This window comes from Tyto alba, unplaced genomic scaffold (assembly GCF_018691265.1).
Source record: "Tyto alba isolate M040663 unplaced genomic scaffold, T.alba_DEE_v4.0 Super-Scaffold_18, whole genome shotgun sequence".
NCBI classification, from domain to species: Eukaryota; Metazoa; Chordata; class Aves; order Strigiformes; family Tytonidae; genus Tyto; species Tyto alba.
In genome coordinates this window covers 2,604,797-3,758,229 of record NW_024881280.1, presented here as the reverse complement: position 1 = coordinate 3,758,229, position 1,153,433 = coordinate 2,604,797, and the positions used below count along the sequence as shown (strand labels likewise).

The following is a 1,153,433-nucleotide window of genomic DNA, read 5'->3' as shown; positions in this document are numbered from 1 at the left end:
GACAGTTACTGTCCAAAAATTTTAAGTCCTTTTTGAAGTCCCACGGCAGAGGAAGAGGGCAGCAGTAGCTAACTGCCTTATCCGGCTGCTTTAGCCCACACATTTTTCTAGTGAATTCAAATGAGATTTATATTAATAGAGTCTTATATGGACATAGTAGACTTTCTCTCCCTATGCACATCAAGCATCTTATAATGAACTACAATGGTTCCTGCAGGGAGACATCCGATATCCGTATGATATAGGATATATATTATCCTCTGATAAAAGAGAGGTTTCTCAATACTGTGGGCAAAGTTTATGGTTTATTGTGGAGATTGAGAGTGAGAGATGGCAAGTGAAGGAAGGTAGGAGAAGGTGGTTAGAAGAAATCAGAATGGTTTCAAGGGCTCTAGATGGAAGCCTCCTTCCGCAGCCCAACATCTCCTAGACTCTCTGGGGGAAAAGGTTCTATGTATCAGCTTGCTTTGCCTCCTCTCTCCTTTACATCTCCCTGCACCTCTTCAAACTATTCCTTCTCCCTTCCTGACACTGCAGAAAATGGAAATGACAAGGAAAAAGGCTTGGCCAGTATCCAGAGAGCCCTAAAGCAAGGTCTTCTGCTCCAGTAGGCAACTAGTGCTGCAAAAAAGGGCCTCAACACCCTGTCCCAACAGCAGCAGCAGCTAAGCAGCTTGCATAAACTGCAGATCCATGTCTCTTCAGAAACAGTAGAGACAGCAACCCTGAGCTGGCTAACAGTGACTAACTTATTGACACAATGCAACTTAGTTCAAATCTATTCCTTTTTTCTGCATAAGTTACTCTCCTGTGTGAATTTACTCCTTCATAATGTGAAGACTTACCTTGATTAAAACATTAATGTTATTGGTTATTTTCAAGGCAACCACTTTAATCTTGTTCTGTAAAAAAAAGAAACACTACTGAACACCTAGTCTAGTAGTTTTAAATTATGCCAACTGCATTTGAAGTCGTAACATTAAACTGACCACTCTTCCTAGTGAATTGCTATAGCAGTAGTAATAGTGAAAGGTGTGTACGCTTCTGAGTTTTCACCACAACTATTTTTAGGCTTCTTGCAGTTTTACATTAACTAGTTGCTTTGAAAGTTCCAGTGTACTTCCCACTATATATGAAAATTTCCCCTCAAAACAGAACACAGAGCAAAGTTAAGCCAAATACATATGTATGCAGAGAGTAGCCAACAGTAAAACCAAAAAAGTTGCCTGATGCTGCATTTTGCAAGTTATATAAGATGCAGTTGCAAGCGGTGTCAGCAGTATTATTCCCTTAATCTATTTGCATGGCTACAACAGACTGCAGCCCCTTAAATGTGTGTCAATGGTTATTTTGGTAGGCTCAATGAGAAAACATCAGAATTTCTGAACACCACTTACCTCCTCTGTTTTCAAGGCTTCTCCTGTTTTTCCTTGAAGTGCCAGACGAAGCTGTCGAATATATACCTGCAACCCTCGAGCAAAATACTGTAGCCTAAAAAAATTTAAAGGCATTCTGTTAAATTTATTAACATATTCCCATAAAATAAAAGCATAAGCAAAGGGAAGCTGTAGTCTCATTTTTCCCCCTTTAGGCCAAATTATCAAAGTAAGTCTTTTATCAACCTGATGTGTGCTTCTTCAGCACCCAAACAGTAAGAACTCACACTTTCTAACAGAACTTTAACACTTGCCTCTAAATCATTACCTGATTTTAAAGTCTTTCAATTTTTCTGCATTCAGCTTGGCTGTGAGGAAGTCTGGAAGTTTACGACCCAGCTGATGGAAGCTATACAATAAACACTCCACATAACTGAACTGCAACTTGGGCTCTTCATTGCCAGCATTTTCCCCATTCTCTGCTTCCTCCGGAGGAAGGGGCATATACTCCTAATGAACAGAAAGGAAAAACAAATGCATGAGACACATTTACAAAGACTGATTGTTCTTTTGCAGTGTTTGAACTGGAGAGCTTATTTATCCTGACAATTTAAGAAGTATCCCCCATCCCTATACCAACGTGATGCACACATGAAGTCCCGGTGCAGGTGGTTTGCCTACATTTATGTGACTTGAAACCTCTGACTCACAGGAAATATTACTACCACAGGAAGCAACAATGTTTTGCACCAATGGTTCTGAAGCAGTGCTGCATTTGCTTAAAATTGTCAGTGCAGATATAGCCTTTAATGAGATCAGCATGAGTCTCACATGACTACAAAATCTGAAAAGAACAAACCCACAAATTTACTGGATTAAAAACATTATGCAGGTAGCAGCTCTCTATCTACAAAGGCTTTGATTGCAAAATAATGTCTGACCTTACCATCATGTACAGAGCTGTCTTTGAAATAGTCACTTTAGAAAAAGGATAAATAGATTAATAGATAAAAACATCTTGTTTTGCTGAAAACGTTTTTAAAAAAGTGTTTTACATGAGTAAAAATTGAGTTAGTCTTACCAGTAATTTATCAAACAGCTTCTTCAAATTTGATTCAAGCTTTTCCATATCACCACAAAATGAACTCATTTCAGCAAGAAGCTTCAAAACCTACACATAAATATAGCCAGGGTTTTGTGTGTTAACTGAAAAGTACAAAGGTTTAACTTTCAACCTAAAAGCAATTATCACATCATTTTGGTTGACACAGTAGAGGTCAGCTATTACAAATACACCCCTCCCGACTATCAGGAAAGAATACAAGGAGGAATATGCCCTCAAACTAAAACACAGGTTTGTGTGTCTAATCCCAACAAGCATCATTAGTCATCAAGCAAACAAAACTTCATCTCCCAGGTCTGCAGCACAGCTCACCTTCAAAGTGAGATTCAGAGATCTAACTGAAGCTACAGCACTGATTAGCATAAGCAAAATTACAACCATTAAGCCACTCCCCTAGGAGGCTAAATTAGCACAAGCCATGCAACAATCATTTCAGTAAATGCTATGTGCTTAAAAAAAAATTGACAGTAATATAAAAATGATTACACCAATCTATTTGCCTCTAAAGCTCGGGACAAATGACACACGCTCTGAAAGGCAATGCTCAGTCATGCCTCAATATAACAAACAGTTAGGTGTTGTTTTTTTTTTTTTTTCCCCTCCCCCCCCCCCCCCATTCCAGTGTAGCTAGTTTTCCTCCAAGTCAAGAACTGAAAACCACTTAAGAAAGGAGTTTGCAATTTTTAAAATAGCCATGTTTGTCTAAGATGCTTATTTTTTACAATTTGAAAGACATTTTGCTTTGGCTTACCTCTAACTGGATGTCAAGACCCTCCACTGGAGTAGTCAAAGAACCGAGGTTTGGCAGAACATGCTCACAGAAGTAAGTAACAAATTTTGTGGAATGAACATTTTTCTGCAAAAAAACCCACCACACATTATTCAGGCTACTCTGAGTGTGAAGGAGTTGCATATTTGTGGACCCACCACTCCGCCACCCTTACAAATACCTACCACACAGCTATACCTTAAAGCTTTATTAAACTTCCCTCGACCTCCTACAAAGCAGAGACCCTTCCAGGTAGCTTAAACTCAGAGGCTGTCTGCAACAGGGGCTGAAAGGGTTTCCTATAACCCAAAAATAGGCTTTTAAGTGCTGCAATTGTCTGGCACTAGGCTTGAAATAATCAAACTGATAGATGTATAAGCCTAACGTGAGAATCTTGTCATAATTCACTGTAATATCTTAAATTTGAAAGAAAATGTCAAAGAGCAGATACTGCCTTCTAACATAATCACTGAGAACACCGAAGAGAAGCTACAGCCATTAACTTTTCACAACATTCCTCGTGCAAAGCAAATACATACCGAGAAGAGTGGCACTGCCTGCCGAGTGCACTGTAGAAGTCTGTCCACACAATCTGGATCAGAGGGATTGAACGTTTGTTCCAGGTCAGCTTGTTCAGCTACCAGCTCCACTAGTTGCTGCCTCCCACTTACTGTCTGTAAACTTTTTAATCCCGACAATATTTTCATGAACAGAACAAATTCCTCGCCCGTCACATCTTCCAGCACCTTAATAGAACACCAGACAACATGTCTATGGTGGTAATTTGCAAACCTCCAGGTTAAGCCTACTTGATTTGAAAAGGTAAAGTATGCAAATATTTAGCACTCAAACGTCGCTTCTACTTATTTAAAAACACAAGTTTAAAGGAACACATGAAAACATGCAGTATAATTGTATGCACCTCCAAAATTAAAGTAACTGCCATCAAGTTGTTCATAGGAAACATTTTTCTTTAACTCAACCTTAAATGTCTTAGCTAACAAATCATATGATTCAGGCAGAATAAATATTAAATTAATATCTACTCATTATTGATTGGTTTGATACTTTTTGTATCTTTCTCAGCTTGGGGAATGCACAGGACTCGAAGTTCAACGAAGACAAATGCAAAATCCTGCACCTGGGATAAACTAGCTTCCCTGCCACAGGACATGCGGGCACGGACTGCCTGGGCAGCGGCTCTGGTGAAGAGACCCTGAGGGTTCTGGGGGACTGGTAGGCTAAACATAAACGTCAGCAGTGCTCCTCAGGTGATGAACAGTGTCCCAGGCTCTGACAAGAGCCTAGCCAGGAGACCGAGGGAGCAAAGGAATCCAGGATTCTCCTTTGCTATGCCCTCATTAGACCAAATCTGGAATTCTCCACCTGGTTTCAGACCCTCCTGTACGAGGAAGCTCTTGATAAGCTTTAGAAAGCCCAGCCAACAAGGTGGTCAGTGTCTACAGAGCACATGACCTGTGAGGAGAACCTAAGAAAACTGTGCTTTGTCAGCCTAAAAGGACAAAAGTCACAAGGGGGTGAGGTGACCTAACACTGATCTCCCAATACTTAAGAGCAAGTCATCAAGAGTAGGAGCCAGGTTCTTTACTGAGGTGCACAGGGTCAGAATGAGACAATGATACAAAACTGAAATGTGAGATTCCAACAGGATAAAGAAAAAATCCCATAAAGATGTCAAAGACAATTGAAGCTGGCTGCCCAGATAGTATGGGCAATCTCCATCCCTAGAGGTTTTTAAAACCCAGCTGGACAAAGCACCAAGAAATCCGACCTGAATTCAGCTGAGCATGATTCACTGAGGTGATCGATCTCCCAAAGTCCCTTTCCTACACGAATGATTCTGTGATTCTAATAAAAGTTGCTCTTACAAAATGAGAAGAGTTTAGCATTAATTTTAACATTCCCACAAACATACACTGCAAAGTTTGGATTGTAGCAGAACAGGACAACTAGACAACCGCATGCGTACAACGCATAACTCTACATGTGGTTTAAATAGACATCCAGAGCAACACCAGTGATAAGAGATCGTCTAATAACACTGAAATAAGACACTTACTTTCTTTGATTCAGTCAATATGAACTCTTCCACCTCCTTTGTCATCACCTCCTCAGGCAGGGTTTTCAGCTTTGTAGAGAGGAACTTGATGGCTCGCTCTCTCACAATATCCTCTCCCTGAAGTATTTGACTGAATAAGCCTCCCAAAGTCCCTGAATGGAGGAGAAACCAGGTAACACAAATCATTTTAGAAAAGCTAAGCCTTCTATGCAGAAGAAAGAAGTTTCCTCCTGTAAGACTCCATGACACATTTTAAAGTAATTGCTATATTAACTTTTAAGAAAAAAAAAACCACAACAATTTTCACATAGCTTGACATAAGAATCCACATTCTTTTATTGGTCTATATAATTCAGATCCACAATTATTGAAAACTTCAGTACAAAATTGAATCTTGTTCTCATTCTACTAGAGACTGGGAAGTATTAGTGAAAGACATTTATAGAGAAATGTGTCCTTTACCTTTAGCATCCATCTTAAATATACTGAGCAAAGCATTGTTCACCAAATTGAATTCTGCAGAATCATCTGAAGAGAGAAAAAAACCTCTGATATGCATATCCTTGAAATGCAAACATTAAGAGCAGAAAAACAAAGAAATATTTCTGGTATCACAGAAGAAGTATTCTATCATCAGCATGTAATTATAAACAACATAACTCATGTTTTTAATGAGTACTATAATGAGGAAGTAACACTTATGAAAGCTAAAAGCAAAACAAAAATCTATTTGCCACTTCATCCTCCCTGCCAAAACTTTAACATTACAAACTTGGTATGACTGAAAACTTGAAGGGAAATTATTGAGTCATTTTAAGGAACAGCTGAATAAACAAGCTGACCTTTACTAAAATAACGTAAAACAAAGTTATTTATTTTAAAACTTAAGTAATCTACAGTATTTCTAGGCAGGTGAAACAATTTTCCTCATGAACTAAATGGAGAAATGGGTAAATTTAAAAAAAAAAAGTCTCTTCTGAGACGCCTAGAGACTTCATCATGCATTTTTAATACAAATGTGAACATCTAATATTTAGTGCACTATAACTTACTTAGATTAAAAAATACATATTATATATTAAATTCTGAATTAAATATCTTGTATCAAAAGTGCACTGTGTGGAAGAAAATGCCTTCAGGATTTTTAAAGTTCCTGAGTACCTGGATTAAAAACCCAGTAACTTTTTCAGAAAGTAATTTGCTGCATTCCACAACTAAAGGTTTTGTTTTGTTCTATTTCTTTTCTCCTTTTTCTACAGATGCCTTCAGAGAACTTGTATGAAAAAAATTGTTGTATTTAAAAGAAAAATTTTCAGTTTAGATTAGGATTATTAGTGACCTTTCAGCAGAAGTAGCTATGTAACTGTACCGAAAATATAAAAGGGGGGGAAAAAAGGAGCAGAAGCAGGACACAGATGGCACTGGGACAGACTGCTTTGTAACCAATTATGCATCAACAGAAAATGTTTTACAGAACAAAATTGTGTATGTTCTTAGCTGTGCCACAAGGAGATCAGCCAGGAAACTACCCATGTCTCCTACCTGACTGCAGAAGCTGGGTCAGTATGTCTGCTACCCGAGGAAGATTATCTCCAGTGGCAAACTGAGGCAATTCCTTGATTGCTTGTCGCCGGATCTGTCAAAATTGTCAGTATTGTAGAAAAAAAAAATTAAAATAATTACCAAGAAAATCCCAGGCAATTCAGTTATCAAAGTCTGGCAGAAAAATCAGTCAAATTTGAAAAAATGGCCACTTATTCTTTTAACCCTGAGTATCATCTTCAGAAAGCAATGTTCAAGTTTCAGACTTTAATGGCATTCCAAACTTCATATTTGCTATGAAACTATTATGATGTATTTATGAAAAAAATATTTTTCTTAGAGCTAAGCAACACTGGAGAAAAAACAAATTCAAACAGCACTTCTAGTCACAAAACCATTAATTTGAGCAACAAAATAAAGGGCTGGAATCTGTGTTGTTATAGAGTCCTACTTGCTAACAGGAAGGACAGTTTTACAGTTGTGCATATGGCAGAGATAAATTCTAGGTTTTGTTCCCAGCACTGACCAAAAAATCCTTGATCTGCCCAAATCATTTAAAATCTGATAACCAGAGATGCTTCAAATATACATCTTCTATCAACACCTCAGAAACTGCATGAAGCATCTCAAGACTTCTGCAAGAATAATACATTCAGAATCACATCCCCATGGTTCTTGGGTAAGAACAAAATTTTCTTGTCTCCCAGAAGGATTTATTAGAATCAATTACCATAAAGTGCTTTTTGTAAGGCAAAAATGTAATAGATATTCAAATGAACTGTATCTAAATTTCTTTCTATAGAGCTGCTCCTTTGATCAATGATGGGAGCAAAAAAGACAAATGAAAACTGATGTATCTTCCCAAACCATCACACGATTGATTCTTCTATTGCAGGAATACAACTAAGTATTCTTAATTTTTACAAAGACCAACCCTCCTCTCCTGAAAGACATAGTTCATTAAAAAAAAAAAAAAAAGAAAAAAGAGAAAACAACAAAATATGAATTCAATGTATCAGCTTGCTATAAGGTTCTTATTCTTACAGAAACATCTTCATCCTCACAGAGGTCCAACTGGGCATTGATAGCTGAGTCAGCTAACTCAGGAAAATGCTTGAAGAATTTAGGAATAAACTGGGCTGCAAGTCTCTTCTCCTTGGCACCTCCTTTCACACCATCCAAGATCGCCTGGTATGCATCCTTATGCTGAAAGAGGAAAAACAGAATACATAAATAGGAAAACCTTGGGGTATTCTCACAACCAGGGAATGTTTTTTTCTCTCTCATTCACTTCAGCTATTTAAGTGAACTATATTATACAAGCTCCATACAAAGAAATACATGTATCTCTTAGACCAAGAGATAACTGTGCCAATGTAGTAATGTTTGTCTCTGTTGACTGTTGTTTACTGTTATTTTGGTTCCACCGTCTGTTCAGACGCTTACTGTTCAAACTGCCAGCCCTAAGGCCAACAGCTCTTGCGTACCACTTGTGATTAGAATAGCGCAGACTCAAGGAATTACATGATCGCCCTCACTGAACTTGGGCACTTTTTCAAGGAGCTTCTGCCTTTTGTCTGCCTGTTTATTGTCTCTCAAATACAGGTTCTCTCTCCCAACAGCTGTGCTGCTGGAATGCATCACAGATGATTTTTAAAGTATATTGTGCTAAAGCATCTTTGGCACCTATCCAAACAGTTTAGTTAATTTTAGACAAAACATAGTTCTTAAAAGGTCTGTTAACAGAGACCAGATTCAATAAAAAAGAAATCTCCAGTTGAAATATAGAAATAATCACTTCAGCAACAGAGTAGACTATTCTCTAGCTGCTCCTACTAGAATCACACAGGCATTTCTGATTTTGTGCCTGCAGGACTGAAACTTTACAATAAATGGAAGTCTTTGTTGTGGTTAGCTATGTGCTTGTGAAAGAAGAGTCAGCATTATTAGGATGCTAGCAGAAATCAGAGCCTTCTATCACTAATTTGCTTCATGGTTGTGAAAAGAATGCTTTAGACAACTTATCCTACTTTGAACAGCACCAGACTCTGCTTTATTTACATTAAATTTCCCAGAGCCACATGTATCATCACCCCTACTCCACATAAAAATTCACCCATAGCAATACTAATTTACAAAACAATACGTTGCATTAATTCCCTCTAAAGTAAGACAATCAGCACCAATGCTCCTCAAACACTCCCTACACCTTGTCAATAGTTCTCTGTGTTGCCCAGTCCTGAACGGGATTGGGGCACTGATCTGGAAGAAAAGTAACCAAGGAAAAAAAATGGTTGCTTTACAACCGATCCACATCCCCATCCGGTTTGTTCTGTAGCTGTGCCAACACAGTGCACTCAACAGCAAAGGCAGGAATGAGCCAGCACAAACTAACAATGAAATACACATTATTGTAGTCACAGGTCCTCAAACTGCACGTTAAGAACAATTTTTTTGTGGAACAAACTAGTTAATATATATTAAAAAAGCATTCATACAGCAATGAAGTAGAGTAGCTTGTGTTCCATGAATTCGTATTACTGCATGCTAACTACTCCTGTCATTTAGGCAAAAAACGGTTCAGGCAGAAGTTTTGTTCTACCCTGTACTTGGCAGCATTGAATGCTCAAGAGAAAATAGCAGGCGATTGCAAAAGCAGTGTGAGCCTTTGGTTTCGCACACTTCCTCCCAATCTGTAACACACAAATGTCCCAAGTCACAGACAGTGTCCAGACCTTTATTTTTAATAACTGTCAATTGACCAACCATAGATTAATTTCTCTAGATTACTTCTTGAGCCAGTTCATACTCTACAATGTCCTGCGACAAGTTACACAATGCATTATGCGGAAAAGTTGATCTTCCTCTTTATTTTTAAGCCTGCTTTCTAATAGTTTTTTCAAGTTCTCACCTTCATTCCATTCATGAGGTAGACTCATCATACCTGAATCCCTTTCCCAACTGAAACACTCTTTTACAAGCTCCGTACTTCCAGTCTTTCTAATTAGTTCCCTTAATGCCATACTTGTGGTTGTCCCCTTGCTGCTCTTCTCATGTTCAAAGTTTCTTTTTTGAGACAGGGTAACTATGGCTTTTTGTAGTGAGAGATCATGTTCATAAGGTTGTTAAGAGATAACAAAGTAATCAGTGGGATAAAATTGATGAGTAAGAACAATTACTCATGCCTTCTCAGAATGCAAAAATTGGAGACATCAAGTAAGATTATGGAACGACAAGTTCAAAGGAGATAACTCCTTCACAAAGGTTAACAAGTAATGGAACATTTTGCCATACGTTTGTATGCCAGAAATATAAGCAGTTAAAAAAACACCGGAGAAGTTTGCTGAAGAACAATCTAGCAAGATATACTAATTACAAAGACACCATCTCTAGCTCTGGAAGCCCGCAAGCTGGAGAGGCGAAGCTGGGAGAGTATATCAGGAATCATCATTCTATACTTACCCTCGGAGGCTCTTACACATCTGCTACTGATCCCTGTCACAGGCTGCATTCCTTAACTACGCTGGAGTTTGCTCTACCCAAGATGGACATTCCTATCTTACAAAAGCTTCCCAAACTGGTCAAAATGATGGGGGACTGAGCACTTATAAGATGGCAAGGAAATAGCATCTGTTTTATTCTGCGTCCCTCCCCACAGTCCCCAACATTTTAGTTGTATTTTTTGGTTGGCTCTGAGATGATGTTTTTGTTGAACTGTCTGATGCTTTGTTTCACTAGGGCGTAACTACACAAGCAAAGTGAATGGACTTGAATTAAAAAGGAAAAAAAATTCTCAAAAAATCAACCACCGTATTAGCTGTTCTCTTAAAGAACTTTCCAAAAGACCGTGCATAGTAGTATCTAGTTTAAAATTCACTGCTTGGTATGTGCAAGGCTCCTTTCCCATTTATGTACATTATGACAAATAAAAAAAAAAAGTATCTTATGTTTTTTCAATAAAATGAGACCCTAACGCAATTCAAAAACTCGTTTTAACTAACCATAATATTTTGTATTGGTAATATAATAAATCATCCTCTTTTTTTCAATAATTCAGTAATAGTATGAACAAACGGCAGATCTTGCCAGGATTTTACAGGTAAAAATCTCCTTTACTCGTGAGAATCGACCTTCCGTGAGAATTGACCTTCCATTCTTGCCTTAAGGGATGAAAAAACATAAAAAAAATATGGTGTAGGCAGTTAGCAAACCGTGACAGACTTCACCTTCCTCCTTTAGCAAGAGAGCCTGCAAGAAGTTCTCCGGATCTGTAAGTGCGCTGGATCAGATCCGGATGACTCCCGGCGTCCTCTTCAGGGCCTGAATTCGCCAGGCGAAACTCCCCACCCCCATGCACAAAGCAGTCCGGCTCTAGCTAACGACTAGTTAATATCCGCGACGCCACTTTTTAAAAAGAGCTGCCGGCAGACGGGGAGAAGGGTGCAGGAGAGACGAGAGCCGCTGCCGTCCTTGCGGAACCGCAAGCGCGAAGCTCATCTCCTCCACCCACCCCCCGCCTCAGGTCGTGAGTAAAGCTATACCGAGAACACGCCCGAGGGCCAGCCGCTTGCCCTGCGAGCCGAGCAGACCCTCCCCCGGCGGCACCCCGTCCCGCCCGCCCGCTGCCCGCGACTCCTCGCGGCGGCGCCGCGCTACTCAAGCCCGAGGCCTAGCGAGGCCTCGAAGGCCGCAGCCCGCGCCCACACCTGGCCCGCCGTCTCCGTGGCGTCCGCCAGGATCCCGTAGTTACGGTACAGCTCCTCCACGGTGGGCATGGTGCGGCGGGGAAGGGGCAGGAGCCGCCGCTGCAACCGAGACCGCCGCTGAAGCCGCCGCCGCCGCCGCTGAAGCCGCCGCCGTTCAGGCCGCCGCCGTCAGCACCAACGAGGCGGAAGTCCCAGAGCGGCCCCGTGTGCCGACGCCTGCGCAGCGCCCCCAGGCGGCCCGGGGTGGAGCTGCTGGGTTAAAGGCGGGAAGGCGGGAGGGAAGGAGGGGTGGTGGTGGTGGGGGGGGTGTGGGTGCTATCCCCTCTCCCCCGTGTTTTGTACACCAGTGGCGCTCCGGTGAGGGTAAACGGCTGTTCGACGCCCACCGGAGTGCCCGGGCTCCCGCCTTCCCCTCCCCGTGTCTGGGTTTCGGTAACCGGAGCGCAAAACATAGCGTGTGCGCTCTCACAGCCTCCCCGGTGCTGGAAATATTTCAAAATTTGGTGGGGTTTGACCGCCTGGCCCTTGGTCCCGAGCTCTGGCACCCAGCGGCTTTCGGCTTTTCCTGCTGCCAGGGAAGTGGTACCTGATTTCTTGGGGCTGTGGCATGTCCTTCACCTTTTTTTTTTTTTTTTTTTTTTTCCTTCCCTGGGCTTTTCTTCACACTCCTTTCCCAGACTGCTATCTTCCCTCAGCTACTCATTTGTGTACCCCTTTTTATCTTGCATATACAAATACTACAAAAGATGTACGAGAAGTGCCTGTCGTGCACTGAAATGGTGCGAGAAAGACACTGGTTTCCCATGATTTGATGACTTCCATGTTTTCCGGCAGAGGAAAGTACCTCCTAATTCCAGCATACAGAAACCAAAGTATCTGCAACTAATAATGGAGGCAGCATGCACGCAGTAGGCTCAAATGACCCAAAACCAAACTGTGGCAAAAGTTAGAAGGCTGTAGCGGTGGCTTCCCCTCATCTCAAGATGCTTTAGCATCCTGCTGATTTCTCCGGCACTTTGAATGAAGGAGGATTCCCCTCACATCAGCCTGAGGGGGAGCTAAGCAAAATGCCGGACCTTTCTTTCACATCCTTCCCAGCAGGGTGAAGGGCTCCTTTCGGAATCCCCGCTCTCTCTCCAGAGCCCGCGCAGGCAGACGGCCCGCAGCAGGGATGCGCAGCGGCAGCCGTCATCTCCCCGATTCTCGTTGTTCCTTCCGCTCTCGCCGTCTTTCAGCAAGCGGCAGCATCAGCCACTTTTCTCCATCACTGTACTGAGGCCTGGTGCCTTTCCCTGCCCTCGGGTGAATTAAGGTGATTTTTGCGTGCCCTGATGGGCTCTGAGGGCGTGGGGGCTTGTGGCTGCTGTCCCATCCAGGAGAGCACTGACCACGATCTGACCCTTGGCGCGCTTGTGACCACCGCATTTACCCAAAGTAATCTCCTTAAAAGAACATCCTGGTTAATCTTAGTAGTGGGAACAAAATGTAACACAAGAGAAAAAGTATTTTTAATGCATCAGAAGAGCTATGTGTGACTGGCTTAGCCGAACCTTTCATTTTCTAGGAAGGGACAGGTTCCGCAGGCAGGCTGGCGGATATTAAGAGATGTCAATCTCTTGCCCTCCAACATCTTCTGGGCAGCATCACATCTAAATGCAGATTTCAAAACTCTGTAATCATCTTTATCAGCACTGCCATGGCAAGCTTTTACAACTTGGTCAGAAAGGAGGAAAGATGAACCTCCCGTTCAGTTGCTTTTTAACCCCCATGAAATATTTACATAGATGGAGGTGCCCCGTTATCTCCTTTTCTTGCTTGTTTCCTCACCAGCATGCAATTAAACTGTAATTACATTCTATAGCAAACATTGATAATCAGGTAAATCCATAGCATTTATACATTACTGTACCTATGAGAGCTGTGGAGAAAAAAAGAAGTGGGCATGAATGAAAATGAGTGTGAGAGGGGTTGTGTGCCTTCCAGGAAAGAATGGGCACCTGAGTGATGGGAGAGGGAGGTGGACATTGGCTGCACTACAGGGAGATTAATAAGCAGGGTGGGGTGGTAAGTAATTTCAAAATACCATAACAACATTATTTATTTTATCAAAGTAAATATGTATTATTTTAATCACATTTATATATGTCGTGTCAGAACACATATGCCTTGGAATCATACTATTTTACCTTCTCTGGCAAAGATACTCAGCTGTGCTCATTATTTTTCTAACAGAGAACATGCAAAATGAAAAGGTATTTAGAGCCACACTAAGAAAATATTTTCTCTGAGATTCATTCTATTTCTGTCCTTTGATCTTCCATGTGTCGTCTTTTTTTTTTTCTCACCTACTTCCTTGTTGCTTTACATCATTCTTTTCATTTTTTCTCTCTTTATAACAATTTCCATTTTCCACTTTCTAGTTTTCACTTATAAATAAAATATATATGAAATATTTTTTATAATGAACCCATTTAAAATTAATCATCAGTCTTTAGCATTATTATGCAAGGAACATGAATGAAGAACTGATGGTGCAAGTTTAAGAGACACTGAAATTACTTTTTAAAGTTAGTCAGGGATCTCGTTTTATTAAAGTTGGGAAATTTTTGGGAATATATCTTGAGAAACTCAAAAGCTTGAACATTTGAAAATGACACATAGCTTTTTCAGACTCTGCAGTGCAAGCCTCCTAGTTTCTTGAAATATGATTAATCTGGCCATCAGTCAGGATTTTCCTTGCTTCTTTCTTCTCAGTCTCCTCACGCCGATGCATGTGGAGATAAACCTATGGCAAATTACAGACTCATTTGATAGCAAAGTGTTATTATCATTATACGTTTGACTTCCATTCCTGCATGCTGCCCACTAATCCATGTACCCTGGAATCATTGCGGATGTCTGCACAATTTTCAGCAGGTTCTCCAGGGGAAAAAATACTTTACTTGTGGAATCAATGAGATTTGCTTTTTTCCTCAGAGAAAAAAAAAAAAATTAGTATTCTTGTCCCACAACTTCTCTGGTCTTTGGTGAAGGGAAGACTTCAGAAAAAGCCATGGACATGGGCAATAATAGACTTCTATTATGACCATGACAAAACGAGAAGACATGCTTAATGAAAATTTCACCCTGGAACAGCGGTGTAGTCCCACGAATCCTCAGGTAACCAACCCAGAAGGTTTTTGTGGGCCAGACACCTAGTGGATAATAAAGTGTCTGAAATCGAGTCCATTTGTTTGTTTATGCCCGATGAGCAATTGATCCTGGATTATTCTAATTTTGTTTCTCACTCTGTAGAATTGGGTTTGAGTCACTAACACAGTTTAGTTATACCAATGAAGGGATATAGCAATTATCCCCCACCCATCTTAAAAACTTCCTAGTGTTTTTCAGAAAAAGGTGTCCAGTGAAATGTACACAGTGACCGCACAAAAACGTTCAGAGGTGTACAGCCTTTTGCAGGCACACATCAAAGGCATCTCGCACGGCTGTACGCATCTAACTGCTGCCGTGCACAGACCTCCCCCAGATTCCTTCCAGCGGGATCTGATTTTCCTGCAAAGCTTCTCCCTGGCAAGGCTGCCCGCTTCTTTTTCCCAGCGGAACGGCGGCCTGTTGGGCGGGGTGATCAGCCCGGGCCCCGCAGCCCAGGCCTCCAGGCCCAGGCCCAGGCCTCCAGGCCCAGGCCCAGGCCCCGGCGCCCCGCAGCTCCGCAGCCCCGAACTCCGGCCCCGCAGCCCGGCCCCAGTGGCAGCAGGCGGCGCTCTGCCCCCGCGGATGCGGCCCGGCCCGGTCCCGGAGCGGGGGCTGGGCCCGCCGCCCCGGGGAGTAGCCGGCCGCGATGGCCCTTCCCTGCTCAGAAAAAAACGTTATACCGAGGCTGCTCCAAGCGACAAAATTCAGCCGGAAAATGAGATTAGAGAAATAAAGTCGTTGTTGTTGTTTTTTGTTTGTTTGTTTGTTTGTTTGTTTGTTTGTTTCCCCCTGTTTGTTTTTTTTTTTTTTTTTTTTCAGCTTGCTGCCTTTGTACTTGTAATAGCAGCCTGTTTGCACCCATCTTATTGTTTACCCTTTCTACTGCCTGTAGGAATTTCAGAGTATCCTTTTAAACGATTCCTGAGCCTATTCCTAACGCTTTCTATGTTCTGCAGTTCAGAAGCTACCGTAGCCCTGACAAAGCATTTGTGCCTTGCATGTTAACGATCGTTAATTTGCACTGTTAGTTGGAGCCCAGCATGCTGTGTGCCTTTCCACACAGGCGAGGTTGTGTAAAGATTGAAAACCTAGCCCCTGCCAGAGTCAATTTGATTCTCTTGTTGGTGTGGAACATTCATGCAGCAATAACAGAGAGGAAGCATCTCAAAGGGTAGAAAAAGGTGACTGTGATATACAATATTTGGCAAGAAGACTTAAAGATGATGTAACATCTACAAATTGTTCAGCTCAAAGAGCATCTGTGGAAGGGGGACAGATAACTGGTTTCTACTGAGTTTCTTCGGCCTTCGTTGAAAAGTTCCACATGTATAGAATGCTGGTTAGGGGAAGTTAATGGGACAGATAATGAGCACTCCACCCACCCTCCTTTTTCAAAAGGCATAAAACGATTGGGAAGTTAATCTTCTCCAGACTGAAGTTCAGATGCATTGTGCCTCTTTGCTACATGGTCTTCATCAGCTAGTCACGCCGTGATCCTGAGGTGCGGAATCACGACTTTACAACCAATAAGGTTATAAAGTAGGTATGTTTATTCAGCTCTGGGTGAACGGGGGAATAATTTCCTCCAAATTTGGGCCCACCAGGAGCCAAAAGGGGCTCCCTTTTATTGTATAAAACGTTATATATTCACTATCTGTCCTAATACATATGCATCACTACTCCGAGGACAGGGAGGGAATATTACAATTAGTTCCGAGAAATCATTAACATATCCCCCCACCCCAAATTCCTCCCGTCGCCCTTGCACAGTGCTCCCTGGTGGTCGTGGGCAGGGGTCTTCAGATGAAGGCTCATAGTCTTCTTCACTGGGTTTGCTAGCTGACCCTTACTTCTGCACAAACTCAGTCCTGTAGTCACATACACCTTGTCCTTCAAGTCTGGGCTAATTTGCAGCTCCTTTGTCTTCATGGCTCAGTGGTTGTAGTTCCCCTCTTATCTCAAGGACAAGAGATGCCAGAGATGGCCCATCCTGTCTTCCTTCCATTCAATCACAAGGGAGTTACCTTCCTTCGATAGGGACCATCAATGGCCCATCTTGTTCTTTCTCATTCCATTGCAAGGGAGTTACCATCCTTTGATGGATGGAGGCCATCTGGGGAGCATCCCAAGAAGTGGGGGGGCTATCGGGTTAGTGAGAGCATCCCCTGAAAAGGGGGGCTATTGGGTTAGTGTTAGCATCCCCTGAAAGGGGGGGGGGGGGGGCTATCGGGTTAATGTTTCCTCAGATCAATCCCTTCCACCCCCTGGGACATTTAAACACGAGCCCACTGCTTCTCTGGGCTGACCCAGGGCAGGTTTCATCTCTGAATCCCGAGTCCCATCATTTGCACTGCCATGCTGCCAGTTCAGGGTCAGCATACTGGAGCAGTGTACTGGAGCCCACTGCACCTGCTGTTTACTTTCGGCCAGTTTCTAGGCTCCTGGCAATGAGGAGGTTCGGAGGCCCTTGGGAAGGCAGACTGGGAGGAGGATGTTTAAAAAGCTGTAATGAAATGGGCAAGGAGATGTCGAAGAGTAAGGATACGGAAATTGCAATAGTTTATAGGAAACTCCCTGAAAAGGCAATGTCGTACCGACAAGGAAGAGGCCTTGGTCATCCAGGTACAAGAGCTAGAGATGAAGTGACAGTGTGCTTGCAATGCTGAAGTACTCCCTTACAAGTGCTAGGGAGGGAACCCCTTCCTGTACTTGTCTTTCTTTTAATTGTTGCTATTCATGGGATTATGCATCAGTGCCATTAACTACTGTGATTCACTATGGGATTTTCTGTCCTGTCTTTCTAGCCTGTGTGTCCCGAAAGAAATGACTGGGTTTGTTTTTCATACTTGTTGAAAAATCCTTTCACTTCTGTCGTTAAAGAAGAAAGTTACTGTTTTCAAAAATGTTTTAAATTAAACATGAGCACAATTGAAAAGTGGTAGTAATATTTTTAAGAAACCTTCAAAAAGAAAGTTCCGTAAAACATACTTCCCAAACATTGGAGTGTGGCTAGACATGAAACTTTTAATTCAATTTCATAGGAATATTCATGGCATATTTCATGAAATATTCCCTGCCATTCCGATGAGGTATTTCCAGAACTTGAATAAGATATAACTTTGGATTCACACAAATGAGACCATATAAAATACTCATCTAATGTTTTGTGAAATATTTCAAATAACTACATAAACTATTTGTGCTACCATCCACGACGTATTCGCTGTGAATACTGTGTTAAAATCTTGAAATTCATAGAAGTATTCATGGAATGCTACACAAAGAAAGCAACATAGCCACAAGTTTAATTGAAAGTAAGTATAAAATTACCAAAACAGGAACACAGGGCACCCTTGGGTACATGTCCCAGGCAGCTGTCAGTTTGGAGAAGGAATTGTGCACTGCTACCTCCCAGCACTCACAGAGTATTTCCACCTTGTTCTCACAGGCGTTGGGCAAAACTCAGCGCTTCGGACGACAGCAGGTTGTGCTCCATGGCATTTCCACTTACTAAGAGGCAGCAACATTTCCCAGTTTGACACTCGGACACTTTCTAGTGTTATCTTTTAGCTACAAATAACTGCACACCTTTCCAGCACGCATGTTATCAAATAAAAGATTTAATCACACATAAAGGATGAGCAGTCTCTTCAGAATTACAGGGAGACTATCAACAACGTTAATGCCTGTTATGGTGGTAAGAACAAATCAGCAGCTTTGTTGACTGTGAGTTTAAGAGTCCCTGGCATTATCAGAGTCAGGACTGTTTCTGGACCATCTGCATTCATATTAGTAAGTCTGCCATTGTGCTCATCCAGGTATGGCAGCCCTAGGCAGCGGTACCCATTTCTCCTAACAGCCTCTGACACCTTGTGCAGGAGAAAGAGAGAACAGACATCCAACATTTCTTTTTTCAGACTCCCAACCATGTATGTACAAAGCCCTCAACAAGCTCTGAACGGTGGCCAATCTCGTAACATCTGCTGATACTACCTTTTTAATGCCACTGCTCACCTCCAGCGCAGAAGTCCAATCTGTCTGCACCACAGTGAGCCTGGGCAAATGAGGATGGCACGTTTACCCGCAGGAAATCTGGTGCTTGGTCAGGCGGCAGTGACTTCGAGCTGAACCCTGCACAGACATCCAAAAACTTGGTCTGTCTCACCTGGAAACTCAGTAAATGCTGATGCTTGTCCCAGGACCTTGCCTCTTTCTTGATAAATTCAGAACTAGCGTTTCAGCCGTGGCTGCTGACCCGGCTCCCACGCTGAGCGGCCTGATGGCCTGTGCCTTCCAGTGCTCCTGAGCCTGCTGCTGGTGAGACAGCTGGTGCTACCGCTTCCAAAAATGTGTGAGAGCTGCTCTGCAGCACAGTGGCAGATTGGCAGTGCTAAAGCCACATGGCAGCAAGCTGTGAAAACTTCTCCACAGCTTCTGTGTATTTGCAGTGGCATTTGCAATGGCACGGAGCACTGTTTTCGTCTATACTGCCTGATAAGAGTGTGAAAATGACACTGGCTATGCGGAAGGAGCTAGACAGTGACAGAGGGAAGAGTTGTGAGTATCTGAGGTTTGTTTTCAGCAGGTTTGGGCCATGTTCTCCAGAGGTACTTCAGAAAAATCCCAGCAGTGGGGGGATGGAATACTGGGAATACTTGGAATATATGTTCAAAGTAGTACTTACTAATAAAAGGTCCCTGCCACCTGGATGAAATTCTGTGGGCTGTAGCAGGCTGTGTAAACGCAGCTACGGAAACCACGGGCTGCAGAACTTACTGTGCTCCAAATCACAGTTTGAAATAGGATCTCTGAGCCGATGATCCCTTTCTGCTTGGAACTTGACTAGATTTGAATTAGACAGTATCCCTCTAACACTCTGAGCCACTGTAATGACAAAAATCATCCTAAGTAGATTCATGCCTTTATTACATGGGAAAAAGTTTGATGGTAATTTCTATCTCCAATTACCCTAAAAAAGGAACAAAATATTCTTTTCCCTTCTCCCATTTCTTGAACTAGAGAAATTAGACTGCCAAAAAGGTTTTTTCTGTCATAGATCAAAGACTTTTGTTGTCATGGGGATGTCAATTAATGGAGTAGTTTGTTATGTTCTTTACTTAGCTGTGCCAGCTACTTTTGTATGTAGACCAGGTCTTAAACTAATCTGAAAATTCAAAAATAGGAACTGGGCTTTCTGTTTAATAAATTGTCTTCTGAAGACTTCCCTGTACTCCTTAATGTTTTTCTCCTCCGTACCATACTGTATTAAGTAAATGAATGTACAGGCATCTATTGCATACATACAGATTGGAAGATGTAGTAAGCCACACAGGTTTTTCCTGTGCCTTGTATGATCTGCAAAAGCACTCGCGTACAACATAACGCACACATATCTGCATATACAGAATGCCTGGCATCATGCATGTGCCAAATATGTAGGCATGTGTGTAATGCATGCCTGAGTGCATGATTACTTATTTTGTTGGGTAAATACAAAATGTTTTATACTTTGTATACTTGTTTGTCATAAATGTGTAGAAGTGCGTAAAATGCTGTTAGAAGATTTTAGGGTATGCAATGTGATGCATACATGTGACTTAAAGCCCGGAAATCATCTTTGTGAGCACGTCTAACTATACTGCGTTGACAATTCTACCTAGCCCATTAAAAATATTTTAAACTTAAATTAAATACTCAGTAGAGTTCTGTGCCTATGAGGAAAGTTAGGATAGCTAAAGGACTGCAAAAAAACCTGGAAAGTAACAGATATTAGAGAATTTTCCTAGATGTTTTACACTGGAGCTCTGCAGCTGTCCCCTCTACCCCAAGAATCTGGGCTCCTTGGAGCACATAAATATTCTGTGCCGAGTAGAAACCCTTGCTGTCTGCCAGCAAAAATGTTGACAGTGCCCTTTGTTGCTTTCCCCAGGGAGTTCATGCAAATCACTTTGAAATACAACAAACCATAGGATTGCTAAATGCTCCTAAACAAGACCAAATTAGAAAAAGGCTTCACATTGAAAACATAATTTTCAATTAGTGTCTATTCAGTGGGAATGGGAATGGGGTGGGGAAAAGCTGGCATGTGAGATAAGCTGGATTTGTTAACATGCTTTGAAAATGCTTGCTGGCTAGCATGCCTTTTTTCCCTTGCAAATGCTCACCTTGCTGTAATTTGGTGACATTTCCACAGTTGCAATATGCTCCGCTCTTGTACTTCAGATAGAAATGAACTGCCCAGCAGGAGGTAGACTTGAGACAACCATCAGCAGACTGCATTTACGTGTCACGTATGCAGCTGAGCATTGCTGCACAGGCTGAAAACTGGGAAAGAAGCAAGTCATTTCTCTCCTCAGTCCATCCCTTTTAGTATCAACTTGTGCATTTATGAGAGCACTGAACAGGGAAGCTGCTGACTGCAGGGCCGGAGACCAAAGTGACGTCTCATTCCCTCCAGAACAGCAGTGTGTGTCTTTGGTATAACTGGTGTGGGAGGTGGTTTTTCCCATGGATAGACAGAGCAGGTCTGCAGAAAAGGCACCGGGGACCCTTTACTACCTGAGTGTGTTTTGTCAGTATTCTTCTCTCCTAACAGAGGAAGAGGAGCGAGTTAGTTGCTGCTGCAGTTGTAACTACTAGAAGGAAAGCCATGAAGTACATAAAAATTAGCTACTGTTTCTTTTCCCCCTTATTCTTTTATTTTCTCTGCTCTCCAATGTGTGGCCACATTGAGCGTTTTTCCTTGTTTTATGAATGAGTGAATGTACCTGGTGCTTTTCTCCATGCTTTGGTTTGCTTACTTACCTTTCTTGGGTTTGGACCTCCTTTAAAAGACCTCCTTAACTTATCTCATTTTCTCTTTTCCTTCTCACCTTGTTTCGGTTTGTTACTTGTTGTTGCTCCTGTTAGATATTATCCCTTCCCTGCCTGTAATCTCAGGTAATATCCGCCTTGCCACCTCTTGGCATGACTGTGCCATGATACTTGCCCAGTGTATGGAGTGGCCCATCCCTGTGTCTATTTGTAGGTGCTGTGTAGGTTATCTGCCCTTTCTCTGGCATTTCAAGGCACTGTGCTTGAGGTGCCCTTTCACACCAGTCTGTGTATCCCTGGGACCACAGGAACTCATCGGACCAGTCCCTGCTCACCTCATCACAGCCTGCCCCTGAGATGAGGAGTGCTGCCTCAGGTCCACAGCACTTATTTCCTCACCTTCATTTTCTGTTCTGGCATCAGGGAGAGAGACGTTGATGGTGTTTGTAATGATCAGGAGAATCAGCGCAGCACTTATTGGAATAAGCAATCTAAAAATTCATTTATCAAAGTGAAGGCCAGCTAGGATCTGGTATTTCCAGGGTTTTTCTGTCAAGATATGGAAGTTATAGGGCACTCACCTACTGTAGTGAAAGTATGGAGATTTTGTGACACTTATGAATGCTGTATATGGTTGAGTTTCCCTGCTTTTTCAAAGGGAAAGAACTATTTAAAATATAGACCTAAGCAAGTGACAGGGAAATGTAGGGAATATACATATAATGTTTATCAGGGAGTGAAAGGACTTTTGTGGGATATGTAATGAATACACTTCAGTGAAGACAGGGGGATCCCTTAATTTTAAATAGTGGAAGTGAGAACAGACAAACCTCACAGGGAAAAGTTTATAACTTTTAAAAGCTTGCTGAAACTTTTGAAGAAGGACATAAAGATATCTTCTAAGGATTTCTTAAAGAAATGTATTTCAAAGGATTGATTGCTGACAAAGCCTTTCCTAAGTTTGCCACGTACATTTGCATTAAAGTATTCTTTCTGAAGTCAGTTTGACAAAAAAACAAAACAAAACAAAACAAAAACCAGGCTATTTTGCTTTAGAAATACCTGCCCGTGTGCTTTTTAACTCTATATTTCTTGACCTCCCTTAAAAGCATGCGCTCTCTGCATGACTGATTTGGGTCAATTTTGTGTGGGCCATGGAAACATGCAAGGGAACTATTACTTATCTATCCAGTTCATTCCTATGAGAAAATACACTAAAATTTAAGTTTCAGAAGTAGACAAGAATGTTGCATGAAGGTTAGTCTACTGAGTATAAATATCAAGAAATTATTGTAATACACATACACAGAAATATCAACACTGTATTTTGAGCAAAGTAAGTGTAAGAGGAATTTCCTGGTAAAGCAGGCCATTACTGGAACATTCCAGATAAATTTAGCACTAAATTTCACTTTTCTTTCTTCTTTTATTTCCCTAGATTTTCAGTTCCATCATTTTCCTTGGCATATCTGCCCTGTAAAAGCTTCTGAAACCAGGCTAGTAGTTGTTCACTTATCATTTTCTGCCAATGCTTTAAGTCTTCATGTACTTTTTGCATTACTTCTTCATTTCTCTCCTCTCTCTTCCAAAGCTCAGAGGTCGGAGGAGCTCATTATGTACACCCTCTTGTTGTCTTTAACATCTCTGACAGATTGGTACCTCAACTCTATAAACTCTCTGTTTTCCTCTCTCCCTCAACATCTCATCTGTAACATATTCCAAATGAGCACCAGATCCTTGGTGTAGTGGCCTCTTTCGTCTCTGCATCCTTTAGAGAATCCCAAGCAAATGGTTCTCTAGTATAATTATATCTTTTCATAACGGAAATCTGCAATTACAACACAATCTTACACATACTATGGAAAACTGAGTATAAGACACAATAAAAGTACAATATTCACTTTAAAATGATGTTACAGGCATCATGTTATGGCAGTTTGGGAGGGGCACTGTGGCTTGGCCTTAATTCCCACTTTGTATTTTTCAAAAGGTGTGAACCAGTGACTAGTGAAGATATGTGAGGGTGAGCAAAATTTGTGGCAGTTTGTGGACTGGCTAAACTTTTTTCTATACCACCCTGAGTTTGTGACACCAGGGAGCCAGTGAAACACCTGTTTGACTTTTACCTAGTGCTGACCAAACCAGCCATTTCTCAGTCCAGACTGAACAAGCTTGATGAGAAGATCCTCTGCAGTGGTGGATCTCTTCCTCATTTTTCCATGCGGCACTGAGAATCACTTCCTATAGGGAAGAAGCAGGGAGCAGCCCTCTTTAGCTTAGGAAACAACCTGGGCTTCTGCTTCTGGCAGGGGTTCAAATGTGTTCATTATTTACTGCTTATAGTTTGGCTAAGAATACAGTCTGGAGCATGAAGAGCTCTGAAAGAGAGACCTGTGGTTCCCCTATTAAGATACAGACAGAAATATCAGCCACTGGCGAGGAAACAGCAAAAGGTTAAACTGCTTGACATGCACTTTATAGAAGTTTACAATCAGACTGTGTCCTCATTAGTCTTATCGGTCCCAGCGAGCCCTTCCAGCTAATCCCTTTCCCTTGCCATTGAATTTGGCCCTTCTGGCAGCCAACTCAACTAGCAATGGATTATTTATATGTAACTTGCAAAGGCACAAGACAAAATTAAACATCTGAATCACAAATTGAACAGAGACTTCCAAGTTTCTGGGAAACACCTGTGGTTTTCTCATAACTGTCCATGTCATAGATGAATGCCTCTGATATCCTGATATGAAACAGGAATTAAGACGGCCTGTTCTCCCTTTGGGAATTGTCCAGCCTCTCCTGGAGCTGACAGCCAACCTAGTCAAATGTTATCTTGAATATACCTCCAGTGATATATAAAGGGGAATTTTCAACCAGTCTTGATTATTCAAGATCCATGGGCATATTTTGACCATGCTGGTGCTCAAATCAAATCTCAGTTCTCATAGTCCTTCTTTATATGTGAGAGAGGAATGTGAAACTCTCTCATCAGATATTCACATGTAACCCTTTCCTACCTGAATGACAGGAAAGTTTGGTGTCAGAGATAAACTAAACAAAACTTTTTGGTTCATCCCTATTAAAAGCCTGTATAACCTCAATTGCATTTTTAATTGTAAACAGGCTGTGGGTTTTTCTGTGCTCTTCTGAACAGATGCAGTGTTCTCCCCTGTGTTTTCTGTATTTCATTGACAAATCAAAGGATTTATGAAAGGGATTATATGACATTGTTGCGTACGATAGCAGAGGGCTGGACTCAATGACCTAGGCAGACCCTTCCAATCCTATATCCCTATTTTTCTGTGATTCCTGTAGAGCACGTAAATTATATTAGGATTGCTGGCATGAAAGCCACAATGCTAATCTTTTTTATTATTGCTTTATCCATTTTGAGCTGGCATATCCATATCACAGCGCTTGATTTTCTGTTGTCTTGCCGCTTATGCTGTCATTTAAACTAACCCATAAAGGGTGTCAGAACTCAACTGAGTCAGAATGGAAAAGCTTGAAGTTCATTTTGCACAGATGTAAAATGATTACCTAGGCAGGGGTACAACAGTCCCCCATGAATATTTTGATACACCAAAGCTCCAAAGCCATTTTTGGACTATTGGTCTGTGAAATGTCCTCTTTCAACGACTTAACACTTCAAAATATTGACACCCCTGTGCAAACAGAGGATTAGGGTGTTCCAGGCAGAGGGTTATGAATGCAGGAGAACTTTCACGCAATGAAGAGCTTCTCTGCAAGAGAATTACTACTGTAAATAAATATGTAGTTCTGAGAGCAAATGAACTAATGAAGTCTGGTTTCCTATGGTTTTGTGTATTGTGGTTGAATTTTCTAGTATCTGGTAACATGCAAACAGCAGGTGAGGCATTTCAGACAGCTTTCTTCATGTGAACTATCCAATGTTGAGTGAGAATGATCATATCTCAAAAATCCTCATTTTGTCAGATGGGAAAAATAGCAGGTAAGAATAAAATTTACTCCCTAGCATTGCCACTGGGGTGTACTAACCACGAGAAAGAAGCTGTAGGCTTTCCTCCCATCTGTTCATTTATATGGCCTGGTACAGTGCACTACCATTTGATTCAGGAGGAAATGTGCTGCTGTGTAGCCCATCTGTATCATGGGCCACAACCAGTTCTGCAGCTGTTTAGCTGGAAGAAGCTAATAATTTAGAGACAGGAGTGCACATACTTTCTATGAGATGTTGACTGCTCTTAAAAGTGCTTTTATAAAGCATGCTCTGCCTGCTTTCTGTTACCCCGAAACTCATCACAGAATAAGCATTTTTTTTTTTAATGATGAGGATGTAATAAAGCACCCATGACCCAGTCAGACATGTGAATCTTCAGCGTGGTTCTAAATAACTCTTCAGCTCTTTCATTATATTAAGGTCCCAAAGTGGGCATTTTGTTGGCCTCTGTGGAGTAGGGAAAATTAGATTGCTTTGCACTGCATGGCTATTTTATTATAATAAATGCATTGAAGATTGAGCTCTTTAATTAATATCTGAAAAAGAAAAGGAAGGATCTACTACTGAAGACCTTGGGCCATTTCAAGGAGAGGGTGAGAGTTAGAATGAGCTGGAGAAAAAGAAATAAAACAGCTTCCTGAAAGACTTCCTCCTTAGTACTCATTTTATGTCCAAACAGCATGGGAAACAGGATGTTTTTTCACTGGATGACACATCCCTGGACCATCCCAGAGAGAAAATTATGGTGTCATTGGGGTCAGCATCACCTTTTGTCTTTCCTGAGTCACTTTCTCTGAAGGTTCCCAAAACAACAAAGAACAGTGACAGTTTGGCCTTCTGCCTTCTGGAAATCTATGTGTAAATGTTGTGGTCTCCTTTTTCTGCCTGAAAACATGAAGCACTGCAAGATGACAGAGCAAGGTGACAGCAAGGAGGTCAACAGCCTCTCAAAACAATGTTCCTGCACCCTCTCTTCTGTCTGTGGTGTGAATGCAGCTTGCTAGTTATCTGTATCTGCAAATTTAGAAAAAATCTACCCTGTTTTTGCTGGAGAACCAGAAAGGTGGACTGGCAACTTTTGCAATTTCGGATGGAGAGGCTGGGAGGTGTTACACTTCTGACACATAACCTTTCTCCCAGGCTCTGTAGCTGGTACCGGTGTAGGCCTCTTACAGATGTAACATGCACATGACTCAAACACACAGAAAATTGGAAAGATTAAATACCTCCCAATGGAAAATTTGGCAGGCAGTACTTCCCTCATAAACACTGAGTTTGTGTATAATATAAAAGCGTAAAAGAAGAAAGGACACAGCTAGTCTTTGGTAAAATACAACAAATCGAGTCAAGAGCACGTGAATGATAACTACAACACAAACTCTTCAGTCTCTTTGGCAGCTGTTGTTCATTCAGCCTCCCAACTTGCCATCATAAATGCTCAACATTCAAGAGGCCCTTTTATACCGCTTTCCCCCTGCCTGCTGCTGTGCTTACTTAGAGCTTGGTGTCATATATTATAATGTAAGGTCCAGGGATGCACCTGGGCTAGTTCACCTTGAGCTCAGATGAAGAATGCTGCCTGAATTATAAGGAGATATTTTGGTGTCACCAACGTGTAGTCTGTTTTGATCTCACAACTGGGGCCCAAAAGCCACACACCATTTCATTACTACCTCTAGTCTTGGGGCTGTTACTATGTAGGACATCTCTACCTGTCACTGAAATTAGGAATGAAAACTCCTTAATGCTGGGTTTAGCATTAACAAGCAGGCATTACTTTATTTGGCCAGTGACATGAGGGAATCATTCCACCTAACATGTTTACTGTAGATTACAATAGTCAAAGCATATATCACTCTGTTACATACATATTCATCAAGTTTCCTAAAACTCATTAACATATTTACATAATTATTATGCATGTGGCTTAAGTCTCTGGGGGGCTTCCATGGGATTCGTTGGTGGTCTCTAGAGGTCTCTGGTGGTCTTTGGAGAGGAGCCTTTCTTGAACTTTGCAGTTTGGAATTCGCCTTTCTTTGGTTTATGTCTGCACTTTCTTATCTCCCGCCTAGCTTCAGCTAGTTCATTATTTTTCAGAGGGCCTTAATCTTCAAGCACAAGGGCTTCTGATTAGGAGTCACCCAATTTACACATGGAGCCTCTCCATTTACACATTCCCCAGGAGGTTTATCACACTTGCCTAGCTCAAGGACCTCTGTTCAACAGACAGCATGTTGCAGGTGTTTGACCGATTGCTTAAGTTCTTATGCTACCCTAAACATTTATTTTTTTCTTCACCCATTTTCCAATGTATCCACTGTTTGTCTTGCTGTGTTGTGTGTCAGTAGCACTGGCATCTAGCTAGCTTTTGTACATTGCAGTCCTAAGATGGTGGTGGGTTATATCCCCTGGTTGCTGCTACTGCTGCGTTGTGGTTTGAGCCTGGTCAGCAGCTAAACGCCTCGCAGCTGCTCACCCACCCTCCCCCCACTTGGGAATGGGGAGGGAATCAGAGGGGCAAAGGGAGACTCGTGGGTTGAGATAAAAACAGTTTAATAACAGTAACAGAATGATACGGTGACACCAGTATCAACGGGTGATGTACCGTACAGCTGCTCACCACCTGCCTGCTCCTGGCCAGCAATCCCAAACACAAAGGCCCCTCAGCCACACTCCCAGAGGTGGCAGCCCCTCCCAGCCCACTCCTGCCTTTATATAGTGAGCACAATGTCACGTGACATGGACTATCGGCCAATCGGGGCCCAGCCCTCCAGCTGTGCTCCCCCCGCCCCCGCACACAGGTGAGGGCACTAGGACCCGGGGAGCCCCTGGGGTCTCAGGGGGCTGCAGCTCCTCCTGCTGCCAGACCAACAGGAACTCTAGTCCAGCCCCAGCCAGGAAATGCTGCCTCAGTATTAATGAATTCAGCTATTATTGATACACTGGACTGGAAGAATCCACCTCATCACTGACTCTAGAAGTGTCTCCACAGCAGTTCAAGAGATATTTCACTTATCATCATTCATAGTGATTGCAGCTCCAGGTACTGTTGGATGGTACTGTGAAAAGTGGTGTAGGGATGAGGTTCTTACAGGCATTTTTGTTTATGTTTCATTTTTAGTTGATGCCAATTAGACAGAACAGCTATAGTGCTTCTGGTTTTGGTGCCAGCTGGGCAGGCTTTAATGGGGTTTTGTGCCTAAAACAGCACTGGGCAATGCAGACAGTATTCGGTCATTCTCATTCCTAACATCCATGGGCTCTGAAGGAGCAGTTTCAGCTTGGCTACGTTTAGGGTAGAATCAACCAAAAATGCTCATGTTACCAGGTTGGGTGAAGTTTAAAGGGGCTATGGTCCAGACCCACAAACTTAATTCAGATAAATTATTTCAAGGAATCACTCACCCTTGGGAAAGTAGGCTTGCAGCTCCATCATGGACAGTGCAGTATAATGGCACAACAGCTCCTACTTGCCTTTTTTCCAGACGTGTTCCAGGGAGTAATGAGGAGAGGAAGGATACTCTGGGCTGACTTGAAGTAGCATCCTTTGGTAATTGAGATCTGACTGGCTGAATGACTCTGATGAATTTCTGAAGCACTGAACTGAGGGACCAGGAGCAGATTCTCTTTTGGCATGCTAATACAAGCCTGTTCTGTGAGCAGCTCCAAAGCTCCATGTAAATGCAAATGAAGCCAGAAGATGAGTTGATGGAACAAATACCACGTTTGTCTCTCATTCTCTTTGCTTTGATCTCTGCTACCAATTAAAAGATAAAAAACTTTTACAGCACATATAAGTCCAATTAGATCTTGTAATGAAATCCTCAAGTACTACCGAGGTGGAACTTGCATTAATTAGTTTTGATACATAAATAAAATTTCCAGATGCAATTTGTTCTTTTAAGTTCATGTTCCTCTTTCAGTTCATAGTGTTTTATTATTTCACTGATGTGTGAGAAGTAGCTTCCAATGTTTTTTTCCCTTGGTTCTTAACAGTCTCTATGCTAATGCATTAAAAAGAACTAGAATTAATGACAAATCTAGTAAGTAATTATTCTAGTGGCAATGCTATTAACTGGAATTCTACCTTTAAGAACAGGTGAAAAATATTCATAACCCCTTAGTTTCACACCTACATCCATCCAGAGAAGGACAGAGAAACTACTAATCATCAAGGCATTGAAGCCATGACATAGATTTTGCAAGTGAACAGTCAGCAGCCATGGCTGGTGAAGATGGTGTGCTTGGAGTTCTGATGAGTGTTGTGAGCAGCTAATATTTTCACAGGCTGGAGGAAGGACCTTTCATCTGGTGAGTTTATTCATATAAAACCCTAAATATCTGTCCCACATCCCCTTTTTTTGGAAAATATTTGTCCTGGGTTGAGTGAATGGTGGAGTTTTTTTGGTGGCAGGGGAGGGGGCTATCGAGGCCGCCCCCTGTGAGAAGCTTCTCGAAGCTCCCCCAGCTCCACGTCAGCTCCACTTCTGTTTGGAAACTGAGCCCATCAGCTGCACCTCTGCGATAACGTATTTAAGAAGGGACGTGGTGACGGGCAGTCGGACTGGTGAGGAGGAGTTGCTGCAGCTGCATGAACACCAAGGTCAGTGGAGGAACGGAGGAAGAAAGGAGGGGGGAGGTGTGCCAGAGCAGAGACCCCCCTGTATCCTGTGGTGAGACAGCAGGGCGGCCCCCCCCGCCACCCATGAAGATCTACGGTGGAGCAGACATTGATTTATGGCCTGTTGCTCCTGCTCAGATGATCAAGGTTATGTGCCCGAAGAAGGCCGGGGCCTCATGGGAAAAGGTAGCCCCGCTGCTGTAATTCAGAGCTGGGAGGATTGCAGCATGCGGGGGAGTCCCACGTCGGAGCAGCTCGGGAAGGGCTGCAGCTGTGGGAGGGAATCTAGTCAGAGGAAGTTAGTGACCCATGACGGAGCAGTGTGGGGAACGCTGCGGCCCGTGGGAGGAACTCATGTTGGAGAAAATTTGTGGCGGACTGTCTCCTGTGAGAGGGGGACCACGATGGAGCAGGAGGAACAAGTTCCGGACGCTCTCCTCACCGAAGATGAAGAAAGTGGCAGCGCTGACTGCACCCCCCATTCCCTGCCCCTGCGCCACTGGGGGAGGAGGTAGAGATATCGGGAGCAGAGCTGAGCCCGGGAAGGAGGGAGGGGTGGGGGAAGGTGTTCTCAAGATGTGGCAATGCTTCTCACTGTCCTACTCTGTTATGTGTTGTTAGTGTCTGTAATAAATGTATGGTTTTTTCTTCCCCTAACGAGTCTGCCTTTTGCTCGTGATCATAAAGGGGAATTTTTTCCCCATCCCAGTCCTATCTCGAACCCCAAGCCTGGCTCTCTGTCCCTTCTCATTGCTGGAGGGGAAGGGAGAGAGAGCTGCTGCATTGTGGTTGTCTGCCAACCAGGCCTAAACCACGACAATATTTAATGAAGTTATGCAGGTAGAGTTCAAACCACACATATTAAACAGAACTTTTTCACTTGCTACTTCACTCTATGCTCCTTTAAGACTTACTTCCTTTTAAGCAAAGTAAGATCCAGTCTCATAGTTTATGCTGGAACAACAATACACAGAAAGGATGGTCTTCTGGCTAGGAAATAGCACAAAAAGTTAAGATCACGCAAGCCCACTTTTCCATATTGCACATGTTTCTGACTTGATGTAGACCATCGTTTAGGGTGAGATTTTGGGGCATTAGCCTGTGTCCCTTCAGAGGGCTAATACTTTGTTCTGGCAGTTTAGGTCATTCAGGTGTTTAAATCCCTATTTTGAAGGAGATTTAAGGGTGCTGTGAAACTAAATACATGAATATTTATAAGAAATATATGGAAATCCAGATAAAAGTTGATTTAGTCATTCTTAAACAGTGATGTTTTAGGTTGTATGTACTATGGTACTGGGAACTGAGTGACTGCATACAAAAGATAGGGAGATCCTAATTACCATTGCTCATGTCCTGCTTATCTTCAACAACCATAGACATTCAAAGGGCAGAGGCCCTCAGAGCCTTGCAGGATTGGAGGCATAGTATTGCAGATGCTACCAGCTGTGCCTCTTCTAAAGAATTTGATGCCCAGGCTGCTGCATTTCCATCTCAAAAGACGGTTCTCTGGACTCTGGCCTTGGCTGCCTTATCAGTGTACTTCTCATGCTGTCTTCTTGCTTTCTCCTGAATGACACTCTGGGCAACTAATCTTAGCTCTGTCAAAATAATTTAATGCTACATCCTTGCTGCATGTCTCAGGTTTTATCTTTGCCACCAAGAAGGGAACCTCAGGTAAGGTTTGGGCCTGTACGTTTCAGACCGAAGTCAGTGCAGACAACAGAAGAGGGAAAGGCCAGGCTTATCACCCCGCAGCACAGCTTATGACCACAAGAAACCTTTCTGAGAAGCAATCTGTCAACCTGCAAGGGGCTGGGAGTTGGGGGAGATGGTACAACAATGTGGTTTATACTCCATGGTAGCCTCTGCTGATTGAAACACCTTCCTGCCCTGAATACCACAGAAGTCCATACAAAGGACTGCTGACCTGGTTTGTTCTCCAAATATGTTTAAAGTTAACACAGGAGGGCCAAGCCACCTCTGACCCAGTGATAATGTTTATTCCGATGGGAATATTTTTGCATCCCAGATTGTGGATTCAGCCTGGTATATGTTGCCTGCTTTAGCAATCTTGCTAAAAATTGCAGTCTTAATCTCTCTGACCCCATCAGGATTGCACCAATTTCCATGGCTCTCAGTGGAGAGAATTGTACACAACTGGCTTCATTTCATCTAATCAGAGATGTTTAAGTCAAGTACTTTCATGGGGGATCAAGATATACAAAGATATCTATAATCAAGGGAAATAAAGAGAGGCACCTCCAGAGGATAACTCAGATTTAGCTAGTGAGAGGCAGTTTTGTAGGAACAAAACTGTTAGATTAACAGAACGTGGCAGCTGACTGAAGTAACACCTGTAGTCCAGAAGCCATGTATATGCATTAACATGTCTTTGTGTCCCAAATTTACAACAAAAGCACATCTCTGAAACTTGTCAGGTTTGAATATTATACACTTGTTTATGCATTCCTTCCAAAGTACAGCTGGCACCAAGCCAATTTACCATGTTGTTTCAGTACCTTGCAAATAACTGTTTGTGGATTCCCAGCTCAGAATACAGCTTATAGCAACATGGTTACAAAAGTCTGCTTTTCTCACAGCCAGCAGACAACAGGCATTTTTCATCCTAGGACCATCTAGGCAGTGAAGGTATCGACCATTCAATGGGATGCTCCTTAGTGTAATTTGCAATGAATTAGTGAACAGAAGAAGAAACTTCCTTGTGATCACTCTCAGCACTCATGACTCATAATAAAAGGTCATTTATGATATGAATCAATTAAAATTTCATTTCTTAGAGGCAAAAGAAATATCCAAGTACCGAAGATACTGAATCCCATAAAAAAACGTGTGATAAAGACATGTTACAGGCTACCATTTATAGGATAAGTTTAGTTATCTTAAGAATTGTAGGGAATCTGAATATTCACTGCATATCATCCTCAATGAGTCATTTTCATTCAGCAAAAAAAGGTGAAATGTCCTTTTCAAAACCACTGTCCAGAGCCGGGCTCTGCTTAGTAGCAGAGAGACCCAAGGTGTCTGGTCTCAGTGCTTATTAGAAAGTCTGTAAAAACAAACCAGCCCGGCTTGGCCCAGGCGCGCAGCCTTGGCTGCTGGCAGGGACAGGGGGGGTGGGTTGTGACCCCAGATCTGCCAAACCAGAGCAGGGTTTGACATTCCTCAGCTTGGAAGAGGAGGTACACCAACAGCGGGTATTTCCAGCGTTCTGAAGGAGAAAAAGGGGACTGGATGATAATGTCCCATAGAAGAAATATTTTTTTTTTTTTTTTCTATTTTTTAAAAATGCTCAGGCCCGCAGTGGCACGCAGCTCCTCTGAGTTTATCCCTCCCTAGTGTCGTGGTTTGGGCCTGGTCAGCAATCAAGCACCGCAGCCGGTCACCCTTCCTTCCCCCTCCCCACCTGGGAATGGGGGAGGGAATCAGAGGGGTGAAGGGAGACTCGCAGGCTGAGATAAGAACAGTTTAATAATGGCAATAAAACGAGAACAATGACGATGATGAAAAAAAAAAAAAAAGAAATATATAAACAGTCAATGTACAGCGTAATTGCTCACCGCCCGCTGACCAACACCCAGCCCGTTCCCGGCCAGCGACCCCAAGATACCAAGATCCCACAATTGCAATCCTGGAAGCGAGAGAGAGAGCCCCTTCTCGACCACCCCTCCTCTATATAGTGAGCATGACGTTCCATGATATGGAATATTTCACTGGCCAGTTTGGGTCAGGTGCTGTGGCCGTGCTCCCTCCCTGCTCCCTGTGCCCTTGCGCACGAGCAGGACACGGGGAGTCGGAGAGTCCTTGAAGTCTCGGTAGCAGCTGAAAACACCAGTGTGCTATCAGCATTCTTCCCATACCAAACCCAAAGCTAAATCCAAAACACAGCACTCATCTAGTCCCTGAAAAGGAATATTAACTCTATTTCAGCCCAAACCAAGACACCTAGCCAGGCCCTCAGAGAATGGGTGACCAAAGGCATCGAGAACAACAGCACGCTCAGACCTTGTGTGACGGCAGCACCCAGTCTCAATCAGCAATGACAAAACTCCCAGCCCACGCTCAATTTCCCCGTGCCCTTGGCAAGGGGGTGCAGACACTGCGCTGGGGGTTGAGCTGGGCATCACACCGCCAGCCACCAGCGGTGTGCTGAGGTGCCTTAACCCCTGCGTCACATAATGGCAGATTTAAAACAGGAGCGGGTGTGCTAATAGACACACAAAACAAGACTTTCTCCTTTACACACAGAGAGCTCTCCCTTCTCCCTTATCACAGATTTCCTCAAACCTGCAAACATGCTTTTAATTGAAGAGGCCAAACCATCAATCATATAAAAGAGCTTGCCGCGTTCTGCACTGCCTACCACCTGCTTATGAGGAAAAAATAGAAAGTACCAAAGGAGCATATGAATGGAATTGTATTGAAAATTTACTCTGTCAATCTTTCGGGACCAATTCTTGTCTCTCAGAACTGACTTCACTGCACTATTTGTCTTGGTAATATAACCAGAAGTGCTTTCTTCCTCCTGGGAATTGAAACGCCTCTTACTGTAACCTCTCCTGCACAGCAGCTGAAAGCATGGGGCCTGTATTACCTAGTGGGCAAATTCTCAGCTGTTAGAACTTTTCTATTCTCCATCATGGCGCACTGTAAGGTACCCTCTGTTCTTAGCAGAAAAGACAGCTGTTGGGCCTATTACACTATTCCTTCAGAGATGCTTAATCCAGTGTATGCCAGAACTAGCTTGTCCTACTGTCCAGCAGTGGAAACAGGTAAGATTGTGCCATGAAATAGCAGCTTTTGCACAGAGTTTGATCACCACAGCCAGTTAAATGTTGCTGATATTTTACTTGGTTCCTGAAGAAAATCTGATTTACTTGTAGCTAAAGTCTCTAGTTAGAAACATAGGTCTGAAATTGCAGATTTTTGGTTCCTGTTAACAAAGAGCCAGGAGCAGAATGGGAACTTCTGGCTTGCTGTCAAATTTCAGTGTGATACCTCAGCCAGACCGAACGCAGCTCTGTGGACTCAGACAACAGTAATCTGAAGATTAAATTCCTATATCTACTCAGTATGGGCCTCTTGCATCTCGGGGCCAATCTCATGGGCTGTTGTAAATTATACTCGTAGCAACTGCTTTGCCAGTTCAAGAGTGCAAAAGTGGGGCTGAATCAGATTATAGCACTGAGGAATGTTCCTGTATAAGAAGAATAGTTTTTTCTGATGAATACAGCCCTGGTGTGTCAAAGAGAGATTCAGCGGAGAGAGGAGAAAGGGGCAAGAGTGAAGTAATCATATCAAAGAAGCAATACAGAGAAGTATGGCCTGTGTGGACCAGAGGATGCAGGTGTTTGAGACACTAGCAGGAAAGAGGGATTAAGACAAGGAGGGCCTGGTGTGCAGGCAGGCGACACTTTTCAGTTAGCTCTCAGCTACCAGTATTTTTGGAAAGACTTATCTTCTAACATATTTGTATTGATCTTTGCAGTACAAGAAAACCCTTATGACAAGAACCAGACTTTCTTCCTGTCTTAAATATTGCCCCCAAAGGGTCTGTTCTCAAACATCCTTGGTATTATCTCTTGCCTTTTCCCGATACTTCTTTTGAGTCTTATTCTAGAAGATTGATTTGTCTGTAGTGTGCATGGGAAATCCTCACATGTCCACTCTACACAAGCCTCTAGTCCAGGCAATTTCTCACCTGCTGCTGCTGTGATCTATGGGAACAATATATATTGATTAGTGGCTGGACATGAAACTGTGCAAGGCTGAAGGACGCTTCTTTTATTGAGAACCAATTCCCTGCTTGCTCCATTTTCCTGTTATGAGCTCCAGAAGCAAAGATTAATGATAGCCGTTCCACTTGTTTAAACAGCTGATGTCTCGGGCCTATCCCACCTGGGGCTCCCTTCTGGACAATAACAACAGACCATTACTGAGCTAAGCAAAAAACCACCATAAAAAATAGCAAAGTTTTAGCTTCCAAGTTGGGAAAGAAAATAATTTCTTCAGGAGCAGAAAACCCATTGAAGCACAGAAAATGAGAACTGTTACGGGTAGCAACAGAATTTTTACTATAGTCCATTACTATTGTATTTTCATAGATGCAGATTGCAAAATGCAGACATTGCTGGGGTGAGATGCAGCTGTTGGATATGAAGAGACACAATTGCCATAACTGTATGATGGATGTGTTCGCAGTGAATGAAATGTAGAAAATGACACAGTCAATGATAATATATGTGTAGATACAGAGGAAGAAGCTGGAAAAATGTAGCAACTAAGAAGAATAAGAAAAAAAGGCATATGAAGCTATTTTGGGCACCTACAACAAGCGTTTTTAATGCAGAGAATAAAGAGGATACAGACAACAGGCCAGCAGACCTGGACCATGGTTTAAAACCAGTGCGTTAAAAAGAGGTAACCCAGGAGCAAGCCTGGCATTTCTTGCTCCACACCCGGAGACCTGGCTGAAGATATATATGGCCCAAAGGAAGGACACAGGTTGCTTTGCGCGAAGAGAAGGAGGATGGCTATAACAATGAAAGATGGAGAGATTGTGTTGCTATTGCACGTGCTACAGTTATTATTTGGTTAGAGGACTTTAGGTTACAAGATTCTTGCTCTGTTATCTTTTACCAGTACAAAACTAATGTATTGGAAAAAGTGGTCAAGAATAACAGCTAATTAAAAGGACTACTTGAAATACTCCTACAAGTGAGTACTAAGAGTTCATTTATTTCTGCTTCTTTAAAAGCTCCACAGTCAGGGTTATTGGGTTGTTACTATAACTTTTTTTTTTTTTTTTCTTTAAATACAAAATGTCACACTTAACTCTCAGGTACAATCAGAGAAATAAGAAATAGGCATCATGCAGGCACGAAGCCTTCCAATTATATTTTCTTGCTTCATTCCACATGAAAATTGCCAGCTGGGCCTTGAGTTACATTGCAAACCATTGAACTAATGAATGTTACATCTTGTAGCTGCCATTAACTTGCAGAGATGGGGGAGTTTGGAGGGTGTTATTTGACTGCCATTTGTTTGACTAAGGAACAAAAAAGGAAAGGAAATACTGCACCCTCCACCCCTGCCATCACCACTTTGTCTATCTCCATCTGTCATCCACGTAGGCTCTGAGTGATGAAATTTCTAAGCACTTTCAGGCAGATTGAGTGAGTACTGCTGAATCAGGAGAATCACAGCCTCGTCTCAGCAATGAGTTAAGCTTTTAAGCCTCATGTTACTTAAAAGGACTTTTGCAGGTCCTTGATAAAACCCCAGCTGTTACTTTCGTAGAACTTGTAAACACCAGAGCAGAGGACCTAAGTCTTAGATCCTGGTTTCTGCACTCTGAGGCTTTGGGGTAGGAGGGGTGAAGAAAATGTTATGTATCAGCGGTGACCTTGTTTGTCTCCTTTTCTTTGTTTTGGGCTAAGGAAAGATGCTGAACCTCACCAGTGAGGTGAGGAGGCTGGGCTGGCTTGGCATGGCCACCTTAAGGTGTTCAAAAGGACAAACCAAAGAGTCTGGAGGGGGCTTATTCTATGAGATGCTTTGGCCTCGGCGAGCTGACGAGCAGCCTGGATGAACTGCTGCTGCTGCGACCGAACCAGGTGCCCCTCTCTGCTGACCTGATTCCTCTCCTCTCCAACAACAGTCCAAAATGGGAGAGCATTGTCCCTGGTGTTGGCGACTTGATAAAGGCTGCCGTTGCCTGGACTGCTTGGGAGATGAATAAAGATGGGAACTTCTCCCTGGAAATGCTGTAGTGTTCATTTATAGGTCAGAGAAAACCCCGGGTTTTGTGCTTACTTAATACTGTTGCTGTGGGCCTTTTTGCAACTATCAGGCTTCCATGCGCACCGTGATGCATCAAAGAGGTCGCCTTGTAAAAGTCAAATAATGTATTCTCAAAGGCTGAAATTTTGAGACGTTAGATGAAAGGTTTTAAGGAGAGCAGATGGTGGCAAGTTGCATAAAACCCCTATGTATTCTGCTGAGAAACAACTTGAGAGCAATTTCAGGTAAAGGAATCCTATCTCTCAAGTTGGGACTATATGAAATAAAGCTCTGTTGATCCCTCCTGAACCACCTCGCTAAATCTAGTCCGACTCTTCAAATAGCACTCTTCAAATAGCTCCTGATAAAATGAAGACTCGGCCTCCAATGTAAGTCTTTACCCACCCCTTTCCTTCTGCAAACAACACATAAATGTCAGAGTGGTTTTACTGACCTCAATAAATGCTTGCGGGAAGGCAAGGATGATCCCAGATACTGCCAATAGAAGGCCATTAAGATTGATGTTATGTTTCCACAGCCTCTGGCAGCTGGGAGGACCTCTAAGGTTTTACAGTCTAAAGGTAAGTTTCAGTCTGGTGGTGTTCAGGCAAGTGTCTGGGGCTGGGGGAAGCGTGGGGGGGAAGGACGGGAGATTGCCTGCCTGTATTCTGTGTCTGGGAAGTGCTAAGAAGCACTCGAGAGGCAGCTCCTGTAACGTCAGGTGAGATGGTGATTGGAAAAAATCAAGGCAAGAGGGAAAAGACGTAGAAATATTGTTCTGCTTCCTACTGTGTACCAGCTAACGGAGCTTGCTGGTTGTGTGGGAGAGATGAAGAATCTTCTCTACCCCAGGAAGGATTTTAGGAGCAGGCGCAATTCTTTGCATGCCAGAATGCTCTGACTGCTTACTTTTGAGTCCTGAGGAGAAAATTTATCACTAGCATGAGTCAATGGTTTTTCATGAGAGCTGAATAAGCTCCACTACCTTTTGTAAGAGGAATAAGAATGTTTCCAGCAGCTAAGCAAAAAAAATCATATGCCAGCTCTGAAACAAAGCAAGCAGCCCCTAAGCTGTTTCTGAGTGGCAGATACAACAAGTGTCTTTCTCTTGCTCTTTCCAAGAGCTTCCTACCCAGAGGATGCTCCAGATATGCAGCTTCCATACATTACAGAAATCCTCTCAAGGTAGACAATGGGATAGCAAAGCAGCACATACACACTGACAGGGCAAGGGCTGTGCTATGGGATGTCTGGCTGGGGACCACAGCGGCCACTGTGAATTTTAGGCATTTTAGAGTGATTCAGGCTCTGCAGTAAAGTATCCAGGGCATCCTGGCCATGTTTCTTCCCTTGCTACAGACAGAACCTTGTAGCATTTATTATTTTCCCAGTTTCCTGCTGCTTACTTTCAAAGCTTCCACAGGAGAACTTTGCTTTGTTGGTCTGTTTCTGGGATTGTCCTCTCATTTGGGATTTCAAACCCAGGACACTACTGTACTTGACACAGATTAGCAGAAGGAAAGTTGAGCAGGAGGTGAGAAAAAAGGCTGCTGCCTCACATTTTTTTTTTTTTGTGAAAGAGCAAGTCTGACTTCATCTAGAGAGCAACGACTCCTGTAGAGGGATAGCGTATGAACACTGATGCTTCAGAAACCTTAGGTTATTTTTAGTTTTCTGTCCCAAGAACAAGAATCCCACAATGCAGGTAAAGACTCTTTCTGAAGATGCTGGACCACCCAGAATTGGCACACACATTTACGATGAAGAAATTTTGACCAGCACTAAATAAAGCTGGATCCTGCTCTCAGTTACAGCAGCATTCTGATGCCAATGGCATAATTTTGGATTTGTTCCCGGACACTGAGCCCTCAGTCCTCCCTCCTTTATGGTCACAGGAACCTTCTACTGAGCATATGCATTAGTTTGAATCTCTCCTTTCATCTTCCTTTCAGAGTGTCTCAAAGTAGAACTTAGATGTCGTCATCGGGAAGCAGATGGATCCAAAGGAGATAGAGAACTCAGAGGCTGATTTTGCCTGTACAGAGCTTGGCATTCAAATGCTTCTGAAATTGGTGAATGTCCTATCAAGTTTATTTCAAAGGCTTCCAATACTCTGCAGAAAGCTGGCTTTGGCCATCCCTTCCTTCTTGCACTGTCTTCCCTTGCTATCCTTTGAAATCCTTCACTGTTTCACAGGAGCTTTTCTCAGTCTAAGACATTGTCTGCGTTTTTGAACAGAGCATGGACAAAGTAGGAACAGTTGCCACTTCTTTCAGCATCAGAGCAAAACTTACTTTCTAAGGACTTTGTTAGCCAGGCTGTGGGTTTGACAGTCCTGAGGAGAGGAGTTTCCTGGGGAGCAGAGTTCTGTGTTAAAAAGCAGTGACTCTTCAGAAGCCTGGAAAGAAAGCTTTCCCAGAGAGGCTTTCTCTCGTTGCATCTCATTTTTGAGGGAATTCCAGCTATTTTATGTTTTATCCTTTCACTCTTTTAAATTTATTTTATTTTATTTTATTTTATTTTATTTTATTTTATTTTATTTTATTTTATTTTATTTTATTTTATTTTATTTTATTTTATTTTATTTTATTTCATTTTATTTATTTTATTTTATATTTTATTTTATTTTATTTTTCAGAGAACAACTGCTTTGGAGGCAACATCTACTTCTTTATGTTTTAATCTAGTTTAAGCCAACTCCCTAATCACAACACACTGATGATACCATGTTTTGTGTATGCTTATTTCAGATTGTTTTTGAAGAATTCCGATATTTTGAGAAACTTTTGTTTTAGCCGTATCTTATTTCCTATTCTTCTCCTTGATACTTTATTTCCATTGTTTCTCTACCATCCCAAAATGACATGTTTGAATCTCCTTTGTGTTGTCCCTTTCTGTAATAGTGCCCTGAAGACTGCTGTTGTCAAATCCCATATTCATCTTGGTTTTATTTTTAACCTCTCTGGAGATTTTGAACCTCAGCATCACTGGCCCTATTTAAATGACTTTAATAAAGCCATTTGGATATGGAAATGTGCTAAATGATTTATCTCAGTAGCATTACGCAGCTGCAGCAGTTCATCCATTCCCCCAGATAGAGTCCCCAGCCAACAATCCCAAGAGGGCTACAGACAGCCAAAAAAATAAACCCAGATCCTGGGGAACGTGAATGGATGGAATTTTATAAGCATGTTCCTCATGGGGAATGTTGTTGAGACCTTGGGATCTATCTGTATTTTAATTAATATGGTTGTCCTACATTCTCTTCTGGGACAAGGGCAAAAGAAAGCAATTTTAATGAGATCCCTTAGGTTTTTGCCAGGTAAGTGATAATATCCTACCAAAAAATTCAATGAATTAAGTCAAGGGAATCATAAGATAATTGTTGTGTAACAGGGAGCAGTTATAGCTGATATATTTGGAGAAACTGTTATAGACCCTTAAAACTAGAACACTGTTTTTTGTCTGGATTGAAAGTCACTCTGGAAGTAGTGGGAAACAGGAAAGAGGTATCAGTGTGAGATCAGGAGATGCATGTGAATGGAAAGGTAAGAGTTTTCAATGATGAGGCCAAGAAGATAGGAAGCCGTGGAAGGAGAATGGTTATGTATCCTGAATGAAGTTGCACTAATCTCTGAAGATGAGGAAAATAGGAGTGAAGGTGATGTAAAGAAGGAGAATTAAGGTTGATGAAAAGCACCTTCTGTAGTTTTTTGTATATCGGTTTATTTGAAACATGTATTTTCATATGGGTTTTGGTTTATGTTTTCCTCTGATTTTCTAAAGTAGAATATTTTTCAACAGAAATTGGAACAGAATGATGTTCTTTAGAAAATATATTCCTTTTTTAGCTGAAAAACAAGAACTTTTTTGTAAACATTATCACTGAAAATGATATGGACATAATTTCCTAATGGAGAAAAAGGGTTTTAAATCCAGGAATAATGAAATCTTCTCAAGGAGTGAAGAAGAATGCCTTAGCTATACAAGAGAAGAGAGAAATTAGAGCACTAGGAATGGGGCTTTGCACTGGATACTGGGCATAGGTATATGGTCCCCTTGCTAACTGGAATCAGACATTCAAAAGTCCTTGTTCTTCACTGGCAGAAGAACAGAAGTGACTGTTGCGGTGCTAGTAAATGGAGATTTATTCTGTAGTTCACTTTGGAGAAACTTTTGATTTTGAACCAAATGCCTGTCTGTGCATGCTTTTCTTACTACAGGAGTTAACCAGCCCGACCAACGGGGTTGGTACACTAAAGACAGATCACAGCACTTGCAGTTTGCAATGTCAAGTTCAAAACCGGCATGCATAAAGTATTATTACCGAGCAGCTGCTTGCTGATGTGGTTAATTATTTGACTTATTGAGTTCTTATAGTCTAACAGCAAAGCACAGAAATCAGAAGTAGGAGATGGGAGGATACTGGTGGCAAAGTAGGAAACTATCCAAATCAGTCAGTTGGGTCTACGTGGAGAATAAAGACCATAATGCATGTATTCATTTGCTGAGTCTCTTTCAAAAAAATGTCATATTTTAATATATAAGTTTCTGTATAAAATATGTGATAGATTTTGAAGTCAGCTTTGCTTTACTTTTAATTGCTTTTTATTACATCTGAACAAAGCCAAAAATGTCCATGAAGGATTCTAGTTCAGTGAAAACCTCAGGTGTGTTAACCTAAACAAAGAAATTTAGTTTAAGCACAGCAGTGAGACTTGACAAAGTTGTGGCTAGAAAACAAGGTGTTAACATTTTCCACCTGCTGACAAGCTTCTCGCAGTAGATGCAGAATAGGTTTTCTGTTAGTCCTTTCAGTTTTGGATAACCTTACCGCATCTGGAGTGTCTCTATTCACTTTAAAAATGGAAAGGCAATGGCTACAAAATGCAAGGTGTTCAGAAACTTGGGAATGAAGTTGAGGGTCTGAGACCAGAGACCAACCAAGGAACACGGAGGTCTCCATCGGCATCTTCTTCCCTTCCACTTTACCTTCATTCCTGATGTTTAACCAGAGTTTCATGAGTTTACAAAAATTAAATGATCAGGCATGATGTTTCAGAAGCAAACTGTGGTTGACTGGAAGATTCACAGTGCCACCAATTCAAGCGCATAACATATGATTTGGATTTTTATGAAGCTTTTTCCACAATGACATAAAACATTTGAAAGGTCAGAACCTTCAGAAATTAAATGTTGTTGCTTCTGAATAGACTGATTTTTTCATTTCCCCTTTCTCACCTTCATTCCTCCATCAGCTTCTATACTTTCTACAGTTGCTGTGATTTGTTTTATAAACTGCCTCTGTCTGGGCTGTTCCTGTCCTGAGTGCATTTTGTTTGGGGCCGACGTGTTGCCTAAACCATTCCCTGTTCTTTGATGATATTAACAAATTGAGTTGCCTCACTGGATTGACTTTTCCCCTCATTTATTTCAGAGAGCCTTTTGGATTGAAATCTCCAAACCCATCACAACCACCATTGTAAATCAAGCTGACAGCCAATTACAAGATGGACTATGTATTTGAACAAGCCCAGCTCTGAAACCCAGCTATTTCTAATATACTTACAGACCTGCAAATGCTTTTCGTTTGCAGGACGCAGGGGTGCCCACTGCATGTGAACAGCTGGTGCTGGGGTGTGGTGTAAACAATCAGCATAACTGTAAGAACTCAGAGGAGTTTAGTCAAAATGATAAGAAAAGCATTATCCACCTCCCAGGGAATAAGCCTTAGTTGGTGGGGGTGCTATTTTTCCTGAAGCTTTATTGTATCTGATACATTAACACTTTCACTGCTGACAGCATCCAGGTTCTGACATACCAACACACATTTCAGAAACAGCAGGGTGTTGGAGTACATAGGGAGCTGATAATCCATGAAGAAATGCACAGTAACGCATCTTGCACCACTTCTAGTTTGAGTGGAAAGATATTGTGGCGAGACAGTTTGTGATACGGGTGCATGTGTCTGTGAGTAAACTCCAGACAGCACTTGGCACAGTTTAATTCCTCTCCATTTGGCAAATCACCTGGTGTTCTCCCTTCTGTTTCGTATCCCAGAATAAAATAGAGGAAGCTGTCTTCAAGTGTACAAAAAGAGTGATCTTAAGGCTGCACAATGACCGTGTTCCTAATACATCAGAAATGAAGGTAGTTCTGTTTGATTTACCATTCTGTTAGTGTCATCAAAAATCTGCAGAGATGTGGAAACAGCACCAGCTGGGTAGTTGCTGCAGAAAGCATGCCATGGTATTCAGTATGGGATTTCCTCATGAGACCTGCTCCAACGGGGTGGTGTGTATAACTTCGCATAACCTCGCACTGAAAGAAGTCTGACAAAAGCAAGAAAAAACAACTCTTACTTCTGGGAGGATGCAGTCACTCCAGCCCAGGCATGGTGGAACATATGAAATGCATACTCTGTGTGAGTCTCTCTGCCTGTCTTCCAGTTTACGGTGCCAGTAAATCTGTTGTCTTGATTCAAACATTAGTAAGAATAATACAAAATCCTAAAGAGAAACTGAATTTGTGAGCTGGTGGAAGAAATAGAAGATTTATTTTTTAAAAATGTGACTGTTGAAGCAGGTGAGGAATATCTTTATTTCTTTGAGAATTAACACATATTCCATGACTCATGGACCTGGACTAGAAATAAAGACAAAAGTCAGAGCTCACATGCTGTGCTCATGTTACAAGCCATCCTCTCTCCCTTGCCTGCAGGAATTTTAACAGCACAAGGCAAAGCACAGGAACTGATGTTGTGAAGAGCGTAAGAGGACTAGTGAGGAACAAGCCTGTCCCCATCTGCTTCTTTGGCCCCTGCTGCTTTGCAGGAACATCCTGTCTCTGCGTTGGTTTGGTCTGGGGTGGAACAAAAAGGAAGGAAAACCACAGTGTCGAAACTTGTTTAACTGCAGTAGCTGCAGATAGTGAAATGGCCAAGTTAACTCTTGTTCAGCATTACGACATTATGTTCAACTGATCAGTCTGAGTATGGTATGTTCTGTGGCAGTGGACTTAAGGGAGCTCAGTTGTACTTTCTCATTCTATTTAATCTCTTCTGCTTTTCCCTTCATGCTCCATCCTGCTCCTAAACCCATCGCTTTCCTTCTGTTCTTTCGTTAAGTTGGCAAGTGGCCTCCTTCACAGGCCAGAATAATGTGATGCTTCGTAGGGTAAGTAGTTCCTTTCCTACACAAGTTCCTTGTTTCATGTGGCAGCCAAACCCACTCTGTCTTCAATTATATCTTTAAGAGAAAGTTAGAGAATGTCTTCTGTTACTTGATTGTTTTAAGGAGACCTAATTCTTTAACTATGCCAATGCTAGGCAGGGACAGAAAAGGAATGGGCTGAGAATTGCCCATGTGCAATGTGTACACATTTGTTCCTGCATACTTCAACCATTAACTCTCATCTCCCAGTGAGTGGTGAGGCTGGGAAACAGAGTGCTTCTCCTGCCTCCACCTTCTTGGCAGCTGGCTGCTGGTCTGTCGATGACGTCAGACTGAAGTGAGAATGACGTGATTGCTGCTACTAGAGTCACAGGAGGCACGGTGACAGGCTGTCCCGGCCAGCTAGTCAGCATAACCCACCTATTGTGTGTAGTTCTTCCTCTTTCACTCGGCTGTAACTTGGATTTAGGATGTATGTTCTGCCGTGTGAACAAAAGGAAGACTCACTCTTCTTGGACCAACAGTGGTTATTCTGAACTTGCCACGGGTAGAAGCTGTCCACCAAACTTTTTATCCTGACAAGGTTATTGCGGGCAGTGCAGTCTGGCTATCAGAGTCAGTTCTTAGGACAGATGTCTACTCCATGCTTTGATGGTGTCAGCAGCTCACCTAAAACCTCACAGTGAGTTGTGTCAGGGCTTGAGAGAGCACCCATAAATCCTCCCACAGCAGGAGCCAAAGCCTCCTGCTACTGCTATCAGAGCAAATGCTGCAAAGAGCAGTAGCGGTCCTGGGTCTCTCTCCGGTGTTGAAATATCTCTAGTGAATAAATGCCCACCACTCATGAGGCTATGCAGTATGCTTTAAGCAGCTGTGAGGACCTATTGCCTCTTCTTTTAACACCTTTTTAAAAAAGAAACATCAGACCTGCAAACAAAGCCCTCTGCCCTATGTGCTGCAAACTGCTTAGGTGCTTCTTATGAGACTCACACAACAAACAGCAACTATCCAAGCAGATCAGAAGGCACAATTTTTGAAGAGGGTATGCACAGAAAGAACTCTGGAAACATTTATTTCACTGTTTGACATCCCAGAAAGAAAAACTAGAATGAGACCGGATAATAAAGAGATGAAGAAAATTACTTATTTACGAAGAAGGAAGTAAATTTATGCAGACTCATTCTGGAATCTTTCTGCAGTGGTAGATTATTGTAGTTAAAAATAAGGACTGTGAGAAATACATGTGCCTTTATATGGAGTTCAGGGTATTTGGACCTGTTGCCTCATATCTTTTCTTGCCCCCCATATTGGTTTTATGGAAAACTCATGAATTCCCCTTTTTCCTTATTTGAGTATTTTACAGGTCCAGCACTGTTCTCCAATTTCACTGTATGTTTATGGGAGTTTTTTCTTCCTTTCTTTGGTCATATGCATAAAATCACACATATGGTGTTCCATAGCAATTAACACCCACCAGTCCTTTGACCCTTGTTCTGACATTTTTTTCTGGGGCTTTCATATGCCCACATTTCCATTCATACCTCATTCATACCAGTACTAATATTTCCAGTATTAATATTTCTGTTACAGATTTCTCAGATGAACTATAAAATCAGTCCCTGTAAACCTGTGCCCTCCCAAAGAGTGAAATTTATTCTTTTCAGAGCCACTGCAAGCATTATGTACCACTCAAGTCCCAATTGACACAGCTGAAGAATTAGCTGAGACTTAGGCAGAGAGAAAACCGAAATTCATCCAATAGTCCTTTTTTGGCTGTCAGATCTCAGCTTGTAGTAGTGAGAGCTACACGGTAACTGTGAGCGTGACTAAGAATTGAGAAAGAAAAGAGCTTTTGCATTTAGCTGACAGCAGTCCCGGTGCTGCAGCGTGGCTCTGACAAGGCTGCTGCAACCTGCAATGTCAGGAGGGATACAAGGAGGGTCCATTCGTGCTTTACGCCCAGCTTCTGAGCTATTTAAGTCCTCCTTTTGATCTATCTCTGTATTATTCCCTTTACTTGAACTGCATCACTGGTTTTAATGAATATCACTTAATATCATGCTGGAGAGGAGTAGTCTGTGAAAACAGTGATAAGTTTGCAAACTTGACCTAAGGTTTCAGTCAGTTTATAACATAGACCACCTGACATGCATGCTAGGGGATTACCTTATGTGATTTTGATTTATAGACCTCTTAGGTGTCTAAATATTGTGTTAGTTAAGCTCCCTTAAACACAAGGGGACATTTACAGGTAACCAGAGCTTAAAATGGGCCAGTGTACAACAGCACCCTGTACTGACATTTAATTTCTTCAAAGTCCAAATTATCTACACACCCAGAGTTTTTAAAGACCTTTTTAAAAGGAATAGTGAAGTTACATGCCCAGAATTCTTTCCCTGTTCTGAGTCATTTTCTCTACATCCCACTATCTTTTCCACATTAGTAATAATAACTAAGAAAAAAACAGCACCCGTTCATAAATCATGACATTTTTGAGTGATCTTTGTGGAACAGTGACTCCAGATTCATACTGAATTCTATTTCCTCCCTTCGATTTATGTGCAGCACCTTGTTTCATGAGAGAAGCGTGTCTGAAGGGTAAAGCACTGGTGCTGCCCATGATGCTGGGGGGGGAGAGCAGCTGGTAAGTCCTGTGGCGAGAAAAAGGTGGACTCAGATGTCTGTTCCCTTCACTGTAGGGAAATGCATATTTTGGAGAGAAGATGGGACGTAGGCCTTCTCCTATAATTATCACAGAATCATAGAGTGGTTTGGGTTGGAAGGGACCTTAAAGCCCAGCCATTCTCACTCCTCTGCCCCGGGCAGGGCCCCCTTCCCCCAGCCCAGGGGGCTCCCAGCCCCGTCCAACCTGGCCTTGAACCCTTCCAGGGAGGGGGCAGCCACAGCTGCTCTGGGCACCCTGGGCCAGCGCCTCACCCCCCGCACAGGGAACAATTTCTGCCTTAGATCTCATCTAAATCCCCCCTCTTTCAGTTTAAAACCTGTTACCCCACGTCCCATCCCCACCCCCTGATCCAGAGTCCCTCCCCACCTTTCCTGTCCCCCCTTTAAGCCCTGGGAGGCTGCTCAAAGGTCTCCCCGGAGCCTTCTCTTCTCCAGGCTGAACCCCTCCAACTCTCTCAGCCTGGTCTTGAAGAGATATTCCGATACTGCTACCACTATTTTGCAGTAGGCATTTTTCTTTCCACACTCAACAAGTAGACATGGATTGTGACTCCTGATAGTGTACCTACTGTTCCCCCACTGTCTTTCAAGAATATCAGACTCAGGACCCGGTAAGAATTACTTTCAAATATACATTTAAATGTTGTATTGATTTTTAATCCCTTAATCTTTACCAATGTCGTCTGATTTTGCCATAAATCTAATGGAACATTTGGTTTTAGACAAGGCTCACTATATAGAATGAACAACTGTACACTTGGCCAGCTAAAGGCCTCTACACCATTTTAATACTCTTCGTAGGATTTAAGCAATACAAATACATGGAGCTCAATTTCTGAACAAGAAGAATCCCACTCTAAATAATTACACTCAAGTTGTGAACTATGTGTCCTGCAGTCTATTCCATTTATTTTCAGCTAGGGAACCCCATATCCATTTATTCCCGAGGCTTTTAAAGCTGGTAGGCACATTTTCATCACTGTTAACTTTATCTGAAACATCAAAATGAATGAGAAAGAAGCTGAAAAAAAGGAAAAACAAAAACCATATTCCAACTGTAAACTGATGGACATTCTCGATGAAAAAGGATGAAAATGACAGAATTTCTTGATTAAATTGTTCTCTTTCTGTGTAATTATTCTATTTCAGAGCTATGGGAGGGATCAAAAATTTCTGTTGTAATCTTCAGTTTCATGCTTAATAGAAGTAAAGCCTGTTTTTCTTTTATACTTTGTACAGAGCCATTTCAGCTGAAAGAAGAGAGATATGCTATGCTTTGATATTAAGTATCCCTTGAAGGACTTGGCTGCTCTAAAGACCAGGAAGTTAATGATATTTTGTCTCGCAGCAGGGTGACTTTTTAATGTATATTTTAGATAATACAGCAGTTCAGTGATAATATTGTAGATTATTGCACTTCCTTTCTGAGGCTTTATATTAAATGTGTAAATGTTTCTGGGCAAGCAAAGCCTTCTTCAGTTTCAAAGTTTTTTTCTCCTTGTCCTTTATGGTAATGTATTTCTATTAGAAGGGGTTTGGTGACTGTATTTTTTCTCCTGGCCTTTGTTGGGAATGATTCTTCCCTGTGGAGATAGCTAGCATAAAGCATCTGTGCCCCATACTGGAAAATGAAGTAAGACATAGACCTTGAACTCTGCATATGGAGTCATGGGAGCATGAATTCTCCCATTCACCAGAACAGAAACATCTCAACTTTATCAACGGAGTCAAAAAGCCTTGGAAGCCCGAACGTGGTAGTTGTCTGTGCAAAGTAATTTTACACCAGTGTACATCCATTACTTAATACGCAGTTTCTTCCCTATGGATATGGAAGGTCATGTCCCAGAGGACAGACACACAGATTTCCTGTTCTGAACCCAGTTCCTCTTTTCTGTAACACTGCTTTTAAGATTCAGCCACTTGCGGCGAGAAGCAGCGAGGGCAGTATTTGTGCTGTGTGTGAATGAGTAAAGCTTGAATGTGAAGTGGTGGATGGGCTTCATCCGGAGAGGCAAGAGAGGTGCACTAAACCCAGTCTATTGCAGAGCTCACTTTGAACAAAAACTGGGACTATCTTGCCGTGCTTACAAACGCTTTTCATTGAGTTCATAAGCAGCAGAAGGCTTATATACACTACACCAGAGCATGGGATCAAGCTCTCTGCATGACTGCTAAGTAGACTGGTACATGTAGGTAGGGCAGTAGCTGTGCCTGGAGACACCAGCTTTTGTCTTGAAAACAACATGATTGGCTTAGCAAGAACATCTGTATGAGCTGTAGCTAATTCTCTCTGGGCTTGTGCTTGGACTGCACTGCTGAGGGAGCTCTTTGCATGTGCGTGCTCTAATATGTGGTGCAATACAGTTGTGATGACAAGCTGTTGTATAAACGAATAAAATCTTTCACCCTGTGTTCAGAGATATTTTGATCTATTATAGAGACAATCTGCTTGTGAAATTCCTGAACATTCTTTCTGAAAAGTGATACTGGATGTCTTACTCGTGGACGTGACAGAGAAGTTAGGTGCTACGTGGTGTATAGGGACCAAAGCTCCTGATGAGCAGGTGATGGGGATCCTGTGCTGTCATCTTGGGTCCTGAATCTGCACAGAGCCTGGCATACCTCCATCCCTAGTGCAGATAGGGAGCTGGGGGGAGATTACATACCTGGCATACTTCCTCATAAAAGACCACAGAAATTATCCTTTGCTTTGAAAGCATACATGCTGACAGTCTGCACTAAGGAAAATGATTTACTTATCTGAGCATATAACAATAAATGCCTGGCACAGAGCCATATGGCTCCAGGTCTAAAGATACTGCAGCTGTAATAGAGGGATGAAAATGCATGAGATATGTTAATTGAGCAATAACTGAAATGTATGATTAAATGAAGAGGTAACCTTTCTAAGGTAGTCCCCCTTAATACATGTTACTTTGCATTATGCCTTCAGGCTGTTCTATGCTAGAAAAATGAGCAGAAGTAAGGTCACATTGGGTTCAGTTCCCTCTGACCTAAAGATGACTGCTTTGCTAGTATAGTTGCGCTACAAAGTTTTTTTACCTCAAATGAGCAGGTCAAGAGGTGGCCTCGACTCCCTGCCGAGTCAGAGTGATCACAGCAACAGCGTTTTCTCCCACGGGTGCCCCTGCCTTACCCACTGCCTCTCAGGTCACGACGGGCATCAGGAGCTGGGGTGAAGTGTGTGATTGTGAGCAAGAACAGCAGGGGGTTGATCCACGCTCCACGCGTGTGGGATTCTTCCCACCATAATTGGGGCATGGCTAGGAAAACTGCAGGGAAATCCCCACCCTGTTTTGCCCTGCTGAAGGTCAGGAAAAAGTTTGTGAAAACTGGCAACTGTAAAGCTATTCACACATCTGGAATATACAGTACTGAAGAACAGGGGGTTGACTAAGCACATTGTTTCTATTCTTGAGGATGATCTGATGTTACAGGTATCATGAGAGTGTGGGGTTTTTTGGCAGACAGTTGTCTCATGGCTTTCTGAGTCCACTTTTTATTGCTTTCTGCCTCTGTAAAGGAATTTTTGCCATTTGCTGTTCAGGATTAATTAGGGTAATGCAGTGCTCTTACATGGACAACTGACAGCCTGTGCTGTTCTCCCTAGTTTGGAAGGGACTTTTCTTCTTTCTGCTGGTGAGCTCCTCTCTAGTTCTTTGGCTCATGCGTGCTTCCCTGTGCCTGAATGGGTAACTGCTGGGATCCCTTGAATATTGCTACTGTAAGTTCAGGATACTCCTCTCTTTGATCAGCTATCTATAGGTACTGTTGCACCTATCCATACCAAGAGTCTACCACTGGCCTTAGTGCACGGGTAACTCAGTGACTTCCAGCTGTTTCCTTACTCACTTTTGGCCACTGTAGCTCACCTTAGGTCTGGCATTTCTGGTTCTTTCTAAGTGTCTGTGCTGACACGCTACAAAGGTGCTCCATGGTAAGACTGAGGAGCATTAGGGTAATTCAATCTGCAAATCCAGTTGTGATGCTGAGGAGGAGCCAAGCCAGATAAGCACAGCAGTGTCTCTGTTGATCTGTGATATGAGGCACTCACTCTTTGTTGTATATTTAAAAGACACTGGTCGTGCTGAGGTGGCAGGGCCACTGCTTCATGCAGATAAATGCCCATGTCTTGCAAATGTATGAGGACTTGTACACGATCTCTCTGCTTCGTGAGTCACAGTTGCATTCACCCAGCTTTGCCTTTGCTGTGTTCCATGCCCAGGTATGCCCTTTTGCCTTCCAGGGGAGGACCCAACGTGGTAACAGTTAGGTAGTCTAGGGGAGTTTGAGCACCACTGGTGTGGTGAAAGATGGCGTGGCCGGTTGCGTGGACCTCATCAGCTTCTACTGACTGCTGTGCCTCTGACTTATGCTGCACCAAGGTCAGCCAGGGTAGCTCAGCTGGATGGTAAGGGAGACCAGACTGAAGGCAGTAAAAATTGTTTGAGTGCTGTCCTTTGAGTATATATAAGGACTGTAATTTACAGCCAGTAAGTGGAGCTAAAGCTCCATGAGAGGTTATTTCTTTAGAAAACATATGGTTAAAAATTGCTGATGAAACTTTTTTCTCCCCATTTCCTTGTATTTATTTAGGCCCTTTGTTGCACATAAACAGTCACGCTGCTGGGAGCTCATGGTGTGAGCTCTTAACTTTTCTATTTCATTCCTTGAGTCACAGACAGAACAGAGGATCTTTGCCGCATTGACTGTGCAGTTAGCACTTTCCCATTCTATTTGTTTGTTTTGCAGTAGTTCTTCTCCTTGCTAATTTCACACACAATTTTTTCCCGTCAGTTAAAAACAAAATAATTGCATTTGTATGTATGTGAGCAGTTATGTTTGCAAAGGGGACTTTCATATTCTTATTAATCTAATTCAATTAATTTCCTCAGTGGCAATATTGTGTCCAAGTGTTTGGGGAAAGCTGTCTTTTTGCTGCATTATTACTTCGTATCGCAATTCATGTACAAAGTATAATGTCTACATCTAGAGCGTAGTCTTGTATCCCTTTAGTCTCTCTCTACTTTCTCCCTTAATTGGAAACACTTTTGAATCGCATTTACTGGTCTCTATTTTTGCCTGGTCTGGATCACTTACTGCTTTTATTCAGCTTGTCTCCTGTTTATAAATATTAGTTCTTCATTTGAAGGATTTAGGCAGGAAAGTAGTTAGACATGTGTCTACCTTTAAGCATATGAGCTGTGCAATAGATTCCAATGGAACTAGTTATAATATTAAAGTTAGGGATGTGATTGAGTGCTTCCTTGGACCAAGATCATTAACACTTAACCTTGACTTATATGGCTAAGAACCCAGCTCAACAGTGGATAACTGGAGAGGCTGAGGCAATTCTTGGCCAATGTTTATTTTTAAAAAATCCACAAGCAATAATACGACTACAAGTCCTTTGTTGAATAAATGAAGACATTTTTTTTTTTGTTGCTTCTAAACTGGGCTATTGCTTGGAACCATAAAATGTACATTACTGAGCTCAGCTCACAAGTGTGGCACCTTCTTTATTGATTTTGACAAACTCTTATTTCACTACTGCCATGACTGGCCATTTAACTTGAGTTCTTGGCCTGTAGTCTGGGAAAATGAAGACCACAGAACAGTCCACATCTAGCATGCGTTTTTGGAGCAATTTGTGTCTGGCACTAGCAGACCCATAACCCATTGAATCTGGCCTTTAATTTATTAAATCTGTAAAGTGAGCAGCTGCTATTCTGAAAAGGTTCAGTATAATCCATTAAGCACACTTTGCTGACATGGGGTCGGAAGGAGAGGTCTGTGGAGTGTTAAAGAAAAGGATTTCTGGCAGGTACTTTTTTCTTTAAAGGTGACTAATTCACCAGTTCTTGCAGACATTCTGGATCCTTCCCTTTCTGGTGCCTTTCCACTGACAGTGGGGGAGATACTACAAAAATCATTACACACACCCACACACCCACACTTATTGGATCCCTAAAATTTCTGTGATATGAGTGAACGTTTTGGCATCAGAGTAACACTGGAGAGAGCACCACAGCTGTTTGTGATGTGGAGGGATGGAAGGGAGGATTGACATTGGAGGGCGAGGTTCTGCCAAAGACATTTTTACACTGGGATATTTTTCTGCCCAGCAAAATGCAGTATTAAATCAAGTCAGAACATGCCCATCCCTGCTGTGTGCTCCATCCACAGCTGTGCCTATAGCAGCATAGCACTTCCCTCAGACAGATAAAAGATTTGTGTGGGCATCTATTCCTTTGCCATACGCTGGAGAAGGACTCACAGTCACAACTGGATGAGCTCAGTGGAGATGGCAGCAGATCCACAAACACCTTGCAAGAGTCAACAGAAGAACTGAAATAGTTTTAGAAGGCCCTCGTTTGCCGAGACTATCTCAAGAAATAGTCTTTTGGGGTAATCAAGTCAAACTATGAGTTGTTCTAGAAAAATGAAAATGGTAGTATTCAGAACATTAGGCTCTGAAAGTTTTGTAGGCTGATTAGAAAGCATCATTTTATTTTGAGAGTTAAAAGTCTTTCTTTCTCATCCATTTCTGGAGACTGGAATAACTCAAATGATACATGGGTTGTATTTCATGAAAAGATAGAATTATTTCAGGTATGGAACTCTTTAAATGTTTGTTTTATGCTCCCAATAGATGTTCAAGCTCATGTCTATGTTTTTAACGCCTTCTGCCTTCCTGATATGCTTCATTGTTCCCTAGAAATTTCTAATACAAACACTGATTGTGAATGATTTCTTTAAAATATGTTTTGGCTTGTTCAGTACCCTCCTCAAGCCCTCAAACAAACCCCTTTTTGTTTCCTATCTCCTAGAGAATGAGTGTGCATTTAAGCTTTTTCCAGTGAGAAAAGATGATTGGGGCATCATCAGATTGTCACTCCCATCATGCAGTTGCATGCACTCCAAGCACATGAAAGGCTCTGCCAGCTCTGGATTGGCATTTCTTTTGCCTCTAATGGCTGTTTGGGCAGACATCAAAACCACTTCTTAAGCTGCTGCTCCCATACCATGAACCTTTGTCCCTTTTCAGACAATTTCACCTAAATCGAAGCAAAGGGCTGATTGCTACAAAGCATGAGACAAGTGCAACATGTCCTTGTAACAAGTGAGCATCTGTACATAGTGGCAGGCAAAATGTCACTAGCCTCCAATGACTGGTGTTTACTCTGCCAAGACATGCCACTTACAGCCAAAGTTACTTGCGATGTTACAAGCAAAGGCTGTGCTTTTGCAAGTGCTGGGCATACACTGGATCATTTGCTCGCAGCCTGACGTTGGACGCTAGTAGCCTTGGACTGGGCGATTACAGCACCCTTGCACTCATCCAGCGAGGCAATAATATGGAGTAGCAGAATTAAGAAGCTGCTAGGATCTGTCAGAGCCTGGTCCGAAACCATAATGTAAAAAAATTATGAGGATGAGGCCTAGGACATAAGGATTGCTATGTCTACCTGGAGCAAGCTGAAAGGTAGCTCAACACCTAGGTACGCACTGCTGGGTGGAAAGAAGATGCTCATGATATATTCTGATTTTGTAGAAACAGCTTCTCCTAAATATTTTTGATGTGCTGTCTCTATAAGACAAAACTCTTTACATGGTCAGGCAAAGTACTGCCTTTTTCCTCAATGGATTTTCCTCTCTAGACTCAGTTGTCCCGGTGAGATCAGAGGCATAATTATTGCCTGCTATTTCTGTGGTGAGAATCTGTAGACCCCTAAGGCCCTAAGCCATTTTCTGCTCTCTGCTCCAAGAACACACTGACATACCCCAGAAAAAGTACAAAGGAAACCACAGGGGATGGAGGACGGCAGGAATAGGGGCCTCTGATTCTGCCCACCCACAACATGCAGAATTTGTATGCTCAAAGGTAATTTTTAAACAATTGAAACCAACAGGGTTTTAACAGCTGTCTACCCTGTGCAAAGTGATGCTTGAAGAGGTACATCTTCAAGCAGGAAAAGAGAGTAATGATTTTATGGATTGGGTCAAGGTCCTTAGGAGCAGATTGGCAGGCTTGATGGATCATCATTCTCACATAGGACCTGGCCTCACCTCCGCAGAAATCAGTGAGAACCTGCTTTTCAGCTCACACTTTTGGGTAACATTTTTTGAGAAAAGCCTGAGACTTTACAGAAAGCAGGAAGAACTTTAAGCCTGTGAATTCCACCAGCCAAAGAACAGTAAATGATGTATTAAGAAAGGTTATGTTTTCATATTAGCTCAGAGGCCTAGGTGGCACTTAAGCCCAAACTAGTTGATTTCCAAGTTGTGTTGTGTTTGCTCAACTTTTCACTCTAAGTCATTACACCATCTGGCAATAGAAGTAGGACAGCTTGGATAATGGGGTCTTTGCCCCAGCAAGAAATGTAGATGTGACCAAACTTGCCCTTGAAATTTTAGCTGTCCTTCTACGCTTCACAGTGTACTCTTTGATGATGAAATGGCTTACTTTTTCTCATGGAGCCACATTCACAGCACAGCATCGGTCCTGCTTGGGGACTGTCAGGCTTACACAGGGCATGAAATAATTTCATATGAGATGCCTTTTTTGTATGTTGGAGATGTTAAACAATGTGCAGTCAATAAGACAAGGAGTGTCAGGAAGAAAAGGAAGTTCTTATGAATTCTCAGCTGCCTGTCATATTGCAGAAGTAGATGTTATGCTTGCTTCTCCATTTCTTTATCTCTTGTGAAAAAAATCTTTGTAGGATATTTCTATTAGGAAGTTGCCAAGTCATTTAAACCAGTTTTTTTCAAACACAGCATGTGTGTGTTTCTCATTTTCTGGGTGCCTAGCTTCTAGCTTATTTTGGCCTCAAGCCATTGAACACGTAGAGGATAGAGACCGAGACTAAGAACTTAATTCCGTGTCCTCTGGGAAGCTTGTGTACAGAGCTGAAGACTGGTAGGTGCATTTGCCATAACCCCTGTAGCTGAGCTAATGTACTGTAGCTTTCTTTGCTAGCTAGATTTTTCTATGAAGCACTGTGAGAGTTTGCCATCAGAGACTGAGGAACTCTCTGTATTTATGCACAGCATTGACCAAATGGGCTTTTCTATCAGTAGCCTAAGGTGCCTGCACCATAACTGCAAACTCCATGAGCAGTGCACTCTGATAGTTGGCCTAACTTGCCTGAATTCAACTTCAAGAACCTGTTTTTCATCCATGAGCTTTGGTTGAATCAGGCGAAGAGAAACAGAGCTGCTCCTCTGATTACTGCTGACAGTGACTGATCTTTATGTGTAGTCTAAACTCTCCTTGAAGCACTTGAGCAAATGAAGAAACATGCTGGATACTTTGAAAAAGGTACTGCAGCACTCATTAGATCTATACCCAGATTTTCCTTCTCTTTGGAGAGATGAGGAAGAAACCTGACAGTTCATTTTAGTGTGAGTGGATGGGGGAGGAAGTAATTATTCTGATTGAAGCAACAGAGGCGCCTTCTCTTTGAGACTGAAGGGGAGCTTCCAGCCTGCTTGTGCTATATGGCTGGAGGTGTTCTGTCTTGACTTGACTCAAAGACACAAAGCAGATGGACCCCACTCTGAGCTGGCTTTGTCCAGGCTGTCTGATTTTACCTCTAATTTTGCAGCCCCAGATTATATTTACAAGACATACACTCCACACTTGCTTGCTGCTAATGATGAGTAAACTTCTATAAATATTAATTTAGTATTTCAACACTGTAGAGTAGTTTCTCATTTAAGTGAAATTAAATATGAACTAAGCATAGATGTCTGTGAATGATATGAAATATTCGCCACAGTCATGACTAGATGCTCTGGCCAGTTTTTCAGCCACCTAGTTAAATACACTGCTTTAGCAAGAGGGCAAGTACTGTCAGCTTCCCCAGTCAGTTAATATTCCTGTGGTTAATTCCTCTGCATCCACAGTACTGAGCAGCTTTGTGTAGCACAGTGAATGTGCCTTCTATAATCTTTGATACTGCCAGTGATAAGCTGCAGTTTATTTGCATGGTCTTTCACTTGAGATTCTGTTCACTTCCAGCAGCTGGGTGCTTTTTTGTGTATCATATTATCACTCCAGGCTGTTCAGAGTCCAGTATTTCAACACCATAAATACCGATCCCACTCTGGCCTTTCCCTTATGAGCAGCTGAAGCATCTCTTTTGCTGTCAGTGAAACATAATCTGAGCTATTGGTTTTGATCATCATATTAGCAGAGGCAGCTGGTACATGGAGAGCTCCTATGTTAACTAACTGGGACGTTCAAGTCAACACCAAGTTTGCTTAAACTGGGAAGAGGAGTCAAGATACAGAACTGCTTTTGATGTTTTTTTCCCTTTGAATTACTGTGGAACATAAAGAAAAAAAGCAATTAGGAAAAGTTTTTTTTCCTAAGGGGGGGCCCAATCCTGACTCTATTATAGTAAGAGCTCCCAGTTGAGCTAAATGGTGCTGCTGTTGTAGCGCTGAGCTTTTTCTTGGCTTCTTCTTGGCTGCAACATGGAAGTGAGACCAGAGCTGATCTCTGACATTTGATGTTCTGCATTTGGCCACCGATTTCTCTGATTCCCCAAAGGACAGAAAATCCTCTCAGTGAGTTCTTGGCCAGACTCCCGGGCTGGGGGCGACTGTGGATGTACTGCTACAGGCGCGCAAGTGCAGAGACCCGCCCTGGGACCGAGAGTGGATCCAGACTGGGTGGGACTGGGCACCGAGCCTGTCCATTGCTGGCTTGCTGTCAGGAAGGGGTTCATGTGGTGACAAAGACCTACTGACACAGATAGGGGAGATATTAGTTAGCTTTTATGTAGGCTGTGGAGGATACTTTATTACAAGTTGGTGGTGTCCTTTGAGATCTTTGAGGAAGGGAGCAGTGCACACAAAGAATGTATGCCCTATCCTAATCTGACCTGGTCGGCACCTATTCCAGTGCTGCATCATACAGGTTCTCATGGCTGGGGCTTATATATCTATCCCAGCTCTTAAGAATCACCTCCTAGGTTCAAAGACAAGCGTTGAATGTACTAGTGAGCCACTTTCTGCAGTTCTGTCAAAAATACGGGAGCTTGAAGGTTCATCACATTGGGGAAGCAAAAGGGCACTAAATATTTAATGCCAAAAAGTTAAATATTATCATAAAAGTAATTTAATATAAATGGCTTTCAGCAAATCCTTATCCATATTTCATGACTGAAATGGGTGGCTGGTTCCTAATGTTTGCATGCAATTAATTTTAATGGGTGCAGCACATTACTTCCAATCCTTTGTCCCTCAGAGACCCTGGCCCTATCAAGGAAAGCAAATAACAGGACATCAGATGTCAGTGACACAGGGTAATGCAACGCCCTGTGTATGGAACTGGAAATGACAAGTTAATAGGCTATTGATAGCTCCTGAAGTGTATCAAGAATAATTAGTCTATGTATCTGGGGGTAAATGAGGAATGGCAGGGACTTCATAAGGTAAAGATATCTGAAAATGTGAATATATGTTGGGGTCATACAAAACTTCAATATTTCATGTCTTTGTAAGTTGTGATCTGAAGTCCATTTAAATAGGTGACTGTCTTACCACCAATTTTACGGGGTTTAGAAGAGGTCTTCAGTGAACTTTGTATATGTATCAGGGATATCATAACCATCTTTGCTTGGGTGGGGCCAAAGAAAAGTTCTCTGATCCTCCAAACTCATTCATGCCCACTAAGATCTCCCGTGAAGGACAAAACTGCAAGAGGAAACAGACTGTGTGTGTTGTGAGTACTTTAAGATGTGGAGTTTGCTGGATGTTCACAGAGGTGCCTTCAGGTTGCATGAAGAAAAAGATGTGTAAGGTGTCTGATGACCTTTGAAATAGTAGCAGAGATTTTTAAAGCTAACCAAATGTGTCTCAGACCATTAAACTGGACAGAGAAGAAGTCAGACACATTTGATTCAGGAAAAAATTTCTGAAATGGTAAAAAAGGAAAGAAAATAGGTGGTGCAAAACACATTCTAACACTAAAACTGACTTCATTGTGGGCTTCTGGGAATGAAAGTCTCCAGCTTTAATTAGCATCAAGCTTAACTGTCTTCTTTTTCAACCCTGAATATTAATTAGTGATGCCCTTGGGGTAATCAGCCCTTGTGGATCTCTGAGAAAAATGAACTGATTAGTAGATTGACCTTGACAGTTCCCAGGGAAGAAGATGAAAATACAGACTGTTCAACTATGCTGCACTGTAAGCTTAACTTGGCGTAATCTAGTGAACTGGGAAGCCCAAAGGAAGAATGAGAAAAACTTAATGAGGAGGTTAGTTACAAAGGGTGCCATTAATTTTTCCACTTAAAAATGCTCTTTTTTCTTTTTTTTTTTTTACACTCAAGCCATGAATGGACGTTTAAGGGCTGGATACCTGATATTGTTCAGTAATTACAAAACCATTTAATTTAACCAACACTCATCTATTATCTGAGCTTTGACAGCTTGCACTTAGAATATCTGGAAATATTTTCAGAAGAATCTCACTAATTGTATGGACCCCACAAAATGTTCCTCTGAAACACATCTCAGTCATCTCAAGTTTACCTTTTGCTACTTTCCAACAAGCAGTTGATGTTTTCAGGATTCAGAAGTTTTTTGAATGGAGGGAGAGAGTCCTCGTGAAGTACACCAGATTTGGAGTCAGGAAATTCTGTCCCTAGCTCCCTCACACTTGGTGACTTGGCTATGGATTCTTTGCTGGGTTCTTCTTCTGCCTTTGTCATTAATTCTGGAATCTTGGACAAATGAAATATGTCTGCCTGCCTTTTCTGAGCATGAATGAAAAATAAAAATCTGCATTGTCTGAGATGCCATGTGATCTGTTGATCCGAGATGCTCAGAATGCAAAGAAAAACTTTAAAAAATTTCTATCCTTTCATAACCTTTTGTATTAAACTTTGCTGCTTCTCCTTCCTACAACCTCTTTCATAGCAACCAATTTACTCTTAAACATGTGTGTTATGCCATTTCCTACTTCTTTGTCCTCCATGTACATCTTACAATGTGGAGCAGCTCCTCTGTCTTTCCTGTGCCATTCATACCTCCTGAAGACCCCGTTAAGAATTCCACTGCATGGGCACATGACCCAAAGTTGGCACTCAAATATGCTTTTCAGTTTTGATTTCCCAAAAGTGATCAGAAGTTGTGAAAGAATCATTACTGTGAAACTGTAGGTTCATATTTCAAAGCACATTTGAAGCTAGATAAGCTGCAGAAAGTACTTTAGGCAATGAAAGAATCTCAGTCTTGCACTGAAAAATAGAAAAGATGAGTAATGATGTAAGTAGTAAGTAAGTAAGTAAGTAAGAAGTAAGTGCTCTTGGCAGACAGTTAGGCTGTTTAGATTTTTGTTTTACTGTTATTGTGGGGAAAAAATCAGATAACATCGTGATGTGCATTCCCTAATAGAAATTTCTAGTATAGGACATACAGTGATACTGGAAAGGTAGATAAGAGAATTCTAAACTCTGCAGAACTCATTGATGTCATCTTTCCCCTAAGAACAAGTCAAGCAAAAGGCATCTATAGAGAGCACTTTGAGAAAATTTGATGCTAGTTGAAGGTGCTAGCTTTTTTGATGTCCCTGAAGACACAGATTCTCAGTTTATCAGTGTAGGTAGAATGGAGCTTGAAGCAATCAGAGGAATTAGCCTGACAGGGTGCCTAGAAGAGCCCCTGCTAAAGGAGAGGGGCGATTCATGCTGTATGGCCCCCGCAGAAGTAGAAATCTCCAGTGCAACTGCCAGCAAGGGAATTGGCCAGTGCCAGCTTGTTTTGATGATGCGATGCAAATATCATATATGTTCAGAGTGAGGCTTGTTGACAAGAATGTCTGGTGCTGGCTGAACCAGAAGCACACCAAGTGAAACTTCGGGTAAAGCTACACAACTGTCAGACTGTGGTGTAGTACAAAGAACCTGGAATGGTTTTACACTGAAGCAGAAGGTGGACCGGGAACCAGAAGGCAAAGGTGAGCAAGGGGGGCAGTGGCAGAGGCCATGTCCCATTATTGCCTTGCTTTGCAAAGGCAAAAAGCCCTAGAAAACAGTCAGGCTGACGCTGGACTGGAGGTGGTGGCTTCTCCTGTTGAGGATAAGACAGTGACCAGTAGCCTGTGCCTCCATCACTTTTGAGGCAAAATCCTGCCTAGTCAGGACTCTTCAATGTGCATTTTGTTCTAACTCTCCCTTGCCCTGTCTCCTCGTTTTTGGGGATGCAAATTTAATATTTTATTTGTTTGTTTGTTTGTTTTTCTGTATGTTCTGCATCAGAGTGATCCTATTACAGCAAGGATCACCCGGGTAAAGTGTAAATTAACCTAAGTGCAGACCTCTGTTGCCATAGCTAAGCTATTTTTTGGTACTGAAGATAGTTTTTTTAAAGTCAGCTCAGTTTTCTCTATGTTACACTGAATTCTGCAGACTACAAATATCCCTGCCTCGTAATTAGAACTAGATTCAAGATATCAAAATGTATTGAACATTCTGGGATGGCGATTTTAGTCCTCTGTACCACTGAATGTCTGCCAAATTTAAACTTAATGTTAGTCTATTCCCTTGCATAGTGTTAACAAGTTAGAAATAATCTAAGTAAGCTGGCTGAGAGACTGTAATTAACGTTATAGACCGCATTTTAAATTTTCTTTGCTTCTCAATGTTATACATCTTCCTGCTTGTAAGTGGTCTTGGAGGGAAGTTGCATTTTTTATGTGACATGACTACAGAGATTCCCAAGCCACCGGCATACCTCATGGAACTGCTGAAGGACTCTCAGCATATAGAGAAACACAACGTTTTCAGGAAGAGACGTCCAGACTGCTGAGGCTAGCAGCTCTCTGGGAGGGGGATGTGGTACCCGGAGCACCGAAGGCTGCTGTTAAGAGATTAGTGGAACAGTGGGGGTGGCTGTGAACTAAAAACCCAAGTTGTGGAGACACAGTTCCACTCATTGATTGACTTGTGTATACCTGAGTAAAATTTAAGGAAGAGATGCTTAGAGACTGCAGAAAAATGAGAAAGTATTTAATTCCAGCTAATATTATGATGCTTCCTTATTTCAACCAGCATTTTATGATTTATTCATTCAGAAATAAATCTGTATTTTGCTAAAGATCTGGAGGAAGTAAGGTGAAAGTCCCAGTGATTTTCTCATAAAGTGCTGTTTCCTTGAATTCCTTCATGGCAAAAGTCCAGATTACTACATATTATGGCAGTTGCTACTGTGAAATTTGCTTGTGCTTATGTTGTGGTTTAACCCGGCAGGCAGCAGCTAAACACCACACAGCATTCGCTCCCTCCCGCTCTGTGGGATGGGGGAGAGAATCAGCAAAAAGGTAAAACTTGTGGGTGGAGATAAAGACAGCTTAATAGGACAGAAAATGGAGGCATAATAATAATAAATGATAAAAGAATATACAAAACAAGTGATGCACAGTGCAGTTGCCTACCACTTGCTGACTGATGCCCAGTCAGCGCCCGAGCAGTGGGCTGACACCCCCTGACCAACTCCCCCCAGTTTATATACTGGGCATGATGGCCCACAGTATGGAATAGCCCTTGGGTCAGTTGGGGTCAGCTCTCCTGGCTGTGTCCCCTCCCAGCTCCTTGTGCCCCTCACCCTCCTGGCTGGCAGGGCAGTATGAGAAACTGAAAAGTCCTTGACTTTTCACTGCTCAGCACCAACTGAAACATCGGTGTGTTATCAACATTATTCTCACACTAAATCCAAAACACAGTGCTGCACCAGCTTCTAGGAAGAAAACTACCTCTACCCCAGCTGAAACCAGGACCCCTTAGCTGTAAAATAAACCCATCTGTTACAAGAATGCTGACAAGCGTTTGTGTTTACAATTCATTTATAAAACTTTGGCTTTGGTCTAAGAAGCAACAAAGATAAGAGGACCTAGGAAATCCCCAGGAGCAGGCTGGGCTCCGTGGCGGGGCAGCAGTGGGTGCTCAGCACCATCCTGCAGTTTCTGTTACTGGTAGAGTCAGAGACTGCAGGCTCTTCCATGGGGTTCATGGGTGACCTGTGGGCCAGCACTTCCTCTGCTGCACTAGGGCAGGATTATAATTTTGTACCAGCTGGTTTCATGGTCTGGAACTGCCTTTCATTAAGTTGCACCTAAAAGACATCATCACTTTTAGGGTACAGGGGTTCTCTGAACCTCTGCCCGGACTGGTCTTTCTAAAATTTCCTCTTCATCTAAAGCTTTCACCTTTAGGATCTCAATTTCTTTTAAGTGTTGCTTTGTTTTGTTTTGTTTTCCCTGGGGGAGAGTAGGAGGCAGGAAGAAAAAACTCTACCTTGATGAGAAGTGTTATCAGGGTTGGCAAACTGCTAATTTCTGATTGCTATGTTGGAAATTTTTCAAGGCAACGTTGGTATTCCATTTAAGCTAGATGTATTAGGAAAACTACCAAACCATCCATTTCAAACCGTCAGGTAAAGGAGCCCTAATATGCTGCAAGACTCCCCGGCTTTGTAACAGCATTCAGGACCACACAGGCAAACAGGCTGGCTGCTTCTGCACCATCTCCTGACAGGTTAACAATTAGTTAATTGGTGCTGCTAATTACAATGTTCATTAAGCAATCCCAGGTGGCAGGTTTACCCTTCCTAGCTGTATCCCTGAAACATTCCGAGTAGGATTTCATGCACAAGTGGAGGTAATGGCACTTTCTGTCTCTCTTGCACACAGACGTAGCGTGGTAGCATAAGCGATATTCAGCCTCCCGTGTCATGTACTTCAGCTCCATCTGGGATTACTTCCTGGCCTCAATTCAAAGAGAAGAGCAATCACATTGTTCTGTTGCAGAAACGCTACTCTATTTTGGTTATTAATTTCTACACACTTTGCCCAACAGAATAAAGATGTTTAGTTTCATGAGGATGATACCATTAATAATGCATAGGACTTCGAAAGAAACAGTGATTTACATTGCCTAAGTACTGTACAAAGAGTAATTCATAATAATTTGTATCACCATAATCTCAGAAGCAAAACCCAGGAAGGGTGCATTAGGGTCCAGGTAATCAGTCTTTTTCACACTACTCTCTGGGCAGCTGTAACTGCTGGTTCGAAGCGAATCACCTGAGTTGCAGGTTGTTGCGGGGATGCCCCACTGACTCCTGCTCCTCAAGACACCAATTAACATTTCTGGAGTTCTGGGATTCTGGAACACTCTTTTCTCATCTTCTCCTCAAGAAAGCCGAACACATCAGGCTTCTCCAAGATTTTGCTTTGTGCCTGACTGCCTAATTGATTCAATACCTTTCTTCATATTTCAGGTGAAAATCCCCTGCTTTTTCTATGCTTTTATCTCTTCAGTTGTTTTTATCACCTCTCTTCTGCTTTAACTTCAAGGCATTGCAATATATTGGTTAGAAACATTGGCTGTAACAGGTGATGTGGATTGTATTTCTGACTGAGTTATTTTGGAGTGAAAGGAGTAAGGCATCCTTGCCTCAGTTTCCCTGTCCATGCAAAGGTGCAATTGTCAGATAAAAGACACTGCATACATACAGAATATCAGTATCCACTCATACAGCTCTTCTACAGGGCTCCATAAATATTTGATTGACTTGCTTCTGGTGCTCTTAGCACAATTTGTTTAATTCTCTTGATGTTCTTCACTCTGTAAAGCTTTTTGTGATACATTAACATAAGTGATGCTACGTGAAGTTTATGGCAATTTTTTCAGTAAAAACATGGCAATTCACTACATGGTCCAGCCTGTGGGACACAGACACTGCTTTTAATTTCCCTTCTTCTGCAGAGGAAAAGACCATGTATGTTTTCCAAGCACTCTGTGCACTCTTCACTCTCTCTGAAGCCTAGGTTACTTATCTCAATGAAATATTCATGACATGAAGTTGAACACTGTGCAGCCAAATTTCCTTTTGAACACACTGCAGAAAGAACTTTTAACAAAGCCTCTCAGATGATGCCTGAAAGAAACTGTGCACAAAGCTATTCCATTCAGAAGGTTTTGTACAAATTCCTTGGCAAGTGCATCATATGAATGCTTATATAGATAATTTTGGAAGGGTAACCAAAATGCAATCCTACCTAAATATTAGGAGGCTAATCAAAACCCTGAAGTCTCCTTTCTCTTTGATTACCTACAGCACACTTCCACATTTTTTTTTTTTTTTTCCCAGGCTTTTCCGGACGCTGGTGGAAAGCCCTTGAGAAAATTTCATCAGGAAAGGATGATCTCTCCTGCCAACTAATTTTAATATATTCTTCATCAGGATTGACTAGAACAGTTATTTTAGTGTTTCAGTGTACAGCAGGAATCAATTGCTATATGGAGTAAGTGGATAGTGTTGGTGTGTGGTTCAGCTCTAAAGCGCTGAGCACTTTGAGTTCAGCTGGTGAACGGACCAGGCCCTGCTCTGTGCTCGGCTCACGGGGCACCGAACATTCACAGTGTGTTGATCTCCAGAGGACATTCTCCAGGTCTGGCCAGGACACCTTGTCTTGATGAAAGGAGTCTTTTTTTCCCCAGAGTTTCAAAGTCAAATGTGTTTTTTGTTGTTGTTGTTGTTTTTTTGTTTGTTTGTTTGTTTGTTATTTTGTTGTTGCTGTTGTTTTTTGGTTGGTTGGTTGGTTGTTTATTTCCTTAGTGTTTCAGATGAACCATCATTTATTTTTTAGCAGATTTTTAATTATCCTGGTGCCATACTGAGACATGGCTGAGATGGAGACTCCAGCTGTTTTTGAGTCACATCTGCAGATCACGTAGGTATAATCTCTATGGTAACTGACCCATGTTGGGTAGAAGAAAAAAATGCTCAGAACTAAAGGTTAATTGCTGTTTCATTTATACATGTTTTGTGCAACTCCAGTGTTACAAATTGAGTACCTAATTAGAATGAGATTATTAACAGATTGTGCATCATTTTTTTGTTACTTGGATGTCTGAAGAACTACTTGAACTATTTTAGAAATAGCGACTCCTTTTTTATATACTCTCATGCATGGGAAATCCCAGTCAACTCTTTTTTTTTTTGAAGGGGGAAGAAAGGTACTTGCCACTGCAGGGGGAAATAATTTTCTTCTTATATAATAGAAAATACTTACCTGTCATTCTTCCTCTGTCCAGAACAGGAATAGCTTTGTGTGATCATTGTCCTAGCAGGCCATCAAATAAAAAACATGAGGGAAAAGCAAGTAACTGAACAAATCAATAGCCACAATTTCTCTCGCCTTCACACACAAGTTAACATTATGTACATGGCTTTGGAAATTCTTCTGCAACTTGACCTGTACCCTACTCACTGGAGATCTGACCATTTGCAACACATTGGTCTTCAAATGAAATAGCCCAGGTCTTTAAAAACGTGCTGTCAAAGTGTCTGATTTCTCTTTCAGGGGGTTTCCCAGATTCACTTAAGAAAGAAACCCATTCATTTAATTTAAGAAATTAAATACTTGTTGGCTAGTTTCCTCTCCTTACAATATTTGCTGGCTTTGTAAAAACTGTTAAAAAGTACACTGGAGGTTAACTGTGTAACTGAAAAGTTTTTTTTTTTTACTTTCTTCTTACTTTTCATGGTCAAATATTATGGACTTCGGTGCTAGAAATAGATGTATCTATGATGAATTATTTATTCTAATTTACTGAAATAGTGAGATAACTGGTAATTATGATTTATAGTTAGTTTAAAGGCGGGACTGCCTCATCTGGATTATCATTTCAGCTTCTAAAGCATGCACATTTGGGTTGTACTGCTCAGGAAAACAGATACTTTATTTTTTCCCAGTATGTCCACCTTGTTTATTAGGATATTTGGGACTGGTATTTTTGACTTTCCATGCACCCAGTACAACCTGCTTAGAAAAACTTGTATCTTTTTTGCATTTATACCCACCAAAGTGACTCTTGGGGCAAACGTGATATCGTTCTAGACAAGCGTGGAAATTTCCAGTAACTATTGGTTGTTTTATTTATTCCGTAGGAAGAAACATCTTCACATGATCTTTTGCAATTAAAATTCTTCCAACAGTCCTTAAGAAATTCCAGAGTTCTCTTTCTTCTCATGGATCTCAGCAGAACGAATCATTCTACTTTCAAACAAAATTAGAGATGTCATTGCTTTACAACCTTTAAAAGAATTATATTCCTAACACAATCACCCATGTTCTGGGGACCCTACTGCAAAGAATTCTGGCCTCTGTTGCAGACTTATTCGTTCATACTCCCTAACAGAACAGAAAAGTTAGACTTTTGAGTGCCTTGTTTGAAAACTGATGAGCTGTGGGTTCACAGTGTGTCATTTGGTATTTCTGGCTCTGCGTTGCATATTGTTTTGGAAATTGCAACTCAGAACCTACGAGTGACATTCTGAGTGTAGGAACTCTGCTTAAATTGAATGAAGAAAAAGTTGCTAGGGATGCTCAAGACTAATACTTTTCTAAACTAAGATATTTGTCATTTTTCTGTAAGTCAGTAAAATGAGAAATATTGTGATACATCAGGTGCTTGGAAAATATTCCCTTTCAGCATACATTCATGAAAACATGTCATAAAATGCATTGGAGTTCTATATTTATTGTCTTTCTGTATTTCCAAATTAAATCTGCTCATCTGACAAATACAAAAAATGCTTTGCTTTAAATCTAAGTCTTAGATCTGATAGGCTGGTGCTGGCCTGTATGCCACTAACCAGAAAAACTCTACTTTTTGAGTACAGCAGTATTATTGATAACCTATGTGCTAGTTTCCTCACAACTTTTTAGTCCTGCATGATTACCAAGAATAAAATGTAGTGAATGGTTTCAGTTTGCAAAATCAGTAAAATGATACATATCCATGTTAGAAGTGCAGAAATGTAGAACTCTAATGCAAATGATGAGTGCCATAATTTGCGTACAATGAATATGCATCATGATATTTGCATAATGGCAACAAATGTTCTTATTATCAGAATCAGAGTCTAAAAAAAATGCAATGTGGGATATGTTTTAGGAGCACTGTTAAAGCCTTTCTACCTGGCTTTGGTATCTCAGTGTGCTGGTATCCAGATGTTTAAATGTCTTTAGTTAATTAAAGATGTACAGGAGGACTAGTTGGGATTTTTAGAAATGGCACAATCAATGTGATTTTAACAGATTGTCCTGGTTTCAGCTGGGATAGAGTTAATTTTCTTCCCAGCAGCTGGTACAGAGCTGTGTTTTGGATTTAGTGTCAGAATAATGCTGATAACACACCCATGGTTTAGCTGTTGCTGAGTGGTGCTTATCCCAAGTCAGGGGTTCTTCTGTTCCCCGCGCGCTGCCAGTGAGGGGCTGCGCAAGGAGCTGGGAGGGAGCGTGGCCAGGAGAGCTGACCCCAACTAGCCAAAGGGCCATTCCATACCATAGGGCATCATGCCCAGTATATAAACTGGGGAGGTGGTTGGCTGGGGGGCTGATCGCTGCTCAGGGTCTGGCTGGGCATCGGTCAGCTGGGGGTGACCAACTGTATTGGGCATCACTTGTCTTTTCTTGAGTTTCATTCCACTCTCTCTTTTTGTTATATTAATTTCCATAACAATTATTATTATTATTATTATCATATTTTAGTTTATTTTAGTCATTAAACTATTATCTCAACCCATGAATTTTGCTTTTTTTCCTGATTATCTTCCCCATCCCACTGAGGGCAGGGGAGGAGTGAGCGAGTGGCTGCGTGGGGCTTAGCTACTGGCTGGGGTTAAACCAGGACACAGAATCAAAAACCAAATGTACATGCAATCAGAAGATATTATATAGGTAAAATGCTTGATTACCAAGTTGGTAGAAAAAGACACTACATCCCAAGCAGTAATATAGAGCTTGATCATGTAGGCATCAACTGGGTAAATAATATATGAGATGCCCAGCTGACTTGTCTCACAGGTACTGGAGGTATCTATTAGCTATTGTTTGGGCACTCTGAACTGCCTGACCCACCTGGCTGGAGAGTCATCAAGGTCCCGGAATTGAGATTGAGACAGAAACTGGGTTTGCCTATAGAAGAAGCCTGTATGGTTTCATAAATACTGAAGATGATGCCTTTTTGTCTGATCAGCTGTTTAACTGGGTTAAAAAAATCTACATTGGTAAAAAGACTTAAATCCATGTTTATTGTCCCACTAGTAGCTGTTTCGTATCTGTTAGAGTCAGAAGTAGGAGTTTGATAGGTTACTCTGCTAATAAGGCAACAGTCAAAAACTCCTTTTGAAGACACGGGAAAGAGAATGCCTAAACTTTTGAAGAAAAATTAAACTGTCTGATCAAATTCTGGTAGTAATTATTACAGGATACTGCTTCCTGCCTTGAGCAGTCACATCATTTGTGAATATCATTCAGTCGTTGCAGAACCTCATACCAAGCAAAGAATAAGGTATTTGTGTAGCTGGAGGTGCCGTTGGAGATCTTTTGGGATGAAAGACATTATAAAAACTAAAGCACTGATAGTTGAAAATGGCTAGCAGGACCACTCTAAAAAAAAAAAAAGAAATGAAATGTCTTCTCAAAGGTAGACTTTCCTGAGTAAAGTAGGTGATTTCACCTCTGTACTTTACCAGTAGTTGACCCTTCTAAACAGTCACTGCTGCCCAGTCGATTTTATGTGACACATGTCAGGGTGCTACCTGACTACTTACCTGGTGTTCTGAACACAGAAGGAGGAGAGATAAAGGATTTTGTTCTGTACACCCTGGCTGTTTCCTTCTTGTGGTGGAAAAGTATGGCATGCTTTGAATATGCCAGCTGCCTCCCAGTTGTCTATTCATAATCTTCATAAATATCCACTGAGAATTGCTAGTGAAATTAGGGGAAAGCCATATGGCCCTTTTCTACTTTGTTAAGAGCTGCAGGAGATAGCCTTAAAGTTATTATAAAGATGAAAGAGGAAGGTGTTAGGTATCCTGGTCACATATTCTCTGAGCTGATGGTTTATGTTATTGAAGCGTTTTGTAGAGAAGCATAAATTCTCATCATTTAATAAAGAAAATTATTGTGTTGCTAGTGCATATCCTATGAAGTGGAGTCAAATACAGGCCTGCTAAGTTATGTGACTTGCAAATGAAGACAGGCCAGGCCGCCAAGATAGAAGAATGTGTCTGTTTCCCTCTCTGCTTTCTTTCAGGTTTTTCTTGATATTCTGGCTATGTTTTTATTTCATAATGAAATTAGTCTGTGCCCCAAAGTGTATCAGTAAGACTGCATTTCTATGGTGCTTTCAGTTGAGGCTAAGCATTTAAATGCTTAAGACATGAAGTAGTAAAGAGTCAGGCTGATGATACATTGGAGGCGAATGAGGCTCAGGGGGGTCATGGGGCTGTACAGTGACAGTTCCTGGTCATAAGGTGCCCAATTCTTATAATTTTCCTGCTCTGAAGAACAAGAAGTTCTTCAAGAAGTGAGTGTGTTCCTGGCTGCACCCGTTATAATTATTGTCCCACCTTATGACGGGATTCAGGATGAGAAGAATAATGTTCTACCTCTACTGATTGATATTCTCTGTTTCTTTGGCTGTAGATCTTTGCCACTTCCCATCAATATGCAGCCCCACAGCAATAGTAGAATTGCATAGCAATATATGATATGGGAAAATTTCTTGAGGTTTTTCAAGACCTGACTGAACAAGTCTGGTCCAAAGCCATAGCTAGCTCTCCTTTGAGCAGGGGGCTGGACTAGAGACCTACAGAGGTCCCTTCCAACCTGAACTACACTATCAGTCTATAGTTCTATGACATAGATTCACAATTTACAGAAGCTTGTAAGCTTTTCTCCAGAAACTATTCACATGTATGCCTAAGCCTGAAGTAAGTGTGAGGTACTTTGAAGTTGCTTACCCTTCAGTATATTACTAACTGCAGGTCTATGTCACACCTTGTCATGTGCTAACTGCTTAGTTTGCTCATGTCCTTTGGTTTAAAACTGAGCAGAATGGCTAAGGCAAATTCAAGAAACATGTCAAGAAAGCTCACAGTTTAATTTGTTGATCCCAAGGACCTGGCATTTGCAACAGGAAACCTCACTGTAATCACACAGAGATTGGACATAGGTGGTTTCACTGGTGGCTTCCTAGGTTCATCAGTCTCCGTTTGCTGGGTAATCATCAGCACTGAAAATGTAGTCCACCAAGAGGTATGTGAAGGACAGCCCTAAGAAGTCTAACGGTAACTGCCTCCCTTGTTTCATGGTGAAATTTTACACCTCAGGGAAAGACTTGTGCTTGGGCCTAGACTACAGCTGATGGCGTGAGATGAAGGACCCCTCAGAAGAGACTCCATCTCTATAGTTTTCTCATATAATATGACTTACTCCATTTAATTTTGATGCTGTGTAACCCCAAATACTTCTTAGTTTGACAAGGGCTGACACTGTGATTGGTCCCCTGAGACTTTTCAGAGAAGATGGAAAAGGGAGTGGTATACATGTGGGTGATTTACTTCTCACAGGCTGCCATGGTCTCCTCGCATAAATACAACCACATAAGTATTTATCTGGCAATAAAACACTTCCTGCTGCAAGTGTGCATGTTGGCAGTGGCAGCTCTGGGTAGTTCAGCCATTTTTAAATTTATTAAGAGTTGCCTTTATCATGGACATTTTAAAATACTGGTCTGTTCATCACTGTGAAGGATTTACAGTGCGATTTTCATGTGAAAATCATTCCAGATCCATTCACTGATATTTAGAGTCCCCTTGACTTTTAGGTCAAATACAAAATTATTGTTTCTCCAGGGAACCAAATGTGGAAGGCAAACATCCACTGACATTCCACTCCTGCAGAGCTGGGCACAGGTGTAAACAGGGCCATAAACTAAGGAGATTACCACTATGGACTTTGCTTGACTAGATAAAGCTAGTGCAGTGTAGTCCTAATCCATGGCTGCAACTCCTAAAAGCTATGGTGATAGAAATAAATAGCAGTTTGCTTAATAATAATGATATTGCTGCTAATAGTGATAATAATGGTAATGATGATGATAGTAATGATGATAATTATAATAATGCTTGTTTATTTGCATGTATTGTATAAATACTTTCTGCTTAGCTGCAGCCCAGATCAGCAAGTCAAGGCTCAAGGAATCAAATCCATTAGCTGTTTTGAACAGGCTTGGACTGGCAGAATATGAAACTCAGGGAAGATCAGCCTGCCTAGGAAAGAAGTGTAGAACTGAGATGTTAGTTTTGTTCCTTCTTCATCTTTTTAATTTTTTTTTTCAATTGCAGATAGCCAGATGTTTTTCTTCACTGATTGGCTTTTTTTTTTTTTTTTTTTCAGCTGTTCTTTTTGAGGAGGAGTTGTCCTAATGGACATAATTCAGCTGGTGAGCTGCTTAGGTTATTCATAACAAGCATTCCTTAGAGTAATCACTACAGAGAGCTCACAATTTCCATTGCTTGACTGGTCAGTTGAGTTATTTGCTATGGTTTCTGTTTTCTATGAGTTGTCCAGAACAATACGTTTTTGTGCATCTGCAGCTTTTCACAAGTTTTGATTCATGAAAAAATGTCTATATTTGGAAAAATATAAGCTCCTAACAAAGTAAACAAAATTCAGCTGTTCAAATCTTCACAGAAGTGAAGCTGAACACATGATCAGAGCTACTCACATGTCCTCACAGTTCACTTAGGTGTGCATTTGCAGGACTTAATATGTAGTGAGAGGGCTGGGACAGCAAAGTCATGGAAAGATGTTTTCTAAGGGGCCCACAGGAGATACATCTACCAGGAGAGACTGAGCTACCTCTGAGGCATGCAGAGAGTTGAATATGAACCTCGATGGTACAGGAGGATGGTACCTACACTGTGATGCTCTCTGCAGCATGGCCTGTGTCGTGGTTTGGGCCTGGTTGGCAGACAACCACAACGCAGCAGCTCTCTCTCCCTTCCCCTCCGGCAATGAGAAGGGACAGAGAGCCAGGCTTGGGGTCCGAGATAGGACTGGGATGGGGAGAAAATCCCCCTTTATTGTCACAAGCAAAAGGCAGACTCGTTAGGGGAAGAAAAAAAAGAACATACATTTATTACAGACACTAACAACACATAACAGAGTAGGACAGTGAGAAGCATTGCCACATCTTGAGAACACCTTTCCCCCACCCCTCCCTTCTTCCCGGGCTCAGCTCTGCTCCCAATATCTCTACCTCCTCCCCCAGTGGCGCAGGGGCAGGGAATGGGGAGTGCAGTCAGCGCTGCCACTTTCCTTATCTTTGGTGAGAGGAGTGTCTGGAACTTGTTCCTCCTGCTCCATCGTGGTCCCCCTCTCACAGGAGACAGTCCTCCACAAATTTTCTCTGACATGAATTCCTCCCATGGGCTGCAACGTTCCCCACACTGCTCCGTCATGGGTCACTAACTTCCTCTGACTGGATTCCCTCCCACGGCTGCAGCCCTTCCTGAGCTGCTCCGATGTGGGACTCCCCCGCATGCTGCAATCCTCCCAGCACTGAATTACAGCAGTGGGGCTACCTTTTCCCATGAGACCCCGGCCTTCTTCGGGCACATAATCTTGATCATCTGAGCAGGAGCCACAGGCCATAAATCAATGTCTGCTCCACCATAGATCTTCATGGGTGGCAGGGGGGTCCGCCCTGACATCTCACCACAGGATACAGGGGTGTCTCTGCTCTGGCACACCTCCCCCCTCCTTTCTTCCTCCGTTCCTCCACTGACCTTGGTGTTCACGAAGCTGCAGCAACTCCTCCTCACAAGTCCCACTGCCCGTCACCACGTCCCTTCTTAAATACATTATCGCAGAGGCGCAGCCGATTGGCTCAATTTTCCAAACAGAAGTGGAGCTGACTTGGAGCTGGGGGAGCTTCGAGAAGCTTCTCACCGGGGGCCGCCCCGATAGCCCCCTCCCCTGCCACCAAAATACTTCACCACTCACTCAACCCAGGACAGCCTGGCTCTGGTCCCTTGTGTGTTCTGCAGTTACAGCCTGCCTGCCTGCCGGGAGGGGATGTGGGTTCTCTCCAGCTCACCATGGGCCCATTTCCTTGCAGAAAAAATCACACACAAAGGCTGGGAAGGCTCTTCAGTGTACTCCAACAAGGTCCTTTGACTGGACACAGAGACCATACAGCAACCTCTTCTAAAATGCCAGTGCAACCACTGGGATGAAGATACGCTGGAGAAGAGTGTCGGCAGAAACAGCTGGAATCTAGGGATGTGACACTATTTGTTCAAATCCTCGGAAGTGGCTTACTATAAAGTGCTACAACACAGCAACGTGGAGTCGGCCAAGGTACCAATATCATGCCGGACATACCCTTAAAAGCTAAAGATAGGTTCAGTGCTGGAAGCAGGAACAACATCACAATTGTAAGTATGTGGGAGACAACATAACAAAAGACAGATGAGTTTTGGCAGTGGTAGATAAATATCCAGTGTGGACAGTGGAAGCATTAGTGTGCCTTTCATTACCTGTGCACTAAACGTGCAGTGCTCGGCTTTTTCTGGCCATAAAGTTAATTCTGTGTTTATTGAAACAGATGGATAGATAAGCTTCCAGCTGCAGAGCACTCATCTAGGGGAAAAGATGAAAGAGACGCAAATTCATATACAGATCAAATAAGAATACAGGAAGATTTCTAATCATAGAATACTTTGGATTGCAAGATAGATCTCATGAGTCTCTTCCCACACACAAGAACAATTGATTTGAAGCTTTAATATTATCCTTATATATAGATATTTTCCTGAAGAAACTTCATTAAGATTTTCATAATAAGGGCAAACTGTGGTGCTATCTAGTTTTTTGGGATATTCTGCACTAAAAGTGGTTGAACTAGGACAGACTTTATCTTGTCCATTCAGGCTTCTGTCTATTGTGTTTTCTTCCTAACACACACGGCTCTGATTTAAGTATGGGACTACAGAGCTGAGACAGCATCATGGAACATGTGAGTGTCTGCTGTACTGCTGCTGACAGGTGGGACGGTATCCTCTGTATAGCCTGTCACCTCAGGTAAACCCATGCCTGGCCAAATCCAACACTGGATACTTCAAAGGAAGTGGATATTAATTCACTCACTGAGCCATGAAGAACGCATCTTTAGATTTCTATTCAGACCCTCATATTTCCCTAGCCCCACTCTGTGGTAACAGCAGAGCCTCAGCTTTGTAAGTCTCACTGTGCAGTACATGATGCGATGCAGTATTATTCACATTTATGATGTGTTTCTTTGTAGTAGCGTGGCATTGAGAGACAAAGACATAACGCTGGTTTGTTACCCTGACAGGAATGTCTCAGAATGGAGATGGCATTTTGTTCTCAAGGTGGACAAAACCAGATGAACAGTGAGGTCTCCATTGCCTGCTTTATTCTGTGTGGCAGCTCCTTTATTGATGTCCCTATAAAATACCATTGCCTTTGTTCCTGCGAGTTATGTGCATAAGGAAGCACCTGCTGTCCTCTCTCACCCTTTGAAAGCAGCTCTTTAATGCAATACCACTCTTTCCATTGCCCTGACAGATTCATAGAGAAACTCTCCACTGGTTCTCTTAGTGAGCGCCTTGTTCCATTATGAGGCTGACAGAGAATCTGTTAATAGGACAAATTCAAAACTAAACAAACAAATCGATGAGAAGGAGTTTTAATGCTTTCACAGTGAAGTGCAGGTCAGCTCTGTCAGAGACATGTGTAAAACTGACATGTATTGACTTGCTGGACTGATGCATATTTGGTCACATCAACACTTAGTAGAAATCTCTTGTTTTTCGTGTTTTTTTTCTGAACTCTAATGAATACAAATGCTCTTTTTGGATCATGGGGTGACAATCAGACAGTTGCATTTGCTTGATTACAACTGCTAAAGAATTTAGCTTGTTTTTAAAGATGAGGGATGTTTTAGAACATATCAGCCCAAGCCAGACAATGTGTTGCCAAATCTAGTACTGTAATATAAATATTGTATCTATATGCACAGGTATATGCAGCCACTGGGGCTGGGTGAGAGTATCACAGTACTCCTCCTCTGCCTCCACATTTCAAATTCCACCAGGAAAATTCAGTTTATCTGAGCTAGAAAACAGTTCTAGTAGAGTGAAGTTTGCTGGTTTCCATTAAATTTGGAGCTTTCTTCAGACTGACTCTGTGTCTTTACTCTCTTGGCCTGAGATGGGATACTTTTAAAAAGAATTGTGCATGTGTTAAAAATATGACTCCTTCATTGTAACTGTTCTAGGCAGGATGTGAGGCTTGTGAGGAACAGAACATTCCTCCTGCCTGGCTCTCATTTGAGGTTGTCTGTGGTAAGAATTGATTGAACTAAAGTGTGTGATGCCTGGGATAGCAGCACCAATAAACTGCTTGTATGCAATGTGTTAACAGGTTTAGAATGTAAAATCTCATATGCCCAACACTTTTCATCCTGTTCACCTTCAAGCATGGATAAAAATGTGAAGCAACTCACTGGTTTTAAATCACTCTGCATGGTCAAGGCCTTAAATACCTGTTGGTTCAAAAGAGAAAGTCGTGCACAGTGGTTTATGATACATGGGGGAATAAAGATTTCTTTCTTTCTTATGCTTCATTTTTTTACGGGGAATAAAGGTGCATAATTAAGTTTGGGTGGTTTAAACACAGTGCAGTACAACAGAGCATTCTTCCTCAATAGTGCTGTTTTAGCTTCATCCAAGGCTAATAGTGATGAAGTGTGTTAGTGTATTGTACTGTTTTGTACCATCTGAAATTATTTTTATGGACGCTGACATCTCTTAAAATGAAACAAAATGGAACCTTACTTGTCAGATTCAGCTTGTGAGTCAAGAACTGAATGTACACAGAGACTGAATTTCCTTCTCATGTCTCAGGTAAGACTTGTGTGCACTGTAGCTGATTGTATGTGAAGGAATCCTGTTCTGCTGCTGACACAGCTTAGAGGCTTCCTATTTGGATGTTGGTAATGTAAGTTTTGTTTTTTTCAATACAGAAACTCAATTTCAGAAAACATTTGTTTGGTTTGTACAGTCCTTGGATTCCTGTAGTGATGACAGTAAATGGCTCATGAAATAAAGGGACTGTTACACACCTATAGGTGATGGAGTTAGGGGAGCTTTTGGGCTCCACTTGTAGCTGAACAGGTTGTTTCATCTTAGTGCAGCCCATGATCATAACCCATGGACACACTTGCTTGTGAGACTTTTCCTCTCATTGTTTTCTCACATATTCTGTCTCATTTATAGGAAAATGTTCTGACTTGTTCGAAAATCAGATGAACATGACATAGAACATGAATCTGTGTTTCCTTATCTGAATGTTCATGACTTGAATACTCCTTCTTAAACTGTGCTGAGAAGAGCACAGCCAGAGTCTGATAAGTAAAACTGCATGAAAAATGCTTCTATCAGCCCCTTGAGCAGATAAACCCATGAATAATTCAGCACAGGAGAGTGCCTGGCTCTTCTCTGGTCTCTTCACAATAGGTCACAAGTGACTAAGCTCAGAAGAGGATGTGTCCTCTGTATAATTAGTCTTCCTTTAACACTACTGAATTAACGCTTCTGTTTTATTGTACCCTGAAGCTAAAATGGTTATTAGGTTATAGAATAAGCAAATCATTGCAAATGCCTTGGGCAGATTACTCAATAGCTTCTCACTATCACTTCATTAACTACATTTTACATCATCAGAAAAGCTTAACCTGGGAAAATTGGTAAAAAGACAAATGTTACCTTAAAAATAAAAAAGAAGGCTGCAGAAGTAAGAAAGAAAAGTAGTGTTGAGGAGTTGCCTAAGTTTCAAACTGGTGTTTATGGGCATGTAGGTTATGTGGCACGAGCATTACACATCAGCCATTTTTCCTATGTCATAGTTCAAACTGTTTATGTGATATTGCTTTCTTATTACAAGATGATTTAAAAAAATGATTTGAACATTTAGCTTGAATATAATTTGAAAAAAAATATAAAATATCCCCATTCTGAGGCTCATTATTGTTCCAAACAAAACCCCTTCAATTGCACTAAGCTTATTCTGTACAGAGACCCAAGGTGAGGGCAACCAAGGGTCTATTTTTCTGGACCAATTTCACAGCTAAATTACCCTGTCTAACCTTGCTTAGAAATTTTAGAAGGAGCTCTTGCTGCTTGATTAGTTCTTCCTCATCCTACCTTCCAGGTACAGGGCCCTGAAGAGAGGTGCCTTGGCTGGAATCACTACATGCAGGCTTTTAGGAGCCTTTCAGAAGCTCCATCATAGGGAGCCTGATGATGCTGTCCCAGAGGATTATTTTACAGGTGGATTTTACTGCTCTGGTTTATAGTGCAGGCACCCCAGCAGGTGTGTCAGGGTAACTGAGAAGCCCAAGGGAATGTTGGGGTAAGGAGGAAAATGAGCAGCAGTTCTTAGAAGTGAAATTGCAGCCAAAGCTATCACATTGGGAAATCGGAGTCTATGTCACTTTAGCACAGAGCCGTTTGGCCTGAACACTTACAGGTACCTCTCGTGGGCATTCAAGCCTGCCCTCAAGCTTCTCTGAGCCACTGCTACCTCACACTCCCTCTGGTGTCTCCTGCCTCTTCAACCCATTGGAAGGGGGTGAGCAGAGTCCTGAGGTGAAGGATGGAGGTGGGACAATCTGGCCCAAGCACAGAAGTGGAGGGACAGTGCCTGAAGACAGCTCAGCACCAGCCTGTCACAGCTGGAGGGACTCGCAGTCCATCTGTTTAGATGACCGCAGTAGCAGCTGCAATGATTTGGGGGTTTATTTGCATAGCTATCTGATGTTTTTTTTGTCTTTGGTAGCCCTGCACATGTAATGCTAGATTTTGCCATCTTTCATCCCAATCAGAATTAGGAAGTACTAAGCACTGATGGGTGTGGGCGAAATTTTCTGTTCATGTTTAGAATCATCAAGAGTAACTAACCCCACTATTGCTGAAGTTTGTACCACACCTCTGTGAAGGTGCATGGATGTATTCAACATGTATGCATTTTTTAATAAATTGTTTACACAAATATAAATCACATAAAAAGGACATGGAGGTGTATCTTAAGTCATGAGGCAAGGATTCAGCAGAAAGTCAGATCCTACAGTCATGTTATTTTATGTTGGAAATAAATAATGCTTAAACTTTTAGACATACCTAAGTAACTTCTCAGTACCTGGGGGTATTGAGGGTTCAGAAAGAAAACAGGGCCAACAGGGTGGGTTTCATTCCACATTTCCCAACTTTGCTGGAAAGAATCTCAGGACCAAAATTGCTAATAGTTTTATTGGACATTTTATGCCATGCAGCAATCAATTACCATAAAGAAGGAGGTTATTGGTGACATTTTAGACCTCTAAATAGACACAGAATTCTACCTAAAGTATCAAGAATCTCAGAATAAATGCACAGATTTTACACATCAGGGTGCTTTTTTATTTCCTATGGGGTTTTATTAACAAGCATCAGCTTTCAATCAAAGGGCCTAAGAGCCTTGCACTTTCAGCTGCTGCAGAAATCACTAAGCTCCTGGTAAAGAACAAGTGGCAGAAAGCTGAACCAATAACAAGCTGATAGGGCAACAATTGGGGAAAGCTTTATATCAATGCAAAAGACAAATTCTCCATATTGCGGATAGATCAGACCTTATATAAATGACAAACATATAAGCTACAGTATATTTAAACAATGCTCTTGTTCCTTTGAAACATTGCATATCCCATGGAACAAAGTCTTCAGCTGGGATTAATCAGTATCACACAATTTTTGTTAGTGTGTATGAAAATATTATTGTTAGTTTCTCTAACACCCATCCCAAACACTATGTTCCAATGATGATAAAAAGCTAGTTTCAACCAATTCAAAATTCTGCTAACTGTTCACAGTGTAATTATCTAGAATATCTGTTATATGATGATCTTAAGACTCTTTTCCAACCTAAATGATTCTATGATTCTATGCGTATAGTACAGTGATATTCTCTGAGGTGAAATTCATGGTATACTGTAAGGAGGCTAAAATGTTGAAATGCTGCTATTTATTTATTTTTTTTTTTCCCCAGTATGCAGAAACTTCTGTGTATGAGAGGAAGAAATGAACTTCTTTTGGATATTTGGTTGAAAGCTCCGTGGTGAAGGGTTCTCTTCTAAGCATCCGATCAGGCAGAGGCAATGGCAATACTGCATTTACTCTCCCTGCGATAGCTGGAAATTAATGACCTGCACAGATTTGTGAATAGAATTGTATTAAGATGATCTAGTCAATCAAGCTCTGCAGGAGCATGAGGTTGGGGGAGGGTTGTGTTTGGGGTTTGGGGTCTTCTTTAGTATTTTATTCCACTGTATTCCATAGTTATGAAGTAAAGGGCAGATGCCGCCTACGGTGCTTTTTCTTAGCCTGATGGTATTTTCTGTTTGTGAGCTCAGGTACCCAGAGCCTAGGAAAAATTAGTTAAAAAAACCCGACATAAAACCCAGCTGAAGACACAAAGAGGAGTAATTTGAATGGGGCTGTTATGAAGCAAAATCTATCGAAAAGCCCAACTTCAATATTCATTGGTTTCCATCCCAATGACAGAGCTGCTGTGGGTTAAGGTGGAAGGGTGACAGCACTGTCACCATGCCGGTGGCCTCCATGCTGGGACTCTCCAGCAAACTCGTGCCTTCCTACCAAAGGGCTGTTGGCAGAGGAAGGGTCCTGCCCCCACGCTCTTAGGTTAGCCTGGGATTGAACAAAAGGTATTAAAGAAAAAATTAGTGGGTGCAACTTGGGTGACATAAGGCCATGTAATTCCCATTATTAATTGAGTTTCCATACTGTACCTGAAAAAGTTTTAGCAGACTGAAGTATGACAAATTTGTGGACACAGCAGGTTGCTTATTAGCATAGGACAACCATGTGCATGTTATCTAAAAGAAATGAGGGTGTAGCAGCACCACATTTATATTCCAGCTGATCCCTCTAGGGCTGCAAAACATTATATCTGTGGACAGTAACTAAAGGCAATGGCAAGTAAGTGAGGAATAGATTTGGATGTAGCAAATGATAACAAATTAGACAGGATCCACATGCAATAATATATTCCCTTCTTGAAGCATCCTGAAAGATGTGCGGATAAAATGTCAGGGTTAAATTAAAGTTTTAGTGATGGATATGGCTCAGAAACAAAAACTGCATTTTGGATGAGTGTCCGGAAAACCAGAACCTGACCCACTTAATAAGTGAGTCTGAACATGATTTCATACTGAGACTGATCTGGAGATATTCCTCTTACTGCTTTTCTTAAACTTCCTGAACTGATCAGGGACGTTGCAAACAGTGTAATATGTTAATAAAGATAAGTAATACAGTATTAGTTGTAGGTTTTCATAGCAATAGCACACTGAAGTTCTGTGATTTACCCACGCTAAAGCTGCTGATGAGACAAAGAGAAGCCTGTCTTTCTCCTTGCTCGCCTAAGAAAAACAATTTTGAAAACTCTGTGCTAATCATATGCAGTGCAAGCTTTTCTTTACAGGTTGCAATAAATTTTCTGCAAAGGTTATACACTCCTGGATACCATCCAGGATGGCATGTTTTCAAGATTTTCTTAGAATCCTTAGGAAGTGCTCATATTAATGTGAATGGCCAAGCCTTTATGACCTCTACCAAATTTTAAAGCATGTGATAACTATTTACCCAGTGGTACTATAAAGTTTGCTAGGGCAGAATTTCCAGTTTCAATTTACAGTCAGAGCTTTTTGAGGAACATTTATATCTAAAAGTTAGTTATTTGTTTATTGATCAGGATTACAGTCGAATTTAGTATTTTTCATGGTGATTAGTGAAGATAGAAAAGAAGATGGAGGAAGGAGAGGAAGAAGAATCAATTTGGATATACTTCAAAGGTGTAGATGAAGTTCAAGGAAGTTTTGGTGCTTTTTGAAGAGATTTGAAAGCCAGGAAACATAACTGTTATAGACCAGCAAAATAAGGGTTTTCTCACAGAGCTGTAAGGTATAAGAGATGAGCAATTTGTCTTCCACAATTTTTACTACTTTGACCTTGTAGTGAAATTAAACTTCCTTGTGAGCTACCTTGAAATTCCTGGATTTCACATCACTAGTTCTTCTCTTCAGCAAAAAATCAACTGAGCAAAACAGATTGAATATAAAAAAAGAATAAAACTAGGTGATGCTTAACCAGCCTCACTTGACAATCATATTCTGAGTGAAAATTTTGCTTGGTTGACTGGGTTTTAAGTTTCCCATGTTTCATGTTTTCTGATCTCTCCATATACCACAACAGTGGTATTATATATTTATATTATTTATGGAATAAATATTGGCATCTTGAATACAGTTTTGTTGCCTTTAAGAAAAAAATCTATCTCAGCAGGTGCATTGGCTAGTTATTACAAAACACAAAATAACAGCTAGCGAACTATTATTTTTTTCTTTGTAAAGTGCCTTGATTTCTACAGATTAAAACTATGTCATATAATTAAATAATATTGTTATTGTGGTTAGCTTTTTCTAGGAAATTATTTTGCATATCTGGACAAGCCTTAAACATAATCCACCAAACACTTAACAGTTGACCAATTTACTGGTGATACTAAACTCTGTTAGAAGTTTTTCATATGGGCTAAGACAGGTCAAGTGGACAAAAGGTCTAATGGGCAAAGGATCAAACTCACTCTTGAATTCACTGAAACAGCTGCCAAAGCTGCCAGTCCAAAGCAAGAAGCAATGGATCACTGGCTGTGAGTGTTGCCAGCATGATATTTCATTCTGAGGTAAAGGCTGTCAGCCTGTTAATCATGTTGATGAGTTGTCTGTACTCTTATTAGTGTTCACTTAATATTGAAATATCAGGTTCCAGCCACTTGACTTGACTGATTTCTATGGCTGTGATAGGAAATATAATCTATTTACTATTGCACGACATATTGCATTCCATTTCAGAGGGAAATAGAATACTGAGGCTGCCACATAATCTGCAGCAACTGGGCACTAAGTTATTATGAGAACAAATTACAGTTATTAATGAATGGTTAACTAGAGCTGCAACTAAAATTTAGAATGCCACTCTCTCATATGACTGAAATTATATTCGTTTTTCAGCATCCTGCTCTAGTTTACTAGGGAGAACTAGAGAACTCTGCTCAAAACATTCATACATTTTCTGAAATATGGTCATATATATCTCTAGCTCTGGACGGTTAAAGTAGAATCCTTCCCAAACCATCCTTTTTTAAGCAACATGGACATGAAGATACAATATTCAGATTCAGGCTGACATGCACAAAATGCTTTACTTAGATTTTATGCCTGAAAATTTGTCTGATATTTCTTGTAGAAAATTGCAGCCGTAGAAAATGGGATTTCTTTGAAAGAGAAATACCCTGCTAGAGATTTCACCACCTGCCTCATGGTGACTAAGTTACAGACAATATATTTTTTTTTTTTGTAGATAGTATTATTAAAATCTGCTTAGAAAATTAACTTTTTTTCAAGTTAAATGGAATAGGTTTTCATTGATACAGTTTTGTGAAACAGGGATATTTCTGCAATACATGATTTTTTTTTGTAGACAGAAAGGATAAAAAGGTCTGCCTGGCTTACACCAGATTGTTTATGTTCTTGAGTGACAAAGTAAAATGACATCTGGCAAGAATTTCAGAAAACTGGGCTGATCCTGTGCCTCAGAAATGCATGATTTGCGTGGGGAAGCAGAGTGAGGGGTCTGTGTGAGGTATGAGATTTCGGATGAAATATGAAATCAAAGACCAGACTGCTTGCATTCATTAAAGAGCTCATGGTGCTTTTCACAAGACAGAAATTATTTTTCCAAACTGTAGTGTAAGTCCCTTCCATCAAACACTGTATCTTAATTATCAAATTACTGGATGATGATCTAATTACCATCTGTTAATATGCGTGCCCTCCTACTCTGACACAGTAGACACCATTCTCTGTTATAGGTTATTGCTAAATGTTGTTAAACAGTGTCCATGTTGCATTCCTATAAATACATAGCTTCCAAAATGTGTAAATTCTATTGGCGTTCCATGAGAGAGAAAACTGTTAAATAAATCTAAGTTATTGGACTCTATTATTCTGACAGGAATAAAACAGCTAAATGTTTGTCAATGGGCCAACAGTTTACAACAGTTAAAATGTGGATAATGAGAACATCCACAGGTGCATTCAATTGAACAAAAAAAATTAAAAGCTATCTACAATCCTTACACTCCAGCACAGGAGTCAACCACTAGCTGATGGGGCTAGGAAGAGAATATCTTCAGAGGTATCTTACTTCAAAATTGTCCCACAGTGGTTAAGAATGATAGTTCTTACGTTTTCCCTGTCATTAGTTTTCCAGGTTTATACTTCCTTTCCTGTCTTCACTATAAAATTTTCTTTGCCTGTTATGCAAATATGAATGTGTGAATGGCACAGAATTGCCCAGGAAAGGTGCAAGTGTTACCAAGAACAAGGCATTTTGTTATTTTTAAGAACATTATTCTGATGGGAAGAAAGCAGCAAAATATTTGTCAGTAGGCCAGCAATTTTCCATACTTAAAATCTGGCTTATGAGAACAAATGACTTGTGAGGCCATTGAAAGATTTCTTCAAGTGCCTGAATGCTGAGTATGGTGCTGAACACACGTGCTTGGCAAAAACGCTTTCACTGTGGTCTGCTTTATACTTATGTATACTTATGTATTTTGGATGAAAGGACTTTAAGATCCTAAATGTTCTGTTCCTGCATCCAAAAAAGTCATCAGTATATTTCCATTAGCTTCAGTTGCATAAAACCAGGCTCTGGTTAAATCTTGTAACTTCCCATCAAAATACACGCATGTCTTTATCAGTGAGGCTGTTTTTCACAGTGGAACAAGCTTGAAGAACAGAATGTCAAGCAAGGAAAGTGGGGAAAGGAATGTAAATAAACCCAAGAACTCTTAGCTCTTTCTCTCAGCTCTAAGCATTAGACTGCACATCGATAAGTTGTTTTTTTTTTTAGACTCAAAGCACTTTGAAATTGTCTCACACACAGGTGGTGCCCAGGGCTGCTTAGGCTGAGACTGTGCTATGTTCCAGGCAACACCTGGCTTCATTGGAGTACATTTATTTTTGCTGTGTGAAAGAGTTAAATTTGTTTACTCAACAAGCAGATTTACTAGAAAATACGTTAGACATGGTTTTCACTCCTAATCAACGACATGACAGCTTCTTAAGCAGACTCCTGTTCACCTATTTGCCTTTCTGTTTGAAGGAACTTGCCAATCACTATTAAGGTTTCTTAATGAGTTTAGCTTGAAAAATCAGCTACTGTGCTGCAGATGCCCATCCATCAATTTGCTTCTGCACTCTCCATCAGGAAATTTGACTGTATGGTTATTTATCTGTTAGGGAAGTTAAACTGTCCCAACTTCTAATATATTCTGATGGGCTTTTAAGAGAACATAATTGAGAATTATAGAACAGTAAAGCCCTTTTCCTTCATTATTTGATAAGCAGACCCTAAACTGATGCTATATATTCTTTTCTGTTTGTTGTTGTGGTTTGAGCCTGGTCAGCAGCTAAACGCCCTGCAGTCGCTCACTCACCCTCCCCCCACTTGGGAACAGAGAGGGAATCGGAGGGGCAAAGGGAGACTCGCGGGTTGAGATAAAAACAGTTTAATAACAGTAACAGAATAATACACTGACAGCGGTATCAGCGGGTAATGTACAATACAGCTGCTCACCACCCGCCTGCTCCTGAATTTCTTCTTTTGTATGGGAGCAACTGACACCACTGTGGATTGATTCTCCGGCAGTACTTATCGTAGGAGTTGGACTGGCTGCAGTGTCTGTTGCCTGAGTTGGAGCGGCTGCAGTGTCTGGTGGAGGTGTCAGAGTGGTTGCAGTGCCGGTTGTTTTGCTCTCAGATGCAGAGACCTCTTTCTTTTGAGGATACTGCATAGTGGCAAGCAGGGTTTGGTAGGCATGGGCCAGGTCCCAGCACATTGCAATGATCTGCCTCTCTCTTGAGGTGTCAGGATGACAGCACACCTTTTCTAAATATTTTACTAGTTTCTCAGGATCCTGCACTTGTTCAGGGGTGAAGTTCTAAAACATTGGAGGTCCCCACTGTCCTAGGTACTTGCCCATGCTACCCCACACTCCCAGCCACTCATAACTCTCTAACCTTGGGGTAGACCTCTGGGTGGTATTCAGAAACAGTTGCTTAACCCGAAACAAAACCTGAACCAGATTCAGGAACACTACAGCTTCCAGCAACAAGACAACAACGTTAATATGAGCATTCCATGGATATTCAGAGTTCTCAACATTCTCAAGTATACTTGCAAGTAGCCTGGAGAAGGGGAAGAGGGAAGAAGGTATCTCCCCCTTGGGTGGGCTCTCCGAGGAGAAAAGGTGGAGGGTGTAGTTACTAACCCATTCCAGTAGGTGCCCTGCAGTGTACACAGACAATGACCATGCTGAGTACAAATGCCCCACTACTCCCATGACCGATGATTTTATCATGCCATGGATTAGTGTTACATAATACAGCAAGGCAAAAATCTTAATCCAATTCCCATGGGTAATAAGCAGCAGCATGGGGACTACATACAGTAAGAAATGTGATGTATAACACAACTGCAGCAACAAAACCCATGATTTTAGGAGCCGAGCAAATTACATTATAACAGGATGGGCAGTTGCCATTATAATAAACTTGATAGCACACACAGATCAAATCTGTTATTATCTCAACCCTTCTTGCCCCACGTTGGGCTCCGAAAAAGAACTGTCATGATTTGAGCCTGGTTGGCAGCTAAACGTCACGCAGCCACTCACTCACCCTCCCTCCACTTGGGAATGGGGAGGGAATCAGAGGGGCAAAGGGAGACTCACGGGTTGAGATAAAAACAGTTCAATAACAGTAACACCAGCATCAACGGGTGATGTACAATACAGCTGCTCACCACCCGCCTGCTCCCAGCTGGTGATCCCCAACACAAAGGCCCCACAACCACACTCCCAGAAGTGAGAGCCCTTCCCAGCCCACTCCTGCCTTTATATAGTGAGCACAGTGTCACACGACATGGACTATTGGCCAATCTGGGCCCAGCACTCCAGCTGTGCTCCCCCCGCCCCCGCACACAGGTGAGGGCACATGGAGCTGGAGAGCCCTGTGCATCATCCCTCCTCCAGCTACCAAAAGGAACATGAACTCCATTCCAGCCCAAACCAGGACATCTGTAGATCTCAAGTATGTCCTTTCTCTTATACCTATTTGTGGATGTTGTTCTGGAATATGTTAATAAAACCTTACTACAGAAACAGAGGCCTTATTCAGAAAAGTAGTTTATTTCAGTGACTAAAGACAAAGTAAAATTATAACCTATATTTAACTCTGGAGAATCTTCATAGGCATGAGTGAAGTGACAATGTAATGAACATAAAAAATTGTGAAAAATGCCAGCAAAGTTTCAACTGGAATGAGCTCTTAAGTAGACACCAGGGAATTTACAACTCGTCCAAGGTTTTTCTTCTGCATGGTTCTTTCCCTGTCTTTAAGGCATTTATAACATCTGTCCTGTGTGGATTCCCTGGTGCTAAATGAGGACTACAGTTTTCCCCTCTCAGATGGCACTAATAGGATTTCTTCAAGCTACCTCACTAATTATTTTCATGAAGTTTAGCAAAACCTAAATCTCTGATAATTCTACTTCTCTGTCAACTTTATTGAAATACAATAGTGAGCAAAAAAACATGGAACAAAGTTGCACAGTGTCCTAGTATAAAAAAGTCTAAAAAAAAAAAAAAAAAGAAAATGCTACACAGAACTTCACTGTTTTTACTTGCATTCTCTATGGCTAATTTGTAAAGATGTGGACTCAGTTAGTTTCTGTAGACCTCAGTTAAGTAAATATATGTATGATTCTGGTCTAAGTGCAATTCAGGCTTTTGTAGACCTGCCATTGTGCATCCAAAACAGAGATCTTCCTGTGAGGAATACCGAAGCTGCAGTGAAGATGCAGTTGTGCTGTGTAATTATATTGTAGTAGAGGCGTGACCCTAGAGTGAGGTAATTCATAATCACTTAAAAGATGGACTCTACTTCTCAACATCCAAATGAATATACAAAGGGTGGGGAAGATGGCAACAAAAAATATTAGAAACACAAAAATCTCACTGAGGAGACGTGGGGCCTGTTCAACTCCTACAGAAAAGGGAAAGAATCATATAAAATAATGAAAGCAGATGATAGTCAGATAATCCCCCCTGCTTTTTTTCTCATGGAGAAAACCAAATGGAAACTAGTGAAAATTATTATGCAAATAGATGGGAAGCAATGCTTTTTAAGATGAATAATAATTGTTGGTACCATTAGATATGATTGAGATGAAGCTTAAAGGAGGATTCAGAAATGGATTAGACATTTATATGAGTTATAAACACACAGTCATAAATCACAGTAGCCAGGGTTTATTAGGTTCTTCTAATTCAATGTCATGCACCTACCACATATGCTAAAATTAAAATTAGATCTATATCATACTATATACAGTAACAAAAGAACACTCAAACATCACTTACAATCCTTCACTTAATGGAACTTAGAAGGCCTAACAAGAATTATAAATGATAAATGTACAGAAAAATTTGTTACAGGCAACAAGAAGATTTGGGACAACCATCCCCTACCAGTTTCAAAGCCAATTAAAAGTTTCTGCAATTACTTCATGTCCATGAGCGCAGTATCAAAGTTAAAGGTCTGTTTCATGTCCTGAGTAGATTAAAGGTTGAAGAGACTAAAGAAAGTCCCACTACGTATAATCACACAACTTCTTCTCAGGAGAGAACACTTTCCTAGAGAAACAGTTTACTTTAGTAATCAACAGTGTATTTTTCTATAAAATGGAAAGTTTATGCTGTAAGGCACATTTTACCCTGGCTCCCCATTGAAATGGTGGCACTTTCTGAAGGAGACTGTGCCAAGACTGCCAAGTCCTTTCACTGCAATTCACAGACCCAGTGCAGCACCTCTACTTGCATATCTTGTCAACAAGATATTGAACCTGAAATATATATCCTGGAACCTATTTGTGGATGTTGGGGAAGTGGAGGGAGAAGAGGGAGGGGGAGAGAGAGAGAATATGTGTGTGTGTGTGTCCACTCATGCGATATGGTAACCCTCCTGGAAAGTATGAAGAGCTACTTGCAGGTTACACGAGCTAGAGGAAGGGTTACAATTTTTTGGGAACAAAAGAGAGAAAGAAGGGAGAAAAAGGAAAAAGGGACTAGACAGCTGGTGCCTGCTTCATTTCTGGACCAGGTATAGTTTTTCTTTGTATTAGTACAATTACCTGCAGGATTAGATAGAAGGACATGGGCAAAGGTCTGTTTTATCCTGGCTCAGGGAGATAGTTACTATTTATAATCAGAGATGACAAACTAGACTATATGGACCCCATGACTCATTTATCATTGTGACTCCTATGTGCAAATAATACTTGAGATGCTTCTGAAACTACCAGCTGAATTAATTTTCCCTAAACCCAAAACCATCCAAAGGGAATGAATCCAACTGGCATATCTCCACACACACCTCTGCACCTCGACCAGCACCAGGAATGAATTGTGTCTCTTACTGCCTTGCAATAGCAATGATGTAATTATTGGCGATTTCACTCTACATGTAAGTACTGTGGATGGGAGTCAATTAAAATGCTATATTAGAGACAACAGAATGTTTACTTGGAATTTTTTTTTTTTTATTTACTAAATTGTATAACTAATGCAAGTAATTCCTTCTATCAGCTTTGACAATAGTTTAAAACTTATTGAGCACAATCAGACAAGTGTTTAGCTATCTGGAGGAGAAAGCTTGAGCAATGGGCTGGAAAAATAAGGTCTTTTAAGATATGCCTGTTTTTAAGATTTAGTTTCAGTCTCTTCTACTCCCCTTTCCACCCCCCACCCCTCCCTTTCCTGTCAAGTAATTAAAGTTCTTGACTTGTTTCAGAATGGCTCAGATTAAATTTCATTTTGTTAAGCACCTCAATTTTTCAGCTAGGGAAAAAAAAAGACCATTAGGAATTTGCATTATCCATTACAGCCTCCTTCATGATCTGAAATTTATATGGGAAATGGTAATTGGACGTTCATCATCATAAAGATAATGATTTCTGTAGTCTTTGCAGTGATAATTAAGATGAAAGATGAAAATGATGCAGAACGAACATTGTATTCTTTATTTGCTGTGAATGGAGAATGGAAAATTTATTCTGTCCTTGTCTGCAGGGTAGGGGTGCTAGGCAGGGATAGAGGGGGACATGTACAAGAAGTTGTTTTGTCTAAGATATCTGAATTTGCTTAGGGGAGAGGTGGTCCTGCTGATTTTACTCCAATACCCAGATGAAGAAGGCTGATATTGTGTGAAACCTCCTCCTACTATTGGGAGCTGTCCTGAAGACAGATGAGGCTAATGAGATTTCGTTCATTATGCTTCAGTTCCCTCTATCGCTTTCTAAACGATGTGTGTTCCCTGTTCCCCAAGGGAAAGAGGCAACTTCCATGGTGTGGAGCTGTAAGTGTGCACGGTGACGGAGGCAGGCTGCATGAGTTAACTGGAGAGAATAGTCGTTGCCATATTTAAGTGCCTCTGCTCTTGGGAATAAACCCAAACCAAAGATTTGTGAAACAGAAAGAGTTTTACACAGAAATATTTCTCTTACACTTGTTCTACTCTTCTGTATTCTCCAAAAGAGGCTTGGTGACTCTGTAGGGCGGCAGAGCACCAAAAGCAGTCACATTGAATCCAAGGTTGAGATGGTTCATACTGTTATTTCTTCTGAAACTGAAATGAACTGCTAGCCTGAATTCTTTGCAGAACCCACACAGGACCCAAGAAAATCAAACATCCCTGATTATTGGTTCAGAACAGCAGTGTGACTAAAGACAGGAATTCATTACCAGGGACTTGCCTGATACGAATTTATCACATGAGCTTTTCTTTTTTAAAATACTGATGCTGCAAATACTAACAATTATTAATGACTCCTTTCTATATGATCTTTTATTATTATTTTAGGATGGTTAAAACAAGGATCCAAATTAAATAGTTTCTGCAATTTCTGTGAAAGTCATAAATGCCTCCAATATAATTTCATCAAAATCTGACACCTCATTTATTATAGTATGAACCCAAAATAAACTTTCTATTTTTTCTCAGTTGAAAGATTTTAGACATTCCTGTAGTTAAACTATTTTATTCTTATTTTAGCAAGAATTGTAACAGCTACCTTCACATACAAATGTTGAGAATGTGTGAAGGGGTCACTTCAGGAATCCTGTCATTATGTAGGCTGCATCAGAAGAAAATAAATATTACCCTTAATTTCAATTACAAAGTCAAGGTGTTAATAGGAGTTGTGCAAAAGCATTGAAAGCACAATCATCAGTCAGGTTAGATGAAGGACTTACTTCATCCAGTTTTGACCATAAAGGATTAATTCTCAGGCTTTTGGCTAAAATCAAGTGTGGTACATTACAGATCACTCTATGTTCAAAGATGCAGCAAATAAATAACAAATGGTAGAAGAGTGGAAAAAAAGGCAGTAGTAATATGATCAGATGGTTAGAGTCCCACGATGTGCAGAATTTAAGTGTTTTTGAGCAAGAACAAAGAAAATTTTACTATAAATTAAAGTCAATACCTGCAGTTAGAGAAAGTGCAGAACCATGCATTTGGTCAGCCTTTCTGTGATAAGCCTTTACATTTAAAAAGTTGCATAAATCACCTCTAATAATGAAGCCATGAGCACAAGTACCAGCACAGATTAATGGGGAAGGAGCAGTGAGGTTATGAGGACTTTAATTCCCATCTGCACGTCAGCGCTGGCTGATGTGGTAAACAATCCGGTGGAGCGAGCTGTGGTCGCAGCTGCATCTGTACATGAGACGTGCAGAGGAAAAAGAGATTCCTTCACTGAGCAGTCACGAGGCAAATAAGCAAGCTTTGAAGGGTCAGAGCAGATAGTTCTCTTGCCTAGGGCCTCGGTGACAAAGCTGTTGGCTCACACAGTGCTAAGGTGACCCAGTGGCATCCTGAGACCGCTCAGGACACTGAATTTGGTAAAACTTCTGAAAACTGGGAAACAAAGAGTTAAGTGCTTTCTCTCAATCTGTTGAATGTCAGAAATACAGCTGTAATGTATATGTCCAGGCAGCTTTAATCTGCCTCCTTGGAGCAGGCAGTGACAGCCAAAAGGAATTACCTCTGCTCGTTGTACCAGGCGTAGACATACTCCTCGTGGCAGTGAGCAGCGGGAGCCTCCTGGGCAGGCTGTGCTTTGTTCTGGGGAATCCTGGACCTCTGTTAGCAGGGGCATGAGCTCCTGAGGGTAACCATTTCTGTGATCGAAGGAAAAAAATGCTTGTACTTTGATTTCAGTTCTATGTCAATACTGGGGCACTGAGATCTCCTTGCTGCAAGGACTTTCAGCAGCTGCCCTGGCTTTTAATGGTGAGGAAGAGAGAGGGACATGTTAGCTGGCATCATATACTTATATGTGAAAGGTTGTAAAAAGAGATGAAAGGGCTGTAGCATTTGACAGGTGTGATTTCTCTTCTGATTTTGAGTGTAGGGCAGGTGGAGATGATTGCTATTCTGTAAGTTCAAGGCCAGAGTGCAAGCCTGCACAGTATGCATGAGCTGCTGAATGGGAAGAAGTCAAGGTGGCACAGACATAGAACTTTTCCCTTCCTGTTTTTCAGAAATCTGCATTTTATTTAGCTTTCAGGAAGAATGCAAGATTCTGTAGTTTAGCTTCAGTTTTTGCCTTTTTTCAGGTCTCTTTCCTCAATGGAAAATGAAATGTTATTTTTAGGAATCCGTTAGTGTTCAGCATTTTCTGGTTCTCAGTGGTTTAATGCAGTTACTTGCTCAGAGCTTGACTAACATATGCAGAAAGGTGTCCTGGGTTGAGTGAATGGTGGAGTTTTTTTGGTGGCAGGGGAGGGGGCTATCGGGGCTGGCCCCTGTGAGAAGCTTCTTGAAGCTCCCCCAGCTCCAAGTCAGCTCCAATTCTGTTTGGGAAATTGAGCCAATCGGCTGCGCCTCTGTGATAATGTATTTAAGAAGGGACGTGGTGACAGGCAGTGGCACTTTTGAGGAGGAGTTGCTGCAGCTGCATGAACACCAAGGTCAGTGGAGGAACAGAGGAAGAAAGGAGGGGGGAGGTGTGCCAGAGCAGAGACCCCCCTGTATCCTGTGGTGAGACAGCAGGGCGGCCCCCCCCTGCCACCCATGAAGATCTACGGTGGAGCAGACATTGATTTATGGCCTGTTGCTCCTGCTCAGATGATCAAGGTGCTGTGCCCGAAGAAGGCCAGGGTCTCATGGGAAAAGGTATCCCCGCTGCTGTAATTCAGTGCTGGGAGGATTGCAGCATGCGGGGGAGTCCCACACCGGAGCAGCTCGGGAAGGGCTGCAGCCGTGGGAGAGAATCCAGTCGGAGGAAGTTAGTGACCCATGACGGAGCAGTGTGGGGAACACTGCGGCCCATGGGAGGAATTCATGTCGGAGAAAGTTTGTGGAGGACTGTCTGCTGTGAGAGGGGGACCACGATGGAGCAGGAGGAACAAGTTCCGGACACTTCCCTCACCGAAGATAAGGAAAGTGGCAGCGCTGACTGCACCCCCCATTCCCTGCCCCTGCGCCACTGGGGGAGGAGGTAGAGATATCGGGAGCAGAACTGAGCCTGGGAAGAAGGGAGGGGTGGGGGGAAGGTGTTCTCAAGCTGTGGCAATGCTTCTCACTGTCCTACTCTGTTATGTGTTGTTAGTGTCTGTAATAAATGTATGTTCTTTTTTTTCTTCCCCTAACAAGTCTGCCTCTTGCTCATGATCATAAAGGGGAATTTTTCCCCATACCAGTCCTATCTTGAACCCCAAGCCTGGCTCTCTGTCCCTTCTCATTGCCGGAGGGGAAGGGAGAGAGAGCTGCTGCATTGTGGTTGGCTGCCAACCAGGCCTAAACCACGACAAAAGGACTGAACATAACCCTTTCGATCCATCTCCTCTACCCCTAAACTGCAAGGATTAATGTCTTCAGGGGTCCTTCATGGGCAGAGAGGGGTCTTGAGCAGTGAAGAGCAGTCAGAGGTACTCAGAACCACCCAGAAGAGCCACGATTTAGTTCAGGCTGGTGGGTACTGCATAGCATTGGGCTGAGAACACTGTCCTGCCGGCCCCTGAGAAGGTGGCAATTGCGGACTGGGTGACCAAAGCTGGACCCACCGGATGCCCTCCCAAATTGTCTAGTCTTGTTGTCACTGAGGGCTCGTGTGAGCTGGCCCCGGGAAAAGCTGGAGTGACATTGTCTGGTCTGACAGGGGTTGCTCCAGCTGGTGGCTGCCTATTGCAGTAGGATGAATAATATTTGGCAGAGACCTGTTATTCAATCCTAGCCTTGGAGACTGTGATCTACAGACGTGAATACTGTTCAGTACTTCATAAAAACCTTTTATGCATGCCCATAAACATGAATTGCAAGACAAACAATTAAGTGTACAGAAAGAAGGACTACTAAATTTGGCTAAAACCACGTTGTATATACATTAGCAGACACAGGAGGAGGCTGTTACCCTTTACCTTTCAGAATGGAAAAATCCCTTAGAAGAGGCAATTCAATTAGTGCTCCAACTTGTTTTAATAGTTACTATATTTAAGCCATTTCAGTAGCATCCTACAGGTTTATGAGGCTATAAGCTGGTTCCCAAAAGGAAAAACTGTGAGGACAAGTAAGGCAGTGAAATGGGAGCACTATTCCTGGTGTGAAAAACTTCACATGGGGCTGTGAAAATAATTGACTCCTTGGTTTGCTTGCTGAACCGGGGGAAAAAAAGCAGGCAGGCCAGCAGTCATGAGGAAAGAAAACCAATTCACTTGCTTGTTGATCCAATTGGATCAACACAGAGTGAGGGAACAGGAGAAAATAATTTCTTAGGTGAGTGTCCTCAAATGAGGTACAAAAAAAAAATAACAAATCATTCTTTTGGAGGTATTCCACACTCTATAAAAGATTTGACTAGACACTGAGTCAAAGGTATGGTGTGGGTGGTTTGGACATTTGGCATGGGTGGTTAGGATGCTCACCTCAGATCTGAGCCATCTGAACAGCCATATCTCTGCCGATGGGCATTTGATTATCTAAAACACAATGGAACAACTTCAGAAAAACAAATTCTTCTGAGGTTTGATCCACTGGTCAGAATGAAGACACTACCAACTTCTGGGATTTTCAAAGCTGGGACTGAAATAATTTCCATGTTTAGACTATGACCTCTGTGTGGGGCTTTACTCAGTGAAACTGTTTTTTGCTTAAAAAATGCTTCCAGCATATTTCATGTACATGGTAGTAAATAATAGGGTAGAAAACTGCAGATAAATACTTTTGCTCCTGAATTTATGCATTTCCTAGATTATAGTCCTGTATTTAGAGGGAACTGGAAATTGAGGTCACAGGAGGTGCATTTTTCAGAAAGTCCTTAGGTGCTTTGAATGTTTTACTTCAGAGATCTCATCTGGAAACACACTGATTTGGCCATAATAAGATGCCTGCCTTGAACCTCTGAAATGAAACTCCTATGAATTTCTGCATCAATCTGAAGTTTCTTTTTCAGCTTGCTAATGCTCAAACTTAAACTATCTTGAAATCAGTCTCAACTAGGACTCCATCCTGATATATTATGAATGCTGGAAATGTTCTAAAAATTTTCCTGCTTCCTTTTTTCCTGGTCAGACTCTGCATCTGTTCCTGGGCCACCAGTGCAGAGTGTCTAAGCAGAAGGAAAAGGGTCGCAGACATTTTGCAAGCCCTTTATTCCAGAAGGTTTCTTGACCTATTGTGATAGGCTTAAGTGAACAAAATCACTCAGACAAACTATAAAAAAGAACTCAGATTTAAATACTGCTTTTCATGGTTCCTGAATCACTAAGTTGTTTTTTTTTTTTTTTTCTGGTTGTTTTATGGTTTATGGAAGACATGGTAATCATCCACAATTCTTACAGAACTTTAGATTATCTTGCATTTAATAAGGGGATTCTAGATTTTCCACATACAGTTAGAAGGATTGTTTATTCTGTTTAAAACAAGGTATAAGAGTTTAAAGTTGATAGCTAACTGAAAGATATATATAATGAGTTGCTCATGAAAAGGAAAAGTCTGCATAATGTTCTTTTATAGGGATGGCTCCTCTTTCTGTCTGTCATTCACATGCCATGTTCATGTAAAGCTCTAAAGCAGTCACACTGGAAATAAGTAATTTTCCAAGCCAGTGGTGCATGGAGTGGTTCACAGGTAATGTTTACAGTCTGCTCTGGGAAACCGAGTTCTTCTTCTTCATACTGGTTGTCTCCTTCTTTCCTTTTCCTCCCCCTGTGCTCCACACTGCAATGCATGTGCTCTGTGCAAAGGGATGATCCTTTCCAAGGCAATATTTCTGGAAACCAGACATTAAAAGAATGGTAAAAAGTCCCAAGAATATTCCATTGTCATATGTTTGATTTTTCAGCGCAGTAGAGATCCAGAAGATAATATGCAGCTTCAAAGCCTCTGGCTGTGACATCTCAGACTTTGATTTCCTCAGTTTTACCAGATTTAGTAATAGATTTGGACTGCACTGGAATGGAAAATTTTTAATTTCATGATCAAGTACATCAGGGAAGGGAATCTTCTTAAACCAATACACACCTATACATGTGCACACACACAAAATGTAGCTGCTTTTAATCTGAATAACTGCAATTTTGGGATTATGCACTGGTCAATTCCTATTGATGAACTCATTTTCCAATATTATGAGGCTATGTATATTGATCTTGAAATAAACAACAAATCTAAGAGTATTTATTTGGGACCCAAGAATGTGAGAAGACTGGTTTGCAGATAACAACAAGTAATTTATCCTGCTAAGTGTCTTAAAGGTAATCTATAATGCCACCAGGATGAAGAATTACATTATTTTGGAAGGATCCTTCTGAACTAGTATGATTCATTGGTGCTGCTTTTTTTGGGTGATATGGCAACAGCACTCTGCAAGGTTTAGGATGGAGCTTACAAAAGGTTTGTTCCCAGCCTAAACTTGACATACACCACACCACTTCATCAAATTCAGTATTGCTTTTATTTATTTATTTATTTATTTATTTATTTTCCCCTCAGAATAAGAATTAGTTCACAAATGAGAATTGTGTGTGAGGAGAAATGAGCATTGGTCTTTGATCTCACTGTGTTTGCTCTACATAAATGAGAAATCTTGTGTATTAAGGTAGTGCCTGCAGACAATCATATTGTGGAAAGATGCATACATAGGTTAATTTTCACATACCTCTATAGTAGAGGTTACTATCAGCCTTAAGGAGAAAGGCAGAAGAGGAAGTGACAATGCTTTCACAGAGCTGGATGCAAAATAGATTGCAAAGAGGCAAGTGGGGAATTTTAAAGAGATTGAATGATACTGTAGAATAAGATATGATATAAAACCTTAAGATGTGTCAGGATTTTTTCACAATAGTTATTGCAAAGATAGTTTCTCTTTTGGGAAAACTCACAACCTTGGAAGCATCTGTAACAGTATCAAGAACATTATTTTTTCTTAAGCAGTACTGTCTTGCAACATATGTCCATCAGCTCTTGCAAGATAACCGGGTTCAGGCAGTCAGTATTTGACTGAGGAGACCCAGAAAGAACGTTAACAGATGAGTGGACGTTACAAATCTGTAGGTGACATTTTCCTTCTGACACAGAACCAGATGTGCTGTAGGAAAGATGTTGTACCTCAGCAAGGTCTACAAGTGTGCTGATTACAGATACTGTGCTCCATTTGTGGGGGGCTACTTGTACCATGCAAAAATGTCACTTCAGGTAATTCAGTGGAGTCTATTCAACTTTCTTTGGTGTTTTCATTGTTCTTCTTTGCTTCCTTTGTGTTCCTAAGGGCATCCTCCAGTAGTGGCTTTGCCACAGAGAACAAAATAATCTTAAACTCATGCAACGTTATTTATTGTATTGTTTGTGAATATTACCTAGGCACTGTGTAGGCACTGTTGGTGTGAACCTAGCTTTGAAAGAACTTATTCAATTTAAATGGTGAGTTAAAGGAGAATGTCCAACTAATAAGGAAGCTGGCAAAAGTCTGGTATTGCTCTGATATTGTTCATTAAAGGGCATTGCTCGCCTGTGGTTACAGGTACACACACATCATATACACAGGTATATATGTGCATACACAAATGCAAACACCAGATGATTATCATATAATTATAAGAAGCTTTGGGAACCTGTTTGATTCATGTATAATCTCTTTCCACTGCTTGATTCATAATGAATTAGCTGAGCTATCTCCTGAGAACAAATAACAAAATGTTTCAGGGACTAGTGCTCCATGGAATTAAGAAATGATTTTGAAAGAGGCTGAATGAAGAGTAGATGACTGGAAAATGAAAATCCAGGTGGCAAAAACTACTCGTGTCTGCAGACTAGATTCTGTTACCTCCAGCTAATGTTTTGGTGTTCAGCTTTTGTGAAAACGAGATTTCTTGCTCACAAGAAGGAAGTTTGTTTCCCATTCCCCTTTCAGTGACACTTAAGATCAGCACTCCCATCTAATTATCTAATTGCTTTTTTCATAATAATAAAACATGCATTGGCCAAAGACAGGCTTTACTGGCAAAGAAAGGCAGGAAGAATAGACTTGTTATTAAAACTTAATATGGAAGCATAAAGAAAGTGTATAGCTTTATAACTCATTTATATGATTATTTCCAAGATAAAATATTGAAACAAAACTTTACTTAGATGTGGACTGGGAAAAAATCACTGATGTCTTTTCCTTCTGAAATTTTTTATATTCTTATGGCAAGTGTTTTTCTCCTATTCTCTTATATTGTTATTCTCAAACTCAGAAGGTGTTTCCTTCACTTCCCAGTTAAAAAGTGTGAGCATTCCTTATAACAAAACATCACTCAGTAGGACTTTCACTTCAAATATTGCAATTTCTGCTGAGGCTCATTCTGTTTGTTGGAAAATGGGTGAAGAAGAAGAATTGTTTAGGGCAGCATAATAACTTAAGCAATCAGTCAAACACCTGCAACATGCTGTCCGTTGCACAGAGGTCCTTGAGTTAGGCAAGTGTGATAAACCTCCTGGGGATTGTGTAAATGGAGAGGCTCCATGTGTAAATTGGGTGACTCCTAATCAGAAGCCCTTGTGCTTGAAGATTAAGGCCCTCTGAAAAATAATGAACTAGCTGAAGCTAGGCGGGAGATAAGAAAGTGCAGACATAAACCAAAGAAAGGCGAATTCCAAAGTGTAAAGTTCAAGAAAGACTCCTCTCCAAAGACCACCAGAGACCTCTAGAGACCACCAACGACCCCCATTGAAGCCCCCCAGAGACTTAAGCCACATGCATAATAATTATGTAAATATGATAATGAGTTTTAGGAAAGTTGATGAATCTGTATGTAACAGACTGATATAAACTGTGGCTATTGCAACATACAGTGGACATGTTAGGTGGAATGATTCCCTCATGTCACTAGCCAAATAAAGTAATGCCTGCTTGTTAATGCTAAACTCAGCATAAAGGAGTTTTCATTCCTGATTTTTGTGACATGTTCAGCTTTGCTAATCATAACCACCATGGTGGCCCTATGGCTGGAAACCATGTCCTTGGGCAGGGAACTGGCTTTGAGGCCTCCAAGCTGCTCTGGCCCAGCCATTGTTGGGAAGACAATTCCCCATGTAATTAGGCTGCACCTTAACCTCGGTGACCTAGAAATCAGGACTGATGGAAGCATATCTACTCCTATATCTCCATGCCCAAGTAGGTGATGTCTACTGGAGTTCCAATGAAATAAAGTTAGTCCTCAGTACAGGGAAGATCATGTCACTGGCTGCAAGTTATTTACACTGGAAATTCCTGTCCTTTTTAGGCAGCATCTTCTGTTTCACTGAGCAGACAGTAGAATTCGCCGTGGTTCAGAAACCTAAAACATGATCTATGACTCTCCTGAAGTTGTTGGAACTAACTACAAGGTAAGATATTTGTCAGTCTTTGAGTGTCTGAATCTGGCACTTTGACATAAATGATGTTGCTGTGGTTAAGGAAACATTCAGAATACATCCCTTAAATAACAAGGCAACTTCCAAGCTCAGCTTTGGCAGAATATATCATACTATTCAGCCTTCATACTCATATTAGCTAGCATTCCCTTTAGATCTTCAGATTGCTTATATGGCCTTAATCACTTTAGCATTTTGGTACTATAAGATATAATATGCATAATTTTAATGACTAACTTCTTGGCTAGAGAATTCATGGAAATTCCAGGTAGACTGAGATTAATAGTTCTTACAGACTGAATGGCTCAAGTGACTCTAAACAGGATATGGAGCAGGCTGCTGATTCAAATTCAGCCTGGATGAGCGGTTTCCAAAGTTCTTCCTTTGACAAGCAAGGAATGGGATTAGTTGCTGTGAAGGCGACAGGGATGAAAAGTCAAAAAGTTACTGGAAGTTGGCACGAAGAAGCTGTGCATTAACAAAAGAGGCTGCAGGGAATTTCAGAAGGAACTCAGAATTCTGGTGCGCATGGCAGAATCACTGGTGACCTTTTGGGCTGGAGTAGCGAGGCGTTGTGTAAACCTCCTCTGAGACATGGCAATGGGTCTGTGCATGGGAGAGCCGGAATGGATGTAGCAAGGGGCCCTGCAGAGCAATGTGAGGTGTGCCAGCAGAGTGGTGTGTGGGGACTTAATAGAAAATCCTCCCAGCGTGCTGCTGGCTCCCTGCCAGCAATATTAAATCCTTGACTTTCTGCTCACGGTATACGCTCAGGGTAAAATTTATGAACACATTGCTGAGAAAAGAGTCCCTGATCCCCACACAAGCTGTACATTTCTTCTGGCATATCAGTTTCTTTCAGTGCTTAATCCCGCCTCACCTTCCCCCACTGTTTGTCTGCAGAGGCTTGTCAGCAGCAGAAAGAATATGGTTTATAACAGTTTAAATTAAGTAGAGCATTTACATTTTGGTGGGTTTTTGTTTTGTTTTGTGGTTTGTTTTTGTGTTTATTTTTTGTTTGTTTGTTTGCTTGAGTGAGATATCTCTTGGATTTTAGATTATAAAATGCAAGGGGGTTTTTGCATGAATTGAGGAAGGATGAAATGTTTGTTGACAAAACTGTGCTGTGAAATTGGGGATTGTAAGAGTTTATTTAATGTTTACACTCAGATATTTTTCATGGATGTTTGTATATTTAGTCCCAGATATATAGAGAGCCTTCATGCTTGCCATCATGCAAATTGTGACATTGTCAATTTCCAAAACCAGAAAATATATCTATCTTCTATAAAAATTTTAAATTGTGAAATTTTGCAGATCCCAGTAAGTGCACACCCACACGGAGTGATTTTTTTCACCTGGACTTGAAAAAAAACTTCAGAGAGTATTTTAGGGACTTCAGTGCTGCCTTCGGGTTTGCAAGGAACTTAATATGTAGAAGCAAGCAGCCCTATTTTCTCAAAAATCACTGGGCTCCAGGTGAGGCAGTGCTGGAGAAGTCTTAGATGCAGTGACTTGGTGCTGGGATGCTTCTCATCTTCCCTTGGGATCTCGGGAGCTCTGGATGGAGACTGCCACTCAGCTGGCCGTGAGAGTTGTTCACACACAAGTAGTGGGGTTTTCTTCCAAACTAGCTGTGACAGAAGCCTGGTGTATAATATATGTTATGGGAAATGTGCAGAGGGATGGAGGACAGATAGGCAAAGCATTGTGGATGTGTATAGGGGAACTCGCAAAAGCTGCGAGGTGGAAAATCAGCATTACAGCTAGCTACTCCCAACTTCATTGACATGTGCAGATGGAATGGAGTTGGATCCAGAAGTATTTTATTTTTCTAATTTCACACTGATAATGCCAGGAACTTGAGTTTGCTGATAACCATAGCTTCCTAATGAAAATCTGCACACAGAAATTTAAAAAAGAGACAATATTCCTTGGAGCTTGTTGAATGTTTGCCTAACCAATCATCAGACTTTTGAGTTAGTATGGTGTCCAGGAGGTGTCATGAAGACTTTTTACAGGTCCTTTTTCCAGAAATGAGAAGGTAGGACTGGAACCTAAAATATTTCTTTTAAAATATTCACCCAGTTCTGGTTGAGGCAGGTTGTGTGAGGAAGCCTTGCTCTGCTTCCATCCTATAACCAGTAGTCTTTATCTTCACCCAGGACTGTCAGTCTTCATTCTCCATGAATGTTCCAGGAACTTAAAAAAGAATTTTTAAAGTATTTATTATTTATTTACACACTTGTATATTTTCCATACTGTGAGAATAACCTTCAAATACCAGATCAAAGCATGCCAGCATATAGGAGCATGTTGGAGCTGAAGTAGTGAGTACATTTCAGAGAGATGACAAAGTTTCTCATTTATATAGTTCCTTTCATCACATAAAATGATTAATTTTTTATATAGTTAATATTGATTTATACAAAGTGATGGACTTTGAGCTTATTCTGACCACTCAAGAATGATATTTTCAGTCATAATAAAAAGTTTCAGGAAAGTTTTAGCTCAGTCTAAAAAGAAATGTAGTTGTTAAGGCCAATTAAGAAAGATGCAGACAATGAAATACAGAGCATCATTATGCCACTATAGAAATCCGTGCTGCAGTTGTGTGGTATGCAGCCCTATTCTCCTCATCTCAAAAAGGATGTAATATAATTGGAAAAGATTCAGAAAAAGGTTGGGAATTGTTTCCACATGAGGAGTGAGTCCTGAGACTCTCTGAGCCTGGAAAAGACAGAATGACTTAAGACAGAATGTGACAAAGGTCTATAAAACCATGAGTGTTGCAGAGACGGTGAATGCAGGCCAATTCACTGTTTCTTTCAAGAGATGATCTAAGGGTTTTCTAAAGGATCTACCAGCTGGCAGGCTCCAAACTCTCCAATGGAAGTGATTCTTCATGTGATGTAGATGGAAACTCTGGAACTCCTTCCCTAGGGTGCTGCAGATACTAAAACTTTACACAGATGTGAGAAGCAGTCTTTGCTATTACTTCTACCTTTATCCACTCAGTGACTTTGGACATTATATAAAAGACTGGGCCATGAGCTGATAGCTCCCAGTTAGCCTGCTGGAATTATTCCTCTGGAGCAGCAGGGACTCATTAGTAAAAAAAACAACATAAAAACTCCAAAGTCTGCCAGGTAACATTTCCCTTTAAAATGGACTGAAAGCAATGAAAGCAAATTGCTTAACCAATGCAACTCACATTGATGCTAAGTTCAAGAATGATGGTCAGACACAATTGATCTCACATTTGTTGGTCAAGGAAGGACAGGAGTTAGATGAATTCTTCATAGTCATTGCATCAGACACCACTCCTTAGGCAATGAGAGTTTTACTGCTGAGACTACTGACACCAGATCAGGTCCTTGGGAAAAAAACAAACCAAAACAAAACAAAAAACAGACCAACAAACATTTTGTTTTGTGAATGATTACAGTTGTGGAATGAATCCCTGCTGCTGTCTTGAGTACACTGGGGCTGACTAATATCTGCAGCCACAAGGAAGGAACGTTTTGTAATCTATAGTCTCTCTCAGAAGATACAATTCCATCCACCATACTAAATCACAGGAAACGTTACCTCTTGTCAAAAGTCTGAGATTAAGGCAATGACAATTTCCTTTTCTTATCCCTGTTTCTTGTTCTTTGTTCATCTGTCTTTAAACAAACAAGCAAGCAATAACAAATAAAAATGAAGCAGAACAAAACACTTCTCCAGGATGAACTTCTCCAGACCGATCCCGTAATTCACAAGTGCCTTTTTCTAGGATATTGAATGCAGTGAAACTTTACACAGAGAAACTTTAAACAAGAAATCTGTGTCAAATTAAGATGTAATGGTTGTTGCTATTAGCCCATTCTAAGGCAAGGCTGAAGGGACTGAAATTTTACTGTTCAGAAAACATGAACTCTTATCTTAGCAGTTGTGTAAGAGCATCTTTAGATGCTCAGAGCAGTAGAGTGCTGACCAGAGCTGATCCCACCCAGGGGAAGGTGGCAGCAAGGGGGCCTTGTGCTTACCACCTCAGCCTGCTTTCCACGAATTCCTTCCACCGTTCTTCAGGCACGAAGGGCTGTTTATTGCTTAGACTTTTGCAGTGCACTTACAATCAGGAGTAAATTAAACTTTCCACAGCAAATAAAATTAAATTGTTTCTCTCTGAAGAGAAAAAACAATGCATTTCTTTGAGTAATCACTTTTGTTGCCACAAAGTCTGCTTTCTGACTGTTTTTCTTTTAACTGTGCATAACAAACTGCTATGCGGATCTGCAGTAGTACTTGCCCTTGCCCACACTGTATTCCCTTTCCTTAAATTTGCCCAGTTTCTGTGATTACTGGTGCAAGCCAAGAACAAGAGAAATACTAGTCCAGACTTATCGCCAGCATCTTAAACATAGGACCTCCTAACCCAGATATGTCTCACTTACATGAAGCAATGGTAGAGTGGTACCAATGACAGTAATGGTGCAACAAATTAAGGCAATTTATCTAGACAGACACCTTCTCAGAGTACGCTGCTGTTCTGCTCCTCTTTAACAGACCTACATCCTAACTCTGAAATTAGTCACACCTTGGATGTGTGGATACAGTGGAGTTTTTCAAAGGGATCTAATAAGATCCCATTTATTCCTAAAGGCCTTGGTAATTCTCAGAATGTTATGAATGCTTTTGTGTCACTGTTGGACCTGCAGGTCTTACTGAAGATGACGTCACATTTTACTGGATGTTAAACAGACCCTTTAAGTATATATATATGTGTGTATATATATATGTGTGTGTGTGTATATATATATATATACACACAGACATATATGTGTAGCTTTGTGGTTTACAGTTATAAAGAAAACAATAGAGAGAGACTGTCTTTCGTTAAAATCTATTAATAGTTAGAAAAATGAAAAAGTTTGCAATACTCAAAGCCCTGTGCTTGTTAGAACAGAAGCAACAAACTTCAAACTGAGTGCAAGCTGGGATCAGCGACTCTAACATAATTTGATTATGCTAATCAGTTTGAGAGTTGGAGCAAAAGGCTAACTGGTATCATGGAAGGGAAGACGTTAGCAAAGAGAGAGGTGAGAATGTTGTTATCTCTGTAGGGGAGAAAGAGAGAGAAAGACAACTATCACCTAAGGAGGTGTGTTATAGGGAAAATTGCAATGTGTACTACACAGCCATATATTTAAACCAATAGGTACACAAAATATTTATAGTCAAACCAGGTGAAGGGAAACAAAAGTGCAAAGATGGGAAGTAACTCACTGTTTTTCTGTATCTTCCTCTGCTATAACTTCCTGTAACAAATTGCCCCTCTCACAGCTCCTGATGCACATCAATTCTTTAACAGAGAAAGTGTGGCCTAATGAGGTGAGGTAGCTTAACTCTGGCTGCCCTGTGAATAAATCAGCAGCAGAGTCAGGAGCTGTGACCTCGCTCATCCTAGTGAGCTTCCCTGACATAACTCCTCACTCTTGCTGGGGGCTGAAGTCGGATCTCAGCTAAAGTCTGTTTTCTCCTTGACTGTTACTATGTGTGTCTGAAAATGTTTTATTATAAGATTTGCTCTCTTTGCTTGTAAGAGAGAATAAAAAGTTGAAATAAGGTTTGGAGAATAAAATCTACCTCTGAACCTTGGAGCAGCATAGAAATGAAAGCTGTCATGAAGAATGTCTGTCTTTTAAATTACTCATCCATCACTCATCTTGGACAATAAGCAAACAGCTGGGTCTGGTGTAGCAGGTTCACTCTCTGGAGGAAAGTGGTCTGTGCAGGGTAGGAGTTTATATTTCCCATTTATCGTCTGACTGAATGCGTTAGAAAAGACAGTCCAAGTCAGAGTCAGGTCATTAGCATCTGTTAATATGGGAGGATTTCACAATTTGACATATCCTGGCCAGAAGATCGGATGGAAAATCGGAGCTGCTGCTGGAGCATGAGTAAAAAAGGTAAATTAAAAATGACATCTACCCTAACCTTCATTACATTATTAAAGCTCTTTCCATCTGATCTCAAATGCCATGTGGATGGGTCAATTTGCAGATTGCCGTGGACATCCTAATGTTCCTGTAGGCACTTCAAGACAAGCTGTCATAAATAGTTAAGTTGCCCTGGGAGCAGCACCAAAATGCATTTCAGTGATGGCTGCAGAGATGCCTGCTAAAAAGCAAACATCGCATTAGCAGCCCTCAGAGTTATTGTGCAAATGGAGTGTGAAATTCTGGTCCATTGCTCTGCACTATAACTTTTTGTGTCCCTGATAATGATTAAGAGAAGCTTTGCTTGATTTGGTGGTGGGTGGAAAGAAAGGTGTGAAAAATTAAAAAAACTCCTTTGTATGTTTCACTTGACCTTCAGGAAACTCTAAGGGAAGGTCGTGTGATCTACACACAGAGGAATTAACTGGCTTTGTTTGTTCTAAAACCTGGTGCTGAATTTAGAATCCCAGGGATGCATGATGTGGAATTAACATAAAGTAAAATGTCCCAAGCAGTTATTAAATATTTAAAAGGCAATCTGAACCTAACTGTGGGCGGAAATGAATGAAGGGACAGAGATCCTACTGTAGCCCTCGGGAAGAAATGTTATCCTTAAAACCCACAAGGTTGAAACTGATCTGTGGTTTTGCGTTAATTTACTGAAAATTGTTATTTTTATGTTTTCATTATTATTATTAATGATAACACTTCATACTTTCAGAGCATCTTACATCTCAAAGTGTTTCAAATAATTAAGCCTCCTAGTCATAGAATGATTACTGCTGGTGGAGCATGAAGTGCAATGCCTTAAAAGGTGAGTAAGTATCATCCCATTTTACCACTGAGGTGGAGAGGGATGTAATGATTTGTCTAGGCTTGCATCAGTGGCAGATGCAGGGTCAGAACATAAATTTTCTGACCTGCAGATCCACTTAACTGTGCTGCCTGTCCAGAGCATTCATTTCATCTGTCTCCTGCTATCAAATGATAGGCACAGAAGTAAAGGCCTGAGCAACTGACCCAAAAATTACTGAAAACAGTGGCAGTGCTTTGAAAGACCTTTAGAGCAGCCTTAAAATTTGATCTTTAATTGCACATGCATTTTATTTTCTTCTTGCCAAACACAAGGACCCTTGATGTTTTAGACAGTAAACCTCTCCAAAATAGTAAACTACCTTCAAAAACGTAAACCTCAGGGGTCTAGTCTTCTGCTTAACCACTAGGCTAAACTTCTGGTAATTGCTTTTAGTTTCACACACTGGGTAAAAGATATTATAGTGATCAAACACATACATTGGGCCAGAGTTCTTCCAAAGAACAGATTCAGGCAAAGCATTTGCCGATTTGTCACTACCCCGGTTTTTACAGAAAACAGGATGAATGCCTTTGATTTGCAGTGAAAAGCTTTCATCAGTCACCATTTGTTACTGAAAAAGAAATGGAAAACAAGGCTTAATCAGTAACTGAAAAGTAGCAGGGAAAAGTTTGCTTGTGGATCTTATGACATCCTATGTAGTTTTACAATAGTTGCTGCAAATTTTGCTAGATTTAAAGGCTAGATTATCTGCCTCTGGGAGAAGAAGATAAGGCTTATTTCTGACAGTTGAACAGCTGTACCAAGTACCATACGAGAAGCCCATGATAGGTTTAGTGAGACCTTGAGAGTATCCTATGATTAATTAACTAGATCAGTCTGATACCCAAATTAAAGATATCATCCAGGGATCATAGAAGGCAAGGATACTACCCCAAAGTAAGAGTCCATCTTACCTAAACTCGCGGAAATAAAGAGAAAGAAGAGATGGATTCTATTTTCATTGCTAAACTTAGAGCAATACATTTCCAGCTTCTATTGTACTGGAGAGCTCCATAGCTGTAAATAATAAAAATATTATTTTTCCTACTCCCTGCCAAGCATAGGTAAAATTAAAAAAATACCCAAACGCACAACAAAACCCCCAACATGAATACAGAGTGTTTCAGTCACGAATATTTTGTTTCAATTGTTTTAGGGATGAACTTAGAGGATGCCCATGGTCTGTTTCTCTGCTTCAGCTGACAGTTGGGAATAAGCTGATGGATGCTTGCTTTCCATCAGAAGACAGTACCTAGAGAAGCCAGTTTGAAGCATGGGTGTCTTCAGCTGCACACTTACATGCATGTGGGACCTACCGGCACATATCAGAATACGGAGAGGGACTGCTTGGCTCGGGCAGCTGACCCTTTGGGTCTGAGGGTCAGACATAATGAAACAGTCCTAGGCTTGCTGAGCCACAGGGGCTGAGCTGCTCTTTTTTTCAGAGAGATTTTCTTTTGTTCAGGTTAAATTTTCCTGTTGCATAACTAAAGGTCATAGACTGCAGAAGCACCAGTATTTTACCAGTCAAATCCATGTATACATGCACAGAAGCTTGGAGTAAACTTATTTTCACAAAAATTCATAGCATCACCAGTATTTCCAGTATGGATCTTTTCCTAGGCTGAGTACATAAACAACACCAGCTGAGACCAAAGGGTATTTGGAGCAGGGAGTATCTTCAGACAAAAACTGCAGATTTAAGAATTTGTTTGACAAATTTAGCCTCCTTCTGTATTTACAGATTATTCAGGAACAGATTTTGATTTGCTCAAATTTGTGGTGCTGGTCAAACAGAATTTGCTAAATCCTAGGTTATCTCATCAGTGTCCTTGACCTGCTTTGAGGAATATATTTGTGCTTGAAAATATCCAGATAATATTACGAGTGAATATAGTTTAAAGCAGCATAATGAAATAAGCTGGGTTTCCAATGAATCTTCAATTTTGAACCTGAATAGCCATCAAATACTTTTGCTGCTGTTCACCTGACTGGATGAACAAGGTGCCTTAAAGGGTCACAGCAGGCTGAATACTTACCTGAAATAAGTGTTTTGACTTTGCTACCTAGATTACCTCCAGAGCTGTATGAATGTGAAATGAACACAGCTGAATCCAACTAGAATTCTAATTGTTTTGAATATCATTTCTGCTCTGAACTGCCTTTCTGCTTTGCTATGCTTTGAAACAAATTCAGTGGTTTATTTGAACATAGTTTAGTCTCTTGGTTACTCAAGAGTGCCAGTCACAGATATTGGCTGTTTTTTTCGACAAACCCACAAAGTGTTTTCAAGCCAGATGCGTAAATGTGATATAAATATGTTCATGTGTACACCCATGATCCTTTGTATAAATGTTTTTGTGAGCATAAAAAAGCTTTGCAAGTAGTTCATAAATACTGTACAAGCAGTCCATAGATGCTATGAAAGAGAATTCATAGATTTTATTCAATGTGTCCAAATACTTTTTAAGTATCTGCCTTGTTATGTCCAGTGTATTAATTCATATATGCACTGCAAATCAGAAAATAGATTTGAACTTAATATATAAACCTTTATTAACACTTTTACTTTGTGATTAGTATAAAAAAAATAATCAATTTCTAATGAACTTTTGTCAACTGGAGTGCAGAAGCCCTGGGGATGATATAGGTCCTACAGAGCACATTCAAATCCCAACATGGTCAGGGTTTTTTCAACTTCCTGAGGTTTTGTTCCTAAAATGAATGCTGTACTTTTACCCTACATGCTGTGTGCAGTATCAGCAGGATGAGTTCTGGACAAATGCTTGAAGAACAGGTTTCTGGAAGGTATATTTGACATATAATGAAGTATTTTCTATATTAAAAATTTGCTGCATGTCTCTCCAGGATAACTTTTCTAATAAAGTTCATTTTACTCCTGAACTTTGTCAATTTTAAAGAACAAATCATATTTGCTAAAATAAATTTACTAAAATAAAAGATCCCTTTAAAGCACTGTTGTTTCACACACATGCCACTCCCTCACACCCCCCATTGAATACAATGTGAGAAAAGCTGCTGGAGGCTCAGGATTTCATAAATGCTCTGGATGTAAGTAGGAAATGTGAAGACATGTGTCACTCTGGGTATTTGTACTAGATGATTTTACATGCATTTCATTATTAGTACTTTTGTAAGCACTGTTTAATTAGAAAGTAAATCAGATGTGAATTGCAAGTGGTGTCTTCAAATACATCCCACCGATATTTATTTTGGAGCTAATCATTTCTGTCAGAAGCCTGAGAAATGTTTTCATTCCAGGTATTCAATACAATAATAGCCAATTTTTGTTTCTACTTGATATTTATAAATGCATTAACATAGTTATTTTGGTGGCTCTTGATAGTTTTTTTGTTGTTTGTTTGTTTGATTGATTTTTTTTACTGTTCTAGTTTTTTTTTTTTTTTATTTTTTTTTATTTGGTTGGTTGGGTTTTTTTACTGTTCCAAATAAAAATGTGCAGGAGAGTCCTTGATGGAGGGAAACCTCATATAATAAAGAAAAGCTGTAATTGCCTTGTGTTAGACTCTAGATGGGTTATCCACTTTACAGCTGGATAGACAATGGCCAAAAGTTTCCATTTTAAACACCATTATACATCCTATAATGACTGTTATATATCCCACAACATATATTCCACAACCAATTGCTAGGTTTATGAATATTATTGTGCTCTGGAAATCTCAGGATATTCAAGGAAAATGGCATGGGCAGCAACATATCTCCTAAGCATACTCCTTAACATACAGATAGCCTGAACCACTCAGAACATTAATGGGTAGATTGCTACCAGGTGATTGCTACAGGAAGAATAGAACAGGGTCATATCTTCTTGGTTTTGGGACACAGACGTGTTGAGGAAAATGTTAGATGTGCACGATCTTGTCTTTTTTAAGAGCTGAAGGTGTTATGAATAGCCCAGGTAAGAGCACACATCTTTCTGTAGTCTTGAGTTTTATCTATGAGCATGTTAAATTGAATATAAATCTTTCCAGCACTCAGTTTGTTTTCCTAGAAGTAATAGCAACTCAACAAGTCTGTAAAGAAGAAAAACCATGAAAATAAAACAAAAGTCAAAGTGAATCTGACATTAAGTGAAACATCAGACTGGGCTTCTCCAGCATCACTAACTGTTGTTCTTCTGACACGATACCGCCAAAGTGGAATTTCCACCATCTTACATTTTCCTGTTCCCTGGGAGGGATGCTGGTCTCTTCATGATTTGCTCTTTTACCTCTCCAAGGTTTATGCCCGTCATGTTCTCCCCTCCTCTTGAATGAAAGATTTGGCCTGAGAGGAAAGTCAGGCATGGCTTGTACACCTTGTGCTCTGGCCACCTGCTGTCTCTGTGAGGTGACCCGCTGAGGTGGGGTGGGCACATCTGTAACACATCTGGCATTGGGGAAGTCTATTCTGGCCTCCCAGGGTGCAGTGCTGGCCCTGACCATCCCATGAACACTATATGAAGGTCAGGGCACAAAACCACTCCCGTTGTTTTGGGACTGTATAATCTCTTCTGTATCATTTTGGCTCTCTGTGTGTGAAGAAGAGAGGAAAAGAGGAACGTACTTGGCAACATAACTGTAATGGAGGCAGGAGGCGGGAGGTCTACCACTGGTGGCTCTGGTACCAGCAGAAGAAGACAGGGGAAGACATGCAAACATGTCCCCGGTCCGGTTCTTGCCTCTAGAATATTGCAGGCTCCTTTCCACAGCTTCTCAAACAGCAACTTCAGGAGACATATTCAGAGTCCTTCTTGCAAGAGTTTTAAGTACAATTTGTTTCTGATGAGATATTCTGTGTTTAATCCCCCTGTGGTTTTCCATAAGATATATAGGTGGCTGATGTCAAGAACTATTTCAATCACACTCTTAGAATGGTGTAATGAGATTTTCTTCTTTTATCTGCAGTGTTCCTCCTCAACATTTTCCATAAAGATACTGTTTATGATGAATTCATTCCTCTGATTGCGATGTAATTTACATTTATATGATATGCTAGAATTTTGAAATAACAGATTCTAGCTTTGTTTAAAACTTTGTGACTTAGAAAATCTCATAAGTACAGATTAAAAAAACCTGAAGCAGCCTCTTGTTTAGCTAAGTAGGATTCTTTCCTACTCAGGTCAGTCCCTGGGTATTGTAAAAATTCTTATCTGAATCTAATATTTAGGTCACTTTTTAATACACAACTTGCCTGCAAGCTTAAAATAGGCAAAAAATTCATGTAAATAGTCAAGGATATGTGCTGCCTGTGAATCTTGTAGAATATAAACGACTACAAGCATTTATCTTCTAAGAAGCAAACAATATATTGGACTTGGTTATTTTCATTTTCTTTTCCCAAGTTCATCCATCATGCTCCTGTCAGAGGCATCCATCTACTTTCCAGTCCATCAGATAAACTTGTAATAGCATTTGGTTTTGACTGGCTTTGAATAACAACTCTCAGAACAAGATGGAAAGAAGGTAACCGTGATTTGTAAATCTGGTTCAAAACAGGTGTTTCCTGCCATGACAAAGCTGGTTTCAGTCTTTTCTGCCCTTACCCAGTCATTGCCCTGTGACAGCAATGTGTTGCTTTTCCCTGCCTCATTATAACAGTAAAACTGTTATTTTGGGGTAATCCATAAAGCTGATCACTAAAATGTTCTGAGTTTAAAAAAAAAAAAAATTAGCCAGCAAAAGATCGTTTTAAACACCTGAATTATTTTGCCACCAGTTTCAGCATATCATGGAGTTATATTCTTCATATCCTGGTTTGTAAATCAAGGGAACAGATTATGTCACCAATGACCTGAGACAATGATTTTGCCTGTACAATGGTTAGACATGGCACCCAAATAGAAGATGGATACATATACATAGACTTTTCACTTTTTAATGTCTTTTTTCAATGGATGTTCTAAACCAATAGTCTATTTAATAAATAGTAACTTGATGATACTAACTAGGTTGCCAGCAGAAAAATAGTTTTCAGGTCCAGATAATTGTTGTTGGTACTAAATGAACGTACCTGAAGTCTCATCTCAGGGTAGCAGAAATGGTTGAAAGTTTCGGATACATCTGCTAGCTTGGAAAGTGGGGGACACCAGGCAATCAAAGAGGTAAAGCCTGCACTTAGCTGGTAACTAGCAGTTGTGCTGAGGTTGGTGACATCTGAGAAGAGACTGCCTTCGTGCTTAGAAGAAAGCAGAAATGGATTATTAAAAGCCAGGATAAAAGTTATGGCTGAGTGCCATGGAACTGAGGGATTTTGACAACATAATTTAGACTTGATATTATATGATATTGGCTTAACATTAACCTTGATAGCCTACAGGATGAAAGAGGAATTAATTTCTATCCTCATAACAATTTCAGTGTCTTTCCTAAGACAGAGAGACTGGCAAAGTACCTTTGGAGTGGTGGACATTACCTCCTGATATAATGGGCCAAACCCCACTGGTTGGTTCCTGCTGCAAAGCAACAATTAGGCAACCATCAGTCAATCATCAGATGGTACAATCCTCCCTTTGATATGATTTGATAGGTATGATCCTCCATAGATATGATTTGATCACAGAGGGGTGGAAGGCTCCTTGCCCTATTTCAAAGGAAGTTGCCTTACAGAGGTGTGAAAGGAAAGCTCAGACTGTAATCAGGTAACAGACTATATCTTCCACACAGTAGTTCAGCCTAACAACTCTCAACACAACATAGTTGGAATGTCTCAAGATTTGCTTATATAATAAATCCTAATTTCTGGGAGTCTGGTGCTGCTTGACATGGCCTGTATAAGTAGAATATTTTCTGCTTTGCATTTCCTTTTAGTTTGTCTTTTATTTTCCTTGTAAATTTTTTACACAGATTCAAGTTGTCCTTTGTGTGGCAACAAAGCTGTTTGAAAGAGTGCTTTAATATTTGAAAAACTGCCTGTCAAGTAATGGAGACAGGAGTGCTATATTGAAGGAAGACTGTTCAAAGGAACCTGACTTTTACAACTGACTGGGAAACCATAGATTATTCTTGCAAGATTTGTTCTGTAGGATCACAGGCAATTTAGCATCATAGCTGCATTTAGCAGAAGCTATAATGATCTTTCCTTTTAAGCCTTTGACACTGCCGGCCTGTATACATTTTTATGCATACAAAACATACACTTTCAAGTCCAACCAGTCAGTTATAAAAGCTATTTTTTCCATGTGCTTATTATCCATCTGTCAGGAAAAAATACATATTTTGTAGGTGAACTGAAAGGTTCATTTTAAAACTCAGAAGCACTAGACCGTTTAAGATCAGTTGTAATGTTAGCAGTATCTCAGTGCTGATATTTTAAAATAACCTATGAACAGAACAGAGCTACAAGGTTGAAACGCATTTCCATGTTAACCCCCGAAGTCCTGTCTTCAGACAGATCTATGAAGATACATCAGAAAAACAACCTGTGAACACTGTGCTCAGCTGTGTTATCTTCAAGGGCATGGATACATCTCTTCGGGTGCCCTAGCTCATTTGTGCTTTCGTTTGGAAATAATGTAGGGTTAAGGCAAGTATCTCCTGAGCTACCACAGACATATATTCATGAGCATTTTGCATAGTGTTTGCATATCCATCCTCTGGGCTTTAGAGTTAAAGGAGAAGGAGGAAAGTCTGGAAGAGAAGCAGGAGAGACAGGAGCAACAGGCGCTTTGTGCGGACCTGGCCTGGCTCAGGAGGTGCGAGGTGGTGGATGGAAACGCGGCCTGATGCTGGGGACGTGGCAGCACCTTCCAGGCGAGCATGGGACACGGGCACATGGGGAAAGCCCAAATAGCTGGTGGAGCCACGGCCACCCCCAGCCTGGGGGGAAGCGCAGGAAGGTGGCAACCTGGAGCAACAGAACCCGTAGGCTCTGTCCGATGTCACTACCTGAAAAACCAAACCTGTTTCTTATCAGTAGGCAGCTGTGGGCCTTCAAAAGAGAGAATAGGTGTTTGGAGGTAGGAGGGTCTGAGAACTGGAGAGCGGGACATTCAAGAAATGCACTAATGAGAGGTGAGACGTTGCACAGAGGATCCTGCACTCCATGCCAAAGCCCATAGTTAAACTAATTGTCAAATGTGAAGGGGAAGGAGCTATTTTACAGATTAAAGCAAACCTGCAGTTATGCAGTGAACAATGGAGTAATTTTGTGAAAATATATTGAAATGGTGTGTGAATAATCAGTCCTATAGGTACAACATGTCACACTGAAATGCTTATTTATAAATATGTGGTTGCTTATCTAAGAATAGGCTATTCTGTTAAGAAATAAAAGAACTATTATCCCCATGTAAATTCTCCTACTACAGAAGGCTGGGTTTGAAAACAGCTCCTGTTGGTTCTTTTAGCCCATGATGAAAAAAAATCCTTGTGCTTACCTTACTAGATCTAAATCCAGGAAGACTGCCTATTAAAATATAAAAGGCATTGCTTCCTATTATTTTAATTCATAGAAGACTTCTCTGTCACATTTTATTTAGTTCGTCTATTTTCCTCAAAGTATAACACTTCTCTTTTTATTGAACCACAGCAAAAATGGTAAACGGCTACAGGAAGACATGCTTGCGTCATCCAGCTGAAGTCTTCCAATGCATTTAGACTTAACATAACAAAAGCTCATGAGCCAAGGTGGTGGGAAGAGGGGGTTGACAAAGATGTAAGTGGTGAAATCACATGCTCTGTTATATATTCACCTTTTATTTTCTTTTTAGAAAACATTTAAAAAATGCTACTCTACATTCCCCAGATTTCAGATTAACTGAGGGCTTGGTTTGAGAAACCCAGGTCCCCTCTGCAGATCCCGAAGACAACATTGGCACCTGAAGACAACATTGGCAAGTGCTGCCAGAAGGCAGATGATGTTTTGCAGTATCTGTGGATTGAAGCTGTTATATCGAGCGCATATGAATCAAGTTCAGACTATGCCTTTTCATAAGGTCCTCTGACAGAAAAAAGCCAACAGGGCAGGCTTTGGCTTTGAATGTACTTAGTCTTTTCTATGGTAAAGGCTGTGTAGCTGCCTAGTATTTGTTTTAAAGTCATCAGTGCTGGTTTGAAAGAAAATGTGTCTCAAGGCACCTGGCTGTGTGCTTACTCAGCCAATTTCTGCCTGCCCAACCACCCATGTGTGCCAGGGTCCTCACCACAATATCTTGAGTACTGTCTCTGTAGAAGAAAATGAAAACCGTCCTTTCTTCTGCTGCCTGCCCCCCTTCCCACCTTCCAGCATACAGATTGGCTCTTACTTAGGGCAAGCAGTCCAAAAATATCACAGCCTCATCAAAAGGAGTTTAACAACAGGAGGATGTCTTGCAAACTGTTTATTCAGGGACTCATGATAATTCTCTGAAGAACGGAGAAAGGCAAGCCAAGGAAATACTTAGAGGACATCTCTTCTTACATTTCAGGATGTTTCTAATCCTTAAATGGATCAATCCAGGATTTTGATTCATAACACATGAGAACCCTGAAAGTAATAGACCTGAAGTTCCATAACCTGAGATCATTTTTAATTAATATAACAATTAAAATACTAAACACACTTACTTCAAGAACAAACAAGCATTTAACATCAATATGCCTTTTTCATCTACTGTATCTGACAGCCTGCTATACCATCCAAGAACCTTAAATACCCCCTGCCTTGTAGACCATAACAGTGACATCTTACTTAGATGAGAAAATAAATTATTTTGCGTGTCTTTATAAGATTTTAAATCACTGCCAGACAGTGGAGCTAAAGAGCTACACACAGAAAGGAGAGAAATGGATATAACGTTTCTTTTCTTTATACTTGTGTGGAGTACATGAATTACCAAAAGTCAAACAGATATAATTCATTTTTATATGCAAGTGTTAAGTCATAATACATCTGATTGAATGTAAAGTAAGAAGCAAGTATGTTTTGGGCTACATTCAATCCTGTCACAAGGGGTGTAACTTTGGAGAATTCAGAGTGGAATTTTGTCCATTGAAAGGAACACAGTGGCTGTGCTTTCTGGTTCCTTTGGAAAAGAAAAAAGGAAATGCAGCTATAGTCTTACCCATCCTATTTATTTCACTGCATGCAAATGACTTGAGGCCAGTTCCCAGTGAGATTTGGTCCCACAGTGCTTGTTGAGATGGGGAGAGGCAGAGTGGGGCAGGTTCACACGGGAGAGGGGAGAAGCAACAGTCTGCACCTTCCCGTTTCTGAAAGGTTGAACAATTTCACAGAAGAGCTCCAGACTGTTATTTTAAAGGAAGTGACACAAGGCTGCTGAGGAGAAATTGCACATGGACATGCTGTGCTGAGAAGCAGGAAAAAGCCTATAATTTAAGGTCCACTCTTATTGTTCTGAAAGCCTTTTCTGGTATGAGGAACACAAAGTTTTCTGCCTTATTAGTGGAAAAATGTATGTTTGGAAGGGTTTTTTCTGTCCCAAATGATGTTGGTCTCCCTTATGGAGACTTGGGGATCTTCCTACCCTAATCTGGAGCTTTAGTACTTTCTAGCTACATGCACAGATCAAAGATATCAGTTCATCAAAACAGGCAAACGATCATGCTGCTAAACTGCAGTCTTTGTCCACCATGTGGATTCAGATATGATGAGGATAAGTTTGGGATGCACAGACAGAGATAACTACACAAAAACTGGATCAGAACTGCATTATTAGAGCTGATATCCTCCTTGTAGGGATTCAGCCACTACAGAGAGAGAGAGTCACAAGCATGTGAGTGGTTTTGATTCACTGCCCTGCAGCTATTGTTGAATTGTAGCACATTCATTTTTAAAATCAATTGGTATCTAGTTCATGTTTGCAATAGTGAAACAGAATTGAGTCAGATGTTAAAAACCAGGGACATTGTACAGTTGGCGATTGAAAATGGAGAGATAATTTTCTTCACGTTGACTGGCTTATGTTGATATTATTCATATAACTACAGCAATAAAAATGGTTGCTTCAGACCCTCATTTCATTTACTAGACAAAATAGAAACTTATTTCCTTTTCTCAATTGATAATAGTTAATTGGTAGGCACTGCACTCTGGCGCACTAGCTTGAGGAATGCTTGTTAACTGCCCCTCTGAGCTAAATTCTTTGGCTCCTGAGCTTATTTAAGCTGAGATCACTGAGAAGAGTGCACCCTGAAATTATTTTCTAAATGGCGACTACATACACAAGTCCCTTCCATCCTCTGCTCCGTTATTTCTATCTGTTAATAAAAAACATTCTTGGTATTACTGCTACTTGGTATTACTATAGAGTTGTCTCCTATTTGTTCTGAAAAATATTTGCAATGCATTTGCAAATGAGCTTTATCTGGAAACGATACGGTGTCTGGACAACCTCAGTGGTATAAAGCTTTGTTTAACTATGGGTGGGCAGGGTACAGGTAGCAGCATGCAGGCTTTTCTTGCACTTCAGTAGGTTTCAAATCTAGCTGAGGAAGGACAAGGCGGGGAATTAAAACTTGAGCATCAATGCTGTACTTGGCTTCCCTGCTGTGACACCAAAATAGCACAAGTGACTACTAGTCTCACAGTGTTTCACTCAAAGCACGCTCTTCCTATAAGAATGGGGCAAATATGAGAACCATGTAAGCTTGATATTATATTAAGTTGATTAGTCTTTGCATTCACTACTTCCTGCTGCCTAATTCACTCAAAACTACCCATCTGTTTGTCCCGTGGGCCCTCTACAGCTCATAGAGAAGGTGATTTTCCTGATTGTGTTCTTTTACTGCCTTTCTGTTCATCAATGTGGTTAAGTTGGTGACAACTGTGAAATCGTTGGTAGACAATAATTTGTTTCAGGATTTAATTAATACCCAATAAAAGGTATATTAATCTCAATGAGCAGTGTGAGGATGAGCATGCAGGACACTGAACTTAAAATAATACCATTGTGCCTAAAATCACTAATAGTTTTTTCTTTTTTAGCCAGTGAAGAGCCTTCAAATTTTATTGCATGAATATACAAGAACTTCAATAATGAGGGCACACTTCAACACTGGCGATTGGATGTTCTGCCATTAAGCTCTGAAAGCTTTCTCTTGCTCCACAAAATACAAAGGAAATTGCCACTATTCCCAACAACGCAAAAGGTCGGTGATTTATTTCTTAAGAGGGAAGAAGCAGTACAGTTTAGTTACAAGATATAAGCACAGAGCAGAAGCTCTTTGTTCTGGTTTGTGTGTGCTGGGTGCTGCAGGTCTCACTGGGGGGGAGACAGTATGGACACCAGCGAGACATAATTGTTTCCTCTGCCTCTCCCTGCTTTCTTCCTGCTTTCTTGTATCTGGAGAAGAGGAACAAAGGGGAGCAAAAGGGTCTCCTCAACTACTATCACAAAAGGTGGGATTAAGAGTTTGTCAAGGCCAGCTTGCAGGTTAGGTTCTTCATGTCAGAAGAAGTGAATGAATAAAAGCTATTTATCATTGCCCTTCTGAGTGAGCGTGCCATTTCTTTCTAACCCACACTCCCTAACTGTACTACACTCACCACACAGTTTGCACATGCAACGATGGTAAATGTGCTGGAAATATACTGTCGTGCATAGCTGCAGGCTTCTGTGTCTTCGATGAAGCTGGCTGCAACTGTGCAACAAACTTTAAGTGAGATGCAGGTTAGTGGCTTTGCAGTCTGTGGCTCATTCTCAACTTCCCTGAAAGCATGTCAATCCGTCGGTACGTTTTGCTCACAAATACCTCTTTGTCCCTATTTGTAGAGGGACTAAAAAAAAAAACTAAGGGCAAAGCTCACAAAGCAAAGCTCCAAGCCACACGGTGATTCAGCAACTGCATGAGAAGAAGACCCTGATTGCTGATCTAACCGCTGCCCTGCCCTGGCCCCACTTTGAGCCTGCCTGAACAGATGAATCATCACATACTCTGCTGTTGGACTATATAGATCAAACTGCCTGCTAATAATTCATTACACCCTGTGGAATACAGTGCTGGCAATAGAAAAGATTAGTGGGGGCATTTCTGCTTTCCGACAGAGCAGGCTAGGCCTGAGATTTCGTGCTGGTTTCAGCTTTCTGTATGAGTGTTAATAGCTCCTCGCTTCAGAGATGGGGTAAGAGTTGGCTGCGATGACAGGCTGCCTCTGCACAGCTCCTACAAACAATTTACAGAGATTAGGAGGCTGCTGTGAAGACGTGTAGGTATTGCTCTCAGACCTGACAGCCTCCGAGTAGCTTGCCTTGATAGTACCTTTATACTCTAGACTTGTGGATTTTTAAATTATTCAGAGAGTTTTGTTTTCTGTGTTTATTACCCTGATTAGTTGGAGTATTTCAGTAGGGGAATTTATATTACATAAATTAGAAGGCTGTTGTTTCGTATTTTGTTCGTTCTCTAGCTGGAATTCCTTTCCTCCTTGCCCCCCCTCGCTTTTGCAGAAGGGGTAACACATAACAGTACATGTTAGCTATCCATGAAACTTCTCTGTGTTTTGTAGTGCCAACTGATATCTTCCTACTTAGTATGACTGGTATAGTAAATCCAAAGAAAATAAATATTTTGTTCTATATGGAACTCTATATTACAACCAGCCTGCAAATACAGGGTTTCTCTGTATGCATGAGGGCATAGCATTTTCCTCCTGAGAGACTGTGGAAATTTTGAAAAGATAAAAAGGGTGATCTTATTCTTCAGACCTGGATGACACAATAAAACCCTGTAGCTTATATACACAAGCTTTAGAGCACCATTACAGTAGTACAAGGATCCCCGTACTACATCAGCAGGTAATCATGGTTGATGAGATGGAGTACACAAACCCTGAACTGGACACAACAAAGAGGACCTGTAGGCATACGGATGCTTCCCCACCACTTCTCCATAGTGCTTCAGAGGGAAAGAAACAAAAGCAGTCAGTCCTCTAGAGAGACTGGCACCCAGTCTTCCACTTCTGGAGGGATGATGCTGTTGATAAAGTCACCCTGCAGGTTAATACCAGTTGTCTCCCAGAAAGCATGACACATATTTCCTACAAGTAACACGCCAGAACTGGATTAAAGTCCAAGACTACTTCAAATGCCTTGAAGGAAAGACTACTTCCTCCTGTTTATTTCCTTTATTTATATGAAATCCACAGTGGCTCCAGTGGAACTGAGGCAGGGCCGAGCACAGCCCCAACCCAGGCTGGCAGGCATGGGACATGGGTGCTATTGTCCCACTGCAGGAGAGGAGGGGAAGACTGTCCCCCATGCAGGCAACAGGCAAAAGTACTTCGTACTAGATGGGACTCTGAGGATTAGTGATTCTTTCCTGATTAAAAAACTGGTTTGGATTTGTGCTTGAGTTCAGTATCATGCTGGAGTGGGGGAAAACAGGGAAGGATGGAGGAGGTTTGATTCACTGAACTGGGGTGTGATAAGAACTGACTTTGAGGAGAAATGAGAAGAATCTGATTTGTGAAGACAGGAGACACTGCAACCTTTCATCTGAGCTAAAGCAACTTCAGTTTTAGATGATACTACTGTGCATTTCAAACCCAAGCACTACGCCTGTCAGATAATTACTATTTGTCTAGACAAGAAGGGGGTTGTTTTTCTTTCTTTCTTATTTCTCCTTTTCCCAGTCATATTTAAATAAATTTTGTTTTTGCTTAATGCTGCAGGAGCTGAGTTTTGGCTGGTCATTTTGGAATGAAGAAAACTGTTTTCCCAGTGCATTTGAAGCATAAACAGGGGAGAAGCAATACCTTGAGTATACAGCAATAACAGAAAAATTGGTTTAGAAAGTATCCTGTTGTATCATTTTCTATGCTCCTGACATGGGACCATGCTCTTAGGCTTCTGATGAAGAGGAAGCTGCAGTGTCCCTGAGCTGTCTATTCCAGCCCTTCCATTTTCTTAGGATTAGGAGGTTTTTCTGATCATTTAACCAGAATCTTTCTTGTTACAGTTTAGGCCTGGGACATCACCCGTTAAATCAGTAAAAAAAAGGGAATGGGCTCTTCCTTTCCTTTAGAGAACAGACATTTCTGCCTCCGAAGACTAATAACAGGTCTTGCTGAGTCTTTTCCTCCTCAGACTAAGTAATCCAGCTCATTCAACCTTTGCTCACCGATAATTTTTTCCAGCCCTCTGTCTGTTTTTACTGCTTTCCTCTGTTTTTCTTCCAATAGTCTACACTCTGCCAGGAATATCAAGTGCTTACAGATATTCTCATGTTGTGGCAGGACAGAAACAGAACTGCAGTGGCACAGAAGTCTGCAGGGAGTAACCAGTGAGCATGGGTGTAAGGGAAAGGCATTGAGCTGAAGTGCTTTGGCGTTGATAAGGAAGGCAACACGTGTCCACTTCCCCAGTGTGTCCCTAACCAGGCCACCACTAAACTCCTGCATTAATAAGTACTACATTTGCCACACACACAAAAAAATAAAAAAAAAAAAAGTAGGAGATAGAAAACATAGAAAATAGACTGATTCTGATCTGATTCTGATCTCCTTTACCCTATGACTCCATGAACTTTTTGAAATCGGCTTTCATGGACAGGAGAGTATGTGAAAGTGAAGTAAAAGCAAAGCTCCAAGAAGGATAAAAGAAAAGTTCATTTTCCTCTTTCTAGGCCTTGTCTACATAAGCATGTTGCACCAGTTTAATTCAGGTTATTTTTTAAATTGATGTAGTTAAAAGTAATGCAAATCCTTTACAGGTACAGCTAATTCAATAAGTGAACTGAGATAAATCCATATAAATCAGTTATAAACCAAACCTATTCACATGGGATATGGAGCAATTTATCTAAATCCATACCCATGCCCAGGCTGTAAGCAAAACAACATAACTCTTCTGTGTCAGAAAGACTGCAATAAGCCATTATCCTCTCAAAATTTTACAGTCAGTTGAGGTAAAACTAGTGGAAACTGATTCTTGATGCAAATCGTTATTACCTAGAAATGAATTTTTCAATTTAGAATTGCTGTTGTTTATAATGTATTTATTGTATACATGGATAAAGTAAATGTATAATTTAGATATTTCACAAAGACATCTCAAAGAATGCAACTGCTGATTTGCAAATAATCCTCACAAAATTCATGTAAAGGACAGCATTTTATGCATGTTGCCATGTAGATATTGAGATACCGAAAACCTGCTGTTAAGCATTTCCAAAAGTACATTTTTCTTAAGTCCTGAAACAGGTGTGCCATAGCAGGAGGCAGACTGAGAGCACGGAGCCTTACATGCCCTGAAATTTTTAGGAGAAACATGAACAGACCTGCAGAGCAGCCGCAGCAGGAGGCACTGCTATGACACAGAAAGGAACTCCACTGCCAACTGAATTAAGAGGGATAAGAGCTTTCTTTTGACCCTGCTCCTCAAGTATGAATTTCTGAGCTATTGCCTGTAAATTACAAAGCTTTGATTTTTCAGTGCACAATTTAATACATGCTTTGACCTTTCAACGTGCCATATGAAGCTTTGATCCTTACCAGCCGACTGTCAGGGTGAACTTTGCATAAGATGAAAACAATACATTTCAAAATCATGTTCCTCCTCCCTTAAGAAAACCCATAAAATATTTCTGAGATGGAGAAAACTCATCTTTAGACACTGCCTCAGGGTAAATGCTACAGAAGTGCTACATCTAGATAGGTATGGTCTGAAGCCTTGCTAATCACATCCTACAGGCAAAGCTGATAAGCACAGATAGACTAGGAAGAAGGTAAACTCCTAAGAAGAATGAAAATCAAGAGAGAGAATTATTACTTCAGCCTTACCTCAGAGAGGGTGGGAAAAAGACTAACAGGACAGTCCAAGGCTTAAAATATGACTGTCTTTGGAATCAGAAGGTGATTGTACCACTTCATGCACAATGATAAGGTGAGTTCAAAAGGTCTAGCTTAGTTCAATTTAAGAAGAGCTCAGAGATATCTAAACTGTCAGCCTGACAACAATGAGAATTTCATAAAAACAAAGTCCAGGGATATTTCTAGTCCTGTTATTGCTGTGAAAGTGAAAAAAAAAAAACCTCACCCACCTCACCAAAAAAACAACCCCAAAAGCCCAAACAGAAGGAAAAACAGCACACAAAAAAGGTGAAAATAAAATTTTGTGACAGAAAGTATTTCAGTAATTTTTTATTTGTCTTGGGCTTTTTCTGCCTGGAAGTTCTAGAAAATCAGCTTGCAATATTTTTAAGATTATGTAATGTATTATGTATTTTCTCTCATGTGTGGTAATCCTGTATAATTTTATATCACACACTGCAACCTAATTTCATCAATTTGAAAGAAAGTTAAAAACTTACCCTCAATAAAAAAGCTCTTTATGCTTAGCATAGGTGCATCCTACTTCTTTTTGTTACTGGAGGGATACTAGAAAAATTCCCACTTTCAGAGAAAACAAGATCAGGTATCTTATGCTAACTGTGAGCTGCAGCATTTGCCCACAGAGTTGCTGTGCTGCTTGTACTTAGCTCCTTGTTTTACAGTGCACAGTGGAAACCTGCAATATCAGTTCACAATCTTCTCTGAAACACCATCTAAAAGAATTCTTTGGAGCTACAAGCTTTGGATGTCAGTTTAAAGTCAGGTTTTGTCAGTTTTAAATGTCAGTTTTTTCCTTCTCTGGAAAGTGACTCTAGAAACAGCATCCCTGGTACTGCATCCTTCCTTCATCAGTGCTTTCTCTCAGAATTGCTCAGTCCCCAAGCCAGAAGATTTTCTGGTTTTCTTCTGACTGCTGGTAGGCATATATTCCCCCCATTCACAGAAAACCCACTGGCATAAATATCTCTGAAATCAGTACAAGTAATCCAAGAGCCTGGATTTCTCTTCCCCTTTTTTGAGGATGCATGATGCCACTTCCATCACAGCTGATTTTCCTCCCATGTCTTCGTGTGATTAATGGAAATGGAAAAATGTACATAAATCAGTGCCGTGCCAGGACTTCACAGCTCCACAGACAATTCTCCTTGTGCTTGTCCTCAGCACAGTCCTTGAACAGGAGGGGATACCGTGCTCCTCTGGCTCTAGGCAGACTGGGTGCTCAGCTTCTGGAATTTGAGCATGGTTCACATGTATGAACACCCACACCATGATAATTCCTGATTTTCACACTGTACAAAGGACTCTCAGGGATGGGTGGCATAGGTGTAAAACTGGTTATACAGATTCCACATCAGTCAGGGTTGGAATTTTGCCTCAGAGCATTCAAGCTTATTTTGCTGCCAGTTTATGCCAGCTCAGCTAGCTGACCTTCTCAACTGCTGGCATAAATTGCTGCAACATACACCTAAATTTCCTCCACAGGGAGCAGATTTGTTGAATTAGAAGGTGCAATCTTTAGATAGCTACTTTTCTGGATAACATGCAGAGGCCAGGAAAGACGGAGAGTGCAATCAGCTTGATCTGCGCTCAGCGTGGGACCGAGGTGTCACTGGAGCCCTCCCTGTGTGCCGAACTTTGGTGGCTGGGAGGACAGCGGGAGGACTGCTCCCTAACGAGGGGAGACAGGCATGGGAAGGGAACAGAGCCGTGATTACGGAAAAGAAACAAAGAGTTGCCTGACAGTGTCACACCAGGAAAGCAAAAGGCAGGGAGGACTAAGGATGGGATCAGAAGATGTACCTATCACTGCGACTCCAGCATGGCCCTACTGACGAACCGAGGGTGAAACTGTCCTGGCTTGGAGAGTGAGGATGAGGCCCCTGTGCATCACTGATGATGATTCCTGCTTTTATTTTGATGGCGTTAGCAGTCTGTGGTGTTTCAGGACCTATTTTCAGTAAGGCATTTCCTTGGTAACTGCAATCCATATAGTTTCAAATGCTTTTCATGTAAGACTTGGCAGTGCTAGAAACTGAAATCTGACGTGTAAGCCAATGATTAGGCCAGGCTGAATATAAGTAAGGCAAATTTCCCTTACCTCCTCTCTGCCATTATTAAAAGGTCACTAATTATAGATATAGGATAGTGCTCCTAGACTTCAGCTATACTCACCACAGCTGCAGTGGTGTTATTGGGGAATGAAACGGAGAAAGAATAAGATTAAAAATGAGAGGTATCATAACACAGACTTTCAACACCGCCAATTAAACTGTGCTTCAAGGACTATCTTCACATTTTCAATCATTCAATCATTATAGGAATAAATCACATGGCAAATCACATGATAACTCCCCTGTAACCTTAAATGATTGAGGCTCACCAGAGGTCAGCTGAAATAATTTTCACTTGGTTTCTAAACTCACATTAAAAGTGAGCTTAAATTCAGCTGGAGAAACCAAAGGAAAAAAACCCCGGACAAAACCAACACACATATGTTTTCTCCAAGTTCTGTATTTGACTGACCGAGACAGTGCAGCCTGACTTTCAGTGCTTCTGCCAGTTCCTCCCTCACTGGCATTTGATGCTTTTGCCCACTTAATAATTGGAATCCTGTCGTGGAAGAAGGAAATTGTTTTGGGTGACAGAGCTGGAGAGGATATACATGCCAACTTCCGATTCCAGTAAACCAGACCACACGTGCAAATGAACACTGACACATCAGACAGGTCAGATTTGAAGCAATTAAGTCCAAACACTGGGAAAACTCAGAATGTTTGATCCAGGACCTGTGGTACTGGGTTGATAAGAAGCATTAGCTAGCTAGGCAGATTTTATTCAAATGTCCAGTTTTCCATTCTAATTCCATATAAATAAACTGTTTGGAACAAATTTTGAAAACCTTTATTGTTAGTCTCTGTAGTTGACTTTGCAGATTCTTCATCTTTTCTACTGCTACTAGCCTTCTACCCCATTTGTGCTCTGAAATACCTATCTGTATTTAAAGGACTTCCTAGTGTGGATCAAAATAAACTACTGTCTTCTAATTGCTGAATCAAGTACTCATAAATAATTTACCAAAATTACATTGTTGCACTTAGACAATTTTTGAAATTACCCCATGTAACTTCATTACACTTCAAGCCTGGAATGTTAATTCGAGGGAAGAAAAATAACTATTTCTGTAATATTAGATCATTCAGGTGGTAAACACATTCTCCAAAAAAGTAATCTAATGAGCGCTTCAGTCATCAGATTTAAATTGTAAATTAAACTGTTGTCTATGCATTAGAAAAGCACATGCCATGTTTTGTTAACATAATCAGAAAAATGAAGTTGCCACAAACCCTTTCCCCATCTGCCAGTCATTGCATTAAATGTTTCTGCAATTTTATTAGAATTCTCTGTCTCTGCAGATCCTGCTCAACTGTGAAATTGGAATTGAAAACAGAAATATTATGTTTCTATGTACAGAAGTGGATAAAAAGTCCAATTTTGACATGTGGAGAGACAGGGGAAACTTTTTTTTGAACAACATAGTGCATACGCCCCTACCCCCCCAAGTATAAGGCAGAAGGTAAGGAAGCAGTTGTTTCCTTTACATGACATTTTTCTATGACAACAGGTAGAAACTGAGAGGTTCAGGATCAGCTTTCTGACAGTAGCTTTAACAAAAGAAGGACAAAAGACTGCCTGACGTTCCAGTCCTTGGGGTGGGACACCAGCTGAAGGTTAATAAGCCTAAATTGTACCAGCTGCTGCAGCCACTGCCTCTGCTCAGGCTGCAGGAGTGGATGAGCAGAGCCTGGGAATAAGTAAGCCCTGCTGCCTAAATTCTTGCCATAACCCTATTCTTATTATACATTTATTGCAATTCTTTTATTAAAGCAAGAGGTGTTTGGAAGGGTTTATCTACTTCTGATAATATCACCTGTGTCGAGTATTGCTGAAACATTATTTCCGAAGCTGAGAAAACTTAGTGGTCAAAAAGAGTTTGGCAAGTCTGGTGGTTGAATCATTTTGTCTACAGGGAAAGTGCTTTTACACCTTTCTCAATAAAAGGTCCCAACATAAGGTGTTTCTCCACTTCCTCACTCTCCCTTCTCCCTTCTTCCCAGTCTCATGGTATGCGTGTTTCCATTTTTGAGTGGAGTTTTTTCAAGGGTCAAATACAGACATGTTTGCATGTGGTTATTTTCAGTTTGCCTGCACAGCAGATTTACTTCCCTGCTGGAAAATGAAAAATATTAAAATGGAAAGAGGGACATGAAAAAGCTTTAGTTGTTCAGCAGCTCTCGTAAGCACCCTGCCTCCACCATTGCGAACACAGTAGAGAAAAAAGAATGACCTTTGGGTTTTCAGGAAAAAAAATAACAACGTATCTTTAGAATAGGTTTTTTTTTTTTTTTTTGTTTGTTTTTTTGTGGTTTCAGTGATCTCAGTCATGAAGTTTAATCAGTCCTGCATCAACAATACTTGATTTTTCAGCTCTTTGCATTGATTGACATTCACCTGCAAACAAAAGGTAGAAGCTAAGCAAGCTTAGTCTAACATTCTTAAAGGCCTGCTGCTGTCTCCTTTCACAATAATTAATGGCTTTGCTTTTTCTCTTAAGTTAATATAATGTTCAAGAGCTGTTGAAAGATTTATTTTTCCACAACTGTTTCTTCAATAATGTCTTTCTTTCCTTTGGATCAAAATCTTGGTCTACTTTTCTTTCTCATCATAACTGGATTCTGGTCTCATCCATGGCTTCTTGCCATTTCTATCTAGTCTACCCTACCATAATAACGGATGGAAAATGGCACTTGGAGGAGTAACTTTGTCACTATCTGTCTGAGGACAAAGAAACTGCAGCTGACCTCACTCTCTGATGTTTTCATGAGGACTTCATAAATACTGCACATCGGCTTGCTGCCCTCATCTTTCTCTCCCTAACCACATTCATCCCCCCAGATTTTTAAAGAAATCTAGATACAGTTGCTTCCTCTTGCACTGGAACCAGAGCCCCCAGGGTGCCTCTGTCCCCCCGCCAGCACACACTGAGCCCTTACTCAGTGACAGCAAGAGGCAAATTCCGTCCTTACTTTTGGCAGTCAATAGCCTTCTCTGTGCCTCAGCCTGTTCTGACCCGTTGCCTGCAGAGCAAATCTGTAACAGAGCAACATCACAGCTCGTTAGAGGAGAGGTGCTCTCCTCAGCAAACTCCGCAAGGCCCTACCCCAGGTACGGTTTTCTGCAGCTGCTTCTTTTTCCGGTGTCAATTTGAAGTGTTCACGCGGATGTTTGTGTGTACATGCATACAGGGTGTCCCAGTTTCAGCTGTGATAGAGCTTTTTTTTTTTTTTTTTTTTTTTTTCCCCTTCTTAGTAGCTAGAATCATGCTGCATTTTGCGATATGAGAAGAATGCTGATAATATACTGATGTTTTCAGCTGTTGCTAAGAAATCAAGGACTTTTCAACTTCCCATGTCCTGCCCATGCTCAGGTACACAAGACGCTGGGAGAGAGCATGGTCAGAGCAATGGACACAAACTGGCCAAGGGAATATTCCATGTCATACAGAGTCATACTCAGTGTATAGATGAGGGTTGGTTGGGAAGCCCTCTCTGGCTTCCAGTATGGTAATTCCAGGATTCTCTCTTCTCTGGGATTGCTGGCCAGGAACCAACTGGGCATCGGTCAGCAGGTGGTGAGCAATTGCATTGTGCATAACTTGTTTGTATTTTCTATTATTACTGCTATTACTATTTCAATTTTATTTCATTTCAGTTATTAAATTATTTTTATCTCAACCTATGAGTCTCCTGACCCTTACCTCTCCAATTCTCTCTGTGGTGTTGAGCTGCTAGCTGGGTTTAAACCACAACAGAGTGATCGAGGTAGTAATATCCTGTCAGGGATAAACCATGTAAGTTAATTATCACTCCTGTATGCCTTTCTTCTCCCCTCTTCACCTTGCAACATATATCCATAGGTACATCACTTTGTCAGGGCATGAAGTGATGTAAACTCAATTCTTAATTATTTACACCAGTTTTACTCAAGTGTTATTAAGGTCTAATAATAACAATGCAAAACTTGTGTAAGCAGAGACTCCAAGACTCTCTTTATAATTTGTTTTGAATCAGCCTCCTCACAGACCACTTAGCAGGATTTCTTTGATTTCTTTTTTTTTTTTTTTTTTTTTTTTCCCCCACTTGTAGGTTCTGTGAACTGTGATTCTGTAACAGCTCCTGTTTAATGAGGATTTTATTTTAGAACAGACTAAGACACATTTCCATGGAAAGTCAGGGATGGCTAAATTTTACACTCAGCCAATTTCCCCAAATCAAGTCCATTCAAGGATAAACAATGAATCCAGAAAAACTGTGTAATGCCCTTCTAAATGTCCCTAGATAAAGGCACTGGGAAACATATGAACAGCTTCAACATTTTGCAGCCACAATATGGCATATAATCTAACAGTTTTACAGAAGAGAGACTTTTATACCTCTGCAAACTTGTCTGGAATAATTTTTAAAATTTGAACTTTCTTGGCAAGACCTATTCTGCCTTTCCTCAGTTCTGTTTTCCATGCAAAAAGCAACTGGTACTTTCAAGTCTAAACAATTTCACTTTACATCAAAGAAAACCAGTGAAAAATAAAAAGTAAACAAATTTGTTGTGAGGGTGGGTGACATAGGGATTTCTTTTCCCAGCTGCCATCTTGAATCTCTTCACAGTACTGTCATCAAGCAGAAATGCTTGCATTTTAACATGTTGCACAGAGAAAATAATAATGAAAAACAACACCTTTGTAACACTGTTATAAAGGTAGAGATTCTGCCTTCACCCACTTTTCCTTTCCTTCTGTGATAACCTTCTTTTACTTGACAACCTGGAAACATGGAATTAAGCTTACCATGACATAAATTTACTGTTATGACCTTGATGCAGAACTAAATCATAAAAAATGGGCAAAGCTAGAAATTGTGTAATAACAACAAATGAGCAAAGACTTGAAGTGGAATTGAACTGATTTCCTGCAAATGTAGCTTGTTCCATAGAAGGCAAAGCAGTCTACGACAAAGCCAAGCCAAAGGAACACAAACTAAGAGTTAGCAGATTTGGCTGGTATTTCTTCACTGACTTTAAGTGAGGATGGAGATGAGGAAGTATCTGACTGAATGCAAATTGAACAAGATATCCCAGTTCAGTTTGTCCTATATATTGATAAACATAGATATTATATTCTACTTTGCATTTTTAATGTAGTATTCCCAAACTTCTGAGTTTAGATTTAGTTGGAACTTTATAGCAACTCTTTCCACTTTCATAAGAGATGTGAACAATAAATTATCACCCCCACAAACTGCTTTAGTCATTGTCATCTGGCTGGTTTCCTTGTGGAGCATAAATACTTACAACACTGCAGACTTGCTCCAAATCAGGCTGTGACCAGTTTACCCCATCATGACCTCAAGATGACATGAGAATTTAACCTTTGCATCAACTCTCATTCCTTGCAAGTCTGTATGTTAGAGACCCATTTGATACCACTTTTTTTGATGAAATCTCTGGATTTGTAGAAATGCAATGAGATCACCAGCTGATTTTCTGTAGGCTGTAAATCATTCATCAGATGTCAAGAACTGGCATATCTTACTGCTGGTCTAGTAACCTAACCGTGAGATGAAAGGCTCTACAGTATTTTCCCCATAGCCTGAGCTGCCTTTTCCTCAAGCACAAAAAAATCAATGTTTATGCACTGGAGTTATTATCTGCAGCCGTAACACGGTTATAATTTGGAGATTTTTGTTTCCATCAATTTTTGTTATTGAAAAAATAAGACAGAAATAATACAAGTGACAAGGAAAGGAGTATCAACTCGATAATAAATATACTTTTCTTAGCTGATGGCAGATCATCTTTAATGCCACCTAGCTGAGCATATAACACTGTCCAGGGATGCCAGGGTTTTGTTACTATTTCACAGCTGAGCTCTAGATTGAGATATACTGGGGCTGATTCAGCCTGCTCTGGCTTGGTACGCCAGGTACCCCAGTCTCACTGTGAGATTTGATGCTGCTCTGGTAAGAATAGGGGATGACTTTTCTGAAGTCAACAGAGCTGCACTCACTTATGCCAAATGAGAATCTGGCCCATATTACTGTTTTATTTAGAGTCATGTCAGAGCTGCTGTTTCATGCATATCAATTAATCAAAATGATACATAAAAAATATGGCTCCAACAGGAGTAGGGTAAAGGACAAACATCTTCCTGTAGTCTTACCACATGAGTATTAAGTCCTCATCATTATCAGATATTACTTAACAGAAGCATATTTCAATCAGGTGTACAAAACCACAGAGATATAGTCATCACCATTAGGCTGATGCAAACAGCTGTCCACATGGGATAAATTTAATGTCCTATTCCAGATGCTGTTGAAAATTGGCTCCAGAAATCCAGCAACCTGCTACTCCTCCTCCTGCCAGATCCAAGTTCCCAGTTTCCAAACTGAGCTTTTCATCTTTGTACAGTGTTTAATGATAGCTGATCCTGTAACTCCATAGACAAATCAAGAGACATGGCTCAGGACCAAAATATTCTTTCCCTGAAGAGAAGTCTAGACACATCACAGCAATTTTTATTCTGCTGGCTATTTATTTTAACACTGATTAATCCACCTAGGCTGCATTTTGAAGCATCACCAGAGGCAATTTACATAAGTTATCTTGTGTGCGTGGTTTCTCTCCATCTTTTCAATGCCTTTGTAACAAAGGAATCACTTTGATTCTTTATCTTAACCAGGTGACATGGCACCAAACAGCTGCTGCTCTGCCAGAAATATTTCCAGAAATACAGAACAAAGTTCCTAACCATTTGTGGTCATTAAATGTAGTCTTGCAACTTCGCATACGAGTCAAGTTGTTTTGCTCCTATGCCCTTGATGGAATCTTATCTCTGATAATTGCTCTGCCTTCATAAACTACTCTATGCTTTTCAGCTTCACACAGGTTTTATGCTGATTCCACTAAAGCCCTTGGGTTGATTTGGCACTTTATTACTTAGTTCAGTGATATGACTTTTTTAAACAATTAAGATGCCACTTATTGTGCTGAATGTGACAGCAACTTCAGCACCATTCAAAGATTCACAGCCTTTAAGACAAGTAATGATGAAAAATGTTGAAAGTCCAATGCGGTTTACTCAGTAAAAAGTTATTGTGTATGTTGGAGTTTAGCCATATTAGTTTACATCTCTATTCTTGTGAGGAGTGACATGAATTTGTTGAAGGGCCCCTTACTGAAGATCAGATGACATCAGAAGGTGTAACCTGTAGGGAAGGGTATTGATGTGCTGCAGTACAGCTACAATCTCTGTTGCACTTCTGCATTCAAAGCCAACTGCTCCCACCTTTGATCCTGATTCTCCTGCAAAATAACAAAGGGGGCAGCTTAAGCCCTGTTCTTCCTGATGTAAATTTTCTGTCTGGGGCATGATCTACTGAGGTTCATTCATGACTTCATAAACCATCACAATGGTATGTGGGGCCAGATGCAAGATAAAACCTTATTCTATGTTGTTATTTTTGTGGGTATTCCTCAATGTTAATTGCTAGGGTAAACATAACTCTAACAGAAGTTATAACCACATATTTTTTGCTGCATACAGATGGAAAGAATAAACTGTTTACTTACCATTTTAGATAACATTATCCCTAAATATCTCTACTTCCATTAAGGAAGTCCTCTGAACAAGATTCTCAAGCTACAAAAAAATAACATTTACACTATGAGTCTGCATCTCAGGAGGATTTGGATCCAGAAACACGTGTATGTGAGAAATGCCAATTAGAATGATTTATGTTAGGTACAGGAAATAACTGGCCTTAATAGAATGAGCTGTGTCATCTGTAACCAGAGTTATTCATCCTATCCTTTGAGAATTATCCAGTGGCAAGTAGCACCACTATGGAAATACCAAGAAAAAAGCTGAAAGTCCTTTGTATCTGAAGTGAATTTGCTACTGCAATGGCAGTGTAGGAAACCGGGCCCTGAACAGCAACTGTTATTAATTTCTGTATTACACTTTATCTGAAATCTGGTTCTTTGATTAAGATATAAGCTATTCATTTTAGAATAAACTGAGAGATATTTGTATCATTACACTTATTTTCTTTGCTCATCTCACAAGGAAATTAAGTCGTTTTCTGGATTTTCAAAAAATCCTCTAATCTTGTGCACCTTTTTCAAGACACTACAGACACTGATTTCATGGGCAGTTGCAAATATGCAGCTGCTTAGGAAAATCTGGTGCCAAATCTTACCCTGCAGACAGTGCACTTGAAAAATATGAAACTAGGTGATTTGGATTGCCTTGAGAAGGTGCCAAACAATGCACTTCTCAGTCATATGTTCTCCCTTCAGCTGAGTGCAGTAGGGACTGAAAAATCATATTAAAATAATTCCTTTTATCTACTTACAGCCCTTTACTACTGCTAGACAAAAATGCATCTTTCTGCAAATTATATCTCTTTCAATGTACAAACATAATTTGTTAACAATGAAATTAATAATGGGAAGACTTTAATCACAGTACTGTCACCTTTTATCAGCAGTCTCCAGCAGTCAGTACTTCAAGTTTGATGAAGAAAACCGAGAGGGGAAAAAAACGCACTCTGCCCCAAAAGTAATTACATACACCAATTAGAAAAGGAAGTCTGCCAAGGCTTCAGGAGCTCAGCTACAATTTGTGAGCTCCAGTCACATCAGCCATGTCTGTGTTGTTTGAATTTCCACATCCTAGGAGAAAGGCAACTTGATATGTTGCTGAATTCATATGCATGAATGCAAGGCCTTGCCTCTGTACATTTTCCTCAGATCCTCCTTGGAGAGGTGTCTTAACATGGTGATAGATTATCAAAAGCTCTCACGATGTATTTCAGATAAGAGGTTTTGCAGACTGAATTGTGCTAAGGTAGGGCAGGCAAGGGGATAGAAGAAAACAAGAAACATCTGTTAACTCAGGTTATGTGTTTTTTAGTTGTTAAACATTGTCTTGGGACTGACTGCAGGTGGCACTGACCAGTTCAACGCAGGCTGTACACTAGTTTGCATTCTCATACAGGGCAGGCAGACATCTCTGCAACCTGCCAAGCTTGCTACTGTCTTTTAGAAGCTGCTCTGTTGCTTGGGGATGCAGCAAAGTGCTCACAAAAGCCTTTTAAAAGTATAGACGACTAATTGACATTTTATCCAAGACTGCAATGCATTCAACAAACTTTACAAAGTGATTTATAAAGTACAAACTACAGTCTGTATATACCCAAGTTCAAGCTCATCTATGTGTTTTATTTTTCATGCATGGAAAACACGTGGGTACTTTCACTCTGAACAAGCTCTCATTTTAGTCATGGGGACAATTTATCCTAAAAGAGAAAACAAGAAGTCAGACTACATCTCTTCCCTTTGTGATCATCTGATCTGCACAGATCAGTGCATAATGTGCACTGCTACAGGCTCCCAGCCGCTTATTGTTATTTTTCTGTTCCAGTGCAAAGTCAGCTGGCTCGGTTTAGACAGTCCTCACTGGTGTTTTCAGCTAAAATGTTTTCCTTTCACTGCAGTAGATGAGGATCACTCACAAAACAGGCTCCTTCCCTTCTGCTGGCCCTGTTGTGGGGTGGGCACCCCCGAACAGAGATGTGGTACGAAACTAGCTGAGGTTAGTAACATCTTCTATCTCTGCAGCCAAAACTGCAGGGAATATCTGAACACAGGCTAAGTTGTTCTTTCAAGTGTCTCACAGAACAGCAGCCACTCCTGCAGCTAGGATCACTTGTGAAAATTTAAAGCTATGATACAGACAACATTAGACTACTGTAGGGCAGAATTACATCCAATGAGGAAAGTTCTGGAAATTTACACCCAAAGGAAAGGCGTGGACATGTTTGAATAGGTTCAGCTGCTTGAGAAGGGAGGTTTATATTCTGTGGCTTAGCTTGTTCTTTTTCTGCTAGTACAAAATTATGCTAAAAAGAATCTTGTTGTTTTTTTTGTTTTGTTTTTTTTTTTTTTTTTCTTTTTGAAATAATTAACTCTACCCCTTTTTTAAAGATGTACTTGAACAATTGAAAGCTCAATTTGTATTGATGTTGCAACTGTATCATTAAATAATGACCATTGCAAGCTGACGAGGGGTGAGCTGTTAAGTGAGTTACAGGTGATTAATTATTAGGTCTTAGAGATGGAGGTATGTATATTTGATTCATTTTATCTTTGTACCAGTGAAGCTGTGTTGAATAATTGGTGTCTAGAGAAGCAGCTTTGTTGCCATTTGATGAGGGAGGAGAAAAATACACTGTTTTTGTGTGAGCAGAGAAGTGTCTTTCATTCCTCATCACAATTTGCCATTCTCTCTAGTCAGCAGTTACTTGTGTCTCTGCACTGAAGTTCATATTCATCTGCCATGAAAGGAAGGACTAGAAGGGTTTGACCTGAAAGGTCAGGCATTCCCACAGAGAAGTCTCACTCTTGGAGCTTTGCTGGGGTTATCTTGGTCAGCTGCAAATTCTTAATCCTAAACTACACATGCCACTTCTTCTATTCTCATTGTTTTTAGGTTTCAGTTAAAATGCAAGCATAGGAAAACAAATTATTTCTTTGGGTTATATGCAGATTTCTTCATGAGGACTTCTTGAGCCTTGCTTCTTTAAAGAAGTGAGAGCCACATATGAAAATAGTAAGACAGATCTTGTTCTTCCTTGTAAACAGTCCAAGGCAACCATCCAGACTGAAGGAGAAGTTGACAGAACAAATCGTAGTAGGCAGACAGATATGGCCTTACACTTGAGATATTGGGATCAAGAGGTAAGACATCTGAGTTCAGTCAAGATCTGATGGGTTTTTTCCCTAGGCTTCCAAAAATAATTTTCAAATCACTTGAATTTGATCTCTCTAAAATCCCTCTTTTTTTTTTTTGCAGGACATGTTTACTTGATTGAAAGTTGTTTTATAGGATCACAGTTTCTTAATGTACTATTCCTATATGTACTATCCTACATGTATCTTTTCTAGCCCTCAAAGTCTTTGGGATCACTTAGGGTGTCACATTTCTTTTGAAATACAAATAATATTCATAAAGAGAATCTAGGCTAGTTGGGAAAGGAAGGTATAGTGAATGCTCTGGATATTTATCTGTTCCTCTGGCCACTGGTCAGTAGGGTCACAGGGAAAAAAGACAGGGAAAACTACAAGAGAAAGAAAGGAATATAAGTCTAGCAAGAAGGTTACACTGAAAATGAGACAGGAATGTGGACTTGAGAGACTGAGGTTACAGGAAGGAAGAACTGAGTACAGTGTGAAGAAAGGTTTAAAAGAAAAGATAGGACAGAAAGAAAGCACAGAAGTATGGAGGTGAGAAAGGAACTGGAGAAGAAGGAAGAATAAATAGGAAGATAAAGAAATTGATACAGTTTAGGACAAAATATTTTGGGAAAACACATACAGTACAGTGAAAGGGAGAGGACAAAAGGACTAAAAAAAAGCATGGGGGGGAAAACCAAAGAAACTCATAGCGCTGCAATACCTTTGATCCCAGGGTATACGCACCCAGTGGACACAGGAGATACAGAAAGCCACTGTGGTCCCTGATGAACTTTTTGATTCTGTCTGATGATCATTAAATACCTATATACTCATTTGTGTGACTATTTCAGGCTAGAAACTACCTTATCTTGTTACAGGAGTTTTTGCTGAAGTGTTTGCCACGGACGTTTTCTAAATAAATAGACTATTTTAGCATTAAAAGGGAGGATGAGTAGATAGAGTATGGCAAAATTGGAGGAGAAAAGCAAGAGAAAGAAACTAGAAGAAAACCCAGATTTAAAACCACTGTTGACAACTTGGGTAATTTTATTGGCAGGATCTACCAGTCTCTGCCGTATTTCATTAGCCTGCCTCACCTCTTAGCTTTTCCAGGGTGTGTTCACAATGTTCACCTTGTTCATTCTTTAGTAATAATTACTGAACAGTATTATTATGATTAACATAAATAAAGAAATATATCCATTTATCTTGTATATTATTTAAAATAATTCAGATGCTGACTTTGACTATTCATTGCACTGAAATAAAGAATTGCAATCAATCTAGTGTTAGAAATTGCTCATTTTCTTCCTTCCAAATCTGAGCATGCTTTGGTTTTAATCTACTAAATAATCTACACTAAAATAGTCATTTGGCAAATGTCTTATGAAGCTGCTTTGTTCAGATGACCGTTCCTGATTAGACTTGTACAAATAGCACTGAAACCCCGCTTTGTCATCTGTTAGCCTCATTAAGACATGTTCTAGTTTTATGTAATATTTTATATTTAACAATACTTATCACGAGCCTTAGAAAAATGTCCATATTATTTACTGCTAATTCAAACTGACTCTGGAGGTTTAGCAGTCTTTTGTGTTGAGCAATAAGGCTGTAGGTGAAGGTTCTTCATCAGGGACTCTCTTTAGATAGATAATCTAGATTTTTGAATCTTTAGATAGATAATGGGCTGATAATATTGCTCATTCATTCAGTAATGAGCAGGCCAGAGGATGTGTCCTGAATGGAATCAGAAATGATTAGTAGTAAGGTTCTAAATTGCTACTAGTTAGAGACATTTTTAAAATGTCAAAGGTTGATGACTACAGTTTCAGGACCCTTCCAACCTCAATTATTCTTTGATTATTCTTTCAAAGTGGTGATATTATGTGGCAAAGACTTTGCTCATTTCCATCTGTTACATGAGACAAAGATATGTTTCTGAGGTTGCAGGTACAGAAAGGACAGAAGACTAAACCTATCTTTAACTGCTTATGAAATGAATGACTCCAGTCAGCTTTTATTGTCCATGATGATACCTAATCTCTCCCTCCACAGCAATGATCTCCTAACTAGGCTACATTAGGACAAAAGATTATGGGCTTGTCTTAAATCAACTTCCAGCTGCCTGTCATTTAAACGATGACTTAAGATAAAACACATATGCTTTCTTGAAGAATAAGGAATGGGAAGTGCATGTTGTGCAGTGCAAGAAACTTGCATAGGATTGTTCCTTTATTTCTTGTGCATTTTTAGAGGTTGCTTGGGTTCTGAGGCAGGAGTTTTGAGAAAGGCAAGACTCACAGTTAAAACTGTCATGGGCCGAACTCAGGAATTAGGTTTTATCCTCATCTTTTCTGTTGAATTCTGATGAGTTGCTTAGCAAGTGACTTCAAACCCAAATGGGGTTTTCAGATGGGGTCATTAACAGTTTGTTCCTTGTTCCCAGGGTGCCCAGCATGAGACTCTTTTTCCTGATTGGCAGGAGTGTAAAATGATCACAACTATAGCTTCAGTCAATCAGAGATGTGGTCTCTGCATACAAAATGAGATTGACAGCTAAATACTCTGTAAACTTAGGTGCTACATATCTCAGACAGTGTGTTTGATGTTAGTGGTTATATTTGACTTGAACTCCTCTGTGGCTCAGTTTTTGGTCTACAAAAAAGAGGATAATGACAGCCTTCACCTCACCTGGGTTTTGAGAAGATAAATTCATTAATGTTTGTGAAGCACTTAGATATTAGTCATGAACACCACAGAAAAGTCCATGAGGAAATGAATAGTTGTGTATTCAGAGCAGGATTTGTATGTAATGCAGTAAATAAGGAGTAAGAGCACATACTGAACAGCAAGAAGAAAATAAAATATTAAAGAGGTGTTTATTAAGTACACCCTGTCAGTTCTGAACAATGAATGAGACAACAGTTCTTTGTAAATAAAATCATGTGATCATGGGATTAAGAGCTAAATCATAATGCATATGTACCAGAGGCCAAAGTTAATTTGCAGGTGCTCCCTTAATTCTGCTACTTCCTAATTGTCAATGTTTGCCCTTGAAACTTTGATAAAATTCTTCAAATAGTGCACAAAATAGTTTCATTTTGATGAACACACAATATATATATACACATTCTTTCATGGATACACACAATCACAGAGCACATCCTATCCTTTAAATAAGCGTAACTAAAGCAAAACTCAAGATCTTTCTTTTATACATTTCTGTCTCTTTCTGTTGTTTTTCCATTTCTTCTTACCTCTCTTCAGCATCCAACCCAGTTCATAACCTTACATGTGGAAGTTATGCCTAATGACTTACTATAAATCTGGAAAGGTAAATAGTTAAGAATATTAATAGACAAAAGACTGGATTATTCTTGTAGGTAACCAAATGCATTTCTCTAGACACGTTTTCATCCCAATATTCCAAAATATTAACCTGGAAGTTTCCTATATTTCTCCCTGGTGTATTCCATTCATTGTTTTTTTATGACAGAGCCAGGCTTACATCTGCAAATGAAAAAGATTAGTATTTTTAAGATGCTAATAACTTTTATTGTTGGACTCTCAAAGCACATTTGATGTAGGTAATAAAACCACTTTAAAAATACAGAACTAACAATGCTGAAAGTTAGAGGTGATGGATATTGCAAAACTGTGTTGCCACGACACAAAATGGAATGTTGAGAGTGAATAATATTTACGTATGAAGACATTGCTTCTTTTGCATATATGACAGATAGAGAAATAAGATGCAATTTTTCTTTAGAATTGATCTGGGTGCTCCAGGTTCTGCTGAATATCTTAAGAAGTATAATGAGTTATGACCAATTTTAAGATGAGCAACCAAAATTATGTCACTGCTGTTCTGATCAGTTCTGATACCTGTTAAAGGGCAGATTTTCAGGATGTCTTTTGCCATGTTCTATCCAGGTCTTCATCAGAACCAGAAAGTGCAACTTTGCTACAAAACTTAGACTGAAGTGCCTAAGTTTTGACAAATGGGGGTTGTCCATTGAATGCAGGTATGAAAAAAAGGCATAGAAAGCTGTGGAAAATATATATAGGCAGTAAACGAGGATCACAAAGGCACAGCACCCATTTGATATTGTTTTAACCCAGGACTTTGTATGGCTTATAGGCAGAGCCTGATGATGGGAGCACAGGTTGCAGGATAGGTAATCTGAAGGTGATACTAAGCGGCCACTCCTTATATACAAAGCTAAAATGAGAGCTGGTGTTCTAACAGCACTGCACATAAGTTTACTTAGCAAACAGCTCATTTCACTAGCAATGTGAATCCTCTCATGGTGCTACGCAGCCTGATTTACAGAAGAAACAGTTCCTGGGACTAGGCAAATCCAGGAGAGATAGACTCAGGGGTAAACATTTCAATGTTGGTTTAATTTTGAGACTGATACAGTGGAAGTGATGAAAAATAAATGTCAAGGCGTGATGAGTTCATCAGAAAGTATATAATTAGAGAGTGCTGATTATGTAAACAACATACTACCCTTCTCTCCTGTACAGAAAAATTAATTCTGCAGAATTAATTTTGAACAAATGTTTCTCTCTGTTACTGAGTTTTCCTGACGCTTGTAGTCAAGGGATATGTTGCTGAAATTTAATTTTCTGCTACACATGTGACCAACCCTACTTTTTGACATGGAGGATTGCCCTTACATTCACATGGGTAACATGTGGATTTGTTTCTTGTTCTGGGCCTGCTCTACAAAAAAAAAAATGTACATGAACCTCAACTAAGGAAAGCTAATTAGAAGTGGTCCAGTCACCTGTTTTAGAGAAGCTATAGTGAATGACCTAACTCTAAGAATCACGTATTTGAGTGGAATATTCTTTTTATTTTCCAGCGTTGGTATTCAGGGCACAAGGGGAAAAAAGAAGAGCTTAGGTGTTTAGATGTTGGACAATAACTCATTTGTAAGGGTGTGAAATAATTTAGAGGTGGATGCGAATTGCAAGGAAGAGTAATGGTGTTACTGTATGTACCATGGCTCTGTATCTGAAGAAATAACAGTACTTGATCAATGATAACTTATTCAGAGGAGGGATGCGAGATGATGAAGAACCAGCAGAGGTGTCCCTGAGAGAATAATGATATCTTACCCCATGGTCCACGTCGCCCTGCCCAGCAGGTGTGTTTGGATTGATGAGAGCTCCCTCTTAGGCAGTCAGTAGTAATTTAGTGTGGTAGGCCATGCACAAACGACTTTCGTTAATGCCGACAGCTTCATTATAGCAGGCCCATCCTTCACTTATTGCAGACCTTCTTCCATCAAGCTGAAGATGAATGAGGGAATCAACCAGACTCTATATGTTTACAATATTATCCTCTCCATTATTGTTTCCTGGCCAGTTTTTTGTTTGTAAATTCTACAGTTGTACCTTTAAATTGTACAACAAATATCCAGAAACAACTTTAATGCCTTTGTCTGCATGTACTTGCATACTTACTGCATGTACTCCAAAAGATAAACTAGCAGAAAGGGAAAGAGGGGCTTTAACATAGCCCAAATGTGCAGTCTCTTTGACATCTTATAAGAAATGAGTTCCGGACCGTGCTGGGTCACCATGGAGTCATTTTCTTACTGGCATGGTATGAACCATCTTTCTCTAAAACTGAGTTTCCAGCCACTTTTCCAATGCCTTTTCAATAGAATTAACAGGTTTCTGTAAAGCAGTAAATATATCCAGACATTAGTCACCCTCCTTAATCTTGTATGTGGGTGCTGTATGCCATTGGATGTAGCAAGGCTGTAGTCAGCTCTGGTAATTCCTCTTTCTCACAGCAAGTGACTCAGAGAAAAAGAGAATTCATAACTTCTGTGAAAGAAAAATCAACACAAAGGAAGCAAGGGTGTTTCTCGGGTGCTATGTGCGTGCAAGGAGCACAGGAAGAGAGAATACTGAAGTGAGAAATACACAAGCCAAGGCTGCATAGAACTAAATGTAAGAAATCAGAGGAAGTTAGAGTTTAAAGGGTCTTAGGCTGGAACTCCTTGTTATAGTCTTCAAATGCATGAGGGCAGGTGTATTTGTTCCCGCTGGTGAAAGAGGTTTGTCTAATGCTACAGGCCTGACTGAATGGTTTGTGTGCTTCTGTAAGCTCTGTAAAATCACTGTTTATGACAACATTTGTCTCTAGTTGTGATCATCCCACTCAGAAAATCTGTCAATGATGATGCAACAATTGAGATTCTTCCTGGGGTCAGTTCTAAGTCACTTGTTATATTATTCATTCAGCTACATAAAAAAGACCAAAGTACTGTACATAAAACCACTAGACCTCATAATAGTAATCAGAACATTTAATGTACATAAAGTTCTATGTAAATGTTATATCTTAGATTTGTAAGGTGTTTGAATTTATTATACTAAGGCTGCATACCATATGAAAATGTAAATTGTTTAAAGATTACAATAAACTGCATTGCACTAACTAATCTTTTAAAGCTGTCCCTACCAGAGACTTGACATTGCATCATGCAAGTTCAGTACTTCTGTGTATGGATGATGTTATGTTCATTTGTCACACACTAGCTATAAATTCATTCTCAAAAGGGAAGTCTGTGTGCTTGTGTCTGTAAAATCACGTGGTAGGAACTCCCTGACTCCTCAACCCGCTGACCAGATATGCACTGCTTGTGTTAGAAAGAGGGGCTGTCCATCTCTCACAGGTAAAGTGAATGTGTAGCCTATGTAGACTTGGTAACTGTGGACTATGACCATGCTTTAATAGCAACTCAGGAAATATAGAATAAAAAGAAAGCCTTCCTACTCTGTCCCCAAAACCCACAGTATGACTATCAGGTCAAAGGCAAGAGACTGGACATGCATAAACGGGGTCAAATATAAAGAAACCACTGGCACACTAGCTTGGTATAAAGTGATCACACATTAACAGCCTAACAATTATCAAAAATTATAAACATATTGGCAAACAATAGTTTTGAAGATAATTGTATGAAGATAATTAAGTGTCCTGGGTTGAGTGAGTGGTGGGGTTTTTTTTGGTGGCAGGGGAGGGGGTTAGAGGGGTGGTCCCCTGTGAGAAGCTTCTCAAAGCTCCCCCAGCTCCAAGTCAGCTCCACCTCTGCACCAAAACTGAGCCCATCAGCTGCGCCTCTGCGATAACGTATTTAAGAAGGGACGTGGTGAGGAGCAGTGGGACTGGTGAGGAGGAGTTGCTGCAGCTGCATGAACACCAAGTTCAGTGGAGGAACGGAGGAAGAAAGGAGGGGGGAGGTGTGCTGGAGCAGAGACCCCCCTGTATCCTGTGGGGAGACGGCAGGGCGGCCCCCCCCCCCGCCACCCATGAAGATCTATGGTGGAGCAGACATTGTTTTTTGGCCTGTGTTTTTTCGCATGGTTGATCAAGGTGCTGTGCCCGAAGAAGGCCGGGGTCTTGTGGGAAAAGGTAGCCCCACTGCTGTAATTCAGGGCTGGGAGGATTGCAGCATGCAGGGGTGTCTCACGCTGGAGCAGCTCGGGAAGGGCTGCAGCCGTGGGAGAGAATCCAGTTGGAGAAAGCTGGTGACCCATGATGGAGCAGTGTGGGGAACACTGCGGCCCGTGGGAGGGACTCATGTTGGAGAAAGTTTGTGGAGGACTGTCTGCTGTGAGAGGGGGACCACGATGGAGCAGGGGGAACAAGTTCCAGAAGCTCCCCCCACTGCAGATAAAGGAAGTGGCAGCACTGACTGCACCCCCCATTCCCTGCCCCGGCACCACTGGGGGAGGAGGTAGAGATATCAGGAGCAGAGCTGAGCCTGGGAAGAAGGGAGGGGTGGGGGGAAGGTGTTCTCAAGATGTGGCAATGCTTCTCACTGTCCTACTCTGTTATGTGTTGCTGTTAGTGTCTGTAATAAATGTATGTTCTTTTTTTCTTCCCCTAACGAGTCTGCCTTTTGCTCATGCCCATAAAAGGGGGATTTTTCCCCATCCCAGTCCTATCTTGAACCCCAAGCCTGGCTCTCTGTCCCTTCTTATTGCCGGAAGAGAAGGGAGAGAGAGTGGCTCTCTGGTGGTTGGATGCCGATCAGGCTCAAACCACGACATTAAGTAGCTTTGCAAATGTTCATTCAAGGGTTCTTGAGTCTGTGCTCTCTCTGTTCCATGTCTCTTAGAAAACAATGTATAAATAATCTCTGTAACAAGAGGATCTAGCCAAAAAAAAAAAAAAAAAAAGGGTCTTTGTTTCCTAATTTATTTATTTTAAAAACTACATGTTTCAAAAAAATCCTCACATAAGTACATTATACATGATGACTTCTCTGCCAGGTGCAGAAATAGCAAATTTCATGAGCCATCTGGACAATTTCCTAGAGAATAGTGTTGTGGAGCTGTTGGTGAATGTTCATGTGGGTAACAGCAGCACTGGGAGAAGTAACAGTGGGGATATGTGGGAAAACTGCAGCTATGAATGAGACAGTTGGTGTAAGATTCATTTTAGGTACTTGGTGGAAGCGTAATAATTAGTAGCACACTAGAAAATCAAGGAGCAAATTAGAACCTGGTGCTTTATGCTGAGGAAAGCATAGGAACAAGAAGTCTGTATGACTGATGTACGTGGTTAATACAAATTAACTTTAAAAAATACAATCTCTAGATTTGCATTGCAGAAATTCTTCATATTAAAATTTCATGTTTAAATGGGGGGAATATTATGTGATGTCTTGACTACATGATCAGAAGGGGAATGATGACCACACAATACTGTGAGTGGTAAGAGTCTGCAAGGGCTGAAAATGCAGATGTAATGAGACATCCCCTTTCCCTATGAATGTTAGCTAAGTGTCAAGGTAAGGCACTATGCAGAAATTACACTCTTAGAAATGATGAACGTTACTTGAAACAACTGTCTCCGAAAGGAAGAACAATAACCACATGTATTCAAATTAAGCAACCTTATAGAAGTGAAAAAAATCACTACAGTAAAATTTATCTTCAAAATGGGAACTATGTGGTAACCAGGAAACTATTTTAAAGGATGAAGGGGAGTATTCAAAAGGGTAAAATACCCTCAAGAGAATTTAAAGACATCATACTGAAGCCTCAAAGTAAATGTTTATCCCTATTTAAAAAATAGCATAAATGACCAAAAAGAAGGAGTGTGGTTAAACAACAGGAGGAAAAGAGGCAATTGTAAGTAAAATGTCATCCTTCAAAAACCAGAAGTTGCATCTAAAAGGTGCAAAACAGAAAATGCATAAAAATTCTGATATGTGGAATGTAAAACCATAATAAGCTATGCCAAAACTGATTCTGAGAAGCAAGCTGTTAAAGGCATGGAAATTGTTAATAAAGTCTCTCTAAAAGACATCAAAACCTTGCATCCTTCCCAAGTCTGTAGGGCTGACAGACGGCTGAGTTGTGGAAGAAGCACTGGAGGGGACTGTGGCTGTAGCAGAAGGGCTAAAAGGACGGCTTACATTAGTGTTAACCACACGGGAGCTTAGAGAGGTCGCTGCGCTGAAGCCTTTACTTATAGAGGACGAGTCTGAAGAACTGTCTCAAAATGAAGTGTCAGCAGAAGAGGTTTTAGAGCAGATCAATAAAATGTATAATAACAAACACCGTAAGAAACAGATGGTATTAACCCAAGAATTCTCAAAGTTGCTGTTGAACTACTAACCGCTCTGGGTGAACTATTGAATAAATTAGTCTTTGTACCAGAGAAAGAGCAGGTGGCAAGCCTAACGCCCATTTTCAGAAGGACCCTGTGGGGTACATGCAAATGGGGAATAAGCAGGCTGTGAAATCTGCAAACAAATAAGTCTGATTTTCTTATCAAACAAATTGACTGAAGCTGTGATAAAGAATAAAAATAATAGACATGGATAAATGTGTCATTGTCAGGCAGAGCCAGTAAAGCTTTTCTTAAAAATCAGTAATCTATGCTTTGCAAATTCAGCTGAGGTCTTTGGGCATGTGTCATCCTCTTGATATAGTGCATGTTGGTTTCCAAAAATCTTTTGATGATGCTCTTGTCCAAAAGTCTGTTGGTCTTAAAAAAATATAGTCTCATAAAAAGAGAGATTGGGGGAGTATGTGAAAAACATAAGATCACAAATGACTTGAAGAAAGTGAATAGGACATAATTAAGCACTGATTTTTATAACACAGGGAGCAGAGATCATTAAGTGAAATAGCCTAACAAGCTCAAAATAAAAGAAAGCAATTGTTTACTCAATGTGTAATTAAATTGTTAAATTCACTGTTATAGAATGAGAAGACCAAAATCATTACAGAGTTTAAAAAGTGGCTGGAAAAACTGATAGAGGATATGCACACCACAAACTATTAATGTAAAATGTGGGTTTAATCACTGAGTTCATCTTTGGTCTCTATACCATGGTCTGGGAAGGCATACACGTGCCTTCTTTTCATATTTTTCCATAAGCATCTTCTTCTGGTCAGTGTCAGAGAGAGGGCACTGTCAACTTCTGCTATTCTGATGTTCCTCTAAATATTTCAAAATATAAATATGGAAAACAAGCTGTATTAGGTGCACTTTATGTCATAATACTAAATATTGTATGACTAAAAAGAGCAGAGAAAATGATGAAAATGTTATGGAGAGAAACTGCCACTAATTTTTGGTTTAACTTTTATTAAAGCATGAGAAATCTATTAATTCAAACCAGATATAGAACTGAGAGAAGCAGATACAGTATCAGTATCTCCAGGGGTATGTGGGGAAGATTTGTTTGAAAGGATAGTCTTGCAACTAGGGTATTAGATTGGATTTGATTTTTTACCAAAATCCTGGCTGATGCCCTGCAAAGATTCTCCATACTTCCCTGTTTCCCATTTGCAAAATTGGGTGTCCTCCTACAGTAACTCCCAACTTTCAGTGTTGTAAGCATAAGTACTTAATGTTTCAAGGCACCCAGAAAGTGTTTTTGAGAAAGCTCCTAGCAAGTTGCGGTGCCATTAATCTTTGCAATTTGTTTACAAGCCTTCAGCCAGTTTTCAGTCTGTGCAACAAAGGCTTACATCCAAGCCTATCTGAATTAATTCTTGTAAGACCTTGTGAGGCATTGAATTGATATAGTGTTTACTGTTTAACTTACTCTTTGAAGAATATTTTACATTAATATAGCTCTTCTCAAGCTGAATACTCCTGAAGTGCTTCACAAACTATGTTAATACAACTGCAGCACTAAAATGCTGCACTAGCAGAAAGTGTATAGATAGGGGAAAATTACAGCCAAGGACAACAGGGCAAACTATTTCTGTTATAAGAAACTGTTTTGAAACCTTTACTGCACACTGACCGCAGTTTGTAGAGAGAAATCCTAGAATAGTCTATTATTGATAACAATGCTGCCGAAGCAAGAGAGAAACTGAAATATCATGGGGCACTCAGGAATCGTGTGCCGCTCCTGGACTCCTTCCTACTCCCATGGTACCACGTGTTCTTCAGTTCTCTTTTCTTCTGTATTTTTGGATGTGATGAAGGTTATGTAGCTCTGAAACTATCCTGGAGCCACATCATCCCCAAATGTGTTTCTCAGTTTTGTGGAGGTTAGATTTGCTGCAGAATCTCTGCCTCGCTGCAAAGCCTTGGGGAATGGGTTAGATTTCATTTAGAAAAGGACTGGTTCTTCTGACAAGTAGGAAGCTGTGGTGGAGACATGAGTTGTGCTTGTCATCAGGTTCAGCGCCTCACAGCAAGTGCAAGCATGTGACTGTGGGAGCTGGGATTTCCCCAACGTACCACTGACTTCAGGACTCTTTCCATGTTGCTGTAACCCGCTCAAGTACTGTAGGCAAGTCTCTGATGTTTGGTTTTCAATCTTCCATAACCTGGGACTGCCAGCAGCTGTCTTCTGCTCCGCATCTTCCCTTCGAAGGGTCTTGGACAGAACTGCAGTGTTTATCTCCTTTTTGAGACATTCATAGCCAGCCAGCTGGAAGGAATGAAGGAGCTGGAGATACAGACCAGCATACAGCAGGGAATGAGGACTGGGCCAGGGTTGTGTCTTGTCTCTGCTGAGTGTCTCATCTCTGCTGGGATGAGAGATCAGCAACAGAGTAAAACTCACCATTTCAAATCGTTCTGGGCAAGCAGAGAAGATCCAGGTTTTCAGGGCCACATTAATGGAGTCTTCAGTGTTGCAGCCCAGGCTGCAGGGTTACATGGAGAATAGAGCCACAAGAGCTCTGAAAGGTAATTGCTGAATTGTATTCCCAGGGTTCTCCATTGAAAAGTGCCACCACGGTGGTGGGTGTATGTGAGAAGAGCAGGCATGAAGGATGTTTCAGAATTTGAGTTCTTGCCTCAGACTTTGCTTCCCTACTGCCTTTGAGTGGATGGCACTCATCTACCATGAAGTGAGACAAATGTCTGGTATTCCTGGACTTTCTAAGTGAGCCAGTGTTACTAATTGTACTGTATTCTTTGATGACCCTGTTACTAAGACTGCAGTGGCTACTTAAATGTCAGGTGCCAGTTTTCTTCTCTGTGTCATTTCCTACCTACTGGGAAAATTCTTTCTCTCCCTTCAACACTGGATTTGCACAGCTGACCAGTAGAAAAGGAATGCTACCAACCCTGCTCTCTTCCTCCATTCTTTCTATAGTCACTTGCAAAATTTCTTCTGATTTCAAAGAAGCCAAAAATCTCAGCCTGATTTTATCTCATGACAGAAAGAAATTTCCTTAGGTCTTGAAATAAAGGATGGCTACATGTGACCATTTTTTTCAAAGGTTTAAGACAGATATTAAAGCTAGGTTATGAACATGCAATGCCATCCAAAGTAATTTTCTGCTTCATGGTTTGTTTGTTGGAATTTGTCTGTCAGGAAGAAGCAAGCTGAGCTTTTTAGGTTTTATTTTTTTATATATATAATTAGAATAGGCTTTATTAAGATCAAATTTGAATCAGTTTCCCAGCAATAAATCTGACAGCACATGAAATCCTGAGAATTGCAGTGCAAGCAGAAGCAAGGTGTGGGTTGTAAGTAGGAATGCCCCACTTTTCTGACCCCAAACAAATCTCACTTCTAGCCTTTGCTGCCCTTAAAAAACCCGCCAACTCTGGAGGTTTATTATGACAATAGAAAAAAAAAAGAAAAATAGCTGTAATGATTCACAATGGATAGTTATCATTAGCTCCTAAGAAAATAAGGATGTAGCAAGTAAGTTAGCAAAAGCTGCTTTTCCAAGATAGATTAATTTTGGTTTTGTCAAAATTTGACAGTGGTAATAAATTCAATGAGGTGCAGATCATCTTTTTATTCTGTGCTTACAACGTCCTGCACAATGAGGTCCTGATCCACATCAGAAAGTCCTTGATCCTACCAAACTATAAATAAAACAATTGTAAAACATTGCCTTTCTTCCTCCAGTTTCTTTGATCCAAGCATAATGAACATGCTGTTCTGGACGCATTCTCAAATTGTCCCTGTGAAAGCTACTAAAAGAAAATGAATTGGTTTTTACTGACATTTATATCAGAAGGTACGTTTTTGGATTTCGGCCTTTGTTGTTACTTTTTAATGAAAAGGCATTCCCTCTACCTTTCCTTTTTCTTTCTATGAAGGATATGAGGGAGTGGGAGGAGAAGTGGGATGGGTAGAAAGGGAGGGAAAAAAAGAGAAAGGACTCAGCAGAGCTCCCACTGAGATCAGAAGTGGAAAACCAGTCATGGCCATGTTACCTTCAAGCTATTCTTTGCCTGAGTTGCTTTAATTCTTGGCTGTCCATCTTGCACAAGCAGCATAACTGTGTAGCCCAGCAGCAGCTGCAAGAACACAGGTTGAGAAGTGCTCTGTTCTAGTCACAAATTAGCGTCTTAATTCATGTGGACATTGTGGCCAAACCTCGGTGACACTGAGCATAGTTGCCTCTGTACACATGAACAGTTGTTGCTTGCGAGTGACCTTTCTTTAAATCAACCTATTAACCTACTTGTTTCATGATGTACATCAAATATATGCGGCTCTCAGCAGCTACGGTCTAATCTACAGGATTTGAGAGACCCTTCAGGTTTCTGGATCCTCCAGATTTCCTGATCTAGGTTTGTGTTCTGACTATGTTCAGGCTCCATATGACACCTGGGGTGTACTTTATTCTTTTCTATTGCCTTCCTACCCTGAGAAGGAAACGCAGACACAGAGGTCTCTTTGTTCCACTCACTGAACTGGATGATAAAACCTTTGTGTAAATATCTCTACACATGTACATGGATGCTTCTGTTTTTCTTATTATACAGAAAGCTCATAACTAGGGCATAAAACACGGGTAATGTTTAGATCGAATGTGAAACAATTCCACATAAAATTAAAAGCAAATCGCTTTTTCCTGCAGTTCAGCTTAAAAGGAAATTAACTTAATTGAATATGGACAGCTCTATTTTGCAAAAATATTACAGCCACAGGTAATTTGTTTTTGGAAAATATTTTAGTAGACCATTTCAATTTCAATGAGATTACTTACTAGAAAATTAAATACATTTTCTGTTAAATGTAATAATGAATTCCATTGACTGTATTGTTCAGGCAGAACTACAATATAATTGTGTTTAATACAATTAAACACAGTCTCTATTAAAAGTAATAATGCAGTCTATTGTCTACATTACTCAGGCAGAACTACAATACAATTAAGGTCTTGTACCTAAGTCACTCAGAAAGCACACGTGCCTTATTACATCCTCATCCTGAACATTACATCCTCATGACTCCTCAGACTAGTATGTCTTGTTTGTCCTCATTCTAGTGAATCCCCGTTGTTACCAGTTGGTCACAGACTTGCACAAAGTAAATTTAGTGCTTTTATCCCAGTTATTAGTGGACTCCAGTCAGTAAGCTTTTCAAAACTCCCATCCCAAAGCAATTCTCCTAAGTTTTACCATCTTTCACACCATTTAGGTAGGGATATTAATGCCTAAATATCTCTTTAAGTGCTCCAACAATCGTTCAAAGGTCTCCCAGTGGAAATAGCTATATACCCTGGTTAAGAAAAATATTTCTAGTTTACAATTATAACCATTTAAGTAATTTCTAATGTCTGATAACAGAACCTGGGTGTTATATTGACTGTAATAAGTAACTTACTTTTCTTGAGAAAGCACTGCATGTTAAAAATTGTGGTAGAGCCACTGTTTTTTGTGACACAAAAACACCTTGAGGAAGAATGGGAATGGAAACAAATAATGGCGAAAAGAAATAGATGTGATCTTGGTAACAGGTTGTGTCTAACTGGGCAAATATTCAGCATGCCTTATTGAAAATACACCTTTAATACGCCTTATTGCTCCTCAAAAGATCAGGAGAAAGGATTAGAAGATGAGGACAGGAATCTACAAATATCATCGAAGATAGTGGAGCCAGTATAAAGAGATGTGATGCAAAGAGGTAGTGTAAATACAAGTGAGAAAAATTACTGGAAAATTTCTTGATATGGCTCAGAAACTTTCTGTGAGCATCAGATCAAGCATGGTGACCTGCTTGGCATCATTTCTTCTAGAAGCAGAACTAACCCTTGTACAAAAGGGCAGATCTGCTAAAACTGTTTTCTTATCTTACTTTGACCAATCATATAAATTGTATTTTTTTTGTTCTTCCTGTTCCTGAAAATTAATTTTCTCTCATATGTCTACCCAGTGCACAAGGACTGGGGCAGGGTAGACTAGATATGTCCCATTCCCTTTCCCCCTCTCTACTTTATTCCTATTATTCTGTTACCTCCAGAAGGTGTGGAGGGTTGCGCTGGTACAGAACCAATGCACATCTGCATCGCCTTGTGCTAGCTTCCAGCATGGTGTTGACTAACTATGGAAACTTAATCTTTTTAACATTTTGAGTAGCATTTTAGCAATAAGTGAGATTGTTGTTAGTAGCTCTGGGGTCTGGGTGGCCTAAACTGAAGAGAACTTCAAGAAAAGATCCTAAACTGAAGGCAGAACTTTTGGTTCCAGGCATTTACTGCCTTGGTTTTGATTCCACTTCACAACTCTATGCTTTTCAATGATCCTGATATCTACCTTTAGGGAATCAGATTTTTTCGGGGGGTTGGTTCGGGGTTTGCAAAGTAAGGGTATAGAAACCTGCCAGAAGAAAGTACTTCTGGATACACATGGATTATGGCTAGTTTAATTTAGAAATTACATAAAACCTGGTGCAAGGATGTATTAACTCTTAGTTGTAGAAATATTTATTTAAGCAACTCAGAAAAATGCTGATTGAAAGTTTAATGATTTAACAGTGTATGTGATACAAGGGGCTTCTACTGCACTGTAGGTACCTGTCTGCCATTACATCCATTTCAGCACTTCAATTTCAATTTCAATATGACCCTTGGATTTTGCCCCATTGGAGATAGCTACAGCTATTTTCATTAAAATAATGTCTGGAGATTTCAATCAAGATTAGAAAGCTTTTGCCAGGTAACATAGAAACATATTCCAAGGCATAATTCCAACCCTAGAGAAGTTTACAATTTAAATAGACAGGATATACAGTGGGAGACCTATTTGCATCTGCAGGCATCCAAACATCAGATCTTGAATAACAAACTGTAAGTGGCTTGCCCAAATGGAGGTGGGAATTAAAAATACTTTTCCTGAGTTCCTGGTAACTTTTTAATAATAATAATAATAAAAGGTCTCTTGCAATAGCTGCAGTGTGAAGAATAATTTGCAGTTTTATAAAACTAGGTTCTGATTTGCAGCCATTATTTCTCTTGTGTTTCAGAACTGGTTCTGCCCCAGTTTACTGCTGCACCCACTCTCAGGACTCACAGATGCTCCTATTGTATTCACTTTGATAAGAAACCTCACCCCAGACCTGTAACTTTCACTGTTACCCTAACACTCGCCATATACTTTAACCTTCCAAAGTATTATTAAACTCACCCAAAAAATCCTCAGTTTCTCCTCTTCTAGGTCTCCAAAAGATCTAAGGATGATATGATGTTGTAACTAATTCTTAGCATCAATCATTAATATAGATGTACACCTAACCCTTAGTTTCTATGATCAATATCAGGGCCAAACCAGCTATCCAAAGGTAAGACATTCAGTACCTTTTTGCACAGCTCAGTTTTAGCAGTTCCATGCACTAAACAGTTTTACAGGAATTTGAGAACTGAAATTGTGAGGAAATAAATATTTAAAGCCACACACTGTTTCCAATTGGTTAAATCACTCTAAGTGGTAATTTCATATCCAATAGGAAAAAGAATAAAATATTCAAAGCCTTTTGCACTAGACCTTAATGTTTCCTTCTGTGCATCATAAAAGTAGAATGATTTTATTACTGATTATTCACAAGGAGACTGAGATCAAAGCATTGAACAATTTCTACTGCTAATCACAGGACTTTCATGCTTGAAATCACAATGTGGCATTTACGTTTCTGTGTTTTGTTGGGTTGTTTTCTTTTTTTTTTTTTTTTCCTTTTAAATTTCATGCAGTCTTTTGTCTTTGAATGGAGCAAAACCAACAGCTGACTTGCTTGCAGAATGCTTTGTATTTTCTGGATGTCTACAGACATTACCAGGAGAAATTAATCTGATGACCTTTATTCTATAAGACTCCAGCTGCAAGTCAAGCTCTCTGCAACCTGAAGTAAATCTGAGAATCTTTGAAAGGACAAAGTTATAAAAATCAGAGTTATAAATAAAAAAGAGCCCCCCAAACATTATCTCTCATAGGCAATGAGCCTAAATCATCATAGCAGTCTTTACAGTGACTTGGAAGGAATGACTGTGTTGAGGCAAAAAGGGAGAAGGCTTTGTCTCTCTTTATTTACCTATCCTTGTTATGACATCATCTGAGCACACAACAGTCAAAATATATTTATTCACCCAGTGCTACTGAAAACAGAAGCTTGATCTATCAGAAAGCTCTGTGAATTGCAGATAGTCACAGTGAAAATGCAGATACCTGAAGACCTAGTCTAATGCAGTAACTTTTGAATAATTCTTTATTTCTCATGAATACTCACAATTACCTCAGATCATTCCGTCTTCTCTCTCATGAGGGAAAGGAGCACATTAAAGCAGGAGTACTGTGGCTAATCTTACAAAGTCTGTCCTGTTTTCTCAGCAACCTTCTATCCTGGTTTCAGCTGGGATAGAGTTAATTTTCTTCCCAGCAGCTGGTACAGAGCTGTGTTTTGGATTTAGTGTCAGAATAATGCTGATAACACACCCGTGGTTTAGCTGTTGCTGAGCGGTGTTTATCCTAAGTTTTTTCAGTTCTCCGCGCGCTGCCAGCGAGGGGCTGCGCAAGGAGCTGGGAGGGAGCGTGGCCAGGAGAGCTGACCCCAACTAGCCAAAGGGCCATTCCATACCACAGGGCATCATGCCCAGTACATAAACTGGGGGGAGTGGGCAGGAGGGGCCGATCGCTGCTCGGGGTCTGGCTGGGCATCGTTCAGCAGAGGATGAGCAAATACACTAGGCATCACCTGTCTTTTCTTGGGTTTTAGTTATCTGTATTTCCGTTATGTTCCTTTTTATTACTATTTATTAATAATAATAATAATATTTAATAAAATTATGTATAATAACAATTTAATTAATTTTAATTATTAAACTATTCTTATGTCAAACTATGAGTTTTACTTTTTTTTCTTTCTGACTCTCCTTCCCATCCCACCAGGGGTGGGGAAGAATGAGCAAGCAGCTGTGTGGGGCTTAGTTGCCAGTCGGGGTTAAACCACAACACCTTCCAATAGCCAGGGAAGGAACATAGCCTGGATGCTGAGTCCCAGTAAGGATGATTTATTTGGCATCAGCAGAATTTTGACTCTCACGTCTCAAGAGTTAACTATAACAAAGGATAACAATGAAGCAAACATATGGGAGTTTGGCTTCCTAACATCAGCTATCCAGATGCTCTGAAATTAAAGTTCTACTCAGCCATCTATTCCTAAGATCCCCTCTCAAACCATAATACTGGAGTAGTAAAATAACTTCTGCTTTAACATACTGCAGTCACACAAATATTTTACTGGAATATTCTCCTCTGAGACTGAAATTCTTCATGTATATGCATCAGCCCAGGACTGTTCACAAGATATTTTAGGAGATGGTTCTTTGTATGCAGACTAAACTGGTAGATGAGAGAGAATGACTGTAGGTGAATAAGAATACCTGACATTTGTTTTAATTGCTTTATATTTGTTATTTATTATTCATTCAACCATTTTAAAAGTTGCAACCACTCAGAAACAGATACCATTCTAGGTAATTTAGATGTTAAAATCAATTGCAAACACAGGTCAGTGTTTTCTTGCAGGGCATAGCTCTGGGGCTGTAGTTTGTTTTATGGACCCTTTGCTGAATAGTCACGGTTAGTAGAGACATTCACAGATATTATGTTCTTGCTTTGAAACAGCCATGAACAAAGCACACAAAGAACACATTGAATTATTTGCTATGAACACATTCCCAAATCAGATTTTCTGAAGAAACATGTTGCAGTTCTAGAGTGTGTTTTTTAGTGAGAATCTAGTGAAGCAACATCCCCCTACACAGATTTAGTTGCCCACTCCAACAGAGTGAGGGACAGACTCACAATTTGCTGGGACACTTTCCCTTAAATATTTCTACACTGTGCAGAAGAAAAAATTAGGTTTGGTTCTTTAGTTTGTTTGTAGGGTTTTGTTTTTTCTCTTTGTGAGTGGGTTTGGGTTTTTTGTTTGTTTGTTTGTTTGTTTGTTTGTTTGTTTTTGTTTGTTTTTCAGTTACCACATTACAAAATATTTAAATTTAGGATATTTCTGTTATATTTTGTCCCACTTTATAGGCTCCATGTAGTTCTTCAAGACTTCCCCTGCTTAAAATACAGATGTTGAAAAAACAATTCTTTCTCTAAATAGCCAGGAATAAATGTGGGAGTCTTAATGAAAGAGGACCAGTGAGTGATGGAAAGTAAACACTGAATTAGATGCAGGGCCCAGGTTCAGTGCTGTAATCTCCTTTCAACTTGGTTCAGGGGTAAGGGGTAGCAGGAATTAAGCAGAGAAAGTGTAAATCTTTGCAGCTCCCTGTTTGGATCAGAGAGATATCAGTCCTCAGGGAGATTTGTGCACCTTCAGGGTCCAGTTCAACATGAAGCCTTATTTATTTTTCCTTGGAGGGCTTAAGGCTGTTGGAAATTACCCAAATATAGAGTATTTCCATGAGTTATTTTAGCTTTTTGGGAGTGTTTGGGCTGCTCTAGCTCAGCCCTGATTGCTTCTCTCCGGTTCAATTAGTAAACAGAGAGAGGAATTTCTGGCAAGTCTGTTATACCAGCTTTTAACTGCTAGCAAAAGAAAAAAGCTTAAGTTTGGTCTTAGAAGTCTTGGAGCAGACGCCACCTTGAGTTTTGGTTTACCTATCTCTTTCCTGATATGTATATATTGGTAAAGATTTTTGAAGTGCAAGCAAGTGTCAGACAGAGAAACAGCTGGTGCAGAAAATTAAATAGGCTTAGAAAGCAATAGAATTAACTCATGGAAGAAAACTCCATCAAGGACCATTGAAAACAAAGACACCATCCCTAACTCAGAAGGTTTCTGAGCTGCAAACCCCTGGATACCGCTCCTGTATCTCTGGTATATATTACATTGCACTTGCCCTGCTTTTATATTCTGCCCTAGACATCAATTTTGGGCACTGTTGGAGATAAGAGACTGGGCTAGCTGGACCTGTGTTCTGACTCATTATGGACAGCGTTATTTTTGTGTGACAAAATCTCAAATTTCAATGACATTGCTGTCGACATCATCGCTATGGAAACCAACTCTACTGCAATTTACTGACTACACTTTTAAAATACATTAGTGATGATGCATTTGCATCTAATCTCATTGAAATCAACCAACACCTTTTGTATTTTTTTTTACACTTCTGTGTAATGATCCAGCAATGAGGAGCTGTCAAGCTTGACTAGTGACTGGCATAACACGCAGAAACATTATACAAGCTCCATACTGATGAAGCTCTGATATCTGCATAAGGTCTTCAGAGGAAATAATTTTGTGTTTATAGTGCAAGACACAAGAAATGAAGGCTCAGGGACTGTTCAGCCCAGAGCCTGTCTCCTCAGGAGCAGCTAGGAACAGGCAGAACATGAGTCTCCAGAAGTAGCTGCTGTGACGACCACAGTAGCTATTAGATTGCTGCGACTGTGATTTTGTGCTGGGAATCTCACTACCTGGAAGAAGTTCACATCTAACAACATCAGCTGCCTTCAGAGTCGCTTTGCTCCCACTGCTTCTCATAAGACTGCAGCAGGGATCGATCTGTTCCATAGAGTTTATGCTGAGGCTACCACTGACTCAAATATTTATTTCAGACATTCCTTCAGAAGCTTCTGTGCCTGCTGGCAGCTGTCTCAATGCTCAGGGTCAGTGCCTTTGTGCCTTGTAAGTCCTGAAGGAGAAACTTCAAGGTACTGACCTTTTTCCAATGAGGTTGCTGTGGTGTACATACATCCTCCTATGTACGTGAAAAACCAGGCATCACCTCTTCTCTCCCTTAGCTGATTAATGGTGAGGATACATTATCAGAGCTAATAGGAGTCAAATGAGGAAAACTAGTCAAGTGAAACCCTGTAAATTGGTTCCTGTGCTTTCTCCATCTCTTCTAATACCTAATGCCAGGGATTTTCATTCTTGTCCAGACAGGTCTAAAAGGGAAAGGATTAGAAAGTAAATAACTCCCACATCTGCAATAGGGGAGCAGTCAGCTGTTTCATTGGCCCATTTATTAGCAGGACAGAAAAGTAAATCTACATCACAGAAATGTTTTTTTCCTCCTATAGAACCCATGATTCTTCTTGGAAAAGTAGATGTGCATACTAGCTTTCCACCTATACATCTGTATCTGTGTGTCTCTGCATTTTTATTATTCTCTGCCCCAAGCTATATGACCTTTACTGAGGTTATTAGTATTCAGTGGGAATTTTTTCTACTGGAAAGCAGGCCAGATTTGACCTGTTCCTCTCAGATGTCCTATTTTAACCATTATTATTTTTTTTAAATTAGTTTAAAATTCCTACTAGTACTCTGTTGTGCTGCCAGGTGGCAAAAGAGTCCTGCTAGCATAGGCTAGGTGATGGTGTTCTGAGGACCTCATTTTAGGACCTACTGCGAAAACACTGAGAGTCGATGCTCTCTCTCTCCTAGCTGTCTGTCAGCTGTTGCCAGTGACTACCAGTGGTGAGAAATCTTGCAGGGGAAAGCTGGGCAGGTAAGAGCAGTGTTCCTGGCTCTACTGACACCCAGGCTACAGGGCACTGTCATCACCTGCTTTCCTTGTTGCTTTCCCCTTCTGTCTCATTATCCATTCATCCACCACACAAATGAATTTGAAAATTCTGTAATTGATATTAAATTTCCACCATGGAAATGCAATAGTGACCAAGTGGAAGATAAGAACTCTCAGTCTCCTGTAACAGAACTGCTAATGATATCAATCTTTGCAGCTGCACTGTTTCCAAAGGTAATGGTGAGAAGTTGGAGAGACCCACTGTGCCAGCGAGCAGTTCCCCCACGCAGAGAGCCCCCATGTGAGACCCTTTCGCTACCCTGGGCTGCTGCCCATATTGTGTTATCATAACACTGTCTGTACGGTGTGCTGCAGGGACACCTAGGGAACACAGGATTGTTCCTCTGGACAAGAGAGAAACGCTTTGGGAGAGAAAGTGCAAGCACATTTCCTATACATAGAAAGATGAAATTCTGCTACATACACATAGCTTATTATCCTTGCAGTTGCTCTCTTCCTCTCTGCTTCTGTCACCCTGGTGATGGTTATCCCCCAACATCAGTAGTCAAGGTAATCTCTCCACCTTGACATAGAGTTTGATTTGGTAAGCCTGTCTGTATAATAGCTATTGTGACACAACACACAGTCTCAGGCTTTTCTTACTGAATATTTCACTTGAAAGCCAAATAAATTGTTTGTTTTCTTTCTGTTCTTTTCTCTTTCTAGTTTAGAAACACTACATTAACAAAACAAATAACATAAAAATTGTGGACTGTCTTGTCTCCTTTCTCCCTTCTCCTCTCAGTAGGTATTATGTGAAAGTAATGCAAAACCACTTTCCATGCATAATATTGTCATGCACATCTTTCCTTTTCCCTAGTTAAAGAATATTAAATTAAATGTGTCAAGCTGTAGGACTTTGTAATAAACAGTGTAAACACAGTTGGTTTTGTCTTCTTGTCTGACTAACATTTTTCTTGTTATATTTCAGTTTGGATCCCCAGAAAACTGTAAAACTAGTTTCACTCTGTGTTCTTTTCTAAAGGCTTTATTTAGCAACCTTATAAACAAAAAACCAGTGACCACATTCAACCCATCAACAGCATGATCTTCAACTAGCGAATAATTAGTGTGAAGGACTGGATTAATAAACAATATGAAAATTTTAAATGGATGTATCTAATTCTGTATCTAACAAGCAAATATACCTCTTACTGGACTGTAAACCTGACTGAGTATGAATAGCAACAAGCACAGTGGAACCTGACCCAGACTTATACCTCTTATTGTTACAGCAGGAATGATATGGTAATAATATTAACAATGCACTCTTTCAGCAGTTCTGAGTATCCTGGATACACACTTGCATGCAAATGCCTAAAAGCATTGTCACAATAACAAACTATTTTATGTTTCGCATCATTCCTAACTATCCCTACTGTGATTTTATCTCTCTATATATACTATTTGTAAATGACAGTGGGAACGAATTGTTTCCATTTTATGAACTGCTCACAGACTTCACCATCTTCTAATCAAGGCACATGATTGTCACCTAAACTTCCTTTTATTTTTTCTTGCCTGTGGTACATCACTGCAAGAATAACATACATCAGAGAAAAAACAATGACCAGTGATTACTAATGTTTGATGTGAATATAGATAATATAAAGAACAACCACTTCCCAAATTTTTGTGAATACAAGTTTTTCCACATGAGATTTTGTGGCAATCACAAAGATGATTCAGTTTAACAAACTGACTATTTTTAGAAAACAAGACTGTCTCTGTATGGCACAGCTAAAATTGCTACATAGCTTAATCTACAGAGCTAGAGTGGCAATGCTGTCCATTTACTGCTAATGACTACCCAGGTGATGCATTAAATACAGAAAATTCCTGCAGCTGATAGAGCCAGTATTTCCATGCCAGTATAATCACATTTTGTTCCGTTCTGTAATTCTATGCCTCTCAGAATTACATTTTGTCTCCTCTAATGAAAGGTATGTAACAAGAAAACAACAAAGGGAAAAAGTTTGCTGAAAATAAGTCTTGAAAGCAACAATTGGGAAGCTATGAAGCCAACTGATCTCCCACAGGATGCAAACTTTACTTCTTTGTTTGGGTTAGTACTGGACAGTGCTGATTGTTAAACACTAACTCATTCATCCTTCACAGGACTAAAATAATGTTTCACATCATACTTGCTCATTTCCATAGATATTAAAAAGCTGCTGCTCCTTCATGATCTAGCTGCTTTTTGTACAGTGAAGCTGTAATGCTGGTGTGAACAACGTGTACAACATTGTCTTTTCAGATATTAACTAATACTGTTCTAGATATCCATCAGTCATATACTCCTCAGTTTATAGCTGAGTAAAGTGTGCCGTAACAAATGGTGGTGAGTAGGCCAAAACCACAAATGGGAATAAATGTTCAAGCTGGGGCTAGATTGCAAGAAATCCCTGTCTTATAAACCTGTGCATATTTTTAAATATAAAGTTGCCTCAGGCCTAGGACTTGTACAGGAATACACTGATCTCTGTGACTGAATGCTGCAATGCCATGTGCATTATGTGCAGAGTAATATCTTCATTTCTGCATCAAAGGGGAAGTCAAGCTTTAAAATGTTTAGCAAAAAGAAGAATTTCTGGACACAGTAAGAAATATTCTTCTAGTAGTCATTTCACTTTAGTTAAATTCTCCTTTTATTTTCAGAATTACTCAGGTATAAAAGTCCTTCTTTGTTCTTTTGAGGATGATGCCTTAATGCCAATTTATCACAACAGCCATGAAATCTTGATGTCAAATCCATAAACCGTGAAAAAGGTTGTAGGGGAATTCATCTCCTAACTTAAGCATGACCTAGTCTGCTGCATAATATAATATAATATAACAACAAGAAACAATTCTCTGAGTAATGTATGTGGAGATTTAATGTAGCTTGGAGTGTGCACGTCTAGAACAAACCCCAAATCCTCAGTGGCTTGCTGCCCCTGTGAGCAATTCGCGGATGGGGTGGCTGCTGGCCCAGCCCCGTCCCTCGGCTGCTCCTGCGCCAGCTCACCCACTCCTGAATAGTCCTGTGCACGCTATCGAGCTTAGGAGCAGCAATGTTTGTCATGTCCTGACCTCCTTGCGATGATAGAAAACAATGGGGCCACCTTGCAAGAACAAAATATGCTTCCTCCAATCATTTTCTTATGCTCGTATTCCTACTACCTGCTGTTCTAGAGTATCTGGGCTCTTTTTTTCTAACAGCTAACAGAATCAGTATATTTTAATTTTCCCCTGAAAATATTTGCTTTTCAATGGCGATTCATCTTTGTAGAAGTTTTAGATGTTCTGATTTCAAAACGTTACATAACATTCCAGTATGGTGACTATTTTTCTATTTCTTTTTTCTTTTTTTTTTTTTTTTTTACACAGAGAAACGAGGCAAAATATTTCAAACTAGCTCTTCAATATAAGGAGTCACACTATGAGTAAACCAAGGTTAGAGATCATGAGTCCTGACTTCTTATTGAATTACTTCAGCCTCTGAATTGGCAAGACACATCAACAGAAACATTACAAATAAAAATAATTTCTGGAATGTCCCTCTACTTCTATCTAAATCAGATTTTCTGAAATTCTATAGAGAGACAAGTGCATGCTCTAACAGAGTGTTGTGGCTTGGAAATTCCAGTTTTGAAAGCCAGATTTCCATACAGCCTCCAATAAAGTTAACTCTGACTATTACCAGCTGAGGATTGATCACTGCACATTGAATTAACAAGTATATCTTTTTTCTGTGAAATCTAATGAATGTCACCAATAGTTAAAAATTAAAATTACTTTTTCAAGATGAATGTTTTCAGTCTGTTACTGTGTATTTCAACAGCCCAGGAGGAAGCCAGCACTCATAAATTTGGGACACCTATACAAATCTCCTTTTGGTAAGCTCTGATTATGCTTTTTGAAAATGAAAAAAACAATACTTTTTTCGTTACATATCTATCATAAAGTTCATTCACAGGAAGCTCAATCCCCATGTTTTCTACACTCGCATCACTTCCATTCTCCAGCACTCATGCTAGTTTTTTAGGCTGCGGAGGCACTGCTCCTCGCTGTCCTGCAGCTCCTGCTGCAGCCGAGCTGGGCTGCCAGGCAGCCGGGGCGAGGAGCAGCCTCGCCGGCAGGAGAAAACAAAAGTTTCCAGACCAAAAATGTCCACAAATGGTCACAGACCCAGATTTCCAGATGCCTGTCTAATGTCTTAGCCAGCGTAAGCAGAGAAAAATTACTTTTTCTGCTAAATCAGCCACTATTGCAACCATCTTCTGTCCACTTTTATGTCCCTGCTGAGTAACACCCTTATGAGTAATAGGAAGTTGTAACATATAAATTAGAATTGGTAAAGTGCCTTTCCACAGCATCCTTCTTCCATTTTCCTCTTATTTATCATTGTAACTTCTATATATCTATGCATGAGAGAACAAGCAAGGACGTGACTGATATATATATATATAACATTTTCAGAGACCAGAGGTAACTGTGAAGTTTTCAATAAAACATAATTTTGGCAGAATCTGTCAGTTTTCTGAATTCAAAACATTCAAGAGAGTTGATTTGATTCTGGCAGACTTGTGATGTGACCATGATGCTTCAGCCGGGTACCCTGGGACCTGAACTCCTGTCTCCTCAGCATCCCACGTGGGCTGAGCGGAGTCGCGGGTACGAGCAGCCTGGCAGCCACGCGCCCTCAGCCTGGGCTCCCAGGGCTTCCAGCTTCTGGGGCAGCCAAACCCACAGAGCACTTCCATGGGCATCACATCCCAGGGAATCTGGGCCTTGAAGACTATGTGGGTCAGAGCTCTAACCCCTTTCCTAGAGATTTTAAACAACTTGGAGTTTTATTTGGAATCAACCCCATATCACATTACAAAGTGTTATCTGTGAAATGGAATTCTCCATCTTTACCAATCTCATAGATTAGACTATTAAAACAAAGAAACATGACACATGTAATTTTTAGTAGTCCATAGCCAAAACCCAGACATTAGGAAGCTTTTACTTCATGATATATTAAAAGATAAGTATATAATGCTCCCACAAAATACATGGATAAAAGAAAATCAATACTTTATAAATGCAAAGAACTTTCCATGTTAAAATTATAGGCACTCTTGGATTTAGCCTATTTACCTTAAGGTACTTGACAAATTTAACTTGGCTGTAGCAATGAGGTGTACAGAACTAAAAGTGATACATCCAGTGCAACACAGAAAACCTTGGGAAGGGCCAGGCTAAGAATCCATATCTTCAGAATTCCAGTCCTATGACTTATACAGGAATTTGCTGTCGCTCTGTATTTCTTTACGTGGGCTGCAAGGCTTGGTATTTACGCAAAGTGAGTGAAGGCATACTAGGTTGTTTTCCCTTTAGTGTCAGAGAAGACAGCATTGGAAATACTCTGGTAGGCTGAATGATGAGTAATGGGTTGCTCTCTGCTAATCAAGATGTCAGCTGACATGGCACTTTTTCATCCACTGCTGTTCCAATATTAATTTAAAAAGCAATAGTTTATACCTAATTAGGAATCACCTAAGTCATTAAAAAGAGGGTTTGCATTGTCTGACCCATGACACAGGCTCTTTGATTAGTAACCACGATGTCTGAAGCGAATAACGAACTAGTGTATTTTATACCTTCTTTGTAACAGCCAAGTCAAGTCAAACAGGTATTTGAGATCTATGGTAAGATCTTCCTTGATGTAAAAATTACATAGCTTCCAAAGATGAAAAACGTGCTTATCCTGTAAGATCTGGATGTGTTTGCAATGCTAGTAGTTCAATAATAAACCAGCAGAATATAGGTTTGCTATTCTGATACAAGGCTGAAGAAGTTGCTGTTGAATACATTGTTGTTCACACTACGCAATAAAGACAAGGTCACATTATCATTATTTTTGGCTTTTGAATTCAGAAGTGTAGGTATCAGGATCCAAGAGGAACCATTCTGGAAGCTCTGAATATTGATCTCCTTTGCAAAAAAGCTTCATTCACACAATCCTACCAATGTACCTTCGATGCTGGCCAGTGAACGGCCGTAGAGACCACAATATCTTTTTGCCTGCAGGTGGTCTCTCCACATCAGAGGTGATGAAGGGCTACAGAGAGAAAAGTTTGCAGTAGTGCCAGTGCTCAGCCTTTTCTGAGCATAAACAAGGGACATCAGTCTCCAGCTCAAGCTGGCATTAAACTCATTTTTACAAAGAACATACACCTGATTGACAGAAAAGAGTTTAACAAAGGCAGGACCAAGACTCTGGAGGACCTAAACAGATATGAAGAGAGCAGAGGACACTTTGTTCCATTTTTCAAGTGTTTACTTGAGAGTCTAAGAGACCAGTAGCAAATGGATGAAAGCAAGCAGTACACAAAAGGATGTTTTCAATGTTCTTTGGTGCCACAGAGTTTCAGCAATATGGGATCACTGAGATGGCTAAGCATGCACAGAAACAAAAAAGGGAAAAATGTTCAAAAATTATAAGGAGAGATGTTAGTGTTAAGTTGGAGTATTTACTGTCCTTTCTCAAAGCCTACAGTGCTTTCCCCAAGGAACAGTTATGGCTAGTCTAAGTACTTAAAATTTCTGTTCTTATAAGGAAGATGATGTTGGGATCAGGTTCTCAATGAAATAATAAAGGGCTCAGTGGCTTGATTCAGGAAAGCATGTTTTTATTGATCAGTCAAAAGAAATTTATTGAGTTGTGGTCATAGACAACATACTAAAGCCTTACAAATGGAAAAGATGGATTTTTAGACTTCTAAAATGTCTAGGACTGAAGAATGGAAGTTGTCTGAAGAATGGCTGGGAAATTTAAAAGTATGAGAATCTAGAAAAGTAGAAACAGTTGCAGCACAGGGGAGGAACAGGAAAAGCAAAGAATGAGGTGGGTTTTTTTAAGAAAAACATCTGGGTTTACTTTGTGCCTGAAGAATCTGAAGATGAGAAAAATGATCAGCTCCTAGGAATCCATATATCTAATAAAGAAGCTATGAGAGTGGCTGACATACTGATGAAATGTTGCTCTACTTTGATAAAATCTTAAATGAAAATCCAAACCAAAACAAAATCACAGTTTCTATTAAATCAGTTTAAATATCTCCTAAAATCTCTTCTTGTTAAGACCACTAAGCTCATTACTGAGCTTCCTCATACTGTGCTGAATCCCATTTTGACTGGTAATCATAAACGAGAAGACTAGGAACAGGAGCAGTTGATATCAGATTAAAACGATATAGCCTCTCCATAAGATTGACAAGGGGAGTCCTTTTCAAGTTCAAGTACAACGTTTCCACATTTTTTTCTCTTTCTCACTGTTTATATAATAATAACACTTGCTGGAAATAGCAGACTGGGGACTTCTAGATGTATTTATGAGTAGAAAGGCAGAGCTGGTATCCCAGAGAGCTTATCCATTAAGTAGATAATAAGTTTGAGAAGGAAAATCTCAACAGATTAAAGTTTAGGATGCTTGATCCTCCCTTTTTCCTAACATGTAACTCCAAGGTAGTTCATGTTCACCTGGAAGCTGCTGAGACCTAGATTGTAAATGGCTAAGAGTATGACTTTGTTTTTAACGAACTGAAAAATTCTGTTCAAATATTGTAATTTCCTTCTGAAAGGTATGAAATACTTTAAAGCCCCAATAAGAAAATAACTTTTAATAAAATGGATGATGCTATTCATGCGCTACTAATTTTGTGGCTAATGCAATCTCCGTGACTGTATGCACATAATCCAATCATCTTCTACACAATCTGTCCCCATGGGACATTTCAAAGTGTATGCTCTCAGCCTATACATCAGTAAACAGGTAATATCTAAAGAAGAGTCTCAAGAATGGGATCAACGTAGTTGACCACTGTGCATTGTTAGCTACTTCCTATGTGCAACACTAAGGTAGATTTTAACAAGAGAAGAGACAGAAATATTTTTGACTGAATGTTATTTTCTAGAGATCAAAGATAAAAGGAGATCTCCTTTTTTTTTTTTTTTTTTTTTTCTTATTGAGAAAACTAAACGCTCTGAAGGTTCTTCAGTCAATGGAGGATGACAGATGCAAATCTTTAAATAACATTATTTTTGTGCTGATGGAGACAGTACAGACACAAATGTACTGGTATTTCCCTGTTACATGGAAGTAGGACCAATATCTTTGCTTGAAAGATTCTCTCCCATTACCCCAAAGGGATTTTGGTTAAAGTCAAAGCAACAATATTTTGCTTAAATATCCATGTGATATTGAAAAACGAAAGATCATTCTAATACAAATGTGTGTCAAATTAGACCTATTTATGCTAATGTAGCATGAAATTGGATCATCCTGCAAAATCTATATCTCTTGAGCTTCTAATGTATTTAAATATCCTTTTCCTTTTTCTTTTTTTGCCCTTGCTTTTCACTTGAACTCATTTGTTGAGTCCTCCAGGTTTTATGGGCGATGTGCTCAGTCTTGAAGTCTGTAGGTGTGTGCATGTACACGGATGTTTACATCACTGTTTACAGTCCTGTCATGTTGATTGCAGAGAGAAAACTACTTTGTTACAGAAGTGCGGGTTATGCATCATGCCAGCATCTTAATCTCTGGGCTGATAGATTTCAGAGTTTGATGCAAGGCTGGAAATATGAAATGGAGGCAAAAAGCAGGAAAAGAACAGAAATGAGGCAGTGACAAGACAAAAACTGCTTTCTTCTCCTAGTTCAGTATATGAATATTTGCCTTTGGGTCCTAAGGGTTATTGAATATAACAATTTGAACAATTTGAAGCCACAAGTTCTTTGTTGCATCTAAGCTGTCTGACAGGCCCTGGCATTAGTTGAACTCACTGATATGTGGAAATCTATAAAGAACTTTTAACTACAGGAAGCAACAACTGTAAAAGAAATTTTGTCTTGGCTCAAATGGTAGAGCCCTGCTTTGTGATCTGGTGATAGATAGCATGCTTAAGTGGCCAACTAATAATGTTTTGTGCAGGTGCCTAGTGAATAATTCAGTTGTAATGTAATCTGAACAGATCCGTACTGGGAGTACACGAATGTACAGAGCTGATTGTGTCTGTACAGGGGCTGCATACACAGTAAAAGCACAGTAAGAAATTTGTCTCTGTGTTGCACGTGAATGCCTGGGAAAGATAAACTTTAACAACACATTTTCCAACAGTTCCAAGTGATAGAAATGCAATTTTTAATGCCAAGTTTCTTAATTCAAGTCCCAGTATGTCTGGGAGTTTCTATGTGTACTTCACCTGTCCTCTTGTGAGAACCAGCCTGCATTTTGCAGGACCTCCCTGCGAAGACCATTTACCAGTCCTTTCTCTGTTTCCTGAGAGATACGTGGAGGAATTCAGGGGTAGTCCTGGGATCTCTAAGGGATGACCAATAGGGAAGGTGCGTAACCTCCAGCACCAAAGCTCTCCTTATACTCCTGAAATGTCAATGCATATTTACTGACATTTAAAAATGAGCCTTTTTATTATGGGGAGATCATTTTGGAACTATGATGAAATGAGGAGGGTTTAGAAACATGGAGGTACTGGAAGAATCCAGAAAGGATCATCTGCATTACCAATGACAGAAGATACTGCAGTCATTCTGATGCAAATTCCCTTCCTTTACATTTTCTTCAACCTCCCTCTGTGCCACAAAAGCAGAGACAACAATAAATCTGGATTCTCTGCATTAGCTTGTTTCATTGCTTTCCCCAGAGATTTTCCTCTGTGGTATAAATCCAGCATAATGTGCTCAGATTAGCAAAGATACTTAACAACACAGACTGTCCTAGTGGCACATTTATTAATAGTATATATAATGAGGATTTAACTGTACAGTAACTTTAGTATCCTTCTGTTTAGCATAAGACAAAAAGGACTCCCCTCTCCAAAAACACACACAACCACTAGTGAAGTTTGGAGGACTGGCCCACTGCCTTAAAAGATGAATAATGTATCCAAATGGATTTTAAACATCATATCCTGTAAGCTTATAAACCACAGTTAAATGCGCTCTCATTCCCGGAATGGAAAGACCACATCTATTTTTTTGTTTCAGATGCAAGAGAATAATAAAAAGAATTATAAAAATCTGCCTGCTACGTTGCAGGCAGGCAGAAGGATTCTTGCACTGATGCTAGGCAACACTGGAGGATGAAAGCACTGACTTGGAACAGAGCCCTTGCAGAAATGGTGTCATAGCAGAATCCCACCAGTGCTTTCAAATCTGTCACAGCTTTCTAAAGCCACTGTGTGACTTGTCTATGACAGCACAAGAATAGGCAGTGACAGATATGAACTCTTCATTTAAGAACACCAGGATATAATGATATTCTGAATGCTAGCAAAGATGCAGTCAGTACAGAGAAATTACTGTACCTTTGTTTGTGAAGTTGTTCTGTAGGAATGTAATTAAAAGTCTTATTGGAAGAATCAGAAATGTTATTTGGCTGTCAGGGAGAAATGGGACTGACCCACCAAGAGACTTTTCTCAAATCTAGGAGATAATAAATTTTAGGTCAGGCATGCAAACCTTCAGTTTAGCATTTTAAAGGCAAGTTTTCACAACAGTCTCAGAAGTAAATAATACCTACCTTTCAGTGGGTTATCTGTTCCCTACCATCACTGTGATAGCTGAAAGGAAAACTGCACTCTCCAGACTTAAGTAAGAAGTGTTGAAATACTTGGCATATGTAAAACTGTGGGTAGGGCCTTCTCCAGGAGTGGGAGAATCACTTGATTAAAGGGGAAAATGCTCAAAGAGCCTCTTTCACAGTCATCCCGGATAAACTATATCCTCTCAGTTTTCTCATGTCTGTCCTGTTTGGAATAGTCCTTTGTTCAGAGGTGAAGAGTGTATATTCACGTACAGAATATACTTACAGTCTTTGCCACAATATCTGTTAAGTTACAGGCTTCCATAAAAATATGTGCTGCTAACTAACAGCTTATATGTTTAGGGACATAGTAATATACCATTTGCTCCAATATATATGCTAACAATATATTAGCTGGGTGAGGAAGATCAAAGGAATATCTCCTTCCCTGGCATAAATTAAGATAACCCACATTTTTCAGAATTTTAGTCTTTCAATATTTAGAATAGTCCAGAAAAAAAGGGCATAGTTTGTGATTCATCTGGTGTGCTTATAGGGCCAGAAAGGTTGTTATGAAAGATTAGGCTATATGGCTAAATATGTTGCTTACCAGGTATAGTATCCCTTATGAAAGCCATAACTACTGAGAGGCTCTTCGGGGCCCCCATACACTGAAAGCAGGTGATTCCCTGGTTTTATTAAAGAGTTTCCTTGAAGAATTCTCCACCTAATCTCCTGCTAAGCCTTACACTCCCTTTCTCTGTTTTGCACAGTCATTGTCATGGTATCTGACCACTTTACGTTTCACTTAACATAGTTTATAACTCTTTTTGTTTAATATAAAAGAAAAAAATCACTAATAACTTATTGAATGTTGTGTGATACTCTAAATGGGTTGTTATTATACATCACGTTTTAAGCAAGATATGTAGGGAGTCTTCTGACATCTAACTCTGTCTTGAAAAATTAATTATAATCTTTTCTTTCTAAAGCTCCTATGCCGATGGGTCACTGCTATGAAGGGAAATGCTTCATAAAATCAATGAGTCACTTCTGATATGTTGCCTGCTCCTCTGTTAAGGTCACCCCTGCCCTGCTGCTGGAGATCATCTGCTAGAGATAACACAATGTCAGTGGGTATCTCTAAGGGGAAAACAAAAAAAACCCATAAGAGTTCATCTTTTCATCTGTTGTCTGTAAAAGAGATTTTTTTTCCCTGGAAACTGAGGTAATTTTAGCCATGTCCTTGGTACAACAGGTACAACCCTGGTGGTCATTAAGCTGAATTTAGGTAAACAGGTGCAGGGATGGTAAGTGAGATTGAACTCCTTGTCATTGGTTTTTCTGCTATTGAGTACTGCTATGGAAAAAAACCCCACCCTGTAATGACACTGCAGAGGATGTACACATTTGGTAGCTAAGAACCGACCCTAGACTGTTAATCCTGCATGTTCCTGACAAATGTGTCCTTTGGTGGTCACACAATAACCAGCATAGGTCATTTTTTAAATGGAAGCTGCAGACTGAAAGCCCTATCCATATCCTACTAACAGTATGTCCTACTGGTCTTTTTTCCACTGTCCAAAAAACCCCTAAAACCCAAACAAGTCAAAAAAAAAGCACAATTGTGTCATAAGAGAACACCACAGTCCTGCTGGGGCTGTGAAATCTTCCACTGAGTTTCAGACCTCATGTCTCAGGGAGGGGTACTTGAAAAGAAATAGGAGGCTAGAGGTATAAAAATGATATCAGGTGAAGCCATAGGAATAAGAAAGAGAGAGAGAGAGAAAAAAATATGTGAAGGGTAAAGGGAAAGGAAAGGGGGAAATGGAAAAAGTGGAAAAGTGGGAGAGGGGGAGAGGGGAAAAGGGAAAGGGAAAGGGAAAGGGAAAGGGAAAGGGAAAGGGAAAGGGAAAGGGAAAGGGAAAGGGAAAAGGAAAGGGAAAGGGAAAGGGAAAGGGAAAGGGAAAGGGAAAGGGAAAGGGAAAGGGAAAGGGAAAGGGAAGTAGCCTCTTTCTGATCAGGGGAAATAGCATGCTCTCCCCAAGCAGAGCCCTTTCCCAAGTTGGTCATTCATTCATTATTGACCCATCCAAGCACACACAGCTTAATTCCCAGAAAGACAGAAGTTACTCTTTAAACCTTTTGAGCTTGGTCTAATTTTAAACCTGCTCCAGCTGAAATATTTACTGCATGTCTTCCTCATAAATTATGTCATATTCAAAAAGTGAAAATCCTCATTTCAGCATCATTAACTCAAGTGGAAATCTTCAAATCCTCCAACAGAAAATTAGGGAACATTTGTTCTGTCTGTCACAGCTCAAGTGTGCAGTATTTTTTCCCTGGCACAGATGTATTTAGGTTTGCTAGCCGGTGAAACTACTGTAGCTATTCTACAGTGTCCCTGGAGACAGGCATCCTATGGCTACAAATTAGTGTATTATTTAATCATGAAAAGACAAGACTTTGAATAAGAGAAAGCATTTCTAAGAGAAAAGTTACTAAGGACTCTGCGATCTGTCTGCATAATTCAATCTCATTCCATTTTTTGAATGAAAATGGAATGCTGCTGAAATGATGTACTCGTGCCTTGGGAGTACACTCCATGTATGCTGAAGTACAATGATGTACTTAGTCTAGGGAACAAATCAGCTTTGTAGATAAGAGGACAGGAAAATATGCTCTCTGAGCATTTAACAAACATTAATTGCTTTATGTTGCACTGGAAAGATATGTACTTTGTTCTGCATTTGCAAAGTAGGTAGGTGCTGGCACTGTTTCAAACTTCGGGGTGCGTGTGAAATTCTTTCAAGAGGCTTGATTTTTAGAAGGTATTTGGTATTCTCTCCTGCAAAACAAAGGTTTTTTGAAAGTACCTCTATGAAAACACTCAGTTTTGAAATCTAAAGAACACCAAATCATTAGGCACGTGTGAACTTTTTTACTGAATACTACCATTTTACTCATGTAAATGCAAGACATAGCTTTTGTAATTTATCCAGAAGGGACTTGGCAATAATAGACCCGGTAAAACTGTGTGGAAGCCTAAGCATCAAGTACATATTGTAACTAGATACAAGATGGCACTTGGAGTGTACTTCATTTCATCTTTTCCTTTACATTTCTTTTTATCTGGTTTTTTTGTTTTTTTTTTTTTTTAATCCAGTTTTAGCAAGTCCAGTTTTTACTATGCAGTCACTGAGACGGAAACCAGCTAAAAGTAGATACACTCCATAATAGTCTAAAAGAATTTAGGAAACTTGGCAAGCATGGAGAAGTAATTTAAAAGTATATCAGCAATGCAAAAATGGGAACTTTCTCAGAAATAAAGTAAAACTAAATCTTCTATCTTTAAAAACTGTAGAAAATGCTGCCTTTTTGCTGTTCCGGGAAGGTGGCAACACTCCCTTAAGTTAGAACAAAAAGAGAAGCTTCACTTCTAGATTAATTTTTGAGATGTGAAGCATGATGTGAAAATATGGCTCTGCTGGGTTCTTAAAGCTTGTGTGCCTGTTGAAGTTCACACAAATGGCTGTGTTACTGCTATGGGAGAATAAAAGAACCTAAGATTAGTATCTAATCACCTTTCACTACACCTTTCAGTTAATATCTCTCTACTCCTTATGGGTCCCCTGGTAGTAGCCACCAGGGTTCATAGCTCAGCCAAATTTTGGCAAAGAGGCTAAATGTTGTCCAAGAATATAGAAAGTGGCAATTCCTACACTAGAGCCCAATAGGATCACACCCAGTTTGGCATCCTACTTCAGGTGCTGATTCTGTAGCAAGTTGTGTGTTGGTCTCTGTAGGTGTCACCAGTGTTTTAGAGAAAAAACATGCAAAGTGGTTAGGGGAACATTTCCTCCAGAGGCAATGGACTCAGTGTTAAATTGAACAGTTTACAAGCAGAGAGTTAAAATTTGCTGGCCCTCATCTTTAACAAAATCCCATATACAAAAATAGCACAAATGTTTAGATTAGCTGTTAATTTTGTCTCTGGCTTTTGAGACCAATAACTCAAGTATAATCTATCTGTGAATGAAAAGGGTACAAGTTACCTACATTAGTGTATTGTATTTTGAGTATTATCACACTAATTTCTATATGATCAGAGAGAATTATAAATCCAGTTAGACCCATGGAAAACAGGCTGCATGGTGAATAATACTGTATAGTCTTATTTACCAATACTTGAAAAAAATTCAGGTGTTGGCTGCTTTGAAGTTTTACTTTGATTTCACTGAGACCTACAACCTGGCATGTAGCCAAAGAAAGGAAGACTCCACAAATGAAAAATTGATCACCAGAATTTTAGAGTAGTATCAAGAATACAGATGGAGAGAAGCTGAGATTGCTGGGAAGTTAAGATTTTGATTTATAATCACTAAACATTGGAAGGTACATCACAAGACAGATGAGTAAATAGACCCCTTTATGGTCCTGAATCCCCTGTTATACTTTGAACCTGTTGTTAAGATTAGCCAATGATTATAAATAGCCTCCGGAGGTCACACCATTCACCGCACATTTCAGGTTCCAAGATATGCAGTTAGCCAGACTAGTTGGGAATGAACTCAGACAAGCTTCAGCCTTAAGCTGTGCTTGTATGTAAAACAAGGAAAATTTTCCCCGTCTCTTCAATTATATATTTCAATGATGTTTAAAAAATAATCTTCAATTCACTACCACAATTATCACTCTGCTTTTCTTCCTGAGGTCTTGGCTTTTTAGCTCCTCTTCTTCCCCTTCCTCATTGAAGACATTAGTATGTTATTTTGTCAAACTACTTCAAAAGAAAATCAGTAGCTCCTCACGCACATATGTCTGCAGTTTCACAATCTTGCTGATACAAAATTGTCACCTCTTAATAGAAGAAGAGTATTCTGATTTTTCTCATCATATGCACACCACGTGAAATGAATTTTACGTACCTTTACAAAGTTACTGATTCTTTATCCTAAATTGAATCCCTATTATAGCACTCATTTTTGTCCCATTATAGGCTGGAAGATCTCAGTGCAGACTTTCTATGTGCTCTTCCTTCCCTTCCTCCCTCCTCCAAAAGCTTCTTTCCCTGTTCTTGGCATAATTTATCCACACGGACTGTCTGACATTTGACTGTGATCATTACCTCCAATGGGGAAGGAGACTTGATTATTAACAGGTGGGCTGGACCCTTTATTCCTTAAAGTAAGTTACCCTCTCTTCCAGATAATTCCTCGTTTTATGGGTACCTAATTTAATACTTGGTGACTGGTTTGCTGAAGTGTGGATTACTAGCAAATATAGCAGGTGTCAGTGGCAGATAAATTGATATAAAACATTAAATAATCTGGAATACCACTTTGTTTCTCAGGTTGGACACTCTAGGCTAATTCAGAATAGCACACCTCTGCCTTTGCTTTCCATATGTAAAACGTAGCAGTAATGCAACTCTCTTCACATGGCTGATATAAATATTAATATATTCACTAAAAACCAAGACACAGCATTATGAATACAGTAGATTGGCCTTTAATTCCATATTTAGTGATGGTATCGGATGGCATATAGTAAATAAAACATGGGAAACTGTGCAAAGATGGTGAAGATAAAAAGCACTATTGAATAGCTACCATTCAGTAAGTACTATCCAATCGGAGCACTAAATGAGACAGGGGACCTATGGGAAACATTTGATTTTGTAATTAAAGACTATAATAAAGGCATATGCAGAGGGGATCTGATTAAAGATTGCACTGGAAACCTTAATTCTGTCATTTCCTAACTTCAAAGCATTAGACTTTATGAACTTGATGGGGTTTTTTTTAATGTCTTTTTCAGGATATATGTAATATATATTATACTTGCATTCTTTTATACTAAACTGCTGCTGCACTCACAGATTCTGAAGGGAGGAATCTTATTGTCAAGGGCATAAGTGAATGATAAAATATCTTTGAAATCACAAAGGAGAGTGACATCCCCTAAGCAGACATACTGAACATTGTCAGAATAACAATGAGAGGTAAGAGGGCCACGTCCCATTGTATAAATATATCTGTTAAAAGAAAAGTTTCTTTCTGGTGAAAACCCCATTACTTAAGAAATTTAAGGAGTAGGCACTTGAAAATGTATGAATGAGAATGACCTTATTTTGGTAGAGAAGAAAAGGCCTGATTGAATCTGAAAGGTCTATTTCTAGCTCACATCTCAGCAATGTTTCAATCCACTTCCTGCCCTAGGGTAGTTCACTGTTATATATGTTACTGTTCTCTCTAGCATGGGGTTGAACTTCACCTTAAATAAATGTGGAAAGTCTTATAACTAAGGGCTCTGATTCCCAGCCAGGGAAGATTTTGTTTAGCATCACTGACATGGTTCCTCACATGGTCCTCGTAGAGGTTCTCTGAAGATGAGACTTATTTGGTATCACAGCTCCTGTGCCACAGCACTGCACAGCCTGAGGGTAACCTAGACCTGGTTCTGCTTTGCCTGAAGGCTTAGGTCAGCTGAGGGTTGACCTGATAGGCTTCTGCTGCGTAAAACCTGGAAGTGGATTCCTAATGTGTATAGTCATGTCTGTGTTATTACTGAAGCATGACACAAAAGCATCATTTGGGATTGGGTCCTACTGGTTTTACAGCTATGCTTTTCCATGTCCAGAATTCAACCCTTGCCAGGAAGAACTCATCTCAAAGCAAATCTCAAAGTCTGACTGATGAAGCTATATGCAGATGAAGTCATACAGTGCCATATATATAGGACTTGTCTACATGGGGAAATAGTCACGTAGTGAAATCCACATCTCATCCATGTCTCTCGGGACATTCACCTCTAGCAAAGGCAAGTCAGCATCAGGCAACACATCACCATCCAAATGTGCTAGGGATAGCCCCGAATGGCAGTACGCCTGTGCTGTTCCAGCACGGGAATCATGGTAGCTATACATACTGAGGAGAAAGGCTAACGAGCTTCAGTGTAATACTGTGCTGATATACTAATAGTACTTCAGAACTGGTATCTTAGCTCAGGAATGTGTTGTTTTATGTGGGCAAACCAGTGTATTTAGTAGGGGTTTGTCTCCAGAATGCTTCCTTGTTTCATGGAGGCGCTTCATAAAAGTGCTTTTGTCTACAGTTAGATGCACCTACCATCACAAAAAGTCACTTAGCCAGCTGAAAATATGTCTTTAAATAGTTGTGATTAATGAAAAAGAAAAAAAAAAAAAAGTTCGTAGTACATGAGCCTCACAGCTGTTATTGTTAAATTCCAGTCCAAATCCTAGAAACCTATATATTATGATGTGCAGAATTTAGGTTTCCATGACATTCCTCCCACCCCAGACATTTAGGACACTGTGATATATATTTACAAAGCACAACTGGTGCATCATATTGAGGAGCTGATAATTATGTAAATGGAAAAATTTTTAGGTCAGCAAATCACCAGGCAGATTATGATTGTTCTAGTCTCCATTTGAATAATATTATTTATGCCTTCAAACTCCTAAGTTTAGAAATGGAAAGAAATACTCTAAATGATATAAATAACAGAAGAATTTTCCTTTTGCTAAAAGTAACTAAACAATTAATTTTATTGAGTTAGGATAAAGGTGTTATTAAATTAGTGTTGTTGAAATTATAAAAGTTAAGCAAGCATTTTTTGATCACAAATTAGGCATATGGTTGGGCATTGTGTGGAACTGGGCAAGCAACAGGATGGGGGGGTGGTCTGTGGTAAGGTATCATGTACAGGGGAACCTGGATGGGAGGGGCTGGGGAGGAATGGAAGCTAGCAGAAAAGGAAGCGAAGAACTGATGAAGAGGAACCTGGACTTCGCTGACACCCCTACCCCAACTCCCTGGAGGGCAGTGGAAAAGTATGGAAAGAGAGACAGCCTCGGAGAAACAAAGAAAAATGAGCTGTGCAGGTGTAAAGAGGAGAAACCTCGCCATTTTTGCTTAACCAGTGAAATCTCCTGTTTGCTCTATAAAAAGAAGCCCCTGTTGGGGCGGGGCGCGTGCCATTGCGCCCAGAGCTGTATTCTTTGCTCCACTGACTTTGTCCCCAAATAAAACATTTTTTTTTGATATATGTGAGCTTGTTTCTCACACTAAACATTACAAATCCACAGGTATTCTAACAACTTTACCATTTCAGTCCTGTGCACACCATAATTTGTGACTTTATCAGTTTGCTTTCTTTAAAGCCAGCTAAAATGGCAAGAAACCTTGTCTGATCTTTCTGGTAAACACAGCCTCAGACATAGGGACAGTTTTACAGTGTAAATAACAACCAGGTTAAATTACCACTATAAAAGCTTTCTACTCATGAACAGTGATTTCTACTTTTCTTAGCATATATTTACATTATAACATTGCAAAAGCAGAATATATATATATTTGTTCTTGTTGTTCTTGAATATATAAAAGAGCCCAGCCCAGTAACTAAATCAAGATAAAAGCGATCAGTATTTTCTTTTCCTTGGGATGTATCAACCATCATTAGGAATGCAGACAGTAAAAACGCAATTTGGGACTCAGAGAGCAGGTTGAAAAAATAATTTACAGTTGTGTTCACTGTTGGCATTAAACTAAATCACATCAAGACTCTCCATTTGTTCAGACTGTGTTCAGTATGGTATTAAAAGCAAGTCTTTCCACTGGTGTTTTTATTGTTGTTTGCAAATAAGATAATTTTTTCTAGATGTCTAATGTGCCAATAGAGACATCTCTGCACTGATACCAATTAGTTACTTACATTGTAACGATAGGCATTACAAAGCAGACACAGTGTGGAATGAAATCATGACTTATTAAGGCATTTGTCAAGCAAAGTTGCTTCTCCTTTCTTTTTAATTATATGCTGGAGCAGTTCTCTCAATGTTCAGATAGTAAATATACTGCCAATTTTAATTACTGAAAATCTAGGACAAACACACTGAGTCTTATGTATTTTACACCCTTTTCTTTCTAAAATATTTTTCAGCTGAGTGTCATTTCAAAGTGCTTTATAAGCTGTGAGTTAATCAGGAGAGTCCAGTGTAGCTGCTAAGTACAATATTATTGCCCCTTCATACGAACAGTATGTACTTAAATAAATAATTTGTCCTGTGTCTTGGACTGAATTATTGGAAGAACCAGAAAAAAACCCTCAGATTTTCATAATTAATCAGTTTGATGTGTACCAAGCAAAGCTACCTTTTGTTCCCTTCAACTATGATCTGACACAGGTACTTGTTGGGATATAACTTTAAAGTGTGATTACATTTGTTCTATGCTGTGGCTCTGCTCTGTTTAGACAAACACTTTTACCATTTTCCCCTGATTCCCTAGTTTCTCCTTCCACATGCCACAGACTGCTGTCACTAAGATTTTTTCACTACAGCTGCACTGTTATGCCAATGCTCTCCTATCCATTGAAAAACAAAGGTTCTGTCAGAGCCCTTGGACCATCCTTGGCACAAATCTGGTCTTTATATTGTGAAATATGTATGCTAACTTTCTTTCCTATGCTGCTTGTTTTCAAGGTAACTCTGTAACTCTGGGTTCCAGCCAAGAATAAACACCCAGTTACTGCAGGCAAGAGCCATTTCACCAAGACTTCAAGCTTATCTTTTCAGACATCAAAGTAGTTTGGATGAGTAAATAACTCTCCCTTCTGAAAATGTTAAAAGAATTTCTTGCTTAGCAAATTTTAATATTCTTCTTCCTTATGCCTTTGAAAGGCTAACACTCTTGAAAAGAGAAATAAGGTTTAGCAAAAAGAAAAGTGTTTTAACCCAGACTCCAAGGCTCCACAGTCTCTAATCTGAATTTTCAGGGCTTCTCTGTCTTGCCCTCAGATGCTGTCGGGGTCACAGGCTGCTTTCTCAGCTCTGAGACCCCCTGCTTTTTTTTCTCTAGTGTGAGAGCTTGAAGAATATTTCCACATTACTCATGCATTGTTGTGACATGCTTTTGTCATTCAAAGCAAGGCTTTTACAGCTTGGTAACAGTGGTAAGAACTTGTTTCCTCTGAACTGCAAATTTAAAAAGAGGCTAAGATGGCTTGTGACACCCTGTCAAGTACTGTAAATTGTTCTCACAGCGCCATATTTCAAAACTGATGGCAGAGTAAACTTATGGGTGGGTATGGTTGGAAGGTAACACTCCAAGTGAGATTGTGGGGTACCAAATCTGCTCTCTGTCAAGGAGGTCAGAACAAATTGGCTCACTTCAGGAGACAGAATATTTTTTCTGTCAGATCTTCATAGCCAGGCTAGATTCCAAATCCCATGTATGTTACTTCTATCTCATATGTTACTGACTGATGATATGTGAGAATGGAAGAAACATGAAAGAGGAAACATTTGCTCTTCTATGTTTGTATTGTCTTCACATGGAAAGTTAAAGGAGGCTTTTGTCTCTATTAAGCCTGATAAATGGCTCTGTGCCATCAAACCTGTGCCATTCTTTGTATGAATTATTCCCAGAGCTCTGTGGATTTTACTGCCAGAAAAAAAGTAGCACTTCAAGACAGACCAAATAAAAAGTAATTATTAAAAAACTCTTAGATTTAAAAAAGATATCAAAATCATTTCTATTTAATCATTAAGTTATGAAAGTGTATATAAAGACTTAATTTATTGCTGTACTAAATGCATGCATATTAAATACTAATGCATAATGTAGTATGTTTGCTATCATAGTGTTAATGCATATCAAACTACTAAGCTGGTAGAAGTAAATTGTCAAATTCTGAAAATCTAGTTTATTGACATGCTAACTCAGCCAAAATGCCTGTACCCTCTTCCTGTGGTACAGAAAAGAAGTCAGTATTCAAAAAGTTTATTTCAGTTACTGATTACATTTAAGGGGAGAAATTTTTGATAAAGTCTGGGTCTAAAAAGGAGAAGATCAACTAGTTTTAGAAATATAAAGGATCTGCTGATTAGAAACAAACTCTTAATTAATATTAGATGCAGTTTTCTTCCTCTATTAAGAGACCTTTCTTAGTGCTTTTGAAAAACTTGCATGAAGTCAAGCCTAAAGCAACTTCTCTTAGATTTAGAACAAAATGAAAAATAAAACCATGATTTTGATGGCATTTCAATATCCTTTCAAATGCAGTTTGGCAAAATTGTAAGATAATCATTATGTAATAAATAAAAATGTAGAATTAATAATTTTCTAACGAATTAAACACATGGTAATTGAGGAATTGAATGGCTATAGATTAAGCTTTCTAAATGATTTACGTCAATGCCTGTATATTTAGCATGTCCTTCTGAGTCCATAAAAACAAATGCCATATACAAGAAATGTCCTTACTTTAGAAGATCAGCTGGAATGCACTAATAATCACAGAATTTTAAAAAATTTAAAGCAAATTTTCTACTCACTGATTTGAATAATGATAGAAAGCCTGTAGTTTCAATCTCTTTGAATTAAATCAATCTGCTTAAAGAGCACAATAAAACAAGCACTTTTGTACAGCAAAAAAAGCATTGTTGTACAGATCACCTCAAGAACTAGTAACACCTTAAATTGTGTTTGTTTTGTAAGAAGCTTAGTGAATGAATACTTGGGAAGTCCTGAATACCCAAGAGGTTATTGGTTTGAGGCGATGCACTGATTACAAGAACAGAACGGATAGCAGCATTTCTTTTTTCTTCTCTGGCTATGTGGATCCCAAAAGGTAGTTTACAATAATTCTCCACTATGCTTTTTCCTCTTTCTCTTTACATAAAATGCAGGCCCAGTAGCAAATGTGAAAAAGTTCTTTGACAGAAAACATGGCAAAATTAAACATGCCCAGTAGAGACAGAAGGTTGGGCACATGAGGAAATTAAATCTGTCAGTGCGTTCCATTGCCCATCAGTCTCAAGCTATGATTATTCGTCTTCTAAGGCAAGTGCAGAGAATGCTTCAATGAATTAAAGAGAAAGACTTGAGCTTGAACCATGTTTCAAGAGTGCAGCTTAATCAATAGCATCAGGGAATATTGTGTTTAAATTATGAATATGTTTTTATTTACTGAAGCTAAGGCTTGTGAAAGATACCTTGGATGACAGGCCTAAAAATTAATTTCTATCATTCCATTTGATCTCAAGCATGGCAGTGCTACAGAGGGTATAGGCAATTTAATTTACTTAGATAGCATAACTCCAGTGTGTCCTATAACACTCCAAATACAGTCAACATTATTTATAAAACCAGCGTATGCCCTTATTTAATGATTTGACAGTCATGTTAAACAATTGAACCTTTTAGGGAATAGTGTTAGTTGAATGTCAATACATATGTATGATTGCTTTTCGTCTGTGCAGAGAAATGGTAATTAGGATTTCCATTGAGTTTTATGACAGAGATGAAGCTGAATTAAAGCCTATTTATAAATATTTAATATCATAAAACAGTCTTAGAGCAATCAATTTGAGCAACACTGTAATATGCCCTTCATTATATAAAGGTTGGCTGTTTAATAGCAATATGCAAATATCTTTGCAAGAGTATTTGCTTTTGTCTCTTCTCTATTTTTTCAGTTACAATGTTTCTCCCACTGGGAAAAGTGTGCAGACAAACCTACTATCACTTTCATTGTTTATTTTTATGGATAAGACTTATTTATGTTCTTCAACTGAATCAAAAACTTACACTCCTGGCAGCTTTTTTCATTAAAACTTCTATTAAAACTTGACTTAGTGTCATGAGAGTGTTCATTATTTACAAGTCAATGTTTAGTGGCAGACCCAGAAATTCAGGCACTTTTCAGCCTGTATGAATTGTCACAACTCCACCGACTGCAACTGAGGGTCTGTCCCATAAATCCCATTTCTAGCTCACCCATTCATTTGGTCTGTTTCTAGTTAGAGTTGATCATCTAGCTCCAAGGCTGACTTGCTGCAACCATAAGTAAATTACTTTATTTTGGACTCAGATTTTCTACCTAACAAGTAAATCTGAATATACCTAGTTTATCCATGTGTTGCTTTTTTAATTCAGGAATTCCACTAAAGTTAGAATGGCACAGAGAGAGTAAAAATGAAATCAGAATGAGGATGAGTTTTAGCACACAGATATAGCTGAGATCACTAGTAAACCAATAAGACATAGGACGTAAAGCTACAATGACAAGCAAGGGAGACAGACCCCAACAAGCTAATATTCCTGCTCACCTGTACAACCCCAAGAAGGTTAAAGCCTATGCTCTGCAGCTGAAATCAAGAACATTCTGAAAATTTGACTGTTAGCAATTTATTCAGCATCAAAGTTTTGTATGGAATTGTCTTCTTACTCTACTTAAAAGAGAGAAATATTATGCATTCTACATCTTTTCTCTCCTCCTTTAACACGGTAATTTCATCCCTTATCATCAACTTGTGATGGTATCTTAGACTTTAAAAAAATTAAATTTCTGTTTTAGCCATTATAAATACAATCCCTTTAAATCATCTTTGTGAATTTATACATCACTGACACCAATTTATGATTTTTCTTCTTATTCTGAAGCTTGTTGGTCTGGCTGAAATTGTACACAACAGCTCATAGATCAATAAGTAATATTTTTATATTTAGAATGCCAGGGATCATATGTGATCTAATTTTATGGGGGGGGGGGTCAGAGCAAAACACGCACAAAGCATATGCCTATGCTTTCAAAAATAAGCATAGACAATTTGGTTCGTAAAAGTTCTTGAGCAAGAATCACCTCAAGGAATCAGAGAGGAGAAACGGAAATGACAGTCCAAAGTGAAGGCAATACAGAAATGTTCTTGTTATCTCAATTGGATTACGCAAAGTGTCCATCATCAAAGACAATTACAACTACAAAATGATAGCTTGAAAATATTTGAAACTGTTGAACTATGAGAACACTACAGGATATTACTTCAATATTAACTAGAGCAGCAGCAAAGCAATTTTGCACCTGAATTTTTAGTTACAGATGACATAGTACCATGCCATTCTGGGCTACAGGAGAAAATCCTAGGTAGTCCATTCCATCTGTGGCAAGCACACAGCTGTTTACCATGTCAAAGCCAGACTTTCTCTTCTTGCCTTGAGAGATATTGCAAACCTAGTACTTGGTAGAGTCAAGGTTTAAATTTTCTTTTCATTTAATCTTTTTATGTATTGGTGCTGTTAGGATGCAATGCATGTTCTCAGTTACTTCTATTTCAACTAGGCAACTCTGGAAAACAAGGAAAGCTCACCTGCTTTATTAAAAAATTGGAGGTCACTGAAGTTTTGATAATGAGCTTTAGCTGACATGACTTCAGTAAAGAAAACCAAATGTCAAGCACTCAACTTCTATCAGCAGTTTTGTATGTGTGAACAAGACCTGGGATTGTACAAACATCTGCAAAAGAGCTGGAGTCAGCTCTGGTGCATATTGAGACAAACTCTCAAAGTGCAAATACAGAAGTTGTGCTTTGAGGGTAGCTATCCGTATTCTTCACCAAACACTCATCTTTATTATGAAGCTAACTTCAGTAGGCTGTCTACAATTGGTCAGCTATTCAAGGAAAAATGAAAAATACTCTTGGGAGAAATAATATAAATCCATTTATGGCTTTCAGCCACTTGCTTTCTGTCACATTTGAGTGGTGTCTCCCTTGGAAGGAACATTTATTTTGTATTAATTTTGAAGGAAGGGCACTGTTTGTGGAATGGACAAACTGCCTTCTAAGACTGCTTTGGCCTCCCTGGGTTTACTTTGTGAGAACTGACAACATTGTGTCTTTCCAATAAGCCCACTTACTTGGAAGGGATTGCTATTTACCCAGAATACAATTCTTCCAGAAGCCAAGAAGGGGGAGAACATTTAGAGTTAAGCAGTTGCCATGCTATTAGAAGGACACAATTTTAATTGTTCCTAGGAAAATAATATAATTATTAAAAGCACAAACTGTGACAATATTAATTGAAGAACCAGGGGTGTGTTAAAGATATTTCTTTAGTTCTGGTCAGGATAAAGCTTTGATGTAGATCTCCTGGGTATCCCCCACTTACTTCATTTTTGGTTATATCTTAGAGCTCATTAAATGGCTTCCTTTCAGACTAAAGTAAAACAGATAATGTGCTCTAGAAGTGTACCTGCTGTGCTCCAGCTGCTATTGGACCGGACTAGCTAGAGCTAGTCTGAAATGGAACCACTGATAAGTGAGTATTATGGATTCCAGGTCTTTAGCATCAACTGTTTCAATACCTACTCCTATTGTATCATACTATATGCCAACATAGTATGTACTATGTACATGTATCTATTTCTCCCGACTGGCAGTTTTGCCAAATGCTTGCTTCATGTTGATCAAATACACATAAGACACACTCAAAAACAGTCTATGCCCTTGTCCATAGGAATAGCCCTTTCAGGGACTTTACTGAGAAATGTAAAGATTTAGAAAAATCTTCAAAACTGTTGGCACACTGTAAACAGTGTGTTATTTTTTATTTTAGTTCGTATAAGCAGAAGCAATATAGAGGAGAGAAAAGTGCCAGTCATGTACCACTTTCTTTCCATGGCCGTCCTTCACCAGGTAGAAAGAAGACTTCTGAGCACTACTGTCAATGGTATATATTAACCTGATGTTTCTGTGTACTCTTATTATATCATTTGTCACGAAAACAGATGTATATATAAAAGGCTAGCTTTTGACTATCAGTAGATTTGTCAAAGAACAGTGGCTGTGCTCTGGGAAGAGAAAAAGCACCTATTGTTCACTGAAATTCTGTAATAAAAATTTTCATGTCAAAGACTCTAACAAGGGTCAAATGATGAGATATTAGTCAGTTCTTATGATGATCACAAGACCGCAATGAGAGAGGAGAACACTAGATAATTCCTATGTAGATTTTTAATTTTATCTTACTGAAGTTGACAAGTAGATTCATGAGATTTTTAGATGGAGGTCATTAGGAAGAGCTAATGTGCTATTGCACACCTGTATCAAAGGCTGCTTAGTGATGGGATACCACATTTCCACACCAGTCTGAGCATAATGTAAAACTAAACTACTCAACTCTGTCTCTACCTATTTCACTATCAGAATGTATGTAATTACTAATGTACCACCACAACTGTTTAAGCCAGTTCCAAATAATGCTTAATTGTCTTTCTGAAACTACATAACACAATTTATTCAACCTTAGTTGAGTACTGTACAAGTATAGTTCAGGTAACCTATGATCTCAGAATTTATGAAGAAGTCATAGTACATATAATACAGATCAGCCTTTCCTTTTGAATACTGAGGTTTTATTGCAGTCTTTTAGATTAATTTTAACAGAGTTAACTTTCCTTTATTATATTATTATAACTTCTTTCCCTTACCAGATAAATTTGTAATTTGAAGTTAGAATCTTCATAACATTTAATAAGACCAGGAGGAGAGAATACAATGTTAAGAATACTATTCTCTGTTGATTGCATTAAAATATGGTTAATAACAGTATGTAAAGAACATTCTAGATATTGTACAGACCAGCATCCCAGTATGGTAATTGCCTTCACGTAGTAATAAAGACATGAGAAACTTACAAAATATACCAGACAAGCAGGATAAATTAGTGTATTGGACAGAGGATCTGAGAAGGTATGGTTAGAAGCAAATAGGACCCATCCACTTCTGTGATATCCAGTAGTAACTGTAGCAACACTTCGTTCATGAGTTCCTGAAGCTCCTTCAATGCAGGATCCTGCAAGTCTCTGAACTGCAGCATAAGATACCAACACAAATTTTCCTATTAGAAGTATTTTACACATTGCAGTAGGACAGTATATAGAAGGCAATGGACTAAATGACTAGAGAACTGTTTGGTGTTTCTTATCCTTAGAAAATACCTGGTCTCCCTTTTCATTCAAGGGGAATTTCAATTCCAAAAATAAAAGTTAAAAGTACATGGGAATATTGATTGGTGGCTGACTCAGAAAAGGTGCAGGTGAAACAGAATGATTCAGACAAGGGAAGAAGCCCACAAGTTTCCAGAAGTAATAAATAAATAATAATTAAAAAAAATACCCATGATCAATCTATCTTGCCTGCTTTTCTGGCAATAAACAGGGAGAAAACAGTGCAACCATGACAAAAACATGCAAGTTTGGTCTTCTCTGCAAAAGATCCTACCTGACAACATTATGCTTTCTTTTCCTGGGTGCCAGATTTCTATCAGAGAGTTTAATTATTGTGAGACCCAGAAGAAATGCCCTCCAAGATGTGTATAACCTGTAAATATTGGTTTGTGTTTGTGTCAAAAAAGAAGGGAGAAGGGGGAGTGATATTTTTTTTTTTTTAATTGGGAGATGTAATAGCCTATGACAAGGTCTATTATCCCCTAGAAGGAAAAGGGAAAAAAAAGGAAAATCTTTATGCTGTAACAAACGCTAAATCACTTCAACTGTCAGCCTCCATCAAGACACACCAAGCAGGGACAGTGACTGCTAAGGCAATTTGTCCATCAATTTTTGAAAGGTGCTAGCAAATATAAATAAGGAAATGGGAACGAATGTGACTTTATAGGCATTATTATGGTTGATAATAATCAGCCTTCTGATAATTTTCATGTCATTTAGGAGAGCAATGCTAGGAGCAGAATGCAGCTCTGCTCTAGGGTGCTGAGAAACATAAAGTAATATTTCTCTTTATGCTAATACAATTTGAAAAGAGTGTCTCTTCATCCCTGGGGGTTTATCTATAAAGAACAATGCAGTTCACTTTCCTGAATCAATGCTTAGGTTAGATTTATGCGTTGTTTGTCATCTGCAAATTAGGTAACCTATATTAATACAATTTCAAATGTTGGTCAAGATTTTGTATCCCCAAATCTCTCAAAGCAATTCAAAACCTGTTTCCATACAGTACTGAAGCAGGTTGCCTGCTTCTGGAAGAAGGTGGAATCCTGTTGGTAGGCCTTATCACCTGGGTTGATGATTTGGCAGCAGGTTCTCAGCAAGCCCCTCCAGTTGTGAAATGAAGCCATTAGAATATCTTCACTGTCCATGTTTCATAGATTGGGTATTAGTCAGCCTGAGAATTCATAAAGTTATATGGCATAGAAAACTAATCTGTTCCAAAAGGAGGGAGGATTGCATTATTTTTTTGCCTAAAATGAAAGTGTATGATTCTTTGAAGAAGTAGATAGGAATCTGTGGATTTGCAGCTTGCGTTTACAGATAATAGTTTAACCCCAGCCAGCAATTAAGCACCACACAGTCACTCTCTCACTCTTCCACTGCTCCCAAGGTTGATAGGAAAGTTTAATAGGACACAAACTGGAAGGGAAATATTAATATTAATAGAATATACAAAACAGGTGATGCACAATACAATTGCTCACCACCTGCTGACTGTCCCCCAGCCAACCACCCCCGAGTTTATATACTGGGCATGACATTATATAGTATGTAATATCCCTTTGGCTCAGTTGGGTCAGCTGTCCTTGCTATGTCCCCTCCCAGATTTTTGTGCGTCCCCAACCTCCGCTAGCAGGGCAGTATGGGAAGCTGAAAAAGTGACTTTTCACTGCTCAGCAACAACTGAAACATCAGTGTGTTATCAACATTGTTCTCATCCTAAATCTAAAACACAGCACTGTACCAGCTACTAGGAAAAAAATTAACTTTATTCCAGCTGAAACCAGGACAATATCCACCCTTTATTCTATGCTATCTATGTCATGTCCAGGTCCTACACTTTCCGATCCATTTCCAATTAATCATCACCACTTTTCCTGTCTCTTGATACATATAAACACAGATATCTTTCCCTTAGTGTATGGGCTTTTAAAATGTCTGTTTAAATGTCCTTTTATGTTTGTTAAAATGTCCTTTTAAAATGTCGATTGAGTTCATTCAGTCCATGACTTTGGGCTCCATCTTTCTGGGCAGGAGGGATGGTGCAATGATCACTCAGCTGGTGGAGCAGGGTTGGGCTTCAGTGTGGTGTGGTCACAGCAGGAGGATGGTGTGTAGTGTTGGATCCTTGCATGCTGAAGTCAGTTCTGGTTCCATGACCACTGCACTTCACAACTACAGTAGTGACATACACATGCATACAGTGGCAGGCTTATATCACAATTAACATCATACAATTTAATTCATTGACTATCCTCACCTAAAATCAAATCCCCCTGAGGTACACATTGGACTTCCCCATTCTTCCTTGTCACTCACCAAGTGCACCCAGGTCCTTGAGCAAAAACAATCCTGCAGATGGGTTTGCCTTTGCCTGAGGCAGGAGTGACCCTGACTGTCTTCCCTAACATATCCTTTATGTGCACTACAGGGACTTTATCCTCTTTCACAGTACATAAAAGTTTTGACTGGGCAGGATCAGCCTGATTGGTAGATGCCCATTTTTGACTAACCAGGTGGCCTTTGCTACATATGTGTCCCAATGTTTGAAGGTCCGATCCCCCACTGGTCTCTGTAGTTTTTAGCATTCCACTCTATCATTTGATTTTCCTGGAGGCTGGTGCATGATGGGGGGATGTGATATACCCACTTAATGGCATGTTTTTTGGCCCAAGTGTTTATGAGGTTGTTTCAGAAATGCGTCCCATTATCTGACTCAATTCTTACTGGGATGTCAGGTCACCATAAGACTTGCTTTTCAAGGCCCAGCACAGTGTTCCAGGTGGTGGTATGGGGCATGGGATATGCCTCCAGCCATCAGTAGTTGATTCCACCAAACTGCACATGGCACTTGCCTGGCGAGTGTGTGGGAGTGTGATATAGTCAATCTTCCAGGCCTCCCCATATTTATATTTCAGCCATCATCCTCCATACAGAGGCTTTAACCATTTGACTTGCTTAACTGCAGTACATGTTTCACATTCATGGATAACCTGTGCAATAATGTCCATGGTCAAGTCCACCCTCGATGTTGAGCCCATCTATATGTTGCACCTCTTCCTTGATGACCTCAGGTGTGATGGGCCCACCGAGCAATAAATAGTTCACCCTTATGTTGCCAGTCCAAATCCACCTGAACCACACCAATCTTAACAGCCTGATCTACCTGCTGGTTGCTTTGATGTTCTTCTGTAGCCTGACTCTTAGGTATGTGGGCATCATACATGACATACTTTCACAACCAGGTTCTCTATCTGACCAGCAATACCTTGCCATAATTCAGCAGCCCAGGTGGGTTTGGCTTTGCACTGCCAGTTGCTCTGCTTCCATTGCTGCAACCAGCCCCACAAGGCATTTGCCACCATCCATGAGTCAGTAGAGCACTGGTCATTTTTCTCGCTCAGCAATATCTAAAGCCACCTGAATGGTTTTCACTTCCTCAAACTAGCTCAATTCACCTTCTCCTTTAGCAGTTTCTGCAACTTGTCATATAGGACTCCATATAGCAGCCTTCCACCTTCAATGCTTTCCCACAGTGTGACAGGACCCATCAGCGAACAGGGCATACTGCTTCTCATTTCCTGGCAGTTTATTATACCGTGGGCCATCTTCAGCACTCATCACCTCCTCCACTGGAGATATTCCAAAATCTTTTCCTTCTGGCCATTCCATGGTCACTTCCAAAATTCCTGAGTGACTGGGGTTTCCTATTCAAGCCTGCTGTGTGACGAGTGCGACCCACTTACTCCAGATCACATCAGGTGCATGGTGTGTAGAGGGGACCGTCTCTTTGACCAGCACCGTCAGTTGGGGTGCCAGGAGAAGCTGTACTGCAGTGCCAACCACTTCCGAAGCTGCTTGAACCCCTTTATATACTGCCACTATCTCTTTTTCAGTTGGAGTATAGAGGGCCTCTGATCCTCTCTATCCCCAACTCCAAAACCCCAGGGGTTGGCCTCGGGTGTCCCTGGGTGCTCTGCCAGAGACTCCAGGTAGGACCATTCTCCCCAGCTGTGGTGTAGAGCACATTTTTAACATCTTGTCCTGCCTGGACTGGTTGAAGGGCTACTGCATGAAGTATTGCCCATTTCACTTGTTCACAGGCTTGTTGCTGATCCGGTCCCCATTCAAAGTCATTCTTCTTATGGGTCACTTGATAGAGAGGGCTTACAGTCAGACTGTACATTGGAATATGCATCCTCCAAAACCCCACAATGCCTAAAAAAGCTTGTGTTTCAGTTTTACTAGTTATTGGAGACATAGCTGCTAGTTTGTTGATCTGATGACATCCATCTTGCTATTTTATTCCTAAAAACTGGATCTCCTCCACAGGTCCCTTAACGTTACCTTATTTTATGGCAAAACTAGATCTCTGAAGGATCTGGATTATGTTCTTTCCTTTCTCAAAGACTTCTTTAGCTGTGTTGCCCCATACAATGATGTCATCAATGTACTGCAGGTGTTCTGGACTTTCACTCTGTTCCAATGCAGTCTGGATCATTACAAAGCAAATGGTGGGTCTGTGTTTCCACCCCTGGGGCAGTGGATTCCAGGTGTATTGGACGCCCCTCCAAGTGAAAACAAACCGTGGTCTGCATTCTGCTGCCAAAGCGATTGAGAAAAACACATTGGTGATATCAGTTGTGGCATACCACTGGACTGCCTTTGAATCCCATTTGTATTGAAGCTCTAGCATGTCTGGCACGACAACACTCAGCAGCGGTGTGACTTCATTCAGGCCATGACCATCTAATGTCAACCTCCGCTCTCAGTTAGAATTTTGCACTGGCCATATTGGGCTGTTAAAGGGTGAGCAAGTCCTGCTGATCACTCCTTGGCTCTCCAGTTGATAAATCAACTGTGGAAAACAGAGAGTCTTGACTGGTGTGATATTGCTGCCTGTGCACCATTGTGGTGGCAATTGGCACTCTCTGTTCTTTGACCCTGAGCAACCGAAGGGTCCTCTGAGAGACCAGGCAATGCAAACTGATGTTTGATTTCCTCCATCTCCAAGGAAACTATACCAGAGGCCCACCAACACCCCTTTGGGTCCTTGAAATACCCTCTCCTGAGAGTCTCTGACAAAGACGTAAGGATGCATGGAACCTCTGGGCCAGTCACATTGGGGTGGGCCACTCATTCCCAGTTAGACTCACTTCAGGCTCCAATATAGTCAGCTGTTGGGATCCCCCTATCATTCCATAAGTACACATGGGTTCTGTCCCTTTATAGCCTGATACAGCTTGATGGCTTAGGGTACATTGTACACCAGTGTCCACCAGAGCCTCACAGACTCCTGTGAGTCTGACATGCCAGGCCATCAAATCTGCAGAGTCCAATAAACTTGGCTGGAGGCAGAGCCCCTCTAATTCTGGTCATAGTATTCGCTACTGACTTCTTGTGAAAGTAAATTAGAAGTCCCTTCAAGAGGGTCAGAAGTAAGATCAGCCCTTCTATGCTGGCTAGGGAACTGGCCACTGGAACCTGGAGTGGCATTTTTCCAGGAAGAAACCCCTTTTCTGATTGTTTTTTCTTGCAACTCATGTACCTATGCCTCTACAGTCAAGGTAGGTTTTCTATCCCACTTCTTCATGTCCTTTCCGTGGTCACACAGGTAAACCCACAGGGTGGACCATGGTGTGTACCCTCTACATCCTCTCTTGAGCAAGGGAATACTTACTCCTAATAGTTGAGCTACTAGTCCGTACATGTGTGAAGTAGGATTTGTCCTCTTTGACTTGCTGGACCAGTTTCTCCACAGTCGAGATGAGGAAGGGAGAGAGACTTTCTTTGTATTGCTGGAGTCAGACGAACAATTCATCCACCATTTGTCCCTCTGCTTCTTTCCAATCCACTACTGCCAATTAGTTGTCATATGATGATTGTGTGCTCCATACAAACTTCCAACACATGGGTTGTGTGCATTGGACTTTATCTGGATCTGTGGGTAACAGTTCGTTATCCAGCTTATAATAAACCATCTATCACATGGCTAATTCCCTCAGGTACTGGATACCTCTCTTTATGGTGGTTCACTTGCCTGGATGACATGTAACATCTTCCTTGAAAGGGTACCTTATCCTCACACCTGACAGAAGTCGCCTCCAGAGGCTGAGGGTGTCCTGGTTGGGCCTGGACTAGAGTTCCTGTTGGTTTGGCAGCGGGAGGAGTGCTGCAGCACCCTGAGACCCCAGGGGCTCTCCAGGCCCCAGAGCCCTCGCCTGTGTGCGGGGGCAGGGGGAACACAGCTGGAGTGCTGGGCCCGGATTGGCCAATATTCCGTGTCATGTGACACTGTGCTCACTGTATAAAGGCAGGAGTGGGCTGGGAGGGGCTGCCACTTCCGGGGGTGTGGCCGTGGGGCCTTTGTGTTGGGGATCGCTGGCCGGGAGCAGGCAGGTGTTGGTCGGCGGGTGGTGAGCAGCTGTATTGTACATTACCCATTGATACTGCTGTCAGCGTATTGTTCTGTTACTGTTATTAAACTGTTTTTATCTCAACCTGCGAGTCTCCCTTTGCCCCTCCGATTCCCTCCCCATTCCCAAGTGGGCGAGGGTGGGTGAGCGACTGCGGGGTGTTTAGCTGCCGACCAGGCTAAAACCACGCGAGAGGGTTTCTGTCTTGTTTGCAAACCCCATGTCAATGCCCCCTTCCCTAGAACGGAATCCCAGCTACCTGGCTTCCCTACCCTCTAATTCTAAGATACTGTCCCAATTATTGCAACATTGGAGTAACCATGTGACAACGTGCTTGCCTGGACAATGGCTGAAAAGATTTTACATGTCTTGCAGCTCACTCAGGGATAGGGGTCAGGTGATTACCCCTCATTCTCCTTCTTCCTCCTGTTCTCATGATGACCTTGGTTCATCTCCATCTATTACTAAGCAAACTGATTTTTTTGTGTATTTCATCTTCTGTATAGGGGTGACTGATATCAGCACAGATTGGTTTTCTGGTTCAACTGAAGTGCCTGTTGCCGGGGTTTGAGTAGCCACAGTGGTTGTTGTGGGGTTGGAGTAGCTGCAGTGTCTGTCATGGTGGTTGGAGTAGCCACAATGTCTGTCGTTTTGTTGTCAGATCCAGAGACCTTCTCTTCCCCTTGAGGGTACCAAATAGTGTTGAACAGAGCTTGGTAGGCATGGGCCAGGCCTCAGCACTTTGCAGTGATTTGTGTCTCTCTGAAATTGCCAGGGTGAGAACATAATTCTTCTAAATGTTCTACTTTTTTTTCAAGATTCTGCACTCGTTCAAGGGTGAAATTCCAAAACACTGGATGTGCCCACCATCCTAGACATTTTCCCATGTTATCCCCCACACCCTGCCACTCATAACTCTCCAAACTTGGGGCAGACCTCTGTCTGAGTGGTATTCTTAAATAGTTGTTTAACCCTAAACAAGACCTGAAAGACATTCAAGAGACATAGCAGTAGGAACATATTGGTTTGAACATCCCAAAGATATTAAAAATTTTCAGGAGCTATTGTAACTAGCCTGGAGAATGGGAAGGTGTCCCCCCCGTAGATTTGATCTCTGAGGAGAAAATGTAAAAAAGCGTAATTATTAAAAGTTTCTGAAAGATAGCTCCTGAAGTATGAAGATGACAGCAATGCTGAGTACAAATACCAAATTAGTCCCATGACTGATAATTTTAGCATACCATAAGCCAGTGTTACATAGCACAGCAAAGCGATAACCTTAATCCAACTCCCAGGGATGATAAGCAGCACCACAGGGAATATATATGGCAAGTGAAATGTTACATAACACAACTCTAAGAATGAGCGCAACAACCCTGAGAGACAATAAATCAACATTGTGACCAGCGACCATCAAACTAATATAACGAATGCCCGTAACAAATTTGTTTTAACAGACTTTGGTCAGATCTGTTGTTATCTCAGCCCTTTGTGCTCTGCATTGGGCACCCAAAAGGACTGTCCTAGCTTAACCCCAGCCAGCGATTAAGCACCACACAGCTCATGGGTTGAGATAAAGATAGTTAAATAGAACAGAAAAGGAAAGGAGAATAATAATAATAATACTAGTAATAATAATAATAATAATAGAATATACAAAAAAAAATGATGCACAATACAATTGCTCAACACCTCCTGTTACCCAGACAGTCCCTGAGCCACGGTGTCCCCCAGCCAACTCCCCCAATTTATATACTGGGTATGATGTCATATGGTATGGAATACCCCTTTGGCTTGTTTAGGTCAGCTGTCTTTGCTGTGTCCCCTCCCAGATTCTTGTGCATCCCCAGCCTCTGCTGGCAGGGCAGTATGGGAAGCTGAAAAGTCCCTGACTTAGTATAAACACTGCTTAGCAGCAACACTGTTTAGCATCAGTGTGTTATCAACATTAATCTCATCCTAAATCCAAAACACATCACTGTACCAGATACTAGGAAGAAAATTAACTTTATTCCAGATGAAACCAGGGCACACATTTAGTTATTTGAGCTCTTATTAAAACAGGTAGCATAGTTTGTTACCTCTTTACCAGAAGTAGTTACTGGTCATAGTATCTACCTGTTTACCTTTTTTTACCTACTTTATCGAGGTGGGTCAAAATAGTTGCTTGAAACTGTCAAGGTAATTTGACTCTTTGAATTCTTATCTTGGAAGTGTAGAGATGTATGGAGATGAAGAAACAGAGAAGAAAATACGACAGGTATGCTTTTCCAAGTCTTGAAAAGAGGGGTGGATGAGTGTAAGGGCTTGTCCAAGCCAAAGAACAGAAAGCTTTAGACAAGGTTTATAATATATCAGCTTGCTTACTTCTAGGGGTAACACCTGGACCTGTTTTTTATGTAGGATATCAAATATGATACAAAAATCAGAAAGTCCAAGCTCTCTTCAAAGAGCTGCCTGATGGATGTCAGTCAGCTCCCCAATCTATTTGTCTTTTAGTGTCACCTGTATGATGGGGATAGTAACAACTATGATAATAAATCCATGTTTGAGACTCCTATGTGGTGGTCAGTAACTCCTTATGTCAGTCACATTTGAGCACAGCCTTTTAGTTGGAAATCTTGTCATCTCCTGAGTTTTGAACAAATATGGTTTCAGCTGTTTTTACATCTCTGTAGCTTCACAGAGCCACCATGATTGACATCTCCATAACTCTCAATAATAAGAATCCAGGCTGATATTTGTATAATCAGTTGAGAGGGCAAAAACCTCGATTATGGCATTTTCTCATTTTCTACCAATTCACACCGGTATGTATCTAAGTTTTGCTGCATAGGGGATTTAATGAAAAAAAGATCCTAACATAATACCCTTTCTGGAAATTGGAGTTTTGAACAGACACCTGCTTTATCAAGATTGTGACTGATTAACATCCCTAAGGTGAACTTTTAAATGATACGACAAATGACTCCTGCAAGAGCCTTCAGGTGCAAACGTCTACATCTTCCTTCTTCAGCCAAACTTAACAAAACAGTGATTATAAGCATGACATGAAACGTCAGGCATGCAGTTAAACTTTCTATGCTACAATATATAATTAGGCTCAGAACTGCCTAGGGAGTGTCCCCAAAACCAGCAAGTGTTATGGTTTCAGAGGGTTGTGGTTGTGTCATGCCCTAGGGCTTGGTGTTCTCAGTCTTTATTGACTGTGCTCCATTTCAGCTTTTCAATGCTAAGGATTTTGGACCCAGTGCTTCTAATTTTGCCATTTATATATAACCATCCAAGAGGGCAATCTCATTTGATCACAGTGTGGATTCTTGTGACACCTGTATTATTTGTGACTGTTTCCCACCAGTGAAGTGTGCAACAGCATGTTCCTGAGGTGACTGCAGCTTTCAAGACACCACGTAGTACTGGGGGCTTTTTTGTTTGCCTTCACTGTCTCTCTATAATTCTATAAGTCTCCAAAGACTCTGGCATGTATTTCTACCAGTGAGTGAAGTCTTGTTTTCAGTTTTCTGTTCAATAAAATGCCAGCAAGTCACAGAAGATGCTTTCAGTTATAATAGAACAGTAATACTGCAACCTCCTTCACATTTTGCAAACTGTAGTTCTAGAAATGTTTTTGTTGTTTTTGTCTTCCACCCAGCATCTTTTCCTACTTCACTTGTATTCACTTCCATTCTTAGATCACTTTCCTCCTATGAGTGTGATATTTGGAACTTACTGACTGTAATTTAAAACTAGCCTACATATGCCTTAATTTTGATGAAAAGTCTAGAGAATGCTTAAGTTAATCCTTTAAAACGCTTACTCCAAATTAACTGGCAAGACTTAACATGAAATAAAAAAATTCAGGTGAAGATCAGAGTTTATAAAAGTCTTAGAAAAAAAAAAAATCATGTGGGAAGCTCAGGGGTTTAGGATTAACGAGAGCCATTCTCAGCCCATGCTTTGGAAATTTTTCTTCCACACATCCACAAGGTGCTGAGAACTTGTCTCTTGATTGCTGTGACAGCACAGCATCTTGCAAACAGCATTTGATGCTTCAGAGGCTGGGGATCAAGTGTTCCTCCTTGTATCTTTAGAACAGGTTAGTTTTACTGTGGAGAGACGTCTTCGCCTTCCCCCCGGGTATGGCCCGGGGAGCTGACAGAGGAGCACACAGCAGTCTGCATAGGTCTGTCAGATTCTGAGTTGTCAGATACTATAAGGAAAGTGAGAGGGAGGAGGATGTTTCTGACATACTGAAGCACTTCTATGAAACAGGTCTGCTATGGCCCTCTGCACACTGCTATTATTATAAGTTGACAATGGGAGAAAAAGCCATATGTAAAATAAAAATAATACCATAACACCAGATAAAAGAACCTGACGATCTCCATTACAATAAGATAACAGAAAAACATTTGTATTGAGAGCTGATAGAATGTTTAACTTACGTAATCACCTTGTTAACATTTTCTTCTGAATACAAACTAATAAGATCTTGTGGATGTGAAAAGTAGATATACAGACATGAAATTCCTTACCTGGCTATTTAAGGCAAGTACATACCTGTACTTAGAGAAAGACTGCAGGCAAACAAACAACAGATATATAGAGAGATTCTGTAGATGACTGGGCAGAATGAAAGGTAAAAATTATTACAGAAATGTTTGGACATCTTAAAACAACAAACAGTTCAGGAGGATTTATTTAGTCAGGGTAGACTAAAATTCACTAGTACAACAACAGAAGCATTTGTCTTAGCAAGTATCTTGTTATTGGTGATCAATAATGAAGCTGAGATGACTGATGGCTTTGTTTTCCTGCGGTGCCTCAGCCAGTCTAAATTATTGATTTGACATGCTGCCTCTTGGCAAATGCAAGGAAACAGGGATAAGAAATTTGCATTCCTCTCATACAAACCTCTGAATGAATATGAGATACTCCTCAAGCTTTTGGTGAATGACATAAGGCTGTAGTTTGAGGGACAGTTTTGCTGACCGGACATGTTTTTTCTCCTGGCATGAATAGCAATGTAGACATCAGAACAAAAACCAAGGAGTTACTTCTTTTTGTTGCACCTGGAAGACGACAACATGATGGTATTCGCAGAAATATCCAGAATTTGTGTGCCTCTGAATACTCAAGGATCTGCCCCAGTTTGACAGGAGCTTTATGCTGTTACAGCCAATTTTAATTAGTCTTGAAACAGGGAAAAGGGTAGAATAGTAAAAAAATGTAAGAACTTAATTATAGGTCAGGACAAAAGTTTTCCAAGCTCGCCAAGCTCACTACACTGCTCCTGATTAAGGCCAACAGTAGAAGTTGAGACAGTAGACAACAATATTTCCCCTTCTGTATCTTGCCATTTCTGTCATCTGTCCTTCACGTGGAGGAGTTTTATTATTAAATATATGCAAACATTTCAATAACTCCAGATATCCTTGCTTTTCTCTGTACTGTTTTAGCTTTGTTACAGCCTATTCAAGGTATGGTGATCAAAAATGCACTCAAAGTGTGGGTGTAAATGGATTTACACACTGGTGTAAGAATATTCATTTTTTTCTATCTATGTTTTCTTAATACATAAGACATAATATTCTATTCATTTTTTCTTTTTTATATTTAATTATATTTCATAATATTATTTTAAACTGTTGCTGGGCATGAAGCTGATATTTTTAGAGGTCTATCCAGAATAACTCCAGTGTCTCTTTCTTAAGTGTTAAGAAAAATAATAATTTAGAGATGATTGTTGTGCACTGATTTCTCCTTATGCACTACTTTGCTTTCTTTTTTATATTTAATTTAATTTGCTGTTTCATAACTCAGTTGCTTAGTAACACAAGACCCTTCTACAAAACTTCACTGTCTGTTCTTCTCTTGAATAATTTTGTATTGTCTGCAGACTTTGTCTCCTCACCATTTACCTTCTTTATTAGATCATTTAGGAATACTTTCAGTGGCACAGGTCTCAGTATAGATTCCTGTGTGTGATGAGAAAGAAACTCCAACCTTGTGCAAAGGCAGAATATTGGTAGAAACAAAGATTAACCATGAAAAGGCTGGGGAAATATGCCTATTTTTGATGACTCTTCTCTAGCTTTCCTTCTCTTTGCCTTAACATCATAGGAATTTCAAAGTTCTGCTGTCTAACTATCCTACTAAAATGAATGTAATCTTCACCTCCACTGTGTGCTCACATGCAGCATTCTCAGAGGCACTGCAAAGCACAAAATCTCTTTTATACATGGAACAGCTCCAGAAAGTATTTTAGATCACACTGGCAGGTTGTTGGCAGCTCACTCACACAGATTATGTTTCTTCATACCCCTTTCCGTGCAGAGCTGCACATGTAATGATCTCACATCCTCTCCAAAAAGTGGCAGTTCTGGAAGTGAGCTTCCATAACACCAAAATACCGCTTGGCTAACCTGGTAACAGAATTTAGACAAATTTTATTTCTGGGACATATGATCATTAGAAGTGATGCGAAGTCTTCACAAGAGTATGAGTGTTAACGCTGATGTTAGCAGTGAAATCCAGGGCAGGCATTTTCCAAATTGAAGGCCAACTTGTACACAACCCCCGTGTCAGAAGCTAGTCACTGTAACTGGACAGACTTGATGGAATTAAAATACTGCCTCTGGAAAATGTAGACAGGAACTTCATCAATCACCCATTTCAGGATCAGAGAAATTAAAAATTCCCATCCTTGCTGCCAATATGGTACTCTGCCTGGTGTTTTTTTGTTTTTTTTTTTTTTTTTTTTTTTTTCCCCTCAGTGAGGGAGTGCCAGTGCTAGCCCAGTGCACTGGTACCATCCTGGAAAATGTGCTCTGGGCACTAGGGTGGTGCATGGCATCCTTCAGGTCCCCCGGCTTCCACAGCGGTGGCAAGGCTCCACATTTGCTTGGCTCTGCCAGGACACCTAGGTCTCCATGCTGGAGGGCAGCAGAAGGCTTTTGCTCTTTTATAATTCACAACTAGAGACTACCACATTGACTTTTCACTGCAACTTTTCCAGTATTAAATCCCAAAGTTGGTGGTTGCGCTTATGTCTGGCATGTGACTTGTTTTGTGATATATGACTTCCAATATCTTTGGTCTTGAGAGCTGCAGTGTAACAAGGTGAATGTCTGAGTGCTGGAAATACAGTATTGTGCCTTGCTGTGAATCCTGCACAGCAGCTAACAGCACGTTGAAACTTTTGTTTATTATTCACATTCAGAGAAAATTAATGCACTTTGAAGAGGTGAGGCAGAATGGACAATTACTAAAGCTGCTGAAAACAATTAGTTCTCATTTGCTTAACACCATTTCCTAATGTGCAGCTCTAAAACTTTTCACAGGACCTTTAAAATACAATCAATTTTCCGTGGCTATTTCCTAATAACTCAAACTGAGTGCAGAACCTGACATGCAATCAAGCTAATACAGGTCGATATCCATTTTCTCTCAGTTAAATAGGAATTTTAACACAGTGACACCAGCTGTGGAATCACAAACAGCTACTGTATATCTATCTGTTTGCTGAACATGAAGAGTGAGGACATGACTCAGCTACCTTTAGTCATACTGAATGAAACTCACCAGTATAGCTGCCAGTGAAACAAAGAATAACACCAGTCATGAAGACAAAACTAGTCCGAGATTCATTCAACCTCAAACACACACATCGTTTACAGTTCATTTACAAAGATAAGACTTAAACACTTTACAAATCTGGTGTCTGATCTCACTTGGGAAAGTGGATATAAGAAGATATTCTTCTCTAGTCAGAAGAGTTAAAGTTGGAATATGTGAGATCAAAAACAAAACCTACATAAAATATCTACCAAAATGCACCCCACAAAAATACCCATTTGTTTGCAAAATGACCTTCTGCCTTCTTTTCAGCACCACACAGTAATGGAAGGTGAGGACGGGAATCTGCAGAACAATTTTGCACTCTTCAGAAATTGCCAAAAAGCCTTAGGAAAACATGAGGGAAGGAACTGTCAGAAGCTTGCCTAAAGTCCACATCTAACTATTTTTGAGTAAAACTGCGAGATGTCCAGGACTTAATTTTACATGTCATCCAAAAAATGTCACATTCCCCCCAGATAACATAACAAATTATTGATGCATAAACTTAATTACCCATATGACATTTATCACAAACTTCTATCTGCATTGCCTGGTTATGATAGTCTGAAGTTTGAGCTTTTAATGTGGCTCTGATGAAGTCATTAAAACAAATTAGGGACAGAAAAAATTAATAATTGCTTCATCTTTTTGCAATTAAAATATCTTTTGCTTTGGTAACTGTTTTTAAGGCTGATTGACCAAGATTTTGCTGATGCATCACTCCACAGAGGTATAATTTTCTACCTGAAAATGACTGACTTAATTTTGCTGGATTGTGGTTTACAGGACACAGCTAAAATGATTAAGTTCAATTTGTTACTAGGTCTCAATGTATCATTCGCTTGTATTTGGAAAGAAGATGAGTACTGGTGAATGAAAAGGAGGAAAAGATGCATAGCAGAACAATATTTTTGGGATGAATGATGGACTACATATGAAGATCATACAAAGAGTCGCACAGACAACAAAGAATCCTGAAAAATGGAACTGGGCAAGTATTTCCATTAGGTCAGGATGTGCTCTATTTTCATACACTCACCTGACTCCTTTTCTTCCTATTTCACTGAAAATCAATACAGGACTATCACCACAATGATTGCTTTCACCAAATGATTTTTTCAAGTGGTCCAAAAGGATGTTTTCTGCTATGTCCTTGTTTGATATTTTATTTTTGTGTCCTGTTGCCAGAATTATTTTTCTGAGGTTTGTGATATGAATTAGCAAAGCTGAAAGGGAAAGAGATGTAGTAATAAAATCACATTTTCCCAATGTTAATGAGCTCAGGACCTAAAGAAAATAAAACCATCCTTATTTTACATAGAGGAAAATTTAAGGTGTGAAGAGAGGTGCAAAAACCTATTCTTTATTAATAGAAGATCTCTGGTGAAACTGCACAGATTTCTGTGGCTTGGTGATCTGTGCTGAGTACAAGATCTTACTGATGAACGGGTCTCAGTGAATATCAACATTATAAAACCACTCTATACATCTGCCTTGTTGTCAGTCTCAGTAGAAGAGTTAAGAACTTCAAAATTGATAGCAGGTGTATATGTCAGTGAAGGAGCTATGGCAAATTTCCATATAAAGACATAATTGCCTGTGTACACACAGATGACTTTAGGCTCTGGGGATATTAAGTCAACACCTATGAAAATCTCATGAGACTGCTCAACCCATACTCATCTAGAAGACAGCAATATCTAACCCATGTGCTATGAAACCTAGTATAATTTAACACTTGTGAAAGATAAAGTCCATATTTGCTCATCACCCATGCTCATTCTATCCTTCCAAAATGTCTTGATCTATTTCTTCATCTATCAAGAATGAAAGCGAGGTTTTGACTTACATATCTACTGCTAGCTCAATGATTTTAATGTATCCTACCTGGCAAATAGCTACCTAAGCATGCATAGAACAATCCCAAAATCAGACCAGGGCTGATTTGTGAGAACAGAACAAGACTGTAGTAGTTTCAGTATACGTGTCCAGGTTCTTCTCACTTTCTTCATTAGAAATATTGACTTGTATGTAAATTTACAATGTTTGGGAGAAAGGTTTTCATTCCTCCCAAGTGATCTTCCTTGTGTGTTTAAAAGCAGTTATTTAAATATGCATTTACCTACCACTAGCTGCCTTATGGCAGAAGAACTATGCTGGGAATGTAAAACGTTATTATTTAAACAGCAGTGCTCACTCCTGAGATGTGTGGGTTGGGGAGAAAGGTGGGCATGTATGAATGAAAGCTCCTGACCCTCTCAGTATTTGAGAAACTGCCTGCATCTCTCCCATTTCCAGCAGAATCATGACAATGTCCCTAATGCATTCAAAAAAACTTGTTTTGAAGCATGATGGATTCATACTTTGTGCACAAGAACTACTTTTGTAGCAAAACAGAATGAAAGAAAAAGGAAGAGAATCACAAACCATGGAATGGCCCAGGATGGACTGGACCTTGAAAGATCATCTGGCCCAACATTTCATGGGAAAGGAAGCACAGAACCATGGAACAACAAGACTGCACATCCTCCAATGCGCTCACACCACATAGACACAATTAAGGCCCAGGATCGTCCACCCTTCCTTGCCATGATTTCCAAAGTACACCCGTGAGAGAAATATTATTTACCATGGGTAGGAACACTAGGATTTGACCTTTAATCATATGCAGTAAATAGCCAAAGTAGATTATTCTACCAAGCAAGATTCTACATTTTTCTATCTCTTCTTTAATAATGCTTATTTATTGGCTGAAAACAAACTTCTAAAGGTATTGCTTAAGTTTTCTTCCTTCTTTACTCTTTTTATCTCTCTTGCTTTCATTACTGTTATAATCCAAATCCCTTTTCTGCCAATCTCTGTACCAAATATGAGCTTTTTTACCAGGCTTAATACAATTTGCACAGAGAATGAGACTGACTGTCACCCATGGTTTGAGTCACCTGAAGGATAACATCTATTGAAAGAATTTTGTGAATTTTACCCATGGAAATAGTGAGGAGGGGAAAGTTTAAGAGTTTAATTAATTTACATCCCTGAAGGTGACTTGTTAGCACTGTTGAGAATTAGTGTTAATGTGGCTGTGAAAGCTACAGGGGTTGATTTGGTGTGTCATATTGAATTATGGCAGCCTGTATCCATGTCAAACAATGTATGTCTGAGGGGAGGGTGTGAAAAGTCAAAGATAATTTCTAGAGGTACCGTCAATATCCCTAAAGTTCCTACCTAAGTGTTTGTTAAATATTCCAAGCAGATTTGAAGCTGAGAAGGAACAATTTAGGGCCAAAACAGACAGGGGCCCTGAAAGAACAGAAAGCTTTTACAAATTATTGGGAGAGATAGTGGAGGAACAACCACCACATTTTTTCATGGTTTAAAAAATGTTAAAATGGCATTATTACTTCATTTTACATTGCATATCAGATGGAAGATCAATGTATCCGTTTCAGTGACAGAGAAATCTCTACAGCCCGGCACAGTTTCTTGCAAAGAATTAGTATTGCCCTTGAATATCCTGAAAATTATATATGGAGGTTGGGTGCTTGGCCTCCCAGAGATTAGTGTGGAGTCAACAGGCTCCTTTAAAAGGGCAGTTTTCTGAGGATAGGCACAACTAATGGTCTCATCCCAGCTGAACAATAACCTTGAATAACTACTCAAAATTCAGTGTGCAGGTAAGAGCAGCAGATTATTCTTGCTTTAATGAGGTGCACCTCATAGATTACTAAGGATCTAACTGTCCTGTTGATCCTGACAAGTGTCTAACCAGAACTCCTCCTTCCTGTCACTCGAGAACAGCCTGGTTTTTCTGTTACTACCATATTCAGAAAGACCAATTATCCACATGCTTGAATACCATATCTTCCAGCAAGGTAGAACAGCTCATTAGTACTTCTACTTTTGCATCTGAATTGTGCATGGGTAGCCTGAGAACCCTGTGTTTTACAAGAGATCAGTAAGCAATCTGAACCGGGCTGCTGTGTGCTAAAGGACACGTGTTCTAGCTGCATCAGGAGAAAAAGTAATCATCCTGTCCATCAACAGCACAGATAATTGTACACTCTCACTCCCAAATCTCAAATACAGAATGGGGGGAAGGAACTCTTCTTGATTTTAGCAAGTCTGTCCAATATATCCTTAAGAGTATTTGATAGGACATGCTGGTAGACATGTGAGCTTCATCAGAGTTTACTTTGTCATGAAAGATAAATGCAAGGGATAAAATGGTTCAGTGATAAGGATGCTGAAAAAAGTGCTTGCACACTATCTTAATTTTCTTCCTCAGTTCAAGCAGCTGTTTATGAGTAGAGGTTGCAAGACAGCTACTATGATTTATTCTGCTCCAAAAAGGCAGAGAGGGAATAGACTACCACCCCTGTCTTCTCAGCATCTTAAATTTACTGGATCTACAGTAATTTTCAGTAGTGAATCTATCAGTATTCCTCATAATATCATATCTAATCTAATGTAAGAGGTGATGACTTTATTATTTGCCTAAATACTTGATTTTCTTTTTGACTACTACACAACTGGAATAGTATTCAGTGCATATGACTCCCCCTTGTGTTCTGGGTTAAAACCAAATTTCTTATCACCTCTTTTAAAAGTGCCATCTGAATTTTCACTGTTTATTTCTTTCTGTGGAGCTGTGATGAAAAATAACTAGAAGCACTGGATGGACCTCCTTTGCACAACTCATTTTATCAGATCTTTTTCTTAATCTTTGCCTCTCCATTACAGTTTTGTTTGGCATCTCATGCATGAAAAGTGCACTTTGCACAAAATATATACTTGCAGTTTCTATTATTTTACTTTAGTCTTTTGCATTATTCTGGTGTTCACGGTGTCTTTGGCCTCCTTACACAGATGTCAAAGTCCCCAGTTTCTGTATTTTTAATAATTTTATTAAAGCTGCAGATAGGATTAACCTAAGTTTGGACTAGGGATCAAGATATTCTGAATTCAGTAATATATATTTGCAAATTGGTTATATAGAAATGTAGTTCAGATTCTGACTTGTTTGCACCTATACAGCTCCATTTGCTTTGGTGGGGTAGCACTGGGGAGACCTGGGCTCTTAAAGTGGTCCCACTGTCATGCACAATATGCAGCCCTGGAAATGGGGAGTAAAACAGCCAAACCTGGATGTGAGTACAGTAAATTTATCAGAACAACAGTTCTTCTTTAGTTCCCATTTTTTATAGAACATCTGTGACAATTATAGAAGTTTACAGAAGTTTATGGAAGTAAAGGGTTATTAAAATCTAGTTGAGGGAAACCATCAGGAGAGTCACCATCTCCCTGACAATTCTCCCATGATCTGTATTCCTGCCCTGACCTGGTATTGTTGAGTCTATGAGATCAGGCACTGCATTTCATTTTTGCCAGCGAATTCTGTCTCTGTCATTTCACCCGGAGTCATTGAAAGGCTACATTTGTGAGAAATTATGCTGAGGTTTTAAAAGAGAAGTTGTTAGATGAAGTGACTAAAAGGGATCTCAGAAAGAGGATTTGTTTGGGTCAGTACACTGTGACAGGCACTGTGGGCCAAACCAATGCCCTCAAAGGTGAAAGAAAATGGGTTAGTCTAGTGCCCTTAGTCTGTACATCCTTAACCATCATACCACATGTCAGCACCTCTACCTTTAAGGTGAAGCATGCTGGATACAGTTTCTTCCAGTTCCTGGAATAACATCCAGTATCTCCTCTAGATGCTGATACTCCCATCCAGCAGTGTTTAACAAAAGCTCTTAGGACTCAGAGCATTTTTTTCCCCTTTCAGATGCTTTCCTTATAAAGCAGGGAACATTCATCCCGCATCTTTCAAATCAATACCAAGGCAGTGGGGTGATCTGCATACAAATCAACTTGCAAATTTACACCCTGTCTGACTCTGCCAACAGGATTAAAAATCATTCATGAAACAACAGCTCTCTGTAATCACATCCAGCCAGATTTCAATAATAACTCAGGCATATAAAAGCCTCTTGCTTTCACATGTATTAAAAATAGTTTCTTCTCATTTTCTACCTCTTCCTTGGCTAGTAACTTCCCATTTTCTTGAAAGCTTTCTGCTCTGTATGTGCTTTATCAACCATCCTCCAAAAACCCCATCTACTTACTGACCGGAAAGATTTTTCCTACTAACCAAAAGAAAAGGTGATTGCTTATACCCCATTCTGATAGCAGGCAGGATTTGAAAAAACTGAGTCATCTCTGCTTCACCACAGAACCCAGGCATTGCCTTCAATAAAATCATTGTCTCCAAATTGTCACTAAATTTTGATGTAACCCAGTAGTTATAATTCTGCTCTCTACAGACAGTTGTCTATTCCAGAAAAGCCATCAGGATCCTATTTAACATCTTATGAACATTATTCAATTTTTAGTAAGCAAAGCAGTTAGACTTCTTCACCGGGCAGCTTTGATTTTTGCTTCAGATTATGATGTGTGTATGTAATTAAATGTAGTGCTTGCTGTCTATTATTACACTGCATTTTTTCTGCTTGACAGATCTATCTTGATATGGTGTCATTTTCAGTTATTGTGGAAATGGCGAGAGCAGTGAAAATGAGCTTTTCCTGTAAATTGAAACAATACATAAATGCAAAAAAGCATACTTCATCCTGCAGTTCCTTATGTCCAGGAGAGCTGAGGCAGGACTTGGGAGCTGTGAACAATTTTTTGCCTCTCAGTGACAGTGCTGTAAAAGACCTACACTAGCTGGAGTTCTTGATCGCCTCGTGGGGACAATCTGTCACTATTTGTCAGGGGCAATTCCTACGTTCCCAGCTTTAGAAAAAGTAGTTACAGACTGCAGGTATAATGGGATGCATGAGTTTGGAGGACAAAGCAAGGTTTTTGGCAAGCATACTTAATAATCACTGCAGACTGAATTCAGTCTGAAGAACATGAAACCAACTTCTATCTTTTTAGTCACTTAACCATTTCAATTTTCAGAGCATAGATCTGAAATTCGGCCCAAACTACCCCCAAAGTGATATGACAATAAAAAGCTACAGAGTCTCCGTAGTAATTTTTGTCACAATGTTTTCTTTTATACAAACACAATTATTATTTAAGCATTCCAGAAAATCGTTACTGTAAATAATATATATTTTTATTCTCTTCATATTAGGAGGGCAGCAAATTGGCAATCACAGGAGGAAGTATGCAAGAAGAAAGGAATAAATGAAGATGTTGAGAATGAGACTCAGTAGCTCCATCTAGTCATCTTCAACACAGCAAGGTGGAAGAGCACAGTCGTTTGGTTTCCCTTGAGCAAATAGTAAAACTAGCCCCAGCACTCATCCTATATAATATACAAAAGGAGCAATCCCTGTGTTTCTTGAATACTTTGTGAAGAATATGTCTTATAAACGTCCAAATACAAGGCAGTTTGAAACAGTGAAATAGATATGACAGCAACTACCAAGTGGTTGTTTCTCCACTACATGGCAAGGAGCATGCACGCATTACTGCCTGCTGGCAGGGAGGAAGAGTTCCTTGGTGATCCCATTACTTCCATTGCCATTACTTAATAATGCCATTATTTATTTTTGCTGCTTCAACAGTGAGCAGTTGGGCTGCTGCAGGCGTGGGACGGGGAGGTAGCAGGCTGTGCAGAGTTAGGGCCGAGAGCTATAGTGCTGAGAGTTGTTCTTACAGCTGCTGGAGGGATGGGCTCTGGAGAGTGAATACAGTAATTACTGGTGCTGCTGGGAAGAGTACTCCGTGCAGCACTGCTACCTCTAAACATTCTCTGATCCTACAGCTGGCATCAGGAGCCAATCTGGCTTTCCAGGTCTGGGAAAAAGCATTACAAAGTAAGTGGCTGGAATGCTACTATCTGCTGCCCTCACCCACAGCCTGCTTTGCTTATGCGTATGGCCTTGGGCTCATCAGCCCCTCTACGATAGAACCACAGCTACCCAGCGAATAAGCAGTGGACAGAAACAGCATGTCATTGGCTTGGCAGACAGCACCTTGTTTTAGTCACTTAAAACTGCTGAAGAATGTTTTTATGCTGAAATGAATCTGACCCAAGAGCCTATGTTAGGGAATAAGACCTTGGACTTGCAGCTCTTAGACCCGTGGGGATCTGGGTTGCAGAAGTGAGAGAAGAGTTTTCATGCAGTTTGGCAGCAACATGAAAGAGGGAGATCAGACAACACTAATTGAAGTACTCACTTCCTGTACTGGGCTGAATAATAAAATAGTTTCAAGGATAAAATGTCCCTTTAATTCTTTTGCTTTATCCGGTGACCTGTTAAACTGTACCTATGTTGACAGAATCAAAATAGCAGGCAGGTAAGTCTGCTTAATACATGGGCCTAGAACTCGCCTGTTCAGAAAATACCCGCAGCACAGATGATCAAAACCATCCTGTTAATGAAACCATAATACCTCATTTTGATTTTCTGACTCTAGCTATTCATTTGAAGTCACTCCTTATGCACGGAGCTCACTTAAGATGAAGACTGAAAAGCTTCTTCAAGGGAATCGAATCCATTTATTTGCACCAAAGCAAATACTTTTTATGTTTGCAACACACGCTCTGTACTTACTTGTACATTCAAAATACACAAACCAGACTGACTCTCGTGACCAAGCTATGTTTGCTCAATGTAAGTTTTTTCTCATGCAAAAGAGTTGTGATCATGAGTATGTTAAGGCAAACTGAAGCTCGATGTCGATAATGCTATCACTCATGCACTAAGCACACTTATCCATTATGTAATGTAGGACAAAACACAAGCAGGAATTTCCTATTTCTACACTGACATTGTTTGGAGATATTGAAGAAGAGGAATAATACAGAAATGCAAAGTACTTCATGCAGTTCAGGTCTACAGATTTACATGGCCACAATACTGGTCTTTAATTGAGATCATCTTTTACTGGTAGAGCTGGAGGCAGCACTGTTGGGATGGTGAAGCTGACAGGATGTGAAATGTTGCAAACCCTTCCCTGAAAACTTTGTCTCTACTCACAAATCCCAACATAGTAGGTAAATTCCAAGGACACTGAAACTTGATTGATAGAATGGCACCTGGCATTTGGCCCATACCAAGTAGCACTTTCCCAAATTATTCCTGGGCTTTGCTTATTCTCAATAAGCAGTTTGCATGCAGCACCCTGTTTCTGAAGCTAACAGAATAAACCAGCACAGGCATGGGACATTATTTGCCAGCTGGCATCAGTATCTGGGAATGTTCCTGCACACATTACATTTACTACCATAGATGCAGCTAAAGTGTCTGATGCATTGGGTATGTTAACAAGGGACTGAAGCCTTCTTGGTCACCTGGCAGTTCTGCACCTGTTTAAAACAAGCACTGTTTGTCATAAAAGAGAAACTGTAGAGAAAATAAGGCATGGAAATGAAATTATTTTTAAAGTATTTGTCTTGCACTGCTTAATAAACTCATGTTTGGAATATCTGCTTTGGTGCTCATTTTCTGGCCAGAGAGATGTAAACATAAAATCCAAACTCTTCGGGAGCACATGTCATAAGACATTAAGGAGACAACTAGACAAATGCCAAGAAATATCTATAGGACTTTGACAGATATGCCAAATAGCAAACATCACACTCACTAGTCATATTCCCTTGAGTCATCATGTAATTGGGCTGTGAAATTGTGTGCCAGTCCTAAAGACTCTGCCCACTTCCTCAGCTACAGCCAGGCTTGGAATGAAGGGAAATGCAGCCTTAATGTTCTCCTGATACTGGACTACTGCTGAGCTCTAAAATATCACCTACTGACAAGGGGGGCCAAGCCTGACAGCCACAGGGGCTAGACCTTGACATTGGAAGCTCTCTCTCAACTCAGAGGGATACAGAAATGGTGGTTACCACAGGAGGGAATACTCATCTGTTAGACACACAACTCTCCCCTTCTTCCTCTGAGGAAAAGAGAGGAGGCTGGATAGAATACACCAGAGGTGAGACTTGGCCTGCGGGCCACCAGTTTGACTGTGACAGTTTAGGACATTCTGAGGGCTCTCCAAATTTTACTCCCAAAAAGCCAAGTTCAGTCATTTGTTGTTTACTGCTGACTCCCATCAGCATTGTGGGACAAAGATCCCGAATCCCCACCACTTCGGCTTTATCAGACTACAGTCAAGACCATCTTTTTGAACATGACAAGGAGTCACCACTTCGGTCATACCATAACTTCATCCCCTCCCCTATTGCAATAGAAACTCTCAGATATGAATCTCAGAATGAATAGGAAATGCTATTGTCTATGCCTTACTAAGAAAGCAAGCAAAATAATGAATGAAATATAACGTCTCTAATTTCAGAGTTGCAGTTACTTATGATGACTCTTCTGGTGTATATGATTAAGATTTGGTAATATGAGGTCACAGGACCATAACCACTGGGAGAGATGTGCTTAGACCTGGGCTGAGTCTATGGTGCATTTCCAGGGGATTAAAAAGCACAGATCTGTTAGACTTGAGCATTAGAATCTACACGGTTCTTTTAATTCCCAGGGGGGAAAAAAAATGGATAAAATGCTGTGATTAGGATGATTTTCTGTAAGTGGTATGCAAAACTAGCATGTAGATGAGATAGTGAAATTAAGAGACTTTGATTTATATGGATGCTTTATTACTTTGAGCTAGTTTCGTACAAACCACCATGGCTCTTATATAAAATGTTGCAGGCTAATACTATCTCTGATGTAAAAGCTTTCTTAATGTCATGTAAGAAACGGGGATAAATTTAGATTTCTGATTAAAACAGCAACTGGTATTAAGCATGCAGGGAAATCTGTAAAGCATCTTCCACATGAAGTGTCGGAAATACTGATTTATATGAAGACTATGTGTTACTAATTTGCACTTTTGGTTATGAGAAACAGATATTGCCACATGCATCCCTGAGAACGGTTACATTTCTGTTACAGGAATACTGGCTCTGGGAAGAAGCAGAAACTGGAAATGTTGTATCATCTGCACTTACAAAAACTGGACTGGAAAACTCTAAATTATTAATAAATTTACATCTTTGTCTTAGTCCATAACACAACTGTAGTGGCTAGGTTAAGCGGGTTCTATCTCCAAAATCTCTCTACAACCAGTAAAGAAAAATCAAGTCCTATACAGGGCGATATAAAAAGTGATTTAGGCTACTTTTCCCTTTTCACTGACTGTAGAAGAAATCTCCAGCTGCCAAGGCTTTTACCAGGCTCTAATTCTATGACAATTTAAATTGAGATAAGTTGAAACCCCTGGTTAGTTATTTCCTCCTCCCTTGTTCCAGCTGTGATGCTCATCTGACCTTGTGCTGAATATGTTCAAGGAGTAAAACTGTCAAAAAACTATCCTTACAGGAAAAAAAAAAAAAAAAAAAAAAAGTAGCTTTCCATCAGTTTAGTTCCCTGAATTGGTTCATTTCGAAATATGAGTTGAACATTTGGGCTGGCCCAAGAGATGGAGTAAGAGTGCATGTCTGGAGATGGGAACACAGAGCTGGGACTAGGGGTAGGATCATGGCAATGCTAACTTACATCTGCTTTTTGTTGGAAGCATTTGGATTTAACTAGAAAACCAAGATTATACACTAGAATTGAAAACAAAAGATGCAAGGGAGACTCAAGAGCTGTAGAATTCTATTGAATTTCAGGCCTGGTTTTGGGCTCAGCAGAGATCTCTTTACCTGTTTATAGACATAGACAGGCTTTAGTCTATAGTGTTTGGTAACTTATGCACCCAGTTAAATCTGAGCAAAGCAAGCACAGCGAGTTCAAAATATTGTCATAGCAGGATGGGAGCTGTATCTAATTCCCTTGGTACTGTAGGATAATTTTTTATTGCATACACAGTAGTATTATGTTCAGTTGTGAATTTTAATTAATCTATCTTTTTGGGTGTAAGTATTATCTTTTTTGTGGAACGTATTCCACAGCTCCAAACCACTGCTGATGGAAGTTATCCTTTGAACAATCCTTGATTTCCCTTAATTTCACTATTTATTACTTTATCAAAAGTGATAGGCATATTGATGGGAGAGAATGAACTTTTAGCAAGTTTGTGTCTTATCTAGAGGGAATTATAGCATGCAAATCTAACTAGTTAACAAATCAAAACGAACTACAGATCTAGGTTTGCCACCACACTGTTTCTTGGTAACCAGTTCTCAAGAGGAAACAAGCTCTGCAGTTAGAAAGGTGTGTAAATCTCTTAAAGGATAGCTGCACTATCTTGGTAACGTGAGATATGCTTCAAGTCCAGATTGCCTTAGGCTTCCATGCTAGTTCACATCTGGAGGAAGTCAGATGGCCTGGCAGGCTGGAGATGCAACAAAGCTTGAACTCCAACCTGGAGGCTTGAACTCCAACCCATATAAGCAAGTTGAGTCACCTGACAGTGAACTGAAGCCACAATCAGACAGACGTAAAAAAAAAAAATTCTATGCATGGCTTCTGAATGGGAGGAAAAGGCTAAAAGCGTGTTATCTGTAAACTATCCTCAAGGCTAAGAAGAACTGGTAGACACTTGTAAGCTGCGTCTATGTCAAGCAAGTATTTCTCTGGAGAGATCATCAGCTTCAACCAATTCAGCAGTTAATAATTTAAAACTTTCCTTATTTGCAAGAATAAGAAGCAGCACAACCATTATCTCACTAAATTATGTTTTTACTGGATCACTTTCCATTAAGCCCATTTTCAACAAGCACATTCCATTTTGCAAGATAATGCTCTTTAGTGCATATGTTATGGAATGTATGAGAAGAAAGAGAACCAGAAGTTTCAAACCTCACCCCATCAAAACTTTGAGTAATTTATAGTAAAAGCTTACAGTGCTACAGTGCTTTTCATTATGAGGCCATTTCGGAGAGCAGAGAAACATGGAGAGAACATGGCATCACCTTTCACCAAAATGCAGCCAATTCTGAGGAAGAACACTGAAGTTGTCAAGCGGCAAAAAGAATGATGGAAAAACCAATGAAGAATGCCTCCTGCCATGAAAAGCAGGAATTAATGGAAACCAAATACAGCATCCCATCATGAAACTTATTTAAAACACCATTAATAGCTTCTGTATAACTATGAGAAAAGTTCCATTAGTTTTAATAGCCCCAGACTATTAGGGGGTTTTCTTGATTTTACTTTCAAATTGAAAAATGACTTACCTGGAAGCATAATGCCTCATATCAAGTGCTGAAGACTTTTTTTATTATTACCTTGGAGTGAAAATTATTATTATTTAATACTGCAGAACTGCATCATGAAAATCCCTTACATTTCAGTGGAAGTCTGCTTACAACTACTGACTCATGTTATTTTGTGACATCTGACAAAATAGACCGAGGCAGCATAATACTACTTGACACTTTACATCTTTAAAGAACTATGGAAATGTTAATTAATTTCCACAGCAGCCTAGGGAGTAAATATTTTCATACTGATTTTACAGATTAAGGGGGATGAAACATAATGTGTGGACATGACTTCTCCAAGTCATTCTATTAAATGTCAGATGTGGGGATAGAACTTGAGTGTTCATGAGGCATTTAAACAATGATGGCTGGGACAGCCTCCTATTTATTTACAAAAAGTAGCTTAAACTATTTTTGGATTCTCTCTAATATGTTATTTTACTGTGTATTGATTATTTACAGTAATAGCTGATGATGAAGACTTGCATTATTCCATCTTTACAATGAAATACTTTATATTTCAGCCTCAACTTCAAGATTTGTTTCCGTAAAATTAAGTGCACTCTTATCCAGTGATCAAGTGGGTTAAAAAGGTGCCCAGAACAGTTCAGGATAACATTTTGGAACACAATGCACATGTCATAATAGGTCTGTCAAATCTGTCTTTTTTTCCACTGTTTGGCAGGTCTTCTCTTAATGTTTTATTTTTATAAAAGCAGATCCCATCCTCTCAGACTGCTGGTTTTCTTTTATTTTATTTTTGCTTTGCAACAATACTGAGAAAAGGTTCAGATACATCTTTTTTTTCATTATTATTCTCCTAAATCTCCTGTTACCAAGAGCTTTGGAGCACCAGGATCTTTTGGAAAGCTTTTAAGTACACAGAAATAAAGGTTCAGAAATTCAGATGGCCATAGCTTGCTCAACAGATCAACTCAATGACCAAAATGCAAAGTGTCTGCTCACATAACTACCCTTCTTATTCACCAAACCAGTACTCCTGAAGATTCATGTTAAATACGAGGACCAGAAAACAGGTGAGACAAGCATGATATCTTACCACACAGAATATTTAAGTTCAGTTGGACTAAAAGATACTTGCCTAAGAGTCAAAGAGCAAATTCCAAATCTCAGAACTCTTCTTCCTCTGCTTGACCTTCTCCCTTCTGAATAAGCATCTGAGGTCGGGTCTAACAGAATTGACAGGTGACGTTTTCCTCCTGCTACCACAGAGCATCGCACTGCACATCTGTGTTTATCTAAGGAAGTACACCATAATACAAAAACCAGATGAGTCCCTTCCAAACTAAACAATATCCTTCCCCAGTCAGTGTCTCAGTTTTGTCAGTGTTAAGTCCCTGAATACACTCGAGATCCAAGACAGCAGAATTCTCCAGGCAGCACTAGTCCCATACAAAATCAACCTGTTTAATTTTCTCTTATTTAGAAAAGAAGCTCTTTGGCAACATCCTGCAGAGCATTTACCCAAGTCTGTGTCTAGACATTTCATTTCCAGCTCATATAAGTATTCCTTTTAATCACTATTTGAAAATAGAGCCAATTGAATTGATAGCTATAAAACACTGTATTTTCCTATGTAAGAGAAATAAAGAATATTTATACAATTATTTGGAATTAATTCTGATAAGAATCTGATTAGGAGTCCCACTCCACATTTTCCAGGACTGTGTACATCTTAATTCTGTTATAGCTACAAACATACAGTAGTGTGTTTTTTGCCCTAACTTGTGGCAAAAATCAGTTCCAGGTCATTTTGTTTGTTGTCATGGTGCTTGTGAAGCTGACCAAGATGCTAACATGCAGCTAGGCTTCAAAGGGTGCTCCAGTGCAAAAAGGAGAAAGCGAGGACAAACTAAAAGGAGGGCAGCAAGAAAAGCTTTTGCCACTGTTTGGGTTGATCCTTTTAAAAGCTGGTGAGTTCTTGAGCACAAATGTAGTTGAGCAAGAGGGCAGAAATTTTCCAAATCTAACATAACCCAGAATAGAAACATTCACAAGTGACAGAATTGATTTTGGCAACTGATCTCTTTGGATACTATGTGACTCACTCTTCCTTTTCCCCCAGGAACAGGGAGTAACTGTTATAGGACTGGACCACTGGAATCAGACTAATCTACAAATCCCATGCTCTAACAGACTAGTGTTACTACACAGTCCACCTAAGAAATAAAACAGAGAGAACATTGAGGCACTCTTCTTGTATGACATCTTGCTGGACCAACAAAACACTAAGCTGCTACTAAACCTGGGACAGTTAGTTAAGCCTACCTTCATATTAAGATAATGAGTTCTACTGAGTCTTTAACTTCCAAATAAAAGCTGCTTATAAGAACAAACCCAAAGTCTGGATGCATCTCTACTGTCCTCAAACACTGCTAATGTTTATTATGACAACCACCCACTGTGTGCTGAGCATGTGAAATCCTATCTACACAACCTGGATGATTTCGTAGCCACAGCAGTTCCAGAAGAATAGTTGTAGTAATAATACATGTCTGCTAACAGAAAGCTGCTAACAGAAGCTTTCTGTTCCTCTAGCAGTCATTAAATTTCAGTGGATGGAGCTTTGCACTCACCTCTTTCTGCTTCCCCCTAGTAGTGTTCCTGCTTTTTTAGTAGTGTCTATATAAAGCACTTGTCTTCTCCCTGCTGCTACTCACCCATATAGGAATATTGTCTCTTTGGTGCACCTGTCCCTGGTGCACTGGTATATAACTAGAAAGCTTAATATAAGGCTCATAACTACAAGGAGTTATGGGATAATGTTAAGAAAACACAATTCCATCCATCCACTTGAAATAAGTACAAAGAATTAAGCACTGTCACTTTATATGCTTAGAGGAACATTTACCATGTAATGTTGGCTAAATTCTAGGCATTGTAAAGCCTTCTTCAAGTGCTTTTGTACATGAAGGGGCAACGTTACTGATTTAATATGAGCTGTTGAAGGTCTGTCCAGTTTTGTGGAAAAACTAAGCACCATGGAACTGGTAGCCCTAGGGCTGAGGGTGATGGCACAGCCTGCACTTGCCTAGACTACAGCTCTTGTTAAAAATCGCCATCTAGAAATCATTCCAGCCAGTCACCACCTCTGTAGCACATGATCCAAACCAACCCTGGTTGCTAAGATTTCTGCCAGAAACTCAACTACTAGATACGCTAACTCTTGTCTCACTCTGAGCACCGCTGTCTATTTTTCCTCTACCCTCACTGGAATCCAGGACTACAAAGTCAGCATTGAAATTTGTTTTCCTTTTCTCACCTGATAAGTAGAGCGTCTCAAAGTCCATAATATAAGCTTTCTGGAAGAAAGAATCCAAGGTCTTAATCAGTTATGGCTCCTCTGCTGACAAACACAAAGCTGATAATGCTCTGATGTTCTCTACAAATGCTCTCTTTAAAAGATCTCCCCCTTGCAGTGTCTGTTCAATACAATACTGTTTCCCACCCTCTGATACAGTGTGGTTATGTACTCTCTGTTGTAATAAAAAGCTCTAATTTTTCACCTTTGAGGTGGCTACTCTTCATATCAAGATCATCTAATGAACTCAGGCAATCCACAGGATGAAAGACGTTATAAATGTACATCAGCCTCACTACAGAAAACTGTTTAATAAAGCAATAGGGTTTGGATGTTTTGAGGTTTTTATACTTAATTAAATGAATCTTTCAGAACTTGCAACAGGTTTCCTTTTTTTTTTTTTTTTCATTGTTGTTTGTTGTTTTGTTTTTGTAAAGGATTATTTCAAAGAAAGTTAGCTGAAAGCATTAGTCACTGCTGTCACCCTCTGTCAGCTTTGTTCCCTTGTGACAGGATCTGAAGGCCTGTGCGCAGTGTTGTGCCTATCTGTCCTAAACATGCATCAGTGGTTACCTGAAAGACTGTGGACAAGAAACTGCTGTCACCGCTTGAGTAATTGGAACAAGGAAGGAGGACACTGTGTTCACTGATTTGACAAAGGAATAACCTGTTTCCTCTACTGTAAAGTTGTAATGGGCTCATTCATTACTCATAGAGCCCCATGACACTTCACATGTTAGGGAATGATGCCTCTGGTTCATTCCAGGAGGTGGCCTGCCAAATGGTTAGGAAAAAAGGGATGAGAGCCAGGCAGGAGTGGTAGAGGAGGAGGGCTAAGTTAGATAATGATAATTAATACTAATATTCACTGGGATAACAATTATCTGCCTTTATACAGTGTTTTAGAGCTTTCAGAGTGCTATAAAAACATTAATTAACCTTCACAATTACCATTCTGAAATAGAGAAATGTCCATCAGCACACTGTGATTTGTCCAAGGAATCCACATGCTTTGAGACAGCGAGAAAGAAAAAAGAAATTCTCCCTGTTTGTGGTGTGTATGTATACTGGAGAAGTACAGCTGTGCAGAAGTCATTCAACCCCATCCCATATGTCCTCGCCATGCTGTAAAATGGCTGATGCTTTGGGGGCTGGCAGTCAGCCCGGAGCAGAGCCCAGGACCCTCCTCTGCAGGCAGGCAGCGGTGGGCTGATGCTGGCTCAGATCATCAGTGCCTGGTTGCATTGTCTCCCCTCTAGCACAGGCATGCCGCACACATAATTGCCCATGCTCCACTCCTACAGACTCCCCATATCAGGAGGCTGGCCCATTTCCCTCTGCTTAAAATTTAATCAGAGATTTTACTGCTCATAAACGGCTTAACGGGAGCAGTTAGAACTCTAAAACTTTACATATTTCGGCTTAATTACCACTAACAGACAGATGCCACTTTCAAACACTCTCCTTCCCAGCCCTTGCTCCCTGCAGCTGCTCAAACCTGGAACATAAATTCATTAGTTAAATAACCGATAAGTGGCAAAATGATTAGGGATTAATGGAAAGAGAGAAATCTCCTTATTTTTGCTTGATGTTTTTTTTTGGTTATCTCTGTTAAATTGCAGTCTGTACCTCCCATTTGGCAAGATAATAGCTCCTCTTATCCTTGCTCTAAAGCAACAAGTAAATGGAGGCAGTAGTTTAGAACTGTATAGATCTTGAAGTGTCAGGGCATACTGCTCTTGTGTGTGAGTCACATGCAGAAGCAGCGACCTATAACAAGTTAATTCAAATGTAGAAAGGGATCAGTTCCTGATACCCTTTCACTAGATAGACTGGTTTCCATAAGTTTATTTTTCAGGTGCCAAGCTTCTCCTTTGGGAGGTGGAGCAGCAAATAGTTGTTTTAAATACAGGAGAATGTCACAGTGATCCAGGACCAGGAATTAAAATGCACATGACTGATGATGGCTGTTCCTGGGACAAAGAAGCTGTATTCTTTTGGGCCAGATGTATTATCAATCTCCCACTCTAGTCACTTCCCACTGCCTCCAGAAAATCACCTTTTAAGAGCACTTCAGTGGACTGAAGATGTAATGAAACCAATATGCTGAAAGAGGAGTTCAATGCTCCACTTTTAAAGTTCTGCCTGAAGAATGGAATCCTGTCTGCACTTTTTATTTGCTGGAACTATCCCTTGTAATGGAGGGAGAAGAAATGATCTTCCTTCAGATCTGAATATTCTGTCTAAAGATTGAACCTTTTGGAAGGCAGCACCCAGGATATTGTGTTGTCACTTATAAAGTAACTAGTGAGATTGAACTAGATCTCAGATTGGGTGTCTGCACTGATATCTGCTTTTTCCAAAGCAATAGTCAATTTTGAACAGGGAAAATTTTTACTGAGCTCATAAGAAATTAAGTAAAAAGCCATTTATATATTAGCACATTGCTGGATGCACGATCAAACTGCAGACTCAGGGTTTATGAGTGTCTACTGAAAATTTGTCTTTATTTCCTAGAAACTGAGGGTCATCTGTTCAATGATTTTTAAAAAAATAATCCCAGTTAAGCAAATAGATTACTTTATGTCTGTAAACTACCTTTGGGAGAAAGAAAAAGAAACAAACAAAAAAACCCCACAAAAGCAAGCAGAACTTTCAACCAAATCACAGCCAAAACCTGGATCCTAATCCATGTGAATTTACAATCTTGCAAAACAATTTTGTTCTGCACAAGTTCTTTTGCCATGACAGAAACTTTAAGAGGACATAGAACTCAGTTTGCTCTGCCTGACATTTTACATATGCTGAAGACAATAGTCAACAAGTTCAGAATTAACAGCTCAGGAGGTGTTCATTACTACATTGCAGGACAGATCCTGGATTCCACCACACTACTTTTGTTTCATGTCACTGACAAGATAGAAGATACTGTTTGCATCTTGCCAGTGCAGCCAGAACAGCTCTTCAGCACTTGTTCACGTGCTTGATTTAAGGGACACCTTGATGGCAGGGCAAAGTCTCAGACAGAAATAGTCCTGATGCTGTCCTCTGTTGGTATATAGACAATAATGAGTCAGCAAATAAAGGTCCAGTAGATGGTGCTCAAGACTGTGCAGAAAAATCCTAGGTTTTGTAAGGTTAATAAACTTGTGCACTTCAAATCGTTCTCATTGTGCAGCTCTTTGACCACCTTTTACCCAACAACCTCCCATTTATATAGGGCATTGACCAGGGCTGCTAAGAGCTCCCAGACTTTAGAGACGCCCCGAGACTGTTCCTAACTTTGTCAGGGTCAGCATAAACATCACTAAAATTAAAAAAACAAACAAACAAACAAAACAAAACAGGCTGTCAGATGCTGTATCCCCAATAAAGACTGACTATGGAAGAGGACTTTAGTATTTTTAACTTCTAATAGCTTGAGATTTCTTAGGAGACCCTAAGATATACCCCAATAATAGTTAACACCCATCTTCTAAGACAACCAGAGAAAATGTGGGCCCTCTACAGAAGGAAATAGGACACCTGGTTACCCAGGACATGGAGAAGGCTGGAGTACTCAATGACTTTTTTGACACAGTCTTCCCCAGCAAGTGCTCCAGCCATAGCACCCAAGGGGCAGAAGGCAAAGGCAGGAACTGGGACAATGAAGAAACACCCACTGTAAGAGAAGATCAGGTTCAAAAACATCTAAAGAACCTGAAGGTAAACAAGTCCATGGGACCTCAATAAGATGCATCCACAGGTCCTGAGAGAACATGCAGATGAAGTGGCTAAGACACTGTCCATCATATTTGAGAAGTTGTGGCAGTCCAGTGAAGTTCTCGTTGACTGGAAAAGGGGAAACATAACCCCATTTTTAAAAATGAAAACAAAGAAGACCTGGGGAACTACAGGCCAGTCAGTCTCCTCTCTGTGCCTGGCAAGATCATGGAGTGGATCCTCCTGGAAACTGTGCTAGGGCACATGGAAAATGAGAAGGTGATTGGTGACAGCCAACATGGCTTCATTAAAGGCAAATGGTGCCAGACAAATTTGGTGGCCTTCTACAATGGGGTTACAGCACTGGTGAATAAGGGAAGAGCAATTAATGTCATCTACCTGGACTTGTGCAAGGCTTTTAACACTGTTCTGCACATCATCCTTTTCTCTAAATTGGAGGGACATGGATTTGATGGATGGACCACTCTTTGGGTAAGTAATTGGCTGGATGGTCACACTCAAAGAGTTGCAGTCAACTGCTCAGTGTCTGGGTGGAGAGTGGTGATGAGTGGTGTTCCTCAGGGGTTAGTGTTGGGATCAGACCTGTTTAACATCTTTGTTGGCAACATGGACAGTGGGATCGAGCGCACCCTCAGCAAGTTCACTGATGACACCAAGCTGTGCAGTGTGGTGACACGCTGGAGGGAACGGATGCCATCCAGAGGGACCTGGACAGGCTGGAGAGGTGGGCCTGGGCAAACCCCATGATGTTCAACAAGGCCAAGGAAAAGGTCCTGCACATGGATTGGGGCAATCCCAAGCACAAATCCAGGCTGGGTGAGGAGTGGGTTGAGAGCAGCCCTGCGGGGAAGGACTTGGGGGTGTTGGTGGATGGAAAACTGCTTGTGAGCCAGCAACGTGCGCTCGCAGCCCAGAAAGCCAACCGTGTCCTGGGCTGCATCAAGAGAAGTGTGTCCAGCAGGTTGAGGGAGGGGATTCTCCCCCTCTGCTCTCATGAGGGCAGTGCTGTGCCCAGCTCTGGGATGCCAACATCAGAAGGACACATACCTGCTCGAGCAGGGCCAGAGGAGGACACGAAGATGCTCGGGGGCTGAAGCAGCTCGCCTGGGAGGCCAGATTGAGAGAGTTGGGGGGGTTCAGCCTGGAGAAGAGGAGGCTCCGGGGAGACCTTCGAGCGGCCTCCCAGTGCTTACCGGGATCACAGAAAAGGTCTGGAGTGACTCTTGATCAGGGGTGTGGGGGTAGTATGAGGGGTAATGGATCTAAATTGAAAGAGGGTAGGTTTAGATGAGATGTAAGGCAGAAATTCTTCCCTGTGCGGGGGGTGAGGTGCTGGCCCAGGGTGCCCAGAGCAGCTGTGGCTGCCCCCTCCCTGGAAGGGTTCAAGGCCAAGTTGGACGGGGCTGGGAGCACCCTGGGCTGGGGGAAGGGGTCCCTGCTTGTGGCAGGGGTTTTGGAACTAGATGATCTTTAAGGTCCCTTTCAACCCAAACCAGTCTATGGTTCTATGATTCTTTGTTTCCACTTTTATACTTTTATGGATTTCTTCCTGCCCATTGCAAACTTATTTTTAGAATCAGTAAGACAACCTTTTTCCTTACTCACCATGGCAACTGGTGGCTGCAGAACATGTGCCTTTACAGCTTTCTTTTTAAAACATGGTAAGGCTGACTAGAAGCGTAGAAGTCTATGGATTTCAGAGCACAGCAATCTTTGCATTGCATACTTATGGATTCAGGCTTGGCCAAGTTCTCAGATTTGTCTTGTTTTATGGAGAAGAGATTATTTTTGTTCTTTGAGCGATCAAGAAGTCTGGATTCATCTAGTTTTGCCACAAACTTGCTGTGTGACCTTGACCAAGAGTTTTTAATCTACCACTCCTTCATCCCTATTTGTAATGGCAGACACTTCCCTACATTTCAGGTTGCTGGAAAGCTAGACTGGTTAATATATGTGAAGCTTTCTACAGCTACAAAGATAAAAGCACTTAAAATATCACAGTACATTTATATACCTATCTAACTGACATCAGGTAAAGACATCCATTGAAAGAAAGGACATAGGTAAGTCTTAGCATTTCAGCAGACCTATAACATCACTAACAGTTATTCATTTCCAAATACTTCATCTCCAGAATATTCTCCCTTCAATGAACAACAGAGCTTGTGAATTCTGCAGCAATTACTTGTTCTTTTGCAAAGCATTCTTGGGGATTTTATTTTTAGATATGGGAATAAAATGACTCAATTTTCTCTCTTGTTGTCTACTATCTCAGCAAGCAATAAAATGTCAGCACTGTGGTAGGTAATTGGAGGGAAAAACACCTCTATTGACTGAATAGAGTTATAGCTGAATATTTTCATGTACATTCTGCTTGTGCCTTAAGCACAACAAACACTGCAGGTAAAAGATATCAGAGATAATGAAGAATGAACTGACTACAAATAAAATCATTAATCAGATGGGAAAATACCACCATTCCGAAGGGAGAGTTCTATATACTTCAGCCAGTTACCACACTTTATTTTTCATACTACATTTGCCAGATTCAGATAAAAAATTAATACCATGTCCAACAAAAAAAAGTATGCTACAGTAATCTACCCTGTCACTGAATTTAAGTCATGAAGTAAAGTGCTTGAAAGAATGTTACAGAATAGGTTTCCTAATTTAGGTAAGGAATACAATTAGAATTAAAGAGATGAACTGCAGCTCATGATTCTGAGTGTCCAGCCTGGAATACTGGGAAGACCTTCAAAATATTCAAGTGCCTAATGGTAAGGGCAGGAAGTTAAGTGCTGGCACCCACTACTCCTATTGTCTTCATAAACAAACCTCTGAGCCCAATCAGCTCCTAACCTATAGCTTCTGCTCTTTTATATATCAAAAAAGCTAGACATTTTAATATGTACAATTATCCTAATGTCCTGCTTTTGTTGAGTCTGGCATCTCCTTAAGACCTTCTCATGTACTCTTTCTGATGCTCCTTTCCAGCTGGCTGTGGAGTTGGTAGCAGAGAAAGCAGCAGAGCTCCCTTGGGCCATTTCCCAACGAGTTATGTATGACATGTCCTTTCCATGCCTAATTCTCAGCTTTCAAACTGTTTTAGAGAATCTGCAGCACCTTGCAGAAACCCTCAGCTAGTCACATATCTTTCATCATATCTGCAGGCCCTTTGGTTTGACCATACAGGTCACAGGTCTGTCTCCCTTAAAAATTACCTGGATGGAAAACTGACACTGTCTTTTGAGCCCGAGGGTTGACGAGGTATGTCATCAACTTTGAAATTTCTTGTCTAAATGCCTGACCTAACCTTTTCAATTTCTTTCATGTAGCAGCTGAGAGCTACTCTTTAGAGATCAGAATAGAGCTTGCCATACACCATAGCTACCATCAAGTCCTCTGATGAAGGTGAGAAACAATTTATATAGAAAATATAACATGCAGGAATTTCTTATGGGGCATATATAATGGCACTAGTAACTTTTTTCCCCCAAGGGCTACATGCATTCAGGCTGCTGGACGGCTCCACTGAACTCAGCCGGGCTCTACGCTCATGATCAAAAGAGTAAGAAAAAATAGCTAGCAGGAATCACCAAAGATTGCCTGGCATGTTAAGGATCCTGATCACACAGCAGGGATGGTGAGGGGGGACTGTGCAAGCCTGCACAGCTTCTGCCTTCCTACTGAGTTCTACTCGTGGAGTGTGTAATTAATTGTTACTGTTCATTTAGTTGTACAAATCAATGAATTTGCAAGTGAGTGCCACCCAGTGACAATCTAACAACTGACACAAGACAGCAAAAGCAAAGCTTCCTTCTGAATAGCAAAAGGAACTCCAACTACTTCTTTCAGCTCTGTCCAGGCTTGCTTGCTCCAGTCTTCCTAGACTGCACCGCCCTTTGCTATATGCCTGGCTACTCAGGGAGATGCTTATTCAATAAACTATAATTAAAGGTTTTTTTTTTTTTTTTTTAAGAAAAAAAAGACTTCCTTAGTTTATCAGGGAGAAGAGGAGAGGAGCTGCTGGACACAAAAAAGGGAGAGGAAAGTAAGCACATGCTTAGCTTGTGTTGAGATCCTTGAAATTAAAAGTCAATCACATACTTAAATGCTCCTCTGAATCAAAATATTTTCCCACATACAAATCCTCTGACATATTGAAACATGTACTACCATTTCCATGAACAAGCATATTTGGTGCAAAAGCTGTTATGAATATTTTGTTTATATTTTTTTAACTCTGATAAATGGGGAAATATGGAATGAAGATACACTTGCAACAGGCTCATCTGGGGTCTCTCTGTAGGTAGCTGAGACTCCCTGTGTTGAACCAATTTCAATATTAACAATACCACAGAAAAGTTTTCTAGTGAGTTAGGAAACATAAGGAAATATGAAGAAAAATGGAAACTTGTAAATTGCAAAAAAAATCAGTATAGCTAAAACAATAGTTGAAAGCCTTGCTACTGAATCACTATAATCCATTCTTATTGAAAATGCTATATATCTACATTTAGAAGCCATAACTCCTATTAAGTTTAATTACTTTTCTCTACAGCTAAGGGACCTACAGTTTCTGCACCTGATTCAGCAATGTATTAATCCAGTTTCATGCCAGCATAACTGCAGTGAAATTAATGATATTATAGCAGCAATGAAGCAACATAGTATTGTCTGATAATCTGGCAATACAAAACCTGCAGCAACAATGATTCCTCATGCTCTTATTTCTTGTGAGCTAGGTTGTAGAAGCATGAACCCCCTCAAACTTAGCCTGAGTCTCTGAAATAACCACAAAGAGCTACAACCTGAAATCTGAGCAGGGACGATGGTGGTCATCTCAGAGGTAAAATACCTTTCAACCAAAAATACCTAAAATCATGGCATCCCAGACCTTGCCTTCTGCAAAGGGCTGCATTTCTCTTCAACTAACCCAGAATATACAGGCACAGAATGTAGGTAGGATTTAGGTAAACTGAAGAAATAGCTGAAATGATGCTTGCCTTAACAGTTTGGTTCCTTTGGAGGGCAACCCTCCACACCCTGCCCATGGTTAAGCCTTGGGCCCCAGCCCCAAGCTGCTGGGCTGGTGCCCCACAGGGAGGGCACTGCTGGGTGGGTGGGCCCCCCCCCATGCTGCTCACCCACAGCCACCCTCCCTGCTCCTGCACAGTCTGTGTCTAGAGATTTTCTAAGCCAAGACAGAAGCAAATTAGCACTGACCCAGGTGTTTCACCTTAGTATTTTTTAACCAGTTTGATGGACATCTAAAGGGACCAGTTCCTTAGACAGAGAAACAAGAGGAAACCCCACATTCTAATGTTTTTTCAAACATGGTAAGATGGTGTTTACTTTCTTTTGAAAGGGTGTTCCATTGTCCTTAAACCCCCATGAAATTTAGTGCTTAAACCATGAGTGAGGTCCCTGTAATTACATATCCTTTGGAAATTTCAGCCTCCATTACTGAAGAGAGCCACTTCCCCAGGCTGATATAGGTTTTAGCAGCTATAGGAAAAATCAACAAGTATCTTCCGAGTACCTAGGTAATGAATTAATAAGAAGGAAGTACTGAGTTAAGATATGTGGTAGGAAAATAATGCTTTTGTTGACATATAAATACTTCTACTTGTATGATGCAAAGTATTTTTACCCCTTACCACATCTACAAATGCTATCCTGGGAATTTAATATTTCCCTGTTCCTCAATACAGCAGGTATAAAGTCTGCTCTGACCTTTTCCACCTTCACATGCATGCTGGTATGAAGCTATTGACCCTCACAGTTCCTGGTTTCTAGAGCCTCCTCCTGCCTTCCCATGTTTCTTAAACACTTTGTTTCTTATTACATTCACCATTGTCATTAGCCTTACTTGGTTCTGTAGAATTAATCCTGAATGATGAACTAAAAATCACACAGTTCAGAATATTTGTAGAAGAAAAAAATTAAGAGATTATATTTAAAATAGGAACGATGTCCTTTTAACTGAGATTTGAAAATGTGTATGTATTAGGTAACAAAGGTACTTCAGCTGCAAGGAGGCTGTCTTACCAACTTTTGAAGTGATAAGAGGACACTGGTCCTGTGACAATTCCAGTTACAGTGCATTGGCATAAAGACAATTGCTTCTTCTCATGCTCTTTTCCCACTGCTAAGCAGCTCTGGGGGTGATTTGTAAAAGGTCACAGTCCAAGAAACATGTTGCAGTTCAGTCAGGTCAACATTTTTGATCACTCTGATCTTTTCTGAAAGTGAACTTCATGGCCTAATCACTGAAAAACTACATTGCTATGTCTGGGGAGGTAACTTCCTTGTGAGAGCAATCTGGCAGGGCAGGCAGGGATTTGTAGGGGGAAAACTTTTCTTCCTGTGTCCAGTGAAACCAGTTAGGAAGTTTTTATGCCCTGTTTCGATAAATGAGTAGGTGGCACTGGTGAACTTTTAAGGTCTGATTTCAAACCCATGTACAGAGAGGGATCTACAGCAGTTAACCCAGGGTTGGGGGAAGGACTGAACACTCAGTCTTAACTGAAGGTAATTAGATCTGAATCCAGGGACAAGAGTGTGCATTTCTTAGACATGAAATCAATGAAAAGTGTTGTGTAAATACAAAGACAAATTGTTGATAAACCCTCTTTTCTGATTTGAGTCTCAGGCTCTTTATCCTTTACAAACCCTTCCTCTTCCTTATGTTGCTATTCTATCTTGATGAAGCATAGCCTTGCTTTTTCCTAGATAGAGACTTCTAGCAGTTTCTGTTTCTGCTTCTATAGGTATTTTTTCTAACGACCTTGAATGAACTTCAAGATTAAATGAGACAGAATTCTTTCTCCAGTCCTTAACATTTTAGTTATTAATCTTATCAGTGTAGATTGATAACCTCAGGATAACTGTTTACAGCTGCTTTAAATATAGACCATGATTCAGCTGGGAGGTCATTGTAGGGGTGTTGTATGCGCCCCTGTATGCATGCATGCATACATTTAGGAAGCTGTGAAATCTACATGACTTTCAATGCAGCTTTCACAGAATGAAGCAATACTCTTCTGCAAAAAACATAGCTAGTTTAAAACAAAATCTTATTTCAGTCTTCCTTCATTTAGGGTTAGAATATTAATTTGGTCTTTTGAATTACTTGCTGATGATATCTGACATTAATGTATCTGGGCCTCTGGATCTTCATCTGTAAAAGGCAAGAATGAAGAGCCTTGCTTTCCTACATCAGGTACTTGATCATTTGTGGACTGAATCAGTTGTCTAGCAGTTGGGACTTAATACTGAGATTCAGTGGGCTACTGAGTAAGAGGGAAGATTAGATCATGAAGTTGCTAGAAATGAAGGTCAAGATCTCTTGCCAAAGACACACAATTAAACCCGGTAGTTTCTACAAAGAAACTGTAAGGGAAGAGCCTTTGACATATGAAAGGAGAATACCACTTCCTAGGATATTGTATGACTCATAAGTCACTGTTGCAAGAAGCTCTTCCCCCCTGCAGACCAATGAGTTTGTTATCAGCTTGCACATCTCTTGAAATATATTATGCTATGTAAAATTAATACATGCTGCCTTTTTTATTATGACTTACAATTGATCCTGGCTTATTTATAGCATATGAAAGTAAAATGCTGTGGACTGTGTCCTATGTGTAATTACTTCCAAAGGCTTTTATCAGTGCAAGGAACCTAGCTGTTAGAGAAGCTGTGGGTACATTTCCTTCAGGGAAAATATAATCACTTTTTATTTCATTCTAAACTTAATTCTTGCACTATATCCTCACTGTAAATTGAGATGACAGACATGAACTGAAAGACTGTCAGAGCAGCTGCCATAATTTGCTGACTTCCAGCAATAAATGTTCACTTGAAACATAGTCCACAGACTTAAACTGAAAGGACCACATGAAGAAAAAAAAGGAGGAAACCCACAGTGATGGTAGAGAAAAGGAATAAATATCACATGACACAGAAGTTAGAAAACAAAGTACTGACTTTTTCTGTAATGTCAACTTTGTGCTTTTCATATCAATTATTAGATCTCAAGCTCTTCTGTAAGTTCCTATAGCTTTACTATCCTTAATATGCTACTCATGCATTCACTAAATTGGGTTTCTGATTCACTTTCACCTTGCCCTACATGTAACTGAGCAATAACTAAACATTTGCAAAGCTAACCCTGCTGTCACATTACTGGATTGCCACTAATCTGCATTTCTTCCATATATCAGATTAGATACTGATCAAAGTCCATACACCAATTAAGTCCTGTAGAGACTACACCCCTAGGAAGACAGCTTCGCCAAGGATAGTGTTTGAATTCAGTCTTGGGATCAGGCTACTGTTCTGAACTGGAAGGAAGATGGGCTGGGTACAATTTGGAGAAAACAATACCTTTTTCCTTCCCTTTTCTGGGGACAGAATAATCAACTTTTGTGCTTTTAATCATGAGGTTTAGAGCAAATTTTGCACTGTCAGTGGGCTATTTACTTTAATTTGTACATCTGCTGAAATGAACTGGGCAATCCTGATAAAGAAAAGCACTGATCCAGGAGCCAGGAATTACTGAAAGATAGTTACATTTTGGTGTCAGCATTCTTTATTATCTGCAGCACAGCACAATCTTTGTGCTGTGGATTCCCCAAAGTGAGGATTACCATGGGTACTGGTGGCTTCTCAGAGCAGATCATAGTTTTGATCTCATATCTATTTAAAATTAAAAACTACAAGTGTGAAATTCTCTGCTGAGAATCAACAGAAGTGAATGATCTACCTGGTATTAAGCAGCTTTGTCCAATTAATAAGTTCCATATCATAGTGAATTAAGTTTTCCAGACATGACTGGAAAAAGGATGTGGCATCAGATTATGCTTTTGGTGCTGTGTAGAGAAACACAAGGAAACGGTCAGAAGGCCCTTTAACAAGTGACAGTAGAGAAAGATACTGCAGTAAACACAGTCAGCACTGCTTTCAAAGTCATATACTACAAAAACAAAACAAACCAAAATACACTTATTTCCTACATGGCCACTGACTAGAGACTCTAATAACTAAACTAGCTTTCTTTCCTTATCTCCAGCAAGTTACTGATGTTCTGTGTAATGCAAAATTGGCTTGTTGCAAATACTCTTTGAAGCATTGATACTATTTCAATTTCTCCTCGAAGCTTTGGTTTGTTGAATAAATCAGTAACATTGGTATCTCTTTTCTTTGTTTTATTAAAATGTATTAGAGATAATGGCACAATAAAAACCTTTTTCCCCCCCTCTCTCCCTCAGTACAGTTCTATTGCTTTTGGATGCTTAACTTTTAGACAATGATAATAATGACACATAGGCCAGGAATTAAATGAATGAAGAGGCCCAAAGGTATAGCCTTTCCTCTGTTATCAAAGACCTATAGAAATAGCAAACCTGTTTTATGGACATGTTCTGCATTTTACTTTACAGAAAAGAAACAGGAAGAGATGCATGTTCAAGGCAAAGTCTACTAACTTTTCTCAAAGGCAGTCCCACTGAACTCATGCTTTGAACTAGAGCAAGACTACCCAACTCATTTAATCTGACAGCTAGTACTAATCCTTTTCTTCAAAGATAAAGCCTACATCTTAATTTTATGGTACCTTGATACTAAGGAACTTATAAAGCACTTTGCCATTCGCAAACAATTGGAAGAAGTTTGTATTCTTTTGTATTGGTCACTTTCAGAATCTCCTTCAAGCAATGTATGTGGGCAAACTTCTATGTTTCCTGCTCAATCATTTTCTGACTTTTGATTATTAACACTGTTAGGAAATTGATTCTTATTTATTATGAATTTACATCACAAAGTAAAAGATCCTACTTGAAGCCATAAAATAGATCTGAGTGTGATATTACTGTTCCCTTCCTTCTATATCAAGCTCTTTGACAATGCAAATAAATCATTTTTATTTCTACATTTGACCATTGGCAAGTCATTTCTAGGGAAGAATCCCTAGAGAGAATTATGTTTATAGTCATTGTTCCATTCTTACAGAGAAAGAACAACCCCAATTCTAAATCCTTAGGGAGAAACATGATTGGAGGGAAGAAAAAGAACTTTGTTCTCATCATGTAGGAAAAATATATTGGATAGGAGCAATCTACTTTTTTTAAAGGAAAAAACAGAAGAAATGGAATGAAGTTTTGCATTTAGCAAGGTTTATACATCTTTCACCACCATGAATATAAATTTTCACTATTGCATACCTCAGTGTGGTTCATGGTGATTTTGATGAATGTGAGTAATTGTCTCAACGGTTTTATCTAAAATGAGGGCTGCTTCCCGATTTCCTTACTTAACACCTTTGGGACATCATTACCCTATTCTTCAAAAGGACAGTAAATCAGACCTATTAAGCAGCAACCCTTTGAGAAGGGCTATGCATTCTGATAAAGGAAATCTAGCTAAGTTTAAAACAGTAAGGGACCAAACCCTTTCCATACAGTGCATACATATGTATACATAGTCTGAAAAAAAAACAATGAAATGTCTTTAGTTTTATTTCAGTAAAGAGAATCACCTCATTTTACTTCTTTTCAGTAAAGATTTGCATTTAGAAATGGGTTAAGTTTCAAGAGATCTATGCTGTATTGTCAGCACCACCAGCTTTCCCTTCCATATTTGATCTGTTTATTAGCATAATTATGAAGTTAGCATATAGAAATCAATGTAGTATTTTATGCATTTCAGTCTGTGGGTGCAAGTCAAATATATTTATTTCAACACTTATTCACAACTTAACACCATCACAATTTACAATCAAAATATGTCCGCATAGGGTTTCATTAGTACTCAACTACTGTAATCAAGAATAAAGCCAGATCCCAGTGAAACTTGGAGTAAATCATCCTTTGTTTCTCAGAATTTAAATGGTGTTAAATAGATACCTTCCCCAAAGGCATGTTTTAAATCTAAATTCCACTACATATAGAGAAAAATTTGAAATATGCATAATGATATCTGGATTAAACAAAGAATTCCTGATAAACTAAAAAGGACTCTAAAGTAATACAGCAAAAAGTTTGTGACAGATGCCCACAAACAACCTTGACAGAAATTTAAAATAAGTGTTCGGGGGAGACTGAGAAATATGGGTGTAGTTACTGAAAACAGATCATAAAACAGCAGGAGAAATTATGACACAAAGATGTCTTCAAAAGATACAAGGGACAAAGAAAAACTTGTATTCTTAAGGTATGATCAATGCTACCACTTCCTTTAGAAAGAAGATATTTGGCAAAAAATTGGCAAGCTGTAATATTAATGCAAAGATAATTACTGATTTGTAAGGGGTGGATACATAAAAGGAAGGAATTTTGCCTTGTACATCAAGGATGCTTACTTGAGACATGATAAAAATATTTGGGAGATTAAAACAAAAGGGCCTTGCCACAGTGGGATCCTATAGGTCAATAAACCAGTACAGTATTATAGATTAGGTCTTTTGTGGATACCTGACAGGTCATCCATAGTACAGGACTACGAGAACAAGGAATTTCAAATACACAGGTATATGCTGGTGAAGAAAAATGGCAGGACAGAGTATGGAGGTAGTCTCTTCACCCCAAGTTAATAACAGGCTGCTCCCCAGGGCTATTCAGAACACCTCAGGGATTTTCTTATTGCTTTGTTCAGCTTTCTCCCATTCAAGTGATTCAACAAGTTTTTAAACTATCCTAATCTGTTTGTTGATAAAGGAAGGGGTATGTGAAGGTGGGAATAAGCCCGAGTGAAAAAGATAAAGTGATAACATTCACCAGCCACAAAGGAAGGATAGAAAACAAAATAAAAGAATGAACTTCAAGAAACTCAGTGTGAGTCTCAGAGGTAATATATAGGCAATAGAATTTTATGGTTGGTGTTTTTCTCTTCAGAAGTTTAAGTTAGATCATCCTGTTGACTTTTACAGTAAATAACTTTGAGTGGGCTGAAACAATCTCAAATTTTTAACCATTATCTTTGATAACTAGTGCAAGACAGATAAGGCATCAGAAACCTAGAAAGGACTCATCTTTAAGAAAAAAAAAAAAAAAAAAAAAAAAGGCTTGGGATACAGCCAGCAGCTTACACTCAAGTTCCTAAAGTACTTGAAAGAATAATCAAAAAGTAGTGTTTATGAACATGAGAATTTTAGTCAGATGATGACAGCTAGTAAGCATTTCACAAATACATTAAATCACATCTACTTATGCACATTCTCTAACAAGATAGTGGGATTTAAGGGTAAGAGAAAAGTACCAAAATTTACACAGATAGACTTCAGTGGTGGCTCTGACCATACTATATGGTGGCTAGAGGGTCTACAAAAACATGTTCCATCATAAACTGTTGTATGAGTATATACCTCATAAGAAAAACATAGAGAATCACCACTAGATTCAGATGTTCCCCACGGGAAAAGGAATCAAGCATGGTACCCCAGCCAGCAGGGCAGGGACCTTGCCAGACAGAGCAGCCAGGTTCAGCCAAAGGCCCAAGAGCAGCAGACACATACAAATTACAAACCTGGCGGAGACAGGCCCAGAGCCAAACCAAGAAGTCAGCTCTCAAGTCAGGTCCAATGAAGGTAACCACCATACAGGGCCAAAAACCAGGTCTCAGGTTAGAAACATCAGGATACTTTGCCAGGTACAGCTATACCTTAACCCGGGACGAGCAACCCTCCACCACAGCTCAAGCAAAGCCTAAATGCCCCAGGCTGAGCTTAAATAGAGGCCCAGGCCTATGGGCAGGAGGGAACGTGGGGAGGCCACAGGTGAAGCTGGTCTCTCTGACTAGTGCTGTTTGGCCTATCAGAGCCCTCAGGGCCCTGACAGTCATTACTGATATTTTCTGTCAAAATGGTAGGAAGTAGTGTGTGAATGTAGTCTGTCTTGCCCAGTATGTTATAAATGAACAACTGACTAGAGAAAATCCTTATTTAAATTTGTACATAATACTGTATGATGATGATAGAATGAAAATTCAAGACTTTCTTGGCATATTGGGGGAATGGTTTGAAATATCAGAATGCAATTTAACAAAGCCAAGTACAAATTTCTACATTTCAGTGCCTAATCTAAAACAGTAATCCTAGGCTCTTGTTAAAGTCAATAGCAAAATTATCACTATAGGACAATGCATAGAACAACAGACTATGCTGCCACTCAGTGTAATGAAGAGTTATCTACTTGAGGTGCATCATTTATGAATACTAACTCCTTGCAACTAGTTAATGTATTGGCTATGTAATATAGCTAGGCATCCACAAAAGCCTTAACCTCAGATACCTCTTGTGACCTTTAGAAGAGTATGTTAAAGATTTGATAGTTTGCAACCATGTAGTAAATAGAAAAATCTAAATTTGGCTGGTGGCTTGCAAGTAACAGAAACATAGAAAATGCTTAATTCTAGTCTGCCATAATTTCAGCTTCTTTTCTGTTGTCTGAAATACACATGAAATATTCTTCTGAACAAAACCAGAGGACAGCAATAGTCCCTCTTTCCTTTTACCTCCCCAACAGTACTCCGCTTAAAAGGAGCGCAGACATTTAAATTCCAGTTCATTGGCCTTTTACCTGCCACTGTTCTGTATTTTTGGTAGTGCCAGAATTTTCCATAGTGCTCACATGTCCCACGCACTGGCATATATAGGTAGTATTTTTCTATGCCAACATTCTGGCTGTGTGAAATGACAGGAGCCTGTAGTAGGCATTCTTTATACATAGGACAGCCTTGCATGAATTGTATGCAAAACACTACCAGCTATAGACATAAATTGCTAGGGTTAGTTATGTGGAAAATGCACGTTTTTATTTTTGACACTGCTCCTGTTTTCAGAAGATACCAAGATATGATGATACAAAGACAACACACTTGCTGAGCTACAAGAACTATTTTTGAAAAAGCTATCGGTAGAGGAAGGACTCTTGTATCCTATAATGAACATCTTGTACCATTATGTATGCAATCAGATTAATTTGTATTATCCAAGCTGATATAACTATTTTTTAGTACCCAGGAAAGTTTACCTCTTTCTTAAAAAACAAACAAATACTGAAAACAAACACTGTCTTATCTTAAAATACGTCTGCACTCACTAACCAGTGCATTTTGGATTTTCTTGCAGAGGCAAATCTGGAAATTTAACATTCTATTTCAGACACCCCTATACACAGCATATTAATCACAACTATGTCATTCCATTTGCAATGTGTTGCTCTGAGGACATATAAAACTACATTCAAACAAAGCTCAGAAGATGAGCTCTAGGGATTCTTTTTGTAAAAACAAGCCTCTAGCAGAATGAAAAGGGATGCATCTCGCATTGCAGCAGTTTAATACACTCCTAGACTGTTTTTGAGAAAAAAACATAAAACAGAAAACAAAACAGACCACGAGTCAAGTAAAATTCTGTTAAAAAATTGCCACACCATTTAAAACTAAATTACTTTTGTTTCTATTTTTGCTATTGTACTGTACAATAAACAGTGTTGCTTCTAGATCCATGCCTGCAGTGTCGGTGAGCACAGCTGAGGAACACAGCAAGGCTAAATGTCACACCATCTGGAACTTGCAAGGGACTTTGGCTCCAAATTCAGATTTTTTTATAGTCTGTTCAAAAACAAAATCTCAACAATGAATGCTTGGGAATCTTTTTGCCATTCTATTACTTTCATTTTATCAATTCCCCAAAGTCAATCCAATTCAGGCACTAAAACACGCAAGTTAAGTGAAAACTGAGATTTCCACTTTGCATAAATATATACTATATAGATAATATGTATTATAAGCAGCATTTGATTTGCTAATAATCTAAGGAAGGTAAGGTCTTTATTTAATATAGGAGACAACTACTTATTTAGTTCCTACTGGTGTAGATGCATCTACTGTCATAGATTTAATGCTGATTTATAGCAATTTATTGACCTGGGCATTGGATGTTAACACTGACAGGCTTCCGATACAAATCAAAGAACAGTCAGATGTCATGCATTCAATTACAATACCATTCATTGCTTCACACTACTCTGAAGTCTAGTAATAGATTAAAATACTGGGGAAAGATGCTAATGAAGAATTTTTTTAGAATTCAGAAGACTGCTGTTTTATCCCCAAGGCCTTAGGGTTCTTAGGTTTGTAATTTACCCAACAAGAATAGAATCCTATTACTAAAGGCTAAACCTTACTCAGGGGCTTTTTCTTTGTTTATGTCCTGCAGGACAAAATAAGTCTACTGAAATGCTGTGTTATGAATGCTTCACAATGTCAGTGCCCTACAGTCTGTAAAAATAATGTGAAAAAATTAGATCATTAACTCATTTTATTCCTTTACGAGATGATTTGCTGCTATATGCAAAGTACTTAATGCTAAGTAGAGGAGTGTATTCAGTGAATCTCAACACACACACCACTGTAAAGTCAGCACAAATAAAACTCACACATGTCCAGCTCTCCTTACAACTTTACATATTAACAAATATTATAGAAAGATTCCTCACCAGGTCCTAAAGGATAGCTAAGCAAAGACAACTCAGTTTTGCAGCTGAGGAAACTATTGTCAAGAACTCAAGATTCATAATTTCAGAGTTTACTCCTACTTTTTGATTTCTTAGTTTCAGAAATCACTACAAGGCACTCAGATCATTGAGCTGTACAAAGCTGCTGAGCACTCAGAGCTCCCACTGGAGTCTCTGGGAGATGGACGTACTCAAGAAACCATCAGTTTGTGTCTCAGGTTCTGCACCCAAATTTCAAAGCTGACTCATCAAGGCAGTCCCATTTTCTATTTTATTTTTGGTTTCTACAGGTCTGTATTTCATATGAAATAGACTATTCTGCCTATTGCATTCAGGTGTAAACTTTCTTTCAGAGACTTTATAAGCCATTTTACAAAAAAACTTGTATGAGTCAAATTCTAATCTAAGATTTGTTAGCATTCCATATCCAATGTTTTTTGCTACCTTTTGGTAAAGAAAACATAACACCAAAATATGATATCTGGGGAGAAGAATAGTTAAATGTTATGGGAAATTATGCACTGTCTGTAAGCATCTTCATCATCTGCCAATTTATATCTTGAATGTCTCATCCTATTATTTCCTCCAGTGTCTTTTTACTTGTTATTAAAATGAAGATAGAGATATTACAAGTCTAGAAACATAGAGTTGCACCCCTTTCCTCTTGCTACCTGTCTTAGAGTTAATATTGCTTAGTCTCAGATTTTCCTTCCACTAATTTAATTTGTTTAGAAAAGGTTTAATGTAAAGGACAGTGTGGTGACCAAGCATTTGATGGAGGGAAGAGGACAGGCTTTGTGTGTTGCTGCATTTTGAATGAAAAAGCAGGAGTAATATTTTCCAAGTCCCAGATAGAATTGCATTTAAACAAGGCTCTAATAGTCAACAAATTTGAAAGCAAATGAGTTGCTTTGCATTGTGTCTGTTGATGTTGGTTCATTGTTTGTCATTGTACCTCCCTCAGCACTTTTGATTGCTATAATGCAATTATGAAAGCATTTTAAATAATTGCTTTATATGGCCTAGAAGGGAAAGGGAAAGGAAAAGGGGAAGGGATAGGGAGAGGGAAAGAGAAGAAAAAGGGGAAGGGGAAAGTCTGTAAAGCAGCAGAACAAAGCATGTTGGAAGTGAGCTAACTCTGAAATTTAGCTAGCATGCTGTACAGAGCAGAATGTGTCCAACTGCTTTTTACTCCATGCAGAGTATTCTTATAATTTCTTTCAGCTAATAATATAAACTGAAAGAAAATGCTGAGACTGCAGCACAGGATGTAATGTTCTTGGTAATCTCTGTGAAGGAGATAGATTCTTTTTTTTCTTTCTTGTCTGAAAGAGATTTAAGAGATGCTTCTGTGTTTCAAACCAAATAGGTTTGGTGGACACATCTTGTCCACCTCTAAAACACCTGCCTTTCTGCAGCTATTCCCATGGTCTCTCAGTGACTCCAGCAGGTGGTCTTCTATTTAGCATTCACCAGGGCTGTAGGAGGAAACCTCCAAAAATCATTTCCTCTTCTGCCATCAACTCCCTGAACACTTATGGGTGAATCACTTGGGGCATGCCTCCAACGTACAGTTAAGTACAGCCTGGAGATTCCAAACTGATGCATTCACATGTCATTGCTTAATAAGGAGCAGAGAATCATGGGATCTGAAAGCAGTCTGGCCACATTTGAGATTGCTATGCCAAAACTTTTAAGTTCAAGTCTTTCATCTTTATAGCTTATTTGTTCAGAGGCTGTGCTAAAACTGTACTACTTTTGGTTCTGAAGCAGCCATGGATGTTGTTGTCTCAGGGAGGTGTTTTACACTCCATTGCACTGTGCAGACATGTCAGCAGTCTGTCTGAACCTTGAAATCCTACCTGTAAAACAGGCATAATGGTTTGACCTATAAAGCATACCAATACTGGAAGCAATACATTCTGACAGTATTGTAAAGTTTCCCTAGAGCTCAGTATAGTGATGAGGACCAGGTGAATAATGCAGATGTTTGAGCACTCATGCAAAACTGCACAATCCTCAAATTTGTTTCCTCAGAGTCAGTGGATACTTTTGAAAGCATCAGTGATTTTCCCAAGTTCTAAGGTGAGGTAAGGGCAGCACTGGCATCAGGTCCCCGAGAGCACTCACAAAGCTTAGCATCCCTGAACAGCCTCACCTGGGACCTCTCTCCACCCTCCTCACCCACCACTGACAGAACCAGAGGCTCTATTTCAGGTCAGGCCTGGACCTTCAGCTCTTCCCTGAGTTGTGCTGTGGAGGTGCCTGTTTCCACTTCTGTCTGGGCCCCTCAGCCTCACACCCCAGCTCTGTCTCCTGCAGTCTTTGGCAGGACTGCCCAGAGGAACTAAGGTCTCATCCCCTTGCCATGCCTGGGGCTGATGCAGGGTTCTCTCTCTGCCAGACTCAGGGCCGTACTGCTTGGTGAGCGCCCAAACCTGTGCTCCTGCCTTGACCCCCTTTTCATGGGCACCTAGCCCTTGCTGCTCCCTGGAAGGCAGTATTAGACGAAAACCTAGCCCTCCTGCTCTCTGTCCTGACCAGGACAGGACGTCCCCTTACCAGGTACCAAGCACAGCTATTACAGCATTATTCACAGTTAGCTGCCTCCACCCAGCTTTAACAAGTAGCCTTGTGCTACCTCTCTGGAGCTCCAAATGGCTGAGGAAGGGGTTAACATGAGTGACACTGAGAAGTCAGATACTGAAAGATTCTAACTCCCAGATCTTGATGTCACTGAATTAGAAGTTAATGCACTTATTAATATTGTCAATTTTATGTAAAGCCAGAATTTTTCCTTTGTGTAGTTAGAAAAGCAGGGAATTTGAGAGACTGACCATGCGATGAGGAAGACAGCAACAGCCTCTTGACTTTGGAGACAAGTAGGGATTTCACCAAAAATAGTAGATGTTGAATTATGAGGATTCTGGAGGACAAAAAGTTGGCATTAGTCTGCTTGGAGCATATGGAGATAAGGCAATTGCAAGCTCAATTTCAGCAGCATACTTGCAATGATGCTGTTGAATGCTTAACTGGACCGACTGCTGTGCTCTAAATACTTAGCACTTATATTGAGTTTTACATCTTCAAGGTGCTTTTTGGACATAAATTAATCGGTAGCATTTTGATAGCAAGAAAGAGGAAGAGAGAAAGATTAGAAAGATCAGAATTATATCAGCAGCAGTGGATAAATGTGCCACATGTTTTTCTGATTTAGTCTCAAAGACAGCAAAGAACCAGGTAAAACATATCACTGATAAGGAAAGTCTGTCAATCTTTCAGGTTAGTTCTGGGTGATAGCATCTGGAAGAAGAAGGGTGAGAAGGAAATCTAACATAATTTCTACCATATTCTCATAAAGTACTTTTTGAAAAAGAAGCCAAAGGACTTTTAACTTTGATAAAAGTGCTGGGAATTTTGTTCTTGGTGACTAAAGACCTCTGATTATCCCCAGGAAAATATAGCATAAATCACGCTGGTCATTACTAACAATTAACTTTCCCTTGTGTGTTTTCCTTAGAAGTGATATATATTGCTTATTAATTTTCTGTTTCTTATGAACCTACCAATGAATGGCTTGAGATTAGGTTAGGACTGTCTAAACACTTTACATAGTTCATCAGAAATAGTTAAGGTAGTGTCTGCTTTCCTTTTGACTTGATCTGTCATGAATTCCAAATCAATAATCAGGAGGTAGAATTTTGTCCATCTACTTATGTTATTTTGTATTGTTACCAGTGGAAGAGGATAACAGTGATAGCAGGGAAGATTTGATTGTTAGCTGTTTACCCACACCATGGATATGACTTCGCTTAGTGACTACTATTCTTTCTGTTTTAAGACTATTACCTGCATTTGCACGCACACATAAACTGTCCAGTAAGTTAAATTTTATGTCAAACCCAGAGATTTACACCTGTTCACTTGTGCACAGAGAAACGATTCCTTGTCAGGTTCTACAAACTATCAGTCTTATAGATCAATTTAATCCATACTAATTGTGCCAGTGATTTTATGTGGTGTACACAGAGATGATGCTACTACTGTAACAACCTGATGGAACACCATTGCCATAAACTCCTGGGATTCCTACTATTGCACCTTTCCCTGCCTGGAATTTCATCTGCTTTGTCACTAAAACCATACAAAGTATTGCACCCAGCCACTGCAATGCTAACGCTTCCTATCAGAGTGCTCAGTTTCTCCATCTGGTATTTTATGTCAATTAACAAATTAGAACATGAGTGACAGACATAGAAATAATAATTGCATCCTATTTTCCCTCTCTCTGGAAGGGCTCAATTAGTTTGTAATGAAAGTGCCTACACTTTAAAAGCACTTTGATCATGTTAGCGGGATGATCCTTCCAGTATCTTTACAAGGCAGAAATTTCACTTTGTTTACTCATTTTGCACATCAAGAGACTGCCAAAATTGGGTGTCTTCCTCATGGCTTTACACAAGGTGTGGATAAGTGATATCTAGTCTCTAGTGGCATGCTTATGCATTGGGGGTTTTATGCTACCCATGATAAATTTAGTCAAATTTCCAGGACAGGGCCAGTGGCATTACAATATTAGGCTGACTTAAAATATGTAATCCTTGTCCTTTCAAGAAAGTTTTGCAGTGTTTCTGTATATAGTTGTCCATTGTCGTATGTAGCTTCTACTTTGGCTACCTCTGCATTTCTTCAGTTAAAGCTCCAGTCTTGCTTTAAAAGGGAAAGGTCCAAAGTATGGTAAATTCAGAAATATTCTATATCTTGTCTTCTCTGCTATAACCGTCACTTTGTCTACCCTAACTGTCCTTCAAAGGTAGCAATCTCATCTGCTGAATGAAGAGGACACTTACCTGAAGATCTGCAGGGTGTATGCATCTTCTCTGATCAAAGGTAAAGAACAAGATGATATTGGGCAGATAATCCAGGAGGACTAGGTGTGTCCTCACTGAAACTCACTGTTTCAGAAGAGAAAGTCAAACTTGTTTTCTAGCTTTCCCCTAAACTATCCACTTCAGGATCCCAACTCCAGACACGCTAAAAAGTTATCCCTAGTTCCTTTAAGAAGCTATGTGCAGGGAATTGAAATATGGCCAGGGATTCACCATAAGAAAGAGCTCCTTTTAGCCTTCTCTGTAATGACCCCAGTCCTTGTCACTGTCTGGTTTCTCTGTCGGACAGATTTAGTGCAATACACTTATAACCCTCGGTGAAAAGACTAGGCGTAAACCTTCCAGTTTGTTGCATGATAGAATTACTCTGTTATAAACGAGCAATGAATAAATGTACTAAAGGAAAGCATCACTTTTTGTGGGTTCATATAGTATACAATAAAAATACATAGTTCTCCATTTATAAAATCTATCAAAGTTGTTCAACAGTCCCATATTTTTTACATGTCTTCACAACTGCGAGCAGCTGCCTCTACATATGTTCCTTGATTTTATGCCCACATTACAATGGCATCGCAGCACTCCTAGCTGTGCAGGCACATTTTTTATCCACCTCCAGCCTTCTGTTGCTGGGACAGTAAATGCACTTGATGGAAGAGGAATGGGGGCATGGGTGTAATACAGACTATGTGGCACAAAGCCTCTAATGGAAGTTGGGAGGATTAAATCATAGATGCTTCCTACCCAAACCATGGCACAGTATCCTGTATGAAGCATTCAGTCAAATTTATTCAATTTGGCAGGCCTGCTTTATAAGAAGGCTCATTTATCTTTCATGATAGGGCTACAATTTTATATAGTGTTTTTGATCTGAAGTCCTTAAAATAATTGACTGTATTTGCTATAAATGAGGGCCACTTCTGTCATAGCTAAAACATAGCCACTCTCAGAAAAGAACTCCTCAGATGTTTTGTAGTGGATTACGTGGGGATACAGGGGTATCCTCTTTCAACAGTGAGGAATGTGGGGTCCCTTCAGTGGTGTTTAGTGTGCTCCTTGCTATAAGAGCCATCAGAGGCAGTTAGAGTGAAAACAGTACATTTCAGGTCTTATTCACACATGTTTTTAATAAATGGGCTTGGTACTGACTAGAGTGGTTCCTTCAGATTGTTGTGTAAAGAACAAAAGTTGCAGCAGTTTAGGACTAGAGTGAAGGCGTACTGTCATCTGCAGGAGAAAGTAGTGGGCAGAATACAATTAGTTATTGGAATGTAATTTGCACAGTTTGGTAATATCCTGCTTTCCTTTTTAAGGAAAAGTATTAAGTAGTTTACATAGTTTCACTGTCAGAGTTGACATAATACAAAAATGCAACTATAAATTATTCTGTCTCAATCTTCTCAATGTTTTCAAGTTTTCTGTTAACTGATCCTACTTAATTTGTAAACTTTGATCTTTTAAGAGAACAGAGTTAGCATGTCATGCTGTGTCTGAGACAAATATGAATAAAGGAGGCCTTCATTTAGGAAAATAATCGGTGTAATTATTTAACTTGTTATACAAAAGCTGGCTACAATTCCAATCTCATTTCAATTACTTCTTCACATGTTTTGTAATTACTGTCATTTCTAGACTCTAAAGGAAATTTGCTGATTAATACTTCTGGACCACTACAAACCCTAAACTAATCTGGTCCCTCATGACTTAACAGCATGAACTCCAGCAGGAGCTGAAGGACTTTTCCTGCTGGTGTCCTACATGATGACAAATTCAGGGCTTCACCTTGTCTAATTTTAAACAACTGAAGTAGTGAGGTTCCACACATTTCTTCTTGAAGATAATCTGAACCTAATAGATAGGAAGATAGGAAGGATCTCCTAGTCCAGCCAGGACTGTATAGCTACTATCTGTTGACAAAGTCAGAAAAAGACGAGTATTTTAATCTGTCTCTCTTTGAGAACCAGATAAGTAGACATGCTTCCATTCACTCTTAAAATGATTATAATCCCTTGCACAGAGGGGCAGGAGAAAGCAGCATTTACTTTACCAGCAGAATTAGCTCAGCCCTTAACAGTTCTTACGGTGGTCATAGAGTCATTCTCTTTTAGTCAGACAGCTTTTGGTAAGCTTAGTCAGATACAGGAACAGAAGAATTAGGGCAGATCATGTTTGCCACTGGATCCTGTATGATACAGGGAGTTTGAACTGTTGGGTAGTTTATATTCCCCAGTGCCAGGAGAGCACATACCCTGACACTTCATATTGCTCCACTGAATTGGGTTCCCATGTGAATTCTGCATCAACAAAAAGCTGAGTTAAGAGTGAGGAACATCAGCACTTCTGCACTATCTTCCTTTGATTAGCCTTGCTTGTGGGTTAAACAACAAAAGCTCATCTGAATTTCATGCTGGTTACATCTACTAGACTGAAATTATATCTTGTCATTGGGTTTGGGCAGATAGGGGGTGGTACAAAGCATACACAGTAGGAGCTGATGTAAGCCAAGGAAATTTTCTGTTAGTGTTCTTGTGGCTGAGCGCTTGTAGAGACATTATGTTAGTGGAATAATAGAAAATGGCTGTATCCCACCACAGGTCCATTATGGCAGTCCCCTGAAGGAGCGTATTTTTTGTCTAACAAGTGAGTTCATCCCCCCTTAGAGAAGCTCTATTTAAGGCTTTAATCATGAAAACACATCCAGATGTCTTTGCCAATCTTGGTTGTGTGTATATCTTAAAAGGAGTTAAGAATAAAGTAAATTAAGGAAAGAAAAAAATTGGTAGTACAAGAATCCCATTTAAGTTACTGCAATTGAATCTCATCTCCTGAGCTAAATAGTGCAGTAATTAAAGCAGTATTTACAATGCAATAAAGACAAAGCTAATTACTGGCAAATGTGAGCTAGACGATGCTTTTTCTCAAGGAAACTAGTGAAGGATCAGGCCAGAGCAATAAATCCTTCAACAACCTCATTTGTTAATTATCTTCATAATCTTCTTGCTTGTAATGATTATCTAATTTATTACCACCAAACAGGAAAAGCAGTGTGAGGTGAAATGACTGAGGCAATCAAGTGAGCTAGTTTGTAGGCCTAGCTCTGCAAGCTGCATACAGGATCCAGGCCTGTAGGAAAGTGATTTTGTATACTGACTAGTGCCATGATAGTTGAAACTGGGGTAGAATGTATCAGAAAGTAGAGTCTTCTTTCTACAGGGCTGCATATTGGACAGGGCTGTGAGTTGCTGCTGCTCAGCAGACATTCATGGACATCTTCTTAGAAGACTCACAGTTAAAATCATGGATTTCTGAGCTACACTGAGTTTAAAGGCTTCCAGGGAAGAACAATAAGCCAGATGATTCTACCAAGCAAACTGACAGGAACTACTTTAAGTATATAACTAGTCCCTAATTAAATAGGGTTCATTGCTTTTCAGAAAACACACCAAATATAGTCAGTAATTACAGATCTATTTTCATTCTCTGAAGGAGTTGTTGGCTGTGGGCATGGAAGAATCATTTGGTATACTGATTTTTCTGGTATTCTGGTTTCTCAAAAGTAATTGAACAAGTTCTTTTGTGATGGGTTCTTAAATTAACCAGCTATAGGTAACAGCAAAGGTCATCACACAGTTAATTAACTGGTTCAAAGATAGAAAATGAGGGGAAGGAATGGTCAGTCTTGGCAGTGGAAGGGGGGTCACCCAATGGAGTTTTTGCCATGCCTTGTACTCTCTGGCAATTACAAGAGGGAAGGCAGATTTTCCTTCAGAGAGATGGCAAGTCCAATCTTGAGCCTATATTGTGCAAGACGGAGTTTCCTGGGCTAACTCTTAAAGGAACTAAACCGTATATGGAGAATATTACAGTCCCATAGAGATGTTGTCTTCAATCCTGAAAGCAGCTTGGCTGTATTAATGTGGCATTGCACACAGGCCAACCAGTTCTGCTTATCAGCTGAATTTTATTTGTGAAGGTGCAATGCCATGATGACATGGTTATATAGCAATAGATGGTGATCTCTGCTAGCCACAGGACCCTTGTATTAATTTTCACTACATGTAAATCAGACAGAACTTGGGAGAACAGAGGGCAGAGATCCCCATCTCTGGAAACCAGTGCAATCATTTGAGTCCTGCATTTAAATCCCAGAAAAGTTCTAAAATTAAAAAAGAAAACAGAGGGCAAATTAGGTAGAGAATTACAAGCAACCAAGAAATATCCCCAGCAAGATGGTGTCGAGTCATGCTTTTGAACCTCTCAAGCAAAGTCTGGAGTTGTTTTGTTATCAGTCACTGCCCTTCAGCCCCAGTCACCCCAGGCATGTGCTCTAGCTGTCAGTCACACTCCTGAGGAAGGCTTGCGGCTGGTGAGAGATGTCTGCAAATGTGGGGCTGAGTGGGACCTGCTGGTCACAGATGGTATCTGGCAGAGTGCTCGGGGAAGAGGTAAGAGTAGGAAAAAACAGAAATGGAATTAAAATAATTTTTCCAGTTCTGAGAGCTGAATGATTGATTCTTTCCCTGAGCTGTGCAGACATACCAGGGCAATAAAATATATTTTCTAGCGATGACATGCCAGCAGTGAATCACTGATGGTGATGGCTATTTTATTCTTTTCGACTTTCTTAGCTCCACAACATTATTACCCTTTTGCACTGTCAGATATTAAAATCATATTAACGGTCAGGAACTGTATTAAACTGTCTGAAAATGAAATAATATGGTAGCACATTTGAAGGTTAGACACAGCCCTTGGGTGTAATTCATTAAACCGTAATCTACCTGCCTGGTACTCTGCAGATGAAGCAGAAGCATTGTTTCTGGGAAACTAATTACTGCTAAGATATACACTTCCTCACGCCCAAACATGCACGCAGACAATATTCTGTATATCTCAAGCTGCTGTTGAAGCTAGACAGATGGAAAAGGGTAGTCATCCAAGCACAAACCACCTTAACAGACAATTTTCTTCATTGCACCATCACAGTCTTCCTTAGATCAGCCATAAAGGAAATGTGTTGCTCCTTTTGCATGTAAAAGTATATGAGAGGGGGAAAAATAACGTCTAATGATCAGAGAAAGAATTAGAGATACAGCCCATTGCCGCAGCAAAATAGACATTTACCAGGAGTAGTTTAGGAGATATTTGAGAGGTGACTGAAACTCCCTAGATGGAAATATTTTACTGGAGGTAACAAGACTCGTAGACAATTCTGGCTATTTATGTTCCATAAAAAGATATTTCTGTGCCCCTGCTCTTATACTAATGAAACAAATATAATTACTGTTTATACTTACTCCTCTCTAACACAGGTGAGCTGATAATCCAGAGTCTTAAGAAAATATCACTTAATCAGGCCCTCATGGAAGGGTTGTACTGTGATAGATGTGTCATAAATCATATAGAAAGCCAATGCCCAAATACTTTCTGAAATTTTATTATATAATTTTGTCATCTCTGAAATGAAGAATGTCTTATCTGGCAGACAATAAAATGTAGCCAACTTTATTAATTATGTTTTTAACACAGCTGAAATTAAAACACTCTCCAGAATTTAAGTTTATGCTAAAAAGGCCAATTCATTTAGTATTTGATTGGGAGGGAACAGCAGAGGGAGAAGGTAGGCAAGAAAGAAAATCATTGGACTATTTGCCCCCATATCTTGAGATTTTTTTAAGATCCTGCTCCTTCATGGGTCTGTAAACCTGAGTGACAAAACCTGTAAGAATATTTCACAAATAAGAATATTTTACAAATAGCTTGATGCTACCTACAGACCCTTATTAGGTCTCAGTGTTGTACAAGATCACGAGTTCCACAGATACTACCTGTAAATAAACTTGCCGCTAGATTACTAATCTAGAAATAATTACATGATGCTTTCTAAGTGACAGTTAAAATGACAGGAATATTCATTATCATCTTATTTTTGTAATGTGGAGGTATAATTGTTTGAAATGCTTTGCTCTGCAAAGAAGTCAACTGCAGAAAAAGGACTGGACATACAAGGTTTTCTGTGGAATTCAGAGACAAAATTGATAAACTTGTAACTAAGTTGTCAGGACCATCCCTATACTGCAGATATACAAACTTTGACAGGAATGATTTCTATGTATTATTTGATGTAAATAATCTAGACAAAGAGCATCATCAACTGTCAGGACTACTTCCAGTTGCTAAGTCAATGAAAATAATGTATATGAGATCAAAACTGAGAGTAGAGTACTTCAGTAAAATGATTCGCTAGTTAATTGTGACAATTCTTTGTGTGGCAAAACAGCTCTTTAATTTCACTTTTATGTGTTCATCAGGGTGCCAGCCAGAGATGTATTTCTTCATCTAAGGCACTCAGCTATTCATGGATAAATACTACAATGGATAGTACACAGGCTTCTCTGCACTTGCATTAATCTTTTTGGCAGTATTGGTACTACACCTTACCGAGACAATATGTATTTTTATGAGTGAAAGATGTCAAGAAATAGCTTTTTCAGGTTGAGTTGCTACCATCCTGTGCCTGTCAAATCTATCAAATTGGTCAACACTTGTATCTTCCCTGGTTCTTCAGCTCAATTGGCTCACACTGGCTAGAAAAATGAAGAAAATTCCAGCAGCACTCTTTGTTCATCAATGAAGTCCTTGATTATTATGTAGCTGTTGTGGCGGACCCCATGACCCACTCATCTAGTCTTCTTTCTTTCCTGCAAAAAAGTATTTATTTAGTATTTCCACCTCTTGTACCATGGGCATCTTCTGTAAATCTATAGTTATTAAAACACAGTTACACATCCCCTGCTAATAGAAGATTGTCATGCTAAAAAGAGATAAACATCTTAAAAAATTAAAGTGTATCACTTTTTAATGAGGAAGCACACACATCATTATATACTGCAGGTAATGAGGTGTAAGGTTTTTGTGCATTAAGGCAAAAATTTCCATTGCTCTGTCCTCTCCAGTAAACTCTATTTTATAAAATCTCTCTGAGATGTCATATACTGCTTACTAGATGTCAAATACATTTGCTTTCAGTAATCTCAAGATACATTCAAATACTTCCTTATGGGTAAACTTTGCATTTCCTAGGTGAAAATGACAATTTTAAGTCCAGCTTCATTAGAACACTTAGAATGAGAAAAAAATTATGTTGCTTTTCTGCTTCATGCAGATAATTGGACCAAATACTGAAGTAGTACTTCAGATATTGTTTGGGTCTTAATTAGACTGATTTCACTGACTTCAGTGGGAGATTAAAGCCTCAGTTCTGAAATATCATCTAATTGCATGTATACAGAAAGTAGATAGTCTCATAAGTATTTGTGAGATAGGTGCTAAATATATCAGCCTATGTGTTTGATTTCTGTTTCGTTCCTTGTTGTTGAATGTCATGCTTCAATTATATAGAGAAATATTATTAATATATGAAACAGTTCATAGTTAGAAGCATATTAATAAATCATTCAAATTAATGAAGGATCATTTGTGATACAACAGTATTTGAAGATTAGGTTCAGGGACAGTTTACCTGCCTGTGAAAAGTGAAAACCCCTCACATAGTCTTTAGGACTGGGGGAAGATGGTGGCAAATCAGCTCACCTTTTGGCAAAAACCTGACATCAAGTGCATGCTTCCCAGTCAGGATTAGGGTCCTGGGAGAGATTTGCTTACACCATATGAGAGAGCATTGCTGGCCAATGAGGTCTTAGGCAGCAGTGAACAATCTCAGGGACGTTATGACACCAACTCTGCCACTCTGCCACCAACAGATTCAACATTCAGGAGGTTGGTGGAATAACAGGGTGGTGAAAAAAGCACCATGTATTAGATCAAACACCCATTCTAAGTAATAGTGACCTGGCATCTTTTTGAATGAGACATCTCTTCTGCCTTGGAGATCATGGTGTAATGCTGTTTTCTGCAATCACCAGAGTAATTACACTAGTTGACATAAACTCTCCCAACATTTCTGATGCATTCAGGATTCTGTTCTTTCCCCCATTCAGAAAAGGTGATTGGCAGACACTGCTCAATAGCTGCTGCACTGCACCCTGCAGTAGCTGCTTTTCAACAGTGTTTGTTCAGTAGTTAGTTCAGACCCCTACATATATAATTTACTTTATGGTGAGCAATTGGAGTCTTTTGGAATGACAGTGACAATATAAATTTGAGCTTTCACTGCTGAGATATTTTGAGTGAAAACTGTCCTGTCTTCTGAACATTTCATTTTATACTGCTTCTCTTATAATTATTAACTAATATTTTTCTAATTACATTTTGCTTTTAATAAAAATGACTATAAAATAGATAGATATTATCAGTGTCAAGTGACTGTTTTTCCTATGTGCTAAACCTCGCCACAGTTTTTTACTCTGTGGGAACATAATTTGGAGGATTTTTATGTTGCTTTGTAATTCTAGGTCTTCCTGATTTGAAATTAAAAAATGCAAAGCTCTCACTCCTGTTTAGTTCAATTCAGAGACAGGTTCAAGGCTCTATTGAGCAATTCAGCATTCAACCTCAGCATTCAGAAGGTTAATGCTTTGGTATAAAGACTCTGCCAAACGTAAATGTCACTTCATCTCCCTGAAATCATACTTGCAAGCCGTAAGTTCTGTCAAATATATAGTGCCGTGTCTCTCTCATGAGTCAGTGTTAATAGAGCATGATATTAAAAAAAAAAAAAAAAAAAAAAAAAAAGGTATAATTCTTTCTTAGGACAGAAAGAAACACTGAATAAAGAGAGGCCTAAATAGAGTACTGTCTTCCCACACTGTCCTGAATCTCTTGTATTTACCAGCTGTCAGAGAAATGATAATGAAAAATACAGTTATTGGCTCTTCCTCCCAGACAGTATGTCTGCCTTTTGTCAGCAGCACAAGACTGTAGTTGAGACACAAACCATGATCTTCATACAAAGTGCTGCTATCAGCTCTGCCGTTTGAGCCTTTTTCTGCCTAGGAGCTGTTTAGAGTTCATCCCAGCAAGAGACTTGCGCTTCACAGATTTTGCAGGTAACATCTGCAAAATTGCTAAAAACCCAAATGAAACCAGACACACTGCAGACTCCCCCTCTCCATTTGAAAGGGATTTCGGGAGGCATTCACAGCCCGGTTGGCCATTTTGTACCAGCACAATCATCCTGGTGTCACGTGACCTGTAACATCTGTTCCTTCAGCAATTAGACCATTTCTTAAGGATAAATTAAAACCAATTCTAATTAAACACTATAATGGAACTATCAATCTGTGTTACTGAGGCAGAACAAGGATGTAATTAGTTATTGATACAAAAAGATTTGTTTAAACTAGTTTGGCTTGCTGTCAGCCACCACAGTCTTTAAGTGAGTTTATACAGAACTTGAAAATAACCACCACTGTATTTTTCTTCTAGGCTAAAGATACACCTGGGAGCAGATTCTTGCAAACTACCCAGTCAGTTGTTCCATGTTCCTCACTATTTTAGAGAATAAATTTGCACATTTACTTGTAATCTTATTTTTTTTGTCTGGCACTGCATTGCCTCCACTATTCGGATGACCTATTTAACATATATTGTATTCACCACTTCACTGTAAAAGCAGCCTTTTCTTTAATTATTTTAGAATCTAGAGAAGGGCTCTTTATAATTCAACATTCACCAATCACTGCTTCCTCTGTTATCAGAGAAAATGGTGTTTTAAACCCAGACTAAATCCTGCACAGCTATATTTAAAAGGAGAATGTGGGGGAAACATGATGACATTACATGAAATGTAAGAGGAGGTGGGAAGATTTATCTGACTGGGAAATGAATGTGAATGTCTCTTCCTTGTAACACAGAAGTCTAGTGTGTTTTTTAGAATGTGAACTGTGGTAAATGCATATTTTGCAAGGTTATTACAAGATTGCAATGATCAAAATCAGAGGTCTTACCAAAAAGAGCTATGAAAATACTTTGAAGTGAACTAGCTTTAGTAAATCAGTGGTATATTTTATTTAATTTTCAATTAATGGTCTTAGTTTTCCTTCAGTATTTGCTCTATAGCTGCCCACGTTTTTAAGGTAAGACTAGTCCCTATAGTTACCCATGTTATGTTGTTCAGACTCTGTTTTAAACAAAAAGAATTACGCCTACTCCTTAAATTTTGTACCAGTACTGAAAAGATAGATTTTCATAAAACTACCAAACTTGCACCATTTTTAAATGCATGACCTCTGCATGGATCTACAGCTCTCATGAGAGCTGGACTATTCATCATGGAAAGAAGCAGAGAAATTCTTCCAAGTCTAGACTGGAAATAGTTTGTAATCTCTTTTGTAATTTGCGTCTTCTCACCCACTTCTGCTTCCCAGGCACCAGAAGTGAGTTTTAGTGGAAGACAAAGAGATTGCAGTAGTGCAGAAACTTCATCTGGGTTATCTAGCCTGTGAGCACTATTTTTGCCCAAAAATAATTTTATCAGAGGATTAAATAAAATGGGTTGTGTAACCTGGTAGTATTTTGTTCCTCAGTAAATAATAAAGCTAGTAAGAAAGCTTTATTTATTTATTTTTTTTTAATAATAAAGTAATTCTGTGGTTTGCACTTTTTGTCTGGCTAATCTCATGTGGATTTTATGGAACCTTCAATTTGCCAGGTTGTCCTTAAGGAGTCTAATAAAAATTTGGACATTTAGAAAATACAAATATAAAATTATTTTGGAACAGATGGCAGAAATTATTTGTAAAACATAGATAGATTGGATTATTTTGTTCCAATGTACAGTACACCTCTACTGAGATGAACAGTTTACTCCTCAGTCATGTCCTTAATGGAAAGCAAAACCAGCACCAGACCACTGTTGCATGGAGTAGTTTCATCTGCTACCAGAGAACAATTCAATTCTCTTTGTACAAGGAGGACTATTAAAAAACATCCTTCTGTCAACATGGATTTATTCAGTTAAATGAAGACAAAACTGTTTTCCTCATATTTCTCTCTGTCAACCTGAAGGAGAACTGCAACTAATGTGAGAAAGCATTTCATTTCCATTCCCAATTTAGGCACAGTCTTAGCTGTAATCCACATATAGGAAGCCAGTGAATGACAGATGCATCATACTGAATTTGTGGCATAGTCAAATCACCCGCCTGTTCACTGGTGTTCATCTATAAAGCTGTGAGATGGTGACCACTCTGGCCACAGGCAGCATAGGCCTGATTAAAAAAAAATATATATCTATCAAGCAAAAGGCTCTTATTACCTTTTTAAAAAATCAATTCCACGGCTCAATATCTTGTTTAACCCACGAGTATTTCAGTCTGTGGGAACAATAGCAATTGCTAACACATTAAAAGAAGAGCATGTCTCTGATGCAATGCCAACAATGACCCTACTTTACTGTATTTTTCATTTTGTTTTGCATTCCTCTTTCTTCAGTAAAGCTTAACTCAACCTGTGTAGAAAAAATGACACGAAAAAAGGTCTATATATGGCTTGGATAGAAACAAAGATTTATAGCCTTATCATTGCTTTTTATAATTTAATTCTCTGAAGTTCATTCCCACTTCTTTTTTGTTCAAGAGTAAAAGAAAAATTTCCTGCTGGTAATTTTACTCTGTCAGAGTTTAATCCTTAGGCTGTGATGAGAGGTACTAAAGAATAACCAACCAGATAATGTGTCTGAGATATCATTTATTTTATACTTATGAATATATTTACACAATAAAAACTGTTTTTTCCTGCCTATTAGAGGATAGTTCATGAAGCATAATAGTCTCTCATATTAACCGTGAAAACAGAATTCAAGATCCTTTATTTTTATTCAGTTTCTAGGTTTAGGTTGCTATATGATTACTTTCAAATTTATAATTGTACTTGGAGACAAGAAAATAAGGTATCATCTCACAAATCACTACAGAGGGGGTACTTGAAAGTCTCTGAAAAATGGTAAATAAGTCAGAGTATAAGAGTTACATGCTGACACAAATCTAACATTTGGTGGGGGTAGGAGATAGTCTTTATCAAAATGATATTAAACTACTTGACATCTTTTACAGTCAAGCCATCCAGGAGCAGCCAACCAGTCAATGCTAGAGGTCCAGTTTTTTAGAAGCTGATAAAAATCCTTTTGTACCCTTTCTTATTTATCTAACCTAGTTATACTTTCATGTACTTTCTTGTGTTTTTAAGGAACGTTAATTTTGCCATTTTAGACTCATACTGTACCTACTATCATTATTTTGCATTGAGATAAATTTTATTTGCTGTCCAGAATTGACTGGAAGAGCAGCAGAGAAGTTTGTTCATACACACTGGCTAACCATATAGCTGTGCCTATGTGACTTGCATGACTAACATGCTTCTACTAACATGTTTTGTGCTGTCTTTCTTGTATATTGTGACAAAAGTGGAGTGTTATTGTCCCAAGGCCTACAAAATACTCTTTATACACATATTTCGAAGGCAGTGCTTGCTACTCACCAGCACTTATGGCTGGAGATTTCAGGGCCTTTAAATACAACATGAATGGCACAAAGAAGATACAACTGTTATTTCCATCAAGAAGCTATAGGTATTAGTCTAAATTCTCCTGCCTCCACCTCCTGCATATTTGTCTGTATTTGAGGGCTTATTTGTCTTTCATTCTACAGAAGTTGAAAAGAGCAACTGCAACTGGAGGTTTTGAGCAACTCCCTGCCTACACACATTGATAAATACAGTTTTCTTCATTAAACAAATTTTCTGTATTTATATTGTTTAAATCCTTCTAATTTAGATTTTTTGGATGAGAAGTGCCTGATCAAATACCAGAAGTAGAATCACAGATTCACAGAATACCTCAAGTTGGAAGGGACCCCTAAGGAACATTGAGTCTAACTCTCTGCTCCTCACAGGACTACCTAAAACTAAACCAAGAGTTTTGTCCAGACATTGCTTGCACTCTGACAGGCTTGGTGCCATGACCACTTCTGTGGGGAGCCTGTTCCAGTGCTGAACCACCCTCTCAGTGAAGAACTTTTTTCCTAGTGTTCAATCTGAACTTCTTCTGGGGCAGCTTCATTCTATTTCTTCATGTCCCATCACTGGACACCAGAGAGGAGATCAGCACCTCCCCTTCCACTGCCCACCTTGAAGAAGTTGTAGACTGTGATGAGGGCATCCCTCAGTCTTCTCTTCTCCGAGCTAAACAAACCAAGGGACCTCAGATGCTCCTCATAAGTCTTGCTTTCAAGACCTCTCACCACCCTGGTCGCTCTCCTCTGGATGCACTCTGATAGTTTGATGTCCTTCTTACACTGAAGTGCCCCAAACTGCACACACCAGTGCAGTGTGGAGTGGTACAATGACCTCCCTTGACTGGCTAGCTATGCTGTTCTTGATGCACCCCAGGGCATAGTTGGCCCTTTGGGCTGTCAGAGCACGCTGTTGACTAGTATTCAACTTGCCATCAACCCAGACCCCCAGATCTCTTTCCATGGGGCTTCTCTCCAGCCTTTTGTCTCCCAGTTTGTATGTATAACCCAGATTACCCGGACCCAGATGGAGAATCCAGCACTTTCTCTTGTTAAATTTCACATGGTTGGTGATTACTCAGATCTTTAGTCTATCCAGATCTCTCTGTAAGGCCTTTCTACCCTTGTGTTGTGGTTTGGCCCTGGTTGGCAGCCAACCACAATGCAGCAGCTCTCTCTCCCATCTCCTCCAGCAATGAGAAGGGACAGAGAGCCAGGCTTGGGGTTCGAGATAGGACTGGGATGGGGAGAAATTCTCCTTTATGGTCATGAGCAAAAGGCAGACTCGTTAGGGGAAGAAAAAAAAGAACATGCATTTATTACAGACACTAACAACACATAACAGAGTAGGACAGTGAGAAGTATTGCCACATGTTGAGAACACCTTCCCCCCACCCCTCCCTTCTTCCCGGGCTCAGTTCTGCTCCCGATATCTCTACCTCCTCCCCCAGTGGTGCAGGGGCAGGGAATGGGGGGTGCAATCAGCGCTGCCACTTCCCTTATCTTCGGTGAGGGGAGTGTCCGGAACTTGTTCCTCCTGCTCCATCGTGGTCCCCCTCTCACAGGAGACAGTCCTCCACAAACTTTCTCCAAAATGAATTCCTCCCATGGGCCGCAGCGTTCCCCACACTGCTCCGTCATGGGTCACTAACTTCCTCCGACTGGATTCTCTCCCACGGCTGCAGCCCTTCCCGAGCTGCTCCGACGTGGGACTCCCCCGCATGCTGCAATCCTCCCAGCACTGAATTACAGCAGCGGGGATACCTTTTCCCATGAGACCCCAGCCTTCTTCGGGCACAGAACCTTGATCAGCTGAGCAGGAGCCACAGGCCATAAACCAATGTCTGCTCCACCATAGATCTTCATGGGTGGCGGGGGGGGGGCCGCCCTGCTGTCTCACCACAGGATACAGGGGGGTCTCTGCTCCGGCACACCTCCCCCCTCCTTTCTTCCTCCGTTCCTCCACTGACCTTGGTGTTCACGCAGCTGGAGCAACTCCTCCTCACAAGTCCCACTGCCCGTCACCACATCCCTTCTTAAATACGTTATCGCAGAGGCGCAGCTGATGGGCTCAATTTCCCAAACAGAAGTGGAGCTGGCTTGGAGCCGGGGGAGCTTCGAGAAGCTTCTCACAGGGGGCCGCCCCAATAGCCCCCTCCCCTGCCACCAAAATACTCCACCACTCACTCAACCCAGGACACCTTGAGGGAGTCCACAGCCCCTCCTAATTTAGTATCATCGACAAACTTACTTAATGAACATTCAACTCCCATGTCCAGATCATTTATAAAAACATTAAAGAGCACTGGCCGTAAAGTTGAGCCCTGGGGAACGCCACTGGTGACTGGTCACCAGCCTGATGTGACCCCATTTACTATAACTCTTTGAGCCTGACCCATCAGCCAATTGCTCACCCAGCATATTATGGACTTGCCTAGCTGTGTGATGGACATTTTGTCCAGAAGGATACTGTGAGAGACAGTGTCAAAACCTTTGCTAAAATCAAAAAACCCCACATCTACTGGCTATCCTTGATGACCTGGTTGACCTTGTCATGAAAGGAAATTAAGTTAGTTGTGAAAGACTCTCCCCTCATGAACCCGTATCGGCTATGACCAATGACTACGTTGTCTCTCAACGGTTTTTCAATAACTCCCCAGATAATCTCTTTAATTTTATCAGGTAATGAAGTGAGACTAACAGGCCTGGAGTTACCAGGGTCTTCCTTCTTACCCTTCTTGAAAATTGGGACAACATAAGAAAATCTCAAGAGAATAAAGAACTAATATGTTGTTTCCTTGCTATGTAGGAGTTGGAGATCCACCACTGTATCAACACAAAAGCAAAAAGGAATAATGCTTCCAGCCATGCCTTCCTGTTCATCCATATGGGTCAAACACTTTTCAGCTTGCAAAAGCTGTTGAAAATTTTCACCACCTCTGGGGCAAAATTTGCATTGTCCAAACAGAAAGAAAATAAGTGGTTGATTCAGTGTCTTCATAGTGTCTAGGCAGGCAGGATGAATCATAAACATTGTTCAAAATAAATGTCACGAGTTTACTGAGCTGCTATTTGTTGGGTCAGGTTATATGTTATACTCTTCACTGTTCAGACAAATTGTATTTCACTAGCAAAAATTTCTGTGCATCCCAAAAGCATTATGAATTTATAAAGAAATTATCATCCAAATATTTCTTCCAGCTCCTGTGCTGTTGCCTGTCATTTGTCATGAGTTTCAAAAACCTACAGAATTTAAATAATCAGAAGGTAAATGTTTTTGAACAGATGTGGGACCCTGAATTCACATCAGTTAATGATTTGGTGAATGTGTGGATATAGTAAAAGCAGCAACAGAAATCAGTATTAAATTAGGAAAGAAAATAAAAGTTCTGATTCAATAGCTAATTTAACATGAAAGGATATTAAATCAATTCAGTTATTAGACTAGAAGTGGTATCTACACTGAGGTTTCTAACTTCATATACAAGCACCTTAGAAAAGAACTCATTTTCTATATAGTAAATATTCCTTTGTGTCAATGACTGCTATGGTGGCCTTGGGAGGAAAAAATTACCCTGACTGATTTATGTAATGGGCCCAAGTATAGGGCTTCTGTGGTTAGAAACACTGAGGATATACAGGCCTAGAGAAGCAATCCTGCCCTTGTCGGAACAGGAGATAGGTTTCATCTCCGAGTTCTCTTCCTTTATGAACTGGTAGAGCTGTAGTTTGTAGCAGATGGAGCAAAACATCAGACCCACTGGGGACTTTGTTAGTGTTTACAGTGAACTGCTATTATCACATTCCCTGTTTGTTTTGCCACTACTGCATCCTAAACTAAGAAAGATTAATATTTTAGAAAGTACCAACTCAGGTAAAAAGCAAAGCAAAAGACAAGAAAGGCATAAAATCACATGTTTGAAGAACTACTATACTGGAGCTATTGCTGAATGTCCTGGCTCCTCTGTAGATGAGAACAGTTCTCCTTGGAGGAATAAATAAAGGTTTTTTCTTATTGATCAGTGACATTTTTTCAGTGGCTATTTTATCTTTTTTCTCTTTTCTTTTAGTGCTGCTTTTTTTTTTTTTTTTTTTTTTTTTTTTTTTTTTCCCCATTAGTTGCAATGTGACTGACATAATTTCAAAGGATGATCTATGAAATGCACTGATGACACTGGGAATTATGGGGTGACCCACACAAGCCATAGAAAATTGCATCATACAGGCCCCATAAAAAGTGTAATGTGAATTAGAGTTTGTACAAGAACCATGCGGTGTGCTCTTGCAACTATTATTTATTGTGAATCAATAGCATGGTTGGAACATTACAGAACATAGATGAGGTGATAACACTTGCTACAATGAGTTTAGAGTTGAAAAGACAAGTGATTATATTGCAGACCCACAGTCTAGTGGGTAACCAGAAGGTAAACTTACTGCAGATTGGTGCCACCCTTTTTCTTGAGATACTGTCACATTAGTAATTAGCTAGCTAGATTAGCTAAATAGCTAGAACTTAATTATTTGACTGATGGTTATAAAGAGACTGTACAGAATAGTATTTTAGGCAGGAGATCAAATTCTGTATTGGAGGCCCATTTTTGCATAACTCCTTAACAATTAATAAATTATTAATAGGTACCAAAAGCAAGTTATAGACAGGAAAAGCGGGGTTGTAGACAGTTAAGTCCTCCAGCTGGAAATATAACAGATTATTTTAAGCCGTAGATCTAACTAGTGAGTTGTCCTGTTTGGCTTTGTATCAATTGAATAAACATCCTGTCCACTTGTTTGGTAAAATACTGGAGTTTTGCTTTGGTAATTTTCTGTATATGTTCCATTGACATTGTAATGATTTACAAGGGAAAGATAATAAGTTTTGGTCTGTAAGCTCTAGTGAGAATAGGGTACAGTGATGATTCAGACAGTTCAGAGACCTTTTGTATTAAGGATCACCTACAAAGAACTGCAAGTGTAACCTCTGTTCTATTGTCTCCCCTGGAAAAAATGCCCAAAGATCCCGGACCAAACCTGGGCTGCAAATCTGCCAAGAGTATAATGTATGTTGAGTTATAATTCCCTTATGAAACTTTCTCTGTCATGCCTTCCAATAGAATATATGGGAATTTGCATGAAAAATCCATGGGAATTTGGCATTTGATGTTTATTTGTGGTTCGGAAGTCTGTTCTGAGAAGGTTATTTGCTGTCACAAAGCAAATTCTACACTTGAGATAAGTATAACCTACTCCCACCTGCTTTAGACATTATCTAAGCCTCACTGAAGTCAGTGGATATATTTATACCATATTGAAAAAAAAATTGTATGAGGTCTTCCTCTTCCAGCAAAATTCAGAATATGAACAGATTGAAAGGATTTTGATTCAATTTCTCCTTAATTACTGAAGTCCTGGTGATAATACATCATTCCCTCCCTTGACAAAACAACCAGGAAGACATACCTTTTGTACTTGAGTTCTCTGTGGAGAAGGATCAGGCCTGTTAGTGCTTAGATTGGAAATGACCTGGAAGATGATATTCCCAAGTACTTTGGTGCTTCATTAACATTTTGGCTTATAGTCAGAAGTGTTTCAAGATCATCAGCCTGCTTTTATTATGTGGCACCTTTACTATATACTAATATGTGATTGAAAGGGGAATTCTTATAAGATTTGCCTCAATTTCGTGAAGAGAAAGTTCTTATACATTTTTTCACTCTTCTTACAATTCTGGAAAGGGATGATATAACGTTATTATTTATTATGACTGTAAGAGTGTTCTAGACGCCATTGTTTTATGTATTGTAAAAGTACTTAATACTGTTTTATACTCCTTGTCTTTACTTGATATCTAGTACTGTGTTCACCATTTAACATTGTCCATATACCACACCTGAAATGGCTGTTTTCTAATGCTCGTTAAAATTATTTCTGGATTTATGGTTTGAAAGTACTTTGGAAAACCATATGAAAGCATTGTACAAATCTGACATCATTATAATTTGTTTATTTTGGAGATGTTTTTCAGATAGTTTCTAAAATGCAGGTGTAAAGTGGGTTGAATTGTAATATTGGGTTTTGGCCTGACATACCTACCCATTCACAGTATGGGAGTGAGTTCATTCTGTGCTAGAATATAGCTTTAAAAAAATGCCAAAGACAGGGCACATCGAAGCACACACCACTTCTTCTAAGACAGAGAAATAAATCTCTGCTTCTTTCAGTCAGATTGCTTTTGATGTCTTTGCAGTAAATATGGATCAGATCAGTTAGTCACAGAGGATAGGGCACTACATTTTTTTTAATTCTTGTTTTAAAAATAAATCTGCTTCTGTGGAAAAATAACTTGCTCTGGAATGCATGGAGAGCAAAAGGCTGAATTTCTTTTTGAAAAACGCTTCTCTTTCTTTGCCATCACATTTCTGATATGTAAAATATATCCTTGCAGAGCACAGAAGAGAAGAGCCTGAAAAGTACTCTGGAGGAGACTCTGGAGGTTTTTTTGTGCAGACTGTGGTAGAAACTGTCCGGGGCAGACAATGTAAGTGTGAGTTTTGGGACAGAACTGAGTTGAGAAACATTTAGGCTCAACAAAGAAAACCAAGTTTCTTAATTATTTGGGATGGAATGCATAAGGGGTCTCGCAAAGAAAAATGTTTTGGTCAAAGCTTTATTGCCTGAATTATTTAACTGGTTTAGATTAACACTTGATAACACACTGGAAATGAACTGTGTATCTCTTCAAATTTCCTAGAGGCCTAATTCTCACCTCAGCTAGATTCTCACCGAGGTGAGAAGCTTTGCTTTTAAGCAGATGTTCCCAAAAGAAAGGCCCTCTTATCCCTTATTTATTTAAACTCTATAACTCAGAAGAACAGAAGAAATATATTAAATATAAAAACTCTCGTTTAGTGTAAATGTTTCTGTATTGTCTGGAAATGAGAGGAAAAGCTAATTATTTTTAATGTGAAATTTTGAAGCAGTGCACTCTTCTCATTTCTTTTAAATGATATTAATGCCTAAATCCCACACAAAACAAGAAAATAAATCTAAGCAATAATATGATATAATAAAATCGATATGGATTATTAGGAGCAAAAGTGTTTTATGAGAAACAGTAGCAAACTTTTAGGATCCTTTAGGAAAAAACATTGTAATAAAGCTAGAATAAATTACTACAATCTAATCACCTTTTAAATAACTAAAATTCTTTAATGGAATTTATGTTGTCAGAAGAGCTGTTGCTTTTAAGCACCATGCAAACAGCTGCTGCTGCTGCATGCAGTTATGTAGTGTGCGAGAGGGCTGTGTTGACAATCTGCCTTTCTGATTAACTGTTCACTGATTTGGTATTTTTCTCTCTGAAACATTTTTTGACACTTGCACTTTGTCTTGAGCCTTCTACGTCCTTCTGTCCAACCCAAGAGTACCCCTAAGGGGCCTGAGAAGGGTAGGGATGTTCATGGGGATCAGCTGCCCTAGAAGTGGCTTTTGGTATCACTTGTGCTAATAAATGAGAAGTGTTAGGCAATACATTGCCCTTTGCAATATGTAGCTTTTTTCCTTGCCCTCATTCTGTAGAAGGAAGACTGAAATGTCTTATTTTGAATGGTACACTACTTTAATATATCTGTTAAAGAAGATAAATACATTAGAGAAGAAAAGTCAAAGAATGAAACCTTGTATTTGGGCTGGAAAAAGTGAGATTTGTGATGGCCATTTGTTCCTAGGAGAGCTCAATAACAGTTTTACACTGATTTCTAAGACAATTCCATCTGCACACATGAACTTTACCATCACTGCAAAGTGTTCAAAGTCCAAGCTGTCATTCTTGTTCAAACTTCAGATATGTCAGACCCAGACAATTGAATGCTTTTAGAGGAAGCCGTGACCTTGAACTCAATTCAGTATTTTATAGTAAGAAATTTATGAGCAGAAGATAAATCTGATGTGCTTTCTGTAGCCTGTGTTGCTACGGAGATGTCTGACAATACTCTATAGTCTTAGGAATCTAAGGGAACAAAGGCATTGTGCCTTGGTCATCCTAGTACCATGATTCAACGAAGAGGTGAAGAAGGTATGCACATGAAAATCCTATTTCTCACCCATTCCAATGTGACTATGTGGAATCGGCGTGGTAGACATGAGCCCTTTTGTTCCAGACACCTGTGAATAGTTGCTAATTAAGAGTTTCTCCAAAGCAACTTTTTGAAGATCAAGTATGATTTTTTTTGTTCCCTCTAGTACTCACAAAAGCCAAAGATGAGGACTGGCTACTGTGCAACGTTGTCACAGAGGGAGAGATTCAGGCTGTCCCTGAACAAGCTCGTCCAGAGTGAGAGCTGGCAGTAAAGCACTTGAGCCAATTTATGCCACTTCGCCCCTCTTCACTCTAACTATTGAAGCTGAAAGAAAAATCTGTGCAGGGTGTCAATGTGACGTATGAAATACCAATATTACAGGATATTTTGCCTTACGTGCTTCTGACAGCATTGCTGAAGTGATGAAATTCTTAGAGTAATCTGCATTATTTATATCAAAAAAGATCTTTGTTATTTTTATTGACATGTTGTATGATAAATTGAATATTCAGTAGAACTGCTGTTTACCTTCAGTTACAGTTTCTGCTGACAGCACCAAATATTATCTATGGTTGAAAATGTATGCATTTCTTCTAGTTTGTTATCTGGCTATACTGTCTCTATATATGCATGCTTAGAGATACACACAAATATTCATACAGCTGCAGGTTCATCAGTGAAGGGTGAGAGGGCTGAATAGGTGTGCCATATTGCACATCGGTATCAAGTATCCTCTGCCTGGATTTTGAAGCCTCATATAAGGATATCCTAGTTTTGAGAGCTGCTGTAAGGAAATACCTCCACAGTATGTAACCAACCCTGGGGCATCATCTTGTGTGTAGGCTAAAGGCTCATTAATTAGTATGGGGACTATAATCATCCTTGTGTTGTATATCTACGCTTTGGCCCATTACAGTCATGGACCAACAAGAGGAACATCTTAAAGAGTAGAGAAGCATTTCCAGATTTTGAAGGGTCTTGCAATTTCAGGACTATAATTGAGTCAAATTACATCTGAACAGATTAAAAAAATAAGCTAGTTTTCTTTGAAAATGCCATCTTATTATATTCAAAAAGTTTTTAGAAAGAAACAGATTTTGACATATTTTTGAATGAGACAGTAGAAGATAATTTCTTCAGATTTCATTCTGGTTTTACACTACTAAAATATTTTTTAAAAAATTATATGTCAGTAATGAGCAGATCTTAGTTTTTACTTCATGGTTTAGATATTACTCCTTTAGACTTTTAAATTATATTAAAATATGTACCTTAATTTTGTAATATATACAAAATATTATATTAAATTACATATTGTCATTATTTTCTCTTAAAATGTTTCAACAAAGTAATCAAGTGATATGATTGAACAATTTCAATTTTACTACAAATATTTTCGAAATGCTGGCCTTTAGTCCTGACTCTGAAATAGAAAAAAATGGGACTTTTGTAATTTCCTGTGAAATCAAAATGATGTCTTCCAACCTGTTGTATAAATAAGCGATAAATTTACATATGAATGGTCTACTGGTAACAAATGAGAGAAGATACTGTGTCAATTAATATAAAGATGCTTCAGTAAAGACCTTAGAAAAATTAAAAAAGAATGTTGAAATCCACATGAAATTCAAGTGGGAACCTGCATGAAAAATTTCAGTGCTGGTAATATTTATGCTCTACATATACTTGCCTCAGGTTTGGTACTGTTTCTTTTTGTCCCTCAACAATCAAAATAGGCTGCATCCCAGAGTCCCAATCTGTAATTTCCAGGTAATAATCCAGCCTTAAAACGAACAGGAAACATCCTTTACCATCATCTTAAATTAATTTAACTGAGCAGGGAGTCACAGACAGGAAGGATCTGTCAGATGCAGTGATGCAGATTCAGTGATGGAGTTTGGAGATAGGTCCAGAAATAGATCACTGGTAACACTTCATGCAGATTCTTAATGTTTCAAGCTGTGCTCGAAACGGCACTGCTGGACGGTGTTGCCATGGCTGGATCCATGCCCAGCACACACTTTGAGCATATTAGTAAAATCCTGAGTTGGTTCAGATGTCAGTTTTGCAGTAAATACCTATGATTTCATGCTTACACATTTTGGACGTTATTGCTTTTATGAACCAGATATTTCAATGGCAGAAAATAATCTACACGAGATCTAAAAGAGACACAGCAAGTATGTGTGTGTGCATGTATTTCTTAGAGAAAGCAGTTTAGCCCCTGTGGCATAATAATTGTATCAGTTAACTTCACTGGAAAATGCGGACATCAAGAACATCTGGGCACCTGATATAAGAATCAATTAGCTGGATCAATGCATCTGTAATTTTCTAAATTCCAAGCCAAATTTGCTATTTTCTAAACAGACATTTGAAGAATATGCAATGTAATCTTTTACCCAAGGTAACAGTGTCCTCCTTGTCTGGATGTATACAACAGATCTCAAATCAAGGGATTTGACTTAGATGAAAGTGTAGTTTGGCGTAAATGAAATTAGATTAATATCATATTTCACAATTACATAAAAAGCCTGCTTCTGGGGAATCGATTTGCTCTTGGAAGGTCCCAGGTCTATTTCTGAGTAAAAGCTGAGTCCCATTTTCCTTACTTTGCTTCTTGTGGCAAAAATGACAAAAAAGAAAATCAGTACCTTGAAGCTACAATGACCTTCACACAAAAAATGACTTATAACAGAATTTAAATTGTTGATGACTTTCATAATTGTCTTTTTGATTTTATATCATTTTGCAATTACTTTATTATAAAACATTAATCCTTTCTTCATTTTTAGATGGTTCATTACACATAATATTGCACAGGAGTAAGACTTCAGTGGTTCTCAAATACTACATTATTTCTGTGTCATTTTCATACTCAGGTTGGATTCGCTGAATTCGTAATTGGGAATCTCCTGATTGTTTTCAACATTAGTCTCAGTTGAAGACAGAATATCATATTCTGGAAGACTACTGAGCCTATTATTTTTCATTTGGTTTCTCTATAAGTATGAAGTATTTAACTTAGGTCAACACTCTTATCAGCAGAATTGCCTCCTTACTACTCTTTTTTTTTTTTCCTATCTCTAACTCTCAGTGAAAGATGATTTCCATCTGGAAATCATTTCATATCATGTGCGAGAAGAATTGGAAGTAAGAAATAATACATTCATAGTCCCATTCCTGTTGGACAGGCAGTCATAGCACAAGGTCCCTACTCCTGAAACAAAAGACGAACTTCTTTTTGGTGGTGTTGGCAGAAAGGTCACCATCTCATCAGTCTCTAGATCTAAACCATCTTTTTATCTTCATCTTGATAGGTCAGTGTATTCAATATGTTGATATATTTGTAGGATTTCCTCAGCATTCCTAAATGTGCATGAGCTCAAGGAAAATTGCATCTTCCTTGTGTCTTCCACATAACATACTGGTTTGCTCATGATTGCAGCCACAGAGTAACACTAGTGTCTATAAGAGGAAGAGAGAAATGAAAAGTCCACCTCCAAGGCCTAGGATGAAAAAAAGAGACTACAGCTTGTTTCTCAAATTCCTGCAAAGGAAAAAAGCCTATGGCTGATGTATCACTGTCTCCTGAGGATGACAGTGAAAAAAGAAGAATTTCACTGCACCAAGCAGAGGACAAGTACTCCTGAAATTTGTATTATCATCAGATGGGAACTGCAGTGCAAAAATTAAACTTGTTCTGTGAAAAATGGTAATTCACACAATGGAAGTTTATGACCTGAGGCAAAAGATGAGTATATGTGTATTTCACATAACCACAATTGTAATGCTATTCACTGAAATATCTTACTTCTAGCTAAATTTCATAGAGCTATAATGATACTGAGAATATAAACCAGTAGTGATTAGAAAATTGGATTTAAGTTCCACAGTACCTTATGACTGTAATTCAGTTCAATCTAGCATCCTAAAGCAGTTTGTGAAGTGTGTGCTAGTTTATTAAATTTATGTTTACAGCATCACTTTATGTTTTCAACATGACAAATCCATCTCCAATTACTTGGGAAAATAGGGTAAGCACTTATAACAAGTTCTGCTTTTTATAAAAGAAAATCTCACTGGCCAGTCATTGCTATGACTTCTTTGTTATGGACTCATCTGCAGTGTGACATCTGCAATGTTCATCAGAGGACAGCACAATGCTGTCCACCTCTCATAAGTGATGCTTAATTTTTTCAACCCGGGTGTTCAAACTAAATTGCATCGATTCCCTCTTTGACTTCTGCATTAAAAAATACCTTAAGTGGTCTTAGCATAGTGACCCAGGATGGTTTAAATTTAAAATGAATGACCAAGCTTTAGTCCCTGTCATATTAAGAATTATACAGAAAAAGCTCTAACAGCCTCCTTGTGTGTTTGGAAAAATCTTTCTGATGACACCTTGTCAAAATCCTCACTTGATTCTTGCTAGCTTTACTTTAAGTTGCTGTCTGCTGGAAACAAGTCTGATCACAGCAGGAGCCCAAACCAAGGTATATTTCAGAAACCCCAGGCAAATGTTCAGAGCTGTCACAATTAAAGATATAGGCGCTCTTCTGCCTCTGTCCCACATCTTCTCTGGGTGGATCTCTGCCTGCATCTGGTGGCCTGGGGACAAGTTCCAGGCCCTGCTGGTGGTGGGGGCTGGTTAGAAAAACTTTTAACTGTAACCCAATCTGCATCAATCTGCATGGGCTGTTGCAGTCATTGCCACTTCAATGTCATGGCACCACTGGTCTGAGCCGGGAGTGGTGGTGGGGTTGGGGGGGATCCCAGACTGCTCCTCAGCCTGGGCACCTGGGACACATGGGGAATGCAGTGGCCGTGAGGGCTGAAAAGGAGATGCCTCTCAGGGAATTCTCCTGTTAATGTGAAGAGTCACTGCTTCACTTCTGTGGTAGAGCCTAGCCAGGTTCTCCCTTCCCAGTCAAAACTTAATATGTAATAGAAATTATTTATGTAACAAACATTTATGCAAACCTACCGAATAAACTAGGTAGTGACATCCAGTTATCCTTCATTTGCTATTTAGATTTGTGCAGCTCCTTTGAAATATTTGTATTATTGTTTCAAGAATCAGTAAAACAAGTTCTTTAAGATTATGCCCTAATGTCCATATGCTTTGAGCCTGGGCTGCCATTGTTTTCTGTGGTTCTCAACTCATCAAGGAATTCTCAGTAAAACAGCCAACTTTGTATCCATTTTTTCCTTCCCCTCCAGACACTGGTTAACATGTCTTTTGCTCATTTTCATTATGGGTCTATCCAGAAAAAGAATCTCCGAAGACAATGGGAAAATATCATATAACACCATTGCTTTATGTTATCTTTGGCATCCACTGCATGGGAAATTCCATATCAGGACAGAACAAAGAATATACGATGAAAAACTGTATGGCCACTCTCATAAAATCCCAGAATAGTTTGGGTAGAAAAGGACCTTTAAAGGTCATCTAGTCCAACTGCCCTGCAATGAGGTGGGACATCTTCAACTAGATCAGGTTGCTCAGAGCCCCATCCAACCTGGTCTTGAATGTTTCCAGGGACTGGGAATCTACCACCTCTCTGGGCAACCTGCACCAGTGTTTCACAACCCTCATAGTAAAAACTTTCTTCCTAATATCTAGTCTGAACCTACCTTTTTTAGTTTAAAATCATTACCCCTTGTCCTATCACTACAGGCCTTATTAAAAGTCTGTCCCCATCATCCCCATCTGTCCATTCTCTGAAAGCAGCCAGCAGTAAATAGCTAGGAAAGTGCACAAGAACAAGGAAAAAATACAGTAATTCTGCCTTCCAGCTTGCAATAGCCTGTGGTTTACTGAACTAGATTTTTTTATCTAGTGTGTATGTTGTTGGTTAGTGGCTTCCATACTAAATTCATACTGAATTTTTGTGTTGTCCCTCCTGATTTGTCTACTTTCAAAAATCCTGAGATTTTAGTGGTGAGTTTTTAAGATTACAAACTTCCCAGTTCTACAGGTGATAAACCAGGTTTCATTGATTTGATTCTGTAGGTACCTAAAGGAATCTGACTTCTGCATTTTTTTGCTATTTATATTACTCCCAGTCCATTGGTGAAAACTTCACTGAAAGCTTTATAAATTATATATGCTTCTAAATGGCTCCCAATATCAGGTACATAACATGTAGCAAAAAAAAAAAAAAAAAAACAAAACCAAAACAGATTTGAACAAATGCCTATATATAATATTATCTAGTTGCAGTCTCCTAGGGAAGTAAGAAAAAATATCTAGAATGAGTACCAAGTCTTGTAGTTGCCACAAACAAATCTACGCCTACTTTGCTTCAGGGGGCATTTTTGTCTGTGTGAGACCAGTGTAGCTTTTCTGCTGTATTTTTGGCATTTGTAACATGCCAAGCCAGTATCTTTAGTGTTATTATTCATAAAAAGTTTTGGTATCTTTTTTTTAAGATTTTTAGTCCCTCAGTGACCTTCAAGATCCTTTTTCATTAGTTTGCTCCAATAAGTGATGTATCATGATCAAAGTAACATATCACCTAGGACTGGAGCTTTGATTTGGGAAATGACCAGCCAATCTGTGCTAATGGCCTAAATTATTTCCTAAAGATTTTTAACCTGGCCTGTTTTACAAGTCACAGTACAAGCTGGCATCTTTTCATGTGCCTTTTTTTTCAGTTAAGTATGAATTTCTCACTCTAATTCTTTTTCTTGTTTGTAAGGACAGTACTGATGACGATCTCAAAATTATCAGGATTTGTCTGTGCAGCTCTCTGTATTAACTCCAAGGTATACTTTTTCCTAGACTTTTCTCTGGTTTGGGTTTTTTTTTTTTAATCTTTAACCCAACATCTCTCCCACTCCCCCAAGACCTGCCTGGGGTGTCTAGATGTTGGCTTTCTCCCAGATAAAAATGTCACTAAATCTTTTTAATTTCAATAGCATAAACCCCATTTTATATTTGAAGAAAAAGCTCATGGTCCCAAACAAATCCAGATAACAGTCTTCACTAATCTCCTAAAGGAGTGTTAAATATTCTGAACATGTACACTGATGGTATAAAGGCACAGGCTGATACATCTATTTTAGATAGTTGTTTGGCATCAGCCATATGGCCAAAATTTTCTTCCTTCATTGGTTATTGAAACATGTTTTCTATTCTACATCTTTATTCAATGCTTTTGTGTCTCTGTACAAGTAAAGCATTCTGTTAGTTTCTTCCTTTGCATTAATCAAATGTGTCTTCTATGCTGGTTCCTCTATTTACAAATCAAGAAACATATTTAGTTTCTCCCAACCCTCAACTTTCAAGCAAAGGAAACTCAGGACACAAATTGTAGATTGGCTGTGCTCTTCCAGAATTCTTTAATATTCCATTAAGAGCTTCTTTATTCTCTGGAAGCTGACTTCCAACTTCTCCTCAAGTTTACACAACCAAACTCTACGATGTGGGTGTATTGCTTAACAGGGGTAAGCCTGCCCCTGTATGACCTAAGTTTTTACTTTTATTTTCCTAGTGCTAGGTTCTTTCAGCACCACCTTGTGTCTGGCTGCACATGGGGTGTGTCTTTAAGCTCAAAACCTGTTACAGGATTAATTTTTATGAAATCAGTACTCCTCAAATTTCTCCCTGGTATCCAGTGATAAGACACAGGGGAATGGTTCAAAGCTGCACCAGGTGAGGTTCAGACTGGACATTAGGAAGCATTTATTTACTGACAGGGCGATCAAATACTTGGAAGAGAATTCCTAGAGAGGTGATTGATGCCCCAAGCCTATCAGTGCTTAAGAGGTATTTGGACAGTGCCTGTAACAACATGCTTTAACTTTTGGTCAGGCCTGACTTGGTCAGGCAGTTGCACTAAATGATCTTTGGAGGTCCCTTCTAACTGAAATAGTCTGTCCTATTCTATTCTATTCTATTCTATTCTATTCTATTCTATTCTATTCTATTCTATTCTATTCTATTCTATTCTATTCTATTCTATTCTATTCTATTCTATTCTATTCTATTCTATTCTATTCTATTCTATTCTATTCTATTCTATTCTATTCTATTCTATTCTATTCTATTCTATTCTATTCTAAATAAAGGAGTACATAAATGCTGAACTAAATATTCCTTAATTACTCCTCATGAGCACAGATTCTTTGGAGCAACAGGAAAATGCTGCACATACTAAGTGAATTTGTTAATGTCAGAAATCATATAATCTGCTAATGGTCTTCCACAAACCCATTGCTTGTTGATGTAGGTTTTATGCTCTTGCTACTGTATTCCATACAGATTCAGCTCTGAAAATCTTAACAGCTCTGTTTTTCTATTCAGTATAATTCTCTTTACAATTTATTTGCTTCAGACACAATGTAGTGCTTAGTATAAAATGCCTGAAAGATACCAGGTTTTACTACTTTTGCATAGTAGTACTTGGATTCCTACAGGCGTTCTCAAACTTCAGTGTCTGGGGCTACATAACTTAAAGGTATTATTCCCAGTATTTTACAAACTGTGGTGTTGTGCTGTGAGAAAGAGGTAGACACAAGGTATTCCTCTGAATAAAAATAAAAGATGAGAGACTATTATGTTGCAGAGACCTCCTGCTTCTTAAAGCTCTCAAAGCTCTCAAAATTAAATTAGAATTTAGAAGAAAAATATTAGAGGCTATTTCACATTGCTCAAATATTTAATGATATGCTTTTCCTGTCACTTCTTGGTTTCTTCATCTTCTCCTATCATTGCTAAATGCTTTCCTGACCTCTAACTCTAACCCTTCTCTGAAGTCTGTGCTCCTAATCCTGTGCTACAATACCTGGATGATTAATTTGCTTGTCAAATAAATCACTATGTGCACTCAGCTACCATTATTAATCTATTAATCACTTCAATAAAGAAGATGTTAATGCTATTCTATCACCTTCAGACAATTCTAGAACTGAAACAGTGAGTGGACTTGAGCTTGCATTCCAACCTGACCCTGCACATGCATACCAACAACAATATAAAACATAATTTAATGATAATTCGATATTTTTGTAGTGACATAGGTTGGAATCAGGTCACCAATATAAAATGATATTAAGGCCTCCTTTTTTTAAAAAAAAAAGTACTAATGCACACTTCTCTGCCTGGAGTTGACCAATGACATCATCACAAGAACTCATGGTGAGAAATGAGGGTCACAGTGACATTATGGAGATGAGCAATGTCTATGAGCAACAACCATTGTCATTCCCACAATATCATTACATCAGAGGAATGCCCCTGAAAGGGGCTTGTTTGGCATTTTGGAGATGGACCCTCTTGTCTCTTATCTTTCAGCTCTGGTTGCAGCAGGATGCCTGCTCCAGGCTCCTTCTTGTTTTCTGCTTTTTCTGAACTTTACTCCTTGATCTAGTCTCTACTTAAGGCCTGCTTTTGCCTTGATGCCTTATTTCAGCTCTGCACCAAACCTTGGCTCTTCTACTCTTCATGCTTCCTTATGTTAAATATATTCAGAGATGGGAAGTGAAATTTATGGGTTATACTATGTTCACAGTAAATCCATTGACTCCAATGGCACCATTTAAGATTTGCATTGAAGAGAAAGGGAGAATTTTAAACTACAGATTTTGTTTTCATTCAAAATGTGAGAGAGGCAGAGGAGCTGTTTAATCTATCTTTTGAGCCAAATATCTCTTCTCAATTATACCAGTATAGAGCTGAGGTAGAGAGTCGGGGATGACAAAATTATTTAGATTTAGATAGGCTTAAATGGCAGCAGATTTTGGCTCTTTGTCTTCTTTTGTGATCTAAGAAATGGTATTTTTACTTGGAAGATGTCTACTGCATTTTTGGTGTATTTGCAGGAGGAACGAGAAGCATACTGCTCTGATTCATTTTTATAAGCCTTCCTAAGAACATTACATATTTCTGTATTTATATTTAGGCTGACTTTTTACAATTCTCAAGAGTGTGCGAAGTTTCAGAAGAGAGATGTTGAGAAAGACATTTCTGAAAGTCTGAGTCTTTTCCACTGAACTGCATTAACTTTGATATTGCAAAAGAAAAAGTATTTCTATTGATTTTCAGTAACTTTTTCACCCTTTAGGAATAAAAAGTGTGTAAGAGTTCCTGAAGTAGCCAGATTCTTTTTTTAATAGCAAACATTGAACTATAGAGTTGGTGCAGAAATATGTATTTCTTGTTTCTTTTCCATTAAGTAGAACTGGAGGGATGGATACATGTGCACAGTAGATTGAGGATGTTTGGAGGACACTGGTTTGGATGCAAGAAATAGTAAAACTAAAACAAAGAATGTATTTTGTGACTGTACTTGATTCCACTCTTTAGTGAATGGAGTACTCTTCTTGACCTGACCTGACAAATTGCAATGGAATTAATAGCATGATCATACCCACATTATAAAACAGGGGTTTTCTGATTCTTCAGTGCCTGGTTTGGGACTTTTAAGGTAGGAATAGGACAAGTGCAAGAAATTGATTACAACATCAATTTTATTTAAAACCTGAGACACACAACCTCTCTATTAATTAAGGCTGAGACAGACCACATTGCATTTACAATTTAAGACTTGCCTTGTTTGCCTGTTTCTTTCTACTATAAACCTGTGTCCAACCCAAAGCACCAGCAGGATAGCGCTGCATTAGAAAACCACAGGATATGCTGAGGCGATGGTATTAGGCTTAGAAAGAACAGAACTGACGGGCAGTGCTTGGAGTCAGCACCAGGCCTCAGAACACCATCTCTAGGAGTTTTTCTAACCACCTCTTGGGTCATGGTAGATGGTTTCTTCTGCATACAGAGCACACAACATGAAGTTTAGGAATCCCTCAACTTTTGAGACGCAGAAAGATAAGATAGCTTCACTGTGCTCCCTCAGGCACACTAGACCAACTGCAAATAACTTTATGCCAATTAAGAAATACCAACAATAAATACACAAATAGAAAGACTCCTCTCAAATAAATAAACTATTGTTGAATATGTTATAATAATATAATAATAAACTATTGTTTAATAAGCTCCAAGGGAAAGGTCTATTTTGAAGACTGATAGTAAAATCCGATTGGTAATGTTGGGAGGATGTTAAGAGTTGTGTATATCTTTCTTTTCTTGAAAAAGCCTTTGGAGCAAAGTTACTTAGGCTATAACACGAAGCATGGAAAAGCTAAATAATACTTGATTGACCTGGGAAAACTTTAATTCAATTTTTCTTTGTGTTATAGGTATGCATTATATTAGAAACTTTGATATATATATATTTTTATATAGGTCTTTTGCCTCGTTCAATATCCAGAATACATGTAGAATGGTATGCATTCAGTGTTACACAAGCAACTGCACTTCTGACATTTCCCTCCATATAAATTCTTGATTTATCAGCTGGAACAAAATGCTTCTCATGTAGCTTTTCTGCATATCACATTAGGTACATGAGAAATAGTTACTGGGATGTCCACTGGAATATCTGCTACATTCCAAGGCTTTCAGCTGTGTGCTCTGATCTTAGGCTGCAGGGCAGGTAACAATATCTTGACTCCTCTAGACCTTTCTGTTTTCTCTTACAGTGCTAGTTGTTTCTGAGGATTTCTTATATCAAGGGCATGTATTATACATGCTGTGCACTGCATTCATTCTTTGCTAACAGCTAAGAGAGTCCACACACAGCAAATTAGCTCAAAAGTCATTGCCAAAGCATTTATTGACCTGATTTTTCCAGTTGCTAACAAGGTAACCTTGTCTTATTTTCATATAAGAAAGCTGCCACCATAAACGTCAGCTGGGCCACTGTGCAACAGAACTTGTAAACCCATGATACGATAAAATTGTAAAATATATGAGCATGCTAGAAATAAAATCATAGTAGGAAAAAAACAAAATAAGAAATTTAGAAGAGAATAGAAAAATGAAACAAAAAAATGTCCATTGGCATTTCTTGGAGCTTATAAAATAAAGCTTAAGAATATAGAATATAAAATAAAGTTTAAGAGTCTTTAAAGATATATCCTGAATAGAGATCCCTTAGAACCTACAGAAAGGTGTTTGGGGAAACCCCCAACTTTTAAAAATGGATCCATTCTTTTTTTTTTCTGCTAACACTGAATTTTATAAAGATATTTCTAAGATATGTGGATAAAAAATTCCTTACAGGCAGTGATTTCCTGTGGTTTAGTTGAGGCAATTTTTTATTTATCATTGTTAACGCAACATGTTCAAAATGTTAAATCAGGCTACACAAATCATTACTGCTGAAAATGGGGTGAGAGGTGACCTCACTACCTGACCTCTTATTACTACTCCACCTCTTAAGGCAGAATCAATGAGAGCTTAAACATTCCTAGATAGAAACCTGTTCGGTTTGCTCTTAAAAATCTCCACTGGTGGAGAATCATAAGCTCTCTAGACAAACTGTCCTACTACTTAACTATCCTTATAGCAGAAGGTTTTCTTAATGTTTAACCTCAATCTCCCCTGCTGCAATTTAATCCCATAAAACTGGTTTAAAAATCATGAGATTTTAAAAGTAATATCCATTGGGATCTTTATATTATTTGCAGTCTAGTATTTGATCCTTTCAGATTAACCTTTCCAAAAGTCTCTTAGCAGCCATGAGAACTTGAAGCTTACTTTCTGAAAGAAAACTGAAAGCTGAATTTCTTGTAAAATAATATAACTCTGTAAACTGGGATTTCAAGAAAAAAACACCCTGAATTGCAGGGTTTATAATAAAAATGCAAGACCAAGAAAGTGCTTGTGAGAAATATATGACGGTTGGTGTGTCAGCTTCTGTTAGTCTACATCAGAATTAGCTATGTATTTATATGAATTAATACAAATTTAAGGCCTTGTTCAGTGCTCCTTTAAACTGGTGAAAATAAGGAGAAGCACTGTCACAATCAGTGAAGTGTAAATTGACGTAGAGTAAGAATGGATCTCATCTTTAAGAATTCAAAGTTGTTCTTCTTGTAAAATAATCACTTTTTACGATGTTTTCTGTGAACTGTTTTCAGTAAAAAACACGCAAGGCAAAAATAAGCATGCTGTGCATATCTAAGTATTATAAACCAGATCAGCTGGAACAAGGAAATTTAGGGCTAGATTAATTTTTGAAAGCATTTCTAATGTTAACTAATGTCTGTTCCTGAAACCTATTTATTAGACAGCATTAGTGGAAAGGATAATCTAACACTGCTGCATCTCTGGGAAGTTATACATCTCTTCAGTTTGTTATCAGTGCAAGTAATTACAACTTTAATTGCTTAAGGTAAAGTAGAAAAAAAAATCAAAAATCAAGTTTCAGGAGCACTTGAAATACACAATTCTTAACCTGATTAAAGGACTGTGTCTCCCAGTTGTGCATTCATTGTATTGCTAGAGAAGTAAATTATTAATGTAGTGCATTTCTCTGATATTAAAAATCCCTCAGCTCAGTGTTGTGCGCAATATTTTCTTTATCTGACATAGGATTGAAGATGAAGGGCTGTAAAATCCTTAGCTATACTTAGATCTTTTTATGCCAAAATTACTTTCCTCTGCATTTGATCCTGGCTGGTATACTGCAACCACTTCTTTCAGATGCCAGGACACTTCTGCTACCATCCATGCCTGATTTACTTGGGAACTGCATTACTGCAATACATTACAGAAATAGATCATAAATCAGATAAGAGGCAGAGATGATGAAGGAGGCACTGATCTGAAACATAGGTGCTGTTTTCCAACTGCAATAGAATTTATTGTTTTTGACCTATAAAGACTCCTGTGGCTTCAGATCTGGAGACCAGCAGGACTTTGCAATAACGTCACGTATGCAATCAACAAACATGCTAAAGCACCCTTGCTTTAAAGGATCTTCCACACATGAGTCCTCAGGGAGGCATCCTGACTATCAGCTACTAATCCACTGATCTTCAGGACAATCTGCAACCCATCTTTTCTGCCATGCACCAGATGCCACTTGGGTACAGCAAATGAAGAAAGTAAAGGGAGAGAACAGACTAGGAAATGGAAAAAAGACAATCATTTGTCTAGTTCTGTCACTGACATATAGGCTGGAGAAATAATTTTCTTTCCTTTTGCCTCTGTTTCCCATCCTATCATTTATCTATGCAACTAAGGCCAATTACTTGACTATCAACAACAGTTATTTTTACTTTTAGAGCAGCTACAACAAAAACAGTGATAGGGGAACTTACACTGACAGTCCTTAGAGAAGTTTATAATTTGTTGACTGATGCTTTTTTGCCCCAATACTTTTTCCTTGAAATATATGCTCCTCCAGATATAAACTTGACACAGTAAGGAGCAACTGAAATACAGGCTAAGTTTATAAGATTTGATATCCATACTGGACTACTTCAATAAAAAACTGGTCTGATGCACTTCCCATGAGCTTTTCTCCCAGCTTCTGACAGTCAGTAATCCAAAGACTCCAAGTGCCAGAGTCTGTATCCAGACCATTGTGGTATTTTGCTGTTTAACTTATCCTCAGTGCAGTTCTGTGACCGCATTTTGGAAACATTCCTGCTTTTCTCTTCCACTATGGCCTGAAAAAGAATAACACAGTATATATTAGTGCATGTTGTTAGAAACATTACTGTCTTTTATTTAAGTGTCCTATCTGATAATTTCATTGGGTCCTCTGTAGCTTTTCTTTATATAAATGGTAAATAATTGTGATCTTCTAACTTCTCCCTTACTCTCATGATTTAATAGTCTTACTTTATATTTCCCCTTCACTCATCCCTTTCTCTAGCTGAATATTGTTGTCTCACTTTTTTCTTGTATGAAAGCTGCACTTTTCTCTGCATATTCTCAGATTCTAACAGGACTCAATTACTTACATAGTGCCTTCCCTGTGGGAGCATTATACAAATGGAGTGAAGCCCTAATTTTGGGTCAGGTCTATGCACATTAGAGTAACAAAAATAATTATTATATGAGCTAGTGCTCATATGTATGACAACTGATAAGACTGGGGTTGATTAGACTTTGATTTCTTTCAGACCATTTTTGGAAGATGTATTTAGTTTTGTTCATATTAGAGCACAAATTTCTAATAGATGACAACACTGCTTTGAGCTCTGGATCTTTGCTTTAAAACTAGGGCTAATATAAATCCAAATAAATAAATTAAATAAGAAATACATTCTTTACATTTCTCTGTGCAAATTACTAAAATGCACTGACGTCAAGGTTTAGTTATTCTACTGAAAGGTATTTTTTCTATGGAATCCAAACTTTTGAAGGTGTGCCACAGAGCATATACTGCAAACACCACACAAAAGGATATTTTGGAAAGGAAGGCTGTGACCTGAAATTCATGCCAAAGAGTCATTCAAATGAATATGACTTCACTGTAAGTTTTTGAACAATTTTGACCCCCTTGAGGCTTGCTCAATACTACTTTATACAGCAGACTCTCAACTGCAGAGTTAGAGAGAAAAGTGGGAGTTGTCTTTGTGCTTCATCCTCACTGCAGTTAAAGAAATCAGTCTGAATGAAAAGCATAACTGACCAAGGTAAAACCTACCAGGTAATCACACTGTATGAGGATTCTAAATACACTGTAACACATGCACACACACACACAGAGTCATGTGCATGGGCACATACACACATATACCATGGGGCTACATGGAGAAGGGGATGGGATTACAACGTGTGACAGTCTCATCTTGTGTTACAATAAACACTCATTTTTCATGAAGGCATACACCTAAGCTGAAGGTCCAACACAGACAGTATGTAAAAATGAACATCTGTGTTCCTTACCAGATGCCTAGCATAGTCATATGCTGGAAAGCAGATTTGATTGATACAACCCTGCTGCATCTCTCGTCTCTACCCAGTAGCTTATTTGAGAGTGAAGGCACAAAGGAATAAAGACAGTGCCTGATGTTCTCCCTGTGTGTCTGGCTCTTCCTTAGCTGTGATTCAAAGAGTCACCAGCAAAACATAACCCAAACAAAAGCAGATGCTCAAAGAAGAAGAGTTTGATTGATTTTCCTGAAATGTTCTAAATGCTTCTTTTCTGCTGGAGCGTGACTGTGACGTATACCACATAAACAAAGGAAAAACTCAGTCATCACAGGTCAGGTAACTATTTCATAGTACTAAAACAATAGTCTTTCTATACTGTATTTATTCACAGACCATGATGCATTAATTTCCCTTTTTGTGATGGAGATGTCCACTTTAAATCAGGCATTAGTAGATTGTAGAACTGCCAACAAAGAACTGACAGGCTGGAATGCCTCCCAAACACTACATTCCCATTTTCTGTTAAAACAAAATAAATACAGGAATTCTCACAAGCCACTCACTGGTCTGGGCCACTAGTGTCTTGTTAGTATAGAAAATTCAAATGCTTGTAGCAATACTTCTTTCTGGGCTTTGTTTGTTCACCTTGTTTCCTAAAAAAGCAATGCAAAAATGACCATGACTTACACTTTATCACTTATAACAATATGACAGAGACCAACTTCTGTGACATTAAACAAACAGAAAAACTTTAGTCTGGAAAGACCCCGACAGAGAAGTGAAACCCCTTCTCTGCTGGAGCTATTAAAAATAGTGAGACAAAACCTGATGTAGGACAACCTCCTTCTGTACAGGCACACTCCATTTGTTATGAAAAATAGCCCAATTATGCTCCATTTCAGCATGCAGATAAATGATCCAGCCACATAACCACAGATAATAAATCCAACATGTATAAATGGTCCCAGTGCAATTAGTTGCTAGACTAAGGCAATTTAGCCCAAAAGAAAACTAATAGTTCTAGCACTCACTGAGGAGAGATCTAAGACATCAGTGTAGCATGAGTATATCCCAGTTCCAACGCCATTACTGAGAGGAGCAAAAGAAAAAGAATTGGATTTCTTGATAAATGTGTGACACAAGCAGAAAAGCTCCTATGTAGCATAGGTGGTCAGGAGAGAAACCCCAAGCCTATTTTCTTGACATATCCTTCAGATCTCAGTATTACAGCTGGGCAAAACAGATAAAGGCTTCCTGAAAGGGCCATTATTTTAACTCTTAAGTTTCCAGTCCTCCTCCTCACTTTTCCCAGGTACCTGTGGCTTTTAACAAGCAGAAAACTAGGCTGGTAATCTGAGGTTATAAAACAGTTCACAACCTAAAGCACACATGAGAGTTGCATTCCTGCAAGAAGAAGCTACCCTTTTAATTCTGGACCTCAGCAACCACCCAGCTCCCTACAATCAGCTAGGAGCTGAAGTGTGATCTGGCTTCTTCTCAAGGATAAATATTTCCTAAACTGAATAGCAAAATGAAGGATGCCGGAGTTTTTATGATGAAGGAGAAGAAAGGCTATTATGGTTTATTACCAGCTTTCTTACACAGTTTGTCACTCACTGATGTGAGGTGTTCTCTTGTCATTTTGAAGATGCTTTCCTGCCTGAAGATTCTTTTCTGAAAAGGAACATAATATGAAGTTTGAATTGGAAAATGCTCCATAGTTGAATACCTTGAGATTTAAGATTACCTCCACTTAACAGACAAGAAAGGAAAAGGCTGAAGAAATAATGGGTGCTGTACTGCACAGCAAAATTGAATTAGGCCCTATGGTTCTCAGTTCTGCCGCAAACCACGCACGGCAGAGGTACATTGTAGACAGCATAACAAACACTGCAGAGATTAGAGTCTTGTTAAAACAGCAGAGATGGAATTCTATATAAAAACCCAATCTGACATCTGGATTATAAAGGAAATGTGACCAAGTGATAGATTCTGGAAAGCACAGAAATAAGAAAACTCTCAAGGCCTCTCCTGTCTGAAACGGCTCTTGCTGCTGAATGACAGGAGGTGACCTAACGTATTGATGGATGTGGACCTTTGGCCGTATATCTGAGAGAGTCAGAAATAGAATGAGACAGAAAAAAGCCCATCTGCTGCATGCTGATCAGGTAGACAGAGGAGGTCTAGTGCTTCTCTTTAAGTGTAGTGCTTCTGAAGGGATGTGTTTAATGGTTCAGATCTGCTATGGCCCCCTGGAGATGCCCAGTGGCATTTCTGGGCGAGCACTCATAGCCATGCTTTTTATGTACTGTCCCAGCATAGCAGTTATAATAGTACATCAAATGTTATCATGAACTTGGATTATCAGAGTGTTTGAAAATGTATGAACTTTGCCATATAGTGCAAGTGGTGGACACGTACATGTGCAGAGACCTGGAATTTCACAGAACCAGGTGTTCTGGAGTCCTTGAGTTGGTCACAATTTTGCATCTGATTATTCAGTAAGAAGTCCTAATTCCTTTTTGCTGTAAAGTAAAACAAACTTTAATCCAGGCTATTATATACACCTTTAAAATGTGCTATACATAATAGACTAGCTGCATTGCTAATGACGTCTCTCTGTAGTATTTCCACTGAAGGCAAGAAAAAGTGTTGTCCCCATTTCTTTCAATTTTATTTAAAACTGACATTAGCGATATTTTTTTTGTAAACTGAATTGGAAATGTCTCTTGATTATCCCATCATGATGTAATTCCAATGGATACAATAAAAAATAATATTTTCTCAATTAGTAAGTGTCTTAGCTCATAAAATTTCACTGTATAAACATTCTATATTCCTTGTTACTCTTGTTGGGAACTATATAGTTTATCATGATAAATTAGGTGCATGTACTTACATGTACTATCATAATATATTGCATCACTGTCACACAATGACCAATGTGCTTCTCTTCCTATTTGAAGTTTCGGCATCCTAAAGGGAATCAGAGCTTGGTTTCTTTTCCTCCAGGAGTGGAAAACCTCATTAAAGAAAGGAAAACAGACAATGGTTAAGGCAGTGCAGGCCATATGACGGGGTAGATCCCATTGGGAGAGTACTCATCTGGTAAAAAATAAATGTTCTTCATGCAGATCAGTACTTTTGCAGAAGCCCAGATAAACACCTTTCTTTCACCTTTGACATTCCACATTCAGGGATCCACTTCGACTCTCTGAATTAAGTGTGCATAATATAGCACTTGGCAGCTTGACAGAAACAACTGTCTTGACAGTTGCTTCCACCCTGTACATCGCAGCTCCTGTTTTGCTCGGTTCGTTGAGACTGAACCAGTAGTCGATCTTCAGAGACATCTGAGCCTCTGCAGATTGAACTCCAGACACAGTTCAGTAGCAGAAACTGGAACAGGCTTGAGTCTCTGCAGATGGGCTTCAAGGCTACTTACGTATATACTGATGTGTTTTTCTTAGCATATGTGCCGCAACTGTATCTAACAGTGACTCAGTTGTGTTGTTTGTTGATGTTGGATGCTAGCTTCACTGGGATGTTACCTATGTGAAACAGCTTCAGACAGACTCCACACACAGCATCTCTTTAATGCTCCTTTTTGTAAATCTTTTTTGCTCTGCTGCTGCCCTGGCCTTTATCGCATTAGTTATATCACAAATTCCACTGAATGTATGTGGAGCTACTCAATGAGAAAAACCAAACACATCACAAAATGTGTTTGATTCTCTAAGATGAGCTGGATTTCCTATGAGTTACATAGCCCAGTCATTTTTCTATTGCCTCTATTTGCACAATGATATTCTGAGTTACAGAGCTCACGATTTAATCCTAGAAATCAATGGATAACATTTGTTGTTTTGCTGTTCTAGATACTGAAAAATTTTGGTAATGAGAAATATTCCAGAATTATTACTATTTCAATTCTTAAATGATATAAATGAGACATATTGTTCTGCAGATAGTTATCCTCTGGATGCAGATCTTTTCTCACTATTTGTTTCAGATGAACTTTGAAGCTCTTATCTTTGCAAAAGGAGCTTTCCTATTTCACAGAACATGTATTTTTACTGGAATAAAACTTTGTTCCACATGTATTTTTCAAAAAACCCCTTCTTTTCTGTTTGAATTTACAACAAAAATTCTACAGTTTTGCCATTGATTGACAGCTAGAACATTTAAGGAGAAAAAGAAGCATAAATTGATACCTTACTGGGCTGAACATCTTTCAAAATTAAATTTGTTGTGGTTTTTAGTCATCTATTGTGATTTTTGGGAGCCTTTCAAATACAACACTCTGATGGCACTGTGTGTGTGTCTCTGTGGCACAGTTTGACTCAATTATCTTTATTCTAAAACCTTTTGATGTGAATTGTGATAATTGAAGTTGTTTGTGCTGTATTAATCTAGGAGGCTACAGATCAAAACTGCCAGGATGTGAGATTGAGCTGACTGGAAGTAATGAATGACACATGACCAGCTGCCAAAATTGCCACAGAGGCATTAGGAGTATAGGCTATGAATATGCCCCATCTGATATTTTTTCTCATGAGACAGAAACTGTCATAGAGTTAGTCATGTTGAATCATGTCTAACTGCTTTAGTGTTCTTTTTCTCATATTATTTTGTTTACAGACTGACACACTTATGGTACAGACTAGGACTACAGCCTCTTAAAGGCACTGTTGTGGAGTTTGGCAGAACTTCTTGCATATTGGTGATGTAAAAAAACCTCTGACGTCCTCCCTAGAGTCTGAGTAACACTTGGGGCCAAGGGATATTATTGTCACCTGGGCTGCAAATTTCAGTTTTCCTCTCTAGGAAACCAATAGTGTCTAGCATCGCAATGTTGAACAGGAGAATCCATCTTCATTTCAGTGCTTACTGCACCTAATGAAAAGCTATTGCCTGAAGAGACAGACAGCTTTTGGACAAGTTCTAAACTTGCAAAGGTTGCAGCTGCAGTTAAACAGATTCCCAGGTTCCTACAGAAATACGATGAATGTTCCAAATAGCTGAATGTCTGTAACTAATTTATTCCTTTTGGTTGTCTGAAAGTTTTAGGAAATGATACCTCTGGTCAAAATGCTAAGCACATTTTCCTGAATTTAATGGAAAACTGAAATGTTAAAATATATTTGGTTCTGAGCTTCCAAAGGGTTAGAAAAAACAGCTCTTTGGAATAGAAAAAAAATTGAATAAAAAATTTCAACTTACAATTGAAAAAATAATATTTAATACTTAAAACCTGAACATCAATATTCTGATTATTTTTTCTTGTAACAACTTGATAAAAATCAACATGAATTTGCATTGTTTCAGAGATGAAAGAGCCAAGGTTAGGTTTTTCAGCCAGCTACCCATCTAGTTTTACAAATTAAAGATGGCACTATTATTTGGGCCCATAATCTTTTAAAGTATCAAAAAGCAACGAGACAACTCTATAGGAAAAAAAATCCTTAGGGACCATGAAAAATAGTCTCCTTAATTGGCTCAAAAAGTATTCAAGGCAGCTGCCAGGGCTCTGAGGGCATTAATAGGCCTTAATAAGAGAAACCAGCCTCACCTGGGGTCTCTCCCATACCCCCTGCAGTGCATAGACCCATGTGCTCTACTTAAGTTCAGCCTGGAGCCTTCAGACCTTGCCTGAACTATGATGGAGGAGTTCTGGTCTCCAGTTTAGCCCTAGCTGTGTGTGGCTTAGTCTTGTGTTGCTCTTGGCTTGTCCTTGTCGTCCTAGCCTTGTCACTATGGACCTTTGTGGGGATGACTGGACTGAGTCTAATCCTGGTCACACTCCTCATCCAGGGAAATATTGATTGGGCTAGATCATAAAATCTTATTTTACTTGAATGTACTCTTATTTTTCACAACAGCTCCTTTAAAGATTATATAGTCCATGGAGGTAGGTTAGTGAAAGCTCTGTTAGAAACCTTTCTTTCTGGGAGGACACGTGGGAGAGTAGTGACACTGCCCTAAAAAATGCAGCTCATCTGCAGAGCCAGCTGGGCCCTGCACACCAAACATCAACTGGTGTCACAAGAGTTCTGGATGAGTGCTAAAGAATAAAGCTTAATAAATCCAAAAAAGGACATTAGGGTATCATTGCTGAAGTAAATTCCCATCTATAGTAGAATACAAAATTTCAGTCACAAACTTTTATAAATAATAGATAAAACCTCAGTGTGCTAGCAATAATGGAGCCCGTAGGGACTCACTTTGGTGGTATCCCAGGCCTTGCTGAAAGATATTGAAATTCACAGTTTTGTTGACCTAGGACACAAGTCATCAGGATTGCAGCTGCTTTAAGCATTTCATCAAAGTATTCTGACTTCTGTTTTTGATTATTTAGTGTTACTACAAAATTTCTGTTTCCATCAATTCTTTTCACTTTCTCTTTGGTGTTTTTCTTTTTATTGGTCCTATACCCTCCTTCTCCTGTTTTTAAAAATATTAAAATGAAAACACAAAAATGGTAAACATACAATATATATTGGGAAAGGTCCTTGTAACAGAATTGAAATCAAGGAAACAAAATTATTTTTTGGGAGGAAAATGAATCATAAAAGACTTCTCACATACAACACGTAGACAAAAATTCAAATATTTTCTTTATTTAGAAATCACACAAAGTTGTTCACTTTCAATTCAAGCAACATGAGAGCTCTGAAATGTGGCAGAATGGCCAAGATGTGGGTGAGCTGGAGGAGCCTACAGGTGATGTGGAGCTGACTGTCTTTGTGATCAGCTACTTCATGAGAATATTGGAGTGTCATTTTGCAAATTATCCTACTAACAATTCTCTAGCGTATTTCCAGAATTCCCAGAGAAATTAAATATGACTACATGTGGCCTAGAGTATCCTCCCTCTCAATTGTCCGTAACTCTAGGACCTTTGCTCCAAAGTTAATGTGTTCTCGTGTAGGACTGAGCTCATATGAGTAGCTCGTACAGCTCATGAGAGATTTAAACAAGCCCATTTCAAAAGACAAAACATTACAAAGTAGTAAAATATAATGTAATAATTCTAATCACTTCTCTAGGACAGCACTCCCTGCAGTTTGAGAAAGGAGGAAAGTGGGGAGATTCCAATTAAATTTTTCATATTTTCTGGAACTGGCCTTCCTGTGGATGAAAGATTTCATATTGTTAATGCTACTTATTTTTGTGTCCTGGTCTAGTCCTTGCCAATACAGAAAGTCTAATTCTCTATATTCCCTCTCTCACACAGGCATAATTCAATTTATTACCCTGGGAGAGCTAAGCTCACAACTTATTCTTTTTCAAAATTGAAACTTAAAGGATTTATCAAACTGCACCTGGGTCTGTGTTTCTTGGCCAGCTCCAGAATCTTTTTCTCTCTCTGGGAGCAACACAGTGACAGTTACAGATCCAGAAATGATGGCTGAAACTGAGTTTTATTTCTACATATCTATGTTTATCTATCTGTATAATGGTGTGCAATAATGAATTAAGAAATATGCATTCCAGGCTGAGTAGCAAGCAGTGGGTGAACTTTGCAAACAGCCTGTTTTAGAAGTGGAAAAACCCTTTACTTGCATTTAAACTTAGCTAAAATATTGCTTTAGTAATTTAATGTTTTAATAATAAGACAATAATTTGTACAAGAGCTCACTCTCATTCCTTTAAACTTTGGATTATTTAGTAGTGCTCTAACACTGTAATCATCTGAAGTCAGCTTTTCAGGTTCCTCCATTGTACATCTTCTCAATAAATCTCCAGTTTGGTGTGGTATTCAAAAGGTTAATGCGGGTTAATTCAGAAGGATTTAGTCAGAACAGAACAGTTAGAGCACCTTTTCTCTTTTGTATTGCCTTATCTGCAAACGTCCAGCCTGGTCACCTTATCTTTCATTACACAGCCTTGAGCTGGCAACTTGTGACGATAATAGGGTTGGTCTGGAAGGCCAAAGGGTAGGTCTGGGATGTAACTTCTGCAGCACTTGCTTAGTGGGGTGCCACTTGTGGTTTCAGATCTAGGACCATCCTGCAAAACAGACCACCTTGTAATACCCAACCTCCTTCCAATCCGGAGCTTCAGGCAACAGATGGCAGTGTTGTACTAAAAACTTTGGCTGGCAAGGGAAGGTGACTTCTGCTGATGGCAGCCTGTATCACTACTGCCAGAGGATTGCACCTCTTCCATCCTCAGTGCCCGCCCCCGTGACCCCCACTCTGCCAGGGCAACCCTCCTGGGGTTCCCTGCCCTCTTCAGCAGCTGCATCCGGGGGAAAACTGGCTCACCCCTCCTCCTCTCTCCTTTTGGGTCTTTGGTTGTTGTCTGATGATTAATAGCTCCGTGTGAATAACAGCGAAAGAGAAAAGTTACTTGTGTGTGCTGCTGTTATGGAGTAGCAGACAGATTAAATGCTGCATGATGCTGAGTTTCCTAATGAGAGTATTTACTCAAATTTGTTTCCCTCTGCTGTATGTGTATTCTTTTTATGCTAGTAAAGAGACTCCATTAATCAATAGGTTTTACAAGGGACTATGTATTTTAGCAGAAAATTGTCAGTTACAATTCTTTGCTACTCGGTTTGTCCTCCAGCACTGTTTACTTCATTGTTCCCTATTAATCAAAGTAGCAGAGGTGAGGACAGCTAGGAAAACTTGTGCTGAATGTTTCTGTTCATTCATTTTTTCTGTGATTTGTTAGTCTTCCCATCCCTCAGAGCCTTCCTGCGCTTACTCAAGTGGATCTACGTCATCATCCCTGGGGCTACAAGAAGGAAGAGCTGATTTTTAATTTCTGCTGAGCTGAAGTCTCAATTTTTTAGTTACAACAATGAAAGTCTCTATTCTGCAGTTTTGAGTGGTTCTGTACTGAGATGTTAAAAAAATTGAAGTCCACAGCCCCCTCAAAGGCAGGTCAGCCTTGTCTAATTTGGCAATGGAAGCAATAAGGCGTGGATGTTAAATGTTCAAGGTCACACGACAGCTCTTTAGCAGAATAGGGACTAGGACACAGACTCCTCATCTCTCCATTTTGTTTCTTCTCATCTTCTTTCCTCAGATTTAGTCACCAGACTGCACTAGAAAGCCTGATTTTTTGAGTAGAATTAAATCTTAAAATCTGCAAGGTGAATGCTGGTTCAAGTCCCAGTGATAAGTACAGTCATTGAGAAATGCCGATCAACTACATTTCCCTGATCAAAATGTCTTCCTTTATATGAAAGTCTACATGTAGACCTCAATAGTTTCTTTGCATTCTTACTAGTTTTCCAAGTGCTTTATTCCTTTCACTCTCAAGTAACAAGTGCTGTAAATGAAAAAAACTTCATTAGTGAAATATGGAGAAATCTCAGATTCTTAAAACAGAATAGTAATACCAAAACCTCTTAGACTTTGGGCTTTAAATATTTTGGAAAGGTGTAAAATGCCAGGGTCCTTTATTCAAAAAGAAAGCAGCCAAATATTTTGGGGTTAATCAAGAACTCAATAATTGTGCAGTGGTACTTTACTACCAATGTTATTTCTCCTTTGACTTTGTGCACTGGTCTCCCTCCTTGAGAACAGAGGAAATATAACAGCTCACTGTAACTGTCCATTTGGAAATTGCTTTGATGTAGCCTCTGAAAAATGTTGTCTGGGCTCTGTAGTGTTATTGCTCTCCAGATCTGCTGGAAACAGATTGAACATGGTTGACTGGTGGAAGGATTCAAATGCATGGCTGTGGAGAGAGTCTTATGGTATCACAAGAAAGTATTGTGTTGAAAGCTACCATAGGCTAAAGTTCCAATGAACAAGAGTGTGGACAGATTAGAGTGACTGAGGAAAACATATACCTGTGAATATGTTGAGGTTTAAAAATTAATATTTTTACTCATACTTTAGCCAGCTTTTTCTGTATCTGTGACCTCCAGTTTTGCCATTTAAAAACAGGTGAAGCAATCAGTGCTGCATTACTTTTTTCAGTCTGTCAAAAAGTAGGCAGCATAAATATTTGTGATCAGCTAGAGATTAAAATTTAAGATATCAAAAGTGTTTAAGTATTTAATGCAATTCAGATCAAGATCTTCTTGCAGGTAATCCCCAAGCAGAAAAAAGCTTTGTTTGAAAGTATTAATCATTGCAAATTACTTGATCATCTCTAAATGCTAGGGTGAAAAGCTACCAACATGGCTTGTTAAGGAAAGGATTAGAAATGTTTGGAAAAGAGGGAAAGGAGAACACTGTGGAATCAGTAACTGCTTGTAGGGAAAAGCCCATCAAAAAAGAATGACCAAAATGCTATGTCTATGTGTAGGAGTTAAAATGACTTTTGACAAGTGTGTTGGGAAAGAAACAGAGGGGAGAAATGAAAAATATTCATAAAAGGGGTGAAATTAGTAAGGCTCTTCTAATGTCTGATCTACTGAGCTGCCTTTAAAAATTGTATTTAATGAGGCACCAAAAAAAGTGGAAGAAGAAACCAGAATCTGAAATGAAACATTTTTTTATAGCTCTTTGGGAAAACTCTGTGTCCTGGTTTGGGCTGAAATAGAGTTAATATTCCTTTTCAGGGACTAGATGAGTGCTCTGTTTTGGATTTAGCTTTGGGTTTGGTATGGGAAGAATGCTGATAGCACACTGGTGTTTTCAGCTGCTACCGAGACTTCAAGGACTCTCCGACTCCCCGTGTCCTGCCCGTGCGCAAGGGCACAGGGAGCAGGGAGGGAGCACGGACAGAGCACCAGACCCAAACTGGCCAGTGAAATATTCCATATCATGGAACATCATGCTCACTATATAGAGGAGGGGTGGTTGGGAAGGAGCTCTCTCTCTCTTGCTTCCTGGATTGTGATTGTGGGATCTTGGTATCTCGGGGTGGCTGGCCGGGAACGGGCTGGATATTGGTTAGTGGGTGGTGAGCAATTACGTTGTGCATTGCCTGTTTATATACTTTTTTTTTTTTTTTCTATCATCATTACTGTTCTAGTTTTATTGCCATTATTCAACTGTTACTATCTCAGCCTGCGAGTCTCTTTTCACCCTTCTAATTCCCTCCCCCATTCCCAGGTGGGGAGCAGGAAGGGAGGGTGACCACCTGCGGTAGTTGATTGCCGACCAGGCCCAAACCACGACACTATGTAATAATATTTTTTCCCTCATTGCCCTAAAAAGCCTGTCCAGATAGGTCCTGCAGGGCAGAGGGTCTCTCTGAAACTACTCTTGCCTTTCTTCATGGTCAGAGTGGTAATTCAGAATTGGACCATAAAACCTACCCAAAATATCCTTTGCCACTGAAGTCAGTAGCAGCATAGGAGTTGTGATAATGGTATAGAAAAGAGATTCCAGTTTTTCTGACTCCTTTTCAGCAGTGATTGGTAACAGATGCATCAGAGAAAGACACAGAATCACAGAATGGTTTGGGTTGGAAGGGACCTTAAAACCATCCAGTCCCAGCCCCCCTGCCCCGGGCAGGGTCCCCTTCCCCCAGCCCAGGGTGCTCCCAGCCCCGTCCAACCTGGCCTTGAACCCTTCCAGGGAGGGGGCAGCCACAGTTTCTCTGGGCACCCTGGGCCAGTGCCTCATCCCCCGCACAGGGAAGCATACTTGTTCAAGCACTGTATGCTGTAGTACACACATAGTGCAAAGTTCTTTTCAAATCCAAGGCTAGCTAAAGACAGACTTATGTCCCAAGGGATGCAGCTTGAAATTTATAATAACTAGCAACACTAAGGATATTAATCCATTTTTATCACACTAAGTTCTTTGAAATGTAATGTTAAACATGCCCCGATTCTCCATACCTTCAGTGGGGCTATTCATTAAAAATTAAACAAACGTGTAAGCATGTAGGCTGGGCCTGAGGTCTTTGAGACATCAGAGCTTTGGAAAGCTGTTCTTCTATAACTGAGTTGGAGGCTAAGAGAAATAAAATGGATATAAAGTTGCAGAGTGACATAGCAGCCAAGGAGAAAAATGGGATTTTGCACAGTACATATTCTGTCAGGATCTGGCAGCCTGAGTGTGACTGTAACAGTATATTAAATTTCTTAACACTATTCCAGAAGTTACTTTCTATGTTACCTTGTATCAGGAACTACCTCAGTTTCCCGATCTCAGAAATAAATAGCCACTTGTTCAATTAGTGAATTCCTTTTTGTGAAGAGTTCTGATAAACAGGAAGTGCTTTATATTGACAGTAAAGGCTGCCAGTAATCATTTATGAGATTTTTCTGATTTAGTCATTTTCAGCCAAAGTGGACAAAGCAGAAGAGATTGTTTTGCCAGCAACAGTCCTGCCCTGGGATGAAATTCAGCCATACATGGAGGATCAGAACAAATCTTAAATAATCAAATCTTGTTTGGAGATGCTAAACGAAATCTAGGTGAAGCACAGGGAATGTGTGGTATTTTTATGAAATTCACAAAGATTGTAGGGAAACATAGCCAACAACTAACCTAGAATTACTGAACTTTTTCATCATGTCCATTAATTGATCACAGTAATATTAGAGGGTCTAGTGATTGGACAACTGTTACTGCAGGAAAGAGAAAGAAACCTGAAACCACTATCAAGCAGAAAAGTAACATTTACATTCAATTTACAATGCAATCAGTTGATGTATCCACTAAAAAAATGCTTCTTCTTATTGTGTGTCTAGAGATCTAGTCTTACATTTCCCCTTTCTGTCTCTTTGTTTAACATTTGATTCAACAAATCTAAAGGAAATCTGCATGGTGCTGGCTGTTTTTAGGTGATAAATGGCAGTAACTACTGACAGCCAAAAAGTTAAACCCAGTTGTTCTGGTGAAGTATGAAATAATAACTATCAAAATCTCTTTATTCTAACATTGGATAGGGACCTCAGGCCTTCTTGTTGCAAGCATATATCTCTCTTGGTTACCCAGCACTAACAAAAGGCTTTGTATACCGTATAAATTCCTTGCTACTTTGAAAGACATCCAGGCACCTTGCTATCTCCTCTTCTCACTTCTGAAATTCTTCAGAGGTACATACTGCACCCTACTCCTCTCCAATGTAATTTCATGGTGTATAATGAAACTGCTTAGATGAAATTATTTTCTTCAGGACAGACTGTACAGTGGTCTTCCAGACAGGTCACTGTGTTTGGGTCCCTGCCTGTTAAAACACACATAGTGAGTGCCTATTTCTGAAAAAGTCAGGTTCTGTAGGTGTAAGGGTGTGGAATGAAAAACAAGGATAGAGACATCAGTCATATAGCTAAATCTGTGAGGTTGCCTTTTACCTTGATTAATGCTTTTGAGGTCTGCCAGTTCTTGACACTTATTGACCCTTGGAAGAGAAAGATGACTTGATTCTCTCATAACAAAGATGCATACATGCAGAGATAAAAGAGGTGTGATGGATGGTAGCACAATACCAGCTATTTTCACCCATGCCAGAGATATGAATCTTTATCTTAAGATAAAACAAAATATTATGTGCTCTGTGATCAGTCCTTCCTGTGTAGCCTGAAAAATGTCTACCATAACAGAAGATGCCTTCATGCCCTGAGCACAGACTACAGTTCTGCTATTCAGTTTCAGCTATCATTGTTCCATTACTCTTCATATAACATTCATTTACGTATATACAAGAGGTGAGGACTGTATTCCAGGCAGAAAGACCAAACATGCTGTGTCAATTCATCACAGATCAGTTATCAATAGCGTGCTTTTTAGGTTCAAATGTCTGACCGGACACAAAGTAAAGAGCAAGCCAACTGTCAGATCTCTTGTGCAGTTTACAAATGCTCTGGTTGCTCTTTTGAAATTCACTAGTTTTCAAAACTGATGGATGTCTGTTGTGATGTGAAAGGTGAGAGCAGATGTGCTCATGGAACTATGATTCAGGCTTATAAGTGTAATTTCTGGCTTTATCCCGAACTTCAGGGACAGGTTTCTGATTTGTGCTTCTACTTTACACCCACTGAATGAGATGTGCCTTTTCCAAAGTGTATTTGTTTCTAATTAGTACTTGAATATATTAGAGCAGGCTTTGTTTATCACTGGTTCATACATGTTCTAGTACCTTGAAGTCCCAATGTGACTGCTGATCGATTCAAGTCATAAGGCAGCTAAAAGCTTCCAGATGCATTGTTAAGCAATTTTTGGCCTGACATAGGTGATCATAAGAACTGTATCAGAAAGCATTGCATATTACCAATGGTAATGTGTTTTCCCACTAATAACTAAGACAATGAGTGGACTGTCTCTTTTCAAAACAATGCTAATTCTGTTGCAGATCTAGAATTTTATCCAAGAACAGAAATAAAAGTTGAAATTACCACAAATTGTATTAAAGCAAAAATCAATGTCTGAATTCATCAGTTTAAAAAATAATAATATTCTTTCCCTCTTTTGAAAAAAGTCACTTTGAAAATATTATATTTGATTAATAAATATAATTATATCTGGTTTTACAAATGGAGAAACAAAAATATCAAGTTTCACTCAAATCACAGGGCAATGATAACTTTTCTTATGCAGAGGCCATCACTCTGCTGCTAGACTGTGAAAGACTCAGTGACACAGAGATTCCTATGTGAGAAAACAAATCTGTAGAATTTGTATTTCATTGTGAAGTTAAACTAATTTCTGACTTCTGGGTAAATCAACTTCTGGCAACAGTTCATATTTCCACTGCTCCTTTGGTTCTTCTTTGCAAGCCTTTTTGCCAACTAAAATACCAAGAGACAAAAACTGGGCCTGAAGCACCCCAGAAGCATCTAATTTCTCAGTGAGTTTAGAAGATTCTGTGTCATAAACTGAGCCAGTAGGGTTTTGATGATTGAATAATCCTTCTTAGCCTTGTATCCTTGAGGGAAAGGGACTTGGAACAACATCTAACAGCTCACAGAAACCAAGACTCACTCAAAGGCAAAGCTGTTCACTCAAATACTTCTCTTTTATGAAGTTCTACATTGGCTCTTAGGACTTTACTATTAGAAGAATAGAAATAGTATATTAGGGTGTCTAAATCACATTCCCTCATGTTGGTCCTCTTTAAGTTGTATAGCAGTTCTTGAAAAAGGAAAAACTGATAAGAAAATATAAACTATTAGAATGTACTATAATCCAAGAGAATAAAACCAATATATTGCAAACATGGGCGGAGAGGAACAAATGAAAATCTGAGCTGGTATAATATTTTACAGCTCAGATTCAAAATCTATAGATTTCCCCAGGTGATGTGAACAGTCCCCATGTGTCCTTGAGTTGCTATGCATTGAGGTTGAAGGTACTACTTTTTCTCTCTTCTTTCCCTGACTTTTCATCTCAGTTATGTACATTGTTTCCCCATTTGGCATTACTAAGGATAGAAAAAGTTCTGGCTCAGGAGCTCCTAGTGTTTAGTGGTGTTGCACTTTAGATTCTGGCATGGTCCTGAGAAGATGTGAGAATTCATAAACTTCCTACTTGAATCTGGGGGCAGTTTAAGAGTTCCAGAGGTGAGACACAAATTTAGCTTCTTTCAATTTTCACTCGATTCCCCTAAAATACTAGGGCAATTCTTCAGGAAATTTACTGGTTAGTAGTGCTCTGGTATAACAAAAGGATGTAATGAAGGAAATCTGCCTTCTGGGCAGCCTTCTGACCTTTTTGAAAGAACATATGAATGTTTTGCTATCAAAAATATATTTTATCAACAGTGTAACCATTCAACTTACACTTGGTTAAAGACTTGCTGGTAACATTTTACATTAAAAATTGTACTCTTGACTGATGCCTGCCTCAGATTTTCATTCAAAAAAACTTTAAAAAACCCAGAGCAAAACTTCCAACAACTCCAGAACTGTTGATTTATTGCTTGAACTATTTTTTGTTTACATCAGTTTTCAACTGATAATTAGTTATGGCTATTGTACTTTGCAGATGAAAAGTTAGCAAAAAACTTTCAGAATACATAACAGGAAACAGTTTCAGATCAAGTCTCCTTAAATAGGAGGAAATAGCTCCATATCAAGTCTCCATATAAAGGGTTGTCTGTCCATTTTAAACATAATATTTTGTCTACTTCTTTGTCTAAAAAAAAAAATGTGTATTAGCATGGCTAATTATTAATGGAATTAGTGATTTAGTGACTAATTATTAATGGAATTAGCCAGACTTTTATTCATTCTAAAATAAAGAAAATTTTAAATTTTCAAGAATTGGTGAAAACAGGAATACTAACATCCTAGCTTTTAGCCTAGTGTAACAAATGTGACTACGGTAAACACAGAGTGTCTCAAAAGTATCTCGGCATACTAGAAATGCAAGAGGAAACACCAATAAAGAGAGAGCAGTAGAAGCCAAACACTTTGGAAAATACTGAGTGTGTGTTTCATAGTATTAAAAGAGGCAAGAACAATTCTTCTATTTGTGTTATATTCAAGTATATAGGACTTTTTATCACATGTTAAGAATTTAGATTGCATTACAGAAATGCTTGACTGTCTCTTTTGTACTAAACACAGTGCAAGACTCTGACTAGTATTTGTGATTGTGAAGAAAACTGAGAACACAATCTAAGGACAGTTAAAAGCATAATCCAAGTTATGTGATTTTTTTTTTTTTTTTTTTCTCAGATATGTTAAGAAGTAGTTCTGGGTGAAACAGTACTGGGTTTGTTCTTGGAGTATCAACTTTGGTTGTGATTCTTACAGGGCTCTTCTAAACAGAAGAGGGGAACACTGCAGTGGCCAGCCAATAGTGGCACTTGGTGCATGAGACAAATTGAAAACCTCAGAAAAATAATCCCTTCATGTTGAATCCAAAGAAAATTGTAGAGAATGGAAACATTTGGGGAAAAAAAAACCCATCACAAAATAAAGCAGAAAAATCTCTTAAAGTCACCTTCCTGACATTTCCCTTATCTAAAACAAAATAGATTGTGTGCTTATATTTTAAATAACTATTAAAGTTGTTTGCAACAAAGGTGTTGTTGAAAAGTTTTGTTGTCAAATGCCCATCAAAGCATTTCAACAGTCCTAAAAATAAATTAGAGTTTCTACATTTTTAACGTATTTTCCTAATTTATTTGAGATTAAAATATTTACAGAAGTTAATCTGAATTTTGAAGTTTCTAGGGGACCAGGGCTTCATTTCACTTGCTTGTACAAAAATGTCATTAAATCCTAGTCTTTAGCCTTCTATTCTAAAAAGTGGTTGCAGCCTGTCCTCTGCCTGACATAATGTCTCATATCAAAGCAAAGGAATGCCAAAAATGGTTGAATTTACTACTTACAACTTTCTAAGATTAAACAAAGTCTGTTTACTGAAAAACAGAACAAATCGCATTCAGGAATAATATAAATGAGCAGTGGTTTTCTTCATTTGTAAGACGCAACTAAAAGGGATTGAATTGTGTCCAAGACTACTTCAGTGTGTGTTTCTGAGGAAAACGTCATTGAGTCTGCTAGAGTTTTCTTTCTACTTTCTTCTGAGTTTGATGTGTTTAAGTATAATATATGACTAATTATCAGTAGAAGTTGACAGTCACTGACCATCAACCAATGCAATACTGTTAGCTAATTTTTTTCTGCATTGAAAATGAATCAATATTTCAGTGAAGTCTAGTGGGAAAAAACTATCGTGAATTTTTGCAAATATGTTCTCCTTTTATGTACACCCAGTTCTACTAAATAAATGGCATGAAATCCCATCCTTTGGACCTCAGCCTTTCTCCTTATAATCACAAGGTCACATTTCTTCCTGAACTTCAGGCCTTTCTTAAGCCTCATAAAAGTGGACATCTTAAACAAGTAGTCTGTACTTGAAGGTGCAAGACTAAACTTCCATCAAAACTTGCAGAAAATGTTAGTAAAAATACTGCTCCTTCAATAGAAAAATTGGCAATTCTGTTAGCTGCTAATTTTCATTGACAAGAATTATCTGAAATAAAGCTTAAAGACATGGCATGTATCAACAACAATGTAGTGTAATTGGAAATATATACTGAGGAAGGAATGTCCAGATTAAGTGAAAAAACTACACATTCCTGCACAGCCTTTGTAATTGCAGTTCTTCTATTATCCTGGATGTATCTGACTGATGTTCACTTCCACTAAATCAGTCATTAAAAATTTCTCATTTAATAGCAGAAACATGTCTTGAAATTTAAATCCAAATACCTTGGTGCTCATTAGCTCTAACTTTGTTAGATAAATTGTTAATGACTACACAGAAAGTTCATAGATGAGAATTATCTAACTACATTTGTTTGCGTATTCTACAAGGAACAAGATATTAATGTTTAAATTGAAAAATGTGTTAATTAGTAATCAGATCTAGTATTTCACAGCTTCTTCAAATTTAGAATTTTACAACATCTCATAAGGTCAATAAGTATTAGTGTCTGAGTTTTATAAAATAAGAAAACAAGGCAAAAAAATCAGCTATAAACATAACTTCTGATGAACTTGACCCTTGCATCAGTATCTTCTCTTTCTCTGCTTGACACCATTTACTATATTTTGATTGGCAAGCTGAGTTTGAATGAAATAACTTATCACTCAAGTTACAGTTAGGATGTATGGGGCAGTGGCTAAAGTTCAGATCTCCTAATGGTTCATTTGAAGGAAAAAATTAGGACCTTGTCATTTGCCATAGTAGGTTTGAATTCTCCATGTGTTTCTATAATAAAGAACACAGTTTTAACTAAGCAGGAGAAAGTAATCTATGAACATCTGATGGAGATACAGTCTGACCCTCATTAGTATCCCCAGAAACACACCTCTCTGCCCAAGGGAACTGCAGAAAATATGTACCTCAATTAATAAAGCTCCTGATTAAGTGCCGTGAATAAAATGAAATATGCATGCAATTTCTTTTTTTTAAGCTGCTTTTATAAATCCCCAAGATATCCTACCAACAGCCAGAGGAAGTTTACACTCTGTATGTTTTGGATAAAGAAGCTCTGATATAAGACATATACACAGCATTGTTCATGTCTTTCCTCTGAAACAAAGTGTGTTTGAGAAGAAGGCTGAATCATATCACAAAGGTGAGTAATTACTGTTGGTTTTACACTGGCTTTTACAAATGGCATCATCTTTTTCCACTCTGCCTGGAGAGAGCATCATTCTCCCTTCTTTGTGAAAATGACAGGGAAAGTAAGTGGTGACTCAGATGCCAGAGAAATCTGTTCTAAAAAATATCTTATCGGGACAGTGCATGTTAGTCTGAGATGTGGGTACATATGTCTTTCTTCCTCTCAACAGTCTTTATAGTCTACAGTTTTTCTACAAAATGAATGGAGAAACTCCTACTAAATATCTACGACATCTTTCTTTTATGGCAGTATTTTTTAACTGGGATATTGCTCCACCTAATTAATGATTAAGCAAAGAAACATTCCACAGGCCAAAACCAAAGTAGTCTGGATAGAATTAATCTAAGAAGTAGACCTACTCCTGATGTACATTAGTAGCACAGACACTGAGATCCAGTGGATCCAAGCACTGTACAAACCCTACAAGAAATTTTAAAACAAATACCTTCTAAGAAGAGCTTAAATTTCAATTAATGAAGATGTGTCTGTCTCAATGTCTTCTACAAAAATGCTTAATGATTTGCCCAAGTTCATCTAAAAGTTCTCTGGGAGCAGACTTTGATTTTTCCATTTCAAGTTTGGCCTCTTAAATCACAAGATAGTACTCCAGCTACGAGTAGCACAAATGCAAATTTTACCCAGAAATTAACAATTTAGGATGACTCTTCTCCCTAATGAAGACTTTCCTGGTGGGGCAAGAGAGGAAATTAAACTGTTAATTAAATTAACAATTTTACAGATAGCTAGAACCTAGAAGCAAAAAGCAGCCTTAAGTATGACTACTTTGAAGTAATTTTCTTGACTTTAGTGTGTTTGTTAAAGGTTATGGGAATCTCCAGGGTTCAGGTGTTCTCTTTTTTTTTTTTTTTTTTAGTGATAAATTCAGTTTAGGGAGTTAGCTAACAGTGGAGGACTTGTACTGCTCCTTTTTTTGATAAACTGAGTGCCACTGCATTCTGTGAGCATTGTCAGTGGTGCATGATGCTTGAATTAAATGTCACCTTGGTTGAGGCCATATGTCTCAGACTACACAGTTAGAGATACAACCATCCCATTCACATGTACGGTAAAAAAAGAAGATATCTAGATAAATTAAAGTGGCAGATTAATGGTAGAACATGAGTGCTGATTTTCCTGAACTTTACTGTCAAATTCCTAACTTCAGTCTTCTGGTGAGCTTACTTATTTGAGGAGGGATGATAGACCCAGTTCCAAGATTTTTCATACCAGTAAAGTCCATCTGTGGAATTTCAGCTGTCTAAATCTAGTGAGAAAATTATCTCTTCGTATACTTATATTATTTACTTCTATAAAGGCTATATTCTCAAGCACATCACTGTTATCAGTTACCATGCGATACCCAGGCTTCCTTCAAAGCGATACAGCACATGCTGATTTGTCACCAGATAAAGGGTTTCCTCTTCATTAGAGTGTTTGAAGGAGTGAAGAGGTTAATTTATACTTTCTTGACAAAGAACGCTCTGCATGATTTAAGATCAAGATTCCTATGGAATCTTGATCCTTAGATTCAGAGACATATCTTTCTTCCTTTGGGCAGGAGGGGGATCAGATGTGCTCATACAGCCCTGCAGTATTTTCCTATCCAAAATTGCTTTCTGCATACTCTGAGGGTCTGTGAGGAAAGAAGAGGTGGAGTTCCCTGAAGCCTGAGGAGAGGGAGAGGTTTAAACTTCTCACCCTCCAGGTATGGATGATGTGACAATTCGGCCCAGGCTTCCACCGCCTTTCAGCTGTGACTGTTGTGCCTGGGGACATGAATGCATCTTCAAGTCATTCTGGAATCCAGATTATGGTCTCGGAGATGAAAAGAACCCAAAAGAGGTCTTTGAGAATTCTCTGCACCTTCTTTTTTTTATCCGCTTTAATTGGGTGAAATGAGAAGATATGAATTTATCCTTGACTTGCAGGTAGTACTTGAATATTCCCTTGTCAAGTAAGACAATTTTAAAGCTGTATTGAGGCTGCAGCCAGTAGAAAGGCTAGATACTGCACTGACATAAGAACAAAAACCTTTCACACCTCCCCGTTGGAAATGAAGGCCCACTTGAATGACAGACTACAGGTAATTTGCTCTAGTTTGCCTCAGTCTACCACTAAATTTGTACGAAACATATTTCCTGAAAATCCCTGTATTCACTGGATTGTTCCCTTTTACCTTTCCTATTTAGTACACCATTTCAGTGAGAGACAGGATTATGTTCAAGGGATACACTGACACAGCTACTCTGTGCAACTGTAGAGCCTTAGCCTGAGACTGCACAAACGTGTCACCTGCAGTTGCAGCAAACGCCTGCGAGGATCTCTCACCCTGCAGCTCTGTTAAACTGAGTGTGGTTAAGAGTGTACAGACACTTGCTGAACACTGCATCCACATTTGTGGAGATGTTGCAATTCAGAGGGTAGTATCTGATGATGAATGATAGGAAGACCAGTGAGGAAGAGGTGGAGACATTTCTTGACGTGAGCAAAGGCTGACATACTATCCATAAATCCTATCGCCTTTGATCCTGATGATACCTGCCTATCCATCAATATTAACCTAGTCCTCATTTTAGATTCTCCTTAATATATCTTAGGAATTACATGGATGCTCAAGTACAGCTTCACAGCTGTAGAGCTATATTGAACTGTTATTTTTTAAGTCATTTAAGACAAGCAGAACAGCATAGCTTTGGTGTGGTTTTTTTGTTTTGTTTTGTTTTGTTTTGTTTTGTTTTGTTTTGTTTTGTTTTGTTTTGTTTTGTTTTTTAACATGCATAGGAGGTGATAAAGAAAGAGTGATCCCTGATTTGAAAAGGTGTGGAAAGCTTTTAATAATCTTCCTCCGTGGGATCTAAAGGTTATTGCAATAAAGGTCTATGGAGTTGCATTACTATTTCTATAACAATGTTATGTCAATATTAGTCACAAAAAAATAATAGTTAACTGGGAGGAATGCTCTGAGTATTGAACAATTTCAGCCTTGCCTTGGACAGTATAATATATATATAAAAGACATTTTAACATTCCTACCTTTTAGTTCCACAATTAAATATTCCAAAATGTATGAGAGGTTCTGATGACAAATACTTCTCTTCTAATTTTCCTATCTCCTATCTTTCTTAGCTATCCAACAGTAAGTGCAGCTGGACACAGACAGGAAAGAACAGTACACTTTAGCAGCCTATTTATGTACTGCAGAAAAGTTTTCCATATAAAAACAAATAACAAATAACAAAATGAATAGACTTATAAAGACTTTGTGAAAAAAAAAAAAAAACACAAATCAGGCAAGAACAATCTGTTCTGGTATTACTGTTTTAAAACTCTGTTAAGTTCCCTCTAAAACTAGGAGAAATTTTAATTTCTTTTTCTGCATCACAATGCTACTTAAATGCCTGGGAGTTGAAATAGGGACTTCGTTCCCGGACCAGGCCATTGGTAACATACAGTCCGTGCCCAAAATCAAAGGTTAAAATAATAGACTGGTGAAAAAAATTCCCTGTTATTATTCCTCTTTGACAGAAAAGAATGAATTTATCTGTCATCAGTCATGAACCCTGCAACAGAAACTGAACATAAGTCTTTGTGCTGTGATTCATTTTTCTGGTCAGATAAAGAAAGAAATAAACTTGCAAATAAAGGCCTGAAAATACTGAATTGTGTTACTTGGAGTAATAAGACTTCTGAGGGAACTGCTAGAAAAACAAATTTCAGTGTAATATCAAGGACTCTCTGAAATCAGAGTGTTTTTCCATTTATAAATCAGGATTTTTCTGTGAGTGAGTGAATATACATATAGAAAGGAAAATATTTGGGCAAATGTTTGGGAATTTCTCAGACTCTACTTAATACAACTTTTTTTGCTTTATTCCTTTGGGTCAGAGTTTAGTGCTCAAAGTTTCTTAAACATCTGGAAGTTGATTCTTTAATGGGGTGTTTTCCCATTTGTATATGTTAACAGTACCACTGCTGTCAACTGGTACTAGGTATGTGGAGTAAGATGTATTTCCAGAGCTGCCCAGCATGTTACAACGGTTATTGTTAAAAAGTCAACATTGATCCACTGTAATTGAATCTCAGATAATATTACCACTGGATCAATGGTTGACATTTTAGTGACAGCCATAAAAACCTTGCACACTGTTTGAGAAATGTTGCTAACCCCCTGTTCTGGACAAAGTATATCTTATACACAGTAGTAGTTACCCTGGGATAACAAAGACTTTTTTCACCCAATTACTCTACAGACCTTTAGAAGCATTAATGCTACATGGAAAAATGGCACTCAGTTTTGACACTGCTCAGAACATCTACAATCTGCCTAATAAGTTACTAAAAATATTTTTGGAAAGTAGAAAAACTTTATGCTTTTGAGGGTGTTTTGTGGTTGACAGATGGCTGAACATGAGCCAGCAGCGTGCCCTGGTGGTCCAGAAGGCCAACAATATCCTTGCTTCTGTCAGCAAAAGTGTGGCCAGCAGGACTAGGGAAGTGATCGTCCCCCTGTACTTAGCACCAGTGAGGCCACATCTAAAATACTGGGTTCCATTTCGGGTACCTTGCTACAAGAAAGACATTGAGGTGCTGGGACGTGTCCAGAGAAGGACACCAAAGCGCATGAAGGGGCTAGAGAACAAGTCTGATGAGGAGCAGCTGAGGGAACTGGGGTTGTTTAGCTTGGAGAAAAGAAGGTGCATTGGGACCTTACTGCTCTCTACAACTACCTGAAAGGAAGCTGTAGCAAAGTGGGTGTTGGTCTCTTCTCTCAAGTAACAAGTGACAGGACAAGAGGAAATGGCCTAAAGTTGTGGTACAGGAGGTTTAGATTTGATATTAGGAAAAATTTCTTCACTGAAAGGGTTGTCAAACAAGGGAACAAGTTGCCCAGGGAAGTGGTGGAGTCACCCTCCCTGGAGGTATTTAAAAGATGTGTAGATGTGGCACTTGGAGACATGAATTAGTGGTGGACTTGGCCATGTTGGGTTAATGGTTGGACTCCTTGATCTTGAAGGTCTTTTACAACCTCTAAAAGATTCTATGATTCTATTCTAAGGAACCATAGCATTTAAAGAAGTGTCGCATTACTGAGTTTAGAATAAGATCTTCACAGCAAGCAAGTTGTCTCACAGCTATTTAGACTTGCATGACTGTGGTAACAGTGTTGGAAATATCTAGAGATATTAGGTACTGGGGACAAGAGACCTCAGTAAAGGAGCCATCTTTCAAAACCAATACAACAATACCTTAATTTTTCTACTGTGGTTATATTTTAAAGGGAACTCACTGATTTTATGGACATTAATAATTCTGGCATTTATAACCAGAACACTTAAAACAGAGTGATAAAATCTTATGTATTATTATTTATTTACAGGTAAAGAAGTAAAGATTGGTTAAGCAGATGAAGCAAAATGACCTTGCATTACAACATAAAATAGCAATTATTGCTGTTGGCTATGACAGAAGCATAAGACTTGATAGTTTGGTGACCTCATAAGGTACAAGTAATTATATACTCCAAGAGTGTACTAAGAAACTTTGATCTTTTCAAAATATGTGTCGTGGTTTGAGCCTGGTCAGCAGCTAAACGCCCTGCAGTCACTCACCCACCCTCGCCCACTTGGGAATGGGGAGGGAATCGAAGGGGCAAAGGGAGACTTGCAGGTTGAGATAAAAACAGTTTAATAACAGTAACAGAACAATACGCTGACAGCAGTATCAATGGGTAATGTACAATACAGCTGCTCACCACCTGCCGACCAACACCCACCTGCTCCCGGCCGGTGATGCCAAACACAAAGGCCCCCACAGCCACACTCCCAGAAGTGGCAGCCCCTCCTAGCCCACTCCTGCCTTTATATAGTGAGCACAGTGTCACATGACGTGGGATATCAGCCAATCCCGGCTCAGCCCTCCAGCTGTGCTCCCCCCGCCCCTGCACACAGGTGAGGGCACTGGGACCTGGGGAGCCCCTGGGGTCTCAGTGTGCTGCAGCACTCCTCCCGCTGCCAAACCAACAGGAACTCTAGTCCAGCCCCAACCAGGACAGTATCCACCCCTTATTCCATATCATTTACATTATGCTCACGTTCCATACTTCTAATAATTCTAATTAATTACTTTCCTCTTCCTTGGTCATAGACATGTGCACACAGATATCATTGCCTCTGTCCATGGGCCATCACTGCAGGATGTATCATGAGTTCATTTGGTCCATAGCTTCAGGTTCCATCTGTCATAACAGCCCCTTCAGGCAGGAGGAATGATGCTCAGTCGGTAGGGTAGAGGTGTCCTTGGACCTGGCAGGAGGGTGGCAAGCAGTCTCTGTTTCAGTTGGAGCTGGTGGCTGATGTATCTGACACTGTTTGTATTCATAGTCTGCAGCAGTTGCTGGACATCAGTTGCTGAAACCAGTCCTAACTTCATCCAAGTTCATGTTTGCCATAACAAAGCATTGATAGGGTGGTGTGGTGATTAATCTAATACAGTTTACTGGCTATTTTCACCTAACATTAAGTCCCCTGGAGGTACACATCGGACTTCCCCATCCTTCTGCATTACCCACCAAGTGCACCCGGGTCCTTGGGCAAAGGTAATTCCACGTATGGGCTTACCTTCACCTGAAGTAGGAATAACCCAGACCGTCTTCCCCAGCATGTTTATAGGGTGCACTGCTGGGACTCTATCTCTGTCTACTGTACATACAATGTTTGACTGGGCAGGGCCAGCCTGGTTGGCAGATCCTCTAGTATTGACTAACCAGGTGGCCTTTGTTGGATGTGTGTCCCAATGCTTCAAAGTTCCACCTTCCTTTGCTCTCAGCATGGTCTTTAGTAGCCCATTTTATCGCTCAATTTTCCCGGAGGCTGGGGCATGATAGGGGATATGATATATCCACTCAATGCCATGTTCTTTTGCCCAGGTGTTTATAAGATTATTTCGAAAATAAGTACCATTATCTGACTCAATTCTATCTGGGGTACCATGCCGCCATAGGACTTGTTTTTCAAGGCCCAGAATAGTGTTCCAGGCAGTGGCATGGGGCACAGCATATGTTTCCAGCCATCCGGTAGTTGCTTCTACCATTGTGAGCACATAACGCTTACCATGCCGAGTTTGTGGGAGTGTGATGTAATCAGTCTGCCAGGCCTCCCCATATCTATACTTCAACCATCTCCCTCCACACCAAAGAGGTTTTAACCGCTTGGCCTGCCTGATTGCAGCACGTGTTTCACATTCATCGATAACCTGTGAGATAATGTCCATAAAGTCCACCCCCCAGTCACGAGCCCATCTATATGTTGTGTCTCTTCCTTGATGGCCCGAGGAGTCATGGGCCCAGCGAGCCATAAAATTCTCACCCTTATGTTGCCAGTCCAGATCTACTTGGGCCACCTTAATCTTTGCAGCTTGGTCCACCTGGTAGCTGTTGTGATGTTCTTCCATTGCTCGATTTTTGGGTATATGAGCATCTACGTGGCGTACTTTCACAACCAAGTTCTCTTGCCAGCAATATCTTGCCACAAATCAGCATCCCAGATGAGTTTGCTCAGCCACTCTGTTTCCACTGCCGAAACCGCCCCCACAGGGCATTTGCCACAATCCATGAATCAGTGTAGAGATAAAGGACTGGCCACTTTTCTCGCTCGGCAATACTTAAGGCCAGCTGGATGGCTTTCACCTCTGCAAATTGACTGGATTCACCCTCTCCTTCAGCAGCTTTTGTGACCCATTGTGTGGGGCTCCACACAGCAGCCTTCCACTTCCGATGTTTCCCTACAATGAGACAGGACCCATTGGTAAATAAGGCATATCGCTTCTCATTATCCAGTAGTTCATTATATGGCGGTACCTCTTCAGCTTGGGTCACCTCTTCCTCTGGTGACATTCCAAAGTCCTTGTTTTCTGGGAAATTTATGATTACTTCTAATATTCCTGGGCGGTTGGCGTTTCCTATTCGAGCCCACTGTGTGATGAGTGCGACCCACTTACTCCACGTAGCATCAGTTGCATGATGTGTTGAGGGGACCCTCTCTTTGAACATCCAGCCCAGTACTGGCAGTCGGGGTGCCAAGAGGAGCTGTGCTTCTGTACCAATTTCTTCTGAAGCAGCTCGGACCCCTTCGTATGCTGCCAGTATCTCTTTTTCAGTTGGAGTATAATGGGCTTCGGATCCTCTATATCCTCGACTCCAGAATCCCAGGGGTCAACCCCGAGTCTCGCCTGGTGCCCTCTGCCAAAGACTCCAGGTAGGACCATTCTCCCCGGCTGCAGTGTAGAGCACATTTTTAACATCATGTTCTGCCCGAACTGGCCCAAGGGCTACAACATGAACCATTTCTTGTTTAATTTGTTCAAAAGCTTGTTTTTGCTCAGGGCCCCATAAAAAGTAATTTTTCTTCTGGGTCACTTGATAGAGAGGGCTTACGATCTGACTGTAATTTGGAATATGCATTCTCCAGAAGCCTATCACATGTAAGAAAGCTTGTGCTTCCTTTCTGCTAGTTGGTGGAGACATAGCCATTATTTTATTAATCACATCCATTGGAATCTGACGACATCCATCTTGCTATTTGATTCCTAAAAACTGAATCTCCTGTGCAGGGCCCTTGACTTTACCCTGTTTTATGGCGAAGCCAGCTCTCAAAAGAATTTTAACTATTTTCTCTCCCTTCTCAAAAACTTCTTCTGCTATATTCCCCAAACAATGATGTCATCAATGTATTGTAGGTGTTCTGGAGCTTCACCCTGTTCCAGTGCAGTGTGGATCAGTCCATGGCAAACAGTGGAACTGTGTTTCCACCCCTGGGGCAGTCTGTTCCAGGTGTATTGGACACCCCTCCAGGTGAAAGCAAACTGTGGCCTGCATTCTGCTGCCAGAGGGATGGAGAAAAAGGCATTGGCGATATCAATTGTGGCGTACCATTTGGCTGCCTTTGACTCCAATTCATACTGAAGCTGCAGCATGTCTGGCACAGCAGCACTTAGTGGTGGCATGACTTCGTTCGGGCCCCGATAGTCCACAGTCAGTCTCCACTCTCCATTAGACTTCTGCACTGGCCATATAGGGCTGTTAAAGGGTTAGTGAGTCTTGCTGATCACCCCTTGGCTCTCTAGTTGATGAATCAGTTGGTTGATGGGAACCACAGAGTCTCTGTTGGTGTGATATTGCTGTCGGTGCACAGTTGTAGTAGCAACTGGCACCTGTTGTTCTTCAACCCTTAGTAGTCCCATGGCAGAAGGATCTTCTGAGAGCCCTGGCAGAGTGGACAGATGTTTAATTTCTTCTGTCTCCAAGGCATCTATACTGAAAGCCCACAAGTTCCCTTTCAGGTCCTTAAAATACCCTTTCCAGAGATAATCTATTCCAAGAATACAGGGAGCTTCCAGGACAGTCACAACAGGGTGCTTTTGCCACTCATTTCCAGTTAGGCTCACCTCAGCCTCCAACACAGTCAGCTGTTGAGAACCTCCTGTCACTCCTGAAATACAAATAGGCTCTGTTCCTTGGAAATTCGATGGCATCAGGGTGCATTGGGCACCAGTGCCCACCAGAGCCTTATACTCCTGGGGGTCAGATGTGCCAGGCCATCGAATCCACACGGTCCAGTAAACACGGTTGTCCCTCTCCTCCGCCTGGCTGGAGGAAGGGCCTCTCTAATGCTGCTCATAGTATCTATTATCGATGAAGGGGTTAGTATAGTCTGTGCGAATCTCAGTCTCATCCTGGTTACTCACTTGTAGGTACGACTTGGATGTTCTCCTCACAGGATCAGGAGCAAAGTCAACTCTTCTACACAGTTTGGGTAACTGATTAGCGGAGACTGGAGCAGCACTTATCCTGGAAGAACCTTGTTTTGTAGCCGTTCTTCCTTCTAACTCTCGAACCCACTCTCTTAGAAGGTAGGTGGGTTTCTCATCCCATTTCCTCATGTATTCTCCACGGTAGTGCAGGTAATACCATAGGTTCCCCCATGGTGTATATCGTCTCGCTTGAGTAGGGAGCCGTTTGCTCCTGATAGCCGAGACCTTAGTCTGTGGAGGTGGAGAGTAGGACATGTCCTCTTTGAGTTGTCGGACTTCTTGTGATAGTTTCTCCACATCTGCGACAATGGAAGAAGAGAGACTTTCTTCATAGTGCCGGAGTTGGTGAGTCAAGTCTTCTACAGTTGGTCCCTCTATGTCTCTCCGGTCAAATACTACTAATACAGTGGAATGTGATGATGGAGCACTCCGTATAAACTTCCGCCACATGGGCCGGGTGCATTGGACTTCATCTGGGTCTATGGGTAGCTGTGCATCGTCTGGGTCGTAATAAACCATCTCCCGCACAGCCAGTTCCCTCAGGTATTGGATGCCTCTCTCCATGGTGGTCCACTTACTTGGATGACATATAAGATCTTCCTTGAAGGGATATCTGTCCCTCACACCTGACAGAAGTCATCTCCAAAGGCTGAGCATTTGTATCTTTCTTCCAATAATATTGTCAATGCCTGCATCCCTGGACAGGAATCCTAGTTGCCTGGCTTCTCTACCTTCTAATTCCACACTGTTGGCCCCGCTATCCCAGCATCGGAGCAGCCAGGTAAGGAGGTGTTCGCCTGGATGGCAACTGAAATCCTTTCGCATGTCTCATAGTTCACTCAGGGATAGAGATCAGGTGATTACCACTGGCTCTGCCTCCTGTTCTTGTGAGGGCCATGGTTCACCACCATCTTTTACAATACGAGGGGATTGTTTAGTGTATTTCTTCTTTGGTATGGGAGCAACTGACACCGTCGTGGATTGATTCTCTCGTTCACCTGCAGTACTTATCGTAGGGGTCAGATTGACTGCTTGCCCAAGTTGGAGCGGCTGCAGTGTCTGGTGGAGGTGTCAGAGTGGTTGCAGTGCCGGTTGTTTTGCTCTCAGATGCAGAGATCTCTTTCTTTTGAGGATACTGCATAGTGGCAAGCAGGGTTTCGTAGGCATGGGCCAGGCCCCAGCACATTGCAATGATCTGCCTCTCTCTTGAGGTGTCAGGATGACAGCACACCTTTTCTAAATATTTTACTAGTTTCTCAGGATCCTGCACTTGTTCAGGGGTGATGTTCTAAAACATTGGAGGTCCCCACTGTCCTAGGTACTTGCCCATGCTATCCCACACTCCCAGCCACTCATAACTCTCTAACGTTGGGGTAGACCTCTGGGTGGTATTCAGAAACAGTTGCTTAACCCGAAACAAAACCTGAACCAGATTCAGGAACACTACAGCTTCCAGCAACAAGACAACAACGTTAATATGAGCATTCCATGGATATTCAGAGTTCTCAGCATTCTCAAGTATACTTGCAAGTAGCCTGGAGAAGGGGAAGAAGGTATCTCCCCCTTGGGTGGGCTCTCCGAGGAGAAAAGGTGGAGGGTGTAGTTACTAACCCATTCCAGTAGGTGCCCTGCAGTGTACACAGACAATGACCATGCTGAGTACAAATGCCCCACTACTCCCATGACCGATGATTTTATCACACCATAGATTAGTGTTACATAATACAGCAAGGCAAAAATCTTAATCCAATTCCCATGGGTAATAAGCAGCAGCATGGGGACTACATACGGTAAGTAATGTGATGTATAACACAGCTGCAGCAACAAAACCCATGATTTTAGGAGCCAAGCAAATGACATTATAACAGGATGGGCAGTTGCCATTGTAATAAACTTGATAGCACACACAGATCAAATCTGTTGTTATCTCAACTTGTTGTGCCCCATGTTGGGTGCCAAAAAGGACTATCATAATTTGAGCCTGGTCAGCAGCTAAACGCACTGCAGTCACTCACCCAATCTCCCCCCACTTGGGAATGGGGAGGGAATCGAAGGGGCAAAGGGAGATTCGCGAGTTGAGGTAAAAACAGTTTAATAACAGTAACAGAATAATACGCTGACACCAGTATCAGCGGGTAATGTACAATACAGCTGCTCACCACCCACCCACCCACCCACCTACCGACCGACCGACCGACCGACCGACCGACCGACCGACCCCCACCTGCTCCCAGCCACCAATCCCCAACACTCCCACAAGTGGCAGCCCTTCCCAGCCCACTCCTTCCTTTATATAGTGAGCACAAAGTCACGTGACATGGACTATCGGCCAATCCGGGCCCAGCACTCCAGCTGTGCTCCCCCCGCCCCCGCACACAGGTGAGGGCACATGGACCCTGGGAGCCCCTGGGGTCTCAGGGTGCTGCAGCACTCCTCCAGCTGCCAGACCAACAGGAACTCTAGTCCAGCCCCAACCAGGACAGTATGTCAAGCTTAGCCACTGTTAGGTTCTAGTGACTGGAAAAATTAAGCAAATCAAGTTATCCATTCAGTTGTAGCTGCATAAGATTTCACTTGGTTTAAACCATCACTTTATCACAGCAAGAATACAAAGACACAAACAAGGGAAAAAGCTAACAAGAATGATGAAATAATAAGAGTTACTCTGAAAGTATGTCACGTTTGCAATTGTGATACTCCTTCCAATTCAATCAGTGGTCTTAAAATGCAACTATTTGCTGGAATAACTATTGCTTTTGGAATAAAAATCAAAGCTGCAATAGGAAAGGCTGAAGCACTACAGAGTAGGAGAGTTTTAGTGATAACGAGTGCCAGTGTTCATTTTTCCTATTTCCTATGGATGAATTTTCCATTCTGGTAATTGAAATAATGATACTGCCTTTGTGTTTACCTGGTTAACAGACGCCACAAGAGATGGGAACTCATGTGGTCATCTTCCTTGTTTTGTCAAAATGGTTTGCAAAACAATCTTCAAGGATCTACAATTACCTAGGCTAGAAAACAGAGTGCAAAACACTTGTGATTTTTTAGAAATTAACACTAGTGTCTGCTGAGGGACAAAACTAAAATAAAGGTTTGAAAGGTAACATCTGAGTCTCCCTCTCCTCCTGAAACTACACTATCTGATATGACACTGATGTCTCCTAAAATTGACAAAGGAGCAATTTCCAGTAACAGTAATAGATTCATCTTGACAACATGTTATTCAATGTCTAAACCAAGCCCTTGGCTCTGTCTGGAGGGGTCTTTCTGCTCTTTTGGGAAATGAGCACCATAGAGAGAGTTAGAGTTAAAGTGGGTGTAAGTGTGTTTAGCAGGCTGATCTGGATGTTCTACCTTGGTAGTTCTCCCATTGCTTCAGCAGACTGGAACAGAGTTAGTCTCATGTAGTGTGGAAAATCCCTGTGCACATAGCATCCACTAAATATAGAGAAAAACTGGACACATTACTGCAAGTGTGGTCTCACATGTTCTGAATAGAGGGAACTAATCACTTCCCTCAAACTACAGTCTTGCTAACACTGATTGGTATGGGGCTAGCCTATGTCTAAGTCACTCTTAACTCATGCTCAGCTTGCTCTTCATACGGACCCCCCTCCCCATTTCTAACAACTTGGCACATAGCCCATCTTGTTGCTTGGAGTTATTACATCTGAAGTACAGGACTCTCTATTTGCCTTTTTTAAAACTATATGGCTCCTGTCAGCTCATGTCTCCAGTCTGTTGAGGTCTCTGAATAGCAGTCATACACTCCAGTGTATCAACAGCTGTCCACAATTCATTACCTAGCTAAAGGTACTCATATCTTATTGTCAAGATGAGTAAAAAAGATGATAAAAACTGCCAACTCCAGTACTGACCCCTGAGGAATGCCAATAGTAATGAACTACCAGCTGATAGAAGTAGCTGACATAACAAAGAATCAATCCACAGTTCCTTGTAAAACTTGCGGACCATGCCAATAGAAATCTATTGAAGTTCAGTAAGGAAAAATGCAAAATTCTGTATTCAGGGTAGCCCCCTCCATCACTGTGAACTGGAAACCAACTGGCTGAATAACAGCCCTGCTGTAAAAGAACCTGGAGCTGATGATGGACATAGGGTTAAGTACCAACCAATACAGCAGTTTCACTGTGAGTAAAAAACATCACATACTAGAATATGGGGGATGATGGGATGCTAGGGGATTAGGGGAATATTAGGGACTGTATGCCCATAATACATAGGGACAGCGTGGCAGGCAGACCAAGGGAAAGTACCAGCCCAATCTTAACACCGGTGTTGCCATACCTGAAATACTGCGGCTAGTTTTGGCCCGCCACTTCAGGAGGGATGTGGAGATACTGAAGAGGTTCCAGTGGAAGGCTGAGATGATGACCAGTGGCCTAGAGCACGTAATTTGTGAGGAAATGTTGAGAAACAGGGTTTATTTAGTCTGATGAAGAAGAAGCTAAGGGACAATCTAATAGCAACCTGTAACTATTTGTACAGTAGTTACAAAGATAATGAAGCCCAACTCTTCTCATTAACACCAGTACAAAAAGCAGCAAAACCAACCAATTGTGTATGTATGTTCAGGCTGGACATTGCGGGAAAAAATCAAGAAGAATATGAATTGCACTGGGAGAAATTACCCAGAGAGGCTATGGAATCTCCATCCTTGAGATTTTCAAGACCCTGCCTGCTAAAGCAATGAGTAACCTGATCTAGTGTTGAAAATAGTCCTGCTACACATGGGTCGTTAGACTATACAACATCTCAGAGGATGCTTCCAAAGAGAATTTCTATAAGTCTTCCATTTTCATAACACTATAATTATGAAAGCATACTTTCCTTCTTAGTGTTTGTTATTATAAAATTGGCAAAATGTAGGGTTCTATTGGGACTTCCTTGATCATATACGAGTCTTGGAAACTTGCAAGGTCAGTCCAAATTTCAGGGAATTTTTAAAATAGAAGAGACAATATCTGCTATTTAGGAACATAAGAAAAAGACAGACTTTTTTGCTCATCACCTCTAATCCTTGTTACCATAGACAACCATGTAATGACTATATTTGACAGTTTGCTGCCTATATTAACTGAAGATGCTGTCTACACTGAAATTCTCACAGGTACAATTTTGAGGTCTTCAGGATCACTGAAACAGGAGTACAGTTCATAATACTGTGTTCTTAAGACTCTGAATTGACTCCTAAATCTGATGGGTTTGCTTTCTGTTCCTGTACAGGTAGAAAGCATTCTAATTAAAGACTTGTGGGGTAAATTCATAATGAGTTTGGTTTCACCCTGTTTTTTCCCAGGAAGCAGGTTCCTTTTGCAGGTATTCAGTGGTTACTTGCTCCTTCTTTGCTTTCCAAAGGGACATTCCAGTACCTTGTAAAGCCATTAATTCTTTCAGTCTCCAAGCATTTCTAAAAAGCAAAGACTTATAGGTTATCTTACCATAGAGCTCAACATGAATGGTATGCCCAGATTTAAAATAAACACAATTTAGAAGAATACAGATTTTAGTCCTGATTTGATCTTCACAAAGGTCAAGTTTTACTATTCAATAGCAACAGAATACCTGTGCTGAATACCATTTATTTGGAGACTGTTTAATTTCTACATTTGTCATCTGAGGTTCAGCATTATGATATCTCATTTTATGTGAAAATCTAGTGACTTAGTTAAATGACTTAATAATACGAAGTATGTCAACATAAGAAGTTCAGTTGTATATAAGAGGCTTTTTACCACAGGGACTACAGGAGTCTATGATACTTACCCCACAGCAATCCAAAATTCCAGTCCTTCACTTAAATGAAGACAGAAATACAACATAAAATTGGATTTTGTATCACACTTGGATTTTCCAGTGGCAGATACTGTAGGAAAATAGAAAGACAAAAAAGATTATTTTGCTAATAATTACACAGCCAGGCAGTGTTGCCTGTCATAGGAACAGTAGGTTTACATACTTGCTATAAGCTTAAAATTAAATAGGAAGAGAGAGAAACATCTTCTGTAAAATAAAATAAAAATAATATTAATTTCTCCCTCTAATCCCTTGTACGCTTACCCCAAAAACTGAAAATACATGATAAAAAATATCTAACAGCAATTTAGATGAAGAATCTCAAGAGGGTGACTAGCCACCTCTGTTGCTGTGCTTATGACCTTCAGGTATTTGCTACAGATAGGTGCTAAGTAATTAGAATACAAGGCTAATAAAACTTGTGTTATTTACTCTATAATGCAGTTGTTCTTTCTGGGGCATGTTTTCTTAGAAGATTGATTAGTCTATTTATTGTGCAAGTTTGGAAAATGCAAAATGATTAGACAGAACAATTTTTTTAAATCCCATTCTTTACATCAACAGTGGCATAGTCCTCCTGGTATTGCCTATAGTCGTATGAATGGTGAAGTTCAGACACCAGCATTGAGGAAAAATCTTGAAGGGCAATTTGACTGCAATAAAATGAGGACTGGGAAAAAAATAAATAAAGCTTTCTACCTTCACAGTGACTCATAAAGTTTACAAAGAAAGATCCACACAAGGGACAAAGGTCGCTTAATGCACAGAATATTGCTAGGTCAATCAACTACAACTCCCTTTGGGTCCCATCCTGCTCAAACTGGAGAGTGGCAAAACTGTGATTAAGTTCACAGTATTTCAGCATGAGCTCACACAGATCCAAAAAATTGCTGATATTGTATCTGTGTGAATTCTGTGTAGGGAGTGCCATTGGGAATGTGCAGGAAATCTGTAAACTGTGTATTTGAGTTTGGAATTTCTCTGAAATAACTACTTAAAATATTGGGGACTACCTTCTTAAATTTTGCCCATTTGGATTTTCACAGGTGCAGGAGTACTTATACTGATTTAATCTGGAGTTGTGTTTTCCTCTCATATCTAAGAGTCATCTAGCTATGCTGGGTTTTGAGACTGAGTATCTTTTTTACAAAGTAGGAATCCTGCATGACTGTTTTTGAAGGCAGTCAGCTAAGCTGTATCTGGAATAATGAGGCAGACAAACGCATTCCTATTTGGAAACCAGATTAAAATTCTCATCATTTGCCTTGGAGATCCTAACAACACTAGTGATTTAGGACTTTATTCAGCAGTTGCTAAACAGAGAGATAATTAAAGTGCTTTTCATCCCCTTAGTTTCCTCTTTGGGCTGACTGGGAAATGAATGCTAAAAAATGCCATAAGGACAATCTGCTTTCCAGACCTGTCACTCCTTTCAATAGAGAACTTTGAACTAGTAAACTTTGTGCAACAGTATTAGCAACACTTATGCAAGCAGAGTCTAGAAGCAAACCATCAGACCATACTTAAAATGCAACTACTGAGTTAATGGAATGAAACTTAGATTCTGTTGGGAAAATATACTACCTGTATTTTTATTAATCTAAAACATAAGTATGGAGTGAATAAGAAATGAATTTTCATTCATGGAAGACAGAGTTACAGGAGCTGTGACCTGTACTGTGCCTTAAAATGTATTACTATTATTTACCTTTAAGCATCCATTCTAAGCAGCAGAAATACTGTGGCTGGGCTAGGGAAAGAGAAAGTACTTAATGAAGGAGAAATACCAGGCCTCTGTGCAACATCCAGCTTTTCAGAGGACTGCTGGAGTGTATACCAGGAGTGAAAGGGCACAGTCCAGAGGACTCCTTCTTTCATAGATCTCTCAATGAAAGATGGCTGAAAGGTGTCAGTACAAGCTTATTTTGTTCCATCATCTCTCAACACAGGGATGGATTATTCTCATTGTCTTTCACACATATTCCTAGCACTAAAAGTAGCAAAATGGGCTAGGTCCTGGTGTATTCATTTTGTTTTAAAAGCATGAAGGTGTCTTACAGTAGACAGCCCCACTCTCTAGTGCCTCTTTCCAGCTCCATGCGGTTTAATAGGCCTTGCTGATCAAAATATTCTCGTAATGATACAGAGGAGGAAGTTCCATGACATGACTCAGTCTGATCCCACCAGGGTTTTTGAAGAGAAAGACCAATGCCTGAAGTGAGCTGACACAGCACACGAATGGAGCTTTAAAAATTGCTGATGGCTCAAGCTTCGGAGTTGATCTCATCTAACAATGGTGAAGATAGCAGCACCAAAGTCCTGTCTCCTGTCCCGGTTCATCTATATAACACCAGAATAGAAATACATTGGCATTGTAATGTATATCCTGCTCAAAGGACCCAAGCAATTGACATTCAATTCTGTGAGTCTTTTAAAGGGCAGGATCACAGTCCACTACTTAGTGCATGAGTAAGATAAGAAACTCCATGCTTGATTTTAGGTCTGCCACTCCCTTTTTACATTCTCTGACCTTGGGCAAATAATTTTAACTTTCTCTAAGGATATTTAACTTTTCATAGGTACAGTGAGAACCTTGTAAGAGCACAGTTAAATGTACAGCGTTCTTTTTCTTTGTGAAAAAAATTTAAATCTTCTTTTCAGATATGGATAATAAAGACAATTTCTGACAATAAAACAAGCAAAATCCCTTGAAAATACAGTTTTATAGGAATTTACATCTTGCTTGATGATTCATTTGAGAGCTGAAAGCTTTTTTTATTATAGGAAAAAAATAACTTAAAAGACAAAACTACTGAAAAATAAATGCAAAACAGCCTCAGTCCATGGCTTCTTCTTCTTGAGCTCTAGAAAATAAAATATTCTGAACACTCCTTTTATCAGGGCATTTAAAATGGAATAATTTAAGGGAAAAACAAACAGCAATTGTATGATTGTAAAGAGAAATTAGCATTTTGCGCAAAAGGAATGGCAATTAGCAATGATGACATTGTGATTTATACTAATTGAGATTAAGTCAGACAAAATGGCAACATTAGTAATCATTTGAAGTACTGTATTACTCATTATACTGTGCTTTGTAAACATCTCTCTTGAAATTAAAAAGTAATTAGTAGCATTTTAGTCATTTAATTCACTGTAATTAGGATTTTAGGGAAGCTACAGCCCTGCTGTTGGAAGCCTTTAAGGTTTTGAATTGAGGGAATGTTTTTTTTTTTTAATCAGCTTTTAGTGGTGGTTCATTTTCTGTGGCCTACAGAGGCAAATGGTATCAGTAGAAATAATAGGAAGGTATTCATTAAGATGACTTAGAACTGACATATGCATTCATCTTCATGCAGGGATGTGAACTGACTGGCCTACAGAAATGCTAATAGGATTAGAGGGCCAAATCTAGATCTCAATTCAAAGTCAGTCTGGATAATGAATAAATAAAGTTGTTACTTCTAAGGGGAACTAAGTATGTCCAGTGTGAAACAGGTTGTTTTCTGAGCAGAACATGGAATATGAAATTATTCTTCTTACATAGAGAGACACCAAAGTCATATATCTACCAAGTGCTTTAAACAAACAAAAATTTATCTCTGAGGCCAAGGTGTGTCTGCAGAACTAACCTTTTCAATGATAAAAAGATACACTGGCAGTGTATGCAGCATATTTGGCACCCACCATCGTGGGTAGTCAACTGGTTCAAGAAAGGTGTGAAGCCCATACCCTAATGTATCCCATTAACCTTCATAGAACTTCCTGGTGGTTTTGCTTTATGACAGTGCATTAACAGGCTGTGAAAATTAAAAAAAAGGTCCCTAGTTTATCTTTGATTTATCCGCACTATCCATCTACTCAAATTTGTATCGGGAACAACTCTGAGCTTCCATCAAAATCTATGTCAATGTCTATATAGCATTTTGATTATACACATTCATAACTAAAGTTTCTTTGCATTCACACTGCTGAGCTAGAAGCTCAGAAATAGGCCTTAGTGAAAATTTTATAAAATGTTACAGGTCAAAAGTCAATACTACTTACTTAATTATCCTGCCTTTTTTAGAGTACCTCTCATTTGCTGTTGACACATAATATGCCAGGAACTATCTTGGAATGATGTTAGGTCTTCTGATATCACCTCAATGTCAAATGAGATCCCAGTATTTTATACATAGGTAGCCGGATGTCAGCTGCTAAAATAAACTTAGGTGCATTGGCTGGAACCAGAGCTGAAGCACCTGGCACCAACCGCTTCAGTCTCTTACTGTACGATAGCTCCAGCCCTCTCTCCTGTCCAAAACTGCTGGAAGACACCTTTGGGCATCCCAGTCTAATGGCTGGTTGGTTTCTTCAAGGATGTCTATGATCAGGACACAGTCACTTCAGGTGACAAGTTAGTCACATTTTGGGAAACATGGATGTACAAAAGGTTGATAAAAGTGTACTTTCTACCAGACTTTATTGCCACTGCAAGTTCCTAAAGCCACATCCATACAGCCTAAGCTGACTTTATGTTTCTCCCCTCTGTTGTCTTTATCAGCCTTGAGAATGTAATGGTCTCTGTTAGTTATAACAATCTGGAAGACGGAGCAGAATTATGTTTCATGAAAAAATTTTTGAAGCTTGAATTCTGTTTAATTGTAATGCACAAAACCAACTTCATCTTGTATAAAAAAGAAAGTGGGAAAACAGAGAAAGTGTATCCTGCTAACAGCCCAGTGACCACAGCACTAGGGAATGTCATTTAAAGAATTCAGAGCAGGACCTTGAACCCAAGTGCTGCACATCCAACTCAGACCTTTCGGTTTAAGGAGACAAATGTTTTATTTTTCTCAATCTCTCCCACTGGAGCTGTTTCAGGTTTCAGTGGTCCTAAATAATTTAGCACTTACTGGGGCAAGGAACTGGCTCACCATTCTGAGTCATACACATTGGGGGTGGGGGGAGAAGACAAAAGTTCAGGGTTTGTAAACTGGGACTTGAACAGGTTTCACTATTGTGACTGAATGCCTGAACAACAAAGCTGTTGTTTAACAGGACGGGCCTTCTTTCTGTCCCACTAGAAATTATGTAAGAAGCTCTAGATCAGTAACATCTATTTCTAGCAAAAGTAATAAATATACAACCTCTGTAGAAAATGCAACCAGCTATCCTGAAAATATACTGTAATCTCAATGTATATTAAATTTTATTAGGAAAAGAAAAACTAATTGTAGGATTATGGAAAGTCAAGGGAGCTGAAAATCTAATTCTGTCTGTCCCCACAGGAGAGTTCAAGATGGCTGCAAAATGAAGATTGAGCTCCACTGTATTAATTATAAAATAATCACAATAGTGGAACCACAGTGGTTACTGTTTTTTTAATTTCTAAAATGAAACAATGCTTAAGACACTGGTGTAAAGTATGCTTGCCACATATATATATATATATATATAAATATAGTAAATATTATATATATATATATAATAAATATATATATATTTACTTTGTGAAGCATTGTAATTGCTTAAAAATATACCCAAAAATCATCATGATAAGTGCCTCTGACATAACTAAAATACAAATTACAAAAAAACAGTGGGCTTTTTTTCACAGATGGTTTTCAGAAAAGGAATGGCAGAACAGGGTAAGGCTGGAGCCAGGAAAAATGCCTGTCAAGCTGGAGGATGTCTATTTTGAAATTACTTCTAAATGTAGAAACTAGATTTTGGCAGCAGATTCTTATAATATTTGGAGCTGTACAACTGAAGAAGTGGCAAGCACAGAAAATAATTTATTCTAAGAATCCATATTCCTTCTCTCTTTACCAACTGCATTGTTGTCACATTCTCTACTCTTCATTTTGAAAAAGTCATCTGCAAGGGTTATTACTACTGTTCTACTTTTCACTACTCTTTTATAGGGCTTTAGTTCATTCTCTTTGGTCAGATCTCAATGGCTTTGTTCTGTCTCTCAGTCGCCATGCTTACTTTACGTAATCCTTGACCAATTTTCCTTATTCTTATCTGTTTCTTCAGTGTATTTTTTTTTGCTATTAGTCAGAGTGGAAGGAAGAGCATCTAATCTGTGGGCCTCCCTAACACTGTCATTACAACCTTGTGCTATTCTCATTATAGATGTGATCCCTTTTTACACTGTTATTATCCCTTTATTTTTTACTCTCAAGTATTTTTTTTTTTTTATCTACATAATCCTTCAGTTTGGCTCCTCATTATGAAATCTGCTCTCAGATGTCTTGTCATCAGTTTAAAATGTCACTTGTGCAGAATCAGACTCCTAATTAATAGCTGGTCAGAAATTTTACAGTGATCTATTATGCCAAAAAGAAAACTGGGGAAGTAAACAGTACTATGACTCTTACTTTTATGCCTGAATTCATTCTGATCCCAATAGAAGCCAAATGACCTGGCCTATGTTGAAAATGACAGCATGCTCTGCTTTCTTTTGGGATTATTTTGGTTACTGTGGATTTAAGCCATGAAAGAGTGTCCTTCTGCCAAGGGAGTCTTCTATTTATGGCAGATACCTATCTGATTTTGCAGCAGTCACTGGAAGGGGGATAAGAAGTTGACTCAGAGTATCTTATACATATCTGCAGGATTTTACAGGAAGCCAGGAAGACTGGGTAGCAGCCCAGGACACTCCAAGTGAGCATATTTAAACAGTTTTCTAAAATAATTCAGTGTTAAAGGTTCCTTCTATGTCTGTTCTTCTGGTGAAAGGGATAGTAGGACAAGTTTAGTCCCCACAGAAAAGGTAGAACTTGAGTTAGTTGACTATATATAAGTTACATAAGCAGTTTTGTCCTGACTTTGATATTGCTGTGTTACACCTAGAAGTATAGCCTGACTTCTGCATACCATCCACACTATTTGTTATTTAGATTTCTTTTCTACATTATCTCCTGTTTTAAATTAATTTTCCACCCTTTATTTCTTTAGATGTTTGGTTTTTACCTCCTCGTTTTCTCCTTTGTGTTCAGTTCCCATTCCATCACCTAATTCTTCTAGGTGGAACACAGGCTTTACAATTTGAAATCAAGCTACCCCATCCACCATGTTCAAGTAGCTTCAGAATTAGATAAAATGAATCAATCTGTTTTCTTAGTGTGAAAGAACTATTGAAATTCTTCCGAATTCTTCTGAAAGATGGCCTTTCCAAGAACGTGCTACAAAACTTGTAAAAGTTTACTGCTCTTATGTATAGTAAATAAACAACCACACCACATAGTTGCAACCAGTTTTGGAAAGAAGATTCACTCAGTAATGAATTAAATCTATCTCTCTGTTAATGTGTGCCATATCCATCTGTGAGAATGTGCCTGTCCTTAGCTGGAGGGCTTTGTATAGAAACAATGCCAGGAAGACAAAAGCTTTATGATCCATCAGGGTCATTCCTTAGGATAAAGTATTTAGTAGTTAGCATATTGATAGTGCATTGGAATTAATGAAGGCTGACATGCCACTTTAATTGTCACCATTTGTTTCTGTAATCACTAGTGATTCTTCTGTCCAGATTGCCCTACTACTTCCTCAAACTCCATTAAAAACACTTCCTTTCTGTTGCACAGGTGGTTTCTTCTCTCCTTTTCCTTCTTCTTCTGCTAAAGACAATAATCACTGACAACTTACTATCTAAATAATGAATATAGAGGAGGATGGGCTCCAGCTCACTCAGGGCTTTAATGGTCTTTAAATCAAACTATCGGTTTCCTTCACAAAAGCAGCACTCTTGTAATTGTCATTATGTCAATTAACCAAGGGCTCAACTTTCCTCCAGTGCTTGTGGGTAAAAGTGCCAAACCCATTTAGCAGCTGCCAAATATGCACAAACATACAGAGAACAAATAAACACACAAGTCACTGATACTGGTGATTGGGAATTCACCTGAGAATCTGCAGATCAATAGCATAACATGAGGGGGGTGTATGAGTGAATCTCTCTAACAAAATACTATTTGTGTTAATTTTTAAAAGGAAATTAATAACTGGTATGTGATGATAGTTTTGTGAGGGATGTCCCCCTTATATTCCACTCCTTCCATGTCTAATTCCTCTTCCTTAAGAAAAGTTCTTTATATTACATCTGCCTTCCTTTATATAAGAAGAGCTGGATACAATTCCTAAACCAGGAACATTTCTAGGTCAGCTTTGCTTTCCTTCTGTCAAGGAACAAATTGTGCCATCTGTATTACAGTCGGTACACTAGTCTCTTTTGGTTTGAAGTGAACAAGGCTCCCGAGGCAACAGTTATTAGAAAGAGACTGGGTGGTAGTGTTTTCATGTCACTTTACAACTGATACCCAAAAAAAAAGCCAACTTTATCTTGAAAAAGAGCCTTAAATATGGCTTGAGAAGGACATATGTATGACAGGATTTGGGTCTTTAAGCAAAATTAAGGGAATGGGCTGGATTTGAATATCACTCCATCTCAAGTCCTGAATTACTATTCTGAGATTACAGTTATTGCTTTAAAGCAGCTGATTTTGAGACTTCTATTGTACTAAACTTCTATTTTTGTTACCTGTGAAATTTATTGTTAGTTGACTGACACAGTGTAATTATTCTGCAATTACAAGGATGTTAAAAATTGTAAACTAGGCAATTAACCTTATGACTACAGGAGTGCGTAGTCAGTACAAGTAGCCAAACATGTTAGTTCAGAATAATGACACTGCCATGTCCTGAGAATGAAACACATGGGATAATGATGAAGAATTCATTTCTGTAGTTAACCTCCCTGTTACATGAATCAGCTGTAATCAATGGTATATAAAAAAAAAAAGTATCCACTATATAATTACATAGGAGTTGAAGAAAAAAGAAAAAAAGATCTCATAAATTTAAGATTCACGCACACACTATTAGAACTTGATTTAACTAGTAAAGACAGTTAATCTCCTTCTGTAGGCAACAGAGAGAGAATCCCTTTCCTGAGAGCATTTTTAAGACCTTGTCACAGTTTAGAAGAACAGAGCTCTATGTTTCTGTCCTAAAATTTCAGAGCAGACAGATGATAGGTGGGCACAGTGTGTACTATTTGCATAGTAAGACCAACAGCCCAGGTCACACCGTGCTGACTGTTGGCTCAGTGTGTGCACAGTAGATCTGTACTTTGATTTCTGAAGGACAGGTAACTTAGTCAAAGTTCTGCCTTGGCTTAGCTGCTTGGCATGGAGACATCTCAGAGAAATGATTAATTTTCTCTTCTTCCTTTCACAAAAATTCAAAGCAGAAAGAAAGGATGTGTCTTGAAATTCCAGATGGGTAGCAGCAGTAAAAGGGTCAGTTACTGACCCTCAGCTAAGTTATATGATTCAGGAGATAAAAATCTTATTAATTCTGTATTAATTCTTTCTATTATTCAATGCAAAAAAGCAACACAGAAAAGCTGAAAGAATTTCTCCGATGGCAGAGAAGTCGGATCTTGGAGCTTGCAATCGTCTATGAGCCCTCTTGCAATGTGCATGGCTTCATGCCAGATCTAAGAAGTAACAGTATAAAGGTGTCAAGAGGTTCTTCAGAAAGTCTGGCTGACCCATTGCAAAGTAATGTTCTGTTATTATCAGTAAACTCTATATGGTTCTTTGATTAAAAAGAAGTATCTCTCCACTCCTTGAGTAGAACTACAGATACTAGTATGGAGCAACTGCAGCTGCTAGCATTTATCCTCTGTTCCCAAGTCAAAATCCTCTCATAGATTACAAAGTTGGGTTTGCTTTGTTAACCATAATTAGAAAGGTAAAATACAAACAAGTAATTATTTTTTGTCTCCCTAAATTCCCTCTGCAGTTTTAATTTCTTGGTTCCTTGTTTGAAGTATTCATGGTGTTACTATGTACTGTTGCACAGTTACCATCCTTCACTTAATTAGCAGCTGCTTTCTAGTCATGAGGAAAGCTTTATCTTGTATGATATAAGTAATAATTAATATGAAATTTTAAAATAAACCACAAATAACACCAAACCCTCTTAATCCGTAGAACTCAAAATATTTTCCAAAAGAACTGCCCTTTTTATCTCTTGAGGAAACTGAGGTACAGTTCGCATTACTTGTGAAAGTAATTCCCAGGATTTTCAAGAATAGCAATAATAATAAGTGGAAAAGCCAGGAAGAGAATCCCTCTCTCTTGAGTTCAAGGGCAATGCTTTGTTTACCAGTTTTCATTATAAAGGTGTAACATAAAATATTCTGTTCAAAAGCAGGAGTAAGAGTATAAATCTTTGACAAGAAAAAATATTTAAGAAAAATAGAACTTTTCCAAATCATGAATCCTCCTTCTCTTGCACATAGAAAATGATGGTAGCAACATGCAAAGACAGTAGTTCGTTTTACATTAAGTACTCTGTGCTTTTGACAGAGAAATTTATTTGAAAGAAGTCTAATCCCTTAATAATCTAGGAACCTGAAGGTAATGAATGTTTAATGTCGTCTCCTTCTAATCACAGTCAAGATCAGAGCAGGGAGAAACTCCTGCTTTTCACAGACAAGAAACACCTCAATCTTAAAATTAATTTAAACTTTTTATACTCATCCCTACCAATCATAAATCAAATGGCTATAAACAACCTCATAACAAAGATATTCAGTTTCTTTGGGTTATGGACTTCTACCAGGTCTCGTTAAAATAAGTAAGTTAAAAAAAAAAAAAAAAAAAAAGCCCATTATACACTAATTAAATAACTGATAATAGCAGAAAGCCCATGAGGGTTAATTAGTTAAATAGATATGCAGAATTAAGCACGGATAAAATAAAAGAGTGGTAGATTTGAAAATATAACCAAAGGTGTCCTGAGGTGTACATAGTCCCCTGGAGATAAAAGTTAATAGAAAAAAAATAGGAAATTAGACTTGGGAATTATGAGACAGAAGGTAAATGAGAAAGGCTGGCTGCAAACTCTTAAGCTACATAGGTGATTGAAATAATATTGTGGGAAATATGTCAAAGGAAGCACAGTCCCAGAAACACACTGGTAAGAAATAGTGAGAAATTACTGCATGGAAAGCCAAAGATTTAGGAGAGTAAGTGCAAAGAAGAAGCTTTCTCAGGAGGGATTCTGTGGAACAAAGAATTTTAGTTGAGTACAAAGGCAAAAACTATATCTAAAAGTGGCTACAGAAACCTCAAAGATAAATGCATTAATACTCTAAGTTATATAAGTTGTGTTTGGACTTACTAGAATTGTATTTTTTTAAAACGGATAAAATAAGCACTGCTTCCTGGAAAAACTGAAAAGAATGGGAAATAATTTAGTTAATCTCCAGAAGTAAAAAATTGTAGATAAGTACTTTGAAATTTTATTTACTCTGGGACACTTGGAGGGAGGTACACAGGCTGACTTACGATCACTGAAGTTCTTTAATGAATAACTTTAAATAACGTCCTTGACATGGAATATATTTGAAAATTGAGAGGCCAGATATTCTGCCCCCAAAACACAGGTCAGTGGAGAAGGCAGAAGGTATTTCAGCTTTGGCAAGATCCCTTTGTAGAAGAGATAAGGAAGCAGAGAGGGACTGTTCTCTAAACCACCTTTATTCTAGATAATTGCTGCTTCACTTCATGAAACTTGTTCAGCTATGAAGTAGACTTCTCATTACATGAAAAGCAAAAATTAGAGCTTTGCACAAGTTGAAAAAACAGACTTAGGTCTTTTCAGGAATCTGCCTGGAAGAGTAACATGGGATAAAGCCCTCAAGGGAAGAAGGGCCCAAGAGAGATGGTTGATATTCAAGGATCACCTCCTCCAAGCTCAGGAGCAATGCATCCCAACAAAGAGGAAGTCAGGTAAGAACACCAGGAGGCCTGCATGGATGAACAAGGAGCTCCTGGACAAGCTCAAACACAAAAAGGAAGCCTACAGAGGCTGGAAGAGAGGACAGGTAGCCTGGGAGTGGTACTGAGAAATTGTGCACGCAGGCAGGGATCAAGTTGGGAAGGCCAAAGCCCTGATAGAATTAAATCTGTCCAGGGACATCAAGGGCAAAAAGAAAAGCTTCTATAGGTACATTGGTTATAAAAGGAAGATGAGGGAAAATGTGGGCCCTCACTGGAAGGAAGCAGGAGACCTGGTTACCCAGGACATGGAGAAGGCTGAGGTACTCAATGACTTCTTTGCCTCAGTCTTCCCTGGCAAGTTCTTCAGCCACACTGCCCAAGTTGCAGAAAGCAAAGATGCTTCCATCCAAAGATGGAAGAAAAAAGAACTTCCCCCAGTAGGAGAAGATCAGGTTTGAGACCATCTAAGGAACCTGACGGTGCACAATAAATGGGACCTGATGAGATGCATCCATGGGTCTAGAGGAAACAGGTGGATGAAGTGGCTAAGCCACTGTCCATCATATTTGAGAAGTTGTGGAAGTCCAGTGAAGTTCCTGCTGACTGGAAAAGGGGAAACATGACCACGATTTTCAAAAAAGGAAAAAAAAGACCTGGGGAACTACAGGCCAGTCAGTCTCCTCTCTGTGCCTGGCGAGATCATGGAGTGGCTACTCCTGGAAACTATGGTAGGGCACCTGGAAAATAAAGAGGTGATTGGTGACAGCCAACATGGCTTCACTAAAAGCTCATCAGGCCTGATAAAGTTGGTGGACTTCTGCAATGGTGTTACAGTGCTGGTGGGTAAGGGAAGAACAGCTGATATAATCTACCTGGATTTGTGCAAAGCCTTTGACACTGTCCCTCATGACATTCTTCTCTCTAAATTGGATGAACATGGATTTGATGGATGGACCACTTGGTGGATAAAGAATTGGCTGGATGGTCGCACTCAAAGAGTTGTGGTCAATAGTCAATAGCTCGGTGTCCAACTTGAGAGCAGTGATGAGTGGCGTTTTTCAGGGGTTGGTGTTGGGACTGGCATTGTTTCTCCTCTTAGTTGGTGACGTGGACAGTGGCACCGAGTGCACCCTCAGCAAGTTCAGCCACAACACCAAGCTGTGTGGTGTGGTGACATGCTGGAGGGAAGGGATGCCATCCAAAGGGACCTGGACAGGCTGGAGAGGTGGCGCCAGGCAAACTTCAGGAAGTTCAAAAAAGCCAAGTGCAAGGTCCTGCACATGGGTCAGGGCAATCGCAAGCACAAATCCAGGCTGGACAAGGAGTGGCTGGAGAGCAGTCCCGTGGAGAAGGACTTGGGGAGGTTGGTGGATGGAAAAGTGCCTGTGAGCCAGCAATGTGTGTTCATAGCCCAGAAACTACCCGTGCCCTGGGCTGCAGCCAGAACAGGGAGGGAAGCAGGGCCAGGGAGGGGATTCTCCCCCTCTGCTCCGCTCTGGGCAGACCCCCCTGCAGTGCTGGGGCCAGCTCGGGGACCCCCAACAGCAGAAGGACACGAAGCTGCTCGAGCGGGGCCAGAGGAGGCCACGGAGATGCTGGGGGGGCTGGAGCAGCTCCCCTGTGAGGCCAGGCTGAGAGAGTTGGGGGGGTTCAGCCTGGAGAAGAGAAGGCTCCGGGGAGACCTTTGAGTGGCCTCACAGGGCTTAAAGGGGAGACAGGAAAGGTGGGGGGGGGACTCTGGATCAGGGGGGTGGGGATATGATAAACTGAAAGAATGTAGATTTAGATCAGATAGAAGGAGTAAATTCTTCCCTGTGCGGGGGGTGAGGCGCTGGCCCAGGGTGCCCAGAGCAGCTGTGGCTGCCCCCTCCCTGGAAGGGTTCAAGGTGAGGTTGGACAGGGCTGGGAGCACCCTGGGCTGGGGGAAATTGTACCTGCCTATGGCAGCATGGGTGGGACTAGATGATCTTTACATCATCTTCCAACACAAACCATTCTATGATTATATGATTCTATGGTTCTATGATTCAGTGGTTGAAATGAATCCAAGTATTCTGAGGTCTGCAACTGAAAACCTGATCTAGTATGTTAAGTGAAGTTTCTTTCATAGAAAACTAAAGACATGAAACATATCCCTGAAACACTCAAAAGTAGGAAGACACTCGAAGACACATGGTTAATTGTGACACTGAACTATGGATATGCTGGTGAAAAGACATAAACCCGTGAGAACAGAAGAAGAATGTTTGGAGGAAAGCAAACGGTTGTTTTTGGAGGTAGGGTATTACAGGAAGGTTTGTGACACAGCACAGATGGCCTGGAGAAGAGGACATATCTGAGAAAGAAAAACTGAAGAGAAAGAAGTTCTTAAGGTAGCAGTGAGTTAGAGTGGCAATTGAGTCACTTCAAAATCCGAATAAAAAAGAAGGTAAAGAAAGGACAAAAAGCACACAAGTATTAGATTCTACCTGCCTGACATAGGCAATGCCTTCTCCTTAAGACATCATCTTTCACTGTGAGTTTGCAGTCTCTTTTCCTACTCTACTGCCACGGAGTTGTTTCAGTGGCAAAGGGAAAGCCTCTTTTCACTTACCATGCCTTGGAGCTCAGCAGCTAGGAGGCAATACAGAATTTCTTACACTGCCCTCTTGCAAAGCACTATCAGTTCACAGACTCTGATTCACTTTATTTTATTTTCATAGCAGGACCTAAAGTAAACAGTGCATCACCTGTTCAAGGATGTGCTGGGCTTCTTGCTTGTTTTCCTGTTATATTGATTAAAACAGCAGGAACAGCCTCCCAGCACAGCCCCTTCAGTCCACAGCTCAACCCAGTAATGACTTGAAATATATGAAGACTTGAAATATATGAACTACTGGCCAAGAAAAAACATGTCATGGATGGCAGATGAAGAGAAATTGTATTTAATAATTTTCAGATAGATTTTCTCTCCCTTTCTCACTACCCGTCTGTTCTGTTCTAAGTCATTGTGCTATGAAACTTGTGATTATCTGATTAACAAGCAGAAGCAAATTTGGTGCTTGCCCTTTATTTCTTTTAATTCTCAGAGAATATATAAATGGTTTTGAAGTAAATAAACCACTGTTTTTATTATTCAAATAAGCTAAGGCTTGCAACTGCTTATTTACCTGTTTGCTCAGGAATAAAAAAGGCAGCTTGAGACAGTCCTCTGATAGACAACTCATTAGAAGACCAGTGGGAGGCAGAGGAAAAAGTTAGACTAAGTTAAGAAGTCATTGCTATATCTTTATTACTGCACTATGATAGAAAGGTGCAGATAATGAAAAGAAGATATACAAAGAGCCAATGGAAAGACTGTAAAATAAAAATAAGTAAATAATAGAAAAGAACAGTCACATTTTTCATAAACAAACTCTTAAGAAGATATGACAATTGGAAAACAATAACCTTGTAAACTTCTGAAAACTAAATAACTTTCTGAAGTCTAAGATTTAGTTGTTTGCAAGCTGTTTTTTCTAGCCAGCTGGAAGGGACTTACCTTACCCTTCTCCCTAGAGTCCCACTTCTTGTTCACTTTTGCTGTGTCACCTTTGATTTGTCACCTGCTAAAATGGAGGAAGAATGGAATGCAGTTCCTGAGGCCAAAATCGATAAATGTTTCATGCTGAGTGGCAATAGAGTAAAACTTTGGGGAACAAACGTCACCAAAAATGTTTGTGTTGGAATGGTTTGCTTATTGTGAAGTACATTTTCATCTTTAAATTGGGTTTTTGCTAAATGCACTGAAATACTGCAGTAAAAAATTTGTATAAGATAGCAAAACAATTTTTAAAATCAGGGAGAATTTAAGAAACCTGTAATATAGAAGGAAAATATTTTGTGAGTGTTTTTAGGAAGCATTTTCAAGTATTTTATTTGTATCTGTAGTTAAGCTAAGAGAACCATAGATGTATTTTTCGATGAAAGCTTTATAAGACTTACTGTGGTAAAAGTACAGCATAAGTATGAAGTTCAAAATCGTTCTTCACTGATTTTCCTCCCATGACTTTCAATATCATACCTTTTCTGGGCCAACACCTTCATGGACTCTCCATTAGCAGTAATATCAAGATTCAGTATCCCTACCTCTATTATACATTCTGCTCCAATAAAATCTTCTCGTATCTTTGCACTTCACTAAAACTGGAAGCCATTACATCATTTAATGTTTTCTTCTTCAATGACATTTCTTCTGTGTAATGCCATCTACAGAGTTTCTACATGTTTCCCTTGTCTTTCCCTCATCTTTTACACAAGCAGTACACTCTGAAAACTCTTTGTAAGAACTTGAATCATATCTTCATAAGAATTTGTATCATTGAATCATATCTTTGTAAGAACTTGTATCTTTGTAAGAACTTGAATCGTATCTAAGTCATACTGGAGAATAGTTTTAGTTTGTCTGTTAGCTATATGGACTCTTTATCTATATTGGTTAACTTGTTTTCCCAACCAATTGTTTACCTATAAAATGAAATAAAACCATTCCAGTTTTGTTCCCTTTCTTTTTCTCTTCTTCTGTGGGTTACCTCCAGTCTGTGTTTCTAGATCAAAAGAATTTTAGAAGAGGGGACTTTATATTTTGGTAAGTAGTACTGGGCATACTAGAGGTTCTTATAAATTAATAAAAACGGAATAGAAGTTCAGTCATTTTACACAACTGAGAATACATAATTGTATGATTTAATTCCTTCTCCAGATATATAGGGAGAAATTAGGATTGAATTAAATTAAATTCTCAGTGGGTTCATTTGCCAGAATATATCCATGTATAAGTGCTTATATACACATATGTATGTTTTCTATATATTTCTACCCAGATGCAGTTTTTGAAGTGGAATAGAAATTCATATGCTAGTTTCTAAATCACAGGAGATTTCACAGACAAACTAATATCTAAAGCCCTCTCAGAGGTGAACCATCATGATGTACACTCACAGAAGGATCCAGTTTGAGCAAGAAATCAAGAGGAGGTACAGTAACAGTTGTATTCGCTTTTCTATGTGATATCCTATAGCATTTGACATTCCAAGTTTATAGGACAAACTGAAGAAGGGAAACAAATCAAGTTGCAAAGCGTCTTTTTAGTCCTGAAACTTTATTTCTTCTAGTTTAAAAAAACCTCCTTGAATAGAAAAGCTTCTTAGTGAGCTGAATATCATCACTGTCAGAAAATCTGTGAAGCTTGCACTCTCTAAAATGCACTGCATGAATGATAAAAATGAATTATTATGGAAAAAAAAGTCTTTACATTCAAACACCAGAAAGTATGATTATTTTAATTTCTAAAGCAGAACTTACAAAGTATAACAAAACAAACCATAAAAACTACTATCTATATAATACAAAAGCTCTATACTAAAAAGCTTACTTAAGAATAAAGACTTTTAATAGACAAGGTCTTTGTTTTGAAGTGAACATACTAATCATCCTAAAACTCAACAGATTACATGAGTTATTATCATCTGCTGATGTTTTCATTTTTCAAAGGCCATGCCACAATATTAATTCTCAATCAGCTGGGTATTCTATGTCTGTTGTAGACCAAAGGACAATTTTAAGGTCCACAATAGACTAAGAGAGGTTAAAAATCTGAATATTAAATCATAACTTGCTTTCCATAGTTAATGGTGAAATGACCCTTTAAAATTCTTGAAAATAAAATCACATTCTTCAGTACTATTTACTTTTTAATACAAACCCCAAGAATGGGCTCAATTTTCAGTTATTTTTCTTCAGGTATGACAAAACCATCATTCTTTTCAAGAAATATCACAGTCCAGGATGTTAAAAATCTGTTTTACCTAATGAATTTAGCTCTTACTTTGAAATTCAGAGTGATGGATGTCTTAAAAGACTCATCGTTTTTGGAAGGGTGCTTCAATTTGGGGCAGGAAAGCTCAGAACTCCATCATAAAGTAGCCTTAAAATCTGGATAAAAGTTTGGATCATAGCTGTCATAGAACATACAACTGGTTCTACTTCCTTGGCCATATATTACTGTAAAGAAAGATGGATAGATGCAATTTTGAAAATTATTATACCATGCTTTCAGTTACCGATGGCAGAATCCAGAAGAAAATACATCTCCCAAATGTATAGAACTTGTAAATTAGTCCTTCTCCAAAGAACTGTTATCGTTATTGGAATAGAATATGGAAATAGATGGCATAATATATATTTTGCTGCTAGTTTAATGATTCAGAGTCTGATTCTAAGTGATATTAAATAGCCACCACATAGTCATGACATCAGAGAACCAGCAATTAATTCCTCACAGTTTGATTTTATTACAGTCAAAACACCATATACCCATGAAAAACAGCTGAGTTCCTTTAGAAATTAGTCTGTTAAAGAAAACCTAGAGCCAGAAATCTGTCTGTCAAGTTTAATAGAATAGCACATGATTATTACTTTAGCTAATACATTTCAGGTTGCCATGGCCGGTTAATTGTCAGGACTACCATGTTTTACATAGTCAGTGTTGTTTTATTTACCTGCAAGGGGGGAAGAGGAAGTAATAACAAAAATCATAGAACAAAATTAATACTTTTTTCACATAGAGAAAAAAATCTTAATATTAGAATATAAAGAATTAATTAGTAAAAATTAACACCATGCACAAATACTCAAATTCTTAGAACACTAATAGGGTAAAAAAACTTTGAGATAAAGCGTGTGTGCCATAGTGCAGATGGCAGCAACAGGGACACTACAAGTGCTGGGGTGCATCTGCTGCTACAGTTTGTCTGGGAAAATTGAACTAAGTTGTTCAATGTTATTTTCCCTTTTCTATCCTTTTTGACAATTTCAATTAGTTCCTGTCTTATATGTATAATATACAAGTTTTTATGCATTAATTTTATTCTCTGACTGAATTAATAAAAATTGACCAGGGTCACCAAGACTCTTTATACTGAAATTTTATGAATCTGAGGTTGATTCATTGTTTTGAAAATACAGTCTTCTCAGTCTTTAAGTCAAAATACCTTAAATGTATGTAATTTATTCTTACTTTATCCACCTGATTCTGCAATCTGATTGAATGCATTATGTTTTCCAACTAAGGTAAGATATTGCTGACAACATTGTGTAATATGTGATCATTTTGATTTATATATCCTCTTATCTTTCAAGATATAGGAAAAAAGTTCCTTTGATACTGCTAATAATATATAAGTCCCTGAACATTGCTTCTAATTTGGACATAAAGCCTATGTATTGAGTCAATATTCCAATGCACACTTACAAAGCTAAAGAAAATTGAACTGTAGACATCCCTGATCATCTAAAGTTCCTAAAGAGCACTCCAAAATAGAATTATTCTTCATTCTCAGATAAATCTACACTAGTTATTTATCCAGAGTGACAAAGTTAATCTGCTGAACCGATTCTGGGTGACCTTTGCCTCATTTGTATTTCTTAATTCTGGTGTTTTACTTCAGTGATTTGATTCTGAAAAATGTTTATAAAGGTTTCATTGTACCTGATACAGCATTTGGAGTTTAAATTAGGCTAACAATCTTTAAAGATAACAAGTTTTCCAGTAGTGGCGTCCAGTTGGTAGTTCCAATATCTAGCCACATATCCTTTGTTCTCTTCCTCAAAATGGGAAAAAACACATAATTTCTTAATTTACAGTTACAATGGCATTGATAATCAACATCTTTCTTTTTCAACTACAGCTAGCCAACCAGGAGCTGCTGTATTGATGTCTAAAGCCCAGGCAATTAGGAGAAATTTTTTCAGTAAAAAACCTTTTCAGTGAGAATTTGTCTCTCTTGAGCTATTTCTCCAGGATCAAAAGGGCATTTTATCAAAATAAACACAAATAATTATACTACATATTGCAAAAAATCATTCAGGGCTCCTTTTATTAATTTTGAACTGGTCACTTATGACTGCTCTGATGGTGCTTTCTTAAGAGAATAAACTCAAGATATTATAATTTGTCTGGGGAAAACCCCAAATCTACCTTTCCTTTCCCTTATTAGCATTGATACTCTTTTTAGTGCCTTTACTAAATATTGAGATGAGTATTAAATATGTTAACTCTTCTCTTAACTCTTCTCAGTGAATAAAATTATGGTTTATGCGGATCATGCTTCTTGCTTCTTTGTGTGACATTCAGGGACAGGAAATAAAGCTCCCAAATAAAATTGGTTTATTTCTGAAAATGATATTATAAAATCCAAAATTAATTTTAGCTTCAATCTGGATTAAACATATCACTGAAATTCAATGTAAGGTTATTAAAAGCTTTGATCATCATTTTGACAGTAACTGCTGATATACTAGGAAAGGAGAAATTCAAGTCAGGCTGACTTTTTTAACATTGACTCTAATATATTTTTACCTGAAATGGAAAAAGGGATGAAAAATGATCAGATCCAATCTGGAGTTTGGATCAAAGTATAATATTCCAAAAAACCTAAAGACATATTTTTAAGACTTAAAGAAGCAATGAAAAAAAAATAAAAACAACCACATAACAACATAGAAAAATAATGTGAAATTTCAAAATGGTAATTTTTATGTTTTATATGGAACACAAATGAAGGAATAATTAATCTCAGCCTGGACCACAGCTAAATGAAACAGTTTTACATCTTTTAGGCTACATCTATACTGTTCTTGTAATCTCCTTTAGGGAATTAATTGCTGTCTCCCTCTGCCAATTAATCTGGAGCAGCGTGCCTCTATTCCATTCATGGCTAGCCCCTTCTAAAACTGATTTGCTACATCTACACTGCCTAGCGCTTGGAGTATTGCTGGCTGAGAACATACTCCGGAAGCTACTGTGCCTGCTTCATGCAAACAGCCTCCAGCATGCCACACTAACCATCTGTCTGCCCCATGTGCCACATGCCTGCACCATCGAGCTTCGGAAACAATCATACGGAGCCAAACTCTGTTCAGAGGTCCTGGAGATGCCTCCAGCTGCCGCTGCTGCATTCCCTCTGTAACAAGTATTACCATCTTGTCAGGTCTGTCGTTGGGTCAGCCTTGTCCTTCTATAACCAAGGTCAGTCTTAGTTATAGGACATCAATGATCCAGATTTCTCTTTCAGAAATATCTTTGAAGAAGAAACAAAGAATGTAGTTGATGGTTATGTGTGGAGATGCACACCGTGTTGCACAGTAGCCCAAGGAGCCCAGACTTGGACAAAGGACTCTAGACATCGTCTTTCTCAATCAATCACTGAGTGGAAAGATCACTTCCTTAGACCTCTTGGGTTTTGCTGCCAGGGTGTGTTGCTGGCTCACATTCAGTTTGATGTCTACTGGGACACTTAGGTCCTTTTCTTCAGACAGTCAGTCCCAGACTGCACAGTTGTACAATGTTATTTCTCCCCAGCAGTAGGACTGTGGATTTGGTTTTGATGAACTGTTTGAAGTTCCTGTCAGTTCATTTCTCCAGCTTGTCCAAGTCACTTTGAATAGCAGCTTCTTCCTCCAACTTGGTATAACTTGCAAGCCTGCTGAAAATATGCTCCATCTCATCATCTAGATAATTAATGAAGACAATCCCAGTATTGATGGCTATGGTAACCATTCTCTGGCTTACTTAGTTTAAAGTCCTTCCCACTAGGTTAGTAAACCTGTTTGTTTGCTCACTTAGTTGGCTACCGAGTAGTCCTTGCTCCTCATAGAGTCTGTTTATGACACTAGCCTTGCAGCCTGGTGTTGACCCACTGGAGATGCCTACTTCCATTTGAAATTTTCCCCTTACCAACAGGAGTCATAAGAGCACCACCAGGCCACCTGCCCTTCACCTCACTCCTCAAGCTCTGCAGTCTCTCTAGAGGGACTTCGGGATAAGCCAGGCAACATTACTGGTACCCATACAAAAGAGTAGCAAATGTAATAAGACTTGCCAAACCACACCAGTATTTCTGAAACTTCCCCAATCCCAGTCCCTGGCAAACAGCAAACCTGCTGAGACATGAGGTGGGGCCTGCAGGTGCATGGTCCCCCACAGGAGGGAGTCCCCAAAAGCCGTCATTTGCCTTTTCCCCGTTCTAAGGAAGCAAACACCAGCCCCTAGCACTGCAGCACCCAGAGCCCCAGGGTGCCCTGAGCGGCCCTCACCCAGGCTGGAAGCAGAGCCCAGAGCTGCCATGCGTGCTGTGAGCATCAACAGCATCATGGTGCCCTGTATGGACCTAACCCCACCACACAAACCCCAGCAGCCCTGCCACCTGCCTCCCTCAGGCACCCTGTTCCCCTCTCTGCCCCAGCTGCCACACAACCAGCGTCCCCCCCTCGGCAGCGTCCAAATGACAGCTCTTTTCTTCCGAGCCTACCCCTGCCTTTCCTCCCCCAGGAGTGGCCATAGCCTGGGGGCAGCCTGGAGGAGCCTCACAAGGGAGCTTCCAGCAACTGCTGAGGTGTGCTGCCCCCGACACTGGATATGCAAATCCCTCCCGAGTCATCCTCATACAGGTAGAGGCTGCGTCGAGAGAGGGCTGGAGAAGTCAGGGTACTGTAGATGGGCTTGTGAGGAGCATCTTGAGGCGCAGAATCACGACTTTAGAACCAGTAAGGTTATACAGTAGGTATGTTTATTCAGCTCTGGGCACACGGGGGAATCATTTTCCCCAAATGCACACACGCCTTGGAGCCAAAAGCAGCTCCTTTTTATTACGTAGAGTGTTCCATATGTATCACAGTTCCAGGAATAGGGAGGGAATATTACAATTTGTTCCGAGAAATCCTTAACATATCCCCCACCCCAAGCCCCTGGCACCGACCCTCCCCTAGCAACTTCCATGGTATCAGATAAACAGCATGTCTTACAAAACACAGGGCATGTCCCAACAAACACAGGGTATGTCCCAACAAGCACAGGGCATGTCCCAGCAAACACAGGGTATGTCCCAACAGGCACAGGGCATGTCCCAACAAACACAGGGTATGTCCCAGCAAACACAGGGCATGTCCCAGCAAACACAGGGCATGTCCCAGCAAACACAGGGTATGTCCCAACAAGCATCTTAACAGACAAAGGGCATGTCTGAACCCCCAGGTGCAAGGTTTCCTGAGGGTGGGGGGGCCATCTGGTTTCCTTAGATCAATCTGATAGCAGTTCCTGCCCCTTGTGTGCCACACCACTGCCAGGTACGAGCACCCACGGGGTGGTCCCTCTGGGCCTGCTCCTTGCTACCTTGTGAGCCTGTCACATCTCTTCTGTGCCAGGCAGGAGCTCCTGACTTGCTGAGGAAACAACAGTTCTGTGGAACAGTAGTGTTGGACAAGGCTCCTGGCTTATTCCCATCCGGATCCTTGGCCCGGCTTAGTGTGTGGGTATAACTGGCTCCTGTCTACCCTGTGTCCCCACAGGGGGCATGGAATCCTGGCCCCCTCTCTCTGCTATGGTGCCACCATAGGCAGCTGGGTCCCCACAGTCATGACTGGGCAGCCTGCGGGCTGCTGGGAGGAGCCACTCTGCATGGCATCTTCCTAGATTTTCTGGGGAAAGGAAGATTTTTGTGTCACCCTTTGAAATCACATAGATGACAGAACAAGGCAATTACAAGGGTGAAAGAAGGAAAACACAGGAGAAAGTTTCTTGGGAGGAAATATATAATTGCTGCTTTACCAGAAGGGATTTTTTCCTGGTGCTTATGCATGTTGATTCTGAGATTGCAAAAGAGAGTAGGGGGGGAATGAAGTCTGTTTTGTCACTCCATGTAAAGACATTTTGAAAAGTCATTTATTTGACTGGTATCTACCCTTATGAAATGATGATTGTTGTGTTGTTGGACCTGCTGGTTTAAATTTTATACATCCAGTCCAGAAAATAATTTAATTTTTAGACAGAAGTGTCTAGGCACTCTGGCCTTACCTGTGATTGCTTGTTGTTCAGTGTCTTACAGAGACTGGGACAAAAGCTTTTTTTGTTTGTTTGTTTGTTTGTTTGTTTTTTTGTTTTTTGTTGGCATAGCATACTTTCATTTTGCTGGCAGAATACCTATCTTCTGGGCCCAATTATGTTCTCACCTCCAGAGATATTTGCTTGAATCCTCAATCACCACCATCTCAAGAAAAAGGTGAAAGACCTGTTGAAGTGTCCTGAATTAGTCTGAATATTTGTCAACAACAGAAAGGGAAATCTGGTCTCTTAGATCATGGTCACTACCAGTGTCAGTGGCCTAAAATCTGTTTGTAAAAACTGTCTTTTTTTCAGATACAGTATATTCCATTTTGCTTATAAATTTGACATTTAATCTTAAAAAATTGTGTACTGCATTTCAGAATCACAGAGACAGTGAAAAAGTCAAAGTCAAAGCAGTTTCTGTGACATTAATGATCATATACTATAGGCGACAGTGCTATTAACAGTTTTACCACATTGAAAGTATGTCTGCATATGTATTCATAGAATCACAGAATGGTTTGGGTTGAAAGGAACCATAAAGATCATCTAGTTCCAACCCCTCTGCCCTGGGCAGGGTCCCCTTCCCCCAGCCCAGGGTGCTCCCAGCCCTGTCCAACGTGGCCTTGAACCCTTCCAGGGAGGGGGCAGACACAGCTGCTCTGGGCACCCTGGCCCAGCGCCTCACCCCCCGCACAGGGAAGAATTTATTCCTTCTATCTGATCTAAATCTACCCTCTTTCAGTTTAAAACTCTTATCCTTCATTGTATCCCCTGATCCAGAATCCCTTCCCACCTCTCCTGCCCCTGCTTTAAGCCCTGGGAGGCCGCTCAAAGGTCTCCCCGGAGCCTTCTCTTCTCCAGGCTGAACCCCCCCAACTCTCTCAGCCTGGCCTCACAGGGGAGCTGCTCCAGCCCCCCCAGCACCTTCGTGGCCTCCTCTGGCCCCGCTCGAGCAGCTCCGTGTCCTTCTGCTGTTGGGGCCCCCTGAGCTGGCCCCAGCACTGCAGGGGGGTCTCCTCAGAGCATGGAAGAGGGGGACAATTGCCTGCCTCAACCTTCTGAACACACTTGTCTTGATGCAGCCCAGGGCACGGTTGGCTTTCTGGGCTGTGAGTACACATTGCTGGCTCACAGGCACTTTTCCGTCCACCAACCTCCCCAAGTCCTTCTCCACAGGACTGCTCTCAATCCGCTCCTCGTCCAGACTGGATTTGTGCTTGCAATTGCCCTGACCCATGTGCAGGACCTTGCACTTGGCCTTTTTGAACTTCCTGAAGTTTGCCTGGCGCCACCTCTCCAGCCTGTCCAGGTCCCTTTGGATGGCATCCCTTCCCTCCAGCGTGTCACCACACCACACAGCTTGGTGTTGTGGCTGAACTTGCTGAGGGTGCACTCGGTGCCACTGTCCACGTCACCAACTAAGAGGAGAAACAATGCCAGTCCCAACACCAACCCCTGAGAAACGCCACTCATCACTGCTCTCGACTTGGACATCGAGCTCTTGACTGTTGACCGCAACTCTTTGATTGTGACCATCCAGCCAATTCTTTATCCACCAAGTGGTCCATCCATCAAATCCATGTTCATCCAATTAAGACACAAAGATGTCATGCGGGACAGTGACAAAAGCTTTGCACAAATCCAGGTAGATGATATCAGCTGTTCTTCCCTTACCCACCAGCACTGTAACACCATTGTAGAAGGCCACCAAATTTTTCCCGCACCATTTGCTCTTAGTGAAGCCATGTTGGCTGTCACCAATCACCTTTTTATTTTCCAGGTGCCCTACCATAGTTTCCAGGAGTAGCCACTCCATGATCTCGCCAGGCACAGAGAGGAGACTGACTGGTCTGTAGTTCCCCAGGACTCCCTTTTTTCCTTTTTTTTTGAAAATGTTTTTTTGTTTTTTGTTTTTTGTTTTTTTTTTTTCCCTTTTCCAGTCAGCAGGAACTTCACTGGACTGCCACAGCTTCTCAAATATGATGGACAGTGGCTTAGCCACTTCATCCACCTGTTTCCTCAAGACTCGTGGATGCATCTCATCAGGTCCCATTTATTGTGCACCTTCAGGTTCCTTAGATGGTCTCGAACCTGATCTTCTTGCACGGTGAGTGGTTCTTCACTTTCCTAGTCCCAAACTGCCTTTGCCCTCTGCAACTTTGGCAGTGTGGCTGAGCTGGTGTAGACTGAGGCAAAGAAGTCATTGAGTACCTCAGCCTTCTCCATGTCCTGGGTAACCAGGTCTCCTGCTTCCTTCCAGTGAGGGCCCACATTTTCCCTCATCTTCCTTTTATAACCAATGTACCTATAGAAGCTTTTCTTTTTGCCCTTGATGTCCCTGGACAGATTTAATTCTATCAGGGCTTTGGTCTTCCTATCATGAACCCTGCCTGTTTGCACAATTTCTCAGTACAACTCCCAGGCTACCTGTCCTCTCTTCCAGCCTCTGTAGGCTTCCTTTTTGTGTCTGAGCTTGTCCAGGAGCTCCTTGTTCACCCATGCAGACCTCCTGGCGTTCTTACCTGACTTCCTCTTTGTTGGGATGCATTGCTCCTGAGCTTGGAGGAGGTGATCCTTGAATATCAACCATCTCTCTTGGGCCCCTCTTCCCTTGAGGGCTTTATCCCATGTTACTCTTCCAGGCAAATCCCTGAATAGGTCAGAGTCTACTCTCCTGAAGTCCAGGGTAATGAGCTTGCTGTGCACCCTCCTCACTCCCCTCATGATCTTGAACTCTACCATTTCATGATTGCTGCAACCAATGCTGTCCTTGAGCTTCACAATCCCCACCAGCCCCTCCTTGTTGGTGAGAATAAGGTCCAGCATAGCACTTCTCCTTATTGGCTTCTCTACCACTTGGAGAAGGAATTTTTCATCTATTCATTCCTGGAACCTCCTGGATTGCCTGTGCTCTGCTGTGTTGTCCCTCCTACAGGTATCGTGGTAGTTGAAGTCTTCCATGAGAACCAGGACTTGTGAATGTGAGTCTGCTCCTATATGTCTATAGATGGCTACATCCACTCAGTTTTCATGGTCGGGTGGCCTGTAGCAGACCCCCACTATAACATCTCCTGTCCCTGCGCTCCATTTAATCGTGACCCATAAGCTCTCAGGTGGCTCCTCACCCATCCCCATGCAGGGCTCCATGGGCTGCAGCTGGTCACTGACATAGAGGGTGACCCCCCTTCTTATGTCCTCTGCCTGTCCTTCCTATGGAGCCTGGACCCTTCCATGCCAACACTTCAGTCACAGGAGCCATCCCACAAAGTCTCCGTGAAGCCAATAAGATCGTAGCACTTCAGGCACGTGCACATTTCTAACTCCTTGTGTTTATTCCCTATGCTACACACATTTGCACAGAAGCATTTAAGTTTGGCCCCAATGAAGCTGACTTACTGGCTGGAATTCCTTTGTGCTGCTCTTCAGGTTCTCGCCTGCTGACCTGTGACCTCTCTCCAGTCTCAAGACATCTATCGCTGGCATCAAACTGGTAGGAGTGGGAGAGACTGAGATTCCCCTCCCCTGGCAACTTTGGACTTATAACACTTACTTGCAAAATGTCACATAGCCTTCCCCATCTCCATTTCAAAAGCGTATTGATTCTGTATTGGTAAATACAGTTGGTTTATTTTATAAAAGCTTTTTTGGATTAAAAAAGAAAATATTTCTTTGGCATATGTTCTTGTCCCAAAACTATTGAAGTGTTATGTTAGCAGTGCAGTTATTATTTATCCTTTCTTATATCCATTTTGTTTATCTTATCCATTTTTTTCCCATTTATCCGATTTTCTTAATTATCAGATTTTTAATAATGCTGATGCTATTTGTCTTGGTACACAAAAAAGAGCTTCTCCAGGATGGTCAGATAGAAAGAAAACCAAGATGTTTTAAAGAAGCACAGAAGTTTAACACCTCAGTAGAGTGGGGAGTTGTATTGGTTTGGGCTGTGATGGAGTTAATTTTCTTCATGGTAGCTTGTATGGTGCTGTGTTTGGATTTGTGCTGAAAACAGTGTTGATAACACAGGGAAGTTTTCGTTATTTTTAAGCACTCTTTACACAGATTCAAGGCCTTTTCTGCTCCTCACAACACCCACCAGCAAGGAGGATGGTTATGTGAAAGAATTTGGAAGGGGACACAGCCAGGACTGATGACCCCAACTGACCAAAGAGGTATTTCATATCATATAATGTCATCATCAGCAATAAAACCTAGGTGAAAGGAGGAAGGAAGGGACATTCAGAGTTACAGCATTTGTTTTCCCAAGGAACTGTTAGGCATTGATGGAGCTCTGCCTGGAAATGGCTAAACATCTGCTTGCTGATGGGTAGCGAATGAATGCCTTGTTTTGCTTTGCTTGCTTGAGCAGCGTTTGCTTTACCTATTAAACTATCATTATCTCAACACACAGGTTTTCTCACTTTTATCCTTCTGATTCTCTTCCCCATCCACCTGTGGGGAGTGACCAAGCAGCTGTGTGGGGCTGAGCTGCTTCCTGTGGTTAACCCACAACAGGAGTTGTTTAAAAGGAGCACAGGAGTTTAATACCTCAATAAACTGTGGAATCAATACCAGATTGGACCCGAGCATACTAAAACATGTTCTCCAAAAAATGATCAGTAGTGAGTGAAATAGCTAATATTGACATATAAATTGTCATTTTTATGTTTCAAAGTTAACAAGCAATAAGTGAATAGGGCACATTAACTCTTTCTTGCAGAGACTGCAGTAGATTGTCAGCAGAATTTGAATTTTAAAAAAAAATCTATGTATTAAAGTATGCAGTACATCTCATGCATTATGCAGGTATTCTTCAAAACAGGGAAGCTATCAACATACTTCATATGTTCTGAACTTTTATTCTTACTGTGAAGCATGAATACTGTGATTAAGTGTCTTGCTGAAAATTTGAAAAATATGCAGTCTTGTTTACACCTTACAAGTTGAGATCTTTTCACCTTTCAGTGCCTCTCTCCATCAATTCAGTTCAACTGCAAGGTTGGACTTCATGGATCTGTCATTTACCAGTGTTTAAAGTATTACATAAGAATTTTTTTTTCTGTTTTTGCCAATGTCTCTGGCTAAAGATCTAGGTTATCTTCATTGGAATTCCTGGCAGGATTTTTTCATAAAATACTCCATAACAAGAAAATTTCAAAATTAAGTGTTCTTTGGAGACCTCATAGTCTCCAAGCCCTCATTAAATTGCCATTTATACAATATACTTCCTAACCACCAGGGTCACTTTGCCGTGAAGGTACATCACAAAGGGAAAGCAGTAAATTTCAGTGAATATTTCACAACCCTCTCTGGCAATTAAAGTTTTAAATGGCATCTTCTCTGCATAACCAATAAAACGAGAACCAGAAGGTAACTACAGGATAGCCCAGATAAAATGGGCCAACTGCTGGCCTGTATTATTTCACACTGAGAGAAAAAACACATACTAACCTGAAAGAAAATATACATTGCTATGGCACCCCACTGTGTATCAACAAAAAGCCATATGAAGTTCTACTCAATAAGGCAAAATACTTTTAGGAACTAATTTCAAACATACTGAATTTCTTTATCACCTAAACATTCAGAGAATCACAACCCATTTTCTTTTTCTCTTTTTGAGAAATGCAGCCCATTTCTGAGAATCCCCTCTCTTACTGTGAAAAGCCTTCACTGAATTCAGTCTCTTCAGTGCTTCTATTTTCCATTAAACTGGGAACATAATTATATGATGTTTCCAGCCAATTTTAGAAGTTTTCAATCCACTGATCACGATAACATTTTTTTTTCAGGATAAGTAATATTAGAGTCTCAGAAGTTAGAGGGCTATTTTTTTTTTTTTTTGTTTTGTTTTGTTTTCAAAAGTACTTTTGATCCTTGTATTTTGGATTCTTAAAAATGCTACAGAGAACTGTGCAAATGCAGTTCTGTGTTTCAGTGCAGAAACAAGATAGCTTAACATTGTGTCTAAGAATTTTGTAACCAAATTCTTTTCAAATACTAGCTAATTCTCATATCATCAGCAAAACCTAGAGACATTTTAAGTTACATTTTGAAACATAAGGAAACTAGGGTGGAAATTCCAGAAATGGTTCATCAAGGGTAGAAACTGTCACATATATGTGGATAAATGTGGGATCTTTTTTTTGGAGGACAACGGTCACGTCAGACAAAAGCAAGACTTTGGCTACATCACAGAAGGGATGCGAAAAGAGGAAGAAGAACTGAGAGCACTGTGCAGCTGGTGAATGATGAGAACATCTTGACCTTTGTTGGCCAGAAGCCTTGGGAGTAGCAAACAGGAATGTAGAAAAACAAGATAAGGATGCTGAGCTCTGCCTGAAGAAAACATGCCAGGCTATGGTCGATGGGAAACGTCTGGTCATTTCTTAAACAGTGGAAAGTTTTCTACCTTGAACTAAAAGTGTATAGAACATTGTGTTTGTGCTTGTAAGATTTAATTAACCAATAGGCTTTAGGACAGCAGTAACTAACTTGTAGCCAATGAATTGTCTGGTGTATTATGGACAGGGGGTAATAACCAATCAAATGTTAGTCTTAGGCATGTGAACAGTGTGTGAAGAATGCATGTAATCAATCAAGCCTTCTGTTTATGTGTGATCAATTGCTAGGAAGATTTATAAATGCACTTGTATCATCAATAAACGGATTTCAATTTCTGACTCTTATAGAGTTGCCGGAGTCCGTAATTCTCCTCAGATGAATATATGAAAGATGCAAAAACCTTAACTTTATTGCACAAAAATGGTAAAGCCACAGATGAACTCTTAAATTGCTAGTGATGTCAATCCACCTGTTATTTATTCCAGGTGCAGTAGCTATTTCTTATTTAGAGACCATTTATTAACTCCTGTCATTGAATGTTATCTTGCTACAACAGTGGTCGTAATGAATTAGTAAAAACAGTTATTTAGCCAGTGAGAACTTGAGGAAGTTAAGAAGTTAAAAACTTGATGTTTATTGTATAAATTTATAAAAATAAGTGACCAAGTAAGGCAGTCCCAAAATTATCTGCATGAGTCTTGACAGACTTAACAGAACTTAAAAATAAAGATCGCTGATATATGAACGGAAAAATTGCTAAGAGTTATTAAGTATTCTATAGGGGCCATTTCTGTGATGCCCCCCTGCAAATTGTGTATATCCCATCATAAACTTGTCTATTTAAATAAACTCATTAAATACTCATACCATGTTAAATTTAAAAAGTTAAATTAAAATTTGTTTTTTATCAATTATTTTTAATAGTAATGTTGTATTCCAGAGTTTATAGCCTTCTTTAATGTGATGTTTGATTGTGTAATACAGTATCACTCTTTAGAATGGAAGAAAAAAATAATTATTTTCTAACACTACCAGGATTATGAAATAATCAGTCGATAAAGCTGCATAATTTTTAAGTACAGATAATATTAATGGATCTTGGGTCTTCCCATCTGTTACTCTTGTAGGAAACTCCATCATGCATGTGAAGAAGAGGGAGAAGATACTTTATTGTGCCACTGAACAGTATGAAGTTGCTCAAGACTTGCGTGTTAGAAGAGTAAGTCCTATAGAAACTTACAGTTGACAGAGTACTTGTTGCAAGGTAAAAATGCAACACAAATACTTTTTCATAGGGCTCTACCATGTTGCGTGCTGTTAGCTTCACATGCATGATTGGTTGCATATATATGTGCTCCTAGCAGTAGCGATTGTAGTCGTATTTTTGGAAAAGCAATCAAACGCATTAAAAATCAAGAAAAAATTTTATGAAGTTATATTTTTCATACAGTCTTTATGATCACAAGCACCTAGGACTCTTTAAATCCTTTGAAGACCCATTTTAGAATCAACATAATCTTTCCTTCTCTCTGCCACAAACTTTGAACAAATCCTAAGAAGCAAAAGGGGACAGGCATAAGAAAAGGAAGCGCAAATTCCCATGAAAGATGTTCTAGTTTTAACCGTCTTGTCTCAAAGGATTAATGACGCATACTCATGAGTGTTAATGGTGCATACTCGTAAGCGTACTACATATCTATGTATCTTTGAAACACCAGAGATAACACATATTCCCTTGAACTTTGTGTTTCAAACTGCAATACAAAGACATTCTGCAGAGAACAGATGTGTGCTGGGTCCTAGCTGTGGTGGACCCCAGTGGGTAATAGAGGCTTAAGTGTCATGAAAAATAATACTTCACTGGAGTCTTTTCCTTCATCCAGTAAATCTGCAGAGAATGTTGAAAAACACTGTTCCAAAAATCTTGAAACAAACAAACAAAAAAGTGTTGAAACAGACAGGATATTTCTCAGTAGAGATAATGAAGGATTTATTTTAAAATTATGCTTCATTCAGTGAAGCTTCATTCATCTGCATACCATGACTCAGAAAGTCCACTAGACTCTGGATTTGTTGCACTATCAGACACAAGGAGCTCAGGAAACAAATTCAAATGTGGTAAACCACAGTATTTTAGCATTCTTTACTTGCAAGATTAGTTCAACCGGCTAGACCCTTAGTTGTTGAAAAAATTATTGCTCCTTGTTGCCAAAATATTGGAGAAATTTGGTAAAAATTAGGAAATATGATTTTACTTCTTTCTAACAAAAAAACATAGGCTTTGAGGTCATCTGTGAGCCAAGTGACAGGCTGGCACACATAGGAGCTACTCCTCAGTAGTGTTTTTTTACGCTTTTTATTTAGGTAATGTCACTGACTACATGGATGCTCCAGACCAAAGTAGAAGCTAATTAAGCGCTCATCAAATGTTTCTAGAACAGATCTTTCTCTACTTCATTCCAGCAGTATGCTGGTGTGATGTATTAAAGGATTAAAAATATGTTAGGGAACAGCATTACTTAGAAAGAAGTCAACTAAATTTTTTCTGGTGATGTTGCATTTACCATTTATTGACACTTACAAATTAACTTTCATTTACTTAATCTGGGTTTTTTTTCTTGTGCGCTGGACTTTTACAATAACCTCGTCATGTGCTTAATTCAGCAGCCTTTGGATTCTTAGAGCTCAGAGAAATATGTCAGAAAGGACTCCTAAGGAGAATTTTTGTTCTTCTTTAGTTGTCTTTCTATAGAATATAGCAAAAACTTTCTGGCAAAAAGTATCTCCTCTTTGAAGGTGGAAAACCATAAACACTTAGTGGAGCACTATAGGGTCCTGTGCTATTGCAATATGCCAAAATTTTATTACTTTATTTTACCAGTTAGACCAGGAAAATTTTTTTCATTTTTTTTTTTTATTTTTTTTCCCCTCTACACCTTTGAAAAGCAAGACTCTAGAATTTGCTCTACCTCTCCAACTTCTCCATTTCCCAGTGGTAGTTCCTATGATAAATTAACTGATTTAAATTTTGTTACCATAGTGGCAATGACCACGTTAAACAGTCTCACAGACTGACACTTGGGGATCACTAAATCTGACAATTCCAAGCAGAAAGTAAAGGCTATCATTGTCATTTAGTGTGACATTAAGTTAACTGCAGTTGCTCCTGTGTGAAAATGTTGTCTTTTGGGAATAACCGGGAACAGTTGGAGAGAGAGGGAAGAATTTCTCTGCAAAATGGTTAATCATTACTGCTTTTGCTTGCCTTTGAGCATTTGCACACATAATTTGGTAATTAGCAGATTTAATTGCTTTCTGACACTGAGGATTAAGTAACCTGCCCTGTTCTCTCTGAGAACCATTACTGTGCATGTTGCCAAGGTCAGCTGAGTCCATTTCAGTACCATTTCTCATCTATTTCCCTTTTACTAAGTGAATACTCCAGGATGCCTAAGGATAGAGCACATATCAAGGATTCCTAAGGCCCTTTTTTGAATCTATTGTCTACAGTAGATAATTTCAGGATAGTCACACCCTGTTCTTTTACTTTGGAAACTATTATTTATAGTAAAATGTAATCAACCAACAAAGTTCAAAACTTTATCAGTGTTCAATACTTTTTTTCTGACACAGTGGCAATAAATAATAATTACAGAAAGCATGACACTTGATCATAGAATCAAAAAGCAGAATTCAGTTACAGTGTTAAAGCCTGTGAACTCATGTGGGTTGTTTAACTTTGCTTTAGTTTCTCAAGTCAGGTATCATCATTTCTACCTTCTATTTACCCTGGTATTTACAGCCATTTTCATGTTGTTTCCATCAGTCTTGAAGCCACTAAAAGCTGAAAGAAAAATGCTGGGTTTTAGTATGCTTTTTCTGAATTTCTGTGGTTAGCTTACTGGACTGAAATTCTTTATTACAGTGGTTATACCTAAATGTATGCCAGTGTGTTGTGCACTTTCACATCACCTAGCACAGGTACTGGAGTGGAATATTGACTGACTAAGTTTCTTACAATCAGTGAATGTCTATATGGTGTCAGATTATACTATAACAAGGACTATTTTCCTTATTCTGAAACATACGGAGATACTATGAAACAAAATATTGAAATAAAATGCTTTCCACTGGAACAAGACACCATAGACAGTGATTTACTGTAACTCTCCAAAAAAGAGTTTGGATTTACACTAGGGAAAACTACAAAGGATTTATTTATTTCAATGCATCATTGAAATGGCAAGGGCAAAAAAAAAAGGAACAAAAGTATTCTTTGCTCACAGGCAAAAAGACAAAATTTGAGATATTAAGAAAAAAAATTTTTTAATCTCTTTTCTCCAAGGTTGAAAAGTGATTGCACCCTGGGATTATTAAGGATGTGGATGGTGAAAATTTACATGGATTGGGAAAGAAAATTAGTGGAAGAAAAATCTGCCTGGAACTTTTAAACACAAAATCTCCATCTCTATTTACAAAAGCTCCCTAGTGATAAACTGCTGGTTTCTTGAAGAATACTCAAAGCATTCCTTCTCTTCTTCCTCTAATTTTATGCTTATGCCAGAGTACTGTGGATTGTTATGTTCAAAGAATGCTGATTTAAATGGGCCCAAATGTACTTTCCATATACTCACAAATGACCTGAAAAAAGAAAATGAATAGTAACGTAATTAAGTTTGCTTATAAGACTAGATTTTCAGAATAGTATAGGTAATGCCCATCTTCACAGAGAGATTTTATAAAACTCAGTCAGTAATGGAATGAAATAATAATAAAATAATAATAAATGAAATTATAATAAATAATAATAAATAAAACTGAAATATAATAAATAATAATAAAATAATAATAATATAGAATCAGCAAGGAAAATGTGGGCTCTTTCCAGAAGGAGACAGGAGAGCTGGCTACCCAGGACATGGTGAAGGTACTCAATGACTTTTCTGACAGAGTCTCCACCGGCAGGTCCTCCAGCCACACAGCCCAAGTCACAGAAGGCGAAGGCAGGGACTATGAGAATGGAGTACAGCCCACAGTAGGAGAAGATCAGTTTTGAGACCATCTAAGGAACCTGAAGGTGCACAAGTAAATGGGACCTGATGAGATGCATCCACGAGTCTTGAGGAAACAGGTAATGAAGTGGCTAAGCCACTGTCCATCATATTTGAGAAGCCGTGGGAGTCCAGTGAAGTTCCTGCTGACTGGAAAATGGGAAAAATAACCCCCATTTTTAAAAATGGAAAAAAGGAAGACCTGAGTAACTACAGGCTAGTCAATCTCCTCTCTGTGCCTGGCGAGATCATGGAGTGGCTACTCCTGGAAACTATGGTAGGGCACCTGGAAAATAAAAAGGTGATTGGTGACAGCCAACATGGCTTCACTAAGAGCAAATGGTGCGGGAAAAATTTGGTGGCCTTCTACAATGGTGTTACAGTGCTGGTGGGTAAGGGAAGAACAGCTGATATCATCTACCTGGATTTGTGTAAAGCTTTTGTCACTGTCCTGCATGACATCCTTGTGTCTTAATTGGATGAACATGGATTTGATGGATGGACCACTTGGTGGATAAAGAATTGGCTGGATGGTCACAATCAAAGAGTTGCGGTCAACAGTCAAGAGCTCGATGTCCAAGTCGAGAGCAGTGATGAGTGGCGTTTCTCAGGGGTCGGTGTTGGGACTGGCATTGTTTCTCCTCTTAGTTGGTGACGTGGACAGTGGCACCGAGTGCACCCTCAGCAAGTTCAGCCACAACACCAAGCTGTGTGGTGTGGTGACACGCTGGAGGGAAGGGATGCCATCCAAAGGGACCTGGACAGGCTGGAGAGGTGGCGCCAGGCAAACTTCAGGAAGTTCAAAAAGGCCAAGTGCAAGGTCCTGCACATGGGTCAGGGCAATTGCAAGCACAAATCCAGTCTGGACGAGGAGCGGATTGAGAGCAGTCCTGTGGAGAAGGACTTGGGGAGGTTGGTGGACGGAAAAGTGCCTGTGAGCCAGCAATGTGTACTCACAGCCCAGAAAGCCAACCGTGCCCTGGGCTGCATCAAGACAAGTGTGTTCAGAAGGTTGAGGCAGGCAATTGTCCCCCTCTTCCATGCTCTGAGGAGACCCCCCTGCAGTGCTGGGGCCAGCTCAGGGGGCCCCAACAGCAGAAGGACATGGAGCTGCTCGAGCGGGGCCAGAGGAGGCCACGAAGATGCTGGGGGGGCTGGAGCAGCTCCCCTGTGAGGCCAGGCTGAGAGAGTTGGGGGGGTTCAGCCTGGAGAAGAGAAGGCTCCGGGGAGACCTTTGAGCGGCCTCCCAGGGCTTAAAGGGGGGACAGGAAAGGTGGGGAGGGACTCTGGGTCAGGGGATAGGATGAGGGATAAGAGTTTTAAACTGAAAGAGGGTAGATTTAGATCATATAGAAGGAGTAAATTCTTCCCTGTGCGGGGGTGAGGCGCTGGGCCAGGGTGCCCAGAGCAGCTGTGTCTGCCCCCTCCCTGGAAGGGTTCAAGGCCACGTTGGATGGGGCTGGAAGCAGAGGGGTTGGAACTAGATGATCTTTATGGTCCCTTCCGACCCGAACCATTCTGTGATTCTATTAAGTTTGATGTAGATAGCTATCAGGTAACATTAAACAAAAATAAGACATCTTCATATGTAAAATTATGGGTCCAGAGCTGACTATTATCACTCAGGAGCAAGATCTTGGCTCACAGCTCCGTAAAAGCATCAGTTCAGTATTTACTAGTTATGAAAAAGCAATCAAATATTAGAAATCATTAGAAAAGAAATAGAGAACAATACATGGTTTAACCACTTCTTGACTACTGTGCTCATAATATAGGAAATAAAACTCTGATTGTCCTGCCCTTAACTTCTCCCTAAGCATCTTTGCTAACCATCACAAGGACAGGACACATAATTAGGTGATGCTCTGATTTGTCCCAGTACTTCCCCGTATTTATGATGTTATGTTTGGATATTTAAATTAATTCACATGCAGAATTATTTAAATAAACTTCAGTGACCAATCAAGAAAAGTATAGGCACAAATCACACCAGCATTTAGGAATGTAATGAGGAAATATAGAAACTCATTTCTAAATAACCAGTGCAAATTTTGTTCCTATGAATGCTGTCTGGTTAATGCTACTTTGACCTAAAGTTCGTAAGTCCTATGTCTCCAAACTGGGCACACATACAGTGTTATGCAACTGTTTTGTTTTTTGCAGTTTTGAGCAGATAAGTCCAGGTATATTAACTATCTGACTGATCTTTGTGACTGTCCATGTTGATTCATTGGTTGGAAAATTTTCATGTTTGAACTTTCAGCTTGCTGCCCTCACTAAGGAACAGCAGCATGTAGCCGCTATTCCCCCAGTCAAGATGGAGGTTTCTGGCTAGAGTTTGCCTAGTAGGTTCCATGAGTTTGCATCTTGACATTTCTTTACCAATGTCTGGACTCTCCTAAATTTAAGCCAGTTTTCAAGCTTATGTTGTAGTGTAAATAATTGGATAATACAGACTTCTGTGCAAGTGTGACTATGAGGTAACATGATAGCAAGGGCACATTCTTTATAGCTTTTATGTTGCCAAACTCATGCATTAAGCTGTAAATATAAAACTGGTCTTATGTCCGAAAGAAGCATTCCATTGTTAATTAATGTATTATGAATATGGAAACTTTTATATTTCATTTTAGGTACTATCAAAGGCAGGTTGTAACCATGACAGATATATAGTCTCATTCAGGATATTCTTGTCTGTGAAATATTAAGACACATTCCTCTATCCCACCAACCCACCTGCAGTTGTCTCTAAGAGGGAAGAATAACAACACTGAAAGAAAAATTCCATGCAGAACACTAGGAGAATCGGTTTGTTTTGTTCCTACTTATTTCACACACTAACATGTTTAAGGATGTTGATTTTGTCAATAAACAAATGATTTGATATTATGTCTTTGATGTTAACAATCATTTTTGTTTTACTCTCAAAGTTTATTATAGCACAAGAACTCAAAGATAAAATTTCAACCTCTTATGTGCAACTGGATGCATAATCCCTCCATTATTATTCTGATTATTATTATCCTATTAGCTTCTTCACCTGAGCTAATATGACATTTCAGTGCTATGGGAAATCAATGGGGCAAAAATTTCTCATGCTACCACAAACAATTACTGTTGGTTTAAGTACAAAGACTAAATATCAGATAGGTAGTATGGATAAAGAGATTAAAGGAAAGAAAACTCATCTGTTATTGGTTATCTTCTAAGTTGTTTGTAAAAATTGGTGTTGTCTGTCAGGAAGAAAAAAGCTTGTTTGTTGAGTGCATGTAATCTTAATAAAACTTACTTTCAGCATAATTAGCTGTAGCCCTACAAATTCTACTGGCTGCATACTTGAGACTCAACCAAAGCTTTATATTGTCTTCTACTTCAGTATTTACTGCCTGATTGTACATGTAAGTGTATGCTTCTGTACCTCAAAGCCATTAATTTGATTTTGTAACTCTTGTCACATACTGACATCATTTACTACAAATAATGCCTGCATTCTGATCAGGAAGACAACCAGCCCTCTTGCCTGAGGAAAGAAGAAGATCCAAGGGAAGGAAAGTCCTTGATTGGAATACTTTTCCAGTGTCCCTCAAAGAAATTATGTAATTATACTAAACAGAAGAGTTAAGGAGAGCGAGGGTTGTAAGGTGGATGAAATTGAATTTGGGAACTACTTTTGGAGGTCCCTCTATTGTTATCTTTTGTTTTATCAGGTTAAATTCTCTGAGAACCTTGCATCTTCTGAGACTTCTGTATCATATTTAGCTTAGGAAAATAAGATTAAACAGCTTTTCAAATGTCATTTTCAGATAGTAGGTTTCCTACGGACTCTAAAAGTGTCAGGATAGTTGGAATAAATTTGGGTGAGTTTAGAGAATAAACCTTAAACTTCTGACTAAGGATTTTTGTGACCCCTTAATGAAACGTAAGGGGCTGACAAGAGAAACAGGCTGCCAGATGAATAACCCATGGAGAACCTTTTTCTGCCATGACTGGGGGGGGAAATGTTATATCTACATTCAGGATTGGGAGAGAAACAAAATGCAGTTGTAGCCAAGTTGGAAATCAACTTCAATGGGCATTCGTAGGCTGACAAAAAAATTGTCCCCTGAGGTCTTTTTCTATGGCTGTGAGTCCTTGAGATAGACTCAGTCAGAACCAAGCCCTAGTTTTATGGTAATTATCAGGATGGTGACAAGCTCATATCCCAGAGAATCAATTTCTTATCTGTCATTTCATTTTCAGCATACACTTTCCCTTGAGAGCCTTTTTGCCACTCTGCTGCAACTGTAGTACCAGTTTTTGTCTCCCTTCCGGTCCTAATCCTAACCCAGTGCCCATTGGCTGAGCCTAACCCAATAACTCCCAACTACTTCTCAAAGGGAAAACATCTCAAGGGACAGTTCTTTTTCAAACCTCTCTGTCCTTTAGGAGTATGGTTGATACTGACATTTATAGTTAGGGTTTTGAGAGGCACAAAGTCTAGTGCATAAAGATAGAAACTGTACTATGTGACTTAGAAGTATCTTTGAAGGAGTGATCTAAACTCTGTAAAGTCAAGTGCTTAACTGCGCTTCTGTTTGGATTATCCCTTTCATTCTTTTACCCTGTGTTTCCTGTCTTCACCTGTGCTTGTGTTTTTTTTCTGGAAACTGCTTAGCAACTTTACCTATGTGTTTGTCTGTATTTGAAAGAAAGAGAATCTGAGAAACAGTAAATATGGAAAATCTAAAGATTGTTTCTGAAATTAGATTTACACGTAACTTCATCCTAAATGAAAAATATAATAGGCATCTTCTCTTATTAGCAGCTAAGAACAAAATTTTCTTCTCCATTTTGCCATGAAAAAATGTTTTTCAAGGTCAGAAATAAGATTTGTCCAAACTTGACTTGAAGTTTCCTTAGTTCTCTTTTCATTCTTCTTGAATATGAACTTCTATGGCTATTATTTGTTAAATATTAGTTTGGAGATGACCACAATGGAACTGTCAGGGTAAATTCTGTCTGCTATTACTCTACACCAGTAAGACAACATTTAATAAGTTACAACTGATTTTTGTACACAGGTAATTTTCTGATGGAGCTCCATGGAGATTCCCTTTATATGGATCAATGTAGTTGGATATGGTAGAACTCTATGCTAACACAAACGTTTATTATATGTCTGATAAACCTGTAGTACTTTAAATTTGAATAGTTAATCATAGCAAGCAATTAATTTTTAGAGGACTGCAGGTAGTACAAGTGGCAGAAATTTATATTGCTGAGGACTGATTTATGTTACATAAATGTATTAAAGGTAACATTCCCCACGTACATAGGAAAAGGAGTGCTTTCTTTCCTTCAGTGCAGTTTTCTGACACATTTACTTTTAGGATATTATTTAGAAACTAAATCAGTCTTGTAAAATGTTGCTGATGTTTGCATTAGTCACTGGTTTGGCAAATCGCCATTCCGTTCTCCTCCCTTCCCTTGCCCGTATGTAGAAAGCTACCTATCTAGCTATTTATTTTTACTGTTGGAATGTAAAGAGAATTAATTTACATAGTTCATCTACAAGTGCCACAGCAGTCCTCTTCGTGCCTAGAAAAGAGATTGTGTCAGCAAATGACTATCACAAATATGTTGCCTACCTGCAAACTCCAAGTGGGCTTGATTAATGAAACTTGACTTAAATAAACATGATGGTTATTAGTATTTAATTCAGGTTAGCAAAGAAGGACAGGATTCTCCTTTCAAAAAGGACTTATTTTGGCTTTCATGCCAACTGCTGTCCATAATCCATTATTACCAGTGTTCAGTTCTGAGTCTACTAATTACATACCTATGAATTGTTATAGACATGTGAGCAAATTAGACAAAACAGTATTACACACAAAAAAGAAGTTAACCACTTAATAAGTGTTCAAGACTAGGCCAGCATCTTAGCAGATCAGAGATGTGGTGTCAAAAGTGATCAGAGTATCAGTAAATCCAGGAATTAATATATGAACAAAATACTTGAAATCTTTGCTTTTGTTATAAATGCTGCTCAGACTCATAATTTGACATAATTATGTGTATTAGAGCAGATAAAATTAACAACTTCTGACTTCTAAAATTTATTTTAAGTAGAGTTTAAGCAACAATAGGAAGAGTTTGTGGGAATTCTGAATAAAAAATAATTTTTAAAAGTGCATTCAATATTTCAGATGTTTTGGATTGCTCTTTTTTTGCAGCTAATGAAGCCCTTAAGCTCATGTCACAAAAGAGTTTACCATGTCAAACAGACCAAAGAAGGAAAATAGTGAAAAGATAACAGTAGAACAAAAATAACAGTAAATATTAAGTCTCTATGGACAAAACAGTCAGAGAAATTTAAAGATGCCATTTATTCTGCTTTATCTGAATGAAATAGAGATAATAAGGATTACAGGGAAATAAGAATCTGTACCAGTTTAGCTGTAGAAACATTATTCATTCATACCTTATAGATTGGTGTCTACCATCTGCAAATTTAGGTTGGCTACCTAATGCAAAAGAGTCTTCCCAAAGGTGACCAGTGTACTCCGTTTGGATAGATATCCAGATTTATTTCAATCTCTTGTGGAAAAAAAAGACATGAAAGAAAAGTAAGGAATAAAATCTGGTTCATAAATTGTCATCTTTCTTAGCTTTCCAGTACTCCATGATATCCCTATGATACTATAAGATTGCAATTTCTTTTTTTTTCCTCCTTTAATTTAACAAATCATTTTATTATGCACTTTATTCTCTAATTAGCACAAGATAGTTGTCTAAATATTATAATTCATTTGAAAAAACCACGAAAGACAGTGATTCAACTGTTGGAGACATATCAGAAAAGATGCACTCATCCCACTTCAGATAAACTACTTAGCTGACACTCTTTCTTTCGAGTTTCCCAGCTTGATTTCAATACCCATTATAAATAGATAACCTTAGCATATTCTCAGTATTTGAGCAATGAAAGATGTTTTCCTTTTATCATTTAGCAGCATACGCTACCTTTAGGCCACCAGAAACAGAAGGGGCAAACAAGGGTGTTTTGGATTTCTTTACTACAGGAGAATTCAAGCACCCTGGAGTGGGGCATACGGAGATGCCAGACTAAGACTGGGCTAAGAAATGACAGAGATAGCAGGCAATATTTTCATATGTGCTTTACCAAAATTCTACCTTCCAGACAGCCTCTGGATTACTTTAAATCTACCACAAAATTATAGCAAACCTTTGGTCTATTCTAATGTACAGAAGTAGCTCCTGCAGGTCTCAGCCTGCCAGAAAAGGAACATAAATATAATCTGATGTTTCTTGTTGTTCTGTGTTCTAACATCATTCAGGTGGCAAGGATAAAAAGAATACAGAAACTTCAGGGTCTGTGTCTATCCAGTTTTTTGTTTCTACTCATTTTACTACTGTGAAGGTGATAACAGTGAATTTTCTTTACTGACATTAAACATTCTTCTTTTGTCACAAATATTTGGAGAGCGCAAGTAAGTTCCTTCTTTTACATTCTTATATTTCAATACTTGGACTGGCTACATTATTAAATAACTGCTCGTGTGTTTTGAGAAGAGTGTGCATTCCTCCTTGAAAATCACAGGGAGCATTAAAGCTTAAAGTCGTCACCTTAGAAGCTCTCAAATGGGTTTTTAATCAGGGTAATTGCCAGCACAGAGATGCAGTCAGAACTGTGGTGCCAAAGTGCTTTAAAACGGAGAGGGTAGAAAATTATCAGGTAGGAATTTGGCTGTAAAGATTTCTTAAGCAATGCGCTTGTTCAGATATGCAGGACTTGATCCACCAAAAGTAATGTTGCACCAAATGTAATCATTAAACTCTTCCTGAGGGAAAAAAAAAGGGTATGTGATAGCCCCTCTGAGTAAGTGTTTCATCTCAGCTACCTGCATTTTCAGTCCCATTAAAAGTTAGTTGTAATATTTCCCTTGTTGCATGATAAATTGGGAAATGGAAATATCAACAGATTACTGATATTTTTTCTCATTCTTACCCATTTGTCTGACCTTCCTACTACACAAATAGCAGCATTTTTCCCCAGCAGCCCGGATTAGAAAGTGGATTAGAGACAAAGCACCAGAGTTAAGAACCCAAAGCATCAAAACAGAGCATTTATCAGCTAAACATCCTTGTGACCTTGCCCCTCACAGAATGCAAGTCAGTTCATTACATGTCTCAAATATGAACACAGAGTGTATACCTTACTCAAGATCAGCAGTGTGACCTGTGAAGAACAATGGCATTTATAATGGAGCCAAAGCAAAGGGTTTTTATATTTTCCAGCAAAATATCAAGATAAAATTCATGTGTCAGGATTAATATAGGGGTATGATCCTCTATCTCAGCAGGCACTAAATCTCTAGGAAGGTTTTCTCTGATAAGTAGCTGTCTGTCTCAAGAGATGAACAAAACTGGAACAGCAGAGCTTTTGCAGATGTGTTTCTTTCAGATATTTGGTATGCAACTAGAAATCAGGATAAAGGGATAATATTAATATCAATGACAATTTGATTTTCTTATTATCTGCATACTTACACTGCAGATGGGAGTAAGGCCAAGATGATTTTCTGCAGCACAGGAAATCAAACATTTCCAATTATTTAAAAGGTACAGTAATTCCTGTTGGATGTTTGAATGTTTCTTCTCAGGCATGTAACTACATATTTTGGGGACTACATCTGCTGCTCAGGATAACAGGTTTTTGCCTCTGACTATGGCGATCTCTTAGCTTTCCACTCACTGCCAAATCCAAAGTCAAAAACATGCAACAGCAATGTTTTAAATGAGTGGTACTTCATGAAGAACAGAGGACATTTAACAGCTAGGTTAGTACTCTAGCCAAGTCATTTTACTACATCTCTGAAGTTAAGTATTTCTCTCTGTCACTGGATCTTAGTTTACTGAATCAGGGAGAGAAATAGATACACGAAAGTAAAGGAAAGTTAAGGGTTTCCCTATTCCTTGGGCTTCTACTCAGTGGGTGATGACAATTTTGCAATGAAACCTAGTATCATATTTAAGTTGTAAGCTGTCTATGTAAAGGGCTTTATTTTTTTATTTTTTTGATGTTTGTGCAGCATCAAGACAAATTAATCAATGAAAGCAACAAGTGTTGAAGAGCTAAGGCATTCAAAAGGAGTAAAGAAGCTAGTGCTGCAACCCAGGACTAACTAGTGCCTGAACTAAAACTTAATGTACATCCCTTATTTTTAGAAAATTTCTTTAAACATATTTTCTTTGAGAAGATATTGATGTGTGTACTTTATCATATTTATTTGTTTCATACTGTATAAGCATGCACAGATACCCCCTAGCATCATCAACCTTTCTTTATATTCTGCATTTCTTGAGGACACACTCAAAGACCTCACAAAATTGCTGATGTAAATGCTTCTGAACTGTCCTGATACTTGCATAGCCAGAGGCAGAGTTTGACAGTAATAGTCTGGATGATAAACACTAATGTTTTCACTCTAAACAGCGCTGTTGAAGGTGTTGAGATCTTCTGGGATCCATATTATATCATAACAGTCTATAATGGCCATGTCAGAGGCATACACATTCTGTGGTGTTGTAACAGATGATTCTGACTTTAGCAGCTTGCCAGTAATGCTGATATGAACAGAAATACAAAACAGATGAGTGGAGGTTAGCAGACCAGACCTCTAGATGCAGAGTATCACCACTGACCTTCACTTTATGCCTAAGGGAGCTGTTCAGGTGATTTGATTAGACCCTTGTGTATATCCAGAAGAATTAGAGAAATCCATTCCAGGTCTCCGTTATATACACAAATTATGTAGTCATTTTAGGTAATATTTTTCTCTGCAATCTTTTATGAGGGGAGGTCAATGAATGAGAGAGATGGTCAGAAGCATTTGTAACGCCAGTAAAATAGCAAAAGCCTCTTTTTTCATCCACATTTGGACACTGTGTAGCGATATAAAATTTTCCCAGTTTCCAGTGTTTGAACTAAATAGCACAATTTAGAGATAAGATTGCTGCACTGGAATCTGAGATCTTTTGAAATAGAAAATGCCATATCCCAAGGGTAATCAAAAACATCTTCAAAAACATCCAAGCTAAAATAGCACCCCCGCCACAGATAATCTCCAGAAAAGTGAGCAAACTGATAGAAGCAAGTATTTATTTTTAACTTTTATCTGTGGCTAGAACTGGCATGTGATTTAGGTAAGAGGGAAAGTATCTGTGAAAGTATGAAGTAACACATTCAGCTTGATTATCCCTGCTTGATAAGCAGGGCAAAAAGCAAGCTTCCTCTCACTCCATACCTCCCAACAAAGGGTGTATTTTAACATCTCAGCTGCAGAAGAACCAAGTTTTTGGCAGGCTTATACCAATTTCTTGACTGTGCCAGCTTGTTCTAGTACCCATGTGGACTGGACAGTATGAGCAGCCAGTATTTCCATATCTTATTTTCCCAGGAGATTTTCTGACCCTGGAGAGTCTCCAGGATGGATTTATTCTGCTAGAAGTCTGTCACATACTGCAAAACAATGTAGGAGAAAAATAGACATATGATGAGGGAGCTGCATAACTCAGGCTTTGAAAGCCTGTTCAAGCAAGCTACGGTTCTTGGTCTAATTCACGTAGTCTACAGAACGTGAACTTAACACCTGGTGATGAGGAAATATTCTCTATAACTGACATTTCTCCAGATACCTCTAAAGGAGATTAATGACAGAACAATAATCCTGCTCCTGGAACTATAGGGACATTGCTTTTGATCATTATCCCAAACGTCAAGAGGTTTCTGTCCCACTGTATGGACTAGTCTGATTAGTGTAGTTTTTCATTTGCTGATATTTGTATAAGGGTGGTGATAGAGAAATTCAACATTCCTTCTCCCCTGACTATATGTATTCTGTCTGTGGCTATAAATATTCAATAGTTTCCCTATCTAGGAATGCATTTACCCATACACTTTTCCTCTCTTTTCATTACAAATCTCTCAGTATACAACACTGTACTATTCTGGATAGACCATTGTGGGTGTTTATCAACCTCCTGGCAATTTTTCAAGTAAATCATCATCTCAAAGACATTTAATGCTTAGTAAAGAAAAACACAAAATTTGCCATTTTATTGTCTTTGTGAGGTTGAAATTCTAAGTCCATATAATGAAAGTCTTACAACAGCCTCAGCACACAGCAAGACTCACAGTGTATGCTAAGAAAGTCAATACAAACCATAATTTGCCTAGGGCATCCCAAAATAAACATGCAATTGTTAAAGCTGGTAATAGCTGAGCTCAAAAATCGGAAACTTCCTCTTGCATGAGAGGGGAAGCCTGGATATCTCAGCATTCACCCAACCTTTTTGCTAAGATTCATCACTTAGCAACTTGTGCTTGGTAGAAGGCTGATGCTCTGTGTTTACATTTGAATGAAGAATTATATCAGGGAAATACATGTACACAAAAGAAAGACTTTATGTGGGGACACAAAACAACTATTTTAGCCATGTATGCTTGATTGTTCTGATCGAAGTCCTTACAGTAGCAAACTCCTTGATGATGTTTGACTAAGTGTGACAACCATAGATCTGTGCTCCTCTTGCCAAGCTTCTCCTATGGTCTGGCATGTAAAAGCATAGACTAGGGCCTATTTAATAAAAAGGAATAACTCATTGGTATACAGGGATAGAAAATACCATCCATCTCACTTCTACATGTCCAAGTGGCTCAATAAATGCAGGATATTGCAGATAGACTAGTGAAATTGTAACATTAGGTATTCCATAGCTAAACTTCCTGATATTAAGGTAAATCTCTCAGTCATTATTGCTCTCCTTAGTGCTTAATGCTTAATTTACCTCATTAGGAAGAGATTGGAGATACAGAACAAGGACCATGAGCAAGCAGAGAAACTAAATATTAATTTCATTTTTTTTTTAGTTTGGTGTTTTTTCTTTTAATGTGGTTCTACAGTCTTTGTAGCATCACAGAGCATCTTCTACTAATGTAATTGTACACTGTGCCCAAACAGGAAGCTCCTTATTCTGGTCTCTTGAAATCATCAGCTTTTCTCTTTCTTTTTCCTACCTCACCTTTTCCTTTTCCCCTCTCACATTTCTATTCCCTGGGGGAGGAAAAAAAATACTGTTGCTTTTCTAAAGTAAATCTCTATATCAGCTCAGATAAGTTACTAGTAGAAAGTGAAAAGAGGTGTTGTAAAACGACTTGCCTGTGTTTGGTAAAATAAGACTTGTTAGTAGGGTATATACTTAGAGGCTACTCTGGAGGATTTTTCCCACCTGTTCTTCTGTTTGCACTCTCACACTCTCAGACACTTGTAGAAAACAAGTACTTACCAAGGTGCTTTCAGGAGTCTTACTCCTTTTTCCCACAATCTTAGAAGAAAGATGGAATACCCTTGGGCAAGGGCTTGGGCCTTGCTATGTGTTGTCCCCCCCTGTGTCCCGTACAGCTGGAGATGAAAACAGATCGAAACAAAAAGGCTGACTACATGATCTTCTGTGGCTCAGTCCTATCAGGAGGAGTTTTCTCAGCATCTCCAGCAATAGCAAAATCAACTCTTTGGCATGGCATTTTGGAGACTGTCCCTTCTTCCTCATTACTTTATGAATTTTGGCTTACTGAACAATGAAAGTAACACTTCTAAAATACCTAGATTATCTCTTTCATGTGCTCCAACAATTATTAAAACAATCAGCTAAACCTAGTCTGAATTAATTCAGAGCTTCTCTTTTGAGTGAAGCAGATAAAGTAAGTTGAGTAGATTCAACTCAAGAGTTGAAGATTCTCTTCTACCATTTAAAATTAATGTTTAAAAACGTCAGAGTTTTCAATCCTTACTTTAGCAACACATAGCCATGATATAGGAGGAACTAGAGTAATTTAAATGAGCACTGGTTAAGCAACACAGTCAGGATTAGCTGCATGAAGCTCAATACTTCCTCTATTTTAGATTTATAAGAAAGAAACAGAAAAAATAAAACTGTACTTTGTAGGAAGCTTGCTAGAAACTTGTGCTGGGTTTGTGTAGCACAGTTTTTTGGTAGCGGAGGAGGGGGCTACAGCAGTGGCCCCTGTGAGAAGCTACTCAGAACTCTCCCAGCTCCAAGTTGGACCCTGTTTGGAGAGTACTGAGTCAGTCAGCGATGGTAGCTGCACCTCTGCGATAATGTATTTAAGAAGGGGAACCTGGGAAGGGGTTGGGACTTGTGAGGAGGAGTTACAAGGTCAGTGGAAGGAAGGAGGAAAAGTCGGGGGAGGTGCACCAGAGCAGAGGCTCCTGTATCACGTGGTTAGACAGCAGGGCTGCCCACCCTGCCACCCATGGAGGTCACCAGAGGAGCAGAGGCCAACTTGTGGTCTGGGGAGAAGCCCACATCAGGACAGGTGTCTGTCTGTGCTTAAAGGAGGCCGGGACTCTGAGGGAGGAAGCGGCTCCCTCTTTGTAGCTTGGCACTGGGAGGACTGCAACACATGAGGGTGGCCCACACTGGGGCAGCTTGAGAATCACTGCAACCTGTGGAAAGGACTCACACCAGAGAAAGGTCATGGAGGACTGTCTTCTGTGAAAGGGGAGCCACGTGCAGCAGTGGAAAAGAATTCAAAGAGTGCCCCTCAGCTTGAGGATGAAGCAGCAGCACTGACTGCACCCCACATTCCCTGCCCCTGAACCGCTGGGAGAGGAGGTAGAGATATCGGGAGCAGAGCTGAGCCTGGGAAGAAGGGAGAGGTGGGGTGAGATGTTTGCAAGATGTGGTAATGCTTTTCACTGTCTTACTCTGTTAAGTGTTGTTGTTGTTAGTGTCTGTATTACTGTATTTTTTTTTTTCTTCCCTAAATGAGCCTGTCTTTTGGCCACGACCCTAATGTGATTCATCCCTCCCTGTCTTTATCTTGATTCCCAAGGATTTTACTTCATTTTCTCATTCCCATCACTGGGAGGGAAGGGGGACTGAGCAGCTGCGTGGTGCTCAGTTGCCCTTTGGGCTCAAACCAAGACAAAACTTTACCTTCTATATAGAGAAGACATTTATTGGGTATTTTGGAAGCTGTCATTTTATAAACTTGGTTTGTTTTTGCTAATATATTATTTTAATAATCCACTTTTCTTCTCATTTCTCAATCATAATTTTAGTAGAAATGATTTTAGCCCAATTGGGATTTCTCCTTTCTTTTTTTTTTTTTTTTTTTTTTTTTTTAATATAAAAAACAAACAAACAAACAAAAAACTAAAATAGGAGTAAACCTGGTAATACAGGAAGAAATATAAATTGAGACTAACTCCAATTTTGAAATTACATGAAAAAATATTTTTTTGAAGTATTAATTTTCATTGCATTTATTCATGATTCTTATTAATTCACAGTGTTTAGTCTTTTACAATGGCATCCTTCAGTAGTGTCAATTATTGAGATTTATATTCTATGAACAAGCATGCCTGTATTTCTCTGTACTGCAGCTTACATCCCCTAGACTTCAAATATTTGTAGCTGTACTTTTAAGCACTTTGTGTGCTTGGAAACATGGCAGTTGTTTCCCAGTATACACAATAACATGCCAGAGATATTCAAAGCACCTATTTGACAGAAACAAGAAAAGTAAAAAAGAAGAGGAAAATTAATATTTTTGTTGTTGGAGTGGCTTCCAACATATTTTTCTACAATGTTTCATCACAAAGATACCTTAAACAGAGTTGTTTTATCTTGACATCATCTTAAAACATTATGTAAATACACATTCTCTATTAGATTTCTTGTACCACTACTTGTGGTCTCATGTCCAAATAGTATTTGACCTGTTGAAAGAGATTCATGACTGGGAATGAGAATACCTGCTGTTTAATTACAGAGGAAGAGGCTAACAACAAGGCTAGGCAAATGGAGCATAGACTGGGGTAAATGATGGGCTGAGTGGACCTTTACTTCCTTCACCTTACCAGTTTATTGATTTTGTCTGTCATTTTACCTACTACTGACACAAACACTAATTTTCATCCTGAAGGCAGAAGCTTGGATGTGAACTTCCTTACAAATAGCACAGAGTTCTGAAATCTTTTTTTCTTGATATCACTTTGGAGACAGTTTGTGCCTAATGAAAATGTATTGTGGGCCTTACTGTAATAATCATTATCAGAGAGTTGCACATTTTTAATCATTTAAAGATGTCATTTAAATATTATCTACCCTCTATGAATATTTGATGCTCATTAAATATTCCTTGGAAAAGTAAAAATAACACTTACATTTGTTAAAGGATTTTGACAGCAGTAATATCACCAAAATGTTTTTCACTTCTAGAATTTGTAATACATCCTCTTTCTGCAGGCCCATCTCACCCCTAAGTATTAGAAAGATACATTCCCAAAGATGGAGAACAGACTATGTGGTAAAGGTCAGAGAAGGCAGAAACAGAAGTAAAGCCACAAGGGAGAACCATGGGAAATATTTCTATCCCATTTCTTCTATAAGAGAAGTCTGTTATGAAATTTTATGTTGAGAAAATATATTCTGTTTTTCAAAGAGCTATAATGCCTAAACAAAACAACACCCTGATTCAGATCACAGAATATTTGAAAAATGAGATAAAGGAACCTAACACAGTCATCAAAATCATGATGAATATTCCATTAATTTAATTCTCTTTCCCTTCCCTCATCCTACTATACACATGCACACAGACACACACTTATCCTGGGTGATTTCATTTACTTATATAAAGTGAAGTTATCTTAACATAATCATCTATTTAATTGCTGTGTATATTTGATTTATGTATATATTTAGGCCTGATAATCTTTTGTCTCAACAATTTTTGTAGACAAGGATATCTCCACAGGATAACTGTCATACAAAAAAGATTTTTATTTTGTCACTATAAAATTTATTGTCCTTGTATTCTGATACTATGTCAAAAAGGCACCCATTTTCATTTATCTAAAACTGTTTATTATTTTGTGTAAGGGTGATGTGACCTCTGTTCATCCTTCTCTAATGATAACAACAAAAACCAGTAGTTCTTCCATTGTCTGTTCAGTTATTGACATCTTTTTTACTGAATTATTCATCTGCCCCCAGCTTTTAAAATTGCTTTCTCATGACAGATTTCCATCCCAAGCAGAGTAGCAGTGTTAAGAATTTCTTAGGTGTTCTATCAGTTAAGGATTTTCCCTGTTTAGAATCTAGAAGAAGCTGTAACAAGCTTTAATACTCACAGCCATTAGCTGTGTGTCTTGGGTATGTGAATGCAGTAAAGATGCTATTCCTCCTGTAACCTCTCTTGCAGGGACTGTAATGTGAGTTAACACTGAGTTATATTAGTGAAGCCATGGAAATGATATGTTTATCATTGCAATTCAGGAAATGTATGGTTAAATGTCAGTTATTAGCATGGACATAAACCTCCTTTGCAACATCAAAAAAATGGCATTTATCACCTCAGGAGAAGGCTAATTAAGCTAGGGGACTTTGTTTAAATTCTCAAATAGCTTGCACTGCGTGAAGGTCCCTTAGGCATGATCTATTCTGATTCAAAATGCTATAGGAAAACAAGAACAAGGTAGAGACAGGACTGGAGGAGCAATGGGGCCATGGATTAAAGGCACATGCATTATTCATAGTTTTCCGTGATACTGGCAACAGTGAAGATTTGCATTAAATGTTTTTGAGCTTTTCATTGTTGAGATATGACATAGAGTTCTTCCTACCTTGTTTGGTAAGAGTGTCTTGTCAGAATTGTAGCCACCTATTATGAGTGAGGTATACAAGTACTAGAATTAAGTGAATACCTGCATGAGCTTGCTCTCCTTATAACTTGGTACATAACAGACTGAGACCACAGAAGTCCCCTTTTTCTTGTTTCTTGAAGGAACCTTTCCAAAAATTGTGACTCTGATCTGTTTGTATGGATACATGAGTAGTTGTGGCTCATAACTTTCACCAGTGAGTGAAGCCATTCTGATGTGCTGCTGGAATTGTAGCTGCAGTGAGCTATACAAGGGCTTACTTATGGATCTGGAAAAGAGAAGGGCAGTCCCAGAGTGAACACAGCAGTCCTACAGCAGTAAGAAGAATCAGAACCCATGCTGGCCCCAGTCCACAGAGAGGACAAGAGGTGCCACAGTTTTTACAGCAAGAAACTGCAGATGGAGAAGAGGTCAGACATTAAAAATCTTGTTGATAACTTCATATGATATAAGAGTTTTAGTAGAAAAGGCAAACTATTTTACATTAAGTAGACCACCAATTTTTTAAATTAATTGTAAAAATGATTTGGCTCCTGACAAGATATGGGCATAAATTGAGCTTCTACCTATGTGAAGGGTTTTGAAGCAATATCCTACCTAGAATCAAGAGTTGAGAATATGCAGATTTATTTAATAATAGCAAGAAGCAAATAATCCATGAGATCCTATTCTGGAAGCCATATAATTGCTCCTATTGGGAAGGTTATATATGTATACAGATGTGTACATACATGTATATGTATATGACATGTATGCTTAGTTTGGGTGGTATACCAATCTAAGTCAGATTTTCTTGCCTGTGAGCTACCTTATTCCTTAATATCTGATACATTAAACCTAGTGGATTGTGCCCATCTTGTAGCTGAATCTGTCAGTTTTCTACAGGAGTGTTGAGGTATACAGATTTTGATCTTTTGTCAGTTAATCTGTTGAAGACAATACCAGATTTGCATCTCCTCACATCTTTGTCCTTTATACATGGAGTTACATGTACTTTCATCTTTCTTCCCATAGATTTCAATTTAGCTTAGTCTCACACAGTAATCTCTATTGCTTTGCTTCTTCATTTTGATTGTGCTAAGACAACAATCTTCTCTGCCTGACTGCTGTTTTCATGGAAACTTAGCTACTAACTACTTTTCATATCTTCCCTTCCATTGTTCTCAATAGCGATTGAGAACAAAATCTGTCTTCCTTAAAAAATATCTAAATATTTAGTTGGTTTTATTTACGGGTCAAATGATGAAAGTGCACCAATTCTTTATTAAAAAAAAATCTTTCTGTTGACTTTAAAAGGATTTAAAGATATGCTTGGTGACTTTATGGTCTCACTATCATGAGAAAGTAGCTAGGATCATTTTAACATTGTGCTCTAAATTTAGCAAATGAAGAAATAGTTAATTATACAGGAATATAGTTCCAGCACTTTTCACCAGAACTAAATCACTCTAAACTAGTTTCATGAGAACTAAATATATCTCATCTACCAAGAACTGGTCTCCAGCACCTAGCAACTGTCTCCTACAGGGCACGTGCAGTTACAATGACTTTCAGTGTTGATGCAATGTGAAATCAGACCAATACTCTTACAAAAAAAGAAGTTGAATAATATTAATGCACATTCAGGAATGTAATGTCTCTTGGACTGGGTTAGGGACAAAAATTGTTAGATCATTGATGCTTCAAAGCAGTGTGTAAATATTTCAGTTAATACATTGATACAACTACAATGAGAGTTCTGTAGGATCACACTTAAGGTGAGGGGAAAATGAAGGGCTTTACCCTCCAAGGAGAAACAGGAGGGAGCATCCTGCTGTTTGAGAAAATACTGCAACCTGAGGATAACTAAGAGAAATAAGAGGAAAAAAAGTAAAGGTAAAATGATATAGATGAATTCTAAAACTCAGTAAGTCAGTGAAGTTTCCCATGTTTTGAAATAATCTTGCAAATGGTTGCAAATAAAAGTCTAGGCTGGGAATTCTTTCATTAGTTACCGTTGCTCAAACAGGGCTACCCTTCTCCTGTGGAAGATAACTTCCCCTAAGAGCAGCTGGAAGTGTGGATGAAAATGAGTGATTTTCTGACATCTTCTGAGATGACAGCAGCAGTTTGCTATACTTTGTTATGAGTTACAAATAAAAAATAACAAGTAACTATCAGTGATAAGAGATATACTAGCTAGTAATTTGGTGCAGTAGCAGTAAATCAGTAGACAAAAAAAAAAGGTGTTGAGGCCCCTACACCAACATTAGAGGCAGTTTGGGAATCTTACTTGGTACTAGATCTGTTCTTTCCTGCTGGATCAGTCATCCTCACCATGCATCTGCACTGAAACTATCTAAAAGGCTGATCTGTGGTTGCAACCCTGCTGTCCCTGGGAAGGGCTGGAGAAGGCTTGATACATATTCAAACCAGAGATTCTGTTCTAGCCCCCTTTCAAAATAATTTATTTAACATGTATCAGAATTTCTCTGCAAAGTGAACCAGTACAAGATAAACTGGGTTAAGTGAAGGGTTTACTTCAAAAGCACACTATCACTGTGCACTAAGGCACTTTCTCTTCTGTCTCTGAATATGAAACTTGTGACAGTTTGTTGAAGGAATGACTGAAAGAAGGGGATGATAGTGGCAAACAAATCTTACACAACTGTTTTCTCAATTTGGCAATGTTTTTCCAGCTTTTGTACTGTTGCTGACACAAGGGAAAATGAACTGCAAGCTGATTGAAGAAATCTTCTTCATAACCCTTCTGTGAATAACATGTTAAAGAAATCCATTCCAAGTTTTAGTCTTCTGGAGTAGACTAAGAACATTACTTGGGGCTGTTTGGATGCCCATGCCACATAGGCAGGATCAATAATGTGGATAATTATTTTAATACTGAGCCATAAATATTAACTCAAACAACAATTCTGTTGGGATAGGTTTCCAAATCCTTTCACTGCTGCCTTTTTCAAAGAATCATATTCTATTTTAGTTCATCTGCAATTTAACACATAACTGCTATAAGTAAATGAGCTGTAACGTGCCTTCTTTCCCATGATGTGTCTCCAGAGACATTTCTGTTATCAAAAAGTTTCTTTCTACTGGATAGTACCCCTACTATAAAGAAAAATTGTGGATTTAATTTGGTCATGGTAACTTCTTCTGAGAAAATTGTTTTTTTCTTTTGGATTGGAAATAAAACACGTATCTTCAGTTATTAATAATATTTTATAGTATAGAATGTGTATCTCTATATAGATATCACCAAAGACATGGTAATGCTCTTCCAGCATGAAAAGGGCTTTATCCCAAATTGCCTCTAGAGGCTTTTGAGGGAAAAAATGTAGCCACCTGGAGCTACATATAAGCACAATTCATTTTGTACTTCAGCTACTTCATGTTGGTAATACTTAAATACTCTGACTGAAAAAAAGTTGCATTAACAAATGGAGCTAAAGGCTTGTTATTACCTTATGTCGTTCTATCGTGATTTTAGTACAGAAGAGGGAATCAGATGAGCATTGTGTTTATTAATCAGAATGCTATAGGTTTCCTAAATATTTCTGAAAGATATTTTCAAAAATGTTTATTTCCCTTCTTGCAAAGTTTAGAACTTCTCTGCTGAAAGAAATGAGTACTCTTCTGAATAGCACATAGGGAAGTGGATGAATACAGAGGGAGCTGTGGCAAAGTGGTTGGCATCACTGCACTCCCTGGTGATATTCCACTGCTGGTGCTCTCTTTTCTGACCACAGGACAAAGGAGGGTAAGGCACAAGCGTATTATCTCGGCTGTTGTGATAGATTAAGCCTGACATGCTGCCAAATCTTATGTGTATTAATAAGTTTCTCCCACTGATCCCCAATAGCAGTCAGATGGGTTCATCGGTAGATTGTAGCGGACATTTAAATGTTTGAGCTGGGTAATTTGAGATGAACTGTCAGGATTCATTAGCCTTGTTGAGGGAACAGTGCCAGGAAGTATCTGGCTGATGACTTGAGAGACACCTAGTAAGCAGAATAAAACCCCAACTCACTCAGCAAATCTTGCAGCAGCGCTAAGGGGTCTAAACCCAATGACCGATACAACACACTGCCACTTGTAATAAGCCAGAAATTAAAAGCTGTTCTTATTAAAGACTTAAACTTAAAGGTTGGCAAACAATATGCTTCCAAATCACAATCTATCACCAACCGACGACTGCCTGCCCCTTGCCTGCAGGGTGCATCTGTGTGTGTGGAAACAGAAACTAGAAGCTGATGAATTACTGTTTATAGAAATAAGCAGTTCCCGATTTCTGTAAAATGTGTTTCTTCAATCTCCCTGCTTCCCTTTAAGGAGCTGGTTGTTGACAGTAACACAGAGCAGAAACAATTTGAAGGACTTAGTAAAACCTATTGACTGAAGGGTCAAGGTGACAATGGGAAGACTGACTGACTACTTTTGAATCCAGCCTGTTTCTTTCACCTTATATGTTGTAAGCAAGGGTACTTCAACTGTTTTACCTTTAGTTTCTCAGGTAACACACAGCATCTTCAGTACAGTGATGATAAATCCTTATACAAATTTCTAGAGGTTTTGTTGTCCAGTAGGCTGACTATCATGGAATGTTATGTTTCTATATTAAAAAAAAAAAAAAAAAAAATCTCCACAAGAAAAAGAAGAATGCTAAAACTCTGGGGGAGAGGACATGGGAGATTCTTGCATGTATCATATTTGATTTATAACCTAACATAAGGAGAAGTAAAAACAAAATAAGGTTATTCAGAAAGCTATTCAGAACTCTGTCATTCATGAACAAGAATGGAGAATCAGCTTCTGTATTGTAGTATCTCCCGTTTCACACATCTTAGTACCTCAGAAATATGGTTTGTTCTTTATGAAGAAATGCTTTTTAAGAGACATTTTTTGATGTTTCTTTTCTGGATAATCAAAGCTGTCAAGTTTGTTCACATGTCATTGTAATTACAAATACATTTACATACTTCTATGAAGAAATGTATGAATCATTTTTAGCCAGTTCTTTCTAAAGATCTGTAATTAACTCTTCTTTACCACCAGGACTGACTCTACTGGATAAAGGTCAACCTTCATAAGATTACAGTTGTTCCTTTCCAGTCATATTTTCCAGACCACTTTTCTCTCTTGATACTGCTGCTAGTAGGGCTTGCCATGCAGTGTGAATTGCTGTCAGATGCTCTTTAAAGGCTATAAAATAAGTAGTATTCTTTCAAAAAGTTATTTTCTTAAATCTCTTATCTGTCATTTGTTCCTTCATCTGTATGCATTTATTAAAGACCTGTCAGAATGAATGGTTAGAGACGTGATTATTTAGACCTTTTAGTGGAAGAAAAAAGTAACTAAAAATACCTGAGGAGCGAATCAAATGCAGTAGTCTTTCATATTTGGATACATACTTAGGTCATTGGAGAAAATGAGTTTTGTGACCTTTCCTACTACTATCTTTTGTTGTGCAGAGTTCAGTATGAATGGTGAAAGTTTTTTGCTTTGAAGGTAAATTCAGTAACTTAGCATTAGGGTACACAGCTGCCTGGGAACCACGGTGCAGAATAACAGAGGGCAATGACAGTCAGGAATGAAATGCATTTGCAAAGCTCCTATGGACAAAGGTATAATTATGTTGTATTATGATTCTTTCACTCATCTCCTAGTCTATAAGTGCAAATACACCCATTTGTCTTGTCTGGATAATGCTTTAGATTGAAAAAGCTCTTAAGGACTCCTCTCATCTATCATCTAGTGGTGTGGCACAATGATTTTATGTGTTTATAGACAGTACAATTTGGTTAAATTGAAATCTATAGCCAAAACAGAGCTCAGTGGGGTCTGAATTTGTATTTAAGACCTTTCAGTGTAACAAAATGAGGAGATTCTAATTAAGGCTCTATGATGATGGGTGTGTTAAAAAATGTAGTATAGAACAATTTAAAATCATTATATTGTAAAAACATGGCAAAATGCAAACCCCAGTGTATATCTGGAGAATTCTTTAAGTTTTTAAATGTGGGGGGGGTTTAATAAATGGATAGATACCAATGTTATCTTGTCAATTTATCATTGGTTTCCCCAGTTTTTGGTGTTTTTTCTTGTAAGAAACAAGACATACACTGGGACACATGTTTTCATGGAATTTTTTTTAAAAATGTTTATTCTTAGAATATCAGTATACAGGTTAGAGAACAGATGATAACTTTTTATCCAGAAAAAAAAAAAAAAAAAAACAAACAATCAAACAAAAAAACAAAACAAAACCAAAAAACAAATTAAAAAAAAACCAAAAGCAAAAAAAAAAAAAAACAACCACAAACAAACAAACAAACAAAAAACCCCCCCAAAAAAACAAAAAACCAAAACCTGTACCAAAGGTAGTGTGATTCAAAAGAAAATTCCTGAAACTAGAAAATGCTTGACTCAGATGTGTTGCTTATTGATGCTATTAATACAACAGCATTTGAGGTCATTGCAAAGGTGTTACATTAAAATTAATGTTTGATGAAACTGGTTATCTGATTTTTATTATCTCCTCTAGGGGAAGAGAAACCTACATATATTATCAATTAGTGATATAAGCAGTAGGAAAATGGAAAAGAAAAAGGCTTCCCTTTAACTTATTCTATACAACCGTGGGAAACTTTAGGTTGAGTGGGCATATATCTAGGTACCATCATACCTGTGATTAAATATAACATTAATTTATCATGTGTGTGAAAAATCTGACATACTCTTGAAATTAAAAAATCAATAAAATAAAATAAATCCTATTCCTTTATACCCACAGTCAGGACTGTGAAGCAGGTTTGAGCTTGATCATAAATTTAAATCAGCTCATATCAGAAAGAATCAGAAAGATGCCTGCAGATGGTTGCTTTAGGACAGGATTTGATAGTTTTTGAAACTAGTTTCTACGGAAATAATGTTCAACTTTCAGACTACACCAGGCTAACTAAAACTGATTGTTACTCACTTTAGCATTGTCAGGCAAAAGACTGGGAATGGAAATAGTTTATAAAATCAACTAATTCTACACCCTGCAGAGGTGGTATTTTTAGGCCATGGCACTTCATAAATGCCTAATTAGGAGAAAAACTTATAGTGATGCTGGGTTTTGTACACAGGTTCCATTTTTCAGGACTGTCAGTTCATAAGCACAAGAAACCATGACAAGCATTTACAATTTTGAGCTATAGGCAGAAGTGGAAATACCCTCTTTTGGGACAATGCCACTCTTAGAAAATAATTTAAAGAAAAATATTTAGAATCTGTTCCTTATCTGCAAGTTGGATTAGTGAATGTGGTAACATTCATTTAAACTCTGGCTTTAGATACACTGTGACTAGGTCAAGTTGCACAATGTGTATTGCACAGAAAATCAACAGGACTGTTGAGGATCAGAACAGATAAGACTGTTCAAGAAAAATAAATGAATGGATCTTATTGTTCCCTAAATAAATGGAGTAGAATTTAGAGAATAGTTTTGACAAGTCAAAGGACTTTCTGTTTTAATCTCTTTCCCTACATGTATGAAATGTGAATTCACAAATGACACAAAGAGGCTAGTTGTGGGTTTTACCCATGTGAACATACAACATCCATCTATCCAAAATCTGCCACCTCTTGTATTCTTCTGTAATCAATTTTTCATTTTTGTGGCTGTTTCATTCAGACTGGGCACATATCCTCCCTTCTGAGGGTGTTGTTAAGTTATACAGAAGTGGGCATAAGTATGGCCTGTACAGAAAATAAATAGTAAATGATAAAATAAGGTAGGACTTTTCATCTCTTCCAAGGTATTTGTTACTTTGAAAGCAAGTATAAAGTGTCTTAATTTATTTTTTCTTAATTCTTTTGCCTTTTTCTTTCTGATCACCATTTGGATGAGTAGAAAAGAAAGTTACCTATGAACAACCAACTAATTTAGTTTTGATTTGCATGTAAACTTTTCTGCTTTGATTTAAATCCATAATTTCTTGCCACAGGCTTGACTAAGCATCCCAAAACTGATTTGCAAAACAATTTTTTATTTGATAATTTGAAGTTTTCCAACTGTCAGTCATTTTATAGGGGTGCCCTGCCCTATAAATCAAGATTCTTTGCCATGGTTGATTTCCTCTGTCAGAAGATTTAAATCACATGTCCTGACTATGCAATAGTACAGAGTAGGGCTGAAAGATGTAAATGTGTTTAATAAAATCAAATACTTTTTGTAGGCCTCATGATTACAAAAAACAAGACAAATCCTCCTCTTAAATGACATCTTAAGGTCTGTTACAATTTTATCCTTAGTATATAAAATTCTATTTAATTCAGTAATGAGTTTAACTACTGTAGGTATTCACTAGCTATGACTAGATGCACACAGTACTCCTCAGATTTGTCACTGTTTTTTTTGTTCCTATACTTGTAGCAGTAATACTGTTGTTTCTTTATATTCAGTGACAAGTATTTATAATGTTAGAACATGAGGGTCTGGTTCCTGTTCATGTTACTGAATTTCCAGGTGACCATGAAGTGCTGCAGAGTGACAGCTGTGGAATCCTATGTGGCCACAGATATTCTAGAATGCAAAATAGTCACTAACAGGACACCTAGTGAGAATGGTCCTTTTTTGTCTTAAAAGATACTAGATCTAGACACAACTTTTTCTTCTACAATACCAAGAAATAAAAAAATATTTTTTTAGAGGAGAATACTGTCTTTTTTAAGATTCCCTGACAGCTCTTCCAGTTATGTTTCAGTGTATTTTTTTTCTTTTTAAATCACAAGTGTTAAACTGAAGTAAAAAATTACTTTGCATGTCCTGTGTGTGAAAAGTGCTCAAGTTCAGACTGTACATGGGGGTGAAATAAATTTGTCATAATTTTTATCCTTTAGCAACCTTTAGCTGTCAATATAATGGTTAAGGATCTAAATCACTAGGTATCATGTAAGTATGTATTTTGTCCATATAGCAAAGTTATATATTAACACAAAATCATTGGAACTAATTCCTGATTTCCCTCACTCAAAAGCCGTAATCAAAGAAGGTCCCTTCACATTTTCTGTATCTTATTGCACAGATTTAAAAATAACTCTGTAATTACTGTTTTCCAAATAGAGACAATCAGAAAGAGATGTAAAAACATTTACTAGGCTTTAATTAAAAAAAAAAAAAAAAAAAAAAAAAGCTGTAAAAAGCTGTTAGTCCTGAAGCAGGACAGTAAAGATAAGCCAGTGTCTTGGTTTGGGCTGAAATAGAGTTAATATTCCTTTTCAGGGACTAGATGAGTGCTCTGTTTTGGATTTAGCTTTGGGTTTGGTATGGGAAGAATGCTGATAGCACATGGGTGTTTTCAGCTGCTACCAAGACTTCAAGGACTCTCTGACTCCCCGTGTCCTGCCCGTGCGCAAGGGCACAGGGAGCAGGGAGGGAGCACGGACAGAGCACCAGACCCAAACTGGCCAGTGAAATATTCCATACCATGGAATGTCATGCTCACTATATAGAGGAGGGGTGGTTGGGAAGGAGCTCTCTCTCTCTCGCTTCCTGGATTGCGATTGTGGGATCTTGGTATCTCGGGGTCGCTGTCCGGGAACGGGCTGGATATTGGTTAGCGGGTGGTGAGCAATTACACTGTACATCACCTGTTTATATATCTCTTTTTGTTTTCCCCCATCATCGTCATTGTTCTCATTTTATTGCCATTATTAAACTGTTCTTATCTCAGCCTGCGAGTCTCCCTTCACCCCTCTAATCCCCTCCCCCATTCCCAGGTGGGGAGGGGGAAGGGAGGGTGATTAGCTGTGGGGGGTTGGTTGCCGATCAGGCCCAAACCACAACAGTCAGTCATAGCTAACCAAAGAAAAACCATTCCTAAGAAAGTAGCTGACCATATTAATTATACAAGAAGATACTTGTCTTAGAGGCTGTCTTTAGACTATACTTGCCTAATACACCGTTATTATTTTTTTCTGGGTTGGATAAAGAAGGGCCCACTGCTCACTGTTTTATCAATCTTAACAAATGTATCTTTACCACTCCAGCATAAAGGAGCACAGAACTTCTATGCTTATATTTGAGACAGAAATGGGGACAGGGAAATGATATGTTGGAAGGTTGAACTAAACCTAAGCTAGTGGATTTGGGAGTGTTTCAGAGTCCTTGGTCCAGTTAAGTGTTTGCCCTCCTGTCCACCACTTGGATCTACCCTCTGTCATGGGAGCTGTGGGTTTCCACTGGAAAGAAACACAAGTATGCAAGGGACTTCAAGAATAATTTGGTGACTAGAACAGTGTACCAACTATGACATATAATCAGTGCTAGATACATCAACAGAGTCTTTGGTAATGTCTGAAGTAGATGTCTTCAACGTCAAAAGACATCTGCTTCAGGTACCAGACCATTCCTTTTGCCATTTTGTTAACATCATGCTCCACCTCTTACAACAAAAAATTAAATGGTCGGCTGGCTTGTTTAAATGCCGCTAAATGGCATTTTTCCTGTGTTGCAGTATAAACAGTGATACCATTATTCAGGTTAAATAGTACCTTGCAGTTATTTGAGAGCTACACTGTAAAACTGAAAAAGCAGTATAAAATCCTGTCTTGTGCCACCTTGCCATTTCCAAGTCATCCTAAACTCTCATTTGATCTTCCTTTTCTATCTCAATATAAAATACATGACAACTTCAGAAATTAATCTGCCCACCTCTCAGGTGTTACCATCTCTGAGAGAGGCTATGCGGTTTTTGAGGTTTGATAATTTTAATAAATTTCAAATCAAGGAGGATCAGGGTATAGGTTGGTAATTTTTGTATTCGAATCTTTGTGTTTGAATTTGCAGTCACACTAAGTGAACTTCCCTCTTTGTCTCTCACTCAGCATCTAATATTGTGAATTATGTCCAAATACCAGTGTTATTTAATGTAGCCAGAAAAGAAAGGAATGAATGATAGCCCATTACTGCTTTACATCCAGAGATCATTCTCAGAATTCAAGGCTATTCTTTTAGCCATGCCACAAGAATTACACAGGTACGACTAGCTTTTATAGCCCCCTTAAGCAATGCTGAAACTATAAACATGATGGGAATGAAGTCTCACCATGTGTATCTAATAGCACCAAAGAGAGTAACTAGAATTGGTGCTGACACAGCATTTGGCTTCTAGTAAAGGTTTAAAATACTACACAAATCCTCTTGGCTGCTTGGTTTTAGGCTTTTAGATCATTTGGAGAGGCCGTATGGAGGGACTGTCCCAAAATATGTGTGAGCAAGGTGTCTACTGGTGCTATAAAAAAGTATACATACCGAGGCACTTCGTTCAGTTTTGGACAGGGATCTGGGCAAATAACACTGGGAAAATTCAGCTGTATGCCTATGCCTAACTCTTTTTTATGTAGTAAAGGGAGAGCATGGAACTGTGAAATGTACATAGAAGTAATGCAAAACTATGTGAGATAAGTGTATATATATGCACACACACATGCATTTATCTGTGTGGATATAGCTTAAGTTTCATGAAATCGGTGTACATTGACAACACAGCTTCAGTTCCATACAGAACTTTATTTTCCTCCCAGCTAACTGATCTAAGAAAGGAAAAACATCACTGCAGGCAGAAGTTACAGAGGGATTTAATGAAATCAAGAGTATGAAAATTAGACCCTGAAAAATAGATGTAGTCATACATCAGAACTTCTCTCTCTTATTCATTATATTTAAAAATTTGGTTACAAAACCCACTTTGTTACAAGTGAAATGTATGCTAAGAATCCTACTTCAAAAATTTTAAATAGCTTTCAGAAAATAGAGATTAAAATAATTATTAAACTTACCCTAAACATTATCTTCAGAGATCATTTCTTCTTGCAGATATTTCCACTGAACAGTTTTGACTGGATTTTCTGTCTTGTTTGGATGAACGTTACATGAGGAATAGCTTCTTCAGTGAAATTTGTCTGCATGCTAAGAAGTCTAATTAATTTGATAAATGCTCAATAAAATCAGTCACTCAAACATTGAAATTACAGGGAAAGCAATTTATACACTCACACACATAGGACTAGAAAGTTTGGCAATAACTTTTAGGTGTATTTGTTCAGATCTAGTGCTAGCATTTCTTACTCTTCTGCTTTCCTAAACGAGTATTTCTCGATTTGAACTTCTTTCCTGTGGAAAATTTCTCCTATTTCTGACATTCCTCATTACTTTCAGTTTCTTTGTTTAGTTGTTATTTTATATTTGCTAACAATTTTTGTTATTTGAGGTGCTTGAGCATTCAAGTAATAAGCCTCCCACTGTTTTATCTTTTTAATGACTTCTATAATTCATGTTTTTAAGCAATGTCAGCTGTGTCTCAGTTAACTATAAAAGTGAGTTCTTACTCCTCCCTACTGCCTTTGTTAATATAAAAAGTAGATCCAATACAGCCCTAAATCAGTTCAGGTTTTGTCCCTAAAATAAATCACTCTCACCTTGCCAGCCATACCAGGAAATTCCTGTCAGATTCAATTATCAGTAAACTGAAAGTCAGCTGTGTTTATTACTTAATATTTGTATTATAGTACATACTGCTTAATGATACCTTAGCTTCCAACAGTTTCCCAGGCTTCAATGTAACCCACTCTCCTTAGTTTGTATGGTTCCTGGTAGCCATCAAATGTACTTAAGGATTAATAATTAAAGACTCTTTCTATATTATTAATAATATTTTATATAAAAGAATTATATGATAATTCAGAGAATGAATGCACAATGTTATACTTAATTTAAATATTCTAAGATGTAGATAAAAGGAATTCAATATAACTATATGAAAATTGCCCATTACATATGTAATTCTCTATTCTACATGCACAGTGACCTCATTTGCATGTATAACTGCAGCTACTTTTCAGTAAAGATATGCAGCTTTATTTATATATGCAACTATACAAAAAACGCCTGAAAGCAGTGTTTCTGGTAAATAACAGAAATAGCTTTTCATTATTATTATAAGTATCCCTCCCATGACAAAGCATTCAGTTTGAAAGACCAGTAACAATGTAGGTATAACATCTAAGTATTACAAAAGTCACAATAAAGATAACTGAAATAGCTTCCTTCTTTCCCATGAAGGTTTCCCTAGATGCTGTGTGAGATCAGTGTCTCTGGTGGTAAGAAGTGTCTGGAAAGGTAATTGGCCGATTGTGAATTTCCTGGAAATGGAGGAACCCACAGGGAACATAAAGAGTCTACAGCTCCCAACAGAGGATGGATCAGCTTGTATTGTAGCTCTCATGAACAAGAATGTAAAGGCTACAATTTGCGTACAGGCAAGGGAGAGAATTTCAGACAAGAATCTTTTATATCACGGTATTGAAAGTATCTAGAGTGTCATAGCTCTCACCCGAGACAGTCCATATTTCAGAACCAGCCTTCTCTGTAATGGTTGTAGCATATTTATTAAACATATTGTCCATTCTGAGGATTTAATTTGGCCTGTTTAAAATCTTATTTCCATGTAATCGCTGTCAGTATTTGTTAAGCCTCATTGCAAAGACAGAGCAGGGCAGGGAAATCAGCCTCACCGGTGACAGTTTGTATTAAATAAAAAGAGCTAGTAGCCAGCCTAATGCTGCATTTGTCATTTAGGACTAGGTTTTAATTTAAATGCTTCTGTACAGTTTTGGAAGATTTCTAAAACAATAGCATCCTAGCTGCTGGAAATTGAAATCTAGTACACAGTTGTACCTTTTTTATGTTGCCCTAATTTGAACATCATATCTTCCAGCCCAACTTCTACCTCTTCTCTCTAAGAGCTTGTGGAATCAGACCACAGTAATAGAAAGACCCAAAGGTTAGTTAAAAGAAGAATGAGAAACTTTTCGTTGGAATAATTTCTGCAGTCATCATCTACTGCAGTCATAGACTTATGCTCTGGGGAACACAGCAGTGTTCTGCCTCCAAGGCTTTTATCTGAAGAGAACTATAAGAACCAAAATTGATCTCTTTGTTTGTTTGTTTGTTTGTTTTTGTTTTGTTTTGTTTTGTTTTGTTTTGTTTTGTTTTGTTTTGTTTTTTTTTTTTTTTTTTGTTTTTGTTTTTTTTTTGTTTTTTTTTTGTTTTTTTTGTTTTTTCCCTTTATACACCCATACTGAAGGGTTCTTCTCTTCCTCCTTTCTAAGACTACTCTCTTGATCAACCCTTGGTCAGTTTTAGATGATGATCTGGTAAAAATGCTATGGTGTAGCAGTAATGAAATAGTTATTATGTCCTTAACTTGTCCCAGCTCAAGATGCTTCATCCCACCTCAAGTGATTCAAAATTGCTGTTGTAGAGGGACAGCCATGGTCTTTAAAGATTCCTTCTTCTGAGTTCAACATTGCCTACATTTTCCTGTTTTCATTCCATTTTTATAATTCTAAGTTTCCATTGTCATTCAGACATTTCCTTTTGAAATTTGTGTCAATCTCAGCCATTTTGTTCTGAAGTTCTAGATGTCTCGTAGCTATACTTTGGGAAAACTCTTGAGTTCCTTAAAATTTTCAAGTGTCTTAAATTGATAGACTTATGCTAGAAACCTGGTGAGAACAAATCCTCTGTGAGAGCTCATATACTCCTGAAGAAGTTGTGCTCTTTCTGTCAACAGTGCTCTATTATTTCCATGAAATAGAAACAGTCAATTAAATTTTTTGGGGAAACTGAGTAACTGAGAAAGCTTAAGTTACTTTCTCAAGGACACAAAATGAGTCTGTCCTAGTTTCAGGAGTAGAATTAAGCATGCAGACCTTAATCTTATGTATTAACTTTAGCTCACTTTTTCTGAGGACCTTAGAAAACCATGTCAGAAGAACTTTTGAATTCAAACAGCAAATAAAGATCAAGTCTCAGCTAAGATCCAAAGTCAGGGGTTTTATTGCCAGTGTTGTCTGGGAATAAAGAAAAATGCCTGCTTTTTCTATCATAAGGGGGAGTTTATAAATCTGGTGGTTAAAAAAGAACAGCTTTTGATTTTCACACTTTTTCAATGCACACTGGGGTCATAGTGAAAGAACTAAACTAGAGTTGGATTAGGTGATTGCAGAAAGCTATTGATTTATTAAAGATAGAGCTGGAAGGGACTTCAGGATGTCATTCAGTTCACCCATCCTGAACAAAGAAGAGTAGCTAAACCTAAACTTTCTCAGGGTAGGATATTAACAAGAATCAAATTTATTCTTAGAGATAGCTAGCAAAGGAAAATTCACATCCCTTCTAATCCTTCTGTTAAACTCTTCATTCTAGTGCTTCACTACTGTTGTAATTAGAAAGGTTTACTAAATATTACTTACCACAAATTGAAGCTATTTGTAACCACAATCACACTGTCAGGTTTCTAAGGGCCTTTGTCTGGAATCAAGAAAAAGGAAGTAAAGGACATTTCAGACCGGAGGAGAGGGAGTCTTTCAATACCTATATGTCAGTTAAATTTCATGCAGAATCACTAAGCAAAACTATCCTTATGCCTTAATTAAATAACTGTTGAGGATGAAGTATCACAAGGGACAAGGTCATGGTGAAAACTGTAATTATTTCCTAGAGTTACTGATTTTATGCAAATGATCTTAAATGACGCATATAGCTTCTGTCTAATAATCTTACCTAGAATGGCAGGTAGTGTTTTGAGCTTTCTCTGTCACTTGGGAGGAGGCTTGTTTGGATATATTTCACTGTGTCTACATTGCTTATTGAAAAGTTTGGTGTGTGGGGAGAGGAAGCTCAATGTTAGGTCGAAGGAAAAAATTTTGAGTTTTTGTTAGGGGAATTAAAAGAATCAAAGCAAACAAAGAGAAGCGAAGTGAAGCTAAAGGAAGTGAGGAAAGAGGAGAGGAGAACAGAAGGAAATAATGTGTAAAACAAGACAGAACAGAATCTCTCTGTCCACCCACTGAGTATGACAGGTTTTTGAAATGAAGATTCTAATGGACAAGGCAGTTTGTCCTAGGAAACTCTGAATACAGAGTTCATTCTGGAGGTATCATATATCAGGATTCTTTTCTTGTTTGTGTATCTTCTGGGCCTAGCCATAGAAAAATGTATTTCTCTAAATCTTCCAGTATATTTTATCTTCCTGATGTTTATCTTCATAACTTAAAAGCTATCAGCTATGGATATCTTCTCAAAAAAATGTGTATTTCACATCTTTAAGGTCCAAGAAGAAGGCAAGAAGACATCTATTCCATGTGTTGTGAACATGTTGATTTTGTGGTTCACAAAGTCTTCCTAGCTATCTGTGATTTAGATGAACACCATGCTTATACTGTGAATGAATTTACAGTGTTATTGTTTATTGATAAAAGGTATAAAACTGAGTATTCTGCTCTAGAGAAGCAGCTCTTTTCCCAGAAGAGCTCAAAGAGATTCTATGGAAGTGTTCATGATATTACAGATTCTGTATATCACAGATGACAGATAGATTTTGTTTTGATCATATAAACTGTTATTGTTGTATTGTCTTTTAATGTGTTATGGTAATAAACACTAATGTGGATTCTTCTATAAATTACAAAAACATCAAAAAACAAAGGGATCTTAATTTGTATATAGTTCACATTCACCAGCCTGCACCAAGACATTACAAAATGAACAGTCTACCAATATTAATGAGGATTGCTCATCGTAGAATATCTTGCTGTGCTCCAAAAGCACACATCAGGTTTTGCACTACATTCATAACAAGGCTTTTTAACTCAGAGGGATGACAGTTCCCTGCATACATTTAGTCTTATTCTGCACTGACCACATCTGTTACCTTGATATCTCTCTTGATATACAGTTTTTATTCTAACTGCATCCTGAAAATGCTAGTTATTAACATATTTACACTAAATACTCTGCCTTCCTTAGCTGTGGTTGAAAGGATTGGCTAGACCAATAGAGTGAAACTTTCTCACTTTCTAAGGGTTTTGATTTGTCTGCAATGCAGATGGAACAGACTGGAAGGAAGTAGCAAGGAGAAATTGTCTTCTGTTACTACCCATGGTGTGTCTATTGGAAAGACTAATATGGACTTCAGTAATGGTATCAATCTCACACTTCCCACCAGTTCACAAATCCAAAGAAAGGAAGTAATAAATGAAGCAGGCAAAAAGAAAACATTTGGGAAAATAGTGGGAATGGGAGAAGAAAGCACTTGAAAGGATGAAAATTTAGATGTGGTGATTACTTACCTTCTAGGTTTTTACTCACTAGGTAGTCTTCCCATACAGATGCTGTAGCTGAAAATATTTTTAGTATCACTTGGGCTTTGCTTGTTTCTTTTTCTTTCCCACATTGCCCACATTTCAGTGTCTGTATGTCTCTCCTTAATGACTTCGTACAGTTTAATGTCTCCTCTGCCATTCTCACTAATTATCACCTTCAATTACCAATGGCACCAGGTCTCCCTGCAATTTGCTCTTTTTGGCCAGCTACTTTTAATTTGGTCTGCAGCAACTGCAAAAATGGCAGAGGGCAATTACAAAGCAGACTGATGATTGGCAATAGACAGAGGTGCATTCATTTTTTTGGTGATGTTTTAAATTTTTTTTTTTTTAAGGTTATGGCACACACTCAGATTTCCAGTTTCAGAAATCATTTAGAGAGATTATAGCTCCACTCTAATTTAATCTGCCACTAGAACGAAAAAAAGCCCCAACATTTTATATGAAGATTTTTAAACAGATGATCAGAAATCCAAGTCTGAATTGCAATTCTAGACACATATTACACACCTATTATGGTAATTTATTTACATGAGCAATACTGCTGTGGTGTTTATGTGAATAAATGTTAATCAAGGAGTAAAAATGTTTTGAAAGGAACTGTGCATAAACAATCATGAGGCTTTCCTTGTAACACTGTTACTGGATTAGACTGCTACTAATCTTTGTACATACAGTGTCTGCTAAAACCCCAGAAGGTATGTTAGAAAACCACATGGTGTGAATATCTGATATTAGTTTTCATGGAAATTTCTAGTATGTAATATGACTGTTAATTAGTGGCTTAGGTATCACATCAATGTTGCATCATAACTTCAGACGAGAGAAAGAAACTTGTGTAAAGTTCAAACTGCAGAGAAAATTTACTGTAGTTTTACTCCTGTTTTTTCTAATAGCCTACATTAGTAAGTATACATGTAGCAAAATACATGTAGCAAAGAAGAAGGGACATGATCTTTACTAAGCAGGAGTGGCTAGATAGGTCAGTGATTTTTTTTTTTATTTCATTGTAAACTTGCATCCCAAGTAGAACAGCATCAACCACATGAGGATTAGTTTAGTACTCAAAGAAGGAGTAGTCAAATACAACTCTAAATGATAGGTCATTCTTCGCTCATGCCTCCAACAGATTTGTTTGGAAGCAAACATCACTATTCTTTTGATTTATAAGAGCTGGCTTCCCTTTTTGCTCCATAAGTCCTACCAGTTTATTCTCTCATGTGCATGCATACACAGTCTTCCTTTTATATTTTAGTGTGACATTGTAGATGCTTCAATAATTTCTGCTCATTCTGTCATAGATACTTCTATGGCATGATATTTTCTAAGGCTAAGCCTGAAGGTCTTATAACCACCACCTCCACAACCACTCAGTGAAACTCTGGCAGTCCCTTCCTTTCTTTTACTGAAAATTATCTTTGATCCACCCTTTCACTCCCTTGTTATATGTTACCTCTATTGGTCAAGGGAATGACAAGTCTACTCTCAGAAATGGCTGTGATATGTCATGGCATGATTATAACTAAGACTGAAGTTCAGTAGTCAAGCTGTGGAGGGAACGCAGAAGCAGAAATAATAGCTAAGGTTGCAGGTTGTACTTGAGATGCAGTTAGATGACTTTTATAAAATGTTTACAGGCAGGGGGTTCTAATGGACCACCTGAGAATTCATTGCTAGTGTGCTTGAGAGGAAAATGTGCCTAACTCTTTGCCTACACAATGCCTGGCTGAAGCCATAATTCTAAGTCAATTTAAATAAAATAAAATAAAAAAGTAATGGATATTATATCTTAGAAAGCAAGTCAATAACATCATGTGGCACTTGTGTTAAATTTTTATTGGTTTCTTGCAAAATACCGCAAATGAGATCAAATAATTACCTGCTTTCAAAGTACAGTCTGTGATGCCTAGCATATTTTATTATTACAAAAGCTCTTACCAAAGAAACAAAGTCTCTGCCAGATAGTAACCAAGTATAATTCTACAACTATTACATCCTAAAGTAAAATGATGCTTTCAGTAAGAGGATATTAAAATGCATCAGGTGATGGTAGCAGATGATGCATGTATATGTTCTTGGGCACCCAGTAAACTTCAAAGACACAGAGATGCTATCAACTTCATGTCAGCTGATATTGATCTCCTCCTTACTTGAAATAATGAAAATGAAATTTTACATATTTATTTTAGAAAGGGTTTAAAACTCTTAAGGGTAGTGAGAACATTTACCACACCTACAGAACATTACAGTTGTGACTTCTTACATGTATAAGATGACTTCACTTCTGTCTTAAAGGTGCCGAACTGGTGACCTTAAAGACTCATCTCTGTGCACTCCTTTGCTGAACAGCACAGAATGGGCAGAATTACCGAAGGCTTAATTTGAACTGCATCACCATTTGTCTCAACTTTCAGACTCCAGGGATCTGCTCTAAGTGGTAGTGGTGCACATTCATAAGGATGTCAGTTTTGGTAGCAATATTTACGAGAATGCCCAAAGAACTAGTTTATTTCATGTAAACTACTGAAAAGACCTCTGACCCCACTGTCATTGGCTACTTGTATGGATTTGAATTTATTAGTAGAGAAAAAGTCATGTTACTTAGAAGGATATCACATGGCACAGAAATACAGATTATTGTACCAACTCCTCTCTAAAAATTACCAATATATTCTTGTAATATATAACCCACTTACTAATTTTTGAATGTTCAAGGCAAGACACTGATTTAGCTGCAGAATTCTCAGTGCACTAAAATACATGAATCTTTAAAAGAACTCTGTCAAGAAAGGTAACTACCAAAATTCTGACTAATGTTAAAAAATAAATGAAGATGTGGGCCATTGCTCACAAAAGCCATTATAAATTGAAATGCTTCCCATTTTAGTTGAACCAGGAATAAATTTGATGTGTTTAAACTTCCTGCTTCACTTTGAATCAAATTTCAGTAGTCTTGCAAACTTGTTTGAATGTGAAACAGAGTATAGACACTATATTTGGCCAGTTTAATGTCACTGAACATCTGCTTTACTCATTGTGGTATGATATAAACAATAAAATATGAATCAGCTTTTTAAAACTATTTTTGTTTCAAGAAATACTTTTACCATCAACACTTTATTTTAACACATTTATTCTTGTATTGATAAAATCAGTATTTTTTATATCAGAATATTGAAACTTCAGCTTCTTCTCTACCTAAAATTATTACTTTGTACTTTTGCCACAGGTTTTCCAACCAGATTGATACAAAATATGAGTGCTCTAGCTGTGATCCAAAAGAGCGATTGAGCGTAACACAGAAGAGATAATTTATGCTTTTCCTGCAACTGAATTTTTGAGAAGACATAATACAGATTTTCTTTTTAAAAGTAAAAGCTCAATTGAAATATTAGAGGTACTCCAACCGTCTATGGAACATTAGCTCTCTATACAGTTGTAGGCACTGGCAAACTCTTCCTGGTATGAATTAGAAACAGCACAACGTTAACACACAGATCATTGGCTTGATCAAACTGAAGCAATTTTGTGTATTTGGAAAGTAGTTTGATGTAGAACATTTCTTTCCCCCATTGCTTTACCTGCTTGGGACTCAGTTTTTATATTTTGCTCACAGTATTTTTCAATTTCATGTCTGGAGTAAATCCAAAGCAAAAATCTCCTTTCCCCATACCATGCTTGTCAGATATTGTTCTACCTTCATATAAAATAATGATACTGTATCAGTTCAATCTAACTTTTTTAGCATATTTCCTGAAAAATATTCCCAGGTTGGAGCTTGCAAAGAAGAATACATGAGTGGAAAACTTTATTTTCTGCTAAGGTGCAATAAGATGCTTGATGAACAGGGACAATTCCTTGAAATTTGATTCTTTATGTGTAAAAGATCTGTTGAGATAAACAACATTCACTACTCTTCCCTCATCCACCAGCCTAGTCACCTTATTGCAGACTGCTACCATGTCAATCAAGCATGATTTCCCCTTCATATATCCATGCCAACTGTTTAAAAATTAAATTGACTAAATTTAATTTTTGATCCAGCTTGCCTACTGACCTCATGTCCAGTGGGAACTGCAAGGAGAAACAGTCAATATTTTGATGACTCACAAACAAATACTGAGCTGGACAACTTTTTAAAAGGCATTTATCTTTTTATTTGTCTATTTTTTCCACATTAGGAGGTCTATAATAGATACCCACTACATTTGCAACCACATCGGTCTGCCTGCTAATCTTGACCTGTAAATTCTCTATAAAGTACTAAAATACTGAGCTGCCCAGCTTCATAGAAAAAGCAGTTTGAGATTTCTTTCCTCATTATTCCAGCAGTTTTGTTCATGAATATGATAGCTGACAGAACATTAATATCTCACCCTAATAAATAGGCTTGACAATACTGGAAGAATCAATGACCTGAGGATGCAGCCTGGGTTGAGGTGGTCAAACCTTTTAGCACTACTGATATTCTCCTGAAATCCCGAACTATTTAGTCAAAAGTACAGAGATATATATCAAAGAATTTTAATTGCAGTCAGTCCACTGAAAATAGTTTTATTCTCTCCTGGGCATTCTTAGAATCTGACTATTTTTTTTTTTCAAAGTCCACAGCTGCACTTGAGTTGCTTCACTGAATCATTTGGGAAGTTCAAGAGAGTGTGCCTTAATGTCTATCAGAAGGAGAGTGTTAATATGCTGACACTTGTTTGGCATGAGATGCTACTTTGGCTGAAGAAATGGTAACATGTTTAGGCACTGAATTGTCAAGATGTGCAAATGAAGAAAGGAGCATTTGTACAGATGAGTAGCAACTAAAGAAGTCTAATTCTCCATTAAAAGTGGTTTGTTAACACATCACTCATTGATTTTACAAGTTAGAGGCAGAGCTTGAAGCAGAACAAGACCAACTCTTTGAGACTGAGTTTACATGTCTGAGAGAGAGAAATACTAGCATGCATTGAGAACAAAGTAGGGAGTGCTGTGGTGACCCTTTATATTCTTTAGAATATAGAGGAAACCACTGTATTAAATAAGTTAATAACTGAATGCATTAATAAGTTAACAACTCATTCTATGAAAATTAGAGAAATCATAGAAAAGAGATGGCAAGCTTCAACTCATTGTCTCTCTTCATTGTCAGAAGGCAGGTCCTGTATCTCTCTTCACAGACATTCTTCAACTTGTTAATTCTTCACACTTGTTCTTTAAGAGCTCTCAGGGTCTCCAAGCAGACTAAAATAGTGCTTGCTATCTGTACCATTGGAACATCTAGCACTAAGTTAGTCTTCCTTGCTGTTTTACTGTTAGTTTAGGTACAGTCTCCTTACAGCCTCTGATAGGATCATATTCTGTTTCTCTCATCACAGAATTCAGCTACTATATCTCTGCTTATTTTCAACGACTTTTGTTTTCTCCACATGCCTGCTTCCTTCTTAAAATCTGTTATGCAAAACTAGACAGGACTCTAGGAAAGAGCAGATTTACAAGGGTAGAGAGGGTTCAAATCATTACTTCATACATGTAACATAACATCTCTTTATTTACTTTATGATTATTGGTCTTTGCAGCAGCATGAAATTGTTGGTTCATATCCCACATGTGAACCAGTATAATCCTTAGATCATTTTCTACAGAACTGCTGCTCACCTAGTCACTCTGCAACAGCAGGAATTGAAATACATTCTAGAATATGTCATGCACTTCTGTTTTCAGAATAGCATTTGCAGGCTGCAAAAAGAACATTATTTGCCCTTCAGTGAGGACCTTGGTAATGTTTATGCTAGGAAGAAACATTAAATTTTTCTCCTTATGATAACTAGTCAAAACTTAACTTCTAAATCCTTGTTGTTGATCCATCTCTAAAGGATTTATTTGGCTTTCAAAAAATATTTACCTTTGGGAATTAAATAATTTCTTAAAATTGTACTTTGATTGTTTTTTTTATGTTGTTAAAAAAGATGATGGGAATATAAAGGAAACCTTCTGCACTATCTGTACAGCAGCACTGTACAATTTGGAGAAATACGGAAATAGTAAGGCTGTACTTTAAAAACAATTTTACATAAAGGCATTGAGATTTCAAGTTTCTAGAGTAAGAACTGAAACTATAGATATCTCCTATATAGGCAAATGATAGGAGGGCATCAGGTCCTCTTGTGATGAACTATCCTCATCACTCCCTACTTACATTTAGAGTTCTTCTTAGAAGAGGAAAGTATAATTGTGGAAAAGACATTTTTCAGTGTTGCATGCTGTCAGTGTGATAGGTCAGCTTTCTTACATACTGTGTCCCAGTTAGCAGCTTGGGCTTCTTCCCCTTGCTGGCTTGATTTCATGACTATCAATCACTTTCTTATAGTCAGTAACAGTAAACATGATTGCAGTTACTGTTAGATGTCAAAACCCCAAATGGTAAATCCATGGGACTAGAAGGAATGTGAGTACTCAGAACAGATTAATTGAAACATAAAATAAGGAGGTAGAACAAAGGCAATTACTATATTAAGGAAAAAATTAAGATTTCATTCAATAGTAGCTAATTTTAAGGATACTTTGTACAAAACACAGAAATAAAGAAATGACAAACAGGATGGTTATCCCATGACCAGATGGGGCATGAAATGTAGGGAAAAAAAAAAAACCACTATTAGGTTAAATATGTGCCAGAAAAGCAGATTTCCACTTGTGTTAGAACCTCACAGATACGACTTGTTTTTTTTCCTTAAGATATTTGGACTAGGTGTCATTGACTGCATCCAGCTTATAGCTACTCTTCTTATAAACAGTGGCCTTCAAGTTATATGTTGATCTGAATTTCTTTCAGTGTCTTGTCAAATCAAATAACTAATCTTTTCACCATTTCCTCATCCACGATACAGTATGGTCTATAACAATATTCAAAAGTTACCATATCAATTTAAAATTATATTGATTTTGAAAAATAAAATAGCATTTTTTTCCTTCCTTTTTCAAACTAGATAATTACTTGAGATCTTAAAAAGAAAAATAGGGTGCTTATTTGATCACTTTATTGCAGACTCTGTCTTAAAGACTGTTGCAATACTTCTGATAAGAATATGTGATTTGTCGACACTTGTGTGGGTCTTTGCAGTAGCTTATCATTGCTGCTGCTCATCTTGGGATCTTTTTAATGTTTTCATCTTCCTAACATTCCTGAGATCAAAAGTAAAGGTGATTTTCTAGATACACAGGTTTTGTAATTCCTTCCTTGATTTTTTGCAGCAGCCTACTGAGAATGACAAGTCATTGACAGAGAAGATTCTTGTTAAACAGAAACTGTTCCTCTCAGGCATGCTGTTAAATCTTTCTCATGGATGAGTCTAGACACCATTTTTTAGATCTTTTCCATGAACAGTGTGGATAAAATGGGGATTGAGTCAAAGGGAACAGCAGTGCAAAGGCTGTTGCTAGCTATGCACTGTTATAATGACAAGTATTTATTTGGCTGTCAGTGAAATGTACTGTTTTAATAGTCATTCTCTGTCTTTGAGGCTACAACAGAAAAGGCAGGGGATGGATGGAATAAGTCCGTGGTCTGAGTATAGTCTATTTAGACTAAATAAATGTATGTGGTGGTAATAAATGGGAGGCAGATGAGGGATGAATTAACCTAAACAAGAATGGAAGTAGGATCAGTTTTTACAGCACTAAACTCTAATTTGGGAAAACTAAGTTAAATTTTCTGTGTGGTGGGTTAACCTTGGCTGGATGCGAGACACTCACCAAGCCACTCTCTCACTCCTCCTCAACAGGGCAGGGGGAGAAAATAAGAAGAAAAAGCTCATGGGTCACAACAAAGACAGGGAGATCAGTTGCCAATTACAGTCACAGGCAAAACAGACTTGACTTGGAGAAAATTAATTTAATGTATTGCCATTTTAAAATATAGTAAGATAGTGAAAGACAAAGACAAAACTAAAACCACTTTCCTCCTCTTTCTTCCTAGGGTCAACTTCACTCCTTCATCCCCAACTCTTCTACCTCCTCCTGCCCTGAGTGGCACAGGGGAGTAGGGAATGGGGGCTGTGGTCAGCTCATAGCACTTTGCCTCTGCCTCTCTTTCCTTCTCAGACTCTTCCCCAGCTATGGCATGGGCTGCCTCCCACAGGATACAGTCCTTCATGAACTGATCCAATGTGGATCCTTCTTCAAGAACTGTTCCAGCATGGGTCCTTTCCATGGGGTACAGTCCATCAGGAATGGACTGCTCCAGGGTGGGTCCCCCATGGGCCACAATTAGTGGCAGGAAACCTCCTCCTGTGTGGGCTCCTCTCCATGGGCTGCAGTTCGTGCCAGAAGCTGCTCTGGGGTGGGCTTTCCACAGGCTGAAGCTTCATCCAGGGCATGTCCAGATGCTGCAATGTGGCATCCTCCACGGGCTGCAGGTGGGGATCCGCTCCACTGTGGACATCCATGGGATGCAGGGGGACAACCTGTGTCACCACAGTCTTCTCCACAGGCTGCAGGGAATCTCTGATCTGGCACCTGGAGCACCTCCTCGCCCTCCTTCCTCACTGACTTTGGTGTCCACAGGGTGGTTTGTCTCACATTTTTCTCACTCCCTTTTCTCACAGCTGCTGTGCAGCATTTTTTATCTTTTTTACAATATTTTATTACAGAGGTGCCACCAACAATTCTGATGGGCTCAACTTTGGGGATGCAAATGGGAGAACTAGCTCTGTCCAACATCGGGGCAGCTCAGATGTCACCCATGCAGGCTCCCTCCACTCCTGCTACCACAGTCTTGACACATAAACCCAATGCAATCTTGAAAAAGATCTTATACCTCAGTTTTTACAGAATTTAAGTTAAAAGTACTTCTCTACTTTTTAAGATATTTATAGAACTAGGAATTTGGAGATGCCCATGTGCTAACTAAGAAGCAAACTTTTACAAAAATGGCACAGGGACTAAAAGAACATGACTTATTTTCCTAGGGACTGTAAATATACCTTTATGGCACTTAAACCTTTTTGCTTAAAATACCTCTCAAATTTTATTGCTATCTATATTCTGTTTATAAGCAACATTTCAAGAAAAAAATTCCAAATACCAGCTGCTATGTATGTAAGATTTTTCCACTTCAGATGTGAACAACACAAACATTAAAAGCAGCCCTTCAAATTACTATTATTTCTTAGGCTTTTTTATTTTTCACAAAGTATATAATTGAGACTTTTTTGGTCTCTTTTTCCTTTTATTTGCTTCAAAATGATAAAAACCCCCAACTGCTACTGGATTTTTTATTTTTTCTGCCTCAATGACATAATCACTGTGTGCCACCACAAGGTTTAAGGAAGCAGATGCAGCAGTTTTCATACCATGCTTGTATGTATAGCTCTGAAACAGTAGGCAACAAACGGTGTTGACAGGATAGGTCAAATCTATGAAACTTGTAAAACTTGCCCTCGAGCATTGCAACCCAATATAGAAAGAGCTCACATATTTGACAGTTATTCTAAAAGATTCTTATGAATTCCCATAATGTGAGTCTTGTTACCTCTGAAAGCAGATAAAAAGTGCAGAAAGACAGACGCATACACACAAAAAGCTTCTTCCTCTGCTGGACTTCTAAAACTGACACCGTGTTTTGCAAAAGATCAGTGAAAGATTCTTCTGCTTCACTAAAAATAGTCTTGCCCTGTTTAAAATATGCTGTTATGTCAAACAATTCACTGGAACTATGAGAACTGTGTGGTCAATTAGGGAATGTAAGACATGGTACATCCTACCTATAGAGAGCGGGGAGGGGTTTCTGGTTCACATGTGCTGCTTGAAGAACAGAAGTCAGCAGGCGCAGTCACTCAATTGTCAAGGGACTTTCTCTTATTCTTCCCTGTTGCATATTGTCTAAAGTTTACTATCATATTTTTAAAAAAGGCAACTTCCATTAAGGGTTTGCAAGTCACTGGGGTCTCTGTTAACATGTTGGTGCTTTCCAGTTGTTTTTCTCTTACTGAAGGATAGGAAGCAATAGCTATGATGTAGCTATGACAGCTTTGTGAAACCTGGTTTCCACTTGTGGTCACCATAAAAGAAAAAAGTCCTATTGCCTTCTGTAAGAACTGAATTGGATCATTAATATTTCCAATGTCTACAGCTGTAGAATTTCCATGACCTATATTTCCTCACTTGATGCTTTACCAGTTATACCTATACACATCCCACTGCAGCTCAAAGTAACAAAACCAATTTGGGTTCAGTGATATAGAAATTGAGTGATTTATGCAAGATAAGCATGAAAAAGTTTTGGATACTTTTCTAATTCTTTTTGTCTTTGTAATCTTGGACTGTACAAATTACACATTAAAAAGCTCTCTAAAATTATTGAATCGCCCTCTTTTGTGGATGAGCAGAAACAACAGCTGTCTATGTGAATAAAATTGTTACAGAAAAAGTCAATCAAGGTTGTTAAAGAGGGTTATGTCAGAGTTAGGAGATGAATCATTCTAATTCCAGAAGGCAAGTGATTCTTAAGAAATTCACCATGTTCCACATTACATGAGTTCCACAAGTTTATGCAAGCTTGATGTCAAGGGAAACTGTGAGTATGCAGGTCTGTAACATCATTTGTTTCTTGTGTAAATTGAGGACAACACATCTCAACAGTACATCCAAAAGTGGATTTTGCTGCTCTAAGGACTCAGATAGAGGAGTTTTGCAGACCTTACCCAGAAACAACTGAGCGTGGCTTTGGATCACAACTGCCTGAGGCAGGCTCCTGCTACTCAGCAGTCTCCCTGTCAGCATCTCATAGGACCTTGTTGTGGTTTGAGCCTGGTCGGCAGCCAAACACCACGCAGCTACTCTCTCTCCCTTCTCTTCCAGCAATAAAAAGAGACAGAGAGCCAGGCTTGGGGTTCAAGATAGGACTGGGATGGGGGAAAAATCACCTTTTATGGTCATGAGCAAAAGGCAGACTCGTTAGGGGAAGAAAAAAAGAACATACATTTATTACAGACACTGACAACACATAACAGAGTAGGACAGTGGGAAGAATTGCCACATCTTGAGAACACCTTCCCCCCACCCCTCCCTTCTTCCCAGGCTCAGCTCTGCTCCCGATATCTCTACCTCCTCCCCCAGCGGCACAGGGGCAGGGAATGGGGGGGTGCAGTCAGTGCTGCCGCTTCTTCCATCTTCGATGGGGGGAGCGTCTGGAACTTGTTCCTCCTGCTCCATCGTGGTCCCCCTCTCACAGGAGACAGTCCTCCACAAACTTTCTCCGACTGGATTCCCTCCCATGGCTGCAGCCCTTCCCGAGCTGCTCCGGCATGGGACTCCCCCGCATGCTGCAACCCTCCCAGCGCTGAACTACAACAGTGGGGCTGCCTTTTCCCACAAGACTCCGGCCTCCTTCAGACACAGCATCTTGATCAACCGGGCAGAAAACACAGGCCATAAATCAATGTCTGCTCCACCGTAGATCTTCATGGGTGGCGGGGGGGGGCCACCCTGCTGTCTCCCCACAGGATACAGGGGGGTCTCTGCTCCGGCACACCTCCCCCCTCCTTTCTTCCTCCGTTCCTCCACTGACCTTGGTGTTCATGCAGCTGCAGCAACTCCTCCTCACAAGTCCCACTGCCCGTCACCACGTCCCTTCTTAAATACGTTATCGCAGAGGCGCAGCTGATGGGCTCAGTTTTGGTGCAGAGGTGGAGCTGACTTGGAGCTGGGAGAGCTTCGAGAAGCTTCTCACAGGGGGTCTCCCCTATAGCTCCCTCCCCTGCCACCAAAAAACTCCACCACTCACTCAAACCCAAGACAACCTAGAACTGATTTTGCAGTCTTGTTATTTGCCATCCTAAGCATGTGTTCTCAGTTGCTTAATGCCTAAAGCTGTTTCTGCATTAATGTTTGTATGGTTGTCTAACCACACTGGGAAAAGTTAGGCTTCTGAAAATTCAAGTAATTTTCTGTTTTGTTTTTTTTTTTTTTTTAATTTTTTTTTATTTTGCATAGGTTCAAGTGCCTCTATCCCAGGCTCTCATTGCATTTGTGTGTATCTGTTTCTTTGATATGTGAATTACTGAAAATCTCCAAGAGCAATAGAATTCAATAGTCTTAAAATGTCAATATAGAGACATTGAAGGAAATGTTTCAGAAGAAAAGTAACTAGGAAATATTTTTTAAGTTCCTCCTGTACTAAGCATTTTCCAGCATAAAGAGAGACATGGCTCTTGCCCCAAGGACCCTGTATGTTTTACAGTCTTAACATAAAGTAAGGAAAGGATGGATTCAGGGCATTTAAAATATTTTTTGGCTTCAAACTTTCTGTTTACTTAGTTAATTAAGTCAGTTTTCTTTGAAGAAAATAAAAACATGATACCAGTTATTTTTCTATCCTTAGCTAAGCAACAAACTCATGAGTATTTTAGGAACATGTATATGACAATAGCCTCCAGATACGAAGTCTGTTAACAAGCTGACACGGAACATTTCTGTTTCTACACAGTATAACTAGAAGTATTGCAATGAGACTGCAAGAATATGGATACATTTAGGAAAATAAGTTACAGAAGATGCAGGTATGGCCAAAAAAAAATCACTAAAATGACAGCTAAATGAGACACCCTCTGAATTCAATAAGGATTTTATTCTGTTGAAGCCAGAAACCCTGTATGATACTATCTTAGTTTAAGTGTCATGTCAAAAAAGAACATGACAAAGAAAGACGGTATTCACACTAACTTTTTAAGATGATGATGCTGGGTTAATATTAAATACAGACATATTGCAAATGGGCATTTTTAAGAGCCTTTTTTATCAGAAGAATAACTACGTGAAATGCCTTTCTCCAGCAAAACAGGTCTACATCCTGTATTTAATCTGACCTATTTTCTTATGCATCTGAAATATATTTTTAATAATATTTACACCGGTTAACAATTGGAGATTTATTTATAGATTCTATTTTCAACTAAGGAATACTCAGCAAAACATTAGACTGAAATATAACTGAAGTCATTAAGGTTCTACCTATATGACTGTTAGAAAAAAACCTATATAAGCTTATTGTTTGACAATCATGAAGAGATTATGGAGTGTGGTGGTTTAGGCCTGATTAGCAGCCAACACAATGCAGCAGCTCTCTCTCCCTTCCCCTCTGGCAATGAGAAGGGACAGAGAGCCAGGCTTGGGGTTCAAGATAGGACTGGGATGGGGGAAAAATCACCTTTTATGGTCATGAGCAAAAGGCAGACTCGTTAGGGGAAGAAAAAAAAGAACATACATTTATTACAGACACTAACAACACATAACAGAGTAGGACAGTGAGAAGCATTGACACATCTTGAGAACACCTTCCCCCCACCCCTCCCTTCTTCCCAGGCTCAGCTCTGCTCCCGATATCTCTACCTCCTCCCCCAGTGGCGCAGTGGCAGGGAATGGGGGGTGCAGGCAGTGCTGCCACTTCCCTTATCTTTGGTGAGGGGAGTGTCCGGAACTTGTTTCTCCTGCTCCATCGTGGTCCCCCTCTCACAGGAGACAGTCCTCCACAAACTTTCTCCGACATGAATTCCTCCCATGGGCCGCAGCGTTCCCCACACTGCTCCGTCATGGGTCACTAACTTTCTCCGACTGGATTCTCTCCCACGGCTGCAGCCCTTCCCGAGCTACTCCAGCGTGGGACTCCCCCACATGCTGCAATCCTCCCATCTCTGAATTACAGCAGCGGGGCTGCCTTTTCCCATGAGACCCCGACCTTCTTTGGGCACAGAACCTTGATCATCTGAGCAGGAGCAACAGGCTACAAATCAATGTCTGCTCCACCGTAGATCTTCATGGGTGGCAGGGGGGGGCTGCCCTGCCGTCTCCCCACAGGATACAGGGGGGTCTCTGCTCCGGCACACCTCCCCCCTCCCTTCTTCCTCTGTTCCTCCTCTGACCTTGGTGTTCATGCAGCTGCAGCAACTCCTCCTCACAAGTCCCACTGCCTGTCACCACGTCCCTTCTTAAATACGTTATCACAGAGGCGCAGCTGATGGGCTCAATTTCCCAAACAGAAGTGGAGCTGACTTGGAGCTGGGGGAGCTTCGAGAAGCTTCTCACCGGGGGCCGCCCCGATAGCCCCCTCCCCTGCCACCAAAAAACTCCACCACTCACTCAGCCCAGGACATGGAGTTGCTAAATTTCAAAGTACTCTGTAGAGTATTTCTGAACTACCAGCAAGCCACCAGCTTTATGTGACAAAATGGACAATTCTCTCACTTCATGTGCCATGGTACCAGAGAAATGCCATACTGATTAGACTGACTCTGTGGCTATGGAAATGCTTTGAAAAGTGCATTAGATCAGGACCTATGTGGAGAGATCATTCCCCTTGTACATCTGGACAGCTTCCAGGGGTTAATTGTTATGGAAATATTATGAGATTTTTTTATCTGAAATTGAATCTGCAATATGATGTTTAAGAGCTAATGAGGGAGCTATCCCCAGTACATTTCTCTAATCCCATTTTTAGCTTACATGTTTCTGTGAATTTAGGAACCTAGGGCAATGAGTTCCACAGATTAATATGTACCACACAAGAAAGTACTTTTCTTTTTCTCATTAGTACTGCTTCCTGACAATTTCCCCGAAAGCCCTCTAGTTTCTGTTCTGTTGCCTTCCTTTTCTGCTTTCCCTTTATGATTTGTAGACACCTAGGACATAGCTCAACTCAGCTGTCTTTTCCAAATTGAAAGGTTTTATTTAGTCATTCCTTGTATGGTAGCTCTTTCCTACCTGAGTTATCTTTGTTATCCTCCCCTATATCATCCTTGATTTTACAAGAATGTTCTTAAGATGAGATACCAGAACTGCACGAATATTCAGAATGTGGAAACATCTGACAAAAAAATGACCTAGTTAATTGCTCATCTTTGTTAGAATGCCCTTCCAAAAAATATTATGACTTGAAAAATCAAAGCACTACACTTTTCCAGAATAAAGGGAACATATCCAGTGATGTTATGTTTGGCCACTTCAAACTAGACCTTTATATTTCATTGCCCTCATGTGTTTGTGCAAATAGCTTAAGGACTTTGCGACTTTGTCAATGGATTCTGTGATATAATTGAGATATTAACTCTGAAGCCTATTGACAATGTAAGCAAAACTGTTATACTGCTCACAGTATGACATTTTAGCAGAAATACTGAGATACTTTGTTAATATGAAAGAAAACAGTATACAAATCAATATTTTCCATTCTCCAAGATCCATTGTAAGCATAAGGTTCTGTAAGACTTCTACTACAGTGCTTTATATTCAATTTAAAATGTATTTTCAAGATACTGTATAATATATTTTTGATATGTTACATATGTGTCCTGCTTCAGTTAATATTTTGCTCTTTGTTAACATTTTGTTTGCATTTTCTCTAAGTGTATCTTTGAATAACTGTATAAAAACCTCTGATTTTCATAAATATTGCAAATGAAAATGTTCATTCTTAAAGTGCTTCTGACAAAACAATGCAAGGTATAACATGAGGATTGGTGGCATTACTTCACACATGCCTTGGACATTAGTGATACAACAACGATAACATACAGGAATTGTGCTGAGATCTGATTTATTCTATAATGAGGTTTTGAGTAACAATTTTTTCTGTCACCTAGGAGTTCAGCTGTTAACTCATATAATTTCATTATATGCATATTGTTCTGATTTTCCTCTTTATTTTGTAATCCCTTCATCTAATTTCAAACATCTGTGACATCTCAGTTTGTTTGTGTTAGAGAGGAATATAAGGAAAAACAGCTATCAGCATCACAACACTTGTGAGCACTGAGAATGTGGTTAGTAGATTTTTTCCTAACAATTCCTGTATTGTGGCTTACATTCATTGTCTCTTTGATGAAAACATCCTGAAAGGGCATTTCAAAGAGACAGCGACAATGGGTTTTCTATGCCACCATTGCTGCCAAAGTGCACTGCAACCATCAACTCATTTCAGATTGAGTTTTCTATAGAACCAGTGCGGTGGACTCAGCTGACTTTGTGTTCATGTAATGTTAAATATCCATTTTTCAGCAGAATAAAGTAAAACACCAAGCTGATCTTTCAAACATAAACTTCTGTCTTTTCAGCAGAAACCAATTTGCCAATCAATTTCGGACACTGGGCTACTCAAAAAATTTTGCCAGCTACAATTTATTTATAATTGTCACTCAGGAACGTTCAATATTTGGCATACGTGTTATAGCAAGTAAATTGAACAGCTTCTGAGATAATTTTGCAGGGCAGCTGTATATCTGTATCTAAATGTAATCAAGTAGCTTACAGAAAAAACTGACCTTGATTATATACATTACCTTTGATATAAAAAGATCCTATAACTTGAAATTTCCTTCCATTCGTTAAAATCAAAGGCGAGCTGTACAGCTGTGGTAAATTGCATCTGGTAATGCCCCTGTCACTGGTGGCTTACTTGAGTAAATGAAGACATGCACTGACAGAAGATTCAAGATTGGACAGATAAGATTAAGCTACATTAGCTCATCTTCATCCATCAATCCAAGCTCTGGCCATTCTTGTCTCTACTGTCACTCTAGGCCAACATATTTGTCTGATCTCAGCAGATTGCCTGCTATCTGACTGTCAAAGTATTCCTAATATTGAGCTTTTCCTCCACTTTCATTTCTCATATGCTTGTAGTCCCCACCAGTGATCCTTCCCCAAGTGTATTTTTCCTCTTTAAGTTTCTTCTCCTCATACCCTGCACAACAAAAGTACTGTGCATTATTTAATGGATGTTTATAATGAAGTCCAGTGAATTTCAGTTATGAAGTAGTATTTAACTAATCTTAGATGGAGACATTATCATGGGATGTTCTTGATCTTTACATTTTAGAGAATAATTCAGAACTGGGTATCTTGGATTCAAGAGCTATTTAGTAGTAGAGGAGTGAAAACGTCATGAGTTGGCTTATAGCATCTTGGCTTACAGCACCAGAATGTCAGGCAGCATCTTGACCTAAAATCCATCCCCAGGGTTTTTTTTTGTTCTATTGTTTTTATTGATTTTTGCTTTTTTTTTTTTTTTTTTTTTTTTTTTTTTTTTTTTTTTTTTTTTAATCTTCCCTACAAGGTCATATACATGGTTCAGGATGGATTGAAATATTCTTTGTTTCTATGTGCTCCTTCACCTTCTCATCCAGAGATAATGTTTCAGTCACACTCAGCTTTTACTCAGTGTTCAAGCCAAGCCTTTTGTCTGGATTTTCATATTCTTGAGTATGTTTGTATGAGGATATGGACAGAAGTGCATGTCTATTTCAAAAGAAGAGAAATATCTAAATTTACTAGTCTCCACAAGATTTAAACCCCTTAATTACCTAATGGGTAATTAAAATCTTAAACAGAACAGCCCAACTAAGGAATAAGCCTAATTCTGGGGAAACTCTTAAAGCCACAGGAGTTGCATTAACATATGCTTAAATCACCCACTAGCTATCTGTTAAGAAAACTCCTAAAGACTACAATAGTATAGAATTTGCAGAACTACACAGAGTGTGTATTGCACTTCTCACAGTTAGGAAGTGAAGATGCAGATGAAATAAACTAAGTACTTGTTGTGAACACCTAATTTTTTAGAAGCAGACTCAAAATTTTATTTCTGTCTACAAAATTTGGAGAAACTTTGGTCTAAATACTGGAGTTATGCAGTTGCATGTTGCAACAAACATGAGATTGTAAAGCACAAAGTTTCTCTTTCTAAGCTTCTGTGATTAGGGTTGAAGATTTTCATATTCACAAACCAAGATGCGATAAGCAAAACTGTTTACCCTGTGCTTTTAGGGAGGTGAGAGATGATATCTTTTGTTTTCTTGCACTAACATCCTCCTCTAATCAGAAATAAACTTTTCTATTTCATAACTACATACTGAGGGGTCACTTTGAAAGTAATTACAAAATGCATGCAGAGGTAGAGAAAGATCTAAGTACTTCATCTGAAACTATTTTCTGTATGAACCAATATTTATACATAGCCCTGTACAATTATAGAGTCTGCTACCAATGAAGCTGTAAGTATGGGATATAAATATTCATCAAATTAGGGATTCTAATCTGCAAATTGGTGGTGCATGGGTGACAAATAAATTGACAGGAATTTCTCTTCCATTTAGTTGAAGGGGGGATGGTACCTTGTGACTTTCCTTTCATTGTCTCAGAGAAATGTCCAAGACATATCTAATTATAGTATATAATTATGTCTATCTAATGTCTGCTTCATGCCATGACAATCAGATGATGTCTCATTTTGATAAATTTTACATGCTAACATAAGCTAATGCTAACCTTTAAAATAAATTAACACATTGAGTGGAATAGTTTGGAGGGTTTTCCTGGATTTGCTAGTCTTTAATTTTTTAATAAATGAAGCTATTATACGTTGATTAATGAACTTTTAAGTGACATCAAATTCTGGGAAGAACTACAGTTAAATTGGGAAAAGAAGTACAGTGCAAATGATTTACATAAATTAAGGACTGTGAGAAAGAGGAAGTTAATGAATACAGACAGGCACACCTGTATTCCTGTCAAGGAGACAGCAATAAGAATGATCAAAGATCTAGAAAATAAGACCTCAGGTAAAGTACAAGTCCTGAGACAGTCTGGAAGAAAAAAGGAGTGAAGATGTTACTGTCAGGCATTGCTACAGAGGAAAAGATTAATCTGCTCTTCATGACAAGTTATGAGCTTAAGCTGTAACAATTATTTCAAGGTAAGTGATAATTTTTTTCTATCTGAGGAAAGCAATACCTGCAATAAACGGTCCAGAGAGATCATGGAGTCTTCCTCATCAGATGCGATCAAGAACAGGTTAGAAAAGTACTTAAGAAGAATGATACAGACATGCTGATTATTCTACCAGTGAATGAATTAGAGGACCTGTGAAGTTTGTTTTCTGATTTGCAATTTTATTATCAGACATTAGCAGAAACAATACCTCTCACTTTTCCCACTTCTTGCCCAGTCCTCCACATTTTGCTTGGTAACAACTGTAGAGTTATGCAGATAGTGCTGAGAAAATGGAGGCAGAGTTCAAACAGTTTTAGCTGGACAACTGGGGACAGGTTTGGGGGATAAATCTTGGCCTTTGCAAATGAAGATTTAACTGTAGCGTGATGTCAACTAGGTATTAATATTGTGATATGAATCATATCCTCATCTAGCAGTGCCATTCATCAGTGCTCACACACCAAAATGAAAAATTATCATGCACTGGCTTCCATAGCCAGTCTTTGTGGCCTAACTAGTGTCCAAAATCTATATTGTTTTTTCCTCTCAAGTCTGATGCATTTACAAAATACTTTGAAAAGCTAAATAACAAAAGGCTTCTAATTGCTTAGCAATGCGTTCCTCTAAGAAAAGAGAGCAAGTTTAATGTTTCTTATGTGCAGTGATATAGCACCAACAAATAGGAAGCAGAAACAACGTCAGCTTAATATCTATTACAAAGAAAAATGTAAATGGAAGACTCCTTTCCACTGCTGCCACCTCTACAGGTAAATGCCAGTGTCAAGTCAGGCCATCAGTGATGATATCGATCACTTTTGGTGTTTAAAGACAATAAAAAAGGAAGGTTTCACCTATTGAACCATTCATGCTGAGTTAGGTAAGCTTTAAAGCACTGTAGAATTATGAATAGTACACCTCCAACCTTTCTTTCCTATTATCTGATATTGTTTAATCTAAACAGATCTCTTTTGATATTGGACAGGGTTTTTAATTATACCTAAAAATAAACATTGTAGGAGTGAGTAAGTATTATTGTAGGAATTCAGCAGACAAAGAAAAGAGCAAAAGGATAGCACAAGAGAGATCTATTATCTACAGAGATACTATCAGATACTATCTACTACAACAGAGTTTCTACTATCTACTCAAAAAGAAGGATAACTACATTTGGAAATTCTTACATTTTAAATTGCACAGGCTGCTTCATAATAAGTGAGTTTATTTTTCAAACAGTGTAAGGTTTCGATCAATCTTCAAACAGTCTGCTTAGCATTTTACATGGGACTATTGGACTACATTCAAGTAGAAAAAGTAGTTATAGACCAGAGAAGGTTATTCTGGTAAATATAGTGATCCTATTTCTCAGTAAGCATGAAACTACATCAACAACATGTGGTCAGTAACAATATCACTTAATGAACAACCAGAGGCCCAAACCCTATGATCATAAAAATGCTTTGGCTGCATTTTCATGGGAAAATAGGAAAGTTAATTCTAAGTAGTATTTCCTCTTCTGTCTAATTTTACTTGAAACTATTTCTCTTGTCATATTTGATACTAAATTTCAACATATATTGTGATGAAATAAACAGCTGCACCACAGATGTGCTGCAATTTACAGATGGATGAATTGAAGTGATTTTCCCACTTGATAAAAAGGAAAAGTTTTACATTCATTAAGCAACCTCATGCTACATCAGCCTCAAGGGAAACTCCATCAGAACACCCACTAGGATGTTGATATAATAAGGTATCTTTTACAGATCTTGGGAAATAATAAAGGATTACTTTTTCAAGAGATTATTCTTTTCCTGTTCGTCTTTAAGTAATGTTCACCAAGTACCTTTGCATAACTGTGCAAAACAGAATTGAATTACTTCAGCAAATGTTGGTCAATAATCTGTCACCAAGAATACTCATCTTTTCCTTTAACAAATTCATGAAGTTACAGCATCCTAAAAATGCTGAATAATTATATTCATGGGGATTGAGCAGGAAAACAAAACCTAGATCAGTAGTATGTTCTGCTTGTATTAGATGGTGGAGGACTTTCAGGTATATTGAGGCTTTTTTTAGACTTATCACAACAAGGTTTGACAGTCTGCTTCAACAGTATCTAGTTTTTGACCACTACTGAGGGATTTGCATGCTAAAGGCCCTATATCTTCCGCATACCAGCTGAAATAACGATGATTTGTCAATACCCTGGAAGCTAGAGGTACCCATATTACTATTTTAAAGATTATTCTCATTTTTCAAGTTGAACCTCTAATTTTTCTTAGAGATCGACTTTTCACCAGCATGGATATAAAGGATCTACAAATTATGATTTCCACAGTATTGGTTTGCAGGGATGTTTTTTATAAAGATGGCAGTGATAATGGTTTAGATATGTGGTCCTTAATTACTGCACAGTTTCTAATAAAAACAGCAGTTTCATACACTGGAAAAAAAGGATAGAAAGGAAAATTCACCATGGGTCTTATTCATTGAGGATGGCTCAGGGTATGGATCAAATTCCCATGAAAGAGTTTGGGATTTGTTATTTAAAGCTGATACTTAGGTGCATATATTTACAAATATTGAATTTAAGATTATATAGGAAACCTTAGCTGAGTTATTTCTGAAGTTCTGGGTGCTGTGCTTAGTAGATAATATTTCTGTAAGGCAGACTTTAGAGTTTTGTCCCTCTTTTTCCTTGTCCTGACTTTTAATAGATATTATGCACTTCAAATTCTTTAGAATGATAGACATTTGCAAATATACATTTATTGCCTTACATACTTTCCTCTTCTAATGGATAATAACCCCAAAGTAGTTACCAGATTTCCTAGAGATTTACCCTAGGTTGACTTGAGTATAATTTACTTTTATATCATTGTCTTATATTTAATCTAAAGTTATTCTCACCTACTATTTCTCTTTCCTTGCTACAAATGTCTCCTAGCTAGACTAACATTACACAGCAGAGATTTGAATCAAGGAATAGATTCCAAAACTTTTATTCACAAGTGAATGTCTGATATAAAATGAAAACAGAATAAGATAATGAAAAATGGAAAAATACCTAGAGAAGCAACCATGTATTTTTCTCCCCTGGCTGTGAACTGTTAGTAACATATGTAAATTCTCAGGTAGATTAATGGTGTAAGAGAGTTTAAGGAATGAATCCATTGCAGTAGCTTTTGCCATCTAAGACTTAATATGGCCTATTAAGAGACCAATGGAAACTTTTAAATCACCAGGAAACTATTGCTGAAAAAAATAATATTTTCATGCTTTTGCAAGCATCCTTCATGAAAGGCTTGTTATGTGATATTTTTATGTGTGGTTAAGAAACTTCCCTTATTCCTTGAAATTTTTCCTTTTTTTCTGCACACACACTTATTAAAAAAAAAAAAATAATAAAAATGCCTTATTCCCCATCTCTTCCTATCAGGGTTCATTATTCCCATGAGAGGGCAGGAGGGCTTTGGTCTCTTGTCAGAATAAAAAAGATTGATTCTCTTTTTTTCTCTCATTTTTCCTACACATATGCGGTATCTTTCAACACCTCTGTGCCATGGCACAGGTTATATAAGTGGCTTTTTCTATTCTATGGACCATACAATTCCATTACGTTCACATTCAGAAGCTATCCATGCCATATCTCTGTTAAAGTATTCTAAATCTAGACCAACTTGCCCACCAAAGGATAGATTCATTGATACTTGCAAACCCTTACATTTTATACCTGTCTGATCTGAGATCACTCATAATAAATAAAATGTTTAATTAAAAGGTGTAACTATAGTAAAGCAAAGAGTTATGTTCTAGCTGATAACACTGGAAACACAAGTTACAAAAGAGAAAGCTCCAAACAATACAATTTTTTTTTGCCCCCAGTCTCTTCCCAACGCATGAATTTCAAAATTTTTTGAGACTGAAGGTGCCATACTCTGCTGCATGGATATTCTCTTTCTAAAAGTGGCCTTCTGTATGCATGAGTATTGTCACAGATCTCTTGGTGTGTGCATATGACTGTGCCAGTCAATGGCAATGTGGGAAGGATGAATATTTTAATTGATATTTTCTATAGATGAAGCTTCAAAACTTGTTTCAGCTAGCTCTTTCCTAATTTAGGATCTTTTGTTGTACTGTGTCTTTGTTCATTTGTTCACTGCCTGCAAGAATTCTTATGCTTATCTGAAAATATCTTACCAGTAATGTGGATATGATTAATAATTTTGACTAGTACTCAGGTTTACCTTTTTTCTTTTTTTTTTTTTTTTTTTTTTTTTAAGGTGTCAACTGACTTGCCGTTTTGAAAATTCCAGTGTAGTATTAAATATCTATAACACACATGACTGTCTTTCTGTGTGACAGCTTAAATTGCACATTGGCTTGGTGACTTACTTTTCAGAAAGACCACACTTTGATCTTGGAGCAGGTCCAATCCCACCTGACACAAACATGTTGTTTGTTTTAGAGGTCAGCGAGTCTTCCCATTGGGTTTAATGCATGGTTACTTCTGTGCAAATTTAGAATTACTGTCGTGTGGGTAATACTTGCTTTAGACTATTCCCCTGTCCTGAGTTTTTGAGTATAGTTATCTGTGGTCCATAGTGTCATTTGTGGATTCAGCACCACTATTTTCCTTAGTCTTTCTACTGTCTTATCAGGCTTTATGATAGATATCTCTGGCACAGAGGGAGAGAAGTAACAGTCAGTAATTGCCAGTGGGAAGTCTATGTGTCGCAGTTCTGTGTAAATCTACTGCTTGTCAAATATGAATTTCATGTACCTCAGATGCTACCATTTTTTATATTGTATGTTCCTGGGGGCATTGTGGTACCTGAGATTGTATAATGCTGGTTACTTTTTGCTTCCTTGGAGGGCAATATAAGATGCTTCTGTGAGTCGGACTCATGAGATGATAGTGTCTCTGTAAATGCCCTTTTCACCTGTTCTACTGTTACAACACCTTACATACAGTATGTGCTGCATCTAACATGCCATACGCTGAATGAGTGGTGGAACGGTATCTCACAAAAGGTTGGTCAGAATTGATATAAACTGTGCATTTTATTTTTCCAGATAAAACAGATATAACAGATATGCACTAACAGACTTCTACATTTTCCTCACCAGAGATGAGTGGTCAGCGTCATGAGAATGGGGTAGTGTGCTGTGTTTAGGAGCTCTCAGGAAAATTGTAGCCCATCATTCATGAATCTTAGATGCAGGCTCTGTAAATTTTTATGTCTAGACCGTATAAGAGCCAGAGCTAAAACAGACTACCATGCTGTTTATTTTCTTTAATATTTAACTTTGTTTCACTCTCTATGAAACTAACCAGTCATCACACATCCCAAACATTTACAGAACTGATGAGTCCGAAACTGTTCCCACTGGCTTCTGTTGAGAAGGTTCAAATGATGCAAAATACCAAGTTTGAGAGGGAAACAGAGAAAAATTAGTATCTCATACAGGCAGATTATTGGAATGGGATGTTTATTTCTCAAACTAGATTTAAAATGAAAAGCCCATTGACACTGTTTGGAGGTTCATCAAGCAAAGAGTTTGAAAAACATTATAATGCAGTATTAGTCCTTATTTTTCTTAGCTGGAAGGGTGCTGTTGTACAATAAATAACAATAATTTTTTTGTGATGTCTTGTCAGAATGTGCTTCGCAAATACATTACTTTTAGTTGTGTTTTAACAACAAAGGCAATGTTGTTATCATCAACCATCACTTTATGAAATGGAATTAATACTAGAGAAAATAATTTCCTAATGGGTTCTGATACAGCAAAATTCTGTTTATGCTAAAATATGAGTTATCTTAATTTCTACTTACTTAGAACATTTGCCTACAGTTCTTATGATGCTCCCTGTTAGGAAACACATTTCTCTGGGGAAAAAATACAGCTCTGCCTCTTGGCCATTCCTGCTAGCACTTTATCTGATGCAGAGGTGGACAAAAAAGGATTTAGAAACAGTAGTGAAAATTCAGCTTTATTATTGTTTGTACTGAGTTGAAATTACCCCATGAGCTGTGACTTGGCATAAGATTTGTTTGGACATTCAAATCTGTTTTCAGCCTGTGCTTCAGTCTATATTCCAGGAATCTGAATTTCAGATTTGTTGTGGATTTTAATTTTACTTTGGCTTTGTCTTTCATTAAGTTAGTTTCCATTTTGTAAAATAAGACAGTAATAGTGGATGAAGTGGTCCAAAATTAATGACAAGTTTAAATAAAGTCATTGTCTCTAGTCTAAAATTTTAAAATCTCCCTTTTATTTTAAGATATAAGCCTTAAAAATGCTTTTTGTTCCGTTAATATACACTGCTTATTAAAAAATTAATATGTGAAATACTTACTATCGTCTGAGCAGTGTTTGTATAGGTCTAATATGAACATGTGAGAATGGGTGATCCTTTATTTCTAAACTACCAAGGTATTGCAGTGACAGAAGCCATTCAAGCCCTAGATAGATTAAGATCTTAAACACTAAGAGCTGTTGCTATCCTAAGTCTAAAAATGGTGTAGATAAAGTGTTTTTGATGAAGTATGGTGTTTTAATAGAAATCAGCTTGGTGGAAGACTTAGGAAAGTAGAACGGAAACCAGTAGATTTATTCTGGGTAATGGGCGTCTTCTGGCTGCTTCCCCTACTGTCTTAAAAGTGTTGTTCCATGATACTTTGAAAAAGAGAAGGTGATAGAAAGAGTATACAAATGCCATCCAGCTAATTAAAAGTTAAACTGCAGGCTGTTTTGTAGGGCAAAGGCAGAAAACTGATTTAACATCATACTTTTATTCTTTTCCCTTTAAGCCATCTTTTCTAGTAGAAAACAGAGTTTGTGAGCAAGACCGGATTTGATATGAGCTGCCTCCTTGTGAACTAATAAAGCTCCTTGAGACTATGTTGAGATGTAAATTGTCACTTTTTCTAAGAGAAAATGAGTTTTAACTTCAGATTTATGTGAGCATTTACATCAACAATTCTGCTGGGCTTGTTTACACAGGTAATATGCACTTAGAATATGGCCTTTTGTAAATCCATGTGGAATGGAATAACTGATAAAGACATTGAACATACAGAACAAATATGTCTTCTGCAATGTAATAAACTAAGAAAATTGGTGCTTAATGTGTCGTTCTGGTTGTCACTTTATTCATAATACCGCAACATTTAGCTGCAGTAACTAAAGAAAATTCTCATAGTTCTTTTCCAAAAGCACACACACACACACACACACATATATATATATATATATATATATATATTAGCTGGTAGCCATGGGAAGCCCATAAAACATAGTTAAAGTAATCTTCCATCCTGAAGATGGTAGTAGTACACATAATTAACGTATGAAAATGGTAAGGCAAATTTCTTTTGCAAGAGACTTTCTGGGATGCATGGTGACACTGTAGCCTAACTACCTTATCTGACTGCATGATATGTCTAAGAGAAATCAAATTAAGATAATGACAACTCTGGTAGTTGTTAGAACTAGGGAAATGAATCATCATCATGTCTATTTGCCATAGACCTAAGCTTTCTCTTTCCTTTTATACGTACATTAATTTACATCTGAAATGAGAAACGGGGAAGCTTGATGCTTTCTCCCTAGAGAGTAGGCTTACATTCTGACTACCCCGAAACACCAGTTTCTTTCTTGTTGCCCTCCTTTGGAGCCTTCCCTGGAACACTTGTGACTTTATAGCTTGAAAAATTTGGCCTGCTCCTGGAATCCCAAATCTTGATGATGGAATGTGGCAAATTCCATTGTATTTAAGGAAAGTTCTTGGCAGTGGTTTATCTCTAAATAATCTCATCACAGGGAAATTCTTGACAGTCAGTCTTCAAAGAAGCAGAGAAACTTAGTTTAAAATATTAAACCAATCAAATAATATGATCACATTAAAAAATAAAACAAAAAAGGATTAAATGAAGAGAGGAAAAATAGAGATCTGATTGGATTTTTTCCATTGTAAATTAAAGTACAGCTGCTTGGGGCAGAGGCATGATGCTGTGTTCTTCTTGCAGTAATTATAAAGCCAATGCTGCCAAAACCTGCTTGCCCATCTGCCACTCAGTTTGTGGGATGGTCCTAAAGCCCCTCTCAGAAGGCTGGTGCTCGTTGATCCCACTGAGCCATGAAACTGAATCTCCAGCACACATTACAGCAACAAAACAACCCTAGAAAAACGAACTGGGAGACTACTTCATTCTGTAGTCACTTCACAAAATATTTGAAAATCTCAGAGAAAGCAAAGCCATGATCCTGAAAAGGACAAAAACTTTGTCAGTGTTAGGGGTGCCCATGCAGAAGGAGGAATGGTTATCCTTTCAATCAACCTTTAAAGCATTACATGGCATCTTTTGATATTTTCCTCTGTTTTCATCTGCTTTAGAAACAGGCTTAGGATGTTTTGAAATAAGCCAGGTTTTGGTTTTGGAAAGTTGTATCTTGTTTTTATTTTCAAAAGGTCAGGATTCAAGATTATGAAGAAAAGGTATTGTTTAATTTCCATTTTTGTGATGGAGAAATGATGGGGAATTAACTGAGTTTGTTATTGGTTGCAGAGGAGTAATAAGGGAGAAAATCTCTCCTATTGGAATGTATGATATTAGAAATGTCTAAGGCCTCTTTTTTTCTGCAAGTGCAGTGTCTTATTCTGTAATACAACTCCTTAGTTATTCTGATTTTATACATGTCAGAAGATGAAATTTCCATCAGATGACTCTGTTGTCATACTGATTTCTATATTTCCCACATGGATTAGAACCACTTAATTAATATTCAATATGTGGAACTGATAACTTTTAACATTAATATGTTATAATGAGACAAAGGTAAATTCAATCAGTGTTATGCATAATACTTCCATGTGTTTTTTGTTTCATATGAGCTTAAGTTTTCTTAAATATAGGGTATTGCTCTTTGAGAGACTGATATAAAGGGCTATTATTTTTAAAATCTGTGATAAGCAGAGGTATTTCAGTCTCATTAAGAAAAATACCATCTAGTTCCTCAGTAAAAATGATACTCCACTCTGTAAACATTTAACACTATAAATAGTATAAAGTCTTATAATTTGAAATATAGATAGTTATTAATAGCTTTTAAGCCAGATGTAATAGGTATGAGTCTAATGGTGGTACTTAAACACATTTTCACTTGGTTAGATTACAGTTTTTCACATACAAAGTTGCACCAAAATATTTAACACTGTTCTCTAGCATGGACAATTAAATCTGTCCTGTACTCATGCCAATGTGGTCTCTCAGCTTCCATGGGGAATTCAGATTTTGCAGTGTGTGACAGTCTCTTCAGAGCTTTAAAGGAATGATATATTCTCACAGTCAGCTCCCAGTGTTTCATCACTCTGCAAGTAAATAGTTAACAGCATGTCATCCTTCAAGTGAATAGCTGATTGGACTCTTTAGTTCTGGTAAGACAAAAGTCTGTTGCCGATACCCAAAATGGCAGACAATTGCAGACCAGAACCCAACAGTAGATGCATGTTGACCCTGAACCACCTTTGGGGGATGTGACAAAGCTCCCCACCACAGGCACAGCTCTTGGTAGAGCTGTAGGAAGAGGTCACTGCACAGCAGGCTCATAGTCATGGCTTGCTAGCCACTTTTGGAAACATTTCCTTAACATCTCTGCTATCCAGAAGCACTATTTTCACCTGTTTCTGAGCCTTTTTGGATGAGCTGATGAACCCAGCAACTCAAGAGGAGAAGCAATCCCATGACCTTTGCTGCATCACTGAAACACTGCCACACACATAGCAACCAATGCTGCCCATGCAGAGAGAGAGAGAGAAAATAAATTTCTCTCAAACAGTGGCTGAAATCAGCTATGCAGAATGGCAGAAGTAAATGTATTTCTTTAGGCTTTCTTATTTCCTTTTTATTCACATCAATGCTACAGTATAAATCACATGGCTAGACAGAGCGCGTTAACTGTTGCTACACTTTCTGGTAAATTATAGCCTCCACAGGTAAATACTAAGACTTTTTTGTTCCTGAACAAGTGGGTATAATAACTGCACACACACACAGACACAAAATACTTGTAAAATGAAAAAAAAAAAAAAAGTTAATCATAATGAATAATTAGAATATATTAGTATAACATGCTTAAATGCGTCATATATAGACAAGAGGATTAGTTGGATGACTATTCATAGATGGAGTAACACTGTAACAGACTAAGAATCTAAGAGGTTTCATGATCAGAAGATACAACATGTATCTGGAAGGATTTCTGAGTAATTTTAACAGATCTATTACTAACTAACTACAGGATTCTTGGCACATCAGCTAGTATCTTTGAGCTTCAGTTTAATTCCATGCTAATGGTGAAAATCAAGCATATTTAACTGTTCTGAGAATCACACAGAGCTCTGACATAAAGGTGCAACATTAAATGCAAAAAAAAGCACATTTTGCTGTCTATATGGATATTAGACTGGCCGTTAGGGAACTTACTGGATACTTCAAAGTGGTACAGTGTTACAGAGCATGCTACATGTAACAAACTGAAATTAAGTGTAGTTGAAAAAAAGAAGATATACTTCATGGCAAAGTGTTTTTAACATTTGTCATAATGGATATGTCATGAAGGAAAATGTTTACAGTACATTGCAAAAAAAAAAAAAAATTTTGCCAAACCAGCAGTAAAGTCAACCCCAAATTAATCTCCATGCATGATACAGAAACAATGCAATATGAATAAAGTCAACTCCAAATTAATCTCCACTCATAATATGGAAACAATGCAACATGAATATATGTTGCAGAAAAATAAGAATTCAAGAATGCAGAACAGCTTGTTTTATGACATAAATAAGTGTAGGGTATATTAGTAAGATTAATGTATAGGAATGTTAGCACAAATCAAAATATGCAATACCAAATTGGATTGCTTGCTGCACAACAGAAGAACAGCAGTCTAATAGAGAAGATTTAGTATGTCATAAAAAAAGCAGAGTAGTTTCCAAGTATTAAATAAATATATTGATGTTATTAATAATAGGGTACTGCAGGATTTTGTGCCTGTTCTTATTAAACATCCTCATTAATAATCTGAACCAAAGAGGTAATGTTGTTATTAATGAAATTTGCTGCTGCTGCTGACTTTGTGAAGTTGCAAACACTCTCAAAGGATGTTAAGGCACCTGAAAAGACTAGTAATAGAAACTGAAATTTAATTTAGAATTAATCTGGTAAAATACATGTGCTACAATTTTGCTATGTTCACTGCATATTTAACTGAAGTTTAGGAATTCCTGAGACATACATAAATATAAACGTATATGGAAGGCATCAAAAAATGTGACTTCAATTGGAGAGAAAAGCCTGAGAAGCAGGAACCTTACACTGTAGAGTGTGAGAGAAGAGCCTGTTGAAAATTATTTTACAATGCAATAGGATAGATTTCTGATGTATTTTGGGCTGCACATAAATATGTACCATATGACACGGCAGGAATCTATCTATCTACAAGTCTATGGCGCCATAAGACCCCTACCTTCAATATGTGTATACTATCAGAGTCATGTTGAAGTAAATGATTTAGAAAAAAAGATACAATTCTTGGATATTAAGTCATAACCTGAATACAGAGTTATAAGTCAAGTAAATTGTTCTAGGGAATTTGCAGTAACACAAAAACAAGCAAGTAAGCAAAAAATTCACAGACTCAGGAAAGTCTTATCTATGACAGAAATCTAAAAATTATAGGCAAACTTTCATAGCACTTTTAAATGGTAAAGGACAAGTCTGTTTCTGTCACAGAAGTTTTAAAAGTGATGATTAACTTGGGTGTTCTGTGTGGGTATATGGTCTAAGGCCTTGACAATAGAGATTTCTTTACATGGAATAATATCTCTCATGAAAAAGACTGGGAAGTCATAACATCTGGCATAGTAAAAACCAAACTTGACAAAATAATGCAGATTCAAAGCAACAATTCTTCAAGCTGTAAGGATAGCTCAGTAGATTAAGATGGATTTACAAAACTTTCCCAGCTTCTATAAATATTATCAATATTTATATCCATTGATACCAAGTATCTACCAATATCTGGTATGTTAAACATATTGATGATAAAGTATGGGATTTTTTAAACTTCACAGAAACAAGCCATGCATACATTTGTATTTACAGTTTTCATAAAATTGAAATAAATTATGATATCTTAAAATACTGTCTAACAAGTATCAAAGGAGTTTAAAGATTTGTCAAGATTTCAGTAGGAAATAATAACATATTTCATAGGAAATATTCAACTGATCTTTTCCTTTGTCTTAGATCTGTGCTGTCATTACAGTACAATGAATGCCATGCAGAATACTGATTCACATGTTACACTGAAAAGTCAGTATGGAAACTCTCAGGAAATATAAGCAATTTCTTCATAAGTACTCTGGTTCACTTTAAAAGAAAGGATATACCCACATCCCTTACAATGTTATAAATACCTCAGCCCTAACTCATATCAGCTTGAGAAGCTAATAAGGCTTCAAGTACAGAAATTATGAAGGTGACCATTCAAAACAAGCCATTTTTTACAAATCATAAATACATGGTGCAGAGCTGCTGACAATTTAACTTCTGTTTATGCTGCAGGGCTAAGAGAAAGGAAGGCATCCTGGATTTTATTCTTATGTATTATCAAAAATAATCAACTGTAAGACTCTTTTTCACACTAAATAAACTATTTGTTGAATTAGTCACCCTTCTCATGAATCACCAGTTAAGCAAAATGTATTGAATGTTCTCTACAAAAACGTTAAATCCATAAATTGCCAGTGATGCTGACTTTGATGCAGTTCTGTTACTGGTTGCCTATGTCATACTGAGTCTTTTTCAGTTCTTTAGTGCTGGACAAGTACAATTTTCCTCAGAAAAGGTCAGTATTTCTGGTATGAAAATAAATTGCATATTGTAAAATGACATTGCCTGTAGGTGAGTAAACATTGTAATGCTAAGTTTAATATTTAAGTACAAAAGCCATATACACCAGTGTTTCCAAAAAAGAGATGATAAGTAAACTGAGTTTGTGAAATGTTCTTAAATATTTTCAAGACTCTCGATTATGTTGCAGTAATTCTACATAATGAACATACCTTGCACAGTGGATCAGAGACACGTTTGTGGATCAGGTAGTAGCAGCTTGAACCTGGATGTTCAAAGGAAAGCAGAAGTATAAAATTCTACAATGCCATTTTGAGTTCCCCACTGCACATAAAAAACAATATACCGGCATTCATGTTAACGGTAACTACTGTAATATTTCAGGTAAAAGAGTATATGTCTCTAAGGGTTTATACACTCAATTAATTAGGGATCAGAATCAGCAATAGGTTCTCAAATAATTTCTGCTTTTCCCTGCAAGATAATTTCAGAACTGTCAGTAATATAAATGAATAACAGTAGCAATGCTATCTGGCACTAATTATAGCACTTACCCATGCTGTGATAGTAAAGATTGACTTCTGCAATGGTAACAGCTAACATTTGAATGGTACCTTTCATCTCCAAAAATCCCCCAATGCTCTACAAATTAGAAATTTAATCTTTCTGGGTATATTCTTGATGAAGGAGGTGCAAGGCAGAAGGCATAGCTTTTTTATCATCTATGTATCTGATGATCCTGTAGTCTTTATCTAGAAACCCACATCCATTTCTGGAGGTTAGATTACTCAAGGAGAAAAAATATTTGAGACATCAAGAGTAAAACCAAGTGTGCAAACCTCATCTTCAAACCCCCAAATACCTATTTATTGACAAAAATTGTTCAAAACATTGTACATTTTAATGGTATTTCTTTTTCCTTCTTCTATCTTTGCTTTTCTTTTCCTTTACCCGGTTATTCACACATAAATATACAAAACTCCTTGCAACAGAGACATGGCTTACTATACATACATATTATATTTTTTACCAATATTAATTATACAATTACCACTCAGGGATAACTCCCTTCAACTTATCTGAAACATTTAGAACTGCGAATTTGGTAAACAGAAGTTCTGTATTCGTCATAGAAATGTAGTAACTCTGAGCCAGCACAAAGGTTAGGAAAATATATAAATAAGCCATTTTTCTAGATTGAAATAACTGAAGATAAATGGACTATTTTGTCAGGCCAAATGTGGTTACTAACAGGGACATCTGGGCAGGATGTTGTGGCTCAGACTCATAGTCTTATGAAAATCTGGGGGGGCCTTTACTGGTCCCAGGAAGGGAGAACATCTACTTACAGGCTCAGCTGTGACTCGTTGGTAAGAATGTGAGTGCCTCTGTGAACGTTACATTTCTGCACAACTGGTCTTCATCACAAGCATGGTTATTCACCTTGCTAGAGGAATGAAAGGTCATTTTGACTTAGCATTTTTTAACGTGGAAGAGATAAGACTTTACTTCTGATTAGCATATTTTAATGTTAAACTATAATTTCTTCGTTGGCCAATGAGATTTCATATGGAGAAAGCAAATGTTCTCATTCATTGCAGATGTGTTCGCACATAAGTAGGGGCTCTGAAATTCTCAAAGATCTTGAAAGAGAAGCCAGAAATATGTTTCTAAATTTAGGCTTTAATTGAGGTGCTAGCCCAGCTTTAGCACAGCACTGAGGTACATTTTTAAGATCAGTTTACTTTGATGGAATATAAGCACCTGCTTAAATTGAAACACATATTTAAATAGGCACCTGCTTAAGTGATTTGCTGAAACTGAGTTTCAGCTGCTTTCTCTGGGAGAACCTTTCTGCCCTTCTCAGCAGCAAGCATCAGTAAAGAGGCCTGACTACATTATAAAATGCCTAACATATACTGTTTAATGCTGACTTTTTAGGTCATCACTGCTGGGAATAGCAAATAGTTTTCACTTTGCCAGGTGAGATTAATTTCTAAATAAATGAGGTTGCAAAATACCCTACACAGCACCTGTGGGCTGTTCTGCTCCTATGTCTGGAGAGAGAAAAGATAATGATGCTTTTTAAGAGCTTACAGTTTGAAATATATTGCAATATCTTTTGTTTATTTTCTCTCATTTAAAAAAAAAAAAAAAAAGAAATATCCCAGCTAGAAAGATTATAGGTAAAATAATGTACAATAATTTATTCTTTTAGCTCTGCTTTAAAAAAAAAAAACGCTGATTTTTTTTCTGTCTGCAGTTTTAAAATTTGCCAGCATGGATGTAAATGAAATGTACAAATAGAGGGAGACTGACCCACTCTCCTGAGAGTAAGCTGCTAGTTTCCCCTAAATACCTCCACTCTTAGGAGCTTTGTTAAAAGAAAAAGAAATTCAGAGTAAAGCTTCTGAGATGTATTTTGAATGGGGAGAAAACAAGCAGGCTTTATTAGCAAAACCTGACTGCTGTCAATACCAGTAAACTAATGGTAACTTAAGTATTCTGATTGAATGGTTCTTAAAATGAGTCTGCTTTGCTAATCAGTGAATGTTCCTCAAATATAATTATACAACAAATACTACATAAAATATTTTCTCTGGGGTTTTTTATGCATTGCTTCAGCATTGCTATCACCTACTAGTATGAGTTTTTTAGAAAATCTTGCTTTGAAATGAAAGGGGCATTTTGAAGGAGGCTGGCAGTGGTCCGGTTGGTGGTTTGGGACATTCAGATGGGGTACAGATCCTCTTTCTTTCATGGTTCCCCTGTGCAGATTGGCCCATAAGAGATTGCACTGAAGTTCCTTTCCCACTAAATGGAATTTACTGTGCTTCCTTGAGTTATTGGGCTGTTATAAATCCATAAACACAAAGTTGCTGTTCCAAAAGCAGAGGAAGGAAAGCCTGATGGAGATAAAGAGGATAGGGAGGACTGTCTTTCTATAGGCTGAACACACACTAAAACAGAAAGGGTCTACTTAGGACAGATTAATCTTGTTCCTTTTCTAATCCATTGCTAGAAGAATCTATGCTACTGGTGAAAACAACAGCAGTGTGACATAAGTAACTATTGTCAACCCTTTCAGACAGCCTTACCAAAGGTCAAAGTTAGAATTTAATCAGGGTTTCTGTGCTAAAATGCTTTCAGCTCTGCCATATGAAATTTTAGTCCATTGCAAAGAAATGTGTTAAGCGCTTCCCTAAAAACTTCAATGATGTGTACAGATATAAAAAAGTTGTAATCCTTGTAGTCTGAAAAATTCAAATATGATCCAAATGCATCCAAGTGAGGCAGGAACAAGAAGAGAGAGAAAAATACTTACAGATATATATCTCCAAATCTCAATTTGAAAATTAAAGAATTGGGGGTAACTCACCTGAAAATTTTGCTTGGAAATAGTACAAATATTCTATTTAACACATTTCTCAGTCTATTACCAGAACATCCATTCTAAAACTAATTATGTGGACTAAAACTAAACTAGAACCCCAGGAAGTATAGTTCTTCAGCTTCTAAAATATCAGAGTTTGTAAAATACCCAGAGAGAATAACTAGTGCAAACAGTAGAAGGAAGACTAGAAGCCATTATGTATTTCATGGCAACTGGCATTTCAACTGATCATTTTTACAGTATACTGTTAAAAAGTTTTTGTATTAAGGGACTATATTTATTCAGTGTCATTTACACAGAGGCAAATCATATTGCTGTTTTGGCTTTTTGGTTTGTTTGGTTGTTGGTGTTTTGTGTTTCATATTTTGTTAGTTGGGTTTTTTGGTTGTTTTTTTTTTTTTTTTTTTTTATATTGTTGATCCATAGAAGGCATGTAGGCTTCATTTAGATTTTAACTTCTCTTCTTGCCCCCTAATTTACTCTGGTACACCAGAAGGTATTAAGTGTCTTCAGAAAATCAGTTTCCATTTGCTAACCAGTTGTAAAAGCAGTGGGTTAATTATTTTTATTCTGTTCAGTAGATGTTTTGTTAGATTCTGCTACAAGCTTTATTGAGCCACTCTATCCCTTTAATTATGAGAAAGAATAGAATTAGTAGAGAGCTACTTGGGCATTGATCTCTCTTTCTCAAGGACCTGGTTTTCCAGATGTGGTTTGTGCAACTACTTATGTAAGCTGAATATCTTCTTTGATTTTTCTTATCATGTTGTATGTCCAGGAAAAAGAAAAGAATAAATTAGAAATAGGAGACAATTTTGTAAGCAGGGCACATAAATGCCTGAACTCATAATCAGGATTGAGAAGGTAGATGTCTGCACTTTCAATTGTATGATTATAACACAAAATCACAGTTTTTGTGGATAGAAAAAGAGATTATTATTTTCGCCTTCTTGATTCTTGCAACATTTTAGCTTAATTTCAAAACGGTATCAAAATGTGTAGGTCAAAAAAAAAAAAGATAAATAAATAGAAACTCATCCGTTTCTTTGAATCTCTTATTAAAACATGTGAAGGTAAAGAAAAATTGCCTTCTGATCATCTCAGTGTTTCCTCATTGGTGTTAGTACTTTCTAACCTTGCTCTCATATTTGTAGCTTTGCAAGATTCTTGAAGAACCTCCTGAATAGCTTTTCAAGCACAACAGTGCATGACTTTGCCTTCTGGAGAATGTGGTAAGAAAATTATCGTTTGCAATAGGAGAAATATGGGAACTTCTGTAGACAAAGAATTCAGCAGCCATGTTCATCTGTGGCATAGACTTAGGCTGCTCAGAGCATTACTAATTACCATGGTGCTGTGACCTAGCTTCAGGTCTGGAGAACTCTTGTGCAGAAGTTTCCAGCATTTCCAAAGGTTTTACTGAAGTCTTCTATGGTATACATCTCAGCCTGTATACTTAATGTGGTTACCATAAAGGCATTTTAGTGTATTACATATTTTCCAGTCAGGTATTAAGTCTCTGACACTGAATAGTACCTGATGTTTCAGGAAAGGGAAAATAAATGATAATGTATTAATTTGTGACATAAATCACGAGATCTGACAGTCTGTATTACTGTCATACCAGTGTTGTACCTCTCATAAAGTTGTCCAATTCTAGCAAAATCCCAGTTGCAGTAAATATTTATGTTGAGTACAATTTGATTTCTCCGCTGCCTTACATTCTGAAAGATTAAAGCACTTTTTTTTTCCTTTTTTTTTTTTTTTTTTTTTTTTTTTTTAAAGTCTGTGTTCATCAAAATATGTGGGTGAAAGGCAGTCTGATGAACTGGCTGGTTTTGGAGGCTGTCTTATGGTGCAGAATCTAATATTCGGGGTTGCTTTTTGTTGTTTGATTACAACAATGAAATCTCAAGGCTACAGACTGCTAAAGAAAGACGTGTTTTTGTAAGCCAGTTATAACCTGCTGCAGCAATGTCTTTCTCTCTGTGAAAGAGCCCAGAGAAATATAAATGCCTCAGCAGGGTGCTAACTTTGAAGCCTAACAAATAATTATTAAATTGTGGAATCACAGTATTGTTACTTTCCCTGCCAAAATCATCCTTACTCACTCTGTGCCATTTGCCATCTTTTATCCAATACTTGTCTTTCAAAGTGTTTTGGGCAAGGACTGTTACATAGCTGTCCTATATGTAGTAACTCTTGATCCTAGGAAATCCTGCAGTAAAAGTGTGAATAAAAGTGTGATCACTGAAATAATAAGGAGAAAGGGAGACAAGGGGTTAAAGGTAGTATTTTTCTTTCACTTAGTTGTTATGAAGCATGTAGTCATCCACTCTCCCTCTATAACCTAAAAGAGAGTATTTCTTGTCTTACTACAGACTATAGATGAAACCAAGATAATTAACACAGATTGGAGCATATCGTTAATAAAGTTAGAGGTGAATGAGATGAAGTGCACCCAAATGTAAGTCTCAGAGCTACAGTTTGTAGGTGTTATTTAAAAAGGATCACTTCATTAGGAATGCTAGTGCAGTTTATCAGTGGTAGCTCATCACGGTGCCTGAAGAGTGAAGAGCTGAATTTGCTAAAGCTTGTGGGACCTATTCTTTGTTTCTGTTACTACACTCAGCAGTGACAGGCAATTACCTCCATGTTAGAACTTTGACAAATGCAGATTAAAAGTAAAGAGGATGAGGTTAAAATGTAGAGGGATCTTAGATTCAGCTAAAGGAACAATTTAATTCTCATAAATTCGGTGATAACAGAAAACATCAGACTGGTCTTATTTCCTTTTACATTCTATAAATACCTGTTGTAGGAAAATGAACACTATAAGGCCATTTGTTTATGTATTTCTGTAGTCCACCTCTTCTCATTTTCATTTAAGAAAATACAAGCCTACACCTCACATATCTTCAAAATGAAATTCTAACTCAGAATCAGTTTTCTCTATGCAGAAAAGCTACCAGCAACAGAGAAAAAAAAACGCTCATCTATCCAGTATTTATGCAGCTGTATTTATAATTTTATGGGTTGTATTGTGCGTATGATACAATTAATTTCTTATCCAGAATATATTATAAATCACTGTGGTGAAAACTGCAACTCTCCATTTGTTATGGAAATTAATAAACCATTTAATTCAGAGCACTCATAATTCATTCAGATAAGCACCCCATACGTTAGATCTCTTTTACTTGCCATTAATATATATAACATCTGCTTCTTTCCTGCCTTTCTGCCTTTCACTTTCCGTCTCTCTTCCACTCATGTTATGACAACAGGTAAGCAGTATAAAGTATTCATGGTATATGAGAACAACCTAATGGCATTTCAGATACAAGAGCACTCCATATTTGTCGATATTGTCTCACAGTTCTGTCTCTTGAATTATCACAAGTTCTTACCTTGAAGAGTTCAGAATAAAATCCAAATTCTGCTTCATCTCTTTTTCCTGGTAAACACATATACTTTTCATATAAGGACAAAATTCTTAGCAGATTTACTTCCTTGTGGAGGTAAGCATCAAAACTCCACAGTTACTGGAGGAAATAACAGGAAATTGGGATTTCAGACTGCTTTCTCAGCCACACATGCTCTATTCAAATATTCATGAGTCTATGAGGCAGATAAATTGTTGTGCTATGTTATAAACTATTTCTCTGATCTTTCCTTTATGTATGCATGCAACCAACATTTACCGTCACTTTGTGACCTAGGCAAAATTATTCATTTCCACTTGAACCATCTGTTTCAAACTATTTTTGAACATCACATTTACCAAAGGAAATGCAACGTTTTCTTTTTTACATTTTTAAAAATATGTGTCATGGAGTGATTTTTACACTGATAACTTTTCTTTTGATTGCTTGTATTTTCTTCACTTGAATGAAAGACATGTGTTTTGAGAAGCATAAAAGTCCTTGACTCTATCTTTTTAAGCCCTGGGAGGCATGAGTGCTGCTTGCCTTTTTCCAATTGTTTGTTTTTTCTTTTATATTTCTTTCTACAGTGTTTTGACCGGAGCTTCTGTGTTTTTGCTGAATCTCTGTCCCTTGTGGGACTCAAGCGGACATAAAATTGTGGTTGCAGTTTTCAGGTAAGAGCATGAATCAGTGTCTGAAACTCTCATGGTGAACTCTGAGGAATCCAGCATGAATACTGCACATGCCAAATAAAAATGAGATGCTTGTCATGATGTTGCATTAACATCTTGTGACATTGCACTGCTCTGAAACACAACAAACCAGCTGTGTCCCTGTCCACTGCTCATAAGAGCATGTGTTCTAATGAGCTTATCACTGTAGCACGGCAAAAAGTGGCTATCTCCCCTGGTGGCTTTCAAAAACAATTCTGTCTTTCTTACAGGAAGATCATTTTGAGAAAAAAGAAGGTAGCTCCTTTTTTTTTTTTTTTTTCCTTCACACAACCAGTTCAACAGAAGTTCACAATTTGATCTATCTCCCATCGGGCTTCCTTTTCCCCATTTTTGGAACAGCAACCTGGTATTTTTTTATATAATTCAGTCCCATGTTTTATCAGAATATACTTCCCTTAATTTGATAATAAAGTTCAAATCCAGTGTGCCTCTGGACTGCATGTTAAAGCCTCATAAAGCAAGCCTGACAGTGCAGCATGCCTGAGTCTGGTCAATCTGACCTGTGCAACAGCATGTTCTTACTCCCTTCATCCCTGTGAACTGGTACTTGTGACACCCTAAAGATAGCTGTTTGAGTGTCGTCATTGTTTATTTTTATCATTTTGTCAATGCTGTTTCTCTTTTGTGTTTGAGTTTACAAACAAGGCCCAAAATGTCAGAAGAAAAGTCCTTCTAGATGAAGTAGAATATTTTCACATCTACGAGATAATATTAACATAAAAACACGTAAAACTGAAAAAGTAATGAAAGATTGAAATATAGTTAAAAAACATTCTTCACTCATTCTTAATTTTCTTTAATGATAATTATTTTTAAAGTAATTTAAAACTGGAGGAGTTTCTAGATGGGTTATTGTTTTCCACAAATCAGGTTCCCTACACAAGGAGAACATTTGCTCAGAAAATCTTGCTTCTTGGGACAGTACATCCATTCTTTTACTCTCTATTAATCAAAAAGAGATCAAAATAAAGTCATTGCAACCTTGGAGAGGTGATCTACAATTAAAATCTTGAAAGAAATTTTAATCATACAAGCAAGAAGCAGCTACTGTTTGCTCTGTTACTATTATAAAATTGTTTAGGGCCAATGTAATTGAGGGCCCATACCAGTCTTTAACAACCTATCTCTCAAACTAAACAGTTCTGCATGCATGTTAATGATTTAGCTTCTAGAAGTGAACTTATTATACCTTTAATAACATCTAAACAAGACTGCATGCAGAAAAGTGTAAAGGTGTATCTCATCACTTCCTGTTTTCAAGATTCTGGACAGGAACACCACTGATGGAACATGAGAGAAATATTCCCATGTTCCCAGCCCTAAGTGACATCTGATACTAGATGACATTTTGCTACAACATCTGCTGACTTCTTGCTTGATAAGATTTGCACTCCTGGATTCAGGGATGCATCTGATGGCAAGATGCCATCTGCAAGGCACACACATTTAACCAACACTGTATTTGTAATGCAATTGATTTGACCTTAAATTTCTTGTACAAATGGACAGAATTAGAATCTCATAAACAGCTTCCCTTTAGGCTTCAGTTACATGGAAATAAATTTATTTGTTGAAAAATACTATACAGCTCTATTAATGAAGCCTTAATATTCCCAAATTCTCCTACTCAGCTGCACCAAGTCTGATCTTGCAATATATGTAGTAAATTTATCAAGTTAAATCTCTTGAGGACTTGGTTTGACCAAAATATTAGGCTTAAGAATACCCTGTACTTAAGGCTGGATTACAAATAGCTGTGTTACTGCCTTAGGAAAAAGGTTGACCAGTGTCTTCCTCCAACAGGGATGGTTTGCATTTCTGGCTATTCTCTGATCCACAGGCAATTTGGAGCACAATCAGAAGGAGCTGCTCATGGATTCACAGTTCTGGCAGTGACAAGTGGCCTGGTCTTGGCCACCATTTTTTCCCAGAGACTTATCTGAGCACTTGAAAGTGTGTAGCACATGAGCAATGCAGCTCAGAATGATAGAAAGGCAGCCAGGAGAAGGCTGTCACCATCAGAATAATTTATCTAGCCTGAAGTCTGCTGCCAGAAGACCATGTCAAGAAAAATGGCATTCAAGATCAGGTGTAGGGCCAGGTAAGTAGACCTAGTTGACCTCCTATAACCTCATATAACTCATAACCTGAATTATAGGCTGAGAGTGCCCAGTGTTAGAGTAGGTGCTCATTTTCTGGCCAGCACAGAACTTATTTCTAAATCATGTTTCCATGTGTTTCCTTCAGTTGATGTTTAAATCTTTAAGGACAGCTGAGAAATAAATTAAAAATATATCTCTCTCCCATGGGAAATGTTGCTATTTCCACATTTGCTTTCATCAAAAATCAAGCTGAAATACTGAAATACCAGAATTTCTTGTTCAACAAAAGGTTTTGTACATATTTTGAATTGACAGTGTTGATATGTTTTCTGTTCCCATAACGTTAAGCTATCTGAGTTGCTGTGTTAATCTAACTGGAAGTCCTTCGGAGGAGTACAGACTTGGGATCAGAAATAGAGACATTCGTCAGGGGAACTGTGACTACTTAGGTTAATAAGGATTCTGAAGGTAGACAGACCCCAAAATAAACATTGTCATTTGCTTTTCCTGATAGGGAAGTGATCAGTTTGCAAATTTTCCTGGAAATGTTATCTTGTGGAGGCCTAATATTTTCCATGAAATCATCATTGTTATGGAAAACTGGCCATTATTTACTTTTATAACAAATATCAGTCCTAACCTGAAAAAATCATCGTTTATATATCACAGAATCATAGAATGGTTTAAGTCAGAAGAGTCTTTAAAGTCCATCTAGTCCCACTCCCCTGCCACAGGCAGGGACACCTTCGACTAAAGCAGGTTACCCGAAGCCCCATCCAACCTGGCCTTGAACCCTTCCAGGGAGGGGGCAGCCACAGCTTCTCTGGGAAACCTGTGCCAGCACCTCACCCCCCGCACAGGGAAGAATTTCTCCCTTATATTCGATCTAAATCTACCCTCCTTTAGCTTAAAACCTTTACCACTCATCCTATCACTACAACTCCTGATAAAGAGTCCCTCCCCATCTTTAATAAGTATTTCACCTCATTACTATAGATGATAGTCAGACTTTTTTTTGACAATTTTCCATGTGTCTTCACATTATTCTTATAGCCTCATAAGAAGGAAAAACATGGTAATCATCACTAACTAGCTACTATCTAATACTAATTTAAAACTAGGTTAGTTTTAGATCAGTCCCACTGAATACATAACTACTTGATATTAAGCAACTCTGTAAGTGCTTTGCAACTTAGGGCTCATAAATGTATTTTTACTAGTAATTCAGCAGTAAAAATAGTCTTAAAGTCATTATCATGACAACTAATCATACATTCTCTGCAATGCTTGGTGATTGTTGCTTATGCCATTGCCTTAAATAACAATTGCATGTATACATAAGTACATACGCACACAACCAAAAGGTTAAATCTTCCAGTTTGTGAAAGTGTTTAAATTCCCTGGCAGCAAAATGTCATTTTTTAGTAAAGTGTATGGAAATTGTCTTTAAACGAATGACCCTATTTCTGGATATCAGAATCCAAATGGGAAATGCTATTTAGTAGTTAGAATAAAATGGTCTGTATGGTGAGGAATAGATTAGGTTGCCTCACAGTGACTGAGCAGAGATAATAGGAGATGATATGAATGTGGAAATAGTAATTTGCAATGGGCCTTGTAACACTTGTAGCACGTGTCTTGACAGTCAGAACACGGTAGAATGGTTCCACCTTTCCTTGTTTAATAAAAGATATGCTCCAGGCACTTGCCTGACTGAGCCTTGTGCAACTAGAAGTTTGCTGACTCTTCTGCTCTACTGTTCTATTCAGGTCAGGTTATTTTACCAGTTGCACGAAACAGTGTCAGATTTTTTGTAAACAGAGAACATGCATCATATGCCAAATTTTGGAAAATAGCAATTCTGGCCTCTTACTTTCGTGACATCCTCTGCACTGTTTCATTTGACTCTCAGAAAAAAAATTATTTGAAATCAGTGACTTTTAAAAAAAATATTCAACAGTATATCTGAAGGCATGATTCATAGGGTTGGAAGTTAGTTGCCAAAAATAGAAATCAATGAAAGAGGTTTATCTGTCTTTGTCAATGCTACAATATTAACAAACTCAACAGCTTCCTTGGAGTTACCTTGAGAGTCTATCTGCGACTGAGAGGTTGACTGAAGCTACAAATTTTTCACAGTCTTGCTAAATACTTAACAAAGAAAGCCACACTGACAGCCAAGCTTCTGTCTCCAGACATTTTTTTTTTTCAACAGATGATGGCCTGAGCAGCCAGCTGGACTTAAAGCTAGATCCAGATTTTCAAAATTCAAGAGCTGTGAATCTGAAGATCACTTATGGCATATTATTGAAATAGTTTTATTGATGCAGTGATGCTCCAGATGCTTCAGAGACTGATTCCATCCTGCTTTTTGTTCAAAGAAAAAGAATCACTGAAGAAATTGAACACATGAAATTATGACAATGATTTCATCAGTACCACGGTGGTGCCAGAAGCTCTCTCATAAATAAGTAAGAGAAAAAAACGTGAGAGGGTTCTCTGACAACTGCAGCAGTCTGTATACTTCTCTGACTTGCCTATGGAAAGGGACACTTGGATTGTGGTACTTCATTGTCAGTGGTTCTTTCATAAATTTTGGACTTTTTTATTTTTTAAAAAAATGTTGCTTACAATCCCTTCTGCTACAGCTTGAGTTTGAGTTGTCTTTGGGAAACAAGGTACCAAATACCATTTCTGATATGGATTCATCCTGTTTTCTGGGTGTTAGGCACTAGAAGTATATTCAACTCAGTTTTATATCTCTTAGAAATAATGTCTCCACCCAACATATCTGTCAGAGTGTTGTCTTTAATAACCTTGGTTCAATATTGCCTAATTCTCTGCTACTTCACACCAATGCAAAGGGAGAGCACAATGCCACCATATCAGAACAATAGTATTTCACATATACAGTTACACTCATATTGTAGGAGAGTAAATGATAACATATTGAGGGCCTTAGAGCAAATTTCTTTCTAATCTTCTTATACATTCTTAGGAATCATCTATAGGTAAAGCTGCATTAAATCTTAATTTTGTGTGGCCTTTTCTTTCTATCATTATTTTCCATCAGTTTTTAGTTAATCTTTGCACAGTTCTTTGGAAAAAGCAAGGACCACGTCTTTGTGAGGGGAAAAGAAGACCTGACAGCCCTATAGATGAAGATGAATGAATGACTCATAAATAATTTGAGCAATAACCGCTGCTATTTCATCATTCAGTTATATCCTTTTCATTGACTAATACAGAATTTCAGGGAGCCTTGTATATAAAAAGAGCCATGTACCTTTGTCTTTAAGCAGCAGACGATCTCACTGCTAAGTATATGTGTGTGCAGACATGAAGAAATGCATAAAGACATAGAACATGCCCCAGGTGACTTGCTTGGTCTTATTGGCTTGCCATTTCTTCAGATGTTGGTGAACAGTGCCGTGGGACAGCAAACCCACCACCACTCAGACAGATAGCTCATCAGTCCTATTGACTGCAGGACACATGGCATCTCCTTGTGTCTGTTGTACAGGTAAGCAAACTGAGATACCAGGATGACATTGGTAGAGATAAATGTTTAGCAGCTCTGAGTATGGAGCACTTCTGTTCATTTGGCTGGAGCGTTTTTATGATGGACAAACGAAAATGAGAGGCTACTTTTGAAAACTGGATTTAGCACTTGACTTAAGATTTTCTGCACTATCATTTCTTCTTCTGTCCTTAAATAGGCAGACTATGTCTGAGATGCATTTTGGGGTGGAACTTTAAAAAATCCAGTTTGTGTTATTAATAGTGTCACTGAACTTTCTCCCATAGGAGTAAATATTAGTTACTGAACATGAACAATGTCAAAGGAATTTTCATTGTGTTTAATGGCGAGGCAATGAATAACAAAAGAAGCATTAATAGTTTGCTGTTTGTTATTGAGGATTGCTGTTTGCTTTGTACAGAATGGCAATTTGTCAGAAAACGACCTGGGCAGCATTTAACAGCAAAGCTCCCGAACACATGTTCACAGGATAAGCAAGCTGTAGGTGTGATGGGCTTTTCTAGTGGGTCAGATTGTAGAAATTTGCTGGGAAGCATGCAGAGGAAGGTTTCTTATGCATCTCTGATGAAGGAATAGGTCCCATGCTGCATCAAAATCAGATTTAGAAGTCAGTCACACCATAGTCATCATCACTACTGATTTTGAAAGATCCAACCAGCAAATCTCAAACAAGAGTGGAAGTTGATGAGCTGCCGTGCCTCTGCAGGTAACACTTATTTCCTGAGGATAGGCTCTGCAGGCTATTTTAGCTACAGCTTGTCTACTAGATACAGAGAAAGAGGAAGGGATATTTTATATTTCAACTTTGAATGTTAAACATGGGGTTTTTTCCTTTTCTGGTGTCCATGTCCTGATAAAATCTTGTTATATACTGTTTTTTTTATTATTCTTTTTTTTTTATTTTTTTTTTTATTTTTTTTTTTATTTTTCAATAGGTTCTGTTACTGTCCTTATTTTCATCTGGCATGAGAAAAGGATTGTTTAAACTTCCATGTCTGAAATCAAGTCACTCCTCTCTAGCAGGTGTCATTGTTCACTGGAACATTAGTAGACTGTCATCTTAATACATTTCCCTAGAATACTCAAAGAAGAGCAAAATGCAGCTCAACTGAACAGCATCTCGACTGAACAACTCTTTTAGGAATGGTACAGTAGTGGCCTGTAGAGATAGCATTACTCAGCATTACCCAGAAAATTTCACGGAATTGTCAAATGAGAGATAATGAACCACAAAGGTCACAAATCACTGTGCAACAGCAGCTTATCCTGGAAAATACAGGTGAGGGAGGTTTTCTTAGTTTCCTCTACTCTCTGCAGTTCAACTGTACTGCAGGAAGAGACTGAAGTATAAGACTCCCTTATCTTCCCTTACTTCAATTTATTTTATCAGATATAACATATCCACTTGTTCAGGCTTCCTCAGTTCCAGTGGACAGCACTTAACAGAAGGCACAACCAAGACAACAGGGAATGGAAGTTGTTACGTGGATCAAAACTATGTAAATGGATATAGTGAGGTCATATTCCTCTTGTGAGTACAGGTACATAGAGGCATTGGAAAATCTTGTCCCAACTAGTGGGAAATAAATATTGGAGTGATAGTCAATTTTCTGCACTGATACAGAGATATATTGCCAATACTTTGATTTCCCTGTGAGGTATCAAATCCTCCCAGAAGTTTTTTATTGCTTGATAGAGTTCAGATTTAATTTGATATTAATAAGTTTTGACTGCATAAATTGCAGAAACTAGCTTTCCAGTACTTTCAGATTTTAAAAGAAAACTTTTTAGGAATAGAGTTGCTTCCTGACTTCCACTTCGCCTCCTGTTTTATTGAAGCAAGTAGAATCTCTGTGGCAGATACAGTAAGTACTATTCTTCCACAGGGAATTTCACGGAACATCTAGGAACATTTCTAAGAAATGGAAGGTCTTGACATCTATGTCATGCATAGAAACACATAGGTCATTGGCTTCTTCAGTCTCATTTAATAATGACAGGTCCCTTACACATTTGCAACAGTCTGCGTTGATAGCTATTGCAAGCCTTTAGGTGCCGGCTGGATCTCTCAAGATGAATGTACTTGCCAATTTTTTTTATGGAAAATACTCCTTTTAGTAAGTTGGAAAAGTCCACTACCCCTCTCCCAAAAGCATAATTAATCGGCCATGCTTTGGCATGACGGCATGTGCACAGAGAAGAAAGCAGAAGGTGCTGAGAAGAAAATGCACCTTGTACAAATAATTTCAACCTTTATTCCTTCACATGTCATAAAGGAAGGGAAAAAAAAGTTTTTTTACACACAAATTACACAGACTCTTAGAGTAGATTGGTAAGATGGCTATAGACATTCCACCATAAATGTTTTTGCTTTCTGTAAGTTAAAATTAATCCAGAGCAGAGTATCTGTCCTCTCTGTTCAAGTGTTTTCTGTCAGAAAGCACTTTTACAGAGCCATGTGATACGGAATCCTTGTGGAGGATAGTACAGCACCATATCAAGGCACACATAATGCTCAGTTTTCCACACCCTTGGCTTAGGAAACAGTTATTTTTTTAACCATCAGATTGAGAAAAAGTGCATCCATTGAGCCCTCTTGCCATGCCTTAGAGAGTCTGTGTTAGGAAGGTCTGAACTTATCTGCAGACGCTACTATGGGAAAATGATAACAGAATTATGGCTTGGTTTGCTTACCTGGTCACGATTTAATCATCTTGGGGGTTTTATAAGAGTGGTTTAGTCTATTTCTTTAATCAGATTCTAAGAAGCTATGCTTACAGTACACTGATTGCATTTGTCTGATTATTCTACTTCTAAAGGTCATGGTTCTACTGGAAGTCACCTTCCAGGAAGCAAGCAGTACATTTTTTATTCCTGTGAGATAAATTACAGTAGTGTGAATACCAAGCACATCCTCATGGACCCAGTGTTTGGTCAGTACAGATATTGCAGAAGTTGCCAGGGCATAATTATATTAGCTACGTATTCCAGCATTTATTTAAAATCTAACCACTGTATGTCTTTTATAGGACTATTACATTTACTCTAGGATACTGCAGCAGACTTAATAAAAACTTCAGCTTCTCACCTTGGGACAGCCAAGCCACATGTTGTAAGATTTCATATACTTCCATACAAATCTTTCTTAGACTCTCTGATTTAAAAATCTGATGTGAGAAATCTCCTGTGCTATTAGTTTATGAAACTTTAGTTCTAAAACATTTCTTTCTCATTCTGTTTAAATCCTCCTGTTTGTAGTAATGGACAGTACTAAAAATTTAGTGTATGAAAAGTTAAATTAAATTTTTACATATGCATAAGAATAACTAATGGCTTGAGGACAGCCTTGGGAAGGCATCAGTGCCCATGTTTATGAAATTAGTTAGGGACTTTGACAGCTCAGCTGCTAGAGAGATGACCTTTTGCCTCATTTTCACAGATCCTATTAATTATTTGGAATTAATGTGTAATGAAGATGCTCAAACCTATGTTAAATCTGGACATACATTACTTAGACTGTGTGTTCTTAAATAGAGACAAAGTCTGTGCTCTAATTTTAATCTATTAATGATGGCATTTTGTTCCACTAACTTCAGTCAAGAATTTGGAATCTGGATCCTCTATTCTCTTGTATGAAACACGTGTGTCCATCCTGTTTATAAAATAGAGCTGATAAGCTCTGTCAGAACTGAGTCATATAGATTAGCAAAGCATGAAGTGCCATGCTCTGGTAAATGACAGTGGTAAAAAAGCTTTGCTTTATTGATACTCCACTGTTCTGAAACAAAATAGCTATTAAACAGGAAAATGAGAGAGGTTGTTTTTCCCTCCCATAACTCTTACTCCGCTAGGCAGACATCAACAAAGACTAATAGAGAGGCTTGGTTCATAAACTGAAGTTTATGATGTTTTATTCACTGGCAAAAACCACATGGTGCCTTGAGATCTCTTTATGACGCATGTGCAGTAAGTGTCACTTTGCGTCTTAAAACCAATATATTACATGACATAGTACTGTGAGGAGTAGATGAGGTCCAGAAGGACAGTGCTTCTAGGCTTGTGGTGAAGCAGAGAGGGGAGGGAGATAGTTAGCATATAGAGGACAAAAAGAGAATTGAAATAGTAACAAAATAAATAGGAACTGACTCGTTTTTCCCATCTCACATTTTCAGCTATCTAGTCTTATGAGTGTGACCTGGTAGAAACAAACGTTCATTTCACTGTCCTGAATGCTCTTTCTTTCCTCATCTGGCAGATGGGTACCAAAGGAAGATATAGACAATAGATAATGATCCATCCAAATTCAAAGTTAGTGTCACACTGAGAATTTTAAATAGAGAGGCTCAGATACTTCAGTTATGTATGCAGAATTTGATGAAATGTAACAGAAAACAGGAGTTAGCTGAAGATGCAGAGTGGAAACTTCCAGACAGATAAAGTCCTATTAAACATCATACACAGATTCAGCCTGATAACATCCCAGTACAGCTCAAGTTAATTTTCTGAACTTGTGGGTAGCAACTAATATGGGAACCATGAAATGGAATCAGGGCTGGGGAAAGTGAGTTGAGAAAATTTTTTCTAGAATCTAGTATCTATTGTTCTGCTCTGCTCTTCAGGACTAAATGTTCTTTGATAATCCATTGTAAAGCATACACACATGAATTGTGCATTCTTGTCAATGACATTTCATTCTTATTTAACAGTTCAAGGGGCTTACCAACCTGTGAATGATGAAAAAAACTGTCTTAAGTCACCAGTGCCTCTACCTACTAATGACAAGAGATAAAGTAAGAAGGAGGTAAAAGAAAGAGTGCTTCATTTAATGCACATTTAGCCTTAAAAGCCCTCTCTAGCCTTGCCAAATGATTGTCATTCTATAACTTGCTATTTTTGTGAAAAACAAAAAAATTTTTTTTTTCTTTTTTTGAAAGATTCTGCACTTGTTTGACCTGTCAGCTAACACTCTTTGAAACTGAAATATGACCTTAAGGACAAGTATATATACATTAAGTAAGACTCACCTTCCCTTGATTATATTTTGTCTCTGTCATAACAAAGAAAGATTTTTACTGTTGAGTAAAAAAATAGAGTCTGGGGGAGCTGTCTTAATATATTTTGACAAATCTCTTCTTTCTTATGCCAACTAAAGCATCACAATATAAATTAGTTTCTCCAAACTGCTTACTACTGTAATTAACTCTGCTTTGCTCTAGGGTCAGAAATAGCTGTTTTATAACTGTTGCAAATCAAACTGCTCTGCCACTGAAGTAGTCACTCGCCAAGAGACCATGACACCTTATCCTTTTTTGCTTGAAAACACCCCTTTTATTTGTTCCTATGAGGCTGAATGGGCATCCACTATAAAATTGTACTGAGTGAAATGGGAGTTGAATCACTGATGTTTTTAACAATGCATAACCTTTATTATTCTGCTCCCAGGAGTACTGAAATTTGCATGGCTTAGCAAGTTGCAAGCTGTAATGACGGCACTTAGAACGGCCATCAGTGGCAGAAACAGAGATCCAGTGAGAAGTGCAGACAGAGCACAACTTCAGAACTCACAGAAATATTGCAGAGCTGTTCAGCACCTGCCTAATAGCCCCTAATTCCTTGGGTGTCCTTTGTAAGACACCATTATCCATGCTAAGGCTATTTGCTTTTAATTCGGATATAATGTGTAACACTGTAAGAAATCCAAATGATCCAGCCATTACATTTTCAATACGTTCTATTTTCGCTACTATGCTTTTTCTAGTTGAAAGGTAAGAGAAAAAAACATGCTGTGTGATAATGTAACTACATCTGGAACAAAAAAAAAAATCTGTATCTCTGAAATAGTGTTATAATGCCCCAGTTAGTAGGTATATCTTTATATGAGCAGACGCATATAAAGATAAAGTCTAGTTACAGTTAAATATGTTTAAATCAACCTAAAATATAATCTTCTAGCTAAAGTACTGAAGTATTGCTAATATAGATAAAGTATATTATTTTCATATTGGTGTTCATTAGATGGTGAAATAGTATTTAGCATATGGAAAGTATATAGCATATGAAATAAAAACTGAAATAATTTTTTTTCTGTTTCTATTTAACAGATTTTAAAAATTGTTACAGCAATATATTCCATGAGGATATTTTGCACTTATCTATTAACTGAGCCTTTTTTGATTTCTCAGGATGAATAGGGCAGGCAGGTATGTGTATGTGCAGAATATTGTTTTTATTTGATCGCTGGGCAGGATTGGTAGCACTGCACGTTATTTTCAACATTGAACTAGTTTGCACTATTATTCTTTTCTGACACTGAAAAATCATAGGAAGTGATAGGAAAAATCCCTGTGCTTTCCTTTGGGATAAAAAAATGGGATGTGCAACTGGTGATGGTATATTCAAATACTGCATTCTTTCAGAAAGAGATGATTATGATGATTGGTATATTAGTTTCCCATGTATAAAAATTATCAAGAGATTGTAATCAGGTAATAGATCACTGATTGCATCTGATAACAGAAAGGAGTTAGTGATTATAGAGGAGGAGGAAAGGGTGGGTAGAGGAAATAAGAGAAAGAAAAGCTGACTGTGGAGTGGAGAGATGTCATTGGCAGAAAAGCAGTGGGATGAGCACATCCTGACAGATAAAGCTGTATTCCAAAACCCAAATATAAACCTAAGTTATGAGATAAATGAAGTAGTGAGAGTGTGGTTGGTATTCTTATAGCTGCCTGGGGTCTGTACTGTCTCAAATGAAGAATAGTGTGTGTTTGAAACCAATGAAAATGAACACACTTTCCCTGTCAGGCAGCAGCAAGGCAGAAAGGCGAGGGGTGAATAGGGACTGGCGGTGTGGTGGCCCGGGGCACCCTCCCTCTCTGCCAGAGCACCAGGAGCAGAGCAGCCACTGGTGGTCACCAGGGTCAGTTGGGAGCCCTGGCCACCCAGCATGTTGGCAGCACCGAGGCAGGTCTGAGCTCAGGCCGGCAAGTCTGGCCCCAAGTGTTGGGATACAGACCAAGCAGAGCCCCGCTGTGCAGAGGCCAAGGTGAGAGCCTCAGCTTCAGCAGCTCCCAAGGGAATGGAGGCCATCCTTGGTGTCGTGGTTTAGGCCTGATTGACAGCCAACCACAATGCAGCACCTCTCTCTCCCTTCCCCTCCGGCAATGAGAAGGGACAGAGAGACAGGCTTGGGGTTCAAGATAGGACTGGGATGGGGGAAAATCCCCCTTTTATGATCATGAGCAAAAGGCAGACTCGTTAGGGGAAGGAAAAAAGAACATACATTTATTACAGACACTAACAACACATAACAGAGTAGGACAGTGAGAAGCATTGCCACATCTTGAGAACACCTTCCCCCCACCCCTCCCTTCTTCCCGGGCTCAGCTCTGCTCCCGATATCTCTACCTCCTCCCCCAGTGGCACAGGGGCAGGGAATGGGGGGTGCAGTCAGTGCTGCCACTTCCTTCATCTTCGGTGAGGGGAGTGTCCAAAACTTGTTACCCCCTGCTCCATCGTGGTCCCCCTCTCACAGGAGACAGTCCTCCACAAACTTTCTCTGACTTGAATTCCTCCCATGGGCCGCAGCGTTCCCCACACTGCTCCGTCATGGGTCACTAACTTCCTCCGACTGGATTCTCTCCCACGGCTGCAGCCCTTCCCGAGCTGCTCCGGCGTGGGACTCCCCCGCATGCTGCAATCCTCCCAGCACTGAATTACAGCAGCGGGGATACCTTTTTTCCATGAGACCCTGGCCTTCTTCGGGCACAGAACCTTGATCAGCCGAGCAGGAACAACAGGCTGTAAATCAATGTCTGCTCCACCGTAGATCTTCATGGGTGGCAGGGGGGGGCCACCCTGCCGTCTCACCACAGGATACAGGAGGGTCTCTGCTCCGGCACACCTCCCCCCTCCTTTCTTCCTCCGTTCCTCCACTGACCTTGGAGTTCATGCAGCTGCAGCAACTCCTCCTCACAAGTCCCACTGCCCGTCACCACGTCCCTTCTTAAATACGTTATCGCAGAGGCGCAGCCGATTGGCTCAATTTCCCAAACAGAAGTGGAGCTGACGTGGAGCTGGGGGAGCTTCGAGAAGCTTCTCACAGGGGGCCGCCCCGATAGCCCCCTCCCCTGCCACCAAAAAACTCCACCACTCACTCAACCCAAGACACTTGGCTGAGGCATCTTCTAGCTCTTTCCTTCAAGGCCACCAGCTGCCCAATCTCTATGTTGGCCCTGAGCCCTCGCAGTCAAACCTTGAGAAGAGGGATGTTTCCAGGGCTCTGACAGTCTTAAGTCTCTGAAGCATTAACCCGAAACCAAATTCCTCATGGATGGTCCTCCAGGGAGAGGCATGTTTACAGTATAGAAGCTTTTTGGGGATCACCTGTGTTAGCAGAACCAACAGCACAAGGCAGCAAGATTTGACTTTCTGTCAGGGTATCATACAAAACCTCTGTGCCATAGAGGTATCATGTGGAGATGAGAACTGGAGATTGGCAATGACTGGGATCAAATTTTTACCAAGTGAAATAATCAAGCACAGAGGCTGACCATCCTGTTTCAGGGCCTCCACATGGGCTGCAGCAGCCTGCTACAGGTTTTTAATAGTTTTCATGAATTATTCTGAAGCACTCGGGTGCAGATGATTCTTGTTTGCTGACATCAAGACTTTTCTAATACAAGTAGCTATGCAGAGTTAAAGGACTAGTCACTTGAATAAGAACTTACTACATTAGACCTTACAGGTCTTATTCAAAGTCAAACACTAAGTCAGTGAGAGACTGAAGAACTATGACCTAATTCAGGTAGTGCCATGAAAACCAAATGCCAGTTTATAGAGAGACTGTATGATTATATATGGACATAACAGGTCTCACATGAACTTTCTGGAGTCTGTAGAAAGGAAATCCAGACTGATAGGGGATGGTGGACGGATCAGTGAAGTCTTGTTTCCCACGGTGACTGTGCTTGCACAAGTGCCATAGTAATCTGCTGTTTGCATAGACCAGCTACACAAGTCACAGGAGAATGGTGGAGTAAAGAAAGGATTGTCTGACAACAGCTGTGTTGTTACGTCTTTCCTTTTAACAAAGGCAATGTGACATAGCCACAAATAGGAGGAAAAAAGTAAGGCAGAGGAGTGGTATGTGTCAAAATGGAGGCAGAAAAAAAAAGGCTTTAGGATTGATGTTTGAATTTTAATACAAGTGATTATAATTAAGTAGTGAAAGCAGAAGGCAGACTAGCGATTTTACCAGGAGGTTTTACAAATGTTTTAAGTAATAAGAAGACATAAAGAAAAAGTATTTGTCTTGTAACTGGTAACTTAGCTCCTTTCACTCTGCTAAAACTTCAAGCAATGGATTCAGATTCTTCTACTTGGAACTATAGAGAAAAAAGGTCAATGAATTAGCAGTTAGATGGCATGCAGTGTCCAGTAAAAATAAACCAGTACCTGAGTTAATAGAATGAAATGCTGTTTTGCTAATATAAATTGCCTTCACTAGCAGAAGAAAGTAAATAACTTCAGTGTATCAGCTTCTGGAATACACCCAAATGTTGTTCTTTAGCTAAGGCATTTATCACACTGAAAGGATAATTCAAAGCAAGGTCCCTAAACATGTACAGGTTGGGTTTTCATTGACCTTATCATCATTTATTATTAGGAATTGTAATGAATTATTATATTTAGAGTAGGTATACAATGAGACACTATGTATAGACTAAGAATCCAGTTTGGGTTACTGGAAAATACTATAATAAATAAAAGTTATTAATAAAAAGCAATGTGTAATAAATTATGCTAGGTTGAAATTTAATTGTAGAGCTTTGTGGATATTAGGCTGAATTTAAAGTTACGTGTACTGGAAATTTAATGGCTCTTGACTTTTGTACCCAGCTGCACTAATTAATCAATTGATAATTACAACTGTGATTAACAGCTGTGATCATGATCAGTAACAAGTATTGATTAATTCCCCAATAATTCTGGTATAGTTTAGAATAAGAAACACTTTGCAAGATGCAGGAAACATGATTAACAAAAGCAATAATAAAAACACTTCACCCTCATTACAGAGCTGTCTTGGGGGAACAAGATTTGTGAAGGTGGGAAACCGAGGTAGATTTGCCAAGGTAAAATAGCGTTTATGCAGGAAGCATGATTAACAAAAGCAATAATAGAAACGCTTCACTCTCATTACAGAGCTGTCTTGGGGGAACAAGATTTGTGAAGGTGGGAAACCGAGGTAGATTTGCCAAGGTAAAACAACATTATGACAAAGATCGCCTTAATGAAAGAGAATTATTGGGAAAAGTGGGTGCCTTTTTTCATAATGATAAATTTGTTCCAGACTTACAGTCATTATGTCCCTACTACTGAAGTCTTTTTCATTACAATAGCATGTTCCTTTCAAACTGGACTCAGAAACTCTTTTTATTCCCATAAAAGATAACATTTATATACTTTTCAAAGTGCCATGTGAATAGTGGCTCATTATCTAGCCCTACAAAGAACTTCTAATGAAGGGCACAAGGAGATGAAATATTTATCTGCTAACCAAAGCTGACAATTCCATCTTGTAACAATGTCTTCAATTTTTATTTGCTTTGTTCCACGATAGAACTGAAAAGAAAGCTTTTGAGAATGTTTGCAAAAAAGCAAGATTATGCTAACATATCAATTCAGAACCACAGTCGTAGTTTTATATTGTCAGAAAGAGGTAGATACGCATGTTATCTACTAGCTAAAGCTTTGGCATATACAGCAAGAAGCCAAGTCTCCTATTCCTTTACAGCAGGTACAAAGATTTTCATCTAAGGCCACTGTGGACCAGGTGCAGAAGGGACTTGAATCTGGATATACGCATTCTGAATCAGTTCCCTAACTGTCACAGTACAGAAGGCCTGGGTAGCAAAACAAACAAAAAACCAAAACAATCAAAAAAAAAACCCAAACCACAAAACAGAAGAATCAAATACTACTACACTATTACCATTAAAGTTGAAAAAGTTGCAGATGAAGAGAAAAATCTTTTTGGCTATGCCATTTACTGCATATCAACTTTAGGCACCATTCTTCTGTACCATGAATGAAAAGTAAGTATGAACTGTTGTATTTCCCATACAGAAAACTATTAGTGTCAGGATATCTTTTTCAGTGAGCTTCTGCCACTAGGCAGAAAAAAAAGAAATTAAAAACAAGGAATTCTCTCCCAGCTCCATAATCTTCCAATCCAAATTACAACAGAGACTTCTGGGTCAAAATAATTTCTATACTCTTAGCTCTTGCCATTTTATTACATTTTTTTGTTTTGTTTATTATGATATTAATGCTTTGGCTCTGGGAAGTTCAGTCAACGGAATATATTTAATATTTTAAAATTATTTAATAATTTAAAAAGCAAACAGTATTTTCTAAAAGCAAAAATAGTTTACTCTCTTGATTTTAAAGAATAGTTTAAGAGGCATGGGTGGATGGCATGTCATGGTTGACTTCTAAACATTTGAAATCAAGTGACAAGACATCAATAAAAGTTTTAGTTCTAACTTTTAAACCTATCCCTTGATTTCTGAACATGCCTCACCATTTTAATCATGTGTTGATACTCCACTTCAAGCAATTTTCACGAAGAAAGTGTCTGCTTCTGGAGGTCTCTTGTGTCTCTGTGGGCCTCCTTGTCTCTATACAGTCCTACACCAATTTTAGTAGATTTACATAGTGTGCTGTCTGTACTACCCTGTAGCCTTGCCAATGCTGTCCTCTACCCGGGAACGTTTTTCTGCCGTACTTAGTACGATCCCAAAGTGGTATTAGGTGAAGGAAGAAAAGGAGGTAGGTTGGGGGAGAGAGATAAGTCTCAGAGTTTAGCTGTGGGTTTGAACCTCCCTGAAGTTCTGTGTGTTTGGGTCTGGGCTTGAGCACAGATCTCTTTCAGAATGCATAGGAAACTAACAAACAGAATCAAAAAGTCCTTATAAAATGAAATTACAATCAAAGCAGGAAAATAAATGATAGCAATAAAATAAGAAGGAGATCTGATAAATGTATCAAAAAGTTTAGCACAGAATGCAGCACAATGAACTACAACACTTCTAAAGATTAAAGATGCATTTTAGAGAGTATCTTTATTTGACAGCAATTTTGAGACCAGTACCAAATTCAGAAAAACGTATGATTGATTTTTTCAGTAAGACAGAAGACTGAATTCTCCTTTTTTTTTTTTTTTTTTTTTTTTTAATATATTTAATAACATTGTTAAATAAGGTATGAACATAAGATGTGATTGGATGCTTTTGTGCCACAGAGTCCAGTTCCATAACTCTACCCTTCCATCCCAGTAACTTTCCAAAGATCTTTCTTCCTGGTCTTTTTTTATCATTTCTTCCTGTCCTTGATGGGTGAATATTTTTTTAGAAGACTGTAGGGACTCATCAATTCTAAGATGCACACATTTTATGCCATTCTTCATCTGCAGCTAGAGACTGCAGACAACAATAATAATAGTAATCTAAAAAGACCCATGCTGTAAATGTAAATAGCTTTCCCTAGCATTCTTTAGAGCATAAAAATTCTAAGAATCAGTTCTGAATTGTGCAGTCCTGCACAGGATGTTTGAAGTAGCAGCTGACAGGAAGCGGTATCTTTTTCCAGAGTTTTACAGGTGCATGAGGCCACCGTACTGCTGCAGGTGGTATCAGGTGTTATAAGCTTTGTCAAGGTACTTTGCTTGTGGCATCTGTTTACTAATAACCAGACAGTGCATTTTTTTTTCTCTATATATATAATAGAAAAGGGACTCCAAGGTGTTATACAAAATTCAAAATATCAACAGTTGATTAAGCGAATATGCCATTAAACTGTCAAAGATTGCAAGGGACCTGAGCATGTTTACTTCTGTCCTCCCCTCTCTGGTTTATTTTCAGTACAGGCTTAACACCAGTTATGAATCATGTGACTCCTCTTTAGCTCATACCCTCCTTGCTTCATGTAGACTAGTCTGACCACATGGGGGTCAAATTTCCTCCATACAGATAATTTTCAGTGTTTTCGTCCTCTAAGGAAAGAAACAAACAAAAAGCCCTGTTTAAGTTAAGCATAACATTTACTTGATGTGTATCTGAGACATTCAAACCAAGAAGTACAGAGGATTCAGAGGCCATACTGCTTCTATAAAAGATATGAAAATACCTGTATATTCTAACCAGCATAACTGATGATTTGCTGTATGGTAAGGTTTCTTACTAAATCACATTGAATGTCTTCTTGCACCACTGCAAGGAACAAGTAGCAGAGCGAATCTTTGTAGGTACAAATTTTGTTTTTCAGTGGTCCCCTGGAATCTATTTCCTTTCATCTGAGGGAATATCACATCCTTTTCTATATCATTTCCATCCATCTTGCATTGAAGCAAAGGAGAGAAGGGAAGGATGAAGGTGATCACCTCTGTGTCAGATACATGCAGCAAAGCAGCTAAACTTGGCCAAATCCACAAATCCCCTTAATAAAGCAATTTCATTTCCCTGCAACAGGGAATCAGACTGCGCTTTCATATGCTAATCTCCAGAGACTCACTCTTCCAGAAGAGACATAGTAACAGGATCCTTACACACATCAGAGGGGAGAGTACAACAGATTAAGAGAAATTATTAAATCTGAATAGATTACAAATTAAAGAATCATTATACAGTTACCCTGTGGCCACCAATAAGCATTCCAGGTTATGCTATGATTTACCAGGTCTTAGAGACCTTGTTGTCTAGTTAATGTCACACCCAGAAAACCTGGATCAACTTATTTTCTAGTAGTTCTATTTCTCTTGCCATTAGCTGATTTTATTTTTATTAGTCAAATGGGTTACATCTTACTGTTTCGGACTTATTTATCCACATGGTGTATTGTGTTCCATGCAGGAGGCACATCAGGTCCAAATGCCTTGTCCCTTTGCTCTAAGAGAGCTTCAGAGGACAAATTTGACTCTTCCTCAGCAGGTGACTGGAGGAAAAAAGACAGTATGCCTTTACATATAAGGATGTACTTTCTCTATGGAACCAATGTGATTAAAACTCTGTCCAGAAACAGAACAGATAATTTCATATGATATTTTCTTAATTTGTCTTTTCCTAGTTTCACAAAAGTCTGCGCATTTGCATTTGCAATTTTAATTGTGGGTAATTAAAACCATAAAATATACTTTGCTCTTTAGCAAATGTTTAACTTTACTTATGAGTAGCATATGAATACAGTTTATTTAGCCCACAGGTGCCAAGAAACTGCAGTAGTGCTATGCTGTCTGCATTATAATGATATGTAGGCAAGACATTACAGGAGAACTTTTCTTTCATATGCTGATTTGAAACAAAATGGACCACCAAATGTTCTGAACTTTGCCCAGCTTTTGTGGTCATTTGTAATGTAAGAAGAATCAATGTGAAAAAAGATAGAGAACAGACCAAAGGCTTCAAAGGCAGCAAACATAAGCAGCTGTGGAAAGAGAGAACATAGAAAAGCAAGAGACTTGTGCACATATTGACAGGATCTACCTGTAAGGAACTGCAAGAAGTGTGGTGGATCAATCTCATGGCTATTTTCTTGGGAGAAAGCAAACTTTGCCTTGCTGACAGGATGTCAGGAAGAAACACCAATAGAGAGATTATGTGAAGATTTTCTTCCCAGAAGATAGTCTACCTCAAAGGAAAAAAAATATTTATTGTTCTTAACCACATCTCCCCTTTTATATCTCAGAAGATAAAATTGGAAGTTCCTCATACTTGGGAAGTATTTCTAAATACTGAAATATATCTGTGTGTTTCATGCTTTAAACTTTTACTTAGAGAAGTGTCAGAAAAAAATCATATACCTATAAAGGTGAGGGGTTTCTTCTTAATACTTTTAAACTATATAGGGATGATGATTATTGAACTCAGTTCCTGATTCTGCCTACAGTATGCTTATATCTTGTTTGTGACTTATTTTACAGGGAAAAATAAAAAAAAACAAACAAAAAACCTTATGAGAATTAAACTTGAGAATTGGTTAGTGAGAAACATTGCGTGTGGTGCTATTAGATGGCATTAAAGATATGATACATCAAAGTATTGCTATTTTCTAAAGCTGGTGGCTTATTCAGATGGATGTGATAGCCACAGTAATACCTACTGCCAAACAGTGGAAGTTTTCAGGCATCTTTTAACTGAGGAAACAGCTCGGTGATTCACTGTCAGTTGGAAATCTACAGGGAGATTCATGAAAACATCCCATCAAGCTTTCACTAGATAGCACTAAAGGTAAGAGTTTAATAACAATGCATTTAATTTTTATGGTGCTGTTCAAAAAAACCTTCTAATTACCTCACAGCCATGCAGTTAAAATACATCAAAAACTATAATGCCTCAGAGTAATACATAATTAAAATAGTCAATCAAATTAAGGAAGAATGACTTCAAGTTTTCTGAAAAGTGGATGAATCTGTGAACTTTCTACATAGTGCTTCAATGGCTGTGATGATAACACACATTCCAATTTCAAGATTCCTTTGTGATTCTGTGGACATTCAAGATCTGTACTTAGTTTCCATGAACAAGAGTTATTTTAGCCCTGACTAGAAATTGTGTAAACATAAACCACCATCTGTTTAGGTAGTAAGAACACAGGTTATAGTCTAGAACAGGGATGGAGAAAGCAATTTCCCTTTTTTTAAATTGTGGGCCAGAAATGTTGGAATTGAAGCACCTGATTTTGGACAACATTGACATTAATGTAACGGAACTTAACTGGTATGGAAATGCACCTTTTTAACAGACAATTGGCAAGATCCTAGATTTCTTTTGCTTTTTCTGCTTCCAACAAAAAACTAGGAAGGGAGCAACAGGGGGGCTGCCCCACAAGGGAAGGCGAGATGACAGCAAGGCAGGGGACCTGCCTGACCCCATGGGGGTCCAGGGTCAAGCTGGGGTGTCAGGTCAACAAAGCAAAGCCAGGAGTGGCAAAGGAGATGGTCAGGCATGGCATACCTGCAGTGTAGCTCAGGCAAGGAGCAGGACCCAGGGCGTGAGATCAGCTGCTGCTCTGGAGCCAAAGGGTTTAGGGTCCACAAATGGAGGCACAAGGTGGGGCTTCTCTCATTTTTTTTCTCACAGCTTCGTTGTTTTCACAGAAGCCTAGTTCAAGAAGCACTCTGGCAGGACAAACCCAAAGGATCGTGATGGGAGAGGGGAGAAGTTGCACAGGAAAACTGAAGAGGACGTGGGCACAGACTGGTCAGAGCAATTAGACCCTCTTGGTGCACTCAGGGCTTTGTCAAAGACCATCTCAGATGTCATGCCAAAATGTAGCTTGAGTACTTACAAAGATGGGCAATAAACTAAATCATCAACTTCCCATGCTTCATCCATATCATTATCCCTAGAAATGAGGGAAAATAAAATCTACTACTGTGACATTAACTTCTATAATAAATTTAAGTATTGCTTAAGTTTCACCTAAATTCCCATTTTAATTCATTGGTGGCTATTTATAGTCTTCCTTCATGGATGAACAGTTAGATAGAGATATATATCAGTGTTTAATTCTCCACGTGACTAAATGATCATAATATAACTTAGTCTTCAGATACAGCGGTGTGTCCTATTGAATCTCAGAAGTGAAATGCATGTCCACAGAGAAGGATTAAAGCCACAGAATCACAGAATTGTTTAGGTTGGAAGGGACCTCCTGAGGTCATCTGCTCACGTTCATTCAGGAATCAAATACCCTATATTTGCTTTCAGACAGCATAACTCTCTAAATAATGTTTTTCCTTAGGAATACTTGGTTATTTTTTGTCAGTGTAAGGGTCTTAGTTTTCTCTACTTTTATTTCTATTCTTAGTTTTATTCTATTCCCCATCCCTTGAAGAGAATGCCAGGGTGGTTTTCATCCTTGCTAGGCACTCAAATAATGAACCATCCATTCTTCCTCTGGGAAAGTCTCCTTTACACTCCTCACACAGTTATGATATTTTCTCAATAATATTCTTAAAGTTCTCTTAGCTCAATTTCATAACATGAATTGTAACATTTTTGGGAGGGAACACTTTGAAGTCATATTCCCTTCTCTCAGGTGATTCTGACATGTCATTCCCAGCATCCCAGTATATCCAGGAAGACATTCAGCATAACAGTCAGCTGAAGGGCTTCATATCACTTCATTTAGAAGTACTTTCAGCTGACTACTTCAGATAATGTTCTCCGTGTTTAACTAGGATGCCTAACATCAAGCAGGACTAGTGCTCAGAATATGACCCTGTTCTTTTGAAAAATTTTCCTCAGAAAAATCACCTTTCCTGACTCCCCCACGTCACAGTTGTTCTTAGAATTCTCTCTAGTTTGCCTCAGACCTAGTACCTAAATAAATGCAAACGAAAGTGTAAAATAGGACATGATAACAATCAGGCAATTATTTTAGTAAGAGAAAATATTTCTTTTCACAAAACAGTGATTAGAAATATTCAAGAATGACTTCTGTGTTGAACAGAGCTGAGCTAATAATGCAAATAAATTTCCCACAAATTTTCATTCATATTTTTAAATGGATTCATATATTCATGTGCCTTCTCCTCTTGAGCTCATTTCCACATGCATTTGTGCAATTAAACTGAAGTAACGTTAATTTCCGAGTTGTGCATATGACAACGTACAGAAGCAGAAGATTGCATTGACTGTGAGAGTACAGCTTGTACAAATGCTTGTATAATCTCTGAGCAGAAAAAGCCACCATATTACAAAGATCAATGAACACATCTTTGTTTTACATGTCAATGGGTGTATATATAAACCCTATTGAATTCTTATTTGTCTGTGTTCTGCTGCTTTCATATCATGTTTGTAGGAAAATGAATTTACATGAGTAATGTTAATAAGGAATTCTTGCTCTATGGCGTTGTCTATAGACAAACATAAAAAGGCAAATGAGAAAAAAGCAATAGAAAAAAAGATGGATTCTGGCAGCAACAGAAGCCAGGGTTTGTATTTATGAGATGTTAAACTGGTATAATTGCAGCTAGGAAATTAAACAATACTTTGACTGGTCTTTATCATTGTATGCAGGGAGCTCCATCCAAACCCAGAGCAAGGCGGCTTTGGAATGCCTCCTTCCCAGTCCTGGAGGTTAGGTCCTTCATCAACACATTACCCTCTTCAAATCCACCAGCTGTTTTCTACGCAGGGAGAGGAGCACTGCTGGGGTAGGGGTATTAGTCAGATGATGGCTCAGGACAGAAATACAGGTAAGAAAAAGAAGTGCAATCACAATCCAGACCAATGAAGGAAAACAGGAACTAGTAAAATCATAAAAGATTTACAAGACCATACCACAGACTTCTCTTACAGCTTGTTTTGTATGTGTGATGCAGTGACTGGTGTGATGTTATCAGCAAGTATTAACTTTGGTGTAATTTCATATTGTATGGACTCAGAAACATGACTCCACTGTAGTATCGTTATGTCATTCATATCAAGTTTTATCTTCTGCACAGGCACTTCAGTTAAGTTTAGCTTAGGCTGCCCCCAAAATAATGTAAGCTAAGCTGGAAAAAAGAAGACATACTAGACGTGAGAGTTTTATCAAGATAACTTAAGAACTTTATTAACCCCCTAACTTATATTGTTGTAACTTTTCATGGAGGCACCACCATCCGGAAAACGCCAAAAAGCTTTCCAGCGAGTATATTTGTTTGCATGCAGAACACCATTGTAGTGTTCATCATTAACATCATAGAAGGATCCCAGTAAACACACCAAGTTTCCTATAGGGCTTTTTGCATTTTTGCATGATCAATTTAGTTAATGATGTCACACAGCAATGTTAACTAATTACATTTTTAATTAGTTTCTGGAATTAAAATGTGTTATATTTAGAACTTATTTAATTAAAATAGGCAAACTATACTTCATGTGCATAATGTATTCTCAGAACATTTCACTCTTTGATCCACCACAGATGTAATAAACAGGAAAGTTTTCAGCACATTTCCAAGAAGAAATGGCAAAATGTCTTCTTCCTTTCTAACGATAACCAACAGCCTCAGCTCCCTACACCTTTAAAGTGTGTAGGTGAGGAATGTTTATTATTCAGCACAATATACCAGTGACATTTCTTATCATTACAGCATTATAGGACCAGAGGGTCCGTAAATAATATTTGCCTCCTGGCAATTTTATTACATGATAATATCCTTTTGATGCTGGGGCTGTGCACAGCTGAAAGAACCTCCAGGCTATCTCTGTATTTCCAAAAGTTGGAAACTGTTTCCTGAAGTAAATAAATAAATAAATGAATACTAACTAAATAAATAACAAATAAACAAAAATTGCAACGGAAATAAAAGTAACATTAAATAATTACTGCATTCACTTGGTTATAACAAAAGCAAAAATGATATCTTAAAAGTAACAAGAGAATCACAAATGTAGAAAATTGTCCCACGGGTTTTCTTCTAACTGTGTATAATTATTCTAAACCCCTGAAGATATCCATGACGAACACTTCAAAATTCAGGACTTATCATTCAAGTAGTACAAAGCCTGGTTTCCTGAAATTCTGAATCCATATACCTTTCTGAAGGCAGTTTTTGGTTTACCTGACATCTTTGAAAATCAAAAATATTTTGTATAAAACACCCTTTTGTACTGTGAAGAAAGAGGGCTTTTAAAATCTGTAATTTGTCTTGACTTCAACACCAATGTTATTGTTATTTATCATCATTTTCAGACACGTTCCAACACCTGTAAAAGGAAAAAGGACAAGATTCATGTTGAAAGATGTTCTGAAAGGAAGGCCCTGATTCAAAGCATGCTAAAATTACTGAGGGCTGCATCTGCCTTGTGCACAAGGGCTTGTTGTGCCAGGCTCGGCAGTCTGTGACCACTGTCTCCCGCTTGTCTGTACAATCTCTGGCCCTGGAATTCCTTTCATAGAAACCATGAATAAGGAGAGTAAGTGGCATATTTTTGGGTCCCTTTCTAAGAAAAATCTGGGAAGAGGTTGAGGCATGATCCCAGACTGCCGTGCCATGCAGTGCCCACAGGAACTCTGCGGCTGGAAAGGCTATTGTGTGCTTGGAGTGAGGCAGGGTATGAAACCCCAGCTCCCAAAGACCACGACACCACAACACTGCGTTGGTCTAAATAGGGCCAATGTTTTATATCAGTTGTAGAAGATATCTGCCAAGGTAAAACATTATGAGGTTACATGCAGTTTAATAGTTGCTACTCTCCAGGAAAGAAGTGTGTGTGCCTCCCTAACCGGTTATATGATTCTTAGATCTAGAAGGATGTCTGAGTAACAGGAAAGGCTTTACAATGTGAGACTTAAATGTTGTGAAAGGTGCTTTACCTTAGCTCCTTGGAAGGCCTTTTAGACTGTGAGGTGTGGTGATCATCCCAAATGCATGGAAATTAACACTACAAAACCAAATACATCTGTTGTACTGCTGCTAATTTCAGAACCAAGCATTTACAGCATTTAAAACATAATTTACACATAGCTTACTTGGCTTCTGGTTTAGCTCTTTTGCATCACTTTGTGTGAACACCCCTAGGAATTTTTCCCCACATGAAAGCCAGCAAGCAGCTGTTATTCATGCAAATACATATATTCACAGGCAAGACTGGCTTCTTCAGCTGATGATTTAAAATAAATCCCTGCATATCCTGAAAATTTCCTATTCCATTAAGTGTAGAAATGGCAACTTCTTATTTTCTTTTTTTTTTTTCTTTTTTTTTTTTTTTGTCAGTTCTTTATCCCCGGTGAATATTAAGGTGCCTTCTCTCATAAAACAGAGAAGCAGATCAATGCAGTATCTTCATTTGTTGTCTTTGCATTTGTGGCTATAGCAAACCTAAAAGTATCCTGGGGCAGCCTCAAAGCTTGTTTTCTACTCAAAGAAAAATTGCACAAGACAAAAAAATGCCTCTGAGGTTTAATTATCCTTCTTTGTTACCTCTCACTAGAAAGAAATGTACTGTAGCTGTGAGTTCTCCCATGGCCAAGATACCTGTACTTGTTGCTTTTTTGTTGCCAGTGGTAAATGGGCCTTTAAAAATGAATTGTTCCTGCTTCCTTTTTTTTGCCCATACTCTCAAGAGTTTCTCTCTTGTCCACAAATGTACAAATTTGGTTATGGAGTCTGGGAGAAAAGTTAATCTGATAGAATCATAGAATTGTTTGAGTTGGAAGGGACCTTAAAGCCCAACCATTCTCAACCCCTGCTCCGGGCAGGGCCCCCTTCCCCCAGCCCAGGGTGCTCCCAGCCCCGTCCAACCTGGCCTTGAACCCTTCCAGGGAGGGGGCAGCCACAGCTGCTCTGGGCACCCTGGGCCAGCACCTCACCCCCCGCACAGGGAAGGATTTCTACCTTAGTTCTCATCTAAATCCACCCTCTTTCAGTTTAAAACCTGCTACCCCACGTCCCATCCCCACCCCCTGATCCAGAGTCCCTCCCCATCTTTCCTGTCCCCCCTTTAAGCCCTGGGAGGCCGCTCGAAGGTCTCCCCGGAGCCTTCTCTTCTCCAGGCTGAACCCCCCCAACTCTCTCAGCCCGGCCTCCCAGGGGAGCTGCTCCAGCCCCCCCAGCATCTCCGTGGCCTCCTCTGGCCCCGCTCGAGCAGCTCCGTGTCCTTCTGCTGTTGGGGGCCCCCGAGCTGGCCCCAGCACTGCAGGGGGGTTCTCACTGCCCTAACTCTGTTTGTCAGTTGAAATGTTTGTGTCTTGTGCCTGATTTCTCTCTTACAAGGATGGAAGCCTCAGTTATGGAATGGTTTCTGATCCCCAGTATTCTCTATCAACTATTTCTTTCATTGGATATCAGATTCTTCTTTCCTGCTTGGCTGCTTTATTTCCTCATAACATTCTGTTAAAATAAAATAAAAAATACTACGTTTTTCCTGAATTTCGAAGTGACAGCCTTTCACCTTCACCCAAAAAGCATATTAGAAAAAAGCTTCCACCCTCTCATTTCCCATGGAGTTGAATGAGTCACCTTAGGATTAAAACTGTTAGAGGAGCAGTTTAGAACAAGCTATGTCCTCATTCTCTGATACTGTTGAGTGACCGGTACCTTCTGGTCCTTCTCCATCTGACACTTTTAAAATTTTTACTGAATGTACCTTATTTAACTACACAGTTCCCACAGGGTAACAATTGCTTCACCTGCATAAATGAAAAATTAAATACGAAAATTGACCCTGTCACATTGTGAGGGTCTGATGCAGCATCTTTCACTCCCACTACATTGGCTATTCCAACTGACTGGGATCTTTCCAATCTTTCTACACAATTTGAGGCTCTTGAAATTACTACATGTACAATTATATTTCCAGCAACATTATGCAAAGCCAGGAAAGAGGCCTCATTAATGGCCTGGAAAGGGAGCGTGGATCTTTGACCAGTTTTCCAGCTGTTAACATAGCTTGTGGTATGGAGATGCAGACTGTTGCACAGTGTGTGCACTGTGACATTGTGAAAGGACTGACCTCACGATCAGGATCTACTAAGCATAATTACCACATTTCTACAAAATAAATTCTGCACAGCTTTATGAGGCATAAATAATGGATATATGTTCTCCCACAGGTTTGCCAAGAGACTAGCTGACTATATCCTCTGTGGTCATTCTAGAAGAGTCTTTCTGTTATTACGCACTAACACTAGCAACCTTAAGAAATGTATCATACAGTCACAAACAGAAGTTATAGGAAGCAACTTTCTGCTATAGATATTATTCACATATATCAATAGATGACTTAATCATTTACAAATATCTGAAAACATGCAGAACAATCAAAGTAGAGGTGTTACTTAAGTTTGTTCAGTCATTTTTTTGCTTGTACACTTGGTTTTCTTCACCTATAATGTTAAATGTAGAGAAATATAGAAGAAGTTAAATATAGAAGATATTTAAGGCCCTCAGCCCACCAGAAAAATGATGAAAGACTGAAGAGAGTGACAGCTCAGGCGGATTATAGCAGGAAAATTAGGGTCTAGGTTTTGAAGCCTTTTCTTACCTTTCTTTTACTTTTGGTGAACAGCTAGTGGGATCCTCTCCAGCTGCTTTTGACCTACATCTTTCCCTACTTGTGGAATAATTCTGCTCTTTGATGGATGATTTCCAGCCTCTCCCACCAGAAGTGGCTGAATTATATATGCTTGGAGGGAGAAATTAAATGAAAATGTCTAGTACTATAAGAAGGAGGAGCAGAAATGGGAACCAAGACTTTAGACAGCTGTTTTCATTCGGTGGCTCTTGTTGTTTCCTTAACCAAATGGTTTGGTTATGTTGATTTTTCAGTACTTCTCTCAGAAAGAAACAAATGTGTTCCAACAACACTTGACATTTTAATGTTTCAGACACATTATATTTTTTCTGGAGGGGAAGGGATAAACTGTAATGATTTCCAAGGTTTAGTATGACATTCTGCTACTTAGTGATTACTTTCTCTATTTATATAGTGCCTGGATCCACAAACTCCATTTGCAGCTCAGGTACATATATCTAGCTGTATTGTTTCTGTCTTGCCTCAGGAAAATGGTGTTTGACAGTGAGTGTCAATTTTCAAAAATGTGTTGTCTGCACTTTTTGAAGAACAAAGCAAGATACTGATTTATTTTTTTTTTATTTTTTTTTTGTTTTTTTTTTTTTTAAAGCCAGGCGTAATGGTTTAATATTTATTTGGGACATTAATTTCAGTTAAGGATGGGAGCCCAGTGGAATTAATTATGAGGCAAAGGAGAAACATCCCATAAAGAATTACTTTTCTTGATACGCTTTCCTATGTGTTCTTCAGTAAAGAACAATGATTTCAGAAGTCTTGGCTTGAAAATGGATTATAGTGACAGAAAAGAGTAGTTCTATTCTATTTGCTGAGGAAGATCATGGACCTGAACCACGTCAACCGCATCAATGGAAATACTTTTAATTTGTGACCTCTTCTGTCAGTGTTGTATAGAAAAAGTGGAATGGTAACATGAGATTGAGGAAGAAAGATAAAAGGAGACTATAAAAAATGGACTAGTTAAAAGATAAGCTATGTACAAACACTTTGTACACTAAAGTAGATGAAGAATTATCTGTTGTATTTTAATGAGGTTTGGCTAGGAGTAATAGATATTTAAGATATGGATCTAGCCTGTATATCAAGAACTTTCCCAACCATAGGAAATTTTTAGTTGTGTAAAACTTTAAGGTTTTTATCTCTATGGTATTTTAAAATCAGATAACAATAGAAACTATAACTTTTGGAAAAATTTCTTCTTCTGTTTAGGAAAAGTGTTATGTCCTTCAATAATACTTCTCATGTTTAGTTTCTAAGTTATTTCTAAGCACCTGATAACTTTCAAGGTGCTGTTAATAAGTGTACCAGGCTGGGGGTCTGACTGTAGTGAGTCTGTAACTATTTTATTCAGCTGCACTGTATTCTAAGATTTTGTATGTGCTGATACCTGTAATGTCTTCAGAACAAGATTGCACTGTAAAAGTATGATTACACACTTTTACTGGCTTTGCAATAGCTAGGAAGAAGGGAACAACCAGAAGATACGTGAATGATGTAGCAAATACTTACTAAAACTCTATTGTCTGTGTTATGCAGTTAGATAAAAGGAATATAATGATTCTTTTAATTTGGTCTTATGAAACTGTGTTCAGATTTACATCAACAAATACACTTGCATTAGTTTGTTCAGCTCAAAAGTCAAAGGGATAGGTGTAACCTAACTCTTATCCAGGAGTCACATGTAGTACCGTGTCTGAGCAAATAGATCTTATTTACAATCTTTAAGTACCCTGTTAGAATACAGTAGAGGAACTGTATATTCTGGCCACAGTGTTCTGATAATATGGCTGTATATGACTTCTTGATCAGAGTTGGCTCACATTAACTAACTGGAAATGCCACCAGAAAGAATTCATATCTGTACACATACCTGATAAGGTCTCTTTCTTTAGCTGCTCTTAAAAGTCCCATCAGATTACTGAATAGAGGTAACGATTAATGTATCAAATATTGATATCGAAGACACTGAAACTTAATTCCAAGTTAGAGACTCAGCTGTTTCACCTCCTGTTTCATGAGTTATCAGCAAAATAGAATTCTATTTTGCTGTTACTTTGCTGAAGGGGGAAGGGATGATAGAAGAAAGATCCAAGTGATTATATGGAACATGCAGCACAGTTATAGTGTCTGTGTATGTGTGCGTGTCTGTGCACATCTTCTAACTTCTAAATTCAGCCAAACTCTACATAGAATCATTGGAGAAATAGACCTTCATAAGGTTATTTTTATGGATTGTTTTATAACTGGGGTTGCACTTAAAATGCATAGAGACTATAGCATACACAGGATGCTGAAAAAGCATTACCTTTTGCAAAAATATCCTATCCCATGTTAAACGTAATTTAAATAATTTTGATTTTAGTGTCCTCACTTTAAACTGATATAATTAAGTATTCTTCAAATGAAAATACATGCTGATATCTCTGTATAGTAATAAATATTTTAAATTAATGTCATTTTTGCAAATTTTGTAATGGAAAATAATGTTACCAAAGAAGATCAGAGGAGCAAATCACATCTCATTCGTAGTAAGTGTACCCTGCTCTTTGAATTTTTCACCACTATATATCTATATATACATAAAATATACATTCAGTAACTGTACAAAGCAGAGCCTGGATGAGTCTGTTGAAAGCATGCCTGAAATTTGTTCTGTAATATCCCAAAGCTCAGATCAAGCAGAAGGCATACTTATCTCTGTGTACTCCATGGTAAGGATTTTCCTGAAAATGGCTGAGTGCTCCAAGCTATGGTGAGAAGTATAACAACATGGTGTATGCAACTGTCTCCTGGGGAGAACTTTATTGTCTTGGTATGAAGGGAGCAAAGAAATATTGTGTGCTGCTCACCTTAGCTTTTTTATCATGTCAAAATTTTGTTGTGTAAACCATTGAAACAAAAAATGGTAAACCACAAGTTTAGCTGGACTTGTGAACACCCACCAATCATTGTTGGCAGGCAGGTAATGTTAGTCACCAAGACAAGCAAATTGGTGAGCACTCTTATTCTCTTTACTCCCTCTTGCCTTCATTACTGCATCTTCCTTTTGTCTTCAAAATCCTAGCTCTCCAGACTTCCATATGTACAGAATGCTATTACTAGCTTCATTCAGGATCTCCTTTTCCACTCTAGTGCGAGAAATATGTTGAGGCCATTAATTTCTGTGAGAATGTACTTAAAATGCTGGAAGGAATGGAAGCAAGAGAGGCCACATCCAAAGAACACAACGTGGAGGGCAGTTATGGGAGGTTACTGTGCTGTGGAAACCTGTTTTGTGATCCCTAATTTGTATTTCCAAAACTCGTCTCTAAGCATAGCACAGAGTCTTCAGGTGAGCCATTACTTCATCTACTACAAATGTTTTGTATAATCATATGAGAGCATCTAATATACCTGGTGTGGAATCATGTCTGTAAAATAGTGATTATAATATTTCTTTATCTTGTAATGAAATTGCAAAGTTCATTAACATCTTTGAGGTGGTTGTGTACTTCATTAATAGGAACTATCTAAGCATGGCATGAACAATTGCATTGCTTTGCTGCTTGTTTCATTTTAATATCTGTTTCATCTCCTTATTTTAACACTCTGACTATAACATTTTTAATTGCCTGAAATACAGCTTATATGAAATGAATCATACAAAATAGTGATAATGACAGTACTCTCTATGCTCTTTTCTGCTAGCATTCAGAATCAGGATAGACTTGCAGCTAGAAGGTATAAGTAGCAGGAATTGCAGAATAAAGTCTGTTATTCTCAGGGAGTCACGTAATTTTTCCTGAAACTACAAGGTTTTTCCATGTTTTAGATAACTATCCTGATGCTCATATTCTGATATTCTTTGACCTTTGAAGACTGAGTTTTGTCAGCCAATGTACACTGAGTACTGGAAAAGTCATGCTGAATGGCTATGGTAGTTCATTAGGTCTAAGGAGATGATTTGTTCTTCTTTGTATCAATAATCGTACTAAAGATGACCCTTCCGTGTCTCAGTTTCAACACTATAGGAAGAGGAACAATGGGAATGACTTTACAAACTGCTTTGAACACTACTAAGCAGAACTAGGTCTTGTTACTACCTCAGTTCACTATAATAAGTAGAAATACAGAGTTGCTTTTACTTTGATACTTTGATAAATCTTCTAGATGAGAACTCTGCATTGCAGCATATAGTAATTAGGTGGATTGCTTATACAGCCGCAGCTTCATCAGCCAGTGCTGTCAGGAAACAGCTCTATGTTGACATGTTGAAACAAGTGACAGCCTTTCCCTATGCAGAGGATACATTTATTCTTGGCTTTGCTTAGCAAATCTAATCTCTGAAAGAAATATGGATAAACTCTCCCAGCTTGTGTAATCTCTTGTAAACATGCTTTAAATTGAGCAGATGTCAAATTGTTATGCTTGTAATGCCATACGTGTATGAAACTTTATGGCATGCATGACAGTATGCTCCAGCAGCAGAGCTAATGGCTTTAGTAACACAGTAGTCAAACAGACCTAAAGTGGAAATAACAAAATTGCTAACTGGGGTGTGTGAGAGGCCAATCATTTTAAATCAGCCCCATCTCACATGACACAACAGGGCTACAGAGTTTTAGCTCTCTTAATTTCCTGCTTTTCTAGGTTTTACCAGTAAAAGGGTGCATCATAAGAAGCAAAACATGTCTTGAGGCCTTTTCTTAAGCAAAGAAGTGAAAGCAATATTCCCCCTGGACCTACAAGACAGCAGGAAGGTGCTGACCTTGGTATCTGTGAAAAAGATTTTGGGTAATACCAGTTACTCAGTTGAGACATTCTAAACTAACTCACTAAAAACCAGGACACTTGAGGACCACAAGTAGAACTATGGTGGACTGCCAGCTGTGGATATACAGACAAAAGTAACTTCTGTGCCATCAAAGACACTGATTAGTGACAGGTAATTGTCAGAAACTTGTTAACAGTGAAATATTCTTCTTGTACTTAATACTTGTTGTTTTTTTTTTTTTGTTTGTTTGTTTGGTTTTTTTTTTTTTTGTTGTTGTTTTTTGTTTTTTGTTTTTTTCAATCTGCATCAGTTTTGTAGTTGTGTGGGAATGATGGCATCAAACTGCAGGAATACCAAAGCAAAGCAGAAAAAGTCCAAACCATCTAAATGCAGCCGATTAATTCTGACTCAGCAGGCTTAAAACCAGCAGTGTTCATGTCCCTGCTAACTTGCCCAGTCCAGCCACAACACTCATCACACTGGTAGCTGGATGCCTCCCTCATGTCCCCGTTGTGGATAAATCAGCCCAACTTGCACCTTCTGTCACGCACCCCTTGACAGTGTGACAACTGGCAGGAGGCAATGCTGTGACCTGGCAGCTGTTAGATCTGCCACTGCAAGGCAAATTGAATAGAGCTAGTGTGTAAGGTTTTGTCAGTGACCTTTACAGATTGCTTTATCAAAGAGAAGAACAATGAAGTTTATAGGTTTATGTTTTGATGTTTTTTTCTGTCCAAGCCCTTTGTTTTAGTATGAATCTGCAAGGAATTTAAAACCTCCCCTCTTAGACTTCCTACAGCGACATGGATAACAAGAAGTAAAACTTGCCTCTGAGAAGGTGTGCTGGCACATTCATTCCCTTCAGCCCATCCTTGGATTCTGGCTGTCTGCTTTGAGAGGTGTCAGACAGCTGAGCATCAGAAACATCTCATGCCAGCCATACTCCTCATAGGCAGGTTCCACATGTCACCTTTGCTTTCCCTAATACAAGGAGACAGTGTCATGAGGAGCATCAGTGAAGATTTACAGTCCATTGAGATCCTTTTTTCTCTTTCCCAGGAGCTAATGTAAGCAATAAAGTACACAAGCTCATGGAGCTACATAACTCTTTTTGTCAGCTGTGTCACTTGGATTCAATATATCCCATACTAGGTGACAGGAGTGTCTGCTATTGTGTGGTGAATGTTCAAAAAAAGCGAGCATAGCTCTCACCTCCTCCCTTACCACAACCCAGCAAACAGAATAAAATCTTTGCCGACTAACAAGAGAAGTCTTGCATCTACAATAATCTATTTGTCTTACCTCATGATTTCAGAATTTTGCTAGCTAGTTCTGCTTCTTTTGCTCTCCTGCATACTTTCCATTTTTTCCTTTTTTCCCTTTTACATTCTCCAGATACAGGAGGCAAAGTGCTGTCAAGTGATCTGTAATTCTTGACAGCATAATTCCCTGAGGTCAAAAGCAAAGCAGTGTAACTGTGACGAAACGGGTATTCCCCTCCTTTCCATAATGGCAAAGTGAAAGCTCAAAAGATATTTGTCACTTTCAGGAAATAAAAACTGGTGATGAATGTTTATATAACTTTTGATTTAACTTATTTAAGTGGTTTTTAATATTTTTCAGCACTATTGCTAGAATAAACAGCTTTTTAATCTTCATGTAGATTGCAGGGTCACACGTGAGAATAATGGGGATGTGAGAAAAGTAATTCAGTCATCTGCTGCTGGAAGTTGGGACAAATTGGCAATGGTGTGTATATTCTGCTCCTTTTCTCCTGAACTAGAGTTCGGTGCTGTCTATCATAAATCTGTTTCACTGAAAATTAAGAGAGAGTCTCTTGTGGAGAGTTGTGAAGAAGGAAAATTATGCTGGAGAAAAAGTAGTTATAATATGGCAGGTGTTAGCATTGCCACAGGTAGACTAGTTTGGGAAAGCTCATATCTGTCCTACTTGTTACTGCAGAGATTTGTGTAGGTACTTAGGTGACCATAGCTTTGTCACAAAATTGTGCAGGCTGACAGATGACTTTGTGCAAGAAAGGTTTTCTGCTTCCTTGGTGATATTTCAGGTGACATTTATTAAGTAAGTAGTAATACAGTGCATTTATACAAGAAAGACCATCTGTGGGGTAAATTATTCATAGAGCTGCACAGTAGAATCAGTGATCTATTCCAACAGAATCCACCCTTACTACATTGTCCAGAAGGAGGAAGTATATTATGACATCTGGACAGATGTTATCTTAATATAAGAGACCGATATCACTGGTCATGCCTGTCGTCTGGAAAAAGTACCTATTTTCTATCTTTGTTAACAATCTGGGTTTAAGAAATTCAACAAGAATAAGACACTTCAAGTCTCTTTTCTCTGGAAGACTCATGAGAATATTCAATTAGCCAAGTCTCTGGCCTTCTGAACTGTATCAAACTAACAAACACTTGTAAAATATTTCCATCCTGTAATATCTCCTCTTCAACTTCTCTGTATGTATACAGGCTTTCTGAATCTCATTATTTTGTTTGCCTTGAAGGAAGATTGACATTTTCAGCAAGGGCTGAAATGTGAGATTTTTTGAGATAATGAAATTGTGTCCAAAAAAACCCCAAGCAGCTAGAAAAGGTTTAAATTAGAAAAATTAATGTGCTGTATGGTTCACTAATTATGTCAGGATTTTTGTATGGTTTCTTTTTAATCAGGCACCAGCTAGAAAGCTGTGAGCTACTGCATTATTTTTCCTTCTCCATTTAGCACTTGAAGGAGAGGAAATTACAGCTCTAATTTTGTTTTAATGTTATTGTTTTTTTCTTGTACTCATAATTAATATGTTCTGTACTGCAGGAGGGTGAAATTATATGCTCATTATAGAATTAATTAAAGTCAGATTAAGTCAATTGATCCCTCCTCACCCCCCCCATCCCTGCTGTGATAACACTTTTTGGGGCTTTTTGTCACTAAAGCATCATTACGTTCTCCTATTTCTTCTGGAATTAGGTAGGAACTTCCTCTTTGTCCTAAAAGAAGAAATGCATTTGCACCTATTTTTTTTCAGTTTCATTAGATCTACTCAGTGTTTCAGTCTTGCTTAAGATTTGGCAAACTGTGTGAGTCAACCTGAAAGCCATCTTTTTTTTTTTTTTTAAGTTTTTTTTTTTTTTTTTTTTTTTTTTTAGTTTTTCCTGACAGCTTCTTCCCAGGTGCTGTTCTCAGAATTCTCTGATCCTTCTGACAGGGATACCTATGTGTACTATAAGTAAATCATGTAACTCAATAAAGAGCTTCCCCAGTGACTCCATGGACTGCTCCCCTCAACCTCTCTGCTCATCCCTCCCCTTTGTAATTCATGGATCAAGTTCAAGAGCCTATGTCAAGATATGACTATCGCCATCTCATTGGAAGTTGAACATTTAGAGTACTCGCTCTAGGGAGGTAACAATCCTGATTTCATTGTTTTACTCCAAGCACAAACAGAATCTACTGTGGATAACAAGAGAAGTAATTCATATTGTAGTAAATGTTTATAGTTTCAAAGACATCAAAATAAGAAAAAAGGGAAAAGAATATTAACATTCCCTACAGACATGCAAATCAAAGCACTGGAGTTCTTACTTGACTCCGAGACTGAGAAGAGCAAAGACTAAAACCAGAATGTGTAAGTAATGAATCTACTTTCACAGTGTGAAGTTTAAAAACCAAGTGAGTAAACACTTCTCATGATGTGATGCTGTAAGCAGAAAAGATAAGGCCAAAGTCTTAAAATTAGTGTGCCTTACATTGACAGGCAGGTTCCACACTGAAATGAAGTCTGTGGCTACCCTGCCTTCTGCAACTGGAGCTGTTTAGTACATATGTGTAGCTGTACTTTCCCAAGGAGTATGATGTTTCCAGTATGACAAAATCATAAGGAAGGCACTGAGAATAAAGATAATAAACTAAGAATTCTTAGAATATTAACTTACATCCCAGCACAATTACCTGAAGTTCTTACCAAGTAAAACACTTTTTCTTTTAATAGAGTTCTTTGCTGTTTAAAAGATTAAAAACCATCTTAAAAATATTTCGTGAAAGGGATTGTCGTGGTTTAGGCCTGATTGGCAGCCAACCACAATGCAGTACCTCTCTCTCCCTTCTCCTCCGGCAATGAGAAGGGACAGAGAGCCAGGCTTGGGGTTCAAGATAGGACTGGGATGGGGGAAAATCCCCCTTTTATGATCACGAGCAAAAGGCAGACTCGTTAGGGGAAGAAAAAAAGAACATACATTTATTACAGACACTAACAACACATAACAGAGTAAGACAGTGAGAAGCATTGCCACAGCTTGAGAACCCCTTCCCCCCACCCCTCCCTTCTTCCCGGGCTCAGCTCTGCTCCCGATATCTCTACCTCCTCCCCCAGTGGCACAGGGGCAGGGAATGGGGGGTGCAGTCAGCGCTGCCACTTGCCTTATCTTTGGTGAGGGGAGTGTCCGGAACTTGTTTCTCCTGCTCCATCGTGGTCCCCCTCTCACAGGAGACAGTCCTCCACAAACTTTCTCTGACTTGAATTCCTCCCACGGGCCACAGCGTTCCCCACACTGCTCCGTCATGGGTCACTAATTCCTATTGGCTCATGATAGGGAATGTGATATATCCACTCAATGCCATGTTCTCTTGCCCAGGTGTTTATGAGATTATTTCGAAAGTGAGTACCATTATCTGACTCAATTCTTTCCGGGGTACCATGTCGCCACAGGACTTGTCTTTTAAGTCCCATTCCCTGCCCCTGCGCCACTGGGGGAGGAGGTAGAGATATTGGGAGCAGAGCTGAGCCCGGGAAGAAGGGAGGGGTGGGGGGAAGGGGTTCTCAAGATGTGGCAATGCTTCTCACTGTCTTACTCTGTTATGTGTTGTTAGTGTCTGTAATAAATGTATGTTCTTTTTTTCTTCCCCTAACGAGTCTGCCTTTTGCTCGTGATCATAAAAGGGGGATTTTCCCCCATCCCAGTCCTATCTTGAACCCCAAGCCTGGCTCTCTGTCCCTTCTCATTGCCGGAGGAGAAGGGAGAGAGAGGTACTGCATTGTGGTTGGCTGCCAACCAGGCCTAAACCACGACAGGGATGTTACCTGCTGCAACATTGACGAGCACTTCCCAGCTATGATTCTTCTGGAGCTGTTGATGAGGGGAAAGTGTCTGTATTCTCAAGTTGTTATATTTGTACAGTGTCCACCTTGTATTTTACTAGAACATTTTGTTGAGAGTGCATTTCTTATGTTTTTTGTCTTTGCCTTTCTAGTGCTGAACTTTATATCTTTTTTAATAAGAAAGTTATTCTGCTCTGCATTTGCCAGGGGAGTCATGCAGGTTCATTCTATTTTGTTGAAGTGTTTTTTCTGTTAGAAGAAGAGATAGCCACCTGCTAATTAAAGTAAATGGCACACATTAATGTCTCCATGGTGCTTTCAGAGTGATATTTCTTGTGCAGCTATTTCTCCTTTTTGATAAGGAAGATATTTGTGCCCTTAATTTACTTGTATAGCATGTAATGTTTACTCTGTTATATGGAATATCACTACACTGGTGAAATCAGTGATCTTTGAACTGTTTTTTCATTTCAGCTGGTTTTTCATGTGACCTGTGCAAGTCAGTGACAAGTAATTGCTACTTGAATTGGTAGTTTTGGATAGTCAGTATTGATAAAAAAAGCTACTGAAATGGAATTTTAAGAAGTTTACATATTTTAGTACAAATCATACTGAAATCACTGGGATAGCTGAGCATCCTACTTTAAGCTTGATCAACTACCTTATAAAACAAGCACTGGTTAGAAACAATGCTTTGGTGCTGTTTTGCAGCTACTGACTTGTAGAAATAATCCTCCTTATTAAAATAGTTTTCCCAGTGATGTTACTAAGGTGATGAGCTACTCTGAAATAGCCAGTTTCATCTTCATAATTTTAATACTTATTACACTGCTGTTTCAGTAACAAATATGATGGAAGATGTTGTGACTTTAACAGGTTTTCTTTTCACAGAAACAGCTGATCAGAGTTGGCAAGGTAGGTATATTATCAGTCTGTCAGTAAGTACTACAGTCATATTAGTAAGTAAGTTTACTTCAAAGGTAAATTTAGTATTTGCTCCAGGACATCAAAGAACTATGATGAATCTAACATATTTGAGAAAAAATAACTTAAGCCTATCATTCTAAAACTTACTCTGATTGACCATAGAAATTTCTTACTGACATGACCGCAACTAGAATACTGAGATTTCTCGCTAGTGTCCTTACTTTGCAGACAGGCAACTGAAATTCAAAGTGATTTGCTCAGTCTTATAGAAAGTCTGTGATGAACAAGGACTTCAACTTAGATTGCCTAACACTTCCTTACCTCAGTGTCTCACATCAGTAAGCGCAGGTGCCCTGAAAAATATTGCCACTTATCATTAAGTATATTTCCATTTATTAGTCTACCTTTAATTGGGTGTGATGCAGAAGTGATTAAGTTTTTAATTGCTACAGAGTGAGCTGTAGCTTGGACATGCCGATACTGGTTTTCTATTCCTAACCACTGTGTTTCAGAAAGGGATGAAAATAGGAACCTCACAAGATTCATGAATAACAGACTTTCTTAACTGATCCCAGCCCTGTCAGGTCCTGATTGCAACTGTTTTTCTTCAGTGTACTTGCATTTCCTACCCCCACCCCCCCGCCCTTGCTAAAACACTGCTTTATTGTAGTGTATCTCTCTTCTGCTATCACTAGGCCAGAAGACACCAGACTGCAAAAAAACCTGGCTAGATTCCAGAACTGAAAGAAATAACAACATACAAGCAACTCATCACAGGATAGAATGAAAAGAAAATATAACACTGTCAAGACATGAAAGTCTAACAACTCTTCTAAACTTACATATTGAGATTTATATTCTCTTTTGATGTGGATACAAATGTGTCTGACATGCTGTTCCTTGCTCAGGTGATCTTGATTGAATATAGCTAATTGTTCTACTGCTGTTATCTGTTGCAGGTTGCCTAATAAGTTTTCATAAAATGCCTGTGCCGTTACCCTTTTAGTCTCTGAAAGGATACTATAAAGTGAAACTATTAGACTCACCCTTTGAGGTGCTACACTAAAGACTGATAACTAACAATACAGTATTAGGTGAAAGAAGCATTAGAGCTGCTAGCAGGAATGGAATCAAGAATGGGGGAGCTTTTATTTTTTATACTTTACAAATTATCAAACTCTTTGGGCCAAGAGGGAGGTAACAGAGCTTTTCTCCTTTCTACCTTTTCTTCTAGTAGTATTCCTAGCTGATTTTACAGGGCCTGGAAAGTTTAAGGGGGAGGGAAAGGAAAATAGCCTGCACAGGCTGAGGTCTAAAGGTAGGATTTGAGTTTTGTTTGTACTTTTATGGTGGTAAAGCAGAGCTGAGCCTTTGGTTTTGATTTAGCCCTTTGGATACAGTCAGAAAGTTCTCTGAATTAAGGTGTACTAAGGAGATTACTATAGTTCAATCCTGGAAGAGTTAAAAATAGTTCTCTAAGTGGGTATGGGTGCAGAAAATAAAAAGGTGGATTTCAGAAGAATTTAGCTCTGCTCTTTAGAAAATTGATGCTGCCTTCTCTTCTTAAAAAAAGGCCGTTTTATTCAGGGGTTAGAAGGCACGTGTGAATTGAGTCAGCAGAAGACTGAAGAGACAAATTAATTCTACTATATTGGTCAGTAGATTAGGAAACTAAAATATGCCCAATAGTTAAATGGATTCTCGAAGGCCTTTGGTCTATGAGGAATTCAGGAAACTTGATGTAGTTAATCAATTATCTGGAAAGGAAACTAGTGACTACACAGATTCTATCAGTGTATTTCAATAATAAGCCAGGGCTTACAAGTGATCTGTACAATTTTTCAAGGCAAAACCACATGTAAGTAAAGGATCTCATTTGACAGGTATGTGAAGAGTGCTCAAACCTGTCAATATTTCCTCAGAAAATTTAATGATAACAGCAGTAATTAGCTCACTGTAAGTATTTTTTCCTCAGGTTGCATTCTATTACAACTAAATTGATCTCCAGCTACAAAAAGTACTGTTTTAAAAACTAATTATTGCATTTGATCTTCCTGGATTTTCTGTAGCTAAAATGAGCTTGATTTTTAAATAGATATTTTATATGCATCCATGACTTCTGGACATTAGTCTCCAGATATACATAGCTGAACAGTTAGCCAGCCTCTCTAGATAGTACAAACATTGACTCCTGAAGGTCATGATGAAGGTACTTTCAATGGCAATACTGGCCTGTGTAAAATTTTGTCAAATAAGAGGCTTAAATCTTATCTTTTCTGTTAATACAGAAATATTTTTGGTCCTATCTAGATTGACCTTTGTGATCTTACTTTCCGGGAAAACTGAAGTACATTGTCTTTAGTGTGTTTTTAACTCACATATGTCAATTCCAGAGGTTAAAAAAAAAAAAAAAAAAAAAGAAAAAAAAAAAAGGCAAAAACCAAACCAAACCAAAACAAACATAACTTTAAAAAAAAAAAAAAAAGTAAAAAAAGTAACAAAGCCTTGTATTTGCTAAAGAAAATCTTCAGAAATAGCTCATTAACTTCTGAAGGGGCTCACCGGCTTTGTAGAAGTCATATGTGGACAGATTTTGGCTTCAGATACTGAAATCTCAGAAACATTCAGATAAAGAAACGTAAGAGTTATCCTGCAGGTATATGTAACTAACAGGGTGGCTTTATCTAGGCTGCAGCATCCCACATAGTATTTGACATTTCCACAGCACATTCTTGATTTATAAAGCCTGAGAACACCTCAGGAAGGTAGGAGGATGTTAATCTCCCCATTTTTATACACTTAGAAACTAGGTCATATTATTCATTCATTTCATGAAAAGATTTTCCTTCTCTTTTGTTCCACAATGATGTATGGGGTTTTTGAGCTGTCAGTCAAAACAACGTGTAAAGACCACATTGCAGGACAAATGGTGTATAAATGGGTTTTGTAAATTCTGTCATATCTATGCAAACATGACAAAAAAAGGTTTGCAAGTGTGGATGGTTTAAAAGTTGCATGGTTCACAAACTGATAGAAGATTTGCTTTGTAAATGTCTTTCAGTTGCAGACATCTTCAGTATATTGATTTTAGAAGTTAAAACACATGAGAACTTTTCTTACCCCGGAAGTTAACCCCATTTCACTACAGAACAGGCCAGAACTTGGAACTGTGGTAAGTCAAGACATGTGCAAATAGGTGCTTTTATCACCATTTCACAGCTCTAATTCCAATGGTGCTCTGTGCCAGAGAGTATAACTTAGAGAAGCCTGAGGGCTGCCATGGTCACAGGAATGAATATGCATCAGCTGGGTGTGAAATAGCTGGCAAATTCTTATCTTAGCTCTATATATGCAAAGTTAGCTCCTCTGAACAGATTAAGGTGACAGTGCAGCTATTCTAGGCATTTAAACATTCCTTTCTATTGTAACCTATATTTCATTTTCATCAGTGGAGGGACTTATGCGGACATGCAGCCTTTTCTACTGGCTTTACAAGAAGATAGCAAAAGCATAACAGAGATTTTCTGGATTTTCTGGTTTTATGTCAGGTTGTCCTTAACAAATGCCATTCCACGTCAACAAAATTCAGGCCATGCATATAACATATTTCTTTCATTAAAAGGACTTCCTTGACAAACAGTTACTGTTTTGTCAGGCTTAATCATTGATTTAACATCAGTGTGGCCAGCTGACCATGTTAATAGGATTTATGCATACCTTGAAGAAATTGTGTTCTTTTCTTTATTCTCACTAAAGAGGATCTGAGCGCAGCTGCCAATACAACAGCCTGTAACCTCCTTGTTGCACAGACTCTGATCCAGGATATTGGCATCTTGAAAGAATCTTAATATACACAGTAAAATTTAATGTTACACCAATGAGTATAAACAACTATACCCTTTGTTTATCTGTCTTTCACAGAGCATAAGTGAACAGGTCTGGAGTGCTGGATCATCTATCTATAAAGGAAGTCCTTGACCCGTAATGTCAAGGAGAGAAAAAAACAGGTTTTTTTAATATTTAGCTTCAAGAATTCCTGTCATTTCAGAGTAAAAGATTAGCAAGTATATAAGCCATCTACTAATTGAGTTGATAACACGCCTAGTGGATATCAGAGATAAAGAGCTTTATTGTGTATTTATCTTGTAGAGAGCCTAAATTTTATCCTTACTGCCTTCTCTTTCTGCATTTATCTTGGAGTTTCTTTACAGATCAAATGTTTATTGAAAGCTCTGTAAAGAGGCACAGTTCCATATCCTCCTGCAAACTTTTTGGCATATCATTAAAACATGTAGACATACAAAGATTAGAGACAGGAACTGAACAAAATCAATGAAATTCAGTCCAAGAGGAGCCAGAGAAGAACAGTGTGGATTCTAACATTTGTACGAGGAGTGATTCTGAGTGCCACTAGTTGGTGGATGGGTTTATTAAGCCTTTCTCTCCAGGAACGATATTTTGAGCCCTGTAACAGTGCTGCTTACAGTATAATGGACTGTAATTTAAATCATCTTGCTAGGGAGAGAAATGGAACTATCAAGGGACAAAAAAGTTTTTCTTTTTATACCCACCCCTAAGGTTTTGAGCAAGCTGAAAACTGCACAACTAGGGTTTACATTGTGTCATATGACACTATCATTAAAAGTTGAGGCAGGTTAATTGGAAAGGTAAGTCAGCATCTGGGGAAATCTAAGGGCAATAATTAATGTGTCCTAAAGCTGCTGAATATCAGAGAGAGAAAACTCTTTGGTAGTTGTTAGTTTATTGCCTTTTCACTCTTCTTTTGTCAGAGCAGGGACAGCTACCGTAGGCATCTCTGTGTATGACTGCCCGTTCTAACACGGCTTTTATCATCATCATTCAGAGCCCCATGAGGGCATGGAACTATTTCTCGTGATGTATTGCAGAGCAGTCATAACCACCTTGAGGTGGCTCTGAGAGCTGAAGCAGAGGTAATGAGACAAGGCAGTCCCAATTTCACCAGAGTTCAGGAAGTGGAAGTTTAATTAGTTGGGATAGTATCCCCCTGGACACTATTTTAAAGGGCAAAATAGGCTGAAATAAAGTATATCACCTCTACTCTGTAGTCTCCGTGGCCTTATGTATTAAGCAAATAAGTGTTATTTTCCTCATTAATCAAATATGTAAAACCAAAGTATACATATTATGCAGGGTTACATTATGTGTTTTGGAGGGGTCAGGGTTTAGATTTACCATTGTGACTCATAATGACCGACATTTCTTGTGTTGTTTCTGCTGTAGGAAAATGACAACACCATGGTGGCATTCATGCCACGTTTACCATGTTATTCAAGCAGGATGAATCTTGCTGGTTTTCCCAGCGGGTGCAAAATTTTTTCAGCTCCTGTCTCATGAAGGCTTGGTCAGCAGCTACACTTCAGATCCAACCTTAGTAGTGGAATTCTTGCATGGTATGCAGAAAAACTCAGAGCTGATGTTCTATTAATATTTATATTTTGAGGTTTATATCTTACTATTTTTTCTCCCTCAGTTGAAGACCTGTCTTTTCACAATGCTAAGTGGAGCTCTGCTTCTCAGTTTGCAGTGCCTTCAAAGACCCTGAGGCCAACACAGATAGTGGTAACTCACAGTAAGCTGAACACAGTAACCACTTAAGGAGCTGAGATGCAGAGACATCTTTTGTTCAGTTAAGCATTTCCTCCTGTTGGAGCTCTGTTGAATTCCTGAAAAATTATTTGCTTTCTCATTAATTTCTTAATTCAATTGCATGGCCTGAGATTTTCTTTTCTAGGACGAGAAGGCTCTTCCTTACATGCACCTTTGAGCTTTGAGGACTCTACCAGTTTGTTTACTGCTGGTAATGTCACCGAAGTTGGGAATGAAAACTCCTTAATGCCGAGTTTAGCATTAATGATCAGGCATTACTTTATTCAGCCCGTGACGTGAGGGGACCATTCCACCTAAAAATTTCCTCTAGTGTTTTCCTGTTTTTCTGAGCTTAACATGGTACTTTTCAGTGTTAAATGGTAATAACCACAACTATAAGGTATAGGCTTCCATTACTGTTACTGCATCCACAACAAACAGAATAGCCACTTGCATCCTGCTTCTCATGTAGTATTGTCCAAGCAGTCCTGAAAGCAATCACAAGTGCCAGAGCTGCACAGCTGCATGTCATCCCTCAATATTCACATTCCATAGCATGCAATAAGCTTCAGAGGGTTTTTTTTTTTTTTTTATTTGGTAGCTTCCCTTAAGTCTTTCCATTAAGGCAAGTCATTCTTGTATCTAGGAACAATTCACAAGATGTTTTTTAAGTATTGGTGATGAGAATACTCATTTTACTTATCTGGTAACTACTGCACTAAGGTATTAAAATGGCTTTCCAGACAAAATCGAGTCTTTAGTAAGCTGTAACTTTTCAGTAGTCAAAGATATCATGTGTGGAATGTTCAGAACTAAATCCACACAGTAACTTGGCACTTTTTTTGAAACATTTTGCTCTTTCCTTGGCTTTTAGTGCTTGATAGGGACTGATGGATTTATGTGCTGAGCTTCAAGTGCAAGAAGCAATGTGGAGGATCCCTTGAGCTCTTGCCATGAAAAATCAGTGACTGTGAGCTCTCAATAACATCTCCTGCAGTAATTAGCTGCTTCTAACTTTATCCACCACATCAAAGACTCTGTACACCATGGAATTTAACATCTCAGCCCATTAGCTGATATCCCTGAGCAAGTCAAGATGCCAAAAGACTGTTATGTGTAATCCTTGATTTCCTATCAGTTATATCCCAAGATTATTGAATCAGCAAGCAGATCAATTTTAGTTTGTGATCCTCTGGCATGATTCCAGATACTGTAACATCTGAGATGATTTGCAAGGTATTTGCACATTTTAAATAGTGAGGAAAATTCTCCAAATAACTCCAAATTAGTTGAAGAACAGAAGAAAAAAAATGCATGAACTATTTACAAGGGAACATATGCTCCCTCCTATTCTTTTTTTTGCACACATGACTTGTCAAACACCTTTTTTTTTGACATTTGGAAGCCCTAAGGAAAATATTATTGCTGCAATACGTACATCTAGAATACAGTAGATGTAGGGCAGAGCCAGGTGCAATACAGTAAAACCTGCAATAAGATGCATCATGGAGAGAATGTGCACATTGTGATTACATGTGTAGGACTGATGTTTTTATAACGCTACTTAATCATATGTCTGATTCTGTGAGTGTGTACTGAGAGAGCTTTACATAAGTATAAAGGTTTGCATGTAAGGGTTTGGTTAGAGAACTCTTAACTATCATTATATGTGAATATTAAAGAGGTTTTTCCATTTTCCATTCCATTTTGTGAGGGAATAACATTACGTGGTTTCTTTTCTCATCTGGGTAATAGTTTTTGATAAGTGTTAAATAATCTGAAGTTCCTTAAGCACTTAGGCCTAAAATTCAGTGCATTTCAAATAACTTTTAAAGGGATACTTTGAAAACTACCAAAGTCACAAATTTTCCTAGAGAACAGAAAACCTCACTTCCTCTTGCACAGAGGTTCATGACACATTTTTTTCTGCTGTTGATGAACTTAGTCTCAAAAGATGTATCCTGAAATATGTCCACATAGCACCATGCAGTACTAGGGCCACCTGAATTATCTATGGGACAGGCAACCTGAAACGAGCTGCAACATCGGCTCATACTGAGAAACTGCCTTGCATCCCTGAAGCAGTATAGCTCCATGTTAATTAGATCTGTCTCCTAGCAGGGTGTTTTTGAGCCCTATATTTCTAGTTAGAGTTCCCAAGCAGTTCATCTGGCACCGATGTAGAGTCTCTGGTTGATGCTCAGCTCATGCTGTAGATATTCCTGTTGGTTATCTCTGAGAATTTTATTTTTAATCCCTTGTGCTGCAAGTTCCCTCTCTGTAAAACAGAGAAGGTAAAAAGGCAATAGTACACCTTATCCTTTTGTTAACTGCTTTTTAATCTATTAATGCAGAATTTATTTAAATAAGAATCATTGTTATTAAAAAAAAAAAAACAACAAACCAAAACAAAAAAAAAAAAAAAAACAAAAAAAAACCAAAACAAACCACACAAACAGATAAAGGCATTGTAGACATATTCATCTACATCAAGTTTCTCCACAGCTGCCCAAGATCTGTCATCATCTTTCAGTAGATTTGTGTTCAGCAAAGCACTTAGATTTTGTTGCTCCTATTCTGAAGACTTTGTTGTGTGTGCCAGTAATTACAATTATTCTAGTAATGGCAGCCCTGTAAGTGACATCCTAGAGTTCTCAAAGCTGTTATCACAGCCAACAGCTATCATAGCACAAGTGCCACATGTTAGCTTTCCCAAGTGAAATGTCAGTCAAGTTCCCTTCTTGCAGCTTACTGTTCTGTCTTAGGTATGCGCATGCACATGTGCGCACACAACTTCTGGGAACTGACAGAACAGACCCTTTCTGTTAGGTGCCCCGGAAGAATTTTACAGTAGAGTTCCAGCACAGATACCAAGTCCCCAGTTTCCCTCTCTCTGGTGGCCACCTACTCCACCTGTTTGTTGTTGCTGGCATCTGGCTCGGGGAAATGTAGGGACCTGGTTATCAGTCAGAACCACATGCACAGCAGCTGGCAGCTGGTTTCCTAAGACTTGGAGAGCTGTCTCAAATATATTGGTAAGCATTTGTTATGATAAAAGTGCTGACAAAATTGCAGCATGAAGCAAGTTAAAAGTGCCAAATTACATCAAGAAAGTGAGTTAAATGCTTTTGTAAAAAAAGAACAAAAAAAAAAACTTTATGATGTATTAAACAGAGACAGTAAGTGGTCCTTGAGTAAAGCCAATTTCAGAATATATTGCAGAGCAAAAATATCCTGTAATATTTGCAATGACATTGCAATTTCATAAAGGTTTTCAAAGTAAATATCAGAATATAAAATCATTAATTTTCATGTTTTTGTGGAACACTATAGATAAAAAGTAATTAGTAACCTTGTTCTACAAAGGAGTTGGCAGAAATAATGATGTATCTTTTTGCAAGTAAGATTGTTTGTGTGAAGTAATTGTTATGTAGCATCCTAACTTCTGCATGAAAATAATTTCCATCTCATTAAAGTGTGAATAATTTCTACATAAAGTAACTCAATACTAAGAACATTTTTCAGAACTGATCCATGGAGCACTGCTTTACCATATTTGTGTGCAGGATTAGGATGTTTTATTGTTTATCTGCAGCTTAGTTGAATGTTAATGCTTTATGATCATAATTTTCACTAGCCACTGAAGAAAACCACTATATATTTGCATAGTACTGAAATTTTATAGAACATCTCCCACATAAAAGTTTTATGGAAATTTATTAATTTGTTCATAACTCTTACAACTGTGCAAATCCAGAAGAAAATGGTTAAAGAAAACTTATACAGACTGTTCATTTGTGGGGGGGAACAGTTTTGGACTCTGCAAACACTCATGATTCTCAGAAATGTAAAACACAGAAATGTAAAACATGTAAAGCTGTAAGAGAATTCAGGCAAGTTCCAAAAAACTCACTTCAAGATGTCTCAGGCTAAACATAAAAAAGTAGAGACTTTCATATACTAGAAATGGTGTGACTTGTCCAAAAATATACAAAACAATTGATTTAAACTGGGAATAGTTCCTAAAACTTCTGACTCCTTTTTGTATACCTTGAATAAAACCAATTAGAATTTTCCTTTCTCCATCTTACCGAATGACTCAGTAAAGTAGGAGAAAGAGAAGAATGTTAACCAAGAAAAGAAGAAAGACTAAATTTACCAATGGAAACAACCTGTAGTCATGATGTAATGAGTGCAAACTTAACGGGTGTTTTAATGTTCAGTGTTTCAAGGAATGACAGATACTGCTCCTAGCTCCCTTTTATTATGTCTTACCCTAATCTACATTGGTAGATGGTTGTGGTTTCCACCAGGGCTCTCAAACAGGTCAAATCTATTTCAGATTAAGGACTACTACTGAAAGAATGGTGAAAGTAAAATCTCTGTGACAGAATGGAGAGTCCTGTGTTGCTTCTGGAGGAGTGTGCAGCATTCCTGAACATAAAATAGCACCCAGCTGTGGAGTAGAGCAGACAGTTTCATACAATCAAAACCATAGTGGTTTGCATAAGCTATAGATGCTTGGACATGTGATGAGAATCATTCTGAAAATAAAATTAAGCAGAGGTATTGGGCTTGAATCATAGGATCATAGAATCTCTTAAGTGGGAAAAGGTTTTTAAGATCATCAAGTCCAACCATTAACCTACTGCTGCCAAGTCCACCACTAAACCATGTCTCTAAGCACCACAGCTGCATGTCTTTTAAATACCTGCAGCCTAGTCACCTGTTGTCTTGTACATGCTGTGTGATAGCTCTATCATCTTCCCTGGCACCAATGTCAGACAGACAAGCCTGTAGTTCCCTGGATCCTCCTTCCAGCCCTTCTTGTAGACAGGTGTCACATTTACTAACCCCCAGCCAGCTGGGACCTTCCCGGTTAGCCAGGACTGCTGATAAATGATTGAAAGTGTCTTGGTGAGCATTTCTGCCATGTCCCTCAGTGCCCTTGGGAGGATCTCATCCAGCCCCATAGACTTGTGTATGTCTAAGATTACTAGCCATTTCCACCTGTATTATGGGGATTTCATTCTGCTCCCCGTCCCAGTCTTCCAGCTCAGGGGACTGGGTACCCAGAGAAAAACTGGTCTTACTATTAAAGACTGAGGCAAGAGCAGCATTAAGTACCTCAGCCTTTCCTTTGTCTTTTGTCACTATATTTCCCCCTCACATCCAATAAAAGATGGAGATTCTGATTAGCCCTCCTTTTGTTGCTAATATTTATAGAAACATTTTTTATTGTCTTCCACAGGAGTAGCTAGATTAAGTTCATGTTGGGCTTTGGCCCTTCTAATTTTCTCCCTGATACTCCTCAACCTAGTCGCCTCCTCCCTGAGCTCTGTCACTAAGCAGAGGAGTTCCCCTCCCTGGGTGCACCTCCCACACATGTGCTCACTGCTCTCAGCCTGTACTGGCATCAGAGCAGGACACACGTGAAGAGTATGGCTCTTCACGTCACTTTTACAGAAACCTACATATACAGATTTTATCCATCTTAGTTAAGGAATAACAGGAAATAACTTAGTGAAGGATCAATTCTGTAATTAAATGGTTCCAAATAGTTTTTCACTTTCCTGATTTGGCAGAATTCCCTGGGAAAGGAAGATTTTATGCCATATGAAGAAAAATAATCAGAATTAACAGAAGATTATAAAAATTTAATTGTGTAGTTCTAGGTAAAGTCCAAGATGTAATACATACAGTTTTGGCACAAGGTGTAAGATAGCTGTAAGATTTGGTTACAGCTGCAACACTGAAGAGAAAGAAAAAACAACATGATTTAAGACTGTACAAGAGAAAGTAATTTAAGGTCTTTCAGTCATCAGAGGATGCTTTGGATGGTTCCAGTGTAACTGCTGTGATTTTCTGTATTTCCTTAAAGCAGAACTTCCCAGACTAGATAATTAAATTTGTAAATGATGCAGAAGACAGCTTAATGTCAGTCAGCACAGATGCTTTGGATGGCTCCAGTGTAACTGCTGTGATTTTCTGTATTTCCTCAAAGCAGAACTTCCAAGACTAGATAATTAAGTTTGTAAATGATGCAGAAGACAGCTTAATGTCAGTCAGCACATCCAGGTGGAATTGGATTTGTCTTTCTAAACAAGGAGTTTAAACTCAAAGTGGTAATCAGACACCTTTTGGTTATATATGTCTCTCTAGTGTTAATTTATTCAGCAATGATAGGTAGGCATCTGGTATGAGCAAAAAAGTGCAGAGCCATCAGTCTTGTCCAAGGATGTCCTGGACAGCTTACCTCTTTTCTTCTCTCTCATTTAAAATTATGCAAGACTAGAAGGTAGGGGAATTAAGCAAAGGAAGATAAAAACATCTCTTCTGAAAGCTGGAGATATCTGAGGAAGTGAGTTAAAATAAAAAGCTTAGTTCACTGTGGAGCAGCTAGGAGATGGATATATGCCTATCCATCTACCCAGAGACAGATGACATGATCTCCCAGTAAGGAGGATTTGAGATGATCAGAAACTGAGAAGACTGAGTACCAACTCAGTCTTTTTAGCTGTATCTGCATTGTTGTCTCAGAACATGCTCAAAGTCAAATTATCAGTCAGCTTGTGTTAATGTTTGAAAAGTGTCCCCTGGCTGGTCCTGGGGCATCAAATTTCCTGAAGGAAACTCAAGCTGTATGTTGTACAGCCTCCACTGTCTTATGATGATGCCAGGTAGAAAATATAAACTGTACCCCTTAGAGTGGACTAGGTTCTTCACAGAAGATAGTTGGCATAGTTGATTATACTGGTGAATGGGACTCTTAAGTAGTATGAGTAGAGAGATTTTGATCAAATGCAGCATTTTTGGTGCCTGGGGTGACATTTTTTCTGAGATTTCTTTTATACTGGCAGAAAGGTTATTATTTACATTTTTATTAGTTAAAGTTATGTTATTACTCTTTCCTTCCATCATCTAGGATCTGAGCAAGGATGAAAAGGAAATCTCTGGTAGAACCTATAACGCAAATTCATCTTCACCGAAGAGTGAACTTACAAAGTTCTTATCTTCCTCAGTATTTTAGAGGTTACTGTAAAGGTTTTATAGTGAAGGAGCGATTATTTTATAACTGAATGAATTTTCAATTTATGCAGTGACAGTGCAGTATACCCATTGGAAGATCCTAGCATAACACAAATGATCAGTATTATGCAATTGCTTCCTTTCTTGGATCCTTCTGTTTGGGTTTTTCATCATTTTCACCCATTGGCTTTCCATTTGGTTCCTACTTTGCTTCTTGGACTTGATGAACATTGATTCCATGGCTTGTGGGGCCTTAGTCTGGTTTCTAACGCCACTCATGCTGTGCCTCTCAGAATTGTGTATTGCTGTTCCTTTCACTCCTGACCAAGGATTGTGACTGTGACTCTTGGTTTCTGCTTCTTTCTCCAAACAATATGAGACCAGAGGGGATTATAATCATAATAACAGAGATAGTAAATGCTTCTTTCCTATATTGTCTTTCATGTTTTTTGAATAATACCTGTTGCATTAATAATCCCACCAAGAGCTTCCAGATTACAGGCAACTAAATCTTGGGATTTCATCAGTTGCTTTCTTTCCTATGCTCTTTTAACTAACACCTACCATCCAATTGGGTACATATATGCCATTTCTGTCAATTTATTGAGATAAGTGTGAAATCTTTCTAAGTGCTTTGATCAGTAATTGTGAATTCTATTATTTTCTCATGTTTTCCAGTTCAGTATTTTTCTGTCTTGCTCATATATCTCCATGTACTTTTCCATTTGTTTCAGTCTAAGCTTCATACTAGACTCAAACTTTGTTTTTGTCAATCTATGTTACAAAAGGACTATATGGTGTCTTTTTATCACAGTTATTTCCAAAAAATCGGTCAAACTTTATTTATTTGTCACTATTTTTTCCTTATCTTTATGATCCAATTCTCTGAAAAATAATTTTTCATTTTCTAACTAGTTTTCTTGTTGTATTGCTACATCTCTATGTATGTTTTAAGATTTTTCTGACTGAACTAAAAGGTTTGGCTTAATTTTCTTTTAAAGTGCTGCAATAAAATCTTAAACTGATTTTTTTTTTTTTTTTTTTTTTACTTCCTGCAACTCTTACTACTTGTTTTCTTCAGTTTCCCATTTTTCTCCAACAATTAGGCTGCATTATGTTCTCCCTGTAGTGTTTCCCACTGATGCCTTCTTACCTCACAGCAGTTTCATTCTTGTTTTCCATATTTTCCCAATTTTGTCATCATTAAGTTTGCACACCAGTAGAGATTTTGCACACCTGTGAAGTACTTAATTATCCCAGAAATATTCAGTAACATTTCTGTAACTTAATATTCATTTTATTCTTAGAACTTCAGGTAAGCTTGCCAGTTTATTCAGTATCTTATATGTCTTACACTGTCTATATGCTTCCATTCACTTCCTGTAGGTTGGTATTTTCCAGTTGGTTTACATCAAAAATGTATTTTAATCAATTAATATATTTTACATCAATTCATGTATTTTAAAGTATAATACATGGTTCGTCATTGCTGACACTGTATTTTCACAATTGCCCTTTAGTTATCACTTTTAATACAATGTTTTGAAGCTGTACATGTTAAAAAAAAATATGTTTTATAAAGACAAATTAGATCAATTAACTGTACTTCAAAAAAGTTATCCCATTTCCTTAGGCAATCTCTTTCTCTAATTACCATCTTTTTGTGGATATGACTTTTTCCACACATCATTATGTTGGATTCATCTGCCTCATTTCATTGCCATACGTGTGTATATGTACAAAGTGGTATCAGTCTAGTATGGAGTCTAGCTGTAGAGATGCACTTCTGAATTTAAGTGTAACACTGCTCTTAATTTCAGGATATTTTATTTGTTTGTGAATTGGCTGTAGTTGGTTCCTGTCAGAGTACCAGGTTTAGGTATTGTTACTCATATACTAGATAAAGAAGACTTTTTTTAAACATTTTTTCCATACAACATTTCTACTCACACTTTTCCTGTTGAATCTGATAACTGAAGCTAAGCGCACCAAAAACCAGAGAGAACATAACTGGACTTCAGTGTTGCAGAAACTCCCAAAACACTTAATAAAAAAAGCAAAATTTACTTTTATACACAATTAATCAACCTTCCACAAACATACAAACAACAGGTCCAAATGTGCATGAGAGGAGAACAAACTATCACCACAAAAACTTCTGGGGTTTAACAACCACCCAAAATGCCAACCAGGGGTTTAACAACAACCCAAAACACTCAATCACTCACCTAATAAAAGGTGAGGACTCGCAACCTTGAGGAACATCTCAGGGCAGCATCCCAACCCATGGGGACTCTAAGGAATCTCCTTGGGCAGCATCCCAACCCAAGGGGAGAGCCCTTACCTGCAGCACACTGCTCCAGGCAGGATGAGCTCAAAATGGCTCCTCCCAGGACTCCATTTATACCCGAGCCGAATCTGACCGGTGGCCAATACCAGCCTCTATTGGCCAAGGACCCCAACTACTGTAAAACCCCAAGAACAAGGGCACAAGGAAAGTTCAACAGCCAGGGAGCCACATTTTCATCGAGCAGGTGCACCTGCCACACATTCGGGATAAAGAAGCTAACAAGTATCATTGTGTGCAATGAAGAAGAAGAAGAAATCATTAGCATCATTGATATCAACACTGATGCTTTGAAACCCACTCACATATTTTAGGGAAGAGATTAAAAAGACAGTGAGGAGGCTATTGTGACAGATACGGGGGTTTCAAGAGATTGACTGACAGGTTGTTGTAAAGAATCCTAATTGAGCTTGATGGCCTAGTAAATGGGAATCAAATGTTGCAAACCATGGGGAAAACACTGAAATAGTTGGTTCATTCAATTTCTTCTTGCTTGTCAGGGTAGTTAGCAAATTGCCATCTGATTTGAACTTGCTCCATGTGTTAATAATCAGAATTAATACCAAAGCCAAATAGTTGTCTCCTATTAGGAGATGAACTCAGTCTTCTCTACTATACTTTCTTTGTCTCTATAAGGCAAAAAGGCAAAAACTTGTATGTGTGTATGTATACAAGGCAAGTAAGTGAACACTGATTTCTTCTATAGAATTAAATTTAATATGTCATCAACAGAAAAATGTATAGTTCTGAACTTTTAAAATACTAATCAGTCAGAAGGAACAACACATGCTAAAATAACATACCTTGACTCCAGCAATCATGAGATAAAAACTGTGAGGGGTTGAAGTTGCATTCCACATGTCCCTATGAGAATCATACTTCAACATCTGTGAAAGTGAAACCTGTACATTTTATCATTTTCTGTTTAAGAAAAAAAATATCAATTCCTCCTGACCAAAATATTTTAGGCCCTTTGCACCATCATATAACGTAATACAATATAAAAATATTTGAAATAAGTGATTACAAAATACAGTGTGACCTGTCAGGATGGCTTTTCTGCAGAGCAAAAGGTTTACATTATTGATTCTCTTTTGCAGAATAGGTAGTTGCTTTAAGTGGAAGTATACATTCTAATGCCATATGGTTTCCTCAAAGTGTTAATACTAAGCTCTACCAAACATTATAGAAACTTAAATACATTGACAGACACCATACAATAAATCTATAAAGAGTAGGTAACAGATATTTCAGTTAGATTAACCTGTTTGGAAAGACTGTGGGATTAACAGTGTTTGAGTATAGGCAGAGGAAGAAATAAACTAGAAAAATTGTTCTTAAAACTCTCATGGTTTTCAGAATCTAGGTTTTCACTTTTTTTTTTTTTTTTTTTTTTTTTTTCCCCCCCACATAAATCACATATCAAAGACAGATTTCTCCTATGCCTCTTTCCGCATGGGATCATTGAATATGAACACAGGACTCTGCCTAGATGCTTTTTTGAAGTTTCCATAAGTCTGAATCCTCCTTCTAACTTAAAAAAAATAAACATTTCAATATATTCTAGAAATATCAAAGTAATATTTTTGAAGTATTTTTTTAAAATATGATTTTTGGGGTGATTGATCTAGGAAGAAATAGATGATCAGATGAAAGGAATGTGTTATGATTTCTCATCTCATAAATTTAAAAAAAAAATCAGTATTGGAAAACTAGTGTAAGACTTATCACTATTAGGCCCTACACTTGTAAATCTTATCCCTTTCCTCTTACAGTGTTTTATGTATGATATTTTGGTTTTGATGTTTAATTGAATGTTACATGAGCTGTAAAAACTTCTGAATTGTAAGAAAAATGCAGGAGACAAACACTTGTCATTTAACAGTCTTAACATTGAATGTTAATCATGGCTTCCTCCAGATAAGCCCACACACTACTTGTTTAACTGTGATTTTCAAAATACTAGAAATGTAACAAGAACTGAGGTTTTATGTTAATTTATTAAATTAGTTCATGACATGTATATTCATCTTTGAGGTTTTAAATACAGCCAACTGAAGCTACCAGTTCAGCAAGTTTCTCCAGAAATAAATTTTGACTGGAATGAACTCGGAATGAGATAGGATGGGAAGGACACATGTACTGGTGAGGTTTTTGGGGGTTTTTATGCGGACTGGCAACCTTAATATTCTAGTTTACTTAAAAATCTGTGACTTTTCTAATCTAAAGCCTATGACTGAATCCTACCTGTGCCACCATGTTACCCAATGTGTTCTTTAGGTTGCAGAAATCTTCCACGGTTCGTGTCAGCCACATTGCAGTCTGCCCTGTGTATATAAAGTTGCTTAAATAAAGTCTTTGTGTGGAGGAATTATTTAGTCATTGGCAAAAGTAAGGAAGAACCATTTATATGAGCATATCCTTATAAAAACAAGCATCTGCAAACCATTTATATTTCAACATACGTCTGAAAAATTGAATGTATTTCCAAAGCCTTATCCTCTTAGGTGAATATACCCATCCAAGTAATTGCCTTGTGAATTTTGAGGTGGGTCAAGATTCCTTTCAAAAAAAAAAAAAAAAAAAGAGTTTCCCCTCACATAAAAGTATAAATATCAACTGTATTCAGAATCCTAGCTTTGTTTCATAAGTCATTGATGCCTGAAAATGAACATCCAGACTGATCCACAACAGTAAGTATAGATTTATAGGGGTAGAAGGGGAGAGCGGGTTGCAGTTGTACTTCCTGCTCTGTTTGCACTGGCTCTGTAACAGGGTCTGGGCAGCTTCTCAGCATAATATATTGCAACGTCAGGTCTTGATGACAGGTAGTGATTCACTTCTTTTCAGAGCACTAGAGTATCCTGACTTATAAGACATTGACCAGACAGTTGATGCTAAGAAATGTTGTTTCTTTTACATGCAAAGCTTCTCAAATGCTTGTGGATTCATTTTTTGCCTACTTGGAAAATTCTAATCCAAAACCAAGTAGAAGAGTTATAGTTCTGTAAAGCTTATACAATAGCATCATGCTCATATATGTTTACAACCCATGTTAGAGATATTGCTACAGTTAAGCATCAAGCAAATTTGTGAGTGGTATAGTACAGATCATGCAGGTATTTTCAGGTATTAATGGGCAAACAGACACTCATTTGTGCAACTGCTAAGGTAGTATGAAGTGTGCCTGCTCTATGTTTTCTCTGGTAGTTGTTTAAAATAAAACAAGCTGGTTTTGTTTTGGTTTTTTTTTTTTTTTTTTTGTCACTTTCGACAAAAATGCAATTCTGAGATTTTCTTTTTGGAAATACATTGCATAATCAGCTCTTTCACAGCTGATTTCATGTCTACTCTCCTGAAATGTTCTGTATGGTAATGTGGACTGCTGCTTGTGCATTTACCATGGCATCCTCCAGCATAGTGTATGTCAACTAGCTTTTTCTCTCCAGTTAGCAAAAAGTAGTATTTTGATAGTTTCTGAAATTAACCTTTCTGTGTGTTTTTTGGGGGGCTTCTTTTTTTTTTTTTTTTTTTTTGGTTGGTTGTTGTTGTGGGTTTTTTTTGATATGTTGTGTTTTTTTAGCTTTTTATTTTTTTGGTTTTTTGCCTTTGGAAATGGAGCAGCACAAACTTTTCAATTCATTGCGGACCTTTTGAATTTTTAGATTAAACACTTGATTGATCACTTGTTTGTTTATTTGCTGAAGATGACTATCTAACAAAGTTAACAGCTTCCTAATAACTGGATATTGTGCTTTCCCATTTGGTGTATTACTATTCTATATCACTTGTTATTTGTCAGATAATTAACATTTAATTACACTGTTTAAAACAAAGGGCAATGTGGATTGAAATACAACCTGGCAGAGAGAACTCACAATGGAAATATGAAACTGGGATTTTTTCACTTGCGTTTGTTTTTTCAGCAGTGTGGGAAAATCATCAAGCACCCAGATACTCTAGTCATAACAAAGCATGCTCTTAGGATTTTGAATTTGATTTTAAAAATCCATTTAACTTCAAAGAGCATTACAGAAATGATAGATCTGAAATCAAAGTACTCTGTTTAACAACAGAACAGTCTCATCATAAATGGCAGCTCTATGAATTTCCCGTTTGCTCCCATCGTAACTTCAGCCTGTTTGGGAGAGAATGCCTCCATCAGTGAAAATAACTTCTCTGATTCTATCTTTCAGTCCTTATCTAACCTGCTGAAATCACTAAAGTACACTAACCACGTGTTACTCAGAAAAGGATTATCTTCGTATATAAATGCCTTTTCCTTGGAAACTGGTCCAAGCCCATCAATTTCTTTCAACACAGTGAAATTTAATGTTGTAATATTACTGCAATATTGTAATATTATTGTAATATTCAGGTTAATTCCAATCTGAACCAAGCCAAATTTCCAAAGCACTTTTCATGATCAAAACCAAAACCTTCTGGTTTTCAAAAAATATGAGCAAAGATTATATTTTCTGGGAGTTTTTGGTAGAAAACTCCAACGAAAAATTCTTAGACAAATGTCTGAAATTTTCTCATCTTCAAACCTGAGATTATTACTCAACATTTTAGTTTAACAAAAGCTGGTTTTGTTGCTGTTTCTTCACTGTTTTGTCAACTCTGTTCATTTGATATAAAATTTTAAAATACCTTTGTATAATACTTAATACATTGTTTTCTCTTTGAAGATGTGATAAGCTAGAAGGCGGATCGTCTTCATGGAATCAACAAGGAAACAAAGCCTGGAGGCAGTTAAAAAAGACCTTACACCATATTCCTTGTGTAAGTGGAAATTGTGTCTCTGGTCTCAAGCCAGATGAGAAGAAATTTCACTGAAGATCTAAACAGAGAAAATAATTTCAGAAAAGTGAACAATCCAAAATGGATCATTTACAGGGTTGTGACTACTGATACTTATATCTGGCAACAAACTAGTAATGAAAGATATACAATAATTTATAAGTCCAATGTTGACAAATGCTTACAGGTCAAAACTGGTAAAACTTGTCTCTTTTTTCTGAAACCTGATGACAATAGCAAAAAAATCCCATTACAAACCTGTCATTCATAATAAGATGCATTATGCTGAAGTGATGTAAAAACACAAATAAAAACATTCAACAATAGCTACAGAAAATGAAAGTGTCATCTGCCCACATAGGAGCCCTTTCTGCCTCACCCATGTCTTGCTAATGAAAACAGATTTAAGAGGTGGGATATTTATTATGGAAGCAAGTTAAAGCAAAGGACTTGTCAGTTTGATGGAAGATGTTATTTGTGAAACAAAGCCAGAACATGATATAAATTGCAAGTGAGACTAACTCAGGAAGGGCCAGCCTTGCATGGGCAATAGGTATATTTATATGGGCAATAAGTATATTTCTTCTAGTTTATATAAAAAGATTGTTATTATTCTGGAATAAAAGGTAACAGAAGACTAATCCAAAGGAAATGGCTGTGTGGAACATCTGTCTTTTATAATACTTACCAAATATATCTTACTATGCGTGAGAAATTAAATTGTTCAGTATGGCTTAGCGGACATCATCTTGGAAGAAAAAGATTTTTTGCTATGTGAAAAGTATTGTGGCATTTATCCTAGCTTTACCACAGAAAAGCAAGTCATTCAGTCATTTGTTGGAGTGCTTGAACATTAGTCACCTCTTGCCTCTTCAGTGTGTGAAAGTCAGGTCAGGCTGGTCCTGAGCCTTGACTTTTATGGTCACTGGTAGTACTTAGATGGATTACCAGACTTACGTCTTCCAAAACAATATAAGACTCTACGAGACAAGTGATTATATTTTAGAACTGATTCCCAGTTTGTATGCAAGGCTGATGTACTGATTTTTCACTTGTTTTCAAGTTTATGGAGAACCCACATCCTGATTAAAAATCTGAAGTCCTGCTGGGTAAATCTATTGATTTTATCACAAGGCTACCCTCTATGAATGCTCTTGATTTAATGGTTTATCAAAATCAATCATAAAGTCTTTGTTAATATGAAAGAACTATGTACAGAATATAAAGGAGAGGAGGGGAACTATATGTTAACTGAAGTCAGTTTAGAATGGGTTTCAACCTAGCTGGGGACAGTATTCACATATTAATGAAAAAACTCATGAAAACAGAGCATGCAGATGACTAACTGATATAAAGATGTATCTCTGCTATATTTTCCTGTAAGTCAATCAGGAGAAATATAAGTAGGACTCAAATTTTTACTGCAGTCATAAAAATTTAATATGTAATTTGCCAGACATTTTCAATCATATGAGAAAAGAAAAAAACAACCGAACAAAACCCCATTTTCTTTAAACTTAAATAAGAAAGGCACCTAAACTAACACAAAACTGTTAGTATAAATAACAAGAAATAAACTTCAGTCGGGCATTATTTGTAACTTGTGTCTGCAGGTTTAGTTTTATATATCCTATCAATGCCATGTTTCAAAAGGCAATAAAATCTTTACCCTGAATAAAAAAAATGTTTTAAAAATATGTGCATTCTGTGTGTGCATAATCATTTTAATTACAACTTATTTTTTAGTAACTGTGTTAAAAACCAAGACTATATCCCTAATCCTGTCCTTCTCAAAGTCAATAAAAACTTCAAGACAGTTGGCACAAAAGTTTGAATATTAAAGGAATTCTACTGGAAGATACAAAGTTTTGCTCAGATAAATTCTATTGTTTATCTTGGCAAAAAAATCTCAGTATTACTTTCTAAAATTAGTATTTATCTCATCAAAGCTAACATTGATTTTATGTTTTCAGTGGGAATCTAGAGAATTCATGGGACATGATCCACAGTCCTTAAAAATCAGCGTAGTCAGACATTAACTATTAGCTTTGAAATGGGGAGTTAAGTCTTCTGTTCACTTTGCACAGTCACATAATGTTAACTGAAAATTTTAGGGCCTGCTTCTATTTTATATTTGCATATTTAGTATTGATTAACTCTGGCAGAGAGCCTTAGCAGGTGTCATTAAAATTCTTTTGTGTACATGAGATGAAAAGGAGGTCTGTGCAAATCTCATTCCACTAACAATATACAAATATATTATATATTATATACTTCAGTTCTTCTTTAAAAAAAAAAAAAAATGTTGTATTTATGACTGACCCAGGAACTTCATCAAGAAGTAGCATGAGCAGATGGTTGTTAGAAAATGAAAGACAATAAGGCAAAAACCCTTATCTGAATATAGAAAAAACACCTGGTTTAATTTTTGAAAAAATACTTACCAGGAGCGAGCTCCAGGGACAATGAGCAGAGTGTCAGTTAAAGCTAAGCAAACAAAAATGCTGTGCTAAGTATGGAGATACAGATCTGGACTGTCAGAAGGAATGACAAAAACAGTTTACTAAAATGTCTACGTCTTTCTGTTGAGTTTAGTCCTGAGCACAATCCTGCAAAATTAATTGTATTTCTAATTTATACTTCTTTTTAAATGAAGAGCGGCACCACAAGCATAACATTTTACCCAAACCTTCTCCCAGTGTTAAGGATCCATATCATCACAGCAGCTTACCTCTGAACAGCTGTGAGCTGAAGAGCAAAACTACTTTGAATTTTGTCTATCATTAACTGTGTAAAGCAACCTCAGCTGAAATCAAAGCAGTGAGAATACAAACTCTGACCAGTCTGCCATGAGCTGAGGTGAGAGAAGGGGACACAATTTTATGACATAATCAAAGTTATCAGCAAGTCCTCTCTCCAACAAGCCTCCAGTCTGATGCTTTCCCTATGCAAAACTCCCTCTGGCTAGGGAGATATGAAGGGGTGAGCAACTAGGAATACAGTAAACAAATAGATATCTAAATAAATAGGAGAAAAAATATTAAAGATAAACCAAAATATTTGTAGGAGAGGAGCAGGAAGTTTGCTGGAGGAAGAAGAGCTGATAGGTGATTTAAAGGTAAATTATATGTGAGAAGGAATGGACTTTCTGGTAAATATTTCATATAATGAATACCTAGCAGAAAGGGTTGCTTACATAAGTATGTCCATGTTTCTTTATTTTAAAATATCCTACTGAGTAGGTTTGTTTTGTTCTGAGTTATACCTAAAGATATTTAAAAACCTTTCCTGCTGAACGTTAAAGAAATAGAGTAATAAATAACTTGAGACAAAATTTTAACCTTTTTCTCCTCTGCACTTCATTTTTCTGATTGTTGGATTAGATGAATACTTACTACAAAAATAAAACAACAGCAATAACTAAAAAGAAATAATGCCTGTGATATTTGTGAGTTTTAACTCAATAAACAGTAGAAACATAGCAGTTTAATTCAAAGATAATACTAGTAGATGGGAAAGCTGTGTCCATTCCCCACGAAAGCAACAAGTCTGACCTCCCAAGAACGCTTTGTAACTGAGGTCAACTTTGGATGCAGATTTTTTGTGGGAAAAGCAAGTACCAAGTGAAATGTTGGTGAGTCTGGATTGAGTTTCATGAAGTGTATCATTTCCTTGAATGAATGTCAGTGAGGGATTAAGGTACAAGGTACATTGGGTTGATGAATATGACAATTTTAAATTGAAATGGAAAGCCAAAGTCTGGACGGTGTTAAGTCACCTTAATATATTTCACAAGTTGAGAAAAAAACATAAGCCTCACCTCTCAGGTTAAATCTCTTTTTGGAGAACCTGCATCCTACTTTCATAGGTAGGATATACCAATACTAGTAGCTGTTCCACTTGCTAAAGCTCAAAATCCTCAACTCACTTTTTTATTTTAAATATATCAATTTACATATTTTAACAAAGAATTTGTAAAGAAAATAAAATGGTATGCTGGCAATTAAAAGTATTTCCATGTTTCAAGCACCAAAAGTTCTCATTTTTATTCTGCCTGACATTTTGACATGAATAGGATGGAGATGCTACATAGGTGATACAAAGACTGATGGATTGTCTCCTGCCTCTGGGTGAAAATCAATCATCATCACTAAATATTATAGATCAATTCAGTTCAGGCACACGTTTTGCATGTTATGAATGGATTTTCCTTTAAAAGGATTTGATGGCCTGTGTTTAGATCACAAAAATGGTCACTTTTTGAGTTCCATCAATGCTGGCTTGGCAGAACAGAATCACTCTTCTCACTGACAAATCAGCGTCAGGTCAGCATTGATCTAAAACAAAGAAAGGATGAGCCAAACTAGGAAGCAGGGAGACAAGCATGCCTCATTCATCCTTGAACTGTTCAGAGTTCAAATAGAAAGTTGGATGCCAGTCTCTAGCATCCTGATAGAACGAAACGAAGAATTCAAGACAACACATTCTTTATTCGCTCACATTTAAAATAAGGGCTATATTATATAGACTTGACTTTTGCCAGAAATACACCTGGAGAGGCAGGGCACCCAGCACATGTCCCCTATCCCAGGGGCCCAGGACCAGTGGGGCCGGGATCTGCCCCCCTCCCATGGCGGCCTTGGGGTGAAGCTCCCCAGCAGTGCTGACTCCCGTCTCGTGGGAGCTGCTCTGGTCCCAGGCACTAGTGCTGGGCCCCACTGGAGCTCCATTCCCACTGCCTCGCAGCTGCCTGGCCCTGGGCTCCTGGACTGGACCCCAAACCTGATCTGAGATTATCATAACCTTTAAAGATGAAGACCAACAAAATTGTTCCCAAAATATATGAGGGCTTTTATTTGGCAAGGAAATTAAGACAGAGCCTTTGTTTTCCACCTCAAAGGTGCATTTTGGATATATGTTTAAATGGCTCTAAACATTTGAAAACTCCTAGGTTTAGCAAGAAATATAAGTATATTGCAAAAGGGTTTTAAAACATTCACTTCAGACACTTGATGGAAATACAGAATGCATCAGGCTTTTTCAATTTGTCATGTCAGTTTTAATCCCAGTACAGCAATGAAAGTGGTGTGGGGGATCACTTTAGGATCTGGGAATAGTTCTGAAAAGAAACCTAATAAAAACTAGTTGTTTTTATTTCTACATGTGCTGTGTTTCTGTGGCGGGGTTTTTGTAGCAGGGGAAGGGGCTACAGTGGTGGCCCCTGTGAGAAGCTTCTCAAAAGTTCCCCTGGCTCCAAGTCGGACACGCTGAACCAATTACTGATAGTGGTTGTGTTGCAAATACCTTAATAAAACAGTTTGAATCCTAGAATATTATTTTGATTTTAGTTTAAAAGTACAATTTTGATTTAACATGAAGCTACAGGAGCTATCAGAATATAAAGTACACTAAGGCCCTTAGGATTAAGCAACTAGTATGCTGTGTGGCTTGAACACTATAAGAATTGTTATGGACTCTAAATTAACACAATAGGTACTGGTTATGGATTTTGACTTGAAACAATAGGTACCAGAAGAAACTGGTTTGGTTGGGAAGATCGGCCAAAGGAAAAATGAACATTAGCCAAAGGTGGAGTGAGCATGCGCAAGGATGGAGTTCAATCAGTGGACACAGTGATGAAGACTATCGACGACCACCGGAGGATGCCCGTCCAATATAACCACGCAGGCGTTAGAGACATTTGCATATGATAATAATTCCCAGGAAATAACATGAATATGCTGATCATTGCCCTCCCCCCATTCTATTTAAATCAATCAGTAAAGATGACCAATGATTTCTGTAGAATAGGAATATAGGTAAGGTGAGGTAACTGAAAGCCAATCATTATTAAGGTCAACTTATGAATTTTGTTGATATTATGTAACTATGACTCTGTTGAAAAAGTGTATAAATATGCTGTGCTTTGTACCTGTCGGGGAACACGTCTTTGGCGGAGTTATCCCCCATGTTCCCCAGCGCTGGAATAAAGAAGTGACTGCTTATCTGCTGTATGTAGATAAGTTATTTCGCGATTGCGATTGCTAACAGTTGTGCCTCTGCGATAACGTATTTAAGAAGGGGAACCTGAGAGGAGGTTGGGACTTGTGAAGAGGCGTTATGAGCAGGATGAATATCCAGGTCAGTGGAAGGAAGGAAGAAGAAGGGAGGGAGGTGTGATGGAGCGGAGACCCCTGTATCCTGTGGTGAGACGTCAGGGCCACCCATGGAGCACCATGGTGGAGTAGAGGCTGACCTGAAGCCTGTGGAGGAGCCCACACCAGGACAGGCAGCTGCACTTAAAGGAAGCCCGGACTCTGAGGGGAGAAGCAGCCCCCATTCAGTGCTGGGAGGACTGCAACACGCCAGAGCAGCTTGGGAACGGCTGCAGCCCATGGGGAGGGCTCATGCTGGAGAAGTTTCATGGAGGACTGTCCGCAGCGAGAGGGGAGCCATGTGGGGCAGGGCATTCACCACACTTCCCAAGAAGGAAGGAGCGGCAAGCTGACTGCACCTCAAATTCCCTGCCCCCTGTGGTGCTGGGGTAGGAGGTAGAGAGATGGGGAGAGGAAGGAGGGGTGGGAGGAGGTGGTTTTGGATGTGATGGTGTTTCTCATTGTCACACCCGTCTGTTAAGTGTTGTCTTTTTTAACGTTTGAATTAAAGTGAAGTTTTCTTTTCTTCCCCTGATAAGTCTGTCTTTTGCCTATGACTCTAATCCGTGAGCACCTCTCCCTGTCTGTAACTGGATTCCTGAGCCATTTCTGCCTCGCTTTCTAGTTCCCATTCCTGGTAAGGTGAAGGAGTGTGTGAATGGCTGCATTGGTGTTCAGTTGCCTTCTGGGCTCAAACCACAACACTACTGAAAATGGTCAGGGCTAGGCTGACAAGCCAACTGCATAGCTCTGAATCTCATGGATGTGTCTGGAAATCCCAGGTCAGCAGCTAAGAGAAGACCTGATCTCTAGCCGTAAACTGGAAATGAAAATTCCAAAGATCAGAAGTCTAAAGAGACTTTTAGCTCCAGAGCCGTGCCCTGAATTTGATCCCGAGCAGTGGGAAGGGAGCAGCAGCTACCTGAAGCCATTCTACAGTTTTTCCTAATGTGCATTGTGCAGTGCTGTAAACCATTATATAAGTAAAAGTATTAATACTAAGTGTATCCCAGTTGACTCAAAATTAGATTTGTCATTATACTTAAAAAGGGAAGCGAGCACTAGAATCTAACCTAGCTGCAGTTTAGAAAGCAGGTATGTCCCAGGAGGTCTTTGCTGTATGAATGTTAAGTCGATTTCTGTTTCCAAAAATGCCCTGTGTTTTCTTACTGACAAAGTCTGTCTGTGCTAGCTTAGCTACTGCTGTCTCATATATGCAAAGAAGCCAAGCACTGCAATATTATGAATTCAGAGATGGTTTACCCACACTGCCATCTACAGAATGTTACACAGACCAGCAAATTATGAGAAATGTTATGGTAACATCTGATCCCTTTTGTTTTTTTCTTTCTCTCTCTTTTTTTTTTTTTTTTTTTTTTTTTTTTTTTAGTGAATGTAGCTTACTCACATAACTATTTGCTTTTCACATGGATATACAACGGTAAACTACAATGTTGTACTGTGAACACCTTTTCAAGTGTTGGTGCCTAGCAGTCCTACAGCTCCTCATTTCATCTTCTTAAAGTCTGTTTTTTGTCTGGTGAGTATTTTACTGCAACTTTCTCAGTTTCCTTATGTTACATTAGGTCATAGTGTGTTACCTTAACGTGCAGTCTGTTAGGCCTATTGCACAGTACTGTAGTGCAGTGCACAGCTCCAGGGTTCACTGGAGCTCATTTGCTGATGCCTCTCGGGTTAGTTATACTGTGAACATCCCAGGGAACCCGGATTTAATCTAACTGTGGTAATATAGTACTGACATATGTGGCATGTTTACCAAGCAGGTGAGAAACTCCAGTATCCAGCTAAGAGCCTTTCTAATGTTTGGTCACTGGCCAGTAGACACAGCTCTGCTGATGATCCATTCAGGACCAAGGCAACATTTAGAGCAGAAGGAAAAGCTTCAAACTTCTTCCTTTTCATTCAATGTACTGTACTAGGGAAGTCATAGAAAAGTGTGCAATCGCATCAGCAAAATTTGGCAGTTATATGGGGGATAAAGAAGGCTGAAAAGCATTGTATATGTTCAAGAATTCTCTAAATATACTATCAAAATACTCCACTTGTCATTCTTAATGATTCTCTTCTGCTACTTATCATGAATGGAGTTCCATTTACGTTTTTTTCATTCGAAAGCATTTCAGTCTTGGAACAAATTAAATAGATCACAGAGAGTTCACATTTCAAATTGCTGAACAGAAACTTCCCCATTTTGGATGCTTTTTGTAATTCTTTGCTTCTGCCAAGATTTTTCCCAGGCACATCATATTCTGTGTTGCTGGTATACAAAACTTTGACTTCTGTAAATAAATGGGCCACAGGAGGAACTGCTCTACTCTCCTGTTTGAATGATTCATGTACATCCAGCAATGGGAAATTACATACTATATGGAATCTTACAAAAGTATCCTGTGTTGCTGGCACAACAATGGAATGGGATGCCTAGCATAGAAAGAAAATGAGATTTCCTGTGAGCTGAATATGTATGGTAAGCCCTCAGGATTCAGCAGAAGTATGAAAAGTAGACAGCTAATTATGAAAAGAAAGAAAGATGAAAATTAACTTTTAAGATCATTCTTCAAAAAAGTGCTTAATTTTGAGAATTTACAATACATCCTCCAGAGAACTGTTCAGACATTGTTTTTCAAATGCAGGAAGTAGTACCTCAATCCTGATCTATCACTCTCCCCTCATCTTTTCAAAGGCTGCAGGATTTCTTTATGTCCCCTCAAGAATAAATAAAATTAATGAAAACAAAATCTTCTCTGACTTTATGCCTGTTCTTAGGTGCCTTATCAGCAGTGATCTTTTGAAGCATGTATTATCTGTCTCTCATTTTAGAAATGAGGGAGGTTGCTCTTGTGGTGATGTTCATGTTTTGTCTTGCAAAGAATAACAGCCTTCAAAGATTCTAACAAACCAGCTTCTTACAGGGATAGGTAAGAAAACCCATTGCAGTCAATAGAGAGCCTGACACTGAATTTAGAGGGCCCCTTGAGGACTAAGGCCAGTCATTAATCTGCTGTGAATGGGTGAGAAGGATTGGGAAACAACTTCTTGTCTGAACAGTCAACCAAAGGTCAAATAACATTGGTTTTAATTAAATTTGAAATAGTTAAACAATTTTTTCTTTTCCCTGTTTCCCCACTCTCTCTAGAAGTAGTAGTCCAGGAGTACACATTGAGAAGAAAGTGTTCTTATGTTTTGAGTAGCTGAAGTGCCTGTGTTTCCCTCCTGATGTATGTATGCATCACAGGAGTCCTTGTAGCTACATTTAACAGAACTGTGCAAAGATCTGTGGGCTAAATTGCTTAGAGACAAGAGCAGCATCTTCTGCAAGTGTAATCTGACCTTACTCTAATTAGATCATTTTTTTACAAGCTGAAGACCAGGAAAAGGAGATAAATCATTTATTTACTCAAATACTAATTCAATACAAAAAGATCTTTCAAGTGGAAAAATGTTAGGAAAAATCTATATGTTTTCTATAAACATTTTTAAGAAAATATTCAAAACCAAATTTTTAAAACTTATGTTTTGTCAGTTTTAAAATAGAACAGAAGTGGAACATATTATCAACTGCACAGAAACAAAATTAATTTTGGACATCTCCAGGAGGAATTTTTTTTACTATTTTATTTGGATTTGGAACTGAAAAATCAAAGTATACATATTTTGCAAGCAAGCAGAGGAATTGTAATAAAGAGACAACTTAAAGTATTCCTAGAACATGGCAAAGTTACATGGCAAATTTTAGATCCCAGGAATAGGATGCACAACAAAAATGGGGTCTGATCTCTCCCTTCTGTCATGTCTTTTCATTTCTATATCTGTTTTCAATCCCTCAGTTTTTGAAGCTTCTTTAGACACCTCATGTAAAAGTTGTTTCCCTGTGTTCCTTGATTTGAAGAATGATAATGGCAATGTTATTGGAAACTTTTAGTATTTTTTTTTAATATTTACTAGTAGTAATGCCTACAAATGGTAATCCTCTCCTAAGCAAAAGTAGTTATGCTTAGTCATACATTGGAAAATGAAAGTGCAGGCAAGTGATTTGAGCGATTTGACTTTGGATCTGTGTGTAGCTGAATTACAGACTCATTCTCTAATTTTTGTGTTATATTATGTTGGATCACCATGTTTGCAGGACAGTGTTTTTTCCATGCTGTGTGCTACAGAATATTTCTGGGTTTGGCAATGAATGTTTCCCATGAATGTTCTCCTAATAAATGCATAATCAATAAAACAATTCAGCTGTTTATTCTGAAGAATATTAGCTATTTGCTTGAATATATAGTTCTTCCTAGAAGATATTTATAACTTCCCAGAGTCCAACCACACACTTCATTTCTAAGGAATATAAAAAAAGAACAGAAACCTCTTATGGGAAATGATGAAACAGACTTTATTCCTAAATTCTGCTTCTTCCTTTGTCATTTGTGTGTTATTTGGTTATGACAGATGTTTTCAGGGCATGAGGAAAAAGCTTGATTACTAGAGATTTTTTTCTTTTCATGATAACAGAGTAATTAATGAGTTATGTGGTGACTTAGCAATAAAAAGATGCTTTGAAATAAAGGATGTTAATTGACAGAGTAATTTTCATATTCTGGAAAGCTGATCTTTCTCAAAGAGAAAAGATTCTTAAGAATCCAGCACATAGATTTTCCAGTCTTACTGTTTCAGATTTGCAAAGTAAAAATTTTCACCAAAGGAAATATTAGGGAAAACAATAAAAATATGTATATTTTTCTCAAAGGCCGTCTTAAAATTTGTCATATAATGGAAATGTGTTTTTTTCACAGAAAAAAAAAATCAGTTAAGACATTTTCTTTACATAAATTCAGAAGGGCTAGGTGATTTTCTTCCGTAAGAAATCTGTCATAAAACTATCAATATCTTATAAGTCTGTAGTACTTATGAAATTGTTAGTGATATTATACACTCATTAGTTCAAATTATTTTCATAGGGTAGATTAAGACAAAAGCGGAATTAGACCTGTGGTGTTCAGTCATGGTGCTGGATTGCAGCTCATCACTGCTTCTGATCTGCATTGCACACTCTGATCCCATCGCAGTTACAGTGACACTTGGTCAACTCCATTCCCCAAACGTCACCGACAAAACCCTCATGTTCCAGGATATTCTCCATAGGTGATAAGCAGAAAACACAGACTGTTACAGCTGGAAGAGAGCAGAAACACTTCCAAGAACTGGGAAGGGAAAGCAGGACTTTCCTGTTAGTGCCTTTTCCATTCCTTCATTCCAAAAAAGCTGAACAAACCATGATATGTTAATCTGCTGGAGCCAATTTCCATCACTGGTTTTGCTTTGCCTAGTTTCTTGAAAACAAGCTGGTTACTGGGGGCAACTTCATTAAAAGAACTGTGAGATTTTTTTCTGACTTTTTTTCTGACCTAAAAGTGATACTGAGGTGAGAAAACTTTTCAGATCTGGTTTATTCCTTCCTCCCCATTTTCCCATCACACATATATTTTCAGATCTATTTTGTGTCTTCAGATCTTGTTTTCTTGTGAAGGAAGAGGATGAATATCTGGATCATACAATTGGCATTTTGATAAGGGTATTCAAGATAGACATATAGGCTTGTCCCTGATACTTCTTTGCAGCTTCTTTTTTTTTCAACAGTACAGCAGAGGCATTGTACATATTCCACTCTAAAAAGAGCAAAGTGATTTGCAGATTTGTTTTATCTTCTTTTTTTTTTTCTCTTTTTGGTAATAGTAAATTTGATGGAATCAACATCCCCAGGCTATTTGCAATGTCATAATGAGTTCCACATGTCATTTGATCTGGTTACCAAATAGTGCTAATGATGGATAAAGTTATGAAATAAGAAGTGTTTGGATTTTTGGTTGTTTTGCCAACAGTAAAGAGGAAATATTTTTATTTTAAATTGGCTGGAATTCCTAGCAGCAGGGAGGGCAGAAGCTGTCTAAGGGAAAATAAGAAAAGAAAACATGATACGTTTCGTTCAGATCAAAAGTTGTGAGTTTTTTTTTTAAGTTTGGCTGCTGTACTGAAAAATCAATTATTTTCACAGCTCTTCCTGAAAAGCAGTACCAAACAGTACTTGTCTGACTGAACTTTTCCCATCATGGAAAAGCCTTAACAAATCCTAAAAAAGCGTGGTGGTTCAGTATAACCCCAAGACCATCCTTGAAGGTTTTATGACAAGGCTGTGAAACTCGATTCCCTATCTGCCCTCTCAGTGCACAAAGGTGGAGGACCATGGCCATTACTGTTTTTCGGCTGCAACTGGAAGGATTTCCTGGCTCAGACCAGCGAAGATGGCCACGTGCCCAGGAGGTGGCCTGCGGTGGGGGTCATGCCAGGCATGGAGAGCGAAGGCGAGAGCAGCCCAGTGCTCAGGATGGGCAGTCAGCCATCACACATCTACACATGGAAGCTGTTCGCTGTCTCTTGGACTCCCATCATCTAAGTCACAGTTAAGGATTAAGGACCAAACCATGGTTTTTCAACCTGTGGTTTGGCTGCCGTGATTTGCTGCTTCATCTCTGTGTTGAGCTACAAGCCGTGTGTAAGCTGATGCTGCTTATAGGTCTATGTTTCAGGCATTGGTGTGGCAAGACATGGGCACTTGGTCGCAGAACAGCTGTTATAATCGTGGGAAGTCTGGGAAGGAGATGAAAAAATAAAAGTGATTCAATTTGTACAGAGTGAGCTTTATTTGGTTTCAGTAACCAGCGGTTATCAATAATCAGCTCTTTATACCAAGCATGTTTCGCTATACACTTCATTTAAACCTGAAAAGATGGTGACTGAACTATGTGAGCAACTGTGAATAATATCAATTTATTATAGTATCATGATTATGTAGAACAGAATTTACAATATTTTTTTACTAATTTGGAAACTTACAGAATTCATTTAGAAACTCCTCATAGTCTTACTGTTTTCCAAGGTGCAATGCATGGCTGGGAGCTTTTTTTCTCTGGCTCCTTCAGTGCAAGAGGTGTGAAGGAGGTCTGCAGAGATCAACAAAACCACTACAGCACTTACTGTGGGAACTGTGGTCGAGATTTACATTGATGTTGTACACTGGCTATGTGCAGACCAGCCCCAATAAGGATCTCAACAAGTCAGAGCAGTACCAGTCCCCTGTCTGGCAAAAGGTCATCCCCCCATCAAGCCTGTTTTGAGTAACATCAACTTATTCTCAGAGAAATATTTCCACAGCTTTAAAAGGAATAAGTTCAATGACAGATGAATTTAAAAATAAGTGGGGGTACTGTATTAACTACTCGTCCTGGGTTTGAGTGAGTGGTGGGGTTTTTTGGTAGCAGGGGAGGGGGCTATAGGGGTGGCCCCCTGTGAGACCAACTGAGCTAGCTGGGCCCAACATGGGGACTTCTGGCGTCCAACATGAAAAGTACTAAAGACACATCAAAAATCTTATTCATCCTCCATCCATGACATTGATTACTCTTGGAGTGGTTCATCAGCTGCTAAACACAGGCTGGCTCATTGCCAGTCTTACCATATACTGCTGCTGTTCGTCTTCCCATCTTTTGCTTGAAAAATACTCCCAGTCAATGCATCTTCAGTTTGTGAATCTGCTGATTTAATGCTAAGGTTTAGAACTAAAAAGGTATATTTTGAACTGGTCCTTGTTTCAGTGTTAAGCAGCTAGCTTCAGGTGAATTATCCCTGTAGCAATTAAGGCTGTTCTAAGGTTTGCCCTAAGCAGGATCCATGTGTTGGTCTCGCACAGTAGTTAAGGCACATGAGTGTTTCTAGGCAACAAGCCCTCCATGAAGTGATGTCTCCAGCATCACAGCAAGCTGCTCTGACCTTTCTTGCCCAACAACTGGGTGCTGACAGGCTGGCCACAGCCTCGTCCTCAGGGTGCACCTGGAGTGAGGCCAAATCTAATGACAGTCACTACTGCCCCAAAAAGCAACTGCATACAACATGTGTATTAATACACTTTCTTGCACAACATATATTAAATAGAGCCCTTATCTTCCTAGTTTAATCATTAAGAAATGGGAACATAGAAATTATTTACCGTACATAATCTAGGAATTTTGTAGTAGAAACAGAAATAAAACCCAAGTGTCCATACTCAGAGCACTGAGATCTTCACCTAAGATCACACATACTTTTTTCAACCACTTATAAAAAGAGCAGGCTTTGTAAGAATATAGGTCTGGTTTGCATAGGGATCTCAAAGGACAGGAAAGTCTGGATCTCAGTTTTGAACTACCTAGAGTTATTAAAGTCTTTTAAAAATAGTAGGGGTACTGGACTACTGTACATAACACTGCTGTTACCATTAGTCACTGCATTGTGTAAACATGTTTTCCATTCAGAATTCAGCATACATTTAATCTATCAGTTCACAGACATGCTGAAAACAAAGAGTTATTTTCATCTGGTAGATTAATTTTTCTTTTATTACCTCTTCAGAAAACCCTACACTGGTATCTTATCTCTCTGAATCATCCAGAGAATACAGGGAATTGGACATATCTGTGGCTAATAGTTGCAGAACTCCAGTTTACAGCTAACAGACAACCATCTGGAAAAGTAACTGAAGATGTTTATACAAGGCATTGAGGGAAAAAAGGCACTGGAATGAATAGACTTGTAGGAAAGTCTTTTCAGGTCTGTGTTCCCCTCAGTGATAGTAGATGAAATGTAAAATACAGTCCTAACTTCTCAGAGTCATTAAGTAATATAAATGTTTTTTTTATGGAAGATCATGAGGGCAGGACAATAGGCACATGATGTTAAATTATACCAGAAAGTAGGAAGTTCTTCTTCAGAGTGGTTTGCATTTCTGTCCCTGAAGAATGGGCTACCTTTCATCTGAGGAAAATGCAACATTCAAGAGTGTGTCTTCCATGGGTGCTATTTACTTTAATGAACAGAAATAAAGAAACTATAGTATTAGCAGTACAGTCACCAATACAACAGTACTGGCAAATAAAGCCTTCAACACAGTATACAGATCTAGAGACAGCAACACTATATAATGCAAAATAGCCTGGTCAGGCCTCTTTTGCTCACATACAATGCTGTATGTTTGTGCAATTTGCCAATGTATATACTACATTATGTCCTCCAATTCCTCTTACAGTGCACTGTGGTGCTGTGGACTGTTAACTGTTGCCTTCAGCTTCAAAATAAAATTAGGTAGCAGGTGAAGTAGTAATACTTTTACATAGCTTTGTCAGGAGTCTAGGAACCATCAGGAAAAAAATATACAAGTTATGAGACAAAGTACTTTAAGAGCTTCTAAGTCTCTGGCTTCTACTACCACTTAGTGACAAATTCAGCCAAATATCCATGACTATGGCTTAGGCTGCACCTCAAGACTGCTAAAGCTTTTCACACGCAGTACTGGAGGGATGAGCCCACATAAAATGTTCCTAATGGACCTGCGAGTGCACTGCTTCAGTGTCAAGAGCTGATACAAAACAAAATCAATTCATAGGCAGCACTACTGATTCCCGGTGGCATGGTGTGCACTCATAGACCAGACTCGTGTTGTTGAGGAGAGAGAGGGAGTTGGAGAGAGGAGAACAACTTTATTAAAGATGACTGTTCCTGCTAGAAACGAATTGAGAGATTAGTGGAACTGCTGGCTGTGCACAGAAAGAACAGATGTTGGAGGTTAATAGAGCATTAGTAAAAGAAAGAAAACCAAAGTCTCCTAATGACTGGTATGGTTATTTTAGTCAGAGGATTCTTTACAAAATTCACAAGGTTTAATCATGGTTGAAATATAAAGTAAGACACTGCATGGCCTTGTTTAGCATAAAAGGTTTCACCAGAGCCATACTTGGTTCCATGATTGCTCTCTGTGAATTTCTCACTTTAGAAGTATTACCTGCTGCCATGGCTATCAACCTTATTTAACTGTAATAATTATCTCTCCAAATACAGATAAAGTTTGGAAGTCTCCTATTGTATTATTTTGTGTAATGAGGGTAACGGAAGAAAGAAAAAGGATACTCACTTTAAGGAAAAAATACTTCTTTAATACATAAATATATCCTGTATTTATGTTGTAGTTACAAGGCATACAAACAGCTTGTTTGCTGTTTTACTAGCAGTACACTACAGACATAAGTGCTTTCAAACAGATTTGTAAAAATTACTTTTTCTGGTACTAATAAACATCTGACACTAAAAATATAACTTCCAGATTTTGTTTTCCTGTGATAGATACTTATGCCTGTGAGATCCCAAACTCTTTATGAGAATGGTTTAAAAATCACTATGTGCATTTCATTGCTAATGAAAGGAACTATGTGCTGATGGACTTAAAACCTTAAATCAATTGCTTATTGAAAGAAGCCTCAAGGTAGTGGAAAAAGATAGCAAGGTATCCTCAGGCTGCTCAACTGAAGTGTCTCAGACTTCAGCCTAGCTAAGTGGCCATATATTCTGGCTTCTCAGCTGATGCTTATTTATCCCTGGAACTCTTTTGTGTACTCTGTAAGTGTTCAGGATTCCAGTTCCAGTGGAAAGTTTCTGTCTTGTAACCACAAACTGTGTTTTTTTTTGCTCCACTGAATATTAATGATTCTTCTTTAGTGCCACGTGACAAATTCATTCAGACACCAGGTTAGTAGGAAAGTTCTATATCCATGGGCAGATCACTGTTGAGTTACAAGCTGGCTATAGTGATGTTAAGGCATTTGTTTTAAAGATATTTTTTCATGACTATTGTATTTATTTGAAGATATCACGTGGAGTGAAGTGAGAATTTTTTGTTTGTTTGTTCATTTGTTGGTTTGGTTTTTTGTTTTGTTTTGTTTTGTTTTTGTTTTGTTTTGGGTTTTTGTTTGGGTTTTTTGTTTGTTTGCTTGTTTTTTTTTTTTTTTATTTCCCGAGTAGTAGAAAAATGGAAAACAGATCAGGCTTATTTTAGTATAAATGTGCAATGTTCTGTCTGCCTTTGAACCATGAGGCTACAGTCTATAAACAGAATGAATGAAGTGAATTAAGCTGCAAGCTGGGCATAAGCAATGGGTTGTTGGTCTTTTAGCTTGCTTTAGAATTAATGCTTATCTCGGATGGTACAGTGATGAGCCTAGTGTAAATTAGATAGAGTGTGCTGTCCATGTGTTTCTCTTCCCTTCTCAGCCCAGAGCCTTGGTGCCCATATTGTCTCCTCTGCACATACAGCAGTCTGCTCCTGGGATGCTTCTGGAAGAAGACGGCCTGGCTCCTGCTCGAGAAGAGTACGCACAGCTCCCAGGCCTGTTTTCTCTAGTGTTAAGTCTAGATAGATTTCACAAACGTGGACTATATTGACTTTACCTACTTCTACGTAAGACAGACTTCCACTGTCATCCCAGAACACTTGCACACAACACACAGTTTCGGCACGTTTAAAAAATACAACTCTGATGGCTGCAACCTAGCTTTCTCTTTATTTCTGGCACTTGGCAATGGAAACACACACAAACGGGTGCAGACGGCAATCATTCTGCCTGAGGGCCCTCAGGATGCCTTACAGGGCCCGGGCTCTCCCGGGGCTGGGCGTGATGCTGTTCAGGCACGGGCAACCTACTTGTGCTGTGAGAACAAGCCAGGCTGTGCTGACCAGCCTCAGCTCAGAAGCTCACTTTCCAGTGAGATCAGCAAAAATGGTTTGGTTGTAATATAAACCACTCCGTGCTTCTCAGGTCTCCTGCACTAGCTAAGCCATCAGGTGCGAGCATGTTTGCATGTGATGCATAGATAAAGTTACTGAAGGGATGTGTAGTCAACAGCTGTGGACAAACTGATGATAACTTGGCATTTCACTTTTATTTCTTGCTGAATTGGCACTTCTAATAATATCTTCATTCAGAAGGAGCTTGTTTAAAAAAAAGAAAAAAAAAAAAACAAAGCAGAAAATATTAATGATGTTTCTGCCCATTTCACTTTTAATTTGTATTTGGCTTCATCTGGGATCTTCCATATGACTTGTTGTCCATTATACGAGAATCTTTTCAGTTCTGCCTCTTCTACCTTTCTCATTACCAAGGTACACGATCACTTTTTATTCTTGTTTTTGAACAATTTTCCAGCAACTTTAGTTTTTTCTAATCACAGATAAAAAAAATGAAAGATAAGTTCTCAGTGACTTCAGTTGAAGGCTGTCAGCTGTTGACAGCTGAGGATCTGGCTGTTTTGTTCTCCATGGCTTGCCTTTAAACTCAGAGTTCCTCTACCATTATTTATTATTTAACTCCCTTGCCGTTTCTTTTAACTCTGTAAATATTTGGGGGATACAGACTGCAAAAGAAAAGATACAAGAAAAAATGCTGATGTTATATTGATGTGAATTACCTGATATGACATACGTGACAAACGTTTTTTATAAACCTAAGCTTAAAACATGAATACCAAGCTAAACAAATTATGTGGCTGGTGACCTTCTCTTGTCTGTGAAAAAGCTCCCAATTATTTTTCGTTTTTTTTGCTTCTGATGTTCTCTTCTGAGTCTTGAAGTGTTCTTCTGTCATGTATGCCTGTTTAAATATTTTAACTCTTAACACATTATGATTCTAAGACCTTCAAAATTAATAGAGAAATTAATTTTTTTTCTCTTTAAATTAGTCTTTGAACTGTAATCTTTCCCCACTCCCATGGAGAAATAAATTTTATAATTTGTTGAAATCTCAGTCCCAATACAAGACAGGAAAGGAGATGGGTAATCAGTATATATAAACTCCCAACTAAATTGTGGTATGCTGTGAGATAGCAGTCTGCAAGTTTTTCAAAAGTATGAAAAACAATAAAGAAAATGAGTTATAAATGGCTGGGTGTCTAAGTGCAGATAATAGATTGAGAAAAGGAAAACCTAAGATGCATAATTGCATAATTTTCCTAAAAGGGAAGCATTCTAGACTGTGAAGGAAAGAAGCAGAAGCCTCATTCCTTGTGGATTTAAAAGCAAACCAAAGTAGAAAAAATGTTCAGAAATACGTTTTTGTGAAAAGCAGATGTATCTTGTAACATTATTTCAATGAAGAAACACTTTAGAAAAATCACTGTATTAGTAGAATAACAAATAGGATTATTTAGTAGTGTTTTCCACATGTAATTTCAGGCATTTTAGTAACAGACAGAGCTGTAAACAATGTTGTATTGTCCTTTATTTCTTTTGCTCTCACACCTTCAATGATAGTAAGGTAGGTATTGCCAAAAAACCCCTAGTGGTCCCTGCTAATTCAATCTCTGCACTAGCTAATGTCAAATCCTTCAGAAAAGTATACACTGTCACACTGGGCTAGACCAGGATCCTGTCTCCAGGAATGACCAACAGAACGTGCATTTCAGAATATTTAGGAAACAATGTACAGCACAACAACATGAGCAGTCCCTTGAGACAAGGTTCCAGGCCCCATCTCCTGAGCTGGCAGTGGCCTCTGGACCAGAAGAAGAAGCAGGTGAAAATAATCTTTCCATGTCCCTGATCTGACATCAAGTCTCATAGTTGGTAAGTATGAACATTTTCCTTCTGTTAATTCTAACTGCAAATATGAAACCTATTCATATTAAAAAAGAATGATCCTTGTTCAAAAGTTTAAGGTAATCTAGATCTAACTGTGTGTTTTGTGTATTCTTCCTATCTTTAGTGCTCAATCTCACACTAAATCTTAATTATGAACTATAGCACAAAAATACCTTGCATTTATGTGTTTCTTAGTGTCAGCAATGTATTTCAAAAGAACTCATTATCTATAAAACTATATATAGCATATGTGTGTGAACACATAGTCAATAAATGAAGCAGACCCAGCAAAGAGACAGGTGGACAGCATGTGAAAGCTTGGTAAATTTAAGACTCTAAAGAGTCTGAAGACCCTTTCATACATCAGACAATTTTTTTTTTTTTTTTTTTTTTTTTTTCAGATAATAGAACTCATTAGCAAAGAGCAGGGATAAGAAACTAGGTGGGAAATCATATAAATGCTGGAGACAGTTTAATTTTTGCAACTGTCATTTCAATTCAGACTTTGCACTCCCATAATTTAATGGTTACTGGTTGCAAGATATTAAACAGCTGCTGTTTTCCACATGCCATATTAAATGGCTGCGTTGCATTAGTGGATGCAGTCATATGTTTCTCACACTCACTCTCTCCAGCTCTTTTTCATTGTCTGCTACAGGGACATTTTCTCTGAGAAAAAGAGGAAGAGGTGCACGTTTAATTTTCTGAAGTGCCAGTCTCCCACAAGTCCAAAATGAAGTCGCTACATTTTTCTTCAGTGTACTTTGGCTTCCCAGCAAGATGGAAGATTGTGAATAAATGAGAATGATTAATTTATTATCACATTTCTTTCAACAGGGAAAAAAATAGTTATTAGATGGTCTGGGACATAGTCCTGGTAGCTGAAAGGAGGCAGGGAAAGATAAAGAGGAGTTCTCCATCTCTCTTAGTTTAAAATTACTTTTTAGAAAGAAAACTGCAGATTCAGGAAAAAAGTTTAAACTGACTGTTAGTTTTCTCATATGAGCTCATACATCAACTGTGATGGAATGGAGCTGGCTTGGTGGAGTGCATCATTAGAAGAGTCTCACATATACCTCACTCCTCCAAAATGCTCAGCTGATTTTCCACCTGGCACTGGAAAACCATCACGTAGGGAGTGATTACTAAGAAAGAGTGGGAGAAAAGAAGACATAGTGCTGTGCTGCTCTTAAATTTGCTAAGAACACCTGTTATTTTTTGACAGAGTGATAGGAAATGACAATAGAAGGCAGTTAAGCAGAATAAAAAATTAAGAAACAAGAATTGGCTGTAAAGAACAGTTTGGGTTAAGGAATATCTGAAAGCTAATACCTTTATTGTTATTCCATCCATTTCACACAAAAGGGCTTCACAAAATCTATAGAGTACAGACCCATTCGTTCTACATGTGACTGTCTCTAATGAAGGTTATAGCTCAGAGTATGTTCCATCACAATTCCTCCAAAGTCAAGAGACTGTGATAAACATCCTTACAGGGAACAGTAGCCAATCAGTAATGTAACAGTAATTAAAAGTGAAGTACAAACTCAAACGTGGCTCATGTCAAGATTGATGAACTTGACCAGTCACGGTGCCCTCACCACAATCATCAATTCTGTGTTGCCTGTTCTGTGGTCGTGCCTAGGACAGCTTTGCTCTGTGTGGAAATTAATTTTCCTCCTTGAAGATCATTCTGGTAAATTGTGTACAAATGACACAGCCTGGTACAGCTGCTGTGGTTCTTCAGAGAAAAAACAAAGCCATGTTCACAACAGGGAAATCTTGCTGGAAGTATCTATTACAGGATGTGACTACACATTAGTGCTTGTAGGATGGATAGCATAATAAAGAAGAGAAAGAGGGCACTTCTCAATTCAAATTGACACAATGAATCCCAGAAAGCCTATTTTAACAAGATTCAGTGACTCCAGGACAGAACTGTTATGATGACATTTCTAAGTTTCTCTCACTTTCCACCTAGTCATCAATACTTGCAGTATTTATATGCCTTTGCTGTGGGTAGGAGCTGATAACTTGGGAACTCCATGTGGGCTTCAGTCTAAGTCAGTCTACATCTGCGACCTCAAAACAGTACTCAAATAAATTGGCCTGTTTGGGCACATATTGCCATGTTGGGCACTGTCTGGGGACATGGAAGCAAGCTCTGTCAGAAATCTGAGTTTCTGTTGAAGCTTGCATGTATCTTAGATCCAACAGTTACAGTTGGCTGATGAAACACCACTAGGTGAAAAACTATAGAAAAGCAAAAGGCTGAGGAGCAGTAGAAGGAACTCAGAGTCACAGGAAGAGACAAAGTGATTGTCAGCATAATTAGAACTGAATATTTAAGAAAACCCATAATATTGTGGAAGTGAAAAGTTTACTTTTTCTTTCTGCTTTTCTGCCCCTCATTCTTTTATCTGCCCTCTATAAATCCTTTCTTGCAGACTCCAGTGAACAGGAACTCCAGGAACAGACTCACTTTTGCTCTAGCCATTTAGCAGTAAGGCCAGCAATACGAATTGCCAGTCATATCAGGCTATTGTAGTAATCCTTTGTAAGAAGAAATTGGACCAGTTTTATAGGTCATATCACTTTTTTAAAAAATGTAACCCAAGCAACACACTGATTTATGTCAGCATGAAAACACAGATCTAAAGACATTAAATGAAAATGACAACTTGGGGGGATGGAACAGAGTCAGACAGGGATTGGAAACAAAAGATGATTTCTCCTGTGCTGTCTTTAATTATGAAGCATCAGTATAAAAATCCTTTGTAGCAAGTTCAATAACAAAATCTAGTGGGATTAACAATTAGCACCATCGGGGTTGTTTTAAACACTCTATAGTCCACACAGTGCCTTTGGGGATCAGAGAGGGAAATCTGAGTTCTTGTTCACTGATGGAGTCCCAAGTGGGGATATTAGCAAGTAACACCTACTCGTAGGCAGTCCCAGCACATCAGGATGAGCCAGCCTGATAGCTCGCTCCCTGAAATGGTGTAATATGCCAACAAGAGCCTTCTCCTGAAAGAGATGCTGTGGATGCTACCCAGTTGAAATAGCATGCAAAGGTAAGAAAGAGCAAAATAATCCAACAGGAACAGTAGTAAAGTGGGATACGAGTTTATACCGTGAACATTTTTTTTCTGGAACTTCTTTACTGGTAAAGGTTTTATGAAGATAGGCAAATAAATCTTCTCCTGTGCAATATCTTAAAATTAGAAAACAGAAACGTTGGCTTGGCCAATCCATGCTGGTGGAAACATGAAATTTTTGATAATTAGATAACAAAGATGCCATTTAGGACTGGCAAAGATTTAATATTTTTCTACATTTCTAAGTGGAAATTATCAGAAGCTGAATCCTACTCAGTTCCTTATTTGGATAGAAGAATTGCTAAAGCAGTAGAGATATTTCACAACTGTCGGTTTCTGAATGCAAATTTACCAAATAGGTTTTAGGAGTCCAGGATTGCTGCATTGCCAGGATTGAATACAGGGAAAATCAAAGGGGATATTCTAGTGAAGAGACCAGAGAAAGAAACAGATAGTGCCTCGATTCCCTCCAATTTAGGGCTGCCAAGGGCCAGTTTGACAGTTGTGATGATAGCATCTAATTGGCAGGAGATTTTTGTAGTGCTGAACTGTAGAACTTCCTGCATGAAGGCTGTTCACACTGTAAAGGGTCCTTGTCTTGACTTGCCCCTTTACCCCCTTTCTACCCCACTCACCAAAGCACTTCCTGGACCATCTGGTTGGTCTTGGTAGGGAGGGAAGACACTACATATTTCACATTATCTCAGCCACAAATCATACGAAATTGCAGTGTTCTGAATACAGCTGTCATCTGTAAATACACTTAGCAATCTTTGACATCAGTTTCTAGATATAGACTATCCTAAACTTTGAATCAAACAGATTAGAGATGGTAGAAATTGTTCCAGTGCAAGTGTTAGTTCTTTGAAATGTCATTTTCAGCCATGACATTTGAGTTTGCTTTTGCTCTAGGATCATGACACATGCTATGAAAACTCTCTCTGAAGAAGGAGTTATGGAAAGAGAGAGGGAAAGTGACAGTTTTTCTGAGTCTATCTGTCTCCCAAGCATGCATATTAGAGAGCATTTTTTCTTTTATATTTCATAGACAATGTTGTCTTTTTCATAATTACCTGGTTTTGATTCCCAATGAAAACCACTATGGGTCTAGCTACAGGGAAGTGGAATACGAGGAATTTAGTGCAGAAAGTGGCTGGTGGAGAATAAATGCAGTGAGCCTGAAATTAAATAAATGGATGTAGAAAGGATAGAATAAAATAGCAGTTAAAAAAAAAAAAAAAAAACCAAAAAAAAACCAGTAAATCTTTGATAGGAAGGGAGCAGGGATATTGTGGATGGGTCCAAACACTCCCTTGTAACTTCTGTGATGACTACAGATGGTGACAAGGTGACATTTTATGGTTGCTCTCCTGACCTAGACATAAGCCAAACATTAAGGAGCTATTCACAGAAATTGTCTTTCTCTTGAGGCTGTCAGCTGTCTCTCCGAGTGCTTTGTCCCTTTCTCCTTCCTTCACTTTCTGTTCCTATAGGCAAAGATGATGAGTTTTATACCCTCTGATGTTCCTCTGTAGAATGCCAGCCTCAAAAATTCAGCTTGAAAGTTTCTCTCCCCCCATCTGTCTTCTCTCTTCTGTCTCTGGGTGACATCTGGTGTATTGGCTGAGGTCTCCAGGCAGCTTTGTGGCAGCTCCAGACTCGCCTAGGGCAGCTGGCTAGAGCGATCAAAGGGGACGACTGGGTTGTTTTGTCCTCACTGAATGTCGGTTTCTTTAAGTCACCTTTGGGTTCTGGGAATTTTCAGAGCAGCTTTTTATTTGCAACACACTTGAACACAGCCTTAATGTTGGAGGAATGAAAGCAGATTTCAAAGAAACCTATAGTTTTCTTTAGTTCTTGAAACGTGCTCTCACTCCCCATCCCCTCAGTAAACAAATAACTAAATGGAAGATACTTTAATCTTGGAAACAATAGTGCTTCTTTTTAATGACATGTTCTGTTCTCTACTGGAACATTAATAAATGTTCTCCACATTTGGGAAGGGAAAGTGTAAAACTTCTTTTGTTGACAGCAAAGAGCATTTTCATCAGAAGTGAAGCAAATTTAGTATACTTCATATGTGGAAGATCTCAGACAGAAGAATGTGTATAGATTATATTTTTGTGATGATGGAGATGTTCCACTGTCTTGCCAGATCGTCTTCATCTTTTATCCCATCTTACTATCATCTTCTCACCTGCTTGCTTGCTTGACATAAATTCCAGGGACACCACTCTCTACAATACATAGCTTCTAAGATTTTTTTTTTTTTAGTATCTTTGTATTATTCTATTAACTCCTTTTCCTCTGTATAAAACTCTTATTTTTAGCTTCTTTTATTCTTTTGTTTATGTTTTGCCTTCACTCACTAGATTTTTCCCTGTTCATCCACTCTGTCTCTTTGGGCTACCACAGCTGCTTTGCCCATGATGTTCAAAAAGCTTCTCCTTATGTCTACTGTTTAATCCTGCACCTCATGCCCCTTAGTGTGTTCCATCTGAATTGACCTCTGAAGCTAAAACTCCTTGATCCTTTGCTCTAACTGGGAAGGAGGCAGAATGGTGACTGTTGTGAGCTAATCCTAGCCCCAAATATCATGAGGTCCAGGCAGCCAGTATTCATCTTCTGCTGAGAGCTTAAATTCCAGAAAGACCTTTTCATGAAACAAATCAAAGTACAAAAGCATTCTGCTGACTGTCTCATCTAATCTGGGGGGTAACTGGCATGAGACAGCTTTGTCACCTCTGCCAGTTTTACAGGAGCAAAGCATTTCTGTACCCAGGGAAATTTGTTGGATGGATATATGTCTCAGACTGTTTCAAGGCATCTTTGTCTTTAAAAAGAGGTACTGTTTTGAGACAGACACTCACTCAGTTTATAACTTTCTTATAAACTCAGAGAATTGACTCTGGATGTTGCCACAGGCTTTAAGTAGACTTGCATAATACAGTGTAGCTCTGTTGAGATGTCCTTGGGTTTTGTAGGAATTTGGCCTTTAAGGAGAACTACGATTACTTTATTGAACTCCAAAACATGCACAATAAGCCTTTTCAGTATTTATGGAGTACAGTTGTACAATGTACCTTAAGGTTTGTAGCGTTCTGAGGACTGGTTAGTAGCAGAAAATCCACAAGCCATGGTGCTCAGTTCTATTTAAAATACCTTTGTGCTTTAAAGAGATGCTGATCTCACACAGTGGATTGATTGTAAAATTTCTGGTTTCTAGCCATTAACTAGGCCTTGAACTGATATTTGTTCTCAAAGGCAACAGTGTTCTTCATGTAGTAACTGGAGTCATTTACCTTCATCTCAGAGGGTGCGTGCTGAACCGCATCCTGAATACCTCAGCCTTCAGCCTGGAAGTCCCCAGCATCCCTTAGGACACTTTGGACATCCAATATACACCAACGAGTAGACAGTTATGGATACATGAGCCTTAAGCTCCACTGAATATCACAAGCTGAAATGCAGGACATGTCTGCTAGTTGTATTTCTGTAATTGCTTAAGAGCACAGTACAGTGTCACCGTGTGTTCAGAGTGTGCGCAATCATTAGATGGGACATGACAAACTGCTCAGTCATTCAGCCAGAGGTATTAAGGTTGCTGATGATAGCACACTTCAAAGGAAGCTAAAATCTTAGAGTGTCTAAAGCTATCTCTGTTAACAACGAAAACTCTCCAAAGGAGAGACTGGTGCCTTTGCAGGGACCAAAGGTGAAGGAAAAGAACATCGGTAAAGGCAGTAAAAATATTAACTGGGAATAGAAGTAGAGATTTAAGTAAAATTAAAAGAAGTTCCAGTAATCAAGTTTACCGGTAACTTCCCTGGTAGTTGAGTTCATCAATGGAAACTAAAATCTACCCTCCTACTTCAGTCTGTTGAAAAGCTAGGCCTCTTGCTTCTACAGAGAGAAAATAATATTGCTGTTTAGGGAGCACTGCTTTTATTCACTCTTACATGCTCTATATTTAGAGCAAATTATATAACTTTAGTCAACAGAACAGCACCCAAACCCCATGTTTGCAAGTGTAGCGGAAAGGATGGGTTTTGTTCTGAAGGGTGATAAAATCTGAGTGAATCCCAAGGAGCTGTTTGTGCTTCCAGGAACAGGTTGTAGCCTGTTTTCACACATCATGCCACAAAAATAAAAGAAGCCAATAAAGCAGCCAGTTGGGGAAGGAAGAGCAAGGCCTACAAGCACAAGATAATGTGATTTATCAAGGAAGACGTGCAAAACAGAGTCATCTTCAGAAACTAAAAAAACAGATCAAAATAACTGAATGTCTGACACATTGTCTTTATAAACAGTATACCCTAGAAAAAAAAAAACAGTGTTTTTTTTTTTTTTTCACACATTAGTCAGTTATTTCCTGAGAGGCAAAATTCAAATTTCTTTTCATTTCAGGTACTCTCTCCATTTACATTACCATAGAAATTATGATTATGGGTTTTCCCCTGACAAAGACTGGTTTATGAATATTTATAAAGGAGCTAAGCATTTTTCTTGCCTGGCAAGAGTCAAGAATACTTTCCCATTTCACATTGTTGTTGGCAAATGATTCGCAAATTCTAGTTTTTCTGCCTGTTCTGGTTACAAGCAGTTGAATTGAAAAAGTGCTTAATGAACAATTTTAAGCTCTTTTTCAGCTTTTAGTAAGTCTACCAACATTTTGTCCAAATATTTTGTTTAAAAGTGTTCTGTGGGCTTCTCTGATGTCACTTGCACCATACTTCAGGTAGATAATTCTTATGATTAGGAAATGGTCTTTAATGAATTTACTTTTAGCTCTCTTTGATCTCCAAGAATTTTATCCATTCAAAGTAATTGCCTGGACAAGAAAGTTCCTAGAAGAAATGTCTGCAGTCAAATCCCTGTTTAGCTAATTTAATGCTTCTTGGCCTGACTCAAGTAAGGTGTGGTTTTTTGTTGTGGTTTTGGTGGTTTTCTAATTGGAAAAAACAAAACAAAACAAAACAAACAAACAAACAAAAAAAAACAAAACAAAACAAAAAAAACAAACCCACTTACAATTTTGAATGAATTTCTTCGTACTTTAATGTTCATGATTCTGTTTGGATTCTGATTCCACATGTGCTTTTTCTGAAAATCAGTTGCTCAGCTGTGCATAGACAATGTTGACAGAAAAATTATATTACTTAAGGGAAATAATTTGTTCTGTGGCATGTATGTAGTCTTTTCTCATATAGCATGATTTCACACAAGGAGTGTGACATATTTCAACCACCACTTGATTAAATACACAGGAGACATGAGTGTTGGTTTTCTTGCTCCAGGGTTTTCACCAAATGGGAAAAAGGAGATTTCCATCAGTTCTCAGTACTGGTAAGGTTTGCATCGTCTTTGCAAGAGTCAAGTTGCACTAAGAAAATATCACTAATACCCAAGCAGACTTATTTTCATGCTGAAGGTGGCAGTATTGGATACCGACACCATCCAGCTCACTGCAAACTAGCTCTAGGTCAGCAATCTTCCAGAAGCTCAAGGTTTTTGATGGAAAGAGCAGCAGTGCATATTAGAGAAAAATGTCCAGACTTCCTTTAAAACGCTGCTAAACTGAGGATCTGACATGGGCTACACTCTGGTTGTGTTGAACTGTAACTGCTTCAGAATTATTAATAAGGTCAAAGAAAACAGCATGAGAAACTAAAGCATGAGCTTCTCCAAAATGCCTTGCCTTGTGGAGATAGAAACTACTTCTCCAGATGTGAAAGGAATGTAATGTGGTATGAATTCTAAATCATACTGGTGAATGATGTTAGAGGAACCAAGTAATGCCAATTGAGACAAAGGGGTTTCTGGTGTGGGTATGTGGATCCTACACATTTTTGTCTGGATTAATGAGATGAACTAAAGATTGAGTAGTAAGAGTGATCACTAGTGTCAGTGACTACCGAGCACTCTCTTATGAAAAAAATATTCTCTGTGTCATGGATCCAGTTCAAACATATGAGATTAAATACAGTTTTACTTCTGACTATACTTCTGATAAAGTGTCAGAAGAGCACTGTGTGGTAAAGGAGGAAATAAAACCACCTGTAAAGGATTTTGGCAGAGAAATAAAGTCTGAGTTTTCCTGGTGGCCCCTTTTATTGCAGTGTATCTGTGTACATCTTTAAGTCTTGTGTACATGCAAATAGGAAACTTGGTTATTTGACACTTAAATTGTCAGTCTGGTTTTCTAAGATTCTTAATATTGTGGAGTGAATAGAGTCACAAATTAATCCCTCTGTTGTTGTATGTCACAGGCACTGGGTAGGCACTGGTGTTTTATGATATATTTCATTAGGTCCAGGATAATGCCAGCCACTGACATTCAAAAAATAGAAAGAACAGTTTCATCTTGGCAGGAATGGTATTTTGGGAAAGTTATTTTCTTTGCAAGAGAGAAGACAGAAGGTGAACCCATTGGCTGTTGTGTCACAGACCTCAAAACCAAAAAATCAGCTTTGTCAATAGGAATAGTTGTTACGATTAACTAATTTGTGGTATATTTGAAAATATGATCAAACAAGGGTCAAAGAAATAGACATGATAGTGTAAAGTAGAGTATATTTGCCAGACTTGTAGAAAATATGTCTCTATAAATTCAAGTTTTAATGTGCTTTGGAGAGATCTCCTAAACATCTGTGCAAAAATCTGCATCTAAACCTATAAAATGAATCAACATCAGTGGCCAGATTTGCCTACAACAAATATGGAGTCATAACATGTTATGAAATTTCCAATCAAAAAGATACATTGCCATATATACCCTAACAGCAACCATTTTACATGGTTACAAGAATGATATAAATGCAAGATATATCTATAAACACAGAAAATCCAAGATGTGATTTTGGAAAAAATTGTCAGACTGAAGGTCTGAATTTGTCTTGGAGATTTGAGGATATGTACATTACTAAAGCCAAAGGAGAAACCTGCTTTCTCTCCTCAAAACTTTGCATTTTCTTCAGGAGCTCTACCAAGTGCTTGATGAGACACTGCTGTAAAAATGTAACTTAACTGTTTGTTGATGAGGATATTTATGTTTAGGAAATACAGGGTTTTTCCTCCCTCAACTGTACCTCAACACCCGGTACAGTAGCAAAGATTCTTCATCAATAGGAAAATTGCATATAAAACAGGTTTATCAGTCTGTCAATTTTAAATTAAATATATATCAAATATATCCAGCTTTAAAAATTTCTTGCATTAATCAGCAGTAAGTAGAGCAGCAAGTAATGAGCCAGAAACACTCATGGCAAATGAAGACATTTAGAATTCAGTACATTGAAGATCTCATTAAAAAAAGAAACAAAACAAAATAAAACAAAAAAACAAACTCAGTCTCAAAAAATCACCACGGTCTAACCAGATAACTTTGAGGGATAAGAATTACAATCCTCAGTACTGTCTTATCTGTCGCAGAAGCAACAGATGCTTCAAAAGTTATTACCTGCTAAGTGGAAAATTACAGACCAGATGGAGCTAATTAATTTGCAATTTAAAAATTGCCACAAACCAAATAATATAATTAATTTTCTGCAAGATATGGTTATGCAAAAGATTGGTCTGCCACTTCCAAGACATCCAAAACATTCAAAACTGTTATGTAAACTGATGGATGCTATGGATCTGGATAAGCACCTACAGATTCCAATGTGTAGAAACCTGGGTGGGAAATTGCAAACCTGGACAATAAACTTTGTGTTTGTCTGGCAGCTTTTTCATCTCAGCTGAAACCTCTACTTGAAAAGAAAAAAAAAAAAAAAAAAAGAAAAAAAAATGTAAAAGTTTGTCTTTGCAAAGCTACTATTGTTACAGAATTATTTTTCCACCTTGAAATGTGCATTGTTACAAGTTATTCAAGAACTTGTTAGAAGCTCTGAACTATGCAGGAGGCTGCATTGCCCTGTGAGACTCCTGTTGCTCTTACTTTGACTCCTCCATATACTAAAAAAAAATCTTTCTTGCTGTAGTCATACACAGCAAACAGTCAAGTGATTAGAAGACTCAACCTCCCAAAGTCATTAATAAACCTAGAGCTGTTTTGAGCTTTTTTTCATGTGTGTATAACTGTGCATAAATATATATGTATATATATGCATGCATATGTATAAATAAAAGTTTCAGGATCAAACCTTGCTGTATAGCTTTTGCTCAGTTTGGATATTTTCCATACAGAAAAGAAATCAAATTGTGTTTGTGAAGCCAGGTAAAACCCTGCTAGCTATAAACCCTGTGGGATAGAGAGACAGAAAACTTAAGCTATTTCTCCTAAGAATAGTATGCTCAGGACTTTCATCTTACCCTTTATTCAACAGCATCATCGCTTCCTTAACATGAAACAAATAAGGAACCATCTCCAGTCAGCTAATGCACTTCACACTTGCAGAGACCTCCTCTCAAAGGGAGAAAGAAATATAGAATTGCTACTGCTTTTCTCACCAATTTTTTGCACAGCTGTGGCAAAAGAGCTGTTGCTTCACAGCAGTGCACCCTGCTACTTCGTGGGCACTGTCACACCAGGGCTCTCTGGACACTCCTGGGAGCTGGGGAAAGACAAAACCCTCTCCAGAGACTGATCACAAGGCACCACACAGAGCCAGGGCATCTGACAGAACAGGAGAAAAGATGTGCAAGGCTAACTTGAAAACTCTTCAATTTAACAAGGCTATTTTTTTGATTTAAACATTTCCACAGGAATCAATGGGGCCTGGCAAAACCTCTGGATATCATGCAAAGTGGGAGACTAGCAAAAAATCAAACCAAAAACCCCTAAATTAACATAAATTCCTGAATTAGGGGTCCTACATTAACAACATTTGCAAAATGGCCATCACACATATTCTTAAAGCTGTAAGAACCAGATCTTAGCAAAACATGGAATAAATGAAGTTATGACCACATTGTTATCTGTTGGAATTTCTTGTATAAATTTAAATAACTTTATAGATAATTCAATCGCTTTTCACTTCTATGTGCTGGATAGTAGTATGATGAGGGCCTTGTAAAGTGCATGAAAGCCTATGTTAGAAACCCTTTGAAACAGCAGCACGTAACACTTTATGTTCCTGGATGTGCAGTTTATTTTGTACTTTCTTTTCATGGAACATGGCGCCACATAGTAGCCAAGAATTCCATGTTCTGCTGCTTCTGGGATGTTGCAGACTGACCCTACTGAAGGGAAAGATGTATAGGTCACCCCACTGCCCTGCATCCTATGTTGTTAAAAAAAAAATAAAACAAAACAAAAACCAACCAGCCAACCAAAAAAAAACCAACAACCCCCCCCCCCCAAAAAAAAAAAGTATATTTAACCTTCACCTTAATCTTCATTTTCTTCAGCATCTTTGAGAATAAATGAGTATGAGATTCTATTTCACTAAATCCTGACCACAGGCTGTGGTCTAACGACAATCTAAATCTTCCTGGGAAATACTAAAGGGCATTTTACAAGGTTGGGAAAAGACCTGATCCATAGAATTGTATGCAAAATCATTATTTTGTAGATGTCTTCCCCCAGAAGAGGTGTTTGGGGGGCTTTTCAAACACTGCAGTTCACATAACCTTACTTACAGGGAAATGGTGAGAAATGGCTAAGAGAAGACTTAAAGTATTAGGGATCGCAGGATCTTAGAACCATGGTAAAACTAGACATAAAGATGTCTCAAATGAAATTTACCAAATCTGAAACGTTTATATTTACTGAATGCTTTTGAAAATGTTGCTGTGTCTGAAGTCCTCTCCCTCTGCCTGATCTTTTAATTAAATTATAGAGAGAATATCTGCCTCACAGTGCTATGTTCATACACTGAAATGCAGTTTAAATAGATGGGAATTAGTTACAGTGTAACAAGAAAATCCTCTTCAAATTTGCTGCTGCTCTTTATGGATATTCATAAACATTTTTTTACATGTTTTCAAGAACATTTTTTAAAAATATTAATCATTATTTTAGTCTTATAAATCAGCTACTGTAACTATTAATTTGCTTATTTAAGAAAAAAAAGACACCACCATGAAGCTTATTTCCAGGTGTTATCTAGTGAATCCAAGGAATAATCTCAAATAGAAACTGATTAAGTATTAAAATAAATAGAAATATTACCATTAATTTTAATTATGTTTGCTCCTTCTCTCACTTTAATTTTATGGGGTTTTTTCCCATTTAATCCCCTCAGTTTATTCTGAATTAGTATATTAAAAGTGGAATGAAAAATAATACACTCAATAACTTAATATGAGTAGGATGTTTCATCTTACTCTGCTCTCTTGTATTCCTCTAGCTCAATAACAACACAACACCTCTGAAACTTTGTATGAACCTACATACCCAGAATGGACTACAGTTGGTTTCCCCCAGGTACCATTTAATAGGACATATCTGGTTAGGCTGGCTTATTACCCAGTTGGTTGCAATAGCATGAACACTGCTACCTTGGACCCCGTCCTCCAAGTCCTTCAGTTTAAAGTCTGCCTCATCAAGTTGGCCAGCCTGCTACCAAAGATTTCCTTGCCTCTTCTAAACGGGTGGACCTCATCTCTCCATAGCAGGCTCTAGTCATCAAAGAATGCCCTGTTCTCGTAAAAGTTAACCGCCAGCAGCTGATTTGCATTATACAGCTACTTTTGGCTGCAACATTTCCTCTAACAGTAAAATGGAAGAAAAGGTAATTTGGGCACCAATAATTTTTGCTTGCAGCCTGAGGGCTTTGTAGTCTTCCTTGATTCTGCCCAGGTTCCAGCTTGCAGTGTCATTTATGCCCACATGGAAGAGTAGCAATGGACAGTAGCCTGTGCACCCTCTCAACAACACCTTGGCCCTTAGCTCCCAGAAGGCAGCGTACTTCTCCTGACTCCCTGTCAGGTTGGCACATGGTCACCTCAGTGACCCTTAACAGAGAGTCACCCACTACAAGCACTCATTTTTTTTGCAGTATCCACTGTGTGCCGCTGGTAGAGTTTCCCCCTGTGGACCTTTCTCGTGGGTGTTAACAGCTGTTAAAGCTTCATATCTGGTTTTGGTTATAAGGCTGGAGGGTGGTGACTGAAGCAGAGTCCTCTTTTTGTGGATCACCAGTATCCAAGTTGCTTCATTCTCTGTGGTGTCTGCCATAGGAGCGTGGTTCTGAAACCACTCATTTATCTCTGTCTTGGCCCCTTTAATAGCACATTTTTTTTTTAACTGTTTCCTGCAACTCAGCCATCTGACACAACAGACTATGCACATCTTTTGCAAGTATTTACCTTTCCTCCAGGAGAAGGGTCTGGATATTCATTGCAACATACTCTCTGTACTGAAATCTCCATCCTTATCAATTCCATCTGGGTGGAAGCATCAGACATCTCAGGGGCTTTCTCTGTAGAAAGCCTGGTTTTAATTCTGATGCAGTGCACACCATTCTGGTAAGGACCTGGAGCACTTCCCTGGGCTGTGGGCCTATAAGCAGTGTGCACAGCCCTTCTCACATGACCTTCTGCAGAAACTACTGTACCCTCTCAATCCCTGTTTGCACACCCTGTGTTGTGGTTTGAGCATGGTCAGCAACCAACCACCGCAGCCGGTCACCTTCCCTTCCCCCTCCCACCTGGGAATGGGGGAGGGAATTAGAGGAGTAAAGGGAAACTTACAGGCTGAGATAGGAACAGTTTAATAATGGTAATAAAATGAGAACAATGGCAATAATAGAATAAAAATATATAAACAGGCAATGTACAATGTAATTGCTCACCACCCACTAACCAATATCCAGCCCGTTCCCAGCCAGCGACCCCGAGATACCAAGATCCCACAATCGCAATCCAGGAAGCAAGAGAGAGAGAGCTCCTTCCCAACCACCCCTCCTCTATATAATGAGCATGCGGTTCCATGATATGGAATATTTCATTGGCCAATTAGGGTCTGGTGCTCTATCTGTGCTCCCTCCCTGCTCCCTGTGCCCTTGCGCATGGGCAGGACATGGGGAGTCGGAGAGTCCTTGAAGTCTTGGTAGCAACTGAAAACATCAGTGTGCTATCAGCATTCTTCCCGTACCAAACCCAAAGCTAAATCCAAAACACAACACTCATCTTGTCCTCGAAAAGGAATATTAACTCTATTTCAACCCAAACCAGGACACCGTGCAGAGGATTAGATGAGGATTTATCCTCTAACACATCCTCAGATAGCAGATCCATCAAGAATGGCCTCTGAGTGAGTCCATCATCAGGAGGCTCAATGGTAGAGCAAACTAAACAGACGTCTGTACTCACCCTGCTGTTTCTGGACTCCAGAATAAACACTTACCCCCAGATTTCTACAAGCTTTTAGGAAATATTTGGACTATGTATACCCTTTTAAAAACCTTTAGAAAAGCCTTGCTACATCTAAACCTTAATCTGTTTTTCAAGATATCCACTGATGAGATTCTGAATCTCAGCTAAGTTCCCTTTTTTCCTCTTTCTATCTTATAAGTGGCCACTTGCCAGCACTCCTTTGCTGGCAGCCAGTCATGTGGTGATGATAAGATGACACTGATGAGCTATTTCTTCCAGTACTTTTGCCCAGGTCTTCCTAGCTGAAACAACTTTAAACAGAAAAGGAAGAAATAGGTGGATTATTTCAAGAAGCAGGAAGCAAAAATATATTCCTGAGTTTTTTGTTTATGATCTTCCTTTTGCAATAATTGTACTAATTTAGCTTCATTAAATGCATATATTGGAAGCCATGTCTGCTTATTCATAATTTTGACAAGAAAAGATATCCTGGAAAGTCAATGACAGAAATAGATTCGCATCACAGTGTTGTGGTTTGAGCCTGGTCAGCAGCTAAACGCCCCACAGTCACTCACCCACCCTCCTCCTACTTGGGAATGGAGAGGGAATCGGAGAGGCAAAGGGAGACTCAAGGGTTGAGATAAAAACAGTTTAATAGCAGTAACAGAACAATACGCTGAGAGCAGTATCAGCAGGTAATGTACAATACAGCTGCCCACCTCCCAGCTGGCAATCCCAAACACTCCCAGAAGTGAGAGCCCCTCCTACCCCCCTCCTGCCTTTATATAGTGAGCACAATGTCACATGACATAGACTATTGGCCAATCGGGGCCCAGCCCTCCAGCTGTGCTCCCCCCGCCCCCGCACACAGGTGAGGGCACTGGGGCCTGGGGAGCCCCTGGGGTCTCAGGGTGCTGCAGCACTCCTCCAGCTGCCAAACCAACAGGAACTCTAGTCCAGCCCCAACCAGGACACACAGGATCAGGGAAATACTTGTCCAAAGGGGCTTCTAGAAGTTAATTAGTCCACCAACAACCCACTCAGAGCAGGAATACTATCAGCATATGATCAGATAATTTTTCACAGGATCTCAGGATCAGTGTTCCCACATTAACAGTGTATCAATAATGGAAGAAAGGCAACAGCTAAAGAGATGAAAAATCCTTCAGCCAATCCTATTCTTTCCAATTTGGTGCTGTGCAGAGATCTGCTCCTTGCAGACCTAACTAAAATTTGTAGACAGAGAGGTGTTGTGTTAATATTCCTGACAAAGGTGGAAGAAAAATTGGGACGTTCGTTTTGGTGGCTTCCCACCCTTAAATCCATATGCTATAACTCATAGATACCTACAATGAAATTATCAGTCTGCATTGTTTTTCCTACCACCAGGAGTGCATTGCATTTCTCAAGCCAATACAGATTCAGGCTCCATGAATTCCAAATATTAAATGTGTGATGAGAAAGAAATTTTACATCTTAAACTGATATTTTTTTTAAATCATGCTTTACTTTTACTTGCCCAAAACTCACTATTCCACTTACAAAATGCATGTGTTCTCTGGCAGACTGCATCTGGGCTAAGACTAGAGTATTACTACTAAGAAAAGTGCATAATTGATCATAGGAAAAGTAAGACTTGCTGTTCCATTCTACCTGATGATCTGGCCCTCTCTAGAGTTAAGACTGAGTTCTAGGTGCTCAGAAATGTTGAATTTATTGCTATTATTAATCTAGAATTGTCTAAAAAGAAAATATTCAACTGAAAGGTTAAAGTACTAATTCCTTTCTCCAGCTGGAAAAAGAGTCAAAATGGACTTACATTTCAGAAATTGGCAAGAAGAAACACAAGAATAGAACTGCATCTAAGTAATAATTAATTTTTTTCCTGACTGGTGTTGATTTCTATTATGACTCTCCTTGCCATGCCATAATGATGAAATTAATGTCCAGCTTCACTTTGTAAAAGGTTGGTGCATCCTGACAAAGAATGTCGTAAAGTAAAGCTGTTCTAGATGTATTATCAGGCTTCCTGAAGCGCTCACCCATCAGGTCCAAGAATGATCCTGAAGTCAAAGGCAAACCCGAGCTAAGTATTTTCTCCTACATATTGCAGACTGTCATAGACTTGCACCTCTGAGTGTTTTGTTCTATGCACAAACTGTTCAACATCTCCCTGAGTTACCTTAGTTCAGCTATATCTTTGTATCGCCCCCTTGTAAGGACGTGCCACCTCAGCTACTTTGACTGTATGGGTAGACCTGAGGTCCTTAATTTGGTGATCCCTCCAGGCTCTGCAAAGACAACTGGAGCCTTCACAGATATTGGGATATCATCTGGGCATAATATATTTTTACACAAAGCTGCATTTATTGGTCATCTGGACAGAGAAGAAACAGTCCTGAGTGAAAATGGCATTTTGTCAGTCCTGGCAGTCACACAGCACAATTACTACAGTATTTCCCTAAATCTATTTGTCAAGGTACCTGTGTCTGCCTTCCCCTCCCTCTCTGACTCTCCTGCAGTTTCTTTCAAGGGTTGTCTTTCACGTGATTCATCTGATCAGCAGCACAAGGCCAGTAGATGGTCAGTTATTTCTGGAAAGGTGTTTACCTCAGGTGATTGCCTCAGTCAGTTTGTGAACGGCCATTTGGCTCTACGTGAAACCTTTAAATGAAGAACTGAAAACAATATTTTAACCCATTCTTCTTCTTATAAATTGTCCTCTAGGACAAATAGATGCAGCAATTATGTGTGGAAACTGCTTTACTCTATATTCAAACATCACAAAGGATTCTTAAAGTCAACAATGACAATCTCAAATGCTAACAATTGCTGAACAAACCATGCTTCTATAATTAGCTTGATTATTTTACATATATAAACCCATGAAGTTTTCAGATATTACAATTTATAGAGAAATTGAGCTTATTTTTTTTAGGGACCATGTATATGGAAAATTCTTGATGAAATGATAAATCAAAAATGTATATGTATGTCAGCTGGTGATTAAAAATAACTACACATTTGAGTTGGGGCACAGCATCATTTGCCCAGGCTTTGGGTAGTACAAATGGAGATGATATTTTAAGTAAGCTGCACATCCTGTATAAAATTTCTATGCAAAATGAAATATTTTTTTTTTTTTGTAAATACTCTTGTAATGCTCAAATAAGTAGAAACTCTCAGAATTTGAATAATACTTACCATTATGTTTTGTAGTATCTTATAACTTCTTACAGAAGTGTAAGAGAAAACCTGGTTAGGCAATGACACATTGTTAGAGCAGAGTGTCTTCAGTCTCTCCAGCTATAAAAATGATTGTAATAAGGATAACTCTTTAACTGTAGGAGAGTGCAGAGTGGACTTTGATGGCATTGCAAAGATTAATTGACTGTTTTTTGGCATGTGGTCTTGTTAAATTGAGAGAAGGAAGAGGAAGAGACATTAATGTTGTACAAAATATTCCTATTATTTTTGTTGTGATTTATTATTTATCACCTGCTATGTACATAAAGGCTTTTTTCTACTCCACCTGGTTTTGCCCTGTAGTAATCATCAGCCTCCAAGTCTACAATTGTTCATGCAATATTAATATTCATGATCCTGCCAAAATGTTTAGAACAAGAATCCAAAATACACTTGCACACTTGTACACACCAGGGAGGGCATACTTTCCGATCACAGAGGCATTATTCCAAGCATATGAATGCACTATGAAAGCTGAACCTGAGGGATTAGCAAAACTGGATAACTTGGCTGCAGTTGTCTGTATGAATAAAAGGTTAAGTAAAACCTTTCCAGTATTTTTTCTCAGCATAATTATTCAATGCACACATTTCACAGGGTAAAATGCTTTGAGCAAGACTGCTTCTGAATTGGACCTGTAGTTGTAGTTCAAGGTGAATTTTCTTGCAATAGAAGCCAGTATATTTACAGAAGCCACAGAGATACTATATAAGGTTGTGTTTAAAATCTTATCTTCTATTTGGAGGTAGAAGTATGAGTCAGATAATTTAGAGTAGGGAGAAACATATCTACTGTTTGTCTGAGAACAAGCTACATGAGTATTATTGTAATTATAGCAAATAATATTTTCCTCTTGTTTTACTATACAGATGGAATCACTGGATGAGCAGCCTCACTTCAAGCAATCTCAGCTAACTGGTGAGAAATGTCAGCATATATAGCCTAGGAAACTGAACTACACAAAAAAGAGGTATCCACATTAAAGTGCAATGAGGTTAGATATAATCCTGTAAGTGCCTGGTGAGGTTTCATCCATAATACTGAACATTTCAAAATCATAGAAAGACAAAAAATCCAAAAGGTTTGGCATGAGAAAGGGTGTTTTATTTTCACTTCAAAAATCATTGGAAGTTCTAATTATACTTTTCACTTTTATAAAGTTATACATCAGATGATCTCAAAAAGCATTACAATTCCTGATGAACTTAATCTCATAATGCCCAAGAAATAGAAAGCTTCTTTAAATTATATTTTCCAGGCCTTATGGGAAACTGTTAGCTCAGTGAAACATAAAACCAGATTTCCACACCCCTTTATCTATGCTTCAGTCATTGAAAAATCTGTCTAACTAATGGCTCTCATCTTCTCATTTTATATTCTTAATTTTCTCTTCAATGAGATAACTCTGGTCTTCTTCATAGGCATCAAAAAACTGTGACCAAACAAATCCAGCAATTAATTTGCTGGAAAACCAGACTAGTTCTTAGCTAAATCTCACTTTTTCAAGTATCTTTATAAAATATTTCTGCTCTAATTTAAATAAGTAACAATACATTATAGGAAAATGTTGACTTCTTTCATTTGTTTAAGAAGCGAGACATAATGAATTTTGTCTTTATCTAGTGAGAATTTGCATGCAAGTAGATCTTGGATGACTTCACCAAATTTGATTGCTGGGGATCTTATATAAATTGTTAGCTAGGCTTCTTTTAATTTTTATTTATTTCCCTTTTCCTTCTCCTCCCCTCTCTCATCAGTTCCTTTATGGAAACTTTTCTTTCTTACTTTTCCTTTCTGTTTCACAGAGAGAAACAGAGGAGATTATATCTTTTTTATTGTAGGAATAGATCTTTAATCCTCCTGGAATTTCTCCTTTGTGTCTCAAATCATCAGAATTTGAGAGCCATAATGAGAAACAGAAAGGTGAAGTTTAAAGAGAAATGCTTCAGACATAGAAACATATGTCCCACTGTCAAAAGCTTTCCACTGACTGAGCAGCAGAATGGAAGATGAACCCTGCCAAGTTCTGAGTTACAGGATAGATCTTTTGTGGAAAATGGGAGAGACCCGAGTAAAGAAAATACATAGACAGATCAGGGAGATTTAAAGGAAGAGGGAAGCTGACTGTGCCTAAACAAAAATGTTGAGAAAAAAAATAAGAGTAAAGCAAATCTCTGAAGGAGGGACAAACAATATTTTTTCTTTCAAGTAAATTACTAGAATAATAGGAATAATTTAACCAGTCTTTTGCCATTTACAAGTGGGATATGAATACTGTATTAATAATGGAGATACAGTCAACCTGCTATATGAATTACCTGAGTAATTATTACTCCATTGATGGGCTGTGATGTAGGTGGCAGATATGATTGTATGATGTACTGTGCTATTTTCATTACATCTTTTATTACTTCAGGGATGATAAAATTTGAAAACACATTTAACCAACACATTTTTTAACCTCTTTGAACCTCGGCTGTTTGGGAGCAATGCTTGCAATTTAGGTTAACTATCTGAGTTCTGCAACTAGTAGAAAAAATCCAGGAAGGACAAAAGATTTTTAAAAGGGACACCTACTGTAACTGCAAACTCTACTGTCAAGAAAGTACAATTTTTTTTTTAGTGTGTTTATCTCATGACTTTCTGTAAGTCATCCATATCACACTGAATATGAATTAAATTCCGTGGTTACGAAATCCATGGTGTTTAATCTGAAATCCAAAGACAAAATTAAAGGCTGGTGTTATTTTGGTAAAATAGAAAAGGTAGCATGGAATAGGATGAAGAGAATGTGCATGCTTAAGGACAGCAAATCGTTTTGCTGTGAAATCTGGGCCATTATCATTGGTATGTGTTACAAAGAGGTTTGATTTCTGACAGATGCCATCAGATACCATCACATGTATCTTCATAATGCCAGAAAGTCTGCTGCCCGGACAATTTTCAATGCAAAAGAGCAACAAATGAACACATAATTTAGATAAAGGTAAAGATAAACACTGAGTATCAATAGAGATCAACACAGGAATATTAGCTTGAACTACTGGGCTGAACATAAAGGGAAGAAAAATTAGAGTATATTTAATCAAAAAATCCACTGTAGTAGTGACATATTATTAGACTGTGCAATATTCCCATGGGGCAGTGGTGGACCTATATCAGGCATTCACAAGTAGCCAGGACAAAGTAGCAGAAATAAAACTATAGGAAGCAATTCTTTATTTATAAGGTGATGCAATATATTTGTTGATTTCTCATTTCTACCAGTGCTTTCGAGATTTCCTGGAGCTTGAGCTTGCAAAAAATATTGTCCTATCCACCCTGTATTGGACATGTAACATCCTGCATGACTTCAATATTTCATATTAATCCCATCCCTAGCAGCTCCTTTGCTTCTTATTGTTCCTGAATTGCCGACTCATTGTTTTCAACTGCTGCCCATTTGCTATTGCAATTGCTCCTCTGCCCTTGCGACCTTGGCTGGCAGTGAACGCTTCTGAGAAGCTAATCAGGCTTTTACAGATTTCCACTGAAGAGACATAGGAATAGCACCTTGTCAGAGAATGCTAGATGGACAAAACTTACACTTTTATGATGCTTTTTCTACCCTTGTTTTGACACAGACAGATCTTTGCTCACAGAGCTGATACAAATACATACAAGCAGAAGTGAGTTATGTTTAGTTAAAATGCTTTCTACAGCTTGACTGAGCATAAAATTCTTTCAAAAGTACAGCCCCCAAATAAGGACTCTAGGGAAACATTTACAAAATGAGATAAAACCAAAAAAAGCACAACACAATTACTTAACAGACCAAGTTCCAGTTTAATAATTCATACCGTTCCTCTGTGCCATTAGCTGAGATGAGGAAGCAGGGATGGAGACAAAGTGTTTCTCAAAAATCTTCTAAATATGCACTTTGCTCTTTCTGGATATTTCAGCTTTCTGTGTGGGTAGACAGGATCAGTGCTTTGAGGATGAGTAAATCCTCATCCTAGAAATTTATCTTTTGATTTATTAACCATATAAGCTAACTCACAACTGTAACTTCTGTAATTCAAAGTTTTAGTCTTTTCCCCTTGGTTCACACTCAGTTGAACAAAATGAGCATTTTTTTTTTCTTTTCTTTAAGACTTTGTTTATAGTTGTATGCTCATGTAAACAAACACAAAGAGATAATGTGAAGCTGCTTGTCATCTGAGTCTAATCATCACCAATATGCAAAATATATACACTACTTTATCCACATTTTCCCATAATAAAAAACTAAGATAGCTACTCTATTTCGTAGGTGCAGAAGGAATTTATCAGGTAACAAATCTTGCTAAACCCAGTCCCAATTTTCCTGTTTTGACCACTGAACAACACTACTTGTCATTTATTATTAAATGCAAAATGTCATGTAGTTCCCAACTGGCATTACAGATATGTCATCATTTCTTTTGAACAAGAGAAGCATAGTAGCTGGTTAAAGGTTTGAGATTACTATTCTACCACGTATAATATTCTGATACTGGAAATAAAGCTAACTGATGTGTCCTGACTGACCCTTTGCTCCTCGCTATATAGTGGGTGATCATGTGATGTCAAGAATGCTGCAGAAGAAAGAGTAGATTCACTTTTGCTCCTCATGATATATTTTGACACTTCAAGGAAAAAAACAACTGGAAACCATATTTTTATGTCATTTGAAACAACTATGAATTCAGTAGGGATTTACAGAACAGAAAAATGGCAATGCTTGTCGCATTTGTGTGTTTAGAGGATACATATAGGGGAACAATGTAAGGGGAAGACAACTATTCATTGGCAATCCAACTCATTTTTGCTCATTAAGGAAATCTGAAAAGAAATGGGAAGTCTTGTTATGGTACCATTCTAAGCTTCATTCATATAAAACTACACAGGGATTATGGTAAAGGGACTATGCACTGAAACTGTATAAACACTTTTTTTTTTTTTTTTTTTTAATATTTTTTTACACTATTTCACTGTAGTTACTTATACCTATTGTAAAAGTGGTAAGAACATGATCAGCTCACATCCTGAGATTGCAAAGAGGTCGCACCAAGCCTAGTAGCTCTACCACAATATACTTCACTGTGTCCTAGTTTTCTGATTTATGTAAATAAAACAGTTATTCTCAATGAAGTTTAGGATGGATTGATTCTGTTAAGAACAACTTTCCATTATGCCTAACATTCCTGTGTGTGTTATTTCTGCTCTTTGTCATTGTTTTCTTTCACCCTTTTGGAAGTTGGCTGTTCCCTGGCCTGTTGGTCTGAGGGCAGTTGTAATTCAAGTGTTAGGATAAATATGGATGGAGAATGGAAAAATCTGTGTATAGAAGGTGCTGAATGAAATGGTGGCAGGGAGAAGCTAATGAGAATAGCAGACATTGATGGTACCAGCGTTGGTACTTCTTACCATCAGGATCCCAGCAGAGGGGAGAGAGAAGACAAGGAGTAAACACTGATGACTCACAGCAGTAAACAGGATGGAGAAACTAATCACCCCCTAATTAGGGAGTAACCAATTTAAAAGAAGCAGGAGAGGTTGTAAAGTCTTACCAGCTGACATCCCTTGTTGCCTGGCCTATCACAAGAAATGCTGTAGTACTTGAGTACAATCTGCGTGGTTTCAGGACTGCTGGACAGGCTATTAGGGTGCGCGTAGTGCTGGAAGCATGTGGGTATAAATGTGTGAACGGCAGTTAGTGAAATCAGTTTTGTTTCAAAAGAAATTAACCTTCTGCAGCTACAATATTGCTTATTGAGCTTTGCTACCTTGTTGCTACAACACTGCATCACAGTTTCCTACAAGTCAATAGCTGTCATAATACAGTAAAATAGCTAGGCAGTGCACATCATTAAGATGGAGGGCTGGGCAGAGAGATCTATCCCATAGAATTAAAGAAAATACCAGTAGCAAAGGTGTGAGTTCATCACTTATGCTGCAACAGCATCACTAAACTGTTTTCTTTCTCTCCATGTTGAGCTTTCTTCTACCTTCCATTTTCTAATGAGCAGGCATTGTGTCACACACAACCAAGTTATGTTTTGTGGCTTAATGCCAAACATGCTTTTTCTCCTAGAAATAGTGCTGAATAAGTCTTAACATCATTATATTAGTATAAAAGCTTTTCATTCCCATTAAGGTTTGCTCCTCATTTTTCAAATGTCATTTACAACAATTGATTTGTATCTTGTTCATTTAGAATAATTCATCTGAGATTGAAAATAATAATAAAAAATAGTGGCATAAATGACACTTATTCTTTAACAGGTTTACTATTACAAGACATTTGTCTAAATGTTCTTCAATGTATTATTGATTTTCTATCAGTGCATTTTCTAAAAAGAGAATGATGATTTCTTTCATTTTTCTCATCATCTTATCTTGTGTTACAGCTCTCTGAAATTGAAAGTGCATTATACTATGGATCTCTGTATTTTCTTATATTGCTGTGGTAGCATACATCTTTCCTCTGCAGCTCAGACTTCTAAGTTCTTGTCTTTTATTGAGCTGTATAGAATCGTTACATGGGTTGGCAGAGCCAAGTAGCAGATTCAGATCAGCTAGGTGGAGGTTGACAGAAAAAAAAGATGGAACATAGGAAAATAGGCAACAGGAGAGGACAAACATAAGGACTGTAGAAACATAACATCACCACATAACAGTGACAATGGGGAATTCAGAGTCCTGCAATTTCCTAGTCTACCATTGATTTGCTTTGTGCATGTCTTAAACTGCAACTGGGTGTCACTGGAAAAGATTTTCATTTTACACATCTCCCTTACATTTCAGCTGGGGAAGAGGGATGACCAAAGTCCATGTCTCAAATGATAGGTACAGTTATATATAGCTTTGACTGTCTTTTAATTTGGTATGAAGAAACAGACAAGTTAAACTTGATATCCAAGAAGGTTGTAAACATGAATTCCTAAAATGCTATTGAATATCTTGATCCTTCCCTCGTAATTAAACAAGATTGGTCACTGGATCATCTGTACTTAATAGACATGTTTTAATATTTAAAAATGTAGAAAACTTTTACATCTAATGACACTTACTAGTTTTCACAGATACCATAAACCAAGCTGCACATAATGAATTTTTTTTTTTTTTTTTTTTTTTTTTTTTTTCATTACATGCATGTAACTCTTCTCTGACTTTTCATCATTCTGGCTTTTCAGATTCATCTCAAAATGAGACCTTATTGTCATGCAAACTCAGCCAATAATCTGGGAAAAACCTCAACTGAGATTTATAATTGTCACAGCCAACTTTCTAAATAAACATTTGATAAGAAAAGGGTTAGCCAGACGAAGACTGGAAAATGAGGAATTAAAAAGTTCCTGTTCAGACAGCGGAGAAACACATCAATTAGTCCCTTTGTGTACTTTTCCTCGGATCTAGCACATACCACCATCTAGTGGCTCTGAATATAATATAGGAAATGACACCTAACTTTAATATAATTTTTGATGTTTGAAACTGAAAAGCCTAAATAAAATTTTACAGGAACCATTATTGGTAATGTAACATTTCCTGCAGCATTACAATCCATCAGAATTATGTGTGAGACTGCAGAATGTCTTGGCCTTGACTAATATGGAAGTGCCCTGCCAGAACACAGGGCAATGGAGGCATAAGATAAATATTCCCTAATCCCATTCTTCTCTTTTCTTGGCACAGAGAGACGCTGAAACAATATATAATGCCAGTCTACAGAGGGGAGAACTTCTGCCTCTAATAAGCAGGATTGCAAACACATCTGAAATTAGCTCTAATATTGGGTGAGTTGTGTAATCAATTAGAAAAAATTACTTTGTGTCTACCTCAGGAGAATTAATTTTCAAAACAGTTTCTGTGGTATCTAGTGATAATCTTTCTGCTGTAGTATAAAGTCAGTAGGTAAAAGCACTGTTATGATGTAGGGTCTGTAATTACATATTTCAAGACCTGAGGTAAATGGCAGCTCTTTGGAATCAGGTTAATCATGACTGCATTCCTGAGCATAATTTAAAGTGTATGATCTGTGTAGATCCTGAAACTCTTTAATGATCAGTAAGGCTTTATATAACAGCAATGGATGTTTCCCTATGTAAAGGGTGTTCACCAGGATCTGATCTTGAACTCCAAAAAATAATCTCATTAGACCAGATGCTGAACTGTACATATGGAAGTCATGGGTTAGAAGACGGGGACAAGAAAATGCTCATAGACTAGATGCTGCATTTTTATTCTATCAGTCAAGTGACACATTATAATTTCTTTTGTCTGTTCAGACTACAGTGGGCACTAGGAGTGCCTCATTCAAGAAAGCTGGCTAGAAGAGGGACTCGAGGCATTGTTCCACTGCTCAGTTAAGCTTTCCATGTAGTCCAGAGTCAAGTGTCAGCTTGGTGGGCAAAATTCCCATTCATATTGATAAATAACCCCACATTATGAAGGTGAGCAGAGCTCTGAACAATGGAGCAGAAAGCAAAGAAAAAGGAAGAGATAAGGAAAATATACAAAAATAAAATGGTCAGATGGCCTCTGCCCTATCTATGTGCATATTTGTCAAGCAGTTAAAGATTACTAGGTTGTTCATAGCATTTCCAACAAGCTCAGGCCCTCTTCCATAATACAGTGAAGTCATACAAGCATATTCTGAGACATATTTGTTAAAGACTGCTCAAACAAATGAACAAAACATTAAAATAAAAAACACAACCCTCCCTCGTAGCAGTACATATTTATTTTATTTTGCGGATATTAACAACTGTTACTTACAACTGTTTCCCTGTGGCAATCGTAGGCTGTGGCTGGACATACCAGACTTTTTCCATTAGTGGCCAATACTCCCTGTGGTGATAATGGAATCAAAAGCAAAGAAGTCAGATTTATCAGTCAGCTCTTTAGAAAGAAACTTTGGAGAGAATATTCCTATTGGGCTCACGTGTAGATTTGTGAAACAAGGGTATTTTCCAGCAAAACCACTGTTCTGCATTACATTTATCTCATTTTTTTGCATCTTCCACAGTAGAAACCTTCAAAGATGCTTTAAGCAGTGCCAGATATCCTGCTGGTTACTCATAAAAAGCACAGATTAGGAGAAGTGCTATTATGGCATTTTAGCCAGTCTTCTCTTTCTCTGTCTCTCAAAGTATTTTTGGTACTTTCCAGCACATTCAGAAGAGTTTAATATGTGATGGATGTTATGACACTATGTTTAGTACCGAAAATTATTAAAGTGGCCAAAATCAGCAATTAAAACTTGCTTGAACTCTTGGAAGTTTCTTACTGTAAGGTTATTGCACAAAAGGAAAACATAAACTTTGGATATGTAAGAAAGAGTAATTACTACAAGAAAATTAATTATTTTACTACTGTGATCATCACCTATGAAAGTAATATTAAAGACTCTTTTTAAAAGAGAGGCAGTTGGAAAGAGTGAAGAAAATACAGAACTTGAAGAATGAAAGGAATATATAGCAAGTAAAAGAGCTCACTTCTTTATCTTATTAGGGAAAAAACTGAGAGGTGATCAATAATTGTAAAGCACCTTCACTGACAGGAAAATATTGAAGAAGGTCTAGAGTATAGTACAGACATATGCAACAAGAAATTCTGGCTACAATTTTAAGAAATAAAATTGGAGATATGGTTTGCATCTTTAACTGTGAGGGCAATTAACCATTGCAAAGCATTACTTAGGAAAATTATCCATTCTTCACCTCTTCAATAAAGACACAAATTATTGGACTGCAATTAGGAGTGACTGGATGAAATTCAGTGGTCTGTTAGGCAGGAGGTCTGATTCAGACGATAAAATCATGTTTTATTGACCTTAAAAATCAATAAAAGTTTTGTAATTTTAAGTCCTAAGTATCATAAAGAAAACTAATCATGCAAATCTAATTTGCCTGTGTTACAGTGAATCTTCATACTGAAAAGAAGTGTCAGAGTAATGTGGTACAAAAGAAACATTCCTTTCTGCTGCTTCTTCTGCCTGTCTCCATATGGTCATAACTCTGGGGCTTGTCATCACATCCATTTCGTCTTTACATATAACAGTTCTGGATTTGTCCTGGAAATAGTTGTTTACAGCCAAACCTACTGCACTGGAATGAAGTTCAGTGTTTCCAGTCACTAGATCCCCAGTTTGTGGTCATTCCTTATTGTTTCACAGGTAAACTCTGGCAAGATGGGGGTGGTGGTGGTAAGGGGGGGTAAAGTGCTGAGTACTTAACTTCATGTGTGCAATGTGGTATTTACTTCTGTTAACATTGCTTCAGTCTGCGTCACCCCACAAAGCACGTGGAGCTGTGGTGCATTTTCATGCCAGCAGCAAAGCAATCGCTGCCCTCTACTAAGCCACGGGTAGAGTAATCGTCTATTAGGTAACTTTATTTACAATACAGAACTCTGTATTACAAGAGGATATTGACTGTCTGCCCCCTCCTCCTTTTTGTACGGCTACTTTAGCAACGTAAATTACAAATGATAACACAGATTTCTTGTGGAGGATCATGCGCAGGGCCCTAAACGTATGATTGCTTCTGTTCAAGCCCCACAGAAGTCTATCTGGGATGCCCATAAACAGTTATAGGGGGAGAAAAAGGCATTCCTAATTTCATTCCTCAGGAGAGGGGGAGAGAGATGACTTATAAAGAAGATCAAATAAAGAAAGATCAGACAATATCAGCATCCTGATTAATAACACAGAATTGACCAAAGAGATTTAAACACTTCAGCACACCCCGGAAAAGAAAGTCCATTCTTTTGATAACAGCTATTGAAGTTGAGCTATCACAAAACATAGTTTACAGAATGAATGAATAGCTACAGGACAGGAATGAAAAATACCTTGGTATACAATCTGGAATGGTCAGATGCTCTTTGGGGGCAGATCTTGTTACCCAGCAGCTCAATGGGAATCTGTAATACTGGTCTTAATCATGAAAGTCAAGATCTGTGTACAACCTATTTTCCCTGATAGTCAATTAATTATTCTTCAGTGACTTCTTTTGTAAACTGTTTTGCTCCATTCTAGGCATGAAAAATGTTTGATAAGATCACATTATTCACATTCTGCTGTGCAGATGCTTCATACAAATCTGTATCTAGTGTCTTTTATTGACATAAAGTAAATTCTTCTTGTTTAGACACAGTTTACCACACCAAAGTCAAATGGACTAGGTCAATTCAGGACACTTTTTACCTATATGTTTTGTTTTGTTTTGTTTTGTTTTGTTTTTTGTGTTTTTTGTTTGTTTGTTTTGTTTTGTGTTTCTTTTTTTTTTAGTCTCTGATAATTGTACTAGCACTGCTGCATAGATAAATGTGTCAAGCACTGATCATTGTTGAAAAAAAACACAAAAATGTTAGACATGAAGTAACTCAAACCTCCCATTGACAATTACACCCATCTCTTAAGCATTCATCCACTTTAAGAGCAAAGTATATGGCTAGTTTTTAATTTAAGCAGTACCTTCTTTGCTTTTGACCCCAGCTATGTGCCACAAAATGACTCAACCAAAAAATTTAAATAAAGAAGATTTTGCACTGGCTGCAAAAAATTATTCAAGCAAATATGGTGGCAGTAAAAATGCTTTATCTTTGTCAGGGTAATGGGGCCATAATTACTGAAAAGACTAAATGTACTTTGAGTCTAACAGCTGATTTCTAGTTGCCAAGCCTGTAAAAACCTTGCCAATTAATATTCATATTTTAACTCATTATGAATGTCACAAAATATCCCTAAAAATCTTAGCTTTTGATAAGCTAAAAGTCACCTCATCAATAGCCTGTTTCATATAATGCACTAGAATGATTTGAATCATCCAGATACAGACCGGGTTTTTAGTTGCACAAAGCCCCTGACTAATCACAAAAGATCGGTATGTTTGGATTAAACATTTTCCCTGCATTTATCAGTGGTTTTTATCAATCCCAACAAACAAATGCTATCACAAGGATCCTCATTTAGGGGACGCTTTTACATAAATTACTGATGTTTAATTTGGGGAAAAGGAGTAATCTCACGTTTCTTCAGTTTCTTTAACAAGGACAATTTTGGACATTCATAATGACCTCAGGACTGAAGAGCGATGTGGAGGTCCATCACCCCAGTTTCTTTGTCGTGAAGCAGACATAGCAAGGCACGGCAAGTTTTAGAGTGGTTTTCTTCTGCCTACATCTCTTTTCTCCAACTCATTATCTTTGGTCTTGACTCTAATTTTGCAATGTCATTTTCAGTTACTGGCAGTTAAGACTTTTTTTTTTCAGCTTTCTAGAGCTTTATTGCCAAATTAATATAGCCTTACGATGTCTTAGTACATTTTGGAATTTTACCTCAGGTATTTAAAGAGACCTGAGGTTAGTTTTATGTAAATGTGATGATTCATACAGAGTAATGAATCTGTGTATATAAAGCTATGTGTATAAATATAGCTGATTCATTGATTAACAGAACTTTTGGAATTATATGATTTTGTTAGTTTTAGCATGATCTTTTGTTGTTCTAGTTGTTGTTTGTCTGGTTACACATACAAGAACAGGGATAACCCTGCCTTGTCAAGAGTTTAATCATTTTCTCATCCATACTTGGTTTTGAAGCTTACCAGAACAAAGTACTGTGGGCAGTGCTGCTGTCACCATTATCGTTGTAGCTCTGAATACGGTAGTCCTGATTCCCATTGTAATGTAATTAATCTTCTGCTTTGCACTAATGGATGAACAAGCATATTTACTGCAGCATAAAATCCTAATTATTTCCTGAACAGATGCATAAAGGGAATTTAAATTAATGTCAAGTGACAAATGCGATAAATATAGATAACATCTTTAAATACTAATACTCTGCATTGCAGACGTTTTTTTCAATACTCACAGTTTTTAAACCTCCACAGGATGTGTTTCCTCCTTGTAAGGAATCTGTCTCACAGACAGATGTTTCAGGCACCTGGCAACTCCCCCTGAGGACACGCTTGCCCAGAAGGCATGACTGAGTTGTGTTGCGTTCACCAAGATTGCAGTCCTTGCATCCTCGTCTCATTGAGCTGTCTTAAAAATTTGTGTCTTACATAGAAATAAAACAGATTGGGGTTTGTTTACAAAATTCTTTACAAAGTGCAATTGCTAGAAGACCATAGGCAGTGGCTATGCTACTAATGTGAACTTCAACAATGTAGCACCTTAGACTTGCCATGTCTCCAGAGAAGACTAACCTAAAATTTCATCTGCAAGGCTTCCAAGGACCATCATTACATGATATACAATTCTATCTCGTTCACAGAGCACAGACATATTCTAGGATCTGGACAGAGAGAAAATGTCTACCACTTCTCCAGATTCATCAAGGTCTGACTTGACTTGACAAAGCACCTCTTATTTGTATGTCAATGTATGCTCTGAATTCTTTTCAGGGCAAACAAACACATTTATTCATTACTTTATTTTAGCAAAGCAGCTGAAAGCCTGTTAATTAATGCATCTTGCAAACTGTATCCCTTGACAAAACAAGGGTAGTATCTGGTCTGTGCAGCTGTACTAATGCTTGCCTAAAAATCATATTTTTTTTTGTGGGACTAGCAGCTTTCAGATTTTTCATATTGACCCTGTTCATATTTTTCTCTGCATTCATTCCTATCTTTCTTTATTCAGTCTGAGGTAGCCTTTGAGATATCCATGACCTCAGAGCTTAACATAGGTTTCCTTCTTTTTCCTTCTTTCCCAGTATCCATTAATTTTTTCCCCACTATCTTAGCTCCCCTTGTCCTCTTGATACTGCATTTCTGTGTCATCTTTGTCGCTTCCCAGTCCTTCTGTCTCTCTGTCTGGCCACATTACTGCTTCATCTTGCCTACTGCTGTTATCAGCTCCTGACAACTCCTTTCTCAAGTGTGCATTAGATTTAGATATCAGTATAATGATACAGCAGGGACTCCAAAAGTGCTGCAAATTAGATTTAAAAGAATGTATTAAAATGAGCTCTCTCTCTCTCTCCATACCAAGGGGGATATTAGGAGAAACTAGGATAACTAAACGTTTACCGGTCCCTGGAAATAAACAGTACAGGAAGCAGAACAAGCGTGCAGACAAATACAAAGGAAAATCAATATAGTGTACCAGTAGAATTAAAAAGATAAGAAACTAGGTTTTAATTAGAATATATTTAATTGTCATAGAACCTTGTTAGAGGCATTAAGGCTGCTACCTGTTAGCAGTTAACTTCTGCCCTTAAGTACGAAGGTTTATATACCAGTAAATTTTTATCATGTCTAAGTTCTCATTATCCATGTAAATGTATAATTCTTTATTAATTCCATTTAAGTTCTTAACCTCAATTATATCCTGTGGCAGCAAGTTCCACAGGTTAATTATGCATCCTGTTTAAAAAATTTCTCCTTTCATCAGCTTTATATCTATCTCTTAACAATACTTTCTTTATCACCCTATTACAATTTACGCAATTTCCTAGAAATTGCCTTTCTTGTAATCCAGCTCTATTTTTTTTTTCCTTTTCTTAAGAGCAGAAAATTTGACAGCTTATCTTTTTTATTATTTTAAACAAAGCAGCTCTAAAATAATTAAAATATGGGAGACTAATGTCAGAATTTTTTCTTTGACCTGAGGGTTACCCAACAGAATACCTTCCCATATTTTATTTGAGAAACAGAACTAATCTAGTATGTTATCATGCAATAAAGTGTAATTTCTGAAACAGACATTTTGTGTAGAGGAAATAGCTCTTCAAACCATTGTGCTTGTTAGCAAATTTGAAATTGTGCTAATTATTTTTTTCAAGCTGAGATTACAAATCATGAGTAAAATAACAACAAAATAACCTTGTTTCTCAAAAGCCTAAGCAAATCAAAAGACCGTGAATGCTATTAACAGAGAACTAGACTGCTACATTCGATCAGGCCATAGAAATGTATTTCTCAGGTTATATTTTCCAAATTCAGAAACACTTAAAGCTCAAAGATAAAATCTGGGCAGAAAAACATTATGGAAGTAGTGTCTTTTCTAGCTTTTTAAGTATTAGTTATAACCATATACCTAACCTGCTGTCTTTCACAGAGTCATTGGCAGAAATATCCTGTGTATTGGAAATGTACGTTCTAGTTATGAGAAATCAATGTTGCCAAAATATTATTACCTTTCTAGTCATCAGTTTCTTAATTCTCATCTCCAGAAGAGCTTATCAAAGGAAACATTCTGATATATTCTGTGATTTAACACACTTTTGCCTGATTAATGCATTCATTTTTTTTTTTCTCCCAGTCTTTACATATTATTTCTGCTATGTTATAACAGCTGAAAGGTTGCAACAGAGCAAGAACAAGATAGGCCACAAAAGCACCATCTACAACAGAATTGCTCCTCATGCTTCTTCAGGTCCACATGTAGTTCCAGTAGACACAACAGGAAAGTTTTTAATATTTATTGGACATACAGATCAAAGCCAACTGTGCAAGAGATGCTAAACTCTTCTTTGCTTTGTTTGCCCTGAGCAGAAAATGGAAGTTCCATTTTGTTTATTTGAGTTCCTTCCTAGCACAAAACTCTGTAAAAGGGCTGGCGGAATTTCACTTCACTAAGGTAAGCAACAAGATTTGCTGAATGATTTGGAGTGTGTCATCAGGGTGACACTTCCCTCCAACAAGCCCACCCCAATGTCTTTATGGTACTCTATAAACTTGGAGAGGTAGAGAGAGATGAGTAAGGAGAGGTAACTCTTGTGGCCTTCATCTTCTCCATACCTAAAGGAATAACTTTTTCTGACTTTTAATCTGGTCCCATTTGATCTGGAACTGAGGGATGAATCAGCCCAGAAGCTCACTAGCCCACGACATCTGTGATTGACACATCAAAGAGGAGTTTCTGTTCAGTTCTTCAGACTTGTCAGTTCTACATTTATACAAATAGAGAAAAATAAATCCTTAAAAATGAGCTGAGACTCAAGTTTCACAAATCCATTTTCCTGGCACAAGTTCAATGGACTGAGTTTTGTGAAAACTGCAAGAAGAATGAAAATGGATAGGAAGGTTCATTTTTAATACATCTTTCTGTGTAGCTTTTCACAGTCTCTGTAGCATCTGCTACACAAAAATCCCCCAAAATGACTAGGGTTTCTGAGATGTGATGACCTTCTTCCTTTTACCTCTATTCTGTATAATTACAAGCAAATTCTGGAATGTCATCAAGTCCATAACTCATAGTTATTTCAGCACAAATCCTCAAAGAATAAGTATCACGTCTCTTAGTATAGCGCTTAATTGTGGATGTTTCACTAAATCTCACTTGGTAAAATAATAGAAAGTTTAATGCATCTCATTTGGTAAAATTTACAGTAGACTTAGTAGTTTTTAAGCCTGACCTATGTATAAAGTTAAAATATTTCTTAAAAATAGAGTAATATCAGTAAGTCTATGTTGGATTTTTGGAACTGTAGGCACGAGGAAGTCATCTGTCCTCCCTATAGTGAGGCTCAGAGACTATGACAGACCTGGGAACAGAACCAAGTTTTCTCAAGTGTGATCCCTGTGACAGTATTTCCTGATTTCCTTGCATGTTCTGTAGTGCTCTCAGGCTTTTGGTGTTCAAGGAATGGTGGCTGAGACCTTTCAGACTGCAATTATACCTAGAATAGAGTGCTGAAAATATGTGATACAGTTATTTTCCCTCTTGATAATCTGTTTCCAATTACTAATTGTAAGGAAGGGTGCTGTACAGGACTAAAAATTTCAATTTAAAAGCAATTTGTCATGATAAATTTTGGGTTTTTTTAACTTCTATCAATATAAACTTTAAAATTAAAGTTCACTTTGATATTAAAAAAAAAAAAAAAAAAAAGGAGGAACACCCTATTCCAAAAAATTAGAATGAAGCAATTTCACTTATGAAGAAGGCTTTTTCACTTTTACTTAAGAAGAGGCCAGTCAAATTAACATATTCATGTTAAAGGTTTTCTTTTTTTAACAAAAACCTATTTTCTAGAAGAAAAAGAAAACAGTTTCACCTGTTCTAATAAAGATTTTGTGTTTGAGACTTGAATAACAAATTCAATAATTCACAAGGTAAAATAAGAACCAGTTAATTCTAGCTTAGAGGTTGTGCCCTTCAAATCTAATGGGAAGAAACTTGTTCAGTCACAAAGTCAGAAGACAATTCAAAGGTACTCTGGTAAGTATGTATATAGATAAGGAGTAGCTGCATTGTACAGGCTTCTTATTCTGACCATAAATATACTTTAAGCCTACTCTCCAATACACTGGGCAGTTACCAGTTACAGCACTCTTATCAGTTACAGTGGAACACAAAAAGTTGCTATAAACTGAGGATGACAGAATTATCTCATTCCAGATGGTGATTTTTCTACAGCTCTCTAATTGTGCTACGTAACTCTCTGTAGCGTGACATAGAGGAACAAATATAAACTATTCATTACTGGTTATAACTAAGTGAAAGTGACAGAGAGTTATGAATAGACCATATTGTGACATACAAAATATTTCTTTACTATAAGTGAAAATTTGCCATGTCCCATTATGGATCCACCTGCATTGAGGGACAGCTGTGTGTTGTGGCACAGGTCATAGTGCTGGGTCTTTGGTCACCCACGGCTGGAGCTCTTGGTTTTGGCTAGACCATGCAACGGCTTTTTTTTCTTGGCTAAATATGAAAACCTTTTCTCTGGGAGAAGAGGAGGGGCTGTGCGAGTGCTGGTGTGGATTTTGGACTTGGTGGTGCCACAGTATGACTTTTGGGAAACCAGAAGGATTGGGTAGTGAAAAAGGCCCATTGCTATAGATAGATCCTAAGACCACATTGTTCTACACTAGTAGCTCATGGGTTTCTTTATAGGCCTCAAGGCAAGCCAGTACAGGAAAAAACTTGTTCAGGGACATTTTTGGTGGGGGCCTTGCTTAGGCAATTTCAGAACTTGTCAAGAAATCTTACTGTGAAAAACTTCCTAGGAAACCAGAAGTACAGTCAGTACAAAAGCTGCAGAAGAAACATGGCAGCTCAAACTTTCTCTCAGGCTGGCCAGCTGACCTCCAGTTTTTATGGCTCCCAGTGTCTGTCTTTTTCTAACAAATAGGACTATCTATTAGAGCAGAATGTCAGAACCAAAGACCCCACTGAAAGAGAGAGGCTATAAGACCCCTAGTATCTTGTGGAAGAACTCTTCTTTCTCAGAGACAGATGGTATAAACTTTATGTACTAGGTGTCAAATATTAGCCTTAATTGTCTTTTGTATTCATCTGCTCTATAATGACAGTTAAGAAATTAAGTCTTTCATGTAAAAAGTTGATGGCACTTGACAAGCGAAATCTGTAGTGTATTAATAATTAAAAATTATTTCCATGTTCTGTTACTGATGGAATATTTAATCATTTGTTCAGTCAATACCGATGTCTCATTTATTATTCATTAAAGATAAATACTGTGTAGTGCTTCTGGATTGAAATGTGTTATACCAAGATTATTAAGAGCACCCAGAGTTGATTTATTATTTAGAAATCGATTAAACTTTTGTACAGAATTTAATGACTTAAATAACCCTCCAGATTTTTAAAGTTAACAGTAAGTTTTATTTAAAGATTGGTTATGTGAACACAAGCAGTTATGGAGAAAAAAGAAGCTCTCAGACCCAAGTTTAACAATTAAACTGGGATTGCTTTGGAGAGAAACACAGCATTAATACCAGGCCTGCTTCACACATCCACAATGACTTTCTTCTATTTTTAATGTGAAAGTACATCAGTACATGCTGTGCTGTGTCACCACCACTTAGCTTAGTCCTCTGAGAAATCAGCAGGACCCCATCTTCATCCCCCCCCAGATTTTACCCCCTTCGTGCTGGGTCACTTGGCTTTTTTGAAGGGACTCACCTGTGACATGGAGGTTGTGCTGTACCTCTTCTACTTAGTCTATATCCTGAGTAAAGACAAAGATCAGGAAAGGAGAGATTTATCTCTTTACATTCTGCCAGTGGTAACTTACCACCTGAGGAGTATAAGGAGATGAGATACTTCTTTCTTCTCTGCAAGTGGACAGTCAGCCTAGCAGCAAAAGGTCTGTCAGCTCTCTCTAAAAAGGTTTCTAACTTGACTGGTAATGACTAACCACTGAGTAAAAATCAGTTCTGAAAAAGAAAAGTCTTTGATTTTGCTGGCTCCCTAATTACGGGGGCAAACCCAGAGGCTGCAGTCCAGGTCAGGGAACTGAATTTACTTGAGGATACTAAGAAGAGAATAAATCATTACCTGAGTGGATCAGGTAACAACTGTGGTATCTATTGTTTATGACTCTAGATTGTAGATCTCTGGCTAGAGCATGTTATGCAAAAATTTCGGGTAAACCAAAGTTCAGTTTATTATTTTTTAATAAGTAAACAAAAAATAACTTAAGGTATTAAAAGAAAAAGTAAAGTTTTTTCTGTACCGTTTCCCTTCCAACCTTATTATTCAAGGTTTGGAATTCTTTTCCCTCCCTTCAAATAATGCAGGACTTCCTAGACTCACTAAAAATATTTTTATGATCATTCTTTTCTCAAACATGGGCAACAGCTTGAAAGAGTTCAACTACCTAAAAATACATATTGTGAAGACTTACAGGCTGTAAGGGTCATTCATGTGTGTGCCATAGCCTTTCATTCTGCCTCCGGCAAACCATAATTCCCGAAGTACCTTTGTTTCCCTATGTTCTCAGTTAAACACATGTAGATATCAGTGTTGGCCAAGGCACCAGAGGAGACAACCTTGATAGATCATAGATAGATGTCCCCTTTGTCCCCATCAGAGGAGGTATAACGGTGCAAAGGAGAAAGTCTTTATTAAAATTCAGAGATATTCTCTCCCCTTCTGGCTCATCCACACTCAAGTGCAGTAGGGATCACCTATGCATCTCCTGGGTAGATTTCCTCCTCCCTAAAGCAGATCTTCCTTTTTTCTTTATATACACATTGCTGAGATTTCTGACATATGTGCTTTCCACGCATGTATTTTTGGGATAAGGAGGATATTTCTCTGCACATTTAAACCATGCTTTATTTCACAAATCGTGCATGTAAATGTTGAACAGGACAGGCAAAAGGTTTTAGAGTAACTGTTGAAAAAGTAGTCCCCAGGTTGTGCAACAAAGCGAGGGGTCCCCTGTGTCCAGTGCAGAGTACCAGGGCTGGCAGGAGTGATGGTGGCTGCTTTGGTATGGAAAGGCTTGGTGGAGAAAGGAAGCTTGAGGAGAAGGGAGTTTTCTTTTAGAAAAAAAAAAATGTAGGCTTCGGCTGCTTCCCAACAAACTAGACAATTAACAGCCAGTGCCCTGCCATGGGAAGGAGTAGCACCTTCTCATCTGTCATATGCAAGACAAGTGAAAATAACTCCTACCCTGTGGGTGTCCACAAAGGCTTGTCACAGGCTTTACCTTGGGAGCATTTCCTCATTAAAAATGAAGGGTAGAGACAGAGTGTAAATATCACCACTTTCTGTAGTTCTACTTGATGTTGGCTTTATTGAATCAAAGCCCTGTTTTTCTTTAAATTCAGATCCCTGGAAAGGGAGCATTTCTGGGCTGAGGAATGCTGCTTGGCGTTGCCGAGAGACAGTGTGGGACTAGACAGAGCAGGGTGAAATTCAGGAAGAAATGTGATTCAGTGGTGAGCAGAGGATGAAAGTGCTGGTCTGGGGAGGTCTTCAGTGAAGAAAATTGGCTAATCGTTATAAATGTGAAATATCTATCAGCATATTTCTAAACATATTGTAATTAAGATTACATTGCATATGCCAATCTCCATAATTAATTTCTTAATATTATAATTATAGAAACAAGGAGAAAATTGAGTGATTACAATATAATTAACATAAGTAATCACATTAGAAAGAGACTCTTGAATTCTCAGGACTAAATCTTGGGTTTAAGTAAAGATTTTTTTTGACTCTTGAAATTTCTAATAAAAGCTAACACAGTGTTAACTCCTCAATGACAAAATTATTTCTGTGTTCCAAAACAATTTGAAGTGTTCCTAATGTGCTGTTGATATGGTATATCAGAAAGAAAAATTGTCACTAAAAAGACAGAATTTTGACACTTTTAATATGACTTTTAAGTAGCTTTTAATGAAGAAGACATAACCAGCTAGGAAAAAAAAAAAAAAAAAGAAAAAAAAGAATTTTAAATAAATAAATCTTTGGGAATGAGGAGTGGAATTTGTGCTGTAGAAAATTCTGGTAACTTGAAAGCTTTGCACTTACATAGACCCATCTTAAATATTAATTGCATCAAGAGAAACACTGTCATCTGAAAATGACTTTGCTGGGCCTATTTATGACAGGATTCATGGATCAAAATCATTGAAAATATAGTTAAAGACATTTTCAGTGAACTCAAAACCAGTATAGGACCCAAACTTACTTGAAATATTTTACATGTTATAGCTGTAATAATTTTTTTCATGTTTTTCTAAAGACAGATGAGCTTTATATCAGTTTATAACTGATCAGATCACTATCAAGAAGACAGAGTTTTAGGGCTTTGTACTGTTTGGCATTTATATTGCCTTTATGTATAGTGTGAGGAGTGTCATTCTATCAATAATGAAAAAGATCTAAAATTGTATTTTTTACATTCTTACAAACAAGAAAATAAAGCAATGAAGACATCCTTCTCTTAATATGATGAACTGTTCAAATGCTCTGTTTTCAGTTTGTGTGTACAGCAGAACAAAACATTATGATTTATATGTGCACCTCAAAGATGCTCAGAATACCTGATGTGACTAATTTAGTACTGATGTCAGACATCTATTGTGACTTCACCCAGACCTGTAAACTGCTAGTTCTGGGCACAGTGCTTACACTCCTCACTGGTCCTACTGTCTCTAGGAAATATTTTTGCTGGATTGGAATATTTTTTTTATTTATCAGTCTGCAAAGTTAACAGTTTGTTAAATATGCTTGTTAATAATTTGCACTGTCTCTTTGAATCTTACACTGTGTTATAAAATATGGAATATTATTAGAATAGTTTAAATGTACTTAAATAATACTTAAATATACTTAAATACTTAAATATATATACTTACATATACTGTGTTCTTCCCCCACAATTTCTATATTACATCTTACTCAAAGCCATAGTATGGGAATGTGCGTGATATAAATGGGTTTCCTCCACATCTTTATTTTAGGTGTAGAAAGCATCTTCTATTAACTGTGTGGGATTTCCAGTTTGGGGACTGAACATTTTTCTTGCCTGTAACTGTATTGATCCCTGTGCAGTTCAAAGTCCTAGAAATTATAGTTATAAATTCCATGAGGAAAACACTGGAGGCTGCCAGCACTTCCCTTCTATGGAAGAAAGATAAATGATCAGCAGGAATGCAAGGTTTGAGGTCTTGATATTTGGTGGGGTTTTTTATTTGACTCTTCCCTGTCAAGGAAACTCCTATAGACAGGACTGTACAATGAAGCAAAGACTAAAGGAAACAGACATTTTTGATGGTTTAAGATATGAGAAGCTGGTTTTCAGCTCTGAAACAGGGATTCTAGTCTCCTAAGGGGTGAGGAGACAATGATTTAGATGACCAGTTTATTCAAACATACCAAATGGTTTATACCTACGAATATTTTATAGCTTTATCATGTAAGTTATCACTTAGATTGGCTGTATAACAGATCTGTGAAAAAAAATCTGCAGGGATTCTTCTTTCTGACTGATAATGGATAAAATGGACCATAGTCCTGGATCTCCTTCCAGCTTTAATTGTTGGGAATCTGTAAGCAGCCAAAAGACAATAGAGCATGCAGAGTTTCACAATTCTGCTTAAGGCAAGCTTCTTTATCTGAGTGCCATAATCCACCGTAAATTCTTGACCACACTATGAAGGAGTCATATAGTAATCTTTTGAAGACAGGGGAATGAAGACCTTTCACAAATGCATTTTAAAAAAACACGGTAAGTTGTGTTTTTTCCTTTTCTAAATTTGATAACACGCTGTTACACTGTAACAGTGTAACACTGGGAGACTATTCTTTGCTGGGGAATAATCAGTTTACAGAGTTTTCTGTCTCTAAGATCATGGAAAGGCTTAACTAGGAAAGGGATCATCCCACATATATATATATATATGTATATATATATGTATCAAAATTTCCATCATCTGAACTGAATTTGCATTTTAACCTCTGAAGGCCTTACAGTTTGTGTCACCCACAGGTGGATCATTGTCAAGTGGAGTGAACATGTGATCAGCAACTAGATTTTTGCCTGCCTCCCTTTGCTATTGACTTGTGTGTGACCTTATATTTAATATGTAGGCCAGTATTTTGAAAATGATTCCCTTATTGTTATTACTTCATGTAAGTCTCTGCATGCCCTACTGGATATATGGTTTAAAATCAGATATTTAGTGGCTTGTGGGCTTGATTCATCCCTTTCCCATATGATTGCCTCACACATAGGATACCATTAAAGCAATCTCTGACTTTTCTGTGTCAGTGGACCAGCCCCATGAGAAAATATGCCCAATGAACAAGTCCATATGAAATCTTCTCCAGCAGTTTGCTACTGAAAGCATTCAGGCATGTAGGGGCATGACTTGGGGTCAAATGTCAAAAATCTCAGTTTTGCGATAATGCCGAAGATTTTCCAGGGAATATCATGCCTCATCCATCTTCAGCCAGTGGTGGCAGTGGGAAAACTGACTTTCAGTATTTCAGTTATGACCATCTTCAACCACATGGGATTGATGGGATCAAAGCTCCCTTCAAAGGGATACCTCTCAATTTTCAAAAGTTTGTGAATAATCACTGTGGCAAGAGTGATAAGCACATTTCAAGGATATCAGAAGTGCAACAGTTAGATGTAGAAACAGGTGGTATTATGACAGAAATTTGTCTTAACAGAAACTGTATTTGAGCAACAAACCTTAATGCCCAGTTGCAGACTTCAGGGCCAGCTCTGGGCATGTCCACCTCAGTTACTATTCACCAGCGTTCAGGTGATCCCAGGCACTCCGACATTTCTCCTCTCCGCCTGAATGATTCCCGTGTGAGATTTTGTGTTAGAGTGCTGCCCGTAGCCAGCCTTCCCAAATCTCCACAACAGCTTCAGACCGCGCTAACCTCTGTGGGGCTGTGGAAAGCCCATCTGTTCATTCAGTCTTTTGACTGTGGTAGATTAGCTGTGATGAGGTTTTGTTTATAGTCTTCCTAAGGTAATAGGTTGGATGTTACCCTTGTGTTTATGTTGTTATAGCAAGAGGTTGCCGTTATAAATTTAGGTTTGCCTCCTTTGCAGGCAGTTGTTGGCAGTATGATGCTAAATAGAATCTAATTGCAAAATAAATTCACCTAGAGGAACCTTTTTTATTTTTTTTAATAAATTGAAATATACATTTAGAAATAAATCTTTGTAAAATGGCATTAGTTCACAGAACATCTCCTTACTGAATGTTACACATCACTGACAAAAGTTATTTAACATAAATACTTTGCAGAACTGTCTCTGATTTAACTCTAGATCAGCAATGGACATTCTAATATTGCCAGATAAGCTTTTGATTGTGTGTTTAATTTTATTTCCTCAAGTCCAATCTGTTCTCCTGCAAATTTGACGTCAGTAAAACTCAGGCAGGCTCAAGAAGGTTACTTGTCATTTCCAACAGTGTGGAGTAAGAACTGGACCTTTACTGTGCAAAACACAAGAGTCTTACCAAAATTATTTTCTGAAGGGCTGCTGTGAATACTAGAGCAGACAAATACACACCTCTTAGGAGAAATCCTGCAGTTATGACAATCCTATGCCAATTTAACAAAGCTGCTGAGACATTCAAATGAAGTTTGGGATATTTGTCTAAATCAAGGTGTTGTGTATCATCTCATGTCTCTCTATTCATTGCTGATTCACCCTTAAAATTAAATGGAGCTTGTTCCAGCTACTTCAACTTTTGTTAAGAGTGATCTGAATATCTGCTATTTTGCTGCTCCTGTTTTTTCTCTCATAAAAGAATGGTAGTTAATTATTGCAGTTGAAATGTCTTTTTTGATATCAGGCTATTTGCTTCCTTCACTTTTTTGGCTTATTACCACTAATATCATTTCAGATGACAGCCCCTCTTTATAATTTTATTAATGCTGCCAAAGCCCAGAGAATGCATTGAAGAAGTACCAACAACCATATTTCTTCCAGTAGGTTCTACCTTCAGCAGTGAAATCCCTAACTGATGCTTCCCACAACCCTTCTGCTTCAAGCATGTTAGCACTGGTTAGGTGGATGAAGTGTTGTAAAGGAGAACAGTACACATCACAGGGAGCTTGAGGGCTTTTTCCTTTTTTTTTGAAAATATTTTTGTTCTTTAGGCGGTGAAGCTCTGGGCTATCTGTGTGAAGAAAACTCATTCCTCTCTTGTGATATCTTTCAGTCAAGTCGTAAACTACCTCCGCCTGGCATTGTTGGGTCTGGCCCAGCTCCTATTTAAAACACCTCTAAAAGTTGCTTATCACATCATGGCCTAGATTATGCCGAGGTGATTTCACTACCAACTTGGGAGCTACTTTATTATTACTGCCCATCTGTACTCAGCCTTGTACTAAGGATCTTATTGAAAGCTTACATTTTCTGGTTTGTAGATTGCTGACTGAAATCAGAATGCAACAGGCACGTTCTGCATTGTTTTTTAAAAGGATGCAATCTGCTGCTCTCATCTTCCATATGATGTTAATTTTTCCTCCTATACTGAAAAAATTAGTAATTCCAAAATTACAGAGGTAGAGGTTTGGAATAAAGAGTTGTTGACAAGCCCTACATGTTTGTAATTCTTTGGGACATAAGCCAACATGAATGAGCAGAAATTTCATAACTGCTTCTTCCAAGGTCTCTTGAACATTGCTCTAAAACATGGTGTTGCTTTGCCCTGGGGTCAGAGCCCTTGGCTAAGTGGGAAACTGATTCAATCCACTTCTGTAGTTTCTGTGTTTCAGCCAAATGAATAGAAATGTTGCTGTTCACAGCAATGAGCACAGGCAAATCAGATACTAAAATGTCACAACTGTTCCATTCTTTGAAACAGTTCAGCTACACAAGTTTTTACCGCAGAAGTACATCTTTAGGGAGTACTGAAGGAAAAAGCAAGGTACACAAACTTATTCCACTCGGATTCTTAGTTAGGCCACATACAGTTTATTTCTCTGCTACTTTACTACTTGAACAATTAAAGTATTTTGCAAAGACCCAGTGGAAAATAGGTATAAAATACAGCTGTTCTACCCCCAGCAAAATCTTACACATTCTGTACAGTGGCATATTACAAATGGCAAAACAGCAAATGATATGGCCTACACACTTTACAAAACTGTGTTTCAAACTGAATATGAGATAGATAGTGTTTTTGAAAATCTAGACACAGCTCTAAAATCTCCTAAGTGAACCCATCAGATTTATAGGCAGGATTTAGAGAAATGATAGTGAATTATAGAAAAAAAAATCTGTTTATCTAGCAAGTCTTGACTGAATATTATTTCTATCATAGTTTCTTATTTATGTATCAGCAACTCAAAAAAATTACAAAGACGACCTCAAAAAAAAGTTTCCACATTTCAGTATCAGCTTAGAACTACTGAATAACTGTACAGGTATTAGCATCAACATGAGTGCACACTAATAGGCTTGTGCATTTATAAATTTAAATCAGTGGGAGACAGAATAGTTTACAGTAGTTCTGAAATGACTGCTTGACTGTTTGTAACAATGAGAAATCGGTATTTTTAGTCATTTGCTATAAGTGATTTTAAATCTTGATCACTGTGTTGAATGCCCTCATTCTATGTATTTGAGTGACTGTTGGTTTGTTTGGGGTTTTGGTTTGGGTTTTTTTGGTGGTTTTTTTTTGTTTGTTTGTTTGGGGTTTTTTTTGTTGTTTTTTTTTTTTTTTTTGTGTGTGTTTTTATTTTTTCCTGAGATAATACAAAACTTTAGCTTTGACTGCATTGACACAATATGAATGTTTAACTCAGCAATTCAAGAAAATTACTCAGTCCTTATTATCTAGCATTTCTTGCTTTATTTTTTTTCTCTTAACTTGCAATTTATGTTAGTGATTTCATGCTTTCCCTCATGTCATTGACAGAAATGTTAATAGGGGCAGAGTAGATGCATAATATCAATCCATGATTAAGCCAAGGAGAAACTCCCACCTTGAGTATGAGTATCACACTGAAAAATGTTTTTCAAGATTTTTTAGGTAGTCTTTATTCTAGTCAGCATAACTTTGTTGATAAATTGTAGTAGTATTTTTTAATTGAGTAATCATGGCAAACATTTGTAATGTTTATTAGATGACTATAAGTCTTGCACTGAGTATTTACTGAGCTCATAATCAGTCAAGATACTGTTGTTATGGTCATGTGACACAAATTCCTCCCTCCTCTCCACAAAAACATGGTCCCTCTCTGACTTTAGTTGTGCTTTTATGGTAATTTTCTTAAGCAAATACAGAGAATGTCAGGAAAAATCCTGAATAGACAGCATCCTTTTCTCTTCAACCTCTCCTAGCTACACATTCTTTACTTCCATTGTTGCCATTCACTACTTCCTCTATATCAGTTATCTGTCCATAAGCAATGAGAAAAAAGTAATTTATCACTGCTTCTAAATGGTTATCATGTAGAAGGAATGTTCTATGACTGAGATACATGTCAAGTTTCTTTTCAGATTTTTTTTTGGCAGTAATATTATATAACCAAGATTGAATAGTTACTGACAGAACTTGGAAAAAAAGAAGAGTAAACTTCTCTAAGTAAAGCATCAGTGTACTATACTCAATTTTGTGAGTAATTTAAGCTCTTGATAATTCAATAGATTCTGGTTAATTTTCAAAAAGCAACTCAGCTTTCATAATTTCTGCATGGATTATTGTATTCAGAGTGAGTAAAAACAAAAAGGGAATGTGAATTATAAGAACTTGGAATGAAGAACAACATTTTAGTCTCCCCTTTTACTTGGGGTAAAGTTTAGATAAAGCTGTTTTTAATAAATAAAAATAAATAAATAAGTAAATAAAAAGTCAAGACTTCTTTTTACAGATTACAAGTCCTTTAAAATGTTTTTGTATATTAACAAAAATACTGCGGAGCCGCGGACGAACGACACACCGAGACGGGTTCAATGTGGAAGATAGAGCATCAATCCACGTGTGTGTGTTTATTGGTCCAGGGTACATATATTTATACAGACAATGATAATTATTATGCCTACTAGTCACTAGCTGATTGGCTTAAGCTCTAAAGGTCGTATTCGCACGGTCCACCTACTTGCAGTTAGCTTACAGCATAAGCTTGTCATAACACTAAGTTTCTCATGCTACTATTTCTGATTCCTCTTGACCTGTTTTCGACACACAACAGTACCATAACACAATGTTTCTCAGACCACCGTTACCATAACACTAGGTTTCTCAGACCACTATTCCTAATTCCCCTTAACCTGTTTTCGACACACCACGGTACACAGGGCCGAAGCGTCCTTGACATTCCTCAGGTATCAGCAGCTGCGAGCAGCTGCAGGCAAACCCTAGTGAGGCCCAGCATCAGCGAGGCAGCATCAGCCCTTAGAACAGGCTCTGATCGTACAATTGCTCGGTAGGCTCAGGACCCTTGTCTCTGAGCCATTCTCCAACAAAATACCTCCAATCTTGACTTGCATGATGTTTCTATAAGACCATGCTCTGAGCCAAGCTGGCATGGCAGTGCCATCCTCCTGTGTCTCCCATAGTCAGGCAGTCCCAATTTCCCTTTGCAGAGTTCCTTTCTGTCAGTCCATCTCTGAAGTGACTCACTCATGATTAGACAGGCAGCGTTGATGAAACAAGAGAGGACACACAACTGAATCCATGGGCTAGAGAAAGAGGGCATGGTACTCTCATTTGATTTAGAATCAGATTAAATATCATGGTACCTGAAAGTTAAAAGAAAAGGAAGAAAATTTAGGAAAGACAAGCAAATGAGTACAAAAAAAACAAACAACAACAACAACAAAAAAACCCACAAAACCCTAAGTCATTAGTTCTTTCTGTAATTGTTATTTTTACAAACAAGGAATAAATCTTGCCACTAAACATTAGAGGCCAAATTATTCACTACTGTTCTGAGGTAAACATGCTTTCTAAGTATCACAGAAGTCCTGAACTCCACCAAATAGCATGTTTTATTACAATGTATGAATTTTGAACAGGAATGGAGCCTGGAATCATTGGTACCTTGTATCTTTAGTGTAACCTGGAGGTCAAAGTGTTTCACAGGAAAACCTATAGATTCTCAGAAACTGCCTTCAGCTGCTAGACCCTACCTTTCTGTATTTTGTTCAAGGCAGTCATAACTTGAGAAACAAGTTCTTCAGAGTCTCTTTTTTTTTTTGATATCTGGTGTATAACTTGAGATCAAAAGTTGCCCACAAACAAGAAGTGAACATTTATTAGTCTAAGACTGTAGAATTCTAAAATCCATAGGATACATGAGCAAACCACTAAAACAACTGATATAGTTTCAGAAATCAAGTTCTGTTAGGGGATTATTTTCAAATAGAAAAAGCAGCAAACAAATTATTTCACTGAAATTATGACTTTCTTCTATTTTTTAATAATATTCCTGGCATTGCCAATAAGACAGAGTGTAAACATTTTAAAGGAAGACTTGACAGCTGATATACAGTACTCCAGTGGCAGAAATAGGAATGGAATACATAAAAAATTATTAGAGGTCTGAGGGGTTCAACAAAGAAGTGGAAGAGGAAAAAAAAATGTGTTTACAAGATCTTGGTGAGGTAAAATTAGAAATGCTGGGGGGAAATGAAGAAAAAAAAATTTTTTTTGAGATATTATACAGTTAAAAGATTTTCCAAGGAAATTCTGACCTTATTACTTATGCTGCATTACATTCCTACCAAATGCTTATTACTACCAAAAATATTGATGTTACGTTACTTCCAAGTACATATGCATGTATATATGTATACACACACAAGTATATATATTTATTTCCAAATGTGTATGTATATATACATATCTATGTTACAAAGGCAGAAAGAAGTACTTAACTTTGACACATAATTTTGCTATGGACTAGCTTCACTATAAAGTATATCACATACATTATCCAAACTTTTTCTCTAGAAATAAAGGTTTCTTCAGAATTTGCATTATAATGTTATGGTCTTACTTCTGCATGTCATCTATAGAAACATTTCTTTCTGCCTGAAAGTAAGGGACATCAGCTCTTTTTCTTTCATATTTTTATTCTTATATCTTCAGGGATATGTCATAAGACCAAAAATATATGTCTGAGATGGTAACATACCATTTAATTGTAAGTATATTTGTCATTACTCAGTATTGTAAATTTATGCTTACTTTTTCACAATTATATTAGTAGTACCTCTAAAGTGTCAATTTTTCATAATATGTTCACCATATCAAAGTAAATAATTATATTATATGACTATGAAGCAGTCATATCAGACATTTCTTTATCCCTTCCCCCCCAATTTCCCAAAACATTCTAAAACGCTTGTAAAAGTTCTATTTTAATAATATTTATTCTCTTTATTCTTGAAATTTCATTAACAGACTGTGTCCATGCTGTTCCAGTCATTAGTTCACACAGCCAACAAACATCTATTTATATGCTCTTTGCTAATTCAAATACAAGGCATAAAACCAGGTGATCTTTTAACCCGAATGTTGACACTTTTCATGTTCATGAAACTAGAGATCCCATGGAACTTAGAGAAGATCCAACAATTAAGAAAGAGAAAATGGAAAAGTGTTTGGGAAAAATTATGACACACATAATATATATGGCAAAAAATCATATATATATACGTTTAGGCTTGAAAAAGAGACATTTCATTTCAGTCTGAAATAACTAAACTCAAATGAGAGATTCTCTCATACATTTCTCACTTGAGTTCCACTTTGTTAGCAGGACTTTTAAGGGTAGGTTCTTGATCTTTTCTAAAAAAAATCTTGTAATAAATCCTAAAATAATTTCTTGCAAGTGGGTAGCAAAGTAATTATGAGAAGTATTAGTTGCACTCTTTCCTTTGAACAAAGGGAATGGTCTTGTGTTTGCCAAACACATCACAACCTTATTGATATTACATACCACCTGAGTATCTGATTTTCAAGACCAAGGTAACTAGAGATAATCATACTAACAGTTTTTCCTGTGTTTTTTTTTTTTTTTTTTTTTTTGTTGTTGTTGTTTTGTTTTTTTTTTTTCTGAAAAAATCTTCTGACTAACATCTTCGTTTACATTAACATATTACTGGTTTGATTTTCATTAAGGCTATCATCTTCATCTGTAGCTTGGAAGGCTTCCTTTTTTCCCCTAAAAATCATTCCTTCAGCACTGAAGATACTGAGGAAATCAGTCATGTAAAACTATTTCTGTGCAGCGGAGAAGACAATGTATAGATGTCTAGCCTCTGATGGGTTCTCATGATTTGGAGGCATTTACTGTCACTCAAAGGGATTTTTGCTCATAGGGAGTCACTGACCAGGTCCTGGTCATGAGAGCATGGAAGGATGAGCAGAAAGAGATTAGCATCTTAAACTGTTGTGAACACTAGTCTTCATTACCAGCTTTGGTAGGAAAACGGAAATTCTATTTGTCTGGAAGTTCTCACATTTTGAAAATTGTTTCTGTCTTCAACCAGGTGGAAAAGCTGACATTTCAAAATATTTCCTAGATAGGTGTTAAAAAAAAAAAAAAAAAACAAACCCAAACCAAAACATTAAATATTGAAGTATTTTGGTTTAGTAGTGTAGACATAGCACAGCAAATAATATGAACAAATGAGAAGTCAGCATAAAATGAAGCAATATTGAATTCAATTCTGCGTTCCAGCTTAGAATTTTTTAAGAAAATGTTTTGTAAGGTTGCCAGAATTTGCACTTCAGGTGAAATAGTTATTCACATGAAACAGCATTGTCCAAACAGACTACTATTTTTTGTAACCTCTTTATATAGTGTACAACAGTTGTACAATAAATAAAGTATTATTGTCCTCTTTTTTTTAATGTATTTTTTTAAGAGATAGTAAAATGCCTAAATATGTTTATCTGAAGAGGGTTTTATGTGTTCTTCATGCTGGAAAATAGTTTGCTCAATGATTTACCCATAATTGCAAATAATATTCACCAGATAATTTTGAAAAACAGGTAAATAATAATAGAAAATGTCAATGAAAATTATAAGCTGAATTGGTAATGAATGATGGTTTATTTCTTGTTAAGTGTACCCAATTCAAAAATTCATATAGTGGTTTAATTATAACTGCTTGTATAAGACATGTTATTCCTCTTCTTTTTTGAATGAGTCAGACTGCCATCCAGCATAATGTATGTGAACTGTTGCTTTTAAAATGAGTTTATGAAAATCTCATTTACATTTTCTTTCATACAAAGTATAATTATTCATGCTTGAAATATCTTCTTCATAATATTTGTGATAGCAAAACATGAGGACCTGATGAACACAGAATATGTATCTGAAGGAATTTCAAAGGCAGTCAAACTGAAACTTATACTGAGATAACAACAAACAAAATTGCAGATAATTTCATACTTTTCAGCTTGAAAAGTTTGCAGGTCAGTTTCTATTTAGATGACAAGTTGCTGACACACAGTCTAGAGAACTTCTAAATACGTTTCATTTTAAAAGAGGTGGCCATCAAAAAGCAGATAATTATTTTGAAGTTCCAGGCTGAATTTCTGTATTCAGTTTTCCCGAAAAAAACCTTATCTCCATGGTGGACTCTAATAGGAGGTTAGGAAAAGGTCAAACTTCCTCTCTCTCTTTTCAGCATCTTCCTTATCAAGAAATTGCACTCTAACCTCACATATACAATGTGAACACTAACTACTGTCAAGGTGAGAGTCTAAAAATGCAAGATAACATCACTATTTGATAATTCCTTCTATAGCCTTCATAATATGGTTATTATGCGGATTCATAAATTGAATGTCAGGATAGGACAAACATTTATAAACTGAGGTATCTAAAGTTTTGGTGACTAAACAGAGTTCTTTGCTTTCCCCATAGCTCCAAAGTCAGTGCTATGGATGAGTACATATTTCCTTTAAAGCTTGGTAGCATAGTTTTGGCACTCTTTTGATTGCATAATCATGTTTAGTATTTGGATATGAACAGCTTGCACTTCTATAGTGAGTTCTTATCAAAGTAACAGATGAAATCCTAACTCTGACATTACTCATAGGAATTTACACCGTTTATTTCAAGAGAGCCGGTCTTGACACCCCTTTCTTGATCCATTGACAAGAAAAATTTCTCTTCCGAGTACAAATTAGCTACTGTTACATGTATTTCTATCATGTTCTTATAATACTTAACAACAGAAAGTGAAGTGAATCCTTTCTTTTTCTGTATTCAAAATGATGAGCATCACAGAATCAGGCACTCGTTCAGGTTGGAATGGTCCTCCTGAGGTCTCCAGTTAAACCTGCTGCTCAGAGCAGGATCAATACTGCATGTAAACCCGGTTGCTTAAGGTTTTGTCCATCTGGGTCTTGGACAACTCCAAGATGGAGATTACATTATATCGTCACAGTGATTTATTTTTCCCCTTACTTCCAGTTGGAATTTCCCCTGTTTCAATTTAGGACTCTTGTCCCTTGTTCTCCAACCATGCACAAAACATGGGACTGTCACAGAATGAAGAAGAATCAAATATTTTTCTGAGGTGTAAAAGAAACTCAAAATGGTGTTGCTCCTATCCTTTCACTGGATAGAATATGCCTTGCTAATCTCAACTCATGTCAGTGATGATGACGCAAGAAGATGAAGTTGCAGCCAAATGTGAGTGCTGAGGACCCTATTTATTTGTTAAAATTCCTCTATATTTTCATCAGCTGTAAAGGTATTCCTCATGTAGGGAGAATAACATGGGGAATCTGATAACACAGGCTGAAAACCATAGTTTTGTTCTTATAGCATGGTACACCTGGTCCTATAACTTTAAGAAGAAATCTGTATGACAAGTCCTACATGAGGAAGAGGTCCGGATGTATATTGTAAATAGGAAAGGCCTATCTCAAGCGAAAAATAAGACATTTAATTTTTACATTGCTTTTGTACCTTTCCATGAAGTATCAATAATATTAAGACGTGTTGCATTATGAGATAATTAAAAGGAATTGTGCTATGAAAAAAGCTGTCCAAAAATGCATAAATTCCCTAGCACCAAGTAATAAGTTAGTTGAACGTTTAAGACAACACTTGCATTTTGAGTTTGAGTAACAAATTTTGAAACGGTAATATAGGGAAACATCTAATCTATTTGGCTAGCTGATGTGCTAAAGCTTTCTCTTCTCTTATACCCACAGTATGAAGCCTTGGTAAGCCAAAATATCCCAGTATAAAGTTGTTTTTGGGAGGAGTAGGATTTGGAACAGGAAATACCACATACTGAAGCTGGACTAGAATAACTAGTCAGACTTTGACAGTTTTATTGAGACCCGAATCTTTTAGTTCCACTTACTGACAGGGGAAATGACAAGAGGAAAATGAAAAAATCCTTAGGCTTCAAGTCTCTTAAAATATCTTGCAAGACTTCTTAGGGTTTCTAAAACTTTACTGGCTGAAGTTCGGATAGTATTTGGTAAGCAAAGATGGTTGCTTTTTATTTTCAGTCACTACACAAAAATATTTGCAATTTTCGTATCCTGTCAGATCAAAAAACAAGCACAATTTATTTATCAAAATGAACACCGAGTATTTGGACCACTTGTTTCTGGTCCACTTGCTTTCCATGCATGGACTATTCATGAATCTGAACCTGTTATCTGTCTAGCTCAGTAGCTTACCTGTCTTCAGGTAAGACCGCATGGAGTGTTAATTGGCTACAGAAAGAGAACCCAACCTTTCTCATTTTTTAGAGCATAAAGTAAATATTATCTCAGAACTTCTCTTGCTCAGTGTCAGATTCAGTATGAGATGTAAGCTATATTTCTGAAATAACATATAACAATGCCAGTGTAGGAGGTTCTTTGACATCTTTGTCTGGTACCAAAATAATATTGCCTACAATGTGTTGCAATTTATGATACAGAAAGCGTCATAAATCAACATACAAGATGCTGGTTAAAATGGAGTGTTTTTGTCAGAAGGTGTCAGGTTTTTCCATATTGGGTTTTCCTGTGTGCCGTGTAAGACAATTTTTGGTCTTATATCGTATGGATGTGAATTAGAACACGTATGAATGGATATTCAGTGGAGGTTATTTCTTTATATTTCACCATCACATTTATTGATGCTTCATCATTTAAACTGCTCAGAAGATCATTGGAATAATCTTTTTTATAATGGCTAAGTTGCATTAATTTTTTCTCACTCTCCTATTCAAATGAAATGGCTGAAATGTTCCTGCCCAGATATTTTTAATATCATGTTGAAGATACTAGAATTAAGAATATTTCAATCAGTAGAGGATATTTGAGATTTTTGAGTGGTTGAAGCATGGAGTTAGAAAGAAGCCCTTTACAATTGTAATTTTGGTTGTCACTGCTCTCTTGTCTTGTAATCTATTTGTGCATCACACAGCCTGAAATTCTTCAGATCCAGATCTTAAGTACGAGCTTGGGGTGTGTTAATATATGCACCTGTCACTGTCTCGGCATGACCAGCCATTATAGACATACTAGTGATCTAACAGTGGCTCACAGCTTCGTCTGTGTGGAAATCCAGTCATCTTTACAATGTGTTTGAATCACAGTGGAATTATATTTTTATCTGAGGAGAGGTTCCCATCTCATTTCCTGTAACTCAAGTGAAAAAATATCTAGAGCTGAATGCAGAAATCAGCATCTTTAATGGCACCGGCACAAAACAGGGGTCACATTTGTTTACAGAACGAAGGCTCAGTTAAGTAAAGAAGGATTTCAATTTCATCCTTATTTGATATGGGCTTTTTTCTTTCTTTTTCTTAAAAGACAACCAATCTTCAAGTAAAAATTAAAAGGAAAAGCTCTGTCTATACTTGCATGTATAGCCATAAATAGACCTAAATAATTTAGCAAGTGCCTATTCTTTTAATTTTTAAATACATTACATTAATCCATTTATATGAGATCATTATTTCTAGCTCTTCTGTGAGGCAGAACCTCAGTATCTAACATAGTCTTTTCAGTAAAAAAAAAAAAAAAAAAGAAAAAAGTGTCAAGCTTCCATGAATAACAGCAAATACAGGGTTTGAGGCTTTGTTCCCATTACAGCTTGCATGCTGCTAGCTTTTACCCCAGCTCACAGATCTGTCAGTCCACAATCTGAGCCAAGCTCAGTTTCAGTTTTCACACATCAACTGCCAGCTCAGGTTCTGCTTCCCATGCTTTGCCCTCAGCTCAGTCCCCGGCACCCCCTGCTCTGGGCGGCTCTTCCCTTCACCCAGACTGTCTCTTAAAGAAGCACATAATTCCAATGCAGAAGCATATATATGTCCTGTAGCTCTAATTTCTGGCTCTTCTTTGCAGATATCTAGTCCCAGATAATGCACAAGATGGCATTTCCAATCATAAAGAGACCATGACTGTAAATTCATCTTAAATCTTTTCCAAAGGCTAGGCTAGCTGTGAAGTCTCTTAGGAGCTACATTTGGCCTTTGCAGATCAGACTTTCTGTGTTCCCACAAAGCATAATCAAGCTGAAGCTGTCCCTGCAACAAGGCGCTGTGGATGATTAAACATTTACATAGTGTCAAAAAGCAATTAGACAAATTAGAATGGAAAATAGATCCGTAAGGGTGTTATTAACTACAGGGATAACATTTTTGTTTCAGGAAATATCTAAGCCACAAGCCCCCAGAGCTGGGGAAGTATATCAGAGAGTTACCATGATGTGACCTCTGGGCAGGCACACGCTTGTGGCCATCTCTCGGCAGCAAATCAGACTGGAAAAAATTTTATGTTGATCTGCTACAGCTGGTTCTCCAAAGTGTGAGGACTGCAGCATTTTGAATGGATGCCACAGATGTAAGCCAATAAATCTTTCCCCTAACAGAAGGTTAGATCTGGTTTTTGTAGTCGGGGACAGCTTTGCTGAAGTCAATGAGCCACTGGGGACACTCCATCTAAGGTGATTCTGGGTCTGACAGCAGTGAAGACAGTACTTGTTGTCTGAGTGTGACTAATCTATGAGGAAAAGGGTGAGAGTATAGTGGTGCTGATTTTTACAACACCGAGTGTATAAATGAAGACATATTGAAAATGAAATTAATTAAATTAATTAATACCAAAAGGGCCATAGTTGGCTGATGCTCATATGGATGAATAAAACTGCTGGAAGGCTGCAGACTGTTCTTAAGAGCTTTACAAAGCACAATTGATTCTCAAACATTTTATTTTCTTTGTCAGTCACATGAAGAGAAAAGAAAGTTTGGTAACTGATAAAGTTTCTGGAATTGATCTTGTCTCTTATAACAATGGCAAAATGTGAAAGGAGACTGAGTGGGATATAGGAAAATACCTGTTAAGATATCTGTCTCATGATAAATGAATTAATTTGTACTTAGATTCACTGCATCAGCTCAATTTCAATAGCTCTTGTCATCCAAATCTGTATTCCCTAAGTGCCATTCAGATTGACTCAATGGATATATAAACACTGTAGAGAAAATACTGGCATGTCTTTAACAGTACAAAGCGACTCTACCTAAATCTGCACGGCAGGAAGCGACTTTTTAATATTCATTGTTCGCATGTAGATAAGATCCCCACTGAACCAAGTGCTGTCTGCAGCCAGGTTCTTTGCAGTGATATTTGGAGTTTACATCAGTGGCTCATTCTGCCCACAGTCCCACAAGCAGCATGAAAGTGTGAGCTGATGAGAAAGTACAGGTGTTGCTGATGCAAAATTTAAGGAATGATTAGAAGATCCCCAAATGACTGGGAAAACAATTACCAAGACCATCAGCCTGCATGCTTAAGGGCATTTAAATTGCCACCAAATAGCTCAGAAAAGATTTACATATGTTATGTTACAAGGCTACTCCAGTTGCTTTTTCTTCTGCTTTCCACTGAAGCATTGGATAAAGGACAAGCTGTCTGCCAAAACGGTCGAATAATTTATTTCACAGCAGCATTTGCTTACAGGATTCATTCATTTACATAGGGTTTTCTCATGGACTTGTGGAGTCTAAGTTAACTTGTCTTTCTATATGTATACAAACCTGATAAACAATTGTAAAAATGCACAAAAATGCAATCTGAAGTTCTTCCCAGTAGCTGGTTATGCTGCATACGTTACTAAATCTCTTTGCGAATTGTTTTCAGCATTGATGTAACTACAAGTGTCATAAAAGGACAATGTAGGGCTGATTATCCATGAAAAAAATGTCATGGCAGTATATGTTATGACAAAAAAAAAAAAAAAAAAAAGGGTTTACCCATTTAACAATGTAACTTCAACAAGGAAATTGAAGAACAGGAGGTAGACTCGTGAATTAAAAGTATGTATCTTATTTCATCATTTCCATTGCTGTTAGCATGATCACAATTGGAAGACCTAAAATTCAAATATTTTGTGTACTTAATTTTAAAGGATGAAAACATTCTATTTAATTCCACCAAAGAAAAACACATTTCAAAATTTAATGTTCTATTATTAAGCCTTTTCATTAAAAAAAATATTATTTCTTTAAAGATTATTGCAAAGGATAATGTGTTTTATTACAATTCTAAACTAATACTATTTGGAACTGTTGTATGAATGTTAGCATAATAGCATTTGTTTCGCTTGTAGGGTTTAGCTAGAGAAAAATGCTACATTTGTTAGATGCTTTATAGCAATAATAGGTATTATCAATAGTTGCATATTGTATTCCACTAATTGTTTTTGGTAGCTGGTCCCATTTACAGTAGAGATTATGTGCTGAAAGACAGGGAGCTCTGATCCATTGCTTGCACTCCAGACTGTTACAGTCTGTCTCATCTTTCAGTTAAACTGATTTGCATATTTTTTTTCTGAGGACTGAGATGAAAAACCCTAAAGAGACTAGAGATTATTTGCTTTTGGTGATCATCGGCTGTCCTCCAGATTGGTGGACTTTGAATCCCTAGAGACCCATGTTGGGTTATTAAGAACATCTTTGAACTCAATACAACATGATGTTGCCCTGTCTCAAAAGGTGAAAACCATCCTTGGCCTTGAAGGACAGACGCAGTGATCCTCTGGGAAAAGTACTTTTCTTTCTACAGTTTAGTAAAGTATTGGGTGCTTTTTCTTGAAGGGTTTAAATAACATTACTTAAATGTAATAAAGAGAAACACATTCCAAAATTTTAACTTTCATGCTATTAAAAACTGAGAAATAGCCTATTTCTTTAAAGCTTACATGATGAATAATGAGTTTTAGTACAATTCTATATGCGTGGTTTAAGTTAGAAGTATTGAGAGGGAAGCAGCTAGGCCTTTTCAGTATTATTTCATCACCTCTTCCCAGCTGGAACCAGACAGGCCAGATGTCAATGAAAATGAAAGCTGTTTCAATTTTTAAAACCTCAGAGGCTAATTTTGCTTATTATCTCCATCAGATCCGTTCAGTACATCCACTGGGACAAATTCTGCCAGTCTATTTTTCTCCAGTTCTAGTTGCATCCGAGTATTACTAAAGTATAATAACGTTGAGTATACTCAGACATGGAAGGTTGAAGGTAAGCAGCTAAATTTAGGCAATACAGCCGCACGGATACTGTCTTTGGAAATTCTTTCCAAATTCAATTTACAGAGTATCGTGTGTAGGGTGTGTCCACACCACAGATTTAGTTCACCTCTGGCATGTCTGCACTGCACCTGAGGAGAAACAAATTTGGACAAACTGTACGACTTGTCTTTGAGGCCCCGTTAAAAGAGTTTTATGGCACATACACACTTCCCTGCCTCACCAGTCTCACAGGACCCTCAGCATTATAAGAAGAAACAGCTACTTGAGCACCCACGTGGATGTTTATAAGACATGCTGGTTGGTGATGTTCCTGCTGTCAGGCTGCACAATCAGGGAGGCCCTTCATGGCTTTCTGTGGTGAAGCCACAGATACTAGGAGGTGGAAAGGTACAGCCTCGAGGAGGGGAGGTGTTATCAATCCCAACTGTAATATTTATTCTAAGACCCATGTGAACGGAGAAAATGAACAGACCTGCTAGTGTGTTATTTTTATAGGACAGAGACAAAAGCCTGTGATGCGATCATATTAATTCTGCACAACTGGTATGCCTAATAATGGATATAGGCTTTAGGGAGGTAAAATATAACATTCACTACATTCCTGGGGCTTACCTTTCTCCATTTACCTGTGATAGATTATGCATTCAGACCTGCTCTACACCCTTGTAAATGAGGACTTAGATTTTTCTTTTCTCAAATAACTTGATGACAGGGAGTTATCCACTAAAAAGTCGGGACGATTCCATATGTCAAATGCTCAGTGAGCAGTGTGCCGTAGGATATCTTAGCATTTGAGGATATGAGACTGTGGAGAGGGATGCAAATCTCCAGTGTGATACTGTGGGGTGCTAGACTTATCCTGCCATATCCATACCATGGGAATGAATGGTAAAATGAGTTACTTAAAAAGGACAGCAGCAGGATAACTTACCATTTGGATGCAAGCGGATTGGAACAACCGGAAGTTTTCTGTTTGTTTGTTTGGTTTATATATTACTAAAAAATACATTTGTTCACTATGATCTCTGCTCTACAGTGATCCAAATTAACTGAAGCTAAAGGAATGTGAACTAAAGGAATGTGAACTGAAGGAATCACCTGATGCACACTAAAGGCTCTGCCTAGAGGCATTGGAATACACATATATACTTGTGGTTTTGTGTATTGGTGCTTTTATCAGCCACCCTGGGTAAGATCTCTGTGGTAGATTGACTCTGGCTGGATGCCAAGTGCCCACCAAAGCCACTCTGTCACTGCCCTCCTCAGCTGAACAGAGGAGAGAGAATATAACAAAAGTCTTGTGGGTTGAGTTAAGAACAGAGAGATCACTCAGCAATTACTGTCATGGACAAAACAGATTCAACTTGGGAAAAGTAACTTAATCAGAGTAGGGTAATGAGAAATAAAATGAAATCCTGAAACATCTTCCCCCCAACCCTCCTTTCTTCCCAGGCTCAGCTTCACTCCCAGTTTCTCTCCCTCCTCCCCCCCAGCAGCACAGGGGGACGGGGAACGGGGGTTGCGGTCAGTCCATCACCCCTTGTCTCTGCTGCTCCTTCCTCCTCGTGGGGGGACTCCTCACACTCTTCCCCTGCTCCAGCCTGGGTCCCCCCCACAGCAGACAGTCCTCCATGAACTCCTCCCACGTGAGTCCTTCCCACGGGCTGCAGCTCTCCCCAAACTGCTCCAGCGTGGGTCGCTCCCACAGGGTGCATCCTTCAGGCACAGACTGTTCCTGCGTGGGTCCCCCACGGGGTCACAAGTCCCCCCAGAAAACCTGCTCCAGCCTGGGCCCCTCTCTCCACGGGGCCACAGGTCCTGCCAGGAGCCTGCTCCAGCGTGGGCTTCCCACGGGGTCACAGCCTCCTTCGTGCACCCCCCTGCTCTGGCGTAGGGTCTCCCATGGGCTGCAGGTGGGGATCTGCTCCCCCGTGGACCTCCCTGGGTGCGGGGCACAGCCTGACTCACCGTGGTCTTCATCATGGGCTGCAGGGGAATCTCTGCTCTGGCCCCTGGAGCTCCTCCTCCCCCTCCTTCTTCACTGACCTTGGTGTCTGCAGAGTTGTTTCTCTCACATATTCTCACTTTTCTCTCCCACTGCAATTGCTCTCCCCCAGTTTCTTTTCCCTCTTTTAAAATACATTATCCCAGAGGTCCTACGACCATCGCTGATGGTGTTGGCCTTGGTCAGCAGCGGGTCCCTCTTGGAACCAGCGGCTCCATCAGACGCAGGGGAAGCTTCTGGTAGGTCTTCACAGAAGCCACCCCTGTAGCTCCCCCACTACAAAAACCTTGTCATGCAAACCCAATACAATCTCATATCTCATACCTCCTAAACAGAATTCCACATGCTGTGGTTATCTCCATCCCTGTTATAGGTAGTCCCTGTATGACAGAAGCAGAGCTATAGGTAATAACATTAAGAATACTGAGAGGCAGCAATTTTTATGAGCATTGTTGGCTTTGTGTGACTGCATCAGAGATGGAAGGTACTGTATATTGGATCTTTTATGACTGTTCATTGACCTGGCATTTTGAGAGGCTATGGAAGGTCAGAATGGCCACGGCTACCTTCCAATCTCCAGTGAAAATGCCACTGCTGCTTTGCTTTCCAAGCCTCAGTTGAATGCTAAGGAGCCAAAAGCCTTATGAGGTGAAATATTACACACTGTCTGAAAAACATGCTGACAAAGAGAAATTTTGCAGAGAAAGTCTAAAGAATTTGGGACTACTCATATCTAAAGGATGGTATGCTTCACAGTCTAGACAGTCTACTGTAGTGTCTTTTATCTCTTTTTCCCCAGAAATGCTTTTGTTCTAAGCAAAAAAATTTTAACTTTGCTCAGGGACAATTTAGCCATTGATTACTATTATATGGTCCTGAATGGAACAGGTTTGCAGGGCACAGACATAATCAGACCTGTTGAGGTAGATAAGAACTGGCGTCACAGGACTATAACCCAGCTACTTACTTAAGAAAGAAAGATTCTTCTGATTAAACCTCCAGATACAAGGTCTAATTAGAAGTTGAAGAAACATACTCTGCCAAAAAACTAGATGAGGTTTTGTTAGAGTGACTAGGAGGGAAACAAAGCTGTGTTTTGCCTGCTAACTGATCAGTATTTTAAGTATAAGCTGCTTCTGCCCCATATATTTTCATTTTTCTTCACCTTAGAAGAGGGTATATGTTTTTATCTCTTCCTCTAGTTCTGTTTTAGACACTTCACTATGTAAAAAGTTAGTACCTTCATCTCGATGTTGGGAAGATGGTGTTACTGTATGTGACAATTGCCTTTTATCAGTATGAGGTCTTGAACTAGCTTGAAGAATAGCAGGAGTTCTGGAAAGGAATGGGAAGCCAATTTACCTTTCAGGGTCCCTGGAGTGAACCCTGCTGCAAAAATTAAGAGAGGATGACTTTTCAGGCTGTGCAGTGTCATTTGCATGTATGTGTTTAAGGTTTGCCAGGAGACCAGATACAGAAACAAGAATTTCTTTGGGTGTTCAGCTAGGTATTACCTGGTTATCAAAAATGAAACATTTTCTGTAGTTTCGAGGATACAGGATGTCTTGATACCTAAGAAGCATTAAAAAGCATGACACATTTTCTATTGTATCCATCTGATTTCAAGTATTCAGGTCACACTGAATGTGAAATATGAAGTTTTTAATCTTGTCACAGGTCAGGATTTGAATGCATTAACCCTGGTGTGTTTAGGAGAGCTTATGTGAGAGCACAAGATTCATAGCTTTTTAAAGAAAGTCTTATCAGGTTCTGATTGCTGAAAAACAAATATTGCATCATACATTGTGTTTTCAATAATCTTTTGTGCTTATTCTGGGAGTGGGAAAGGAACAGTGGAAATTTTGTCACAGTATTTCATATTCAGAGTTAAATCATGGCATAGAGAAAACACAGAATGTCATTGTTATGGGGCAAAAAGAAAACATGAAAATAGGAGATATATCTACCTAAAACTTTAAGATCACTTTATTTCTCTTCAACATTACAAGAATGCAGTTATTACTGACCTAGAATCTTCCTCTTGTGACCAAAACAGCTAAATAGCTAAAGGAACCTCCCTGAATAATTCTCCCAGAAGTTTTGGCACAGGTCCCACTCTTTGCTGAGAAAAGACTTTGGGAATTTAAAACCTAAATAACAATGCTTGGGCAGGGATTAGAAGAATAATACCTTGATGTATACTGGGTCTGGGAGGGAGTAAGGGAGGGCTATTGAAGGACTAATGGATTTGAAAGGAGGACAATATGAAAGCAATGGATATTATTCAACTGAAGTAAAGAAAGACTGTAGTCTAGAAAGATCATATATGTGGTGCAAGAGAATTTATTTTGAAAAAGGACAAAGAAAAATTTGGAAGCATATTGCCAGGGTAAAATGCATACGTGGATAAAGTACTTGTGCATAACTCAGTAAAGCTAGGTGACTGTTCAGTACTCACAAGGAATTAATTTCTGCCAGTAGCTTTAAAATGCTTATTTCATGTTCATATCATACATATATGCTAGGACCTCAGCTCTGTGCACACTTGACCGAAGTTATCATACTTTCCTTTCAGCTAAACCCAATTATATATGAAAAAAATGCAAATGCAGGAATTCTATGCCCCTGACCTGAATTTTTATTCTAACCAAAACTTTCCTTCCGCCTCACAACACACCACACTAGATTTTATATGCAAATATCTTGAAATGGTGTAGCTTCCTTCCCCCTCTGGTGGGAATGAGCAGAACTGCAGATGCTACAAAAATAGTAGCAGATTCTAGTCAGCACAACTGTCCCGGAAACGTAACTTTTTTCCATCTTCTGAGCCCTTGTCTCATGCATTTTGCTTTGTGTTATCTGTGCTTATTATTCATTCCCAGTGTTATAAAGTTGATCTGAAAACTAAGAACACCAAAGAAAAAAAAGGCCTATGGTGTGTAACAAGGACAGAATAATTGTATTTCTATTTATTCCAATGACCTATAGAAGGTAGCAAACTCTTTTTCTTCTAATTCATAAATTCAGTGGAAAGGGCTACTGACATTTTCATTGTAAGAAAACAAGCAGGCAGCAAGGTCAAAACCAGGACATGGCAGGCGGCAGGAGGTTGCTGCCCTCCTATCTGCTTCTTTCACTGTTCATCAGCGGTTTCCTTTTGAGATTAGTCCACCGGGTATTCACCCTGTCTTAAGATCAAATGAAGATTTCACTGACTTGAGGTTAAGCAACAATCATTTACCAAGCTAACCAGCTTCCAAATCCTGTCCTACCTAAGGAAGAGGAACCTCAGAGGAGGCTCTTACCACACTCACAGTCCCCAGATCCTTGAGTTGAGCCCCAAATCCTTGCATTGAGCCACAGGGCCAGGTCCTTCTCAATTTTGTGGCTGTTCTGGAAAACTCAGGCACCTGACAATTTTGGCAAAACGAGACAGGAGGGCAAACAAAGTAGTATCTCTGCAATAAGGTACACAAGTTATGGCAGTTGCCTCAGGCAGTTGTAGATGCTTCGAATAGATATGAATGTGACATCTTACAGTCTCATGAGTCATACAACATGAAAGAATGAACACTCCTAGGCTGTTTTAATATGAGTTCTCTTTATCATCTCCAATTATAAGATGATATCCCTGACCTTTACCTTTAAAAAGACTGGTATAAATTTATGTATTTGGCTGTAATAAGTGCACATGTGGATCCATTTTAAAAATACAGCTTTTTTTTTCCTTTTATAAGTATTCACAAAGAAGTACAATAAGAGAAATGTGATAAGACCCAATTAAAGGTTGCAAATAATTAAAGAATTTCCAGAAAAGAGGAGGTAAGCATCTGTTCTTACTTTGTGACAACCAAGATTTTAAAGAATTAGTATATAGACTGAACACCAGAAACACTTGTCCAGCTGGAGATTATACAAAATAATACTACAATAATAGCACTTGATTTTGTATATAATCTTTTACAGGACTCATATTCCTTAATAATTTAAAATGATAAGTAATAGAAGAAAAACATTTACATACAAAGTGAATTGTCTATTACAGTATTATGTAGAGGTTATGATGAAGTTAATACCTACCTCATTCTTGAATTTTCAAAGTACTTCAGCTTACATCTGTCTAGAAGTAAACATGTGAAACTAAAGTTAAAATTTCATCTTTTTTTTTTTTTCTTTTTTTTTTTTTCTGAATATTGGACCAGAGCTCTAATTCAGAGTTTTAACAATGAATAATGCTCCATGGATGCCCTAATCACATTGTAGACTTGTGAAAATCAGTGACAGAGCCAAACTTGGCTCTGTTGAAAAAACAAGTGCACTCCCACTCCCTTTTTGGCAGGAAGGCAAAGAACAGACATACTTCAGAGAAAATTATCATGCAGCAATAGGTGCTAGGCATAAAAAATGGTAAGTAATGTTAAGAGAAAGTTAAAAAGAAACACAGTTATTATAAGGTTAAGGATTGAATAATATGTCAGAAAATATTTTGTAAAAGTAATCTAATGTCAGAGGCACTGAATAACAGGAAAAGCTACCTAAGGCAAGTAAATTAGAGATTGTAAATCATGAGTAGATATTCTAGAAGATAGCATCAAGTAAGAGTGAAAACTTCAGCATCTAGGATTTTTGAATAGGCCCAGATTTGTCACCCAGTCAAAAGCCAACATAAGAACTGGAAAATTTTCAAAGCTAAAAAAGCACCTGCCTTCTAGGTAGATTTAATGAGCAATAAATTGAGTTGGTCACAGGTTTAGTGATCTTGAAAACTGAAAACCCAAAAGCTTTGTGGCATCTTGATGCGTACATAAACAAAAAGCTTACATAAGAATAACAAGAATATCCATACTTACTACCTGTATAATAAACTGCACATAGAAGGAGAGTTTTGATGCCCTTTGGTGATGTTGTGAATACCAGTCATTGGGTGAAGCATAAGAAAATGTATCAGAGCCATGTAGAGAGTAAGAGAAAAGATGGCAGTCTGGCTCAGAAAAGGTCAAGAGGGAAAGTAAAAGAACCTGAATGCTCCTGCTTTGAAAGAGGGAGCAAATAAATTCCCTCTTGTTGCTTGTTTCCTTCTATGATCAGGTTCATGGTCTCTGAAAATAAACAGGAATGAATCAATGAAATATACGGTGCTAAATAGATATCTTCTCCACAGGAAAAAGGCCACAAAATCCAAATGATTTGGTTTTTTGTCTGCCAAACACCAATGATATTTTTCTTAGTGTGGCACAGAATTCATGTAGTTTCTTTTTCTTTTGTGCATCTGTCACATCAAAAGCTTTTGCTCTTAGAAGAAATATTTACCACTGAGAATACATGGGCTTTGGTGTTTATGAAATCTAAAGTAGTAGTTTCTCCAGAAAAACAAGAAAGAATATTTCCTAACTGCAAACATCTCACAGCCAGAGAGAAAAGGAATGATGCCCTATTCCAAATGCGAAGAGATGAGCATGGCCGTGCACCTGTACAGCCATTTATACTCCAAAGAATACCCAAATGCCTGTGTGGTACAATTGCAGAGGCAGCGAGAAGGAAGGAGAGGAACTATAGACTCCTCTGGTGTATCTCTGATAGCCATGACACTTTACAGTTTTGAGCCCTAAGAGCATGTTCAGCACTCATCCAGGGCAGGTCATGGACTTCATTTTTTAGGACAGACAAGGACAAGATGGTGTGGAAATGATCAAGAAGCCCCAAAACATTAGGGAGTGAGGGATAATCTGAGCCAACAAAATAAAAAGTAAAAACTAACTTGTAGTCCTGGATTAAGAAAGAATCACTAACTATTGTGTACTCCTGTGAATGCTGTTTGGCACCAACAATCCTGTGCTAGCATTGAGCACACTTGCTTTGGTACTGATGGCCACTTTAGCTGTGGAAGCTGAGAAATCAGTGCTTGCTGTAAAATTATCCAAGCTGAGTTAATGTTTGGGCTCTTAGCCCAAGCTAAACTGCACGCTATTAGGCCTGCTCTGCTTGCAGAAGCCAGTTTACATGAATTACACTCATCAACAGATTTTGTCTCCTCACTCCCTTTTCTTAACTAACTTTAGAGTAGCTCAGATGTACCTACACGAACTAGAAGTACAGTTGTGTATATGTGGGAAATACATCCCAGGACAAAAGCTACTTTTTTTTTCCTGTTTTTGGAACAATTCCACCATTCTATTCACATGGGGTGGATTGAAGACTGTGATTCTTACCTCTTGATGAGAGTGCTGGTGCCAGGGCTCTGAGGGCATCCAAGGCTTTGATCGCCCTGACTACCTCACCTGCAACCCCTGCACTCTACTAATGGTCTTGGGATCTCTCAGGTCCCTGACACTAAGTTGTGTGTGATGATATTATGAAAATATTGGTTTTAAAAAAGTCACGTATATAAATAATTCCTGGCTATATTTATCAGTGTGCCAGTTTCACCATTACAAATGCCATATTATGAAAGTCCCAAGAAGAACGATTGTTTTGGGAATTATGTGTCTCAGACTTCTTATCATGTGACATAGTATGCTTTTCCATCAGTATTTTCCCAGTATCTTCTATTTATAATACAACAAAAATAATTCTGAACTAGCTAAATATGTACTTAATCTTTAAGTAAACATTAGAATAGTACATGGACAATGCAAAGCAAACTGTCAAGCTATCAAAATGTTTAGTGTATAGAAAAATAGGACCTATCCCTTGCTAACATAATTGCTGTATTTCCTCCATGATTTAATGCTGACATATATAGAGAAAGCAACAGATTCTAGTCTTGAGCTTGCTCTTTTTTTTTTTTTTTTTAAGTTTATTTTCCTTTGTTATGTGAGTTCATCCTTTGATATATAGCACGAAACATCAAAAACAAAGTAAGGGAAAACAAATAAATTTATAACTTTTTTTTTTTTTTTTTAATATCACTTGTCAACTAAAGGATCACAAAGCACTTTAGAAAAAGTATTAAGTGTCTACTGAATACATACTGAAGTTGATGGGAGTCTTTCCACAGACTTGCCTGTGCTTTGGATTAAGGTTTAATGAATTAGCTCTATTAGCAATCCAGTGAGGAAAAATATGGTTGGGAAAAGTTAGAAGTAGATACTTTAAGAAATTATACACATCAAATTAATAATACTGGGAGTAGAACTGAAAAATATTTTCAGTCCTAAGTCATGTACCTCAGACACATGTTGTCAGTCATAAACAGCAATCATTTTAAGACATAGGTATTATGCAGAAATCAGTAAACGCACCTAGTATTAGAAGAATAGTGAGAGTAATAAAAGTAGCAGGACAGAACAAAGTTAACCTGTCAGTCTTCTGTTTGCCTCTGTGTATGTATTTTTACGTGTGTAGGAGTGAGCAAGAAAGCAAAATAAAAAGAGAAATACAAGAGAAATAGAAAAGACTCCACCTCTTCCACTAAATGAAACATCATTTTTTTATTGACCACCTTGAAGAGGAAAAATCACTGTTCCTCTTGGAAAAACTACCTTTGATAATTTAAAACAATATACTTGGAAATATTTGTGAAGCATTAAGGATATCCTGAAAAAGGAAAGCTTTCTATTCAGAATCTTGTCAGAGTTACCTGATTCAGTGGTCAACTATGTTTAAAATAATGGCCTTCAGAAACATTCATTTGATTTCCAGTAATTTCCTTCTCTTTTCAACTCTTTAAAAAACATTAATGTATTGATATAGTTTAACATCCCATGGCTCAAAACAGTTCCAGGCACTCTATGAAATGGTCCTAATCTATAAAATATGATATTCTTTCTACAAATCATTACATCCATGAGTAACTATATACATGAGTTATTCCAGGGATTTGCCGGGACTGTTTACCTCTCCTCTCTTAATTGTTTGCAGAGCGTGTACACTAAAGGCACATAGGTAAGTGACATACCTGTCACTGCAAGGCAAATGCTTAAGTCTAATTGAGTACTGCATCAAATCAACGGGTTAGGGGTATCAGGGTGTTTCAAATCCATCTGTCATTTTCATAAAGGTGCCATGACTTTTGAAAATCAGACCCATGATACTGGCTACAGGGCAGAACAGAATTTGTGAGGCAAGTGAAAATACACAACAAAGAGGAAGAATGGAGAAACATATCCTGAAGTTATCAAGATTTGTTAAATGGAGTATGTCACATTTGATACTTGCAGTATAAGGGGATATAACACCTTTAGAAATCATTTGTGTGGTATCAGGACTTTGAAGAGTGAAGGGGGCTGGAAGAGGCATGCAGGAGTTGCTTAGAAAGAGAAGAGAGAGCGTTATTTAATAATGCACTCAGCTGTGAGAAGTGGTTCCCCAAGTCAGTACTGTAAACTGTCTGGAGGGTAGATAGCTGATGCAGCGATGCTGAACTATGACACTGACTGGGAATGATAGATGGGGAGCTCTTAGCACCACTGAAAGATAATTAGGGGAATTGGCAGAACTGGAGGGAAGAAAGGTGAAATCTATTGCGAGCATAAAGAAGATGAAAACCTGTTGTTGGGAGGAATATAAGGGCTTTTCTCTCCTGTAAGTAAGGAGGGAATTGAAATCTCTCTGATGAAGGTAAGATCTCAGTGTCAGATGGTGGGGTATAACCTGAAGGATGACAATTTGACAAACCTGAGCCTGCTGCCTTGTAGACAGCTTGCTATTTGCAGATGAGGATCTTTCGACATGGGAACAATATAGAGACAAAAATAAAATTCGGTGTCTGGAAAGGTGGATGTTACAGAGATTCATGAAAAACATTGGCAAAATATGCAGTGTAAGGCTGAATGCTGTGATCTTTTTTAAGATGACTTAGAATTTAATCTAAGTTAACCACAACAGTTCAGTGCTAGCTGTAATAATAACGAAAAACAAGACAATGTACCTCAGATTGTTCAGCCAATATCTTCTGGAGGTCTCATGTCACCATTGAAGTCTGCATGAAGCAAAGTCTCATTTCGACCTTAAGTCTCTTCACACTAATGTATAGACCCTCAAGTGGATAGGAATCCCCATGCAGATTGGAGTATCAAATACTGGAAGAAAACACAGAACCCAAGAACAGCTGTTGCTGGTCAGACCAAAAGACTGACCCAGTGTTGTGTCTCTGATGAATGGAGAAAGGGACAAGGTTGCTGACAGGCACGTGCCGTGGTTTGAGCCTAGTCAGCAGCTAAACACCCCGCAGTCGCTCGCCCACCCTCCCCCCACTTGGGAATGGGGAGGGAATCGGAGGGGCAAAGGGAGACTCGCGGGTTGAGATAAAAACAGTTTAATAACAGTAACAGAATAATACGCTGACACAAGTATCAGTGGGTGATGTACCATATAGCTGCTCACCACCTGCCCGCTCCCAGCCAGCGATCCCAAACACAAAGGCCTCACAGCCATACTCCTGGAAGCAAGAGCCCCTCCTACCCCCCTCCTGCCTTTATATAGTGAGCACAATGTCACATGACATGGCATATAGGCCAATCGGGGCCCAGCCCTCCAGCTGTGCTCCCCCCGCCCCCGCACACAGGTGAGGGCACTAGGACCCGGGGAGCCCCTGGGGTCTCAGGGTGCTGCAGCTCCTCCCGCTGCCAGACCAACAGGAGCTCTAGTCCAGCCCCAACCAGGACAGTATGGGAGAGCCGAGGGACAACTGGTTGCTATTGCAACATTAAAGCAAGTTTCTTTCAACCCCAGATTAAAGAGGAAAGTCTTTATAACTGTGGCCAGGCTTTAATGGTATGTATGTGCATTTTCTTCACTCACATAAAGAAAGTGTACTTAAAGGCCTTCACTTACACTTCGCAAGGCCACATGTTTCTTACCTGGGCATTCATCATCTGACTGATAATTATAATGACTGTTCTTTGTACTTGGATTCTTTAGGGATTGGGCTACTCCTTAGGTGTTTATATCCTATTAATTTCATTGAGAGTTAGGCAACTAATTAGAAGGTACATGCCTGAAAACCTTTGATAAGGTAGGCCTTTGTCTCTGAAAACAGATGCTATGCTGCTGATAGCATTGCAACAGAGTGAAGCTACAATGTGGATGGTTTTGTATGTAAGGGAGGAATTGGACCTTAGAAAATCCAAGCTCTTCTCTTGAATGCCCTACAAAGTACTCTGTGACTTAGTTAAGTTATTCAGGCTCATCGAGACCCATTTCTTCACTAGCCATTTTCAGTTACCAGCATCTGTCTTTTCTCAAGACACAAAAAGGGTAATTTTTTCAAGAACTTTGCAGAAATATGGGACCAGATAATTACAAATTAATAAAGAGTTGAAAAATAGATGCAGAAAGCACTGTATTTTATACATTTTCAATTGATTTCTATACAGCGTGCATACACATTATGCTTGACTAGGTAGGGAACCAACATATTTTCTTGTGATAATGTACAGTAAAGATCCATTTTAAATGTCTTTGTCTCTTTCACTAATACAAATCACTCTATACTGTATTCTGGTATTCCACAAGTTGAGACTGAAAACAAATCTCTCTGGAATTTTCTTTTTGTCTGTTATTTCTGGCTCCAGAGAGCAAGGAAAAGTGTATTTTAAGGCAGTTTGGTTCTTTGGGGGTGATTAAATGTATAAGTCTACCAAAACACACTTGATCTAAACAGTAATCCCCCAGGAAGCTTGTGAGACTTTGAATTTTATTACTGAAGTGAGTCTACATCTAAAATTTTTTCCTTGCCTCTTATGTGTTATTTTCTTACAGTTACACTGGGGAGCAGAACCTGATTTTATAATACAATTTACTTCGTATGCAAAATTCCAGATGTGGAATCAATGAAGATGTTCAAACAGAATTTAGTAGTGGTGATGAGTGACAGATGAGAAATCAGACCCCTCTTCTAAATCTGTAATAGCTCAATGAGACCACTGAATTGTAGATGTTTAATAATTTCAGAAATGCAGTCTGGGAGAGCAGGAGGAGCATTAGGAGCTTGTGGTGATCAAATGGGTTTAAAGTAATGGAGAATATTTTCTTTCCCTACTCTGTGCAGCTGTGTCTTATTCAGACCTAGTAGTAGGGTTATGTTCTTCCTGGGGATTAAGAAACAGACTTGATTCTGGAGAAGGTGCTTGCTGGGAAAACTGATGAGAAGTGCATGAGGAGTCTGAATGCAGGACTGGTGAGGAATGCATATGTGATGTTGTGTTTAAGTTGCCAACTAATGGGCAATACTGTTTATGGGATGATGTATGGATCCTTCCTCTTCTTCAGGAGTCTTAAACTTCTAAACTCAGTGAATCTTTATACAGTTTGGAACCGTTCTCTGAAGGTAAATATTCTGTGTTCAAAGACTGTATTATTTTTGCCATAACATGGTGTCCAAAAATAACTGTGAGGAAATACCAGGTGGGAAAATGTCTGGTCTTTCTGTATGAGGACACTGGCTGAGTTAAGCATTAGATGAATACCCTAGTCCCTTGGACCTCTGTGACATTCACTGTCTCTTACTCTCTTAGCACTTATTGCAAACTCAGCTTTATGTTCCTGCAATTTTTGGTCCTTCCCCCTCCCTGTATTTTCAGCCTGTGCTTTTTTTGTAGCCAGTCTGACCTATACCCTTTGCTAGCCTAGGTGCCAACTCATAGTAACTCTCTGTTGCATAGGTGTGAACTGAGTGTATTTAGACTATACATGTTTGTCTTACAAGTTCACAATGCTTTCAAAATACGGATGACAGAAATTTTCTGATGCTGGGGAGAGCTGCCTGCTAAATTACAAATCTTATTCTAAAGTCCAAGTATGATAGAAGAATTCAGTGGATTAGCTGTAATGCTAATCAAAGTATTTTTACTGTAATTTTTGCTTTCTGAAGTTTCTGAATTAATTTTCTTGAAACATTTAGCCTGAAGGAGGTACTTGACAGGAGACATGTAATCCAAAAGTGCTACAATTTTGTCAAATTCTAAACTGTCAATGAGAAAGTATTTTTAGGGTTGGTTTTTTTTTTTTTTTTTTGGTTTTGCTTATAGTGAACGGTTTAATCAAGTAACCTTGATTATTCATGGTATAATCAACACCTTCTTAATAGTTTGGAATGTAGTCCTTCTGAAAAGGCAAACAGATATGAACAACTTTTTCTTTTTGGAGCCTCCCTAATACCCCATGTGGCAACAAAATCCTTGATTTTCTTCCGTAATCATGTCTTTAGGAAGAATCCCATCAGCTGTTTGGGTTTTCTCTGTTGGATCATGGAAGCTAGCAATGCAAAAGACCTCTTTCATCAGGTTATCTAATGCCCCTCACCCTCAGTACAGAATATTCACTATTCTACTATTATTTTTTCCAGTCTCATTTAAAGTGAGACCTATGTTACGGCTTACACTATTTCCTCTGGATTACATTTCCAAAGCTGAAAATTATCTAATTATCATACATGGTTTGTGATTTACAACCTAAACTTTTATTTACCTTACTTTCATCTAACAATTCCTAGGAAAAATTTTTTTATTGTGTAAAATAACTTTCTGCTCCCAATTAAAAGTTAGTCTATGGTTATTTTGCTTCCATGGTACATATGACTTCAAGAGCTACGTTTTCTGCCAGTCTTCTGTTTCCATCTAATGGACCTAAATCAAGTTTAAATTTAAGAAGTTTTTCTCTTCTTACTCCCAAATCAGTCAAAACAACTTTCCAAATGTTATTTCTTCAACACAAATTATTTGCAGTTCAAGTTAAATTGTGAGTAGCTTGTATTTATTTTTTAGTGAGCCAAAGTTCTGTAACAAACACTCAGTGGTAGCAACTGGGCAACCAGTGAACCCCAGTGAGTTCTAGAATGGACATGACTTGTTTCTGATGAACATTATTATATGGAGTAGTGTGCTATGGAAGGAGGTAAGCTTTTATTAGATTACGTTATCCTGAACAAGGATGTATTCCTGAAAGTTTCCACTAAGATGTTTACTGCTTCTCTTGTACTGTGACTTACAAAGTCTTTGATTTTGCTTTGTCCCTTGCTTAATCCTTCAGCCTTCCATCCATATGAAACCTGGGTTTGTTTTTTGGGGTTTCATTTTTAGTCACAAGTTTTCAAACTTGTTGATTTGCTATGTGCTTCCCCATCTCTCCCTGCCCCACCCCCTCTCCCCCCTGCCTCCATTTTCCCCTTTGATTTTCCTGTCCTACGCTACCACTCCAATCAATACTTTCTGGTGTATTTTGTGTTCATTCAAATATATTATATATTATTACTTTTCTTTCCTAGGCACCGTGGAGAAGTTTTTCCATAACAGCTTCTTCCCTCCCACCCCCACTCTCTTTTCTTTCTTTCTTTCTCTCACCCATGACAGAAGGAACAAGCTCACTGCAATGGCAGCTAGTAGAGGCAGCTCATATCCAATTTCATCAGTTTTCATTACATCTCCAAAACACATTTGGTGAACTGCTTCAGGTTCTCTTAACTGTGCTTTCAGCAATTGCAGCAGACTCTAGGGCACGCAGGTGATTGAGGCAGAAATGGGATGTGAATCTGTGTTTTGATCACAGTACAGGGAAACTTTTATCTCTGTATCATCCAGGCCAAGTAGGTATAAGAACGAAAATTGTCAAGCAGAGGATAACATCATGGTCCTGCTCTTGGACCAACAAAGGACACACGGAGGTAGCATTAATAGGAACAGGCAATTAATTTTTTAAACACTATACGCTAGGGTTAAACTTTCGAGAAATATTATTTTCTCATGGTAACAGCAACAGTCATTAGACCGCTCAGACTTTAGAGGGAGCTTATCTGTTTGTGAGACAACGTATAAGGCAGGCTACTTTATATAGAGTGATTGCTGGTTAACCCTTGTTAACAATCTGTTAACACCAAACTTAAGCAGCTGCATGAAAGGTATCAGTGTCTGAGCCAGTCACTCAAGCACCCCTGGGCCTCACACAGTCTGGTCTCCTCCCAAATGTAGATGCCTAAAATGAAACAAATGTTAATGGTCAGAGGTATTAAATGTTTTTAAGAGCAACTATGAAAGGAGCGTGGAAGGAGAAGCTTGCATGTAGACGTATGACCATAAGTGAAAAGACTGCTGTCTTTAAGGATAGCTAAATGCTATTTGTTCTGAGACCAATAAGGAAGGTGCATCTGTAGGTATCATAACGTTATTACAATTATTATTACTGAAGCCTGTACTTGGAAGTGCTGCACTGGTTTCAGTGAGGAGGGAAAAACCAAACCAAAACAACCTTAACTTGAAGTCCAAAATGATCTGCTCTTTTCTATCGTCTGTAGGATTAAAATTCAGCACAATAAAAGCCAATCTTTTACTGTCTGTTGCCCATGGTGATATGTAGGTGTTAGTAAGAAGAGTAAAGGGAATTCTTGTATAAAAAAAAATGCTTCATTGTACGTGAGGGACATGGATGTAACGGCTGACAAAAAACGTTTAATAGGAAAGTAAGCTCTCTAAGCCTGTAACAGCTTCTATCAGCATATGCATTTTTGAGGTAATAGAGCTCAGTGCTCATGCAGTGGCTCTTTACAGCATTAACTCTGAGTTCTGTTAGGGTCTGGAACAGTCTCCCATGTAAATGATGGAGACCCTACTGCTCAGACCCAACTGCAAGTTGGTGAATGTACATTACAAAGCAGTAACTGAGAAGTGAACTTGGTTTAGAGAGATGGACATAATGGATCTCTTCTATTTCTGAATTTCCAGAGGTAACTGCCAAGGTAGCAATCAAATCTAACTACCTGATCAGCCTAAACACATAACTAGATTTTTCTTCTTTAATTTTTCCCCATTAATGTGCCAACTGCCTCCTTCATGAAGCACACTAACTATTAAAGTCTTGCAAGTGCAGTTCTGTGCAAGGTTTGATTAATTTCTATCCCAACAGATGTATCAGCATAACCAACTCTGTTTTGAGGCTAAAGTAGCTTTTGTTTTGCAACTGCTGCAGTAGCCACAAATTTCTCAGGCTCTCACAAGCCTCTGTACACATTATGAAGTGAAACTTCAGGGCTAGCTTGGGTTAAGCTAGAAAGTGTGAAAATACTGTATGTCAGCATGACTTTGATATGTGAAGGAACAGGTTCGCTGCCATAGAACTCTTCTGAATTTAGGCAAATGAAAAAAGGCTCAGGTCTTTTTCTCCTTCTTGTGAATCCTGAAATGAGGAAGTTTTAAATTGTTCCTCTTGTTTTGAATCACTACAGGTTGTTTTTGCATACATGCAAATTTTAATGATTGGTGTGTCTGTTTGCAACTGTGTAAATATTCTAAAACAACTTTCCAAAATAATGCAGTCATAAACATATGAGAAGGCATTTTGACCTCTCCCAGTCATCTGGGTAGTCAACCCGAGCAGCCTGCAGTGTTCAGATAAACATAGAAAGCACACCTTTTTGATAAAATAAAGCTAACTCTACCCTCATCTTGATATTTTTCCTCTTTTAGCAATGCCTATCCCACTACTGAGTATCAACCTGGTTTGCTGAATTCCTCTGCACACAAGTGAGACTTGAAAGAAAACCTGGAGTTGGGGCTGGAAGGAAAATGGCAGTCTCTCAAGAGCAGGAATATTGATGAAACTATCCCTCAGGCATTCTTAATTGCAGGCAGTAAAACTTGAGTCAGTGTAAATAATAAACTGCTGATGGGCACAGGAGGTACAGAGAGGATAGTCAAAGCTCCTGGAGAATTAAAGCATTTGAGACTCGAAATATTGGTTTAAGATATATGTAGTAATCACAGCTTCCAATTTTTCTTTCTGTTTTAATTTTTTTACCTGAATGTATGTTAAGTTAAAGGTCATGAAGAGATTTATGACCAACTGAAAAAAAAAAAAAAATCAAATTAAAATCTCTTCCCTGCTTAGAAAAGAAAAATCTTCTAGGGAACTGAAACGTGTAATACCCTGATAGTGTAATACCCTGATCTTTTTGCTATCAATGCTTCCTCAGTATAGGATAAATCAATCCAAGATATTTAATTTTAGTTTATTAACTTTCATCTTGTTTCTTAAGCAGGGATGTTGTATTTAAAGCTGCCTGTATACTTCAACAATGCAGCTGTTTTCAGTGAGATCTCAGTGATACGAGGATAAAATCCAAACTTTTTGACTAATTCTGGTTTGATGAGAGACATACTACACCCTTTAATTCTTGTAACCCATCTCTCTACATAGAGAAAGAGAGATAATAACTGTCACATATAAATGCAAACAAATGTAAAAAGAATGGTCATTTTAGTTCAAGCTGAGGGACTGTGTATTGGAGTATTCTGCTCACAGCAGTGACTGTGAGTGGATGCCTCTGCAAGAAGAAAAGCAGGGCAAACACAGGCAATGTCCCTATCTATCAAGTATTTTATCTGGTCTCTTGACCAGAGAGTTAAAAATATAATTTCCTTTGGGGAGTAGGGGTGGTAAGGGAACAGGGATATATTGGAACATAACATCTCTGTAGGATTTTGGAGTTTGCAGTCTGTGGGTATGTTTGGTTTTGTTCTTTTTTGTTTGGTTGTTTTTTTTTTATTTTTTTATTTTGTTTTGTCTTTTATGATGATGAGCTGTAAGCTTCTAAAATAGCATTTCTTTTTAATGCTTTCAAAGTAAGGCTTTAGCACACCGTCCCTTTTGATTTTTTTCCTCCAAAGGAAAAAGGTAAGGAAACATGTACATTTTTTTTAAGTTTTTATCAAATTGGGTTTTCTGCCTGCCAGGTATAGGGGTTGGAAAATCTGTCTTCAAATAATAGCTGCCAAATAGAACAAAATCAAGGTGATTATGATTTATATTTCAGCATTGCAGGATTAATTTGAAATCACAGGCTTGAAGCATTGAATTAGAATAAATTTTTAGGCAGAAGGTTGGAATCTGATGGTAGCTTTGTTGAAGCTAAAAATATCTACTATGAAAACTGTTCAATTTGCCAAAGAAATTGGTTAAAAAAAGATGACTTCCATTATATAAAATGCTTATCTTTATTTTAGGGCAGTTAATACCTAAATGTAATACCTAGTGTGTTTGTCAAACTCTGAGGAACTCGCTTGTGTTGCTTGCTAGTCTATGACTGCAAGTTTTAAGATGAAAAGAACATGAAGAATATGTTTGCTGTAGTTATGCTGTTGTACTTTCTCCCTGGAGAAGAGAGGTTTAGGATGAAATGATTATTGCTATAATTCATATACTTATTGCAACAGGAATGGCTAGACCCTGGCCCTATACTTTCTACAAAGTTTTCAGAACAGTAGAAATCTGTTTACCATTAGTCTTGCATATAAACTTTGCAAATATTTCCCAAGTTTGCCAATAATTACTTTTTGCCCCCTCCGGATAGTATGTTGTCTTGCTTTTCCGCTTTTCCACTTTCTTACACTGTTTGTCTCCTGAAAATCTTTGTCGTTACAAGAAGGCTTCACAGCTCCTGGGGAAAGGTGCACTGAAAAGTGGTCATGATGCTCTTAGTATTGTGCAGCTCGTCTTGGAAGGTGTCTTGAAGAGTGGCGGTGAGTGCAGGGCTCCCGCAAGAACACCCTCCCTAGCCCCCTGACAGTGGCTGCAGAAGCCACACGTGCCGCTTCACAGTCCCTGCAGTTTGTAGGCCAGAATATAAATTTACACCACCCACTGATTCCAGCTTTAAGTTAGGACTGGGCTGAGCAAAGTGGTGGCTGAGAAAATGGCACGTATTTCCTTCTGATGGCTGCTACTAGGGTGTTCTTCTGGGTAGTACAGACAGCTAGAAGTATCAACTCCTCAAACTTCATCAGCCAGACGTGCCTGTTCATACCTGGTGACAGACTGTATGAGTCTCTCAAATAATTTTTCAACCCTGATACGGTCTTGTTGACAGCTTTCTCAGTGTGGAAATTGTTGTCTTAAATATGACTTTTCCTTGATGAAGTCACTGAAAATTAAGAGGAAGCAAAGGGGTTGGGCTGATGATTAGCATATGGATTTGGGGTTCATTACATCAAATCAGGTTAATATAATAAAAACCAAATAAACACTGCAAAAACCTTAGAGGGACTTTGGAGGGGTTTTGTGTGTGTGCATGAATGCCGGGTGTCGTGGTTTAGGCCCAGAGGGCAACTGAACACCACCCAGCTGCTCACTCACTCCTTTCCCCATCAGATGGGAAGGAGAATATGGAGCAGGAATGGCTCAAAGAATCCATCTAAGGGCCGGGAGGAGTAGCTTACCCATTATGGTCACAGGCAAAAGACAGACTAATTAGGGGAAGAAAAAAGAAAACATCACTAATTCAAATGCTAACAAAGACAACACTTAACAGACAAGGTAGGGACAGGGAGAACTGCCAACCACAACCGAAAACACCTCCCCTTACACTTTCCTTCTCCCCAGGCTCAGCTCTGCTCCCTGTCTCTCCACCTCCTCCCCCAACACCACAGTGGTCAGAGGATGGGGGTTGCAGTCAGCTCGCCGCTCCTTCCTTCTTGGGAAGTGAGGTGAATGCTGCACATTCGTTCCCTGCTTTATGTGACTCCCCTCTCACTGCAGACAGTTCTCCACAAACCTTCTCTGGCATGAGTCCTCCCCACAGAATGCAGCCATTCCCAGGCTGCTCTGGCATGAGTCACCCCTGTGTGTTGCAGTCCTCCCAGCACTGAACCACAACAGCAGGGGCTGCTTCTCCCCTTAGGGTCCTGGTGTGCTTTAAGCGCAGACGCCTGTCCTGGAGTGGCTTTCTCCTCAGGCTTCAGGTTGGGCTCTGCTCCACTGTGGACCTCCATGGGTGGCAGGGTGGGCAGGCCTGCCATCTACACCACAGGATACAGGGGTCTTTGCTCCAGCGCACCTCCTCCCACTCCTTCTCTTTCCTTCCACTGACCTCAGTGTTCATCCTTCTCGTAAGGCCTCCTCACAAGTCCCAACCCCTCTCAGATTTCCCTTCTTAATATCACAGAAGTGCAGCCACCATCGCTCATTGGATCAGCCCTGGACAGAGACGGGTCCAACTTGGAGCCAGAGGAGCTTTGAGAAGCTTCTCACAGGGGCCAGCACTGTAGCCCCCTCCCCTGCTACCAAAAAACCCTGCCACAGAAACTCAATACACCAGCTCAGTACTTTCTCTGCTGAGGGCTTTGATGAACAGCAAACTCATGTGTTTAACTTGCCTGGAATTTCAGAAGTTGTTTTCAGAGGTGTGATATTAACTGTCAGGTCATCAAGTTCACCTGAGTTGGGTGAGGGCCAGAGTGAGAGGGACTTGAAGCAAGGTTTTGGAATTTTGTGGAGGGGGAATGGGGAGTGGTATATCTGCCTGGTTCATATTGTTTTGTAAACTGCCTTTGTTTTAAGCATCATGTGGGAATATGAACAAAGGTACTTGTAAGACTGTAGTAGAGGAGAGTGATGAGATGTTTTGTCTGAAGCGCTACATGTGCTGCCTCCCTGAGGGAAAAAAACAAAGCCATAGAGCAACCAACCCTTGGAAATGCAAAGTATTTTTTTTTTCCTTTTGATTAATGTGAAATAAATTATCAGGTGGTATGGTTTAAGACAGATGTAAGGACAGATGAGGTAGGATGGAGGTCCTTGACTGCACCTTTAGGATTATGATGAGAAATATTTGGAAGATACTGTTAACAATATTGTATTCTTGCACAATGTTTAATTTTTTTTTTTTTTTTCTTTCTCCTCTTCTTTAACATGTAATCTGTGTCATGGAAATGGAAATTAGAATGCAAGTCAGCTTAATTCTTTTTGCTGTTGTTCCAGTCCCATGGATTGCAAGTATTATATGTGTGAATTGGTTTGATTAGCTTTGGTGTAACCTTTTTTTATGTACTCAAGAGATTCTGACTGCACCTAGAAAAACAACTTTAAGGTCATGGAAAAGGCTGTCCATAGGGGACTTTGGTCTAAACATGAGGTCTGTCTTCTGAAAGCTTGTTAGAACTATAAATGTTATGTCACTGGTAAAGTTAATGTTCTGAAAGTAGCCAAATAACTCATGCCACAGTCTTAGAAAGTAGGACATGAACTGTTAGTTTCATTAGTAGGTGTTCTGGGATGATGTGTTGTCCAAACATAAAGTATCAATAGAGTGCTATAAGCTTGTGGCATGCCCATGACATTGTGGACATGGCATGAGGTGGAAAAGGTTTGTGACAAGCATGCTCAAGTGAATAGATCAAAGTCAATATGAAGGACAGTTAAATACAACAGGGCTTCTCATCATGAAGAAATGAGTTCAGGCAGGGTATGACAGAAGATTATGGAGCTATGAGCAGCGTACCCAAGTGCACAGAGTGTTCTTGTCTCTGACCTTGCACCTCCTTATGGCACAGAGAATTAATGGTTGGGACAGTGTATTTGGGAAATACCACTATTTGCTTCCCTTGACCTGATGGTTGTCTGTGACAATGACCAACACTGACAAAATTTTGGCTAGATGGACCTTCAGTCCAAGCTACTACGGCTGCTCATGTTCCTATATGGATAGACTCAACTATGTTTGTGGATGAATGAGAATGCTGGTTTTTTGAGTTATGGAGCTTAAACAGAAACACAAGGCATCATGCAGTGTTGGGAATAGGATAGGTTGTGGAGAAGACAAGAAATATAATTGCGACAAAGAAAAAACAGTTACAATTTACAACGTCTCCTGTTAGTTCTGTGGACTTTCATATAAATAAATCATTTTAGTTTTAAATTATAATGCAAGTTAAGCTGAAAAAGTGAACAAAAGCCCAAGTGACTACGTGTGATTAGTGGAACAGGGCTGGTCTTCCATCTTCTGAAACAGTTCCCTACAGTGCCCTATATTTTTCTTTCCAGATACCATGGAGATCCAGCCTTTTTGCGCTGTGTGGTTTTATAAATTCACTGGCTGTCAAAACTGCAGGGTTTACTTACCAGTAGAAGGCTTTTATTCAGTGTTAGTATTCAGAACTGGGGCAACAGTGTTTAAGGACAGTGCCATATTAGATTGCAGTCCTCTGTGCTAAACTAACAGTAATAATGCCATGGTCAATGCACTCAGGCTTCCTTGCCAGCTGGTCTATGGATGGGCTATCTAAAACTGCACAGGAATTTCCATCTCTGTGCTTCTTCAGTCACAGTTCAGTTGCTAGAACTTGCTGTGGTAGCTCTTTTTGTCATATGAAGCACCAAACTCATTTCATGTAGCTCATGCAGTACAGAGCTCTGTCAAATATATTTGGTTGCTCAGACCTATGAACTGGTTCCTTACCAGTCCCACATAGTTATAACTTACTGTAGTGATCCCCAAGTGGCTTCTGAAGAGTGGTTTTTTTTTTTTTTTGCTTTCAGGTTCCTGAAGGAGTCTCAAAGTGTCATCTGCTGCAAGAAGTTAGAATTATGGATGCCACGTGAGACAGCAGTGTTCGTATCCTGAACCTGCAAAGGGTCTGAATTACCAGTGGGAAAGCAAAGGCAGTACGGCTGTTTTCATATTTCATGGGAGTGAATTACAGCTAGGACTTGTACGTGCCACAACGGAACTCCCAGGTCCATGCACCAAGGCAGGTCAGCTACTTAGTCATGGAAAAATTGGTTTTGGCTGTTGAACTGAGAACTCTAAACTCATTTCAGAAGTGAAAGGTTTCAGCAGAGCTATTCTCAGTAAAGGAGGGATCTTCAAGCACCTTCGTAAAAGCAGTGCCGGACATCTGCTTCAAGTGACTTCCTAAATTTTTATTTTCCTGCCATGAATCCCTCCTTTTCTACAAATATTTACTTGATTCTGCATATTGCTGTCTAATCTAGAGATGGATAATATAGCGCTGATTTTAAAAGCCTGACTGGTATAAGAATGACTTCTAAAATAATGCTAAAATCAGTCGCTTTGGAACAAATTTTCTAACATAAAGTGCTCTTCTGGGTGTAGTGTGGTTTCTACACCACACCCCGCACCCCCAACCCCCTGTAACCACTACTGATACCCTAATCTTCGAGATCATTTAGTACCCTCCCCTTATCCTAAGTAAAATACAATTGCTGGCCCAGATATTACTTAAATGCTAATCCAAATTAATTCAGACTTTGATGTAGAAACAGGTCCTATTTCAGCTGCAAAGAAATCCAGATCACCCCACGGACAATGCCCACACACAGAGGCACGTACACACACGCACACTGTATGTAGAATGCCTTAAAGAAACTGTAGCTAACCACCTTATTAGTATTCCTCCCTCCTCTGTGTTTCACTTGCAGCAACAGAGGGCTGAGCAAAATGCAGTAGAACAGGGACAGAGACAGAGCTGGCAATCATCTCGGTGCAGGCTGCTGAATGTAGGGGGTGGGGGGGATGCAGCAAAGCAAGATTAATAACCTTGCCATAATCCCATGCACCCTGGAAGGAGATGCCTCTGGTGACTGAGCTGTTCTTGTCTTGATTAATTGGACTGAGGGAATGAGTGGCTGGCAACGCACCTGGTTTGGAGGCGACCCCCTGGTTTTGCTGCTCTCTGAATCCTCTACCCATCTGGGAAGGTAACAGTGAGACGTACCATCTGCAGCACAGACAGCAGCTATTGGAGGCTACTACTGACAGTTTGCACTACAGTTTTTTGGTGAGCAAGAAGCCAGGTATATTGTACAGTAGGATATTTCTGTGCTCAAGCTACTGAATATCACAATCTGGTCCTTCAGCAACCCCCTACGCTCCCTTTTCCAACCACCTTTGAGTTCTGGGCTTACTTTTGGCATAGTCTCCTGGACGCATTTTGCTGGGGATGGAAGAGCAATAAATGGAACCTCTGAAAACTAATTGTTTTGCTTCGGTGTGACTTGTGAAAGAGAAAAGCGGAGAGAATCAAATCCCGCTGGAGGAATTTAAATTTCTTTCTGAGAAGTTTACAGAGGCACCGTACAAAAGGTAAGTCCAGGGGTTTGTCTACCCCTTCTGTTTGATTGTTTTCTACTTGCTTGTTTGAGCTGGAGAAAAAAGCTAAAACATGAGTACTGGCTGCAGATGGAGTGTGGTGTTTGTAAAGTCTGTGCTTGTAATTTGTATCCCTTTTTTACTTCATTTTCTGGTTTGTCTTTTTTTTTTTTTTTTTTCCTCTCTGGATTTTTTTTTTTTTTGTCTTCTTCTTCCCCTGCCATTTGCACAGTAAAAATGCTTGCAAAACAATGATCCATAGTGCTGGAAAATGTTAGTTAAACAGCATTAGAAATCTCCTTTCATTTCAAAGGTGTTAGAATTTCCAGGGAGAGAATTCTTCTTATCAAACCAGCTAAAATATTTGGAAAGTATCTAGAATGGGAAAGAAATATAGCTCTTACAATGTCTTCAACAGAATTCTCCATATTTTCATAAATCTTGTCTAGCTTTTTCTCAGTATTTCAGTCAGCTCTGGAATGATGAATATGTAAGTAAAAAGCTGCTTCTGCTGCTGTTAGAGGAAGTAGAAGGTAGCAGAATGGAAATTTGAGGATTTGTGCATCACTTATGTGAAGTTCATCTGTTTGCTTCTCATTAACCTTTTGAATGCTGATGCTTTTTTTTTTCTCTTTTTTTTTTTCTCTTTTTTTTTTTTTTTTTTCCAGCTGTAGAATTTATGAAATATGTAGGGCCAAACAGTAGTAACTCATATGGAACAGAGCACCAATCACAAATGAGTTCTGTGGGCACTTAATTTTTGGAATGAAGGTGCTACCAAGTGCTCAGGTGACCAAAGTAAATGTCTCATCCAGTATGGTTCATGGCACTCCAGTATTTCTGGAGATCTACCAGTCATATGACTGTGGTGCTACTCAGTGTTTAAACCTGGCATTTATTCCTCCTGCCATCCCTGCCCCCTCCCCCCCCCCCCCCCCCAGTTTCTGCAGGAACAATATGACTGTTGCAGCCTTTCCCATCTTTTCATTAAATAACAGAAATAAAATACCATTGCATTGCAATAGAATCAGAGCTCTTGTAGTTGAGCTTTTTTTATTGCTGCACTGATAGTACTTAGCATTCCCAAGGAGGTGAGAAAACCATCTGTAAATACATTTCAAAGATGATTCTTTCTCCAAATAGAATTGCTAGGGACTCACTCCTTCTCAATTATATGAATATGAATGACTAATATTGAAGGATATGCTATATATTTGAAAGACTCCATAGCTGGTTATTTAGTGTAAATAGACATGGTTCAAAATACAGTTCTACTGAGTGATCAGATGTTGAGAGGCTTGTATTTGTATGTATACATGTGTAATGTATGTAAAGAAAAGGGCACTTACGTCAGATTTATAAATACAAGGACACATCAAATAGGATGGACCTTTGATCTATTTTCTACAAAGAAGTGTAATGACCCTTCTTGTAATAGATCCTGTGTTGTAAAGCTAAGAACTTAATGAAAAGGCTCTGCTTCAGAGTAATCAAATCACTTTATGTTATTGCATCCTGTCAGTCAGTCCCTCTATTTCCCACTGGTTTTGCATAATAGCTTTAAAGAGGGATTACAGAAGAAAGGAGAACTGGTTATAGGTGTGTTTCCCCTCATTTTCTGGAAGTGATGCTCTGTGCTGCGTGTGCCTTTACTCTGTATGATTATGACAAGCAAATCTCTTTCTGGGCAGGATGCAGTTTGCCATAGTTTTCCCTCACTGTACTTTCCTCAAGCCCTATCTCATATAGCACATGAATCCATTTCACCAGTCAATGAGCTATGCTCTCTTTTAACTATGGGGAACAGTCTGTGTGTAATGAGGGCTTAAAAAAAAAAAAAAAAAGGGTGTGTGTGGAGAAATGACAACTCATGATTTTTAGAACCTTACCCTGGTTTTAGAATTGAAGTATGTTATGAGACCATCAAAGAAGAGACGTTGACTGGATAAAAGCAGGGGAAAATGTTCTGCCTGGAGATGAAACAACTTTTATGTTCTGTGGAAAAAGATGACACATTTGCTTCACTATTATTTCAACATATTCTGATGTGTAGGACATCATTTAGTGCTGTTACCCTAAACTGAGGGGGCGGGTATTCACCTGTGTGCTAGAGAAGAAAGATGTCACTGCTCTCTTGATAGGGTGTCCAGATGTTATTAATCATCTATCTCTGTTGATCATCAAGCCTGCAGAAAGGAGACTGGTGTGGATTTTTTTTGCATGTGGTGTTATTTCCTTATATACTGCAGAGTAAAGCAAATGGTGGTTATTTTACATTTTAACAGATGACTGAAGAGGAAATCTCGTGCTTCTTCCCTCTCCAACCCTACCTAAGTTTTTTTGTAGGTTTAGTAGATTTTGATTAGAATTTTTTCTGGATTTCAATTCTGACTTCCTATGCATACTGTCATATTTGCTATTTTTTGGGGTTGTTTGTACATCTTATAATAAGCACAATATTGTATATAACATAATGTGTTATATCACAGGATTGATTTTGGTTTCTAATATCATTGCTATTCTTATGGCAAGAATGGAAATGGATAGTAGTCAGTGCTAGCAGGTTTTATGTGGGAACAGGCTTTATCACCAGTTGGACCACATGTAGGGTTTTTTAATGTTCAGTTAAAAAAAACTGTAAAAAGAATGTCAAGTGTTTCATTTTAGTGGCCCTTCCATTTTAATTGCGCTTGATAGTGTAACACTCATGTTCCTTTAGTCTCACCTAATGTGGAAAATTCTTTTTTTTCTCTATACTGTTTGGGTCCTTGTATGAGTTCAATCCACTATTCATTGTACAACTTGCTGAAGTATGAAGGAAAAGCCTTCCTGGGTCTTGCAGTGACTATATCATGGGTAAAGTCTCTCAGCAGGTATATGGGTACAATGAGATTCTCAGGAGCTGAATTACCTAAATGTTGTTTTAAGAATAAGTGGAAGATAAAGAAAACTGAAATTTCTTTTTCACTTAATCCCAGTTAATTGAGCAGCTTCCTTTTCTCATTGCTCAAGTCAGCCCACCAGGCACTAAGCTTCTCCAGCACATGTTTCTGTGTTTCTAAGACCCAGGGTACTTTACACATGAATTGGTCCTTCCTTCTGAAACAAGCTGGGCTGACAACTGGTAAGTCAATCTTGGAGCTCTACAGCGGCATGCAAGCAAAGGAAGGATGGGAGAGAGGAGATGTACCTGCAATTCCAGGACTTGAACCAAAAGAGCAAGCTCTGTGGGATGGCAGAACACCTAATTTTGATTGCTGACTCATCATGTTGGTCTGCAATATTATCTTGCACTAATGTGATGACACCAGGCCTGGCTTTGAAAGAAGAAGCCAGAGAAGAGTAGTTTATCGATAAACACACACTACTTTTTGAATGTCTACTTCTCTAATAACAAATGGTACGATCACTGGAAATTCCTGTGAATAAAGTTACTGTTCTTAAGAGAATTAATAGTAAGTAAAATTTACTGCTTTTAGCCACTTAAGAAAAAAAGTTAAGGCACAAATACATCCTTTCATTTAACAAGTTAGTTGATTGCAGTAAATTACTTCCCCCCCCCCCCCCCCCCCCCCCCCCCATTGCTCTCCTTTGCATTTCTTTTCATTCTGTGTCAAAGGATAACCCAAAATTCCAGTTCCTGGGGTGGTGAACAAACATGTTAGATAAACTCAAAATTCCTAAGTAGCAAATTAAAGGCAATTAATTTTCTGCTTTCTGTACTTCTAGTTGGAAGTGTGAAAATGAAATCTGTTTGGGAGATTATTTAATTTCTTAGCTTTACAAAAGGACAGTTACTCAGGTTGTTTAGGGAAGACAGCCTTTGTGGTGCTATTTCTTATTTGGCCTTCCACAGATCAAGGTAGCCAAGAAGGCATCCTTTAATGGTAAGAATTCCTTCTACTTTTATGAAATTAATGCAAAAGGTCATGTGGGGTTTTTTTTTGAGTTGTATAACAAAAAGTCATGATAAAATGTTGACTTAGACACTGTAGCTTCCAGGAGTGGTCCAACAGAGGAGTGTTGGGAGCATCACATACATACACAGGTATTTGCTTCTTGAGGCTGTTACTGTTCAGGTTGGTAAGAGAGTGATGGTGACATTCTTGAAGTCGAGATTCAAATGCCTGAGTGGTATGTTGAGTTTTCTACAGCTATTTCATATTGTTGAGGAGGAAACTTGCTGCTTCTCTAGTCTCAAAATCTGCAAGGTGCTGCCGTGTAAGAAGAGCTCTTGCTGCCAAACTTAGAGTGCTTACGTAAGGTAGGATCTTATTGATCCTGGAGGAGGGTGGTGGGCAGAGATTTCTTCAGAAACTGGAGACTTTGTTTCTCAGAACATGTACTGCAGAGGCAGAATTGTAGCAAGGGATCTAGGTCTCTTCCGGTGTGTATTGAAGAAACTTCCTATATGGACAACGATTATTTTGTAATTTGCCAGCATTTCTTTATTGAACTGGCCATCAACGGTAGGTATTCTTTTTGTACTTTGTGCATGGCAAAGGCTAGCAGAAACGTCAGTGTAAAACAAAAGCATGCTTAAATGAAGCTCATAACTGCAAGTGTAAAAGGCTTCTGTTGCTGCATTTCTGACATAACTGTGAGATTGCAACCCATGTCAGGGAGATTTTCTATGAGGCCCGTTATTCTAACCTCTTCTGTAATTTAAGATGTCATTTTGGTAGGTTAAATTTATGTCAAATGCTCATGAAGTCCAGCACGTACTAGTAATTAGAGACTGTCAGTTCCAGTCCTGTTGTTCATCCTGTTTACAAGAGTAAGAACAGAATTATACCCTTCTCTGTTTAGCTCCTCTGAAATAATTGAATTTGTATGAAGTAAAGATACAGACAAGTGAGGTGGGAGGCCAGTAACTTTTTTTTTGCAAATGTTTGCTTAATTTGATTTAACTCCCTGTGGGAGCAAGAGTCCTCTCCTTTCTATTGTTTAGTTGTAAGAGGGAGTCTTACCAGTGCAACATGAGGCTATCAAACAGTGGTCATATTTTTCATATAATCTTGGTTTTCTATTTCTAATTTCTCTGCTAGTATATAATCTCTGATGTCTTTTCTGATGTCCAGGGAAGAAATTGGCCAGTCAGAAACAATAGCAACACTTCTGCACTATATACGTGATGGGTCACCAGTTTATTAAATCCGTAAGCCATCGTTTTGGTATTACTAGGTAAAGCTAGGAACTGCTCTTTTTTGCCTGTGTGATTTCCCCCGAGCTCCCCCCTTATCATTCATCAGTTAAGCATTGTTGAATGCATCATGCAGCTTCTAGTTGAAGGGACAAAGAAAAGGTGAATGTTCTCAGACTAAGCCTTTCTACAGAGGCTTTCACATTGAAGTTGCCTCTGTTTCAACCTATTTTTATTTACAGGCTTTTCTCTGGAACTACTCACTGTAACTGTGCATTTAATGTAAGCCTATAAATCTTTACTATGCCCTCAGTTATTTCAAGAAGAAAATGAGGCACTTTGAAGCTAAATGATCTACCTACAATTTACTTAAAACCTGCAAGTGGATCCACCTTCAGCAAAGCAGAAGATTCAATAGTGAAAACTAGAGAGAAGAGTGGGATGAGTGGACTCAAAATAGGAAGGAAAATTAGTGCAGAGATTAACCCAAAGGCAAAAGCAGTTTCATATTCTTCCCTTACAAGCAGGGATTGCATTGTACAGACTGCACATGGGAAAAAATTTTACTTTTGCATGCAGTGAAAGTGTATTTTTGTAGTTTGGGTGGGGAAAAATGAGTTGTAGATTGTTCTTTTAAGCATCTCAAGCATATGCTTTAGAAATGCCAATTAGTCAGGTCCCAAGTCTGTATTTTTATTCTGAACAAGGGTAGATAGAGCAAGGCAAATAACAGGAATGGCATTATCAGAACTCTGTACGGGATTTGGATCTCTCTTGAAAAAGCTTTGGAAACGTAAGCCTTGGACTTTGATAGGAAATTTGAGCTACAGTTCCTTAAGCAAAGGAATATATATTGAGTAAGAATAAATATCAAGTAAGAACATATCTTCCTGGGAATACTCCCTCATCACAGACAATTATTGTATTGCAAGGGGGTTGTAATTATTAAAGTCATGTTCTTTTTCTGTTCAACTATGTAATCATTCCTCTTAGGTGGAAGTGCAATCTAGTTCTGAAAACAAATGAGAGGAGAGACATAGTTTAGACCACGTTTGGGCAAAAGGAGTGTGTGAACTAGAGCAGAGTGCAGGCCCAGGAAAGCAAGACACTTTAATGTTAGAAGTTTATATGAGTGTGTGCTACACTTGAGCTTAGATGGGATTGTTGGGAGAATGATGGAAGCTGTGGGTTCACAATAGTTAACATTTGGATCAGCTGAATTCGGGAAGTCTGAAGCAAACTGAGGCACGCAGAAGAGGTAATTTAAAGGTATGCAAGATGCAAAGTATCCAGAGATAACATTCAAATCAAATGACTGATGCATTGACAATTTTTATCATAAAGGAAGTATGAAGTAACCTAACTGATCTGCTAGGTATTTTAATTCATTTGTGGAAAAGCAAGTATTATGATTTCTGGAGTTTGTGAGCTAGAGCTTCGAATATATGGCTGTGTCAGTTTTTATGTAATCACCCACATGTCTTCAGGTGAAAAATCTTCAAAGCTGTGTAAACTTTGAAGATTTTTAGTGACTAAAAAAGCTCGTGAATTGCTTTATATTATCAGCTATAGAATTTGCAAAAGAATTTGGTAGATTTAACGTATGGCTGGACTAATGTAACCTGGTTGTCAGGCAGTAAATACCATGCATTTTCTTCCTCTGCTTCATGTTTCATATCACGACTGATCCACCTGGGGTTTTGCCTCTGAAATGTCAGTGGATGCTTGCAGTGGTGTGGGCTGTGTAGCAACGCTGCTCAGAGACACCTTTTGTTTTCCTGTGACCTGCAGTAGAGCATCGGTATTGTTTACTGGAGAACAAAGTGGCCTCAGGGGAGCAAATATTGCCCTAGTCCTTCTTGGCTTTGTCCTGCCCTGCAACTACCAAGCGATTCAGCTGAGTAGTAAGGGAGAGACAGTGTAGCCTGACTTGTTAGCTTTCCTTTTCCTCCTTTGTCACTGATATTCAAGGCTTGTTGCAGTAACCTGATGACCTCCTTTTACAGAAGTCACAACCCTTTCAAACCACAAAAGATCCCTTCGAACTGGGAATCCCTTGACAATCAGCTTTATAGCTTAAACAGCTTTATGCAATACTGAAAACAGTGACAGTTAAGAGAGGTAACTAGATTTCTTATATTATAAATACTTGGTTTGGGAATGTGTGCTTAAGGGTTTTAAGCTGCCTAAAAGAGTCTCTTAGTCTGCCTTAATTCTTCTTATATTATTTTTCTGAAGTAGGTGGAGATGCAAGATCTTTCCTTTCATGTAGATGAATAGAGATGTTCCACACCTGTCTCCAGATATATCAACTCCATTCTGTAGTGTGCAGGATAACTCTTTCTGATACATGGATTGTCAAAAGTCGGGAATTACTGCTTTAGATTTGTCCATTTTCAGCGAGATGCATCTCTACATTTCTACCTAAATCTGAACATTTTCCTCTCAAGGGGAACATTTGCCACCTGGCAACTGGTGCTAATTTTGCTGTTTTCCTGCATGGGAAGTGTTAGATTAGAAGTTTAGAGAGGGTGGAATTTCCTTGATCCCATGAATTCCTTCTTTTGAAGACTTCTGTGAAACATTCCAAGAGTATTAGTTTTAAGTCTATTTATGAAACACCTCATTTAACATATGGGATGTGTATGTTCTTCTAGACATATTTACAGAATGTAGAAAGACGGGGAAACTTAATAAAAGGTCTGTCAAAAATACATATATTTATGAAATGTAATTTCCCATTTGAGCTCAGAGTTTTGCTGTGAATCATGAGCATTTCAATGATTATCCCATCAGGAATTTAATGGAAGCTTTTGAGGACTAGCAGTGGAGAAGCCTAATTTACCATCTCTTATTTGTCTGTGACATAAACCTACATCTTTGTCTCTGGCTAGGGATGATCCAGTCTGAAGTCTTTCTGGCACTGTCAGCAGGAAATATGCTTCCCCACACACGCCTTTTTCTTTATGCTTTCAGATATGAGTAGGGAAGCTTCAGTAGCAAAATGTTATAAAGTGATGGTCTTGAGGGTGCAGAGGAACTAGAAGTGGATAAAGCTACTCTGATATTCAAAAGAAGTTTACTTTCCTAGTGGAAGTGATTTTTGTGTTATATTAAGGAAAGAGAAAGTGCATTTTGGAAAGTCATGATTTTTCTAAATTTATGAATATTTGAGAAAATACCACATATTTCTAAATGTATCATAAGTAATTATTTCCTAAGGTCATTTTGTCCAGATTAAACGTCTATTGTACAAAGAGAGTGCTCTTCTTTTTTTTTTTTTTTATCAGAAACCATGCCTGAGCTTTTAACACTTAAATTCTTTTACTTCTGAATGTTGCTGATAGTCGTCTCTTTCTTTCTTTCTTTCTTTCCATATTGTTTAACTGTAATTGGTGTACTAGAAGGCCACTTTCATGATCTTGTCCAGGCCCTCAGGCAATGGAAATGAGTAGGTAGTTCCAATAAGGATGTCAGTTTATGAGAATAAGCATTTGGCCTCCAGTTGTTGTTCTACAAATTATTGTCTAAATAGTACTTTCCAAATGTAGGTGCATTTCTGCAATCACTTCAGGCTTAGGCATGTTTAATTATTTAAGCCTAGCTGGTAAGCACTACAAGAAGCAGTGAAGGAAAGGTCACTGGAGGAAGAAGAGCATGTCTTCTACAAAAGGCCCTGATGTTACATTTGATTTTAGTAGAATAACACAGACAATAAAACGCATTAAGTATTTAAGGTTACACAGGCTTTATACCATTGTTAGTAATGGGACTGGAAATTGCTCTCTGTTAGTGTAATACTCTGAATTTTTAATATTACAAAGGAAAGAAAATGCTGTAATTGTTACGGTTTCTAAACCAAATGAAGAATATGCTCCTGCATTTTATGCAAACTTTTTTTAGGAGGTTATATTTCTTAATAAGCTAATACAATTGGAAAAAGCAAAAAGTGATCATAGCTACACTAAAAATGTTTTTGGCAAGACTACTAGTGTAAAACTTTTTTTTTTTTAACATCACATCTTAAGGTCTGCTACTTGAAGTCTAGTGTTTTCTTTTTTTTTTTTTTTTCCCCTGCAATCCTCTAGAGTCTCAATTTTATTTTTATAGCTTCAGGTTAATATTGAGAAGGAGTTGATGTGTGGATGATATGAAATGAAACTAATGTTTTTTGCCCATGCTCTTGCCACAGATTGGAAGTCTTTGTTGAATTCCATTGTTTATGTAGACATCATCACCCAACAAAAGAAAATAATACACTTAATGAATACTCTTGTTCTCTTGTTGCCATTAGACAAACTGACCCCCAGTAGAATAGGCAATATGCATTGCCTTTAAATCTAGGGTTAATATTCTGGCCCTTTTGGAGGCAGCAGGCTTTTTTTCTGTGCCTGTTGATATTATGAAAGTTCAGGTAGCTGTGGTTAGAACAGTTGTATTAGATCTACTATAACCATATACAGCTACTCTCTGATCTGTCTTACTTCCTTTGCTTTCTCTATGACCTGTTTTCCTGTAGGGTAAAAAATGTATAGATTTATATACTGTATAGACCACTAAAACTGTTATTGAGCTACTGCATTAAACTGGCAAATTGCTCCCCCAGTGCATGCCTGCTGCCCTTCAGGACAGAAATTAGAAGCTTCCCACCACCACCTTGTGTACTCCTGACACTTGTGCTATTTCTGATTAACTTGTTTCCTCTGTATTACAGTAACAGATATCTTTAATGACATTTCATTATACATACAATGCCGTGAGTTTCAGAAGATGAAGAAATGCTTTTACTTGCTTGGGCTTTCAATCTATACTTGCAGGCACTCGGCAAGCAGTAATCATTTTTTTGAATTTATTGTTGAATGGCTGTTAAAATTCAGTCATTTTGTGAGACAAAGCAATACCTCCCTTTAGAGAGTGTACTATTTAACTTGGCAGAACTGGAACAAAACAGGATGCACAATCAATGCAACACAGTAAGGGTCAAGGCTGTGGTTCAAATATATGATCTTTTGCTACCTGTGACCTTTAAAGCCAAAATTCTATTAAGCAGCTCCTCCACAGGCAGGAGTGAGGATCAGAACACTGGTGTTGACTTGCAGCTGCCTTCTGCATTACTTTCAGTGGCCAAATACATTTAAAAATTATACTGCAGTAGTGCAGGACAGAGATGACAGAGAAATGGATCATGATGGAGATGCCGACATCTGAGCTACCTGCACCAAGCCCTGGCTAGAACCGATGCAACTGCCTTTCATGTTGGATGAGAGCACAATAAAGGTGGGCCACCATGTCAAGATAGTAGGCAGACTTTGTGTCATTTTAGGGTGTAAGAAAAACCGAGACTATTAGCAAGGTTAGTTTTGGTCGTTTCTAAACATTACCATTTTTAATTAATTAATTTTCTTCATTTGCTTGCTTGCCCTATGCTGGTAAGGCTGGAGATGTAATACACAAGCATCTTATGATTCATTCTGTTCCACACCAGCTAGTCCAAGAATAATTTGAGAAGCATTAAGAAAGAGTTGAGTCACTAAATCAACCATAAAGTTCTGACTTGCTGTGTTGGAGGCTATGTCTTGCTTTCCATTGTTTTGAGCAACCTCTGGTTCACAGCAGGTGTGAAGCTCCTGTCATAGTCTGTACTGCAGCTTATGGCTATTACATTGTGTTGCAAATCATGCTCTGGAATTACAAGATTGATTGTGTTTCGCTCAGAGGTAGAAACAACAAAAGTAGAACTGTGGGACCAGTCTGAATAATCATAGAATGATTTGGGTTGGAAGGGACCTTAAAACCATCCAATCCCAACCTCCCTGCCATGGGCAGGGACACTTTCCACCAGTCCAGGTCGCTCAAAGACCTGCCCAACCTGGCCTTGAACCCTTCCAGGGAGGGGGCAGCCACAGCTGCTCTGGGCACCCTGGGCCAGCACCTCACCCCCCACACAGGGAAGAATTTTTTCCTTGCATCTAACCTAAATCTCCCCTCTTTCATTTTAAAACCGTTACCGCTCATCCTATCCCACACCCCTGACAAAGAATCCCTCGCCACCTTCCCTGTCCCCCCTTTAAGCCCTGGGAGGCCGCTCGAAGGTCTCCCCGGAGCCTTCTCTTCTCCAGGCTGAACCCCCCCAACTCTCTCAGCCCGGCCCCCCAGGGGAGCTGCTCCAGCCCCCCCAGCATCTCCGTGGCCTCCTCTGGCCCCGCTCGAGCAGCTCCGTGTCCTTCTGCTGTTGGGGGCCCCCCGAGCTGGCCCCAGCACTGCAGGGGGGTCTCCCCAGAGCGGAGCAGAGGGGGAGAATCCCCTCCCTGGCCCTGCTGCCCCCCCTGCTCTGGCTGCAGCCCAGGGCACGGGTGGATTTCTGGGCTGCGAGTGCACGGTGCTGCCTCACAGGCAGTTCTCCATCCACCAGCACCCCCGAGTCCTTCCCCGCAGGGCTGCTCTCCAGCCACTCCTCACCCAGCCTGTATTTGTCCTTGGAATTGCCCCAACACATGGGCAGGACCTTGAACTTGGCCTTGCTGAACTTCACGGGCCCACCTCTCCAGCCTGCCCAGGTCCCTCTGGATGCCATCCCTGCCCTCCAGCTGTTACCGCACCACACAGCTTGGTGTCATCGGCGAACTTGCTGAGGGTGCACTCGGTGCCACTGTCCATGTCACCAGCAAAGATGTTAAACAGCTCCAGGCCCAACACTGGCCCCTGAGGAACACCACTCATCACTGCTCTCGGACATTGAGCTGTTGACCACAACTCTTTGAGTGCGACCATCTAGCCAATTCCTTATCCACAGAGTGGTCAATTCATCAAATCCATGTGCCTCCAATTTAGAGACAAGGATATTGTGCAGAACAGTGTCAAAAGGATAGAGATATAGAGGTGAATATTACAAAACCCATGCAGGTATTGTGTTGCTTTAATTACTCTGTAGCTGCATAGGGAAACCAGAGGACTGATGCTGCTCTCTGAAGGCACTGACAGGTAAAACTCAGCTTAGCCAGACCTTGCAGTAGCACTGGGACTTAGAGACCCTACAGCAGTCCAGCCAGCTGATCCCAGTAAAGGATCTACTTGCAGTGTAACAAGAGGTTTAAAGAAGGTAAGGCTATGGTGCATGACTCTACAGTCACAGATTTAGAGGTACCTCTGCCCCCTTAAGAATATCCATATGGCATTTAATGGATATGAAGATTATAGGCTTCCATCAAAAAGTAATAGGACTAAATGATGATTACTCTTAAATTTATGGAATATAAAAACCTATTAATATAGCACTTTCCTGTAGGACTTGTTGAACTATCCCATAGCATTTAATGCTTGGGATGTAATTTTCTGTTGAACTTGATCGGAGGATCCAAAAATAGAAAACTACGATTAAAAAGCAGATTTTTTTTCCCTCCTTGGTATGAATTCCTTACATAGTAAATATATTTATTTAGGATTTTATCTAGAGTTGCACTGAAGAGCAGTATAACTTTTTGTCCCATCACTTCTGTTGTTGTACACAGGATATAATTTAAAACATTAACTAAACTTGCTGTTAACATTACTTCTATATTTAAGGCTTTTTTTACATTAGGTAAAACAAATAGTATAACACTGTAACTGGAGTGGTTGATTATGAATGTGTGTGAAATGGCGAAGGAAGGTTAATAAAGATCGTGGCTCTGACTTCTCTTTTTGGAAATGAAGGCATTATGAACTTACAACTGAATAAGAGATGAGGAAAAATGTGGGGGTTTAAAGTTTTCAATTCTCAGACATGATAGTGGCAAAACTGAAACAGAGTGTATACATTCAGTAGTATGTATATATATTCTTCCTCTAGAAAGTTTTAATCTATTTTTTTTTTCAAATTTGATTTAGATGAAAACGTGCTGAATCCTTCAAGATAGCCCCTGTCATCCTCTGCATAAATCTAACTACAGTTTAAAAAATACAATTAATAATACTTTAGTCTTGTTATAATGTTCTGTCACTGTCAGAAAAAGGCTGTGTCTGTATCAAAATACTTTGGGCTATTTTGCTTTATGAAATATCTTCAGTTGACTTTATGTTTTGATCTCAAATCTTCATAAAAAGAGATACAACTTGTCTCTGCTTTCTTCATTGTTCTCTTAGCACTGCATAACACTAACTTTTCCAGACTTTAGTCAGGTAGTAGTAGCACTATTTATTTAGAAATGCATTCCTCTTCTCATGCCTACAGCTAGAAATAATGCATGAACGTGTGTGTGTGTGTATATATATATATATATATATACGCATACACACACACACTTACCTATTTATTCAGAAGACTCAGGTGCTTCTGTCATACCCACTCACTTCTGTTACAACAGAAGCAGATTTTGTGTTCAAAACATTAAAACTTCTTGTACTTCTGAGGTGAACAACTATCAGAATTTTTTTAGATGACCTTTTCTTTTTTACCTTTTCCTGCAGCCTGTGGAAAGAAGGTCAAGTTTCAACTAAAGAGTTGGAACTAGTGTTTCACCTTACCCCTGCCTTGTGTCCAAAAATTAGTTGCAAGTTTTGCTTACCATAGCCCTTTGCCTCCTTTCCTGTGGGAACAGATCTGATCGGTGTTTCCTCTGGCAAGTTTTTCTCAAAGATTGTATCTGGAGCCGAGCATTAAAAGACCATTTTAGTGAGCCCTGTCTCTACTTTAAATCTTTCAAGCTTTTCCCTTTCCTGTTTTTTTTTTTTTTTTTTTTTTTTTTTTCCCTGGACTCCTTAACTCCTTACTGAATTTTGTCGCTATTGAAAGTGGACAGTTTAAAAATCAGTTTGTTTTCTTGGTGACCTGGAACTGCTTGATGCATAGCTCTTAAAGGAGCGTGATTTCTAAATTGAATTTATCAGGATGCTGTGTAAGCCTTGGGAACCCTAAGACACCATCAGGGCTTGAGTCACTGGTCCAGCATGACCTCTGTTACCTAAGTGCAACTTGAAAGGGAATGGAGTGGGGTGCAGAGGGGGTGTGGAGGAGGGTGCTCTGCTCACCAGTGGGCCCTGGGAGCTGCTGCGGGGCTACTCTCCAGCAGGCAGGGTCCCCCCGCCCCGAGCTGGACATGGGGGTCCTCCCTGCCGAGATCCTCCTCGCTCTGCCTTACCTCACGACAGCTGAGTTCCTCTAACAAACATAAGGTGTGGATCTAACAACTAATTGCTTCATTAGCTGTGTGTATTGATGTGGCTTAATATGCTCACAGGCAAGTGCATCGGACCAATAAAAAACAGGTAAAATGTGTTCATTACCTCTCCCAGTCCCCTCCCTTGCCTTTTCTCATAACAATCACTTCTCTATTACAGAAATTTATTTTTGTTGTTATTCACTTTTGACCTAAAAAGCTAGCTAAAGTTCAGGGCATTAAATACTCTCCTCAGAAGAGATGTTGATGAAAGTAAATTGTCTGCTGAATCAGTTCACTGAATAGGGAATGAATTGGGCAGCAGAACAATAAGTTTATTTCAGATACTGATCAGTCAAAAAAGAGACCTTAATCTTTAGAGAAAGTGTCAGGAAGCTTTTGTTTGTGGTGTATTAGTTTTGATCCCTCCCTCTGATCATTTCTGTGTGTGTGTGTTACTGGACTGATGAACGTGCATAGTCATAATCCATCTCTGGCCCCATCTGTTCAGGGTGCAGAGGTTGCTGTTGAAGGTACTTGGCTCCATGAAGAAGACTAAAACAATCTTGCAACTATAATGAATAATGGTTATTCACACCTTGGAACAATGGAAACACTTTAAAACTATAAAATTTTCTCTTTCCTAGGTGGAAGAACACAGATGATCCACTCTGTCTGTTTAATTTTTCCTCTAATTTTTTCTGTGCTGTTTGTTCTACTGCAGGGGTCTTGGGCCAGGTTGGATTTGGTTAGCGTGGAGTGTCAGAAAGTAAGTGACAGTACTTTAGATATACACAGTGCTTTTCAAATTAGTGTCTTGTTTAGTTTCCAGATGCACAATGAATATTTCTTCTTGAGAGAGACATTAGCTGGCTGCTTATGCCAGAATAGGTAGTAAGGTTCATTATCCTTAAGAATCAGAGTAAAATTCCATTGAGACAGAGATCAAATGTTCGGGACTCTTGTTTCATGATTCATGTAGATTTTAGTGCATATAATAGTATTACTTTTACCTGGGGCGTTTTTAAGGTGGTTCTAAAGTCATAAGGTCTTAAAGTTGGAAGACCTGAAATCTTCAGTTCTATCCTAAATGAAAACTCTTCTCCAAAGCAAAGTACTGAACTTTTTACAGATTCCACAGCTGTAAAATCTTGAAGTTTTTGTTTTAATTATCTCAATTTAAAACTGGCTCAAATAGAAGTTATAACTATAAAAATGAAACTCAGTCTCTGTCAGAAATCAAGTTATGTCTAGTCTCTCATGATTTGGGAAGTGATGATATAACCTTACTAGCAGTACAACAGAGTACGTGACTGAATTTCAGTAACTGTTATCTTCATTTTTGTGTTAATCAACCTGACTCTTGAAGTATGGTATCTTATTATTCTTGCCTGCCATGTAGATCTCCTCTTGCAGTAGGAAATTCAGTGGCTTGATTTACAGATGGACTAAGTGATTTCATAAGTCATTAATACTTATGAATCCAGCAATATGAAAAAAACCTCACTGTTCTACTTATTTTAGTGTAAGCATGATTAATTTTAGACTCAGCCTGGAAATACAATGTGTTCTCTTCCTTGTCCCCCCATTTAAGAAAAAAGAAGAAGAAAAATCTCTACTGGTAAAATGGAAATGTCCATGAAGTTTTGTAACCTTAGAGAGAGAAGAGTCCTTGAAGTCTTTCTGGACTATCTTGAAAAGACTTATAGAAACAGGACTGTTTTTCTTTTGGGTTTCTTTCAACTATCAACATTTCTTTGAGAACCACCAGCCTTTGCTTTTCTGAAAACACATTACTCCTTGTGGTAGCTGCTTAAATGGGAGCTGATGCCAGGACTTCATATGTATATGGAAGGCATGGCACAAATCAAAACCATATACATAGAGGACTCTAATACATATGTTGGTGGTAATGAGATGCATTAACATGGTGGAAATGATCTTAATTCTAATATATGCATGGGAAAGGGGGGAGATGCATGCTCATAATAAGGCATGCTAGACATTTATCTCTTTAAAGCAGTTTATAACCATTTAAAAATGTTTCTTTCAGCATCTTCCTGATAAAAACCAGTAAAAACTCACTTTCCAGACATAAAATAATATTGAGATATTGGGAATTCTGATGTGGTTGTGTTGGGATAACACTTTAAGAGCTCCTTGCTACTAAGCTAATGCTCACCCATTCATTATGTTTTCATAAGGGTAAGCATCTTTGATATATGGGGTATTCTGTGAACTAGAAGTCCAGCGCAACACTGAGTATTTCAGTTCACTCAGTATACAAATACTCCTTCAGAAAAAATGTTCTGCATATTTAAATTGTGCATATGTGCATATAAATTAAACTGGTAATGAAATGTGCCATGGTTTACCTCTGTGCCACAAGTTAATGCATTTATCTTTCTTTTTGTTTAGGATATTTAAGAATGAGGAAATAAGTTATCACATGGCAAGCTACTTCCGTATAAATCTTTACAAAAACAAAACAATTGCAGTATCTTCTTGGCTTTTTCTTTAGTTGTAAAGAGAGTAATATCAATGTCTGAAAGATGCAGTTTACAGCACTGTAATTGATCCTTTCTCTTGCTTAGAACTGGGCCCTTATTAGTAGTTTGTGTAGTTGGCAGTAATTTTAGTGCTTTTTTGAAAACAGTTATTTGCTTCCACTCCTGTCTTACTTCCTTTTCTTATCTGCATAAACTTTGCCCTTTTCTGGGAAGAGAGACATTTTTCTTTCCCTCTAGAAATCTCACTTGACATTTAGCAAGGGACGGTTGTAAGGATGTCAGATTGATGAGAGCTGTTTGCTGAAGTCTCACCATGTTCATTCAGCTGAACAATATCTGTTGTTAACAGCCGTAATTATTATGAACAGGTTTAAAAGGACAAGTTTATTGCTGTACTTTGGCAACGTGCTTTTGAGCTGCTGGTTACACAGTGGCAATACTTGGCACATGACATTGCTTTTTGTCTTCAGAGTGCTTACAGATATTGACTAATTAAATGCATTAGAAGCTATCTGTAGGCCCCTTGGTTGGGAAGCAGTAAATGCTTCTTCATTTATATTGTGCGATTTGTGAGTGTTTAGGATCATAACGACAAGCAACAGAGAGAGAGGTGACCTTTGTGGTTGAGGTATGACTCTTAAGTTTTGCTCAAGACTTTCAGACTTGGTTTCACTTTACCATATACCCTGTGGGAATTCAGTAACTGTAAATCCCTTCTTTGGTAAGAAAAGAGCACAGGTATGGCTATGCAAACAAGACGAGGCAGCAGTATCGCCTTACTGAAGGTGCTGGAAACTGCTAAGGGTGTGTTAGAAATTTCAGGAGTCTTGAGAAAATCAAATAAATTGAGTTTTGGAGTTATAAAGGTGCAGTATTTGCAATACAGGGACCTGACCCACAAGTTGCACTAGAAAATCTCCTAGTCCTTTAGTTTTTACCTAGGATCTCTTTCATCAGGCAAGTTCCTAGTGATGGCTATTCTGCAAAGAAAAATGGAAGTAAAAGCAGCTTACTGGGCATAACAGAATTGTCATGTGTCTTCTAATGTTTCTTAGTTAACCAAGCATGGGGTGTTTAAGAAGCAAGAGATTCCTGTGCTAGATTGAGTATCTTTATTATGCAGACAGCTCTGGGCAATCAGATAAGTACTTGAGCCTAGGCTCTAGTGACTATTTGTGCTAATTGATAAAAAGATTGCTGCATGGTAGCCTAAGTGGTGATTGGGCCATATGTTAGGAAAAGAAAGCACACATTTGGCCAGCTGACCCTCGATATTGAACGTACCTGACAGAGAATGGGACAATATGTCTTATCTAAGTATTCCGTGTGTATGGTGACACCAAAGCCAGAAATCATGATGTCGCTAAATAGCTACTGCAAATACAAAGCTCTTTTCCCTACGTTTTTGAGAGAACATCACATTTGTGGAAGTATCTTTACATTGGTCATCCTTTTAGTTTGTGAGAGGGAGAAATATTTACTTTCCTTAAATTTCTCTTTAAATTTGGAGGAAGGTGATTACAAATGAGTTTTAGTACATGAATTTAGAAGCATCAGGAATTATGTGGTTTGCTGTTTGAGCATTTATATACATCATTGCCAAGAATTATGAAATAATATTTAGCTGATTAATATTCCTAGTTAACTGAAGTGTGCTCAGAATAGCTGTCCTGAGCTTGAAACTGTGTGACACTTTTGAGCCTTTTAGACTCGAGAGCAATTATCAAGAGATCTCAAAGCTGGATTTTCTTAGACCTTGTGTACCCTTCTTGCATAAGCAAACAGAAGTCACTTTGAAAAGTTCTCCACACTTACTAATTCTTATTGTGGCATTAATAGATATATTTGTTTCAAAAGGCTTGTATGCATAGTAATTGACTCTTCATAATCTGACCTTTATTTGGACACATGAATTTGAATTGAGCTTTTAAAAATTCAACCCTTTGTTCCTTCTGGCATTGTTTAGATTCAGTTATCATATTTTAGCTTTACACCCTCCCATTTCCTGCTTTATATATCTGCAATTTTGGACAAAGTGTTGTTTGTAATGATGAGACACTCTGGTTGCCCACTGATATAGCTGAGAAATCATAGTCCCTGCCTCTCTGAGTTGTGTTTTTAGTCAGCCAAGTGTTGCTTTTCTTTCAAGTCCAAAGCTGCTGACAAATAATTAAAGAGAATATCATCCACCTTTCTGTTAGCTTATGTCGTGCTTTGAGCCTGGTCGGCAGCCAACCACCACACAGCCACTCTCTCCACCTTCTCTTCCGGCAATGAGAAGGGACAGAGAGCCAGGCCTGGGGTTCTAGATAGGACTGGGATGGGGAAAAAAATCCCCCTTTATGGGCACAAGCAAAAGGCAGACTAGTTAGGGGAAGAAAAAAAGAACATACATTTATGACAGACACTAAAAACACTTAACAGAGTAGAACAGCGAGAAGCATTGCCACATCTTGACAACACCTTCCCCCCACCCCTCCCTTCTTCCCGGGCTCAGCTCTGCTCCCGATATCTCTACCTCCTCCCCCAGTGGCGCAGGGGCAGGGAACGGGGAGGGGTGCAGTCAATGCTGCCACTTCTGCCATCTGCGGTGGGGGGGGAGCTTCTGGAACTTGTTCCCCCTGCCTCATTGTGGTCCCCCTGTCACAGGAGACAGTCCTCCACAAACTTTCTCTGACATGAGTCCCTCCCACGGGCCACAGCGTTCCCCACACTGCTCTGTCATGGGTCACCAACTTTCTTCAACTGGAGTCCCTCCCACGGCTGCAGCCCTTCCCAAGATGCTCCGGCGTGGGACACCCCCGCATGCTGCAATCCTCCCACTGCTGAATTACAGCAGCAGGGGCTGCTTCCTCCCACAGTCCTGGCTGCCTTTGTGACAGACACCTTAATTGGCCATGTGGGTCCCCCCAACAGACCGTATATCAGTGTCTGCTCCACTGTAGATCTTCATGGGTGGCAGGGGGGGCCGCCCTGCCGTCTCACCACAGGATACAGGGGGGTCTCTGCTCCAGCACATCTCCCCCCTCCTTTCTTCCTCCGTTCCTCCACTGACCTTGGTGTTCACGCAGCTGCCCCAACTCCTCCTCACAAGTCCCACTGCCTGTCACCACGTCCCTTCTTAAATATGTTATCGCAGAGGCGCAGCTGATGGGCTCAGTTTCCAAACAGAAGTGGAGCTGACTTGGAGCTGGGGGAGCTTCGAGAAGCTTCTCACAGGGGGTCTCCCCTATAGCCCCCTCCCCTGCCACCAAAAAAAAAACCCCACCACTCACTCAAACCCAGGAAGGCTTGCTAGCTTCCAGTGAACATTAGTTCCCACTTTACAGCTCCTCTTTTGGAGAATTCATTTGAACTGACCCTGAATAACATTGTTGGCTTTATGTTTCTGAATTAAAGGTATCCTTTGTGTGTGTGTGTGTGTGTGATTCACAAACCTTAAGCACGCAAAGCTTCAGGGTGTGCTTTTTCTGATTCCTGTCTAATTACTTCTTTAGTGATGTCTCATATTATCATGGATTGTATTCATTTTGGGAATGACTTCTGGTGAAATGGAGTTTATGGAGGGAGAGACCAACCCACTTTGAGTCTCAAAAGTAGGCAGATCAAAGGACAGCTTCTTATAGCTGTGGGTTTGGAAGGATATCAGAATGGTGTCTGTCCATATGTCTGTCCACAGAAGGGTCAGCTATAGTCATGCCGTTTTTGGCAGATGTCTAATGTCTTTTTAAAGACCTCCAATGATGAAGACTACACAGACTCCCTAAGCAGATTTGTTCTTTACATGAAGCCAGTGAGCTGTCATTTAGTAGTTGCTTGTAGAACTTGAATATTATAAATACAACAGATAATATTAATGCTGCTAGCGCCCTCATCCATTCACCAACACACTCATCCTTATTCCCATCAGCATGTGCCTGATGATTTCACAGATTACAGGCCTTTAATTAGAGCATGGAAAATTCTGCCAGAGACTGACATTCCCAGGCCCAGTGCAGTTTTGTGCAGTCTGCCAGGCTCTTGCTGGGAAACCTGGGGTCCGGTTTCACTCGGGGATGGTTTTGGGGAGACTGATGGCATTTATTCTGGCACTTGATTGAGGAAGGAGGTAGCTGCTAAGGACATCCATGTGAAGAACTTGTGTTTAGGGTTTAATTTCCTCCTAGTATCTTGTGGTTTGTTATCTGAAGTAATTTTCCTTATAACCATGTGATCTACCCTCCAGCAACTGGTTTTGTTTTCATAAACGGCACATAATGGATTTGATGGTACTTTCTGTGAGTAGGGATAAGTTTCCATGCCCAAAAGGTAAGGATTCCAGATAAGTGATAAGAACAGATGGCACTGTCATTATCAAAGGAAAACATCTAAACAAGTTGCTTGAGAGGGGGAAAATAATCAAAGAATACTGTGCACAAGCATGCTCTCAGCTGCCTTTACATACTTCCAATTTTAGATTCAGCTCATACTTTCTTATGCCATTTTTGCTGCTTTCCTCTCCTTTCAGCTACAGGTTTGTCCTCCCTTTGCTCTGTAGACAAAGAGCCATGGCAGAGCTGTTGACCTAGGGAGCAACTGAGCAGGAGGACATAAGATGGAAATGTCTGTCCTCTCTCCCATGGCTGGAGTCAGAGAGTTCTGAATGACTGAGTAGAGGAACAGAGATGCAACAAGATGGGAATCATGCCAGTTCTTGGAAACGTCAAGCCTTGTACAAGCACCTGGAACTAAGCAATCTCCTTGCTTGTTTCTCCAAATGCTCTATCTGGTTTGATCTGTCATGTGTGTAGTTGCTTGCAGCATTTACTTGCTAAGATTTATGAAGTTTCCATAATGTAGCTGCATCTTGATTGTCTTCCTTTCCTAGGTACTTACATCAGCTAGGTGCTCTGTAAGATGAATCAAGTCAGTTCTGAAACCTTGAGCCCTGTACCTAGGTTGTGGGGAAAAATGCTTATTGTGCAATATGCTGTGCAAATGTAGGAGACATGATTTCACCCTGCAAGATCCTGTGCTTTCATGTGTGAGATGGGGGCCAAAATTGTTCAGACACACATAAGAAAATAAAGCATGTGAAGAGTGCTTAGTATATTAAACATGACGTAGGCAAAACAAAAAAAAAATCTGGTTTAAGAGTCGGATTTTCTGTTTATGGTCCTTTGCACACCTTTCCAAGAGATGCACTAAAACTGCATCACCTGATGTGATCTAGCAATCAGCTCCCTGAGAAATTGCTCTTTGAAGGCAAAAGGATGGAGGGTTTATGGAAGTTGAAAGAGAAGGTGGCTCCGTATTGTGCTAATTAGCCAAGCCAAACCCCTTTTCCTCCTTGCTCTTTTGCTTGCAGAAGCAGAGCGAGGCTGTCTGCTTTTTGATGCTGCTCGCAGCTCTGCTGAAGCAGATGCCCCGTGGCAGCGCTTCTCTGCAACCCAGCCCTCTCCAGAGCTGGCAAGTGTTAAGATGCTGCCAGGAGCCTGAGAAGAGTTCTGGAGTCCCTCATGGTGATAGTGGTGGGGTGAAAAACAAATAGCTCTTTCTTCCCTCTTTATCCCCAGCAAAGAATGAGCCAAACACAGCAGCTCCAGCAACTGCACCGCAGTGAATGCTAACCCGTGGCTGGTAGGGCATTATGAGCATTTCTTGATGCCATTTGTTGACTTTTTCTTTATTTGACATGCTGCCTTTACCACTTTAGACTTGTGGCTGCTGTTTTGTGTCATACTTGCAATAAGTCCTCATCAGGGCTTCTCCCCTTTCTGTCCTCAATTTTTTTGTATAACTATAAAGAAATGTCATCATCTTGAGGTAACTGGTACAGCTGAAGAACAGTGGGAGTAAATAAGTTGCTTCCCATGACTTGTTTGTTTTCCTTTTGCCGTCAAGCCAGGTTTGTAATAGTGCAAAAACCGGAAAGTTTTCCTCTATACTCTGACAGAATCTGTGAGCACTCACCTTTTATGCTAATTTTTGTAATATTAGTGTGATTCATGGTAAAGTTTCTGACTTTGTTATTCTCAACTTGGGTACCTTCTGGGGAAAATGGTTGTGAAATATTGTTGTGGCTGTGCTAGAATATTCACAGTAAGGATGAGGATGTGAATCACTAATGCCAGGAGTACTGTGGGATGTTGTCAGCTACTGCATCTCCTCTGTGGTTTCCCCCCGCTTCAGCTGAAGTACTGTGTCTCTTACCCACTTCTCTCTTTATGCTGATGCTTTTATGGAATCACTTGCAGTTCTGTAGGTGTTTGGCCATCATTTTTGTCTGAAATACATTCTGCTACTTCAACACTCACCACGCCCACCCCTTGCTGATGACTTCACACTATGCAGAGCAAAGAACAGTTTTGCAATCTGGTGTAGGCCAGTGGTACAAAGCCCATGGAGAAATCAACAGCTCCAGTGACAATTAGTGACTTGATTTATGTTGGGTATTGAACAGGCAGGATAAATCAGTGTGTGTTTTACCAGGTCTGAAGTAGGACATAGCATATTGGCAGAGTCTGCAGAAAAGGACAAATGTAACCTTATCTGGGATTTGTATCTGTGCACCCAGGTTGCTTTCCGTCATCCTGTAACAAAGGGCTCAGAATTCCCATGCCCCCCTTCTGTGGTGTTGATGCTGTAAATGATGTTGCTTAAGGCTGTATATAAAACCTCACCACAGGTATAATTTAACTCTTCTCTCTTCAATTGCAGAAGAGTGAAGAGCACTGTCTCTGCACCTTGTCATCCCGTATGTGCTACAAGAGATTTTTCTGTCCTATCTATACCCACATGTATTTCCTTGCTCTTGCATAATTCATCACTAAAGAATTTGCATTTCCCTGAAGTTGAAAATTCCAGGAGTGCATTGTAATGATGAGAGAAATGGGGATGGAAGGAGCTGACTGGATTTGGATTTTTTGACTTAGCACTTTTTCAAATTTATTTATTATACAAAAACCTCTTAATTAAGAGGCAGTTGAATAGGTGCCAGTGGAATATTTCAGACTTTAAAAGTGACATGACCCATTTATATTTTTACTTGAAAAAGCATTTTCTGAGCTGCCTGAGCACAAGGTGACCATCTGTCCATGTTCCTTGTTGAACTGACAGTGCAGAGAAGCTAAGTTTTTGGCTGTCCCTATATACTGACACCCCCGCATCCTTTTTTCCAAAGTCAGTAGTTTATTATGACTTTGATATGGGGAAATGTCATGGACAACTGTACAGCAGGGAGATTTTTGGTGTGGTACCAGGTATGGAGCTGTTGTCACAGGTAATAATGTGCGAGTAGCATATACTGAGAGCCAGTCTCTAATCGATGTGGATCTGATAAAATGCATAGAGCATGCATTGGGATAGCTCCAGTTGTCTGAAAGTAGATCTCACGATTCTTGCACAGCACTGTAAGAGGTGAGCAGGTATGCTAAAGCATGCGTGTGGCTTGCTTCACAAATCAGCATGTGGATATCTTTCTTGTGGAAATCTTTCCTTTTGAAGCAGCTGAACGGAGAACACTACCAAGAAACTCTTGATGACCTCTTTTTATTAACTCAATTTATAATTTTTAAAGGGGTGTAACACAGCATACAGCAACAAGGCTTTAAAGTACTTAATAAAAGGAACCTGATGAGAGAGCAGTTGGCCCTCATTGAGGGGTAGTCTTTATGTTATGCCACATCATCGGGTCATGGGAATATCAACTATTGTGCTAGTTCTCCCCAGTATCATCTCTCCCTTTCCTGGGTGTCACTCTGAAAGCTTCAACTTCTGTTATGATTTAGCACCACAGAATGTGGGATGGAGGCTGCACCAGGTTGGGATGCAGCTCATCACAATATCAATAATGTTATTGATGCCATATGCACTGCTGCTTGATGGAATCATGCAAACTCAAAAGACAAGGTAATCAATTGTAGCTGAAAAGTACTTAGCTGGGAGAGAGGACATGCTGAAAGGCTTTTCCAGATCATCACTTTATTTAGTATAATTAATGAAAAGCTCCCTGCTGGACTGAAATATCTAGGTGCTTTCCTTTGGGGGAGGGGAGCCTAGGGAGAGATAAAGATATGGCTTTTGAAGACTCCAAATGACAAAATCTCACTGTGAAAGAAAGAAAATCATAAAGAATTAGGCAACTCAGGTATGCACTGTTTCACTGTCGGATTATTGAAATTAATGTCTGTGTCACTGTTTACGTCACTGCAACATGTCTTCTGACACCTCTGGCAATTTCCCTCTTGACTGAGAATCATTTTTCATCTTCATGATGCACCAGGAATCTTTTATCACTGCTGCAGAAGTGCTTTATGTGTATTCATAGCTTGCCTTCGAAGGAGAGGTTTTATAATAGGTTAAGAGCTCAGACAGCCATAATTTCCCTTTGACAGTGCTCTGTTTGATCCTCTTTTATGGATCAAATAGACACACTGCAGGTCAAGGGAAGTGGTGAGTGTAACAAACCCAGACTGACTGATACAACCGAAAAGCCCCCCATGCTTGTTAAATCTTGTATTCACACAATGCTGCCACTCGTTCCCTGTTTATAAACAAAAATGCCTTCAAATTTCTGCCAACGACCCAAGCTGTCCAATTTGTATTTAATAAGTTATTTGTCACTGTCTGGCATATTTTGCCTGAGTGGTTATTATACATTTATTTGTCTTTGTTTCCCTCCCATGTTTTGCTGATGCAACAATAGCATGAAGACATTTGCCTTGCAGAGGAAGAATCTTGGTGAATCATTAAAACCTGTTCCCTTGGCTTTGTCATAGTAAATTTGCATGTCTGTGTGAGAAGTAAAATAGACTGGTCACTTGCTGTATCTTCCTCTTCTGCTGTTTCCCAATGGCTAGTTATGATCTCACATTGCTTCCTCTGAGAAACACAAACCGTTGTATGATATTTAGTCCTTTAACAACCAGAAACAAGCAGAGTGGATGTAAAATTGATGTTAAATAACCCCTGTTTAAAAATATTTTGCTACTGTTGCATTATAAAGAAATTGTTCTTTTGGGGGGCCTAATTGATTTTAAATTTTAGGAATAAGTGTATGGGGCTTTGTTTTGCTTTTAGTTTTGTTGTTTGTTTGTTTGTTTGTTTGTTTGTTTGTTTGTTTGTTTTGCGGGTTTTTTTTTGAGACTGCAAAGCCTGTAGAACTTTATATATATATATATATATATATATATATATTTTTTTTTTTTAAGTCCCCATCTAGTACACTGGGCACTGTAGCATTATTATAAAGCCAGGCACTCAGTGGAGCAGAATGATTATGAAGTGAATTTCTCGCCTCAGCAAAGAAAACTGCTTTCCCATCAGCCAGGGCTGTAGTCAACACATCCATTTCCCCTCACTTAAAGAAGTTTCTGTAGTTTAATACTAGGAACTACTGGTCTTCCTCTGCACGTGGCAGAGAGAAGGTATTCTGGCAGTAGTTACTTTTACATCTTGAGTTACCTTTATTGTGAGTTGTGCTTAGTGCAGTCCTATGAACCTACTGCAGTGTGGCTTTCTGGAAAATTGGATAGTATTCAAAAAATGGCTCACTTGGTTGCTTCTAAAATTCGCAGCCACCTTCACGTCCTGTGATGGAGACAGATCTGGTTTCAAACTGCTGAAGAACAGTTAGTTTCCCATGGGCTGTGTCATATCAGTGTCCTGGTAGATGGGCCCCATAGGATTTAGAGACTTTGGAAGGCAGCAGATAGGGAGCTCAGAGTGTTTTGTTTTAAGAAAATGCCAGTCTACTTTCAGCAAAATAAGCCATTTGTGAATAGCTGGCTTTTTCCAAACACTTCCAACAGCAGTGAACAGAGGTCAGTATAGAAACAAGATTTTATGTGTTCCTATTATTTTTTAAATCACTACAGATACTAAATCTGATGACATTTTGTGCAGATGAATCTTGTTTTTTTCTGAATGTTTATTCTTCCACACAAAGGGGCAGGCCTGATGCCACTGTGAAGTCTTTGTGAAGTTTTAGAGAAAGACATAGTGATAAGTTTTGGAGGAGGGATATTAATAATAGTCATATTGCACAATATTTTTAGTCTTAAGCTGCAGTACTTCACGAGTTGTGAGAAACCGCTTAAGCCCGATGTTAAAGCAACACTGCAATTGCTATGGCTAATGTGAATCCCATATCATTCTGCAGATCTTTAATTCTGTGAGGGACTGGAGCAAAACCACCATTCCTTAATTTGTGAACAGAGACTTGCCTTGTTTTGGGCAGTATGTGTGACCCTCTTTAGCCTTTTCACCTCTAAGGATATCAACGCATCTGAACAAGGGGGTTTTTCAAGGAAGAGGAGATATTGTGGTCTGTTGCCACCAGTTACTGCTTGCTTGTGTTGCTCTGTTTGACCCAGTTCAGAGATGGAAATCTGTCTTTTGTATTTGGCAATATACATTTCCAAGCTCAGCCTTTATGGCTAGTGGTGGAATAGATATAACAACTTTTTTGATGCCAATATAGAGCTCATTTGTTTAATTGTCTCTGATCCTTCACTCTTATCTGCCCAGTAGGATGCTTTAAAAGGAGCATTGTTTTTCTGCATAGTTTGTATCAAACAGTGAAGTTCTGCTTGATGAAAAATTATCCACTGTATGTCAGCCATCTGTTCTTCCAGTCTTTAAATGCTGTATATGATCAGTAGAGCCTCTCAAGTTTCTGAGTGAAAAAACCTTGAGTGAGAAAATGGCATTAAAGTTTTATGTCACCTTCTTTTGGCTCAATAAACAATAGTGGAGCATACAAAGGATTAATAGATCCTTCCTGCAGGGCCTCAGCTATATTATCTAGAGGAATTTTGTCTGCTAAAATATGAGCCTTATAGTACCTCTGCAGGCATAAATTATTTGGCTTTTCTTCTTGAAGGATAGCCTGTCACCTTAAAGGCATTTTTTCTTTTTAATTTACAGTGTACTATAACTTTCATGTGCTTGTTCCAGTACACGCCCCCACATGCAGCATGTTACTTGCCTACCTACATTAACATTGGTACCTTAGCAAAGATTCAAATCTCTGCTTTTGTGTAGATAATTGAATGCTGGCATTGAGTAGAGCTGGCCAGCAGAAAATGTAAGACCAAGAAATTTAGAACAAAACCAAAGCTTACCATGAAATGTTGGTGCCTTTCTCTCACTCTGGGATTAGGGTATTGCTGTAGAGTGTGGGAGCTTCAGATTCAGGTCCCTATTTTGCCTCCTCTGAAGTGATTTGTCAGATGAAAGCTGCTGGCCTCAATTAGGCAAAACAAGGACCGTAAACCAAACATTGTGCCATGAATCTCACATGTGGCCTCTTGTGATGGCTGTACCTTGGTGTTTTCCTTTCTCCAACAAGAGAAAGGAAAACCAAAATTTATCTAACATCTCTCAAATGTATTTGTGTCTGAAATTGCAAGAGGTCAGAGTACATATTGAAATTTTCTTTTCCTGCTTCTAGGCATCACAAGATTAATATAAAAAGCTTCACTTATGCTGTTTCCCTTGTGACGCTTTGAGAATGAAATTTATTTTTGTGTACGGCCAATTTAATCCCATTTGAGTACTGTGAGTGTGTGTATGTATAAGCACATTTGCAAATCTGTCTTCTGACCAAGACCTGAGTGAATCTAAGGTAGGCTTGGTGCTGGCTCGCTCCATAAGATTCTGTTTCAATGCATTTAAAATTCAAAGTGCAGAAGTGCAGAAGATTCAGTCAAGTTAGATAAAGATACATGAACCTTAAAATATCATCTGTGTTCATGGCATTGTATATCCTAACCACATGTTGCAAAGGCATTGCTTTATCAGACCGCTGCCTCTCCCTTTAGTATGCTGAAGAATTTGTAGCTTGTTGTTCAAACTAAATTGTGGAGCAAGAAAGCAAGAACTTCTGTGTCATCAGTCTTGTCCATCATACATCAGCTCATTGTCATTTTGTCAGGTCTTCATATGATCTGTGTTAGCACCTCTAGGTTGTTTTAATCCAATAAAGCCTTTGAGGTATTAGTATTGAATGGATTGGTTAAAGTTTCTGTAGACAATTTCAGACCATCTTCTGTTCTTACCTTTGCAAAGATTTCACAGTTCTTACTGTTTTCTGCCTCTTATCCGTTTTCTTTGTAGATGTGATTTCTTATCTCTAAATATTAAAAGACTACTTCTGTGTACAGTTGAATTTGTGTGCTTAAGGTCAGAAAAGTTTGTAGAAGCTTCCTTTCATAAAACAGAAAAACAAAGCACAATTTTTTTGTCGCTCAGAGACCACTGTTACATTTGCTGACCATCATCATCTTTTGTAAACCTTTGGGAAATGTAAAGAAACTTGCATTAACTCAGCATGGTCTCAAATCAACCAGTGTGGTTTGTGTCAAGAAAAATATTTTAGCAAGCTCATTACAATGTTTCTATCAGAATCAATACACTAAAGAAGAGATAATTGGGGGTTATACTTTGGTCTAAACTTTTTTACAGTACGCTTTCTATAAAGGACTATTAGGAGAAATGAATGACTCTTATATTGAAGGATAAGATTATTGATTAGAAAGTGGTTGAGAGGCAGAACAACATTTGGAATTGATCAGTTATCCATAAACAGAAAAAAAAATGCTGGCAGCATCTTGTCTCAGAATTGTATAAAATATCGAGGCATGTTGTTGAATATGCTTATTAGGAGTTCTTTCTAATTATTTTTCTTACTTCTAGGTGTTTGAAAATAGGAAGAAAATTGAAAACTAAACCTTTTTTGTCAGTAAAAAACCCGCAAAATCCAAGAAGGCAAAACTAAACTATTTCCCTGTTATTTCATTAAGATAATTCCGTATGAAGAAAATGGAAGAAAGGACATAGGTAACAAAAGACATCTGAAGTGGCAAAGATTTGAAGAATAACAAAGTTGTTAGGTTTGAGTCTTTTTTTAAGTTCAAAGTGGCTTTTAAAGAGCTTTATGAAGTTGTTACAAAGCTAATGCAATACAGAGAAGTGCAAGATAATGGACTTTAGAAAGAGCAGTTTGAAATGCTCAAAGCCACTGATGGGTTCTAAACTCAATGCTCCTTTCTCTCAGAGTCTTGGGCTTCATTGTTACTGGCTTACTGAAAATATCTGCTTAGTGCTCATCTGTGGTCAAAATTATTTAAAAAAATGCCACTTGACAATAGCCTTTTAATAAGAAAGGATTTGAGAATATACCAGGAATATACTGTTGCTGTTTCAGCAAAGGATATATAAAATATTTGCTTGGGTTTTTGTTCTTTTTCTTTCTTCACTTCAGAGATGAAAGAACAGAGAGAGGGCTAGGGAGAGAATGTTTAAAAAGCAATAAAATAAGCTGGATTTTTCTCTGGTCTTAGTGGAAAAGCTACCATTGACTTTGGGGATACATCACCAAGGCTGTTAGGGGGAATTGTGATGACCCTCTTAAATAGGGAAGAATAAAGATAACACAAACATCAAGTTTGTAGTGGATCATAAAATATTACAAGAGGAAGAAAAGTAAAACAATATAGACTATGCCATCTGGACGTACTGATTTCTGCTTTTGGACAAGTAGGGGTAGCATGCTTATTTAATGAGGAGAGTGGAAAACCCAACATTTTCAAACAGTCTTTATGGAAAAATTAATTTTATTTCATGTTGAAACACAAAAAGTTTGAGAATCTCATGTTTTCTTCTCTCTGAACCTTTTCCTAACAATAACAAAAAGAAAATCAAGAAAATGGGTAGGAAGGAAGTACGATGTTTCTTTGTCACTTCTCCCCCTCTTCTCCCCCAGTGGAATAAATGAGACTAAGCCAATTATTCTTGAAATTGGAGAACTAGAGAAAATCAAGAGATTTATATGTTTGGTGTTTTTCGTTTGTTTGTTTTTTCCATTCTGTGTGTTGTGGCTTTGTTTGGTTTTGTGAGCTTTTAAGACAATCTCTAAGAGCACTACAAGAGAATGAAATACCTTTGATATTAAAACACTAGAAACTGCAACAAGATTTGATTGAAGGAAGTACCTTTCTTTAAAGAAAAACTTTTTAAAGAAAAACTTTAACAAGTGCACTGATTTTGTAATGATGATAGGAATATGAGAAAGCTGTGGTACACCGATTTTTATGCTTTCAAATATGTGCCAGCTGCTGACCATTTGCTTTAGGAAGATATTTTCCTCACAGAGCCAGTATCACTTAGTTATCATTAAAATTCCTCAGGGAGAAAATATATATGTGTCGTGGTTTAGGCCTGGTTGGCAGCCAACCACAATGCAGCAGCTCTCTCTCCCTTCCCCTCCGGCAATGAGAAGGGACAGAGAGCCAGGCTTGCGGTTCGAGATAGGACTGGGATGGGGAAAAATTCCCCTTTATGATCACAAGCAAGAGGCAGACTCATTAGGGGAAGAAAAAAGAGAACATACATTTATTACAGACACTAACAACACATAACAGAGTAGGACAGTGAGAAGTATTGCCACAGCTTGAGAACACCTTCCCCCCACCCCTCGCTTCTTCCCGGGCTCAGTTCTGCTCCCGATATCTCTACCTCCTCCCCCAGTGGTGCAGGGGCAGGGAATGGGGGGTGCAGTCAGTGCTTCCACTTCCCTTATCTTTGGTGAGGGGAGTGTCTGAAACTTGTTCTTCCTGCTCCATCATGGTCCCCCTGTCACAGGAGACAGTCCTCCACAAACTTTCTCCGACTTGAATTCCTCCCACGGGCCACAGCGTTCCCCACACTGCTCCGTCATGGGTCACTAACTTCCTCCGACTGGATTCCCTCCCACAGCTGCAGCCCTTCCTGAGCTGCTCCAGCGTGGGACTCCCCCACATGCTGCAATCCTCCCAGCACTGAATTACAGCAGCGGGGCTGCCTTTTCCCATGAGACCCCGGCCTTCTTTGGGCACAGAACCTTGATCAACCAAGAAGAATCCACAGGCCATAAATCAATGTCTGCTCCACCGTAGATCTTCATGGGTGGCAGGGGGGGCCGCCCTGCCGTCTCACCACAGGATACAGGGGGGTCTCTGCTTTGGCACACCTCCCCCCTTCTTTCTTCCTCCGTTCCTCCACTGACCTTGGTATTCACGCAGCTGCAGCTACTTCTCCTCACAAGTCTGACTGCACATCACCACGTCCCTTCTTAAATACGTTATCGCAGAGGCGCAGCCGATTGGCTCAGTTTCCAAACAGAAGTGGAGCTGGCTTGGAGCTGGGGGAGCTTCGAGAAGCTTCTCACCAGGGGCCGCCCCGATAGCCCCCTCCCCTGCCATCAAAAAAACTCCACCATTCACTCAACCCAGGACAATATGAAAGAGGCAATGTTATAATTTCCTTACAAAGTCAGTAAAGTGTGGCATTAACCTTTTTTCTGAAATGCCTTTTGGACAGGGTGCTGGTTTTGGTAAGAAATGTGAGACCACTGTCTAATTCTCCTTGTCCTTCAGCTCTGCAGCCTGCCTCTGCTTTAATCTCAAGGCCGTGGTGCTCTCGGATCAGGTAAAGCCTCGGTCAACAGCCACGTCTTGTACATCAGTAGTTCGGGTGGTGCTTATATTACATACATGATTTTTGTCTAATGTGATTTGACTGATCTGTATCTCTTTAACTGTTGTGTCATGACCTGACAAAAAGAACCATTTTGTACATAAAAATACTGAAGAAAACATAGAAAACATACTAGAGAACATACTGGGATATCTTAGAACTGTGCTGTTCTCTAAAAGATTATCAATTGAAAAGAAAGGCTCATGAAATGTGTTACTTTCACAGTCTTAAAGTATGCATAAATTATGACTTCAATTCCATTTCAGGCATCAGTGACACAACTCCTATGGTTTATGATATGAGTGGCCAAAGGCAACAGAATTAAAGCAATATTGTGCTCTGTTATTCCCTGCAATGAATTTAGCACACAACAGGAGCGTGTACTCATTGTTTGCTAGGACTGCAGACTTCAGGGTACTGGGTAACCATGCACTGAGGAATTCTATGAATTTCAGCTGTGTGCATTATAGGTGTTGAAATGACTGAAAATGGACTCTGTCAGCAGTATAAATCGGTGATAACATTTTCTTGAATATGAAATGTGAGAATACTTATTTATTTGCTTTCCAGTGTTAGCAGTATGCTTTCAGCCAGTTATTTAATATTGTGGAGGTTTTTAGCCAGTGGCAGAATTGGTTTCACTTATGGGTAAGGTGGCTGTTACATGTGTTTGAATGCATCTGTATCCTTGGGATTATTTTAGACGAAACATTCTAATTTGTCTCTTGGGAATTTTTTCCTCCTTTCTCTTTGGGGGAAAGTTAGTTCTGCTGAAAAGGTATAAAATCCTGAATCTTTAATTCTTCACTCATTTTGCAGAACCAGATCTGCAAAAGCAATAGTAGCTCAAGCTTCTGAATTCACCTGATTTATCCACAAATTTTCTCATGACGGCTCTCTGGGACTGAATTAATTAGTTCAGTGCTGGAATGGAAAAAAATGGCAGATTTCTCTGTTAAGACTGCTGATTGTGATAGTAGGTCTTTGGGTAGGAACAGGTTTTATTTAGTCTTGTTTTTTAGCACTGGGCACAGATTACATAGACAGAAAACTGTAGGTAGTTGTAAGAAAAATTCATCAGAATGGATTACATTTGCAAGAAGACTGTCACTTTCATTAGAATAACTGTTGTTATTGATTCTCCTCTCTCCCCCAGTTATTTTTCTCTGCTTATGGGAGAATATTCCTTGCCCAAAGAAATATTGTAAAGATGATGTAATAATCCTAGTAGAGATGTGTTAATTGTTAGATTCCTGTGATATATTTTGACAATTTACACCTTGCTTTTTATTTTTTAGAATGTGTTGATATTTGCACACCAAACATTGTAATGGCAAATTACATTTTGTTCTAACGTGTCACTTTTTAAAACACACAGATGCTATATTTTCATTATATTTTCATTTTCTTCTTCTTCTTTTCTTTTTTTTTTTTTTTTTTTTTTTCCTTTTTTGTGTCCAATGATTAACAATATATCCTTGGCAAATAAAGGATGACAGTGTGTCTTTGGTGCTTTTATACATGAATATTGCCAGTCTTAGTACTTCTGTACTATAGAAATATGTTTAAACCACACACGCACACCCCAACCAAAGAAAAACCCAAAACAGGGAAAGAACATGAATGTATAGTGTGAAACAAAACTGCCTTAGATATAAAGGAATTCTATGCAGGATTACTCTAACCTTTTCTCATTCTTTCCCACTATATTACTTTTTCCACCATAATTGTCAAATGTCTTCGATTACCTATGACTATTTAGAAGGGATTTTCACTTTATTTTACTCACAACTGAGCAGGACTGGGAGATTCAGAGAGAACACAAATATTGGAGTATTAAAGGAAGTCTGATGGAATAGGAAGATGAGATTTTTCTACATATTACTTTGTTTTTTGTGAAGAAAATCATTATTAGGCAACTTAAGTGTACAGCCTTGAGGAAACTAAAAATGGAAATTCTGTATAGCTCCCTAATAACATATTTAGAAAATGCAGTTTCTAAATGCTTCAATTCTTGGGCACATAGAAAAGCAAACAAACTTCACTGTTTATTATTGCTGCACATTTGCATAACTCAGTAGTACATAAGCCTACATTGAAGTGTTTCTGGTTATGAATATAATATAACATATGACACTTATGTATGTTAATTTTTAAAATATATTTTAGCTGATTAAGGTATTCATGTTGATGGTTAGCACAGTTAGAGACATTCACAGTAGCACTTATTGTTAACTGTTGTACTGTAGTAAATTAGTGCTTCCAATTAATTGTTCCTCTGTATATATGATTACAGCACATGTCTGATGAGGTTTCAACATCCTGAACAGTATTACATTAACATTGGTAATTGTTAGAGAAAGATAATAAATTAAACTTTCCAGTGTGTGTTTGGATCCTAATTGTTTCACTGTTGTTCCAGTTATCTGTCACTAAATTTTTATTCATTTTTATTTTTTCTACTAAGATAATAATTCTTTGTACTTTTACTTTGTAAAAGTCTTGGTGAAGTTAGACAGGTAACATATTGTTCATAAAAGCATCTGTCCGCAGGCACTTTATCCACCCAATATTTTTGTTTATTGTTCCTGAACATGCAGAAAACCACATATTGTTTCTACTGAATGCTTTATTAAAGAGAACTGCCTGTAAATTCTATCTTTTTTAACATCTTTTTGCCTATAGCTAGATCTCTTCTGTAAAATCCCTGTTACAAGATTGTGTTCTGAAACTTGTTTGCCATGTCTGTCATTGAGGAAATGTTGAGTATTGATCATTATGAAAGATGCAGCAATATGTATAGTCATTTGAGATTTTAGAATATTTTTTGCTCGTGTAGTGACTGGTTGAATATATTTTGCATATGATTGTATGAATAAAAGATTAGCATAAAGATTAATACAGATGAAGGCAAATGCTATTTACATTTAATATATTATGTAAATTTACAGTCCATAAGCGAGTTATGTGAAGGCAATGCCCGAGCTTAAGAAGCAAAGCTCACACAAAATTGTAGTTATATTTTTTTTTTTTAATATTTCTTTAACCTCTATGGAGCTGGGACACGAAACTTAAGATTCACTAGTACATACGTGGAACCATGTTCTCTGTGAGTGCTTTTCCTTAATCCTGCTTGGTTTAACTCTGAACCAAACTGTAAAATGAACTCCAAAAAGGTATTTTTTTTAACTTATAGAACAAACATTTATCTAACATGCTGTCATTTTCTTTATTAACTTTGATGAAAACCAGTGTGGTCTCTTTAGTTATGTTTAGGATCACTTAGTTGAGAGACCAAAGTTAGAAAATAGCCATTATTGAATTAAGAGTTCCTGTGGACTTATTCTGTTACCTGCCATTATCCTGCTAGCTAACCCAGAAGGAAAGTGCAAATATGTATGCAAGTACATATGCAACAGAAGGATGAAATTACAATTTCCTCATAATCCCAGCCTGAAAAATTCTTAGTGGAATTTATTTACAGTGTTTGTGCTGGGGTGATGATGTAGTACTTGCAACAAGTACTGAGAAGTAGCTTTCCTGCCCATTCAGACTTCAAAGATCCCAATCACACTGTTCAGTCAGGGAAACCGTGAGGTAGAATGGGACGGGAGGTGTCTTCAGCTACCTGACATGTAGCAGCTGTGATTTGAAGGTCATGGTTCTTATTTAGTGTCAGTAAAACTAATGTGTTGTTCCAGGTGATATTCATGCTGGATGTGTAAATCAGCTTCTGCTTTAGCTGTTGTTCAGGGAAGATGGCTTCAGCCATCAGCCCAGAGAATTGGCATCAGTGGTCCTTCCAAGTCTTGCTCAATTTGTTTGCTTAAAATATTAGGCTTATATTAAGCTCAGGTGCTAGAATTGTATATTTAATGGTGTGTGGTCTGATAGCTATTTTCATGTGTTGCTAAGATATCCTGTCTGAAATACTTTCCCTAATGCACTAACCCTGATCTGAAGCTGATCAGTGTACAAAAGAGTGGACCTGACTGATTCCGTAGATTACCAAATGGATTTATGGTGACCTCGATTCCTCCGATACTTATTTGTTTTTTAGAGTAATGCTTGAAGTTAATTTGCAAGAAAGAGATCTGTGGACAACCAGCTGGGAGCAGCTCATGCCAGGGGAGCTGCATTTATTTACTAAATGTACTCCTCTTAGATCAAGAGGATACATTTACAGTCTTGCTTCTTGAAATGCCATCGCTGCTTTATAAGAATTAAAAACTGCCTGCTTTTTAAAAGGTGCCTAAGAAGATAAACACCTCTGTGGGCCTCTGCTGTAGTCTGAAAGCTGAAGGAAATACCTTCAGAAATACTTAAGCCACTTGAATAATATATCAAATTGAAATGGATCCATACTGCTGTAACGGTTATTGTCTTGGACAAACTGTTACATTGGAGATGTACATGCTCCACTGGAGCATGGGAGACTGTATGGATCCTTCATATCCTGTGTTCATGATAGTGTATGAATTATTGAATGTCTTATGCTTTCTAGTTGAGGAGAGTGTGGAGCCCAAATATGCTTTTGGCAGAACCAAGTGAAATTGTAGAGTGAAGTGATAAACCAAGGATTTTTTGGTAAAGGATGTAGGGATGTAGGGAATACATACTGAATTTAGTAAAAAAGTGCATTTTACTGCAAATATTTGCGTTAATGGAGAAGTTAACAACAGAGAATTAAATTATTGGAAGTTGGAAAACATAGAAGTCCAGCTGAGGTGCTCAGCTCAGGAACTCTAACGCCTTTTATTTTAAAAATTTCTATAGATTCTTTTTTAACTTTTTTGGGGGAGAGGGCAAGTAATACAAACTAATATATTAATTGGAAAGTTTTGTGTACATTTTTAGAGGAAAGCTTTAATGGTAAAATAAATGCAGCCTTCATACAGGCTTGGGGTTGCTGGTTTACACTAATATATGCAAGACATTTTTTTGAATTGAGGTGTTCTATTTATGGACCTTTATACTTCCTTAGTATTTTTACCATATCCCTCTCTATTCATGATACAGCTAACTGGAATTCCATATACTTTCTTTGCTAATACTGGATTTGTCTTGTACAATCTAACAACATGCTAAGCCAGGCATTAGCTTGTGTGCCAAAAATAGTCATCGGAAGTTCTTTTTTTTTCCCCATCACTTTCCCTGGAATTCTTTTCCTCCATGTATCTTTTTCTGAGTTGCATTCCCACCAGAAACATCGGTGAAAGAATTACTGTTCCTCAAACACTTGTGTTTCTTGATTGTGTTTTTGTTCGTTGTTTTTTGTTTTGTTTTGTTTTGTTTTTCCCAAGTTGTTTTTCTTTATGAGAAAAGTGCAGTGGATTTCTGTTTTCTCCTTGTGGTTTCATGGACCTTTGAGGCCACTAGGCTATAGTGAGAGTTGGATGGCTAAAATGTAATGTGGTTCAATGTTGTGGTTTAGGCCCGATTGGCAGCCAACCACAATGCAGCAGCTCTCTCTCCCTTCCCCTCCGGCAATGAGAAGGGACAGAGATCCAGGCTTGGGGTTTGAGATAGGACTGGGATGGGGAAAAATCCGCCTTTTATGATCACGAGCAAAAGGCAGACTCGTTAGGGGAAGAAAAAAGAGAACATACATTTATTACAGACACTAACAACACATAACAGAGTAAGACATTGAGAAGCATTGCCACAGTTTGAGAACACCTTCCCCCCACCCCTCCCTTCTTCCCAGGCTCAGCTCTGCTCCCGATATCTCTACCTCCTCCCCCAGTGGCGCAGGGGCAGGGAATGGGGGGTGCAGTCAGCGCTTCCACTTCCTTCATCTTCAGTGAGGGGAGTGTCTGAAACTTGTTCCTCCTGCTCCATCGTGGTCCCCCTGTCACAGGAGACAGTCCTCCACAAACTTTCTCTGACATGAATTCCTCCCATGGGCCGCAGCGTTCCCCACACTGCTCCATCATGGGTCACTAACTTCCTCCGACTGGATTCCCTCCCACGGCTGCAGCCCTTCCCGAGCTGCTCCGGCGTGGGACTCCCCCGCATGCTGCAATCCTCCCAGCACTGAATTACAGCAGCGGGGCTACCTTTTCCCATGAGACCCCAGCCGCCTTCAGTCACAGAACCTTGATCAACTGAGCAGGAGCAACAGGCCATAAATCAATGTCTGCTCCACCGTAGATCTCCATGGGTGGCAGGGGGGGGCCGCCCTGCCGTCTCACCACAGGATACAGGGGAGTCTCTGCTCCGGCACACCTCCCCCCTCCTTTCTTCCTCCGTTCCTCCACTGACCTTGGTGTTCATGCAGCTGCAGCAACTCCTCCTCACAAGTCCCACTGCCCGTCACCATGTCCCTTCTCAAATACGTTATCGCAGAGGCGCAGCCGATTGTCTCAATTTCCCAAACAGAAGTGGAGCTGACGTGGAGCTGGGGGAGCTTCGAGAAGCTTCTCACAGGGGGCCGCCCCAATAGCCCCCTCCCCTGCCACCAAAAAAACTCCACCATTCACTCAACCCAGGACATTCAACTTTGTTTCAATAAACTCTTTAAAAGAGAATCCACTATAATGTTTCTTAAGCCTGGTTTCCTAGTGTAAGCACAAAAAAATCCTTCCCCTGTCTGCATGTCTGCTTCTCAGCGTTTCAGCTGGTCTTCACTTGTATTAATTGAATTTAGAAGAGTAGAGAGGTCAAAGGTATGAGTTAATAGATTTTTTTTTTATGAAAATGATTCTGATGGATGTACAAGTAAATCCAGACTGAAGAAAAATTTGAATACTGATGGAAGTATCACATACTAGGTAGGAGAGGGTCCATCACAAATCATATAACCATTTTTGTATTTCTGGGATGGAAAGCTTTGATGAAAGCTTGGGAATTACTAGAGACAGGCCTTCCGATATCCTGTGTTTTGTTTTCTGTGTATTGAACTGTTGTGAATCTGCAAGAGTGCTCTGTAGCAGAATGTTTTGTTAAATGCATTAATGTGTCAGTTTTCTCATCTTGGTGACTTCAATCTTCTCTGTTCACTAAAGATGTCTATTTCCGTGCTAAGCTTTTGCTGCGTATCGTTGCTGTGTTCATCATGACACAATGCTCTAGGTAATGCTTCAAAACTGGTTTTTAGACTCAGGGGAGGTGAAGTACTTGCCTTGTGACTTCTTTACTCATTTTGTACCCAAAGGTATCCTCCTGTTCAGTGACCCAGTGAATGAGAAAGAGAAATGAAAGGTGACTTCTGTCTTCATGCTCTGCTGGAATGAAGGAAGCCCAGCTGCTTTTAGACAGCAAGACTGAGGAGAGAACCAGATTACACACTGAGAATAATTAGAACAACATGGATTTAATATTATTATTGCCAGGCATTATCCTAGTCATTGAATTGCAACTGCTCTGTTCTTGGTTTCCATAAATAACACCAGGTTCACAGCAACCAGAGAAAACAAATTCAGATTTGGTTACTGAAGTTATTGCTCATGTTATCCTCTACATTTTCTACTATCTCTTCAACATAACCTTTTTCTTTGACCTAGATCATTTCTCATTTGCCTCTCTTTGAGCATAATAATCAACAACAGAAATGTTGAGAATTTTCTCCCTTCTTTTTGGATGGCTTTGAGGATTCTTTCATGTATCCTCTTTCTTTACACTTTTCATTTGAATTTCAACACCCTTATAACGTGTGTGATACTGTCTTCTGAATGAGGAAAAAGAAGCAATGGAAGAACATGGGGGTAAGGGGAGAGGGAAAAGAGACTGTGTGTTTATAGAATCAGAGATTGTGTTAGTGTCCCCAGTAACTCTGAAGATCAGCTCTGTATAACTGTAAAATTCCAGTTTTCTGAGATGTGACGATGAATGAGAAATTTGGAAGACTATAATCTGTGGCATTCACTGATAAACCATAGGACTGTGTTCACCGAGTAGTGTAAAATGTTTCTTGGTTATATTGTTGACTTGATGAGAGTTTTCCATGGGAAAAAAACAAACAAACACAACAACAACAACAAATGCAAAAAAAAACAAAAACCATCCAAACAAACCAAAAAACAACAAAAAAAACAAACATGGAAAACTAACCTTACAAGGCAGAGGAGGTGGTGACTACATGTATTGGCACTGCTGAGTCAGATTTGTTTATTCCTAAAGCTGACCATACCTGTGTAATTTGACATTCCACAGTGGATGAAGAATGTGAGGTGCTGCCAGTAACTTGCATATGCAAGCCAGTGGCTCTGGAAAGCGTCTGTTTTGTGATGCTCTGATTTCTAGCCCTGCATAAGGTGGCTGTGCGTCAGTTAGAACTTCCATAAGGGCGTTCTGCAAGGGATGTGTTTACACTAGTCAGCTGATTTACATCAGGAGTAAATCTTTTGCTTTTGGTAAGAGTGTCCCAGACACTGAAAGCCGTGTCCCCTGCCTTGCTTTGGCTTATCTCACAGATTGGTCATGGAGCACAAAACCTGAATTTTAGATGAGCCTTACCAAGGTGAGCCTGTCTCCTGTGCTCCCACCCTGCGTGAGTGCTCGGTTCCTGGGACAGACGGGCTGGTCAGAAATACACCTTTGGCACACGTTCCATCTGAACGCGGAGCTGCTCCTCCTGGGCTGGAGCTCCTGCTTGGCAGCACTACTTGCCAGGGCAGGCATGGCTTGTGGCACCAAAGCTGTAGGTTACTGACTCCTGTAGCAGCAAATCTGATGATCACTAGGAGCGAGTTAGATTTGAACAGACAGCCTTAATAGTGTTTTGGTCTGACTTGGAGTGCTTGACCTAATGATCACTGCACATCAGTTTGTGTAATGTGTGGATGGAATGTGTTTTTCTCCAAGCTGTGTAATACTTTGCTTGTATTTATATTTTAAGTGTCAGTGATCTGATTTGTTACTTCTGTTTTCTTTTTACAGTAAATTCATGATTGCTGAATTACACTGTATGGTTCCTCTTGTCCTACAACACTTTCCTGTTGAATTTCAGTGTTGCTTTTGTGCAATTTTAATTGACTCTTAATTAGATATATATCTGCAACTTTGAGGGAAGAATCCTGGCAATTTTTTCTCCTCCCTAAATATGTGTTTTGAATCTTTTTAACATTGATACAGTGCTATTAAACCATAGTGGTGAACCTTAATATCAGCCTAGTTTACACAGGTAAATTTAAAATAGCAACTGTTTGCTGGTATACGCTCTAATACTATGGTCAATGGGTAGGATAATCCCCCGTGCCCATCTGCTTGTGATCTTTGAGTGAAAATAAAGCTAGGTTTACATATAATTTGCAGATGGATAATCCTTGATGGTTGATGTATTCTGTTAGCATATCAGCATCAGAAAAAGTCATAAAACCGGATGAGCTAGAAAGGTTAAGGAAGAAGTTACTCTGCATCTATGTAATAATCCCATGGAAGTGAGACTGCTTGGGAATCAGAAATATTTAGGGGGTGGGGGAATCAAGTGGAATAATCTTTTTTGAAAGAAAAAATTTATTTTGACTTTAGCAGCCACAGTACTGTGTACTATATCCATAAATTCTTGCAAGCTAAGCAGACACTGGCAAAGTTAGTGTAAAATACTGTGTAAGGTATTTTTCATACAAGTCCTCTTTCCTGGAATGCTTCAGAGAGTTGAGCGATGTGTTGTTACTCTGGCACTAAACTTTATTAAACTGATGGGGGTGGGGAAGCAGAATGTATTACACAGAATGGAGTGGGCTCTCAGATGAGAATTTTTAAATTCTTCTACTGGGTAGGAGAATCAGTGAATCAAAGAGATACCGGGAAATTAATATGGACAGGAGGTGGCGAGGTGCTAAGATTACTCTTCTACATGTGAGAGGCTGGTAACAAGTAAAAAAGGAAAATGGGGAAGTAAAAAGGATTTTGTGCCTGTGGACAAGGCTGGAGTCAGTGCAAGCAGAGACTGCAAAAGCATATTCTAACTTGAAATAAAACATTGAAGAAGTATTTTATTTACAGAGGACCTCTGTTATGAGGGTGCTGTGGTTTGAGCCAGGTCAGCAGCTAAACGCCCCACAGTCGCTCACCCACCCTCCCCCCACTTGGGAATGGGGAGGGAATCGGAGGGGCAAAGGGAGACTCGCGGGTTGAGATAAAAACAGTTTAATAACAGTAACAGAATGATACGGTGACACCAGTATCAACGGGTGATGTACCGTACAGCTGCTCACCACCCGCCTGCTCCCAGCCAGCAATCCCAAACACAAAGGCCCCACAGCCACACCCCCAGAAGTGAGAGCCCCTCCTACCCCCCCTCCTGCCTTTATATAGTGAGCGCAATGTCACATGACATGGCATATAGGCCAATCCGGGCCCAGCCCTCCAGCTGTGCTCCCCCCGCCCCCGCACACAGGTGAGGGCACTGGGGCCTGGGGAGCCCCTGGGGTCTCAGGGGGCTGCAGCTCCTCCTGCTGCCAAACCAACAGGAACTCTAGTCCAGCCCCAACCAGGACAGAGGGTAATGGTACTAAAGCATTTCTCCTTCTGAGCTAATACTGGACCAACCTCTTCAAAGTAGTCCTAAGTGCACGTGCTTTCTACATTAGTAAGCAGAGCAAACATGACAGAGAGATGTGCTGTTATTGAACATCCCATTTTAGTACATAAAGTTTCTGCTGGTTTTGTTAAATAGTTACTTTAAAACAAACAGAAAAAAAGAAAACTTTTCCACAACGTCTTATTTCAATGTTCTTTTTTTTTTATCTGAAACATCCTGATTTTTTTACCCCTCCTTAGAAACACTGGAAAATCTTAAACTTTTTAAAGGGTAAAGTATGTTTCATTTCATATTGAGAAAAAATTAATTTGATCTGAAACTATTTGCTTTCTTTTTGGAATTACTAAAAAAGTTAGTTATTGTAAGTGATACCCTTTTTTATTTTAAAAAGTCAATGTATGTTTAAATTTTGATCTTGAATATCTTCATTCTTTCTCCTTTAATTTTTTCATATAGTACTTATATATGATTTTTTAAAATGTTTCTTGTAATCTTGAGTACTTGCATGCCCTAAATATTTTAAAGTATTCTTCTTGGACACGGTCATATTTCATGCATGAGCGAAATCCCTTTGTGTTCCAGTTTAAATATTTTGCCAAACTTCAGGAATTTCTGACTGAAAACAACTATGCTAGTAGTGTCTTCCTTAGCAAGGTGTTCAGGATACTATGAAATAACAAAATCCCCTTCAAACAGAGTTCTTGTTATATTGGGACTACTTTTGTACAATTTTCAAGCATCAGCTGGTGGATTTTTATATATAGAACATGGAGATAGCTGAAGCACAGTTTTTAACCCTACTGAAAAAAATTACTTATGCCTTGGGGTAATGTCACTAGTTACCTGTATTTTAAACCTTGCAGTAAGGATGTGTGTGCTTATGTAAGTAATATCAACTTTTGCTGACACCCTTTGTTGTACAAAAGTGAAATAACACCAGTTTTTTCTGTATCTAATGAGTTGAGAAACATAGCACGGCCTGTGTTAATGTATTGTAAACAGTATGGTTTAAGCTTGTCTCATAGGATGCTTGAAAGGTCATACACGTTCACAGCTCCACTTGGTTTCGATATGCTTTTCTACCCTCACAAATGTTTATACCCACCCATGCTTGAGCAGGTGAGAAAAGTCTTTCCAAACAAGCCTTTTGGCTTTATTGATGCAACCTGATAGGAATTCCCTCTTGCAGTGTTAAAGGCAGAGAAAACTCCTGGAGCACTGGCTGCAGAGGTCTGAGTCTTAGCTGCCTGCGTCGACAGCAAACACACTCTCCTGTGACATGGGGAGTGAGTAGGCCAACATTTGTAATTGTCTGAATGAACTAAACGATCACAGTATAAAAATTTTCTCTGATTTGTGTCCTGCCATTCACTGTTGGGTTTAAAACTATAAAGATGTACCAATATCATTAATTGGAATTGCAGATCTTTATTGCACTCCTCTTCATCTGTGGAACAGTATCTCCTACTTCTTTCTCATGTTATTCTGCTAGTGAGAAAATATGAGGGTGCTTATGGAAACTGTAACATGAAGAAAAAAATTTGTTAAATCTTATTTTCTATTCTGAGGTACATAGTGAATGGCTGGGAAATCCAGAACTGTAACAGTGAGAAAGCAGTAGAAGTTTCCTTGTAATAAATTAAGTGAAACTAAGTAGAGGAACTTAGTTCTGGACAGCATGCAGTACTTGAAGGAATGTGTTTGAAGGATATCTTGTCTTTTTTAGGGTTTTAAGGGTATATGATTATTGTAGGTTCTAAAAGTAATAGTAAAGGCAGTATAAGCTCCCATGGGTGCTTTCATTGTTTGAGCCCAGAGGGCAACTGAACACCACGCAGCTGCTCACTCACTCCTTTCCCCATCAGATGGGAAGGAGAATATGGAGCAGGAATGGCTCAAAGAATCCATCTAAGGGCCGGGAGGAGTAGCTTACCCATTATGGTCACAGGCAAAAGACAGACTTTTCGGGAAGAAAAAAGAAAACATCACTTTAATTCAAATGCTAACAAAGACAACCCTTAACAGACAGAATGGGACAGTGAAAATCACTACTACCTCCATAAAACACCTCCCCCCACCCCTCCCTTCTTTCCTGGCTCAGCTCTGCTCCCCATCTCTCCACCTCCTCTCACAACAGCTCAGGGGGCAGGGGATGGGGGTTGCAGTCAGTTCACTGGTCCTTCCTTCTCGGGAGGTGGGGTGAATGCTGCATGTTCTTCCCCTGCTCCACGTGGCTCCCCTCTCACTGGAGACAGTCCTAAATGAACCTTCTCCGGCGTGAGTCCTCCCCATGGGCTACAGCCATTCTCAAGCTCCTCTTGCACAGGTCAACCTGCCGTGTTGCAGTCCTTCCAGTGCTGAACCACAACAATGGGGCCGCTTCTCCCTTTAGAGTCCCGGCTTCCTTTAAGCGCAGACGCCCGTTCTGGTGTGGGCTTCTCCACAGGCTGCAGTTCAGCCTCTGTTCCACCATGAATCTCCGTGTGTGGAAGGGTGGTAGGCCCTGCCATCTCACCATGGGATATAGGGGTCTCTGCCCTGGTGCACCTCCCCCCCTTTCTTCTCCTTCCTTCCACTGACCTTCGTGTTTGCATAGGTGTCCTCATAACTCCTCACAAGTCCCAACTCCTTCTCAGGTTCTCCTTCTTAAAAACATTATCACAGAGGTGCAGCCACCATCACTAATTGGCTCAGCCATGGCCAGAGGCCGGTCTGACTTGGAGCTGGAGGAGCTTTCGGCAAGTCACTGCTGTAGTCCCCTCCCCTGCTACCAAAACCCATCCACAGAAACCCAGCACGGGTGCTCACTCCAAGGAAATGAGTGTCCTGGGTTTGAGTGAGTGGTGGGGTTTTTTGGTAGCAGGGGAGGGGGCTACAGGAGCGCCTCCCTGTGAGAAGCTTCTTGAAGCTCCCCCAGCTCCAAGTCAGCTCTACCTCTGCACCAAAACTGAGCCAATCAGCTGCGCCTCTGTGATAACGTATTTAAGAAGGGACATGGTGACGAGCAGTCAGACTTGTGAGGAGAAGTAGCTGCAGCTGCATGAATACCAAGGTCAGTGGAGGAACGGAGGAAGAAAGGAGGGGGGAGGTGTGCCGGAGAAGAGACCCTCCTGTATCCTGTGGTGAGACGGCAGGGCGGCCCCCCCTGCCACCCATGAAGATCTACGATGGAGCAGACATTGATTTATGGACTGTGGCTTCCACCTGGATGGTCAAGGTGCTGTGCCCGAAGAAAGCCAGGGTCTTGTGGGAAGAGGCAGCCTCGCTGCTGTAATTCAGTGCTGGGAGAATTGCAGCATGCAGGGGTGTTGCACACTGGAGCAGCTCAGGAAGGGCTGCAGCTGTGGGAGGGAATCCAGTTGGAGAAGGTTAGTGACCCACGACGGAGCAGTGTGGGGAACGCTTTGGCCTGTGGGAGGGACTCATGGAGAAAGTTTGTGGAGGACTGTCTGCTGTGAGAGGGGGACCACGCTGGAGCAGGGGGGAACAAGTTCTAGAAGCTCTCCCCACTGAAGATGGAAGAAGCAGCAGCACTGACTGCACCCCCCATTCCCTGCCCCTGTGCCACTGGGGGAGGAGTAGAGATATCGGGAGCAGAACTGAGCCCGGGAAGAAGGGAGGGGTGGGGGAAAGGTGTTCTCAAGCTGTGGCAATACTTCTCACTGTCCTACTCTGTTATGTGTTATTAGTATCTGTCACAAATGTATGTTCTTTTTTTCTTCCCCTAACGAGTCTGCCTTTTGCCCATGACCATGATGGGTGATATTCCTCTCCTGGTCCTATCTCAAACCCTAAGCCTGGATCATCTGTCCCTTCTTATTGACGGGAGAGAAGGTGGAGAGAGTGGCTGTGTGGTGTTTGGCTGCTGACCAGGCTCAAACCACGACAATGAGACTGTGGGAATACGCATAGAGGACTCCCGTAACTCCTAACTCTTTTTCCTTTTCATAATGAGGACCCAATATGTATTGGAAGCCAAAGAGTCTTGAACACCATTCAGTCTGCAGGGACTTGAACTGAGTTTTCTCTGATTAAACGTGTCGTTCAGCCATGGTAGGTGCCCTCGCGCTGGCAAGAGGACCAGAGGTACGAACAGCTGGAGACCTTCGGCTAGCTGCAGGTTCTGCAGGTGCAGGAAAAGAGACTGTATGTAAGCGAGCGTGTAAGCACCCTCCCCTCTGGCAAGCTGTCTGGATCCATTTGGTGAACTGATGTTCAGCTTGAGCAAGGGTTGAATCTGCCCTGGAGAGCTCGGCTGAGGCAGGGGCCTGTGCACTTGGCAGCAGTTCGGGCTTGGGGCTTTGTTGTCTTGGGAACGAGAGGTCTGCTAGAAGCTAATAAATTGCTATGAGAAAGAGGTTCTTATTCCTGGTGATGACGTTATGTAGTAACTACACTGTAAAGGGCTGATTTAAGTGTGTATACAGCACAGCTGGTACTGCATCACAAGGGTTTTTCTAAGGTACTTATGGGAGAGGATGTGTTAATGCCTCTCACCATTTCTCTTAATGCAGTTAGGAATAAATCTCTGAAATAAGTGCCAGTTACTTAAGCTGTTTACTCCAGTTAGGTTCAGTTCAAACTTGCTATGACTTGGTTGTATGACTGAACTTATACTATACTTTAACCCTGCAGAGAGGTATAATATTACACATATATAACATGGGGGTTGTGACACAGAAGACCTGAAGACAGAAACTGCCAATCAGTACTGAAATTATTACTATATGGGGTATGATTTGTGCTGTCTAAAATGTGTCTAGCTCGAAGTTTAAACATCTGGCCTAAGCTGTAGTGCCATCACTCCTCCTATTCCTATAGTCAAGGTAGGGAAAAAGATTTCTTCTGCCAAATGATTCATACTCTCTAGTTTTTTTACACACCTAATTTTAGGGTATGGTAAATCATATTTTTGGCAGTAGATATTTCCAGAAATTGATTATTTAAAGTACCTGTGAAAATGTAGTTGTCTAGCCTAATGAAGTTAAATGAGTTGTATTCTAAATTGACTTTTATATACAGACCAACTAGTGTCTTGTGTGAAACTGGTTTCTTAAAGATGTAAACACAAATGTCTAGTATGACACCCATTAACTTTTTGGTGTTTAAATACCCTCCCCCTTTTTCTTTTGAAAATACATCACAAAAGTAATTTTTAAATTAAATTTCTAATTTTCACTGGGTGATTTCAAAAGCCAAAACAAATAGGAAAACTGAAAAAAGATAAAATAATTCTAGACTTTAAATCTATTTACTTCTAATTGTAGCCCAGACAACTGAAGAAAAACAAAGAAGAAATCTTGATCTTAGTAAATGCTGCTGCAGTAGAATACTTAAATATTACTGGAAGGGTAATCTTATGGTAAAACCAAAACAAAAGAGAAAAAAAAAAAAAAGGCAGTAAAACAAGTGCCTGAGCTATGGATGTTTTGCATTTGGAAACTAGGTACATTTTATTTCAGTTCTCATCAGACAATATTAGCTACAGAACATTTTTCATATTTTTTACAAATATCCTGCAGCATCTTTTGGCATATGACCAGACAAAATAATAAAACTTCCATTTGGAGTAAAATCTCTTAGGCAACACTTGTTTGCATAAATTCTGCTTTGGATTTAGCCAATTGAGTGATGTGGCTGTAATCATTTTGCTTCCTTAAGCATGTGTGGTGTAAAAACAGTGATTATAATGTAGTTGTCATGTTGATGTAAAAGGGTGTGCTAGCTCAGGGTGTCCATTTCTTCCATCTGTGGAGAAGGCTGCATGGTTTCTCAGCTGCATGTGTTGAGGGATAGACTGGTAGTTAAGATTTTTCAAACAGACTTAATGTTCAGGACCTTTAGCAATGTTCAGGAAAGTCTGAACTCTGTCCCTATCGTTTTGATGTTCCAAATGGCCAGGAGCCATCAGCTTTGCACATTTAAATGGCGTTGGGGGATGGAAAGCTTATGAGTCTACTATTATAATAGCATAGCAATGGGATTAGTGTTGATGACTCTGTTCAGGAGAGAGGCTTGATTGAGGGAGATGCCCGGTAATATTACGTTATGTCTCAGTGTAATCCACTCTGTAATAACTGCTGTCAGGTTTGACTTTGGACATTAATCACAATTTGTCCTCCACGCATACTCAGCCAGGGCTGAACACCGTTCGCCTTCCCTGTGTAGCTATCCGCGATTCAATATCAAATCCTAGTCAGTTTGTCCCCTCTGTATCAGCAGTCAGGCTACATCAGTCTGTCTTCAATCACAGCTAAGTGTGGAGCTGGAAAGGACCACTATCCCATACACGTTTTCAAACACTTTTCCAACTCTTAACCTTGACCTAGATTTGTCTATCTCTCCTGAGAATATGTTGTTCATTAGGGAACAACACTTTATACACAAACATTCCTGATGTACGCTAAATGGCAAATGAGACCCTCACTCTGAAGGGTTATTTTTCTATACATTAACTTATTGCTGTTCAATTATAATCTGAGAATTTGACATACCCATACACTTTTTTTTTTTTTTTTAATGGGAAACCAGTTTATTTCTAAGAGCAGTCAATCTCCTTGTAATTTACTCTAATTATCAATTCTAATCAGATCCAGTAACTACATCTGACACCTTTTCTACCAAGACCGACGTATCTTCATCACATCTTTGCATTCACACAAAGATAATTCCCCAGATTTAAGTTAGTTACTTCATGCCTCAGTATGTGAGCCTGTTTGAAGAGCTGGGAGTACTAATTCACCAGCTCTTTCTCATTCCCAAAAATTATTAGTCAGAAGGAAAGATAATTACAAGGTTGAAGATGAATGGTCTAATCTGCTGTCTTGGATTTTCTCATTTTCCTGCATTATTCATATTTTTTGTCTGGCTGTGGGAAGCACAAGCTGAATGTTGATGCCTGTGCTGCCTGCTGTCTGTCCACTGTTGCCCGATTCTTTCCAGGAGAATATCTCCAGTGAGCACCTGGAGCTCATTCTTTAGAGGAGCCACAGGTTTGAGTTTCTGGTATCTTTTAATGGTCCTCATACCATGTGCTTTTTAAAGTCTGTAAAGCAGAAAAGTTTTCTGACCAGAAATGAACACAGGCAGCACTATTGCCTGGTGTCTGTAAACCCCAGGGAACCTGAGGATTTTCATCCCATCTGGCTAGGAATGAACTATTCTTGTTCGTCATCTCTTACCTGTTTATGCTAATGAATTCTTGCTTGGCAAAATTGCTCATCTTTTTTTTTTTTTTTTTTTTTTTCCCAGCTCTTCTGGAGAGGAACTCTTTTTTTAGCATTTGAAACTGTTTTTTTTTTTTTTTTTTTTTTTTTTTTCTCTTGTTGTCTGTTCTGAGTTAGCAGCCCTTCAGACTTCAGCCTCTATTGGTTCCTCTGGTCAAAGAAACGCTTGGACTTCTGGGACTTGGGTGAAAAAAAGACACGTCCAGTTGAGAGACATTTTCATATCAACAGTGTCCGCAGTAACTTGCTGTTAGGGCCCTTATGGCCCCTAAGTTGACAATAAAGACTGGGGTTCAATCCAAGGCCACAGTAAAATAGAAAGCCAGCTATTTGGGGACATGATGAAGTTCTCTCTGTTAGTACCTCAGTAATGAGAGTTGATAGTACTTTTACTCCTGACTCCACCAAATGTTTTTTGTAAATCTAAAACTGAATTACTTCAAGCGATGTTACAACCATTGTTTTGCTATTTATGTGGTTTTCTTTCAAAAGCAATTCTTTTCAAAAGCAAAACACACTTCCATAATGTGAATTAAAAACCCCAACATATTGTTTGGGGATTTATTTTGTTCTTTTTACTGAATAGAGGTCAGAGTTTAAAACACTTGTGAGATGAAATTCCTTCTGGAAGAATACTTCAAATGCAAAATAGTGTAATGATGCTCAGGGACATTCAATATAAAGGTTAATAGAACAACTGTCTTAATGGTTAACGCTCTATTGTACAGCTTACAGTTTTATTGCATTGTCAGGAAAATGTATGACAAAAAAAGACAAGGACTTACATTGCTTAATTTATAGTGACCTGTGTGTATTTATTTTGTAGCTATCTTTGTTCCACTGGCAGCTGTACCAGCTGTGAAAGCTTCCTAACAGTTTGGAAAACTACATTCTAGAGAAGATACTAAAAAGATAAGACAGAAACATGATGTGAATTCTGATCTGTGCCATGGTAGAAGATATTTTTGCTTAAGAAACACACTAATTGCCATTTAGGCTGTCCCAATTTAGACTGTCTTCTGCTGTTCCCATTTTTTAACTCTTTTGAGGTCTGTGCATTCCCCTGAGAAACAGGACTGGGTTTGTGAGGGCTTTCAGGGGAAGTTTCTGAGATAGACTAAGATAGGTGATATTCATTGCAGGATGAAACCTCAGTCTTTCCAGCTATACACCCCCTCTACTGGGGAGAATCTTCCCACTGTAGGAGGTGTCAGAGAGGGAGACAAGGACTGACAGCTCCAATCTCATTGTTTCCACAGAGAGGTAAAAAGTAGATGGGAAGAGAGAAGAAACTGTGGATGAAAACTGGCAATGGTGTCTCAAAAGTAATTTGAATTAACTGTAGAAACATTGATTGGGAGTTAAGCAGGTAACAAACCAACATGCCTGAGTCTGTCTGTGCAAGGTCAGGCAGTCAGAATGATTGTTTAAAATACCAGTGCAGGAATAATGGAATAGGAGCAAAGGCACAGAGTTTTTCTACAGAAAGGGAGGTTGTCCAGGAGGTGATGGTCAATAGCCCTTGGTCAGTGCTCAGAGACTACACTGGAGCTGTAATCACAACTTGAAAGTGCAATTCTACCTTCATGACTATCGCTTTACCAAGTGTTAGAGGAATAGTAGTCGGGAATTTCCTTACTGGCTTGGATGAGCAGGAAGGGTACAAAATGCTGATTTAAGCAAGTGACCTACAGTATCTTCTCTCAATTTTGAAATTGAATCTAGACCGGTGTGAGTACCCTTATCTGCCATCCCCTTAGCAGTGACTGTGCTGCTTCTGCCATCCTACTGGAATCACTAGAAAAATGTTACAGGTTTATGTCATTTGTGTTAGTGCTGTTGGCTGCTGTTGTCTTGTTTTCTCCTGTGTTCTAATTCCATCCCCTTGTAGCAGCAGTTTGAGATTTTTCCTGTGCTAGGAAATGGAAATTTCAGAGTTGTCATATTCATTGACTTGTTTACACTCACCAACCACTGATTATTTTGAATTTTCTCCAATGATACTTTCTCTCTATGCATGGACAGTTTCAAATTCTGCTCTGCTTCTTTTTTCTTCCTTTGCACTGTCTATTACCTCCTGGGACCAATTTTAGCTGCTTATTTCTACTTGATATTAGGTGGTTCTTTAATTTTGTTGTTGTTGTTGTTGTGTGTGGGTTTGGTGTTATGTGTGGGTGTGGTTTTTTTTTTTTGTTTGTTTGGTTTTTTTTGTTTGTGTTTTTTTTTTTGTTTGTTTGTTTGTTTTTTGTTTGTTTGTTTGTTTGTTTTTTTTTTTAATTTTATTTTAGAAAGCCACCTGTTTGTCTGTTTGGATTCAGTTTGCTTAATGAAAAGGATTTTGTGGAGCAAAGTTCTGAATGATCCATCCCATCCCCCCCTGCCCTGCCTCTTTGTCATGAGGAGCACTGCTGTTAGTAGTCCATTAAATATTAATGACTCTTGTTGCAATTTCTCTCTAATGTGCTTTATTTTGGTACCAGTCCAAGTTGTGGAAATGAAAACCCCCTCGGGACCTTATGTAGAATGTAATTTCCTCTGCAGTTTTGGCTGTAAACATGATAATAAATTAGAGGATGTAATGAATATTCATTGAAGCACACAAGGTTTCTTTCTTCACCCATGTCTGCCGGTTGGTTTCCCTCCAACCTATACCTGATAAGAGACGTGCATGGATGTTGGCAGCCCCAGGGGCTTGATATGTTCACTGTGTGAGTGGTCGTTTTGCCTGGGAAGCGTATTTATTAGAAAGGGGCCACAAGTGTCTTCTCCTTGCAAAATTCATGGGGGGGGTTAAAAAAAAAATTATAATCCCTTGATCTTCCAGCTTGTTTAATGTGGGTTAACCCATTTAGAGTCACAAGTTGTCCTTGTGTGTGGATGCAGCTTCACTGCCTCATACCCTTGTGCTGGGATTCAGGTCAGCTCCTTCACTGGACTGAGGTGGTTTGGCGATCTGCTCCGGCTGTCCTGTCAAGTCCTACCACTCAGCAGGACTAGGCCAGGTCGGTTCATACAATTCAGTTCTTAGCAGAAAAAGTTGTTTGTTTGTTTGTGTTTTTTTTTTTTTTTTTGTTTGTTTGTTTGTTTTTCTGTCATCCCACCCCCCATCCCTTCAGTGCAGTTCATCGTTTACAAGAAATCTTGTTCCACTTTCAATAGTAATTTTCACTTTATTCCTAATTATCTTTTGCACTATCTGGAAGCCTGTTACTGTATGTGAGAAGGATAAGAAATGGTTTATAACATTTAAGTTACAAACATTTACAAAGTAAACATTTAGGTTACCAACATTTAAGGCAATCTATTTATCTGTTTTTCAGTACATAACTATTTATAGAATATACACTGAGTATCAAGCATGCTAAACACTACACAGGCTTCAGATGAGGAAAGCTTCAGTTTAGCTTTTTTGCTCTATCCAGCAGCACTGAGAAACCATTACAGATCAGTTACCATTTTCTGTAGTGGTCAGTACCTAACGTTTCTGCTTTCATTAAGTAAAAAGTTTTTGTGGAGGCTTTTTTTTTTTTTTTTTTTTTTTTTTTTTTCATCTTTGTCAGCAGTTTTGAGAGGAATACAAAGTCTGCATTTTCATAGTCTATTGGGTAGTTTATTGGCTTGGGATTCCTGAGAGAATCCAAGCAATCTGTGCTCTGATTGAGACAAAGCAGCACTTTCAATCTGGATCTGTCAGAGCCTGACCATGGACTTTAACATCTGTCTGGTGATAGAGTGTGTATTTTTCCCTTCTGCTGGAGCATTTTGAAGCACAAATTAAGAAGAATGTTTTTCCATCCAGAATAAGTTATTTCTTAACTCTTTTTGCTCACTCAATTATTTTTCATTGTTTGATGCTTTCTGTTGTCATTTGTTTCTTCATCAGGAAGTTCATACTTTATCAGGAAGTAATATTTCCACTTTAAAACAGTTCTAGTGTGGTGAATATACATGTCACAGGGGCTGACAGTGCTGCAGTGGGAATGGTTAGGAAAATCAATAGATCAGCTTCAACCTTAGGAACACCACTTCATTTACTTAATTGATATTCATTATTGACACACATTGCCAATGGCTACCTCTTAGTCATTATCACTACATATTCACACAGTTAGTCCATAACAATCTGTCCTAATTCAGCTTCGAGTATACAGTCCAGTAAAGGTAATGCCACTTTGTTGGCACTGATAGCTGCAAGTCCTCCATGGTCTTATTTGAAGGTGGAGGTAGTCTTGCTCAGGTACTCTTTTGAAGAAGGGAAAGTCAAATAGAAACTAACGTTGTGTTGTCTTTCTTCCCATCCTTTCTTGTTTGTTACTGGTATCTTATTTTTCTCTTCCCAAAATAAGAGTATGGTTTTATTGGCTACTTTCACCAAGCATCTTTCCTGTTTGTATGGTGAATCCAAAATAGTCCAGCAGAATGACTTTCCTATCTGTTTGACATCCTTTGTTACCTTGCATGTATCTTACTCCATCCTCATTTGTGCAACTCCATCATAATTCTTCATTTGCCCTTTTGCAATTCATGTTACTTACATTTAGCTGGGTTAGAAATGCTTGTTGCTGGTTATGTGACTAGTGGTGTGACAATGTCACAGTACTTCTCTGCTCTTGCTGGTTGTGATATTTCAGTTTGCTTGTGCCTGTGCTTAAGGCATGTGAACATTAATTATGTCTTGCTGAGTACAATTTTACTTTGAGTGCAACAGGTCTTCGTGCTTCAGAAGCACCAACGGTTCTCTGCTACTGCTGGCAAAAGCAGTCCTCTCAAGTGCTGATGTTTCTTTGACACAGATGTCAAAGTTGCTCATTGATTCTTCTGTCTCACTTGGTGGTGTAAACAGATATGGCAGAGTATTGTGGGATTACTCATTTGGTATGTTGACTCGTAATTAGGACCTGTTTGTTGGAAACATTCAAGATGCCTTCATTATGGGAATATTACCACCTTCATTATGGGAATAGTACCGCCTTCATTAGGAGAATACTATTGCCTTCTTTAAAAAAGTCTATCAAATGATTTTTGAGGTACGATGACTTACTCAAGTAACTCATTTTACCATCCCTTCTCTCACCAGTAGTTTATGTAAGTGGTCACTGCTGCTATCATATGGGTAGCTGACCTGTTACCATCCCAAATGATGTGAAATACAAAAAATATCATGTTACAGTTTTTGAAATGGAGATTCCCCAATAGCAATGGCTAATGCAGAATGTCTGGGTGAAACTTGATTTTCAACCCCACAGGGCTGCAACTTTAACATCTCCTCCCTTCTTGAAGTACACTCACTACTGGTAATTCCATGCATTGTCCTGTAACAGGTTTGGAAGAATTGTTTCAGCCTTAGCTTGTCTGCTACTTTGTTCACTTGGTTAAGTAGGAATAAATGTTGTTATATGGGATTAAAACTGAGTGCCAGTGTTTTCTATCTGCTGCAATGTCATGAGCTAGTAAGGAATCTGACCTCACCCTGAGGACGTCATGGCACTGCTTTTGACAGGCCCTGTTCCAGCAGTGTCTTTGAGTAATGCTTTCTGCCTTCTCAGCACACATCTCTTGAAATGTGTACACACGGGAGCCTCATCTGTTCTGCCATTGACAATGCCCAGGTCCCTTCCCAAATGCAGAATCATTCTGTGCTTCTAAATTCTGATCTAGCTAAGCTGAATTCCCAAGCTCCAGCCATTGGACATGTCAATCTGTTGGATTCCCAGCTGCTCGGAAGGAGCTTCTACAGCTCTCACAGCAAGCTGGGCTGGGCGTGGGGTCTCTCCCCAGAGCCCTCTGTGCCAAGGGTATTTCTGGACTATGCTTGATGTCAGCAATTCAATCTAAAGAAGTGACTTCTCAGAGTTTAAACTGTATCAACACATGGCTAAATGGTCTTCAAAGCAGATATGTCATTAAATAGAGATATTCATAGTCACTATCATCTAGTTATAACATCTTCCTTTATTTCTGTAGCTGATCTATTACTAACATTTTGCAGTATACACTTCTCTCACTCTAATACCTGTACTGTGCCATGCTTTTTAATATTTGCTGTAATAGTATATGCTTTGTTTAAAATAAGTTTGTTTAACACTGTATTTAATTTACTAAAAAAATGTTACTAGTATTCATAATTTATAAAAACATGAAAAAGATATTTTTCTAATATCCTGCCTTGTAGAGAATGAAGACCCTAGAATAAGACTAAAACAGAAAAACAGTGAAAGAGAAAGGAGTGACTTATGCAGAGACATGAGGGAAGCAGGGTAAATTGGCCTTCATACAAACAGCTCTGTTGCAATTGTAAGAACATTTCTAGTGCTTCTGGATATTTCTTATCAACTAAACCATAAGATGTAGCTTCTTATTTGAAGTATTAAAGTGGGTATTCTGTCTAATTAGTCTGCATCAAACAGGAGGAATTTATTAAGACCAAAGAGGGACATGTTACCTTCAGAGGAAATTATGTATAATGCCAATAGTAATAATAAAACCTAGAACCCATAAACCCCAGAATATGAATTGCAGATTCCTGATTCAGTTCATACTCCTTGCATGAAGATACATCATGTCATGACTAATGTAAAACTTTTCAAAAGAAATTATAAATATATTTGGATGTGGTATTTTCACTTGTACATATGTTGGTCATAAGATATAGCTTTTACATTGAACTTTTCTGTATCTTAGCGAGAGTCTGTGTCACTTGGAACTGACTGCAAAGAGGTGATAAGGAATTTGTGACTATATTGGCTGGTCTTTCAGCTCAGTCAGATTTACGTGTTGTCATTAATCTATTGTTAATTAACAGCTGACTTTAATGTCTATGTATAGCCTAGGATGTAAAAGGATTACACTGTTAATATGTTAAGTATATGATTTTGAGATATTAAGTCCTTTTATTAACACAAATTATATTTGATCTTCAGCTAATATTCTGGAGGGAATTAAAAAAAAAAAAAAAAAGGCAACCTATCCCTCATCAAAATGATTTCAAATATCTATAGATTTTTTGTTTTGACCTTTCTTTATGTTTAGAAAAAAATGGTAAGATTAATCTAGCAATATGTGTCAAGAGGTATGTGAACATAAGGTCTCTGAAGTTTTTTGTAGATTAATTTGTCTTCATAATGGTTTTGCTTTAGTGTAAGCACCTTAATTTTGAAGATGGTGAAACTCAAACTAAAAGAAGTGAAATGTTTTACTTGTGTAAAACTTCATCATCAAAGCCATTAGAGGGGTCAAAATTTAAGAATTACTCTTACCAGGTTTTTTACACTGTTGCAACTTATTAGTAAAAATCAAATTCTTTAATAGTTGACTTTAGTTAATGACCTCCTTAAGGACAAATACAGTTTAGAATTAGCTTTGACTTAAAACTTGGCATTTGAGTTAAATGTTGTGGTGAACCTCTTTAAAAAAAAAAAAAAAATTGATAATTCTAGAAACTTGAGAACTCTGTAGTTTTTCATCATTTGCTTTTCCTATGTAATATTGAAAACAACAGCACAACAGGGATTGTCAATATCTTGATAAAGTTTATTAAAAATACAAAATATATTTGGCTGCTTGCCATTTCTTACCACTTCCCCCTTTTCTTTCTCCTTCTATGGTACGATATTTTTGGACTAACTTCTTTTTACATTAAATAATGTGCACATTTAGATATCAATTATTTTTCTACAGTTTCCTGGTTGAGAAATTAAGGAATGAAAATTAAAATGTTAGTAAATGTCATTATATTATGGGTAGGGTTGACGTGCGTGTTAATATTGTCACTCATTTACTGAAAAAAAAAAAAAAATCACCAGAAATTTATTTATACCTTGCTTGTGGTCACAAATGGACAATGCAAGTTTCCAGTTAGATTTTTAAAACTAGTTTTCCAGGCTCCAGGAATGTAAGTGAAAGCTAATTTGTAAAAATAAATTATGGTGCAAATATATGTAAATTGTTGCCTTTTTATTTCTGGTGAATTGAGAACTAGGACCTTTTCACAGCATTTCAGAAAATGGGTGCACCTTTACCTCTTCCATTAATGACTTCCATTAACTCTTCAATTATCAGCATAACAGCTGCTGAATATATAAAGCAAGGGCCAACTATGGTGCCAAAAGAAATATCTGGGAAAGAGAGTGGAAGCTATATAACAATGTTAAGGAATAATTCCGTATCACAGAATGACTCTGTTGAATGACCTAGAGGTGCATATTTGCTTTGAAAAGTGACAGTAGAAGTAGGTATTTTTCTTTATCACACATACCAGTAGAAAGATTTTTATAAGTCAATGACCCTCTGTCTTCTGCAAGGTTATAACCACTGGAGGAGTTTGATTCTATAAATAAAACTTAATTAGATATGAAGCTGTATGAGTCAGAACAGAGTCCAGCTGGCTCATTTGACTACAGAACTAACAGCAGTGAAACCAATAGAAGCTTTTGTCAACAAATTCATTAGTGGAGACCATGATGACTAAGAACATTCATTTTATATATAGACATATATATTTTTTAGTAAAACCTTTTCTTTGCCTTTGAAATAATGGGAAGAATGGATCATAATGATAGTGCTTGATGCAGTGCTGTTTAAAGCATATTATGAACGCTAATGGGTTGCTCATTGACTTCTCATCACTAGTGTTCCTCCAGTATGGACAGAAAAATGCTCTGATTGCTTCTATCTATTCTTTTCATAAATAGAACAGGACAAACGTAACTGTTGACATTGTTTCCAGGTCACCACTTTATTGTCTTCTCTCATTTATCTCAGCAGTTAGCTGAATAGGAACCAGGGTCCTGTTTCCCTATTTTCCATAAGTACAAAAAAGATATTCAGCAGAAGTCTGGGCAGGAGGAGAATAGCTCTTGTGTATGGCAGTCAAAACAGGAAAGGACTTTGGTATTTACTATTCAGATCTGCATGTTTAGGCCAACCGCTAAAGGTACATGTTATCGTTAGTGTTTTAGCCCTACTTCCTACTACAGAGTAGTTAATCTTACTGAGAGTGTTCAAATATATCAAAGCATTTTTTCTTTGTCTTTTGTTTCTGTTTCTCACTTCCATCTTTTTTTCTATTGCTGACCTATTTGGAAGGCTGGTTAGTTACTGTGGTGGTTCTTAGGATGATAATGTTAAGTGATAGGAACAGGTGATTTAGAATCTTATTTTTCTCTTTTTCTAGATGTCTAATACAAAACAGAAACCCATTGTTGTATCAGTGTCTAGTAGAGGCCTTAAAATAGAAGAGGCCAAATCAATGGCATGAATGTTTAGGAGTGGGAGAGAAGGAGAGGAGACTGCCCTGTGGAGAAGTTTGGGTGAGGAAAGCTTTGCAGAATTGATTTCTTCTGCATTTATTTATGAAGATAGGGAAAAATGTTGGGGAAAAAAACAAAAAAACACAAAAGAAAACAACAACAACAAAAAAACAAACAACAACAACAACAACAAAAAAACAAACAACAATAAAACAACAACAAAAATCCCCAACCAACCAACCATCAAAAAGAGAGAATATAAAGGAAGACAGAAAACCTACAGTCTGCAAATAAAATCTGCTTTGATGAAAAAAAGTATGACCTTGTTCCTGTGATGCATTGCTTACTTGCTGCAAGTTAAGTTCATCATCCTCCTCACTTTTTTTATTAGAATCAATGAGAAATCTGCATGCTTGTGGTGATAGTACCAAGTGTTATACAGAAGATGTGTTTTAATTTAATAGGCTGTTACTGTAACCTTCCCTCTCTCCTTTCTTCCTTCCCTCCTCCCACCTTCCCTCCTTTTCCTTGGGAAATGGGAAATAATTTGTGAATATGGGGAGGGGAAATGGTACGCACCACTCCTCATCCAGGTTCATACTGTCATTTGCTTGTAACTGCTACTAAGAATGGAACACAGATAACTAAATAAGGATGGGGCATACACTGCATTTTACATTTAATAAAATTTATTTGTATGCTAGAATTGGTATGGGCAGGATTGGCTGGGTCTGCTGTTAAGAACCAAAAATTAGGATAGTGAGATTATGAAGAAAGGTAAACTGTATGGACAGAAGCTTTATGCTGGGACTACACTATGGCAATAAAATACCCTATCTAGCCAAGGTTGGAATAGAAGATTTTTTTTCCAACTTACATGTGTTAAAATAATCGTGAAGACGTTAAGACTGTATTATATAGTCTTTGCCTGTATTATGGTTCATTCTCAGCTGAATCTATGTTCAGATCCCCATTTTTATGACCATAAAATTTATCTGTGGAAGAAGAGAAAAGCTAAAATGCAACAACAAAGTGGTAATGTTCCATCTGTGAGCACAGGAGACTCTCTGAATTTCAATGTGGAAGTCTATATTGATCCTGCTGTTGTCACAGTCTTGACAATTAATTTGCAATAATAGGAGACTATTTTCTATAATCTGCACGTGATGTAACAGTGGAGTACGTCTACCCATCACTTCTGATGATATCAGGTGCCATTCTTATAGCAAGTGGTGGATAAGAATGTATGTGGGGTGTGGGGTGTAGGGTATGGTTTGGTGGGGTTTTGTTTTGTTTTGAGAGATGCTGGGGACAAGCATTTTCTGTAATTAAGCTGCTTCTTTATCAGAAACTTTTGTAAAGATCAGCCCAATTTTTAAAAGATAAAATATGATTGGTGTGTATACCATGAAGTGACTATGCCATGTTCTCCCAGAATATGCTTTTATGAAAAAGAGTAAATAAGAAGTAGGGAGAGGAAAAGGTGGTCGTATGTGTGTGAGTAATTTAATGAGGTCTGTTGCTTTTGACCTGATTAAATACTACGTCTACTTTATCTCCTGCTCTTGGCTTCTGCAGTCATAAATAGTCCTTGGGATCTGCACACTGACAAGGTTGCTATATGCAATGGATTTCTTGCCATTGCTAACTATTATGATTGACAGTGTAATCTGTGAGTATGTTGTGATGTCATACTTCTGGTGTGTGTGTAGATATATATGAAATTTGAGTATAGGCTGCTGACTATTGATATGCAAAATATAAGCAGACTAGTCAGATTTTCTGTTTACCCTTTGCAAGTCTTGAATGTTATCTCTATGAGAGTCTAAGCAAGATTTAGCAAATAACTTGAACAGCACATACAAAAGGAAAGTTATTGTTGTTTTTTTGGTTTTGTTTTTGGTTTCTTTTTTTTTTTTTTAAGCAGCATTTAAACGCCATAATTAACAAATTCTTGTGCAGTTGCAGTTGTAATGCACAAGTGACATAGACCAAGTCTGGTCTTCCACCATTAAGAAACACAAGCCTCCACCCTGGGAGGTAAAGAAGAGTTTGCTTTTACCAGAGTTGGAATTTCTGTGTGGCTTTTATGGACCAGCTTTTGCAGGGAAAAACCTGAACGGTAAATTACATTCCTCTCCCAGGTGTCAAGCACTTAATTAAGGCAAATGTTCCAAAATTAAATTAATATTCTCTTTTAAAGTCTTTGCTATAATGTGCCTCCCCCCCGATAACCTGTTCAATCTCTCCTGCACACAGAGTGCAGTCCTCTTCTGTAGTCCAGTGCCTGTCCTCTTCAACTCGAGTAGATGGATAAGTCACAGGTTGGCCTTGTATTGAAATCTTTCAAGGAATTTTTCTGTGTCTCAGGCTGTGTTCTGTGTTTAGGCTATGTCTCTGTAATACAGTAATTGGTTAGATATGGGAAGTTTTTTGCTAGATACATAGAGGGGTTTAATTAAAAAGTTAATATAAAAGTGCTTTCAGATTGATGATTGATTTATAAAAGGCAGCAGTACCATCAGCTTCTCCCATATCAGTTACCCTGTAGCTCACCTGACCACCCCATGCGTATGCACACATAGATCTGCAAGTCCTGATATACTACTTCTTCATTTTGATTCATTCTTTCTCAGCCATACTGGTGGAGCTGAATTTCTGCCAATGCCAGTATGACTTCCTTCTGTGATCTGTTTCTCCACTGATAAAAAAATTACAACAGTGCTCCTTTAAGTGTGTTTTAGATACTTTTTTTTTTTTTAAGTGTTATTAACTAACTATAAAAGACTTTCTAAATGGTCATTTTAACAGCTGAAATAAGCTTCCATTGCTGCATTGGGTAAATAATTGCTTTGACTTAGCTGGGCTTCCTGCAGTTTGCATCAGTTGAGAATCTCGCTGAGGCTGGAAGTAGCAGTCCTAGTGCTCGCTTTGAATTCCCGCTTGTTCCTGTCCATAAATGAAGCACAAGTTTGTGTGAATCTTTTTTTTTCTTAAATCTATTCTGCTTAAGTTTTTCAAGGTAGGTCTTCCTGAATGCTGAAGGGAGCCACACCTGTTTGCTAAATTAAGAACAAAGAATGTCATTTATTTGCTGTTCATCAAAATTGGTGTCTCCCTCAGACTAAAGCTCATGTCTACTGGTGCCAATGAGAGCCACCTGCATATGTCTAACAACATTATGTAGTCATTGGTAATAAGCTACAGAATAGGAAAGGAACAGGAATTGCTGTACTCCAGATGGAATAAACCCAGAAAAACAACAGAGCTAATGAGGCAGATGACCCTGTATGATGGAATTACCTTTTCTTCCACTTGGTGAAATGGTGTAGCGTAGTCTTTTCCCAAGTCCTTATGTACATTGCCTCTTCTGCTTAGTCAACAGTAAGTGCTGCAGAGAATCATAGCAAAGAGTTAAAGTATTCTAATCTACATTTATTTCTTACAGCAGAGACTTGCCCTTTTAAATTTAGTAATTTAAGTAGAAAAGGAATAGTTTGAGCATAATGCTGATGTTCTGATATTTGAGAATGAGTCACAAATGGCTCAAATTAAGATGCATGTTCAAGTACAAAAAACTAGAAAAAACAGAACAGGTCAAAAAGTATTGACTGCTTTGTCATCTCTTAGTGCATGCAAATAACTCCCAGCATTATTGTTCTTCGTGAGTGTTAGTAAAGTGGCTATTTCCATTAGCAAGAAATTTACCGCTTCTAGCACAACAGTTTAATGTTGCAGGTAACTTCATTCTCAACAATGCTGCTAAGACTGTATTTGCAATTGGTGGGTTCCAGTGATATCAAGTGGTGCGCTTGTGGTAGTGAAGTTAAATACTGTGTTGAAGTATTTACAGGATCAGCTGCATTGAATCGCTGGCAAATAAGAATCAAAACAAAGTTCAGCACAAATAGCTCATATGTTAAAAGGGTTATCTTTTTCAATTATTAGTTTGGTGATTAAAATGTTTTGAAGTTTGTCAGTTTGTCATTCAGATATAACGAGAGGTATAAAGGCATGTGTTGTATTTGCTTATGAATCTGGATCTTTGACTCAAAATAGCAAAAAATAAAAAATAAAGGGCTGGGTAATCTTTTTTTTTTTTTTTTTTTTTTTTTTTTTCCTGAAGTCTAACTCAATAATAATAATAAAAAGTGTTTAGGAGAACTCAGTTTACCCCATGCTTTCATGCACAATACTACTGTCTGGCTCTATTTTCATCCTCTGAAGTGGCTTGTTATTTTGGCTGCAATGATCCTTATCTCACTTTGTCTACTGACAAGGACAAATTCTGAAACAATCTTTAAAACAAATGAAAAAAAATGTAATGGAAAGATTTTATACACAGTGACTGCTGTTTTCCAGTTATTAAAATAGCCTTTTATAATCCTGAATAACAATAGGCTTTGCTGCCAAAAGCAATGATAGACCCTGTATAGTGGAAATGTAACCAAGGTTAATTATAGGGGTGTCACAGGAACTGTAATGAACCACAGTGTTTATAACATTAAAAGCATCCCTTTCAAAAGATAAATATAATCCTTGAATGTTTTATAAATGTTTAGGAAGGAAGGTCATAAAAGAAGAGTGGATATTTTTGTTGGGTTGTTTTTTGTTTTTTGGGGTTTTTTTGTTTGTTTGTTTGTTTGTTTTGTTTTGTTTTATTTTTATTATGGTGTATTTAAGTTTTGTAGGCATAAATATGGCAAAACCACTGTAGTGGCTCCCCATAGGCATTACCAGAATGGCTTGATGCTGGAGCTTTTCAGTGCTGTCTTGGAGCTTGTTTTCTGTGTTCATGTGGTAAAGGAGAAGGGAAGGAGAGAATCAGTGAGTTGCAAACGGATGTATCCTTGCGAGTAAGTGTGTCCACTTGTTGAACAAGATTAGGGAACAGACGTTGCAGGTAAAACAGTTTGTTTTGCTTGGTTAACTCTCAGATGGATTTGTTCCAGAGTCTGAAAGATGCACAGGAGTTGGTAGGGCAGAAGCAGACGGCGATAGGTTGATTGCTACATGACGGGTTTTATGTCAGCTTAAAACGACAAACTACAGCAGTTGCACACTTCAGTTGACATGCAGCTGAAGGGTGGGCTCTCCTTCTTCTCTCTTCTAGCTGTTTCTACTGTTGCTTTTGTGTAAGTTTGGAGGGTTGTGTGGTTTTTTTCATTTTTATTTTTTTATGGCTGCACAAATAATCAGGCTAATTTGCTAATCCACTAGCAGAGTAACCCGTTGAAGTTTGCAGCACGCTGAACTTGCTTGTCTCTGCACTGATAGCGTTTAGCCTGCAGCTAAGTACTAACCTACTAAATCTACTGTTTAGTTGGCCTAAGGTAATCATGAACCCATTTTTAATAACGACTTGCATCCCACTCTTGCACTTATTTTGAGATACAAGCTTTGTAGGAGATAGCTACACCTAGGTGTAGGTGTACAGGCTGTTGTTTGACTGCTGCCTGGTTACACTCCCCTAATAGCAGGTACTTCATCTCAGTGAGTGGCTGATATCACCAGTATAATGAGTGTCTGGTACATTACTAACATACAGTCTAATAAATTTCTGATTTAAATCTCTTCTCTACTTTTTATGTATACGGCATATGATGCTGTAAAAACAGATGGCAGACTTGGTAACAAAGTCCTTTCTATTTTCTGTCACCTACTGTCAAGTTTATGGGTTCCTGGATGTTGCTTCCATTTAGTTGTTGTTAACTCTTGTTGAAGAGGAGCTCCACACGCTTCGTGCTGTTGGGTCTTTACAGTTTAGTTTAGCTGCTTGTTAATCTGACAGAGAGCTCAACATTTGATTTAATAATTCAATCTGTTTTTTTATGAGCTGCTCCCTGTGATTCTGAGGTGGGAGGCATATTTTAAAGAGCTTCTGATATGCATATTAAAGATTTAAAGATAACTGTTTTTTTACATTCTAGACTATGCATAGTAATAAGTCAGAACTTTTCTTTTAAGTTGTAGTATAAAGGAAATAATTCGGACTGAATTCCTGAGAATGGAGGTTACAGATAAAGGAGGGGTGTGTGTACATGAGCTGGAGGAGCATAATACAGTCTGTGAGTCATGCCTGTCTGAAATATATAATATTTGAATAGCAAGCAAAAAGGACTATTAATGAGTTTGGAACTGAAAACTTAGTTGTTCTGATGTGTTTTCATTAAATTCAGCTTTGTGATTTTTTTCCAGTGAATTTTTGTCAGATAATGATTTGGATATTAAAATATTACATCTGGTTTACATAGTGTTAAATATCCACTCTTTGAAGTTGGACCTTGCTGAAGACTTACTGTCCGTGAGTAGTATAGATGAAACAGTACTGTTTGCATCTTGATGACAGCAGTGTTGGCTGAAACTAGGTGTACTGAAGTGGTTGGTTTTGGACAGGTTTTGTTTTGTTTTGTTTTTTTAAAAAAAGTTATGACACTATGAAGAGGGCTGAGTACAAAGCTTAATGATGAAGCAGCTTCTGGATGAAGGAAGATAGCCAGAAGGATTGCCAGGGAAGTAGGTGGCAGGATGTATGGAAGACAAGTTTGAGAGGCTTGTTTAAGTACAGGTTTGTGCTCAGTACACTTGTAGCATAAATAAAGATCATGACTTCTGATTTGCAATTTGTGCCATATTTCATGTTATTTTGTGGGGAAGAGGGGTAGTGCTGGCAAGGTTTTTTGCAAGAGTGCAGATTACTCTAATAATTGAGGCACTGTATAATAGAATTGTATAGTCTTCCAATTTCACACCTGTCATATCAGTATGGATGTCCAGAAGACAGGTATTCCTCACCTGAAATTTTACACTCAGGTGAATAAATTAAATATTTTCTAAGATAGTGATAGATAGCAGGAACAACTGTCATCTGATAGATGTGAAACAGATTGCTCGAAGAAGAGGGACTCCCTACAACTTGTAGATGAGATTTAATGGATGGTGATACAAAACTAAAAAAAAAAAAATGTTTCTGGAGAAATGGATCATGTCAGAGACCCCAGAGGAAACAGGAGAAAAGTGTCCCAAATAATCTTGATCTCTTTTCTGATCAATGAATAAAAACTGATACTTAGTATGAATCAGTGACTAAGCAAGTGAACACAGGGTGCAAATGTATTATGGTTTATCTTTAGTGTAAGGATGGTGTTATACAACTTGTGATTTTTGCCCAGCATAGAGGGAAATTGTGTTCAAAGAATGAGTCTTCTAGATACATCAGAATCTCTTTAAACTCATGACTGAAATGCTAAGGAGGTATGGAATGGAGTAGATACATGTTTTATTTAGCACAGAGTCAAAATGGAGAAAGGCAGTGATCAGGCTGCCAGAATATGAAAAGAAACCATGTAATAGCCAAACTCAGTGTTAGGAGCTAAATTATTATTATTTTTAAGATTAATTGGAATTGCTCATTTCCAAACTTAAACTTGATGAAGTGGTAACTAAAAATGTGACTATTTCAGTCGCTGGAATTGAAATGTTAAAATAAATATTTATGACCTTATTAAGAATGACTAAGTGGGTGAAAAAGAGATGAAGTTGCACTCATGTAAAATGATGTTACTTATTTCTAAATTCCTGGTAACAAGGAGTAAATTATCTAGAAGTCTTGCATGGTCATAATATAACAATGTTGCAGTTTAACCTATCCCAGCCAAAACCAGCAAAAAACATAAATGTAGTATTTATTATTTTCCTATCAATTGCCAAATCACACAAGAAAATGGAATATTCCCTTCTTTGTCATCTGTAAAATGATGAGAGAAAGACGCTTTAGCATAGATGGTTTCAGCTTGAATAGAATATGCTGGAGATGTAACGCTGCCTGTGATGTTCCGTTTCCCCTGTCCCCCCTGCCTTCCCCCACTCAAACAGCTTTAGCACTCCTGCAGACTACAAATTCTATGTTCAAAAACCTTACATACAATGTAGGATGTTTTATGTCGGGCATAAATCTGACAGAATGAAACATGGCAGAACTAAAAAGTATATGATATAGTAGGATTATGTCTTACATGCAGAAAGAAAATTCCAAATGAGTAGAAACCATGTCAGGTTTTCAATGCAGCTAGGTACAGTTGAAAACAGATGAAATTCTTGAACTAGGAGGGGGTATTTGGGGAGAAGATTAACTGATGCTTGGGAACTGTTTTCAGAATGTTTTATAATTATGATCTTAAATAGCGTGCTCAATGAGTCAAAATAGATAGTTTGTAGAGAAACTCAAAAAAAAAATATCTTAAAGTACTTGTACTTTTCTTTTAGGGTTTACAGATGATGATATAAAATGACACAAAAAGGTATCTCAGGGTAATAAACAGAAGGATGATGTATAGGAATTCTGTTTAAAATATATGTATTATAAAATATATTGCATATTTTTATAAATAAGCATGTACGTCTTGGGGACAAAAGAAATATAAGAAAGTATAAATCTAACAACATAGAAGCAGTGGTAATACCAATAATTCAGAAAGATGAATATGTCCTATATTTCTGTTTGGGAAAAGTACCAATTTATATAGTTAACTGACAATGAATTATTTTCCAGTTTCCTAGTAGGTAGTGTATTTACTGAAGCAAAATGTTTTTAAGGTTTGAGTTCCATCAAGATATTTGGATTGAACTTCTTGCAGCTGTATTAAAACTTATCTGGACAAGGCATCTGTAACACTGGTATATCATAAATCTTGGAGCTTTAGGGAGATTCCAGAAGAAGGTTAATAGCGTTGTATCAATATTTAAAAAGAGCAAAGAGTGGATGAATGTCCAACCTAATGCTTGTGCCTTAAGTCTAAAAAGTAATATAATTATTAATAATTAGTGCAAGTAAAAAAAAAAAAAAAAAAAAAAAAAAAAAGGTCATTGTCAAGCCAGCTTTGTATTTTTTAATTGAATTCCAAATGTATCACTGAATGGTTCGGGTTGGAAGTGACCTTAAAGATAGCCTAGTCCCAACCCCCCTGCCCCCGGAGCTTTCTCTTCTCCGGGATGAACCCCCCCAACTCTCTCAGCCCGGCTTCCCAGGGGAGCTGCTCCAGCCCCCCCAGCATCTCCGTGGCCTCCTCTGGCCCCGCTCGAGCAGCTCCGTGTCCTTCTGCTGTTGGGGGCCCCCGAGCTGGCCCCAGCACTGCAGGGGGGTCTCCCCAGAGCGGAGCAGAGGGGGACAATCCCCTCCCTGGCCCTGCTGCCCCCCTGCTCTGGCTGCAGCCCAGGGCACGGGTGGATTTCTGGGCTGTGAGCGCACAGTGCTGGCTCACACGCAGTTTTCCATCCACCAACACGCCCAAGTCCTTTTCCGCAGGGCTGTCCTCCATCTACTCCTCGCCCAGCCTGTGTTTGTGATGGGGATTGCCCCAACCCATGGGCAGGACCTTGTACTTGGCCTCGTTGAACTCCATGAGGTTTGCACAGTCCCACCTCTCCAGCCTGTCCAGGTCCCTCTGGATGCCATCCCTGCCCTCCCGCGTGTCCCTACACCACACAGCTCGGCGCTGTCGGTGAACTTGCTGAGGGTGTACTCGGTGCCACTGTCCATGTCACCAACAAAGATGTTAAACAGCATGTGTTGTTCTGTGTGTGTGGAAGGGGTTTGGTAGCAGGGGAGGGGGCTACAGCGGTGGCCCCATGAGAAGCTTCTCAAAGGTTCCCTGTCTCCAAGTCAGACCCACCTCTGAACCAGGGCTGAGCCATTAGCAATGGTGGCTGCACCTCTGTGATAACATAGTCAAGAAGGGGAACCTGGGAAGAAGGGAAGGGGTGAGGGGAAGCTGTTTTCAAGATGTGGTAACGCTTCTCACTGTCCTACTGGATTTGTTGTTGTCGTTAATGTTCACATTTTTCTTCCGCTAATGAGTGTGTCTTTTGCCCATGACCATAATGAGTGAGTCATCCCTCCCTGTCTTTATCTCTTTTCCTGAGCCTTTTGCTGAATTTTCTCCATCCCATTCCTGAGGGGGAATGCTTGAGTGAGAGGATGTGTGTTGCTCAGTTGCCCCCTGGGCTCAAACCACAACATAACACCAGTCACAACATCAGCCTCTGAGGAATGTCATTCATTTGTAGAAGTCTGGGTAGATGACATCAGTTTCTCTTCCCTTATCCATTAGTGCTGTAACCCCATTGTAGAAGGGCACCAAATTTGTCAGGCATCGTTTGACCTTAGTGAAGCCATGTTGGCTGTCATCAGTCACCTCTTCATTTTCCATGTGCCTGAGCATAGTTACCAGGAGGATCCGCTCCATAATCTTGCCAGGCACAGAGGTGAGAATGACTGGCCTGTAGTTACCTGGATCTCCCTTTCTTCCCTTTTTAAAAATGGTGATTATGTTTCTCCTTTTCCAGTCAGAGAGAACTTCACTGGACTGCCACAACTTCTCAGATATGATGGACAGTGGCTTAGCCACTTCATCTGCCTGTTCCCTCAGGACCTGTGGATGCATCTCATCAAGTCCCATGGACTTGTGCACCTTCAGGTTCTTCAGATGGGCTTGAACCTGATCTCCTATTGTAGGCAGTTCTTCATTCTCCCAGTCCTTCTGCATCCTGAGTGGTGCGGCTGGAGCACTTGTCAGAGAACTCTGATGCAAAAAAGCCTTTGAGTACCTCAGCCTTCTTCATATCCCAGGTAACCAGATCTCCTTTTTCTTTCCAGAGAGGGCCAACATATTCCCTAGTCTTCCTTTTATCACCAACATACCTATAGAAGCTTTTCTTGTTGCTCTTGATGTCCCTGGCCAGATTTTATTTAATTCCATCAGGGCTTTGGCTTTCCTAACCTGATCCCTGCTACACAAACAGTTCTATATTCCTTCCAGGCTACTTGTCCTTGCTTCTACTTTCTGTAGGCTTCCTTTTTGTGTTTGATCTTGTCCAGGAGCTTCTTGTTCATCCATGCAGGCCTCCTGGTGTTTTTACCTGACTTCCTCTTTGTCGGATGCATCGCTCCTGAGCTTGGAGGAGATGACCCTTGAATATTAACCAACTTTCTTGGGCCCCTCTTCCCTCCAGGGATTTATCCCATACTACTCTGCCAAGCAGATCCCTGAAGATGCCAAAGTCTGCTCTTCTGAAGTTCAGGGTAGTGAGCATTCTGTATGCCATCCTTGCCGCCTTAAGGAACTTGAACTCTACCATTTCATGGTCACTGCACCAAAGCTATATTTGAGCTTCATGTTCCCCACCAGCCCCTCCTTGTAGGTGATATAGCACCTCTTCTCATTGACTCCTCTATCACCTGGAGAAGGAAGTTATCATCAGTGAGTTCCAGGAAACTCCTGGATTGTTTATGCCCTGCTGTGATGTACCTCCAACAGATAATGGGGTGGCTGAAGTCCCTCATGAGGACTAGGGCTTGTGAATGTGAGGCTGCTCCTATCTATCTGTAGAGGGCCTCATCTGCTTTGTCTTCATGGCTGGATGGCGTGTAGCAGACCCCCACTATAACTGATAGCATCTGACAGTGCTTTAACTTTAAACATTTTTAGGTTCAAAATGTCATACTGATTCATTAGTCCCAGAAGAGACTTGCATAGTCTCTCTGGAATGCATGATGATCAGCAACAAATGAAATTCATCATTAACACAAAGTTAAGGTGTGCAGGGCATGCAGAGGTATGTCTGAATCGTGGTTCTTTAGATATCCTGGGTAGGTGAGTCTGGGAATCACAGCCTATGTTCCCTTCCTGACTTCAGTTTTGGGTTAGACCTTTGATTTCAAGGACTAGTTGGTTCTTCTAGAGGAAGTAAAATTCCTGTAGAGTGTTCATCTCTCCTTGCAAGGTTTATTGTCTCAGTGTGCTGATGCAACAGTGATGGTACTTTTGGTGCTAAGATGGTAATAGATCAGGTGACTTGGGTTTTCTTTTATTGCGTGGCAGAAACATGTCCTTAGACTTTTGTAAGGCATTTTAAGGTGTTGCTTTCATTACATTTTAAATAGAATAATAAAAAATCACTGTGCATGTTGACTCCGTTAGAAAGCCACAATCATCTCAAAAGGTTATTGCAGACGTATTTTTATTACAGCCTTTTGGGGATCAGTTCCTCATCCCACACTGTTATTAATCTGGAGAAAAATTGTAAAGTGTTTAAGATCTCTGATAACATGGAGGTTGAAGGGTAAAATAAGTAGTTTTGAAGAATCAAGTGGAGGTAATGATACTCTTAGGAAAGGGAGATACAACTGGTGAGTTGAAAATCAGTAGGATCAAGAATTTTCATTCTAAATAGTACCATGCAGAGGCTTGCAAAATTAAATGGTGATAGACTGTAATACTAGATGATACAGAGACTACAGTGCAAAAATACAGCGTAAGTGTGTTCCATTGCAAAACAAAAGCAGGAGGAAGACAACAGAATGGCAAAGAAATGTTTTCAAGTGAGAGTTTAAGTGCCTTTTCAGTGAGGAAAATGTGGATGAAAGCTGCCACCAGACAAAAGGAGAGAAAACTGATGAAGCAGCTGTGAAGAATATGGCAGAAGACTATCTGAGACTATTTACAGAGAAAAAGATTGTGACAGGGAGATAATCTTTTTCATGCAGTGTCATTGAAGCATGTGTTGCTTCTGGTTTTGTTCTTGTTTGTTTAAGCTTTTGGCATTAGAAAATGTTGTTGCATCCTATTTTAGAGAAGATAAAATGAGGACTAATGTGTAATTCCTTAGTTAAAAGACTGGAGTTAAAAAAATAGTAGCTTTTAAGTCATTCTTCTGGCATAGCATTGGTAATTTATGCCTCAGCTTCCTCATCTGAATGAAAGGCCATGAGGATATTTCAGTAAGAGATTGAGTTGAGTTTTGAAATACTTGAATGTTTTGAGATACTTGAAGGAAGAGTCTAGATCTTAATTAGTAGTATAATGATGAAATACAAGATTATATAATCTTTGAGATGTTTCACCACTGTATATTTTTAAACATAATTAATTTTTAAAGAGGAGGATAAGGGGAAAGTCCATCTTTTATTGGGTAAACTTCATTAAAGACATGCACATAGTCCATTGATAATGAGATTCTCCGTCTCCGTGAGCTCCCTTGTCTATTCATTTTTCTTTCCCACCTGCACTCACAATGGTGGCTGTTTGCTCTCACATAAATTCAACAATGCATCATTTGTAAGCTGGCCCTCATTCATTTCACTGCTGTTTGAAAGGCCTGACAGAAAGCCCTGTGAAAAGCCTTTCAATGCAAATGCCAGTTTAATGACTTGGTTCATTTAGCAGAGGGAAATCTGAGATAACTTGACTTCTCCTTGCTGCAAATACAAGAAAATGTTTTCATAAAGCCTTGGACGTGTCATGCTTTTTTAACAAGACGCTTTCAGTTTGCAAACAGAATCTGATGGCTTTAATTTTTAGTTAAATAAAATCTCAGGATTTTTCTGCCACGTCAACCTCCCACACCTCTTCCTGCATGTGAGGAGGCGGAAGGGTGTGAGCTGTCTTTGCTCTGAAGCCTCAAAAATGCATCTGAAAAGCCTTTGAAAGCTTTGATTTGCTTCATTTCCTCTGCAGAGCTGCAGTTCTCCTTGAGGATAAACCCTTGTGTGATTGGCTCTTTCTGAACATGTTTAAATACCAAATTGTTGAGAAATTACAAGTGTAGTTACTCTTGTTAAAGCCAAAGGACAAACACATTTAGTCTATTTCAACTGCCTGCATTGCGGTTTGTGCCTCGGACGCGTATTCTTCTTAAATGAATTCTCTTTCATTTCTAAATAATTTGTTTACTGGATTTTCTCACAGAAAGATGAAATCAGAGTTATGATAATAAAATAATGAAACTCTCTAGGCAGCCTTTGGTTATTTTGTACGGAATTTGAAGACAGTGGTTGTAGCATTGATGTCTCAAAGGAAATGAATGAGTTTATTTTCAGTTTAAGTTCACAACCCCTCATTAGAGTTATTGGAAAGCATTAAAGTTATTGATGAACTGAGCAGAGATAGGACCAACAGGATTTACACAGACTATTTTATCAAAATTGATCCTGACAGAAAAATTAAGAGAGTGACTTCCTTTTCTGTGGGTTGTCTGGCCAAGATTTTGACTGTAGCACTAATATGACATTTATGTGACAGTCTTCTATGAAGCAACAACATAAAGTTCTTATTTTAAGTTTGACCACCATTCTCAGTGTTGCACAAATGTTTCCACTATAATATTCACTTGAGATGCCACATCCACTTGCACATTAGCCTTCCACAAGAAGTAGTAAAATATTTTGAATGGTATTCTGTTTTAATATTATTTTTTAAAGAAGATAGTTAACTGATGATTTCGATTTGATGGATGATCTCAAATCAGTAATGGACTATGCCACACAAGTAAAATTCTTTCTCATCTTTCCAAATAAAAATAGAGTAAGATCTACTATTTCTGGTGTGTAAATCTAGAATTAAGCTAACTTTCTATGAAAAGCTAGTGAGCATATAAATCTTTACTAGTGTACAAGAGCTAAACCATAGTTTCTGTGTGGTCCTGCAACAGCTGCCAGACTTAACATTTTCTTGTCGCTGCTGACCAATGTTGGACACAAGCTGCTAATCCTGGCAGTAGCTCCTCTGGTTAAGTGCTTAGAAATCAGACTGGAAGAGTAGAATGTAAGTGTGTACATCCTAGAAAGGAGGAGAAGAGGGAAAAAAAAGAAGCTACTCTTGTGTTATCAAGTTCCATGTAACTGACTGCTCATAACCTACTGATAGTACTTAAAATCACAAAAGCCATGATATTTTAGGTGGCATTCAAGAAGGAATACTTCTTAACATCATAATACATAGTAATTAGGTAATTATTTTTTTAATCTTCATAGTGCTTCACAAATATGTGCTGGTGGCAGGACCCTCATAACAAGCTGATGGCCAGTTTCATCCCTGTTTTACAGTCAGGAAGACTGAATCAAAGAGGTTAAGCTATTATCCTAAATCTCCAGAAAGAGTTGGTTTTGGAACCAGTAGTAGTTTGTGCTTCTGTGACCAGAAAACTAAATCTATCTGATCTAAACTAGAGGGCAACCTCCCCATCTCTTCCAAGTGCAATAACTTCAAAAGAGATCCCGTGAAGATATTCAGTTATGTGTCTCTTGTAGAAGAATTAAATATGAACCTCTTCAACAAGCTATTCACTGTTTTTAAAACCCTTTTAAAATTTGTACACAATGACATATCGGCTCAATTACTCTCAAACTTGTTAATTCTATTCTGTGCTGTAATAATTTTATGAGGATAAATTACAGAGCATGTACCACCATAAATACTCATGGATCATGTTGTGCTTTTGTGTGTTGTATTTGGTTGCCCTTGACACATACACAAGCAAATGAAAAATGAAACACTGTGTAGCCTCTACTATTAAAAAAGGTGGAGGAGAGGTATGTTAGGTGACAACATTAATGTGATTAATAGCAAAAGCATTTTACAAAATATATTACATATAACAGAAAAAAGTACTGATATTAAAAGTGACAGAGTATGTTAATCGTTCTTTGATTATTAATAATTCCAATATAAACATTTCTTCTCTTTGTGGGTGGTTTGGGCGTTTTTTGTGCGTTCTTTGTTTAAAACATGCACATAGTTTCATAGGTTTTCCACTGGACCAAATGAAGGCCTCATGTGACATTCATTAACAAGTGATCTGATTGTTGAATGGGGTTTTTGTTTAGTGTAATTTGAGTTATTAAACCACCTTGAGTAGTTTACATAAATCAGGGACTTTTTGCAACAGGAATTATACTACCATGTGTGGGAGGAGAAATAGCTGCCTCAAATTGACTGAACAGATAAATCTGTGCTGACTTGTCCAAAGTGGGAAAACAGGCTACAGTCTTAGAGCCATAAATACTGACTCTTGTGTTTATAACTTTAACTTGGTGTTAGAATTCAATCTGTTTCTTTGTGCAGACCCCTGAGATGGTTCTAGTAGAAGGGAAGGATGACCCCTGGGACTGAGATATTGCTGATGTGAAATGTAATGGATCTGCACACCAAAAGTCAGTCTGACCTTCCCTAAAGCATATCTTGTGTGATTCAGGTGGGCAGCAGGCTGCTACCGAGGCAAATATAACCTTGTTATATTGCTGCTTCCTCCTTGCTGACTCTAAAGGCAAGACAGGTTTGAATTGGGCAGCTGGCAGTTTATCCAAGATTATCTGGCTGTAGGTATTTCTTCATTCATGAAAGGGGAGTAGGTGTTAAAAATAGAGCAGAAAGACTATAGATCTTTTCCTTGTCTGTCATAAATGAGAAATGCCTGTGGTATGTATCACTGTCTTTGTTTTTTTTTTTTTTTTTGTTGTTGTTGTTGTTTTGTTTTGTTTTGTTTGCTTGTTTGTTTGTTTTTTGTTGTTTTTGTGTTTGTTTTTTTTTTTTTTTAATTCTTGGAATAATATCTGCTATTCAGAACACAACAAACTCGATATTAGTCTAAAAAAAATGGTGACAAAGCCGAAAGATTCACTAGGTTTTAAACTCCCCAGGAATGAGAGGATAATTCATAAAGATTTAAAGAGCTTTTAATCCTGTGGCTATTATCAATTGATTTTAATAGATAAGTGTATTTCAGGTAGATTTCATTCTTCAGGTTCCTGGCTGTAAAGATGGTATGCCAACACCAGGATGCATAGGGGTGGTTTGCTCTTCCTTCCTAGGGGTCCTTAGTAAAATTGCTTTTCAGGCTTTGAAAAAGTAATTGAATGGCTATTGTACAGTGAATAAAAGGTTTGCATATATTTTATTGAGGGAAAATAAAATAAAAGGCTTGTAGACACCTAGTGTTGTCAAGCTAGATGAAAACCCAGGAAAAGAAGAATTAATTAATAAATGAAATAACATAACTGAGGAGTAAAGGGCATGCAGGTGAACTACCACATGTTGAAACACTTGACTCCCACTACACACGATTTAATTTATTTGTCCCTGAGAAGAGTAGTGTGTGCTCATACCTTAAAAACATAGAGTGAGTCTGTATGACAAAGTGATTCAAAGTCTGCGCAGTTACTAAATAGGCATGTTTTGTTTTTTTTTTTTATATATATATATATGTATGTATGTATATATATACACACACAGACACACAGACTCATATACACATACTTATTTTTTATATTATTCTGGGAAAAGAAATGCTAGATATTCTGATACAAACCATGAGAAAAACACTTTTGCAGAGGGGACTGTTATATCAAAGGCTGATCATGTGTGTTTCACTGTGTGAAAGGAGGCTCACTTGTGCACACTTAGCTCTGAAAAGCCTAATGGAAAGTCTAATGGGCAAACTCCACAGATTTCAAAGTTGTTTTGTAATACAGACTAAAACATGCTAGCATAAGACACCCTGCATTTAAATTTATAATCCTGTTGCACTTTTTGTTTTAATTCTAAAAAGCTTTCTTGCTACAGAGTTGTTTCGATTACAAGATATGTCGATCTCATAAGCCACCAGCTAAAGGCTTGGAACAGTAATCGCAAGAAGGAAGCAGTCTGAAAATCATGTAAATTGTTTGAGATGGGGAGTGAAGAACAGCCTGTTGAGCAATGAAACTGAGTGGGGTGGAACAGGAATGCTAAATATGTCAATAGATCTGAAAGGGAACGGGGAAATTTTTTTTAATCTAATGAAGAAACAAAAGTATATCATCAATAAAAACATAATACTGCTTGTATGCAATTATTTTAGCAATGTCTTAAACTACAAAATGAAAATAAACATCTGAGTGTAAACTTATCTCTGAAATATTTCTGAGTGGCCATTACCTGCTGCTTAATGATGGGAGGCAGCATAAGGAAGACGCAAAATTTCTTCTGAGCTTTCATTTCCAAAATCCTGATTTCTGCCAAACATTTCTTTACAGGGAGCTAGTTTAATGTGTAATGCCTCATTAGACACAATACTTCTTACTGTATAAGGCCTTAAGAAATCATTTGCCCTGCAATAGAGAGATTTGAATTTTTATATACGTTTCTCAATGAAAGAGATTATGTTTGATAAGGTGCCAAGAATGATTTAGGATATTTGGATAAGCCAGACAGAAGACTGCTTCTCACATCATTTAGTTTCCAGATGTTAGTGTGGCTGACTCTCAAGATTGTACATTGAGTCTGAGTACATTTAATCAAGTCTTCCCACCCAGAACTGGTTCTTTGATTTGGTGTAGGTGACACAATGTTCTCAGGTCAACCTTGGGTTTGATTCTTGCTCCAACAAGCTTGATGGTAAATTTGCCACAGCTATGTAATAACTTCACAGAAAATATCTAGAATGCTTTCTTTAGCCAAGTTTTAAAATTGTTTATTGCTATACTTTAAAAAAACAAACAAATAAACCCCCACAATAAACCAACTAAAAAAACCACAAACAAAATATTTTTAAAAATTAGTCATTGAAACTGACTGAACCAGTCATGAACTTGAGTACTTTGTGTGAATGCTAGTCATTAGTATGAGGTAGACAACCAAAGAGGATCTTGAAAATCTGAAGTTCTGGAGTCGAGACAAAAGAAAAACTTCAGGAAAAGTTAAGTTTAGTCAACTCACTATGATTTTGTTTAGAGTAGGTGATAACTGTAGTTATGAACGAGACCCTCTTCCAAGTGTCAAGCCAGGATAGAGGAAAGACTATGTATTTGAAATTTTAATACCAACAAATCCAGGTTAGCATGAAAATACTGAATTCTGATCACTATATTTTCCTTATATTTCCATTTCAAGTATCTGCATTAATGAGACCTCCATAAAAAAGCTCAGGATGTATCTGTAAGATTCTTATGATGACATCTTCCCCTCTAACATCAGATGCCTTCTAACAGCATTTTCTGAAGTCAGATATTTATTAGTTATTCAGTTTATCACAGTTTAACAGTAGTTGTTAAGATACATAACCAGACTTCTTGACATTATTCATTGTTATTCTACAGAAGAGTATATATATCTCCAACTGTCTTATCACATATGAATTTGTAACTTCCTAGGATCTGATCCTGTGAAGTGTTTAGCAGCTGTTAAAATTAATAATGGTATTTACCTTTCCTGTAGGAGAAGAGACCACTAAGTGTAAGATTTTTAAGGGTATATATTGAAGTAGTTTCCTCCTTTTGTATTTCTGTCCAAGTCATGCAGTTCATTTTCAGGATTTAAACCTACCATTCTTTATTTTAGTCTTCACTGACATGTCAAGTGTATCATTTTCAAAACTTGTCAGTAGCACTATTTCATGTTTGATGCTTTCCTAATGAAGAAGGAAAGCTGCATGGTCTGTTTCCAGATCTGATGTGAATAGTTATACTTTGCATCTTTGTAAATTGGAGAGCAGTGAGATGAATGAAAGTAGTGAATCAGGGAGGACTGTGTGTAATTCTAGCAGAAATTTATTACCCAATTTTTACTTAAGACCTGATGACTTAAAGGAAGAGGCAATCCACATCCACTTCAGTAATTTCTTTAATGTTTTAGAGGTTTAAGTTTTACCACTTTGTGGAGGCCTTTTGGTTTATTCCCAGACCTGTGTTTTAAAACCATGTGAATACTTATAACTCTACTTCTGATCTGTAACGTCTTTTGTTCCAGTAGTGTCCCTCTGGCAGTAAATTGCACTATTTCCAGAAGTTGTATTTTTCTTCTAGATATGTCTGGTACAGTTCAGCTTCATATAGAAATTTCTAGACTACAGTGCAATAAAGGCGGTTATGTGTCTAGCTCAGTTATTATATCATTAGAATGAATTCAAACTCTTATCCTTATTCTTCCTTCCCTGCATCAGTCTAGCTCTTATTCCATTTTACATTTTTTTTTTCTCTGCTTTTGCTCTACTGCAGTGACTCATTGTGGCTTGCCTACTGCACCCTGCAGCTTAAAACTTGATGCCAGATTGATTTACCACAATCATGCATTTCTAAAAACTTGGTTCTGCTGGTTAGTCAATAGAAGGAAGGCTAAAGAAAAAAAGTTAACAGTTGAGAACAGTTTTTCATGAGCATTGCTGTCTTTGAGAATCATCTTGTTATTGTCACTTTGATCTTTCTCTTCCTACTTTGTTCTCTTTTCTTAATGATGCTCTGTTGTGTAATGTCAGATCAAGATATGTGATAATGTATCTTCTTTGCTCTTACTAGCTTCTTGGAACACTTTGCCTAATTATAAATGTGTTGATGAATAGCTTATATTAAAAATGTAGGGAGATCCCATAGCTGTAGGAAAGCTACACTGATAATGTTGGTACTGAAATTAAAATATAATAAAACATTTTGAAGATAATGTTACCCTTAAAAAGCAAATAGGGTCAGCATTCAACATTTCCACATGCTGTGAAATGACAATGTAAAGATACACAACTAAAGTACTGCATGAGAAAAAATTTGGTTTAGGTCAGCTCTGTGTCTTTTATTTTGACCTCATAAATGAAAAACACTGCACCTTAGAAGTCAAGTCAACCATGATCTAATCATTAATGGATCAGAAACAAAGGCATTGAACAAATTCCTTCCTCTCCATCCCTGTGATTGAACTTTTTTAACTGTTCAATTTACTCAACTAGAGCACTATATTTACCTTGGCTATTACTTTATTAAGCAGTATATGCTTTGTCCAGCTATTATATTCAAGAACAGTGTTTTTACATATCTTTGGTCTTAATGTAACCCTTTGTTATTTGTGCAGACTGAAGAACAACTATGGTATTTTCAAATCACTGTATCACTTTGGAGATTTATTTATTATTTTTTTTATTTTTTTGAGAACCAATTTACAATTTTTTTTTACCTTTTCTGATTTCTCCTTAAGGCAAACAAACTGGATTATGGTGAGAAGAAGGTGCAGGTCTTCAACAGTGGGTCTGGGACTCCTATATATTACTGCCTTTAGCCACGTAGTACCAACTACACTAGTGGATTCTGCAGTTGGTCAGTAGTGCTTCCTTTCACACTGGACACTTTTTTTGTGGTTGAATAAATTATCTTAAGCCTGTGTAATGAATTGGCTGTTCTACTTTATGGAGAGGGAGTGGAAAGCAGAGGGAAGGATTGGAGACTCCAGGTAGACCAGGAATATAGTATACCATTATAGAACATGTTCTTTATTCCATGTGAAAGATAAGACCTGTCTGCTGTCTCATGGGGGAGTCCTGAATTTTATGAGAAGGATGTAATTATGAAAAAAAAAAAAAAAAAAAAAAAACAAAAAAAAAAAAACCAAACCAAAAAAGAACTCAAAAAATGTTTTTGGACTATGTTCAAATGTTATTGAAAGGTGTAACTTTTCTCCCCAATTAGTATTGTCCTCCTTTGTAGCTTTCAAATATTGTGGATTTTAACAGGGTGTATTTTTCAGTATGTAGGCAAAAAGTCTGAAAAATGTTAATAGCTTATCTTTGTTTATCTGTGGACATTTCTTGTGTGTTTTCTACTATCACATCTGATAACTATTTATCAGTAATGGGGAAACAATACTGTTGCTGTTTTCAGTCTGGAAGATAGAGGCCCAAGGACAGTTCAGAAAAGTTCTCCTGACTTTCACGAAAAGAGGCATCTTTAAAAATCTTAAAAATGACTAGAATTAGATCAGTTTCCAATATCTGCATTTCTATTCCAAGGCAAACACTCTGCATGGTTGCTGTAAGATTAGCTCATCAGTCTCCTTTGTCTCTAGTTAGTCTCATCTGGTTTATGTGCTTATAATAATATAATAAAATTCAGTAGTAGATTGGATAAGTTCAGGGAAGATAGCTGAATGAAAGCTACTGAACATATTGGCATCAGATTTATTTCGGGAAATAGCTCAGGTGAAAATAGTTGGAAATTGGGAGAGTACTGGCTGGAAAGATGATCTGTTCATTCACTGAACTTGTTTTTTTCCTGGGCAAGTGTGCAGCCACTGCTGAAGAGCACTGCATTCGGTAGAGCAAAGCCCTGTTGATTTAATATGCTACCAGTGTAGTCAATTTTCCGGGATGAGGAAGAGTAGTTTCTCAAGATAGTCAAGTAAACAAAAATCTCTGAAACGATGAAATCTCGGATCTGTGAAATTATGACTGTTAAGACTGAGTGAATAAATTTAATGAGATCTTACAGTTGTTATTGTCTTGATACCTTTCACTGTTTGAATTCATTAACTGGAATATCCATGTTGCCCTTGAGATAAATATGACTAAGCCCCTACGAACTAAGTAAGCATTGAGAGCAGACATTTCTGCTTGTCTTGAAATTTTTAACTCCTGGGCTGACCAATCTTTTAAAGTTGTTTAAGAGTGACAAATTCTGTGGAGCTAGTTCCAGCATAGCTCAGTGGACAGTATTGGAAATCCCTGCAATACCAAATGTTAGAGAAAATATTTATTTTGAAAATAATCAGAGGAATTAATTTACTGATGACTAATGTTGCAGGGACTTTTGTCTTGCTTAAGACCTTTTGTGATTTATTTTTAAGTTCTTATGTATATGCCAGTAGGGAAAGGAGAAAGGGAGACTTAATGACAAATTCAGTTGTGATCAAAGGCAGGCAATCCTTGCATTGTGAATTAAGGAAGAGTGAATGTGGTTTTCATGTCACAGTCAAGAAATGTGTGTGCTAGACATGCAAAAGTTTAGGACTGAAATTAGAACATCACTTATGACATTTGGGGATTTCTTCAGTGGGCTTTGGTCTTTGGACCATTTTGTTATACTTATGTTATAAATACACATGGGTGTATAGGTATGGGTGTATGCATGTATATAAAACAAACAAACAAAACCCCAAACCCTATTGCTTATTGAAGAGATGATAAAATATAAATCAAGATCCATATCTCATTAGAGGGATGCCTTATGATGATGTGCTCCTCTGTGTTCCTTTCAATAGCCAGCTGATCATTCTTATTAAAGCCTTTTCTGGCTAAAGTCCTATAGAAATTTTCCCCCTCACTTAAAAGAGTTCTTATTCCTCTACTGGTCAAGGATTCATCAGTAGGACTGGGGGAAGTAGGCCCACTTTCTGCTTATAGGAGATGTACATGAATGCAGTTTTTGCTCAAGCTTTATAGAATTCTCTTTTTCCTTAGAATATAATGCACATTTTCTGAGCACATTTGAATTGCACATTCATATGGCACAATCTGAGAGGAGTGTGGATACACTTCTAGGTTGGCTTTTATGTACAAGCCAGCACAAGGCATGTGCAGTGGCTTCTGAGAGCAAGTTAAGGCCCCTGTTACATATGGTTAAAAAACTCCAGACTTGTTCCGGCTGAAATTTCAGAGAAACAGCTCTCTCCTTGTGGCCTATGATAGAGAACTAAGTTTTGTATCTATAATTAGAATCACTAACAATATAAAGCAGATAGGGAGGTTCTGTATGAAATCCTTTCATGGGAGGAATAAAAGGTGGCACACAGAATGTGGATAGTAGGGTCAGCAGTAACTACTATGACAGGTATTTTTGTCTTTGGGGATGGAATATACTTGGTTAATGCTTCTGCAGTCAACACAGCTGTTTAGAGAAAATCAGAGAAGACAATGGCTTTTCATGTTGATATAAAATGCAAAGCATTGAGGCAAAAAAGGCCATTTTTATTTCTCTACATATGTTCTCAACTTTCAGTAACTCTTTAAAATTTGAAGAAGTAACGAGCAGCATATCATCCCCAAGATATCTGATGGGTACTACAGTTTGCTCCAGACTTTTTGTGGGTTACAGTTACATAGGTTGACTTTACTTTTACTCTCTGTGGTTTTACACTTTTTTTAGAATGAGCACCTCGGACCATATGTCTGTGTTTTCTGAACAGAAACATGGAGCACTGTTTAAAGGATATGGTTCATATTGCAGTTGGGTAATTTTTACAAAGGTCTGAGGTAGAGAGTAATGGAGTTTTGCCACCCACAGCACTAATTAAATTTATCCATGTGAAACACAAACATCCTCACTACTTAAGGCTAATGAACTGCTAATTTTTTCTATTTATTTTGTTTTCAGCAGGGTGATAGGTGATGAATGCACCTAATGTTTTGAGGGTGTTTGGTTAGAATAAGCTGAGAAAAATCCTACCCAAAGACCCTTCTCTTGAGGAAACTTTCTGCAAAAAACCTATCTTTGAATTGAAGGTTGGAGGAACTTGCTGAATATCCTTAATGCAAGAATTAGTTGTGAAATTTCTAGTGCTTTGAGTGTATCTGAATATCAGTCAGATCGTCTGAGTTGATTTTATGGGGAAATTGCTTACTAGAAAATGTTTTATCAGATACTTTTTTAGGTTTGTTGGTGTTTTTTTTTTGTTTGTTTGTTTTTTGTTTTTTTTTCCCCTTTGAAACATACTGCCAGAGCACAGTGAGGCTGGGGGCTCCCTGGGGTTGGGGTCTGTGGGGTCTCCCTTGCACTGATCCCCTGGGGCATCAGGCATCTCCCTGGGAAAGGCTAAGGTCAGGTTTTCCTTTGTGGAGTTTGAATGCAACAGCTGGTGTCATCTCCCACCCTGGTCCTGCATTAGACAGAATGACTGTTTTCTGTCTCTTCCATTTCACAGAAATAAAGGTTTATCTATCCTTTCAAATTCCCATTGTCAGTGGTCTTTGAAATTTAATGTTCAGTGTCGAAGATTCTCTACTCTATCTGCCAGGTAAGTGGGTATACATAATTACTGGTATGGACAAAAGTGATTGGATTGAACAAATGAAATATGAGACTCATTCTTAGTCAATGTATTGCTTATGTCTCAAGGAAAAAAAGGCTCTCTGATGTCAGCTATGTGTAAATTCTCAATTTCAGCGAGAAAGGAAAATATCCCTATTTTCACAAATAGGCAGACATTTTCATAAATTGATAAAAAACACTGATATACTCCTGCAGTGCCAGATACCAGCTCTTTTGTACTTCATGTGTATGTTTTTAACTTCATCCATTAAATATGTTCTTAGATGTTACTGTTGAATTTTAAAGATAGGCTCTAATTTCAGGGATTAATACTGGTGATTGGATATAAAAGAAAACAACTTTTCTGTTAACATATCATTTTGTAATATATACAGATAATTTTGCACAGAAGAATTATATAGGCTGAACCTATAAATCTGTAAATAAGGAGTGTCTCTTTTACCAAGAAGAATAGAAATGAAAATTAAAGGGAGGTTGAAGTTGAGAGCCCTAATAACAGAACTGCAAGACTGGAAAGACTTTTTCAGGATGTCTTGCCCTTTCAGAATGCCTTTCTAAATGTCCATTCCTCCTTTCCAGTACTTTATCTTTTCATCTCTCATGGTTGTTTTTACAGATTCAATATTCTGGGGTAAATACATGCTTAGGTTTATAGATAATTGATTAATTCAAATGGATGATACTTAATAAAATGTTCATTTTGAGGCTAGGGGACAACAAGTTTCATATTTGATAGGCAAGAATTTGCCTATTTCTAACAGAAGAATGTACAAGATTTTTCTCTCTTCCGTCCCTAGTTATATTCAGCAAATACACTTCTAGTACATTAAGAAGTACTTCTTGGGAATTTAGCTTCTCCCATTTTCTAGATATAACCATTACCCCTAGATATAACCATTATCCCTAGCCTTTAATTTCCACAGATGAATGGTTTGCTACACAGTTTCAATGACACAGTACCTGGACTCCTGCTTAGCAACTGGTTAATCAGTCCAAGGCTATCTAAAGTGCAAGTCAGCTACATGCAAAACTATTCCATTACCAGAAGCCAAACACTTTTTATTTTAGTTCCTCCTGTCTAAGGCATACTTTTGCTGAGAAAAGTCAAAGACAAATTTAGCATCTGTAAATTGAGAACGCTGGCATTAAATTAAACAAGCAAAATACAAAGAAAGTTTTTGGTTTTGAAAATCTTACAAAAGGCAGTTGCTTATGATTACTGCAGCTGAGAAGCAGCAGCTGTACTGACTTAGAGTACAAATTTAAAGAATTATACTTAACTGCTCTCAGCATGTTCTCAAAAAAAACATAAGCACTCAGTGAATGTTGACTATGTCATATGCTTATAAAGTGCTTAGTTACTTCTGATAGATCCATTTGTTGCATTATGAGTTGACCTGTGTAATAGAGTAATGACATGGAGTAATTGCACTTTATTCATATTTTAGGGTCTAATTGATATTCCTAAATTATTCTTAGATTCGTGAATTAGAAAGTCTATAATAATTAATTTTTACTATAAGAAATAACTATTGAAGTGCTAGAGGTAAATAAGACTACCAGTGAAATGGCTTCATGTCACTGTATGAAGAGACTATGATTGTATGATTCTTTCTGTAACTCAGCTCAACTCCATGAAGAGTAGGTGACAACTCTAGCTGTTCAGGAGTTTTTGAGAACATTAAAGTAATACTGTGGTATATAAATTCTTGATAAAAAGGTAATGATAGTTACTAAATATCAGCATGAAAGACTGGTATGGGATACCTATGAATGGGCATGTAGGGTTAGGTGAAAAGAGTGCAAAAAGGAGAAATTTAACATTTAATGGGACAAATAAAACGTGGTTTCTTCTGATCTGTTGGATGCTGACTTTTTCCTGAGCGACCTAGTTCTAAGAGGACAGGAACACCTGACCTGCAAGGCAGTCTGCTTGTGATAAGATTTAAGCTCCTGGAGCTTCTGAAACCCTTCTGAAAGAGTTGTTCTTGGTTATTGCCTGCAAATGTAGAGAGACCAGGAGCACTTGAGTGGAAGTCCAGCCTCCTTGCTCATGGCCCTTTTCTTTCCTCTTTGAACCAAATGTGAATTAATAGATATATCTGAAATTAGATATTAATGATTCCAAGTATAAAGCTACTCATACTAAGACCTTACTTGCTTTTATGCCTGAATTTTATTGAATTTCACTCTACACATGATAGATTTTTTGATTCTGTGTACATTCATCAGGTATCATAGCTTTTATTTATCGCATGATACTGAGAGTGAGGAAATGTCAACTGTCTTCAACAGGTCAAATGTTCAAATCTTGTTAATCACGCTTCAAATGAGAAAATGCACTATGAGAAATGTCATGCTTTAAACTCAAGGACTTCAGTATTTAGCTGTTGAAGAATTTAAATAATTCAGTTTAAATAATTTTCCTAACATAATAGTTATTTTTGGTATTTTCTCACTACAATCTTTTGTTTGGATGCCTAATAGAATAGTTTTGTAAAGCTATTTTGTACTCTGGATGGTATTCATGTACGTCCTGTGGAGGGCAACTAGCAACTGCAGCTCATACAGGTGCATCCATGTGGCCTTTAAAATGTCTATGTATTCTGGTGTAACCTCCTCCCTGTTCATATCAGTCTTGTTCAGATACTTTTTACCACCAGGAAAGGGGCAGGATATATAAAATGTCAGCAAACATGCATTGGCCAATAGGAACAATAAATAGGTAATATTATTAGATTTACTGATCCTCATGGGACAGCTGATAAGTCTCTGATGGTCAGCAGTCTTCAGTGACATAAGGAAGTCAGACCTTATTTTTCCTTGAAACAGGCCAATCTTCCATCAGATTTTTTTTTTTTATTCTTGGCTTTTTATGTCAATATTTTTACTATCAAAAGAACCCTGTATTAAAAAATTACATTTCTTTACTTCAACTTTTTCAGTCTTTTGTGGTAGTCTCAGCTTACGCACTTTTTCACACCTTGAAATAACTTTTTTAACAAAACTGAGCCAAGGTCACACATTTGTAATACACTAAATTAGCTTTGCATCACAGAGTTGGGCCAGGGCTGAGGGTTACAGTCAGGCACAGAATGGAGCTCCAGGTGTCTCATCAGGGTGCTAGTGAGACAGCAGCATGTGCTGAACCAACCACTCTAGCTACTCTGTCACTGGTGCCAAAACTAATGACACTAAAACAGCTTTGGTATTTCTACATGGGCTACAAATGCATACTTTGTAGGTTAGAAGCCATTATTTAAAGGTGAACATCATTCTGAAAGACTAGTTTAAAAATTGAATACCTTAACAAGGGATAGAGTTTTAGAAAAATAAATAAATTTATGTAATATTTCATAAAAATCAGATATGTTTCTAGTATTAAAAATATAATTTGCAAGTTGCAAAGTACTAAAATGAGGGTTTCACTGGTGTAATTTATAGTATCTAAGTTTACATTCTTTCAGACTTTTTTTTATTTGTTCTGAAAACTGCATCTAGGAATTAACATTTGACTTAAGCTAATCACTCTTAGCAAAAACCACTAATTTAGAATTATTTTTTGTATACCTCATAATGGTTGCTAAGATAAAGCTAATCTCTTTGAATAGTATTGAAGTGTTTCTGTGAAGTAAGTTATTTAGGCTTAGCGGTCTTCCAGAGTCCTGTTCAGTTGGCATGTATTTTGGGATTGGGCTGTCTCATGAAGGATACTTAGCAAACAGAGCTGAATTTTAAGAAAAGTCAGCAGCAAATAAGTTCTGAACATTAAATGACAGGTGGAATGCTTCTGTGTAATAGATCTGGTTCCTTAGAGCAAAGGTCTGAGCTATTAACTATGCCTAATGGGTCATTAAATCTTGTGAAATCTACTATCTTAGGTCAATACTGATGTTAGGTCATTTTTATCACAACAAATATTTCATGGGGTCCTTTAAAATTAGAACACTTTCATTGTAATTTTTTCCACTTCATTTGTGTATTGATGACCAGGAGCATATTTCTCATAATAATATTCCATAGCTTGCTTTCAGTTCATACTTTAGATTTTCTTTGGAAGTTCTGCTTTAGACTGACATTGTAGAGTCAGTGGAAAAAAGTGGTATTTATGAAAATGGGATGAGAGAGTTCTTTAGTTATGTATGTGTGGGGAAACAGAAAATCAAATAAAAGGTTTGGGTTTTTAAACTAATTTTTCTTGCTGGTATCAGTAAACCAAACACTAAAACTGAGGCTAGTTCAAGAACACTTCATTTCTTAATTTTAAGATTTTCTAACTTAATGTTGCTGAAGACAGCAAGTATATATTCAACAGATTTATCCTAAACCTTTCTGCAGTTTGACATATCAAATCACTGGTATACCTTACCTACATCTGGAAATGTCTTTATAATTTGGTATTTATGTCTTAATACCATTTCACATATATACAAAAGCTTTATTATTTGCTTTATGCCATTCCAATTCTTCCTACTTTTTGTAGAATCTTAGAAATTTTGGTTAAAAGGGATCTCTCACAATCTAGTCTAAGCCAGTGCTATTGCCATGCTGAATCCTGAAAATTTCCAAGGATGGAGGTTTCAGCAGCTGTCTCTGGGCTGCCCCACCCTCCTGATTAACTTTTCCCTAATGTCTAATCAGAACCTTCCGAGCTGTGAGCGGTGACAGGTTTTGTTTTAGCATCATGCAGTGTGGAGAGAAGCATCTCTGACATCTGTTCTAACTCCCATTCAAATTGTTGTAGTCTTAAATTTCCTCTCACCTTCCGTTCAGCCTGGCTAAACAAGTTCAGCACTGGTTTATGCCCAAGGCATTTTAACTATTTTAGCTGACCTACTGCTGAGATGTTTACATTTCATGCAAATAAATATTCTTGTTCTCCTATGCTTTGTCTTGTCTGTGTTTTTAGACTCCTAAATACCTTCCTTCCTCCTTTATCAACCTCTTCACAGTCATATCTGAACCATGATGCTGTAGTTACATCATGCTATCTGGCATATCTGAAAATTGGTTGTCATCTTTAGGGCAGATAACTTACGGTAGACTTTTTCAATCATAAACCATCCTTTTGGCAGAGTAGGTATTTTGTCTGTAATGTTACCTTCATGCGTAGATAGTAATGCAGAATATTTACTGGATTGTGGGAGTTATTTTTTGAGTGAGCTATTTCGGATATTAGAAATTATCATAGCTTAAATTATCATGAGAACGTCTAATAAATATGCAGATAAACAGCAGCTAAATGTTTTTTGGTGTGTGTTTAAAAACCTTCCTTATAAATGTCATAAAGATTTTCACAGTAGTGTTTCAAGTGCACTGACGTATTTGTTACACAGAGTCAGGGGCTGTTAGACTGCTTTCTTCCAACACTCCCTTTCCACTGGTTGGGCATGAGCTTTCTTGGGAGATAAAAATCTTCTTTAAGAAATATCTCTGTTGTCCCTTTTATGTTTGCTATGAGATAATGAAGTGAAACATTGCCACATACAATTCTCTAGCCTATGTTTCAGATACTGATGGTGGAACTATGTTTCAGTTGACCTCTAGCTCTGTGGGATATGTATGAATATAACACTTTGTTCATAAAAGATGCCATTGAAGGAAAGAAGCAGTATATCGGGAGAAGCTGAGAATATACAGCAAATGAGCTCACAAGAGCTTGGATTTTGTCTGTAACAAGTATGTTTACAAACTCAAGAGCAGCAATTAGAATTTTTCTTGTCCAGCCAAACTCCCTTTAGTACACATTAGGTAGTGGCATAACAAGAACCGTGCGACTTCAGTGTCTCCCACTTCCTGTGCTATGGTAAGCCACCACATATCATTAGCAAACAGTTTAAAAAGGGACCCTAAAGAGACATACTGTGTGTTAAGATGATGGGCTAAAAAGCAGTTGAAGCAGAAAGCTGGTGATGGAGTACACATGGTGGGCACGTCCCAGAGGGAATGTTGGAAGATCTTCAAAATCACAATGTGTTTTTCTGTGCAAATGTTGTCCAGAATTTCTTTGAAGTGTCTGTTAGGTCTGAGTGATGAATATCTAGAGTAAAAATCTTTGCAAGGAAACACAGCAAGTGTTAAAATTGTCATGAACTATCCTGATAAACATTTTTCTTACTACTTTGCTTATTTTATAGAACTCCATGTTGAAATTTATTACTCCTCTTCTACAGAAATGCAGTTCACTATGGACTTCCGCATTATCTTGCCCTATTATGATGCTGAATTCGTTATTTAATCATCAGTGTAAGAAAAGCAGTAATTTCAGTAAGCCATGTCAAAGTAAAGACTACCTTAAGCATTCCAGGCTGCTTAGTAGAGTTAGCTCTAAAACCAGTCTGTGCCTTTTGCTTCATGTTAACATTTATTGTATTATCCATCCTAATGCTTTTCTAGTAGGTATCACTGATGTAACTTTCAGCACTTTGATGAGATTTTTAGCTACTAAATAGCTGTTAGAATAAAATTTTGCATGTATCATTTAGGCTATTACTTTCATGCTACAAATGAGGTTTAGAATGTTTTATCTGCTTAGAGTGATTTGGAAAAATTAAAAACCAGGGCTTCAAAATTTCAAGATTGATGACAGCATTATAGATAATTGCTTGGTATGCTTGGATTGAGAACAGCCCTGAGGAGGGGGACTTGGGGGTATTAATGGATGGAAAATTGCCTGCGAGGCAGCACCGTGCGCTCGCAGCCCAGAACCCACCCGTGCCCTGGGCTGCAGCCAGAGCAGGGGGGGCAGCAGGGCCAGGGAGGGGATTCTCCCCCTCTGCTCCGCTCTGGGGAGACCCCCCTGCAGTGCTGGGGCCAGCTCGGGGGCCCCCAACAGCAGAAGGACACGGAGCTGCTCGAGCGGGGCCAGAGGAGGCCACGGAGATGCTGGGGGGGCTGGAGCAGCTCCCCTGGGGGGCCGGGCTGAGAGAGTTGGGGGGGTTCAGCCTGGGGAAGAGAAGGCTCCAGGGAGACCTTCGAGCGGCCTCCCGGGGCTTAAAGGGGGGACAGGAGAGGTGGGGAGGGACACTGGATCAGGGGAGTGGGGATAGGATGAGGGGTAGCAGGTTTTAAACTGAAAGAGGGCAGATGTAGATGAGATCTGAAGCAGAAATTGTTCCCTGTGCAGGGGGTGAGGCGCTGGCCCAGGGTGCCCAGAGCAGCTGTGGGTGCCCCCTCCCTGGAAGGGTTCAAGGCCAGGTTGGACGGGGCTGGGAGCACCCTGGGCTGGGGGAAGGGGGCCCTGCCCGGGGCAGGGGGGGTGGGATTGGATGGTTTTAAGGTCCCTTCCAGCCCAAACCAGTCTGTGATTCTACAATTTAAATATAATTGATCAACTTTTCCTTGTTGAAGGTGGAGATGTTTTCCAGTGACACTACTGAGGTGTTCGATTTGAGGTACCCTCCACCAACCTACTTCAAACAAATATTCAATTCTATCCATTAAATAAAAGATCTACTTTAGAAACTAAACTTATTGTATTCTCCAGGAACAAAACAATAGGATGTCCAAAAATTTAGGCACCCCTTCACCTAATTTGAATGTTTGCATATTATTCAGTTACCCACTTGCTTCTCTGGAGACTGATCACATATATTTTGAGGAAATATATGTTTCAGAAGGGATCTAACTTTGTTCTCAGCACACTCGAGTATCAGATGATGCACAGGATTACTGCTATAGTGCCTATGGCTTCAAAATTTTGAATGAAAGTGCTAAATTATTGAATGAAGATGTTGAATTGTTTATTAGCTTTTCTAGACGAAAGCTTCAGTAGATGATTTGGTATGTTTTGTTTCCACATATGTTAGAAGTAGCATAGTAAACTTCTTTTCATCCTCCTTCTTCCCTCCATTGAGAAGAAGTTAAAGCAATTATGCGTAAAGTAGACCTGAATTGTAATTTCCAAATTTAATTGAATTGAATCAGTTGGGTCGGTTACTGATTTGTTTCCTCTAAACTGCTAGGATGCCCTAAGGGAATATGTGCATGGATTAGACTCTCTGACAGGACTATGTGCAGACCTATGTTTGCCAGTTTAACCTTTGGATGGACCACTTTGTCACATTATAGGAGAAACAGCTCAAAGGCAGGATGGCCAGCAGAGGGGAGTAAGTCATGGCCAGTACAGCACCTTGAACAGACTCCATGCAGTCTGAAATAAGGCTGACAAAGGTGGTGTTGCTTGGGAATGGTAAACTCTTAATTTTAATCCAAAGATCTTTGTCCTGGCATTTCTGGCGTTCTTCTTAAATGTCATCTCTGTAAGTAAATGGTAATTCTGTTGGAAAATGAAAATATAGTTTGAAATGATGGATTTTCTCAAAGAATAGGAAATATGACTTTTCATCTACTTGTTTGTCAGTGTTTAGGCTTTCTGGATAATTCATAGCACTACTACCCTAAGAAAGTAAAAAATGATAACAAGTAATCTCAGCACCATGCTAATTATATGTAATTTTTGTGGATTTTTAAATGTATATTCAAAAGTAATAAACATGAATTATACTTATTTTGAAATCTTTGCTGATGTTTTGAGGTGAGAAACTTTCAGATTAAATGTGGCACTTTAGTTCTGTTTCTTTTTATGGTTGGATGGCTCTAAGTTAGAAAAAGAAAGAATGGGTTTGGAGCAATTGCTTAGGTGTGGAAATGTGGTCACATCATGTGATTGAAACATAAAGGCTTAGTTAAACTAGGATTAATTTCAAACAGAAGAATTTTTTTTTCCATTTCATAACTGCACACATCAGTATCTGCCATTTACCTTGAACACAAGACGTTACTTTTTGCTTCGTATGTGACTGATAGCTAATTACACTTCCTGACAACTATCCAACATGGACATCAGACACTTCAAGTTTTCATAAACTGCCTCTTTAAAGAAATCGCTTATTTGTCTAGTGTGATTTAAAATAATCTGTCCTCTGCTTGCTTATGCTGGGCTATGACATAGCTAAGGCATTGAGTTCTCCTTCATGTTAACCTTATTTAGTATGGTCTCCTCTTTTTTTGCTCGTGTTATAGCAAAGTTAAATCCCTCTGCTTGTCTTTCAGCAAAATTAAAAATAATTAAATTAACCAAACTCTTGTTACTGAACAAGGTGTCTCTATATGTTGCAAGGGTTTAAGTGCTCTGGCACTGCTAAAGCTGGAAGCATCTCTTACTTAATTAGGAGATGCTTTAAATGCATTCTCACAGGGATTATGAGCATTTTAATGGGGCAGTTCTTTTGATTTTCTGTACCAATACCTGGATTTGCATGTCTGCCTGATGTTTTTATGACTCTTAGTTCCTGTGGCAGTGTATCAAAAATACAGTATTTGGTTTATGTGACTCACTACCTTTGAATAATTCATTTCTTCACTGTTTATATATATTCTCCTAGTAACTTAAGATTTTTTTCTAACATTGACTAATTCATTAGCTTGCCTGCTTTGAGACAGTGAAAAATCAGACAAGTTAATCTATGTACAAGGTTTTTTTCCCTCAGGTAATGAAGAGGAGAAGGTGGAAGGTGATGTAATTCATGCTGCCTTAGTTCCCAGACAGGAAACAAATACATGGAGCAGTTGACATATATTGACTTAAACTGTAGGTATTTGGTTGTACCTGCTATGTATATATGTATCTCCATGTGATGTTTGTGGAGTACAGTGTTCTCCATGAGGACTGTGCAGGATGTCTCTTGTCAGCTGCTCTGAACATGATGGTTACCGTGTGTCAACCCCGTAGGAGCTTCTTGTGAAGCAAATGTGCATAACTGCCGATAATGTTTGGATCAGCGTGGCTGTGGGTGGTAGAGACAGGGACCCTGATACATACTGAAAAAAGAACTTTAAATAAAACCTGTCAGCTGAGGGAATGTAGACAAGTCCTATAACATATAAAAGAACTCACTGAACTGTGAAGACTGACATTTGCATCATAAAATCAAGCTTTGTTTAACTAAGTTAATGCATTTTAAGCTTGTTCTCTCTAGAAGCAACGAATGATTGCAGAATTGGAAACAGACTGGCTCCCATTTTAAACCATGTGAGGTTTAATTTGGTAGATATATTAATTTTGACTTTTTTATAGGTGGAAACAATGGAAAGTTTTTGTGAACAACGCGGGTTTCACTGTACTTATGCATGGCATCAAGTTTCACCTTCAAATGCAAGTAATTTGAACTACGTTTCCTACAAAGGAAATCTGGGATCCCGAATGAAGGGAGTGTCTCTTCCTTCCCACCTCCTTTCCTTCTACAAAACTAATGGGCCATTCCTACCATCATTTCAAAGTAGCGCATTACTCTGTTGCTATGAAATTTCAGGATAGTTTGGGAGATGAGAGCAATGCCAAATTCCACTTCTGCTTTCTCCTCTCCCACTAGTTCATCCACATCATCAGCAGCCATTTCACTACTGTATTTATACTCTCTAGTCTTCTGCTATGATGTAGCCTCTTTTCTCATGAAAAGCTATGTAGATTTTTTTTTCTTTTTCACTTGGATAAAAGTATTTTTTAAACTAGATTATGCTAATAACTGATTAGGTGATTTTTCTATGGTGAAACTGTTTCACTCATAAAACATTTCTTACGTGATGAGAAAATGAAGTTGAATGCTCAAAGCAGCTAATACTTCGGTTGATTGATGTCTGCGTGCTCAGTCAACAGTTATGTAGAATTCACTTGATGGCAATGTCTGCTTCCGTGATCCCTTTCCTAGACCCCATCATGTTTTTCTCTCTTCTTTACTGTCCTTTTATGTAAGTGTAATTGCTTGTTTTGGTTACACAGAGAATTATATCAGGGAACTAATATATTAGAAAAAAAACAACTTGGAAAAAAAATAGTACTTTCTAAGTGGATCAATGAAAGTACATCTGGAATTGGTGTGGATAAAGTGTATAGGTAGGGATGCATCTGCACAGGGTACAGCAGTCTTCCTTTATTATATATATAGAAGAATTTTTAAAACTTTAGAATCAGTTATGCCAGTACCAACTAGACCAAACTTCAATCAAGTTTCCTGAAAATTGGTATGTGCACATACCATTGTCCGGCTGTGTAAATGTAAATATAAATATACCCTGTTTTGTTTTGTTTTGTTTTGTTTTTTAACATGATGATCAGAAAGTTAGGCATATCATGATTTTACTTGTGTAGTTCTAGAGCTAATTGAAAAGCAGCCCAACTTAGCTGCTTAAAAAGTGATTAAATTACAACTATTATGCAATTTTCCCATGAAACAGAATTCAGTGAAAAATACAGTTTGTTGGAAACTTTCAAAGATATGTATTCATTTCCATTATGTTTTTCTATAAGTGATCTTAGCTACAGGACAAAATTTTGGAGAGAGAGACTTAAGAACCACCAGAACCTCAGCATACAAGATAATTTTGTGGGCAGTGGGAAATCGTCATTTTTAACAAAAGATTAGAAATGGGTCTCCTAAGTGAATACAATTAAGAAAAGCCACATTTCAGTTACTCACTTGTATCAAATTGTTTGCACACAAGCTACAGCAGGAGCATTAATTACCAAACATTTTAATGAAAGTAAGCTTAAAAATCACTTTAAATAAATCAGTATTTACTCAACAGTATTTACTCAATATATTGTCTTAAATGATTTATTTCCTCATATTTAATGTTATCCCTCTCCTCCTTATTCCCCTAAACTTCCTGTTATTTCTTCAAATTGCCTAACAACTGTTATCTTCAGACCAGGAATAGCTGCATATTAGTTCTTTTACTTTTCCTTTTTTTTTTTTTTTTTTTTTTTTCATGTATCTTTTGAGGTTTTAAAAATCAGTCTGAGGTTATATTGCCATCTTCTGCTAATAAAACCTATACACAAAATTTTTGCTATTTATAAACTTACAATTAGTGATACTGCCTGAGCTTATATAATGCAAACCTTATCTAAATATTTCTTCTTTTTGCTGTTTCTTATCACATGTACTGTCCAAGAATGTCTGCACAACATAGGCTTAACTGGGTGTAATTGATTTAATGATGCAGAACTCTGACTCCAACTAGAATGACAGACCAATACATTCTAGTACAAGTCTAGAAATTAAGTGCTTTTAATGCTGGGGGAAATGTGTCAAATTTGATGAAAAATATCTTTTTGAGCAAAACAGTGAATTTGGATCATATTCAGCAGAGTTTAAACACTGAGCTTTTGCTTTCTTCTTTTGAAGTGAAGTTTTTCTCTGAGAAGTTTACTTGATTGGGGGGGGGGAAAGAAAAAAAAAGCCTACTCCTGATTTCTCCCCAGTATTTTGTTTTGGGATGAACAAAATATGTTTTTCCATTATGGAATTTATTTTTTTGTTGTTGTTTAATTTTATAAAAAAAAAGCTTGACATGTCTGTCCCTCGTCTCTCCATCCCCAGTGTGCTCATCAAATGAAAAGAAAAAAAGAAATAAAGGAGTTTTATGAAGAGCTCTACTTTATATTCCACTTAAAATGTTGCGCTGAATATACGTGGTACATACCCATGACATTACTCACTCTGGAGTCCCTGTGCTCACTGTTAGGTGGCCGTTGTGCCACCTCACCTTCACCATCTCCAGCTAAAGGCAGAGGTTCTTTATCTTAACCAGCAGGTGCTGAGGGGGCAAGAGGAAGCACAGAGTCACCATAAGCATCTCTGTTGCAGGGACATTAAATGCCTGTTCTGGTCTTATTCCCAAATTAATGATACCAGGATTCATACCATCTTTAAATAACTCCTTAGAGAAATCTTCTATTACCTAGGTTGCTTTTTTTTTTTTTTTTACATTAATCTATATTAACAATTTTGTTCATATGGTAACAAGCAGATAAAAGCCTCCAAAGAGAGAGAATATTTAGGAAACTCCAGTGAAATAATTGAAAAGACGTCTTGTGGGACAGAATAAAATGACCAAAGGGACTTATTTTATTTCCTACTTAAACCCAGGATTTTGTGGCTGTACCTGTCAAAGATCAGAAGCTTCTCTTTGGCTTTAAGGTTGGGATTAGTGCTAAAAAACCCTGCAGAACAAAAGAAAATCTCCAAATGATCATTCTGTCTAAATTATAGTGATTGACAAATGATTAGAACGCAGCTTCTAATGTTCTTAAATTTTTTTTGTTAGGGGTTGCCAAAAATTTTAGAGGCATACCTTGCCACCAGGACACTCTCTTATCCTATTCTGTCCTAGAGTTGGTTTTTTACAGTTGGTTAATTTTGATAATTGTGGTTTGGTGTTTACAGTATTTAGGAAGCATGTAACACTTAATCAGCTCAAGTAATTCTTGAATATCTAATTGATAAAACACCATTTTTTTTTTTATGTGTACAAGTATATGAAGCTATGTGAGTGCTGTAATGCTCATACACATTTAATTTTAATGATTATAAATATAAAGCTTTTGGCTACCGGAGTAAAAAACATTGTGATGGGGTTCTTATAAGATGAGCTACCTGTGAGACTGCAGGAGCAGAAGTAGTCTACTCCCATGTGATCACTGGAGAATTTTCAGTAGGCAAATTGCAATTACAGTGCTTGAATTGGTTTAGGGCACTAGGGAAGACATCTTAAACTCTGTGAAGTTTTTAATAAATAGGAATAGTTTTAATTCTGTTTTATACCTATACCAAAAGATAAATCTGCCAGTGAAATTACTTTATTTTATGTGGTGGAGAACACCATGTTCTTCATCTTTGGCATGGTTTCCTGTTATTTAATTTAACCTTCCACCTGCTTTGCATAGCAGTCCACCAAGTTGTGCTTTGCCCAGCTTCTATACTTCAACAAGACCAGTACCTGAGACAGTACTGGCTGTGTTTTTCTCAGCTATTTTAACCTAGGTTTTCTTGCCAAACTGTAGTCTTAGGGCAAAAGCAGCACTTAATGTCCATTTTCCATACTTATTTTAAATATTTAACTTCTTTCTAGCGACTCCCCACCATTCTTTTTTCTTTTTAGGTTTTTTGTTTTTTTTTTTTTTTTTTTTCCCCAGCAGCTTCCTTTCCTCCCCAGCAGGTGCCAACTTGGCAACGTGCAGGCTTCCTCTGAACTTGGTGCTGCGGCTGTTTCCAAGCCTGGTGAACAGGGAGCTCTTCTGTGAGCAAGTGCAGCTGGAAGTTCGCTCTTCCTCCTCCTCCTCCCTCTCCTCGTTGTCGTCGTCGTCCTCCTCCTCCTCCTCTCGCTTGGTTCCATTAGGATAATATGTGCTACGCTGGCCCGTAGCTGTGCATAGCAGCCGAGCATCGCTGGGATGGCACACAAGACCGCCACCAGTCTCCCCTCTTACTCAGATTTCCTTCTGCAGGAGCTTTACAATAAAATCCAGTCTCTCTCGTGAACTGCATAAGAACAGTTTTTCTAATGTCAATTCTTAAAAAAAAAACAAAAACAAAACAAAACCAAACCCAAAACAAAGCAATAAACTTCTGCCATATCTGATGGGACAACAGAGATAATTAATCTATGCAAGACATAATAACAACAGTGATCTTGGAACTGTTTACTGCTTTAGTGTTAAATTGTAATAAAATGGCACTACTACTGCCTGTTGGAATTTTACTGTCCTCTTATTGTATCTGAACTATAAAAAAAATGGCACTGTGAGGTTTATTTTACTAAGGAAATAAGCTGCTCAAGCACAGGAAAGATACAAAAAGGGTATATTCTCACTTGCCGCAAATTGTCTCTATTTTAGAGCTAAGTTTTGTTGTGCCTTAATCACAATAAAATATCTTCACAGTAGGTCTGCAAATGTTTAGTAGGAAAGTGTTAATATTAGCTTTAATATAAGCAGTAATATTAGCATGGATTTAACATTAGCATTTAATAATAACATTAACACAAGCTTTAGTATTGAGTTTTGGAGATGATAGAACAGAAGTTACAGGGATGTTAATGACTTACCCAAGGTTTTATAACAAATCAGTGGTAGAGAAGGAACAGACGCGAACCCAGACATTTCTGGTGCTCTTGTGCAGAGACTGGACAAGGTCTGGAAAGGCAATCCTTAAAGTGTTTCTTATAATCTCTGTCCCATGTTCTTTCCTTTCCCACACTGTAATTGCAGGAGAGAGACTTGGAAGAAAAAGAAAAGATTGGTAACTACAGAACTTTCTCAGACTGCTCAGATGCTAGTGGTAAGCTCGCATAGATATAACATGGGGAACCAGTGCAGTGTCAGCGAGGTAAAATCTGCAACTTTCAGAGAAGCTCCAGTACTGATGAAAGCATATGTTAAAGTGCAACTCATGTATAGTGTGTGTCTCTGTGTGCAAGTAAGTGTGTGTATTGTTGTTAGTGACAGAGAAGGAATAGGAGATGCAGAACCTCAGCACAGTGCCTACTGCTCTGTGAAAGTGGTTGTGCTGAAGATGTCACCTAGACTGAGGCTCCTGGGGTGGCACAGAGTCTTGGAAACCAATACTTGCATCCCGTTGAAACAAAAACGCGACTGTGTCCTAAAAGCAAGCAGCACATGGCTGCAGCCAGGCTGCCAGTTGAAGCGTTCTGCTTCAGGCATGCTCGCACTGTCTGAAGGAACGGGATCACTCCAGCGCTTGGTTATTGCTGCTTCCTTGGCTGCACATGCATGGTTGATCCTCTGAATTGTTAAGGGACACAGCGTGCAGGGGATCACATAGAGGGATGCTGTTATGGGTTTGCCAGATTACTCCCTTGGATTGCACCTCCCTCACTGCCACCCCTCACTGCCACTCTCTTTTATTTTCTAGTTTTGTTCTCTGCAGCTGATTAAGAAGCAAGGCTTTCCTGGTAGAGAATTTTCAAGGCTATATTTTAGTTAGTGTTGTCTGAGCTGTCTGTTTAGAAATGTGTGGAAATTTAGTGGTTAAGGGCTCGTATCACACATGCTGTACTATTTTAACTGTTCAGTATTTCAAAGAAGTTGTATAGTTTAAAGCAGGAGAGGGATAGTTAGCATTTTAATTTACTTTGTTATAGACTTATATTTTGTCCAGATAATCCCATGAAGAAGTTAACAGCTTTAGCTTCGGGAGGACTATCACATTGTAGTATAACTAACCTGTTTTGTGAGACAAGCAGAGAACAGGAAAGAACACGGTATCACCATCATGCAGGGCTTTGCCGTGACAGCATGTTGATTAACTGACAATTCATATGCCAAAATGAGACAAAGGGAAAAAACCAACAATAACAACAGCAACAATATCATTTTTCCTGCTGGTGTCACCTTATGAAATCCGTTGATTATTTTAATATTTGGACACGTAACAGAACAATTCCATTATGTGTTCAGAGCTGGGTGATGCTCAAAGATACACACAAGTCTCAAATGAATTGTTAATGATACTTACCTGAACACAAAGGTAGTGTTGTGAACATGGCCAGGGAATGTACATAATTGCAAAGAGACAGATAAACAAGGAAATTAATGGATTCACTGATTACAGGCATGGAAGAGACTACTTTGCATGGGCATTTTTATATCTCAAAAACAAACTGCAAAGTGATCCCAGAAAGCATATTCACAGTGTGATAATTAAATCCCTAAGTTCTGGGGACAGGAAATGGTGGGTGTGCCTTTTTTTTTACCTCTTAGACTATTTCAGTGTTAGTTCCCTTATTTCTAGGGAATTATGTTTTGTTTCAAGTCTTAATTTTTCAATTATGCTTTGCTAGTAAGAACAGAAAACCTCTATATGATTCTGTGTTTTTCATGTGTATGTCTGTCTACAGAGACATGAAACCACTTCTCAGCTTGCTTTTGGATCAAATGGGCTCTATCTTTGCATTGTAAGACTTGTTTTATGTTTTATGAAGGCTGAATACCAGCAGTGCTGGTCAGAACACCAGTACAGTGTGTTACTAAGATCACTTTCACACTTAATAGTTTTCTTATACACACTCAAAAATCTTAGTAACTTTTCTTGACTTAATTTGTCGTAGATAAAGGTATGTGGTTACCCTAAATGTCTGTGAGTCTGCAACTTCAAGGCAAACTACAGTTCTTACCAAATACTTGAACCCACTGTATTATGCTAGGTTGTACTAAAAAATGTGTGGGATGCAGGGGAGGTTGGTTGATGAATTTTGATATTTAAATCTCTGTGTAAAGTACCTGTTCTTATTATTACTATCATGTTGGTCTGCATGCTATCCTGAGACTGTACCTGAAAGTTGTGTTTTGTTTTGTTTTGTTTTTTTTTGTTTGTTTGTTTGTTTGTTTTGTTTTTTTTTTTTTTTTTTATTGGCCTTTGGTTCAATAATCAGTCTTCAAATATTGAATAGAGCTGCACTGAATAGTTCCATATCAGACTTTATTTGGAATAACTCAAGAAAATCTGCCCACTAATAGGTACATTAGATGACATCTCTGAATCTGTGTTTAATCCATCTACTGTGAGAGAAGACTTGCATAGGCTTTCAGCAGTTTTACAGTCATCATGAAGCATATATGGGCCATGCATAATCCATGAGGCAATAGAGAGAGGTTATATGAGTATAAGATACTATTATGGTATCATACAGTGGTGTTTCTTCTAGGCTTTACACCAAATGTACTACTTGGTTAAAATCATATGCTCTGTTAAAGTAGTTTTTAGCAAAGAATCTGTTTTTACAACTCTCCTGGAATTTTCTGAGAGCTAGAAAATACTGCACTCCTTTATCACTGCTGCCAAAGAAAGAATAGATGTCACTGATCCTGATAGTGGGCATCACTTACTTGAAAAGTTAACAGGTTTTCCCAGTTCTTTCAACACCTGTCAGGAGGACTGCCTAAATCAATTCCTAATGGACAGAACCTTACCAACAGGTGAAAATTATAGCTTATTTGATCGTTCTTGCTGCATTTCCTTTTTCTCTTTTATATGTTTCTGTGGTTTTCTGCCTGAAATTCATTACTTCCATGGCAGCAAATGGTTTGAATGAAAGGACAGTTCACTCTGATTTAATTTTCTAGAGGGTTGTGTATTTGTGTGTTCCATTGCACAAAACAAAATAAATAATAAAAAATACAGTATAATGTGTTTTCAATAGATTGAATCCCCACTGTAAGAGTCAACCTTGTTTCCCAGCAGAAATCTAACCTACTCTCCTGATAGATGTTGTGGAAGTAGATAGTATTGTTGTTATTGTTGCTATTATTATTATTTTATTAGATGTTTTGTGCCTTAGGGACAGGAGTATGAGGTGGCAGTTGCTAGGGAAACTATTTTGAAAAATGTTATCGAGAATCAGTGAATCTGCTTGTAGGACAGCTGTCACTGTGGACACAAATTAGATTTATCCTCATTAGCAAGGTGCTCTCTTCGGCGGGGTGGTAGTGTTAATCTGACATTTTCTGTATTTGAGAGAGAAATCTTCTTGTGCAATTTTCTTATTGATAAGAACAGTGAATAGCTGTGAATGGTGTCAGTGTTTTCATTAATTTATTCTTGTTTTATATCCTGATGAGTAAAGTTTTTTTTTCCCAAGATGCTACTACATAAAATGAGTCTTTTGTTTGTTTTTAATATATACTGATGGTATATATTCCACAATCACAAGATGGTAGACTCATGTGATGGAACACATACTTTTTCTTCTGTGACAAAACCCTGCATCCTTATGGGCTGGTCCTTGGGGTGATAATTCAGCCTTACAATTGTTTCATAGCTATAGCTGTTCTGCCCCATTAGTCTTATACCCCAATCTACTCTTCCTGTAGCTCTTCTACGTATAAAATAGAATCCATTTTAATCAGCCAGTGTCATTTTAGCCAATTGCCGCCTTTGGGGAGCTGAATGCAGGCTCTTAATTCTACATTTTTCAGCAATTCCTTGAAAGACATTTTAACAAGTATAGAGTTTACTTCCTAGGGAAGGGGTGCGTATTCTGTCTTTGTGTCCTCGTGTGGTTTGAAACTTCTTATTCATATGCTGCTTTTTTTTTTTCCTTTCAAAACACTCTCTTAAGGGTCATTTTTTAGGACTGAGCTCATCTCATGTAACCTGCAGCTAATAAGTTTCCCCTACATCTGCTTATTTAAAAAAGAGTTCTGGTTAATAATTTTTCATCTTTGCCAGCTGGAGAATTATTTCCTATGTGAGTTTTTAGTGTATTTTCAGTCATTCATCGTTCTTCTTCATTTTCATCATTTCATTCATTTTTCATCATTTGTATCTTTCTTTCTGGTGAGTAGAATCGGTATGTTGATTGTCAGAAGTTTTCATTGGGAGGGGAGAAACTAATGCTGAGCTACCCTCTAGTTAAAAATGTCTTGTTACAAAATAATGTAGGGCTTTCTAATCAAGATGAGAAAGGGGGCAAGCGCTTTCTCCTTTTATAAGGAGGTAAAAGGAGATAATTATCCCAGAAAGCTGAGGCTAGCCAAATTTAAATTAGAAATGGGTACTTTTTAACATGATAAACTACTAGAATAAACTGTCATGGAAGGTGTATTTTCTCATCTTTTGATGTCATTTATATCATGTTTAGAAAATATGCCTGGGACAAATGCAAGTTAAGCTTTCATTAAATGCAAATTAATGAGCTCAGTGTAAAGTCAAATTAGTGACAGACAGGAATGCGGACTAGACTGAATGCTCACTTCATCCTCCACTTTAATAAATCAATAACTGTGCAGTTTTCCCTCATTTCCCTCTCAGTTATTTTGTAATTCACAAGACGAAACAAACTGACCATAAATAGTATTTTGGTATAATAGCTTTTGTTGCTAGCTCGTGTATTAAAAAATAGTCTATGCCATTTGTATAAATTCATGAGAACTGAGAGAAAAGTACTTGAGTTGACTGTAGGAGACTGACACTATCTCTACATTTCTATAGCAACTCCTTAAATGCAAACTCGTAGGCTGTGAACAAATGGCACTGTAGCTTTTCTGCCGCGATGCCACTTCATTAGACCTGGGTACGTCCTGTCGTTACTGTATCTTGTCGTGTCCGTTGAGATTTCATTCCTGTAAGCACGCTCTGGTGTTGCGAATAATGACTTTTTTCAGGATGTGGATAGCTGCTTACTTCAAGCAACCAGATCTGGCAAAGTAATTTCATTGTAAATCAGCCAATAATCATGAGATTCTTAAATTATTTTGTTGCTTAGTAAAGGACTGGACAAGGTTAACTGAACCTGAACAGCTCTATATCTATTTCTGATTCTACTGATGCAGTCATCTTGTTTTGGTTTTACTTGCCTGCATGAATAAATGTACAAGTTTTCCTACCCTATTACATTGTTTTCTGTTCTAAGGCTGCAGGAAAAAAACATCCTAATTAGTAAAGGGTGGAAATTAAATACTGGGATTAACCAATATGTGACATTTGCATTTTAAACCTTTGTGTTTAATTACTATATGAGCAGATTGAATTTCATTCTGATTCGAGATGAAGCTTACTTGTTATGATTGTTCAGATGTCATTTTTCTACACCTATGCATGTATGATGTTAGCTGATATAGCTGTTGACTGAAATTTGATCACTGGGCGATCATTTAATCTATGTTATTTTTCATTTTAAAATTTATTTGAATGATTCAGACTTGGGGAGTTTGTTTGCTTAGCACAGTTTTGGTCATTCAGTTCTTGGACCGTGTTATGTCAAATGTTCTTAGAGCTGCACACCACATGTAGAAGTCTGTGTCTGCTTGCAGCACGCTTCTGATACCTGCTCCAGTGCTTCTGTGCTGTGTACGTTATTACGAAGATTAGCAAGTAAGTGAAGCAAGAAATCTGTTCATTACAGTGTATATGACACAATAAATCTATTGGATTTTTATGTCCATAGTTGTTTGAAGAACAATAGAATCCAAATCAGGAACACTGTTGACTAGAGGGATAAATACAAACACTAGCTAAAAGTTTTCTTTTGTAATGCTAAAACAAACTTAGGCTATTGCTTTCAATTGATCTTTGCAAAGCAGCCTGAGACCTTAATGAATCTTTTATTAAAATTTTATTTATACACACACAATATACACATACAAATAGGTTCTTTCTGTTAATACTTTTTCTTGAATACTGTTGTCAATGGCTTAGTTACATATATGTTTTGAGGAATATTTTTGTGAGGGAAAAATTCTACTGTTTTGGTTAAAATGCTTTCTTGAAATGATTACAAAAGACAGGTAATATTTATCCTGGGCCTGTATTCAAATTGTTGGGCTCAATCTTTTTATAATCTGTTTAACTAGTGATTGATGGTCCTTGATATATTTTGTGACTTATCTCAAAATCTCCACATTTTTGTTAAGAACATGAGGCTAGAAAATCCCTGAGTACAACCTTTCATCTACCCTGTGCTTCCTATTAATAAAATTATTAGGAACAGCATTTATTCCTATTGTAGTCATGGGCTTAAAACACTGCAAAGACTTCCTACGTAATTCTATTTATGCAGGGATTTCTGATGGATTTGAGAGGGCTTCTAAACCCAAATGTCACTGGAATTCTGTGGAAGCTTCTGCGAAAGCTTCTGCGAATTTCAAACATCTCTCTGCGTCCCACTTCACTGTCATTTTAAAAGAGGGGAAAAAAAAAAAAAAAAAGAGGGAAACAGAAAACCCCTCACACTTGATGATTTATGCTTGGTTACTATAGTGATCAATCCTGTATGAAAACCCACACAGTTCTGACTGGAATCCAGACATGCAGATACTTGTCAGAAAAGAAAACAGAGAAGGAGAATAAATTCAATAGTATAATATTGAATGGTGGTGTGAATCAAATCTATTTGGATCAAATTATTATCTGAATTTTAATCTGGATCTTATTGTTTTAGACACTGATGTAAAATCTATTTACATCAGTTATTTCACAGCTATTTACACAGCTATTTCAGGCTGTTTTTAAGCACAGAAAGGATGGGCACTCAGTGGGGCACAGTGCAGGAAATCTAAAATTAAACTCAAAGTTCAGTCCTGGCTGACACTCCCAGGTGGTGTGACACCTTCAGTACTTATTCTTTCCTCTTGCATTTCCCTCATCCAAGTGCAGGGACCATAAAAATTAAATATTTTCACAGTAGACTCTCTTCATGTCTTCAAAACTCCAAGACATTTCTGTTCTCGGATCTTCAGTTTCCTTTTCTTTCTAATAAAATTATTTCACCTTCTCTCAAGGTAGCTTCTGTACAGGCGGTGAGGTTGAGCTTTGCTTGTAGACTTGACCTTGTAACTTCCAGGTCCCCAGCTGTAGGCCAGGGGTAGTTCCAGTCTCTCTGCCAGCTCTGATGAATCCTGCAACTTGGCCCCAGAACATTTTGTCCCTGAGGCAGTGACAGGAACATGATGAGCCCTTTTACTTCTCCTCCAAGGGTATCCCATCCAATTTATTTTTGTTCATATTCAGTTGAATCAGGTATTTCTCTCCAATTTTCACTGTCATTCTGTTGATCTTTTCTGAATGCTGGTACTTAATAGGGCTGGCTATTGAACTTCTTAAGTGTTCCGCTCTTAGGGTTTTTAGCAAGACGTTACAGATTCTTGTATTCATGTTTCATAGAAATACCAGAGCTTTGTTGAATTTGTGATTAAAAATATGCCACAAGAGTTGTACTGGTTTACTACTACCCACCTGGTAAATGGTGGGGTCAGAAGGTGCAGACAGCCTTGCTGCCAGGACAGATACAGACTCTGGAATGTGCTAGACTTCAGTAATTTCTGCATCAAAAGGGAGCATTCAACCCCAAATACAGGAATTCTTCATTCTCTTGGGGAGCCAGGACTCTGTTTAGCTTGGAAATCCAAGTATGGTCTTTAAATGCTTTTAAGCTCCCAGATCAAGACTAGGATATCAAACAGTGGTGAAAAAAAAAACATGAAGGAGATCCCTTTATGTACTCTGATGTGTTTTTTGTCACTCTTTGTTGTCAGAGCTTTTCTGATCTGGGACCTGTTCTTCTGTCCCACAGGTGGGTGTTCTCAGAGATCTCAGAATTAAGCCATGAGCAGGAATCCTGACTCCTGCCCCTGTGGCAGATCCCTGGAAGCCCTGGCTCTGGTCCTCGTGGTCTAGGCAGCTGGCAGCACTAGAAGCATGGAAAGGTTCACCATGGCTCAGGCGCTCAGGTCTGGGCTCTCAGCTCCCGCGTGAGGAGTACTAAGGGTGTGACACCCCAATGATTTCAGCATCTTGTCCAAAAACTCTGAGTTTTTATCTCTTTACAGCTCCACGGTCGTCCCACTTCTGGGTTTAAAATATACAGTATTATCTATTTTGAGTAGATAATAAGCCCAAGGAGGATAATATATCTTGAAATTTCAGATAGAACTTCACAACTAGTCAAAGTTTCTCATTTTCACACTCACTCTAATTTTTTACCTTGTCATTGTCATATCTGCAATTTTTAACAGAGATTTTGCACTAATGTATCTTCACAGCATCTGCTATACAAACTTACTAAAACTCCAACTCTGAGCAGATGACAATAGTGAAACAGAGACAATTCGCCTTTTAAGTGTTTTGATATCTGTTATCTCAAGTAAAAAAAAAAATTCATTAAAGATGATAATAAATTAATTCTTGCATTCTTATCTATTAATGACTACTATATTATATATATCAGAAGACTACCTTTAAAATTTCTATGTCTCGTTATTTATAATTGCTTCTATTAAGCTTTTGTCTTTAATGTCTTAGTGCCATACCCGAGTAATGAAAACGCTTGAAAAACTGGTAATTTCAGTGTTATTATTTATAAACACAGAAAATACCTGTCCGGCTTTTACCAGTATGTGGAAAGCTTGGTTATTACTGGCAACAGCTATGTATTGTAGATCATGCAGAACTTTAATAGATGACTTCTACAATGTCACATCCAGTCCTGCATTTAATGTGTGGTGACATGTAGTTGCACAAAGTCACCTCAGTGGGATTCGGTGATGATCCCTTTATCTTAAAGTTGGTGATATTGTAGCTGTAACAATTCAATCTTCCTTTGTCACTGTGATGACACTGTCCTCCTCCATGTTCTGGAAAAGTGACTCGTAAATGAGATCAGCAATTTCTATCTACTGAAGCTCTAAGTATGGTAGCAACTGTGGTTACAGTGCAATTTGGCTGAACCCCATGTTGAGTTTCTGCTGTGAAGCATGAAAATTGAACTGCATTGTATTTATTATGCATACTGAAAGAATCCATTCAGTTGTCTCTTAAACCTCTTTTTACTCTTGCCCCTAGATGGCGTCTGTGAAGTATATAAATGTAAATAAAATTAATTTTCTTCTTACTCGGTTTTCAGGTTGTAAATGAAAGATTATATACTTTGTCAGCTAGAATACATCTTGATATATTACTTAATTGAAGAAATTTTGCCAGTGCTGGGGGAAGCCCGTTGTTTATGTATAGGTTCACTCTGCTATGGCTGAAACAGGTGATATTACAGCTCCACACTGTCTCTTCTGAAATTCTGGTAGGTGCTGCACCCCAAAATCACAGTCAGCACAACATCACTTAGAAGGGCTCTTTATCCACTGATCTGAAATTCAGTGATTCTAGCTTAAATAAGCAAGTAATATGGTTTGGAGTGTGAGCTATCTGAAGCAGTTAAAATGTCCTGTTGTGTTTGACTGCCTGAGTAAGCTAGTAAGTTCTGGCTGATGGCTGGCTGATTGGTGAGGAAGACTAATGCAGTCTTCAAAAATTCTATTATGAGTCCAGATAAGTTGACGAGAAGTCTGTTGGTCTGTTTTAAAATCATGAGTTTTGTTAGTTACTGTGCCTATAATTTTAAGCTTCACTTAAAGTAATTGAGATGAATAATGTCTTCTGAAAATGGGACTTACAGCTCATATCTTGCTTAAGGACTTGTGAAAAATTGACTTTTTTTTTTCTTATTTATTTTTCTCTTCAAGCAACTCTTCATGTGACACCAATTAAGTATTTTGGTGGTGGTGACTCATTTGATAGAGAGGTAAATGTCCAGATGGTAAAATCACTTGGCAGTAACTTCAAGTAAAAAGAATTGATCAGAATAGATATCTCTTTGCCAGCTCAGTAGTTTGTTAAAATTATAATTTAAAAATAGACAGTTAAGGAAATTAAATGAGTTTATTAGGGAGGTAACCAGATCAAATAATAAACTAAAAATAGTCTTAAATGGTGCCAGTAGCCAATTTCTTGAAGATTATTGTTTCATTAATTATCCCATTTCAACATTTCAGTCTTACCAGAATTACAGTGTTCTATATGAGACAGTTTGTACAGATACATGCTTGTTCTATATCAAAAAAAGATTGTGCACTGTGCAGATCTTGTTTTTAAAGTGTTGGGTCAAAAATGAGAAGGTTTGGGTTCTGTTCCTAACTTCCCTTTTCTCTATTGGAGGCAAACAATATTCGGGGAAGAATCACTCAAGTTTATTTCGTAATTTTTTTTTTAGACATCAGTCTTTGGCCACTGTTCAGAGATAGAGCATAGGGTACATAAAGCTCTTCTTATATTCTTAATATGTGACCTGAAGCAAAATATTTTCACTGCTGTTGTGTACTCCTGGTTTATGTTTCTCTCTTCCCTCATTTCCTGCCTTTTTTTTTTTTTTTTTTTTTCTAGACAGTCTATATTTTCAAAGCAAATGCTGCTTGTGCAGAGTATTTCACACTGGGGGGTTCTGATACTTGTTTGAGCCTCAAACAAGGAATTTTTTCAATATCTGTAAAACAACAAAATTATTCCTTCCTAATACTGTTTTTTTTTTTTTTTTTTTTTTTTTTTTTTTTTTGTAATTTCTCAAGAAAAGGAGATGAATTAATTTAAAAATCACTGGTATATGACAAGAAGAGGACCTCTAGAGTCATGAAGATCATTCTTGCTCTTATATAATAAGCATGCTTGAAAATCTTTTTCATAGACATATCAAACTGAAAAAGAAAAAAAAAAAAGGGAGGGGGAGGGGGAGGCTCAGTACTCCTGCTAGAAGCCTGTTCTATAATCTCACTTCTCTCATGATTAGAAAAACTTTTTAATATCCCTCACTTTCCAGTTTATAGAATTTCTTAGTGATTGTATCTTGTATGCCTAACACTAGTAGCTTCTTATTTAGAAAGACAGTCAACCTTGCTTTAAAGACGTATTGTGAAGGATTTGATATTTCCCAGTAATCTATCTCAATGTAGTTTCACAGCTACCATCAATTTGCATTGTTCCTTTTAAATTTGAATTTCACTGACTACTTCTTCCAGTTATTGAGTTTTTTTTATGCCTTTCTTTGTCAGACCAAAAAGGCTTTCTAATATCAAATGTTTTCTGTTTTTATACATCACTAGACCATTAGCAAATTGCCTATGTTCCTGCCTTTATTTTTCTTAAGCCTTTCTTGAAGATTGTAGAAGGGTGTGCATCATTGGAGAAGCTCCCTTGAGAGGAGAATCTTTCCACTTCTTAGGCATTGAAGCCACTTGAACTCCAGACTCAACCAGTCTGCAGAGGCACAGGGTTCCTCTGAACCTGGTACTACTGCATGGAAGACTCACAAATTGAGATAAATAAGGCTGATGCACACAGTCGTAAAGCCTAGAAGATATTTTTAAAGGATTTGCAATTCTAGTGTTCTAAGAAAACAAAAAAACTCCTCAAAACAACAAAAAAAAAAACAGGTCACTTGGTTTATTTTGTGGATTTAGTGTTTTGGGGGTTGATATAAACTAATGAAGAAAATAACAAAGTGCTGTTTTTTAAGGAATATTTCTAGCTTATTTTTTTCTTTCTCCTGTGTAAGCATATTTGCATATACTAATAAGGAACCTTGAGCCTCAAGGACATAACTACAATCTAAGAATGTATTTCCCAAAATTTGAGAATGTGTAGTTTGAAATTGTTTTTTATATGAAGTCCTGGCGTGCTGTGGAGAGAGGGCTATTACGAGATCCTGTTCTCACTTGGAAATTTAATGAAATTAATGAGTCTTATTTTAGTGCTGCTGTGATTCTTGTTGCTTTTTTTATTTTTTATTTTTAAAATTTTATTTGAAGGAAACAGAAATAATGTGTTTGCAATAGCCTTTTACTTGTCCATGTAGCTGACAAGAACACTTCTTTTACAGCTGTTGTGGGTTGACCCTGGCTGGACACCAGGTGCCCCCTAAAGCTGCTCTGTCACTGCCCTCCTCAGCTGGACAGGAGGGAGAGGATATAACAAAAGGCTCGTGGGTCCAGATGAGGACAGGGAGATCACTCAGCAATTACTGTCATGGACAAAACAGACTCAGCTTGGGAACATTAATTTAATTTATTACCAAACAAATCAGAGTAGGATAGTGAGAAATAAAAAAAAATAAACCTTAAAACACCTTCCACCCCATCCTTCCCTTCTTCCCCAGCTCAGCTTCGCTCCTAATTTCTCTCCCTTCTCCCCCCCAGCAGCACAGGGGGACGGGGAATGGGGGTTGCAGTCAATCCATCACCCCTTGTCTCTGCCGCTCCTTCCTCCTCGTGGGGGGACTCCTCACACTCTTCCCCTGCTCCAGCGTGGGGTCCCTCCCAAGGGAGCCAGTCCTCCATGAACTTCTCCCACGTGAGTCCTTCCCACGTGCTGCAGCCCTCCCCAAACTGCTCCAGCGTGGGTCCCTCCCACGGGGTGCACCCTTCAGGCACAGACTGTTCCTGCGTGGGTCCCCCACGGGGTCACAAGTCCCCCCAGAAAACCTGCTCCAGCCTGGGCTCCTCTCTCCACGGGGCTACAGGTCCTGCCAGGAGCCTGCTCCAGCGTGGGCTTCCCACGGGGTCACAGCCTCCTTCGGGCATCCCCCTGCTCTGGTGTGGGGTCCCCCACGGGCTGCAGGTGGGGATCTGCTCCCCCGTGGACCTCCCTGGGTGTGGGGCACAGCCTGCCTCACCGTGGTCTTCATCATGGGCTGCAGGGGAATCTCTGCTCTGGCCCCTGGAGCTCCTCCTCCCCCTCCTTCTTCACTGACCTTGGTGTCTGCAGAGTTGTTTCTCTCACATACTCTCACTCCTCTCTCTGGCTTCTGTTACATATGGTGTTTTTTCCCCCAGTTCTTACATACACTATCCCAGAGGCACTACCGCTGCCACTGATGGGCTCGGCCTTGGCCAGCGGCTGGTGCCTTTTGAAGCCGGCTGCATCGGCTCCCTCAGACATGGGGGAAGCTTCTGGCAGCTCCTCATAGAAGCCGCCCCTGTAGCTCCCTGCTACCAAAACCTTGCAGCGCAAACCCAGTACAACAGGCAACACAATTGTTACCACATGTCAAATAATAATGGCCTGTAATTTTGGGGTGAAAAGTTCCTTTCCCTTCTTATTATTTGTGGACATACTGAATTTATACTAATCTTAGATGAACATCACCATATTAATTCTATAAATTATTTTCCTGTGAGAGGATTAAAAATGACTATCAAAATACCAGTTGGGAAACAAAGCAGGTAGTGACCATAAAAGTCAATATTATTAGTGTTGTTTAAAAGGTTGCAATCTTGAGTGTGTGTGCGCGCATAATATGGTCATTATAAATAATGTCTCTAACACCTATTATGTTAGAGGTTACACCTATAATATCTGTCTATATAATTTACATACATATATTAGTGTGCTATATTTCAGGCTGCACGTCAAGGTCTCCTGACTGAGTGAGACAGTGGGAATTAGTTGGGTGAATATTTTTGTAGATCTCATTTCAAGTTATGGAAACAAAGCAGTATTTAGAAATTCTGTATGGAGTATTAAACCTCAAAATGAAGAGTGTATTACAGCCTCTTTAAGATCATTTAGTTGAGTAATTCCTGTTCCTGAGAGTGTGATCAGAAACAAAATAGGAAAAGTTATGAAGAAATATGTAGTAACTGGATATTTGATTGTCACCAGATATCAGTATTTTATAAAGGCTCCTGATATGTCTCAGTTACTTCTGGCTAAAAGTGGAGAAAACAAAACAATTCCCAGATTTTGAGAATACTTAGGCTTTTACTACTTTAGTGCATCCAAGATGTTTCAGGTAAGCTAGAACAAACTTAAAAATAGGTGTGAAACTCTTGGAAACAGTAAACTGCCTCAAAGGCACTGATGGGGTTAAATGTGCTGCTGCCACTAGGTGTCATGCTGGGATCATCTCTTGAAGCATGAGGGATTATCAAAGGTGCCGAATGAAGGAACTGGGTCGCCTTTAGATACTCTAGTATCTAAAAAAGCAAATTTTGCAGGCTGTAGTGGCCCTGTGCCCACTCCATGTCTCAGGAACCTTGGCCAGGGCCCTGATTTGCCCATGTCTCGCCCATGGCTGGGCCATGGATGCATGCCAGACCACTGGCGGGAACACGGGTGCCGAACGTCTCTTCTGTCATTTCGGGTGACAGAGATCTACCACAGAGCTCCTCAAGTCACACAGACCTGCTTTGGATAATGGGTTTAAATTGCTTCATGTGGGCATGCTCGGTAATACAGGGAAAAAACATGATTTCTTTTTAATCCTCCTCCTCCAATGTTTTTATCATATAAAACTCAAATGAGCCCAATTAAAAAACAAAACAAAACAAAACAAACAAACAAACAAACAAAAAAAAAAAACAAACAGAAAAACAACAAGAAAACCCCCACAAAAATCCCCAACAAAACAACCTGACCATATTGCAGCTTTTTATACAGAAAGACCCTTGCAAGACAAATTTGGTTGCATAAGCACTGAACATAATAATAAACTTTCTAGTTATTGCAATTAGTTTTATAATATGGAAATTATAATGGAAATTGAGAATACAAAATCAATATGAGGGCAACTTTTTTTTTTTTTTTTTTTTTAACTAAGCCTGCTGCACGGTGTTCTTTCTGTGCTTCACTCCTGCACTCACAAAATTGTCACATTTCTTAACAGTTCCTTAACTGGGGGATCTTGCCAATATGTATAAATACTTGACGGGAGGGAACAAAGAAGATGAATCAGACTGTTGTGGGTGGTGCCCAGTGAAAGGACAAGAGGATATAGACACAAATTTAAAATGCTGGCATTTCTTATTTTGCATAAGGAAAAACTTGTAATTGTAAGGTCATTGATTACCCAACACATTGCCCAGAGAGATTGTAGAGTCTCTTTGGAGGTATTAGGAACAACCTGGACATGGTCCTGGATAACCTGCTCTAGGTGGCCCTGCTTTAGCAGGGGGGTTGAATTTAGATGATCTCCAGAGGTGACTTCCAACCTCAAACATTCCATGGTTCTGGATATTCCCATTCTTCACACTGATCCAGCATTGGGAACACTTAAAAAAACGCCCCAAAACCAAACACAAGAAACAAACCCCCAATACATAATGCTAAGCATTGTGATCATAGGTTTTAATTGTCACGTAGCAATGAACTGATAGGAATTTTTTTTTTTTTACTAAAGGAAAAACATTTTTTTGCACCGTATACTATATGCCTAAGAGATGATGAAGTGGATTCTATCTTTTGAATCTATTAAACCTATTGTTTTGTCCCAAGCTTGTACATAACTGAAATAACTCAGGTACTGTGAATCATTTCTCATGGTTCTGAAGTTGATTTATATCTGTTATACACTAGTGGTTTATGTGCTGGAAATTGAAGTATTATTTGGGTGTATATATAAACATCAGCAGCCAGCAGCATGTGTGCAAACTTTTCTCAGACATTTCGGATATCATAAACAACCACTTACTATGGCAAGTTTGAGCTGACCAGAGGCTAAAGGGTATATAGCCCCCTTAGGATAGCACATTATATGATATCTGTCCATCAGGGTGATGTCTGTGCCTCACAAACTCAGGTGTATCTATATCAGCAGAGCTGTGCCCTCCATTGCAAAAAAATATGCTTTTATTCTAGCGTGTGCTGTCTATCTGTTACATAACTGCCTGGTGTCAGTCTCTCGCCTGAATTCTCCATTTACAAATACGAGGCAGATTTCCTTAGAAGATTTTCACAAAAAAAGTGAGTGTACGTAGTCTAACGCAGTGTGGTAACAGATATACGCTGCAAGTTCACACAATAGCTTCTCTTGGGTTTCTGTTCTGTATGTGTGAATTCTGTTAGCTCAGTGCAGTGGTATGCTGAGATACAAAAATTTAAAATACACTTTCAAAGAGTTTTTCTTTTTTGGTTGTTGTTCTGTATCCATTTGTTTTCTCGGTGTATACCTATATTAAATGTTTTGTTCCAGGAGCTGCCTCTTCGTTGCACAGTGTTTAGCACAGTGAGACTCTGATACATGTTCTTTGTGCCTAGTCAACATGGTGGTGAAAAATATATTACTGGTAATTAGAGAAGCAGAACAGCTTCTCATTCCTTTGATTTGGTATTTTCATTAATGATGTGTGTGAAGTAATAATGAATATAATTGTACATGACATTATTTTGGGAGGAATATTGGATGCTTGGGAAGACAGTATTAGAATGTAACATTTTATTGACATTTATGGGGAGAAATGACTTAAAAAGAAAAAAATACACAATTGTATGAAGATAAATGGAAAGTGCTACATGTAAAAGAAAATGCACACATAGGTACAATATATATGAAGTGATCAGGCAGTGTAGCATTTAGAAGTACCCTGGGAATTACAGGAGACAAGATACTGTAGATAAATGAGAAATATTTTGCTGTTGCAAAATAGTCAAATCTGTTGGTATTTATGTAAGAATTATGGGGTGGTTTGGCTTCATCAGTCAGTGACGAGGATGAGGACTCACAGAGGAGTGTATTCTTGGTAGTGCAGTAGAGAGATGCAGGCAGCGTGGAGAGGGTCATGCCTGGAACATGCTGAACACATAACAATGGATGTTGATGGTATCTTGGAGATGAGGAAAGAAGGGTTAGACCTGGATGGAAAAGAAAACATGGGAGAGGCCAAGGCTTTAAAATATTTTCATTCCAATAATGTTAATGCCTTGAAACCAAGATCTGAACAGTACTTCTTTGTTACAGAACGAGTATGACGCTGCAGAAACAGATTCATATAGTACATTCTGGTAAGATGGAAATGTTGAGATGTAATAATGAAAGCAAAATTCTCAAGAAATTGGCCATTACAGCCTTTTAAGACTATTTTTAGTTCCAACAATATCTCAAAATATTAAGACAAAAGAACAGCCCCTTGGGTAGCTTGGTTACTAGGTGCCTGTCTGGATCACTGGGTGTCTGCCAGCCTGGGCTTTGGTTTCTGTCAGTCTTGCCTGTTGTTGGAGCATTCTCATGAATAAAAATAAATACCCCTTAGATATTATGATTCTGTAGCTTGAAATTTAAGGCAGTGATGTGCATAATGTTTGTTTCATCTAGGCTATTTTATACACCATCTGATTAACAGCTGATCAGGGCTGTTCCCTCTTTGAAATTTCACCTTAAAGTAAAACATTTATTCCCCGTCCATTCCCCTCCCTCCCCCCCTACCCACACTCCACCCCTGAGGGTGCTTGTGGAGTGTATAGGATTGCAGCTGATGACACCTTAAGTGTTATTTGTTTGTTCCTTCTCATGTCTTTAATAAAGATACATATTGACAGTTGACCATACTTCCATATAGTCTGTGTTCTCCATTAAGATGATAACATGGGATTTGTATTCAGCGTCCTTTAGACAGGTGATTAATGTTGGGCAAGAATGGCTAATCCATTTTCTAGTTTAATGAAGAATATCTGCACAAGTGGGTGGTAATTAATGGTATTGCAATGTGACAAAGATTTTTAAAAATAATTGCCTAACATCCCTTTCTGGACAGGTAAATACTTGGCCTAGTATTTGAAACTTATTAGTAACTGCTACTGCAGTAGACTTAATACTCCTCATCATTATGAAACTCAAATGTTTCTTAGGTACCTTAACTGTGGATTTCAGAACTTGATTTAAGCTGTTTTTTTTTTTTTTTGGTATTAAGGCTGCTGTCTAGAATATTTCCACCATGGAATTGGAATTTAAGTTGCTTTAAAAAAAAACACCACAAACATGTAGAGTGGAAAATTTAATTTATATCATAGACCTTATCACAAAAAACCAGTATTGAGCTAATGAAGAGTTAAATATTTTACCACTATCCTGTGAGTTCATAGGAGGAAAGAAACCTGCTTATCAGTATCTTCTGTCTTAGCTTAATGAATGAAGAGACAGACTGTTCACCTAACTAATTTTCTATTAACTGATTTTTTAGCTGTCAGTCATTGGAAAGTCCTCATTATCTCATATTCTGTCTGCTTGTGGTTTCTTCTAACAAACTGGAAACAAGTTTTATAGAGGAGGGTAAATGTTGTATATGAATCCAGCTCCAACCATTAAAAAAACAGACAAACAACTAAGGAAATGGAAAAATGTAATAAATTATTTATATTTTCTGAGGTTTGTTTTACACAGTTCTGATTAAAGGCATTGAGTTGGCCATGGTGTCCTCTCTTTTGACAGACAGTACCAGACTTTTCTAGCTACTGGGTTCGAGTGGGGCTGGACTAGATGATCTTTAAATATCCCTTTCAACCCAAACCATGCTGTGATTCTATCATAATATTTCTAAAATATAAAAAAAACCAAGCATTGCATTTCTAGTAAAGAAATCCTCATATAATCTGTTCCAGCACAGTGTATGCCAGTGTCTTGTTACCTTTTATTCAGACATGTTGGATGATGTTCACGTGGACCTTCTTTAACCAATCAAACCTTCACTTGTTGCTGCTTTCTCCAACCAGCTACTCCTCTCTGCCAAAAATTTACTCTTCACCTTCCAAATACTGGCATGATCTTTTATATAACAACAACAAAAAAAAAAAAAAAATACAGATTATTTCACAGTTCTGATTTGGGTGGCTCTCTAGCTATGGGCAGAAATGAATTAGGCATGATTTATTGCTAAGAGTCTATCTTCAGTTGGAAAAGTTATTCTTAACAGATGCTAGTTCACTGGTAGCTATGTGTAATATGGGATGGGCAGTATCCTGACATGCCTCAAGCTGTTATTTCTCTGTTGTGGTTTAAACTGGGCCAGCAGCCAAACACCACTCAGGCGCTTGCTCACCCTCCCCTACCGCTGGGGAATGGGGGAGACAGTTGGAGGAAGGTTACCTTACCTTGGGTAAAGGTAAGGAGACTCGTAGGTTGAGATAGCCACAGTTTAATAACTGAAATAAAACAAAAATAAAATAGTAATAGTAATAATAGTAATAGTAATAGTAATAATAATAATAATAATAATAATAATAATAATAATAATAATAATAATAATAATAATAATAATAATAATAATAGAAAATACGAATGCACAGTGTAATTGTTTACCACCTGCTGACCGATGCCCAGCCTGCTTCTTACTAACGATTCCAGAGAAGAGAGAATCCCAAAACCACAATCCCAGAAGTGACAGAGAGCTTCCTGATCAACCCTCCTTGATACACTGCACATGATGCTGTATGATATCGAATATTCCCTTAGCCAATTTGGGGCCAGGCCTCTGGTCGTGCTCTCTTCCCACTTCTTGTGCACCCATGCACGGGCAGGACATGGGGAGCTGGAGAGTCCTTGATCTCTCAGCAACAACTGAAATCAGTGTTCTTCTCATATCAAGTCCAATACTGAATCCAAAATGCAGCACTATTCTAGCAACTAAGAAGGAAAAAAAAATTAGTTCTATCCCAGCCAAAACCAGGAGATTCTCTTTACCAACCACAACAGGTTGTTATATTCAGCTGAGCAACACAACTGCTTTTAAGCCTTGCTCTGAATTAGATTTCAGTTTGGAAGAAAGACACCCCATAAGTCTTTTGAGAAGATTTTCTTTTTCTTTCATGTCTGTCTTTCAGGACTCCATGATTAGTGCAAGTCATCTGAATTTTGAAAGCACTCACCGTAATTTATTCGCTACTAAAATCCAATTAATAGTAGACAAAGAAAATGGAAGGTCTTGTTTGCTTTACTAAAGCATAAACTTTTTGCTAGTCACCTTGTCTGTGGTGTGGTTCACTTTGGAGCGAACCGTTTAAATACAAGGGGTTTGCATAGTCTGAATGAACTTTGAGAAGACACTCAAATGTCACATTTCTCTGAGTCTTGTCACAGTCTTCATCCCTTCAGAGACTTCTCTTTTGCTAGCTATTTACTTAGGAAAGTGTTAGAAGCTGCATTTTAACAGACTTTTTCTTGGGGATTTTCTGACATTGATGTGTTCTTGTTTTACAGAGCATGTCTTCACTGAATGGAATTAATGAGTTTTATCGTAGGCTATGCACTGCAAACAACTGAGGACGATTGCCTGTAAAGCCAATTATTAGGAGTTTGCTTCTCTGTTTGTATTTGGTTGATCTGGAATAGGTTGCATGATCATAATATTGTTTGTAGTGTTAGGTATGAAACACCACTGGAGTGGAAAGGCATGAAAACTGAATGTAAGCAGAGAAAATGTACATTAATTTTTGATTCTGGCATGTAGGAAAAATGATGTTTTTACGTTTCCCTCTCTCTTAATTTCAAATAGTTTCTTATATAGTAACTCTTAGTTTTTCATTAGACATGTAACATAAAAGACATTAGACTGTTTTGAACAATTCTAATTGCAGATGTGTTTTGAAGATGACTTTACATGAGCTGTATTTATATGAACTTACTGTATACTTACATGTGTTTGGAGTTCTATTTTTTTTAACACGACTGGACAGATTGATATAAATTTATAATGTGTATTACTTCAACAGTGACATAAAAGGCTGAATATATTCCTGATGGAAAAAGCAGTAAATTTTCTAAAAAAAATTTTTTTTTAAAGTAAAGAAATTGAAATAAAGGGGGAAAGGGAGTGCTTCATATCAGCTTAAGTGTTTTTATGAATTAAAGCTGTTTTGAGGTTGGAGGCAAGGGATGCTTAAGCTCTCAAACTTCACAGAAAATGTGCCCTGTTGAGTGGATTGTTGGGTAGGAGAATATTATGGGTTTTAGGACATTTTGCTCTGTCCCCTGGGTTTGCAAGGTTGTTTTATCATGGAGGTAAACATCTTGAAAAACCACAAACTGGTAGAAGCTTTTAAAACAATGTTCTTGTATAAACAAATTTTAAGCAAAAACATTTCACCTTGAGATCTCCCATGGAATGAGGTAGATCCATCCATTCTCTGAATGGAATTAATGAGCAGTGCAATTGCTTTTAGGCCTGTGTTTTGAATTAGATTTCATTTTGGAAGAAAAACACCCCATAAATCTTTTGAGAAGATTTCTTTTTTGCATTTTCCTTATTTTTTCCTTTTTACAATTTTTCCTTATTTTTGCAGAGCTGCAGAAAAAGGACTTTTCACATCCAGAAAGAATCCAATGATGTGTTGTATCCTTGTTGGAGGGGAGCTCTTCCTGACTCTATCCCACCCCCCAGCCCCCTACAAGTTTTAGGTCACCTTTCTGTCTGACATCTTTACAACACGGTTGGTTTTTTTTGTTTGTTTGTTGTTTTTTGTTTGTTTGTTTGTTTGTTTGTTGGTTTTTTTTTTTTTTTTTTTTTTTTCTTAAAACATGGTCAGTTACTTGAATGGAAGTTTCCATGTTTCCAAGCTGTAGCACAGTATTTTTCAAATTGTGAATTTTTGCCTGCTCTGTCAATGTTTCCATGACTTCATTCAACGCTTTTGAGTGTATGCTGGAGCTGAGGTCTGATTTCTGAAACAGTTCTCGCTTTAATTATAAAATGGGGTTGTTATAAAGGTGACAAGCATGATAATGACCTTTTACAGAACAGATCTTGGCTGCGTAGTTTTGACCTTAAACGCAATAAACAATAAATTTTCCACTTGTGAATTTAGCTGATAGGCTATTGGTCCTCGTGCAGTTACAACTACCAAGGTAAACATACTATGAAAGATTCCCCGTTTGTGGGCAATTGTGTTAGTAGAAATGACTGGAAAAGATGCAATTCAACAGAAAATTAAACACAGCATATTTACCATAAAATGACTGAGAATTATGAAGTAGATAAGGTATGTTTTGTGTATGACTGTTGACAACACTGAGATAGAGATGAGAGAACAGATTTAGAGGAGGAGGGAGATATTTCTTGGAAGATCAATGAAAAGAGGTTTGATGACACATGCTGGCTCAGGGCTTTTATGTCTAAGTGTGGGGGGTGGCAATAATGTTTATAAAGCACAAGGTGAGTGGGTTGCCTGCACAGTACAGAAAAGCATTGTTTTTTTTGGCATTGTCACAGCATGTGTAGTTCCATGTGCTGTTTGTGTGGACTTTGACTTCTGGGTTTCACAAATTTTTTTGTCTAGGTGTTTTTCTTGCATCATTTTGAATTCACTGTCATGACAGATCTTAATCTGTCCTGTGCAAGTTACAGTCGGGACTGGGTGTCTTTCTCTATTTAGTAGATTTCTATCGCTTTGTTGATACCTTATTCTGGATTGTTCAGCAGTTTCTTTCCGAGGTTTTTTTTTTTCCCTGGATTGCAGTTACAACCTAGTATGTTATGCTCATCTCAGCAGCTGAAAATAGCAAGATTGGTCCTCAGCCTTAGATCATTCACAAACCTTTAATCTTTTTTGTTCTCTCGTATAAAACCCACATTCTCTTTGCTCTCATGCAAAACTCAGAATTTGGTTTCACACTCCCTTCTGCCTGGCTTTAACACTGCTTCTTGTGAAACAGCAGCCATGGGTTTTTTGCAGCCACACAGTATTTGCAGATACGGTGAGCAGTAATGTTTAATGTTCTTCAGCTGTCCTGACCATGTATGGCTTTATTGTATGGCAGGACCACTAACCACTGCAGCCCTTCTTTCAGGCAGTCCTTTAACTTCTTTTGCTCGTGGTATGGTGGCTTAGTAATAAGAACAACCAACGAGTATGACTTTGGGTCTAATTAAGTGGTGTAGAACATGTGTACCACAGTCATTCCGGATGGCTCTTAACAAATCCTTCTAAAGGTGTGATTCCTCATAAGCAACGCTGCCAGATGCCCAGGTTTCATTTATAATAGTCTGTTACTCTTTCTGGAAATCATTTCTGAATGTAGACATATGCAAATCAACTTTACCACGTGTGCCCAGTGAGTTCAGTGCATTGGAGATATATCAGACCTGTTAAAACTCTTTTCCACAGGAGATCTGCACAAGAACTGTGGTGGAACCACTCGCTTCCTGACCAGGAAATCTGATGATTGAAATAAAAGGCATCTGGTCCCTTGTTTAGATACAACAGAGGCAGATTTTAGAATTTGTTTGGGTGTAGCATTCCCATTGTTACATGATAGAGATAGCTGCTACCTTTAGAAAATATTGATCTGAAATTTTAAGTATCAGAAATCTCTGGGCAGAGATAATAGTACGTACTACTGTTGTGTCTCTGCTGTTATTTCATTTTGGGGACCACAGATATCAGGAGAGTGATTGCTTATTTGCTTTTTGCTGCTTTCCTCTCCTTGCCTAACAGCTTGCTCAAATAAACATTCTCCTGGTAGCTCCCCCTCCTGCAGTTTGGAAAAGGAAATCAGCACAATATAGTAGAAAAGGAAGAAAAAAATATGTTCAGTTTGATGGCAGAATTGAAAAATAATGGAAGGAAAAATACAGTTTCAGGATCAGCCAAAACAATTCTGTTCTCATGCCTGAATTGAGACATGTAGTGCCAACTCATTCTTTAAAGTTTTTGTAACAACTCAATTCAACTATTTCTCCTTATAATTTAGATAATTTTAAAAATGTTCTGTCATGAATGTAATGCATGATGTAGTGTAAAATCTCCTGATACAAAATGGTGTCTCAAACACTCTTCTGTAAAGAAGATGATAATCAATATTTGAAATGTTCCATTTTTATATCAAAATATTACTTTAATTGAATTTTGAATTGAATATTTATAAATTTATTTCAGATTAACTTTTTCTCTAAGACTTGTTTTTAATAATTTTGCAGCTTCTCAACAAATCTTTAGCATATAGGGTAATGAGAATAATAAAAGGAGGGCAGGGAAGAAATCCATGTTTCTGTTGTGGAGAGGATTAAAAAATTTCAAATTTTCATGTCAGAATCTCTTTACAAATCAAACTGAAGACAGCGGAATTGCATCTATTTATGGAAATTAGTTGGAACAATGTTGAACATGAGATACCTCACAGTGGTTTCAATCACAGGAATATGTAGCACACTGGCTTCTGCCATTTCGGATTGTCATGCTATCACCCAGGCTGTGACTGCCATCGGTTAACAAACTTCTTGATGCTGCCAACTCAGTACCTATAATTATCATGAAACAAATAGGAAATCTCATTCAAAAAATGAAAACGGAGCATATTTATTTACAGTTGGTATTTACAATTGCTGCAGCTTGTGCTGAACAGACAGGCTCACCAAGTGATTTAATTTAACACCCCCGTCTGCCCCAAAGGAAGGAATTCACTGTTCTGTACTGCACCATTTGTGTATTAATGACATAACTTTTAACCTATTCAGCTGTTCATATAACTATGAACCTATTCAACTTCTGCAATTTGCTTACTCCCAAAAGTAATCCTCTTTCTTCTTGTGTTCTCTCCACTGTTTTTTTTTTCTGCTTCATCATTGCTCAATGCTAACTTTGTTCCCACTGACTCTGAATATACACCTCAATGTCAGAGCATTGTCTCCTAAAAAGCCAGTATTTTTGTGCTCCCTTTTCCCCTCTTCTACACACTAATATCAAATAAGCAGCATGTGCTTTTCTGATGCTGCATTCAGAATTCACTGAATGCAGTTACAGTCAGTGCTCCTCCTTACCCCTATGCCAGCAGTATAGTTTGAGTGTAGCCAGACCTCTGTGTTATTCTTGGAAGAAGGCAATGTGGTGGAATGCAAGTGGGTAAACAGTAATTTTCCAAGATGTTCTTATAGTATCCGAGCAGTGTATAAACACAGGCACTGAAGCACAATGATTATTTTAATACTTAAAATTCCTTTCTTCCCACTGCAATAGTTCTCAGATGATATTTTTTTCACTTGATCAGGTATTTAGTTTTGTGATTAAATTAGTAGCAATGAAACATCACCTGGCTTTGTGTATTTCTTTGCAATTTACAATTTATTTACTTTAAAGCTTCCCTATGACATTTATCACTGGACTATGTCAGATCTTATTAGGAATAAAAGAGAGTCAAGGATTCAGAATTTTTGAGCATCATAACTTTTGTTGTGTGCTACTGAAGCTGTGTATCTTCATATCAAAGCTTTGAAAATTGATTTTTACAGAATTTACAAAAGGTTGTGCACTCAGTCCACAGCACAGCCAGAAATATAATCAAGATAATTTGATGTGTCCTTACATTTCTTTCTATGAGGCATTGTTTCCTTGAATAAATTTACAAAAAATGTAAGGTCTACTTTAAAAATATTGAGTGTAGGAACAGATTAGGAATTCATCTATGTTGTCCACACATAGGTAGACAAGTTTTCAATTACCATTAAATATTTTATTGCCTCTTTCAAGTGCTGAATTTTCAAAAGTCCTGCTGACATTAATGAAACGGAAACACTCTGGCACCTGGAAAAAACCTATTAATAATTTTCCAATTTTTTTTAATTTTTATTTTTATTTGTTCCCTCCTCTGTGTTTTTCATGGTTTGCATTATTATTTGATAAGTCCAAAATCTGAATACATGCATGACAAACAAGACTGACGTTTTTGAATGTAAAGTTGGGGGGGTGTGATAGAAGATGCTTTCTGGTGCAATATTTTGTGAATGGACATGTTAAGCTGATACTTTACTCTTAATTCTTTAAGAGGAGTCACTCTATTGGGTGGAAGGTTATTTAGCTAGGAAAGCCTTTCATTTGCCCCTAGGGAGTCTGAAATAAGTTCATTTTTTCTAGGGCTGAAGCTAGAAGTAAAAGAATATGAAATGAGCATGAAAGAAAATAAGATACTGAAATGCTGGTGCTGAGCCAGCATGGTTAGGTGCTTCCCAATAACTCCACAAGCACTGATAAGTGGGGGAGGGGTGAGGTAGAGTTTCTGTGCACTTCGTACTGGTAATGTTAAAATAACACATGGTTTTGAAAATTATGTTCTCGACTCGATCATCGTTGTGGTAGTCACAGGATGGACTTTCACAGGACAGGTTCTGGACCTGCTGTTGGGGCTGGGTTGTTAATGTGGGACATGTAGTGGAGGCTACAGTCAAACAGAGTGGTCTTGTTGACTGAATTTCTGCTTTCACTCAGCGAAAGGTGAAGAGAATCCCTCAGGGCCTCAAGACCGGAGCAGAATTAAAATGGCTCTAAGCCACCTTGTAAACAGGGTGACATATTTAAGTGTTTTTCCTGAGCCTTTGTTCCTGTTGTCACGTTTGCCTTCACCTACAGTCTTATGATTCTTGCATTGTTCTTGCCTTATCTTTCAAGAATCTCACCAATAAATTGCAAGTAAGTAAATGTTACTCACAGATAATAATGCTGTTGTTCTCAATTAATAAATTAAACAACTTGAGGAAGAAACTACCACTCAACACAAGTAAAAGTCTAGATGTGACCCTTGAATTTTGCTGATTTTGGCAGGAAAGCACCAACTGTTTAGTATTTTGAGGTGGTACAGTAAGTTTGAGAAGGACAGTAAGTCACTAATTTAAATGTGGTATGGGCTCTCTAGAGTGGTAATCATGAGGAAGATGAACAAAACTTCTGTTGTGGGAAGGAGACAGAAAATGCAAATTTCAGATGATGGTAAATGTTATTGATATTTCATAAACTGATAAAACCCCACTTACATTTGGATTTTTAGCCACTTCCTCTTTAAATAATGTGATCCAGGAACAGCTCTATGGTCAGGTTACCTGTTTGATTTGTTTTCCAAATTGATTGTATAGAATAGGAGTGTTTAAAAGATGGATAACTGCAAATTATACTTTAAAATATCTATATTTATTTTTACCTATGAAGGTAGCTTAGCAAAAAAATTATTTGGAACTGGATCAGAGCTTCATTTTCTAAACTCACCATAAAGCTTATGTATTCGCAAGAACAAAAGAGATGCCAGAATGAAAAGAACATTGCAGAGTTTCAGCTACTTGACTATTAGGATCAAAAGCTGAAACTACATTTGATATGTAGTTTACATGGCTAGGTCAGTGTATTTGTGAAGGCCAGTAAGCAGGCAGAAATATATAATTTAACAGGACCACCTCTTACAGATCAGTGCTTACTTGAGTAAAGTTTGGGGCAATGTAACATGCAAAGGGTTAAAAAAAAAAAAAGAAAAACTAAAACTGAATATTTTGATTATGTAGAATGCAATCTCTTGTTATATTAGAGAAAAAACAATGGCATACAACTGTTTTTATCAGGTACAGGGAATCTTTGAAGAACAATATCTTAAAAATATTGCACTCAAATATATTATTCCATGAAATATCTAATTTGTCTTCCTTATATGTCTAAAAGGGACAATTACATAGGGGGAAATTAACTTTTAGAAACTAAGGATTTGAGAATTTGATAATACAGTAATAGTGAGGCTCAAACTGATTCAAATCTAATGAAAGAATATAATTATTATATCATAGATTTAAATTTATTTTTCTCCTTTTGATATATCTATCTTGCACAGACTCAGAGTTATCAAATGCAACCACCTAAAAAATAGCAGATCTTCATTCTGGAACTATTATTTAATAAGAATAATTGTTGCCAACAAATTCAGGAGTCTGTCATGATTCATGACCTTTACAGTAGACTCTGTGAAACTACAGACAAAATCAGTTTGTTCTTAGTATCAAGATTTTATAGTACAAATGTATAATGCTTGTGATGAGGTGCAGAGAAAGTACAGATTGCTGTTAGTCTGTCCATTATGTGTGATATAAGCACACAGCAGCCTGCTGTCAATGCATTTTCTTTACACAGAACAAATTGGTAGATGTCTGAGTGGATTTTTGAAGAGGAATGTTGATCTCACTAATGAAGCGATGTAGGGAATGTTCCTTATGAGTACTTTCCAAAAAGGGGAAGGACAGCATAGGGAAAATGGTCAATAAACACAGTTGGAAATGTGATAAAATCGGTCACTTATAGTAGGGAGACAGGCCCTTCATTGCACGTGAAATCTGAGGCAGTAAGAAGAAATACGACGATGGATATTAAGCACATGGTAGCATGTGCTGCTGGTTATGGGATGGATAGCTGGCTTCGTAACTGAGTAGCAGTTGTGTATTCATAGTGCCTGCCTCTAGCTTTGGGGATGGGTCTGGTAATACATAATACTGGGAGTAGAGACTTAGGATAATGGTTGGGTAAGAAAACTGATTAGAAACACTTCTTTAATTGTGTTGAGCTTCACCTGTGGGTCATGCTTCCACACGTTGAACAGACAGGCCAACACTTCATTTTGGAAAGAAGTCAAATTTGAAATAGAGAGGTAGACAATAATTGTTGTTTCTTATGGATAAAGCATCTACAAAAATCTCAGTGAACGCTGGAGAGGTGACAGATTGTTGAAGGAACGAATAGAAGAATATAAAAGAAAAAAAGATATAAGAGCTAAGAGAATAGAAGAATGCAAAATTCCAGATAAAAAAGTTTTAATTGGCTGGCAGGCTAAGCATGATGAGGGTGGAATCCTCATTCTAAGCTTAGAGCAGGAAAAGACTGTTCAGAAGCATAGCTGGAAAATGCCCTTTATCTATGCCACACAGAGATGGTTTGTATGGATCTGGGAAGGAACTGGTGCCCTGGGTCAGTGGTAAATGGAGTCCTTGGGATCACTGTTGAAATCTCCAGTGTGGAATGTATTTGCATGTTATGAACGGGTCTAAAGCCCCTCATTCATCTCTTAGAAGTCATCAGATAGTCTTTAGTAATTGCAGCGTCCTTAATAACTAAGATATATCTTGACTAGGTCCTGCTAGAAGGCAGTCTTGACTTTAAATATATTTCAAAAATATATATTAGAAGGAAAAATAATGTAAGTTATTCTACAGCCTAAAGCAAGGTACCTTTATCTCTTTTCCTCTGACATATCTAAATATCTGCTGTGGATCTTTGACACTGAAAAAACCCTTGCCAATTTAGATAAAAAGTTTATAATTTTTTCCTTCAGGCATTTTTAAGGAAATTAAGTACTTCTTGGGGTAGTGGAAATTTTTTTAATTTGGGTTTTCAGAACATATCTATCACTGAAAAAATAACAACAAAAATGATTGTTTGATAGCTTTTGTAGAGCATCTAAAGATATTTGGTTCTGTTCCTGCACAGATAACTAGAACTTTCTCAGTATTCATCAGGGAAGAACATTTGAGGAAGACAGTTTGAATATTTCTCCACAGTTTGACTCCCAAGGGTAGAGCTTCGAGGAAAACATTAAGGCACAGCGGCAGAACTCAAGGGGAAGAGTTTGACCTTGTCATGGCCTCAGCTGTGTTTTCTCATGAAAAATTCATTCTCCATTCCTAGCACTTTTTCATCGACAGAGAATGCATTTAAAGAAAAAAGTATAAACTTTTCTATACATATAGAAAGTAGGAGAAATACAGTATAAAATGTAGTAGAAATACATAGTCCTATAAAAACTGCACATGTGAAACCGTTTTGATTTTCTAATGCTTATAACCCTTGAAGTTTTTTTTTTTTTTTAATGTAAAACTTATGGAAAAGAATATCTCCAAGGATAATTGCACATTTTTTCCTGAAATACTAATAACAGAACTTTTCTTCTATTGAAATAGAGGGGGTGTGTCCACCATATCTACTAGACTGTTTTTTGGAGAATTTCTTTTGATTGAAGCACTGTCTGATTGGTTTCAAAACTATTTTGTTCTTCGCACAGGAAGGCCTCAGACCAATTCTTCAACCTGATGAGGAATTCTCATCTTTTTGGGATGGAGGGGATAATAGACTGTTTAAAGAATTGGACTAGACCTGCAGAAAGCTTACAGACTTTGATGTGCTGATAAGCAAGGCCATCTAAACTTTGTCTGGCAGCTTCATTACTCTTAATTCATTCTGGTTTTCATCCAACAGTGTTGATACTTTAGCTTGGCAAATATTTTAGTTGTTTGCTAAAACTATCACCTGTACCTGTTGAGAAGAATCTGATTTCTTTTTGCAAATATTGCTGTAGAGATGCGTAGCTGCATAAGATCTCAATATACAGTAAATCATATAGACATTTTCCAATGCAAAATCGGGTGAAACTTAGCCATTGGTGGATGGATTAGCCTTAATTATTAGCCTTAAGGAGGATCAGAAACTCTAGAGGAAATCCCTATAGACACTTTCCAAAATTAGATTTAAATAGGATGAGGGAACCTAGAACTGTAAAAACAAAAAGGGATGGAAAAGCAGTATATTGGAACCTGTTGAAAAAATTCTAAAATATTAATTGTGCCAAGTTTGCTGTTAGTACTGACTCATGATGACAGCCATTGATAGATCAGAATTTGTAGATGCCCACAGGGTCAATTGTTGTTATATTAACATTTGTATATCGGACTATAATTCTGTGTGGCATGTGGTATTAAAACTACAAATCCTGATCTAAGGAGATTGCAAGCTAACTTAAATCACTGGGAAAAAATAACGTAAAGTGACAAAAGTCCAAAAATGTGTGTCTGCCATGAATGTTGGAAGACTGTCAGCAAGTAAAGCTTATACTTTGATTCTAATGACTGAGAGAATCTGAGTATCTGGATTCTTGTTTTGGTAGTGGCCCTACTATCTACTTACTTGTGTATAGCACACAGAGTTTTTGCCTATAAAGGTGGCAACTGGAGGCAGATGAAGATTAAAGAGACCTCTGTTGTGGGGACTGCTGAAGTCTGATAAGTAAAAGTAACTGTATTACAATTTGTTTCAGAGAATGTATTTTGTGAAAAAACTCTGGCAGGTCATGGAGGTAAAAAATTATAGGTAAAAATCGAGGCGGATTTCTTCCCCCCAGCAACATGCAAGACATAAATATCATATACAGAATCCTAAATGAAAAAAGTTCTTATATTTTTATTGTCAAGTTGCCTTAAGAACCTGAGTTTGATGAAAATTATTTTGGAATTCTTTCAGTCAAACAAATTATACTATTGGATGTGCATTAGCATATTATCATCGGATCCTATATTAGAAACTAAAAGATGGCTAAATATTTGCTGGGTCAGGAAGATCCTTTGCCAATGGTTTCATAATCTGGCCTGAAGAGCATACATGATTTGACAGAAAATTGGTATTGGGTGAAATGTCCATGAGGTTCCTTGGCAATGAGCATGGTTATTAAAATACAGGGGGCTTTTTCTCGGGGCGGGGGGGGAAGGGGATGATGTGAAAACCATCTTTAACATGGAAGTTACTTAAAAAACAGTCAATCAAATGCTACAGTCTCTACATCTTGATATCTGAGTAGGTGGAATAAGCATTTTCTAAAAAGTTTTTATGTGAATGTTATCTTCCAGTTTGATGTCTTTCTCATACCTTGTTTTCACAAGTCATGATGCCTTTGACCTTGTTAAAGATTACTGTATCCAGAGAGAAAACTGTTTTCACCAGTTTCTTCAGTCTTTTATTTCATAATGGTGACCTTCAGATTAACCCAGTTGTGGTCCCCTGTCAGCAACCAATGAATCGTATTGTGATTTCTTGTATCAAGAATAGCATCTACACCAACCATGTGGTAGTCTCTAGTCAAGACAGGCAGTCCTGTTTGAATTGTGTGATAGTTTTGTAAGCCTGATTCTGGGAAGAAGTTTGTATTAGCCTGACTGAACATGCTATCAACTGATATGGAGCATAATGTTTGAGCTAGGATGAGTTGTGGTGTGTCCTTGACAATCCTCCTTCCTTCCCTCCTCTCCCCCCCTTCCCTAGTGTATTGTGTAATACTAAAAGCAAACACAAAAGCACATACACACCTCTCTAGCAACTACAAGTATTAAGTTTCTCATTTCTAGCCCAATTGCCAGTGGCAGCCTTCCTGCAGGATGTTTCCCCAAGAAAGGCGTTTTGGATAGATGACAATGAATGGCATCCCAAATGTATTTTGGAAGTTTCTCTGTTCACTCTCTACAACAGCACCTGGATTTCAGTAGAGCTTCATGCTGTAAGGAAACACATCACAGGTATTAATGGGTGCAGTGTGGCTTTAAAAGATAGGAAAAGCCTCTAGTATACTGAAGTCAAAAGACATTTCCGTAAGTGGAAACAATTTGGTTACTGAGAAAAGAACATGTAACAGCAAATGCGCTGTTGAGTTGCCAGAAATTCTGCTTACTTGGCAATAACTTTATATTCATTGCAAATTAATGTAGATGCTAATGCTCCATAGCTTTAAATGAAATGCAGATAAAAGATGCAAATGAGGGAAATATGATGTACTATGCCTTCCTGTAGCTTTATACATTTAGAATCCAGTATTGCTTATGTTCACAAAGAAAATAATATTTTTAAAAGAAGAGGAGCAACAAAAAGAAAAGTAAACATTGTCTTTCTGTGAAAGGAAGAACCTTATTAATGTTTTAGATCTGGGAGAGCATTTGGAAATGGCACATGTTAGCTACAAGGCTCATTTTAAAAGGAAATTCAAACAAACAAACAAAAAAAAAAACAAACAAAAACAACTTCATTCAGGCCTAAAACAGATGGGTATCACTTGAGTGAAGTGTTCTGCTTAGAAAGCTTGGACAGAAAAAGAATGATTAGGAAGCAGTGATTCTGAGAAGGCTGAGTTAGAATTAGAAAAAGTGCAGGGAAGATAACTTACACTTGTACATACATAAGAAGTATGGAAAGTGAATGCTAATTCCACAGTTCATCCTCATTGTCCATTATAAAATATCCAGGGTAATTTAAAAAAACCCCAAACTTTAATTAAAATGAAAGTAGTAGCATAACAGTATAACAGTTCATTTATTTAATTTATAAATGGATCTGCTTGATAGTTTGAGAAAGTGAAAGAAGAAAGCAGAAATAGATGAGAATGCGGAAAAGCTCATAACCCACGTGTCATCCTTAGGAGTAAAGGACTTTTACAGTATCACAGGAAAGAGAAATACTGTATGTGAAGGAATGAGCAGTTTCTTCACCATTATTTCAATGCATGGAGGTGTGTCAGAATTTGAATGTATGTTTGAACATGTTTCTTTCTCTGAAGAAGTGAACTTCCTCTGCTTTTCTCCATTTGGATGTATGAACTCTGACAACCACATTTCAATTTTATAAATACATTTAAGTAACAAAGCACTGAAAAGATGCGCTTGTGCTTTTGTCTTGTTTCTCAAAGCAGGGAGGTAACAGAAGCCTGTTATGAATAGTGGGGTTAAGTAGCAACTTCATGGTTTTGCTGCTTTACATTTTACAACTGAATCCAAAACACTCCTCAGTGTTCATCCCTAGCTACCCAAAGAGAAGGCTGGGTAGCCCAGTTAAAGGGAATAACACAATCCTTTGCTCATTAAAGACTCATAGGCATTTGAACAGCAGTCTGACTATCATTATTTCTTCCAGCCATTCTGGTTATCAAGTCAGAAATGGATCATTTCTTCCTTTTGCATCACTTCACAATTTGTAACGATAAATGTTTTTTAATGGTCAAAGATGTCAAGCTATAATAATAGAGTGGCAAAATAATTGGGGCAGTGAGCTTCTAGGCTAGGACTCCTAATGTAAAGGGAAAACAGAAACACAATTAAGCAAGATATTCATTCTCTCAGTGAAATAAAGCTGCCTGAACACCCTTTCCATCTTACTTTGATTGTCAATTGATTTCCAAAATTTATTTCTATATAATCTCTGATTTTGTGAACAGAGTTCTGAATTAAACCACTGAATCTAGACATGTCTGAATTGCACCCTCTGGGCAGCATGTCTGAACTCTGTGCCTGGGCTATTTCCAAAAACAGTATGAGAGAGAGGGTGTTTACTCTGTGGCGTGTTTCAACCTTACCATACTAAAATACCAACTATGGAATCGGTTTCCATGGTTTTTCTTAGGTGGTCACTTTCCTCAAAATAGCTAAGTTTAGCTCAGTATCCAAAGTCACTAAGCAAAGTCTTGACATTCACATACTAAAAGCACAGCTTCACACAAGTGAGTTTGAAAAAGGTCTAAATCCAGTATCCCCGGGTGATCCAGCACAACTGTAAAAACTGTCAAAAAGATTTAAATCACGTATTTCGTGGGACATCCAGATCGATCACAAAAACTAATTGTCAAACCTATTAAAATTATTAATTCTCACCCTTTTACCCAGTCCTGGAAGTCCCACTGAATTCCCTGACTGATTATAATTCCAAACTACTTAACATAGTCCTCTTTTTCCAGCACAATAATTAGATTTCTCTGGGTCTACTGAACTCTCAACTGCCATTTAATTTCTGGAACTGAATTTTTAACAAAATGAAGTAACTTAACTGGTGCTGTGTTGATCAGTTCAAGACTGAATCCTTGGTTTATGACTCCTGTATTTTCATTTCCTATACATAAATCAAAATATTAGTGCTAGGATTACTCTTGTGGTGTTACTATCTGTTTTCAGAGCCTTTAATCTAAAGAATACTCATTTCTAGAGAAATAGAACTGAATGCCACAGAAATTTTCTCCCAAGACTAGGCTGTCTTTAAATTTCCTTTTGTCAGTAACTCCTTTTCAAATTGTAGTTGTTGCTGAATAATTACCAATCCTACTTCTCTTAATCAGTAGTGGTCTGATAAGTCAAAAGCTATCAGTAAATATGCAATACTTCATACAGCTTAGACTTTTCTTTTTAGGATCATCGCCTACTAAGGGTGGCAGGTTCCAGGAGAATGATAACATCCTACTGCTCTCTAACCACTGCAGTTATGTTTCAGAGCTCCCATTAAGCATAAAGTCAGAATCAATATGTTATACTATCCATACTATTTGAACACTCACAATGTCCTTCAAAAAACTTTTTCAAATAGTTACCCTTTTATCTTGCCTTTAAAAAAGTTACTTCTGTAACTCATGGAGCAAGAATAGAACAGAATACCAGACAGTAGAGCAAATAAAGTATATTTATAGCTTGTTTTCTTGTTTTTAAACCTCTCTTAATAGTGCCTATAGCAAAAAGACAGTGTCCCAGAATCAGATAATAAAAGGAGTAAATAAGTGGTCAGGTAAATTTCTGAAAAATATATAGTAGTTACCTCATTTCGAATTGATGAGCAGATCATTGGCTTCCCAGATTGTTGCTTGATTTGATTATGTTATTTTTATCTTTCTAAAAAGTCAAAAGATGTTGACCACTCACTGCCCCTGTGAAATCAGTGGGAGCTGAAGATATTTAGCATCTAGAAAAGTCCCTGTGGTTCTCAGGATTTTAAACTCTGTATGGAAAACAAATTTTCCTTCTATTCTGCATTTGATAATAAAAATGTGGTAGTTACTATAGCCAAATTATCTTAATCTTTCATAGATAAATGACCTAAGAAGTTCAAATCACAAAATTGTTCATTTAGCTTAGTTGATGATTTTCCCTTTGAAATTATACATGAATGAACAGATGGCAAGCAATCCAAACCCCTGACTGTTAGTGGAATACTGTCATTTCAGATCAAGATTGCAGTTCATTAGCACTGAAGACATAATCTGTTCTCTCTGTAATGGGACATCTTAGTATCAGGCTTGATCAGAAAGATTCATTAAACAAAAAAAGTTGCAAAAGGAGTTTCTGTTGATACTAACTGTTGATATGGAAGCATATGGCCTAATGGATGTAGTAGAGGACTTGGATTCTGTTCTTGAATTTGCCACTAAATTACTTCGGACAAGTGACTCAATCATTCATTCTTGATTCCTTCATCTGTGAAATGTGAAATTCTTCTCCAGGGTAGCATAAAATCTAATGAATACTTTTAAAGCACTATTAGTTTCTGAGGCACAAAACACTTGCACATTGATCTGTGTTGTGCTCTATGTATGAATCTGGGAAAAACAGACAGAGCAGGAGCCTTACAGCCAAAACTTAGTACGCTTTCTCTTTCAACAGTGGACAAAGATAGTGCCATGATATCTGAGAATAGCAAATCTTTCAAAACATATTTTGCTTTATGTGTAGAGGGAAAGGAGTGGAGTAAGAAGAGCAGCGGCTCTGCATAGATAGAGGCAAGAGATGGACTGCTTTATTTCAAACCTACTTATAGGTTCAGATTCTGTTCATTTGAGCAATCCCAATTTTGTGAAAGACAAAATGACTAAGGAAATAGTAGGCAGCAGAAAACAGAGCCTCTGTTAAGTGCATGCATTCTCAGTGCAGCTCAGTTCCCATAGATGTTGAAATAATCACAGGACAGTTATGAATCATGCAGAATAACTGCATTATGAGATGGAGGAAATTACAGAGGCTGGATTATAGAGGAGGAGGGATATTATTCAGATGAAATTTAGAAAAGGTTTTGTAGTGAGGAGGTTACTGTTATTGGAAGTTGAATGTGAAGGAACAGTAAAGCAAGGATTACTGTTGCTTCCTTCATGCCGGCTTTCTTTTATTTTTTTCTTCAGTGTGATGTGTGGAGGCATCATGAAAACTCTAGTAGTTGTGGGGTGGTATAGTTTTTATGCAAATTTATTTCCATTAAGAACTTGAATAAAGGTTAAATTGAGAGGATGTTTTGGCAAGGATTTTCTGTCCTTATGTGCTTTAGCTTTGATTATTCATATTCTCAGGAAGAGAACTATGAATTAATTTTTCACTGGTGCCAAGAAGCATAAGAAAGAGATCTTTAGCTTTTTTATAGTTCAACTGAACTTATTTGCAGCCATGGCAATATTTAGTTCCATGGCTGCTGTCCTTTAAGAAGTTAAGTATTGATTCAGAGGTGAAGTTTAAAGTTGTTACAAGTAGGAACTTTTGGTGAAACTGATGACAAAGTGAAAGACAGATGTTCTGTAGAACACATCCTTAGTGGTTATAACTGGGTCCAGAGTCTCTGAAATTAGCAGAAATATGATAGATTTACAAATTAGCAGAAATATTCTGGATTTACAAATTGAGTTTTAAGAGCCTCCCAGGTTAGCAAGCATAAGTTGTCAGGAGTTTTCAATCCTAGCACTCAGAAGATCCAGAGAAAAATCCATATTTTATAGCATGCTTTTGCATGATTTGGTGTGCTTTTGGGTTTTATAACTTCCTCTCAGCATCTTTTTCAGGTCTCACTGTTACCATGGAATCTGTGTTAGATGGGTCATTGATATCTTTTGGAATGGATACTACCTTGTTTCTTGGTGGAACTGTTGGAGTTACCCTTTTAAAGTCCTGCTTCTCCAAAGCATGTGTAATTCTCTCACATATCCCCACATCTCCTGTGGAGTGAAATTATTTGGTGACTTTAAAAAATACATATTTTTTTTTAATCTCTCTGTGTATTTGTGCTTTGAGAGTTAGTAGGACTATTAGCAGTATAGAGATTTTCACCCTTTTCTCCCTAGTTTACTAGAAAGTTGTTAGAATCAGTTTAAAAGTTGCACTGATTTGAGACAAGTAGTTAAAGTTCATTTCCTAACAAATTGATTTGAGCTGAACAGCCCCTGATTTGCTACAAATTCACTAAACAAAGTGAAGACACAATGCGTTCAGATATCAAGGTCTTGTCATTCATTGACAAACTAATCTGAGTCATCATTTTTTGCTCAGTAATAATGGCTCTCATTCATCTTTTTTTCCACCTTTGTTGTTTTTCTGTTTCACTTCTTGTAAACCGATCTCATCAAGAGAAATAGTGGGGATTTTGCATGTTGAAAATGTGCCTTGGAGCAACCCATGAGCAATGCTATAGCATAGCATGTAGTTCTGTCCCCGCTTGATGATGTGCTCCCTGTAGGAATCTATCAGATCTGCACGAAGGTTTGGTTTGTTCATTCTGAGATGAAGCTTCACCAAAGTTTTTCTCCAAATTATTTCTCCTTCTTAGAGGTTCAATAGTAAAAGAGCAATAGGACTGCCATACTTCTCCCACATAAATAGTAACTTTTGCCCTAAAGAAAGATGCGTGCATATTCACTTTACTTTTTTTTATCCTGATAAGAAAACTGGTTTTACTACTATTACTTGTTTCATGCTCACCATTTAAAAAACCACCACCACCAAATGCTAATGAGTTCTATGGGTTAATATGACTTGCATCATCTTTCTGCACTAAGAAAGAAAATTATGCCATCTGATTAACCTATAGTATATGTGTGTGTGCATATTGCTATTCCCATAAAGTAGTAGAAGCAGTACCCATTTACAGGCTTCCCTACCCTCTTCCTCTGCTCATTTATTTACCAGAATTGCTGCTGTTGGCTTCAACTCTGGGCAGGGTGGCAGGACTGTTCAGGGTAGTACCTGCCCTATTTAAAGGATCTCCTAATCAACCTGGAATAGATCTATTGTCAGTGCAAGGGTGATTTGTCTTGGGGGAGGAGGAAGGATGCCAGTGCAACTAGCCTTCTACCTGCAAGTAACAATCTCTCTCTCATCCTTACTTTTAAATTGTATTTCCATCTTTGAGTCTTTCCATATCTTCAATCTTTTTTTTTTTTTTTTGTATCTGTCTCCTAACTTCTATTGATTTTGTATTAATTTTCTTTTGAAATGTTAAGTTACAGGACATTATGATAATGTAAGTAATATTTAGTAATGTATTGTAACATAACCTCTTCTTTTGTGGCTGTTTATTCTTGCATCCTTTGTCATACATGGGTCAAACAAGATGTTTATTTTCTCATAGTTCTCTCAGAGGTGATGGAGGTTTTATGTCAAACGTTGCTGGCATATTCAGCAAATGTCAAGTAATAGCAAACTCTGATAGAATGTAATATGATCAAAGTTAAAAGAACCAAAATTAGCCTGTTAGGTAATCTGGAGAAATAGAAGTAGTTTTGCATGTCCAGATGATGCAGCCTTTATTATGGTTGCTTACTGTCAGTCATCACAGCAATCACTGTGCAATTAAGTGTGAAATATTGTTAGGTTTTAATCCCATATTTTCTTTTTCTCCTTGTGAGAAGAACTGAGAGATTGTTTTGGATAGTACTAGGCTACATTATGCTAAAAGAAGTATCTGATGTATGGAGACACTAGAGAAGGTTATGACTATACTGAAGAATCCCATTCTATTTTTGACCACTCTTTCCAAAAAGAAGTGTATTACTTGTGGGGCTAGAGACAACTGTGCTCTAATCAGAGAAGTAGTACTGTGGCTACTTTTCTGATCAGGAACAGACACAGAGCCACTGTTGAAGATGGGGGTGGTGGTGGTGGTGGTGGAAATAATCCTGTGGCATATGTGTGAAGTAAGCTTTTTGAGACTCAGTCCAGCATAGTTGGAAGACTTTCTTCTTGCTGGCAATGGGTCTTCTTCCTCTGCTCCTCCAGCTTTCCCTTTCAAATTGTAGTATCCCTGCTGTGTTTGCATTATGGGTAACTACTATACTGGAAAAATAGTTTTGATCAAGAGATGCAGTTTGTCGTTAAGATTTGATGAGGAAGCTGCAGCAGTCTTCTAGATGCTATCATCAATAAATCATGAATTTGACATGAATTTCTGGTTTAGAACTGTAATTTTTAAGTGGTATGATTGTTTAAATCATTAAAACCATCACATAATTTTTATTGTGACTTTGAAAGAAAGATTCTTTGGGTTTTTTTTGGGGAAAAAATCCCTGCATGTAGCTGTATGGACTTTGTTCAATTTAGAAATAATCTGTCTTGTTCTTAAGGTCTTCTTAATTAACACAGAAAAATAATTCTGGCATTTAGCCACAAGATTTCCCAAACCCTTGAGGTCATTGAAATTATATCCATGATGAATATAACATTACAATTTTTAATATTCATCTTGAATTGTAACTTTTTGGTGAAACCAAACATCTTTCTTCCTTTCTGCCTGCTTCAATCCAGTGATGCCAAAGTGATAGCAAGCACTTTGTTATGGGCATCCCCTCCCCCCATCCTAATTAATTTTTTAGAAAAATACTCGTTTTTGTTTTTGGTTTTGTTTTGTTTTGTTTTGTTTTGTACACTGTCTTCCTGTTATTTCTTCTAGTTCAACGTATCTCAAGCAAATGTGAATACACAGCTGGTTCTTCCACCCCATGAATTCATGTTTACAGCTTTTGAATTTTTTGGTTAATTGTCAGAATATAGTCAACCTATGCATACAGGCCCATGTGCAGTACACGTGCTGTCATGATTACCTTTTGACAGATGTGTGTACATTCTTACTTTATGAAGACATCTGAGTTCATTTCATGAAGACAGAGTTCATTCAGATCATTAAATCCTACGCAGTTATAGTTAATAAAACAGAAAATCTGCCTGCACATTGTTGAATTCTCTCTGTGACTCAGACAAATCTTCACCTTCCCCCAGCTTGTTGAGTCATTCAGCAGATTATTTTTTAATACCAAATTTATTTGGATAGCCTTGATTATATTCAGTACAGGTTGTATATATGAAGTAGATGGTGCAGTCCTGTAGAATGTTATATTTCAATGGTGATGTCAAGATACTGTATTTTTAGAACGTAGGTAAAGTTGCATAGTAATAAGGTAATTATTTGTTCAAATAATAAAGCAATATCTTACTGTTGATCAGTTTTGGGGACTTCAGCGTGCCTGGTTGTGTGAGAAAACACTGCTCATAGGAGAAAGCCTGTATCTTTTCTATATTTAGTTTTGCCCTACTCAATTTTTTCTGTCTGCATTTGACGTCTGATTTAAAGGAAACTTCGTGTATGTTTGCTTCCAGCTTTTCTACTTCATTGCATGGCTGTTAATCACGTTGTTATACAAAGTCCTGAATCTAAAAAAAAATAATTGAATGCACTGATGAATTAATTTGAAGTGTTTTTCTTATAGACTTTTTTGGAGGTCAATGTCACTGATTTCAAAGGTTGCCCTTTCGGTTATTTCAGTTGTTAATAATGTGATAAGCTTTGTCTAGTGTTCTGTCTCTAGTTGTAAGCAACACTTTGAGGAAAAGGTAAGTCTTCCTTTGAATATTAAATATTAAACTAATTGGAAGCACAGTACAGCTTTTCTGGCCCTTGTTTAATTCCCAACTGGTGTCTCAGTACAGTTTGAACTGATTTCACTTGCTACTATGGCCCACAGTAATGCTTACAGAAGTAGTATTTTGAGCTACATAACATGAACTGAATTTTGTTTTCCTCCAGTTTTCCATGATTTTCTCTTAATGAGGTAGGAAGTAAAAAACCAACATTTTTCTGGTGTGTTTGTTCCTTTTACAACTGCTTCAATTTTGTTTCATCTGACCTCTCTTTTCCTGTTTTGCATGTGATACAGAGCAGTAAACAAAAAAAGCAGAAACATAAGAAGGCAAAGGAAAATAAAATAGTCAAAAATTATGATTTTCCAATGAAAAACAGTCAGTGTAGTTTTGGGATAGAGGTGATTTTTTTATGCTACAAAGCATTGATTTAAAATGTTCAGTATCATAGATACTTTTTAACAGAACTGTGCTCCCACAAATACTTTATTCTTTGAAAAAATGTTTGAGGATGTAATGGAGGAAGTAATCTTTTAACAAATAAAAATGGACAAATACAAATAAAAATGGATATGTTGGGTTTATTATATTTCACTGAGATTTGGTAAAAATCATACATGAGCAAATCCCTGTCTACGTATGTTGCTCTTTCAACAGCTTTTTATTGTTCTGTCGTTTCCCCTGTTGTAAATATAGAAGCACAACATTTTCAATCTGAAACCGTTTTTTAACTTTTAGACATAATGTGCTCCAGAATCACTAAATGGCGTCATAGCAGGCTGGGCTAGAGCTGTTGCTTAAATATAGTTGCCTTGTCAAGTGAGACCCGTTAAAGGGTAGGGCTATTTTGTCGGTAACATTATGAGAATGATAAGTGATATATAAAAATCTAGTTTCCTTTCTAAGTGAATTGGATTCATTAAAAATTACATGAATTAGCTGAAATCCCAAATCAATAGAGGTATATTAAAAAATTACTAATTAAAGTTGATTGAGACCAATATGATATTTCCAATTTTCCTTTACTAGATTCTTTTCTTATCCCTTGTATGACCTGGACCTGTCTGTGTTCATCTTGTATCATTTGCTCTTAATTTTTTTTCCCTACAGAGTCATTCTCGCCAAAGTAGCCACAGAAAATACATCGCTGATAAAGCATCCCAAATTTTTCTAAAATTACTAGTGAATCTACAATTTTTCCTCCATCTTCCACTGAAAACATACTAAAAATATACTTCTCTCAAGCAATTACACCATTGGTTCCTAGGTTTTTTGTAGAAATTCCCTTGTTAATTACATGATGTGTGGAGAAGGCTGCAGCTCCCTGCACTAAGGGTTTAAGGCAGTGGCCCAGGGCTTTGCCATCTGTTGTACAGGTGCATGATATAACCTGAGGCTATAGGGAGAACAAAAAAGCTCAGAAGTCGGAGCAGCACTGGTAAATTAATTTACTGGACTGTTGTGAGATTGTAGATACCTACATTTTAATCCTGGCTTTTGATTTGATGCCTACTGAGTGAGTTTTTATTTTTACATTTCTTCCCCCATATGTGGAAAAGATGTTATTTTTTTTCTCATATGCAAGAAATGCTGTTCTAAAGAACAGAATGATTCTCAATATGTGTTTGAATGCATATATATGTGCATGCCTGTGTGTGCCCATTCGGGTATATGTATGTTGGTGTATCAATTGAAAAAAATATTTTCACTTTGACAGCCACTCATGCATTCTGATTAACAGGCTTCAGTTATCACTGTAAGAAAATGTTACTGGAAAGAGATTCACATCTTGGTAAAAAAAATGGCACATGCATCTGTGTTCCACTGCTCAGGACTACGACTAGAGAAGAGTTAACTTTTCTCTTGGTTTTTTTATAACTAATAGCAGTTGTATCATCACTGAATTGTATTAGCAAAAATGAAGCCAAATATTGAAATTTAAATTGTAAACTTAAAAAGAAAAGCAGTCCAGACTTTTATTTTTAAAAAGTCCTTGAAATGCATAAATCCTGATATAGTCTGACATTATGGTGAGATGCATGTAGCCAGTCACATCTCAAACATTTGCTTCAAGTTTACATCATATATTTCTGGATCAACCAAGACTGGTTTAAAACTTAAAGCCATTTTCTGTGTTCATAAGGTTTAGAATCTATGTTAACAAAAATCATGTGAACACAAATGGGATATGTGTTTGTGGGTACCAATTAAGTCAAAGGTCTGACACGATTTGCAACAAAGCAAGGCGGTGCATTTTAAATGCTAATTCTAGAACGTTTCCTGTTGGCAGGAAAATAGTTCAAATTTTGGATTTTATAACTAAAATCAAGTTTTGAACTTTGATGTCAGGATGCATTTTTATGTCTATATTCCTCCATCACAACAAAAGCTTGCCATTTTTTTCAGAGCAGTTTCTTTACTTTTGCCACTCCTTTTGGCAGCTAGAGAAGCAGTAAGGAGGATGCACTGAAACTGCCCATTTTTCTGAGTGATTCTGCAATCTGTAAGGAAAAAAATTGTTTTCCTTTAGTTTCTTCTATTGAAATGGTTAGTTCTTTCTTTGTGTGTCTGGAAGGAGAAAAGGGAATAAGAAGAGAAATGTTCCCATATGTCTTTAGACTCCTTATTCTTCCTTTTTTTGATTTTTTATTCTCTGTTGTTTCTTCAGATTCAGAAGAGTTCTATCTTCTAAAAGGCTTGTTCATTTATTTTAACTGCAAGCAATTTCAAGTGAAATCCCAAAGTACTCACTAGTCTGTCTTCCGTTTGCACACTGTCCCTTTTTACAGTAAACATCATTTCCCTAAACATTTTTCCTGTGTAAGGTAATCTTTCTTCTAAAGAAAATCTTATACTTACTTTAAGTTGCACTGGAAACTGATAATATAATGCTCTTGCTTACAGTAATCATGCTCCCCATGTGGGAGTAGCTGTGATTTACAAGGAAAGGTTTGCTCTTTAACTTTAGTAACTTACAGTTTTTTGAGGATGTAAATTAGGTCTTAGATGCTATAGGAACTCTCTTATGTTTTATGTGGTCAATATTTGCCACATGAAAGAAAATTCTAAGTGTTTGAATTCCAAATTCAAAGTTAGGTTTCAGTGAATATTTTTTGTAAATTTTTACTTTGAAAAGTTTCTTTTCACTTGCTATTGTGGTAGTGATAGCAGAAATTATCTTTGTCTATGTCTATTATTATTTTTCTGCCTGATTTATTTTTCAAGCGTTGCTGAATTTCAAAGTCTCACAGGTGATGTAAAGTGCCTTGGATATTTGTGTGGTTTTTGGAGAGCATCAGTTGGGATCGCAGCTGTGTACTTCTAGCCTATGGTTTCCCATGTGCATATCTGTGGGATACTTATGTGCACAGATGGGATCAATGAATTCTTTCTCAACGGTGAATGAGAGGAGTTCAGATTGAAAATTTCAAAGGTGCCAGGTAAATCCAGAAAGGTTTTGGGAATAGTGGGTTCACAGAGTGTCAGATTTTTTTTTTTTTTTTTCCATATCATGACTGGACTGCCAATCTAATCCTTGTCATCTATCTAGCTAGGTCTCCTGACCACTTGCCATCTTGGAATATAATTTCACAATTGATTTTTTTGTTTTAATTTTTCTGCTTGTGTTGAGTTTGCACTATTTACACCCAAAATATTTGGTTTTAAGCAATTTCTATTTTTTCCTTGAGAATTTTGATATTTGAATAACTGTCTTGCTTTGTAATGTTTTTTGTTTAATTGAAGTTTCATCTGCTAAGGAGAAATTATTTTGTCTCTTACTGCTTTTCTTTTGTTTCTCAGATAACTATCTTTCTGCTGACTTTATAGCATAAATAAAAAACCCTTCTCTTTGGCTAGACTTTAACAGAAGATTAGAACAAAAGTCCTTGGTATCACATTTTTCATATTTCTTCTTAACTAGGTCATCACATTACCACAGGCAGAAGGATTCTCAAATCATTCTCCAGCCAATCATTTCTCATTTAAACCACTTGTAATTCCCTGTTGAGGTCTTCAGAAGTGACATGGTAACTCTAGCTAGTGTTTTCTTTTTGCTGTCTTTTGGCAGTTTAGTCCGTCTCTCATATCTGGCTCAGGTTCAAGTACTGAGACTTAAATCATGTTTGCTTCCCCTCCTTTAGATTAAACTTTCTACTTTTTCACATTTTCTCCCTAAATTTGAGAAAGATCTTCTCTATGTCTTTCCTGCTGGGTCAGAGCTTTCTTTTAATTTATTTCATCTGATTGTTATTCCTCTGTCAGTTTTCCCTTGTGCAACAAGTCACTCCAGTAATGAAAAGAATTTTAAGTCTTCCTTTGGAACAAGTTTTCAAATATTTGTGGGTTGAAAATAGTGAAAAAAAAAAAATCAGAAATTTTAGAAATACTTTTCATCCCTCAAAAACAAATTCAGAGGGATGTGTGATACATTTTGCAAAAAGAACTAGAATGTCAGGATTGTTTGAGAATTTTCTGAATTTGCATGTTGCACACAAATAATTATGAGTTTATGGAAGACTATTCTTAGAAATAATGTCTTCTGAGAACAGGTTCATGAATGTGTAGAATAAAGAGAAGTTTGATGTATTATATCACTGTTTCTTTGCTATCTGTCTCATGTTGATAAAACTCAAAGAAGAAATTTGACCTTTTCTTTAAGATCTTCCTGTGGGCAGCTGAATGGAAGAAAGACAGCAGTATTGTAATTCATGTCAGTGAGAGCAAAAGAAAAAATTCTAATATGGAGAGTGTTTTTTACTTTTGTTTGTCCTATAACACTGAAAAAAACCCTTTTTTTTACTGGAAATTAAGGACCAAGTTATTTCTCAACTTTTGAGCAAAGTCAAACGTTATAAATGTTTGCTAAATCTTGCATGACTATTAGGAGAGAAAACTATAAAACTAAAGCTTTAGAACTCCCTCTTTTAGGAAGTCTTGTGTTTCAGTTTCAAATAAAGTTTAATTACAAAGAAAAGCTTGACTTCTCCCTTGAGTATTTTCTTGTAATAATCTTTCTAATGTAGTGGTCCTCTTACAAATAGGAAATGGTTTTAGTTGTGGAGCATGTGGTTATTCACTGAAATGTGCACACTCCCACTGGGCTGTTCAAAATATATGTTCAGGAATGAAAATTGATATATTCATGAGCCCTGGCATTTATTACAATTGGATATTTACAGTTTTTGTTCCCTTGATAGCCCTCAAGAGATAATGGAGAAGACTGCTTTTCCCTTTTTGTTCGTGTGCATCTGCAGATAGATAGTACATTACAAATATATTGTTGTTAGTAGCCCTTGTTTTTCTACCTTGCTAATTGTTACATCCATTAAAAATGTAATGAATGGTAGATTGGTAGTTACACTTCATATTTTTGCTGCAATATTTCTTTCACTTAGTAGCACTTGCAGTAACTGGTATCTATTCTGTCCTGAATTGTATCTGTTCTTCCTCTGGAAAGGCAGAGGTTCAGTGGGTGTGCTGTGTACATGACTGTGAACTTTAGGACATAAGAAATAGAGCTGCTTTCAGAACCATCTGGAGAGGCTAGTCATCCTCGTGGTTAACTCATATCAGTTCACCACTGGAAACTGTAGCTGCTCATCTTGTGCTCAGTAGCCTTTAGTCCCTATTTTGGCCAAGTTGATGTGCTCTACCTACCCTTCTCAGCCTTGGCTCAACAGTGCTAACAAAGACTGAATCTGAAACCTTTAACAAAGCAGGCAATACCCTAGTGCTTCTCTAAGCACCAATGCTCTGTAAAGCAATATAGAATTCAAAAATTTTAATGGTAAATGTGCATCAATGCTTGATACTTAGCCTCAACCTTCAGAAGAATGTGGTCTGTGAAGACCAGGTAAATATTAAAGTAGTTCAGGCTGAATACATGGCAGTTTTCATTGAATTAAAGTGGAAACCACAAGTGTTTTGTCAGAATGTGGACAAGATCTGAACAACACCAATACACTTCCCTGATGTCATTCAGTATCTTCCTTTTCTTGTCTGAGCTGGAAAATAAGTGAGATGGTAATCACAACAGACATTCAAGTTTTTGGGAAAGACTGGCTGCGATTGTGAGATGGACCTTCAATTTTTTTAATAGGAATTAACTTCCCTTTTCTCTCTTTTCCTGGTCTTATTCTCAAAGATGAGGTCATGCTCTTCCCCTGACAAAAAATAAATAGTTGCAATTAAAAAATGAATGGACATTTTTATTTTTGGATCTGAGACAGAAATTCAGTTCTTGGCTATATGCCTTGTTCTTCTCTGTACTTCTGTGAAGTTACACCTTTATCAAATCTTACGAATGGAGTCCATATTGTCATGCCAAGTGCCAGAGATTCTTCAGAAATGTATAATACTTTATGAGTTTCCTGACATTGAAATGTGTCTTCAAAGGAGTTTGCTAAGCTATGTTCCCAATGCAATTTACATATTAAAAAGAACGTGTTGGTTCTCACATTATTATGTGCAAGTGGATATTTAAGGGCAGAGATGACTTCCTGCATCCCAATTCAGCACTATCCTAAGGAACTGTATTTTGTGGTCTGCCTAGTAGGTTATACTTATACGTGAGGATTTTCTGTGGACATTTGATTTATGGATACTACACATACCAAATGAAAAATCATTGTGGATCATTAAGTTGTTAAGTGAATATGTAATTATGGTTTTCTTCAGGGTAAAACACTTCATAAGATACTAAAAAAAGAAGTATAAGTCTTTTGTATTTTTGCTTTCAAGTGGATAAGATGAACACCCTTTGACATTTATAATAAATCACAGAATTTCTGAAGGTTGTACAAAAAGATTTGAAGTCTTGATTGTAATGTTAGTGGAAGATTGGAAATTGTGTGTACATATTAGATGGAGAAATGAAATTTTGTTGAAATACAGTGTTTTGAATTTACACCTCTTTTCTGGAACCAGCTCTCCTCAATTTAGTAAATTGGCCACCACAAAAAATAATCTAGTAAGTAATCTACTAATCTAGTAGTGTTGGTTGAGCAATTTTGTCTGTTTAATTCCATGGTCTGCATAGTAATGTTTTCACCTTAGTAAAGACAAAATATGAACATGTCTCTGTAGCCTAGCAAACATATTCTTCATACTTCTTCACTTAAGAAAACAAACCAAAAAAATACCATCATCCTTCAATTTTCTATTTGTGCAATTTCTAATTGAAAAAGTAATTCACAATGTTTTATATCCTTTTCAGTGAAGAATTACATTGGATTTTTTTTTTAATTCCAACCTCTTCCCCACACAGAATACAGTTACTCTCTAAGCCAGCTGTATAAATGTGACCTCAGTTCCCAGAGACTTTAGGATATGCATCATAAGGTAATATTCTGTGTTGAGTCTTATAATAAAATGTCTAATTCCAATCACTTATGAAGGTAAACCTTTCTGATAAAGGACCTTCCCTACTGAGAACTAAACCGCCAATGATTTCAAACCTCCCTGATGACTGTTTAAGAGCATAAGACAAATTAATAAATTGATTTAGGCTTAGATGTAAGAAATATTATGTATATGGTGGGGGATTAAATCATTTGGTATGAAGGCAAATAGCATCCATTTTTAATGTTGCTTACTGTGTAAAATATGGTTTTTAAACCACCTTTTAATTTCAGATCTAAAAAATAACATGTTGAATGGTTGAAGTTGGAAGGCACCTCTGGAGATCACCTTGCCCAATCCCCCTGCTCAAGCAGTGCCACCTACAGTTGTCCAGGACCATCTCCAGACAACTTTTGAGTATTTCCAAGGGTGGAGACTCCACCACCTCCCTGGGCAGCCTGTGCCAGTGCTCGGTCACCCTCACAGTGAAAAAGTGGTTCCTGATGTTCAGAGGGAACCTCTTGTGTTTCAGTTTGTGTCCATGGCCTCAGGTCCTGACACTGGGTGCCACTGAAAAGAGCCTGGCTCTGTCTTCGTTGCACCCTCCCTTCAAGTATTTATGTACCTTCATAAGAAGTGCTCCTGGGCCTTCTCTTCAACAGGCTGAAGAGTCCCAGCTCTCTCCGACTTTCCTCATAGGAGAGATCATCTGTTCACTTCGTCATCTTCATGGCTCTTCATTGGACTCTCTCCACTCCGTCCATGTCTCTCTTGTATTCAGCACCCAGCATTCCAGGTGTGGCCTCACCAGTGCTGAGGGGAAGGAGCATCTCCCTCAGCCTGCTGACACTGCTTTGTTTAATGCAGCCACAAGATATCATTAGCCTCTTTTGTGGCAAGGGCACATTGCTGGCTCATGTTCACCTTGGTGTCCACTCAGACATCAAGACCCTTTTTGTCCAAGCTCTTTTCCAGCTAGTTGGCTTCCAGCCCTTCACTGATACATGTTTTTTTTTCCTCCCCAGGGGCAGGACTTTGTGCTTACCTTTGTTGAACTGTGTGACATTCCTGTTAGCCCTTTTCTCCAGCCTATTGAGGTCCTTCTGGATGGCAGCACAACCCTTCCTCCTAGCTTTGTGTCATCAGCAGACTTGCTGGGGTTACATGTTGATCATTAATGAAGATGTTGAAAAGTATTGGACCCAGTATTGATTCCTGGGATACACTGATAGTTACTTGCCTTCAACTAGACTCTCTATTACTGATTACCACAGTCATGTGTCTATACTATCTTCTGATACATAGGAGGATCTCATGCAGTGTGCAGGGAGGGGCAGCACAACGAAGTACATATTTTTATAAAGTGGATTCTCTGAATTACCACAGTGAAAGAAAAAGGAAATTCTGTAGCTTTTTAGTACATTTTACATATACTCAGGACTGAAGGACAGAACATGATTTTAATGTACACAGGGGAGAGGTAGTAACACATTTACAAGACTTTTCATGTTTGTCAAAATTCCATGTTGAATTAGTGCAAGTGGTTTAAAAATAACTAAATATTCTTAGACTTTTAAAGCTTATAGTACTGTAGCTCTGGTTTATAGTCAGTTCCTGTTCTTTTTCTTGTATATACTATTTGGCAATTTTTTTGCCTCATTGTTAAAGAGCTATTTCAAAAGACAGTTTTTAGAGTCACCAAAAGAATTATTAATATATTTAGTCCTGTATGAAATGTAAAGGTAAACAAATCAAGTACAGAAATGGGGTGGTATTAAAGGCAATACAGAGGTAGAGTTTGTGAAATGTTAAATGGTAGGATGAATGACTAGGAAGCATATGAGAAAGGAACCTAAAGTTTATGTGCAGTCACAGATGGAGGGCTTAGAGGAAGGGACAGGGTATAGCGGCAGTTTGATAATTAAGGATGAACAACAAAGGCAGGAGGTTTGAAATAGGAGGTTGGGGAAGCCATGTATGAGGCAGAAATTCAGGGAAAAAATACAGATCTCTGTGAGGATTCTTACCAGGATGTATAAACACAGCTATCTGAAAGGCTCCTTCCCCACCAAGAAACAAGGAGAGAAAAAAAATAATACCTCCCTAATTCAGAAGCAGACTATGTTCTTCAAATATCATGAAATTAAAATCCAAATATACAGAGGGAGGATCAGTCCCAGCACATCTTCTCTAATACTTAACAATTTAGTAGCAGTTGAGATTTGTAATTCCAGAGAATTGAGTCCAGCCAGTTTAAGAGTGTAAATTGTATGCTCTTTTTTTGGGCTTTAGATCTATTAGCCCTCGATGCTGTCAATTTAGGCTATGTCACATTTTCTATGTGCATTTATAAAGGCCCACTGAACTCTAAATTATAACAATGTATTTCAGAAAAATAAGCCATCTCTGCAATGATTTTCCAATAATTCTAACTTTGACAGGGGCATTCTTTGGGAATTCATTATCATACTGAATTCTTTCTGTAAAAGGAAGTAAGAAAATCAATTATCTCTGTTAAGATAACAGAAAGAGCCTTGAACTTGGATGAAGTCTTAATGCTTTGAAGATGAACTTTGACTTGTGTATGAAAAAAACAGAGATCTTTAAATCCATGTACAAAAGGAGACATTCCTTAGCTGACACTATAATTCAACTACTAGTGGAGTAGAGTTGACTTCAGCATGTGACTTCTAAGCAAAATATAACACTTGTGGGAAATCAGACCTTATTCAAAGCGAGAAACCTTACTCAGTTGATGAATGGGTAAGTTCTTACTTTTGCAGATCTGAGACAATAATTTACCACTCATACCATCTCCCTGCTTATAGATCTTAGAGCACCTTACAAAATCTAATTAAATGAGTTCAAACATACTTCTGGCAAATGTTTTCAGGAATAAGCTCACTCAGCAGAGTACCCAACTGGAAAGAAATGTAGGGAATGTGAATAAAGGGTTGATATTTCTGAATTAGAATAAAGGTTTGTTTGTAATTAGCATTATTTACTCATCTCTGCGGGCAGAGTTCTACTATACTTAGTTTTTCTGGTTCATTTTTGTTGTAATAGTGGTACCCCAGAACCCCAGAAATTTTTTGTTTCTCTGTTGGCAGATTCAGTAGAATTCTGCTCTCATACATTCATCTTTCATTCCCCCTACTTTTTGCACTTTTTTTACTATCAGGTCATTTCAGAAATTAGTTTTAAAGTACATTCCTAAGAATATTTGCTGAAGAAGTTACCAATCTGTATTAAGAAATATCAGTGAGTAGCTGGAATTGAGTTGAAATCTCCTAAACTGCATTTGTCAACTGTGAGATTGCAGTAGTTGTAACCCACCTCTACCGTGTGTTGAGAAAACAGGGTGAAACTGGTTTCTGCTCTGGATTGCTTCTAAACTAAATAGCAGAACAATAGCACTAAGTGTGGGAACACAGCATTACGCTGAAATAATACTGGTCGATTTGATGGCAGGGCAAGTTTCAGTGTAGTGACAGCACATTGACTATTAACAGAAATTAGTGATTCTCAAAGCCCTGAAACTAACAGGATCAAAAGAAACAGGGATAGTAACAAAGTGTGCATTATCTCTTTCTAGAAGTTTAGTGTTATGCTACACCCACACTACCCACCCACTTTTCTTAGACAAGAGGAGCTTGTTTATGTTCATTTGATAAATTATGGAAAACTTTCCCGTTGTTCGTTAATGTTCTAAATCACAAAGTCTTAAACCACAGACACTGAGTTCTCGGTTATTAGTAATTCACTGGCATGCATCATTATATTAGATCAGTATTAGATAGATAAGTTTGAACTCCTTGTAAGCTTATCCCTTAATTCTTACAAGACAAATGGGCTGAACTCCATACAGACACTTTGTTGCATGTTTTTTCTAATTAAACTTTAAATAATTCCTTTTGGCTTTACTACCTATAAAAAGGAAACGGCAGGTAGCTCAGGAGAGCAGGTAAAAGATTAAGAAGGGATGGTTACAGCAGTGTTGTATTTTCCATTCTGTGATACATTTCTAATATAGTTAGCTCTTACCTTGAAAATTGTATTAATTCACAGTAATTCATCACACCTTGCACACACAATATTCCATATAGTATTAAAAGTATTAAACTTAATGACACACTTGTTTGTTTTGAAGGGATCTAAATTCCAGAGCCAACAGACCCTGAATGTTTCCATCTTCAGCACTATATTTCTAACTGTTGCTTCCCTTCCAGAAGTGTGTTGGGTATTTTTTTCTCCCGAATGATTAATGCTCTTTATTATTCTGATATTAGAGGGATGAAAATGCAAAGCCAAGCCTGGTGTAGAACAACGATGACATCTTTGGTTTTATCAGAACATTAACTTGATTTCAGTCAGCCATAATCAATTACATGTAATTTCTAGTATGTGCCCTTTAAACCATATAATGTCTAGAATCAAGTTGGATATTATAAATTAAATGAGAGCCGCTGTCTGAGGTTTGCTAATACTGGTGATTTCAGAAAAGGGAATAGCAAAACATGTTCTTAGTGGCAGAGCCCCATATAATAATGAATAGTATAATTTTGCTAGCCATCTTTCTTTTATTTTTTCCTGAAAGTAAGCTATTCAAATGAAGTGGATTTTTTTAATGACATCAAGCCAAGAAATTTATGAAAAGTACTACCAAATACAGTATTGAAAACTCATACTGTGGCTTAAGGTTAGGAAGACATGTAATCTTATTTTGGCGGAGTTTTTGAAGATTTGACTGGAATCTGAAACAAATCTTATACTAGACTTCATGATGATCTGCTGTAGAGAAGTGAACGTCATCACCTTCCTGCAGTCTCCAGCTGCACAGAATGGTTGTATCTTGGGTTTTCAAGCAGATTGAGTGGGTAGGCAGTTGAAAGTAAATTTACAGCACACCCGAGGAAAGCTGAACAAGGAATCATTTCTCCATTTTCTCTTATGTAAGCACTGGTGTTTCTGATGGAGAGGTACAGGAGGAAAGTACAGTACCTACAGAAAGCACCCTATTAGCCCAAAGCTACAAACAAGTCAGGCAAGACAAGTTGCATTGCCTCACAGAAACCAGGTAACTTTTTCTTAAAGTTACATATTTTCTACATCCTGTGACTGGGAGATTTTTCTGCAATTGCTTAGCAAGAAGGTAAAAGTTAGTTATGAGAGAATCATAGCAAATGACCCTCTAGGCCAGAAGACCCATCAGTGTTCAATCTGGCCCAATATTCTGTCTCTGAAAGGGTCCCTGGGGCTGAGGAGAGCTATAGGAAAATCATGCCCAAACCTGGATGCTTTCAGTGGTATGCTCTCCTGTACTACTTGCCCCCTCATTTACAATTTGGGGTGTTAGAATGTACATTTCTCCTACTCCTGGGCACACCAATGCCTAAGAATTGTTGGACTAGCCTGAATTTAGAATTGAAAAAGATGTTCTTTTCTTATAAGTAATCAATACATAAAATAGATGTGGTATGTTTAATCATTCAGTTCTGCAGTTCTCAGTAGGGCTTTTCATTAGAGTATAGATGATAAATAATAATTTTGTAGGAATGCTTTCCACATTTCGCTCTTTCTTCAATACTTTTTTTTTTTTTTTTTTTCATTAGGAAAAATCAGATATTTAATATAATCAGAAATTTTAGTAGTCTCTCACTTATTCTAAATGTTTGGCACTGTACGGGCAAGTGCCCTTTCTGAAAACAAATGAGTCTTTTTCTCCTTATTTCAGGTACTTTTTAATTCTTCACGTGTCCTGGTTTCATTCACTCTGTTCTAGTCTTTATGCTGGGATTTGTTTCATGCCGTTTTCTCTTAATAACTGAAAATGTCTTCACTTTGAGACCTGAGGAGTAATATGTGACCCAACTTTTAATAATGGATATGAGCTCTGACTTGTATTTTTTATTTCCCTTAACTCTAATGCCTTCTGAATGCACTGATATGCTGTATTTTTGAAGCAGGCAGCTTATTGAACTAGTCCATTTTCAAATGCATCAGGATGCTGCTAGAGAGTTATGGCAGGGCTATATGCAAGTTGTAACTTCTCTTATTGAATGATAATAATTTTGAATTTATATCTTGGTAAGTAATAATAGTAAAAAAAATAATAAAAGTCAGATTATCTTCTGCAATGTTGATTCTTAAGTGATTTTCAGAAGCATCTTCTGCTTCTGGCACTGTGTAGTAAAACCATTACCCTACCATACAGTGCGATAATGACAGGACACATGCTGTGTAATGCAAACTTACAATCCAGTTCTAGGCAGATGTTATTAGGCTGTCAACGTTTTGAGCAGCAGTAGCAGAATTAAAAAACAAAACAAAATGAAACAAAAATGCAAAACCAAAATACTGAAACACCCTTCTCTCCCTCCCACCCCCTCAATAACAGTAAAAACCGTATTCATATCTGCCAAGTGGTTTTGCATTGATTGAGGCTTTTCTTCCTTTAACAGATTCTTTTTTATTTAGTTTTGTGTCCCTTGCCTCACCAAGGAAGGCCAGTTCAATCTAGAACATATGCAATCTGGTGAATAATGTAATATCACTTTTTTTTGTCCTTTGAGGGGGGAATTTATATGCTTTCAGAACTGTCTATCTTAAGGAGTAGAGGACAGCCTCTGGAAAATAGATGTATGGAATTAAACGTACTCCATAATCATTCTGTTTTATAAATATCTGATTTATAAAAAGGAGTGAACCTGCTTTCCTTTTGGTCTGTTTTAGATTGTAAACTAGGACTACATTTAAAGATTTAGTGACTAAATATTTTTCAGCCTCTTATGCTTTTTTCATCTGTGGATGTCTGGGAGTTAGGGAAACACAAGACTTCCTTGTAAGAAGTCATTCCAGGCTGTAAGGGAAGTGTATCCAGTGGTTTTGAGCACTAACTTGATCCTCATTTGTAGTTTCAAAGTTTCCACAGCTTTCACTGACACAACCTCATGCTGAGAGAAGAGGGTGCCCTAAGGAAGGGCTTCTTGCAGTCCCTCAACATTAGGACGAATTTCTTTTTTCCTCCGAGGTTCAGATTCTCTTTATGTTAAAACTCAATTATATAACCCTATTGGCAGAAAATGGTCTATTTCTCGATGGTTTTGTGTAATATTGTGCTATTGCTTCACATTAAGCAAACAATTACAGAAACCGAAGGTGTCTTTCTGAGACCATCTCTGTTCTGTATCACAACACTCTACTTTCTCACAGCTTTGCCCTGCAGGCAAGAGAAATCTGGGGCATCAGAAAGGGGCATTCTGCCTGCTTTCATACATGTCCCTCAGGTGACAGCCAGGCTATACTTAGGGTGCTGCTTGTTATGATCACTCCCTGAGATCCTTCCTAGCTGTCTCTATGGCCAAGCAGTAGATGGAGAGAAGCATTTCAGTCTCTTCTTGCTACAAGACAGTGATGTGACCCTCTGGTTACAGCAGCATCACATTTGATTTCTTTATTTTGCACACAACTTCATGGATTTTTCAGCTTGCTTAAAATATCACCGCACTCACGAAGGAATGGAGGAAAAAAAGTATCTTCCTTCAAATTTCTTTTTATGCAGCTTGTTTTTGATGGTAATTTGCTACGGCATTTACATCTGGTACTTTCTTTGGACATAAAGAGAAAAAGGAAGTGAAAAATAAACAAAAAATATGGACTAAAGCATCACTTATAATGAGTTTTATCTTATACTACAGTAACTTTTATCCCCATGGAGAATGACTCAAGGATCTTGCCATCTTGAATGTCTGAAAGGTATCTTGCACTACAGAAATAAATGAATCCATCAGCTTGGTTTAATGTGTATCCTTCAGTTGAGGCACAAGGGAACATGCTGGGTATGTAAATAGTTGCAGAGTAGTTTTATACTGTTCCTTAAATAGCCATTATGTGTATATCAACATTTTGGTTTGGGAAGGAAATTTTCTGCTGCAATTTATATATGAATAACAATATGAATAATATGAGGGTCACTTCATCATTCAAATGAAATCCTCCATCTGTCGTGTGAATGGCGTGTATCTTGAATGTTTCCATTGAATTCTTTCTCCTGTAGCATTCTGAGTGCTCTTCCTACTCTTGTAAGGATGAATTCTCAGATCCACAAGGATCACTGGCTAGAAATCATATTCAAATTTCTTGAGAATGCATATGGGTTTGTTCTTTCCGTGACTAATTGCTAGAGGAGAAAGTTTGGATTTGGACTCTTCTCTGTCACACTCTAGTTTATAGTAACTTTTCCCTGCGTGTTTCTGCCACGGGCAGGGTTACGTGCAGCTTCCCGAACTGGCACATGAAAGGGAGTGATGTTCTACAAGTGCCCTGCTCAAGGGTGAGCTCTTCCACAGGACCCACGGCCAACTGAGCAGCCTCACAGACTATCAGTTGTAGGTAATTTACCTGAATGTTAATCAGGAATTAAATCATTGAAATCAAAGATAAACATACAGGGAATGAAACAAGAAAATTAGTGCTCCCAAGAGAAGATTTGGTAGCCTGTGGAATTTGTCAGTAACTTTCTGTAGTTTGCCCAGTAGCAGGGAGGAAACAGACCTTTTAAAATGAGGATATCCTCTATTTGGCAGGGAGACAGGAAGAAGATCCAATATTCTGCCCTGAAACAGCCAGACTTCCACAGTGCTAGAGTGAAGGAGAAATGTTTATTAAGTTGTTTACTGCCAAATGATTATTTAACGTTCTAAATATCCTGAAGAAATAGGCCAGGATATAAAGCCCTATGATAAAATATTTACAATTGTTGGGCCAACTGAGGTGCATGCGGGGGTGGATGGAGTGTTGTATATGACCTAGATATATTTGAATTCTTGCTAGATGGCAGAATATGATCTGAGAGGAGTGATCCCTGAAGGTTTCTATCACATGTCAAAACCAGGGTGGTTGTGAAATGTTTTTCTTACTGAGATGATCACACCTGAAAAGCAACTTCTCAAGCCCTTCCCAAATTCTTTCCTAAATCTAAATGACTTTGTGTGCATTTATGCTGCTGGTGCAGATTACATAGTATTCTATGAACTGCAATAGTAAGATCTTCTCTAGTTTGTCTTTAGGAGAACAGTGTTTTCTGGATGCTGTGCAGGGGAAAAGAGCACAAGGAAATAGAGAGCCTACAAGACATAATACAATTGAGGCTCTTAAAAAACTACTGATTTATGTCTTTTCTTGGGAGATGTGACCTTTTTTTCTTTTTTTTTTAATTTGAAAAAGTTTATCTGGTTGTCTTTGCACAAGATAATTGCAGTGTCTAATTCTGAATGGGCTGTTAAATAGTAGAGGGTTTGTGAAACACCATTTTTACTAAATATCTTTCATTATAATTTAAAGTAGTCCTACAGCTCCTCTGCTCCTTTTTCAGCTACTCGTTCATATCCTGCTACAGGTGAGGTTTCCACCACATGGTTTTCTGTGTCCTAACAGGTTGAAACCCTGTAAATTGATCACTTGGCACATCTGAGGAAATTGAAAACTTTGCAAGGGGGAGAATAGGAATGAGCAACTGGATGTTGGGTGAAGGAAGAGCTTCCCACAATGACCAGTTACTGATGGACTAGAAATTTTAGTTAAAAAAAAATCTGTAGTAGTGATTTTTCTTTCTGCTTCCTGTCTTATTCTCCAGTAATGCCAAGAAGGTTATACCTCCACAGGGAACAAGGTACATACCCCCTTCATTCCTCCAAAAGTAACTGCTAACTGTGTTTATAACAGTAAACGAACACTTACTGTTATTCCAAGCGATATTTTTAGAGGACATAGAATTAGAATTAGCTCTTATGAGGAATTTTTAAATCAATATTTATTTTACTGAAAAAATTATTACTGAAATGATTTCTTATGCAAGCATCCTATTTTCACTATTTCATACTTTTAAAAATGCATGATCTTATATTCCATAGTTTAACTAAATTTACAATAGAAAAAAGTTAAAAATAGGGGAAAAGAAATCAAAATCAAATGTTGAAGTTGAACCAGTCTACTCTCATTTTCCAAAGACTTTTTGGTTCATTAGTAATATCTTCTTTTCTTTTTCTTCTTCCCCTTCCCCCCCTCCAATAAGGTGGACTTCTTTTGTCTTTAAGAATTTCAGCATGCAGCTTTACCTTATCCTTTCCTTATAGATGGAAGTGACCTAATTCATCTTATTGAGTCCTTACAAGATCAGGATATGATTTCTAAGGGGAGAAAAAAAAAGCAAAACAGGTTCTTCTTTAATTATTTTGGGGTGAAATGGAAAATATAATAATAGACTCCACATTTTTCCCTTGGAGAGCTAAGTTGTTTTGATGAAATTTGATAGATAGCAGTTTCTACAATGATTTTAGTTCCTTAAAGGTGTTGAATACGAACTCCATTAGTGTCCTAACTCATTGTAGTGTGGAAAGATAAGTTATATTTGGAATCTGATGTAAGTGTGCACTTTCTGATAACTTCACACAACAGTTGTAAGCCAAGATGGTTGAAAAATTGTGGTTATTCCTAAGCTATTTTATGTTAACCAGGAATGCTTGCTTAGGTATCTATTTTAATGTATATACTTATGAATGTTTCTTCTTTACTAATGTTTGAATCACTCATCATGTTTGAGTTCTTCTGTCAAAAGAGTAATTTGAATTTATACTGGCCTTTGGCTTTGCTTAAAACACATACAGGAGTTTTATATTTAGCCAATCAGAGTTTAGCATGTATTTATTGATTTTTTTTTGAGTAAGAATTTAAGACAAATAAAATAATATTATTTTATGTCGCATGCTTTTCATTTTTAAGTTTCTAAGATAAGTAGGTGGGATTCAAAACATCCCAGAAATACAGCTACAGTGTAACCATTGACTATATGCTGTAAACTGATCTTTTCAGTTGCTATTAAACTGTAACACACCAAATGTTGGTAATATGTACTTTCAGACTGTTGATCAGTTCTGGTCTTTTATACTTATAATCAGTAAATAGATGGAGTTTAAATGAATTGAGTTATGTTGAATTTGTCTTCTATACATTAAGTCAAATTATAAATGCAAACTAATAGACAACAAAATTAAATGAAAAATTTAGTTTCCTGGTTTTTAAAAACTCTACTAGCTTTGTGGTTCTGATAATTTTGCTAAAGATGCAGATATTATAATATCAAATGTTTGACTTTTTAATAAGTTAGAGAAAAAATGCAAAAGTACTTATTATGCAAAAACTGTCAGGGAAGAGAAAGAGGAAACCAAATGGTGCTCAGTTATTTTAGATAAAATTGTCATTACAGGCCCCAGTGAAAAGCAAATCTCAAGATTATACTTTTAAAAAAATTTCCTTCACAGACTACTAAGTAAAAAGCAGTAAGATTTCAGAGGCTGAGGCAAAACTGATCCATGTGACAGATCTTTGCATGTCTGTCACGTCTCCTAATCTTCTGGGGTGGGGTGCATTTAAGCCAAAAGATGGCATGAAGGATCAGATGAAGGCTCAGGGGACAATTAGGATTGTTGGGAATAATGTGAATAACAGGATTATGTGTCTCAGTACTCAGAAGTGTATGCTAGGGTATCCAAAGTATGCTGTGTATCCTGGGCAAGGAAGAGAGCCTGGATTTCAGCCAGGTTGGAACTCAGGGTTGGAACTCAGCCTGAAAGCCTGCCCCCAAAAAGGGCACATAACTAGATCTATGAAAGCAGCATTGTTTGTCTTAAAGCATTTTTGGCATTTTTCTTTCTACTTCACTGGAGGAAGATGGGTATAATATCCCTTACTCTCCCTCTGGTCTAAAAGGAAGAGCTAAAGATAAACAAGGTTGAGAAATGGCTCAATTGTCTGTAATGAAAAAAATGCGCTCAGTGGACACTTTCATTTTACAGCTATTACCCTTAGGACCCTCCTTATTCTCTCAACTAGCTTTTGCTGATGATTAAAGTCTTGACTGATCATTATTCTCTGAGGTACTTTGGTAGGATTTATGGCTTTGAAGTGATTGTCACATATGCCACCAAAGTACTTCACTCCTTTTTTTTTCCCATTCTGACACCTCCTACAACCAAAAAGGGTTGGCTGGACTGGAACTTTAATGAAACTGAAATCATAGCAGCTTTGCCAGTGAGAAAGGGTTTGAGAGCAATTTAGTAGAGAGATAAGCTGTTAAAAACAGAATCGTGGTGTTTCAGATGATTATTCCTGAGTAAAGTTTAATATTGTTATTTGTGAAAGTCTTTTCTGCTTTTTTGCATTACTGTTCAAGTAATTAAATCTTGATCAGATCTGTAGCGGAAGTTATGTTTGTGTTTTCTGTGCACAAAATAAGAAGGTAAAGATTTTTTATAGGCTAGCTCCAAGAAAAAAGGTGAAACTGATTGTAAGCTGTGCATTTACAGAGTTGTTACATTCAGAAAAGAATATCAGAGGTACTGCATCAGGTCAGTGGAAGATACTCCATTTGGGAACCTGCTCAATAGGGTTAAACGAGAAGAACTCAGATGTGAAGCCAATAAACTGAGTCACAGGGTGTGTAGGGCTGAGGCAAATCCTTCTGGGAGACCTAAGCAGGTCCTCATCAGCCATGATGAAAACCATTACTCCTGCAATGCAGGGCAATGAAGCATAACATCACTGTTGAGTCAATACCCACTGTATGAACTGAAATGGGTAAAATGCTAAAAGTACTGCCAAACTTCTGATCTCTTCAACTACATGAGAAAAGCACAGACAGTATGAAATGACTGATTTGAAAAAAGCAGTTATAATGAAGAAGAGAAATTTTCCTGCAGTCTAGCTTGCAGTTCTTCACATGAAAAACATTTGAAGCACAGGTTGTGTATTTTCAGCAAGTGGAAAAGAAAAGATACTCAGTCTGCAGGACAAATATGAATCTGCTGAGATCAGGGCAGAAATTGGCATTTTCAAACCTATTATTGTCAGGGTACTATGTTATATCTATGTGATAGTTTAGCTAGATCTGAACTCCAAAAAGTGCCTGACACTACCATCTGAGGACAGAAAGGGAGTACCATGTTCTTGATCTTACTTTGCTCTTTGCTCTTGTGATAGTCACTCAAGAAAACAAATGCCAGTGTTATTTCTCAGTTTAGTTTTGTGATGTTTTCTCTAGCAGTTGCTCTGTAGTTTCTCAGCTGAGTTGCCAGAAGTGTTTTCTCATGGGGCTGTGTGGTATGTCAGTGAATGATCTAAGTCAAACCAGAAAACTTCCTTCAGAGGCAATAAGGCTGACCCTCCTTACAGAAGATAGTCATCTACTACAGGTGTGTATTATTAGCAATAGTGATAGAGGTGATCTGTGTTGGCTCACCCCCGTGGGAGACCTGCAAGGAGAGTTACCAGTTTGCTTTCACTGTGTGCATGGGAAATGGGGTAGCTTTTTTTAAAACTAAGAAATAATACTTAATATCACAAATCCTAAAAGTGAAAGCAAAGAATATTTTGAGAATTTCATGATCACATGTTCCAAAAGTTAATGTCATGGCTACAGTTGCTTGTGATCTTAGAGAGGTGAAGCAGTAGACAGGATAAAATTTCCCTACCTAGTATCTGTTTCTCATCATTTTTTCTTACAAACCACCAGAGAACGTTTTGTACCAGTCACAGTGCCTTAAGTTAGCCTCCAAGATCATCTAGTCATTTGATTCCCCACTGAGACTACAACTGTGTGAAGTGGAAAAAAGAATGGGTTTGTGTCCTGATCTGATACTAGGAAACCTTTTAAAAAATCTTGTTTTTCTGACTGCTTAGGAATGACAGCTATAGTTCTGGCAGTTTCAGGGAAAGGACGGGAGAAAGAATTACCTGTTCCCTTGTCAAGTGTCCTCATACTGTAAATGTACTTGGTGCAGCCACTAAGAGCTGTAATGTCAATAGAGCTTCTTTTGTTGTCAATGTTTCCAACTCAGATGCAGAGGTGAGCTAGTAAATACTTCAGCTGACCTGGGTGACAGGCTTTACTTTTCTCCTGTAGTACATTCCCCTCTCCATTCTTCTTACCCTGTTCCTTCTACCAAGCTGTGTTTCCCCAGACTCCCGTTTCATTTTCCTTTTCCCTCGACATGCTGTCTGCCACTGACTCCCCCCTGAGCGAGGCAAGGCTCCAAGAAAAAACACTGCAACTAACTTGCCGGCCAACATACCCACTGAGGGGATGGAAGCACCATGGGGTGGCCAGCTAAGAGGCAGCCAGCCACTTGGACTAGCTGGATGCCATCTGGCTTCCCTGTCAGCACCTATCTACTTGCTGGCCAAGGTACATGAGCTATCTGACTGCTTAGCTGGTGACCCAGAAGGTACCTACTGCTTTTTTAACTCTCATGAAGAGCTAAATGTCTCATGCAGCCTATCTGCTTTTGGACTGTATTTTGTCTGTAGTATGTGGCCTGTTGTTTTCATTTCTTTTTTTTTTTTTTTTTTTTTTTTTTTTTTTTTTTTTTAACTTAGATTACATTGAGGGATTGTTCTTCAGAATAAACTCTTGTTTTGTCATTATCTCCTAAAGAATTTTCAGGACCTCAGTTACTTCATTGTTGCAAGTCAGGCTTTGATGCAAAACCCTATAGGATCTCTCTGTCTCTTTCACCCCCTGCTTTCCTAATAAGTTTTTAAGTAAAAACAAACAAACAAACAAACAAACAAACAAAAAACAAACAAACAAAAAAAACACCACCACCACCAAACAAAACCAAAAAAACCCATACAAAACACTCATTATTTCCTTTGATGGGGTGGGAAGAGACAGCATAGAACACAACATTACAGCTTCTCCTTCCATCTAAAGCTATTGTATTCTTTGACGCAGGCAGCTTGATGAAGTGTGACTTAGTATCCTGTCCTATTACAAAGGACCTGTAAGTACTTTTGAATGCTCTTGTAATGTGTTTTCTTCTAGAAACAGTGCCTGTGGTTAAACATTTTTACTATTAAGTACCAAAGTTCAAGGGCAGAAGAACTGCAGTGAATGTGATGTGTGAATTTCAATTTCTGTGGTTTACCTTGTGCCCTTGAAGAGATTAATTTTCTACTGTTTGCCACATGCTGAGCCCAGAAACATTCCTAAACATTTTTGTTCTCCCTTTTAGCAACGTAACATAGCTTATTTTATTATTAAAAAATAATAATGAAAAAAAAACCCACATCAGTGGTTTTCAATTGTTTTTCAGTTTCCTAAGCATAAATGCTTACATGCGTTGGCTGAAATTTGTTGTTGTCCTGAGATGATGAATGTAAGTACGTGCGTGGAATGAAAAAGTCAGCATGTGTGTGAGGAGATGCTAATGGCATCATATCTCATGGGGTCTATATTCTTTCTTTGTGTAAGGTTTGGTAAAAGGAAGATGTAATTACTGCCATGGTATAAACATCTTTTCATATCAAAAGTGTAGTGATATGTCTATCTGCTATGCATATTTTATGACAGAAGATTCCTGCAGCAATAATCCTCAAAAACATGGTCGTTACCAGGAATTAATGACTGGATTGTCAGTTAATGCCCTAGGTAGGACAAAGAGGAATCATTTTTGTCCTACCTTGATAGTCATTAAATATGGTAATGACTGTATTTAGGAAAAGGGTTGTTCCTGTTATAATGACCATTGTTATGATAGCAATTCAGTGTATTCTTGCCTGCTTGTGTTTCTGAAGTCCATCTAACCTGTGCATCTGTTTTGGAAAACTGTTTTGTTTGTTGTTTTTTTTTTATTTATTTTTTTTCTCTAAGAGATTATTACCAATTTATACTTTAAGAAGAAAACAAACAAACAAACAAATAAAAAAAAACTTCAGGAGGATTTAAGAGAATGCAAATTATCCTGCTGTAGAGAAATATAATTGTTTAGACAAGTATTGCAATTTAGGAGAAAAAAAAAAAAAAAAAAAAGATGGGCCTGGCTGGCTGAGCGGCTTAATACACTCATCTCTCACTATCCCTATGGAAATTTAATTCAAATGAAGGGTTTTTTTGGCACTGCCTTTCTAAGTTCATCAGTTTGCCTGAATTTAATGGATGCAAATGAGCAATACAAACCCTCATACTCTGACATAATTCACAGCATTTCAAGGCCGCTACTAGGATCTAGGAGTTCTGTTGGACAGATTCAGTGGAGATGCTGTCTGTTAGTACCAGGACCTAGGGCTGAAGGGGTCTAGGGTAGGGCCTGGAAAGGTTCTGCAGCATTGAATTCAGAATTTTGCAAGCTAGCATTTTAAATATTGTAGAAAAACTGTATGTTGCAATGAGGAATAGAATCACAATATGAATGAGAGGGCTAGTTTGTTGAAATGAATTTGAGATGAGTCATGGATTAGATGAAAAATATTTAAGAATAGTTTATATTTCTGTATTGCTCTTTTACCATTAATTTAATAACTCCGAACATATTTAGTAAGATACCAAGAGAAGACAGCTGATGGTGAGACATTGGTAGAGCATATTAAGCAAGCCAGCTCTATAAAGCTTGTCTACTGCTATTAACATTAAAATACTGTGTGTGTTAATATTTTTTTTGAATTACAACAGAAAAAAATATTTGGTGTAAGCCCTGTGCTATAGACAATATTGTTCTGCTACTAAGACACCCCACTGTCCCCTTGTTGCTGCTCTCTCGACTAACTTTCCTTTACAGAGAATGTATTTACTAACAGTTTGTTTCCTTCTGTGGAAGAAAAGGAAATATATCTTTTGTCAGTGGCCTGTACCTTTTCCCTTTGTTTCTGAGGGTATTTTTTATATTGGAAATGTTTTTATTATATGCTATGTTAATAGACTTTTAATCAATTTATGGCCCCCAGACATGATCCTCTTTTAACCCTTGAGAAACTTTCTAGGCTCCTTCAGCTTCTTGATATTCACTTTTACCATGTCTTTTGGAAATAATTGTAAACCTTTGTCTCATTCAAAGAAAGTTATTTTACCCAATCTTCATCTGTTAAATACCTCAAGTATTCTAGATTGATTTCTAGACCTTTACCAGGTATTATCATATTTTTTTTAACCATAGAATACATTTCCTTACATCAGAAAGCTAAAAATTTCTTGTGTTTCCTCATATTTAAAAATTAAAAATAACTACAGACCCAGAAAATCAAGTCAGAGGAAATAGGAGAGGAGTGACGATCCTGTCATCATAGCAGTTATCTGCTAAAGCACCTTAGGAATTGCTTGCAGTTGGAATGATTCAGTTCTGGGTGACCATTACAACATTCCCCTTAATTGTTTCTGCTTATTCTCTAAAACTTGTTTGACAGCTGAGAGTTTTAGTTTCCTGACAGCTAATAATAAGAATTAGAATAATGAGGACTGGCATTGTGTTCTGAAAGCCTTGAAGAGCAGTGGTAAAGTCTGCCATGGGGAATACAGACTCTGCTGTTGAGATACTGAAGAGAGTGAAGGGAAAAATAAACCCTGTCAGGGACTTGGATTCCATTAATGGGAAAACAAAGATGAAGGCAGATGATTTGGAGGTGAACAGGATGAAGATTGTGTGGTGGAGAATGAATAAGGGAAGGGAGAAGTATAGCAGAGGAGGAACTAAGAAACTGATATGTCTGTCTGCATTTTGGGTACATGGGGTATTTCTGCTTTGGGGAAAAGGAGAAGGGACGTAAATGAGATCTGCAGTACTGTGATGGATAAGAATAAGAATAAATAGGCTATGGAGGGAGCAGACAACAGGATGTCTGCAGAGAATCACAGGGATTGTAGAAGTTAGGGGCTCCCTCCATCATGAACAAAAGGCTAGCAAGGTACTATAACCATTAAGTACACAGGTAGTATTAGCTCACACATAGAATAGAAAAAAAGAAAGCCAATGATTGTATGGACAGAGTCAGAGCCTTTTCATTTCTTTTGTCTGGGCCCACATTGATTGTCCTGTATCACTTGGGAAGGGAGGTTCTGGGGTTTCTGACATGGAAGAGGCCAGGACAGATGTGTCCAGAGAGCTGAAGTGCTGGGGTAGTAGGGAGCATGTAATGGGACCACTGTGTGATCAAAGAGCTTGGCTGTCAGAAATTCTGAATTTCTCTGAAAATGTTTGTCAAGTGTATAGTTTTTGAGTATTTCTCAAACAGTAATGGGTGTACTCTTAGTGATACACAATTGTTATGTTTCACTGATGCTTTGATGCAAAGATAACATTTGTCCCACCAGTTTGTTGTCCTATTTGTTAAACCAAGAGATCACTAGCGATGTCCACCCTTTGAAAAATTCAAGGAGACATATGGAAAGATAGGTCAGGACAGTCATTTCCACTTTAAAACTCTCAGTGGGAGGATTATCTGAGGGGTGGAATTAAATTAACCTACGTTTGTGAATTAAAATTTGAATGTCTGACAAAGCAGAGTTATAAATTGTATAGATCTGTGGTCATATTAATGTAGTGATTTGTATGTTATGGCTACCAGGAAAGTTTTATAGGGCTAGTACCAGGGTAATATTGTGTCCCTTTTTCCAACATTTCTCATCCAGAAGAGCAGGGACATAGAATCCAAGTACAGAAATATTTTAATCTTAGTGCTTTACATGTTTTTCATCGTCCAAAATGGAAAAATAGTTCAGTTCTTCATGATACATGCTTTGGGTTTGGAAGACTACTTTTTAAAAGGTAAATTTGGAAGGCATTTTGAGTGACATTTCTATACATACATTACCTGATGTCAGTGATGTGTGTAGTACTGACTGTTACTCAGCCCTCTCAAAATCGGCAACTTGGAGAGCACATTTCTATTGATATTTTAGTGACCTTTCTTTTAAACATCTTCAAATTTGGCTGATGAGGCTGAACATTCAAAATTCCAGACATATTTAATGAGAATTCTATTTGCAGCATCTTTTCAAAACTGGGCTTTTAACTGGATATGCAGGTTTCATTTATCATACAACCTCATATCCAGAGTCAAATTGTTTAATTCCTTATCTTTTGTAAATTCACAGTATCTTATTTGAAGATGGTATCACTCCCTTTTTGCAGTATGCAAATGACACTGAAACCTTTCCTGTTAATCGATGCATGGAGTGATTGAAAAAAAACAAAGTAAATGGAGTTTTTCACCTAAACATGAGAAAGAGGACATAAACGCAGAAAATGCAAGTTGGAATGTGGTAGATCAGAGGCTGTGATTTTGCAGGGAGGTTTAGATTCTTATTAGCAAAAACCTGTTAATCTTCACGAAAGGAAAATTATTACAGGTAATGGTTTTGGAGACTGCAAGGCTGGCAGTTTCATGTAAGCTGCCTCAAAAATCCAGTGAGCAGTGAGATTGCCAGCAAGGTTTTCAAATTATCTTATTCTCAGGCATTCATAATCTGCTTACTTTATGATGGGGTTTGATGCAATATTACACTCCCCCTTGGTATTGCAAGCTGCTCAGATTGAGTCCTTACAATTTATACTTTGGCATGTGAAGCTAGAATAATACTGTCTCAGCTGTCCCATCACAGTCATCTTGCCTCTGTGTGTAAAAAAGAGAAGTTAGAAAGCTCTGCTGAGAAGGTTTCAGAAGAAGATAGTGGCAAGGGTTATACTACTCACAGAAGCAGCAGCATGAGGGAAAAAAAAAATAGAATAAAATTTTCCCTATCCTTTCAGAATAACCTTTGCAAACCCAAATCTGGGTACTCTTACAGTAAAGCCTGGAGGCTAGAACAGTGGAGTGCATTGCCCTTTGACAGGTTATTAACCCATCCTGCCAGTGAAAGGCAACCAGAGGTAGAGGCATAATGTGAGAACAGATTTTAAGAGACTTAAAGTGCAAAGTTTTGTGTTAAAGAAAAAGGAAGGAGGCATGTGCTGTCCTTCTCTACTAATTTTGTGTCAGGAACTTCACAAATAGCAGCAACTATTCTTTCAAACATCTAAGTCCTGTAGGAGTAGACATATCTAAAAAAGTAAGCATGGTTGAATAATGGAGAAGTGACCAGGAACACTTGTAACAGAACTGGTTGAAAAATTAAGACTCTTTCCCTCAATTCTAAGTTGGGTGAGTTTTGTGGCAAAAAAAAAAAGACAGTTGTTTGTTGTTATCTTTTGTCAGACTGTTTGCCAGTTTTGCTATGTTCAAAAATAGTGGCCTGCATAAGTCTGAAACCATTTAAAATGTGGTTTAAATCTGTTCCCTTCATGTGCAGAACAAATCTAAAGGGTTATTTCTGGTTAACTTGAATTTATTCTAAATTTCTTATGATCTATCCAGTCTTGAATGGATGTATAGTAATTTAGTTATGTGTACAGTTTTTTCCAACTTACAATTGTATTATGCCTAATTCCTGCCCACATACTTCTTATCCAAACTTGACTGCCTCTGGATTACTATGAATTGATACTTTTGATGTAATTCCCTTGAATATGACATTGAACATATATGCTTTCAAGTGTCCACTTCCGTTAGTCCTCGCAGTCTTTAAATTCTCCCCTTGTCTGCTGTCTCCCCCAAAGACTTCCTGGAATGCTATTGTATTAAATACAGTTTCAACAATAGCCAATAGACCTTTCCACATGTTATGCCATTATGCTTCTTTGTGACCTTATTACACAAGAATAAGTATTATATGGAATTTATGCTAGTTAATTGGTATTACTGTCTGCTACAGCATGCTGGAAAGCAGGTTTTTGCAGATTGAACTTTAGAGGTGGCCATTGTAGCAGAATTTATGGTTTTACATTCTAGACAGTTTCCTAAATCCAGGATAAAGACATGTAGCTACTGGTTAGTAATGACTCACAGTGATCTGGAATGAATTCTTGGTAAAAAAATCAAACTCGACAGTTTTGGTTTTGTTAAAGCCTTGCCTTTTCTGAAATCACCTTGTGAAAAAATGATTGCTGCATGAATTCATTGTGGAGCTTCATGTAACTTTCTGTGAAATTCAGCATGGAGGAAGGTGTTGGAGGTATTTCATATATATGCTTCTCTTAGTTATGATTGTTCACAGTTGGTGTCAGTTGCATAGCAGATTTACATGTCAATTTGCTCTTTTAACTGGAGGTTGATCATCATTTAGATCAAAAAATGAGTTTGAGTGACTCCTTATATTTACTATACAGGAACAAATTAGTGCCATACATATAAAATGAAATCTGTGGACCTCTTTCCTACCCCTGAAGCAAGGAGCATGTATAAAACAGCCTTCTCTCAGAAAGCCCAATTACACATTATAAATAAATATTGCCCTGAACAGTCATAAATAACACTCTTAACTTTTAATGCATAATTAACATTGAATATTAGCTAGTGACACAGTCAAATATTATGCCACATTTTAAGACTATTTCTGTCTGCTTCAGCCACACAGTCAAGCATTTAAAATATGGCCAGTTCTTTGGAGTTTGGCACAGTAATTTTTAGCTACAAATTCCCATTGAGCTCTTTAAAAATCTAATTAGTAACAACCATTAATGTAGGCTTATTCTTCTGCTTCAGACACTTAATAAGCAGCATGTTTTTGTAGGGTAAAGTCCTACAGTGTGTTCAGAATATTAGCTACAATGGTTCATTTTCCTATTCCTCCTGAACCAGCGCAACTTAAAATACCTGCTGGTAAAAGTGACTGAATGCAGTTGTGAGTAACTCCCAGTTAGGTACTAGACTAATTTCATGTCCTGATTCCCTGTGACCACGACACACCATCCTGCAGTAAGAGCTGAAAGCCCTCCCTACCTCACATATTTGGTGGGGACCTGTGCCAAGTGGTCTGCTCAAAATAAATACTTAGAAGAGAATGATTAGCTCAGGCTGTCCGTATGAAATCTGACTGAGGTTAGGTGAGAAAACCGATCTGGGATGTTAGACAATACAGTTACTCTCATAAGTTCCTCTTTAGTCCTCTACTTGAGAAATTCATTAGGTCACAACATGCAACCTGGCATGATTCAAAGGAGTAGACTGCTAGCTATGGTATGGTGTAACGTATGAGAATATACAATAAATAGAGATGATTTTAAAATAAAACCATACAGCTGCATTTCTTGTGGTTTAGCCTGTAAGATGCCTAAATATTTAATGTGGTGTCTAAATTCATAAATCCAAATTTAAAAGCCTTTGTGTGCCTTTGTTATTTACAGCGTTACCTTGTGGGAATGTAGTGGGGTTGACCTGATTTGATATTACAGAGCTCTTAGAGATAATTTCCAGAGAAGGTTTCACTAAATGCAGAACAGAGTTGTAGCAAGATGCATGTCTACAATTATTTGTTTCAAGAACTATGCAAAAAAAAAATATGTTTCATGCACTGGAGAATGATAGCTGTGCACCAAATTGTATGTAAGGCCAATTTTATGCTCAAAACTTGCATTTTATCAATACTTTATAAGTAGCCGTTATGGTTTGTATTATATAAGTATACTAGTAGTATATTTCACACTGAGTTTGCAAATTGTTCACACATTGCCCAACATAAGGCCACAGATAGCAGTGCAGGCCTAGAAACCAGGAAAATACTTCATAAGCTAATTATTTTATTTTTGAAGTTTGTTTTTTTTTTTTTTTTTTTGGTGCAGTCAGAAAAGATATAGAAAAGAACTTTTAATGTTAAATAGAATACTTTCAAGACTACTTAGGACTTCTTCCCACCTGTCTTTTCTAGATACAGTAAGTGTTATTAGAAACAGTTATCGTTTATCTTTTAGGGTTTTATCCTTTAGTGAAACAAAGTCTCTTTTATTTGTGAGTTTTTAGATTTATATCAAAAGAGTAATTGTCTATTTTGATGATCTCTGGTTCTTAACTGAAGAGTTGATTTCCAAAATAATGAGATCTTATTCTGATTTGACTTTATGTAAGATGTTGTTGCTATTGAGTTACTCTTCCTCTATGTATATATTTCTTTGACATTTTATTCCACTCAAATAACTAAGTTTATATGCTTCCAAGATTGTCAGTTGTCCTGGATTGAGTGAGTGGTGGAGTTTTCTGGTGGCAGGGGAGGGGGCAATCGGGGCGGCCCCCTGTGAGAAGCTTCTCGAAGCTCCCCCAGCTCCAAGTCAGCTCCACTTCTGTTTGGGAAATTGAGCCAATCGGCTGCGCCTCTGCGATAACGTATTTAAGAAGGGATGTGGTGACATGCAGGGGGACTTGTGAGGAGGAGTTGCTGCAGCTGCATGAACACCAAGGTCAGTGGAGGAATGGAGGAAGAAAGGAAGGGGGAGGTGTGCCGGAGCAGAGACCCCCCTGTATCCTGTGGTGAGACAGCAGGGCGGCCCCCCCCCCCGCCACCCATGAAGATCTACGGTGGAGCAGACATTGATTTATGGACTGTGGCTCCTGCTCGGATCATCAAGGTTCTGTGCCCGAAGAAGGCCGGGGTCTCATGGGAAAAGGTAGCCCCGTTGCTGTAATTCAGAGCTGGGAGGATTGCAGCATGCGGGGGAGTCCCACGCTGGAGCAGCTCGGGAAGGGCTGCAGCCGTGGGAGGGAATCCAGTCGGAGGAAGTTAGTGACCCATGACGGAGCAGTGTGGGGAACGCTGCGGCCCGTGGGAGGAATTCATGTCGGAGAAAGTTTGTGGAGGACTGTCTCCTGTGAGAGGGGGACCACGATGGAGCAGGAGGAACAAGTTTCAGACACTCCCCTCACCAAAGATGAAGGAAGTGGAAGCGCTGACTGCACCCCCCATTCCCTGCCCCTGCGCCGCTGGGGGAGGAGGTAGAGATATCGGGAGCAGAGCTGAGCCCGGGGAGAAGGGAGGGGTGGGGGGAAGGGGTTCTCAAGATGTGTCAATGCTTCTCACTGTCCTACTCTGTTATGTGTTGTTAGTATCTGTAAGAAATGTATGTTTTTTTTTCCTTCCCCTAACGAGTCTGCCTTTTGCTCGTGATCATAAAAGGGGGATTTTTCCCCATCCCAGTCCTATCCTGAACCCCAAGCCTGGCTCTCTGTCCCTTCTCATTGCTGGAGGGGAAGGGAGAGAGAGCTGCTGCATTGTGGTTGGCTGCCAATCAGGCCTAAACCACGACATCAGTTTACAGTATTTATTCACCTTTGTTATGTGTGATAAATGTTATTGGTTCCTTGAAAATAGTAATGATAAATCATATTTCTCAATGTAGTATTTCCAAGGGATTTATTCATTATATATCCCTACCATGCAGTTGAACTTTATACATTCACAGAAGTGGTGTAATAACTGTTGAAGATGCTGGGACAGTGTAGTGAAGAGTTGTTTAATACATACTTAGTTTCTGTGATTTTTTCAAAAAAATAATATTATTTTCCAGGTAGATTTGAAGTCATGTTCTTGCAGGAGCATGTATTGTTCTTATTTCTCCAGTAGATGCTTTATTATAAGCTTTCTCATGCTACTTGAAAAGTTTTGAATGATCATTACGATCAATTCATAAATGAACCCACAACTTAGTTCTCTCGCCAAATACAGCTCTCTGTAACTTATTTTAAGGATTTATTTTCTCCTCTACAAATAAAAAATCCAGGAGAATGACTTATTTGAGTGTTCCTTTGTCTTGTCACTTATACTGTGCAAAATTTCCAGACATCATGCCTTTACATCTTGGTTCATTGTATTTTTCCCCAGTCTTCAATGCTGTTTAGTCTGCGACTGTATTATTTTGCATTTTCGAAAAAGGAAATTGGGAGCCTTGGCAGTACCGGGGGGAATTCGGAGCACAAGAACATATCACCCTCTTTTTTCTAATTGAGTGATACTTTCTGAAGACAAATAAACAAAATCTCCCCAGTTGTCCATGTTTATAAACATAGCAGCAGCAGAAAGTATTCTGAGAGCAGCATCTCTCCAGCACTTACTGGCACTGTTAGTGCCTGCAGTTTTACAGCTGCTGATCCCCGCCTTCCTGGTACAGAATACAAAGTACTCTTGTGGAGATTTTTTGTGGCAGAGTTCGTAAGTCAAGCTCAGAGCCATTTTTAGAAGTATTGATTTTCCTTACCTGCTCCATTATTTCTATCCCAAACATTTTGGTGTTAGCATGCAAAAGATGCTTGAACACTTTTCCTATTCTTCCTTGAATGTGGCAACTCATCTGTTTCTCACTGCATCCTCCCATAAGTGAGAGAAGGGCAATGTGTTTGCCTGAGTTATGATCTGATCTGCTGGCTGTCAGATTGTCTAGCTAGGAGTTCTCAATTTTTCCCCTGGTCTCTCTTAATTCCATTACATAATCTCTTTATAGTACACTTTGTCCTTACCCTTGCTTTGTTTATCCAGACAGGTGATGGGAGTCACTCCAGCAGGGACACTGCAGACATAATATGTCCCAAGTTCATCACAGAAGGCTGAGGCAATGGCCTTGAAAGACATCTACATCATTTCTGTTCCCTGCTATGGATCCAAGCAATTTTCCCTGCTGTAAAGCTCTGTTTGCTAATGCAATCCAATAACTGATATTTCTGGCCTGAATTCATCCTTGTTGGAAATAGCCCCTTTGCTTTCAGTAGAGCTATTTTAGGGATGGATTTAGTCATCTAGCTTGTTAAATTATGCTCCTTTCTGTTCCTTGATTTCCTCCTTTCCCACAATGTGAAATCTATAGTCTCCTCTCATGGGTCAGCATTTTATTTTCAAGTCCTGTCTCCAAGGCAGTGATAAACCACTGGAAGAGATTCTATTATATTAAGGATTAATATTAAGTATTTATTCTACCATAGAGTAGGAGGAGTTGAATACTGGAAGGTCTACTATTTTTGTCAGAATATGTTTTTTCACATGAAATCACCAGGCTAATAATGTATAAGACTGCATTTATCCAGTGCTATATTTTGAATGTCAAGAGACAACAGAAAATCAGAAGGGGAAGGAATGGAGAAGATGCATGTGGTTTATGCAGCTGACATCCAATGCACCTCAGAGAATCTGAGTAGTAACAGGGAACTGGATTAGTGTGAATTATTTTGTCCATGTCAATTTTTGAATTTTCATGTCTGCAAAGCTATATTTCCAGTTCTACTAATGATTTAGATTAACTTCCTTATTTATAAGATCTGCTCTATTGCTGCTATGGAAATGTGCTCTAAAAAGGAATGGGTATAATTACGAACCTGCACTTTTATCAGTCTTTGAAGACTAACAGGCTATTCAATGCATGTTGGAACACCATTTCTGTATCCGCCTCAATGGAATTCAAATTTGAGAAGATCAGGTTTTATATTCTGTGCCCCAAATTCCCATAGATTAGAATAGAGTTACCACAGCTATCCAGAAAACTATCCAGACTTCTGAGATACCTTCTTGAGTGTATGAGGCCTCTCTTGTGATTAGGGTTTTTTTCCTAGTTTTGAACAATGCATATGTGAGACTGTGTCGTACATTTGCAAATATATTAAATGTTGATTCTAAAGTACACTAAAACTATTTTATTCGATATTAAAATATTTTATTCAATATTAAAATAAGTTGTTTAAAGTATTATGGAAATGATACAGACCAAAATGTTTTTTCATCGTTGTTTTTTTTTGTTTTGTTTTGTTTTAATGATCCCATCTTTAACAGTCAGTTGCGACTGATGGCCCATAGTATCTGTTTCTGGCTTCATTAGCAACAGTGATAATCTATACAAAACATAATCGAAGAACTTTGACATTTGAAGCTGAAAAGAGAAACGCCAATTACTGATACTCTGTCCCTGTGGATAAGCTTTTGCTCATGTTTTAAGATATGAAGCGATTAGTACAAAATGCTTATGATAAAGCAATATAAAATGGGTTTACTCAGGGACATTCCATATTTCCTTGTTTGGTCTTCTCATGTTAATGACAGCTTTTGAGGGCTTAAACTGGATGAAAACTCTGAAAAGTCATTTCAGAGACGAAACATTGTCAGCAGTAGAGGCTGTGCAGCCAAGAGATGAATGAACAGACCAGGGCCCGAAAAGAAGTCAGAAGGAAAGCAAGGATGAAATAGCCAACCTACACGACACATAACCAGTAAAGGTGGTTTGTGTCCTCTTGCTTCCTGCTGCCTAGGTGCTTGAAGGCTGTGAGGCCCGAGGTTCCTAAACAAGGCTCCAGGAAGATCTGGAAAACTGTGCATAGCAAATTATTAGTCTGTATCAAAACCAAAAGGTCTTGTGGATAAATACACTAGGGAAGGGTCAGCAAAACTTCTGTAGAGTGAATCACACTGTACAAACATACTGGAATCATCTGAAGGAAAAGCAGTGTGGCTGATTATTAAATTTAGCTCCATCTCCTAAAGGCTTGTGAGAAAGCCCTTAAGGGAGCAAGGAGCAGGGGAGTAAGAAGGAAAGTCCTTAAATGGGTAAGTCAGTGATTTAAACATGGGAAACACAGGGCAGGAACAAATGTTCGGTTCCCTAAATTAACAGTGGAGATGCAAAAATATTTTTTCTGGGACCTTGACTATCCAGCATGTGTAAAGATGTGCAACTGTTGGAGTAAAAAAGCTAGTTGATGGCTGTAAATGGAAATATTAAAGTGAAATTGAAGAATTGGAGTAGGATCTTATGCAATTCAGTAGCTGCATAATAAAACAGCAGATGAAATTTGGTGTAGGTAAAGACAAAATTTTACACGTGGGAAAAGTACATTTTAAAGTTGTATGTGAAAGGATGAATGCTAAGATGATTTTTAGTAGTCAGAAGCAAGACTTGTGAGGTTATACTATAGAAAGTCCCATAAGAATATCAGCTCAGTACCTGGTAGCAAAGAAAAAGAAATAGAAAAAGAAACTAACTGTTCAGAATTAGAAAACAGACAATTCATTGTGTCACTGTCTAAACCCAGAGTTTGCCCATATCTCGGATATTTTATATTCCTCTAATCAAGAAAATCTTTAATATCTACAAATGTGTCTGAGCTACAAGTTGGGAGATAGTAGGGGAAACATGCGTTGTTATTTCTCATCGCTTGTATTCATTCTGATGAGGCCAACTTTTGGCTACTCTGAACTGGGCTGGAGCATTTGGGATGAGCCAGTATGACAAATCTTACATTCTTTTATCATCTTACAGTAGAAAATATAAATGAAATGTCAGCTGACTTCTATTTCTGCAATGTTACATTTTGTTCTTAAAATGAGGAAATCAGTTTCTCTTCAGCATATGTGCTGAGACCATTCTTTAGCACTTCATATTCATACACAGTAGCATTTAGTATCTTAGATTTGGGAGCTCCTCTAACAAATTGTCAAATCTAACAAATTGCTATTTTTTTCTCATTTTTTGCCTCAGACCTGTAAGTATTTGATTCTAGTTTGTGAAAATAAATACATCATACATGCAGATTATTAAAAAAAGCTATTTTTCTTCCTTATTTACCTCTTCTTTTTCATCTCTTGTTTAGCATCATGCTTTAGGTATCACCATCACACTGTGAGAAAGCTTCCTTTGAAGTGCTCAGTAGGGAAAGCAGGACAGGAGAGAAGAAGGTCAGAAGGTTCATCCGATATCTGATGAGATCTGCCTGTTTAGAAACTGAGAATTGACAAAAAACCTGAGGCTTTTCCAGAAGGAGTTTTTTGATCGAATGTGCATCTGGTTTGCTTTTAAGGGCCAAAAAAACAACATGCATCAACAACATCTGGTTTAGAGCAATAAAGTTTCTCTTTAGCTATACTTCATGTGTGAACTAAGGAATGCAAAAGTCACTTTGCATAAAATAATAAATACAAAAATCAAAATAAAGTGTAACATGGACCATAACAGGACTGAGACTTGTCTGTCACCTTTGCATACCTTTAATATTAGGTAGTTGAAAACACTATAACTTTCTGCATGATGTGTAAAAGCCGTTGCTGCTTCCTGATCTGTTTTCCTTTTGTACTGTAAGGCATGGGGTCATCATTTCAGATAATTTCAGACTCAGCAAGTCTGGTCACTTGCAATAAAATGCATGGCAGATCGGACTACTTAAACGATTCATTACCAGTGCTATTAATTACAAATACAGCCTCTTCTTTTCCTTACCTTGTAATACTTTCTTCTTTCTGTGATTGCAACAGTCATTCATAAATATCTGCTATTTTTAGCAAACAATTTTCAACTAATGACATGAAATGAACCATTGAAAATAAGCAATTTATTTGGTTCAGTTGTTTGGTATTCGCTGCTAGGGGTATGGCTGGTCTGCACATCATTTGTTATTATTTTTGAATAGATGAATAGAAACTTTTTAATCTCATGAGTGACAAATATGGTGATGTAGAGTTAACTCTTGTTTTCATTTCCAGCTATTATATTCTTCCCTTATTTAATTTCTTACCATATGCAATTCTTTAAGTATTCCAGTTTAATTGTAAATATAAAAAACCTGGAGATGCACAGTTCTTTTACCATTGATGGTTAAGTAGGTAAGTGGTAGGGAAGATCACTGCTGAGGAGAGGAGGAAGTTGAAGGAATTATGAATGGGAGAAGTATGTACAAGAGAGCCCTTCCACTGAAGGGGTCCTACAGAGTGACAAGATGCAAGAACATGTGTTTTGGACTATGGAGACTCACTTTAACAGATGAATTTGTATTTCATGTGTAGTGGATTTACACAATTCCCGGTAGTGCTGCTAAGTCATACCAAGAATACATATACAAAATGTTGTATTTGATCTCCTTTATTTCTACCTTCTCTGTCTTACCTGTCTTACCTGTTCTTCTCTCTGCTGCTTTCATTTAATATATATCTGTTAAGAGAATGACAGATTAACTTATCAATTCATTGTTTACTAAATCTGTTAATTTACTTTATCTAGCATACGATAAATACAAGATTTGGTAGAATATCTGATGTAGAAATGAGAAGATTTTTGTTTTGTTTTGGTTTGGTTTTCTCTTTTATTCCTTCTTTTGCTGGCACTAAGGTGTATAACACAGAGCACTGCTTCCGTGGGCCTCTTGGAAAACTAACTTAAGGCATAAAGCCTTCTTGGTGATATGACAGTTTTCAGAGACATTATGTTAAAGGCAAAATGCTAAACTATTCCTCTTCTGATGTGGAGGAAAGACAGGAAATAGAGATCAGTATGACATCATCAGATGCCTTTTGAGAAAGTCAGTATTTGTACAAAAAGTAGAAACAAAAGCACGTGACATTCGGAAACAAACTAGGGAAATGAGAGCTAAATAAAATCGCCACTAGGCAAGTAGCAACTATGCATATTTTATAGGCAGACTGGAAAAGCATAAAAACCAGTGTTCTGCAGTAACCATGTTAACTGACATTTTTGGAAGGTTGCTCTGATCTGCATCTTCTATCCATATTCTTATTATTTTGATAGTAATGTTAAAGGTGAATGTCTTAGTGAGATTACACTTGCATTTGAAGCATTCTTGCACTTTTGTCTTCTGACTCTCAGACTAGCATCCTGGCGATCTAAAATTAAGTAAAATTGGTTTTTTTTAAATGTTAAATTTATGTGTGCAAAAGCTAGTGGGATATTAGGCCATTTTAAATGTGTGGAATGTGGATAGAGATGATTTTCAGATGTTAACTGAATCTGGCAAATGTGATCAAGTAGCAGAAATCTATTGTTAAAATAGGTTTAATTTAGAACTTCCGATAACAAGATTAGTTTTTGCAGAGCGGCCCTCCGTGCAGAGTTGTACAGACCATTGGCTTGTGGAGAGGAAACAATATGCAGAGATGTGACGTGATCTGTTACTTCTGTTGAGATGTTCCATGTTGAAACTGCAAATCTGGGATTAGTCGAGAAGTGAGCTTTTACTTTTCTATCAAAATGCAGAGTGAGGGGGTTCCTTCCCCTTCTGTTAGACCTAGAGCCACACGCTGCCCCACAAAAGTGACTCTGAACCCTCAATCATGTCTTTAGCTGGATGTTTGCGTGCTGCCCCACCCTAGAAAATAGGAGGGAAGAAAACTACTGGATCACACAGAAAACTTGGTGTCAATCCTTTCCTTTATTCCCTTGGTATGCTTTTTTACTTTCCTTCTATTCTCACTGGAGCTGCTGCGCTGCAGTTTCCAATGTGCTCTAGGGAGGAGTCTGAAACAGGTGGCAGAAGCTCATTGCAATGCAAAGGTTCAAACCCTGCAATGTGCAGTTTATAAGTAATTGTGACACGGCTCACAGAAAATTACCAATCCATGCCAATTATCACAAGATTGATTTTTTTTTTTTCTTTTGTTTCTTTTTAAAGCTTGGGAAGTTCTAAAAAAGGCAGCAGCTAAGTTTACTATTTGTTATGTGCAGATTCACATTAAATGATGAAATATGAGTTAGTATGCAATTTCTGGTACAGTTGTATTCTCCATTAGCAAACTGGAGGCTTCATTTATACACTGAAAAACGCAACAACAATTTAGGTGGGTGACTGCACAGAGGTATTATAATGAAAAGATGGAAGGATGCATCTGGGAGGTGCAATGAGGAAATACACATTATAAAATAAATGTCTCAATTTTGATATTTCCACCTACTCTCCTTATGGTGATACCATGTGGGTTTTTGTTTTTTTTTTTTCCTTTTTGTCTGCCTTCATAGTTCCAAACTTTTGAGAAAAGAAATATTTAAGAGAATAAGAATATGAAGAAAACAGTTTGTCAGGCTGTCCTCAAGCTGTAGTTTCTACAAACACTTTGGGTAGAAGGTTAACTTTCAAATCTTTCTGCTCTTGAGCTGTACTTGTTTTTATTTGTGTCCTTGAGAACATGGCTAGTCTCTTGTATTCCTGCCTTGTCCACTTGATCAGAAATGGCAATAAAATAGTAAAAACATGTGGGAATGACCTGCAAGCTGTAAACAAAGAGTAACTTTTACCGGAACATTCTTTTATGGAAAAGAAACTGGATTCTGGGATTATTGACAATAATTGTAATGGACACAGGTCTTAACCTACTGCCTTCCTTTCATGCACACACAACTTTGAGTACTCTACCTACATCTTTGAATATTTCTACAAGGGAGTTTCTGAACACTTTCTAGGATTTCACAGTGTTTCTACATACTTCCAAATTTTGTGGGAGATGGTTTTGGCAACCTTTTGCTTCCTCTGTGTACTGACTGCTAGTAAAAGACCATCACTACTAGAACATTTCAAACTCTGCCATCTGTCTTTTATACTATTAACTGAAATATTTTGGCTGGAAAACTACAGTCTGGCTCACAGAATCCAATATAAAAATATCGGCAAAAGAAACAGAACAATATTTAAGAGAATTTTAGGAGGGAAAGGAAGAGAAAATACTGGGGGAGGAGGAAAGAGAAAAACAGTGGAACACAATGAAGAAAAAAGTAACATGAAGAAAAGGAGTCACAGATTAGATATTTCTGGAACGAAGCGATTTTGAAGGAGAACAGAAATCAGCTGGAGTATCTAAAATTCCAGCAGATAGAAATGCTTGTGTTTTATTTGCTGTAGATTTTTTTCTCTAGTAAAAGAAAGAAGAAAAGGTGACTTACTGAATCCATGATGTCATGCTACCTTTTTTTTTGCTTTCCACCTCTAACTAGTTTTTTCTTTTTTTTTTTTTTATTTCTCCTGAGGTAAATGGGTCATGACTTCTTTGCAGCAAATCCTCTCCTACTTGTTTATAAAAAACTAATAATAGGACAATAACAAATAAAAAAAAAAAAAAAAAAAAAAGAAAAGAACAAAGAAAACCCAAGATGTATCAGTAAAATCTTTTTTGCCCCAGCCTTCACTGTCAAGTGCTCTGCACTGCCCAAGTTGCAGAATGCAAAGGGAAGGTCTGGGAGAATGAAGAACCACCCACTGTAGAAGATCAGGTTTGAGAATATCTAAGGAAACTGAAGGCACACAGGTCCATGGGACCTGATGAGATGTGTCCACAGGCCCTGAGGGAACTAGTGGTTGAAGTGGCTAAGACGGTGACATGCTGGAGGGAAAGGATGTCATCCAGAGGGACCTGGACAGGCTGGAGAGGTGGGACTCGGCAAACCTCATGGGGTTCAGCAAGGTCAAGTGCAAGGTCCTACATATGTATTCAGGCAACCCCAAGCACAAATCCAGGCCGGGAGAGGAGTGGCTGGAGAGCAGCCCCAAGGAGAGGGACTTGGGGGTGTTGGTGGGTGGGAAACTAACTGTGAGCCAGCACCATGTGCTCGCATCCCAGAACCCACCCGTGCCCTGGGCTGCAGCCAGAGCAGGGGGGGCAGCAGGGCCAGGGAGGGGATTCTCCCCCTCTGCTCCGCTCTGGGGAGACCCCCCTGCAGTGCTGGGGCCAGCTCGGGGGCCCCCAACAGCAGAAGGACCCGGAGCTGCTCGAGCGGGGCCAGAGGAGGCCACGGAGATGCTGGGGGGGCTGGAGCAGCTCCCCTGGGGGGCCGGGCTGAGAGAGTTGGGGGGGTTCAGCCTGGAGAAGAGAAGGCTCCGGGGAGCCCTTCGAGCGGCCTCCCAGGGCTTAAAGGGGGGGCAGGAGAGGTGGGGGGATGGGACGAGGGGTAACGGTTTTAAACTGAAAGAGGACGGATTTAGATGAGATGTAAGGCAGAAATTGTTCCCTGTGCGGGGGGTGAGGCGCTGGCCCAGGGTGCCCAGAGCAGCTGTGGCTGCCCCCTCCCTGGAAGGGTTCCAGGCCAGGTTGGACGGGGCTGGGAGCCCCCTGGGCTGGGGGAAGGGGGCCCTGCCCGGGGCAGGGGTGTGGGACTGGATGATCTTTGAGGTCCCTTCCAACCCAAACCAGTCTATGGTTCTGTGATTCTTCTGCAGTGGGGAAAGACTACTTTCACTTTGTGAAAATGTAGCCTAGATGCCACAACACCATTTAGGTGACATTACAGGGATTTGTGGCATAGAAGGGAAGTGAGAATCCTCTGGCACTCTGCTAAGGAAAATACCTGGAACTGCCAGAACCTGCTGAGAAATTAGCATACAAAATATAAATGATGTTGAGAACATGAAGCTGGATTAGCAGACTTGAGGAGATTTACAATGAAATAAATGAGAAGGAAGCTGACAGCTTAAGGACTATTTTTTTTTTTTTCCTAAAAATCAGTGCAACCACATTTTCTTTTTGCCGATATTACTAATTTAAACATTGCAGTACTAAATAAAATACTTTTTAAAATATTACAAATTATCCTATCTTCAGAAGATATATCTAAATAAAATTAATGACATGGTTATAGTATTTTTTCTTTGAAATTTTAATTTTATCTGTATCATAATTTGAAGTGTTACTGTTCATAATGTATTGTCCAAAATCCAGTTGTGGTAATTACAGTTAGTGAATAAAATTTTACCTGGCAGTTTCCAATGGAGAGATTAGGTTTATTTCTTTCCTGCAGCATTACTAGGTCCTCTTAACAGCTGTCATGTATAACCCTAGAGATCTATTAATCAGAAAAACTCTTAGTAATATACTGAAGTGGAAATTGCAATGCAAGGTTTTGAATTTTAATTTTCAGATAATTTTTGTAGATTGATTAATAGAAAAAAATAGACAGTTAACTAATAACTTATTTTAGTTTTCAGTCTATATAACAAAGACTTTCTGTATTTTTCTACTAATATGCTCTAGACAATGGAATTAGATTAGACACTGATTTTGAAGCTATTATATGACTTATTCAGTGAGGCTACTTACAAATTCATTTATTTGGCCTTGTGTCTGGGTCTCTGTAACCGTAGAGCCCAATGCAGTTTTGGTAGCTGTATTGCTAGAAGAAGGATTTAACTTCTGAGAGAAGATCTGAGTTATGTTCTGTGGCACCAATTTTTTTCTTCTGTCTTCTGCTGTTTGGTTCCTCGGACAGTAATTTTACTACTTTTCATTTTATTTTTTTTTTTACAGATGGATAAACTGAGATGTAAGGCATGGGAAATTTATTCTGTGTCATTATATATGAATGATATTGTAAGATAGAAAAGCAAATAAATATTGTTTCATAGGAGAATCCATGCAGTTCTTTCCAACAATGCAATAGATCTCCATCTTTAACCTCAGAAATACAGATGACAATCACATAAATCAAGACCTCCTACAGAATGCAAACAGCTGTTGAGTAGATGGCAAGAGCCTGTATTTTTTTAAGAAACATTCTTGTTTGTTTTTAGTGAATCACAGTGGCTTTTTGGAGATACTAGTAAAGCTGAGGTTATGTTACTGCTTTGTCTTTTAATGACATCGTATTCTGAGTATCACTGAAGTTGTTTAAGGGAAAATTACTTTGTTGCATCATCCATGATATAATTAGTGCATTGCGACAAGGATTTTGGTCTCCTGTGCTTCATTAAATGAAACTTGACAGCGTTTTTTAAAAAAACCTTTGGTAGTAAATTTTGATAGCTGTGATGGAAAACATGACTTGGTAAATTCATGAGATCTCAGTAAGTATCTTCAGAGGAAGAGCATGAATCTTATTCATGTGTGGATAAGTTACATGTGAGTAGGAATTGACGCCTCTCTCACCACTGACTGTACAGTATGTGGGAATTCCAGGGTTACTCCAGGGCCTTTCCAGTTCGGATGGCAAGGATTGATTCTTTTGCACATCCTGATGTACCCTAGCCTGTAGAGAATTCAATTCAAAGCAATGGTGATTGTTCTTTTGAGCATGAACAACAGGAAAAGAATTTTTGTGAATTTTGTTTAGTGCTTTGGTTTCCTTTTAGATCAATACTTGTGTCACTTTATCCCCTGAAACAGAACTTAATTGGCACATAGTGATGGAGGCAGTTCTACTAACTTCTTCAGAACTTCTTCATAACGTTTTTGTGACTCACAGTATTTAGGGGTTTTCTTCAGATGACATGTTCTACATTTCTACCATTGCATGAAAATCACAACAGGAAGTTGAAATAAAAGCAAGTCTCCGATGCTCTTGATTGCAGACATGAGCCTGATAGCTGCAAGCAAGTGCAAACTTTAGCTATTTAAAAAAGTCTCCTGGGTATTAAACAACTTTGTGATTATTTTAGAACTTGGCTGATGAACTCTGAACTTCTCAAGTTGAGTGCATGTGCTTTTTTACTTGTCCTATATGAGTGATGAATTCTGTCTGAAGCCAGTGTCTGCCAAGGTACTGTTTATATAAACTTTTGGTCTAACCCAGCACTTAGAAAACACATTGTCAGATGGTTTTAAAGTATCTTTTTCTCTTTAATAAATGCACAAACAAACCCAAGCATAATACAGTCCCTCTCTTTTGCACTTTTCTGCTCCAGATGCATTGTAACCTTCTTCTTAGTGCTTTCAATGCAGTGAGTGTACAAGAGCTTATTATTTCATAACCTTCTGAGTACTGAGTTTTGAATTGTTTTTTAATTAGCATTTTAATTGCTCATCAAAGTAATTGAAAGCTATGTTAGAAAAATGGTGCATTTACTAATTCCTTTGGTACCAGTCAACACGAAGCTTTTCCCAAGTTCAAATTTGTGTTTGTGATAGTGGGAACTTTCTTTGCTGATGCGATGTTAAAGACTTGGTGCGTAAAGATGTTATTACTATGCCTTGCATTCTGCCTCTACTTGGGGTTGGGGAACAAAGAGGTATTATTCTGTGTATAGCTACTTATACACAATTTGCTCTGAGAAGATGTATTACTTTATTGCTTGTCAAAGCCAGACTTCCCTTGTAAGCATATAAGATGAGCCTTAAGTGGTTAATGCTTGTAGAGAAGCTTTAATTTATATCAGTGCTCCTGGACAGTGTGTACACTCAGGGATGTTCTTCCCACTGCTAACATATGATCACTGGAATCTAAGCTAAGGCTCAGTTCCTGGAACTGTCTAGAGAAGACATTGAACAGGCAAGGACTCAAGTAGGCTGGGTCATATTAAGGTGGAAGCTGTACTGAAAGGTTATGAAATAATTGTTTAGAGATTGTTTAAACAAGCTGTCTGAGCCCTCACTAATTTTTACAGGAAGTAATGAAATGACCTTACTAATCAGTTTGTCTTACTTTTGAAAGTGCTTTGGGAAATCCTGCTGACTGTCTTCTCTCAAATTTTATGTTTTACCTTGCAATGAACTTACCCTTCTTCAACTACAAGATCCCTGCTGGAAGGATTCCATCAATCTCTCAACAGGGAGCTCAGTAATAATATTGAAATGCTATGTTTATCTATTTTCACTTTAAATTTATATTATCAAATAGTTCATGTGCTGTCTTGGGACTTATTTTCCCATCCCACTTGGGCAAAATCAGCTGTGTTCATTGCAATAAAAACTGATGCCCAAAAAGTAAGAAATGTGAGATGGACCCATCCTTTTTTATGAATGTATTTTCTGCTTAATCTTCCCAAATTTCTTACTACTAAGTACTTGACAGTGCTCTATTGAAGCTGGTTGAAAAGTTCCCTTTTGTTCATTCCTTGTGAGGAGGATTTGGGCATCGTAGTCTTTATAAACTATATTACATATCTTCGTGCAGTGTGAGGCAATGCAATTCACAGGTCTTTTCAAAGGTTTTGTAGCATTTTTTAACAATTTTTTACTATAAATGTTTGGTTTTAAGGTGTGTTAATACCCGTAAGGTTTCTCTGAGGAATTAAAACGGAATGACATGGAACAAAAGTTTTGTTTCAGAAACAGATTTTTTTTCAGATTTATGTTGTGTTCTAGGTAATTGTTTTATACTACCTTTTTGGTTTTACAGTATTTGTAGTTTGTTGCATAGCAGAGTTGTATAATAAGATTAGAAATCACCTGCGTAATATTTTCCAGGTCATGGCAAACTCAAGTTGCTTTGCTCCAGTCCAGTGTCTCTGTGTGAGCTGAAGAGAGACTATTTATTCTTTAACCAGTAGAGTTTTTAAATGTATGAATAATTGCTTAGATTTTTTTTTTTTTATTTACTTGAAAGTATTGTCCTTTCAGTGCCAATTTATTCTGATTTTCAGAGCTACTGACAAGTCACAGTGATTGCTAAAGTTAGTGGATGTTGTTTTAAGCCCATATATCTCATGGTAAGAATCTATTTTTACATCTATTTTAAGAAAGAGGCCTTAATCTTTTCAGTCAACCAGTTTTTGAAGCAGAGGTATACTGCAGATTGAGCAAGAGGAAAAAATAAATAAGTCACTGCGCTAACTCTGATGAACCTTCAAAGCTCTTCTGGGTATAATAATGGTCACAGAACATCCGAAGTCTTAGAAAAAGCATATTTTACTTAATGCTCATTGGTAAATTAGAATTAATTGCTTGCTGAGCTTGCAGTTGATATGTAATTGACTCATTGTCACCAAACAGGCTTAAGAGGGGAAACTACACTGGTTAATGCTTTGGAAGTTAAAAAAGGAAGTCTCTGCTATGTTTGAAATGAAAATAAAACAGCTAGAGATTGACCCATTGAAACACTTCCTACTTTTCATTGCTAGCAGGAGATCCTCAGTGAAGCAGATCAAATGTAATTATCGAGAGAACATAAAGAAAATGTCTTTGTTTGCCTTGTTGTAATGTGGACAGCTCAGCAGGATTGGTCCTGAGTGTGTTGGATTCTGACTGGTGTACAGACTTGTATGCTGCAGAGTTAGCAGGGGTCTTAGTCATTTAATTACATGGAGATATTTTTGCTTTTGCAAGCACTAGTAACTTTCTTTTAAAAAGAGGTAAGAGCTTGCAGTACTTAATGTGCACTTTATATCCTGACAGTGCTTTACAATTATTAAGCAATTAATGTGAACGTCACATGGGTGTACTTTTATCCCTTCATATGTATGTTGCAGCAATGGATATAACCTAAATCCAAAGATGTCCATTTACAAATAAACCAAAATGAATTAATTTGCCATGTCTGAAATCGGGTTCAGAGAATTTAAAGTACTTGCTTTTTCACGTGATAGCTAATCAATGAGGAATGTGGAAATATGACTTGGTAGTGAACTCCTGATTCTTTTGGATTGGATGAGGGTTTCTTAACTCCAATACTAATGTCTGTCTTCTGAGTCTTGGCTTCCATTTCTTGTACCCATCTTTTTCTTTGATGAATAAGAATTCGAGCATCATTTAAACTGAGAGAAAGGAAAGGATATTTTCACTTCTTTGGTTTAGGTGAGAATGTTCCGTTCTTAAAGGTATATTAGTTTAGTTTCTGAGAAATCTCCTGTATCTCAAGAGGATGAAGAGGATCTTTCAGCAAGTGACTGTGAACAGAAATCTGATGGAAAAGGTCTGAGTTGTTCTCTGAGGAATTCTCTTCCTCACTGTGGATTACATATGGACCCAAGGGAGACAAATCTCCTAACTTCACTATCTAATGTTAGGCAATGTAAATATGCTCTCCTAGCTGTCTTCCTGAAAATCCAAGTATGAGTTTCTTCTAAAGAAGAGATTCAGCAATGAACATCTATATACAGAAAAGACTACGGCTTTTAAATATGAAAACAGTGGGTGATAGATGCCAAGAATATATAAATAACATGTCAAAAAGAAGCCATCTTGCAGTACAGTTGATGACATTTCTTAGTGATCACATCTTGACATTATTTTTTTTGGATATAGACCACCACTGCAAAGGGTTTATTAGCGGCTACAAAAGCACTGAGACACCCATGTTTTACATTTGTATATGCTTGAAAGCATAATTTTCTTCGGTTTGTCAGTGTGTAATCTATTGATCCATAAATAGCTCTTTGAAGTTGCAAAAAAATTTGAATTATCTTTCCAATTCAAAATACCAACAAATTGGCATTGTTTTGCTTCATTTCCAAGTGGAGATGAAAAGCTGAATTTCTTGTTTCCCAAATAATTTTTTTTTTTATAATACCAAAAGGTGTTACTTAGTTCATACAGTTCAAATAATATCTATGTCATAGTTCAAAACAAAGGAGATATTAAGGATTCATATTTATCTCATCAAAACAATATTTTAACATTATTGAAATTAAATGAGAATGTGTAATAATTAATTTTGACATTGCTCTATATGAATTTCTGCCCACAACAATGCATACTGCAAAATGTTGAATTTTCTGATGGAAAACCATTTTTTTTTAGTTTTGACCAATTCTTATAGGAAAGTGCTGTTCTCAGACACGTACATAATTTGTACTAAATAACTTTTCCCTGAACACATGGGGCATTGCATATTAAAATGTATCATTGATTGCAATCTTAATTTTTATCACTTTGCATAAAATCTGTTTTGGATTGAATGTGGCTGAGGTCAGGGAAAAAAAAAAAAAAGGTAGGCAAAATTGGATGTCTTCCTCTTATTTCCTCAGATTAATATGAAATATTAAAATATTGCTCCACTCATTAAGTAAAATTACTTTTCACAGTGATAAGATTGGTAATGAGCAGGTCACTGAACTGCAACACCCTTCTAAAAATTGTGTCTTGTGTCTTATCCTGGCTCGTGTGGAAGACTGTATGTCACAAGTTCACTGGTGTGATCTTTCCAGTCCTTTCAGCTTCCCTCCAGAAAAACCCAGATGGCTGAGTCTTTGTGTCCCAGATAGTCAGTACTAGCTTAGAGGTCTCTAGTACTTGATATTCCTAATTTATTCTTCCTCTTCTATTTCTCCTTCTGACTACAAGTACCAGTCAGAATCCTTAATCCTTCCAGAGTGGATGTGTGCTCTGTGTTTTCAGTTTTACTGAGCATGGGATCAAGTCCTTGTGGAAGAAGAATATTGTTGTGGAATGGTCTTTCTGCATGCAAATCATGCTGTTTTTTCCTTTGTTTTAAATTCTTCATAAGTGTAGTCTTCTCACTTGATTGATGTTGCATGTGTGTGTAAATAGAGAAAAATACAGCAATCTGTTTTCTTTCCAGTTGTATTGCTATTGTCTTCCTCAGATCCACTCACCTGGAATAGGAAGGAAAATCTTATAAGAGCTTACCAATAACAAATCTTATATCTAAGAAATGAAAATATAAATGTTATGATAAAAATACTAAATTTTTTTTTCTTTAAGGAAAGGATGAAGAAAGATGATAGTTCTGTGTTATGACATATAAGATCATAGTGTCTTGATTCACCATGAGTACAGAAGCTTGTGAGAAAAAGCGTATGTTCACTAGAGTTTAGCTGTTTAAAAAAAATCTTAATATAAAATTCCAAAGCATGCAGAAACATTGTTTCTTAAGATATCATCATATTTAATTGTATTTTCACTGTTTCTGAATTTCATTTGAGAGTTTGGGGTTTTGTTGATGAACCCAGAAACTTGTCCTTATCCCTCTGATAGAACATTCTCTCCTAATCTGCAGTTTTACGCTATGTACGTCACTGCAACATCCATGTGCCTTAAGCAGTAGTGACTAACATCTATCACATGTCTGTCGCACACATACTCAGGCAGAGAAATATGATAAATCTTTTTTTTTTTTTTTTTTTTTTTTTTTTTTGAGGGTGTTTCCCTGCTGTCTTCTCTGGCTTTGCTTGTAAGCAGAAGGTTGGACAGAACTGGGAGTTGGGATGTTTCATAGCGTGTGAACTTTGGACTAATTTTAGGGGATGTAGGGTGGTAGAGACAGTTTATTTTGAGGATTTTTTTTTTTAGCAGGAGTAATACATAGTGAGGAAAGTTTAAGAAAAAAATAACAATGTTGTGATACTCATACTTTAATTACTACTTTAATCACTGGACTATTGTCTATTCTGGAGTAAATATTCTCTCTACTTCCCTCTCAAAACCCCCTAAAATATGGCATTATTTCAGCAGATACTGGTTTTTGGTTTCCTTTTTTGTTTCTTAGTCACTTATTTCTTAGGATGGGAAAACAACTGGATCTGCTTACCCAGACCTCAAGCACTCCAGTATTCAGCTATTAAAAGGATTGGTTTGATTGTTAAGTCAACCTGACTGTATTTCAGCCAACTATATGTGCTTTGCTTTCATATATACTCCCTTCCTTTAAGTATGGGAGGGATAAGGAAAGGCTGCGTGCAGACACTCTCCTGACAGATACTAAAAATTAGCACTTGACTGTTAGAGTTAAGGATGTTTAATGAATTGGAACAGAAATGTTTGTATTGATGGGGAGACCTAATTAGTTATTTGATGTACCTTAAAACCAAGGATAGACTCCCTAAAGAAACTATGTGAAATATCCTACCTTTTCTGTGGAAAATATGGCAACAGAATTAAATAGATAACAAAACGGTCAAGTTGGGAATATTTTTTTTTTAATTAAATTTCTTTATATACCCTGAATCACTTCTGTGATCATTTGATCTGCCCTGTTGATATGTATAGCAGTAGGGGTATTCCTGGCAGTGTTATTTGAGTAATGAGAGTTGGTGCCTTTGAGGCGGGGTCACTTACTGGGACCAACGGTGTTAGAGGAAGTATGAGCTGCTGCTGTCTGGGATATCGCTGTACTGCATAGGAAGTTTTACTCTTCAGCTTTCTTGCATTCCCTCATCACTCTCAAAACAGTCAATTTCTTGATTCTGTGTATTTTTCTGTTTTTTGACTTATGTTAGTTATTAAATGCTTCATAGTTATTAAATACTTGATGCTTTGTTTTTCCCTTATAACAACTTTGTTTGACAGTCCTTTTATTGAAGCAGAAGATTAAATGGTAAAATAAGGATAAAATAAATGCATCAAGATTTCTTCAGATTCATTTTATCATCTGATGACTGCAGAAGTTTTTTTCAGCAATGAGGAGATGACTGAATTTTTCTCAATCCTGGCCACATCTGCATTGCAAAAGGAGGCTAGTATGCTGTTGATTTTCCATCAGAAGGAGGTAGAAGTGCATGGGCAGGATAAGAGCAGCAGGGTACTTCAATGACTTTCAGACCTTAACAGCTAGGGGAGCAGAGTTTCAGGATATTCAAGCACATTTAGCAGGCAGTATAGACACAGCCTTTATATGCCTCATCTCTAGAGAGCATAAAGTATGACCTGCAATAAACCCAGTAAATACATAAAACAGTATTAAGACTGAATTTGTTAAATGCGAACAACTTTCTCTCTGTGTCATCCTCAATGTTTGTGGTGTAAATAAGCCATACTAATCCTTGAGAAGACAAAAGGCAAGGAAGGAAAAAAAAGAGAAGGCATATTCTAGAGCATGGCCATTTTGTCTCGATGTCTGTTCTTCTCTTGGACAGCTAACAGGGAGGGACTTTTCAACAATAATCAGGAAATGAGAAATTTTACATTGTTCTTTTTTGTTGACTTGGTTTTCTGCAAAATGAGGCATTTTCCTTTTCCAGAGACGGAGAGAAACAAACACTTCACCATTTTTACATGATTTTGCATTTCCTTCTAGATGATCTTTTATGTTTTTGTTTTTGTTTTGTTTTGTTTTGTTTTTTTTCCAAGAGCTATTTCAGCTTGACATATTGTAAGTGCATTTTCTGTCTATAATGAAATGGAGAAATGTGAATGATGGATGTGCAGTAGGCTTGCTCATTCCTGTATGCCTTGCTATTGATAAGTAAGCCTAGGTAGGCAGAAATGAACTTGTATTTACTTCAAAGCCATCTGGGCTCCCTTTATTCAAGTTGTCTGTAGCACTGTGGGTGTCCTCTTGTCCTTGCAGTGATTCATACCTCTTGCTACAGATTTCCACTTTCCTCTTTACCTTGCTCCTTGTAAATAAGTCAAATAAAATAGGTGATTTCTTTACATGGCCTCTTAAATGTATGATCCTTCCTCTTCCACAGACAGCTAGAACTCTTGTGTAGCTTTATTGACTTTAAGAGCATGTATTAAAGTTTTAATTTGATTTCTATAGTACATACATACTGCTATTACTATAGCCGGAATCTAACCTTTTGTGACTCATTTTTCCAAGTGTAAAGTGAGAACAGTACAGCCTTGCACCATAAATATTGTTTTGTAACCTTGCTAATTAATATCAGCAACACTTCACATAGTGAAGGTCAGTTACTGACAGAGCATGAGTTAAAGCTCAAATTTGTCTCCCTCTCCATGGGTAATATCCTTATGATTTCATACTGTGCATTTCACATGTCTTCACTGATTCATTGGATTTTATATTCACAATTAAGTGTCCTCTGCCACTTTTATATGATATCTTAACTTGGAGTTGATTATCCGGCTCCTGTTGGGGAGGCTGCTACGAAGGTTATAAGCACTAACAACTCACTCCTAACTAGTGGCAGTTCAGTTTGGGTGGTAGATTTGTCATTTCAGACCAGTGGGATCTGATCTCTCCTTCAGCTTTCAGATGTATGTGAGATTCTCATTTCAGAAGGTGAAGGTGAAGCTGATTTTAGACTTACTGTACTTTACCTCTTCCTTTGCTGCAGCTAATTAATTTCAAGGCACTTTAAGGTCTGACTCAACTTCTAAATGACTAAATTAGATAAATCTGTAATACTTTTTTTCCTCTATTTGAGATAAATTATTCATTTGTGAAATCAGTCAGAACTAGTAAATCTCAGTCATGTCAAATAAATAGAAATATTCCCACGGGTAGGGTTAGCAGGTCTAAATTCTGACCTTATCTTTCTCTGGATACAGGCTTACTTCCCACTTGCTTCACAGTGTAGGAAGCTAAGAGGTGTGCTGGGGCATCAAATGGAACATTGGGAAATCACAAACCAATGTGTGAGACCCATGGTTTCTGTGGCATGCAAGTGGAAATCCCCAGTCATGTTTCCATATATTCAGCAAAAATATTTTTTTTTTTCTTAAAAAAAAAAAAAGAAGAAAAAAAAGGGCTTATTATCCACTGTTTTATTTTGGGAGACAGTGTGCTAGTATCTTTAACAGTGACATTCAGACCTGACAGAGTTATTGTTCTGGCCACCTGCAGATATCACTACTTTAACCTTGGTTTATGCATTAGTGTTCATTTTAGCAATCATTAGTTCTGAAAAACTACCTTCACTAAGATAGCCAGAAGTTCTCCATCCCTCCAACTGGATTCAGTATTCAAATTGAGAATGCTAGGTGCTGGTTATTTTATATAGCTGCTGGATTTTTAAGAGAAATTAACAATCTACAGTTCCCAGTAGGTTTAATGAAGACTTTTAGTTTATAGTCTTTTCTTACATTACTACTTCTGCAGTAGCTACAGGAAATTGAGATCTTTTAAAAGGTCCGATTGCTCTGTTCTTTTACTTTCTATTACAGATTGTTATTTTAAAATGATGACTAGAAAATTAACCTTCAGAAGCTGAATAGTGGAATGTTGTGGTTTAGGCCCATCTGGTCACTTAACACCAGGGGACCACTCACTCACTCCTCACCCTTGACGGGATGATGAGAAAACAAAACAAAAGTCTTGGGGGTTGAGACAAGAGCAGCGAAGGCTCACCTCAGCTGGTATGGTCACAGGCAGAAGACAGACTCAGCTTGGGGGAAAAAAACACCATCAATATAATTTGAATACCACCACCACTAATTTACCAATCAGATAGGAGTAGGACAGTAAGAAATACCACTGCATCTTAAAACACCTTCCCCCACCCGTCCCTTCTTCCCCAGCTCACCTTCACTCCCAATTTCTCTCCCTCCTCCCCCCCAGCAGCACAGGGGGACGGGGAATGGGGGTTGCAGTCAGTCCATCACCCCTTGTCTCTGCCGCTCCTTCCTCCTCGTGGGGGGACTCCTCACACTCTTCCCCTGCTCCAGCGTGGGGTCCCTCCCATGGGACGCAGTCCTCTACAAACTTGTGAATGTGAATCCTTCCCACAGGGCTGCAGGTCTTCATGAACTTTTCCAGTGTGGGTCTTTCTGCAGGCTGCAGTCCTTCAGGAACAGACACATCCCTCTGCTCCAGAGTGGGGTCCTCCATGGGCTGCAGGTTGGCTTCTGCTCCACCGGTGACCTCCATGGGCTGCAGGGCACAGCCTGCCCCCTCACCATGGGCTGCAGAGGGGTCTCTGCTCCAGTGCACTCCCCTGTTCCTTCTTCACTGACCTGGGTGTCTGCAGAGGTATTTCCTCACATCTCACCCCTCCCTCTTTTTCCCCCTTCCCAGCAGGTTCTTCCATGCTTAAACATGTTATTGGTAAGGTGCAGCCACTGGCACTGAAGGGATCTTCCCTGGCCAGAGCTGGGTCCACCTTGGAGCTGTGGGAGCTTCAAGAAGCTTCTCAAAGGAGCCACCACTGTAGCTTCCTCCCCCACTACCAAACCCCTGCCACACACAAACCCAACACGTGGAAATTAAGGAGGTACATAGATATAGGCTACCTGCTACACAGTAAGTCCTGTTTCTTATTTCTACCCCTGACAGTGTTTTCAGCCAACAGCTGTTGAAAGAACAGAGTAAATCTAACACTGTATAATCCATTATTTTTGTTACAGTATTTATTATTTTTTACCGTACAAGCAGCTTGAATCTTGAGCACCAAGATTATCTTTTCACTCTACAGTAACTAGCAGTATCAATTCAGTTGTGAGATACTAACTGCTTAAGAATAATCATATCACCTTGAAAAATTCAAATATTTAAAATCAAATGTAAAAATGTCCATGATGTTGTTCTAAGAGGAGAAACAATTTTTAAATAAGACCTGGCTTAAAGTGAAGATGCTGCTTATTCATAGGTTTAAAACAGGCTTTATAAGATAATAATGTAAAAGTTCAGGTCATTAAATGTGTGTTTTCCCTAACTCTTCTCTGACCTTTAAAGTGATTCATTACCTTTCTTCTTTCTTGCTGAGAATCTTAGAATTCAACACAAAAGGTGCTGTCAGGACTCTAAATATTAAAAATCAGACCATGTTTACAGTTTTCTGTGGCATTCTCTAATAACATTTACACAGAACTATCACCTGTTATTAAATGACAGCGATGACTTAATTGACCTGAATTTTAAGGAACTCCTTGTTGTCCTGTCAAGTGAATTTTAAGGTTTTAAAAATTTAATAGCTTGTACAGATGATCCAGTAAACATTTTAGCCTGAATATTAGGCATCCGGATTTTGATGAAGAAGTGATGGGTTGAAGAAAAGCATCTCAAGGAGAATAACTTATTCTTCACCTTAGAAGCTTTTTCACTTGTGTCTTGGTCCTCTACAGGTCAAAATATGGAAATGCAAAATTTCTTTTTCCTTTGTCCACTTCTTTTTGGATCACATATTCTTTGCTACTTCCTTTGGAGATGTAGTATGAAGACTTTTTTTTTTTTTTTTCTTTTTTTAATAGCTGATTGTTGTAGAAAGAACATCAGCTAGATGCTTTTACAAAGTAGAATGCAGCTTGGTGTGAAGTGCAAGCAAAAATGAAGTTTAGCAACAGTTTAAAAGCACTCTCTATCAAAGAGATAGGCCCTGTTGCCTGTAGCAACAGAATAATTGCATCAAATGCTTTACTAATAAACAACCACACAGTGTTTTCAGTTACTTTCAAAACTGCTGATAACAGGAAGATCTCCCCAGAGTGTTTTAAGACAGAAATGTAATTAGAGTTAGTAATAATAATTGAACATATACAAAAGGGTAATTCACAGTGGTTTCGAGGAAGTTTAGTCTTTTTAACTTGTTTATGTGTCCAAGGTCTAGTGTTGCATCAATACCCATGAACAGAGTATGTCAAAATACAAGTTTAACTTTTCTTTGCTAGATGATTTGTACTGATTTCTAGTGCTTTAGATTAGACTGTTAGAGGTTAATAAAAGGAATCATGTAATAGGTGTGAAGATTTAGATTCTCAATGTGTGGAAATAGTATATGGGTAAAAATACATCAAGTTTTTCTCTATTAATTGAGTCTTAATGATGTAATACTGACAGAGATTTTTCCTTGCCACTCCAGAGGTTCAATGGCTTATTTATTTTTACAAGAAGTAATCATGGCATACATTATTAAATTTTAACATGCAGTTAGTATATTTTTATTCCATTCCATATATTTTTGTAGCCAGTACTGTACACTTAGTATAATTCTGAACTTAGAGGGTAATTTCAGTATTGACTATTTTCACTGGGAAACTAACTATCTTGACGATAAAAGAGATAAAGGATTCATGTTCAGATTTATTTGATGGCATTCTAGAATACATTTATTTCAATCTGATACCTGTACAAGGATGTTTACTTCAATTAATTTCAATAATTCTATGAGAAAATATAAACCACAGGAAAGCAAAATAGTTTATTAACTTCATAAACAATTAATAAGCTATTAGGAAGCTGTCACATACCATGTGTAAAGTAAATAATATTTAATCTAATAGTGTCTTAGCATACTTCTACCTGTGTAGCAAAATACAGTTATTCTAGCCATAATGAAAAGGTGATATTCAATTTATAGTTTCAGCTAAGTCTGCTAATTCCAGGGAAGTTGAAAGGTCCCAATATCTATAGTCTTACATAGGAGTCAGTTTTCTCACATAGTGGGTGAAAACTTGCTAACACATCTGCATGTATGTTCCTGTCTCTCAGGGTGCTGCTCCACAGGAAAAAGAAATGTGCCTTTATAACAGTCTGAGGGTTCGCTGTCTTAATGATGCACAAGAAGACAAAGAACATTTAAGTAGAGTTGCAAAATATTTGTGGTGTTCACCCTTTGCTGTCTGGTTCATTGAGGAACTGTGACGTTTCTGTTGTTGTAAAGAGAGTTCCCCCAGTGGTTAGGGTGCTGGACAGGATATTACTGATACACGAGTGAATTTTCTGCTGTCTCAGACATAACGGCCTGTCTGTGTGAAATCTGTAGTCTTTTTGACAGCTGCTCTGTGGACCTGAAGAGGTCACTTCTACATGGCAGTACTCTGGAAGACATTTAGAAAGACCTAGAACAGTAGATCATTGATAGCAAGTGAATTGCTCTGTAACACTTACATGGTGACAATTTTGAGGTAATTGCCTCTAGCATCTATCCTGCCAGTTGAAAAGAGCGCAATAGCAGACATAAAATTAAATTCATACTGTTCATCTGCTGTTAATATGTTAGAGAAAAAAATTTTTCTCCAGATGATACTAAGCAAATACATTTAAACAATGTTGTATAGTACTTAGATTACATGTAAACACGTTAAGTGTCTTGCATTAAGTGTCTTGTCAATATTAAGATTGTTAGAGTATTCAGTGTTTTCAAAAGGTCTGTACTTCGATGCTTGAAACCCTTACTTTTCAACATTGCTGTTAATTAATGAAAAATTAATGAAAAAATTGGAAAAATGGTTGAAACCGCCATTTTTTTGGTTACCAACTTGGTTTTGGGTTACAGTAGAGATGCCTCAGGTAGATTTTACTGAGGAAGTTGTGTATCTGGGAACAAGGGAAGTGAATTCCAGATCCATGCCACATTTCTTTGGCAAGATTGTTTTCATGTCCTGGACAGAGTAATTAAAAGTTAGCACAGTTGTTCTTCTACTTTAGTATAGACTTTAGTACGATTGGACATTGATAGATGTAACTTAGAAAAAGTGTATGGATCGGAATTGCAAGATACATCTCTTTCATGTTTATGAGAACATGTATGTATCATCTAGATTTTTCAGTGAGGTCCTAATTTTGAGCTAGTTCTTGCAGTGTGCATTGGTGTCTGCAAGTAACTGCTCATCCTCTCTGTGGAAGAGCTATGAATGGCGTAAAGAATAGACACTTTGCTAGAGCACTGCTTCCTTGTTTTTATGAATGGTTGGTATGTCAGCTGCCCCAGTGGCAGAATACCTCCAGGTTGATTTTTTTGTTTATTTTATTGCCATTTACGGTGTGATTATAGAATAAAACAAATAGAGGTGGTTCTTGATGCCTGAATGTAATAACATATCTTATACAAGAAATGGGAACAGTTCATTATTCTGATCGATTAAATACTTATTATTAAATGCCTTCTAAGATAACATTTTCTGAAGAGCTATTTAATGACGTAGCTGAATGCCAAATTCTGAAAGCACAAACCTCTCTTCAGCTTAATCACACGATCTCTGATCTTTTCATTATATTTTAAGGCCTCTTTAAGTGACAGGGTTGATATGAAGAAATAACATGTAATCACAAAATAACTGCATGCTGTGTTTTCCAAAACACTGAGGTGGCTACATAATAATTACTTTTGGAGCTATTAAATGAAAATGCACAGCAATATTCAGGAATATGTGATTACTCAGAGGATTTCTTTATTAAATCTCTAACTTGTATTAAACAATAGGTGTCCCCTCCCTATATGCAATACCATGCTTGACGATATTAAAGTCTTCCAAATTTGGTTAAATTAATCCCCGGGGAAAATATGCCTAAAGCAAAGGCTTGCTATCAGTGACTAAACATGGACATTAGTTAAGACTGAGTGATACTATGCAATAGGAAGAAGATAGACAAAAGAAGGTATTACACTCTGTGAGATGGAGATTTTCAAGGCAGAGAGAGATGCACTTCAACAGCGGCATTGTCAGATTTGAATCCCATAGTGGAAGCTTGTAGTCTAAACATTAAACAAATTCTTTTTTTTTTTTTCTATATTGTAAATATTAAGTAGTTTTAATAGGCTATTGATGCATTGAAAAAAATATATTCTATAGTGTTTTCCTGAACAGTTTATGACAGACATTGAACATTTAAACGTTGTATTATAATTTATAATCCTGATAATTTTAAGTTTCTGATTTGTCTTTTTTACTACACCAGTTTATGAGGAGTTAATAATTTACTCCTTTCCTCCTTCCCGCCTCTACTCCCCCCCCTATAAAGAGTAATCAGAACTCAAAGTAGGACACTTCCTTGCTGAAGGACAAATACATCTGTTGAAATTTCAAATGTCAAGCAGCATGTCTGCAAGAAGGATATCTGTTCCCAGACAAGTTCAGCACAAGTGTAGTGATGATCTATAGAGAAGCCTGTAGCAAACGAAGCAAGGGATATGTTTGCATCTAAAAACTCATCTTGAACATCAACATTTCCTCCTCTTTATTCTTACATTTTTTATTATTATTATTATTATGTCTTCTAGCATCTGTTTTACAAAACAGTTGAATCACCTGTGGGAACTGAAAGGACAATAATGGATTGAATGTATTTGGATGTGCATAGTAATATGTAGTGGAGATGGAGTGCATGAAAAATTGGCACAAAAAGACACAGAAAGCTAAGACAATCGTGCTTTGCATGTGGTATGAGAGTGAGTCAGAAAGAATGTTTAATGATGAATATTATCAGAAACAGAAAGAGGAAAATTCACAACACAAATAAGGTTTTTAAAAGGCAAACTGTAAAGCAGTTTATGTGGTTGGGGCTATTGAGAGGACAATTTGTACCTAGGGTGCTTTCAGTTTAGAAAGGGGCCTAAATCAGTGTCCCAGACATATCGGGTGAAGTAACAGCTGGTAGCAAACACAGCACAGGGTTGCATTTGCGCTCGGTGACGCTTTGGGCACTGAGAAGTATTCCGGGAAGCATGGTTAAATGATCATGCTGACTTTTGAAAGAAATGCCCTGAACCCTGTTTGTGGAAGCACCTTTTCAGCACGGACCTCTGAGAAAATCTTTCTGTGACTGAATTGTCCATTTTCATCAAATCTTCCAGGTATAGAAGACCTCTGTTTTTGAATATGTGTATATAGGAAAAATGATGGGATTTGAAAATGAGAGCTTGGTCACCTGTCTTCACGAAAAGTACAGAGCAAGTTATTTATCTTGAAGAAGCTAAAGACTTAGAAAATGTTTTAGAAACCAGATATTCTGGAGATCATTGCTAACAAAGAAAATATGATGTATTACCATAATGGTTGACAGTTTCAAAGTGAATGATAATTAAAAATGTTCCTTGAATTACAGGTTTTGTTATAAATGGCAGAGTTAGCAAGAAGATTAATTGCTTTTGGCAGCAGCCAAATTTTTGTCCATTTTTGGAGCAAGCACAAATGTATTTCCATTCTTATACACTGCCATGACTATTGAGAAAGTTTTACTGTTCTCTGATCCTGAGAAAACAGACACACAGGGTATACGTGGTTTTCTAAATTCAACATGCAAGTTTCTAGGGTATAGCTGTTTGCTATGAAAATTAGAAGCTTCATTCTGATTTTAGAAAAAATACTCTGATTAAATAATTGAAGTCTTAAAAAAAATGAAAAAAATTAATTAAAAGAAAAATAATTAATCATTTTCTATCAGTTCTTTTAAATCACTGCACTAGTAAGTGAAAGTAAAGCAGGGAGACATATGTTGTATACTAGGTCTTTTTTGAGCTTGAAATAATTTTTTCTCCAAACTTTCCTTGGGTTAGAGTAATAAAAAAAGATTTCTCACCCCACACAGTATTCTCTCTGCACATGGTTGTTTACCAAACAGCAATATTGTGCTTTGTGACATAAAATACACAGATGAACACAGTCATTGTCTGTCTCTGTTAGGTCAACAGAATTCCAACAAGATTTCCTTTAGATTTTCCAACATACAGAACGATTGTGTGTGGTCTCTATATTTAGATTCAGAAAAAGCTCAATCTTTAATAAATGATGTGTTAATGGAATTGAAGGCTTGAGAAGTTTCTTTTTTTTTTTTTTTTTTCTTCCATTTCCTCCCCACTCGGTGATATTTTTATTTTCCTCCTTTTTCATTCCCAATGTTGAATAAGAATATTTGGTTGTTTCACCACTGATAGAGGATGTACTATGTCTCTCAGATATTTTAAAGAATGTTTAATTCTCCATTCATTGGCACATAAAAGAAGTAACAATGAGACTGTTCTCACTGGAGGTACACTGATCTTCTTTACAAGCTTTTTTAGGACTATGCGTGAGTTTTCATCATATTGCTTTTGTTCTGCACTGTGGCAAATTGGTGTTTTGTGGCAGCAGCAATGGACCAAAACATCCATAAAACTGAGTGGCATTGGCTGGTCTGACAGTATAATCAGTCTACTGAAAGAGAAGTGTTTAACAGAGTATGTAATTGTTCATTCTAGATTCAGTCAGAATAATAATCTAACATTCTGAGCTTTTAAAAAAGCTTCTTGATGACCAATACGTCTATTGCCACATTATGTTCTGCATACCAAAAAAAAAAAAAAAAAAAAAATTAATAAGACATCAGCAACCTTGTCCTTAGTATGCAGATGTAGATGCAATTCTTGCAGCTTACTGTGAGGTGACAATTGTTTGATAGTGCAAGCAGCACAAAGATAGCTGGAGCTGTTACTGCATATGGAGCTGTCTGCTAGATGTCCAGAATTACAGTCCTCTGTTTATGAGACTCACCTCCCTTGAGGTTTTTTTTCTAATTTTAACAGGAGCTGCTCAGCTGAGGCTGACAAAATTCAACCAGAGATACAATAGCAAGATGGATAACATGTAATCAGAGAGTAACACTTAGGGAGAACCTGTGGTGTCCTCATGCCAGCATAATGACCTTGTGTTTATTAAAATAAATATCCCCAAGCAAGACAGTGCCAAGGAGTTCAATAACAGAAATATTTTTCTGTCCTCCTGCTGCTGAGTAAATAGGGTCTGAAGGTGCCACCTCTAATTGAAAGCAGTCTGCATGTTCATAACAGTTAAGGCTAATTTATTTGTTTATGACAAATAACTGCATGCAGAGTATATGGGAAAAGGGTGGTGTAAGGCAAAACTGAGATAAATTTTCAAGCTGTGCTGAGGAAAGATAGCAAATTCCCTGCATCATGATTGTAAGTGATGATGATGATGGTAAAAATAAGAAAACAAAAATGAGTCAAGTCAATTGCAAGTGTTTTCCTGGTTTATAGGTAGTTTCATTGTTCCAGTGATCCTTTTACACAGCATCTTCAAATATCTGTGGGTCTGGTAGGAATATGTGCCATGCAAACTTGACTTACCATGGGAGATCTGAACTTGCAAAACAGGAAGCTTAAAGTGGTTACCAGCACTCTTCCCTTCTTGAAGTTATCTTTATCCTTTGGGATATTGCAGATAGGAAGGACCAGATACACATGATCCTGAGTAAACTGCTCTAGTTGACTGCGTTTTGAGTCAGGGACTGAACTTGGATGATCTTCAGAGGTGCCTTCCAACTTCAACTATTCTGTTGTTCTGTGAAATTGTCTGCTGATATATCCTCTGTTGTCAACTGATATATCCTCAAAATACCTCTACAAGGTGGAAAATTCTAGTAGTATATGACAGTATATGACAGAAGTGTATGGCAGAAGTATATTTAGAAGTATATGACAGAAGTATATGACAGGATTGCTCAAGGTAACATAGTCAGCCTTGTGACATAAGATGCAATCAAGTATGCTTATGCCATTCCTGATAAATGCTTTTTCAGGGGGACTTAAATCCATGGAATAACCTGGCAGGAACCTGTGGTGGTCATTTAGTGCAGCCATTGCTCTGTGTCTGGCCAGCTTAGATTGGGTTGTTGAGGGCTTTGTTCACCCATTGTTTTTAGTATCTTCAGAGCTGGAGATACCTCAACTTCTCTGAGCATCCAGCTGCAATATTTGACAACCCTCATGGTGAATATTTTTTTCCCTTTCATCTAAGCAGATTACATGTGTTACAGTTTGTGTTAATCTCCTTTCATCTGGCACTGGCACTGTTGAGGTGCATCTGGTGCTCTCTCTATTCTTGAAAGCTTCCTGTTAGGCAGTTCAGGCAAGATGGCCCATGAGCTTTCTTTTCTGAAGACTGAACAAGCCCAGTTTTCAGCCTCTCCTTGTACATTGTGTGCCCCAGGCACTAAATCATATTGGACTCACTTCAATACATCAGTGTCTGTCTTGTACTCTGTGTCTTATACAAGAAGTACACATGGACACCAGTTGAGTCTCACAACTGCTGTAGAGGAAAATAATCTCTTTCCTCAATCTGCTGGCTGTCACTTTGCTAAATGCAGCCCCATGTGCAGTTGGCATGTGTTACTCCATCCCAGCAGCAGGACTTTGCATTTGCCCTTGTCAAAATTCATTAGGTCTCTGTCAGCCCATATCTGTAGCATGCCAAAGTCCCTATGAAAGGACTAATTCCAGGGATTGAGGTATCACAATTTCCATATTATATTTTACTGTATTATTTTCCACACAGATTTTATTTTTTCTTTAGGACTAACTTGGTTCTTCCTTTTGATGCAGTTTAAATCTGTTAGTATTGGTAATGCAATCCCTAGGCATGGAAAATCAATTCATGCTATCCTCTCTGCAGCAGTTCTTTCAATATTTAGAAATTTATCATAACTTTCTCTAACTCTTTTCTGGTTTTCTATCCTCCTCCCTTTTTCACAAGTCATGTTCTCTTTGTAATTTTTCTTGTTTCTTCTGGTCTCTCTGCAGCTGACCCTAATTTCTATTGAAATGCCTCAAATTTGACACAATATTCTGTGTAAGTCTTTATCCTTGATAAGTACAGTAGAGAATAATTTCCTACCTTTTACAGGCTGTATATTAGCAAATACATCTCAAATACAATTTACTGCTTTTACAACAGCATAAAATTATGTTTAACTCCTGAACCAGAAAAACTTTCAAATCATTTTCTGTGAAACCCTTTTTCCACACTGTATTTATGTAGCAGGTTACTGACCCTAGATTCAGAATATTGTCCATGTTTAAGGGTAGTTTGGTTTGGTACAGTTTGGTTTTTCAAAGCATAGTTTCATACTGTCAAAATAACTTTCAGTTCTAAGCTTGTCCTTCCAACTGGTTATCACGTTTTATCTTTCAGCATCCTCATCATTAATGAAAACAGAGTAGGCCTGAATCAATACGGAACTTCAATAGATGTATTGTTTCATTTTTGCTGAAATGGCATTGGTAATAACTTTCTGAGAATTGTTCTCTAAGCAGCTTTGATTCTGTGCTAATCTATTTTCATCTAGAGTGTGTTTTCTCCCCTGTTTATGAGCATATCAGATGAGTCAGTGTCAAAATCCTGAACTCAAATGGTAGTATATGAAACCTCCATAAAACCTTTTATCTTGTTATAGAAAGAAATCACTAGATGTTACTCATTTAATTGGTCTGGGGTTGGTTTTCTTTTCAGTATTTTTCTGAGAACTGAAATTTAATTCAAAATCTGAAACCCCTCAGCTTTCTTTTGTTCCCACGTGTAGAAACCCTGTTTGTCCTCCTCTGGTTCCACTGTTGTGCTACATGGAAGTACTGTCATAAAATAAGATGTCAAGCATCAGAAAATTGTCATAGGACACTGTATATGTTGCTGAGCAGTCTGTATCACACAGTATTCCTTTCCCAGTAGTCAGCTATTTAATTACATTTTTTAATTATCACAAGGCCTAGTTCTTTCTGTTCACCTAATCTTAGTTTTTTAGTCTATATGAAACAACTAGGTCCTACTAGATGTCTGAACACCTTTATAATACTTGGATTGACATGTGATCACTTTAGATACTTGACATGCAGACTCAATGTCTTTCCTTTGCTCCTTGCTGTGAATATTTCACTTTTTCCTAAATTTTTGAGTTTATTCATAATTTTTCTGCCTCTCTATGGGTTTCTGTTTCTGTCTTCCCTCAGTCATGAAGAGGCTTGTAATTTGATAAGCAAAATAGTTGTTAATCTATCTGAGCTGTGTTATGTTGTCATGAAATACCATAGTGTGGTCAAAGGAACGAGACCCTTTTCTGGACCCTCCTCTGCACAAGCACACACTGTCTTCAGGATGTCTGCTTTCGCCGAAGCCCTGTACCTTTTCCTGAGAGGACTGAAAACCCAAAAGCTGATTGTGTCACTCCTTACACCTCTACTATTTGCTTTATAGGCACCTTTTTTCTTCTTAGAGCAGTTTCTAGCAATATCAATATCTGCACGATTTTTTTATAGTCACCAGATGAATTCACTAGCTTTAGAGGAAATTTTCAGATGCAGGCTCCTAAATGACAGAATATCTTCCAAAGCTTTGTGTGGGTGGTATTATGAACATTTCAAAATGGAGTTTTAAGAGTTGAAGTTGTGTAATTTCAAAAGGAACAGTAAAGTAAATTTCAATGTGATTGCTCTTCCACCCCAGAGTTCTGTATGGCTCCATATTGACTATGGATACTTGCCAAGCTAACATTTGGTTAGGTCATCTCATCAATAAGCAATGTCCTTCCAGGAAACCACTTTAATTCAATTAATGTGGCAAGTCAAGCTAGGTCAGAATTGAAATTCAGTAAATATTTGTATTGCAGAGACATTTGTTAATTACATACAGTTTTACATAAGGGACCACATGAGAGAAAGGCTTTAAAGGGGGAAATAAAAGTCTCCAAGTGTAGTCAAGTCATCAACGCACATTCTGTGAAGGTAGAGGTAATTAACAGTACATTTGTCTGATATTCCATATGAAATTAAAAACAACAACAAAAAAATATTTGGGGGGTCAGGCAGTCTAGTGAATGGTATTTAAGTGGAGTTTCATTGATGAATATAAACCCCAAATAACAAAGGTAGTTGAAAAAAAGAAACACTCATACCTTCAATGAAGTGGAGTCAAGATAAACTCTGTATATGGTTACATGCAGTAGTTGCTGAGGAAATACTAGAATTTAATGCAAACCACTTAGCAACAATATTCAAGAGACTATCTGTACATTCCTTCTACTCTTCATATTTAAAGTATGAAAAACAGGCAGGCTTGTACTTGTTCACAATTTTATTTTAATAGCAAACATCTGACATGACATTTTAAAGTCTGACAAATTTAAACAAAAAGATAACTTATTGGAAAAGAAAATCATGTACATCATGTACTTTTGTTAATTGACAGTGTAAGTAGAATTAGATGATCCCTGGTTGAGAGAATAGCAAATTGTTGAAGGAGTGCACAGTTAAATGAGTTTTGTATGTTCCAATGTTAGGTGAACGGGAAATAGAAAACACTTTGATGTCAGAATTCTCGATTTTTGCAAGAAATACTGAAATAGATAAAGGTATTTTGTCTCATGTTTTACCTCACATGATCTTGTGCTGGTTTCTTAAGAGCTTTTTATTGTGTTGAAAATGACCTCTATCTGTAAAATAGTGTTAGAAGGCAAATATCATGTAAGATCCTGAAGGTGATACTGCTTTTCTGTACAACATCAGTGTAACTGTTATATGTATTAATGTCCAAATTAGGTAGGCTTTATGAGAATGTAAACCACTTTGAGATGAAGTGAGAGAAGAATTTCAAGAATGGCCTAGAATCTGGAAACCATCACCAATGAAAGACTTTGGAAATTCAGTGTGCTGATTTTAGCACAGTGATGATTGAGAGGTGATCTCATAATAATTTTAAAGTATGTTCATAGGGAAGAGATTGCACATAGATTGTTCTTTATCAAAAAGTTGCAAATGTGGCCTCACAATTCAAATATGAAACAAATTGATGCTAGAAATAGGACACGTGCAATAGAGCATGGCACAGTAGTGTTTCTTCTTTCTTTACTAGTGGTGTACGCTTGAAGTTCTCAAGGGTTTGCATGGGAGAAAGTAAGTCGGACTGATTCCAGTCCCCCAGTTATGGTAATGAATATATTTTGAGGATATCAGTAACCTGAGTGTAAAGTAGCACTTTCAGGAACACTGAGATCTGTCTCTAATCCTTTTGAGCACGTGATTTGTTAGCCTTGCTGTTTCAATACATCTTCAACTGAAGATGCAGCTCTTTGAAGCATAGAGCATTTAATCAGTAACAGACGTTTGCTAAAATGAAGTTGGAGTGGTTGGTAATACTGTGGAATTTATAGCCCATAACAACAGGCAGGTGCTCAGACAGCTTTGCTGATGTGTTATAATGATGTGGAGTGAAGAAACCTCAGTGAGAGAGCAGGGACCTGCTTCTTCTATTTACAGTAATGCAGTCTCCTAAGAAAAACCCCACATTTCTGAATTTGGGTGGCTTTATTGACACAGTTGCTACCAGAATGAAGTCTGAATTGCAGCCACCAAAGTGATTTGTTTTGTCAGGTGTTGAAATTCCAGTCTCCTTTAACAAATAAAACATAAAATAAGACAGGGAGGCACTGGCAATAGCTTACTGCTCTGTTCAACCATTACTGTTGTGAGGAGATGAAAAAAAAAAACCATATCCAGGTAGATGGTTGGTTTGCCTTGATCACACTTAGAAACATGTCACATACAGACAATACATAATGTGATTATGTTGTATTTTGTGTATCCTACATGGTAGTGGAAAAAATAGTTGTTTATCATCATTACATGTCCACCCTACCAATGGCACAACTGTCATTCAGAGTGATTATCCCAGAGTAACAGAAACTGCAACAGAAGGGCCAAAGTAGTTTCAGTAGATAGAAGAGTAACTTTCTTTAGGCAGTTTGATGACTGCTTTAGACAAGCTAGCATTAAATGTAGGGCAATAAAGATTTTCCTCCTAAAATTTTTTTTAAGTTGTTTGCTTTATAGTAATAATGTGTGCTGATGCCAATTTTTATCAAAATATATTCTTGATTTTTTCAGAATGGTATTTAAGAAAAGCAGTTATCATACTCAGTTGTAAGCACATTTTTAAAAATATATATTCTTATTTCAAAAATAGGATTTTTTTTTTCACAAAATCTGATTCAGACAAGCTGCCACAGTTTTTTGGTCTTGAAAGAGAAACAATTGAGATGATCTGTGGAATAACCAGTGTGGTTTCTGACTATTGTAACACTTGGTCCCATGTTTCTGTCTGTGAATTCTAACAGCTCCTTCAGACATAGGCCCATTTTATCACTGAAATCTTCCTTAACTATCACTAGGATTTTGCAGTGATGAAGCACAATGGGCACAGTTTCAAGCATGGAAAGAGACTTGGACCTTGAAATATGTTCCTTTAATATCATACAGTATTTAGTAAGTCTGTGAAAGTAATGAGAATATTGATGTGGAACAAAGCTGTGCTTAAGGCTCAGGTTCATGGATTTGATGGAAGAATAAACTCACCCTGAAACTTTTAAGATTTCCGTACCTCTGTTGCATTATTTCCAAGTAAACATGTGTTCTTAGCTGCTAATTTGCAATGTAGATGAAAGAGTGCTTCAGCAGCAAGATTTCATTCTTTTGCCAACATCTTTAATTTTAATTTAAAACAATGTTTAAGAAGTGTTCAGAAGATAATATAGCAGGACTCATTAAGGGAAGACTGCTGTGTAATACACAGGATATTCTAATTATGACCGCTAACTACAAAGAAAAGTAAATATGAAAAAAATGTGTTTTCAAATATGTCTTAAATCAACTGAAGTAGGGCTAATACAGAATCAGAGGATTCCAACTTTTCAGAAATAAGATATGCTTGAAAGAATTGGTAGAATCTACTAGAAAGGATCTGGTATATTATGTTGTTATGAAAAATACATTTTTTTTTTTAAGAAAAGAAATCCTGTTCACTTGTAGCCGTAAGTTGAAGATGTGGTGCTTGCATTTAGAGAAATCTTACAGTTCTTTAAGTCTGAAATAGAATGTGATCTCACATACACTAAGCATGTGTAACGCCATTTTTACAAAATAAATTTTTAGAGCAAAACTCATTGTTTGAGGAGATAAGAAAAATAGCCTGTAAGTTATTAATCTCTCTCCAAAAAGGAAAAAAAATTTTCTCCAAAAAGAATCCTTTGTCCCAACTTAAGATCTGCCTACTTCTGATCGCAAAAAGGAACAATGAGAGCTCTCTAGACTGTTGCAGATAAACTATTAAGAGGATTGTTCTTGTACAACTTATACACACATATTAATAGAATGTATTTTATATAAAAATAATTCCATATATATAAAGCATTATAGGGTAGTTGAGGTTGGAGGGGACCTGTGGAGTTCAAGCCTCCTGCTCAAAGCCAGGACAGCTATGGGGTTGGTCTAAGTTGCTCCTGGTTTTACTCAGCTGAGTCCTGAAAACCTCCAAGGATACCAAGACTGCAGTTTCTGTGGGCAACCTGATCTGATGTTTGATTTTCCTCCTGGTGGAAAAGTCAGAACTTCTCTTGTTTCAGATTATGTCTGTTGTTTTTTGACTTCCTTGCACCACTGTGAAGATATCCTCCTGCAGATACTGCCCCTGCTACCCCTCTACTCTCCAAGTGATTTTTTCTCTAGGCTGAATGAGCCCAGTGCCCTCAGTTTCTCCTCACAGGGCAAGTGACCCCAACCCTGACCATCTCAGGGGTCATTCAGTGGACTTGCTCCAGCTTATTCTTGTCTTTTATATATTGAGAAAGAAAAGAATGTGCTGTTTTCAGTAACTAAAAACTAGCAAATCCTGCTTTTGTATAAAACTCCTCTTATAACTATTTTTAGAGATATTTTGACTCAGACCCCAGTTCTCTGGGGACACACTGCTTCTCACTAAAGTCATAAGACTTCCTGGAGGAAAGAACAGACTTGGCAGTTTGCCTCTTCAGATTTCATGGGAGATCTCAGAATGGAATATAAAAAGGGACAACACAGAAAAGACCTCACCCTCCTCTCTACTGGAAATCCTACCATATGGGTTTTTTCTTTTTTTTTTTTTTTTTTTTTTTTTTTGTTTGTTTTGTTTTGTTTTGTTTTGTTTTTCCTTAAGGTAATGAAATTTTTCTCTGGATGTTATTTGGATCACAATTTTTATTTACTCGGGACTGCAGAAACATGTGCTACTATGGTCCAATGACCTACTGTGGTTTGCCCTGTAAAAGCTTAAAATCTACTTAGTTTCAAGCAAATTTATTTTGATGTGATTGCAGCCCTTTTTTTCCTCTTCTTTATGGCAAGTTGTTGACATGTTGTAGAGGAAGGTTGATTGTCCACTTCGGCTTAAAGCCTGCCAACTGGAAAGTATGACAAAAGAAAGCAAAAAAGATATCTTTGTTACCATAGCAACAATAAAACTCCTCTCCCAACCCCACTGAAAAACACCAACCCTCTGTCCTCTCCTTCTATACCATTAAGAAATTAGATCTGAAGCATTAGTTGTGCGATATTATACATTGAACTGAAAAGCACATTTACTTATTAAACTGAGACATCCACCCACAAGATTTCTTCATGTTCATGCAAGGATATCACAAAACTTTTTAGTTTCCACTGGAATTTTCTCTAAATTTAACTTAATTATCAAAGTTTTATACAGAAAAACACCATGAAAATCCTTACTCTGCATTGTATTCCACTGTATTTTTTTGTCCTTGTTCTGTTACAGAAAGTATAGTAGGGGGAGGGAGAAGTTTTTGCAAAACTGAATAAAAGTCAAAAAAAGCTGGTACAATGTTAAGACCAGAAAATGGACTAATTTAGTTTCCTACTGAAGAATGTCAATTGTCAAAGTGACCAATACTTTCTGATTGTTGTTGTTTTTGTTATTATTGTTGTTGTTGTTGTTATTATTATTGTTTTTGTTATTATTATTATTATCATCATCATTATTATTATTATTATTATTATCATTGTCATTGTGTTAAATAAGTCACACTTTTATTTTCAGTATACTGAAATTATCATTCTCTTCTAATGGGAGGGACATTTCAAGTATCAACCATTTGGAAATTTAACTTGATCACAAGACTATCCCTCCACTCGCCCTTGACTTTCATACTGTTAAAACTTCATGTGCATATTTAGAGCTGTCTGTGGTCAATGATTATGCTTCTAATGTCACTTTGAGTAGCAATATAAGAGAACTGTAGTTCAAAAAAGAAAAAGGGGGAAACTCTGATCTCTCTAAATGCAAAAACAGTGAAATGAAAGCCTATATATGCATATACAAAGATATCTGTGCTTGTCATCCAAGGCCTTGTGCGGTATAATCAACAACAAATTTACAAAGCTACTTTTTTTTATTTAATCACTACAGGTATCATACGAGACATGTATATTCTGCTTGCTGACTAACATGATGCTTTATGCCTGTACACAAATATAAATGTATTATGCTGTATTTTTAATAAAACATCTACGTCTGTATATATGACCAGACCACTTGATACTCAACACCCTTTCCATCCCTCCACTTTTTAATCTCTGTAACTATCCCAAATATTAAGATAGTTGTCATATTTTTTTAAAGTATAAAAATATCAATATAGTCAACATTTTGGAAAAAGGTGATTTGATGATGCCTCATCATATTTTTGAGTCATAAATAAATCCCACAGTCTGTATTGTTGGTTGTTTGTTTTTTCCCCTTCCTCTTGATTCTCTTATAATACCAGTGTCCTAAGTGTGAAAGTTCTTACTAACTTTACAGATATCTAGCCAACATCTAGATATCAGGCTGTGTTCTTTTGGCTTTAGATATTATCACTAGTCATTACCACCAATTAAGTTATAAATTTAGAGTTAAAATGCCCAAATGAAATAAAGCTTTACTTTGCTCTTGTTATACTGTCTTGTTAATATATTAAAAAAGGGGAGGAAGGGTTGGAAGTTTTTGTCAGTAATCATCTCTGACTCAAAATGTCAAAAGATGTGTTGTTTTTTTCTACTTAGATTAATTCACATTTGAGCTGGAACTGTCCATTGCTCATGTGTAAAAGTCTCTAGCAAGTTTAAAACTTCAAGTACTTGAATGTTAAATTTCAATTAATCTTGTATTAATACAAGAGTAGAGTCCTTTAATTCCACATTGGGCCATATGTCTGTCGACAGTAACTGGGGCTACCAGTCTTCTCTCAGAAACATTTCCCTGTGCTGTATTCATGTGAAAGCTAGATTTTCATAAAATGGTTTATAAATCTTCCATATCTGCCTTATACACCTTACAAGTGACTCAGATTCTCACATTTGCTAGCTGAAGTTCTCTATAAGTACTGCGACTACTCTGGCATCCAAGAATTTTTCTGTTTTTGCCTTTTTATATATAAAGCAGAATCTGAAAATTCCGTCTTCTGAAATCTTATTTCTGTGGATGGACACTTAAGGTATCTGAAGGTAAATAGTTACTGAGTGTTCATTTTTGTTAAACTCACATGTAAATCTGGAAAACTGTGAGCTTACTGCCCAGATAAGCTTCTCTGAGCAGATAGTGGGGGCATGGGGCATGTCATGCATTCTTGAAGGCTACATGTCAGCAGTAAGTCCAGACATGCAGCATTAAAATAATGAACCATACAGTTAGAGATAAAAAGGGAGAATTTATTTTATGATAACATGTAGTTAATAAAAAAAAAAAAAAAAAAAATTTAGAACTAATTGAAAGTTGTTTGAGCATAATAGCTGTGTAGACTTGTTTCTCACCAGAAACTGCATTGTCTGGTTCTGCTTAGTATAGCATCACACCTGTCAGCTATGTAGAAAATTGGTGCTTAAGCCCACCAGGAAATCTCCTGCTGTATGCATCGGCTTAATGTGTGATAAATTCTGTTGCATGGAGGTAAATTCTGAAGAGTTGTATGATGCGTCTTGCAAACATAACCAGGTGTTTGCACTGTTACACAGAAAGAAGGATCCGTCTTTCGGTTAAGATTTTGCATTGGTTATGACAATTAATGGCATTCATTTTTTCATTCATGGTGAACTTGGACAGATGTCTGCAACTGATATTTTCTTTATTCACTCTACACAAGTGCCTCAGTACAGTAACTTCTATATGTAGTGTCATGTGTATTATAAGCTTCAGTGGGATTCTGTAGGATGTTGACACCACACAATTAACACCCTTATGAAGGGACTGGGTGGCCCACTGAGACAGTGAGTAAATGTGGTTCTCAGTGGGACTCAGGCTGCAATGGCGGTTTGAGCTAACAAACAGCTGTGTGGGAGCATAACCAGACTGCTGATGGGAGAGAAAACACGCAATAATTCTGCACAGACTCTCCTCTCCCCTCTGACATAATATTTTTAATTTAGGAAGAGGAGAGGCAGAAAAATCACTCATTAAATCTGTGTTCTTGTTGCAGTGGTACAGTTGTGTTTATTGACATCAAAGCGGACGGTGATGTTTTGGGACCTTTATATAGCTTCATACTGCCATTGAATACAACGTGGATTTCAGAGCTCTAATGAGATAAGAGCATGGAATTATTACATAGCAAATAATTTAGCAAAGTTATAGGGCAGGTATGCTTATGTTATGTATATATGTATATATTTGTGTGCCTTAAGATTTTTGTTTTGTTTTCTTCTATAATTTAAATGAACAAAAATTTTTAAAATGATGTATTGACCATTCAGTACAGTACTCTCACAGTTCCTTTCTTTTTGGGTTTTGTTTAGTTTTAAGTAGGCACTAAAACATCCTAAGTCCAATTTTCACTTCCAGGTTTTCTGTTGGGGTCACCCAGTTAACATAAAATCATAACATAAGACTTGAGTAAGATGCCATTCAGTATGCCTTGTATTTCATACCAATTTATTGTTCTAGATAGTGTAATTATGTTGACTTGATGTGCAATCTTTGACTAAATTGTAATATAGGACAGAAAATCAAGGTAAAATCCAGAAGATTAAGTTAAGAAAACCACAAAAAAAGATACTCTACTTACAGTAGGAATATTTAATATTAGATTTTTTCTGAATTTTTACATCTTTCCATACCTTAATACATTTGTTAGTATCTTTAATAATGAACATTCTTTAACATATTGCCATTCTTATAAATAAAACTATCAAAACTCGGTAAGGATATAGTGCTGAAAGGAATCAGAATGCAGTTTAAAACCATTACCCCTCATCCTATCCCCACACCCCCTGATCCAGAGTCCCTCCCCACCTTCCCTGTCCCCCCTTTAAGCCCTGGGAGGCCGCTCGAAGGTCTCCCCGGAGCCTTCTCTTCTCCAGGCTGACCCCCCCCAACTCTCTCAGCCCGGCCTCCCAGGGGAGCTGCTCCAGCCCCCCCAGCATCTTCGTGGCCTCCTCTGGCCCCGCTCGAGCAGCTCCATGTCCTTCTGCTGTTGGGGGCCCCCGAGCTGGCCCCAGCACTGCAGGGGGGTCTCCCCAGAGCGGAGCAGAGGGGGAGAATCCCCTCCCTGGCCCTGCTGCCCCCCCTGCTCTGGCTGCAGCTCAGGGCACATGTGGGTTCTGGGCTGTGAGCGCACGGTGCTGCCTCACAGGCAGTTTTCTATCTACCAACCCCCCCAAGTCCTTCTCCTCAGGGCTGCTATACATTCACTCCTTTCCCAGCCTGTGTTTGTGCTGGGGATTGTCCCGACCCGTGGACAGGACCTTGCACTTGGCCTTGGTGAACCTCATGAGGTTTGCACGAGCCCACCTCTCCAGCCTGTCCAGGTCCCTCTGGATGCCATCCCTGCCCTCCAGTGTGTCACCACACTGCACAGCTTGGTGTTTTCCATGAACTTGATGAAGGTGCCCTCAATCCCACGTCCATGTTGTTGACAAAGATGTTAAACAGATCTGATCCCAATACTGACCTCTGAGGAACACCATTTGTCACTGCTGTCCACTTGGACATCAAGCTGTTGAGTACAACTCTTTGAGCACAATCATCCAGCCAATTCGTTACCCACCGAGTGGTCCATTTATGAAATCCATATCTCTCCAATTTGGTGACAAGGATGTCACTTGGCACGTCATCAAATGCTTTGCACAAGCTCAGGTAGATGATGTCAGTTGCTCTTCCCTTACACACCAAATCTGTAACCCCACTGTAGAAAGCCACCAACTTTATCAGGCATGATTTGCCCTTAGTGAAACCGTGCTGGCTGTCACCAATGACCTCTTTATTTTCCATGTGCCCTGACAGAGTTTCCAGGAGGATCCTTTCCATGATCTTGCCAAGCACAGAGGTGAGACTGACTGGCCTGTAGTTCTGTGGGTCTTCTTTGTTTCCCTTTTGAGAAATGAGGGGTAATTTCCCCCTTTTCCAGTCAGCATGAATTTTACCTGACCATCCCAGCTTCTCAGGTATGATGGATAGTTGCTTAGCCACTTCACCTACTAGTTCCCTCAGGACCCGTGGATGCATCTCATCAGGCCCCATGGACCTGTGCACTTTCAGGTTCCTTAGATGTTCTCAAACCTGATCTTCTCCTACAGTGGGTGATTCTTCATTCTTCCAGTCCCACCCTTTGCCTTCTGCGACTTGGGCAGTGTGGCTGGAGCACTTGCCAGTGAAGACTGAAGCAAAGAAGTCATTGACTCCCTCAGCCTTCTCTATATCCCAGGTAATCAGGTCTCCTGTTTCCTTCTGGAGAGGGCCCATATTTTTCCTAGTCATCCTTTTTTCACCAAAGTATGTATAAAAGCTTTTCTTGTTGCCCTTGATGTTGCTGGCCAGAGTTAATTTTATCAGGGCTTTGACTGCTTGGATAAGTTCTCTCAGACAAATTTGCATAGAGATATTTAAGTTGGACTCCCAATGAAGCTTACTTACTGGCTGGAATTCTTTTGTGCTGCTCTTCAGGAGCTCTCCTGCTGACCTGTGACCCCTCTCCAGGCTCTGGGCATCTGTTGCTGGCACTGGCATCAAGCTGGTAGGAGTGGGATGAATTGAGGTTCCCCTCATAGGGACATAAAACCTAAATTAGATCACCATAAACATGCAGTGGCTTCAAAGCATAAATTGATTTCCTCTTTGGTCTTAGCCACCAAGTGCTCATCTATATGATGAATACTCAGAAATGTAGGATGATAGATGGATATTTTTACATAAATTCTAAAAAATGAAAAATTATTTAATTGGCATGAATGATAAATGTCCAAGGACTTACACCTTTGACTTCCAGACTAACTTGTTTGACAGCTGCATATAATTCTGGTGTGTCAAATATTTTGGATCTTCTAATTCAATTTACAAAAATAGATATGGTTTATTAATTTTAGGTTTACTTAAATTAATGAAGGGTACTGTTTTTTCCCCCCATGTGAGCCATTTTGTTATTGAAGGCAGTCTTGCTTTTTTATTAATGTGATTTCTTATGCTCTTGTCATGCTTGTTGAGTTTTTTTGCCTGTTTATACTGTGTGATTCAAGTTTGCTACAATATACTGTGGAATATGCTGTGGTTTGGGTAATGGTAAAGTGGTGCATCCTATAAGATTAAATGTTTTTAGCTGTTGTAATTCCAGGGACTGAGCTTGAGGGACCAGTCCGTACAGATAATCACTTCCAGTCACCTGCTTCAATACTTCTGGTAAAGCTGGTGATTGTCTTAACAAAAGGTATTTTGAGTTCAGCAGGCTGCTGCATCATTTTATATAGGCTTGGATAGAAGTATTTAAATTCATTCCTGTCTTGAATGTAATTCATGTATTACAAGAGCTTTATAGTCAGTCAAACTGAGATAATATGAATTGAGCAACTTGTGAAGGAAGCTTTCTTTTTTTTATTTTCCCCTTCCCTAGGTTGAACCGTTCTCTTTATTCATAGATTCCCTTGGCAGAGCAATTTCCTATTGGAATACTAAGTGACATTCAAATAAAATTGAGTCAATTTTGTTAAATTTTGATAGAAAAAAGAGTTTTGTAAGCGTCAAAATGAAGTTTCTGAGAATTGTTTCAATTTTCTATTAAGTTGTATTTTTTCCTCTTTTAAATCTTGTAGTGTGCTTGTTTGACTTTAGAATCTTTCGTATTAAAAAATAATTGAAGTTCCTAATTCACTTGGGTGCTTTAAAAACATTAATCTTTCTTGTCTTCTCTTTAACTCTAGAGGACAGAGAATTACTGTGCACAATGAATATGTAGTAGAGTCAAGAATAAAGCTTTTTGAAATCTCAGGCTTGAATTTTAATCACTGTGCACTGTGACGTGTCACAGCATTTCACCTTTAAACAGTGTGTGTAGTTAAAAAAAGTCTTTAAACAGAGTTTAATTATAATTTTCTAGTACTGGTATTTAATTGCAAATGCTGTATTTTTGGATAGTGTTTGGATTCCATTTTCAGTAGGTCAGTATTGTGAGATCAACCTTGAATCTGCATATTTTAGTGAGATCATTCTGCTTTTTAAAATAGTTGCCTACACTCACTTCAGGAAATTGGCTAGCACTCCTGTGCTTGAGTGATACCCTCTGCTAGAGTTTCCTTCCCTCCTCCATACCTGTGGTAGTACTGATTTGGAGTTACATAGTAAGTTCATGTTAGTGAAAAACAGCCTGTCTCAAAGCTGCATGGAAAAATGGCTGATACAGGAAGTAGAAATGTGTGGTTTTTGCTTCCCATAACTGCACTGTTGTGATTATCTAGAAGTCAGGTAGGATGCAGAGTGGAGCTGCTGAACTGCTTGTATCAAGTTAAGCAAGAAAACAGTTCAGTGCCACAACTGTATTTTTTAAATAAATATACCTGTTTGCAGAAAAGTGACTGTGTTGCTGAGGTCCACATGAATGGGATATACAGGGTGTTTTTTTCTTCCTCTACATCATTCTTTGATCTACTTTTTCTTCCCTATTCAGAAATAGTCATGTATTTTGATGAGGAAAAAATCTCTTGATTCTGCTTTGTAAATTTATGACCAGGTCTTACCTAACTTTTCAGGGTTTAAGTAGAAATATTATTTATCTATATTAATTATAGGAAAATAATTAGAAATTTTCCTGTACATATTTGTTGCCTTGAATTGTATAGTTTGGACCTATGGGTTCAGACAGTTCAGGTTAAGTGTGTAATGTTCATTCTGGAGGTATTATCATTCTTGTTATATAACAAATATAACTACTTTCATCAGCTACTGCTCTCTTTGTTGGCTTAATCTTCTTTTGCATTCTCTTTGACAAACTCCAGATTCCAGATTACTTATAGTTTTTATCTTTATTTTAACTTTTTGTTGTCAGATGTGTTTGTCTGCTCTTCTTTGCTGACCCAACAGCAGACTCTGGCCCTCAGCTGGATAATCCCCTCTGTGGCTCTCTGTATGCCAGGGCTACTGTGTCTTTGTTATTCAAGACATCTTCAAAGCAACAAAATTTACCAGCATATTGGCAACACTTCCTCTCCTACTTCTCGTACTGTGTTTCTGCCCGCTCCCCGCCCCCCCCCACTTATGCTTTCAGAGAAGTTCTCATCTTTCTTGGGCTTGAAATCCTTTGTATTGATTCCCTTAAAGATATATCATGTTCTGAAACTTTCTTAATAATACATACTGTTCCCATAACACTATATTCATTCTAAATCATATGCATTTTGGGGGATTCTTTCAAACTCTCTGAAAAAATTGTTTTGAAAGGAACTAAAATGGTATAGTCAGAGCTATTTCAGCTCCAATTAATCTTTGCATTAGAAGGTTTATCACAGAGGGCTACAGAACTGAAAATTCATCTCTGTAGGAATTGTCAATCAGCAGTGTAACTGCTATGAAACTGTTACTAGGACATATAAAATCAAACTGGAAGAATCTTTTTCCTGCCCCTCAAACGGGTTAGTGTTACTTGCTTCCAGTAAAAACACAGTTAATATTTTTTTATATGAATAAATTTAAAAATGATAAATTTAGGCAGACTCAAGAAAAATCTTAGCAAAGGTGAAAGTTATTAGGTTGCAGGACACTGAAATTTCTCCTAACTTTTATATTTATCTTATCACTGCACTGGTCAACAGACAAGAAAATATATTCTTAGAGACAGTGTTGACCAGAAAAATAGTAGCACAGGAGCTGAATTGTCTGTTGACCTTGTGTATATATGTTCTAATCTTCTGTAATGAATTACTTGATGCACTGTTGAGGCCAGCAAGCATATGGTCATCTGATATGTGGAGTCTCTGAATACTGGAAATGTTTGGTCACTTTGTGGGAGTAATAACATCCACACTGCGCCATACAGCTCATTCATTTTGTCACAGGCCATTCTTCTTTGTTTTCTTCATAATTAATCCCCTCCAAAGCAAAAAACCTCAGTTTTCTGCTTCTCTACCCAGTTGTGTTCGCTAAAGAGAATGACACGTTTGTGATCTTTGGTGTTTTTCTTTTGATTCTGCGTAAGGAGTTTATTAAGATGAATGAACTTGAAATCCTAGTAAATAAAGTATTCTGATATAAATATGCAGTTATTTTAAAGATTTATCTAGAAAACCACAGCAAAGTTTTATTTTGACTAATGATTACTTATGATGCACAAAACTGATTCTTCAGAATACTTCCTGGTCGTTTATTCAGGAGAGCATCCATCAGAGCTTTGAAAGTGGCCAGGTAAAGGTTCTTGAAAATAACATCCAAGAAATGTTAGTGATGTGCACTCTCACAGAGATCTTGGATGTGTCCCTTGCTCTTAAAAATTAAAGGTTAGATCCAGTCTTGAAACATGAGGTTTTAGGTCTCTAATTAAACTCTCTGATACTCACCACAGGCTTCTCTTATAACTTAGGTATAGAGTTATTTCTATAAACGTCTAGTTTCTCTTTATATTCTAATTCTTAGTGTGAGAAGATATGCACATTTCTATTGAAAGTGTTGGCATATTCTTTGGCTCTTATCTCCTTCCAAAGAATCTAGTGGCTGTATTCCACTGACTGTGGTGGAGAGTGCTTCCTTCCCAACATTTTATGCTCTCTACTGCTCTAATGTATTCGACGGGAGGAGGAAGGGCTGTTTAAATACCTGCTCAATACACAGTCTTTACTCATTTGAGCTTGAGTAAGCATTCACCAATTTTCTGTATGCTTGTCTGAAATTTCAAATTCTTTAGGAAGAATTCTTTCAATTCAAAGTCTTTAGGAATGAGCTTTTTTCAGACTTTACTGTTTTCAGGTCTGAGTATGTAGGTATAAAAGTTATGGTTTGTGTCTTTGCATAATAAATGAGATCCTGAGTTTATGAGTTTTCCTTTGAAAGAAATACATTCTGTTACAAAGTAATCTTAGTAAAAGTGTGTCCTGGTTTGATCTCAGGGGGCAACTATGTACCAATTCCCTCTTCCCCCCCAGTGCTGAGAAGGAGAAAATAAGCTAGGCTTGGCATTTGAGATAGGACAGGGAGGGGCAAATCACCCATTATGGTCATGACTAAAAGACAAACTTGTTAGAAAAAAAAGAACTTAAGTTTATTATAAACACTAACAACAACACTTAACAGAGTAGGACAGTGAGAAGCATTGCCACATCTTGAGAACACCTTCCCCCCACCCCTCCCTTCTTCCCGGGCTCAACTCTGCTCCCGATATCTCTACCTCCTCCCCCAGTGGCACAGGGGCAGGGAATGGGGGGGTGCAGTCAGTGCTGCTGCTGCTTCCATCTTCGGTGGGGGGAGCTTCTGGAACTTCTTCCCCATGCTCCAGCATGGTCTTACTCTCACAGTAGACAGTCCTCCACAAAATTTCTCCAACTGGATTCCCTCCCACGGCTGCAGCCCTTCCCCAGCTGCTCCAGAGTGGGACACCCCCGCATGCTGCAATCCTCCTAGCACCGAACTACAACAGCAGGTACTACTTCTTCTCACAAGATCCCATCCTCCTTTGGCTGCAGCCACCTAAATTGGTTATATTTGGCCCCCCACAGGCCATAAATCAATGTCTGCCCCACCGTAGATCTCCATGGGTGGCAGGGGGGGCCGCCCTGCCATCTCACCACAGGATACAGGGGGGTCTCTGCTCCGGCACACCTCCCCCCTCCTTTCTTCCTCTGTTCCTCCACTGACCTTGGTGTTCACACAGCTGCAGCAACTCATCCTCACCACATCCCTTCTTAAATGTGTTATTGCAGAGTAGCAGTTGATTGGCTCTGCCTTGGTGGAGAGATGGGTCTGTCTTGGAGCCAGGGGAGCTTTAAGAAGCTTCTTACAGGGGGACACCACTGTATCCCCCTCCCCTGCTACCAAAAATTCCCAGCACCCACTCAAACCCAGGCCAAGGTGTGATGTCCATAGAGGCATCCTGTGATATAATCAGTCAGATCAGATGACTACAGTACTGTCTTCTGCCTTAAAATTTAGAATAACATGAGAAATCAGAAATTGAAAAATGCTGGAAACTTGGAGTAGGTGTTATATAATGTGTATACTATGTGTGAGTTGTATAGTCTGTCTGTAATGAACAAATAGATACAAATGTGGATACAGGAGACCAACAGTATCGGGTGGCAGTAAATATCAGTAAGGTTGGAAATAAAAATAGAGAGAAAGTAACATAAGATCCATCTTCCCAAACTAGAGACTCAGGAGCTGATGATTTGATCTTGGTTGGGTTTGCAGCTATGCCCCTGCTAAAGTTGTAAGAGAAGTTGAGGCAGGACTCTCAGCAACGTTGTGATGGTACAAGAGTGCATCCGTCCTCCTTGGGGCCAAATGACACCTAAGTGATGCATGCACCTATTTCTGGTTCTTCTCAGTATCTAAATCAGTATCCCTTGGTTTTCATGTAGGAGGAGATAGCACTTTTGTAATAAGCCAGGAGATAGACCATAGTGGAGCGCTGGTCTTCTGGGTAAGGTTTTAAAAGGTTATCATGATTGATGAGGTAGGAAAATAAAGTGTTGGGATTGACTGTGTTGTATTTACCAACTGGTTGCTGCACATTTGGAGTTCTGGTGTGTATGGAAATTTAGTCACATATGTGTTTAAAGCCTTTGTGCTATGGTACCTGAGCTTTGAATCAGGAAACTCCTGGTCAAAGTCTTATTACTGGTTACTTCTAGTCAAGGAGGTTGACTGAGTATGTTTTAGGAAATCACAGTTTTCTCTTGTGGGTTGCTACTGACAGGAATACAGGTTAGTCACTGTAAAAATGTTCCTAAGAATAGATAATTCATACCCTTGCAGTGTTGGCACTGAGAATTACTGTAATACTATAACCTTAAAACTGTACAGAGTTTAGAACATTTGTCTGTTTGACTACTTGTGCGGCAATTATTGCATTGTAAGTGGATTCATGGCCTGACATTTGCTGCTCTCATCATAACAACCATCGTTGTAAGAAAGGAATATTCCAAATTGCATTGGTTCAATGCCCGATTTCTGAAAAATCATAACTGTCACTACTTCTACAGTCTCAAAATATACTGGCAATTCCCAGTGTTTTTACTAGTTTTTCTCCTGTCTGTCCCCTTGAGGTAGTAAGTAGGGAAAGCAACAGCGTAGAGAAACTGATACCTGCTGTGGAAATACAATTAATTCCTAAAAGTATTCTTAAGGCCTTTCTCATCTTTTGGATATTCGGGATTGAATGCAGTAGGCATGAGGATACCAGAGCTCTGTTTCACTGATTTACTTTTTTCCTTTAATTATCAACATGTCAAACTGATCTAATTTCCAGGGTGGCCCTCTTCACCCACCAGAAGAAATTAACCACCACTAATAATTATAAACATTTCTGATTTCAATGTTTCTTTAATTTTAAAACAATTATCAAATAATTCCTGTTAATTTCTATTTTAGAAATTATAATTTCTATTTTAGAATTTCTGCTTTAATCTATCAGCATTGGCTCTTTCATTTGACCTATTTCCTTTTAATCATCATCATTATAGTCCTAGAACCTACATCTCATTTTCCCCTTTTTAAATACGCTCATTACATGTGTTTTAAAAGTATATTCTTTGTCAGAAAGTTTCCTTCAAAGGACAGAGGAAAAATTAATATAAATAAACATTAAAGTCCTCGAGAATGATGTGAAATAGTTGTCTGGCTCTGTATTACTTCTACCACTTCAAGGTCTCTACTTGAGATGGATGTTGCTTTGGAAGTGAGAACCAGGAGAAAGATTCTCCCTTACTAATCACATAAACTTTCTATCTCCCACCCTTACCTTGCTCAGTTGCATACGTCAGTCATAAAACTCCAGGTATTTTCTATGTTTGGAGGAGATGGTCTAACAATGCATAATCTTAGTTGTGAGACCAAAGTTACTAAATATTTTCATAAGCATGTTTAAACAGAAAAGATAAAGCTGGATAGGATTTGTCGATATTAGGGAGAACAAATAGATAAAGTGATGATCATTGAATTACTTTGATGTCAGTATTAAGTTTTTAGAAAGTATAAATACAGAAAAAATGAATATATCTGTAACTTGATCTTGCAATAAAGTCCTACATTGTTCTTTCTTCTGTAGTTAACTGAAATCAGAGCAACCTGTTGCACATAGAATGAGATTTCAAACGTGATTGATTATTGCATTTTTATAGTCAATCAACTACAGCAAATTTCCATTCCCAAGTGTTTTCAAATATTTTAACACTCTTGAAAATTAGTGTTGTTCAGCTTGTTTGGATTGAAAGGTCTTTTGAATTTTCTGTTCACATATACTGTATTAAACTTGTCAAAATATGACATTGAAACTGAAGATCAACAGATTTGAAAACTACGGAAGCTTTTGCTCTGTGTTCTGTCCTCAGAGAATGTTTGTAAATAAAAAAATGAACTATGAAGGTAAATAAGACAGATGTTACAAGGTCTGAACATGATTTTCTTCTCAGATGTTGAGAGATTGTATGTGGGTGGATGCAAGTATATTATTAGTGTTGCATTTAGTTTTGCACCTGATGTCAGTCTCAGTTACTAAGTCATGTTTTTTGCTACTGTGGATTTTTTTTAAAAAGAATTTACATTTTCTTTCCCCATTCTTAATCAAAGAAAGTCAAGGAAGAAATTGCAGAAAGGTCAATAGCTTATTAGCAGGAAACAGATTTCTAATGGGGGAATGTCAGTTTCAAGACTCTGCTTTACTTTTTTCCAGATCCCAGGTGAAAATATTTAAATTAATTGGGATATTGAATATTTGTCTGTCTAGTTTTGATCACAAAAAATATATTTACTGTTAGCAACTTTTCATAATAAATTTTTTTCTTTAAAAAGGTTTTTTATTTTTTCCTTCTCAGAAAAATCAAAGGAATGGAACATAGAAATAATGATTATTATATTATAATTATTAGCCTAGATTCTTTACTGAAATGACTTTGTATTTGGTAACAAAGATCCTTATCTGTGGTCATTTTATTATTTTTCCTGTTAGGAAAGAAACTGAGAGAGAAGTCTGTTCTATTTCATCCTGTAAATGAAAATTAGGTGGAAAAAAGGATGTGAAGTTCTTTATCCTTATTTGATGGTGACGTTGGATTGATCTCAAGCAGTAAAATCTGTATGGAAGAGGTTATTTCTAGTTTCTATTATACTAATCTACAGTAAATCTTTATGGAAAATCACATTTTTGTTATTAATTTTACTGCTATCCAGACTAATTTTGGTTCATTTTGAGGTTAAGATTTTATCTGGTAATGATTTAAGATCCAGCTATATTAGAGCCTTGCTTTCTCTCCATCCACTGATTTTAAAATGCCATTAAAATCAGTAAGGATCATCTTTTAGAATCTGCTCTGTAAGTGTATACATTGTAACTTTGCTATTCACTGAAGTTGTGGGGCTTTTTAATTCAGTCTTATTGTTTGTTCCACTATTTTTCTAGGAATAGAGAGTAGACTCACACATTTGTAATTGCCGTTAATATATTCTTACACTGTTATGTCCTAATTGCTCTTAATGTATTCTTATTCTCTTATGGAAGGACGTGATGATCTTAAAGGTTTTTTCTGACCTAAATGATTCTATGAAATGCCTTCTCTGCACCTACAGAAATTATTTCCTTGTACTAGAGCACCTGAAAAACTGTAGATTTATATAACAACCTGTATATTTTTATATGTATGTATATTCCTAAACCCATTTCAATTTTTAATGAGGATGGGGGAATGGACTATGTTTATTCAGGATAAGATCATGATTCAAATAAAAGAATCTAAAACCAGAATGACTATTATGATGTAGTAATGGAGCAGGAGAGAAGGGTGAGAGAACTTCTAGGCGAATCTGACTTGCAGAAAGACTATTTGATGTGCAAGGGAAGTGGACAGCAATTCAGAACAAACAGCAAGTTGTCTTCTCTACAGATTAGCTGCATCCTGTACAAATAATAATCTCAATTGATATTCTCCTAGTGTAATGCCAGCAAATTCCCTTTATGACCAGTAGGTCTCTCAGGAGTTATATTCTGAAATCACTTTCCTTATTGTTTGACTAAATTCATCTCACATCATCTGCCTCAAACCCCATCTGATCTCTAGCTTTATACAACCCGAAGTTCACCTTCAGCTCACCTTCAGAGCTCTCTGCAATTCTTAACTTCCTTTTGGTTTCAATACTGAGATCTTTTAGTTCTTTCCCTCTGAAGTCCATTGTACTGGTTTTGGATGGGATAGTGTCAATTTTCTTCATCGTAGCTTGTATAGATTTGTGCTGGAAACAGTGCCGATAACAGAGGGCTGTTTTTGTTCCTGCTGAGCAGCGCTCACCCAGAGCCAAGGCCTGTTCTGCCCCTCACCCCACCCCACCAGCGAGTGGCTGGGGGGGCACAGCCGGGACAGTGACCCCAGCTGACCCAGGGACATCCCAGACCGTAGGGTGTCCTGCTCAGCATATAAAAACTGAGGGGGGTGAGAAGGTTTGCAGTGACTGCTGTTGTTTGGGGACTGGCTGGGCAGTGGTTGGCAATTGGGTTTTGTTGGTTGGGGATTTATCATCACTTATTTTTCTGTTTTTGTTTTGTTTGTTTGTTTGTTTGTTTGTTTGTTTGTTTGTTTGTTTGTTTGCTTGCTTGTTTGTTTTTGTTCTGGTTTGTTTTAATTTTCTCCCCTTCATTTCTTATTAAACAATATTTATCTCAACCCATGAGTTTTCACAGTTTTAGCCTTGTGATTGTTTCTCTTCCCTGTCCCACTTCAGGGTTAGAAGTAAGTGAGCAGCTGTGTGTGCTTAGCTGCCTACTGGTGTTAAACCACAACATCCATTCAATCCTACATGCAATTTCCTTCCTTTGTTTCTTTCACTTTCAGGTCTAAGCCTTTTCTCCTGCTTCTTTTAGTGCTTGGGATGGCCTTTTGCTTGTGTTAAGTTTCCTTTTTTCTGATCATCCTTTAAACTTTCATTACATACTCTTTTGCAGAGGCTTCCAGTATGGGCTGCTCTCCAGCTGTTGTGACTAAAAATCATCAATAAAATGATTCCTGTTTAAACTCTAAATTAAAAGAAGATGGTACAAAAATATAATGATACATATTATTCCATTTTGTCAAATTGTTTTGTTTCTTGATTAGTCAAGATTCTGTTTACATACTGCTACAAGGTTTCATGCAGTGCTTTTTAATGAATGTGCTGATAATACAGTGTAGTTGTGTGAAACTACAGATAAATAATTAGCTCCTTTTGGATATGTAGGTCAACGAATGTGACCTCATTTGTGATTAACAAGAGTATAATTTCTTAATAGTAGTATTGTAATCAGTATTTGCTTATTTCATGTTCATAACAGTTCATCTGTAGATAATTCATGAATACTTTCAAGCTCATAGCTAACACTTGTTAAATTTTGATTAGTTTCAATTATCTCCATAGTTTTATTTCTGTATTGAAAGGTTATAAAACTAATCAATTCAACTGAAAATTTTGAACTCTGTATAGGAGGAGGTGATAGGTATCATTTAAATATTTGATATTTTTTATGTAATTTTCAGTTTACTTCAGTACATAGTCTAATATTTGCCTTTAGATTTATTCATGATGGCTGGTTTCCTTCCTCATAATAATCATATGAAACACTCTCAAAAATGATGTAGAATTTAACCAATACCTTTAGAATATAAATATTTAAATAAAATATTTAAATAAAGATAAATAAACATCTGAAAAAAAATATGACAATTTTCAGAAAGCATTTATTCTTAGATGTAACCCCTCTCTGCTTTGATATCGAGCCACCTAGGATCCAGCCACCAGTACAGCACTGTTCCTTTCCTCTGGATCTTTTTTCCATAACTGATATAGGAAGTTCTTATGCCCATGCATAAGACTTTTTCTATTCTGAACAGAACTTTATAATTTTAATTCAGTTTAAAAACTGTGATTAAAATAAAAATTTCAATTATATTTAAGAATGAATTTTAACTTAAATAAATGTGTAAGTTCTGTTCTGAATATAATTGTCATTTGTGCAGGCACTTATATGCAGGGGTATGAGTAAAATTAAGTCAAATGGTTGCAAATATTATACAACAGAACTATAATTACTACTTGATAACTGACTTCATGAATGTTAGAGCCTTTCAAATACTATTATGAAAAGCATCTGTCTCAGCAACTGTCAGGAACCTTTTAAAATAATCTCTAGGTTTTGGGTTTTACAGAAGTCAAAAAGTAGCCATCACACTATGAGACCTAAAGAACAAATCAATGTATGGCTTGCTGCCTCAGATTTGTCTCCTGGTTTTATTATAACTGACAGTACATTGTTACTTTATTACAGTTCTTACAGTCATGTTTATTATTTTTGAAATACTCTATCCATCAAATTTACACGAATGACATGCAGTTCCTATGGCATTGCCTGGACTGCTTTTAAGTCGTCTACTGTTTTAATGCTGTTTGTAACTTCATGCAAGTATTCTGATATTAAGGAGTTAATCAATGTTTGATGACCTCCTGGATAAGAAATACTTTGCAGCCTTCACAAAACTCTAAGAAATTGCCAGTGATTGGATTACTTGTTTATAAAAAAAACCAAAAAAACAAAAAAACCAAAGAGAAGTTAAGTAACATCTTACAGTTTAGTTATGAGACAGTCTCAGAACTGAAATTTAACATTTATGTATTGTTTTCTCAATTCTGTTTTAACATATATGGTGTGGCCCTTCTTTCTTCTTGCTTTTGAGAATTTTCATTGCAGCCAAACTGGCTTTAGTTTCTTTACATGCAGAGCTGCAATTTCAGGCCTGAAAGCATGTAAAGCCTGTTTAAACTTATAGTCTGACCTTATTCTTTCTGAGCCATGCACTTATTTGCCATCAGTAACCTCCAGAAACTTTTATTTCCCCCCCAGTGAATTGGAAGATTGAGTAACATGGCAAAGTTCATGAGGGAGATAAGGAAAATTAAATGAATCTTGCATGTTTTAACCTGTAAATTTTGAGTGTTTCTTGTCAGGGCATCTTAAAGTCCGTTGACTTAAAATAGCTCACAGTTCTGTGAGTGATCAGGATTCACAAACACCTGGCCTGTTTTTCTGTGATTTTTTTCCCCCATTAACACACACAGACTGTCAGAACTGATTTTTTTTTCCTTCTCATTTTTCTCCAGAGATTTGATCCTGCACTTTTGAAATATGGGATATACAGGAATAATGTTCAAAAGAGAATTGTAAAACATTTGGTTAAAAAGGGGAAAACATTAGCTAATGCCTATGTTATTTGCAGTATTCCCTCGACAGCCAGCATGCCAGCTTGAAATAGCTCTTACTGAGAGGCAGGAGCACTGCTCTTGGGCTCTGAAAAGATTCTGCTGTCTTTCATGATGTTGGTAAATTCTGAAAATAGGTTGATTGAACTAAAAATAATGTCTTGCCTGGGCAGTACTTGGCATCATTCAATGCATTTATTTTAGGAAGGAAAGAGAGGGGGAGGTTGTACTAGGAGAGAGTAAGTCTATCCGGAGGTGTTGCAAGAGAAAAATTCCTAAGCCTTTGTAATTTAGTTGTGAGATATAGTGCAACTGTTACATCCCAAAGCAACGGCACCTAACATCATGACTGTCCCTGCAGCTGCAACACTTTTTGCAATAAATTGAGTCATTTCTCACAAGCCCTGTAACACACCTGGAAGCATAAAGCGCTGCTCAATTCACTTCCTATGAGCAGCTTTCCCTAACTGTTCCCTGTGCTGCAGTTGTAAAACAAACAAACAAAATGTGAGGAGATAAACTTGTGAATTGTAGGCACTGCTCTGCCCTAATGACTCTGTATTGAACCAGTGCCTTAAAAAAAAGAGTTTGGAGCTGTCACTTTCCCTTCGGGATGAAACATAAAACTAAAGCTGAGCTTTCCTGTAGTAATTGCGTTATCTATTGCTTGGCTTTTTAGCAGTAGAAATATTGACCAAAACCTGAGCCCTTACAATTAATTCTGCCTAGCTGTATAACTTCTGAAATTTCTGTTTGAATAAAGCCCACGCTAACTTGAATTATTTTGTACTGCTTTTGTGTTGGCTCTTAGACAGTTGCTGTGTTAGGAATTCCCAGAGGGATTTTGATTGAGTGGTTGTCCGTGCTACTGTGCTGTATTGGCAATCTAATATTTTTAAGGAAAATAATTAATTCTAAATGTAAGACCAATGTTATATAAGATCCAGGTACACTAATCCATTTTCAAGATGAAAATTAGACCTGGAGCTGAGTGCTTAATTGGCCCTTCTGTTTCCCCAGCACTTTTGAGATTAGGCCCAATTCAGTGTTGGGTTTTGGTTGGTGTTTTTGTTTGTTTGTTTGTTTGTGGGTTTTTTTGTTTGTTTGTTTGTTTTGTTTGTTTTTTTCTTTTGGGTTTTTTTTGCTTTTTTTTCAGCAGGGGAAGCTCTGTTGTTGCATCTTCTTCCTATTTTTCTCATTATAAACATTATTTTAGTCCCCTCTGTGCTATTACTTTATGCACTTCTAAGTTAAATTAAAGGGATTGACTAGCACTGAACACTGTAAATCCACACAGATTTTGTTGTGGGCTAATTGGTTGGCCTTGTGTCAACTCAGTTGCTCTTTCTTTCATCCAGAAAGCTTCATTCACTTTGCATGGTAGTGCTATGTGTTGCCTTTATGGCAAAAAAAAAAAAAAAAAAAAAAAAAAAAAAAAAAAAAAAAGGAGGTGTGTGATAGAAAAGCAACATGGTAGCCTCAGACAGAAATTCCATTACGATCATAAAGAAGTTGTAGCTTCATATAGAAGTAATGTCTATGTAAGGATAAAATTGGAAAGGCTGGGGTAAAGTTGTGAATTATAACTACCAAAAGAGTTATAAGACTTTTTAAGTTAAGACTTCGTAAGGGAAGACTTCAGAAAAATATTAGAAGTAAGAAAATATGATATTGTATGATATTATTGGGGTGAGCATATAACAAATGTCTGAAAAGCAGATGAAGTATTCAGAGACCTTATTCTATTAATCTTCACCAAAAAAGCCCCTGAATTATAAGCCTATTTTTAATAGTTAATAACAAAGAAAATAAATACAGCCAAGAATAATGGAAAATGAGTTGACACAGCTGTATGTAAGTTTTATATTTGTCATATCCTGATATCCTGGAAGTAGTTAAGTAGCCAGGAACTGTTAATGGAGAAACTGCAGGGCAGAGGGCTCAAAAAGGGTCAGCACTGCACCTAGCTGAGGATTGTAGCAGATTGTTAAGTAAGTGCACTTGATAAATTATACTGCTGTTGAAGAACAAATATAGCAGAAATGTATGTATGACACCGTAATACTTCCACTCCACTAAACAGTGGATGGGGCAATTTGTTTACATTTGGGTGTCGGAGAAGCTTTGACAAACATGAAAGATCTGATAGTAGGAGAAAATGAAGGTGAAATCCCCAGAGGACTGTAGTGTTGGTTGTTATACTGGGGTCTGTAACCAGTGGTTTTCATGTTCACTGTAGGTGAGACAATAAGTTAATGTTTTTATTTGCTGCCTAAAGACATTAGGAAAATTATATTAAGAATAAGAGGACAATGGAGAAATAATGTCGTGGATGCATTTTGCTAATAGTTTCTAGGAGTTACTAGAGGGCAAGCCGACAGAAGTCAGTCTGAGGTTCCTTTATTCTATTAAGAAAATTAGTGCATTTGCTAGGTGGTTAGTTGAATCATCCTGAAATACTGTATTTCTAGGATATTAATAAAGAAAAGTGTCATTACTCTGGGTGTACATATATTAGATAAACCTTACATATTTTGCAAAGTCTCTAAACTTGCCATGTATAATCATTATCATTCTCTTAGCTACAGTTTTTCAATTGAAAGTCCCTCCATGGTGTAGACATCACTAATTACAACAGTCTTGACTAATGTTTGTGTAAAATATATTAGTACTATAACAGCACAAAAATTTTATAATGACAACAATAATGCGTCATGTTGATTAAACATGTTTTAATCATAAGATTATCTCATCTTCATTTACAGTCTCCTTAGTACTTTTTCTACTATTGCTATTATGAATGCCACTGTTAAACCTTTATCTCATAGTACCAAACTTGCAATAATGCTTCCTAAAGCATGTTTTCACATGAGAAAATCATCCATCATCTCTTTATGTTTAGTAGTGATGGTTCTGGTCACTATTTGAGAATGAGCTATGAGATAAAGTATTCTGAATGACTTCATCTTTTTTACTGCAGATTTGTTTCCTAAAACCATTATACTCATCTTCTTCCCAGAGCTGTATTCGATGATGCTGCATACCTATGACTTCTTAAATGTCAGGAAATGGATTTTTTTTTCCCCAAATTGTACATTTCTCAGGTTTAATTTCATTTTATTCCTCTCTCAAATTTGTGATATTTTTATTCCAGTGATCTTTTCTTCATATACTGCATATGCTTCCATATACTGTGTATTCACAATATGTAGATGATATCAGCAGCTAGGTATTTCTGTGTACTCATGTGCAGGCCCTAACCTTACCTATACTCTTAGGTGGCAGTCCTAGTACTAAGTGGCCACGTACACATCTGTGAAACAAAGCTTACCTATATCATCCAAGGCTGAGAGGCTGCATCAAACTGCTGCATTCTTAGACAGGAATAAGTTATCTTTTACCCGATCCTGTGGAAACATGTCAATGAGTGTCAGATGAGGTGAGCTGCATATGAATGACTCTTTGGCATTTTATTAATTTTTTAGTATAGGAGACATAGTTTGGTCAAGGAAAGGCTATAGTTCTCTAGCTTAGAAATTTAAAGATTAATTTACTGTATTTCATATGATGCTTTTCTCTATTCCCTGTCAACCTATATATGACTTTTGAACAACTGGAAATGATGAAACCAGTCAAGGGGTTATTGGGAATATCCTAAACAGAAGAATTAAGCAGTATTTCTATATTTTCTTGGGTTTGTTTTTTTGTTTTTGTTTTTTTTTTTTTTTTTTTTTTTCCTTTGGCTTCACGTACTAAGAATTTTTACCTACTGTCTCACCACCTTACTTTTTTCCACCTATTTAAAGGAATGCACATTTCTATAGGATTAAGGTAGTGAAGAAAAGACAGTTGGTTTTGGTGGATTCCGAGTGAGTCTTCATTCCCATGGTTTGAAGATGATTTCTATCAAGACAACAACTTTTAGGCAAACACTTTGCTTTCTGCCAACACAGACTGGCCAGCCTTACTTGCTTTTCACATATGAGATATATTAAAGAGTTCTACAGAACATTGGCTTTATAATTTGCTTCTCAAATATATGTCTTTGCTTCCAAATCTGTGCTATGTCATCACACTGATTTCTAATTCTCAGTGCACATATGTCAAAGAACTGAGTACAGTTTAGCCCCTTTTAATTGGTTAAGTAATAAGAATCACTGAGCACCTTCCAAGAGGAGCAAACAGTTCTCCAGGTAGCTGGCAGGACTGAACTATCAGTGGCAAATAATTTGCATATCCTGTTAACAGCCTGTAGATGTAACTGTATTTTGTACCTTTTTTAAGCTTCTAACATTTGTTCTCATTTGCTTAACTCCAAAATTCTTGAAGGGTGAGATTTGTCAAAGATCCAGATTACTGATGTGTTTCTGAAAATTACCAGAACAAGGTGATTCTTTTGAGATGTTTCTAATCATTTAAGTTGTACTTTTGCATTTCTATATATGTATCTTTTCTAACATAGTAAGCCAAGCTAAACTTGGACATGTGTGCTTCTAGCCAGACTGCATTTCTTTATGGCTAGATAAATGCAGTATGTTAGAATCACTGTTCCATGAAGGGCTGATGAAACAAGAGAGCTGTATCATGTACCTGCACTCATTCTATGAGCATCTGCATGCCATCACTTCTTTCTTTGTAAGTATTTTATGAGGCTTTAGATATTAAGCAGACAACTGAACAGATTGTCTCACTGCAGCTCACCCTCAGTAGTATTTTCTCTCAGTCTTGAAAGGTTTAAAATTAATAAAAGCTTCTAAATATTTTCTTTTTCTCAGTATTTAGCATCCTCATCTGTAGGATGGCTGAGACTAGTTTATAGGGAGTCACAAAGAGTAAGTAAAAAACCCAAGCCTATTGTCACCAGGTTAAAATTCATAATTCAGAAATCTGCAAGAATACAGTCACTTATTAAAAGTGTTTGAATTTCCCTGTTGACATCAAGGAACATTCCACAATGCCAACAGGAAATCTTACCATGTTTTGATATTTTAGAAGAAGCAAGAAATAAAACTTACTAACCACACTAATCAGAACATATTTGTTTGCAGGTGCAAGAGGCAAAAAATTTTAAAATTGGTTTTATCTCCTACTAGATGAAATGTTAACTTTCTTAAGTTTCTGTCAGAGCAATAGGAATGAACTGGATCTCATAAATTGTACTATATCTACCTTTAGAGAGTCTTAATTTTCTTGGGAGTGTACTCCACTGTTAAATAGATTTCACTCTGGCAGTCTATTATTCAGCCTACTTGTTTCTTTTCTTCATATATTCTCATTAACAAATATTGAAAAGTGATAAAAGGAGGTACTCTGGGATATAATCTACAGGATGTTCTTCAAATTCTTCTAATATTAATAAAGGAATGTTCTTTTTTTTTTTTTTTTTTTTTTTTTGTCTTTCCAGAAATGAATTTCTTTATTGCGAGAAATCAGGATTATTTATCGATGCAGAAAACAAACAGGCTGATGTTCTACTGGGTGTTCTGAACAACATGTAAGTGTAATACATTTACTGTAACACTGAGTATGTGTTCAATTTAGTGAGTGAGTATGATTTGATTTTAACCAAGAAACCATTATTTAAAGATGTTTCTTAATTTATTTTTATTGCAGCACCAGATAAGGTACTATGACACTATGTCTGAGGTCATAACTTTCTGAAGGTATTTTTGTCCCGTTATTTTACTCTGAACATTAATCTCCATCAGACTCTGCTAGACATTCATAAGCCTTGCTCAAGAAAGTCAATCGCAACACAAGTCAAGATGAATCATAATTGATAAGCAAAGCACTAAAAAAAAAAAAATTATACAGGGCCTACATGGTCAGGAAAATGACCTGACACTAGATAGCTTCTTTATTTGTTAACCTCCCCCTAGATAGCAGTATTGTGAACTTTAATAGTAGGAACTGCAAAACCAAGACTACACAATGCCTGACAGAAAAGTAAACTCTGATTAAAATCTTCAGTTTTGAGAAGACAGTAAGTAATATTAATGACTTTATCAGACTTAACACACTAGTACACAAGGGAAGGTGAAAAGACCATTTGTTCTTTCCTACAGCAATATGTACTAGGCAGTGTTGCTGTTCGGTAACAGTATCATTTCTGATACTGCTAGTGAAACAACAATCTTAAATTTTCTTCTGTTTATGTTTAATTTCATTGCCATAATAATTTCTTGCCTGGTAAAGGTCCAGTTCTTGAGATTAATGTTGGGAATCTGAGTATTCGTTTGACTTTTGAAAGGCTAATTGATTCAACTTTATTCATGATGTTGTTCCAGTCTTTCCTGTGCACAACCATTTGTGGGGATGATTTTATTGGCTCCAGTATTTGGGGATTGAATATCTGTCATTCAAATAGTCATGCACTCACACAGAAGGAGGATTTTGAGCATCCTATTATTATTTTCAGCATGATTCCTGTCACTGTTTTTAGAAAAACTCCAGTCCAAGAGTAGAAATTAAATCAGCTGACTGAGGTGGTGTCATATACATGCGTGACTAGTCATATATATGATGTGACTAGTGAGAGCTTAAATGTGAGGCTTGCCACACAGCCAGTCAGTTTGTCTTTGTTCATGTGAACTTTTCTAACAACTCTAAATAACAAATTATTTCATGGAAGGCGGTCTTTTTGCAAATAATCTATCAATTGAAGGGAAGAGTGGTTTGAATCTGTCTGTTCAACTGTAGAGTAGGGCAGAGGTTCCCAAACTGGGATCTAAAAGCTGTGCAAAGGGACCTGTAGCACATCTGTGTTTTCTGCTGAAAGACTGTCAAGAAGAAGATGCAAAAGGGGTCCTCTGGTCAAAAAACTGGAGGTGTGATGTCAAAATTCTTGTTTTAGCTAGGAAGTTGACATGGTGTTATGGAGGTATACCAAAGCATCTTCACACAGATAATAAACTTGAACAAACTTTATAACGAGATCCAAACAGCAAAACCGATGAGACAATGGGGTAATCAAAACAACACTCTGGTAGCATTTACTACCTATAGGTTCGGGGTACCGGTTGGGGAAATTATTAGTGCACAACAACACAGAAGGATGACAACACATGAGAGTGATGACTCCAAGTGTACACACACTCAGTTACTGAAGGTGAAACCTCTCTCTCAAGGGTACCCAGAAGATGCAGTTGCTCACCCAAAGGGGCGAGGGCTCGCTCAAGGATAACCAGAAGAAGTATTCACTCACCAAAGTGGAGGGTGAGGCCACTCAATCCTAGGAAGTCTCCTTGGGTGGTATCCCAGTCCCAAGGGGAAGGCTTCCCATCAGAGACCCGCTGTTCTGAGGAGAACCACTCAAAGGGGGTCTCCTCCAGGGGCCCCATTTTATAGCCTGTTTGGATCTGAACGGTGGTCATATATGATCAGCATTCCAGAAACTTCTCTCCACTGAGGTGTTTCATTGTCTGAGGATCTTGTCTGTCAACCAGGGGTCCTGTCTCCCTTTTGCTGCCACGGATTGGGGCTGCATGCTGATCTGCACCTGGCTGGGGTGCGTATGTGTCAGCAACCATGGTGTGCTGCCAGAGGTGCCAAAATATGGTGTGAAAGAGCCGGTGGCCACCATGCTAAAATCTCTAGCCCCAGCAGGGAGTGGGGGGGAGCAGGGTGTTCCTGCCACATACAGGTGTTTATAGCTTCATGCAGGATTAGACTGGGTGAAAAACAAAATCACCAGGCATCCCTTACTGATGTCTACATATATATTTTTGTTGTTCATAAATGCTTTCAGGGCCATGATCACATGACTTAAGATAAAATTTGTCATTGTTAGGGAAAGAAAATAGATTTTTCGTCATTGCATTGTGAAGATGAATTCTTTTACTTGATGTGCTTGTTAGGTATTGTGATAGAAGAGATCAATTTTAAATAAAAGTTAAAAGGATTAGCACCATCTTACTGTCCAGACTAAAAGTCAGATTGTAGTTGGCATAATATGACCGTGTAGCTGTTGGTTGTAGCTGATCAGGAAGCTTCAGCTTTCCATATGTGATATCCCATCGTTTACATTTCCTGCTATTACAGCCCTTGTAATTTTATGTTCCCTAGTTCTTCTCCCGGCTTTCTGGAAGGTACTGACTCCTACTCCCTGTTTCTGTAAAAGGGTAGCAAAAGGTACACTATACATAGTACTTATATAGTTTTATGTATAGCACTTAACAGGGTAACAAAACACATGTGCAATGGATGTTTGATTTGCAGCATATTCAGCAAAGGTATTCTGCCAGAAACAGGGTGATGCTGCTATTGATGAGAACAGATCTACTTTCCTCAAGAAAATTTTTTCACATCAGAAAATGCAAATTGGTGGAAACTAAAATAGGTGTCCTCAGTCTTTCATCACAACAGCCCACCTGATAACTTTTAGTAATACCAGTGTTTTTGCAATATGTGAGAAGCCAATTATATGCAGTTCTATAACGAAAGCTGTCTGCCACGAAGCCTGGAGGGTAGAAATTGGGCTGCGCTCCGAGTCGTGCTGGTTTGGTGCTAGGTTCTCCTGGTATCAAGAGATACCAAGCCCTAGTAGTTCCTGTTCCAACTGACGGCTCCCCATTACTGAGCCCCTGCAGTCTAACGTGAGTGTTTGGCAGCCTTGAAAAGCGCGGATTGTCAGGTCCTGGGGTAGCTCTGCGATGGGGACCCCGAAGGCCTGGGAGATGGGATTGGAGCTGGAGCTCTCAGTGCTTCGAGAAGGTTGGTCCTGCACCAGGAGCATCACTTCAGGGGGGTAAATTAACCCCTGCCCTCTGGATCAGCATACGGGATTTTTGAGTACTGACACTGCATTAAGTGTCTGTGAATCTGGGGAAGCTTCTGGTATTTTTATTTTGTTTCCTGACAGTTTTTAACATCTTTCATTTCCTAGAGTTCTTCCTGGTTCAGACAATTCAGTGTTTTTACAAAATATCATTAGTTCATGGAATAGCAATTCTGTGTTAGGAATTTTATTGCTGCATAATTTGGAGGGAAAAAGAATTAATCATCTGAGTAGTGCTGATAATAATCCAGGTATATATTATTTTTAGAGGCATTTTATGTAGATAGTATTCTGCAGCTGAAAACACTGTTTGGGAATGATTAATTTATTTCTTTGTCATGTTAGAGAATTGGCTGCTAACTGGAAGCATTTTGTACTGCATAGTTAGTCGAGGCACTATTATTTTCAATTCAACAGAAAATGGCTCTAAGAGCAGAGAAATGAGTGACAATATGTTAGGGGACTGTGTATCACAAAATACACAGCTTCAGCTTGCATGCAAAAATATAGTTTAGCTGTGATAATAGAAATTAGATTTTGGTCAATATGTTCTTTATTATTAATCCATTTTTCTCCTTTCAGCTGAAGAGGTCCTAATAACATGTTAGACAAATCATGCTCTTTAAAAACTGATTTGAAACAAAAATGGTTTTGAATCCTTGCAACTTCAAGCATGCATTTTGTAATAATAATAAGTTCCCTTACTTCTAACATATTGACGCATACTTGTAAGTGTGTACAATGTTGTACTTTCATTTTTGGTCCAAGTTTATTGTAAGAATGCAATTAGTCTTCCTATTTAAGCAAATTTGTGAGGGAACTGTGGGAGGTACAGTAAGAATATTGAATTTGAAGACCTCATAAAGATTTTAAATAGTAAGGGCTGATTATTAATATGTAGGGTTGAAGTATTAAGGTTAACTTTTTCCTTTGGGGCAAAAGGGGTAGTGTCTTAAGTAATTTCAAATCTTTGATGTTTCATCAGTTTCAGTTTTTGTCTGAAGTTGAGGAGTCTGCAGTGTGTGTACCCAGGCAAACACTTCTGTATGTATTCTGTGTAGCAGGACTCCTGTGTAGGTTACTACTATTAGAGTGTCAGCTGAACATCTTTACAAAGCTTCTTTCTAGGAGCCACTTTTTGTGGTACATGGGAAGACACTGATATTATAGATGAGGGCTTTTGATCAGCTACTGTGACTATCTTTTTGAGCTCTAAGGCCAGCTTAAAGAACAAAAGACTTTATTGTCAATGATGTTGAGAGATTACTGCTAGTTTAGTAGCATTTCTTAGTTTCTTCTGCTGTTTTTGGTCTGGCTGTGACAATTTTTAGCTGCCTAATATTCCCTTCGAATTTCACCCTTTGATAGAGGAGGAAAGAGAAAGCATCCCTATGGTTTTTTTATTGGTTTATTTTGTTGAATTATAGTCAGAAGCCCGTTACTTTGTAGTCTGGCAACTTCAGCACTGTTCTTGTTTCATAAAGGAGCACAGGCTGGATGCAGTGGCAATGGCTCCTCCATATTTACTGTCTGCAAGGTATGGCACTCACAGTCTTATGATCTAACACACAAGATGCTTGTGCATGATGCGTGCTGACGGAGCGTTAGTACAATGTTATGTAGGCTTCCTGAGACCAATACAAAGCATGCATTGTTTCTGACAGCACTTTTTTTGCAGTGATCAAAATTTATCAGACTACACTTGCATCTTCTTTTGGACATGAACATTCCATCCCTATCACAAACCATTAAGTCACCTTATATCTAATAAATGTCTGATTTATGTCCTTTTCTCTCTGTTATTTTGGAGACTTTTTTTTTTGTTTGTTGGGGGGTTTCTTTGATACTGTTCATCTTGCATCATATTTTTGTATGGACACTTCATCTATTGTTCACAGGTTCTGTGGAGCCAACTTTGATTAATACTTTTATGAATTGAATCTGTGTAATACTAAATTCTAATCAATTCTCCATCAAAACCTACAATCACTAACATGACACTCAAAAATGAAAACAAAATGTTCATGGAATACTGGTCAAATCTATAGCTGTCAGTGAATTCTAGGAAGTTCATAAAAATGTCAAAAAGAATAACATCATATTTTGATGTTGAAGAGGGTCTTCAGATTTGTTTTTTTTTTCTCATCCAATATAATCAAGTCAACATTACTGATTTTCATGATAAAAAAATTATATAGATTGCAATCATTTGTGTGTTGATGCTCTCTGTGGAGTATCGAGAAATAAAACATTAATTTTTCAAGAAGAGCTACAATTTCTTTTTCAAGAACATTCCTAAAGGAAGCTGTCAGAAGAAGGGAAGCTTTTCCACCTGGTCAGCATTATTAATAACTTGGTTTTGTCTCACCACTGTAACTGTTCACTTTGGGCTCCTCAGCAGAGGAGATCACAGCAGGAGCTGCAAAGGTCTTTGCTGTCTGCTGACCCTGTGGCCTTTTCTGAGAAAAGTTTATTAATTTATTTTGTGATTTCAAACAAAAACTTTTACAATTCATACATGGCTTCTTCCCACATGTTTGTAGTGTGTTACATAAAACACTTGACTTCTTTTTCCTTCCCCAAAACTACAAATGTTTCTCTCCAGCTGGCTTATGATCATACATTACTGAGAAGGGTGCCAAATGAACAGCTTCACTTTCTTTTGCAGTCACAGCAGTAGTTTTCTTCTGATCTTGGTCAGGACTCACTGAAGAGAACATGAGGTTTATGTAGTCAGCTGCAAATGTCCTGGTGAAAAAACCTTCATCTCTTTCTTGATTCACTGCATGAGAGTTTACCAGTTAGACCCTTGAGACAGCCATTGTTGGGTAATTACTATAATGTGAAGGAATCAACAGGTCTAATAATTTCCAAGGCATTTAGAATCAGAGTCAGCTTATTTAATTTAGATATCTGAAACTAAGATTTAACTACATAGTATCCTTCTGTATGAGAGGACAAAAGCTGACTTCTCTAAAAGGTCTTTCCTACACGAATTTTTAAGACAGGTATGATGAATTGTCCCATAGAAGTGGGTCGATTTTTCCCCAATTATTTTTAAGGACAACCTACAGTGACTATTGCAAACTTAAGCAACATACTTTAGATAACAGGAAGTCCCATCCTTTGTGGAAAGAAAATTTTGTTTGACAGATTGATAGCACTTAAGTCAATATAAGAAACCCCTTCTACCTCATGATCTACCAGACCACTTAGTTTTTCAAGTTTTGTCCATGACGTAATTTATTGTGGCATCTTGTGTACAGCATGTGAATGAATGTTGAAGGATCTTTTTTCTTTTGTGCTTCAAGGTATAAACTGTGAAAAAAATAATCACATTCTATTATTGCATTATAATTATTGCTAGAGAGTGGCACTACTAGTTACACAGAGCTAGTTTAAAATTGAACCAGTCTTGTCTCTTCAATAGTTAAGTGCCTGTATTGCTGTGTGACATTTTCTCTGTATTGTTTCAATCAGGGAGTTTTTCTGTGTTTTTTTCTTTGTTTTGATTTGTTGGCCTTTTTTTTTGTTTTGGTTTGGCTTTGTTTTGTTGTTTTTTTTTTTTTTTTCCCCAAATCTTTCACTTTATTGCAGAGTGACACCAAAGATCTTCCTGGTACTTTGCTTCTTGGTCCACTAATTCTCATACTCTGAGTTTGCAAGAAAATTCTGGTCGGGGAGCACAAAATTATCAGTGGCAACATGTAAAGCTGTTGGAGGTATTCTACTGGTATTATTTTAGAAAGAAAATATACTCCTTTTTCTCAGGCTTTTATGTAGGTCATTTAAACTATGTATTTTTCATCAGCCTGTCAAGGGGATTTGCAAATGTTTTGAGTTGTTTTTCCCATCCACCATTTAAAATTGATCTTTTTAAGCCTAATACAGCAAAACTAATGGCTGCAAGACTTTGTTACTCTTGTATCCTCACCATGCTCTAATCTAGTTATGTGTATGGGTATAGGAGAAGCATTGAGGCGATAGAAAAATGTGATACTTTAAGCATGTTCTCTGTATGATTCTGATAAATTAGTCAGGGGTACAGATGTAGCTTCCTGACCAAAAAACCCCATGCTTGTTATATTACAAGAGGACCTGGATGTGCCTGTTGTACTGGGCTTATAAAAGCTGGGTTTGAAAGCTTTCAAGCACTCATGTTGTTCCCAACAAAATACAGCTAATGTTATTGGATATCTGAGCCCCTTCCACACATCCAGGAGAAGAAGTAAAAGAATAAAAAAAAGTCTTAAATTACATCAAGACCACATTCAGTTCAGTCTGGTTATCATAAACTTACATGTACATTAAACACAGTTGAAAATGCAGAAATTTTTATTTATGTTTAAATTACATTAACTTTAATATTATTAATTAAAAATATTTACATTTCTTAGATGCTGTCATCCTCATCAACCTACTACACTGTATTATGCATACCATGCACCGCATGTTAACTGCAACCCTATTCACAAAAAGGAAAAGTCTGTTGACTCATTTGTATGCTTTCAGTTATCAGACTGCAGAGCTGTCTGACAGTGAAGTTACTATAAAAGTTGTTTTGTCACCAATTTGGAGGTCCCTTTGGATCAGAAATACGAATCTATCCTGTACATCACCATTTAAATTTATGAATTAAAAATGTTGTTTCTGATAGATATGACATGATTGATACTGATCAAGTAGCCAAAGCTTCTGAAGTTATACCCTAAATGATGGTCAATGCCATGCTATTTTTCATAATATCCTTAAAGCTTTGATATATTTACATAAATATTATAACCACCTTCTGGAGATGAAAAACCAAAACATGTAATCCACTTTTACTCTCCATGACTGCACCAGAACAACAATTCTAGGTTTGAGTTTGTCCCAGCTGGAGCATCCTTGGTTTTGTAGAGAAACTTGAAGGAATATTTATCTGCAAACTCTTTTTTTGTTGTATAATCCTGTGATCTCTCAGACCAAAGAGTTTAAAAGTCTTATGGGTGACTGAAAACTAAGAAAATACTATTTTCTTGTCAGCAGCTTGGCCCTTGGCACAAGGAACAGCTGTCTGGGCATAGTGTGCTACCCTGAAAGTTTTTTGGAGGTGAGGTATATACCAAGACTGTATATGTGATGAAATGATCTCGTTTTCAAGGAAAATTCTGATAGAAAATATTACAATACTTTCAATGCTGTACAACAGAGAGGCATAAAAGAGTTGCCAGTACCAAAAAATGATGCTTGAAATTCCCCAGTTTTGAGGTATTGATATCAAACCAGCTGTTGTCTTGGTGCTTTGTTGTTGTCGTTGCTGCTGTTTTACTGACACCCTGACAGTCCTTGTGTTTGCTGAAGTTCCAATCTGTTACAACTCTTCTGTTTGGTAAATGTTACAAACTGCTTTATTAAAACAAAAGCCAGACTCTCTTGTGATTCTTATGAGGTATACCCTGCATTTGTTGTTAGTTGGGCAAAGGGACAGCACTGATATGGTAAAGTTGTATCTATGGTGTGAGAAATGGCTACCAAGATTTTCAGCCATGGTTTTCTTCTCTAGGAAACTGCATTATGCCTGAGAATAATTTCCAACCTACTTCCTGCATCTATGTTGTGACCATAGTAACTAATCCTAATGGTTTTCTCATAAACCTTATGATAAATATACAAGCTTCATATGATAGTATATTTTGACATTTGCTATGCACAGTTATTTTTCTAGCAGATCTGCTTCCCTCAAAGATAAGGTGTTGGGCTGTGATTTATATATATGTCTGTCTACATAATCTAAATATTGATGTCATAGAGAAGATGTATCACTTCAGTTCTAGTACTCACTGCCAGTTTTGTTAGAGAAGTGTCACTTCTGTAAATGGAAATACTTAAAATGTAAGGGAAGAGTAATTAAGCGTGGATAATACTGTTTGGCTAAAATAAAACTAAGCTTTTTCCTTTCTTCACTAAACTGAATTCCAGATCTATTCAGAGTTCTGAAATATTGATTTGCCAATACCCTCACCATCACACATGTACCTCAGTCCTGTTCTCCTCTCAGTTCTATTTTGTGCTTTTGTATCCCTCTGGAGAGATATCGTCTGCAGTCAAAAGTATCTGTCTGTCTCTCTCTCTTCATTTATTCTTTGTTGTTGTGGTCTTCGTCCAAACGTATGTACAGATTTTTTCTTATTTTTTAAGGCAACATGTCTTGTAATTTGAGAATATAATACTTTTAATCATGTCATGGGCGTGACCACATACTTCTACCTGAAGAAGCTGTATGTTTTCCTTACATTGACTCCTTCTGTAATGAGGATAGTAGAGGAAAATAAGACCTAGTAAAAATGCATATTATGAGAAATAACAGCTGCTTAATACTTCATTTGGAATATTAAAATAAATTCTGGTGATATAGTTAAAAATACAAGATAAATCACAAACAGTTGGCTAATGAATAAGATTGATAAATAAAGCATACATTTCCCTATCTTATTTTCTTGCATTTATCTCCATAAATATGCTGTGTAAGTATACAGAGAAAGGCAAATGTGCGTTAACATAAGAAATACCTGAAATTTCAGGTGATGTTCAGATCAGCACAAAAGAATTAAATGCTACATGTTGTTTTAATAAACAGACATTTTATTAAACAGTCACCCCAGTGTAACTGTCAGCCCTACATAAGGTTAGATCACCTAAAACTCCTCGGTGGTATCTATTTCATGTGCTATGGCTCTGAAGCCAGTGGGATCTGTGACTAGAGTAAGCTGTGAATGCTGTCAAGCAACGTGAAGAATTCAACTACTGTCACTCTGAAGACATCTGAGGTGAATCAGATCAGCAGTGCAGCTTTAGACATCCCTGCTGTTGCACACCATCAACCTGACAATGGATCGCTTCCGTTCTCTGAAACATGACCAAAATGGTCTCGACAAGAGAATCAGAGAGCTGCCACGAGCTGTCTCAAGGCACTAAAGGTATAATTCTTGGAAACCTTCTTGGCTGAGGTGGAAGTAAGAAACCTGAGTAGCACTTTCTGTGTGGATCTGCAGCAGCCTTCTTCAATCAGCCTGTGAGCTTTACGTGAGTCAGTAACAACACAGGGACAGAAGGCGTTTTTACATCATCAGAGGCAGTTGGTAGGGGCACCCTTTTGTGCATATAAGGCTGAATTATGTAAAAGCAATCAAACAGAGCTGACCAAAACCAAAATTATAACAGTGCTAGAGATAGTCTGTTCAACGTGCCCTGATCTGAATTGTGGGAGCTGAACATCTGAATGCAGGTGTAGTCCTAGCCAATAACTATTAGATATTCTTAGGTCCATCTCTTGGTTTTTTTTTTTCTCACCTTCAGTTCCATTTAGGATCTTAAAAAAATGTCTCATAAAAATTATTATGTTTCTGTGAGATTTGAGTAGTTTGATTTGGGAAAAAAAAAGTTCAAAAATCTTAACATCTCAGAAAAATGGCTGTTGAGGATCCTGTGATTCCTCCTGAGGGAACAGTTCTGTTTCAGAGTCCTAGAATACAGAAGTTATCACTTACCAAAAGACTGGATTTTACACAAGCTTCATTGTCTCTGCATCTCCATTAAAAAACACTTAGATGTTTTTTCTATTTCAGGCACTGTTAACTTGGATAAATGCCTATGTTTCATGCTCCAATTACTGTACATATCTTTTAATGTTAGTATCCTAGTAAAACAATTGGTAAAGATAGTGGTGTAGCAATGGTGAATGCCACTTAATTTATAGTCCCTAGATAGGAAATGTAAAAGAAAAGCATTTTGTTTCCCATTCATTGTACTAGTACAATTTGGAGCCACTTTTCAAACTTCCATAGAAGCATTCAACCGGAGAAGTTGAAAAGGGATCATAAAAATGAGCAGCAAGCCCTGACTTCCTGCACTCTTTGTGCCCTTTCTGCCAAGCCAGAGCAAAGGTTTCTTTGTTACTCCTCAATGCATGCTATGAATCAGCAGCAAAAAGGAGAACAGATATAGAAATATGTCATTCTGGGTAAGCCAGAGTGATATTTTTGTAATTCTTGTATTATGGTTTCTATTTTCCCAATGTTATTGTCCTTGTAAATCTTAAAGCACTTTAAGGAACAATACAAAATATCTTTGGTACCATACTGACTCAATTTTGATGTCATTAACTCCTCCTCCATCTCATAGAAATTCTGTCATGGTATTCTGAACATGACTTTTTAAATTCTATTTTATTTTTATAAACGGATATCTGAACGGTCAACAAAATGCAAAAGTCTCTCTTTCTAATAGATATAGCCAGAAGGCACATAAACATATAAAATGGACTTAAAAAGTCTATCCAGTGACTTGACGTGGTAGTCAGCCACTCGGATAAAATTCTGGTTGATACAGTGATGTTAGAGATGTATTACACAACATAGCCAGAATGAAATCTGTTTATTTTCACCTCTTTTACTCCTCATTCGCAGTATATGTTATGATTTCACTACTGGAAAGGCCTGGTAATTTTTTTCTGTTTCAACAGAGTAACTGATGTTTAGAACTGTTATATTTTTACTCTCTTAGAAAAAAGCAAATTCCTGAAAAATAGTTAAGATTTACAGAACAAATAAGACATGCTTTACAGAGTGTTAGCTCCTTATCTTTACTGACATTTTGTTTTGTATTCCTGGTTTGTGCAATACTTCCCACGTGATAATTATTTATCAAACACTAGCAGTCTGTTTGATATTACCCAAAGAAGACTTTATGCTTCTTGCCATGAGGACATAGGATTTATCTTTTGCTGTGCTTGCTTCTGTGCATGCTCATGCCTATGATCACTGCTGAAGCACAGAGGGTGATTCCTTCACATAGAATACAAAACTGAAAACACCTTTAAAAATATTCACGTTCTTTTTCGACATGTGATAGACTATATACATGTTTCCCCCTAATATCCAGCATTTTTTGAGGTTAAATATGGCTTGTTCAGCTTATAGTAAGCAATTCTGTTACAGTCAGGTGGTGGATTAAGGCCAGGAAGGACTACACAAAGAACCTGTGATTTTGCATTGGGGATACCAACCAACCAATGTCTTAACTTCTGCTGGCAACATAGCTGTGTTAACTGCCCCAAGCATTTGTTTGTATACAGCCTAGGAAGAGAGATACATCATCTGACATATATGCAATATTCCTTAACATATGAAGATATGTTGAAAAGCCTTTGTTAAAGGGAGCCTTCATATCTATTTCAATATACTACATCAAGGTAACTTCATGGACTGCGAGACGTGAAGGTTCTTTCCTAGGTACTAAAAAAAAAAATCAGTAGTATATGTAGAATGTAAAAGTTAATGAATCAGTGTCTAAAACTGTATTTTGAACCTGTAAGAGGCTGAGAATCCAGAACTGAGAATCCAGGTCATAGGTACAGAAGGGATTGAAGAAGCCTGATAAACAGGATGGTAGAAGTAAATGAAAATGTTTAAGGGAAAGGACTGATGTCTGTCAATATATTGACAAACTTGACACACTAATTTATATATAAAATTATACAGGAATGTTAGCACCATTATATGCACTAATATATTAGACTGTCCCATCTCTTGGATTTTTGGATCTGGATATGTGCAGAAGACCTTCATTAAAAATAAGCTTACAGAAATAAGTCTTGGAGAAAATAAAACTCTAAATGAAAGCTTGAAGAATACAACAAAATAAATAGTAACAAAGAGTTTTTGTAGAACATGGTTTCTGGCTCTGAAGAAATAGTGTATGACAAGTTCTTTGCAGTTTTTCTTTGTGTTTTGATTTTATCAAGAGGGATAATTTTACTTCTGAAATGAAAAATTGAAGAAGGAAGAGCTGACAGTATTGTTTCTTTCCTGGTAAGGCTTGCTGGGCTCTGGAGCCCTACCCTTAGGAGAACTTTTGTTTTTCAGACAGAAACTATTGAACAGGTGCCTGATTTTCACAGGACAGATGCAAGGCTTGTCTGCTAGCGTAGGGGAAAACCTATAAAACTCAATTTGTCCCTTCTGAGGAGCTTTCTTCTGTGTTGCCCTGTGTACAGCTTCTGAGGAAATCAGAACAACTATTTTTAGTGAATATAAATATTCCAGTAAACTTTGTTGATGTTACTTTTTAGGTCAAGGAGAAGAAAATGAAAAGGGGTAATACCAGTGACAGCCTTACTGAAAGATCATAGAGAATTAGAGAAGCTAATCTGAAAACTAGAAAAGTAAAAGCTAGACATCATTTACAAATCAGACTATTTTCATTACAAAAATAGGTGAAATTGGGGGAAAAAAAAAAAAAATATTGTCCAAAACCAGTTTCTGCATTGTCTGTTTTTTGAGCGGTTTCCAGTTTTTCTGGGGAAGAGACTTTTCCCAATCTTAGCAAACTGTGTATCGTGAAAAGCTTTGTACTTCCAGTTTTTCCCAAGAAAATACATGTAATATTTTAAAATAACTTCTCACTTGTTATTACTTTGTCTTTCTAAAAGCTTACAGTACTAGGCATGATTACTCTTTAAACTGAAGTGTGAAACACACAGAAAGTATATCAGTATTAATAGCATAAATTTCGGGATATTTTCTAATAAATTGTAATCACTGGGAAGATACAGCTAGATTTTCTGAGATAATTTGTCATTTCTGATGCAGTTCTATTAATTTATCCTGATACACTTGCCTGATGTATTACTTATTTTAATATTGATTAGGCTACCAATGCTAATCTGATAGAAAAGACAGTATTTAATGGTTAGAACCATGTTGAGACTTGCTCTTTGTTGGCTGTATCATTCAAAAACTTCCTGAACATTAAATATGTCCTTTCCTTGTTTGGTACTTGTAAGCAAGTGTTAATCTGTTGCAGGTCAATTGTAATAGGATCTTTGAAATTACATGAAAAACTGCTGTTAAAAGTAAGTGAAAACACTGAACCTTTTCTACTGAAAGGATAAACTGTTCAATATTTATATATATCTATCCTGCTTGCTGTTAAACAGAAACAAATTGCTTAAGTGTATCTTATAGGCTGCATATTGCTAATAATTGAGGGAAAGTGATTGAACTTTCAGGGCATGAGTTCAACATTTATGTTTGTTTTTTCAAAAATAATTCCCGGAGGAACAAAAAAACCTGGTGGTTACAGTCTTATTACAATAAAACCTTGAAAGCTCAGAATGGTTCTGTTAATAACGAGCTATAGTGACTATATGCGACGGCAGTTTGTTAACAAATTATATGAATAATAGGCCTATTATCTTTGCACATACTTGGTAACCTCTGCAGCATATCAACAAAGCTACATCACCTTTACATCAAGCATTTATAAAGGTGAAGAATTATCTTGACATTCTGGTAATGTAGTCTGCATAAAATATTTTGAGAAAAGAAAAAGAAAGAGATGTGTACTCCTTTAGAGAGAGAAAGAGAGGAGTAGATGCAGCAAAAAGTAGCAATTAGAATACCGCTAGATGATAGGACAGGAAGAAATAAATAATTATGTACATTTTTTTTATTTATTTTTTGCTTCTTAATTTAGTTTTTTATGTAAAGCTATGAGACACTGACAGTTAATTACAGAAATATTTTTCATTTCATTTTTGAAATGTTCATGTTTTGCTAATGTAATGAAAAAAGACATTCTGATGTTTGAAAATGAATAATTCTTCTTAAGTTTCTTCTGTGGTACAAAAAGTTGTCAAATACAAACTCCTCAAGATTACTGTGCTGAAAACCAATACAACATTCAGCAATGGTTTCAAAGATTTTATCTTTTAAAAAGCCTGCATATATTTTGTGTATATGCAAATAACAAATTTCTGATATGCCAGATTTATTTTAGGAGTACAAAATTCTTGGTCTGTGCATTATTTGAATTAGCCCTCAGTTTAAAATCCTAGATAAACAGAGGCCTGGGATAAAAACATGTGAGCGCACTTAATCTGCTTTAGACAGCAAAAATCAAAGAAGTTGATAGACTGAATTCAGCTCCATTCTAAAGGAGGAGATACATCATTAACTGATCAGCTTAGGCACAATTTCTGAATAAACGGCATGGCCCACTCTAAAACTATGAAGTAGAAAAGCATAATGCATTCTCAATTCACCGCTGGATTTCTTTAGTGATTTTGTCATATTTATTATCCTTATCATTCCTCACTTCCTTCAGCTTTAAAAATTAAGATTATAATTGCTGATTATTCATTAGATATTTTTAGATGAAGAATTGTTGGGAAGCAGGAAGGTTGATATGTATGTTTCACACAGTTCTCCAGCTTTGCTCCTCTTTGGCCCCACTACAAAACTTTTAGGAATATAAATAATTTTTTCTTACAGTTTGTTTTATAGTTTAATAGACCTGAGATTCAGCAAATCTCTATTTTCCAGTGATTGTTCATTTTAGCAGAAGATTTCTGACCAACTATAAATTAGACTATTAGTTTATACTGCTGCTAATATTTTAACTGAGAGAGCACAACTACTTTTTTAATTTGTCTCCCTGTTATCTGATTGCATGATACAGGTTATGATCAATCATGATTCAAAGAGGAATTTAGGTTGTTTTCTCAATGTTGTTGCCTTCAGTCTGACAGCTGCTCCCTTGACATCTCCCCAAAACAGTCAGACCTTAGAAGTAAATAATGACAGGCAAACTAAGAACAGCAAGGGATTTATCTCTTCACCCAGTCTCTCATGCTGACAATCATTTTTCATTCCCAAAAGAGACTGTCAGTTTCTTGGATGACCGCTTATGCTTCTTGGACTGCAGCCACATTTGTTTTTATTTTTGAGAAGTTCAAGAGATGGCAATGTGAAATGAGTGACCCTTTTCATCCTTCATCTTGAAAAAAGAATGAAAATGACAAACTTGTTCAATTTCAGTGTAAAACTTAGCATTTTCTCGTCCTTTCTTCAAATGAACAAAGTGAAATAGTTATTCCATTGAAAATGTTTTGAGTAACTTTATCCACTGATTTTTTACAATACTCAGAATGAACAAACACGGGACCAAAAATATTCTTGCAAATGCAGCTTGCTAATTTGTTTCACTGCTATTTCTGACCTCTTCAAATAAGTATTTTTGTGAAAATTAGAAACAAAGGAGAAGCAAGTCTGTTTTAACAAAGTAATCATGGGATGTTAATGAATAATTTCTGAACTGAAACCAGAAGTGTTTCTGCTCTTACTATTTCAATGAGAGTGCAGTGCCACAAGACCTATGGAGCCAGTCACAGGAATTTGTGTAGAAACCCACAAATACTAAGAGCAGAAAATATTGACTGACCCTTTAGTTGAAAGTTGTTCAATAAACTTTTAAACAAAGTAGATAAATCACTAGATAGTGTCCTTTTCTTTTTCAATCATAGAGAGAAAAGCAGGCAGTGTGCACTTCTCCAGTGCAATTGGAATGAATGAAATTAAATATCCAGTAGCTTTCTCCACAGAGGGGCTGGAAATGAAAATAAAAATAAAGAACTTCCATGATGACAGTGCATCCAAAAAATCCTTTGAATTTAGGCCAAACAGCTCTAGGGAAAATGAGAAACTCCTAATGCTTCCTGCCAAAACAAAACAAATATATGTCCAAATTAAAACCCATGAGGACAGTTGCATATTTCTGGTGGTGTTGTATGGCAGAAGAATTGTTTATTGCTTGATTGCATGAATACTAATTGTAGCGCATGGTTTTTAACCTTCAATACAAACAGAATATGTGATAACTATTGATTTAACCTCACTTCACCATATTCCATTTTTATTTTTCAACTAAAGGCACATGCAATCCACATTTTAGAGTTATCTAAAAAAAAAAAAAAGACCTACAAATTTGATTGCATTTCATTCAACAAACATACATAGGAATTAACGTTGGCAGTACAATTTAAATGTGCTTCCATCTTTTGTTACTTTTTAAAATCTCTCGCATTTCTTTTGGTACCTTGGGCTAAATATGTTATCTCTTTGCAGATGTAAAGTGTATTTTATTTAATTAATTTCTACAGGTATTTAGCATTTTAAGTTTCTTCTTCTTAGATAGTAAGATGATTTGGAAGTATCCTTGTCATTGAGTGGAAAGCCTTGATAGGATGCCTGTTTTTTTTCCTAAAAGGAATGCATCCAAATACCCCTCTCCAAAAGCTCATGTATCAGAAGAAGTAAATGTGCAGTGTTAGTAATGGGTGTTAAACTGAAGAGAGAGATAACATTAAGAAGGAAATACCATTATATTTTGTGCATAGCTAACCTGAATAATCTATATAATTATAGAAATTACAGAAGTCAGGTATTCAGAAGGGGATTAGACATGTAAAGTTAATAATGAGAGTATCTACAATGGTGTTAGCTAAGAGCAGATCTGTAAGGATTATAGCATTTATTATTTCAGGACATAAACACATTCGAGGAATTAGGGACAAATGTGCTTCTTTGGTTAGAATATTACTGTAAAATAGTCTCATTTCACTGTAATACTAAGGATAAAAATGGATCAACTCAGATTTAACATGGCACTTTCAAAATCATGGAATTTTTAGTATTTTGGAGTTACAGAAATACTGTAATGCTGAAGGGAAGGCATCAGAAATAGGATGGGAGAAAAGTCTAAATAGGAGAGGGAGAAACTTCGGTGATGGATGTCTTTGTCTTGGCAGCACAGAACTTCATCTTGTTTTTGGTTAATCGCTGTACAAATTTTATGGTCTATAATTATCTTTAATTATAGGGATACACAACCATTATTATGCTAAAAGGAAGATGATAGTAGTGCACAGTTGAACAACCTGTAAGCTCTTATATATCTTTTTATTTTCTGGAAAAGAATATAGGATTATAATGCTCGTAGGTGTTTCTTCTGTCAATTTTGGTGCAGTATACATAACAATTATTTCTATTATCAACTTTCATCACTCATTAAACAGCTTTTCAAAGCTGAGAGAAATATCCTGCTTTGGAACTATCTGTCAGTAATTGGTAAAGGCAAAGTTGCAGCTCAGCAGCAGGAGAAAGATGAGGCTATAACTGTATAGGTGTCTCTAGAGTCGTCATCGCTCTCCAAATGATCTGTGGTACTGGACTATGACTGCTGGGGAGGGAGTTTCTCTGTCACCCCAAAATTACCATCACTACCTCTTGATCAGGAGTGACTGAGTGATTTCAAGGTCAGGGATAAAACACTGTTAACCCCTGAGAGATTCCAAACAGGCTTTGGGTAGCAGGCAGTCTGGAAATGTGTCTGCATACTGCTCTAATGTAGATTTGCTGCTCCCTGAAGGAAAGAAACTTCTCTGTGCCCATCGGACCATACTGAGACCACTCTTGGTGTTGTGAAGGTAGGTGATTGCACAGCTGGAAATGAGTTGCAAAAGGGAAAGAGTACACCGCATTCTCAAAATTTAAATGAGATATAGGTTTTCTTCTGACAAGCAGATGTATATCATGGAGTATATTTCTCTCCTTTGAAGCTGGTAATGTAGTTCCAGATTATTCTCCTGAGTGTTATTTCTCAGAATAGTCTTCTTTCTGGAGTCAGCACTCATTAATTTATCAAACATCAGGTGAAAGGAACATTTCAGTGATATATAACCCGACGATGATCTGCTGTTTTAATAATTACTTATTTTGCTGATATTTCTTTTTACTGGAGGAGGAGACTAGGTAAAGAGAAAATGTGAATGTTATATAGTAGTATCATTAATTTTATATTATTTGAAATATCTTTATTGTGTAACTTAAGTACAGTTACTTTAGGATTGAGGTCTGCATGTCTTATAAGATCTTTAAAATGAAAAGGAAAGAGAGCACAAAAGTTTAGAGAGAACTGTACATTTGTATAGCTTGCTTTAATATACAGGAAAAGTGTATAAAAATAGGGTGATCGAAATGTTACAGGGTAGATGGATGAACACTGAAGAGAAAGTAATCTCAAAATAGAAATTGTCAGTAGAGTTAATTGTTGGTTACCTTACATATGTAGAAAAATATTAGAAAGCTAAGTATGAGTGTGAATTGTTTTCTTATAGAAGATTTTAACTTCACATACAGAGGTTGGTGATAAAATGCTACTAATAATGGTAAGGCCGAGGTCTGAGAATCAACAGATGTGTTCTCCAGAAGTCACTAAATCAGAAATTATGCAGTTCTGTCATTCATTTTGGTGTTTGGCAAGCATATTTTTTAAAGAGGTGGGCATAGTATATAATCCCTTAGGCTGAACAGCAATTGTTTTCCTCTTTCTTATATCAATCAAAACAAATTTAAAGAGGGCAAGGACTGGAATTTTTGAAATGGAAGCATAAATCTGGAAGAAAGTTATGATTTTGTCTCCTCAAAATTGGTCTTTGAGTACGGTTATAGTTAACATTGTTAAAAGCTTTGTCAAGAGAAGTACTAGTCAGTGTGCTAATGATGTGATGATGACACAAAATTAGAAAAAAAAAGTCCATCTATTTGGTGAAAGACTGATTTAATATACAGAAATAATCCAGTGGTTTTGCAAACTGGTGAGACAGAAATGGGATGGTATTCATTAGTGTCAGATGCCAGTCCCGCACTAAGGTTACAGCAAATAATATTTTTTGCTAAAGATTTTAGTCAGTTATGGCAGAGAAAGATTCATCTCAGTGTGAATCATCTAGTATGAGGAAGACTTTTATGGGACATTGGTGAGGTCATATATAGAATATTGTACAGTTGTGTCTATCATGAGCAATAAAACCTAGCTATATTTCTAAAACTCCTTAAGTTAAGTTGTAACAGTAAATAGAGGAAAGCAAATTTCATCTGTGGTAGGAATCGAAAAGAACTTGTTTGTATTGTTGTTTTTTGTTGGTTTTTTTTTTTTTCATAGCAAAGGCTAAGGGGGACTAAGCCATAATGGGAAGTAAATTACTAGATGAGAGCTAAGAAGTAATGCTGACACAATTACAAATAAGTATATATTGGCTTTAAATAAGTTTAGGCTGTCAAAATGAAGAATATTTTTAAATGTCAGACCAAAGGGAATAGCTTTTCAAAAAGACTAACATGACAAATTCCAGACCCAAAAGACATGTAAATACTTTGCCTCTTGCCATGCAGTTTTGATAAGGACTTACACAATGTGTTTACTGTGGTAGGATAGAACAGGACCATATGGCAACTGAGATCCCTTCCAGCCTTATTCTATTGAACTACCCTGTTCATTTTTTGCTAAATAAGTTCATATAAATAAAGAACATTTTTTTTCATGGTTCTAATTTCTCTGCATTTGAAAAATAAATGATTTTCCCTCTTTTTTAAAATACAAAGAATTGAATAATAAGGCTACAAAGCAATACACATGCAGTTCTGGTGAAAATAAAATTCTTCAACCTGGAGACAAATTGTCAAAGAAGTCCTGAGTCTGTAAGAATTCTCAAAGCTGTCTAAGACTTTTGTCTTGCTTTTTTTTTTTTTTTTTTTTTTTTTAATTTTTATTTTCCCCCCTCTATTTATAGTTGGCTTGGTTAATTCACATACTGCCCAGTACAGCTCTAGCTGTTTAGTTAGTCTTGGAAAACCTGAAAGTTCCAATTTGCATAAACTGCTCTACTCAAAGCTGTTGTGTTTTGTTTGTTGTGTTCTAAAGACTTTGCTGTATGATGCAGTTGAGAAGGAAGTCTAAAAAAGGCAGGGTCCAGTGCCTTGAATACTGATTAAAATTCCATAGGAAGACCAATACTAAGCTCAGAAATCTGTTAGACATTAAGTACTTTTCTGTAATACCAATGAAAAGTATTAGCCAAATTTAAAACATAGCAGTGCTGAATTTTTAAAGGAAAAAGTCCCATCATGACTCTTTAGATTAAATTAATGCTACTCAGTTGTATCTTCTTTGAATAGAATCAAAATGATACCCATTGGTGTTAATGGAGATTTGGGTCTGCAGCCATCTTCAAAAATGGAAACTGCCTTCTGTAGAGTTTTTGACCGAGGAAGCATGTGACTTTTATTTATATGCATCTTCTTTTACATCTGAAGGTAGGTTAACACTAACTGCTTTTGAATCTGTCAGAAAATATTTGTCCCATCTGGTTGTGATAAACTATAAATAAATGACAAAAGAAGTGAATAAAACAATGTAGATTAGAAAATAAATCAGAGTATTAAATAAAATCAGATAATGCAAAACTACTTAGTAATTATTTTCAGGGAGGGGCTCCTCTTAGTTTCTATTCATAATAGTCAGAGTAATTCTAAGAGTTAATAATGAAGAAGATAAGACTTAAGTCCTGATGGTGAAAACTGTTTTGGTGCCATTAAACTAATATCCCAGGAAAGATGAAATATAGTGGGACTGCTGTCCTGGTTTCTTTTAAAATGGAACTGAACACAGCCTGTCAGAATATACCACAGCAAATATTGGTTTTAAAATGTACTAGTGAATTTTCAATATCTAACGTCTAGGCAGAATTAACACTTCCAGAAAGTGAGAGCTTGGTATAAGGGAACACAAGGTTGATTTGTTGGCAAATTATGCCCCTTTTGCAGGGCCCCAGGTAGCCTGAAGGCGTGTCTGTTTCTTGAAGTATTATCTCAGTGTAACAGCTGGAAAAACCCACATCTGTAAAAAGAACAGATCTTGTGGTTAAATTATTAAAAATAAAGGAGAAATTTTCAATACAACAAAGATCGAGAGACTTTGGGGTATGCAATGCATTTATTTTATAAATAGGGCAGTGATTTGACATCACTTAAACAATAATCTTCAAACAGAGAAGAGGGAAGAGAGTATATTTCATAGAAACTGTAACATTCATAAGAAAATATACTAAAAAGTTACATGTCAACAGCTTCATATAAAGGAGGGCTACTCCCTTTGAACCATCCAGTTTCTCCGAAAATTTATTCTTGAGCCTGATTTTCAGAATAGTAAATAAGTTACTCAACCATCCAGCATTTATCTAGTGTTTATCTAGCATTTGTTGTGCAGAAGACACAGCTATGATGTTTTACCAGATGCTCATTTTTTTTTTTTTGCATGGGTTTTCATCAAGGAAGATTAAAACCCACCTTAATTATGACGAACTTAAGGAGAAGAATACATGATTTAATCAACTGAGAATCCTAACAAAATACTATCCAAATAATAGTTTTCATTTCTGTTTAAGTATGTACTTATTTACTTATATGTTGTAAAAATATAGATAAACAATAACACCTGTAGAGATACAGGGCCTACTAAATGATAGAGGTTTAGGTAACAAACTACTTTTACCCATTTTAGAGTTGAACTAAATATTAATGATGTTCTTTACATGGGATAAAACAGTATGCTACATCCCCCAAAATCTCTTTCAGCAGTTGCTGTGTTTAGCATTTAAAGTTTGTAATGTCTGAAGTATTACATTTCACATATTTTTGTGGCTCTGAAAACAAATACTATGGTGGAAGACTAAGTGGGTAGATAAGATGGCAAAATGGAGTCACTGACAGCTCAGCTCCATTGATTTTACCAGGAGCACACTAAAAGGCAGTTATTTTTTTGTCATTTTGCAGGTCGGAGAAGTGAATTCCCCCTACTTCCAGATCACCAACACCCTTCTTTGATCATCCTACGTCGTCTTTCACTTGAAAGACCTAATCAGAGAAATACTCATGCCATGTTCCCTTTTCCAAGCAAAAATGAAACATATTAAAAACCTTATGTTGATTCAGAGGAAAATTGCTGATATAATGGCAGAGATCTGGCAGCTTCCCAGGGGCTTCCTACACTTTGTTTCTTGACATCGCCCATGTGGAGTAGAGGGGAGTGACTGCTCTGTCATGGCAATACATGAGAGTTGTGTACAGACCAGATACACATCAGGCACTTGAATGGTGTCAGGCCTTGACATGATTAGATTTAGGTTCTATCTGAATGCTTGTCAGGTTGGATTTAAATCTGTTTTCAGGTTTGTCTCCTGATGCTATTCACACGCTTCTGTATAAAACTCGATGCTGTTAACGAAACAATGAAATTATGAAGTAGAGGGATCAAAAAACCTACACTATTAATAAATTTGAGAAAGGAATTTCTATGAAAGCTGATAGATATTCTCTGCTTTCATCATGATTGCATTATTCGCCTGAGAAATTATCTGCTTCGTCCTTTGAAGAAGCTATTATTTTGTTTTTTTAAAGGAGTGATATTTGGAGCCCTGGGGTCATACACAGCATGGTTTCATGCTTTCCAATCTGCTTTGTGTCAAAGACGTTTAGCTGTGGTTGAGAGTTTGTAAATAGAGGAAATTTTGTGTAAATATATTTCCAGTTTTTGGCTTTTTTTTTTTTTTTTTGTCTACACAGACCACAAAATTAACATTATGCTATTTGTGATGTGCTGCTTTGGTGGTCTTCTTACTCAAATATCTGTCCATTAGGGAAGTGCTTACTACCCTAAAATACATTTCACAGAAACAGCTAAAAACCTATAAAAATACTTGCCTTTAGCCAAAATAAACTTAAAAGAGCATCAGCCTAGTGACTCCCATTGTTCTTCCTAGCTCATGAATCACTTGCAACCTAAATGAGCTGTAGGTTACAGTAGCTGGCCAACTTTGAATATTAACTCTACCAGGTAACTGTCATCCAATATTTCTTTTTCATTTATGAGATTGTTATTCACTTTTTGTTGAGGTAGGCAAAGATAACGTTACAATCTGAAGTATGAATATATTGTTTGATATACAGCAAAGTCCAGCCATCCTTGTCAAGAAATCAGTGTTAAGGTTATATACTTACTTACGGCCATGTATTGTTCATATGGGTAGAAATAGAAATTCTACTGTTTTCTTAAAGTCTGATTTATTTATTTAATATTTGATGGAGAGTTACTGCATTTTTTTTTCCTTTTCTTTGTTACTCCCTTTTTCTCAGCTAATATCAGCATGTATAAATAGGACAGCATATTTGGAAGATTATCATTTAATTGAGTGGGACTTAGTGATTACAGGATCAGCAAAGGCAAATAAAACCTTAAAATATTCTATACACTGAAGGGGGAATTTCTAGTGGAGATAGGAAACTAGAAGTTCAGTAGTATGTTTATACTGATAAGATCTCTTCTATCTGTTCCATATTCATGTGATGATTCCAAATTAGAGTAAACAATAGCATCTATGATACTCAGAGGAATAGGAATTGTGGCTTCCATTATGAGGGACATCAGGAAGAGGATGACATATTTAATATAGAAAAATGGGAATTGAGAGGGGAATGTTATTGTTTCTTCTAAATGCATGAAGACACAAGAGCCAGAGCAGGAAGAAAACTATTAAGGCACAGTTCTGGCAGGTAAATAAATGGAGAAATTAAGCATGAATACTTTTAGGTGGGATATTTTAAAAAGTAATTTTATATTCTAGCTAACAAAAATCTAACTTTATGGAAAAAAGTAGAATTCTTAGCACAATGCTTGACAGCTTCTGATAATTATGAAAGGTTGCTTGACAGCAAGAAGCTGGATCCACTGACCTCTGTATTCTCAGGTATGTTTCTGTTGTCTACTTTCCTCTCTTCCTCTAACCTCTGGCATGTCCATATGCAAAATCTTGTCCTCTATCTATCTGTCTACTTTTCTGAGAGAAAGAGCATTTTAATACATTTTTTCCTTCAATCAACTGATCTTGTCTAGGATAACTGCAAAAGGAAGGCTACAAACATGAGTGAAACCAGCTGTTCTGCTGAGTGCTCTCATTGAAAGTATCAGAACACTGGGGCAAACTTAATAGTATATCTGTTCGTGATTTTAAAAGTTCAGGAGAAGTTCTTAGTAGAGACTGACTGTCAGCAAATATAAATGGTTTTCCAGTCCTCTGTAGGTTCAGACACAGTGGTTTTGAAAAGAGACTGTGGTGAAGCCCGTGAAGCAGTGGATCTCTATTCCATAGAGAGAGAATCCTGGGAGCATCACATTTTACTTACTTTCTTTTATTCATGTCCAAGTCACATTAAATAAAATTATTGAACTAAAGAGATTAATAGTAGAAATGGATGTAATGAGCTGCTGCTGTGTAAATGTCTTGTATTTCAGAAAGGGTCAGTAAGTAACTGTAAAAAATTATTATGCTACTGCAAGCCCGATATCCAAAACTGAATCATAGCTATTCCTCTGGGATGATGTATGGCAGCTCTTCAATAACACATACAAACACTGGAGAGTAAAAAGTGATTAAAAGGACAGGATTGAAGCCATATGGTCCCAACTAAAGTAGCTATATAAAAGGGAAAAACTGTTTAAAATCAGTAAGAGAATTTTTTATCCTCTACTTGCAGAGATTAATGAGCAAAACTGAAGGAATCCTCAGAGAACCCATTGTTACGTAGGACTGAACTATTTTACAAATGTTGGAATTCACATTTCACATGTTAATAATTCATTTCAGAATGCACTTGAACAGGGCTGGGATGGGATTAACTTTTACAGCTAATTTTGTTCTTCATTAATAACTCTTTTTAGGGCTATTGAACTGTTGGAATTTTCAAGGAGGAAAAGGACATTTTTAAGTGCCAACACTGTGTATTATGGCTATTTTCCTTGGTATTTCCCTTGGAATATGGGAGGCCTTGTAGGAGATATATATGTATCCTATATGGTCAAGATTTCATGCTCTCCCTTGTTCATGTTTAGCATACTTCATCAGCTCTGAAATCTGCTGAAAAGGTGCTTGAATTCAGCAGTACATGAGAATTAACATTTTACCTGGTTTTAGCTAATTTGGGAAGGCAGATTCAAAGATAGACCTACCAGATGTCATATACCTGACAGGTCTTTCCACAGTAGTTTCTCTGAGATTGAAAAATAAGAAATCTGTCTCTTTAAATTCTTTAAATACTGGACCATGAATAAGAGGCTCTTTGGTGCAGAGAAAGTAGATGGCCTATGCTTGTGCTCACAACATGAACAAGTGATGCTTCATTCAATCACAGCCACAGATCATAGAATCATAGACTCATAGAATACCAGGTTGGAAGGGACCTCAAGGACCATCTGGCCCAATCTTTCCGGCAAAAGCACAGTCAAGAGGTGAATGCTTTACAATTTTCTCTCTTTCATTAGGTTCAGTAGTTCTGTAATTGTCCTTCCTTTCTTTTATGATGACATTTTTGCTGGTGAAAGCTATCAATCAACAACCCTGAAGACTACAGTCCGTACTCTACCTGCAGGTCAGATACAGAGTATACAAACACAATGAAAGTTTTTTGAAACTGTCAGCATACCTCAAGCCTGACCTACTGAAACCTTGTTTATACACTAAAGTAGCTCCATCTCTACAACCAATTTGTTGCATAGTTTATTGGCATTTAAGAGGAAGTATTCTTTATCCCTCTGGTTTTTCTATTTTAGCAGCACTGCAATCACCAGATGGTTATAGTAACTTGTTTCATATAAATGAGGAAACCAAGAGGTAAACAGTTGATTGGTAGCCTAGAGCTCTTCAATGTGTTGATTATATTCTTCTAATACTACTGTACTGTGTTAGACAATTTGCACTGTTCTTTTGAGGGTTGAATTACAACTAAGTTTCACTTTTGGGCTTTCACAGAATATGACTTTGTTGTGGACTTTATTTATTGGTGTGAACACCACACACATATTCACATGTCCTTGCCCCTGGCAGATCTGTGCTACCCACAACCATTTAAAATTTTGAAACTGAATCAAATTAAAAACATATCTCCTGTTTCTATACTATATATATATATATATATCTGTTGTATTGGTTTGCATTTGGTATTTTAATTTGTAGCTTATGTTATCTGAGTTCAAGCAGGAAAATCATAGTTTATGGCATTGTAAGTGTTGCCAGATATTTACAGATACCGAAAGATCACTGGTAAAGCACTGTTATAATCTAACTCATAGCGTCTGCCTACTTCATTTCAATTAATTTTTTAGTTATATTGATTGCTCACCAAGTTAACAAGATTAATGATTACAAAGCCAAACATGGCCCAGAGTAGAAAGAACTATGCTAGAAGATGTTTTAACCAGATTTTTTTTTTTTTTAGCCTTTGCTAAAAGAGCTGAGTTAGGACTTAAATTATTTATATAAAATCTGGCATAATTTATTAAGTCACTGCAGCTTTAAGATGTTCAAACTGAAAAAAAAATTTGAAAAAATCAAGGTTATTTTTGTAATTCTGGAATGTACTTCTAGACCTTGAAAACAGCTTATACATGGGGTAGTGCTTTCTTTCCTGCATTAATTCTGTAGAGAAAGAGGGAAAGGCCTTGCAGATTAATAATAACAAACCCACAACATTAATTCCTTTATAAAAAGGAAGAGCGGTACAGCATAAATAGTCTGTAAATTGAATACCCTAACAGGCCATACAATATTTCTAGGGAAAAATAATAAGTTTCTAAAGGAAAAAATATTTTCAGTGGAATTTGTGTTAACCCAAAGACAAACTGCAATAAGCAACTAAAAAAACAACACCAAGTTTTAACTAGAAACTGTTTAATCTGCAAGGAAAGTTCTTCTCCATTTGGGTCAGGATATTGGGACAGTTTCTGTGTGTGTGTGTCTGTGCTGAAGACAAAAGCACAAACACAGATGCAGTTCCTAGGTGGATAGGGAGGCTTTGTGGCCCCACCAAACAGTGCATGCTGCACTGAGGAGTACCAGTGGATGGATGGATCATCTCTCCTGCTGCTCTCCAGCAGCAGGTCTTTACTGGAAAACTTTTTAGCGTATTGAGGACTTTTTACACTGCTCTGTTGTTCACTCTGCTGGTGTCTGGCTCCAGCACTGAGATCTCGCTGAGATCCCTCCTAATTAAAAATTTCCCCAAACCAGAAAACTAGTCTTTGATGGTAGGTTGGTGTTTTGGTTTGGTTGCTTAGCTGTTGTTTTACTCTCTGCATCATATCAAAGCTGGCCTGAGCTTCTGAGTTCAGTATTAAAGGACATGATACAACATTCATTTCTGAAAGGAAAAATCACTGCTCTGAGTTTTTGAATTGGTGGTGCATTGCTCCCTAAAGACAGCCTTTGACAAAAAGCAGCCCAGGTACTCAGGTTACTTGGTTATACCTGTTTTTCCCAGAATCAAGGATAGGATATATGGAACATAATAGGTAATGAACTCAGCAGTACATAGTTACTGCATTGCCTCTGTTATCGATTTGTAACATTTTGCATTTAAAGTATTATCTAAAGATAATAAATTAGCTAAACATCACTATTCTCTTAATTTTCAAAGAGAACAGTTGAAGTGCTATGATGCTGAGGTACCTGATAAGAGTTTACACAGGGAATGAGTATCATGTTTGGCTGCTAATAAAAAACGACTAAACCCATTCATGTTCTTTAAAAATACACATTTGTTTCTGTCTTTCTTTCTGTCATGGTTTGAGCCAGGTCAGCAGCCAAACCACCACGCAGCCACTCTCTCTCCATTCTCTTCCAGCAATAAGAAGGGACAGAGAACCAGGCTTGGGGTTTGAGATAGGACTGGGATGGGGAAAAATCCCTCTTTATGGGCACGAACAAAAGGCAGTCTCGTTAGGGGAAGGTAAAAAAGAACATACATTTATTACAGACACTAACAACACATAACAGAGCAGGACAGTGAGAAGCATTGCCACATCTTGAGAACACCTTCCCCCCACCCTTCCCTTCTTCCTGGGCTCAGTTCTGCTCCCGATATCTCTACCTCCTCCCCCAGCGGCACAGGGGCAGGGAATGGGGGTTGCAGTCAGTGCTGCTGCTTCTTCCACCTGTAGTGGGGGGAGCTTCTGGAACTTGTTCCCCCTGCTCCACTGTGGTCCCTCTCTCACAGCGGACAGTCCTCCACAAACTTTCTCCAACATGAGTTCCTCCCACAGGCCGCAGCGTTCCCCACACTGCTCCGTCGTGGATCACCAACTTTCTCTGACTGGATTCTCTCCCACAGCTGTAGCCCTTCCCGAGCTGCTCCGGCGTGGGACACCCCTGCATGCTGAAATCCTCCGAGCACTGAATTACAGCAGCAGGTCTGCCTTTTCCCACAAGACCCCGGCCTTCTTCGGGCACAGCACCTTGACCATCCAGGCAGAAGCCACAGGCCATAAATCAGTGTCTGCTCCACCGTAGATCTTCATGGGTGGCAGGGGGGGTCCGCCCTGCTGTCTCACCACAGGATACAGGGGGGTCTCTGCTCCGGCACACCTCCCCCCTCCTTTCTTCCTCCGTTCCCCCACTGACCTTGGTGTTCACAGACATGTCACAACTCCTCCTCACAAGTCCTACTGGTCGTCACCACGTCCCTTCTTAAATACGTTATCGCAGAGGCGCAGCTGATGGGCTCAGTTTTGGTGCAGAGATGGAGCTGGCTTGGAGCTGGGGGAGCTTCGAGAAGCTTCTCACAGGGGGACACACCTATAGCCCCCTCCCCTGCCACCAAAAAAACTCCACCACTCACTCAACCGAGGACACTTTCTTTGTTTATATATCCATCTAAGAGTAAGTAAAAATCAAGCACAAAAAAATTAGGTAGCTTGCTCAGATTGAACTGCATCAAAGATATTTTTATCCCTTACCGGAAAAATAGTGGGCAATATTTTTATTAAATACACATATCACTTTTAAAGAGATAGCCTTTTAAAAAGTTTCTTTTACAACTACAGTGAATTATAACAGCCTATGAGAAGAAAACCAGTTGTTTTAGGACTTTTCCATAAATGAAAAGAAACCCACAGTTTTAAAGTAGTTTGACTGACTAAAGATTGATGGCTAGCTGCATATTTTATCATACTTTTTAAATTAAGGTAGTTCCATTTTTATCATCTTTTATTCAATCCATGTATCCATTTCAAAGGTAAGACATTATTGCGAAACCTATTTTTTCAACTCTCATTTTAAATTTTTAGAATTATTCTAGCACAGTAAAGAAGTATCAAAGCATGTCATACCCACTCTGTCTAGTAAAAAAATGTCTCATCTTAAGTGTGACATGATAAAAGAAGTTTTTACAGATAGAGTATGTATGATGCACAGTGCAGTGAATCTATGGGAACAACTTCTTACTGTGTCATCTGATCTTTCTGTAACACTATTTTCTTATACAGATTTACCTAGGGGCTGGTAGCAGATCCCTTGACCTTCTTATTGGTATGACAGGATTCATGACATATCTGCAGAAATTAGGGAAAATGAGGGATGGAGAGGAAGAAATAGGTAAAAAACGAAGTTGAACAACTCAGACAACCTAGCTCTTAAAAGATAGTGAAAAGCAAGCCAAAAAAAAAAAAAAAAAAAAAAAAAAAGTATGCTTATATAGCAAACTAAATTAAACCTAAACTAGTTTTTCTTCATTCTTCACTACAAATTTAACCTAAGGACACAGGATGCATGGCTGAACAATGGACTGCTAACACTTCTCCAGTATTTATTGTCTCCAGATTAGCAACATTTAACTCTTAAACCTCTTAAACCATTGTGAACTAGGAGAATATTAATTGTATTTCTCGTATTAGTTAGAATGCGTCTTCAACTGTCTTTGCAGAACGATTAAATTGAAACATTAGTCCTTGTGGCTACTGTCAAATACATTTCCAGTCTGGTTGCACTCAATTTTGAACAGTGATATTTCCCAGATTATTTTACTAGATAATGCTTGTAACATCTGTCACATGACAAATATTGGTACAGTATTGATCTATGCTTACTAATTATAAAACTACATCTGGCTAATTTTAATGTAAACTAAGATTCTTATGACTTAATTTGTCAAGGACACATTTTTTAACCGGAACTTTGCCAGTGAAATCTGTGACTTTTAACAGATACCCTTGTAGGAAGTCCTTCCAGTCTCTAAAAACAAAAGACCTTTTTATGTTGTCACCTTCATAATAATTCCTATTTATTTGCATCATTAGATAAGATGGGCAGAAATTGTAGGAAAGAAGTGCTGTACCTAGCACCAGCTTGTTGCTTTTTAAGAGTTTGCAGTGGAAGCTTGATTGAGTTGACTAAATCTAGCCTCCAGCTGCCTTTCCAGATGGGCGTGAGTCTCCCATAGATCCTGTTATATCTGCCAGACTCCTGACAACTTCTCACATGATCCTGGAGTATGTCAAACAGCATTAGACGTTTATATTTAAGCAACAGATTGAGCCCTGTATGTTTAAATACCAAGCGTATATGTCACTTAAGCTTCACTGAGGGACATTTAGAAGCTCTGTGGAAAAGTAAAATATTTCTAAGCTGGGATCAAAACAAATTCAATAGGTTTGTCCAAGATGGATCAGGATTGAACTGCAGGCCATCAAAGGGGAACCTAGTATGAGTTCTGTAGATGGAATTAATTTTGTCTAAATGCAGATCAAATCCATTATTCAGTTGGAATAAGAATACATCTGCTTTTATGTATCCCTAGTAGTGTTTCCTAGTGATTCTACATTAAGGAAAATAAGAGGTGAAAAAAAAAAAAAAAAAAAAAAGGAATGCACCTCCAAAGGACAGGGATATTATTTATGATTTCTTTACTATTTAGAAGTTTGGATAATTCTGCTCTGTCTGTCTCAAAGCACTCTATGGTTTTTAAATGGGTAAGATATTTACATCTACCTACTATTCTAAAGGGCTGACAGTGTTCGTCTATGCTGTTAAACCACTGCTGTGCTCTGTCTCGGAGTTGGCTGCAGTTCAATAGTAAATGGAATGATTCTATTATTATAGAGTTGTGAAGTGCTTCGAGGTCTGTCAGGATGTAAAATATTTTGTGACTGCTTGCCATATAGGTAAATATCTCAACCATTTTACCTTCTTTAAAAAAAAAAAAAAAAAGAGAGAAAAATCTTAAAATAGTTGTTGACATTTTCATTACCATTATTACTGCTTTTTAGTTCTTTACAGGAAACAGAAAACCTGAGGAAGTGGTACAGTGAGAATTATCCTGACACTTTTTTTAGAAATACACAGTAGGTGTTTGAATAGCAAGGAAATATATTCACTTAGAGTTTTGGGGGTTTTAGCTCCAAATTTCGTTTCTTTTTTGGGGTTTAAGCAGATGAGGAATTAATGCAGCATTGTATGACTTCATATAGGAACTTCAGGCAATTTGGGATTTTGGGGGTCTTTTTCACTGTTTTGTGGGAAGGAAATTCAGCACTTTTCATGAAACTACAAAGCAGAAACAATAAAGTCTTTCTATCTGACATGTTTCAGTGACCTCTGTAGTGATATCATACAGTGGCATCCAAGAATAATTTAGGTTGGAAGGGGCCTCTGGAGGTTGTTTTGTCTGGTTGCCCACTCAAAGTAGGACCAGCTTAGGTAAAGCTGCACTTAAGTCTTGTTCAGTCAAATTCTGAACATCTCCAAAGATGGAAATTCCTCAGCCTCTCTGGGCATCTGTTCCAGTGTTTGTTCACTGTCATTGTGAAATGGCTTTTTCGTTATAGCAAATTTGAATTTCCCTTGTAGCAGCTGGTGTCTGTTGCCTCTCACCCTGGCACCATGTATCTACAAGATAATTCTGGATCTGTCTTTTCTACTCTCTCACTAAGTAGTTGATGATGGCAATAAGATCCCATATTGACTTTTTTTTTTTTTTTTTTGATTGAACAAATCCAGTTCTCTCAGCGTCTTCTCTCACACTGGGTGCTCCCACTCCCCAACCGTTTTGGTGACACTTTCTGGGTTTACTGGAATGGTGACCCATTCTAGTATGGCAATATCTTCCTTATACTAGGAATATCAAAATAAAACACAGTATTGAAGATGTGGTCTCAAAAATACTGAATGGAGGGGAATAAACACTTCTGTTAACTTTCTGACTATAAGCACTATTCTTGTATGTAGCCTAGTATGATTTTGGTCATCTTTATTACACAGGTATACTACTGTTGTCTTTCTTTCTAGCCAGATAGCATCTAGCCTGTTCTGTTGCACAGTTTATTTCACCCTAAAATCAAGGAATTTACATTTCCCTTTTTTAAGCTTAATTTATGCTGTGCATGGATGCCTGCAGCATGGGAACTCCACAGGAGAAATGAGAAGTTGATGCGCAGTTGCCGAGCCATGATCTCATTGGAATCATAAAGTGGTGATAGGATAGATTATGTAATTAGTGTGCTGCTTTGGGTGGATACTTGTTCTTTAGAAAAGATCGGGAATGTAAGGAAGAGATGTGCTTTGTCCAATGAGGAGCCTGGCGCTGTGTTTCAGAATAAATGATGAGACATTTGGGAATTTAAGAGCAAGGATCAGATCAGCATGTATGACATTTTGGTAGGCATCTTCTATAGACAATCTGATCAAGAAGACAAAGTAGATGAAACTTCGTTTTGGAGAAATGGAGAATGTGCCATGATCACAAGCACTAATCCTTACTGTGGACTTGAGCATCTGCTAGAAAGACACCCTTACAGTCCGGGACTCTGGTGAGCATCGAGGACAACTCTTGATAGAGGTGACAAGGAAGCTGAACAGGGAGGACACTCTAGTAGTCCTGTTAGTGCTGAATAAGGAAGAAGTGATCAGATTTGCGAGGTCTTATAGGAGCAGTAACCATGAAATTGTGGGTGTTAAATTATGATAACTTTCAACATGCTTGAACGGTGTGACAGTCAGATGTGGTGACACACTGAGAAAATGGATGTGAAAATGTTGTAGGCTACTACCAAGACTTTGCATTGGGAGTTCAGTGATATTGTAGGCTGGTGTTGGAGATCTGTGTAGGTAGTGTGTGTTCTGCCAGAATCTTGATTACCACTAACATTATTTTGTTTACTAAAATATATAGAAATACAGTATAAATGAGAACAGAGGTATTTTAGTAAGGCTAGACCCAAACAACTAACCTTGAACATTCTCACAAATTGCTTTGGAAATCTCCTTAGATATTCAGAAGGAAGAAGTAAAAAAAAACACAAAACCCCCACCGCTAAACCATTAAGGGAATATTCCAGGCCAAAAAATCCTGTACTTGCTGCAAGATGGGTGATCAATATGCACCTATTACATTTTGTTAATTCTTCATGAAGAACATGGTGACAGAATTGTCAGGATTTTAAATCTCTTTTCCAGACAAACCAATAGCAGAGGGAAAGCATAACAAATAGAAAAAAAAAAAAAAAAAAAAAAAAAAAAAAAAAAAAAAAAAACAACAAAAAAACAACAGATAGAATGATTTAAAAATCAGTACATAAAAGGTTTGTTTTGGAGCAGTAGCAGTGAGAGGATAATTTCATTCCTTGGACTCTTGCTTTATACTAAATATTTAGCAACTTTGAAATAAAGCTTATTTCTTTACTCAGAGATATGAAAAACAATTGGCTAGGCAGAAGCAGACTGATAAAATATTGTAGTATGGACTTTACAATGTCAGAGTACTGGACAAGGATCACAGATTGTTTTCCATTGTAGTGAAATGAAGGGCAAAGATGAATCACCAGATGATAAATGGATTAGTGTTGCTTCTAATGATGTACACTATATTCAGCTCTATGTGGTTTGCAATTTTTATGGTATTTGGTTTTCAAACAATGATTTCATTCATGTGAAGAATCTGCTATGAGCCCATTTAAAATACTTCTTTTGATGTTCAAGTCCTAGCAGAGGGAATTTATATAAGCTGCTAAAATAAGATTTTTATTAAGGTGCACAGGGTTTTAAGTACCTTCTATCATGTAATTACAGAAAAAAACCTCCTCTTATTTCAGGGTTTGTGATTTCTTCTGATGAGGAAGTTTTTGGAGAACAGTGAAACTAAACAGAAAACAAAAAAAAAATAAAGATTCTCAGTGGTAAAAAAGTTTGGCTTCCAATACTGAAAGTGTCTTAGTCCTTTTCACCATTGCTGGCTTTTATGAAACAAACATAAAAGATACAAAACAAAAACAAAAGTCCTGTTCAAATTGGTAAAGAAACTCCAGTAGAATGACACTGAAAGTTCACGGTATCCATGAATTTTCAGTCATTTTTCCACAATATTTGGTACGTAACATACTGGGAAAGAAGTAAACAGGCCTCTCTACAACCCAGAAATTATGATTCACGGTAGTGGCAAGGCTAAGTTATATTACAGGCTAAAAAGAGAGACAGCACCAGGTGTGTTTGAATAAATAGATTCCAGGTGGCATAATCTCAAATATTGGATGCAACATGGAAGATAAATTTTTCATGAATTGTATCCCAGTATACAAGATAATCTAAGAGATGAAACATTTGCTCCAAGGTTACAAATATTGAAAAGTGAAACATCAAGTATATTTCTAGCTGTTATTTCAGTTAGCAAAAGCTATTTCAAAATCTCTTGACAAAGGTAAAGGAAAACATGTGTGCATGAATTCCAAACAGGTCCCTTCTTCATGGATTCCATTTTTAAATCCTGAGAACTTCTGATTATGAATGGGTTTGAATGGCATATAGAGTGTGGGTCACAGTTCAGCTGGAATCCTGAGATTAATGCAAGAAAACAAAGACATCGCTAGTTATAAAGCCCACAAGCATCTTCACTGATATGTGATTACATATGCATGTTTTGATTAAAAAATGCATGTATCAGCACTCAATATGCATTTTTATTGATTTTTTTTACACCCTCACCCCCCATCCTCACCCCCTCCCCCCGATCTCCTGGAAATTTCTAGGTACACAGTGTCTTTTCAAAGTGACAACTTGCAACAAATGAATAGTTTTGAACATCTGAAAAATATTTTTTCTGTAAGCTTGGACTTAAATTCTGTTCTAAATTGGCAATAACCCCACTAAGTGGAAAATAGTGTGGGATCATATTCCCATTCTCTCAATCTTCTTGCTAAGCCATATGGACTTTGGGTTCCCTATAGCTCTGAAAAGTGTCTTTCTGTCACCACTCTGGTTTTGCTTGTAGAAATCTATTTTGCACTTATTTCAGTAAATCCCACAACAATATGTTAAGATCTTTTTTTGTGGTTCTTCAGTACAAAACATCACATGAAACTTGGACACAGTCATTCTCATCCTTCCTGGTAGTAGCAACAGGTGCAATGCATCAGAGAGACAACAGCACACAAGATTTCTCCTCCTGCTATATGTAAATGTTGCAGAAGTACAGGCTCAAATTACTATAGCGATCTTAAGAACCATGAAGTAGAGGAAAAATTTTTTCCTACTCTCCTAAAGATGAGTTTAATTAATTTATTTTGGGTCAAGCATACTGGTGGCACAAAAGAAACCACAATGTTATCTGTTGTGCTGGCACCACTGTAGAAACATATTTAAGAAAGAAATATGCAGCTGAGGGGGTGGAAGCACCCGTCTGGAGACACGCTCTTGGAAGGAGGCACCATGCTGGGCAGGAACAGTTTTGAAGGACAGCGGCCCATGGGTGACCCATGATGTCGCAGGGATGGTAAGAAACAGAGCTGCAGGAAAACCTGAAAAAGCAGAGCATCTGATAAAAGGGGCAAGAAGCAAAGTGTGGGAGAAGAAACCACAAAAAATCAAAGAGTGTCTGAAAGAAATGATTGTGCACATGGCCCTGACATCCTGTGCTGCCTATCACCTCCCTGTGGAATAGGGATGGATTTAGTAACCTGCAGAGAAAACAAAAGCGTGGTCAGAGTAGGAAGTGAGGAGGAGATATGTGTGAGTTGAGGTGAATATGGGGAAGGGGGATGAAGGGTGTTTACTTAAGTACTTGATTGATTGTGGTTTTCCCCCTCTCTATATCTGAATTAGTGATCAAAATTTCATGTTAATTAGCAGTAAATTAAATCAAGTAAAAATTACCCAAGTTGAGGCTGTTGTTTGTCACATAAACACATCCTGGAGAAAAAGTAGATTGCATACATACCACTAAAAAAAAAAAATCAATGACTGAAAGCCTGTACAGCTTAATTTCTAAAACTAAACCCAATATTAAGCACCAATTGTCTTTTTAGGACACCTGTATTTTAGCTTGTCAGCTTGGGAAAGCAAATATTTGCAAACACCCACATTTATAAAACAGTGCTAGGTTGTTTTCACTACCTACCTCATACAGGGATAAATACTTTCTCACGTAATAGGCTTTTCTTGTGGATGATCACTGGGAAGTAGTGTTTACACTACTCTGTTGTGATTTAATTTAGTCCTTGGTATTTACTTAATTTGAAAATAATTATAAAATATGAAAAATATTTCCAAAAGCATATAGGAATGTTTTTGCTACATTTTCATTGTCAGTACGCTTTTAAATAACTCACTTCCGCCATATACACCCACATACAGAAACCATAGGAACGTCCTTACAAGTTCTCACCCTCTGTACCACAAACATTTCTTCATCCTTAACTTTTATATTTAGAGCTAGGACTGATGGTTTTAATAGTGCTACTCAAATGCATAGTTATGCATATATGTATTTTGAGGCTTGTGGCACTAAGGCTTTTTCTTTGTGAAGTAATTGTAGACCATTTAAGCAAATCCATTTTCTGTAGGCTTTTGAGGAGAGTAATCTGCTGCTATGTCTCCAAATGTCAAATGAATGACGACCCCGCTCCTCACACACACACATTATGTAAACAAGTTTGAAGATTCACATTCTTCCTTCAATGAGATTTAAGATCTGAGATCGGCCACCAAGAAAGCTGAAAATTGGTGATGACACTGTCTTTTTCCAGGTGAGTATATTCTATAGAAATGCCCTGTCACTGCAGTTATGGAATCCAGATGTCGTTGTATCCATTTCAAAAAGAAAATAATGTCTTAAGAAGGTAAAGAGGAGTACATGTGTAGAATCAGGCAATTTAAAGTCACCAAACTAAAATTTTATTATGACTTCCCTTTGTGTATTCTATGGTAGTGTTAATTTTCCTAAGTAGCTTGACAGATAAAAAATACTAAAATAGGCTATTCTTTTCTCTCTCTTATCCCATTTTCTATGTCTTTTAACTGAAATTAGAAGAAATAGCCCAGATTTTAGACTCAAACGCTGTCTTTTCTATGAAAAAACATACAACTTTACATTTTCCTGTGTTGCCTTTAAATTTTCATTTCCTCCATCTAATTGCACACAAACTACCACTTCATGTCATATTTTCTTCAGGCTTTTAGTATAGGACATAGAATATGAAGTTGAAGTAGTGAAAATCTGTCTCCTATGCTGTTGCTACATTTTTTATTTCCAACCTCTTTGACAACTTAGTAACAATCACCCATATGATGCTAGGAGTGACAGAAGGAAGCACCTAGTAAGCAAAGGTCAACCAAAACCCTTGGGTTGTTTGAAGGGACTGGAAAGTGGGAAACATCCAACAGTAAAAAATCGTGAATCTGGTATTTCTTTCACCAAATATAATCTTCACTGGTCTTTACAGTCTCATCTAATTGGTACTGCTTCTTTGACAGAAAGTGTGATCTCTGCTTCTTTCTCAAAGGACAAACTGGAGATGCAATGGAGTACATGCCTGTCATTCTCTTGAATTATCCTCTTTGTGAAGAAGATTGTGATGTCCTTAAGTGGCTTCAATAATCTACTTCTCTTCACTCTCCCTGGGGAAACAGTTTGGGATTATTCTGCTCTGGAAGAGAGCAGAAACAGCTAGAGCTTGAAACAGATCTAAAGAATTGGGTTTTAGTTGCATAAATCCCACAGAAACAAAATGCAAACTGATTTCTTTAGCTTTACTAAATCTACAAAACTGTAGGTGGAGACAGCAGCTCAAGTACATCTTGACTTTAGGACCTTGTTTATATCTGAAGCAAATGTAAACAAAGAATAATGTAAAGAAGATTTGCATGTGAGAGAATGATGCTGTTGAGAAAATTCAGGATGGGGGGGTTACTTGATCTAATTAATTTTAGATGATTTATATTAGCATAATATAATATAGTATATAGTAGTATAGTAATTTTTCTGATTTTGTTATCTCCAGTTTACCCAACAAATGAAAGATCAGGAAAAAGATAAATGAAGATACTGAACTTCCACCAGAGGTTTAATGCATAGCAAGTAAAAGCTACTTGGCAAGTTGCAGAAATGGCAGTTGGAAAGTCAAAGCTTCCATTTTTGACTGTGCCAAAAATCAAATTCACTTCACTGCTTCATCATATCTGGCCTTGGTCAAATCATAACAGTCTACTTCTTCAGTTTTTCCATTTATGTCACTGCTTAGTGATCTCAATTTTCATACATTAGCACTGATATTGAAAATTTCTGAAGCCACCTATTATTACACAAACATGTCAGAAATTATGTATTTACAGTTTGTGTATATTGACAGAGTTCAACAGAAAATTAAAAGCTTATTAATCACCACAGATTTAAATATTTATGAAAATATATCTTCATGAACTTGATATTCTCAACCACCAAATCATGTTGAGAAACCCAAGTAGGACATATCCTGCCTCAGAACTTAGAAGTGGGAGAGGTTTATGAAGAAACTGATATGGTTCTACTTCCTGGAGAAGGAGGAGATTTTAGAGAGATGGTTTTAAGCCATGAATTTCAAGCAAGAGTACAGCACTCTTGATGAGTACATCATCAGAAGATTTTGATTTTTGATCACCATGAGCATTTGAAAAAGATGATTTTCAATTTTCCTTCTATCTGGCATGTATAAAATGTACAACATAGACATCATGGAGCTTTTGATGAACTATTGAGAACCCCGTAGTTATGAGCTGTTATCTTCAACCCCTTTATATTTATTAAATCATACATTGAAATAAAAAATAAATTTCTGTATTTCCTAATTCACAATTTCATTTGAAAAAAAAATGCATATGTTCAATACATGTTCAGTGCTTATAATTTTAATTTTTTTTTTTTTTAATGGTGTGGGATGTGACACTAAAAAGCTGAGAATCCTGGTTTTGGTTACATTACAGTTCTTTTTCTCTATAATAATTTTTAATCTAATAAACTTTTCTAGCATTACTGGTAATACCCTTCTAGATATCTCGGGTTTTGTGTCTTTGTCATAGTTTGTGGTCAGTGTGTGCCATCCTTAGCAGTAGAACGTCAACAACTCTGTTCAATGTACTATCATATTTTTCTCGTATTTATCAAAAGTGAAAATTGTTAAGAAATGCTAGTAGGTTTCACTGTATTTTTTAAAGACATTATGTGCTTCATGTATACTAGATCAGAGATGGAAAATAAATGTTCAAGATTTTCTTAGAAAGTTTTTTTCTTGGAAGCATGACAGCAGGAAGTTATGCAACTAATGTTTCGAAATGTAAGATGTTGCCAGTAATTGCACCATGATGTATGTATGTATATATATGTATATATATATATATGTTATTGTCCACTAAAATTCAGTAAATAATATTGATCAAAGTTGAAAAAAAAGGACATGGATAAAAAATGCAGAGCCATGGAAAAGCTATGGTAAAAAAAAAAAAAAAGCATGGAGAAGGTAGTAAAATATGCTTCATTTGTTTTATGAAACTTGTATTTTCAAGTGTATTTAGTTGCAAATACAAAACAGTGAGTAATAATAACATGCAGAATCAACAGTTTGTTGCTGTGTACTAAAAACAGGTGTTTACTGAATCTTAATTTAACTACAGTGAAAGAAAAGTAACTTTTACTCCCTTGAGGATACCTTCATAGGAAAGAGCCTGTCAACATGACCGTGACTTTACTGGACACAGATGCATGCATTTTTCACAGCAGATAAAGAGGTCCTCTTTGCGATGCTTGACTTTTGGTTATGAATGACAGTGTGTAGGCATGGCTACTGAACGACATGGTCTGACATGTTACGTTTGTCACTCTTGTTCTAATGTCTCTCTCTGGTAATATCAGTGTTAAGGTAAAAGTGGTTTCTAAGTATAATGAAAATATGCTATGATTAGACATTTTCGTGGATTCTGTGACAGAACTCACTAGTGTCCAGTCAAATGTATCTCATAAATCAGAGTAACCCATTACTTTAAATAGTCCATGTATCTGCTTAGAAAATGCAAATAGTCATAAAAGAATCATACCAATACAGTAGCTTTTGTGTCTTCTAGCTGGAACTGTTTGTTCTGTAGGAAGGTCTTAAGGTTACAGAACACTGAACAATGTTAGTAATGATAAAGTACTAGGCTTAAGGCCTAATTTTGGAACTAATAATATTACAAAGAGAGCTTGTGGTTCATCTGAATATTTTGCAAGTTAAACTATTTGCTTCTCTTCTTTCTTTCAATGAACTTGCTAATTGATACAGTGTACACTAGGGAAAATAAATGTTACCTCCTTCATGGTATTGATGGGTAATCTGATAGAAATTAAAGATGAGCACCATTGTATTGGGGTTGTGTGGCAAGGTTTTGGTAGAGCTACAGGGAAAGCCTCTGTGAGAAGCTGCTAGAAGCTTCCTGTGTCATATAGAGCTGCTGGCAAAGTCTGAGCCCATCAGTGACAGTGGTAGTACCATGTACCAAGTAATGGTAATACCATAGTACCAAGATGTCAAGGTCAGAGAAGAAGGAGGAAAGGAGGTGCTTCAGGAGCCGGAGCAGAGATTCCCCTGCAGCCCATGATGAAGACCACGGTGAGGCAGGCTGTGCCCCACACCCAAGGAGGTCCACGAGGGAGCAGATCCCCACCTGCAGCCCATGGGGGACCCCACGCCGGAGCAGGGGGGTGCACGAAGGAGGCTGTGACCCCGTGGGAAGCCCACGCTGGAGCAGGCTCCTGGCAGGACCTGTGGCCCCGTGGAGAGAGGAGCCCATGCTGGAGCAGGTTTGTGAAGAACTGCAGCCCGTGGGAAGGGCTCACATTGGAGAAGTTCATAGAGGAATGTATTTTGTGGGAGGGACCCCACGCTGGATCAGGGGAAGAGGAGGAAGGAGCAGCAGAGACAACGGGTGATGAACTGACTGCAACCCCCATTCCCCATCCCCCTGCACCACTCTGGGGGAGCAGGTAGAGAAATCAGGAATGAAGTTAAACCAGGAAGAGTGGAGGGGTAAGGGGAAGGCATTTTAAGATTTTATTTTTTATTTCTCATTACCCTACTCTGATTTGGTTTGCAATAAATTAAATTAATTCCCTGAGTCAACTCTGTTTTGCCTGTGACAGTAATTGGTGAGTGATCTCTTCCTGTCCTTATCTGGACCCATGAGCCTTTCCTTATATTCTCTCTCCCTTGTCCAGCTGAGGAGGGGAGTGATAGAGTGGCTTTGGTGGGCACCTGGCATGCAGTCAGGGTCAACCCACCACAATCATTTAGAGCTTACAAATACGTAAAGAAGACAAGACCACCTTTCCACCCATGTCTTCATATAACGCTATACAGGTGTGTGAATTCTCAAGGTTGATCTAAATAATGTAGTTATTACACTAGTGCATCCTAGCTCATCACACTGCAGGAAACCTCGGTGATGAAGGATGGCTCCTAACAACAAATCATAGCGTGGAGGCTAAACAAATCACTAAGATGTGAGTTTCTACAAGTCACTACTCTAAACAGCAATTGAAATTCTTCAGGGGCCTGTACCTGACAACCTAATGTTCAAAAAAGACAATGAATGAAAAGATAGATAATTGCAAATAAGACATTTGACATTTTCATTTACTTAGAATTCTAACTACAGTTATTTGGAAAGATCACAGGTTTTTTCTTTGTAAGGGGTCACTTCTAGTGCAGCAGGCAGCTCAGTAAAGTAAATTCCTAGATGCTCTATAGGTAACATTATCTGTGACTACTTTGCCCTGTGACATTGATAACACCATACATTTCAGCAAGAAAAAGGACTATACTAGCTTTATATCACAACATCGGTTAACTTTGTTGAAGGTTGACTTTGGATTCGGATTTGGTTTTGAATTTTACAGATAATATGATTCTCTGTTGTCTTCTGGATATATTTGGAGGTCTGGACTTTACTAGAATAACCCAAAATGCAGGTATTAATTGACATAACTTTTCCCCTTGCTGTTCTAAAACAGCAAATAATTCAGTTTCAGATTCTGAACTGATATCTTTATTTAACATAGTAGATTCTGGTAACCCTTGAGGGATTGACTGTGATCTTTTCTGTTGTGTGTTTTGCTGTACACAGGCCAGTGTTATATTGCTCTCAGAGTGGGACCCCCTTTGGAATGGTGCTGGTTTTGCTCTATGTTATATTTTACCCTGTGTAAAGCATTATTCTGAGATAGAAGTATGTGAATATCTGGCCGTTACACATGACCTGACCTTTCTCAGTGACAGTTCAGCACAGGGATGGGTTTCACCCTGACTACTTTTGAAAGGTAGTATTACTTCTTTTCATTACTGTGCGGATTATTCATTACTCGTAGAAGAAACTATGTTTCTTTTCTCTTGTAATGCAATCAGATACTGATCAGGGATATTACTGAATAGAAATCTATAGCAATAGTGCAATATTGCAAGTGCATCTTTTTCTGGAGAAATGGAAAATGGCAAGGGTAGCAGGGAAGGATATAGTCCATCACATCACATACATATCTCTCTGGCTGTTGTATGCACAAGCTGCATTTAATGCTTCTGCCTATTTGTTTTAAAGGCAGATTGTTGCATCATACTAAAGAAATCCAAAGATGAAATAAAGCTGGTAAATGCAATAAGAAACACTGGATTTCTTATACTGTTTTCAGAGAATGAGGAATTAAAGACATTACTTAAAAGCCATATTTTTTGGAGAAAATAAGTTGTTAAAAGTAATGTATAATTTCCAGAATGAGTAGTATGAGTGAGTCAAAATGAGGGGCCTTGTTTAACAGAGTAGAGGAACAGAGAATGAGAGAGAGGAGAAAATCTGCACTGCTGAACTTTCAAAATTTCACTTCCTGTCTGAGACTGATTGATGAAAATGACATATAGTCAAATAAAACTTACCATTTAAATAACATTTTTAACATCAGAAAAATTGTTCTCTGACACATAAAAAAGTATGAAAGGATAGCAGAAGCTCCTCCAGCCCATCTCTGGACATCTCTCTATCCTTCTTCTCTAGAAGGGAACACATGCGCTATATAATCCCTGAAGCACGATCATTAACCAGATTTTAGAAAATCAGTGATGCAGACTTGGCTATGTGTTATAGTGTTTACATGCAGAAATTCTCCCGAAGTGTGTTGTCTTTGTGGCAATTACATGACATTTCTTTTTGAACTACCCAGAGTGCTTACTGAAAATAGTTTAATCTCTTGGTAGTGCTCTTTTACATTCCTCAGTTGTGTCTTCTCTATACCGAACAACTGTTATTCCTTTCATTTACTGTCACAGATTCTAGATCAGTGCTCGCTGTTCTGCTCTTGGCTCTCTCAAACTGATCGACACCTATCAGTGTGGCTTCCCATTACAAAGATAATTCAGAGATGAAGCCTTACCAGGGCAGGTTAGAGTAAAAATACAATTTCCTTTGTCTCACAGACAATTTCTAGTCTATACGTTGAGGATTCATAATTACTTTTTTTGATAAGGCTGCTGATTTTGCCTTAGGTTCAGTTTCTGACCCACAATATTCCTGTTGCTGCTGATCTTTATGGGTCAGTCCTTTCTGAGAAGATTTCAGTTCAGCCTGAATTATTTAACTATAGCGAAAGTTCTGTCTTATCTGTTGGTACATCTTGATAAAATTAGGTTTTATGCTCAGAAATGTGATGAAAGACTTAACAATTCTTCCGCATGTGAGAGTTGAAGCTTACTATCCATTAAATATTTTAGTTACCAGGAACTGTTTTACTTAAAGTGGTACATCAGCTGCTGCTATGAGCGCTCCTTTTGTGCTGAGCCCTTTAGAGGCAGTCTGCTAAGGCACTTTCTTTTCCATCACTTCATTTGAAATCACTCTCTGACTTATATATGTGTTTCCTGGAACATGCCGAGAGTACCTGGGAGTGTACCAAGCTGCCTGCGGCTTTTCGTAACAAGTCTTGTCCTTTTTGGTTGGCTTCATCTCATCGCTGTCATTCATGCAGTATGTCAGTAAATGGATATGAAGGAGTTCAAAACCTTTTTCTTTGAAACCCATTGACTTTTAGTCTCCTTAAATAACACTACTGTAAGAATAAAACTAAGGCCTGTTGGGAATGAGAGCTTCAGGTTAGTGGCCATGTATAGTAGAGATATTACGTTTTGTTTTAGCTCTTTCAGCTAGGCTGTGGAAAAGGCAAGAAACACAAAGTGTAAACACTATATATGTATACATAATTGGATTTCACTAGATTGTGCTTGTGATTACATTTTTTTAATCTTTATACTCCTGTTCTTTGTGGAATGAACAGCTTTTCCTCTGGTTGGAAAGTCTCATATACATAATTGAGGTCCCTTGCATATCAACAGCAAATAACTGAAGAAATTCTCTGTTTTGGGGTACAGTTGCTCATTCACCTTGGTTTGTGTGTGTTTGTGAAAAGATTATTCTCCTAACATGACATTTTAGAGATTTATCAACCTTGTGTTGAATTTGTCAAACTAAATACTTTTTGAGAAGTTATATTTTTTTCCTAATTTTCAAAATTGGAACATCTTGATTTTTGCAACATTTTACTTTTTGTTTGTTTGTTTGTTTGTTTTCTTATTTTTATTCATTGATTTTTTTTTTTTTCAGGAATAGACACACTCCAAAATGGTAAAATGGGGGTTTCTTCCCTTTCAGTGAAATTCGTATTCACTTATAGTTTTGGGGTTTTTTCCATGCTAGTTGTTTTGTCAGCACTACATCAAACCAAACAAATCAGTATACACAAATTAATTACTAAAACCATCACTGAATCATGTAATTTTTTTTTTTTTACATATGTACTGACATAAGTAAGAAGCATTAGGTATTTAGAACTTGTGAAATTCCAGATAGTTTTGATGCTAAGGACCATAGGTACCCATATATGGGTATATAAACAAAAGTGTGGTGATTTTCAGTGCTTCTACACAACGACTGTTTCTACTGACTAGAGTAGAAAGCCCAAGAGGTCACCCAGATCTTCTAGAATAGTTGCTACCTTTGGTTGGTTGGTTGGTTGGTCACTGATTTAAATGCTTAATTGTACATTTACAAGAAAAATACAGACTTTTCATAGTAAGTATTACAGTTGACATATTTTCACTTTTTATTTCTCAAGTTCCTGCAAAATTGTATTCAATTTTTTAAAAAATGGTGAGAGAACAAAAATAGCTTACTGTTTTATTACAGAAACTTTAATTATAGTGCTTGCAGGTGGGGAGACAGTAGGTCATGTCTTTATTAAAACATTTCTAATTAAGTTGTGTAGATAAAGCTTTCCCTTCTTACAGTGTGCCTCCTTTTTGATAGAAATATGCCAGCTGATTGGACTGGAGTTAAAGAGTAAGTTTCAGGTCAACCAGTGCACTCAGATGTTCTTCTCCCATTGAAGCCACACTCAACCAAGGCAACAGGAGTCAATTTTAATGAGGCTGGTGCTGCCCAAGAAGGAGATAGATCATAAATTAGTCATACAAGAAAAAGAAGACATAAAAGGATATACAGAGGAGATAAAGCAGTTTTGGCAGACAAAAAAAGGTGATTTCCTACTGAGGGCACTCACAGGTCCTTCAGAATGAAAGTAGCAGATGGCAGGGGTATTGTCACCAAGTTAAGATGAGAATTCTTTAGAAACTGATTATTGTCAAGGTTATTTCTCTGATGAAGAATCAGAGATGGGATTTTCTGTATTTTGGTTGACTGTCTCCTATCTGTTTTCATGGAAGATGAAACACTTTGGACTGTGTCAAGGTTTGACTCACTCCAAGGCAGTGATGTCCATACTGTGTTTAAAACCACATGCACAAATGATATGTCAAAGTTGTGAATTTTGATGGAAAAGGTGAGGCTTGGATTTATACTAATTAAAATTAAACCCTGAAAGCAAATCTATTTAGAGAAGTTGTCTTCTTATCTGTGAAGGGGCTGGCACTTCTGTGGTTTTCTTTCCTACTTCATATTGGAGCAGAGTGTGTGCCCCAAATGTTAGTAAATTTATCCTCATAGTGAAAAGATAATTTAAGAAAATTATTTTAAGCCTGTTTCCCCAAAAATGGCTGAGACAAGACCTGAGTAGGCAGGACTTAGTGCCTGTAAATTTATTTTATTATATTGTTTATTATTATTTTATTTATTATGTTTTAACTACCAGCTTCTTAGACCTCTTGAAAACAGAATTGCATATTTAGAGTATGTATATTGAGCAGCTGCTGTTGCTGTGTTATGGTCAAGCCATGCAAGCCATCCCAGCAAAGCCATCCCAGCAAAATACTCACAGAAGCCAATTATATTTTTCACATGGACAGGATTTCAGGAAACTGAGGCCTGATGTGATGAAGCTGCTTGCCTAAGTTTGCCTGAGTAGTCTGAAATAGAGATGTGAAGGACTTCCATGACAGGATTGCAAGCATAAGGCCATCCTTCTTCTTTGTAAGTAGTGTCTCTGGGTAGAAATTTGTCTATTTACTTAATACATTTTTTAGATAAGAAAATGGAAGGGTCACCAGTATCCTTGCTACATTCTTTAACAAGGCTCAGAAAATATGTCTTGATATTCTTTCTGTGTATGAACTGTCATTATAAAGGCTATGCCAATTATATCTTTTGAGCTAATTTATTGAACTGATGCATCATAAATCAAATAACTCACTAAGTTTATTCACTATAGGCAGAAATTGTGTTGTTCTCAGCTCTTTCAGTACAGTTATTTCTTGCAACACTGAAAACATTAACTACAGTGAATAGTTCCAGCTAAGTCAATTAAGTTAATTCAGCTTACTCAGAGTAATTAGAATAAGTCACTGTTAAAAACTAAGCTACGATAAACTATGTTCATTGGGACAATTTATGCAAAAATCACTGTTGATTCTAGGGATATAGTAGCAAAATATTTCAGTAAGTAAACGTTTCAGAAGAAGTCATATTAAACTGTTTCAATGAAGAACTCACTCCTGACATAAGTTAACATTTTATTTTTTAGATTTTATTTGAGTATACAGAAGCTGGTGACAATCTGTGCTGAATTGGATTAACAGAATTAAACATTCCCACCATTTCAAGCATTTTAAAACCTGAATCAGATCCTAAAAACCTCTCTTCCCTTGGTTTCTGAATCTCTAAGTAGTTAGATAGTGTTTTCAAGTTTGGGGTTTTAGGGGTGCTTTTTGGTTGGTTGGTTGTTCCTTTTTTTTTTTTGTTCCCTTTTCTCTCTTTTATATCAGTGTAGCATTAGAATCTGGTTACTGAGAAAAGTGCAAAAATTAAGATTTTGCAAAATAAATTAATTCTTGCAGTACTGCTTTAAAGATAAATGCATCATGACAATATGTGTGCTGAAACAATAGGAGTTGTCAGCATTACTAATGATGTAAGACTCGTGCTTTTTTCAAACAGTCTGCTTTCTACAAAATGATTAGTAAATTTGGTCATTATATGTAATTAATAGTCATTTGAATGAAAGGCAAATGATATACTAGATAGCATGTGTGAGACTTTCTGTAGTGGTGTGATTTTAAGAAAGCTGCCTCAAAGCACTTTTCTAATAAAACTTGCAGGGACTGACAGCACATCATCAGTCGTGGCATGAATCATTTCGTAAGGTGGCAGGGCTCAGAGGCTGCAGACCTTCCAAAGACAACTGTTTCCTTTCTGTACTGCTGTTCTGTTCTACTTTATAACTTAACAATATATCAGTGTCTTGACTTTTTCTCTGGCCACCAACACAGAAGTCCACAGAGATAAACCCCCCTGTTTTTAAGAGAAGTTATACACCCATCAATAAAAGCCAGGATATATTATTGTATCTATTTGTTCAGTCTGTGATCTCTTACTTTTTCTGTTGATGGTGTTTCGGAGGTGGTAACTTCAATGTTAACATCAGTGAGCTATGAAGCTGTATATTTCCAAGCTTTCCTCTGGCTAGCAAAAGGCTAGAGGATATTTTTTTCTTTATTCCTGAAAAGTTGACTTCTATTTCTTTGGCAGGAAACCAACAAGTTGACTGGAAGAAAATAAACTTCTGTAAAGTTTGCGGGCCTTTTTCCCTATGTTTCCTTTGAATGCCTGATTATTTTATACTGTGTAGCAAGTATACTATCTTAACACTGAAATCTCGATTTCAGGAGAAGAGTATACAAACAGGAAGACCAAAATGTCTGTATTGCCTAACCATAGAGGGAAGCTACAATTAAAGGTTTGTTGCAGCATATTCTGCGCCACCTGCATGCACTGCTCCGACTGTGCCAGCCAGGCCAGCTGACTGCCTCCCTGGTTTGGGAGATCTCAGTCGACCTCCTGCTTAGAGATGTATGGGGGCATCAAAATTAAAGAAGACTCCAGTACCCTCATAGGTAACTCCGGGATCCTAAATCCAAGAAGATGAATCTTGAAACCCCTGCCCTGGGTGACTTTGGTTTTGATCGTGACACTTATCTGAAGAACTGAAGTTTTGCGTGCTCTGACTTCTAGTCTGTTGATAGGACTAAATAGCGACACTTCTGCCCTATGTGCTACTAGTAAAGAGAATTTATTTTGTGTGGGGGAGGCAGAATGTGAAAAAAGATTATTTTTCCTAGAGGAAGGACCACATTTATTATAGAACTATTTTAATTCTTAAGTTCTCTTGTTAACATCAGAATCTCAAGCACACTGGTACTTTTTAAATGTTTTAAACAAAGTAGTAGATGTCTAAAACCTAGGCTGATATGAAAAGGTTGTTGAATTAAGGCTCCTCACTTCCTGGAGGTTATTAAGGGCATATTAAACAAGGCCAATTAGGAATTTTTTATGAATAAGCATACCTTGTGAAGATAGACTAGATGATATTTTGAGGTTTTTCCCTGCCTTATTTCCTATGTGTAATCAAGTATTTCACTTTCAAAAAGAACAGTCATAGAGTCTTTTAGAAATCTTAAGGTCTGCTCCCCAATTATGTTAGAAAGCTTTCCTTGTTTAACTGTTTCTTATTCTCAGACTTTCAGATTGTCCTGACTATCTTATGTGAAAACATACTCACTTTACCTTTTAAATGCTCAGGAATTTGAAGACCACATAGGTGTTTGGGTCCTGCTTGATTGTCCTAATAAATCACTTCTTAAAATCCCCTTGATCAGCTGTTAGTTAACTTTAAAAAACCACAGCAATTCAAACTGACTTAAAGTGAAAACTACCAAATAAGAAGTGGTCAGTTTTGCTTTGTTTTTACCAAGTATGAAACAAGGAACACAATTTCTGCAGTTTGTTAAAGACACAGATTTACATGATTGTAAGGAAACAAGGATGTCTTTGTGTAGCATTTAGATGAGCTTCAGAAGTTCCTATTTGTTTTGGCTAACTCCTTATTTCTTCTGCTCTGTTCTGTGGAGGACCATATTCTGGACAGTTCTGCTCACAAAAGAAGACTGCACAAACCTTGGTTAACTCAATCAGTTTAGAGACTTTTATATACTTTTGAAGTTTCCTATTGATTTAATCTTATTTTTTTACTTGATTATCAAATATATAAACCAATAATCATTCCAAAAAGAAATATAAAACTTTTCTATTTGACATATTGAACATCAATTAATAAAGACACATGTGCTCAATTTAAAAGAACTAACAAATATACATTGGCCTGATCTGACAACAAGGTTATAAACTATACTACTGACTAAAGACTGACATTTCAATGTCAACCAATACCCTCATCACATCAGAAAAACACAAGAATTTATGTGGTATGCCAGATTCTGTCTGGATGTAGTGTCTTTTTTGTAAACTAGACAAAGTATGTCTCTTAAGATAGTTAATCTTCAGCAACATTGCTCTCAGAAGTACTCTAAGGCAATTACTGAAATAACGCTGAACTCAGTTATGTTACCTCAGTATTTTTCTGTACAAAATTTATTCAACTCTAAGAAAGCTGCCTCTGCAACCCTCACCATTTGAAATTGCAGATAATGCAACACTTTAAGTGTAAACAACCTTCTGTGAAATTCTGCAAGGTCCTTATTCTTAGTATCAGCGAAGTGTGAAGATAGACTTGTGACTTTCATATCATATTTCTCAAGTAACTTATTTAAACTGACTGTTATGTTCTAGAGATGATTGTTAATGTGAACAGCTCCATTGAGATAAATGGAGAAAACATGTTTTCTATGAGGTATCTTCACAGTCTTTTTCAAGCTATTTGAAGCACTACTGTATATCAGGTTTGCAAACAGAAAGTTATTTTCACAATCATGAGGTCTAGCAATAGTTTGTTGACTTCTTCCTTTGTCTAAATTACAGTTCCAATACTTCAAAGACTGATAAACTAGACTGGAATAAAAAAAAATGTCTTTGTATTTTTCCAGTTCTTGCTTTCATGGCATTACTTTGAGAAGGCAGCAAGTGCAACAAATATTTAACTTGTTTTTCTATTAGTCAAAACTTGGAGTGGCTTTTCTACCAAATACTTACACCACTTGTAAGCTTTTAAGATCCTAAAGGAGAAACCATAATAAAATATAAACCTGCTTTGTTTGCTGTCTGGCAGCAAGTGGTCTGCTTGTTTATTTTGATTACTTACTATCAAATTTGATTATTTATTATCAAGTAGCTATCTCCTTCTCTTGAAAAATAAACCCATGTTGAAACATACTCAAGTGGAAGGAGCACCACTAAATCTTTTCTATACAATAGAATTTCATGGTATTGTATTGAACTGTCGGCATGGATTCACTGCACCCAATTGAAAAATGTTTTACATTTGCTCACATTTGGACTTAATAACATGTTGAGCTGTGCAGATAATTTATTCACATAATCTAATTCTTTGTTAAGCAGCCAAGCTGAAAAAAAATACATAATTAAATGATTTTAGGTTTTCCCAACATGAAAACTTTTCATTTGTCATGTCAGGTTGAATTGAACCCATCAGAAATGCTTAATTTCAGACTTTTTTTCCTATAAAAGCAGTGGAATTTTTGAAACAAATGCCTAAATTACATGAAGACTTGAAACAGAACAAGAAGTAATGGTTGTGCTAAAGACCTATCTATCACCCTCCCAGAAAATAGTATGTAGAGAGCTCAGCTGAAAGGTGAAATAATATAATTTAGTCTTCTACCTCTTAAAGTGTTTGTATAAGGGTAGCCCACTTCTGCAAACAGCACTCTTTCCCTTGCATGACGTGCTGTATTTCCCCAAGACGGATAGTCTGAGTTACACTAAAACTTAATTACTCTAAATATAATGTTTTACACAACAGTACTAATTTTTAATAATAAACGCAATAACCTATTAACAATTACTAAATATACTTTAAAGTAGTTTGAGGTCAAAGATAAGAAATTAATTTTGTTTTAAAAGTTATACCACTGGCTAATTTTTGTATTATTTTTAACAACATTTTAAATATTAAAAAGTTCTCCCAAAACCAAGATTATTTTTTTAAATAAAACTTTTGACTATCACTAAAGAGAGATTTATATGAATATTTTTACCTCAATTATTACTCATATAAGTTCATATATCTGGCATACTTCTCTAAATGTTTGAAAGAAAGTGTCCATGTCATAAAGTGGTGACCATGTACCCGGGAGGCTGGAAGAACTAGTGCAGAGGATAAAGTGAAAACATGACACTTGGTTAAACATTAAGGTTTCATAATTTTACTTGTAACTTAAGTGTACAGTGTGGAATGAGAGAAACATATACACATTCTGTATACATTTTAAAGTAGAAAAATCAAGGAGATTTCTAAACAGCTTCCTGAATCTGAAACAAATTAATTTGCAGGATATGTTCATTGAAGAAAGTAGACAAAACATCGTCCCTTTATTTAGTTAAAAATGCTTTGGATGTAGCTATAGAAAACACATTTTTAAAGACAATCTGGACCAAGCAAGGAGCAGGAATTAGATATACAGCAGAACTTTCTGATCCTAAAATACATTCCAGCTTCTTTTACATGTGAACTACTTAAGAGCAGGCCCTAACAGCTGCTAAGAATCCTTCTTATTGACATTGCTGTTTTTTAAAAGAACTCTTTTCTCTATCAGATTGGTGCCTAAGGAACAAATTTGTATAGTACTGAGGTGACTGAAAACAAATGTGAGAAAATAAGCTGAACATATAAGAGTTATACCTAACATGCACTGTCTTTCTTATAGTGGTAAATTCAGGTTAAAGTTCAGCAGTTTTTTGGAAAGCAGGTGTGCAAGATGTGAATTTGACTTAAAGCCAGTGATTGCTGCTTTCTCTGTGTTCATCAGCACAAGTGTTACAGTGGCATGTAGAGAAATTTCCCTCCCCATGATAGAAATATCACCAGAAAGGGAAGGCAAATGAAATGTAAGCGGCTTGTTATTTTGCTGGTGCTGAAATTCTTAATTTCAAGTAAGGAAGAAGAAAATATAAGCAACTGTCAAAATGGCTGTTTTGTTTGTCTGTATTTGTTTTGTGTTATTCTTCTCTGCAGCAAAAAATATGCTAATTTTTTAGCATTTCCTGAATGATGAAAAGAATATTTTTCGGTGGTGTTTAAAGTTCACTGTCTACATGTACCCATTAAGCATATTTCTTTTTACACTCTTTCCCCCCATAAAAAATTTTTCGGATTTTTTTTTTTTTGTTTTTAATTTCATTTTGAATGAGCTATTCCATTGAATTCAAATAAGATAGCATGGATGAATTTTAATGTAAGCTGTGGGGCAAAATAATTGCACCTGTGGAAATTAGGTTTGTGATGATCATATACACTCCATGAAGGCACACCTATGCACATGGAATAGACCATGAACCCAAAGGGAATACAGTGCACTTGACTATAGCTATATTATAAAAGCTGTTTAGGTACCCAAAGTGGCATTTAGGAATCTGTAAAATTTTAATGGAAAGCAGGCATGTCAACTGTTGACATGTTTTTTAAAAATCTGTACATATCTACTTGAGCACCTGGTATCAACTTCTTCACAGGATCAAGTGTAAATGAAATGAAATGCACAGTAGCCCAGGCAGTAACAGCAAGTAGCAAGTTAAATACAAGTTGAAAACAAGTGGTCTAAGTTTAACTTGATTTTAGGCCATTCGCTAGGAAAATGTGGTTGTTATCTGTGTAATAGAAATGGCTGGGGCACGTAAAGTGATTAGTTGAGGGGCAGGAACTATAATATGTCATAAAATTAATGTCTCTAGTGAGCCCATTATCTTTGTATTCTGTGGAGTTATGAATCTTAGTTTCTGGCCTATGTCTCTGAAAGTGTTTCAAAGTTTTTCAGTACCTGTAGGATCAAAAGTTCAGATACATGAGTCTCTCTTATTTTGAGGGGAAGGATAAATGTATGTGAGGTGTTATTATTTTTGCATTGAAGAAACAATAATGATGTTTTAAAATCTAGTGCAAAAATTATGTCTTGGAACCATGCTGAACTTACTGTTGAATAAGCCCAAGACTACCTGAGTATTTCAGGTTTTAGAAAGAATATTTTTATTTTACTAGAGTATGTTGGAAGGCAGTCAATAGATCTGCTGAATGACATTTAATAAATGACAGAGAATGTATGTCTGGAAAAATGTGTTTGTGATATTCGGGGCAGAGTGTGTGAGTTAATGCAAATGAATTTTCAAACTGTACCACTTTACATAAATATGTAACTTCTTAAAACTAGGTCTTATGCTCTGGAAAATGCATGAAAAAATCTTTGCCATACAAAAGAAAAGATATTTTCACATTCTTAATATGCATAGGCATAAATTATTCAGTTAATATTTACTTATCAACTGAAGTATCAAGGGCTGAAATTTTTACCAACTCTGTCATTAGATAAGTCTTTAGTTTTCCAATAAAGTGAGATTCCAAACATTTCCTGTGCCTGGTGTTTTATACTAATACTTGAGAGAGAAAAAAAGTTAATTCAGGAGAATTTGAGGCATTTTGCTTGCTTTATGGTACTTTTGTAATTTCTGATGAAGGTGAATTCAGTTTCTGACTTTGAAGAAAACCATGAAATACTCTGAGACAGGATTTTTTGTTTTATTCTTCACATGTGTTTTAGTAAGTTAGAGGGTAATATGCACATTTTTTTTAATTAGTTATTTATATAATGCATTTCACGTCATTGGCTCAATTGTTTATAAAAAGTGCATCCTTAGTGACTGTTTTTAATATAGGATTCCTTTTGTTTGGGGTTTAGATAGGTGTAAAGGAAATGCTGAAAGTGAAAGACAGAAAAAATAATTTAACAAATGAATTATATGAGAAAACACTGTGGAAAAATTTAATAGTCCTCAGATAAATCCTAATTGGAACTTTTTCTTAAAAGATCATCTGCCTCAATTATTCTATCGTAGAATAAGCAAATAGAAAACTTATGTGGTTGACTGTATTTGATCTGATCTCATTAAAATATCTATACCCAAATGTAGTTTCTCATGTAATAATACAGATGACAGTGAGACAGAGCATGGAGTAAGAAAACATAATGAGGGGATAGTTTAGAATGATCTGAAGATCTAAAATTGGGTAGAGTTTATACGGTTATTTTTCATGGCTGCTAAAGAAATCGGAATAATGTAGTTATCCCTAGCCCTAAAAATCATTAAAAGTTGGTTACCACTAGAAAATAAAAAGTATACTGTAGAATCATAAGTTATATTACAGAAGGGAAATGTTACTCACCTGACAGAAACAGGTGTTCTACATTTTTTTTTTTTTATGAAGCTATGTAGTCTTTAGAAGAATAACTATTGTGATTTTTTTTAGGGGAACATTTAATGATCTGTGGAGAATCAGTTGTATAAAATCACTTTTTGAGCTGTTCTGGTGAAATATCTCTCTTCTGTTTATTATAAAGTGAACCTGAATGTTCATGTTGCAGTTAAGTGTCTAAGGCAAAAAATTAAATTTTTAAAGTCTGAAGGTGATATGCAATGAGCAGGAACATCTTCAACTAGATCAGGTTGCTCAAAGCCCTGTCCAACCTGGCCTTGAACACTTTAAAGGATGGAGAAGTTTATTGAGATATTGTTCAGGGCCAGGAATTGATAAATTCTGTGTTAGTGGGTAGTGATCTTTTGTGTCCAGCACCAGCTTTAAGGTCACTTTTGGGTCTCATGCTATGAGGTTATGTCTATGCTATCAACAAAAAGAGTTGTGTGTTAGAAGTACACAGACTTCAGAATTTGGAGATCAACCAAGTTAGCTGCAGGTAAAGTATTTTGCATCTTTTATGGAAAGAATTTCTGTACTTTCAGCTATGGAAACCCAGTACAAGAGAACTTAGGAAGCAAAACCAGACTGGCCTGGTTAACTGTGTATGTTTGGCAATGACCAGTTAAAAGCTGGTGCTGCAGGCATGTTCTGATGATACTTCAGAGAAAGAGCTACAATATCGCAAATTACCTTTGGGTTTTGATCTGTTACTTTAGCTTTAAAGGAAATAGATGCATGTATCACTATTTTAATATGTATTTAAAAGTCAAGTAATCATCTTTTAATATTATATTAATAATATGCTACTATTATTAACAGTAGTGAATGGTCATTCTCCATTTAAGATGGCAGTATCTCCTGCTGGTGCTTTAAAAAATGGAATAATTTTAAATACTGCAAAAATGCAATAATATTAAGACAGAATCGTGGGATCTGTTTAAAATGATGGATCATAGATCAGTGAAGGTATATAAACTTCTACTGTTTAATACTAGTGAGATTGATTCACAAATACAGTTCTTATGTACAATAAAAAATGTTTGTCAGATTGAACTTCAAAAAGGAGTAATTTATATTTGCAACAGGTGAGACAATGTTAGAAAAGAAGAATGTAATTATGTAAACTTGATTTGACCAAGCTGTGAAAAGAAACACACGCTGCCTCATAAAATGACGCAACTTTTACTTTAAAATGGTGTCTGTTGTGTCAGCAAGTAACTATCTAATTCCCTGCTCCATGCCATGAAGGTGTAGAAGAGTAACCAAGTTAGTGAAGCTGCAAAAGACTAAGAAAGAGTGTGGAGACAGGAGGGAAACTATGCAAAAGCAATACTAGGTGAAAAATGTGAGGTCTTTTTTTTGGTGTACAGATATATATACACGCATATATATATATACACAAATACAAATTTATATACAAACGTATTTAAATGTGCTTGTGTCATGGTCAGGACTTGTATCTGGGAAACCTAAAATTTCCATTCAGCAGCAGAAATGAAACTTTGCAAAGTAGTCCTTATCTTCAGCATTGTTAAACTGATTTCTTAGATTAAAGTTTAGTAAAATTAGCTTCAGTCTTGAAGGGAACTATCATCCTGATCCAGTGAAGTGTGTGAGGATGTATTTAATTTATATGAATAACCTCCTGATATTACTTTTATACTGAAATTTAGGTGTATATGTAAGTGCTTCACTGGACTGGGATAAAAATACTCATTGTTTTGATGAACTGAGTGCACTGAGTCAAGAAATAACCATTCAAAGGTGTGTAGCAAACATCAGTGGTACAGCTGTGTGGTAGGGTCCTGTGTAAATATTCCGTCTGATATTTGGCTCAGATTATTGGCATAGCTTTGATATCTAGGACTTGCAGCTCTAGAATTCTTCTGCCACTATTAGTTGTATTGCTTTGAGTAGTTCCTGCTAGCAGACAAGTGGAAAAGTAACTGATTTCCTTGCAACTTATTTAAGTTAGATGACAGAATGGCAGGGGTTTGGGGTTTTTTGTTTGGTTGTTTTTTGTTTGGTTGTTTTTTTTTTTTGTTTGTTTGTTTGTTTGTTTGGTTTTTTATTAAGTATGAATAAATATGTCCATGCACTTTAACCTCCTGCCCCAACACACTACTTTAGGAAAAGAAATAATTGTTCAGGGCCACACTGACTTAACCAGGGGATGTAACAAAATGTTATTGTGGTAAGTTGAGATGTGGCTAAAAGCAAATCTGCCAAAGCCATAATTAAGGTAAATGGAAGCCTACTTTAATGAAACTCATTGAGAAGCTGATGCAGAAAGAAAATGTGGTTTGAGAATAATTATTTGAAAGCAAAATCGTCAAGGCTTATTCTGTGAAGTAAAAAACAGTTACGTATTCAATGACAGTTTGAAATTAAAAGAAAGTAAAGGATTGCAAATCAATAACAATAAAAAGTGCACTAAGCTAATGGATCCCTTGTTTCAAATTGAAAGTGACAGTTTTGAATTCCAGAGTAAACCCTTAGTGATGGCCCTTTTCATTACCACACGGCAGCCCTGCAGTTTTAGCTTCCACAGCTGTACTCACTCAGCTACGTGCTGCTTTGATCTATGACTCTATTTGCCATGCCTTTCAGGGATAGGGAAGTGGGAACTCATTACTGAAAAACACCTGAGTGATTTGGAAGATAGATTTTCATGTCACCAGCTGATCCCTGAGGCTCAGCATCCACCCTTTGAACAGAAAGTTAAGTAAAACCTGAGAAGATATTTTCCATGTTGCTCTTTCAAAAGAGACCTTGCTGACTAACTCATTGAATAGGCATATCTGTTTACAGGCACTTCTCAGTTTTCCAGTAAACACTTTTCCTTGTAGTGAAGAAATAGCTCAGTGGTTTTCTTAGTTGTGTCTCTTGCTTTTAGCCGTGTGATATTCCCATAATACTCCAGACCAGTGATGCTTGATGTGTAGAAGTTGAAATAATCAGAACTGATTGGAATATTCAGGATAAAATAGCACAAGATTATACCATAGCAGAAAATCCTATAGACAGAGATGTTTTAGTTTCCCCTTACCCCCCGCCCCCCCCCCCAATTTCCTTAAATGTTACAATCATCATTTCCTGTAAGACAGTTCTGATAGTTTTTCCTCTTATATTACTTTTAAAAAGTCCTATTTAGGGAAAGAATCAGGAGTACCCTATGTGTACTGGTATACTCATGCATATGCTTATATGCTTTCAGACAGCAGCTGGGTTGTATGAATAATTAGTTTTGTTTCTCAGGATAAATAAAGGATGACTCAACCAAAAATTATGCAAGGGTTCCTGTTATAAAAAAAAAAAAAAAAAAAAAGAGGAAATGATTTAATTATGAATCAAATCTTATGGCCAAGAAGACAGCTATTTAATGTAAAAATAAACAAGCAGATAAACTCAATTTAAGCCACTTAACATTGGAGAGAGTATCTTCACTTATATCTGCAATGACTGAGTCATTCCCTCATACTTTGAGATCTAGTTCCATTTACCATTTTGTTTTTTTTCAGTATGTCCTCCTAAATGTTATGTTTTAAAGTGCTTTAGATATAACACCTCCCTTTTAATGTTTGACTTTGAATTAACTATATTAATTTTCGGAAAGAACCTCTAAGTAGAAGTGATTCTTTATATTGTTTTTGTAACATTCACTGGAGAAATAAACACCTAAATTTTGCTTCAAATGGGTAGATTAGAGAGAAAATTATCAAAAAAGAATATTGAGGAACCATTCCTGAATATGCACTGGGCATTCGCTTTGCTTTGGCTCAGGAAGAAGTGGTTTCAAAGTATGTCATCTGAAGAAGTGAATCAAATCTGGAACTAAGTGATGGTTAATATGAATTCATTAAAATTTGGGTTTGGTTTTGGTTTTGTTTTTTTTTTTTTGTTTTTTTTTTTTGTTTGTTTGGTTTTTTTTGTTTTTTTTTTTTTTTAGACAAATTAGCTGAAAAACAAATTGTAAAGATAGCCAACCTGCTATCAGCTTTTCAGAAGAAAGTTACTGTGTTTTCAGAGAAAAAAATCGCAGCTGTTAGAAGAGTAAGTAGGTGGAAAATGTATGTGGTGGTAACCTTTGAAGGTCTGCATTTAAAAACAGTTCATGAGAGAACTTAAATGTAGTCTGTTACACTATGAAGAATGAGACAAAGATTTTTAGACTTGTAGATGTCCCTCTTTTAGGCTTTCTCCTTCTAATCCTCTGACTTTGTAATTAATGGAAAAATTTTTAGTTGCAATTTTGAATTTTAGATTCTTCATGCATCCATTTCTCTCTTCAGAAAAAAAATGGTTGAAATGATCCATAGCAAGTGTTTTGATCTGCTCAAAAGAAATCTGAGGGACATGTAATGCAACAGTATATGCTGGGGGCCAACCAGGTGGAAAACAGCTTTGCAGAAAAACACATGAGGGTCCTGGTAGACACCAAGTTGAAGATGAGCAAGAAATATGTCCCTGCCACAAAGAAGACTAGTGGTATCCTGGGCTGCCATTAGACGGTATTGCCAGCAGGTCGAGGGAGGTGATCCTTGCTCTCTACTCAGCACTGATAATGCTGCGAGACATGGACATGCTGGAGAGGCCATGAAGATGATGGACCAGGGCATCTCTCCTATGAGGAAAGGCTGGGAGAACTGAGGCTGTTCAGCCAGGAGAAGAGAAATCTCAGGGGAGGATCTTATTAATGTCTATAAATATGTGAAGGAAGGGTGCAAAGAAGACAGAAGCTGGCTCTTTCCAGTCGTGCACAGTGACAGGTCCAGAGGCCATGGGCACAAACTGAAACACAGGAGGTTCCTTCTGAACACCGGGGAACACTTTTTCACTGTGAGGGTGACCAAGCACAGGAAGATTGTGGAGTCTTCTTCCTTGGAGATATTCAGAAGCCATCTGGAGACTGTCTTGTGCAACCTGCTCCAGGTGACCCTGCTTGAGCCAGGGGGGTTGGACCAGATGACCTTCAGAGGTCCCGTCCAATTCAGCCATTCTGCAATTCTGGGATACTGTAATTTTCTATTGTTCTCTCAACATAGAGCTCATCAAACATCTGATGATAAGGCCCCAGAAAAGTAATTTATCCAAATTTGAGATAAACATACACACACATGTGGCCATGCATATACACATACAAGCATGTGCTGGCTATCTCATGTGTTAAAATGTTAGCATAGGTTTGGAATTAGTCAGTAATATAGATGAAAATTCACCAATGAAACGAGCAGTATTGTTGTTGATTTCAATGAGAGAAGTACTGTGTTCTGTTAGGAGTTTAAATTAATATTGCTGTTATGCATATAGGATTAGAGGAGAAGAATTAAAACTGGCAACTCAGTGACAAAGTTGGAAGTTGTATTTCTGGTTTAACTGGTGGCTTGCTCTCTGACCTGGGGCAAGCTGTTTTAATTATCAGTGCCTTAATTTTACAATTTGTAGAACCCAGATACTAAAATCCACCTACCTTGCAGGGATGTTGTGAGTTTCAATTATTGCTTGTAAAGTGCTCTGAGCTCCACAGATAAAAGATGCTATAGTGGTAGGAACTATTATTATAGTTATATCATTATAATACATGTTAGCATAGCTCTGTGACATTAATCTTCATTTATCAAGAGACTTAACACTCACTCCTGGCTACCTCTCTTGTGCATTATAATTTTCTCTATGTACTGAAGATACATGTCACATTGCTATATAACTATGCTGAATTTTGTATTTATATGTACTGTGTATTCATGAGATAATAGATATTTTTTAAAGCTGCTGGAAATAATTCTTGATTGTAGTCATTTTATTCTTGACTGATGTTATATTTTTACCTGTTTTAAAAAAGTATTGTAATTAATTAATAAATAATTTCCTTGGTTTTCAAGTGGAGCTCAAATAAAGTGTAGTGTCATGTGGCATTATTGCACGTTGTTGAAGTGTATTTTGTAACTGTGTTATAGCTTATCAGACATTAGAACAAGTACAGTATTTTACCTAGAAGAACAAAACTTATTTACTGCTTACAGTGTCTAATATATTATCATTATTGTATCTCAAGTAGAGAAATTATACTAGCAGGGTTTGTTGCATAGCATTTGCTAGCAAGGCTATATCCCTCAGCTAGTAATCAAACATACTGTGTAATGCCAGAAGAGTTTTGAAGGGAAAAGCTATTTAAAGTAGTATTAACAATAGGGGATGTGGTGTCAATTGATTGGTGGTCTTGAATTATGTATCAGAGATAATCTTTGATGGCTGGTGATACAGCTCTCTCAATCACGTGTAAACCATAAAGTTTCAATACTGTAATAAGTTTCAACATCTGTAATTTTTTTTTTACTTTGTTTTGTTCCTATTTGCTCTAAATGCTATATAGGCCATTTTTTTTGCTATTGCCCTCCTATTGTTTGCAGATTTGCTTAACATTTTAAGATAAGTAGGGAGTATTATTTTGATCTTTTAGTATTAGAGGCTTTACTGATATAAGTGAGTGTGAATATGGAAATATACTTTCTAAAAATATTTCCATTAATATTAATTAGATTAATTACTAACAAATATTAATTATCAATTATTTGAAATTATATAATGTAAAATCATACAATTAATGAGTAGTTATTCTTATGTATATATTAGATATCATTACAGATTTATATGCACTTTATATATTTATATAAATATTTATATTTAATTGTCTATTTAATATAATGAAAGTGACTATACAAATAAAACATGTGATTGATTGTAAAATATAACGTAATTTTTTAGTTGTTTTTGTTGTATACATTATGGTGCATAATGGACAACCAAAATTATTGGATTATAAGGACAGGTGGATGACAGTCAAGTAATTGTTGCAGAGGCTGACAAGAGATGTTGAAGATATTCCTGCTTTGAGCTGCATTTGTAACAACTCTATCCTCTGACAGAACTGAATAATCTGTCCCCCTTGGACTATGCGACCAATCATTCAGTCAATCTCAGAACCATTTTCATGTAGTTTGTGTGGTTTTGTGTTAAAGCACGCTACAGTGCATTCATGCAGTGGGTTTAGTTTGCAGATGAGGAATGTTATCTATACATTACCTCTGTTCTGAGGCAGAAATCTATAATGAGGAGGTTGTAAGGGTGGAAAATGGAAACACAGACAGACAGAGGCTTTTTGCAACTGTTTGACCAAAGACACAGTTCAAACTCTTCTGATTTAAAACAGAAAGTCTAGATTCATACTTAGGGACAGCATCATGTTTAGATAATCTGAAAGTTTAGGTATCATGAAAACTAATTGTATGATGAAGGTTGGATCCTGAGGGGTATATCTGCAGATTGAAGTGTCTTTTTCCAATCTAGATTATTTATTGAACTATTTCACTCATAAGGGTATGGTCCTTCATCAAAAACAGTGTCATTTTACACACATGTTGAACTGGTAATAGTGAATAAAAGGAGAAAGGCATATTAAATACAATTAAGCTTCACTTCTGTCAGAAACAAACATTATACCTTATGTTTTTCATTAGTACTTCAGCTTCTTCTCTTCCGTGTATTGGTTTTACAAATTGAAACAAAAAGAGTACTTTCATGCAAATGTCTCTATATTAATGTTGCCAATTTTATGTAGAATGGATGTTTTGCAACCATTTTAACCTCAAGTAAAAGAATTTGTTGCCCCAACCAGCCTAATTTAATTGATGTCACAACTGAACAGAAGTGATTCATTCCCAGCAAGTCCAATGTTTTCATGAACTTAGGTACATAATGATATAAAGGATACATTCATGTCATGCAAACTATTTCATCTGGCAGTTAAAGTTTCTACTCACAAAATAAAACTTTTAACGACTGACAAATTTTGATCTTGAGCAGGCTTACTTTCTACTTACAGAAACATTGAAATATTTTAATGCTCTGTGGTTATATCATATTTTTCAAGTGAGATTTTTGAAGAGAATTTTTAGTGTATGTGTAAAAACCAGATTGTGAATGCTCTGAGGTAGAAGAAAGTTTGATTAAGGTCTTCTGCAATGTTTAAAACTTGACAGAAATTCTCTTCTCAGTACAAGTTTTCTCTTGGATTGAAAGGGAGACAGGATTCAATCTCTTAAATCTCAATATTTCTTTGCACTTTATCAGAACTGGGAAACTCAGAGGTTAACTGGAAAAAAATTAATAATTGTTTTTTAAGTCAGACACTGGATTTTCATTTTGTTTTTTATTCTAGAATGGCAAGCAGTCTTTAGTAATCAAACTTCTCCACTGGCTTGTCTGGTATAGTTTTAAATCCCTTGTTAATCGTCATTGTGTGTATTTTTATTAAAATACTCAACCTTCCTAAAAAGGAGTTACTTGATTGTTTCTTTCCTTCTTCCTTTTTTTTTTTTTTTTTTTTTTTCTTTTTCCTTCCAATTGCAAATCATATGTCAAACTGGTGAGTTTCTTTTCAAAAACTTTGTATGAATAGTTTGGCATAGTTGGCTTCCTGCAGTCTTTTATCAGCGCTTGCTTCCAAGTGAGTATTTTTAATTGGATGACAACAATAAGACTCCTATTCAGTTCTGACTTGTGTATGTGTCTTGATTTTTTTTTTTCCTCTCTCTCGCCTACCTATATTCAACAAAAAAAGATTTGTTATCAAGGTATTTGATTGGTTTAAAAGCAAATAATATGAAAGACAACCTGTCAAGCCTAGCAGGTTTCTGAAAGTATTTTGTGGTGAGTTGCATGTGATAAAACAGAACTATTGAGAGTCACAAAGTCCCTTTCATTCAATAATAATGAAATGATGTATTTTAGTTACACATTGTCCATTAAGGAAAAGTCTCTTGGCTGCTGATAAAGTTTTTTTTTGATGCACACTGATTTTATTATTTCTTTACAGGGGTGTTTTTTGCTGAGACATTATTAAGCAAGAAATGCAGTTTTGATAAGAGGCAATAGCCTTTTTACAGGGTAGGGCTGCCAACTTCTCCAGGCTGTGAGAAATACTGAACTCACACTCAAGTGTTACTGGATTTGAGCTCTGCTAAAGGGGGCTAGAAAAGTCACTTAATTCAAATTGAAAAAGAGAGTTATGGGGAATATGAGGGGAAGAAAGAGAGGAGAACATAAATGGAAGAGAGGATACAATGTATGTAACATTTCATAGAAAGGACAGGGAAAGGTTCAAATGAAAAACTAAAGCTCTTAAGATCTTTACATCTGTTAATGTTAGCAAATTACTATCTGACAATATAAATCAACGAGTCACATACAGGATGATGAAACAGATTTTGAAAGAATAAGTAAAATTGTAAGTATAGCTATCTGCTACTTTATCCTGCTGTTGGCACATGAATTTATACAGAGCTGGTGATTTTTAAAATGGTGATCAAAGTCATGAATCATATATACTTAATGAGAAATTTCATGTGAGATGCAAGTTTGCATTGAAATGAATATCCACATTACAAAGAGCAAAGGCAGTATCTTTGCCATCACCACATTTGCTTGAGAATACTAGTTAATGAAAGAAATGGCATAATTCTGAACCTAAGATAGGTACAGTCTTTTTTATTGCAATTAAATTAATTGTTACCTTGGAAGGATGTTCAGCACTGTTTGTAACTATAGAAAAACAACAAAGAAGTAAAATCTTTCAGTGTATTCCTTCCTTCCATATAGGAAACCTTTGCCTCTCCACTCTACACTTCTGTAATACACTATCTGTTTTTCTCCTCTTAATGTTATTACATTGCTGCTAATTATGCCAGTTAAAACTTAAGTACACTTTCCTGCTTGTTCATTCATTTGTCTGTTTCTTTTGTGTAAAATTCCATGTTCTCATTAATCAATTTAACATATATTTCTCTCCTCTGAGTTTCTGATTGCTATGACAGTCCATTTTGGAGGCCCACACCAAGAAGCAAAAAACAGGACAAGGTTCTATCTTGGAGAGTAAACAGCAGAGCTGTATAGGTTCTCATTTTCTTGAATTGTTTATGTGGCCAATAGAAAGTACTGCAACTCTCAAGTTAAAAACATTAAATTAAAATTAATTCTGTTTTGATTAAATGACTGTGTTATTGAGAAAGCATCAGGTTGCTTCAGTTCACAGAAACATGGTCATGCTGTTCTTTAAATAATGCTTTTCTCCACATTCATGCCTAAATTTCTAATCTTCAGGGGGCTTTTTTATCCTGATCATGAAAAGTGCTGATCTGCCAAAAAGACCCAACTATTTCATTGGATTTTGATAATCTAAGTTCATGTCAAGATTAAGCTTTTTTGGTGGTGAAATGGCCATTCCATAGAGTATGTACATCTAAATTGCTCAAGATAAAAAATTAGATCCCTATGGACTACGGAAATTTCCTTATGGAGCATTTTTGTCCAGTATTACATGAGAGGGACAAGTAAGTATGTGTAAGAGTCTAATTCTTCCTGTGACTGATGGAGTATTTTGGTTTCCATGTTCGAGAGGATATCCATTAGTATACAGTCTGGGATACCCATTATAGATAGATATTGCAATATATTTATTGTTCCTAGAGTAGAATTACAGGAAATAGTTGGAACCTAACAAAAAGGAGGTAGATTTGCAGTTTCTAAATTATGAATGCCAAATGATTTATATAGGCTGAAAAAATGAACCACTGATTTCAGTAAAAATTGCTTTGGGGAATTTTCAGATCATCCTGCAGTGTGTGGGTCTGTGAAAGTACTAAGTGCTTTAGAATATTTATTTTACTTGTGATTTCTGTGACATTCCATCATGTAATCAGGGATGCAGCTGATTTTTCTGTTGTTATATTTAATAAAACCTGAGGCCTCCAGCAGAAAAAGCATGATTCCTTAAATAGTAGTTTAATTCAGAAACAAGTAAAAATACTTGTAGTTGTGGTCAATAGTCATTAGCAGCAGACAATGGCAATTCGTTAGTGCTTCTTTGTTTGGTTTTTTTTTTCTTTTTCTTTGTTTGATTGTTTGGTTGTTTTGTTTTTTTTTTTTGTTTGTTTGTTTGTTTGTTTGGGTTTTTTTTTGGTGTGTGTTTTTGTTGTTGATTGGGGTTTTTGTTTGCTTGTTTTTTCTGTGTGTTCATTTTAAATTGTGACCAAGAGTCATTTAGATGACTTCGGTGTATTTCTGTAATTTATAGATTTAGTCAAACTCCTGTGAAGATTCTTATATATCATTAATTTAGGTTATAATTCCAAATTGGGCAAAATGAGATACTTAACTGTTACATGGAATGAATGTAAAATATTGTTAGACATTTTCATATATTTTGATTGAAGTTTTAAATGACTGTTCAAAATCCAGAAATAATTTTCGAGTTCTTATTTTCTGTTCTAGATAATGTAGAATTACTGTTTCACCAGTTGCATTCAGTAGGAGTTATCAGATTATGTTTTCCTAATGCTTGTTGCTCTCTGCCAGCCCCGTCCCAAGATTCTGCTTTCAGAACTGTTTTCACAACTTAGCTGACAACAATGCAGATGATTTCAGGACATGATGCTTAATACAGCATACTTTACTCTGCAGTAGTGATATCTGTTATGCAAAATTCAAAGGAACAGAAAATTATTGTTAAAAAACATTGAGATAGTTCTCCAAAGACAGGAAGAGAGCAATTGTATTAAATGCCATATTTTCTGTTACCGCTTTTCTGAATATGACAGCACTATAAAATACTGCCAACATTTGTGTGGAACCATATAATGTATCTAACTACTGGTCTTCATATTCTCTTATAACAAGACACAAATTTAGTATGTTTACAGCTGACAGGAATCCATTTCAGTGCTAGGATATAGTACTGGAATGATGTGTTTCTCCCCAGCCCATTCTCTTCTGCCTTTTAAAGAGCATGATAACTTTCTCACCGTTTAAATGGTATTATACACAAGAAAATGGAAGCCTTTGTCTTCTGACAGCAGAAGAGAATTACTGACCATTTCAATAGCCTGTGTTTTGTCCAAATAAGTGATTCATATTTGAGTTTTCATAATGTCTTGTTAGTTTCTGTGAAAGCGAGTAACATCATGCAAAATATGGAGACTCACACTTTTAAAAATTACTATTAAATTAGATGCTTTAGAGTAAAAGCAACCACCCATCTTTGTTCTTACTTCTCCACAGTGTTTCTCTAGAAATTCAAGCCCAAAAGAAAATAAACAAGGGTATAGTAGGTAAATGTCTTAGTTTTTACATTGTTATCCTTGTACATTTAGTGTTGCACCGTTGTCTTGGTGTTGGCTCAAATTGTGAAATGCTTACTTTATATAGGTAGTTATACTACAACTTTAATCTGCAATAACTCTGCTAAATTTTTCATCAAATACGGTCCAGTTACTGTAAAAAATTGGGATTGAATTATGATATGATGACTGATGAAAATGTTTGCCATTTGAGGCATGTCATGGAGAGACTGGCATAATCTGTGTTGAGAAACAGGAAAAGGTCCTTTGGAACTAGTGTTACACTCTCTTGATAAGTATGGATGTCTTTTGCTATACAAAGAGAGACCACAAGCAGGATATGCTCCAACTAAATGTAGAAAACAATATTTTTTTACCTGAGACAGAGGAAGTAGCTAGAACTAATGATCTACTAGGTTAACCACCAATATGCTTCATCACCCTCGATGAGGCACTTGGTGAGTCCTGGCTGGTCAGGTGGGGAAGGGTCAGCTGCTGCTGATCTTTGAAATGGGATGATCTCTGACATTCCGAAATTTGCATGTTCCAGCTTTGTTTTTCCCCTTAGATTTTTATACTTTTTTTCATATCCTTGGTTTTCCTCTTGAATTCTTGAGTGAGCCACTGACAATCCTCTTCTCATCTATTTTACCTCTGCCTGCAGTTTTACCTTTCATGTCTTGCATGGCTTTAGGCTATCTACTTTGTCACGGCTTTTTCCTGTAACATAGAAAGTTTCTGAAAAGTCCTATCCAATGTTATGCACCTCTGCTGTGTCAAAACTAGTGAGGGGTTACAGAAAACTGAACCCCTCCAGAAAGAGACAGAGGAGGGTATTTTTGCTGAAGCATTTAGGGGCTGATCCACAACTCGAACCTGAAGTGGTCTTGGTTCCATTAAGTCAATATTAGTGTTGCTGTTGAACTAAGGAGGCCTAAATTTTCCTCTCAAGTCTTTAGATATTAATTTCTTTCAGAAATTATTCACCTTGAATGCATTTAAAATTAATAATAGTGATTTTATTTTGATATGTACTTAATATGTAATTCTGCTTCTTCAAAGAAAATGTAATGAATAACTTTTTAAAAAGTAGGTACATTTTTTTACTCATTTGACCAAGAAAAAAGGTGACCTTTTTGTCCCAAGAACTAACCTAATTTAACCTAACAGGATTCCACAAACATTTTAGATTCTTGAAGGTTCAGAAGAAAGTAGAATAGACATAAACTTGGGTTATAGTAAAAATTGATTGATACATTGAGAAACAGAGGTTTGCAGTAGCTTTTGACTAGGCTGTAACATAAGGAATTTTTTTGCATCTTTCCCTCTGTCTTCCAGAGCACTACAGGTGCAGTGGTATGGTTGCCAAATGGATCAGTCTTTTCCTTTGTCTTTCATTTTCAACTCTAAATGTCTTATCCATAGACTGTTTCTTCAGAATTTCTTATGATACCCTTCCTATCTTTCTCAACTTTGAAATGTTACCAGGAACTGAAAGAAGAGGTTGAAGAAGACAGAGGACTGTGAGATTAACAACAGAGTTTGTAGAAGGATGCAAAACTTTTTCAGTCTCTCATCCAGCCATGACTTGCTTGTCACAGTGTAATACACTTTCTTCTAATGTGCTGACTCCAGTGTATTTGTATGGAGAAAAAAAAAAAAAAAAAAAAAAAAAAAATGTTTTAAACTATTCTTTTGGAATCCATCCAGAAAAATTTTCCCCCAAGCTTGTAACAAACAGCTGCCAGGACTCCATGAGTCCCTTAACGTACAGCAGTGAGTACTCCTCATGAACACTGCATTAATAATGTGCTTGGTCAACACTTTCACAGAGGACTGATCCAAAGGTATACAGAAAAGAAACAAGGTCTTCAGGGACATTTCTGTACTTTCTGCCAAAAAAAAAAAAAAAAAAAAAAAAGAGTGAAAATGTAAAAATGTCTTTGTATTATGCTTAATTTCCACTGTTTATTCAACTGAGCATTTATAGGAATAGAGTATGTTGCAGGTATCTCCGGTTTCACTTGTCTTTCATTTTAATATATTAAGAAGTCTGTTTGAAAGTTTAGAGCTTTACCCTTCTGTTATAAACACATGACTAGACAAGCCTAACCCCAAGATTTAGGTCTCAGATGCATGTCTCTAAGAAGTTTAAAGTCATCAAATCTGCTTTTAAAAATGAAAGTAAAAATCATATCAATATCCATGGTATCGGAATTTTTCATCCATGCAAAAATGGTTAACTGAATGAAGGAAGAATTGGGGCACAAACAGGAAGCAGAAGTGTTATTAAAAAATGCTGTAGACTTAATTGTCTGACCTGAACAATATCAACTTTTATGTGTGTACGGGAAAGAAATACATGGTGTATTGCCTTGTGTTCTAACATTAGTAGCTTGTCCCAAAAAATCCCAAGGTTAGACCAGATGATGAAACTTTGAGAACTAAAATTTCCCTGTTAGTGGCATATAGGATTCAGCAGGTGGTGCTCTTCCCTCTGCTTATTTATGCATCAACCATTGAGGCTGTGGTAGAAGACTGTCTCATACAACTTAAGACCCTAGACATCTGTGATTATTTGGTTATTCAGTAGACCATGTCACAACAGTAATCACAGTGAAAACTAAGAGCATGATTCAGATGAAGCCAAAGCTTACTTTTCCTTATGCACACAGTCCCTTTACCCCTCTTTCTCTTTCCCCTGAAGTGTAAGCATGGACTAGAGCCTGAACATTCTCTTTGCCCTGTGGCCAAAGAGAATCAGCATCTATGACTTGAGTAACTATGTTAACAAGTATTTATCTCATTTTCCCAACAGGTTTCTTAATCATAAGTGATACTTATTATGTTTTCTTCACCTGAGGATCAGTCCTTCTGCTGCTAAGAGTTAATAAACACCACTCCTTTCATCCCCACACCCCAGAGAAAAAAAAAAAAAAAAAGGGTATGGAAAACCAGAAACTGACACAAATATGGATAACAAATGGTGCCAATGAAACTGTCTCATGGGTATTTTCAAATGATCACTCTTCAGCTATACCTTCCTTGCAATGCTTTCCCAGTAAAGATCCCTCCAGCACACTCCTCAGAACCCAGAGCCCAGGAAGGCAGGACACTGCTGGAGTCTCAGCTCTTCCTACACCCTTAATACATTTCTTTTTAATTCCAGATACTGGTCTATTCTATTGAATATTCTTTCCACCGGTACTTTCTCAGACACTTCATTTTTTTATTGGTCTAACACATAGGACACTATACCCTTTCATACAGTTGTAGAAGAGACAATGGCAATGTCAGAAGACAAGCTAGGGAACAAAACTACCCATGGGGAATCTGTGCATCTTGTTGACGTTCATTAAGTTGCAATCACAGAGCAGCCAGTCAGCTGCACTTGGCATCTGGAGTCCCAAGATGAACAATATTGCACTGCCAAGTTACAATTTGGAGGTGCCAAACAGATGTCATCGGGTAAACTATCTACAAGAGTCTTGAGCGTTGTCAGATCTCTTTTGACCTTACCAAGCTATCAACATATAATATTGACCCGAGGTTATCTGTGGCAGAGTGTAACTTTAAAAACAAACATATGGCAGAATTAAGTAAGTTAATAATATCCCATTCTCATGTCTTTTCCACTTCTGCTTCAGAGTCTCTGCCATTGTGAAAAGGGACTCTGATTCTGTTCTTCAGCAGCAAGAAGTGAACAAGACATCTCAGTCTTGTCTGTCAGTGTAATGTAAACTTTTATATGTAAAACCACATTGTCTGTGGGCATATGAACATTATAACAGTAGGCTTATGTGGACATTGTTGTTACAGGAAGACTGAAATGGTTTTGGTATGAGGTATATGAGTCTAGTTTAAAGTTTGATTTAAATAATGCACAATGAATATAGGTTGCTAAAATGCTTTAGCAGTAAATTAATCCTCTTTGTGTACAGTAGTTGTGATAAAAATGTGAGCTTTTGCCAGCAAATCATTATAGATTTAATTTTTGTTCTGTATTTTTGGCATTCATATATCTGTTGACAGTTTTTGATTTTTTTAGTAATTATTACATGTTTCTACTTTTTATCGTAAGATACTTTTGTTTTGAATCTCTTTATGCTTTATCATGTTTCCATTAATGTTTCTTTTATTTGAGACTGAATGTATAAAAATAGGGGAAAAGGTAAGCAGATCTTTCAGATTATTCTAAGCTTTTCTTTTGCATTGTATGTGGTATCAACAATGCCCTACAGGGAAATAATCGAAGAACTTTATTACAATACTGTGGTTCAGAATGGAAGCATGACAGCTGTACATTACTGCTAATTGAATTTAATGAGCTTCTTAGCACCATGCAAGTGAGTCTTTGAAATAGAAACTATTCAATTTAGATCATTTGGATTATAATTAAATAATTGCACAGTTACCACAGAAGACAAGTTTAATCTTAATTAGACCTTTTTACATAAAGGTGATGCTGTATATCTTTGTGTCTATATAGATGTACTCTTCTGAAGTAATTATATTAATTGAAATTTAATCCTGAAATAGATAAATATAACAGTATTTGTTCTAGGGAAATTTTAGTGATGCAATTCCTGGTTTTGAGATAATGAAAAGATAGATATTTTCTTCAAATTATCACTATGTCTGCAATTTTAACAGTGATACCGGGTAATTCACTTAACTGAATGATATTTTGACTTTTACACAGTTGCAAAAGAGAGGAATTTTCAGTCTGTGTTGTTAAAAGTACAGAAAACTTGTGAGTCTTTGTTACATTAGCTGATTGAAGTAAAGTTGTGCTTGAACTTGCTTTCACTGCTATTATTTTCTTACGCTCCTTTTGATCTCACTGAAATTTGCAGTAAAGTTTTGAACCACAGTCTCATATTCACTTAACAATGAGTAAGAAGTTGAAAACATTAAATAATCAATATAGGTGATCGGTTAGTTGAACTAACACTGAGAAAATATATACGCTGTTATTTAAGTCGTCTTCCCCTTGTTTACAAAATTTATATAATCAGTTTATTTTTCTTGCAACATGCTTTCCAAAATCTTGCAATATATTTTCCCCCATTTTTTGAGTATTAAGTACCTAATAGGAATTACTTTGTTTTGTGATCTCAGCTGAGAAACAAAGGATTTACAAGATGACTGCTAATTTAAGTTCCTGGAATATGAGGTGTCTCCCTTCAGTGCAACAACTTGCCTCTACTGTTTCCACAGGTTCAAGTTGCCCTTAATTTCTTTGAAAGTCAGTTTGAAATGCAGGTGCTTATCAACCCTGCAAAAGAGGCCATAGATGACTCAAGGCTGTAGGCATCATCCTGTAAAACTGAGAAGTCTTTTACCTTTAACAATAGTCTCTGCAAGTGGGTGGTGGTGAAAAAGAGCTTGTAGTACAGCTACTTATACTGTTTCTGCTCTATGGATGAAGAGAAATCTTAAGTCTCCAGGGCTGTCAATCCAGCATGAAATTCAGATATTTTTACAATTATTATTTCAGCTCTGTGAGTCATTCTGTGATACATGAGGATATGTGCAATAAATAGATAATGGATTAGATCTAGCCAGTGTTCCAAGTGCGATACTGGAGATGCACTTGTTATTCTTTTTTGTCTCTGTGCCATTTTGTAGTGATATTTCTAGGTCTATAAAAGCAGTGATTCAAGCTTAGGTAATAACACTTTAAATTCTGCTCATTATCTTCATATTTAAAAAAACAAAGAAAGTATAGCAAGAGCATGTGACTTTCATTTCAGACACACACACACTCATGCCTCAGTCTCTTGATTCAGTTCCACTAGCCACATCTGATCTGATACCTCAAAACAAGCCCTGCAACAGAACTGATAACCCATAATGCTGTATGGAAACAGAACGACTAGTGAAGACCTAAATTCTCCATAATTCTAGTAGCAGTTTGTTTGCTGCACAAACAAGAATGTTGATTATCCTTGATTTAGCTTTAATGAACACAGATGTATTTAGTCAGGCAGTTATTCACCATTTAGATATCTAGCCATAATATTTGACTCAGTGATATTGTCAGAATTGATGCTGAGAATTGAAAACATTACACACAGATGACTGTACTCAGTAGTATGTGGAAGAGTTTGTTATTGGTTGGTTGGGTGGTTTTCATCCCCCCCAGCAGAATGTGTTAAAGAGCAATAAGAGAATAAAATATATTCAATGCATCTCTCTTACTCTTTAACACCTTATGTGTATGTCTTGACATCAGAAAATCGTATCTCTCAAAGTTTCTTCACGTACAAATCTTGAAATCACATACAAGTCTTCCTCGTCCTTTGTAACAGTTTCAAAGGCATTTCTCCATTACATATCAACATACAGGAATATATGATACCTACAGATGAATTAAAGTCTGATCATATACAAACAGCAATCAGAGGTATTTAGATTTTAGATTTGGATTCCTCTACAAATTTAGGAGATTAAGATGAATTTAGGAACATGACTGCATGCCAGCATCACTCAATTGAGCTTGACAACTGTTTCTACAAAATGCAAGGAGAAGCAATATTGAGCATTTTTAGAATAAAAATTTTAACATCCATGTACCATGCTCATCAGATTAGTATTGCTCTTCCTTTACTATACTGAAAAAAACACCAAAGTTCTTCCTTATGACAATTTTTTTCATTGTTCCCTATCTTGTTTGGATGTTTTCTTAACGGGCCTAGGACAAGTAATTAATTGAAGGTTGAAACCATATAGACTTGGCATACCCTGTACCACTGCATGTGGCAGGCATCAATATGACAAAACTAATATTCCAAACTGATACTATCATATCTCTGAGCTGACTCAGTAGGCAGAATAAGTTTTGAATATGGAATTGGTTTGACTTCTGCTTCACGCTATAAAGAATTCTTGTTAAAGGCAGGTGCATTGTCATTTCATATGTTGCTCTGAGAGCAAGAGTAGAGCACTTACTTTTGATTTAGGGTTAACACATTAAAAGCCCATAGAAAGAATGAGCATATTACTGCTGGTGAAGAGGACTGTGAGTTACCTATCACGGAAAGGTATCTGATTTTAATATTGTATCATGCATATGTACTTTAGAAAGTAAGTAAAAGTATGTAATATAAATAAATTTCAAATACTACTAGGGGAGTGGAATAAATTAATGGTTAAGCTATACCACAGGTTTTTATAACATCCTCTTTCTTTATGATGGTCTCTATACCCGAGTTTCTCCTATTTCCTGTAACCAAGTTTCTGCCAAATGAGTGAAAAAAACATACTTGACAGCTGACATCCTTTCTTTTCCTCAGTTTTTGTTACCCTTTTCTTTAGGAGGAAAGAAAAACAAGCAATTAAATTTTGTCAGTTGAGTATCAAGAATTATTTTCAGTGAGTTTTGTTAGTTTTACAAAGAGAAGGTTATGATATATAAAAACTACATCTGATCCTGGTTATTTTCACCTTTAATATCTGTACTTGCAAAGGGAGGTTTTGATATTGCTGTCGGTTCATTCTTTTTGCTGTAAAATAACTGGAAATGGTGGCCTTACAATACAAGTCTTGCCAGAGACTGTTGTCCCAGTATCTGTTGGGTCAGTGGCAAAACTGTAATTCAGCTAGTCTTGACACAGCAGGGCTTTTTGACACCTTAGCCTGTCTTACTCCTGGGAGGAGTACAGACTCTGCCATCCTATTGTTCTTGTTTGCATTCTTATTTTCCTGTATTCTTCCATGACATGAAGAGTCTTGAGACTTTTTATCACCTCTTTTCTTTTGCCCATAGCACTTAATATAAAGGTTCAGAAAAAGAAAATACTGTATTTTTAGGGAATCTGCTTCAGATAACTCTTTCCAATGTGTTCTTTAACCAAGATATAGGTGCCATATTGGTCAAGAGATCCAAGGTCTGAAGAGTGGAGGGGCTTGACAGTGTTATGCTTTTGTGTTAAATCTCAATAATGTTGAAAAGTGAGTTAGTTTTCATTTAGCTGAATAGGTGTTTTTTCATTTGACCTGGAGATTTTGTTCACCAAATAAGGTTATTACATTCTCTTCCCACCATCAGATCCATCTATTTAGGAGAGAAGCACTAATGTAAGACAATCTAAGTTCCTTAACATAAAATAGCAAAAGACTCCAAAGCTACATTCCAAATTTCATCCCCATTTCAAGGAGTCTAAACCAGACACAGAATAGAGTATCTTCGTAATGCCATAAGCTATAAGATTTTCACAGTACTTCAAGGGCTAGTTGTTTTTATAGCAGTACATAGTTACAGATGGACACGACTCCTTCTCTTCATCACCCCCCTAACTACTCATCAAGAGTCCAGAGGCATTTCCAAAAAAACTTAGATAACTTTCTAAAACTATAGTAAAATTGTCACTTCTATGTATAAAAATCCAAAAAGTAATAGAAAAAACATTATAAGTTACATTTTATATTTCTTGTCCCTGTCATGTAAATGATTCTCTAATATAAGTTTTTTAGAAAGTCTTCCACAAGTGAGTGTATTTGATGCTTATTAGTATCTGATAATGATGGGATAACTGGTAGAAGGCCAATACATACTCCTGAGACCCATTGTTTCTGCTTCTTTGGAGAATTGACCAATCTGCACTGCCTTGGTTACATGTTCATCCTGTCATATATCTTATACAGTAACTGAACTGATAAAAAAACATAAGCTGAAAATAATTTAGTAAACAGTTCATCAATACACTTGGTAATATGTTGGCTATGTTGGTCGAATTATCAGTCTGGAGAGTTCTACTGTTTATATAAATTCTTCAGACTCTTTGTGATGGGTGGTGAGCATCCATCCATCCTACTCTTTTAAACTTGATTTTTGGCTAGCTAGGTTATAGTCTGAATGAAACGCCAAATAATTTATATATAAATATATATATATATATATATAAAATTACTAATTATATATCAGTAAAATGTTAGTTTCCATTAATTAAAATTGCCACACATACTGATCATGAAAGGGAGCAGAATATGCTTATGTATATCACCAGATCCCAAGTTAACTGGAACCAGTGAAGAGACATCTAGGTATTGTGTAGGCAGATCATGAAAATATGGACAAAGGATGTGCAGCACAGAAATGAAAGCAAAACTCTAGCACAGATAAGAATTAGGAAATATAATTAAAATTCTATGCAATTATATAAATCAACAATGTTGTTTACTTTGGGTACTGGATTCAGACAATGGTAGGTATTTACTTTTGCAAAGTCAATAAAGTGAAGTCCTGAGATGGAACATAAAATACTTCTGTCATGAGGAAAGAATATGGCACCCTTGTTTCTGTCTGCATGTTGTCTCTGAGAAATTAGTAATATGGCCTTCATAATCTTATCTCAGCAGAAACATTTAGCTGCATAGATCATTAAGTGCTGTCTTTGAATGTTGACTATATAGCATGTCTGTATTTACTCACCAAATTTTGAATGCAGATCTGAATATGTTTTCAAACTCCACTTTGTTTTCCCCCTCAACCAATTTGTTGTTCTGGAGAATGTTAATATTTGTGTCCTTTTTATTATGCGTTGGAATTGCTAATATAGTTCAGCTGCACTGTTATTTTGAAACATCTAGAAGAAAATAAAGAGCAAATAAAGATTTAATGAATAAAATCTAGTAAGGATATGTTTCTACATTCAACTGTTTGTCAGGTAATCAGTAAAAGAAAATGTCTGGAGTATTGCAACACCCACTCAATGTGCATGCATATCTTTGTATCCATCCATAACAATTCCATCAGTAAAGCTGGGGGATGATGAGGAATGACTAGCGGTAAGAGCTACTGAAGTAAATAACCATACAAGTAGGAATAATCGAGAACTCAATTTTTTCATGTATTTCAGGATGTTTTGAGACCATTTCTATTTTACTGTGCCTAAAGTACCACTGTCTCTAAACATTGTTTTGCTTCTGAAGGGGGAATGAGTGTCAGAATGATTCTTGATTTCCAAAGTGAATGCTGTACTTCAAGAGTAACCCTGTGAGCATCATAATTAAACATGAAGAGAATTTTGTCAAGTGGCTGATGTCAGTGACTGATTCTCAAACTGAAGAAATGAATATTTCTGGAAATTACTCATGGAGAATAAGTATCTAAACATAGTCTGTCAAGACAAGACCTACCTCATGTGAAAACACAACTGACCAGAGATTAAATTCAAGTAAAACTATGATTTTGTTGTTGTTGTAATATTCTTTTTGACACTGGTTCCCCCTTCTATAAGATAAACACTTAATGTATTGCCTTTATTAAGATCAATTCAGCCTGTCTTAAGAAACAAAACTTCGTGAATTTAGTTGACTGTAGGTTAGAAAGGATGGTTGTCTCCACTTCTTTGAGTGTAGGCCTATTACTGAAAATTTACCGTTTTAATGTTCAGAAGTCATCTTCTGGTTTTATGTTTAAATGCATTAGGGTATGCACATCTGATTTTATGACACTGTCCTTTACATTAAAATTTCCCTGTATCTTTCTACTTTTAACCAGCCAATATATTTATAGACTCTGATCATATCGTCTCTTAACCTTCATTTTGCTAGCGTAAATGAGCTAAGCACTTTACAGTTCCTCTTACAAGATTGGATTCTGTTCTTTTGATAATGATCCTGCTACCTTCTACAGCTTTGATTAATGTTCCTTGCACATGGATGGTCATTTGCTGAAGTCCACATGAGGGTTTGCACAGTTGCATTAAAACTGTAATATTACTACCTGATACATTATGTCTGTGTTGTCTTGGTTATCCAGTAACTCTTTAGTGGCATTAAAACTTTTTAACTTAGTCCTTCCATAAGCAGTTTATAGGATTGAACTATATAACTGAAAGCCTTTTTAGTCAGTGACTGAAATGTCTTGGACGTAACATTAAATGTCATCCTATTTCTTTTCTCCATTTTCAGGTGCTTGAATGAAGACAGATAAAATAAACACACTTCATACACATGGAAAAAAACCCAAGTGTTTTCTTATTAAAAGTATCTTTCAGGTTAGGGATGGGTAATATCTCTTCAGTCAAACTACACTGCATTGTATTACATTTTTCATGTATCTTCATCTTGGATTGTTTTTTTCTTCTGAATTTTCTCTGAAAATTCCAAGGTCTGCAGCTCTTAGGAGCACTGCTCCCACTTCTTTTGAGTTACTTTCATATGTATTCGTCTATAATCAAATATATATATATGCCCACACCAATAGATTGTATAAACATCTTTGATCTTCGTTCCTTTCTTTTCCCATTTTTTTCCTAGAGGGCTTGGCTTTTACTATATCAAAGTCAGGAGTCATAATAATTATCACAAAAGAAAGTTATTGTTTTTCAGCTGAATCTACTTAAATTCCTATAAAGACTGAAATAAGAGGGTAGAATGATCTCCTTTCTTGGCTTCAAAGGGTAACAATCCCTGTATGGATATCCAGACTTCACAGCCCAGCCATATCATCATCGAATATTCCTGACACCTACATGCCTGATTAATGGACTCTATGTACAGGAACAATGTATATTTCAAATTTGTATCTCTCTAAATGGCTGTCTTGCTTTCCTTTGTTGTAAACACCTCTCCACATGTGTTTTTTTCACCGGTGCAGTGATATAGAAACCATGTCACTGCAGTGTTGATTATTATGACTGAAAAAAAAAATAGTTTGCTTTTGTTTTCTTTCATAGTTGTTACATTTTAATACAATTGATATAATTTCTAATGCCCTACCAAGATTAAGTTTAAGGCATCTTTAATTTTACCTACACAGAAGAAAAATAATCTTCGTATTTTATTACATCTAGTTTCTGATGTGTTTTTAATACTTCCTCTCTTTGTTGCTTAGCATCTATCTCAGACAGTGATATATTCTTTTGTTTTTCTTCTTATGCAATTTATGTATTTGGAATAGTCATGTGCAACTGGCATATTGAGAGTTATCTAATATTCATGAGGTCTTACAGTTTTTACAAGCATAAATTTGGACTATAAGTCCACCATGGATTTTCTAACTTCATCTGAATATAATTAAGAGGTGAAGGGGGTAATAATATTCATTATTACAATAAGACATGGTACTATTTGGCAAGGGAGAAACTTTTTTCTGATGAATGAAGTGTTTTGATATCATCTGTGGCCAGAAGGGCAAAGAAGCTACTGTGATCACTAGTGATGTGCCATCCTGTGGCTGAAGGGAGATGACTGTGTAAAGCAGATAACAGAGGTGATAGGGAGATGATTTTCTTCATATTTCCTTCTTTTTATCTCTCTATCCACTTAGTTGCAGAGGCTGAACTTCACTGAGATTGTCAACAAAGCCATTATTCCATTCATTGGTCAATGTGTGTTCATTTTCTGCTGGCTGCTTCAGGGATCGATGCACTTGTATGTTGATCTTTTTCACGGGTTCATTTTTCCAAGGGCAGTTACGTGCAATCTTCAGTTCATCTGCATCATGAAAACATCATGATTAAGAGGTGACAGGTTGTTGAAATAATAATTCACCTGTGCAGAAACGCAAGAACAAGGAGTGATAAAAGATCACTACCACTACTACTGTAGTAGTTATCATGGTTGTTATGGTTTGTGTGCTAATTTTTGCTTTATTTTTATTTGTCTGGTAACTTTTTTTGTTGTTATTTTAAAATTTATTAAAGGAGCTCACATTTGTGTTTTGACCATCTTTGGGGATTTCTGTTCATAGATGGATCTGGGAAGAGGAGATGGAAGGAAAAGTAAACCAGTAGGTTCTCAGGAAAAACAAGCTTCCTACAGGGATGTTGTATTGCTGTAATAAAGAAATATTGATTAAAAAAATCTTGTATCTTTCATCAAAAGTGTTCAATGGTATTTTATAATATGAAAAATGTCTTTTAATTTAAATGAGTGTCTGGAGGGTGGGAAATGCCTTAAGGTTGTATTTGAAAGAAGTGCCTTGATGTGGCACTCTGAACTACAATTACGAACTAAGTAAAACCATGCTGAGCATAAGCAGAACCACATGGCAATTTCCTGTATAATGCTGCCTGTGAAAGGGTCATACAGGAGATAAGTTATATTGAGTAGCCAGTTAGAAATCTCTTTTTGGTTCAAAAGGTTTTCAGAAAACTGAGGTTTAAACTGATGTTTCCTTAAAGTATATTATTTCTAGTACACGTGATTGATTTTACTAGAAAATATAAAGAACTAAATCTGTAAACCTGCAAATGACAATAAGGAAAATATTCTGTAAAAGTGTAGGTTACAGGTTTTCAGGGGAGGTTTGTTTGTTTATTTGCTTGCTTGCTTGTTTTGTTTTTAATTTCAGTCATATCTAAGTAATAACGATAGCATGATTTCTTTTGACTTTCTCAGGGATAGGAACCTGTCTTATATTGAGAAATTGCAGAATGTGTTTCAGCTTGTTTTTAATTCTGAGCACACACTGCTCTAAGGGAGAGATAATACAATACTTTTTACAACATCATCCTACTACAAGGCTCAAATTCTATTTCTAAGACATTTGTAAACTATAACAGCAATTTCTATCGACTCAGGATAATCTGATTGTAGGATGTTACCTATTTAAATAGTGTTTATCCATACACATATATTTATGATAATAGAATAATTCTTTTTTACATGAATTAGGTATAGACTAAGATGTTAACATGTTTGTGATTTCTAAGTGTATACAAATAAATTCTATGACTTAGATTGTTCAATTGTTAATGAATAAATATGAAGCTTATTTTTTAAGCAGCATACATATAAAATCTTTCTGGCTTAGCCACCTTTACTTTAATTAATTCTGATTAAAGCTCAGTATTGTCCTGTCTTGATAAATTAAATCATTTGAAATTGTTGATCACAGTGTGGAAAATAGTTTCTGTTTCTGCTTATATAAATAGTAATTACAGTACCTTTTCACCTTGTCCAAAAGTTGCTTTCCATCTTTGTAGTAAGGAAACTCATATATATTGCCTTTCCTCAATGAATAACATCTGTCAAAAAGTATGTGAAGATGACTTAGATCCAGATATAAATCTGTACTGAAACTCAGTAACGGGTTTTTGCAGTATGAGCTGTAGTGTATACGTTCATATTTTGAAATGTGTCATATTTTGATTTAGATTAAGCCAGCTAAAAGTTACTTAAATCAATATAATACAGTGTTAAAGTTAGAAATGTTCACACAAAGGCTTAAAATAGCAGTAGTCTTTACGTTGTAATTTCATGCAAACTGTATATTTAAAACGTCATTTAAAAGCTTTACAACCAGTAAAAAGCTTTGCCGCACTGTCCTGCTTCCCAGTCTATCTCAAAGCTGTAGCAGCTCAAGCTGGTTTTCTTACATTTAGGAGCTGAAGGGACAGATTTGGACATAATGTGAGAAGGATTTCCTATGAGGAAACCTTTTGTGCCTGGGAGACAGCACTAGAAATCAGCTGGTGGTGCTCCTTCCCATTTGGTTGAGCCATGGGGCTCCTCCTACAAGAATGAGAGGGAGGCTCTCCTGCTGCTATCTTCTGGAAGCAAATGCATCCTGGGCTGCAATTGGATATCCCCATAATTAAATATAGCAATTTTCACTCTGCCTTGCAACATATGTAATCTTCTACACCTGTGTAAGACAGGTATAAAAGGTTTTTATCCTGATTTGCTTGCAGGGTACACTTGAGCAGTATTAATTCTGAGAAGGTGCTAATGACTCTACCAAATGCCAGAGACAAGAATGTCTTGAAAAAGGGTGGTTCACAGCAGTGAAAGTCAGCTAACATTCTTTTGGCATTACTTTTTATTTTGTTAGGGATGGAGTTGTAGCCAAGATTTTATACAGGAAAGAAATGAAATTATCATTGAGAATGGAGAACTACCTCCTCATCCCCTCAAAAGAAATCAGGTAGTTTAAAGCAGTGGCTGGAAAACATATATTTAAAAACTTTATAGTAGTTGAGGCATGTAAGGCTTTTTTTTTGTGTGTGTGAATACCTGAAAGTTGTTTAAGAAAGAAAAAATAATTTTAATCTAAAATATTTGAAAAACTCTTATAGTTGAGTGCTGAGTGAACTTACTTCAATGAGTGTACTAGAAATCCGTGTCAGAATAACAGTATAGGAAACATTTTAATGTTTTTTTTTTTTTCCCCAGGTAATAAAAGTAACGTACATGCACGTTTTATGCTATGTTTTACAACTGTGACTATGCCAACAGGCGCATGATTTATTCTCTTAGTAGGAACAATGGAGTGATTTCCACAAAAATCCCACATATAAATCCAACCAAGGCTCCTACAATGTGGTACTTTGACCTAATCTATTTAGGTCTCCAACTTTTTCCAGTGTAGAACCAACATAAACCAAAGAAATTGCTCTGCACAAGGTGCTGAAAATTTATGTCATTTAGGAAACTTTGGATAATTACTTGAGCTTGCAGGATACATTTTGTTTCAGAAGTACACAGACATGCATAGCATTATGCAAAAGGAAGGAAAATCCAAATAATTCACTCTCAGTCACCACTCAACAGGGAACAATAATAACATGGATTTTTTCTAATTTGTCTATAAACATTTGTAATGTGGAGTAATTTGACCTTGTTATTTCAATGGGGGGATGATCAGGACTGTGAAAGTAAGGTTTTATTGAAATATAACATGACAATGGATGAGGGCATTTGTCCTTGCTCAATCATGTAGTCCTTGATGTAGAAATAGTGGAAAGATAAGCTTATCAGTTTGAGACAGAACATTTATAAATCAGAAAATAAAATGTAGTGATACATCCTGTCAAACTACTGTAAAGCAGAACCCAATCAGAATTTGAAATTAAAGGGTCAAAAATTGAATTTAAGTTTTTGAGGTTATTGAAATGCAGTAGAATGTGGTAGGTGTTTTAACAAGAAAACGTGCTGCTGGTGGATGAAAGACCAGTCTTTTCTTCAGTGGCCATTGTGTTATAGAACTGTGATCAGGAAATAGGATTCTGTGACGTCAGGGGGAGTATGAGAAACAAGCAAACTAAATGCCTATTTTCATAGCACTTCCCCAAAATATTATAGATATCTTTGAAACTTGGTTTCAGGGAAGACAAGAGGCAATGAGAACAATTTTAAATACAGAAAATTCCATTTAAATCTAAGGAGAAGACTTGTACTGTTTGGCCTGTCAAACAAAGGGAGTTTGGATTAGATGGTCTTCACAGGCCCCTGCCAACATCAAAGATTCTGTCAGTGATTCCCAAATATAAAATGAAAAATGTTTAGTAATTAATCATATGTGTAATTGTATTTATACTTCAGGCAGTTCCTCAATTGTAATTGTAATACAATGCTTGTTTAATTAGAAAAAGATTACTGTTGTTATTACTTTTATTACAAACCCCATCAGTGTCAGGTTTTTAGGCATTGTACAAATAGTTCTGTCTACTTTTTACAAGTAAAAAGATAAAGTAAATTATATGATGAATTACTATTGCTATTTTACAGATGGAAAACATAGGCTGAAAGATAAAATGAATATATTTGATGCTTTTCTATGCGTAGCATGCATTGCCACCTTCGGTGACCCAGTTTAAACATATGGCTGAAGTAGAAACTGAATGGCATCAGCCAGTGTCCCAGCCCCATCAGTAACCATTGCACCATCCTTTCCCTGCACTGTGTTTGAAAGCAGAACAGGAATTGAATGATGATAGTAGTTAACCAGTATGGACAGTGCATATGTGAGTGTGAACTCTGTGTTGTTGTTGAAATACCACAACTAAATTTCAGGAATTATTGTACTAGTAAATCTGGCTTATTATTAGGTGATATATTGTCCTGGTTTTAGCTGAGATAGAGTTAATTTTCTTCCCAGCAGCTGGTACAGAGCTGTGTTTTGGATTTACTGTGGGAATACTGCTGATAACACACCCATGGTTTAGCTGTTGCTGAGCGGTGCTTATCCTAAGTTTTTTCAGTTCCCTGTGTGCTGCCAGCGAGGGGCTGCACAAGGAGCTGGGAGGGAGCGTGGCCAGGAGAGCTGACCCCAACTAGCCAAAGGGCCATTCCATACCACAGGGCATCATGCCCAGTACATAAACTGGGGAGGTGGTTGGCTGGGGGGGCTGATCGCTGCTCAGGCATCGGTCAGTGTGTTGTGAGCAATTGCATTGTGCATCCCTTGTCTTTTCTTGGGCTTCATTTCTCTCATTTTTTGTTGTCTTCTTTTTCATTACAATTATTATTATCGTTAAATAATTAATAATATTATTATTCATTATTATAAATATTATGATTACTAAAACCATTAAAATTATTAATAACTTATTGTTGTTGGTTTTGTTTTTATTAATTTATGTTCGTTATTAAACTGCTCTGACATTGACCTGTGAATTTTACTTTTTTTTCCTGATTCTCCTCCCCATCCCACTGAGTGGAGGGAGGAGTGAGCGAGTGGCTGCATGGGGCTAATTACTGGCTGGGGTTAAACCTCAAGATATATTAAAAAAGAGAAGGCAGATTAAGAAAGTTTTTAATTGAAGCAATAACTTATCACTATAACAAGTTGCGGTTATTTCTGTAATTATGGAATAATATTTGCTATCTTTGTGCAAAAAGGGGAAGTATGTGATCTGGTTTGGAGACTGGGATGCAATCTGATCCATTTCTGTACTGCTGTCAGAGGTAGATCGTAACATTCTTGTGAACGATAAAATACTTATGTCAGGTAAAATATTTGAGGTTCATTTAAAATTTAGAAAAGCATTATTGTAAACTGAAATGTACCTCCTGTTCTCCTTTGACAGACTGGCTCTCATAGTTTTAATCGTAACATTAGGCCAAATTCTGATCTTCATGCAGCACAGGAGAAAATTAGTTTCTACAGAGAAGTTCTTGGAATGATCCCAGTGACTAAGTTTTAGAAGAGCAGTAGTCTCTGTAGCTTTCCCTTATATAATAGTAAGTTAAACTGTGGTATAATCTGTGGCTGTGAATGCGTCTGATGCATTTTTGTCTCTTGTGTCTATTTTTGTCCCCTGATTATTCTCATTTGTTATGGAAGATGAATAATATATCAGTTGTGTAGGTGTATGTATAAAGGTTTTTTTCCTGCTTTAAAGAATAACACTTTTTTACTTTTATATTCTATTCCCTATATATTGATATATTCTTTTTATAAGATTAAATATGTTTCTATTTCTATTTTTGTAGTCTATAAATTTGATGAAGAATATAATTATTTTAAGATCTGTTCCCTAATGGAAATTCTTTCTGATGGTAAGAAACTATTAGATCCCTCCAGTTAAGTTTTAAATAATAGTTTATTTTTTTTGTACATCCTGAAGCTATTTCTTTTTCTGTATATGGAAAGCAGAGACAAGAAGCTGACAATAGAATAATTTAATTACAGTTACTTAATACATTCACTGGATCGCAATAAGTTAATGAAAGCAGGTGATAATTTATCTTTGGGATAGAAAAATCACTGTTTGGAGAAAACATGACAGATGTGATCAAAACAATCCTTGTATTTCCATACTGCATATTAACTAGATACTTCATTTTCAGTTATTCAGAAGTAGTGTATATAACTGACGAGATATGATACAAAATGGCTAGTGATGTGCACTGTTGTAATTTCTGAAATTCAAAGAAAAACTGCAAATATTACAGTATCTCAAAATAAGCTCAGTGTTAAAAAGGAATGTTACCACATTTTTCTCCATGAGTTTTCCTTCACACATCACCGTCAAACATAGAAGAAAGGAGCCTTCTGGGATTTAAATGATTTAAGGATTTAATACTAATCATATTTTCTATGGAAGTATTTGGATTTTGCCATGAACTTGTCAGATACCATACGTTTGTGATCTTTTGATTAATCAGGGATCATCACTATATTTACTATCAGTTGTTTTTTACTTGAAAAGAGAAATTACATTTCCAGATATTTGAACAACTGCGATGTGCAAAATTAATGTAGGTTAACATAGTACACACTTGCCTTAGAATTTTCACGTTCTTCCATGGAATAACATGAAGTAGTTTCAGATTAATAAAATACATAAATAGCCATTAACAGCTGTCACACATATATAGTACAACAATGGAAGCAGACTGATGAAAAGGTTGTCCTAAGGGATAAAAAAAAAAAAGTTTAGATCTGCAGTTAATAGGGAAGATTTATGTATGTCATGGGGATACTTGGCTTTTAATTTATGTCAGGAAGTAGCTCTACTGTGTCAGAGACAGTTTCTACACAAAGAATACCCAAGTTCACAGGTGCTCCTAAGCATTGTACATTAGGCATTGTTGAATGTACAGTTCCTGCCAAGTGCTGAAAAGTGTTATAAATGTTGAAAAAAGCTCCAACCCACAAAAAAATAAATAGCTGCATTTCCATATATGCTGTGATGGTGTAAATTGACACTACAGGATGTGTGTATTTTGCCTGGTAAATGGGATAATGGCTGTAGTATGTGCTAGCTACTCTGCGGTGTCTCAAAAACAAGTTCCACATTCATATTATTGTTGATGAAGATAAGTAGAACAGAATATAACCTCTAGTCCAAACCAGATGAATTCTATTTTTTGTTTATAAAAAGTATGTTTTAGATGGTCTGCCTAAGAAAATTTAAGTACTTACACTTCAAAGGTGTTTCTATTTTGTAATTAATCATGAGATTTCTAAATATATTCATTATAAAGCACATTATAATCTGGTGCTCTGTCAGCATGAGACACGGTACACCATAAAATGTTATCTTTTTTCCCCCCAACACATGCAGGTTGCCAGAAAAAAGGAATGTGCAATGGAGATTGTTAATATGGAAATATCCTAAGATATGGCATAGCATTTGAGAAAATAAATACTCTACACTTTGGCATGAAGGAATTAATTGTACCATGAGTTACTGAAGACAGGTAAACTGAAAATCACTTTCCTTCCATTCTTTCATTCATTAATATTGTGTGTCTACTAAGGTCTGCTGGTGTTATCTTTTTTCCAAACCTTATTTTTGGCTGTTGATCTGCAGCTTTCCATATAATCACATATGGCTGTATAAGATAAAAAGTGTTTAAAGGGGTGATTGGTGATCAATTTCTAGGACAGATCTCAAACTGACTTTTAAATTGGTAACTGTAGGCTCTCCACTGGTAGCAGAAATAAATTATAGGGAATGGATTTCTTGGGAGTCATTTACGTCAGTCTTGTAGTCATGTTTGTTTTTGCTTAAAGCATATTCTGGATCTGGATGCCGGTTGCATCAAAAATGAAGAAAGCATTTGGAAAACTCTTGTATGCTCTCTTCTTCTTTCTGGCTTTAGCTTCATAAAGCAATTAAATGAAGCAAAGGATGGATGCTGTTGAGCTCTAAACTAAAGAAAGAAAACACTTAGCAACATAGAATGATTTATAAAAAGACACAGCCTCCTTTCTTTTTATCATGTTAATATCAGAAATATACTTCTAAATATAGTATGTCAGGATAGTAGTAGCTCAGGCATCCCTGTAGCAGACAGGGCACTCTACCAGAGTTTGTAAATTATGTGAAGTTACAGAATCAGAACAACTAACATTAAGCATAGTCAAAGCAATAAATCACATTTTATTCTTAAGTTGATTATATTATCTAGGAAGTGTAATTATTATTCCTTAATATTCAGAGAAGTCTGCATGCAGTTCAAGGGATGTAGGGGACATCAAGCATGGAACCTTTTATTAGAACATCAGAGTATGTTGATATGAGCACAGTCTTCTATTTTGTATTTGTACAGAGTTATACTGAGTCATGAGAGAAATTAAGGGCACAGAAGACCTCTCAGTACTGGGGGTCTGATTTTTCACTTCTTTGCATCTTTGTTCAGTCATTGTCATGAAAAGTGAATTCTGATGTCTACCAGCACTGGAATGGGTATTTTACAGTTTCACTTTTCAAATAAATAAATGGATTTTGAAACATTTTGGTGGTGAAGAATCAGTTCTACTTATGTTTTTCCTTGTACTCGAGTTTTCTGAGAACTTTTCCTACATGTGAGTATGCTGTTAAGTGATAATTATTTTAAGTTGTGAGTTCCACAACCATCCAGGTCTCAACAAAAGCTTTACAGATTTAAAACCGATAAAAATAGAAATAATAATAAGAACATCAGATTTTTTCAATTATTTTTTTTCCCCCAAAGTAAAAGCAATCTTTATGACTCAAGGAAGAACATTATTTTATTCTAAAGAATAATTTGTTTTCTTTTTGGTATTTTTCAAATGCATAGAAAATAATTTTACTGAAGAGTAGCTTTTATTATGCCTTATAGTAGAATGTTACTATATTCTGTGATAACACTATGAAAAATTAATGGACAGTGAAGAATGTCATGTGTTTTGAAGACTGCTGAGAGGTGTTTTATGGAAGTTTTTGGTGTGTTGATGCAGTACAATTGGAGAACTTTCAAAGATGGTGATGAGTTAAATTTGAATAAATTTACATTGTTTAGTATTAATTTAGAGGCAAATTGAAGAAAGATAGAAATTCTAAGTGAATTTCTAAATCTAATAAATGTGAAAACATGATGGATGTAGACTTGTCTGCTTTGATATTTAGTCTTTCATTCTCTACCCCTTAGGAAAAAAAAGAGTTAAACCTAACTTTGTACTGCAGGTATTTATTCTATTACTGCCACTTGTCTTTGAGAATTCCTATTTCAGTCGTGTACTACCTGCTGGATGGAATTCTGTTTATTTATTTATATATGTCTTACAACTTCAGGGTTTTTTTTTTTTTTGCATACTATTTACTGACAGGTTGTATCAGATTTTTTGGCTAATAAATAAAATTCCTCAAATTGTATGTCAGCTGCCAGTCTTAGACTTACAGAAATATTTTTAAAAGTACATGTTAGGAATGCTTTCTTATACTGCAGAAGAGAATTGTCATATATTAATTAATATTCCATAAATGTCTTCTTGAAATGTATGGTTTTTACATTACTTGAGGAAGCACAAATGGCATATATGGTGTTTATATCATCTAAGTACCCATACTATTATCTTCTGAATAAAATGAGAAATTTCCAGGCTTGTGTATTGGGTTTGCGCTGCAAGGTTTTGGTAGCAGGGAGCTACAGGGGCGGCTTCTATGAGGAGCTGCCAGAAGCTTCCCCTATGTCTGAGGGAGCCGATGCAGCCGGCTTCAAAAGGCACCAGCCGCTGGCCAAGGCCGAGCCCATCAGTGGCAGCGGTAGTGCCTCTGGGATAGTGTATGTAAGAACTGGGGGAAAAAACACCATATGTAACAGAAGCCAGAGAGAGGAGTGAGAGTATGTGAGAGAAACAACTCTGCAGACACCAAGGTCAGTGAAGAAGGAGGGGGAGGAGGAGCTCCAGGCAATGATGCAGAGATTCCTTTGCAGCCCATGATGAAGACCACAGTGAGTCAGGCTGTGCCCTGCACCCAGGGAGGTCCACGGGGGAGCAGATCCCCACCTGTAGCCCGTGGGGGACCCCACGCCGGAGCAGGGGGGTGCACGAAGGAGGCTGTGACCCCGTGGAAAGCCCACGCTGGAGCAGGCTCCTGGCAGGACCTGTGGCCCCGTGGAGAGAGGAGCTCAGGCTGGAGCAGGTTTGCTGGGGGGACTTGTGACCCTGTGGGGGACCCACACAGGAACAGTCTGTGCCTGAAGGATGCACCCCGTGGGAGCGACCCACGCTGGAGCAGTTTGGGGAGAGCTGCAGCCCGTGGGAAGGACTCACATGGGAGAAGTTCATGGAGGACTGGCTCCTGTGGGAGGGACCCCACATTGGAGCAGGGGAAGAGTGTGAGGAGTCCCCCCACGAGGAGGAAGGAGTGGCAGAGACAAGGGGTGATGGACTGACTGCAACACCCATTCCCCATCCCCCTGTGTTGCTGAGGGGGAGGAGGGAGAGAAATTGGGAGCAAAGTTGAGCCTTGGAAGAAGGGAAGGATGGGGTGGAAGGTGTTTTAAGGTTTATTTTTTTTATTTCTCACTATCCTACTCTGATTTGATTTGTAATAAATTAAACTGATTTCTCCAAGTCAAGTCTGTTTGGCCTGTGACAGTAATTGATGAGTGAGCTCTCCCTGTCCTTATCTCAACTCACGAGCCTTTCATTATATTTTCTCTCCCTTGTCCATCTGAGGGGGCAGTGACAGGGCAGCTTTGATGGGCACCTGGTGTCCAGCCAGGGTCAGCCCACCACAGCTTGTCATGATGATGCAGGGATGTATTATAGGAGTTAACCTTTTTCTTACCCCTTCAGCTCAAATAGTAGGTTTGCAGATTTTTCAGGATCAACAGAAGTTTGTTATCTAACACTGGACAAAAACTGGACAAAATTATAATATTTAAAGTAGTGTACAATAAGTACACTTGTTATGGTGCTGTCATTTTTTTGATGGGTATCTTAATTTTAAATAATATCATAGTGTTTAAACAAGTTTTGTTGTAATTGAAACAAAAATTGGAGTTTATGACGGTTTTTAATGCAGAAAACTTCCAGGTGTATTACCTGTACTTTAGCAGTAAGAATTTTTAACCACAAGACTCCATAAAAGCCTTAACAAGAAGAAGTAACTTCACATTCTTCTGCTGGTGTAACTTGAGGAAACAGAAGGTTTAAAACTTGAAAATTTTCATATCTTTTAAACAGGACTTACGTAAAATATAGCCCACTTCTGAAAGAGTTGGCCCATCAAAAATTTGTTTCCAGTGGAGCAAATCTTTTCAAATATGTCTCAGAAAGCCCTTAGGCTGAGCTATATCTTTCTCTTCCATCACCTAAGATAAATAGATGTGCCTTGGGCATTTTGCTCTTATTGGTCAAATTCTCCATTGCATCTCAAAATCTGGACAACTAATCTTTTTGAGACAAGAGGAGGCAATCACTCCAAATAACACTTGTTATGAACCACCAACAGATGATATGTCAATAGCATTTATTTTCAAATTTCATACTCAGCTTGGGTAATGAATTGGACTTGCTGAACCTATGTCCTCTCAGATTTTGGCATCTGTATCAGCAACGTTTCCTTGGAGCTTTTCTCAAGGGGCAGGATGAGAACCAGTGCACTGTGAGAAAAGCAGATATTATGTTTGCAGGTTCTGGAGGCTTTAGGTAGAAAACATCAGTTGAAAATAATTGTTAAACACTTAATGACTTTGTAATCCAGGTAGTGAAGTCCTCAAAATCCACTGTAATAAAATAATAAAAACCCATTGTAGATATGTAGGCTTTAACATGCCCCAGAAGGATCAGATTGGTCGTGAATGTACTATGTTTTAAAGGCTAATGTTTGAAAAATCTTTGAAATGGTGAACCTGTGATGATAAATGCATATATCCTGAACTTCTTGGAAAACTGTCCTTCCTGCAAAAGGTTTTCTATCTGACCAATGAAACTTAAAGGTCTGTTTTAGCAACATCTTCTTTTCTTAGGTGAGAAACATTAAGAACTTCAATATTAGAATATTGTTACGCTAACTTCTCAGACTTAGAAGCTGGAAGAGACTAAGTACTGTGAGACTAATGGGGAGGGCAAAAAGGCAAAGGACAGGTATCCAAACATCAAAAGCAAAAAGCTACTAGAACAAACACACTTAAAAATATTTGAAACCCTTTTGGATTAAGGAGTTTTTATGTGACCTTATGTGAATGATGAAGAATGGGCTGGAAGTGCTCAGTTAGTCCCTGAGGAACTGACCTGCTGTCAACAAGTAGTCGGGCAAATAATATGAACTCTTTTAGCCAGGAGCTGATGGCAACTGTTTCTTACTGTTCAGCCACAGAAAGATGGAGCTGCTCTCTGCTGGGGGGCTAGCTCACTGCTTTTACTTGCACACTTCACTGAAATGTTTGCAAGATTATGTCTTTTTGAACTTTCACTTTCTTAGTAGCAATTTGAAGTCCTTGATCCAAGACAGTAGAAATGTTGCCAGAGCTGTAATATTTTACTTTGCTCCACAAGACACCATATATTTATGGTTTAAACTGTTGTCCATGGATTTTGTCCCTTTTCAGAGATGTCATTTACCACTGAATCCACATTTCTCAATATGGTTTGAAAATCCCTAGAAAAGTCGGCTTGTATTATAATTTTAATGAAATCTGAAAGCGGAGGAATTCTGATGGCGCTCTGGAGTATTTGAATTATGAACTTCATATTACTTTTAAATTTAGAATGTAGCTATAGGAATTGTGTCTAGAAGAGGACAGAAATGCCTCTCAATGTATAAAAATATGTTGTTGGATTAAAGGGTGTCTTATAAATACTAAAATTAATTATTTTGGAAGAAAATTATTACAGTAACATAAATTTTGTAAACAACAGTATTTTCCATCCATCTTATCTTTTATATAACTCAGATTATATTTTAAGTGTATGCTCAAGGAGGAAAATTTTACAAGTGAAAATTTGAACACAATTCCAGTTGAAATACATGGGAACCATTTGTCTCATTTCCCACAGTGTCTTTCAAATATTTAGCGTAAATCTGTGAGTATTGTGTTTTCCCTGAGGCATAGGAAGTTTATGGACAGCTCTACTTCTGATTCAAGGTGTGAATTAGATTGCCTTGCTGTCTAAGCAAACAACTTTGTGACTCAGATGACTGTTTCTCTTCACCTTTCCTGCTGCCACCACAGGTAGTTTCCACATGAAGTTACATTATTATGTTACTGATCAAACATTGCACTGGAAATCTCCTACAGTTTAAATTCCCCGTGGAAAGATATGACACTTATTATGGAAGAATGCTTTCAATTTTGCATTTACCAGGAAATAAACAACATCATTCAGTACTGTTAAAGTTACCGAATAAACTGATATAAGTTAAGAAATTTTACAGTACTTAATAATACCCCATTTCTTTCATTTACAACTCCCTCACTTCACTTTCAGAAAAAAAAAAAAAAAAAAAAAAAAAAAAAAAAAACACAAAAAAAAAACAAAAACCAAAAAACAGGAAAAAATCCCTGTAATTCAACATAGATATGATACTAGGTCCCATCTTGGAATGTAACACACCAAGCAGCAAAATAATCTTATGACTATTGTGTCTCTTATCTGTCTGTATATAGATGTTTTGATATTTTAGATCTTTGATGAATCACTTGAAATGGATAACATATTTTTTCTCTTTTGTCTGTTTATCTTTTTCATGTTTTCTCTCTTTTTTTTCCCCATAAAGTTCCATATTTCCAACTCTGTAAAATTATAGGGTATCAAAACTTAGAGATTCAGGAATTAATAATACCCACATCATGGGACAGAAGGTGGAAGATTCCTGAAAAAAAATAAAGAATATGAGGCTCTGTAGTTGCTTATGAGACAGAAGTATAGACTGCAAAGATGAATTAATGAGCAAAGTGCAGGAGAGGAGTGAAGATCAGAGGTTCATGGTTAAGGCATTATCATAGAGACATCACATAAAATGGTATATAATTAAATGATTAGTTGCAGTGTTAGAAAGGTCTTTAAAAATATTTTCTTTTACTGTCTTGATTCACATATCTGGCTTAATATGTGTGACTTAATGAAAATTAAGCACTCAAATTACTGATACAAGTTTTTTTATATAAGTTAGTGTGTGCTTAACTGCATGTTAGAACTCTACATTTAACTGAAAAAAAATAGGAATTACTACAGAAATAAATGGTATATAATTTTCAGTGAGCATTAGAAGTATGTGAAGAATTGTTCGAGCTGTATATGAGAACTCCCTGAGCAAGGCTGACATATGGCTGGTGATATCCTGTAGGGAAATGTACAGTGCAAGGAGATAATAATAATCCTTCTTAGAAAATAAAGGTCACAAGTGATAGCAAATGCCAAGAAATCATCAGGGATTTTTTTAGAGCCTATTGGGTCAGTAAAACCTCAGTAGGCTCATGTATTTCTTTAACTGTGAAAAAGGATTTGGATCAGGGAATATAGGGGATTGTGAGTGAAGCAGCGAAAGAACTTCCTAGCTTGAACTAATGGTTGCTTCTCGGGAGGACACATTAGTTTCAGCAGGCTACACTTTGAGCCATTGACCCAATTTCCAGCACTGCTGATTTCCTGCAAATTCAAAGTTAACAGTCAACAGAAGCTAAGGCACTAAGAATTTCAGGAGTTCCGTTCCCAAGTTTTCATATATGGACAGTGCTATGGATAAATAAAATATATTTCTGGGAATGTATATTTTAAATTATCATGTGTTTAAGATGTTTTGTGTTAACGAATGATTGATTGAATTATCCAGTAACCAGAAGCTTACCTTTTTGCTTTTAGACTATCCTTTTCATTTCAGATAAAAAATTGTGAAAAGTAGTTCTCGTTTGTTATTTTGTTTTGGTTAGGTTTTGGGGATTTTTGCTTGTTTATTTGTTTTTTGCTTGTTTGTTTGTTTGTTTAAATGGCAGTGGTGATCACTCCAGGTTCTGAATGATAGATTTTCATATGGCAAAAGTTATTTTTATGACCAAGTTATTTCTAAGTACAACTTGCATACACTTAGCTTTTAGGAGTATGTTCAGAAGGTAGGAATGGAAATAAAGCCATGTTGTTGATGCATCCAGGTAAGTGTGAAGACATGTAGGCATAAGAAAGTATAGCAGAAGTTAGCATGACCATTAACTATTCTGTACATGGAGAAACATAGATTTTCAATTACTGTATTTGCCAATCTAGCACTTATTGACCTATTTATTTACTTCTCTATTTTAATTGACTTTGGAAATGTACATATTAATTGATGTGTATCCCATGAATTTATATAGAGAAATAATAGAATGCTCCTGTTCATGATTGTGGTATGCAGGAATTTCCAGAAAAAAAAAATACTATTTTGAAGAATGCATGTGATAATAATGCTGGCAAATTACTTGATTTGCCATATTAGACTTTATTTGGAATTCAGTTACTGTATTCTGTCTCTCTGTTAAACATCAGCTTGTCTGTGCTTGAAAATATTTGCCCCTGCTTTACCAGTTATAATTCACTATTTTTGAAAATACACCATTTTTGTTAGCATGATGTTGATTCTCGGGATTTTCTTCTCCCAGACCAACTTACATGCTTGCAACGAGTTCCTCAGAAATGTCTTCAGAGCCAACTTCTTTAAAAGCTCTCTTTAGACCTTTTCTTTTCATGGTACCTGTAATTTTCTATTTTTTTCTGTTGCACGCCAACTGCTGGTGTACTGAGATCAACAGTTCTCTAGATCAGTAGTCTCTTGCTCTTTGCCTGCCATGATGCTGTGTTCTTGCTCCTCAGCATTTACAATCCAGTTCAGCTGTATTTGTAAAAAGCGAGCACATCGCAGCTCTCAGTCTGCACCTGCACTATGGGAACAACTTGTTACCATGGCTGTCATCAGAATTAGTATCAGTATTACTATTCATTGTTGCTGATGGAGATTTTTATATTTCTAATTTTTATATAAACTGTGCAGACTGCCTTAATTTCATGAATTTAGTGATTCCATAAGAGATAAGCCTATCAATACTTTCCTTTCAAAATCAAATATTTCTGTATATTTTGTTGATATTCCAGTATAACTCACTCATCTATTCAGACCAGGTTTTATGATGAATTTTACCATAATGGGAATCAGCATACATTAGAATTATAGGGTTTTTTAGTAGACAGATAGATAACAACAAATTGATTAACAAAATAACAAATCGCTTAATTAAATTCAGTGTGTTCTGTATGTCTGTAAAAATGCTGAACTCTATAGAAGTATTTTATTATCCACTAATATATTTGTCCTGTTTCCAGATGCGAGATTTTAATCCACTATGGTTTTTGTGTGTAAACAATCTGCCACCAGATTACTTGAGAAACCCGAAGATTATAATTTTTTTTTTCCCTGCTACTGTCAAAATACAGTGCTGTATTATACTTTAGTATTACTATTAATCTGGCTTCTTCTATTCCTTGGCAAACGAGAGCTACTTCTAACTCAGTATGGTTAGGTTTCTCTATTAGCAATAGTTGAGAGCATTAAATGAGTCTGTGATTCTTTAACAATTGCATTAACAGGAAATTCTCAGATGCTTGTAGCCTTACAGATTTGGGCCATATGTAGTTTAGCTTTGTAAACAGGTTTGTAAAAATAAATAGGGAAGCTAAACCCATGTTTACTACAGTGCTTTTTCTGGAATACTGCCAATGTGACTGGGAAGATCACTCACTAGATTATTCCAGCAATTATACAAGGCTATAGATCCAGTAAAGTGCATACTTTGTATAACTAAACAATAAAAACGTAAAGGAGCAGGGGGGAGAGAAGAATGAGGGAAAGTCATTTAACTGTGGTTTTGTCAATCGCAGCACTTTATTCACTCACATTTGATTATATAGCAGCCAGGTCCTTCTTCTCCTTGTCATCTGCCCTTCACACCAGAGGTACGTGATTTGTGAAGAGGGCGTGTGGATTTAGTTCAACTCTTGATGTGCAGGCACTTACCCAGGTCAGGTGGAGTCTGCAGTTTGTGAAACTCCTCTTTTCCGTGAAGAAAATCTTTCCTCTTTTGGTATTGATTCTAAATGTGTGTTTAGAAGAAATAACTCTGGATTGTTAACATCTTAATTTTCTTTTTCACTTGTGATGGGGATGGGGTGGTTTTTATTTGTTAGTTCTTCTGCTCTTTGAAATATTTTACCTTTCATACTAGGAGACATTAATTTGTGGGAATGTCTCTACCTGGAGCTTACTAACTTCCAACAGCTAAAATGTGATTTCAATTTATAAAAAGAACAATTATTAGGCTCAGAGTACATGTTCTGATGTTTTTGAAAATGTGATTTGATACAAAATGGTATGTACCCCTAAATGGCATATTTGTTGGCAGATTCTCAAGCAGCTCACAGAATTGATACATTTTTAATTTTTGTTTGTTTTTAGGGGAAAGCCCTTGCAGCACTATCTTCAGGTTGTGCCCAGTCAAACCAGGTCTGCTGACTTGCAAGGAGTAACCCTTGCAGCACTGTTTGTCCTCTGCTGCTTAGCCTCATCAATCCATTAAATAATTGCAATGGAGGTGGAGCAGGGTGGTAATTCTTTGACTACTCATAGCTTGTTTCACTGAATTCTTTGAGGTTTTTGAGACAGGTTAAAGCACAGTCAGCTTGAGTTGAACTGGGAAAAGTAGGAAAAATGAAGAATAAGATTTGACCAGAGACATACTAGTTCTTTGTTGAAAGGGATTTTGCTGAATTAGCAGCATAATTCCTTCCAGTAGGGTTTCACTTTCAGGAATTATGCAAGCATATTAGACAAGCAAGCGTTTTACAACAATTCTCCAGGTGGAGCCAAGTCAGTAGTCTTCATTTATTATCTTTTTAGTGTTTTGAGGAACTGCCCTCTCATCGAATTAGCTATGCCTCCAATCCTCTATCTGCCAGTGATACAAGGAAATAAGGATTGACTGCAAAACTCTGTAGTTACTGGGGGGCTGTGTGCATGTGAAACAGTTTTTTAATGCTAGAGCTCCTTTCATAGTAACAAGCAGGTATGATCATGAGGAAGAAAGGAATGGTTTCTGTCAGCTTTTGCATCTCCATGCTCTTATACATTAGATAGCTAAACAAGGTGTAAATTTAAGGATTGGCTTTATGGAGCCCATACACTTAGCTTAATAAACAACCCATATTTCCTAAATGCTTTTATGTCTTTGCAAGTCACATGAATGCAAGATTTAAGAGCATTACATTTCCCTAAAACCATGGGGTTTGTTTGTTGGTTTGTTTTTTTTTAATCATAAATGCAGGTCAGGTCTCCTATCCAGGCCAAGTTTAGTCAAGATTCACTGAATTTTTATGCAATTAATTGATGGTGAAAAGTTCTTATATTTAGAATAATAGGGAATCAGGGTCTTCTAAAAGAAAAGCCAAAGCACCAGAAGAAGATAACAAAACTGCAAGTTTTGTTGTGGTGCAGACTGTGGTAATGGCTTTTAGATGTCATGCTGTCAAAGTGAACCCAAATGTAAGGAAGGGGGAGGCAAGCGTAGTAGCATCTTGTCTGGGGCTGCTCAGACTGTCTGTTCTGTTTGCCCAAGGTGCCTTGAGTCCTATTCCCATTTCTGTCATTCCAGAGAGATCTTAGAAGCATTCTTTCTCCCAGCTTCATGTGGCTGATGTAAAGTATTTTTGACTTATTGTTCTTGTGTACAGATAAAGAAAAAATGAATGAAGATTTTAGAAACTCCTAGATTCTGCACACAAGAAAAAGTAATTTTTCCTCTTTCCTCAGCACTTCTCTGGACAAAGATGGAGAAATGATCAGCTTTGAGAAGGAATATTACTTTAATACTACTTGATTTACAAAAGGTTTGCATCGCATTAAAATTTCCATGTTGTTACTGTGTTTTTCTAAAGAGTGTGGAGAATAAAACTGTGTAATAACTTTTTCTACTTTCAGCCTCCTTTGCTTTCAGGTATAAGGAGGAGCTTCCATGCAGCAGTAGTGCTGCTCTGTTATTTCGTGGTGGAAGACAGTGATCACATAAAACATATGTTTTCAAAAACTAACTCATTCTATAGCAGGGATCACAAGTTTTGTGATCCTGTGACCTACAATGCCAAAAATCTGCATATGGTTTAGAGCTACAAGATGTACACTGATTATCTCAAATAAATAGCATTACCAGAGAAGTTCATAGGTGGAGAGTGAGAACAGCTTCTGAGGGGTTCAGCCAGGGGATGAAATGGGACTCCTTAACAACCCTGTTTGCTTCACAGATCCTGCCACAGAGGTGTGTGTTGCTCAGCAGCACCCATGCCATCAGAGCTTTGCTGCCTGGGTGCTCCCTGCGGACAGGCTTTGGTGGGTGCGTGGTTTAACCCCAGCTGGCAAATAAGCCCCACGCAGCCGCTCGCTGACTCCTCCCCCAGCCCAATCGGATGGGGAGGAGAGTCAGAAAAAAGTAAAACTAGCAGGTTGAGAAAAAAATAGTTCAATAACTAAAATAAAGTAAAATATAAAAAGAACAATAACAAAAAAAAATAATAATTGTAATGAAATGGAAGAAAACAAAGAGAGAGAGAAATGAAACCCGAGAAAAGACAAGGGAGGCACAATGCAATTGCTCACAACACACTGACCGATGCCTGAGCAGCGATCGGCCCCTCCTGCCCAATCCCCCCAGTTTATGTACTGGGCATGATGCCCTATGGTATGGAATGGCCCTTTGGCTAGTTGGGGTCAGCTCTCCTGGCCACGCTCCCTCCCAGCTCCTTGTGCACCCCTAACACTGGCAGAACATGCGAAACTGGAACCCCTGACTTGGGATAAGCACTGCTCAGCAACAGCTAAACCATGGGTGTGTTATCAGCATTATTCTGACACTAAATCCAAAACACAGCTCTGTACCAGCTGCTAGGAAGAAAATTAACTCTATCTCAGCCAAAACCAGAACAGTGTATTTAACAGTCCTCTGGAGAGGTACCTGTGCTTGCCAAGTAAATGTCAAGGCTGCCTAGGTATCTAGACTAGACCAGCTGTCTGACGTTTAGATAGCTAAAGTCAGGTGAAGTAAATCCCACTGCAGGTGACCCAAGCAAAATTCAGTACCCACTTCCATCTCAATTTGCTCAATGGAATCTTTCCTATTGCCTGCTCTGGGAGAAAACAACCATATAATTGGCATAATGATACAGGAACAAATAAAAAGTTAAGGTGGTAAGTAACTGCAAATTTTTTTAAGGAATGTCATGTGAAGTTTTGAAAAACTTCTGAAAATTAGCATAGCTTTCCTGAAGTCATTAGCGTAGCACAGATCTAAGCAATCTGAAAATTTACTCTATACCTTTTAAAAACTAAAATTCTTTGTAATGAAAAATGTTGGCTTGACAATGGTTTTATTTCACAGATGGGATTGACATAATATTTCTGAGGACACTTTCCCTTCAACAAATGCATTGCAGGCCTGTTCTGATCTCCCTGTGCCCATTTAACCATTAATTTTTGTTACTATTGCCAAGAACGGTGCCAGTTTTAGTTTGACTGACAGTGTTTTTTCTGAACATGTCTGCTAGGCACTGTGCTGAGATCCACCAAACTTATTTCAAATAACAAGTGAGAACATCCCCCCCTTTACTCCTCCACATGCTGCTCTTAATATAGGGATTGTATTCACATCAAAGCTGTCAGAAGGTTTCTGTGATCTCATTAGCTATACTTATTTCTACCTACAGAATAAATGAATCATCAACTGAAACAGCACTAAAGACCAACTGGTAAGACTCACATGGCTATATGTATATCTATGCTGAGAATAGATATCTTCTCAAGTCTGTAGATTCAAGTTGTTAGAATTGCTCGCTCTGCAGACCTAAAAAGGGTTAAGTCATTTCTGAGATGAATTTAGTTCTAAAGTCTTTAACATGGAAACAGAATTGTTAAAACCTTTAACAAGTAGCTTTATAATGTCATATATCATGTAAAAAACCCCTTTCTGTTTATAGAACACTGGAGGAACTGAACTGGAAATATATTTTAATGCTTGTGGATTTTTTTTTGCTTTGTTTTTGTTTATGTAGTTAAAATACAGAATCATTTCATTTTATGGCTATGTGAGGTAAATTGGATAGGGGGTACCCAACAGAAATTAGCCAAGTTGATACAGCCAATTTAAATGCTGAATATAAGTGTGCACTGTAGGGGAGAGAAATCAGATTAAATGGGGAAATGAGTAGAGATTGGACATGGCTAGAAGCTAGGTGTTAATAAGTGATGCAAGGATATTGGTGGTAAATGGTAGCAGGTATATGACCTGTATCATGAAAAAGTAAAAGGATTCTGATATGTAGCAACTGGTTACTCATACTATTTGAAGATAATTTTAGAAGCTAGTGGGAAGGGTGGTCACTGGAAACTAAAATCTGTAGCAACCAGCATCCATTTCTAGAGGAGCAGGCAATACAGACTGTGTCTGTCAGCAAGCTGAGGCAAGTACCTCTCTGAAAGTTGAGGACTCTCATCCACTCTTCATGGATGAGAGAAATAGGTCTAGCAGAGAAAAGATGGAGAATTCAGAGTGAGTTAGTTGGACATGGAATTCTTCTAATTCTGTATCCTCTTTCTTTACAGTTAAGGGGAACAAGTTCTGTAGACTTGACAAGGTGAGATTTGTTCTGTTGATAAGGAACATAAAGTGAGGGAAAACATAGAACTCTACATCCTCTCTTTCTCATTCAGTGAAACATACCCAGTCTAAAATCATTCTTTGTACAGAGGAGCTCCATGTGTCATTGCCACACACAGCTCCTCTGTGCCCATGCAGAACGAGTCTAGTGGAGTAAGTGAATATCTGACCAATGAAAACAAATGATACACCTAAACACAAGTGCACTCATATTCTGAAGATCAGGAGAAACAGATTTTCCTGTCACAGCTTTGACACGAGTTTGTGTCTGCATCTGTCTCATTTCCAGAATTCAGAACAATAAATCTGAACTGGGATTAAGAATTCCAACCTACAAAACTGAAACTTTGTATTTCCAGAATTTAGTGCTTTAATTTGGAGGGATTATAAAATTCTTACAAATGGAGGAATAACTTTTGTAGATGGTCATGTGTACAGAATAGTGCCCCTCGTGATAGTCTGGAGAATTTCCCAAACTCTCAGTTTGAGATCAAAGTACATTGCGTTAAAATAACATCTCCTAATAGTCTCTTGCAATCATTCAATCGTGTCACCTCGTTATGGGATACCAGAAAACCTCTGTAGATATCCAAAAGACAATTTTAATTGTTTTCACATCATGTTATAATATTCTGAGACAAATGTTCATAGGCCAAAAAGTAAAGCTGCTAAGTACCAATAACGTATGTAACTCAAAAGGAAAAAATTGCTATGTGTAATCAAGCCTCATGAGACAAGAAAACATTCTTCTCAGGTAAATTGGCTGAATGTTACAAAGATTTACATGAACAGTGACCTTCAAAAATCTGGTATTTCAGTACCATGAACTCGAGTAATACATTATCTGATACAGTATAGCTGATTTAGCTGATTCACTGACAATCTGCATGTTTGTGTGTCTAGATCAAGGAACTGAAGAGTCTAGTGCAAAAAGTTTGAACACCATGCAGTCAGCTTGTGTCCAATCAGCTTGACTGCATTTGGAAACCAGAAATTAAGAAGGAGTTGGTGGTGGCAGCCTGCCAATGGTGAATGAAGAAGGCAGCAGCCCTAGCTTCAGGAGAGGATGGAAGGGAGTCTGTGGGAGCAGTCTTGTGATAGAGAACAGCAAATACCAGCACTGAACTTCCCAGCTGCTCATTTTATGATGGTGGCCAGCTTTTGTGATCTTGTCAGGACATGTGCCATGTACATCAGAGTATCGAGTGGCAAGCATTGGAGTGGAACAAGACAGAGGCTCGCCATCTCATTCCCTTGCAGATGGGCAGTCCGAGTCCCACGTGACCTCAAAACATCAAGGGTCAACAGCACCTCCTTTCTCTTCACAAACATATACATAATAGCAAATAATATTGCCTGGAAGAGCTCGTAAGTGTCTACCAAACAATCCTTCCCGAAGTCACAGGTTGTATGGTGCCAACAATGGCATCAGACACTTAATTATATCCGAGATCTCGGAGAAGCTGTAAGCAAAAGCTTTTTCTTTTCCATTTCCAAGGAAAGGGAGGTGCTTCCAGGCCCATCCACTCCTTACACATGGGAGCAGGGAAAGGTGCTACCTCTGATCTTTTCAGGGCTGTTCATGCTTACAGGAACAAGAGTTCAAGTCTTTGGCTGGCATTTAGATAGATGTGACTATCAAACTGAAGTCAATAATATGCCACTAGTGCCATGTATCATAGGCATGCTCTGATAGGTAAAAATAATTTATTTATCAAACACTGTGATCTCTTCTTTTTTTTTTTTTTTTTTCTTTCCAATGATAGTATAGTAATCTTTCAGGAAAAGTGATTTTAGATGTTGTGTTCCATTATAAACACATGACTTAATGGTTATGTCATGGTCACAGGTCCTGAAATCTGTCAGGAGACAACCCTTTTACTTTAGTTCTTGTCTATAAAATGACAGAATGATTTACACATTCTGCACATTCACAGTTTGAGCTTTGCAAAGCAGTCGTTGCCAGAACAAGATACTTTATAAAATAGTAATACCCTGGGTTAGCTTTACTTTATTTTTCACCAACTTTATAAAGTCTTGCATCAAGATGGAGTTTGGAAATAACATTTTTTTTTCCCTTATTGTCTAATTTACTTAATTTATCTATATTATATTCATCTTTCTGATTTATCTTCTAAGTGGTTTAATCTAAGCAGAAAGGCTGTAGTACCCAGAAACACAGCATGAGAGACAGTCTCCACTGATATAAACTGGTGTAGCACCTTTGAAAGCTGAGAATCTGACCATTAATATAATGTTACTGGGTTTTAATTTCCAGGAGGTTTGGCAGGGCACACAGACCTCCAGGTAAAGTAAATGGAAGAGACAGACTCACTATCTCTGAAAATCAAGCCCATGGTTTCTAATAGGCCATAGGAATTTATAAACAAAGGATTAAATTCTGCTACTTCTGACAGTCTGCAAGCCCACCGACCTAGACACAGCTACATGGCTGTGTGTAGTATGCAGGTATAATTCCGTTTATGAAGAATCCTTTCCTTTCTTTATTTCCTTTCTTGTTTCATTCTGAAAACATGTTTGCTTCCAGATATATTTTCTGTATTATGATCCACCATGTTGTTTACAGTTTCTGGTTTTTAAAAATACATTGATACATCTGGTAAAGAAACACAATGCATTAGGGCAGATGAGAGGGGCTGGGTAATGCCTTTGAAGGGTTTGGGGAAACTGAGTAAGGTCTTTGCTACAGTGATCCACTGAAGTTTTAAATACCAACTGCCTTCCCGTCGGGAGTAGGCAAAGGCTAAAAAACTATTTTGGAACTTACCCCCTTTCTAGTTCAGGCAAGTAGCATTAACAAATGTAATTTCTAATTGAATTTTGCCTGTGTTATGATCTGTCCATCCTCAAGGCACACGCTGCCCATGAAGGTGACAGAATAACAATTATTTTCTCTAACTTCAAGGAGTTTTCACACACACTGGGGATCCTGATGATTCACTGTACAGATTATCACTAAAAGTGAAGTGCAATGCTAAAACCATATTGTAAATTATGTTACTGTGTATGTTTGTACGGATAGAAACAAAAGGAAGAATGGGGCAAAAGTCAAAAACCTGAAGTAATGTAAACTTCTGTTACACTTGACATTTGAGCTTTCCCAGTGAGTTCTTTGTGTAAAAGTCCATTCCTGGGCATTACTGTCACTTCTGCTTTCACTATGGAACATTAACTCTGTTTTCATTGCTTACATCTAGCAATGATCAGATGAAGCATGGCATATCCAAGCTGATAACCTATCATTTGCTTTCTTTTGAATATAGACATATACACATATTTCAGTACCATCCTTTTCCTGCTGGATTTTTTTGTTAAAATTCTGGTTCTTCTATGTAGAAGAAAAAAAACAACCCCCAAAACACCAACCCAATTTATTTTTATTTTTTTCCTTCACTGATGAAATATTTAAAGATGTGCTTGTGAAATGGCAAGACTGTTCCATCAGGCTGGATCTTAATAGGCCATAAGGCAGCTCAAGCATCACACCCGTTATCTGCTGTGCAAGTTGAGTCATCTTTCAGGAGTGGATTTTGTTTAGGATGAAAAGAATTACAGGAGGGTTGTACCTCTGCTGTGCAGGTAGTTGTGCTTTTAGAGGTTGCTAGTGAAAAGTCTTGCCTTAGGAACTAAGAGTGATGAAACAAGCTACTCCACTAATCTTCCATTTTTGGAGATACAACTGTAGTCTGAGATACCAGTGATGCTTTCACACAGCCTACTGTCAAGATGGATTTCCTAACTGCTGCAGCCCATTGAACGCTGTGGAGATAAACTGTTTTGCAAAACTGCTGGTGTGGCAGCTTGAAAGGCATGTGAAAAGCAGAATTATCTGCTGTAGGCAGAGGGGCTGTGGTGGGAGAGCAACTGAAGACTGAAACAATAGGAAAGGTGTTGATCTGGGATGTAGTGAAATCATTTAATTACAGAAGCCTACAAAATTTAGTTTTATGTAACTTTCTAATGTTTTATAAATTATATGTTGTTACATCAACTGCCCTGTTAAGAACTGATTAACTTTAGGATGATCTGAACAAGGATGTTAGGATAGATGGTTTGTTTCTGTATGCATTTTAACTGTTATGGTATTTTCTGCCTTATAGGGCACTCATATATCTTGTAACATAGGTGATAGCATAACTATGATAATCAAGAGGAGTGAGACATTCTGGTAGGCAAAATAAAGAATAATATGATGGGGGTAGAGGTATAGAAAGAAAAGTATGGAGATTGTTAAATGAGAGAGATTACAACCATGTAATTTTATTAAAACTTTTGAAGAGCTAATTTTCCGTTGCCCCTGCAGGCCCTCCTAGTCTCCATGAGAAGAGAAGGCAAAGGTAAACCAGGTCATACAGAGACTCAGAGGCAAGTGAGAGTTAAGCTGTTGGCCACAAGACTTGATATTCCAGTGATTAGTATGTTGAAATATAGTGAATTAAGTAAGGGAAGGTGGAAGAAGCTTGCATTTGAATTTATGCTGTATTTCTTCTCTTGAGCGCTGGGTGTTAGGTGACTGTGAAAAGAAAAGCTGCAGGTTTGCTGCAGATTCAAACATCTCCCATACCTGAAGTCACTAACTCACTAGGAGTGTCTTGCGTCCACATGTGATGATCATTTATTTTCAGAGTTGCTCAAATCTTCATGCAGATCTGTGGCATTTTCAGAGTTAGAGGCAGCATGAACTTCATTAATTTCCATATCCTGTGTGGAAAATTATCCAGAATGTTTTACATTAAAATTCAAGGTTCGTACAGCACACCTTCCATAAAACATTGCTGCAAATTAAACTCACTTTTACATTAGGAAAGGTGCCAATGCAATCATAATAGAAGGCTGAAGTGCTGAAATGATAAAGTAGTTCTTTTCCTGCCTGCCTTGGCACATGTTCAGCACCCCACTTTGATTCAAACATCATACCCCATTTGGTAAGACTCCTGAGAGCAATAAAATATTATGTATTATGAACCTGATGTGTAAGGAGAGGATGTGAGGCACACTGGAAGTCTGGTACAAAATAACCATAGGTTTTTCAGATCATGCATATAACAGTCATGGGAATTTGGTTCCTATGAGTGTGTACTTCTGAATGAAGAACTTCCTAACAGTGGCTCTTCAATCAATATCATAGGAATACAGTCCTTATTTGGACATTTTCCAGACTGAAGAGCAGCCAATTCCCCATTCTCATGTGCTGGATTAAGCACACTGAAGTTCTTTGTTCATGAAGCGACATTGTCTGTGTCAAAATCATGTAGTGTGTAATTTTTCTTTGCACTCAGACTGATTGATTAGTTCACAGTCATTCTAAGTGTATTCCTGTTAAATTGTTTGTAGAGCTGAGTGCTTCTGAAGTGATTTTTTTCATTGACAAAGGTTATTAATTCCAATAACACTTTTAAAATTAACTGTTGATTTTGACATTTTATTTTTGTTTCAGCATTTTCCATAGATATACTGTTTACATTAATTTTTATTGTAAATGTTATGAAAACATTTATTGGTATTTCTAATTTGTGGCTGATCTAATATTCGGTAAAAGATACAGAATATTTTGATGCCTTCCTAAAAGTCCCCCAAATATTTAAAATGACAAAAATTACATTACTTACAAACACAGTAACATGAAAACAATATTTTTTAATGTTTAGAAAATGTTTTCTGCATTTTATTTTTGATTGTTTAAATTTCTAATGCATTTTAATGGTAAAAATATTGTTTTCCTCACTAGTAATTTCAATTTGAAAATAGCATTTGGAGGCACTTTGTTTAAATTTTGTAGGAAGTTGTTAAACATACTGTATTCCACCTTCAAGTTGTAAGTATTATATTTGTTTATGTGGTGGGCCTTTTAAAATATATATATAAGTATATGTAAATACATATATATGGGTGCACAAGTAATCTTAATAAGAATGAGGTCATGAGTTGCTATTAAAGGACAGATAAATAATGGTAATAACATAAAACTTACACTTTTTTTTTTTTGTTCTGATTCATAGCTGGAGGCAAGAACATGAATTAATATAATTTTAATAAGATAATTGATTTCTTAGACAAAGCTGTATTCAAAAGTGTGAGAGCTGTCATTAGTCACAGAGTGTGATTGTATCATTCAACAGTGAAAACCAGGGAGTGATCTTGTTCTGTTATTGCTCTAGATCAAAATCCAGTGGTAAAGTCTGGTATGGAGGGACCTCTAATAGGAACTTAGGTATAACCTGGGAAGTTACCAGTAGGAGGTGGTGGGGAAAGGCGGGAATCTAACCACATTGGTCAGTTGTAGAATGACTATCTGCTGACAGTGTTAGGTAACAGAGAAATGAGAAAGGAGGTTCTAGAAGGTATTAAGAAGGTATTATTAGAAGCCTTAGAGGAATATTAGTGCCATTTTTTAATAGGCAATATGTAGTGTGGCATATCGGATACTATTCTAAAATGAAAGATTGAGATTTGGAACATGCTCAGAGGAGGAAGAGCTACAGTGCAGTTCAGAGAACATGACCTGTGTAGGATAGTCCAGATGAAATTTAGAGGAGATGGAGCGATTTTCTATAAACATATTGGAGGGAAAAAACAATTCTGCTAAAGGATAAGATTAAAACCATATAAATTATTATTAATGGGTCATAAATATATTGAGAGTAGATTTGAAGGAGGTCTGCTACAAGATGTGGAGTGAGGTTCTTAAATGATTTCTCAGTAGAGTGGAGTCAAAAAATCTAACAAGTTTTAAGGTGAAACTTAAAATAAGCCTATGAAAGGGGTTATATAAATATGTCCAAGAATTCCTGGCATAAGAACTATGAACATATTGTTATCTGATTTTACAGTATATCTAAAGGGTGTTGAAATATGTCTTGGCAGCCTCTAATTTGTACTTTTATTTGTGTTAATCTAAAATTTCAGTGCTTTTCTGGTCATTTGCTGAGGCCAGGGAGGTTTTTTACTCCTCTTCTTTCCCTTCCACAGTTGCAGAAATCAGTTTTTAAATGACTAGAACTAAAACCCAAGGGGAGACACTATGGTAGCAGGTTGCACTGGAATGAAATTCCCCTAACTGCTTCATTGGTGTATCTTATTAATATTTTTAGGTTTACATTTTTCTCCATAATTAAGGTCAGAAGGAAATTTAATCTCCTCTGTTCAAGTTAGTATGGCCATCAGTATGTTAGTATGGCTGTCTTTGTTTGTTCTGTCCTTTTTTAAATCATGGTAGGGTTTTTTTTTGCTTCTATTCACTCTTTTTACCAGAGGGTATAGTTCCATTTTCTAGGGTGATCCTGAAATTGTATTTAAGGTATTCCTTGCTTTCATTCTTAGATAGGATACGTATAATATCACAGTTGTCTTTGATCTCTTCTGTTCTCCTTCTGTGACACATTACAGTTGTGGAATTTTCTCTTGTTGTGTGTTACAGGGATGGCCAAACCACTTTAGCAAAGATTCACAGAAATCACTGAAAAATAGTTTTGTCAAAAATGTCTTTCTTTGTCCAGTATAGGATTGGTTTCTCAGTATATGTGGACTTACAGGATGCTGAAGGAAGTTTCTACAATATTAATTCTTCACTGGGAGAAAGGTAATTGGATAAAGACACAATACATTCTCTCCATTTTGTTTGTACAAATTAGAATGGTAATTGTGTGAGCCCAGTATAAAGGGCTAACTTGACAAGAAGAACTTTGATACATGAGAAATTTACTTTCAAGCACATAAACAAAGACAGGTGAAAAACTGTAAATCTTCAGAGAAACTATTTAATTTTCAGAACATCTGTGTCTTTTCACATGTGTTCCCAGGACTCACTCATCCCAGCAGACAAAGCAGATAATAATCATACTTGTGGGGCTCTTATTTAGAATTTGCATATGCAAACAGTAACAGCTGCTTGTACATGCAAACTTTTGTGCTTCTATAACTGTATAGTCTAGATGTTCATAGTTTTCAATCTTACTCATGTATCATAACTGAGTTTCCCTTTCTCCTGAGAATTCTTCCTGCTCAAAGGGAAAAGATCCATATAATAAACAGGTAGGAAATTATAAAGCTCTTGATAAAGCCCATGCTTGGCAACTCAGAAGTGCTGACAATAATATAAAAGCAGATTATTATTATTATTTCACAAAAGAAATATAATGCACACTGGATCCACCTGAGGCTGTGATTTCTCAGCATTCTATAATCCTGGAGGTAGCAGCTGGTTTGGCTTAGAAGTGTCTCCAGGAGGTTCTGGTAGGGACATGTAAGGGATGAGAATGGCCTGGGGTGAAAGCTGTGTATCAGATCCTTGCACTGTACCCCATCTGGAAGATGTCCTAGGTTTTAATAGAATTACAGTAGCCTTAAGTGGACAGTGGACCTAACTTTTAAGTAACATGTTCAGACAAGCTTCAAATGAGAAGTTAGTCTTAAAACTAAAAACAGTAATTTATAATCAGGAATGGGTAGGTGAGTGAAGGACCTGAGTGTTAACTGAATGTTCCAACCAAAATTAAATCTGTGGGTTATTTAAACAGAGAATGCAATTTGTTAAAGTGAGTAGATGTAGTGGGAGTGGAGGGCTTGAGTCTGAATGGATAGTGGTAATTTTGGTTGCAGTGCTTTTGGATTTTGCCATCGATTTATCAATTTCATTGCTCACTTAAAAGGTGGAGAACATTTATCTCCATCCCATTTAATGCAAAAAAAGAGCTTACTCTAGGTTTGTAAAGGATGACAAGAGCAGCAGGTGTGTGGCTACTGAAGGTGTGCAGACTGTGGTGGGCTAGTAGGCGACAGCATGGGGTGACCCCGGCATGCACAATGAGGGGGGTGACAGTGCGGTAGCTTCTGCTTTACAAGTTTTTTGGCCTTGTACGTGCCTCTGCTTGCTTTTCTCTACTTCAGGGATATAAGGCTTCATGAAATCTAGTCTAGCCAGGTTAGTGATCTGCTTCGTGGCAGTCATACAGTATCTTGTGAAATCTCTCGGTCTTGAAAATTTGGGGGTTTTTATTGGTTATCCTTAGTGTCACAGCCGTGAGGGTGAATGTAAGTCTCCCATCTGCTAAAAACACCTAGTATTTAGGACAGTAGAGTAAAAATTTGCAGATATACACTAAGTGCAACCTAAAGTTCAGAAAAGAACAGATAAATAAAAAAGACAATGATCTAATCATGTAACAAATCAAATATATTTATATTTCCTAGAATTTCCTGATTTCATATAACTGATGTCTATATAGGACTGGCCTAGATTTTTTTATAGGTAAATTAATTTTTTGTTTTTACTTTGAACTCTCCACTGGATTGTCCTTCAAAATTTAGAAGCCATCAAATAACATATTCCCTCTATTTTTTATCTTCAGAGTAAAATGGGAGAACATTTTGAAATATAACAAAGAAAAGGTGGATGTCTGTGTATTAAAATAGAGCTTGGTTGGTTCACTATAATCTCTAAATTTGAATGTAAAATTATATGAATTTTCCTGGAATACAAAAGTTTTATAGTGATGGCAACAGATCTATCCAATGTATTTAAAACATAACATGCATGTGTGTATGCACAGAACTGTAAAAATTATATATGCAAATGGATATGTATGAATGTGTCCTCCCATTCTATTTTACTGTAGTGTTAAATTGCTAATGGTATGCAGCAGGTATTATGATTTCCTATGTGTTTGCATTTTTGTAGCATCTACTATTAAAGGTGATTAGGTGTTATAGTAGTTGGACAAATAAGTACTGATTCCCGTTATTTATTATTGATTAATATTTTCATTCATGGTTTTGATGTGACAGTTCTTTGGGTTGCGCTTAGAATGTGAGGACATTAATGTCAGTCAACTCTAACAAATTCATACGTGCTTTCAGTCTTTAGGCATATTTTAAATGAGGTACCACACAGAATATGTATAAAATAAAAAAGCAGGTAAAATTGTATCTAATACATTAAATAAACAAGTGACCATTAAAAGAATGAAAGTTAATTATAGTTAAGCATCTGCATAGAAATTTAATCAGGTGCTCCTAAGAATGCCAAACAAATAAGATGCATTTAAAGAATGTTTTTCTTCAATTTTTAAACAACTGTCAAAATTTTAACATGGTTCCTTATTTTAAATGGGGACGAAAAATAAAATTTCCTAAATTTTTTCTAACATGTAAATCCAAATTAAATTCAGATAGGTTTTCTGAGACATGTTTTAACTATTTATTTCAATTTTTAATTTAAAAATAATCCTGTGTTTATTTTTATAATTAAACTTAATGGCATTTTGTGTGTGTGTATGTGTGAACAGAGGCTTTAAAAGCCTCTCATTATAACAATTCTAGATGAATAAGAGCTTGCTCAGGACCATCCCTCCGAATCAGTCTAAGACAGCTAATGTTTGGAATGGAGAAGTAACAAAAATTTGCCATAATGCAAATTAACTAGGCATAAACAAAGAGATATTTCCCAGATGTTTTCTTCCTTCACAGTCAATTAAATAAAAAAAAACACTAAATATTGTGTTATTCTAGATTCTTTAGTGTTAGCTATTATACCTTCTGTGTCCTAATTAATATTAATCAGGATAACTTTTGAAAGTTAAAAATGTTAATTTAACTCACTAGGTCTGCTTCATTAATGTCTTCAATAGTGTCACTTAGAAGAAAATGCTTCATCAAACAGTAGTGCTTCAATCATAAAAGGATGTAATAGCAGAAGCATTAGAACTCACATGATCCAAAGTCTCTCTCAATTGTTTGCATATCATTTTCTAAATGGGACCAGTCATTATCTTTCTTAGTTCATTTCAGACAAGAAAAATAATTTTACTTTCATACAGAACTTTTTACTCCTTGAGGGTACCCAAGGGCTCTGTGTACAACGTTTATTATTTTACTTTCAAATATGCATTCACCTCTGGGCTAGAACAAAGTGTAATGTTTAAGGCTCAAAATTTCCTGCTCTCTCTAGATGACAGTGGTGCTTTAAACTACCTCTGTAATAAGAAAGCAATTGGTGCAATCTATTCTAAAAGCCACCCCTAAGTTATGCCAATACTGGAATCTGCAGGCTCAGCATCTCTTGGGGAATTTGATAAAAAATAACTATTTGTTTTCTTGGTGCAGTTTTCAGCTGAGGACTTTCGAATATTTTCTGGCTGTTAATAAAGTTGGCTTCAAAAAGACTGTTAGCAACGTGCGCTCTTATTTTTCAACTTTACCTGTGTTTGTCTAACAAATGTATCTGAGAGATATCAGACATAATCCTTACACTATAAATGGCTACAGGATAATTCCCAATACTGTTAAATTACATGTTATATCCTCTTTTATAAATTTACATATGTGATTGTCCAGAACTTGTGATAAATGGTGAAACGTGACCCAGGAGTTCTCATTCAACCAGGTTGGATGGGGCTTTGAGCAACCTGGTCTAGTGGAAGGTTTCCTTGCCCATGGCAGGGGTTTTGGAACTAGATGATCTCTAAGGTCCCTTCCAGCACAAACCATTCTGTGAATCTGTGATTCCTGGTTATCATGTCAAATGACAAACTGACATTCTCCAACTCTCTGTTAAACATATAGTGAGCAATCTGGACGAAGGCTTAAAATAAACACCCAGATTCAATTGCTATAAAGGGTATAACACTACTGTCAAACAAAGTCATCTTCTAAGTTTATTATCAAGGAATGTAGAGGGAAAAGAAGCTCAGTTAACCCCCAATTCCAGCATTTGGGGGTTAAACTATGTAGGGGTCTGTCTTAATTTTATTTCAATTCTTAATCTTTTTTCATTTCCCTTCCCTTCTCTTCCTCCATGTTACTCATGCAGATTAATACAATTCAGAGTAGACTAGACTGTTCTTTTCTGAAGTGTTCCAGCTCAATTTCAAATCCCAGCCACACTCCTCTGGAAAGACAAATTGGCTCACAGGTGCTACACCTGCTAGGGGATCAATTCAGTTTCAGTGTCTTCTGACACATATGCAAAATCTTCTTTTTTTATTGTGTGACTTATAACATTAGAGACAGATAAACACCTGATAATAGTACTGATACTAGGTCAGCTGCATTTGTACTCCAGTGAATGAATGGCAATTTGGAATTTCTCCCTATCTCTAACACTTTTGTTTTACCACCTCCACTCTTCTCTCTACATTTTCTGCCCACTATGTAAAATCGCTACCTTCTCCATATTATTAGAATAAACAATTCACATGAAAACCTGACTCTGCTAGTGCTCCTGGAGTGAGTGATATTTAATTCCATTATTACACCAACTAACGCATCTGGGGAGGGAATATAACTCAGTTATTATCTTCTGAGGGGTTTGAAATTTAATAAAGTATAAATGAACCCTGCCATGTAACCTTTATAGTAAATACAACAGCTTTCAAAAGTCAGAAATTAATTGTCTTTGCTTTTTTTCTGTATATAAAGCAAAAATTCAAAACATATAATAATGTTTCTGTCTGCATCATCCTTTTTCTATATTGAGGTATAGACTTGGGAATCAACCTGTGAACAGTCTGTGAATTCTCTCTGAGGCTGTATGTTCAATCCACTATTATTATTTTGCCATATTCTTGCCCCTTATGTCTTGTACTCAGAAGATAGAAAACAGGCTACCTAGTCTGGAGATTAGAGGACTATTGAAGACTGTTGAAACCCAAAGAAATGTTGCCTAAAGTGGAATGATGAAGTGGATGTATGTCAACTGTTTTTATCCAGCCTAAGTGCAGAGAATTACTGTTTTAAGGGGCAAGAGAGTCTTCTAAAAAATTGAGAGGTTGAGTTGTTGATGTAAGAATCTAAAAGTTCAACAAAGTTTGCTGAGCTAGCCAAGAGAAAAAAACTGAAGAAACAAAAAGGAGGGAAAGGGGTGTGTTGAAAGTAGGATTAAATACAGCTAAAAACAAAGACTAGAAGGTTAGAGAACACTTCTCGGTCTGAGAACGTGCGAATGAAGTAAGGATGTCTACCACAGTACTGTGCATCGCTAGAGGGCAGTAGGGAATCTAAGGCAAGAAATAGTATGTAAGAAGTTAGTATTTTACCTGGATGAGTAGAAGTCCTATGTGTTTTAAAGCCTAAAGATGTTTAGTGTTAGAAAGTGTTTACAAAATCAATTCCTCCTTTCTTAAACCAGCATTTCTATCTGAAATTTTATACCGTAAACCAGCATCCATGGGCTTAGAACTCACGAAAACCTGGCTGCTTAAACTAGTGGCATTGGTTGGTTCATCATTTAGCTGTCTGTCATCATTTTTTGGTTAGGAACCTCTGTAGACTGAAATTGAAACTGTTTCATGAAATCACCGTCAGGTCAATGATCTTTCAAGAAATCACAGCCAAACCTTTTTGTGAGTTTTTTCAGGGACCATGTTTCCTGGGTGCACAGACCTGGGTAGCTGGTTCTTAATGTTCTCCCAGGTGTGTGGGGAAAAGACATTGTTGTAGTAGAATGGGAAGCTGTGCAGTTGTCTAGGAACTCTGCTTCATCTGCTCCTTGACTAAAATGGTAGATGAAGCTTGATAAAGTTTCCACTTCAATAATGACATCACTGAGACTTCAAGAAATCTGTTGTGCTTCAACAGTAGAATCAATGTATAAATTATTTTGTCTTTTTTTTTTTTTTCTGTGTTTTTTTTTTTTTGTTTGTTTGATTGGTTGTTTTTTTTACTAGCTGAATCTGAGTGTAAGCCTAAAGGTTATGTGCATGTTCCAGGCATGAATACACGCACGCAAACAAATATAATTTTTACTTCTCTATACATTCTTGTAAGATAAACAAATTCCCTATTATTTTTAAGGGAGGTTACAATTTTAGTGTAATGAACAAGTGATGGTTATAATCGAAAGGAAGAAAGTTAATTAAGAAAGTATTTCTAAATATTTTTGCCAAGCAGGTTTTTGTTAAGAGCAGTAATGATGACATACAGATAAATTCAAATTTTTTAATAGTTACTGCGCCTGCCCTTGTGGATGAAAGTATTAGCACGGTGATGATTTAACAACAAATCAAGACTTATTAATAACTAATAGTACTTGATCATTAGCCAGTTTAAATACATAGAGAATAATTCAGGAAAATGTTGTAATTAAGATAGTGACTTATCTACAGATTCTAAGATGACAAGATTCACTCTAGCTTACTATATGGTATCTTAAATCAATACATACATACAGATATATGTATATATGCATGCATACACAAAGACAAAAACATGCAAACACACAGACACACATGACAAAGTATTTGGATCCAATAAAATAAATTATATGCTCACACACCAATACACAGAGAAAGAGTAAGAGAAAGAGTAAGAGAAGCTAGCTCAAACTAAAAGTTCCCTCCTTTTGTTTAGCGCAAATAGTCACAATGCCTTGGCATTCCTCAACGGTCGATACTTGAGACTCCAGTGCGTTGAGTTCCCCCTGGCCTTTTGTCAGCCCTGATGGCAGACAACATCTTAAGGTTTTTGATACCTGAGAGGCATCCCAGCTCAGGGGAGCTGCTGGTCCCAGGCCAGCTGAGATCCAGGAGAGCTCAAAGGGTCTCACTTGGAGTGGCAATTTATAGGGTCCAAGATAACTGACTTTTGTCATTTGTTTTTGCTCGGGCCCAGATTGAACAATGAACTACTCTGGTAACTACTCTGGTATCTTTCAGCAGTTGCACAAGAATTAGATGAAGGTGCAACTGTTCTTGATCTCATTTGATCCCATCACTGATACAGGTGTGCCAGACCATACCTTTAGGAGATGATGAACTGTGATAACCCCTTCCGAGGGAGGGGCAGGAGCCAGACTCGTTAACATTCCGATTCACTGCCATTAGCCGTCCTTATCTCTCCAGGTGGACATACCTCCCCGGGGGAGATAGGTGGAATCACACTTAGAACAAAGCTGCCCAGGGAGTGAGGATTGCACCACCACAGCCCTCAAAAAAGTTCTATCAATTTCCCTGATGTTAATGATCTCCCTAACTAACATTTTGTGTAACCTTTTATTCTCTTCCACTTCTCCTCCCCCTTCTCCTTCCCCTTCTCCTCCCCTCATTCTTCACATCCTTTTTATTTATGTATTTATTTATTTATTTGTTTGTTTGTTTGTTTGTTTAAGGATTGATCCTACCTTTATTAAAAGCAATGGCAGGTCTGCTCAGTGGAATTGGTGTGGCCCCTTAACAATCTTTGTATTTTGTCCCAGTTGTGGTTGCCTTCCTTCTGTTTATGAACTGATTCATATTTAATACTTTGGGATCTCTCTACAGGGAAGATGATACATAAGTGTATGCTGAGTAACAGAAGGCATTTTTGTTCATATTTGAAAAACTATCGCTGAAAAAGGATCTGCAAATGTTTCTACAGCTGTTAATATATTTTTCTCAACCTTCCAGTTTCATTGCCAAGCACTCTGTGAATGAATTCACAGCAAAATTAATAGAACTTTAGACTTTACTCATCTACATGTGAACAGGTCCATTGAGTTGCTAGTGGGTGTGAATAAAATAGGATCCTATTTCATATCGGTGACCTAACTTTTTAAATCCAGTTATATAGTTTTAGGCCCTATTCTTCCTACCTAAAAAGGAAATGAAGCCTGAAAACAGTGAAAAATGTATTCTCATTTCAATGCTGCTCTTTCATCTGACTTATACTGCCATCATTTTCAAATCATACAAAAGCTGCCCTTTTCATATTGAAGTATGATAAGTGGGTATTTAATGAAGGGGTTTTTTTTTAAAAAAAAAAAAGTACCAGAATGCAGTAATATCAGCAAAACCTTAGAGTGCCAATATCTAGTGCATATACTAGCACAGTAAATGTTGTATATGGACATAATTAACATAGTCATTCAGCACATGTACTGACTCAGTAGAGAAAATGCAGCCGCATTCATAGCACTATATATCCAAGAACAAGCTAGTCATGTTCAGGGGGGACATACTCCAGTTTTCAGAACTAAAGTAGATATAATGTTTGCTTGTACCTGATCTTAAAACAGCTGTGTTCTGTGACAATATATGGAGTATATTCAGCATCACAGCTGCTGTGCTTAATCTGGCAGTGAGAAAGAGCCTCACAGTAATAGTAACTGTTTACCATAAAGATAGCATACAATATGTGGTTTGCATTTCAGAAGCCATGGATAATATGACTTTACACTGACATTGTAGCCTTTACTATTTATAACTACATTTGTGGTATCTAATCAGGAATCAAATCTGATTTTTAGTAATAGCATAACAGTTCTATTCTTTGGTGAGTTTTGGTTGGGATCTACACCTAATAGCAAGCCTAAACATAGATTTCTGATTATAACAGGTTTCTACCACGTAAAAAATTACTTTTACCTTCTGCCAGTGTCTGGAGGAGCTGAACTGGAAGAGTGTTAGCTGTGCACCTCTCTGTGTTTATCATTCAAGAAATATTAACGTAAAGCTTATAGCTTCTTATGCATTAGTACATTCTGTCTGATAGCATTACATGATAATGTAAATAAGACAAGGTTTTTTGGGATGTGGGGTTTAGAAATTTCAAATTACTCTCCCCATTAATTAATATTCACCCATCTGTCTCCTTGCACTTCCTGCTTCTCTGCTTATGCAAATAAGAGTGTCTGTTCTGTGTGGAGGCTGGCAGGCCTGTAAGGGGCCCTTTGTACAAATGTGTTGCAAAAACATAGACTTCTTGCTTCTTATAGTTAAGAGGCCATCTCTGAGAAAGCTTAACTATGTATAGAAACATAAATAAAATCTAATGCTAGTTCTTCAGAACTATCTCTTTCAACAGTTTATGGGAGGTATGCCAGGAAAGTATGAAGTGTATTTATTTCTACAAGGGTCTGGATCGTGAAATGATTCAAGGAGCTGATTAAAAGTCTGACCATGTAGTCTGTTGTTGAAGTCAACACAGGATCAAGACTACTTTATAATGGTATTTTGCAGCCCAATCCAAGCATCTGGTAGCTTCCGAGTTGAGCATTTCATGATTCCCTGATCTTAACCCCCTTATTGAAAATTACAAACTTTTCTGTTTTGTAGGTGTAAATGGGAGAGTAATACAGTGGTTGAAAATTGATCACTGGGAGTCTACATGCGTTTTGCTGAATCCTAATTCAATCCTGATTTATCATCTGCCTTAATTTCTCTAATATCTGCATCCCTCGCAGTCTTTAACATGTTAATTATATTGTGAACTAAAAAGATGTTACAAATGCTATGCACAAATGAGGAAATAAGACACAGTCTGAATGCTAGAGCCATAAAGGGAAATTCCTGACTCTTGGCCTAGAAACCAACTTAGATGTCTGAACTGTAGGATTTATATATATGCACTATCTGGAGAGGATCCATAGTTTTAATGACAGTAAGTATGAGAGAGGAACTATAAAATCCCTCCAGTATGAGAATAGTTTATATTGGAAATAAGTTTTTCCTTTTAAAAACTGATGAGGGCTCTTTGGTTTCTCTGGAAAGACAAGAGGAAGAAGAGGCACCAACCTAAACATCCTACATGGCAAGTAAAGGTTAATAAAAAGGCAAATCTCCTCTTCTAGACAAACTAGCATGGAACAGATGAATACAGTTGTATTTACGTATGACTTTTTTTATGTAGATATTTCTTAGGTAAGCATTTGCTTACTATTTTGTGCCTCACAGTGGTACACTGAAGAAAATACCTCATCTGTGCCATTTCAAGTCTAGGCACGAAAGAAATGTGAATGGCCTCAGTTCTGATGCAATAGAAATGATACTTAGTATTTTCAGAAATTACAGCAGTGTCCACAGGGCTTTACTAGTTAAAAGTCCAGTGCCTGGCACACATGTGATGGGAACTTTCATTGACCTTTTACTCTTTAACTTAGGTAACTGTATCAAGGACAAATTTACATCCAGGTATACTAAATCCAAGGCAAATCTTACCGTTGTACAACTTTTCCAGACAACTGACCTTCATAAGCAACTGCCTTCACAGTGCTTAGTTTACCTGTCAAGTGAAGATAAGATTGTGTTTTCCATTTCAGAGGAGGTGCTGTGAGGCTTCATTAGGTTCACAAAATGTTTTGAGAAATCCTGGGATAAGTAATAAGGACCAATAAAGATCACCTATCCTAGTTCTGTAGTAAGTCTTCCTCTACAGGCTAAGAACTATGAGTGTCTCTTCCAACAAGAAACCAAGAATTCTTATTTCTGTTTCCAAGCATCAGGCTTCATCTTTAATTGTATTTATGTTTTGTGTATGCACAGAATTGTATGTGCCCTGTTATACTTTTTGATTTCTAAACTCAGGCAGAAACTTTTCTGCACTGTGTATTTTCTATAAAATATTTCTTTTTAATATGCACAAATGCAGGGAAATATGTAGGTGCATAAGATGAACTAATTTCTGGTTAAGGTTGAAAATCAAAACAGCTATACATATATTTTTAGGTCTGAACTTGCCCTGACAGCTAATATGTAAATAAAGCCATCATAAAAGTAAATCAATAAAGGCAAGAATACACACTGGATCAAACCTGTGATCAAGTGTTCAGTTCTGACCACACCTATTCTGAAAAGTAGATCGTAATGGAATGAACTTTTCAGCTTCTCTCATTTCCTGGTTGATGTATACCTTGGGGCTTCAGGATTTGTATCTCAAAAATTATTCTATTTCACATGTTCTCATTAAGCCTATTAAGTCTAATGCTTATCTGAATTCTACTAAGCTCCTGTTTTCTATGCTGTTGTCACACAGGTAGAACTATAGAGTAAAGGTGTTCTATGTTTTAATTAAAAAAAAAAAAAAAAAAAAGCTTTTGTAAAAAAAAGGCACTTTTGGATTTAATTGAATATTGCCCTGATTGTGTTCTTTGGTGGTAAAGATAAATTAAAGTGTATCTATATCTACAATGGTGTTTCAAGAAACTCCAGGGAAGTTCTCTCAGTGAAGGTTGCCTAGACTAGAGTATCACTAGAGTATCTCTTTTGCATTGGCAGAATATCTGTGTAATTACTGCAGATCGTTAGGTTATCTCCAAATCATGAGCAGGTGGCCAAGAACATCCATATCAGGGCCTTGAGTGCAATAATGGCTCTAGTGGCCTTGACCAGCCTCACATTGGACCTCCATCCACATTCCTGCCCACAGGCCCAAGGGCTGCCTTTAAGCTCAGCCCTGAATGTTCTGCTTCTGTCCGAGCTATGCTGTAGGGGTGTGAGTTGCTAGCTAGCTCAGCCATATCTGTGTCTAGACATGGACTCTGTTGATCTGGGCCCTAACCCATGGACTGACTTCATGGCTTGACCTGTCCTGTCCTTCTGAACTTGCTCAGTGATCTCTGGACAATATCTCACCCTGATTACCCTTAGCTGCTCCTGACCTGCAAATTGTTTTCCTGACTTCATCTTATTTCTATGAATTTCCTTGCTGATCTGCACTCTTGGTTGAACCTGATCATGATCTCTGGATCTGCTCCCTATCTGAGGGAGCCCTGTCTTGATGACTATTTTATTGCACATGAATCCTGTCTCCTTGTCACTTGGGGACCAGCCAACTATTGTTGTGCCCTGATGATCATTCTGGATGCAGACATGTGTTGAGGAATGATAGGAGAACTACTGTCTCTGAAAGCTAGCTTGTCATGCTTCCTGACCTGATGGTCAAATGGAGAGTGAGAAAACAAAGAATTTAAAATGCAAGCATCTTTCTAAGGTCTCCTTAGAATATTATGTAATCATTCTTAACATTTAAATTATGTCCTCCCTTGCATGATATATAAACAGAAAAGAAAGAGCGGAAGAACACCTCAAATTTCAGTTCTTAATGTAGCTACAGAAATTAAGTAGGACTCTATTAAAAATCTTTGAACCTGATGAAAAAAAAAAAAAAAAAAACAAAAAAACAGGACTCAGAAGATGTTTTACCTTTGGAAACTGTGCTGCAAAACAAAACTAATAGCTGACTTGCAAGTAGTCCTTTAAAACATCCCTTTTGTTAAAAATAGTGACCTGCCTTGTGGAACAGAATTTTTATGTCCTTTTTGTGACCGTTGGGTCACCTGCTGGAGACAAACTATAGGTACTGGAGAAAGGGACAAATGTGGGCTACAGGCTGTTCTTTGATTGCTGTCATGTCTTTGGCTGCTTTTTGTGATGAATCTGTTCTCTGTATGTTGGGTCCAACTATCTTAAGGAATGCTTTATTATGGAGATAGGTTTTGATTTACCAAGAAAGATGTAAGAACAGCCAGGACCAGATACCATTTTTACAAGATGCTGGTCTTACACAAGTGCATCCAAGCCAGCTAGCCAAATCCTTATTCAGGATTGGAGAATGTCATCAGGAAGTAGTTCCTGGATCTAGTTATTGGAAAGAGTCCCATCATCATCACTACTGTGTATAAAGACTGCATTAGCTAGTGCCAAATCCTTGTCTGGAAGGTGGACAAGGGAAACAGAAATCTTGCGGGTAACAGAAATACTAACATTTCCTTACTTGTCCTCCTAGTAGAAGCATTATGAGTTTTGGGGGAATAGCTATTGAAAGTGTAGTCACTGGTTGGTGGAAGGACTTGTTATGCTTTTCCTGCTCTTGTCAGAGTGTTCTCCTGACAAGGCCCTTGGTATTCTGCAGACAGGACTTAACTTGTTCCTTGTTTGTATTGGAAGTGCAGTATATATCTATCAATTTAGTTGAGACCTCTCTGCTCCTGGTACAGGGTTTCTAATAGACAGTATAGTATAGTCTTAAAGAATAAAGGGCACTGCTCTTGCTAGTGGCTGTTGCAGTTGTTGACCATCACAGTGACCATCAATCACAAATTTTCTGGTGCTAGAAAATCAGACTTTGATTAAAAATATATCTGTGGTATATATTTATGGTATTGTAACTGTGGTAAGATACATGTTAAAGATATATACCTTCTTAAAGTGACAGAAGAGCATAAAATTCCTCAGTTGTCCAGTAGTTGTTCTGACTGGCATGCAGCTGCCACCTCCACTTGGTCAGACAAGTACATACCAAAACTATTTATAATGCTTTCACATTCTGAATTTTTTGAAGAGGCACCTTTACAAAGGAGATAAGACTCTTACTGGTGAGATTATCACTAAGGATCCTTTCTAATTTGGTACAATGAGGGTAGTTGTACTTTTTGTTACGTTCAATACTAAGTTTGACAGGATAGCTTGGAGATTTTCAATCACTAAATGCTAGGGTATGATGTCTCCTGAAGTTGAAAGCGTTGTAGATGAGGCAATAATGGTGTTCTTCAGACTGTATGATGTGTCAGTTCAGCAAGTTTGTCTTTTAAAATATTTTTAGAGGGAGCAGGAAAATGATTCTTGTCCTTCCTTTATCTCTTTCAATTATTTTTTCCTAAAAAGTTTCTGAAGCTCATCTAATACAACCAATACATAAGCAAGGCAATCTTAAAATGGTCAGTGTCACAATCAGCGAAACATTTTGTTAGAAATTAAAAGATAAGTAGTGCAGATACTGATCTTCATTAGATAGTAAAATATTTAAGTAATTAAAATAAACTACACATCTGAAAGCAGCTTGGACGTGCAAAACAAAATGCATTATTTTTTGTTTGTCACTCAAGTATTGGTTTACTTATTAGAATGGGATCATGCCTATGCTATGTTTAGGAGAATAGGTACTGTAAGCTGATCAAAACACATTGCACAACATATTAGCTGAAATTGTTGACTGCATGGTTCTAGGGTATAAAATTCCAAAGCTCAAGGGTGCAATATTCTCAGTTTATTACACTTCTGTTTATTACATTTAATTTTAGTAGCTGGAATGTTCCCTTAGGCAATATCATCAGAAGACAAATGACAATGTTAAGATTAGAACATGAGTTGAAAAGTGATGCATCACATATTGGGACTTGCAGCCGTAGTTTCTGATCTCCAGAGCCACTTACCTTCATGGCTTATAGTCCATAATGTTGGAGGATGTGAATTATTCATATTTTTTTTTCTCATTTGACAACTAAAGATTAGAGAATGCATTTATGTCTGTTTTTCACAGATTTAAAAAAAAAAAAAAAAAAAAAAAAAAGAAAAACCCACAGCATCAGCTTTTCATTGTCCCTTACATCCAAAATGAAACCTCTACAAGTCTCAAGTGAAAAAACAGAAATGGATTTTCAGTTAGCACAAAAAGCTATTTCAAATGAGCATTGAAGGAAAAAGGCCCTTAATAAAATGTTTTAGTAACAATAAAAATTCTTTTAAAGTGAGTTGCCAGAATGAAGGACAGATTTAGACTAGGCTTTTGAAATTTATTTGAAACAGAAGAAAGTTTTGTAGAATAGAGTTTATTCATTGCTTAGCTGAAAAGTATATTGTATACGGAAGTGCCTCTAAAAGAAGTTTCCACTTGTAAACAAGCATCCTTGTTTCTGAAGTACTTATCTCCAAAGATAGATTAGGTATTTTAACACAGGATTTAGACCCACCTGACAGCTGCACCAAAGGGCACTTTAACTTTTTTAATTTATGGAGCAAAGCATTGTGGTGCTAGTAGAGAGCTAGCAACCACTTCTTGTTTCACTTCATTTTTGGTCTCTGTCTTTGTGCAATAATGCTTTGGGGGTATGTACAAAAAAAAATGAGACAGTTGAGTTGGAATATTAATGCAGTCTATCATTTTCCAAATAAAAACAATATCAAAACACACTAAGTGTTAGTGCCCTTAGTGCAAAATGTTAGAAAACATTTAGTGTGAAAAGTTAGAAAACTGGTCATCATTCAGGGAAGTATGAAGTACCCTGCATACACTGAGTACACAGAGTAACATTCAGTCAAGTTTAGCCTCTAGGTTGGCATCTGAGACCAAGTCTGAAAAAAATGAATTTTGCGGTTTCCTTGTTGTTTTGTGATCTACTGCTCAGTATAGTTCCAGAACAACCTGTTAACCTGAAAATCATCGCTCTTCTCTTTGTGATCAGGTTATATGCTCTATATCTTAACATTTTGGTTTATCTGTCACTGAGGATTTGGAGGAATGTCTTCCATATTTCTGACAGCAGAAAGTTCAGTCAGTATTCAAACTCACTTGGCCATAATAACTTGAAATTTTACTATTTAGTGTAATAGATCTATAAGAAACTATCCTCTGGTGGTCTGGAAATTGTCTTCAGTGTGCAGGTAACTTTGAGTCGTCGTAATTACTGTATTCCTGCCCTGTAAGCAGCCTTCAAAGGGTTATAGATCAAGTCCACAAGTGCTAATAGGCTCATTCACTGCAACAAACACTACAGCTAGCATGAATCTTAGCTTGCACAAAATTTATTAAAACCTTTCATATGTTGGGATAAAAAGTGGAAACAAATACTGATAGCTTATATGATAAAGTGAAAGAAAACAGCCTACATTCAGATATCAAATGGCAATCACTGAAAACTGCATTCTCTATTACTATAAATTTAACTCCTGTAAATCTAATATGCCAACTGACATATATGGCAGCAGTGCCCTGGTCAACAACTGAGACCAAGGCTAACAGTCTGAGTGTGGTAGGCTACTGCAAACAGGGCAATCAAAATGAGGCCCAAGGGTAATGAGCTATGGACCAAAAACTGAGAGAACACCAACTGAAACTGCTGGAGAGATATAGCACAACATCACTGTGGATGGTTCGTACTGCCAGCCTGACGTAACCCTGGCTATATCCCTTGCTTAGTCCACTTAATTACCTGAATGCAGTGTCTTTTGCCACTGTGACAGTCAGGTAAACTACTTAACAATGCACAATATGACTGTTCATGTTTTTGTATATGCAAGTGTCCTGGTTGGGGCTGGACTAGAGTTCCTGTTGGTTTGGCAGTGGGAGGAGTGCTGCAGCACCCTGAGACCCCAGGGGCTCCCCAGGTCCCAGTGCCCTCACCTGTGTGCGGGGGTGGGGGGAGCACAGCTGGAGGGCTGAGCTGGGATTGGCTGATAGTCCATGTCATGTGACATTACACTCACTATATAAAGGCAGGAGTGGGCCAGGAGGGGCTCTCACTTTCTGGAGTGTTGCTGTGGGGCCTTTGGGTGGGGATTGCCAGCTGGGAGCAGGCGGGTGGTGAGCAGCTGTATTGTACATCACCCGTTGATACTGCTGTCAGCGTATTGTTCTGTCACTGTTATTAAACTGTTTTTATCTCAACCTGCAAGTCTCCCTTTGCCCCTCCGATTCCCTCCCCATTCCCAAGTCGGGGGAGGGTGGGTGAGCGACTGCATGGCATTTAGCTGCTGAGTAGGCTCAAACCACAACAGCAAGCAAAAGAACTTCTATTTAGACAGTAATTGCAATCATTTTATAATGCTGACAAAATCCATGACTGTCTAGTTGGTATCAATGTCAATAGTGTCAAAATGAAAGGGAAGAAGGTGAATCTAATGGGCTGCATGAGGGTAAAAATTCAGGGGCATGAGAACCCTCCAAGTTTAGGTTGGCTAATTTTCTAGAAGGGTTCTTCAGTTATTCTTCTGAAAGTAAGAACTGTCAGGGCTATAGCAGTATGCTGAAATCTAATAAGTCTAATGTTGTGAGAAATAATAATTAAAAAAAATATTTTAGTTCTTGTCCTTTTAATTTTCCATATGTTTGGTATTTTTTTTTCATAAATTATTAGATTACAATGCAAAAATTGCAGCATATGAGGACATGCACTCATATAGTTATTGAACGCTTACTGAAGAGGAAAACTTTGGTTTCAGCTATAATGTTTGGCTAGGGTAAATAACATGTTCCTAAGATTATTTCATATATAAAAGACTGCGTGACAAATTAAAACTGTCATGTTTCTGAGACCAAGGCATAAATTCGAAACATTTATCTCGGGGAATTTGGGGTGGAGAAGAAGAAAAGAGGGGATGGGAACAGAAGAGGAAAAGGAGAGAATAGCTAAACTCTGTGTGTGAGTACATAGAAGGGTAAGTGATGTGCCCTATCTGATCAAAAAGAACTGATAGGGGAACTTTACCCTTTTTTATTAATTCTTTATGTGAAATGAGGATAAAACTAATTTTCAGGGGCTGAATTTCCCCAGTAGGAGTAATTTTCTTATCTGAAGGATTTTAAATATTCTTAAAAGAATAAAACATTATTTGTGTATTGGACCTAAGGATTACATGTTGACTCCTAAATTTGCCTTATCTATCCCCACAGGTATGTTAATTCATGTATGCACTATTGCCAGGTGCAAAGATAATGTGTGTGTTTGAAGGTCTTTTATTGATGGCTAGAGGCATCCCAATTTTCAGTGGTAGATTTTCCATTATCTCTGAGGTCTAGTTTCTCCCTATGATCCAGGTAGATGGCAGCATTGTTGCCTGATCTGTGTGTTTACCCAGCTCTGAGTAGGTAATTAGCTTAATATCCCAAAGCACTTTTTGAAAGTTTGAATTTTCTTTCTCTTCAGGGTTTTTCAAAATATGTATGTGGGGAGTGAGTTGGGCCTGTGGAGAAGGAAAATCTCTATTCCTGAGTAGTGTAATAGGCACAGTACTTGTATAGATGTAAGATGTCCAGATGAAGTACTGCCAGGGCTCTGAACATGTACCCCCTCCTGGGGGTCTGGCAGCAGGGCCCAGGACCAGTGGGGCCGGGATCTGCCCCCCTCCCATGGCGGCCTTGGGGTGAAGCTCCCCAGCAGTGCTGACTCCTGTCCCGTGGGAGCTGCTCTGGTCCCAGGTGCTAGTGCTGGGCCCACTGGAGCTCTATTCCCACTGTCTCGCAGCTGGGCCACTGCCTGGCCTGGCCACCCCTGGCCTGTGGCTGACCCCGCATACTCTCATTGGAACTGCCCCTTCACTATGGGCTTCTCTGGCAATTTGGGCTCTCATCTGAGGCTACTGACCCCCCAGCCTGGCCTGCCCCGCTCCCTTTGGGATGGGCACTGAGGGGTGAGGGTGCCTCGTGGCTCTTGGGGCTGGGCTGGATGGAAGCAGCCACGCTGCATCTCATGGCACCCTGGGCACCATAATTTAGCCTTCCATGTGACGTAAACACCCTTAACATTTTTTTTTTTTTGGCAAAGATTCTTCTCAGTGACTCCTTCTGGAGATGTTTTATTCTGTTTCTTCTTTGATGAACAGTTATTTTTGAATGTAGGAATCCTCTGTCTGATCTGGATAGTATCCATGTTAATCTGTTTGTTCTAGAAAGCATTTAGAAAATTTGATGATTAAATCACAAACATATTCTAGAAAACTCTTTGAATATCTATGAAGGTGAAATACTTGGATCAACCAACGTTGGAGAAAACACTGAATGAACAATTTCACATGTATATTATATGCATGTAATACTTTTACACATTAGGCATATAAATCTGGAAGAAGTCATTGGTGGTAATCTGGTACTTTTTGTAAGTGCTTGGGATTTTTCACCAAACAGCAAAAAAATATTATTATTTTGTGTGTATATTCATTTTAGAATTTGCAGTAAAAGTCTTGTGTGGTTGCAGTTGAATACAATCTTGGAAGTCCAGAGCTGAATGAGAAGTTTCTTCTAATGAAGTAACTGAAACTCTTTACCAGGTAGTATAGTTTAATTATACCACACTTTCCCTCCAAAGATCAACTCAAAAGGCTATGAAGATTGACTTCATTTGTCTCGCTTTAACTCTGAATCTAAAGGACTTTTTACTTAGCACTTCAAGAAATACCAAAGGGACCTTTATATTTACAGTTTTTGACAATGCCGTAAGCCTTACAGGCCTTTCTTTCTAAATTAAATAAAATCTGCAGTGCAAACTACGCAAATGCATTTTGTCATTCTCCTCCCTGAGTTGCCTCTTAGCATTTTATCACCATGTGCATGAATAGGTTAGAATAGTGGTTTTCCCACAAGCACCTGTTGTACATCTAAAATGAAAAGAAAGAGGAGGGGAAAAAAATCCCAACCAACCCATAGCCTTGTGCCAGGGAAAATTGTGTCTATTTTCTTATCAGAGACTGATGTCAGCACTGACAACTGTAAATGTGAAAATCACTTAAGATATCCACAAATAAATGTTTCTGATCACTTGATATATGTGGTTCCTGTAACATACCGTAAATTTTCTTTTTCCAGTTAAACATAAAAGTTAAGATCATCAGCACTTGAATTAACTAGAGTAGTCCATGTAGCTCAGGTGGCACTTTTTCCAGATGAAATCTAGGTTTGAGGGGCAGAAATTTCAGAAATGTCTTTCTTTGGACTTCATCATTCACTAGTGTAGAAATTAGTTGTGGAAAAGGTAATGCCAGCTCCCATCAGCAGCGTCTGAATCTAATTAGCAGGGAGTGGATGTTACAGTCTGTGGATTTTTGATGAATAGATGAAGTGCAATAAGCAGGAAGAATGGGTTACATCCTTCACTGCTAGCCAATGTGTACAGAGTGGTTAGTGCCCTTGTCATGTACTCAGGTAATGGTGTATCTCACTGCCACAGATGTGTGATTTTTATCATGACGAAATAATCTAATTAATGTGCTTCCCATTCTCCAAGTTTAAGAAAAAAAATGTTTTGTTTTAACTTTAATCTGTCATCTATGAAAGTGTCAAGTCTTTCCATATCAGGACGTGTTGCTTTTAAGTTCATACATAGTTTAACACCTATAATCTTTTAGGGGTTCTAAATCTAACTCAGCTGGAACAAATAAAGGTAATAATGAAGTTACTGACACTACTGAAGCCTTTTTTTCAGGTGTCATTTTTTTTTTAACGAGGCCTCATCAGTCTGGCTTCTCCTCAACCGAGAACACTCAGCACTCCATCAGAATTGTTACAATTAAGGCAAAATATTGATCCACTTACCTAGCAGAAGCAATAATCTGTCATTTAGAGACTGTATTATGCCATAGACAAATGTGTACTGCAGAAAGAGAAAAAAGAATAATATAGTCATAGATTAGATTCAGCACTGAAAATAATGAGAAATACCACCTTATATGATGTACAGACTTTCTGAAAAGATAAGTAATGTAAATATGTATGAGTATTAGGGGAGGTTGTTTAATATATAATTATGTATTATTGAGAATGGAATTGTGTAAATTGAAATGCAGGGAAGGGAAGAAAAGGATAAACTTTAAAGCTGCTGAAGTGGAATAAGTGGCTGGAGCCTGTAAAATATGTGAGATTAGGGCAGGAGAACAAAGATGGAATGGCAATACTGTGGTCTAGAGAAAAGCTGAGAGATGAAAAAGCAATTATCAGTATGAAAGAAGAGAAGGAAAAGTACTGGAAGACAGAGCTTATTTCCTCTAGACAGCTTTTGGAAATAGCTACAAAACAGCTACTAAGAGAATAGCATCTGAAAAAAAACCCAAACTCAAACCAAATACCAAAAACCCAAACCCCAAATCAAAACCACAAAAAAACCCACCAAAAAATCTCCCATAATTTTCAGGTCTTCATTTCCTCTGGTGAGTGGGCACAGACTCCTTCACTCAGCTAGAGAGCAGAAAATTACTATCCTCCAGGGTCCTGGCTCTGCTCTTGGTTGAAGTGAGCGTGCAAGCTGTATGTGCAAACTGTGACCTCGAGGTGGATGCAGGCAGACTGCTCGCAAATATGGCTGTGTTTACTTTTCTGTTGGTAGGCAACACAGTAGGTATTTTGTCTAGTCATCTCCTACAAAGCACATTTTTTTTCCCCCTACATTTTCTTTTAATTTCCATAGGTAGTTGTCCAAACAAATCAACCATGAAATCTGTACCAGTTCAGTGAACAAGCAAAAAGCTTGAGCTAGTAAATGCACAGCCTCAAGCAATGCTCCTGATGCCTTTTTCTAGTCATCTTGGTAGCTTTATGTATCTATGATGGATGATGTGATAGAGGATACTGACAAAATTGTGGGTGTGAGATGTTCAGGCATCTCCAAGACTGCAAAAGAAACTTTATATGTGTTTGTGAGTACATTTTCACTAAAATTCATATTGCCTGGGGAGAATGTTAATGCTTTTATAAGGTAGAGATGAAACAGTACAGGTATAACTTTACCTATGATAAAGAGTTTATAAATATGCCATGGGTAAGACATGGGTCTTAGGTAATTTTAATGCACGGGTCATAGGTAATTTTAATGCATACAATTCCTCTCTTGCATAATTTTTTCTAAAAATCCCATGGAAAACCTACATGTATTACAAAAAATACCTGTCAGGATTACTGAGAAACCTAAACTAAGAGGTAAAAGAAAGATTGTAAGAATAAAGATCTCTAGGTATCCATGCCTACTGTTCCTAGAGTTGTTTCCATAATTCCTTTAAAAACCAAACCAAACAGAATAGAATATCTCTTAGGAAGAAATCAAGATGCTAAGTTAGCAGTCACAATTAAAGAAATAATTGGACTGTTCATGAAAGTTAATTGTTTGTCAACTCACTGTTTCAAACATTCCACAAATAACTATGCTGAAGAACTCCCTTACAGAGTAGGTATTTATATTTCCACTTTAGAGGTATAGAAAGTAAAATAACTTTCTTGGCTGCACAAGAATTAGTCTGTTATGAACCAGTTAGGGCAGAGCAATATGGCTTTCCAGTTCAATGTCTTGTAAAAGAGGATGAGAAACTGAGGAAGGATTTCAGAGGTACATATGCTCAGTAGTTTTTGGGCGATTGCGCAGATTTACTCAGAATGTCCTGAAAAAAGGTGTTGTGATTGTGTCCCCACCTTCCCCACATCATCTTAAGAGAAAAGGAGATTTGGAACTTTTTCTCTACAACCAGATAACAAGTGACTTTTTCTCCGAGGTACCCTACTAGGAACTGTGGAAACTTTTATATATATACATATACATATAGATATACAAACCTTTGTGTCTGTGTGTGTGTATGTGTGTGTGTGTGTGTGTTTTTATATGTATATATGTGTGTGTGTGTATAGTCAAACATAAGGGGTGTTTGGACATCTCCAGAGTCCCACTCTCAACAGTTACTTGACAGATACAATTTGAAGATGAGAGAACATTTACTGAAGGTAGATATCACATTGGAGTGTAGTGCTTCAAAAGATGGTGTAACACTTAGACAATTCCGGAATTGTTGGCTTTTTGGTAACGACAGTTCATTAACTGGAATCCAATAGTCTCTCCATAGAAAAAAAGCTCCATCTCCATGTAAAATACTACTGTACTTCTCCTTAAGCATTGGCACTTCATTCTGTTCTCACATGAAAGAAGTCAGAGAAGATCCATTAAAATGTTTTTGATTCCTCTACTGTACACTGACTACAGGTCCTCACTGAGACTTGCTGTTTCTTGAAGACTGAGTTATTTCAAGGCACTGAGTACTCAGTTTATAGTGCTTGAGGATCCTTGAAAGTGATGTCAGAACAGTTTTAGCTGTAAATAAATTCCTAAAAGATCCGCATGTATGTGTTCTTACACTGTGCTCTATTTGGTTTTCTTGTGTTGTCTAATTTTGTAGTAGCCAGTGGAAAATTTTGTTATAGGGATATCACAGGGAATCAGTGACAAATTATTTTTATGGGTGTGTGGGCTTTTTTTAATTGTCACCTATCATTGATAAGAACAAATAGCACATAAGAGGAAATATATATATTTTTTTAAGTGAGGGGAGAACAAACAAACTATAGTTTTGTTCTGTCATTAATTCAGTCTTAGAAGACAGGCCTGTGCTCTACAAACCCAGAAAAAAACAAAGTACCACATGGAAATTAATGATAAGTTTGTCTTATTATATGAGTATATTATTATATTAGTAAAATATTATATTAGTAAAATATTATATTAGTATATTATTATGTTTCAAAATATAATAATATACTAACTTAGAAGTATATTAAAAAGTTTGATGGACTCCATAAAAATTCTGAACAGATTCATTTGAAGTGCTGTCTACCCTGGGAGACTTACTTGTATACAGTGGTCAGTGTTTCTGTTTTAGTTTTGATATTATTTGTTTACAAGAAGAAAACCAGGTTTGGCAGGATATCATGACTATCCTAGAAAGAAATTTAATTTGTACCTGTCATTTTTTTTTCTCATCCAAAGGAAAAAAATTATTTATATTTCTCATTCATTGTTTTTCTGAAGCACTTTTGTTTTCCTCTTCCTCATGTTTCTGACTTAGTTGAAATTCATATAGCTTGTTCTGTGTGACCCTACCTTTCAATACAATGTTCATGCACACAGAAACTTCTCTTAGATCAAAATGATTTAGCTTGTGCACCTGTTATTGATTTAATCAGTACTGAGGAAAAATATTGTGGTCTGATGCACTTGGGGTTTTTCAGAATTACTATGAAAAAGATTTTTATTGACCAGTTTTATTTCCCAAATATTCATTTAAGTCTAACACAAAGATCAGCATGTCACTCAGATTACAGCAGTTTAAAAAGAAAGCATGTATCACCTAAAGAAAGTATAAAACACCTGCCATCATGCACTTCTGATGTCGTTGAATTTATCTAAACAATACTTTTATGGTTCATGCTGTCATACTTGTTTTGCTTTGTGCAAGTTGGGTCAGTTCAGCAGCAGCTTGTCTGTCTGTTTCTGATCTATATGAATAGTAGCATAAGTAGAAAATTCTTGATATGGTTTTAGAATTAAAATATATATTCAAGTTGTATATGTTACACTTGAAGACATACTTGCCAAAATGGATAAAAGATTTCTGAAGAATTTTACAAGGAAATGATGACTAAATCAATGATACGGCTGATTGCAAAGACATGTGGGGATGGCAAGGCTGCTGTTTTTCCCTTCAATTTTCTTGTGCCTCTGGCTCAGAGAAAATGAAATGTAAACAGTAAACACTCTCCAAATGGACCCAGAAGGTCTCTGGTATTTCTGTAATCCAGTCTCTGGATTTGGAAAGTTACTGCTCCCAACATAAACCATAATTTCAAACAGTTTACTGAGTTTATTTAAGGACAGTCATTTGTATGTGCCTGTCCTTTTCACTAATGAAATCTGAGTGCTCTACAGAGACAATGGCCTTTTGTATCTGATCCTTCCCCAAACAAAGTAGGATAAGCTGTCAGAGACCTTTTCTGTGCAGGATTAGTGTTGGTTTATAAATATACTGAGTTGAGGGGAAAAAAACAACAGAAATTAAACTGCTTCAATCTTGTTAAGGCAAATAAATATAGATATGTGTGGTTCCTTCTTTAATTGTCTTAAATAAGATATCCTATTGGCTGCTTAAAACCAACAGAATAGACTAAAATAAAAACAATAGGACAGCTGATGTGACAGAGAAAATTGAGAAAAGCGTGTAAAGAAGTGATTAATAGTTCTGGTGCCTTTGGTTTTTTCCCCTTTCATTTCATTCATGGGCTCAGTGGCCATTTAATGAATTGATTCATCTCACAGAATTATTTCACTTAGTTTTACTTGGGGTTGCTAAATTCGTAAACTGCATGCAGCCTTGGAATAGATATTGTCATTGTACTAGGTACCGTTAGATTAGATAGTCTAGAGGTAAAATGGCTTAAAATTAATTTCTATATATGATCTATTTAGATTTTTGAACCCTTGACTTTGAAAATAAGATGTATCTCATACTCCTTTATTCAGAAAATACACCTTCCTCTTGTCATTCACTGTTTTTCACTGTCACTCATGTCATTCAGTCTAGCTGTATCCATTTCAGTGACATTTCCATGTTAAGCTAATAAAATTGCTCCTAAATACATGCAGATAGGCTTTAAATTGTACACACAGCCATGCGCCTCTTAAATCTGTGGAGCTAAAGCCAGGAACTTGTGAACCTCTAAGAGCTACGTGCTGAAATCCTCTTGGGCTCACTGCTCTGCTAACACACGTACGCTGTTTCAAATCCATGACTGGCTTTTTTGTCTGTTTCAGAGAAGGAGTTTAGGTAAAGCTGATAGCCATGGTTGAGATTATTACTTTGTTCTAGTTTTCCATATTTGTGAAGTGGAACACGGGTCATAGTCTCTGAAGGTGTATCTGAAAGGAAATTAGTACTTGCATAAGGACCTTGATATTATTGGGTGAAACCTATGTGAGAGAATCAGCTTTTACACAGTGGGAGGTTCAACACAGAAATAATTGGTTTAGAGCTTCTTCTTGCCTAGCAAGATCCTTTTCTTGTTTGTATGAATTACCGTACTGTGATTGTTAAGATGTATTAGACTTACAAGATGCAAGTGATGTATTCTTTTCTATTACTGCCCTACTTGGCTTCATTAGGTATAATGGATTCTACATTTCATACAGGATTTGAAACTCAAGCTCAGACCATGCATTATATATGTCATAATGCCTTTTTCCCCCCCTCAGCTTTACTTGATTGGGAAGATATTTATCAACTTTCTATTGTATGATGTTGTTACATAGTCACTATATTTTCGTTCAGTGGTAGAAGAAATTATTCCAATATACATCAAGTATGAAAATTATGCTGGATCTCTTTAAAGTGAGAAGAGATATTGTATTGTCTCTTCAGCAGCCATGTAGTGAATTGATTCAACACATGGAATTTCACTTAGTTTTTCTTGGGGTTGCTAAGTTCGTAAACTGCATGCAGCTTTGGAATAGATATTTTCATTGTACTAGATACAGTTAGCTTAAAAAGTTTAGAGGTAAAATGGCTTAAAATTAATTTCTATAGATAATCTGTTTAGACTAAGATGTAAAGACAGAAAAGAAAAAAATGTACATAATTTTACAATATCTTCTACTCCCTGGACCAACCATATATGGCATTTATAAATTTATTGTATTATTGCATTACATATATACTATCCACTTAGAGAAATAGATTCCACACTGCTAACACATAACATCTCTTCTACTTCTGTATTGCTATATAACAACCTATCACAGTTTTCAACTGTATGCAGTAGGAAGTCATTATTGTATGAAAGGACATTGCATTTTTGAAAGACCTTTCAGCTTAGGATGGAGTAAAACAGTAGTTAATTTTCCCATTGGCCATGTTGCCACTGACTGCTGAAGCAGACAGTCTAGACTCAAGCAACTTGTTGCTTTAATTACTTAGTTGTATTCATTAGTGAGTGTTTCAGCAATTACTGGAAACTTACATGGAGTGAAATGGGCTAACTCAGTTACATAAACCTGAAAGAAAATTCTTTAGCCTACCTCCTCCCCTCTTATGTTTTAAGGCAAAACTTAGATGAAAGGCAGACTGATACACAAAACCTTCATGCTGCCAGCAGTTTGATACTTTGTGAAAAGATGAATCAGTAAGAGATCCTACTCAGGTAGAAACCTACTCTGAGATAGCATTCAGAATAGCATAATAATAGGGATTGCTGTCTCAGGGAACTGCAAAAGGGATATGGAGATGCTATTTTTTTTTTTTTTTTTTTTTAGTCACTAACACATTCCATTCTAGTTGAACAGCTAACAGAATATATCCTAGCAGGTCATCTTAGTCCTTTTACTCATCATAGTCATCATGGATGCAGTTGATCATCAGTTGCACTAGATGGCCACATCATCTAGAAGTCACAAAGGGTAAAAGAAGCAATTTAGCATTTCATAAAGACTAAGATATGTTTTAATATCTAAAGCCAGGTTCTCTTCTTTTCAAAATGTAGACGGTAGAATGGAGCAGTTCTGCAGATGCAGCACTACTTCTATGGCTAAGCATGGTGTCTGTATTCTCAAATGCTAAAAACTCCTTCAAAATCTTGTGTCCATGCATTCTGTTTCAAATTCACTTAAAACTTTAGAACAGTGCTTGGTTATGACTATCTGCAATATGGACTAGTGTGAGAGGTTAATCTTGGCACTTCATACAGTGCATGGAGATTTCTAAAGTAACATTTAAGTCCTAAGAAACAACCCCTGATCTTGCTGTTTTCATATGAGCAAGTAGGTTTTACAATTTCATTTCTCAGAGGTGAAAATTTTTTCTTAAAAACAGAAAATGACTCTCATTCTGCATCTTTGCTGAGGCTGTTTATTTGCTGAAATTAAATTGTTCACACAATAAATAATTTTGATGAATCAATCAATTTGAAATAATATATATTATGGAAAAAAAAAATTCTAAAAGTGTTGAAATTTCCATTTTTTTTGTTTTGTTTTTGTTTTTGTTTTTTAATAAAAAGGTTTAGTTAGAAATACTGGCTAATTTAGCTTAAAAAAAAATTCTGAAAATAAGATCAAATTTGCAAAATGAAATATTCTAGTTGTCTCCAGCTAAGCCTGTTGAGAAGTTCTTGACTGTATGGTTAAAGTATTTTTGAAGCAAGAAAATTAATTTAGGGCAAAAAAAAAATCGCATCCAGTTCTTGCAGTTCTTCTGTAACAAGATGTTTTAGCACTGTCAAAGGAGTTAGACTGAAATCTGTGGGAAGGAAATGGTCCCTTGGATCTGATAAGTGAAGCAGTTACCTGTTACAGGGTTGGCAAACTTTAAAGCATTTACTTAGCTATTGATCACATTAAAATTGCATTGAATAATTCAGGATTAGTGATATCCTGAAGTACACATTTAAAACAACTTTCAAGTGTTAAGTTTAATACTCTGATTTGGTATTCCAGATACACCACACAATGTTCTTGTGGGAGATTCTGACACTAAAAGAGTCTGCACTTTCTAGCCATATGGCACCTTAGGAAACATAGGAGCATGCTATATTATCAGGATTATTTTTCTAGTATGTTTTCAAGATACAAAAGGCAAACAAATGCTCCCAGTATTACTAATGTCATAAAAGGCTAACATGAGAACAGAATTCCTCTGCACAACATATTATATTTCTGCCCAGTGGAAAAAGAAAAAACAAGATTCCTCATTAAAGTGGTAAGAAGAACTGAGTTTTTTTGTACAGTTAAAAAAAAAAAGTAAATTTGCAGATCAGACCTACTCAGTATTGCTGGTTTTGGTCCTCTTGATAAACTGAAAATCAAAATAAAAACAACCTTTACTGACCTTTCTCACTTTGCTTTCTGGAGGATTCTTATCTTTTCAGAATTTAAATCTAGAAAAATTTCTACATAAAATAATTTCAATATTAGAACCCTTTATAATATCAACGTGAAAATACCTATGGTTTTCAAATGCATTTTTTTAAAAAATAAATAATTTGAAATAACAGCAGACTTCCATATGAATTCACCTCTTCTCTCATCCCAAATTAATATAGTGCCCAACTAAAAAAAATTACCTAGATCTTCTCATGTGCATCCTATTTCCTTTCCTTAATATGAACGTACTGCAGTATTTGAAGTCATTGATCTTAAAGGAATTATTTAACATAAGTCACCATGCAAAAAAAAAACAAACCAAACCAAAACAACAAAAAGAGTAGTTTACTCATTAAGCTGGTAACATACTTACTAAGCTTCTTGCACTCTAATGGGGGAATCTTAATTTTCTGAAGAGTCATTACTTCCTATATTTAATATAATAGAGACATTTGTGTGTTGATTGATCACCTAGCAATAAATTTATGCTTTCTGGCCAAAAACATTGGTATGGATGTTTGAGGTAAGCAGAAATAGTTCTCCAATAATTTGGATATCTAATTATGGCATTTAAGTGAAAGGCTTTGAAGTAAGTGGAAATATTTTCCTTCTCTGTTCATCTTTTGATGTTGGCTTAAAATATCATAATGAAATACAAACTTATCTGGGTAGAACTTTTTCTAGGAGGCTAGAAATATAATGTTTAATTCTCAGTGAAACAGAATGGGATCAAACCTCCTTAAACGCCTTATGATCAGCTGTTCTGAAATTTTAATAGAACATCATATGTCCAATTGGCTCAAAGATGTTACAACAGACTAATCTTTGCTCTGACTTAAGTTTGGATCATAGATTCCTCAAGAACTGAATTCACTGGTAAACAAGAAAGCTTAACTCTACGTTTTCTGTAGTACAAATTTTTGTCAGGAGATTCTTATCTGAAGATGAGACAACAACCATAGTGAGATGTCCCAGTTGCACAAGGAGCTTTGACAGCATATTTCTTTGGACAGTAGGATGAGAAAGTGATATTAACATAAATGCTGTCAGATGCTGCATCAAATCTGTATTGGCTCTGTTGATTGCTGACATCTCATTTTCTCCATCTCTTGGTGGGAGGAGGGGAAGTAATGTTGTCTTGAGTGTTGAGCCTGCTTAAAAATAGCTTCTGAAATTATCATATTGCAGCCTAACTTTTCTGGCAGGCATCGTGGTTTCCTGTTGCTAAGTTCCAGCACCACATTCTGATACTGCATGCTTCATATTCTAACATACAGAAATCACATAAACCACAGTTATGCACTGTGCTTTACTTATTTACTACCTAAACCAGCCTAGTAATATTTCTCTTTCACTATTTAATGTAAATGCCCTCCTTCCTTCTCAGATAACAAAAAATATTATTTTGAAGGAATTGTAACTAATCTCATAATCCTAAAATGTAGGCAATCCATTACTTCCTACACTAGAAAGGTATTTTCACACCAGCATCATCAGTTTTAAATATTATTCTGGTGTGGTTTGGATGTGTTTTTTTGGGTGGGGTGTAGGCTTTTTTTGTGTAAAGCTAAGAACATACATTTTATTTTTTTCTGTCTACACCTTTGTAGTGTCTTAGCACTTCTTTTTTACTCAAGATTTTTCTGGGAAAAACATTGGTTTGGAAAATACTTCATGAAATAGTTTGAAGAAACAAATTAATTACCCTTAGTGGACCCGTGTCAATGCTATTGACTTATATGAACCATAATAGTTTAGGTCAGATAAGAATCTGACTATACTTTTGTATATACATAGGGAATCTATACTTTTGCAGGTAGATGGCCCCTCAGCTGGAGAGAGTGGTGTCCAGGGACAGTGGCTAAAAGCTGCTGTCTGGTGAAGATATTACTAGGTTGTGGCTCACTGAAGGGTTAAATATTTACTTACTCTCTTCCTTTCCCCCACTTGCCCTGCTGTTAAAAAGAAGGTAGTGACTGTTGACCATTACAAGGAAATATGCAGAAATCAGTGGTATGGTGGCATTGCTCGTACATTTTCTTGGACTTTTTAACTGAATGCAGTGCTGGCTGTAATTGACTGAGGGGGAAAAAAATCTAGTCTAACTGTACAGTCTCCTGCTAGAGTTACTTCTGTTGATAGTCTTTCCCTACTTACATTATAAGCTCCTCCACCCTGCCATTTTCAAGGTTTATATTTTCAAGAATCTGATGTACAACATCTTAAATCAGGGAGATTTTTCTAATAATTCGTTTCACTATTTTATCTTTATTTACAATTAAAAAGTTAATAAAGTATGTGTATTACACTATAAAACAGTTCTACCTGTTTAAAATAAATTCCCTTTGCTACATTTAAATGGATACGTGGATTTTAACTTCTTTTTCTTCATTAGATCATCTGTTTTGATTTCTCAGCATAGTTTCTAATTAGCTCACAAAAAAACATGTAATGATTTTAAAGTTTTATGTATCATTTTATTCCATAATTACTACCTACATTATTGTAATTACTGTTGATTAATTGTTGTCTGCTTAAATAGTTCTATCATGTTTTCATATAGAAAGCTTTCATTGTTTTCTGCATGTACACACACAAGTTGTTATTGAACTTGTAAAGAAAATAATATTATAAGCATTTGGAGGCCATTGTAAAAAAAAACAACTTTAGAATTCATGCAGTTACTGGTAGTATGTTTATCAATGATGTTAGAAGGATTGCAGATAAGCAATTTAAGAAAATGAGAATTCTTTCAAAAACAGACTTACGAGAAAAAGTTTGTGAGACACAGAATAAACAAATAACTGGGAAAAATGGAAAAAGAATGACTTCAAACCACTGGCCTTCAGGAATATGCTCTAGTTCATTGAACTGGACCAAATTATCCAATGAATATATTCAATAATTTGTCGTGACTAAAGGCAAAACAGAATGTTTACAAGAAGTGAGCTTCTTGAAGAATAACAGTTGTCTTAAATTGAGGAAACAAGAGAGATGCTAGTAAAACCAGAAAACACAAATAAGAGGACAAGTTGTTGTCCCTAGCTTTCACAGAAGTCTCAGTCCCCATTAATCACAGGTATTGAAGTTCAAGCTTCCCACTTGATTCCTTGGTAAACTTTGATGTAAGCTTTGTTGCACCATCAATTATAATAACTTTTATGTTTTATTTCAGACTTTTAAAAAGTTTTGACCTTCCCTCCCAGTTAAGATCCAGACTCCAGTAAGCCATATCCATAATATCCATTATTCCTAAAAGTAATTAATCTTTATTGCATCAAAGACCAAATTTGGCCCTGTGGGTTTCTCTGTGGTGCCTGTGAACCACTATGCAAGAGGCATTCTCAATCAGAGATTTGGCTTCCAGTGGAGTCCAGGCAAATTTAGTATGCCACTATAAGTAACAAAAACTGTTTCTCTTACATTCTATTCTAAGTTATCCATCCAGCATTGCTGACAAAGACAAAAAAAACAAAACAAAACAAAACAAAACCACACCATTTTTGTCTCAACCTTTCTGCATTATCCCTTCAAGCTGAGTTTTAACCTACAACAGGATAAACAACATCATAGCCACACTGGGATTTTGCTGTAGGTATTGATTTTTCTGCTTAAAGCCGTTGGTGGTGAATGGTGACAGTATAAAAAAGCAAAATAGTTGCAGAAGAGTAAGGTTTTGTCCTTGGTGGAATGAATGTGTTATATCAATTGACCAAATTTCTTTATCTTGTTTTAGGGCACATCAGAAACTGAGAGAATAGGGTGAAATCTGTTAATTCCTGTCATGATTTGAGCTCAGAGGGCAACTGAGCACCATACACCTGCTTACTCCTCCCTTCCCCACCCAGCTATGAGAAGGGGAAAATAAACCAGGCTTGGGATTAGAGATAGGACAGGGAGGAGCAAACCTCCCATTAGGGTCATGGGCAAAAGGCAGACTCATTAGGGGAAGGAAAAAAAGAACATACATTTATTACAGACACTAACAGTAACACTTAACAGAGTAGGACAGTGAGAAGCATTGCCACATCTTGAGAACACCTTCCCCCCACCCCTCCCTTCTTCCCGGGCTCAGTTCTACTCCCGATATCTCTACCTCCTCCCCCAGCAGCGCAGGGGCAGGGAATGGGGGGTGCAGTCAGTGCTGCTGCTGCTTCCATCTTTGGTGGGGGGAGCTTCTGGAACTTCTTCCTCCTCCTCCAGCGTGGTCCCCCTCTCACAGGAGACAGTCCTTCACAAACTTTCTCTGAGGTGAGTCCCTCCCACAGGCCACAGCATTCCCCACACTGCTCTGTCGTGGGTCACCAACTTTCTCCAACTGGATTCTCTCCCATGGCTGCAGCCCTTCCCGAGCTGCTCCGGTGTGGGACTCCCCCGCATGCTGCAATCCTCCCAGCGCTGAATTACAGCAGCAGGGTCTACCTTTTCCCACAAGACCCCGGCCTTCTTCGGGCACAGAACCTTGATCAACCATGTGAAAAAAAACAGGCCAAAAATCAATGTCTGCTCCACCGTAGATCTTCATGGGTGGCAGGGGGGGCTGCCCTGCCGTCTCACCACAGGATATAGGGGGGTCTCTGCTCCGGCACACCTCCCCCCTCCTTTCTTCCTCTGTTCCTCCACTGACCTTGGTGTTCACACAGCTGCAGCGACTCCTCCTCACAAGTCCCACTGCCCGTCACCACGTCCCTTCTTAAATACGTTATCGCAGAGGTGCAGCTGATTGGCTCAATTTTGGTGCAGAAGTGGGGATGACTTGGAGGTGGGGGAACTTTGAGAAGCTTCTCACAGGGGACCACTGCTGTAGCCCCCTCCCCTGCCACGAAAAAGACCCCACCACTCATTCAAACCCAGGACAATTCCAAAGACAAACACAGTGCTAAATCAGATTAGTCCCCAAATGGCACTTAAATAGGGTTAAAATCATCCTCCTGTAAAAGTCTAAGTTATTACAGAAAGTACTGGCTACTTGTTTCTTGCCATATTTAAGTGAGAATTGTTTCTTTTTTTTTTTTTTTTTTTCTGAGTGTATGTTGCTATTAGCCAAAGCACATGGATATTTTTAGTAATTAATTTTTTGTATCTCATTTCTGTATCCCATGTTTACAAAGATTACCATCCCTAGAATAACAGAAAATTTTACAAAGGACTATTTACAATGACTATCCATATTTCTTGAGGTTTTTATACTTATTTCAACAGAAGCATCTGAAATGTTCCTTACATGAAGAAATGGCAACCAGACACCCCAACTATTATCATGTCCCTATTACAGGTACAATTAAGGCAAACACTATCCTTGTTACAACAAGCCAACCTGATAAGACTAGAGAGACCATCACTTTTTATCAAACTATGGAACAACAACATTACTGACAGGCATTTTACCTGCCTGGACTCATCCTTCTGAGGAGAGTTTGTTAAAAATTTCAAGCTGTCTTTCCTGTTTTCTGTCTTGCAGTTCTTTCTTGGAAATGGGAGTAATAGGATCCTACTCTTTCTCCTCAGTGTCAGTCTCATTTTTAATGAACTCTAATGGATTTCTTTGAACTCCATCATCACTGCAGATCTATATATAGTAAGAAAATGTTCTAGGACACTGATATTCAGGGTTGGTGAACTATGAGTAAACCAGTAACCCAAAAGCAGCTTTTCTGTGACAGGCTTTCAACAGCGTACTTTGCAGTTTCCCCTTCTTACAATCTGCAATGCAGTAGATTATAAGATAACAATTTGGTACAAATGTATCTTACCCTATCACAGAATGCATTTTCAGAAAGGTTTATTTGTTTGTCTTTGTGAAACAGAAATCATAAAGCTGTTGCAATTCAGTGAAGTCTTCTACTTGTTTTTCCCTGCATTGATGTAACTCATCTACTGTCTGCTATTGCCAGACAGAAGTGTGTTCATAATTTCTGAAGTATTCAGGGGGAAGAGTAGAAATTCTGTCTATCTCTCCTCATAAATCAAAAACAACCCAAACCACTCATTGACCACAGGAAAAAATGACTGACTGTTGCATTCTCATGTGAGACTGCAGTTGTGGGTCTATTCATGTAAAGCACTAGGGGAAGAGAAAGTAGTTTTGAGCAAATTGCACTAACAGCTTGCTTTGCCTGTGAGGTGGAGGAAACAAATACATTCAGTATTAGCCATGTAGAATGTCTGGGCCAGGAATATTCAATAGAATGGAAGGAGGGATATACAGCTTACATACGTCAGAAAGGGGGTCATGTTACAGGTTGTTCTAGAGACAGTCACAATTACATTAGGAGTGCTGAGCTTGACATTAAACGTCAAGTTCAATTGCAGCTTATTTAAGGTGATGACTGTGGCTGTAAGAGTGGTGAAAAGGCAGATGAATGTTTTAGCTAATAATAACTGGGAGATCAATAGGAGTTTGGCAAAACACTGGGGAAATAGAGAAAAATATATCTACAACTGTGTTATTAAGCTGTGTTTTTCTAAATGAATCTTTAGTTTCTCACTCTTTGTCTTCTTATAACAGAAACATGTAAGTTTACAACTGAACAAAACATTTTTGAAAATAGTCTGTAAGGAACTGTATTTGGTGGAGGGCAGGGCTATGGATTGAATGGCATAATCATTAATCTCTGTTTGTATGGATGTCTGTACGGAAGGAACTTCTGATTTGTTGTTTCTAGTCAAAAGATTCTTTCTGTATCTGTTTCAACAGAATTTATGTGTGGTCTGCATTACTGGACACTGCAAAACCTCTACGTTAACATGTAATTTGACACCTGGTGTCTTTGTTCATAGGTTTATGGCTTTAGCTACTCCAGATTGTTAAAAAATGTATTCTTTTCTTGAATAGGTCCAAGATAGAAATAAAGATGATATTCTATATTTCCAGTTAACATTGGATTCCTTATGAATGAATTATGGATTAGATAGCTACATGTGCAGCACTTGTCTCTGTCATGTCCAGAAGTCTCTTATGAGTTTCTGCTACAAAATTGGACATGTAGAAATCCTGATCAAACACACAAAAAAAATATCCTTGAATTATACTTGGAGAAATTTTGTGATGGAAATAGAAAAATATTTCTATAAACAAGTGATTTAGACTAGCCCTAAAGGAAGGTCTGCAGTATGGTCCCAGGTTTGATGTTACTGACCGCTCTGCCAGGGCTCAGCTACTTTCATGACAAGCTAAGGCATGTTAACTCACTGTTTCTCTCCAATTCCGATTGAAATAGTGAATAAGTGGTATTGTAAGATGTAAATGGAATCTAAAACTTCTTCAAGGATCAGCCCTGAGCAGCTATTTTCAAGTTTGTGGTGTTGGTGGTCAGGCAGAATTATTGCATGTTATGTCACCCCACCTGAGACCATGTTATTGACTTGTGTGATCATGATCGTTATTGCTGTGCAGGTACCTTCATGAGTGCCTGAGTATGGTCTGGAATTAAGCAATCATCCATCACCAGCAATTAGGAGCATCGTTATTACTAATTCTGTTGAAGTATTGACTGAAGAGTCAAATTCAACAAAAGGATTCATTATATTAGGTACTGGATAGGCAGAGAACAAAGAACTCCCAGTCAGAGCTTTAGATAAAACATGAGAAGAGACTAAATGGGCAATCAGGAAAGAGGCAAAGGGTTGAGGTTACGGTAGTAACATGTAGGGGATTTATAATTACTGGAAGCAGTGATCTCAATGCCAACAAGTGCTACTACCCTAACCGATGCCAGATGTTCATGGTCTGTCAGGACTATGGTGAGGCAGATTATACATGTTTTTTAAATGGATAAGATGGCATTATATGTGTGTATGTGTGTGTATAAATATAAAATGCTCTGGAAGTTGTTTATGGAAAACATAAATGTACTCATCATCATTGGGGGAGAGAAATCTGGGGAATATAGCAAGAAAACTTCAAATATTGAAAGAACTTTAGGTGCTGTAATGTGAGAAAGAGAAATTTGTTTGATGCTGTGTAAAGGCAAAGGTGAGCACAACAAAAAGCTATAAAAGTGATATTTGAAAGAATGTCCATATTTAACTGCCGTAAAATCAAGAGATTGGGATAGAAGAATTCAGTAATCAAGAGATGAAACAAAAAATCTTCAATAAGGGCTTTACAGCTGTATACAGGCATAAATGACCACATCTTCAGCAAAATGCAAAGGAAAAAGTAGACTGACTCCTGATTGAGTGTGTTGGCAGGTCAGTACATTTTTGTTCAATAGAATTTGTGTTTAAATACTCTTCCACTGCAACTGAACTCTACAGTGGAATGGAACTGTTTTCAGTGACTCTCCCATCAAGAATACAATAATATATAGTACAAAACAAGGATTTCAGGTGGGGATGAGATAGAGATGCTGTCCTGCCTGATTTGAAGTGACCTGGGGTGAAAATTTATGCCCCAGTTCATGTGGAGCTGGATTTGACCATAGTTTTCTGACATGTTGTACCTGTGTTCTCATCAGGGGGCCACAGAGTCTTGATAGCATACCTTCTTAATTTCTGTCAAAATGTTTTAGACGCTCTTGTATTCCTCAGAAATGCATCAGAGTATTCTACAGTTTGCTGCTATGAAAGCTGAGTTAGAGAGAACATCCTGATTGTGAGTCTAGATGACAGATAATTTCCTATATCCTTTATCTGATTACTCCTAAAATTTTCCATTTGAACTTCATTATCTAAATTAGAGGTAGGCAATGAAATAAGTAATTTTTAGGCAATCAAACCAAGCAAATTCTTCAATTCCTGTTCAAGTTCGGCTGTGACTGAAGCCATTGTGGCTCGGGTTTAATCCTGGCCAATAACAGATCATTAGTATGTATTTGACTAAACTAAATCTGAACTGGATCACTGTAGAAAATACAGAATTAACTAAAGAGCTGAAATAATGAGCATGGAATTAAAAATGTGACTTAATCTAGGGAAAGATTATAGCTCCTTACTTAACCTGCTGGAGCCTGGTTACCATTTGCTTTTCCAATGCTGCACCATCACTTCTCTCCAAGTTTCTCAGACTTTCTAAGGCCTGGACAGAAGACGCTACAACATGTTGCACTAGAAACTAGAGTGATCCTCCCATGCTAACTGAAAACTGAGGGAGAGTTAATGAAAACACTAACACCCACTAAGACCCTGTCTTCCTCTTCTAGTAAGTCCTGTACAGACATGCATAAAGCAGAAGCATGGAGATGCGTATGTACATATGTACAGATCATGACATGTCTGCAAGCACCTCCATCAGTAGAGTTTCTGGACAGTCTCTCAAAGACGAGCCCTTGCAGGCAGTTATGCAATGTTGTTAGTTACCCAGCTCTTCATTCTGTGATACCAGACAGAAGAGTATGGTTGTTACATCAGTTTAATAGAGCTCACTTTAACAATGAAGAGTCTTCAGAGTGAAGATGACCTTGAAATAATTTGCAGAATAGCATGATATGGTATAGAACAGTGAGCTTGCTCAGTATGGGATGGTGTCTACTGGGGAACAAAACCTATTTTGTGGAGATGTTCTGATTTTATACAGGTTTTCCCATGGAACAGAGCTTTTTGTTCAAACCATTATTCTCATCCAGAACTGAAAACATTAATTTTTTACAATCTAGTTCTAATCAGGGTTTAGCAAAGGCTTCAAAAGAATAGCTCAGAATCAGTAGTGATTTAAAGCAGGTGGGAAAGACTTGAAACAGGTGCTGTGGTTCTTCAGTTTGTTGAAACCAATCCGTTAAAACCTTTGTTCCCTTGCCAAACTGTAGCTCTGGGATTTATCGCTTACCTTGTTGTTACAAGAACACTAGTCTCCTGAAAAGGATATGGTTCCTGGCCCTATTGCAGGGGTGGGGTACAACTGCTTGAAGGAAAAAAAATAACAATAAACTCAAATTACAGTAAATAGAATATCTTGACTTTCAATTCTAGGGACTGATTAAAGAAGATCCAATTTTGTTACGTAGCCTTGAGTGAAGAATGAATCTGTTTAGATCAAAGATGTTTATGATCACACTTGTAATACAAAGTAGTATGCTTCATGTCATTAAACAAACAGAATTCTGAGCCTTATTCAGAAAACCATAAATCGTGAGGCCCAGGCTACAGTTCTACAGGCTGTGGTCCTACAGTAGCAAGTTCTTCGGCTCTTATTTGTAAATATTAAGAATTTCTGTCTCTGTTCTGTACCTTTCCTGCCCGGTACCAATTATTAAATAATGAGATTTTCATTATTAAATTACTAACTTTTAAATGTAAAAAGAGATTTAGGGAAAAAAAATATATCTAAGAACAAGAATAAATGTACCTGATTAAGATGGAAAATGGCAGAAACAGCAACAACAAAATATTAATTTTTAAAATTATTAAAAAATATATATTCTCTTCACATCCTTAGCTGTCACCTTCTATCTCTCCTTGCTGGGACTTCAATGCAGAACATGTTTTTTGCTCAGCAGAAATTAAGTTTAATTTTTAATAATTCTAACCTTCTGAGTCCCAATATTTGATATATGCTTTTGTAAATTCTTCGTGATTAAGTTATTAATGACAACTGACTTCATTTTATGAAATTCTTAGCATAAAAAGAAGATCAGGAATGAGGAACTTTTATCTAAACCAAAAATCTGTTCCCAGATACTACTTGTCCTTTATTTTAAAGTTGCATAATCAAGTAAGAAAAAAACCACAACATGCAAAAATTTCTATGAGATTTCCAGATAAATTATATTCTCTGTTACTTTGTGCTTGTGGTCTAACAGCCTCCTGTTTGGAACCTTTTTCACTTTTACTCTGAATGAGACTGTATCAGTGCTCCTTAGGGATCTGACTACCTGGGCCACATTTTCAGTATTCATGCTCACCCCCTCTTTTGGCCAGGTGGCTGTGGAGTAGCTGAAGAGTTAAGATCTTTTGTTTCCTTCCCCTCGATCCTTTTGTGACATCTTTCAAACTGTCTAACAGAATCTCTCAGCACTTTCCTCATTTTTCTGAAGAAAAAGAGAAAAATTCACAGTAGTTGGAGTAAATTAAAAGGATAGTATTCAAATGTCATTTTTCTTTCCTCCTACCTCCCCCAAGTAATTTAGTCAGGGAGCGGCATGCATGCAGCCATAGAGAAACTACATGTGTAATTTCCCCCCAAATCTAAAGAACATTGTCTATAATAAAGTAAACCTAGGAAAAAAAATGAGAAAACCTTGTTTGAGGACTAAATCCATCTTGCTTATGGCAGACTTTCTCCATATTATACTATCATGCTTCTCCTTGTATAATTGTAATGGATCCATATAGTAAACTTGACAAACTAGTCAGCATTTTAATTCAATCTACCTAACACTTTTTCTTGTCTTATTTACACTATCAGGATGTGCTATTCCACCAATAGCAAATGAATTAGCTGTAAATATCATTAAGATTTATATTTACTCATAGAAAGTTTTGTCTGATGTTGAATTTGTATTGGATATCAGAATTCTTTGATGAAATAGAGATTGAGTGACTTTTTTGGCCTCACTGATGTAGAGAAGCAGTACTATTGACTTCAGTGGGGAAAAATGTGAGATAGGTAAGCATGTTTTTTGTCACTAAATGCTGAATACCTTTACTTGCAGAATTACTAAAATTTTTAGTCTAGGCAGTTAGTTTTAAGCTTGGCTAAATACGTTATTTCTTTCTTTTGTTGGTGTCATGTCCACATTTATGAATATAAATTTTTGCTTAATGAATATGTAATACACTCCTAATTGCTTTTATGTGTGAGATAATAATTTTTCAGACTCTCAAGTTTTAGCCTTTTTTTGTTTTCCTTTTATTTGGTAAATTAAAAAAATAAGTAAAAAAAAAAAAAAGTTATTTTCATTTATTCAGTATTGAGGGAAATTGAAATTTTAGGTTAATTTGTCATTTATTTAATAGACTCTAATGTAACTCAAAACATCAAAAGTTAAGTCCCAATGTAGCCCATGGAATCAGTTAAGTACATCCAGAAGTTGATTTAGAGCATTTATGTCAGAAAGAAAAATACCTTATCTGGCTTGCATAAGAACAAGTAATTTTATGTAATGATACTTAAACTTTAAAACTAGGTAGCTAATTTACTAAATTTCTTAAGTCAACCTTTAAATTAAAACTAACCAAACACATTGTATTATGAAGAAGTGATTCTGTTCTTTGAGTTCGAGGAACCAATAAATAGCAGTTTCCACAGTAATGTAAATTATTTACTTTTTTTTTTTTTTTTGAAAGCCGTACATGATCTTGATTTTACTTTCCTATTTTCCATCTACAGTAAGATTTTCATAATATATGATACATTAACAAATTTTTTAAAACACAAACCCACTCTACTAATCAAAGTAAGTTATTAAGAATTTGATCTAGGAAATACAACTACCTTTAAAAAAAAATAGAATCATTTTATCTTGATTTGAGAGTGATGTTACTGAGAGGAAAAAGAATATATTTTGTGGAACATTTAATGACAAAAGATGTTTTATTGAAATGTAAAGGCCTGAAGGACTTTAAACAAAAATATTTTCCACATGAAAGTCTTGTGCACTTCTTTCTGTGTTTGAACTGTGGACAAGTAAAAAATAATAGCTTTGTTTATAATAATCTTTGATTCATAACCTTATTTTTCTACTCTGTATTAATGGTTTCAAAATCCATATTAAAAAAGAGAGTAAGTGGGCAAGTGAAAGCATAATAAAAATTATCAAAACCTGCATTTTTCAAGATTTTGCATTAAAAAAAAAAAAGGGTATTCCAGTCAACAGTCATTTTTATCACTTTGTATTTCCTGGTAGGTGAGAGAAAATAAAACTCTCTTCTGACCTCTTAAATGAAACTGGGTATGTGAAGAACAGAAGTAAACAAACAAAGGAGACCAATTCCCTCCAAGAAATCATTTCAAAATTGCATAATCAATGGTACACTAATCAAGGATTGTGAAAATAGTTCGCTGTGAGCTAATGTAACAGGAATAAAGACACAATTATTTGAATAATAAATACATTAATGAAATCTGGGGTTTCCTTCTAAGCAGTGTTTTATTTTGGTTGTGTTCCTCCATTTCACCTCCTCTCTACTTGGAAATTATAATCGATGGATCTATACCAGGGAAATGTCAATGTTAATGTCATCAGAATTGTACCCTCTGACATGAAATACTGAATTAGTACTGAGAGTGAAAATGTTACTATGATTGGTGCTTTGAACCTAAGCTAAAATAATCTAAAATACTTTGGGAATGTTGACAGAAAGTAGTAACAACAAACTTCCAATTTCTGAATCCATTGCAACGCTTAGAATCAAATAGGTATATGTGGCATATTGTGGGCAGACAAAAGTAAGCTTAGTGCTTTTCTATTAATTGGAAACCACGTGAACCTAGTATGATGTTGGGCCTAAACTGACACAATGTACCTTGACTCTCAGAAGGCTTACTGTCTTAGAATTAGTATCGCATTAATTGCATTTTCATAGCTCCTGTGTGGGAAGAATGAGACACTTTTTTATAATCACTGGTGTTTCTAGAAAGAGTTTTATAATGCTGCTGACATTCATGTGTGAAAAACAATGCCTAGAACAGGGCTGTAAGTGGGAGGAAGGGGGTTGAAGTGAAAGACAGAAGTGTGAACACAGTGTTATGCTCTTGGGTCTGATGTCTCATAGATGATATTGCCGCTGTGTGAAGGCAAGATACTCCCAGGTCGGACAGCAGCACCTGATCGAACCTACTCCAGAGTTCCCTCAGGAGCAAAGAAGGAATGCCTTGCCTTTTAGTGAGTGCATACGATCATATCCAGTTGGTTTTTTTTTGTTTTTTTTTTTTTTGTTTTGTTTTTGTTTTTTTTTTTTGTTGTTGTTGTTGTTGTTTTGTTTTGTTTTTTTTTTTTGTTTGTTTCATTTTGTTGTGGGATTTTTTTTTTTTGTGTTGTTGTGTTGGTTTGTTTTTTTTCTTTTTTTTAAGATGGAGGAGTTATGATCAATTGCTGCCCACTCATCCAATTCATGTTCTAGATAGATAGGGGAATAAACCTCTTTAGGCCACAGCTATGACTGTGAATCATTCATATCTGATAGTATAACCTTTGTCTTTAGTTGCAGTTCTTCCTAAAATGGTGACTGTAAGACTTGGAAATGTTTTTTGACTGTAACACCATGGAAAATAAGAATCCTTCTGACTCTTCTAGCATGTTTTATACAGTCTTAGATGCTTACCTATCACCATGTCGGCCTCCAGCTGAGTCACTAAACAGAATGATCTAAGATTCCATGACTTCTTTGCAAGCTTCCTGTCACTTACATTTACATCACATTTATAGTGAGACCAAGAATCCACAGATGTGTTGATTTACATTTTAAGCTCTTTATACTGAACTGTCTTAATTTCAATAAATAACAAGGCTTAGGAGCTCTGGAAACCAGACTACATACATATACATATTAGAACATTTAGTTAAAGTCTTAGTTCCAGCTAGAGGTGGGACAATTTTTAAATTTGCATTGGTAAACAACACTGGGAGGTACCTACAAATGTGGTGATTTTTAATCACTTCTTTAAAGGAAGATATTCGATTAAAATATAGAATGCAGCTGAAACAGAACTATAGCGCAAAACCACTGGGTGAGATACATCAAGATATTTCATCTAAGATGTCATTGTACATCATGATAACAGTAATACCTCCTGACAAAGTCCTTGCTCATGTGAGCCATCACTGTCACATCTGCGTGTTTAACACTTTGTCTGTAGATCTCAGTGAAGGGCTAGAAGATCTCAAGTAAGACTTTAATTTTTATCTTTTTCCACCCCCCTGTTTCTGGCTGAATTGGTTAATGAACTAATTCTATGGGATTCTTAATTCATGATCTAGAGGGTTTTTTCTTTGTTTCTTTGCTCTGGTTTCAACAGTACCTTGTTCTGCAAAATGTATGTGTTTGGGAGGAGGTCATTTAGAAGAAAACAATCTGGTTAAGAAAATGCAGGTGAAATAGTTTTTCTGCTTTAAGTAAAGCTGTGAAAAAAATTTGAAAAGCAGATGAGGCTGAGACAGAAGTTGAGGGTTGTTTAGTAGAAAGTTACTACATAGCTTACAGAGTGGTGGCAGAAGAATCCCATCTCCAGCTGAAACGGCAGGAATTATTTAGGGTAGGCTGAATGTTTTACCAACATGTAAATTTGTCAAAGATATGAATAGTTAATTGGAAGTCTATCTGAGACTTTGAGAGATTTGAAGAAATGTCTGTCTTTGGTAATATTTTGCCAACCTTTCTACAGCACTGATGTCATTCACACAATATGTTGGCTCCCAGTGCACACAAGAAACAGTTACATGACTGTCATGGTTTGAGCCTGGTCGGCAGCCAACCACCACACAGCCACTCTCTCTCCCTTCTCTTCTGGCAATGAGAAGGGACAGAGAACCAGGTTTGAGGTTCGAGATAGGACTGGGATGGGGAAAAATCACCCTTTATGGGCACGAGCAAAAGGCAGACTCATTAGGGGAAGAAAAAAAAGAACATACATTTATTACAGACACTAACAACACTTAACAGAGTAGGACAGTGAGAAGCATTGCCACATCTTGAGAACACCTTCCCCCCACCCCTTCCTTCTTCCCGGGCTCAGCTCTGCTCCCAATATCTCTACCTCCTCCCCCAGCAGCACAGGGGCATGGAATGGGGGGTGCAGTCAGTGCTGCCGCTGCTTCCATCTTAGGTGGGGGGAGCCTCTGGAACTTGTTCCCCCTGCTCCATCATGGTCCCCCTCTCACAGGAGACAGTCCTTCACAAACTTTCTCTGAGGTGAGTCCCTCCCACAGGCCACAGCGTTCCCCACACTGCTCCATCGTGGGTCACCAACTTTCTCCAACTGGATTCCCTCCCACCACTGCAGCCCTTCCCAAGCTGCTCCAGCGTGGGACTCCCCCGCATGCTGCAATCCTCTCAGCACTGAATTACAACAGCGGGGTCTGCCTTTTCCCACAAGACCCCGGCCTTCTTCGGGCACAGAACCTTGATCAACCAGGTGGAAGCCACAGTCTATAAATCAATGTCTGCTCCACTGTAGATCTTCATGGGTGGCAGGGGGGGCCGCCCTGCCGTCTCACCACAGGATACAGGGGGGTCTCTGCTCCGGCACACCTCCCCCCTCCTTTCTTCCTCTGTTCCTCCACTGACCTTGGTGTTCATGCAGCTGCCCCAACTCCTCCTCACAAGTCCCACTGCCTGTCACCACGTCCCTTCTTAAATACATTATCGCAGAGGCGCAGCTGATGGGCTGAGTTTTGGTGCAGAGGTAGAGCTGACTTGGAACCGGGGGAGCTTCAAGAAGCTTCTCACAGGGGGTCTCCCCTATATCCCCCTCCCCTGCCACCAAAAAAACTCCACCACTCACTCAACCCAGGACAATGACTAAGAACCACATTGCCGATTCTACTTGGTTCAGTGTGTTCTGGCGGGGTGGGAGAGGGGAGCATGGGGGGGAAAAGTGTATTTCCCACAGTACCTCAGCAACATGGCTGGAACCCACATGGTATACAATACAATTTATGAAGATAAATAACGTTGTATATAGGAATAACACTACTAAAATCAGCACGGCTGCATAATCTGAACTCCGAACAGTTCCTATCACCAAAATCTGTCCTTTTGGGCAGCCTGTGCTTAAGGCTGAAATTAGATTAATGCAAACCTGACCATCACTTGTGTCTGGGGACATAAATCTTCCTTTATAAATCAGTATAAGGAAGACCTTTGATGAGAAGAATGTGATATTTTTTCAGCCTGAATTTAGTGCTGCAAAAATAGAGAGCTTTTCTAGAGGATGAACAGCATTGCATTTGTGAACTCTGAGGTGAGCATTGGGAATATCTATTGTTTCTTCTTTTAAATCTGAACATGTATATGCCAGATCAGCCCTGTGGATTTTCCTTGAGCGAGCAATGCCTGGCAGGTGGCTGCTTTGCCCTTCAGGCTTCACCCTGGGCCCCCCTGCACAATGAGTTCATGTATTTTGTGATGGCTCTGATATTTAAAGTGAAGCACATGTTTAAGCATGATGTTGGAGCAGAGCTGCAGCACCTCACCAGCACTCCATGAAGCACAACACTCTGAAATGCTCTGCTGCAGAGCATGCTGCAAGGAATACAGGTGGGGTGAGCACAACAACAAGGATATTGCTCCTCAAGTCTGATTACCAGGTGAAACCTTGTTTGTGCTGAATGACTTGCAGCAATACACCCGTGAGCCCTGCTGGGATGCACGTATGAGCAAAAAACATTAAAAAGTGTCCAAATCATGATTAGACCATATTCAGACATGTGTTGTAACATTGCAAAACCGTAACTTTTGGAGTTCAGGAATTTAACTACCTTTATTTAATTTGCATCTTATATTTGTTTCGAGCCTTTTATGGTTATCTTCCATTCCCTTCTCATTTACATTCCTGATTCCATCTGAAGAGTGTGTATGAGGCAGGGAGAGGAACAGACTTTTAAAAGTACTTAAGGTGGGGAGTGGGGAGGAGTTAAATGTGAACAGGGTTTGTTGTTGGTTTGTGTTTGTTGGGTTTTGTTTGTTTGTTGGTTTTGTTTATGTTTTTTTTTTGGTTGGTTGGTTGGGGGGTTTTTTGTTTGTTTTTTCTTTTTTTTTTTTTTTTTTTTGTTTTGTTTTGTTTTGTTTTGTTTTGTTTGGTTTGGTTTGGTTTCCACTAGCAGAAAAAAACTGCTAGATAATGTCTTCATATTTGGCACTCAGATAATTCAGCTAGCTATAATTAACTCCCACCACTTGTTGCCTTCATACACAAAAGTATGTGTATGAACATATGTATGAAATACACATGATTCTGATGAAAACTGCATGCCTTTAGTTGTGGCATTTGTTTGTCACAAACTAAGCCTCAGTAGGGGATTTCTAAAGATTGCTTTGTGCCTAGGATGAAATAAATGTTTATGGCAGGTGATGCAAAAAGGTTTGGGTTCATGTTATAGCCAGATGAAAACTGAAGGGAATATGAGGGTGATTTAGAAGCAGCTGTACTGAATGAAAATGCTTTCTGGGTAACTTCTGTGCTCTAGGGAATGCAGTGAGAATTATGGCATGGGGACAATGTCTGAGAAAGCAATGCTCCCCCAAATACTTTGAGAGTGCATATCTCTTCTGGGCTGGTTGCTTCTCCATATATATTTTTTTTTTGTGCCTATTAAAAGGCCTACCAACAATGTGATGTTTGAAGCCAGTTGCATCATATTTTATTGTCTGAGTCTTCCGAGCTTCAATTTTGATGGCAATGAATTCAGAAAAATATATTAGGTATTTTTCAATTAGTGTTTTGTTTTGTGTGTTTTTTTTTTTTTTTTTCTTTTTTCTGTATTTTAACTTCAAATTATGAACTTGTGGCATTTAACATTCCACTTGTGTTGGTTGTGGGTTTTTTTGGGGTTGTTTTTTTTTTTTGTTTGTTTGTTCGTTTTTTGGTGTTTTTTTGTTTTTTGTTTTTTTTTTTTTAATAAAAAGAAAAAAAATGGAAAAGGCATGGCAATGCAGATATGTAAAATCACAGGTGAAATCCTGTGCTGCTGTGGGAGTAGGACTTAAAGGTTGTAGACATGAAGGTACTAAGTTTCAGAAGCCTCCTTCTCCAGCGCTGGACTAACACTGTGGTTTGCAAAGCACCTGTATCTTCTGCATTGCTGCATCTGTATTTTGATCAATATATCAGATTGTGGTGAATTAAAAAAAAAAAAAAAAAAAAAAAAAATCATAATTGTTCCCTTTCATTCCTGTAGAGCCAGTAGCTAATTTCCACTTAATGTGTGAATGTTCAAGGTCAGATATGTGTAAGTATCAGTGAATACTCAACACAAATATATCCATAGGCTGACATCCCATCCAGGTCAGAGCCAGATTTTAATATTTTAGGTAAAAGACATGAGATTTTACATTTTGTGTGTGAGCAATATGGCTGTGTTTTGTATACAGTAAACATTCCAGGGTAGGGTCTTTTTTCAAAGTGAGAAGCCTCGTTGGAGTACTTCTGAATAGCGTTTTTCCTTTTTACCTTGTGGTAAATGTAACCCTTTGGAAAAGTAACCTTTAAAATGTTACTTTTAAAGTTATACATAGAAAAAGGTATCAAGATGTAAAAGGCTATTCAAAACCAGAATTGATACATTCTGCAGCCACACACTGTGGGATGTAACTAGATTAATAAGAAATTAACTGCTTCTTTTGCCTGAATGCATGGTGGTAGGGTTAGTTGATAGCCTGCATTGTGTAGCGTGTACAATTTACTGTTTTCAGTTGCTTCAGTGTGTGATTTACAAATGGAAGGTCTTCATAAATAACAAATAATATGCATGCTTTGCATGCTATTCTGTAGCAAAAAAGTATGTTTTTCTCTTCTGGCTGTCCAAAAGGATATTTGATAGTGTCAGCTTTAGCATATGTGGTTGATAGATAATGATGGCCCAAATGCTGCAGGGTTAAAGGATTACTTGTTTTTCACAGGACATAATTAGCTATTACACAAAAGTGTTTAGCTTGGAAAGACAAGTTATTGACAGGAAAATGCACGTATAAAACAAGCGGTAATGTTTATCTGGCAAATTTTGTTTTTATAATTAAACCATCTGGTGTATCTATTAAGATTATATAAATATCAGTGTATAGCTGTCCTAGAAATACATGTTTACAGCATACCTGTGGTACTTATTAGTAGACAGTTCTCAAGAAATGGAGATCTAGCAGGAAGGGTATTGCAGAAATGATTTCCAGAGTAGATATAGCCCTTTGAGATTAATAGGTAACAAAAAATATCTATGCAGGAGGGTCTGACTATTGGTGACCTCATCAAAAAACAGTCACCAGAATAAACCAAGGTAGGCAGTAAATGGCAACATCTCCTTTGTGAATGACCTGTAAGTGTCACCTGTAACAGTTACACATACATAGCTAGAACACCAATTTTTTCCCTTTACATATTTGAGTCTGTACCATTTGTTTTGAATTTAAAGTATTGTATGTGTGGTATTGATCTTTAATGCAAGAGTGACACTAGCAAGCACCAAATCACAAGTCATCCAGAGAAGTCTAGGGTGACAGTTAGATGCTATGATGAGAACAGAACAGTAATAATGTATACATACTCAGCACTTCTAATTTGTTTCAAAAGGATTACTGAAACCTTGTAATATTCAAGCAGCGTAGATATTATTACTCACTTCATTCTTGCCTACAAGAAAACTTTCTGATCTTGCAACCCAGATCTGGTATATTTGTGAGCTGGACTCTGAATTTCTCACTCAGCAGTAAGTTTTAGATCACACTTAATCCAAGTTTGCTTTCCACTGAATCTTGTGTTGTAATACCAAACAAAATGGATGCAAACTGAGTATGTAATGCTTCCAAAATCAAATTCTTTACTACCCTGTGTTTGTAACTGGGCTTGCACATCCATTTCATTCATTCTGACTCTGGTGATTATAACAGGTTAAAAAAAAAAAAAAAAGGCATAAAGTTGCTATAGTGAAGAATCACACCTTATTTATTCATTGATATAAATAGCTAGTTTGAAGATGAGCTTCAAAACTCAATGACTATTGTGAGATATAAACAAAGCTCCCTGTATCTGTGATGTTTAATTAGGTGTGATCATTCTACCTACATTCTATATAATACCATACAATCTTGGGGAATTTAGGTGGGTGTTCTTAGATTACTGACATTCTACAACAGCTCATTACTTGAATGCACTTTCTGAATAGGAGAGTTGAACAATGCCCACTGTGCTCCCACAATATACATTGTACCTAGTATTGAACTTAGATGCTGTTTTAATGAGAAATAATAAAGGGCAGTTGAAGATAAATTGCTTTCATTATAACCTAACAGTTAAGAAACATAATGTTTTACTTTTCATCTTAGAAATGTGATACTATTCGCCAGAAGCAGAAAAAGGCTTACTAGAATAAAATAATTCTGATCAAGACTTAGTACTTTTTTTTTTTTTTTTAATAAAATAATTTAAAAAGGCCCCACCAAAAAAAATCCCTATTGTAAGAATGATGTTAGGGTGTGTCCTGTTGTTAGCGGTTGCAATCGCGAATAGAACTTACCCACACACAGCAGTTAAGCCCGCACTTCTTTATTCCAGCGCTGGGGAACACGGGGGATAACTCCGCCAAAGACGTGTTCCCCAACAGGTACAAAGCACAACATATTTATACACTTTTTCAGCACAGTCATGGTTACATAAGATCAACAAAATTCACAAAGTTTAGTTTCAACTTAATAATGATTGGCTTCCAGTTACCTCACCTTACCTATATTCCTATTCTACAGAAATCATTGGTCATCTTTACTGATTGATTTGAATAGAATTGGGGGAGGGTAATGATCAGCATGTTCATGTTATTTCCTGGGAGTCATTATCATATGCAAATGTCTCTAACGCATGCATGGTTATGTTGGACGAGGGTCCCCTGGTGCTCGTCAATAGTCTTCCTCACTGTGTCCGCTGGTTGAACTCCATCCCTGTGCATGCTCAATTCATCTTTGGCCGATGCTCATTTCTTCTTTGGTTGATCTTCCAAACCAAACCCAGTTCCTTCTGGTAACTACTGTTTCAAATCAAGATCCATAACCAGTACCCATTGTTTTGATTCAGAGTCCATAACGATTTCCATAGTAATCGAGGCAAACACGATGTTAGTTGCTCCTAAGATCTTAACATATCATATGTTCTCATAGGTACTATAACTTCATTTTAAATCAAATCCATATTTTAAACTAAAATCAAAATAATATTCTAGGATTCAAGCTATTTTGTTAAGGTAACTACAACACTGTCATATGAGAGGGACAGTTCTTTTTTTTTATTATTGAGGATATTCCAAAAGGAAATTTGATTTCAGATACTACAGGAAGCTGAGACTCAATAGCTGTTGCTTGTCTTTCTGAGGATTTGACAGCTGGTAAAGTAATGACTGTATATGATCATTATAGATTGAATTTGACCATCAGAGTTTTCAAGAAATCTAGTATCAAGCTCAGATTTCAGTCTACTTCTGAATCCTGATGATTGTGTTATACATCCTTAAATTTGTCTGGTGCCTTTCTGTTGTTATAGTGAAATGGTAAAAAATACAACAAAACACCTAACTCCATTCTCCTTCTGCTCTCCCTCCCTCCTGCCCAACAAAAAACCTCCAACCAAACAGCCATCTCCCACAAAATATCAAACCCTGCTTTATTCCATCTTAGAGAGTTATATTTTGGCTTTCCATAAAAAGACTTTTCTACACACATACCTCAGGAACATTTATGATGAAGCTCTTTGTGATTCTTCAAGATGAAAACAACCATATAAATATAATTTTAGGCCTTCACCACCTTAACTTTCCAAAGACATCCAAATCTTTTATTCTGTAATTCATTTGCTGACCTTTGGCTTCTGTTTTTCCCACTTGAGGAATCTATTCATTATGGTCCATCTGTTATCACTTTGGAAAGACCCACAAGAATCATTTGTGCACTGTGTTCTGATCATTGTGTGCCTAGCATGCCTGCTTATCGTGGGACCTGCTACTGTGATTAGGAACATGCTTTGCTTTTTGCTTTATGACTTACTTAGCTTTTTGGCTATATGTGTTTGCAAAGGTATCAGCTTTTCAATGTGTTCATGGAGTAATGCTACAGATTTACTTTCCTCCGAGTATTGAAGAACTTTGCAAAGAAAATTATACCAAATGCAGTTCTTTGTCATTTACAATACATATGGAGACAAGTAAACAAGTCCGGATAAGAAGTAAAATCTTCCCCATAACACCTTCCATTGATTTTTAATTGTGAAGTTTGGCTTGTAAAACTAAGATTAGAACCAGATTTCTCCAATATTAGTAGGAGAACTCTATGATTCGGGAATTTCCAAACTGCAGGTTTTTTGCCACATACAGCCAATGAAGTATCTTGTGTATGCTGCAACAGGTTTGCACCGCAGCCATCCTCAGTAGAGCATGCTGATTGTCAGGGATGTAAAGGCTGTGATATTTCTTCCAGCTGCTCATAGAGCTGGAGTCTTCTGCACATGAGATGCTAGAAAACCATTCAGCTGTACATTCTTTATCCTGACTTCTTCCTAGAACAAGCCACAGTATTAGTATTTTGTATTGGCTTTTGCCACTGGTCCACTGGTGCCGTTTAAGTGACCAAGATGAGTATAACATGCAAGAAACAAAGACATAGTGAAATGCAGCTAAATAAAGTAAGACATAGCACACCACCTCTGTGAAAATATTTTTTTTCCAGTGAGATGGGTTTTGTGGTCCTCTATATGATGTTTTATCTTTCAGTGGCTTTCTGCTTTAGGAAGGATATCTCAGAAAAAGACTACTGGCTTTGACCATTGCTGGAATACATCTTTTCTGAGAGATTCTGAAAATCTTGCTTTTACTCTTTAGTTAAAAGTAGAGAGTGAGGAAGATCACATAGGATATTTAGCACTGAGGAGACAGAAAGGCTTGTTCCAAATACTAAGGTTCTTATCAGTGTAACAGAAGGTAGGACTTCCCTTTTTTTTGAAAAAAAAAAAAAAGAAAAAAACAAAACAACAACAAAACAATAAAAAATCACCAATCAAACCACAAAACTAAACAAAAACACCACAAAAAAAAATCTCAAACAAATCAACACTTTAGAATCAGAAATAATTTCTTTTCACACTTTGAGCTCCAGAGTGAGCTCCAATCGATTTCCTTTCTCAAGAGAAACATACAGAGAGAATAGGAACCATATACTGACAGAAGTTATAAGAATGCATATAATAGTTGAGAGTAAGGCAAATGAATGAATGGAAAACAACAGCAAAAATGAACAGCTTAAGGAGTAGGTAGAGAAACAAGACAAAACAAGGATAGTCCTAAATGGAGGCACACACACTTATTGTGAAGAATCAGGTCTTTGATAAAAATGTCTGATTCTACGATAATAATTTGTTATAAAAAATGCTCTGAAAGGTCTCATCTGCATGTTTCCATTATCTCTTTTTTATTATATTGTTCTGTGGTTTTTGGTTACTGGAGCTGGAGGCTAGAAGGAACAAGTCATCAGGATATGATGTTTTCATGGGATTTTTGGAATGTTCATAAGTACCCTAATGTTTCTGTGGGAAAGACTTTTTGTGCAACTTCAGGCTCATATTACTTGACTCAATCACTTCAACTAAACATCTGTACTTTTTTGACCTTATCTGGAATAACTGTCTATGGTCAAACAAAACAATTACATTAATGACTGTAACTAATACATACACATAAAGAAATAAAGTAAAATATCCATAATACAGGTCACACTGGGTATACCTTCTCTAACACCAAGTAAAGAAATTCAAAATGGTTACTATTTATAGAATTTATTAGAAAAATTAAAGAAACAGTACACCAAAAAATTAATAAAAATCAGTCTTGTGTTAAATATGAGGGGTTTTTTTCATCATTGTCATGTGAAATACTACAAACAAAGCACCCTTTCAAAAATATTAAATTGCTACAAATGATTTGGTAGTCACAAGAGAGAATATTTTGTTTTTATGAAGCTATTTATTCAAGTAAACTAGACATTTAGGTCACAAAAGAGAAGTCATGTGTCTCCATCCTTTGGACATGCTTTGCTCTTCAAAGTGCTATCATTTACCTCAATATTTGTAAGTTTAGAGTATCTTTTCCTTGAAGCTAAATTGAAGATGATGAATCTAGCTGAACATTTATGCAACATCAAGCAACAGGACAGACATAAATTACCATATATTTATTAAGTAAATTAAACATGACACCTTCAGGGCTGTGACTTGAAAGTGCTATAATGCAAATGAGATAGATACAAAGGAAGTTAGTGGGAGAAGAGCAACAAATGTAACCCTGTCATATGGCATAGAAGGTAGGTGACTTCCAAAATTCCATTAGAAGTCTGACTCTTCAGACATAAAAATAGTGTTAAAATCATACTCCATCTAACTAGAGAGTAAGCAGGAAGACTACTCCAAACTTTTGTGTAGAAAAACTTTCATTATGGTTTCAGATCAATGGTTTGTTTTCTGAACTGTTACACAAAAAGTGCCTCTTACCAGAAACTTGTTGGCCAAAGCACTTTCAGCAAAAATATAAATGCAATAACAACTTCACAAACTCTGGGGGGATTTATCTCTGGGATATAATAAAAAAAAAAAAAAAAAAAAAAAACAAACCAAAAAACAACACCCAACCTTTGCCTAAGATGAAAAATCAAAAAACTTGTAGAGGGGCCAAATTAACTTCTTCCCTTCTTTTAAATTAATTATATATGTTTATATTAAAGAGTTTTGCTAGCTGATCCAATTATATTGCCAGTCTGGTTTTGTCTATAAGATTTACTTCCTGAAATCTTTTAAAAATTTTTCTTTGCTTAACTAACAAACAAACAAAACAGCACCAACTCTAAAAGGAAAGTTTCTGGATTTATGCTTGCAAAGACAAGTGTTAGATTGCTATCTGGTAGAGAACAGAAATGTATTTATCTCCTTCAATTTTTGATGTCCCTATACTTCTCAGAGGAGACTAATGTGATTTATCTGTTTTCTTTTTAATCTATAGGGCAATATTTTAAAAATGGACAAGAACAAAATGGAAGGGAAGTTCCTTTTGCTAAAACTTATTGGTACCTTAGGACATAGCTTCAATCAGCATGAATGGGACCCAGAAACACCTGAGTTAATGCTGACTTAATTCAAGAACCTGAGTATGTGTAGCTGTGTGGGCATGGTTTTGCATCTAAATCTACCTTCCTAGCTGAGATTTTACTCAGTTGATTGGTGTGACAGTAGTGTCTATAAACTTTTGGGATGTAAGGCAGGGAGTGTCCTTAGGATATACTAGTAAATCCTACTTTACCAGCTATTTAAATCTTGCTTATAAGTTTTTGCACTTAGATAATGCACTTAAAAGCACAACTCCCCATTGGAATTCGTGGGTCATAAAATCCAGCACCTGCAATTGTAAGCAGTCAAATCATATAATCTCTTTCATAAATATTGTGCATGTGGGGAAGGGCAGATTTATGAAGAGTTGATGCATGAGTGGAGTGATTAACTATCTGTAGCCAATTGTCCTATGGAGCTGGCAAGAAAATTGGATATCAAAACTTCAATATTTTCTTTTAGTTGTCATATTAATGTGTCAGAATTTTCTAGCAAGGTCACTGCTGTTGGGGAGACAATTATTACAATGTGTTTTGTAATGGGAATCTAGATATGCTTTCTGAGATATTTTTATGAGTTTCTGCTCCCTTTTATAAATTTCCATCTTGTTATGCTATCAACTGCTTGAAATATTTGCTCACTTAAGGCCCTACTACAAAACAAACACTCAAGTCCACCATTGTATCTGTCAGGAATCTGACTAATTTGATTAGGAGGTACATAAGCAGACATATCATCCTGTATGAAGTCACTTTTACACCAACAGGCTTTTATATCATACTCCTGCGCCTGAGAATTAAGAAGTGTAGTTACTTTCTCCCTGAGTGGCTGTCTGCAAAACAGAAAGGATTTTGAAAAGCCACGGGAGGTTATTAGCCAGTGTTATTTTAAAATTATTTTTCATTTCAATTTGAGGTGAAGGTTCTATTTGTAATGTCATTTAATAAAGCAGAGGCTTTCTTTCTGACACATGGTGACAGAGTATGGGAAATTGAACAAGACTGGCTGGTTCCTGAGAAATTACAATAGGGATTTGTGTAAAAGAAGTTGATTATGCTGCACACTTGTGTCAGTGACAACAAGATACATTTAAAATCAATTTCCAAGGGACAGAACTAGTTCTTTGATCTGAAAAAGATATAATTTTTGGATGGAAGGTTAGCTTGTAATAAAAATATATGTTAAATTGCAGGCTAAAAATTTTGGTCAAATTATTGTTTTTTTCTTGTAAAGACAAATATAGAGTAGCCATTTCTGGCTTCACATGTTAAGTGTTTCTAATAATCAGATCCTAGATATCACTTTGAACTTACTGAACACATCATAACTGAAATTTTACTTTCTCTATTATGTGTGCATTGGAAGACTCTGTTATTAGTAACTACAGGCATCTTTCAGGATTGTTATGTACTTGATCTCCAACTATAAAGTGTGGACATTGATGACCATAAAAGTTCACTGTTGTCTTTGGGTCTTTTTATATTTATTTAATATATTGCAGATGAGTCACACTTGCTTTGCCTGTGCCTCAGTAAAAAGAAGTTTTGTAACTAGTATGGTCAAGCTAAAGCCAGGTTAATAAAACTTTCTACATATATGAATCTATACAATGGGGGTGCACAGTGGATCAGTTACAGCCGCCTTCATTTCAAAATGTGGCCATGGAAGAAGGTAATGCAGCCATTGCCTTTTAAAGTACAGATGGATAGCTAAGATACTCAGTTCAGATAAGGGACAACAGGGTCTGTGTCTGTTGGTTTTTAGAGCCATTTGCATATTTCCCAGGAGGAAGGTTATGTGGCAGCTGAAAGAATTGTAATACCTATGACAGTTTGGGATGATGTCTCTCTGTGCTTGCTATTCATTTCTCACATTCATTTTGATCATTTACCGTATGACTAATAACAAACCAGATTCAGTTAGTGATTCTTTGGAGACATTGAAATATGAAGCTATCATCTGCATCTGCTTGAAATTATTCCAGAACACATCCTCAAGGGTTATATGGACGAAAGAAACCCCTGAATGTCTGGAACCATAAGAACTTGACATGTTTATCTTTTTCTCTGATTTTGAAGGTAAAACTTGTGATACAGTGTACTACATAACAAAATATGGTATAGTTTCCCAAATAGATGGGGGATAGCAGGTGATCATGCATTTTTATTTAAATTTATTGCTCATGGAAGTTTTGATGATTATATAAAATCATGATCATCAAGATAGATATAGGTCATGGCTTCTTTTAAAATAAAAGTTAAAATACTTCTTACTAAAATGCATTTAACCTGTCCTGTTAGGAAGTTCATTAAATAATACAGTGTAATGTATCTATAATCATTAATTCATAACAGGCTCTTATGTAATGTATTAAATTTGCTACAGAACACAGCACATGCTCATCTTCCTCCTTAAGTTCTTCATGCAGTGTGAAAGAAGACAGAATATGAGCTTAAACATCTGATCTACTACTGGAAAATTTTATAAAGACTACATAAGTACCTACCTCTTGAGAAATTTATAAAAATAGTCACACATTATGAAAGGCAGTGTGGGGGAAGGGAGTCGGGGAGTAGGAAAAAGACATGAACTGAAGAGAGGGAATATATCTCTTTATTTCATGCTTTTAGCAATCTATCAATATCAGTACTGCCTTTACATAGTAACAGTGCTATTAATATTCATCATTGCATTGCTTTAAATGTGCAGATAAAATTAATTGGCCAGTAGAGACCAAAAACACCCCCAAGTACAGTTGTGCACTTCTTATTTCAATTACAGATCTGAAGAAAGCACTGGCATAACATAGAGAAGAGCTTTTGAAAGCAAGTTCTGTATATAGCTAATGTAAATTTTTGATGAATTTTTAAACACAGTATTTACTGCCTGAGGACTGAATGGTGGGGAAATAGTGATTAGACAACAGCTTACCTCCCATTTACTGGTGACATCATACTGGGATGAAAAGGTTTCTTGTGAAACTTTTGAAGACCAAAGACACTTATTACATGGGGATAGTCAGCTTAGGGTTCATGAGTGAGAAGCAACTTCTGAGCAATTTCAGCTACAGGATTAAAGAACCCAACAAAACAGCTATTGGATGGTGATGGTTAACATTAACTTGTTGCCTTGTTATCCCAGTACATCTTCAGCCCTACAACATCTTGTAACAGAGGAAGAGGACCATTGTTATATCCTGCTTATCAACAGCTCCTAAAGCTACACAGCCACTTGGTAAATCTTTGAAGTCATCATCAGACCCTGAATACCCTCTAAGGAGTGAAATCCTCACTGGAAGACACTTATCAGCTTTGGATTTTCTGAAGTCTAGTGAGCCCAAACCCAGAGTTTCCAGGTTCTGTGGCTCTTTAAGAAGGTACTTCACTATTCCCTTTCCCCTTCCATTCCTGCACCTGAGAATGAATTATATTACAAATTAAATTAAACTGTTCATTTTTAAGATTGGAATTTGGTTTGTGAGATACTATTTTTGTAGTCAATGCTTCAGTTTTAACTTAGCTATCCCCTTGCTTGAGGGACACAGTATGTCAACATCTCATGCTGCCAGAACCATCATTTTCAAGAAAATGATGACCTTTGAAGGCATTTCTTGCTGGAGGATTATAGGAAAATGTATCTGATATAGGTAGTGTGTGAATGCAAAATTGAACTGCCAATTTGGCATCAAATCCCCAACTTGATATGCTTATTCCATACCTGGAGACATTCTGTCAATTAGAAATTGGATTAACCCACTGTAATAGATGTGGGGTATGGAGATATACCATGAAGGAGCTGTTCAGAAAGAAATATGACACTCTTGCTGTTTTGTTCCTTTTTCATAGATGATTAGCCAGGAAGTTTCTGTTCACTTAACTTTCCACTGAAAATCTATACTTCAAAATCTGAAAAGGCAAAATTCCCATAATATCTTTCCATTTGACCTGGTGACATGTAAGACAAAGTCACAGCTAAACTTGCTACTGATTCTTTGTTGTCCTTGAATTAGATGTTTTCACAGTGCTAAAGAAGCAGATTATTTGGTTGGGAAAATACATTTCTATAGAAATAAGAGTGGTCAGAAAATTTGAGGTTAGTTAATATTGATGTAAATTGACCGTAAACCCAGGTTCCTAAGTGCTATGCTTTGTCTTATCACAAGACTGAATCTTTTTAAGGAAAGGAACTTTCTTTTCATAAAGGCAATACATCTTATACACTCCTTTATATATCGAGGGTTAAAGAGTAAATTAAGAGTTAGGATTTTCATCCCTTTCTCCTCTTCTTCCTCATAAAAGATGAAGAAAGGTAGCAACACACGTTTAGATTCAGTTTCTGGAAAGTGGATGGACTTGTTCTTTAGGATATCCTGTGGTTTTAACCAGAGGATCACTTGATGACCACGTTGATCGATTAGATCTGACACAGCTTGCACGTGTTAATTCATGCTGTTTTCTACAATGGCATGAGGGTTGTAGCAGTTGGATAGCATATGCTGCTAGTCTTCTGCACGTTTATAGTGAATTTGCCCATTAAAGCCATGCATAAATAAAGCTCCATGGTGATTGATGGGGCTGGACGTTTTCTTACAACATATGGCTATGGATTTCCAGTATTTTTGTTTGTTTGTTTATTTGTTTGTTTGGTTTTGGTTTGTTTGTTTGTTTTTTCCTGGACATTTGAGAAAATTAATCTTGTTCTCATGCAATTCATCCTATTACCATAGGAGAAACTGTGAAAGATTCATAACCTTCTGTATGGTTAAACAATATTTGTAACTGAGATACCATATGACTGAGAAAATACCTATCTGGTGTTTTTTAAAATTACTTATTATATAAATTCTAAATGGGATTTAAAGCCAAGGCCTTGTAAGGAGTAGGAGTCACTTGTGTTCGATAATGTTTCCATACAATTTTTGTAGTATTTTTGTGGTTATAAATTACGGTATGAATTTTGTCCAAATTCCAATTTGTCTAATAAGTGTATTCTTATTTCCTAAGTACTTCTCCCTATATTTTTCCAAATGAGACAGATTCTTCTTCATTTTTGACTTGTAATTGTTCTGCAATTGTGCTTTACTAAACTTTTGCCTTTATTTCAGGATCAATACAACAATTTTTTGATGTCTTACTGTGCACTTTGTGAAGTCTTTTGCATTGAAATTAAAACATTATTTAAAAAAAAAAAAAGAAACCTCAAAGTGATCTATAGTAATACAATATAATTTGATAGTATTTTATATCCATTTTGATTCATTTAACTTTATTTTTATGAATAATAGTTGAATGATAACACTGTCTCATTTTGAAGTACACTGTTTTCTATCTGACTCTGAGTGAACACTTACGTTGTGGAGGTTCTAGAGAAGGGAGAACACTCTATACATCCTGACAGGTTATGGCTGTGATATTGCAAGTGGGTTTTCAGCTCTTCTTCTTCACCAGCCTACAGACTGAATAAGTCATGGAGGGACAGTGCACAATAAGCAGGAAAAATGTGGGACAGGAGGAGCATTATGGGTCAAGTATGCAGTCAGCTGTTTAAAACAAACAAACAAAAAAACAAAACAAAACAAAAAAAAAAAAACAAAAAACAAAAAAAACCAAACATGTAGTTAAATGTTATCTGAATGGGTGGAAATCTATCTCTTGGCTATGACTAAAGTTGGTCCTACTGACTGGAGTTTATGCTGATTAGAAACTCTTAATCGTTATTTCTTTTAAATTAATGACCATATAGAAAACCAGTGGCTGTGTCTCTGACAGGAGCAAAACTAGCCTGCCAAGCAATGCTTAGCCCTTTTAATAGAATATGGATTATTTTTATGGATGTTGCAGTTTCAGACTGGTATCTATAAAACATAGCAAGAAGCCAGAGTTCATTGCTTTAGATCTTTTAATTGTCTGTGTGATCTGTCTACATTCTCTCTAACTGTTTGTGGGGACTATATCAGAGCCACCCTTTATTCTGCTTCTAAAATCTGAATTTCTTCCAAAATATAGCAGAGCTCTATGGTTTAGTCCATGCTGGTGGGTAGAGAGAAGAAAAGGCTGGTAGAAAACCTTAGCCATGATAAATAAGCAACTACATTAATCAGCTTCTGTCATCATGACAAAGAGGGCTTCCTGCTTCAAGTATCTACCTTTGCCTTTTGTAAGAGAAACAGAAAGAGAATCAGATTCTGATAATGCTGCACTGAGCTCTCGGGCTCATCTCACTGTAAATATTTAAAAGGCCATAGAAGGCCACAGTGATGTTAGAATTCAGTGACCCTTACTCGAGCAATGATAATGTAAACTAGTAACCCAGTGCCTAGCATAAAAAGAATGGAATCTCCTGATACCTTCAGAGCTTAAGGGTTCAAAGTGGTTATTTTCAGCATGTAAGGTATTCTTTTGCAAAACAGAAAACATGCAATTACTTCAGAAGGATAGAAGGATGGGTGTTCACTGGAAATAATAAAACAATGAAGGAAGCAGCAAGACTTTGTGGCTCGATTCTGCTTACTCCGTTCTCTACCCAGCTATCCCTCTACATATACTTGCTCTGTTTCTCTGCTTTGCCCACTTACACTGTCTTTAATCGTATAATGGAGAGCATGATCGTCATCAGTCACTACAAACACCCCTTGCTACCTCACCACACAGCTGTATGTTTTAGGCTAGCGCTTTGTAAATGTCGGCTCTGCTGCTCAGATGGAGTGAGGTTTTGCTCCCAACCCAGAAGGAAAGGGAAGAGTGTTTTTTTGTGACTCCAGATCACAGTCTCTTTTCCTGTGGGCCAAGTGTACCCAAATTCAAGGCTTGTGGGACATCCATAGTCAAGCCTTCGTTTTAAAGGTTTATACTTGGCATTTAGAGAGATACTGCTGTAGTCTCAAGATTATTCAGACTTAACAAAGTACGTCTCACAGTAGTCCTGAGAGCAATTACTGTACTTACTTTGTTGATAAAATGAGGTACAAAAATGGACAGTCATTCTTTAACAGAGCATTAGTACAAAGTCAATGAATCAACTTAGAAATCAGTCAGGATTTAAGTGGGTAGAAGTTCTGTGCCCACTCTCAAATAGGGGTGAATTTCTCTCTGGGGAGAGCAAACTTTAAAGTTTCAGAAGTATTTACTGGCTGTATGTGTCCGTACTGAAGTAATTCTGGCTTTATTTTCAGAATTGCTGAGTATCCACAGATTTCTCTGCAGATAGTAAAAGCAGCATGCATTTTGTACTTGATTCAAGGTATATAAAATTGAAACATTGTTATATCACCAAATTACTATTTTCAAATGATCTATAAAGATAACCTTTGAAACATCCTTTTCCTGCCTCCTTTAAAGCTGTGTTTAAATGAGGAAAAACTTGTTCATGGTTAAAATGAGAGCACTTTTCCCCTCCAATGAAAAGCTATCACTAGTCCTTCTACTGCCTACAGGACAATACACCTCTATTTGGTAATGAGAAAGCTTTTGTTATACTCAGTATGTTGGTTAAAGGGGAGATGTCTGCCTCATGCAATTGATTCTTTGTATTTATTTCAGAGTGAAATTGTGGGAGAGACTACTACTGAGACACCCAATGTCATTTCAGTTGTTTTAAATATCAATTTGTCTTTAGCAGAGGGGAAAAAAATGAATACAATGTATTACAATACAGCAGTACAATTGTCTGCTGTTTCCATAGCACCTTAGAAAATAAGAGAACTGAAATGGCTTATTGAGTATGTTGGGCAATAGGCAAGGCCAGAGAACAACAAGCCAACTTTGTTTCTGAGTGGATATAGTACAGAAGACAAATAGCAACAATACCAGGTTTACTCATGACACAGCAGTATGCTTAATATCACTGTGTATGCATGGTAATTTACATTCATGCAGCACCACTGATCTAAGGTGATCAGTGTGAATGTCCATCCTGTGGCCAAGGATGCTGGATGAGGTCAGACAGTGTAGAAGTAAGAACCAGCAGCTTTGTGAGGCTTGGATGGCTCCAGTTCAGTTCCTGTCTCTTCACCAAGTTCTCTTTGTAGTATGAGACAGGTCATTTTGGTTTATTTGACTCTTTTTGGGGTTGGGGTGGGGTGGGAAAAGCAACCATATTGTTTACTCCAAATGGTTAATCAAAACACATCCAAGGGGTAGAATATATTCTCATAATATCATAATCATAGAATCATTTAGAGGTTGGAAAAGACCTTTAAGATCATTGAGTCCAACAGTTAGCTTAGTGCTGCCAAGCCCACCTCTAAATCATGTCCCTAAGTACCATGTCTACACGTCTTTTAAATACCTCCGTGGATGGTGACTCAACCACTTCGCTGCGCAGCCTGTTCCAGTGCTTGACAATCCTTTTGGTGAAGAAATTTTTCCTAATCTCTAATCTAAACCTCTGCTGGCTCAACTTGAGGCCATTTCCTCTTGTCCTATCACTTGTTACTTGGGAAAAGAGACCAACTCCCACCATAATAGATAGGGACTATGCCAGGTGATTTTTCTGAGCTGTGGGTGTCATAGGGAAGCCATGCAAGTATTGCAGCCTCTAAAATGCCTGCTGTCTGTGGTGTTGGGGACTTCCTAGCTACAGAAAGTTGGCTATGCCTGATGAGACCTGGTCACTCAGTAGCCAGATAATTTGTTTTAAGTGTAATCTGGTTTTGCCAAACTGTGTTCAGATGAAGGTCTGTGCTCATCCTTACTATACAGTGAAACAGTTATCATATTTTACTGTGCAACAAGGATTGGGATGTAGTAAAATGAATACATTCTCCAGTTGAAAATGGAAGAGAAAGCTAGGTTATCTGAACCTGACTAGGGATCTCAGAAGTTTGTCAGAACATCAAGAGCAAGGTCAGTCTGCTCATAATTGGCATCATGAAATTCTTAACAAGTAATGGTTGCCAGGACATAATTTTATAGCTCATGCTATAAGATCACCTACCATGTAAAAGTTTAGCAGTTTAAGGTGCAAAACACCTTAAAATTTAGAGAAGTAATCTGATTGTAGGTGTTTGATATTTCCATTTCATAGTCGTATTTCAGAAACCTTCTGCAAAGCAAAATATTGACTCTTTTTGTGTGTTTCATTTGTAAAAAACTGATTTAAACTATCCTTCTGTGTAACAGACAATGACCAGATTCAAGTACCCAATGCAGGACATTAATAGTCTTATTTTCATGTTCCTTCTAGCAGGGTTGCCTCCCATACCAAATGGGATATAAACAGATTGTATCACAAAAAAAAACCCACCACACAACCAAACCAGAAAGTGGAGTTCAGGTATCTAAGAAATCTTTCATTCTTTAGATGGCATGCATCTAAAGTAAAGCTGAGGCTAATGGAAACTTCATTTGATGATAATGCTGCAGGTTATTTTAACATTTTACAGCTCTTAGTTTGATTGGTAGTATTTTACTGTCTTTATACATTTTACTGAACTATCACTAATAATGTGTTACATTTGCATCAGAATGATTTCCAAGGCTTTAATGATCTGGCAAGAAGACATGAATTGTTCAGCATTAGACTAGATGCCGAAATGAAATATATAAAAATTATGTCCTACTCACAAGATTTTTGTACTCAGAATCGTCTGACTTGTATTTCTGAAAGCACTATATGCACTTAAAACAACAGCCATAATGAAAGAAAATTTGCTAATGCAGGAGGTAGAGTTTATCACAGTAAATTAAATATTGCTTGAAGTATTTTGATAAAAGAATATTTTATATATATATATATACACAGACACCATCAACATGATTTTAAAAACTCTAGACTGTTACCTAAAAGAGATTTTATCCCAGCTGTCCTCATCGGACCTCAAAAGAAACCCAACATAAACTTTCAGTGACGGTATAAAAGTAAATAACTCTTTTCTTTGTCATTTAAGAAGAAAACCAAATATTTACCTTTTGTCATCAGGCTGAATATCTGATCTAGTAGTTGAGAAATTCAGAGAAGGTGAAAAGGATGGCTCTTCTCCAGGTTTGTATGACTTCGTGCAGACATTATTCCTCTATTGTGAACTTGAAATGAAGGATGTACACACCTTCACTACGTAATGCAAGGACACTCTCCCTCTTGTGTAGCTGCTGCTACACAATAATATTTCCATTTTCAAAGGTTTACAATTTTCAAAAGAAACAGGGCAGATATGTAAGGTTATTTAGGCATCCAAGAAACAATATTAGTAACCAATTAATCCTATTAATTTCATCAAGATCTTAGAGGTGTTAGTTGTTTTGAATAAGCCTCACTGACTTCCTGTCTGGTTTTAACTGAATAAATACATTTGATAGCATAATCCTCATGTACTGGAGATCTGACATTTTTACTGATCCCCTGCCATGAAGTTGAGCTAGAATAAGCCTTAAGGAAATGATTAGCTTTAAGGAAAAAAGCAGCTTTTATTATTGTTACATTCAGATTACAAAGAATATATTGAACACAGAAAATATATAGAACATATAATGTATATTGTTTTACCTGTTTTAATAGTGTCTAATATAGGATCCTGGAGCACTGTTCATTTTTCTCTCTTTTTACACTTATTTTTTGGGTACAGGAAGGTGTTGTTTAAATTTTTATGGTGGTTACTACATTTCAAACACAATTTATTTATTCTTTGAAGTCACATTTTTATGTTGAACATTTTCTTAATATAGAAAAAGTTAATTTATTCTCTCTGTTAAATTGTAAAAATACACTCTGTAAGACTAAAGAAAAATGAAACAAACAAAAAAAAGCCTGTCAAAACTGATAAGAAGAAAGGACAAGATTATTTCGCTAGTAAAATGGTAACTACATTTTTATTTAAGACTGATTATATTAGTGCTTGCTAAATAATAGATTTTTCCAGATGTGACTTAAAAAAAGAAAATTGCTATTCTAAAATGAAAGAAAATATAGAGTTAATAAAATGTCATTATATGTAAATATTTTATCATCACCATGTTTGATTCTGTGATATGCTCCACACTTCCAGCACATTTACACATTTTTATTCTTAGTTTATACCTGTCAGGTTTTTTTAAAAAGTGTCAAATAAAAATGAAAATATAGTTGTCTAGAAAATTATATATACCCCTACTAGATACCTTCTAAATCTCCCTATAGTCAATAGGTTCAGTGGAGCATATAAGGTCTTTGGATAAACTGGAAAGTCTTACTTTTCTGATCAAATGCAGGTTGTCTGGTCAAAGGTGAAGAGTAATGGTGGATGTAGCAATAATTAGCTTGTTTGCACCAACTGATGTCCTGGCAACTCTGGGGAAGTTCTCTCTCCCTTTCTTTCTTTCTTCTAACATTTTCATCTAATAGTTTGACAATTTAAGTCAGTTATAATTTCTGCCTTTTTTTCTCCCAGTAAAACACTTTTGATACAGAACATGCATCTGAATGTCCCTCTATTTTTAATGGTGAGGAAATGTTAGTTACCAACAGCTTGAAACCTTAATTGGTCTGATGACAGGAAAGTAATGGCTGTTTGCAATCACTTATTCTGTCTGATCTTGTATTTAATATCAAAGGATAGATTTTCATTTTTATTGGAAACCTTGAAGAAAAATAGAGAATGCAAATGTAGCTGGGATATGTGAACTTTCTTAGAGATACCATAATATTGTTACAGGAAACAGGTATGTCTTGCATTTTACTTTGCCTTTTAAAAAACAAAGGATGGATATATCTTGCTCTGTTTGTGGTCATTGTCTATAAAATTGTGTTATGGGTGCCTATTCATAATTCCTATAACCCCACAAAATACTGTAACAAAAATGAAGACAAAATAAGAGAAGATTGTGAAATTTTTCTGAATGGGAATTGATGGTGTAACTATTAAGTCTGCAATATTCCAACATTAGATTTCTGACCAATCAAATGACCAACATCACATCTTAAAAATGAAAGTTTCAGATTCTCAGAGCATTTTGGAATTTTCTTGGGTTTTGTTTTGGGGTTTTTTGTTTGTTTGTTTGGTTGGTTGGTTGTTTTTTTTGTTTTTGTTTTTGTTTTTTTTTTCCCCAGATGATGGTAAAATTCAAACATTCCATCATATAAATAATTCACACTAAGATGTGTATTTCTAATCCCCACTGCTGTTCTCAAGAAGAGGCTTCTTTATGACCAGCAGAGATTAGCATTTTGTATCCCCGAAGCATGAGAGAGCACTACTGTAACTTTCATGGCTACAGCATTCCTGCTTTGAAAATAAGCTTCAGTAATTAGGTTCTGTAAACTGACTACACATTGCATATTTAAGTATTTTCTTCTTTTTCTATAGTATCTGTAGTGTAGTGTATGCAGTAAAATTAATAAAACCACACATGTGTTTTCAAATCTTAAACAGATCCTTAAGATTCTGGCACTGCTATGATGATATTTTCATACTTTGTTTATTTTTTCATAGACTAAATAGGGATTTATTCTAGTGATACATAGAGCCAGTTCTCATTATATATTAATGCTGATGCATCTGATGTCTGTTCATAGATGCATGACTGTTGAATTGAGGACAAGTTTTCATTTTCTTTTATTTGCATGATAGTACCTGACTTTCAGTCTAGTATTCAAATACCATTGTACCTGCAAAGACTATCTCCTTTATTTCAGTGAGAGTAGAGTTAGGATCTTGTTCCATGAAAGAGTTTTCCGAATGACTTATTTGCCAAAAGAAAGCTCTGGAATTGGGTAAGGAAGTTAATGAGTTCCCACTTGGTATGATCTTGACAAATGTCATTGGGAGCTCAGTTCTCTTGCTTAAAATCAGAGATAATGCCTAGAATCTCAGTTATATGTTGGCCAAACAAAAGATGACATAGGCCTACCTAACTTGGGATTGAAGGCAGCCTATAAAATGGTAATAAGTGATCTTTCTTAATTGATATGACTTTTATTGGATCAGCTACAGTAAGTTCTCTACCAAAAAGAAGGGCTTAAAGAGAATGTGAAGCTGAGCAAGCAAAACCTGGACATCAGTTGAAAGAGATACAGGGAGGGGAAACCCAGATTACTGGAAGTAGTGAGAATATTTGTAGAAATACTTTTAATGATATTTCTGGAATATTTCCACAAAGCTTTATTTTGTGCTTCTAGAGATACAGATAGAGAAGATCTTTACCATGCTTAATGTTAAACCCCTAAAATAAGACTCTGACACTGTACATGTCAGGTTGGTAACCTCTATGTCATGGTCAAATAAACTTGGTTAATTGTATTTTGCCTCTGTAATTTTATTCTACTCTTTCCATTGGTTACAGTGAGTGGCCTCTTTCTTCCTTATGAATTCTGTTTAGTCAATGCAAAGTGAGTATAAAAGACTCCCAGATCAGAGCAGTAGATTTGTTCCCTCATTTTACTTTGGTAGAAGTGTCTGTGTAGTTTAGAAGCTAATGAGGAACTGCTATATCCAGAAATAGATGGAGTGGTCCTGAAAATTAAAGGGATTTATGTGCCTCTGCGGTGTCTAAATCCTTAGTTGGAAAAAGGGTACCTTTTGATAGCTGGTTTTCATCAATGCCAATTACCATAAATGAGGCACACACTGTGTTGTTTCATGCCACCTCTGGGATGTAGGCCACACCTTACTGTGTAGAAAGCGTTTTGTATCTTCTTAAAGCATTGGCAGGACAAAACACCCTTCTAGATGCATTTTTACTTTTTTTCTGTAGAAACTGAAAGAAGTGTGGTTCTATGAGCTCTAATAATCCTGTGCCCAGCTCCACAGTTGCATGGCTGTGCAGCTTCCCCTGCCTCACTGGGACAATGGAGCCCTTAGAAAATTAAGTGCCATCCCCAGAGTTCCCTAAGAATTCTTCTTATGCAGGAAGCATGTCTCAAGCAGGTACTTCCTACATCTCCATTATTATTGTTTCGTGCATGTCCAGCTGTGAAGAAGAATTTGGCCAATGGTCTGACAAGCTCTGGGAAACTTCAGGGAGTCAGGTAGACATATAGGTGTGAGATGTCATTATTATTTCAGTAGGATAGCTCATCTTCCTGTGTAAATGTATGTATTTGTTTTACACTTGTATCTACAGAGGTTGAACAGAGGCCATTTGTTAAAATCTAAGAGTAGCTAATGCTCTGGGGAAGCAGTGAGAAGAACCTCCCAATGCACTTTTTTTCTGAAATCATCACAGAAATGCAGTGAAAGCAGTAAGCAGTAAATTTAATTAATAATGGATTTTTTTCACCTTTCAGCTTCTGAAAGAGAATGTTTCTCCCATTCTGTAGAGTTTTATTTTATTAGCCACACAAAGAGAAATAATGCTTCATTTAACTATGTCAAAACCAATCTAAACTCTCTGCTATTTACTTTCCTTTCTATAAATTTTAATGCATTTTTAATTCCACCCCACTGGTTGGCAAACCAACCATTGAAGTTATTGCTGCCCTGTAATGTATTTCAGTCATTTCTAATAAACCTGGACTTTAAGATGATTTATTATTATCTCTGTACACTATGAAAATGGATTTGCTGCCTGTGCTGGGTTTCGGCCCTTTCATTACTAGGGCTAGATATATACAAGATTGAACAAACAAACAAAAGTAACTAATTGGAATACAGTTTCTAATCTTGTGCTCCTTTGTGAGGAAGAACCATGTTTGAGGCAGAAAATAGAGATGCTGGAGGAGTATTTTATGCACTTAAAGGAACATTATCAAAAATTAGAGCAGCAAGTAGATTAGAAGTTATTTTAACAGGATTTTATTATAGAAGCTGTTTTCCTATTTAAAATTATTCCTAACATATTCTGCAACTCCTTTCTTAAGATTTTCTGGAAATGTACAAATTTATTTTGTAAAAGTCTGTACATTAAAAATTAAGATATCAACAAGAAAGTTAGAAAAGATTCAAAAGTAAAATTACTGAAATATAATTAAAATATCCTATTAAAATGCTGTATCATGAAACATTCCATTCTTTTGAATTTGTTTGTTCAAATTCAATAAGAATTCGTAGTTCTCATTTTCTGGAAGCCACATTAAAATTACCTTGCTCATCACGTACATTACAGAAAAAGAATTACAATCAAAGAAAAGCATGCTCATTTATGTTAAGTTTTGTATAAATCAGAGCAATAGACAATTGAGTCCATGTTATTATCATCCTTGATTTCTTAAGAGATTCCTTGTGTCCTTAACAGTTTGTCTCTTTTTAGAATTGTTCTGTTGCTTTGTGTGACTGTTCCTTGTAACCCAACATCTTCATACTGAATATTTTTCATGGGCAGGGAAAAAGATTTTCAGCTAGTGTTATGACTGGCAGCTGAGCAGTTTTTTCAATCTTTCTCCTTCAAGCTGAGTTTACTTTATTCAGAAATTGTCCAGGGAATGTCAGGTCAAAATGAACAAATTTATCTATTTTTTCTTTATTCTTGCTTGTGGCTAGAGGCTCTCAGTTTCCAGAGCAGATATTTCAAATTCCTGCAAAGTCTTTTATAACGATTAACCTTCCTTAAAAGAGCTAAAAGAGTCTTTAAAATGACTTTCAGCATATTTTGAAGGGAGGAGCCATTCCAGTAAATGATGTCTTATGAAATTTCATTGAAATGTTCACTTTCTGTTGGTACTATGATAAATTAAACTTGTTTATATTTAGTAAATATACTGTATGGCCTGTTTACTGGAATTTGGCCTACTTCACAGATGTCATTAGGCAAGCCTGTATTGCTTCTTAATAGCTCACTTTATTAAAAAAAAAAAAAAAAGAAAAAAAAAAAAAGAAAAAAAAATTGTCATTATAACATTGCTTTACTTTACAAGAAGTCACTGGCTGCACACAGCCAGATGACACTGAAGACAGTTTTTGTAGGGACTGACATATCTTCATGCATCTCCATCTATGTGGTAAATCTTGTTTGTGTAAGATTTGGGTGTAAAATACCAGCATGATACATTGGAACAAATCTGTTTCATTTTGGTCATGTAAAAATACACTTGTCACTTTGTGACTCAGCTTATCTATTTTTAAAAAGTAGATGATGACAAGGTATGCTAATCATTTTTTGCTTCTAGTGTGAACATTATTTCAATTACTAACAATAATTGTACTAGGTAGGTATTCAAATATATCACCTCTTGTGAGAAGTTCATGATCTAATAGATGTTAATTTGCTAAGGTTTTTAAAGCATCTCAAAAGGTCATGTATTGTGATTAAATCAGTCCCTCCTCATGATATTCTGCAACTTCTACTCAGTAGGAGATATAAATACAAGCTAGATTACAAATGGAATGCAAGTATAAGCTAGATCACAGAGGAGAGGAATCTCATGCAGATTTTATTAATATGTGTCAGGTGGCTTTTTCATAGCAACCATAAAAATCAAATGACAATCCATATTTTCTACAGCAAATTAAAGACTTCATAAAGGGGTAATTGTTAATTTTTCTTTTTTTTTTAATTTTTTTTATTTTTTTTATTCTACATTCTTACTTTTCTATTAGGTTTTCTGTGTCTTTATTATTAGGTGTCACTCTCAAAGCAGATGGCAGTAGTGGGGAGGGGGAGCCTCCCCCTACATCTGTGTAGATGTTTTTAGTGTCCTTCTTCACACTGGTGACATACTTCCCTTTATGTTGAACTTGATCAGTAACTGACCCTAAAGTCTCAGAGGGGATAGAAGTAGATAGTAAACATTTTTGAGATGTGGATAAGAGAAACAAGAATAATTATAGGCTAGAGGATTATTTTACATGTAAAGATTAAATGAACTAAATATATAGTATATAGCAGTGGAATTAATTCAGTTGGGGAAAAAGGATCAAAGAGAGAAGCATATAACCATCTTAATATCTCTAAAGGATATAAACTGAAATGTCTGAGATGTGCTAATTAGTCACAGACTTGATGTGGACAGTGCAGAGAGTTATTTTCAGAGCTCAGGGCATAGAAAGAAAAAAGTTATTCTGTCTTTTAGGAAATAGAAGACATACAAGGTCTGTTCACCTTGGCATCAAAAGATTATAGGGAAAACAGAAAATATTTTTTTGTTTTATGTCAGACCTTTCACACTGGCTAACTTGAATACAGACAACTATTCTGTTGTTCTGTATTATAAGTCAGGCACAATCAGGCCCAAAATAGCAAAACAGTTTACCAGTGAAACTGATAGGTAAGTAATACAGCCAAATAGCCTGACAGTGGAACATGATTGTGATGAACTGATTTATTGGATCCTTTGGAAGTGGACACAACTGAGTTAAAACATCTTTCTACATCATCTTTCTAGCTCTGCAAAATACCATTTAAACATGAGGAAAAATAGAAAACAAAATTACTGTCATGTTGGTCAAACACTGGAACAGGTTGCCCAGAGAGGTTGTGGAATGTCTATACTGGGCCACCTGCTCTGTTGACCCCATTTTAAGCAGGGAGGTTAGATGAGATGATCTCCCTTCCATATTCAAGTATTTTGTGATTATTTGGACTTTGGCTTCCCTAACTGAATAATTAGAGACTTACATCATGTTTTGCAATATAAATTTTTTTCTCTGAAGATCACTGTTTGCAATAAATCCATTGCAACCTTTGTTTAAAACTTTTTTTTTTTTTTTTTTTTTTTTTTTTTGTTAAAAAAAGAGGGTTGGTTAAACTTCAGCATATCTCTTTTAAACATAAATTGAACGAACCTATCCTTTAATATCCTGTTGAACTGTAACACAGCCACCATCCTCATTTTGTCTGGCTAATCAACTGGTCTGTTTTATTACTGGATTCTCTATATTAATTGAGTTTGCACATTGGAATTGATTTCTTATGTCAATGTAAAATTATACAAGTACTGCTCACTAATAGTTCTGTTTTAATTTTATTCTTAAAGTAAATAATTCACACACTTTTAGCTGATAACAAGAAATTGAATTAATTTCTCCCACTCCTCTAGCCCTCTGTCCCTTTTCTTTTCCTTTCTCCCTTCGGACTAGTGCAAGTGTACAGAAATGCTTCTTGCAATGAATCCCCAGTACTGATATTTATTTTGATAGAAAGAGAAGAAATCTAATAAAAATGAATGACCAGTTTTCATTAAATTGATGGGTTGTGGAGGCTTCCTTTGATCCAGCACATTGAAATGGTTCATTCCTGAAGAATGAATTTAGCTGTAAGAAATCAAGAAATGAATGCTGCACACCTCAATCAATCAAAGGAATTTAAATACCTCAAGGGCAAGTTGAAATGAAAATAGATAGGCTGTTTCCAAATGCTGACAAACAGGAAAATCAATATGACAGGCTTGAGGTTTGCCTCCATTAAAATCCCCAAGTTTATATTGGGTTGCAGTGTCTTTTGGAATCACACTAATTATCCAATTTGTGGATTATGAAGTGGTTTGGGTTTGGTTTTGTTGTTTACTCTTGACTGAAATACATGGTTGGTCTCAGTATTTTCATAGTATCAGATAAATCTGTGATGATGTCTGTCTTTGTATCTATAGTAGGTGTTTCTATTTTGAAAGTAGCTGTATCAAAGACGTACACAAATCATTAAGTCATATACTAACTCAGATGGCTGCTGGGATAAATAACCCTTTGTAAACAAGAGGCAAAAGAATAAACTTACCCAACATCCATCATCTTCAGCGTATCTCTTATTCCACATGAACATTTTGCCAGGAGTAAGGAAGAAACAACTAATATTGATCCCTTCATCTATCTAGGGGCAGGAGTCTAAAATGTGTAATTTGCAGTCTCAGTGTTGCCATCATAAGGACAACATCTGGATTAACTAACACAACATAGTTGTCTTCTAGGTAATAATGATGGTTCCTCCACAAATAGGAGGAAAAAATTGAATTTATCAAACTCTTTAAATTATTGCCTAGACAAATAATTGTTTTTCATTTGTTTGTTTGGGGTTTATTATTTTATTTGTTTTGGGTTTTTTTGTTTGTTTGTTTACTTGGGTTTTGTTAAATAAGTTTTTATTTTCCATGTGCTTTGTGGAATATTTTGGTGTTGAAAAGTCTTATACACAGAGCTTCCCTAATATCCGATAAACTACAAAACGATGCATGTTGTAATCCTATTGGAGATTTGTATGCATTTAAAATATTTTTCAGTATTAGAGGTGTTATAGGAAGCTGCTTTAAGGCATTGATTTGAAGACTTTGTCTCATAGTCTCCTTTTCTGTTATCACTAATGTGGAGACATTCTTCCCAAAGGTCTGAAGTCTAGGGATGCTGATGACAGAAAAGTCGCATCGTTCTACATTCACCTTGCATACATATTTCCCACAAGAGCATGTACTCCAAGAACATGAGTAATTCTTGTTTATTTACAAAGTAGTTGTTTCTAGACTGTGTAACTTGTACAGTTTCCTTTCCTCAAGTCTTCTTTACTCAGGGTTTTTTAAAAATATTGATTAGTCCACTTAATTTTTCCATGGTATTTGTTTGAGTGAATAGGCTAAACTAATATTTTTCTAGTTATTGAATATAACTAGGATTGTATGAACTGGTCATAAATTCCAGCTGATAGTTTATACAGATGACTTGTAAAAATCCTTGAGTTTCTGCCCTTCTGCAGCTCTAATGCCAAGTATTAACCAGAATATTTATGATATTGCCTCTTACCCAACAAATAATTTGGGGCATTGCTTAACTTTAAGAACATGAGTGATCATTTTGCATGTAACGATACTGCACATCTGCATAAATGCTTTTCCAGGTTGAGGCTGTAGAGTAGAAGGAAAACTGGTTTAGATGCCATTACTATTAATCCCAAGGAATAAACACTGACTTCACTTAAATTTTCCTCACAATATTTAAAAATGATACATTTGATTCACAAGTCTTGAAAATAATCTTACTGTTCAGGCATTTTTGTTCTTTTTGAAATGTAGTTAGTGAAAGGGTACTAGACCCACATAGGAAAAGGTAAAAATAATTAGTAGGATTCATCTAGTTAAAAAAATATGGTTTCTTCTAGTACTGTATAAAACTAGACTGAGTTTCATCTTAAATATTTACCAAATTTTTGGAAGAAAATGGTTGAATTTTACATTTATAGAGATTAAGAATTAGTCAGGTTATGTATCACTATATAACTCAGATCTTCCTCCAAATTAATTAATGATTGGAAGATTCAGGCTAATCTTCTGAAATAAACATTGATTTTTTTTTTTTTTTTTCACAAGCCCCAGTAGTAAACCTCTTCATAAAGGACTTATTTAAGTTTTGTCACCGTGATTTTCTCTGCACACATATAATAGATAGAATATGATTACACTAAGTGGGTAGTTAGTAGTTTATTTTCAACATGTTTTCACTTGTGGTCTGAAATCAGATTGGTATCTTCTTCAATGTATTGCTTATTTGCAATTATTTGATATTTACATTACAGTGATAATTATTCTGTAGTTCAATAAGCAGCAACTTACTGTAAGTTTTTGAATTTTAAAATATGAAAAGATGTTGGCCATTTCTAGTAGAGTGGAGAGATGTTCTATTCTTACCTTATAAGTGTCTGACTTCAGCTTCTACTCTGAATAAATGCATAGGATGAATTGAAAATTTCCTAGTGCAAATATTTATAATATACCAGTTATTTTTGAGAACAATTTTTCTTAGTAAACCAATTTACTAGATAATTTCCAGAGAGAAAAACAGAAATGAGCCTAGAGATAAAAATAAAAATAAAAAACAAAATAAAAAAACTGGGAGTTGAACACTGATAATTCCGAAGGCACTAATATATGCTTTACATTAGTAATGGTATTATGTTGTATTATCTGTAAAGTGAGTACATGGTTATATTTTTGCCCCTGAAACACCATCCTTTATACAAAAGCACAGTATAAATCTACACAGTGTATCTTGCTCACTGTGCTAAAAAAAGGCTCATAGTCTCCTATACGGTGGATGAAACTATTTCAAAGACAAGGTTCAAGTCCTCCCTTGTGTTTAGAACATCGAGAGATACCTTCATCTGTTCCTGACTTATGCAGAAGAAATAAGAAGACAAGGGTTTCTCAAAAAGCCTGCCCTTCTTGAAGGGAGGGAGCCATCTGTCAAAGAGCTAGTTTTGCCGAGCATAGTTTCCATGAATGCTATCCTACTGAGCAACAGGCTTGCATCTGAGCATGATAATGACCAAGATGAATGGCCTTTGCCCTGCTTTAAAACTGCTTTTTCTAAGACCAAGATCTCTGAGGATGTAGGCACTCTTAGTGCTTTAAGTAACGTCCATTGAAGCAATTTGTTAAAAGGTTTCATTCAGTTCAGACTGAACTAAGCAAATGGAAAAAAAAAAAAACATACAAAACACTGAGAAGGCATGTTCACATGTTGATTTTTTGTTGGAAGGACAATATTTTATATAAGTAATTGGATCAATCGATTGTCCCGTTTTTAGAGATCCTATTATTCAATTTATGAGAGAGAGAAGTAAAGCAGCTGACCATTATAAATCCCTGAAGTGGAAGGAAAAGTAGGTAACTAGGAATATTTAAGTTGTCTTTTGGCTCAGTACACTTTCCAACCTGTGGTTTTATGATTCTGTTAATTTCATTTTGCATTTCTTCCAAAAAGATTATATAAATATTTTTCTTCATATAGCATGTGTTTGCAGGAATAAATTAACTGTTTTAAGGAATTTTGTGGAAATAGCTCTAAAGGTATGGGGTTCCAACTGGAGTTTTCATGGTTGAAAGTAATTTTTTTTTTTTTTTTCAGGTCTGTAAATCTTTGTCTTGTATCCCTCAGCTAGTAATTACTGCAAGATCTGTGGCTGTGTAGTGGTTTACAAAAGAAATGTAAAAATCTATAATTGTTCCGGTTGTTTCAATAACTAAAACCAAGAAGCAGGGCCATGGTATTCTCCTAGAGATAAAAATAATTAGAAAGGTGTAGCAACTGGCATTTGTATTTCAGTAGACAATGCTCATCTCTCCAAGTCATTATGAAACCAAGGCCTTTGTCCAAGACAAGATGACATGCTTCTGCCATCTTTCACATCGAGTGTAAATCTGAACCTCAATGTGCTGTCCCTATACCAACTCTGGTAATTAGATTCTGCCTATTTACATTTGCTTTGCAGTTTCAGTAGACTGATTATTTTTTCACCTTCTGTTCAAAAATATTCTAGTATTGTCAGTGCCATTATCGTGGTGTTTCTGTGCTTTCCAAGTGAATTCCAGTTTAAGGTAGCATATTCTTTCTTTCCATCCCTGATCTAGAACCTTAAAACATCATTGATCTTCACAAAAGGAATGCTTTGTTATAGGAACTCAGTATTACTTAGGGGAACTTATTCTGCATGCAGAGGGTGAACAGCTGTCTGTCTACTGCTAATTTTGCACTACTAGGTGTTGCAAAAATGCAACCATATCCATCAACAAGTAACACATTTTAGAATTTTTGGTAGTGTAATTGTATTTCTGAAAAGCGGGATGGTTATGAAAGGGCCATGCATTATTTTGTCATGTTGGGGGGTTTTGAACTGGATTGTCCTGGGTTTGAGGGGGGGGGGGGGGGGGTTTGGTAGCAGGGGAGGGGGTTATAGGGGTGACCCCTGTGAGAAGCTTCTCGAAGCTCCCCCAGCTCCAAGTCACCCCCACCTCGGCACCAAAACTGAGCCAATCAGCTGCCCCTCTGCGATAACATATTTAAGAAGGGACGTGGTGAGGAGGAGTTGGACTTGTGAGGAGGAGTTGTGACGTCTCTGTGAACACCAAGGTCAGTGGAGGAACAGAGGAAGAAAGGAGGGGGGAGGTGTGCCGGAGCAGAGACCCCCCTATATCCTGTGGTGAGACGGCAGGGCGGCCCCCCCTGCCACCCATGAAGATCTACGGTGGAGCAGACATTGATTTATGGCCTGTGGGGGACCCCATATGGAAAATTAAGGTGACTGTACCTGAAAGCAGACAGGATCCTGTGGTAAGAATCATCCCCTACTGTTGCAGTTCAGTACTTGGAAGATTACACCATGCGGGGGTGTCCCACGCCGGAGCAGCTCAGGAAGGGGTGCAGCCTGTGGGAGGGTCTCCAGTTGGAGAAAGTTTGTGGAGGACTGTCTCCTGTGAGAGGGGGACCACGCTGGAGCAGGGGGAGGAAGTTCCAAAAGTGTGTGTTCCCCCTCCCCTACCTGCTGAAGATGGAAGAAGCAGCAGCACTGACTGCACCCCCCATTCCCTGCCCCTGCGCCACTGGGGGAGGAGGTAGAGATATCGGGAGCAGAGCTGAGCCCGGGAAGAAGGGAGGGGTGGGGGGAAGGTGTTCTCAAGATATGGCAATGCTTCTCACTGTCCTACTCTGTCTGTTAAATGTTGTTATTGTTAGTGTCTCTATTAAGTTCATGTTCTTATTTTCTTCCCCTAATGAGTCTGTCTTTTGACTGTGACTGTAATGGGTCATCCATCCTACCATGTCCTATCTTGAATCTCAAGTGTTTTGCTTTATTTTCTGCTTCTCAGTGCTGGGGGGGAAGTGGGAAGTGAGTAGTTGCCCTCTGACCTCAACCACGGCATGGGTCCATTACACCTGAATACTGTCAAGTCAGTGGCTGGAATGTGCTGTCCATCTTCCTTCTGATTTTGTGAGCTGGATATTTGTGTTGCTTTCATTTCTGAACTATTACTGTGCAAACAAAATGAATTGACAGAAAAAGTGATCAGCACATAATGCGCCCAGTGGAACTTCTAATGTAAAATGTTGGCTGCTTCTCTAAATGTTGCCAATTATCAAAGGTTCTCAAAAAGGGAGTGATACTCTTGCAAAATAGGCAGCCAGCATTACAGACCGTATTCCATATTCTTTTTACTCTGTATGGTATAACATGCTGGAATACCTTATAAATTATTGTAGGCATAAATTTCATTCATCTGCACAGTATCCAAAACAATACATGGTGATGAGCATATTGCATCAGAGTTTACAGCACTTATACTAGAGATAGAAGCAATCATATTTCTTTTCATGGTTTGGTCCCTTCATTTCATTCTCATCCACCCTCGTTCTGTCCTCTTTTCTGGGCAGTTGCTAGTGCTTTTAGTGCCTTGTCTTGCTGCTGAGTGTAGAATAAGAAAAAGATTAGTGATGGGCAAAGAATATAAAAACTGACTGAATTAAGAAGTTACATAAATTGATCTTGGTTAAAATGTCTTAACATTAAACAGTCTTTTTAAGGAATATTAGCAAATTAATCTGTCTGGTCTCAACAACTTCATCCCATCAGGACATATATCTTCAAAACAAGATAATACACAAGAGTGTGGTGGATATAACTTGACAGTGTACTTAATACAAAAGCCTTTTCCATGCATAAGAATTATTTGTGTAGACCCTATATACACACATGTATTCACTTATTTTTTATATATATAATACTCTAGCAATTTTGGAGTATGAGTTTTGAAGTAAAAAATTCTACAAATTTTCACCTAATGGCCCTGACATTCATTTTTTATACTATAGATATGCAGGTAATCAAGATAAACAGTAAGTCCCTGATAAAAAACGTTCCTTCTCAGGATGTTAAGATTGCACATCCATTATTATCAATCTTCCAAAGGAGAAAAAAGCCCTGAGTTTTCTGTTGCTAAGGAAGGTTGCAATACATATGTCTAGTTTCTTATGTGGTCTTCATTATTGTAATATCTTAACATTCTCAAAACAGATGGGGAGATGAAGTACGGTGAAATTAGATTTGAAAATACACAGGAAGTCTATAGCAGACTTAGAAACTTAAAAGTCTCCTAGTTTGTTTAATATAAAATTGTCCATTCTTTGTAAGAAGGATGCACTATCTGAAATAAGGATCTTCTGCATAACCTTTTCAGAAATCGCAAGAAGCTGTTGATACATGGAAAAATTAAGTATAGTCCTATATAATTATCAGTTTCCTGCTTGAGGATTTGGCCATTGTAGTTGTCTTGAAGATACCTCAAGCTACCTCCTTAAATTCTTTTAATAAGTACTCTATTAACTAAGAAAAACTTTGTTAGATGATATTTTTATTCACAAATACAGATTTTTTTCAATCATGTTGAAAAATTATTCTGAAATCTGCCATCCCCTAAGTCCTGTATCTCTTAGCATTGTTTTTTCTAGCCCTACTAGGTATTTAAAACCATGATGTAGGTTGCATCTGGTATTTTGCTATTAATGGAGGGCTTTTGTGCTTTTCAGCATTGTCATATTTCCCCCCCCCCCCCCCGCCCTGGTCAGGGTTAATGTAGATCTTGATTTATAATAACAGATGGAAAATGACAATTTTAATAACCCATCTGTATCCTGATTGTTATCTCCATTTCTCCTTTACCTTTAGGTCATACTGTTTGATAGACTGTGGATATGATTTTTTATGGAGCCTTTTACCTCCAGAGGCTCCCACAAAGCTTTGCATACATATGGACTGGAGATATACTGGAGCTGAAATGGGAATCCCTTTAGATCATAAATAAATATGAAATCATATCCCAAGAACTGGATTTTATGGATAAAATCTAGTACAAAAAGGTAGTTATATTCTGCAGCCAAAATGCTATTAGGGCCAATACTTTTAAATGTAAGGTACCAAATCTGTAATCAGCACAAAACATTGCCCCCTCAGGCTGCAACTAATTGTAACTATTTATCATTTGCTTAGCAGGTAAATGAACTATTTCTGTGTTGGAATACTACAGTTGTTTCTTAACACTGAAAAATATTTCAAAATACTTTATGTGAGGAAGTAGAGAAGAACCTACTGAAAATGAAGTTAGTTTCCTCAGACTACAATGTTCTGAAGACTCTAGATCTAATAATATCCATATTTTCTCAGAAGACATGCCATTTTAGTAACTACATGTGGCTAGTGTTGAACATGGGATGAAAGGGTTGTGCACATCAAAGCTCTTAAGTGCCAAGTTCAGATACTGGCTTAGACTGTTTCTTTGAAAAAAAGATTCCAACCTGGCTAGTGTGTTGTTGACACTGCTTTCAGAAATACCCAGTGTTTTTTGTGAAGTTTCTATCCAAGTACAGCTAAGCCTCCTATAGCATTGTTTTGCAATCAGGGACTGAGACTGTATCGCAATGTGATGACGACAGTCTGCAGTAAAGGTGGCATACTGTTTTTACAAAATTACTTTTATTTTTAAGTCATAGTGAAAGCTAGAGATACTATTAGAGCATATCTAATTAACTTTTTTTTCCCTCTTTCTGTTTATGACATTGATTTAAGTTGGTTGATCTACATGCCAGTTATATTTCTAATAGCATAATTCTCTTTTTTTCCTAGACATTGAGCCTTGTAGATATGCTTTAATAGTAGTCTTTCCTGGATTAATTTCTAGCACCAAGATTTTGTCCTATCTCCAGTTCTGAATGTTTAATCCAACATTGTAGTGTATTTTTACAAAGCATGGAGAATTGTGTGTGTTGGTGGGCAGCATCAGGCACTTCAGAATTTGGAAGCTGTTTCTAGATTCTCCATTTTTTGTTGTCTAAAATGGAAATTACTTTATTAAAAATAACTTGGTTCACCTCGGTGCACCTGTTTCTATGCAACAGCAAAGGCACCTGTGTCCTATTAATACTTACATTATTCAGCACATTTGAAAATGTTATAACTCAGGTGGATTATCCTCCTGGAAGCCACATACATCGCTCTTGTCTCAGCTCTTTCTCTCTGCATATGTGAAATTGTTAAATGATCTTCAGGTTACTTCAACATGTTTGCAGTTTGAATCATTAAAAAACATGTTATTCAGTCAAGTAAGCAGAGTATGATTCCATCTGGCTGGTAGTAGGTCTCCATGTTTTTCTATATCCTAGTTGCCCAATATCTATTTTGAACCAATCCATTCTTTGGCACTGTCATTAAAAGAAAAGACATACATAGCTAGTAGGTTGTCTACATTTGCTTGTCACTAACTTTGTCTGTTCTTCGGCTAGAAATAATGTCTTTCATGCTGCCTCTTGTCTAGGTCAATTATTTTTAATATAATACCAAAGACTGTGGAAATACTTTTAAGAGGATTGGATATTTTGTGACTATAGCAATGTTAATTTAATATTCACATTAACATATGGCATTTGGATATCAAGCTTCAATTGACTCCCACAAAAAATATGAAGAAAATATTATACTTGTTTTGCCCAGAATCTTATTCAATTTACCCTTATTCAATTTGTTTTAAACCAATAGTGTAAATTGACATCAAGGCCATGGAGCAGGGCTGCATATTACTTTGTTAGCTAAATATGCTGTGAAAGTTTTTATTTCTCCAATGACATCACTATGTGACATCACTATGTGCCACTACAAGTGGTATACTAGGAAACAGCCAATCTTATGTTACATTTCATATGTAGTAGCCAAAGGCTGACTGAATATAATGTGAATCTTGTCTAAACTATGGAACTCAATGGTGATTATCCTAGATTGTTATTTCCATTGATTTAGAATAACATCTTCACTTAGATTCTTCATATTTTTTTTTAAATTAACATTTTAAAAAACAGTGACACTCACTAAATAGGTTTTTGCTGTGTTATATAGCAAGGAAACCTGCTATGAGTAGTATAACAATCATTCAGGATGAGTGAAGCTCTATTGAAAGAGACCTAAAGAGGTCAACTAGACTACCTCTGTATTCAAAAGATTAAATATAACTAATTCTTGGTATGTATTTATCTAATTCATTCTTAAAAACCCCCTCCTAGACTTCATGATATCCCTTGGCCAATAGGTAGGTCATCACAGAGACTGATTCTGATAACCTTTTTTAACATGTTTTGGCCTTTATCCAATTGTTGCCTTCTCATTTGTTCCTGCCTTCTCATGGCATACTAAATTGATGAAAGTTTGATCTGCTGATATCCTCGAGAAGACTTGATCATTGTCTAGTCACAGTGTTTTCATTACATTTATTAGGTTTTAAGCATAAATTATTTATATTATATCCTTACAGACATGCTTTTTAACCTGATGTCTTGGGTGGGAAGAACACAGTGGCTAGTGTGCTCTCCTTCCTTTGAAATTTAAAAAAAAATTAGTCTGGAATAAAATGTACAGAAAAATTATCACTTGTGATAGAAAACTGAGCTCAATTGTATCAGGGCTACAGCAATCACTGGTTAGTGACTGAGGTTAGAAAGGCATTTTTATCCACTATTAGAGTGGTAAAGACCTTTTTGGTTGGATGGTTTGGTCTATGTCACATTCTGTGGCATAGAGCCTGGACCCCTCTCTGGGGTCATGCAGAGAAATGCTTGCAAGAAATTGCAAGAGATTGTTGGGAAAGCTGTGTAAATAGGAGAACTAATGTAAAAGATCTGGTACAGCTTATACAGTGAAAATTCTTTTAATATAGTGTTCTTCCTAACAGTCTTATCAGGGACTTTTGAATTAGTTAATATCTTGTCATGTCTGTAAATGGTTCTTACATGCTTTAGTTCATTGGAAAGCTTATGAGACACTTTGTTTGTATGCTAGCTAAAGAAAATTATATCAGTCTCCAGGGCTGCCAGTTTAGATAGCATTAAATACATTAACCACCACTGTTTTCTTTAGAAGTTAAGCTTATGAAATATTTTATTTTTATTTCTTTTAAAACATGCATTTTCACCTACTTGCTCTTTGCTCTGTGTGAAATGGAAACTGATATTATCTCTGTAATGCAGATTCCTTCATTTCTCAGGGTCATGTTTCAGTTGAGATCCAGATGTCAAGTGCTTATATGGAGCAAATAATTCATTTTTGTTTTCTGATGCTTTCCTAGATGAGCCCCTTGTCAAATCCTGACAACTTGTGAAGACTGTAGATTTTGGGACAGAAGGTATAGCCCTGATCTCATGAAAGTGAAAATGTGTATGACAACTACAGCATATGATTTATTAAATGGTGGTGTTACTCTGCTAAGTTAACCATTACATCATATCTGCTTCTACCATGTTTCTGATGATACTTATTTTTCTGATAGGAGTAGAAAAATTATACACATATATCAAAAGTATGAAGTCAGTTTTAACTAAATATCTACTTTGAGATGAAAAATATTTAAGAAAGGTTTATGACTTGTTTATAGGAAAAATCTCTTTAAAGGACTGGAGGACTATTCTTATAATTGTTCATCAACAAACATGTAGTGTTTTTAGAAAATAGAATTTGTAAATGGACCACAACAGTACCTATGAATACTGGATTTTAAAATCTCAATAATATGTTCTTATTACTGTATAGGATCCAAAGCAGAAAATTATTCTTACTGTTTATATATATGTCATACATGAAACTGCATGATGTTTGGTCTTCCTGTTTGACTCAATGACGTTGATCTTCATTGCAGGGATTAAAACTTTAAATGTCAGTTACTAGTCTTCCTATTCCTAGCAAGTATTCAATTATTTAAATTGAGAGGTATTTTTTATTAATATAAGGATAAAGAAGAAAGGTAGTAATAACATTTACTGGGTTGTGGGTTTGGTTTTGGGTTTGTTGTGTGTTTTTTTGTATAGTCTTAAATTTGGCTACACTACAACTAAAAGCTGAAAGTTTTCACTACTAGAGAACACTTTTCCAGATTTTTGTTATTTAGGACTCCTGTCATATCACTAGGCTGATTCAAGTCTGTAGCACATTACAACATTTTAAGTGGCATTTGGTTCTGGCATATGTCATTTTGTGTTGTGGCACACCAGAGTAATATCATGATCTCCCAAGTTTATCAATACTTAATTTTTCCTTAATATAGTTTTATCTAATCCATCTATTCATTTGACTTATATTCTTAGTCACTAAGTGCCAAACAACAGACACATTCTTTAACCTGGAAGATGGTAGTTTGAGGTAAATTCTTCCTTATGCTGTAGTTTAGGAGAAGTTTAGTAGCAGTTTAGTCAAAAGGCAGTTATGTTCCATTATAACATTTTTCAAATTAAATTTCAAAATGATTGATTTGGAGATCGTACCAACCAGCTGGAGGATTTATCTAGAAGATTAAAAGACTAGGGCTCAAATGAGTGAATTAAAAGAGTGATTTTCTTGGGCCTAGTTAGTTGTTCGCTATCAGTGTTGCATTTTTTAGCCAATAATGCTTTATTATGTAATTGAGGTTATTTGTGTGCATTTGGAGACTAATAAAGCCAGGGCAGGGAATCTGAATAAATTCACCAAGAAAAATGAGGAGCCATAACTGGTTAAAAGTGTCTGTGGCCCCATTATTTTACAGAGCACAGCAAAAAAGTTCTCATAAAATGTATTACTGAATAAAGGTTAAGGGAGCTGATATACAACAACTACAATAGATAGAACAGTGTTCTGGAAAGATTCTGTTTTGACTCATATAAAGATCTTTTTCTTTTCTTCCACGTTGAAGAAATAAATAAATACAGGTTAAGGGGGCCAGTTAGGAACCAGGTATGTGAAAGAACATTTCTGGGCTGCAGTGATTTGCCCATTCAATCATCCTGTACGAAAGACTAAGCATAAGAGCTCAAATAAGGTGGAAAATTTCTAAGGCAAAAAGAAATGACTCCGTGGAAATTAAGTTGATTTTGCACATATTTGTCTGGAGGTTGGTTGTTCACTTTGTTTTACTGCTGCATTGCCCGCCATAAGTCATAGCAACAACAAAAATGAAAACTTGCAAATACCAAAATAAAAGTATTTGGCTAGAAACCAAATGATCTTGAAAATGAGATGTGAATGCATAGAAGGGAGGAATACATAAAAGGAGAAGAATTTTGACTTCTGTAATTATTATTGTCACCTCTAGTAAAGTCATGAATAATTTGTTTCTGCTATGCCTTTCATTTGCTCTTTGCATAGAACAATATTCTGATTGAATGCTGTGGACTGTGGAGGGAGTTCAGTGTTTTTTTTGAAGAATATAGCCAATAATTTTTTTCTTTTTGTCTTGTCTCTGTTTTCCAGTTAATGTAACCCTTTAAATTGTACATAAGTACTTGTGCTGGGATGTGAACTATAAAGAAGAAAGTTTTGCAAATACTATGTGAATATATTTTCACACTGTAACAGTTACTGCAGCCTGAATTCTTTGTCTGAATATATTATATTCTTTCTCTTACCCATTGGTCACTAAAAACTTAATCTAAAGCCTCGTGAAGTCAGTTGAAAGTATCTACTACTGCAGAGTTTAATTTAGCTATGGCTGTTAACAAAAAACAGAAAGCTGGAAAACTGCAGGAGTCTTTTTTCCATTTTGTCTTCCCTCCCAGGTTACATATACAGTCACTTGAGTAATGGAAACTAGTGAGATTTTTTTATTCATGTGGTATAAATCTAGTGACTGAAAGATTTCACTTATTGATAGCTGTTCTTACTGTATATTTTGATCTGTATGGATCTCAGTAGATGTTAAATCTCTGGTTTCCTTCATCAAAATCTGGAACTTCCTTTCATTCCACTGGAATCATCATGATAACTGTCATCCCTGTATCCTCTTCCCTCCAAAAAAAAAAAAAATCTCTATCAATAAGATTGATAGTAGTTAGTCTCGAATTCCATTGATATGATAAAATCATATTTATTTCTAGAAATTTAATACTTGGGAATGTTTTGTATGGAAGGGATGGGCCAGGGACCAGAACGGAGGTGGATCAGCAGACAACTACAAGCAATCCTTGCCAATAACTTCTCATCCCTTGATGTATCTGTCACATAATTGTTCCTTTAATTTTTGTGTATTTAATTATTCATGGATCTTTAATAGAAGCTTGCTAATGGTTCTTATGTGATTTAGGAGCCTATGTCTCATAATTGTAAATTAATTACATAAGTAGAAACCAGAGTCCCACTGACAATCAAATAGTTTTAGGTCTGTAAGTGCCACTGTCACTTTAGAAAACAGAATTTAGGCTTATAAATCATTTAAGTATTTTTAAGTATTTTTATGTTAAGTTTTTGCTACACACCAGGCATAAAATTTTCTCGTATCAGCTATTGAATCTGAGATAAAGACATATGTGTAAATATTACAAAAAAATAAACTTTACATAAATGAAAAGAACGGCCATTATACTCAGTAAATTTTAGGTCCAACAGGAGTAAGTAAATGAGTAAATACCTGTGTTCTAGCTGAAGGAACTTAATCGCAAGAACCCTCTGATTATACAGAGACCTCCCAGTGCCAAAAGCGTTACACAGCGTCAGGTGTATAGCTTTCCTAAAATGAACCTGGCCAATAGGTCAATCTCAGTTCTGTCTAGAAGTAATGGAAGCAAATGTACCAAAGAGGAGTATACTACTAGAGAAGCTCCTAGAATTGCCTGCACATAAATTCCTACCAGTTTCTTTTAATAATGATCTGATTAGTAGCCTGTTTGCATGCTGCTCTTGTGACTTCTCCTATTCTTGGATTCTTAGTGGTAAAGTTTCAGATATCACCAACATCAAACAGCAGGAATGAACATCTGGTGCCCTCATAAACTTCCATTAGATATCTTCCCTGATGTCTCTGAGTACAAGCCTGAGTATGGCCTTCGAGATGTATTATACTGGAGTATTTTCTAGGGCAGATGGCCAAATTAAAATTATTTACTTATATAGCACAGAAACACTATTAAATCTACATTAATTAGTCCAATAAAGTACATACTACAGAGGAGGGGAAAGAGAACTGTGGTTTAAGTTATAAAAACATGACATTGAAATAGCTTATTTTTAAAAAAAAATCTGCCTAAGAAGGAAAATCTGAGAATAGTAAACTCTTTAATATTAGTGTACCAACACCAGTAACCATATCTGCCACTTTTTGCATAAATGGAAGACTAATGTATTATGCTGGTAACTCTCTACGTACATCACAATATATAGTGAATATATATACACACACATACACAGAGTCTGTGTGTGAATTACAACATATGGTCTATATGTAATGATGGAGGAATTTAAAAAAGGAATTGTATATTTTTGTCTGTTTTGTTCTAGAGGGCTTTTACTTTCAGAGGTGAATCTCGTTCCCTCAGTCACGAATGTAACTTAAGTATTGTTATACAATTTTAAATCTTAGTCAGAGTATCAAGCTGATGTAGAGCCATTATAAAAAATAGAAATGAAAATATCTTATAAGTAATAGTCTTGACTAATCCTTGATACAAAAAAGATATGGGTGGAGATGAAATAAATAGCTATGAACATTGTCTTCATCCAATAACAGGAACTGCAGTAAATTTAACCAGAATAATATTCTTGAAGAAGGTTCTACACAAACAATCTGAATATTCTTTTGTCCCTAAGAACATAAATATGAGATGTGGATCTTTTTCTACACCTCAGAATTTGAGATTTCAACAGATGGGCAGGAGGGATTGCCACTGATTTTTAAGTTTAAATGGATTTCATGTGAAATGAGGTAAATATCAAAGCATCCAACATAGTATTTATGATCCTTATTCTTTACTATGTAGCTTATTGTGCTATTTGGAAAGGTTAGAGAGTTGCAGTATATTTAACAAAAAGATTATTGGCAGTGTTTGGTTTAGTATATATTCTAAGTCTCTTGTCTCGTAAGGAGAGAGGTGGGGGGAGTGCAACCCTCAACTAAAGGCTACTGAAGGATCCTACTGGATCAGCATTGTATGACAACATCTCAAATGAATAAATTCAGGTAGCTCAGCAATTTGAAGCTATTTCAAATTAATCAAGTTGCAACCTGTAAACGTCACAGATTTTGGTATTTATCCAACCTGCTCTGAACAGAAGTGTGCTTGGAACAAGACAGAGTATAGTCCTGGCTTCTCTAGCTAATTAATCCAATACTGTCTTTTGGAGAGAGTACAAATCAGTTCTTCAGGGAAATGTCTTCTTTTCTGGTTTACAAAGTGCTTCCCCTGACTAAAACTCCACAAGAGACTGTTTAACGTTCATAGTCACTAGTCACTCTGCTTAGAGAGAAAACTCTCAAGTTCTTATGCAAAAAATCCTCCCACTCCAAAGTGTTTTACTGTGTCATTTCAGAAATCTGTCTCTAGTTTATGTATTTTAATGTCAATAGAATATGCTTCTGTTTTTTATCCCTAAACTTTTTGGCAAACAGGAAAGTGATCAGTTGACCATCTGATAGACTCAGTCAAATTGTCTGTCAGACTTCTCAAGTTGCTGACTCCATCTGGTATGAAGTCAGGAAAACTGACTGAAAACAAGTTCTAATCTGATTTTTTGACTCCTTAACCTTTCCAGTGAGTTACACCCATGAATTCAAACCAGCCTGAAGAAAGGCCAGGTAATTACTTTGTGATAAGAAGAGCAGCACTGAAGGATTTGCCTGGGGCTCAGAACACTGATGGTCGGATAAAACTCAACAAAGTCCATGGCCCCAAAAGGCTGCTGAGGCTGGATCTGCTGTAGGCTAATATGCTTAGAGGAAAGGTCAAGCAGTTGTGGAAGCCTGAACAGCAGCCTGCCTCTGAGGTCTGTGGCTGGCGGTGTTCAGAAGCTGAGTGGGTAACAGAAAGGGATTGATATAAATGAGTTAACTGATTTCTCTTTTCTTTAGGCCCATATTCCCCAGACATGTGAGCAGGTGTCTGTGCTGTCACTACAAACAACTGGAGCTCTTATGTGAGCCTCCTGCATAATTGAAGTGGGAGAGGAAGACCTGGAGGTCTTGGGCCCTGGATCTAAAAGTTTGTTGCCACCCTTCTTTTAAACGAAATTACGCATTTACATTAGAATGAATGTTCAGAGCAGAAAGTAATTCTTTCTTTCTTCTCCTCTTGATGCCAGCATATTTATAGGAAAAAAGGGTATTCTTGCTAGCATTCTATTACATCTGAGCCACCTACCCTGATAGGAGTGGCTAATTGTTCTCTTGGAAACCACTGAAAAATCAGAGTTTTTAGCTTTGATTCATGACAGAAACCAGAATAACACCCGGGAAGAACATAGCAGTGGTTTCACTTTCAGTAATTCTTATCTCTGCCTTGTTTTATCTGAGTGTGGTTAGGAACATAGCTATGTGCCTTCAGCATAGCCACAATCTTCAATAGTTGTTTCCACAAGTAGTGATTACACATTAAATGATGGAAGAGTGCTGGGATTTCTCTTGAACTTGTTGTAAATACAGTAGCTTCTGTTTACTTAAACATCCTACTTCTAAGATTGTGTAACTAAAGAAGAAGGATAGACTGGATGAAAGACTGCCAAAAGTCAGTTATTTTTTAAGACTTGTATCAATAGCCTTGCTTTGTTACCAGTGTTGTTTTTTCCAAGAGATATAATGGAATTGACTTAAAACTACTGCAAGAGGTAAACACTTTTCATCTGGGGAGAAATTTGTCAATTAATATATTGACTAGGATGCTCTCATAGTCTGAAATTGAATTTATCTTCTTGATCCTCCTAATCATGCTTTTAAATATGAATTGTGTAGTTAGCCATTACAGAAAAATACTTGGAAATGTTTGCCTGATTGTCAGGGAAATCCTGTAAGATTTTTCAGTATGCTATTTGGATATGGCAGTTGGTCAGAATTTTCTATCAGAACCTTATTAAATTCCTCTCTGATCATAAATGTATTTATCTTGAAAGGAATATATATATATACATATAAAAGCTTTTATATACTACTGTTTCCCCTTTCAAAAATCTCACTGTTTTCAATCAATTCTACATCTTTCATTGTTGTTCTTCTCTGTCCTCTTTCTTTATATGAATCATAGGAGATATTTTAAAACCTATTGGACTGGCAAACTAGAAAGTGAAGAAAGCTTCCTTCTCTACTGAAATAACTGAGTCGGAAGGAATCACTTTCAGTGGGTGAGTTGTGACCCAACCTGTCACTGGCTTCTTTTCTGAATCAGCTAAATAACAGATACCTCTCAAAAATGTTTGGAAATCATAAAGTTGAGATCACCACCTGTTTTCATGTAAGCTACTAAACAGCCACCAGAAGATAGTATTTCATCTTCCATAATTTCCTGACTGATGGTTATGAATGTAACTGGGAAAGCACCTTCAAATGAGTTAACTAAATGAATGTTGATATTTCTGGCATCTATTTTTAGTCCCACTTTGGCTTTACTTCTTGATTAGTGTTTGAGAGATGAAATGCTTATGCTAGTTTTTGTTATTTCTTTAAGTAAAGACTGGATTATAGCTTCTGTTACCAATCAAAATAATAATTGCAGGATGAAAAATATGAAAATTATTTAGATCCTATGAAGTTCTCTGAGTTCAAATGAAGATAGAATTTGGATAAATCTCATACAGCTTCCATTTATATATCAGAATTGCAGTTTTACTACTATCATCTCAACATGGAGCTCTGACAAAAACTGAACCTGCTGGAAAGATACTTTTTGTGCTTAACTTATGAGAGGAATTAAAGTCACTGTTTTCACGTAAGAATAATATGGGACAATGACAGCAATATTCTGGAAAAGAAAATATGTACTTCCTTGGAATCTTACTATTTGTGTTTGAAAAATATGATAATTATTCACTCAGAGTAAAGATCTTGAACTTCAACTGAATTTCAAACCTTTGTTCTCTTTGCCTTGCTCTGACTCAGAAAGTTGTTGTAATTAACTACTTGTATGGGGAATCTGTAGATGACCTAAAAAGCTCTTTTACTTCTTGGTAGATGAGGCATAATGGATGTGTGGGCAAGGAGAATGAATGGCCCTGTTACACTCCAGTGATTGGATGTCTTTACTGTATCACAAAAAATATAGGTTGGTGTGACTGTGGATTTGCTTATATATCAGTAGATGAAGTGACAAGGTGGGTCTTTGCAATTGAAATGGCATATTAGATTGGTTTTAGTTGTATGTTCATGGGAGATCTCACTGGCCAGACTGGAACATATGGCTGCTCTCTTCTCTTTTGAGCTACTATAGTATATATAGGAAAAAAACAAAACTTAGAAGGAAAAACGTGTCTTGTGTAAAATGTGAACATGTCCAGAGGTGCTCTGTCAAATAACAGAATTGTAATCAAAAGCAGCTGTGGGCATTGCTTCATTTCTGTTGTCACCTCAAGGTCAGTGTATGGAGGCCATTAGTAACTTTTTTTCTGATGGACTCTGCAGGTACTTGTGGACTCTGGCATTCATGCATACACAGCAAATGTTTTAAAAAGAGCTCTGGTGTCTTGAAATGACTTCTTGGAATGAGTGTCTGTGGCAGTACTACATATTTCCTAGCAGAGAAGTGCCATAGGCACTTTTAATTGAATTTAGGAGCTGATAGAAAGAGGCAAAGTGTATGCTGAAATCCTGCTGTCTATCTGCAGCACAAGTCTAGCAGACAAGGACAGCAAAATCTTCTGACATTCAGTAAACCCCGTCAGAGGTCTCCAGAGGGACTGCTTCTAAGAGTTGAACTGTAACCCTTTTCTCTGTGGGTGTCACAGTCTTTGTCTCACTGCAAAAAATGCTAGCCAGTGCTCTAAACTTGATGTTGCTAGGACACTGGCATCTTTCGTTTAAGAGGTAAGATAAACATGCTAATCTATTTCATATAGGTGATAAAGAATGCTCTCTTCTTGCTGGGTTAGGTGGAGCATTTTCTCCCACTGACTTACTAGTGAAGGGTTTTCTATACTGTTGCCACTGCAGCAAGGCATATAATGTACCCCCATCTATCAAAGCATAGTTGTTGGCCTGCCAGTCTATATTGTTTGGGAGAAAAGCACTAGTGTTGCTGCAATTGTAAGGGGAAGAATGAATACCATCCTAATTGCTGCAGGTGACTTGTAAGAAAAGAATAGAATAATGTATAGGTCTTTGCCTGCACATAGTTTTTAGTTGCCTGAAATGTTGTTAAAGAGATTAGGAATGTTTTCCGAGGAATATTTTTTGTAGATTTGTTTTTAATTAAATTCTGCACAGATGAATGAAATAGTCAGCAGTATTTACCAGATACTGCAGCAGTAGTAAAAGCAGACTTTGGAAATTTTGAAAATAAAACTGACATTGTTATGCTGAAATTTTCTGCTTCTGAACATGAGGAAGGATGTATTTTTAGAGGTTGCATTATTGAGTACAAAATGAGGTATTTTGATGGAGATCAGAACATTATTCATGTCTCTTATCCATAGTAAAGATGCATCCAGAAAGCTACTTTGTAATGAAAGACAAAATATTTTTGTTATCTGAAAAATTAATGTAACAGTGCCTGAGAAGTAATTTGCCTGTTCATGTTCTGCAGGCACTGACCCTGGAAATCCAGGAGTATCCTTTTCTCTGAGGAATTGTATCAGGCAGATCTCATTAGAATTCATAACAATTATTTTCCATTAAATGTTATAATTTTCACAACTTTATTAACACAAGTAACAATTTAGGCCATCTTTTTGGTGTTGTTTAAATCAGGCCAGTCTATCAGTCTATGAGAATAGAAGAATCAACTTCCTATACGTATAATACTTTTCAGTAAAATTGGAAACCTTTGTTATTGGCTCATTTAGAGAGCTCTCAAGATTTTCAGAACAAGAAGAAATAACAAATATTCCTAAGTGGACTGCAGAAGTCTATTTTCCTTACTACATTTGTACAATTTTGAATAATTGGAAGTAGAATAGCTGGATATCAGAATAACCCATATAGTCCAAATGTCCATTTACCAGTTGGTATTTACTTTTGCTTTAAGCCACATGCTATTCCACTGAAACTTTTTACCTATACATTCTGCTGTTTTGATTGTAATGATTTGGAACATTTGCAATCTCTCCTGTTCACTTCAAAGTTGGTAACTTTATCAAATCTACATATGCCAGATACTGCTCTGCAGCATCTGGCCGTTAAGCTGTTTAATCTCCCTGGGAGAATCTTGTTTTAAATCCATGACTAACAATCATATAAAAATATGTCCAAGACAGATGCTTTTCAACTTGTGTAGCTTTTGATATTGGGGTGTATGACACAGTCAGTCTATTTCTCAGAACTTTCCAAGTAAATTTTTTTTTTTCTCCCCTACAACTTATCTTGAAGTAAGCTTGTGGTTTAAGTATATGAAGTATTTAGTTGGATTTTTGGCTTCAAGAAGAGTTTGAAGATATTTATTTCTGTGGTTTCATCTTGAGATCCTCAAGACATAAGATTTATGGTGTCGGTTATTTCACATTTGAGAGTTTTGTTGCTTCAACATTTGTGCTTGTGGAGAACAAAACTATACGTGTGTCTTGAAATGATAGCTAAAAACAACTATAAAAAGATAGTATATATCCATGTATTTAGCTAATTCCAGTGGGTAAATCAGTCATACTTTAAGTTGCTGAGAAATTATATGAACATAGGAAAAAATTAGTATCTAGTAATACTGATACCTTTCTAATGGTAGTTCTTAAAAAATTATTGAAGCTGAAACATTTACCTGGTTTATATATTCTAAAAAGTTACTTTGTCTTTTTAGAAAAATCTCTGTTCTTTTCCGAACTCTGTTGCAAAGGGGCTTCTACCTCACTGAAAAAAGCATAACTATTTGTTTGGGAATGCCAGGAAAATTAATCTATTCTACACTTGAAACAACTACAGAACTTAATAGGGGGGAAAATGAATATTTTTTATATATATAAAAAAGTGATTTTATCTAAAAATGTTTGCATTTTAATTAATTTAATATTTTCAATTTCAAATTTATTTTTTGAAGTCAGTAAATGATGTTTTTTTAATATGATGATCTCAATTCCTAAAAACTACACAGCTTTTCAATTTTTTACTGTGTAGTTCTCTGCCTTGCTTTTCCTTTCCCCAAAATAAAGGAAAAGTTTTGCTAAAACATATCTTTCACAAAACTGATTTTAAGTTTTGAAAAAAAATCCATATTTTTTTTAAAAAACTTGAAACTCTGTTTTTCCCCTTATAGAGGCAACCTCTTCCCTGCAAACATGAACAAATACCCATTGAATAAAGAAAAAAATTATGCACTAGTAGTTATGTGATCCAAACAATGGAAGAGAAGCTCAGAAACATAGTTAATTATATCTGGAATCCCACAGTATGTGTTCATTTTATAGCAGCTCTGACCCTCTATATCAAGATATCTCAAGATATCTCAAGATCTCAAGACATCTCCAGATGTCATCCTGTGATGTATTTTTGGCCATTGCTTGACAATGCTTCTGTATACACATTCAGTAGCAAGTAAATACCAATGGGTGCAAGGATAAAACAGAACAGAACAGTGGGACATTTGAACTAAGTATAGCTTTACATTAAATTAGGCAATGCTGTATGATCCCAAGACATTCTGTTGCTTACATACTAAAGATTTGATTCCTATGGTAATTCTCTACTCACCTATTACACATAAGGTGCACAGATAGCTCTGACTTATGTCTCCTGAAGATGTAAAAAATAAAGTCAAATTCTATTGAAGGCAAATATTCACAATTATGTTCTAACTGATTTGTTTTATAAAGGAGATTGGGTTGAAACAAAAAGAAAAAAGAGAGTTAAGGTGAGGTAGTCTTTAAGTAGTACAGGTGTCTGGTGGAATATAACTATCCAAAATAGCAATGTGACCATAAAATGAACCTTAACACCTTTTCTTGTAAAAGGTACTTCAGTTTCAGAAATGACCTTTTAGTAGTAAGCATTCCTAATATTGGGACATGGATCAAACAAGCACTAAAGAAGTTATCTGCTAATGATGGCAATAATGTCTCCTCATTGCAACACACTACATAATATTTATGACTTTGAAGATTATTTGCTAGTCACATGATTATATTTGGGGCAGGGGTGTGTGGTCAACAACACACAAAAAAAGATTTTGAAGGGAAAATTCAACTGAGAACATCAGACCACATATTATATAGGTATTGAACAATAATCACAACATACATCAGTTTATTTTGTGTAAACATTATTCTTCCATTTATGTAAATTAAGAACATTTCTGCATTAGAAAATGTTGGTTTTGTTTGTTTTTTTTTTTTTTTTTTTTTTTTTAATACAACTATGTTTTATATTTCAGCATTTCATATTAGTCATTTTGTATTTCAGTTGTGTGTCTTCATGTCATTGCTGCTTCCCTTGTCCACTCAACATTACATTAGTATCTTTTTCAAGAGAGCAAAGAAAAGAGTGAAGGTGAGGGAAAAAATGGACAAAGACCTCTTACTCCTTTACACCAAAAGCTTTCTGATGGGTTGTTTGTTGTTGTTTTTTTGTTTTGTTTTGTTTGGTCTTTTTTTTTTTTTTTTTTTTAAATTATGTGTTCCACCAAAAGCTTTAGCAAAACCATGCCTTTTGAGTAATCTTGTAAAACATTGTGAAACTGTTCTCACTGTGATGCAATATTTATTACTATTTTGTAGATATTAGCAGAGATATACTTTTGTTACAGTCACCAGTATTTGAAGTGAAAGATATGACCTTAAAATGATTGTCCAATCAGTTATTTTTTTTATCATATTAGAAAACATACTATTCACTGGATATGCTTTAAATACTTTTAATTCACTGAATGCCAGCTAAAGCTAAAGCAATTTTTCTTTTTTCTCATTTTATGTATATACATGATCTTTTTATGTTGGTTTTTCTATTCTTACATTTCTTATCAGATGTTACAGATTTGTTTTGTGGGTTTTAGTACAAGACTTATGAGGCTCATGCTAATGCTGTCTAGACTGTTTCTATTGTGAGAATGTGACCTACTTTCATTTCTGTCACTGCATCTGCAAATTCTTCTATTCATGTCATATTAATTTGGCCAAGTTTAATGATTGTCCTGCCTCATTAGCTAGACTTGCAGGACACATATGGGAGACCTCAACCAGGCCAAAAGTAATTTCTCAGTCATGCCAAGAACGTGTCACTATATTTATCCAGCCCTGTGTGACCCAATGATCTCAAGTAAATATTTCTTCCAGTTATTATTCATGGTTGTTGAGATATATTTCACAAAGTTTAACAAAACTACTTAATGATGGTCTGTCCATCTATACTTTTAATGAGTGACTAATATCTATTCTTATGCATGCAGATGTAGAAAGAATTGAATTTTAATGCTGACTCATTTATTCTTTGAGTATTGAATAGAAGAAAATCTTTCACTTTCAATTTGTGTCTTGATGATACATTTGATTACAGCTTTTTCAAGAATTTGATGCCTTTTGTTCCTTTGTAAATGTAGAAATTTCTTGAATTTTGTTCATTGCTATTTGCGGTTTTTCTTACCATCTATTAGTAAAAAAAAAAGTACATCAACATACTTCAGTAAAGAAAACTGAGTGGACATATAATGTTTCAGATAGATGTCCATGAAGGCAACTGGTTTTCTCAATTAGGTGCTTAGATCCTCTGGAATATTTTAGCAATTTCATAGTGAAAATCCTTCAAACTCTTCTTAAAATAATGCAGTATTGTATAGCTTCAATTCTCCTATTATTTTTATAAGCATCACTGCTTTAAAAATTAATGTCTGCATAGTATGGAACATAATATTTCTTAATTATGACTAAAGAAGAAGATAAAAATGCCTTGAGTTACACAGTTAATAGGTTAAGAATAAAGTTTTATGCATAACTCCTTAATTGATCTTTCTGTCCCCAAAATTATCTGATTTTATTTTATATACTTAAGGGTGGTTTTCAAGAGGTTGAAGAGTGAAATTATTGCATCCTAAGATGGTAAATTTGGCTTTCTGACTTAGTTGTTGAAATGTTGCATATTATGTGGAGATTATGGTTCCACATCAAGATTTAGTTGCAGTTTATTGCTGGTTATTCTTGCCACACTACACTTCTGTGAAATTGAAACACAATACTTCTGACAAGGATCAAGGCACATGCAAGATCAGAAAAATGTCCTGAAAGTTAGTTGCTTAGACATTTACCTAGTCTCATTTAACATGTATATGTGGATTGGAAAAATTTCAAACACTTTTTGTGACCTTAGTTGTGCAGAAAGCTGAAAATACAAAACTGATGTGGAGCTTCAGAAGCTCATTGTGAAAGACATGAAGTCTCCTTCCTAACCACATGTTCTAGGTGTGTCCAGTAATTATTAGAATATAAATAGTTTATATGCACATTATTTGGCTTCAGGAGTTATTCAACATGTAGCCTACTACTAACTTATCAATAGGAAGTCTTCTTTATCTCAGCAGATGAAACGGTCCTCTGTACAAAAGATTCATACAAGAACTACAGACTATTTAAATCCTCAGGTAGAATATAAGTGGTTTGTAAACGGTTGCTAGGCCTTCTGTTGGGTTTCTACACCACTGTGTATTGTAGTGAAGGGATAAATTAAGAACTTTGATAGTAGGAGTCCATGTTCAGATTGAATTTATTATATAGTTACTGAAATACATACTGTATTCAGCACACAGTTGTCTTCATTGCTTTGTTGTTCAAATTAAAGAAAAAGCAAAGGATTCTAAAGTTAGAGACTTAGCAAGTTCTTATGCAAATGCTTTTAGTACTTCACAATCTCAGTGCTTTTCACTGAGATTATTAGTTCTCCTGCTTAATTTTTCTTTTTTTTTTTTTTATTTTTTTTGTGTGTGTGTGTGTGTAAGTGCATCTAATGTGAATATTTTCCACAGAAATCTTTTTGAATATGAAACAGAGCTGCTATGAACATTTCTCATTGTGTGAAGGTTGTATTTGGACTAGCTCTTCCAAAAGTGAATGTACATTTGCAATTAGCTATGACTCACAGAGCATTAAAACTCTGCAGTGAATTAGTTTAATTGTATATAAAACCCAAGAAAATTTAAAACTTAGAATAACTTTTCTAATAGCAGAAGAAAATCTTTCCTCTCTCTTAGTTAAAAAGCCTCTGTCATGCTAACATTATCACATTAACTGAACAAACAGAAATCTTTAAAGCATTTATTTACAAAACTGCACTTGAAGTTGAAACTCTCTCATTGACAGGAGATGAGACTGAACCCTAACAAAGCTAAATGATTCATTGAAGTAGATCAAGAAATCTGGGATTTAGTAGGAAGCTGAAGGATTTCCAAATGCAAGCCCCTAGGATGCTGTTACATTTTTTGAATACCACAGCTCTCAATACCCTGTTTGACCTTTGATTTGTAAGTTGGCTTTTACAATGTTTTAAATTCTAGTTTGAAAATATTATTCAAAAAAAGTCATTGGGATGAGCTTGATGATTTTGCAGTGAGTTTATTTTTTAGGATTATAGGTACTGAAAGTAATGATTTAAATATTAGTGCTTTTGAGAATTGCATAGAACATAAGATATTTGGAATTCTTTTCCTCTGTGCTTTATTGGGAAATAGTCTTTCCTTCCTTTTTATGTCAAGCGCTTAGCAAGTGCTAGTGTCAGAAGCTTTTCATAACTGCCTAGAGCAGCCTAGAATGGTTGAGTTTACAACAATATATTTGTTTTGATTAATTAACTAATTTTTGAAAGAAATCTACAAAATGGAAAATAGTTTAGACTGCAACCTTGTACATGTGGACATTCAGCTTCCTCAGCTGATACCATCATAACATAAATGTGATGCCAATTGAGTGTGATATATAATTTTTCTATAAATGCCCATTCAGATAGTATGACCTATAACAATATACTCACTTTTTCTAGTTATCTTATGATCAATGATGATGTAATGAGCTGGGTAACAGTAGATTAAGACCATTCATATTTTCTGTTTTCTCTCCACAGATATTTTAGTTATTAAAATTCAGTTTTAGAGAGTATGTGCTCTTCATTCTCTTCAAGATTAAAAGATTCTTGTATTATAAGTGTTGAAAATGCTTGCACTGTAGGATGATACTCAGCATTGATGCTTTTATTAAACCCAGCAGTATACTTAAAGAGATTTTCAAACAGTTTTTTTGTTGATTTTGCTTTTTTTTTTTTTTTTTTTTTTTCTCCTAATAGAACCCACACAGGCATTTTCATGGGAATGACAAAGACATCGTTGCAAGCAATGGTTATTTGTACTTTGTCATGCATCAACATTGTCACTTTTCAAACATAGCATGAAGAGTTTAAAATCATCAGTCTGAGTCACATACAGTGACATTTTTCTCTTCCATCTTCACATTTTTCTATAATATATATTATGTTTATTTCTCTTTTTCTTAAATTGCTGGTCCAAATAACAAATATGAAGAGATCTGGGTATCTGGAATGCATTGGTCAGAAGATCAATATGAGCAAGGATATGAATTTGAGCAAGTATGATTAAAGGGGTGGTATGTTGTCTTTCATCCTTGTAAGACCCAGTACAGTGTTTAATGCAATTGCTTCAAATGAGTAAAAGGAATGGGAACCAAACAAAGAAAACTTAGACTGAAAATCATAATGTTAAGTACAGACAGAACCATCTGAATAATAAAATAATAGCTGTGTTGCTAGAATGGCTTGACAGTTACTTAACACTGAATCTGACAAAGCACTGCAGAAAAAATTGTAGGAAATAACCCTGAAGTATTTGAGGATGTGGACAAAACATTTATAAACCGATTGATGTTTTCAAAAGTAGTTTTCAAAGGTGTATATGGCAATCTTGGCAAAACAGTTTTTTATGAATAAGTTATAAGTGCTGTGTATCTATCAATAATTAGGATATTGAAGTTATTGAAAGGGTTTATATTTTCACCTCTGAGTTTGTGCAAAGCTTCCTAATTTTGAAAGACACAAAACGTGAATGCACACATTTTTTTATGCAGAGATACAAAAGTAATTGAACTTCCAACTCATCCCTTTAACTACAAAATCAGAAGAGAAAAGTATACTGTGGTCAAATTAAAATACATTTTTCTCTCTTCTCTTCCTACTAAAATCAAACTTGAAAAAATCAATTCAGACCAAAGGACACATTTTGTTTGATCTGAAATACAATGTTATATTTTGTTCAGGATTTCTGAGTTTTTTAATGACATTTTGAATTCAGCTTCAAAATGAGCTATTACATATGATGGCAATGAGAATAAAAAAGGTCTAAAAAACCAGAAATTCAGAAAGAACTGAAACAACTCATATTGAAAGGAATAGAAGAATGTGGAATGGAAATGGGGGAACAATAGAAGTTTTCATCTCGTGAAAAGTTGTTGGAAACTATGGATATGTAGTGGGTTTATCCTGTAGCAAATTTTTCCATGTTTAATATTGGGAAACACTTTGTAATAAAGACACTGAAATACTGGACAAGAAGATAGTGGAATATCTATTACTAAATTCTTTCTGAAAAAGTTAGAGTGCCTATCAAAAAGGATGACAGTATACCTGGTGAGAGAGGTAGAATAGTGAAAAAAGTTACCCACTAAATGACTTAATTTTCTAAATAGAAAATAAGATAGATGGGTTCTGGAGCCAAAGTAAAGTCTATTTTTACAGTCAAACCTCATAAACTTACTTCTAAATTTTAGTGTTTCTTTTTGTATTGGTATTCAAAGTACAAATCTGTTCTTAGTTCTGAAAATGTGAACAGACTGGTTTGTACTACTTCTCTCACTTAAAAATAATGGTAATATATTTCTGCTTTTTACAGCCTCTCTCTAGATTCTCACAATATAAACCAGCTGTGATTTTCCCTTATATTGCAAGAATGACTTGTTTTTCTTAAACAGCAACTATAATAACTTAAATTAATTAAACTGGTGGTTTAAACTAATGATGTTCACTTTCCAGAGGCAAATAAACTCTTTATGGTCATGTAGGATCCAGGCCATGAGAATTAAGTACAAGAATATCATAAAACCACTCTGAGCTAAACATTCTGAAATTTTTGCCGATGGAAATGAATTGATCTTTCCACTGGGACTTAGTTCATGGAGATCATTGGAACATGGTCAGTCCAGCAAGTAGATGTGTGCAAATCAAAAGTTTTTCTCCAATTCTAGTGGCAAGGTGACTATTTTTAAATTCAAAGGCAGGTTATTGTTTTGCACGGAGGGAAACAATTGCACATTTATGAGATATTCTTAAATGTGTTTTCCCCCCAGCATCACATCTTTTTCATTTGAGTGTCAGCTGAAGTGCAGAGTAATATACTGAATTAAATGAAGGGCTAAATGAAGCAATTAACTGTTCTTTCCAAGACAATGAAGGCATCAAGTGTGATTTTGAACAGCTGGATGTTGACCCTTTTTCTGTACATGAGTCAGAGCAAGAGAGGCGAGGATGATCACAGAAGGATTATCTCTGCTCCTTCTTACAGTCCCTTGAACTCATGTTATGCAAATTCATGGAGCTTTTTTGTGTGTGAAACATTTGCATTTACCATTGGGAAATTCTGGGGAAACTAGGAAGGAAGGAAATATTCTTCCCTTCCTAGCCATCTTGTTACTAAGATAGCTACAACAGCTAACTGACTGTTACAGTCCATGCTGCCTATTTGAAGTACATTTCAGACTTTCCCTGATGGTAAACTGCAACAGAATCTGACATAATCTAGAGTTTTTTGGTATCATGGAGAACACAAATTTCCTGGGCTTGATTCCACAAGTAAAATTGTGCTGGCTTTACATCTATAAAGAAACAGGTAGGACTTTACCTAAATGTGTCAGGCGAAGTATATACATCCCAGGGATGGCAACAGTTCAGCTCTTAATATTTTACAGGACAACTTTAATTTGTATTACTGTAGTAAAGTTTGCAGTTTCTTATATGTGGTAGACAGACTAGTCTGTATAGAAGGTTACTATGCATGGACCTGTAGATTTCCAAAGATTTGGTTCCATACTAGAAAAGAGAATGACTGAAGTTTGTTTTACTCTAATACAATGTGCCTCTAAGACCCTATTGCAGAGTAATTCTACAGGTCTTAACAGTGTCATTGACAAAATGATTTTGTTTTCAGTCTGTGAATTTGTGGCAAATTCATGTGGCATTACTATTTCTTCATTTTGTTTTGTGCTTTTCTAGTAACTTGAGAATTACTCAAGGATAAATTGATTTGTATGTATCAGAATTTAAGATAAGGCCAGAAAATGTAGGAAATGCTTAAAATGCATAAAATGTGTGCTTTGTAATTTAAGGTCATACAAATACAAATGTTTGGAAAAGTCTGTGTGCAACCTTTTTTCTCCTGCAAAGTGCCATTACAAAGCAACAGATTTGAGTGTCATTAGAGTGGGTATTGAGGGCAAGGAGAAAATCAAGGATTGACTCACGTATTTGCTGAATTTACCTGGAATGGGGAATGTGTCAGTTCATTCATTTCTCTTAGGTGATTTGAACATTTTGGAACTTGAATTACAATCAAGGTTACTGTTCAGTTTGTAGAAGTTTGTGGTTCCATATTCTTAACCCTAGAAAGTTTTTTCTGCCCCCTCCTGCTTTTCTTGTGTTGCTGTGAATCAAACTGATTTTTACTTTAGCTCATGCAGGTGCCAAGAACAATTAGCGGAGGTCAGTTTATAATGATATGCATGCAAGTTAATCTTGCTTATTTTCTCCTAACAGCTGTGTTCTGGAAGAGGCATAGCACTGTGTTTTAGAGTTATGAAATTTTTTTATTTTTTTTTTTTTCCCCTCTTTCTGTTGGGAGTAATTAGTAATCTGTCTTGTTTTTTTTAAGACCTCATGTTAAAACTGAGATTCTATTAAGGGTTTTTACTAACTGTTATTTTGAGAGCTGAAAACAACACACATTAATACTTTAAAGAAGTCATTTAGTATAAACCATGTACAATCCAGCAGGCATAAGACAAAACACTCACAACCAGTCTTCCACAGGTCTGCGTTTGTGTCTAACATACGTGCTAAAAGAGGAATACATAGCCTGAAAAGTATTCTGCTGCATTTTCCATCATCTTTATTGAAACAAAGGCAGAGAAAGTTCCTTGATGCAACAACATTGAATGAAAGAGCCTTTTGGGGGTCCTTACAATATCCTGTTTTTCTTGTAAACAGGTAATGGGAAATTAAGCAATTGAATCTCCTTTCATTCTAGTTTTCTAATCAGTTGCTTCTGTTTCAGTTTCCTTAATGCTATGATAGTGCTGACACGCAGCATAGAAAAGACTTTGGCAGAGGGAGACATCTCTATTGCTTGTCTGAACTTTGGCACAAGAATGACAGTTGTCAGGAAATACCTCAATTTATATGCTGATTCCTTAATAGAATTTTCATGTCTTCTGATAATTTCATTTTCTCTTTCTTCATATGAAACCTGTTAAATTTTATCAATATCTCCAAGTTATTTTCTCTAGTTTAATATTTAAAGCCATATTTGCACAGAAAATTACTTTTATTCTGCTTGTAAGGAGCAAACAAAGTGTGTGTGTGTGTACACACGTATGTATGTATGTATAAAACAAGTAGGTGGAAGTATAGTTGTAACAGTCATTTTATACAAGTGAACAAATAATTCAGCTTTTCTAATGAAGGTAATTCAGACAATGTCACTATGTATACTTGCTTGATCAGGTCAAGTAGGAACTGGCCAGTGATAGAAATATATGAGAATTAATCCTTATGACACATTTGGCCTCCAGTTTCAACAGACATGCACCATTTTTGGTCACAGATTATTTTACACTTTTTCTGTTTTTTTTGGTTGTTTTTTTTTTTTTTTTTTTTTTCAAGTATCATTTGAAAACATAGTGTTTTCATAAACTCAGCAAATCTGTTTCTTAGTATATTCATATTCTAAAATTGCCTGTGACTACATCTTGTAATTTCTATCATTTTATTTAGATTAAATCTCTTACTTTCTCTAAGAGAAAGAAACATATTCTAGTATATATGTCAGTATATTAGAGAAAAACATGTATTTTTTGTCAAGACTAAAAAAAAAGTTGCTGCATTTTTTCTTTCATGAGGCTTTTTTTTAGCCTGACTTCTAATAATTCAGAAACAGGTATCATATCTAATAATAGCACAAATTTATGTAGGCCTGATTAGGCCAGTTTCATCTGGAATGATCTAACATAATTTGAAATAGAAAATACAGCTGCTTCTAACACATTTAGGTAATAGTTACATTGTACCAGATATACTTTATACGTATTTAACAACTGGAATTTTAAATGAACTTTTCTGTGTTGGATAATTTCGTTCCTTATAACTTGATTTTCAATACTGAATATATCCAGGACAACAGAGAATCATGAAGAACAGCAGGATATCAACAAAATTCTCGGAAAGTAACCAGATGTCCCACAATGACCATTATGCAGAATTATCAACTGGTCATTCTTTTTCTTAGCTAATGGTGCCAGGATACCACAGATACAGATGTTATCTATTCATTCTTAATTCACTGATCCCTCGTTTTCTGTTTTCAGAGTTGCATCTTCACTATTCTCATTCTACCTGTAAAAGCATAATACGTTGTTCCTCATGAGATATTTCTAGTGCATCGTTTAGCACAGCTGATGCTGTTTATTCCTCTGATGTCATGCAGTAGGTTCCCAGGCAACAGACATTGTTTATCATCTTCGTGATGGAGGATTCAGCCCCAAGGACAGCAATGATGGCCTTCCTCAGCCGTTCCCCTTGCACAGCCAGCTCCCAGCCTTCACAGTAATAATAGGGAAGAAAAATGACAAAATACTGTGAGGGTGATTAAATACCAGAGCAGACTGGCCAGAGAAATTGTGGGCTCTTATAGGTGTTCCATCTCTACTGGATGTGCCCTGAGCTACCTGTTCTAATTAGACCTGTTTTGAAGAGGAGACTGGACTGGATGGCTCCTGGACTTCCCTTCTAATTAAAATTATGATTCTACAATTTCATTTGTTCCTGGAAATATTAATGAAAATAAAAAACCAAACCCAAACAAACAAAAACCCCCAGAATGTTGTAGACAGAGCATCACACACTGATGTTGTATATTTTCTCTCTCCTTTGTTTGTCTTTAACTAGCTTGTTCCATAAAAAGTATGAAGGTGGGGTTTTTGAATACCAAGTTTTGATAGAAGTCATTGCATAACAATTCTGAATGTTGTGAAAAATCAATCATAAATGGTACAGGGCTTATTGAAAGAAGTGGTTTTGTTAATGAAGATATGAATATACAAATGCTTTCTAGTTTTCAGTTTGATATTCGTCCTGACCTTCCCATACCACCTTCACTTGCAGCCCCATTGTCCTAAATTACTAGCTTACTGTTCTCAAAGTATTCAGTGAGGTAAGAAATGGCCACACTATGAGGAGCATGCTTTGCACTGCTTAGACAATTAAATTCCCAAACAAATTCAAAAGTTTAATTCAGGTCCTTTGTTATCACTCTCTTTTGTATAATGATAAAAAAATTACAATGCAGTGGTTGAATTCTTCTTACATAATTGTATTTTGCCTACTGAAGTTTTAAAAGGAATTGAACAGGAATGCCAATTCTTGTTCTTGGTGTGAAAATTGTGTGTGCTACTACTGTGAATCATTTACCAGAAATTATGAGGTGCATACATTTTGGTGGTGTGTAAAATGGTTCCTATGTGATGATTTTAGAAACACTGTGCTGAAAAGACCTGCATCAATACAACTTAATATTTTGTGGTTTGTTGGTTTTGGTTTTTGTTTTGTTTGCTTGTTTGGTTTTTTTTTTGTTTTTTTTTTTTTTTTTTGTTGTTGTTAATTTAAAGGTAATAAACTTATAGGGCTTTTTTGTTTTATATTACTAACAAATTGATATTATTGGTAGGTGGGCACAATCATTAACTCCTCTGTTAGCAGTTTCCTAGGAAATGCTCTGCACCTCAATAATTACTGTTCAAACTGTTGCTCTAACAAGGAATATTACAGTATGATTTGTATCCAGTTATCCACTGTAATCTAAAAGAAACATATTAGCATGGGTGAAGTCTAGATAAGATTTGGAAGTGCTGATAGCAGCCGCTAGAAGGTCTCACATAGGGCTGATTGCACTAGCACTACAATAATCCTTCCTGACCTGATAATTATGTTTGAGAATTATTTCTCTGAATTGCTGTTAAGGTCTGACTTTGAGTTTTTTTTATTCTTGATTCCCAGTCAGAAGTGTACTTAAAAAAAAAAAAAATATGCCCCCCCTCAAAAAAAAGAAACCAACCCAATAAAACCAAAAACCCTAAACAGAGTCCTGCTGTGTGGGGAAAGAAGACAGAGAGAAGCAGAAAAATTAAAGAAGTTATCTCAACTTTGCAATAATTTTAAAGATAGGGGAAATGTATTTGCTCAGTGTTTTCATTTTCTGTAAATAATTGAGGAAGTAAATTTTTAGTGGAAAAAACACATATAGAGTTTTGTTCATATAAGCTGATTTTCAAAGATATAAAAAACTGGGTTTAGTCATTTATAGCCATAACTTGAGTTTTTCTTATTTAAGAAATTCAAATTGCCTTCTTTGTCTAATGGACTCCTCCTCTCTTATCTGTGTGTGTTTAAACCAGATGCCTCTACTGGATCTCCTTATTTTGCTGCCTTATTTCTTTATGTCCTTCCTGGGTGATTTTAAATTTTTATATTTATGCCTTTTCTGACCCTGCAGATTCTACTTTCTCTTATTAAACTTCTTCCTCCATTCAAAGTGTTGTGCTGACACCCATACCCATACAACTGTTCACACATTTGACCTGTTCTATGTTCAGATCACTTTCTCCAAGACTGATAGATGTGGTTGAATAATATTTAGTAAGTACTTTACATACAGAATTCTGACTCCTTCTCAGGAAGCTTTTACAAATATGTTTTGATTTGTAAAGAATGAATTTTGTTGGTTGCTAATAACCAGTTGATGATCCCCTAGCTTGTGCTGCCAGACCCATTCCACAAAGTGGCTCGATTGTGACAGAAGTATTTCCCCAAAATGACCTGTGCCTGTGCAATCCCTCCCAGTGCCATTCAGCATTGTTAATGCTTTCTGCTGTGCGTTATGACAGTCTGAGTGACACACCATCCAATGAATAATAATGTGTCATAGCTGCAAGTAGTTAGAGCTTCCCTCTCAGTTCTAGCACCTTGCCTAACAAACTCCTCTACTCCCACACAGTTTTGTGACAAAGGGCTGGGATATATTTATATACTTGCTCTCATTTAACCAAAGCAGAAATCCTTACCATTCTAGAGCTTAGCATCTTCATCAGCATGGTGGCCCTATAAATATCCCACTGAAATGCCTCACAAAATCAAATCCCGAAGTTGGGCATGGGTATAATACAGAAGTAGCCCAGAGTAAACATCAATCAGTTTGCTAAAGACTGAATGTATAACATGCAGGTGTTTTGAATTTTCTGCAGCAAGTTAGGGAAGTGGTATCTTAGAAGTTTTCTCTGTCTTAATATTAGCATATTCTGGAAATAAATTAGAATCTGTGAGTATATTGTCTAACATATTTTCTCTCTGCATATAGTTGCCCCAGTTGTTGTGACAAGTTTTTGTTTTGCTTGGGGTTTGATTTTTTTTTTTTTTTTTTTTTTTTTTTAACTGACCAGCAGGCTTAATGACTGACTCATAATCCTGCCATACAGTGCCTCCCGCCCAATACCGTAGTGACAAGCTGCTGGTTTCTTCTGTACAAAGGAAATAAGAAATAGAAATTAAGTCCTTCAAATAATGGGATAGCCACTGATGTCTCAGTATGATGAATGGTGCTGACTACGTGTAAGAAATGCTCCTTACCCCTGCAAGTTTGCACATGGACCTTAAACATTTAGCACATGTTATTTTCTGTTACATTAGCAAACAAACAGTGTTCTTGTTTGAAAGGCTTTTAAAGATGGAGACATTCGAGTTAGGTGATTAATGCAGTTAGGCAAAATCTGTAAATCACAGAATTTTCTAAATCCACGTATTTGAGCACCTGAATACCTTTTTAAAATTTATCCTAGAGGCTTTTTTTGTATAATGAAGTCAGGTTTAGTGATGTTTTGATGTTGTTCAGAACAATTTAAATTGAAGAATTCCAGCAAGCTCAAGTTTTTAAGTGAACAGTAAGAACTTCTTACCTTAAACACGATAATTTAATGGGAACAATGCCAGTGCCAGTCTGCCTACAAAGAAGTAGAAAATCCTAGACTATCAAGTTCAAGGACCAGTCTGCATCTGCCTCTCATTCCACTGTATTTTTTGTAGATTTAACAAGCATATACTTTGTGGTAGTTACATACTACATTATTTTAGAAAAAATATATGAGAAATTTTCTCTGTGTTTTAGTTCACAGATGTTTGAAGAGTTCTTTTATGAAAATATCCATTCCCACAGTGGTTTTAACCATAAAAAAATGTGCCAATGACAACATTTAAGCATTACCATATGTCATGATAAACATGTGTATACATGTATATGTATTTGTATAAAAGCCAGAACAAACCAATCCCTGATTCTTATATCGGTGGTAACATGCAGGAAATGAAACAGCTATTTCAGTGTAATTCTCTGATCTTGATAACTACTTGAATACTTAAGAGAATGTAAAGGGAAAGTTCCTGTGATTAAAAAAAAAAAAAAAATCACTTTGGAACCATATATTTATTTATTTTAATATCAATAAATATCAATGTATATAGTGATACTTCATTTGTATCTATTTTCCTAAGAAAACTTGGGAGAGAGGCAGTAAGTAAAAAAACCAACCAAACAAACAAGAAAAATCCCCAAACCCCAACAAATTATCAAAATAGGAGTAATTTGGTATTATCAGTAGTTTTGTTTTAAAACTAATTTGTCTTTAATTATCATATTTCTGGGGAAAGTTTTTAATATGAAGTTGAAACAGCTTTATAACCTTCCTTTTGGGAGAGATTGCATTAAATTTGTACTTTTAACAGAAATATTTCTTCTCTTCTAAATTTCTCTTCTAGAAAAGGAATTCTGGTAAAATATATTGTATGTACTTAAGACCACAGATGGTTAATTCCTGCTTCTGGATCTCTGCTTTCATTTATGGAGTTATTAAATGTGTTGTCTGAAAATGATGATTCATTTTAGTTGGCTCATCTTTGGAGAATGCATTTTAATTGTGTTGGATTTAACAAATATTGCTGTTCTTGCTTTTGAAAATAAGCCCCACTTGAAACAACTTAAATGAAAGCCCATATCCCTTGACCTTTTGATTTTCACCAAATGTATTTGTGAACAATTTTTGAAAAATTTGAAAACCTCAGTCTAGTATTCTAGTTTTCTTAATATTACCCCTACTTATTGTCCAAAGACTAACAGTACTGTAAACTTGATGCTAATATTACTTCTTATCTCTTAAATTATAGGTATTTTTATTAACACATTGAGAATAATTTCCACCTACATGCACAAAAGTGTGTAAACCAAATACTGTTGTAAGGAAATGCAGTTTCAATCTAAGCTAGTGGAATAGTGCAAGGAGAGGGAAGTAGAATATCCAAAAAACACAGAAAAGGAATTGGTACAAGTGTGGACCAGATCCAGACTCCTGTGTACCATCTCTTGTTTTATTTTAATTTCTTTCCTGCTCCCAAACAATCCTATAATCATGATGTGCAGCTGCTTAAAACAGTGTTTTGTTCCTTGCAGGTTTTTTTCCTCTTCGGCACCAGAAATAGTCCCCTTAAGAAGGAAATCTTCCCTAGATCTTGAAGATCAGATCTGATGCAGTAAGGTGAGTTTTGATTTAAAACCATATCACAGCCATTGGGAATGAAGTTTGCAGATATGGTAGGAAAACTGAGTCCAAAGTATCATAAAATATATATGTATATATACACATATTAAATAATCATAATTATTGCCATAATTTTCACCAGTTGTGATTGGCAGGATTTCTTAACTTCTTTAAAGAATTTCTAACATACAGTCAATAAAGAATGAGAAATGTTCTCAACCACAACTTCCTTTTAGAACTTCTCAAAGGATCCTGTGCTAATGGGGACAAAGATGTTTATTTGTGTTAAACCTGTTTCCACTTATTGTCTCCAAAATCCAGTTACATTTTACCCTTGTAACCTTTCCAGGGCTTAAGTTCAAATCAAATGCAAATGGGTCTCGGCTATTGTTCCACTTATACCACTTTATGAAATGAAAGTTGTGGAACTACCTGTTACAGAATAATCCTGTATTCTCTTAAAAAATGCCACCATAGGGGACTAGGCAGACTATTCATCTGTTCTGGAGTGGCAGTAGCCAAGTAAATTCCAAAAGAAATTTGAGAGGCTTTTTATTGTCTTAAAGATTTTCATCCACCTCTTTAAGATGATACTGAAAGATGATTAGATATTTCACACGCTCTTTAAATATTGTGCAATTGTAGTGGGAAGGTGGAGTAAAAGGGAGAGCTGGACACTGGGTGAGAAAATCTAGAGAACTCAAAGTGAGGACTGGTCTTTTAACTAAGGTATACCATATTTCAAAGCTCTTGTGAGTATACAAATGGTGCCTCCTGGCTTCATTCATTGCTAGGTCTTAAATTGTTCCCTGACTTTTTTATCCATCTAGTTTGAGTCAACGTCTGCCAAAGTACATTTATATCACAACACATTCAGAGATCTTAAATTATTTAATAACAGGTATTGACTACTAAAGTACAGAAAAGAATGATAATTATTTAGAGGGCTGGGGTTTTACCCTCTGCTACCTTATATTTTTCTGATTTGCCTTTCCTGGTGTAGTGCATATTATATGCTGTCTATGGTGTCACATCATGCACTGACAAAACTGTGAATCTTGACTCTCCCTAGTCCAATTAATGGTGAGTCCTTCCTCATTAATACATTCAGTAAATATTATTTCTATTTTACAGGTAGAGAAGCAGGTGTGCAGAGAAATCAATTAATCTCTCTTGAGATTATGCAAAGACTCTGGAAATACAATCCCAGTGTGTCCTGTCTATAACGATTTTGATGTCCTCATCACTGGCCACTGTTCTGCAAGCATCAACGGTAAGAAAATGGGTTCTTATATATATTATATGCATTATAGTTTTTCAATCCATTTGAATTTGAAAAAATCCAAAGCCAAAAAGTTTCTGCTGTTTTCCAATGGCCAAGGATAAACCAGTAATGATTTAAGAAGAAAAAAAAAAAAAAAAGTGTTGAAAAAATTCACTATAAAAACTACATGCGTTTTTTTTTGTATTGACCAAAAGGGGCTAAATGGAAAATTGTCTGATGTGTAAATATTATGTCCAAATTTGGGGTATAGAGGATGCTAAAGATAATTAGTTGAAGTAATTTATTTATGAAGTTATAAATACCTGAAAATAAACTGTGAAAATGAAATTTATCTCCCTGACTAATGTTATTTGTGCCATGATTTTTTTTTTTTTTTTCCATTTTGGCAATTATCTCTATCAATGATCTCTTTGCATACAATATTTCTTTTCCTACCCAGTTTATTGAAAGCTCAAACTTTCTTTGGGATCTTACATGGTTAAAGCAAGCCATTATTCTTTTTGTGCTGAAAATTTAGAAATCTACTGTTACTTTTTCCTTGGCTCAGGGGTTAAACTGAAGGTCTTTTCCCCATACCAGAATTTCATTTTGAATGTATACTAAACATGAGGACAAGATAGAACAATATGGCTGCTAGGTTATTTCTCAGTAATGTTTTGAAGCCTATGTAGTTAAGATTTCATCCTCAATAAATGCAAATTGTATTTTCCCATCACAATAACTCCACAGGAGAAGAAATTAAGATGTCTGATACATTCATCTCTATGTCAGAGTATCATACTCTTGCTATTTAAAATTCACTGAAGAAAAAAAAAATGCTGTCACACCTTAAAGATATTATTTCCAAAGTGATGCATCATTCATGTCCAAGTCTAGTTGTCTATATTCTTAAATGTTACCTTCTTAAAATTCAATTTAAAAGAAACAGTCATTCTTTTTCACTCTACTGACATTTTCCAACCTCAATGATTCTATAAGTCTGTGATTTACAAAACCAAATACATATTGGACGGGGCATGAATATAAAATGAAAGACCATGCTTTATTTTCATCTATACCTGCATTCATTTGAAGACACTCCATTGAAGTCAAAGAAGTTATTCCTCCCTATGGAGTTAATTTACAACAAGTCAATGTCAGTGGCATTCAGTCCTGGAAAGGAGAGAATTTGTCTAGATTCAAATTCTAAGACTGATATTAGTGCTGTAGGAAAATGGCAGGGTTTGGACCATTTTTCTCAGAACTGTTTGAGTGAAAACACTTGAAATTTTGTTCTAAGCCATTTCACGAATCAGATTTTTTAATGCTCAATACAGTAGTTAATTTCAGTCAAAAATTTTCACATTTTATAAGTTGAAAAACATGGCCATTGCCAAGAAATGAAAATTGGAACAGAGAAATGCAAAATAATAATTATTGTTATTATTATTATTAATAATAACAATAACAGTAATAGTAGTAATAGTAGTATTGCACAGCTTTTGTTCTTTGCCAGGGTTACTACCCATGAAAATCATGTTTTGCAATTTGATTTTGTCTTAGGATAGGGGTTATGCCATGCACTTCCTCCTAAGCTGGACTAATTAGTTTAAGTAAAAATTGGAACAGAATGTGAAAAATAGTACTGAAAGGCTCCACTGCTACTGTTACAATAGAGATTAAGTGTGCCCTGTTTATCAGGGAACATATCTACAGTCTGTTTCTAACCAAATGAATGTGATTTAACAGTGTATTTGAACAAATGCATTTGGGTGTGTGCATGTTGTAAGGAGCTGTTTGTGACTCAAGCAGATAAAGCTTGTCCTTCATTGTTTTGGGGATAAATGTACCAAAAAATTTAGAGTAAAGATCAATCTTGATCTTCAAAATACTGAGCTCATAGACAGAGTTTGGAAAGGAAGCTGAAATTTAAAATCACATGGAAAAAGATGCTCTGAAAAATTGTGGTTTTATTTAAGTCAGCAGAACTTTTGTCACTGACCTCAGTGGAAACAAAATTCTTTTGCTGAGTACAAAGGAAGCTTTTGCTTTTTTAATATGTAGTTACTTTTGTGAATATGTGTATACTCTTAAGGTTTAATGCTCTAACTCTATGAAATGTTAGGTACGCTAAAGTCATGCTACAATAAACCTAAAAGTGGTTACCAACCCTAAAGTATAAGTTCCTGATAGGGACATATTTTCATAAATGTTCTAACACAAGCTGTGTATATGTGTGTGTATATATATATATATATATATATATATATATATATGCCCACTCAGAATTGTAAGAAAACAATCTGAAGAGCAAAGTTAGGAAAAGTTTACATTTTTTGGTTTTAATTTTTTTTTTCTTTAAAGCAGTGTTTGTTTTAGAAAAAAAAAAAATATCCTCTGTTAATTCTGAGTTGACTGTTAGGCACATAGTTCTCCTAGGCACACAAGTGAATAAGAGAATGTGAGAGCAAATTAGAAAAAATATTTTTACCAAATAAGTATAAGGCTTCTTACTTTCCTTCTATGTGAATACTTCTACAAACTACTAAATTACAGAATCATAGAATGGCTGAGGGTGGAAGGGACCTCTGAAGATCATCTCATCCAACCCCACTGCTCAAGCAGGGCCACCTAGAGCCAATTGCCTAGGAACATGTCCAGATGGCTTCTGAATATCTCCAAGGGGGAAGACTACACAACCTCCCTGGGCAACCTACTCCAGTGCTTGGTCACCCTCACAGTAAAAAAGTGTTTCCTGATGTGCAGAGGGAACCTTCTGTGTTTTAGTTTGCCTCCATGGCCTCTGGTCCTGTCACTGGGCTTCACTGAAAAGAGCATGGCTGTGTCCTCTTTGCACCCTCCCTTCACATATTTGCAGACATTAATAAGATGCCCCCCTGAGGCTTCTCTTCTCCTGGCTGAACAGTCTCATCTCTCTCAGTCTTTCCCCATAGGAGAGATGCTCCAGTCCATCCCCTCAGTGGTCTTTTGCTGGACTGTCTACAGTCTGTCCATGTCTCTCTCATACTATGGAGCCCAGCACTGGACCCAGCACTCCAGGTGTGACCTCACCAGTGCTGAGCAGAGGGGAAGGATCTCCTTCTTCGACCTACTGGCATTGCTTTGCCTACTGCAGCCCAGTAAACCATTAGCCTTCTTTGCAGCAAGGGTACGTTATTGGCTCATGTTCAGCTTGATAAATTGGTTGTCTCTGTTGTAATGGAAACACTGACAATACAGGTTTCAGTTCCATAAACAGAAATCACAGAAAGTCTTTCTAGATAGCAGGTTCCTTTTCAGTGATGGTAACATCAAAGGTTAAAATTTGTAAAACAACTGTAGAACATCTCTAAACTTGTCCTGTTAACTCAACTAGAAAATTAATGTACAGGTTTTCTGAGAATATGGTTCCTTTCAAATGTAAACAACTTAATGAGAATCACCATTCAGTTCCATCTTTGCCAGAAACAGTAGATATTATGATATTATGGAGAGATGAGTTTGCTGAACAGTCAATTAAACTTCCATATGCCAAAATCACGTGCTGTGGTTTTACCCAGGTTTTGCTGGAAGCAGGATATCTTTTCTTTTATTCTTCCAAGCTTCTGTGATGCAATAGAAATTACCTACAAAATAAAATTTCTCACTAGAACTGCAAACATCAGAACAAAAATATGTGGAAATTAATAAATGAGGCAGTATTATAGTCAGCTGCTAAGTCTGATGGTTATACACTTTATTTTAGTGTTTTTCATATTAAAAGAACTGAACAATAATCAGTGAAATCACATATACAGGAAAATATGCACCATGAACTTTGATTACATTACCAAAATCACAGTCTCTTTGTGAGATTATGTATGACATTTTATATAGTCTGAGATTTTTTGGATCTCTCTTGAATCCCTAAATTGATTAGTGAGTTTGATCCTAGATCCATGCAGGTTCCCTTTTGAAAGTAGTAAGCTATAAGAAGATTCAAGTACTGTCTCCATATGCAAGTAGCTTCTTGTCAGCAATGCTTAATAAAATAGAACAATATGCTCTACAATAAAATAATAAGCTGTTCCACTGCTTCCTTTATGATTTCTTATTTGAAAGGAAGGCAGGGCTGTCACTGGCTTAAAAAACTACTTAAAAAAGAACAACTTGAAACTGCTTTTCACTTTACTTTGTATAAGCAAAATGGTCTGGTTTCACTCTTTTCCTTAAACATTTTTTAAAATCAGTTATAAAGTTTCACTACTCCTTCAGCTACAGGTCAGAATTCTCTTAGGATTTAGTCATGTTTCCCTTCCACCAAATGACTGACAACAGTCTTTCCACTAGTCTCTTCCAGTGCTAATCACACACAGAACTTCAGTTCTTTAACTCTCATCATCTGACATGAAGGAAAAGGTGTGTTATAACAATATGTTGTTGTCCATGTGAAGATTTGCCAGTACATACATTTGAGTTTTGTTATCCTTTCATACTCAGGATCAGGCAAGCTTGTCCCCTTACATGAAAAGCAAAGTTTCCTTGCCAGTCTCTGTGTAGTTTCTTCACAGTTCACCCTTTAGACTCGTGATGATATTGGTCCGTGGGAGGAACCAGGATCCAGTGATCTCTGCTGTGTGTTTGGGTTTTTGTACCATAGCAGCAGTGGCTATCCTGCAGGCTGTGCCCAGTGGGAAATGGGCATGAAGGATAGCAATTCCCTAATTTAGGAAATGAACAGAAGGCCCTGGGATATTTCCTCTGTCTCACCTTGTAAGTGCTTGTAAAACATGGCATCATGTGTATCATCCCAAGTTTTCCATGGTGCTTTCATTTTGAATATCAGCTCACCATGTTGGAATGGCTTTTGTGAACTGATATGTAAGGAATTGCTTTTCTTGCCCAGAAAACCTGCAAAATAAAAGACTGAAGGCCATATACAAACAATATAGTTTGGAGGCAACAGCATACAATATGCTACAAGAAAAGTCATACAAACAATTCTGTCCAGTGCTAGTAAGAGCCTTTTAACATTTGATTACCTAATGAATGACTTTGATAATACTAAAATATTTGTTTAAAATAGGTTTTCCACATAAGTGGCACACATGCTTGGAAAATAAATAATACAGTTACATTTTTTATTTTGTTTAGTAAAAGAACATTTACCTTTTCATATATCATGCAGTGTCATCTCATAAATATCATAAATCAGATTGCTTTAAAGTTAAGTTCTAAGAAGCTAATCACTCTATCTTCTATGTTTATTAGGTGATAAAGCATAATTGGCATATTAAAAATAACAAACTTTGAGAGAAGATTATCATAGTCTACAATGTATTAGAGTCTCGATACTAATATTTTATTTAGTCACATCTATGCCAGCAAATATATTATCTTTGTGTATATATACATATGTATATATACATTTATTTAAGTACTGGTATCTGTTAGAAATGTGTATTTTGATGTAATTTGAATGACATAAAAATTACAAAATACGCAAATTTCTGTCAAAAGTGAAATTTTAGTATGTATCCATAGAGATGCTGCAGCTATTGCAAATGCTTTTGTCTTAGATTCTAATTAGATCCCCAAAAGTTGTGTGTCTTCTGTTTCTTATGCCCATTTTTTTGTTTAATTCAGTTAACAGAAACCTTCACTTTTGGTCACAGGTACTTTAGTATTAGCAGGAAATTGTTCAGGCACTTTTTAAAGAAACAGTGGAGCAAACATATATTAGGCTGTGATGTTTTGATCCTTCTGGGAAAAGGAACAGCTCTGTTTTTTCAGATTTTAAGTAGTAGAGAGAAAAAGACTCTCATAAGACTTTTGTAGGCCCAAAATACACCAGCAACATCAATGAATCAGACAGGAACAAAATATGCTCACCAACTGAGAAAAAGATTGTTACTTGTCAGCAACTTCATCTCCTACTACACTTGCAGCCTTCTTCAAAAATCACCAAAGTCTTTTTTAGCAATCTTGAAAGACCATTATGTTTGGATTATTCATTATTACTGCATATTCTGTCTTTCACCTACTGTAGGTAATTTGTGTTTGCCATTGATTTCAGAGATAGTAAGATCGGATGCTAAATGATCTAGCAGTGATTAAGGACCTGGTTCCAGTTACTTAACTTGCATCTGCTAGAACTTTCTCACCAGAAAGCCCGCTGAATCAGTAGAATGAATCTAAAAGTCAATGTTAATGATTCAATAACTGTTATTTGACTGAACTCAGCTAGCATATGGATTTTATAATTCTAGAAAAACTTATAATATTCATAGAACATAAATTTATTTTCTTTTATTTTCAAGTATGCTGGTTTCACACCAAAGTTGAAGTCTAAGTAAGGATATCAAACATAACTTGACTATTTGAGAGAGCACTGAGAAAAGAGCTAGATATATTATTTCATGCATGGAATAACTCAAATTTATGGCTTAATATATGAAGTTTGCTATAATTACCATGAAAGCACCTGACTAATTCTTTTTTGGGTGTTGTGTGGAGGAGTTAGATCTATAAATAATTTCTTTCTGATTTTGAGGGAGAGAAATGCTGGCACATACATCACCCATATTCTGTTTCCCTTGATCCTGGAGAGGGTAGCATATCTAACTTTATACACGTAAAGTTTTCTGTAAAATTTCTATTTAATTTAGGTCCCTGAAAAAACAAGACACAAGCCCAATTCTAAACATTTTAGGTAACATACCTAAGTACATCTAACATACCTTAGTAAGTAGATAAGTACATTAAAAAACTGTCAGTACTTTACTAGCCCAAATTAGGGAGTCTGTATAGAAACCTCAGAAATCCTGATCAGAAGTCATTCTAATCATACTGCAGAGATTTAGTAGGTGAGGCTAGACACGGTACTGTTGTGTTGCTGTCACTTAACAGCTCACTGGACCCATCACTTGAACCCACTGAAACCCTGAAGAACTTCACGGGGCTTTGGGCCTGCAACATCTGCCAAAATGGAGATTTAAGTAACTTCTATGTATATACAAGTTTCGAGCAGAAATTTATTTCTGCAGTTAGAAAATAGATTGTTTTTCCATACAAATTATTTCCACTGTTACATTTTTTTGCAATGGTAACTTTCATTTTATTGTTATTCCTCTGCATCTGTGGCTAGAGTTGGTACCTGTGAATACTGGTTGTTCTGTACTTCTTTTGCATAGACAACTTTATACCTCATTTCATTTTACTGTCATTCCCTCTGCTTCAGCGGCTAGGCTGGTACCTGTGAACACTAGTTGAACTGTCAGAAGTCAGACTTTTAAGAAAATGAGTTTTGACGTTCCTTTCCTTAAAATGATCCCTTGTTTTTTCAATTACCGCTTTCTGATTTGGGAGATTTCTTAAAGTAATCCTGAGTTGGTTCCCCGATTGTCAACCAGGTGGCAGCAGTGCCACATCGGAGCAGCTCCAGTACCCTGTCCCTGACATCAAGTGTTAATGCAGTTGACCAATCAGTGCTAAGATGATGGGAGGTAATTGGGTAATTGTATTTTACTGATCACAAGCAGAGAAAAGAAGGGGAAGGGGGGTGGGGGGGGTGGGTGGGGGGTGTGGGGGAGAAGGGGGGAAAAAAAAAAAAAAAGAGAGAAAGAGAAAGAGGGGAGAGAACGGAAGGGGAGAAGGAGGAGTGTAGCCAGAAAGACTGGCCCTGGGATATTTGCAAATCCTAGGGTGCCACTGAAAGGTGGGGAGTAAGAGAAAGGCAGAGCGACAGAAAAGCGGAGCTACTCCCAGCAGCAACAACAGCAGCTGTCAGGAACTGGATATATACATACAGGCGTACGTACATGAACACACAGGGAGAATTCAAGCTGAAGCTAACGGGAGGGAGGAAGGGTTTCGGCTGTGCAAAGGGCTATGCGTTTCAGGGATGAAACTAAAAACTGAGAGAAGCGGCTGCGCTCCTGGGAGTGTGTCATCTTGGAAGGGAGGGAGGCAGGAAGGAAGGAAGGAAGAAAAGGGGGAAGATAACTGTCATGTGGAAGAAGATGGGAGACTAGCTCACTTCTTTGAAGAAGGGCAATCCAACTTGTAGATTTGAAATACACCAGGCTGAGCATGGAAATTATATCAGACCTGCATTGAAATACAGAAAGAGAGGAAAAGGGAGGCAGAGACTGAAGAGCTTTTTTCCTTCTTCCTCTCTCTCTTTCCCTCTCTCTCCTCTAAGAAGAAATAGAAGTTTATCCCTCTCGGTGCTGCTGGATCTGTATAGCCGCTGGACAAAAGATGGAGAGGAAGCTGAAATGAAAAGCAAAGGGTGCTTGTGAAATTTACAGCTGAGAGGACAAATCACACCTCCTCGAGCTTCTTTTGTGCCCCATCGGGGGAGTTTTAACATCAGAAAGATTTTGAGAAGTGTGGGGGGCAAAGGGGAGAGTGGGCGTTAAAAACACCCATCCCAAGTGTTTAAAAAATAACAAGGGGATGGATTTATTCTTGACAGCTGGTGGGAACCTTGAATTTTTCTCTACTCCCTCCCTCCTTCATTCCATTTAATGTGAGATTATGAAAATGCAGAGGAGTTGGAGGGAAGGCAAAAGGATATAACGTGGAGTTTGAAGCGAGGAGAGGGTGCTGATGCTGTGGATTGCTGGCTTCTTGCTGAAATCAAAAATCCAATTGCGCACTGGGTTGTGATTGGAAACCTAATCAGATCTTTGGAGAGGGGGGAGAGAGACTAAAAGTTTATTGTTTTGACAAACATTAATAAAAATTTACATGCAAAAGGAGATTCTTTTCTAAGGAGTGTGGGGTATAGAGAAAAAGAAGAATGGGAATCCCCGTTCTAATGTGGAGACATACGGATTGGATAATTGATAGCGCAGCAAAGAAGGGGGAAGAAGAAAATTGCCTGGCAAGACCTGGATCTTAACAGTCACAACAAAATTACATTAAAAGAATATAGATGGAGGGTTGCTAAAAAAAAAAACTACAGCTCTTTCTGCTCTCCAGAGAAAAAAACAAATAGTGAGCAATGGAGAGCAGTGGAGCCAGAGAGGCAGAAAACCTCAGAAAAAGGAAACTAGGCAAAGGATCCACAGTGGAATGAAAAGTTTCAGAAGGGAGAAGGACCATTCACCCTCTGCAAGGATTTTTGGTTTTTTTTTCTGTTGTTTTAAACCACTCTTCTCCAGTGAAGGCAAACATCAACATTACCACTACAGAAATTTTAAGCAGAAAAGTTGGAAGCCACAGAGAAAATAAAGGACAGAGGAGAAGAAATCAAAATTGCTGGAGGGGGAGAGTTCAGCAGTGTTGGGTTGGATTGGCACCTGTATGGACTGAAATTACTGGGAAATTGCAATTGGATATCCTTTATTTTTATTTCCTTTCTTGTTTTCATTTTTGGTTTGGTTGCTGAAATGAAATAGTTTTCTAACCCCTCCCCCACTCTGTTTTTTCGTAACCACTCGGATTTCCAGCTGGATAGTCTTGGAGGATACAGTAAGTACACTTTCCATTTTATTATGCCCCATTGTCTGTCTTCTTTCTTCCTTATCCTTATTTTCTTGGTATTTCCTCCCACCTGAATAAGGAATCTGACTGGATTTTGATAATGGCTGGAAAGGGGTGGTTGGGAAGGGAGAAGGGAAGGAAGGGAGGACAGGACTGAATTCTCACAGTAGATCAAATGTTCCTGTTAGTAAAACTCCAACCTTGGTAAGATGTTGCAGACGCCTGCCTGCGTGGCTCTATAGCATTTGTAAATGTTCACTAGCAAAAAAATCTTTTGAGAAAGCCCCTGCAGTGAGTGGGGGGTGCTGCCTGATTGCCCAGTCTGTACAAATGGATGCAAGTTGCATAGAATTGGATGCGCTGAGGAGGTTTATTTATTTATTTCATAAGTATTTAAAATAGAGACAGGCTCTGATTCATATTCTGGCATCCAGTCTGACATTGCAGATCAATATGGTGTATTAACAGGAAAATTTTATAATCATGCAAGGAGGTGAAGGATGGCTTTTGGTGGGAGTGGGGGGTTACAGAAGAAGGGGTTTTAATGGGTTTTGAGGAGGCAGCTCTGATAAAAATGACACATTTTGCACTCCGTGGCTAACAAAAAGCAGTAACAGGCAGAGAGAGGACATTCTTCCGTTGAAAAGGAGTTTAGGAAACTGCTGTACTAGCCACTCGTGCCCTCCAGATCTCCTAGGAAATTCTTTGTGATTTTGTGGTAAATCCTTCAGGGTCCCCTAGGACTTTCATAGCAGTCGAAGGAGGTTTACTTTGACAAGCAGTGAGAGGATACTGTGGTGTTAGGAGGCTTTTGTTACTATGCTAATAATGAAAATAATTAAATGTGGCTTGTAGATGGTGGGGTTCACAGATCAGCAATGATGTGTAACAGACCAGTAAATGTCTCTCCCTTCCTGGAGAAATGTGGTGTGGGGGGTGTGGAATAAAGGGAGGATAACATGGTGTTTAAAATAGAGGTCCTTGTTTTCCTGTGGGGAAGAGTGCCACTTTTGTCCCCTCTCCTGGCTTGACTGCTTGGCTTGTAGATAAGGAGTTTTCTTTCTCTTTCTTTCCCTTTCCTCCTCCCTCACCTCTGCTTTCCTCAGCCTTGGCCTTCACATATAGAAGCTCCAGCTGAAAGAATTAGGCCAAAACTGCTGGAGAAGGAGAGAGAGAAACAGCTAATTAAATAAGCCATTGAACAGATACGGATATTTTTTGGCAGACAAGGTGCAGAACTAGCTTTGCCACTCTCTTTACTTTTCTGTAGCTGCAATATTCTGGAGGAGGGGAGAGAAGGCAGGGATGGGAGAGGTGTTGGTAGAGCCGGATTTTAACGTTTTTTTTTTTTTTCTGGCAGCATTTCCCTCTTCACAAGCTTCCTGCATGAAACAACACAAACCAGAGCTCTAAGTTCCTGGATAAATACCTAAATAAATATTAACACCTTCCTTTTTTCCCTCCTTTCTCTATTCACTCACATCACCACTGTTACTTCACAAAAATGTCCTGAATATTTTGGCATAATGGAAATTAAACCTTCTGCCTCTCAAATGTCCCATGCACTTCTGTTTGGAGGTCATACCTCTTAAACATCGGCTACTTGTAAAGGAATAAGATTTAGGGTGTAATTCTGCTCCTAAGGAAATCTTGGAGTTTTTGTTTGGCCACACGAACAAATTAGACCCTTTTGTGCTGTTGTGTTTAGAAAAAGAAGGAAGCAGGCACAGCAAAAATTGTTCTTTCCAGCTTCAATTACTCTCATCTTTCTCAGTGTAGCTAAATCAGTTTAGTATGAAGTGCTTTAGACTCATTTATTTCTCTGGGCACATGTTTCCTGGTGGGACACTAAATGGGTAATAAGTTTGTCAGCATCTGAAAATAAGCGCAAAACTCTGTTCTCCATTCCTTCATGTATCATTATAAGTCTGTGCCCTATTGTGGGCTACACTTACATCAGCAGTTGCAGTAATAGAGCAGCTAAATTTATGTTAAGCTGCTGCTCAGTAATTACTGAAGGAAAAAGAAGCTGGCTAAGGAAAAGACATCTCCAAGCTTTTCCCTGGATTGCTGTCAAGTGAACACATAAACAGAAAATTTGATAGAGCAACTCCAGTTTTTGACAATAGAAAGCTGCCATAGGTGCCTCGTTCATTTTGTACAATAACTAGCGGGAGGATTTTCTTGATGCAATAAGGAAGCACTGGGAAAATTTAGCCACCAGTTTGGGCTGAAATAGGCAAACCTTGTCAACACTAAAAAGCTAGGGATGCGTGTCTGCTTCTAAAGAGGCAACAGTTTCACACTTCAGTGAATCATTCACTTAATACAGTAGCCAAAAGACACATGGAACAACCCAGAGTTTAACTCATTCAATCTCAAAGTGGGAATAAGTACAGCATTTTTCAACATTTGTGCTGGGGTTTATCCAGAGCCCAAAGGGCTGATCATAAAATAAATGCCCAAGAACATCAATCCAAACATCCAGCTAAATGAGGAGCAACAAATCTCCTCAAGCAGAGGCCAGAGCTGGCTGTCTCTGCTACTTCCCCCGCATGTGCCTGAGCACTGGTGTGTCGTTCAGCGGCATATGCTGGTCCTGCGGGCTGTCACCTCTTCAAACCACGGACAATCCTTTTGGTAATGCCCCCAGGCAGACGGGATTTAGGCACTGTACAGGGAACCCTTATGCATATATTTAGTCACCAAATGCTTGTGCAGAAAAGAGAAATCTATATTGGAGGGTCCTGCACCATTTGTTCTAATTGTTCTCCAAAAGGTCAGAGATCATGCATCTCAAACTTCAGGTATTCTTGGCAAACTGTAGGTTATTAACGCAAGGCGGGTAGCCAGGCCATGTCTTTTCATGTGTCAGGGGTGATTTGCACGAATCTAGAATAGGAACAGGTTCAGTTTGCTGGAGCAGCAAATTTTGTGTCACAATATCTCCCAGACTGATAGCACTGACAAGTGAAAAATGGACTTTCAGATTGGGTGAGACCCAAGAAAGAATGCTGTATATGTGGTCCAGTACAAGCAATCATGTGGGACTGGAGGAAAAGAAAGGCATTCCTGAGGTGCTGCCGTGGCTTTCTACATATAAGCTTTAAAATTATTTGCCTGTGACCTATTTCATGAAGATCCTTTCTGTAGCAATATGAAACAGGAAGATTTTGAATGGTGCTCAGGATGGGATTTTAGCACATTTTCAGAGAGTTTGGTGCAGGTGGAAACTCACAAGCCAAGCTGTCCAAGAGTGAAGTTGCAAAATATTCACTGAAGGAGTGCACTGTGCACAGCAGCAGTGTGCGAGAGCATCCATCTCAGTTTCGCCAACGTGCCTTCGCTTTGGCTTGGAGCTATCCCCTTGTTTCTGATTGCTAGTGAGGGAACGAGGAGAGAGAAAAGGATGCAGTAATTAGTGCTGCTTGCAGCCTAGGAGGAAAATTACTCTGAAGAAACGCAATTAGCACCCACTAAGTCATTTCTAGACTAGTCAAGCTGATTGGACTTTAGGATACTATTAACAGGGACCCTCCTTCAGTATCCCCATCCATGCCCTTGCCAGCTTCTCTATGAAAATCATAATGAAAAACAAGCCTCCTTCAGCTATAAAGTGCTGCCCCTGCAGGACAACCCAGATGAGAAGGATTTAGTAATAGCAGGAGCCACGGTGGTCTTGGAAGGCAGCTTTGCAGCATGCTCGAGCCTAGCAGTGTGGGCAAGAAGCTGCCCTTAGAAAGGGTCCTGCCTCTGATTCCTGTAATGGCAGGAGACACTGGGGCTTGATTTGTGACATTTTGTAGTGGTTTATTTAATGATGTAATTCAGAAAAGAAGGGTACCTGCTATTTAGCTGTACTATCGTGGTCATTTTTTCTCTTAAGAGATAGGAATGGGGACGCAGGAGGGGAGATGAGTGTGCTAGTTGTGTGTTTTAATTGTATATTCAGAAGCTGCAATACATGGAAGTGAATTAACACGTCGTTCTTGGTAGGGGGCCTGGATACTTTGCTATCTGTTAGAGGAAAAGGCAAAAATCAGACGCTTGTGCATGCAGAAAATAAAAGGGAATCAGGATTTACATTTAGTATCCAAGGAAGCGAGAGCAGAATCCCGCAGGGCTTTCTGTTCATTGTTTGAATGTTGCCATAGCAATATCTCAGGGCACAAGTTACATGTTTTCCACTTCTGGAGTTGAGCTTTTCTTCCCTCTCTCTCTCTCTTCCTCTCTCTCAATGTACACAACAGCCAGGGGTATCTCCACAGAACTTTGCACAGCAATAGGTGAAAAGGTGTTTGAAGGCTGCATTATCTGTTCACGTATATCTGTTTGTATGTTCTTCCATGTCTTTTGGTACTATGTTGGAAACCCAGTTGGGAGAAAATTGTTGGATAGAAGTGGAGCGTGAGGCTGTTGTTGTTAGGACATTGAGAATATTACAATATTTTGTGTAATGGTGATATGTTAATTGGATAGCTGCAGGCAAGCAAAGTGTAGCAGTCTCTGGCAATTAGAAACAACAATGAACTTCCCAGGACTGAATCTATTCCTTCGACAGATTAAAATGCATTTCAGGTATACACCAAAGCTTCTGTAAATTTAAATACTAACAGCACTGTAAGAGCTCTTGTTATTTCCTTTTCACATTGCTGAGACAAGATTTACCCTTGCTTCTTGTGAAAGGGAGAGAGGCAGCATCAGACCACTGAATAAAATCTCCATAATATTTGCTGCAGAGCTTGTACTTGTTATGTCAGGACTGTGGGGGAGCAATATAACCAGGAAACCAGGAGAATTAAAAAGGAAACTGATGAAGCCCCAAACAACACAAAAAAAACCCCTCCAGCAACGGTGGTTTCACATGCAGCTGGATAAAGCTTACTCAGAAGTACCACAGCAAGATAAGTTAAATGAATGATTTTTTGTCTGCAAACCAGCAGCAATTCAGAGCATTTAGTAATGTTCTTTGTGTTTGCGGGATCTCTTTTCAGTTATTTGGCAGCTATGGGATCCATACAGTTCTGTGCATTAAAATAATACTCAGAAATATGGATGTGGTTTACTTTCATGTGTGTATGGACAGTATAGTATGAACTTACTTCTAGAAGGCCCAGGAGAATGATTGCTCTAAGGGTCAGACCTAATCCTGGAAGCCAGTGGTAGTAATTTTCAAAAATTATTAATGTAGTTCAGATCTCCAGCACATTTTGTTTTTGCTTACAAACTTTTCTTCACTTTCATGTCAATAATCTCTTCACTCCTGTGTCATACTACATGGGAAATAAAGCCAAGCACACGAAGAGCCTGTTTACCAATGAGGGAAGAGCAGCGTAAGTGTGCAGGTTTCCTCACACTGCTTATCATTGTACTTCAGTCATGATCTTAAGCAAAAGACTCCCTTAAGACATTAAGCAGAAACTAATTATGTTCTTGTACCTTGAACTTTCCCCAGCATCTGGCTCAAAAGGTGGCCAGCTGTGATGAGAATGGGAGGTACTTCTCATGCACTGTGCTGCTGCCCACTTGTTAGCGGTTGCAATCGCAAATAGAACTTACCCACACAAAGCAGATAAGCAGGCACTTCTTTATTCCAGCGCTGGGGAACACGGGGGATAACTCCGCCAAAGACGTGTTCCCCAACAGGTACAAAGCACAACGTATTTATACACTTTTTCAGCAGAGTCATGGTTACATAAGATCAACAAAATTCAGAAAATTTAGCTTGACCTTAATAATGATTGGCTTCCAGTTACCTCACCTTACCTATATTCCTATTCTACAGAAATCACTGGTCATCTTACTGATTGATTTGAATAGAATGGGGGGAGGGAAATGATCAGCATATTCAAGTTATTTCCTGGGAGTCATTATCATATGCAAATGTCTCTAATGCATGTGTGGTTATGTTGGACGGGGCCCCTCTGGTGCTTGTCAATAGTCTTCCTCACTGTGTGCACTGGTTGAACTCCATCCCTGCGCATGCTCAATTCATCTTTGGCTGATGCTCATTTCTTCTTTGGCTGATCTTCCAAACCAAACCCAGTTTCTTCTGGTACCTATTGTTTTGACTCAAGATCCATAACTAGTACCCATTGTTTTGATCCAGAGTCCATAATGATTTCCATAGTAATCGAGGCAAACATGATGCTAGTTGCTCCTAAGATTTTAACATATCATATGTTCTCATAGCTACTATAACTTCATTTTAAATCAAAGCCATATTTTAAACTAAAATCAAAATAATATTCTAGGATTCAAGCTATTTTGTTAAGGTAACTGCAACACACTCATAAAATTACTGAAGCCCATCAGATTCCACTGTCTTGTCTGGAATTTGAAGTAGGGAGTTAGGAATGAAAGCTTCATCATTACTGGGTCTTCATCGGCTGTAGACCAGTATTTTGCTTTCTTTTTAATCTCCAAAACCAACTATTAGTGGACAGGTGGAAGAGACTGGGATGACAGTTTCTCTGTAAACTAGTGTAAGTGAGAATTCTGTCTTGCAGAGAATTAATTAAAAGGATTGTTTTGATTTTTATTCACTAATGTTCATTTTTCTGTTCTAATGTGGCACTGCAATGTGTGTAAGTTAGTCGGTTCTGTAGTGACTCTTCCATGCAACAAGTTTTATTCCTTTTTCATTTCTTTCTCTTCTCTCATGTCACTGTGCAAAGATAAACCCAATTCTGCTCCAAGTAATCTCAATTGAGCTTTAGTAACTACCTCAGCAGGATTGATCTCATATTTTAGGGCTGAATTCTCAGTTATGGCTAGGAGAATTTGGTGATAGTATAATCTCTGCATTGACTATTCACATCAATAACAGAATATTGTGACATGTTATAGGCAGTTTGACAAAAATTGTTATAGTTTCTCTCTTAAATGGTACAGAAAAGGATCCACAAAGACAGAAAAGGGTTAAGTTAAGGAACCATAGTTTTCCCTCCCTCAATTTGTGCAAGTTTCAAATGAAGTGCACAGAAATGCATTCATTTCCATGAGCTTCTTCACCAAAGGGCATATATGTTGTGTTAAGGGTTTTTTTACTCAGCTGTTTGGATTTACAAGAATTTTCTCTGCCAGCACTCTATTTCTGTGACCTTATTGGACAGACAGGTTCTTCTGCAAGTGGGTGTATATTCTTTTTTCCAGACGCAAGCTTTTATATTTGTTACATCATTTAAAGAACTGTTAGGGTTGTTGATGACAGCTATTAAAGGGAGAGGATGGTGACCCCATTAGCCTTTCAGGTTGCTCATATGCAGTGCACAGCCTACTACAATAAGAGTTTTATTGCATTTAACACCCATGTGGATTTTGACTGTATGTGGTGCAGGGAAAGGTTCCTCTTTTGAACTGGAAAGAGGTTGAAAAAGCTCACTTTCAGTGACTGTTCATGTTGATATCCCTCTTTCAGTAATGTACATTTGTCCTGGTTTGGCTGAGATAGAGTTAATTTGCTTCCTAGTAGCTGGTACATTTTACTGAGTAGTCTGGCCCTGAAGATTGAGTTATATACATGAAGTAGGTGCCTGAAGGTATCTGTTAAAGACTACTGAATCAAGCCATAGCAGAGGATGGCTTAGTCCTTAAGTAACTTTCCATAACATGTGGAAAAAATAATTTTATTTTTTTAATGGGACATTTCAGTTTTGGGGATATGTATGAAAATCTCATGCAGCAGTAGTAAAATGTCATTAAGAGTTGCAGAGAAATTTATATAATAATTAATAGATAATTTCCTGTCACAATAGGTACTGCATCTAGATAAGATTTTTTTGTGACAAAGATGAAGTTGGTGATTGCTTAGAGCAAATGAAAGATAAAATGCAGCCAATTATGCAGCTTCAGAAAGACCTACCTTCTAAACCTGAAGAAAATTATGAGAAAAATTGATTGGTGTGAACATATAAACATATGGCTGTAAATATAAACTGGACATTTTATAGGAACATATTGTTTTGTCAGAGAAAACGCCAAATCATAAAAGAGTTCACATTTGACTATGAGTCTGTCTTTGATACAAGGGAAAATGAAGCTAAAATTTAACAATTAAACCAAAATCAAAACAAACGTGTATATAGCAGGAAAAAAAAAATAAAGGAAGAAAACAGATAACTCCTATAAAAACTAAGGTATAAAATTAATACAACTGATCTGATAGGAGAGAAATTTTGAGATTGGGTGGTGGGCTTAGAATATACCAGAAATGAGGAACTATAGCTGTTCTTATTGCTACTTTAATTGGAGATATCCTGTGAAGAGTTACTGGTAGTAGTGATGCAGAATTGACAGAATTATTCGATTAATATTTCTATTCTGTATCTGGAAAAATCATTATTAAAAATTCTTATCATTAAAAGGAAAAACAAGTGAAAGGACATTGGTAAACCTCTATTTTGGATAAATATTTTTAAATCAATAGTCCTCATACTTTTCTGAAGAGTACTCAAGAGTATATATCTAGAAAACATTCCAATAATAAAAGTACAATAAACTTGGTAATCACTGACCGTTTATTCTGACATAAATTTTAGGCAAAGTAACAGAAAATCCCACACAGGATTCAGCTGACAGGGAATTAAGGCAGGGAAAAGGTTTCATGGTAATAGTATGGTATTATGGGAAGTCTTTTATATCAAGCAAAAAATTTGATTCTGACGATACTGCAAAGTTGGTAGATGTTGCCATGAAAATACAAAATACAGTGCACTTAAACTTTGAACTACATAGGGTACTTAAGTATCTTAGAGGTACTGGTCAGATATTCAAAACTAAGTATAGTGGGGATGATCTAGATCTAGACAGATTATTGACAAAAAATTACACTTAGCATAAATGTAGGACCCACAGCTGGAAAAATGACCTCAATAAGAACAATTATTAGGATGGGAATGTAAGGGTAAATGCTGCGAATAAGATAGTTGAGCTAACTGAGAAGGAATTTCCCCAGACTGATAATGCTGGAGAGGAAAACTTCAAGCAAACAAACAAACATTAAAAATGACAACAACAAAAACAAACAAAATCCCCTAAAACCCAATACAATAAAATATTCTGAAATAAAGCTTGTAAAAAAAGTATAAAGTAGCATGAAACTTGTAAAGTGTGAGTGGTTAGGCAGGTGAGAGAAACAGAGCAAAAATCCTTGTTTGACACTGCCAGACGTTGTCCAGCGTTGTTGAAACCTTTCAGTTGTTCTGACCAAGCTGTCTCTGCACTGCATAGCGTGAGGATCCAGCACCCAGCTGGTGGAGTAACTGCACAGGGTGCAACAAGCAGGGACCCACACGGTGTGGGCCCGTGGGTGAACAGGGAGGGCTTTCTGCCCAGCATTTCTGTGCCCTGGAGGTAGCATGGGACCGCACAGAGCTGGGCCACCCGTATCTCGAGAGGAGGAGTGAGCAAGTGGGGGAGCCTGCACTCCCAGGAGTAGGGATGTGCTTGTAACCCACATGGCCTGTGAGGATATCAGAGGGATAATATATTGGGGGATTAATTATATAGGCGTGTTTAGAAGTTTTTAGGTGTTTATTGTCATGTTGTAAGTATCTAGTGTTGTGGTTTATCTGTTGCATTGTTGATCCTGAGCTAGTAGTGAGTGACGGTTAATTAAATGTTGTTGGTTATAGTGATTTAAATCACATGAATTGAGGAGTTTTTCCTTGCAACAGCAAGTATCGGCAGCATGATAAATATGGCAGGTGTGCAGAGTCATATTGGATGAAAAATGTTATGTATAAGAAAGACAGATATAGGATATACCTTCAGAATGAGGAACATTTGTCTGCAAAGCAACTCTGAAAAGGATTCGAGATCATAAAAGGCAAGAAGTTCCATATAAGCTCCCACAGTGATAGAGTTAAAAAAGACTGTGCTGTACTATTGGGTAAATAAGCAGAGAAATAGAGTAGTGATTTTAACAACGTCAGTGGGAAAACTGGAATGCTGTTTACATTTCAGTTTGTCCACATTTTGAAAATTATGCTGAGAAGAAAGAAGAGATGCAAAAATACTCAGTTCTGAAAAGAAAAAAAAAAAAAAAAAAGGAAAAATTCAGTGCTCAAACTTTAGTCTATCGATTGAGAATCTTGAGAACTGATGTGATTGGTTTATGAGGGAAAAAATAGATGTCTAAATATTTTCTAATATAACAAATAAAATTCTAAGGAGCAATAGCTGGAAGCTGAGGTCTAATAAATTCAAATTAGAAATTAAATGTATATTTTTAATGGTGAAAATAATTTATCATTTTAAACATTATTTGGAGAAGTTGTATTTTCTCTGTCTCTTGTAGTCCACATACACAGATTTAATGCCTTTGTGGGAGACTGTTGTCGTTAAGTACACATTATTGTGTTTTGTATATTGTGATATTCAGGAAGACAGAGTAGATAGTTCTGAGGTTCCTGTACCCTCAGCCTGTGATCCTGCAGATATAAGGAATGTAGCCTTGGTATTAATAACCAAGCTTCCAATGCTATTATCAACAAACAGGCCTAGCTTGAAATGCACAGAACACCCCAAAGGATTTCACTGCATCATTTCCTCTTTGCTGAGATTGCTAGCAGAAGGCCTAAGAAGTTTTTGGGTAATCTGATCCGTTGTGGCAGTAAGGAAAAAATAAATATAGAGTGGACTATTTGGTGGATAACAAATTGGCTGGATGGTCGCACTCAAAGAGTTGTGATCAATGGCTCGATGTCCAAGTGGAGAGCAGTGATGAGTGGCGTTCCTCAGGGGCCAGTGTTGAGCCTGGAGCTGTTTAACATCTTTGTTGGTGACATGGACAGTGGCACCGAGTGCACCCTCAGCAAGTTCACCAATGACACCAAGCTGTGTGCTGCAGGGACACGCTGGAGGGCAGGGATGGCATCCAGAGGGACCTGGACAGGCTGGAGAGGTGGGACTGTGCAAACCTCATGGAGTTCAACAAGGACAAGTGTAAGGTCCTGCCCACGGGTTGGGGCAATCCCCAGCACAAATCTAGGCTGGGAGAGGAGTGGATGGAGAGCAGCCCCAAGGAGAGGGACTGGGGGGTAGTGGTGGAAAACTGACTGAGAGGCAGCACTGTGCACTCACATCCCAGAACCCACCCGTGCCCTGGGCTGCAGCCAGAGCAGGGGGGGCAGCAGGGCCAGGGAGGGGATTGTCCCCCTCTGCTCCGCTCTGGGGAGACCCCTCTGCAGTGCTGGGGCCAGCTTGGGGGCCCCCAACAGCAGAAGGACACAGAGCTGCTCGAGCGGGGCCAGAGGAGGCCACGAAGATGCTTGGGGGGCTGGAGCAGCTCCCCTGGGAGGCCAGGCTGAGAGAGTTGGGGGGGTTCAGCCTGGAGAAGAGAAGACTCCAGGGAGACCTTTGAGCAGCCTCCCAGGGCTTAAAGGGGGGACAGGAGAGGTGGGGAGGGACTCTGGATCAGGGGGTGGGGGTAGGACTAGGGATGATGGTTTTAAACTGAAAGAGGACGGATTTAGATGAGATGTAAGGCAGAAATTGTTCCCTGTGCGGGGGGTGAGGCGCTGGCCCAGGGTGCCCAGAGCAGCTGTGGCTGCCCCCTCCCTGGAAGGGTTCAAGGCCAGGTTGGACGGGGCTGGGAGCCCCCTGGGCTGGGGGAAGGGGGCCCTGCCCGGGGCAGGGGGGGTGGGACTAGATGATTTTTAAGGTCCCTTCCAACCCAAGCCATTCTATGATTCTATAAATTGTTAACAGATTCTATCTCCTGAGATATCTAGTCTTTATTTCTTTCACCTTTTCTAAAAAATTCACTAAAATTGCAAGTGTTAAGAACTCTTGACCTAATTAGTGCTTCCAGAGTGCATTCCCTGTCTGTGATGCTTCAGCAGTACTGCTGTGCAAGTGACATATTTTGAAGTGACAGGTTTTAACAATCATATTTTCTTTTTCATCTTTAATCCTCCTTCTGTTACTTACTGCTCTCCACCCATGCTGTATATATCAATTTCAGCTAATGAAAATGTAAAACAGTGGTATATTCTTTGACACTCAATTTAATTGTCTCCTCATTACTGTTTAGGCTGTCACTGAATATGGTAATAGGACATATTCTTCAAGTAATGTGGCTTCATGAGATTCTGTTAAGTTTCTGTGACAGTGTTTCCAAAGGAAAACTAAGACTTATTAGGCCTGATTCTCCTTGTGGCTTGTATTGTCATTTATCACTGAATGATGCTGAAATTCAGACAGTACAAAATTGAAACTGTAGTATTTTATGTTCTCCTAACATAGGTGGAAGTGGCTGTATACAAGATAGTAGGAACTTGAATCCTTTGCAGAGAGTCACCCCTTTTCAGTTCTATAGGGACCAGAGAAAGCCTGCTGATCTTTCAAATAACCCTAATTTTAGGAAGTTCAGAATGAGATTAGAGACCAGGTTATACTTCTGAACGTGCTATTCTATTCTCTACTGTGCTCCTTTTTGCACCATTTTCTGTATCCTGGCTTTCGTTAGATAATCTTACTTTTGCAGAGTTTAATAAAAATGAATTAGGTGATCTCATATGTTGTTAATACTAAGAATGTCTGTCTGGGTAGTCAGTGGGTAATCAGCTTTTTGAAAATTCATATCCTACCTTAATCCTCATTCATTATGCCACATCTATATTCCATATAGTGTGGTCATGGATTTTCAAGGAAGGAGGTTACATGCCCCTTACTGCTCCCTTATGACTCCCACAGAAGCTGGTAGCTTCCCCTACTACTAAAATCCTACCAAACTGATCATGTAGGATAATTTTCCTATAATGCTTTTATTTGTACTCTCAGCTCCTCCGGTGTTTTGTAATGTCATGAGGCACCCTTCTCCTGCATATCCCACATTTTTTTGTGCATGCTCTATACAATGTTTCATTCCTTACACTTTAAGTCAAATAAGAAATTATTTGTGTAAGTAAAATTTTGCTTCATCATTCCATTAACTTATTACAACAGGTGACCATTTGGGAGTTGAAAAAAAAAAGGCCTAAGCCTAGCAGACACTGTTGGGGATGGTCCTTTTCTCTTTTCTCTTTCCCAGTCTCTTCCCCAAATGCCCTTGTCAGAGGTTTATGTAACCACTTCTCAATCCATTAACTTGTTGTGAGACCAGCCAAATGACTAGAGAGTCCAACTTGGATTCAATTTGCTTACTAGGAAAACTAACTTTGGATGAGCTGCTCCTCACTCCTTGACTAGAGTTTCTTATGTATGTTGTCTGTCAGTAGCTCGTCCCTTCCCAGTGGCAGCAGAGTTCAGAAGCTCTTTTTCTCATGCAGAGCTTCCAAAGAGACCTTTGGTGCCAGAGGTCTTTTGAAGACTAGTACTATAATTGAATGACCATGGCAACTGGGAGAGGTGTCTGTGGACTGGAAGAAATCTGAGTTGCCTGTTTCTGAGCATTTCTCTAGCTCTTTTTAATGCAGAGCTTAAAACTTGCAAGATACGATGCTGTTCTTGCCAGCTTTTCCATGCAGATGGAGCTATGGACCAGAATGAAGCCTCTCTGAAACTAAAGCAAATTCTATATTGAGGAAAAAATGTACTAGAGGAGCTGTCAGATTAATTTTACTGGAAGGAGTTGAACTACTTTCACTCCTAAAGCTGTGTATTCATATAAGTGTATGTATGTGTGTTTAAGAGGGTAGATTGCCCTTGAAAGTTTTGGAGTGCATATGGCCTTTTGATATATTAAACTGATGATTCTTTGCACAGGTCATTGCATTACAGAAAAATTGCAGGGAAATAGTATTTTTATATATATTTAGCAAAACACCCTCTTCCATATATCTCTCTGTGTAGGAGGGGGATAGAAATCTCCACACATTAGTCATGCACATCTCAGAAGAATTGTAACATTGATTATATGGCATCCAGGTAAAAAGTTACTGCTGCTTTGAGAAAAGTTTAAGAATGAATGTTTTTTTCAAAACAAGTAATGAAAATATCACCCACCTCCCAAAAGCAAGAAAAATTATCAACTCTTGTACCACATCTTTCCCCCTCTATAATTTCAAATGATACCTTTTAAAGGGAAAATACAATTAAGAGAGAGATTTAAATATAGTAGAATGGACATTCTTGTGTACTGTAGTGGTCACCACTAGAGATTCATTGACTCTGATCTTTGTGTGGCCTCTGAATCGTCGTCTGAAAAAAATCACACAGTCTCTATGTGTTCCATTTTCCTCTCTGTAACTTAAGAGAATTTATTTTTGCATATTGCAGGAGAGATCCTTCCACAATTTATGCAGCCAGAACTCTCTATTTGCAAGAGTTCAGACATCAAAACCAGTTTAATATAATTTAAGAAGAGGGAGTGGGATTTAAGAAGAGGTTTCGTGAACTTAAGCTTTCAGTCACATGAAAGGTCCTGGAATAAAAGACATTTTGGAAGCACAATTTTTATTGCAATCAGCATCACCATACATAAAATCCAGCATTTTAGTACAGAGTAACAGAGGAAAACCAAAGAACATGTACATTAGTGAAACAGTTCTGGAGACGCAGATCAAAAATTTCTTCCTTATCCTTCTATTCTTAAGAAAGGGTTTTTGTGATCTGCCAGAAATGTTATGATACTGCTAACTATTTTATATTCAGATTCTTAGTGATTTTTTTCCTCCTGATTTATTTTACCTCAGGCATAAATTGAACAAACAAACAAACAAACAATTTATTCCTTAAAGTTAAGCAACACAAGCCCGTCAATTCTTACTCTTAAGAGTAAATACTTGCAAACATGAACTTATTCAAATATCCCTTTCGTATTCTAGCCCTAATCAAGTGAATAAAGAGTATGAAAGTAAAACCTATCCAGGCTTTCTATATATTTTACACTGAAATTATTATTCATTTATTTTCAATATATACACTGGAATGGTTGTAAAGCACAGTGCCCAGACTCTCTTTTCTCTGGACACTGTGAAATTTTACCTACTCTGTCAGTGTTGCAGTAGTTCACAAGCTTTAAATCTATAAAGTTATTTTTGTCATAATTCACAACATTGGTTGCTTTCATTTGACTTCTTGATGTGTCAATTTGTTGCACATTTAGTAGATGAAACACTTCCCACTGCTGGATGAAATCTTTCTATAGTGCCCCATGAATACATAGATTTCCTCTTTTCCTTGAACCCAGGGAACTGATTCTTTGTATTAATGGAAGGTTAGGACCCATTCTGTGTCAAAGATGTAAACATCTAATTGCCAAGTATGATATATATCTGCAAGTGGCTGTAAGAATGTTGGCTGTGTTGAGGTCTAGAAACTGATGCAGCAGTTAAGCACAAAATCTTAACTATTGGGGAAGGTACTTAGTCATGACAATACTTGCTTTGCTTCTCTTATGTTGAATTTGTTTATCTAGTAATTGCAAACATGTATGGAAAGGTACAAAGTCAGTAACTGGTGTAATGTATTGTTTCTGAAATGGTAATGAATTCCCTGCTATCCAATCATCTCCTTTCAACCTATCCTCTGCTTACACGGACACTCATCCCTTCCCTCCTCTGCAAATGAGCAGATAGAGAGCCTGGGAGAGTATATGGAATTTGAAATGTGACTCAGATGTCAAGAGCTTCAGAGTCTCAGGAGGAAAGTGAAATTCACAGCTATGGACAATTTACTGTGGCCAACCTGCCCCTAGGAAACCCCTTGCACAACCAAAGCGCTTGGTGATGTTTCAATTTCTCACATTCTTGGTTGCCGTGATTTTGCATAGGAAGGCATGTCTCCTACTGAATTAGAAATACTCTGATGAGTAAAAACTGTTTATTTCAGAAGGGCTTTTCAAGAGCAGATCTTTGGCTGAATTTAAGGTTCCTATCACAGTTTCCAGTGTTACTGTTCCTATACATGAATCATTGCTCATAAGTTGCAAATTCAGTAAAATTAAATTCAATCGGACATCTGGTAGGGGAAAAATGTAGTGCTATGTGCCTTCCTTCTTTTTTTTTTTTTTTTTTTTTTCCCCCTTAAAGCTGTCTAGGGGGGTAACAACACAATTAAGACATCTAGATCAATATCACCACCATGCTTGCCTTTGCTTGGCACATTAAGTATCTTTTAAGAGCTGTGTTTAACATAGAGTCTTTGTCTTTTTGTTTTGAAAGGTGCTTTGAATAGCTTTGGTGGATTGTTTAATTGTTTATTGATCTCATAATTATTCAGTATGTTATTCTTTGTTTCCCCCCCCCTTTGCATTAATTCATCCTCTGTTAAAAGTCCGGGGAAAAGTTTACATTAATTCAGAGTTCCTTATAAAAGTTTTGTGAATTGCTTAAATTCCATGTTGCCAGAGTGATAAGTAGAGAAGTTATATAGAGATACATCAACAGTTGATTAACCAAATGAAGGAGAAATTGCCCACATGTTCAGAATTAATTTCTCACATTGGAGGCAGAAGATAGTTATGGTTAATTTTGCAACAGGCTACTCCCATGGGGTCATATTTTATTAAACTAAGTAAATTGGATGAGTCAGAGCCATGACTGTCTAGGAATTTAAAGAAAATAACTGACACACTATCTCCCAAACATGCTGTATTTTTCTTTATTTTTTTTTGTGGTGGGTGTTAGGTTAAGAGATGTCTGCATAAACTTCAGTTGATGAAGGGAACAAGATGGTACTCCTTTTGGCATTTTGTTTTGGTTTGCGTTCCACAAAGCAATTCTGCTTCAGACATGACTCTCTTGAACTCTGTACTTCCTTCCTTTACTTTTCATCCAAAAATTCTTGACAGTGTTCATCGATTTTTCAAATACATCTGATGTGTCTCTTTTGTAATAACGGAGTTGTTTCACTATTATGGTAATAATGTGTGTGCAACAGTGGACTGAAAGTAGAAAGCTAAAGAACTGCTTTGAATTTTAGCATGGCAGGTTTCCCTCCACCCTCTGAGTCCATAAATGAAAATAATTGTGCTGCAATGCCAAGAAATTAGTATCCTACCACAACTTCAGAATGCTGTGAGAACATAGCATTGCATGACTGTGATTCCACTGAATGGTATCATTATGATTAAAGTTATCTAACGTTGTGTTGCCTTTTTGTTCATATCTGGCAGGAATCAGATTATCTCACCATGTTACACAATACGTTTTCTAAATATGGGTGAAAAACTAGAACATTCTTCGGAACATGTATTGCCTAAATACAACAGAAGTGAATGGAATATTCTGGCCCTAATTAGTGATACATTCTTGCATTGAAGTGTGATCAGCACATCAGTCTTCTTTAGAAGGAAGTGAGCTCCTGTTAACAGATGGAAAATAAACTAAATTGAATATTTCTCATCCCTCAAAACATTGGTGCCAAACTAGAAATATATACATATTTTAAAAATCCTAAACTACAACACTTTGAAAGAGCTGAAATTAAAAAAATATTATTTTTTAAAACTTTTTGAAATGTTACTAAACTAACTAAAAATTTCTATTTTTAGAGATCATTGTATTTTGCCTCATGATACCAACAAACTTACCCAAACAGTGTAAGTTGCTATTCCCAGTTAGTTTAATTCTTCTTGAGTAAATGTGAATGAGATGTGAGTAAATGAGACACAGTTGTTATGTACCATGACTAAAAGCAAAAAGTGATGATCTGAGTTCAATTCTCTTCAAAGAACAAGGATACACATTATTAATGCCTTGGGACCAAGAATCCTCAATTTAAATTTTACGGACTTTGTATTTCTAGTTTCTTTATCACCAGTATTCCAGAAGGCATGGGAATTAACTACCACCATTATCTGTGATAGCAGAGGGTATAAACTGAAGCCCTCAAACTTCAGTTCTTTGGGTAAGTCAATTAGACTTATATTTGGACACATTTACATACACAGTCTGCCTTTTTCAAAGATTCCCAATAGCTGCAGTTCTCATGGACTTCAGCCCCTGGAACATCATTAAAAAAGTATTGCTTCTAACATAAAATAAATCATGTATTTCATTGGACTTGTCTTTCAAAGAAAAAAGAATTAGTGTAGTTTGGGTTTACATTTGACTTTTCAAAGATTATGTTGCTACATTTTATGTCAGTGTGCTTAAATAGACTAGAAGATGAATGATCACTTTGCAGTCCTATGGTACAGGCTATGCAAACGCTTATTAAATAGAACTGATAAAGGTAGTTTAGCTTAACTCTGAAATTGCATTTATTGCTAGATTAAATCTATATATACACAGCACATGTACCCTAAGTCCAGTCCTGCTGTATAAGAATATGTATGACATGCACAGCATTTCCATGGTGTGTTTTATCCTTATTCCTTACCTGATTCTTTTGTAAAATCTACTTCAATTTTACTAAGATCAGAGTATTACAGAGAACATACGTACAAACTGGCTTGCTATGTTAGTAACTCTCTGCTTTGCACTGGGTAAAATATAACAGCATTTAAAATGAAATGTGCAATCAAGAAAGAACTGGGTTTCTGTTGCAGTGTTCCAGAGCTGGCCAAGAAAGGTAAAGCAAAAGCCACTGAGTAACTGTTCTCATTGTTCATGTGGGTGCCTTAAGTCCTAAGTTTAAATAGAGAGCCCTGACAGACTAAAAGAATCATTTCCCCCTCTCCTTCCCTCTCCTCCAGAGGCATTTAATACAGTGTTAATTCTTAGAAAAAGTTGTAATTGTCCATAATTTTTTTTTCCATAGCTTCTACTACTGTTCTGAGTGGTTGTACAGATAAGAAAGACTGAAGGAGTTCTGGAGTCATCAAGATGCAGTAGCCCAGAGATACTGATGTGAAATGGTGCCCTTTTCCTCAAAGGCAAACATTTCATGTTCACTTCTGTGCAGGGCAGTATAAGTGCAGCAAAATTTAGTACTGCTGTTACACATAATTCCAATATTATATATCATTACTTGGCTAGAAACCTATTGTAAATTAATAACAAATAGAGTAGCAAGTGAAAATACACTTAAAATAATGGAACTTAAATATATTTATAAAAGAAAAAAAGTGTATTAAAAAGTGTAATTAGTATATGACCATAAAACTCATACCCATATGAATAACCCAGCTTGAAAATTCAAATTATTTTATTGTGCATGACTTCACAATACAGATGGGAGTAAATTAAAAGCTAGACCGAACAGTTGTTCAGCTCCTTCAGTAGGGAAAGTAATATCCAGGATGAATCCCAGGAAGGGAATTGTGATTTAGTTACAGTTCCAACTCAGACAATGCCTTAATCCATAAGGAAAACAATTTCTTGCAATCTGTTCATCTTACTACATTCTTTACATAAGCCTTTTTCAGCTTACTTTTGTGTTAGGAAGCAGTGTTAAGACTCTTTCTTCTACTCACTTCTTTTATCATCCTTACTGAGAATGAAATATCTAGAGAATTTGTGATCTGCATACAACCTGCAGGATTCAGGATGCTTTACTGGATCAGGACTAGATCTTTCTGCCATGCAAGACTGAGCTATGGAAGACAAATGCAAGTTGCTATAATAAGCTAAGTGCAAAATTGGATTACAAAGTCATTAGAGGTTGTAGTTGTTCAGCACCTTTTAGGCCCTTGGGAAAGATTATTAAACAAAGGCAAATGGTTTAGAATTAAGCATTGTTTTTCCCAAATAGTGGTTATTAATTTTTAACTTCTAATTATTGTGCATAATATTGGATTATATCACATATAAAATTTGGTTTATGACACCTATAAAACTAGATCCATGCCCAAGTAAAAACATTAAACCATTATTTCCCCTTTCCCACCCCGCGTCTGTTTCTGTAAGTTGGAAGTTTAGGTAACAAAAAGCTTATTTTTTTTCTCCTTTTTTCCTAAGATTTCTGGATCTTTTTTTCCAAACCAGAGTGCTTAAAAAGACCCTCTAAACTACCTAAAATTGTTATACTTCTACTGATATAATTTTTGCCTATTTTAAGCTATTAATTGATTTTATTGTTTATTTAAGAGAAAATATTTGTGAATATGCCTGTGCAAATGTTTCTACTGTTATAACTTCATGAAATCAGGACAATACTGATGGGAAAGGACCACTGGAAATCATTAAGACCTTCTGTCCATGTGAAGTGGAGCTATCACCAGCACTGCCTCAAATTAGTCCTTGCTTTACCTCGTTGTAAAATCTTTCAAGAACAGATGTTCCACAGCCCCTCTTGCTCCTGTGCTACATCACACTTCTAATGGAGACGCTTTTTCCTAATGTTCAGCCTTAAATACTATCCTGCAATATTTCGCTGTTGCCCTTTTATTGATCTGTCACTCCTGAAAAGAGTTTGTTGTGGTCATCTCTATAAATCCCCTTAAATGACTGTAGGCTGCCAACAGAACAGCATCCCTTAACCTCTTCTCTGCCAGAGCGAACCAGACGTACTCCCTCAGCCTCTCCTCCTTGAAATGTGCTCTAGACCCTGACACTCTCAGTAGCCTTCCTCTGAGCCCTCTTCAGTTTCTTCACATCCTTCTTGAAATCCAGGGCCTAAAACTCAAACCAGTATTTTAAATGAAGCCTCGGTAGTGTCAGGTAGAGAAGGACAATTAACAACTTCCCTTCATCTGCTGGCCATTGTGCTCCTAACAATGCAGCATGCAGTTTGGCAAACTTACAGTAATGGTGGGCAGTGCTCTGTGCAAGCGCTCATGTTCATCTGCCATCCAGTATGACCATGCTCACCCTGTCAGATCTCAACCTGTATTGAGCCGTGGTGGTTGCAGACATTTGCACTTGATGAACTTGATGAGCTCAGTCCATAAGTTTCTCAGAATCCTCATCTTCCAGGAGATGAAAAGAGTACCAGTATTTGAAGATGTGATTCTCTGTTTAAATTGCTTCTTTCTAGAAGCAATAAACTAGAGTTCACTACCCTTTTTCACTGAAGGAAAAAATCAGGGATTTTTAAAATAGATTCTTTTTCTCTATACTCCTTAGTAGAATCACATAATTTTGCTCTTTTGTGGATGTATAATAAAGATAAATATATTAAGTATTTTTATATGACTGACCATTCTAACAGTAAGCATACAATCAATGGCAATGTTTGTTGATACTCTTGAACTCTTGGCAGGAGTTGAATGCCTAGGCCAAGGACATGACAGCAGAAGGACCCAAGGGCAGGGTGCTTTGCTGTTGTGGTTCTTGTTTGGCTCCTTATGTCTATTAGAGCAAGGCTAGGTTTGGATCATGACTCCAGTTTTGCCAATCACATATTTTACTCTGAGGATCGGCTCTTAGCTGCCTGAACATGTTGAGAATTACCTGATTTAAAAAAAAAAAAATGTTACCAATTTGAGACTTATTGTAAAACACGTTTTTTTGTTTGTTTGTTTGTTTGTTTTGTTTTGTTTAGGTTTTTTGTTTTTTTTTTTTTTAAGTGTTCTCTGTGTTCTGTAAAGAGAGCACAAAATCTTTTTCCTAGAATAAAATATGTCCTTTTCAGAAAAATTCCTCCTTGAGCTATACATAATAGGCATAACATATCACTGTGCATTATGTTCCCTATAATTACCCTAAAATGACCATGGGTGAAGGGAATAATTTCTTATTTAACTGTTCCTGACAAAAGGCTGAGCCTTTGAGACAAGTTAGGCTAAAAAATTTTTTTTTCTGAGGCAATCACTCATTCATTTCACAATACCTACCCCAAGAGGTGGTAAGGGTTATGAGAATTACCAAGAAAACCTGAAATTCTACTTGGCTATGGTAGACAGCTTTATCTTATTAATTCTTTGCATCTCCAGGTGAAGTATGATTTCTATCTCTTAATATGAATTGTAACATAAGTTCTGTCTTGTAGATGCATCAGGTTTTATTGTTGTCTTAGGCATGGAAAGTATCAGGAAAGGTAACTGGCATCTGTACTTTCTTTAAAGAAGAAACAAGAAGAAGCAGCACCAAAGTTTAGCACACAATAGAATAGCTCATCTCGCCTAGTCTGTCAGAATGTATTTTTGGTCCCAGTGCTTTGGTTGCAATGTTGTTAGTAGGTGCATGCTACATCTAAACAATATTATTTAACTGTTTCTTCCTCTCCCTTCCTCCCCAAACAGAAAAAATATACAGATCAGATCTGAATAAAACATTTACTAATTTCATGTAAAGTTCTGTGACTAGTCTAAATTTTAAAGAAATATTTTTCACATTTATTAGAAATACAAACATTTTGGTGTTTTTTTGTTTGTTGGTTTGTTGGTTTTTTGTTTGCTTGTTTGTTTTTTTCTGCTTGACATGACTTAATTTTAAAGTTTCCTTTCATTATATTACAAATAAGCAAACCCAAACTCTAAAATCTCCTTAGAATTCAAACAAGATTAGTGTTTAGTGGGGACTAGCAATACTTTGATAGTATTATGTGTGAATTTTTTTTTCCAAACTTGGTTCAGTGCATATAGCTTTTCAGGGATAAACAGACAGATACAATTCTGAGTGCTTTTTCCCACATGTACACTATGCAGCTCAGTCCCAGATATGCACACCCCCTGCTATTCCATTCTCAAGTGTGTCTTGAGTGCAGTCTATCAACTGTTGATTTTCACCAGATTATGCAGCAATTAAGATGAATTTAGTAAAGTGTGTTAGAGAGAGAGAGAGGGTGAAATAGATCAGTTTAAATCATACTTTCAGACTGTCAATCAAAAAATATTATTTTCCTGGAGTTGAAATGGGACGGATGATAAGAGCTCCTGAGAATTAAAAACCAAAACAAAATAAACTTAAATTATACCTCATATTTGTTTGTGTGTGCAGAAAAAAAATGTGAACAGATTTATATCCTTTAAAAGATCCTGCTCTTACACACCAAACACCATCAAGTCAGTTAAACAACTGACTATGTATATGGAGATATTTCTGTTGCATGTACCCCACCAAAAGGAAAATAGGCCCTCAATTAACTATTTTATTACAAGTAAAATGAAAGTTAGACAAACTGAATACATTTTGAAAATAACTTTTAATATTATTTATTTTTTTAATTTCTTTAATTGGGACCAAAATCTTCGGCATTTTGCTGAGTGACATGAAATACTCATTTGTTAAGGTTGAGTGTAATAGTAAGAGTGTTGAGGGGATTGAGATAAAAAAATCTTACATTCCAGACACTTGTTACAAGACAGTCTGAAAGTAAATAATTATTTTTGTAAAAAAAAAAAAAAAAAAAAAAAAAAAGTATTATGAACATTTCATAAGAGTTTCAAAAGGGATACTGTTATTGGAGAATTTAAATATTAGCAGCTATTGACACAAAATGCAATATTAGGATACCATTGACTAGCTTTGTATTTTTCCTCCCTTTACCTTTTACATTTGAAGGTGTTTGAAAAAAAAAATCACATTGAAAGGAATATGGCTAAAAAATCCTAGAAATTCACCACATTTCCTTTTTAGCAGATATAGAGCATTTCAACAAAGATTTACAGATAACAGATATTTCTGGTAATTAAAATACGGTTTCCCAATAAAGGTAAAACTGTTTTGATTTTTTTTGAAACAGGAGAGATTTTTTTGAAACAAGGAGAAGATAGTATTTGTTTTCTTCTGGCATCAAAAGCTTTTGAATCCTATTTTCTAGACTTGTGTTAGCATTCAATTTTTTTCTACAGAATGCTTGTGGACTTGTAGTCTTTCCACTTACTTTGGAAGAGCCTTAGTCTACTTGTTGTGAATGAACTCTGTATGTGGATGTAGGGATGTGGTAAACAGTCACGATACTTAGCATTTTCTCCAGCCCAAACCTCTCTTCATCCATTCATCTGTTTTTTTATAAGGTCACAGAGATACTGTTGTGATAGGTGACCTTATAAAAATCATGTGGCTACAGAAAGCTACAATATAAAGGAGCAATGTTAAACACTGTGTCCAGATGTTGCTTAAAATAAGCTTTCAGATATAAAGAATCAAATATGAAAACATTAGGTTAAACATAGTGATTATACAAATTCTTCCTTTAATACAGAAGGAAAAGGGAGGGAAATGAGGTCATATCTCTTGAAAGTGCTTTTAAAAGAAAGGGGAAGGGAGAAAGAATACAAAAGAAAGAGATGTTAAAATATAGTTGTGCTCCAGAATGATTGACTAGAAGAAGTGATCTCAAAGGCAAAAAAGGCAAATATAGATGATTTGCCTTCTGTGTGATCAGTATACAATTGTTTCTTGCTGTCTGATGTTTTTTCTACTCCATTTCCAAATGTTCTCACCTTAAAGAATTATGTCTCTGTTGGATAGATTTCAGTCTCATGAAATGTTTTGCTACTATTCAGTTTGTTATCTTCATTTGATACTATTGTTATTTTCTTGGAGTTTCATTCTCCCTGTACTATGTTAAATAAAGATTTTCTTCCTCAAGATCTGTAATCTTCAGATATTCATAAAATCTGATCTTTTTATTTAGCCATGTTGGACTAATCTGTCCTCCTAAAATAGGGTTTTCTTATCACTCTTCCATCTCTGAATACCCTGTTTGTCATTATAATTTTGGTTACAAGATTGTTAGAGTTAGGGTGATTTTGCACCCATGATTGTGTCAGACTCATGTAGGGTACATAGTGATGATGATGGATGAGGTTAGTGTGAACTATACTGGTAAACTTTCTTGGTCATCCAATATTGCTTTGAATCCAGTATTCCTTCTGGTGCAAGAACTATACATGATCAAGGCTGTGGTGACTGACAGTGGCTTCTCCTCAGAGACAATAATTTCTTGTCAGAGGAAAAAAACAGGGACAAGGGATTGGATATTCCTGGTGAGAGTAACACAGATGTCATTAACTTGCTGAAACATGGATTTCATTTTTTTGCATTGTTTCAAATTCCATTAATTATGTTTTCTTGTTATACTAACAGTTGCTTGTATGTTATATGTGTTGAAAATGTATCTGAATTGGATGTACATGTATAGAATTCGTATAGGTATTTGTATATGGATACAATATAGTTAAAATATCAGAAAGGCATGATGAATTTCAGAACTTTGATTTTCTGATTCCCAGTTTGGTCTCCAGTCCACTAGAACTTCTATAAAACTGACATTATTTTTAATACAGAGAATTCCTTTTTAAATTAAATTGGTTTTGATTATGTGGTTGCAGTGAGTGGACAAGGACTTGCTCTTCTTTTGTGCTAAGTATGCTTTCATCTACCTGATTCTAAGGAGCATTGAGGGTTCCTAGGATTGAACCTGAGTAAACATTTTTATTAGGAATTTAATTCTGTAGAGTGCTGAAAATTTTCTCTTCCCACTGAATGCTACTGGAGGTTGCTAGGCACTTCAAAGGGTTAGTGACTATCACAGCTTGCTTAGCACATGGTACTACATATGTCGCTTGCAATCTTGGAGTAGAACAGACTTCTACTGCTGTCACTATAGATTATCCTGTGTGGTTTTGGGGTTGTTTTGCTGTGCTTAGCAAGTGAGTCCATCCCTTATAAAATGGTAACATTCTGTGGATGGGGACTACTGGATCCAGTAAAAACAAGTTAGTGAAGATGTGGGAAGAGGAGTCTTGAGGTTTTTGTATAATAGCTTTAAAAACAATCAGTTCCCTGAACATTTAATACAAAACCTCTCCAGAACATCAAACCAGTCAATGACTGAGTGTGTCAGTAATAATAAATCTTAAATTTCTTACCAATTTTCTTAGGTCCTTGCTCTTTTAAAATTGTTTGTTGTGACATGTACATTCCCACATACTCTGTGTAATGCCAACAATATAAAGGATGCACTTACCACAAAATAAGCATATCCCCAAAGCCTCAGGACATTGAACTGCCCTTTTGTTCCATGTAACCTGTTGCAGAACTGCTCACAGAATGACATGCTTTACTGTGTGTCACCTTATTGCTTTATTATTAGACTTCATACAGGTCAGATGGGCCTGACTCAAATTCATGAGGAAACAGTGCTGTACAAAGTTGGTTTTCCTCATTTTCTCTCTACTGGAGGACCTGCATGTTCTTCTGAAGGTCTGCAACAGTATTTTTGGTATCATGTGGAAAGCAGAGAACTGTTTTCAATTCCCGTTGTGGAAATCAATGAGATGTAAAATCGCAGCAGTTCCATGCTGCCTAGAGCCTCTCCTGGCAAACCTCGTTTGATTTGTCAGAATGCATAAAGCACTCATAAGACCGTAGCATTAGCTCTATTTCTCTCTGATGCGAATGAGCGCAGAAAGAAACCAGCTCTTAAGGAGACATTTTCATTTGCTTAAATAACCCTGCCATGGCTGCAGTACAGCAAAATCTTTCTGTGCTATGTGTATTTCTTAGGATGGGAATAGAAACCATTACCTGTATGTGTGATACAAAGAAGTCATAATCTCTTGGACTAGCTCAATTATTTAACTTCTGAAAAAAAAATCGTTCACACATAGAAAAGGTCAGTCAAGGTAGTAATCCAGGTGTGCTGTATATTTTAGCATATTTGTGACTACTGAGGAAAGTTACATTTGTTGATGTGTGCCTGTCTGTGATCATCTGAAACTGAATGAAGATACAATGTAGAACTCGCATCCTCCTTTTAAAAAAACAGAGAACTCTTTCACCTAAAGTAAAGCAAATTTTCTAGACACTAGCAACTCTAAGTTTTTGAAAGAAGTAAGCAGTCAGGAACCAGCTGAATTCTGAATACATGAATTCATTTGGTAGTTCATTAAAAACGATTTTACAGCCTATGTTTAGGAGGAAGAAACTCTCAGTGTTGTATGTTTTGGAAGCATGCAGAGTATGGCATAAGTACAAAAAAAAAAACAAACCAAACCAAAACAAACAAAAAAAAACAAAAACAAACAAACAAACAAACAACAACAACAAAAAAAACACACACAAAAAAAAAAAAAAAGAAAAGAAAAGAAAAGAAAAGAAAAGAAAAGAAAAGAAAAGAAAAGAAAAGAAAAGAAAAGAAAAGAAAAGAAAAGAAAAGAAAAGAAAAGAAAAGAAAAGAAAAGAAAAGAAAAGAAAAGAAAAGAAAAGAAAAGAAAAGAAAAGAAAAGAAAAGAAAAGAAAAGAAAAGAAAAGAAAAGAAAAGAAAAAAGAAAAGAAAAGAAAAATGTTTAGCCCCAGAACATTTTCCTATGGGTGTCATTATAGATGGAGTGACTGGGTAGCTTATGGCATTAGCAGTGGGCGAGAAGCTTCTTGTCTGTGCCTCTGATGCAGATAACAACAGTCATCTCTTATCAGTTCCTTGGAGGTGTTTATAAACGTTCTGTTCTCATTCCCTTTGCTATTGGAGCAAACATGAGTTTTGTATAATGGCATTTCTCTTGACTACCTTAGGCTGATAAGTGAAAAATTGAATGAATGTCTGTAAATGAGGTATTTCTTCTGCACTGGTTATTCTTTTAGCATAGAAATTAAGGAGATTGCAAGATTCTGTCTCATTCTAGAACTGAATTCCAGAAGTACATGTCCATTTTCTTTAGCTAGCTTAATGATGATTTTCTAATGAATAAATATGAATAAAAAGGCAAGAGCATTGACATTTCCAAGCTTTCATAAATTGTATTAAACTTCTTGGCAGCGACAAAAAACTAATAAACCTGAATATTATTTTAAATTGGGATTGTGTTGTAGTTTAGGAACATGTGTTTCATTTCATTCCAGCTACAGTCTCAACTAGCAAGTCAGCAGAATGAGTCTTCACCTACTGACGACATTGCATGATCTAGATTTAGGAAAATGCAGACTTTGGAGATAATAACATATAACATCTGCCAAGAGAATAGATGGCAATCTGGATGTGTTGGAACCACTCTCTCCATGTGATTGTGTCAGAAGCTCAGTTGCTGCAACTCATCAGTTGTGAGTTCTGGGCCACAGGTTGGGGAAATGTATCAGGGAAAATGTGGAGAATAATCTGAAAAGAAGAGGTCTGAAATTCTTCCTGAGATAATTTAACAGTTCTCTTAACCACTAAAACCAATGTCAGGCAAAGATGTGTCACAAACATGATTTTCTTTGAAATTCCATTTCTGAAGTCTGATAGCAGGATAATTTGTTGGGTTTGTGCTTTTGGGGGGGTTTAATTTCTTGGATACAAAAATCTGATTCCTGATCTGAAACTGAGCTTCATTATACTGGATTTTAGCCAAGGAGTAAATTTTATTTCTGGAGAACATTTGAAGAAAAAGGGAAAATCATGGGGTTTTTTACTTTTTAAGTTTCATATTTATAGAAATAGTTTTATAGCAAAAATCAGGTTCCTTTTCTAACATTTCAATACCTTGCTGAAATTCTGCTGCATGTAGATTGTCATTTGAATTAGTGGTTTGAATGGTTTGGAAAGTTTCATAACTATTTATTCCTAGATGTATTCTTTTATTCTTATTCTTTGCACTCAATACTTTGGTACAGCTATTGTGGATTTCCGTATGTTACTGAATACAAGAGTAAAATATAGTCCAGATTTTATTTCATACTGTATATTCTGGACTCTGTCCCTGGTCCTGTGTACGTTGCTGCCAGACAAGTTAAGCAGGTCTACAGCACAATTACCTGCTCCATGAAGAGATTGTCCCATGAGTTCCTGTACAGTACAGACCTGTACAACTGCAGACACACAAGATGTGATTATTTTTTCTGGTTTTTACTTTCCCTAATCTTGGATTAAACTAGTCTTTCATAGGAAATGTTATGAAAGTTCAGACATGAACTAAAAAACTGATGAGGTTTGTAGCCTATGATCATTCAGGTAATATTTATAACATTCTTCACAGGAAGTCTTCAATGAAGGTATGATAGAGCTCATTGAGGTTTTCATCCTTCTCCAAGTATGACTAGGCTACCAAGAATAAAAAACAGGGGGTTTGACTACTGTAGGTTTAACTGAACTTGAAACTCTTCTTACACTGTTCAAAAGGTATTCATTGTCGTGGTTTGAGCCTGGTCAGCAGCTAAACGCCCCACAGCCACTCACCCACCCTCCCCCCACTTGGGAATGGGAAGGGAATCAGAGGGGCAAAGGGAGACTCGCGGGTTGAGATAAAAACAGTTTAATAACAGTGACAGAATAATACACTGACACCAGTATCAGCGGGTGATGTACAATACAGCTGCTCACCACCCACCGACCGACACCCGCTTGCTCCTGGCTGGCGATCCCAAACACAGAGGCCCTGCAGCCACACTCCCGAAAGTGAGAGCCCCTCCTGGCCCCCTCCTGCCTTTATATAGTGAGTGCAGTGTCACATGACTTGGACTATCGGCCAATCGGGGCCCAGCCCTCCAGCTGTGCTCCCTCCGCCCCCGCGCACAGGTGAGGGCACTAGGACCTGGGGAGCCCCTGGGGTCTCAGGGTGCTGCAGCACTGCTCCAGCTGCCAGACCAACAGGAACTCTAGTCCAGCCCCAACCAGGACATTCATGCATTGAGTATGATGTTAAGTAGACTATAAATGTTGTTTTCGGGGGCATATTCCAGGATACTAATTCATATATCCATAGATACTTTAAGGTCTTCAGAATACTGCCATGAACAATATCTAACATACACTAAAAAGACTAGAATGAATTTCAAGACCAGCTTTGGGTTACTGATCTTGAAGGGTTTGCATCTTTTATATGGTCTGGTTACAAACATATTAGTCCCAAATAAAGGAATCAGAACCCAGTACTGCCTTTTCAAAGTCAAATCTCCAAATTCTGTTTTCCTTCTTTTCCTTCTAGCCCCAGTTTTACATAGCTAGCAGATGTGGCTCTGCTTAAGGCCCATGAAGTCTAGCAAATAGACTCCTTTTCTGGAAGAGTTGAAGTTCAGCCCATCAAGCTGAAGCAAGAATTGAACTGAGTTTTCCTATTTCCTTGTAAATACTCTAACAGATAGATTATATTCAAAAGAAGAATGCTTGCCCTCATGATCCTTTAAATAACCAGCTTTGTTCCCTGGGATGTGTGGGTACCCCAGACTTTTTATTATTTTAAGAAGAATTTTCATGGATTATTACACATGCTTTACACTGGATCTAAAAAAGTCGTGAAAATAGGTGTAGCATTAAAATAGGAAAAAAAAAAAAAAAAAAAAAAAAAGAGGACATTCCTGCAAGTAACACATTTGTTCATTTGCAATCAAAAAAGGGGACATTAGTGTATAGATAATTCAGGTACAGCTGTCATTCACAGACAATATAAATTACTACTCCAGATGGTAAAATTCTGCTTGCAAAAGATTCTAAAAGTCTGAACCAGATAAGCTCCTTGCAAAGTCTAAGTCTGCTATGAGACTTTATAAGATCTACTAGATGCTAAATTTATTTGATTCCAAACTTATAATCTGAAAATGCCTATATGTTAGGGCACTGCATTTTCTGGAAAGAAAAATTTACAAGTTGAGTCCATATATTTTAATGAGGACTCATGAATCTGGGCATATAGTGAAGATAGTATTTTCAAAAATGTCAGCTCTGCCTTTGGTTGTTTGTGCCATTTTCTATCAGATTTTTTTTCATTATGATTGTGTACATACTTCTTTTGCACGAATCTGGCTTTAGCAATTTTGGAAAACTGAGGTGTTGAGCTGGAAGTGATAGCTTTTTCACATCATGGTAATCGGTATAACAGCAAGAAAGCAAACATCCCTGGTAGAGATCATAGAATCATAGACTGGTTTAGGTTGGAAGGGACATAGACTAGTTTAGGTTGGAAGGAACCTTAAAAACCATCCAGTCCCACCCCCCCTGCCCCGGGCAGGGCCCCCTTCCCCCAGCCCAGGGGGCTCCCAGCCCCGTCCAACCTGGCCTTGAACCCTTCCAGGGAGGGGGCAGCCACAGCTGCTCTGGGCACCCTGGGCCAGAGCCTCACCCCCCGCACAGGGAACAATTTCTGCCTTAGATCTCATCTAAATCTCCCCTCTTTCAGTTTAAAACCATTCCCCCTCATCCTATCTCTCCCCCCCACGCCCTGATCCATAATCCCCCCCCACTTCTCCTGTCCCCCCTTTAAGCCCTGGGAGGCCGCTCGAAGGTCCCCCCGGAGCCTTCTCTTCTCCAGGCTGAACCCCCCCAACTCTCTCAGCCCGGCCTCCCAGGGGAGCTGCTCCAGCCCCCCCAGCATCTCCGTGGCCTCCTCTGGCCCCGCTCGAGCAGCTCCGTGTCCTTCTGCTGTTGGGGGCCCCCCGAGCTGGCCCCAGCACTGCAGGGGGGTCTCCCCAGAGCGGAGCAGAGGGGGACAATCCCCTCCCTGGCCCTGCTGCCCCCCCTGCTCTGGCTGCAGCCCAGGATATAGTGACGTGGTAGCTATCCTCTTTTCACCCCTCTGAGGGAACAGAACTAATTTTAAATTGGAGGTAATTTCCAAATCACATAATTTTTAGGATAAAGAAAAAGATTCTGATGTCCTTTCAGATCTAAAGCCCCAGTTTCTTTTCTCAAAGATGTTCAGAGACTTTTCTGACCTGTTTCCATCTGTTAAAGCTGGATCATGCATTCTGAATCACCATACTATATGACTTATATGTCCAATCACACATAATTAATCTCAATATATAGGTTTTCATTATTTCTAGATATATTTATTTCTGGAAAATTATTTAAAACATCATTATTAGCAGGGAAATGGGTCATTATTATATGAACAATTTAGAGACAGGAAAGCAACTCATATTTTTAACTGCTTTTCTGTATACTGATCGACCACACTGTTGCAATAGCACTCAATGAAAATCTTATGATCTTTAATCTCTAATGGCTCTACACTGATTGTTTTGTGGTTTGAGTTTTGAGTTTGCTTTGGTTTGGTTTATTTTTTTTCAGTTTTCCATAACAACTTCAGGACTGATCACTGTTCTTTTGCATGTAACATTGTATTGCACCTCTCAGTAGTTCAAGCTTCAGAGATTTCTACTCTGTGTTGCAGAGAATATCAGTTATGCATCAATCCCTGCTTGTCAGTCTATGCCTTCTATTATCTTCATTTCATATAAACTTAGAAATTAGTTTAGATGTAATACATGCAAATTAACAGTGACACACTGTTGATGTTCTTATCAGTGCTTTTACTTGGTACACTCGTATATTCTTACTTGCTTTTCTATTAGAAAAAAGCAACAAGTTCTTGTTTAACAAATAATATATAAAACCTCCTTTGAAATCCAAGTCATATATACCTTTAAATGATCTACAAATTCAACATTGTGCACATTTCATAGGGCAAGAGCATTTTTTGTATCACATATGATGATGTGTTGATAATATGGTAAATTGCTATAGCTTGAAAATAAGACTTCAGTTCTACTAGATCAAATACAGATCTTATTCAAAACCTGTATCTAAAGATTCTTCTATCAGACATTGATGTTACTAAGTACAGCTTAACACTTCATGAATATTCTTCTTAAAATGTGTATTTTGACACAAATTTGCAAATTCAAAAAAAATATTCTTCATGCATAACTGCTGGACAATATGTTTAATGTCTTAAAAGTAAGCTCTTTTGTGTGTTGCTCTATGGCAATCATTTGATCAATTGAGCAAGAATTCATATCATCATAAGGACTGTGTTGGTGTGTCTTTTATAATGAGGTGTACGGCTGTGGTATGAGCATCACTCCCTCTGTTGTGTGGAACTGAAATTATTCAAGATGTCCCACACAGTATTTCCACCAGATAAATGAAGGCATATTTACTTTCAGAGTGTAACTACTGAAGTTCTAGCTCGCCTCTCCTGTTAACTTCATAGTGAGTCTTTTGACTTGTTTAGAGATGTCCAGAAAAAATATTATCATATAACCCCTGGATGGTCAAAAGATTCATTAAGCTAATCAGTAAATTATCAACTGAAGTTGTATTATTCTTGATAAAGAGAGCTCCACTGTTTATTTTGAGTTAGAAAAAACATGGATATTTCATGATTTCTCTGCAATACCCATTGAATGCAGTTCATCACTACCTTCTTGCTTATGCGATCCTGTGAATTTCTGAGAAGACTTCCCTTTCTTGGAATTATTCTCCCAGGTATAATAATGAAGTGTAGCTATGCACTAGTAGAAGAAACAACATTTATTCATTAGTATAAGACAAATCATATTCTTCCTATCCTTCTGAAGGAAGTCCATCAGTTAAAAAACAGGTGTCTTTGAAAATCTTTCTACTTGAAGCCTCAGGGAATAATTTTTTCCCATGTGTAACACCAGCAAGTGATGTTACCTTCTTTTGCAACACCTTGAGGGTACAAAGGGCAGAAAATTGATTAAATATCGGGGTGTAGCTTTTGCATTACTAATATATTTGAAACTGTACTTGGTAAATGTCTGGCCTGGGAAATACATTGTGACTAGGAAGTGTTCACATGAACTAGTGAGTAGGGTCAATCCTGTAGCTCCTTTCAAGCTGTTGGCTTCCATGCTTTGGTTTTGGAGATGATTTTCATAAATTCACTTCAAATTAATGATTGAAAACACCAGGAACTGGGCATTAAATAGGTAAATGATTCCTAAAATGATGACATCAGTAGCATATAAACCAACAGATGAATAATATTTCACAGAAAGTGGGAATAATTCACTTCATGATAATAATAATTTTTATTAATATTATTAATATTAGAATTTTAGTTTTAGTTTTGAAAAGGAAGCTCAACATTTTTTAGATGCTTTTCAGAAAAATTAACTTGTGTCTTTCTGTGATTAAAATAGGGATCTGGAACTGAAAATTGCTTTCTGAATTTTTCTGTGGCTCTCGGTTTTTTAAGACTGTCATCTTACATTTTTGTAGAGATAATGATCCTTGCCTACTCCTTTGACAATCATACATTATGACATGGTGAAATGCCTTATAATTATTGCTAAGATGGAGCTGTATCGGATGCTGCAGTAAGGAGCAAAAGTCTAATCTAAAATTCAGAGTTCTGTAGAATTCAGTAACACTCATCGTATTGCTTTGTTGAAAACATGAGTTTGTTTTTCACTTAAGATTCACTTTTTTCTCTTTGGTCCACTCTCATTTCAGCCACACTGAATTTAGCAGTTGATGAAGTTGGCACTAATTTATTTATTTGGCTGTATTTAAAATGCTAGGCAACACTGTCAAATGTTCTTCACTTCAATCTCTTTTCTTTCTGTTTGTGAATGTCACACTGTGTTGTACAAACACAGCAGGGATGGAAGCTAACACAAATGAATATTTGTGTCTACAGCACAAAAATGTGTATTTATAGATGAACAAGTCAGATCAAATCTTTTATAGTAAAAAATAAGTTAACCAGTCATTTGTCATCTGCAGACTATTATTAGTAGTTGATAGAACTGATCATAAAATGGGGGGAATATTGGCAAGGGGAAATTTTTTAGTCATATTTTATGTTTATAAACACACATGCAGACACTCACATTAAAAAGACACTAGACCTGTTTTGCACACTGTACTGTTGCTCTGAAATGAATCACTCACAGCTTTGTATTAGTTAGGCTGAACAAGCCAAATAGTCTAGAAGACTGGTTCAATGCAGATAAACTTACTTATATGTTAGATGTACAAAAACATTTCCAATCGATAATATATGAATTAATTTCTTTGCCACAGCAGATCACATAGAAAAGCTGAGAATATGATTTTAGAAATTGGTTTTTATATGTTAACTCACTTGTGGAGATAACCATACAGATTTACCTAATCTCCATCTGCTTAACTCAAATGCAAAAGTACAAAAATATTGGCATATCACACATGCAACTATTCTTTGTTTTGTTTCCATTTGGCATTCTTGAAAGAAGAAAAATGAGAAGTGCAGTATACACAGAAATTATACGTCCCATACAAGAGAATAATCCTTAGGATTTCAACACACTAAAAGATAAGGAAGAAATGTAGTTATGATCTTGAAATAAATAACCGAGGTTTATGGAGGTTTGGCCAATTCCTTAGAGTAAAAAAGTTCTGATAAGTATATAAAATAGTATAGAGCTCTGAAATAGTAGAATATGTCAATAACTGAAGGGAATGAAAACTAGCAAGAACACCTTTTCAAATCACCAAGAAAACACTGGTAGCTAGTTTTACCGCACAGTGAGTCAGCAGTTATTCAGAGGTAAAATTTAACTTAACTTCTTTATATTTACTGGTAGTACAGAATTTGTATAAAGATATCTTTCTTTGTCTAAAAAACTGTCTGGAGTAGCATTTTCACTCTGTACCCTCTGGGACTGTTGAAAGCCTGATGTGGACATAGCACACTGTGATTTTCCTGTTTTATTAACTTTACCTTTACTTGCTAACTAACATATAAATACCCAGAGATCACACACATTTTTCCTAACAGTTTACAAGTGAATCAGATCCATAAATAAAAGCATCTAATGCTTTTTCACATGTCCTAGGGTACCCAGGACTTCCACAGGAACAAGTAGATATGGCACAGGATCTACAAGAAACCTGTGCTCTTCTGGAACAGCAAATCATGACCAGATGTAGTAATATAGAACATCTAAAATAACCTTATTTCCTTTTGCAGTTGAATACTACCTTGGTAGTGATATTTTTTAAAAATAACAGGAACTGTGTAGCTGTTTGTTCTCTTCTGCTTATTTATTTATTTCATTTACTAAATCATCATGGTAGCACGTTACTGTGTTTACTTTTTCTTTAATAAACCTTACTTTTACTGCAGCTTTTTTCATCCCTTTGCAATCTATAAAAAATAACTGCTTTGAAAACAATTACTAAAGCCTGATTATAACTTCAATGAGTTTGTGTTACTTATTTTCGTAATTAACTTTTAGAAAATGTTTAAAGATTTTAGACCAAATTTTGGTCAGTTACAAGCATAATTATGAAGTAAAATCAGTGTACTGGAAATGAGGAGCTGAGAATTGGATAAATGCTATTGATTATTTTCAAAAGATTTCTTACAATTCTCCTTAGTGAATTATTCAAGTGAAGATTATACTTTTATATTAACAATAATGTTCCTTTCATATATTTCCTAATAAAACTTCATTTTCCTCATAACGTCTTTTGTCCAAGCCTTCTTTAACATTTAATTTTGTTGTAGTCCATATCCAGAAAAATAAAATAATTTGCATCTCTCTCTGACCTGGTGTTATTTAAGATCTTTGTTGGTGACATGGGCAGTGGGATCGAGTGCACCCTCAGCAAGTTCACCAATGATACTGAGCTGTGTGGTGCAGGGACACGTGGGAGGGCAGGGATGGCATCCAGAGGGATCTGGACAGGCTGGAGAGGTGTCCCAGGCAAACCTCATGGAGTTCAACAAGGCCAAGGGCAAGGTCCTGCCCATGGGTCGGGGCAATCCCCAGCACAAACCCAGGCTGGGCGAGGAGTGGCTGGAGAGCAGCCCCAAGGAGAGGGACTTGGGGGTGTTGGTGGATGGAGAACTGCCTGTGAGGCAGCACCGTGCACTCGCAGCCCAGAACCCACCCGTGCCCTGGGCTGCAGCCAGAGCAGGGGGGGCAGCAGGGCCAGGGAGGGGATTGTCCCCCTCTGCTCCGCTCTGGGGAGACCCCCCTGCAGTGCTGGGGCCAGCTCGGGGGCCCCCAACAGCAGAAGGACACGGAGCTGCTCGAGCGGGGCCAGATGAGGCCACGAAGATGCTTGGGGGGCTGGAGCAGTTCTCCTGGGAGGCCGGGCTGAGAGAGTTGGGGGGGTTCAGCCTGGAGAAGAGAAGGCTCCGGGGAGACCTTCGAGTGGCCTCCCAGGGCTTAAAGGGGGGACAGGGAAGGGGAGGAGGGACTCTGGATCAGGGGGTGGGGGTAGGATGAGGGGTAAAAGGTTTTAAACTGAAAGAGGGCAGATTTAGATGAGATGTAAGGCAGAAATTGTTCCCTGTGCGGGGGGTGAGGCGCTGGCCCAGGGTGCCCAGAGCAGCTGTGGCTGCCCCCTCCCTGGAAGGGTCCCAGGCCAGGTTGGACGGGGCTGGGAGCCCCCTGGGCTGGGGGAAGGGGGCCCTGCCCGGGGCAGGGGGGTGGGACCAGATGATCAGTAAAGTCCTTCCAACACAAACTAGTCTGTGATTCTATGATGATTCTATGATTCTTTTCTTATGAGTAACAGAGGAAGGGAGGAAGATGGTAAAAATCAGTCTTGTTGGTATACCTCTTCTTTTGTAAGCATAACTACGTGGCAGGTGATATTTTCCAGTGTAAATGTAGATTTAGTACTTAATTATAATCTTTGAAATTTAGTATGATACTGCTTGCAACTTTTTTTTCCATTTATCTTGACAGATTTTATTTTCTGTATTGTTTCTCATTTCCAAAATATTCCCTTTGGTAGCTGCTTTGGCAGAATTTCCAATTAATTCTGTAGGAAAGACTATTATAACAATTCTTTGTAAAAATGCATTAATGCTTTCTCTTCTCTTGTCTATTTACATGTTCTTGAACTTACTAAAAACAGACTTCTCACAAAACTAAGTGAGAAAACAGGTGTAAGTCTATGCTTCTGGTATTCCTCATTAGGTTTATTTTCAGATAGTTTAGCTTAACATTGAAGAGCATATGAAATCATGATCATACTCTGCAAAGGAGGGAAATGCCTTGTGCTCAGTTTTTACTTTAATAATGATAATCTGTGAAAAATGAACATACATATGTGGAAACTGCTTGTCAATAAACAACTATTTAATTTTGGATTATACTTGGAATTTATTTGTATAATTCTCAAGAGTATAGATTGAGAGTTTTGCTGGGAACTACAAACTTATGTCATTGTGTAGAGTGATAGAGGTAAAGCAACTTAGAAAATTGTTTATATTGACTCTATGAATACAAAAAGAAATCCCAGATCTCTGTTTACTCCCAGTAACTTCCTCCTGTTTCATGAATCATTTTGCACATTTCAGTTTGCATGGATGTTTTCATTGTTTGTAAGTACCTCTGAAAAATGAAGCAGATTATTTTTGAATATTTTTCTATTATTCATGTCGTTGTTTATATTTTATTTCACTGGACAGTGTTATACCATGCAATATATTTTTTGTTTCCTATTACAATATTAAGAAGATTATAAAAATAAACCTAACATTTCATACCATTAAATTTAGGATAAATGAATGCTGATGCCGAAGTATATGTAAACACAGAGATTTACAAATATTTCCACAATCCTACAATTGTTGTAATGTTTAACACAGCCTTATCTTTATGTATATATCTCTGGTGGTAAGAAACAGAAAATGGAAATTAGGAGATCTGGTTTTGGGTTCATGTTCTGTTGCAGATTCCTGGTTTGTTCCTTAATGATGAAGCACAGCTACAGATCAACTTAATGAGAAATAAATGTAATGTAATATAATGATCAAGGTACATTGCTATGTCTTGAGACACATTGGTTTGTTATGTTTCAGGCTTCAGTTTGATCCAGAAGCAAATGGGAACTTTTCCATACTAGTTTAGGAGTCAGAATTAGTGAGACATCAAAACCCACATCATCACCATGTGACCACAAGTTATGAACACTTGACATTTCTTTACCATATCATTTGGAAAGGCCTGTTAAGGTTTTCAGGACACATCTTTGACCATCTCTTTCTCTCTCTTTTTTTTTTTTTTCCTTTCTGATTGGAGGAGAGATCTGTGTTGATCAGGGCATAAAGTATTTGCAAAGTGCTGTTCAAATAGAATTGGCAAGAAAATAAGTATTTTTTATGTAGTGCAGAGATATTTTTTGTAGCATCCTCAATTTTGCACTAACAATAAAGAAAAATAACCCTGAGGAAATATAGTCCTCCACAAAAAGCTGATGGCTGGTTCAGGGAGAGACAGTCCATATCCAGTTTCAAACTACTTATTATAATAAGTAATCCCATCTATAACTTCCAAACTGTCCTGCTTTGTGTCACAGACACAGCAGAAGATCAGTTTTAATATCCATTTCCCACCAGTGCTTGGATGATGCAGGAACTGCTGGTGACCCAGTACAGTAGCACAAGCTGCCTTCATGTTAAATAAAATCTCCAGTCTGCATGAAACAGGAGCCTTATATAAACGCTGAGTATTTTAGGGTGAAGAAGCTTATCAAAGAATCAAATCACCAGGGAGGGCAAGAAATATCAGTGCCTATTCCATCTGTAGGAACTTCCTACAGACACAGCTTTTGTCTCCTGGAAGGTGGGATTTGCATAGTTCCAAGCAATTTCAAGGAGGTAGGAATCTCTCTGCAAAACTAAAGGCTGTGTCCTTCACTGAGACACTGAGGTGACAAGTTTGGAGTCCAGTGTTAGAAGGAAGCAACAAACAGTTCTTTGTTTTTGTATCCTCCTTATAGTCATTCTCATAAATAAATATATAAATGAAAACTCTCCAGAATTAGTATAGACTGAGAAAGCTCTGTGGAGGTTGCTAGGCAGCCGAGGCCAAAGGGAAAGAAAGCAGGCAGGTCTTTGAAAAGCAGAATCAGTGACTTATGGGTTATATGGAGTCACCATTTACTTAATTGTCTTTTGTCATAAACAAGAGACAGTAGAATTTATTTTCCTTTAGTAAATGAACAATGTTTTTAAAAAAATTGAAATAAAAGTGTTGTTTTTTATCTCATTCCTATCAGTGTTTTCAAGGTAAAATTATATGTATGATACTCATATGAAATTATATGTATGTTTATTATTTCTAATATTTATTTATTCATTGACTGAAACAGGAATTTGGTGCAGTATATCCAGACTATAACTTGAAAATGATTTAGCAGAGTAATTATTTTTTAAACTTTTGTCCAATTTTAAATTTTGCCAAAATGTGCATGTAAGACTCTAAATGAAAGAAGGTTCCAGTGCTGGAAGGTATACCTTGCCCTGAAGAGGTGTCTGTTTTTCACCATTCACTGATGACAGGGAAAGACCTAATTTCTACCAGCATATCCTGTATGATGTATGATGAAGCTACTCATTACAGAAATATAGCAGTGACACACGTACTCTTTCTACTACTGCTAAGCTTGCAAAAATACAGGCATTTACAATAGCCAAGATTCTCATATGCAAGATTAGGTGATCACATTATTGACTAATTGCTGCCTTTGAAATCTCTGCTTACATTTGTGTCTTAAAGTCTTATTGAAATTAACTGTGCCTTCAGCAGTTGTATTATACATACAAGTACAATTAGGGGATACTATAATCCTACAACTCCCCTCCCTTCTCAGATAGTATAATGACAGTTCTATATCATGTTTTAGTCACCTTTTTAGTCATTTGCTCCCATTGTCTTCAAATTATGTCTCTAGAAGATTTAATTGCTGCATCACAGTTTTTCAATATTTGTTTCTTCCACAGGGTGGATGCTGTGGGGTGGTCCAGGCAGCTCTATGGAAGTCTCCAATGGGCTACTAGGATGAGAAGGTCGAAGGGTAGTTTGGGAAACAAGGAGAAGCATCATCTCCCAAGACGGTAAACCTACTGAAAAGGTAATTCATGCTAGGCTGTTGTTATGCAGTCAGCTTTTCAGGCTCCAGGGATATCATGGCTGGAATGCATGGCAGAAAACAGGTAGGGAATGGGATCACATACCTTTGATGCTGTCAGTGTTCATACAGAGTCTCCTGAAAATCTTTCAAGAGCTTCTTAAACCACACTGAGTTTCAACTCCCTTCCCTGTGCAAGGGAGAATTTGGAGGCTGTATCTTACAGAGTTCTTCTTGTCTTTCTGTGGACCTGTTAGAGGATACAAGTTGACAGTAACTTGCCAAGAAATTCCTTATGGCTTTAAAACACATGAAAATACCAGCTTATCAACATTTAGCAATTTAGGATAATAAAATGTTGTTTCACGGGGATAGTTAATGGCTTTGTTTTTGACTGTACATAATCTTGTTTGGCTGACTTACTTCAATCTCACCTTCCAGGCTTAACTATCATGTTTGTGGATATTCTCTTCCTTCCCTGAAGCCTTAACTATGGATGTTTTTGTTGCTAGCATTTCAGAAGTCCAAGAGAATGTGCAAACTAAAGTTCTGTCACCCCTCAGTGTAACTGTAATGCTTCTTCCTTCATGTAAGGAGGTAGGATTGAGCCATGAAGTGCCAGAACATTAAGTTTCTCTGCTGTCCCAAAAGTTCAGCTGCACGGTGTATTTTTGAGCCCAGTTAACTTTCAGTATGACCATGCTATGCATACATTTATTGGACCCCAGCTAAAATTGTTTGCTGAACAAACAGATTTTGTCCACTCATCCTAAACCAATCATTTCCCATGGTACTTTATGAAATATCTGACAGGTTGACTTGCTGCTTTCATTTATTAATGTGCCTTAATATATGCAGAGTGTAAGAATATTAACAATGAAAAATCACACTGGTGGTAAATAAAATGGGATTTTTTATGCAAAAGTTTTCATAAGGATCCAGTCCCACATCCCATGAGACACAAAAAAAGCACAAAACATCATTTAATTAGAAAATCTTTTTTCTTTTCTCAGGACTATAGATGTTTTGGCTGGTTGAGTACTAAGTTAGGCTTTCAAATGTCTCTGGGAAATACCTTCCTTTTTGTTGCTGGTGAGCTTTCTCCAGCTCCCTGGAATTCATTAATTAAAAACATTCAGAGATTCTACTGTTGCAATTCACATATTGCTTCCATGCTTCACCAGGCTTGGCAGCTGTCAGAAAACAGGCCAATCTGCACTCATATAACATTACTGAGAGTTATGCCTTTGTATGACCTGTGGCTGCGGTAGAGAGGCTGAAATTTCCCCTCTGAAAATACATTATTACCTGTGAGATGTTATAAATGTATTTGTGACAAGAAGAAAGGTCTGATATAGGAAAGTGAGAGTAAGCATAGGTCTTGCTTCCTGCATTTATACAAATAATGATAGTTTTCAGTTTATGATCTGCTCTTTAAGACTCTTCCACTCAAAGCTGTTGCTAATCAATTGAACCTAGGCTATCCAGACCTAAATTGGTTTTCTGTTATGTAGAAGAAATGAGTTAACATGTCTTTTTGTTAATGAGGGTCCAGTAGTCTTCAAAAAAAATTGCACCAATTTGTTTTAGGTAATTTTCTGTAAATGAAGGAAAAGAATAGCTTGCTTATGGTTGGAATTGGTTGGAGATCCAGACAATATGGCATCAGTCCCCAGCTGTGTTTCAGGTGTCTTCTTGGGTACCTTTTTCTACTTACTAAATGGGTAAACTCTCATGGATGTTCTGTAGTGTTCATTTGTTGATGCTTTTGTGATAATCCTTTCTCAAAGAGGGAAAAGTGTCTTTGCACAAGAGTTAGCAGGGATCACTGAAAGAGCTTTAAACTAGATTTGAAGGGGGAAAGGGATAAAACCAGGCTTGCTAGAGATAAGCCTGGGGGCAGCATGCCAGTGCTCCAGGGATGGTCTGCTAACGAGGTCCTTCAGTCTGCTCCACACTGTGCTGAATACACTGGAGCACAACTGAAATGTCCTTATACTAATGCATGCCGCATGAAGAATAAAGAGGAGCTAGAAGCTTTCGTCCAGACCCAGAGCTACCACATCATTGGCATAAGTGAAACCTGGTGGAGTGAATCCTGTGCCTGATGTGTGGCGATGGATGGTTATAGGCTCTTCAGTAGTGGTAGGCAGGGCAGACGAGGCGAGTGGGTGGCACTGTATGTAAGGGAGGGGTTATATTTTATGGTGCTTACAGATGGTGATGACATGGTTGAGACCCTCTGATTAAGGTTGAAGGGGAAAGCCAATAAAGTGGATATAGTTGTGGGAGTCTACTATTGACCACCTAGCCAGGACGATGACATAAATGAATTATTCTACAAGGAATTGATCAAGTTGATCTCTAGATCAACTGCCTTCATCCTTATGGGTGATTTTAACTTCCCAGACATCAACTGGGAATATCATACAGTGGACACAAACAGGTCTAGGAAATTTCTGAAGCACAATGTAGATATCTTCTTGGTGCGGGTACTAAGGGATCCAACTAGGAAAAACAACCTCCTAGATTTGTGGTTTGTAAACAGAAAGGGACTTATGGGTGAGGTGGTGATTGGTAGCTGTCTTGGTCACAGTGATCATGAAGTAGTTGAGTTTCAAATCATTGGTGATAGGAGAAAAACTGCCAGCAAAATTTTCACCCTTGATATGGGGAAAGCAGACTTCAGGCTGCTGAAGAAACTAGTTAGCAACGTCCCCCAAGAATCTGCTTTTGAAAGTATTGGGGTCCATGAATGCTGATCACTTTTTAAGAGCAATCTCTTAAGAGATCAGGAGTGGGGAATTCCAAACTGTCAGAAGTCAAGCAAGCAGGGCAGAAGGCTGGCTTGGTGGAGCAGGGATTTTGAACTTCTAGAACTTGGAAAAGTAAAGTGTATGGACATTGGAAGCAAGGACAAGCAGCACTGTCTAGGAAGACTACAGAGATGCTGTTTGCCACTGTAGGGAGAAAATTCGTGCAGCTAAAGCTTGATTATAGTTCAAGCTTGCCAGTACTGTGAAGGACAACAGAAATATGTTAACAGCAGAATGAGGATCAGACATAACAGTGGTTCATTACTTGACAAGTTTGATCACCTCACAAATAGGGACATAGACAAATCAGAGTTGTTTAATGCCTTCTTCACCTCTGTCTTTAACTCCAGTGATGGGTCTTAGGACCCACGGTGCCCTGTATTAGAAGACCATGGCTGGAGGGATGATAAACTCGCAGCTGACCCTGAACATGCTGCTCCAGCTGCATGTGCATAAATTTATGGGGCCTGATGGGATTCATCACACTGTACTGAAAGAGCTGGCTGATGTTATCACAGGACCTCTCTCCACTATTTTTCAATGGTCTTGGGAGTCTGGAGAGGTCCCAGTCAAATGGAAGCTGACAAGCATCCCAGTTGTAAAGAAAGGTAAAAAGGAAGACCTTGGTAATTACAGGCCTGTTAGTCTCACTTCGGTGGCTGCTAAAATTATGGAGAAAGCTATTCTGGGAGTTACTGAAAAACACTTGAGAGACAATGCAGTCATTTGCCATATTCAATATCAGTTCACGAGGGGAAAGTCCTGTTTAACTACCTTAATTTCCTTTTATGACAAGGTCACCAATCTAGTTGACCAAGGATAGCCAGTAGATGTGGGGATTTTTTTATTTTAGCAAAGCTTTTGGTACTGTCTCTCACAGTACCCTTCTGGACAAAATGTCCAGCATATAACTAGATGAGTCCATAATATGTTGGGTGAACAACTGGCTGATGGGTCCGGCTCAAAGAGTTGTAGTAAATGGGATCACATTAGTCACCAGTCACCAGTGGGGTTCCCCATGTGTCAATTTTAGGGTCAGTGCTCTTTAATGTTTTTATAAATAATCTGGACGCAGGAATCAAATGTACATTCAGTTTGTTTATGATACTAAACTAGGAGGATCTGTGGACTCCCTACAGGGTAGAGAGGCCTATCAGTAAAATCTGGATAGACTAGAGAACTGAGCAATCACAAACTGTATGAAATATAACAGGAGAAAGTGATAGATTCTCCATATGGGATGGGGTAATCCTGGGGAAGAGGCTGGAAAGCAGACGCACAGAAAGAGATCTGGGGGTCTGGGTTGATTGCGAGTTGAATATGAGTCAACAGTGTGTTCTGACAGCCAAAAGAGCCAACTGTGTCATGAGCTGCATCAAGCACAGCATAGCTAGCCAGTCAAGGGAGGTCATTGTCCCACTCTACACTGCAGTGGTGTGCCCCCACCTCAAGTGCTGTGTGTAGTTTTCGGCACCTGAGTGTAAGAAGGACATCAGACTATCAGAGTGTGTCCAGAGGAGAGCAACCAAGATGGTGAAAGGTCTTGAAAGCAAGACTTATGAAGAGCAGCTGAGGTCCCCCGTCTTGTTCAGCTTGGAGAAGAGAAGGCTGAGGGGTCCCCTCATCGCAGTCTACAACTTCTTCAAGGTGGGCAGTGGAGGGGGAGGTGCTGATCTCCTCTCTCTGGTGACCAGTGATGGGACATGAGGAAATGGAACGAAGCTGCACCAGGGGAATTTCAGGTTGGGTATTAGGAAAAGGTTCTTCATTGAGAGGGTGGTCAGTCACTGGAACAGGTTCCCCAGGGAAGTGATCACAGCACCAAGCCTGTCAGAGTTCAAGAAGTGTCTGCATGATGCTTTTAGTCATATGACTTAGTTTTAGGTAGTTCTGTGAGAAGCAGGTAGTTGGAGTTGATGATCCTTATGAGGCCCTTCCAACCTGACATATTCTATGATTCTGTGACTCTATGAATCTAACCTCAATACCATAGAAAACAGCTTGTATTCCAGGCTTTACACTGGGAAAAGAAGTTACAACCCTTCAGGGCAAATATGAAAAGAAACTGAAATTAGATGAGATGACATTGTGATACCTTCATCTGCAACATACTAAATAAAGTTTGAACTTGTCCACTTCTATACTTAATGAGAAACAGGAAGCTTAATGGATTGATGTTTTAGACTCTGATTCACTGTTTAAATTGTGTTTCATGTGAACTATTGTTAGAAATGCCATTTTGACTGAAGGAAGGAGAAGATGTAAATGCTGTTTTAATATAACTTGAAATCTTGATGGTAAAAGGTAATTTATATTTTCAGTAAGAGGCTTTCATCTTCATTGGAGTCTAATGATATTAATCTTATATCAGTACTAAGTATATATTCTTGAATTCTGACCAGATTCTGCTTCTGGTGGTAACCACAAATGTTTCACATTGTTCCAGCAAATGGAACTCTTTCTGTGCATTACTTTGTCAGGTCAGTTAACAAGTGGCTGGATTTTGTTGTTCTGTGTAACAGATATTTTTTTTTCCTCTATTTTAAGATGAATGGTTATAAATTTCATATTTTCACAGCAATTGCAGTGACCCTTCAAGGGTATTTATTTATAGTAAAGTCATAGTAGTCAATGTTGTGTTTGGTTTTGGTTTTCCATTTCTAACAGCTAAGAAACCAGTTCTGTTCCATGAATTATGGAAAAGTTCAAACCTTTCAAATAAAGTGAAGGGTATACAGCTTCAGAATGAATTATGTTCTTAAACACGATGAAAATGTCCATTTGAGAATGAGGCATGTCCCAAAGTTTGGAATAGAACAGAAGAAATGAGATATTCAAATCAAAACAGAAGTTCTTTTCACTTAATAACAATTCACATAGCCATGTTTAGAACAAAGTTTATATTTTGAATGGCTAGAGATATTGACCTGTGTGTGAACAAGTAGCTCTACACAGCTGGCAATTGATAAGACTACAGTCACAATGCACGTGCATGCAAAACTGTGTAGGCAGTGCCCATTGCTAACAGGCAAAGGGAAGGCTTAACTAAGTAATTTTTTAATATTCTTTATATCTATAAATGAAAACTAGGAAGCTTCTTTTCAGTTGGTTGGGAGTTTTTTGTTTGTTTGGTTGGTTGTTTTTTTTTTTTTTTTTACCAAGAATGCTTAGACAGAACCAAAGTCAATAACTCTCAAGAGGCAAATGGAGACAGGAGAACTTAGCAGCAATTCCTTCAATATTTCAAAAAAACATTAAGACTGTGATACGACAAGAATAGGCCATTGGATCACTGAAATGATCTGAGAAATCAAATATGAAAGAGATGAATTACCAGGTAGCCTTCACCTGCATTATTCAATGTTGTATACACTGCTCTCTTCACATCAGATGACACTGTCTGTAATAAATTTAGTATGTTTTGTGGGGAAAAGTTTTGTAGTCTTTTTGTTTAAACTTACTGATTCAGTAAGTTTCCTCCTTCATTAAAAACTGTCAGAAAAGCTGGCCCCTTTAATGTGTCAGAACACCAATGATTCAATGTCTCGATTCACTTCTTTCTTTTCTTCCTTTCTCTAGGGTTGGTTTCTGTTAGTCTGTAACTTTCATTTTCTATTGTTTTTTCTCCAATTATATTTTTCTTACCAATTATATTCCTCTTCCTGATTTCCATTTAATTCCTCAAGTTCTATTATGATAGGTGACAGAAAATTGGTTATCTGATACTGAAGAACAGTTTGGGGTATTTACTCTTTGTAAGAGTGAATGTTCACGTACCTTCCTCTGAATGTTCTTCTTCCTGTACTGTTCCAGGATTCTGTCCTGCAATTTTTAAAACTTAGTTTAGTGGAAATTTAGCTTTGACTACAGTGGTAAACAGGTGATAGAAAAGTTGATCTGAATACCAAATAGTAAAATTTATTTTCTTAATTCCCTTGACATCTTGGGGAATTGCAAAGGATTAGCCTTTGATTAGGCAACAGCTGATTGATAGTTAACAAAAATTCTGCTCCAAACTAGAAACCTCTTCTGACAAAAGAAACAGTGTTAAAGGAGGTTAAAGGGAAAGAATTTACATTCAGATGTATCAAGCAGATTGCTTTTTACTGATGTGACATTTGTACCTGCTGTCGAAAGTGAGGTCTCTGAGAAGTTGTTAATATACCAGATATCAGACATATAGCAGCTTTTGTTTATATCCAATGTCTGATACAGTATTTATCATGAAGATATCGAAATCTGCAAAAACACCTGAAGATTACCAAAAGAACAGCCTGGGTTAGACAATATTAAAACAGCAAAGTGAACACAATTTACATACACAAGGTATCTAGTTGCAGGTAGAACTCCCCAGTGCATTTAAACCAATATCAAAGTATCTGGAGAAGGAGTTTATTCTTGTGGAGCCTCATGAAGTGGGGGGAAGGGGTGAAATTCATGACTATGTGGCCTTTGAGCAAGAGCACACTGAAAGAAAGTTACATGAGGGATGTGAATGAAACATAATTGTAAGTATAGATTAGAACACCATTTTATGGGGTTGGTTTGGTTTTGATTTTTTTGCTTGCAATTCTCTGTTTGCTTGCACTGTGTAAAACCTTAGTCTAAAGTTTTGCTAGGCAGAGCTTTCTCTTTTATTTTTAAGCCTGTCTTGTGTTGGGGAGCAAGATGCATCCCAGTGAAACAGTAGGGCTGTCTACACTGCTAGAGGTAAAAAGCCAGAAGAACATGTATGCAGGTAGTGGAAAAGGAGCTGCACCTTGAACCACAGGTGCTGAGAGTGATTCCTACTGCTCTGCTAAGCATCAGTGTGGGGACCGCGGCTGCCAAATATCAGCCTTTGGGAAGGAATTCCCTCTGGCAGAACAGTCCTCTCTTCTTCCTGCTTAGAAGCAGATGGCAAAGAGGCAGCCCACATCTCTAGGCAGACCTGGATATGCTGTGCCTCTTTAGGCTGGAGATTACTTTAATCCAGTAAATCGTTGTTCATTTAAGTCATGCAGATTTTTGAACTGACTTAAAGTAAAATAAAAATTATTTTGAGGGTAATCCCTGCAATTTTTCTATAAAGCAAATAAGCAGTACAAACAAGGCTGATTTTATACAACATAAAATGTAGTAGCTAACATGGGTGAACTAAAGCTACACTATGAATATATTTCTAATATATTAAAGCATTTTTTTATATTGGATAAATAGGCAATTACATATTGTCATAATATTATTTCCAACAGTTTTCTAACGTTGTTATGACAGTGCCTATGGTAGTTTATGAAAAGAGCTATATGAGCAGATAATAAAAGAGAGTTCTGCATCATTCAGATGCTGCAATGAAGGAAGCAATATCTTTCTTTAATCTTCTTTATTTATAACAATGATTTTTTTTTTTTTTTTTTACTGGGTTGATTACAAGAGTATTTGACCACTTCACAGTCATTAACTCCTTTAGATGCATAAAGTAACAAATGCCTCTCTGAACACAGTGAGACTCTGATCAATACTTAATAATACAATACATCATAACAGAAATGGCAGCACACTGGCTAATGTATTAAATAACCATACAGAACAGAAGTGCTCAACTTCTCTGAATATTGCACTCAGAAATGTTGTTTTTTTTTTTTTTTTTTAGCAAGACTTCATGTTTAGAAGCAGTAGATTCTGCAAGTGAATACATTTGTTTATCATTGCAACTCCTGTTTGATTATTAATCCAATTTTACAAAGAAGCTGGGGCACAGAGAGGAAGCATTAAGAAAGTTAGGAGTTAGAATGTCTTTTCTACTGTCTTTGATCTGGAAATCTGAGCCTTTTTATGCACAGAAAACACTACTTAGTCTATTTAAATTTATCACATAACTTTATAGCTCTATGAGCATTCAATAGACTACAGTTGAAAATCATCCTAACATGTCTAAAGAAACAAAAGCTGCTTTAGTCATGGAAGTTAAATATAGAGAGGTAGTAATGGTCCTTTCTTCAGTCCTGTACATTTTCTCAAAGATGAACCATCAGTTTTTATAGCAAGGGGTTAATAGTAAAACTAGATAACATTGCCCAGTTGCACAAGTATCCATATTTAGTTTTGCTAGGATTACTAAAGTTTTGGCACTGCACAGTCTGTATGTTTTGAGCTGTAAGCAACAAATCTTCCCATTTCTTCTGTCCTGTGCTCTTCTAAGTATATATTAACCATTGTAACTATCTGCCGAGTTCCACAATACTGGGCAATGTTGGCAAATATCCACTAGTGACAGATCTTTTACTGCATCTGAAAGTTGAATTTAAAATTACCAGCATGAGAAATAGGTGTTCTTTTAGTAGAAACTGTAATTTGATACTGAGTTGGTGGTCATTTAAAAATGGAGTTTCAAAAAGAAAAAAATGTCATAGTCCAAAAAATAAAAAATTGAAAAATGAGACTTGCACACCAAATTGGATAGGTCTGTGTTAGCAATAACAAATTCAAGTGGCATATAAACTTTATGCATCTTGCATGGTTGCAGAGTGAAGTCAATAATTATTCACTTGCTTAAATCAAAATTCTCATTAACTTGATTAGTAGCAAAAAAGTAGGGAATGTATGTTGGTTTTAGGAATCTGTGTCAAAGTAATGATGCCGTTGCTGTACCCACCATACTCTACTATGTGACTCAGGTGATCAGGCAGTGCTAGCTAAAGAACCTCTTGAATATTAATCCAAGATCAAATGATAGCTTTCACTTTTCATTGACTCCATGTTTGGGAAATTTGTCTTCCTCACTACTTTGTTCTGTAATATTTGCAGATTTTTTTTCTTCGCATGGTTCTCTTTCACAGAATGACACCAGAAATGTTTTCCTCATGACTTTTCCCTTGCCCAGTTAACAAGCTGATGAGATTTAAATAACAGTTGAAGATTACTAAGAAAATCTGAATAAATCAAATGTACAGACATTTACAATAGTTGCATTTTTTTCTCTTTTTATTTCCTATTTTTGTTTGATTAAAACTACAATATGAACAATGTTTTAGAAGGTGAAAAGTGAAATCTGATTTTCATGGCATTTAACCTGATACATGGTATAAACCTAATCTGTTTAGGAGTGCTTTGTTTGAATGTACTGACATGCATTTTCAGTTCCAGTTTACTGAATGTGTTCTTCAGCTTCCTTCATTTATGGATCTGGTGAAGGAGGAATATTAGACATTACTTTTCTTACTTGCCAGAGTTCCAGATTTTCCTGAGCCAAGTGTGAACAAAGAATTTCCTGTAGGACAGCCTACTGTGGAATTCAGTAAGAATTTCAGAATTAAAACTGTAAGCTATGCTGTCTGCAGGATGAAATAACAGGGAGTCTTTATTCCATCATGCTTAGAAATGACTTCCTGAAAAAATATACAGTATTCTGTTCTCGTAGGGTATCACATTATTCATTCCTCTGTTTTCAAGTTAGGCACACAAAAAAATGTTGATAAAAGTAGCTATAATCAAAGAACATGTGAAAACTAAATTAGAGATCATTCAGATGAAAAAATTTTGTTAACATCTTCCTAATGAAGGATATAGCCTCCACTTTTAGTCTCAGAAGAAGATTTTGGTGTGTTTTTCAGTTATTAGTTAATCTTGATCTCTAGAGTCACCATAGAACAAAGAAGAGAAATAAGAAAAAATTAACATTTTCTGAAAACAAAATATTTTTGTAAATATGGACTGATCTGAAACTTCTTAATTCTGATGAAAAGGAGCGCTCTGACTTTTGAGAGTGGTGTTGGAGCTTTGCCTTAGTAATAGGTTTCCTGTCCATTCAGCTACACGAAGATATATATACTTGAGGTTTTGTTTCTTTGTTTTCATGCTAGCTTGGACAAAAACTTCTTTAGTGTTGAATAAATCAAATGTATGTATTTTGATGATTTATATATTAACTACAGATAAAACATAAACTTTAGAAGTGTCGGAAAGAACTGAAATGAAAGAGAGAGAGGACTGATTTAGAATGTAGAGGAGTTATTAGTTGGCTAGAGTAGTTAAGGTTTATTTTGAAAAAAAATAGTTAATTACTTTAAATCAGAGGAAATTTACAGAGCCATTGATGTATAGTGCTCAGAATCATTCCTGCCACACTATCATACCAAGAATGTCAGTTATCTCTAGTGCCCTGTAGATGAAAAGGACAAATTCAGTCTCATTATTATACATTATGTTCTCTTCCTGAAAAGGCTGTGTATTCCCTAGTCATGCCTATGAATTTAGTGTATGTAAGGAATTACACTGAACAGGATATGTAGAAAACTGTGTTGACCATTATACTTCTCTATACATAACTATATTGATTATAATGACTATTAAAATGAAACTAAATTTGTGAGGCCTGTAAAACTTATCAGTGGTAAATTTATTTGGAACTTCTTAGCTTTATGATTTTATTAATTTTTTAATAATATTTTTATAATGTTTACTGTGTTACTCCTATGACAATCATAATAGTGTGTACACACAAACCATGAACACCTCTATTTTTTGATTCTTCATCTTCTTAGACAAGTCTCACTGAAAGAGAAATTTGCTATATATATATATTTTGCCCTCTTCAAAATGAATGTACTTCATATGTAAGGACTGCTATGGAAGAAAATCTTTTTTATTTCCCGTAAAATGTGGGAGGGATTGAATGGTTATATTGTGTATATCTACATAAATATTATGATGCTATCTTCAAGTGCATGATCATGTTTTAGTCATTTCCTCCCTTATATTCATCGTCTATTGAGATCTTACATCACTCATCACAGAGAATGACTTAAAAATTAATTGCAGACAAAGGAAGCCTGTGACATTTTTTGAATACTTGTCTTTGCAACTGAAAGAACTTACATTTTTTTGAGGGTAATGTGTTTTAGATGTAATACACATACAATTTTTTTCTTGCTATTATTAGGAAGTTTAGACACTGTCAGTGAATACTCAGAACTCCCATAAAGAACAGCTGAAGATCTGCACATGGAGGAGAAGTAGATTATCGAATTGAGCTCAGCAGTGCATCTGAGAAAGGAAGGTGCTTCCCTAAGCCTTTTTTTTTTTTTTTTTTCCCCCTCTGGCAGTAGGTAGTATAAAGAGAAGGGATGATAAGGACTAAATATGCCAGATGCCTTGACTTGTGCTTCCATTTGCATATTTTACACTCCTTCAGTTTCCAAAAGAAATAGGTATGCACTTATGACTTTTGGTCTGGTTTATCTTGGTATTGTTTATATAAGTTAAAAGGAGACTTGATTAACTTTCCAACCTTTTCTTCCTTCAACTATGAAGAGATGTTTTTGGTCTCCTCCCTCTGCATTTAATCAGTTCTTCTGTATTTGCTTGGTCTTGTACTTCTGTCCTTACAAGCTTCAATAGGCTCATCATATTTGATTTTGCTAAAGATCTCATGGAAAACGCTGAAAAACATTCTTCTTGGAAACAATTCTGCCAATGTCTCATTGATTTCATTTGCATTTCATCATGATTTTTTTTGTTTCTCTTGATGCTGACTCACCCTGTCCTTCTCTACCCCAGATACATACAGTGGTTCCCTGACACCCTCTGTCATTCTGTCTTCTAGTTTGGTGTTCTAGTAATTAGTCCTTGTCCTTGTGTCCCCTAGCTCTATTCCTACTTTGTTCCGAGGCAGTGATTCAGTAGCTCATTCTGCTTAAGTTGATTCTGTCCCTGTTTTTTGCCCCTACGACTGTTTATGGGGTTGAATGATGAAACAGATAGATAAGTGATCTATTTAAAAAATATTCTGCCTTTACAGAAAGTTTGTTATTAACCTGGGAGTTAAAACCTTGGTCCCCAGAGATCTATGCAGTGAGTGGAATTATACCAAAACAACCAAACAGATATTCAGGGGATGGAAACATGTGGCTGGGGACACAGAAGGCAAGAGCTTTCTGAGAAAGACACAGTTGCCAAGAAATGGTTGTGGAACAATGGTCTATTTTCCTTGTCATCTCTCTCCAGATCTTTTACTTTAATGATTACATTGAGCCAACTTTCTGAAAGTTAAAGGCCCTTTCAGCTCATCTGTTTTTGAGTGATCTTCACCAGTCAGTATTAACCATCCCCTCTGGGACAGGAAAGTGTAAAACAACTGTGCTTATTGACTTTTTCATTTTGAAAGAGCTGAACTGTTTCCAGCAATTAAAGGTAATTTGAAGTTTTCTGGGAAGTGTGAAAATTGGAGTAAGTAATAATAGTCCCTCTAATTTCCCAGCCCTGCAGGGATTGAGCTGTTGCTTACTGACAGCTCTCTATTTTAACCTTTGTGTGACCTTCGAGGGATTTAGGACCCACTGTTAGAGAAAACAGTACTAATCTACTGCCCTTCCTGGTCACAGATGCCACATTTCTGTGAATAAAATGGGTCATATGTTCTTTTCTTATGACTCTTCTCTTTTGGAACACTATGGTTCTTGGGAGAAATGCAACATGCAGTATTGATATTACTAGGAGATTTATGGCAGGAATGTGAAGCCATGCATAAAGCTTGTTAAACATCTCAAGCTAACTCGGCACAAGAAAACAGTAGATGGAAGCCCAGGATGTAAGACCCAACTGGGCAGAACTTCAGGGCCAAGAGATGACAAGGGATGACATAAAGATGGCACTTTCTTACCTAGTATTTGCTCTTAGATGATTTTTGCAGTCTGTTTTACTGACAGTGATATGTGGTTTATAAAAGTATGCCAAAGCAGTGTTGCTATAGGAGGAACTGGCTCCTGTTTCACTGTGAGCATTGTGACTTGTCAGGGATTTTATTTTTGGTGGGAATGATGTAATGTGCAGAAAGCAAGTTGTTCGGCTGTTTTTCCAATGTAGATTTTGCGATCCTGTTACTTACAAGGCATGGTTATTCTTTGTATCCATCCTCATCAGTGGACAAACAAGACTGCAGTTTCTTATCAGGTTTTTTTGTTGTGGTTTTCTTTTGTTGTTGTTTTATATTTTTTTTTTTTTTTACTTTTATTACTTACACTGGCCAGAAACAGGAAAGTTTCCTTCCCTTCAAGAGCTTTGCAGTCATACATAGACAGACAAATTTTCTATCTTTATTTTAATAAAACTGCGTGTCATCATCAGAATGTCCATGGTCCTTGCTTTAGGCCTGTGTTCACTTTTAATCCTTTGCTAACCCACCTCAGTGCAATGGCAGCACAGCAGTAATGGCATTTAGATCCAGAGCTGCAGCTTTTGTTGCTATCACAGCACATCTGCCTCTGTAGAGGCTTTTTGACTTTTGTCCTTCCTTCCTCGATGGTGCCATGCTTTTGGCTGTTTAATGGTTACTTTGCTATTGAACTCCACAGGGGAACATATCCCCAAACATTTCTCTAACCTCATCCAGAGAAATCTGAGGGTTTGTCTCCCTATGTTCCCAGCAGGAGCTTCCTGCTTGCTTTTTATGTTTCAGCTACTACACACACATACTTAGGTTTGACTCCTTTGGTAAAAACTAACCTAATGAGCTATCACAGAGAGCAGCTAATGGCAGTGCATCCTCATCCCCTTTCCCTATATAATTTTTCTTATCTACTTATGAAGTATTTCTGCACTGTGTGATTAGTTTTGTTAATCTCAGACTTTTAAGCATTAATTAATACATTTGGCTATTACTCTGAATATTTGAGATCTGCATGGCCTTGTGCTGTCCATACATTTTTACATCAGTGTACTTAAATATAGTGCTATAAGATATTAATTGGTAAACAATCACTGAAAATTTACTTCACACACAGGTTGTTCTGTACAGTAATACTGTCCTGGGGAATAGCTGTTCTATCTCATCAAAATCATCTTGTTTCCTGAGACATCACATATTTGGGGAAGAGTGGGTCAAACCCACTGAGGGATATAGACCTAAAATGCATGCTTAAGTTCATTCTCAGCATCTCTCTGGAGCTGATCCCAAACTGGCTCCATCTCAAATGTTCTTGCTGTTATTGCTTATTGCAGTAAATGATTCCCATCAGAAATTCTAAGCTGTTTCCAGTGCTGCAAGACATGCCTCAATATCAGAGTGTGGGCTTGGTATGATGAAATAAAATGAGGTATATTAACTGATTTTTTTTCAAGTTTGTAGCAAGGTAAAATTTGATACTTATGGGATATGACTATGATTTGATATGAGGTGTTAAATGGCTGGTTCAGTGATATGGTATTTGCCTTCACCTTTCCAGACAATAGGAGGGATTTTTCTTCTCATATGTTTTAATTCCTGATTTCTGTCAGTGTGTTCATATAATATGTTCAAATAACAAATGAATTTGACAATTTCTGATATTACAGTCCATATGATATAGAAGGTATTCAGATATAATTTTGAGGGGATGGGAGAAAACCCCAAGAAAATCAAACAGAAAAAGTAAATCGTAGACCAAAGTCAACTCCTGCAGGACACTGTACCACTCCAACACATCCCTCATCTTTGGGCAAGAGTTCATGTGCAGTTCCATTAAATAGCTAGTTTTTATGACCCCCAAAACATTCACAGAAATTTCATTGTACCACTTCAAGTAATAAGAATATATGATACTGTAAGGGTCTAAGTATTCTAATGTTGTTTCAAGTTACGAGGCTTTTGGGTGATCTGTGCTTTCCAAAATTCAGACCTCTAGCTTAGTGCTGCATTCCATAACTTTTTGTGTCAGAAGGCTCAGATATTTGGCATAGTATATATGTAAGAGGAAAAACTGGCTGCATTTTGAAACCAAGATTGTAGAAAATTATTTTGAAATAATCTTACCACATGCATTTCATTCTCTCTTGACACAGTGCCTATTACACTCTGAGCTCATAAAGCACCTCGACGTGCACTTAATTGACAAGTTAATCAGTAGTGCTGCTTTATTCATGACTCTCACATGCAAAGAGCTGGCCATGGGGGAACTAGAGACTCTTAAGACAAATGATGAGAAAATGAGAGGTAATATTAAAAATACTGTAGTTTACCTTTTTTCTTTTGGATGAGTGTTGTGGTTTAAACCCAGACAGCAGCTAAACACCATGCAGCTGCTTGTTCACCCCTCCCCCCCCAGGAATGGGAAAGAGAAAATAAAGCAAAAGGCTTGGGAATCAAGACAAGAACAAGAAGGGATGACTCACCGATTATGGTCATGGGCAAAAGACAGACTCCTTAGAGGAAGAAAAAGAACATCAATTTAATTCAAACACTAACAACAACACTTAATAGAGTAGGACAGTGAGAAGTATAATCTTAAAAACACCTTCTCCCATCCCCTCCCTTTTTCTTGGGCTCAGCTTTGCTCCCAATTTTCTCTACCTCCTTCCCCCTCTGTGGTTCAGGGGGGTGCAGGGGATAGGGGTTGCAGTCAGTCCCTCACATGTTTTTGTTACCACTCCTTCCTTCTCAAAGGGGAAACTCCTCACACCCTTCCTCTGCTCCACTGTAAGGTCCCTCCCATGGGAGACAGTCCTCCACAAACTTCTCCAATGCGAGTCCTTCCTACAGGCTGCAGCTCTTCATGAACTGCTCCAGCATGGATCCCTCCCACATGTTGCAGTCCTCACAGCACCACACTACAACAGTCAGGACTTTCTACAGAGTTCTGGTCTTCTTTGTGTACAGACACCTGCTCCAGCACGGGGTCCTCCATGGGCTGAAGGTGGACATCTGCTCCACTGTGGACCTTTATGGGCTGTAGGACATGCCCTCTCACCATGGGCCACAGGGGGATCTCTGCTCCAGTGCACCAACACCCCCACACTTTTCTTACACTGACCTGGGTGTTTGCAAATGTGTCCTCCTCACAACTCCTCCTGATAACTCCCGCCCCTCCTCCCAGGTTTCCCTTCTCAAATACATTATCACAGAGGTGCATCCACCATCACTAATTGGCTTGGCCTTGGCCAAAGGTGGGTCTGACTTGGAGTTGGGGGACCTTCAAGAAGCTTCTTACAGGGGCTAGCCCTATAACCCCTTCCCCCAATACCAAAACCCTGCCACACACACAGACTCAACACAATGAGAGAAGAAAACCTAATATGGAGACTGCTTGATTTGCTATTGGCAGCTTAATGTATGTCTTCAGAAAGTGTAGGGTTCTGAAGAGAAACTGTGAAGATGGTGACCAGACTCACATGAACAATAAGCAGCAACTGAGCAATGGTGAATATCCAGAATTCAATAGAATGAGAAGACTGCAAGTATAACAAAACAACGTAAGCATCTATACTGTTTCTTAAAGAGTTCTGTGATAATCTAGGTTTAGACATTTGGAATTTTAAAATTTGAAATGATTGCTTAAGTGATATATGCACTGTGGGAGATGCAATTACGTTGCTGCAAGCATAGTTACAGCAAAAAAAAAATGCTGTAGACAAGTATTTAAAATGACAGTGGTGCATACAAGAAACCTGACAAGTTGTGAAGACTGGAACTGTATTGTTTCTTACATGATATTCCAGGAACTATGTTAAAAGGAAACAGGACTAATCCTAATGAAACATGACCTCTCCACTGTGCCAGACTATTATAAACTGAACCTGACTGGCTACTGCAACGGTGACATTTTCTAATTCAATTTAATGGATTCCAGCACTTGCCCAGGCAGCTGTTGAAACCTCCCATTGATTGCAACCTATTTCATCTTTTCATCTGCCTGTTTTGCATTTCAATTATCATTTCTACCTTATTTTGCCTCTTCTGATCAGGTGGGTATTTAACAAATGTCTACTATCAAAATAATCCTAATATTGCATGTAACTTCCTGTAATGATTCTGTGCCACCTCAAGTTCACATTAGGCTCTTGTCTCAATAACTAAATCTCACTTCACAGATAAAACTTCTTATTTACTCTCTGTGTTTTCCAGGATCAGCCTGCTCATTGTTCCTCACTGATGTTTGACTCTTTACTGCACTTTCATTTTAATCTGTGATGGTTAAATTCACTCCTCCATGCACAGAACGTACATTTTTCCTTATTATATTCTTCATAAAAGAAAGTTGAAATCTCAGCTCTTAGTTTTCAAGATAATTAAAATGGCCAAGTTTTTCCTCTACCATTGTTTTATATTAAGCATTCTTGGGTATGTCACTTAAGATGTCCATGGCTAAGTTTAACGGTCTTTAAAACGAATACCATAATACATTCACTAGATTATTGTGATCTAATTAGTGAATCCTTTGAAAAATCCTCTGAAGTTCTCATTTGTAACGTGCTTTATAAATATGTAATAGTCATTGCAATAAATTAATTTAATTTCCTGGGTTTCAGCCCAATATCATATGGATTTGGAACTTATGCTTTGTTCTATTCTGCCCACACATAGTGCTTCATTTTGTGGGTCATAATTAAGTTATTTCACATCTCAGTTCTACCTCTAAGTGATGATTGTTTCTTGTGCATATATGTATCAAAGAGGATTTTAAAAATTCATTATTCATATTCCATATTAACCACTGGAGTCCTTAACTATAAAATAAGCCTCATGAAGAATGTAGATTATTTTCCTTTCAACCTTGTCTGCAGTTTAGAAACATGCAGTGAAAGTGTGCTGCCTATAGGTGAGGCATACCTCCTGGAGTGAGAGTCTTAAATGGGCCAAAACATCTGGAGTATTATTAATACTTTTTGGTTCCACAAAGTATTTCAAAGAGGGTACCAAAATTCTAATTTACTTTTTGACCTTAAATTCATGCTTTATGGTGAAGGAAAAAAAAAATAACAAACCATAATATACAAATGTTGTACGTGTGATATTGTTTCTGAAACACAACTAGATCTAGGGAAGCCATATAACAGTGCAGGATGCAAAATTGTGGCAGGAACTACTAAAGAACATTTAAATCCAATTGTAATTGTAGTTTTAGACTGATGTAATCTGATTTTCAACAGATTACCAAATTTGAAGGCATCATTCCTGTTCTGTTGAATGTTCAAGGTTACTTAAAAGGCATAAGTGAAGAACACATAGAATCACAGAATCACAGAATAATTTGGGTTGGAAGGGACCTTTAAAGTTCATCTAGTCCAACCCCCTGCCATGGGCAGGGACACCTTCCACTAGACTAGGTTATTCAAAGGCCTGTCCAACCTGGCCTTGAATGTTTCCAGGGACGGGGTACCTACTACCTCTATGGGAAACCTGTGCCCAGTGTCTCACCACCCTCATTCAATAAAGAATTTCTTCCTTATATCTAATCTAAATCCGCCCTCTGTCAGTTTAAACCTGTCCCCCCTCGTCCTACCCCCACCCCCTGACCCAGAGTCCCTCCCCACCTTTCCTGTCCCCCCTTTAAGCCCTGGGAGGCCACTTGAAGGTCTCCCCAGAGCCTTCTCTTCTCCAGGCTGAACCCCCCCAACTCTCTCAGCCCGGCCCCCCAGGGGAGCTGCTCCAACCCCCCCAGCATCTCCGTGGCCTCCTCTGGCCCCGCTCGAGCAGCTCCGTGTCCTTCTGCTGTTGGGGGCCCCCGAGCTGGCCCCAGCACTGCAGGGGGGTCTCCCCAGAGCGGACCAGAGGGGGAGAATCCCCTCCCTGGCCCTGCTGCCCCCCCTGCTCTGGCTGCGGCCCAGGGCACGGGTGGGTTCTGGGCTGTGAGCACACGTTGATGGGTTATGCCCAGATTTTCATCCACTACCACCCCCAAGTCCTTCTCCACAGGGCTACTCTTAATCCCTTAATGCCCCAGCCTGTATTGATACCAGGAGTTGCGCTGATGTATGGGCAGGACCTTGCCCTTGGCCTTGTTGAACTTCATGAAGTTCTTGATGACTAAATTATCCATTTCATTTTATTTCTTGTACTAAAATATGCTCCAGTTTTGTATGTAACAAGAATCTATCCTCAGTCTGTAAATAAATCTCATATATAAGTAAATACATGGTTATGTTATGTGCTTGTAAGATCAGGACCCAGGAAATGGCATCCTTCTCCTGTGTTATAGCAAAATACTCCATTTTATTTATAACTTATTTATACTTCTAACTTGCCTGAATTTCAAATTATTTCATCAGCAAGATCATGAGAATGAAGAAGTAGGACAATTTAACAGCTGAAGTGGCTTTTCAGAGAATTGCACAAGTTATTGGCATCATTCACAATTTGCCTGGCACCATTATATCTAATGTAAGATGACTAACTTCATTAAGGCTGAAATATTAGCTGTAGGAGGGGCAGCCAACTGAGCCTATGGTTCTTTACCCAACTATTGCTTAATCATATCTATTTATCAGTCAAGAAAGGATTGCTCCAGAATTAAAGAACATTTGCTTATCTATACAAATATAGACAGCACCAATTGCTGTGAGTTTATGAATCTAAAAGAACAGAAGAGGCAGAAAGTTTCTAATATGTCTGAGAAAAATATTAGAATTATTTGAGTTTAGGGAATAAAATGGGGAAATATTAATAGATCATCAGAGAATAATACTTGTAACACTATCATAAGAATTTCTCTGCATATCTTTCATGCTCCTTTACAAATATTAGAAACACGGAGTTTGCAAACTTTAAATCCTCACTGCTCCACTGAGAGCTAACATTTTTAACCCCTCTGTAATGAAGAGCTGTGTAGTAGTATATCTTTTATAGAATTAAAACTGCCTCCTAATCTTGAAAAAAAAAAAAAAAGAATACACAGCCTTTTTTATATATTTATATTTTAAATATTTATATTTAATTTATAGGAGTACCTTAGGCATTTAAATATTTACATATGTAATCATATTAATCACTGAGTTAAGTTTATATTATGATCAAAATTATTATGAATTCATGAACTCTAAAGCTTAAGAGATACTTTATAAAAGATGAGAATAGATTTTAAAATCTAAATTTTTATCCTTAAGCTATACAGTTCACACTCACAAATGGCTGTTTGCAGGTGTAAAGAAGGTTTATAGTAGGAATATAATTATCTACTTTTGACATGAAGTTCACACTATATTTTCACATGCTGTTGCTACCTTTGTTAAAAGAATATATGTGATATTACAGTTCTGAATATTTTTCTCAGTTTCCTGTAATTTGGGTTGCAAACAATGAAATAATAAATAAGAAACTGATTTTATTTTATATAAGATTTGTCCAGGCTCTGATTTCTCAAAGGTATGATATAGCAATATCTGTAATGGGTGCCAAGGACTGAGTCTAGGCATAGGCATCTGTTTTGAAAATCCTGGCCCTGGTTAATTCTGTGAAAATTCATAGAGATCAAGAGACATTAGATTTACTGTAGCCTGAACCTTGATCTTTTATATTTATTTCTTCTAATAGCTCTACAGTAATGACAATTACTGTATAAAGTTTTTCTTTTTTTTTTTTTTTTAATATATGGAAAAATACTATTGAAGAGATAATAGATATTATAAAAATAGAGATCATGAAGATATGCCATACAAGTGGTAATTTAATTCCTAAGCCTTTTTGCTCTGTTTTTATTATTCTCTGTAGTTAAATATTAATAGAGTCAGTGCCACTTAAGCAAAGTCATTCGTATCATCTCACTAGCCTACATGGAATTAAGGAAGAATGAACTTGAACTTCAGCTCTTCAAGTGAGCAGGAGATAACAATGCAGCATGACACAGAAATGATTGAATTTGCCAGCAGTGTTTGTGCAATGCTTGCTAATTTACAAGGGCATTTTCAAGCGATTCAGTGGCTGGGATTCCTTGGGGGCAGTTCTCTTGGGCACTGAAACTGAATCCATGTTTAAATGGTTTTACTTTTAGAGTGGTTTAGAAAAATTGTAAGTAAATAGATGTTTTCATAATTAATACAGTAACTGCAAATCATGCAAGGATCATTTGCTTTTCAAAAGGAGAGAAAACAGTGTTCTCATTTGGCCGGGCATCCTGCACTGTGTTTGTTAGAACTGTGAAGAAATGTAAAATGCAGATTGCTGGATTAAGACAAGAGCAATTACTCACTGATCTGGATGAATCCATTCCCTATTTAGTAGATAATGCATCTGCTGTGGAGGAAATAATGTGAGCTGGAAGTCAGAGATCTGAATTCTTCTCTCTGCTCTGCCACTGATGACCCTGTGCATCCCACCTTTCCCCGCTTCAGTTCCGCTTTGGCTAGAAACTGGAGAGGTAATGACTCCTTTCAATGAACATCCAAGTACTTAATTTTCAAGACACAATGTGCTATTTCCACCCTGTAAGTTATATTTCCAACCTACAGGAACTCCTATTGTTTTTTTACTTTGTAACATCCATGATATGTTTTAAAATATGACTGTTAATGTTTTGCTGCAGTGCCAACATTTCAGTAGAAGAGCATAAGGGAAATTGTTTTGCTCCTGTATTTGTACTCATGCTGTGTATTTACAAAGAGGGAGACACTGCTAGACATTTGCCATGTTGATGCAATAAATACCTGTGCTCACTTGATTGCTGTAAAATCTAATAAAGAAGGAATTTTGGGGCTGGATGTCTTTTTTCATGACAAGAAGGAAGGTGACATTCTGGCAAAGGCATAGAGTGGGAGCAAGAGTCAAGTCTTCTGTTCCTGCCTCCTCAATTTCCTGCACATTTTTTAAAGTCTAGACAAAGTCAAATCAAAGATTCTTTTTAATTTTTGTGAGGAATGATTTTTTTTTTGTAAACTGCTGGCTTCAGTAAAACTGCTCAGGCTTCATCATTGATAGTTGCCATCCCTGTGTCTATATTAACTAATTTTTTTTTTTAAAACTTTCTCACTCTACATAAGGTAATATGTAAATAGCATATTTATGGAGCAGTCAAGGATTTAAATGTCTTTCTCTTACAAAACCTCTGGAGGGAAAGGTATACAATGCAATTCTAAAAACCTCTAGGGACATCGAAACCCACAATTAGCAATTCCTTGTCACTGAAACAAGGAAAAAATATTTTTGTCTCAGGCTCCTTTCTAATGAGCTCTTGAGATTTGTAACATTGCAAAAGGGGATCCTGGAATGAGCAAAGTTGGCAGTTGCCTAAAGGAGCACATTGGTGACAGAAAAACAGTGATGCTTCCTCTGTCTCATTTATGTATAACAAAACATTAGAAAGTGAAGCCATTGTTCTTACTAAATAAGTAGTTCAGGCTCTATGAGATGAAGAGTACTGCTTGACTCTTAATGTTGCTGCTGTTGTCTGTTCTACCTGCCCTTCCTATTCCTTGAATTTTCCTTCACTGCCCTAGTTGTGCAGTAAAGAAAAATTCTCACAGAGTTTTTTGTCTGAATCTGGATAAGGCCTCTCAGCTTCTGACAGTCTTAATATATTAGAGTTTTATAGATTTACAAGATGAAGCTCCTTCCCCAGATCTGTGCCTTTAGTCCATCCAGTAGATTCTGAAATTGTTAGCTGTGCTAAACTTTTGCAACAACAGGCAACTTGTCCCTGAACTAATACTTCTTTTTGCTAGGCTTATACTACCTAGAGAAAGGCTGCAAGAATTTTTTTTCAAAGTTTTTTTATACATACTTGTTAAGATAAGTTTTCTTTTTATTTTTAACTTTAGACAAAGTCACTCAGTTCGTTTCCTTGTAAAAATAACTCAAAAGTAAAACAAAAAAACAGGAAGGACTTCTGGGAATTAAGTAGAACTGATGATTAATGGGCTGCTACCTCTAAAAACTGCAAGTCAGATATGAAATTACTTTGATAATATAACTGGAATTTCATATTTTAGTTTATATACATATACACACATGAATACAGTCATGCTTTCTTTCTGAGATACATGTGAACTGTCCATAGAAATTTTTGTTGAACGTTGAAATGTTTTCAATTAAAGAGTTACATTGTAACTTCTGTTGCAGTAACAGCCTTTAGAGTATATGAAATGACACTGAATTTGACAGAAGACTCAGATCCAGTGGCGAGATATTTCCACAATGGTTAAGATTCAAATTAGAATGTCAGTCATGTTGGGGGAGTTCATAGTAAATATATTGAACTAATCTCAAGAAGAAGTTGGTTTAAAACCTTCTGATGTTTCCCATAAGGAACAATTACAATGTTTGAGAGCATAATTAAAGGTAGAGTCTCTAAGGTCTGTCTTGACTGCAAAGTCTGTGTAAAAACATAGGCTTTTACTTTTTCTTCCTTCCTATTAGAAGGTAAGACCTCCTAGTCGGTTCACATTGAAATGAATTTAATTATATCTTTACTTTGGAACCTACTTTTATTTAGTTCAAAGTTATAAAACCATATTATCTAGTTCAGTTTTCTATTTATGAGGCACAGTGTGAGATCCAACCTACTTTGACTTATGGAAATAATTCCATATGACTTATTGCTGGAGATCTCTATTGCACCCAGACAAGTCGCTGCAAATTAACTCTCTGACATAACATATATCCCTCTACTGGACGTTATTGCAACATAACTTTCATAGTAAACAGAAGTCTGAAAACACTCAACCAATTAGTGGATATGTGGCAAACGTTGTGTGAATAGTATTAGTGATTTCTTCCATTTTGGAGATGCCACTCTGTAAAATAAGGGGGAAACCATGCTGGGCTCCAGGGCAATCTACACTGTAGCAATGTACAGTTGGTCACTAACCAGGAATGACACCAGGCAGAGCCATGCCTTAGAGTTTTTATCCACATCATTAAACAATTGGAGTTTTGCCCACAAGTTAGAGCAGAAGACTGATTCCAGTGACTTTGGGTCATAGCTGTGCTCCTGATTTATTGTGTGGCATTAAACAAATCATCTTGCATCTGTCCTCACTTTCAAGGTAGATTTTGTGGTAGGATTCTTCCAACATTGCCATCATGATTTGGACTTCCAGATGTTACTGCAATATATATAATAACTGTAATGAAAAGTAATGTAGTTCACCTTTGCTTAAGAAACATCTGAGTGTAAAGTATATATTATCCTTAATTGAATAGATTAGTCTCAAATTGGTAGGACCAACCTGTTATTGTTCAGGTAGACCTAAGAATGTATTACCTCTGGTTCCAACCCATGTTATTAATCAGAGTCTTCTAAATCTGTTCTCAAATGATACAGTCACTGTCTTTGTCTTATCGTTTCAGTGTGGAAAAAGTTCTGTTCATATGGGGAATACAGTAGCTTCACTCCTATCTTCTTCTCTTTCTGGATGAGTCATAGTCATTAACAGATGCACAGAGATTAGTCAGATGCTTGTTTGTATTTTCAGAATGGGGATAGGCCTTAATGAAAAAGAAAATGATACTGGCTGTAGAGTTAAGGGAGAGCATAAGGCAGTTTCACAAACACCTTGTTGTAGCTCATTTTTTTTAAACAATAGAAACAAGGGTGGGTTTATTGAACACTAGAGATATATCAGATCTATATGTCTGACTTTGACTATGGAACCACAAAGAAGACCATTCACTTAGATAATTCAGCCCAGATTTCACACTAGTCTCATATGTGCTTAGTCAAGACTGTAGGAGCTGAGCAAGATTGGCAAGAGCAGCCATGTGAAACAGAGCTTATTGCTAAGATAGAGGCAATCCCAAACCATGATCTTACATATCCAGGGCAATGTAAAACACACAGCCAGTTCTCTCAGCTAGACTCCTTTGAAAATCTTAGCTTTACTGTAATTAAGCAACACAGTGAGCTCCAGTTGCCTTGATGGTTTGAGTCTCATGTACCCAGCTGACAGTTTCACTGTGTTTCTGCATTATGTCTTTACTTTGATTAGGTCCAGATGCATTTAATTAGCAGGTTGTTTGATCAATTAGATGATGAACCCTAAAGTCACCTTCTTGCTTAGATATGCTTTGAACAACAATTTTAATCTTAGTGACAGCTCGTCTAGAAAGAAAAGGAGAGAAACCAATGTAATTAAGATGAGAGTGCAGCATGTGACTCTGCAGCAAAAAACTAAAAATACTTTGAACTCTAAAACATAGAAGGCATGGAGTTCAGTGGATGTAAACTCTGGGGTTTTAAATTGAGTTACTACTTGTTTATATCTAGGTCTATGATGAATAAGAGACAGATATTTGAAAGCATTTGATGTTGAATTGTCTTTGCTCTCACTTCATTGATTTCCCTAGTACCAGAGTTAGGCTAATGTCGAGTGGAAATTTAATGTTGTTTAGTGCCTATGTGGTACTGTCATAAAATGCTAAGTCTCTAATGAATAGCAGTAGGTAAAAAAATAAAAACAAGAAAAAACCCTCAAGATCAGTTACTAGAAAAATTCCGAAATGTTGGGATGGAAATAAGTGGAAGTTCTCTTTCAGACAATCAGAAATTTCCCCAACATTATTGAATTAGTGGAATTGGGAACAAGAATGGGTCAAGGTTCATCTTGGCTTGTGAGATTATCAGAAGGCCACATTATGCCATACAATAAAAATAAGTACAAGAAAAAAAGGAAAATACAAGCTATTTTGAGGAACTGGCTTCTATCCTTACTTCAGGTTTTGATCTGCTTCTGTATATGTGTTCTGCAATTTCAGCTGTTAGGCAATCTAGATGTTCCCCTATACCGAATCTTGGGGTATAAGTGAAGAATTAGTGTTTAATGCAAAATAAGTTGCAGTGGCAATTAACATGTCCATTTTTTAATAGCTACAATCACTAAATCAATGATTCAAACACTGAGATAATTCCCCTGCTGGCATTTAAACTATGGCCAAATACATAAACAAGGAGCAAAAGAAATATTTTTTCAGCTGTTTAAAGTGATTTGAGATGGAAACTTAGTCCAGAAGGGATTGGAATGAGAAACAAGGATTTGTACATGTGCACATCATGCACAGGTGCATATGTGTGTATGTATTTGAATATATGTGCCTATAGCACTCATATAAAATATTTCAGTTCATTGTGTTTTCTTGTCATGAAGGTTAACTTTGAAATATGTTCTGTGGAGAAAGAAATACACTGTTTTCTATTTGTTTTCTTATCTTACTGTGTAGCATCAATAGGATGTAAGTTGTTCAACAACAGGAAAATAAATTTTTTATGTCTGCACTAGTGGTGAATAGTGTGGAATTCTATTATTACTTAGGTATTTTGTTTGTACTACAATAGTGAGTGGTGTATTGTCTGGTAGAGTTCCACTGGTGATACCTGATAGAGTTTTTCTTTCAAGCTCCTAGACCACCTGTAGAATTGTTTATTATTTTGATCTGTTATTGAAAATCATCTCCACTGACTCAACAGATCTTTCTACACTGGTTGAATTAAGACAGATTTCTTAAAGTGTGGGTTTATATTTAAAAAAAAAAAAATATATTAGGTTTATTAAAAGGAAATTATTCATATAAATAGCTGATACCAGCAACATTCAAACATCCAGCTCAGTATGCAGATACCAATCCAGTTAGGATAGGGTTAATTATGTTCTCTTGACTCCACCACCATCAGCGTTAATTATTTAAGAGTTTTGTTTTGAACATTATTCACACTTTGTGAGATGTGTTCTTCACTTTCTTTTTGTGCTTTAGTCATGCACTTGTTTTCAGATTTAAGTCCCAAATTCATGCAGAAATGCAAAATCAAAAAGATAAACCTCATCATACATAATAAAGTCAGTTTTGTATTTGCTCTTTCCATTTTCTTCTCATATCACTGTGCTATCTCCTTTTTCATTTCTCTAGGAGGTCTCTCACTTAGGAAAATTAGTCCTCTGGAAGATCTGATCAACGTGTTCCCTATAATGTATGATACTGTTAATATTTCTGGTCTGTGACATCCTTTCTTAAGAACAGAACATAAGAATGGTCTTTCCAAGTCAGACCATAGATCCGTGTAATTCTGTATCTTTTTCCTCTAGTAGCACAGAGAAGATATGTAGGAAGGAATATAGGAAAAGAATAAAAACATAATAATATTTTTTTTTTTAATTTACTCACCAGTATTTTCAACTTGAGACTCCTTTGGGATGTTACTTTTGTGGTACTCTTGTTAGTTTTCCATTCTACAATCTTGTCTCTGTTTTTGATGCAAGGTCACCCAGGTAGCTGCTTTTGTCATGATGAATGCCTTTTCAGATAAGGATGGTGATACTGGTTCAATATCACCACAGGATTGTCTGTGCTGGCATTCTGTTTCCAGAAGAAATTATATGAACACACCAAAGAGCTAGAGCCGGTCAACTGTTTATGCTTCTTCCCTAGTTAGGTACTCTTCAGTCTCTGTTTTCAGATGAGATGAATTCCTGAACCTGAAGGGGATTTGTATTTAATAACTCTTCTTGGATTGCTCTTCCAAATACTTGTCCAGCATCTATTTGTTTAACTACATGATTTCTGAAAAAGTATTTCCTTTTGTGTCCTGATTCATTCACTTTATACTTTCTAAAGGCTTGTATAGAGAGAAGCAGCAAAACCCATTCAGTTCTTATTCATTATTTCTATATCATGTGTTGTTTTATAGACTTCCATTATTTTGTCCTCCTTTGTTTCTTTTACAGAATTCTAATCCATTTTGTCATGTCCCATATAGAATCTGTTCCATGTCTTTCATCACCTCAGCTACTGTTCTGTAAACTTTCTTCAGTTCCACTATATCCTTTCTAAAATGTGTCACAGTGTTCAAGAAGTAGGAATGTCAAGTATTTAAAGATGGAATGGTAATGGTTTTGTTTTATCTTATTTCTCTACTAATTCCTGATTTTATTGTGATTTATTGACTAATATAAAATTGTTTTCATAGAGTTATCCATTGTAACTTCACAATCTTTCTCTGCACAGCTTTTCCCCTGCATTACAGAATGCATTTATCTACATTATCCTCAACCTCCTGCAGACTATCCCATTCTTCCTACATGTGCTTATCCCTTTGTGCACTAAAACTGGCTGGATGCTGAAACTCATTAATAAACAAATAAAAACTAAGAGAAAAAAAAAAAAAACCATTAGTTACAGCATGAACTTTAAAAATTCTGTCTGACCTAGGAAGTCTGAGATATTGTTTCAAGCAAAATGAAGTGAGGGGAAAGAAAAAAAAAAATGATTCCTGATCTACTGAGGTGCTGAGAAAACGAGCATTCCCTCATATAGGCCTCGGTGCAAAGATGGACAAGAAGAAACTCTTGGAGAATCAGCATAAGCCAGACTTACAGAACTTCACAGGAACATGCTCGAGGGCCATCAGGTCCCTCACTCTGCAGCAGTCAGAAGGTTGGTCTTAGATATTGTCTCTAAATAGGGCTGACACGCTTTCTGGGCTTCCCACTCTACAGGAAGCCCTGAGAAATTTGTCTTATTGCCAAGGATTTTGTGAAAAAAATAATGTCTTGTAAAATTCCTGACCAGTCTTATTATTCAGCCCACTAAGCATAAAATCAAATCTAGGAGGTGGCCATTACCACTCAGGGAAGCCTGGCTTTATTTTATTAAAAACAGCAAAAAGCACTGGATATTTACACATGGACTGTAGCTGCCTCTGCAGCAAATCCCAGTATAGAAATGTGGCCAGTAGTCATTTCAAAGAACAGAAAGCATCATGACTGACTGCAGGATGGTAATATAATTTGACACTTAAAAATAATATCTCATTATAAAATCATAAGAATTGTCAATAACAGCACAATGACTCACCAAGGCAGGTAACTCATTATCATGACCTAAATATAAAGGAAGTAGGAATGGCTCTGTTGAAGAGGAAAGATTAAGGCATCCTGAGGGAGGAAAACTACCAGCAGACAAGTTTGAGGAGGTCTATATAGAAACATTCATATTTTTAAATGCTAAACTATCTTGTTGTTTTTCATGAAATAATAAAGCCTAACCACAGGAAAGGCATGAATTTTGGACTCTGCCTGGTGTATAGAGAATGCTGGGAAGCATGCCTGCTCACACAGTGTTACTAATAATAATGTAAATTATTAAAACTGACAGAATTTTTATAGCTAATGCATGTGCCCTTTGCACTCTGCATTTTCTTCATTTTGGACAATGAATAAGCACCAATCAGGTTTTAGTTCTGCAGTTCATGTGCCAACACAATGCTGTTATCTGTGGCCATAGTACTGCAGGAAAACAATAAAATATAAAGAAGAAAAAGTGAAAACCAAGCAAATAATCTCTTGGGTTTAAATTAAATTTTCTGTTGATGGTACATTCTTGTAATATTCCTTTCTTTAATATAGGTATCTAAGCAATGCAAAATTTACATATGTGTCAAATGGCTTTGATAATCTCATTATTAAGATTGACATTGCTCTTCATGATCTTTCTAATAAACAATTTTTTTTTTTGTATGTAGTAAAAAGCCATATTTTTAAACTGAGATCTTAAGCTCTAAAGAGATTTATGAAAACAAGTGATTTAAAAAATGGCTTGCCTTTGTCTGAGCTCAAAAGAAAGGGAATTAACAGATATAAAAATAATTTTGTCAATCATTCCTATATCTTACTAAATTTTTGAATGCTTAAAGCCTATTTATATGCACTGTCAATAAAACACAACTTTAAAATAAATTTTGAGCATGCTGTGCTCAGGCACTTGAGCTTGCATTCTAAGGGCTAACTTTTTTTAGAACAATTCATAGAATAGCATTTGGGAGCTGGGCATTGATTTTAATGAAATCAGCTGTCTAGAGATAAGTGTAAATTTCTAGAAATGCTAGGTGACTTAGAAAACATAGAGCCAGACTTTGACATCTGTGGTCTACAGAAATTTGTTATAGTATTCTACCATTCTTGTGTATCATATTTTGCTGAATATTTCTGGTTCTATCTAAAGGATATTGCCAATGCAAGTAAAGTTGCAGTGCATTCACATATGCTTGATCTATATGCACATACATATTTATTTTTAAGTTTGGTGCAGGAAAGGAAGGGAAATGGCGTAGATTTATTTTTGGACTATGGTCACAGGAATTGGAATTGCTTCTGTATGCCAAAAGGTTTTCCTCAACAACTTTAGAACATGACTTGTTCTCTAATTACTCTTTTTGCAGAAGATGGCCATGCTCAGAGTTTCTCTAATTGCTTTATTCCTCTTTATTCTCTGCCCACTTTTGGGGTATGAATAGCTATCAGTACGTGATTTTTTTCTCTCATATCCTGCCAAGGGAGGTCTCTACTGTGCACAGCAATGTGTCGGCGATTTAAAAGAATACTTCCCTGCAGGAAGTAATAACACTAGAAATGATTAAAACAAAGCCTAAAATGTCACCTTATACTAATGAAATTCCATCATCAAGCAATACAGAGTTGACACTTCTGTGAGACCCTTTAAAACTCAGATTAAGAAGAGAAAATTAAACTTGAAATGAGAGGAAACAAAACCAGCTCTCTTTTCCCTGGCAAGAGTTGAGTACAGTATGTTGATTATTCTCAGACAAGCTGATCTCACAGACAACAACCCTAACTCAGTATAAAGAACAGCTAACAACATGGCTTTAGGTGGCTGGCAATGTTATCTATTGTTCATCATCTTAAAAAATGAAATAACCATCTGTCTTGGAGCTAGCTGATCTGTAGTTCCATTCATATGTCCCCTCATATATGGGGAGACAGTTGAGGAACCACCTTATTAACTCAAGCTAGGGATTATTCTCATACAATTTCCCATCCCTGAGAGCAGGCAGTATGGAGCGCTTCAGTGGAGAGTGTAGGATTCCTGCACAGATGGATGTTATAAAATAACCCGTGCATAAGGGAGTTTTCTTTTAAATTCATCCAGTTACATATATCAATGCCTGCTTGGAAACACAGGGATTTATAGCTTTTTAATTCCATTCAGTAAAGTTGTGGTTTTAAGCCACTTTAGATATTCCCAATACCAACAAACACCTCCTGACCCCCGTCTTTAAATCTGTGTAAGTCTCTACCCCTGGTGGTACCTCTTAGTGGTGACTAGCAGAGACCAGCTGCTTTTTTGAGGAGGGCATCCGTGTTTATAGAGGTTCCTTGGCTTTATTGGAGCACAGATGTGAGAGCACAGCACTGTGGAACTGTTTCTGTCAGCTATAGCTTTCCTGAAAAAGGAGGTTTAAGTCTCCTATAGGGGCACTCCTGCAACACTTTAACAACACTACATTTGGCTGTGCGAGACTGCAAAAAATACACATTTGTAACATTTAGGCTGAATCCTGAAGTTGGAATCTTCAGCTGCTTTTAGGATCAAGTAGAAATGGGAACTTAACTCAGATAGTCCCTGCACACTCTAGAATTTCTCTCTCAGCTGCTCAGCTGCGTGTGAGAGTTTAGATGTAATTTTGCCTTGGGCACAGAGCCAGTCCCTGCAACACTGAGAGAAGTGATAGTTCAGGGCTGCTCTTTTACTTCTTTTCATCACTGCTGAGTGTTGTTTTACTTTCCTCATTTCAGAAAGAAACCGATCAGCCAGTGTGTGGGCTGTCAGCAGCTCCCTCGCTCTCTCTTTTTTTTTTTTCTGCGGTACAGCCCGGCGGGGACTGCCAGCCATCCACGATGTTTCTGCACCCTGGCTGCTGTGCCCCCAGCTGCCCAGCCTCCCTTGCCTGTGGTGTATCCCCATAAATTCCCCCCGGCAGACACGCCATTACTCGCAGCGTGATCACTAAGGCAGCAGCTGCGGTTAGATAGAGAGATCTTGCAGTCTGCTGCCCTCACAGAGAGGTTTTACCATATGGGAGCAGGTCACACGACCATGAAGTCCAGTATCTTGCTTGAAGCGATGAGCACTACCTGATGTTTCAAATGAAGCTGAAAGCACCTAACAATGTAACTGGAGAATTGTGCGTGGCAGAAGAGTTTATTTTCCTGGCTCTGCGTATCTATGAAATGAAACCACAACTACTTCAATTATAGATCATAAAGCCATGAGTCTCCTGTGTGTCTTGACCTGGACTTAGGAACACTTCAGTAATAATGGCAGACTGCCTTCAACTGGTCTGGGAAAAAAACCATGGTGGGAGCCAGAGACGACACGTGCAATTTAGATTTGGTGAAAATGTCTCCCCTATCCTTCTGTCTGAATTTACAGACAGGTTGGAATTGTCCTGGCCAAACTAACAAAACTCATTGAATTATGTGCTGCTCAAGCTAGCAGACTGTGCTGTTAACATTGTTTTGTTATATCTTATTGCTGATTGCAGGGCCACAGGTATGGAACACTGTGTGCTCCTCTAAAGCACCAATTTGTTGAAATAGTAGAACCCTGATAAGCATGTACAAATTAAGATACCATTAATGGGTTATAAAAGCACTGTCTGTCTACAGCTGTTCATAGAAACTGATAGTGATTTCCATGTTCTAGTGATCATGTATTTTTAAAAATAATGATATTTACTGATTTGTGTTGGCTGTGATAATTTTGGTTGAATTATATATGCTGGTGGTGATAATAAGATTAAAATGTTCTGTGTTTAATGTAATTTGATTTTCAAGGTTTCAGAAGGACCAAAACCATGGGTGACAGATTTTTGGATGAAATCTCTGGTGATGCAGAGTTTCAGGAGGTCATCCTAGTGCATGCTGAATCCCAGCTGCAGTAAACTGTAAATCTTTGTTACGCTGCTGGATATCTTTTCAAATGAAACACTAAATCCAGAACCTATATATTCTGTGGATGTAAGGATATCAATTATGTCATAAGAACTGTTTTTTAAAAAGAAATAGGTCTTCAACAAAGAAAGATTTTCCAAGTGATTTCGTCAGGAAAGTCTGTGAATTTTAGACAGACTATATAGATCTTTATTACTCTGTCAGTAGACTAGTTTCTGAATGCTGTTCAGTCCATAGGACCCGAAAATTTCTTCAGCTACTGTAATTAAAACATTGAGCTAGCAACTTTTTTTTTTTTTTTTTTTTAATGTAAATTTTTTAGTCACTTAGGAAGATATATTTGCCAATTCCACAAGACACATTTGAAGGAGATTTTGGTTGATCCTGGGGGCCGGAATGGAATTCTCTCATGTTTGTGTCTGGCCCAGTACAGACACCACTAATTAGGAGAATGCTCTTTTGGTTCACTGTGCACAGATTAACTTGATTTCAGTGAAGGGAAAATCTTGGGTCCTGATTTAAAAATAGGTATTGCAGACATTCCACAGAGGAAAGCTCTTTGAAATGTCTCCTTGGGTACATGCAGTTCCCTGCATTTATGCTTAGTAGTAGAACATAATTAGATTTAAAATTAATGGATCATGTGACTACCCTCAAACAAGGCTAGGCTAGAGTGAGTCAGTAGGCAAGTGAGTTAATTTCCTCTTTTGAGACCTTAAGTCCAATCCGTACCTCTTTTTAAAGCATGTATATCTGTGAAATATGTATGCTTTATATGTTTATACACATATGTATTCATCTCTCAGCTAACAACAGAATAGATAGTCAGTTGGGTTAATGTCCTTGGCAGGATGAAATAGCATTTGTAAATGTCATTATTTGTCTGGAACACCACACTGAAAACAAGCATCTGAGGAACTAGTCTTAGCAGCTGTAAGGCATGATTATTCTATGAAATAGAAAATGGTAACGAAGACACTCATCTTCCCATTTCATTACCTCTCCCCAGAAGCAATTCTGTTTCATTTGCATGACACAATATTCAAGTTGTTGAATCCTAGTCTCCCAGGACTGTTTCAAAGGACTGGTAACGGTTTCAGACCCTCTGCGTAACCATCCATTGCATACTGTAATTCTGCACTTTATCAGCTCCATCGTTTTTCTTATCTTTATCTGGAGTGCAGCACTAGTAAGAACTTAGAAAGGGATGAGACTAAATTAGGGATAGAAGACATCACAACATGTTTCTCTTTCTAACTTAGAAATAGGTGATCTATACATTACTCAACTGAACCCAGTATAGACTTTTAATATTCCAGGAAAATTACAATAAACAATGCAATAACAAGCCACAAAGGGTAACTCTGGCTCAGATCCTCAAAAGTAGGTAGATACCCTACTCCTACTTAAGGAATTAAGGATTTGACTATCATGAAGTATACTAGCTTCGGTCCTTTAGGTCTCCAATTATCTATGCTTATCTGTAACTGACCCACAAGAAAATACATGAGTGGGAGAGGATTGGGATGTAGTTTTTAACAGGGATGAAAAGAATATAAATCTTGTAAAAATTGAACAGGACTGCATTTCTTTTCTTCTCAAAATATATGGAGCATAATGAACCTCTTGTGGAAAGTGTTTTTTCTAATGATTTTACTGGGGCCAGCAATTCTTCCTCTGAACCTAATTAAAAATGTTTTCTTTTAGATAGTGGTTTGGGCTTTTCTTGTAGGATGGATAAAACTCTCTTGTAAGGTCTGCAGAAATAAAATTCTTTAGATTTTTATCCCCAGGCTCTGCAAAAAGTATTTCCAGGCTTCTGAATAGTTTATTATCATCAAAACCACTATGTACATTTCAGTGTATTGCATAACAGGCTATTGTTCAGTAAATTCTATTGGCAATGGTTTTGGAATGGGTGATGAGATGAAAAAAATATAAAATAAAAAAAATAAATAAAATAAAACAACTTAAAAGGAAATTATGGCTTCTAATCAAATTCATTTTTTTGTTGTTGGCAAACCCTATGGTTTTTGCATTATATACCTATTTACCCCCTAAGTTATAGATATATCAGATGCTAAAAAGAATAATTAACCATAAATCAATGGTTCTATTTCATTCATAATTACAAAAGATCATTTTTCATATTTAGTTTGCTGTGGTACAAACTTTTCAGTTGTTTTTCCATACCAGATGAGTCAATGGTACTAATGAGCCAGACATGGTTGTAGTAATTAACTGAGATGAGCTGCTTTTTTTTTTTTTTTTTTTTTTATCTGACCTTTTATTGAGAAGGAATCTATAACTCTCTGATCTTGAGTCAGGAAGCTACTCTGCTGAGTTTCAAGATCAAATCAACTTCAGCTCACACTGAGTAATGACCACCCCCAGCATCTTTCAGCAAAAGGGTGTAAATTTGTAATCTTCAGTATTGCAGCACAAAAGTTCTGCTATATGTATTACAGGAATAATTCCATTAGCTGTGGCACAGGACTATTCACCTAAGAGTTACAACTAATAGCAAATGTCACACATACCACTCAGCTTTGCTGTGAGTGAAGAAGTGATAGGATAAATAATCCCTAAACTGCTTACAGAAGCCAAGTTTTTACTCTGTTTTTCTATAACATGTTTTAGTTTAATTTGTGAAGACTAATCATTGGTATTTCTCAGCTACAACTGGTATCTGTTACTACATGCAGACAAGTATAGGGGGAAAAAAAATCCCTGAAAAAGTGGCTTGTTTGGGCAAACACCATTTTCAAGTCCAGAAAACCTAGAGTTCTATCCTACTGAGCATGAATAATTTTATTCCTACTCTGACATTTTGAGTTCTACTGTAAACTATATCAAAATTACACTTTTAAATGCATTTTGGACAATAAACTTCAGTTCTTCAATCAGTTATAGAATAATTTTTGAAGTGCAATCTCTTGGCAGGGTATTTTTGCAGTTTCCATATTTTGCAACCATCTGCTTTGAGTAACAAGAAAAATTCTATTAGCTCATACTTGTCTTTGTATGAGTAAGAAAAGAATCAAACATCAAAGATTATGGGTACTGTTTTCTAATACAGTCCTGATAGTTTTATACACTTTGTTCTAACTCAGCTGAAGTGCTGTCAGGCCTCTTTAAGATCAAACATTCAAGATAATGGAAAGCTGTGATCTTCTCCAATATACATTGTTAACTTGTGTTTAAGGTAGATCTGTAATTTTAAACACAAAGGTAAGATTTCTGCATATTGTATATGAAAATGTGACACTGTCAAGGAGTATGGCATTTGCCTGAAGGGACAAGCGTCAAACAGCAATTTAATAGAAAAACGTAGAAGCAATCATCTCAATTTCCCTTCTGGAACCCTCTTAATCACTTCATTGGTCAATGGCACATCAGTTATTCTTGAGTGAGCTGACTGGGCAAATAGGGTGATAAAGTGATTCATTTGATTTCTACAGTTCAAAACAACTGATCATTTAGTAGTTGATCATAAGAGTAAACCTAACATGTATTTAATACTATTGAGACAACATTGGTTAGATAAAAAAAAAAAAAAAACAACAAACAAACAAACAAAAAAACAACAAAGCAAACAAAAACAAAACAAAACAAAACAAAAAAAAACAACCAACCAAAAAAAAAAAAACAAAAAAAAAACCAAAAAAACAAGCAAGCAAGTTTGAACTTGGGACCTTTGAGTACTGATCCTGAATTTGTTTGTTAATTACAGTATGGCCTTGGCAAGTCATAATTCATCAGGATAGGTGTAAAAAATGGCATTTAATTATTTATTTTATGCATCCTTTAATGTCTTCATTCCAGAGAGAAGACTCTCATATGTATCAAATACTGAATTCCTCATAACCATCACCCATACCTCCTAGGAACTTCTCTTTGTTTATTTCTTGTTACAAATCCAATAGTCATTGTACAGGACAGAGATACAAAAAGTTGTAGGAGATTTTTTTGACCCTGCTGTTGATTAAGTTGAAATATTTTTGAGAAATACTGCATTAAATATGTTTTCATAAGAATATAATGAACTAATTACCAGACAGATATTAAAAAACTAATCTTCATTCTTGTTCATTAACAATGAACAAAGAGAGGTAGTTCCCTTTTTTGTTGTTGTTTTTCTTAAGCATAAATTCATTCACCCTCAGTTGTCTGTCACCATTACTTGGATAAAAGAAGGGGGATCAGGAGTTTGAGAAACTAAATGGATGCAGTGAGCCAGATCCTGTGCCAGTGAAGCTACACTGATTTATACAAGCTGTGGATCTGGTCTGTGAATTTTATTTTTGACAGTAAACACTATTACAGCACAGTCAGGACTTTCTACAGGCATTCTTCATGCTATAGAGCACTGGCTCAGCATCCATAACTGTAATTTTGTGTTGAACGACCTGATCTTCACACACTGAATTGAATGGAAACTTCCATTTAAAAGAACATTCCAAGATAACAAAATTCAGCATACATTCAGAAAATAACTTTATTCTCTGGAAGATGAAGAATCAGGTTATTTTAGTTGAGGTGTAAAGTCTGGATCTTGGAAGTTTATTGATGCTATTGATAATTGTGCCACCATGTAGTGGGTAGAGTGGCATGGCCAATGACCTTCATAAGGCAGAAGGTCTTCACAAGGCCATTCCCTGGCATAGATTTGTTAGTTTGTACTAATGCATGAGAGAAAGGAAGGACTGAATGCCCAAACTAATCAGTAGTGATCCCTTTGGAGTTTGTGTCCAGCTACAGACCTTGAATCCACACTATATAGATAGTAATTCAGTGAAAATGTTTTTTGTTGCAAATGGAATCAGCCATTTTTCCTCGCAGTCTGCAAGGAAGGTGCAGCAAGCTCATGTTCAAAGTCCTTGAATCATTAGTCTGAGAATCATAATTTCAAGAGGACAGTTTCAAGAAGATGACAGTAGTACCAACTTTCAGGTGTGTCTTCTGTGTCTGCACTGTTTGTTCAGCAATCACTAATGACATTATTCCTCTCACTCCCTAGTATGTTCTTACTTTGCCTTTCAGTAAAAATTGGAGTTGAATATGGTCTAGTAAGTGCCTTTCTAACTCTTAAGTACTGCTTGTTAAATTCCATTTTGAAAAATGAAGCTGTATTTAGTATAAATGTAAGGGATCCTGGTGAGAAGAAAAGCACCCCAAACCATTAAAAGAGAAAATCTGTTCTTTTTGCTGCTGTATAATTTTGAAATGACTTATCAATTTGTACTATACTTAAGGAGAAAAAAAAATGCTGACAACTCGGACACCAGACTGCAGGTAAATGAAATTTTAAAATGAGGATTTAGTACTCTTTAAGAAGGAAAAATGAAGTTTGTAATTTCCTGGCAGACCCTTAATTAAATTGAAAGGTGTCTTGCTATGCAACTTCTATACATTAAGGAGAAACTATTAAGGCTGTTTTGCTGACTGCAGTATACTGCAGTCTTGCAGGTTACTTTGCTGGGCTGCTTTGTGGAGCAGCAGCAAACTCTCTCCCCTTAAACAGTTGTAAAGAATTATGGTAAGATTTTAATACAGCTTTGCTCTCTTGTTCTTGTGGTTACCTATAGAGAGGAAATTAAAACCCACTATTTGCCACTGAACATTAATTTGTTACCTGTTTTAAGTAAGAAAAGAAGCAGCAGTTGCTGAAGGCAGTTTAAACAGCATGGCAGATACTGAATGTTTATAAATCCCACCAAATGATGGCTACTCTCTTTCAGTATTCATGTTCGATTTTAAGAGGTAAGATAATTCATGGCTAACTCTTTCACAAGTAATATCTCTTGCCCTGGCTCACTCAAGACAAATGTCAGGGATAAGAGACACTGTCTAGCACATGCTTCTGCAAATACTGATAGATAATCAGTATGCGTGTGCTACTGTTGACTAAAGGATGTGCAGTACCAGTCTGCTCACATTGGATACCTAGTTTTCTGTCTGTCCTGAAAAAGATCCGTTTTATCTGCTGAACAAGACAGGGTTGCAAGAAGCTATTTTAGCAATTCCATAAAAGCAAATTGTTCTTCCAAGCTAATCCTGCAGCAGTGCTCTGGTGCTGCTCTGACAGAAATAGTTCTCTAACATGATACAAGTGAATGAGAAATCCACTCCACTTGGAGTCAAACCTTCTTTTAAAAATGCACTTTCCAAACCAGTAGGGAAGTTTACCTGATAGTTGTTGTATGTCAAATTTGAGCATAGGTATATACCCCACATTTCTAAAGTTTGCCTTTGATTTCAATTGAAGATAGCAGTCTTCAGTATTTCTTGATATAAGATGGTAAATTTAAAAATCCACTTAGTTTCTCTGCTGAAATAGCTAGATTTCCGTAGAGAATAAGGTAACACTGGTATATATGTATATATGTTGATTGTCAATGTAGGATATAAAGCTTACACAGAACCTTCTAAATAAACATCAGTGTATAACTGTAAGCTATTACCATCTATTAGTCAATGTAAAATCTCCTAAATCCAGTGTATACCAGACATAACACATTATAAATGTTGGAGATAAGGACCTCTCTTCATTCATTGTGGGGTATGTCTGCTGGTTTTATTTCATAGCTACCATAGCAACCCTGTATTTCATGGTACTAATGAAGACAAAAGAGAAAAAGAGAGGAGATAACTTATTATTTAGAAAAAGGAAAATTTAATTTTTAAGAGCTAAAACTAAATCCATTCTTAATGTATGATTAACATTTTTTCAGCATTTCAGCATTCAGAATAGAGATCTTCTTTATTACACTGTTAAAACAAAAGCGTTTGTCTTATCTTTAACATTTGAAGGCTATTTTATGCAAGGTGCATTTTCTTAGCAATTGGCTATCTGAACCTCCTTATATTCCTCAAGAATGGATCAGTCTAGTTTAGAGGGTAACAACGATCACAAATTTCAGCTGGAATAAAACCCATTCTGGTTTCATTGCCTTGAATGAAGCAATGTTAGTTTATCCTATCCAGAGAAGTAGACTAAATCTGGCCAATTTCTGTAGGATTACAGAGAAAAAGATTGCTTTTACACTTTTGGAACTGAAGGAATTACAAAAAAAAAAAAAAAAAAAAAAAAAAGCCACAGCAATGTTTTATGTATATAACTTTTGGTTTGGGTTTTGGTTTTGTTTTTTTTCCCTCCTCAGCATGATAGAGGAGCTCACATATAAAAAAATTTGGGGTTTCCATCATCCCCTCCTTGATGGTCATAGCTTAGGTTGAGGTCTATGGCTGCAGTACCAGAGGAAGTTCTTAAATCTGTGTATGCTCCTTATCTCTGATACCCAGCAGCTCTCCTGTCTTCCATGAAATCCTTCTGAGATTTATATCCCAGTCCAGAAATCAGGTCTAGTAGAGGAGATCTCTGTGCTTCTGTGTGAAGAATGTGAGACATAACTCCCTGTAGTCTTCGCTGGTTCTAGCTGTTGTTATTACATCTTGTCACTTCCTGAGCTTTCCTAAGTATTGAGCATATGGACAGCAATATGAGTAAAGAAATTAAGGTGTTTTTCCTGAGATGCTTGAACCCAGGTTTTAAAATCATTCTTGCAGATCAAGGACAGATGTTGACAACTTGGTAATAGCTGCCATTAGGCATGCTTGCACAGGTGGCTATAGCTAGATATATCAGGAAATAGCAAAATATGCTCTACAATTAATTATGTAATCTTCCAGACTAAACGGTCCACTACATGATGTATATCTGTAAGGCGGGGAAGTGCTGCGGATATATATGCTATACAGTGTTGGTATTTAAATGCCACATTAGCACTTACATTTGTCATTGTTCTCAGAAGCCTCAAACCACATGGAACTGGTGTGGAATACCCTCGTAAGAGAGTGTCTGATGTTGCCACAAGTCTTTAGATGCATACCTCACAGGGGGACTGCGTTACCAGTGTATTTGTCCACTTGAAGTACTTACATGGCCTCCTGCTATTGACTGCCTGAAAGTATTTAATGTACTTATCCTTATGTATCATTTTGGAGTAGAGAGTATAGATAAGAATATGGGAAATAGTTCTAATCCAGAAAGATCTGGACACATTAGCACTTTAGTCATTCAACTACATTTTTGCTGTACTCAAACTGGAGCAATAGTTAGAATTTAAAAAGTCAGAAAATATTTTCCTGATAAGAAACAAATATATTTTTTAGAAATACTGTTGAACTATATTTTACAGAGTGTATTAGGTATATCTATGCATGCATAAATACATGCATTTGAATGCAAGTGTCATTAGCTGCTTTGTGTTTTGATACTGTCTTTAGCTATATGACCAAATCATATTTTTCCCACAGTACCTGTGTGTCTTTCAACGTACCGAATGAAAAAAAAAAAAACAAACCAAAAAAAACCCCACCCTATTTCAGTACTTAGGCTTGTATCAGTAACATTCTCCTTTTTTTGTTACCATAAGGTATGACTGCTGCTTTAAAACTGCGTTGAGTGTGTCTGTACAACTTTCAGTGACTATACTATAGATATATCTCTAGCATGGAACAGTTAATCTTTAAATGGTTAAAATTTTACAAAGCTGTAGGAAACTGAAAACAGCTTCTCACAATGGCAGATGTTGGACATCCTTAATAGTAGGTGGTATCACTGCTGTTTGTGATAAATATATTAATATTGCTATAGAAGTTAGCATAATAATGGAAAGCTTTGCTTCAAACAGGCATATTTATATCCTTCAATAACATCAGCTATCAAATTTATTCTCCGGACAGGTATTTTTCAATTTTGTTTTGAACCTTGGATTCATTCTCTTGCTATAAATTTTTAAAGTAATAGAATAATTTCTTGGATTTTTTAAAGAATCCAATATGTTAATATCTTGACATTTTAAAATATTACATTACCTTTTTTTTCATAGTACGCTTTCACATACACGAACTCTGTCTTTTTAACTGTCTCGGTTACTACTTTCCCTTTTATGTTATTTGACATTTTTAATTAAATGAAAATTAAATTTCCGTCTCCCAGAAAACTGTCCTAAAAGAATGGTATCAAAGCCCTAGTGCTTTCATCAGCAATAACTTGTAGTTGGCTCTGTATAGCAAATTCTTATTGACATGTGAGATGGAGTCATGCCTCCACTGAGATCAAAGACAAAACTCCCATTGGTTTGGTTCAGTAGGAGTCAATTTTTATCCATGATTTTCTGTCATGGATCTATTTAAAAATGGAAGTCTGTGGTGGGCTCATGGACATGGAATACTGTATCAGCACTTCAGAGTTTGAACAGCTGAACAAGCAGGCAGCACTGCTGCTACTGGGCATTGTATCCTGTCGGTTAACTTGAAGCAGATAACAGCACTTCAGTGAAAATGCTCATTTGCTAAAGAAATAAATGCCGTATTTTCTGGATCTGATATGGATTTCATATTGATATAATAATACTTTGAATCTGGCCAATGAATTCAATAAGCAGGCTATAAGCAGCCTACGTAGAGAAGATATACCATCGCATAAATGTATATTTATCAATTTAAAAACCATGTCTATGTGAAAACATGAAGTAATCTATTATTTTTCTCTGTAAGACTTATCACAGTGTAAAGTTTCAGAGAGATAATGTCGTCTTTATCTTCATCATTTATGATTCTTGGATTTATAGATGGTCTGGACAGAAAGAGAATAACTCATATAATTTATCACTGTTTCTCACAAACTCTTTTGCAGCATTTGATCTCCACCAAGCTGCATTCAAAGCTTTCTTTGTTAATGGTAAATTTTCCAGGCAGAATCTACTTTATCAATTCTTGAATAAGTCCATATATTCTGCATAGATATGCACTGTGTTTCAGGAAAACACATTGGCATGGATGGTACAGGATTGTGTTAGTGCCTCATTTCAGCACATATAGAAATAGAATGCTCCAGTATTAACAAGTAAAAATACTTCTTTTTTTTTTTTTTTTCTAGTGTTCAAAATAAATGCCACAGTTATAAAATTTGACTTAGTTATGTCTCTCTAGTTTTGCTTCTAGTTCTTGACTAAGCTTTGACAGGAAAACATGTTTGTTACCTGTTAAGGTAAAACTCAAATGGAGTCTTATATATACATGTGTGACCTTATGACTATGCTTTATACAAACATACTCAGGAGGTTAATGCAATTATTATTGGAATTTAGTAATGAAAACGTTAGTAATTAGGCACTTCAGAGTGAAATTTGTTTTGGAGCATGCTATCTTTCAAAAATACTGTGGTCCATGAAACAACATCAGTACTTCACTAGATCAGGAACATGTTTGTGGCAGAAGGACTGACAATTGAGAGGATATGGTTATTGCAAATGGGAAAGGTGAAGTTCATGTTATCCTGCAATGTTGTAGTGATGCCTGAAGATACTTTGCCTAGTTACATGTGAAGCAGTTATGAAACACTTAACTACTCCCCTTTTCCATTTCCTTCTTCAGCTACTGAGGATAGTTCCATGAATGTGAACTGTTTCTCTTTTTCAAGTGATTTACATCTTCCTAGTTGGATAGTTCCAAATAATAATCTGAAATGTCACTTTTTGCTACTTGTACAGTTATGTGACAGGAATTTTCTTTCAGTTTGTTTAAACATGTATATTTAAAAGCAAGTTCAGGGCTTGCCAAGACCCTGTCTGACATAAGGCTTATATGAAAGCTTTTCTGTGGCCAGGGATCAGAAGATCATAGCCCATATATTGGAGAGCCTTTGAGAACAGTTCACAGGGAAAAGGTGACAGTAGGTGCCCAGGAGTCCCTGCCCATCCCCATTGTAGAAATGTTTGGACTGGGTCCCTGGTGATCCATACCAGTGTTTGTGGCCTGTTCTCTGGGTATAAGAGAGGAACACTTATTATGAGATGTCCAACAAATTTCAAGAAGGAATAGCATAGCAAACATCATTAATTGTCATTTAAACTCACAAAGTATTTCTTCTAGCTTGCCATATTGCAGCAAATACTTGATAATACCTACCAAACCAGAACAGAATCTGAATATGGAGCTGTAGGAGGAGGAATGGAAGAAAGCATATGCAGATGAAGTGACAAATTTAGGATATTTAATGCATTTATGGAAGGTGTACAAATACTATGATAAGAAGAGTAATATAGAAATCTGAAGAATAGGACAGAACATTTTCTAATATTTAATTAAACTTAGTGTAAAATGTCATGTCATGATCATCTTCTAAAACTTGATGATCACATCCTTTAGTATGCACCTAAAGTCCACATTCAGGTGGAAATGTGATTCAGGAGGTTCTGGGTTCCTGCCCTGTCTCTGCTGCTGACAACTGTCATTATAACATGTCCACTTGGATTCTTGTGGATTGCTGTGAGCACGATCCATCCATACTCTGCTCAGATGCAGATTCTGCCTTTGTGCTCTTAGGACCAGGCTGGAGTAGTGCTGTGAGGCACATTAGTCTGGTGTCATCAACAAGTTAACGGTTGCTATGTATATATCATCTGGAGCAACACACATTGCATCTAGTCGGCATGGAGTGTGAAGCACATGTCTGCAAAGTATCATATAAAGACATGATAATTTTGCCAACTGATTTAATCCATTATTGCCTCAGCTTCGTCAGCCATGAACTAGAACAATATTACCTACCTCCTTTCCAGAGGCCTTGTGAGAATGTGTTTTATGTTTGACATCTTATTAAGGTGATCCAATCCAGGACGGATTGTTGCCAAAACTCCCATTGTATGCAAAGGGCCCTGGGGGTCCTATGTTCATGCAACTCCCAACAACAGAAGTATCAGGTCAAAGTTTGTTGTACAGATCCGGGAAAATGCTTGTAAGTAGTTGTTACAGTCCCCTTGAGTCATCACATAGTTTCACTCTTCATTTTATTTCACTAGCTGCCTCCTAAATTGAATCGAAACATTTTCCCACTTGTAATATTTAAAAGTGTACAAATACTGTATGCAGGAGCACCTGTGACTTATTCATTGCCCAGCAGTGATAGATCTGGTAATAATGTGCTTGCTATTCTGGCTGTGCTGCATTTTGGTAACACCTAGAGTTTAATTGAAATACACCCTGACCTTGGTTTTGTTCATGAGGCATAGAATGGACATAATTACTATGAATCTACTGAGGGATATTATGGCAAAATGTCATATTACTAATTTTGACTCCCCACACCCTTCTGGAAAAAAAGAAATCAATCACAAGTCTCAGTAAAAAACAATGTGCTGCAGTTTCATAGAAGTCCTAAAACAAGTAATTTTCAAAAAAAAATAACTTCTTATATTTCTCTGTACCTACTTTTTCTCTCAAAACACTATCACAGTATGATAATTGCATTGCCCCTAACAGTTTCATATTCCTTCATAATTAAATAAACAGCTTGTAAATTGCAGACCACAAAATGCCTGTGTTCCACTCTTACCTTAAGGGGTTTCCATAGTTACCAAGGACAAGAATTTAACAATCATTTGCTAGACTCGAGGTGATTTGCAGCCTCAACTTTTTATCTTATGTCTCTTTTTCTCTTTCTCTCTTTGTTTATTAATGGAATGAGGGAGTAATTTGGACTCAGTTAGCCACTACAAATGCAATGATACAAAATGGACTCTGGTGCTTTAGTGTGTTATTATCTGGGTATGTTTCTTCTAGAAGGTGTTTTAGAATAATACATGCTAGCAATACAGACTATAGTTACCAAAGTTATGAAATGCTTATCAAGCACTTCTCCAACTCAACATCAACTAATTCGGACCTTAAAAAAGGAAAACACCTTTCTTGACACAGCATTATGACATAAAAGTATTTAGGCAGCTACCCAGTTTAATTCATAACCCCAAAAGCATTGGTGTAGATTTGGCATGGCTGCTTTAATATATTTGCTTTTCATCCCTCACTTTCCTTTGGTTTACATATTATAAAATTCATTTGGAAAAACTGTACTTGTTAAAGCACAAACTCGATTTTTTTATGCCACTGAAAGGGACAATCCTCTGGTTTGCTAAACTCAAAACAATCTTAAGATCTTTCTAAATTACTTCAAATTTTACAAGAGCATCTCTGTTGCCAAAGTATAGAAACTACTACTGATCCACGACTCCATTATATGTTCATCAGGCTAAAATATTTCTGTCCTCTAGTTTGTATTGACCTATTGAGGTCAAGAGCTCAGCAAAGCTCAAAGGCTAATTTGTATGGGTAACAAGAATATTCAGCATTAGCACATTCAGTATAAAAACATATATATTGTAATTTAGGAAAGGATGTTTTGGGCTTTAAAAACTAGAGTTCAGTTTTCTGAGAGTAGGATGAAACTTTCTTAAGGGCAAGTATATACTCTAATTGCCAATTTTTTTTTGGTTGCTCTTCAATGAACTGGCTTCATTTGTATATGCATTCTTAGACTATGTGGTGTTCTGGTAGTGAAATTTCCCACATCTGTTTTTATAGTTTGTAAGTAGGGAGAAAATTTTGGAAGGAATCAGAGTTAACATCTTGGATTCCATCAGCCTTGCAATTTTTTTCCTTTGCACCTTTCAAAAGACACAATTTTTTAATATTTCATATACTTAAACTTCAGATTTTTGCCTGCTAGCTTGAAATTCTGTAATATGTTGCTGAAAAGGATGTTAATTAATGCAATTTAATACCTCTATGTAAAAAAAAATATAATATTCTACCAGACCAAAACTAGTTTGTTTGAAATGAAGTATCAGTGTAGTATCTTTAAATAGAAGGTGTCTTACATCACTACCAGTCTGCTAAAATCAAAGAAATACTAGTGTTTCAAAATAATGATCCAGTGTAACAGGAGTGAAAATTGCATTTTTTTGGAGCCATGCTTTAGAACATCATATATTTTTTTATTAAAGGATGTTTTTATACTAATTTTGTTGTGGTTCACAGATGCCTTACAAATGGGCATCTGTGATTTTGCTCTGATGATAAAGCAAAAAGGGATTAAGAAAACATCCTTTCAATAGTTACAAATATACTGTGGTTTAATTGTTGATCACTGAGGTATTTCTGGCATAAATTCATGAAATCCTGAAAGTGCTTGTATGATTTACCCTTATATCATGGCTGTTCCATGAGATGAAGTGACATGCTGCTGTAATTAGGAAAATTTTGTTATCAGGGCTATTGTAAAATTTCTTCTGCACAGTTGCCTGTTTCCCACTACATAAATATCTGTCCAGAAAAACACAGAAGATGAAACAAACAAAAAGGATTAAGACAAACTGTTTTTTATCAACTAAACTACTGAAGTGAGAAGAACAAAATGGGACTTGAATAACCCAAGGATCAGTGATGAGGTAGAAAACCTTTTTACTTTTACATAATTGGTTTGAATCAAGCCCAAGTCAATACAGAACAAAAGTTTCAAATGTCTACATTGGGTCTCAAGAAAATGAATCCAAATTAACTTTGAAAAGGGACTAGCTAAACTATATTAAATTCTCTTATGGACACTCTTAATTGAAATTACAGTGGCCCTGATTCAATTTAGCTTAAATTAAATTCTAAATAAGAGTGTCCACATAAAGATTTAATGCAATATAATTAACCCACTTTAAAAGTTAATTCCAATTAAATTTCTAGAATGTTTCTGGGTGGACAAGTACTAAGCTCTATTGCAGTGGCTTTTATGAAAGAATTTAAGTTAGTTCATCATAAATAGTTCATAGATTGCTCATATTCACACCACTGCGAGCTGTCTGAACAGCGAGATTAGGATTATTTTAGCCTCTTCACCTTTTGGGTGACATCCAGGGGAAGGTCAGTAAAGAAGCCAAATAATTCCTCTTAATAGAAATATGTCCTAAGGAAATATCCATTACATGTTGTCTGATGTGTCCTATGATTTTCCTATAAAGTTAGCAAATGTTATGAGTTGTACTGAGGATACAAAGTGCAAATGGTGCTTGGGAGTAAAAAAAAAATTATAAGTAAGGCGACATACCGGATTGATTTAGTTTAAAACAGTGTGAAATTTCTTAATTTCCATCTAAAATCCAAATATTTTTGCCTAGACTAATGCACACTAAAATTCCCATTTTTAAAATGTCTATTTCATGTTCATTTTTGTTACCTGAATTTAAAGAGAAAATTTAAAACCTTAGAAAGACATGAGAGAGGAAACATGAAATCACACTGGAAAATGAGGGGTGGGAAATAAAGCTGTTTTCCGTATGACAAAATGAAAGAAAAGAAGAAAAAGGCAGACTGGGTCAAACTCATCCTTGATTGAACTCCCCTGAAATCAATGGTGATTCAGGAGGACTGAATATGTCCAATCACATTTAGGTCTTTCAGGTCAGTGTCTTAGTGATTCAGCTGAGACTTAAAAGGCTTGCAGAAGAGAACCAGGAAATGTTTGTGTTACAGCAATATCCACTCTGCCTCCTACACCTATGTGCTTCAAGGGGCCAAAGAAAATCCTGACTATGTCCCAGAGCTAAACAGTGAAACATGCAAAGCAGAGAATACTTTGCACTGTAAGTGTTTTGATTTATCTGGTCTCATGAGTAATCAGTTTGCATTGCGGGGCTGCCTATCTAGCCCTCTTTGGCCTCCACTGCATTTAAATAAAAATAAAATAAAAACTAAATAGATAAAAGCTGCTGGGCTTTGAAACCTCCCAGGTTTTTAGGCATTATTGCAATGGCTCCCTAAACTGTTGTTGAGACTTTTAAAGTCCTACAGCAGTGAAAAGATAAAACTGATTTTTAAGAATGGAGGAAAAGATACACAGCGATATAGTTGCAGTGACGGGTTTTCACCGTAAAACAGTCTGTTTTAAAAAACCCAAACACGTTAGACAGGAGCCAACCCATGAGAACAAAAAAGAAATAGGAAGAGAAAGATATGAGAAGTGCTGTAACCCACTCTACTGATTTTGCATGACGATTATTGTAATGGTCTATTAAGACATAGCATGTGTTCGTTTGTTGGTGTCAAAGACATTCAATGAAGAAAAAGAATGTTGTCATCATACTGCGTATGGGGAGGGAGCAGCATGCAATGTGTTTGTACTTCTTGTGAACTGGAAGCCCTAGTCCTCAGCGGTTCAGCTAGGTGGAAAGGAAATTCAGGACAGAAAACGCAGGGAGAGGATCGGGAGAGTATGGCGAGTGAGTTGCTGGCAGCACAGTTCCATCTGCCCAACCCTCCACAGCCAGACGGGGATGCGCATCTGCGGCTGCAGGAACATTTGCAGAGCAGCTGTTGGTGGAGGATTTCTGACCCCAGTGGAGCTCCCTGCCCACGGCTCAGTCTCTGTTCTGGGATGAGGGCTTACCCTCATGTGTTTCAGTATTTTGTGGAGCTAAAACATATTGTGTGCTTGTCTCCTGGTATCTACACTGAAATTCCCTTGGCTTCCTCTGATGGCACTGATGCCAAAAGGGGATCAGTCTCAGGCCCTGAGAGCATTCACAGTTCCTGAAAAGAGAGTCAAGTGGCTTCTGCATAAGGTCATCCTGGGATTTAGACCTATTTGTATTGCTTTACTCCATGCTCCGTTCCATATAGAAACTTATTTTCAATTCTCCAGGGCTGATACTACCAGAAGAGACTTCCCAGCATAATTAGCTGCTTGACACACCTAGCTCCTCTTCATATGTTTGGAAATCTGCCATTTAATTTGCAACTGTAGAGTGGCTTGTTTACTAAAAAATGCAGCTATCTTTGCAAAGGGTTTTTCTCTCAAAAAGCTCTTTGAAAGGGTGCGATGTACAGCATACCTAACTGTGCTATATAAAGTAAAGCAAAGGTGTTTTTTCTGAATGCATTCACATATTTGTCAACCTGAAAAAAGTTGTAAAAAGTGATCTGAATGCTCCTCATCCTGAAATTTTCTGGCACATGGCTGAGGGAGAGTTGTGATGATTTAACTGTGCTTAAACTGAGATTTAAGAGTGATATATTTGTGATGATTTAATTTTACTGTGATAGTTTAATCCTCTGTTAGCTGATAAATTCTTTCTATATTTTCTCTGCAGTGACATGTAACATCACATCTCAATTTTAATGGCAGATGTACAGCACCAACCAAAGTGTGTTAGATCGTACTGTATCATAAACCATATATTGGGATAAAGCCATGGCCTTTGCACTGCCCCGCTCCGCTGCTGAGACAGTTATTCATGGACCCACAGACTAGACAGAAAGCTAAGTATGAGTTGCCAACAGCAACTCAACTGCCAGTGATCCATTTAAGGGTCACTGGAGCTTGGGAAAAGATCTTTGTCACCTGCCATACCTCATTAGGCAGCTCTTTGGGAACGGTGTAGAAGTTCTCCTTTGTAATCAAAGCCCACCGTTACAGGAAAATCCTTCAGAGATCAGAGTGAGTATGGTCACTTTCTCCTGGTAAAATAACAAAGACAGATGAAAGCACATCAGGCCTAAGACCTAATTACAAAAATTAGAAAGATGAATTGCGGGTTCCATTACAATGCTCATAAGGAAGACATCTCTGCATGCGTGTTTGGCAAAATTACCTGTCAATAGTGTAACTGTTGCACCCTTTAAATTGTCCCTAAGGAAAACTGCACTGTGCATATCTGAAGAGGTAGATTAGCTTTGTCATTGCTTGCTTCATCTTTTACATTGGATCTTAAGAGGGCAATGCTCTTTCCTCAGAGAAAAATGTGTAGTACATTGAGACTAACCAAGTATCAGATAAACTATAGAGAGGAGAACATTCATATCAATGGTCAATTTAAAAAAAAATTTTTTTTTGAGTTTTGTGGAAATAGAAAACAAAACAAATATCTGTCCATGTATGTATATGTATATCTCCATGGCCATAAAGAGAATATACATTACTGTACTAAAATGACAGATGATATATGCTTTGGTAATTACATCAATGCCACAGACAGACTTAAAGTCATGTTTGGAAACACATTTAACAATTGTACTGTGTCTGGGGAACTGACTGTGCAGTAAGGAAATTCTTAGCATTTTAAACTAGATTTTAAATCTATACAGCAGAGGGCACTAGTGTTATTGAATTGACCATAGAGTTGATATTTTGGTACTAGGAAAATGAAGGGGAAAAAAATCGTTTAGAAGACAGAGCTGTCACCAAAGACTAAAGAAGCTGGTTGATGGTTTGTGATCCATGTGATGGATTTATAAAGCTAAACCTTTACGTGTCTCTAGCATAATAGACAGATACTGAATAACAAATTACTCTAATACAGAGTTCCAGATGAATCTTTATGTAAAGCCCATTAAAATATTTCCATAATGTTCTTCAAGGCTTTAAGTGAATTTTCCACTGTGTTTTTGTTCTGGCTATTTTTTTTTTTTCCAGAGTATTTCCAGGGTATTTATGATTTAAAATTACCCTGATGTGAAATGACTGCACCAAGACTTCTTGAATACTTAAGCTCTGAGATGCAGAAAACCACCAGCAATAAAGGACCTTTTTTTAATGCATTCCTACTGCCACTAGGAATTTCACTGCAGTATATTAGCCTCATGCAGAGCCCTCCAATTGGAAGTGAGGGCTTGCAAGGCATTGCCTAAGATATTTTCTACTGGCCATGGTGGCTTTTTTGAATCCTCAGCTCCTCTGTACTTTAGTAGCACCACGCTCAGTTAGTGTGGTTTTGTGTTAAATGCTGCATTTTGTTTCATGTATTACCAAAGAAGAGGGAAAAAAGAAGAGGGGGGAAAAAAGTTTAGTAATGTAAATAAATCCAAAGTTAAATCAAATAGTGGGGACAAAAGCAAAGATTTGCTCTCACTGCCTCCCAGAAAATGTTCCAGAGGAATGGCAATATACGTCTTCTGTACTTATATATTAAACAAGATACAGCTTAGAGACATAAAAATCAAACACTCTAACACATATGAAAACTTATCTAGAAGTTTCCATGCACATTTCACAAAACTGTGTCTAAATCCTGTCTAAAAATTATACACTCAGAGCAGCCAATAAGTAATCAGTGATCAAGCTTATATTTGAAGTATACACAGATTTGAATTTTGCAGAAACCTGAGGGTTGCAGAATTCCCTCAGGGGCTTTGATAGATCATAGTTCTGAGGCATATGTTTGATTGAGACACCCCTAGCACAGGACTGCAGAAAAAGGTAAACATATAAGCCACAGACAATTTTGGCCTTCAGCACAGGGAAAGAGCTGTTATGTGTGATTTTGTTTGAGTCAATAACCAAAAATGAGAGCAATATAGGGAATTTATTTTAAGAAGGTAAAAGAAAAGCATTTATTTTAAATATCTTTTTTGCAACTGAGACACGGACACATTTTGTTTTTCGCCAATTTTTGCCAATCAGTCTCATAACCAGATAATTTTTTGTTATAATAAAGTACTGTATTCAAGTAATATGTTTCTATCCCTTTTTTTTTTTTTTTTTTTTTTTTTTACCTATGAAGCATATGTGTAGTGATGGAAAGGGAAGATTTGCTGGTTAAAGTAATAGGTGAAGGGAATGGTGGGAGATACCGTCAGGCTCAAGAGGTTGGAACAAGAGGGAGGTGCCTTTGAGTTCTTGCAGCATGGTTTGGCATGGAATCTGACAAAGATGTAACTGAAGGGACTTTATGAATACACTGGCTGATGTTGAGGGCACTTACTCTCTCATGACCCCTTTTAGTTTTCCTCCACTTTCTTCTTTTACAAATCTCATAGTTCTCCTGGTCTTTCAGGGTATCCAGGATACAGGAATGACAGTGGCAAGTAGCAAAAAAAAAAGTGTAGAGAAACCATATGGCATTTTGCAAAGATGGCCTTTGGCCTTTAATAGTGAATGGGTCTGAGGTAGAACACAGCTGATTCTTGTATCTCTACAAGCCACACAGGCTCCCAGTGCCACACCAGCCATACCAGGATAACTGGCAGCTCTGAAGCTGGATGTGGCTGTCTAAGTTCTTGTTTCAGTTCCAGTGATGACAATGACATTGCACCAGTGCAATGGCAAAATTATTGGTGTGGTGCATTTCTGTATCTGTTTTATTACTTGTTAATGACATTCATTATTCAGTTCAAGTCCTTAGGAGAAAAGTTTTGTAAGGATTTTAAAAATGAGAAAGGAAAAAAAAAGACAAATCTACTGAATAATAATAATAAAAAAACCTAGTGACAAATAAAAATGCTAATACAAGCACATTAACTACCACAGAAGATGGTTAGTTACTATTCAACAGCAAAATTCATGGATCACGGATCTTATCTAAGAAGCCTGAAATTTATATTAGACTCATTGATATAATTCTTTTGACCACAGCAGAGAGATTCTTCTTCATGACAATGTAGGAAAGATAAGAACCAGGTCCTTTTCACCCCCTTTTTGCAGGTAGTTTTTCTACAGTTGGATTTTTGATGTAAGGGATGTTGAATTTTTGATGTAAGGGAAGTTGAGTTTTAGTAGTTAGTTTGAGAGTGTTTCTCCATATATTGTGTTCAGCATCTCTGAAGAGATAAGTGACCGTGTAAACCTGCAGTAAAAAGGAAGGAGCATACAGCAGCCACCCTTCATCTAGTCTAGTAATTCTCCTAATCCCAAAACGTAGTTGTTGGCAGAGGGAAGTGATGGAGAGATGGGAACAGTAACATCTAACCACAGGGTTCTCCAGAGCCATATGACAGAAGTGTAAGCCACAGAGAGAGAAGTTGAGTGACTTGCTCAAGGTTGCAAAACACACTAGTTACATGAATCTTTCATAACAAGAATGATGTTTTATAAATAACGCTTACAGAGCAGATCAAACAAACAGATATAGCCCAGACTTTCCAATTCCCATTCACAGGTTTTTAACCATTATATTGGATTTCTCTGCCGTAAATTATTAAAAGTGAGATGAGAACACTTGCTAGTTCTGAATCATTATAGCAAGTCCTTAAAAAATACAGAAATGAATTCTAAAAATTCTCATTGTCTGAATATATAATTAGAAAAGAGTCTTTCATTAAATGAATTGCTGTCAGATGCAAGTTAATACATTCTTTTCTGTACTTTTTTTTTTTTTTAAGAAAAACAGCTCTTTTTTTTTTTTTTTTTTTTTTTTTTTTTTTTTATATACAAAATGAAACCATTCAGAGCCTGGAGTGGAAAACCATTGCCTTATAGTATTCTGTTTTACTGAATATATGTATTATTCATCTGGGTGCTCTATGCTTTATGCTTGCAGTAATTTATAAGACGTCACTTTTGGCTGATTTGTGGGAAATTTCATTAATCTCTACAGAAGAGGGACCTTGCACAGAGCAGCAGATTGAAAGTGAACTGAGGGTTGGGGGCCTTAAGAACTACCACAAAGGAATCAGTACTGAAATTCTTAAAATGGTAATGATAATTTGTAGTGTAAAGATCTTTTTTCCCCTTACAGTAAGATCTGTAGGATTTTTTAAGAGGTGCCAATGAAACTGCCAACCCTGAAGCTACAGAGATTTTTTTCAGCATTTAAATGGCTATTCTTATTTCTGTGTTCAGCACACATATACTAATGAGTGTTTCTCTGCTACTGGTGCCAAACAAAAGAATTGAGGAGGAAATATCATGAAATTGGATGATGCTGTTTAACGGTAGGGAAGAATTGATGCTCAGCATGTTTCTTTTGTATATTTTTTTTAATTTGAAAGGCAAGATCTTGCCCTGACATTTGCATGACCTGCTACATTCAGTATTAAAGGCTTTACTTCCAGCTAAACGCCAAGGCAGGAATCACATTTGTGTAGACAAAGATTTTCACCCATACAAAACAGGAGTCTCCACTTGCTCTTCATATTATCTCTTGTCTTACCTTATAATGTGTCAAGAAGGTTAACACCTTGAATGTTATGTTTCCTATCTTACTCATTTTAACCTTTTGAGGCCCTTGTCACTTCTTTCAACTCTCCCCCTGAGTTAGAACATTTCTTTTAGGTATCCACTGTGACTGAACTGATCTGCCATCCAGCTACATGCATCATACATTGGGGTGAGCAGGAGAAGCTAGTGTCTGGCTTTTTCTTATCTCATTGCCAATTGCAGCTAACATACACAGCTGTACAGGAAACAAAATATTAGACTTTCTACAGCTATTGTCACTACAGAGTTTCATGAAATTGGTAGAGTTGACTGAAAGGACTTGAGAAGTCTTTGTTTAGAAAGCACAATTAACTATTTGAGATTAATTTAATGTTCTCCTTCTCCCTTCTTTCTTTCTTTCAGGCTATTCAAACTCCAAAAGGACCAACACCAAATAAATTATGAATGTTGAACAAGATGACCTTACATCCACAGCAGATAATGATAGGTCCTAGGTTTAACAGGGCCCTATTTGACCCCCTGCTTGTGGTGCTGTTGGCTCTTCAGCTTCTTGTGGTGGCTGGTCTAGTGAGGGCTCAAACTTGTCCTTCTGTCTGCTCCTGCAGCAACCAGTTTAGTAAAGTGATTTGTGTACGGAAAAATCTGAGAGACGTGCCAGACGGCATCTCCACCAACACCCGGTTACTCAATCTCCATGAGAACCAGATCCAAATCATTAAAGTTAATAGCTTCAAGCATCTGAGGCACCTAGAAATCCTGCAGCTCAGCAGGAATCACATCAGAACAATTGAAATAGGGGCTTTCAATGGTCTGGCCAATCTCAACACTCTGGAACTCTTTGACAATCGTCTGACCACTATCCCAAATGGGGCTTTTGTATACTTGTCAAAACTGAAGGAACTGTGGTTGAGAAACAACCCCATTGAAAGCATCCCTTCTTATGCTTTTAACAGAATCCCTTCACTCCGGAGGTTGGATCTGGGGGAATTGAAAAGGCTTTCATATATCTCAGAAGGTGCCTTTGAAGGTCTGTCCAACTTGAGGTATTTGAACCTTGCCATGTGCAATCTTCGAGAGATTCCTAACCTCACCCCACTTGTAAAACTGGATGAGTTAGATCTTTCTGGGAATCACCTGACTGCCATCCGGCCAGGTTCTTTCCAAGGGTTAATGCATCTTCAGAAATTGTGGATGATACAGTCCCAGATTCAAGTGATAGAAAGGAATGCTTTCGATAATCTTCAGTCACTTGTAGAGATCAACCTGGCACACAACAATCTAACGCTACTGCCTCATGACCTGTTCACACCGCTCCGCCTAGAAAGGATCCACTTGCATCACAATCCTTGGAACTGCAACTGTGATATCCTTTGGCTCAGCTGGTGGATTAAAGACAAGGCACCCTCCAATACTGCATGCTGTGCGCGTTGCCACACACCTCCCAGTTTAAAAGGAAGGTACATTGGTGAGCTGGACCTGAATTACTTCACGTGTTATGCTCCAGTCATAGTGGAACCACCAGCAGACCTCAACGTCACAGAAGGGATGGCTGCAGAGATGAAATGCCGGGCATCAACCTCCTTGACCTCTGTATCTTGGATTACTCCAAATGGATCTGTTATGACACATGGGGCATACAGAGTTCGGATTGCTGTGCTCAGTGATGGCACATTAAATTTTACAAAGGTAACTGTGCAAGACACGGGTTTGTATACATGCATGGTGAGTAATTCTGTTGGGAATACCACAGCTTCTGCCACACTGAACGTGACTGCCCTGGATAACCCTGGTTACACATACTTTTCAACTGTCACAGTAGAGACTGTGGAACCTTCTCAGGATGAGGCACAGACCACAGAGCAGGTTGGGCCCACACCAGTTACCAGCTGGGAGACCACTAACATGACAACCTCACTCACTCCACAGAGCACAAGATCAACAGAAAAAACTTTCACCATACCTGTGACGGACACAAACAATGGGATCCCGGGAATAGATGAGGTTATGAAGACTACCAAAATCATAATAGGTTGTTTTGTGGCTATCACTCTCATGGCTGCTGTGATGCTGGTAATTTTCTACAAAATGAGGAAACAGCATCACCGGCAGAACCATCATGCTCCAACACGGACTGTAGAGATCATTAATGTGGATGATGACCTTACAGGTGACACACCCATAGAGAGTCACTTGCCCATGCCAGCAATAGAGCATGAGCACCTAAATCACTATAACTCTTATAAATCTCCTTTCAACCACACAACAACAGTAAACACAATAAATTCAATACACAGTTCAGTGCATGAACCGTTATTGATCCGAATGAACTCAAAAGACAATGTACAAGAGACTCAAATCTAAAACATTTATGACATTATGGGGCGGGGGTGGGGACAACAAAAGATGGTTTATAAAACAAATGACACAAATGACTGGGCTAAATCTACTGTTTCAAAAAAGTGTCTTTACAAAGAAAAAGAAATTTATTTATTAAAAATTCTATTGTGATCTAAAGCAGACAAAATTATGTGTATTCCTCAGAACCTGTTTTTGCTGCACTTATTTACCCTCCTCGTTCCCTTTTTCCTCCCTGACTTATCCTGATTCCCATTTGCCATATTTTTCATAGGAGATCTTGATTCCCTAAAAGAACTGGTCTAGGAAATTTTGTAAGAATTCTGTTACACTTTGGGAATTTTTATGGTGAATTCAAGTGGTGAGATTCGGTCTATTTTGTCACTTTTTCTCTTTTTTTCTTTTGTTTACTCATGCCCTTTTTGAAATTATTTAACAAAGAATGGAATAATAACAACAAATTTACAAGTAAGGAAAAAAACCAAACAAACAAAACTTTTTTTTTTCCATGTAATGATTTGCTCTGTATTTACTGAAAGCACCGTTCTATGAAAAAATGTAAGAAAAAACAGTAAAAAAATCCCAAACCACAAAACCCAAGAAATTAATTTACTTGTGAAAACCTATAAACCCCATGATCTTTTAAACAATTCTAGAACCAGAATTTGTAGTTCAAACACTAAACTAAGATTATAAATAAAATACTGTTTTTTTCTGTACTTGGATATAGCTCATTTTTAGTGTGACTTTAAACATAAAAAGTTTGTTAATGTTCTTACAATATTCTGCTGTGATGGTCCAAAGCACAAACACTTTAAAGAGAATAATTAAACCATATTGGATCATTACTGAAGAATAGCATAGTTTTCATTTTAGTTTATGTAAGCAGCATGTTGGCAAACAAGGGTGTTTGACTTTTAATGCAAGATTAAGATCATTCCTTCTAATGGTGTTTTCAATTATCTCTATTATAGTGCAAGATATATTTCACAATGCCAGGAAAACTTTTGCAAGGAGTTCCATTTATCACTGAATTTATTAGACAAAGCTGAAAAGTTTGTCCTGTTTTTTGTTATTTATAACTGTCAATAAGAAAATTTATCTTTATATCAAAGGTAGTGGTTTCCAGTTCAGTTGTTCTGGGACTCCTAGACATAAATATGAAATATGTTCGGCTATCTATAATACCTACAATCAGATCTGTATCCCTATGTGCAAAATGAAAACATGCTGTTAACAGAGTAACTCACAGGAAGTCCAATGATTTTCTCTTTTTTTAAAAAAAAAAAATAGAACAAAGTCAGCCAAATCAGAGGAGAGTATAGGTTACTGTAATTTGCATGACAATTAGACTCCCTGTAGAGTAACCACTTTACATTAATTTAAACTCAAGACTCATGTAGTGATAGGAAACATACAGTCTTTTCCTTTCTATTTATATACTTTCTCTGGATTTAGCTTATTGCTATAGGAATGGTGTATACCTTGCATGCTGAAAGCTAAAAGGAAGGCTTTGCATAAGAAAACCAGCTTCAGGACACTGTGTTCTTCCAAGTAGAAGGTCTGCCAAATTAAACTACTTTATGCATTGGAACTGAATAGAACCATTTTAAAACGATTTAGATTAGGAAAAAGAATCATATATATCATCTCTGAATGTCTTTTTACCAATTTTATTCCTTAACCACCCTTACTGTGAGTTTTCAGCATCCTGTGCCAGGTAAATAGTGTTCTCAGTTCTTACCAAAATCTCTTTGGAGCTTTCTAGTTTGCAATAACATGCCAGATGAAGATCCTACTGAACAGTATATTTCTACTCTGTAAATTTAAGAAGAAATTTCTGCTAGGCTGAGGAGTAAATATCTGTTGTTGAATGCATAGTTCTCAAGGTTGCAAGTGAATATTGTAGTAAGAAGACCTGATTTAAGGAGGACACTGTGGAGATAGGTGACGATGAATCACACCCTGCAAGGAGTCTGATAAGTATAATACAGAATGAAACTCAAAGTTCTATAATAATCTCAAAGAAACATTTGGCAGGACATTATCCTTTGATGTACTACATGAAAAATAATATCAACTCTAAGGGAATTTTAATAGAGGACAAAGATGGACCTGAATCTAAAATGTTGCAGTTGTGATTCCTAGCTTTACCTATTCCTTCAAAGTACATTAGAGCATTTCATTGGTGATTTCTTTTAAGCATTGTATGAGAGTCTGTACAGCAACTCTGCAATTGCATACTGCTATTTGTACTTTGCCCATATGGCTAGTTACATTGTGTCCACAACCAATGCTTATTTGAAAATTGAAAAAAGTCTTTCCAGAAAATCTAAATCTGAGCCATCTGTAATCATTGGGTTTATGTTAAAACAGTACAGCTGCTCTCTAACCAGTATTTGTGAAAGCACTTATGGTCACCATGGTTTTATAAACAGGTATATTTTACTAACTCCTAAAAGTTATGCCTAGGAGGCCTTCAATTAAAAAAGGTATAGCTATTGCCAAGTGGGACACCGAGTCAGTGACAATCTTTATTCCTCTTTGAAGTAATACAAAATAATATCAGTGACTGTTTTAAATGATATATGCAATCTTGCTGAGTGTTAACCCAGTTTTATTGGCTAATCAGAAAGAATGAGATATTTCTGCTTGCTCATAATAAGCATAAAGAAAAAACATTTTGGTGTGTTTGATTGGGTGAGTATGTATGTATTACGTGGAAACCATATTAGTTATGATTTTACCAGCATCTTCTCTATCCTTCCTGGAAATACAGAGATTACTTCTGACTCCTTCCTACTTCTATAAAACGTCCAGTACTTTTGCAGATTAAATACCAGAGTTAGAGAACATCACATTTTAAATTATGAACTGAGCTCTGCAATAAAGTGCTGTGCTCTGTTGTTTTGGTGCTCAAATCACATGTCAATGCAGCCTATTATTGCTACAGAGACTACAGTGTTAAGAATAAAGCCTGGGTCGTGTGTATGTCAAAGAACAACTGACAGAAAACTCTAATGAAATTTCTCTTGCAGGTGACCACATTGTAGGTGGGCTGCGATGTAAAAAAAATGTGCAAAAAAATTGTGATCTTGATTATGAGCTATCACTTTTCAGTGGGGTCATGAGAAAGGCTTAATTATTCTGCAGTTCATTTAATGGAGTTTAAAGATGTTTGCCTGATATCCTCTATAAATACGAAGTGCAAGCCATTTTCTTTCTGGAATTGTCATAAAGTCTTACAAATCTTGCCATATGCAGAAATAATACATGAAAAGCAAAGCAAGTTCCATTCAATTCACCATACAAGATGGACATTTTATTTTACTTCGAAAAGGGCTAAATGTATGAAAACTATTAGAGTAATTGTATTTTTTGCTAAAATATTCTAATGCATTAAAAATCTCGTGTAATGGTTTTAAGATTCCCTGTCCCCACTGATGGCATTATAGGTTGATTCTAGCATTAAAGAAATGATAACTAAATTAATATTGTACTCAGTTGTACGAGCTTCATAGTCTTGTGAAAATATTTCATAACAACTGTTATAAGCTTTTATATGTCAGATATGATCATTACTATAGTCTTTTCAATGAGGAGGATGGAAAATCTTTTCAACCTATTCGCCCTTCTCTAAATTTTATATTCCATTTTTTACATGAGCTAAGTACAACATTTTTGAGATTTTCACTTTTTTTCTAAGTCCATACAGTAAATGTCTATAAAATGTTAGGAGCTACCTTACAATTTCATACTAGAAGAAGTAAATGAAGTAATAATTTATCCTTATCCTGAAGATATAATAAGAAGAGTTAGATTTCAGTGTCTGGGGTTCTGTTTTCCTTAGTAGAACTATTTGATGCATCTTTGTCTCATTTGTGCAAGTGTTGTCAAAAAAATCTCATTTCAAACTTGCATCTAAAATTCGATCTACAGTTAGTCTGAAGGTAGTGGTGGACATTTTATTATGGAGGTGATATTATATATTAGTGTTGTAGTAGATTAACACCCAGAGCCATCACTACTGAAGTAGCAAGGGTTCGTGAGCAGACGACGGGTTTGGAGAGATTCTGGGAAACCTACCCAGTAAATCTGCAATTTCTGTTGGCCCTGCAGCCTCACTCTGTAGTGGTGCCCCACGGAAACACTGTGGCTGTGGGTAGTTTGCAGCTGGAAGAGCACAGCAGGGCAGAAGAGCTTTGGCTTGGGGACAACATTATTGGATGCTCCCCACTGAAGGACGCAGGTGCAGAAGTAATCAGGGTATAATAGCTCAGCTTCAAGCATGCAGTGTATGACTAGAAACGAGGGAATTTTTTGTTTTGTTTTGTTTATCACATTTAATCACAAATAGGTTTTAAGGCTTAGAACGTGCTAAACAGTTGAAAACTTGAAGAATAAAAAAGTTACAGATCTATAGTGTAAGTTTTACACAAATGGCAAACTTATTTTGACAGAATGCTAATTCAGGTTTGAAGGAGACTAGGAAAGTTTTTTCAGTATTAACTATTGAAACAAATGAGATCTATACTTAAATAGCTTCATGCTCTTTGCTTCAAGAAGAATAAATCATGGCTTTCTTAGGTGACATCTGTTAAACAAAATACTGTGTTTAGTTTGTCTTGATTTTAGTCCTTGTTTTCATACATTTATAACTTACACCTAGACTGTTAATCAGAGCGCTCTAAAGGGCTGAATCAGTGAACCCTGACTTACTTTCATAGAAGAGAAATATTTCTTATACTGTAACTCCAGTGAGGTATGGAATTTTGGAATGAGGAGGAGATGCTGAAATGATGATATCATCAGATGATTTTATGCCTACCTTTTGAAAAATAAAAAAGAGGAAAACAAAGTCTGTTGCTTTTAAGAACTTTGAAAACTAAATGTTATGTCAAAGTAGGAAACCTTAGTAAAAAAATAGAAGAAATTAGAAAATTATTGGACTTGAAAATAACAGTGAGATGTAATGATTAAAGCAAGAAGTGGCAGTCATATATCCCAGATAATCTTTACATCTTTTCTAACAACACAATTTGCAAACTCAAAAATTTGAGTTAGTTTTCTATGTATCATTTGGCTTGTGCAAGGATTCTGGCTGTCCTATCCAGTTTTCTGTTTTCTTCTGAAATTTTGCAGTACGTGTACGATGTAAAGTGGGTTTTCAGCTCTGAAAGAGTTTCCCAGACAGAGCATGAAAGGAAATTCTCTGCTGTCATCCAAACTCCACCCATTGGAGATTCATGTTTAATACCCTCTTGGGATTTTTTCAATCTACTTGAAATAGTTTGTGCAGTGAAATATTCCTTAATTTATTTGTTCCTCTACTGCAGTAGCAATATATGATTCATACCCTAGTTTGGAGAAGATGGTTTTGCATTGATTAAATTTTCATCAAATTTAAAATATAAATTGCAATTGTATTTAATTTTAGCAAAAATTTCTGAATTCTCTTGACTTTAAAAATACTTCTGTTCCCTTCACAGTAGCTCTAAATTACAAAAAAAAAAAAAAAAAAAAAAGAAGAACAACTACATCTTGGAATACTATGTGTGCACAGATGTGTCCGTATATGTGTATTACCTAGAAAGTGATTCGACAGGTGAGAATAAAGGAATAAAAGAATAAATGTATGAAACAGAGAAAGATGGAATAAATGAGCTGAGGGAGAATCTACTAAAACAGAACTGGAGTTAGTGGACTGCAGAATTAATCCAACCCCTACGACTAATTTAATTCTGTAACATGTAATTCAATTTGATTTAATTTGCCCATTTAATTCTTCAAAAGGACAGTTGTCTGAGCAAGGATGTGGAAATCTTCCTGGTTTTGACAGTAACCACATGATATCAAGCAAGTCTTCCTTTTCCCTGTCCTCCTTGGATTGCCATTTCTGTCTGGCTGTTCAACTATCATTTTCTGGAACTGTCTTCCTGAGGCACCCATCTCTCCAGCCTGTCTTGGGACTGCATTCCAGTGGTTGATGGGACAGAAGACATGTCAGTGGTGTGTTACTAAGTAGAGCATCTACAGATCTGGGTACTAAGTGTTTAAGTGCACTAATTCCTAAACAACTAGTTCCTATTTGATACTGCAAGGCAGTTTCATAAACCATTTCTATGTTGTTGTTGCGTTTTTTTTTTTTTTTTAATGTTGGATATAAGATTAGGGTTGTTGATCATTTGCCATGTGTTAATTAACCTGTCTTTCAGGTTGAAATACATTTTTTTTGTTCGCTTCTTGTTGGAACATACTTTTCCTTCTTTTGAGTAAGGATTTGACCAAATTCTAAAGAGTTGGAGAAAAAATTTCAATGTCTTTGGATATTCAGAAACTAACAGGATTCCAAATTGTATAAAACTGCACTTTAAAAAAAAAAAAAAAAAAGAAAAAAGACAATAAATAACAATGCACTCAGATTCCTAGAAAGCAAATGCCTAAACAAACAGTGTTTCTTCCTTTTTTTTTTTTTTATTTTTATTTTTTGGTTAAGAACAGTTTCTCTATTTGACTTGTCAAAGTCATCAAGACCTTATTATCAGACTGAATAAAGCAGAGGCACTGACAAGTTCCATGGCTTTTGTTAAGACTTCCACACTTCCATGACAGAGATTATTTTGTTCTGTTATCTGTATTTATTTATTTTTTTTATAAATTCTATTGCCTATGTCAGCAGTGTTTCCATCAGGATGTAATTATTGTTGGAAATATTGTCACCTCTTGTTTCTACCTGGAGAAACATTGGCTCAGGGTGTTTATCTTTTCAACTCCCTACTGATTTCTGATACTCCTGTGGGGAAGCAATCAGTTCTGTATTGAAAGGGAAACTTTGGCCTACCTAACACAACAGTGTAATAATAAAGGGCTGAACCAGGCAAGGAAGAATAAAATAAAGAATCCTGAAAAGAAAACTAAGCATTACAGGGAGAGAAAAATATATACTACTAAGAAGACAGAAGTCAAAAAGGAGAGAGAAGCTATTCTCTCCTTTCGTTCCCTCCTTTTCTCATTTCATGCATTTTGTTTCCTAATATAGCTGAGTAATAGCTGAACACATCAATGAATGCATTATAAAAAAATCACACTGGAAACTGTCTAAGGGATTATTTTTAAAGTTATAAAAGCAACAGTCTTTAGACTTGTATGGGTCAAACCAGATTCAGAAGACTGTTTAGAATGTTATGATACTGTACTAAGGCACTAAGATATTACTGTAGCAAGAGATTTAAGTTGGAATTCTGAAAAAAAAACCTATCCATACTTTACAAGTAGAAAATAGTTTCCCAAGAAAAAAAGCAGAAATTTGCATTCTGGGAGCACCTATTGGCAATTTCTGCATATAAATATCATTTTAACATTAACCTCTGCTGATTTTAAAATTGGTTTCTTTAAATTAATCTGGAAGAAGCACTAAAATGCATAGAATGGACAAGGTTGGTACAAGTGAAATGTTTAATTTACTAGAACTTTCCATTTCTTTACGTTGGGATTATTTTCAGTAATATGTTTTTTTTAATTAGGATTATTCATACATTTTCTCTCCCTTTCTCTCTTTGGGTAGGAATAACATTGTCTGGCTAATACAACTGGTATTAGAATTTTGGGAAAAAAGAAAGATACCTTGTGAAACACCTGGTAATTTGGTAGTTTTCTTCTGGTTTTTGTTTTAAATTACTTTTTTTTTTTGCCTTTACAAACAAATATAGGTTAAGGAAATGAAACTTTAAGATGGAAACTTGACTCTATGATGAAATTTGTGAAGGTGCAATATTTATATGTCCTTACTATTTTCTTAATTTCATTCTGATTTGTTGTCATGAAAGGGTAGGAAGACCAAATAAGTCCTCCTTATAATTTTTTTCATGGTTCTTTCATTTTTAGATAGGCTTTTTTCCTCTACTAGTCAAATAATTTGTCTACAGATTTTATTATGTTTCAGATTAGAAGCCTTTTTCCTTGTCCCTATTTACAATTTCAGATTTTTCTGTACCTTCTGTTTTCACATGACATACTTTTTCAAAAGCTGAGTCTTTTTTAGTTATATATTTTCTTCATAATACATAATTATAGGATCTAAGTCTGCATTGCCTTGCTATGTATCCTCCCTATCTTCATGGCAGTATCTGCTCTCATTTACTACCCTCATAGTATTATTTTGTTGTACCACTCTTTGTGTCTAACTGGGAGCTGGTCTGTACAGTCATTAACCATCTTTCCTCCACAAAACATGAAGTGTTGAAATTAAATATAAGTGTGGAAGAGTGTGACTGTCCAACACTTGTTTCGAGGCTTAACAGCAGAACACTAAACTCCAGCTTTTCAGGTTTCTGTGACAGTTGGGGTTTGGCTGCAAAAAATCAGCAGAACAGTTTGACTGGTGTGACATCATTCATCTCTTGCGTATATCTTAACACGGGAAGATGTTATCTCTCAGTAGGAGAACACTCCATCTCCTCTACAGTTTGTTTGACAACCTCAGTAAAAAGGACGCTGATATTTTTAGTAAGCGGTTTTCATATTTAAATGTTCTGAAACGTATTGGTGGTTTAGATTTCTGCAATCGTATTTCATGTATGTTTGATGGAGGTGCTGCAGGACTGGCATTCAGTCAGCATCACTGAAGGATTGGATCAGCCTATTTTAAAATGGATAATGGATTTTCATTCTGCTGACCGCAGTTATTTATGTTTTTTTTTTTTTGTTTTTTTTTTGGTTTTTTTTTTTTTTTAATGGCTGTTAAGTACTGATAGCACAATTATGGAAGCACATTACCAGGAATGATGCCAAAATTGTACAGTTTTGTAAATTCATGGCATCTAATCCACTGGTAGTGGTCAGTTGCTCTAGTTTAATTTTAAAGTTGTGATCTGACACGCACTGTTATAATGGTTCAATAAAGGAAATTATTTTTTGCTTTTAAAATATTATTTAAGTTCTAAGGAATTGTTGGGCTTAGAACCAAGTCCTTCATGTTGCTCCACTGTGACAGTGTTACAGCTTTGACTTTAAGGGCACACCAAAAATGCGTGAGAAGTGTTCAGTTTCCCTATCTGCTCTCTTGCAACCAATCTTCTGTGATGAATGCAGTTCTCTATAAGAACATTTACTCTGAGATGCAAACTCCATCAGACACATTGCAGATAGACCACTAATAAATATAATATCGCTTCCTCCTGATTTTGGCCTTGTGACTAGCTTTCTATATCTTCATTCAGGTTCTCATCAAGCGCTCTATCTCAGCGCAGCTGCAGGGTGTTTAATAGCTAGGAGCCTGGCTTTGGACGGTAAGTTATGCAAAAGTAAATGAGTCATCACTATACAAGCTGCTCTCTGTCCATCCCTTACAGAACCTTCCAATAGTCATGTTTCTCTGAAGTCCTAATTTATAAGATTAGTTCTCTTTATTCCATTTCATTTATCAGGGTGCATCCAAGGAATGGCACAAGTAATGGCAAGAAGAAAGAAGTTGGTGATTTTGTTTCCATGACATACATGAATCCAGATAATATTTGTGTAAAGACCCCATGTAAATAAAACAAACAAACAAACAAACAAACAAACAAAAACAGAACAGAACAAAATCAAAACTATTAGAAGAAATAGATCAGTCGAGACACAAGAGATTAAAAACAAATATAAATTCTATTCTTTCCTCTATTGTATAAACACACACAAACATGTAGATAAGTATATACAGATAGATAGATACATACACAGTCTTGTGGCTCTGGTGCTTTCCACCGGGCCTGCTCTGGAAAGCAGTGCAGATGCAGTGGAGGTGCAGTGCACTTCTCATTGTGTGGCTAGCTGCCCACTGGCATGAGTGGCAGAGGAGGAAAGTTAAGCACAAGAAGATTTCACTAAAGGTGAAAGTTCTGGCACAGACAGGGCCCTGCTATCCCTGAAGTAAGAGTTGACCCCACATGTACAATTCAGTGAGTCTGGAGGATCTGCTATATGACAGGAAATTATGTTTCCTTATGTATAAGCAGGGGGAAAAGATAAGACTTTTCACCAGGTAATTCAGGGTACTGTAATTCAGGTATCTGAAAGTCGCAGAAGGTTAATGTCTTTCTCTGTAGTAATTCTGGTTTTGGGGCTGGTTTATGTAATCACCATATAAAAACTTATATGACTTTTTGAAGTAGTTTCCCCATTTGCAGAATGAATTTTTTTTTGTTGGAAAACACAAACACAAAAAGCAGTGTGAAGGATGGTCATTACTGCTGTTGCTCTTTTTGCTGACGTTGGACTTTTTTTTTCATTTCTGTTTCTCAAGCATTCAATGCTTCTCTTTAATTTCAAATGGAAGGGACAACAAGTCATGATCTCCAAGTAAAGCAAATTTTATGGTGTTACTTGATGGATAGGTCATGCTTTGTGCCCGTTACACATCTGTGACAGCACTGTGAAGGCCAGTGACAGCACAGATGGTGTGAGATACGACCAAATAATGCAACACACCCTTTGTTTCTCTTGCAGTTTTCTCAAACAGTAGCTTTGGGAGAAAGGGCAAAACAAACAGCGTTTTCCATCCTCTAGGAAGAAAGCAAAGGGATGCAGGGAAAGTACAGGCACAGATGCATGAAAAAATAAGAGACAGAGATTTGGGGGGATGCAC

General features: G+C 37.8%; 2 protein-coding genes and 1 long non-coding RNA gene across 14 annotated transcripts in view; 1 reads left to right on the top strand and 2 right to left on the bottom strand.

Moving 5' to 3' along the window:
* Positions 1-11,793, bottom strand: part of API5 (apoptosis inhibitor 5) — a 16,157-nt gene extending 4,364 nt beyond the window's left edge. For all 3 annotated transcript variants that reach the window (XM_042791296.1, XM_042791295.1, XM_042791294.1), the window contains exons 1-11: positions 11,597-11,793; positions 7,935-8,096; positions 6,891-6,984; positions 5,811-5,876; positions 5,349-5,500; positions 3,808-4,014; positions 3,251-3,355; positions 2,458-2,547; positions 1,705-1,886; positions 1,398-1,491; positions 846-902 (exon numbers count right to left, since the gene is read on the bottom strand). In XM_042791296.1, coding sequence (XP_042647230.1) covers positions 846-902; positions 1,398-1,491; positions 1,705-1,886; positions 2,458-2,547; positions 3,251-3,355; positions 3,808-4,014; positions 5,349-5,500; positions 5,811-5,876; positions 6,891-6,984; positions 7,935-8,096; positions 11,597-11,665 — 1,278 coding nt within the window. In that variant the 5' untranslated portion in view covers positions 11,666-11,793. The remainder of the gene's footprint in view (positions 1-845; positions 903-1,397; positions 1,492-1,704; positions 1,887-2,457; positions 2,548-3,250; positions 3,356-3,807; positions 4,015-5,348; positions 5,501-5,810; positions 5,877-6,890; positions 6,985-7,934; positions 8,097-11,596) is intronic.
* A 570,699-nt stretch (positions 11,794-582,492) lies between these two features.
* LRRC4C (leucine rich repeat containing 4C) lies at positions 582,493-1,142,932 on the top strand. Of its 10 annotated transcripts, XM_033010714.1 has the most exons (8): positions 582,493-583,109; positions 815,252-815,341; positions 903,065-903,200; positions 1,014,663-1,014,759; positions 1,034,349-1,034,433; positions 1,035,571-1,035,709; positions 1,085,346-1,085,476; positions 1,140,857-1,142,932. In XM_033010714.1, exon 8 carries the CDS (start codon positions 1,140,899-1,140,901, stop codon positions 1,142,813-1,142,815), a length of 1,917 nt encoding a protein of 638 aa, XP_032866605.1. In that variant the 5' UTR covers positions 582,493-583,109; positions 815,252-815,341; positions 903,065-903,200; positions 1,014,663-1,014,759; positions 1,034,349-1,034,433; positions 1,035,571-1,035,709; positions 1,085,346-1,085,476; positions 1,140,857-1,140,898; the 3' UTR covers positions 1,142,816-1,142,932. The 10 variants fall into 10 exon arrangements, 9 of the variants coding, with proteins under 9 accessions (XP_032866605.1, XP_032866613.1, XP_032866641.1 ...); XM_033010722.1 differs by lacking the exon at positions 1,014,663-1,014,759; XM_033010730.1 differs by lacking the exons at positions 582,493-583,109; positions 815,252-815,341; positions 903,065-903,200 and adding an exon at positions 1,007,799-1,007,815.
* Positions 1,075,907-1,098,618, bottom strand: LOC122153289. Its single transcript, XR_006165137.1, has 4 exons — positions 1,098,607-1,098,618; positions 1,098,372-1,098,379; positions 1,085,466-1,085,468; positions 1,075,907-1,076,010 (listed from the first exon to the last, which is right to left on the bottom strand). It is a non-coding gene; the product is annotated as an uncharacterized LOC122153289 (long non-coding RNA).
* Positions 1,142,933-1,153,433: the final 10,501 nt, after the last annotated feature.

Bases quoted from the DNA above. Each gene is read 5' to 3' on its own strand.
- LRRC4C (XM_033010722.1), top strand. From the start codon at position 1,140,899: ATGTTGAACAAGATGACCTTACATCCACAGCAGATAATGATAGGTCCT.